At 42.1% G+C, this 905,945-nt stretch overlaps 20 protein-coding genes, 2 long non-coding RNA genes, 4 other non-coding genes and 4 pseudogenes across 96 annotated transcripts; 13 read left to right on the plus strand and 17 right to left on the minus strand.

Annotated features, from left to right (window-relative positions):
• The first annotated feature begins 11,975 nt into the window (after positions 1–11,975).
• Positions 11,976–12,678, plus strand: LOC136381209 (adenylate kinase 2, mitochondrial pseudogene; annotated as a pseudogene).
• A 28,541-nt stretch (positions 12,679–41,219) lies between these two features.
• Positions 41,220–71,571, plus strand: NUDT13 (nudix hydrolase 13). 3 transcript variants are annotated; one of them, XM_066348108.1, is made up of 9 exons: positions 41,220–41,288; positions 56,545–56,636; positions 61,410–61,549; positions 63,000–63,134; positions 66,721–66,872; positions 67,810–67,935; positions 68,101–68,212; positions 68,895–69,049; positions 70,963–71,571. In XM_066348108.1, exons 2-9 carry the CDS (start codon positions 56,554–56,556, stop codon positions 71,161–71,163), a joined length of 1,104 nt encoding a protein of 367 aa, XP_066204205.1. In that variant the 5' UTR covers positions 41,220–41,288; positions 56,545–56,553; the 3' UTR covers positions 71,164–71,571. The 3 variants fall into 3 exon arrangements, with proteins under 3 accessions (XP_066204205.1, XP_066204204.1, XP_066204206.1); XM_066348107.1 differs by lacking the exon at positions 41,220–41,288 and adding an exon at positions 45,372–45,487; XM_066348109.1 differs by lacking the exon at positions 41,220–41,288 and adding an exon at positions 45,372–45,487 and having other exon boundaries at positions 66,721–66,827.
• A 2,253-nt stretch (positions 71,572–73,824) lies between these two features.
• On the minus strand, positions 73,825–116,832 carry ECD (ecdysoneless cell cycle regulator). 4 transcript variants are annotated; one of them, XM_066349131.1, is made up of 14 exons: positions 116,650–116,832; positions 115,019–115,236; positions 110,722–110,839; positions 104,706–104,793; positions 104,429–104,607; positions 102,899–103,091; positions 93,563–93,691; positions 91,013–91,141; positions 89,278–89,363; positions 81,026–81,129; positions 80,735–80,915; positions 79,070–79,137; positions 77,102–77,316; positions 73,825–74,112 (listed from the first exon to the last, which is right to left on the minus strand). In XM_066349131.1, the coding sequence occupies exons 2-14, from the start codon at positions 115,221–115,223 to the stop codon at positions 73,885–73,887; spliced, it is 1,923 nt and encodes a 640-aa protein (XP_066205228.1). In that variant the 5' UTR covers positions 115,224–115,236; positions 116,650–116,832; the 3' UTR covers positions 73,825–73,884. The 4 variants fall into 4 exon arrangements, with proteins under 4 accessions (XP_066205228.1, XP_066205230.1, XP_066205229.1 ...); XM_066349133.1 differs by having other exon boundaries at positions 115,019–115,249; XM_066349132.1 differs by having other exon boundaries at positions 116,450–116,832.
• Positions 116,833–116,917: 85 nt separating this feature from the next.
• Positions 116,918–220,110, plus strand: FAM149B1 (family with sequence similarity 149 member B1). Of its 9 annotated transcripts, none has more exons than XM_066348838.1 (14): positions 116,918–117,147; positions 122,106–122,207; positions 123,144–123,270; positions 159,624–159,766; positions 160,988–161,104; positions 169,693–169,860; positions 175,166–175,353; positions 203,174–203,298; positions 205,022–205,128; positions 207,720–207,944; positions 210,016–210,139; positions 210,356–210,481; positions 213,899–213,977; positions 218,094–220,110. In XM_066348838.1, the coding sequence occupies exons 1-14, from the start codon at positions 117,101–117,103 to the stop codon at positions 218,165–218,167; spliced, it is 1,752 nt and encodes a 583-aa protein (XP_066204935.1). In that variant the 5' UTR covers positions 116,918–117,100; the 3' UTR covers positions 218,168–220,110. The 9 variants fall into 9 exon arrangements, with proteins under 9 accessions (XP_066204935.1, XP_066204939.1, XP_066204938.1 ...); XM_066348842.1 differs by lacking the exon at positions 218,094–220,110 and adding an exon at positions 214,339–215,138; XM_066348841.1 differs by lacking the exon at positions 218,094–220,110 and adding an exon at positions 214,366–215,138.
• LOC136381606 (U6 spliceosomal RNA) lies at positions 158,353–158,464 on the plus strand. The gene has a single exon (XR_010747099.1). It is a non-coding gene; the product is annotated as a U6 spliceosomal RNA (small nuclear RNA).
• Positions 167,579–167,685, plus strand: LOC136381592 (U6 spliceosomal RNA). The gene has a single exon (XR_010747085.1). It is a non-coding gene; the product is annotated as a U6 spliceosomal RNA (small nuclear RNA).
• On the minus strand, positions 176,788–176,906 carry LOC136381561 (5S ribosomal RNA; annotated as a pseudogene).
• On the minus strand, positions 219,722–225,798 carry DNAJC9 (DnaJ heat shock protein family (Hsp40) member C9). The gene is made up of 5 exons (XM_066348859.1): positions 223,989–225,798; positions 223,728–223,868; positions 222,878–223,132; positions 220,780–220,863; positions 219,722–220,452 (listed from the first exon to the last, which is right to left on the minus strand). Exons 1-5 carry the CDS (start codon positions 224,166–224,168, stop codon positions 220,333–220,335), a joined length of 780 nt encoding a protein of 259 aa, XP_066204956.1. The 5' UTR covers positions 224,169–225,798; the 3' UTR covers positions 219,722–220,332.
• A 1,440-nt stretch (positions 225,799–227,238) lies between these two features.
• On the minus strand, positions 227,239–229,532 carry MRPS16 (mitochondrial ribosomal protein S16). The gene is made up of 3 exons (XM_066348861.1): positions 229,308–229,532; positions 227,938–228,198; positions 227,239–227,477 (listed from the first exon to the last, which is right to left on the minus strand). Exons 1-3 carry the CDS (start codon positions 229,318–229,320, stop codon positions 227,344–227,346), a joined length of 408 nt encoding a protein of 135 aa, XP_066204958.1. The 5' UTR covers positions 229,321–229,532; the 3' UTR covers positions 227,239–227,343.
• Positions 229,533–230,599: 1,067 nt separating this feature from the next.
• CFAP70 (cilia and flagella associated protein 70) lies at positions 230,600–403,017 on the minus strand. 5 transcript variants are annotated; one of them, XM_066348832.1, is made up of 28 exons: positions 402,935–403,017; positions 401,209–401,311; positions 399,385–399,571; positions 370,178–370,276; positions 369,910–369,989; positions 364,409–364,588; positions 361,352–361,534; positions 359,918–360,012; positions 353,101–353,200; positions 350,106–350,240; positions 345,631–345,756; positions 345,324–345,404; positions 343,692–343,783; positions 333,930–333,990; positions 333,412–333,606; positions 322,841–322,972; positions 317,861–317,986; positions 293,555–293,688; positions 293,316–293,431; positions 292,906–293,112; positions 279,299–279,457; positions 278,677–278,783; positions 276,391–276,543; positions 275,707–275,868; positions 271,641–271,730; positions 256,975–257,076; positions 233,250–233,297; positions 230,600–230,831 (listed from the first exon to the last, which is right to left on the minus strand). In XM_066348832.1, exons 2-28 carry the CDS (start codon positions 401,269–401,271, stop codon positions 230,751–230,753), a joined length of 3,294 nt encoding a protein of 1,097 aa, XP_066204929.1. In that variant the 5' UTR covers positions 401,272–401,311; positions 402,935–403,017; the 3' UTR covers positions 230,600–230,750. The 5 variants fall into 5 exon arrangements, with proteins under 5 accessions (XP_066204929.1, XP_066204930.1, XP_066204928.1 ...); XM_066348833.1 differs by having other exon boundaries at positions 279,299–279,430; positions 343,692–343,810; XM_066348831.1 differs by having other exon boundaries at positions 343,692–343,810.
• On the minus strand, positions 284,978–285,053 carry TRNAT-AGU (transfer RNA threonine (anticodon AGU)). Its single transcript has one exon. It is a non-coding gene; the product is annotated as a tRNA-Thr (tRNA).
• Positions 295,046–296,408, plus strand: LOC136380882 (elongation factor 1-alpha 1-like; annotated as a pseudogene).
• Positions 403,018–416,793: 13,776 nt separating the features above from the next.
• ANXA7 (annexin A7) lies at positions 416,794–464,996 on the minus strand. Of its 3 annotated transcripts, none has more exons than XM_066348856.1 (14): positions 464,846–464,996; positions 445,228–445,282; positions 442,754–442,958; positions 441,104–441,205; positions 439,553–439,617; positions 438,706–438,771; positions 429,370–429,472; positions 428,702–428,796; positions 424,884–424,997; positions 424,388–424,558; positions 421,342–421,512; positions 421,187–421,262; positions 418,809–418,921; positions 416,794–417,239 (listed from the first exon to the last, which is right to left on the minus strand). In XM_066348856.1, exons 2-14 carry the CDS (start codon positions 445,279–445,281, stop codon positions 417,117–417,119), a joined length of 1,458 nt encoding a protein of 485 aa, XP_066204953.1. In that variant the 5' UTR covers position 445,282; positions 464,846–464,996; the 3' UTR covers positions 416,794–417,116. The 3 variants fall into 3 exon arrangements, with proteins under 3 accessions (XP_066204953.1, XP_066204954.1, XP_066204955.1); XM_066348857.1 differs by lacking the exon at positions 464,846–464,996 and adding an exon at positions 464,657–464,681; XM_066348858.1 differs by lacking the exon at positions 438,706–438,771 and having other exon boundaries at positions 464,846–464,995.
• Positions 464,997–470,043: 5,047 nt separating this feature from the next.
• On the minus strand, positions 470,044–481,386 carry MSS51 (MSS51 mitochondrial translational activator). Of its 2 annotated transcripts, XM_066348806.1 has the most exons (7): positions 481,365–481,386; positions 474,811–475,047; positions 473,640–473,795; positions 472,373–472,497; positions 471,614–472,180; positions 471,222–471,315; positions 470,044–470,909 (listed from the first exon to the last, which is right to left on the minus strand). In XM_066348806.1, the coding sequence occupies exons 2-7, from the start codon at positions 475,029–475,031 to the stop codon at positions 470,690–470,692; spliced, it is 1,383 nt and encodes a 460-aa protein (XP_066204903.1). In that variant the 5' UTR covers positions 475,032–475,047; positions 481,365–481,386; the 3' UTR covers positions 470,044–470,689. The 2 variants fall into 2 exon arrangements, with proteins under 2 accessions (XP_066204903.1, XP_066204905.1); XM_066348808.1 differs by lacking the exon at positions 471,222–471,315 and having other exon boundaries at positions 470,044–470,906.
• On the minus strand, positions 477,119–477,194 carry TRNAV-AAC (transfer RNA valine (anticodon AAC)). The gene has a single exon. It is a non-coding gene; the product is annotated as a tRNA-Val (tRNA).
• Positions 481,387–498,092: 16,706 nt separating the features above from the next.
• PPP3CB (protein phosphatase 3 catalytic subunit beta) lies at positions 498,093–551,236 on the minus strand. 7 transcript variants are annotated; one of them, XM_066348849.1, is made up of 15 exons: positions 551,173–551,235; positions 533,939–534,139; positions 533,130–533,254; positions 530,067–530,178; positions 527,425–527,570; positions 527,029–527,168; positions 526,846–526,923; positions 526,646–526,740; positions 523,803–523,928; positions 513,972–514,049; positions 509,050–509,076; positions 506,856–506,937; positions 506,088–506,185; positions 501,074–501,103; positions 498,093–499,698 (listed from the first exon to the last, which is right to left on the minus strand). In XM_066348849.1, exons 2-15 carry the CDS (start codon positions 534,087–534,089, stop codon positions 499,520–499,522), a joined length of 1,467 nt encoding a protein of 488 aa, XP_066204946.1. In that variant the 5' UTR covers positions 534,090–534,139; positions 551,173–551,235; the 3' UTR covers positions 498,093–499,519. The 7 variants fall into 7 exon arrangements, with proteins under 7 accessions (XP_066204946.1, XP_066204945.1, XP_066204950.1 ...); XM_066348848.1 differs by having other exon boundaries at positions 506,856–506,940; XM_066348853.1 differs by lacking the exon at positions 501,074–501,103 and having other exon boundaries at positions 506,856–506,940; positions 551,173–551,236.
• On the plus strand, positions 550,088–574,523 carry LOC136380752 (uncharacterized). The gene is made up of 4 exons (XR_010746981.1): positions 550,088–551,185; positions 571,038–571,257; positions 572,002–572,224; positions 574,349–574,523. It is a non-coding gene; the product is annotated as an uncharacterized lncRNA (long non-coding RNA).
• Positions 553,051–693,341, minus strand: USP54 (ubiquitin specific peptidase 54). Of its 11 annotated transcripts, none has more exons than XM_066348820.1 (23): positions 692,560–692,613; positions 687,220–687,302; positions 621,946–622,788; positions 619,249–619,341; positions 599,000–599,134; positions 595,796–595,909; positions 595,573–595,655; positions 595,054–595,159; positions 594,798–594,944; positions 592,362–592,511; positions 589,336–589,504; positions 587,887–588,057; positions 583,923–584,054; positions 583,370–583,750; positions 582,922–583,153; positions 581,493–581,626; positions 578,382–578,549; positions 575,645–575,779; positions 574,531–574,726; positions 571,082–572,478; positions 561,900–562,012; positions 557,482–557,668; positions 553,051–554,341 (listed from the first exon to the last, which is right to left on the minus strand). In XM_066348820.1, the coding sequence occupies exons 3-23, from the start codon at positions 622,090–622,092 to the stop codon at positions 553,782–553,784; spliced, it is 4,950 nt and encodes a 1,649-aa protein (XP_066204917.1). In that variant the 5' UTR covers positions 622,093–622,788; positions 687,220–687,302; positions 692,560–692,613; the 3' UTR covers positions 553,051–553,781. The 11 variants fall into 11 exon arrangements, with proteins under 11 accessions (XP_066204917.1, XP_066204925.1, XP_066204924.1 ...); XM_066348828.1 differs by lacking the exons at positions 687,220–687,302; positions 692,560–692,613 and adding an exon at positions 646,651–646,796 and having other exon boundaries at positions 571,082–571,201; positions 571,442–572,478; XM_066348827.1 differs by lacking the exons at positions 687,220–687,302; positions 692,560–692,613 and adding an exon at positions 646,651–646,796 and having other exon boundaries at positions 571,082–571,249; positions 571,442–572,478.
• Positions 693,342–698,631: 5,290 nt separating this feature from the next.
• Positions 698,632–706,466, minus strand: MYOZ1 (myozenin 1). Its single transcript, XM_066348385.1, has 6 exons — positions 706,365–706,466; positions 705,136–705,226; positions 704,098–704,276; positions 701,953–702,196; positions 701,427–701,592; positions 698,632–699,141 (listed from the first exon to the last, which is right to left on the minus strand). The coding sequence occupies exons 2-6, from the start codon at positions 705,206–705,208 to the stop codon at positions 698,910–698,912; spliced, it is 894 nt and encodes a 297-aa protein (XP_066204482.1). The 5' UTR covers positions 705,209–705,226; positions 706,365–706,466; the 3' UTR covers positions 698,632–698,909.
• A 2,225-nt stretch (positions 706,467–708,691) lies between these two features.
• Positions 708,692–718,382, minus strand: SYNPO2L (synaptopodin 2 like). 2 transcript variants are annotated; one of them, XM_066348383.1, is made up of 4 exons: positions 718,186–718,382; positions 716,886–717,037; positions 715,925–716,439; positions 708,692–712,362 (listed from the first exon to the last, which is right to left on the minus strand). In XM_066348383.1, the coding sequence occupies exons 1-4, from the start codon at positions 718,288–718,290 to the stop codon at positions 710,198–710,200; spliced, it is 2,937 nt and encodes a 978-aa protein (XP_066204480.1). In that variant the 5' UTR covers positions 718,291–718,382; the 3' UTR covers positions 708,692–710,197. The 2 variants fall into 2 exon arrangements, with proteins under 2 accessions (XP_066204480.1, XP_066204481.1); XM_066348384.1 differs by lacking the exons at positions 715,925–716,439; positions 716,886–717,037; positions 718,186–718,382 and adding an exon at positions 714,324–715,650.
• Positions 718,383–723,050: 4,668 nt separating this feature from the next.
• On the plus strand, positions 723,051–751,237 carry SEC24C (SEC24 homolog C, COPII coat complex component). 5 transcript variants are annotated; one of them, XM_066350104.1, is made up of 24 exons: positions 723,051–723,566; positions 723,762–724,009; positions 725,309–725,508; positions 728,992–729,124; positions 738,079–738,254; positions 738,468–738,839; positions 739,141–739,274; positions 740,843–740,911; positions 742,192–742,303; positions 742,555–742,682; positions 743,833–743,971; positions 744,370–744,485; positions 744,657–744,781; positions 744,927–745,118; positions 745,318–745,411; positions 745,625–745,741; positions 747,234–747,404; positions 747,908–748,252; positions 748,483–748,621; positions 748,761–748,879; positions 748,979–749,158; positions 749,382–749,573; positions 749,805–749,894; positions 750,041–751,237. In XM_066350104.1, exons 3-24 carry the CDS (start codon positions 725,337–725,339, stop codon positions 750,179–750,181), a joined length of 3,456 nt encoding a protein of 1,151 aa, XP_066206201.1. In that variant the 5' UTR covers positions 723,051–723,566; positions 723,762–724,009; positions 725,309–725,336; the 3' UTR covers positions 750,182–751,237. The 5 variants fall into 5 exon arrangements, with proteins under 5 accessions (XP_066206201.1, XP_066206200.1, XP_066206203.1 ...); XM_066350106.1 differs by lacking the exon at positions 723,762–724,009 and having other exon boundaries at positions 723,059–723,566; positions 747,908–748,004; positions 748,107–748,252; XM_066350103.1 differs by lacking the exon at positions 723,762–724,009 and having other exon boundaries at positions 723,052–723,566.
• Positions 751,238–751,371: 134 nt separating this feature from the next.
• FUT11 (fucosyltransferase 11) lies at positions 751,372–759,146 on the plus strand. 6 transcript variants are annotated; one of them, XR_010746992.1, is made up of 5 exons: positions 751,372–752,140; positions 752,259–752,884; positions 754,009–754,065; positions 754,301–754,718; positions 759,128–759,146. XR_010746992.1 is itself a non-coding variant. In XM_066348995.1 (4 exons), the coding sequence occupies exons 1-4, from the start codon at positions 751,433–751,435 to the stop codon at positions 754,446–754,448; spliced, it is 1,539 nt and encodes a 512-aa protein (XP_066205092.1). In that variant the 5' UTR covers positions 751,372–751,432; the 3' UTR covers positions 754,449–755,897. The 6 variants fall into 6 exon arrangements, 4 of the variants coding, with proteins under 4 accessions (XP_066205092.1, XP_066205095.1, XP_066205094.1 ...); XR_010746991.1 differs by lacking the exon at positions 759,128–759,146 and adding an exon at positions 755,453–755,897; XM_066348995.1 differs by lacking the exon at positions 759,128–759,146 and having other exon boundaries at positions 754,301–755,897.
• Positions 759,147–761,607: 2,461 nt separating this feature from the next.
• Positions 761,608–762,865, plus strand: CHCHD1 (coiled-coil-helix-coiled-coil-helix domain containing 1). The gene is made up of 3 exons (XM_066349569.1): positions 761,608–761,750; positions 761,874–761,992; positions 762,575–762,865. The coding sequence occupies exons 1-3, from the start codon at positions 761,627–761,629 to the stop codon at positions 762,677–762,679; spliced, it is 348 nt and encodes a 115-aa protein (XP_066205666.1). The 5' UTR covers positions 761,608–761,626; the 3' UTR covers positions 762,680–762,865.
• A 3,312-nt stretch (positions 762,866–766,177) lies between these two features.
• ZSWIM8 (zinc finger SWIM-type containing 8) lies at positions 766,178–782,506 on the plus strand. 3 transcript variants are annotated; one of them, XM_066348816.1, is made up of 26 exons: positions 766,178–766,876; positions 768,921–769,074; positions 769,624–769,718; positions 769,897–770,069; positions 770,246–770,353; positions 770,467–770,548; positions 770,680–770,800; positions 771,206–771,407; positions 771,556–771,731; positions 772,073–773,066; positions 773,764–773,895; positions 774,030–774,209; positions 774,311–774,494; positions 774,703–774,801; positions 775,893–776,017; positions 777,742–777,973; positions 778,072–778,230; positions 778,322–778,550; positions 778,722–779,011; positions 779,168–779,391; positions 779,907–780,395; positions 780,639–780,798; positions 780,920–781,096; positions 781,265–781,384; positions 781,708–781,818; positions 781,926–782,506. In XM_066348816.1, the coding sequence occupies exons 1-26, from the start codon at positions 766,669–766,671 to the stop codon at positions 782,387–782,389; spliced, it is 5,688 nt and encodes a 1,895-aa protein (XP_066204913.1). In that variant the 5' UTR covers positions 766,178–766,668; the 3' UTR covers positions 782,390–782,506. The 3 variants fall into 3 exon arrangements, with proteins under 3 accessions (XP_066204913.1, XP_066204914.1, XP_066204915.1); XM_066348817.1 differs by having other exon boundaries at positions 766,179–766,876; positions 780,639–780,822; positions 781,640–781,818; positions 781,926–782,271; XM_066348818.1 differs by having other exon boundaries at positions 766,180–766,876; positions 781,640–781,818; positions 781,926–782,271.
• A 21-nt stretch (positions 782,507–782,527) lies between these two features.
• Positions 782,528–792,692, minus strand: NDST2 (N-deacetylase and N-sulfotransferase 2). Of its 2 annotated transcripts, XM_066348836.1 has the most exons (17): positions 792,356–792,692; positions 791,668–791,767; positions 791,530–791,584; positions 789,271–789,311; positions 787,844–789,189; positions 787,581–787,668; positions 787,133–787,287; positions 786,762–786,947; positions 786,366–786,494; positions 786,054–786,236; positions 785,865–785,961; positions 784,736–784,859; positions 784,296–784,470; positions 783,929–784,099; positions 783,725–783,834; positions 783,427–783,529; positions 782,528–783,331 (listed from the first exon to the last, which is right to left on the minus strand). In XM_066348836.1, the coding sequence occupies exons 5-17, from the start codon at positions 788,846–788,848 to the stop codon at positions 783,206–783,208; spliced, it is 2,652 nt and encodes an 883-aa protein (XP_066204933.1). In that variant the 5' UTR covers positions 788,849–789,189; positions 789,271–789,311; positions 791,530–791,584; positions 791,668–791,767; positions 792,356–792,692; the 3' UTR covers positions 782,528–783,205. The 2 variants fall into 2 exon arrangements, with proteins under 2 accessions (XP_066204933.1, XP_066204934.1); XM_066348837.1 differs by lacking the exon at positions 791,668–791,767.
• Positions 792,693–793,020: 328 nt separating this feature from the next.
• CAMK2G (calcium/calmodulin dependent protein kinase II gamma) lies at positions 793,021–852,654 on the minus strand. Of its 19 annotated transcripts, XM_066349813.1 has the most exons (23): positions 852,517–852,646; positions 851,093–851,187; positions 838,239–838,298; positions 830,846–830,900; positions 829,928–829,993; positions 826,607–826,679; positions 826,357–826,459; positions 825,846–825,929; positions 825,312–825,406; positions 823,636–823,758; positions 819,905–819,988; positions 819,624–819,666; positions 817,014–817,076; positions 815,028–815,071; positions 806,453–806,485; positions 804,257–804,325; positions 803,102–803,146; positions 801,605–801,653; positions 800,296–800,409; positions 798,279–798,354; positions 797,823–797,917; positions 795,892–796,136; positions 793,021–795,022 (listed from the first exon to the last, which is right to left on the minus strand). In XM_066349813.1, the coding sequence occupies exons 1-22, from the start codon at positions 852,579–852,581 to the stop codon at positions 795,904–795,906; spliced, it is 1,767 nt and encodes a 588-aa protein (XP_066205910.1). In that variant the 5' UTR covers positions 852,582–852,646; the 3' UTR covers positions 793,021–795,022; positions 795,892–795,903. The 19 variants fall into 19 exon arrangements, with proteins under 19 accessions (XP_066205910.1, XP_066205914.1, XP_066205912.1 ...); XM_066349817.1 differs by lacking the exon at positions 825,846–825,929 and having other exon boundaries at positions 852,517–852,654; XM_066349815.1 differs by lacking the exon at positions 817,014–817,076.
• On the minus strand, positions 807,529–808,266 carry LOC136381297 (large ribosomal subunit protein uL11-like). Its single transcript, XM_066349854.1, has 2 exons — positions 807,871–808,266; positions 807,529–807,585 (listed from the first exon to the last, which is right to left on the minus strand). Exons 1-2 carry the CDS (start codon positions 808,264–808,266, stop codon positions 807,529–807,531), a joined length of 453 nt encoding a protein of 150 aa, XP_066205951.1.
• Positions 838,744–839,065, minus strand: LOC136381285 (ribosomal biogenesis factor-like; annotated as a pseudogene).
• A 176-nt stretch (positions 852,655–852,830) lies between the features above and the next one.
• On the plus strand, positions 852,831–879,994 carry LOC136381298 (uncharacterized). Of its 2 annotated transcripts, XR_010747047.1 has the most exons (5): positions 852,844–852,928; positions 854,719–854,793; positions 866,383–866,464; positions 872,256–872,330; positions 877,342–879,994. It is a non-coding gene; the product is annotated as an uncharacterized lncRNA (long non-coding RNA). The 2 variants fall into 2 exon arrangements; XR_010747046.1 differs by lacking the exon at positions 854,719–854,793 and having other exon boundaries at positions 852,831–852,928; positions 877,342–879,993.
• Positions 879,995–890,791: 10,797 nt separating this feature from the next.
• PLAU (plasminogen activator, urokinase) lies at positions 890,792–897,134 on the plus strand. Of its 3 annotated transcripts, none has more exons than XM_066349240.1 (12): positions 890,792–890,852; positions 891,755–891,842; positions 892,289–892,322; positions 892,459–892,566; positions 892,895–893,069; positions 893,255–893,346; positions 893,533–893,749; positions 893,966–894,114; positions 894,702–894,842; positions 895,180–895,328; positions 896,002–896,152; positions 896,257–897,134. In XM_066349240.1, the coding sequence occupies exons 2-12, from the start codon at positions 891,786–891,788 to the stop codon at positions 896,352–896,354; spliced, it is 1,371 nt and encodes a 456-aa protein (XP_066205337.1). In that variant the 5' UTR covers positions 890,792–890,852; positions 891,755–891,785; the 3' UTR covers positions 896,355–897,134. The 3 variants fall into 3 exon arrangements, with proteins under 3 accessions (XP_066205337.1, XP_066205336.1, XP_066205338.1); XM_066349239.1 differs by lacking the exon at positions 890,792–890,852 and adding an exon at positions 891,307–891,451; XM_066349241.1 differs by lacking the exon at positions 890,792–890,852 and adding an exon at positions 891,308–891,451 and having other exon boundaries at positions 896,002–897,134.
• Positions 897,135–905,945: the final 8,811 nt, after the last annotated feature.

Below are 905,945 nucleotides of genomic sequence, written 5' to 3' on the forward strand. Positions count from 1 at the left end.
CCAGTTTTGTTTCACCCGATTATTTAGCGCCTTAATTTCAGGATCAGCCTCAGATCTGAACCGTGAAGTCACCAGCAAGGAGGTATCTTAAATATGAGGCGTAGAGCATCGTCATGGTAGCGAGAAAATAAAGCATAAAGCTTACGGTGGAAAATAATACAGTGCATCTTTGGTATCTAGCCGTCGTGGCCCTGAGGCGTTTTGCTACACTATCCTCCTCTCACCTCTACTCGGTGCAATCTCCATCGCCCACCTTTATACTTTATCAGTAGAAATCAGTAGATAACAGACTCTGAGTACCAGATGCAGATTGTCTGGGTTCAGTTCCTGGCTCAGTCCCATACAACGCTGGGCATTAACCTCTCTGAATCTCAGCTTCCTCATCTGTAAAATAGTAATAAGGGTAGATAACCTCATAGGATTATTATGAATTAAATGGTAACATATATAAAGCACTTAGCACAAGTCTAACACACAGAAAGGACTTGGTAAATACTAGATTGTAGTTTGTAGCATATAAGACTCCCTATGTTGTTTTTGGTCTTAGTCTAACATTTGCTTTGGTCATTATATTCCTAAAAGAAAAAAACCTTACTATCAGGAAGCATACAATGAAAGAGGTCATCTTTCCCTTGTCAGAGAAAGGGCTTCTCTAAGACTTACTGTTTATTAAGAATTGTTTCTAAAGTTTTCCATGTATACTAAAAAGCATGATAATTAATAATTAACATTTGACTCTTATCTAGGAGAGAGTTTGATTATATTGACAGAAATAGAGTACTTTGGGAGCCCTGGGACATCAGAAAGTAGATACAATAGTCCCCTCTTTTCTGGGATTTAGCTTTCTGCAGTTTCAATTATCTGTGGTGTGGGGGCAGCTGTGTTAGGCAGGGGTCCCCAAACTTTTTACACAGGGGGCCAGTTTACTGTCCCTCAGACCGTTGGAGGGCCGGACTATAAAAAAAAAACTATGAACAAATCCCCATGCACACTGCACATATCTTATTTTAAAGTAAAAAAACAAAACGGGAACAAATACAGTATTTAAAATAAATAACAAGTAAATTTAAATCAACAAACTGACCAGTATTTCGATGGGAACTATGGTCCTGCTTTTGGCTAATGAGATGGTCAATGTCCAGATCCATATTTGTCACTGCTAGCCCTAACAAGTGATAGGACGCGCTTCCGGAGCTGTGACACATACGTCCCACGTAACCGGAAGTAGTACTGTACGTGAGCGACACCGTACTTTACTCCTCTCACTGACCACCAATGAAAGAGGTGCCCCTTCCAGAAGTGTGGCGGGCCGGATAAATGGTCTCAGGGGGCCGCATGTGGCCCGCGGGCCGTAGTTTGGGGACCCCTGGTGTTAGGCTTGCTCATATGGTTACCAGCTGCAAGCACTTGACCTGATTGGTACATGAGTGCATGGCTGCACCACGTGTGTATGGCCTATGTAAGGCTATATGGGTGCTTGCTGCACGAGAGAGAGAGAGAGAGATTGAGATTGGGAATTGTGGATGCCCAGATTGCCTGTCTGCCACTGTGAGGGGCCATTTTGTGGTTTGGTTGCCTAAGAGGAAGTTTCCTCTGCCTGTGTATTTGTCTGCCATTGTGAAACTTGATTAAATGGAAGGCCCAACCCTTTCTGGCTCCGCAGTTTTTCTTCCGTCTGCCTGAATCCAATGTAGACCTGCCTGGCATGACGACGGCTACCGGCATTGCATGTGGTCAGTTGTGGTCTGAAAATATTAAATGGAGAATTCCAAAAATAAACAATTCAATAAACAATTCATAAGTTTTAAATTGCACACCTCTGGGTACCGTGATGGAATCTTGAGCCATCCTGTTCCACCCTGCCCCAGTCATGAAACATCCCTTTGTCCAGTTTACCCACAAAGGTTACCCTCCCTACCCATTAGTCACTTAGTAGCCCTCTGGGTTATCAGATCTCCTGACACAGTATCACAGTGCTTGTTTTATTCAAGGAACCTTTTTTTTTTTTTTTTTTTACTTAATGTCCCCAAAGCACAAGAGTAGTGAGGCTGTCAATCTGGATATACCAAAGAGAAGCTGCAAAGTACTTCCCTTAAGTGACCAGGTAAAAGTTCTCAACAAGGAAAGAAAAATAATTGCATTTTGAGGTTGCCAAGAGTTTATCTGTGGAATTACAAAAAAGGGAAAAGAAATTTATGCTAGTTTTGCTGTTCCACCTCAAACTGCAAAAGTTATGGCCATAGTGTGTGACAAGTGCTTAGGTCAATGAAAAGACATTAAATTTGTGTGTGGAATACATAAACAGAAAGCCTTATAAGCAAATGATGGGAACATGTTGCACCAGAAAGCAGTGAACCTCAGCAAAGAAGCCCCTGAAATGAGTGACCATGTTAACATAACTTTTATCACAGTATATTATTGTAGTTGTTCTGTCTTATTATTAGTTATTGTTAATATCTTACTATGCCTAATTTATAACTTGAACTTTATCATAGGTATTTTTGTATTGGAAAAACTTAGTACATATAGGGTTTCACACTATCTGCGGTTTCAGGCATCCACAGGAGATTTTGGAATGTGCCTCAATGGACAAAGGGGCCTACTGAATAGTGATGTCTAAATCAGCTATTCTTTTTTTTTTTTTCTTTTTGTATTTTTCTGAAGTTGGAAATGGGGAGGCAGTCAGACAGACTCCTGCATGCGCCCAACCGGGATCCACCCGGCACGCCCACCAGGGGGCAATGCTCTGCCCATCTGGGGCGTTGCTCTGTTGCAACCGGAGCCATTCTAGTGCCTGAGGCAGAGGCCATAGAGCCACCCCCAGCGCCTGGGCCAACTTTGCTCCAATGGAGCCTTGGCTGCGGGAGGGGAAGAGAGAGACAGAGAGGAAGGAGAGGGGGAGGGGTGGAGAAGCAGATGGGTGCTTCTCCTGTGTGCCCTGGCCGGGAATCAAACCCGGGTCCCCCGCACGCCAGGCTGATGCTCTACCGCTGAGCCAACCGGCCAGGGCCTAAATCAGCTATTCTTAAAGCATGGTCAGGAGGCCCCAGAGTCAAAAATTATTTCATACTAAGACTTTATTTGCCTTGTGTAAAGCTGGTGGCCAAGGCCAGGCAGGTTCACATTGGATTCAGGCAGATGGTAAAGAAACTGCAGAGCCAGAAAGTGTTGGGTCATACCCTTTTATTGGAGGCTCACAAAGGCAGGCAAGCAAATAAGAAAAGGGAAAGAGCTAATAAACAAATGAAAATCTGTTATTCGCGGTAAGGGCAAGGGAGCAAGGAAAACCGCACCTCAGGGTGAGGTGGTGAGAGCGATCTGGGAGAATTGCCCCCCAGAGGAAGCACCCATAGCCTTACATAGGCTATGCGCCTGTGCCTCTGCCAAGTGCTCACGCACTAATCAAGCAAAGCACTTGCAGCTGGTAACCCCCGAGCAAGCCTGACACGGCTGCCCCACAACTTTTTCTCTGTAGTGAAAGCAGAAGGGGTTTTCCAGAGAGAACGTGTTCTGTGGGACAGCTCAGACACAGAAGCACATACGAGAGTTAAGCCAGGCATTAAAGAGGTTTGCAGAAATGGAAAATAATGCCACTCATCTTACTAAATTCTTTTTGCTTTGGAAAATAGTGTTATTTTTTCATTTAAAAATGTTATTTACCTGGCCTTTGGTGGTGCAGTAGATAGAGCGCCACCCTGGAACGCTGAAGTCGCCGGTTCAAAACTCTGGGCTAACTGGGTCAAGGCACATATGACATGCAAGCAATGAGCAGCTAAAGTAAAGCAACTATGAGTCAATACTTCTTGCTTCACCCCTCTCTGTAAAATCAATAAATAAAATCTTTAAATAATAATAATAAAATGTGGATAGTGGAGGAGAAGCAAAATTGAAGCAGTGGGGAGCCTTAAGCTAACCTATGTGAAATTCTTCCTATTATTGGATGTATAAAATTTTTAATTAAAGATTTAGTACTTATCAATGCTTAGTCAATAAAAGGAAATTTTTCATCAGAATTTAATGATATCTACAACAAACTAGAGTGTCATTATCTTAAAGAAAACTGATGTGCCCTTAACCTTTTTAAGTTATATAGTACATAGCCTTATTTGAGATTTTCCCAAATATGACAACAATCCTAAAAAATTACTTGATGTTATCAATAATGAGTTGTAAAGCTGGAAGAAACTTCTAGTCTATCCCTATTAATATAATTTGGTTGCCCAAAAAGAACATTTCATATCAAATCTACATATGACTACTCAACCTGATCATCCCTGCTTGGTTACAGTGAAGATGAGAGGTACTGTGGGGAGTAGAGAAAGCATGATATGACACCCCTCTGAATAGTCAAACATCAGAGCTGCTCTAGCTTTAGTACTATCAACCTCCAGTAAATCTCTTCTTCTTGCGTCCGAAAAAGTTGAACATGTTCATCAATGAGTGAATGTTTTGTCTTGAATAAGGTATTGAACATCCTATATTTTTAAGGAAAAAAAGCTATTATGTAGTTATCGTAACAACTAAGGAGCAGAAGCTATTTTATTTTTTCTTATTTTCCAAGTGAGAGGAGAGGAGATAGAGAGACACACTCCTGCATGCACCCTGACCGAGATCCACCTGGCATCCCCAATCTGGGCCAACACTCTGCCCATTTGGGGCCATGCTTGCAACCGAGCTATTTTTAGCACCTGAGGTAGAGGCTCCATGGAGCCATCCTCAGTGCCCGGGGCTGATGCACTCGAAGCAATCAAGCAATGGCTGTAGAAGACGGAGAGACAGAAAGAGAGAGAGAGAGAGAGAGAGAGAGAAAAGGGCAAGGGGGAGGGGTGGAGAAGAAGACGGTTGCTTCTTCTGTGTACCCTGACTGGAAATTGAACCCGGGACATCCACATGCCAGGCCACACCAGGCTAATGCTCTACTGAGCCAATGGGCTAGGGCAGAAGCAGAAGTGATTTTAAATTTAATAGATCAATGGCTACTCAACTTTGTAAACAAGCCTCTAAAAAAACAGACAACTAGCCTCCCACTTTTTAAAGTTACCCAAAGAGCAAAAGCCTTACTCGAGTGAATACATGTCTAAAAAGTAGTCAATTGCCAACACTCTCTACCAAAGTAATCATCCTTCAACTGAGTTAACTCATTCCCGCCTTTGAAAGTCAGCCAACCTCTCACCTCCACCTTTTACAAAATACTATATAAAATCCACAGAGATTATATCTAACAAACATAGTGCTTCTACACCTAGAAAATAATAAAAATAACTTTTTATTTTACATTTTGTTTGTTTTTTCTTTTAAATATTTTTTTAAGATTTTATTTATTCATTATAGAGAGGAGAGAGAGAGAAAGAGAGAGAGAGAAGGGGGAGGAGCAGGAAGCATCAACTCCCATATGTGCCTTGACCAGGCAAGCCCTGGGTTTTGAACCGGCAACCTCACTGTTTCCAGGTTGACGCTTTATCCACTGCGCCACCACAGGTCAGGCTATTTTACATTTTGAATGATGGTTTCTTTCCTTGACATTGAGCATCTGTGTGATTAACAAAAAGGGAAGCCAACCCAAATAGAAGACTGTTATTGAAGTGCTTTTAACCAAATTGCATTCACACATATGAAACAGTTAAAAATCACTTGAGAGAGTGAATAAGTACTGAATTGAGAGTATTATAAAATACTACATACCTTTACTTGAGAGGGGAATGAACTTGATTTTGATGAAATAGCTAATAGTGGAGAGATTGTTTTGCTGGGGATTAAAATGATGAAAACGATATTTTAGAAATATTACGCTATTAGAATTAGAAGAGAAAGAAAGTAGAGTCTAGGTTAGTAATCCAAGATTCATTGAATGAATATCTATGGACTCCTACCTACTGCATCTGAGACACTGCCAATTGGACTGTGGAAGATCAAACTTTAATTAGTTTCTGTTTTTAAGGCGTTTATAATCTTTTTGGATAGAGTTAAAACCTGCACTTGTGGCAATGGGAATTCATTCTTCCAATATATATTTGCATGCCTATATGAGCCAGACTATGCTAAGTGCTGGGTATATGATTCCTGCTGTTACAGAATTTAGAATCCTTTGAAGAAAACCAACAATACACTAAATAAGTAAGTTATTAAATTAAAAATAAATAAATATTGATGAGTGTAATAAAAATCACAAAATGCTATGGAAAAGAATAATAGGAAGAACATAATAGAGAAAGTGTCACTAAAGAAGTGACAGGTGGCCTGACCAGGCGGTGGCGCAGTGAATAGAGTGACGGATTGGGATGCAGAGGACCCAGGTTTGAGACCCCGAGGTCGCCAGCTTGAGCGCGGGCTCATCTGGTTTGAGCAAAAGCCCACCAGCTTGAACCCAAGGTCACTGGCTCCAGTAAGGGATTACTCAGTCTGCGGTCAAGGCACATATGAGAAAGCAATCAATGAACAACTAAGGTGTTGCAACGCGCAATGAAAAACTAATGATTGATGCTTCTCATCTCTCTGTTCCTGTCTGTCTGTCCCTGTCTATCCCTCTCTCTGACTCACTCTCTGTCTCTGTAAAAAATAAAAAATAAAAAAAAATAAATAAAAGAAGTGACAGATGGACTGAGTCTAGAGTTATCCAGATGAAATGTGTGAATAAGAGGATTTAAAAGAGAATAGCATGCCTGACCAGGTGGTGGTGCAGTTGATAGAGCGTAGGACTGGGATGCGGAAGACCCGGGTTCAAGACCCCGAGGTTGCCAGCTTGAGCGCAGGCTCATCTGGCTTGAGCAAAAAAAAAGCTCAACAGCTTGGACCCAAGGTCCCTGGCTTGAGCAAGGGGTTATTCGGTCTGCTGAAGGCCCCTGGTCAAGGCACATATGAGAAAGCAATCAATAAACAACTAAGGTGTTGTAACAAAAAACTGATGATTGATGCTTCTCATCTCTCTCTCCGTTTCTGTCTGTCCCTATCTATTCCTCTGACTCTCTCTCTGTCCCTTTAAAAAAAAAAACAACAACAACAAAAAAGACAATCGCATGTGTGAGGACTGTGTGGCAGGAAAAAGCCTGGTGCATTGGAGAAGCTGAAAGAAATTCAGTGTAGCCTGACCAGGTAGTGGCGCAGTGGAAAAAGCGTCGGACTGGGATGCAGAGGACCCAGGTTTGAGACCCCAAGGTCGCCAGCTTGAGCACGGGCTCATCTGGTTTGAGCAAAAGCCCACCAGCTTGGACCCAAGGTTGCTGGCTCCAGCAAGGGGCTACTCAGTCTGCTGAAGGCCCGCGGTCAGGGCACATATGAGAAAGCAATCAATGAACAACTAAGGTGTTGCAATGCGCAATGAAAACCTAATGATTGATGCTTCTCATCTCTCTCCATTCCTGTCTGTCTATCCCTGTCTCTGACTCACTCTCTGTCTCTGTAAAAAAAAAAAAAAAAAATTCAGTGTGAATATAATACAGTAAGCCAAGGAGCACATGGTATAATAGGTATGCAAAAGGTTAGATTGTGCAGGGCCTGTTTAGAGCTGTGACAAGTACATTGGGAAGGCACTGATGTATTTTAAGCAGTTGAGTAACGTTATGTAATTTATCTTTAACAAAAGAAAAATGCAATGTAAGACTATGGATTTTCCTATGAATGACATGTCACTGGATGTAGGAATGGACCTTGGGACTAGGAATGATAGGGAGTCTTAATCATGAGTAGGGACATGAAGGTCAAGAAATGAGGGATTCTAGAATATAGCTGAAACTTGAAACCATTTCAGTCATTAACATCTGTCAATATGGCATTCAGGAAAATGGCTGCAAATAGGGTAGCCAGACTGCCTACATCACGTGGCCTCAATAGGGATGCTCAGAGAATAACGGCCTCTCAAAGATGGCCACATCCTAATTCCTAAAACCTGTGAATATATTACCTTACATGGCAAAAGAATTCTGCAGGTGTAATTAAATTAAGGAACTTTATCTGGGGAGAGTAGCCTGGATTATCCAGGTGGGACCAATTTGGTTGGGTGAGAACTTTAAAGCTGAGAAACTATCCGGGCTACAGTCAGAGAAAGACAAGTGAGGAGGAAAGCAAAGTCAGATATTTGCTACATTGCTGATTTGCTGCATAGTGAGAGGGGACCATGCACCAAGGAATGTGGAGGCCTCTAGAAAGTGGAGAAGGCCAAGAAACAGACTCACCGGCCTGACCTGTGGTTGTGCAGTGGATAAAGCGTTGACCTGGAAATACTGAGGTCGCCGGTTCGAAACCCTGGGCTTGCCTGGTCAAGGCACATATGGGAGTTGATGCTTCCAGCTCCTCCCCCCTTCTCTCTCTCTGTCTCTCTCTCCTCTCTCTCCCTCTCTGTCTCTCTCTCCTCTCTAAAAATGAATAAATAAAATAAAAATTATTTAAAAAAAAAAAAAAGAAACAGACTCACCTCTAGGACCTCCAGAAAGGAATGCAACCCTGCCAATACTTTTGATTTTAGCTTAGTGAGACCCATGTCAGAGTTCTGAGCTGTAAGACAGTAAGTCTGGGTTGTTTAAGCCAAGTTTGTGGTAATCTGTCACAGCAGCAGTAAGAAAGTAATACCCTCACTTGTGTGACCAGGATTGAAACAATGACTGAAGACAATGACATTTCTCAAGGATCTGAGTAAGTTTCCTAATGTTCTCTACTAGAGGTGAATGTAGTAATTAGGACTGACCCCTGACACCAGATAAGCATTCTTGAGATCCTGGGAATTATCTGAGGAAGAGGACTCTAGAAAGGAGGAAAGGCCTCTCAATAAGCAGGACAGAAGCATTAAGGCATTTGATTTTCATGTTAAAAACATAAGACCTCTGATTGTACCCTCAAGCTCATAAAGCAGGACATACTAGTTACATAAAAATTGTGTCATGGTCTCTAGCTTGAAAAACTGGCAGAATAGTGGTGTCAACAACCAAAATAAGAAAGTTGAGCTCTAGCTAGATAGCTAGTCTGGTTAGAGCATCATCTCAAAGCACAGTGGTTGCTGCTTTGATCCTGGTCAGGGCACATACAGGAACAAATTGATATTTCTGTCTCTCTCCCTCCCCTTCTTTCCTCTCTCTCTAAAATCAAGCAATAAAAAATTTTAAATATTTATAAAAAAAAGGAAATTGAGAAAGTGAGCCAAAATTAGAAGGTGGAGATTTTGAATCTTATTGGATTTGAAATGACAGGGCCATCATAGGCTTCAAATTTACTCGGACAATCAATAGTCAGTTTGTTGATATTAAGCAGATTTCCATATTCCAGATATAAAGGCTAAAATTCTGACTATTTACAGTTCTAATTTAAAATTAATCCATGATTTCTTTGGATTTCTTTCTGCTCAACTTGAATCAACCACCATTAACTACTTGTGTCTTTCTGTTGTTAGTTGGTAGGGAAGGCTACTTCTGTAGTATTCAGTAGTGTTGTTCATCAAATATTTCTAGAGATCTTCTCTTCCAAGACAGAAAGGTCTGCTCTTCTCCACCTTCTTTGAAATTAGTTGTGGCCAACTAAATTGCTTTGGCCAATAAAAGTGACATATTTGAAAATCAAAATATGTTTCACCACATTCCCTTCCTTCCCACTGTTGTGGTTACCATAAAAGCCTCTATCAAGATGAAGCCTTCACCAGTCCAGGTCTCTGAATTCCTACAATGAATAGAGCCCCAAACTCTCCATTGCCTTGACTGTCTCCATTGGATATGCAGCCTGACTAAAAAATAAACTTCTGTTATTCTGACTCATTAAGAATTGTTTATAACTACAGCATTTAGTCTATAATAACCTATATACTGACTAAATAAAAACAATCAGACTTTTCCTTTGTAAAACTTATTACCAGAATTGTACCTATTGATTATACTTTGTACCTGGAATGGCCTCTGTGGGCTACTTAACTAGTAGTCATTCCCTGCTTCCCCAATCTTATTAAGACTTTCCAAATTGCCCAGCCTTTCAATTTAGGTGTGACTTCTACCTCTGCTTAGGGTGTAGAAAACTGTGAAGAATTTGCTCCCACTGTTAAAATGAGAAAAAAGCCAGATAATCTACAAAATCATAAACTCTCTTGAGCATATCGGACACCTGAGCACAGGCAGATTTAACGGTGGGCGCACCAGGCATGTGCCCTAGGCCCCAACTTCTGAAAGGCCTCTCAAAACCCCAACTTTACACTTTTTTCTAATGTAAGAGGCCCAATATTTTCTTGTGTCTGGGGCCTCAACCGACCTTAATCCGCCTCTGCAACTGAGGTTGAATGACAAGTAACCTGAGTTCTAAGAAGAAATAGAACACACAGTTTAGATTATTAGCAGAGTAAGAAAAATCAGTAAAAATTTTAGCAAATTGTTAAAGGCCATTGTAGGTAGCATGTCAGTTGGGAACCAAAACACAAGGAGAGATTGTACTCATAAATTCTTCCCACAAGCTTTCTTTCATCTGGTGCTCAGATGAAAGATTAGGGGCAGAACAGGAGACCATAAAGAATCCCTCAGTGCTGACCTGTGGTGGTGCAGTGGATTAAGCATCGACCTGGAAATGCTGAGGTTGCTGGTTCGAAACCCTGGGCTTGCCTGGTCAAGGCACATATGGGAGTTGATGCTTCCAGCTCCTCCCCCCTTCTTTCTCTCTGTCTCTCCTCTCCCTCTGTCTCTCCCTCTCCTGTCTAAAATGAATAAATAAATAAAAAATAAAGAAGAATCCCTCAGTGGTGCAGACATAAAGGAGATAATTCTCAGCTGCTAGGAGTTGGACATAAAGCCTCTCCCCACTCTTTTTCCTCACTCTTCTACCCTATAAAGCAAAGCCCTAGGCCTCTGGAGAAGGGGAGGCAAACTGTCTGACCCCAGGGCAGAGGTAAAGATCTCTTATAGATGGGGTAAATGTAGAGGAAAAGGCTTCTTCTATCCTTGTGAAAGACGCAGGATACGCTCTTGGACTCCGGATCCTATACTGATAGCAAGCTGAAGTCCACTATTGCCTACGGAGGAGTAGGAAATTTTTGCCCAAGACACACCATAGATAAAAAGCTGAGTTGGGTGCTACCAGGAGAAGAAACTGAAGAAGGGCCTGACTAAGATTGGGACTAGTCCAAGACAACAGAGAATCCCCATCTGTGGGGCAGCTGTGTTAGGCTTGCTCACGGGTTTACCGGCTGCAAGCACTTGCTCAATTAGTGCGTGAGCATGTGGCAGAGGCACGTCTGCATAGCCTACATAAGGCTATGGGTGTTTGCGCTCAAGAGAGATGGGGGATTGTGGATTGTGGATTGCCTGTCCGCCATTGTGAGGGGCCATTCTTGCTGTTCATGTGCCGAAGAAGAGGTTTCCCCTGCCTGTGGGCTTATCCACCATTGTGAGATTTTATTAGAATGGCCCTAACGCTTTCTGACTCTGCAGTTTCTTTACTGTCTGCCCAAATCCAGTGTGAACTTGCCTGGCCTCGGCCACTGACATTACACAGGGGAAACCGCCCCTCAGGCAAAGAAACAGCAAAATGGCCACTCACAGTGGCGGGCAGGCAATCGGGCATCCACAATCCCCTTGAGATCAAGCACCCACAGACTTAAATAGGCCATACATACCGTGGGGCTGCCACATGCTCATGCACTAGTCAGGCAAAGGGCTTGTAGCCAGTAAACCAGCAAGCAAGCCTAACACAGTTGCCCCAAAACAGGCATGAGCAAATGGAGAATTTCAGTAGAGAGACGAAAATTATAAGAGTCAAATGAAAATACTAGGGGAAAAAAAATCCCATGATATTCAGAGGTAAATAATCCTTTTGATGGACTCACTGGTATACTCAACACAGTTAAGAAAAGAAGATAAAGTCATCTAAACTGATATACAAAAATAAAAAAAAGTGAAAAACAAATAGAACATCCCAAAACGGTGGGGTCAAACAATCCTATATATGTGTAGTTGGAATTCCAGAAGAAGAGAAACTGGAGTTTCAAAAATATTTGCAAGTAAGAGACTTCAACAGCCATGGTTCCCAACATGCCATTGTCCAAACCGGGCCCAGAGAGTCCTAAAGGCATCCAGGCTGTGCTGCTGGGACCACCTGAGGCAAGCAAGGGTACCCAGGCACCTACATTGGCCAAAAACACCTGTTTCTGCCATCTGACTACTGGGGACATGCTGAGGGCCACCGTGGCTTCTGGTTCAGAGATGGAAAAAATGCTGAAGACAATTATGGATGCTGGGAAAATGGGGATTGTGAAATGGTAGTGGAGTTCATTGAGAAGAAGCTGGACACCCCTCCATGCAAAAAAATGGTTTTCTTCTAGATGGCTTCCCTAGGGCTGTGAGGCAAGCAGAAATGCTCGATGACCTCATGGAAAAGAGGAAAGAGAAACATGATTCTGTGACTGAATTCTGCATCCCAGACTCTCTGCTGATCTGAGAGTCAAAGGTAGGCTGATTCACCCCGAGTGGCTGTTCCTACCACAAGGAGTCCAACCCCCCCAAAAGAGCCCATGGATGATGACATCACTGGGGAGCACTTGGTCTGCCAATCAGATGATAATAAGAAGGCCTTAAAAATCCACCTGGAGGCCGACCACACTCAGACCACTGCATTGGTGGAGCACAGCAGAAAACGGGGATCCACTCCACCATTGGTGTAGCCCAGACTCCTCATGCTGGGTTTGCAGACTTCCTAGCAGTCTTCTCCAAAGCCACATCCTAGTAACAGAAAGCCAGGTGGCATTCCACCACTGTTCATTACCCTGTGATCCCTGCTCTTCAATGCTGGGCAGACGGGAGAGGTGGTCAGGAAAAGGATGAGAGTGAAGAGTGGTGAGAGACTCAAGAAAAATATTGAAAGAGGAACAGTGTTGTAGTGATTGATGCTTTTTCTTTTACATAGGGTAGGAGTCTTAAAAATTAATATTTAAAAAACTGATTGGAAGGTTTAAGTAGAAATAGGAAGGAACAATTGGAGGGTTTAAGTAGAAATAGGAAGGAACAATTTTGTAAGAAATCAGTTTTCATTTGCTCTGGACTCTTGACAATATTTTTTAAAGCCAGTGCCCTGAGTCCTCAGCTTTTATCTCAGAACCTCATGGGTTGCCAGCCCAGGAATACAGGGAATCTAATTGTTGTCCTCTCTGTGCTATTGTTTGGGACAGTGAGAGTTTGACTACTGACCCTGGTTCCCCACATCATGAGATCAAAAATTCATCTCGGCCCTGGCCGGTTGGCTCAGCGGTAGAGCGTCGGCCTGGCGTGTGGGGGTTCGATTCCCGGCCAGGGCACATAGGAGAAGCACCCATTTGCTTCTCCACCCCCCCTTCCTCTCTGTCTCTCTCTTCCCCTCCCGCAGCCAAGGTTCCATTGGAGCAAAGATGGCCCAGGCGCTGGGGATGGCTCCTTGGCCTCTGCCCCAGGCGCTAGAGTGGCTCTGGTCGCGGCAGAGCGACGCCCCGGAGGGGCAGAGCATCGCCCCCTGGTGGGCAGAGCGTCGCCCCTGGTGGGCGTGCCAGGTGGATCCCGGTCAGGCGCATGCGGGAGTCTGTCTGACTGTCTCTCCCCGTTTCCAGCTTCAGAAAAAAATAAATAAATTCATCTCGACATTTTTAAAAAAGATATGGGTTATGTTCACGGGGGCTGTGGCTCAGCAAATCAAGTTTACAGGAGTCAGAGGGAAGGTGGGGAAAGCCGGTCTCACTCCCTTCCTTACTTACCACTGACTTACCTGTCCACCTGCTTTCATGGGTAAGTGCTCAGCAATCATCCAGTATGTACCATAATCCTGCACTCTTGCCTTCTTTCATTCATGATATGTGAATAGATGCTTTAAATAAATGAGAAAGTGTCCTAAGTGACATCATCCAAAGATTAACCTTCCTATCCTCAAATCTGTGTCTGGGATCACTCGACAGCACTGTGGTATATTTTCAGTGAAGTGCCTTTCTTTTTTTTTTTTTTTTTTTTTTGTATTTTTCTGAAGCTGGAAACGGGGTGGCAGTCAGACTCCCGCATGCACCCAACCGGGATCCACCCGGCACGCCCACCAGGGGGCGATGCTCTGCCCATCCGGGGCGTCGCTCTGTTGCAACCAGAGCTATTCTAGCGCCTGAGGCAGAGGCCATGGAGCCATCCTCAGTGCCCGGGCCATCTTTGCTCCAATGGAGCCTCCACTGCAGGAGGGGAAGAGACAGAGAGGAAGGAGAGGAGGAGGGGTGGAGAAGCAGATGGGCGCTTCTCCTGTGTGCCCTGGCCGGGAATCGAACCCGGGACTTCCACACGCCAGGCCGACGCTCTACCACTGAGCCAACCGGCCAGGGCCGAGGTGCCTTTCTTAACTGACCAAATGCTGCCTTGTTTGGCCCCTAAATCAATAGAGTTTGTAATATATATATAATATATATAAAAATTATGTATATATTATATAATATATATGTATTATTTGCAATATAATATATAAAATATATAAGTATATATTATATTATATATTATATATAATTTATATTTAAATTACTAATTATATAAAATTATTATACGGTTTATAAATTATATATACTTTATAAATTATATTATTATAAATTTATTATATATAAATTATATATATATATATTTGTAGAGATAATGAGATAACATTCCAAAAAATAAAAATACACCAGCCCTGGCCAAATAGCTCTGTTGGTTAGAACATCATCCTAGAGCAAAAAAGTTGCTGGTTTGATCCCCTATCAGGGCACATACAGGAACAACTTGATGTTCTCATCTCTCTCTTTCCTCTCTAGCTAATATCAATCAATAATTTTTTTTAAGATTTAATTTATTGCCCTGGCTGGTTGGCTCAGCGGTAGAGCGTTGGCCTGGCGTGCGGGGGACCCGGGTTCGATTCCCGGCCAGGGCACATAGGAGAAGCGCCCATTTGCTTCTCCACCCCCCCCTTCCTCTCTGTCTCTCTCTTCCCCTCCCGCAGCCAAGGCTCCATTGGAGCAAAGATGGCCTGGGCGCTGGGGATGGCTCCTTGGCCTCTGCCCCAGGCGCTAGAGTGGCTCTGGTCGCCGCAGAGCGACGCCCCGGAGGGGCAGAGCATCGCCCCCTGGTGGGCAGAGCATCGCCCCTGGTGGGCGTGCCGGGTGGATCCTGGTCGGGTGCATGCAGGAGTCTGTCTGACTGTCCCCGTTTCCAGCTTCAGAAAAATACAAAAAAAAAACCAAAAAAAAATTTAATTTATTGATTCTGAGAGAGAGAGAGAGAGAAAGGGAGTGGGGAGGAAGAGCAGGAAACACCAACTCGTAATTGCTTCTCACATGTGTCTTGACCAAGCAAGCTGGGGGCCTCAAACTGGCAACCTCAGCATTCCAGGTCAACGCTTTATCTACTGCGCCACTGCAGGTCAGGCAATAAATAAAATTTTTTTCAAAAATAAAACTACGTCAGCCCTGGCCATTTGGTTCAGTAGATAGAGCATCAGTCTGGTGTATGGATGTCCAAGGTTCAATCCCTAATCAGGGCACACATGAGAAGGAATTCTCTGCTTCTCTCCCTATCCCTCTCCCCCTTCTCTCCTTCTTACCCTCCTGCAGCCAGTGGTTTGACTGACTTGAGTGTCGGGCTGGGCACTGAGGATATCTTGGTTGGTCCAAGCATATTTATTTTTATTTTTTTTTACAGAAGACAGAGAGTGAGTCAGAGAGGGATAGGTAGGGACAGACAGACAGGAACGGAGAGAGATGAGAAGCATCAATCATTAGTTTTTCACTGCACGTTGCAACACCTTAGTTGTTCATTGATTGCTTTCTCATATGTGCCTTGACTATGGGCCTTCAGCAGACCGAGGAACCCCTTGCTGGAGCCAGTGACCTTGGGTTCAAGCTGGTGGGATTTTGCTCAAACGAGATGAGCCCGCACTCAAGCTAGCGACCTTGGGGTCCCAAACCTGGGTCCTCTGCATCCCAGTCCGATGCTCTATCCACTGCACCACCGCCTGGTCAGGCAATAGCTTGGTTGTTTTGAGCATCCACTCTAGGGGGTGGCCAGGTGGATCCCAGTCAGGGTACATGTGAGATCTGTCTCACTATCTCTCCTCCTCAAAAAAAATTAATTAAAAAATAAAAAATACATTGAACTGCAGATTCAAGAAATTTACTTGAATTTACTAACATTCATTCATATCATTAATGGGATAACCTGTCTTGCCACAATGCTTGGCTTAGGGATGGGCACTTAACCTGGTCTCAAATAGTTAATGACATTTTTTTTTTACCTTAGGAATTGTTTGGTTAGGGGCTCAGAAAGTGAGATTATAGCCTAAATTGACCCAAATAAAGTGGAGACCCATACTTGTGTTTCATGCCTGAGGGTAGACACAGTCTCTGGATAAGAACAAGAAAATAAATAGCCCTAAGATCTTCTGGTAGACATTTTCCTACTATGATAGAAGCTAAGCCAACTTGAGGACAAAGCCAACTCATGAAATAGGTAAGAGCTGACAGAAAATGAGTAAAACCTTCATTCAATGGTATCTGAGGCCTTACCTCAGTGGTTCTCAAAGTGTGCCCCAGGGCACACCGTTGCACCCTAGATTTCCAGGTGTACCCTATGGTATTCCAGAGAAATATCTGCTTGTTGGGGACCAAAAAACCAACAGGGTTTTTGGAGTTTAGATTTTTGGAGGACAGAGGTGTGGGCAATTGGCTGTAAGCTGACAGTCTGCCCAATCCCCCACCTCACTTGCCTGATTAGGTTGCAAAAGGCTGTTAGGCTGTGGTGCTGGATTTTTTACACTACCCCCATGTTCCCCGGAAAGACTGGAGGCAAGTTTCTTCTATCCTTTGTTTGGTTAAAGTTAAGATGATATGTATGGTGGGGGTTTTCTGCACTCAACACAATTAAGAGTAAAAAGAGAAGAACTCTTCAATGTATTGACGAAGAAATGAGAGTTTGCCTTTCAAATGTATGTCCAAACATTGAAGAAATCACTAGGACACATCAGGCTCATGTTTCTCATAAACACAAGAATGAAAAAACTTAACGTATTCGCGCTAGGACCTGCCGAATTTACTAAATCTTACTAAGAATGTATGAATATATATAAAAAGAGAACTTTGTCGTTTTTTTATTTTTTAACCCCTCTTTTTTTTTTATGAATTCTAAAAAGCATAACTCAAAATATGTAACATAAAAATGATTTTTAGCCTGACCAGGCAGTGCTGCAGTGGATAGTGTCGGACTGGAATGCAGAGGACCCAGGTTCGAGACCCCGAGGTCGCCAGTTTGAGTATGGGGCTCATCTGGCTTGAGCAAAAAGTTCACCAGCTTGAACCCAAGGTCGCTGGCTCGAGAAAGGGCTTACTCAGTCTGCTGAAGGCCCGCGGTCAAGGCACATATGAGAAAGCAATCAATAGACAACCAAGGTGTCACAACGAAAAACTGATGATTGATGCTTCTCAACTCTCTCTGTTCTTGTCTGTCTGTCCCTATCTATCCCTCTGACTCTTTCTCTGTCCCTGTAAAAAAAAAAAATGATTTTTAATCAGAATAAATTTAATTTTGTCACATTTATTGTTTAATTACCATAAAAGCACCGCTTGGACTTTATATTTTTTCTTTAATATATGACTTAATTATTATAACATATTTCTCAGAAATTTGTATATAGTGCACCTACAATTATTTGTAGGATTTTAAATGTGCCCTGACTTCAGAAAGTGTGAGAACAACTCCTTACCTATACAGTTGGATGTTTTAGCTACACAAGTATTGGTCAAATAAGTTTCTAAATATGATATATATGTTTGCTCGCTTATTGTTTGCATTGGATGTGGGGGACAGGCTGTAAGCTGGCAAAGTCGTTATAGCCTAAGGCAGGGGTCCCCAAACTACGGCCCGCGGGCCACATGCGGCCCCCTGAGGCCATTTATCCGGCCCTCACCCCACTTCCGGAAGGGGCACCTCTTTCATTGGTGGTCAGTGAAGGGAGTATAGTTCCCATTGAAATACTGGTCAGTTTGTTGATTTAAATTTACTTGTTCTTTATTTTAAATATTGTATTTGTTCCCGTTTTGTTTTTTTTACTTTAAAATAAGATATGTGCAGTGTGCATAGGGATTTGCTCATAGTTTTTTTTATAGTCTGGCCCTCCAACGGTCTGAGGGACAGTGAACTGGCCCCCTGCGTGAAAAGTTTGGGGACCCCTGGCCTAAGGCTTAGTTTTATTTATTTATTTTTTTAATTTATTCATTTTAGAGAGGAGAGGGAGAGACAGAGAGAGAGAGAGAGGAGAGACAGAGAGAGATGAGGGGAGGAGCTGGAAGCATCAACTCCCATATGTGCCTTGACCAGGCAAGCCCAGGGTTTCGAACTGGCAACCTCAGCATTTCCAAGTGGACGCTTTATCCACTGCGCCACCACAGGTCAGGCCTAAGGCTTAGTTTTAAAACTAAGCTTTTCCCCACACCCTGACTGTTGCATGATGTGGGTGGTACACTCTCATGAGGAGTCCCATTATGCCTCAGATAAGTGACTTTGTATCAAAGATTTCCTTGTTTGTATATTGGATTAAAGGTTTTGATTTCTATACTATAAAGTGGTGTAGACTGGGAGCTTGCTCTCTCTTGGTTCCTGAGATTAGCATTAGAGAGGAGAGCAGAGAAAGGCCCTGTGGAGAGAGAGGAGAAGCAGCCAAGATGGCGGAATGCTGAAGGAGAAGCCAGTTTTTGCAGAGAGAAGGAGATGGGGAACAGAGGTGAATAAGTCTGGTGAGCTAGAAACCTTCGATTCTAGAAAACTCGGATAAGTCAGTGGCTTTGGGAGCTCTGAATGGAAAGGGAAGTGTTTTTCCACTTTGTGTATTTCTTGCCCGCCAGGTGCAAGCTAGGATTAAAGCAAATGGCCCACCAGTTCTTGGCTCCATTGTTTCATTACCATCTGTCCAAATCCTATGCGAACCTGCATGAGCCAGGCTGCTGTGATGGTGATTGTGGCTACTGGCTTTACAGCAAGCTAATAAATTCTTTTTTTTTTCTAATAAATTCTTTTACTGTTTGAGAACATTAAACTTGAGTTTTCTCAAATCTCAATTGCAAGTAAGCAAAGACATCCTAACTGTAGTCGTTCCCTAGTGCTAGTAGTAGAGGTCGTTTCAGAGGGGCTTCAACTCAGCCCTCAACTGTTTTCTTGTTGTGAAACAAATTTCTAGTTCCAAAAGGAGATGTGTTTTCAAAAAGTAAAACAATGTTGTCAGAAGAATGATATCTTTTGCCAAATAACTGTTGTAATAAGGAAGCCTATTTTAGTTATTCATTTATTTATCCATTCAAATATTCATTGAGCACCTACAATATGCCCGGCACTGTATCAGGTATTAGAAATATCTTCTTCTTTTTTTTTTTTACAGAGACAGAGAGAGAGTCAGAGACAGGGACAGATAGGGACAGACAGACAGGAATGGAGAGATGAGAAGCATCAATCATTAGTTTTTGTTGTGACACTGTTGGTCAAATAAGTTTTTAAATATGATATATATGTTTGCTTGCTTATAGTTTGTACTGGATGTCGGGGGACAGTCTGTAAGCAGGCAGGATTCTTATAGCCTACAGCTTGGTTTTAGGACTAAGCCTTTCCCACCCTTTTTGATGTGGGTTGGTACAATCCCATCATGCCTCAGATAAGTGACTTTGTATTAGAGACTTCCCTATTTTATATATTGGATTAAAGGTTTTGATTTCTGCACTATTAAGTGGGGCAGACTAGGAGCTTGTTCTCTCGGTTCCTGAGATTAGCATTAGAGAGGAGAGCAGAGAAAAGCCATATGGAGGAGAGGAGAGAGGCAGCCAAGATGGTGTAGTGCTAAAGGAGAGGCCAGTTAGTGCAGAGTTTGTGCAGAGAGAAGGAGATGGGGAACAAAGGAGAATGAGGCTGGTGAGGTAGACACCTTTGATTCTAGGAAACTCGAATAAGTCAGTAGCTTTGTGAACACTGAATGAGTGGGTTTTGGAGCCCAGTGTGTATTTTTAGTTGCCCACCAGGTGCAAGCTAGGATTAAAGATAATGGCCCACCAGCTCGTTGCTCCGTTGTTTCATTACTATGTGTCCAAATCTAATTTGAACCTGCATGGGCCAGGCAGCTGTGATGGTGGCTGTGGATACTGGCTTTACAGACACCTTAGTTGTTCATTGGTTGCTTTCTCAACTGTGCCCTGACCGGGAGGCTACAGCAGACTGAGCTACAGCAGACTGAGTGACCCCTTGCTGGAGTCAGCGACCTTGGGCTCCAGCTGGTGAGCTTTGCTCAAACCAGATGAGCCCACACTCAAGCTGGCAACCTCGGGGTCTCGAAACTGGGTCCTCCGCATCCCAGTCCGACACTCTACCCACTGCGCCACCACCTGGTCAGGCTTGAAATATCTTGATGAATAAGTCACAGTTATTTATTAATTTTGGTTGTGAACACGTGGTAAGGTACCAAATGATAGATACATGAATTTACCAGGAATTCCAACTGCCCTCTTGATGTTCCGCTTATCTGTCAGACCTCACCCTTACTGGACTATCGCCCCTGAGACAGGGGAATTCCAAGAAGCTGGCAAGCTGCCCCAAGGCAGAGCATTCCGAACATACCAGGACTTTTTTTTTCTTTTTTTGTATTTTTCCGAAGCCAGAAACGGGGAGGCAGTCAGACAGACTCCCGCATGCACCCGACTGGGATCCACCCGGCACGCCTACCAGGGGGCGATGCTCTGCCCATCCGGGGTGTTGCTCTGTTGTGACCAGAGCCATTCTAGCGCCTGAGGCAGAGGCCACAGAGTCATCCTCAGCACCCAGGCCAACTTTGCTCCAATGGAGCATTGGCTGCGAGAGGGGAAGAGAGCGACAGAGAGGAAGGAGAGGGGGAGGGATGGAGAAGCAGATGGGCGCTTCTCCTGTGTGCCCTGACCAGGAATTGAATCCGGGACTCCTGCACGCCAGGGAAATGCTCTACCACTGAACCAACCAGCCAGGGCCATACCAGGACTTTTGATTCAACACCCACATACTCGAAATTCTTCCTTGCCCTATAAAATTCACCCCTAATCTGTAACCGGTGCCCTTCTCCCCGGAGAAGTGCCTGGCAGGGTTCCTTTCTTCCTTTCAATAAAGCCTGTTACTCTGGTCTTTTCGGAATCCCATGGATTCCAACATTTGGTGCCGAAACCCGGGACAGGGTACTAACTGCCTGGACAATCCCTCTTTGCCATCCAAACTTACAACCAGGGAAGCAATGGGCAGTGGCAGCTCATCCCAGGCTTACTCACTGATTCTGTTTGGACGTGTAATTGTAGGTTGATTGGCCAGCAGTCTAACCCTGTCCTGAACCCCTGCGGATCAGAAGGGTAAGGAGATTTTGAGGGTTTTGCCATTTTTCTGTCCCAGAGACAGCACATTCCAAAAGTCTAAGCACTTAGCCAAATCCCTCCACATTCTCTTTGAGCTCCTTCTTAGGTGGTGACGACCCCTAAGCAGGACAACACCACATTTCCATGAGAGCTTTCTCCACTAATCTCCACATTGGGCTCTTCGGAGTCAAAGCCATCTGACCAAACCCCGTTGGGCTGTCTTCTACTCATTTTCTTTTGCAATACTTCCTGGCCTCAATATAAACTAGACAACGACTGGCCTCTGCCCCAGGCGCTAGAGTGGCTCTGGTCGCAACAGAGCGACGCCCCGGAGGGGCAGAGCATCGCCCCCTGGTGGGCAGAGCGTCGCCCCTGGTGGGCATGCCGGGTGGATCCTGGTCTGGCGCATGCGGGAGTCTGTCTGACTGTCTCTCCCCGTTTCCAGCTTCAGAAAAAAAAAATACAAAAAAATAAAAAATAAACTAGACAACGACGCCCACGGGCCTGAAAACGGGCATTTGATTACTATATCCTGAAAGAACTTGACAACTTTTGCCACCGGTTGGGGAGGGCATCAGAAATTCCTAACGTGCAGGCTTTCTTCTCCCTTTGCTCCTGTCCTTAATTTCTGTGCCACCTGTTCTACACACAGGCTGGGGTGTTTTTTTTTGTTGTTGTTGTTGTTTTCTTCACACAGGCCATTTTTAGCCAAAGAAATCTCACCTAAAGCCTCTGTTCCTAATTTTTCCTTCTCCACAGACTCCCAAATCTCTCTCTGCCTGAGCCCCAGGGGCACCCCTCTCTCAGGACCCCTCTCTGGTCCCTCTGCAAATCTCTTGCACTTGAGTATCTTCCCTCCAGAAAGCCCCCTCCCCTCTCTTCGCAAAATCCTGTTTCTCATTCACTTGCAAATACCAGTCTCTCTCTCTTTCTCCTCCCCTGCTGGCCAGGGGCCCTTCTCTTCTCCACTGTGTTCTTAAACCCCTTCTCCCCCCTCAGAGGCTGAAGTAATTTGTTTGTCTCTTTGTTTGTCAGAAAATATCTTTAGTATAATTTTAATTAAAACAAGTAAAACACACTCATTTAAATTCCTTAATTCATAATTTATATGTGAAGTCTTTGTTTAATGTGCAACTGTGTCTGTTTCTAAGGCCTTAAACCAATAATTACCCACCTCTTAAACCAGGCTTACTAATTCCCATGGACTTTCCCTGCAATACCCCCATCCTTCCTGTTCAAAAATCTTCAGGGGCTTATCACCTTGTACAAGACTTATGCCTAATCAAGGAGGCAGTAATTCCCCTCCATCCAGTAGTCTCTAATCTCTACAGGTTACTGTCACACATTCCCTCAAACACCACTCACTTCACGGTCCTAGACCTCAAGAATGCCTTCTTTACCATTCCTCTATACCAGGGGTCTCAAACTCATGGCCCGCGGGCCGCATGCGGCCCGCCAAACAATTTTGTGCAGCCCGCAGACTAATCCACGGGCTTACTTAATTTTATCCAAAATATTTTGAACTTCGTGGATTAGTCTGCGGGCCGCACAAAATTGTTCGGCGGGCCGCATGTGGCCCGCGGGCCGCAAGCTTGAGACCCCTGCTCTATACCCTGACTCTTGCTTTCTGTTTGCCCTTACCTGGACACTAATGCAGCCCAGCAACTTACGTGGACTGTCTTACCCCAAGGGTTCAGAAACAGCCCACACCTGTTTCAGCAGGCACTAGCTCAGAATTTAGCAGCATGTGCCTGACCAGACGGTGGCACAGTAGATAGAGCGCCAAACTGGGATGCAGAGGATCCGGGTTCGAGACCCCGAGGTCGCCTGCTTGAGTGCGGGCTCATCTGGTTTGAGCAAAAGCTCACCAGCTTGAACCCAAGGTCACTGGCTCCAGCAAGGGGTTACTTGGTCTGCTGAAGGCCCACGGTCAAGGCACATATGACAAAGCAATCAATGAACAACTAAGGTGTTGCAATGTGCAGTGAAAAACTAATGATTGCTGCTTCTCATCTCTCTCCATTCCTGTCTGTCTGTCCCTATCTATCCCTCTCTCTGACTCACTCTCTGTCTCTGTAAAAAATAAATAAATAAATAAATAAATAAATAAAATAAAAAAAAGAATTTAGCAGCATGCAATCTCAAAACTAGTACTCTCTTACAATATGTAGATAACCTACTCCTCTGTAGCCCCTCCCTGCCTGCCTCAAGGAAACACACCCCCACCCTTCTTAACTTCCTCACTATGAAGTGATATTGTGTCTTCTCTGCTAAGGCTCAACTTCACTCTCAGTCTGTAGTCTATCTGGGCATCGCCTTAACCACCACCACCTGAGATCTCATCCTAAATCAAACTCAGATCCTCCGCAGTCTCCAACCACCTACCACTGCAAATCAAATCCTTTCTTTCCTCAGTCTAATAGGCTTCTTTAGACACTAAATTCCCAATTTTGCTCTCTTAGTCAAGCCCCTCAGTGAGATCTTCTGAGCATGGCTTTTTAGGTCTATAATGGCCAAGGAAGTAACAGAAAAGGCAAATAAGGCCCAAAAGAAGTCAGGAAATACCAGCTTTTGGCATACGCTCTAAAGCAGGGGTCCCCAAACTACAGCCCGCGGGCCACATGTGGCCCCCTGAGGCCATTTATCCGGCCCCCGCCACACTTCGGAAGGGGCACCTCTTTCATTGGTGGTCAGTGAGAGGAGCATAGTTCCCATTGAAGTATTGGTCAGTTTGTTGATTGAAATTTACTTGTTCTTTTATTTTAAATATTGTATTTGTTCCTGTTTTGTTTTTTTACTTTAAAATAAGATATGTGCAGTGTGCATCGGGATTTGTTCATAGTTTTTTTTTATAGTCCGGCCCTCCAACAGTCTGAGGGACAGTGAACTGGCCCCCTGTGTAAAAAGTTTGGGGACCCCTGCTCTAAAGGCTCCAGCACCCTAAAGGGCTTCATAGGTTTCCATCAGGGCCCTGCTCCAGAGTGGAAAGAAAGGTCATTGAACTGAAGCCTGCCAGGCTTCCCGGCCCCATCAAGGGACACACCTCTGCTGTGGAAAAAGGGACATGAGAAGGTAAGCTGCCCCCTTGCTCCATGGAGGGAGGGCTCAGTCTCTTCTAGCCCTGCTACAGCTACCTGTGACCTGATCTGGCCCAGCATGCTGGGAATTGCCACTGAAGGCCCAAGGGCATCATTCAGGAGCCTAAGGTATTTCTTCCAAGTAGCAGATAAGCTGATCTCATTTCTTTCTTTTTTTATTTTTATTCATTTTTAGAGAGGAGAGAGCCCTGGCCGGTTGGCTCAGTGGTAGAGCGTCAGCCTGGCGTGCAGAAGTCCCGGGTTCGATTCCCAGCCAGGGCACACAGGAGAAGCACCCATCTGCTTCTCCACCCCTCCCCTTCTCCTTCCTCTCTGTCTCTCTCTTCCCCTCCCTCAGCCAAGGCTCCATTGGAGCAAAGTTTGCCCAGGCATTGAGGATGGCTCTGTGGCCTCTGCCTCAGGCGCTAGAATGGCTCTGGTCACAACAGAGCGACGCCCCAGATGGGCAGATCATCGCCCCCTGGTGGGCATGCCGGGTGGATCCAGTCGGGCACATGCGGGAGTCTGTCTGACTGCCTCCCCGTTTCCAGCTTCAGAAAAATACAAAAAAAAAAAAAAAAAAAGAAAAAAAAGAAAAAAAAAGAGAGGAGAGAGAGAGGGAGAGAGAGAGACAGAGAGGGAGAGAGAGGAGAGAGAGACAGAGAGAGAAAAGGGGGGAGGAGCTGGAAGCATCAACTCCCATATGTGCCTTGACCAGGCAAGCCCAGGCCCAGGATTTCGAACCGGCAACCTCAGCATTTCCAGATTGACGCTTTATCCACTGCACCACCACAGGTCAGGCTATGATCTCATTTCTTGTAAACACAAGGGCCATCTTCTATGCCTTGCCTGAATATTTAAATTTTATTCATCCCTCAAAGATCTCTACTATGGGTATTGACAGTTTGAGTTTGTTACTTTATTTAATGTCTAGTATCTCCTTTATTTCTCTTGTCTCAATGCCCATGCCTATTGTAGGCTGGGACCTGCTGCTAATTCTAGCTAGAAGCAGTGGTCAATAAAATTTAAACTCTAGCTGCAAAGTGTAGAAATGTAACCACCCTTTCCCTAAGTACTTGCAGGATTTACAGGTTACTCAGCAAACTGTTCAAAGACTGTCCAAGAGGCGCTTCCAGCATTACATCACCCAAGGACTGACTTTCACGTGGACAGGTCCACACACCATGATCCTGACAACTCCCACTGCTGCTAAAGTAGAAAAACGGCATGCCTTACTCCAACCACAAACTGGAAGCTAGTTGGTCTACATTTGGCAAATATTCAATATATGAAAAAACTAAAGAATCTTTTAATCAGGCTTTGGGAAGAGGGAAACTAGGGTAAAAAGAAAGTCAACTTAATTATCACTAAAGGTTGAAGATTTTTAAGTCAAGAGTTCTGACTAGAAAGGAATTGTATGGTTTTGATAATAGATGGAAATACTTTTGAAAGAAAAAGGAAAAGCAAGTTGTCATGAAGGCCAGTTATTTCTGGATAAGAAAGTACATGAAAGTTGAAGGTTTATGTAAGTTGTAGAAGGTTTGTGCAGGTTGTAGGAGGTCTGTACCGAGAAAAAAGAATTTGTACAGTCAGAATACTGGTTTTCAAAGAATGTTTAATCAGTCACCCTAGCTAACAATCCTCTACTCTCCCCATTTATTGGGACTACTCTTTCCTCCACCCTGACCATCTGGAACTCAGAAACAGAGAAACAAAATTGACCCCTTGTCCTTCTATTTTCTATTCACCTCTCAACCTGCCTCACCCAATCAAAGGCTTTCTACTGGTGTGAGATCAACACCTATATGTGTTTCCTTACTAATTGGACAAAAACCTGTACCCTAATCTATCTCATTCTAAATATCAACCTAATCCCACCCCATGAGCCTTTTTCAATTCCTAGTACACTACCCATCAATCTAAGGACCAAACGAGCTATACAGGTAATTTCTCTTCTTGTTGCTTTAGGAATCTCTACAAAAGTATGTCTAGGGGCAGGGGGACCGGCCACTTCCCTGTCTTATTCCTACTCTCTCTCTCTCTCTCTCTCTCTCTCTCTCTCTGAAACCTAGAAAATTTTTATACATGAAATCAGTGTTTTCACACAAACTTGGGTGTCTTGACAATTGCCTTCCATTGGTCCACTCACTCTCCTATTTATTTTTCTAACTTTTAGACCCTGCCTCTTACATTTGTTCACTAGTTTCTTACAGAACCACATGCAGACCTTCGCCAATTAGAAAATTGAAAAAATCTACCTAACCCTACACACCAACCCTGAAACCTGCCCTCATGAGACAGAAAAATCTGAAACCCTGTATCAGCAAACCTCCTAAATCCTATCTTTCAACCCCTACAGGTCCCCTAACCCTAAAGCTCTCCTGTATCCCTGAAGAACTAGGAGAATGAATAGCATTCACCTCTTAATGTTTCTTTCTTAGTCTTTTTACCCCTCACATAGTAAGGGGACAAGATCGCTGGGTCTTCTTGGCTGCAGAAGGGCCTACAAATGGACATGAACCATTTCTTTTAGCTCAAGCTAACTGCTCTCTCCAGGGCTTCCAGGAAAGAATATCTCTAATTTTACCATGGAAGAACTTTCACCCCCACTATACAACCCTCCTTATCTCTGCATTCCTGATCTCCAAATACTTGCCTCCTTCTTTATCAAGTTCCTACAGGCCCGATGAGAGAAATGTCTAGGATTACCTACAATCAAATGCTCCTACACTCCTATTCCCCAATACCTCAAGAAGAACTTCACGAGGCAAATATCAAATAGGTAGGGATGACAGCAGGAAGAAGCCACCCCTCAGCCCGAGAAATTCCCTCCTGAATGTTCTCCAAACCCCCTTCCTTTTATTTTTTTTATTTTTTATTTTATTTTTATTTATTTATTTATTTATTTTTCATTTTTCCGAAGCTGGAAACAGGGAGGCAGTCAGACAGAGTCCCGCATGAGCCCGACCGGGATCCACCCAGCATGCCTACCAGGGAGCGATGCCCCGCTCATCTGAGGCATTGCTCTGTTGCATCCAGAGCCATTCTAGCGCCTGAGGCAGAGGCCACAGAGCCATCCTCAGTGCCCGGGCCAACTTTGCTCCAATGGAGCCCTGGCTGCGGAAGGGGAAGAGAGAGACAGAGAGGAAGGAGAGGGGGAGGGGTGGAGAAGCAGATGGGCGCTTCTCCTGTGTGCCTTGGCCGGGAATCGAACCCAGGACTCCTGCACGCCAGGCTGATGCTCTACCACTGAGCCAACCGGCCAGGGCCACCCCCTTCCTTTTAAACCACACATATTCAGTCCTTCTAAAACTTACACCAACAGGTTCCCTGTCTCTAAAGATCTCCACATGTCCTCCCATTCGAGAGGAACCAGACCAGCACGTCTCATGAGGCTTATCCAGGAGACCATGCATCACCATGTCACCCTGTTCAATCAGTACTCAGAGCAAGCAATTCACAATTATTACCTCGCAAAATTTTTTACTTCCTCACTCAGGATTTGGGAGACATCGCCTGGTTCAGACCTTAAAGTATGGAAATTGACAACCTCCTTAACTGGATGAGGGATTTGACTTGGCAAGGTTCTCTTCTTGAGTTCTCTCCAGAAGAAGCAATAATTTTCCAATTTTTCTCATCACCCTTTACTGTATATTATAAAATTAATAACTGCCTTTCTTCTATATGTAACCACAGAGCTGAGAAACGATAGATATGTATATTCCAAACTGCCCTCTTGATGTTCCACTTATCTGTCAGACCTCACCCTTACTGGACTATTACCCCTGAGACAGAGAAATTCCAAGAAGCTGAGAAGCCGCCCCAAGGAAGGGCTCCGGACACACCAGGACTTTTTTTTTTTTTTTTTTATTTTTTTTTCTTTTTTTATTAAGCTGGAAACGGGGAGAGACAGTCAGACAGACTCCCGCATGCACCCGACCGGGATCCACCCGGCACGCCCACCAGGGGCGACGCTCTGCCCACCAGGGGGCGATGCTCTGCCCCTCCGGGGCGTCGCTCTGCCGCGACCAGAGCCACTCTAGCGCCTGGGGCAGAGGCCAAGGAGCCATCCCCAGCGCCCGGGCCATCTTTGCTCCAATGGAGCCTTGGCTGCGGGAGGGGAAGAGAGAGACAGAGAGGAAGGAGGGGGGGGGGTGGAGAAGCAAATGGGCGCTTCTCCTATGTGCCCTGGCCGGGAATCGAACACGGGTCCCCCGCACGCCAGGCCGACGCTCTACCGCTGAGCCAACCGGCCAGGGCCGGTCCCCTAACTCTAAAGCTCATCGATATCCCTGAAGAATGAATAGCATTCACCTCTTTTTTTTTTTTTTTTTTTTTTTGTATTTTTTCTGAAGCTGGAAACGGGAGAGACAGTCAGACAGACTCCCGCATGCGCCCGACTGGGATCCACCCGGCACGCCCACCAGGGGCGACGCTCTGCCCACCAGGGGGCGATGCTCTGCCCCTCCAGGGCGTCGCTCTGCCGCAACCAGAGCCACTCCAGCGTCCGGGGCAGTGGCCAAGGAGCCATCCCCAGCGCCCGGGCCATCCCTGCTCCAATGGAGCCTCGGCTGCGGGAGGGGAAGAGAGAGACAGAGAGGAAGGAGTGGGGGGGGGTGGAGAAGCAAATGGGCGCTTCTCCTATGTGCCCTGGCCGGGAACCGAACCCGGGTCCCCCACACGCCAGGCCGACGCTCTACTGCTGAGCCAACCAGCCAGGGCCAGCATTCACCTCTTAACGCTTCTCAATCTTTTTACCCTTCACATAGTAAGGGGACAAGATCACTGGGTCTTCTTGGCTGAAGAAGAGCCTACAAACAGACATGAAACATTTCTTTTAGCTCAAACTAACTGCTCTCTCCAGGGCTGCCAGTAAAGAATATCTCTAACTTTACCATGGAAGAACTTTAGGCCCTGGCCGTTTGGCTCAGTGGTAGAGCGTCAGCCTGGCATGCGGGAGTCCCGGGTTCGATTCCCGGCCAGGGCACACAGGAGAAGCGCCCATCTGCTTCTCTACCCCTCCCCCTCTCCTTCCTCTCTGTCTCTCTCTTCCCCTCCCACAGCCAAGGCTCCATTGGAGCAAAGTTTGCCCAGGCGCTGAGGATGGCTCTGTGGCCTCTGCCTCAGGCACTAGAGTGGCTCTGGTCGCCCCAGATGGGCAGAGCATCGCCCCCTGGTGCGCGTGCCGGGCGAATCCCAGTCGGGCGCATGCGGGAGTCTGTCTGACTGCCTCCCCGTTTCTGGCTTCGGAAAAATACAAAAAAAAAACACAAAACTTTCACCCCTGCTATACAACTCTCCTTATCTCTGCATTCCTGATCTCTAAATACTTGCCTCCTTCTTTATCAAGTTCCTACAGGCCTAGATGAGAGAAATCTCTAGGATTACCTACAATCAAATGCTCCTACACTCTTATTTTCCAATTCCCCAAGGAGAACTTTACGAGGGAAATATCAAATAGGCAGAGATGACAGCAGGAAGAAGCCACTCCTCAGCCCAAGAAGTTCCCTCCTGAATGTTCTCCAAACTCTCTTCCTTCTAAACCACACATACTCAGTCCTTCTAAAACTTACACCAACATGTTTCCTGTCTCTAAAAATCTCCACATGTCCTCCCATTTGAGAGAAATGAGATTAGCACTCGCAGCAAGCAACTAACAATTACCTCGCAAGATTTTTTTTTTAATTTTATTTATTTATTTTTTACAGAGACAGAGAGTGAGTCAGAGAGAGGGATAGACAGGGACAGACAGACAGGAACGGAGAGAGATGAGAAGCATCAATCATTAGTTTTTCATTGCGCGTTGCAACACCTTAGTTGTTCATTGATTGCTTTCTCACATGTGCCTTGACTGCGGGCCTTCAGCAGACTGAGCAACCCCTTGCTGGAGCCAGCGACCTTGGGTCCAAGCTGGTGAGCCTCGCTCAAACCAGATGAGCCCGCACTCAAGCTGGCGACCTCAGGGTCTCAAACCTGGGTCCTTCCGCATCCCAGTCCGATGCTCTATCCACTGCGCCACCACAAGGTCAGGCTCGCAAGATTTTTTTACTTCCTCACTCAGGTTTCCGAAGACAGCGCCTGGTTCAGACCTTACAGCACGGAAATTGATGACCTCCTTAACTGGATGGGGGCTTGACTTGGCAAGGTTCTTTTCTTGAATTCTCTCTGGAAGAAACAAATTTTCCAATTTTTTCTCCTCTTTCTCCTCATCACCCCTCACCGTATATTATAAAATTAATAACTACCTTTCTTTTTGTAAGGCATTTTTCCCCGCCGAGAAGGAAGGAAGAGGGCCGGAGCCGCAAAGTGTGGAATAATAAACGCCTTTATTGAGTACAGAGCGCACATCCCGCCCGGCAATGTTCCCTGGCCCCGAGGAAAGAAAGATGGAGGAGAGATGGAGGTGAGGGAAGTTGCAAAGATTAAACCACGTGGGAGATATTTAAAGGGTCCCTCTAGGGAAGTGGAGCTACTATGACATGGTGAAATTTCACTGGCTGGCAGATGATCGCTTCCTTCCAAATGGTTCCTGGGAAGCTTCCTTTGGCGGGCTTGATTGTGGGCGGTCCTAGCCAAAGTGGGCGGGTCTGAGTTACCCACGTGTCCATCCCTCATCCACCGACCTTACATTCTGACCTTTTGTGTTAAATAGAAAAAGGGACGCCGTTTATTCGTCTGGCTACTTCCTGCTGAATAGGGGCGTCGTGGGGAGGGGGAGATCAGAAGGTGGTAGCTTTGAGGGGTGTCAGGAGGAACATCTGTGTGGCTGTGACTGGAGAAACTTTGCAGATGCGGTCCTGTAAGGATTTAAAAAAAAAAGAGAGAGGAGTAATAGGGGAATTTGCAGGGTCCAGCCTTTTGGTGAGCTGGAGATGGATGGAGTCCAGTGGTTCCGACTGCCAGTGGTCCTATAAGGAGGCAAGCTTGAGGCAGAACTGCATGTCAGGAGTGGCGTAAAAAGGGAAAAGGAAGAGGGTCCCATCCATTCCCATAACCGAAACCTGTGAGGGAACTAGAGGTCCAGAGTATGAAGGCAAAAACAGAGAAGGCAGCCCCCATGTCCATAAGAAATGAGATGGACTGACTTACCCACTTGTTGCAGAACCTGGGTTCTCCGAGTCCAGGTTGTGTCCTAGGAGTTCGAGCGATGTACCCACCTGGTTGGATTGGCCTCCCATTTGGGCGGCTTGTCCTCCACGTAAAGGTGCTGAGGAAAAAACCTGTTGCCCAAAGGGGCAATCACTCCGCCAGTGACTGGGCTGCTTGCAGTCAGGGCAGGGTTCAGTGGGCAGCCGCAGGCAGGGGCCCTGCAGGGACCAGTGGTGCTGTTTGCCACACTTAAAGCAAGCTGCTGGTGGCTCTGCTGGTCTCAGGGTTGCCACAAGAGTTTGGGTTTGGAGCGTTACCTTCTGCTGCATGGGGGCCTGGCGAACAGGCTTGGCCTGTTTTAGTTGGGACCGTTAAAAACTTTAAATGCCATGTTCACAGGTTCCGGATAGGGGTTTGGGGGTTTGGGAATAAGAGGGGGGGCTCGTGTGGAGCCCGGCACCCAGATCCTGCAGGAAACGCTGGACAGGGCCGGAACTTCCTGTAAGAAAATTGGGGTTGGACGTCCTGAAAACCGGTGTAAGAGCCAATGCCAGCCTGAGAAAGGCCTGACGGAGGAGGGACTTAAGAACACAGTGAAGGGAGGAGCCCCTGGCCAGCAGGGGAGGAGAAAGAGTAGGTAGTTGATGGCGAATAAGAAACAGGTTTTTGAGAAGGGAGGGGAAAGAGAGTTTGGAGTCCATGGAGAAGGAAAGATTAGGAGTGGAGGTTTTGGGTGAGGTTTCTCTGGCCAGAAAAATGCCTGCACGGTGGAACAGGCAGCACAGAGATTAAGGACAGGTGCGCAAATAATTAGAGGCCGTGAATGTAAGAGATCTCCAATCAGTTCCCAGCTTTTTTGGTGATAGTTAAATTGGTGAGGGTGTTAGCACTGAAAGTCCCTTCAGGAGGCTAATTGAGTGGGCTCTGTGGCCTGGCCACAGCAGAGAAGAAGAACAGTTTCTTCTTCCTTAGGGAGGAAGATTCCTATGCCCCAACAGCCGACCTCAGTTCTCGGAGTGGTCAGACTTGAGCATTAGCATCCTAAAAACTCAAGGTCCAGCCACGGATGGAAGTGGATGTGCTTGGGGAGGTCTCCACAAGCACACACTCACTCAGACGGAAAAGAGTTCCCTGACGTAGCTACGGTTTCGGACAGGGAGTCTCGGAGGGAAGAACTGAGAGGAGAGCTGGAGGCAGGGGACTTACCGCACTGTGCGCCGAAGTGGGTGTAAGTCGGAGATCCTGGTTCTTTCTCGGAGGGGAGGGGAAAGGAGCGGTCCTTGCGGACTTCTAACTCCTTCCCGGGTTTCGGCACCAAAATGTAAGGTATTTTTCCCCGCGGAGAAGGAAGGAAGAGGGCCGGAGCCGCAAAGTGTGGAATAATAAACGGCTTTATTGAGTACAGAGCGCACATCCCGCCCGGCAATGTTCCCTGGCCCCGAGGAAAGAAAGATGGAGGTCAGGGAAGTTGCAAAGATTAAACCACGTGGGAGATATTTAAAGGGTCCCTCTAGGGAAGTGGAGCTACTATGATGTGGTGAAATTTCACTGGCTGGCAGATGATCGCTTCCTTCCAAATGGTTCCTGGGAAGCTTCCTTTGGCGGGCTTGATTGTGGGCGGTCCTAGCCAAAGTGGGCGGGTCTGAGTTACCCACGTGTCCATCCCTCATCCACCGACCTTACACTTTTATATGTAACCACAGAGTTCAGAAATGATAGATACGTGAATTTACCAGGAATTTCAACTACCCTTTTGATGTTCCGCTTATCTATCAGACCTCACCCTTACCGGACTATCGCCCCTGAGACAGAGGAATTCCAAGAAGCTGGCAAGCCCCCCAAGGAGGAGCATTCCAGACATACCAGGACTTTTGATTCAACACGCACATATTCGAAATTCTTCCTTGCCTTATAAAATTCACCCCTAATCTGTAACCGGTGTCCTTCTCCCAGAGAAAGGCCTGGCAGGGTTCCTTTCTTTCTTTCAATAAAGCCTGTTACTCTGGTGTTTTTGGATCCCATGGATTCCAACACCAAAAAGTTGCAAAATTAGTATAGATATTTTAGGAAGAAAGGTCAGGCTTTCTGTCCCATTCTTTCCTTGGGGGAGGGGAGGGAGAAGAATATAGAAGCTTCCTGACTTACAAGAACAATGGGTCATTTAGTTTTAACTATAGAATAAAGGTTGTCTGAGGAACTTGTTTTCTCTTTCAATAAGAGACAGAATTTACATACCACTCTACATTGATTTTGGCTCTTCCTCCCTTCCTGGAATCCTGAGAGTAACATACCTCCAGGCAAAAGAGGGGAGATAGACACTAAAACAGGGGTCCCCAAACTTTTTACACAGAGGGCCAGTTCACTGTCCCTCAGACCGTTGGAGAGCAGGACTATAAAAAAAAAACTATGAACAAATCCCTATGCACACTGCACATATCTTATTTTAAAGTAAAAAAACAAAACAGGAACAAATACAATATTTAAAATAAAGAACAAGTAAATTTAAATCAACAAACTGACCAGTATTTCAATGGGAACTATGCTCCTCTTACTGACCAGCAATGAAAAAGTTGCCCCTTCTGGAAGTGCGGCGGGGGCGGATAAATGGCCTCAGGGGGCCGCATGTGGCCCGCGGGCCATAGTTTGGGGACCCCTACACTAAAAGATTTGTAAATGTCCTTGATTGTCTTACCTTGAAAGTTTTAATGTTTCTATGAATCTCCTAAACAAATGTTATAAGCTTGTTAATAATTATGTCATGATGTCATGCTCCCCCCAACCTTTATGTGGTCAAAGGGTATATAACCAGCCTATGAGATCTATTTGGCATGCACGATTTGGGTCTGCAATACCCCATGTTAGACATATGTGGCTGGCATATTAAACTCCTCCTTTTAATAAAACCCTTCAAAATTCATCCAGATTTGGTGTCTCTAGATAAACCCATGGAAGGGAGGTACGGTACTTTACAACAAACAATTTATGAATAGCATGACAGCTATATCAGATTCCATTTTCCCCTTCTCCATTTTCTGGTATCTTTCCTTAGCAATGTATCACTCTTTGAATATAAATAGTTTGAGTCCTAAGTAGTAAATATTTTTAAGTGCTATAGCTTTCAGAGGGATATCCAAAAGCTATTCTGTCAAGCATAGGAAATGTTTGCAAATTTTTAATATATTTTACTAAAAAGTTAGTTACATTTCAGAAGAATGTTTCTGTTTATAAAGAAATAGCATTTGACTTGGCTGTCTAAAAGATTTGTAGAGCTTGGCCAGTCCATGCATTCTTCCACCCAAAGGAGCTTGTCAAGAGCTCAAACAAACCAAGCAAAAATGCCAGAAATCTCAACTTTATTTGGTGAAGCAAGACCCAAGAGTTTAGGACCTGGAATTTATTCATTCACAGAGTTATAGTGTTTGGTCAGAAGAAAAAATTTTAGTCTGGAAGGAGCACTGGTAGAATCTATGAGCCCAAGTTCTACAATCGCTCCGTTAATAGTAAAGCAGTTTGGCCTCAGATGGGCAGAGCATCAGCCCCAGACGGGGGTTGCCAGATGGATTCAGTCAGGGTGCATGTGGGAGTCTGTCTCTCTATCTCCCCTCCTCTCACTGGGAAAAGAAGGGAAAAAAATTAGTAAAGCAGGTGACCCTAAGTGAATTGCTTTAATTTTTATGTTGAAATTTTTTTCATCTACCAAATAGCCACAAAAAGTCATTTTAAGAATCAAATGAGATAGCTGTTTTGAAAGTTCTTGGAAAAGAATTAAGTTCATACTAGATCTACATAGGTAACCATCACTGGAGTATAGAACTGCATGAGGTTTTGTTTTGTCAGGGGTTTTTTTTTCATCTTTTTTTTTTTTTTTACAGAGACAGAGAGTCAGAGAGAGGGATAGAAAGGGACAGACAGACAGGAACAGAAAGAGATGAGAAGCATCAATCATCAGTTTTTTGTTGCGCATTGCGATGCCTTAGTTGTTCATTAATTGCTTTCTCACATGTGCCCTGACCGCGGGCCTTCAACAGACGGAGTAACCCCTTGCTCGAGCCAGCAACCTTGGGTCCAAGCTAGTAAGCTTTTGCTCAAACCAGATGAGCCCACGCTCAAGCTGGCAACCTCGGGGTCTTGAACCTGGGTCCTCGGCATCCCAGTCTGACGCTCTACCCACTGTGCCACCGCCTGGTCAGGCTTCTCAGTTGTTTTTTTGTTTGTTTGTTTTGTTTTTTGTATTTTTCCGAAGCTGAAAACGGGGAGGCAGTCAGACAGACTCCCGCATGCGCCCGACCGGGATCCACTCGGCACGCCCACCATGGGGCGATGCTCTGCCCATCTGGGGCATCGCTCTGCTGCAACCAGAGCCATTCTAGCGCCTGAGGCAGAGGCCATAGAGCCATCCTCAGCGCCTGGGCAAACTTTGCTCCAATGGAGCCTTGGCTGCAGGAGGGGAAGAGAAACAGAGAGGAAGGAGAGGGGGAGGGGTGGAGAAGCAGATGGGCGCCTCTCCTGTGTGCCCTGGTCGGGAATCGATCCCAGGACTACTGCACGCCAGGCCAACACTCTACCACTGAACCAACCTGCCAGGGCCAGGTTTGTCAGTTTTTAATCATAGAGAGAAAGTTGATAAATTTTACACTTATTTTAATGACTTTGGAAAAATTAAAAAATAAAACAAGTCCTGACCAGGTGGTGGCATAGTGGATAGAGCGTCAGACTGGGATGCCGAGGACCCAGGTTCGAGACCCCGTGGTCGCCAGCTTGAGCGCGGGTTCATCTGGTTTGAGCAAAAGTTCACCAGCTTGGACCCAAGGTCACTGGCTCGAGAAAGGGGTTACTCGGTCTGCTGAAGGCCCACAGTCAGGGCTCATATGAGAAAGCAATCAATGAACAACTAAGGCGTCACAATGCACAACGAAAAACTAATGATTGATACTTCTCATCTCTCCATTCCTGTCTGTCTGTCCCTGTCTATCCCTCTCTCTGACTTTCTCTTTGTCTCTGTAAAAAAATAATAAAAAATAAATAAAAATAAATAAATATAACGATTAGTCTTAATCTTAATGGATACAAGGAGTAAAGAGAAGGATGCTTACTTATAGTATTTATAATTAATCTAAGGTTAATCTTAGCTCTTAAATAAATCCTCAAGTTAAAGAACACTGCTTCATATGCTTTACCAGTTTAAGAAATAGTTTTAAATACAGTTACTGTGCTAGGTTAGTTGTACTAATAGTCTCAATTCTTCCCTACTTCCTGTATCCGCTCCTGTTTAGTTAAAAAAAAACCAAAAAACATTTTTTTTACCTTGCCCAAAATCAGGCCTGGCTGTTACCCTGTTACTAGGAGGTTATCTCATATCTGATGAAAGTGTTTTTATTTGCATGAGAGCCTTGAGTCACACAAGATAGTCTAACAATGTAATTTAGGGTGGGAGTTGGTCATACCCAATAGAGTAAGGGTTGGCCATACCAGAAAGTCCAACATGTGATTTCGTGTGAGACTTTGAGTGACAGAATCTCAGCACAAACTGTGGGCACCAATGCTCGAGTGAGTTTCCTGATTGGCAACATCTTATATATTATCACACATTGATGCTTGGAAAGTAATGACTAAGGGGAAGAGAACAAGGGAAGTTCCACATTTAATACTTCCCAGACTTCCCTTGTCTGATTTTAGTCTGTACTCTTTCCCTGTGATAAGCCATCACCATGAGTATATTAGCTTTCAGAGAGTCCTTCCACTGGGAGTGGTTTTGGGAACTCCTTGAACTGCAGCTGGTTATCAGAAGTGACGGGCCTGACCAGGCAGTGGCGCAGTGGATAGAATGTAGGACTGGGGTGCGGAGGACGCAGGTTCGAGACCCTGAGGTCACCAGCTTGAGCGCGGGCTCATCTGGTTTGAGCAAAGCTCACCAGCTTGGACCCAAGGTCGCTGGCTCAAGCAAGGGGTTACTCGGTCTGCTGAAGGCCCGCGGTCAAGGCACATATGAGAAAGCAATCAATGAACAACTATGGTGTTGCAACAAAAAACTAATGATTGATGCTTCTCATCTCTCTCCATTCCTGTCTGTCTGTCCCTATCTATCCCTCTCACTGACTCTCTCTCTCTGTATCTGTAAAAAAAAAAAAAAGAAGAAGTGACGGTGAGCTCTCATGGGGTCTGTTCCCTCTAACTTTGTAGTCAGCCTAACCCCCTCACAACACCCTTTGTTATGGAACCCTGTAATGCCCTCCCATTTTAACTCTGGGCCTGGCTGTAAGATATACTTTACGATGCAAACAAAGACTTACATATTTCCACTTGTGCTTTTGCCCTCTGCCATCATCATCAAAAGAATGTACTCATACTAACTTGCTAGCAAATGCGAGACATAGTGCAGAGCCAACTCACCCCCTCTGTCCTAGCCAAGACCATTTTAGATTATCTAACAGTGAAAATGAGCCTGATCGAGATCAGCAGAATCCCTAGCCAACCACTCCAGGTATGTGAATAATAAACCTTTGTATGTCTCTGTGATTTCGTGTTGTTTATAAAGCATTATTGTGACCATAGATAACAGCACTTCCTAAGCTTCCACTGTAATGTAGGAATAAAAAGAATATGGATAGCCTGACTAGTGGCGGTACAGTGGATAGAGCATCGATCTAGGACGCTGAGGACCCAAGTTCTAAACCCCAACGTCTCTGGCTTGAGCATGAGCTCATCTGTCTTTAATGCAGGGTTGCCGGCTTGAGCGTGGGATCATACACATGACTGTGGTCTCTGGCTTGAGCACAAAGATTGCTGGCTTGAAGCCCAAGGTCACTGGCTAGAGCAAGGGGTCACTAGCTCAGCTAGAGTCTCCCAGTTAAGGCACATATGAGAAGCAATCAGTGAACAACTAATGTGCTACAAGTACAAGCTGATGCTTTTCATCTCTCTCCCTTCCTGTCTTTCTGTTTGTCTCTCTGTCTCTGTTTCTCATGCTAAAATAGATAGATAGATAGATAGATAGATAGATAGATAGATAGATAGATAGATAAAGAGAGTATAGATCACATAAATTAGGGGGGAAAATCTCCAAATTCTTTACATTTAACATTGAAAATTCAATATCATGTATTTTATAAAATATTAGAGATTTAGGGTGGAGGAGGGGAGGAGCATAAAGAGAAACAAATATAAGATGATGGAGGATGATTTGACTTTAGGTGATGGGTATACAACATAATCGACTGTCCAAATGATGTGAAGATGTGTTCTCTAAGTCCATGTACTCTGGTTAACCAATGTCACCCTGTTAAATTTAATTGTCTAAATAAAAATAAATAAATTTAAAAATATATTAGAGATTTAGGAATATCTCCAACTGAGGCCTAGAAAAGTGAATTAATCACCAGATTAGGTAACAGAAAAATTATATTGCTTTGGGAATATAACCACACACAGTGTATACTTTGTCTAATAGTCAGAACCCCTCTCGATATTGGGGTAAAGATGAAACTATACAAGACACTAGAGAAGTGAAAAGTTAGCTATATTTACAACCCATTATTGAAAACCTTTTGCCAGACTGACAATTTCATATCTTTGTCTTTTATACCTTCTGCCACCTTTCTGATTGAATTCCTAGTGACTACAAGGAAATGGCCCACAGCTAATCATAATTTTTTTAAAAGGGGGAAAGGAAAAGCAAAGAGTTCAAGTAATAGGAAACAAACTGTACTCAGTCTAGTGACTGTATTTTACTATAAAAATCATATATTTAAATTAATTTTGGCCCTGGTCTACCTTAATTGTTCTGTTTCATTTTGTCTTTCAGGTTTGTATGGCTTGTAGACTTGTTTCTATTCACTGCAATGTTAAGCATTATCCATGTTTGAGAAGATGGAGGAGAAGGAAACCTATTATACTTCGCTCTTGAAGAGAAGCATAAGGACCTCCCAGTATTTATGGTACCACTGGCTATGCAAACAGGCAGGGCTCTTTGCCTGTGGCTTATTATTTAAAGGGCCCTCATGTAAACCCCTTCCTACCCCTGCCTACTAAGATCTATTTCTTGTCCCACATGAAGTGAGACATTATCCAACTGTAAGTCTGTTTAAATGCCCTAGTTAGAGCATTATCTCAATAAACCAAAGTTGTGGGTTCAATCTCTGGTAAGGGCATATATAAGAATCAATGAATGCATAAATAAATGGGAAAAAATCCATGTTTCTTTCTCTCTTTCTCTTCCTTCCTGTCTCTCTAAAATAAATAACTAAAAAATTAAAAACAGCTCTGGCCAGTTGGCTCAGCGGATACAGCATCAGCCTAGCAAGTGGATGTTCCAGGTCAGATCACACGTGAGAAGCGACCATCTGCTTCTCTTCCCCACTCTTCCCTCCTTCTCTCCCTCTTTCCCTCCTGCAGCCAGTGGCTCAATTGGTTAGAACGTCAGCCCCAAGTGCTGAGGATAGCTCGGTTAATTCAAGCATCAGCTCCAGATGGGGGTTGCCAGGTGTATCCTGGTTGGGGCACATGCAGGAGTCTGTCTGTCTATCTCCCCTCCTCTCACTTAAAAAAAATTAAAAACAAACAAAAATGTGTGCTTACAAAATGAACGTGCAATTTCTCTCCAAGTTTCCTCAGGTATAACCTACATATTAATGTCTACTCCTGTAATTGGTCAAAGAGTAAATGGGCTGTTGTTTCACCTGCTTGCATGTGCACTCTCTCTCTCTCTCTCTCTCACACACACACACACACACCATACACACATGAGCATGCATAATTAATTTTTTTTTTTTTGTATTTTTCTGAAGTTGGAAACGGGGAGGCAGTCAGACAGACTCCCGCATGCGTCCTACTGGGATCCACCCGGCATGCCCACCAGAGGGCGATGCTCTGCCCATCTGGGGCGTCGCTCTGCTGCAACCAGAGCCATTCTAGCGCCTGAGGCAGAGGCCATAGAGCCATCCTCAGCGCCCAGGCCATCTTTGCTCCAATGAAGCCTTGGCTGCGGGAGGGGAAGAGAGAGACAGAGAAGAAAGAGAGGGGGAGGGGTGGAGAAGCAGATGGGTGCTTCTTTTGTGTGCCCTGGCCGGGAATCGAACCCGGGACTCCTGCACGCCAGGCCGACGCTCTACCACTGAGCCAACTGGTCAGGGCTGATAATTAATTTTTGATAGCAGAAGCAATGTTATTTACCATTGTATCTGCAATTTTAGCATGATGCTTGCCACATGATAGGCTTGCAGTAGTATCTTTAACAAGTACATTGTTACTTTCACAACCTAGGCTGTGATTCAATGACTTGAGACTCAATTTGTGCCCTTAACAGTGTAGTGTTAATTTACTACATGATTAATACATGACATTGCTTTGAACTTAAGCATGTCTGAGAAAAGACAATTTTTACCTCATGAGCTAAATATACTATGAGGATTATAGTTATCTATACATTTGTTGTATTTGCCTGTAGGTAGAGCGCAGAATGCATTCCTAGCAGCTGTGGCTGATGCAATGCTGTGAGAACACTCCAGCACCTGAAACCCTCCTAGGCACACCCAGGAGGGAGGGAGCCCGCTATAAGGAAGTAACTCAGCGCCAACCAGGCAGCTTCCTGACCTTTTTAGCCATTGGCTTTGAAGAACACGCTGTAATACCCTATAGGCTGAACCTGTGTATATAAGCTAGCTTGCTTCCTGAATAAAGCAGATCTGTGTCATTGAACCTGGTCCCCGGAGTCGGGTCTCGGCGTCTCCGTTGTCCTCACCCCCGGTGGGCCTTGTCCACATTCTGGCGCCTGAACAGGGACCCAACCAGCATCCAAGGGATGGGTGAGTGACCCTCTGCAATGGGAAACCTTCTCCCTCACTCTCGAGCCCCGCAAGCTAGAGCCCTGCACGCCCTATTGCAGAGTAGGCGAGTTAAAGTTAACGAAAAGAAGCATTGTACCTACTAGGAAAGCCTCTCAGGTTTCAACCCCTGGCTTCGGGATGCGCCTCTTTGGGACCCCAATACTTGGGCCCGAGCTCTCTGGTGCATCTGTTCAGCGAAAGTACACGAAGGGCAAATCTTCCCCCTCGGTCTCACTCCTGCCCTACTAGCCATCTCCTGCAGAGGACCCTCCCCCTATTCCAAAAATATTACAGGCTACCCCTCTCCCTGGGAGCCCCTACCTCCCTATTCGCCCTTCTCCACTGAGGAGGAAAGTGGCTCAGCCTCCGAGTTTAACACACTGGCGGCTGAGTGCGCAGAAATGAAACCAATGCCCCAGGCCTCACCCGGAGAAGTGCTCCTCAGTGCTGTATTATTTTACTTTTAATTCTGGTGGTGTGGCTCCCGCTTGCAAGCATTGGGGAGGCCTTCTTAGCCAACTGACCCCATTGCCGTTGGCACGTTGGAAGGACCCAGCCACAGCTCAGTGGTGGGGATCACACCCTCTTCTAATGCAAGGGAGAGGTTGTGCTTGTGCTTTTCAGCCAGTTTGGATCCCAGGAACCCCCTAATCTGCTTGACAGAGTTTCTTGGACACCCACTAAGTGGTTCAGTCTTCACTTGTCCAAAGCCACAACAGCCCTGGCCTCCTTCACACCAACTACGCTTGAGGGGAGGAGGTCCTCAGCGCTCCAGAAGAAGACCTTGCAGCCCCATCACCTGGGGGGATGTGGAGGCTTTGGTGGGGCGGGCTCAGAGAGTGGCCCCTGGGGGGCCCTCAGGCCCTGGTACTCTGTTCCTGCTTAACTCCTAGACGCGGGTGGACCCAATTGGCTATTTTGAATGATGCTGCTATAAAACTTTGTGTACAAGTTTTTATGTGGACATATGTTTTCAATTCTCTTGGACATACACCCAGAAGTGGAATTGCTCCGTCATTTGGTAGCTCTATGTTTAACTTTTTGAGGAACTGCTAAATTGTTTCCCAAAGCAGCTACACTATTTACAATTCCACAAGCAGTGTATGAGGTTTCTCTTTTCTCTACCTCCTCACCACTCCCTGTCGTTATCTGCCTTTTTGGTGTGGCCATCCTAGTGGATATGAAGTGGTATATCACTGTGATTTTTTTTTTTTTAAACTGAAGATCACAAGCATCAGGGTTTTTAAATTTATTTATTTATTTATTCATTTTTAGAGAGAGTGGAGAGAGAGAAGGAGAGAGAGAGAAGGAGGAAGGAGCAGGAAGCATCAACTCCCACATGCGCCTTGACCAGGCAAGCCTGGGGTTTTGAATCAGCGACCTCAGTGTTCCAGGTCGATGCTTTATCCACTGCGCCACCACAGGTCAGGCTATCACTGTGATTTTGATTTGTATTTCCCTGATGGCTAATGAGCCATCTTTTAGTACTTATTGGTCATTTTTCTATCTTCAGAGAAATGTCTATGCAGATCCTTTGCTCACTTTAAAATTCAGTTATTTTAAAATAAATAAAATAAAATTCAGTTATTTATCTTTTTACTCTTTATATATTCTAATTATAAGTTCTTTATCAAATATACTTCTCATAAAAATTAGGGGATATTTCAAAGTAACTATGAAGCGCTAAAATATCCCCTAATGTTTGTGAGCTGTATATATGATTGGCAATACTTTTTCCAGTTCTGTGGGTTGTCTTTTCAAGTTCTTGATGATATTGTTTATAGTACAAAAGCTTTTGAATTTTGATGAAGGCTGATTTTATTTTCTTTTGTTACTAGGATTTTGACAGAGATGCATTGAATCTGTAGATCATTTTAGGGAATATTGTCCTTTTAACAAGGTTAAGTCTTTCAATCTCTGAACATGAGATTATTTCCATCATTGCAATATTTTCCAGTATGTACGTCAGCATCCCTGCCCCACACATTCAATCAGAGATACAACCCAGATCTATATAGTACATTATGATAGTCGAAGGTATAGCCTCTGTTTTCTCATCTGTAAAGTGCAAATAATAATAATACATATTTCATAGGATATAAGAATTAATGATAAGTATGCAGAACACTTTGCATAATGCCTAGAACACAGAAAATGCTCAGTTAATACTCACTATTTGTCTTAGTCTATTTGGGCTGCTTTTACAGAATGCCACAGACTGGGTGGTTTATAACAACAGAAATGAATTTTTCACAATTCTGGAGACTGAAAGTCCAAGATCAGAGTGCCGGCATGCTCGGGTTCTGATGAAGACCCTCTCCCATGCTGCAGATTTCTTCCTGCATCCTCACTGGGTGAAAGGGCCAAGGGAGCTCTCTTAGGCCTCTTTAATAAGGACATTAATTTCTTTTCTTTTTTTTAAGCGAGAGGAGGGGGGATAGATAGACTCCCGCATGTGCCCTGTCCGGGATCCACCCGACAACCCCCATCTGAAGCCAACGCTTGAATCAACCAAGCTATCCTCAGCACCTGAGGCTGGTGCTAAGACCAACTGAGCTATTCTCAGTGCTCATGGCTGACACTTGAACCAATCAAGCCACTAGCTGCAAGAGGGGATGAGAGAGAGAAAGGGAGTGGTAGGGGAAGAGAAGCAGATGGTTGCTTCTCATGTGTGCCATGACCAGGGATTGAACTTGAGACGTCTTTACACCTGGCTGAGAGATAGGGTAAGGGAGAGAGAGAGAGATCATTTGTTGTTTTATTTATTTTATGCATTCATTGGTTGATTCTTGTATGTGCCATGACCAGGGATTAAACCTACAACCTTGGCATATTGGGATGATGTTCTAACCAACTGAACTACCCGGCCAAAGCTTGTTAGATTTTTTTCCTGTCTACAAATCTCTTCCCTTAGATATCCACTTTGCTTTCTTTTTTTAGTTCCTTTATGGTCTTTGCTCAAATATCACCTTATCATTGAGGCTGACCACCCAATATAAAACAGCAAAATCCTTCCTCCTCTTATCTTGCCTTATTTTACTTTCTTGAACTTATAACCACCTGACACATTGCTTATTTACTTGTTTGGTTATTATCTAGAATAATTATACGAGGACTAAAAATTTCATTTTCTGTGATATCCTGTGCTTATAGCAATCCCAGGGTACTCATTAAGTATATTTTGACTAGATAGCCTTTAAAACTGTATTCTCATGTAAGAAAGTAACTGTAGTAGTGGGGAGGGAAGAGAATAGCACTAAAGTAGTTTTGCTGGGAGACTGTTTTCAGTCAGATGGGATCATCTTGTACTGGTTGATCAAAGGATGCATTCTATCATAAATTCAAACACTTCTAGACCCTGTCTTGTTCATTTAAATAAGCAGAATTTCATGAAATGTTAGAGCTAGTTCTAAAGTGGGTAGGCAGAGAATTAGATACAGAAAGATTGATATATTATCTGATTTCCTGCCCCAAACTCCTCCCCTCCTCACACAATATATGCTTTCTGTGTATGATTATTAAAAAAAAATGGACCTAATACTTTCCCAAAGATACAGTAGTTCTGCAATGGATTTAGAAGATCTTAGAGCCTGACCAGGAGGTGGCGCAGTGGATAGAGCGTTGGACTGGGATGCGGAAGGACCCAGGTTCGAGACCTCGAGGTTGCCAGCTTGAGTGCAGACTCATCTGGTTTGAGCAAAGCTCACCAGCTTGGACCCAAGGTCGCTGGCTCAAGCAAGGGGTTACTCGGTCTGCTGAAGGCCCACGGTCAAGGCACATATGAGAAAGCAATCAATGAACAACTAAGGTGTTGAAACGCGCAATGGAAAAACTAATGATTGATGCTTCTCATCTCTCTCCATTCCTGTCTGTCTGTCCCTGTTTATCCCTCTCTCTGACTCACTCTCTGTCTCTGGAAAAAATAAATAAATAAATAGAAGATCTTAGAAGCTCATGCTTTTGACACCCATAGTTAACTTTGCAGTTGGAGAACATCACAGCATGCCTGTAGATTGAACTACATTTCCCAGAGTGCATCTCTGGAAGAATTCTGGGAAGTGTGGCAAAAGTGAAAATGATCCTGCTGGCAAGGGAAGCCCAACTTCCCAGGAACATTTGGAGTTTCCTGGTTTTTGCTGATTATTGAGGCCTAGGACAGCACTCCAACAGAATTCATAGTGAGTACGGAGGGACAGAAAATTGTTCAGGTTCCAAGTGCAGGAGGGATTAGATAAGGAAGCATATTCAGAATTTGGTAAAAAGAAATAGCTCTCAGTTACAGCACTTTGCAATTTTAGCTTAGTCCCTTTTCCTTGCAGAAACCAGGGAATGACCCCAGTTTTGCATCATAACTTGTGGAACTATCTTATTAACTACAGCTAATAATGTTCTGATACTTTTTGGAGAGTTGTTTAAAAATGGAATTTGCTAATTTCTCTGCATTGTGCCTGAATTATTTTTGACTTAAGGAAGGAAAAGTTAGTTTTTAGAAATTAAACCATAAAGCTGGTCAGTGAGACCTTGAAATGTGTATCTCAGTGGCTCCTCAGTTTTGCATATTTCCCAGCCCATTCCCATCCACTGTCATGAAAAGACAGGCTCTGAAGAGGGCTCTCTCCAACACTGCCGACCCTGGCCTCTTGGGAAAAGTAACCAGGGAGTTCATGATGGGATTTTTGTTGTGCTGTGGTGCTCTATAGATGAACTTTCTTCCTTTCAGATGAACATGATGAAAAATGTGAATGATTCATTAAAATGAACAGGAGGTTTAGAGAAATTGTGACTCTTAAGGGATTTGCCTCATCATGTAAAAGTTTTCAGTAAAAACAGTATTACTTTTGGCCCTGGCCGGTTGGCTCAGTGGTAGAGCGTCGGCCTGGCGTGCAGGGGTCCCGGGTTCGATTCCCGGCCAGGGCACACAGGGGAAGCGCCCATCTGCTTCTCCACCCCTCCCCCTCTCCTTCCTCTCTGTCTCTCTCTTCCCCTCCCGCAGCCAGCCGAGGCTCCATTGGAGCAAAGATGGCCCGGGCGCTGGGGATGGCTCCTTGGCCTCTGCCCCAGGCTCTAGAGTGGCTCTGGTCTCGACAGAGCGATGCCCCGGAGGGGCAGAGCGTCGCCCCCTGCTGGGCGTGCCGGGTGGATCTCGGTCGGGCACATGCAGGAGTCTGTCTGACTGTCTCTCCCCGTTTCTAGCTTCAGAAAAATACAAAAACAAAACAAAACAAAAAACCAGTATTACTTTTCATCTCTATCGGTCTTTGTACTTTTTAAAAACATGAATAATAAATGAATGTTGGAAAATGCTTTCCTATATATTTATTTTATTTTTTCATTTTTTTTTTTTTAGAAAGGAGAGAGGGGAGAGAGAGACAGAGAGAGAGAAGGGGGGAGGAGCAGGAAGCATCAACTCCCATATGTGCCTTGACCAGGCAAGCCCAGGGTTTCGAACCCGTGACCTCAGCATTTCCAGGTCGATGCTTTATCCGCTGCGCCACCACAGGTCTATATTTCTTATCAAAATGTGAGCTTTGGAGCCAGACAGCCCTGGGTTGTTTGACTCTGCTGCTCCCTAGATTGTGATCTCAGATTGATTAACTTCTCAAGGTTTTATCTTCTTGGGATAAATGCATTCCTTCATTCATTTACTCATGTATATTGTGTTTTTCATTGTACTAACTGCTTGCTGTAGAAAGGGAAGACATAATCCTAACCTTTAAGGATTTTACAGTCCAACAGATCTGAGAATTAGGTATGGAAAACCTAAGGTAGTTGTAATACACTTTAGATCCATATCCTCTCCTTCCTTGCCCTGTGAGAAGTGAGACCAAAACCAAGTTCTGACAAGTTAGGCGATAGCCTCAGGTGACAAATTGATTCAGTGGGCGAGGCAGGAATAAAAGGACCCGAGTCTCCCCAGTGCTTACTTCCCTGTTCCTTTTCTTGCTTTGGAGACTTGCATTTGTACCGTAAACAAAATAGAAGGCAGGCCTAAGCTTGTCACATGAAGTGAAATAATGGTGCTGATATTTTCTGCCAAATGTATTTTGCGAATACTGAACTTTTATCCTCAGTGGGCTGTCAGGCATTAAACACAACAATAGTTGTCAAATCAAACAATAACAACTATTCTGTTTATAACGTGGCATTTGAGCAGATGGATGTGAGTAGCATTTTTGCTAAATCTGAGCCCCTAGGCCTGACCTGTGGTGGCGCAGTGGATGAAGCGTTGACCTGGAAATGCTGAGGTCGCCGGTTCAAAACCCTGGGCTTGCCTGGTCAAGGCACATATGGGAGTTGATGCTTCCAGCTCCTCCCCACCTTCTCTTTCTGTCTCTCTCTCCTCTCTTTCTCCCTTTGTGTCTCTCTCCCTTTCTCTCTCCTCTCTAAAATGAATAAATAAAATTAAAAAAAAAAAATCTGAGCCCCTGGGCCAATACACCTTGAATTATGCATCACACTGAAGATGCCCAAAAGATAGAGAAAAATCATAAATATTACAGAAAAAAAGTAGCAAATTTTCCCTGCACTAGATTTCTGAATAGTATAGGGTATAAGAAAGTATATTTCGAACCTGGGACCAGGTTCGAAACCCTGAGATCACCATCTTGAGCATAGGATCAAAGGTCGCTGGCTTGAGCAAGGGGTCACAGGCTCAGCTGTAGCACCCCGGTCAAGGCACGTATAAGAATCAATCAATGAACTAAAGTGACACTTGTATTGGGACAGCGAGAAACAGATGTTTTGCCAAAAAATTAAGTAGCCAAATTAAGAAGTCTTTCTTTTTTTTTTTTTTTTAATCTTTTTTTTTAAATTTTATTTATTCATTTTAGAGAGGAGAGAGAAATGGAGAGAGAGAGACAGAGAGGGAGAGAGAGAGGAGAGAGAGACAGAGAGAGAAGGTGGGGAGGAGCTGGAAGCATCAACTCCCATATGTGCCTTGACCAGGCAAGCCCAGGGTTTCGAACCGGCAACCTCAGCATTTCCAGGTCGACATTTTATCCACTGCGCCACCACAGGTCAGGCAAGAAGTCTTTCTTTTAAAGCCTGCAACCGCACACCACACGGAGACTTAAGTCATTCAAATCATGTGGCCCCGAACACAGTTTGAAATAAGCTTTTAAAGACAAAATTACACACTGATTGGGGAATAGGGAGGAGGAGAAACATTGCAGTAAAACAAAGCAGTGAAACAAGCTCTTTTACAATATTTATATATAAGATTAATTCAGGAAGAAACATTCTGGGAACATCTGCAAACTTGTGAAACTATCCCAAGGCTACAGCCTGGGAAACCAGCCTCAAGGCCACAGGTAGGGAATCTTTGTGAGAAAAAAAGTAAGTTCTGCTGAAAATCTCTGTTTTAGAGAAAATAAGTTCTGCTAAAAGTTACTTATAATAAGAGGCTTCTTTCTTTTCTACATTTCAACACAACTATGAGTTGATGCTTCTCATCTCTCCCTGTCTGTCTTTTTCGCTAAAAAAAAAAGAAAAAAGTATATTGTCATCTTAAAATAATCTCACATATCCTATTGACTCTTAAAATAACCTTTTTTGTTTTGTTTGTTTTGTTTTGTATGGAGGTTCAGTCTCAATGACTGCTTCACAGAGAAAAACAATACATAGCAGTAGGTTCCTATAGCGTGTTTTGGTTATCAAATTGTGTAATATTCTCCAAATGTACTATAATATTTTAAAAGTTAGAATGGTCAAAATTAGAGTATAATAATGATGATTAAATGAGCACAGGACATCAGACATTTTACAAAAGGGGAACAAAGACTATTAAATCTGAAAATACTCTCAGTCTCTATAGTAATCAAAAAAATAAAAAATAAATTTTTTGTTTTGTTTTGTTTTTTGTTTTTTTAAACTAAATGCTGTTGAATCTTGTAAATGTGACAATGTATAGAAAGAGCCATTGATTTTTAAATCAATTTTATTCCAAGAATTCTACCTTGAGTAATTTATCTTAAAGAAGTAACTTGAAGATATCAGCACAGAAGTATTTAGGTGGTATTTCTGGTAATTTAAAACCAGAGCAACCTAAATGTCTAAAATTAGGGGAATGTTTAGCAAAATCAGTATGAGTATGCTTGAATGTAATATTATACAGCCAAAAATATTACGAGGCTTCTATAAAAACATAGAAACTGCTTATAAATTGTTTCTTGAAAGCAAGTTGAAAAAAATGTGTCCTAAAAAAAAAAAATTAAAAAAGTGTTCTTTTATTATAAATATGTAAGAAGTATATGTATAAAAAACTAGAAAATACATATTAAATCATATATTATTATATTTATGTGGGATATTATGGGTATTCTCACAATTTTGTTTTCTATATGTCCTGTAATGTAATATTAATTTTGTAATTGGTCTATTTAAGAGAGAAAAACACAGCTAAAGCTGAATTTTATAGATACTATTTTCTCTTTGACTTTTTATTTTATTTATTAATTTTTAATTTTTTTTGACAGAGAGAATAGACAGGAACAGACAAAATAGGAAAGAGATGAGAAGCATCAACTTATAGTTGCAGCACCTTAGTTGTTCATTGATTTCTTTCTCATATGTGCCTTGATGGGGGAGGTGCTTCAGCAGAGCCAGTGACTCCTTGCTCAAGCTAGCGACCTTGGGTTCAAACCAGCCACCATGGGGTCGTGTCTATGATCCCACACTAAAGCCAGCGACCCTGTGCTTAAGCTGGTAAGCCCGAGCTCAAGCCAGTGTCACAGTAGAGCCTGAGCTCTACGTCAATCAGGCATCCCTGATTTGACTTCCCCGTGTAGTGGGACATTCCTGCTTAACAGCAGTTTGGCGGCCTCTTGAGACTACTCTTGAGGTGACTATAAGGATCCTACTTATTGGGGTTGTTCCAGTAGAGCCTGAGCTATACGTGGATCAGGCATCCCCAATTCGACTTCTCTGCACAGTGGGACACTCCTGCTTAACAGCAGGGCTGGCAGCCTCTTCAAGACTACTGTTGAGGCCGCTATGAGAATTCTGCTTATCAGTGTTGAGACCAACTGCCACCAGAGGAGAGACACAACTGACACACAAGTTAGTTGCAAGAATCACACAGGCAGTTTATTACTCACAAATCCTTTTGGCGTGCCTGGATACAGCTTAAGGGGGCCCCGTTGGCATGCTCCTCTTGGCTGTCCTTGGTCAGAGCAGTGTGGAGACAGTCCACGTTCAACCAACGTTGGAGTCTGGTGACTACCTCAGTAGGGGTGGGGGGCCCTTAGTTTTAGTACCTTTTCTGGCCAGTGCCTTCTAACAGGTATCAATCTACAGGATTATCATCTCAACCCACCTTCTAACAAGTGTCAATCTATAGGGTTATCACGTCAAACCACCTTTTTGGGAGTTCCTCACAGGGAGCCCTTTTTATGTAAATCTACTGAAATGTTATATCAAGCCACTTTTAAGGTGTTGCTAGGAAGCTTCTTTTTACATTAACCCACAGAGTTATGACATCAAGGGACTTCTTTTTTTTAATTTTTATTTTTTATTTTTTACAGAGACAGAGAGTGAGTCAGAGAGAGGGATAGACAGGGACAGACAGACAGGAACGGAGAGAGATGAGAAGTATCAGTCATTAGTTTTTCATTGCGCATTGCAACACCTTAGTTGTTCATTGATTGCTTTCTCATATGTGCCTTGACCGCAGGCCTTCAGCAGACCAAGTAACCCCTTGCTGGAGCCAGTGACCTTGGGTTCAAGTTGATGAGTTTTTGCTCAAGCTGGCGACCTCGGGGTCTCGAACCTGGGTCCTCTGCATCCCAGTCCGACGCTCTATCCACTGCACCACCGCCTGGTCAGGCAGGGACTTCTTCTTCTTTTTTTTTTTTTTAAATGTTTTATTTATTGATTTTTAGAGAGAGAGGAGTGAGAGAGAGAGGGGGGGGGGGAGGAGCAGGAAGCATCAACTCCCATATGTGCCTTGACCAGGCAAGCCCAAGGTTTCGAACCGGCAACCTCAGTGTTCCAGGTCGATGCTTTATCCATTGCGCCACCACAGGTCAGGCCGGGACTTCTTATCTATATGTAACTTCACACACACACTAACTGAGCCCTGTGCAAAAGGCAGAGTCTGTTTATCATATCTGTACACACTATATTAATTCCTATCCATACGGCATAACTTTAATTTCCTTAATTGCTTTTAATATTATATCCTAATTATTTCTATATATCTTCCATATTTTCTATATTTCTATATATTTAATTACTATAACATTATATTACTGTGACAGGTACCGAGATTAATTGGCACTGGAGGAAAGACATGACTGACACACAAGTTAGTTGCAAGATTCACACAGGCAGTTTATTACTCACAAGTCCTAAGGCGTGCCTGGGTACAGCTTAATGGGGACCCATTGGCATGCTCCTCTTGGCTGTCCTTGGTCAGAGTGGCGTGGAGACCATCCATGTTCAATGTTGGAGTCTGGATGGCTAACTGCAGCTGGGGGCCACTCGGCTTTAATACCCTTTTTTGGCATATGCCTTCTAACAGGTGTTAATCTACAGGGTTGTCACATCAAGCCATTTTTGGGGAGTTTCTCACAGGGAGCTCTTTTTATGTTAATCTACAGGATTGTCACATCAAGCCATTTTTGGGGAGTTCCTTGCATGGAGCTCTTTTTATATTAATTTACAGAGTTGTCATAATCAAGTCACTTTTAGGGAATTCCTCGCAGGGAGCTCTTTTTATCTATATAATTTCACAGACACACTAGCTGGGCCCTGCACAAAGGGCATACATAGTCTTAAGAGCCTATCATATATGTACACACTAGATTAGCTCCCACCCAGAGGGTGTATTCTTCACTTGCCTTAATGGTTATTAATATTATATTCTATTTCTATATTTCTCCTATATTTCTATATATTTAATTACTATAACATTATGTTACTGTAACAGCCAGCAACCTCAGGGTTTCGAACCTAGGTCCTCTGCATCATAGGCCGATGCTCTATCCACTGCGCCACCACTTGGTCAGGCTAATTTTTCTTTAAATATTGACTTCAGAGTCAATATGGAAGAGAGGATGGAAGAGAGAGATAGAAACAGCAATTTGTTGTTCTGTTTACTTATACATTCAGTGGTTGATATTTTTTTTCTTTTTCCATATATATTGTCATTATTTGGGGGGGAAAAGGTTTTTTAAATTTTTTAAAAATTTTATTGTCTCCTGACCGGTGGTAGTGCAATGGATAGTGTTGAACTGGGAAGTGTGAGTCTCAGGTTCAAAATCCCAAGGTCGCCAGCTTGAATGCAGGGTCACTGGCTTGAGCATGATGATATAGACATGACCCCAAGGTCACTGGCTTGAGCAAGGGGGTTACTAGTTTGGCTGGAGCCCCCCAGTCTAGGCACGTATGAGAAGCAATAAGTGAACAACTGAAGTGCTACAACTACGAGTTGCTCCTTGTTTCTCTCCCTTCCTCTCTCTCCCTAAAAAAAAGAATCAACTAGTGAATGCGTAAGTGGAACAACAAATCAATGTATTTTTTTCTCTCTCTCTCCCTTCCTTTCTCTCTAAAATATCAATAAATAAAATTTAAAAAATAAATGTACAAAGTAAAAATTACAAGTACCATTTTATTTATTTATTTATTTATTTATTTATTTATTTATTTATTTAGTATTTTTCTGAAGCTGGAAATGGGGAGAGACAGTCAGACAGACTCCTGCATGCGCCCAACCGGGATCCACCCGGCACGCCCACCAGGGGCTACGCTCTGCCCACCAGGGGGCGATGCTCTGCCCCTCCAGGGCGTCGCTCTGTTGCGACCAGAGCCACTCTAGCGCCTGGGGCAGAGGCCAAGGAGCCATCCCCAGCGCCCGGGCCATCTTTGCTCCAATGGAGCCTCAGCTGCGGGAGGGGAAGAGAGAGAAAGAGAGGAAGGAGAGGGGGAGGGGTGGAGAAGCAAATGGGCACTTCTCCTGTGTGCCCTGGCCGGGAATCAAACCCGGGACTTCTGCACGCCAGGCCGACACTCTACCACTGAGCCAACCGGCCAGGGCCACAAGTACCATTTTAAATCTCTATCTCCATCTCTCTCTACCAAATTATTTACTGTTAAGTTTGGTACGTGTACTTCTAGTCACTTAAAAAATATAAATAAATACATCTAATTTACGTATTTTGGTACGTATATGGTATGTTATTTGGTATGTATATGTATTTAAATTAATTAGATCAGGCTAATTAACCAAAAATTATTTGCTTTCTTGACTTAATATATTCTGAATATTATTCCCTCTTACTACATACACATTTTTCTACTGTTATTTTCTTTTCTATTTATTTATTTATTTAAACTTTTTTTTTAAATTTTTTTATTATTATTCATTTTTAGAGAGGAGAGAGAGAGGGAGAGAGAGAGACAGAGAAGGAGAGAGAGACAGAGAGATAGAAGGGGGGAGGAGCTGGAAGCATCAACTCCCATATGTGCCTTGACCAGGCAAGCCCAGGGTTTCCAACCAGCGACCTCAGCATTTCCAGGTCAACGCTTTATCCACTGCACCACCACAGGTCAGGCTTCTATTTATTTTTAACAGCTGTGTATTATTTTCTATCATAATTTTCAGTTAACATTCCTATACATACCCTTTACTTCTTAGGACAAATTCCTAGACGTGGAATTACTAGGTGAAAGGAATGTTTATTACATTCTCACAGCTGTATATGAGGCAGAAATATTGACTTTAAATACCTTTCTAAAAAATACATACATACATACATACATACATATGTTTCGTCCAGTATATCATACAGGTCTAATCACTATTAATACTCTCCTAGGATGCTGTATAACCCACGAATCACATACTGCTTTCTGTGAAAGTTATTTGTTTTCTTATTCCTGCTAGAGTCCCTTGAGGGCAAGATTTTCATCCTGTACATTTTTGTATTCCTTAACAACCCTTACAAAGTCAGTACTCAATAATGCTTTGTTGAGTATCATTTGCTAAATATAATTTACCCTTGGCTAGGTAGCCAAAACAGTCCAAGGACTAGTCATATGTGTTTTATAATTATGCAACGAAAAAGCAGGCCCACACTTCAGATGTTCCTCAGTAGTTTAGTGTCAAAGGTGGGCACAGTTAAAAGGGTAGATGGTTATTTAACTGTACTAATTTTCTCATTTCAGTTGAACTTTTTTCTTCTCTCCGTCTTTTCCAAGTGAGAGCAGAGGAGATAGAGAAACAGACTCCCTCACGTGTCCCAACTGGGATCTACCTGGCAACCCCCATCTGGGGCCAATGCTCTGCCCACCTGGGGCCACCCTCACAACTGAGCTATTTTTAGCACCTGAGGTGGCGGCTCCACAGAGTCATCCTCAGTGCCTGGGGCCAATATGCAGTCATGGCTGCGGAGGGAGGAGAGAGAATGAAAGAGAAAAGGGCAAGTGGTGGAGAAACAGATGGTCGCTTCTCCTGTGTGTCTTGACCAGAAATCGAACCTGGGACATCCACACGCCTGGCCAATGCTCTACCATTGAGCCAACCAGCCAGGGCCTCAGTGGAACTTCTTGACCCTTTTATTGCTAATATGAAATGTACTTTTCATGGGAAATAAAATACGTACTGAATAGAACTTAAAAGGAACCACCTGCAGAATATATTAAGACAGGGACAAGGCCCTGGCCGGTTGGCTCAGCGGTAGAGCGTCGGCCTAGCGTGCGGAGGACCCGGGTTCGATTCCCGGCCAGGGCATACAGGAGAAGAGCCCATTTGCTTCTCCACCCCTCCGCCGCACTTTCCTCTCTGGCTCTCTCTTCCCCTCCCGCAGCCAAGGCTCCATTGGAGCAAAGATGGCCCAGGCGCTGGGGATGGCTCTGTGGCCTCTGCCTCAGGCGCTAGAATGGCTCTGGATGTAACAGAGCAATGCACCAGATGGGTGGGGCATCGCCCCCTGGTAGGCATGCTGGGTGGATCCCGGTCGGGCGCATGCGGGAGTCTGTCTGACTGTCTCTCCCTGTTTCCAGCTTCAGAAAAATGAAAAAAAAAAAAAAAAAAAAAAAAAAAAAAAAAAAAGACAGGGACAGAGAGAGAGAGTCAGAGAGAGGGATAGATAGGGACAGACAGACAAGAATGGAGAGAAATGAGAAGCATCAATCATCAGTTTTTCGTTGTGAGACCTTAGTTGTTCATTGATTGCTTTCTCATATGTGCCTTGACTATGGGCCTTTAGCAGACTGAGTAACCCCTTGCTGGAGCCAGCGACCTTCGGTCCAAGCTGGTGAGCTTTTTTGCTCAAGCCAGATGAGACTGCGCTCAAGCTGGCGACCTTGGGGTCTTGAACCTGGGTCCTTCGCATCCCAGTCCAACGTTCTATCCACTGCGCTACTGCCTGGTCAGGTTATATGTTTTTGAGATATAAAAAACAGAAAATATCTCAGATTCATGTAGATTTTGAAATATTTTCCGAATGGCCATGATTTTATATTTTTCCACTCTATAGGATTCCTCCTACTTCATATTCAGGGGGACTTTGGTTTTCATGTATTCTGAGCAACGAGGCTCCATCTCTCCGGAGACACCCCCAGGCTTACTTGGTCTAGTAGAATAATGCTAGCTGCTGTAACTTTTTGACATTTCCGTGGCTTAATATGGTGTAAGTTTATTTCTCACTCACAAATTGTCCAAGGCTGAGGGTATCTGGATTGACAGACGGCTTTTCCCCATGTAGTGATTTAAGGATCTAGGCTTCTCCGTTTACTGGTTCTGCCAGTCTAGAGTCCTCCCAACCGAAAGGGAAAGCGAGGATGGGAAAGGCATACACACTTATTAACTGCTTCAGCCTAGAGGAGATACATATCATTCACATTCCATTGTTAAGATTTAGTTTAGGCCCTACTTACATACAAGAGAGGAGAGAAATGTAGGCCTTGACTTGGCAACTTCCTCCCAGCAACAATGCCTCAATAGGAAAGGACAAGCATATTTCTTGTGAATAGTTAGCTGATTGTCATAACAACAGATTAGGTAGGCAGAACAAGTTTTAATTTGTACATTACAAAAGAGTTACTGAAAAGTTAAAACCCCACAGCTAGTCAGTGGGAGAAATGCAATTTAGAGGCTCAATCATCTGACTCCTTTTCAGTTTCTCTAATAAAATGTATTACTTTCTGGCTTAAAGTATAAACCTCTTGGTGATTCATTACTTTAAATTAAATATGTGGTTTCTTTTTCTTTTTTTTAACTCCTCTTTCCTCTAAGGACCTGACAATGTCTCTGTATTGTGGAATTGCTTGCAGGAGAAAATCTTTTTGGTGCTATAGACTGCTGTCAACCTATGTCACTAGAACCCGGTGAGTTTTGACCAACCTGAGTTCTGATTATTCAAAATTTGGCCAATTAAATTATAAAGATCTCAAAATCCTATACTGAGGATTAAGGAAGTATGATTAAGAATTACATATAAAGATGTTCATTGAAAGTTATTTATGCCTGACCTGTGGTGGCGCAGTGGTTAAAGTGTCGACCTGAAAACACTGAGGTCGCCAGTTCGAAACCCTGGGCTTGCCTGGTCAAGGCACATATGGGAGTTGATGCTTCCTGCTCGTCCTTTCTGTCTGTCTGTCTGTCTCTCTCTAAAATGAATAAATAAATAAAAATATTTTTAAAAAAAGAAAGTTATTTATAATCAGAAAAGTTCTAAATAAACTAAATTTCCAATAATATCTAAAATACCTGATGTACTTGAATATAAGTTCTATTAAGATAGGAACTACTGCCTGACCTGTGGTGGCGCAGTGGATAAAGCGTCGGTCGACCTGGAAATGCTGAGGTCACCGGTTCGAAACCCTGGGCTTGCCTGGTCAAGGCACATATGGGAGTTGATGCTTCCAGCTTCTCCCCCCTGTCTCTCTCTCCTCTCTCTCTGTCTCTCTCTCTCTCCCCCTCTCTCTCCTCTCTAAAATGAATAAGTAAAATAAAATTTTTTTAAAAAATTCATTTAAGATAGGAACTATGGCCTGACCTGTGGTGGCGCAGTGGATAGAGCATCGACTTGGAACACTGAGGTCGCCAGTTCAAAACCCTGGGCTTGCCCAGTCAAGGCACATATGGGAGTTGATGCTTCCTGCTCTTCCCCCTTCTCTCTAACTCTCTCTCTCTTCTCTAAAAATGAATAAATAAAAATAATTTAAAACAAAACAAAACAAAACATTTTTAAAGATAGGAACTATGTCTTTTCCACAATGGTACCCCTAGTGTGTAAAAGTGAACCTGGTACATAATAGGCACTGAAGCACATTGAATGACTGAATGAACAGGGAGGGAGAAATGAACTAAATTATGGTATACCCATATGATGGAATTAAAAACTGTACATGAAATTTCTTGAAAATAAGATAAATAACTCCAATCCTGGTACCTACCCCACCAAAAAACTAAACTTCAGTGAAAGGGAGACTAGAAGAAAAAACATCTGCAACAGTACAGGAAAATGATGAATGACTTCTTTGTTTCAGCCTGTGCAAATTTGACACCTGTGAATTTGAAATCACTAGCCTGCTCTCTTACAGTTTGGGGGCTTAAATTTGTACCGTCAGTATGGTATGGTCCAAAAAAACCCCGACCAAGGAAACAAATTTAAATAGTAGTCCTAGACTAATAATACCCCTGGGGCACCTTGCAGAAGCAAATGTAAAACTCCTCTGGAGGGATACACTCACAACCAGAGCTCCCAGGTAGAAAGTTCTGCAAAATATGAGTTCCCAGTCCAAAATGGCAAGGCACACAAGCATGCAATCTTACATGAGCAAGGGTGAGAACACAACAAAATACTTGTTTAGATATTTCTGGGCATTTAGGTTATTTGCAGTTCTCAGACTGGACTCTGAGGATGATAACAGAATTATTGAATAGTCTAAAAAATGAGAATGTTATTGTAATTAAATATATTAAAATTAATCAAAAATCATGAGAAAAGAATAAAATTCTATTTATAAGAAATGTGGTGTAAAAATGTTAATATGTTTAAGATGAAAAGGCTACAGATTAGTAGGAATGTTTTGAATCAGACCTATATATATGTATAGATGCATAATATTAATAACTAGTTTGGAAAGACCCCTGGTGTAAACAGTGATCACCTTTGAGTGGTGGGATTCCTGAGGATTTACTTTTTTGAAAAAATTGATAACTGTATTTTCTGATTTTATAGAATGACTGTATTTTACTTTTTTTTTTTCTGAAGTGAGAAGCAGGGAGGCAGAGAGACAGACTCCCACATGCGCCTGACTGGGATCCACCCAACATATATTTTACTTTTATAATAAGAAAAAAACAGCCTGACCAGGTGGTGGCGCAGTGGATAGAGCATCGGACTGGGATGTGGAGGACCCAGGTTCGAGATCTCAAAGTCGCCAGCTTGAGCGTGAGCTCATCTGGTTTGAGCAAGGCTCACCAGCTTGAGCCCAAGGTCGCTGGCTTGAGCAAGGGGTTACTCGTTCTGCTGTAGCCCCACGGTCAAGGCACATATGAAAAATCAATCAATGGACAACTAAAGTGTCACAACAAAGAATTGATATTTCTCATCTCTCTCCCTTCTTGTCTGTCTGTCCCTATCTGTCCCTCTCTCTGACTCTCTCTGTCTCTCCCACAAGAAAAACACAAAGAAAGAAAAAACAATGTTTGAACTTAGTTTTATGGTTTCCATGCTATTATAACTGAAGGAGGAAATGAATTTTAAAATATAGTGTTTCTAATCAAGAAGAATGTAAGAGCCCTGGCTGGTTGGCTCAGTGGTAGAGCATCGGCCTGGCATGCAGGAGTCCCTGGTTCGATTCCCAGCCAGGGCACACAGGAGAAGCGCCCATCTGCTTCTCCACCCCTCCCCCTCTCCTTCCTCTTTGTCTCTCTCTTCCCCTCCCGCAGCCAAGGCTCCATTGGAGCAAAGTTGGCCCTGGCGCTGAGAATGGCTCTGTGGCCTCTGCCTCAGGCGCTAGAATGGCTCTGGTTGCAACAGAGCAATGCCCCAGAGGGGCGGAGCATCGCCCCCTGGTGGGCATGCCGGGTGGATCCCGGTCGGGCACATGCGGGAGTCTGTCTGACTGCCTCCTCGTTTCCAACTTCAGAAAAATACAAAAAAAAAAAAAAAAAGAAGAAGAATGTAAGAAACTTTTTGGGTTACAGTTCCAGTTCCAGTGAGGCCCCAGGTTTAAGACCTTAACCTTGATGTTTTGCTCTATAAGGTCATTAGGGCAAAACACAGATTGTACCACTCTTTCTGTTCTTTTATGAAGGCAGCTGTGTTTGTTCTGTTGTTTATATTTGGGAACTTCTGAGTGGCATGTCTCTCCTTTGACATACATTGAGTCTCTGCCCCAGGAGGCTCTAGTCACTCAGAAAATGTTTAAAAATATCCCAAGTATTAAAATCTCAGGTTTCCTTTGTTGTCTGCTATAAAGAAATCATTGTAATCTCTTTTATCACAGTTCAAAAACAGGTTCCTAAAGATGTTGCTTGGATGTGTTTATCATTTTGCTTTGTAGTTCCATGTTGAGCCAACTCTGCCTACTGGTGTTACAAAAGCTTGTAGATCCTACAGAAATATCTATATAACCTGGTTTTCCACTTAAGTAACAAAAGATGCCATAAACCCAAGTCTGTTTTAGGACTTTCTTTTTTTTTTTTTTTGTATTTTTCTGAAGCTGGAAATGGGAAGAGACAGTCAGACAGACTCCTGCCTGTGCCCGACCGGGATCCACCCGGCACGCCCACCAGGGGGCGATGCTCTGCCCCTCCGGGGCGTCGCTCTGCCGCAACCAGAGCCACTCTAGCGCCTGGGGCAGAGGCCAAGGAGCCATCCCCAGCGCCTGGGCCATCTTTGCTCCAATGGAGCCTCGGCTGTGGGAGGGGAAGAGAGACAGAGAGGAAGGGGGGGGGGGGTGGAGAAGCAAATGGGCGCTTCTCCTATGTGCCCTGGCCGGGAATCGAACCCGGGTCCCCCGCACGCCAGGCCGACGCTCTATCGCTGAGCCAACCGGCCAGGGCCTGTTTTAGGACTTTCAACAGGCAAAAATGGTATCCCTAAGGCCCACAAGTCTACAGTTAGTACCCTCCACCTGCACCCCCTGCATACGAATGCTGACCTGATTCCCAAGTCTCTTTAGTTTAAATGATAGACTTAGGCCATCTTTAATGAAGGTATTGAAAAGCATAGAACTCACCTCAGCACAATTTCTTTTACAATAGAAGCTAATTATATGATGTTCTCTTTTTCACATTTTTTTAAAAATTTTATTTATTCATTTTAGAGAGGAGAGAGAAAGGGAGAGAGAGACAGCGAGGGAGAGAGAGAGGAGAGAGAGACAGAGAGAAGGTGGGGAGGAGCTGGAAGCATCAACTCCCATATGTGCCTTGACCAGGCAAGCCCAGGGTTTTGAACCGGTGACCTCAGCATTTCCAGGTTGACGCTTTATCCACTGCACCACCACAGGTCAGGCCTCTTTTCCACATTTTTATTTGGGATACTGAAAATATTACACTTATTAAGTATGTCAAGTAATAGCTTCATTTTCCCATCAGTGGTCCCTTCAGTAAAAATAAGGAACATATGGTACCCACATGGGGGCCTAGATGTTTGAAACAAGGGTGCATTGAAGATAAAATCTGCTCTTTATTTTCCCAGATTGAATGAGAGTTACTGAAGGGACAATGTTTACCCTTGGTTTGTAGTAATGAAGTCTGCTTCCATCACTAGGTATTCTGTGGAAGTTCAATTCAATAAATATTTATGGAATTGAGCCATTCAATATGCTAATTAAAGGAGATACAGAAGTAAGCCTGACCCTGCCCGTAAGGAAGTCACAGTCTTTCAGGGCCGACAGATGAATTAACAAATTAAATTGTACAATGTAAGTGCAACCACAGAAGTACCGGCAAGGTATACAGTAGGACAAAGGAAGGACTGATGGCTGCAGCCATCTCAAATCCTTTCTAGAGCAATTTGGGATGTAAATAAATAAGAGGAAATAATCACGGTAGGAGAGGGAGGCAGGAACAGAATTCTCAAAGGTGTATGCAGGGCAAGTCACTAAATGTGGTTTTGTAATGCTTTATCTCCCAAAATGCAGGTATTTATTTGAACTGAAGGAAGATGACGATGCATGTAAACAAGCCCAGCAGACAGGAGCGTTTTACCTCTTTCATAACCTGGCTCCTTTGCTTCAGAAATCAGAACATCAATACCTGCCCCCCCAGTATAGTCTCGTAGGTAAGCCCAAAGTGGACCAGTAGAGTAGACCAACTCATGGCCACTAAAAATTCAGTTCATATTGAATCCCTGAGAAGAATCCTCCAACTTTAGAGTCCAGGTTTTTCTTTTCTTTCTTTCTTTTTTTTTTTTTTTTAGTATATGTGCTGCCGAAGCGAGCACGAGTCCAGATTTTTCAAACTGCTTCTGTCCATTAATTACTTAGTGTATAAACCTGTGTTGCCCAGTCAAATATTATTTGGTGATGGTATGAACCACTACTGTCTTAAACCAGGGCTTGGCAAAACTGCTGTCCAAACGGGAACCTGCCACGATGTATCAATAAATTTTTATTTGAACAGAGACACACTCATTCATTTACATTGTCTGTGGCGACTTTCACACTGTAATGGCATAGCAGAGTAGCTGTGACAGCTCAAAAGCCTAAAAGGTTTTGCCAACCTCTGCCTCAGACTGCTGATTTCCAGCCTCCATGGAATTGAACAGTTACACTGGCCAGGATTTGCAATGTGACTTCATTTCTCCTAGAAGGGTCAAAATTAAAAGGGAATTAAAACTAATTTGTTTCTAGAACTCTCTTGAGGTATATAACTAGAGATAGCTAAGCTTATTAGGATTTGGCTGATGTCACTACATACTGACTTTTTTTTCTATTGTTTTGAGAGAGAAACAGAGAGGGAGATAAGGAGAGGGAAAGAGAGAGAAGAACCAACTTGTTGCTCCATTTAGTTTTGCACTCACTAGTTGCTTCTCATATGTGTCCTGACCAGGGATCAAACCTGCGACCTAGGTGCGCCAAGACAACGCTCTATTTATTGAGCTGCACTGACTAACTTGTAAATACACTGCCAGTGAGTTTCCTTCAGGAGTCAGATGTTGGGAGTACCTTGATAGGTAGTTTCTAGCACTGCAGAAGAATACGAGGGTACCATCAGAAGACACTAAACACTTAAAAGATTTAGCAAAGTTTTGTTGTATTATAAATTTGAAAAAAAAAAAGTCTTTCCGGCACAGGAGGGCAGGTTTTTCTCCTATACAGCACTTCTCTTACAGAGACTAGATCTCAAATGAATATTCTGTTCTGGCCCAAGAAAGCAGCATAAACTGGAGATGAAATTATAGAATTGATTTGGTCTCTAGCATTCTAAATGTGACCTTTTTTCCATAACATAGTAAGTTAACTATAACATATTTTTTGAACTAGGCCAAGGATATGCTCCTTTCATGGTATAGTCATAGAGTAATATAGGGTTACACAGAAAGAATTCCTTCCTCAGTCCAAACTCCCCAGATTGCTGATGAGAAAGTGGAGGCCTAGAGAGGTTGAGTGATTAGGCCAAGTTCACATAGCTAATTAGTCTCAGGGCGGCAACTGTCCTGTAAGTTTAGGATGGCTCTGGAGATTTAATTAAATCCCTTGTTTTTCTGCCTTCTCTTTTTCTGTCCTTAGAGTTGGAAAAGCTCCTGGGTAAGTTTGGACAGGATACACAAAGAATAGAAGAGTCTGTGCTGATTGGATGCTCTGAACAGCAGGAAGCATGGTTTGCTCTGGATCTAGGTCTAATTAGCTCCTCTTCCATGAACGGTACACAACATTATTCTAATGGGTACTCCCTATGGTTTGCAGATTTTGAGATTTTACATGATAGAAAAATAAGTTGGGAATACAGAAAGGTTATCAACTTTTTTTTTTTAAGTTAGGACATAAAAAGCTCTACCATCTACTATCATCATTTGAAAGAAAATAAAGGAATTTTAATGCTTTCTTTTTTTTTTTTTTTTTTCTTTTGTGTGTTCTTCCAAAGCTGGAAACGGGGAGGCAGTCAGACAGACTTCTGCATGCACCCGACCTGGATCCACCCGGCACGCCCACCGGTGGGCGATGCTCTGCCCATCCGGGGCGTCGCTCTGTTGTGACCAGAGCCACTCTAGCGCCTGGGGCAGGGGCCACAAAGCCATCCCCAGCGCCCGGGCCAACCTTGCTCCAATGGAGCCCTGGCTGCGGGAGGGGAAGAGAGAGACAGAGAGGAAGGAGAGGGGGAGCGGTGGAGAAGCAGATGGGCGCTTCTCCTGTGTGCCCTGGCCGGGAATTGAACCCGGGACTTCCACACGCCAGGCCGATGCTTTACCACTGAGCCAACCGGCCAGGGCCAATGCTTTCTTTTTAATGTAGATGGTGGGTACAAAGATATTTATTGTATTAGTCTCTGTACCTTTATACATTTATATGTTCTATTTCATAAGAAATATTTTAAAATTCATTACATCATTCTTGTATCTCTTATCAATGCAAGTGAATAAACATGTTACCTTGAGGTAGCTCTGAGTCTTCGAACCTGCATTTGGAAGCCAGTTTATTATAGGCTCATGACTCCTATCAGGCCTTTCTTCTCTTTCAGGGTGCAGATGCAAAGGTAATGATGCTGAAATGAGATTCAGTAGGAGCTTGGAGGTCCCATTTCATCTTTCTTCCAGTGATAATGTGTGGCTAATACAAGTGTTCTTACTGCCCTGAAGAGGATCTTGTGAAATAGCACTATGCTATTTCTCAAAAATTTTTTAAAAATTTTTATTAATTTTTTTTTTTTGTATTTTTCTGAAGCTGGAAACGGGGAGGCAGTCAGACAGACTCCCGCATGCACCTGACCGGGATCCACCCGGCACGCCCACCGGGGGGCGATGCTCTGCCCATCCGGGGCGTCGCTCTGTTGCGACCAGAGCCACTCTAGCGCCTGGGGCAGAGGCCAAGGAGCCATCCCTAGCACCCGGGCCATCTTTTGCTCCAATGGAGCCTTGGCTGCGGGAGGGGAAGAGAGAGACAGAGAGGAAGGAGAGGGGGAGGGGTGGAGAAGCAGATGGGCGCCTCTCCTGTGTGCCCTGGCAGGGAATCGAACCTGGGACTTCCACATGCCAGGCCGACACTCTACCACTGAGCCAACCAGCCAGGGCTTAAATTTTTATTAATTTTTAATGGGGTGACATCAATAAATCAGGGTACATATATTCAAAGAAAACATGTTCAGGTTATCTTGTCATTCAATTATGTTGCATACCCATCACCCAAAGTCAGATTGTCCTCCGTCACCTTCTATCTAGTTTTCTTTGTGCCCCTCCCCCTCCCCCTCTCCTTCTTCCCCCCCTTCCCCCCCCCCCCCCGTTACCACCACACTCTTGTCCATGTCTCTTGGTCTCGTTTTTATGTCCCACCCATGTATGGAATCATGCAGTTTTTGGTTTTTCTGATTTACTTATTTCACTCTGTATAATGTTATCAAGATCCCACCATTTTGTTGTAAATGATCCAATGTCATCATTTCTTATGGCTGAGTAGTATACCATAGTGTATATGTGCCACATCTTCTTTATCCAGTCTTCTTTTTGTTGTTGTTGTTTTTTTTTGTATTTTTCTGAAGCTGGAAACAGGGAGAGACAGTCAGACAGACTCCTGCATGTGCCCGACCGGGATCCACCCGGCACGCCCACCAGGGGGCGACGCTCTGCCCACCAGGGAGCAATGCTCTGCCCCTCGGGCGTTGCTCTGTTGCGACCAGAGCCACTCTAGTGCCTGGGGCAGAGGCCAAGGAGCCATCCCCAGTGCCCGGGCCATCTTTGCTCCAATGGAGCCTTGGCTGCAGGAGGGGAAGAGAGAGACAGAGAGGAAGGAGAGGGGGAGGGGTGGAGAAGCAGATGGGCGCTTCTCCTGTGTGCCCTGGCCGGGAATCGAACCTGGGACTTCTGTACACCAGGCCAACGCTCTACCACTGAGCCAACCGGCCAGGGCCTTTTTTTTTTTTTTTTACAGTGATTAAGGCCTTTAAGCAAACTCTTGGCCAATACAGCAAGAATCCATAAAAGAGTAGTGTCCTTAACATGTTCACCAAGTCCAAGTTGGCACCAACACCATTCCAAATCCCTGCGAATGCAACCCAACCCCAGTTCAGTCTGTTAGGAGCTGTCACAAGGAGCAGGAGTCCAGAAAAAGTCCACATCCAGGAAAAGTCTGCAAGGCACTGGAATTGTTGTCACAATTCTATACTTTGCAGCTCACGTCCAAGTCCCAATGACTGTTGCTTCTAGCTGGTAATGATTCAGGTAGACTGGAAAAGCCATTTGCAGCATGTGTGGAGATGGAGCTTCTGTTCTCCTCTGCCTGGAGAGATGAGACCAGGTTGCTTTTCCCTGGAGCTCTGCGACTGTGGCGTGGTAAAGAGAACCTTGGGATACACTAAGTAGTCTCGGTGTGGCTTCTTCAGTGTTCCTTGGTTGAAGAGTCCCCTTAGTTTAGTCCAAAGTTGCTTTTTCCAGATGATAGTTCCTTTTAAAATTTTTTTTGCAGAGACAGAGGGATAGATAGGGATAGACAGACAGGAATGGAAAAAGACGAGAAACATCAATCAGTTTTTTGTTGCGACACCTTAGTTGTTCACTGATTGCTTTCTCATATGTGCCTTGACCGTGGGGCTACAGCAAACCCCTTGCTCAAGCCAGTGACCTTGGGCTCAAGCTGGTGAGCTTTGCTCAAACCAGATGAGCTCGCGCTCAAGCTGTCGACCTCGGGTCTCGAACCTGGGTCCTCCGCATCCCAGTTCGACGCTCCATCCACTGCGCCATTGTCTGGTCAGGCACCAGATGATAGTTCTTAAAATTAGTTTGTAATCCACTTTGGTTCTGGGAGGTGGATGTTGGTACGACCGCCTACTCCAGCGCCATCTTGTCTTCTTGCTATTTCTCAAATTTGCCTGAACATATGAATCACCTGGTGATTGTTTAAAAATAAAGATTTCTGGGCCTCACCTGCTGTTCAGAATCTCCATGTAGGGGCTTGAGAACCTGCATACTTTTTATTTTCCCTAGTTTAGTCTTAGCGAGTTTGGGACACACTATTCTAACAGGATATACTTGAAAGGGGCCCTGAGGCAGTTTGGCATTTGTTTCATTTCATTTTGCATGTTATTTTTTTTTTAATTCATTTTAGAGAGGAGGGGGGAAGAGAGAGAGAGAGAGAAAGAGAGAGAAGGGGGAGGAGCAGGAAGCATCAACTCCCATATGTGCCTTGACCAGGCAAGCCAGGGTTTTGAACCGGCAACCTCAGTGTTTCCAGGTTGATGCTTTATCCACTGCGCCACCACAGGTCAGGCTGTTTCATTTCATTTTATTTTCTACTTTTCCAGCTTCCTTACAGAAACCTGAAATGGAGACAGATCTCAAGGGGTCTTTCATTGAGTTGAGGAAAGCTCTCTTTTGGCTGAATGTGAAGGATGCCTCCTTGCTATCAACGGTAGATTCTGATTTCTCCATCCTAGGAACTTTAGTAAAGCTGTGGGTAAGGGGAAATACATGCCTGCAGAGCACAAGGCTAGAGCTACATTTGACTTCTTTTGCAGATGTAGTTCTTCCTACACACCTTGGCGAAAGACAGTGTGATATAGGGAGATTGCTTATTCTTCTTTCTTCTTGCCCTTGTCAGGATTGTTGTCAGGACCATTTTTCCTAAGAACATGCAGATCTATGGCATCCATCAGCCTCATAAACATTTTTAATGACCCACAGCATGTCATGCATCATGTTTTTCCTATGAGAAATGACTTTTTATTGCTTTCACTCATCCTCACAGCTTCAGTGCTTTTGATTATCCACTTGATTCAGAGATATCTGTAAACATTTTTTATTTGCAAAAACATCCATACTTTATTGGGAAGGAATACATGTTGGGATGTTCAACTATACTGAAAATGTTTTATTATTAAGCTGGGTCATAAATAACATGGCTGTTTATTGTAATACTTTATATGTCACATATATTTTAAATAATTCAAAATACATTTAAAATATGCTTTGTTTTATTCATATTTCAGATGCTGAAGGAATATGTTCAATAGTTGCCTTATTTTAAAGTTTAAACAATAAGCATTTAATTTTTATTGTTTTTATTTATTCATTTTAGAGAGGAGAGAGAGGGAGAGAGAGAGACAGAGAGAGGAGAGAGAGACAGGGGGGGGGGGAGCTGGAAGCATCAACTCCCATATGTGCCTTGACCAGGCAAGCCCAGGGTTTCAAACTGGTGACCTCAGCATTTCCAGGTCGACACTTTATCCACTGTGCCACCACAGGTCAGGCCCAATTAATAAGCATTTAAAGTAGGCAAACTGGAAAGGCAATGACATTTCCCTTTGAGTTGCTCTAAATGCCAGACCCAGCACTGTTATAGACAAGCTCCACATTCTCTCCAAATGAAACCAAGTCCAACTTTGTGTTCCCAGGCTCAGGCTCTCCTCCGTTGGCACGATGCTCATCAGTTCTGTAGCAGAAGTGGGCAGCCCACCAAGAAGAATATGGCTGGCAGCAAGCGTGTGTGCCCTTCCAATAAGATCATCTATTATCCACAGGTAAGTGCTGCTTTTAAAGGGACAGGCATCCAGGAAGGCTGTCCACTGCTCTGTCCTGGGGATGGAAGCCCGTACAATTAAAAGGCTTTCCTTAGTGATTCATTCCTTCATCTTACTGACAGGCTCCAAAGCCCTAGTGGCTAAGGGTCCATCCCCTTTTCCTAGATGGCTCCTGTGGTGATCACTCTGGTGTCAGATGGGACTCGATGTCTGCTTGCCCGCCAGAGTTCCTTTCCCAAGGGAATGTATTCTGCCTTGGCAGGTTTTTGTGACATAGGTAAGTTGTTTAGGGCATGTAGAGATGACACTGGAAGACACGAAAGCGTATCACTAGTAGTTCTTTGTGTTGCTGTCACAGTGCTTGGAGTCTCGAGCACATTCTTCCCTGTCATGTCAAGAAAACTCCCTTCTGGTATAATTTTCTATTATTTTATAGGCAAACTTTCAAACATAGAGCATAGTTGAAAGAATTATACGGTGAAAAGCCATACACTCACCACCTACTTCTATAATTTTTTATCCGTACTTTACCACATACCTGTCTGTCTATTCCTCTTATTTTTTGATGCATAGATTGCAGACATTAGTACACTTCTCCCTAAATATTTCAGCATGAATAATACTAACTAGAATTCAACATTTTTTTACAGATTTTTTTTCTCGGTCTACTGTGGTAAAATTTGCAGATGGTGAAATGTGACATTAGGATTTTATTGAAGCTGACAGCAGCAGCTGTCTCTCACTGCCACTCTTATTCTGAATTATAACTAACCTAGGAGGGTTAAGATCGCAGTTTAACACTCAGCTCTGGGCTTCATTCCTATTATATTCAGAGATTTAAGGCTCTCCCAAGAGTATTTCACTGAAACTTTGGCACCTGTTTTGTGCTCTTTCACAAAAGGCACATATATCACCCTTCCTGCTGCAGGGCTGTCCTGAATTAATCTGAGTGCTTGTAGGTGAAAGTCTGGAAGAGGCTGTCCGGCGAGAAGTTGCTGAAGAGGTGGGATTGGAGGTGGAAAGCCTGCAGTACTCCACATCCCAGCATTGGCCCTTTCCTAATAGCTCGCTCATGATCGCTTGTCATGCAACTGTGAAACCAGGACAGACAGAGGTAAGTTCTGATGCTTCACTTACATTGTGATCTTTCCTTTGCCTCATTCAAGCTTGTCTGTAGGTACTTACTAAACACCTGTCTAGTCCAACATTATCTAGCTTATACAAAGATATGTAAAATATAATTTATATCCTTAAGGAATTAGTCATCTTTTTTTAAATAAAAGATTATTTTTTTATTTGATTGATTTTAGAAACTGAGAAAGAAAGGAGGGATGAAGGGGGCAGAGAGAGAGAGAGAGAAGCATTTGTTTGTTCTTCCACGTAGTTATGCATTCACTGGCGACTTCCTCTATGTGCCCTGACAGAGGATTGAACCGCAACCTTGGCATTTAGGGACAATGCTCTAATCAACTGAGCTAACCAGCCAGGGCCAAGAATTAGCTATCTTGTAAAGAAAATAATTACCATGAAAACTGGGAGTGCCAACATAACCTTGTGTATATCTCAATCTTGAGATAATTTATCTTTCATCATCGGGCCTTTACAGAGCATCTTGCATAGTTTAGGCACATAATATATCAAGTTTAATGATTGAGCCTGATTGGTGGTGGTGCAGTGGATAAAGTGTCTACTTGGGACACTAAGATCCCACATTCTAGAGCCCATGGTTGCCGGCTTAAGCATGGGCTCATATGGCTTGAGCACGGGTTCGCCAGCTTGAGTGCAGGGTTGCTAGCTTGAACACGGAATATTGACATGATCCCATGTTTGCTGGCTTGAGCCCAAGGTCGCTGGCTCGGCCCTCTCCCTGGTCAGGGCACATAAGAAGCAACCAGTGAACAACTAAAGTTATGCAACTACGAGTTGATGCTTCCCATCTCTCCCTTCTTCCCCCCACCCCTGCTTAAAAAAATTTAATGATGTCAAGATTGATCTTATTGTTCAAGTCAATCAAAATATTGAGCACTAGTAATTATTAATAATTATTCTTACCAGCTACATAATAATAATGACTATAGGAACTTATGGTTGAATGGGACTTAGATATTATCTTATCCAATCTCATTTTGCTTTTATATAGCAACCCTGACAGATGGCATCATTGTCCCTCTGTTGATTGTGTTGTGGTTTCAATGGGATAAATAATATCTAATCTGTTTCCCATGGATTCAGTTTGTACTACTTTGCTTCTTGCAAAGATACTATGATTTTGATTATCATTAATTAACCTTTATCTTTTAAAGAAGAGTAACAGGCCCTGGCCGGTTGGCTCAGTGGTAGAGTGTCAGCCTGGCGTGCAGGAGTCCGGGGTTCGATTCCCGGCCAGGGCACACAGGAGAGGCGCCCATCTGCTTCTCCACCCCTCTCCCTCTCCTTCCTCTCTGTCTCTCTCTTCCCCTCCCGCAGCCAAGGCTCCACTGGAGCAAAGTTTGCCCGGGTGCTGGGGATGGCTCTGTGGCCTCTGCCTCAGGCGCTAGAGTGGCTCTGGTCGCAGCAGAGCGACGCCCCAGGTGGGCAGAGCATCGCCCCCTGGTGGGCATGCCGGGTGGATCCTGGTCGGGCGCATGTGGGAGTCTGTCTGACTGCCTCCTCGTTTCCAACTTCAGAAAAATACAAAAAATAAAAAAATAAAGAAGAGTAACATTTGTATTTTATACAATCAGTAGAGGCACAAAGAAAAACAAGTATTCATTTATGCCTCTATGTTAACCACTCTTAATATTTTAGTATTTGTACTTCCAGGATTCTTAAAGTGGGATTTTTTTACACTATTAAATTATATTTAACTCTTATCTCTTAATTATACCTCTTCTGGGCAATATCTAGAATTGATGATCTCCCAGCCTGTGGATGCCAGGTGTTACGTTCCAAGACTGCTCAGTTCTAGAACCATTTTCTTAGCTTTGGCCACAGTATTCTAAATGTTGTAGCTCCTAATCTTTACATTGTTTTCCCTATGTCTTTCAGATCCAGGTGAACTTGAGAGAACTAGAAGCAGCTGCCTGGTTTAGTCGTGATGAGGTGGTCACAGCCCTAAAGACAAATGACCAGTATACTCGGCAAAGGAAGGGGACTTCCCCATTCTGGTTGCCCCCTAAACTAGCCATCGCCCACCAACTGATTCAGGAGTGGGTGGGAAAACTGGCCAGTTCTTCCCTGCCTGCTTAGCCCAGCATCCTGGACAGGCATCCCAAAAGTCGGTTGAAAAGGGGGAGGTGACAAAAGGCCACATCCAGCCAACCTCACATCAAGGCAGAGAAGGGCAGCCTACACAGGACCTCTCTCCCAGCAGTGTTAATGAAAGAAGTTCCTATTGATGGGCACTCAAAAATGCCACAGGATGAAGAAAACCTAACAAGATGACAATTGACAAAATCAGAGGGAAGGCTGAAGCATTAGTTTAGACGTAGGCCCTTGTTCACCCATTTTCTCCGAGGCCTTGGGAGCAAACATCTTTTGGCGTGTGGCTTGCTAATGCTGGGTTTCTATGTAACTGCCAACATGTGCCTGGTATACTGTAATTTTGGTTAAAACCTTTATCTTAGTATTGAAAATACAGTATAGAGCAAATCTCAACCCACTGAGTTACTTTCTGTCCTCATAGAATAAAGACAAATAGCACAACATAACATTTTGAATTCATGTACAGGTAATTATTTTGTACACAGTAGTCAAATAAAAGTCATCTCTCTTTAAGTCATCTCAAGAGATGAGAAAAATGGGAGCCAAGGGCTTCTCAGAGTCTCCTGTAATAAACCAAATGCAGTGATGTCCTGCCGAGGCAACTCCATCCCAGTGGAGCTCAGGTGTAAGTCTTTTTTTTTTACTGTTACTCAATTTGACCCAGGGAAATGATTATCACTTTGTCATTCCTGTTTTCTAAAATGTTCTGCATTTGCACATCCAGTAAGTGTTGCAACATCAACTAAGGGGTTAGTGAGGATGAACCATTTCTTGAATTTTATGGGATAAACTAAATTTGGGATTTCTAACCATTCATACACACCCTTTTATACTTTGTCGTGAGAAAAAGAATTTATCTGAAGGAAGTAAAATAAATTTCCACATCTTTATTCAGATGTATTTTCCTGTCTTAGGAAGTGAGGAAATTACAGAAAGTAAGAATTTGGAGGGGGGGGATCTTTGTTAGTGTGACAAATGTTCAAGGTCAGGTTCCAAGCCTGTGGGACACTGAAGCCATGTGCAGAAGGAATGCCACTGGGGGCCAGTCTGAAGAGGAATGAGTAGCTGAGGAAAATGTCACATCCTCACATGATTTTAGGCACTAACCTGTGATTGAATACATAAGTGCCTTAAGATTATGCATACATCAAAATTCCACAGGACTAAGCAAAAGAGATTCTAGAACTGGGAAGTTGAAGCACTGACTTGCCTTTTGAAACTGAAAGGTCATTGCTTTCACTAGTACCAGCAAACCCTCATTGCTTTGGGAAACCAAAGTGCCTTCGTCAGGAAATGCTGAGGGAGAAAACGCGACGGGACTTGGTTGTCCTGTGAGATTGGCAGCCTGCCCTGACCTGAGATGAACCCAGCATGCAGAAGGGAAAAGCACTCCAGAGGTCCTGAGATTTCCTCATATGTTGCAGTTAGAAGAAAACAGTTCAGGGTCCATGTGTATTAGTGTCTCCCAATCTTTTCTATCTCTATGTGGGTGTGTTTGGTGAGCACATGTGTACACATCCCCAGTCTGAAAATACAGGATAGAGAGGGGAGTGTGCGGTGTTTTTCAAATTTACCCTGGAGTAACTGTTTGCTTTTGGATTAATGTGTTGTTTTGGAAAAGAAGAGATGAGAGTGGCTAATAGAAGCTGCGACATTGAACAGTGGTGAGTGGGAAGAGAGCTTTGCTTTTTTTTTTATAAATTTTTATTTTAATGTGACATCAATAAATCAGGGTACATATATTCAAAGAAAACATGTCCAGGTTATCTTGTCATTCAATTCTGTTGCATACCCATCACCCAAAGTCAGATTGTCCTCCGTCACCTTCTATCTACTTTTCTTTGTACCCCCTACCCCGCCCCCCCTCTCCCTCCCCCCCCCCCCCCCCCGTAACCACCACACTCTTGTCCATGTCTCTTAGTCTCGTTTTTATGTCCCACCAAGGTATGGAATCCTGCAGTTCTTATTTTTTTCTGATTTACTTATTTCACTCCGTATAGTGTTACCAGGATCCCACCATTTTGTTGTAAGTGATCCAATGTCATCATTTCTTATGGTTGAATAGTATACCATGGTGTATATGTGCCACATCTCCTTTATCTAGTCTTCAATTTTTTTTTTTTTTTTGAGAGAGTTTTGCTTTTGAAAACTCCAAGGATACCTAAAAGCTGAGGCAAAAGAGGACACGGGACACTGAACATGACAGATCAATAAAAGAAACTTCAGTACAGGGCTCACTTGGCTGGAGAATATGTATGTGGCAATTAACTGTGAAGGTGCTAAGGATAAAAAGAAACCTCTGGGTCTATGAAGTAGAATACAACAAAAACGTAAAACATTAAAATAAATGTATCTGTCACCAAAGGGAGCTTGGCTCAAGGTTATTCCTGGCAACTGGATTAAAAACAACTCGTTCATTCCTTGTTTTTGGCTACCTTCTTTTCTCTACCCAACCCTTCATCCTCAATAAAAATAAACAATGTTCTATACATGGGATATGTAAATCTCGGGGGCTTCATTCTCTTCTCCTGACTATGCAGCAGATGTGCACCCCTGGAGATCACAAAGGCCCTTGCAGAGGGGACGACATTTAAGAAGTCAATCTGAAACTTGTAACGAAGAAACACTTTTACTCCAAACTAGGAATGAGCACACTCAGATTCAACATTTATTTAAGAAGAAAAGAAGACAGGCTAGGTTTGCTGGTTAACCTATTGGCTTACTCGTGGGTCTGAGATCAGTGTTGTCAGGAAGCTGCACTCCCATGCTTTGTAGGAGGTTGGAAGCAGGCCCTGCCAGTCCAGCTTGGGAACTATATGATTCCAATATATTTGAAACCAGGTTCAGGTCTACATCCACTGGTACCACAGCAGATCCTCCTGCACCAGAATCTTCCTCATCTGAATTGTTACTGGTAGTCTGGGATAGAGATTCCTTATTCATAGAGCAAAAGAAAATCATGGGACAATATGCGATTAGGTTGATGATAGTTACAACAGAGTTAACTAAGCAACAACATAAAATTGAGGTTCAAATTGTCCTTCTTGATAGTTAAAATGAAGCCTAATAACTTTCTAATTTAACATACATATTAAAATTTGGGCCTGACTAGGCGGTGGTGCAGTGGATAGAGCATTGGTCTGGGATGCGGAAGACCCAGGTTCGAGACCCCAAGGTTGCCAGCTTGAGCGCAGGCTCATCTGGTTTGAGCAAAGCTCACCAGCTTGGACCCAAGGTCGCTGGCTCGAGCAAGGGATTACTCAATCTGCTGAAGGCCTGCGGACAAGGCACATATGAGGAAGCAATCAATGAACAACTAAGGTGTCGCAATGAAAAACTGATGATTGATGCTTCTCATCTCTCTGTTCCTGTCTGTCTGTCCCTGTCTATCCCTCTCTCTGACTCTCTCTCTGACCTTGTAAAAAAAAAAAAATTAAAATTTGGTTCTAAAGATTATAACAGTTCTTTCTAGGAAAAGTTTCTACAAATTGAATAATTTCTTCTCTATTTTGAAATAGCCCAAGGGAGATAACCAGAGTTAAGGAGGTCCATTTATAGTGTGCCTACGTTTTAAAAAAATAAACATAAAAATGAACATTTAAAAAAAAAATCTAGGCCCTGGCCGGTTGGCTCAGCGGTAGAGCGTCGGCCTAGCGTGCGGAGGACCCGGGTTCGATTCCTGGCCAGGGCACACAGGAGAAGCGCCCATTTGCTTCTCCACCCCTCCGCCGCGCTTTCCTCTCTGTCTCTCTCTTCCCCTCCCGCAGCCGAGGCTCCATTGGAGCAAAGATGGCCCGGGCGCTGGGGATGGCTCTGTGGCCTCCGCCTCAGGCGCTAGAGTGGCTCTGGTCGCAGTATGGCGACGCCCAGGATGGGCAGAGCATCGCCCCCTGGTGGGCAGAGCGTCGCCCCTGGTGGGCGTGCCGGGTGGATCCCGGTCGGGCGCATGCGGGAGTCTGTCTCTCCCTGTTTCCAGCTTCAGAAAAATGGAAAAAGAAAAAAAAAAAAAAAAAAAAAAATCTAGCCTGACCAATGGTGTTGACCAATGATTAGAGCGTCAACCTGGGATGCTGAAGTCCCAGTTTTGAAACCCTGAGGACACCAGCTTGAGCATGGGCTCATCTGGCTTGAGTGTGATGTCACCAGCTTGAATGTGGGATCATCAACACGATCCCATGGTCGCTGGCTTGAGCCCAAGGTCACTGGCTCGGCTTGAGCCTACCCCCAGTCAAGGCACATATGAGAAGCAATCAATGGACAACTAAAGTGATATAGCTACAAGCTGAAGCTTCTCATTTCTCCTCAAAAATAAAAAATAATTTTTTTAATTAAAGGAAACTAGATTTTCTTTTCTTTTTCCACCACCATGAAGAAACTTCAAGTAAAAACCTGATGCTTTTTCATGGCCCCCGATGGACAGAACATCCACACCAGATGGGGGGTCGGGTGCATATGCAGGAGTCTATCTCCCTCTCACTTGGAAAAAAGAGAAAAAAAACCCTGAAGCTTTTGAGGGTTGAACCACAAGCTCTGAATTGCTACTTGAGCCTCTGATTTCACAGGTTGGGAAAGAATTTGAAAAATGCAACTTGATCCATTGACCTTTGTATCTTTGCTACTCAAAGTGGTCCATGGACCAAATAGCCTATGTGTATCCCCTGGAAGCTTGTTAGAAATGTTAAATCTCAGGCATTACCCCAGACATGTTTACTCAGAATCTATATTTAATAATATCTTTAGGTGGCTCATATTCACATTAAAATTTAAGAAACACTTCTTTTTTTTTTTTTTTGTATTTTTCTGAAGCTGGAAACGGGGAGAGACAGTCAGACAGACTCCTGCATGCGCCCGACCGCCTGACTGGGATCCACCCGGCACGCCCACCAGGGGGCGACACTCTGCCCACCAGGGGGCGATGCTCTGCGCCTCCGGGGCGTCACTCTGTCGCGACCAGAGCCACTCCAGCGCCTGGGGCAGAGGCCAAGGAGCCATCCCCAGCGCCCGGGCCATCTTTGCCCCAATGGAGCCTTGGCTGCGGGAGGGGAAGAGAGAGACAGAGAGGAAGGAGAGGGGGAGGGGTGGGGAAGCAGATGGGTGCCTCTCCTGTGTGCCCTGGTCGGGAATCAAACCTGGGACTCCTGCACGCCAGGCCGACGCTCTACCACTGAGCCAACCGGCCAAGGCCAAGAAACACTTCTTTAGCTGAATCTAACATATGGTTTCTATTGGGTTTTGGCAATAAGGGAAGTGAATATATTATAGTTTTAAATGTGGTTTAGATGATCAAAGCAAGGGCACTATATTAATTAAGAGCCCATTATGAGTTTTACTGTGTGTCATTTGGTTCTCATGTTAATTCTATGCCATGAAGATTATTAGTTAATAATCACAGTCGCAGTGGATGGCACAAATGGATTTCAAACCCTAATCTGTAAGACTCCACAGTACATTGTTTCCCTATGTGCACCCCGTCTAGGGTTACACAGTGGTAGTATGATTAAAACATGAGGGGAAGATGAATTCTAAATTTGGCTCTAAATGAGGGAAACATACAAATCAAACACTATTAAGAACTAAAAAATAATTGGCTATTTAAGGTCATTTCTCCTTTAAAAAAATCAATTTAAGGCCTATGTAGTAGTATACAATCACATACTAATTTTAACACATCACACGACTTCATTTTACATCCTGATAGATAACATGAAGTAATATAATTAAGTTTATGTTTAGAAAAATAAAGTTAATAATCTTTTATCTTACCAGTTAGGAAAAATGAGTATTCTTATTTATTTCAAGTAAAAAAATCAAATATATCACAAAAAATTATCACAAACCAAAGAAAACCCACTCAGATAAAATATGGTTTTAGCTATCCTTTGTAATAGACTTATAAAGGATAAGAAGTTAAACAAACACATACCACTTGCTTCTGGGTGGTAAAACTTTTACCGATGCTGGTGTGTGCCAGCTCCCGGTCCATCTGGGACATGTATGACTTGAGATCATTAAGCGTTCCTTTTATAGATGCTTCTTCTCCAGGTTCCTGTGTTTCAAAATCCAGGTCGTCATCGCTATCTAAACATTCAAAGTCTTCCTCACCCAGGTCATCGGAGTCTGATTCATCGGGCCTTGGCCCTACATCCCAACAAAGAAAGAGCCACTTGGTAAAATGTTTTTTGAGTGATTACACCTCTCAAAAGACTTAGACTATTATTTGCAGAAAAGAATCACTGTACATAGCAAACTCCTTCACAAAAATCACTTCCAGAAAATGGTACTGGTGGTAGATATCTGTAGAAGAGTATACAGGCTGAAATGAAACATTCAGCTTTTTATTTTAATATGATTTCAATTAATTAGTTTCTTACTTAAAAACTTTAAAAACTATGTAATGAATGAATATATTTTGATATAAACATTCAAGCCATACAGAATTACTGTCTCACATTTCACTCTCTTCCCAGAGTTAGCCATCTTTCAACAGTTTGGTGGGTATCCAGACCTTTATCTATGCAGTTCTGTACATATATAAAAACATATAGTTATATTTTCCCCCACAAATATACATACGGAACTATAGTTTGCTTTTCCACTTAATTATGTCTTGGAGGTCCTTCTCTGTCAAAGATACAATTGAACCTCTTTTTATTAAGTATTTCATAATACAGATATACAGTTGACCCTTGAACAATGTATATAACTTTTGACTCCCCCAAAACTTTACTAATAGCCTACTGTGGATCAGAAGCCTTCTTAATAACATAAACAGTTTATTATTAACACATATTTCGTATGTTACATTTATTATGTACTGTATTATTACAATAAAGTAAGCTAAAGGGAAAAGAAAATGTTATTAAGATAATCATAAAGAAGAGAAAATACATTTATAGTATTTATGTGTGAGTGGACCCACACAGTTCAATCCCATGTTGGTCAAGGATCAAGCATACTATGATTTATTTAAACATTTCCCTCTTGATAGACATTTAGTATATTCTAATTTTGTGGCTGCTACAATGCTGCAGTTGCCATCTAAAACACATACAGCTTTTTCACAGGGAAGATTTCTGGAAGTGAAATTGCTAGGTCAAAGGTTTTAAATATTCTAGGGGACCAAAAACTGAGAAAAGACGACTTATACCTCTACCCCCATAGTCTGAACAGTGCTTATTTCTCTAACCCTTGAGAAAACTGGTTATCATGCATCTTTTAAAATTTTGCCAATATAATGGGTAAAAAATAAGTTCTTATTTTTACTGTGTTTTTACTTGCTTACTGGAAATGGTTAACTTAAAAAAAAAATTTTTTTTTATTCATTGATTGATTTTAGACCAGAGAGAGGAAAGGAAAGACGGAGAGAGAGAGAGAGGGAGAGAAGCAGCCATTTGTTCTGCAGCCATCAGCTGCTTCCCGTATGTGCCCTGACTGGTGATCAAAGATGCAACCTTACCGTTTCAGGATAACGCTCTCACCGATAGAGCTAACCAGCCAGGGCAACAATTAACTCTATTTTCAAATACTTATTACTACATTTCTTCTTCAAAGCTATGACATTTTATATCCTTTGTTAATTTATTTAATTGGGTCATTAATCTTATATTTATTGTGTAAGTACAGTGGGTATAATAAAGAATAATTAATGTAATATGGGAGCCAAGTAAACATAGAGCATTTACTCATTCAACAACTATTTAGTGAACAGTTACTACATCACATGCTGAGGTGAGCATTCTGCAAAATATTCAAGACAACAGGAATTCATGGTTGCCAGCATCTCAAAAGTATGAAGAGAAAGCATTGTTTTGTCTTCTGAGATTCAGTGTTCTACTGTCCTACCCATATGACTTAGTTTCAAAATGAAAATAGACATCACACTGTAACTTACCTAAAATCTTATCAAAATAATTAAGAAAAGAATCTGCGTCAAAAGTGATTGGAGCTTCAGAAGGTTCTCTACAAGATTAAAAGAAAAAAAAATTTATACTGAACATAAATAACTCTTTGACACTTCTTCTAAAGTGCTGCCATTCTTAGGAACACTACTGGACATATAACCAGGGGCGCAACAAGGAAAACTGTAGTTTACATTTTTGCTCTTTCAGGGCAACAAAAATGGGAAACACTGATAAAAGTAAAAATTGCACTTTAAAAAAAAAATTTCTCTCTTCAATGTCTTCAAAATTTCTTAAGACTTTATTCATTTTAGAGGAGAGTGAGGGAAAGAGAAGGGGGGTGGAGCTGGAAGCATCAACTCCCATACGTGCCTTGACCAGGCAAGCCTACGGTTTCGAATCGGTGAGCTTAGCATTCCAGGTCCACGCTTTATCAACTGCGCCACCCCATAGGGCAGGCCAAAATTGCACTTCGTTTATACACATTTAACATAAGTTCATTTAAGGATCTACCCACCCTTCACCTCGTACAAGATAAATCTAACAGCAAAAAAATGTTATATCTCTTTAAGAAACAAACTTTAAAAATTTAAGAATAAACCTTCCCTTATCCCTGCTTTCTTAAAGAAAGAATTCTGAACATAAATTTTAATCATCTCACGAGCTCCAGAGCATAAACACTAATAAATGTATTTGCTGTGCAGGTAACAATTCCATTACCTTTTTCCCATGACTTGCCAAATGTAACTTCCCACTTCTATTATTTCTTCCTGTCATGGCCCCTTCTATCCCACTCTTTTGAGTCTGAAGCTTCCAATATGGGAGATCAGAAGTTGGAGCTTGCTGAGAGCTTGATGTTAAGAGCCCATAAGGTTCTCAGTAAAAGTCAAAATAATACAGTTCATGTCACCCTGAACAGCTCTGAGATAGTGGCTTTTATTTTATTTATTTATTAATTTTAATTTATTGTGTTAACATGGATTCAACTGTCCCACTCAATATAACTCCCTCACCCCCATCCCCTTGTCCCCCATTATCCGACTTTTGCCCATCTCCCCTCCCCCTAACTCCCTCCCCCTTTCCTGTTGGGATTTGCTGTCCTGTTATCTGTATCTGTTATGTACAATATATATATATGGTATATAAGTTCACTAATCCCTTCACCTTCTCTGATCCCATCCCCTCATCTCCTTTCCTTCTGACAGCTTTCCTATAACCCCGCCTCTGCCTCTATTCTGTTCCTCAGTTCACTCTGTTCATTAGATTCCACATATAAGTGAGGTCATATGATATTTGTCTTTCTCTGCCTGGCTTATTTCACTTAGCATAATAATTTCCAGGTCCATCCATGTTGTCACAAAAGGTAAGATTTCCTTCTTTCTCATGGCTGTGTAGTATTCCATTGTGTATATGTACCACTGCTTTTTAATCCACTTGTCCACTGTGATCGTGGCTTTTAGATCTGTTGAGTGGTCTTTCTAGCTTATCTCAAGGATTGCAGGTTACTAGAAATCTGACTCCAGATAAGTTATCATGGTACTCGGTAGCAAAACAGGAACACAAAGCAGTACAAATCATTTACGTAAAAAAAAGTGTAGAACTGGCAATGATGGTTGACTTCAATAGCTCAGTTAGAACTATTTAGATACACAAATTACCGAGGTAGCTCTGCTCCTTTGTGGGATGAGACTTTGGATATGAAAGCTTTCATGCTCTTTGAGACTTGAGTTAAGTTGTAGTTCTCCTCCTCCTTGGAAATGGGCTCTGGTTCTTTTTTACCAGCAGCTTCCTGCAGTAGCTGGTCCAACTGATCTGGTGAGAGATCTAACCACTGGTCATCTGAAAAAGGAGAAAGCAAGAATGGCACTCTTGGGGAAGGACCCCATGAGATTTAGTGGAATATTTAAATTTTTTCTAACCCATCTGCTTTATCCTGGTTTATCACTTACCATCTTCTGGGGGGAGATTAGCTTCTTTCTTAAGCTCTTCAATATCAAATGGTAATGTTTGTAATAAGGTTAAGATTTCTTCACCTGGGCTTATGGCAAGAGAGCTATAAAAAAGAGACATTTTTATAAGAGCACTCAGAATAAAAATTGCAATAATATTTTAAAGTTGAAAGGAATTATCTAATTAGTCTAATTTGCTTTTAAAATATTTGTTTTAGTATACAGACACTTTTTTCTCAAGTAAAATTTACCAGGAACTCTAGAATATAAAAAAGCACAAAGAAAAACTGCTTTGTACAGAAAGAAAACCACCAACAAAATGAAAATGCAACCTACTATATAGGAGAAAATATTTGCAAACCATGTACCGATAAGGGGTTAACATCCAAAATATATACAGAACTCATACAACTCAAAAGCAGAAAAACCAAACAACCCAATTAAAAAATGAGCAGGGTATAAAGGAAGAAGTATAACTGTCATTATTTGCAGATGACAGGATACTGTAGAGAACCCTAAAGATTCCACCAAAATACTACTAGAACTGATAAGTGAATTTGGTAAAGTAGCAGGATTCAAAATAAATATCTAGAAATCAGTTCCATTTTTATATACCAATAATGAACTGTCAGAAAGGGAAACTAAGAAAACAATACCATTTTCAATTACATTTTTAAAACAACTTAGGAATAAATTTATCCAAGGATGTAAAAGACCTGTATTAGGAAAATTATAAGACACTGAAGAAATAAATTGAAGATACAAATAAGTGGAAACATATACCATGTTCATGGATAAAAGAATTAATATCAATAACATGTCCATATTACCCAAAGCAACCTATAGATTCAACACAATTCCTATCAAGATACCAATGGTGTATTTCATAGAACTAGAACAAATATTCCAAAAATTTGTATGGAACCACAAAAGAACCCGAATGGCCACAGCAATCTTGAGGAAGAACGAAGTTGGAGCAATCATGCTACCTGATATCAAACTATATTACAAGACCATTGTAATCAAAACAGCATGGTACCGGCATAAAAACAGACATATAGGTCAATGGAAGAGCATAGGGAGCCCAGAAATAAACCTACATCTTTATGGTCAATTAAATTTGACAAAGGAGGCAAAACCACAATGAGGTAAAGACAGTCTATTTAACAAATGGTGTTGGGGAGATTGGACAAATACATGCAAAAAAAATGAAACCAGACCACCTCCTTATACCATATACAAGAATAAATTAAAAATGGATTAAAGACTTAAATGTGCCCTGGCCGGTTGGCTCAGTGGTAGAGCATCAGCCTGGCATGTGGAAGTCCTGGGTCTGATTCCTAGTCAGGGCACACAGGAGAAGCGACCATCTGCTTCTCTACCCCTCCCCCTCTCCTTCCTCTCTGTCTCTCTCTTCTCCTCCCGCAGCCAGGGCTCAATGGTTTGAGCAATTTGGCCCCCAGTGCTGAGGATGGCTCCATGGCCTCACCTCAGGCACTGAAATAGCTCTGTTTGAAGCAAAGGAGCAGCGGCCCCAGATGGGCAGAGCATCGCCACCTAGCAGGCTTGCCTGGTGGATCCTGATAGGGGCACATGCAGGAGTCTGTCTCTCTGCCTCCCTGCTTCCTCGCCTCTCACTTAAAAAACAAAACAAAACTTACATATTAGACTTGAAACCATCAAAGTCATAGAAAAAAACATAGGCAGCAAAATCTCAGACATTTTTAGTAGCAATATATTTTCTGATATCTTGCCTTGGGTAAGGGAAACAAAAAGAATAAACGAATGGGACTACCTCACACTAAAAAGTTTTTGCACAGCAAAGGAAAACATCAATGTAATAAAAAGACAACCCACTAAACAGGAAAACATATTCACTAATGATACACCAATGAGAAAGGTTAATAGTGAAAGTTTATAAAGAACTTATAAAACTCAACATCAAAAAGAAAAAAAAAACATTTAAAAACGGGCAAAGGTGGCCTGGCCAGGTGTCGGCGCAGTGGATAGAGAGTCGGAATGGGATGCGGAGGACCCAGGTTCGAGACCCTGAGGTCGCTGGCTTGAGCGCGGGCTCATCTGGTTTGAGCAAAGGCCCACCAGCTTGGACCCAAGGTCGCTGGCTCGAGCGGGGGGGTTACTCGGTCTGCTGAGGCCCGCAGTCAAGGCACATATGAGAAAGCAATCAATGAACAACTAAGGTGTTACAGCGCACGGTGAGGGACTGATGATTGATGCTTCTCATCTCTCTCCATTCCTGTCTGTCTGTCCCTCTCTATCGCTCTCTCTGGCTCACTCTCTGTCTCTGTAAAAAATAAATAAAAATTTAAAAAAAAAATTAAAAACGGGCAAAGGTGCCTGGCCTGTGGTGGCACAGTGCATAAAGCATCAGCCTGGAACACTGAGGTTGCCAGTTTGAAACACTGGGCAAGTTCAGGGCACATATGGGAGTTGATTGTTCTTGCTCCTCCCACCTTCTCTCTCCTTTCTCTCTCTCTCCTCTCTAGAAAATGGATAAATAAGATCTTAAAAATTTTTTTTAAATAAATGGCAAAGGAGCTGAATAGACTTCTCCAAAGAGGACATACAAATAGCCAACAGACATATGAAAAGATGTTCAACATCACTAATCATCAGAGAAATGCAAAAACCGCAATGAGTTATTACCTCACACCTGTTAGAATGGCTATCCTCACTAAATCAGCAAACAACAGTGTTGGAGAAGATGTGGAGGGCAGGGAACACGTGTGCACTGCTGGTGGGAATGCAGTGGTACAGCTACTGTGGAAAGCAGTCTGGAGTTACCTCAAAAAATTAAAAATGGAACTGCCTTATCACCCAGTGATTCCACTTCTTTATAACCAAAGAAACCCAAAACACTAATTAAAAAGAATATATGCACCTCTATCTTGTTGCAGCATTATTTACAACAACCAAGATCTGGATATAACCCAAGTGCCCATCAGTAGATGAGTGGATGAAAAAGCTGTGGTTCATTTACACAGTGGAATACTAATTGGCCATAAAAAAAGAAGGAAATCTTGCCCTTTGCAACAGCATGGATGGACCTGGAAAGCATTAGTGAAATAAAGCAGTTAAAGAAAGACAAGTACCATATGATTTTACTCATATGTGGAATCTAGTGAACAAAATAAACTAACAAGGAAAATAGAGACAGACTCAGATACAGAGAGCAGGCTGACAGCTGTCAGACGGAAGCAAAGTTGCAGGGCTAGGTGAAAAAGGTAAAGAGATTAAGCAAACTTGGCTACTCTTAATTTTAGTTCTAAGAGATTTAAACAATAAAAACTACTCCAAAAGATAATTCAACAAATGTCCAGATTTCTATGACACAGAATTGTAATATGCATTTATACATTTACCATATTTCCCCATGTATAAGATGCTCCCATGTATAAGATGCACCTTAATTTTGGGGCCTGATATTTGAAAAAAAAAATGGATTACATAAAGTTATTGAACTCAAGTTTTATTCATCATAAAATTCATACAACTCCTCATCACTGTCAAAACTTCCATCCATTAGCTTGTCCTCATCTGTGTCTGATGACAAATCAGTCTTCAAAGAGTGCAAAAACAAGTGCAGAAAAGCAGGAAATGCAAGTAAAAAACTACAACCACTGTATAAGACGCACCCAGTTTTTAGACCCAACATTTTTTGAAAAAATATGTGTCTTATACATGAGGAAAGAGGGTAACATAAAAAATTAAACTAGTAACATGTATATGTACTTTAAAAAAACATTATAGCCTGACCAGGCGGTGGCACAGTGGATAGAGCGTCGGACTGGGATGCGGAAGGACCCAGGTTTGAGACCCCGAGGTTGCCAACTTGGGCACGGGCTCATCTGGCTTGAACAACAACAAAAAAGCTCACCAGCTTGGACCCAAGGTCGCTGGCTCGAGCAAGGGGTTACTCAGTCTGTTGAAGGCCCGTGGTCAAGGCACATATGAGAAAGCAATCAATGAACAACTAAGGTGTTGCAATGAAAAACTGTCTCATCTCTCTCTGTTCCTGTTTGTCTCTATCTATCCCTCTCTCTGACTCTCTCTCTGTCCCTGTAAAAAAAAAAAAAAAAAAAAACCATTATAGATAAGCCTGATATGTGATGGCACAGTGGATAAAGCATCAACCTGGAATGCTCAGGTTGCTGGTTCAAACCCCATTCAAGGTACATACGAGAAGAAACTACTACTACAGTACTACGAGTTGATGTTCCTTGTTCCTTCCGCACCCCACCCCCTTCTCTCTCTCTCCTCTCTCTAAAATCAATAAATAAAATCTTGGAAAAAAACCCATAAAGCTAATGTTTCCATGATGAGCAGCACTACCAGTTCTAATCCATTCTCCTGCTGCTCAGATATAACTGCCCTAACAAGTATCATTTTGTGTATGTGTGTATGTGTGTGTATGTTTCTATGTTGTATTTGCTATTTGTTTTCTTTACTTGGAATGTTATTTCCACAAACACCTATATGTCTTCTTCCCTCACTTCATGTAGGTCTCTTCTCATTGGAAAGGCCTCCTTAAGCAATCTACCTAAGCAGCAGCCTCTCCCCTGCCCCAAACACAGCAGTTTCTTCACAGCACTTACCACCAGGTCGTACCACACAGTGGTTTATTGTTTTCCCCACACTAATATGTGAGCTCTGTAAGGGCAGGGAAACTTTGGGTTCACCTGGATCCCCAGTGTTTGGAATAGGGCCTGGCACATAGGAGATCCTCAAATTTATTTGTTGAATAAATGAATATATATGTGGTTCTCAACTAGGGACAGTTTTGTCCCTTAGGGGACACTTGGCAATGTGTGGTGACACTTTTGGTTGTCAGATCTGCGGGTGGAGGAAATCCTACTGGCATTTACTGAGTAGAGGCCAGGGATGCTGCTAAATACCCTACAATGCACAGGAGAGTTCCTCACAACAAAGAATTATCTGGTCCAAAATGTAAACAGTACCGAGATTGTACAATCCTGGATTAGATTTATGTATATTTAGCAAATCTCTAGATAATTAATAAAGATTAGCCCATCATATAAATACATTGCAATTTGCCTGACTGGTGGTGGTGTAATGGATAGAGCATCAACCTGGGATGCTGAGGACCCAGGTTCAAAACCCCGAGGTTGCCAGTTTGAGTGCGGGCTCGTCCGGCTTGAGCATGGGGTCATCAACATGATCCTATGGTCGCTGGCTTGAAGCCCAAAGTCACTGGTTGGAGCAAAGGGTCAGTGGTTCGGCTTGAGCCCCCTGGTCAAGGCATGTATGAGAAGCAATCAAGGAACAACTAAAGTGATGTAACTACAAGTTGATGCTTCTCATCTCTCTCCTTTTCTGTCTGTCTGTCTGTCTCTCTCTAAAAATAAATAAATACATTGTGACTTACATACTGTATCTACTATTGATGGTCACTTAGATTGTAATTTTTCACTATCACTATCTCAAGTAATTTTTAGGAGAGGGCAGTGACATAATTAAAGATTTATTTCAAACAGACTCTCCTGGCTCTAGCTGAACTGGAAGAGAAGAGTCACTAGAAGTTGAGAACCAAGTAGGTATCGCCATAGTTCAAGATATATTAGTTATACAAGATGTATAATTATAGTAGCTGGGCAGTAAGAAAGAGGAAAGGGAGACACGAGATAATTAACAGGATCTGAGGAATATCTTCCAAGGACAGCCAGAAGGTCTGGGTGATAAGGAGGATGTGACACTATTAAAAGACAGTGGTAATTAGTGATATTAATTCATATGTTTAAAAAATTGGAAATTCAAGAATAGGTCTGGCCTGACCAGGTGGTGGCACAGTGGATAGAGTGTCGGACTGGTATGAGGAGGACCCAGGTTCGAGACCCTGAGGTCGCCAGCCTTCACCAGCTTGGACCCAAGGTCACTGGCTTGAGCAAGGGGTTACTCGGTCTGCTGTAGCCCTATGGTCAAGGCACATATGAGAAAGCAATCAATGAACAACTAAGGTGTCGCAATGAAAAACTGATGATTGATGCTTCTCATCTCTCTGTTCCTGTCTGTCTGTCCTTATCTATCCCTTTCTCTGACTCTCTCTGTCTCTGTAAAAAAAAAAAAAAAAAAAAAAAAAAAAAAAAGAATAGATCTGGAGGAAGATGTGAGTTTGGCTTTAAACTGTTTAGCAATTATCCTGGTTTAGGGAATGAAGGTCTCTCCTGCAACATAACTAAAATTTTAGACATTTAGGCTATTTTCAATTTTTTTGCCAATAATAAAAATGTTGAGTAAATTAATGATATATTCATTTGCTGAGATGTTGTATAGCTATTTAAAATTGTGCCTATAAAGACTTTTTAATGTTATGGGAAAATACAAGTTCATAATGAGTAAAAACTATGTACAGGCCACTAAATTTCTATACAATATAAAATTTTTAACAAAATTAATGGAATATGGGGGAAAATTCTAGAAGGCAGTATATCAAAATTATAACAGTGGTTGACTCTGTGGTATAAATTTTCCTTACATTTTTCTATATTTGTGATAATGAATAAATATTACTTTTATAACACCCAGATTCATCATTTATAAAGAACTATCCAACCACCAATCTATCTTATTTTGTGTGAGGAACCTTAACTCTCCTGCATAAATCTAGTTTCTTAACTTCTCTTGAATCTGAGACTACAAGGTAACAGTACTCAACAGAACAATGGCCTCCTAGAGGGGGCAACAGTCTGGGGAGAGCCCTCTACCTTTGAGAGCTACCTCCTTTACTCCCCTGATTCTATCTCCCACGTTTCCTTAAATGATACTCTAAGAAGGCATCCTCTTTTCCACCAATTACTGCCATAAACTGATTGGAATGAGACAAAGGTGTCCTTAAACACTTACAGAAGACTACTGTCAAATCATTAGCTTCTCACAGACAACTGAGATTAGAATTCTCTCAACATCAACTTTGCTTTATGCAGTCTTCAAAGAACACTGTATTAGGCCTGAGCTGTGGTGGTACAGTGGATAGAGCGTTGACCTGGAGCACTGAGGTCGCCAGTTCAAAACCCTGGGCTTGCCTGGTCAAGGCACATATGGGAGTTGATGCTTCCTGCTCCTCTATCCCACCCCTTTCCTTCCCCTCTCTCAAATGAATAAATAAGTAAAATAAAAAAATAAAGAACACTGTATTACACAAATATATGTGATACTTGGTGTTTGAAATGTTGACAAAATGCCTGGTATTCCAAACAAAATCAGTGTGACCTAAAAAAAAGCCCACAACAAAGCAAAAAACAGGCAACCTGAGACCTATCAAACCATAGCATACATACAGCTATTTCTTTCCTGTTATTTAATAGCTTTAAGTATCTCAAATTCAATTCTGCAAACATATTTTTCCACTATTCAGATTCTGACCTTTGATTCCTCAGCCCAAAAAGACTTTCTGCTTGAGCAGTTTCCTTGTGCCACACTGATTACGAAGTGCCTTATAGGGATAAGGCAGATAAACGTGGGCCTCAACAATTGTCATTTTCTTCTTTCAAGGTTACTATTCCCTCCAATTTTGGTCTGCTTTTGTTGTTCTCCAGTATCTTCAAATAATTGTCTTTTATATTCTTTCCAGGGTTTATAATTGGAATTGAAAGGGAATCAGTCTGATGTTACTCCACTATTACCAGAACTGAAACTCAACTTCATTAAATTTTAAAGGAGTGCCATTTCCTTTCAACGATATATTCATGTCTTCCTTACCCCAGGAAACATATGGCAGGTTAGAATAAGTTTTGATTTGGAAGCTGTATGCCTGCTTCATCCTGTGTTAGATGGACCCAAATAGCTAAACACAGCTCAGATCTCCTGTGTATGAATTAAGCACATGGCTCAATACCAGATTGCCTGAGTTTGAATCCTTGGTCTGTCACTTATTAGCTCTGTGACCTTTGGCTACTTAATCTCTCTTTGCCTCAGCTTCTCCTCAGCTATAAACGGAATAATAACAATTGTATTTATTTCATAGGGTTGCAAGGGGAAATTGAGTACTCAATAATGTTAGCCATTATGTGATGATGATGATGATGACAGCAACCAGTGCCAGAGACCATCTGCACAACACCTCCTCTCCACCGACCCAGCCCCTTCAGTGATCATGACTCTTGCCATTAACTGTTCAGATATGTAAACTCCACCTTCTGCCACAATCCTTAAGTAACTCCTTAATTCTGGCAAGTTACTCCTCTGCTGCCATGATTAAGTAGTGATAAACTCACCTTTCTGGACAGTTTACTGAGAGTTGAAAATAGTTCTTTGCAATTTCTAGTCTTTCTTGGTACTGTGCAGAACCTTCTATCAGTCCCTAAAAAAATAATAATGGACTATCAGAACATTATTTACATGGTGTCATTTAAATGACCTGCTTTAAAAAATTAAATAAAATCACCTGCTTACCAGAACTTTCTGGGAGGCAGTGCATGATATTTTGTTCAGGAATCATGAGTCCTGACTCCTAGACCCTATTTTGTCATTAAAGTACCTGTTTGGGCTCTGGTTTCTTCAAATATGGGTACTAAGTTACATGTAGTGGTTCCTAATTCCTAATCCTTTTCCAATTCAAAATCCTTAATTTTCCAGTAAGGGCCTCATTTCAATTCAGAATATTTCTACCATTTTCTATTATTTAATCAGTTATTAAGTAATTGATTAACCAGTAATTAATCTATAAAACTAAGTACAAATAGAACCCCCCAAATCTCACCTTAACTATCATTTGTTTTCCACATGCATGTTTATAGTAGCACTCATACTTAATATTTTATGCTCATTAAAAAATATACTGTAATATAAGTATTATGCCATATTGTTACACAGTCTTTATAATCATAATATTCTTTTTTTAGTTTGATTTTGAGAGAGAGAAACAGGAAGGGAGGGGGAACAGAGAGTGAGAAGCATCAACTCTCACTTTGCTTCACTTTGGTTGTTCATTGCTTGCTTCTCATTCATGCCTTGACGACGGAGGGGGAGAGAAGTAGGGGAAGGGACACTCAAGCTGAGCCAGCGACCCCTTGCTCAATCCAGCGAGCCCACTTGAGCCAACAAGCCCACGCTCAAGCTGGTGACCTCGGAGTTTTGAACCAGGAACCTCAGCATTTCAGGTCGACGCTCTAGCCACTGTGCCACCACCGGTCAGGCACATAATCACCACATTCTTATTGACTTTTTCATTTCTTGGATGTTTCCTTAAAATAGACTGTTCAAAGTGAAGGTTCCAAGACTGAATCTTCCTTTAGCTATTGGGACACACTACTAAATTATTTGCAGTTAAGGTTCTATCAATTTACAATGTTATCAGAAATGTATAGGAGTATTAATTTCACTAAATTCTCAACCACACTGAATACCATTCACATCCTTTTTTACATACATGAAAAGGTATTTATTATTGTGTTCATATACATATCATTATTACTGTGAGATTATTTCAAGAGAAATTACTAGTTGTCTTTTTATAATTTTTAAATCCGTCTTTGCTAATTTTGCTATTTGGTGTCTTCATGTTTGCTTTATGTATTTGTGACAGTCATCTGATACAAATATTAATTTTTATCACTTTAATTTTTCTAATACTGGAAACAGTTCATAGACATCCCCCCTTCATTACCACTAAACTAGAATGGTTCTTTTAAATTCTAGCTCCTATAATTATGCTCCACATTAAATATGTACTATAGAACCTAAAATCGCTGGATTGATTTTTCCCTGCATTGTACAATTTTTAAAATGTATTTATATTTTTACATTTTTAAATGGCCTGTGGTGGTGCAGTGGATAGTGTTGGCCTGGAGCGCTGAGGCTGCCAGTTTGAAACCCTGGGCTTGCCCTGTCAAGGCAAAAGCAACCAATAAACAGCTAGAGTGAAGCAACTACTTCTTGTTCTCCACCCCCGCCTCTCTCTGTAAAATCAATAAGTAAAATCTTTTTTTAAAAATGTATTGCAAGTCCTACCTTAAAGTAATCATTCTTTTTCAGACTGTCAAGAAAGCCAGCCCAGAGTGGTGAGGTAGTCACAGGGGATTTCTTGGAGTCAGAAGAATGTGGGCTACTTCTAGAACACAGAATTTCAAATCCGTGAGCCTAGATGGAATAGAGAGTTTTTTTATTATTAGGTTACCTTCTTCCCATTTAGCCACACTCAAGAATTAGGTGACTTGACACGTGGACATGTGGATATTTACAACACTTTTTACATTTTATAAAAAATCTGACTTTACTTCCAAGTTTTTTCATCTCTGCAGATTACTAAAAATGATAAAGGGAAAGCAAATATACAAAATAAGGATTCTTGTTCTCTTCATAGACTTTTTCCTTGCTGATTATTAAACTAGATTTTAAACATTTCTTGTTTGCTTCAAAATGGCTTACAGGCTTCTTGTCTAACAGAAACTGGAAATGAATTGAGTATGGTCTCAGACATAGTACAGTGAGAAAAATCACTTCATTTTAAGAGTCCTTCCATTAAAAAATATAAATGCAGATGGCAAAATAATTCAAACAGGGAGCTTTCCTGATCATGCTGGAGGAAACCACTGTCATCAGTTCCCTATGCATCACTTCAGAAGTGATCTGTGCACTCAAGCTGACAGTGTGTGTCTGGGCACACACATCCCCCCACACCGCCCTTGACACATACTTACTGCCCTCAACCTTGCTTTTTCATTTACTCACATGCCTTGGAGATCACATCACATGAGCATGCATAAATTCACCCATCTCACTTCATAGACGGACCATGATTTATCTATTTCCCTAACAGACATTTAGGTAGTTTTCACTCTTTTACTACTACAAACAACGCTGTCATAAGTATCCTCGTCTATCTTTGTGTACATGTAAAATATGTGCAGGACAAATCTCCAGAAGTGCAGATGCTGAAACAATTTATATTCACATCAACAATGTTTGATAGTACTATCTCCTTCTCTATATATATATTTTCACCAATCTAATATATATTATCAATCTTTCTGATACTTGCCAACCAAATGGTGAAAATACTATTTTGTAGCTTTAAATTGTACTTTTACTATATGAGCAAGGGTCAACATACTTCATATGTTTAAGATTAAAAATCAGTTGCATTTCCTTTCCTCTGAACTATCTTTGTATGTTTCTGAACATTTTCTATTGATTAGTATATTATTCATAATAACTTGGAGGAACTCTGTATGTTAGAGAAATCAGCTTTGCCATTTAAGTTGAAAATACAATGCTTTCTGAATGTTTACTTTTTAAATTTTTATTTATGGGGTTTTTATTCCCACACAGAAATTTTTAATTTTTACATAATCAAATTTATTTAAAAAACTTATCTTTTCTAGTTTCTGGTTTCAAGGCATGCTTAGAAAGAAAGACCTTTACTACTCAGATTATCAAAAATTTCTCCTGCGTTTTCTTTCAAATTTTATGGTTTCAATTTTTTCTTTTAAATATTTGGCCCAACTATAATTTTTTTTTTGGATAGGTGTGAGGGAATCAACTTTAATATTCAGATGGCTTCACAGATGTTCTACTATCATTTACTGAATAATCCATCTCTCCTTCTTATTTGAATATCACATTTTACTATATTTTCACAGAAATATGGTATATTTCTAGACTTTATATGCTGCAGCATTATTTTCTTAAGAGCATATATATTATTATATATATGTATATATAAAGTCTACCAGAAAGTTCTGTCCATTTCTATCACAAGTTTCGACACGTAAGCATGTTTATTTGGCGCATGTGTGCCTCTCTATTTTTATCACTTAATGTATACATACTAATGTAGCAAATTAGCTAAAACAAAGTTGATTCACGTTAGTCTTATGTGTGAAGCGATAGTGTACCCATGGCTACTGATAAAGTTCATTTACACCACTGTAATTTTTACGAATTTCAACAAGGAAGAAATGCTACAGAAGCATGTCTGTCGCATCCACCATATTTCCCGGACTAAGCACCCTCCGACTATCACTTGTTTTTGTCCTTACAAAATTTTTTGAAGGGCAAAAAATTCAAAAATGAAGAAGATATCAAACAAGCACTGGTTCAATTTTTTGCATCAGAAGATAAAACAGCCTGACTTATGGTGGCGCAGTGGATAAAGTGTTGACCTGGAATGCTGAGGTCATCGGTTTAAAACCTGGGCTTGCCCAGTCAAGGCACATATGGGAGTTGATGCTTCCTGCTCCTCCCCTTCCTCTCTCTCTCCCCTTCTCTAAAATGAATAAATAAAATCTTTAAAAAAAAAAAAGATAAAACATTTTCAAAAATGGGATATACAAATTGCCCTCATGCTAGCAAGAAATCATTAATAATAATGGCAATTATATTATTTAATAAAGTTTATTGACGGTAAGAAAAATTTGTATTTTGTTTTATTTCAAAAACGGACAGAACTTTCCAGTAGACCTTATATATGTACATATATAATATATGAGGTGTGTGTGTGTGTGTGTGTGTGTGTGTGTGTGTGTGTATGAAGAAAATAAAATTTTCTGTTCAACTTACCAACTTCATGCCCAGTTCATGGGCTCGGTACTGGGGATGTGAGGGAGGAGGCAATCTGTATCCACTCCGCCGGTCTGGCATAAACCTTTGTTGCATCAACTGTGCATACAGACACTTAGTAAAGGTGACCTGAACATTGGGGCACAAAAGATAAGAGTCTTTTCTTGAAATTAACAATTTGAATTTCATATCATAGTTAATAACAATAACTCTGTTTACAAACTTCATATTCATATGAAATGCAAAGACCCAACCTATTCATTGTCAATAATTCTTAGTAACAGCTTTATTGAGATATAATTCACATACTATAAAATTTATCTTCACTGTCTACTCTTTAGTTATCACTACTGGAATTCTTATCATTAATTCCATAATATGGCACTTTTGATGAGTGGAAGAAAAAAGCAATTCCTAATTCTCTCAAAGAAATCAAATGTTTTACATTAAGAAAAAAACAGAGAGATGACGTCAGAGTAATGGCGTGGTAGGAAGCGATACCGATAAATCTCCCCCAAAACTCAATAAGATCTTCAACCAGAAACAGAAAAACCTGTCCTTGGAGCCTCCAGATGTTCCACAATACACCCAAAGGTATGGTCGAGCGAAAAATTGGCTAAATATATAATCAAACCCCGAAGGAAATAGGGAGTAAGAAATGCTCCGCCTTCCTCACTAACCTAAATAGGGCTGCTTTCACTGGGAACTGAGAGTATAGAAACTAAGGCGGGCAAAGGGGGTGAATAGATCCAGGCCGCGGCACAAACGGCCGAACCAGGCTGTGGCACGGAGATCCAAGCCGAGGAAAAACTGTGCCTGTGGCAACCCAGGCAATACAAGCTAGCACTCACACCAAACCCAGACAAAGAAAGACAAGTGGGGCAGCCATTTTCCCCGATCTCCTGGTCGGCGTGCGCAGATAGTGGGCAAGAGATTCCTCCGAGTGCCTCAGGAGTGGGCGCCCGTGTTATCCCACAGAGGGGCAAAGTCAGGGACCTTTGTGTGGGCCAAAGGCGGAATCTCCGGGCCGCCCCAGCACCCTGAAAAAGCCGTGCACGGGGAGGGAGCAAGAGCCAATTCCAACACTGGAACTTTTCCGTGCGGGCGGGGGTTTCACTCAGACGGTGAGGCGGCCGGTCTGATATCCGGGTCTGCGTGCACGGAGAGTGGGCAAGAGTTTCCTCCAAGCGCCCCGGGAGTGGGCGCCCGTGTTATCCCACAGAGGGGCAGAGTCAGAGGCCTCTGTGTGGGCCAAAAGCGGAATCTCCAGGCCACCCCATCGCCCTGAAAAGCTGCGCACGGGGAGGGAGCGAGAGCCAATTCCAATGCTGGAACTTTTCTGTGCGGGCGGGGGTTTCACTCAGAGTATGAGACTGCTGGCCTGATATCCTGGCCTGCGCATAGATAGTGAGCAAGAGTTTCCTCCAAGCGCCCCGGGAGTGGGCGCCCGCCCGTGTTACCGGACAGAGTGCCAGAGGTCTTTGAGTGGGCGGAAGCCCCGCCTGATTATGCTAGCAGCTCTGACTGACTGAGCCTCATCCAGAGCCCTGTGCTGAGTGGGAATAGAGTGGGGAGTTGCCAGCTCTTTGAGCCTCTTACTATCCAGGCAGAGGCAGCAGCAACCCCATAGCTGGATTCTCAGGCTACTAATTGAGGAAGGAAAGACTAGGAGAGAGGCTCCAGGAACACGGACTCTCTCACTGTCGGAGCCTAAAAATGCTAATGAGCCTCGACTGCCAACGAGACTGAAGCACCATACATGACATCGCCATAGAGACTTATCAACTGCAAACCTCTACCTGAGCGTGCCAAAGGGGTAGAACCCGGGGTACAGAGTCACCGACCAGGAAGAGGGAGAGAAAAGAAAAAGCAAGAAGATAACCTCTCAAAATCAAGAATAATCCGCAGACTTTATAACCTATCCCATTTTATTATATTTGTTCGTTTGTTTCTCTTATCTTCATTCTTGATTTTTTTTTCCCCTCCTCCAATTTGGTCATTTAACTCTCTGCCAGTCTTACTCTCTCCTCTCCTTAAACTACACTACCCATAAGTGTTACATCTCCCATTATCTTTTCTTTTCTCTTCCTTTCTCTCTATGAGGGTTGTACTCCAAAACCCTTAATTCTCTCTCTCTCCTCTTTTTTCTTTTTTCTTCTTTTAGTGGTTCCCTCTTTTTTTTCTCTCTCTCTCTTTCTTTTCTAGCCTCTATATTAGTTTCTTCCTTTCTCCTTTACATCTCCTCTCATTCAAACCTCAATAACAAACAATATCTTATCTGGGACTAAAACTTATGTTTGTGGCATTTTGGGGGGTTTTTACTTCACCTTTTTAACTCACTAGCAGTGCTCTCATCCCTGGCTCTCCATTTTATCTAGTTCTTGTTCCACTAAATACAATAGTAATTTTTCAATTTGTCCCCCCATTTTCCTGTTTCCCTTTTATTCCTCTCATCATAACTCTTAGTCAACCAACACCTAAAAGCAAATCATTTTATTCTTGACCCAAATTTTTTCCTTATTTGCTTTTTGTGGGTTCATACCCCCTTTTTTTTTCTTCTCTTTTTTTTTTTTTTTTTGCCTCTTTTATTACTTCTCCCCAATTCAGGCCCTCCATTACAGGCATTGTTTGTTCTATTTAGTACAATATAATTCACAGTTCACCACAAGATTTTCTCAAGAAAGAGGGGAGAGGAGAGTACAGGAGAGGAAAAAAGGAGGGGGGGGGGAAAAATTTCCTTTTTTTTTTTTTTTTTTGTATTTTTCTGAAGCTGGAAACGGGGAGAGACAGTCAGACAGACTCCCGCATGCGCCCGACCAGGATCCACCCAGCACGCCCACCAGGGAATGACGCTTTGCCCCTCCGGGGTGTCACTCTGTTGCGACCAGAGCCACTCCAGCGCCTGGGGCAGTGGCCAAGGAGCCATCCCCAGCGCCCGTGCCATCTTTGCTCCAATGGAGCCTCGGCTGCGGGAGGGGAAGAGAGAGACAGAGAGGAAGGAGAGGGGGAGGGGTGGAGAAGCAGATGGGCGCTTCTCCTGTGTGCCCTGGCCGGAAATCGAACCCGGGACTTCTGCACACCAGGCCGACGCTCTACCACTGAGCCAACCAGCCAGGGCTATTTTATTTTCCTTTATTTAAATATTAATTTAAAAAAAAAAAACCAATTTTCAAATTTTTATTTTTTTAACTTTTTATTCTTTATTAAATCTCATTAATACTATCAACAAAACCACCCTCAGATGCCATTAAGGAAGAGAAAATCGAATATCATGGATACAAAAGAAAGAGAGGTAACACAGATAGATGAGGAAAAATCTATGGAGAAAAAATTTAATATATTGGAAACCTTGCAGTTAAACGACAGAGAATTTAAAATAGAAATCCTAAAAATACTCAGAGATATATACAAGAAAACACAGAAAGGCAATTTAGGGAGCTCAGAAAACAACTCAATGAACACAAGGAATATATTTCCAAGGAAATTGAAAGTATAAAAACAAATCAAACAGAGATAAAAAACTCAATTCACGAGCTGAAAATGAGGTAACAAGCTTAGCTAACAGAACAGGCCAGATAGAAGGTAGGATTAGTGAAATAGAAGACAAGCAACTTGAGGCACAACAGAGAGAAGAAAGAGACTCAAAAATTTAAAAAAATGAGATAGCCCTACAGGAATTATCTGACCCCATCAAAAAGAATAACATAAGAATAATAGGTATATCAGAGGGAGAAGAGAGAGAAAATGGAATGGAGAACATACTCAAACAAATAATAGATGAGAACTTTCCAAGCCTGTGGAAAGAACTAAAGCCTCAAATTCAAGAAGCAAACAGAACTCCGAGTTTTCTTAACCCCAACAAACCTACTCCAAGGCACATCATAATGAAATTGGCACAAACCAACGGCAAAGAAAAAATTCTCAAGGCAGCCAGGGAAAAGAAGAATACAACATATAAAGGAAGGCCCATTAGATTATCATCCGATTTCTCAACAGAAACTCTACAAGCTAGAAGAGAGTGGACCCCAATATTTAAAGTCCTGAAAGAGAGGAACTTTCAGCCACGAATACTATACCCATCAAAGCTATCCTTCAAATATGAAGGAGAAATAAAAACATTCACAGATACAGAAAAGATGAGGGAATTTATCATCAGAAAACCCCCACTCCAGGAATTACTAAAGGGGGTTCTCCAATCAGATACAAAGAACAAAAAAAAACAAAACAAAGCCACAAGTAAAAGCTCCAAGAAGAACACAATAAAACTAAATTTAAACTGTGACAACAACAAAAAGAAAGGGGGGAAGAGGATGGAGATTAACAGTAGTAAAGGACGATGGAGTGCAAAAGTACTCACAAAATAGTGCACTACAATGAACAGGGTAGTAACCCCTTTCATTACTTAAAGGTAACCACCATTGAAAAAACCACCAGAGAAGCACATGATTTAAAAAAGATAGCAACAGAGGAAAGATGTATGGAATACAACCAAATAAAAACAAAAGATAGAAAAATGAAAGAGAAGGATCAAATGACACAAAACTAACAGAAAGCAATCTATAAAATGGCAATAGGGAACTCACAAGTGTCAATAATTACACTAAATGTAAATGGATTAAACTCACCAATAAAAAGGCACAGAGTAGCAGAATGGATTAAAAAAGAAAATCCAACTGTATGCTGCCTACACGAAACTCATCTAAGTAACAAGGATAAAAACAAATTCAAAGTGAAAGGCTGGAAAACAATACTCCAAGCAAATAACATCCAAAAAAAAAGCAGGCGTAGCAATACTCATATCTGATAATGCTGATTACAAGACAGAAAAAGTACTGAGACAAAAGTGGCCATTTCATAATGGCTAAAGGGACACTGAATCAAGAAGACATAACAATTCTTAATATATATGCACCAAACCAAGGAGCACCAAAATATATAAGACAGCTACTTATTGACCTTAAAACAAAAACTGACAAAAACACAATCATACTTGGAGACCTCAATACACCGCTGACGGCTCTAGATCGGTAATCCAAACAGAGAAGCAATAAAGATATATTGGCCTTAAACAAAACACTAGAGCACCTGGATATGATAGACATCTATAGGACACTTCATCCCAAAGCGACAGAGTATACATTTTTCTCTAGTGTACATGGAACATTCTCAAGAATTGACCATATGTTGGGCCAAAAAAACAACATCAGCAAATTCAGAAAAATCGAAGTTGTACCAAGCATATTTTCTGATCATAAAGCCTTGAAACTAGAATTCAACTGCAAAATAGAGGAAAAAACCCGCACAAAAATGTGGAAACTAAACAACATACTTTTAAAAAATGAGTGGTTCAAAGAAGAAATAAGTGCAGAGATCAAAAGATATATACAGACAAATGAAAATGATAATATAACATATCAGAATCTATGGAATGCAGCCAAAGCAGTGATAAGAGGGAAGTTCATATCACTTCAGGCATATATGAACAAACAAGAGAGAGCCCAAGTGAACCACTTCACTTCACACCATAAAGAATTAGAAGAAGAACAAAGACAACCCAAAATTAGCCGAAAAAAGGAGATAATAAAAATCAGAGCAGAAATAAATGAAATAGAGAACAGAAAAACTATAGAAAAAATTAATAAAACAAGGAGCTGGTTCTTTGAAAAGATCAACAAAATTGACAAACCCTTGGCAAGACTTACCAAGGAAAAAAGAGAAAGAACTCATATAAACAAAATCCAAAATGAAAGAGGAGACATCACCACGGACACTGTAGATATACAAAGAATTATTGTAGAATACTATGAAAAGCTTTATGCCACTAAATTCAACAACCTAGAAGAAATGGATAAATTCCTAGAACAATACAACCTTCCTAGACTGAGTCAAGAAGAAGCAGAAAGCCTAAACAGACCTATCAGTAGAGAAGAAATAGAAAAAAACCCATTAAAAACCTCCCCAAAAATAAAAGTCCAGGCCCAGACGGCTATACCAGAGAATTTTATCAAACATTCAAAGAAGACTTGGTTCCTATTCTACTCAAAGTCTTCCAAATAATTGAAGAAGAAGCAATACTTCCAAACACATTTTATGAGGCCAACGTAATCCTCATACCAAAACCAGGAAAGGATGGCATAAAAAACAGAAAAATAGAGACCAATATCTCTAATGAATACAGATGCTAAAATACTAAACAAAATACTAGCAAATCGAATACAACAACATATTAAAAAAATAATACATCATGATCAAGTGGGATTCATCCCAGAATCTCAAGGATGGTTCAACATACGTAAAACGGTTAACGTAATACATCATATCAACAAAACAAAGAACAAAAACCACATGATCTTATCAATAGACGCAGAAAAGGCTTTCGATAAAATACAACACAATTTTATGTTTAAGACTCTCAACAAAATGGGTATAGAAGGAAAATATCTCAACATGATAAAGGCCATATATGATAAACCATCAGCTAACATCATATTAAATGGCACAAAACTGAAGGCTTTCCCCCTTAAATCAGGAACAAGACAGGGTTGTCCACTCTCTCCCCTCTTATTTAATGTGGTACTAGAGCAGGGGTCCCCAAACTTTTTACACAGGGGGCCAGTTCACTGTCCCTCAGACCGTTGGAGGGCCGGACTATAAAAAAAACTATGAACAAATTCCTATGCACACTGCACATATCTTATTTTAAAGTAAAAAAACAAAACGGGAACATATAGAATATTTAAAATAAAGAACAAGTAAATTTAAATCAACAAACTGACCAATATTTCAATGGGAACTATGCTCCTCTCACTGACCACCAATGAAAGAGGTACCCTTCCAGAAGTGCGGCGGGGGCCAGATAAATGGCCTCAGGGGGCCGCATGTGGCCCGCGGGCCGTAGTTTGGGGACCCCTGTACTAGAGGTTCTAGCCAGAGCAATCAGACAAGACAAAGAAATAAAAGGCATCTATATCGGAAAAGAAGTAAAGGTATCACTTTTTGCAGATGATATAATCCTATACATCGAAAACCCCAAAGAATCCACAAAAAGACTACTAGAAACAATAAGCCAATACAGTAAGGTCGCAGGATACAAAATTAACATACAGAAGTCAATAGCCTTTCTATATGCCAACAATGAAACATTTGAGAATGAACTCAAAAGAATAATCCCCTTCACGATTGCAACAAAAAAAATATTATAAAATACCTAGGAATAAACATAACAAAGAATGTAAAGGACTTATATAATGAAAACTATAAACCATTGTTAAGGGAAATCGAAAAAGATATAATGAGATGGAAGAATATTCCTTGTTCTTGGTTAGGAAGAATAAATATAATCAAGATGGCTATATTACCCAAAGCAATATACAAATTTAATGCAATTTCCATCAAAATTCCAATGACATTTTTAAAGAAATGGAGCAAAAAATCATCAGATTTATATGGAACTATAAAAACCCCGAATAGCCAAAGCAATCCTAAAGAAAAAGAATGAAACTGGGGGCATTACAATACCTGACTTCAAACTATATTATAGGGCCACAATCAAAACAGCATGGTATTGGCAGAAAAATAGACACTCAGACCAATGGAACAGAATAGAAAACCCAGAAATAAAACCACATATATATAGTCAAATAATTTTTGATAAAAGGGTCAACAACACACAATAGAGAAAAGAATGCCCCTTCAATAAATGGTGCTGGGAAAACTGAAAATCCACATGTAAAAGAATGAAACTTGACTACAGTTTGTCCCCCTGTACTAAAATTAACTCAAAATGGATCAAAGATCTAAACATAAGACCTGAAACAATAAAGTACATAGAAGAAGACATAGGTACTAAACTCATGGACCTGGGTTTTAAAGAGCATTTTATGAATTTGACTCCAAAGGCAAGAGAAGGATGAATGGGACTACATCAGACTAAGAAGTTTTTGCTCAGCAAGAGAAACTGATAACAAAATAAACAGACAGCCAACTAAATGGGAAATGATATTTTCAAACAACAGCTCAGATAAGGGCCTAATATCCAAAATATAAAAGAACTCATAAAACTCAACAACAAACAAACAAACAATCCAATAAAAAAATGGGAAGAGGACATGAACAGACACTTCTCCCAGGAAGAAATACAAATGGCCAACAGATATATGAAAAGATGCTCATCTTCTTTAGTTATTAGAGAAATGCAAATCAAAACTGCAATGAGATACCACCTCACACCTATTAGATGAGCTATTATTAACAAGACAGGTAATAGCAAATGTTGGAGAGGCTGTGGAGAAAAAGGAACCCTCATACACTGTTGGTGGGAATGTAAAGTAGTACAACCATTATGGAAGAAAGTATGGTGGTTCCTCAAAAAACTGAAAATAGAACTACCTTATGACCCAGCAATCCCTCTACTGGGTATATACCCCAAAAACTCAGAAACATTGATACGTAAAGACACATGCAGCCCCATGTTCATTGCAGCATTGTTCACAGTGGCCAGGACATGGAAACAACCAAAAAGCCCGTCAATAGATGACTGGATAAAGAAGATGTGGCACATATACACTATGGAATACTACTCAGCCATAAGAAATGATGACATCGGATGATTTACAGCAAAATGGTGGGATCTTGATAACATTATACGAAGTGAAATAAGTAAATCAGAAAAAAACAGGAATTGCATTATTCCATACGTAGGTGGAACATAAAAGTGAGAGTAAGAGACATTGATAAGAGTGTGGTGGTTACGGGGGTGGGGGGAGAGGGAGAGGGAAAGGGGGAAGGGTAGGGGCACAAAGAAAACTAGATAGAAGGTGACAGAGGACAATCTGACTTTGGGTGATGGGTATGCAACATAATTGAACGACAAGATAACCTGGACATGTTATCTTTGAATATATGTATCCTGATTTATTGATGTCGCCACATTAAAAAAATAAAATTATAAAAAAAAGAAAGAAGATGACAGACGGCAATTGGACTTTGGGTGATGGGAATGCAGCATAATTGAATGGCAGAATAACCTAGAGATGTTTTCTCCGAACATATTTACCCTGATTTATCAATGTCACCCCATTAAAATTAATAATAAAAAAAAAGAAAAGAAAAAAATATTATTCAAATAGAGGAAATATGGTCAGAAACCACTAGGAAACATTGAGTATAAAATACGGAGTCAGGTATCTTCAAATCTTCCTCACTGAATGAGAAGAAAACAATGTATATTAACTTGCAATGAGAAAACAGAATATTTCCATTTTTTTCTAGTGAACAATTAAAATAACATTCAACTCTCCAGTGAGACAAAGTAAATGACAAAGAGTGATGTCCTACCGATGTCATTACTCGTGTTTCAGGCAAGAAAGTCTTGAAAACACGACAGGCTCGCAAGTCAATAGGGTCCCGCAGGTAGAATGCCTGGACGCCCGCTGCCACCAGCCTGGGCTGCTGCTTCAGCACTGCTGCAATGCCCGCTGGAAGGAAGCAGTGAGCTCGATGCAGGGAGGCTTGAATTTTTCCTGGGTATCTGTGACAAGGAACATAATTACTTTTACTTTATGATATGTAAGTATCTAGAGTTCTTATACCATTTACTCCGCCCTTTCTTATATATATTTTTACTCATTTTTAAATTTTTCATTGATTTGAGAGAAAGAAGGAAGAGGGGTCGAGGTAGAGGAAGGGAGAGAGAGAGAGGGAGAGAGAGAAAGAGAGAGAGAGAGAGGAGGATCAACTCCTCATTGCCCTGACCAGGGATTGAACCCACGACCTCTGCACGCTGGGGCAACACTCTATCCACTGAACCACCTGGTCTGGGCCCTATTTGCTTCTCTCTTAACATCTTGTCTCGGTTCATCAATAGTGAGATGTAAAGAGTGACACAAGAGGCCCTGGCCAGTGGCTCAGGGAATATAGCATCTTCCAGGCATATGGGCATCCCAGGTTTAATTCCCAGTCAGGGCACACAGGAGAAGTGACCACCTGTTTCTTTCCCCCTTCTCTACCTCTTCCCCTCTCACAGCCTGTGGCTCAATGGTTTGAGCAGGGCCCAGGTGCTAAAGATAGCTCAGTTCTTGAGCACTGGCCTAAGATGGGGGTTGCACGTGGGAGTCTGCCTCACTATCTCCCCTCCTCTCACCTAAAAAGAAGTGACACAAGAGGTGAAAACAAAAATGCTGTATATACTAAAAACTACAGGAAAGAAAAGAAGGAAGAGAAAAAGTGGGAGGAAATGGAAATTTGTATAAAAAGATTAAGGTGGTTTAATAAAAACAAAACAAAACGTCTACTATACTTTGGAGAAGGATACAATCAAAGTTTATTCTTCTAAAAAAAATGGTACACAATACACTAACACAGAGCTAAAGGAGATTTTTAATATTCTTAAGACCCAAGCGGAGCTAAACATTTAACTGAACTCAAATTTGAACGGCTGAATGAATACGTTAGTAGACTTGGGCCTTCTCTTCTGCATGGAAGCTGAAGTACTCCACAGAGGCCACAGACTCACAGGCTTTGCAGCCCCAAGGCCGCATTTCAAACCTGAGCACACTGTGGTGCATAAGGTTCCTATTTCCAAGTTCTCACACTATTTATCTATGGATACAAATAATTCTTAGCCACAATAGCTAAGGTAAATAATGCAAAAATATTGGGATTGGATTACAGCAATTTTAAATGGGAATTAAAATATGTGTTTCTTGATTTTAAATTAAATAATTTCCTAGTCAATCCCATGAAGGATGAAGACAACAAAAATTAGCATTTTTGTGAAAGAAATTCTACATCTAATGAAAGACTTAAACTAAACTAAAATACGAGGCTCCTTGATTCACAATAAAAGTGTTTTGTTGTGTTTTTTACCCTTTGATGCGCCTATTCACAGCAGCTCGTATAGATTCTGAAGCCAAAATTTTTTCTGAGTGTGTTGAGATTATACTTAATGCTTGCGGGATTGTTGGGGGTGTAGTGGGTAACCAGGATACTGCTCCACGTTGCCTCGGTACAGGAATAATGCACAACTCCCCACGGTAGAAAAATACCTGCAAAATTATACATTTTAATTTTCATATTAGAAACTGACAAACTCTAGGTACATATGAAAAATGTTGCATGATTTTCCAAATATGTATATACTTACCCTATTAGCACTATTATCAGCATCTAGCCACTTAGGGAGAAAGTCAGCAGCCTCTATTAACAAGAATTCACCATCATTGTCTTCAATCCTAATGCAAGAAAAGATGCAATTTTGCATTCATAAAGCACAGATTTACTAATAGATTTTTTTGATTAATACATTTTCATTCATCTTAGTAAATATCTAACTATGTACTATGTGTAGACTGCTATAATAAAGCAAATGTTTAAGATACCATTAAACACTGAAGCAAACTATAAGACTGTATGGAGGAGCTAGAGAGAAAATAAATACACAAATAAGTAGCTGTCACAAAAATATGAAAAAATACACAAAGTATCATAGGATTTTACATTTTTTATTTTTACATTTTTTATTTATTTATTCATTTTAGAGAGGAGAGAAGGGGAGAGAGAGAGAGAGAGAGAAGAGGGAAGAGCAGGAAGTATCAACTCCCATATGTGCCTTGACCAGGCAAGTCAGGGTTTTGAACCAGCAACCTCAGTGTTTCCAGGTTGACGCTTTATCCACTGCGCCACCACAGGTCAGGCTTTTTTTTTTTTTTTTTTTTTTTTTTGCGTCTTTTTTTTATTATTATTATTATTATTCATTTTAGAGAGGAGAGAGAAATGGAGAGAGAGAGAGAGACAGAGAGGGAGAGAGAGAGGAGAGAGAGACAGAGAGAGAAGGGGGGAGGAGCTGGAAGCATCAACTCCCATATGTGCCTTGACCAGGCAAACCCAGGGTTTCGAACCGGCAACCTCAGCATTTCCAGGTTGATACTTTATCCACTGCGCCACCACAGGTCAGGCTAAAGTATCATAGGATTTTAAAAGAAAAAAAATCATATATGGCCAAGATTAGTTGTCTTTATGTAGGAGGTGTTATTTCGGTCTTGAAAGATAATTTTGTTTTGCCTCATTTTCTTTCTTTTTTTTTAGTGAGAGGGAGGGAGGCAGAGATACAGACTCCTGCATGTTCCCCAACTGGGATTACTTGCTCTGCCCATCTGGGGCCATTGCTCCATTGTTCAGCAACAGAGCCATTTTTTAGCACCTGAGGCAGAGGCCTTGGAGCCATCTTCAGTGCATAAGGTCAACTCGCTGGAATCAATCAAACTATGGCTGTGGGTGGGGAGAGACAGAGAGAGAGAAAAAGTAGGGGGAGGGACGGAGAAGCAAATGGTCACTTCTCCTGTGTGCCCTAACCGGGGAATTGAACCCGGGACATCTACCCACTGGGCTAACGCTCTACCACTGAGCCAACAAGCCAGGGCCTCATTTGCAGCATTTTTAAAATTTAAATTTGTGAATAGTTAAGAGTCACATGGTTAAAACTTTAGAACATAAAACTTCAATAATAAAAGGTACACAATGAAAAATATTCCTGCTTTTGTCCCTACATGCGAAACTCCTACCCCACCATCACTATTCTTTCTTTCTTTTTTTTTTTTTTGTATTTTTCCGAAGTTGGAAACAGGCAAGCAATCAGACAGACTCCCCCCGCATGCACCCGACCGGGATCCACCCGGCATGCCCACCAGGGGGTGATGCTCTGCCCATCTGGGGCGTTGCTCTGCCACAATCAGAGCCATTCTAGCGCCTGAGGTAGGGGCCACAGAGCCATCCTCAGTGCCCCGGCAAACGTTGCTCCAATGGAGCCTTGGCTGCGGGAGGGGAAGAGAGAGACAGAGACGAAGGAGAGGGGGAAGGGTGGAGAAGCAGATGGGCGCTTCTCCCGTTTGCCCTGGCTGGGAATCGAACCTGGGACTCTTGCACGCCAGGCCGACGCTCTACCACTGAGCCAACCGGTCAGGGCTCACTATTATTTCTTATTCATCCTTCTGGAGTTTGCTTATGCATAATCTGACTAATAGAACTATGAATTCCTATTTTCTTCTCTTGTCCTACAAAAGGTAGCATATTCTATACACAGCTCTGGGTTTTTAATGGGTAGAAGAAATGGAGGCACCTGACCTGTGGTGGCGCAGTGGATAAAGCGTCGACCTGGAAATGCTGAGGTCACCGGTTCGAAACCCTGGGCTTGCCTGGTCAAGGCACATATGGGAGTTGATGCTTCCAGCTCCTCCCCATCTTCTCTCTCTTCTCTCTCTCTCCCTTTCTCTCTCCTCTCTAAAATGAATAAATAAAATTTAAAAAAAATTAAAAAAATAAAAGGAAATGGAGGGTACTCTTGGCAGAGGGACACCATAAGCAAAACCATGGAGGTGGCAATGGTTATAAAATGAGACATGACTTGGGGTGCAGAGCACACAATACAATACACAGATGCAGTGTACACCTGAAAATAATTTTATCAACCAATGTCACCCCAATAAATTCAATATAAAAGTAAAAAAAACCTCATGGAGGTAGCAACTGAAGATAGATATTTGGAGAATGACAACTAGTAAAGAACAAGACTAGAGAAGCACAGTTATCATTTTAGAGAGAGCTTTAATTGTCAGAATGAAAGAGAATGAGCTTAGTTTTATTAAAAAAAAGAATGTAAAGTTTTAGAGTAGGGTAATAAAATGGTTACAGCTCTACCTTAGGAAGATTGTAATGCAGAGACACAGAAGGACCTTTTTGTAATTAAAAATAAAAAAAACTTACAAGACAGTAGTTGCCTACTATTTAAAGAGTTCTTATAGGCCTGGTGTGTATGTATGAACAGTCAATATAGAACTATCAGAATCTGCACAAAAATGGTAGTGCCCGTCCTTATTATAGTTGTAAAGACAGAAACTAATGTTTCTGTATTTGTTCACTTAAAATTCCATCATTTATTAAGAAATTATTGCTAATTATTTTTGGGTGTGATAACAGTAGTGTTTAAAATAAGAGTTCATATTGCTTAGATTTATTTCCTGAACTATTTAAAGATAAAATGGCATAATATTGGAGAGATACTTTAAAATAATCTTTTATGTGATGGGGAAGTAGAGTAAGGATATAGATAAGTGAGTTAATAATTTCTGAAGTTGCGTGATAGGCACACATGAATTCATTCTAAATTTATGTGTTTGAAATTTCAATATAATATTGTTTTCAAAGTTGTTTTTCTTTTTCTTCTGCTGGGGAAAAGGTTGGGTGCGTAAAAAAAGATCAGCATTTGGGGGCTGACCAGAAAACTAGGATAAGTGGTAAGTGGGTGAATCACCCTATGCTGGGAAAATGTGGTCATTACAGAAAACTACCAGTTACCACTTTAAAAACTGAATTCGAATTTACTTTGCTATCTCTTTAAATATCTTCTGTATTTAATTTCTCAAAAAAACTTAGCTATGGTATGGAGAGCGGAGAGAGGCCACGTGGAGGAGAAGAGAAACAGCCAAGATGGCAGAGTGCTGAAGGAGAAACCAGTTAGTGCAGCGAGAAGGAGATGGGGAACAGAGGTGAATAAGGCTGGTGAGCTAGAAATCTTTGATTCTAGGAAACTCGGATAAGTCAGTGGCTTTGGGAGCCCTGAATGGAAAGGGAAGTGTTTTCCAACTGTGTGTATTTTTTTTTTTTAAGATTTTATTTATTCATTATAGAGAGGGAAGAGGGAGGGAGAGAGAGAGAGAGAGAGAGAGAGAGAAGGGGGGAGGAGCAGGAAGCATCAACTCCCATATGTGCCTTGACCAGGCAAGCCCAGGGTTTTGAACCGGCAACCTCAGCATTTCCAGGTTGATGCTTTATCCACTGCGCCACCACAGGTCAGGCCTGTGTGTATTTTTTGTCTGTCGAATACAAGCTAGGATTAAAGCTAATGCCCCCCCCCCCACACACACACAAAATTTAGCTATGGTCTAACACAGTGGTCCCCAACCCCCGGCCACGGACCGGCACCGGTCCATGGGCCATTTGGTACCAGTCCGCAGAAAAAGAATAAATAACTTACATTATTTCCGTTTTATTTATATTTAAGTCTGAACAATGTTTTATTTTTAAAAAATGACCACATTCCCTGTTACATCCATCTAAGACTCACTTTTGACGCTTGTCTCAGTCACGTGATACATTTATCCATCCCACCCTAAAGGCCGGTCCGTGAAAATATTTTCTGACATTAAACCGGTCCGTGGTCCAAAAAAGGTTGGGGACCACTGGTCTAACAGACAAAGACATAGCAAATATAAGATCTACCAGAAAGTTCTGTCCGTTTCTATCACAACAAGTTTCAACTTAGCACCCTCCGACTATCACTTGCTTTTGTCCTTACAAAATTTTTTAAAGGGCAAAAAATTCAAAAATGAAGTTATCAAACAAGCACTGGTTCAATTTTTCGCATCAAGATAAAACATTTTTAAAAAATGGGATATACAAATTGCCCCTACGCTGGCAAGAAATCATTAATAATAATGGCAATTATATTATTTAATAAAGTTTATTGACAGTAAGAAAAATTTGTATTTGTTTTATTCCAAAAACAGAAATTTCCAGATCTTATATATCTGTAAAATGTATGTGTGTGATTTTTTTTAAAGGCCCATAAGAAATTTGATGATGATTACTTCTAAGAAGTCAAAGCAGTACACCCTTTGCATTGTTTGAATTTTGTTTGCCATGTATTGTTGTGGACTGTAAACGGTAAAAAGCCTTTGAGGATTCGAGGCTTAGAAAAAGGCTAAGTTCTCTCCCCCCCCATCTCCATATTTGGCTATGATGCTGAGTATTTGCACCCACTTCACTTGCTTCCTTAACTTGCTGGAAGCAATTTACATGCCCTTCCTCTTACTCTTTGTTTGTTCTTATGCAGGGTAGGGGGATTCCTGTTTATGCCTTGGGAGAGTTCCTGTTTTAGCCCCAATGTGTAACTTTGTATCAAGGACTTCCTTGATTTGCATATGGCTATATAATAAAGCAAACTGGGGCTACAGGGCACTCAGATATTGCCATCAGCATTTGAAGAGTCCTCCTGGTCCCATCTTTTTTCTTAATAAGTATGTTTCCTTAATTCTGCACCATTATTAGGAGCCACACTGGTCCGCGGCAATGTATATTTGTTCTTTTTTTATTTTTATTTTTTTAATTTTTTTATTTTACAGAGACAGAGAGAGAGTCAGAGAGAGGGATAGATAGGGACAAACAGACAGGAACAGAGAGAGATGAGAAGCATCAATCATCAGTTTTTTTGTTGTGACACCTTAGTTGTTCATTGATTGCTTTCTCATATGTGCCTTGACCGTGGGCCTTCAGCAGACCAAGTAACCCCTTGCTCGAGCCAGCGACCTTCAGTCCAAGCTGACGAGCTTTTTGCTCAAGCTAGATGAGCCCGCGTTCACGCTGGTGGCCTTGGGGTCTCAAACCTGGGTCCTCCGCATCCCAGTCCGACACTCTATCCACTGTACCACCGCCTAGTCAGGCTATATTTGTTCTTTCATAATGAAAATTAAAAAAAAAAAAAACCTGCCTGACCTGTGGTAGCACGGTAGATAAAACATCGACCTGGAATGCTGAGGTTGCCAATTCAAAACCCTGGGCTTCCCTGGTCAAGGCATATATGGTAGTTGATGCTTCCTGCTTCCCCCTTCTCTTCCTTTCTCTCTCGCTCACTTCTCTCTCTAAAATGAATAAATAAAGTCTTAAAAAAAACCCCTAAAACAGCAGATTCTGTTTGACATTTTTTGGAAAGTGAACTCTCCATAATATTTTCATCATTCTTCCTCAAGAAAAGGAAGTAGGTTATCTCAGTCAGGGTGTCGTTCTGAAACACCAAAGCTTTGGGTTCAATTCCGTCAGGGAACATACGGGAAGCAACCAGTGAATGCACAACAGAGTGGAACAACAACTGAATGCTTCTTTGTGTCTCTCTCCCCCTTCTTCTGTTTCTCTAAAAACAATCAATTAATCATAATAATAAAAGGAAGTCACAAGAAATAAGGGAGAAAACCCAGAAGTCATTTTTAAAATTTGTGCCCCAAATCTGTACAATTTCTACCAGACTACAGAAAAAAAATTACTAAATGGATTAAAATGTCATTGTTTTCAAGAATAAAATTCCTTTAGAATTATTAAAATAACTATAATACCTTGCTACCAATTCTGGAAATTCCTTTGTAATTTGTTTTATTATATAAACAATAAACCATTCATCCTCGATGTTATCCCCAAACTTTGTTATGCCAAACATATGTGCAGGAACACCTCCTAAAAATAAGAGGAAATAAAAATATAAGTAATCATTCAATTAAACAAATATTTACTGACTATGCAGGAGGTACTATACTGGGAGCTGGGGTTGCAATCCTGAACAAAAGATATAAGAAGCCTTCTCTTGAGGAGTTGAGGGTTCATATAACAGGAGATAGACAACCAAGCCATCTCAAAACAAGACGATGAACAGATGTATGCACTGAGAACTATGTGAACATAGATGTTACATTGGAGCTATGCTTATCTGGAGGAATAGCCAGAAGTAGGCTTTCCAGAAAGATAGAATAGTATGTGCAAAGGCACAGAGGCATGACAGACAATAGTGTCTGTCAATATCAGGTAGCTAGATTTGGATGGAGCAGAATTTCCAAACAAGTACATTATCCAGTTATGTGTAGAAATTAAACAACATAGTCTTAAACAACCAATGGTCAAAAAAGAAATCTCAAGGGAAACTAGAAAATATCTTGAGACAAAAATAAAAGCATAACATACCAAAACTTATTAGATGCAGTGAAAGCAGTGCTAAAAGGGAAGTTTATAGGTTACAAAAGGTCTCAAATCAACAACCTAACTTTGCACCTTAAGGAACAAGAAAAAGAACAAACTAAATCCAAAGCTAGCAGGAGGAAATTAATAATAAAGACAAGGGCAGAAATAAAGGAAATGGAGAACAGAAAAACAATAGAAAAAAAATCAACATCAACTGAGTTGGTTTGTTAGAAAAGATCGACAAAATTGACAAAACATTAAATTAAGATAAAAGAGAAAAGACTCAACTAAAATCAGAAATGAAAGAGGGGATTTTACTACCTATTCCACAGAAATAAAAAGGACTATAAAAGAACACCATGAATGATTATAGACCAACAAGCTGGATAACCTAAAAGAAATAGGTAAATTCCTAGAACCACACAATCTAACCAGACTGGATCAAAAAAAAAAAGAAAAAAAAAGAAAAAGAAAAACAGAAAATCTGAACAGAGCTATAACTCTGAAAGAAACTGAATCAGTAATCAAATCTTCCCAACAACAACAAAAAAATCCAGAACCTGATGACTCCACTAGAGAATTCTAACAACCACTTAAAGAATTAACATCAATACTCCTCAAATTCTGTCAAAAAACCGAAGAGAAGCAAACATTCCCAAACTCATTTTATAAGGTCCCCATTACCCTAACACTAAAGCCAGACAAAGACAATACAAAAAAACTAGGACCAATATCCCTGATGAATATTGATGTAGAAACAAGTTTCGACAAGTAAGCACATGTTTATTTGGTGCATGTGTGCCTCTCTATTTTCATCACTTAATGTATACATACTGACGTAGCAAATTAACTAAAACAAAGTTGATTCACGTTAGTCTTTTTTTGTTTTTTCTTTGTATTTTTCTGAAGCTGGAAACGGGGAGGCAGTCAAACAGACTCCCGCATGTGCCAGACCGGGATCCACCCGGCATGCCCACCAGGGGGCGTCGCTGTGCCACAATCAGAGCCATTCTAGCGCCTGAGGCAGAGGCCACAGAGCCATCCTCAGTGCCCCGGCAAACTTTGCTCCAATGGAGCCTTGGCTGCGGGAGGGGAAGAGAGAGAGACAGAGAGGAGAGGGGGAGGGGTGGAGAAGCAGATGGGCGCTTCTCCTGTGTGCCCTGACTGGGAATCGAACCCGGGACTCCTGCACGCCAGGCCAACGCTCTACCACTGAGCCAACCGGCCAGAGCCTCACATTAGTCTTATGTGTGAAGCGATAATGTACCCATGGCTACTGGTAAAGTTCATTTACACCACTGTAATTTTTACGAATTTCCACAAGGAAGAAATGCTACAGAAGCATGTCTGTTGCATCCACCATATTCCCTGGACTTAGCACCCTCAGGCTATCACTTGTTTTTGTCCTTACAAAATTTTTTGAAGGGCAAAAAATTCAAAAATAAAGAAGATATCAAACAAGCACTGGTTCAATTTTTCGCATCAAAAGATAAAACATTTTTCAAAAATGGGATATACAAATTGCCGTCACGCTGGCAAGAAATCATTAATAATAGTGGCAATTATATTATTTAATAAAGTTTATTGACAGTAAGAAAAATTTGTATTTTGTTTTATTCCAAAAACAGACAGAACTTTCCGGTAGACCTTACTAGCAAAATGAATTCAATAACACACTAAAGAGACTGTACACCAGGACCATGTGGAATATATTCCTGAAACGCAAGGACAGCTCAACATTTGAAAATCAATCAATGCAATATACAACATTAAAAGAATGGGGTCAAACAAGTGCATGGCAGACTGTCTCAAGAGCTGCCAAGGCAAAAAAAAAAAAAAAGGTAGGAAGAAGAACCCAATCAACTCTTCTTCTCCCCACCCTAGGGTGGGGGTGGGGTCTCCCAAATTTGTTAAACTAGAGAAGCTCCAATAAAGGTATCTATTTCTATCTACCTCATATATTAAGTTTGAATTTGAACTTCATCCAGAAGCAATGCGGAACTGTTAGACAAGCAAGTGATAGGATCCAATTTGTGTTTTTTAAAGGTAAATTTAACAGTGTGAGGAAACTGGAGACTTGGTACCAGAGAGGTTAATTATATAACTATCATAATCTTCCAGATGAAGAGATAAAGAGGGCCTAGATGGTAAACAAACAGGTGTAGAGAAAGGGTCATATTTTAGGAGTAATCACAGCAGGACTAGGTCCCTGACTAACCATGGTGAAGTCAGGAGTTGAGTATGATTCTGAATTACTAACTGGCATGGATAACTACTAGGTGGATGGCAATGCCATTAAAGCAAGATGAGAAAACACTGGATAAGAATGATTTTCTAGAAAAAAGAAGGATTTGGATGTGCTGCACTAATGTGACAGTGTTCTTGCCAATAAATACCACATATATTTTGGTGTACAGGAGTACAGAAGTTCAATAAAATTAACAGTAAGGAAGACATTTGGAAACCAACTGAGAGAGAGACTGATGATCTTATAAGATGCCACACTCCTGATCTGAAACAAGACCTCACATAAGTCACTGCCTACATATAGCCTTGGTCACTTACCCATGAGGCCTTTAGGAAAGCTAAAGAAATCATAGGACAAAGTGCCATATTTGGCCAGATGTCAGATCTCAACAACCAAGAACACATTAACAGGGAAGACAGTGGAGGAACCTCAAAATGCTCTGAGTGGCAAATAATGGTCAGACAGCCCAATTATTTCTCTTAATAAGCCAGGCAGAGCTACTCTTAGATCACTACCAAAATAACTGTAAAAGTAAGGCAGCCTATTAAACACATCATCAATAGTGAGAATGCAGAGTAACAGCTAAAGATACCTAGATACATTACGGTACAGAAAAGTAAAGTTTAAAAGAATAGCCCGAGGGCCTGACCTGTGGTGGATAAAGCATCAACCTGGAATGCTCAGGTCGCCAGTTCTAAACCCTGGGCTTGCCTGGTCAAGGCATATATGGGAGTTGAAGCTTCCTTACCCCATTCTGTCTCTCTCTTTCTCTCTTCCCCTCTTTAAAATGAATAAATAAAATCTTTTAAAAAAAAGGAATAGCCCCAGGTTTAATAATGTTGATATACGTTAATTTCTAAGGTAATGACTATTAGAAAGTTTTCATCAATGTGAATGAAAATGAATTTTTTTTTTTTTGTATTTTTCCAAAGTTGGAAAGAGGAGGCAGTCAGATAGACTCCCACATGCGCCTGACCAGGATCCACTCGGCATGCCCACCAGGGGACGATGCTCTGTCGCAATCAGAGCCATTCTAGGGCCTGAGGCAGAGGCCACAGAGCCATCCTCAGTGCCCGGGCCATCTTTGCTCCAATGGAGCCTTGGCTGCGGGAGGGGAAGAGAGAGACAGAGAGGAAGGAGAGGGGGAAGGTTGGAGAAGCAGATGGGCGCTTCTCCTGTGTGCCCTGGCTGGGAATTGAACTCGGGACTCCTGCACACCAGGCCGACACTCTACCACTGAGCCAACAGGCCAGGGCCGAAAATAAATTTTTTAAGGGCTCAACTGAAAATAGGCAAGCATCACTAATCTAAAAAGTTCAGAATATAAATCTCCTGAGAACACTGAATAAACTATAGGCTGCTATACATCATTGTTATCAGAATGACAAATGCCATATATATCAAGTCAAAATAAGTAAAAGAGTCTTCCTTACCTTTCTCAGGTTTATATTTGAGATTGAAAGGCTGATTTTGCCAGATATAAGGGAGCAGCATAGGTGCAAACTGGATCATTATTCTTTCAATATACTTTTGAAGAATCTCCTTGTGTTGTTCTGGGTCTCTTGGTTCATCTGGTACCAGGAACAGGCGGTACTCCACAGTATCTTCCACTGTAGCAAGCTTCATATTTTCCTCCATTCTTCTTCGAAAACTAAATTTAAAGTCTCAATAATATAAACCACATAGAACAATGAAGAAATAATATTCCATTCCCCTGAACTATTCTAGGGGATTCCATTAACATTGTTTTCCAAAATTCAGTTATCCACATACCATCATCATGATTTTTGCCTTGACCGTGTACCAAATATAATAACACTTATTTAATGTTCTTTTAATGACATTTTTGTACTTAAAAATTATGTTCTTTACACTTAAAAGTATGTTAAAAGAATCTGTGATATAATACAATAAATGGAAATCCAGTATCATATTCCCCAATTAACTAATAATTACATTAAAATAACTATTTGCCCTTGTAGTTGCAGTGGCATGTGTAACACACTTTGAAAACAACTGCACTAACATCTTGTTTAAATACTATCCAGAACACAAAATATAAATAATAATAATTAGTAATTATTTATTTATACTATAGATAGTATTTATTATTACTAATTATTATATACTATCCAAAGTCCCAGTTCTGCCAGTAAATTAGTCCTGTCATTTTGGGCACTTCACTATCTCTTTCTGGGGCTTTTTCTTTAATTGTAGAATTAGAGTGTTACTCTACCATCTCTAGAATCCTTCTCCGATTTAAATTTTTATTATTTAAACCCTCTTACAAGCAGTGTCCCTTACTCTGCAGAATTTTAATCTTTCTTTTATAAACATTGTACAACATAGTCAAGGGGAACTCACAACTACAAAACGTTCCTGTCTCATCCCAAAACAATTTGCCCATTGTTCTTGATCCTACAACTATCTGCCCAAAATTTGTCCCTTTTTCAAGTGGGGGGGGGGGGGGGCACAACTCTGCTATGCAAGAGGTGATATATATCTCTTTATTTCCTAAGGGTTTCTTTTACAAACAAAAGTGTTAGTTCATTATTGCTACCAGGTAATGCTTTGTAAACAATGGTACTGCACAGGATGGACCACGTAATCCGATTTTTATATACTGCTCACAAAAATTAGGGGATATTTCAAAATGAATATGAAGCTAGAAAATGTCCCCTAATTTTTGCGAGCAGTATAATTTACCTGGCTTTCTAACGGACAAATAACATGAGGTCGGGAGGAACCTGCATCTTCTAACCAGACATTCATTCACCAGTCTATCCAAATTATCATTTGGCCTTTCAACCCAGAGGGACAGACAATAATTCTAGCCACTTACTCATCTATAATGCCAAGCACACCTTATTATGAGAATTCAGTGTCAGAACCAGAAGGGACTTTGAGGTCACTCGAGCTAACTCCTTTACTGTGCAGATGAGAAAACCGGGAGAAGAGAGAGAGAGAAGCGACCAAGCAGCAGAGGCCTGGCTTGTGGTTTAGGGCCCTTCACTCCGATAAGTTCCCTCCCTCCATGTGACAAAATGAAGCCAATTTTTCTTACGGTTCTAGAGCCTCTCCCACACGTCCCTGCTGCGGCACCTTTCCTCAGCCGCCCCTCCCACCGCGCGAGCCTGTCTGGATCAGCCAGCAGTCGCCGAAGTCTGGCCCTAGGCTTGGTCCAGACGCCTGTCTGGAACTTGAGAACGACGGAAGGGCTGAAAGTCAGAAATCGCTCAGGCCCGGAACTCTCAACTTCGTCGCAGATGCGTTTCTGCGGGAACATTCGGCGGGTGCCCTGCTGTTGTCGTCACTTCCGCCCCGGTGGGGAAGTGGCAAAGGCCGAGGACTTGGGAGGTGGGGAACTAGAGGAGGTGGCGGTCCGGAGTCTGGGCGACGGGCGTGACGGGGCTGAAAGGTGGCGGGAGGGGGCCGGGCAGGAGCCGGCGGGAGGGCCAGGCCTCGAGGCCCCCACCCAGGTTTGCCAGAGCCGGCCGCGATTGAGACGGAGGAGGATGATCTCCAGATACACTCGGAAGGCGGTACCGCAGAGCTTGGAGCTGTGAGTGGACTGCTCAGCCATCCCAGCCGCGGCCAGGGGAGGCGAGGTGGGGCGCGGGAGCTGGGGACCCTTCGTGATCAATCTCCCTCGCGCCTTTCCTTTCCCTTCCCGGGCGGGAGAAAGAAAATTTTCTTCGGAATTCTCCTTCCAGCCTTGTCGGAGAGTTTGTCCCTTCTATACCTAACATCTTCAACTAAGGGCGTGTCACCTGTGCTATTCCAGGGCCTGGCCCTATTGGGCTGCCCTTCCCGAACTCAGGCCTCCTAAAGCATTTGTAGTTTCCGCAGTGCTTTATGCCCCACGGTCAATGACCACTGACAACTCAAGAAGATACTAATAGCTGACTGTTACAGTAAAGTTGAATATATCTAGTGCCAGGCACTGTGCAAAGCTGCTTACGTTTATTGGCTCACTTAATTCTGTTCAACAAGGATAGCAGATGGGGATTGTTATTTTGCATTCTACAGATTAAGATCCCAGATTTAAAGATTGTAGCATGCCAAAGATTGGTCAACCAGAAAGTGGTGGGGCTGAGTACAAACCTGGTGTCAGTCTGATTCTGAAGCCTGTGATCACAACCATTACACATACTGCCTCCTCATCTCTACAATTAAGCATCAGAATCTGTAAGGACCCGTTTTGTTTTGAGACTTTAAAGAGCAAGTATTTATATTTCTGTCCCCCCACCCCCACTCCTAGTATTGTAATTTAGTAAGTAGTGATAATGTCACACATGTATTTATGCTTACACTTTCAGTAAGACTTCCACATCTTGATCCTTGTAACAACTCTAAGATAGGTGATTATTTTTCAGAAGCTGCTATGATCTATACGTTACACATTTTAAGATTATATAACCAGTAAGTTTTGAGCTTGGGCTTTTTAACTCCAAATTCCCTCCATCCTTTTCTTCCAATGAGCTATGTAATTTTAGCAACCATACTATTTATTAATAATAACTGTACATGGTAATAACAAGCTTGTTATTTTTCAGTCACATCTGGGTTTCTGGCTAGGCTCTTTTCTGGCTGTGTGACTTTAAGGCAAATGACTAAACTTTTTTATCTTTCATGTCTGTAATATAGGAATAAGACATTATCCAAAAACATATCTAATGTGATGGCACAGAGTTTGACACATTGTTGGTCCTCAGAAAATGGTAATTTCCTAGTGCCTTTCCATCTTTACTTGGTACAATAGCCATACCTATAAAGAAAATCAGTCTAGGATCTCTCCTTGCCTTTCAGAAATTTATTATCTACTAAGTAATGGGATAGCTACACAGTAGCAAGCTTTTTAGAAACTAGGGAGAAGCAAGCCATTTCCTAATAAAGCAAACAGAGCTTAGCTAAAAATTTGCTGTTATAATAAATTCTGATCATTCTGAGAGCAAAATATTATCTTTTATGGAAAAAGTGTTGATAGGCACTTAATGAGCCAGAATTACTTGTGTTCTCTCTTATTAATTTGATACTCCCTAAACCTAACTCTCCCAAAAAGTCTTTGGAGGAGTCAGAGTGATGTAAATAATGAAGATATGAGTATTAAATGCATCTAAAGGACCGTAAATTAAAAGGTATTTTTATTTTAGGTGTTAAAATGATCATTTGCTTTGAAGCAGTGACTTTAGTTTTCTTCCTAACACTTCCAAACTATAAATGTTAAAAAAGAGTCTGGCCCTGGCCGGTTGGCTCAGTGGTAGAGCGTCGGCCTGGCGTGCAGGAGTCCCGGGTTCGATTCCCGGCCAGGGCATACAGGAGAAGCGCCCATCTGCTTCTCCACCCCTCCCCCTCTCCTTCCTCTCTGTCTCTCTCTTCCCCTCCCGCAGCCAAGGCTCCACTGGAGCAAAAGTTTCCCTGGGCGCTGAGGATGGCTCTGTGGCCTCTGCCTCAGGCCCTAGAATGGCTCTGATTGCTGCAGAGCGACGCCCCAGATGGGCAGAGCATTGCCCCCTGGTGGGCATGCCGGGTGGATCCTGGTCGGGCGCATGCGGGAGTCTGTCTGACTGCCTCCCCATTTCCAGCTTCGGAAAAATACCAAAAAAAAAGTCTGGAAAAAGAGTGATTTTCAACATACAGCTTAACATTTTTAATGTCAAATTTCAAACACACATACATAGTAAATATAATGAGCCACCCCTTACCCACATTAAAGTTATCACAAATTTTTTCCTTTAAGTCATTTTTAATTACAGTTGCAGACATTATAAAATTTTAATATATTTTGCTTCATCTATATATATATTTTTGTTCCTCATCTGTGAAATAAGGAAGCAAAACCCCTGATACTATTTATTCCTATATACTTGAGTATGTATCTTTAAAAATTATAGACATTTTCTGTGTAACCACAATGTTGTTATTAAATTTAATATTTCTTTGGTATTATTTAACTGTTACTCCATAATCCACATTCTCTGACAGACTAAAAAATGTATTAAGTTTCTGTTTTGTAGCCGGAGTCCACATTTCTGATCCCTACCACTGTTTCAAAGACAAGCTTTTGGTTGTAGGATCACTGAACAAGAGAAGTACAAATAGCTCTGCACAATTCCATCCCCACCATTTAAGAAATCATTTAAAGTATAGGCTTAGCTGACTGGACCCCTAGGTTTATGTTTGTATACAAAAAGTGGTACAGTTTGCTAAAATCTCAAACTATTCATTTACTCTGAGAATCCTCAGAGCCAGACTACTTGGATTTGTTTTTTTTTTTGTTTTGTTTTGTTTTTTTTAATTTAAAAAAAATTTTTTTTATAAAGATTTTATTTATTCATTATAGAGAGGGGAGGGAGAGAGAGAGAAGGGGGGAGGAGTAGAAAGCATCAACTCCCGTATGTGCCTTGAGGCAAGCCCAGGGTTTTGAACCGGCAACCTCAGCGTTTCCAGATTGACACTTTATCCACTGTGCCACCACAGGCCAGGTGACTACTTGGATTTGAATCCTGGTTCCATCACTTACTGGCCCTATGACCATAAGCAGCGTACTTAATCCATCTGCACCTCAATGTCCTTTCCTGTGAAATAAGAGTATTAAGGATTTATAATAAACATATAAAAGGCCTTGGGAAGACGTCTTGTAAAGAAACCTGTGTAACTTTAACCTATCCTATTTCCTAAATTTATTTGACTAAAGAATAAAAGGAAAATCTACTGGAGATGATTAGGACTGGAATATATAATAATTAACCCCATAGTTTATGCTCATATACATGTTGAACTCTACAGCAGTACTGTCAAATAGAATATAATCCAAGCCACGTATATAATTTTAAATTCCAAGTAGTCACATTAAAGAATTAGTAGATGCCTCTGGCCTCAAAGCAGTGCCCACAGCTCCCCTGCTGTAGGTACCAAACCAGAGGCTGTGACATCCTGAAATGAGAGAAGCTGTGAGGAAAAAAATAGAAACAGGTGAAATTAATTTTTTTATTTTTATTTTGAAATAATTATAGACTCACAGGAAGTTACAGTAGTAATACATGGAGTCCCATGAACAATTCCCCCAGCTTTGCCCAATGATGACATGTTATAGTAGGTTTTAAAGCCTGGAAACTGACATTGGTACAATACTGCTAACTAGACTATAGACTTTAATTCACTTTTCACCAGTTTTTATATCCATTCTTTTGTGTGTGTGTATGTGTGTGTGTGTGTGTACATACAAAGTTCTGTGCAGTTTGGTCTCATATACAAATTTGTGTAACCACCAGTAAAATCAAGATAGAGAGGAATTTCATCACCACCAAGGAACTGTCTTGTGTGCCTTTTCTACTCACATCCACTCCTCTCTCCATCTCCTGATAACCTCTAATCTTTTCTTTCCCTCTATAGTTTTGTCATTTTTTAATGTTATATAAATGGAATCATATAGTATGTAACCTTTTGAGATTGGCTTTTTTCACTAAGCGTGATACCCTTGTAATCCATCCAAGTTGTTGCATGTGTCAATAGTTCACTCCTTTTCTTTTTTTTCTGGATCATATTCCATTGTGTGTATATACCAGAGTTTAACCCTTCACCCATCAAAAGACATTTCACTTATTTCCAGTTTTATTAAAATGATGCTCAAGATTACAATGGCTAGGTCTTACAGTAAATGCATGTGTTTAATTTTATAGAAAAACCAAAACTTCAAGAGTGGGTCTACCATTTTACATTCCCACCAGCAATATATGAGACATCCACTTTCTCCATATCCTTCCTGCATTTTGTGTTATGACCATATTTTATTTTAGCTATTCTAATAGTTGCGTGGTTATTATACCTTATTATATTTTTTATTTGCAGTGAAGTTAGTATTAAGAATACATTTTGTTTAACTCAACATATCCAAAACATTATCACTTTAACATAATCAAGGCAAAATAATTAGTGAAATACTGCACATTCTTGTACTAAGACTTCAAAGTCTTGTGTATTTTAGTATTAAAATGCATCTGTGTAGCCTGACCAGGTGGTGGCGCAGTGGATAGAGCGTCGGACTGGGATGTGGAAGGACCCAGGTTCGAGACCCCGAGGTCGCCAGCTTGAGCACGGGCTCATCTGGCTTGAGCAAAGAGCTCACCAGCTTGGACCCAAGGTCGCTGGCTCCAGCAGGGGGTTACTCGGGCTGCTGAAGGCCCGCGGTCAAGGCACATGTGAGAAAGCAATCAATGAACAACTAAGAAGTCGCAACGCGCAACGAGAAACTGATGATTGATGCTTCTCATCTCTCTCCGTTCCTGTCTGTCTGTCCCTGTCTATCTCTGCCTCTGTAAAAAAAACAAAACAAAACAAAACAAAAAAATGCATCTGTGCATCTCATTTCTGACCAACCACATTTTAACTACTAGTGACTAATGTATTGGACAATGCAGTTCTAGAGCAGCAAGAAGTAGGTGACTAACTTCTAGACTAAATTTCTTAAAAGTATATTTTTGTTTAAAGGAAATACAACTTTCTTTTTATCCTTCACAGGAAAGGAATAACAAAATGTGCTCTTAATCATCCCCTTCCAGAGCAGGTGGATGAAATTTCCTCTACCAACGATAGCCATGAAAAAGACACAAGTTCCCAAAGGTATAACACAGAGTGTACTTATTTACTTTTATACTTGATAACGGCAAGGGTTTTATTTTTTAGTCTAAGCTTGGTATCAAGTCTTGTATTAATGAAACAAAACCAATTTTACCCCTTTCATTACTATTTATTTTCAATCTGGAACAGCAAATAGGAAAGATCATACTTATTTTTACAACCTTTGAAAAGCAGTATTATAAAGTAGTTAAAAGTATAGACTCAGAAGGAGTTCAGCAGATGTGATTTTTAATCCTGGTCTGTCAGTTATTAGCTGAATACTAGTGCAAGTTACTTACGTGATAATTGTATCTCTTAAAGGCGATGTGAATATAAATTAGATAAAGTATGCAAAACTTGGCACAATGCTTGGCGAATAATAAATGCTGGGTAAATGTTAGCTACTTGCATTTTTTAAGAAAGAGAACAAAGGAGACTATAACTTCAAAGAGGATTCTGAGAAACAATGTGGTATAGAAAAAATTAGTCATAAAACTTAGTTTCAAAACCTGGAACTAAATTTCAGATTCTTTGCTTTAAAATGGGTTTGAGTTCTGCACCACCAGGTGGTTGTGAGAATAAAATGGGATTAATATTTGTAGAAGTGCTGGGTAAACCGAAAGTGCCATACAAGTTCAGATATTAATAATATTTCTGAAATGTCCAGTTGTCAGAGGTACATGTTATAGGTGGAATGTTAAAGTATTCATTATAACCTGTAACTAGAATTCTGTACAATGACTGCCATCAATTCTATAGGAACTAGTGAGGACTTTTTTATGATGCTTAAATATTGAGTTCTTCATTGATTTTTGCTTCTTTGGATATATATTTGTACATATGATTATCACCTAATTCCTGAATAGTTAATGTTGCAGAAACTTGAAGAAATATAAGAATTTTTCCATTTTCTCTCCTCCTTCCAAATTCTGCATTTAGTGAATCTGATTCCACACAAGAATCATCTTTTACATCAGCTGACACTGGAAATTCAAGTTCTGCTTTTCCAAGTTATACAGGCACAGGGATCTCTACTGAAGGCAGCTCGGACTTCTCCTGGGATATGGTGTGAGTTGTATGTTACTGGTCTGATGGAGCACTTGGGAGATTATTCTGGGAGTTAGGATTTGTCAGTATTTTTCATTCCTTCACTCTCCTGCATTGTTTCTTTACATTTTAATACTTAAGTTTACTACACTTTATAACATTTATAAAGAAGCATCAGTCTTCACCCTCTCAGTATTTGATTTTTTTATAGATATAGCAGTTGATTTTTAGATATGCTTACTTAGTGTTTGACTTAAACAGTTGTGGGTTAGTTTGGATCAGGGCCCAGAACTTACTCCTTTTGCTGTGCTCTGTTCACTAATGCTGCTTTCCACCAATGTAACACTAATATCACTTTGTTTAAACTGTTTTTGAAAGTTTATTATTAAGCCATTATACACTGGGAAAATGTTCATGATATATTGTTAAATGAAAAAAAAAACAGGTTAAAAAATTTTTATGGTTCTAATTTTATTTTACAAATACTTTTCTTATATGTATTAGAAAAAGGACTTAAAGACAAATTTTATACATGTCTATCACCTTGACACAATAGGTATTTTTATTTCTGTATCCTTTTTCAATCTATGTTTAATTTGGCCTAGCTATAATTATGGTGTACATATAATATTATGCTCTATTTTTTCACTAAATATGATTTTATAAGTACTTTTCCACAATACTGACTTTATACTATATTGTTGTTAGCAATCTGCTTTCCTCACAACAAACCTGCTAATTGTTAAAACCTGTTATTGCCTTACCAGTCAGTGGCACAGTGGATAGAGTGTGGGACTGGGACGCAGAGGACTCAGGTTCGAAACCCTGAGGTTTTTTGGGCTCATTCAGCTTGAACATGGGCTCACCAGCTTGAGCGTGGGGTCACTGGCTTGAGCTGAGATCATAGACATGACTCCGTGGTCGCTAGCTTGAGTTCAAGATCTCGCTGACGTGAGCAAGGGGTCACTCGGTCTGTTGGAGCCGCACCCCTGATCAAGGCATCTAGGAACCGTGAACAACTAAGATGCTGCAGTGAAGAATTGATGCTTCTCATCTCTCTCTCTTCCTGTCTGTCTGTCTCTCTCGCTAAAAGAAACAAACAAAACTCTAAGGAAGATGACAGGATGCTGAAATAGAACATTAAAAGGGCAGTCATTTTTTTTGTGATTTCAATAGTCTATTCAAGTTTTAAGTGATGTTAATTACAACATTTGAAAGGGAAGATCTAATTCCACACAAAATCGAAGACTCTAAAATGTACCTATTAAACTACTAAAAAATTAACTGAGTATTGAGAGTATAACAGAAATCTAATTTATGTCCCAAGTAGTGTAGCCATGTTGTTACAGTCACAGAGACTCTTCCCAGTTTGCAGCTGGAGCTCTTAGAAGCTATTTCATATTCTGGTGCAAGGGCAAAAAACCACCACCTGAGAGAGAATTAAGTCCTGAATTATCAGCTTTATCACGTCCACCTTCTCCACTCCAAAATATCACAAAAGAAACAACTACCACACTCTACTTTTTGTGTAAAAGAGGTGATGGATGGGGGGGTGAAACAAGTCATGAAGATAGGTCTTAAAAAGTCCCTTCAGGCCTGACCTGTGGTGGCGCAGTGGGCTAAAGCGTCGACCTGGAACACTGAGGTCGCCGGTTCGAAACCTTGGGCTTGCCTGGTCAAGGCACATGTGGGAGTTGATGCTTCCTGCTCCTCCCCCCTTCTCTCTCTCTCTCTCTCTCACTCCTCTCTCTCTAAAAATCAATAAATAAAATATTTAAAAAAAAAAAAGTCCCTTCAGATGAGTTTGTACACACCATCAGTGAGCCTCTCATTTAGGGTAGGAAATCAAGGTTCAGTTCTCAAGAAGGCACAATGTCATTCATTTAAGCAAAACAAATTTTCAAAGTGCTTACAAATCATCAGCTTCAACTTACAGCTATTTCTAGGTAAAAAAGAAACCTGACATTTCTAGAGGGACTACCAAGTTCCAGTAAGGGGGATTTACTTTAGATAGGGTTATCAAGTAGAGGAGATCTGAGACTTGGAGATTCAGGAGTTAGCCATGTGAAGAGTAAGGCAAAGAGCTTTCCAGATAGGTAACCAACAGCAGATGCAAAAGCCTTAAAGAAAAAGAGCTTCATGTGTCCAAGGGTAAGTGTTTGGTATGTTACTGGAACTGAATAACATAATTGTTCAGTGTGATTGAAGAGTAGCATACCAGGAGAGAAAAGCACAAATGATATTGGTAGGCACGACTAGAATCATTAGGCATTGTAGACCATGGTAAAGAATTTAAATTTTATCCTAAGGGAATGACTGAATTAATTTGGTGACTTACTGTGAGGTTTAAGGTACTGACTATGTAGTTCCATTAGTTGTTTCAGTTTTATTATTTTTTAAATATTATATTTATTGATTTTATAGAGAGAGGAGAAAGAGGTGGGGGAGCGGGAAGTATATAGTTGCTTCAATTTAGTTATTTGTAGGTGCTTGTTGCTTGTCATATGTGCCTTGACCAGGCAGGTGCAGGGTTTCAAACTGATGACCTCAGCATTCCAGGTCAGCACCCTATATACTGTGCCACCACAGGCCAGGCAGTTGTTTCAATGTTATAATTAGTGGATGCCGGGGACTGTGCTAGGTACTTTCTAGAGTATATTATAATTTCTTTGTAAGTTATGAATGTCACACAAATGTTTCCTATTATCTTGCTTTCCTTTGGTATTTACTGTTTAACAGATTTTTAAAAATATTTAAATATAACCATCTCTATTGAGCTTCATTTTTTTACTAGTCAGGATTTTCTCTTTAGAAAGAGAATATTAGAATATTCTTCATAGCTTTTTAGCAGAACTTTATATATTTAGTTTTTTAACTCATGAAACATTTTTACAATACGTAGATGGTGTAAAGTATGAATTAAGTTCTTACTCTATTAAAACTTTTTAACCATTTTTCTACATATGATTTAATATCATATAGTTTTCATAGTTAAAAATCTACCAGTGTTCACTAAATAACGTATTATTTAATATTTGTGTGCTCTTTACTCTTAAATAAATTTTATAAAGTATTCATCAGGGATTTAATTGGTATTGCATTATAACTTCATATTAAATTAGAGAAAGTATAGAGAGAACTAAAATTTATTGACTATTTAGTAGATGTCAGGCACTGTACTAAATACTTTATATACACATTTCAATAATGTTATCTTTTTTTTTTTTAGATTTTACACTGGTCCCTCATCTATTGCAGGGGTTAGGTTTGAGAACACCCTGCGATAGGCAAAAATCCATGAAGTGATGACCTTATATTTATTTTATTATTTATATATATATATATGTATTAAGGCTTTATAAACCCTCCCCACACTCTTATAAACACTTCCTATACTCTTAAACCTAAGTAATTTTGACAACATATAAAATTCTATATGGGTACTCACCAGTGAATATACAGTAATATTCTTTTAATATGTTTTAATTTATATATTTTACATTTTTATATTGTTTTCAATTTTTTAGGCTAGAAAATGCTTATTTTACTGCAAAAATAATTAAAATAATAAATACATAAAAACACCTATATGCTGCAAAGTCCCACAACATAGCAAAAAATCCATGATACAGCCTGACCAGGCGGTGGCGCAGTGGATTGAGTGTCGGACTGGGATGCGGAAGGACCCAGGTTCAAAACCCCAAGGTTGCCAGCTTGAGCGCGGGCTCATCTGGCTTGAGAAAAAGCTCACCAGCTTGGACCCAAGGTCACTGGCTCCAGCAAGGGGTTACTCGGTCTGCTGAAGGCCTGCAGTCATTGCACATATGAGGAAGCAATCAATGAACAACTAAGGTGTCGCAACGAAAAACTGATGATTGATGCTTCTCATCTCTCTCCCTTCCTGTCTGTCTGTCCCTATCTATCCCTCTATCTGACTCTCTCTGTCCCTGTAAAAATAAATTAATTAATTTAAAAAATCCATAATACAAAATTAGATTTAAACAATTTTAAAATCCATGATACAGTGAGACCATGAAAAGTGAACTGCGATATGGCGAAGGACTGTATTTTATTTTATTGCTTTTACAGAGCTGGGGGGGGGGGGGGGAGAAGTATGAACTGATAGTTGCTTCACTCTAGCTGTTCATTAGTTGCTTGTCGTATATGCCTTGACTGGGCCAAGTGCAAGGTTTTTTGGGGTTTTTTTTTTTTTTTTTACAGAGACAGAGAGTCAGATAGGGACAGACAGGCAGGAACGGAGAGAGATGAGAAGCATCAATCATCAGTTTTTTTGTTGCGACACCTTAGTTCATTGATTGCTTTCTCATATGTGCCTTGACTGTGGGCTTTCAGCAGACCGAGTAACCCCTTGCTGGAGCCAGTGACTTTGGATCCAAGCTGGTGAGCTTTGCTCAAATCAGATGAGCACACGCTCAAACTAGTGACCTCGGAGTCTCGAACCTGGGTCTTCCACATCCTAGTCCGACGCACTATCCACTGCACCACCACCTGGTCAGGCAAGCACAGGGTTTTGAACAGGTAACCTTACCATTCATTCAGGCTGACCCTCTCCATCCACTACACCACCACAGGCTGGCCAGTAATTTATCATCTTAACTGAACTTAATATTCTAACAGAAATATAGTTTTTATTTAGATGTTCCATTAGTCCTGTTTACCATTTTATCATTTAATTTTTATTTTAAGTTACAATTGATATTAAAGTTGAATTTGGTATTTAATTATACATTTTACTTTTGAATTGTCTTAGTTTTTTTGAGCTATCTCTGGTCTGTAGGAGTATAGTTTTCTGTCCCAATTTAATGGGCTTCTTTGCTAAATACATTTACTATTTATAATCATTCTGGAGTTTATATCCTCAGATTTAATTCTTTTGATATATGATAATTTAAAAATTTAAGTTAATATAATGATATGAAGGAAGACATTTCTTTTTTATTCTACTTATATCTATTATTTAACATTTAATATCCAACTATCATAAAAATAACTAACCCAAGTGTGTGTGTGTGTTAGAGAGAGAGACAGAGAGAGGGACAGATAGGGACAGACAGGCAGGAAGAGAGAGAGATGAGAAGCATCAATTCTCAGTTGTGGCTCCTTAGTCAACGTTGTTGTTCATTTATTGCTTTCTCATATTTGCCTTGATGGGGTTGGGGGGTGTACAGCAGAGCAAGTGACCCCTTGTTTAAGCCAGCAACCTTGGGCTTCAAGCCAGCGACCACGGGGTCATGTCTACAATACCACACTCAAGCCAGTGACCCCTTGCCCAAGCTGGTGAGCCCGCGCTCAACCCAGCAACCTTGGGGTTTCGGACCTGGGTCCTCAGCGTCCCAGTCTGACGCTCTATCCACTGCACCACTGCCTGGTCAGGCTAACCCAATTATTTTCTATTTTAGTTTTATATGGTTTGGGTTGATTTTTAAAAAATAATCAGGTATGGTTTATTGTTATGTTTAACTTCAGTGATTCAAAGGAAAAAATATGATCAAACCAAATAGATTCTGAAATGGTATTTGATAAAATTTAGAAACCATTTCTTATAAAAATTCTCACTAACACAGGAGAAGGAAACCCTTAAAACCTGATAATGACTATTTGCCAGCTGAATAGCAAATATCAACTTAAATGGCAAAACATATAGGAATTCTTTATACCAAATTTGATTCCTTTGCTACGTTTGTAAATATTATATATTTTACATAAAGTTTGTTGTTATACACTCTTATTAGTGCCATTTTTTTCACTTAATGTATTTTGAAGCATATTCATATTATAAAAAATTCTTTGTTTTTTAATGGTCGCACAGCCATTGTTACAAAAAAAAAGGAAGCCCACTGCATTTATATCTTGTACATATGTTATTTTACATAAAGGTGAATATATCTGAGGATACATTTCTAGAGGTGAAATTGCTGGTGAAAAGCAGCTTTTGTAATTTTGAAAGCTATTGCCAAATTGACCTCTGTAGAAATTATTCCAATCCACTGTCTCATCGGCAACATATGGAAGGACCTGTTTTCCTACACTGTTGACCAAAACAGTGAATTATAAAACTTTTTAATCTTTGCAAGACTTTGAAGTTTAATAAAAAGCTATTCTGCCTGAGCAGGCAGTGGCACAGTAGATAGAGCGTCGGACTGGGATGCAGAGGACCCAGGTTTAAGACCCCAAGGTTACCAGCTTGAGCATGGGTTCACCTGGTTTGAGCAAAAAGCTCACCAGCTTGGACCCAAGGTCGCTGGCTCGAGCAAGGGGTTACTCAGTCTGCTGAAGGCCCACGGTCAAGGCATATATGAGAAAGCAATCAATGAACAACTAAGGTCTCGTAACGAAAAACTAATGATTAATGCTTCACATCTCTCTCCGTTCCTATCTGTCTGTCCCTGTCTATCCCTCTCTCTGACTCTCTTTGTCCCTGTAAAAATAATAATAATAATAAAAGCTATTCTGACCTCTGTCACCAGTTTTACTTGTCTTTCATATAAATGGAATCATACAGTATGTAATCTTTGAATCTGTCTGGCTTCTTTTGCTCAGCATTGTATTTGGAGAGTCTGTACATGATGTCTCTTTTTGTAGTCTGTGAATTGCCTATTTATATTTAATACTCATTTATTTTTTTACTTACTGTTTTCATATTAAATTAGTAGGAGTTCTTTATCTTTTTGATTAGGGGTAGGTGTCCTTTCTGTGTAAAGGGCTAGATGGTAAATATTTTAGGTTTTGCCAGCTCTGTCAAGACCCTCAACTCTGTCACTGTAACGAGAAGGCAGCATTAGACAATGTGTAAATAAATGGGAATGACTGTGTTCCAATAAAACTTTATTTATAAAAAAGCCGTCCCATTGGCCATACTGTATTCAATATACTTATGCCTGACCAGGTGGTGGCGCAGTGGATAGAGCGTCGGACTGGGATGCAGAGGGCCCAGGTTCGAGACCCCGAGGTCGCCAGCTTGAGCTCGGGCCCATCTGGCTTGAGCAAAAGCCCACCAGCTTGAGCCCAAGGTCGCTGGCTCCAGCAAGGGGTTGCTCGGTCTGCTGAAGGCCCATGGTCAGGGCACATATGAGAGGGCAATCGATGAACAACTAAGGTGTTGCAACGTGCAATGAAAGGCTAATGATTGGTGCTTCTCATCTCTCTCCGTTCCTGTCTGTCTGTCCCTGTCTGTCCCTCTCTCTGACTCACACTCTGTCTCTGTAAAAAATAAGAAAATTAAAAAAAACCAATATACTTATGACAGAGACTATTAGATACCTATATTATATCTACTCTCTCTATAAAACCATAGAATTTTGGGTATCGTATCCAGTTGAAGATTTCCTAGCTTCTGTTACAAGTAGGGGTAGCTAATGAATTGTACACAAAACTAAGAGATGGGGCTTTCTTGAATGCCATTTTTTCCATTTATCCCTGTTTTCTTAATTCCGGCCTGGAGCATGGCACTATGGCTAAAGGTACAGCAGCCATCTTGGACCATGAAGCATCACTGATGAGGGAAATGATAGGAAAAATTAAGTACTTGATATCAGTGGAGCCACTATATCAGCTTTTTAATGCCTACCATGAAACTAATATTTTTATTGAGAGAAAAATAAACTTTTTTCTTATTAAACTACTGTTATTGCTTTTGTTTAAATTAAATACAGTTAATCACTGATTCACTCATCCTTTGTTAAATGTATTGTAAATGTCTTTTTCTGGTATGTGGTTTTTAATACTTTCACAATTTTCACATTTAGGTCTTTAATCTACCTGGAATTATTTTTTTGTATATGGTATATAGCAGGAACATAATTTTAATTTTTTCATATGAATAATTAATTGTTTTAGCATTATTTACTACCTAAGCAGGGGCTTCTCTGGTATTTTAGGTGTGGTTATTATACAAAAATGCCCCATGTTTAGCAAAGTATTTAATATCCATGATCCCTTTCTATTAAACACTTATAACACCTGTTAGTCATTGTGATCACTAAATGTCCACACCTACATTTCTAACTTCTGCTATAAAAGGTATTATCATATCCTGTAGAATTATTACATTCTTTCCACACTGATCTGCTATGCTCCCTCTGTTACAGATTAAGTGTTAAAATATGAAAGGGTCTGATTTTTGGAATTTCTAAACTGTTCTATCCTAAAAACCATGCTAATATAACTGATTTCAATTGAACTATAGCTTTATAATCATATTTGGTAGGGAAGTCGAACTGCATTGTTCATAACTGTCTTGGCCAAGCCTTTTCATATGTTAGAATCTGATTGTTAAATTGCATCGGTTAATTTGGAGAGGACTGCCATCTTTATGATACTCCTATTTGTGGTTTATCCACATATATATTTTAATAAATATATATTTTATTAAATATATTTTAATAAATTTTTATCATTTTACTCATAAAGGTAATGTACCTTTGTTGAAGATTTTATTCCAAGGTACTAGGTATGGTATAATATTTAAAATTCTGTATTTGGCCTGACCTGTGGTGGCGTAGTGGATAAAGCGTTGACCTGGAAATGCTGAGGTCGCCGGTTCAAAACCCTGGGCTTGCACATATGGGAGTTGATGCTTCCTGCTCCTCCCCCTTCTCTCTCTCTGTTTCTCTCTCTCTCTCCCTCTCTCTCTCTCCTTTCTAAAATGAATAAATAAAATTAAAAAAAAAAAATTTAAAAAAAAAAGGTCTAAAAAAAAAAACAACAACAAAAAAGTGAAAATAAAAACAAACACCTACCATTTATTAAAAAAAAAATAAAAATAAAATAAAATTCTGTATTTAATCTATTTGTTGCTGCTGTATAGGTGTGTGTAGAGTATCTGGTGCTTTTTAAAGGAGCTGAGATCTAGGATATTGTTGGTTTCTGCATGACTTTCTTGTTTTTTTTTTAAATGTGTATTGTATTGATTTGAGAGAGAGAGAAGGGAGAGAGGGAGAGAGAGACAGGAACATTGATCTGCTCCTGTGCATATGCTGACTGGGGATGGAACCGGTAATCTCTGTGCTTTGGGATGATGCTGTAGCCAACTGAACTATCCAGGCAGGGCTACTTCTGCCGATTTTTTAGGTTAGAAGCCATGAGGGTTGTTTTCTGGTGAGGCCCCTTTTCCTGGCTTTCCGTGTCCTCATATGGCCTTTCTCCTGATCCTGCACACAGGTAGATTTGGTGTCTCTTCCTCTTAAAAGAACACTAGTTTTATCAGATTAAGACCCCATCTTTATGACCTCATTTAACCTTAATTTCCTCCATAGGCTCTATCTGCAAATATAATTACATTGCAGGTTAGGACTTCACCATACAGATTAGGGAAAGATACAGTTCAGTACATAACATTGTTCACCAGGAAGACATAACAATTCTAAGTACACATCTAATAGAGTTTCAACATGTATGAAGAAAAACTGAAAAGACTAAAGCATAGGTGAATCCACAATCATTGGTAAAAATTTTAGTAATAGAACAATTAGAAAATCAGTTAAAATACAAAGATCTGATGCTACTCCTAACAAGTGCAGAGTACATATTCTTCTCAAGTGTCTCTGCAGTGTTCACAAGGACAGACTGTATGGTGAGCCATAAAATGTCTTAATATTTTTAGAAAGATCCAATCTTATACAGTATGTTCTCTGACTACAAAATAATTAAATTAAAAATCAGTAACAATAAGACCTAGAAAAATTCCCCAAATATTTGAAAATTAAATAACACTTTCTTTTTAAATATGTATTTTATTGATTGTAGAGAGAGGAAAGGAGAGAGCGAGAGAGAGACAGGAACATTGATCTGTTCCTGTATGTTCCCTGACCGAGGATCGAACTAACATCCTCTGTGCTTCGGGATGATGCACTAACCAAGGAAAATTAGAGGGTATTTTGAATTATATGACAACAAAAATGCAAAATATCAAACTTTGTGGATGCCACTTAAACTAGTTCTTATAAGGAAGATTATAGTTTAACTACCAATTTTAGAAAAGAAGAAAGCTTTGAAATAAACCAAGTTGTTATCTTAAGATGTTGGAAAAGAAGAATAAATTAAACCCAAAGTAGTAGGCAAGGAATAATTAAGAGCAAAAATCAATGAACTAGAGAACAGATATATAAAAAAGAAAATGGCCTGACCGGGCGGTGGTGCAGTGGATAGAGCGGAAGACCCAGGTTTGAGACACCAAGGACGCCAGCTTGTGCGAGGGCTATCTGGTTTGAGCAAAAGCTCACCAGCTTGAGCCCAAGGTTGCTGGCTCAAGCAACGGGTTACTCGGTCTGCTGAAGGCCCGTGGTCAAGGCACGTATGAGAAAGCAATCAATGAACAATTAAGGTGTTGCAACGTGCAACGAAAAACTAACGCTTGATGCTTCTCATCTCTCCATTCCTATCTGTCTGTCTCTATCCCTCTCTCTGACTCTGTCTCTGTAAAAAAAAAAAAAGAAAGAAAGAAAGAAAAAAAAAAAGAAAATGAACAAATCCAATTGTTGATTCTTTGAAAAGATTAATAATTAATCCCTACCTAACCAGTGGTGGCACAGTGGATTGAGCATTGACCCAGGACACTGAGGGCCCCAGGTCGAAAGCCTGAGATCACTAGCTAGAGTGTGGGCTCTTTGGCTTGAGCACAGGCTTGCCAGCTTGAGTACTAGGTTATGGGCTTGAGCACGGGATCATCTACCTGATCCCATGGTCACCGGCTTGAAGCCCAGTCTCTGGCTTGAGCAAGGGGTCACTAGATCAGCTTGAGCCCCCAGTCACGGCACTTATGAAAAGCAATCAGTTAACAACTAAAGTGAAACAACTATGTGTTGATGCTTCTCACATCTCTCTTTCCCACCTTCCTCTCTCTGTCTCTTAAAAAAAAAGTTAAAAAGCCTCTGGTGATGCTAGTCAAGAAAAGGCAAGAACACCCAAATTATAACTATCAGGAATAAAAGAGGAAACATCACTATAAATCCTAGAGACATTAAAGTAATAATAACAGTATAATACGAACAATTTTATGCCAATGAATTCTGTAACTTAAACAGACAAATCCCTGCAAAATTTGAATAGTTGTAAAACTCTTCAAGAAACTTAACAGCCTGACCAGGCGGTGGTGCACTGCATAGAGCATCGGACTGGGATACAGAGGACCCAGGTTTGAGACCCCGAGGTCGCCAGCTTGAGCGCAGGCTTATCTGGTTTGAGCAAAGCTCACCAGCTTGGACCCAAGGTCGCTGGCTCAAGCAAGGGGTTACTCGGTCTGCTGAAGGCCCACGGTCAAGGCACATATGAGAAAGCAATCAATGAACAACTAAGGTGTCACAACAAAAAAACTGATGATTGATGCTTCTCATCTCTCTCTGATCCTGTCTGTCCCTATCTATCCCTCTCTCTGACTCTCTCTCTGTCTCTGTAAAAAAATAAAAAAGAAAGAAACAAGACAACACTCTCATAGAGAAAGCTCTAGGCCCAGATGGCTTCACTACTGAATTTTATTATATATTTGTGGAAGAAATAATAGTCACACAAAATTTTTCAATAAATAGGAGCTTTTTCAATTCACTTAAGGCCAACATAATATTGATGCCAAAACCTGATAATGGCAATACTATAAAATGAAATTATGAGGTGAGATTTCTAGTATGGCAGAGTGAGTAGTTTGACAAATCCTCTTCCCAAAAGCAAAAATAAAACTGGATAAAATGGTTGAAAGCAACTATTTTCAGGACTCAGAAAACTAAACAAAGGTACATAACAAATAGAGCAGTAGTTTATTCACAAATATCAATAGAACTTTGAGTTAAGAATAGTGAGAGTCCTAGGCCCTGGCCAGTTGGCTCATTGGTAGAGCGTCGGCCTGGCATGCAGAAGTCCTGGGTTTGATTCCTGGCCAGGGCACACAGGAGAAGCACCCATCTGCTTCTCCACCCTTCCCCCTCTTTCCTCTTTGTCTTTCTCTTCCTCTCCCGTAGCCAGGGCTCCATTGGAGCAAAGTTGGCCCGGACACTGAGGATGGTTCCATGGCCTCTGCCTCAGGCGTTAGAATGGCTCTGGTTGCAACAGAGTGACACCCTAGATGGGCAGAGCATCGCCCCCTAGTGGGCATGCCAGGTGGATCCCTGTCGGGTGCATGCGGGAGTCTGTCTGACTGCCTCCCCGTTTCCAACTTCAGAAAAATACAAAAAAAAAAATAGTGAAAGTCTGCTCAACTATGACAGCTCAAGCAGTGAAAACTAGCAGCTTCAGTGCCTTTGGAGTAGAACTTGGATGAACCTTATACCCAACAGTATTGTCAATAACAGTAGCAAATTCAGTGGCACATGAACAAGGAAACAGTAGCTCAGATAGCCTGAGACTTCAGTACTGGTTGGGACAAAAAGTAGATTGGCAGACTATTGAGAAATTTGTCAAGGAGATCTGGGAAATTAGACAGCCATAGGAGGCTCTGATAAACTATCCACATATCCATCAGAGAGGGCCCAAACTATCTATACATCCCTGGCTGACCATGAGTCAACATGCAAATGTAGAGGAGACAGGAAAGGGCCCAGAAATGAAAAGCCAAGGCAAAGGAATCCAAGATGATGGTGGAGTAGGTGGAAGCTACAGTCACTTCCTCCCAAGACCAAACTGGAAATACAACGAAATTATAGAATAATCACACTGAATAACCAACTAAAGACTAGCTGAAAAGTCTTATAACCAAATATTTGTCGAAGATGCCACATCAAGACTGGTAGGAAGGGCGCCTGACCTGAGGTGGCGCAGTGGATAAAGCTTCGACCTGTGTCAGCCAGGAGCCACGGCCAGGGCCAGCATCAGAGCAGCCCAGCCCATGCAGGTTCTCATTGGATTTGGACAGTCGGTAAAGAAACAGCAGAGCCAAAAACTGATGGGCCATTTTCTTTAATTCTAGCTTGCACCCGGCGGGCAAGTAAAAAATACACACTGGGCTCCAAAACCCAATCACATTCAGTGCTCACAAAGCCACTGACTTATCCGAGTTTCCTAGAATCAAAGGTTTCTAGCTCGCCAGCCTTATTTTCCTCAGTTCCCCATCTCCTTCCTTATCCCAGATACAAACTCTGTACAAACTGGCATCTCACTCAGCACTCCACCATCTTGGCTGCTTTTCCTGGCCTCCTCCACGTGGCTGCCTTCCGCTGCTGGCTCTACTTTCTCTGCTCTCTCATGCTAATCTCAGGAACCAAGAGCCCAAGCTCCCACTTCATCTCCATTTTATAGTGTAGAAATCCAAACCCTTAATCCAATATACAAAACAGGGAACTCTCTAATACAAAGTCACCCTCTGAGGCATGATAGGATTGTACCAACCCACATCAAAAATGGGTGGGAAAGGCTTAATCCCAAAACCAAGCCCCAGGCTACAAGGATACTCAACACACATTAATATCACCTGGGCAATGGCCTCTAACAAAGTGAGCATAATACATTTTATCTGCCCAACAACCTGGAATGCTGAGGTCGCTGGTTCAAAACCCTGGGCTAGCCTGGTCCAGGCACATATGGGAGTTGATGCTTCCAGCTCCTCCCCACTTCTCTCTCTCTGTCTCTCCTCTCTCTCTCTCTCTTTGTCTCTCCCTCTCCTCTCTAAAATGAATAAATAAAAAATTAAAAATAAAAGACTGGTAGGAAGGGTGGAGACATGAAAAGTGCTGGCCATGCTCCCTCAGTCAGCAGATGAGGTTCTGGAGGGATATCCCAGGTGCCGGAGGGTCTCCCTGAGAAGTGTGCAGCCCAGAGAACCTGAGCTGGGAAGAGGCACCCACATAACATCTGGCTGTGAAACCAGCAGGGCTCCTGAATGTCAAGGAGGGATGGCAGTCTGCTGGAGACACAGGTACCCTCCTAAAGGGCCACTGCAGAAAATCTCATTTGCAGCCACTCACCCTGGGCTCCAGCGGAGGGAGGGTGGAATAGACTAGAGTTGCATGAAGAGACTGGCATTTGTGCTCTGGTGAGAGAGCTGAAGGGATAGCCACCAGGATCCCTGTGCTGAGTCATTCTCCCTACTACAGTTGCCATCTTTCTCAGGTAGAGTACTCCCCTCCCTTGGGCATTAGCCTGAAGGAAAACAAGAGCCCCACCCTCTGGATTCCCTCTTGCCCCACCCTGCACAGTTTATGCCCTGCTGAGGAGTCAGCTGCTTTAGCCAGTGTGTAGAGGTCTGGGCAGACCCAGGGGGTATCCGTAACTTGAGTTGAGTGGCTTTAGGGTGGGGCCATTCCCCCATTTTCCCATGAACCGACTGGCACTTCCCCCTCATGGGAAATCTGCTAGCCATACCCTTGGGGCTCCAGCAGCCCCGCCTTCCTGACTCCTGGTGACTCCACCCTATCTAAGTCCAGACAAAATTGAGGACAGACTAAGTTGTGTGGCTCTGAGGTGGGGCCACACTTTCCACCTTCCCTAAAGCTGGACCAGCACCTCATGCTCTTCATGGGACATACATTAGCCCCATACTCACAACTCCTGGCAGCAGCACCCTGCTGAGATCTGAATCCTGTCAGAATTTGGAACAGACTTAAGTTCTATGTGGATCTAGGACAGAGGCCATTTGTCCTGTGCACACTGGACCAGTGCAGAACCCCTCCCTCACATGGCTAATTCTTGGTCTGTTTAGGCCTGATAAACTGCTGGCCTCATCCTGACAACTCCCTAAGACCTTGCCCCAACACAAAGGTGTGCAAGCACCTAGTGCGTGGCAACTAGACTTGGTATTCCCTGAGACACTTGCTGGGTGGCCTCAGATCCAGCACTGGCACTGAGTTTGAACTGGTTTCAATCTGGTGAACACCACTGCCCTCTACCTGGTGACTCACTGCGAGCTACCACATACAATTTGAGTACCACTGGAGCTTCTTTCAGGGAATGAGCTTAACAGGTGGCCTGAAGGTAGAGGCAAGCAGAGGTCAATCTCAGGGTTCCTTGGGACTTTTGCTGACCTGCCCTGGGGCCCAGTGCTGGTAAAAAGCTGGCCTTGGTGCACAGCTTGATCCTTCCTGCTCACATCCATGCCCAGCAGAGGCATCCACAAACTGTGGGTCACTTTGTAGCTCCAAATAGGTTGCCTAGGGCCAGTCACAGGTAGTGTCTGACATTGGCCTGGATCAGAGACCCTCCCAAGAGGCCCAGAAACAATACACCCAAAGGTCACTGGCTTGAGCTCAAGGTCGCTGACTTGAGCAAGGGGCCACTAGCTGGGCTTGAGCCCTCACCCCCCAGTCAAGGCACATACAAGAAGCAATCAGTGAACAACTAAAGTGAAGCAGCTACGAGCTGATGCTTCTCATTCACATCCCTCTCTCAAGAAAAGTAATTTAAAAAGGAACTGTCTTATGACCTAGAAATTCCACTTCTGGAAATTCATCAGAATATACCAAAACACTAATTTGAAAGAGTTTATGCACCTATGTTTACTGCAGTGTTATTTACATTAACCAAGATATGGAAGCAGACCCAAATGTGTCCATCAGTACATGAGTGGATAAAAAGAGCTGTGGTACATATACACAATGGAATACTACTTAGCTGTAAAAAAGAAGGAAATCTTACCTTTTGCAACAGCATGAACTGTGAGAGCATCATACTAAGTGAAATAAGCCAGTCAGAGAAAGACAAGTACCATATGATTTCACTCATATGTAGAATATAATGAAAAAAATTAACAAAATGCAAACTAATTCATAGACAGAAAACTGACTCACTGTTAGAGGGGAGAGGGTTTGTAAGGCTGGGTGAAAAAGGTAAAAGGATTAAGCAAATAAAAAACAAAACTCATAGACAGTAAATACATGGTGATTACCAGAGGGAAAGGGGGTGGGGGTAAGGTAAAAGAGGGTAACATGGGAACGAATGTTGATGGAAAGAGACTTCACTTAGGGTGCTAAACACACAATACAATACACTGGTGATATATTATAGAATTGAACACCTGAAACCTATATAATTTATTAACCAATATCACCCCAATAAATTCAATAATAAAATAAAATCTAAATAAAGAAAAGCTAAGGCAGCCATAAAAGTTTCTTGAATTTGACCTCAAACAAAATAAACTTTAAGAAAAAATACTACTAAAAATAAAAAGTCACTTCATAATGATGAAAAGTCCAATTCATTAGGACAGTAAAGCAATTGTAAATGTATACGCATCTAACAACCAAGTCAGAAAGTACATGAAGCAAAATTTGACAGTTGAAATGAGAAAGAGACAATGCAACAATTATAGCCGAAAACTTCAACACCCCACTTCCAATACTTGATAGAAAAACCAGACAGAAAATCAACAAGGCTATTGAATATTTGAACAACACTATCAACCAGCTTGACCTGACATTTCACCCAATGATAGCGAGAATGTATACTCTTCAAACATACATAAAACATATTTGATAAATATAAAAGGATTGAAATTATACAAGGCATGTTCTCCAAGCATGTTGGAATTAAATGAGAAATCAACCACCTAGAGAAATTTGGGTATCTTCTAAAACAGGCATACCTCGGAGATACTTAAGGGTTGATGTCAGAGCACCACAGTAACGGGAATATCACAGTAAAGCGAGTCACATGAATTCTGGGGTTTCCCAGTGCAGAGAAGAGTTATGTTTACACTATACAGTAGTCTTATTAAGTGTGCAATAGCATTATGTCCAAAAATTTACATATCTTAATTTAAAACTACTTTATGACTAAAAGGGAAAAAAAGCTATCATCTGAGTCTGTGGGAAAAGTGGCATTGATGTATTTGCTCAACACCGGCTTGCCACAGACCTTCAATTTATTTAAAAATAAAACAGTATCTGTGAAGAGCAATAAAGTGAACCACAATTAAATGAGGTATGCCTGTATCTGAAAATTAAACAATGCTCTTTTAAATAACTGATGATTTGAAGAAGACATCTACAAGGAAAATTAGAAAATATTTTTAATTAAATGAAGAAAGAAAAGCAAAATATCAAAATTTATATGATGTAACTAAAGTGCTTAGAGAAAAATTAATAGCTTATGTGTCTAGAAAAAAATTCAAGGCCATAGATATAGAGAAGAGACTGGTGTTTGCAAGAAGTGGGGTTAAGGAGTGGGCAGAATGGGTGAAGGGAGTTAAAAGGTACAAACTTCCAGTTATAAAGTAAATAAGTCATGGGGGTGTAATGCACAGTATGGTGACTATAATTAATAATAATGTGTTGCACATATGAAAGTTGCTAAGAGAGTAGCTCTTAAAAGTTTTCATCATAAGAAAAATTGCAGCTGTGGTGATGGATGTTACCTAGACTTATGGTCATTTTGCAATATACTGGTATACAAATATTGAATCATTATGTTGTACACCTGAAACTAATATAATGTTGTATGTCAATTATCCTTCAATTAAAAAAGAAACAATGCCTACAGAAAAAAGTAAGGCATCAAATCAACACATAAGCTTCCACCTTTAGAAGCCAAAAAAAAGAAGAGCAAACTGAATCAAAAATAAACAGAGAGCCTGACCTGTGGTGACACAGTGGATAAAGCGTCGATCTGGAATAGGTCACCGGTTCAAAACCCTGGGCTTGCCTGGTCAAGGCACATATGGGAGTTGATGCTTCCTGCTCCTCCTCCCTTTCTCTCTCTCTCCTCTAAAATGAATGAATAAATAAATAAATAAATTTAAAAAACTTGGCCTGACCTGTGGTGGCGCAGTGGATAAAGCATCGACCTGGAAATGCTGAGGTCGCCGGTTTGAGACCCTGGGCTTGCCTGGTCAAGGCACATATGGCAGTTGATGCTTCCAGCTCCTCCCCCCCTTCTCTCTCTCTGTCTCTTCTCTCTCTCTGTCTGTCTCCCTCTCCTCTCTAAAAAAAATGAATAAAAATTAAAAAAAAAAAACAGAGGAAGGAAAAATAAAGATTAGAATAGAAATTAATAAGATAGGTTCTTTGAAAAAAAGTTAAAAAAGTTTACAAATCTTTAGCTAGTTTGACCAAGGGAAAAAATAGACAAATTAACATGATTAGAAATGAAAGCAGGGACAGGACTACTGACCCTACAGAAAGTAAAAGGACTAAGGAATATAGATATAATAAGCAACTTCATGCCAAGAAATTAGATACCTTAGATATAATGGACAAATTTCTAGAAAGATAAAATTACCAACTGACTCAAAAAGAATTTTTAGCCTGACCAGGCGGTGGTGCAATGAATAGAGCGTTGGACTGGAATGCAGAGGACCCAGGTTCGAGACCTCAAGGTCGCCAGCTTGAGCATGGGCTCATCTGGTTTGTGCAAAAAGCTCACCAGCTTGGATCCAAGCTCGCTGGCTCAAACAAGGGGTCACTCAGTCTGCTGAAGGCCTGCGGTCAAGACACATGAGAAAGCAATCAATGAACAACTAAGGTCTCGCAACGAAAAACTGATGATTGATGCTTCTCATCTCTGTCCATTCCTGTCTATCTGTCCCTGTCTATCCCTCTCTCTGATTCTCTCTCTGTCTCAAAAAAATAAAATAATTAATTTAAAAAGAATTTTTAAAATCCATATAGATCTATAATAATTAAATAAAACTAGTAAAACCTTCCTACAAAGGTATAAGCCCAGGTACAGATGGCATCACTGGTAAATTCCACCAAATATTTAAATAATAAATAACTATTTTTCATAAACTCCAGAAAATAGTGAAAGGAACACATCTCAGCTCATTCTATGAGGCCACTTTATCCTGACACCAAGCCAGATAAAGAATTCTGTAGGTAAAAAAAAATTCTAAGGAATCTGTAAAACAAATAAAACTGACTGACTAATACATGAGTTTCAGAAGCCCAGGAGAATATAAATGAGGGGCTAGGTGAAGCAGGTGAAGGGATTTAAAAGTCCAAATTGGTAGTTTAAAAATAGTCATGGGGAAGTAAAGTACAGCATAGGGAATATAGTCAATAATATTCTAATAACTATGTAGGGTGCCAGGTGGGTAATGGAATTATCAGGGGATCACTTCATAAATTATATAAATGTGTAACCACTATGCTGTATACCTGAAACTACATACTATAAAATACTACTGAATGTCAACTATAATTGAAAATAATAAAAAATAAAATGTATCTAAAGCGAAAAGTAAAATAAAAAAACATTGCTAAGAAAAATCAACATAAAGAAATTTTGGCCCTGGCCAGTTGGCTCAGTAGCAGAACATCAACCGGGCGTGTGGATGTCCCAGGTTCAATTCTGGATCAGGCACACAGGAGAAATGCACATCTTCTTCTCCATTCCTCCCCTCCTGCAGCCATGGTTTAATTGGAGCAAGTTGGCACTGTGTGCTGAGAATGGCTCCATGGCCTCTGCCTCAGGTGCTAAAAAATGGCTCCAGTTGCAGTGGAAGAAGGGCCCCAAATGGGCAGAGCATTGCTCCCTAGTGTGCTTGCCCAGTGGATTCTGGTTGGGGAGCATACTGGAATCTGTCTCTGCCTCCTCTCCTCTCACTAATAAATTAAATAAATAAATAAATAAATAAATTGATCTATACATTCAATGCATTCCATAATAAAATCCCAGCAGGCTTTTTGTAGAAATTGATAAACTGACCCTAAAAATTGTTATGGAATTGCAAAGGACCCAGATTAGTCAACAATTTTGAAACAGAAGAAGAGAGAGGACATACACATTTCAAAAGACTATAAGGATACATTAATCAAAATAGTGTGGTACTGCCTGACCAGGCAGTGGCGCAGTGGATAGAGCGTCGGACTGGGATGCGGAGGACCCAGGTTCAAGACCGCGAGGTCACCAGCTTGGACCCAAGGTCACTGGCTCAAGAAAGGGGTTACTCGGTCTGCTGAAGGCCCACGGTCAAGGCACATATGAGAAAGCAATCAATGAACAACTAAGGTGTCGCAACGAAAAACTGATGATTGATACTTCTCATCTCTCTTCGTTCCTGTCTGTCTGTCTCTATCTCTCGGTCTGTCTCTGAAAAAAGAAATAGTGTGGTACTGACATGAAGACAGACATATAGATCAATGAAACAGAATGGAGAATCCTTTTTTTGGAGTCAGTTGATTTTTAACAAAGGTGCCAAGGCAATTCAATAGGGAAAGGATACTTTCCCCAATAAATGTGTCTGGGATAATTAGATCTCCATATGCAAAAAGATGCATTTAGACCCTTACCTCACTTCATACAGAAAATATACTCAAATTTATAAACTTAAATGTAAGAGCAAAAACTGTCAATCTTTAAGAAGGAAACTGCGAAAAACCTGCAAAACCTTGGGTTAAGCAATAAATTCACAGATAATTATACACCAAAAGCACAAGCCTAAAACAATGGGTAAATTTGACTCCATCAAAATTAAAATCATTTGTGCTTCCAAATACACCATCAAGAAAGTGAAAGGACAAGCCCCAGTTTGCAATACATATACCTGCCAAAAGAGAAAAGACTTGAAAAATGGACAAAAGACTTGGACACTCAGTGAAAGAAGATATATGAATAGCTAGGTAGCACACAGAAAATGCTCAATATTATTAATCATCAGGGAAACGCAAATTTAAAATTGTCATGATATACCACTTCACCTTCACTAAAACTGAGAAGACTGACAATACCTAGCACTGGCCAGGAGGTGTAGCAAATTTAATCCTCACATTTCTGGTGGGAGTGTTGAATTTTATATTTACTCTGAAAAAATAGTTCAGTAATTTCTTTTAACATTAAACTAATTATAAGACCCAACAATTCTACTGCTACGTATTTATCTGAGAGAAAAAAATTATGTCCAGAAAAGGACTTGTATGTAAATGTTGGTATCAGATTTATTCATAATAACAAGTATCATAAATAATGCAAATGTCACTCAATAGGCGAATGAATAAACAAATGGTTGCATATTCTTACCATAAAATACTTCTCAAAAAAAAAAGATTAAGAAAATGATGTGACTTTGGGTGATGGGCACACAACACAATTAACAGTTCAGATACCATAGAGATGTTCACCTGAAATCTATGCACTCTTATTGATCAACTAGAAAGCCCAGCGGTCATACGAAATGACCGCTGTTCTAGATATTATAAATTGTAATTTAAATGATTTGTGCAAAGGTGTCTGCTAATTCAAACTGAATTACCCAGGGCAGGCGGCGAGGACGCCCCTTTGCTTAGTGCCCCACGGGGTTTCCCCCTTCTACTTGCTTAATTGCTTCAAGTAGAGTGCAATGAAGGAAACCACTGGCGGTACATTTCTTAAGAGCCACCACTAGCTCAATAAATAAAGGTGATTTAAATAATAAAATGTTAATTCACATGTCAAAGATCTCTTTGTACACAACACTTCTTGTGTAGATCTTTCCGTCATTTTTAAGCTCGCCTTGCAGAGGACCATCAATTATTTTTAATTTTACGTCCGTTCTTTCACGAACTCTTGAACAGGCAACATAAAGTAAAGTCCTGGTCCAGGCAAGTCAATTGGTTTGTTTCCCATGGACGCAAAAGCAAACGAACTATTAATGCATCGAATGCTATCCATGTACTGTTTGCTATTTGGATGCTGATTAGTCAATAATTTATTCAAGAGTGGTGGATAATTCTCAATTAGTGGAACTACAATGTTTTCATACTTGCAACATTGAGAAAATCCTTTCTTGCCACGGTCAAATTGATTAGTTTCTAACTTGAAGTTTAAGGACTGACAGTGTTCACATTTAATATTCATGTCACCAGAGGAATGCTCAAAAATTAAGGTTTCTCCGTTTGAAACTGTTTTAATCCTTTTTGCGTTTCGGTCAGCATTACTCTGTCGTTGTTTTGCATTTTTGTGCTGCCTTTGTTCAAGGGACTCATTTTGTCGAGACAGGCTTTTTTGTCTTGCATCTGAGGCAAGCCTTGTTTCTCTATGCTCATCAGTCTCATTTTGCCGAGAAAGACGCATTTGCTCTGCGACTGAAGCAAGCCTTGTCTTTCTCTGCTCAGTGATTTCTTTTTGTCGAGAAAGCCATTTTTGTGCAGCTTTAGCTCCTTTTCTCTTCTCTTCAGTGCTGTATTTTCTAGGAGGCATTCTTAAAAGAAATTACATTAAGGCATAGTTTTTATGTAAAACAGATGATTGCCAATGCAAACAAATGTTCACCTTCTCCCTGACCTGCTCAATTTGCGTTCAGCCGTGGCAACTTCACCCCATTGGCTAGTACAGTTACACAAGCAACCAATAAGCTACCGGCGGCAAACAGACACTTAAGCCGCATATAATAAAGATGTCACACTATTAAATTTAATTTGCTAAATAAAACTTTAAAAAAATAAAAGAAATACTTCTCAGCAATAGAATGGAATGAACACACATACAACAACATGGATGAACCTCAAAAATATTCTGAGTGAAGGAAGCTAAACAAAAAAGTGCATCCCGCACAGTCTTACTTATATGAAGTTCTAGAACAGACAGAAGTAATTTACAGTGGTAGAAATCAGATCAGTGATACCCTGGCATGGGAATGGGAGACTTCAACTGCAAAGGGGTATGAGGGAACATTTTGGGGTGACAGAAATGCTATATAACTGGGAGGGAATGGTAATTATTTGGGTGAATATATTCCATATAAACTGTTCCTCAATAAGGTTTATTAAACTTTTTAAAACTTAAAGAGCTAATAGATAAGATAGTATCCATTAAAATTATTGGAGGTTTTAAAACAAAGCAGGTGGAATAAATAAATAAATAAAGGTAGAGATTTCAGTTTAAGAACAGATAGTTATGAAGATTCAGTTTAAAATCTTAGGAATGAAAATCATTCGAAATACTTTAGTAAATAAGGTAAACTGGACCCAGTGCAATGGAATAATAGTGAACTAAATGATGGAACTAAGAAAATCACATAGAACTAGAGAGCTAAAGACATTGAGAATTTAAAGAATAGTTAGGAGACATGGAACATGGATTATGATGTTACATATACATCTAACAGAAGTTTTAGGAAGAGAGAATTGAAAAGAGGCAATATTCAAAGAAATAATCACTGATTTTTTTTTTAAGCATTGAAGAAAGAGCCTGATTGGTGGTAGCATACATAGTACAGTGGTCCCCAACCCCCGGGCTGCAGACCGGTACTGGTCCGTGGGCCATTTGGTACCAGCACACAGAGAAAGAATAAATAACTTACATTATTTCCGTTTTATTTATATTTAAGTCTGAACGATGTTTTATTTTTAAAAAATGACCAGATTCCCTCTGTTACATCCGTCTAAGACTCACTCTTGACGCTTGTCTCGGTCACATGATACATTTATCCATCCCACCCTAAAGGCTGGTCCGTGAAAATATTTTCTGACATTAAACCGGTCCGTGGCCCAAAAAAGGTTAGGGACCACTGGTGCAGTGGATAGAGCATCAGCCTGGAACACCAAGGTCGCCGGTTTAGGAACCTGAGGCCACTCACTGCTCAAGCCCAGGGTAGCCAGCTTGAGCATGGGGTCACTGACTTGAGCACAGGGTCACCAGCTCAACCCTGAGTTTGCTGGTTTGATTGCCAGTCAAGGCACTTATAAGAAGCAATCAATGCACAGCTAAGATCAATGCACAACTAAGTGAGGCAACAAGTTGATGCTTCTCTCTCCCTATCTCTCTCTCTCTCTAAATATATAAAAAGAACTGAAGAAAGATGACAGTCTTCATGTTGAAAAGTCTATCAAGTAAGGGACAAAATTTATTGATTGATTTATTTTTAGCAAGAGCAAGAGACAAGCGAGAGATGAGAAGCATCAACTCATAGTTTAGTTGTTTATTGATTGCTTCTCATATGTGCCTTGACTGGGCTTCAGCCGAGCCAGTGACTCCTTGTTCAAGCCAGAGACCTTGGGTTCAAGCCAACAACCTTGGGCTTCAAGCCAGAGACCTTTGGGTTTAAGCCAGTGACCATGGGATCATATCAACAATCCCACGCTCAAGCTAGTGAGCCTGCACTCAAGTCAGATGACCCTATGCTCAAGTCAATGACCTCAAGGTTTTGAACTGGGACCTCAGTGTCCTAGGTAGATGCTCTAGCTACTGTGCCCCCGCCTGGTCAAGCAAGAAGAAAACATGTTAAAAGCTATTAAAAAAGAAAGACTATATTTTTTTCTTTTTATTCATTTTAGAGAGGGGAGAGAGAGAGAGAGAGAAGAGGGAGAGAAGCAGGAAGCATCAACTCCCATATGTGCCTTGACCAGATAAGTGCAGGGTTTTGAACCAGCGACCTCAGCATTCCAGGTCGAAGCCTTATCCACTGCGCCACCACAGGCCAGGCAAGAAAGACTACATATCAATATAATGGAGCAAAAATCAAACAAGAGATTTCTCACAATTAACAATAAGTGCCAGATAATAATGTTATTATACCTTCAAACTACTAGTAAAAAAATGAAATATAATATCTTACATATGTATTTTATACATATATAAATGATACAGCTCCTAGTCATATAAATGATAAATAAGAAAATAAGATATCCCGGGCACTGCAGATGGCTCTGTTCATCTGAGCGTCGGCCTCAGATGGGTTGCCAGGTGGATCCCGGACGGAGCACATATGGAAGGAGTTTGTCTCACTATCTCTCCTCCTCTCACTTAAAAATAATACAGTCTTCCATCGCCATATCATGGTTCACTTTTCACGGTCTCACTGTATCGCAGATTTTTCAATTGTATATATCAAATTTTGTATCGCTGATTTTTTGCTATTTTGCGGGATTTTGTGGTATATAGGTATTTTTATGTATTTATTATTTTAATTATTTTTGCAGTAAAATAAGCATTTTCTAGCCCAAATCATTGAAATCAATATAAAAATATTAATTAAAACATATTAAAAGAATTTTACTGTATATTCACTGGTGAGTACCCATACAGAATTTTATATGTTGTTAAAATTACATAGGTTTAAGAATGTAGAAAGTATTTAAGAGCATAGGAAGTGTTTATAAGAGTGTGGGGAGGGTTTATAAAGCCTTAAAATATATATAAATAATAAAATAAATATAAGGTCGTTACTTCACTGATTTCACCTATCATGGGGGGTTCAGGAACCTAGTCCCTGCAATAGACTAGGGACCACTGTAATAAGATATGTATGATATACTATCATTTAATAGTAAATGCAAAGAGATACTTTATACATCTATACATCAAGAGTTCCCCATCCATATATACTCACTGAAAGAACTGTTAAAGGACAGACTGCAGCAAGAAGGAGAAGAAAATACAAGAAAGAATGGATATGAGAAGCAACAGAGAGCAAAGTAATGTACAAAGCATATTGATAATCTAAGTAGTTATAGCCTGACCAAGCAGTGGTGCAGTGGATAGAGTGTTGGCCTGGGACACTGAGACCCAGGTTCGAAACCCTGAGGATGCCAGCTTGAACATGCGCTCATCTGGCTTGAGCACAGGGTCACTGGCTTGAGCGTGGGATCATAGAAATGACCCCATGGTTGCTGGCTTGAGCCCAAGGTTGCTAGCTTGAGCAAGGGGTCACTGGCTTGGCTGAAGCCCCCCCAGTCAAGGCACATATAAGAAAGCAATCAATGAACAATTAAGGTGCTGCAACTATGAGCTGATTCTTTTCATCTCTCTCCCTTCCTGTCTGCCTCTCCCTGTCTATCCCTTCCCTCTCCCTCTCTTAAAATAAATAAATAAATAAAAGCAAAGAAAAACTAAGTAGTTATAAAACAAATAACATTTTATGTTTTAAAAGCTACACTAATACATACCAAAATTCAAAATAAAAATAATATGGAAGATGCTTAGAGGAAAGTTACAGCTTATCAAAGCACTTTTAAAATATTTTTTTTTTACATAATTGGATTGTTGTTCATTATCAAAATGATGAAAAATGCCTCAATCCCCTACATTTCTTTCTGTTCCTGTCAATACTGCTCTAATCCTATAAACGGAAGGTGGGAGGATTTAGATTAGAAAAATGGCTCATTGGACACTTACCTAAATCAGCAGCTTTCAAACTTTTTAAACTGCAGTTTATACTAACTGACAATTTGACCCAGTGTGTGTGCATAGAACAGAAGACAAACTCCACAGAGTAACAGCCCTCAGGGGTAATCAAGATGATATTTTAAATTCTGTCTGCTTTTCATTTTTTTGATATTATTTTATAACATTTTAAATTGATTTCATGATCCACATGGTCTTAAAGCTTGAAAAACATTGGTAAGAGTGTTTCCTGAGAAGTCCTAAGTGTTTACCTCTTCTGCTTTAACAATTAATATACTAAGTCTAAAATTAGGTCAAAATAAAAAGTTAAATGAAAAAAAGATGTGAAAGAGATTGGTTAATTAGTATAAGGACCTTTGAGATCTTCTCAGTTAAGAATATTTTGTTTGATAAATGTTCATTGTTATTACTAGCATCTTCCTTCCTTTTCTTTTTTTTTCTTTTTTAAATTTTTTATAAATTTTTATTAATTTTAGTGGGGTAACATCAATAAATCAGGGTACATATGTTCAAAGAAAACATGTCCAGGTTATCTTGTCATTCAATTATGTTGCATACCCATCACCCAAAGTCAGATTGTCCTCCGTCACCTTTTATCTAGTTTTCTTTTTTTTTTAATTTTGTTTTATTTATTTTTATTTATTCATTTATTTAATTAATTAATTAATTTTTACAGAGACAGTGAGTCAGAGAGAAGGATAGACAGAGACAGACAGACAGGAATGGAGAGAGATGAGAAGCATCAATCATTAGTTTCTCGTTGCGCGTTGCAACACCTTAGTTGTTCATTGATTGCTTTCTCATATGTGCCTTGACCGCTGGCCTTCAGCAGACCAAGTAACCCCATGCTGGGGCCAGTGACCTTGGGTTCAAGCTGGTGGGCTTTTGCTCAAACCAGATGAGCCCGCGCTCAAGCTGGTGACCTCGGGGTCTCGAACTTGGGTTTTCCGCATCTCAGTCCGACGCTCTATCCACTGCGCCACCACCTGGTCAGGCTATTTTTTATAAATAAATTTTTATTAATGTTAATGGGGTGACATCAATAAATCAGGGTACATATATTCAAAGAAAACATGACCAGGTTATCTTGTCATTCAATTACGTTGCATACCCATCACCCAAAGTCAGATTGTCCTCCGTCACCCTCTATCTAGTTTTCTTTGTGCCCCCCCTTCCCCTCTCCCTCCTCCCCTCCCGCACCACCCCTCCCCCCCACCCCCGGTAACCACCACACTCTTGTCTATGTCTCTTAGTCTCATTTTTATGTCCCACCGATGTATGGAATCATGTAGTTCTTGGTTTTTTCTGATTTACTTATTTCACTCCATATAATGTTATCAAGATCCCACCATTTTGTTGTAAATGATCCAATGTCATCATTTCTTATGGCTGAGTAGTATTCCATAGTGTATATGTGCCACATCATCTTTATCCAGTTTTCTATTGAAGGGCTTTTTGGTTGTTTCCATGTCTTGGCCACTATGAACAATGCTGCAATGAACATGGCACTGCATGTGTCTTTACATATCAATGTTTCTGAGTTTTGGGGGTATATACCCAGTAGAGGGATTGCTGAGTCATAAGGTAGTTCTATTTTCAGTTTTTTGAGGAACCACCATACTTTCTTCCATAATGGTTGTACTACTTTACATTCCCACCAACAGTGAATAAGGGTTCCTTTTTCTCCACAACCTCTCCAACATTTGCTATTACCTGTCTTGTTAATAATAGCTAATCTAACAGATGTGAGGTGGTATCTCATTGTAGTTTTGATTTGCATTTCTCTAATAACTAAAGAAGATGAGCATCTTTTCATATATCTGTTGGCCATTTGTATTTCTTCCTGGGAGAAGTGTCTGTTCATGTCCTCTTCCCATTTTTTTATTGGATTGTTTGTTTGATTGTTGTTGAGTTTTATGAGTTCTTTGTATATTTTGGATATTAGGCCCTATCTGAGCTGTTGTTTGAAAATATCATTTCCCACTTAGTTGGCTGTCTGTTTATTTTGTCAGTTTCTCTTGCTGAGCAGAACCTTTTTAGTCTGATGTAGTCCCATTCATTTATCTTTGCCTTCACTTCTCTTGCCTTTGGAGTCAAATTCATAAAATGCTCTTTATTATTTTTTATTTTTTTTATTTATTCATTTTTAGAGAGGAGAGAGGGAGAGAGAGAAACAGAGAGAGAGAAAGGGGGAGGAGCTGGAAGCATCAACTCCCATATGTGCCTTGACCAGGCAAGCCCAGGGTTTCGAACTGGCGACCTCAGCATTTCCAGGTCGATGCTTTATCCACTGCGCCACACCACAGGTCAGGCTAAAATGCTCTTTAAAACCCAGGTCCATGAGTTTAGTACCTATGTCTTTTTCTATGTACTTTATTGTTTCAGGTCTTATATTTAGGTCTTTGATCCATTTTGAATTAATTTTAGTACAAGGGGACAAGCTGTAGTCGAGTTTCATTCTTTTGCATGTGGCTTTCCAGTTTTCCCAGCACCATTTGTTGAAGAGGCTTTCTTTTCTCCATTGTGTGTTGTTGGCCCCTGTATTGAAAATTATTTGACCATATATATGTGGTTTTATTTCTGGACTTTATATTCTGTTCCATTGGTCTGAGTGTCTATTTTTCTGCCAATACCATGCTGTTTTGATTGTCGTGGCCCTATAATATAGTTTGAAGTCAGGTATTGTAATGCCCCCAGCTTCATTCTTTTTCCTTAGGATTGCTTTGGCTATTCGTGGGTTTTTATAGTTCCATATAAATCTGATGATTTTTTGTTCCATTTCTTTAAAAAAAATGTCATAAGAATTTTGATGGGAATTGCATTAACTTTATAAATTCCTTTGGATAATATGGCCATTTTTTTTTTTTTTCATTTTTCTGAAGCTGGAAACAGGGAGAGACAGTCAGACAGACTCCCGCATGCGCCCGACCGGGATCCACCCGGCACGCCCACCAGGGGCGACGCTCTGCCCACCAGGGGGCGATGCTCTGCCCATCCTGGGCATCGCCATGTTGCGACCAGAGCCACTCTAGCGCCTGAGGCAGAGGCCACAGAGCCATCCCCAGCGCCTGGGCCATCTTTGCTCCAATGGAGCCTTGGCTGCGGGAGGGGAAGAGAGAGACAGAGAGGAAAGCGTGGCGGAGGGGTGGAGAAGCAAATGGGCGCTTCTCCTGTGTGCCCTGGCCGGGAATCAAACCCGGGTCCTCCGCACGCTAGGCCGACGCTCTACCAGTGAGCCATCCAGCAATATGGCCATTTTGATTATATTTATTCTTCCTATCCAAGAACAAGGAATATTTTTCCATCTCATTGTATCTTTTTCGATTTCCTTTAACAATGCTTTGTAGTTTTCGTTATATAGGTCCTTTACATTCTTTGTTATGTTTATTCCTAGGTATTGTATTTTTTGTTGTTGCAATCGTGAAGAGAATTTTTTTTTTGAGTTCGTTTTCTAATATTTCATTGTTGGCATATAGAAAGGCTATGGACTTTTGTATGTTAATTTTGTATCCTGAGACCTTACTGTATTGGTTTATTGTTTCTAGTAATCTTTTTGTGGAGTCTTTGGGGTTTTCAATGTATAGGATCATATCATCTGCAAAAAGTGATACCTTTACTTCTTCTTTTCCAATATGGATGCCTTTTATTTCTTTCTCTTGTCTGATTGCTCTGGCCAGAACTTCTAGCACCACGTTAAATAAGAGTGGAGAGAGTGGACAACCCTGTCTTGTTCCTGATTTAAGATGGAAAGTACTCAGTTTTATGCCATTTAATGTGATGTTGGCTGATGGTTTATCATATATGGCCTTTATCATGTTGAGATATTTTCCTTCTATACCCATTTTGTTGAGTGTCTTAAACATAAAGTTGTGTTGTATTTTATCGAATGCCTTTTCTGCATGTATTGATATTGATAAGATCATGTGGTTTTTGTTCTTTGTTTTGTTGATATGGAGTATTACATTAACCGTTTTACGTATGTTGAACCATCCTTGAGATTCTGGGATGAATCCCACCTGATCATGATGTATTATTTTTTTAATATGTTGTTGAATTTAACTTGGTAGTATTTTGTTTAGTATTTTAGCATCTGTATTCATTAGAGATATTGGTCTGTAGTTTTCTTTTTTTGTGCCGTCCTTGCCAGGTTTCGGTATGAGGGTTATGTTGGCCTCATAAAATGTGTTTGGAAGTATTGCTTCTTCTTCAATTTTTTGGAAGACTTTCAGTAGAACAGGAACCAAGTCTTCTTTGAATGTTTGATAGAATTCACTAGTATAGCCGTCTGGGCCTGGACTTTTATTTTTGGGGAGGTTTTTAATGTTTTTTTCTATTTCTTTTCTACTAATAGGTCTGTTTAGGCTTTCTCCTTCTTCTTGACTCAGTCTAGGAAGGTTGTATTGTTCTAGGTATTTATCCATTTCTTCTAGATTGTTGAATTTGGTGGCATACAGTTTTTCGTAGTATTCTACAATAATTCTTTGTATATCTATGATGTCTGTGGTGATTTCTCCTCTTTCATTTTGGATTTTGTTTATATGAGTCCTTTCTCTGTATTCTTTGGTGAGTCTTGCCAAGGGTTTGTCAATTTTGTTGATCTTTTCAAAGAACCAGCTTCTTGTTTTATTAATTTTTTCTATAGTTTTTCTGTTCTCTATTTCTGCTCTGATTTTTATTATTTCCTTTCTTCGGCTGGTTTTGGTTTGTCTTTGTTCTTCTTATTTTAGTTCCTTAAGGTGTGAAGTTAAGTGGTTCACTTGGGCTCTCACTTATTTGTTCAAATAGGCCTGAAGTGATATGAACTTCCCTCTTATCACTGCTTTTGCTGCATCCCAGAGATTCTGATATGTCGTATTGTCATTTTCATTTGTCTGTATATATCTTTTGATCTCTGCACTTATTATATTTCTTCTTTGACCCATTCATTTTTTAAAAGTATGTTGTTTAGTTTCCACATTTTTGTGGTTTTTTTCCCCTCTTTTTTGCAGTTGAATTCTAGTTTCAAGGCTTTATGATCAGAAAATATGCTTGGCACAATTTCAATTTTTCTGAATTTGCTGATGTTATTTTTATGGCCCAACATATGGTCAGTTCTTGAGAATGTTCCATGTACACTAGAGAAAAATGTATACTCTGTCACTTTGGGATGAAGTGTCCTGTAGATGTCTATCATATCCAGGTGCTCTAGTGTTTTGTTTAAGGCCAATATATCTTTATTGCTTCTCTTTTTGGATGACCGATCTAGAGCCGTCAGCGGTGTATTGAGGTCTCCAAGTATGATTGTATTTTTGTCAGTTTTTGTTTTTAGGTCAATAAGTAGTTGTCTTATATATTTTGGTGCTCCTTGGTTTGGTGCATATATATTAAGGATTGTTATGTCTTCTTGATTCAGTGTCCCCTTAGCCATTATGAAATGACCATTTTTGTCTCTGAGTACTTTTTCTGTCTTGTAGTCAGCATTATTAGATATGAGTATTGCTACACCTGCTTTTTTTTTGGATGTTAATTTCTTGGAGTATTGTTTTCCAGGCTTTCACTTTGAATTTGTTTTTATCCTTGTTGCTTAGATGTGTTTCTTGTAGGCAGCATACAGTTGGATTTTCTTTTTTAATCCATTCTGCTACTCTGTGTCTTTTTATTGGTGAGTTTAATCCATTTACATTTAGTGTAATTATTGACACTTGTGGGTTCCCTAATGCCATTTTATAAATTGCTTTCTGTTAGTTTTGTATCTTGTTTGATTCTTCTCTTTTGTTTTTCTATCATTTGTTTTTCTTTGTATTCCATACTTCTTTCCTCTGTTGCTGCCTTTTTTAAGTCATGTGCTTCTCTGGTGGTTTTTTCAAGGGTGGTTACCATTAAATAATGAAAAGGGTATCTACCATATTCATTGTAGTACCCTGTCTTATGAGTGTTTCTGCACTTCATCATCCTTTGCTACTGTTAATCTCCGTCCTCTCCCCTTTATTTTGCTTTTGTTGTCATAGTTTAAATTTGGTTTTATTTTGTTCTTGGTGGCGCTTTTACTTGTAGTTTTGTTTTGTTTTGTTCTTTGATTCTGATTGGAAAACTCCCTTTAGTATTTCCTGGAGAGGGGGTTTTCTGATGATACATTCCCTCATCTTTTCTATATTTGTGAATGTTTTTATTTCTCCTTCGTATTTGAAGGATAGCTTTGATGGGTATAGTATTCGTGGCTGAAATTTCCTCTCCTTTAGGGCTTTAAATATTGGGGACCACTCTCTTCTAGCTTTTAGAGTTTCTGCTGAGAAATCTGATGATAATCTAATAGGCCTTCCTTTATATGTTGTATTCGTCTTTTCCCTGGCTGCCTTGATAATTTTTTCTTTTTTTTTTTTTTTTTTTGTATTTTTCTGAAGCTGGAAACGGGGAGAGACAGTCAGACAGACTCCCGCATGCACCCGACCGGGATCCACCCGGCACGCCCAGCATGGGGCGACGCTCTGCCCACCAGGGGGCGATGCTCTGCCCATCCTGGGTGTCGCCATGTTGCGACCAGAGCCACTCTAGCTCCTGAGGCAGAGGCCACAGAGCCATCCCCAGCGCCCGGGCCATCTTTGCTCCAATGGAGCCTTGGCTGCGGGAGGGGAAGAGAGAGACAGAGAGGAAGGCGCGGTGGAGGGGTGGAGAAGCAAATGGGCACTTCTCCTGTGTGCCCTGGCCGGGAATCGAACCTGGTCCCTCCGCACGCTAGGCCGACACTCTACCGCTGAGTCAACCGGCCAGGGCCAATCATTAGTTTTTTGTTGCACGTTGTGACACCTTAGTTGTTCATTGATTGGGTTCTCATATATGCCTTGACCGTAGGTTACAGCAGACCGAGTAACTCCTTGCTTGAGCCAGCGACCTTAGGTCCAAGCTTGTGAGCTTTGCTCAAACCAGATGAGCCTGTGCTCAAGCTGGCGACCTCGGGGTCTCGAACCTGGGTCCTCTGCATCCCAGTTCGACGCTCTATCCACTGCGCCACCACCTGGTCAAGCTGATAAACCTATTATTCTTATGTTATTCTTTTTTGATGGAGTCAGACAATTCCTGTAGGGCTTTCACATTTTTTTAAATTTTTGAGTCTCTCTCTTCTTCTCTCTGTTGTGCCTGAAGTTGCTTGTCTTCTATGTCACTAATCCTACCTTCTATCTGGCCTGTTCTATTAGCTAAGCTTGTTACCTCGTTTTTCAGTTCATGACTTGAGTTTTTCATCTCTGTTTGATTTGTTTTTATAGTTTCAATTTCCTTAGTAATATATTCTTTGTGTTCATTGAGTTTTTTTCTGAGCTCCCTAAATTGCCTTTCTGTGTTTTCTTGTGTATCTCTGAGTATTTTTAGGATTTCTATTTTAAATTCTCTGTCATTTAGCTCCAAGGTTTCCAATATATTAAATTTTTCTCCATAGATTTTCCCACATCTATCTGTGCTACTTCTCTATCTTTTGTATCCATGATATTCGATTTCCTTTTTCTTAATGGCATCTGAGGGTGGTCTTGTTGATAGCACTTCGCCTTCAGTGTGTGGAACTCCCGGACGCTCGAAGCATAGATTTTTCTGTCTCTGGTTGATGAACTTGTTGAAATTTTGGGGAGATTTGTCGATCGCGCTCCTCAGGGCGCCATTTTTCTGACGTCACTCTTCCTATATCACCCACGATAGTAGGCGTGGCTTCATTTTCACAACCATCTCTTATCGAATAAGTGATCAAGGTCTGTGGATTCTGTCCCTCCAGTGTGTCTCATATCATTGTTCTCTTTTTTAAACTGAGATATAATTGGTATACAACATTGTAAAAGTTTTAGGTGTACAACATAATGATTTGATATGTATATATATATTATGAAATGATTAAGTTCTTTCTCTGTTTCAGTGGAAGACTGAAATACTGAAAAACTTTAGACTTTGTTAGAAAAATAAGGGAGCATGAATGCTTAAATTTTAAGTATAACTACTAAAAAAATATAAACATAATGAATAACTTCTAAATTGATAGAGGGAATAAGGAAAATTCATTGTAACAGAAGAAAAAGGGAATAAACACACAAGAAATAAAGGTTAAATGGACAATACAATGTAAATTGGAGAAATAAACCCAAATATTACACATTACAATAATTGTAAATGGATAAAATGTTTATGTTAATAAAAGATAAAGATTCCAAAATTGAATTTTTAAAATGCAGCTACATGTTCTTCAAAAAAGTATGTCATAGGTACTAAACTCATGGGCCTGGGTTTTAAAGAGCATTTTATGAATTTGACTCCAAAGGCAAGAGAAGTGAAGGCAAAAATTAATGAACGGGACTACATCAGACTAAGAAGTTTTTGCTCAGCAAGAGAAACTGATAACAAAATAAACAGACAGCCAACTAAATGGGAAATGATATTTTCAAACAACAGCTCAGATAAGGGCCTAATATCCAAAATATACAAAGAATTCATAAAACTCAACAACAATCAAACAAACAATCCAATAAAAAAATGGGAAGAGGACATGAACAGACACTTCTCCCAGGAAGAAATACAAATGGCCAACAGATATATGAAAAGATGCTTCGTTAGTTATTAGAGAAATGCAAATCAAAACTACAATGAGATACCACCTCACACCTGTTAGATTAGCTATTATTAACAAGACAGGTAATAGCAAATGTTGGAGAGGCTGTGGAGAAAAAGGAACCCTCATTCACTGTTGGTGGGAATGTAAAGTAGTACAACCATTATGGAAGAAAGTATGGTGGTTCCTCAAAAAACTGAAAATAGAACTACCTTATGACTCAGCAATCCTTCTACTGGGTATATACCCCCAAAACTCAGAAACATTGATATGTAAAGACACATGCAGCCCCATGTTCATTGCAGCATTGTTCACAGTGGCCAGGACATGGAAACAACCAGAAAACCCGTCAATAGATGACTGGATAAAGAAGATGTGGCACATATACACTATGGAATACTACTCAGCCATAAGAAATGATGACATCGGATCATTTACAGCAAAATAGTGGGATCTTGATAACATTATACAAAGTGAGATAAGTAAGTCAGAAAAAAACCAGGAACTGCATTATTCCATACGTAGGTGGGACATAAAAGTGAAACTAAAAGACATTGATAAGTGCTCGCTTCGGCAGCACATATACTAAAAAAAAATTGGAACGATACAGAGAAGATTAGCATGGCCCCTGCGCAAGGATGACACGCAAATTCGTGAAGCGTTCCATAAAAATAAAAAAAAAAAGACATTGATAAGAGTGTGGTGGTTACGGGGGGAGGGGCACAAAGAAAACTAGATAGAAGGTGACAGAGGACAATCTGACTTTGGGTGATGGGTATACAACATAAGTGAACGACAAGATAACCTGGACTTGTCTTTAAATATATGTATCCTGATTTATTGATGTTGCCCCATTAAAAAAATAAAATTATTTATTAAAAAAAAAAGTATGTCAAAAATAAAAAGACTCCTTAATGTTGAAAATAAAGGGATGGGAAAAGTTGTAACAGGCAAATACCAGCAAAATAGAACTGACAGAAATAGAATTTAAGTGGATAAATATTTAAAGGTAAAGAATAACAAATTTCCCTAAGACTAGGGAAGTCTCATTTTGCCCACCAGGAGCTTGAAAACAGTGAGTAATTAAAAAATATGTATTTGTGTTGTTTTCACAGTTAACTTCATATTTACCTAGCAAGTCCTTTTTTATTGTATAGAAGCTGATTTTCATTCTTAGAATAAAAATATTTATTTTTCATCTTATACTTTTAAAAGAAGGTATAATTTTTCTTTTTTCTTATACTGGGATATAAAAGGGTGCATAGTACAGATGAAGTAGAGGGTAAGCAGAGAATCAGATAACATAGCATGATCAGATTCAGATTTATAGCCATCTCTTTGGCTGCTGCTTAGATTATAGAGAGTAAGGATATAACCTAAATTGCTAAGTGAGAAATGCAGACTACAAAGTAATATATCTATATAGATCATATATTGGATTGTCTACCTTAAGCTGTAAAGGAATACTGGAATGTCACCAAGCACCTATATTAAAATTAGCAATCATCTTGAGTGGTAGAATTATTGGTAATTTTTATATTTTTCTTTATATTTTTCTAGATTTTTCAAAATGATTACAATACAGTATTTTTTATTATGAAGAAAATGTTACTTCAGTAAAGTAGATATTTCTATAAGTTTTCTTTAAATAGAAATAGGGAGGACAGCTGAATGTTCTAAGATCCAAAAACATTAACTTTTATGGAAATTCAACACTATTTCAAATGGACTAAATATTGAAAACAAAACAAAATCTGATTCTTTTCAACCTTTATGATCTTTAACAGAGATTGAAATTCACCTAAATATTTTGGGGTGATATTTTCTTCTAGGAACTTGATCAAAATGCCACTGAAAAAGTCCAGGCAATGTTCACAGCCATTGACGAGCTCTTGTATGAGCAGAAGTTGAATGTACATACTAAGAGCCTACAAGAAGAGTGCCAACAGTGGACATGTAGTTTTCTGCACCTCAGGTAGTGAAGCCCTAAAGTTAACATATTCATGGCTAAAATTGGAAAAGTTTTCCAAAAAAGCTTGTATTCTGAATCTTTTTTAATTTTATTATTAAATGAGAGGTGGGGAGGCAGAGACAGACCCCCACATGCACCCCCAACTGGGATCCACCCAGAAAGCCCTCTATGAGGTGATGTTCTGCCCATCTAGGGCTGTTGCTCCATTGCTCGGCAACCAAGCTATTTTAGCACCTGAGGCAAGGCCATGGAGCCATCCTCAGCACCTGGGGCCAACTTGCTCATTCAAGCATTGGCTGCAGGAGGGGAGGGAGAGAGAGAGAGAGAGGAGAGAAGAGAGAGAGAGAGAGAGAGAGACAGAGGGAGGAGAGAAGAGAGAGAGAGAGAGAGAGAGAGAGAGAGGGAGGGAGGGAGGAGAGGTAGAGAAGCAGATGGTTGCTTCTCCGGTGTTCGATTCTGACTGGGAATCGAACCTGGAACGTCTACATGCTGGGCCCATGTTCTACCACTAAGCCTGTACTCTGAATCTTTATAGGCATGGTTTTGATTAATGTAAATAAGGCCATATGCAGTGTAAAGCTTCAGTTGAGAGAATACTCAAGTTGATGGAATTCTTGGAGTTTTTGTAACTATCAATATGTCTTCCTAAACCAGTAAAACAACTTCTATACCTATAGCTGAGATCTGTGTATTATGGCTGTCAAAAAGCCCTTTTGAACAAGATGGTCAGGAAATGTATTTGTTAACATTCTTACCTACTGGTAAAGTCTTATATATAACTGAAAGCACACATAAGCTGTTAGGAATCTCCCCTTAGAAACTGCATTAGTGCACTTAATACCCATACTTAAAATTTATAAAGCTTCATGTTCTTAAGAATATAATTCATGTTTTTCACTAATGTGGCCTGCTTTCATCCATTTTGGCAGGTTTAATGAAGATAGGATGAGGAAAAAATTACAAATGTTTGCTCAGTTTCCTTGGATTTGGGGGGAGGAGGAGAGCTATAATAGCTTTATCTTTTCCATGTCTACTCTATGGAAGAGAGATATATCTGTAATATGGCTCTGTATTCACATTTTCTCTTAAGAATCATTCTTAATCAGGATCACACTAAGTATATACTGAACTTCTATGTAAAGCCATCAGATTTGTTCCAAAAATATCTACCTTTTTTGTTTATGCCAGCTAAAGGTGCCTAATTGTCTTATGTTCATTTTGCAGGATTTTGGGTAAGCAGATAATCGCTCCAAGTGAAGGTTATAGACTGTATCCTAGATCCTCTTTTGCTCTTTCTGTTTCACACGAGGCAGCATCATCTCAAGAAAGAGATTCTACTATGTAAGTATTCTAATACTAAAGTATTTATGTCTCCAAATGCCCAAGTAGTCTATCTTACCAGTTATATTAAGGAATTAAAATACTTCTTCCTACTTTTTGGTATTTAATAAAGCATGGCAAATTCTGTAAGATTGACCATAATCTTTGTGTATATTAGAATTTTGATACATTTTTTGTTGTTGAAAAAGTAAGACATTACTAAGGTTTTAAGAATATTTTTTATGTTGATCTATATATTATCTATAGCTATATACCTCTATCTACAAAACAGGAACTTCCCTCTTGGAATAAATGTGTAGATAAACTAGTTTAAAGAAATTTAGGAAACTAAGAAATAGACCTTAAATTTTGTTTGGAAAAGGTGATTTTGCTTAAACATGTAATATTAATTAGAGGTTAGTCTCTTTATAGAAGTAATACTAATGTTAGTTTTTTAGCCTAAAAGGGGTAGTTAGTTAAAATGGCTAATTCTTTTGAACAACTCAAACTCTTTAAACAGCAGTAAAATATACCCAAATGGGATTATTTCAAAATCTATGCTTACCCTTAAATCTATTGTAAATTTAAACCTCTCATATTATATTAAATGAGTCCTTTTAAGTTTATTCCTTGTATATAAATTTCAGATTTTTACAAACTAATGTATCCTAGAGATGAGATGAAGTATTCATTAATTCTCACTGACAAAAATTGCCTAATGTGCTGTCATTAAAATATATTTTTCTGATCTGTTAGTATAAACTTTATATTTATATAAACCTTATTCTTTCTTTCTTTCTTTCTTTCTTTCTTTCTTTCTTTCTTTCTTTCTTTCTTTCTTTCTTTCTTTCTTTCTTTCTTTCTTTCTATTTTTTGTAAGAAAGAGAGGAAAAGGAAGAGATGAGACGTATCAACTTATAGTTGTGGCACTTTAGTTGTTCATTGACTGTTTCTCATATGTGTTTTGACCTGGGGGCCTCCAACCAAGCCAGTGACCCCTTGCTCAAGCCAGCAACCTTGGGCTCAGACCACTGACTTTGGGCTTCAAGCCAGCAACCTTCGAGCTCAAACCAGCGAACAGGTATCATGTCTATGATCCCATGCCCAAGCTGGCAACTCTGTGCTCAAGCTGCTGAGCGTACACTCAAGCCAAATGAGCCTGCACTCAAACTGGCAGCCTTGGGATTTTGAACCTGGGATGTCAGCATCTCAGGTAGACACTCTATTCACTTCACCACCACCAGTCAGGCACTTTATTCTTATTTTAAAAGTATAAATTGGCCCTGGCCGGTTGGCTCAGCAGTAGAGCGTTGGCCTGGCATGCGGGGGCCCCAGGTTCGATTCCTGGCCAGGGCACATAGGAGAAGCGCCCATTAGCTTCTCCACCCCCCCCCCCCTTCCTCTCTGTCTCTCTCTTCCCCTCCCGCAGCCAAGGCTCCATTGGAGCAAAGATGGCCCGGGCGCTGGGGATGGCTCCTTGGCCTCTGCCCCAGGCGCTAGAGTGGCTCTGGTCGGGGCAGAGCGACGCCCCGGAGGGGCAGAGCATCACCCCCTGGTGGGCAGAGCGTCGCCCCTGGTGGGCGTGCCGGGTAGATCTCGGTCGGGTGCATGCGGGAGTCTGTCTGACTGTCTCTCCCCGTTTCCAGCTTCAGAAAAATACAAAAAAAAAAAAAAAAAGTAAAAAACAAAAACAAAAAAACAAAACAAAACTATAAATTGTAGTGTCATTTAGAAATTTCATCTCAAAGGAAATTAGGAACCATGCCTGGGTTAGCTCCTCCAAGGGGCTTGCTTATTCAGCATTCTGTGACATACTGCAGACCTCCTTTCTTTCCTTTCTCCTGTTACCACCACTCCTGATTGACTCTTCTTATTTTTGGTTCTGCTTTTCTGGACTATTTCACTTAACAGTTTTCGGTAATTACTTTTTTTTACTGTAGTACTGATAGAACAAAAAACTATACTTAATATACAGATATGTACTTAGATGAAAGAAATTATTCAGTTATATTAGCATACTACTACTTATGGATAGAAAGCAATAACAAATTAAGCATAATCTATGATATTTACTTTCATGTAACTAATACTACTTTGTCCAACGTGTTCTTTTCTTGAGTTCCATAACAAACTCAACATTTCAAAATATTTGCATGTTTTAATTAGCCATAATTATTATTGATGTTCCAATTGTTACAACTAGGCCATGTTGAGCTGGTTGGTATGTTTTTATCTTGACTATACCACTGTATCCTTGCTTTCTGGTTACAGTAGTATGTTCCATGCTCATCCTAATTTTTTCTTCTTTTAAGACATGGAATCCACCTGACCAGGTGGTGGTGCAGTGGATAGAGAGTCAGACTGGGATGCCAAGGACCCAGGTTCAAGACCCCAAGGTCACCAGCTTGAGCGCGAGCTCATCTGGTTTGAGAAAAAAAAAGCTCACCGGCTTGGACCCAAGGTCGCTGGCTCAAGCAAGGGGTTACTCGGTCTGCTGAAGGCCCACGGTCAAGGCACATATGAGAAAGCAATCAATGAACAATTAAGGTGTTGCAATGCGCAACGAAAAACTAATGATTGATGCTTCTTATCTCTCCGTTCCTGTCTGTCTGTCCCTGTCTATCCCTCTCTCTGACTCTCTCTGTCTCTGAAAAGAAAGAAGACATGAAATCCACTGAACTTGAAGGAGATCTAATTTCTTTCTTTTTTATTTTTCTTCATTTTTCCGAAGCTGGAAACGGGGAGGCAGTCAGACAGACTCCCACATACGCCTGACCGGGATCCACCCGGAACGCCCACCAGGGCGCGATGCTCTGCCCCTTTGGGGCGTCACTCTGTTGCATCCAAAGCCACTCCAGTGCCTAAGGCAGAAGCCACAGAGCCATCCTCAGCGCCCGGGCCATCTTTGCTCCAATGGAGCCCTGGCTGCGGGAGGGGAAGAGAGAGACAGAGAGGAAGGAGAGGGGGAGGGGTGGAGAAGCAGATGGGCGCTTCTCCTGTGTGCCCTGTCCGGGAATCGAACCCGGGACTCCTGCACGCCAGGCCGACGCTCTACCACTGAACCAACCAGCCAGGGCCATGGAGATCTAATTTCTTTAAGAGGCAAATAGTATCTGAGAACAAAATTTGGGTAGTGAGGGTTATATAAGTTGGTGGTGCTGATCCTATTTTGCCACTTTTTGTAGTAAGAGATGTGGGAAAATATGTCATGAATTAATTTTTTCAGTTTAACAAATCAGGTTTCCATTAAATACGAGGTTTACCAACTACTGAGACTTTCTACAAAAATAACATTTCAAATTATATTCATTGTTGCCCTTCCACATTACATTTTCCTTCTAAAATTCAGGGTTGATCCTTTCTGTCTCCCACTTAAAAATATTCAATAGCTTCCCACTGGATTTCAGATAAAATCTAGAATTATGTCATAGGCTGGCCCCAGACCACATATCTATCTTTTTTTTTTTAATTTTTATTTTTAATTTTTTTTACGGGGACAGAGAGAGAGTCAGATAGAGGGATAGATAGGGACAGACAGGAACGAAGAGAGATGAGAAGCATCAATCATCAATTTTTCATTGCAACACCGTAGTTGTTCATTGATTGCTTTCTCATATGTGCCATGACCGTGGGCCTTCAGCAGACCGAGTAACCCCCCGCTCAAGCCAGTGACCTTGGGTCCATGCTAGTGAGCCTTTTTTTTTTTGCTCAAGCCAGATGAGCCTGCACTCAGGCTGGCAACCCTGGGGTCTCAAACCTGGGTCCTTCCGCATCCCAGTCCGACGCTCTATCCACTGCACCACCGCCTGGTCACCACCGTGGAGAGAGCGCAGTGCTGAGGGGGGGCCAGCGCACATGGCGGGGGCCCACATTTCTATCTTTATCTTCTGTCAGCCTATCTCTCTTTTTTTTTTTTTTTTTGTATTTTTCTGAAGCTGGAAACGGGGAGAGACAGTCACACAGACTCCCGCGTGCGCCCGACCGGGATCCACCCGGCACAACCATCAAGGGCGATGCTCTGCCCCTCCGGGGCGTCGCTCTGCCACGACCAGAGCTACTCCAGCGCCGGGGCAGAGGCCAAGGAGCCATCCCCAGCGCCTGGGCCATCTTTGCTCCAATGGAGCCTTGGCTGTGGGAATGGAAGAGAGAGACAGAGAGGAAGGAGAGGGTGAAGGGTGGAGAAGCAGATGGGCGCTTCTCCTGTGTGCCCTGGCCGGGAATCAAACCCCGGTCCCCCGCACGCCAGGCCGACGCTCTACCGCTGAGCCAACCGGCCAGGGCCAGCCTATCTCTCTTTGACTAATCCTCCTACACTGGCTTTCTTTCACATCTCAAATGTACTTAACAAGGTATTTTTTTATTTATTTATTCATTTTAGAGAGGAGAGGGAGAGAAAGAGAGAGAGGAGAGACAGAGAGAGAAAAGGGGGGGAGGAGCTGGAAGCATCAACTCCCATATGTGCCTTGACCAGGCAAGCCCAGGGTTTCGAACCCGGCGACCTCAGCATTTCCAGGCGACGCTTTATCCACTGCGCCACCACAGGTCAGGCCTAAACAAGGTGTTGTGATTCTGTTTCTATTCTGAGATGTTCTTGGGCCAGAGGTAAGTGATACAATAAACAAAATAAAAATACTGTGTCTTCTTCTTTTTATCTCTAACAGTTAGCACAGTGCCTAGAACATGGTTAACATTCAACTTTATTTTTTTCTAAATTAAAACATATTTATATAACAAATTACATGAAAATGAATTAATGTACAAATTGATATTATAGTTTCAAAACAATGTTATCAATCAAAACAAATATTTGTATCTATATCAAAATAGAATTCTAGGAAGTTAAAACAGTGGAAGATGGTCACAGCATAAGGAGAAAACACTAGCAAAAAGGACGAGTTTGAGGACATTTCCACTTGAAAAACAATTATACATTCTTCTGCTTCAAGTTAGCTTAAGGTTCATATCTACCTCTAGTTTAAGGACATACCTTAATAAAAATGAAATAATATCTAATTAGTTCCTAAAGTGTATGACTCTACACAGAATTATAACCCTTAAAAAGTAATTAAAAGAGCCTGACCAGACAGTGGCACAGTGGATAGAGCATCGGACTAGGACGAGGAGGACCCAGGTTTGAAACCCCTAGGTCACTGGCTTGAGTGCAAGCTCATCCGGCTCGAGTGTGGGCTCACCAGCTTGAGCGCAGGGTAACTGGCTTGAGCATGGGATCATAGACATGACCCTGTGGTGGCTGACTTGAGCCCAAAGGTCACTGGTTTGAAGTCCAAGGTCGCTGACTTAAGCAAGGGGTCACTCACTCTGCTGTAGCCCCCGGGTCAAGGCACATAAGAGAAAGCAATTAATGAACAACTAAGGTGACACAATGAGGAATTGATGCTTCTCATCTCTCTCCCTCCTGTCTGTCCCTCTCTCTGTCTCTCTGTCACACACACACACACACACAAAATAAATAAAAAATAATTAAAAGAATAGAGAGCCCAGGAATAAATCTTTGTATATATGCCTGAATGATTTTCAATAGGGGCACCAAGACTACACAGTGGGGAAAAAAAGACTTCAACAAATAGTGTTGGGAAAACTGGCTATCAATATGCAAAAGAATGAAGTGGGACTCTTACCTTATACTGTATATAGAAATTAACTGAAAATGGATTAAAGACCTACATATAAGAACTAAAGCTCTAAAACTTCTACAATAAAGCAGGGGAAAAGCTTCATGGCATTGGATTTGGCAATGATTTTTGGATATGACTACAAAAGCAAAGTCTAACAAAAGAAATAGTCAAGACTGAAAAGACAACCTGTGGAATGGGGAGAATATTTGCAAATCAAATATCTGATAAGTATAATAGTTAATATCCAGATTATATAGGGAACTTCAACTCAACAACAAAAAACATTTAAAAACCTCAATTAAAAAGTAAACAAATGACCTGGCTGGTGGCTCAGCTGGTTAGAGTGTCATCCTGAGATTCTAAGGTTGCAGGTTCGATCCTCCATTAGGACACATACAAGAATCAATTAATGAATACATACATAAGTGGAACAACAAGTCAATGTTTCTTTCTCTCTCTCCCCCTCCCTATCTCTCTCTCTAAAATTAATAAATAATTTTTAAAAATAAAGGACTAGCCTGACCAGGCAGTGGCGCAGTGGATTGAGCATCAGACTGAGATGCAGAGGACCCAGGTTCGAGACCCTGAGTTCGCCAGCTTGAGCGCGGGCTCATCTGGTTTGAGCAAAGCTCACCACGTTGGACCCAGGGTCGCTGACTCGAGCAAGGGGTTACTTGGTCTGCTGTAGCTCCACGGTCAAGGCACATATGAGAAAGCAATCAATGAACAACTAAGGTGTTACAACGAAAAACTGATGATTGATGCTTCTCATCTCTCTCCGTTCCTGTCTGTCTGTCCCTATCTATCCCTCCCTCTGACTCTGTAAAAAAAAAAAAAAAAAAAAAAAAAAAGACTAGATGTGCTCACTTCGGCAGCACATATACTAAAATTGGAACGATACAGAGAAGATTAGCATGGCCCCTGCACAAGGATGACACGCAAACTCGTGAAGCGTTCCATATTTTAAATAAATAAATGACTAGAATAGACAATTCCCCAAAGACATACAAATGGTCAATAAGCATATGAAAAGATGTTCAACATATCTAATCATAAGAGAAATGCAAATCAAAATTATAATGAAATATCACTTCATACCCATCAGGATGGCCACTATCATAAGAACAGAAAATAACAAGTTCTGGTAAAATGCAAAGAAATTGGAAACCTTGTGTATCTTTGGTGGAAGTTTAAAATGGTGCAGCCATTATGGGAAACAGGATGGAAATACCTTAAAAAATTAAAGATAGAATTACCATATGACCAGCAATCTTACTCTTGGATATATATCCAAAAATATTGAAAGCAGGATCACAAAGAGATATTTATACACCCATGTTCATTGTAGTATTCACAATAGCTAAGAGGTGGAAGCAACCCAAATGTTGGCTGACAGATAAGTAAATAAAATGTGGTATAGCTATACAATATATTATTATGTACCCTTAAAAAAATAAGGAAATTCTTTCACATGCTACAGCATGAATGAATCTCAAAGAGATTATGCAAAGTGAAATAAGCTAGTCACAGAAAAACAAAAGCAAAACTACATTAATATTAAGTGCAGTAGTTCCCCCTTTTCTGCAGGGGATACATTCCAGAACCCCAAGAGGATGCCTGAAACCACTGATAGTACCAAACCCTATCTATCAATATATACTGCTTTTTATGATAAAGTTTAATTTATAAATTAGGCACAGGAAAAGTTAACAATAACTAATAATAAAATAGAACAATTCTATTATATACTATCATATAATCAAAGTTATCTTAATGTGGTCTCTCTCATTCTCAAAATATCTTATTGTACTGTAATCACGTTTCTTGTGATATGACATAAAATGTGTATATGAGGAGATGAAGTGAGGCAAATGACATAGATTGTGAAAATAGTGTTAGACTACTACTGACCCTTCTGACAATATAGAACAAGCACTTGATGGTCACTTTGGCATATCCAAATTGCCAGCATCACTACTCTTGTGCTTTGCAGTCATTAAGTAAAATAAGGATTACTTGAACTCAAGCACTAAACACAATCACTGCAATACTATCATGTTACTCAAATGACACACAATTGAAAACTTATGAATTGTGGCCCTGGCCGGTTGGCTCAGTGGTAGAGAGTAAGCCTGGTGTGTGGAAGTCCCAAGTTCGATTCCCTGCCAAGGCACACAGGAGAGGCACCCTGCTGCTTCTCCACCCCTCCCCTTCTTACTTCACTCTCTCTCTTCCCTCTTGCAGCCAAGGCTCTATTAGAGTGAGTTGGCCCCAGGCACTAAGGATGGCTCCATGACCTCTACCTTAGGTGCTAAAAAGTGGCTCCAGTTGCAAGGGAGCAAGGACCCCAGATGGACAGAACATCACCCCCTAGTGGGCTAGCCGGGTAAATCCCTGTGGGGGTGCATACAGGAGTCTTGTCTCTCTGCCTCCCCTCCTCTCACTAAATAAAAGAAATAAAAAGTTAAATAATAAATAAATAAAACTTATGAATTGTTTATTTCTGGAATTTTCCATTTAATATTGTCAGACCATAATTGACTTGGGTAACAGAAACTGCAGAAAGTGAGACTACAGATAAGGGGGGACTACTGTATCTAACATACTCAAGATCATAGAAACAATGATGGAATTATTGAAATAAGCACATTACCTTCTGAGGTTCCTTTGAGATGTTATTATGAATGTAAATATTCTTAGTTTTTTAAAAATTTGTTTTATAGCCATAGCTGTTGCATCTGAAAAGATAGCAAACAGTATTCAATACTGGATAACACACCTGAGCAGAGTAAGTCTATGGCTAGTATTTATTCTTCCTGTTCTGAAAATGAATAGGCACTAAGGTTTGTAGTAGTCTAGGATAGTATCACCAGGGCAAGGGACTTTGAGCTGAAACTCATGTGACTGAGTTGCTGTGAGAGCTGTTTATGTTGTACCTAATTAATATTTGCTTTTTTTTTTTCTCTCTCCCAGATTTGGAATTAGGGGAAAGAAGTTACATTTTTCAACTCCTTATGTTCATAAAGCATCTTCTATTGCCAACTCCCCTAGCTTGTGTCCGGTGGAAAAAGAAGAGGAAGACTGTGTAATTGTCTCTGAAGGAATAATAGAGGAATACCTAGCATTCGACTGCACAAATATGTGAGTTTTATGTCTTTTAAGCTTTTACTCCTCTCCTATTTTATGTGTTAGTGTATATTTTTTAAAAACTATACTACCAGTATAACCTATAATTAAACTTATGTCACTTTTCGTTACTTCTTTTCTGTTACTTCTCAGGTATTATGTGCTTTGTGGATATAAATCCCTGTTGCTTCCACATACCAGAATTCCTTGTGTATTTTCTCCCTGCATGTCATTTGTGGGTTTTTTTTGTATTTTTTTTGTTTGTTTTTTGTTTTTGTTGCAAGAGAGAGAGACACAGACAGAAAGACAGAGAGAGGAAGGGAGCAAGATGAGAAGCATAAACTCATAGTTGCATCACTTTAGTTGTTCATTGATTGCTTCTCATACATACATGCCTTGACCAGGGTACTCAAGCTGAGCTGTGACCCCTTGCTCAAGCCAGCAACCTTGGGTTTCAAGCCAACAATCTTTGGCTCATGTTGATGATCTCATGCTCAAGCCAGCAACCTTGGGTTCCGAACCTGGGACCCCTGCATCCCAGGTTGACGCTCTATCCACTGTGCCATCACCAGTCAGTCTTATTTGCCTCTTCTTTTTCTAACATATTTTTTATTAAATGAGAGGCAGGGAGGCAGAAATAGACTCCAGCATGTTCCCCAACTGGGATCCACCTGGCAATCCCTCTACCAGGTGATGCTCTGCCCATCTGGGCCCCAGCTCCGTTGCTCAGCAACCAAGCTATTTTAGTGTTGTGGAGCCATCCTCAGGGCCTGGGGCCAATTTTTTCTCAAACCATTTGAGGCATGGCTGTGGGAGGGGAAGAGAAAGAGAGAGAGAAATAGAGAGAGCTGGGACAGGAGGGTGGAGAAACAGATGGTCACTTCTCCTGTGTGCCTGATTGAGAATCAAACCCATGACTTCCACACACCGGGCTGACACTCTCTACCACAGAGCCAACTGGCCAGGGCCCTTATTTGCCTCTTGACTTTAAAATTTTTACATGAGTTAATTATCTTCACATAATTTGATTTTGTCCTTTGTAAGTTATCACCAGTAATTCCTGGAATCACTGAAACTTTTTTGTGTGTGACAGAAACAGAGAGACAGAGAGGGACAGATAAGGAAAGACAGACAGGAGGGAGGGAGATGAGAAGCGTCAATTCTTTGTTTCAGCACCTTAGTTGTTCATTGATTGCTTTCTCATATGTGCCTTGACTGGGGGTGGGGTGGGGGTGGGGCTACAGCAGAGCGAGTGACCTCTTGCTCAAGCCAGTGACCTTGGGTTCAAGCCAGCAACCTTGGGCTTCAAGACAGCAACTTTTGGGCTCAAGCCAGTGACCATGGGGTTATGTCTATGATCCCATGCTCAAGCAAGTGACCCCGTGCTTAAGCCGGATGAGCCTGTGCTCAAGCCAGTGACCTCAGGGTTTCGAACCTGGGTCCTCTGCGTCCCAGTCCGATGCTCTATCCACTGCACCACTGCCTGGTCAGGCTCACTGAAACTTTTTTTTTTTTTTTTTTTTGCATTTTTCCGAAGCTGGAAACGGGGAGGCAGTCAGACAGACTCCCGCATGCGCCCGACCGGGATCCACCTGGCATGCCCACCGGGGGGCAATGTTCTGCCCCTCTGGGACGTCACTCTGTTGCATCCAAAGCCATTCTAGCACCTGAGGCAGAGACCACAGAGCCATCCTCAGTGCCCAGGCCATCTTTGCTCCAATGGAGCCTTGGCTGCGGGAGGGGAAGAGAGAGACAGAGAGGAAGGAGAGGGGGGAGGGGTGGAGAAGCAGATGGGCACCTCTCCTGTGTGCCCTGGCCAGGAATCGAACCCGGGACTCCTGCACGCCAGGCCGATGCTCTACCACTGAGCCAACCGGCCAGGGCTCACTGAAACTTTTTAAAACCGTAGTTGAAGAAATATGAACTTCATTTTTATAAATCCTGTTTGTAAAAGGTACAATACAGTTTATATAAAACCTTATACTCAGCACAGACTATAATTAATGATGCTTATTTTTTATCTATTTTTGTATTCTTACAATAGTCTTGTGAGATAGATAATATTTACTCTCTTGACAGGGTAGGAGAGAATCAGAGTAGGTAAATTTGAGGTAAAGCTAAAACTAAAACCTTATCCAATTCTAAATCCAATGTTCTCTTTACTATTCCATGCTACATTTCTGAAACATTAATTTCTTAAACTACTCCTTTAAGCCTTTAAAAGTTCCAGAATTGGCCTGACCAGGCGGTGGCGCAGTGGATAGAGCGTCGGACTGAGATGCCTAAGACCCAGGTTTGAGACCCCGAGGTCGCCAGCTTGAGTGCGGGCTCATCTGGTTTGAGCAAAAGCTCACCAGCTTGAGCCCAAGGTCGCTGGCTCAAGCAAGGGGTTACTCGGTCTGCTCAAGGCCTGTGGTTAAGGCACATATGAGAAAGCAATCAATGAACAACTAAGGTGTTGCAACGTGCAATGAAAAACTGATGATTGATGCTTCTCTTCTGTCCGTTCCTGTCTGTCTGTCCCTGTCTATCCCTCTCTCTGACTCTCTCTCTCTAAAAAAAAAGAAGATAAAAGTTCCAGAATTGATGATAGTCACAGCAGCATATCTGGAAGTGAGTAAAATTTTCATTTTAGGTTATAAGGGTTTGGTTTGGTCTAGTTCAGGGGTCCCCAAACTACAGCCCGCAGGCCACATGCAGCCCCCTGAGGCCATTTATTCGGCCCCCGCCACACTTCCAGAAGGGGCACCTCTTTCATTGGTGGTCAGTGAGAGGAGCACATTGACCATCTCATTAGCCAAAAGCAGGTCCATTGTTCCCATTGAAATACTGGTCAGTTTGTTGATTTAAATTTACTTGTTCTTTATTTTAAATATTGTATTTGTTCCTTTTTTTTTTTTTTACTTTAAAATAAGATATGTGCAGTATGCATAGGGATTTGTTCATAGTTTTTTTTATAGTCTGGCCCTCCAACGGTCTGAGGGACAGTGAACTGGCCCCCTGTGTAAAAAGTTTGGGGACCCCTGGTCTAGTTAGTATTGTGGCAAATGATTCTGGACGTTTCTTACTGTCATATTTCCTACTAAGCCATGCTTACTCATGTGGTCTCAATGTACACATCCTAGGGTCAGCTAAATATAATCCAGATTCCTGTAACACCCCTAAGCTAGCTCATTGTTGCAAAAGAATCATAATTAGGTTCTCATGGTTTTCCAGAGACTGACCCTTTTCCTGTTACTTCATCTGGCGTGGGTCAAATTATCTCTATTTTCTATTCCTTTTTCCTCAGGTGAGTCTTCTCCCTTGCTTTTGGCTTATAAAAGTAAAGCTGATTTGACTAATGTAAAATATGATGTAAATGGCTTATAGATGTCCCCTAGGCGTCTCTTTCCTTTTTCCTGATAATGAATCCAAATTAATTTTCAGGTAATACAGGAAAGGGTTTTAGAAAGGCAGCATTCTGGTTAGAGATACCACTGAGATATTGACTGAAAAATGAGAGTTATTGAACCATTAGAATGTTCCTAATTTAAAAGATTGAAGGCCCAGAAATAAACCAAACATCTCTAGGAAAGTAATATATACAATAGTTCAGCAAATGATTCTGGCGCAACATAAACTACGCCCCACTCTGTATATGAAGTGAAACTCAATCTCATTCACAGAGATGTAAATTAAAACTATAAGATACTATTTTATGTGTCAGACTGGTAGAGAATAAAAGATAAAGTAGTTTGATAATTCCTTAAATGAGAAAACAGGCATATTCTTTTACCACTGGAGAATTATACTATCTCTTTAGAGGAAAATGAGCAATATCTTTCAAATTGAAATGCACAGACCTTTTGACTTAATGATTCTATTTATAGGAATTTATCCTGCAGATATAATACCTGCCTAAAAACTATGTACAAGGATATTAATTACAGCATTGACTCTAAGAGCAAAAGGTTGGTTATCAGTAACAGCTAGATATATTACACATATTGGATGGAATACTCTGCAGCTGTGTTTTTTTTTTTTTAAGATTTTATTTATTCATTATAGAGAGGGGACAGAGAGAGAGAGAGAAAGAGACGGGGGGAGGAGCAGGAAGCATCAACTCCCATATGTGCCTTGACCAGGCAAGCCCAGGGTTTTGAACCGGCAACCTCAGCGTTTCCAGGTTGATGCTTTATCCACTGCGCCACCACAGGTCAGGCTCTGCAGCTGTTTTTTAAAAGAGGCAGATTTATATGTACTGATAGGGAAGCAGGGCCAAGATATATTGTTAAGTAAAAGAGCAAGTGCAGCCTGACCTGTAGTGGTGCAGTGGATAAAGCATCAACCTGGAAACGCTGAGGTTGCCGGTTCAAAAACCCTGGGCTTGCCTGGTCAAGGCACATATGGGAGTTGATGCTTCCTGCTCCCCTCCCCCCCGTGTCTCTCTCGCTCTCTCTCTCTCTCTCTTCTCTATAATGAATAAAAAAAAAAAGAGCAAGTGCATTGTATAATGTAACTGTTTCTCTGGACTGATGCATGTTTACTTCTGGGAATGGGTCTGGGAATGGGTATTGGGGAACAGAGATGTAAACAACTTATTTTTCGCTGTAGATAGAAGCTGAGCTACTTCTCCCTACTCCAAGCCAGTTCCATAACTTGCTTTGTCTTAGTTTAAAATACACCTATCATAGGTAAGCAGATATATAGCTAGTTTCCCCCCAGAATTGTGGAGCTTTTAGCACTCTTGTGCCGGAGAAGAGACAGACGGGCTAACTGGGAATTTCTGGGTTACAGGTACATGGTCTCCAAAAGAGCCTCAGAGTTGCTTCCTGTGCTTTTGGGCTTCCCTTTTCCTTGCCAGCCAATTACCAAATGTCTATTTGGATTAGTAAAGTTTTTAAATAATTTATGTGGACTGCTTCCCTAATGAATCATTGCCTTAAATAATTATGCAGCATAATCAGAATTACATTAATGTGTCACATTAATATTAATCTATATGCTATCCAGTTACAACAAAAAAGATTATTTCTGTATGCTTAACTATCACAGCTTGTTATTCAAATGACAATGCTCATCTGTTTAAAGCTAAAAAATGATAATTAATTCTCAGTCTTCTTTTTCAGCAGAGCAATGGGGTGGAGTGAGATAAGAAGGGAAATGTAGTCTCCTCTGCTGAGAACCCCCTTAGTTTACAAGGCAGTTTAACACATGTGCTACATATGCTGGGCAAGAGGCCAGGGGCAGGGCACAAATCACACTCCTCAGGAGCAGAGGACCACGGTGAGCATTCAGTCTAGAATAACCATGAAGTCTTTCCATCTTGCTTCTGTTACAGGGAAGAGGGAATTCATGGAAAGAAATCAGATGCAGCTACGGAGAAACAGAAATTGGGGTACCCTCCTATTGCTCCATTTTACTGCATGAAAGAGGATGTCCTTGCTTATGTTTTTGATGACGTGTGGAGCAAGGTCCTGAGCTATATGGAGCAGTTGACTCGTAGTCAGTGGGAGACATTTGCTTCTGGTAAGGATCTTTGTGAAAACAATATAAAAAAATAACTTTATGATTTGCAAGCCCTGATCAGTTTATAGATTATATGCTTCATTAGTGCAAAAGACTCATATTTGTATTTCTCACAGAAACAAAGATATATTTAGAAAATGTTTGAGCCTGACCAGGCAGTGGCACAGTGGATAGAGCGTCAGCCTGGGGACTCAGGTTTGAAACCATGAGGTCACCAGCTTGAGTCTGGGCTGCTGGCTTGAGTGTGGGATCATGGACATGACCCCATGATCATTGCCTTGAGTCCAAAGGTCACTGGCTTGAGCCCAAGGTCGCTGGCTTGAGCAAGGGGTCACTGGCTCGGTTGGAGCCCCCTGGTCAAAGCACATATGAGAAAGCAATCAATGAACAACTAAGGTGCTGCAACTACAAGTTGATACTTCTCATCTCTCTCCCTTCCTGTCTGTCTGTCCCTATCTGTACCTCTCTCTGTCTCTGTCTTTCTTGTTAAAAAAAAAAATGTTTGAGAATTAGTAGGTGAGTAAAGGCCTAGTCTGTGATAACTAGACAGAGATTGTGCTTTCTCTTTGAATATAATTACTTGGGAGAAAAAGAAATGCAAGTGACAAATACATCTTTAAACTGCCTTATTGAATAATTGATACATAATAAATCATACATATTTAAAGGGTACAGTTTGATAAGCTGACCTGTGTATACAACCATAAAACCATGAAACAGCTAATATAGTGAACACATCCATCACCCCAAAGATGACCTTTATAATCTCCCCCTCCTGCCCTTGCCCGACCCACTATCCCCAAGTGACAGCTAATCTGCTTTCTGTCACTACAGATTAGTTTTTGTTTTGAAGAATTTCATATAAATTGAATCAGATGGCATTTACTCTTCTATCACTTTCTTTCACTCAGCATGATCATTTTGGGATTCATCCATGTCCTGTATGTGTTAATTATTTCTTTTATTGCTCAGTTGTATTTCATTATTCCATAATTTATTCATCCATTTATTGGTTGATGGACATTTGGATTATTTTCAGGTTTCGACTGTTAAATGTAAACATGTGCTTTGGGGTTTTCTTTTTAGAGAGAGAGAAACAGGAAGGAAGGGAGGGGGAGAAGAGAGATGAGAAGCATCAACTCGTAGTATCTTCACTTTAGTTGTTTAAAGATTGTTTCTCATATGTGCCTTGATTGGGGGGCTCAAGTGGAGCCAGTGACCCCTTGATCAATCTAGCTACCTTTGGGCTCAAGCCACTGACCTTGGGATCATGTCGATGATCCCAGGCTCAAGCTGGTGACCCCGTGGTCAATCTGACAAGCCCATGCTCAAGCTGCTGAGTGAGCATTCTAGCCAGTGACCTCAGGGTTTTGAACCAGGGCCCTCAGGATCCCAGGCTGACATTCACTCCACTGTGCCACCACCTGCCAGGCAAGCCTACAGTACCCAATATTCCCGGGTGGTCTCCCATCCAAGTACTAACCAGGTCAGACCCTGCTTAGTTTCAGAGATTAGACAAGATCCAGCACGTTCAAGGCGGTATGGTCATAGACAAAGATGTTATGAACACTAGTGTGCAAGAATTTTTTGGAAATTTCCTTTTCTCTTGGGTAAATTTCTGTGAATGGAATAGTTGCATTATATCAGGGGTCCCCAAACTTTTTACACAGGGGGCCAGTTCACTGTCCCTCAGACCGTTGGAGGGCCGGACTATAAAAAAAACTATGAACAAATTCCTATGCACACTGCACATATCTTATTTTAAAATAAAAAAACAAAACGGGAACAAATACAATATTTAAAATAAAGAACAAGTAAATTTAAATCAACAAACTGACCAATATTTCAATGGGAACTATGCTCCTCTCACTGACCACCAATGAAAGAGGTACCCTTCCAGAAGTGCGGTGGGGGCCAGATAAATGGACTCAGGGGGCCGCATGTGGCCCGCGGGCCGTAGTTTGGGGACCCCTGCATTATATGGTTAAGTGTATATTCAACTTTTAAAGAATTTTTTGTATTGCTTTTCTGTGTATCACAAACTTAGCTGCTTCAAACAACACATTTATTATCTCACAGATTTGTGGGTCAGAGTCCAGGAATGGCTTAGTTAGTCCTCTATTTGGGATCTCAAAAGGCTGCCTTTCAAAGTATTGGCAAGGCCTGGGTTCTCACCTAGATGCTCAAATAGAAAAAGATGCACTTCCCCTTTTGTGTTCTTGGAAGCTTTAGTATTTTCTTGTAGCTTTAGTATTCATGCCAGCTTTCTTCTTCAAAACCAGCAAGAAACACTAAGAACTATTAGCAAGACAGAACTGCTAGCAAGACAGAAGCTTATATAATACAATCATGGGAGTGATATCCCATCACTTTTTTTTTTTTTGATATCCCATCACTTCTACCATCACCTACTGGTCTGAAAAAAATGTCACAGGTCCTGCTCACGTTCAAAGGGAGGAGATTACACAAAGGTGTGAACACCAAGAGGTCAGCATCACAGAGAAGCCACCTTAGCATCCGTCCACTACAATCCCTCTACTGGCCCCAATGATTCCTGTGCTCCCACATTCAACTCTCTTCCAAGGTTTCCAAGAGACTCATCTTAAATAGCTATCAGCACAGAGTTCCAAAATCTTATCATCTAAATCAGGTGCTTCTATGAATCAAGTTCTTTGATGTAATATATTTAGTAAAGTTAGTAGTTCACAATTCCTTCCCATCCATAGACCTGTGAAACTAAAGGTTATATACACAGGTATATAAACATCTAACTATATACTCTAGCCATTGCAATCCTAGAGACAAGTTATCTGACTCCACACCCAACATACAATAGTGGGCCAGAGGAAGGATAACATTTATAGACATTCCAGTTAAAAAGGAGGGGGCAGGGGAATGGAAAGTTAAAAAGGATCCACGTCAATTTTGAAAGCCTATTGGGAAAATATTGGGAATTCCTTCATTAAGTTTCAAGCCTGGAAACAATCCTCTCAGCCCTCTGCTCTACTACCTGGGCTCTTGGTTTCACCCACTGAGTCATCTTTCCTTTTTCATGAAAGGCACATGTTTGCAGCTAAGTAGTTTTATCAGGCTGATTCCTGTTAGTACAGTTTTGGAGGTCTGACAGCCTTCTGTCACTTAGAATCTTTTGCGATCTAGAAAAACTGAGATTTTTCAATGCCATCAGTCTTGGGTTTTATTATGTTTAGTAATTTTTCCCCTCAATTTATCTCTTGCATCTCATGTCTTACTATAAGCAGCCAGAAAAAATCATACCTCATCTTCAACACTTTAGCAATCTCCTTAGCTATATAACCAAGACCATCACTTAAAAGTTCTGCTTTTCACATTGCCGCAGGAAACCATTTCACTAACCTTTCTGCCACCAAATAACAAGCATCTCCCTTCTTCCACTTTCTAATAACATGTTCCTTATTTCCTTCGGAGTCCTCCCCCACAGCACCCTCCAAATTCTGATTTCTACCAAGTCTGTTCAAGGCAACTTATGCCTTCTCCATCATGCTTCTCAAAACTCTTCCAGCCTCTCTAAATGGACAATTGAAACTAAAATTAAGAAGATAATTCATTTATTACAGTATCAAAAAATAAAATACTTAGGAATAAACTTAATCAAGGAAGTATAAGACTTGTACACTGAAAACTACAAAACATTAAAAGAAATGAGAGAAAACCTGAAAAAATGGGAAGATATCTGTGTTTATGAATTGAAAGACTTACTATTGTTAAAATGGCAATACCCCCAAAATAGATCTACAGGTTGTGTACGATCCTTATCAAAATACCAACTGCCTCTTGTACAGAAATGGACAAGCTGATCCTGAAACTCATAACACTACCTGATTTTAAAATTTAATAACAAGCTACAGTAATCAAACAGTGTGATATTGGCATAAAACAGACATATAGATAAATGAAATACAATCAAAAGTCCAGAAATAAATCCACACATTTATTACCAATTGATTTTCAACAAGGGTGCTGCAATCATTCAATGGGGGGGGGGGGGTAATTTCTTCAACAAATGGTATGAACAACTGGATAGCCACATGGAGAAGAATGAAGTTGGACCATTCCTTGATGCCGTATATAAAATATCAACTAAAAATGGAAAAAAATACTCACATTTAGGAACTAAAACTATGTAACTCTTAGAAAAAAACATGAGAGTAAATCTTCATGAGATTGGCATGAGCTATGTCTTGATGTTTTCTTCATGTTACTTCTCCTTGGAGTTTGTTGAGCTATTTGCATCTGTGGGTTTATTTTTTGGTTTGACAGTGGGTTCTTAGATATAACACCACTGACAAATGACAAAAGAAAAAACAAATAGATTGGACTTCATCAGAATAATAAACTTTTTTGCATCAAATACATTATCCAGAAAGTGAGAAACCCACCACAGAATGGGAGCAGATATGTGCAAGTCACACAGCTCATAAGACTTTAGTAGCCACAATATATAAAGAATAGAATTCAACAATAAAAGGACAAATCTAATTAAAAATGGGCAAAACAGGCCCTGGCCGGTTGGCTCAGTGGTAGAGCGTCGGCCTGGCGTGTGGGAGTCCCGGGTTCGATTCCTGGCCAGGGCACACAGGAGAAGCGCCCATCTGCTTCTCCACCCCTCCCCCTCTCCTTCCTCTCTCTCTCTCTTCCCCTCCCGCAGCCGAGGCTCCATTGGAGCAAAGTTGGCTCGGGCGCTGAGGATGGCTCTGTGGCCTCTGTCTCAGGTGCTAGAGTGGCTCTGGTCGCAACAGAGCAACGCCCCGGATGGGCAGAGCATCGCCCCCTGGTGGGTGTGCTGGGTGGATCCCAGTCAGGCGCATGCGGGAGTCTGTCTGACTGCTTCCCCGTTTCTGGCTTCAGAAAAATACAAAAAAAAAAAAAAAAGGCAAAACACCTGAATAAACCTTTCTCCAAAGAAGATATACAAATGACCAATAAGTACATGAAAAGCTGTTCAACATCATTATTTATTAGGGAAATGCAAAATAAAATAAAACCAAAACCACAATGAGATATCACTTCATACCTGCTAAGATAGAAAAATATATATTTATATTTATATATATGACCTTCACACATTGCATATTGCTGGTGAGAATATAAATGGTGGAGCCATTGCTGTAATGGAGACAGTTTGGCAGGTCCTCAAAATGTTAAAATTACCATTTGACCCAGCATTCCACTCAAAGGTATCAATATATAACCAAAAGAACTGCAAGCTTATACCCACAAAAAAAACCTGTGTACAAATGTTCACAGCAGCATTATTCATAGTAATCAAAAAGGGGAATCAACCCAAATGTCCACCAAATGACAAGTGGATTAAAAAAAATGGTATATTGGATTATGGATTGAATTGTGTCCCTCTCAAAATTCATTTGTTGAAGTCCTAACCACCAATGCAAATATGTTTGGAGATAAGGCCTTTAGGGTGGTAATTAAGGTTAAACGAGGTCATAAGGGTGAGGCCCTAATCCTATAGGGTTGGTATCCTTATAAAAAGAGGAAGAGACATCAGAACTCTTTCTGTGCATGCACAGAAAAGAGGATACAAAAAAACACTGTAAAAAGGCAGCTGCCTACAAGCCAGAAGAAGAGGTGTCATCACAAACCAACCCTAACAGCACCTTGATCTTGGATTTCTAGCCTTCATAACTGTAAGAAAATGATTTTCTGTTGTTTAAGCCATCCAGTCTGTGGTATTTTGTTGTGGTATATTACCCATAAAAAGGAATTAACTAATAATGCTTGCGAAAACATGGATGAACCTTGAAAATATGCTAAAGGAGAAGAGCCAGACACAAAGGACCATATATATATATTGTATTCTTGTATGATTTCATTTAGAATGTCCAGAGTAGGCAGCCCATAGAGATAGAAAAGTAGTTTAGTGGTTACCAGGGGATGGAGGAAGAAGGGAATTGGGAAACATGGGATTTCTTTTTGGAGTGATGGAAATTTTCTGAATTAGACAGTGGTGGTATTTGCATACATTGTGAATATAATTTTAAACCTACTTAATTATATACTGTAAAATGGTTTAAAAATTATTTTAATTATCCAACCTAAAGGATACCCTCTAACATTTCTTGTATGTGTGTCTTGTATGGGTGATGAATGCTTTCATTTTTTTCAAGATAATTTTGCAGAGTATGGAATTTTAGGTAGACAGTTTTTCTCTCAGTACTTTAAAGATGTCCACTGTCTTCTCAATTGCATTGTTTATGACAAGAAATCTCATGTCATCCTTTTCTTTGTTCCTGTGTGTAAAGCCAGTAGCCGCGGCCACCATTACAGCAGCCTGGCCCATGCAGGTTCGCATTAGATTCGGACATATGGTAATGAAACAATGGAGCCAAGAACTGGTGGGCCATTAGCTTTAATCCTAGCTTGCACCCGAAGGGCTAGTAATAACACACATTGGGCTCCAAAACCCACTCATTCAGTGCTCACAAAGCCACTGACTTATCCAAGTTTCTTAGAATCAAAGGTTTCTAGCTCACCAGTCTCATTCACCTCTGTTCCCCATCTCCTTCCTTCTCCCTGCACAAACTCTGCACAAACTGGCTTCTCCTTCAACACTCCGCCATCTTGCTGCTTCTCCTGGCCTCCTCCACGTGGCCTTTCTCTGCTCTCCTTTTCTGCTCTCCTCTCTAATGCTAATCTCAGGAACCGAGAGAGCAAGCTTCTGGTCTGCCCACTTTATAGTGCAGAAATCAAAACCTTTAATCCAATATATAAAGTAGGGAAGTCTCTAATACAAAGTCACTTATCTGAGGCATGATGGGATTGCACCACCCCACATCAAAAAGGGTGGGAAAGGCTTAGTTCTAAAACCAAGCCCCAGGCTACAAGGATCCTGCCTGCCCACAGCCCGCCCCCAACACACATTAATATCACCTGGGTGACGGTTTCCACATGGGCAGCGCCATCTTTAACAAAATGAGCATAATATATTTTATCTGCCCAACACTGTGTATGTCTTTTTTTCCTCTGGCTGCTTTTAAGATTTTCTTTTTATCACTAGTTTTGAGCAATCTGATTATGCTTTGCTAATTATGTATTTTCTTACTGTTACTTCTGCTTGAAGTTTGTTGAGCTATTTGGATTTGTGGGTTTATTTTATTTGGAAAGTTTTTAGCCATTATTTCTTCAGATATTTTTTCTGTCCCCCCACCATCCCTCAGGACTGTAGTTACTCCTATATTTTGATCCCTCAGATACTTTAATTTTTTTGGAATTTTTTCTCTGTGTATATAATTTTGGATAGTTATATTGTTGTTTCTTTGTTGATCATATAAGTTTATAAATATGATATACATGTTTGCTCGCTTATAGTTTGCATTGGAAGTGGGGGGACAGGCTGTAAGCAGGCAGGAGCCTTATAGCCTAAGGCTTAGTTTTAAGACTAAGCCTTTCCCACCCTTTTTGATGTGGGGTGGTGCACTCTCATGAGGAATCCCATTATGCCTCAGATAAGTGACTTTGTATCAGAGACTTCTTTTTTTGTATATTGGATTAAAGGTTTGGATTTCTACACTATGAAGTGGGGCAGACCGGGAGTTTGCTCTCCCTCGGTTCTTGAGATTAGCGTTAGAGGGGAGAGCAGAGAGAGGACACGTGGAGGAGAGGAGAGGTAGCCAAGATGGCAGAATGCTGAAGGAGAAGCCAGTTTGTGTAGGGAGAAGGAGATGGGGAACAGAGGTGAATAAGGCTGGTGAGCTAGAAACCTTTGATTCTAGGAAACTTGGATAAGTCAGTAGCTTTGTGAGCACTGAATGATTGGGTTTTGGAGCCCAATGTGTGTTTTTACTTGCCTGCTGGGTGCAAGCTAGGATTAAAGCTAATGGCCCACCAGTTCTTGGCTTCATTGTTTCATTACCATCAGTCTGAATCTAATGCGAACCTGCATGGGCCAGCTGCTGTGATGGTGGCCGTGGCTACTGGCTTTACATCCTTCAAGTTAGTTAATCTTTTCTTCTGCAATGTTGAATTTGTTAAGCTCCTCCAATGTTTTTTTTTACTCATTATTTTCTATGAAATATAATTTGTGACTTTAATTCCTCTTATGTCGCTAATTTTTGAAAATGTGGGATAACTAAAACATATTTGAATTTTGGGTCAGTTTCAATAATTGATAATCTCATTATGAATTGTTTTCCTGCTTGGTAATCATTTTTCTTTTTCTTTTTTTTTTTTTTTGACAGAGACAGAGAGAGAGTCAAAGAGAGGGACAGATAGGGACAGACAGACAAAAAGAGAGAGAGATGGAAAGCATTAATTCTTTATTGCAGCTCCTTAGTTGTTCAGGGATTGCTTTCTCATATGTGCCTTGACGGGGAGGGAGGGCTACAGCAGAGCCAGTGACCCCCTTGCTCAAGCCAGTGACCTTGGCTTTAAACCAGCGACCTTTGGGCTCAAGCCAGAGATCATGGGGTCATGTCTATGATCCCATGCTCAAGCCAGCAACCCCTCGCTCAAGCTGGTGAGCCTCCGCTCAAGCCAGTTGAGCCTGCACTCAAGCCAGCAACCTCAGGGTTTTGAACCTGGGTCCTCTGCATCCCAGTCCAACACTCTATCCACTGCACCACAACCTGGTCAAGTTCTTCCTGGTAATCTTTACGTGCTTATAGATTATGAATTTTATCATATTGAGGGGTTGAATTTTTATAATTTATATATACCTTATTGGTCTTTTTCTGTGATGCAGTTACTCAGAAGAAGTTTGATCCTTTGTAGTCTTGCTTTTATGATTTGTTAAACAGGTCTGGAGCAATGCTCAGTCTAGAGCTAATTATTCCTCATCTACTGATGCAAGATCTTTCTGAGTACTCTGTCCAGTGCCCCATAAATGAAGTTTTTTTTAAAAGAATTTTTTCTTATTTATTTATTTATTTTTACAGAGACAGGGACAGACATACAGGAACGAAGAAAGATGAGAAGCATCAATCATTAGTTTTTCATTGCGCGTTGCAACACCTTAGTTGTTCATTGATTGCTTTCTCATACGTGCCTTGACCACAGGCCTTCAGCAGACCGAGTAACCCCTTGCTGGAGCCAGCGACCTTGGGTTCAAGCTGGTGGGCTTTTGCTCAAACCAGATGAGCCCGTGCTCAAGCTGGCGACCTCGGGGTCTCAAACCTGTGTCCTATGCATCCCAGTCCGACACTCTATCCACTGTGTACCGCCTGGTCAGGCCATAAATGGAGTTTTTTCTAGTATGGCTGGTGGGAGCTGGTACTATTCCTGGTCTCATGTCAGCAGCAAGTACTGTTCCCTGTGATTCTTTCAGTTGTTTTTCTTTTCTAGCCTCAGATATTTTTTTATCACACATACACTGATCAATACTTTTTTGAGTACTCAAGGGACACCCTACCCTCTGCAGATATCCTGGGTCCTCTCGTTATGCACTTTTTTCTTATTTGGTACTCTGTCCTGTGAACCCTTGCTGCCTTGGTCTGTCTGGACTCTCAAGTCAGGGTATCTACCAAGGTCTGCCTCTGTTCTTCCTCTTTGTGTCATGTCTTAGAAACTCTAAAAGCAACTGCAGGGCTAGCTTCATTGGTTTACCATCTCATGGTTCATTATCTTTCATTACCTGATTTCCAGTGTCTTATAAACCAATGGTCCCCAACCCCCGGGCCGCAGACCGGTACCGGTCCGTGGGCCATTTGGTACCAGTCTGCAGAGAAAGAATAAATAACTTACATTATTTCCATTTTATTTATATTTAAGTCTAAACGATGTTTTATTTTTTAAAAATGACCCGATTCCCTCTGTTACATCCATCTAAGACTGACTCTTGACGCTTGTCTCGGTCACATGATACATTTATCTGTCCCACCCTAAAGGCCGGTCCATGAAAATATTTTCTGACATTAAACCGGTCCGTGGCCCAAAAAAGTTGGGGACCACTGTTATAAACCATTGTTTCATGGATTTATTGGTTGTTTTAAACAGAGGGTAAAAACAGTCCTTGTTACTCCATCTTGGCTGGAAGCCGAAGTCCAGCAAGTACATTTTTAAAACCTTGTATTAAAGTATACCTATATAGAAAATTGCAAAACAAGTTAACATAAAGTAAGCCTAATGAATTTTTAAAAAACTTAATCTACTTGTATGGCCAGTGTCCAAATCAAGAACAGAATATTACCAATACTTCAGAAGCCCCCATCATGCTTTCTCTCAGTCAATTACTAAACTACCACCCTAAGCCTAACCCTCCTCTGATTTAACACCATGGATTAATTGTACCCGTTTTAAAACTTTATAAGAATGGATTCATCTAGGAGGTGGTCTATTTTTTTTCGTCTTTGCAAAATTATGTTTAATTTTCTTAGGCTTATTGTGATTGATTTATTACAACTATCTGTGCTCATTCTTTCTTGTTTAATATCACTTTAATTTACCATCTTTATCCTTTTGGATTCTACATTTTTCCTCTTCCTGTACATATGTTTCCAATTTTACATTCTTATTATTTTCATACTTTTCAGTCATTTAAAAAATTTTTTTTATTAATTTTAATTTGTGTTAACATCAAGAGTTTCACTCAATATACCGTATTTTTTGCTCCATAAGACATACCCGATCATAAGACACACCTAGGGTTTTAAGGAGGAAAATAAGAAAAAAATATTCTGAGCCAAATGGTGTGTTAAAATATTTAATAAAATACCATATTTTTTGCTCCATAAGATGCACTTTTCCCCAAAAAAAGTGGAGGGGGAAATGCCCATGCATCTTATGGAGCAAAAAATACAGTAACTTCCGCACCCCCACCCCCTTGTCCCCCATTACTCCCCCTTTGCCCCATCCTCCTAACTCCCTCTCCCCTTCCCTTTGGGATTTGTTGTCCTGTTATCTGTATCTCTGTGTTATGTATATATACTTTCACTAATCCCTTCACCTTCTCTGATCCTGTCCCCTCATCCCCCTTCCCTCTGCAGCTGTCCCTCTGCTCCCTGTGTCCCCACCACTGCCTCTATTCCGTTCCTCAGTTCACTTTGTTCATGAGATCCTACATATAAGTGAGATCATATGATTTTTTTTTCTCTGCCTGGCTGATTTCACTTAGCATAATAATCTCCAAGTCCATCTATGCCATTGCAAAAGGCAAAATGTCCTTCTTTTTCAGAGCCGTGTAGTATTCCATTGTGTATATGTGGCACAGCTTTTTAATCCACTCATCCACTGACAGACACTTGGGCTGTTTCCAGATCGTGACTATTGTAAACAATGCTACAGTAAACATGGGGGTGCATATCTTCTTTTGAATCAGTGATTTGGTATTCTTAGGATATAATCCTAAAAGTGGGATAGCTGGTTCAAAAGGCAGTTCTATTTTTAATTTTTTGAGGAAACTCTATACTGTTTTCCACAGTGGATGCACCAGTCTGCATTCCCTCCAGCAGTGCAGAAAGGTTTCCTTTTCTCCATAACCTCGCCAGCACTTATTCTGTGTTGTTTTGTTAATTAGCGCCATTCTGACAGGTGTGAGGTGGTATCTCATTGTGGTTTTAATTTGCATTTCTCTGATAATTAATGATGTTGAACATTTTTTCATATGCCTATTGGCTATCTGTATGTCCTCTTTGGAGAAGTGTCTATTAACTTCTTTTGCTCATTTTTTAATTGGATTGTTTACCTTCCTAGGGTTGAGTTTTAGAAGTTCTTTATACATTTTGGTTATTAACCCCTTATCAGATGTCTTGGAGAATATGTTTTCGCATTGTGTGGGTTGTCTTTTAATTTTGTTCATGTAATCTTTTGCTGTGCAAAAGCTTTTTAGTTTGATATACTCCCATTTGCTTATTTTGTCCTTTATTTCACTTGCCCATGGAGATAAATCAGCAAAAATATTGCTATGAGAGATATCAGAGACTTTACTGCCTATGTTTTCTTCCAAGATGTTTATGGTTTCAAGAATTACATTTAAGTCTTTTATCTATTTTGAGTTTATTTTTGTGAATGGTATAAGTTGGTGGTCTACTTTCATTTTTTTGCATGTACCTGTCCAGTTTTCCCAACACTATTAAAGAGACTGTCTTTACTCCACTGTATGCTCTTACCTCCCTTGTCAAATATCAATTGACCATAAAGGCATGGATTTATTTCTGGGTTCTCTGTTCTGTATGCCATTGATCTGTATGCCTGTTCTTATGCCAGTACCAAGCTGTTTTGAGTACAATGGCCTTGTAGTATAACTTGATATCAGGAAGTGTGATACCTCCCACTTTATTGTTCATTTTCAAGATTGCTGAAGCTATTCGTGTTCTTTTTTGGTTCCATATAAATTTTTGGAATATTTGTTCTATATCTTTTAAGTATGCCATTGGTATTTTAATAGGAATTGCATTGAATCTATAGATTGCTTTGGGTAATATAGACATTTTAATGATGTTTATTCTTTCTCTCCATGAAAACGGTATATGCTTCCACTTATTTGTATCTTCCTTGATTTCTTCTTTGTTTTGTTTTGTTTTTGTAACAGAGACAGAGAGAGAGACAGATAGGGACAGGCAGACAGGAAGGGAGAGAGATGAGAGGCATTAATTCTTTGTTGTGGCACCTCAGTTGTTCATTGATTGCTTTCTCATATGTGCCTTGACTGGGGGGCTACAGCAGGCCAAGTGTATCCCTTGCTCGAGCCAGTGACCTTGGGCTTAAGCTGGCAACCTCCAGGTCTCGAACCTGAATCCTCCGCATCCCAGTCCGACGCTCTATCCACTGCACCACCACCTGGTCAGGCCTTGATTTCTTTTTTCAATGTCTTATAATTTTCCAAGTACAAGTCTTTTACCTTCTTGGTTAAGTTTACTCGTAGGTACTTTATTTTTTTTGTTGCAGTAGTGAAGAGGATTGTTTCCTTAATTTCTCTTTCAGACACTTTATTATTGGTGTACAAAAATGCCACTGATTTCTGAATATTAATATTATATCCTGCCACCTTGCTGAATTCATTTATCAGGTCTAGTAGTTTTTTTTGTTTGTTTCTCTTTTTTTAAATTTTATTTAGACAATTAATTTTAACGGGGTGACATTAATAAACTAGAGTACATAGATTTAGAGAAAACATCTCCAGATCATTTTGACATTTCATTATGTTGTATACTCATCACCCAAAGTCAAATTGTCTTCTGTCACTTTCTATTTGGTTTTCATTATGCCCCTCCCCTCCCCCACCCCCTCCCTTTTTTCCCTTGCTGGTAACCACCACACTCTTGTCCATGTCCCTGAGTCTCAATGTTGTGTCCCACCTATTTATGGAATCACAGTTTTTAGTTCTTTCTGACTTAATTATTTCACTCAGTATAATGTTATCAAGGGCCATCCATGTTGTTGTAAATGATCCAATGTCATCATTTCTTATGGCTGAGTAGTATTCCATAGTATATATGTACCACATCTTCTTTATCCAATCATCTATAAAGGGCTTTTTGGTTGTTTCCATGTCTTGGGCACTGTGAACAATTCTGCAATGAACATGATGGGGCTGCATGTGTCTTTACGTACCAGTGTTTTTGTTGTTGTTGTTTTTTTTTTTAATTTTTATTTATTTATTTCAGAGACAGAGCGAGAGTCAGAGAGAGGGATAGACAGGGACAGACAGACAGGAACAGAAAGAGATGAGAAGGATCAATCATCAGTTTTTCGTTGCAACACCTTAGTTGTTCATTGATTGCTTTCTCATATATGCCTTGACGAGGGGGGGTGGGGGGTGGCTACAGCAGACCGAGTAACCCCTTGCTCGAGTCAGTAACCTTGGGTCCAAGCTGGTGAGCTTTTTGCTCACACCAGATGAGCCCGCGCTCAAGCTGGTGACCTCGGGGTCTCGAACTTGGGTCCTTCTGCATCCCAGTCTGACACTCTATCCACTGCGCCACCGCCTGGTCAGGCCGTACCAGTGTTTTTGAGTTTTGGGGGTAGATACCCAGTAGAGACATTGCTGGGTCATATGGTAGTTCTATTCTTAATTTTCTGAGGAACCACCATACTTTCTTCCATAATGGTTGTACTACTTTACATTCCCACCAACACTGAATGAGGGTTCCTTTTTCTCCACAGCCTCTCCAACACTTTTTATTACCTGTCTTATTGATAATAGCTAATCTAACAGGCGTGAGGTGGAATCTCATTTTAGTTTGTTTTTTTTTCCAGAGACAGAGAGAGAGTCAGAGAGAGGGATAGATAGGGACAGACAGACAGGAACAGAGAGAGATGAGAAGCATCAATCATCAGTTTTTCATTGCGACACCTTAGTTGTTCATTGATTGCTTTCTCATATGTGCCTTGACTGTGGGCCTTCAGCAGACTGAGTAACTTCTTGCTTGAGTCAGCGACCTTGGGTCCAAGCTGGTGAGATTTCCTCAAGTCAGATGAGCCCGCGCTCAAGCTGGCGACCTCGGAGTCTCAAACTTGGGTCTTCTGCATCCCAGTCCGACACTCTATCCACTGCACCACCGCCCAGTCAGGCTCATTTTAGTTTTGATTTGCATTTCTCTAATAGCTGGTGAAGATGAGCATCTTTTCATATATCTGTTGGCCATTTGTATTTCTTCCTGGGAGAATTGTCTGTTCATGTCTTCTTCCCGTTTTTTTATTGGATTATTTGCTTGTTTGTTGTTGAGTTTTGTGAGTTCTTTGTATATTTTGGATATTAGGCCCTTATCTTTGATGTTGTTTGTAAATATTATCTCCCATTTAGTTGGCTGTCTGTTTTATTGTCAGTTTCTTTTGCTGTGCAAGAGCTTCTTAGTCTGATTTAGTCCCATTCATTTATCTTTGCCTTCACTTCCCTTGCCTTTGGAGTAAAATTTATAAAATGCTCTTTATGGCCAGTGGCCATGAGTTTAGTACCTATGTTTTCTTCTATGTTATTTATTGTTTCAGGTCTTATATTTAAGTCTTTGATCCATTTTGAATTAATTTTGGTACAAGGGGACAAACTGTAGTCGAGTTTCATTCTTTGGCATGTGGCTCTCCAGTTTTCTCAGCACCATTTATTGAAGAGGCTTTCTTTTCTCCATTGTGTGTTTTGGGCTATTTTTTTTTTTTCAGGGACAGAGAGAAAGTCAGAGAGTGATAGATAGGGACAGACAGACAGGAACGGAGAGAGATGAGAAGCATCAATCATCAGTTTTTTGTTGCAACACCTTAGTTGTTCATTGATTGCTTTCTCATATGTGCCTTGACCATGGGCCTTCAACAGACCGAGTGACCCCTTGCTGGAGCCAGTGACCTTGGGTCCATGCTGGTGAGCTTTTTGCCCAAGCCAGATAAGGCCGTGCTCAAGCTGGTGACTCTGGGGTCTTGAACCTGGGTCCTCCGCATCCCAGTTCAACGCTCTATCCACTGCGCCACCGCCTGGTCAGGCTGTTTTTGGCTCCTTTGTCAAAGATGATTTTTCCATGTATATGTGGTTTTATTTCTGGGCTCTCAATTCGTTTCCATTGGTTGTATGTCTCTTTTTCTGCCAATACCATGCTGTTTTGATTATTGTGGCTCTGTAATATAATTTGAAGTCAGGTATTGTAATGCCCCCAGCTTCATTCTTTTTCCTTAGGATTACTTTGGCTAGTCGGCGTTTTTATAGTTCCTTATAAACCATATGATTTTTTGTTCCGTTTCTTTAAAAAAAATGACATTGGAATTTTGACGGGAATTGCATTAAATTTGTATATCGCTTTGGGTAATATGGTCATTTTGACTATATTTATTCTTCCTATCCAAGAACAAGGAATATTTTTCCATTTTATTGTATCTTTTTTGATTTCCCTTAACAGTGCTTTGTAGTTTTCATTATATAGGTCCTTTACATTCTTTGTTATGTTTATTCCTAGGTATTTTTTGTTGTTGTTGTTGCAACCGTAAAAGGGATTATTTTTTTGAGTTCATTTTCTGATGTTTCATTGTTGGCATATAGGAAGGCAATAGACTTCTGTACATTAATTTTGTATCCTGCGACCTTACTATATTGGTTTATTGTTTCTAATAGTATTTTTGTGGAGTCTTTGGGGTTTTTGATGTACAGGATCATATCATCTGCAAAAAGTGAAACTTTTACTTCTTCTTTCCCAATATGAATGCCTTTTATTTCTTTCTCTTGTCTTATTGCTCTGGATAGAACTTCCACCACTATGTTGAATAAGAGTGGAGAGAGTGGGCAATCTTGTCTTGTTCCTGATTTTAGAGGAAAAGTCCTCAGTTTTTTGCCATTTAATATCATGTTAGGTGACAGTTTGTCATAAATGGCCTTTATTATGTTGAGCTATTTTCCTTCTATACCCATTTTGTTGAGTGTTTTAAACATAAAATGATGTATTTTATCGAATGCCTTTTCTGCATCTATTGATAGGATCATATGGTTTTTGTTCTTTGTTTTGTTGATATGGTGCATTATATTAACTGTTTTACGTATGTTGAACCATACTTATGATTCCAGGATGAATCCCACTCGATCATGATGAATTATTTTTTTAATGTGTTGTTGTATTCGATTTGCTAGTATTTTGTTTAGGATTTTAGCATCTGTATTCATTTGAGATATTTGTCTGTAGTTTTCGTTTTTTGTGTTGTCCTTACCAGGTTTTGGTATGAGGGTTATGTTGGCCTCACAAAATATTATATGTTTGGAAGTATTGCTTCTTCTTCAATTTTTTGGAATACTGAATAGAATAGGAACCAAGTTTTCTTTCGATGTTGGATAGAATTCACTAGTATAGCCATCTGGCCCTGGACTTTTATTTTTTGGAAGGTTTTTGATAGTTGTTTCTATTTCCTCCCTGCTTATGGGTCTGTTTAGGCTATCTACTTCTTCATGACTTAGTCTAGGAAGATTGTATTGTTCAAGGAATTCATCCATTTCTTCTAGATTGTTAAATTTGGTGGCATATAGTTTTTCAAAGTATTTTATGATAATTCTTTGTATATCTATGATATCTGTGGTGATTTCTCCTCTTTCATTTTGGATTTTGTTTATATGAGTCCTTTTATCATTTTTCCTTGGTAAGTCTTGCCAAAGGTTTGTCAATTTTGTTGATCTTTGCAAAGAACGAGCTCCTTGTTTTATTGATTTTTTTCTCTAGTTTTTCTGTTCTCTATTTCATTTATTTCTGCTCTGATTTTTATTATTTCCTTTCTTTTGCTGGTTTTGAGTTGCCTTTGTTCTTCTTTTTCTGGTTCCTTAAGATGTGATATTAAGTTGTTTACTTGGGTTCTCTCTTTTTTGTTCATATAAGCCTGTAGTAATATGAACTTCCCTCTTATTACTGCTTTTGCTGCATCCCAGAGATTCTGATATGTCGTATTGTCATTTTTCTTTGTCTGTATGTATCTTTTGATCTCTGCTTTTATTTCTTCTTTGAACCACTCATTTTTTAGAAGTATGTTGTTTAATTTCCACATGTTTGTGGGTTTGTTTACTTCTTTTTTGCAGTTGAATTGTACTTTCAAAGCTTTATGGTCAGAGAATATACTTGGTATAATTTCAGTCTTTCTGAATTTGTTGATTTTAGTTTTGTGGCCCAACATATGGTCAATTCTTGAGAATGTTCCATGTACACTGGAGAAAAATGTATACTCTGGTATTTTGGGATGAAATGTCCTGTAGATGTCTATTATATCCAATTGTTCTACTGTTTCATTTAAAGCCCATATTTCTTTATTGAGTTTCTGTTTGGATTAACGATTTAGAGCCATCAGGGGTGTATTGAGGTCTCTAAGTATTGTATTTTTGTCAGTTTTTATTTTTAGATCAGTTAGTAGATGTCTTATATACTTTGGTGCTCCTTTGTTTGGTGCAGATATATTAAGAAGTGTTATGTGTTCTTGATTCAATATCCCCTTTATCATTATGAAATGACCATCTTTGTCTGTGATTACCTTTGCTGTCTTATAGTAAGTATTGTTAGATATGAGTATGGCTACACCTCCTTTTCTTTGGATGTTATTTGCTTGGAGAATCGTTTTCCAACCTTGCACTTTGAACTTGTTTTTATCCTTGTAGCTTAGATATGTTTCTTGAAGGCAGCATACAGTTGAATTTCCTTTTTTGATCCATTCTGTTACTCTGTGTCTTTTTACTGGTGAGTTCAATCAATTTACATTAGTGTAATTATTGACACTTGAGGGTTTTCTATTGCCATTTTATATATTGCTTTCTGATAGCTCTGTATCCTGTTTGGTTCTTCTCTTTTGTTTTTCTGTCATTTGTTTTTGTTTGGTTGTATTCCATACTTCTTTCCTATGTTTCTTCTTTTTTTAAGTCATGTGTTTATGCAGTGGTTTTTTCAGGGGTGGTTACCATTAGGTAATAAAAAGGATATATATCATATTCATTGTATTGATAGTTCATTATCTCATGAGTGCTTCTGCACTCCATCTTCCTTTGCTACTGCTAATCTTTGTCCTCTCCCCTTTTTTGCTTTTGTTGTTACAGATTAATCTTGTTTTTATTGTGATTTTGATGGAGCTTTTACTTGTAATTTTGTTTTGTTTTGTTCTTTGTATCTGGCTGAATAATCTCCTTTAGTATTTCCTGAAGTGGGGGTTTTCTGGTGATAAATTTCCTCATCTTTTCTATATCTGTGAATGTTTTTATTTCCCCTTCGTATTTGAAGGATAGCTTTGATGGATATAGTATTCTTGGCTGGAAGTTCCTCTCTTTCAGTACTTTAAATATTGGGGTCTACTCTCTTCTGGCTTGTAGAGTTTCTGCTGAGAAATCTGACAATAACCTAATGGGCCTTCCTTTATATGTTGTATTCTTCTTTTCCCTGGCTGCCTTGAGGATTTTTTCTTTGTCATTGGTTTGTAATAATTTCATTATGATGTGTCTTGGAGTAGGTCTGTTTGGGTTAAGGTAATTTGGTGTTCTGTTTGCTTCTTGGATTTGAGGCTCTAAATCTTTCCACAGGCTTGGGAAGTTCTCATCTATTATTTGTTTGAATATGTTCTCCATTCATTTTCTCTCTCTTCTCCTTCTGATATACCCATTGCTGATATAGTTGCTCTTTCTGATAGAGTCAGACAATTCCTGTAGGGATTTCTCTCTTTTTTTTAAATTTGTGAGCCTCCTCTTCTCTCTGTAGTATCTCTAGTTGCCTGTCTTCTATGTCACTATTCTCTCCTCTATTTGGCCTGTTCTACTAGCTAAGCTTGTTACCTCCTTTTTCAGTTCATGTATTGAGTTTTCCCATCTCTGTTTGATTCCTTTTCATAGTTTCTATTTCCTTGGTGATGTATTCTTTTTGTTCATTGAATTGTTTTTTGAGCTCTCTAAATTGTTTTTCCATGCTTTCTTGTATTTCCCTGAGTTATTTTAGGACTTCAATTTTTTATTCTCTGTCATTTAACTCCAAGTTTCCCAAGCAATTGAAATTTTTTTCTAGAGATTTTTTACCATTTATCTGAGCTACATTTCTGTCTTTTGTATCCATGATATTTGATTTCTTTTTCCTTAATGGCATTTGAGAGTGGTATTATTAATAACACTAATAAGAGATGATTAAAAAATAAAATAAAAATTGAAGAAATACAGTGAATAAATGAAAATTTTATTATGATATGTGGAACAAAAACTATATAGAACAGGGAGCCAGAGCTGGGGGAAATGACAGAGAGATAAAAAATGAAGTAAATCCTGACCTGTGGTGGCGCAGTGGATAAAACGTCAACCTGGAAATGCTGAGGTCGCCGGTTCAAAACCCTGGGCTTGCCTGGTCAAGGCACATATGGAAGTTGATGCTTCCAGCTCCTCCCCCCTTCTCTCTCTCTGTCTCTCCTCTCTCTTTCTCTGTCTCTCCCTCTCTTCTCTAAAATGAATAAAAAAAATAACCTCCTACCTAAGAGTGCTTAGAAAAAAAAAAAGAAGTAAAAAAGACACAAAATACCACAAAGAAAAATATGAATCCAGAATAAAATAATTTGTTGATAAATGATGATCAAATGAGAAAAAATAAAAAGAAGAAAAAAAGAGAAAAGAAGAAAAAAAAGGTTAAGGTTTTTGAAATGTAAACTTCATAAAAAAAAAAAAACAAGAATGAAAAATGTAACACCAATGGATTATGAAGTTCAATAGGAAAAGGAAAGAACAAGCTGGAAAGAATATAAAATGACCAAAGTGGAAAAAAAAAGATAAAAAATACAAGAAAAAAATGAAAATAAGTTATAAAAAATGTAATTTTTTCCTGTTTTTGAGAGGTAGCTTCTTTTTTTTTCTTTTCTTTTCAGCAGGTTGTGCTGTACTACAAGCTTTGCCCTTGTTGTGCTCTTGAGTAGATTTGCTGATATGTCACTATGGCAATGACATAGGCTGGGCCTCAGTCTCGTTGATAAGCCGGGCTTGTTAGGGTTTGCAGGCTCCAACAATGGAAGAGTCAGTTAGTTTTCCAGGTGCCTCTCTCCATGTCTCTCCCTCCTGAGCTAGCAGCCTGGGGACTTAGCTGTGAGGTTGCCCCAGCCACTGCTTGCAGAGTAAGAGGCCTAAGAGCTACCAAGTCCTTCCTCCGGCACCACTCAAAGCACAGTTCTGGGCAAGGCTGTGCCAACAAGAGCCGCCAGTGAAAGAAGTCAGGGCAAGGAGCCGATTGCTGATCAGGCGCCTTTCTAAGGGCCCCTGGGTATGTCTAGTACACTTCAGTGCTCCGTGGGTCTAATCGCTACAGGATTTTCTCCTTTGTACCCTGTTTGGAAGCCTGCAGCTCAGCCCCCATGACTTCCGCAGAGCATTCGGAGGTCTGCTCCCGCCCACTTAGGTGCACAATGCCTGTGATCTCAGTCAGTGTTGGAATGCGCTTTGTGACCTGTATCAGCTTGTGGAGGCGCTCCACCCATATAGGGATCCTGGCCCTTGTGCACTTCCTGTGCTGTTGGTCGGGGAGCTGGGACCACACAGAAACACTGGCTACAGCCCACACAGAAGTCCACTGCTGACAATCTCAGGCCTAGCCCCCTGCCTGCGAATGCACGTGCCCATGCCAGAGGTGCCAGGTGGAGCCACTCGCACACCACCCACGATCATGGACCGGGAGCGCACAAAGCCCAAAGTGGCTCCAGTGCCAGCCTCCACGGGCAACCCAATCCGGCAACCTCCGTCAGAGTCTGCCACCCGCACTAGCCCCGCATCCGCGATCTCAGGCCAAGCCGCCACGCTCTCTCCTCTGCTTGATCATCCGCCCTAGCCCAGCTTCTTCCCTCTGCCCCAGACCCTCCGCTTCACTCAGTTCCAGACAAAAGCAGTCCTTCCTCAGATCAGTGAGGAAAGCAGAATACTCCGTTCTCTGTCTTATTTCCTTCAGAGTGGATTATATATTCTGCCACCTTTTCGCCCAATCACACCTTTGTCTGATGTGTGTATATTTCATATGCTCCTGAGATTGTTTGTCTCTAGTTGTTGAATTTGTTGAAATTTCAGGGGGAGATATTGGGAGCACCCCTCACAGTGCCATTTCTCTGATGTCACCTGGGTGTAGTAGTTTTTTGTTTTTGTTTTTTTTTTAATTTTTTTTTAATTTTTTTCACAGAGACAGAGAGAGAGTCAGAGGGATAGACAGGGACAGACAGACAGGAATGGAGACAGATGAGAAGCATTAATCATTAGTTTTTCGTTGCGCGTTGCGACTTCTTAGTTGTTCATTGATTGCTTTCTCATATGTGCCTTGACTGCGGGCCTTCAGCAGACTGAGTAACCCCTTGCTGGAGCCAGCGACCCTGGATCCAAGCTGGTGAGCTTTTGCTCAAGCCAGATGAGCCCGCGCTCAAGCTGGCAACCTCGGGGTCTCGAACCTGGGTCCTTCCACATCCCAGTCCAACGCTCTATCCACTGCGCCACCGCCTGGTCAGGCCGGGTGTAGTAGTTTTTGACTGAGACTTTAGGGTTTTCTATGTACAGTATCATTAGCAAATAATGATAGTTTTACTTCTTCTTTTCCAATTTGGATGCCTTTTATTTCTTGTTCTTGTCTGACTGCTGTGGCTAGGACTTCCAGAACTATGTTGAATAAGAGTGGTGAAAGAGGGCACCCCTGCCTTGTTCCTGATCTTAAGGGGATTGCTTTTAACTTTTGCCCACTGATTATGATGTTGGCAGTGGGTTTGTCATAGATGGTCTTTATCATGTTGAGGTATGTTCCCTGTATTCCCACTTTGCTGAGAGTTTTGATCATAAATGGGTCTGGATTTTATCAAATTGTTTTTTCTGCATCTGTTGATATAATCATGTAATTTTTATCCTTTCTTTTGTTCATGTGATGAATCACATTGATTGATTTGCAAATATTGTACCAGCCTTGCTTCCCCTTTAATAAATCCTACTTGATCATGATGTATGACTAGGAAGTGACCTTTTGCATCCATATTTTTAAACTCAACATTTTGTTAGGTTCAACTGTTTTGCTTGTAACAATAGTTTATTTTCATTGTTATAGTTTTCTGTTATATGAACAAATCAGTCTACTGTTGAGGGGCATTTGGGTAGCTTCTAGTTTATGTTTGTCAGCATACAGTGCTGTTATGAACATTCTTGTACATATATGTCTTTTGGTGAACATATGTACTAAGTACAGAAGAGTTGCACTGCAGGGTAATAGATATGCTATTCCAACTTTGGTGGATACTGCCATAAATTTTTCCAAAGTGCTTGTACCTATTTCCAGTATTACATGAGAGTCCCAGTTGTTCCATGTTTGCCAGAGTTGATACTGTCTATGTAATATATATTTAATATCCACTCTGTTGTATGCATGTTAAATTAAGTTCCATTTTAAAGCTGGTATGGGAGACTAGGACTAACACTATTTTTTTTTAAAGATTTTATTCATTTTAGAGAGGGGAGAGAGAGAGAGAGAAGAGGGGGAGGAGCAGGAAGCATCAACTCCCATATATGCCATGACCAGGAAAGCCCAGGGTTTTGAACCGGCAACCCCAGCATTCCAGGTTGATGCTGTTATCCACTGCACCACCATAGGTAGGGTGAACTCACACGCTTTTTAAAAAATACCTGGTTTATTTTATGAGAGGTTAAACTTTTGGAGATAGAGGACAAAGAATAAAGTCAGAGTCATATCCAGTCTCCAATAATAAACTCTAATATTAAAGGAACTCCTTCAGTTTTCAGTATCAACCACTGAGGTATCAGAGAAAACTGTCATTTCACCTTTCACAATTTACCACTGTTGGGCTGTGAATTTATATCCTTTTAGTTTTTCTGAGCATACATAAATTTAGGTTATTTCAGTATAATTGTGATTTCTAGACTTAGTCTAAAAAAAAAGACAGTGATTTTGAAATGGAACTCAGGGATCTCCAGCTAGTTTGGTGGGTTGACTGAAATGCCCTAAAATAGGAGTCAGCAAACTTTGAATAAAGAGCCAGATAGTAAATATTTCTATCTTTGCCAGCCATCCAGTATCTGTTGCAACTACTCAACTCTGCCCTTAAAAGCAGCCTTGACCAATATGTAAATGAGTGGGTGTGACTCTGTATTCTCCTACGCCCTCAGTATGTATTTTCACCAAAAGACATATATAAGACTCTATAACAACACTATGTGCTGGAAAACACAATCTGGAAACTACCCAAATTTCCCTCAACACTAGAACATGATATATTCATACAATGGACTACTATATAGCAATGAGAATAAGCAAGCTACTCTTACAACTTTACTTACAAAGATAGTGTATGAATGGTAATGGGCATGAGGTTTCCCTTTGGGACAATGAAAAGGTTATGGAATTAGTAGTAGTGATGGCTGCACAACACCATGCATGCACTTTAATGCCACTAAATTAAAATGATTAACATATTAAATGTTATGTTATAGATATTTTGCTACAATTAAAATTAAAGTAAAAGAAAACAAAACAGGTAATGGGTCCTACTTGGCCCAAGGCCACAGTTAGCCAACCTTGCTCTAAAGTGTTATCCCCATGAGAAACCATGTGGTATAATGGTTACAAGCAGTTTATTACCAGACAACCTGGATTCAACCACTGGCTCTGACACTAACTTGACATCTTATACAAGTTGCTTAACTTCGCTATGCCTGTTTCTTTTCCTATAAAACAAGTATAATACTAATATTTATCTCATATGGTTGTTTAAGGAATGAGTTACATGAAGTACATAGAGTAGTTGCCATAATATGTAACAGTGCAATAAATGTTAGGCATTATCATTACTTTTTAAGAATAGCATAAGGAAAGAGAACTTATGCATTTTTGGCTTTGGTATGGACCAGTTGGTTAGTTGTTATTACGCTCAACCTGCAGGTGCTAGTACAAACCTATCTCTATGACCAGAACAATTTTTTCAACCTCTACATGAGGAAAAAAAAGCCAAACTGCATGCTCATTGCTAGTCATATATACAAAAGGGTCACATGACAACTTGTGGTATTTTAAGGTGTCAGCTGTTACCCAAAAGTATATATATAAAACTGAGTAAATGTAATAATTTATTCATTTTTATAACTTGATATTTTCAAGATCATTTTAATTTTTAATCAGGCCAGTATTAAAATCTAAGTTGTAGAAAAATATCTATTATTTTAAAATTATTATTTTTAACCCTAATTTGCTAACTGGGAGACAAGCTTCACTGGACATTTTTGTCAAGAATAGCTATACCTTCTTTGAATGAAACAGTAGTAAACAAAATGCTAATGGAAGTGATTTAGAACCAATGACTACCAGGAGTTCACATTAGTTTTACTCAGAAATATGATTCCTCATCTTGAGTTCAGTTTTTGAGCCAAAAAAAAAAAATTTTTTTTTTACAGGGACAGTCAGAGAGAGGGATAGATAGGGACAGACAGACAGGAACGGAGAGAGATGAGAAGCATTAATCATCAGTTTTTCATTGCAACAGCTTAGTTGTTCATTGATTGCTTTCTCATATGTGCCTTGACCGCAGGCCTTCAGCAGACCAAGTAACTCCTTGCTTGAGCCAGCGACCTTGGGTCCAAGCTGGTGAGCTTTCTTTTTTTTTTTTTTTGCTCAAGTCAGATGAGCCCATGCTCAAGCTGGCGACCTTGGGGTCTCGAGCCTGGGTCCTTCCGCATCCCAGTCCGACACTCTATCCACTGCGCCACGACCTACTCAGGCTTTGAGCCAAATTTGATAATGAAAAGTGTTAAAATCCCAGTGTTTTAGAAATGCCAAAATCCAGTGTCTTGTAATTATGATCAATGAAGCTATGAACGTTCTTGGATATCCCCTGTGGCATACATATGCAAGAGTTCCTCTAGGTCCCTGGTCAGCAAACTGCGGCTCGTGAGCCACATGTGGCTCTTTGGCCCCTTGATTGTGGCTCTTCCACAAAATACCACGTGCGGGCGCTACCTCGATAAGGAATGTACCTACCTATGTAGTTTAAGTTTAAAAAATTTGGCTCTTAAAAGACATTTCAATTGTTGTACTGTTGATATTTGGCTCTGTTGACTATTGAGTTTGTGACCACTGTTAGTAGGGTATATGCCAAGGAGTGGAGTAGCTGGTTCACATGGAAATGCACCTTCAACTTCACTAGATAATACCAAGTTGTCCAAAGTGATAGCACCAGTTATATATCATATATTCACCAACAGTACACAAGTTCCTGTGCTCACAATCATCAACAGTCTGATCAATTTTAATTTCTGTCAATGTATAAAAGGGTGTTTCATTGTTTTTCTTTCTCCATTTTTTGAAATATTTTATGTATTGATTTTTTAGAGAAAGGAAGGAGAGGTAGGGGGAAAGGGGGGGAAAGCATCAACTTTTAGTAGTTGCTTCTCATATGCACCTTGACCAGGCAAACCCGGGGTTTCTAACTGGTGACCTCAGCATTCAAAGTCAGGGTACCACCACAGGTCAGGTTTATTTCTTCATTTTTAAAACTGGGGTACAATTTACATATAAATTCACCCTTTTCAGTGTACAGTTCATATTTTACACCTCCTTTGTTCTGAACTGAATTCAGAATTTTTTTTGAGAGAGTGAAAGGGAGGGAGAGAGAAGCATCAACCTGTTGTTCCACTTAGTTGTGCCATTGATTGCTTCTTATATGTGCCCTAAGGCTTGAACCATTGCCCTTGGGGTCAAGACAGTGACCCCAGGCTCAAGTTGGCAACTCCAGCCCTTAGCTGGTGACTCTGGGATTGAACCAGCAACCTCAGTGCTCTACCCACTGCACCACCAGCCAGGGCCCCCATGCTAATTTCTTTAGATTTTTTTCTTCTAGTTCACTAAGTATGTCTTCAGCAGGATATAACCTATTAAGTCTCCGCTGAGGGTTTTTTTAAATTTATTTTTTATTCAGTAAGAGGAGGGGAGGCAGAGACAGACTCTTACAGGTGTCCTGACCAGGGTCCACCTGGAAAACCCACTAGGGGGTGATGCCTTGCCCATCTGGGGCATTGCTCCATTGCTCAGCAACTAAGCTTTTCTTAGTGCCTGAGGGGGAGGCCATGGAGCCATCCTCAGCACCTGGGGCCAACTTGCTCCAATTGAGCCATGGCTGCAGGAGGAGAAGAGAGAGAGAGAGAAGCGAGAAGGGTTGGGGTGGAGAAGCAGATGGGTGCTTCTCCTGTGTGCCCTGACTGGGAATCAAACCCAAGAGGACATCCACATGCCTGGTTGATGCTCTACCACTGAGCCAATTAAAATTGTCCAGAGCCAGTTTTAGTTTCTCTTTGTAGTTTCATTTTGTTCTTTTATAAATCTGCTTGGTTATTTTTATGTCTTACTCTTTACTCATATTTTCAATTGCTTCACTTGTTTTGCATTTTGAACCTAATAATTTTAATTTCTGAAGTCTTTGCTGACCTGATTGTTGTTTTTGCTTGCTCTTTCTCAAGGTATTTTGTCTCCTTGTGAGTTGTGATTTTTAAGTGAGTTTTAATATTGTTATTTTATGTGTGGGAATTCTTTAAGGCTTGGATTAACGATCTGAGGTTTTTCCTAGTTTTAGCTACATTGTCCATAGTAGTCATTAGTCACATGTGGCTATTTAAATTTTAATTAAAATTAAATTTAAAATTCTGTTCCTCAAACTAACCAAATCTTTTTTCTTTTTTTTTTTTTTTGTACTTTTCTGAAGCTGGAAATGGGGAGAGACAGTCAGACAGACTCCCGCATGCACCCAACTGGGATCCACTTGGCACGCCCACCAGGGGGCAACGCTCTGCCCACCAGGGGGCGATGCTGTGCCCCTCCGGGGCATCGCTCTGTTGCGACCAGAGCCACTCTAGCGCCTGGGGCAGAGGCCAAGGAGCCATCCCCAGCGCCCGGGCTATCTTTGCTCCAATGGAGCCTCGGCTGCAGGAGGGGAAGAGAGAGACAGAGAGGAAGGAGAGGGGGAGGGGTGGAGAAGCAGATGGGTGCTTCTCCTGTGTGCCCTGGCCGGGAATCGAACCCCGGACTTCTGCACGCCAGGCCGACGCTCTACCACTGAGCTAACCAGCCAGGGCTATACTAACCAAATCTTACGTGCTCCATAGCCACATGTGGCTAGAGGCCACTATATTAGTTCATAAGTAGAACATTTCCTCAAATGCAAATATTCTGTTGCAGAGCTTTGCTCTAGAGATCTTGATTTCCCTTTGCCAAGGAAATAGGCAATAAGCATTTGCAGCCTGGGAAACCTCTTTAAGTGGAATTCTTGGTTTGAAGTTTGTTTGGAACCACACAAGTGGTCTGAAATTGGGCTACAAAGATGAGTGAAGCCTGAATTCTCAGGAAACATCTTTTTTTTTCACAGTACTGTTGCTGGGGGTCTGGAGATGGATAATATTCTATTTTTTTTTTCTCAGATGATGAGAGTAATGTTGCAATCACCAGATCAGCTTCAGAAAGCTCCTGTGTGCTGAGTGAACCACAACCTTTGGTCTTACCTCGAGTGCCACAGTGTACGGCTCTGACCATCACCTCAAATCCGGTAAGCCCCCCAGGGGAATATACTGGAGAATCTAGGACTATTCTTTCCAGAAGTTTGCTCAGTTACTTGCCTTAACTGTTATTTATGATTCAGTTGTTTTCCAATAAACTTAGGTTTTTATCTCTATAATCTAGTGACTCTATGTATTGACAAATTTAATTTCAGTTAAAAAAAATAGCAGCCCTGGCTGGGTGGGTCAGTGGATAAAGCATCAACACGGCATGCCAGAGGTCACAGGTTCAACTCCCAGACAGGGCACATAAGAGAAGCAATCAATGAGTGCCCAACTAAACGGAACTAAGTGAAATGGGTTGATGCTTCTCTCTTCTCTTCCACCCACTTCTCTCTCTGGAAAAATTAAAAATATATATAGCAAATTAGAGTTAAGTATTCTCAGACAGCTCTTTTGAAAAGGCATATGAACTGTGCAATCTATAATCACCTGTGATCAGCCTGGAAAGAGTGAAGGATATGATGAAAAGAGGGACCAAATCTCAGATTTTTTAAGGCCTTACTATTGTCCTTTGAATTTTTTTAATTTCTTCTTTTTTTCTTGTCACTGCCTACCTGGTTTTTATATTTGAATTTGTTGACCTTTCTGCATTTAGTACTTATAACCTAAATACTCTAGTTTGGTGTAAAAGGCAAACTAGAGAAGCGGTCTCGATTAAGTCCATGGACAAGCATCAACATGGCCATTTCTTGCAGAAGGTTGATGAGCTTGGTCTCATCCCTGTGTAATGATTATGTAGTACCAGTTCTGACAGGATAGTTTCCTAGTGTTACTTGTGGCAAAAGAGTGGGGCAGGGTGGGGGAGGCATAGTGGAGAGGGAAAAAAGAGGACTCTAATCCTTGCACCATGTTTATCAACCCTGGATTTTACTACCAGATCTAATATTTGCTTTGTTGATATAATGAGCAGATATTGTGCCAGCTGGATTTATTAAAGGGTTATTTAAAAATAGAATCAGCAAGGCTCACACCCAATCACATTAAAGGATGGACCAAGTGAACTAATGTTCCTGGATGGTAATAAAATATTTCTACATGTTGAATTGGTTTGGCTGTGGTTTAGGAAACCTAAGCCCTGATCAGTTAACTTAAATGGTTCTAGTTCATGATAAAAGGAAGGAAAAGTGTTAATCCAAACATTCCTCAGAGAAAGTGGGAGGAAAATGCATGGCAAAGGAGATTACCAAACTGAAGACCTGGGAGAAAAGAAACGGGACCCTGAGGTCATGATGCCAGTCCAAGTAAGATGAACTCCTTCTACTAAAGTCTTCAGAATTTCAGTTAGCATGGAGAGCTAGATACCCAGGGTAGTGAAGGAGAAGTGAGTCATTTGTGTAGAGTGTAGGCCTGTGTGATGGTGAAAGAGATTATGTTAAAGTTTACTCTTAATTTTTAAATTTTTGTTCCATATTTGTGTTTTCTAATGTAATAACAATAATAATAAAGATCCTCTCTCCCCTATGACAGTGCTTCTAAGTGCTTTCATCTAGGTTGGTCAGGCTTTCCCTACCTGCTGTCAATTAGGAAAGGACTATGATCCCAAGTTCATCTTGAGAGTGAACTTGACAGCTGGGCTATTGGCCAAGATACTACAAAAGGCATAGGATAAAAATGTATATGTGACCTAATTTGGCAATAACTTTTGGCAAAGTTGGGAAACTAAACAGATATCTTCACCAACTAATAATAAGTAACATCTTTTACATGTAGATGAGTTTCTGTCAAGCAGCAAGTGGTCATCAGCCAAATGTGAATGGTCTCTTGGTTCATGGGATGCCTCTACAGTCAAGAAATCTCTCCCTAATGGACAAACTCCTGTGAGTATAAAATTCTAATAGTCTACAGAGTTTATGTGGATCACCGAGAAGTAAAAGTAAAGTCAGTCAATCAATATGTATGTATTGAGTAGGTACCAAGCAATCAGACATCTCAGGAGTAAAAACATCTAAAGGAAATGGTCTCCACTCTCAAGGAGCTGATAATATAAGTGGAAAGAGAAGCACACACAGGTAGAAAGAGACCTAACCATATAGGGCATTTTTGTGACTGAGCGCCAAGATTGTGGCACCCAGAGTGAGTGCTATAACAGCTCCAAAGAAGGCATTTTGGTGGATGTGTAGATTTGAACTTGTCCTTGAAAGATGGGAGTTTGGATAAGCAGAGAAAAGCAGAAATATCTCCTATTCTAGGTAGTAGAAATGGTTTGGGAAAAGATTTGGAGATGGTAAAATACAAAATATTTAGGAAAGACCATTTTTGCTATAGTAGGAAAGAGGTCAATAATCTCACTAGAGACTATTGACAATCTTCTATAATTAAAATAGACCATGGTATAATTAGTGGGAAAGACTATGAATTTAATGGAAGGTTGTGACCAAACTGTGTGTGTGTGTGAGGGGGGACTTAATACCATGTTTTTAAGATCCATTCATGTTGCTGCACATAAGTTTCTCCTTCACTACCAAGCAGTACTCTTAAGAATATACAATTTGTTTATACATTCTTCTGTTAATGAATGCTTGGGCCGTTTGCAAGTTTGGGCTGTTATGCATAAAAGCTTTTTGGACTGGTCTTTTTAGTGGACCTATGTTCTCACTTTTCTTAGGTCAATATCTAGAAGTGAAACTGCCACACAGTTTTCCAAAGTAATTGTACTATTTTACACTCCCGCCAGCAATGTATGTTTCAGTTGGGGAGCACATATATTTAAATCAGGAATTTGAAAGATTTCACAGCAGTAGAACATATATTGGATTGAAATGATAGAAACTGAAGGTAAGGAGTCTAATAGAAGTTCAAGCACGAGCCACTAATGGTCTGCACTGAAGCTGTATCAAAGGATGAGAAAGGAATGAAATATATTAGTAGATATTGTAAAGTAAATCAAACTCTAAAAAATAAAGGAAACACAGTGAACTCTGAGATTTCAAACTCAAAGGAAGTTTGGGCAGATGAGTTTGGTTTAGGGTGTGTTGGGTGTACAATGATGGACGATCTTGTGGGAAAGATGGATGAGGTCAGATTTGATAAGGTGACCTAGAAATCACTGGGCTAGAGGTAATAATCGAATCCAGAATTGTGAAAGCAGGATGTATAAAGAAATGCATAAGTGAATGGTTAGGGAAGCAGCAAAACCAGAGAGGTCTCTCGTAATGCTCAAGGTTTACCCTATTCCTTGATGGGTACTTTCCCTTCAAAGTCTTCCAAACACGGAGGCATGTTTTGCAATGGAGGCCACCAATTTGGCCTAAAAGGTTGAGGAATTTGCTGAAAGCCAACGAGCATGTGGTAGAGCTTCACTGTTTTACTTTTATCGTCATTTCATTGTGCAAATGCTTAAAATAAGAGCCAAACATCTGCTTAAAAAACAAAACCCCTGAATCTGTAGGGCTGTTTAAGCTACTGAACTGTTTGGGCAAAGTATTTTCTTTATCAGTGTTCTATTTCACAGTCGTTTATGCAAATGAGGCTCTGCTGTGGTCCTACTGCCCTCAGCAGCACAGGGCTCTGGACCTTTTGCCTGCTCCCAGACTCCCAAGGAACCCAAACCTATATCCCTGCCCAGCTCCGATTAGCTCAGCATTTTACTCTCTGCAGTGGGAGCCAGTTTGCCTTTCAGCTAAGCCTTTCTGGTGACATTTTTTCATAACAAAAGGATGCCTCAAATATGGTAGAAATTTCAGTCCCTGAGGTAAACTTTTGGGAAGCAATTCAGAGAAGGGACCCTTCAGATTAGCCTCCACTGGTCAAGGAAGGAAATGACTGGGACAGCAGGTGAATAAAGGACTGGATTTTCCAAATCTCCATTTTAGTAAATTAAATGTATAACTGAAATGATGCCCTTCTATAAAAACATATTCCCATACCTGAACCTAGATTGTGTAACTTGTAGAAACTAGGTGACTTATTGAACTTTTTTTTTTTTGGATTTTTCTGAATTTGGAAACGGGGAGGCAGTCAGACTCCAGCATGCGCCCGACCGGGATCCACCTGGCATGCCCACCAGGGGGCGACGCTCTGCCCATCTGGGGTGTCGCTCTGTTGTGACCAGAGCCATTCTAGCGCCTGAGGCAGAGACCACAGAGCCATCCTCAGCGCCTGGGCCAACTTTGCTCCAGTGGAGCTTTGGCTGGGGGAGGGGAAGAGAGAGACAGAGAGGAAGGAGAGGGGGAGGGGTAGAGAAGCAGATGGGCGCTTCTCCTGTGTGCCCTGGCCGGGAATCAAACCCGGGACTCCTGCACGCCAGGCCGACGCTCTACCACTGAGCCAACCAGCCAGGGCCAACAATTTTTACTTTTACATTTTTCTCCCTTGTATGTATTTTATAGTCTGTCTTTTAACTTTTGAGTTGTTTCTCCCAGTACAGAGTAATCTTGATTTCACTGTGGGTTTCTGATTTGGCCACTAGAGATCTCGATGACAAGCTACTTATGAGGCCTGGGTCCAGTACCACCCTTTCAACTCGAAATTGGTCCAGCCGAGCCCTAGAGCTTCGTACTTCATCCCAGTCATACACAGTGCAGTCCGCCAGGAGACGCAATCCCCCACCACGCACCCTTCATCCCATCAGCACAAGCCATTCACGCACTGGAACCCCACGGCCTGTGGAAGAAATCCTCAGAGGATCCCGAGTGTAGGTTTCAAAAGCAGAATTTCTGGAAACTGTGGTAAAACTAATGAAGAATTTTACAAATTTAAATACAATATTGAAATATATGTATAGAAACTAATCATTACATATTATAATGGATTGCACACTATCCATCATCCACTACAGAAAACAAAGGGTTTAAATTTGAATTAAATACAGATATTGGATTTTTCTGTTGATTTAGCTTAAGATTTCTATTTCTGCAAAAAAAAAAAATTAGCTAGGATACTTCAATGACACTTACCAAAGAAATAAAAGAAATATGTATTTTATTAACCTTTTTCCTTAGTGGGAACATGTTCAGTGAAATTCATCCCAAAATAATAGTTAACTCTCCTTTAATGTTTTTCTGTACCATTAGGAACTGCTTATTCCATTGACAATGAAAGCTTCATAAACCTCAGCGTGGTTGCAGAATACCTCTTAGCACTTCTTAGGAACCAACACTAAACATATTCTCTCCCCTTATCCCTCCCTTCATTCACAAGACACTCTGAGCCCCATTGTGCAAAAAGTAGCTAGAAGCCAATTTTTAAAATAAAGTTCTTAGTTAAATCACAGAACATCTTAGGATGGTTGATTTCTAAGACTATGATCAAGGGCATGAGATATGCCTGACCTGTGGTGGAGCAGTGGGTAGGATGTTGACGTGGAACGCTGAGGCCCCAGGTTCCAAACCCTGGGCTTGCCTAGTCAAGGCACATACGAAAAGCAACTGCTGGGAGTTGATGCTTCCCACTCCTCCCCACTTTCTCTCTCTCTCTCAAATCAATAATCCTTAAAAAAAAAAAAAAAAAAGTGGCTTGGCCTGTGGTGGCACAGTAGATAAAAGTGTCAACCTGAAACGCTGAGGTTGCCAGTTAAAAACCCCAGGCTTGCCTGGTCAAGGCACATATGGTAGTTGATTCTTCCTTGCTCCTCCCTTCTCTCGCTCTTTCTCCTCTAAAAATGAATAAAAATCCAAAAAATAAAAAGGTATAACAATGCCATAACTGTTTTGAATTCAGCTTCTAATTAAGCACATTGTACTTCTCTACCATGTTATTTCTTGATTTTGATTTTTCAATTTCTTGTTATAATTTATCCCAAAAGACTCACTAAAAGAGATGTCCAAAACCCCCAAAAATCTGTCAGGACACCAGGGTTCATCTCACCTGCTCACTATTATGTTGCTGAGGCTGAATCTATACCCAATATAGCTACAGATTCGTTCATTTAGGAATGAGTGGGCTTGATATATAGTTAAGCTCCCATCCCTGCTGAGAGTGCTTTTTTTCCAAAGTAGAAAAGGAAATGCTTTGTGTTTATTTATTTTTTTTTTGAGACATGAAAGTATCATTCAATTTCAATTATGGTCTTGAATACAAGTAGTAATACAGCAAACTGTCTAAATCCCATGGAAGAAAATGGAGCTTCACTGGGAATTGTATTTATTAGTGACAAAAGCAGACAGAAGGCCCAGAAAACAGTGGGGAATTCCATTAAATGTGAAATTACAAATCCATTATTGGTAGGGAAGTGCAACACCAGATAGGGAAAACTTTTATTCCGTGTTTTGTGTGTGTGAAAGAGTCAACTTCTGCTGTGTGTCCAGTTTAGTTTCAACAAGTCATAAAATATTATGCAAGAAAAACAAAATCCTTTTATTGAGATTTCTACTTTAAAACTTAAGGCAGCTTAGGCCTGACCAGGCGGTGGCGCAGTGGATAGAGCATCGGGCTGGGATGCAGAGGACCCAGGTTCGAGACCCCAAGGTCGCCAGCTTGGACCCAAGATCACTGGCTTGAGCAAGGGGTTACTTGGTCTGCTGTAGCCCCACGGTCAAGGCACATATGAGAACCCAATCAATGAACAACTAAAGTGCCACAATGAAAAATTGATGCTTCTCATCTCTCTCCGTTCTTGTCTATCCCTCTCTCTCTGTAAAAAAAACCCAAAAGCTTAAGGCAGCTTAAATCTCTCTGTGCATGACATTAAACTGTTTCATTTATTCAATTCTGATCAGTTGGCTTCTACTGTTCTAACCTGATGCTTTCATGCCTTGGATCTTCAGTCCAGTGGTGGCCGACTCACTCTCTTCTCCCTCACCAATACCCCTGAGTCGAAATAATCTGCTGCCACCTATTGGCACAGCTGAAGTGGAACACCTGAGCACTGTGGGGCCACAAAGGCAAACGGTATGTCTCTTTCCTATTGCCTTTCCATGTGTTTATATAACCTCATGGATAGTATTCTAGTCTTCGTTTATACTGTATTTGTCAAAGTATATACTGACTTCTATTTAATGATAATGGAATGGGAGTGCTTGGCCTGCAGTTACCATACCTGGTAGGGTTGATGTAGCACATGCAAAGCAAATTGTTTCGTTTCTTCTGTACTCGTGTCCTCCACAGAAAACCCATGGTGATTACAGCCGAGCTCGAAGCGCAGTGGTGGACGAGCCTAACCATCAGCAGCCACAGGAGAGACTCCTTTTACCTGACTTCTTCTCCAGGCCCAACACAACTCAGTCCTTTTTGGTAATGATTTGTTTCTTTTCTTTTTAAATTTTACTTATTGATTTTAGAGAGAAAGGAAGGGAGAGAGTCAGGAACGTCAACCTTCCTGTATGTGCTCTGACTGGGAACTGAACCGGCAACCTCTGCTTTAGGATGATGCTCCAACCAGGTTTTGTTTTTTTAATATTTATTGATCTTACAGAGAGAGGAGGTGGGGAGTGAGAAGCATCAACCCATAGTTGTTTCACCCTAGTTCACTGAATGCTTGTCGTATGTGCCTTGACCAGGAAAGCCCAGGGTTTTGAGCAGGCGACCTCAACATTCCAGGTCGATGCTTTATCCACTGCGCCACCACAGGTCAGGCTCCTCTATCTTAATAGTTGGGGAAAAAATAAAAAATAAAAATAAACAACTACTGTAATTGGGCTGACTTAAGACTTTATATAGTGGCTTAATCAATTCCAAGCATAAAAGTTGAGGTTCTAACAATAAAAATAATTTAAGTACATTTTGTTGAAATTCTAACTAATCTCTTCCACTCTGTCTTTTAACTTGTAGAATAAGGTAAAATGCAAATTAAGCCTGAAACATCACTGGAGGCCAAAATGACAAAACTGAAGCTGCCCTACTTCAGGCACATCATGAGGGCAGGATTCTTTGGAAAAAGACAATAACTCTGGGAAAAATAGAAGGGAGCAGGAAAAGAGGAAGACCAAACATGAGATGAATTGACTCCATAACAGACACCATAGGCATCAGTCTACAGGAGCTGAGGAGGGCTGAAGAGGACAGGACACTGTGGACACCACTCATCCACAGGGTCACCAGGAGTTATAGTCAACTCAGTAGCATGAAACACACACAGACACCTTATGTATAAATTACAAATTCTAAACAATTTAAAGTTTAGATCTTTCTGAGAATGAACAAAAATAATAATAAAGATAAAACCCCAGTGCATATCAGATCACTGCAACTTCATTCGCTAATGCTGCTCTCATGGAGTTATTATACCAATAGTGATATCAGATAATAATGGGGACTGGTAGATGGGCAAGTTAGGACTTTTGAGATGCTAACCTTTCCTTACCATTTCATGTACATTTACTTGCTCCTTTTAAGCAAGGAACAGAAAAAACCTGGTTGGGAGGCAGGAGGTCCTGCACTGACCTTGCCCAGCTGTACACCAGGAGCTCAGCCATCCACATCTGCTTTTTGGCAAGAGGGCTTGTTGAGCTTGGGAAAGTGACTTGGCCACACTCAGTGCCCAGGAACCAGGGGCTGCACAACCTATATGTTTTTAGGATGGTGGTGTTTACAGCCCACTTATCCCAACTCATAAACCCCTGAACTGATAGAACCTAAAGCACCAACAATCTTTCCTCCACTAGAAAAATGAGAAATGAACAGGTCACTGTATTCGTTTCCTAGGGCAAATGATCACCAACTGAGTGGCTTAAAACAATAGAAATTTATTCTGTGCCAGAGCCCAGGAGTCCAAAATCAAGGTGTCAGCACAGCCATGTTCCCTCTGCAGACTCTAGGGAAGAATCTTCTCTTGCCTCGTTGTAGCTTCTGGTGGTTGCCAGTAATCCTTGGCTTTCCTAGGGTTGCAGCTTCCTGCCTGCCTTCACATGGCCTTCTTCCCAATCTGTCTCATAAAGATACCAGTCAGAGTCTAGGGCCTACTCTAATCCAGTAACCTCATCTTAACTTGATTTTTATCTATACATACTTTTTCCAAATAAAGCCACAGGTCCCCAGTAGATATAAACTTTGGGGGACACTATTCACCCAAATAGATCTCAGAAGGCTTGATTTAGGGTGAGATTCACCCAAAACACAAGCAAAAGGGAAATGTGAGCATCTCTGATTCTTACTCAGTGTGAACCCTAGAAAGTTTGAGAATGTTTATTATTTTGTCTACTCATAATTTGTTCCAGAATATTTGTTAAGTAGTGTCTGATTATATTCTATAGCTAGATTCTCTCATATCAAACTTAATATTTGGTTGCTTTAGGAAGAAAGCTATACACATGAAAAAAAATTCAGTTTCTTCGTTTTCAGTTTATAACAGTAACAAAAGTAAAAATTTCTTACCTTAGCCATTTCTCTCCCAAACTGATCGTCATGAAAGGGAGGTGAGCTAGCTCAGTGTAACTGGGCACTAGGATTGGAGTCCTGGGCCTTGCACCAGACTAACCTCTGCTTCTTGGTGTTCTTGTCTAGAATGGGAGTACAGTTCGTGGGCCATTTGGCTAACTACCTGTCTTTATTTAAAAAGTTTTATTAGGACAGAGCCACCATGCTCATTCATGTAATGTTTCTGGCTGCTTTCCCAATGTAACTGCAGAGTTGAGCAGATCCAACTGCAGTCTATTATCTGGTCCTCCACAAATAAGAGTTTTGCTGACCCCTGATCAAAAGCATAGGACTTCACCAGAAAAAAATCCTGAAATCTCGATTCTAGTACTCTAACAGGGAACTGAGGGATGTTTTTTATTCCAGAAGTGCCAGCGAAATGGCACGAATAGTTCTTTTTTTGATATTTTGCATTTTAATATTTTAGTTTTTTTTGTTTTTTTTTTGTATTTTTCTGAAGCTGGAAATGGGGAGAGACAGTCAAACAGACTCCAGCATGCACCCGACCGGGATCCACCCGGCACACCCTCTGCCCACCAGGGGGCGATACTCTGCCCCTCCAAGGCGTCACTCTGCCACGACCAGAGCCACTCTAGCGCCTGGGGCAGAGGCCAAGGAGCCATCCCCAGCGCCCGGGCCATCTTTGCTCCAATGGAGCCTTGGCTGCAGGAGGGGAAGAGAGAGACAGAGAGGAAGGGGGGGGGGTGGAGAAGCAAATGGGTGCTTCTCCTATGTGCCCTGGCCGGGAATCGAACCCGGGACTTCTGCACGCCAGGCCGACGCTCTACCGCTGAGCCAACCGGCCAGGGCTATTTTAGTCAGATCTTAACATCTTTAAATTCCTTGGGGTAATTTTTTTGAAATCTTTGACTTTCATATTGAGTTATATTGCAAGTATGTGAGTCATGTTTCAGAGCTGCTGAAAAGGCTCTCTCGGTTCTGTTGTTTTTAAACAGTCAGCAGGCAATAGAAATTGGATAAAATTCCCTTGGCAACCAATTATATTTAGAAATATTAAACCATATGGATTATTTATAAATGCTAAGCTTTTCTTAAAGGCATATAGTTGTAGAACTTGCGATTTTCACAAGCTGACAAATACATTTGTGGGCCTCTGGCTTGGGATTTGTTCCCTTGGTATATACCAAGTGCAATCAGCCAATATGTCCCTCAGATTAGCAGATGGCATGCCAGTTACATTGTTGTCCAATTTTAAGGTTTTCCCTTGTAAATCTAACTAACGTTCTATCCTTTGGGAGACAAAGCATTTTAAGTGTCTTCTCTTTTCTTTTTCAGCCGGACACACAGTATTGTCATTTATGTGCTTTTGAGTATCCTCATCAGGCCCGATCTGGTAGGGGATTTGCAGGAACAGGTGGGGCCATGACTGTTATTTTATTACTATGTGGCTATGTTAAGACCCTGCCTTTTTAAAATTTTTTGTATGCTTATTTTCCTGTGCTCTGGATTTTCATACTTTGTTTTCCTACATCATTGTAAGTCATCTCATTCATTTTGGAAGATGGGCAGAGGCAGATTTAACAGCGGGCACACCAGGCGCATGCCCTAGGCCCCAGCTTCTGAAGGGTCCCGCAGAACCCCAACCTGACATTTTTTTCTAATGGCACCGTTTGGTTTCATATGTGCAACTTTAACACTAGTACATAATATTCTTTATTTATTTAAAAATATGGTTAATATGTATTTTTATTTTCCCTGTCTCTTTTTTATTTAAGGGGCCTAATATTTCCTTCTGCACCCAGGGCGTCTACCGACCTTAATCCGCCTCTGAAGATGGGATATAAAAAGATGGAGAGCTCTATTGTTCAGAGCCAGAAAGTTCCAGATTTGTTTTCTCATATGTAAATTATCCTCTCATCACTCTGGCAAAGTAAACAGTACTTTTTCTTTAATCTAAAGAATTCAGCCATGCCGGAATAGGCAGTGGTGCAGTGGATAGAGCATCAAACTGGGACACAGAGGACCCAGGTTCGAAACCCCGAGGTCGCTGGCTTGAGCTCAGGATCATCTGACTTGAGCACAGGCTCACCAGCTTGAGCGTGGGATGATAGACATGACCCCATGGTTGCTGGCTTGAGCTAGGGGTCACTCACTCTGCTGGAGCCCCCCCCCCCCCCCGCCATCAAGGCACATATGAAAAAGCAGTTAATGAACTTAACTAAGGTGCCGCAATGAAGAACTGATGCCTCTCATCTCTCTCCCTTCCTGTCTGCCCTATTTGTCCCTCTCTCTTTGTGTCACAAAAATAAATAAAAATAAAAAATTCAGCCAAATAAGTAATTTTCATAACATTCAGACACTGCATTAATGTTATTATGTAGGCAAAATCCATATTGCTACAGATTAAACTGCTTTGGTCAGTTAACCTGCTAGGCCAAGGGAAGACAAATTCTAAAATGTCAAGGTATTCTGAGGCTGACTCTATCCCATTTCTTTTTTGGTTTCCAAGTTATACACTATTCCCACATGCGTGATGGGAGAAATTTAAGAATATCTTAATTCTTCCTTACAGTGATCTCCTTACCAGCCATCAGGGTCATTCTCATTTTTGTGAAATATATAACTGGAGCAATTGATATATTTTCTGTTAATAATAAGATTAATCAGCAAGTACATTAAAAAGCAATCTGCCTCAGTCCTTGGCCGGTTGGCTCAGTGGTAGAGCGTCGGCCTGGCGTGCAGGAGTCCCAGGTTCGATTCCCGGCCAGGGCACACAGGAGAAGCACCCATCTGCTTCTCCACCCCTCCCCCTCTCCTACCTCTCTGTCTCTCTCTTCCCCTCCCACAGCCAAGGCTCCATTGGAGCAAAGTTGGCCTGGGCGCTGAGGATGGCTCCATGGCCTCTGCCTCAGGCACTAGAATGGCTCTGGTTGCAACAGAGCAATGCCCCGGATGGGTGGGGCATCACCCCCTGGTGGGCATGCCGGGTGGGCACATGTGGGAGTCTGTCTGTCTCCTCATTTCCAACTTCAGAAAATACAAAAAGAAAAAAAGCACAATCTGCCTCAATCTCTGTAGTCCAGGGAAATTCTCCGAATTCAATTCCTAGTGGCAGTATGGTAGTCTGAATGCTTTCAATGGATTATTTTCTTCAATCAGAAGCAATCCTGCCTCTGAGCTAAGTTATTGCACTTGGCCATGTTGATGGTCAGGTGTAACTAGTGTAACATTTAGTTAAATGGAACACATTAGTCTTTTTCAATTAGTGTACACCTCTCTAAAACTAGGTTACTGCTTTCATATCAATATAGTTTTTGTTTTTTCCATAAAATATGCAAGGTTTTTGTCTTGGTAAATACAGTGTGTCTGTAAAGTCATGGTGCACTTTTGACAGGTCACAGGAAAGCAACAAAAGATGATAGAAATGTGAAATCTGCACCAAATAAAAGGAAAACTTTCCCAGTTTCATACCTATTCACTGTAGTTCGATGTGGGCTCACACACAGATTTTTTAGGGCTCCTTAGGTAGCTATCCTGTATAGCCTCTACAGACTCGTCATTGACTGATGGCCTACCAGAACGGGGTTTCTCCACCAAACTGCCGGTTTCCTTCAACTGCTTACCCCACCGAGTAATGTTATTCCTATGTGGTGGCACTTTGTTATAAACGTGCCGATATTCACGTTGCACTTTGGTCACGGATTCAAATTTAGCGAGCTACAGAACACACTGAACTTTCCTCTGTACCGTCCACACCTCGACTGGCATGGCCGTGGGCTGCTCCGCTGTATACATGGTGTTACATCATCATCTGCACATGCACACATGCTGCCACATCATCCTGCAGAAACTGGGAGGGTTTTCCTTTTATAAGGTCTACCGGAAAGTTCTGTCCGTTTTTGGAATAAAACAAAATACAAATTTTTCTTACTGTCAATAAACTTTATTAAGTAATATAGTTGCCATTATTATTATCTAGAAAGCCCGGCGGTCATACAATATGACCACTGTTCTAGATATTATAAATTGTAATTTAAATGATTTGTGCAAAGGTGTCTGCTAATTCAAACTGAATTACCCAGGGCAGGTGGCGAGGATGCCCCTTTGCTTACTGCCCCACGGGGTTTCCCCCTTCTACTTGCTTAATTGCTTAAAGTAGAGTGCAATGAAGGAAACCACTGGCGGTACATTTCTTAAGAGCCACCACTAGCTCAATAAATAAAGGTGATTTAAATAATAAAATGTTAATTCACATGTCAAAGATCTCTTTGTACACAACATTTCTTGTGTAGATCTTTCCATCATTTTTAAGCTCGCCTTGCAGAGGACCATCAATTATTTTTAATTTTACGTCCGTTCTTTCACGAACTCTTGAACAGGCAACATAAAGTTGACCGTGTCCAAATGCAGGCTCAGGTAAAAAAATGCCAACATGCTTAAGCGTTTGGCCCTGAGACTTATTGATGGTCATAGCAAAGGCAAGTTTCACAGGAAATTGTCTACGTCTCAATTGAAACGGCAACCCTGTTTGAGATGGAGCCAAATCAATTCTTGGAATGACATGTATTTCACCTTTAGAGGAGCCAGTCAAAGACTTAGCTATTATGACATTATTTTTCAATTAGAGAACCTCTAGTCTTGTACCATTGCAAAGACCCCTTCTGGTGTTAAGATTTCTTAACAGCATAATAATTGCTCCAATCTTTAACCTCAATTTGTGAGGTGGCATGCCAGAAGGCGGGACTATTTGAATGCCGTGGCAACTTCACCCCATTGGCTAGTACAGTTACGCAAGCAACCAATAAGCTATCGGTGACAAACAGACACTTAAGCCGCATATAATAAAGATGATATCTTGCCAGCGTGAGGGCAATTTGTATATCCCATTTTTGAAAAATGTTTTATCTTTTGATGTGAAAAATTGAACCAGTGCTTGTTTGATATCTTCTTCATTTTTGAATTTTTTGCCCTTCAAAAAATTTTGTAAGGACAAAAACAAGTGATAGTCGGAGGGTGCTTAAGTCCGGGGAATACAGTGGATGCGACAGACATGCTTCTGTAGCATTTCTTCCTTGTTAAAATTCATAAAAATTACAGTGGCATAAATGAACTTTATCAGTAGCCATGGGTACACTATTGCTTCACACATAAGACTAACGTGAATCAACTTTGTTTTAGTTAATTTGCTACGTCAGTATGTATACATTAAGCGATAAAAACAGGCACACATGCACCATAAAAACGTGCTTACATGTCGAAACTTGTGATAGAAACGGACAGAACTTTCCGTTAGACCTTATATTTGGTGCAGATTTCACATTTCTATCATCTTTTGTTGCTTTCCTGTGACCGGTCAAAAGTGCACCATGACTTTAAGAACACACTGTACATACTTTACTACTTATTCCCAGCCTCCCAATTTAAAATCCAACTGAGTACTGGAGCAAATAAGCCCTTAGATGTGAATTTAAGGTTACCAAATCTAGAATGTCTACTAATGTTACTCTATGATGTTCTCTTTGTCTAACAGGTCCTCAATTACATGGGTCTACGAAATCTCAAAACAGGGGTGGACCAGTTTCTAGAACCAGGCAGGGACCATAGGGCAAATGAGAACGCGCTCAGGCTGCAGGGAACACATGGGAAGATTTCATGAAAGTGTTCACTCATCCTGTGATGTAGAGCTTGTATACAAGAGACAACTTCAAACTATCTTCATGAAGAGTCATTCTGCTACAACTGCCTGAGGAAATAATAGAGAACCTGCCAAAGATCGCATAGGTACTGTTTCTATCTCCAGTTACTGTCTTCTTTCAGCATTCAGTTCAACTTCCAAAAGACAGTAAAATTTGTAACAAAAGATGTAACAAAAGAATAATTAATCCCAAATTACTGCTCATGTTGTCTGTTAACAGTGAACAGTTCAGTTATTATAGGATTCTATGAGGCTATACATACACAGAAAGCAGCAAATGACTGAAAACATTGTTTTAAGCTATCACTGGCATTGGAATACCTCCACTTATATTGATTTCTGGAGAGTTGTACTCAGTTTTAAGTCATTTTTAGGAGACAAGGCTGTCAAAAATCTGAGTTATTCATCAGAGATGTCATTCCTAAAGCTTTCTCTTTAGCTGTCCAGCCCCATAGGCAGATAGATATGGAAGGGATAACTAAATATTACATATATATATGTTGAACACTGGTATAAAGTAACATGTAATAAAATCATAACACATACTACTTTTTTTCAGCTAGGACAGCTCAGTCTTACAGTGCCTGCTTGATACCAGGTTATGCTTTTCTAAAAGTATTCTAGTTGTCATATTTTTTTCAAATATTAAACTTGCCAGATTTTTTCCTACAGCTCTAAAAGTCAATTTAACATTTTATAGAGACTTTCTATTATTAGTGAGCCAACAAGATGCAACTCCCTAAAATTGCAGACCCCTGGCAATTATTTAGTATGGCACATCCTAAGTAGAGAACTTCGGCATTCCTGGTTTTACCATGGACCTTTTCCTGAGAGCATTCATGAATGCAGCAATGGTTTTTACCATGGCCTAAATTTATTTTATTTAAATTTTACTGCACTTAATTTTAAGGATAATTCCAGTTTTAAATTTTATTATTAATCTTCAGAAGGATAAAGTCAAATGATCATAAACTTGGGATAATTTTTTTATTCTATCAAACTGTTCCAATGCTAACATATGAAGACAGATGCTTCAAACAACCTACATTAAATTATATTTTTAATACAATTAAAGAGTATTTTTAACCTGTTTATGACAAACTGAAAGAATGTCATGTGCTTATGTCTGATAAATTATGATACATTAAGCTCAGTAACAGAGGGCCTATTTCATGCATATGGCATTGACATTAGTCAACAATAGAGATTTTTAAGTTGAACATTCCCTAGAAAACTTCCATGTGTTCTAATGTACACATCCAATCCAACTACATATAAATGGAAAGCTCTGTACTAGTCTCACAAATCAGTACCATGAAGTGCATGAAAACCAACCCCTGATGCCTCTCAGAAGTCATTTACCCAAACTCCCTCACCTTTTCATATATGAAAATACAAGTTCACACCAACTCAGTGACTCTCCAAGGACATGTAGCATTATCCAAGTAATTTTAAAACTAAAGTCATTTTTACTTGTTTAATCATGTTAAGTCTTATAAAGATGCTTGAAGAACTATGAACACCTGTTTCCCCTATACTTCAAGCAAAGGGTACAAACCTGGTTAAACAAAACAAAAAAAAGGATCTACTCAAGAATATTAAGACAAAAAGCAAACTATCAAGTATATGGAAGACAGATGTCCAGCAAGTGTTTTGAAGGCATTCTAGGCAGGTAGTGAACCTGTTCTAATAAACACCCACAACACTCTGAATATTCTACAGGTCACTCTTGTATGTCAGCTGGTAAAGGCAGTAGGACAGACCTACATTCTATATAAAGTTCCTTGTACAGAAAATCCACAGGAGCAAGTGCTGTCAGAAGTATACCATCCTCTCCCCCTTCCCTCAATGATCACCACCAATTTCCTTCATAAGACTTCACAGGCTGTCGGGATTTCTAGGATATACTAAGATCAGGTTGAGAGACTCTGGTTTACATATTCCATCTGAATAATTTAGGCAAGACAGACAACTTTTCTCAAGTGTTGAGTTGACTTGTCTTCAGATCTTGACTGCACCTTGCCTACAGTGGCATCAATGAACACACCTAAGGCCTTTTGAAGACAAAATTCCATTACTTCTTTTCTTTCTTGAGAGCTGTTTTTTTCCCTCCTCGTTTGGAAGGTTTGCAGTATTTTGCTTCCATCTGAGCCAGAAAATTGTCCATTTCCTTTTGCCGATCATTTTGTCTGCTCTGTTTGAGAGTTAAAACACAAGCTTTCAAAAACACAAAACTATCCATAGAGACAGAAGTACTTAGTGGTTGCCAGGGGCTGGTGGGAAGGGAGAATGGGGAGTGACTCCTAATGAGTAAGAAGTTTCTTTTTAGGGTGATGAAATGTTCTGGAATTAGATAGTGCTGATGGTTGTACAAGTTGATCAATATACTAAAAAACCATTGAACTATACACTTTAAAAAGATGAATATATAATATATGAATTGTGTTTTAAAAGAAAAAAACAAAATACCCACATTATGAAAGAAATGGTAGCAACTTTCACAGGCAGCTACCAAGTTTACCTGAATGATGGCTTTCAAGCTATCTTCTCCATCAAGTCCCAACTCCTTCCTGCTCATTTCTGCTTCTTTAGCCTCTTCCTGAGCCTAAAACAGAAACTCACATGAGACTCCATGGCAACCAAAAAAATATACCCTCTTGGCCAAAAGCAAATCTATATAAGATTCTTTTCTAAAAAATACATTTTTTGTTCTTTATTTTTAGAGAGAGGAGGTGGGGAAAGGGAGAAAGAGACAAAGAAAGACAAAGTAGTGGATAAAAACATTGACCTGGAATGCTGAGGCTGTCAGTCTGAATCCCCAGGCTCGCCTGGTCAAGGCACATACGAGAAGCAACTACTACAGACTGATGCTTCCTGCTCCTCCTCCTTTCCTTCTCTCTCTACACTCTCTTTCTCCTCTCTAAAAATCAATACATAAAATGTTAAAAAAAAAAAAAAAGGGCAAAATTGCTGACAGTAAGCAGTGTATCCTCTGATTCTGGTAAGCATTTCTGAGTTTTCCCCATTTCTACTTGTTAGAGATAGCAAGTAGTTGTTACTAATAATCACGTGTTAATAGGGAAAAAAACCAAAATGCTCGAAGAGTTAAGAAAGGTCATTTAACCAAGGATGTCCTCAAAATATTGCCGGGATTATTGTATGTCAGCTGTAATTGGGGGGAAAAAAACTTCCCAAGTAGTTGAGTACTCAGAGTAAGCACTAATAAACTCAGTCTTAACTTTTCTTTACTTGATTTCAAAATCACTTGCTTTTGCCAAATTTTCCTTGGGTAATGATTCCAATATACCACTAGACTACCTTGGGAAAGGTTAATAAATTGGGTTTTTTCCCTCAAGGCAACAACTAAAACTAGTAAGAGAATCCAACCAACCCCAGTGAATTTTCTAAATAGTAATAACTACTATTAATACTGGGAATGATGACACATTGGGACCTTGTTATTCCAATAAAAAGGCAGTTTTCATTGTCTCAGTCTTTGCATCCAACTTCTTTTAATACTGTATCCCCCTCCCCAAGTTTCCTGAAGTCTCTCAAAACTATGCCATTCCTCACCTCCCAATACACTAGGGAAGTTTCTCGAGCTAATATCCTATTACTTTAATTTATACTGCTGTGCTCAGTTTCACCTGAGAAAATCATTACCAACTTAAACTGTCAGCTTAAATCTAAACAGATGTAGCCTATGAGCCAAAGTGACAGATCTCAATACATATTCCACCTCTCTCAGCACACACAGTCAGCTCTCCCCTGTGAGTTATCTATCTTGTTTCTAACAGCTGCAGACCTGCCTTCACTCCCAGGTCAGTCAGGTACCCACCAAAGATCTAAAATCTTCCCCTGTCTGCTCTCCATGGAGTTCCCATTATGAAAGCCGGGTCAAGGCAATGGTTACTTAAGTACCAGTCTGGTTTTCCCCAAAAGACCAGGGGCTCAGATGTTTGCTGCTTTGAATCTACTCCCTCCCAGACTTCCAACTGTCCTTAAGCTCCTTTCCTTTTCCATCATTCCCGCCCCCACCAACTCCACAGTTTAGTATGAGTGTAAAAGACATACAGGTCTCCACCCCCAATTCTCCAAAAAGTGTTCCTCAAAGTTTATTTGGAAAATAAACTATATAGTTTGTTTTAAAAAGTGTATATTCTGTGCCCGACTCAAGAGCAAAGGAATCTGTGTTAACAAAGCACATGTGTTTTTGTTTTTTTTTCAAAAGACAGTCGCTGTTGCCCTCTCCCCAACCCTGGCCAATTGAGAACCACTGTCTACTGGGTAACTGGACTCCATTACTTTATCTTCTGAGAAATGCCTCAGCAAAGCTATAAGAATTGGCCCAAAAGAATGTTTGAGTGTGGCTTAATTTAAGTTAATATTAATTATTTAAATAATCCATGGAGTGAAATCTTCTCAAGCAGAACAAATTAGTGAAAACAAGTTCCTCTTCATGAGCTGGTATGCTCATTTTATTAGATGATAACTACACAGCAAGTTAATCCTCATCCTTATTTCAGTAGTTTTGTCTATATCTCCATTACTGTAAATACCTCCAAATACTTTTTAGAAGCAATCAGTATAAAAGTAATAAATAGCATTCAAAATCGTACCCTCCTTTTCCTAGCATTCATCTTTTGCTTTGATTCTTTGACAAAGGCATTATAGGATGGGACCTCTCCAGCATCAATGGCTTGCTGAATAATGTTCCTTATCCTGGGTTCATCTGTGTACTGCACACACAGCACAGACTCCATGATCTGATCCATGTCCCCTTTGAAGTCCAGATAAGCCTGTTTAATATCAGCCAGCTCTTCTTCAGAACCTTTGTATGTCTTCTCAAAAGCTTGAATGTCTTCTAGAGATATCTAAACAAATAAACATGTTTTAACTTTGAGAATTTTATTTTTAAAGGTGTGCTAGTAAAGCTACATTTAGGTGTTGAAATGTTTCTCCCCAAATACAAGTTGATCGAGTTGAAATTGTTTCAAGAAACCAAATTTTCTATGCCAAAGCTTTTCCACAGTTCTCCCTAGTCCAGCCTTAACAACTACTAAATTATGGACCAGAAATATTCAAGTGAAGTTTCCTATGATGAGAAGAGACCCAGAGAAACACTAGGACTTACACTTGGATATATAAAATTAAGCACATGTAAAAAATTAAGTCCCTCCTTTTCACTACAATCACTCTACATCAACAGGTAATATGTATATAAACACACATATACACATGGCAGGGTTCAACCTAAAGGTGACATACATTTGCTCTTCAAAGACACACTGTATACCTCCCTGAGGAATGTGTGTCTGTGTGTCCACCTCAAGGCCAAATTCCCCTTCCTACGCAACACAAAACGCCATGATTCAGAGGCACCCGATAACCGTTTGTTGAATAATGGGAATAGTCACAAAAAGTCTCAGGAATCTCCTACCTTCTCTTATTATTTTATTTTATTTCTACCTTTTTGAAGAGTAACCTCCAATAAGCTTCCCAGTCCCGGTCTTGGTTGAGCACATCAGAACCGTCGTCCACCGTCCCCTGTTGATTGTACACTGCTCTCTGCTCTTTGTCACTCAGAACGGCGTAGACTTTCCCGAGGATCTGCGGGGAAAGAGCACCCACAACTCACCCCGGCCCCTCACTGAAACCGCGCCGCGAGAAACGTCAGAAAACGCCAGGCCGGGCCCGGCCACCGGCCGGGCGGAGCAGCGATTCCAATACCTGGAAGCGGCGGGTGGCGTCCTCCTTGTCGTCCTCACCCACCCGGTCCGGGTGCACTTGCAGGGACACCTTGTGGTAGCCGCGTCGGACCTCGGCGTCCGAAGCCTCGCGCCGCACACCCAACACTTGGTAAAGGTCGGCGGTGCCGAACATGTCCTCGCACAGCTCCAGCAGCCCCATGGCCAGCAAGGCGCGCAGCTGGCGGCAGCCTCCACGAAAACGGCGGCTCCCGGGAACACTAGCTAGAGCTCAGCACAGCTTCCTTTTCCCGCGCAAAAGCCCTGGGGGCCAGCGTCACAAGAGGCACAGAAGGGGCGTGGCCACGACGCCGCACTTTACGTCTGTGCAAAAAGTGTCGTAAAAAGGCCAGCTACGACGCGAATTGATGTGGTGTGAGGCAGGCGTGCGGCATTTCTCCTGCAGCGCGAGCCACTTATTGAGCCATTTATTCCGAGGAACCGGATGTAGTTAGGCGTTTGCCTCTTCCTCTCCTCACTGTTCCCCTTACTCTAGAAATTTGGTGTCTATCTTCTCTCCAATGTCCCGAGCGCGGAATGTTTTTCAATACATGGAATGTTCATATTAGGTTGAACCTGTACAATTTTTTTGTTTTGCTTTGTTTTAGCAAAAAACAGCATACCATCAGAACTTGGCAATTTCACATGGTTCATATACATTTTTTTTTCCAAAGAACAATTACAAATGGGTTGTTTCTTTTTCAAAGATGATCCAGACAAGAGTACCTAGAGCTGTAAAGCCCAAATAACTTTGCAACCTACAGGGTGGAACTGCTGGGTAGATACAGAACTTCCCTTGAGCCCTGCAAAAGTCTACATTAAGCAAAAAGCACAAAATACAGATCTTTTAAAAATTCTTTATATGATAGGACTTACAGATTTGACATTACAGAATCATTCCCATTCACTACCATCTCCTGAATCACCTTCCACTTTGGTGAAGAGAATATGACCCACACCCTCATCTTACTAAAAATACAAGCTGCTGAGATAGATAATGCTTTCTAAAGTGCAGAGCGAAAGTTTGAGCATATTAGATTGCGTATAAGACTTGAAGACAGGCTGATGCAATCATCCAAGACATGGTGAGAAATACAGGCCTGGAGATCCAAGGCCAGGCTAGCGCTAGAGAAAACTGGAAACCAGGGTAAGGGGGAGCTCACACGGGAAACGTGTGGACCGATCTTTGACAAAGGGTAGACAAGGGCACAAGGTGGATACATAAATTGGCAGAAATTCAGTGGTTCAAAAAGTACATTATCTTAATCCATTTCTTAGCACTTCCCCTCACTAATCAATACATTTCAGTCATTCTCTTCTATCAGCTGAAGCTCCTTCCCTCAAACTCTCCAGGGTATTTTTTAAACTTCCGGACTTCCTATTATTTTCAAAGCATTTTCCTATAGCCAAAATCAAACCCAGGTAAAGTTGATTCCTCTCTGCTTACCCTGCCTTCCAATTCTCCTCTCCTCAAAGCAAGTGGAGGCCAATCAGTAACAATCCTGGGGAGCCTTGATGACCCCACAATTTAGGTGGTTAACTGTTCTCAGAATGTAAAATCCAGAGAAGTTGGTACATTGTTAGGACTTTAGAATCTCCTCTATAAATATCCTATATCCTAGTCTTATGCCAGAATTTGAAATCTTTATTATCCAGCGAATACACTAAAACCATCTAATCCAGGGGTCTCAAACTCAACTCAGCATGTGGGCCGCAGAGCAAGATCACAGCCATTCGGCGGGCCGCACTAGGTCTACAAAAGGCAACTGTTATGCAAAACTTTTCTCACTGCAGTTGAAAACAAAAAAAAATCAGTACAACAAGCACAATCGTACATGCAGTTTACTCAGTGTCACAAAACGACCAGAAACTGTAGTTCGCATCACAACTGCTGTTAACTAAGCTAATATCTAGCTAGGATGCTAGAGAAAAGAAAAATACAAGTAGGCCCCTAGGCTTACTTAATTTTATCCAAAATATTTTGAACTTCGTGGATTAGTCTGCGGGCCGCACAAAATTGTTCGTCAGGTCGCATGCGGCCCGCAGGCTGCGAGTTTGAGACCCCTGATCTAATCCATGCTTGTGGTTGTAGAATCCTGAGGTTAGGGAGGAGCAGATAATGTAATACTTTGCTTTTTTGGCACAGCCAGTAATTTATATTACCAAACTCATATCTAAACCTGATTCTGTCACTAACTTTTTAAGTGGACATTTGAAAAGCCCCTCATCTTTGTTTAGTATCTTACCCTACCTTAATCCCACCCCACTACAAACAATATATATTGGAAAGGCCTCTCCAAATAGGCACATTGGGGTCTAAATATTGCCTCTGCCAATATTAAACTGTGGCCTTGGGCAAGTTTCCATCTCTGAACTTCAACTTACCCATATATAAAATGGAGGTAATCCTATCTATTTTGTGGTACCTTATAAATCTTAAAAATAACCTTACATGTAAAGGGCCTAAATTGTATGTAGGTACTTTACAATATTAGCTTTTTCCAGTTTCTCATTCTTTTTTGTGTGTGACAGAAACAGAGAGACAGAGAGAGGGACAGATAGGGACAGACAGACAGGAAGGGAGATGAGAAGCATCAATACTTCATTGTGGCACCTTAGTTGTTCATTGATTACTTCCTCATATGTGCCTTGACCAGGGGGCTGCAGCAGACCGAGTGACCCCTTGCTCAAGCTAGCGACTTTGGGCTCAAGCTGGTGAGCCTTGCTCAAAACAGATAATACCACACTCAAGCCGGCAACCTTGGGGTTTCGAAACTGGGTCCTCCGTGTCCCAGTCCAATGCTCCATCCGCTGCACCACTGCCTGGTCAAGCCAGTTTCTCATTCTTAAAAGTAGACTATTATGGCCTAAAAGCTCATAACAAATTTACCTTTGTAAATTTGAGATTATGTGTTAAGCAGGAAAATATTAATCTGCAATTATAGAAACAATAAGCAAAGAAACTCTGTTCTTGAACTCGTGGGATGGCCATAAATGATTAAAGAAAGACTGACTTGTACAAGCCAGGGCATGTTGGTTGGGGACTTTGAAACAGAGAAGTTTTAGAAGGGAGCAGACTTTAAAGTTGTCTAAGAGCCCAAGGACACAACCCAAAAGTCCAACCCACTTCACAGCCACTGTGTTAACCCAGATGAAGGCTGAAAAAGCTAATTATTAACCCAAGAACAAATCTCTCCCGGGACCCTGCTCAGGCCAGGCCAAAAGAACATAGATGACTCCGAAAACTCCATTTATTGACATCTAAATCTAATAAAACGAAGAACTCTGCACAGGTGTCGTAAGAGATTTTGACCTTGTTCTCGCTGCTATCACTGAAGTCAGCTCGCTTTTGTTTCTGTAACATCTGTATCGGTTTTCTGAGATGCTAAGAGGATTTCACGTGCCCGTTTCCGTCGGAGCCTTTCAGCACTTGTGATGGTCATGGGATGCAGAGGGAAAAAGCCAGCAAGACCTAAAAACAACAGGATTTTCATTCATTATAACACAGTACAAGCCAATGTTTCCCTGGGAACTCAGCCTTACAGAACTGAGGTCTAACAGAAACCTGACCTGAAGCACTGATTTAAAACACGCTCCTCACTTACCAATTTGTCTTACCTCATCTCCCAATTTCTTACTGCAAGGAGACAACAAAATAGATGTTGTCAACTTCCTAACACTACTTTCCTTACTTGTAAAAAAGATAAACTGACAGCTGTTCAAAACACACCATTCCCATTTTTAGCATAAAATCCCAGTCACCCAAAAAGTCTCATAAAGGAGCCCACAAAAGTTCTCCAGATTCAAAACAGCAATTAGATCACAACTTCATCTCTCACTCCAGTCCTGAGCAGTTTACAGGTAATCACATTCTTACTTCTCATCATCCTGTAATTGACTTCAACTTAAAATCCCTAGGTAAGTCAAGTTACCCAGAAGCTTTTCCACAGGTTTAGAGAGGTGGGCCCCACAGCCAATCCAATGTCGTATGCGGTCCAAGTTGAGAGCAACGAGTTTCTCTCCATGAGTGTTGGGCAGGGGATCATAGGAGCCTAGCTGCTCCACAAAACGGCCATCCCTGGGACACTTGTTGTGAGCAGCCACAATGCGGTAGAATGGCCGGTTGGTACAACCACCCAGGGCAAGACGGATGGTTAAGTGACCTCCATGGTAGGCCTTGCGGAGGAGGGCAGCTGTAGAGAAATAAGTGGTTAAGACACAAGCATCTCGCCTGACCAGGCGGTGGTGCAGTGGATAGAGCAGGGGTCGGGAACCTATGGCTCGGGAGGCAGATGTGGCTCTTTTGATGGCTGCATCTGGCTCGCAGACAAATCTTTAATAAAAAAAATAATGTTAAAAATATAAAACATTCCCATGTATTACAATCCATTCATTTCCTACCGCTCATGTTCATGGTTGCAGATGGCTGGAGCTAATCACAGCTGTCCTCCAGGACAACACCAAATTTTTATCGGATAATGCGTAACGTACACGGGTCGTTGTATGACTCTCATGGAATTACATTTTAAAATATGTGGCGTTCATGGCTCTCTCAGCCAAAATGGTTCCCAACCCCTGGGATAGAGCGTCGGACTGGGATGCAGAGGACCCAGGTTCAAGACCCAGAGGTTGCCAGCTTGAGCATGGGCTCCTCTGGCTTGAGCAAAAAGCTCACCAGCTTGAACCCAAGGTCACTAGCTTGAGAAAGGGGTTACTCGGTCTGCTGAAGGCCCGCAGTCATGGCACATATGAGAAAGCAATCAATGAACAACTAAGGTGTCACAACGAAAAACATGATTAATGCTTCTCGTCTCTCTCTCTTCGTTCCTGTCTGTCTGTCCCTACCTATCCCTCTCTCTCTCTCTCTATCTGTCCCTGTAAAAAAAAAAAAAAAGACACAAGCACCTAGAGCACAAAATGGGTAAAAAGAGGTAGATGAAACAATCCCTTTCCTCCAGTGGAAATTCTTACTTCTAACCAATTCTTGGCAAACTGGTTTAGGAACCATATCTGTGAAACCCTTCTTAAGCACTCCAGAAAGAAATTACTTCCTCCTCAAGCCCCAATCCACTCGGCACAGGCCTGCCATTTACACGCTCTGTGACCAGGTCGGAGTCACACCTATCTACCTCATCTATAAAGTGAACGCCACTTATGACAAAAGGTTTCAGAGGGAATCAAGTGAGACAAACTGAAGTGGAGGATGAGACGTGTGGCTGTTTCAGGTTCGAGTCGCCTCCAGCTTATGCGTCCCCAGGCACCGCGACTGCTGGCAAGGTCTCTCCGGGTCTCAGTCACTTACTGAGCTGGACCATGGTGCAGCCGCGTGCGCCGAGGCCCGTGCTCCGGGAGCTGCTCCTCGGCTGTCCCGCCGCCCGAGGAAATCAGCTCTATCGCCTCCGACGGGGCGGAGGACGGACACGCAGGGTCAGCGCTGCGAATCCGCGGAGCTCACTGGGTGGCAGCCAAGGCCAAATGCCTCGGTACTGGAAGCGAATGGTCCCCTGGCCCAGCGCTTTCCGTTTTCCTACACTTCCCATAATGCAGCACGGTAAACTCTAACGAGCCGTACTTACATCGTCGCAAAAAAGGCGCGCTGCGATTTGCGGGGAGGAGGGGTGGCCGCGATCACTTCACTGTGCGGGCTCTCCCGGCCAGTGCTGACCTGTAAATCCCGGGTGGAGTGAGGGGATTGGGAATATCCCAGGAGGGCTAAGAGAAGCGCTCCAGTGCTGTACTAGTCATTCCAGCAAACGGTTTTGAGCACCTGTGAGGGCCAGAGCGCAGCCCTGGAAATGTGAAGATGAAAGGGAGCTGCCCTTGCCCCTGCCCACTGGAAGCTCTGGTGGGGAGACTGTGAGGTTACACCCGACTATCAAAGGCCTATAAATGAATCAGAGTTTAGCCTTCTGTGTTTACTAGTATGCCTCTCATCTTCCCTCCTATTCCCTCCACCTTCTCTGAAAAATGGAGGAGCTTTCATTCCTGGTTTTGCTCTGCAGTGATCTAGGAGAACATGGTTCCTTTGTCACCTTTAGCCCTAGAAGAATGACCTCGGTTGTGAGTTTCGCACCCACCAGAGGGTAATGGACTCTTCACTGAGCCTTGTGCCTTTTTTTTTTTTTTTTTTTTTTTTGAGCCTTGTGCTTTAAATCCATGAAGATTTTGGTGGTTAGAGGGAATCAGTACCTCCAGCTTCAGCGATGACCTTTCTATTTAGTGTCTCCTTCACCGTTGTACAAAAGGCCTGGCCACAACTTAATATGCTCTTTGCTCTAATATGATGACCCAGCATAGCTTTCTTTTTTTAGTTCCAGCTTAGAAAATGATGCCTTAATTCCTAAGTTCCAGTGAGTAAATCTGGCCAGGGACCTTAGCAGTTGACTTCCTCCAGGAGTGATCCTGATTAGTTTTCACCAGAAACTAATAATGAACCCACTACACCTTAATTATATATATATTATATATTACATATACCTCAGTATACCTTAACTTCAGAACCACACTGATTAATTTTGAATCTCTTATTTTTTATTGTCATTTAGTTTACTGTCATACCAGTAAATACAAACAGTAGCATTTGATACCCAGTAAGATAGCCAATGGAAATAAATGAGTGTGTTTCTGTTTATGGCAAAGATTCTTTTGTTCTCTACTCTCATATGGTGAAGTTTCCAGGGTTTAATTTCTCTAGGAGAAAAAGAGCTCAGAGTTTCATACAGGAAATTCTTCAGCTGGAAGTATGTCAGAAAGATGGATTTCCAAAGCCAACCATCTCCTGTACCATGTGGATCTCTGCAAGCAGAGCCTCATCTTTCAGTTTTAGCTGCAATAGAGGAAGGAAGGAGACACATGTCATATCTGATACACCTATGTGGAGACCCCTCTCATTTTCAGAGCCACAGCTAAAGTATATAGTTCCTTGGGATGGAATTGACTGTATTCCCTATTTCATGGCCCCATTAAAAGACCTCAGAACATTTTGTTGGTTACATGGATATTTTTACTTTCTATAAATTCATCAAGTGGTATGCACATTCACAGTTTGTATATTTTTTGTAAAATTAATAAAGGTTACTTTTTAAAAATTCACATTATCACAATATATTTTGATTAATGTATACTATTCCCATATGGCAAGTGACAGGAATCAAAGATATTAGATCTGGGCCCTGGCCGGTTGGCTCACTGGTAGAGCATCGGCCTGGTGTGCAGGAGTCCCGGGTTTGATTCCCAGCCAGGGCACACAGGATAAGTGCCCATCTGCTTCTCCACCCCTATCCCTCTCCTTCCTCTCTGTCTCTCTCTTCCCCTCCCGCAGCCAAGGCTCCACTGGAGCAAAGTTTGCCCAGGCGCTGAGGATGGCTCTATGGCCTCTGCCTCAGGCGCTAGAATGGCTCTGATTGCGGCAGAGTGACGCCCCAAGATGGGCAGAGCATCACCCCCTGGTGGGCATGCTGGGTGGATACCGGTCGGGCACATGCGGGAGTCTGTCTGACTGCCTCCCTGTTTCCGGCTTCGGAAAAATACAAAAAAAAAAGATATTAGATCTGAATTTAACTTTAGAATCTAGATGTGTAGTAGAGACATCTAGTTGCCTATGAATACCCACTTTCCCTTTCTTTACTAAAAAAAGTATCTTCATTTCTTTTCAGGACAATAATGCAGACAGCTAAAGAGGCATATTTCCTGCTTCCCCTGTAAAGGAAGTATTCTGACCAATGTGGCCAATGAAGTGCAAGTTCAAGTCATTGCTCTTTGAAGGGAGGTGAAATAACTAGCAGGATTCTTTTGTCCTTTCCCCCATTTGTTCTTTATTGGGCCTGGAACATAGAATATAATAGCTAGAAGTACAATTCTGGCTGTCTTTCAACTCTGAGGTATGGAAAGTATGCTATGATTGCTGGAGCAGAATGTGTGGTACCAGCCCTGGACTCTTCATTAAATGAGAAAAATAAAACTCCTAATTTGTTTAAGCTGTTGTCTTTTAAGATAAATTACTTAAAATTTATAACTGATAGAATAGACCAGGGCTTGGAGAACCACTGCTCATGAGCCAAATCTAGCCCTCTGCCTGTTTTTATAAGTAAAGTTTTATTTGAAACACACCTATGTTGCCTGACCAGACAGTGGCAAAGCAGACAGAGCATTGACCTGGGATGCTGAGGACCCAGGTTTGAAATCCTGAGGTCGCCAGCTTAAGCATGGTCTCACCAGCTTGAGCGCAGGGTCGTTGGCTTGAGCATGGGATTATAGATATGACCCCACTGGCTTGAGCAAGGGGTCAGTGGCTCAGCTGGAGCCCCCGGTCAAAACACATGAGAAAGTAATCAATGAACTAGGTTGCCGCATCTATAAGCTGGTCCTTCTCATCTCTCTCCCTTCCTGTCTGTATGTCCCTGTCTGTCCCCCTCCCTCCCTTAAAAAAATGTTCATTTGTTTATGAATTGTCTATGGCTGTTTTTTCACTACAAGTCACAGTGTAGTAGTTACAATAGAGACCATGTGGCTCACAAAGCCTAAAATATTTCTTGGTTTTCCATTTATAGGAAAAATTTGTTGACCCTTAGACTAGACCAACACCTTCATTTTACACATGAGTAAAGTGAGGCCAAGAGAGGTTAACATAGTATGTGAATGGCAAAACGAGGACCATAATTCAAGTCTACTGATCCCCAGGATAATCTGTCTTTCCATTAAACCATATTCTTTAAAGATGCATAATATAAAAAAATTTCCCATGGTCCCAACCAGTGGTGACACAGTGGACAGAGTGTCAACCTGTGATGCCGAGGTCCCAGGTCAAAATCCTGAGGTCGTCAGCTCGAGCGCAGGTTTACAGCTTAAGTGCAGCGTCATCAGCTTGAGCGTGGGATAATTGACATAATCCTATGGTCACCAGCTTGAAGCCCAAGATCACTGGCTTGAGCAAAGGGACACTGACTTGGCTGGAGCCCCCTGATCAAGGCACGTATGAGAAGCAGTCAGTGAACAACCACAAGTGCCACAACTATGAGTTGATGCTTCTCATTTTTCCCTCAGAAAAAAGAAAAAGGTTCCCCATGGTAATGTGTAGATTATTATTCCAAACCCAACAGCCCTATGATAACGCAAAAGAGGGAAAGAAAACCCTCTAGAAAAATATTTACCTTATGAAGTGCTATAAAGTCCTGAATTAAGCCAGTACCTTCCTCCCAGTTGCCCAACCTCAGTACAGTGCAAATAGCAGTCATCTGCATCATACCTTCCTTGTGTACTTGTAGGCTTGCTCAGCTTCCAGTTGCCGTCCAGCCTGAAAAAAAGAGTAGCAGCTGGTGATGATGATCCATCATAAACATGGTAGGAAAGTCCATGGCCAGAAACATTTCTGCCTAAAGCAGAGGATTCCATACCTTCTTAGTTAAGAACCTTTTTAAAAAAAATTTATTAAGTGAGAGGCAGGGAGGCAGAGAGACATACTCCCACATGCTCTCCAACTGGGATCCACCCAGCAAGACCCCTACTGGGGGATGTTCTGCCCATCTGGGGCTGCTGCTCCGTTGCTCAGCAATCAACCTATTTTAGCACCTGAGGCAAGGCCATGGAGCCACCTTCAGCACCCGAGGCCAATTTGCTCAAACCAATCAAGCCATGGCTGTGATAGGAGGAGAGAAAGAGAAGGGGAGTGGGAGAGGTGGAGAGCAGATAGTCACTTCTCCTGTGTGCCCTGACTGGGAATTGAACTCAGGACTTACACATACTGAGCCAATGCTCTACCACTGAGCCAACTGGCCAGGGCCAGCTAAGAACCTTTCAATTTGCCCTTGTTGGTGGTGCAGTGGATAGAGTGTTACCCCAGAACACTGAGGGCACAAGCCCAACCCCCAGGGTTGCTAGTTTGATCCCTGGTCAGGGCACATGTGAGAAGCAATTAGCGAAATGAGTTGATACTACTCTCTCTTAAAAAAGAATAAAAAGCTTCTCATGGCTTTTTTGTTTTGTTTTGTCTTGTCTTTCTGAAAGCACAGGAGTAATTTGTTCCATACGGGAATGGCCATTCTGTTAATCATAACACTCACATAGTGCTGAAATAACTTTATAATTCCCAATTTACAGATAGAAATATCTAGGTACAGAGAGGATAAATAACTTGCAAGGGCTATGAAGCTAATAGGTGAAGTAGTCAGATTTTAATATAATGCAATCTGACACCAGTCTTAAGTTGTTGTTTTTTTTTTAATTTTTATTTATTCATTTTAGAGAAGAGAGAGAGAGAGAGAGAGAGAAAGGGGGGGAGGAGCAGGAAGCATCAACTCCCATATATGCCTTGACTAGGCAGGCCCAGGGTTTTGAACCGGCAACCTCAGCATTCCAGGTTGACGCTTTATCCACTGTGCCACCACAGGTCAGGCCAGAGTTTTAAGTTTTTAAATTTATCCTGTCTCTATACATTAGAAAAAGTAGATACTGAAATTACTTCTATTTAGATCTGGATATGAGATAAGAACACTGATCCTCCCAGTTATTCTTGCATGAAGCAGTTAAATGAGAATGTGAATTCACTATTATTCTCCACAAGTTTGTGCATAACAAATTAGAGTGTGCAAAGTCACTTAGGAAAGTTTAAATACATAAATATGAGATCCACAGAACGTTTAGGCTAGAAGAGAGAGATATCTAGTCCAATTAATTGGTACCAGTCCATGGTAAATTTTTACTAGTTTACAAAACTTTTATTACCCAAAAAACTTTCCTATATCTATACTTTGAAGTTTCTCTCTCCTTAAATTTATTTTTGTGTGTGTGTGTGTGAGAGAGAGAGGGAGAGGGAGAGAGGGACAGGCAGGGACAAGCAGGAAGGGAGAGAGATGAGAAGCATCAATTCTTCGTTGTGGCTCCTTAGCTGTCATTGATTGCTTTTTCATATGTGCCTTAACTGAGGGACTCCAGCCAAGCCAGTGATCTCTTGCTCAAGCGAGTGACCTCTTGCTCAAGCCAGAAACCTTAGGGTTATGTCTATGATCTCATGCTGAAGCTGGTGACCCTGCACTCAAGCTGGTGAGCCACACTCGAGCCAAATGAGCCCACGCTCAAGCCGACGACCTCAGGGTTTTGAACCTGAGATAGAGCATCCCAGGCTGACACTCTATACACTCTGCCAATGCCTGGTCAGGCTGAAATTGACTAATTTCATGGTCATTTTTCAGTACATCTTTCTTTCTTATTACTATTACCTTTGTTATATTCTGCCATACGAAGGCAGAGGCCCAGATGACATGAGTATCAAAAACAACCAAAATAATTAAAAAAAAAAAAGAGGTCCTGGCCAGTTGGCTCAGTAGTAGAACATCATCCCAGTGTGAGGCTGTCTCAGGTTCGATTCCCAGTCAGAGCACACAGAAGTGATCATCTGCTTCTCCACCCCTCCCCCTTCTCTCTCTCCCTGTCTTTCTCTCTTTCTCTCTCTCTTCTCCTCCAGCAGTCATGGCTTAATTGGTTCAATTGCCCTAGGTGCTGAGGATGGCTCTGTGGAGCCTCTGCCTCAGGTGCTACAAATAGCTTGTTTGCGAGTATGGCCCCAGATCTGCAGAGTATCTATGGGAGTCTGTCTGTCTATCTCCCCTCCTCTCACTTGGAAAAGAAAAAAATATATATATAATTTTTTCTGCATAATAAGAAAATGCTGCAGTAAACATCCTTATATATGTCTTCTGGTATTTTTCTTTTCTTTTTTTTTGTATTTTTCTGAAGCTGGAAACGGGGAGAGACAGTCAGACAGACTCCCGCATGCGCCCGACCGGGATCCACCAGGCACACCCACCAGGGGCAACGCTCTGCCCACTAGGGGGCAATGCTCTGCCCCTCTGGGGCGTCGCTCTGCCGCGACCAGAGCCACTCTAGCGCCTGGGGCAGCGGCCAAGGAGCCATCCCCAGCGCCCGGGCCATCTTTGCTCCAATGGAGCCTTGGCTGCGGGAGGGGAAGAGAGAGACAGAGAGGAAGGAGGGGGGGGGGTGGAGAAGCAAATGGGCGCTTCTCCTATGTGCCCTGGCCGGGAATCGAACCCAGGTCTCCCGCACGCCAGGCCGACGCTCTACCGCTGAGCCAACCGGTCAGGGTCTTTTGCCCATTTTTTGATTGGATTGTTTATATTCCTGGTGTTGATTTTTACAAGTTCTTTATAAATTTTGGTTATTAACCCCTTATCAGACGTATTGTCGAATATGTTCTCCCTTTGTGATTTGCCTTTGTATTTTGTTCATATTGTCCTTAGCTGTGCAAAAGCTTTTTAGTTTGATGTAGTCTCATTTGTTTATCCTGTCCTTTATTTCCCTTATGCGTGAAGATAAATCAGCAAATACAGTGTATCCATAAAGTCATGGTGCACTTTTGACCAGTCACAGGAAAGCAACAAAAGATGATAGAAATGTGAAATCTGCACCAAATAAAAGGAAAATCCTCCCAATTTCTGTAGGATGATGTGGTAGCATGTGCGCATGCACAGATGATGATGTAACATTGTGTATACAGCGGAGCAGGCCACGGCCATGCCAGTCGAGATGTGGACGGTACAGAGGAAAGTTCAGTGTGTTCTGTGGCTCACTAAATTTGAATCCATGACCAAAGTGCAACGTGAATATTGGCGCGTTTATAACAAAGCGCCACCACACAGGAATAACATGACTCGGTGGGATAAGCAGTTGAAGGAAACCGGCAGTTTGGTGGAGAAACCCTGTTCTGGTAGGCCATCAGTCAGTGATGAGTCTGTAGAGGCTATACGGGATAGCTACCTAATGAGCCCTAAAACATCTGCGTGAACCCACATCAAACTGCACTGAATAGGTATGAAACTGGGAGAGTTTTCCTTTTATTTGGTGCAGATTTCACATTTCTATCGTCTTTTGTTGCTTTCCTGTGACCTGTCAAAAGTGCACCATGACTTTACGGACACATTGTATATTGCTGTGAGTGATGTTGGAGAGCTTATTGTCTATGTTTTCCTCTAGGACGCTTATGGTTTCATGACTTACATTTAAGTCTTTTATACATTTTGAGCTGATTTTTGTGAAGGGTGTAAGTTGGTGGTCTAGTTTCATTTTTTTGCAGGGAGCTGTCCAATTTTCCCAACATCATTTTTTAAAGAGACTGTCTTTACTCCATTGTATGCTATTACCACCCTTGTCAAATATCAATTGTCCATAAAGGTGTGGGTTTATTTCTGGGTTCTCTGTTCTGTTCCACTGATCTATATGCCTGGTCTTATGACAGTACCAAGCTGTTTTGAGTACAATGGCCTTGTAGTATAACTTGATATTGGGAAGTGTGATACCTCCCACTTTATTCTTCTTTTTCAAGATTGCTGAGGCTATTTTTGTTCTTTTTTTGGTTCCATATGAATTTTTGGAATATTTGTTTTATATCTTTGAAGTATGTCCTTGGTATTTTCATAGGAATTGCATTGAATTTACAAATTGCTTTGGGTGATATAGACATTTTAATGATGTTTATTCTTCCTAGCCATGAACATGGTATATGCTTCCACTTGTTTGTATCTTCCTTGATTTTTTTTTTATCAATGTTTTATCATTTTCCAGGTACAAGTCTTTAACCTCCTTGGTTAAATTTACTCCTAGGTATTTTATTATTATTACTATTATTGTTGCAATAGTGAAGGGGATTGTTTTCTTAATTTCTTTTTCAGACAGACCATTGTTGGTATATAAAAATGCCTCTAATTCCTGAGTATTAATTTTATATCTTGACACCTTGCTGAATTCCTTTATCAGGTCCAGCGGTTTTTTGACTGTGACTTTAGGGTTTTCTATGTACAGTATCATATCATCAGTAAATGATGATAGTTTTACTTTTTCTTCTCCAATTTGGATGCCTTTTATTTTTTCTTCTTGTCTGATTGCTGTGGCTAGGACTTCTAGAACTATATTGAATAAGAGTGGTGAAAGGGGTCACTCCTGCCTTGTTCCTGATATTAAGGGGATTGCTTTTAACTTTTGCCCATTGAGTATGAGGTTGGCTGTGGGCCTGTCATAGATGGTCTTTATCATGTTGAGGTATGTTCCTGTATTCCTACTTTGCTGAGAGTTTTGATCATAAATGGGTGCTGAATTTCATCAAATGCTTTTTCTGCATCTATTGATATTATCATGTGGTTTTTCTCCTTTCTTTTGTTTATGTGATGAATCACATTGATTGATTTGTGAATATTGTACCAGCCTTGCCTCCCCAGAATAAATCCCACTTGATCATGATGTATAATTTTTTTCATGAATTGCTGGATCTGGTTTGCTAATATTTTGTTGAGAGTTTTAGCAACTAAATTCATCAGGGATATTGGCCTTTAATTTTCTTTCTTTGTGTTGTCCTTGCTTGGTTTTGGAATCAGAATTATGCTCGCCTCATAAAAGGAGCTTGGAGGTTTTCCTTCCTCTTGAATTTTTTGAAATAGCTTGAGAAGGATAGGAGTTAGTTCTTCTTTGAATGTTTGGTAAAATTCGCCTATGAAGCCATCTGGCCCAGGGCTTTTCTTTGTTGGGAGTTTTTTGATAACTGTTTTGATCTCATTTGTTGTAATTGGTCTGTTTAGGTTTTCTGATTCTTCCAGATTGATTTTTGAAAGATTATATTTTTTAACAAATTTGTCCATTTCACCTAGGTTGTCTAATTTTTTGGCATACAGTCTTCATAGTATTTTTTTTACAATCCTTTGTATTTCTGTTGTGTCTGTTCTTACTTCCCCATCCCATTTTTAATTTTATTTATTTGAGTCCTTTCTCTTTTTTTCTTGGTGAGCCTGGCTAAGGGTTCATCAATCTTGTTTACTTTTTCAAAGAACCGTCTCTTGGTTTAATTGATCCTCTGTATTGTTTTTTTAGTCTCTATGTCATTTATTTCCACTCTATTCTTTATTATTCCTTCCTTCTACTTCCTCTGGGCTTTACTTGCTGTTCTTTTTCTAGTTTTTTTAGTTGCAAGATTAAGTTGTTTATTTGAACTTTTTCTAGCTTCTTAAGGTTTACTTGTAATGCTATGAACTTCCCTCTCAGGACTGCTTTTGCTGTTACCCACAGATTTTGAGTTGTCATATGCTCATTTTCATTTCTTTCAAGGAAATTTTTTATTTCTTCCTTGATCTCATTGTTGATCCATTTGTTATTTAATAACATGCTGTTTAGTTTCCAAGTGTTTGAGTGTTTTTCAGTTTTTCTATTGTAGTTGATTTCTAGTTTCATGCCATTGTGGTCAGAGAAGATACTTGATATGGTTTCAACCTTCTTAAATTTGTTGCGACTTGTTTTATGCCCTAATATGTGGTCTATCCTAGAGAATGTACCATGCGCACTTGAAAAGAATGTATATTTTGCTGCTTTAGGGTGAAAGGTTCTGAAGATATCTATTAAATCTAGTTGATCTAGTGCAGTGGTTCTCAACCTGTGGGTTGCCTAAAGCCATCGGATGGCTTTAGGCGACCCTGTGTTTTGGTTGTTTGACCCCCGCTGGGGTTGCAACCCACAGGTTGAGAACTGCTAATCTAGTGTGTCCCTTATTTCTGCTGTTTCTTTGTTAATTTTCTTTCTTGAGAATCTATCCATTGATGATAATGGGGTATTGAAATCCCCTACTATTATAATATTGCTGTTGATCTCTCCTTTTATGTTCATCAAAATCTACTTTATATACAGTGTGTCCGTAAAGTCATGGTGCACTTTTAACCGGTCACAGGAAAGCAACAAAAGATGATAGAAATGTGAAATCTGCACCAAATAAGAGGAAAACTCTTCCAGTTTCATACCTATTCAGTGCAGTTCTACGTGGGCTCATGCACAGATTTTTGGGGGCTCCTTAGGTAGCTATCCCATATAACCTCTACAGACTCGTCACTGACTGATGGCCTACCAGAACAGGGTTCTCCACCAAACTGCCAGTTTCCTTTAACTGCTTATCCCACCGAGTCATGTTATTCCTATGTTGGTGGCGCTTTGTTATAAACGTGCCGATACTCACGTTGCACTTTGGTCATGGATTTGAATTTAGCGAGCCACAGAACACACTGAACTTTCCTCTGTACCGTCCACATCTCGACTGGCATGGCCGTGGACTGCTCCACTATATACATGGTGTTATGTCATCATCTGCACATGTGCACATGCTGCCACATCATCCTACAGAAACTGGGAGGGTTTTCCTTTTATTTGGTGTAGATTTCACATTTCTATCATCTTTTGTTGCTTTCCTATGACTGGTCAAAAGTGCACCATGACTTTACAGACACACTGTATTTAGATGCTCCTATATTAGGTGCATAGATATTTATAATGATTATCTCTTCCTGTTGGATTGCTCCTTTTATCATATACAGTGACCTTCTTTATTCCTTACTATAGTCTTTGTTTTAAAGTCTATTTTGTCAGATATAAGTATTGCTACCCCAGCTTTTTTTCATTTCCATTTGCATGAAATATATTTTCCATCCTTTTACTTTCAGTCTATGTGTATCTTTTGTTTTGAGGTGAGTCTCCTGTAGACAGCATTTGTATGAGTCTTGTTTTCTTTTCCACTCAGCTACGCGCCCGACCCCAGGATTCACCCGGCACGCCCACCAGGGGCAACGCTCTGCCCACCAGGGAGCGATGCTCTGCCCCTCTGGGGCGTCACTCTGCCGCAACCAGAGCCACTCTAGCACCTGGGGCAGAGGCCAAGGAGCCATCCCCAGCGCCTGGGCCATCTTTGCTCCAATGGAGCCTTGGCTGTGGGAGGGGAAGAGAGAGACAGAGAGGAAGGGGGGGGGTAGAGAAGCAAATGGGCGCTTCTCCTATGTGCCCTGGCTGGGAATCGAACCCGGGTCCCCCACACGCCAGGCCGACGCTCTACCGCTGAGCCAACCGGCCAGGGCTACCCTATGTCTTTTGATTGGAACATTTAATGCATTTACATTTAAGGTTATTATTGATATATAGTTGCTTATTGACATTTTTTCTTTAAATATATATATATATATATCCCCCTCCCCACTTTGTTCTGTCTACAGCAGGCCCCTTAACATTTCTTCCAGCATTGGTTTGGTTGTAATGAATTCCTTGAGTTTTGGGGGTTTTTTGTCTGGGAATTTTTTTATTTTTCCTTCAATTTTAAATGATAGTCTTACTGGATAAAGAAGTCTTGGTTGTAGGTTCTTGTTTGGCATTACTTTAAATATTTCTTGCCAATCCCTTCTGGCCTCAAGTGTTTCTGTTGAGAAGTCAGATGTCATTCTAATGGGATTTCCTTTGTAGATGACTGACTGTTTTTCTTTTACAGCTTTTAATATTCTTTTATTATCTCTTAGCTTTGGTATTTTGATTATAATATATTTTGGTGTAGGTCTCTTTGGGTTCTTTTTTAATGGACTTCTCTTTGCTTCTTGAACTTGTGTGACTCTTTCCTGCATCAATTTAGGGAAATTTTCAGCTAAAATTTCTTTCTTTCTTTTTTTATTTTTTATTTATTTTAGAAAGAAGGGAGAGAGAGAGAAGGGGGGAGGAGCAGGAAGCATCAACTCATATGTGCCTTGACCAGGCAAGCCCAGGGTTTTGAACCGGTGACCTCAGCATTTCCAGGTCGACGCTTTATCCACTGCGCCACCACAGGTCAGGCCTCAGCTAAAATTTCTTTAAAGAGATTCTCTCGTCCTTGTTCTTTCTCTTCTCCTTCGGTAACCCCTATGATGCGGATATTGTTTCTCTTCATGTTGTCACAGAGCTCTCTTAGAGTTTCCTCCGACTTTTTAATCCTCTTTTCCTTTTGCTTTTCTGCTTCCGTGCTTTCGCTTATCTTGTCCTCTAAGTTGCTGATTTGATCCTCTGCTTCATCCAGCCTGCTTTTAATTTCTTCTAGTGTAGTCTTAATTTCTGATATTGTGTTTGTCATTTCTGTCTGGCTCTTCTTTATGATTTCCGTGTCCTTTTTGATGCTTACAGTTTCTTTATTGAGGTGTTCATTAAGTCCATCCATTGTTGTTTTGACATCCTTAAGCATCCTAACAATCATTATTTTATACTCTGCACCTGGTACTTTGATTACTTCTGATTCATCCAGGACTTTTTCTGAGGATTTATCTTGTTGAAGCATATGACTTATGTTCTCTGCCTTCCCATTTTTCTCTGTTTCCAATTGTGGTTTCCTTGCCTAGTAGAGCTTCTTTGAAGTCTTGATTTGTTTGTTTTGTTCTCAGTTTTCTTAACTCAGTGGTAATCTTGTTTATTTATCTCAGCAGGGGGCTTATTTGAAAGTGTATCCAGGAATGCAGTGGTGTAACCTCTGAGACTGCCAGCTACTCTCCAGGTGTGGGATGCTTTATCAGTTTCAGTAGGGAGAGGTGTATCTCAGATCTCCATGGAGACCTGAGCTACTGCCCCTGCTCCCCACTTCCTGTTTTCAGCTGTGTCTTTTTGCGCTGATTGGAGCTGGAGAGCTTTCTGGAGGTGGGTCACCCAGAACCACTTTAGGCTTGTGCTGTGTGGAGGGATCAACCCCTCCCCTAGCTATGGCTCCCTCCACACTGGATGAGTCAGCTTCTCAGGTGATCCCATGCATTCCTCTGCTGTCACGTCTGTCTCTCTCTCCCCCCTTTCCTTTTGGAGGACAAGCCAGCCCTCTCAGCACACCTCATTCCCAGATCCCCAGGCAAGTGGCTGTGAGTGATATTCTCTGCTCTTCTCCTTGTAATGAAAGCCTTTATGGGCTCTCAGCCTCACCCCTCCATTTTCTCCTGAAAGCAGGGGAGCCCCTACCATACCTCCACACTCCCTACCAGGCTCTTCGTGGCTTCTTCTTTGCTCCTTGGTTTTTGAGACCTCTCCTGTTCTTTTAGTCCAAAGTTGGTTTTTCATGCTGATTGTTCCTAAATTAATTTGTAATCCAGTTTGGTGGTGTGAGCTGGGAGCCTGTGCGTCTGCCTACTCTGCTGCCATCTTCTGCTCCTTATCCAACAGGTCTTGAATGAGATTTTTTCAAATTAGACTTCCAAATTTGTTCTTACTGATACCTGATTTTCATGACATTTTTTGTTGTTTTATCCATCATCCTTGCCAAATTCATCTGTTAATATATATAATACATATACATCATTTAAAATGAAAAGGATATACAAAGATACACATTAAGATGTCTTGCTTCCATTGTTCCCCAAATCCTTCACCCACTAGTAGCCATTATTATTTATTTTTTGTCTACACTTTACTGAAGTGTATTATATCTTTCCATTTGTATATTTTCTTGGGTTCCTTCCTAATCTTTTCTTTCCAGTTTCTTTTGTGTGTGTATGTGTGTTATGGCGATGGTGGAACTTCCAGTATAGTGTTGCATAGAAGTGATGATAGCTGTTATCCTTGTCTTGTTTTTGACTTCAAAAGAAATATTTCTAACTTCTCACCATTTCATATAATAGTATAGGTTTTAGAAGAAACATTTTCATATTTTAAAAAACTAGTTTGGGCCCTGGCTGGTTGGCTAGATAGAGCATTGGCCTGGTATGCAGATGTCCTGGGTTCCACCCCCAGTTAGGGCACACATGAGAAGCGACCATCTACTTCTCTTCCTCTCCTTCTCCCCCTCCTCTCTTCCCCTCTCACAGCCAGTGGTTCAACTGGTCCAAGTGTAGGCCTCAGACACTGAGAATAGCTCAGTTGATTTGAGCATCAGCTCCAGATGGAGGTTGCCAGGATCCTGATTGGGGTGCATGCAAGAGTCTATCTCACCTCCTCTCAATTAAAAAAAAAAAAAAAAAAGCTAGTTTGCTCTTAAACATCATAAATGGGTTGAATTTTAGCCAATAATTTCTTGCAGTTCAATCTCTATTTTGTTTGTAATATTCATTGTTTCTGCCTCTTTTTAAAAATTCAAATCAGGTATGCAAGAGATTTGTCTATTTATCAATCTTTTCAAAAGAGCAATTTATGATTTTGTTAATCCTCTCTATTATGTCTTTGTTTTAAATTTAATTTACTTCTACTCTTTATTTTCTTTTTTAAAAATATTTTTATTTATTTTTCTTTAATTGAGGTATAATTGACATAAAATATTACATTAGTTTCAGTTGTATAATTCTTATTTTTCAATATTCTTTCTTTGGGTTTTCTTGCTTTTTCTTTACTAATTTCATGATTAAAATGCTTAATCCATTGATTTTTTTAGTCATCTTTTCTATTTTCTAAAATATGTATTTAAGGCTTTATTGCTTTAATAGTATTCCGTATTTCCAATATATAATGACTTTGTTTTTATTCAGTCCCATTTCAATTATCTACTGTATAATAGGCTACTTCAAACACTTCATGGCTTAATACACAATATATTATTTCTCACAATTATATGGGCAATCTGGACCATTCTGTTGATTTTTCCTGGGATCACCTATGCTGTTGTAGTCATCTGACAATTTAGTTTGGGCTGGAAAGGCCAAAATAGCCTCACTCGAAGAATGAGGTTAGCTGTTGGCCAGGGTGTTCTAGTTCTCCTCCAGGTGAACTTTGAGCCTCTTATAGACTAAATTGGGATTTATAGCATGGTGGTCCCAGAGTTTTAAGAGAGCAAGAGCAGTTGCTGCAGGATCTTTAAAGGCCTAGTCTCAGAACTCACACAATGTCACATCATATTTTATTGATCAAAGTAATTCACAAATGCTGCTCAGATTCCAGGGATAAAGAGAAATAAGCAGACTCTACATTTTTTTTAAAAAAGACCTTATTTATTCATTTTAGACAGAAGAGAGAGAGAGAGAGAGAAAGAGAGAGAGAGAAGGGGGGAGGAGCAGGAAGCATCAACTCCCATATGTGCCTTGACCAGGCAAGCCCAGGGTTTTGAACCGGCAACCTCAGCATTCCAGGTCGACACTTTATCCACTGCACCACCACAGGTCAGGCTAGCCTCTACATTTTTATAGAAAGAGTGACAACACATTGCAAAGGGTGTATACATGAAAGCATAATTAAATGGTTGCTGTTATTATAAAAATCTACTGAAAAGCCTTGTATTAGTTTTCTACTGCTGTGTAACAAATTACCACTAATGTAGTGGCTTAAAACAATACCCACTTATTATCTCACAATTTCCACTGGTCAGAAATCTGGTGTGGCTCAACTGGTTCTCTGCTTAGGGTCTCACGAGGTCAAAATCAAGGTGTCAGTGGGGCTGGGTTCTTATCTGGACTCTACTTCCAAGCTAATTCCATTTGTTGGCAGAATTCCATGCCTTGTAATTGTAGGATAGAAGCCCCCATTTCCTTGCTAGCTGTGAGCAGGAAATCCTTTCAGCCTCTGGAGACCACCCACATTCTTTGACATGTGGTCCCTCCTCATCTTTAAGCTAGCAATTCTGTGTTGAATGCTTTTTGTGCTTTAAATAGTTCTGACCTACCTTCACAGCAGTACCTATATTAGTATTTGATGGAATAATCTTGAGAGGTCATCTTCAGAATTCTACCTACCACAGAAATTATCATGATTTACTCTTTGGCTCATGAATAATTACAAGCATGTTTTTAAGTTTCTAAATGTATGAGTCTTTTGGCCTTTTAGTTGTGTAATAAGGTGCCAAGTAATTGCAAAAATTGTTAACATTAGTATTTTAGAAGGAAGAGTCAGGCCCTCTTACCTCTCCTCTCTGAAGAGAAAAAAACCCTAGAGAAAGAGATTGAAGGGACAAAAGTTAGTAATTAATCATAATTTACTTTAGTTCTCTAAAAGATTGAGGCCATGTGGAAAGAACTAAAGCCTCAAATTCAAGAAGCAAACAGAACTCCGAGTTTTCTTAACCCCAACAAACCTACTCCAAGGCATATCATAATGAAATTGGCACAAACCAACGACAAAGAAAAAATTCTCAAGGCAGCCAGGGAAAAGAAGAATACAACTTATAAAGGAAGGCCCATTAGATTATCATCAGATTTCTCAGCAGAAACTCTACAAGCTAGAAGAGAGTGGACCCCAATATTTAAAGTCCTGAAAGAGAGGAACTTTCAGCCACGAATACTATACCCATCAAAGCTATCCTTTAAATATGAAGGAGAAATAAAAACATTCACAGATACAGAAAAGATGAGGGAATTTATCATCAAAAAACCCCCACTCCAGGAATTACTAAAGGGGGTTCTCCAATCAGATACAAAGAACAAAAAAAAAAACAAAGCCACAAGTAAGAGCTCCAAGAAGAACACAATAAAACCAAATTTAAACTGTGACAACAACAAAAAGAAAGGGGGGGAGAGGATGAAGATTAAGAGTAGCAAAGGACAATGGAGTGCAAAAGTACTCACAAAATAGTGCTCTACAACGAACAGGGTAGGAACCCTTTTCATTACTTAAAGGTAACCACCATTGAAAAAACCACCACAGAAGCACATGAGATAAAAAAGATAGCAACAGAGGAAAGATGTATGGAATACAGCCAAATAAAAACAAAAGATAGAAAAACGAAAGAGAAGGATCAAACAAGACACAAAACTAACAGAAAGCAATCTATAAAATGGCAATAGGGAACTCACAAGTGTCAATAATTACACTAAATGTAAACGGATTAAACTCACCAATAAAAAGGCACAGAGTAGCAGAATGAATTAAAAAAGAAAATCCAACTGTATGCTGCCTACAGGAAATTCATCTAAGTAACAAGGATAAAAACAAATTCAAAGTGAAAGGCTGGAAAACAATACTCCAAGCAAATAACATCCAAAAAAAAGCAGGCGTAGCAATACTCATATCTGATAATGCTGACTACAAGACAGCAAAAGTACTCAGAGACAAAAATGGCCATTTCATAATGGCTAAGAGGACACTGAATCAAGAAGACATAACAATCCTTAATATATATGCACCAAACCAAGGAGCACCAAAATATATAAGACAGCTACTTATTGACCTTAAAACAAAAACTGACAAAAATACAATCATACTTGGAGACCTCAATGCACCGATGACGGCTCTAGATCGGTCGTCCAAACAGAGAATCAACAAAGATATAGCAGCCTTAAACAAAACACTGGAGCACCTGGATATGATAGACATCTACAGGACATTTCATCCCAAAGTGACTGAGTATACATTTTTCTCAAGTGTACATGAATCATTCTCAAGAATTGACCATATGTTGGGCCACAAAAACAACATTAGCAAATTCAGAAAAATCGAAGTTGTACCAAGCATATTTTCTGATCATAAAGCCTTGAAACTAGAATTCAACTGCAAAAAAGAGGAAAAAAATCCCACAAAAATGTGGAAACTAAACAACATACTTTTAAAAAATGAATGGGTCAAAGAAGAAATAAGTCCAGAGATCAAAAGATATATACAGACTAATGAAAATGACAATACAACATATCAGAATCTATGGGATGCAGCAAAAGCAGTGATAAGAGGGAAGTTCATATCACTTCAGGCATATATGAACAAACAAGAGAGAGCCCAAGTGAACCACTTAACTTCCCACCTTAAGGAACTAGAAAAAGAAGAACAAAGACAACCCAAAACCAGCCGAAGAAAGGAAATAATAAAAATCAGAGCAGAAATAAATGAAATAGAGAACAGAAAAACTATAGAAAAAATTAATAGAACAAGGAGCTGGTTCTTTGAAAAGATCAACAAAATTGACAAACCCTTGGCAAGACTTACCAAGGAAAAAAGAGAAAGAACTCATATAAACAAAATCCAAAATGAAAGAGGAGAAATCATCACAGACACAGTAGATATACAAAGAATTATTGTAGAATGCTATGAAAAACTTTATGCCACTAATTCAACAACCTAGAAGAAATGGATAAATTCCTAGAACAATACAGCCTTCCTAGACTGAGTCAAGAAGAAGCAGAAAGCCTAAACAGACCTATTAGTAGAGAAGAAATAGAAAAAACCATTAAAAACCTCCCCCAAAATAAAAGTCCAGGCCCTGACGGCTATACCAGCGAATTTTATCAAACATTCAAAGAAGACTTGGTTCCTATTCTACTCAAAGTCTTCCAAAAAATTGAAGAAGAAGCAATACTTCCAAACACATTTTATGAGGCCAACATAACCCTCATACCAAAACCAGGCAAGGATGGCACAAAAAAAGAAAACTACAGACCAATCTCTCTAATGAATACAGATGCTAAAATACTAAACAAAATACTAGCAAATCGAATACAACAACATATTAAAAAGATAATAATACATCACGATCAAGTGGGATTCATCCCAGAATCTCAAGGATGGTTCAACATACGTAAAACGGTTAACGTAATACACCATATCAACAAAACAAAGAACAAAAACCACATGATCTTATCAATAGACGCAGAAAAGGCTTTCAATAAAATACAACACAATTTTATGTTTAAGACTCTCAACAAAATGGGTATAGAAGGAAAATATCTCAACATGATAAAGGCCATATATGATAAACCATCAGCTAACATCATATTAAATGGCACTAAACTGAAGGCTTTCCCCCTTAAATCAGGAACAAGACAGGGTTGTCCACTCTCTCCACTCTTATTTAATGTGGTACTAGAGGTTCTAGCCAGAGCAATCAGACAAGACAAAGAAATAAAAGGCATCCATATCGGAAAAGAAGAAGTAAAGGTATCACTTTTTGCAGATGATATGATCCTATACATCGAAAACCCCAAAGAATCCACAAAAAGACTACTAGAAACAATAAGCCAATACAGTAAGGTCGCAGGATACAAAATTAACATACAGAAGTCAATAGCCTTTCTATATGCCAACAATGAAACATTTGAGAACAAACTCAAAAGAACAATCCCCTTCTCGACTGCAACAAAAAAAAAAATAAAATACTTAGGAATAAATATAACAGAGAATGTAAAGGACTTATATAATGAAAACTATAAACCATTGTTAAGGGAAATCAAAAAAGATATAATGAGATGGAAGAATATACCTTGTTCTTGGTTAGGAAGATTAATATAATCAAGATGGCCATATTACCCAAAGCAATATACAAATTTAATGCAATTCCCATCAAAATTCCAATGACATTTTTTAAAGAAATGGAGCAAAAAATCATGAGATTTATATGGAACTATAAAAAACCCCGAATAGCCAAAGCAATCCTAAAGAAAAAGAATGAAGCTGGGTGATTACAATACCTGACTTCAAACTATATTATAGGGCCACAATAAAAACAATATGGTATTGGCAGAAAAATAGACACTCAGACCAATGGAACAGAATAGAAAACCCAGAAATAAAACCACATATATATAGTCAAATAATTTTTGATAAAGAGGCCAAGAATACACAATGGAGAAAAGAAAGCCTCTTCAATAAATGGTGCTGGGAAAACTGGAAGGCCACATACAAAAGAATGAAACTGGACTACAGTCTGTCCCCCTGTACTAAAATTAACTCAAAATGGATCAAAGATCTAAACATAAGACCTGAAACAATTAAGTGCATAGAAGAAGACATAGGTACTAAACTCATGGACCTGGGTTTTAAAGAGCATTTTATGAATTTGACTCCAATGGCAAGAGAACTGAAGGCAAAAATTAATGAATGGGACTACATCAGACTAAGAAGTTTTTGCTCAGCAAGAGAAACTGATAACAAAATAAACAGACAGCCAACTAAATGGGAAATGATATTTTCAAACAACAGCTCAGATAAGGGCCTAATATCCAAAATATACAAAGAACTCATAAAACTCAACAACAAACAAGCAAACAATCCAATAAAAAAAATGGGAAGAGGACATGAACAGACACTTCTCCCCAGAAGAAATACAAATGGCCAACAGATATATGAAAAGATGCTTCGTTAGTTATTAGAGAAATGCAAATCAAAACTACAATGAGATACCACCTCACACCTGTTAGATTAGCTATTATTAACAAGACAGGTAATAGCAAATGTTGGAGAGGCTGTGGAGAAAAAGGAACCCTCATACACTGTTGGTGGGAATGTAAAGTAGTACAACCATTATGGAAGAAAGTTTGGTGGTTCCTCAAAAAACTGAAAATAGAATTACCTTATGACCCAGCAATCCCTCTACTGGGTATATACCCCCAAAACTCAGAAACATGGATACGTAAAGACACATGCAGCCCCATGTTCATTGCAGCATTGTTTACAGTGGCCAGGACATGGAAACAACCAAAAAGCCCGTCAATAGATGACTGGATAAAGAAGATGTGGCACATATACACTATGGAATACTACTCAGCCATAAGAAATGATGACATCGGATCATTTACAGCAAAATGGTGGGATCTTGATAACATTATACGAAGTGAAATAAGTAAATCAGAAAAAACCAGGCACTGCATTATTCCATACGTAGGTGGGACATAAAAGTGAAACTAAGAGACATTGATAAGAGTGTGGTGGTTACGGGGGGAGGGGGGAGAGGGAGAGGGAAAGGGGGAGGGGGAGGGGCACAAAGAAAACTAGATAGAAGGTGACAGAGTACTATCTGACTTTGGGTGATGGGTATGCAACATAAGTGAACGACAAGATAACCTGGAGTTATTATCTTTGAATATATGTATCCTGATTTATTGATGTCGCCCCATTAAAAATTAAATTAAAAAAAAAAAGATTGAGGCCATTTGCTAGAGAGCAAAGAAGGTAAAACTTATCTGAAAACTTCCTCTTCTTCTCTATCTTTAAGAGCCTTTAGGAGACAATGTTTATATATCTTAATTAAAAATTCCTACACTGATTCTAACACTTCCTCCCCTCCTGGAGTCCTGAGAGTGACGGATCACGAGCCCACTCCCCTTGCTTGAAAAACCTGCATTCTGTAACATTTTATATGCTTTATAATAATCATCCCTTTTGAAATCTTTTATATGTATAAAACTTGTAAACTAAAGCAAGCAGGGACTAGCTTATTGGGTTTCCTAATAAGCTAGCCCCAACACTTTTAGCAAAGGTAATTTCATTTAGCGTCTCTCCTTATCCTAAGCTAAACATTTCATTGTGGCGACAGGGTGGGGGGTAGACACTAGAACATTTGGGAATATCTTTGCCAGGTATGTAAAACAATTATCACTACTTGTGTTACCTTGTAGTCTTGATGTGTAAGAATGCTTTTTCCTATTTTTTTTTTTTTTTTTTTTTTTTTTTTTACAGAAACAGGGAGAGTCAGAGAGAGGGATAGACAGGAACGGAGAGATGAGAAGCATCAATCATCAGTTTTTTTGTTGCAACACCTTAGTTGTTCATTGATTGATTTCTCATATGTATCTTGACTGTGGGCCTTCAGCAGACCAAGTAACCCCTTGCTCAAGCCAGCGACCTTGGGTCCAAGCTGGTGAGCTTTTTTGCTCAAACCAGATGAGCCTGCACTCAACCTGGTAACCTCGGGGTCTCGAACCTGTGTCTTCCGCATCCCAGTCCGACACTTTATCCACTGCGCCACCACCTGGTCAGGCGCTTTTTCCTTTTAATAGATCCTATAGCTAGATGTTGTAAGCTTGTTAGTAATTGACTATTGTATCATGTTCCCCCTCCTTACCCACCTCAACTAGTACTTGATTTTGTATAAAAGAAAGTTCAGAACTGTAAGAAAGCCTACATGATTTGGGACCATGCCCTTATTAATTAATAAGCCGGATAATTAGTAAACTCCTCGAAGTTCTTCTGTAACCTGCCGGGTGTCTCTATGTAACCTGCGGATTGCAGTACTTTATACTAGTTGTTGATATGTAATTTTACTGTAGTGTGATTTACATGTATTTGTTGAATCTGTCTTTGTGGTATAGCATATAAATAATTCATTTGTGCTTGAAAAGAATATGTATTCTCTACTTAATTGTTTTTTTTAATTTGTATTCTCTAATTGTTAAGTGCAGAGTTTTATGCTGTTGTTTGAGCTGAACTTTGTTGTTTTATTCAAATCTTCCATATCTTTAATTATTTTCTGTTTGATCTATCAGTTTTTGAGAGAACTGTAATAAAATCTGTTTTAGAACCTCTACAAACTGATGATAATGATGGAGATGAAGAATTTGAGGAGATTAAATATGCTGAGCCTGAAAGTGCTCTGAAGGTTGACACAACTTTTCGCCATCTGCTCCTTTCATTGATTTTGTGGAACCTTTACCACCCCCTCCAGCATCTGATTTTTGTACCTAGGGAGTCTCCACCACAGTTATCGGCTCTTCAAAAAGGAATATTATAGGCCCGTAGAGAGGGAGATTTGGATGTGTTACAGATGGCTTTTACAGTAACAGTTAGAGAGAGAGTGGCTTTTGAGGTGGAATCCAAAAATCCTAATGGTGTTTATGAATTCATCACATTCTCCTACAGGTGTTATTGTTCAACATGATAAATTAGTTGAATGGCTATTTTTACCTGTGATAAGGTGCCAAAGAATTGCAAAGGTTGTTAACATTAGTATTTTAAAAGGAAGAGTCAGGCCCACTTACCCCTCCTCTCTGAAAAAAAAAAACCCCAGGGAGCCTCACCAGGTGGAGGTGCAGTGGATAGAGCATCGGACTGGGATGCAGAAGGACCCAGGTTTGAGACCCCGAGGTCACAAGCTTAAGTGCGGGTTCATCTGGTTTGAGCAAAAGCTCACCGGCTTGAGCCCAAGGTCACTGGCTCAAGCAAGGGGTTACTCAGTCTGCTAAAGGCCCGTGGTCAAAGGCATATATGAGAAAGCAATCAATGAACAACTAAGGTGTTGCAACGTGCAACGAAAAACTAATGATTGATGCTTCTCATCTCTCTGAAGTAATTAATCATAGTTCTTTTTGATTTAATTTTTATTTTCTTATTTTTATTTTTTTTACAGAGACAGGGAGAGTCAGAGAGAGGGACAGATAGAGACAGACAGACAGACAGGAAGGGAGAGAGATGAGAAACATCAATTCTTCGTTGCGGTTCCTTAGTTGTTCATTGATTAATTTCTCATATGTGCCTTGATTGGGGGGGGGGGGTTACAGTAGACCAAGTGACCCCTTGCTCGAGCCAGCAACCTTGGGCTCAAGCTGGTGAGCCTTGCTCAAACCAGATGAGCCCGCACTCAAGCCGGTGACTTCGGGGTCTTGAACCTGGGTCCTCCACATCCCAGTCCGAGGCTCTATCCACTGCGCCACCACCTGGTCAGGCTAATCATAGTTCTTTGGAAGGACTGAGGCCCCCTACTTGCTAGACAGCAAAGAGCTAAAACTTATCTGAAAACTTCCTCTTCCCCATCCTTAAGAGCCTTTAGGAGACAATGTTTACATATCAATTAAAAATTCCCACATGGATTCTACCTCTTCCTCCCCTCCTGGAGTCCTGAGAGTGACGTATACCTCTAGACAAAAGGATCATGAGCTCACACCCCTTGCTTGAAAAATCTGCATTCTGTAACATTTTATATACTTCTAATAATCATCCCTTTTGAAATCCTTTATATGTATAAAACTTGTAAGCTAAACAAGCGGGGACTAGCTTATTGGGTTTCCTACACTTGATCTTAGCCAAAAGGCCGAGAAGCGATTATTATTGGGTTTCCTAATAAGCTAGCCCCAACACTTTTAGCAAAGGTAATTTCATTTAGCGTCTCTCCTTATCCTAACATTTCATTGTGGCGACAGGGATAGGGGGTAGACACTAGAACATTTGGGAATGTCTTTGCCAGGTATGTAAAACAATTATCACTACTGTATCTTGTAGTCTTGATGTGTAAGAATGCTTTTTCCTTTTAATAGATCCTATAGCTAGATGTTGTAAGCTTGTTAGTAATTGATTATTGTATCATGTTCCTCCTCCTTACCTACCCCAACCAGTACTTGATTTTGTATAAAGGAAGGTTCAGAACGGTAAGAGAACCTACATGATTTGGGACCATTCTCTGTGTAGCTAGCTAACTGGCTAATTAATAAACTCCTCAAAGTTCTTCTGTAACCTGCTGGGTGTCTCTATGTTACCTGCAGATTGCAGTACTTTATAACAACTCAATTCTACCGTAAAATCTCTCTCCCTATCTTGATCTCACGTCTTCACTTATTCTCAAAGGAAGAGAACAGATTTGACAATTTGTGGGATGTGATCAGTCTACTATCATCCTTCCCTTAACAAATGCTGACATTTTTTTCTTATTTTCAGAATCATTTACACTGGCAGTTAACTTTTGCTGATTTCATAGGGATTATTGATAAACATTATCCAAAAAACCCTCATATCCAGTTCCTGAGGCACACTCAATGGATTTTACCTCATATTACCCGGCTGGAGGCTTTATCTAATGCCACCACCACCTTTAGTTATGGCTCTGGTAATGGACATGTTGGCTATACTGGGGCAATACAGAAACAATACAATACACCCTGGGTTTTTCTGCTCAATAAGCTGAATTATATGCTGTTATTTCTGCTTTACAGGATTTTCCCCATCCAGTTAACATTGTTAGTGATTCTGCTTATGTAGTACAAGTCACAAAGATGATTGAAACAGCTTTGTTAAAACCTTTATCACAACCTCTTACTAATCTTTTTCCTGAATTACAACAAACTGGCAACTCAATTGTATAAAGCATTGTTTACTCTTTTTTTCTTTTCTTTTTTTTTCATTTTTCCGAAGCTGGAAACGGGGAGGCAATCAGACAGACTCCCACATACGCCCGACCGGGATCCACCCGGCATGCCCACTAGGGGGCGATGCTCTGCCCCTCTGGGGCGTTGCTCTGTTGCATCCAGAGCCATTCTAGCACCTGAGGCAGAGGCCACGGAGTCATCCTCAGCGCCCGGGCCAACTTTGCTCCAATGGAGCCTCGGCTGTGGGAGGGGAAGAGTGAGACAGAGAGGAAGGAGAGGGGGAGGGGTGGAGAAGCAGATGGGCGCCTCTCCTGTGTGCCCTGGCCAGGAATCAAACCCGGGACTTCTGCATGCCAGGCCAACGCTCTACTGCTGAGCCAACCAGCCAGGGCCAACTCTTAATTTTTTGAATTATCCACCTTCTTTGCTCTCCACAGCGTGGATCAACATTACTCTGCTTATCTTCTATTTCAGAATATCCACGGTGACAGGATCTGGTGACCAATCTTTGGGTAATGGGACAACTGCTAACCTAGGGACGAGGTTTTGCTTGTATCTCACCTTCTACAGGAGAAGCCCCACTTTGGGTACCCACTCATCAAGTAAAACCCTATCATGAGTGAGAGAAAACAGAAAATTCATGAATGACCTGGAACCCCAATCATGCAGATGGGGGGACTAAACGTCTAGACCCCCCGTCTGGCGGGACCAATGCAAACAAGGAAGAAGGCAGCTCTTCCAAAGTGGGGGCAGATAAAACATCTGTGCCAAGAAGCAGAGAAACAATTGAAGCAGCAGAAAACTTTGGTGATAGCCTAACATGACGGTTGCAGTTTTTGCTCTTCTTGCTGTAGCTTCCTTAGGTGCTTGCAACAAACTCTCTAACAATTAATACAGAAGGAGGCTGCAAAAACTGTTTATGCAGCTATACAAAAACAAAAAGGGGGACATATAGGAAAATGGCCAGAGATTAGATGCTGACCTGAAACAAATCTTTGGTGTGGATTTTGGAATGCCAGGTCCTGAGGGGCACCGGCCCCAGCAAGCACTGATGAGATTGTTTAAATCAGGGCTAGTCAACTTTTTATACCTACCGCCCACTTTTGTATCTCTGTTAGTACTAAAATTTTCTAACTGTGCACCAGTTCCACAGTAATGGTGATTTATAAAGTAGGAAAGTAACTTTACTTTATAAAATTTATAAAGCAGAGTTACAGCAAGTTAAAGCATATAATAATAATTACTTACCAAGTACTTTATGTTGGATTTTCGCTAAGTTTGGCAGAATAAATCTTTATAAAACAACTTATTATAGTTAAATCTATCTTTTTATTTATACTTTGGTTGCTCTGCTAACACCGCCCACCATGAAAGCTGGAATGTCCACTAGTGGGCGGTAGGGAGCAGGTGACTGCCACTGGGTTAAAGGAAGCAGCTGATCCCTTTAGCCTTTTCCCTACATACCTGAAAGGTATTTGTTAATCATCCTTCTCTGCACTTTAATCCATTCTAGGCTAATTTGACCCAGGCTCTGCTAATTTTCTTGATGAGTAAAGAAATTAATAAACACGATGAGGCTGCAGAGATCTGGGCTCTCAGTCTTAGAGGCTGGGAGTCCCCTGTACCCATCTTTTCTCTACATTGTGTCTTGTGTGTGTTTTCTCTTAAATCCTACAGCACCTTCCTGTCGTGCACACCCTTTGCCAAGTTGGTCTTGGCATACCCTTATAGCCTATTTTGCCTTTATTTTTATCATTGGATTCTTATATAGCTTTTCTACGCCATACATAATTTACAAAGTGGGAAATCAGAGGGTATATGTATGACTCCAGGAATTTTTGTAGATTCAGAGCATAATTGGAATGACTATAGAAGGAATGCTTACCATTGTCCCATAAATGTGAGAGCACAGGCAGGTGGGGAGAGGTACCCAGGGGGGGCAGGAGGAGAATGACTCACTGCCCCCATGTCTAATCTTCCCTCCACTGCACTGTCAGTCAGTGCCCTTGCAGAGCTCCCCATTCAGTGTTCCTAATCCCAATCCTAGGCCAGGCTTTGATCCCCACATCCTCCTTTATCTTGAGGCAGGACATACACTAGGTTAGACCTGTGCAGTAGCTCAAAAGTGCTGCAGGGAGCCTACCCAACCCAGAACTCTGGCCCAACCCAGGAATCAGCCCTGGCTCACCCCACTCCAGCTCACTCATGACCACCAAGGCCAAATGGCTCACTTCCATTTTTAGAATCTCCTTTTCAGACAAACATATTTGAGTATATAATTTTAAAGCATTTTTCAGGTAAAGTCTTCCCAGACCTGGTCCCTCCTTTGTCGTTTATATAATGACCAAATCTGAACCTGATCAAACCTCAGCTATCACGCATTAATGGCCATCCTGCTAGGTCTTCCTTTACTTAGTTCCTCATCCTCATCTCTTTGCCCTAAGACTGCATTGTGCAAAGACAATAAACACTCACTTTCAGGCTGACCAGAGCCAGGTATGCCCATACTTCAGCGTTGAAGTTGTTCAATGCATTGGCTTCAGAGAGAGCATCCTCTGCCTCCATGATCTCCTCCAGCTTGACAAAAAAGAAGACATGTGAGTTGTTAAGTCAACTTAGTTTTCACCTAAGCTAGCTGGAGTCAGCTTAGCTGAAAATACTATGTCCAAATAACATTGGTGTACATGACATATAACAATAGCTTTTAACTTTTTAAATTTTTAGCAACAGAACTCTTTCTTCACCACTGTGTGGTGGCCTAGTATATAAACTACTTAAATGTAAAACTGCTTAGCTTAAAAAGCCAGGTAGGGGAATCTGGACCCTACCTTCTAGGCTCTCAACTTATACCTCTCTCTTCCTTCTTTCCTCTATAGCTGTCCCAGCAGGGCATCCCTGAGCCGTGGAGACAGGTACTAGGGTTGGAAAACCAGAAGTATTTACTGTCATGTGTGCCTCATTCAGTGATTTTCCCATATACTATACAACTATATTTACAGTTTTTTCCTTTAAATTCTGCATCGCTTTCTTTTTTCCTTTTTTTTTTTTTTTTTTGTATTTTTCCGAAGTTGGAAACGGGGAGGCAGTCAGACACCTGCATGTGCCCGACCGGGATCCACCCAGCTTGCCTACCAGGGGGCGATGCTCTGCCCATCTGGGGCGTCGCTCTGCCTCAATCAGAGCCATTCTAGTGCCTGAGGCAGAGGCCACAGAGCCATCCTCAGCGCCCGGACAAACTTTGCTCCAATGGAGCCTTGGCTGCAGGAGGGGAAGAGAGAGACAGAGAGGAAGGAGAGGGGGAGGGGTGGAGAAGCAGATGGGTGCTTCTCCTGTGTGCCCTGGCCGGGAATTGAACCTGGGACTCCCGCATGCCAGGCCGACGCTCTACCACTGAGCCAACCGGCCAGGGCCCTGCATCGCTTTCTTAAGGTAAAAGTCCTTTTAGACTGTCAAAACGCTATCATTCAGAAAGCTTCCTTTTCCCTAAAATTAGTTATTAATAGCACAATGTTGAGTAATCAATACAATAACCAGCAACTCTAGCATGCTTCCTGAACTCTGGTTACATGGATATGATTGCTGCTTCCTAAAACTTTGAGTTGCTTTGTAAATTGTTCCAAAAGGCCATCTGAGGAGAGAATAAAGCACTCCTTTCCCCAATAAAGTAGCTCTTTATTTATTTTTTTGTTTTAGAAAATAATGAATTTCTAGGCCCAAGACAATATGAAGACTAAAGCCCATAACTTGGCCTACACTTTAAATGTCTCTGAGATACTGATTCATTATTCAATCAGCGTATGTGTGCTAAGGATTTACTCTCTATTAGACAGTATGTTAGATTCTGGGGACATAATGGTAAAATACAAGCCCTGCCATCAAAGAGTTTACTGACAGATATGTTAAAAAAGAAAAGAAAAAAACTCAAACACACAAATAATTCCAATACAGAATAAACATCTCTATAATAAAAGCAAACATATAATCTTATGAAGGGACAAAGGAAAATAGTAATAATTCTACCTGAGATTAAAGAACACTCTGAGAAGAAACATTGCTAAAATAAATCTTGAAAGGCAATTAGAAGTTGCTAGTTGTAAAAGGTGAAGAAAGGCATTCCAGGTAAAAGAAATATTATATATAAATGCATAAATAGCATGACATGCTCAGAAAACTCAAGTATATCTGTGTGGCTGGAGAAGAGAGAGAGAGAAATAAAGTGGTAAGACTGAAGAGTGGGACACAAGTAGGAAAAGTAGGTTTAAAGTTGCTCATATGCAAAATAATATAATAATAAATAAGAATACAAGAATAAACTGTTTCACATACTCAAAATGTATAAGCCTACTTTTGCCCCACCCTATATGTTCATTCTAAGGAATCTGAATTTTATTGTGAAATAAGGGGTAGCCATTGAAAGATATAAGTAGGGGAATAATATGGTATTTGTATATATTAAAGACCACTTTGGTAACAATGTTGGAAATGACTTGAGGGAGGACAGAGAGCACCCCAAAAGATAAAGAAGGAATGAGGCTTGAATTAGAGCAGTTAAGGTAGATATGAATAGGAGACAATAGACTCAAGAGATGTTTAAGAGACAAAATCAAAAGAATATTTGATGACTAGATCAAAAATAGGAAAAGTAGACTAGGATAGCTTTTTGATTTCTGGATTGGTTGATTAGGTTTATTATAGTCTTATTCACCAAGGCAGGAAATACTTGAGAAGTATAAGGCTTAAGGAATGTAAGAATCCTTCAGAGATAAGTTAGATTATATTTTGGATATGCACATTTTGATGGTTTTGAACCATCAAATGGAGATGTTCATTACAATGTTAGATATAAGGGTCAGAAGTTGAATAGTATTATGAACTGAAGCTTAAGGATTCATTAGAGCACAAGTGGTAGTTAAGAACACCTCAGTAGATCTAACAGTTATGGTGATTAAAAGACTAGAAGCCCCTGAAAAAGGTTGAGAATGAAATACCAGAGAGGAAAGCAAAGAACTGAAACAATGTGAATGCAGTATTGTAGATATCAAGAGAAGGCTTCAATAGGAAGTAGTCAACAGAGTTAAGTGTCACAGAGACTTCATCTAAGTGTCTATTGCATTTGGCAATTAGTATGTTATTGTGGACTTCTGTCAGAGAAGTTTCAGCAAAGTGGTAAGGGGTATACTATGAAGTGAAATGTAATGCTATGAAGTGAAATGTAAATGGAACCTGGGAAATGAACAGGTAATTCACAAGTAAAGAAATACTTGTATCACATGAGTTTAACTTCTTTAGTGATAAAAATACAAATTAAGATACCTATTGAGATGCCAGTCAAGATGGCAGTGTAAGTAATGCTGTGCTCACCTCCTCCCATAACCACATCAAAATTACAACTAAACTACAGAACAACCATCATTGAGAATAATGTGAAGTCTAGCTGAATAGAAGTTCTATAACTAAGGATATACAGAAGAAGCTACATCAGACTGGTAGGAAGGGCAGAGATGTGGACCAAGCTGGTACCACACCCACATGTGGCTGCAGAGGTGCCCTCTAAAGAGTGAGAGTTCCAGCCCCAAGCCAGACTTCCCAGCCCAGGCTTCCAGTAAAGGCAAGAGAAGTCCTCATAACTTCTGGCTGTGAAAATCAGCAGAGATTGTGGCTGAGTAAGACTAAGGGTGGCTGGAGTCCCAGATGTTCCTCTTAAAGGGTCCACTCACGGACTTACTTGGACTCAATCACTCTGAGTTCCAGTTGTTGGGTAACAGCTTTAAAGGCACAAGAGACATACAAGAAAGAACTGTCTGGCTTTAGGGCAAGGGCTGGAAGGGCAGCTGTCTCCAAGACAGAAGTGCTGACAGAAGCCATTGTTCCTTTGTTGGGCCCTTCTTCTACCTTGCCTATATGTACAGGTGGGTGCCATATCTGAATCTTTGCCATCTTAGCTAAAACCCCTCACCCTGCCCTAGTGATTCCCTAAGATCTCCTCCCCACCCAACATTTAGCCGACTCAAGCCGCTTCCAATGGCTTTTCCATACAAACAGCCTGTCTTAGCTCATGCTACAGACTTTCCTAAAATCTTTCAAAGGTTCACAAACCCTAAACAAGCAGCATCTGACCTTGACAGCCAGCCTGTTTGTAGTTTAGCATCTCCCAGGCACCTCAAAGCCCAGCACAAGAAGCAACCATTGGCAGATCAATTTGTAGCTCATATCAAGTGGCCCAAGACAGGGCACAGGTAGCAGCTGACCTTGGTCTGTACCAGAGCCCTTCCCAAAAGGCTCCAGAATGAACACACCCAGTTGCCAGCCTCAGATCAAAACAGAGCACCACCTCCACAAATGACACATCCAAAGAACAGACTCAGTAGGCACAAGAACCCCACTAAAGAAATCCTACTCTGTAGGGTCCGCCCTGGCACAACAGCTCTTCCACTATAGTCATAGCCAGTCCTCACAACCAATCAGCCTGAGAGTCAATGCTCCTACTGATGTGCCAACAGCAATCAAGGCTCAACAACAATTACAACAGTATGCACACAACCCACACAAAAGACACACCTGGAGCTCTTGGTGCAGATATGTGGGGAGACTATGCTACTGGGCCCATATTACATAATGTCACTTTTCCAGAACCTGAAGATTAGCAGCTCTATCTACCACATAAAAACAAATCCAGTGAAGCAGCCAAAATGAGGACAAGAAATCTACCAGACGAAGAGGTCAAAACATTGGTTGTAAGGACACTCAAGGATCTCAGTAAGAACTTAAAAAATATACTTTTTAATAGAAAATATAAAATGGAAATAGAAACCATAAAAAAGAACAAGTCAAGAATGAAGAATAAAATAATTGAAATGAAGAATACATTAGAGGGAATAAAAGTAGAGTAGATGAAGCAGAGGACAGAATCAGCAATTTGGAAGATAAAGTAGCAGAAAACACCCAATCAAAACAGCAAAAAAGAAAAAAGAATCCAAAAAAATAAAGAAAAAACCTAATGAACAAAACAAACAAACAAAATAGAAACAGACTCACAGATACAGAGAACAGGATTATAGTTGACAGAGGGGAGGGGGGCTTAGGGGCTGGTGAAAAAGGTGAAGGGATTAAGCAGAAAATGTAAACAAAAATCCTTAGTCACAGACAACAGTATGGGGATTTCAGAGGGGGGGAGGAGTAGGGGCAGGTAAAATAGGGTAAAAGAGTATAAATGGGGACAGAAGGAGACAACTTTGAGTGGTGAACACACAATACAATATACAGATGATGTATTATAGAATTGTACACTTAAAACCTAGATAATTTTATTAACCAATGTCACCCCAATAGCTTCAATAAAAAACTTTGTAAAAAGAAAAAAGACAAAAAAAAAAAAAAAAGTAAAGATAGTTTGAGAGCCTCTGGGATAATCAAGTATATCAACATTTGCATCATAGGGGTACCAGAGCAGAAGACAGAGAGAAGGAATTCAAAACCTGTATGAAGAAATAGTGATGGAAAACATACAAGTTCAGGAAGCACAGAGTCCCAACCAAGGTGAACCCAAGGAAGCTCACACCAAGACATATCATAATTAAAATGCCAAAGATTAAAGACAAAGATAGGATCTTAAAAGGAGCAAGAGAAAAGCAGTTAGTTACCTACACAGGAATTCCCATGAAACTCCAAGCTGAAATTTCTATTGCAGGCCAGAAGGGATTGGCATGAAATGTTGTGGACCGTTAATGGCAGGAAGCCATTATAGATTCAAGGCTTAGCAAAAGGCTAAGTTCTACCCCCTCCATCTCCATATTTGGCTTTGATGCTGAGTATTTGCACCCACTCCACTTGCTTCCTTGGGTTGCAGGAAGCAATATACATGCCCTTCCTCTGACTCTTTGTTTGTTTCAGATGTTTGTAAATTTCACTAATGTATCCTGTGTAAATTTCACTAATGTATCCTGTTTTTGCCTTGGGAGAGTTCCTGTCTTAGCCTTTGATGTGCAACTTTGTATCAGGGTCCTTGATTTGCATAGGTCTATATAATAAAGCAAACTGGGGCTATGAGGCACTCAGATACTGCCAGGCAGTTTGAGGAGTCCTCCCGGTCCCATCGGTTTTGTTCTGACAAAGTGTGTTTCCTTAATTCCACACCGTTATTTGGAGCTGTGCTGGTCCGCGGCAAGTGGCACCCAAACAGACGACTTGAGTACGAGGAAACTAAAACTGAAGGCAGGTGACGGAACTCCCCAAAGTGAAGTGCGCATAGTGAGTAAATAAAGTTTTTGGGGAAAGTGTAGTTGGGAGTAAAAGAATATGGGACAGATAGGGTAAAAAATAAGGGACCTTTTTGTAAAAATGTTTCCGTATGAAGACAAATCATTGTCTGAAGAGTATCAGGGTAAGCCGGAAACAGAGGGATGTGAATACGAGGATAACTTGAAGTCTGAGGATGACGGGGGGATGAAAAATCCATGGCTATGGCTGCCTTAGCTGTGGGGCCTCCGCTGCCCTCAGCTCCTTCCTACATTCAACCCTCTGCTCCTCCATTCCCTTATTGGGCTGATTCCAGAGTCTATAGCTCAAAATCTGGGATATCCCCTCTCCAACAATCTATAGACCAGGTTCAAAATGTAGGGGAAACAATACATGGTAGCTTTACCCATTTTCCTGTTGTAGAAAGACAGGATGATACAGGGAGACTAGTGCGAGAACATGAACCTGTACCTTTTAGAGCTCTGAAAGAGCTTAAACTTGTTTGTGTTCAGTATGGGCCTACTGCCCCTTTTTCACTTGGTTTATTAGATACTATTAGGGCAAAGGCTCTTCCCCCAAATGACTGGAAGGTGATTGCTTGTGCTTGTCTCTCCGGGGGTGATTATTTGCTGTGGAAGTTGGACACTCATGAAGGGGCTGTTGAGGTAGGAAAAAAATCTCAGCATAATCAACCTGAGCTGCCAGTTACAGCGAATATAGAATTTGAGAATGGACTCAGGTATTAGGAAAATTACAGCTTTTTCTGTCATGGGCTGATTTTCTTTTTTTTGTATTTTTCTGAAGCTAGAAATGGGGAGAGACAGTCAGACAGACTCCCGCATGCGCCCGACCGGGATCCACCCAGCATGCCTACCAGGGGGCGACGCTCTGCCCACCAGGGGGCGATGCTCTGCCCATCCAGGGCGTCGCTATGCCATGACCAGAGCCACTCTAGCGCCTGAGGCAGAGGCCACAGAGCCATCCCCAGCACCCGGGCCATCTTTGCTACAATGGAGCCTTGGCTGCAGGAGGGGGAGAGAGAGACAGAGAGGAAGGAAAGGGGGAGGGGTGGAGAAGCAGTTGGGCGCTTCTCCTGTGTGCCCTGGCCAGGAATCGAACCCGGGACTTCTGCACACCAGGCCAATGCTCTACCACTGAGCCAACCGGCCAGGGCCTTCTTGAATGTTTTGACTGCGGTCTTCTGAACTATCATTTTGTTTCTTTCTTGTTCTTTGCCTGGAAGTTGAGGCAGGGGACCTGTGTTGGATCTGACTATGGAAAATATCCCAGCAGCTGCCGAGAGCAAATTTTCTTGGGAAGATTTTGTTTAGTCACATCCTTCAGTCTCTCTGTCAGAAAATGCCCTGACTAATATCAGGCAGGCATCTTTCTAATCTGGATGTGCTCTGAAATCCCAGGTTTCTCTCTGGTTTGTCTGGTTCGTCTAATTCTTGTTTCTGTTTAGTCTTTGTTTAATGTTGTCAAAATGTGTCTGTTTTTAAGGCCTAAATTAAGGTTTTGTTTGCATGCAAAAATTGGAAATGCTGGCTCTAATATTTAGAAAAAATAAAATGTTTTTAGAACTTGTAAGGAGCACTCATTTAAATTTAAATAGAATAGAATGTAGATCCTTAAGACTTACTGATTTGGTTAGTGCATTGTGAGGTGTGTTCAGAGTTAGGAGCCAAATAGCAACTTAAGTATTAGAAAACTCGTGCAAATCTTTGTCATGCTCTTTTTACTTCAAATTTTTTGAATACTGATGTACAGGGTCATTCAGCAGCAGAGAGACTCTGGAACCCTGCAAGGAAAGCCTTCCCTGAAGTGCGATGGAGGGACCCGCTCACAGGAATCTGGCAAGGGCCAGACCCTGTTCTCTTATGGGGCTGAGGATATGTGTGTGTTTTTCCTAGATCTGCTGAAGCTCCTCGGTGGATCCCTGAACGACTGGTGAGACACCATGATTCTAGATGAGAGAATCACTTCACAAGAGCAATTGCATAAGACTTATTTTACTATGCTCTCTTCCCTTTCTCAATTATTATTACCTAATTTTTTTCAATGTTTTATTTCTTTTCTGCTCCATTGCTTGAAAAGAGGGCAAAAGGGGGGGCCTGATTTGGGTGTTGCTGAACAGAAATCTCATACGGCCGTCTTGAGATTTTTCGAGAGAGATCTCTGTTTAGTATATATCCTTATTACGTTCCTATTAAGGTAGCCCTACTTAAGATCAAGCAGGCCATAGTTTAATCTCTAAAACCCCGGGTTTCACTCTTGATTTGTGTGATTGTATGTGAAGTCTTTGTTTAATGTTTAAGTGTCTTTGTTTATAAGGCCTGAATTAAGTCCTTACATGAAAAGTAATAATAATAATTTTGGAAATGCTGGCTCTAGTATTGAAAACAAAATAAAAATAATTTCATTTCCCTACATAAATATAATTTTGTTTGGAATAAGTAAAGCGCGCTCATTTTGGATCCAAAAGACTTGCTGGTTTGGCCAGGCTGCTCCAGGCTGCAAGTGGAAGGCTTGGGCAGCATAGATTTACATAATAAAAGTGTAAAGATTTTTTTTTACTATAGGAGAATAATAAAGATCACACTGGGATTTTTCAGTTTTGATATGTACTCTTTAAGGTGCTTGTTAATTAATATTAAGGGGGTGTTTTGATAAGTGTGGGAGTGTTACTTGAAGGTGCATTTACTCTATTTTTGTTAAAAGTTAACAAAGTCAAGAATTTCTTGCAATCTTTGAAGTCAAAATATTGTAGTGTGCTTAACATTTGCTTGAAGATCAATTGTAAATAATATAAAAAGAAAAAAGAAAGGGGGGGGGGTCATGTCCTGGAGCCCCTGCAGGTCTACCCTGTCATGCTTTTTACTTCAAACAGTTTCTTTTGAATGCTGATGTACAAGAGATGCCAAATTTTTTGTCCTGCAAACTACTACCCCCCTTTTTTTTATTTGATTCAGCTAATAACACTGTTTTGTCTTTTTCCAAATAGCTCTAGATATATAGGCAGATTGGGACTCTCAAGCCCCTCAGCGAGATCTTCTGAGCATGCTTTTAAGGTACCAAGAGGCAGAAAAAGCCCAAAGGAGATCAGGTAAAATACTAGCTCTTGGCATACACCCTCAAAGGCTCAATGCTCCAACTGGAAATTCATCAGGGCCCTGCTTCAATAGTGAAAGGATGGTCATTTGAGCCAAAGCCTGCCAGGCTTACATGCCTTTGCTGTGAGGAAGAAGGGACACACTGGAAGGTAGGCTTCCCCCTCACTCCTCTAAGGGAGGGTTCAGTTTCTTCCAGCCCTGCTCCAGCCACCTGTGACCTAACCTTGCCCAGAATAGTGGGATTTGCCATTGAAGGCTAAAAGGTGCCCAGGGCCGTCGGCCCCATCTATGACACTGTGGATGAGCCTGGGGTATTTCTTCCAAGTAGCCAGTAGACTGATCTCATTTACACAAGGGCCATTTAACTATGTCTTGCCTGAATATTCAGGTTTTTTATTCTTCTCTCGAAGATCTCTGTTGTGGGTCTTGATAGTCCTGTTTTCTGCTGCTTTGATTAATATATAGTCTTTCCTTTATTCCTCCTGCCTCAATGCCCCACTCATATTTTAGGCTAGGACCTACTCCTAATTCAGAGCTCCTTTTTTCCTTTTTTGCCAACTTACAAATTTACCTCTGTCACCCCAGCTTAGTGTATCCCAAGGTTCTCCTCACCACCCCATGGCTGTAAAGCTCCAGTATAGGACCCCTGGGTTCATCTTTCCAGTTTAAAGAAAACGGAAGCTCCGTCTTCATGTGTGCTGCAGATGGCTTTTCCAGTCTACCTGGGTCATTGCCAGCTGGGAGCAGCGGTCATTGGGACTTTGACACTAACTGCAGAGTGTGGAAGTGTGACGGCAATTCCAGTGCCATGTGGACTTCTCCTGATGTGCACTTTTCCTGGACTCCTGCTCCTGTGACAGTTTTTGATGGACTGAACTGGGGTTGGGTTGCATTTGCAGAGATTTGGAATGGTGTTGGTGCCAACTTGGACTTGGTGAACACGTTAAGGACATTACTCTTTTATAGATTCTTGTTGTATTAGCTTAAAGAGTTTGCTTAAAGGCTTTAATCACTGTGATGTATTAGTATACTTGTTTTTGGGTATCTGTTAGCATTGGCTATACTAATTGTCTTTGTTCTGTATTTTTTCCATCTGCTTCCAAATTAGAATCTGGGAAACTAGGAAATCAGGTAAGTGCAAATCTCAGCACACAAATTAAAAATAAAAAATAAAAGGGATATGTTGTGGACTGTTAATGGCAGGAAGCCATTATAGATTCAAGGCTTAGCAAAAGGCTAAGTTCTACCCCCTCCATCTCCATATTTGGCTTTGATGCTGAGTATTTGCACCCACTCCACTTGTTTCCTTGGGTTGCAGGAAGCAATATACATGCCCTTCCTCTGACTCTTTGTTTGTTTCAGATGTTTGTAAATTTCACTAATGTATCCTGTGTAAATTTCACTAACCTATCCTGTTTTTGCCTTGGGAGAGTTCCTGTCTTAGCCTTTGATGTGCAACTTTGTATCAGGGTCCTTGATTTGCATAGGTCTATATAATAAAGCGAACTGGGGCTATGAGGCACTCAGATACTGCCAGGCAGTTTGAGGAGTCCTCCCGGTCCCATTGGTTTTGTTCTGACAAAGTGTATTTCCTTAATTCCGCACCATTATTTGGAGCTGCGCTGGTCCGCAGCAATGAAATATTCAAAGTGATGAAAAGCAAGCACCTACAACCAAGATTACTCTACCCAGAAAAGTTATCATTAATTTTTTTTGCAGTTATTGAAAATCAAAGGACAGATAAAGCGCTTCCCAGAAAAGAAAAATCTAAAGAAGTTCATCACCATCAACCAGTATTACAAAAAATGTTAAAGAGACTTCTTTAAGAAGAAATATTTTTAAAATATGAATAATAGAGTGGCAATAGCTACATATCTATCAACAATTACTTTAAGTGCAAACTGATTAAATGCTTGAATCAGAAGACATATGGTGGCTGAATGAATAATAAAACAAGACCTTTATATATGCTGCTGACAAGAGACTTACTTCAGCTCAAAAGACACACACAGACCAAAAATAAAGAGATGAAAAAATATATTTTATTAAAATAAAAACAGGTCCTGGCTGGTAGGGTCAGTGGATAGAGCATCAGCCCAGTGTACGGATGTCCTGGGTTTGATCCCCAGTCAGGGCACACATGAGAAGCAACCATTTGCTTCTCTTCCCTTTCCCTCTCCACCTTCTTTCTCTTTTTCCTCTCTCACCCAGTGGCTCGATTGGTTCTAGTTGTTAGCTCTGGGCACTGAGGGCTCAGCTGGTCTGACCGTTGACCCTGGGCACTGAGGATAGCTCAGTTGACTTGAGCATTGGCCCCAGATAGGGGTTGCTATGTAGATCCTGGTCAGGGCACATGCAGGAGTCTATCTCCACTCCTCTCACTTAAAAAAAAAAGCTGGGGTAGTAATAGTTATACCAGACTTTAAATAGACTTTAAAACAAAGGCTGCAACTAAAGACAAAGAAGAACACAGCAACACCACTTCTGGCTATCCAAAGGAACCCAAAACACTAATTCAAAATAACATACATATCTATGTGTTCATTGTATCGTTATTTATAATAGCCAAGATGCGGAAGCAACCTAAGTGTCCATCAATAGATGAATGAATAAATTAGAACTTGTACATACATACAAGGAAATATTACTCAGCCATAAGAAAGAACGAAATCTTGCCATCTGGGACAACATGGATGAACCTAGAAGGTATCATGCTAAGTGAAATAAGTCAGAGAAAGACAAATACCATATGATTCCATTCTTACATGGAATCGAAACAGCCTGACCAGGCAGTGGCACAGTGGATAGAGCAACGACCTGGGACACTGAGGACCCAGATTCAAAATCCTGAGGTCGTCGGCTTGAGCATGAGATCATAGACATGACCCAATGGTTGCTGACTTGAAGTGCAATGTGGCTGGCTTGAGCCTAAGTTCACTGTCTTGGGCAAGGGGTCACAGGCTCTGCTGGAGTTCCCCAGGCAAGGCACATATAAGAAAGCAGTCAATGAACAACTAAGGTACTGCAACTATGAGTTGATGCTTCTCATCTCTGTCCCTTCTTGCCTGTCTACCCTTGTCTGTCCTTCTGTTTCTTTCTCACAAAAAAATAAAATAACAAACAAAAGAGAAAGAAACTCAGAGAACATTTTTACAGTGCTAGGTGGGGAGGGTTTGGGGGTGAAAAAGAGAAAGTGATTTTACAAGTACAAATTGGTAGTTACAAAATAGTCATGAGGATATAAAATATAGCATAAGGAACATAGTCAATAATATTATAATAACTATGCATGGATGCATGGTAGTAGATCGGTACTAGATTTATCAGGGTGATCACTACATAAGTTATATAAATGCCTAATCATGGAACTGTCCACTTGAAAATGATATATAATATTGTACTGTCAACTATAATTGAAAAATAAAAAATATTTTAAAAAATATACCTGTCAAATTCAGCTAAAAAAAATTTAAAGATACCTATTAGAGCCTGACCGGGCAGTGGTGCAGTGGATAGAGCATTGGACTGGGATGTGGAGGATCCAGGTTTGAGACCCCAAGGTCATCAGCTTGAGTGAGGGCTCATCTGGTTTGAGCAAAAGCTCACCAGCTTGGACCCAAGGTCGCTGGCTTGAGCAAGGGGTTACTCTGACTGCTGAAGGCCCATGATCAAGGCACATATGAGAAAGCAACCAATGAACAACTAAGGTCTCGCAACGAAAAACTAATGATTGATGCTTCTCATCTCTCCATTCCTGTCTGTCTGTCCCTGCCTATCCCTCTCTCTGACTCTCTCTCTCTGTCTCTGTATAAAAAAAAAAAGATACCTATTAGATTGATAAATGATAATGCCAATTGTTGATGGGGTAACAGTAAAATGGCTCATACCTTCTGGAAGAGTATAAATCAGTATATAACCTTTTGAGAGGGCACGTTGAAATTATAATTTAAAGACTAAAATTTTTCTACATTCTTTTATAATGTATCCTAAGGAAATAATTAAAATTAAACAGAGAACTTAATATTTATTTCAGCATTATTTATAATAGTATACCATAATTGTACAAACTAACATGTTCAATAGTAAGTGATTGGTCAAATCAGTTATGGTATATCCACACACCAGCATAGTATAACTAAAACATTGATAGGGGCAGAGATTACTTGGACATTTTAATGGTTAGGCTTAATTTAAGGGTTTTTTTTGTTTGTTTTGTTTTTCTTTGTTTTTAGTTTTTATCTCAATGAAACTATGTTTACACCACACAAACAAAATAGCTCAACTTATCTGACTAGTTTCTTGTGCTTTCAGCCGAGTTGCCAGGTTTCTACCAGCTACAAATGGGGATGTTTCTAACAGCTACATCCTCTCTGGGAAGGTGGAGTAGGGGGGCATATGGCTCATGTATAAGTGACCATATGCCCTGATTGGCCTGGGACAGTATCTGTGTCCCACTGTAATTATTAATAGTAATCTTTTCATTCTCACGAGTGTCTTGTTTGTATGATAAATTACATGATCACCTTATTTAAGCAATAAATATACTGCTCACAAAAATTAGGGGATATTTCAAAATGAATATGAAGCAATAACATATTCCCTGATTTTTGTAAGCAGTATATATATTTGTCATTGCTTTTATATATGTATAAAAAAAGACTGGAGAAAAGTGCATTCAAATGTTAACAGTGCTCACCTGCTTACCACTGAGTGGTGGGATTATGAATACTTTTATGTGTTCTTCAATTTTTGTATCTTACACATTTCTATGATGAACATATACTTTTTATGGTTTAAAAACAGAAATGAAGAAGAAGAGACAAGAAATATATACAATTCTTTTGGTTCAAAGGTAACTAGGAAGGTTGTCATTATCATTGTTTAGTAAAAAGGGAAGTTTATGAATAAAGAGCTGATTAAGAAGGAAAGTTTAGTCCGACCGGATGGTGGCACGGTGGCACAGTGGACAGAGCGTCGGACTGGGATGCAGAGGACCCAGGTTCAAGACCCTGAGGTCGCCAGCTTGAGCGCGGGCTCATCTGGTTTGAGCAGAGCTCACCAGCTTGGACCCAAGGTCACTGGCTTGAGCAAGGGGTTACTGGGTCTGCTGAAGGCCCGCGGTCAAGGCACATATGAGAAAGCAATCAATGAACAACTAAGGCGTCGCAATAAAAAACTGATGATTGATGCTCTCATCTCTCTCTGTTCCTGTCTGTCTGTCCCTATCTATCCCTCTCTCTGACTCTCTCTCTCTGTCTCTGTAAAAAAAAAGAAAAAAATTTAAAATTAGGAGAAAAGGAAAGGGATACAATCAAGAATACATGTGAAAAAACTAGACATGAACAGCAGGATGCATGCCTCTTTCAAAGATGAGAGGAAAGGAAGCATAAGGAGAGTTTGGAGGGAGAGCTGTAGCAGCTCCTCCTGAATATGGAAAGGCCATTGAGCTCAATAAATATCCATCAATTTCTTTAATTTAATTGAGTAGATTCATCATATCCCATATCACTTTTTTCCTTACAGATACATTATAAACTTATGAGCTTTTGTACCAAATAACATGAAATTTTTATTATATAGCTTCCTGGTTCTGGTTTTTGTGGGAGTTTTAAAGAATGTCTTTTTTTTCTATTTCAGATTGACATTCAGTTTACTAAACAACTCTGAAGAGCAATTTTCATCAGAGAAAACTGCTCTAATTGCCATTTCACTGTCATCCCAAACTTGCAGGGTGTTTGAAAGACCAAGGTCAGCTATATGCACAGGTTTAGTGTCAAGCCCTCATTCTCTTACCCGATAGCAGGCAATTCCCAGTCCGAGCCAGGTAAAGCATGACGGTGATCTCTTACAGGCTTGCAGATAAGTTTTCTTTGCTTTTTCATACTGTAGAAAGAAAGCACCTCTAAGCTATTGTTCTTTTGGAAGCTTCAGACACGGCATTACTATGATATTGATAGTGCCTCTGCAGTTGCACTCTAGACCAGTGGTAGTCAACCTGATCTCTACCGCCCCCTAGTAGACGTGCCAGCTTTCATGGTGAGTGGTAGTGGAGCAAACAAAGTATAAATAAAAAGATAGATTTAACTATAGTAAGTTGTTTTATAAAGATTTGTTCTGCCCTGGCCGGTTGGCTCAGCGGTAGAGCATCGGCCTAGCGTGCGGAGGACCCGGGTTCGATTCCCGGCCAGGGCACACAGGAGAAGCGCCCATTTGCTTCTCCACCCCTCCGCCGCGCTTTCCTCTCTGTCTCTCTCTTCCCCTCCCGCAGCCAAGGCTCCATTGGAGCAAAGATGGCCCGGGTGCTGGGGATGGCTCTGTGGCCTCTGCCCCAGGCGCTAGAGTGGCTCTGGTCGCAACATGGCGACGCCCAGGATGGGCAGAGCATCGCCCCCTGGTGGGCAGAGCGTCGCCCCTGGTGGGCGTGCCGGGTGGATCCCGGTCGGGCGCATGCGGGAGTCTGTCTGACTGTCTCTCCCTGTTTCCAGCTTCAGAAAAATGAAAAAAAAAAAAAAAAAAAGATTTGTTCTGCCAAACTTAGCAAAAATCCAACATAAAGTATTTGGTAAGTAATTATTATTATATGCTTTAACTTGCTGTAAGTTTGCTTTATAAATTTTATAAAGTAAAGTTACTTCCCTACTTTATAAATCACCATTACTGTGGAACTGGTGGGCAATTAGAAAATTTTACTACTAACAGAGATACAAAAGTGGGTGGTAGGTATAAAAAGGTTGACTACCCCTGCTCTAGACCAATCTAACTTAAATGACTTTTTGAGTTATATGTTTTTATTAAAACTTAATTCTAAGTTTCTTGAAACTTAGTTTTAGGTTCATAGCAAAATTGAGAAGAAAGTTCAGGGATGTCCCATAGATCTCCTGCCCCAACACATGCATAGTCTCCCCACTATCAACATCACCTATCAAAGTGGTACATTTGTTACAACTGATAAACCTATATTGACACTTCATCATCACCCAAAGTCCATACTTTACCTTAGGGTTCATTCTTGGTGTAGTACATTCTATGTGTTGGAACAAATGTGTAATCACATGTATTCCTCAATAGAGTATTTTTTCCTGTCCTATATATTCTCTGTGCTCTACATATTCATCAGTCCTCTTCCCAACCCATGGAAACCACTGATCTCTTTACTGACTGCATAGTTTTGCCTTTTTCAGAATATATTACAGTTAGAATCATGCAGTACCTAGACCCCACAGATTGGCTCCTTTCACTTAGTAATATGCATTTAAGTTTTCTTTGTATTTTTCATGGCTTTATAGTTTATTTCCTTTTAGTGCTAAGTAATATTTCATTGTCTGGTTGTACCACAGATTTTTTATCCATTCACCTACTGAAGGGCATCTTTGGTTGCTTCCAAGTTTTGGTCATTATAGATCAAGCTACTGTAAACATCTAAGTGCAGGTTTTGTGTGGATATAAGTTCTCAACTCCTTTGGGTAAATATTAGGAGCACAGCTGTTGCAGAGTATGGTAAGAATATTTTTAGTTTTGTAAGATATCACCAAACTCTCATCCAAAGGGGCTGTAGCATTTTGCATTCCCACCAGCAATGAAGAGGACTTCCTGTTGCTTCACATCCTTGTCAGCACTAGATGTCGTCAGTGTTCTAGATTTTGGCCAGATTTTGGTTTGTAGTAGTATCTCCTGTTGTTCTAATTTGCATTTCCCTATGGCATATGATGTGGTGCATCTTCTCATATGCTTATTTGCCATCTATATATATACCTTATTTGGTGAGGTATCTGTTAAGGTCTTTGACCCAGTTTTAAATCAGATTGTGTTTTTTTTATGATTTTAATTTATTGTGTTTACATAGATTCAAGTGTCCCCACCCTTGTGTTCCCCTCGACCCCCCCCCCTTTGCCCCCTCAGATTGTTTCTTATTGTTGAGTTTTAAGAGTTCTTTGTATATATATTTTAGATAACAGTCCTTTATCAGATATGTCTTTTGCAAATTTTTCTCCCAGTTTGTGGTTTGTCTTCTCATTCTCTTCACATTGTCTTCTGCAGGCCATAAGTTTTTCATTTCAGTGAAGTCTAACTTATCAATTTTTTTTTCATGGATCATGCCATTGGTGTTGTACCTAAAAAGTCAGCATCATTCACAATGTCATAGGCATTTTCTTCTATATTATCTTCTAAAAGTTTTATCATTTGGAATTTTCTACTTAGTTCTATGATCCATTTTGAGTTAATTTTTGAAGGTGTAAGGTCTGTGTCTGGATTTTTTTTTTTTTTTTTTTTGCATATGGATGTCCAGTTGTTTCACCACCATTTCTTGAAAAGATTTTCTTTCCTCCATTGTATTGCCTTTGCTCCTATGTCAAAGATAGGTTGGCCATATTTATGTGGCTCTATTTCTGGGCTCTCTATTCTATTTCATTAATCTATTTGCCTATTCTTTCACCAATATTGTACTGTCTTGATTATTGTTGTAGTTTAGAGTGAATCTTGTAGTCAGGTAGGGTATCAGTCCTCCATCTTTGTTCTTTTCTTTCAATGTTGTATTAACTATTCTGGGGTTGTATTTATTTTATGTCTATTTTCAGGGAGCTATTACAAGAAGACAGGTAAAAGGAGAAAGATAAATTAAATTAAAGGGCAGACTTTGAGGTAAAAGCAATTCCAAAGAGACTATATTTATAGTCTCTTTAAGAGTTGAGGCAAGGAGTTACACAGAAAGTTCTGGGTGACCAGCGATTATCTAAATTCTACCTAGACTTTATGGATTATGCCCTTTCACTTAAAAGTGACATTATGTAGTGGGATGACAGATACAGAACCTCTGAACTAAGGAATATACTTGATAGGGCCTCATTATTCTAAGAGTCTGTTCTCTTGTAAAAAAGAAGCTTTCAAGTAGTATAGGAGACATTTAGAAAAACTAAAAAACAAACAAACAAAAAACAGGAATAGCCCTAGAAAGACCACTTCTTGTCTTGTATATTCAGTGTGACAGATGGAACTATAGCTGAACCTCAGTGAGTAGCCTACAAACTCCTTGCCTAGTGACTGCATAAGGCAGCAGCTCTGTGAAGATGCAGGTTACAATAACATCAGAAAGCTTTTTCTTATTTACTTCACTTTAGTTTTTCTCTTTCAAACCTATGTAAGCTTTCCTACTTAAATTATAAGGCACTGTAAAATCCTTGTTGCTGTTGTTTTATTTTAAACATAAAGAGAACTAGGTGTTCTGGGGGGAGAAACAGAATAAAGTCAGAACAAAAGCACGGAATCAAAAGGCTTTCGGACAATGTTGATAATTGTTGAAGTGGGATCATGGGTCCATATTGGTTCATTCTACTATTCTGTTTACTTTGTATGTATTTGAAATTTTCCATTAAATAAAGTTTCTTTTAGAAGGCTTTGGGTCATTTCCTAAAATATGGAGAGGAATTGCTAAAGAGTCAGGTCAGAGTGCCCTATGAAGTGGGGTTAGCCTCAGCTGAATTAAATGTAATCCTTTGTGTTGAGGAGGAAGTTTAGAGTATTTTGAAGCCCACAACACTTTGCATTAGTTAAGGTATATTAAGAATATTTCTCTTACTGTTAATAAAGAAAAATAACTAAAATCATTGCTAAAATAAAATTTATTGAGTTTTTAATAACTTCTTAGTATCATAGTGGTTAAAACCACAAACTAGTATGAGACTGTCCATGTTTAAATCCTGTTTCTATTAATTACTGGTTATCTGATGTTGGGCAAGTCACTTGACCTTTTGATACAAAATTGCCATTATCACATTGCTATTTTTAGTCCACACAGATGTTAATACTTGACTATAGTCAGGTCCCAGACCATGACTGATTTACGTGACCCTCTATCCCTCACCTCTTTCTCTTCCAGATAGATGTGCCCCAGTCGCAGGAAGATGAAGTGCATCTCAGAAGCATCCACCACAAAACTAATGGTTCTCTCATAGCACGCCTTGGCCTCAGCATGATTTCCAGTCAGAAAATAGAGATGGCCCTTCAAACCCCAGACGTTAGGGTTCTGAGAAAGTGAAGAACAGGTAGTACACGGGATGAAGTGGTATTGAAAAGAACATTAATAAGCTTTCTTTAACATTTAAATTTAGATTAAGTCTGCTCTCTCTTAGTCAGTTAGAAAGAAGCCGTTCAGTTGCACTGGGAGAGATTCTTCTAGGTCTGCCCTCTCATTTCTTTCTTGCATTCTTCAAAGCCACTTTTGTCTTTGCGGTAAATATTAAGAAAAATATTGAGGCATAACGACAATAGTTTTCACAATGAGAAAAATAGAAGAAGTCCAGAACTTGAAATAAATAAGCTATCTGCTAAAGAGCTCTCCTTATCTTTTTCTCGGCCCTTCACAAAACTCATTATTGCTTAAGAAAAACAAATGGAAGGAAACAGATAGATGAGTAACTGACAACTGATGACCCCCACCTCTGCTAACCAGAACTCTACCTGTGATACGGCATCACCACCACCTCTAAGAATGCCTGCTCGCCCCTTCTTCAAACTAAACTGAAGGGGCTCAAGCAAAAGTTATTACCAGGTAGTCCATTTGGGCTGCTTGTTGAAGGTATTCCTCTGCTTTGGTGAAGTCCTTTTTGAGAAGGTGTGTCTGAGCCAGCACCAAGTAATACTCACAGCTGGGGCCTCCTTGAGGGCATAACAGCTCATGTGCAAGCACTCTGTGCACATACTGTAATGAAAAATCTGATTAAAATTTTTTTACTGATTGATTTTAGACAAAGGAGAGAGAAAGGAAGCAGTCTAGGGGAAGAGCAGGAAGCATCAACTTGTTGCTTCTCGTATGTGCCTTGACCAGGGAAGCCAGGGGCTTTGAACCAGCAACCTCAGCATTCCAGGTCGACACTTTATGCACTGTGCCACCACAAGTCAGGCTGAAAAGTCAGATTATAAGGAACATGTAAATGGCTGCATTATGTGAGTTCCATAGTTCTTATGGATTGAAGATTTTGTTTCTGATAATAAATAATAAGGAACATATTATAGAACAAAAAGATTATTGACTTCAAAAGGTTAGAGGCTAATTATAAACATTCAGCCCATCATGGTTCCATTACCAGTTATTCACTTAGTCACCAAATGTAGATTTTTTTTTAAGTGAAAGATCGGCAGTATGACACAATGCTGGTCTTGCTGATCATCATACTAGATGGGTTTTAACCTGCATTTGTTATACAACACACAAAGATACTTCATTTCCATGTATACATGAGATAACATTTTCAGGCAGCTGTAATTGTAAGGAAACTTAAAGTGAAGCAAAAACCTCCCTTTCTAAAATTCTGGACTCAGGATCTTGGAAACAGTGTCTGTGTTTCTGACACACTCTCAGACAGTTGTTATGTTCATCAGTTTTATACTTAGGGCTATTCTTTATTTTTAACACTACACAACACCTGAAAATTTGACAAAGTCACATGTACTTGATAAGTAGAGGGGAAACCCTTGTTTTCTTTTCCTTCTGTTCCTATCTCAGCCTGTAATACAGAAACTTCCACTAACACTTATACCTTCTCAGGAAATCCTGGGGGAGACTCTGCAGCTCTTCCCTCTACCTGCATTCTGGCTCTTTGATATGGGTGACGGGGAGACAGAGTCTATTTCTCTATTGGGAAAGTTTAATGTGGCCAACTCCCACCCAGTTCATCATTCTTGCCCTTTCTTAAATCTGTCCACACTCAAGTGGAGCACACACACAGCAAGATTGGGGCCAGTTCTCTTGGCTCCTGGATCTTGCTCCCTCTCCTATTGTTTGCTTTATGGATATATTTCCTGTTTTCCAGGTAGGAGACAGACATCATAGGATGCTCTTCATAGGCTGTTGTTCTCCAGCTGTTCTACCTCTGACAGGTAAGTCAAACCTGGAACCAGTCACGTCTCCAGTCCAGTTTTTTTGTTTGTTTTGTTTTTAAATTTTAGTTATTGATTTTAGAGAGAGGAGAGAGAGAAAGGAGATGGGGGAGGAGTTCGTATGTGCTTTGATTGGGCTAGCCCAGTGTTCTGAACTGGCAACCTCAGTGTTCCAGATCAGGCTCCAGCCCAGTTTTACCAATAAAATATTAAGCCTGACTAGTGGTGGCCCAGTGGATAGAGAGAGATGCTGGGCTCCCAGGTTCGAAACCCAAAGGTCACCGGCTTGAACATGGGCTCATCAGGATTGAGCGCAGGCTTATAGCTTGAGCACAGGGTCACGAACTTGAGCATGGGATCATTGACATGACCCCATGGTTGCTGGCTGGAGCCCAAGGTCACTGGCTTGAGCAAGGGGTCACTGTCTTGGCTGGAGCCCCCCAGTCAAGGCACATATGAGAACCAATCAAGGAACAACTAAAGTGCCGCAACTACAAGTTGATGCTTCTCATCTCTCTCCCTTCCTGTCCCTGTCTCTGTCTCTCTCTTTCTCTCTCTCACACACACACACAAAAAGTAATATTTTTATCCCCCTATTTAGCAGTGTGTATCTGTTCCAGTTGGTTCCGAACCTGGAAGGGAGGAAAGGTATGATTCAGCTTCTGTGGACCTCCCTCCCACACTCACATAATATGAGTCCCCATAATAAAATAACATATTACTCAGAGTCTGAATTTGCTCTGCTGATATAGTATAGGGAGCAGACTTGCAATGAGGTCTTCTGATGTACTTCATAGAGTGTTTCATGCTTGGATGTTCATCCATAATGTGCTCTCAAAAGCATATTTGATTTCTGTGTCAAACATATTTAAGCTTACAAAAGATACCATTATGAATAGAATAAATAGTTCACTAAAATATTTCCATTAACTTGCTCTTTTCTAAATATTCTCACCTGCACAGCATTGACCTTCATCAAGAAGCGGATGGTCTCCATGAAGATGGTGGTATGAATTTGGGTAGGCTGTAGAAAAGTCAATGAATCTCGGCATTTAGATGTTTCTGAAAATACATGAAAAGATTAGACAATTAGATGTAAAAGAAAAAATGTGCGAAACTTAGACACACTAATGTAGCAGCAAGAGTATTCTAATCTAGTATATGAGAAAGATTATATATGGAAAGCAATAGTCCCCAAAGAGGAGATCTCAAAAGTTCTTAAGGTTAGTTAGTATACTGGTGGTTCCAAATGCAAGTCCAGTAAGATAATTTTTTAAAGTATTCAGATCTTCCTGAATGTGAAACACAATCTATAGATATACTGGAAACGAAGAATCATTGTTAGAAAATATAGATCTGTAGCTGGCTATTTTTCTGAGCCAAAGAGAAATCCTTGTTTATTGAAAAAGTTGTATTTCAAAGGCTTGCCTCATATGAAAGCACAAAATGACATAAACAAATCAACTTCAAACAAGTTAAAATCGCCATTTCAATAGTCATAGTTGTTTTCATAATTGTCAGTTGTTTCATAGTTTGTTTAGTCCCTCTTTCAATTGGAAATCTTTATTCCTAATTACCTTTTTTTGCTGGTATCTCCTTGACTAATAGGTTAGATGGTTTTTGGCTGATTGGTGGATCCTGAGATAGTACAGACAAAATTGGTTCTTGTGACTGCAACTGAAGTTTGGTGGATACTTCAAGAAATTCACCTAGAGTAGGTAATGGAGCTGCTGATCCTAAATATGTTAAATTTTAATGAGAAAAGAAAACTCTTGCTACAGTGAATATTAAAAGGTTATTACAGAAGATAAAATACAATTAATTTTCAAAGCATAAAAAACATATACTCCTGAAATATTGTATGGACAGACTTGTTTTGCAGACTTTTTACATTTCTGAATAATTTAAAACGTACAAACTAAGCTGATAGCACAGCTTCTGTCACTATAACTCCTAATTCAACCCCACTGCTAGCTCAAGTCATGATAATGTCAAACAGATACCTATTATAAAAGTTATATGTTAGATCTAGAATCTCAAATATCCTGATGAAAAGATTAATATATTTTAGATAATATTAAAATCCCTGAATAAAGGAATTCTAATCATCTTATTTCAGTGTTTAATAATAATTAATAATAATGCCACCTGGCCAGTTAGCTCAGTTGGTTAGAGCGTGGTGCTAATAATAATAATAATAATAATAATAATAATAATAATGTAGCTGTGTCTGACCTGTAGTGCCACAATGCATAAAGCATCAACCTGAAATGCTGAAGTCACTGGTTCAAAACCCTAGGCTTCCCTGGTCAAGGCACATATGGGAGTTGATGCTTCCTGCTCCTCCCTCCTTCTCTTTCTCTCTCCTCCCTCCTCTCTCTAAAAATGAATAAATAAAATCTAAAAAAAGATATCTTTAAAAAACATAATCATGTAGCTGTATTTGATCATGACCATATGCCAGGCATTATACTAGCAATTTTAATGTAAAATCTCATTTTTTACAACATTATGAGATATTTTACATACTATGCTCCTTTGAACCAAGTGAATCACTGAGAAGTTAATTTGCTGAAGCTCTTAAACATGCTTTGCTGCCTCTCAAGTACTGTTTGGCCAATACAAATAAAAAGCAATGCCAGGCAGGAAATGAGTAGTGCAAGCTGGCTCCAAATTAAAAGAGGTCACTAAGCTAGAGAAAAAGATATGACCCTGAAAAATGGTAGAAATTGTATTCAGTAGTCCCTCATCTATCGTGGGGTTAGGTTACAGAATCCGCTATGATAGGTGAAAATCCGTGAAGTAGTAACCTTATATTTATTTTATTATTTATATATATTTTAAGCATTTTTAAACCCTCCCCACACTCTTATAAACCTTTCCCACACTCTTATAAACACTTCCTATGCTCTAAAACACTTTCTACACTCTTAAAGTTACACAATTTTAACAATATATAAAATTCTACATGGGAACTCACCAGTGAATATACAGTAATATTCTTTTAATATGTTTTAATTAATATTTTATATTGTTTTCAAATTTTTATGCTAGAAAATTCTTATTTTACTGCAAAAATAATTAAAACAATAAATATGTAAAAATACCCATATACCGCAAAATCCCTGCAATATAGCGAAAAATCTGCAATACAAAATTAGATATATACCCTAATACAATTTTAAAATCCACGATACAGTGAGATCGTGAAAAGTGAACCACAATATGGTGAGGGACGATTGTAGATAGAGAGGTGGGCGTTCAAGGCTGGGGGAATACCACTGGTGAAAGCATGGATGTAGTGTGCTAATTTATTTTACAGAATATTGAGGATTGCATAGAGAAAATTAAAAGGTAGGTTGGGGCTATGCTGTATTGATATTTGAATACTAGGATTTTTCTTTTATAGGCAAAAGAAGAGAGTTACAATGAAGAGTATTGAGCAGAAAAATTAGAGGATGAAAGTAGTATTTTGAAGATTACTATAACAGTACGTTGTAGCAAGGAGAGTAAAATGTGGATAGAGCATTACCAGTGGTGGCACAGTGGATTGAGTGTCCAGCACACCCCAGGTTTGAAACCCTGAGATCCCTGGCTTGAGAGCAGACTCACCAGCTTGAGCACAGGGTCACCAGCAATGAGTGCTGGATCATAGACATGATCCCTTGGTCTCTGGCTTGAGCCTAAAGGTCACTGGCTTGAAGTCCAAGGTCGCTGGCTTGTGCAGAGGGTCACTGGTTCAGCTGGGGCCTCCTCCCCATTGATCAAGGCCCATATGAGAAGCAATCAATGAACAACTAAACCAACAGACTACGAGTTGATGCTTCTCATCTCATCTCTCTCCCTTCCTATCTGTCTCTCTCTTACACACACACACACACACACACACACACACACACACACACACACACTATGGATGGAGACAAAGAGGTTTGTAATAAGACTGTTACAAGAGGATGGACATCTGATAATAGACATGGAGAGTAGTAGAAATCTAAAGGAAAGATGTAAGGAACATTTTGAAGGAGAACCAACTGGTCTCCGGAATTAACCTGACGTAGGGATGGGGGAAGCTGAAGCAAGAAAGAGTCACAGGGTTGGCATCCTGAGCTTGAGTGACTAATGTAAAGATGCAGAGTCAATTTAGAGGATAAGGAGATGAGTTTACTAATAGAATAACCCAGCTACTGGTTTTTGGGGGGATGTCAGGGTTAAAAATAGATATTTGAGAGTTATCAGTAGTGAAATGGAAGCTGTGAGGGTAAGTGGCCTCTTAGAAAGTAAGACTGTATCATTGGAAAATGATTATATCTAATGAGTGTGACAAGAAAAAGAAGCTAACAAATGAAACCCAAACTGTCAGAGATGTAGGAGGCATTCAAACTTGTATTTTAGGAAGAAGCATGGTTAAACACTGCAGACTGATCACTGAAGGGTAAGTGATGATCTTAATGAAAAAAAAAAGTTAATATTCAGCTTTTCTGGGATATAATTTATAAATTACAGCATTCACTTTTAAGTATATATTTCAATGCATTTTAATAAATATATACACTTATGTAATCACTATCACAATGTTACAAAAAATTTCTCATACCCCAAAGAGCTCGCTTGTGCTCTTTGCAGTTACTTCCCAACTCCCTGCTCAAGGCAACCACTGATCTGCTTTATGTCGATATAGATTAGTTTTGCTTTTTCTAGAATTTAATACAAATGAAATCACACAGTATGTATTCTTTTGCATTTGGCTTATTCACTTAGTATAATGTTTTTGAAGTTCACCCATGTTGAGTATATCAGTAGTTTGTTTCTTTTTATTGCTGTGTGGTTTTTGATTGAGTGGTTATAAGAAACTTTATTAACCATTCACCTATCTATAGGTGACTGGGTTATTTCCAGTTTTGTCTACTATAAATAAATGTTATGAAGATTTGTGTATAAATCTTTGCAAGGATGTATGTTTCCATTTCTCACACCTAGGAGTAAAGTTGCTGGCACAAGTATGTTTAACTTTATTTTAAATTGCCTGAATTGTCTTCTTGGGAGAGTTGTTCTTTGCAAATATCTTCTCCCATTCAGTTGATTGCCTTTTTGTTGATGATTTCTTTTTCTGTGCAGAGCTTTTTAGTTTGATGCAGTCTCATTCCTTTTTTTTTTCTTTTCTTTTTCTTTTTTTTTTTTTTTTGAGAGAGAGAGGAAGAGAGAGTGAGAAGCATCATCTCATAGTTGCTTCACTTTAGTTGTGCATTGATTGCTTCCCCTATGTGCCTTGACAGGGAGTTGGCCCTGGGGCTCAACCAAGCCAGCAACCTTGAGATCATGTTGAATATCCTGTTCTCAAGCCAGTGACCTCACACTCAAGCTGGCAGCCGTGTGTTCAAGCCAGCAACCTTGGGGTTTGAACCGGCAACCTCGGCATTCCCGGTGGAAGCTCTTTCTACTATTCCTTTATTTTTACTTTTATTTCTCTTGCCTTTGAGTTCAAATTCATAAAATTCTCTCTAAGACTTAAGTACATAAGTTTAGTACCTATGATCAGTAGGTGGGATTCAAATAATTTAACAACCAGTTCTTTGCCCTAATGACCATTTTAAGTATAAAAAATGATATATCAAAAGGCAATTTATTATTTCATGCATTTAATACTTAAATAAGAACAATATAAGAGGTACTCAAAACTAGGTTGTTATAAGAAAGAGTTTTAAAATATTAATGAAAAAATATTAAATAATATCTGACAGACAACAATAAAACTGTTAAGATATTTCCATATTGCTTCTTTTTTTTTAATTCATTGAGAGGAAGGGAGGCAAAGACAGACTCCTGCATGTGCCCTGACTGGGTTCCACCTGGCATGCCCACTGGGGAACGATGCTCTGCCCATCTAGGGCGTTGCTTTGTTGCTGAGCAACTGAGTTCTTCTTAGCAACTGAGGTGGAGGCCATGGAGCCATCTTTAGCGCCCAGGGCCAACTTGCTCCAATTGAGCCCTGGCTGCAGGAGGGTGGGGGACAGAGAGAAAGAGAAGCAAGAAGGGGAGGGGTGGAGAAGCAGATGAGTGCATTTCCTGTGTGCCCTGACCAGGAATCGAACCCTGGAGGACATCCACACGCCAGGCCAATGCTCTATCACTGAGCCAACCATCCAGGACAATATTGCTTCTTGATTGGCATCCTCACTTGCAATTTTTTTCACCTATGGACAGAATGAACATTACTACGGGTGCTTCAATACACTGTTGTGCAGATGAACGTTAAAAAAGAGTAAGGAATGTAAATTTGTGATTTTCACATTTGCCATTTTAACAACTGATTTACTGAACTCAACAAAAAATTAGGTATTAGTTCTGCTGAACTGGTGCTAACTGGCTGAATCTCACCACTGCCTATGACAATGCACTGTGGAGAGGCTGTTACATTGAGTGGGACACTTGAAAACATACCACACAATATGTTAAAAAATAAAAATAAAACTTAGTACCTAGGTTTTCATCTATGTAATTTATTATTTCAGTTCTTATATTTAGGTCTTTGATCCATTTTTAGTTCATGTTTGTATATGGTGACAGATAGTATTTAGTTTCATTATTTTGGATGTGCCTTTTCAGTTTTCCCAGCACCAATTATTAAAGAGGCTTTCTTTTCTTCATTGTATGTGTTTGGCTCCTTTGTTAAAAATTACTTGCCCAAATACATGTGGGTTTATTTCTGAGCTCACAATTTTGTTCTATTGGTCTGTATGTCTGTTTTTCTGCCAATACTATGCTGCTTTGATTATTGTTGCTTTGAAGTGTAATTTGAAGTCAGAGAATCTGATGTTTCCAGTTTTGTTCTTTTTTTCTCAGGATTGTTTTGCCTATTTGGTGTCTTTTGTGGTTCCCTACAAATCTGATGATTTTTAAATTCTGGTTTTTTTTCTAAAAAATGCCATTCAGATTTTTTTTTCTTTCATTTTTTTCTGAAGCTGGAAACAGGGAGAGACAGTCAGACAGATTCCCGCATGCGCCCGACCGGGATCCACCCAGCACGCCCACCATGGGGCGACGCTCTGCCCACCAGGGGGCGATGTTCTGCCCATCCTAGGCATCGCCATGTTGCGACCAGAGCCACTCTAGCGCCTGGGGCAGAGGCCACAGAGCCATCCCCAGCGCCCGGGTCATCTTTGCTCCAATGGAGCCTTGGCTGCGGGAGGGGAAGAGAGAGACAGAGAGGAAAGTGCGGTGGAGGGGTGGAGAAGCAAATGGACACTTCTCCTGTGTGCCCTGGCCGGGAATCGAACCCGGGTCCTCCGCACACTAGGCCGACGCTCTACCGCTGAGCCAACCGGCCAGGGCCCCTCCATTCAGATTTTGATGAGGATTGCATTAAATCTGTAGATTGCTTTGGGTAATATGGCCATTTTAACACTGATGATGATCAACAGATATATGAAAAGATGCTCAATTTCATAGCTATTCAGAAAATTCAAAACTACAATGAGTAATACTCTCTCACACTTGTCATAATGACTATTATCAACAAGACAAAAAAAAGTAAGTGTGGGAGAGGCTGTGGGAAAAAAGGAACATTCATTCACTGCTGGTGAGAACATAAATTGCTACAGCCACTATGGAAAACCATCTGTAGGTTCCTCAAAAAATTAAGAGTAGAGTTACAATGTGATCCAGCCATCCCTCTTCTGTACCTACCCCAAAATTTGAAAACACTTATTCTTAAAGATATATGTAACCCTATGTTCATTGCAGCATTATTCATGGTAGCCAAGACATGGAAACAATAAAGTATCCTGTATAGATGATTGGATAAAGAAAAGATGGTACATATATACACAATAGAATATTACTCAGCCACAAGGAAAAATGATATACTGTTATTTGTGACAGTATGGATGCATCTTGAGAATATCACACTAAGCAAAATAAGTCAGACAGAAAAAGTCAAGAACCATATGATTTCACTCATATATGAGCTATAAAACTGAAAGCAACAAATGAACAAACAAGACAAATAAACAGAAACTTGTAGACACAGACAAAAGTATGGTGGTTACCAGGCGGAAAGGGGGGTAGGAGAGAGGTAGTAGAGGTTAAAGGGGGTCAAATACATGGTTATGGACCCAGGCCGGTGGCTCAGGGGATAGAGTGTCAATCCAGTGTATAGAAGCCCCAGGTTCAATTCCCAGTCAGGGCACACAGAAGAAGCGACCATCTGCTTCTCCCTCCTCCGCTCTCCCTCTTCTCTCCCCTTCCCCCTCCCACAGCAGTGGCTCAGTTGGCTCAGTTGTGGCCCCTGAGCACTGAGGATAGCTTCATTGAAGCACATCAGCCTCAGGAGCTAAAAATAGCTCAGTATTTGAGCATCGGCCCCAGATAGGGTTACAAGATGGATCCTGGTGGGGGCCTATGTGGGAATCTGCCTCACTATCTCCCCTCCTCTCAACTAAAAAAATAAATAAATAAAAATTAAAAAGAATAAGCCCTGGCTGGCTGGCACAGGGTTAATACATCGGCCCAGCATGTGCAAGTCCCAGGTTTGATTCCCAGCCAGGGCACACAGGAGAAGCACCTGTTTCTCCACCTTTCCCCCTCTCCTTTCTCTCTGTCTCTCTCTTCCCTTCCCACAGTCAAGGCTCCATTGGAGCAAAGTTGGCCCAGGTGCTGAGGATGGCTCCACGGCCTCCACCTCAGGCACTAGAATGGCTCCAGCTGCAATGGAGCAATGCCCCAGATGGGCAGAGCATTAGATCCTGGTTGGGCACATGCGGGAGTGTCAGTCTGCCTCCTCGCTTCTCATTTCAAAAAAATACAAAAAAAAAAAAATTAAAAAGAATAAAAAATATAACTACCTGGCATTCCCACTAGAAATTCCAGTTATTCCATCTTCTTTCCATAACTTGTTCAATCTTCATCAATCTTCTTTTTATTTTTAAGGTTCTATTTTATTTTTAATTTTTTTTATTTATTTATTTTAGACAGCAGAGAGAGAAAGAGAGAGAGAGAGAAAGTGGAAGGAGCAGGAAGCATCAACTCCCAGATGTGCCTTGATCAGGCATGCTCAGGGTTTCAAACTGGCAACCTCAGCATCCCAGGTCGATGCTTTTTTCCACTGTCACCACAGGTCAGACCCATTCATCTTAATTTTAGCTGTTCCAGTGGTAAATTGCATTGATTTTCTTTTCTTTTTTTAATTTTTTTTATTTTTCTGAAGCTGGAAACGGGGAGAGACAGTCAGACAGACTCCCGCATGCGCCCGACCGGGATCCACCCGGCATGCCCACTAGGGCCCAGGCCATCTTTGCTCCAATGGAGCCTTGGCTGCGGGAGGGGAAGAGAGAGACAGAGAGGAAGGAGGGGGTGGGGGTGGAGAAGCAAATGGGTACTTCTCCTATGTTCCCTGGCCAGGAATCGAACCCGGGTCCCCCACACGCCAGGTGGACGCTCTACCGCTGAGCCAACCGGCCAGGGCCGCATTGATTTTCAAATATAAATCCAAATTTACAATCTCACTTGGATTTGATAGATTATTTTTTATATATGTTGCTAAAATTGATAGGCTAATATTTTTCAAGAATTTTTGTGTGTAGGTTCATGAAGGTTATTGGTATATAGTTTTCTTGAGATGGATTTGTCTGGTTTTGATCTCATGATGATAATTATTCTCAAACTTCAATAATGGAAATATTCCCTCTTCTATAAGTTCGTAGTAGGAAGAGAGTACACCTGGAGTTTTTCTTTGTGAGAAGTTTTTAATTATATATTTAATGTTCTTAGGAAATAAAGGGCTATTTATATTTTCTCTCTCTCTCTCTCTTTTTTCTGGAGTAAGCTTTGTATGTCTGTCAAGGTATTTACATTTTATCTAAGTTGTCAGATTTGTTGACGTTAAGTTGTTAATAATTTTCCTTTATTATCTTTCTAATATCTATAAGATTAGCAGTGGTGTCCCTTTTCATTCCTGATAGTGGTACAACATATCTTCTTTTTTTTCCTAGTAAAATTTGTCAATTTAATCTTTTCAAAGAATCTGCTTTTGGTTTCATTAATTTTCTCAGTTCTTAGATGCTCTTTATTACATTGATTTTGACTCTAAATTTTATTATTTTGGGGTTCTCTCTGGCATTGAACTGATGAGTGAAATAACACTTGTGCTTTTCATCATTATAACCTGAAAAGATTTGCAAAGTACAGGGACAGGCTGACTCCACACTACCTGAGAAAACTTTTACTAAAGTGGCAGCAGCACTAAAGACTTATTAAGGTAGCTCCTATGGACCTGTGTGCTTCTTGTACAGGATCTTGTACAGTATCAACAAAGGACTTACAGCAATACAATCTGAATGTATAGCCTGTCAGGCTATATCTGGGTGGCTGTAGGTGCCCTCTGAATATGTAGCACTGTGAGGGAAAGGCTCCTGTGTGCTGAAACAGGTCAGTAGCTCACTGATTGGGATATAGCAATCTATGAACTCAAAATTGAGGTGCTATTAGTAAGAAGGAACCTATCACCAAGCCCCACAGATATTGCTCCTGTCAGAGAAAAGAAAATCCTCCCGAAACACATATCCTTCCCTTTCTTACAGGAAATTCAGCTCTATTATAATCGATAGGACCACCCTCATACTCATAACTGCAGTCTATGGAGCCAGGACTGATAACAAACATCGTTATGCAGCACATGACTGTATAACATATTATTGAAGGTAATAAAAAGACATGCATAGAATAAAGATCGGTCCCTGGCCGGTTGGCTCAGCGGTAGAGCATCGGCCTGGCGTGCGGGAGACCCGGGTTCGATTCCCGGCCAGGGCACATAGGAGAAGCGCCCATTTGCTTCTCCACCCCCCCCCCTCCTTCCTCTCTGTCTCTCTCTTCCCCTCCCGCAGCCAAGGCTCCATTGGAGCAAAGATGGCCGGGGCACTGGGGATGGCTCCTTGGCCTCTGCCCCAGGCGCTAGAGTGGCTCTGGTCGCGGCAGAGCGACACCCCGGAGGGGCAGAGCATCACCCCCTGGTGGGCAGAGCGTCGCCCCTAGTGGGCGTGCTGGGTGGATCCCGGTAGGGCGCATGCAGGAATCTGACTGTCTCTCTCCGTTTCCAGCTTCAGAAAAATACAAAAAAAAAAAAAAAGATTGGAGGGGTAAGGTAATCCTATCATTATTGGCAGATGATATGATAATCATATTTGAGGAAAAAAAATAGACTTAATTTATTAAATCAATGAGTCAAACAAGTTTGTTATATGCAAGTTAAATCTAAAAAAACAATAGTATACAATAAAATCTAAAATGTAAAAAATCAATAGCATACACTAAAAAAATACCAGTAATAACCAATTAGAAAATATAAAAATAAGATCCTATTATGATAGCAATGGAATCTATAAAATATTTATGAATTACTTATACAGGGCCTCATTGAGAAAAATGGTAAAACTTTAATAAAGTACATAAAATATGATCTGAGTAAATGAAGAGATCTTAACATACTTGGATGGAATGGTAAATCATATACACATATTAATGATCCCTAAATTAATCTATAAATTCAACACAGCCCAAATAAAAATTTAAACTGTTTTTTATACACTTGATAAACTCACTATAAAATCCATATAGATGAATAAAGGTCCATGAATAGGTAAGTCATGTATGAAAAGGCAAGTAAATTAAAGAACCTGATATACCAGATATTAAGGCATATAACAGCATAGCAATTAAAAGAGTGGGATATTATTTTAAGATCAGACAAAAAGGACAGAAGCCAGAGCTCAAAGACATATATCCCATCAATCTAAGAAGAAAATATGATTGCTTCATTAATGATTTTGACAAAAATAGATCTCTATTTGGAGAAAAATAAAATTGGATGCCTACCTACTATAACATTCAAAGATAAAATCCTGATAAAGATCTAAATGTAAAATTAAGACAATATAGTTAGTTGAAGAACATAAAACTTGAGGGAAGAAGAATTACTAAAACAGAAATTCAAAGGCACAAAACTATAGAGGATAAAGGAAGTTACATAACACAATTAACTAAATCCAATTGATATCTATAGAAAAATCTACTCAACAACAGCAGAATATACATTTTTTTCCAAGTGTTTATGAAACATTTAACAAGATAGATCAAATGCTGGACCATAAAACAAGTCAAAATAAACTTAAAAAGAATCCAAGTCATACAAAGTATGGTTTCTTTCTCTTTTTTTGAGGAGGGAGATAGAGAGAAAGACTCCCTCATGTGACCTGACTAGGATCCACCTGGCAACCCCCAGTCTGAAGCTGATGCTCAAATCAACTGAGCTATCTTCAGTGCCTGAGGCCAATACTCAAACCAACTGAGCCACTGGCTGTGAGAGGAGAAGAGAGAGAGAAGAGGGAGAGGGAGGGGGGAGAAGCAAATGGACACTTCTCAGGTGTGCCCTGACCAGGGATTGAACCTGGGATGTCCACATGCAGGGAAAACACTCTATCCACTGAGCCAACTGGCCAGGGCCATACAAAGTATGATTTCTAATCATGATGAAATTAAATGAGAAATGAAAAAACAAAGATATATGAAAAAATTCCCAATTACGTATTTAGAAAATAAAAAACATACTGCTAAATAACCCATGATTCCAGCCATTCAACTCCTATGTATATATTTATCCAAAAGAAATGATAGCATATGTCTATACAAATGAGTATCCATCACTTTATTTTAATAGTCCCAAACTGAAAACAACTAAAATGTCTATAAACAGGTAAATAGGTAAACATATTGTAGTATATTCATATAATGGGATACTATGTAGCAATATAAAGGGATTATTAGCTCCTGGTATAGGCAAAAGCATGCTTGAATCTCAAAGTAATTATACTTATTGTGAAAAAGTCAGACAAAAAAAGAATACATACTGGCCCTGGCCAGTTGGCTCAGCAGTAGAGCGTCGGCCTGGAATGCGGGGGACCCGGGTTCGATTCCCGGCCAGGGCACATAGGAGAAGCGCCCATTTGCTTCTCCACCCCCCCCCCCACTCCTTCCTCTCTGTCTCTCTCTTCCCCTCCCGCAGCCAAGGCTCCATTGGAGCAAAGATGGCCCGGGCGCTGGGGATGGCTCCTTGGCCTCTGCCCCAGGTGCTAGAGTGGCTCTGGTCGGGGCAGAGCGACGCCCCGGAGAGGCAGAGCATCGCCCCCTGGTGGGCAGAGCGTGGCCCCTGGTGGGCGTGCCGGGTGGATCCCGGTCGGGCGCATGCGGGAGTCTGTCTGACTGTCTTTCCCCGTTTCCAGCTTAATAAAAAAAAAGAAAAGAAAAAAAAAATACATACTGTGCAATTCTATTTAATTCTAGAAAGTCTTAAAAATTTTTAAATTTTTCTAGAATTTTAAAATTCTAGAACATGCAAATTCATCTATAGTAGACAGAATCTAATTGGTAGTTGTCTGGCAATAGGAGCAAGAAAAAAGGAATGCAAATGGGGACAAGGGAAGCTATGGGGATTTTGGATATGTTCATTATCTTGATTGTGGTGATATTTTCATGGGTGTGTTCATATGTCAAAATTTATCAAATTATACATTTAAATATGTGCAGTTTAAGTAATGTCAATTATACCTCAAACAAACTGTTAAAAATATATGCATACAAAATAACAATATGTAAAAATATATAAACAAAACAATACTTGCAAGAAATACATAAATAAAAACACACATATTAAACACAGTAGAATGACTGATTACCTAAAGTAGAGAAAAGGAGAATGGCAATGAATAACAGGACAAGGAAATACAAATAAATAAAAAATTTAAGAATCACAGGAGAGGGACCTTACATATTGGGGAAGAGTAGGGAGAGAAATTTACTCTACTAGAATAATACACCTACTAAGGGTGCACAGAGACAGTAAATTCTCTAAGACAAAAAAAACCTTGAAAATCAACAGTAAAAGCTCCAGACTTTCAATCATGTAAGTGAAGAAATATTTTGGAAGATTCTTCCCTGGCATCCCTGGAAAAACTCAAAACTCCACCTATTCACTCATTTCATAAATATTTACTGCATACCTAGTGTAGTGGTACCTGACACACGAGTTTAATTAGTTTCATGGCCAAGCTCGTGACTCAATTTGCTTGTGTGTCAAATTGAATTTCCCCATTTAAATTAATGGGAATGCAATTAATCCATTCCGGCCCCCAAAAACCACACAAATTTTTTGTTTTATATGCTTTTAAATAAGAAAATGTATTTTATAAATAACAAATACATATAAATATATAATACATAATAAGAGAGAATGTAACGAAATAAACTGGTTTATGAAGTGTATTTACCTTCAAGGTCAGGTGAAGATGCTGGTGGAGTGGGGAGACTGGCGGAGGAGGTTTTCATTTCGTGTGCTATCGCTAAACATAACTTACTCTCCACACACTTAACACTACATTTAATTTCAAAATTTAACTTACACACTACGTATGATATGTAACTTTATTGCTAAACTTAATTGCTATTTTTTTACTTTGCCCAAGAATCATCATTTTCTTCACTGACTTTTGGCTTTTTTTTTTTTTTACAGGGACAGAGAGAGAGTCAGAGAGAGAGACAGACAGACAGGAACGGAGAGAGATGAGAAGCATCAATTATCAGTTTTTTGTTGCAACACCTTAGTTGTTCATTGATTGGTTTCTCATATGTGCCTTGACCGCGGGCCTTCAGCAGACTGAGTAACCCCTTGCTCGAGCCAGCGACCTTGGGTCCAAGCTGGTGAGCTTTTTTGCTCAAGCCAGATGAGCCTGCACTCAAGCTGGCTACCTCGGGGTCTCGAACCTGGGTCTTCCGCATCCCATTCTGACGCTCTATCCACTGCGCCACCGCCTGGTCAGGCTGACTTTTGGCTTTTTCGCCACATTTTCCTCGCTTTCACTTAGAGGACGTTTCAACAAAAAACTTTCTATGGAAGTTTGTTTCTTCCTCCCTTTCAGCACATTCGGCAGGCCAACTATTGGAGGGTGGCAGAAGCTCATGATTCAAATATCCGCTTGTGACTTAAAGCAAAAAATCCCGCAAGTGACTTCTCATCTCTCAAATTGCTCATGATTTAAAGTGCTCGTGTGTCAAGGTACCACTGTATGTGCCTGATTCTATTCATAAAGCCAATAATTTTTCCTAATAGCCACTAATCATCTCTATTCCTTGGTCCTACCTGTTGGGGCTTCCACCTTGATTGCTGTTGTAGAAGAAACACTGGTGATTCCCAAAGGGCCTAAACTGGATTCTACTTTCCTTCCTTCAACGTATTCTACGGCGCCAGTGCTCTTCTGCTTCGTTACTCGCGCCTGAAGCTGTTTGGAGGCCTCGTGAAATGCCATTTCCATTCGAATATCATTGCTTTGAATTTCATAGTATAAACCTGATGAAAGTAAGATGCTGAAATAAATGTGACTAATTTGCCACCATCATCTATGGAAGAATTGTAATATTTCATTTACATTTCCCACATTTTTATCAAAATTTAAGAACGACATACATAAACAGCCATTAAAGAGTGGAAAGACAAAGGGAGAAACTTATAATGGAATAAAAACACATTCAAGTCACAGGAAAAGATCATACCAAGTAAAGTCCAGGCTACAACATTGGTTGGTTCCAAGCAAATAGCATCCTCAAAGAAAATTTCTGCCTGCTCATAGTTCTCCATTAGGACAGCCAGGACACCACACAGCAACAAGCTGGGAAGAGACCATCAACATGATTAATAAATAACATGATCCTATTTCAGAGTCATGGAATCAAGACAACTTCATATAGATGCTTATCTGCTCCTACTCACTCCCATCTCCCTTCACCCATACCTGTGGATATGATTCTGGTTGAGGGAAAGGGCTTTCCGAAAACACTCCTGTGCTTTGATGTTGTCCTCAGTTAGGAGGCAGAAAGCACCATAGTCCAGCCAGTGTTCCAGGTTCTGGGGCTCACGAACCAACCTCTACCATATGAAGTATCAGGAAGACCAAGGTTATTGTGGCACTATGTCATATTTTTAAATGTACATAACATCACACAGAAGCACTCCATTAATATTACAAGCTCTCTGAAAGCAGAAACTATTACTTTGTTTTTGCTTACCACTGTACTCTGAATGCCTAGTACAGTCAATGTTCTGGCTTATAGGAAAAGTCAATAAATACTTATAGAAATAATCTAAAATTTGATTCCTTTCTAGTGTTGGTGTTCTGGTCACTATAACCTCATCCAATTACTTGGGAACCTAAAGATCAATTTTATGGTTCATTTTAAAGATTCATATGTAATCATTTCTGTCATAGTCTTGAAATGGCAAATGTAAGTTTATTTACATTTTATGTAAAAAAAAAGAACCTTGTAATAAGTAAAAACTACAAAATATTGCTAAAAGAAATTAAAACAGATGTAGCCCTGGCAGGTTGGCTCAGCGGTAGAGCGTCGGCCCAACATGTGGAAGTCTCGGATTCAATTCCAAGCCAGGGCACACAGGAGAAGTGCCTATCTGCTTCTCCACTCTTCCCCCTCTTCTTTCTCTCTGTCTTCTCTTCCCCTCCCACAGCCAAGGCTCCATTGGAGCAAAGTTTGCCTTGGCGCTGAGGATGGCTCTGTGGCCTTTGCCGCAGGCACTAGAATGGCTCTGGTTGTAACGGAACAACGCCCCATATGTGCAGAGCATTGCTCCCTGGTGGGCATGCTGGATGGATCCCAGTTGGGCACATGCAGGAGTCTGTCTGTCTGCCTCCTCGCTTCTCACAAAAAACGATAAGTAAATAAATAAATAAATAAATAAGATGTAAATAAATGGAAACACATCACACATTCATGGATTGGAAAACTTAGTATGTTAAGATGTCAATATTACCCAAATCAATTTACAGATTCAAAGCAATCTCTATCAAAATCCCAATATTTTTTGCAGAAATAGAAAAACCCATCCTAAAATTCATATGGAATGTCAAAGAAACTAAATAGCCAAAATAACCTTTAAAAATAAAAACAAAAATAATAATAAATAAATAATAAGAACTGAATAGCTTTGTTGGTTAGAGCATCGTCCTGAAGTGCAGAGGTTGCCAGTTCGATCCTCAGTCAGGGCACATACAGGAACAGTTTGATGCTCCTCTCTCTCTCACTCTTCCTCTCTCACTAAAATCAATCAATAAAAAATTTTAAAATAAATTAAAAGAAAAAATTTTTTAAAAAGTAGAGGACTCACACTTCTTGATTTCAAACTTACAAAATTATAGCTTTATTTTTTCACAACAGGGTTGCGGCCAGAACACAGGTGTCATGAAAACCACCACTAAATCAAAGTCAAAATGAGAAAGGGAAAGACTCATATCAATACTGTTGTCATCAGACAGGTAGATTCTGACAAGTCTACCACTACTTGCCATCTGACCTATAGATGTGGTGGGATCAACAAAGTACCATTGAAAAATTTGAGGAGTCCACTGAGATGAGAGAGGGCTCCGAGTATGCCTGGGTCTTGGATAAACTGAAAGCTGAACATGAGCGTGGTACCACCATTCAAAATTTGAAACCAGCAAGTATTATGTGACCATCATTGATGTCCCAGGACACAGGGACTTTGTCAAAAACATGATTACAGGCACATCTCAGGCTGACTGTGCTGCTCTGATTGTTGCTATTGACATTGATAAATTTGAAGTAGGCATCTCCAAAAATGAGCAGACCCGTGAGCATGCCCTTCTGGCTTGCACAATGGGTGTGAAACAACTGATTGCTGGTGTTAACAAAATGGACTCCACTGAGTTGTCCTACAGCCATAAAAGATATGAGAAAATTATTAAAGAAGTCAGCACCTACATTAAGAAAATTGGCTACAACCCTGACACAGTAGCGTTTGTGCCAATTTCTGGATAGCACAGTGACAACACACCAGGGTCAAGTACTAACATGTTTTGGTTCAAACGACAGAAAGTCACCCATAAAGATGGCAATGCCAGTGGAACCACACTGCTTGAAGCTCCGGATTGCATCTGCCATCATCTTGACTAACTGACAAGCCTCTGTGTTTGTCCCTCCAGGGTGTCTACAGAATTAATAGTACTGGTACTGCCCCTGTGGGCCAAGTGGAGACTGATGTCCTCAAACCCAGCATGGTGGTCGCCTTTTCCCCAGTCAGTGTTACAACTGAAGTAAAGTCTGTTGAGATGCACCATAAAGCTTTGAGTGAAGCACTTCCTGGGGCCAATGTGGACTTCAATGTCAAGAACGTGTCTGTCGAAGATGTTCATTGTGGCGATGTGGCTGGTGACAGCAAAATGACACACCAGTGGAAGCAGCTGGCTTCACAGCTCAGGTGATTATCTTGAACCATCCAGGCCAAATCAGTGCTGGATATGCACCTGCGCCGGACTGTCACACAGCTCACAGTGCTTGCAGATTTGCTGAGCTAAAGGTGAAGACTGATCATTGTTCTGGGAAAAAGTTGGAAGATGCCCAAAGTTTCTGAAATCTGGTGGTGCTTCCATCGTCAGAATGGTTCCTGGCAAGCTCACATGTTGAGAGATTCTCTGACTATCCTCTTCTGGGTCATTTTGCTGTTCGTAACATGAGACAGACAGTCGCTGTGGGTGTCATCAAACAGTGGGTGAGAAGGCAGCTGCAGCTGGCAAAGTCACCAACTCTGCTCAGAAAGTTCAGAAGGCTAAATAAATATTATCCCCAATACCTGCCACCTGAGTCTTAATTGGTGGTAGAAGAAGTCTCAGAACTGTTTGTCTCAATTGGCCACTTAAGTTTAATAGTAAGACTGGATAAAGAAGATGTGGCACATATACACTATGGAATACTATTCAGCCATAAGAAATGATGACATCGGATCATTTACAATAATATAATCATAAAGACTGCTTTATGATTATAAAGCATTGTAAAAACTTCAGAAGGAAAAGAGAACGTTTTGTGGACCATTTGGTGCGTGTGTGTATGTGTGTGTGTGTGTGTGTGTGTAGCAGTTTTTAAGTTATCAGTTTTTAAAATCTGTACTTTTTTATATAAATACATTTTTATTCATTTTAATGAGGTGACATCAATAAATCAGGGTACATATATTCAAAGAAAACATGTTCAGGTTATCTTGTCATTCAATTATATTGTATACCCATCACCCAAAGTCAGATTGTCCTCCGTCACCTTCTATCTAGTTTTCTTTGTGCCCCTTCCCCGCCCCTTCAACTCTGCCCCCCCCTCCCCAGTAACCACCACACTCTTGTCCATGTCTCTTAGTCTCGTTTTTATGTCCCACCAATGTATGGAATCATGTAGTTCTTGGTTTTTTCTGATTTACTTATTTCACTCCGTATAATGTTATCAAGATCCCACCATTTTGTTGTAAATGATCCGATGTCATCATTTCTTATGGCTGAGTAGTATTCCATAGTGTATATGTGCCACATCTTCTTTATCCAGTCTTCTATTAAAGGGCTTTTTGGTTGTTTTCATGTCTTGGCCACTGTGAACAATGCTGCAATGAACATGGGGCTACATGTGTCTTTACGTATCAATGTTTGTGAGTTTTTGGGGTATATACCCAGTAGAGGGATTGCTGGGTCATAAGGTAGTTCTATTTTCAGTTTTTTGAGGAACCACCATACTTTCTTCCATAATGGTTGTACTACTTTACATTCCCACCAACAGTGAATGAGGGTTCCTTTTTCTCCACAGCCTCTCCAACATTTGCTATTACCTGTCTTGTTGATAATAGCTAATCTAACAGGTGTGAGGTGGTATCTCATTGTAGTTTTGATTTGCATTTCTCTAATAACTAATGAAGATGAGCATCTTTTCATATATCTGCTGGCCATTTGTATTTCTTCCTGGGAGAAGTGTCTGTTCATGTCCTCTTCCCATTTTTTTATTGGATTGTTTGTTTGTTGTTGAGTTTTATGAGTTTTTGAATATTTTGGACATTAGGCCTTATCTGAGCTGTTGTTTGAAAATATCGTTTCCCATTTAGTTGGCTGTCTGTTTATTTTGTTGTCAGTTTCCATTACTGAGCAAAAACTTCTTAGTCTGATGTAGTCCCATTCATTTATCTTTGCCTTCACTTCTCTTGCCTTTGGAGTCAAATTCATAAAGTGAATTTGAAATCCAGGTCCATGAGTTTAGTACCTATGTCTTCTTCTATATACTTTATTGTTTCAGGTCTTATATTTAGGTCTTTGATTCATTTTTTAGTTAATTTTAGTACAAGGGGACAAACTGTAGTCCAGTATCATTCTTTTGCATGTGGCTTTCCAGTTTTCCCAGCACCATTTGTTGAAGAGGCTTTCTTTTCTCCATTGTGTGTTGTTGGCCCCTTTATCGAAAATTATTTGACCATATATATGTGGTTTTATTTCTGGACTTTCTATTCTGTTCTATTGGTCTGAGTGTCGGTTTTTCTGCCAATACCATGCTGTTTTGATTGTCATGGCCCTATAATATAGTTTGAAGTCAGGTATTGTAATGCCCCCAGCTTCATTCTTTTTCCTATATATGGAACTATAAAAAAACCCAAATAGCTAAAATCTGTACTTTTTAATGGAAACAACTTGACCAAAAATTTATTACAGATTTTTGAGACCCATTGAAACAAAGTATAATGAGGAAAAAAACTTTAAAAAGTTACAGTAGCCAGCATAGTACTGGTATAAAGACACACATATAGACCAATGCAATGGAATGGAGAGTCCAGAAATAAACCTTTGCATATATAGTCAAACTATTTTTGGCAAAGGTGCCAGGAGCATTCAATAGGGAAAGGACAGTCTTTTCAACAAATGGTGCTAGGAAAACTGAAGATGAACATACAAAAGAATGAAGCTGGACCCTTACCTAACATTATATACAAAAATAACTCAGAATGGACCAAAGACCTAAACATAAGACCTAAAACTATAAAACTCTGAGAAGAAAACATAGGACAATAGCTTCAGAACATTGTATTTGGCAATGATTTCTTAGATTTGATAACAAAGGCACACAGGCTACAAAAGAAAAGATAGACAAATTGAACTTGACAAAAAAAACCTTGTACATCAAAAGGTACCATCGACACAGTAAAAACATAACTCACAATGGTTTAGGGAGAAGTGGGAAAATATTTATAAATTATATATCTAGTAAGGGGTTAATATTCAGAATATTGTATTTATAAAAGATTCCTAAAACTCAGTAAAAGAAATATTAAACAACCTGACTCAAAAATTAACAAAGGACTTGAATAGAATTTTCCCAAAGATTTACAAATGACCAAAAAGCACAGGAAGAGATACTCAATATCACTAATCATCAAGGAATCAAACCACAACCTGACCAGGCAGTAGAGCAATGGATAGAACATCAGACTGGGATGCAAAGGTCCCAGATTTGAAACCCCGAGGTCACTGGCTTGAGCACGGGCTCACCAGCTTGAGTGCAGGGTTGCTGGCTTGAACATGGGATCACAGACATGACCCCATGGTTTCTGGTTTGAAGCCCAAATTCACTGGCTTGAGCCCAAGGTCGCTGGCTTGAGCAAAGAGTCATTCACTCTGCTGCATCCCCCGCTTCCGATCAAGGCGCATATGAGAAAGCAATCAATGAACAACTAAGGTGCCACAATAAAGAATTGATGCTTCCTGTCTCTCTCTTCCATTCTGTCTGTCCCTATCTGTCCATCTCTCTGTCTCTGCCACACACACAAACAAAAAAAGGAATCAAACCACAATGAAATACCCCCTCTCACCCATTAGGGCAGCCATTATAAACAAAACAAAAATAACAATTGTTGATGAGGAAGTGAGAGATTAGAACTCTTGTACAATGTGGGAATGTAAAACAGTGCAGCCACTTTAGAAAACAATAAGGTGGTTCCTCAAAAAATTAAAATTATTGCCATATGATAGAGCAATCCTACTTCTGTGTATATACCCACAAGAACTGAAAGTAGAATTTCAAAGAGATATTTGTATATCCATGTTCATACCATCATTATTCATAATAGTTAAAAGGTACAAACAACTCAAGTGCCCATTAACAGATGATGAATAAGGAAAGTGTGGTATATACATACAAGGGAATATTACTTAGCATTTAGAAGGAAGGAAATTCTGACATATGCTTCAACATGGATGAACCCTTGAGGACATATGCTGAGTAAAATAAACCACTCACAATAGGACATAACAATTTATTTATACAAACTGATGTTTTGAACTTGTAGTCTAAATGTTCCTCTGTCAATTCATTTAGAATTTAGAAAATATTTTCCACTTGAAAAAATTATAAATGTGAAAAGATGTTCAAAATCACTAGTCATTAGAGAAATGCAAAACAAAACCAGGAGATATCACTTCAATGCATTAGAATGGCTGTAATTTTTTAAAATAATGGACAATAACAAGCAGTAGGGAGAATATGGAGAAAATGAAATCTTCACCCACTGCTGGTGGGAATGTAAAATATTAGTACAGCTTTTTGGAAAACAGTTTGGAAGTTACTCAAAAAGTTATACAGTTTCCATATGACATTGGCAATCCTATTTCTTAGTATATACTCAAAAGAAGCGAAAACATACATTTATACAAAAATTTACCATATTTCCCCATGTATAAGATGCACCTTTATTTTGGGGCCCAAAAGTTGAAAAAAAATGTATAACATAAAGTTATTGAACTTAAGTTTTATTCATCATAAAATTCATACAACTCTTCATCACTGTCAAAACTCCCATCCATTAGCTTGTCCTCATCTGTGTCTGATGACGAATCACTGTCTTCATATATTGCCTCGTTCTCAGTTCCATCTATGGCATCTGAAATGCCACACTTCTTAAATGACTTGAAAACTATCTCAATCTTGATATTATAAACTTCTCTGATAATTGGTTTCTTCACTTTTTCTTTGGGTGTCAAATTGTCCCCAGAAGACTTCATCCATTGTTTCCATTCATCTCTCATGACAGCTTTGAAGGGTTTGTTAATGCTGACATCAAGTGGTTGGAACTGGGATGTCAAGCCTCCAGATATGACAGCAAGTTTTCTTTTTTGCTCTGCAGCAATCTTCTTTTTTGGGGGAGGGTGGAGGGTTGTTATGTGTACCCTGAACTGATCAAGCACCAATAGGGAAGGCTTGTGTAAGAGCCCACTTGGTCTTCTTCTCCAAACTTTCTCAAACGAGATCATCATCCCATCCTGAAACATCCAACCCTTGTCATGTATGTGGACAATCACTCCTCAAGGAATGTCTTCTTTTGGCATTGTTTTGTATTTGAAAATCAGCATAGGAGGCAGCTTTGTTCCATCAGCACAACAAACTAGAGCAGGAGTCGGGAACCTTTTTGGCTGAGGGAGCCAGTCGCCCCCTGGTGGGCGTGCCGGGTGGATCCCAGTTGGGCGCATGCGGGAGTCTGTCTGACTGTCTCTCCCCGTTACCAGCTTCAGAAAAATACCAAAAAAAAAAAAAAAAAAAAGAGAACATCTGGCTCACAAGCCATAGGTTCCCGACCCCTGAACTAGAGCAACTGTATAATAGCTCTTTTCACATCTGCTTGTCTTCACAGTTAGAGTTTTCACCGCCTTCTTATCAATAGTTCTGTTACTTGGGACATCAAACTGAAGGGGGACTTCGTCCATGTTTGCAATCTGTCCCAACCCAAACTCATGTGTCTTCCGACACTGAACGACAAAATGATAAAATTCAAGGACCTTCTGCTCAGAGCTTTCAGGCATCTTTTGGGCAAGTCTGGTGCATGTATACATGCTTAGTCCATTCTGTTTCATGAACCTGAAGCACCAATTGTGTCTTCCTTTGAAATCAGTAAATTCTTTTTCATTAGCAATTCTTCTTGCCTCATGCTGAACCATCTTTGTGGACACAGGAATTCCAATTACCCTTTGCTCTTCAATCCATATCTTCAATTCCCTCTAACTCAGACCATTTTGCTGACTTGCCTTTCATGGCTTTCTTCTGCCGTGGCATTATCAATAGGGTTTCTTCTTCTCATAGCCAGTCTCAGATTGATTTCTCAGTTGGAGGAGGACCAAACTTATGTTTAGCAGCACGATTTCCATTCACTTTTCCAAACTGGATTGCTTTTAACTTGAATTCAGCACTGTATGAAAATCTTTTCTGAGCCATTTCTGTAGAGAACGTGTCAAAACATAACCTATCATAATATACCAGTAACAAGTGCAAAACAATGAGCGCAAAGACAACAAGCATGAAGAAGTGGGAAATTCAAGTAAAAGTAAAAAAACTACAACCACTGTATAAGATGCACCCAGCTTTTAGACCCAAAATTTTTCAAAAGAGTGTTCATCTTATACATGGGGAAATACGGTACATACTTTATACATTAATATTCATAGCAGCATTATTTATAATAGCCAAAAAGTGGAAACCAGTCAAATGCTCATCAATAATGAGTGAAGAAACAAAATGTGGTCTACAATAGAATAAAAAGGAATAAAATACTAACACATGCTACAACATGAATAACCCTCAAAAACATTGCGCTAAATGAAAGAAAGTAGTCACAAAAGATTTTATTTATATAAACTGTCTACAATAGGCAAATCTCTATATAAAGTAAATTAGTGGTTACCTCAGGCTGAGGGTGAAGAGGAATGAGGGGTGACTATTAATGGCACATGGTTTCTTTTCAGAGTGATATAAATTCTCTAAAACCAGATTGTGGTGTTGCTGTGATACTAAAGCTTCTTTTAAAAAAAAGTCTATTGAAAGTACAGCATAGGGAATATAGTCAATAATATCTCAAAGACCATGTATGGTCCTAGGTGAATACTGAAAATATCAGAGAAAATACTTTTTAAAGTATATGATTGTCTCATCACTATGCTGTATATCTGAAACCAATGCGAAATAATACTAAAAGTAAACTGTAATTGAAAATTTTAAAATTTTTAAAATAATGAAAAATACCTATTAAAATTTTATTGTGATGATGGTTGCACAACTCTGTAAATACAGTATAGTAAATACTACTACTGTACACTTTAAATGGGTGAATGTTATGGCAGGTGAATTATATCTTAGTAATTAAATAAATATAAATGAAAGTTCAGAGCATTTTTTCAAACATGTTTATTCAGATCATGATGCATGTGGTAGGTAGCACTAAGAATTAGAGAACTCAATTGTCACTCATAACACATTGCAAGGGTTCAATAAATGTTTACTGAATTTGTTGAATACAGGTTTTATCATTTAATTATTTACAAGAAATTAACAGTTTTCTTTTGGTATACAGTTCTATGAATTTTAACACATGTATACATTCATGTTACCATCACCAAAATCAAAATACAGAACAGTTCCACCACCCCAGAAAACTTCCTAATGCTATCTTTTTAGTCATCTTTTCCCCTACCCATAACCTTTGGCAACCAGGAATTTGTTATCCATCATTAGTTTTGTCTTTTCAAGAATGTCATATAAATGGAACCATACTGTGGGTAACCTTTGACACTGGTTTCTTTCACTGAGTATAATGCCTTTGAGATTCATCCAAGTTGTTGTGTGTCTCAGTTGTTCTTTTATTGTTGAGTAGTATTTCACTATATCAATAGATCAGAGTTTGTTTATCCATTCACCCTCTGAAGAATAGTTAAGCTGCTTCAGTTTGGGCAGTTATGACTAAAACTTCTATGAGCATTTGTGTACATAAGATTTCATTCCTTTAAGGTAAATACCCAGGAATGAGTCATATGGTAAATATATAAGAAACTGCAAAATTATTTTCCAGAGTGGCTGTTTCACTATGCATTTCCTCCAGCAAAATATGAGAGTTTCAATTGCTTTTTATTCTCAGCAGTACCTGATATTGTCAACATTTTTCATTTTAGTTATTCTAATAAGTTTGCAGTGGTATTTCACTCTGGTTTCAATCTTCATCCGCTAATGGCTAATGATATTGAACATCATTTAAATATTCTTATTTATCATACTCAATTTCTCGTTAGTAAAGTGTTCATTCCTTTGTCCATTTTTATTTGGTTGTTTTTTTGAGTTTTGAAAGTTCTTAATATTCTGAAATCAAATCCTTTGTCAGATATATATTTTGCAAATATTTTCTTCTAGTCTGTATCTTTCCTTTTTTTTTTTTACAGTGTCTTTCACGGATATGTTCTTAATTTTTATGAAATTCCATTTATCAAATTATTTTTTGATAAATCATGCTTTGGAGTCATGTCTAAGAACTCTTTAGCTAACTCCAGGTCATGAAGATTTTCTCCTCTGTTTTCTTTTAAAAGTTTTATAGTTTTATATTCTGATTTATGATACATTTTGAGTTGATTTTTATATGATATTTGAGGTTTTGTTCACGTGTTAATTTTTTGGGGGGTCATATGCTTGGCTATATTGTTATTAGCTTTTTCTAATTTACTTGTTTCACTCAGTATAATGTTCTCAAGGTCCACCCATGTTGTCATAAATGTCACTATGTCATGGTTTCTTATGGCTAAGTAGTATTCCATTGTATATATGTACCACATCTTCTTTATTCAATCCTCTATTGAGGGACATTTTGGTTGTTTCCATGTCTTGGCCACTGTAAATAATGCTGCAAAGAACATGGAGATGCATGTGTCTTTACATACCAATATTTTCGAGTTTTGGGGGTACATACCCAGTAGAGGGATTGCTGGGTCATATGGTAATTCTATTCTTAATTTTTTGAGGAACCACCATACTTTCTTCCATAATGGTTGTATAATTTGCATTCCCACCAGCAGTGAATGAGGGTTCCTTTTTCTCCACAGCCTCTCCAACACTTGTTTTTATCTGTCTTGTTGATAATAGCCAGTCTAACTGGTGTGATGTGGTATCTCATTGTAGTGTTGATTTGCATTTCTCAAATAGCTAGTGAAGATGAGCAACTTTTCACATACCTTTTGGCCATTTGTATGTCCTCTTTGGAGAATTGTCTGTTCAGGTCCTCTCCCCATTTTTTAATTGGATTGTTTGCTTGTTTGTTGCTGATCTTTGTGAGTTCTTTATATATTTTGGATATTAACTCCTTATCTGAGCTGTTGTTTGCAAATATCATCTCCTATTTAGTTGGCTGCCTGTTTGTTTTTTTTGTCAGTTTCTTTTGCTGTGCAGAAGCTTTTTAGTTTGATATAGTCTCATTCGTTTATTTTTGCCTTTACTTCCCTTGCCTTTGGGGTCAAATTCATAAATTATTCTCTACAGCCAAGGTCTATGAGCTTGGTACCTATGTTTTCTTCTATGTAATTTATAGTTTCAGGTATTATATTTAGGCCTTCAATCCATTTGAATTAATTTTTGTGCAGGGGACAAACTTTAGTCAAGTTTCATTATTTGGAATGTAGTTTTCCAATTTTCCCAGCACCATTTATTGGAGAGGTTTTCTTTTCTGCATTACGTGTTTTTGGCTCCTTTGTCAAGATTATTTGTCCATATATATGTGGTTTTTATTTCTGGGTTCTCAATTCTGTTCCATTGGTCTGTGTGTCTGTTTTTCTGCCAATAACATGCTGTTTTGATTATCGTGACTCTACAGTATAATTTGATGTCAGGTGGTCTGATACCTCTGGCTTCATTCTTTTTCTTCAGGATTGCTTTGGCTATTCGGGATTTTCTATGGTTCCATACAAACCTGGTAATTTTTTTGTCTTTTTTTTTTTTTAATGAAATAGGGATTCTGATGGGGATTGCATTAAATTTGTATATTGCTTTAATAAAGTGGCCATTTTAGTGATGTTGATTCTTCCAATCCATGAACATAGGATATTTTTCCACTTCACTGAGTCTTTTTCAGTTTCTTTCAATAATGTTTTCAGTATACAAGTCCTTCACATTCTTTTTTAAGTTTATTCCTAGGTACTTTATTTTTTGTTGTTGCAATTGTAAAAGAAATTGTTTTTTTTTAGTTCACTTTCCAAAGTTGCACTGTTGGCATATAGAAAAGCAGTAGGCTTCTGTTTATCCTGTGACTTTACTGTATTGGTTTATTGTTTCTAAAGTTTTTTGGTGGAGTTTTTGAAGTTTTCTATATACAGGATCATGTCATCTGCAAAAAGTGATACCTTTACTTCTTCTTTCCCAATATGAATGCCTTTTATTTCTTTCTCTTACTTGACTGCTCTGGCTAAAACTTCCAGAACTATGTTGAATAAGAGCTAAGAGCAGAGAGAGTGGGCAGCCTTGTCTCATTCCTGATTTTAGAGAAAAAGCCATCCTTTTTTTCACGATTTAGTATGATATTAACTGATGGTTTGTCATATATGGCCTTTCTATTCCGATTTTATTGAATGTTTTAAACATAAAGGGATGTTGTATCTTATCTTCATGCCTTTTCTGCATCTATTGATAGGATCATATGGTTTTTGTTCTTTGTTTTGTTGATCGATTTTCATATGTTGAACCATCCTTGTGCTCCTGGAATGAATCCCACTTGATTGTGATGTATTATTTTCTTAATGTGTTGTTGTATTCAATTTGCTAGTATTTTGTTTAGGATTTTAGCATCTGTATTCATTTGAGATATTGGTCTGTAGTTTACTTTTTTGTGTGTTGTCCTTGCCAGGTTTTAGTATGAGGGTTATGTTGGCCTCATAAAATGTGTTGGGGAGTATTGCTTCATTTTCAATTTTTTGGAAGACTTTGAGAAAGATAGATACCAAATCTTCTTTGAATGTTTGGGAGAATTCACTAGTGTAAACATCTGGTTCTGGACTTTTGTTTTTGACAGTTGTTTCTATTTCCTCCCTGCTTATAGGTCTATTTAGGTTTTCTACTTCTTCATGGTTCAGTCTAGGAAGATTGTACAGTTCTAGGAATTTACCCATTTCCTCTAGGTTGTTGAATATGGTGGCATATAATCTTTCACAATATTCTACTATGATCTTTTGTATATCTATGATGTCTGTGGTAATTTCTACTCTTTCATTTCGGATTTTGTTTATATGAGTCCTTCCTCTTTTTTCCTTAGTGAGTCTAGCCAGTGGTTTGTCAATTTTATTAATCTTCTCAAAGAATCAGCTCTTTGTTATATTAACTTTTTCTATAGTTTTTTTGTTCTCTATTTCACTTAGTTCTGCTCTAATGTTTACTATTTCCTTTCTTCTGCTGACTTTGGGTTGCCTTTATTCTTCCTTTTCTAGTTACTTAAGGTGTGATGTTAAGTTGTTTACTTGGGATCTCTCTTGTTTCTTGATATAAGCCTGTAATGATATAAAAAATTCCCTCTTATTACTGCTTTCACTGCATCCCAGAAACTTTGATATGTTGTGTTGTCATTTTCATTTGTCTGTATACATCTTTTGATCTCTGCTTTTATTTCTTCTTTGACCAAGCCATTTTTTAGAAGTATGTTGTTTAATTTCCACATTTTTGTGGGTTTCTTTACTTCTATTTTACAGTTGAATTCTAATTTCAAAGCTTTATGATTAGAAAATATGCTTGGTATAGTTTCAATCTTCTTGAATTTGTTGATGTTAGTTTTGTGGCCCAACATATGGTCTATCCTTGAGAATGTTCCATGCACAATGAAGAAGAATGTATAAATATAATCTGACATTTTGGGATAAAATGTCCTATAAATGTCTATTATGTCCACTTGATCCAGAGTGTCATTTAAGGCTATTTCTTTATTGATTTTCTGTTTGGATGATTTATATAAAGCCGTCAATGGTGTGTTGAAATCTCCAATTATGACTGTGTTTTTGTGTGCTTCTATTTTTAGATCAATTAATAGATGTCTCATATATTTTGGTGCTCCCTGGTTTGGTACATATATATTAAAAAGTGTTATGTCTTCTTGATACAATACCTACTTATCATTATGAAACGTCCATCTTTGTCTCTGGTTACCTTTGTTGTCTTGAAGTCAGTATTGTCAGATATTAGTATGGCAACACCTGCTTTTCTTTGAATATTATTTGCTTGGAGAATCATTTTCCAACCTTTCACTTTGAATCTACTTTTGTCTTTACAGCTTAGATGTGTCTCTCGAAGGCAGCATATGTTTGGGTTTTGCTTTTTGATCCAATCTGCTACTCTTTGCCTCTTTATTGGTGAGTTCAGTCCCTTTACATTTAGGGTAATTATTGACACTTGAGGATTTCCCATAGCCATTTTATGTTTTGCTTTCTGGTAGCTCTATGTCTTATTTGGTTCTTCTCTTTTTTTTTCCTGTCAGTTATTTTTGTTTAATGGTATTCCATACTTCTTTCCCCATTACTTTTTTTTTTTAAGCTGTGTTTTTCAATAGTGGCTTTTTCGTGGGTTGTTACCATTAAGTTAAGAATGTTCATATGTATAAGAGTCCCTTGTCATATGAGTGCTTCTGTACTCCATCCTCCTTTGCTACTACAGATCTTTACCCTCTCCCCTTTTATGTTACTGTTGTCACAGATTATCCTTGTCTTTATTGTGACCTTGTTGGAGCTTTTACTTGTAGTTTTGAATTGTTTTGTTCTTTGTGTCTGGTGAAATAACCCCCATAAGTATTTCCTGCACTGGGGGTTTTCTGGTGATAAATTCCCTCAGCTTCTGTATGTCTGTAAAAGTTTTTATTTCTCCTTCATATTTGAAGGATAACTTTGATAGATATAGGATTCTTGGCTGGTAATTCCTCTCTTTCAGTGCTTTGAAAGTTTGGGTCCAGTCTCATCTGGTTTGTAGAGTTTCTACTGAGAAGTCTGATGATAACCTAATGGGCTTTCCTTTATATGTTATGGTCTTCTTTTCCCTAGCTGCCTTGAGGATTCTTCCTTGATCATTGATTTTTAACAATTTTTTTTATGATGTGCCTTGGAGTAGATCTGTTTGGGTTGTGGTAACTTGGCATTCTGTTTGCTTCTTGGATTCAAGGCTCTAACTCTTTCCATAGATTTAGGAAATTCTCAACTTTTTTTTTTTTGAATAGGCTCTCCATTCCCTTCTTCTTATTCTGATATACCCATTATTCTTATATTGCTCTTTCTGATGGAGTCAGACAGTTCTTGTAGAGCTCTCTCGGTTCTTTTAATCCATGAGTCTCTCTTCTTTTCTCTCTGTAGCATCTCTAGTTGCCCGTCTTTGATGTCACTGGTTCTTTCCCCTATCTGGCTTGTTCTATTAGCTAAACTTTTTACCTCAGTCTTCAATTCACATATTGAGTTCTTCATCTCTGTTTCTAAAGTTTAAATCTCTTTGGTGAGGTATTCTTTTTGTTCAATTTGTTTTCTGAGCTCATTAGGTTGCCTATTGGTGTCTTCTCACATCTTGTTGGGTATTTTCAAAACTTCAGTATTGAATTCTCTATCATTTAACTCCAAGGCTTCTATGTGATTGAGATTTTTTTCTGGAGATTTTTCATTTTCTTTCTGAAATATGTCTCTGTCTTGTGTATTCAAGATATTAAATTTCTTCCTCCTTGATGGCATTTGAGAGTGGTATTTTTTTTTCTTTTTCTGTATTTTTCCGAAGCTGGAAATGGGGAGGCAGTCAGACAGACTCTCGCATGTGCCTGACCAGCACCCGGCACACCCACCAGGGGGCGATGCTCTGCCTATCTGGGGCATTGCTCTGCTGCAACCAGAGCCTTTCTAGCGCCTGAGGCAGAGGCCATAGAACCATCCTTAGTGCCCGGGCCAACTTTGCTCCAGTGGAGCCTTGGCTGCGGGAGGGGAAGAGAGAGACATAGAGGAAGGAGAGGGAGAGGGGTGGAAAAGCAGATGGGTGCTTCTCCTGTGTGCCCTGGCCAAGAATCGAACCTGGGACTCCTGCACGCCAGGCCAACACTCTACCATTGAACCAACCAGCCAGGGCTTTGAGAGTGGTATTGTTAAGAACCCTAACAAAAAACATTTTTTTTTATAGAGACAGAGTGAAAGTCAGAGAGAGGGATAGATAGACAGGAATGCAGAGAGATGAGAAGCATATATCATCAGTTTTTTTGTTGTGGCACTTTAGTTGTTCATTGATTGCTTTCTCATATGTGCCTTGACCGTGGGGCTATAGCAGACCGAGTAACCCTTCCTCGAGCCAGTGACCTTGGGTCCAAGCTGGTGAGCTTTGCTTAAACCAGATGAACCCATGCTCAAGCTGGTGACCTCAGGGTCTCGAACCTGGGTCCTCCAAATCCCAGTTTGATGCTCTATCCACTGTGCCACCACCCAGTCAGGCACAAAAAACAATTTTAAAAAATTGAAAAGTTAAAAACAATACAATAAAAAATATAAAAATTATGACAAGAAGAGAAACCACAGGAAAGAAGATCGAAAGCAAAGAAAAAAATCAAAAATAAACACACAAAAAATAAGAATAAAAATATAAAATTATAAAAAAAGAAATTCAAAAATGAAAAAGGGGAAGGAGTAAGAAGAAAAAAAAAGAAAATATGGGGATAAAAAAGGAAAAATAAATTTTGGTTTTGAGATGTTTCTTCCAGTAGATGTTGCTATGTTAAAAATTCTAGCTCTGTGAAGTTCCTGGGCTATCTGCTGAGATGTTGCTCTCCCTATTATGTAGGTGGGGCTGCAGTTGTGTGAGTGGATGGGGCATATTATGAGGGCTTTACAGCTCTAGCAATGGTGATCTCAGGCTTCTAGGCACTCCTTCCCATGTCTCAACAGACCTAAACCACCTCTGTTCTTCAGGGGAGAGAGCAGCTCTGGAGAACTAGCTGGGAGGTTTGTCTCTGCCACTCTCCATACCACAAGGTGAGGGAGGCAGATGTGAGGTTGATTGGCAATGAGAGAAGGTCACATGAGGAACCAGGTCCGGAGACTTTGGCCAAAACCACCCACACCCATGACCGCCAAAAGAAACGGCCCAGGAGCATTTTTTAAAAATCTGTCAACCAATGATATTTCACCACAACATATCAACATATCAACCCGACACCACCCTACTGATGCTATAAATTACCCCCCCAGGTGAGGGAGTCTGCGTGACTTCCCTGGCCCCTGTCTTGTGGACCAGTGAACCTCGTCCGGATGCGCTCTAAATAAAGCTTTTGCTCAGCCACACTTGGTAGCTACGTCCTTCTTTCTTCCTCGGCGGGAAATACCTTATGTTTGGTGCCGAAACCCAGGAGGAGTTTGAGTCCACGAGGACCATTCCTCTCCCCTTCCCTTCCGAGGAAGACTGGGACCTCTGACCTCCTACCCACTTCAGCACATGGTGTGGTAAGTCCCCTGCCTCCGGCCTCCCCTCAGCTCTTTCCGACTCTGAGACTCCCTGTCTGTAATCGCAGCTGCATCAGGGACCTCCTACCTGTTCCGAGTGCGTGTGTGCCCATGGAGACATCCCAGACACTCCCACTCTACCTGACTGTCCTGTGGCCAGAGATTGAGTTGCGGGATACCAATTCTCATCTCTGATCACTCCAAGGCTGAGGGCAGCCATGGGGGCACAGGAATCTAAACTTGGCTCAAAAACATCCTTGGGGTGCCTTATCCGGACTCTTTCAAACATTGATCCCTCCCTAAAGAAGAAGAAACTTATCTTCTTCTCCAATGTGGCCTAGTCAAGATACCCACTGGATAACCAGACCAGGTGGCCTCCTGAAGGGACTTTTGATTTTAACACCCTTACTGATTTATGGAACTATTGCCAGAAAAACCTGAGAAATGGTTGGAAATCCCTTACATTCAGGGCTTCTGGTATATGTGCTCCCATCCTAACCTCTGTGCTGCCTCCTGTACAGCAAAGGCCAGAGAAACCTCAGCTACCCCCCCCCCCCCGCTCCTGATCTTTCCTCCTTCACTGACCCCACTGAGGAACTCTCTTCTCCTGCATGACCCCCTCCATCCTATCGGGGTCCTCCTCTTCCTTCGCCAGATCCTGTTTCTCATTCACCTGCAAATACCAGTCCCTTTCTCTCCTCTCCTGTTGGTGCTCACACCAGATCTCACCCCGAGCCACCAGAGGGAGACAATCTTCTCTGCCCTCTCTGTGAGGTGGCCAGAGCGAAAGGAGTTGTTAGGGTTCGTGTTCCTTTTTCCCTCTCTTATCTGTCTGTGCTCAAAAAGCGTTTAGGGGAAAAAAAAGCATTTAGGCTCCTACTCTTCTAATCCTACTGCCTATACCAAGGAATTCCAATATCTCACTCAGGCATATGACTTCACCTGACATAATCTCTATATTATTATGTCTTCTACCCTTACCCCTGACAAACGGGACCAGATCCAGATGGTGGCATGGACTCATGCCAATCAGGTTCACCTCAGAAATGACCAAGTGCCAGTTGGGGAATAGGCGGTCCCTGACACGGATCCCAACTAGGATTACCAGATGGGACAAACAAGTAGGAGGCGACGAGACCAAATGATTGAATGTCTCATTGCTGGCATGCAGAGCGCAGCACAAAAGGTAGTTAACTATGATAAATTAAGGAAAATTATTCAAGGACCTGAGGAAAATCCAGCTTTCTTCTTAAGCCACCTCACTGACACTATGGTCCTCCATACTCATTTAGACCCTGCCTCCAATGCCACGTGTATTAGCTACTCACTTTATTTCCCAATCAGCCCTGGACATTTGGAAGAAACTTAAAAAGGCGGAAGAGGGCCCCCAACCCCTATCCAAGACCTGATGAACATGGCATTTAAAGTTTTTAATGGTCAGGAGGAAAAGGCCGAGGCTGCTCCCCAGGCCCACTTGCAGCAAAAGGTAACACTCCAAACCTAGGCTCTTGTGGCAGCCCTGAGGCCAGCAGATCAACAGGGGCAAGGCACAGGAGGTTCCTGACCCAAGACCGGCTGCAAAGAGGAACCCCACCAGGAGCTTGCTTTAAATGTGGCAAAGAGGGTCACTGGGCCTGGCAGTGCCCCTGCCCGAGGCTGCCTACTAAGCCCTGCCCTAACTGCAAGCAGCCTGGCCACTGGCAGAGTGATTGCCCCTTCAAGTAACAGGCTCTTCCTCAGCATCTCCACGCAGAGGACAAGCCACCCATATGGGAGGCCAAGCCAGCTAGGTGGGCCCATCGCTCGAACTTCTCTGTCTCATGGACGACTGATGCATCTCAGGCTCGAAGACCCCCATCACCCTCGCCGAGCCCTGAGTAATGCTACAGGTAGCGGGTAAGTCCATCTCCTTTCTTGTGGACACGGGGGTTACCTTCTCTGTTTTGCCATCACACTCTGAACCTCTAGTTCCCTCATAGGTCTCAGTTATAGGAGTGGATAGGACCCCTTCCTTTCCTCTTTGTACGCCACCCCTGACATGCAGTTTGGACGGAATCCCCTTTTCGCAACTCCTTCTTAGTCATGCCATCGCACCCCGTACTCCTTCTGGGTCAGGACATTCTACAGTGTTAGAGCCAATATCCAGCTGACAACATCTTCCCACTTACCTCTACCACTTTTTACTGAAGGCTCTCCCACTACTACAGATCACTCTAACCTGATCACACCCCCTATTCCACCAGATATTGTCAACCCTCAGGTCTGGGACACTTCTACCCCTGTGGTAGTAACCCACCACCCACCCATTCACATCCGCTTAAAGAATCCCTCTCAATTCCCATCTAGACCCCAATTCCCTATTTCAGCAAGTCACCACCAGGCACTCAAACCAATAATTACCCACCTCTTGAACCAAGGCTTACTCATCCCCACGGACTCTCCCTGCAACACCCCCATCTTTCCTGTTTGAAAACCTTCAGGGGCTTATCACCTCATACAAGTCTTATACCTAATCAACAAGGCAGTAGTTCCCCTCCATCCAGTAGTCCCTAATCCCTACACATTACTGTCACACATTCCCTCAGACAACACTCACTTCATGGTCCTAAACCTCAAGGATGCCTTCTTTACCATTCCTCTACACCCTCTTACTTTCTGTTTGCCTTTACTTGGACTGACCCAGACACTAATGCAGCCCAACAACTTACGTGGACCGTCCTGCCCCAGGGGTTCCGGGAAAGCCCACACCTGTGTGGACAGGCTAGCTCGGGATCTAGCTGCATGCAATCTTGAGACAAGTACCCTCTTACAATATGTAGATGACCTACTCCTCTGCAGCCCCTCCCTGTCTGCCTCAAGGAAACACACCGCCACCCTTCTTAACTTCCTTGCCATGAAGGGATATCATGTCTCCTCTATAAAGGCTCAACTTCACTCTCAGTCCGCAGTCTATCTGGGCATCGCCTTAACCCCCACCACCCAAGGTCTCATCCTAGATTGAACTCAGACCCTCCACAGTCTCCAACCACATACTACCGCTGATCAGATTCTTTCTTTTCTCAGTCTGATGGGCTTCTTTAGACACTGGATTCCCAATTTTGCTCTCTTACCCAAACCCCTCTACAAGGCTGCAAGAGAGACTTCCACAGAACCTCTCACATCGCCCAATGCCATCAAAAGGGTTTTCTCTACCCTTCGAGACGCCCTCATCTCCTCTCCCCCTCTTGCTTTACCTGACCCCAGATGCCCCTTCCACCTTTTCACTGATGCAAAGCATGGTAGTGCAATTGGAGTACTGACTCAACCTGTGGGGCTTACATACTGCCCCATGGCATATCTCTCTAAACAATTAGACACCACCATCAAAGGTTGGCAGCCCTGCCTCTGGGCACTGGGCGTGGCAGCTGAACTCACCAAGGAAGCTACTAAACTCACCCTTTCCCAACCCATCACTGTCTTCTCCTCTCACAGGCTCACTGACCTCCTTTTGCACAAATCTCTTTCTCTTTGGGTCCTTCCCACCTACAAGAATTTCACCTCCTGTTCATCGAAAACCCTTCAGTCACTCTTTTGCCCACTCCCCGACTCAACCCAGCCACTCTACTGCCAGCTCCAGCAACACTTCCGGAACCCACCCACTCTTGTACAGAGCTAATAGATTTCCTCAACAGACCCAAAGATGGATTATCAGATTCTCCTTTAAAAGATCCAGATCTAATACTCTTTGTAGACTGGAGCTCTGTACAGGGACCTGATGGACGAAGACAGGCGGCCTATGCAGTGGTCACCTCCTCTTCTACCCTAGAAGCCCAACAGCTGCCAGAGGGCACCACCTCCCAGAAAGCAGAGCTAATTGCCCTCACGCGGGCATTCACTCTGGCCCAGGGAAAACACGTAACCATATATACTGACTCTTTTGCTTTTCTTATTACCCACAGCCACTCTGCCCTCTGGAAGGAAAGGGGCTTCCTCACTACCAAGGGCTCCCCCATAATCAATGCTACCCTCATTTCTAAACTTTTGCAGGCATTACAGCTTCCCACTGAGCTGGCTGTGGTACATTGTAGGGGCCATCAAACCTCTCAGGACCCGGGGGCCTTAGGAAATGCTTGGGCCGACACGACAGCTCGAAAACTCACTCTGGGAGCATCCCCCACTCCTCTCATGTTTCTCTCCACCTCCTTGAAACCTTCCTACACAGGAAGGCCCTCCTCAGAAAAGGTGAAGACATTGCAACCAGGGATGGATATTTCTCAGAGATAGAATTGCCTTACCAAAAGGACAGGCTGAAACTCTCCTTTCTGATATCCACTGTTCCTTACATATAGGGCCAAAAGCTATCGGTTCTTGCAACCACTCTTTTTCTTCCCAGGCCTCCAGTAGACTGTCAAAAAGGTACACACAGCATGCGCTATCTGTTCCAAAGCCTCTACACAAGGGGGACTCTGCCCCCGCTTCTCCACTCATCCACTGAGGGGGCACGTGCCAGGCCAGGATTGGCAAATCGACTTCACTCATCTGCCCCCTCACAAAAAAATTTTGTTATCTCTTAACTTTTGTTGATACCTTTTCAGGGTGGATAGAAGCCTTTCCCACCTCTCAAGAGACGGCAGACACCGTTGCCTCCATTCTCATTGAAAACATCATCCCGCTGTTTGGACTGCCGACTACCATCCAGTCAGACAATGGCCCGGCCTTCATTGCCCAAATAGTCCAGCAGGTTGCCACCTCTCTCAACATTACCTGGAGACTCCATATACCCTATCACCCTCAATTGTCGGGTAAGGTGGTAAGCGCCAATGGCATCCTGAAGGGTCAACTAACTAAACTTTCCATCGAGACCAGACTCTCCTGGCCAAACCTCCTCCCCCTGGCACTCACCAGAATCAGGGAAACCCCATGAAACCCCACTGGACTCAGCCCCTTTGAGCTGGTTTACGGTAGACCATTCCTAATTAATCACAACTTACCTGTCAACCCCCCTCCTCTTGCCACATACCTCCCCTTTCTGTCTTTACTCTGCCATCTTCTCAGGGAACACACAGACCGGACTCTTCCTCCCATAGGGGGTCCAGATGAAGCACACCCAGCGGTCCCCCTCCAGCCAGGAAACAGAGTTCTTCTAAGGGAGATCCAGCCCAGCTTCCTACAGCCCAGGTGGACAGGATCCCATATGGTAATATTGACTACTCCTACCGCATCTAAGCTCCTAGAGAAAACACCTTGGTACCATGACTCTCGCCTCAAGCTTGCCCCCATGCAGGACCGCTGGCAGTTGGAACCACTGGGCCCCACCCACCTTCAGCTCACCAAAAGGTTGAGCCCTGTAGATCCTCCTGGTACTCTTGTCCCTCCCACCGGGAACCTGCCGCCAGAGTGAATTAAAGCAGGGAGCAATGCTGTTACTATATCAGTGAGACTGGCCTGAGGGAAGAAAACATCAATGTCCTCAACCACCTGCAAGAGAAACTGCGCAAGGACCTCTCTTCCTACAACCCGCTTAACTCCTGACGGCAGTCACCCATCCTCACCTGAGTTACCCCTACCCTAGATCCTCTCCTAATTATCAGCATATTACTCAAGTTTGCTCCTCTTTCTCTTAAATTCTTACAGGGCCACATCCGCGAGGTTTCTCCAGTCACAGTCAACCAGATGCTCTTACACCCATATATGCGACTCCCCTCAGAGCCACCTCTTTCCAACCTCCCTTCCCCATGACGCCCCTAACAAGCAGGAAGTCGCCAGATGAATAGTGGCGCCCCTATCTAACATAAAAGGTCGGAATGTGAGGTCGGTTGGCAATGGGGGAAAGTCACATGAGGTACCAGGTCTGGGGACTTTGGCCAAAAGCACCCACACCCATGCCCGCCAAAAGAAATGGTCCAGGAGCATTTTGAAAAAATCTGTCAACCAGTGAAATTTTGCCATGACATATCAACCCGCCACCACCCTACCGAGGCTATAAATTACACCCCGCACCCCCACGAGAGAATCTGCACGACTTCCCTGGCCCCTGTCTTGCAGACCAGTGAACCTCGCCCTGGAGCGCTCTAAATAAAGCTTTTGCTCGTCCATACTTGGTGGCTATGTCCTTCTTTCTTCCTCGTTGGGAAATACCTTACAGCAGGATCTGGGAGACTGGGGGACACACTTCAGCTTTCTCTGTCTCTGCCGAGTGCAGGCTGCAGGCAGACAGTGGGAACACTGGCCATGACCTTGCATTCTGGCCGCTTTGGTTTATCTCCCTCTCTGCCCTTCTGTCTTACCGCTCCTCCCAGCAGGAGGAGACCCAGTCACTCCGAGTTTCCCACTCTGTACCCCTCAGACAAAATCCAGAGTGCCCGAGCTTCCATCCTTCCTGTAGTCCAGCAGAGCAAAAAAACCCCAGTCACTCCAGGTTTGTCTCCTCTCCTCTCCAAAGCCCACCACAAGTGCATTTTACCTTCCACCCCCTTTTCATCCCGTCCCACCTCAGTCCACTTGCAGACTAAGCCCAGCTGGGGTTCCTTCACCCTGCTGTAATAGTTGTTCAATTTGTTGAAATTTCAAGGGGAGAGATCAGGAGTATCTCTCATGCCACCATTATTCTCTAATATCACAGTTAGTTCTTCCCGTTTAATTTCTTTTACACCTCTGTCAAAAATATAATAGCCACCCGACCTGTGGTGGTGCAGAGAGGTTGCTGGTTTGAAACCCCAGGTTTGCCTGTACAAGGCTCATGTGAAAAGCAACTATGAGTTGATGCTTCCCACTCCTTTCCCTCTTTCTCTCTCTCTCTCTCCTCTTGCTAGAATAAATAAAATCTTAAATATATATATAGCCTTATTTGTGTGGACATATTTTTGGACTCAGTTTTATTGATCTATGTGTCTATGCTTTCACTAATCAGGTTGGATTTTAAACAATAAAAAACTACTATTTAATTATACCAATATTGTACAAATAAGAGTAACAACAATCACTGGGATGATGTTTAATTACCTCTTCATAATATACGGTTGCTGTCTCAAAGTCCTCATTGACTTCTGCTTCAAACGCAAAGAGTCGAAGCTGTTCACTACTTGTATACACGGTTGGGACAGCACGTTGGACATCATCTGGCATGGTCTTGTCAACATCAAGATGTTAGGCAGACAACATGAAGCAATTACAAGCAGAGAAGGTTTATAAGAATAAGCTAGATGTGAGACTCCAGTCATGAGGTCTAAAATGATATTGAGGATTCTTACAGTCTTGCCAATACAGTAAGAGAGTGAGAGTGAACCAAGAGAAAAATATCAATGGTAAACGAGAAGCTCAGGTATCTAAATACCAACAGTCTGTGCTCATGGAAGTGAGCAAAAATTACTTAGGGCAGAACTGCTCTCCTCAATCCTTAGGGCAGTCAGTATCCCTAAGCAAGTTGCCTCTGATATCAAACAGCTTTCTTCATTTTCCTCTAGTATACAGGACAAATATTATAATTTTTTAGGTGCCATGACATGAAAAAGGTCACTAACTAGAATCTTTAAATATCAAGAAGACAGAAGACTAAGGGTAAAGCTTTGGAAGTTACATCTATACTTTTAGTAGGATATGTAGACTGATAGACTCTACAAAGGAGACATTATAGAAATAGCCAGGAAGGTAGGAGGATACCCAGAAAAATAATATATCCTATACACCCAGATAGAAAAGCAAGTCTAGTGTAATGAGTAATCTCCTGGGTGAGAAGCTATGGCTAAGGAAGAACCCCCCCTAAAAATTTTTTTTTTAATTAGACATAAAAATAGTATCAGTGACTTTAACAAGTAGAATTGCTAAGGGATGTGAAGAGTAAGGCTAAATTTGAGATGAGCCAAAGAGAGCTTCTGATAATTGATGAATGCCTCTGTTCTTTGTTCTTTATCATTTTGATCATCTTGATTGCCAAATTCCTCCAGCAACACACTTCCAAACTCAAACCAAAAATACTTTACCTCTACTATCCCATTCCCAGAGCCCACATTCAAGCCTTCTGCCCTTTGATCACTTATCCCCTTAAAAATGCTCTCTGACTTCATCTCCTTCACTCCAACATGCCTATCATTTCCCAAGTGGATAATGAGCCTAGACCTCATGACCATCCACACATACTACTTTATCACCAGCACATTCAAGTCCCAACCATCCTTCTCCTTCTGCACTTGTCCTGAAAACTCCCAAATTAAAACACTCCTACAATCTGACTTCATTTTTAAATAGGAGCTGACATCTGGTCCTGAGGGAAACTGCATACACAGAGAGATATCTGAACTGCCACAGACTCCAGGCATTCAGTCTTAGCTAAGGCCTTTAATACTCTCAGCAATCTATGTATTTGTCTTTGTTCTGCAACATTTGCCATATGCAGTAGCTAAGTTTTTTTCTCTTTCTTCCATTAAACCCTTATCCCCTTCATTTTTAGTAAAAACATTACTTCACAAAGGAAATAGAAATCATTAAGCAAGAAGTCCCTCAACTTTTGAACCCCACACCTAAATTGGTTATTTCTGCATCCATCATATCTCTTTCCTTTCAGTCTCAGAGGAAGAGCATTGCATCCTTCTGTGTTTCAAGGCTAATCCTTCCATCTAAACTCTTAATCCTTTCCCACCTGTATACCCTGGGCTTACCATCAATTTTTACTTTCCCTGTATTTTCACATCCTCCCAGTCTGTGAACTCTTTTTCCCAAACCTGTGGACATGCTAAATGCTTTCCAGCTTAAAAAAAAACCAAACTCTGTAATTTCTAGCTACTACTTTCCCACTTCTTTTTTTCATCTTTCAACTTTTTGAATTTACCTGTTTCTTACTCACTCATTTACTCCTCGATTTGTTATAATTTGAATCCACTCTACTAGCCCAATGAAACTGTTATATAAAGGTTAAAAATAACCTCCTTATTGTCAAATCCAATGAAAACTTTTCAAACTGTTTCTTTTTCCCCCCTCCAATTTTATTGAGATATAATTGTCATATATCAGTGTATAAGTTTAAGGTGTACAGCAGTGGTCCCCAACCCCCGGGCAGCAGACCAGTACTGGTCTGTGGGCCATTTGGTACCAGTTCGCAGAGAAAGAATAAATAACTTACATTATTTTTGTTTTATTTATATTTAAGTCTGAATGATGTTTTATTTTTAAAAATGACCAGATTCCCTCTGTTACATCCATCTAAGACTCACTCTTGACACTTGTCTCAGTCACGTGATACATTTATCCTTCCCACCCTAAAGGCCGGTCTGTGAAAGTATTTTCTGACATTAAACCGGTCCATGGCCCAAAAATGGTTGGGGACCACTGGTGTACAGCATAATGGTTTGACTTACATATATTGAGAAATGATTACTGCAATAAGTTTACTTAACATCCATCATCTCATAAAGATACAATAGAGCAAAAAAGGAAGAAAATTTTCCTTGTGATCAGAACTCTCAGGATTTACTCTCTTAACATATACTTTTTTTTATGGAGTTACAGAGACAAAGAAAGAGACACAGAGAGGGACAGACAGGCAGGAAGGGAGAGAGATGAGAAGCATCAGTTCTTCATTGTGGAACCTTAGTTGTTCATTGATTGCTTTCTCATATGTGCCTTAACCAGAGGGCTCCAGCTGAGGCAGTAATCTCTTGCTCAAGCCAGCGACCTTGGGCTTCAAGACAGTGACTTTTGGGCTCAAGCCAGCAACCATGGGGTCATGTCTATGATCCCAAGCTCAAGCCAGCAACCTTGCGCTCAAGCTGGCGATCTTGGGGTTTCGAACCTCGGTCCTCTGCATCCCAGGCCAACACTCTATCCACTGTGCCACTGCCTGGTCAGGCAACATAAACTTTCATATATATCATTTAGCAGGGTTAACTATTATACTAAATGCTATATCCCTTGTACTTATTTATCTTACAACTGGAAGTTTGTACCCCTTAAACAACTCCCCTTCCTCCTACCCCAGATTTTGTTTTTCTTGAATTTCTAGAAATATTTGACAACATTGACTACTTTTTCTTCCTAAAATATTCTCCCTTTAGCATCTGTGACCACTGTCTTCTGGCTCTTTTCATTTTTTTAAAATTTACTTGCTTGGTTCATTAATTCTTTTACTCATGCAGCCCTTAAATGTTGGTATTCCCTAGGGTTCTACCACCAGCTCTCTCCTCTCTCTACTCATGTTTTTCTCAACAGTTTCATCTATTACCATAATTTAACTAGCATCTATATGCTCATGGCTCCCCAAATTTCATCTCCAGCTCAGATCTCTCTCTTGAGCAAAACTCCATTAGAACCAATGTTCAAAATTTAATTGAACATCAATTACCTCCCACCAAATTTATTCATGTTGTATTTCTTGTCCTGGTTAATGGTACTACCAGATACTCAGAAACTAAGCCTTAAATTTAATACTTTTACTTCTTTTCCTCTATACAATGTAATAATCAGTTAATATCACCAGTCTCACCACCTCTAATCCATCCTATATACCAGGGGTCGGGACCTTTTTGACTGAGAGAGCCATGAACACCACATATTTTAAAATGTAATTCTGTGAGAGCCATACAACGACCCATGTACGGTATGCATTATCCAATAAAAATTTGTTGTCCCAGAGGACAACCATGAACATGAGCGGTAGGAAATGAATGGATTGTAATACATGAGAATGTTTTATATTCTTAACATTATTTTTTTATTAAAGATTTTTCTGCAAGCCAGATGCAGCCATCAAAAGAGCCACATCTGGCTCGTGAGCTATAGGTTCCCAACCCCTACTATATAATGTTATAAGTGTTTTTCATATAATACCTCCCTCCACACTCCCAACACCCCCACCAGAAGCTGTCTTCATTTCCTGCTTTTCTGTCCCTCACCACTTCAACCTCTATTCCTGAACTATCTTCAGTTTCTGTATACATCATATTCTTTCAAGTTTCCAAGCCTTTTTAATGTTCCCTATAAGTCAAATACTCTGAAACTTCCACCAGGAGAACTTTCTATCCTTCAAAGCCCAATTCAAGTTACAGTTCCTCTGTAAATCCTCCCCTGAAAGGTCTCAGAGTCAGCTTCATTGCTTTTTCTTTAGGCAGCCCCTGACCTACTCTACCAGGACACACTTCTATCATAGCACTTGCCTCACTCCACAGCATTTGTATTTTGTGCTTGTCTCCTCTACTAGGCAGGGGTTCCGTAGGGACACAAAGCAATAGTAATTGCCATGTCATGCTCAATAGTTTTCCAAATCAAATCATCCAAATCATCTGTGCCCAAGACAGAACTATACTCTTAATCCTAGCTAAAGAAAGTGGAAAAAAAAAAGTCATGGTGGCAAAGGAGAAAAAAAAAACAGTGAAGGGAAGAGCAAATAGAATAAGGAGTTTGAGAAAGCACAGCTAGTTAGAGACAGACTATCAGGGGAACAAAATTATTTATTTGTCATTGTTTTCTAATAAACCACAACTATAAAAATTTTAAAAATGAGCAAATGAAGGCAAAATGCAAGCTGTGCAAATAATAGATGTAAATAGACAATTGGGAGGACAGCAGACTGCCCTCCAATAAAAAAGTGATATTTGAAGTGTCATTGTCATTCAGGTCTAATATCTGAAAATTCATATTTTTTCTTTGTTTTGATTGTCAGTCTTAAAGACAAAAAGTGAGAATTGTACACATTCACAAAATAAAAAGAATGATAATTTTCATAATTTAAATAGCCTATTTTATCTATTCTTTATCACATTTATTAGAATTATGAAATTAATTTTCTAGGAAATTGAAAGAGCATACACCCTATTCTTCCTAAAATTAGTTTTATATTTTAGGCAGTTTCTTATTCATCTTTGTGTTTCAGTGTCTAGCACAAAGCAGATACCTCAATAAATGTTTGTAGAATTAATGAAGAAAGGAATCATTAGGAGAAAACCCTGACAGTCTACAGAGAAAAGGAAGGGCTCTTAATTCTTAAACACTTACCTGGTTTAAGGCCACATGCATCTGATCCACCAAGAATACATAGAGCTCACTAATGAATACCTGCAGTTCTGCTTGGCTTTCAAATGATGTTGTTTTCAAGTACTTCTCTCTCACAATCTTTACCACAGCATGCTGCAAGAGACACATCACCACACACCTCCCTTGAGCTTCTGGTCTAATGCTCATCAGAATTTCACAAGTACAGTAATTGATTTCTCCCTTGGTGACTGCTAATCTGTTGGCTCTCTGATTTTTTCCCCTAATCAACATACTCTATATGACTTCTTTTCTTGATGTCACCATCACAGCTAATACAATCAATGCAGGACTCAAACTGTGTGAAGAAAGTCATAAAGCTGAAGAAAGCCTTAGCATTAGGTTTATACATTGTGTCTCTTATGGTGGCCACCCAATTCAAGGGAGAAAGTCCTGATTTGAGAAACTGGAGAATGGAATTCAGGTTCTAATTCTGCCACTGTACAACCTCATAAATTACTTTATACTTGGTACCTTGGTTTTCTCATTTGTTAAATAGATATGTACTTCTGGTATTACTGTCTTACTTCAGAAGATGATTGAGAAGCTGAAAATAAATAAGAGGTGATGAAGCTTAAAATTCTGTACAAATAACATATGTCTGTAGGCAAGATGGCTTCTTTTTCTTTTTCTTCCCTAAGCTAACATTATTGCCAGGTTTTATATTAAGCATATTCCATGCATTATATTATTTAATTCTTATAATGACTCTATATGATAATATTAATATTATCCCTCATTGTTAGGCAAAAAAATTGAGGCTCAGAAAGGTAATATCACTTGATTAAGGTCACCCAGCTAATAATGGTAGAACCAGAATGAAACTGAGATGTGTCTATGCCTCCTACTGAGAACATTCTCTTGCCTTCATTAGCATCAGTTGTTTTTACTTTATACTTTCTTTCTTTGCATTTGTATATGAAAAGAAAGCACATGTATATGAGCACATATAGTGTTCATAAAGAACACTACACCAGAGGATGAAAACGCCACCCAAGTGCCAGAAAAAAGACTTTTGTCAGGCAGTGTGGTGAGTAACATACTATTTCATCCATTCCTTAACACAAGTTTTTGGGATGTTAGTACAGGGGGTCCTCAGGTATATGAAAAGAAAGTACATGCATTTTCATGTGCTTTCTTTGTGTTTACTTGGTACAGTACAAACACATCGTGAGTGTGTATAAAGAGGCAGTGCAGTGCAGCAGTTGAGAACGTGCTTTCTGAAGCCAGGCTGCCAAAACTGGTGTCCCATCTTTGCCCTTTACTAATGTGACCTTGGGTAAATTATTTGAACAACTAATGCTACATTTCTCCATCTGTAAAATAGGGAGTACCTACCTCATAAGGGTTGTCATGAGGATTAAATTAGTAAAATAGGAAGCATTTTATATTTTTTTTAATTTTATTTTTTTAATGGGGCGACATCAATAAATCAGGATACATATATTCAAAGATAACAAGTCCAGGTTATCTTGTCGTTCAATTATGTTGCATACCCATCACCCAAAGTCAGATTGTCCTCTGTCACCTTCTATCTAGTTTTCTTTGTGCCCCTCCCCCTCCCCCTTTCCTTCTCCCTTTCCCCCCCCCCCCCCCCCCCCCCCCCCCGTAACCACCACACTCTTGTCAATGTCTCTTAGTTTCACTTTTATGTCCCACCTACGTATGGAATAATGCAGTTCCTGGTTTTTTCTGATTTACTTATTTCGCTTCGTATCATGTTATCAAGATCCCACCATTTTGCTGTAAATGTTCCGATGTCATCATTTCTTATGGCTGAGTAGTATTCCATAGTGTATATGTGCCACATCTTCTTTATCCAGTCATCTATTGACGGGCTTTTTGGTTGTTTCCATGTCCTGGCCACTGTGAACAATGCTGCAATGAACATGGAGCTGCATGTGTCTTTACGTATCAATGTTTCTGAGTTTTTTGGGTATATACCCAGTAGAGGGATTGCTGGGTCATAAGGTAGTTCTATTTTCAGTTTTTTGAGGAACCACCATACTTTCTTCCATAATGGTTGTACTACTTTACATTCCCACCAACAGTGTATGAGGGTTCCTTTTTCTCCACAGCCTCTCGAACATTTGTTATTACCTGTCTTGTTAATAATAGCTAATCTAACAGGTGTGAGGTGGTATCTCATTGCAGTTTTGATTTGCATTTCTCTAATAACTAAAGAAGATGAGCATCTTTTCATATATCTGTTGGCCATTTGTACTTCCTCCTGGGAGAAGTGTCTGTTCATGTCCTCTTCCCATTTTTTTATTGGATTGTTTGTTGTTGAGTTTTATGAGTTCTTTGTATATTTTGGATATTAGGCCCTTATCTGAGCTGTTGTTTGAAAATATCAATTCCCATTTAGTTGTCTTTCTGTTTATTTTGTTATCAGTTTCTCTTGCTGAGCAAAAACTTCTTAGTCTGATGTAGTCCCATTCATTAATTTTTGCCTTCACTTCTCTTGCCTTTGGAGTCAAATTCATAAAATGCTCTTTAAAACCCAGGTCCATGAGTTGAGTACCTATGTCTTCTTCTATGTACTTAATTGTTTTAGGTCTTATGTTTAGATCTTTTATCTATTTTGAGTTAATTTTAGTACAGGGGGACAAACTGTAGTCCAGTTTCATTCTTTTGCATGTGGCTTTCCAGTTTTCCCAGCACCATTTATTGAAGAGGCTTTCTTTTCTCCATTGTGTATTCTTGGCCCCTTTATCAAAAATTATTTGACTATATATATGTGGTTTTATTTCTGGACTTTCTATTCTGTTCCATTGGTCTGAGTGTCTATTTTTCTGCCAATACCATGCTGTTTTGATTGTCGTGGCCCTATAATATAGTTTGAAGTCAGGTACTGTAATGCCCCCAGCTTCATTCTTTTTCTTTAGGACTGCTTTGGCTATTCGGGGTTTTTTATAGTTCCATATAAATCTGATGATTTTTTGCTCTATTTCTTTAAAAAGTGTCATTGGAATTTTGATGGGAATTGCATTAAATTTGTATATTGCTTTGGGTAATATAGCCATCTTGATTATATTTATTCTTCCTAACCAAGAACAAGGTATATTCTTCCATCTCATTATATCTTTTTCGATTTCCCTTAACAATGGTTTATAGTTCATTTTATTTTTTTTTATTGATTTTTAGAGAGAGGGGGGAGAGAGAGAGAGAGAGAGAAAGGGGAGGAGCAGGAAGCATCAACTCCCATATGTGCCTTGACCAGGCAAGCCCAGGGTTTCGAACCAGCAACCTCAGTGTTCCAGGTCGATGCTTTATCCCGGTTTATAGTTTTCATTATATAAGTCCTTTACATTCTTTGTTATGTTTATTCCTAAGTATTTTATTTTTTTTGTTGCAATCATGAAGGGGATTATTCTTTTGAGTTCATTCTCAATTGTTTCATTGTTGGCATATAGAAAGGCTATTGACTTCTGTATGTTAATTTTGTATCCTGCGACCTTACTGTATTGGCTTATTGTTTCTAGTAGTCTTTTTGTGGATTCTTTGGGGTTTTCGATGTATAGGATCATATCATCTGCAAAAAGTGATACCTTTACTTCTTCTTTTTCGATATGGATGCCTTTTATTTCTTTGTCTTGTCTGATTGCTCTGGCTAGAACTTCTAGTACCACATTAAATAAGAGTGGAGAGAGTGGACAACCCTGTCTTGTTCCTGATTTAAGAGGGAAAACCTTCAGTTTAGTGCCATTTAATATGATGTTAGCTGATGGTTTATCATATATGGCCTTTATCATGTTGAGATATTTTCCTTCTATACCCATTTTGTTGAGAGTCTTAAACATAAAATTGTGTTGTATTTTATCAAAAGCCTTTTCTGCGTCTATTGATAAGATCATGTGGTTTTTGTTCTTTGTTTTGTTGATATGGTGTATTACGTTAACCGTTTTACGTATGTTGAACCATTCTTGAGATTCTAGGATGAATCCCACTTGATCATGATGTATTCTTTTTTTAATATGTTGTTGTATTCGATTTGCTAGTATTTTGTTTAGTATTTTAGCATCTGTATTCATTAGAGATATTGCTCTCTAGTTTTCTTTTTTTGTGCCATCCTTGCCTGGTTTTGGTATGAGGGTTATATTGGCCTCATAAAATGTGTTTGGAAGTATTGCTTCTTCTTCAATTTTTTGGAAGACTTTGAGTAGAATAGGAACCAAGTCTTCTTTGAATGTTTGATAAAATTTGCTGGTATAGCCGTCAGGGCCTGGACTTTTATTTTTGGGGAGGTTTTTAATGGTTTTTTCTATTTCTTCTCTACTAATAGGCCTGTTTGGGCTTTCTGCTTCTTCTTGACTCAGTCTAGGAAGGCTGTATTGTTCTAGGAATTTATCCATTTCTTCTAGGTTGTTGAATTTAGTGGCATAAAGTTTTTCATAGTATTCTACAATAACTCTTTGTATATCTATGGTGTCCGTGGTGATTTCTCCTCTTTCATTTTGGATTTTGTTTATATGAGTTCTTTCTCTTTTTTCCTTGGTAAGTCTTGCCAAGGGTTTGTCAATTTTGTTGATCTTTTCAAAGAACCAGCTCCTTGTTCTATTAATTTTTTCTATAGTTTTTCTGTTCTCTATTTCATTTATTTCTGCTCTGATTTTTATTATCTCCTTTCTTTGGCTGGTTTTGGGTTGTCTTTGTTCTTCTTTTTCTAGTTCCTTAAGGTGTGAAGTTAAGTGGTTCACTTGGGCTCTCTTTTGTTTGTTCATATATGCCTGAAGTGATATGAACTTCCCTCTTATCACTGCTTTTGCTGCATCCCATAGATTCTGATATGTCATATTGTCATTTTCATTAGTCTGTATATATCTTTTGATCTCTGCACTTATTATATTTCTTCTTTGACCCATTCATTTTTTAAAAGTATGTTGTTTAGTTTTCACATTTTTGTGGGATTTTTTTCCTCTTTTTTGCAGTTGAATTCTAGTTTCAAGGCTTTATGATCAGAAAATATGCTTGGTACAACTTCGATTTTTCAGAATTTGCTGATGTTGTTTTTGTGGCCCAACATATGGTCAATTCTTGAGAATGATCCATGTACACTGGAGAAAAATGTATACTCAGTCACTTTGGGATGAAATGTCCTGTAGATGTCTATCATATCCAGGTGCTCTAGTGTTTTGTTTAAGGCCACTATGTCTTTGTTGATTCTCTGTTTGGATGACCGATCTAGAGCCGTCAGCAGTGTATTGAGGTCTCCAAGTATGATTGTATTTTTGTCAGTTTTTGTTTTAAGGTCAATAAGTAGCTGTCTTATATATTTTGGTGCTCCTTGGTTTGGTGCATATATATTAAGAATTGTTATGTCTTCTTGATTCAGTGTCCCCTTAGCCATTATGAAATGGCCATTTTTGTCTCTGAGTACTTTTGCTGTTTTGTAGTCAGCATTATCAGATATGAGTATTGCTACGCCTGCTTTTTTTTGGATGTTATTTGCTTGGAGTACTGTTTTCCAGCCTTTCACTTTGAATTTGTTTTTATCCTTGTTACTTAGATGAGTTTCCTGTAGGCAGCATACAGTTGGATTTTCTTTTTTTTTTTTTCTTTTTTTTTTTGGTATTTTTCCGAAGCTGGAAACGGGGAGAGACAGTCAGACAGACTCCCGCATGCGCCCGACCGGGATCCACCCGGCACGCCCACCAGGGGCGACGCTCTGCCCACCAGAGGGCGATGCTCTGCCCCTCTGGGGCGTCGCTCTGCCGTGACCAGAGCCAGTCTAGCGCCTGGGGCAGAGGCCAAGGAGCCATCCCCAGCGCCCGGGCCATCTTTGCTCCAATGGAGCCTTGGCTGCGGGAGGGGAAGAGAGAGACAGAGAGGAAGGAGGGGGGCAGGGTGGAGAAGCAAATGGGCGCTTATCCTATGTGCCCTGGCCGGGAATCGAACCCGGGTCCCCCGCACACCAGTCTGACGCTCTACCGCTGAGCCAACCGGCCAGGGCCGGATTTTCTTTTTTAATCCATTCTGCTACTCTGTGCCTTTTTATTGGTTAGTTTAATCCATTTATATTTAGTGTAATTATTGACACTTGTGAGTTCCCTATTGCCATTTTATATATTGCTTTCTGTTAGTTTTGTGTCTTGTTTGATCCTCTTTTTTGTTTTTTTATCTTTTGTTTTTATTTGGTTTTATTCCATACATCTTTCCTCTGTTGCTATCTTTTTAATCTCAAGTGCATCTGTGGTGGTTTTTTCAATGGTGGTTACCTTTAAGTAATGAAAAGGGTTTCTACCCTGTTCATTGTAGCGACCTATTTTGTGAGTACTTTTGCACTCCATCGTCCTTTGCTACTGTTAATCTCCATCTTCTCCCCCCCCTTTTTTTTGTTGTTGTCACAGTTTAAATTTGGTTTTATTGTGTTCTTCTTGGAGCTTTTACTTGTGGCTTTGTTTTTTTTTTTTGTCCTTTGTATCTGATTGGAGAACCCTCTTTAGTAATTCCTGGAGTAGGGGTTTTCTGATGATAAATTCCCTCATCTTTTCTGTATCTGTGAATGTTTTTATTTCTCCTTCATATTTGAAGGATAGCTTTGATGGGTATAGTATTCGTGGCTGAAAGTTCCTCTCTTTCAGGACTTTAAATATTGGGGTCCACTCTCTTCTAGCTTGTAGTTTCTGCTGAGAAATCTGATGATAATCTAATGGGCCTTCCTTTATATATTGTATTCTTCTTTTCCCTGGCTGCCTTGAGAATTTTTTCTTTGCTGTTGGTTTGTGTCAATTTCATTATGATATGCCTTGGAGTAGGTTTGTTGGGGTTAAGAAAACTCGGAGTTCTCTTTGCTTCTTGAACTTGAGGCTTTAGTTCTTTCCACAGGCTTGGGAAGTTCTCATCTATTATTTGTTTGAGTTTGTTCTCCATTCCATTTTCTCTCTCTTCTCCCTCTGATATACCTATTATTCTTATGTTATTCTTTTTGATGGAGTCCGATAATTCTTGTAGGGCTATCTCATTTTTTTTAATTTTTTGAGTCTCTTTCTTCTTCTCTCTGTTGTGCCTCAAGTTGCTTGTCTTCTATTTCACTAATCCTCTCTTCTATCTGACCTGTTCTATTAGCTAAGCTTGTTACTTCGTCTTTCAACTCGTGAATTGAGTTTTTCATCTCTGTTTGATTTGTTTTTATAGTTTCAATTTCCTTGGAAATATATTCTTTGTGTTCATTGAGTTGTTTTCTGAGCTCCCTAAATTGCCTTTCTGTGTTTTCTTGTGTATCTCGGAGGATTTTTAGGATTTCTATCTTGAATTCTCTGTCATTTAGCTCCAAGGTTTCCAATATATTAAATTTTTTCTCCATAGATTTTTCCTCATCTAGCTGTGTTACCTCTCTTTCTTTTGTATCCATGATATTCGATTTTCTCTTCCTTAATGGCATCTGAGGGTGGTTTTGTTGATAGTATTAATGAGATTTAATAAAGAATAAAAAGTTAAAAAATAAAAAATCGAAAAGAGTTGGTTTTTTTTAATAAAAATTAATAATGAAATAGAGAAAAATAAAATAAAATAAAAATTTTAAAAAAAGGAAATTATTCCCCCCCTCCTTTTTTCCTCTCCTCTCCTCTCCCCTTTTTCTTGAGAAAATCTTGTGGTGAACTGTGAATTATAACAAACAATGCCTGTAATGGAGGGCCTGAATTGGGGAAAAGTAATAAAGGGGCAAAAAAAAAAAAAAAAGAAAGAAAGAAAGAAAGAAAAAAGAAGGGGGTATGGACCCACAAAAAGCAAATAAGGAAAAAATTTGGGTCAAGAATAAAATAATTTGCTTTTATGTGTTGGTTGACTAAGATTTATGATGAGAGGAATAAGAGGGAAACAGAAAACTGGGGGGACAAATTAAAAAATTACTATTGTATTTAGTGGAACAAGAACTAGATAAAATGGAGAGCCAGGGATGGGAGCACTGCTAGTGAGTTAAAAAGGTGAAGTAAAAACCCCCCAAAATGCCACAAACATAAGTTTGAGTTCCAGATAAGATAATTTGTTTGTTATTGAGGTTTGAATGAGAGGAGATGTAAAGGAGAAAGGAAGAAACTAATATAGAGAGAGAAAAGAAAGAGAGAGAGAGAGAAAAAAGAGGGAACCACTAAAAGAAGAAAAAATAAAAAAGACGAGAGAGAGAGAGAGAGAGTTAAGGGTTTTGGAGTTCAACCCTCATAGAGAGAAAGGAAGAGGAAAGAAAAGATAATGGGAGATGTAACACTTATGGGTAGTGTAGTTCAAGGAGAGGAGAGAGTAAGACCGGCAGAGAGTTAATCGGCCAAATTGGAGGAGGAAAAAAAAAATATCAAGAATGAGGATAAGAGAAACAAATGGACAAATATAATAAAATGGGATAGGTTATAAAGTCTGCAGATTATTCTTGATTTTGAGAGGTTATCTTCTTGCTTTTTCTTTTCTCTCCCTCTTCCTGGTCGGTGACTCTGTACCCCAGGTTCTGCCCCTTTGGCACGCTCAGGTAGAGGTTTGCAGTTGATAAGTCTCTATGGTGATGTCATGTATTGTGCTTTAGTCTCGTTGGCAGTCGAGGCTCATTAGTATTTATAGGGTCCGACAGTGAGGGAGTCCGTGTTCCTGGAGCCTTTCTCCTAGTCTTTCCTTCCTCAATTAGTAGCCTGATAATCCAGCTATGGGGTTGCTGCTGCCTCTGCCTCTGCCTGGATAGTAAGAGGCTCAAAGAGCTGGCAACTCCCCACTCTATTCCCACTCAGCACAGGGCTCTGGGTAAGGCTCAGTCAGTCAGAGCTGCTAGCATAATCAAGCGGGGCTTCCACCCACTCAAAGACCTCTGGCTCTGCCACTCTGTCCGGTAACACAGGCGGGCGCCCACTCCCGGGGCGCTTGGAGGAAACTCCCGCTCACTATCTGCGTGTGCAGACCAGGATATCAGGCCGGCAGTCTCACGCTCTGAGTGAAACCCCCAACCACATGAAAAAGTTCCAGCGTTGGAATTGGCTCTCGCTCCGTCCCCATGTGTGGCTTTTGCAAGGTGCTGGGGCGGCCCGAGATTCCGCTTTGGCCCACACAAAGGCCCCTGACTCTGCCCCTCTGTGCGATAACATGGGCGCGCACTGCCGAGGCACTCAGAGGAATTTCTCGCTCACGCAGACCAGGATATAAGGCCGGCCGCGTTTCCCTCTGAGTGAAACCCCCACCAGCATGGAAAAGTTCCACCGTTGGAATTAGTTCTCTCTCCCTCCCGTGCGCGGCTTTCCCAGGGCGCTGGGGCTGCCCAGAGATTCCGCTTTCGGCCCACACAAAGGCCTCTGACTCTGCCTCTCTGTGGGATAACATGGGCGCCCACTCCCGGGGCTTTGGAAGGAATCTCTCGCCCACTATCTGCACACGCCGACCAGGGGATCAGGGATAATGGCTGCCCTGCTTGTCTTTCTTTGTCTGGGTTTGGCACGAGTATTAGCTTGTATTGCCCGGGTTGCCACAGGAACAGTTTTTCCTCGGCTTGGATCTCCGTGCCATAGCCTGGTTCGGCCGTTTGTGCTGCGGCCTGGATCTATTCACCCTGTTTGCCCGCCTCAGTTTCTATATTCACAGATCCCAGAGAAAGCCGCCCTGTTTAGGTTAGTGAGGAAGGCGGAGCATTTCTTACTCCCTATTTCCTTCGGGGTTTGGTTATATATTTAGCCAATTTTTTGCTCGACCATACCTTCAGGTGTATTGTGAAACATCTGGAGGCTCCAAGGATAGGTTTTTCTGTTTCTGGTTGAAGATCTTGTTGAGTTTTGGGGGAGATTTATCGGTATCGCTTCCTACCCCGCCATTACTCTGACGTCAGGAAGCATTTTAAAAGTTGTCAGTTATACAGCAAATGCTCAATAAATGTTAGCCACTATTGTTCAGGAAATTATAACTAGGTAAATATTTCTAAAATATTAGTGATTCTATGGGCTAGGGAAAGGTTTATAATAGGAGACAGAGATAATATTAGTCATGGAATCAGTACCGGGGACAGAGTTTCTGCCTGCTAGAACAACAGGAAACCTGGCTCAAAATCAGATAGGATATAAAACTGAGACTCCTGGACATAAATTAAAGGGAAGTGGTTACCAGTGGGAGGGAGATGCGGGGGACAGGGATGTGCGGGAGGGGGATGTGGAGGAAGGGTATAAAGAGAAACATATATAAGGTGATGGAAAATGATGTGACTTTGGGAGATGGGTATACAACATAATCAACAGTTCAAATGCTATAGAAATGTTTACTTGAAATCTATGTACTCTTGTTAATCAATGTCACCCTGTTAAATTTAATTTTCTAAATAATTTTTTTTTTTAAATCTGGCCAGCTCAGAATCAGTTTCTTAAGAGCTCATACTCATAAAGAATACTGAACTAAAGCTGCACACGAGTGGAGCTTCTCCTCACATTCTACCTCGGAGAGCATAGCTCTCTGCACCAACAGCCTGGAAGACGAGAGCATAGCCCAACAGAACCACAGGAAAAATGACAGCTAGTTATGTAGACACGATGCTTCATAAAACTCATGGAATAATTAAATAAATGAATAGTTACCTTGAGTTGTTCTTTGAAAGCAAAGTATTTTCCAGAGCAATTAAGTTCATAGTTGAGCTGGCACTTCTGGTCTTCCAGGGTTTCACTATCTATATCACCCCTCAGTTTGGCCACCTGTTTTCCAAACATCCTGTGATACTCATCCAGAATGGCTCTAGAAATGCTCTTGATCTGCATGTGGTAGTCACTTACTACCTAGGAAAATACAAAATGTCTGGTAAAGAGCCCTTAAAGCAGTCAAGATGTGGAATGAAACTCTGAAACTGAATTGTGTTTTACATTCAGTAACACTGTAGGTATAAACTGCCTTTTTCTTCCCAGCTCTGAGACCATCAATCAAAGATTAAACACTGACCATTATCCATTGTAAGTCACTGGTCACAGACACAGGAAAGAAAATATGTGAAGCTATAATTTCTCACCCCTTCTGAAAAACACATTGAAGAATCCATGCCTATTTTCAAATGATGCACTCAACACCTTATTACTTATAGGGTCACCTTGGCTTTGGCACTTGCCTTCTGAGCTCCTCCTGTCCTGCGGGTTAGAGGTGGCCTTGGAGGAATCATTTCCTTGACCCTGCATCAGGAAACAACAACTTTATTATCTGCAGATTTATGTTCTCCTATTTTCCACCACCAAAGAGTCTGGGTGGGGGAGACCTAAGGTCTGTTCTCCCACCATACTTAAGCACTGTGCTATTCTCTCATGTGAAAGCCTAGACATGAAACTCTAGAACAGTATATAGCTGTGGACTAGAGAGGAATGAAGCAAAGAAGCAGCTACTCAGAGAGCAGCTAAGTCGTACTTTTGCCTAATTTGAGCCCTAGCTTCACCTTTACATATATATTTTTAAATCACTGCTGTGTACAAGGGGCTACTTGGCTCAGGGGTTAGAAAGGAACAGGTGTTATGATTTTAGGTACGCTCAGTAGAGTCTCTGAAAGTATAAAGTTTTGGAAACTGAAATGATACAATCAAGTGAAAGCTTTTCTTTCTTCTCCATCTAGATTATAATTTATAAGACTGTTTTATATTATAATAATGATAACAGACATTATGGTGAGTAAAAAAATACATTTTGTCACTATCAAACTACTTCTGTCAAAACTTCTACCTTCCATTTTTAGGACAGTTTACAAGAACCTGAATGGAGGTAAGCTATTGCTCTTCCTCCTTTATAGTTTCAGATTCCTGCTGAAGTATTTTGTCCTGCCTTGGAGTATAATCAAATCAAAAATCCAATCAAAATCACAAATTCAATTTTTCTTTAATAGATCTTATGTAATTTCAAATGTTAATTTTACGTGGTTTTTTTTTTTTTCATTTTTCTAAAGCTGGAAACAGGGAGAGACAGTCAGACAGACTCCCGCATGCGCCCGACCGGGATCCACCCGGCACGCCCACCAGGGGCGACGCTCTGCCCGCCAGGGGGCGATGCTCTGCCCATCCTGGGCGTCGCCATGTTGCTACCAGAGCCACTCTAGCGCCTGAGGCAGAGGCCACAGAGCCATCCCCAGCGCCCGGGCCATCTTTGCTCCAATGGAGCCTTGGCTGCGGGAGGGGAAGAGAGAGACAGAGAGGAAAGCGCGGCGGAGGGGTGGAGAAGCAAATGGGCGCTTCTCCTGTGTGCCCTGGCCGGGAATCGAACCCGGGTCCTCCGCACGCTAGGCCGACGCTCTACCGCTGAGCCAACCGGCCAGGGCAATTTTACGTGTTTTAATAAAACATATGTATATGATGCAAAGCTTACGAATTATAAAACAATATTATATAATAAACTATCTCCTGCCTGAATGGTGGTGGTGCAGTGGATTGAGCATCAGCCTGAGACACTGAGGGCCCAGGATTAAAATCTCAAGGTTTCTGGCTAGAATGCGGGCTTGTCAGCTTGATCATGGGCTTGTCAGCTTGAGTGCAAGCTTGTTGGCTTGAGCACAGGCTTGCCAGCTTAAATGTGGGGTTGGTGGCATGAGCGTGGATCGTCATCATGATTCCAAGGTCACTGACTAGAGCCCAAAGGTCACTGGCTAGAAGCCTAAGGTTGCTGGCCTGAGCCCAAGATGGCTGGCTTGAGCAAGTGGTCACTGGCTCAGCTTGAGACCCCTGGTCAAGGCATGTATGAGAAGCAATCAATGAACAACTCAAGGGAAGCAACTATGAGTTGATGCTTCTCATCTCTCTCTACCCTTTTCTTTTTCCCTTTCTGTCCTCTCTTAAAAAAAAACCCCACAAAACTATCTCCTTCCAACCTTGTTTTCCAACTACCCAATTTGCTCTCCAGAGACAGTGCTATTTATTCATTCATCCATTCAAAATATATAATGAGGGGCTCCTATCCATCAGGAACTTTTCTAGGTGCTAGGATAGGGCATTAAACAAAATAGACAAAAATGCTTGCCTTCATGGAGTTTCCATTCTAGAGGGGAAAGACATTAAGCAACTTAAACAACAAAAATAAATATGTTAGCGATATGTGCCATGGGGAAAAATAATGCAGGAAGGCAGAGAGATTATGTTGGGACTGGGGTGGTAAAGTAGAAAAACATATTTCTCCAGAGAAAGCCTTACTCACTGAAATGATAACATTTGAGGGAAGTGAGGGAGCAAGTCAAGTAGACACCAGGGGTAAGGAAGTTGTAGGCAAAGGGGACAAGTGTGAAGGTCTTGCTGCAAGAGTATGCTTGGCATGTATAGAAAATAGCAGGGAAGCCAGTTTGGTTGGACTGAAACAGTGAGGACAAAGTAAATGCAGCATATGTAGACCCTTGTGGGCCATTGTAAGGGCTTTGCCTTTTACTCATCGAGTGTGATGAGTAGTCACTGGTAGTTTCTGAGCAGAGGAGTCACATGAGTTGACTTCTATACTATTTAAAGCAATTGCTAGAGAATGATGTATTAAGAATAAAATGCCCAAATGTGCATTGCTGGAAGACTGGAAAAACAAAATGAGATACATCCATACAATTAAATATTAGTCAGCAATAAAAAAAGTACTGATACATGCCACAGTATGGATTACCCTTGATAGCATTCTGTTCAATGAAAGAAACCAGTCACAAAGAAACCACATATTGTATGATTCCATTTCTATAAAAAGTCAAGAGTTGGCAAATCTATACAGACAAAAAGTAGATAAATGGTTTCCAAGAGATGGGGGTGGGATGAGGAGGTTTACATGAGTGTTGGGAGCACTACTAATATATATGGTGTTTCTTTTAGGGGTAATAAAAAAAGTTGATTGTGTCGATGGCTGTACAACTCTGTGTGTATACTAAAACTACTGAATTGTACACTTTAAATGTGTGAAGTGAATGGGATACAAATTATATATCAATAAAGCTGTTATTTGAAAGAAAAAAAAAAAACAGAATAAACTGAAGGGTTGAAGGTAGCTGCAGGAAGGCCAGGTAAGAGATTACTCTGGCTCTGACCAGAGAGTTTTTGAGAATTAGATATACAAATCTGGAGTTCAGGAGAGAGGTCCAGGTTTGATATATAAATTTAGGAGCTGTCAGCATATAGATGGTATGTAGAGTCAAGAGTCTGAATAGAAACCAAGGGAGTAAGTGTAAATTGCAAAGAAGTCCAAGCACTGAGCTCAGCGGAACCCCAATATACAGATTGAAGAGATAGAGAATGCCAGAGAGGGAGGAATAAATTAAGAGAGAATGGTGTTCTGAAAGCCAGGTAAAGAAAGTACTTCCAGGAGAACTGAGTAAGCACTGATGAAAGCTCACAGTGACCCTGAAAATGGACCATTAAATTTAACAATGTGTGTATCACTAATGGCCTTGCTAAGAACATTTATATGAAGAGAAATTACTAGAAACAAATTACTAGATTAAATGATACATGCATTTGTATTTTAATAGCTATTACCAAGTTACCCTCCACAGGCGTTGTACCAATTTATACGCTCACTAGTTTATAGGTGAGAGCCTGTTCCCAAATATCCTAATCAATAATATGAGTTACTAATACTTTTTACTCTGCAATTAAAAAAAAGCATTTCAGGGTAGTTTTAACTTGCATTTATTTTATTATGAAAGTAATTGAGCTGCTTTTCATGTTTAAGAATTTGTTATATATATACAAACACATACACAAGTTTGAGCAAAAGAAGGTTTACAGTTATTCATATGGAAAATAATATAATAATTAATAAATAATATAAGAATAAACCGTGTTTTGCATAATCACAACTGTAAGCCTATTTTTGTACCACCCTGTATTATACATTGACATAGATTCTGCAGCTTGGTACACACATGCCTCAGCTAGAAACCAAAGGCAAATGAACCTTTATGAATATCGAGTCTAATATTCTATCACTGCCATTCTAATAAGCCTTTCCTCTATAATATTTTCAGTTGGGCTAGCTTTGAGGAGAAATATGCCTTCCATCTGCCTATAGCCAAAGAAAAATTTATAGCTAATAATAATTTCTCTTAAGAATCTAAAAATATTTAAAAGTTGATCTATAGCATAATTTTAAAAGTACTATATACAGTTAAACTAAATTGATAAAAAGTCAGAGGTAATAAAAACATTCATAAATTAAAAACAAAATGGCTCTTTTTGTTACAGAAAACAGACTGGTGGTTTCCAGAGTCTAGGGATAGGACATGGGTGAAAAAGGTAAAGGGTCAAAAGGTACAAATTTCCAGTTATAAAATAAGTAAGTCATGGAGATGTAACATATAGCACAGTGACTATAGTAAACAATACTGTACTACATATTTGTAAGTTACTAAGAAATTACACTTAGAAGGTCTGATTACAAGAAAACATTTTTATAATTATGTATGGTGACGAGTGTTAACTAGTTATTGTGGTGATTATTTCGCAATGTATACAAATACCAAATCATCATTTTGTACACCGAAACTAAATATAATGTTATATGTCAATTATACTTCAATTTCAAAAATCACTAAAAATCTCTTCTGCATTGGCTAAAAACTTTAATTAATGATGCTTTTATCCTGTCACTTAGTATTCCCTATGTAAAAGCTCAAATAATTTATTTGTTTCAAAATTTAATGCCAGGAAAATTTGATCTCTGGTGGGACTGGTGTGCATCCTCTTTTATGACTAGAATTGCACAACTTCTAGGGCTTCCCTTTCTGTCAGACAACTCAGATTCGGTGCTTATTTATGACAGCTTTATTTAACACTTTCTTTCTTTTTGTTCCCATGGCTCAAGTTTTGTAACTTCTATTTCTAGATTATTAACTCAATTTTATACAAATATTCATAATTTATTTTTTGAAAGGGGCTTAATTTAAAGTGTTTAAAAGTATAAAAGATAGGCAGGTGACATGATAACTATAACTAGAGAACCCCAAATATTCCACCAGAAAACTACTACAACTGATAAATGAACTCAGTACAGTAACAGAATACAAAATAAATACCCAGAAATCAGTTGATTTTTTTTTTTTAAGCAAGAGAGAGAAAGAGAGAGTGAGAGAGACAGACAGGGTCAGACAGGAAGGGAGAGAGATGAGAAGCATCAACTCATAGTTGTGGCAACTTAGCTGTTTATGATTGTATCTCAGATGTGTCTTGACTGAGGGGCTCCAGCCGAGCCAGTGAGCACTGGCTCAAGCCAGCAACCTTGTACTCAAGCCAGCGACCTTGCGCTCAAGCCAGTGACCTTTGGACCCAAGCCAGCAACCATGGAGTCATAGTATAATCCCCCACTTATGCCAGTGAGCCCACATGCTGAAGCTGGTAAGCCTACACTCACGCTGGATAAGTCTGTCTGTGCTCAAGCCAAACCTTGGGGTTTTCAACCCAGGTCCTCAGTGTCCCAGATAGATGCTCTATCCAATGTGCCATCACCTGGTCAGGCTCAGTTGCATTTTTATACACCAATAATGAACTACCAGAACGGAAAACTAAGAAAACAATCCCGCTCACAATTGTTTCAAAAAATAAAATAAAATGCCTAGGAATAAATTTAACCAATGACATAAAAGGCCTGTATTGAGAAAATCATAATACACTAAATAAAGAAATTGAAAAAGAGGGAAATAAGTGGAAGCACATACTGTGTTCATGAACAGGAAGAATTAACATCACTAAAATGTCCACTCTACCCAAAGCAATCTATAGATTCAATGCAATTTCTATCAAGATACCAATGGCATATTTCACAGAACTAGAACAAATATTTCAAAAAATTATATAAATCACAAAAGACCCTGAACAGCCACAGCAATCTTGAGAAAGACATATAAAGGTGGAAGAATAATGCTACCTAATATCAAACTATACTACAAGACCACAGTAATCAAAACAGCATGGTACTGCCTGACCTGTGGTGGCGCAGTGGATAAAGCATCGACCTGGAAATGCTGAGGTCGCTGGTTTGAAACCTCGGGCTTGCCTGGTCAAGGCACATATGGGAGTTGATGCTTCCAGCTCCTCCCTCTTTCTCTCTCTCCCTCTCTCTCTCCTCTCTAAAAATTAATAAATAAAATTTTAAAAAAAAACCAGTATGGTACTGACATAAAACAGACATATAGGTCAATGGAATAGAATAGAGAGCTCAGAAAAAACACATGCCTTTATAGTCAATTAATATTTGACAAAGAAAGCAAAAACATACAGTGGGGTAAAGATAGTCTTTTCCAGTGTTTTTCAACTGCTGATGTGCAGACTAGTCTGCCAGAAATTTCATGCTGGTTTATGAAAGAGTTAACCATCCTGATGCTGTATGAAGATTATAGATCCAATGATCTTAGTCTAATTCACTTATGCTCAAGATGATTTCTAACTTAGTGTTTCCCGAAATATTCTCCTATTTTCACAAGTGCTCCAAGTGTAAAAAGCTTGAAAGCCACTGGTTTACTCAATAAATGATGTTCAGAAAATTGGACAGATATGTGCAAAAAAAATGAAACTAGATCACTTTCTTATGCCATACACAAGAATAAACTCAAAATGGATTAAGGATTTAAATGTTAGACTTGAAACCAAAAAAACCCTAGAAAAAATATAGGCAGTAAAATCTCAGACATTTTTTATTTTTTCCAAAGTTAGAAGCAGGTAGGCAATCAAACAGACTCCCGCATGTGCCTGACCAGGATCCACCCAGCATGCCCACTGGGGGCAATGCTCGGCCTCTCTGGAGCGTTGCTCCGCTCCAGTTGGAGCCATTCCAGTGCCTGAGGCAGAGGCCACGGAGCTGCCCTCAGTGCCCAGGGCCAAATTTGCTCCAATGGAGCTTTGGCTGTGGAAGGGGAAGAGAGAGAGATAGAGAGGAAGGAGAAGGGGAAGAGTGGAGAAGCAGATGAATGCTTCTCCTGTGTGCCCTGGCCAGGAACTGAACCTGGGACTTCCACATGCCAGGCCAATGCTCTACCGCTGATCCAACCAGCTAGGGTCTCAGACATTTCTTATACCAATAGTTTTTTTGATATATTTCCTTAGGCAAGGAACTTATAAAACTCAACACCAAAAAAACAAACAATCCAATTTAAAAATGGGTGAAGGATCTGAATAAACACTTTTCCAAAGAGGACATGCATATGACCAATAGACATATGAAAAGATGCTAACTGTCACTAATCATCAGAGAAATGCAAATTAGCCTGACCAGGCAGTGGCACAGTAGATAGAGCATCAAACTGGGATGCAGAGGACCTAGGTTCAAAACCCCGATATCACTGGCTTGAGTGTGGGCTCATCCAGTTTGAGAATGGGCTCACCAGCTTGAGTGTGGGATCACTGGCTTGAGCATGGAATCATAGACATGACCCCATGGTCACTGGCTTGAAGTCTAAGGTTGCTGGCTTGAGCCCAAAGGTTGCTGGCTTGAGCAAGGAGTCACTCGCTCTGCTGGAGCCTCCCCCCTCATCAATGCACATATGAGAAAGCAATCAGTGAACAACTAAAGTGCCACAAGAAAGAACTGACACTTCTCATCTCTCTCCCTTCCTGTCTGTCTGCCCTATCTGTCCCTCTCTCTGACTCTCTCTGTCCCTGTCAAAAAAAAGAAAGAAAGAAATGCAAATTAAAACTAAAATGAGATATTACCTCATGCCTGTTAGAATGACTATCATCAATAAATCTACAAACAACAAATGTTGGTGAGGATGTGGAGAAAAGGGACCCTCCTACACTATTGGTGGAAATGCAGACTGGTGTAGCCACTGTGAAAAGCAATACGGAGTTACCTCAAAAAATGTAAAATACAAGTGCCTTATGACCCAGTAATTTCACTTCTGTCAATATATCCAAAGAAATCAGAAATACTGATTCAAAAAATATATGCACCCCTATGTTCACTGAACATTATTTACAATAGCCAAGATTTGGAAGCAACCCAAGTTCCATCAGTAGATGAGGAGATAAAAAAGTCGTCGTATATTTATACAATGGAATACTCCTCAGCTATAAAGAAGAAGGAAATCCTACCCTTTATAACAGCATGAATAGACCTGGAGAACATTACGCTAAGTGAAATAAGCCAGTCAGAGAAAGACAAGTACCATATGATTTCATTCATATATGGAATCTAATTAACAAAATGAACTAACAAGCAAAATAGAAACACTCAGAGATAAAAAGCAGGCTGACAGCTGTCAGGGTAGGGGCTAACAGGGGTTGAGGGATTGAGTAAAAAAGAAAAAACTAATGGACATAGACAACAGTGTGGTGATTTCCTGGAGGATTGGGGGTGGTGGCAGTAGAGGAGGGGATAAGGAAGATAAATGATGATGAATGGAGGCTTAACTTGGAGTGGTGCACACACAAGACAGTGTACAGATTATGTATTGTAGAATTGTGTACCTGAAACCTGTATAATTTTGTTAATCAGTGTCACCCCAATAAATACAATAGAAAAAAGATAAAAGGAGAAAAATAACAATATAGATATATGGGTAGACAGAAAGATAGATAAAGGCTCCAGACAACACTAAATTATAATAATCATAAACATATTATGAATCTAACAATAAGGCTCTAAAATATATAAAGCAACAATTCAGACAACTGCAGAAGAAAACATACAGTTTTAATAATATACACTTTAAAATGACCCACTTTTAACAGTGGATGGAATAATTAGACAGAAGATTAATAAGAAAATAAAGAACTTAAACAACAGTATAAGGCAATTTGACCTACAGACATATATAGAACATTCAATCTAACATCATAGGATACACATTTTTCTCAAGTGCACATGGAGCATTCTTCAGGATAGACCATTTGTTAGGCCATAAAACAAATCTCAATACATTTTAAAAGATTGAAATCATACAAAATATATTTTCTAATTATAATGAAATAAAACTAGAAATCAATACCTGCAAGGAAAATGGAAAACTGAAAAAAGTCACAAATATGTGGAAATTAAGCAATACAGTTTAAAATAATAGGTCAAAGAAGAAATCACAGAGAAGTTAAAAAGTTCTTTGAGATGAATGAAAACAAAAACATAATAAAACTTAGGGAGTGCAATGAAAGAAGTGTTTAGAGGGAAATATATAGCTCTAACTCATAAAAAGAAGAAAGATTTCAAATCAATAATTTAACTGTATATTTTAAGAAACTAGAAATGGAGAGCAAACTGAATCCAAAGTTAGTAGAAAGGAAGAAAATAATAGGACCTAGAGTATAGATAAATAAAATAGAGAAAAGAAATACAATAGAGAAAATCCATAAAACAAAAAGACTGGTTCATTGAAAACATCAACAAAATTGATAATTCTTAGGTAGATGGACTAATAAAAAAATGAACAAAGACTCAAATTACTAAAATTTGCAATGAGAGTGGAGACATTACTCCACATTTAACAAAGATAAAAAGGATAATAAGACAATGCTATGAACAACTATACATCAAAAAATTGGATAATATAGATGAAATAAACAACTTTCTAGAAAAACAATCAAAGTACTATGGTACAATATAAAAAGTTTTAAAAAATTACATATATTTATATGTGACGTGGGTTGTATGTTTGTATAATATAGAGCTTTACAGTAACTGTAGAAGGATAAATATCAAGATGTTAAAAGTGGTTATCATTGGGAGAGTAGAAATCTGTGTGTCTTTATATTAATACTTTCTTGCAAATCTCAATTTCTCAAAATTTTTGTAATAGACATATACTGCTTTGTAACAAGAAAACCAAAAGAAACTCATCTAGAAAAAAATTCAGAAAATTGATGTTTAGCCTAGGGGACATTATATTTATGGGCATAAACTGACTTCCTTTTATTTATACCTAAATATTTTTTGCAAAACAAGTACACACCGTCTAGCTAGTTCCTCTGGCATTCGCTTTGGAACTAAGGCTTTGTCCAGCTGAATCTCCAACACGATGTATGTCCCTGCTTCCACAAATTGCTGTGAAGACATTTTTTCTAATTTATTCTTTTCAAAAAATAGATATTTATGAAAAAATTTAATAACAAGATAATGGTCACAATATAATAAGTGAGAAAACTGCATATACAACTATATATAGTGTGATCTTAACTGTCAAAATATTTTTTTACATATAAAAATAACTGGATAGAAAAAGAGCAACAGTGTTTATCTCTTGCAGGAAAGGGTTTTCAATTTTATTCTTGAAAATTTTTACCCCAGCTGAAGCCCTGCTTAACTTGTTCAATTTTTTTCTTGGAACTGTTTTAAGTGAATGCCATTCTTTCTTCCACCAAATATCTTTCATTAGTCCTGCAGAAATACTCTCCTTACAACCTTCTGACATTCCCACTCAAAGCCTCCTCATCATACCCAACTGCAACCTGATGGACATTTCTACCCAGATTTTTACTAGCATACTAAATACTAAATCCCAAATTGAACTTATCATTTCCCCTATATTAACCTCTCTTGATTTTTCTCTTAATGATTTTGTCATCCTTACAGAAAGTAAGGCTTGAAAACTGAGTTATCTCTAACTTTTCTTCCTTGACACCTCAAAGCTTCCCAGTCCCACCTTGCCCATGCAGGTTTCTGACTTCCTTTATAATTGTTTTCTTAACTCAAACTGTCATCAACATCATCTGTACTCTAAGAAAACCTATAAACAGACATCAGAAGCCCATACCCCAACTTCAATCTTTCTTTTTCACATCCTTTCAAGAGTTCTGTCCTGAAACACAAGACATATTATTTCCACTTATGTTAAAAACATTTAATGTGAGTCCCTAAGATGAGGCTCAAGGGTTCATTATCACCTATAGAATTAAGCCCAAATTCTTTAGCAAGCCTTTCAAAGTCTTTCTACAACCCAGCTCAGTCTCTCTCTTCTTCCTCACCTCCTAGAATCTCTCCTTTCTTTTCATTTCTATATATCACACACTGAATTAATTGATGTACCCAACTTGGTGCCTTGACTCCAGCTGTTCTCTGACCCTAAAATGCCTCTTCTTCCAACTTCATCTTGCAAAGTGTTCTCTTCATCTTTCACTACATAGCTGGGATGCCACCTCTTTCATGAAGACTTCTGAGACCGCCCCATCCTAGTAGCTATCAATCTCTCTTGTTGGAGCCCACACAGCACTTTTATACATACCTCTACTATAGCATTTATCAAAATTCTGTATTATGGTTAGTCTATTTTTCCCACCAGACTATTGAGCATCCTGAGAGCAGATGAATAAATGCTGTAGATGATTCATCTTTGTATCCCTCAGAGTGCTCAATATAATAGAATTAATAAAAGACATAAGTTTTTAATGCTGGAACAGGCCTTAATCTGGTACTGACTCACTTCAGTAAGTCTCATCAAGACAAAGAAATTTACTCAACATCATAAACCAGTCATGGTAAGTATAGGATGCTAACTCAATAAACTTTTTACATTATATCATGCTACCTTACTCAGTAAGGACTGATAAACTTAAACTTAATTCTCCAACTCTTCATGCATAGTTACCTGCCCTTCTGGATTGTTGTTTAGAGGGGGTTCAGTTTCCAAAGGAGTATCTGAGCTCTGAGATTTTATACTAGATGCTTGCTGAAAGAAGATTAACACACATTAAAAATGAATTCTTACATGGTCTTCACAATGGCAGGAACAATGATCATTATGTTGCATCAAAATGCAAACTAAATTGAGGCAATTCACCAAATGAGAAATCAGTGTAAGCCTCTGGAATGTGACAAAATCAGCAAAACCATCACCTTCTCAACAACCTACCGCATCCCCAGGCCTAGGCCTTCCTTCTATATCCCTTTCTTACTATTTTATCTTCTTTCAGGTTCTTAGAAATAACTGGTTTGGACAATGGAGAAGTAATTCCTCCTATTTTGTTATTCTGAATCAAATTATGTCCAATATCCCGGAACAAGCTAAGTAAGCACTTGGTCTGAAAAAAACAAACAAAAAAATGCAATGAATCACAGGCAAATATAATAAAAGAAGCCCACATTATTCCTTAACATCATTTAGTTTTCTAGATATTTCAGCGTTGTAGAAACAAAGCGAGATAGGGGAAGTAAAAAACTCCATTGCATTGCCATATTCGTTGAACAGGTGAAACCATCACATAAAATTAGCTGCCTACCCCATTATTTAAATTCTTACGAGGAATTCTAGCACTGGCTTAATTTTGTATCTCATTAACTTCTTTTTTTTTTTTTTTTTTTCATTTTTCTGAAGCTGGAAACAGGGAGAGACAGTCAGACAGACTCCCGCATGCGCCCGACCAGGATCCACCCGGCACTCCCACCAGGGGGCGATGCTCTGCCCATCCTGGGCGTCGCCATGTTGCGACCAGAGCCACTCTAGCGCCTGAGGCAGAGGTCACAGAGCCATCCCCAGCGCCCGGGCCATCTTTGCTCCAATGGAGCCTTGGCTGCTGGAGGGGAAGAGAGAGACAGAGAGGAAAGCGCGGCGGAGGGGTGGAGAAGCAAATGGGCGCTTCTCCTGTGTGCCCTGGCTGGGAATCGAACCCAGGTCCTCCGCACGCTAGGCCGACGCTCTACCGCTGAGCCAACCGGCCAGGGCCTCATTAACTTCTTATCAAACAGCTTTTCATCTTTGTGACATAATTTCAAATTAGCTTTAAGTGGTAGAATTTATTTTTATATAAGAAATACTATCTATCTACTACTGGCCTATCAATTATGATTAGAAGAATAGGGAAAGTTTAAAGTTCAAAATAAAAACTTTGGGCCCTGGCCGGTTGGCTCAGTGGAAGAGCATCGGCCTGGTGTGCGGGGGACCCGGGTTCGATTCCCAGCCAGGGCACATAGGAGAAGCGCCCATTTGCTTCTCCAACCCCCCTCCTTCCTCTCTGTCTCTCTCTTCCCCTCCCGCAGCCAAGGCTCCATTGGAGCAAAGATGGCCCGGGCACTGGGGATGGCTCCTTGGCCTCTGCCCCAGGCGCTAGAGTGGCTCTGGTCGTGGCAGAGCGACGCCCCGGAGGGGCAGAGCATCGCCCCCTGGTGGGCAGAGCGTTGCCCCTGGTGGGCGTGCTGGGTGGATCCCGGTCGGGCGCATGCGGGAGTCTGTCTGACTGTCTCTCCCCGTTTCCAGCTTCAGAAAAAAAAACAAAAAAACTTTGCATAGGAAAATTCAACTACAATGATTGAAAAAGAATCTTACAGAATATTTTATATTAAATAAAATGAGTGAATCTAAATATAATTTATGCTGAGCAAGCCAGATTAAAGAAAGGTAGAGTGAACAAAGGTAGGAGAGAAGAATAACAGAAAAGGTCATAAGAAAATTTTGGGGAGTAATGGGTATTTTCACTATCTTGATTGTGGTGATAGTTTCACAGATGTATACCTATGTCAGAAGTGTTTGTTTGTTTGTTTTCTGAAGTGAGAAGTCGGGAGGCAGAGAAAGAGACTCCTGCCTGTGCCCAACAGGGATCCGCCAGTCATGCCCACTAGGGGGCGATGCTTTGCCCATATCAGGCATTGTTCCATCACAACCAGAGCCATTCTAGTGCCTGAGGTGGAGGCCATAGAGCCATCCTCAGCACCCAGGCCAACTTTGCTCCAATAGAGCCTTGGCTGCAGGAGGGGAAGAGAGAGATAGAGAAAAATGAGAGGGGGAGGGGTGGAGAAGCAGATGGACACTTCTCCTGTGTGCCCTGGCTGGGAATTGAACCCAGGATGTCCACACACCAGGTTGATGCTCTACCACTGAGCCAACTGGCCAGGGCCCCTATGTCAAAAGTTTTAAATTGCCTGGGCAGATGATGGTGCAGTGGATAGAGCACTGACCTGGGACACTAAAGGCCAGGTTCAAAACCCCAAGCTCATCAGCTTGAATGTGGGATCATAGACAGGGCTTGAGCTCAAAGGTCGCTGGCTTGAGCAAGGGGTCACTGGCTCAGCTGGAGCCCCATGGTCAAGGCATGCACGAGAAAGCAATCAATGAAAAATGAAAGTGCAGCAACCATGAGTTGATGCTTCTCATCTCTCTCCCTTCCTGTCTGTCTGTCCCTGTCTGTCTCTCTCACTTGCTAAAATATATATACATATATACAGTGTGTCTGTAAAGTCATGGTCACTTTTGACCAGTCACAGGAAAGCAACAAAAGATGATAGAAATGTGAAATCTGCACCAAATAAAAGGAAAACCCTCCCAGTTTCTGTAGGATGATGTGGCAGCATGTGCGCATGCACAGATGATGACGTAACACTGTGTATACAGCGGAGCAACCCACGGCCATGCCAGTCGAGGTGTGGACAGTACAGAGGAAAGTTCAGTGTGTTCTGTGGCTCACTTAAATTTGAATCCGTGACCAAAGTGCAACGTGAATATCGGCACGTTTATAACAAAGCGCCACCACATAGGAATAACATTACTCGGTGGGATAAGCAGTTGAGGGAAACCGGCAGTTTGGTGGAGAAACCCCGTTCTGGTAGGCCATCAGTCAGAGACGAGTCTGTAGAGGCTATACGGGATAGCTACTTAAGGAGCGCTAAAAAATCGGTGCATGAGCCCACATGAGTAGGTATGAAACTGGGAGAGTTTTCCTTTAATTTGGTGCAGATTTCACATTTCTATCGTCTTTTGTTGCTTTCCTGTGACCGGTCAAAAGTGCACCATGACTTTACGGACATACTGTATATGCTTTAAATTGTGCAATTTATACATCAGTTATTATTCTATGTCAGTTATACCTCAATAAAGTCGCTAAGAAGACATTCCAATAATATTAAAGCAAAAATTGTAAATACTAAATGTGGGAAAATGGCTGGGGTTTAGACTGTGGTCGAGACAAGTCTTTTGTGCGGATTTGGGGACACAGGATCCTGCGGGGACAGAACGCTGCCCTTGCAAGCACTAGAAAAGATTGTTTAAAGGAAAACAGTTGATCCCTATGGCCTTTCCTTACATACCTGAAAGACATTAGTTAACTACCCTTCTGCACCTGAACCCAGGCTCTGTTAATTTACCTAATGAGCAAAAAGGCCAATATTAAATTTGATGAGGCTGCAGAGATCTGGGCTCTCAGTCCTAGAGGCTGGGAGTCCCCTGTACCCATCTTTTTCTGTATGTTGTGTCTTGTGTGTGTCTTTTCTTCAGTCCTGCAGCACCTTCCTTTCATGCATGCCCACGGCTGAGCTGGTCTCAGCAACTAAACATCGCTCAATTACTTGTATTTCATAGATTCTAAAATGCAAACTTTTTGAAATTTTAACATCTCTGGGAAATGAGAACATTTCATGTAAGTGGTATTGTACAATATATAGTCTTCCTTCTTTCACTTTGCATAAAGTGTTTGTGGTTCATCAGTGTTATAGAATGTGTCAGTAGACTCTTCCTTTTTAAAAAAAACAGCTTTATTGAGATATAATTCACATTTTATAAAGAAGTTCATTGTTTAATAGTATTCCCTTGTATAGATATACTATATTTTACCAATTCATCAGTTGTGGATGTTTGGACTATTGTGAATAGTTTGGGGCTATTGTGAATAATGCTATTATAAATATTTACATACATGTGTTTATATAAATGCAGTTTTCAATTCTCTTGAGTAGGTTCCTAGGGATGATTTGTTGATTGCATGATATGTTTATATTTAACATAGATTTTTTTATATTCTATTAAATATTGAGAGTACAATATTGAAATTTCTGAATGTTACACTTTTTCTCCTTTCAGTTCTGTTGGGTTTTGCTTCATGTATTATGAAGTTCTTTTGTTAGGTGTGTATACATTTATAATATATATACTTATTTTGTATAATAATTTATAAATTCTATCTTCCTGATTAATGGACCCTTTAATCATTATGACATGCCATTCTGTGTCTTTAATTATATTTCTTTTCTTGAAGTCTGTTTTATCTGATGTAAATATTGCCACTCAGTTCTGTTATATTTTCTACTTCATAGTATGTCTTTTTTATTCTTTTACTTCAGCTTATTTGTGTCTAAGTATAAGGTGTGTCTATTTCAGACAACATATCATTGAATCTTAATAATTTAAAATCCAGTCTCATAATCTCTGTCCTTTCATTGGGGTATCTAGACCATTCACATATCATATTATTGTGGAAATATCTGGCCTAAAGGCCAGATTTTTTTTGGTTTTTGAGGTTCAATGGCAGAATGACAACAAGGTTCTATATTTAACATCCCAGTATACCCATTGGTTCCAAATACCCATTGCAAAGATGTAAATGTAAGTAAAAACATATAAAAGATAAATTTGTATAGATGACACTTTCTATACAGTTTTTCTTACCTTTTCATAGACTGTACTATCTAGGTAAGGGTAAACATGAAAAGCTCCCCGAATCCTCTTTACACCTGGATACAGCAATGGGACCATATTAACATAAGCCACACCATGAAATGAAAGTGGACTTTCATCCTCCATCTAAGGGATAAAACCAGACACCTATTAGTGCTATAGAGCAATGCAGTAGGAGGCGTGGAGCTATGACTTAGCAATTCAAAGATGTGTTTAAAAACTATCTATGCTACTTACTTAACTATGTAGTTGACTTTAGGCCAGAAACATAAACATTTTGGGTCTTCATTTATTTTTTTCTTTTCTTTTTCAAATTATAAGGAAAATTTTATTTAGAAAATTATAGAGGTAGTAGAAGGGCCTTTGGAGCATAGAAGAAAGAGGGAGAGAGATACATGCCTTGAGAGATTAAAGAGGGAAGAGAGGCACAGTCCTGCTCCAGAAAAAAGAGAGAAAGCATGCTGGGGAAAGAAAAGGATGGGGAAAGGCTTAGGTGTGTCCCATAGAGAGAGCTATGGGGTCTTCACTTCTTTATTTTCAAAATAGATTTAATAACACTATGATCACAGAGATAATGCACATAAAATATTAATGAATAGTAAAGGTGTAGTTGAATCAACACGCCCTCAAATTAATTGATAATATATATTCAACAGAAAAGTCAACTTGACCATATTGCTCTTAGGAAAAAGTGTTAAAACAACAATAACAAAAATTTAAAAGAAATCAGAAGCTGTGGCTTTTAGCTTTAGTTGATAGATTCATACGAATGAAAGAGTCTTACAAATCATCTGGACCAGTGTTGACAGATAGGCTTTAACTGATGCCTACATTCTAATCAATTGGTGGAAGTGTCTTACAGTACTATGTTGAGAAAGATTTTGTATCCTTACCTGGGTTCAGAGGAAAGAGTGCTATGAGATTGATCAGTACCATCCACCATGGAAGAAGGAAGATGAATGATAGTCTACCATTATGTATTTGCCATCTCTAATCTCATCTACACTCTCAATACAAAGATGAAGAACATGTAAATATCTCTATCTCTTTTTTAATTGAATTTATTGGGGTGACATTGGTTAATAAAACTATATAGGTTTCAGGTGTATATTTCTGATACATTATCTGTACATTGTACAGTGTGTTTACAACCCCATCAAGTCTCTTTTTATCATCATTTATCCCCCCTTTATCTTCTTCTCTCTCTCCCTACTCCCCAGTAAAAATACCTTAACATCATTTTTAATGGCTTTATGTTTGCCACAAAAAACTTTAATAAGAAAAGAAGGGAAAGAAAACACATTTAATTTCCACAAGGTTAAAAGTAATCTTTTTTATTATACCTATTAAAATAATTAGAAACTAAAAGTCTTATGTTCATATAATATTATTTTATGCTGTTTAAAAATCTAAGGAAACTTAGCCAATACATAGTTATATTACAAAAGGGGAGGTGGTATCACAGTAGTAGCATTTTTATTCTTCCAAAAGCCTATTTTAAAAATCAATAAAATAATTTCAGTACTTGTTAAGTATCTGCTATATGACATGAATCGTGCTTGGTACTGTGGAGGATACAAAGCAGTCTATGGGCCTGACCTGTGGTGGCGCAGTGGATAAAGCATCAACCTGGAACACTGAGGTCGCCAGTTCGAAACCCTGGGCTTGCCTGGTCAAAGCACATATGGGAGTTGATGCTTCCTGCTCCCCCCCCCCTTCTCTTTCTCTCTCTCTCTCTTTCTCTCTGTGAAAATTGAATAAAGTCTTTAAAAAAAAAGTATTGCTACAAAGCAGTCTGTGACAGCATCCCTACCTACTGGAAGTTGACAAACATAAAAGACCAGACATGCTCAAGACTCATTAAAACTATATCTTTTCAAAACAGTAGTACATATATGAACCCTAATACTCTAATAGTAGCAGGCTAAAACATTGTAAGTCTGAAGTCTAAAAGAAATTCAGAAAGATTTATTAGGTTGAACCATATTGCCAATATTTAACTACTTTTGCCCTATAAAAATAGCTATTTTGTATGGTTTTACTTATGGTAAACTGTAATGAAGGGCTAAAGGGAAATAAGATGTCTGGGAATAAAGGATAAGTAATTTTTAATGAACAATAGGGAGCTAGGGTGACATGTTCTTCTGATTTTCCAGGGACAGGGGAGTTTCCTGGGACATGAGATTTTCAGCACTAAACCAAGAAACTACTCAACAAATCAAGATCATTTGAAGCAGCCACATCAGTTCATACTTTCCATTGTTATTAGAATTAGAGGTAGCATTTCTCTTTTTTTTTTTTTTTTTTAGGTGAGAGGAGGGGAGATAGAGAGACAGACTCCCACATGTGCCTTGACCAAGATCCACCCGGCAAACCTGATCTGGGGTTGATACTCGAATCAACCAAATTATCCTCAGTGTCCAGAGCTGATGCACAAACCAACTGAGCCACTGGCTACAAAAGGGGCAGAGAGAGAAGGGGGAGAGAGAGGAGAACAGAAGCAGATGATCATTTCTCATGTGTGTCCTAACTAGGGATCTAATCTGGGATGTCCACATGCCAGGCCAATGCACTATCCACTGAGAAAACAGGCCAGGGCCTAGAAACAGCATTTCTTTTTTCTTTTTTTTTAAGTGAGAGGAGGGGAGATAGTGAAGCAGACTCCTGCATGCACCCAGACCAGGACTCACCCTGCAACCTCCATCTTAGGCTGATGCTTGAATCAACCAGGCTATTTTTATTGCTTAAAACTGATGCACTTGGACCAACCAAGCTATCCTCAGCAGCCAGAGCCAAGGCTTGAACCAACTGAGCCACTGGCAGTGGGAAGAAAAGAAGGAGAGAGAAGCAGATGGTTGCTTCTCTTGTGTGCCCTGACTGGGAATCGAACCCAGGACATTCATAAGTTGGGCTGACACTCTATTCACTGAGCTACCAGTCAAGGCCAGCATTTCTTATATAAATACTTTTAAGTGAATAAGTTTACCTTATCAAATTTTGCAGCTTTCCCCTTGGGTGCAGTAACCAGAGGAACTCTTGTGATCTCTACAGGCCAGAGTCGGCAATCAGCAACTCGCTTCTGAAAACTGCATATCAAGAATCAGCCCATTAGCATTATATGCAAAAATGGAGTTAGTATAATTTAGGTTAAAGGGAAATATTCCTCTCTTTTAAAAAGTAATGGAGGCCCTGGACGGTTGGCTCAGCGGTAGAGCATCGGCCTGGCGTGTGGGGGACCCGGGTTTGATTCCCAGCCAGGGCACATAGGAGAAGCGCCCATTTGCTTCTCCACCCTCCCCCTCCTTCCTCTCTGTCTCTCTCTTCCCCTCCCGCAGCCAAGGCTCCATTGGAGCAAAGATGGCCCGGGCGCTGGGGATGGCTCCTTGGCCTCTGCCCCAGGCACTAGAGTGGCTCTGGTCACAGCAGAGCGACGCCCCGGAGGGGCAGAACATCGCCCCCTGGTGGGCAGAGCATCGCCCCCTGGTGGGCAGAACATCGCCCCCTGGTGGGCAGAGCATCGCCCCCTGGTGGGCAGAGCGTCGCCCCTGGTGGGTGTGCCGGGTGGATCCCGGTGGGGCGCATGCGGGAGTCTGTCTGACTGTCTCTCCCCGTTTCCAGCTTCAGTAAAAAGTAATGGAATACAGCCTGACTGGTAGAGATGCAGTAGATAGAGCATCGACCTGGGATGCTGAGGTCCCTGGTTTGAAACTCTGAGGTTGCTGGCTTGAGCACAGGCTCCTTGGCTTAAGCACAGGCTCCCCAGATTGAGCATGAGGTCATTGGCTTTAGCGTAGGATCATAGACATGACCCCATGGTCATTGGCTTGAGCCCAAGGGTTGCAGGCTTCAAGCCCAAGGTCACTGGCTTGAACCTAAAATTGTTGGCTTGAGCAAGGGGTCACTGGCTCTGCTGGAGCCCTCTGGTCAAGGCACATAGGAGAAGTAATCCTGGAACAACTAAAGTGATGCAATGAGTTGATGCTTCTCATCTCTTTCCGTTCCTGTCTCTCTTTCTCTGTCTCTCTCCTCTCTTTCCCACTTGCTTAAAAAAAAGTAATAAAATACATACATATACTTTTTTTTATCAGTTAAGTGGGTTTTATAAACCTTCTCAAGTCGATAAAATTCTAAAAATAATTCTATTATACTGCTAACAGAGGCAAACTAAACATTTTTTAGAGCAATCTGGCAATATGAATCAAAAGCCTTAAAATGTTCATATTCTTTGACTGAGAAATTCCACTTCTAGTGATATTTTCTAAAGAAATAATCAGACAAGTATGTAAAAATAGTATAAAATATGCTAGCTTGACCAGGTGGTGGCTCAGTGGACAGCACATCAGACTGGGATGCAGAGGACCCAGGTTCAAAACCACGAGGTTGCTGGCTTGAGCACGTGCTCATCCAGCTTAAGTGTGGGCAGGGTCACTGGCTTAAGCGTGGGATCATGGATATGACCCCATGGTCGCTGGCTTGAGCCCAAAGGTCGCTGGCTTGAACCCAAGGTCTCTGGCTTGAGCAAGGGGTCACTTGTTCTGCTATAGACCCCAGGTCAAGGAACATATGTGAAAGCAATCAATGAACAACTAAGAAGCTGCAACAAAGAACTGATGCTTCTCATCTCTCTCCCTTCCTGTCTGTCTGTCTCTAACTGTCCCTCTCTCTGTCTCTGTTACAAACACACACACACACACACACACACAAATATACTTATCTCGGCTTCCAGAATCAGCTGACTGACATGTAAAGAGTTTAGAGCCTGGTCTGACCTGTGGTGGCGCAGTGGATAACGCGTCGACCTGGAAATGCTGAGGTCGCTGGTTCGAAACCCTGGGCTTGCCTGGTCAAGGCACATATGGGAGTTGATGCTTCCAGCTCCTCCCCCCCTTCTCTCTCTCTATCTCTCTCTCTCTCCCTCTCTCTTTCCTCTCTAAAAATGAATAAAGAAAAAAAGAGTTTAGAGCCTGACCAGGTGGTGGCACAGTGGATAGAACATCGGACTGGGACGCAGAGGACCCAGGTTCAACATCCCGAGGTCACTGGCTTGAGCATGCACTGACCAGCTTGAGCGCAGTGTCACTGGCTTGAGCTGGGGATCATAGACATGACCCCAGGGTTGCTGGCTTGAGCCCAAAGGTTTCTGGCTGGAACCCAAGGTCACTGGTTTAAGCAAGAGTTCATTCGCTCTGCTGTAGCAACCCCCTGCACCCACCAGTCAAGGCACATATGACAAAGCAATCAATGAACAACTAAGGTGCCGCAACAAAGAATTGATGCTTCTCATCTCTCTCCCTTCCTGTCTGTCTGTCCCTATTTGTCCCTCTCTCTGTCTCTCTTTCTCTGTCATCAAGAAAAAAAAGTTTAGAAGTTTTACTACTTTCCTCACAACAAGGAAAAAGCTGATGAAACTGAAAATCAACAACTTTTCATAGATCTACCTAGGAATTGAAGTCATAAGGCAAAGTGCCACACTGAAATTGGGAGAGACAGGTACAGAGAGAGAATCACAACTGAGATCAGCTTACAGGCCACAGAAGCTACTGGAGTCTATAACAGATAGAAACAATTTAAGGGTGATTTTGACACATTGCTGGAGGCTGAGTATAGATGAGCCAGAGAGTTAAAATCTCCTAGGAGTCCAGTGCTAAGGGGTCCCCACACTTTTTGGGGATTTAAAACAGGAAGCCCCAGCAGATTCTCACAGTGAAGATAGTATAAAAATACTTTTGGGTAGAGAGAAGGAAAACGTAACCATTTTGAAATATATTCCGAGCGTTTTTCAAGGGGAATTGTTTACCAGAGCCTTATCTGACCCAGAAGAAGGGCAATTAGACACGTCCAGCATCATCTAGGTTTCCTGCCTCACATAAGGACAGGAAGAAAAAAAGGCTATTAAATACTTCTAAAGGTCAAAGTCCAGGAATTACCCTGGCTTGTTGGCTCAGTGGTAGAGCGTCGGCCTGGCGTGCAGGAGTCCCGGGTTCAATTCCCGGCCAAGGCACACAGGAGAAGCACCCATCTGCTTCTCCGCCCCTCCCCCTCTCCTTCCTCTCTGTCTCTCTCTTCCCCTCCCGCAGCCAAGGCTCCATTGGAGCAAAGTTGGCCCGGGCACTGAGGATTGCTCTGTGGCCTCTGCCTCAGGCGCTAGAATGGCTCTGGTTGCAACAGAGCAATGCCCCAGATGGGCAGAGCATCGCTTGGCCCGGGTGCTGAGGATGGCTCTGTGGCCTCTGCCTCAAGCGCTAGAATGGCTCTGGTTGCAACATAGCGACGCCCCAGATGGGCAGAACATCGCCCCCTGGTGGGCATGCCAGGTGGATCCTGGTCGGGCACATGCGGGAGTCTGGCTGACTGCCTCCAACTTCAGAAAAATACAAAAAAAAAAAAAAAAGTCCAGGAATTCAATCCCATTAAAATACTGAAATTTAATCATAGGATTATAGAACACATCCCCTCCCCAACACCTTATCACTACATCAACAAGATTCCAGTATAATAACAGTGGGTTATAACTGAGAGATTGCAAAACATAGACCCTATCTAAGAAAGAGTTCTGAGGTAAACCCAAAGACAACAGGGGAAGAGAGAGAGAGAAAAGAAGGAAGGAAGGGAGGGAGGGAGGGAGGAAGGGAGGGAGGGAGGGAGGGAGGGAGGGAGGGGAGGAGGGAGGAAGGAAAGAAGGAAGGAAGGAAGGAAGGAAGGAAGGAAGGAAGGAAGGAAGGGAGGGAGGGAGGGAGGGAGGGAGGGAGGGAGGAAGGAAGGAAGGAAGGAAGGAAGGGGAGAGAGAAAGAAACTGAAGCCAATAGCACCTACAGCTAGAGCAGGGGTCGGGAACCTTTTTTGCTGAGAGAGTCATGAACACCACATATTTTAAAATGTAATTCCGTGAGAGCCATACAATGACCCATGGACGTTAAGCATTAACCAATAAAAATTTGGTGTTGTCCTGGAGGACAGCTGTGATTGGCTCCAGCCACCCACAACCATGAATATGTGCGGTACGAAATAAATGGATTGTAATACATGAGAATGTTTTATATTTTTAACATTATTATTATTTTTCTTAAAGATTTGTCTGCGAGCCAGATGCAGCCATCAAAAGAGCCAGATCTGGCTCACAAGCCATAGGTTCCTGACCCCTGAGCTAGAGCAAACATTAAACACAGTCTAGCTCCTTGCCACTAAAAAACTTATTTCCCTCATTTCTTATTACCCAGTGCATACTGTCTAGCTTTTAATTTAAAAATTTACAAAACCAGACTACTGTCATTAAATAAATTTTCATGTTCATGACCTTCAAAAAATAAAATTAAAAGTTGCATGGAATGCTAAAAGGCAAGAAAAATACAGTCTGAAGAGATGAAGTTAGCATAAGAACTATTTTCAGATATAACACAGATCTTGGAATGATCAAATAGGGATTTACAATAACTATGTATGATAATATGTGAAGGGCTCTAATGGAAAAAGCAGACAACACACAAGAACAGATAGGTAATTTAAGCAGAGAGATGAAACTCTAAGAAAGAATCAAAATAAAATGCTAGAAATCAAAAACACTGCAACAAATGTAAAGAATTCATTTGATGGGCTTATCAGTAGGCTGAATATAGTCAGGAAAATATCAGTGACCTTGAAGATATGCCAATAAAAATTTCCCAAACTCAAATGAAAAGGGGAAAAATTGAAAAATAATAATAACAAAATATTTAATAACTGTGGGACAATTACAAAAGATGCAACAGGTATGCCAAAAGGAGAAGAGAAAAAGGACTAAAAGATATATTTGAGGTTATAATGACTGAGAATTTTACCAAAGTAATGACAGACACCAAACCACAGATCCAGGAAGCTCAGAGATCACCAAGCATAATAATAAGCACTAAAAAGACTACACCTAGGTATTTATATTCAAACTGTATAAAACCAAAGAGAAAATGAAAATCTTGAAAGAAGTTGGGGGAGGGGGGAAACACCTTTCCTAAAGCCCTGGTTTGGTAATTCAGTTGGTTAGAGTATCATCCCAATATGCCAAGGTTGGTGCTCGCTTCGGCAGCACATATACCAATATGCCAAGGTTGTGGGTTCAATCCCTGATCAGGGTACATACAAGAATCAACCAATAAATGTATAAATAAGTGGAACAACAAATCAACATTTCTCTTTCTCTAAAATAAATAAATTTTAAAAATAAATAAAACAGACTTTTCCTATAGAGGAACAAGGATAAGAATTACATTGGACTTCTCTTCAGAAACCATACAAGCAAGAAGAAAGTAGAGTGAAATTTTTTTTTTAAGTTTTGAAAGAAACAAACCACCAACCTAGAATTCTGTATCCAGTGGAATTATATTCAAAAGTGAAAGAAAAATAAAGATCTACTCAAACAAAACTGGAGGGAATTTGTGGCCAGTAGACCTGGTATAAGAAATGCAAAAAAGTATACAGAGAAAAGAAAATGATGTCAGAAATTTGTGTCTATATAAAGAAAGGAAGAGATTCAGAGAATAAAATAAATGAAGGTGAATATTTTTATCTTTTTTATTTTTAATTGATCAAATTGATAACTTTGTTTGAAGTAATAATAGCAACATTGTAGCCTTAACAACATATCAGCATATTAAATCCAACAATGCATATTTATCTTTTTTTTTTGTATTTTTCTGAAGCTGGAAACGGGGAGGCAGTCAGACAGACTCCTGCATGCGTCCGACCAGGATCCACCAGGCACGCCCACCAGGGGGCAGATGCTCTGCCCATCGGGGCGTCGCTCTGTCGTGACCAGAGCCACTCTAGCACCTGGGGCAGAGGCCAAGGAGCCATCCCCAGCGCTGGGCCATCTTTGCTCCAATGGAGCCTCAGCTGTGGGAGGGGAAGAGAGAGACAGAGAGGAAGGAGAGGGGGAGGGGTGGAGAAGCAGATGGGCGCCTCTCCTGTGTGCCCTGGCCGGGAATCGAACCCGGGACTTCCGCACGCCAGGCCAACACTCTACCACTGAGCCAACCGGCCAGGGCCTGTATATTCATCTTAAACACAATGATCAGATGGGGAACCAGAGGTGTACAGGAACTCTCAAAATTATCTCTTCAATTTTTCTGTAATTCTAAGAAATAATCTATGAATTGAAAATAAAATAGTTCATTCAGATTATACATATATTGATAATCCTCTACTCCTCATCTTTCTCTAATCACTAGGTAATTGTGAAAGAGACTAGTAGTTACCCATTCAATATAAAGTGACCTGTTCTTTTTTAGTAACTAAATCCTGATTTAATCTGGGCAACAATGTATCTAACAAAAACACTATTTCCTAGTCTCTTTTGCATCTAGAGGTGACCAATGAGATATAAACAGAGGTTGTCAAATTTCAGAAAGTTTCTTTAAGAGGGGCTAGGACTGCCAATATGTGTCCTTTTTTTTTTATCCATAAGCACTCCTTGCTTCCAACTTCCTGTCAGGAATGTGAATGTGCAGGTTGGAACTCCAACAGCTATTTTGTACCATGAGACAACATTGTGGATGGAGCACACATGTTAAAGAAGATAAAGCAAAAAGAAACATTCAGACTGAATAACAGTGAGGAGACAGCATACATACCAGCTCTGAAGTTCTTTTATATGGAAGAGAAATAATAACTCACTTTGGTTAATTCACCATCACTAAAGCCTCTGTTTTGAGCAGACGCAATGTAGAGAGTCTCAGATCAGTTTACCTCAAATATAGATAAAACTAACAAAAGCAACAGTTCTTTCCCACCTATATAGTCTTTGTTGTTCATACATAATCTCTTTATTTTCCTACCTGGCTACTGCAGGAGGATCAAGATAGAAACGACTTTCCACGTCCCAAATAATCCTTTTCTTTAAGCACTCTGCTTGGACCCTAAATTCCCTGTCCTGTAAAGTAATAAGATAGAGACTTTTGTTCTCTCAGTGTGCCATGGTTTCGTCCTGTTCAATTACTGGGTCATTCTTTTAATGGATTTGATCACAATACTTTTATTACTACTATTACCATAAGTATGACTACTACTTTAAATACTACACCATCTTAAATTTTAGGGTACTATACTATTAATAAAGTACGTAAATTACATCAATCCAGTACTAATTCATATAAACTCAATCAGTGATTCTCAACCTTGAATGCATGTTAAAATTGTTAAAATTATTTAGAAGCTTCTTAAAAATATAATCAATACCTGGGCATTGGTATTTTAAAAGTAAATTATTATATAATTGATCTGGTCTAAGGCTTGGCCATTGTTATTATTTCAAAAGCTTTCCAGGTGATTCTAATGAGCAACTAAGGTTGAGAACTAATGATTTAAACCAAAATATAACATAAAATCTAAGTATTTAAAATAAAACATCTAATCTAAATGAAAATATAAATCTAAAAATGAATGATATGAATTTCCACTAATCACAATAATGAGAAAAGACACTGCACATGTTTTCAAATATTTTAGCTTTATCTCTACTACTTAAAATAGTTAGTGTCAGATATTGAAAGTAATTCAACCACCCTCATCTTATAAATTATTTCACTGAAACTACAAGTAACTATAATAAAGGTGGATACTAGGGTGATGATCTAGGACAGGGGGTCGGGAACCTTTTTGGCTGAGAGAGCCATGAATGCCACATATTTTAAAGTGTAATTCTGTGAGAGCCATACAGTGACTTGTGTACATTATTCATTATCCAATAAAAATTTGGTGTTGTCCTGGAGGACAGCTGTGATTGGCTCCAGCCACCCGCAACCATGAACATGAGCTGTAGGAAATGAATGGATTGTAATACATGAGAATGTTTTATATTTTTAACATTATTATTTTTATTAAAGATTTGTCTGAGAGCCAGATGCAGCCATCAAAAGAGCCACATCTGGCTCGCGAGCCATAGGTTCCCGACCCCTGATCTAGGAAGTAATTAGGAGGAAGGAGGGAGATTTTAACAGCATAACTCTTAATTTTTTATTTTGACCTATGACTGTATTATTACCTACTCAAAAATAAATTTAAAGTAAAGGTAAATTTGAATTAAATCAATTACTTTGTTTGCTGGAGTTAAGATGTCAAGTAACTTAAATCAGAATTAGATAACTATTAGTTTGACATGTAATTGCTTTATTTTAACAGGTGACGATATATATAAATTATAGTGATTCAGAAAATATTTTATCTTATGTCAGTGCACTGAGTTTATCAAATAAAAACTGCATAACTTTCACCTCAGGGTGGTTGAGTTCTCCTTCTTCTTCCTCATACGGCCCACCAACAATAAATGCATCAGGAATGTTATTAGCTCCTGGAGCCAGAATGTTGGCAATAGGCCATTTTTTGGGCCGGGGAATAGGTTCTCTTTCCCCTCCAAGTTTCAGAATTCCATTCTTGAAGAAAATAGGATAATCTTTCTGCAGAAATTAATAGCATACATCAGGAGATTTTGCAAAAGACTTTGGACGGGGCAAAAAGGATTACTGAAGTATCTTTTCCGTGGAATGCTGGGTATTATCTAACTGACCCTTCTGTGATTATCTGATTCTGTGGAAGGGCTCTGCCCTTTATTGCCTTTGTGATATTTTATAGTTCTGTAATTTATTAAAAATGTATAATAATTCAAATATTCTTCTCCATAGATTCACAAATGTATTTTGTCTAGTGGAGATGTATTTGATTACCGCCCTGTGGCTGACAAGTTTTGAATTATTAGCAAATTCATTTTAACAGTCCGATTGCTTACACATGGGTCATTTCTTCAGCATCTCCTTTGAACTGGTTTAAACCTCCTCTGCCATTTTATATAAGGGTAATGATGTAGCTTTTTAAAAATTATCTTCTAAAAAACAAACAAAATAGTCAAAGGCCTAAAATCTAGGCATTTTCATGTCTATAAATTAACTAAAATATATTTGCAATAGAAAATTGGTAAAGCTGTAAATAGGAAAGGAAATTATAAAATCCAACATTTAAATAAAAACATGCTAGATATCAATAATAAGTGAAATGCACATTAAAACAATAAGATACTGCCTGACCAGGCAGTGGCACAGTGGATAGAGGGTCAGACTGGGATGCCGAGGACCCAGGTTCGAGACCCCGAGGTCGCCAGTTTGAGCGCAGGCTCATCTGGTTTGAGCAAAAGCCCACCAGCTTGAACCCAAGGTTGCTGGCTCCAGCAAGGGGTTCCTCGGTCTGCTGAAGGCCCACGGTCAAGGCACATATGAGAAAGCAATCAATGAACAACTAAGGTGTTGCAACGCGCAATGAAAACTAATGATTGATGCTTCTCATCTCTCTCCATTCCTGTCTATCCCTCTCTCTGACTCACTCTGTCTCTGTTAAAAAAAAAAAAAAAAAAAAAAGGCCCTGGCCGGTTGGCTCAGCGGTAGAGCGTCGGCCTGGCCTGCGGAGGACCTGGGTTCGATTCCCGGCCAGGGCATATAGGAGAGGCGCCCATTTGCTTCTCCACCCCCACCCCCTTCTTCCTCTCTGTCTCTCTCTTCCCCTCCCGCAGCCAAGGCTCCATTGGAGCAAAGATGGCCCGGGCACTGGGGATGGCTCCTTAGCCTCTGCCCCAGGCGCTAGAATGGCTCTGGTCGCGGCAGAGCGACGCCCCAGAGGGGCAGAGCATCGCCCCCTCGTGGGCAGAGCATCGCCCCTGGTGGGTGTGCCGGGTGGATCCCGGTCGGGCTCATGCGGGAGTCTGTCTGACTGTCTCTCCCCGTTTCCAGCTTCAGAAAAATACAAAAAAAAAAAAAAAAAAGATATACCATCTTAAACCATAGATTTGCAGAATGAAAGTAAAAAATGTCAAGTGTAAATATTGTTAAAGAAATGTTATTCTCATATATATACTGCTCACAAAAATTAGAAGATATTTTCAAATGAATATGAAGCAATAAAATATCCTCTAATTTTTGTGAGCAGTATAGTTGATGTAAGTATAAATTGGTTCAACCATGAAAAGCACTTTTGAAGTCCTAGTGAAAATTTAAATTGGCATACCCTATAACTCAACTATTCTAGTTCTTTAAGTTTAAAAACTTGTGAAGTAGAACATTTCTGGAATGGCAGAGGAAGGACTTCTAAAAAGCTGCTCAATAATAAAAACATTGGCAAAAATTGTCAAAATTAAGGGTATTGAGACCATTCAATGGAGAAAACTAGTTATCCATATGCAAAATAAAAAAGTTGGACTCTCACCTAACATCATATACAAAAATTAACTCAAAATGGATCAGAAGCTTAAACTTAAGAGTTAAAACTATGAAACTCTTAAAAGAAAACAGGGGGAAAGTCTCATGACATTGGTTTTAGCAATAATTTCTTGGTTATGAACAAGAAAAGAAAACATGAACAAATTGCACTTCATCAAAATTAAAACCTTTTGTACATCAAAAGGTACTAACAACAGAATAAAAAAGACAACCCATAGAATGGGAGAAAATATTTGCAAAGCACATATATGATAAGGCATTAATAGCTAAAATATACAGAGAACTTCAAAGACTCAACAACAAGATTCAAAAAGTTGGCAAAGAACTTGAATATATATTCCCCCCAAAAAAATTTACAAATGACCAAAAAGCACATGAAAAGATGCTCAAAATCTTTAGTCATTAGGGAAATGCAAATCAAAACCACAAGGAGATGCCATTTCAAACATATTATTATATTGACTATTATCAAAAAACGGAAAATAAGTGTTAGAAAGGATGTGGGAGATTGGAACCTTGTGCATTGCTACTGGAAATGTAAAATGGTGAACAGGTATTGGAGGGGTTCTACAATATACTGAAAATGTAAAATGGCAATAAAATAGGTGGGAGTATTAACTAATTAAACCCTTTTAGTAAGCAATTCGGAAATCTCTATCAGGAGCCCCAAAGACCCATACACAATTGTGTTATAGAAATTTGGACTAAGAATTAAGAGAAAGTTTTGTATAATAAAGTACATTATACAAAATCTACAAAACCTATGCATAATAATCTGTGTAGAAATACATCCAAAATTTTTTAATTTAAAAATTTTTTACATATTTTCCATCATAAATATGTATTTATTGGCATAGTAAATAGTAAATTATATGTAATCTATAGTATATTACATTTAATATATGAACTATAAATATAATCCATTTATAAAACAGAAGCAAACTTTATTTTTTTAAGCCTAAAATAATTCTCAGTCATTAACAGAGCTTGCTTTTAATGAAATCTGAGCAGGTGAAGAAGGGATGCCCATATGACTGTTTAAATCTATATCTGGCTATAGAGCTTTACCTCTCCACCTGATGGAACTTGCAGACCAACCACATAGTTCTGCATGGGCCCTACTGGAATGAAGGATTCAGGCACAGAGTAGGCAGCCTCCAATGTGACCTTCAGTAAGTTGCCTCCTAAGATCTGGGCTGCTGTCAGTAAAGGCTCTGCCACAGATACTTTAACTTCAAGACTGCATTGCTGGAAAAAAATAAAATTATGCAATATTTTGAAAATGCCAGAGATCTCCCTTTTTTCCCTTATTTCATTTGAATATTATATCACTGTTGAAGGTAGAAAGGTCAAGTTTGCCTGACATCTGGTGGCACAGTGGATAAAGCATTGACCTGAAATTCTGAGCTCCCCGATTTGAAGCCCTGTCCTTGCCTGGTCAAGGCACATATGGGAGTTGATGCTTCCTGCTCCTCCCCCTCTTCTCTCTCTCCCTTCTCTTTCTCTCTCTTTCCTCTCTAAAATGAATAAATAAAATCTTTTAAAAATTTTTTTAAGAAAAAGTAAATTTTTATAAAAAGGTTATTTATTTCCATACAGAGGATTCTTTCTCTAGGTCCCATGAATTAGATTGAGATAGAGCAAAAAATAAAATAAAATAACTTTATCCCTAAGCTAGAGGACTTCCCTTGTACTAGGCTAGGGCAAGTATGTATACAAATACATATAGAAGAGGAATTGGAAGATTCAATATGGTTGCATATGAGTGAGTGAGATTGGGTTAATTCTTCGACTAGTCTATATTTTATGCATAGTCTATAATTCAAATGTTGTATTTTTTAAAACCTTTTTAGGTTTTATTAAATATTTGAAAATCATATATATATTTTGTGACAGAGACAGAGAGACAGAGAGAGGGACAGATAGGGACAGACAGACAGGAAGGGAGAAAGATGAGAAACATCAATTCTTTGTTGCAGCACTTCAGTTGTTCACCACTTGCTTTCTCATATGTGCCTTGACCTGGGGCTACAGCAGAGCGAGTGACCCCTTGCTCAAACCAGTGACCTTGGGCTCAAGCCAGCGGCCTTTGGACTCAAGCCAGTGATCATGAGGTCATGTCTATGATCCGACATTCAAGCCAGCAACCCCACGTTCAAGCTGGTGAGCCTGCGCTCAAGCCAGATGAGCTTGTGCTCAAGCCAGCGACCTTGGGGTTTTGAACCTGGGTCCTCCATGTCCCAGTCCGATGCTCTATCCACTGTGCCACCGCCTGGTCAGGCTGAAAATCATATTCTTTTTTTTCTTTTTACAGGGACAGAGAGAGGGATAGATAGGGACAGACAGACATGAATGGAGAAAGATGAGAAGCATCAATCATCAGCCTTTTGTTGTGACACCTTAATTGTTCATTGATTGCTTTCCCACATGTGCCTTGACTGCGGACCTTTAGCAGACCGAGTGATCCCTTGCTCAAGCCAGCGACCTTCGGTCCAAGCTGGTGAGCTTCCTGCTCAAGCCAGATGAGCCCGTGCTCAAGCTGGCAACCTCGGGGTCTTGAACCTGAGTCTTTTCACATTCTAGTCCGATGCTCTATCCACTGCGCCACCGCCTGGTCAGGCGAAAATCATATTCTTAAGTATATTTCTATTTTTCAAATATAATAAAAAAAAATTGGGGGCAGCATGAGTAAGCTCAAGGAATGAATTTTTTCGAAGAGCTGCCAAGTATTTCATGTTAATAATGTAGCCAAGTAGAGTAATCAAGACAACTATTGTTTTTTAAATTAGAGAAGAGACAAGAATTTGTTCACTTTCATTTTATTCCTTAGAAATCAACATTAACAAGAATAATTAATATTTTATTAAATAATTAAGTATCCTGCTAATGAAAAATTTCTAAGTTATTTCTTAAATAAAAATTTTGATTTGGCAAATGTAGTGCTTTTAAATAAGAAATATTTTTAAACTATATATGTATATACCCTAGGCAAGAAACCCAATGAAAAAGTGAATAATTAATTATTGGGGTGGGAGGAGTAAGAGATGGTAATGTGAATTAACTTTTACAAAATAAATAAGAGTTCAGAATCTGGTTAAGCAGAGAAAGAAGAGAAAATAATTCTAGATACAAAGAAGAGTTTGTGTAAAGTGGTATTGAAACAGCCAGGTGACTCAGTTCGCGTGTAAGTAAGTAGTTCAGGATTTTAGAACACAAAGCACAAGGAGGAGAGTGCTGAGAGATGAGACTGAACAAGTGGCAGGTTCATATCATGAGGCTGTTGCATGCCTGTTAAGGGATCTGGACCTGAACATGTAAGCAGTGGGTGAATCTATGAACCACACAGAACTAAGCAAGGGAAGAGATATAATCATACTCATTTTTAAGTCACTCTGTAAGAAGTGGGAAGACTGAACTGGAGGGAGGTATGGGCAATTGCAAGGCTACTTGTAATGTTCCAGGTGAGAAATTATAAGGCAATAAAGAGTAGAAATGAAGCTAAGAAGAGAGAGTCCAAAGGTGCTTAGGATATTTATAAGGTGAATTTGGTCAAAGGCAGATTTGGGAATTGGTTGTACTTAGAATCTGAGGAAACAGTCATGGATGTAATGTCACATAGGTTCTACGTATGTCCTACGATTTCACAAATCAGTGATGCCGCTAGTCAAAATAATTAAGATAAAAGAAAGAGTAGGTTTAAGGAAGGATACTGAGTTTAGTTCTAGAGTATTGAGTTTTAGGTGCCTATGAAATATCATTACAGTATAGTGAAATCCAGCAGGTGGTTCCAAAGTGTGACATTCTGGAATTCAGAAGAGGGGTCTGGGCTGGAGCTGTTGAAATAGAAGTCTTCAACATACTGGTGATTTTTAATATCATGATGATTCCCCCATACTCCCAGGAGTATAAATACAGACTAAGGAGAGAAGAAGGTGGCCAAGAATAAACCTTTTGTACTTAAGGGACAGGCAGAGGAGACATTTAGTACAGGAACCTGAAAAGGTACAGTCAGTGAGTAGGAAATCAGAACACCAAAAGAAGGAATGCTTTTAAGAAAGAGGCACTCTGGGCCCTGGCCGGTTGGCTCAGCGGTAGAGCATCGGCCTAGCGTGCGGAGGACCCGGGTTCGATTCCCGGCCAGGGCACACAGGAGAAGCGCCCATTTGCTTCTCCACCCCTCTGCCGCGCTTTCCTCTCTGTCTCTCTCTTCCCCTCCCGCAGCCAAGGCTCCATTGGAGCAAAGATGGCCCGGGCGCTGGGGATGGCTCTGTGGCCTCTGCCTCAGGCGCTAGAGTGGCTCTGGTCGCAACATGGTGACGCCCAGGATGGGCAGAGCATCACCCACTGGTGGGCAGAGCGTCGCCCCATGGTGGGCGTGCCGGGTGGATCCCGGTTGGGCGCATGCGGGAGTCTATCTGACTGTCTCTCCCTGTTTCCAGCTTCAGAAAAATGAAAAAAAAAAAAAAAAAAAAAAAAGAAAGAGGCACTCTGACCTGTGGTGGCACAGTGGATAAAGCGTCGACCTGGAAATGCTGAGGTCACCGGTTCAAAACCTTGGGCTTGCCTGGTCAAGGCACATATGGGAGTTGATGCTTCCAGCTCCTCCCCCCTTTTCTCTCTGTGTCTCTCTCTCCTCTCTCCCCCTCTCTGTCTCTCTCTCTCTCCTCTCTAAAAATGAATAAAAATAAAAAAATAAAAATAAAGAAAGAAAGAGGCACTAAAGAGTCTGACCTGTGGTGGTGCAGTAGATAGAGCGTCGACCTGGAACACTGAGGTCGCTGGTTGGAAACCCTGGGCTTGCCCGGTCAAGGCACATATGAATTGTCCCCCCCCACCTTTCTCACTCTCCTCTCTCTAAAATCAGTAAATAAACTCAGAAAGAAAGGAAGGAAGGAGAGAGAGAGAGAGAAGGAAGGAAAGCAAGGCATTGAAGATTGTGACACTAAAAAGTAAATGTCAACACGGTTTCTAACTTGTATTAATCAAGACAGGGAATACTGGAAGGTGAATTAAATCTCCTTTCCAAGTACAGGTTTATATCATTTTAGTCTCTGAGTCTTGCTTACACAAAAAATTAGTGAGAACTCTCAAGCAAATGGAAATTAGTTGTCATACACTTTTTCTTTGAGTATATAAAACGAATAAACACAGGAATATTATGACCAAAGGTCATGAGGACTAACAAACCATTTGACTATTCTTCTACAGGTATCTAAGGAAAATCAACAGTACACAGGTTGTGAGACTGGACCAAGGAAGTCAGACTGAGCTCAAATAATTACCTTTCCAAAATAAATCACATGGAATGACAGAAAGATATTAAATTATATCTTTATATCCAATTGAATGTAATGCTATAATAACCCCCAGAACACAAGTAATGTCATCACTAAACTACACATTTTTAGAAATCTTTGAAAGATAGAAATCAAATTAAATCATATTTTTTTTAAAAAATAGAAGAAACCAACTATATCCTAAAATAAGAGAAGAAGAAAACAGCAGCTAATGCAGGGGAGTGTGGCAGCCCCAAGGTCAGAATCAACAAGAAGCAGAAATGAGCCTACACTGATGGCTAGAGACAGTCAGAATACTTGGATCAGTTGGACCCTCCTTTCTTGTTACTTGTGCAAAACAGAAGGCAGCTGTGGCATCTGCTGAGCGCGAGCGCACCTGCACCAGAGTGGCAAACAGCGTCTCAAGAAGCTACTGATCCCTAGGAGGAATAGGAAACAGCCCAGAAGACAAACCAGTGACAGAGCTTATCAATTCATGCTTCCCCTACTCCAATAACCAGAGGCAGGCTACTGTGCCAGAAAGTGTGTATGTGCATTCATATACTATTTCATTTAATCCATCGAGACATAGCTCAAGAAGCATTTTCATGCCTTCCCTACATCTACCCCTGGGCAAAGTTGTCGATACCTACTCTGTGCCCATGTGCCCTTGCCCACCATTTAAGTAAACTGGATTAAAATCCATAATATGTAAATTATGGACTCCTAAAATAGGACAGTCTGCCTTATTTATCTTTGTTTCCCAGAACCCAGCACTATGTTTACTTATAAAAAGAAGGTGCCTGGGCCCTGACCAGTTGGCTCAGTGGTAGAGCATCGACCTGGCGTGCAGGAGTCCTGGGTTTGATTTCCCGCCAGGGCACACAGGAGAAGCGCCCATCTGCTTCTCCACCCCTCACCCTCTCCTTCCTCTCTGTCTCTCTCTTCCCTTCCCACAGCCGAGGCTCCACTGGAGCAAAGTTGGCCTGAGCACTGAGGATGGCTCTGTGGCCTCTGCCTCAGGTGCTAGAATGGCTCTGGTTGCAACAGAGCAATGCCCCAGATGGGCAGAGCATTGCTCCCTGGTGGGCATGCCGGGTGGATCCCGGTCGGGCGCATGTGGGAGTCTGACTGCCTCCTTGTTTCTAACTTCAGAAAAATACAAAAAAAAAAAAAAGAAGAAGAAGAAGAAGGTGCCTGATAAAGTGGACTCAACTGAATTGAAACTTAATACAGACATACTTGTTAGACTGAATGGCAAGCTGAAATGTTGAGAGTAAAAACTCTGATTACCTTAGCACCTGATTGAAGAATTTCTAAGGGAGAGCCTGGGACAGGATGCACTGGAACCACTGTTTCAAATAAACTCTCTCCTGCAAAAAAAAAAAAAAAAGGCAAAGTAAAGACCAAAAAAAAAAGAGGCAGGGTTAGGCGAAGATAAATATACTCAACTTTTAATCAAATCCCTCAAATTCAATGAGGCTGTCTTTTTTTTTATTTCACTGGAGTTAAATTTTATGAGCATTGTTCTATCTGCTTTTAAACAAATCATGCTTCTTACCTTCCACTAAAGGAAGAAGGTCTACCACTGCTTGACCAAGAATTAAGGTCTTCTCATCCTTCTGTTTCTTTTCCTTTGGTAAAACTTCAATCATAGTTACTAGAAAAGTCAAAGAAAATGAGAACATGTCTAGCTTATCCATTAGATAATCCATGTTCAACAAGCAATGCACTATCAAAGTTTAAGAGAAATGAACTTTGGCCCTGGCCGGTTGGCTCAGCAGTAGAGCGTCGGTCTGGCGTGCGGGGGACCCGGGTTCGATTCCCGGCCAGGGCACATAGGAGAAGCGCCCATTTGCTTCTCCACCCTCCTCCCCTCCTTCCTCTCTGTCTCTCTCTTCCCCTCCCGCAGCCAAGGCTCCATTGGAGCAAAGATGGCCTGGGCGCTGGGGATGGCTCCTTGGCCTCTGCCCCAGGCACTAGAGTGGCTCTGGTCGCGGCAGAGCGACGCCCCTGGTGGGCGTGCCGGGTGGATCCCGGTCGGGCGCATGCGGGAGTCTGTCTGACTGTCTCTCCCCGTTTCCAGCTTCAGAAAAATACAAAAAAATAAAATAAAATAAAAAAATAAAAAAGAGAAATGAACTTCACACCCAAGAAGGCTGGTGGAAAATACTGGACCACCTCAGCAACATTTTTCTGTAATAACTATGTAATTTAAAAAAATATAATGGGCTGACCTGTGGTGGCCCAGTGGATCAACTGTCGACTTGGAGTGCTGAGGTTGCCAGTTCAAAGCCCTGGGCTTGCCCGGTCAAGGCACATATGGGAGTTGATGCTTCCTGCTCCTCCCCCTGTTCTTCTTTCTATCCCCCCCCTCACTTTCTTTCACTCTCTTTCACTCTCTCTCTCTTCCTGCCTCTCTAAAATGAATAAGTAATAAATTTTAAAGAATAATTTTAAATATATATAATGCTGGCAGATTTATAGAAATCACATTAAACTTACAGATAAATTTAGGGAAAATGATCTTTATACTGTTGAGCATTCCTGTCGAAGAACATGGCAAGCTTTTTCTTTTATTCAATTGTATGTCTCTCAATAGCATTTTCTTTATAGTTTGTTTGTATCAGGACCCAAATAATGTTCACACATTGTAATTAGTTGATGTCTTTTAAGTCTCTTTTATTTCCTTCCATTTCATTAGATTTTTCCCATTTTTATTTTCCTAAGAAATTGTCCATTTTTGTCTGTTTTTAAAAGTAATGGCGAGAGTAATGGCGTAGTAGGAAGCAATACCGATAAATCTCCCCCAAAACTCAACAAGATCTTCAACCAGAAACAGAAAAACCTATCCTTGGAGCCTCCAGATGTTTCGCAATACACCCGAAGGTATGGTCGAGAGAAAAATTGGCTAAATATAGAATCAAACCCCGAAGGAAATAGGGAGTAAGAAATGCTCCACCTTCCTCACTAACCTAAATAGGGCTGCTTTCACTGGGAACTGAGAATATAGAAACTAAGGCGGGCAAAGGGGGTGAATAGATCCAGGCCGCGGCACAAACGGCCGAACCAGGCTATGGCACGGAGATCCAAGCCGAGGAAAAACTGTGCCTGTGGCAACCCAGGCAATACAAGCTAACATTCGCGCCAAACCTAGACAAAGAAAGACAAGTGGGGCAACCATTTTCCCCGATCTCCTGTTCGGCAAGCATGCAGATACCTCTGAAAGCCCTGGGAGTGGGTGCCCGTGTTATCCCACAGAGAGGCAGAGTCAGAGGCCTTTGTGTGGGCCAAAAGCAGAATCTCCAGGCCGCCCCAGCGCCCTGAAAAATCCGTGCACAGGGAGGGAGCGAGAGCCAATTCTAACGCTGGAACTTTCCCGTGCAGGCGGGGGTTTCACTCAGAGTGTGAAGCGGCCGTCCTGTTATCCTGGTCTGTGGGCACAGAGAGTGGGCAAGAGATTCCTCCGAACACCTCAGGAGTGGGAGCCCGAGTTATCCCACAGAGGGGCAGAGTCAGAGGCCTTTGTGTGGGCCAAAAGCGGAATCTTGGGCCGCCCCAGTGCCCTGAAAAAGCCGCGCGCGCACGGGGAGAGAGCAAGAGCTAATTCCAATGCTGGAACTTTTCTGTGCAGGCGGGGGTTTCACTCAGAGGGTGAGGCGGCTGGCCTGATATCCTGGTCTGCGCGCGCAGATAGTGAGCAGGAGATTCCTCCAAGTGCCTCAGCAGTGCGCACCCGTGTTATCCCACAGAGGGGCAGAGTCAGGGGCCTATGTGTGGGCCAAGGGCAGAATCTCTGGGCCGCCCCAGCACCCTGAAAAAGCCGTACACGGGGAGGGAGCAAGAGCCAATTCCAACGCTGGAACTTTTCCGTGCGGGCAGGGGTTTCACTCAGAGTGTGACTGCTGGCCTGATATCCTGGTTTGTGCACAGATAATGAGCAAGAGTTTCCTCCAAGCACCCCGGGAGTGGGCGCCCACTCATGTTACCGGACAGAGTGGCAGAGCCAGAGGTCTTTGAGTGGGCGGAAGCCCCGCCTGATTATGCTAACAGTTCTGACTAACTGAGCCTTACCCAGAGCCCTGTGCTGAGTGGGAATAGAGTGGGGAGTTGCCAGGTCTTTGAGCCTCTTATTATCCAGGCAGAGGCAGCAGCAACCCCATAGCTGGATTATCAGGCTACTAATTGAGGGAGGAAAGACTAGGAGAAAGGCTCCAGGAACACGGACTCTCTCACTGTCAGAGCCTATAAATGCTAATGAGCCTCGACTGCCAACGAGACTGAAGCACAATACATGACATCGCCATAGAGACTTATCAACTGCAAACCTCTACCTGAGCGTGCCAAAGGGGCAGAACCCGGGGTACAGAGTCACTGACCAGGAAGAGGGAGAGAAAAGAAAAAGCAAGAAGATAACCTCTCAAAATCAAGAATAATCTGCAGACTTTATAAACTATCCCATTTTATTATATTTGTTCGTTTCTTTCTCTTATCTTCATTCTTGATTTTTTTTTCCTCCTCCAATTTGGTCGTTTAACTCTCTGCTGGTCTTACTCTCTCCTCTCCTTGAACTACACTACCCATAAGTGTTACATCTCCCATTATCTTTTCTTTCCTCTTCCTTTCTCTTTATGAGGGTTGCACTCCAAAACCCTTAACTCTCTCTCTCTCCTCTTTTTTCTTTTTTCTTCTTTTAGTGGTTCCCTCTTTTTTTTTCTCTCTCTCTCTCTTTCTTTTCTCCCTCTATATTAGTTTCTTCCTTTCTCCTTTACGTCTTCTCTCATTCAAACCTCAATAACGAACAAATTATCTTATCTGGGACTCAAACTTATATTTGTGGCATTTTGGGAAGGTTTTACTTCACCTTTTTAACTCACTAGCAGTGCTCCCATTACTGGCTCTCCATTTTATCTAGTTCTTGTTTCACTAAATACAATAGTAATTTTTTAATTTGTCCCCCCATTTTCCTGTTTCCCTCTTATTCCTCTCATCATAACTCTTAGTCAACCAACACCTAAAAGCAAATCATTTTATTCTTGACCCAAATTTTTTCCTTATTTACTTTTTGTGGGTCCATACCCCCATTTTTTTTGCCCCTTTATTACTTCTCCCCAATTCAGGCCCTCCATTACAGGCATTGTTTGTTCTATTTAGTACAATATAATTCACAGTTCACCACAAGATTTTCTCAAGAAAGAGGGGAGAGGAGAGGAGAAAAAAAAGGAGGGGGGGAATAATTTCCTTTTTTAATTTTTATTTTATTTTATTTTTATTTATTTAATTATTAATTTTTTAAAAACCAACTCTGATTTTTTAGTTTTTTAACTTTTTATTTTTTATTAAATCTCATTAATACTATCAACAAAACCACCCTCAGATGCCATTAAGGAAGAGAAAATCAAATATCATGGATACAAAAGTAAGAGAGGTAACACAGATAGATGAGGAAAAATATATGGAGAAAAAATTTAATATATTGAAAACCTTGCAGTTAAATGACAGAGAATTTAAAATAGAAATCCTAAAAATACTCAGAGATATACAAGAAAACACAGAAAGGCAATATAGGAAGCTCAGAAAACAACTCAATGAACACAAAGAATATATTTCCAAGGAAATTGAAACTATAAAAACAAATCAAACAGAGAAGAAAAACTCAATTCATGAGCTGAAAAATGAGGTAACAAGCTTAGCTAATAGAACAGGCCAGATAGAAGGTAGGATTAGTGAAATAGAAGACAAGCAACTTGAGACACAACAGAGAGAAGAAAGAGACTCAAAAATTAAACAAAATGAGATAGCCCTACAGGAATTATCTGACTCCATCAAAAAGAATAACATAAGAATAATAGGTATATCAGAGAAAGAAGAGAGAGAAAATGGAATGGAGAACATACTCAAATAATAAATGAGAACTTCCCAAGCCTGTGGAAAGAACTAAAGCCTCAAATTCAAGAAGCAAAGAGAACTCCAAATTTTTTTAACCCCAACAAACCTACTCCAAGGCACATCATAATGAAATTGGCACAAACCAACGACAAAGAAAAAATTCTCAAGGCAGCCAGGGAAAAGAATACAACATATAAAGGAAAGCCCATTAGATTATCATCCGATTTCTCAACAGAAACTCTATAAGCTAGAAGAGAGTGGACCCCAATATTTAAAGTCCTGAAAGAGAGGAACTTTCAGCCACAAATACTATACCCATCAAAACTATCCTTCAAATATGAAGGAGAAATAAAAACATTCACAGATACAGAAAAGATGAGGGAATTTATCATCAGAAAACCCCCACTTCAGGAATTACTAAAGGGGGTTCTCCAATCAGATACAAAGAACAAAAAAAAAAAAAGCCACAAAAAAAGCTCCAAGAAGAACACAATAAAACCAAATTTAAACTGTGAGAACAACAGAAAGAAAGGGGGGGAGAGGATGGAGATTAACAGTAGTAAAGGACGATGGAGTGCAAAAGTACTCACAAAATAGTGCACTACAATGAACAGGGTAGGAACCCTTTTCATTACTTAAAGGTAACCACCATTGAAAAAACCATGACAGAAGCACATGATTTAAAAAAAGATAGCAACAGAGGAAAGATGTATGGAATAAAACCAAATAAAAACAAAAGATAGAAAAACGAAAGAGAAGGATCAAACAAGACACAAAACTAACAGAAAGCAATCTATAAATTGGCAATAGGGAACTCACAAGTGTCAATAATTACACTAAATGTAAACGGATTAAACTCACCAATAAAAAGGCACAGAGTAGCAGAATGGATTAAAAAAGAAAATCCAACTGTATGCTGCCTACAAGAAACTCATCTAAGTAACAAGTTTAAAAACAAATTCAAAGTGAAAGGCTAGAAAACAATACTCCAAGCAAATAACATCCAAAAAAAAGCAGGCGTAGCAATACTCATATCTGATAATGCTGACTGACTACAAGACAGCAAAAGTACTCAGAGACAAAAATGGACATTTCATAATGGCTAAGGGGACACTGAATCAAGAAGACATAACAATTCTTAATATATATGCACCAAACCAAGGAGCACCAAAATATATAAGACAGCTACTTATTGACCTTTAAACAAAAACTGACAAAAATACAATCATACTTAGAGACCTCAATACACTGCTGACGGCTCTAGATCGGTCATCCAAACAGAGAATCAACAAAGATATAGTGGCCTTAAACAAAACACTGGAGCACCTGGATATGATAGACATCTACAGGACATTTCATCCCAAAGTGACTGAGTATACATTTTTCTCCAGTGTACATGGATCATTCTCAAGAATTGACCATATGTTGGGCCATAAAAGTAACATCAGCAAATTCAGAAAAATGGAAGTTGTACCAAGCATATTTTCTGATCATAAAGCCTTGAAACTAGAATTCAACTGCAAAAAAGAGGGAAAAAATCACATAAAAATGTGGAAACTAAACAACATACTTTTAAAAAATGAATGGGTCAAAGAAGAAATAAGTGCAGAGATCAAAAGATATATACAGACAAATGAAAATGACAATACAACATATAAGAATCAATGGGATGCACAAAAAGCAATGATAAGAGGGAAGTTCATATTACTTCAGGCATATATGAACAAACAAGAGAGAGCCCAAGTGAACCACTTCACTTCACACCTTAAGGAACTAGAAAAAGAAGAACAAAGACAACCCAAAACCAGGCGAAGAAAGGAGAAAATAAAAATCAGAGCAGAGGCCCTGGCCGGTTGGCTCAGCGGTAGAGCGTCGGCCTGGCATGCGGGGGACCCGGGTTCGATTCCCGGCCAGGGCACATGGGGGAGGCGCCCATTTGCTTCTCCACCTCCACCCCCTCCTTCCTCTCTGTCTCTCTCTTCCCCTCCCACAGCCGGGGCTCCATTGGAGCAAAGGATGGCCCGGGCGCTGGGGATGGCTCCTTGGCCTCTGCCCCAGGCGCTAGAGTGGCTCTGGTCACAACAGAGCAATGCCCCGGAGGGGCAGAGCATCGCCCCCTGGTGGGCAAAGCGTCGCTCTGGTGGGCGTGCCAGGTGGATCCCGGTCGGGCGCATGCGGGAGTCTGTCTGACTGTCTCTCCCCATTTCCAGCTTCGAAGAGATACAAAAAAAAAAAAAAAAAATCAGAGCAGAAATAAATGAAATAGAGAAGAGAAAAACTATAGAAAAAATTAATAGAACAAGGAGCTGGTTCTTTGAAAAGATCAACAAAATTGACAAACCCTTGGCAAGACTTACCAAGGAAAAAAGAGAAAGAACTCATATAAACAAAATCCAAAATGAAAGAGGAGAAATCACCACGGACATCGTAGATATACAAAGAGTTATTGTAGAATACTATGAAAAACTTTATGCCACTAAATTCAACAACCTAGAAGAAATGGATAAATTCCTAGAACAATACAACCTTCCTAGACTGAGTCAAGAAGAAGCAGAAAGCCTAAACAGACCTATTAGTAGAGAACAAATAGAAAAAACCATTAAAAACCTCCCCAAAAATAAAAGTCCAGGCCCAGACGGCTATAGCAGCGAATTTTATCAAACATTCAAAGAAGTCTTGGTTCCTATTCTACTCAAAGTCTTCCAAAAAATTGAAGAAGAAGCAATACTTCCAAACACATTTTATGAGGCCAACATAACCCTCATACCAAAACCAGGCAAGGATGGCACAAAAAAAGAAAATTACAGACCAATATCTCTAATGAATACAGATGCTAAAATACTAAACAAAATACTAGCAAATTGAATACAACAACATATTAAAAAAAATACATCATGATCAAGTGGGATTCATCCCAGAATCTCAAGGATGGTTCAACATACATAAAACGGTTAACGTAATACACCATATCAACAAAACAAAGAACAAAAACCACATGATCTTATCAATAGATGCAGAAAAGGCTTTCGATAAAATACAACACAATTTTATGTTTAAGACTCTCAACAAAATGGATATAGAAGGAAAATATCTCAACATGATAAAGGCCATATATGATAAACCATCAGCTAACATCATATTAAATGGCACTAAACTGAAGGCTTTCCCCCTTAAATCAGGAACAAGACAGGGTTGTCCACTCTCTCCACTCTTATTTAATGTGGTACTAGAGGTTCTAGCCAGAGCAATCAGACAAGACAAAGAAATAAAAGGCATCCATATCGGAAAAGAAGAAGTAAAGGTATCACTTTTTGCAGATGATATGATCCTATACACCAAAATCCCAAAGAATCCACAAAAAGACTACTAGAAACAATAAGTCAATACAGTAAGGTTGCAGGATACAAAATTAACTTACAGAAGTCAATAGCCTTTCTATATGCCAACAATGAAACATTTGAGAACGAACTCAAAAGAATAATCCCCTTCACGACTGCAACAAAAAAAATAAAATACTTAGGAATAAACATAACAAAGAATGTAAAGGACTTATATAATGAAAACTATAAACCATTGTTAAGGGAAATCAAAAAAGAAATAATGAGATGGAAGAATATTTCTTATTCTTGGTTAGGAAGAATAAATATAATCAAGGTGGCCATATTACCCAAAGCAATATACAAATTTAATGCAATTCCCATCAAAATTCCAATGACATTTTTTTAAAGAAATGGAGCAAAAAATCATCAGATTTATATGGAACTATAAAAAACCCTGAATAGCCAAAGCAATCCTAAAGAAAAAGAATGAAGCTGGGGGCATTACAATACCTGACTTCAAACTATATTATAGGGCCATGACAATCAAAACAGCATGATATTGGCAGAAAAATAGACACTCAGACCAATGGAACAGAATAGAAAACCCAGAAATAAAACCACATATATATAGTCAAATAATTTTTGATAAAGGGGCCAACAACACACAATGGAGAAAAGAAAGCCTCTTCAATAAATGGTGCTGGGAAAACTGGAAAGCCACATGCAAAAGAATGAAACTAGACTACAGTTTGTCCCCCTGTACTAAAATTAACTCAAAATGGATCAAAGATCTGAACATAAAACCTGAAACAATAAAGTACATAGAAGAAGATATAGGTACTAAACTCATGGACCTGGGTTTTAAAGAGCATTTTATGAATTTGACTCCAAAGGCAAGAGAAGTGAAGGCAAAAACTAATGAATTGGACTACATCAGACTAAGAAGTTTTTGCTCAGCAAGAGAAACTGATAACAAAATGAACAGACAGCCAACTAAATGGGAAATGATATTTTCAAACAACAGCTCAGATAAGGGCCTAATATCCAAAATATACAAAGAACTCATAAAACTCAACAACAAACAAACAAACAATCCAATAAAAAAATGGGAAGAGGATATGAACAGACACTTCTCCCAGGAAGAAATACAAATGGCCAACAGATATATGAAAAGATGCTCATCTTCTTTAGCTATTAGAGAAATGCAAATCAAAACTGCAATGAGATACCACCTCACACCTGTTAGATTAGCTATTATTAACAAGACAGGTAATAGCAAATGTTGGAGAGGCTGTGGAGAAAAAGGAACCCTAATACATTGTTGGTGGGAATGTAAAGTAGTACAACCATTATGGAAGAAAGTATGGTGGTTCCTCAAAAAACTGAAAATAAAACTACCTTATGACCCAGCAATCCCTCTACTGGGTATATACCCAAAAAACTCAGAAACATTGATACGTAAAGACACATGCAGCCCCATGTCCATTGCAGCATTGTTCACAGTGGCCAGGACATGGAAACAACCAAAAAGCCCGTCAATAGATGACTAGATAAAAAAGATGTGGCACATATACACTATGGCAGGGGTCCTCAAACTTTTTACACAGGGGGCCAGTTGGAGGGCCGGACTATAAAAAAACTATGAACAAATCCCTATGCACACTGCACATATCTTATTTTAAAGTAAAAAAACAAAACAGAAACAAATACAATATTTAAAATAAAGAACAAGTAAATTTAAATCAACAAACTGACCAGTATATCAATGGGAACTATGCTCCTCTCACTGACCAGCAATGAAAGAGGTGCCCCTTCCGGAAGTGCGGTGGGGGCCGGATAAATGGCCTCAGGGGGCCGCGTGCAGCCCGCGGGCCGTAGTTTGGGGACCCCTGCACTATGGAATACTACTCAGCCATAAGAAATGATGACATCGGATCATTTACAGCAAAATGGTAGGATCTTGATAACATTATACAAAGTGAAATAAGTAAATCAGAAAAAAACAAGAACTGCATTATTCCATACGTAGGTGGGACATAAAAGTGAAACTAAGAGACATTGATAAGAGTGTGGTGGTTACGGGGGGAGGGGGGAGAGGGAGAGGGAAAGGGGGAGGGGCACAAAGAAAACTAGGTAGAAGGTGACAGAGGACAATCTGACTTTGGGTGATGGGTATGCAACATAATTGAACAACAAGATAACCTGGACATGTTATCTTTGAATATATGTATCCTGATTTATTGATGTTGCCCCATTAAAAAAATAAAATTATTAATAAAAAAAAATAAAAATAAAAAAAAGTAATGGCAGAATGTTCTTCTTCATGTCTGTTTTAAATCATGGTAAAATACAATTAGATAAAATTTACCATCATAACCATTTTTAAGGGTACAGTCCATATTACCACCATCCATTTCCATAACTTTCATCTTCTAAAAGTGAAACTCTATACTCACTAAATATTAACTCCCTATCTTCCCCTCCCCCTGGCAACCATGAGGATACTTTCTGTCCTATGTATTTGACTACTCTATAAGTACCTCCTATAAGTGGAATCACAAAGTATTTGTCTCTTGGTGATTGACATTTTACTTAGCATAATGTCCTCAAAGATAATCTATGTTGTAACATGTCAGAATTTCCTTCTTTTTTTTTTTTTCCTATTTTTCCGAAGCTGGAAACGGGGAGGCAGTCAGACAGACTCACGCATGCACCCGACTGGGATCCACCCGGCATGCCCACCAGGGGGCGATGCTCTGTTCATCTGGGGTGTCACTCTGTTGCATCCAGAGCCATCCTAGCACCTGAGGCCACAGAGCCATCCTCAGCACCCAGGCCATCTTCACTCCAATGGAGCTTTGGCTGCGGGAGGGGAAGAGAGAGAGAGGAAGGAGAGGGGAAGGGGTGGAGAAGCAGATGGGCGTTTTTCCTGTGTGCCCTAGCCGGGAATCGAACCCGGGACTCCTGCATGCCAGGCCGACGCTCTACCACTGAGCCAACCGGCCAGGGCAGAATTTCCTTCTTTTTTAAGGCTGAATAATATTCCATTATAGGCATATACCCCATTTTGCTTATCCATCATCCATTGATGGACACAAAGTTTGCTTCCGTATTTTTATCTTTTATGAATAATACTGCTATAAACATGAGTGTAAAATATTTCCTTGATAACTGCTTTCAATTCTTTTATATATATTCTCACAAGTAGAATTGTTAGATCATAGGTAATTCTATTTTTACTTTTTGTGGAGCCATCAGTTTGAACAGTGACTACACTGTTTTACAGTCCCATTAAAAAAAAGTGTACAAGGGTTCCAATTTGTCCACATCCATTCCACCACTTGCTGTTTTTTGTTTTTATTTTTTCAGTAGAAACCATCCTAATGTATATGAGGTGATATCTCACTATAGTTTGAGTTGACATTTCCCTAATACTTAATGATGTTGAGCATTTTTTTTCATGTGCTTATTGTCCATTTGTAGATCTTTTTTGGAGAAATATCTGTTCAAGTCTTTCACCCATTTAAAAAAATATATTTTATTTATTGATTTTACAGAGAGAAGAGAGGGAGAGTGAGAAGTATCTATTCATAGTTGCTTTACTTCAGATGTTCACTGATTGCTTGTGGTATGTGCCTTGACCAGGGTTTAAACCAGTGACCTCAGCATTCCAGGTCTACACATTATCCACTGTGCCAGCACAGGTAATCTTTGCCCATTTTTAAATCAGGTTGCTTGTTTTTTGTTGTTGAGTTTTAGGATTTCTCTTCATATTCTGGGTAGTAATCTCTTATCAGATGTATAACTGGCAAATATTTTCTCCCATTCTGTGGGTTGCTTTTTAACTCTGTGTGTCTTTTGATGCTCAGTTTTTTTACTTTTTCATTAAGTCTAACTTCTCTACTTTTTCTTTTGTTATCCTGTCTTTTGTATTATATCCAAGAATTTATTGCAAAATCTAATATCATGAAAATTTGTTCTATATTTTCTTCTAAGAGAGTTATTGTTTTAGGTCTCACATTTAGGTTTTTGATCCATTTTGAGTTGATTTTAAAAATCTTTTCCTAGTATCACTTTTGAAAAAGATGTCCTTTCCCCCATTGAATGGTCTTGGCACCCTTGTCAAAAACGATTTAAGAATATATGTGAGGGTTTATTTCTGGGCTCTCTATTCTATTTCATTGTTCTATATGTCTCTTTTTATGCCAATACCTCACTATTTTGGTTATTCTAGATTTGTTGTAAGTTCTGAAATAAAAATGTGTGAGACCTCCCATTTTTCAAGATTGTTTTGGCTATTTAGGATCTCTTAAAATTCCATATGAATTTGGGCCTGACATGTGGTAGCACAGTGGATAAAGCATCAACCTGGAATGCTGAAATCTCTGGTTTGAAACCCTGGGCTGGCCTGGTCAAGGCACATATGGGAGTTGATGCTTCCTGCTCCTCCCCCTTCTCTCTCTCTCTCTCTCTTCTCTCTAAAATGAATAAAGTCTTAAAAATGTTTTTCAAAAAATAAATTCCATACGAATTTTAGGATGGGTTTTTTAATTTCTGCAAAATATATCATTGACATTTTGATAGGAATTTCATTGAATCTGTAGATTTTTTTTGGGTAATATTGACATTTTAACAATATTAAGTCTTCCAATCCATAAACATGGGATGTGTTTCCATTTACTTGTGCTTCTTTAATTAATTGTAGTTTTCATTGTACAAGTCTTTCATCTTTTCGTTGTATAAATCTTTAATTACTTAAGATAATTCTTAAGTATTTTACTCATTTTGATGCTATTGTAAATGGAATTGATGTATAATTTAATTTTCAGACTGTTCATTGTATAAAATGCAGCTGACTTTTGTATGCTGAATTTATATACTGTTACTTCACTGAATTTATTCTACTAGTTATTTTTCTAAATGTGAAATCTATAAAGTTTTCTACACATAAAATAATATGCAAGAGGTTCTTTTGCTTCTTCCTTTCCAATTTGGATATCTTTTCTTTTTTTTTCTTTTTTTTTTTTTTTTGCCTTACTTCTCTGGCTAGAACTTTTGGTATTATGTTCAAAGAAGCAGTGAAAGTGGTAATCCTTGCCCTGTTCCTAATCTTAGAGGAAACAATTTCAGTCTCATAGTCTTTTCAGTCTTTGAGTCTTTGAGTATAATATTCACTGTGGGTCTTCACATATATGGCTTTTAATGTGATGAAGTAGTTTCTTTTTATTCCTAGTTTTATTTTGTTTTGTTTTTTTTTTATGAAAGGGAGTTGAATTTTGTCGATTGATTTTTCTGCATCAAGTAAGATGATCATGTGGGGCTTTTTTTCATTCTGTTGATTTGATATATTACATTAAAAGAGTTGTATGTTGAACCATACTTGCATTCCAAGAATAAGTCCTATATAGTCACAATGTATAATCCTTTTAATATGTTGATCAATTTGGTTTGCTAGCATTTTCTTGAGGATTTTTGCATCATATTCATAGGAAATGTTGGTTTGAATGTTTTTTTTTTTCTTGTAGTGTCTTTGTCCTTGGGGTCAGGGTAATAATGGCCTCATAGGGTGAGTTAGTACTTATTCCCTTTTATTCAACTTTTTGAAGAATTTGAATAGTATTGGTATTAGTTCCTTAAGTTTGGTAGCATTCACCAGTGAAGTCACCATGTCCAGAATTTTTCTTTGTTGTGAGAGTACTTATTACTGATTCAATCTCCTTATTAATTATAGGTCTATTGAAATTTCCCTTCCTCATGATTTAGTCTGGTAGTTTTGTGTTTCTAGGAGTTTGTCCATTTCATCTAGGTTATTTAATTTGTGGATAACTATTCATAGTATTCTCTTATAATACTTTTAATTTCTGTAAAATTGATGTTAATTGCCATTTAATTTCTAATTTTAGTAATTTGAGTCCTCTCTTTTTTTCTTAGTTTATTTACCTATAGGTTTGTCAATCTTGTCAAAGAGCCAACTTTTTATTTTATTGATTTTCTCTATTGTTTTTCTATTCTGTATTTTGTTTTTCTCTGCTCTGGTCTATATTATTTCCTTCTGTGATCTTTGGGTTTAATTTGTTTTTCTTTGTTTGCTTCCAACACCATATGCCAAAGGACCCGGAAAGAATATCACACACCCATGTGTCAGGTATTAGGCAGATGTAGGACCCCAGCTGTGAACCCTGCAGTGGCCCATGAACCAGCTCCAGCCACTCTCACCTGCAGTCCAGCAACCCCTGGAAAACACTGTATCAGACAATCACCCACAGATAAGAGGGCCTTTGCACAAGTTTCCAGTAAAGAAATTCCAGCATATCACTGGAGAAAAGAATGAGTTTGCATGAGAGGGTAAGAAGAACACTTAAGTTTGACTTTACTTGCATCACCTGTCTGTCACCCCAAGTTATCACAGCTCAGGACCAAGAGAAATCTTCTTGGGAGGAAGGCAGGAAGAATCTGAGAGAGTGGCAGATAGGCTGCTCAGAAGACATTAAAGGGATGTGGATTCTACACATTGAGATATAAACTTCATCAGGAAGCCCACCCACTAGTTGCAAGGGATGCCTTGTATTTGGATCCCCACACTGGCCCATGGGCACACCCAGCATTCCACATGCCTCACCCACACACACCCTCCACCCAGTGCCTTGGCTCCCTGTGAGCTCTCTTTCACAGCTGCAAGAACTTGAACTTTAGAACCACCCTTGAGAAAACAAAAGGGGGTTGTCAGCACTCAGCCTGGTTGCAGTATCAAGAGAATGCATGCACACTGGCTCAGCTGGAACCCTCCAGTCAAGGGACGTATGAGAAGCGATTGATGAACAACTAAAGTGCCACAACTACAAGTTGATTCTTCTCATCTCTCTCCCTTCCTGTTTCTCTCTCACTAAAGAAAGACACATTTTAAAATTCTGCTACAAGAGGGAGTAAGAAGTGTATAGAATGCATATCCACAGAAGGTCTGGGAAAGCCTTGGAATCACTGGCAGGACAAGTAGCAGGTACTTTTCTCCTGAACACCAGTAAGAAAAGACTAGAGGAAGTGACTGCTACTTCAAATGCAAAGACTGCAATGCAAAACCTCAAGGACTATAAAAAAATCAAAGAAAAATGACACCATAAATGGATCACAATAATCTTTAGTAACTGATCCCAAAGACGTAGATCTGCATATTACCCAATACAGAATTCAAAATACCAATTTTAAGGAAACTCAATGAGTTGAAAAGGAAAACACAGGAAGACAATTCAAGGAAACCCAGAGAAGAAGAACACATGAACAAAATGAGAAGTTTAACAAAGAGATAGAAATCATAAAAAAGAACCAAACAATTTCTAGAGCTGAAGAATACAATGAATAAAATGCAAAATGTAATAAAGAATATCAACAGAAGAATTAATCAAGCAGAAGAAAAAAATTTGTAATTATTAGAAAACAGGAACATTGAAATTATTCAGTTAGAGTAGAGCAAAGATAACAGAATGAAAAAAGAGTGAAGAAAGCCTATGTGATCTATGGGATATCATCAAAAGAAAGAACTTGAGAAATACTGGATTTACAGAAGAAAGTGGGAAAGGGAAAAGAAAGGAACTAAAAGAAATAATGGCTGAGAACTCCCCAAATTTGGAGAGCAATTTGGATATCCCAGTTAATAAATCTCGTATGTCATCAAAAAAATTCAACTTAAAAAGATCTTCCCCAAGATATGCCAAAATAAAACTGTCAAAAATCAAAGACAAAGAAGGAATCTTAAAAATAGCAGGAAAAAAAAGCTTGTAGAATTCTACAGTGAAACTATCTTGTCCTGGAGATTTCAAATTATGAATTCAATTTCCTTAATAGTTCTAGGGCAACTTTATTTCATATAGGATGAGTTATGGTTAGTGTTTTTCAAGGAACTGGACCATTTTGTTGTCAAATTTATGTATGTAAAGTTATTCATAATATTTCCTTATTATGCTTGTAAAGTCTGAAGTGTCTGTATTAATTCTATTTACCGTAATTCCCAATATTGATAACTGATCACTCGTGTTCTGTCTTCCCACCCAGAGATTTGTCTATTTTGATGTTTTCAAAGAACCAGTTATTTCATTGATTTTTTCTTATTTTTCTTTTTGTATTTCATTGATTGCTGGTTTTATTTCTATTATTTGCTTCCTTCTGTTTCCTCTGGGTTTCTTTTGCTCTTCTCTAAATTCTTGAAGTGAAAGCTTAGATTATTTTTTAAATTAGTTTTAGTGGGGTAACATTGATAAATCAGGGTACATATGTTCAGAGAAAACATCTCCAAATTATTTTGACATTTGATTATGTTGCATACCCCTCACCCAAAGTCAAATTGTCTTCCGTCACCTTCTATCTGGTTTTCTTTGTGCCCCTCCCTTCCTCCCACCCCTTCCCAATCCTTCCTCCCACCCTCCTACATTTCCCCCCAGTAACCATCACAATCACACTTTGTCCATGTCTCTGAGTCTCATTTTTATGTCCCACCTATGTATGGAATCATATAGTTCTTAGTTTTTTTCTGACTTACTTCTTTCACTCAGTATAATGTTATCAAGGTCCATCTATGTTATTGTAAATGATCCAATGTCATCATTTCTTATGGCTGAGTAGTGTTCCATAGTATGTACCAAAGCTTTTTAATCCACTGGTCCACTGACGGACACTTGGGCTGCTTCCAGATCTTTGCTAGTGTAAACAATGCTCCCATAAACATGGGGGTGCATTTCTCCTTTTCAAACTGTGCTATGGTATTCCTGGGGTATATTCCTAAAAGTGGGGTGGCTGGATCAAAAGGCAGTTCAATTTTTAATTTTTTGAGGAATCTCCATACTGTTTTCCACAGTGGCTGCACCAGTCTGCATTCCCACCAGCAGTACAGGAGGGTTTCCTTTTCTCCGCATCCTCACCAGCACTTATTCTGTGTTGTTTTGTTGATGAGCGCCATTCTGACTGGTGTGAGGTGATATCTCATTGTGGGTTTTGTTTTGTTTTGTTTTATTGTTCTCATTGTGGTTTTAATTTGCATTTCTCTAATGATTAGTGATGTTGAGCATTTTTTCATATGCCTATCAGCCATCTATATGTCCTCTTTGGAGAAGTGTCTATTCATTTCTTTTGCCCATTTTTTGGTTGGATTGTCTTCGTGGTGTTGAGTTTTACAAGTTCTTTATAAATTTTGGTTATTAACCCCTTATCAGACACATTGTCAAATATCTTCTCCCATTGTGTATTTTGTCTTTTTATTCTGTTTTAATTGTCTTTAGCTGTACAAAAGCTTTTTAGTTTAATATAGTCCCATTTGCTTATCCTGTCTTTTATTTCACTTGCCCGTGGAGATAAATCAGCAAATATATTGCTGCAAGAGATGTCGGAGAGCTTACTGCCTATGTTTTCTTCTAAGATGCTTATGGTTTCACGGCTTACATTTAAGTCTTTTATCCATTTTGAGTTTATTTTTGTGAATGGTGTAAGTTGGTGGTCTAGTTTCATTTTTTTTGCAGGTAGATGTCCAATTTCCCCAATACCATTTATTAAAGAGGCTGTCTTTACTCCATTGTACGCTCTTACTTCCTTTGTCAAATATCAATTGTCCATAAAGCTGTGGGTTTATTTATGGGTTCTCTGTTCTGTTCTATTGATCTATATGCCTGTTCTTATGCCAGTACCAGGCTGTTTTCAGTACAATGGCCTTGTAGTATACCTTGATATCAGGAAGTGTGATACCTCCCGCTTTATTCTTCAAGATTGCTGAGGCTATTCGTGTTCTTTTCTGGTTCCATATAAATTTTTGGAATATGTGTTCTATTTCTTTGAAGTATGTCATTAATATTTTAATTGGTATTGCATTGAATTTATAAATTGCTTTGGGTAATATAGACATTTTAATGATGTTTATTCTTTCTAACTATGAGCATGGTATATGCTTCCACTTGTTTGTATCTTCCTTGATTTCTTTTATCAATGTCTTATCATTTTTCAACTACAAGTCTTTAATCTCCTTGGTTAAATTTACTCCTACTTTTTTTTTTTTGGTTGCAATAGTGAAGGGGATTGTTTCCTTAATTTCTCTTTCTGACAGTTCATTGTTGGTATATAAAAATGCCTCTGATTTCTGAGTATTAATTTTATATCCTGCCACCTTGCTGAATTCATTTATCAGGTCCAGTAGTTTTTTGACTGAGACTTTAGGGTTTTCTATACACAATATCATATCATCTGCAAATAATGATAGTTTTACATCTTCTTTTCCAATTTGGATGCCTTTTATTTCTTCTTGTTGTCTGATTGCTGTGGCTAGGACTTCCAGGACTCTGTTGAATAAGAGTGGTGAAAGGGGGCACCCCTGCCTTGTTCCTGATCTTAAAGGGATTGCTTTTAATTTTTGCCCATTGAGTATGATGTTGGCTGTGGGTTTGTCATAGATGGCCTTTATCATGTTGAAGTATGTTCCCTGTATTCCCACTTTGCTGAGAGTTTTGATCATGAATGGGTGCTGGATTTTATCAAATGCTTTTTCTGCATCTATTGAAATTATCATGTGGTTTTTCTCCTTCCTTTTGTTTATGTGATGAATCACATTGATTGATTTGCAAATATTGTACCAGCCTTGCCTCCCCAGAATAAATCCCACTTGATCATGGTGTTTAATTTTTTTCATATATTGCTGGATCCAGTTTGCTAATATTTTGTTGAGGATTTTAGCATCTATATTCATCAGGGATATTGCCCTATAATTTTCTTTCTTTGTGTTGTCTTTGCTTGGTTTTGGAATCAGAATTATGCTTGCCTCATAAAATGAGCTTGGAAGTCTTCCTTCCTCTTCAATTTTTTGCAATAGTTTGAGAAGGATAGGAGTTAGATCTTCTTTGAATATTTGGTAGAGTTCACTTGTGAAGCCATCAGGCCCAGGACTTTTCTTTGTTGGGAGTTTTTTGATAACTGTTTCAATCTCCTTTGTTGTAATGGGTCTGTTTAGGTTTTCTGATTCTTCCAGATTGATTTTTGGAAGATTGTATGTTTCAAGGAATTTGTCCATTTCATCTAAGTTGTCTAGTTTTTTGGCATACAGTTCTTCATAGTATTTTCTTACAATATTTTGTATTTCTGTTGTGTCAGTTGTTATTTCTCCACTCTCAACTCATTTCTAATTTTATTTATTTGAGTCCTCTCTCTCTCTCTCTCTCTCTCTCTCTCTCTCTCTTGTGTGTGTGAGTCTAGTTAAAGGCTCATAGATCTTGTTTACCTTTTCAAAGAACCAGCTCCTGGTTTCATTGATCCTCTGTATTGTTTCTTTAGCCTCTATGTCATTTATTTCCTCTCTGATCTTTATTATTTCCTTCATTTTATTACATCTGCGCTTTACTTGCTGTTCTTTTCTAGTTCTTTTAGATGCAGAGTTGTTTATTTGAGCTTTTTCTAGCTTCTTTAAGTATGCCTGTAGTGGTATGAACTCCCCTCTCAGTACTGCTTTTGCTGTGTTCCATAAATTTTGAGTTGTTGTATGCTCATTATCATTCATTTCTAGGAATTTTTTTATTTCTTCTTTGATCTCATCCTTAATCCATTCATTATTTAACAACCTGCTGTTTGGTTTCCATGTGTTTGAGAATTTTTGAGTTTTTCTGTTGTGGTTGATTTCTAGTTTCATGCCATTGTGATCAGAGAAAATGCTTGATATAATTTCAATCTTCTTAAATTTGTTGAGACCACTTTTGTGCCCTAACTTTTGATCTATCCTAGAAAATGTACCATGAGCACTTGAAAAGAATGTATAGTCTTCTGCTTTAGGGTGAAAGGTCCTGAAGATATCTATTAAATCCAGTTGCCCTAGTGTGTCCTTTAAGTCTGCTGTTTCTTTGTTTTCTTTCTTGAGGATCTATCTAGTGATGTTAGTGGGGTATTGAAATCCCCTACTATTGTAGTATTGCTGTTGATCTCGCCCTTTATATCCATCAAAGTCTGCTTTATATATTTGAGTGCTCCTATATTAGGTGCGTAGATATTTATAAAGGTTAAATCTTTCTGCTGGATTGCTCCCTTTATCATTATGTAGTAGCCTTTTTGTCTTTTACTATAGCTTTTGTTTTAAAGTCCATTTTGTTTAATATAAGTATTGCTACCCCAGCTTTTTTTTCATTTCCATTTGCATGAAATATTTTTTCCATCCTTTTGCCTTCAGTCTATGTGCATCTTTGGTTTTAAGGTGTGTCTCTTGTAGATAGCATATGTACAGGTCCTGTTTTCTTATCCATGCAGCTACCCTATGTCTTTTGATTGGATCATTTAATCCATTTACATTTAAGGTTATTATTAATATGTAATTGTTTATTGCCATTTTATTCTTTAAAGCTGTATTCCTCTTTTGCTATATTCTTTTCCTACTTTGATCTGTTTACAACAGGCCCCTTAACATTTCCTGCAGCATTGGTTTGGTTGTAATGAATTCCTTGAGATTTTCTTTGGGAAGCTTTATATTTCTCCTTCAATTTTAAATGATAGCCTTGTTGGATAAAGGAGTCTTGGTTGTAGGTTCTTGTTCTGCATTACTTTGAATATTTCTTGCCATTCCCTTCTGGCCTCAAGTGTTTCTGTTGAGAAGTCGAATGTCATCCTTATGGGAACTCCTTTGTAGGTGATAGACTTTTTTTCTCTAGCAGCTTTTAATATTTTCTCTTTATCACTTAGCTTTGGTATTTTAATTATGATGTGTCTTGGTGTAGATTTCTTTGGGTTTCTCTTTATTGGAGTTCTCTGTGCTTCTTGAACCTGTGAGAGTTTTTCCTCCATAATTTAGGGAAGTTTTCAGCTATGATATGATTGAACAAAGTGTCTATCCCTTGTTCTTGTTCTTTCTCTTCTTCTTTGGGAACCCCTATAATGCAGATGTTATTTCTCTTCATATTGTCACAGAGCTCTCTAAGAGTTTCCTCAGACTTTTTGAGTCTCTTTTCTTTTTTCTGCTCTGCTTCCATGCCTTTGTTCAACTTGTCCTCCAACTTGCTAATTCGATCCTCAGCTTTATCCATCCTATTTTTAATTCCCTTCATTGTGGTCTTCATTTCTGATATTGTATTTGTCATCTCTGACTGATTTTTTAATATTTCAAAGTCCTTTTTTATACCTGCTATTTCTTTATTTAGGTGTTTGTAATGACCATTCATTGTTGTTCTAAGATCCCTAAGCATCCTATCAATCATTTTTTTTAAACTCTGCATCCAGAAGTTTGGTTATTTCCATATCACTCAGTTCATTTCCTGGAGGTTTCTCTTGTGGTTTCATTTGGATTGCACTTTTCTGTCTTCTCATTATGTCTGTGTGTTTGGGTGTATTGTTTGTAGAGCTGGTTGAGTTTAGGCTTGGTGTTGTCTGCCTCCAGTTTTCAGTTGTGTTATTTGTAGGTCTTATTGAGTTGGCATCAGCTGTTATTTGTGATCCACTGTGGGATTTGACTTTCCTAGTGGAATGGCTTTGAAGTCTTAATTTGTTTGTTTTCTTCTCAATTATCTTATCTTGGTGGTAGTCGAAAGCTTAGATTATTGATTTGAGATCTTTTCATCATTTTTAACATATGTATTTTAGTGCTATAAATTTTCTCAGCAATGCTTTAACTAAGTCTGGCAAACTTTAAATTTTTTAAAATTTATTTATTTATTTTAGAGAGGGAGAGATAGAAATATTTATCTGTTTCTGTGACAGACTTTAATATGTAGTATTTTTATCTCCATTCATTTTTATTTCCCTTGAGACTTCCTCTTTGACACTTGGATTATTTAAAAGTGCAATTTTAGTTTTTAAATGTTTGAAGAGTTTCCTCTTATCTATTAATGATTTCTACTGTGATACTATTATTGTCAGAGAACACATTTGGTATTATTTACACCCATTTAAATTTGTTAAGTTCATGACCCAGGATATGGCTTTGGCATATGATCTGTGGGCATTTGAAATACTGTATATTCTGCTATTGTTGGATATTCTATAAATCATTATTAGATCTTGTTGGTTGATGGTGTTGTTGACTCTTTTTATATTTTTGCTGATTTTGTCTAGTTATTCTATAAATTGTTGAGAGAAAGGTGTTTACATCTCCAACTGTAATTGTGTATTTGTCTATTCTGCCTTTCAGTTTTATCAGTTTGCTTCACATATTTTCCAGCTCTGTTATTTGGTGCATACCTACCTAGAATTGCTATTTTTTCTTGGTGGATTTACCCTTTTACCATTATGCAATGAATTTATCTATCTCTGATTACTTTCTTTGCTAAGTCTACTTTACCTGATGCCAATGTAGTCACTTCTACTTTGTTTTGATTGTGTGCATGATATATCTTTTTCAATCCTTTCACTTTTTATCTGACTATATGGTTCTATTTTGAGTTTCTTAAAGACAGCATATGGTTGGGTTATTTATTAATTCACTTGCAATCCTGTAGAAATAATAATGTAATTTTTAACCCATTGAGTAGTGAGTTTTTTTCATGCTCACTGACCCCTGGGAATGAGTTCTTTTTTCAAAAAATGAAATTAGTTCCAGTCACCATTTTATTAACTTAAAATTATGTTTGTTTGATAACCAATTTATGGAAACAAGAACATACATTTGACTTTTTTAATGTTGCCTTACACATTTAAAATAAAAATTTTTGTTAGCTGGACAGTCAGGAGGCATGAAGAGACATACATGATGTTTGTACTACTCAAAGGGTTCAATAGTTTAAGGCTTAAGTCTGCTGGGCTTTTTTGTTTGTCCTTTTTTTCATTTGTTTTCTTATTTCCCCCTTCCTGTGGATTATCTGAATGCTTTTTTAAGAATTTTATTTTGATTTATTGATAATATTTTTGAAAATATCTTTGTATAACTTTTTTAGTTGTTGCTCTAGGTATTACACTATATATACATTACTTATTGCTGTCTACATTTCATCATTTCACTAGTTCAAGTATAGAAAACCTACCTCCTTTTATGTCTCTTTGCTCTTCATGTATATAATTGCCTGAAATATTTTCTCAATATACATTTAGAACCACATCAGATAGTGTTATACTTTGTTTCAACTGTTGAACACAATTTAGAAAATTCAAGGAGAGCTTACTTTATTCAATTTTTTGCTTAACATATTCTTTCTTCTTTCCTGATGTTCATAGGATCTTTCTTCTACATTTCTTTTCTATTTAGAGAACTTTCTACAGCCATATTTTTAGGCCAGGTCTGCTGGTAACATATTATTAGAAATTATGAAAAAGTATTTTTTGTGGGGGGAGAGAGACAATGAGACAGAGAGAGGGACAGACAGACAGGAAGGGAGAGAGATGAGAAGCATCAATTCTTTGTTGAGGCACCTTAGTTGTTCATTGATTGTTTTTCTCATATGTGCCTTGAATGAGGGGCTCCAGCTGAGCCAGTGACTCTTGCTCAAACCAGTGACCTTGGGCATAAGCCAGTGACCATGGGTTTCAAGCCAGCAACCTTTGAGCTGAAGACAGCAACCATGGGATCATGTCTGTGATCCCACACTCAAGCTGGTGAGCCTGCGCTCAAAGCCAGTGATCTCAGGGTTTCACACCTGCATCCTCTGTGTCCCAGGCTGACATTCACTGCTCCACTGCCTGGTCAGGCTATGAGAAAGTCTTGATTTCCCTTCCATATCTTTTCTCTGGGTATTGTATTCTAGATGGATAGTTCTTTTAATTTATCACTTTAGAAATATGCCATTTACTTCAGGCGTCTGTGGTTTCTGATAAGAAAATAGTATCATTTTAATGGTTTTCCTCTGTTCTCAGACTTTCCTTTCTGTACGTTTAGTTTTCAGATATTTAATTATGATATTTCTTAATATGGATTTTTGGGGGTATACAAACTGCTATGAGTTTGCTCAGTTTCTTGAATCTGTAGATTTGTGTCTCTTACCAAATTTGGGGAATTTTTAGGCTTTATTTCTTTGAATAGTTTTTCAGCCCCACCCTCTTTCTTCTCTCCTGAGACTCCAATTACACTTCCAGATTTTTTTCAAGGTCCCACAGACCTGTGAATTGCTTTTTATATATTTTTTTAGTCTATTTCCTCTAAATTACTCAGATTGGGTAATTTCATTTTTTGGGTTTTTTTGACAGAGACAGTCAGAGAGAGACAGACAGGAAGGGAGAGAAATGAGAAGCATCAATTCTTTGTTATAGCACCTTGGTTGTTCATTGGTTGCTCTCTCTCATATGTGCCTTGACCAGGGAACTCAGCAGAACAAGTGACCCCTTGCTTGAGCCAGCAACCTTAGGCTCAAGCCAGTGACATTGGGCTTCAAGCCAGCGACCTTTGGGCTCAAGCCAATGACCACAGAGTCATGTCTATGATCCCACACTCACGCCAGCAACCCCCTGTACTCAAGCTGGTGAGCCCATGCTCAAGCTAGTGACCTCGAAGTTTCAAATCTGGATCCTCTGCATCCCAGTCCAATGCTCTATCCACTGCACCACTGCCTAGTCAGGCCTACTGGGTAATTTCTATGATTCTTTATTATTATTATTATTATTATTCATTTTAAGGGAGGAGAAGCAGGAAGCTGCAACTCCCATATGTGCCTTGACTGGGCAAACCCAGGGTTTCAAACCGTTAACCTCAACATTCCAGGTTGGAAAAAAAATTTTATTTTTACTTTCTGGATAAGTGATTTTCATTTTCTTCCTCTCTTTACTTAAAATTTTTTATTAATTTTAATTTATTGTGTTAACATGAATTCAAGTGTCTCACTCAATAAAACTCCCTCATCCCCACCCCCTTGTCCCTCATCATCTCCCTCCCCCCTTCCCTTTCAAACTTGCTGTCCTGTTATCTATATCTATGTGTTATGTATATATAATTTCAGTAATCCCTTCAGCTTCTCTGATCTTATCCCCTCATCCCCCTTCCCTCTGACAGCTGTCCCTCTGTTCCCTGTGACTCTGCCTCTGCCTCTATTCCATTCCTCAGTTCACTTTGTTCATTAGATTCCACATATAAGTGAGATCATATGATATTTGTCTTTCTCTGCCTGGCTTATTTCACTTAGCACAACAATCTCCAGGTCCAGCCATGCCATCACAAAAGGTAAGATTTCCTTCTTTTTTACAGCTGCACAGTATTCCACTGTGTATATATGTACCATTGCTTTTTAATCTACTCCTCCACTGACAGACACTTAGACTGTTTCCAAATCTTGGCTATTCTAAACAATGCTGCAATAAACATGGAAATGCATATCTTCTTTTGAATCACTGATTTGGTATTCTTAGGATCTATTCCTAAAAGTGGGATAGCTGGGTCAAAAGGCAGTTCCATTTTTAATTTGAGGAAACTCCATACTGTTTTCAACAGTGGCTGCACCAGTCTGCATTCCCACCAGCAGTGCAGAAAGGTTCCCTTTCCTCCACACCCTTGCCAGTACTTATTATGTGTTGGTTTGTTAATGAGCACCATTCTGACAGGTGTGAGGTGGTTATCTCATTGTGGTTTTAATTTGCATTTCTCTGATGATTAGTGATGTTGAACATTTTTCTATGTGTCTATTAGCCATCTGTATGTCCTCTTAGGAGAAGTGTCATTCAGTTCTTTTGACCATTTTTAATTGGATTGTTTACCTTCTTAGTGTTGAGTTTTAGAAGTTCTTTATAAGTTTTGCTTATTAACCCCTATCAAACATATTGACGAATATGTTGTCTCATTGTGTGGGTTGTTTTTTAATTTTTTTCATTGTGTCTTTTGCTGTGCACAAGTTTTTTTTAGTTTGATATAGCCCCATTTGTTTATTTTGTCCTTTATTTCACTTGCCCGTGGAGATAAATTGGCAAAAATATTGCTACAAGAGATATCAGAGAGCTTACTACCTATGTTTTCTTCCAAGATGTTTATGGTTTCACAACTTACATTTAAGTCTTTTATCCATTTTGAGTTTATTTTTGTGAATGGTGTAAGTTGGTGGTCTAGTTTCATATTTTTACATGTGCCTGTCCAATTTTCTCAATACCATTTATTAAAAAGACTGTCTTTACTCCATTGTATATGTTAGGTTCAAGGAAGTGTGCTGTGGCTGCCAGAGTCTAACTCTTAAAAAAAAAAAAAAAGGAACAGAGAAGTGCTGACAAGGTCCCTGTGAGGCCGAGAACAAAGAGTTCAGCACAAAGTTGGGCGACTATGAGTCAGAGACCCTTATCAGAAGTTTATGTTTGAAATTCTCCACTGAGCTATGTCCCCCCCTGTTGCTATGCTGCGTGCGACCTCCCTAGCCAATAGCTAACCGCCATATCTGCTTCTGTAAATGCTTGCTCAGCCTAGATAGCCACCCTATAAAAAGGAGCCATTTTAGAAGCTCGGGGCTGCAGTGCTCCCTTGCGTGGGTTGCCTGCAGTCCCTGTGTAGGTTTGCAATAAAACTTATAAAATTCACTTTGGGTTTGCTGTGGTCTGTCTCCTGGGATGTAACAGTATACTCTTACTTCCTTGGAGAAAAGGAACCCTCCTGCACTGCTGGTGGGAATGCAGACTGGTGCAGCCACTGTTGAAAACAGTATGGAGTTTCCTCAAAAAATTAAAAATGGAACTGCCTTTTGACCCAGCTATCCCACTTTTAGGAATAGATCCTAAGAATACCAAATCAATGATTCAAAAGAAGATATGCATTCCCATGTTTACTGCAGCATTGTGTACAATAGCCAAGATCTGGAAACAGTCCAATTGTCTGTCAGTGGACGAGTGGATTAAAAAGCAGTGGTACATATATACAATGGAATACTACGCAGCTGTGAAAAAGAAGGAAATCTTACCTTTTACGATGGCATGGATGGACCTGGAGACTATTATGCTAAGTGAAATAAGCCAGGCAGAGAAAGACAAATATCATATGATCTCACTTATATGTGGAATCTAATGAACAAAGTGAACTGAAGAATGGAATAGAGGCAGAGGCAGGGTTACCGGGAACAGAGGGACAGCTGTCAGAGGGAAGGGGGATGAGGGGATGGGACCAGAGAAGGTGAAGGGATTAGTGAAATTATATATACATAATACAAAGATATAGATAACAGGACAGCAAGTCCCAAAGAGAAGTGAGGAGGGAGTTGGGGGGAAGGAGTTGGGGTAGTGGATAAAGGAGGTATAAATAAGGACATGGGGGTGGGGGTGAGGGCGTTATATTCAATGGGATACTTGAATCCATGTAAACACAATAAATTAAAATTAATAAAAATTTAATAAATAAGTAAATAAAATAAAAGAAAGTTCCAGTTCTGCCTTTCCCATCACCCATGCTAGGGAAGAAGGCAATCAGGACACTCCAATTATTGACAGTAACAGAGAAGCACAGAGCAAAAAAAGAAAGAAGTAAAAAGGTGTGGTCAGAGATTGCTGATCCCACAAATGCCTCCCTTAGACTGGTTCCCACCTAGGCCTGAGCTAGGAGTCACTATTCTGGAGCAGTGCTTCCCAGATGCTTTTGGTCTAAGGTGCAGCTCCCAGGGCAATTATGAATTTGGTGATCTGGAACCCTGAAGACTATTTTCTCCCAGAGCTTTAGGTGACTCTTATGGAAAGAAAGATTTGCAAAGCATTGCTGTATAATACTGTATATTCCCAGGTCCCACCTCTCTGGGTTGGAGATCTTGGAAACTGTGGGGGGGGGGGGGGCGGGCACCCCAGGAGATGTACCACTAAAAAATAATAACAAAAACAAAAAATAAAGAGTATGCGTTAAAACAAAAAAGCCTTAAACTACTATATAGGGTATGAACAAAATATGTTAAAAGATGATACTGTATAGGTAGAAATTGTAGCAGTATGGATACAGAAACCATCCATCCACTTACAGTCATTCATTCAACAAACACCTTTTGACCACTTTTATATCCCAGATATATCTAGGCCAGTAATGGGCAATCTTTTGAGTTTGGTGTGTCAGAATTCGCCAAAATCTTCGATGAAAAAAACCCATAATTTCGTGATATTTATAGTTTAAATAACAAAAATGTATAATTGTAATATATAACTGTATTTAATAAACCAAAAACTAATTGTTTAAACTTACCTGCTTAGTGACTTCTTTGTTCATCTGTCAGTCGGTTTCTTTTGTTGGTCTTGATATTATTTAACTTGTGTGGGGTGCCGTGAACTAAGATAAGTGAGGGGGAAGGGGAATTCTTTAACTAACCTGCCTATTAGTGACTTTTTTGTTGCTAAATTTCATTGGCTAAATCTTCAATTGAAGGTTGGTATTTTGTACACTTCAAGCCCAAGTATGCGCTACTAACTTCATCTGTCAATCTGTTTCTTTTGTTGGTATTGCTATTATTTAATGCTGAGAATAAGGTCTCACAAAAGTATGTAGAGGGAAAAATTGTGAGTAAAGCCATTGCTATATTTTTCAAGGTGCTAAAAGTGTCTGGTAATCGGTTCCAGGCACTTCAAATTTCCTGTTCGTAGTGGCACTCCTCTTGATTCTCCAAACAGCACCTTTCCAGATTCTCAAGCTTTGACCTCAAGTTGACAAACACCTGAGCCCAGATGCTGTCTTGAAATTCTGCAAGTTGCATCTTATGTAAATTAAGATGGCTGCCGCTATTTCTAATGGCGGGAAACAGGCCCTTGCCTCTCCCAGCCTCCCCCTCACTTATCTCAGCAATGATGGTCAATTAGAAATCCACGACACCCAGATTGGATGATGGTTGCTGTGGTTATGTGGTTTCTGGTAATGGTGATCACAGGGCCCCAGAGATGCGTCCCCCCGCGGCATTCCACTGCTCCCTGCTCCGCCGGCAGAAGTGAGGTCAAAGATCCCCTAACGGCCTAACTGTAAGTCCCAGAACTAGACGCTCTGTGACGGAGTTCTGTTGTTTTGGCCTACAGACCTCTCGCACAGAGTGTCTACACTACAGCAAATGTTTTATCCTCGGCTACTGCACCTGGCCATGCAGGAGCCAAGGATGAAATGTGCTTCTCAGCATGCAGCCCCATACTTCTCTGGTATGCGGCCGCGTGTCATCAAAAATGGCTACGCGTGTCAGTGCTGACACACATGTCATAGGTTCGCCATCATGGATCTAGGCAGTAGAAATTCTGAAATAAATAAGAGCCAGCCCAGGTTTCAAAAACTGCCTTCTCTAGCAAGGGAGGCAAGTTAATAATTGCTATACAGTATGGGGAGTATACAGAAGTAAAGATAGGGTGGCCAAGTAAAATATAAGATGCCAATTTTAAAATTTGAATTTCAGATAAACAATGAATAATTTTTTAGTATAAGTACATCCCAAATTTTGTTTTATTTCAAATCTGGCAACCCTAAATACAGGAATATAAAGGAAATGCTCCCAGTTCAGCTTAGAATATAAGGGCTGCAAAGTTCAATCATATATCAAAAAGTATTTGAATACAAACTAGTTAATATTAGTAGGTCATGATGACTGCTGTCATGTTACATAAATTATACTTAGATTAAGAAGATAAGGTATATCCACCTGTCCCAGTAACAGCTACTAATTATCTCAGAATCTCCTCATAATACACTTATATAATTAACATTTTTATAACTGCAAAGACTTACAGAACAGAGGCTTGTGGGCGAGGTCATATAAAGTGATTGCTCCTTCAGGGCTGATCTCAAAACTGCTAGTGAAGTTGTATTTTGCAGTTCCTTCTGAAGAAACAGTAATTTTTGCAGAGTCTCCCAGAACTGTTTGATTAAATTCTGCACGAATAAAGGTAACTGGGGTATCTCCTTTAGAACCTCTCTGTTGACAGAAACATGCTACTTTACAATTATACTCAAATAGAGAATTTACCTATTCACCTGGCAACCCATTTTTACTTGCACTAAATAGTATTTTCTATGTTTTCCTATCAAGTTATATTACAAATACAGAAGAAGTAGGTATATTTCAAATACACAAGAAATTCATTAAACAAATCTAGTTGTAGTTAAATGCAACATTGTATTTAAATGCCATTTATGTTGAAGTTTTTAAAACACACTATGTTTATAAAATTATACTGTGGGCCCTGGCCGGTTGGCTCAGTGGTAGAGCATTGGCCTGGCGTGCAGGAGTCCCGGGTTTGATTCCAGGCCAGGGCACACAGAAGAAGTGCCCATCTGCTTCTCCACCCCTCCTCCTCTCCTTCCTCTCTGTCTCTCTCTTCCCCTCCTGCAGCCAAGGCTCCACTGGAGCAAAGTTTGCCCGGGAGCTGAGGATGGCTCTGTGGCCTCTGCCTCAGGCGCTAGAATGGCTCTGATTGCGGCAGCAACGCCTCAAGATGGGCAGAGCATCGCCCCCTGGTGGGCATGCCGGGTGGATCCTGGTCGGGCGCATGCGGGAGTCTGTCTGACTGCCTCCCCGTTTCCAGCTTTGGAAAAATACAAAAAAAAAAATTATACTGTGGACTGACCATTGGTGGCACAATGGATAGAATGTTGACTTGGGTTTCTGAGGAGGTTCAAAACTCTGATGTTGCTGGCTTGAGCTTGGAATCATATATATGACTTCATGGTTGCTGGCTTGAGCCCTAGGTCACTGGCTCAGTTGCAGCCCCCCGCCCCCTGCTCCATCAAGGCACGGATGAGAAGCAATCAATGAACTACTAAAGTGACACAATGAGTTAATAATGCTTCTCATCTCTCCCTTTCTGCCTGTCTGTTTCTCTCTTTCTCTCTCTAGCTCTCACTAAAAAGAAATATACTGTGAAACATTTGGAAAGGTGAGAAAACCACATAAGAAAATAAATTACCGGTAGTCGCTAATATGCAAGCACTATTAACATTTTAGAATATATTTTCTAGTGTTTTGTTGTGAATATATATGTATATGTGTGTGTGTCTATATGCCCACACATTTATATATACCTTTTAAAACAAGTAGAGAACATTTATTACATCCTGCTTTGGAAAGAGTTGTTTTATTTTTACTTAATATTGAAAGAATATTTTGTCATTTTATTATTCTTATAATTTTAATAGTTACATCATACTGTAGTTTTATTATTTACATCATTCAAATGAAATTAATCACAAGGGAAACTCTGAAAGAATTCAGATCTTTTTCAGGAAAAAAGAACTGCTTTCTAGGAAAATGAAAACTACTTCCTGTTTTACCTGTTAAAATTAGTATTCAAATTGTCAGGTATTTTACACACACAGTAATGTGAATTGCTGATTCTTAGACTATCAGGAAGAAACACTGAGAAGAAAGGACTATGTAAAGTCAGCAGATTTGATGGTACAGGATGATGCAAAAATCCATTCCTCCCTTCAGTGCTCCCAACACATCTTCCCCAATCTACAGGTGTTTGACAGAGACCTGAGCTCAAAGATAAACATATTTTCAAGAAATATGAATAAACTAGGGACTTCTCATATTTCCAAAAATAACTTTACCAATTCATATCCATCCATCACAGTGAGCTGTACAGGTTTGCCTGTTGATGAGATCTGCTCCATGTCGCCACCTGAGCAAAGTCCCTCTGGTCTTCTTTGGTCCCTGTAAACATAATTAATGAACCTGTCCCCTCATGTACCATAGCTGCACAAGTACTCACGTTATTCATAACCAACACTAGGGGAGAATTTAGGGAAATGCAATAGTCCAGTACTACTTTGTAGCCTTTTCAACCTTTGCTGCTAGATAGGCAAGGGCTTGGGAGCTGGACTCAAGGATGATTACACTGGTTAGTGCTAAAAAGATCCTTATACATGTAACCCATTAAGCACAAATTAACACAAGACAAAGAGGGTAGGAATGCCATCACCCAAGTCCCATTTTCAACATCCTACATAGTGATCTTTGGTAGCTTTTTAAAAATATATAAATAGCTCCACTCAAAGGTTATTTAATCTCCTTGTATTACAAAAATATTTTATAACAGAAAAGAAGCAGACACATAGAACGATTAGCCCACTGGGGAAAGTCCTGATATATGTCTTATTTAATCAAAAATCTTTTCTAATTATTTTACAACACTGAAGATACAACTTCAAAAATAAATTTGATGTATTTTTTAAAAGGTCATGTTTTATCACTCAATTCAAAGTGGAACTTAATCCAAGTCAAAAGTTTACTTAGGAAATACGATGCTGAATGTGTCTAGGGCTGATGATACAAAATAAGGAGATACTTTGCTGCCCCAGACTTTATAATTATTCTGCCTCTTTCTAGCTACTCTCTCATTTTCCCACTCACCTAAAAGTCTCATATCACTTGTTCAACACCATGCCTCCAGGCTCACTCAGGCCTAAGGTGCCCTGACAATTTCTTATCAGTTTACATTTGAAATAGCCTTTGCATTCGTTTTCTTCTTTCCTTTTCAATAGTACCACATGTACTAGGCCTTTACTAGCCTGACCCTGGACAAATGCCTAACTTACCTGAGCCTCAGTTTCACCTTCTGTAAACTGAATGACTTCTGACATGTTTCACAGTCTGTTAAATGAATAATATAATTTCTACCCTGTTTCACATTTTTTATGAATATCCACTAAAACAGCAAACCTGCTTAACCTATGAAGCAAACCACAAATGGTATTATTCATATGCACCGTTTTTTTCTGAATGCTCAATTACCCACTTAAAGACAAGTAATCTGTCATTCACATTTATTGCTTCCGAGGGCCTGGTATCAGCATTGTCTGCAAGAAGCATTAGCAGTATATTTGTTGAATAATAAATGCAAGAAATTTGTCTAATTCCAAGTTATGGTCAAGGCTGTCAAATGGGGGCTCCTATTGCCCCCAACAAGGGACGCATTTCTTGTCACCTATTCAGAATAAGCTGCCAGAAGAATCAAATTAGAACCAGGTTAAATGAAGGAGACGATGAGATGCGGTGTGGTGCGAGGCCAAGGGAACAGTTTGCGCTCACTGCGCGGGACCTCGGCACAAAGCGGGAAGGGGGTCCCTGTCTGGCTTTGGGTGGGAGGCCTGCGGGTAGCGGAGCGGCGCCCAGCGGGGGTCGGTGACGCTCAGGTGTGTGCGGGAGTGAAGCAGTGCAGGAGTGCGCTTCAGCTTGGCCACTGCTGAGAGAGCGGAGACTGGGGTAACGGGGTGTGGCCGCGGGGCCAGCAGGCAGGGGAATGGGGGCTTTTCTGAAGAGAGACAGCTGTCTTACCTGCGACAGCCACAGAAGTATTTTTCGCAACTATAGCAACCAATTACTTCTCGCGAGAACTCAGTTTCTGCAATTACCGCCAGTTTTTCCCAAAACACGCGATAACGTTTTGGGTGGTAGAAAACAGGCGGGTGGGAAGGTGAGTTTCTGCGCCTGCGTTCCGGGAACAGTGCGCGCGAGTGCAGCCATACTACCTGGGCTTGCCCGTTTCCACAGGTGGTACTTTCCCTTGGCAAAACTTTTGGTTTAGTGCAAAGTTTTCCACCTTTCAGTTTTGTTTTCTCAACTCTTTTCTTTCACTATCCTTCATAAATAGGAGGGGAACAAAGGAAATATTTTTAAAGATAGAACTTTATTAAATGATTTTGAAAACAGGTCATTAATCTTTCTCCGTAAAAAATGCAGATAAGACAGTATTTTGAAAGGGAGCCTGACTCACTGTTAGTGAGAGTGCATAACAATGCTGCTTCTAGTGCTTAATATTTATACAATTTACAGACTAAAGTAATGATGTTATGAAAGGGCTTTTTGGTTTGTTTGTTTTGTTTTGTTTTTTTAACGAGAGAGATAGAGAGAGGGACAGACTGGCAGGAAGGGAGAGGGATGAGAATGGGAAGCATCAATTCCTCCTTGAGGCACCTTAGTTGTCCATTGATTGCTTTCTCATATGTGCCTGGGGAGGAGGGGTGTGCTACAGCAGAGCGAGTGAACCCTTGCTCTTGCCAGTGACCTTGGGCTCAAGCCAGCGACCTTTGAGCTCAAGCCAGCCACCATGGGGTCATGGGGTCATGTCTATGATCCCATGCTCTAGCCAGTGACCCGCTCTCAAGCTAGTGAGGCCGCGCTCAAGCCAGCGACCTTGGGGTTTCAAACCTGGGTCCTCTGCGTCCCAGCCCAAAGCTCTATCCACTGCGCCACCGCCTGGTCAGGCTTATGAAAGATTTTAATGCATTTGAAAAGTATCATTACTTTAGAGTTAGAATAGCAAAATACAATAGTAAAAACCTGGAAACACCCCAAGTGCCCATCAACAGAAGACTGGGTGAATAAACATATCTATTTGACAAAATAGCACATCACAAAACAGTCACAACATGGAGGAATCTTAGCAGTATACATACTTTAAAATGTTGCAATGTTAACAGCCAGCTTTTGAAATGGCTCCCACTGGCCAAATGAGACAATTTAAGCAGCAAAATAAGCAGTGATAATAATAGATGACAATCCATTGAATAAAATAGAAACACAAGTTCACGCTGACATAAATGGGAAGAAAAGCTCTAAGAGTAGAATGCCAACTCAATAATCGAGAGGAAATAGAGAATTACCATTTGGCACCCACTGTAAAGGTGGATGATTCAGGCAGGAGTCTTCAATGACTGATGGGTGGAAGTTCGATGAGGAATAGGATATTAGCATGATTTTGGAATACTAATCAACCACGAAGGGGAAAACCAAATAACTGAAGAATGAACACGATCAGGTTATCAAGGTTAACATCACCAATGTTGGGAGGAGTCTACATTGTAAGCCTCCTGATGAGACTCACTGGGAAAAGCAAAGCATGTATCATTTTTTGGCATTCCCAATATGAGGGACCCAGATTTGAAGCCCATCCTATAGGAAGTAAAGCCTGTATTCTTTAAAACCACCGAGGAGCCTGACCAGGCAGTAGTGCAGTAGATAGAGCGTCAGACTGGGATGCGGAAGGACCCAGGTTCGAGACCTCGAGGTCGCCAGCTTGAGCGCAGGCTCATCTGGTTTGAGCAAAAAGCTCACCAGTTTGGACCCAAGGTCGCTGGTTACTCGGTCTGCTAAAGGCCCGCGGTCAAGGCACATATGAGAAAGCAATCAATGAACAACTAAGGTGTCAAAACAAAAAACTGATGATTGATGCTTCTCATCTCTCTTCATTCCTGTCTGTCTGTCCTTCTGACTCTCTCTCTGTCCCTGTAAACAAACAAACAAAAAAAAACTCACCAAGGACATGAAAGACTTGGAAATGTTCTAGATTAAAGGAGTCTCAAAATACATGACAACTAAATGTAATATGTATTCCTGTATAGCATTTTAGACCAGAAAGGAGAGGGACATTGTTGGGACAGTGGGGGAAATTTAAATGGGCTTAGTGTACTGGACAATAGTAATGTACCAGTATTGATTTCCTGATGTGAAAGGTTCTTTGCTGTTATGCAGGAGGGTGACCCTGTTTGGGGGAAAATATACACGGGAGTGTTTAGTAATGATGGGACATCATGTCTACAGTATGCTCTGCTAACCCTCAAAAGGAAAAGACTAGCAACAAGAGTTATTTGCACATGTAAACACATACACAGAGTGAGCAATGAACCAATTAAATATTAACTACTTGAAAATCTGAGTGAAGGGGACATGGGAGTTTTTGTACTGTTTTGGTGACTTTTCTATACATTTGAAATTATTTTCAAAGAAAATTTTATTTAAACTATACACATACATACATGCCACTTTCTATGGAAACTCCAAGCTTAGGACAGTTACCAGAGGAAAATTTTTTAAACAAATTTTATTTCTGCTAATAAAAATATTAAAATTATAAAAATTAAGAAAAAAAGAGTTTTAAAAGTTGCAGTGTTATAAACTAATAAAGTTTCTCAAAATAAAACATGGAACTATTGAGAAGGCAATTCTCTTTGGAATTTTTCCCAAGTGTGAGTTGTGAGTGAGTTTGCATTTGAGAGCCTCTCTACCTTGCACAGGACATCCTTTTTTTTTTTTAAATAACAAGATTGAGTTAGGACTAAGTCTTTGCTAGGGAACTGTTTTCATGATCTTGGTCTATTTAGTATTTTATTTCAAGGCCTAGGCAATGGAGGATTAGTCACTTCCTTAAACATAATTGATCCTCATTAGACTGTAGGTAGGCAAAGCTTCATATTCTTCGTATTCATCGTATTCTTCTAGAGTGCTTAGTAGTGGCCATTGTGAAATTCCTATAGTCCTTATGAGGAAAGGCATCCAAATGTTTTTTGACTGATTTAAAACATCCACTTGCATATGAAAAACATAGAAAAGGCCCTCTTTGGTGCTACAGAAGACCCAATAGTACTGATAATCAAAAATAAATTATCTACATATACAAATCAATTTGGGGGAAGCTATAAAATCTAATAAAATTCAAAATTCTCAGATTAGATTTAAAAGATACTATATTAACAGTCTCTTTTCTCATTACTCAAAAAGATTTGTTTCTAATTAATTTGTTTTTAAAGTCAATTTACTTCTGACAACATACAAAAATACAATAAATGTATTGGTCATTCCTCCAATTGATCTACAATTCAAAAGCATTCACCGAGTACATCCCAGATGGGATTTTTTGTTGTTGCAGAGATTGATAAACTAATTCTAAAGTTAACATAGAGATACAAGGGACCTAGAATAGCCACCATAATCTTGAAAAAGAAGTTATAGGCCTCACACTTCCCAATTTCTTAACTTATTATTAAGCTACTGTCATTAAGTAATTCAGTACAGTAACAAAGGCCTAAGGATAGACATAGATAAATGGAATTGAATTAAGAGTTCAGTATAAACCTTTATATTTATGGTCAAATTTTTTTAAGAGAGACAGGAAGGGAAGAGAGAGAGAGAGAGAGAGACAGGAGCGTTCATTTGTTGTTCTACTTTGTTGTGCATTTGTTGGTTGCTTCCCATATGTGTTCTGACCTGGGATCAAACCTGTAACCTTGTCTTTTTAGGACAACGCTCTTATCAGCTGAGCTAACTGGCAGGGGGCTTTATGGGTTTTGTTTTGTTTTGTTTTTTTGAGAGGAAGAGGAAGAGAGAGAGAAACATCAATTTGTTGTTCCACTAATGTATGCATTCACTGATTGATTTCTTTTTGTGGTGTGTGTGACAGAGACAGAGAGAGGGACAGATAGGGACAGACAGACAGGAAGGGAGAGAGATGAGAAGCATCAATTCTTTGTTGCGGCATTTTAGTTGTTCACTGATTGCTTTCTCATATGTGCCTTGACCAGGGGGCTACAGCAGACCAAGTGATTCCTTGCCCAAGCCAGCAACCTTGGGCTCAAGCTGGTGAGCCTTGCTCAAACAAGATGAGCCCACACTCAAGCCAGTGACCTCAGGGTTTTGAACCTGGGTCCTCCATGCCCCAGTCCGACACTCTATCCACTGTATCACCGCCAGGTCAGGCTACCGATTGATTCTTGTATGTGCCCTGACTGGAAAATAAACTTACAACCTTGGCATGTCAGGATGACACTCTTACCAACTGATCTACCTAGCCAGGACAATGGTCAATTTTTGACAATTTTGACAATTTGTGTCAAGACACTTCAATGGGGAAAGAACAGGCTTTCCAATAATGCTAGGACAACTGGATATACAAATGCAAAAGAAAGAAGTTGAACATCTACCTCACACCATGTATAAAAATTAACTAAGATGTCAACAACTTAAATATAAGAACCAAAACAGTACGTTTTGGAAAAAAAAAATAACAACAAGAAAAACAAGGGTAAATCCAAGAAACAAGGCAATGGTTTCTTAGACATAACCCCCAAAACACAAGCAACCAAAAAAAGAGAAATTGAACTTCATTAAAATGTAAAAGTTTTGTGCATCAAAGGACACCATCAAGAAAGTTAAGACAACCCAGAGAATGGGAGAAAATATTTGTAAATTTGTATTGTGTGTGTATGAATATATATTTTTTATATGTTATGTTGCTTTTACATCTTAAAAAAACATTCTGGATGGGAAAGACTGACCCTCCCTGAGAGGCAATTCTTAGATGTAGCAAAGGGCCAGCTAGGGGCATGCCTTTGATATGCAAACCAACAATCCAGAGCCATAACCTCCAGTATCCTGCTCTGCACCCCAGAAAGCAATTGTTTATTTCTCTGCTTGAATCACTTCTGGCAACTGAAGGTCACCCAAAACTATTCAAACTAGCCAATCCTAAACTGCTTGCCCAGCTCTGCCTTGCCTTTCTCTTGGAAACCCCAATAAAGGCCACGTCCTAATTACTCCTCCAGGCTCTTGACCACCCTGGCACCTTTCCCATGTGACCCTGTGTGTACAGTGCCTCCTGTCTCTAGGACGTTTGAATATAATAGTTTTCCTGAGTGATAGATATGTGTATTCCAAACTGCCCTCTTGATGTTCCGCTTATCTGTCAGACCTCACCCTTACTGGACTATCGCCCCTGAGACAGAGGAATTCTAAAAAAGCTGACAAGCCACCCCAAGGAGGGGCTCCGGACATACCAGGACTTTTGATTCAATACCCACATGCTCGAAGCCCCCCAAGGAGGAGCATTCCGGACATACAGGACTTTTGCCTCAGTATCCCCTCAGGCTCTCCCAAACACTATATAACTCGCCCCTAGTCTGTAACCAGTGCTCTTCTCCCCAAGAGAAGTGCCTGGCAGGGTTCCTTTCTTCCTTTCAATAAAGCCTGTTACTCTGGTCTTTCGGACTCCTATGGATTCCAACACTGAGCCCCTATTGCCTCCTCTTGTGGCCGCACCTGTTGGTAAACCAAAATTAATTTTTAGCCTGTAATTGTGATAAGGTGCCAAAGAATTGCAAAAATTAACATTAGTATTTTAGAAGAAAGAGTCAGGCCCACTTACCCATCCTTTCTGAAAAGAAAAAAAGCCCAGGGAAAGAGATTAAAGGGGCAAAAGTTAGTAACTAATCATAGCTTAACTATAGTTCTCTGGAAGACTGAGGCTACTACTTATAGACAACAAAGAACTTCCTCTTCCCCTTCAATAAGATCCTTAGGAGACAATGTTTACATATCCTACAGTTTCTAACTCTTCCTCCCCTCCTGGAGTCCTGAGAGTGATGTTTACCTCTAGACCATTGGTCCCCAACCCCTGGGCCGCAGACCGGTACAGGTCCGCAGAGAAAGAATAAATGGCCCTGGCCGGTTGGCTCAGTGGTAGAGCGTCGGCCTGGCATGCGGAGGTCCCGGGTTCGATTCCCGGCCAGGGCACACAGAGGAAGCGCCCATCTGCTTCTCCCCCCCTCCCACTTCCTTCCTCTCTGTCTCTCTCTTCCCCTCCCGCAGCCAAGGCTCCATTGGAGCAAAGATGGCCCGGGCGCTGGGGATGGCTCCTTGGCCTCTGCCCCAGGCGCTAGAGTGGCTCTGGTCGCAAAAGAGCGACGCCCCAGAGGGGCAGAGCATCGCCCCCTGGTGGGCAGAGCATCGCCCCTGGTGGGCGTGCCGGGTGGATCCCGGTCGGGCGCATGTGGGAGTCTGTCTGACTGTCTCTCCCCGTTTCCAGCTTCAGAAAAATACAAAAAAAAAAAAAAAAGAATAAATGACTTACATTATTTCCATTTTATTTATATTTAAGTCTGAACGATGTTTTATTTTTTTAAAATGACCAGATTCCCTCTGTTACATCCGTCTAAGACTCACTCTTGATGCTTGTCTCGTAAGTTCAACAATTATATTTTAAAATACCAGTTTTTACACCGGTCGCATAATTTTATTTTGTGCATTTATCTGCCCCACCCTAAAGGCCAGTCTGTGAAAATATTTCCTGACATTAAACCGGTCTGTGGCCCAAAAAAAGTTGGGGACCACTGCTCTAGACAAAGGGATCACCAGCCAACTCCCCCTTGCTTGTAAAACCTGCATTCTGTAACATTTTGAGGAGCCACTGTGCCACCTCACCCGCAGGTGTTGTAAAGTACCAAAAGCTACAGAATCACTATTCATATTTTAAGAGGCTTAAAGAACATTTTATTAATTTGGGTTAAGGTGTGCAGAGAAATTGTGAGAATAGTCTCTGTACTGTGTGATTGGCATAACCAGGATGGCCCTTGGCATTGTATTGTAAATGCAAAGGGGAGGAAAACATGGATTCCCTGACATTCCACCACACCTGTGGGGAAAGGGGTGAATGGCTAGCCAGGTGCAGGAAGAGAAAAGCCAAAATAAACCTTTTTCTTATAGTAATGAGCCATTTGCGGACATTTGTCCCCATGAAACTACCTCTTCTATGTAAATGCATATGGTTAATACGTGTGACTCTGGAGAGATGGCAGATAAACACTAAAAAATATAGGAATGAACTTTAATATGTAAAGAGACATCTTTCTACCATTGTGTTGACTTGTAAATTTTGTTTTCTCCAAAATGATGTATGGCTTGCAAATTGAACATGGTCCTATCATGTTAAAGGACATATGACTATAACCAATAGTGGTAAAGGACACCTAATTGCAATTTTTACTTCTGTACTTCCCACTTACAAAACTATAAAAACTAGGTAGAACAAAGGGCCGGCATGCTCTCCCTCAGATTTCTGTCGGAGTTACCGCCACTTGGCCAAGCTAGACAATAAAGCTTTGATGTGTAATCAACGGATTTTGTTTGTGTCTTCAACGTTTCAAGTCCCTCTGGATTAGGCTTAACACATTTTATATGCTTTCTAATAATCATCCCTCTTGAAATCCTTTATATGTATAAAAACTTGTAAACTAAACAAGTGGGGACTAGCTTGTTAGGTTTCCAAGGATATTTTCATTTGGCCTCTCTCCTTATCCTAAGCTAACCATTTCGCTGTGGTGACAGGGATGAGGGGTAGACACCAGAAGATTTGGGAATGTCTTTAATATGTAAAACAACATTTATCGCTATTGTGTTACCTTGTAAATTTTAACATGTAGGAATGTTTTTTTCCTTTTAATAGATCCTATAGACCAGGGGTCGGGAACCTATGGCTTGTGAGCCAGATGTGGCTCTTTTGATGGCTGCATCTGGCTCTCAGACAAATCTTTAATTAAAAAAGTAATGTTAAAAATATAAAACATTCTCATGTATTACAATCCATTCATTTCCTACTGCTCATGTTCATGGTTGCGGGTGGCTGGAGCCAATCATAGCTGTCCTCTGGGACACCACCAAATTTTTATTGGATAATGCATAACATACACGGGTCATTGTATGGCTCTCACAGAATTACATTTTAAAATATGTGGTGTTCATGGCTCTCTCAGCCAAAAAGTTTCCTGACCCCTGCTATAGATGAATGTTGTAAGCTTGTTAATGATTTGACTATTGTGTCATGCTCCCCCTCCTTTTCCCCCCAACCTGTATGTGATCAAGTCTATATAACTAGCCTCAGAGCTATCTTCAAGGCTGCACGATTTGGGTTAGCTATACCCCATGTAAATCATATGTAGCCGGCTTATTAATAAATCTCCTATAAAGCTGAGGAGCCACTGAGCCATTTCACCCACAGGTGTTGTAAAGTACCAAAGGCTACAGAATTAATATTAATATTTTAGGAGGCTTGGAGGACATTTTATTAATTTGGGTTAAGAGAAATTGTGAGAATAGTCTCTGTGCTGTGTGATTAGCATAACTAGGATGGCTCTTGCCATTGTATTGTAAATGAAAAGGGAAGGAAGCATAGATTCCCTGACATTCCACCACACCTGTGGGGAAAGGAGTGAATGGCTAGCCAGGTGCAGGAAGGGAAAAGCCAAAATAAACCTTTTCTTATAACTATGAGCCATTTGCGGGCATTTGTCCCCACGGAAACTACCTCTCTTATGTAAATGCATGTGGTTAATACCTCTGACTCTGGACAGAGAGATGGCGGATGAACACTAGAAAATATAGGACTGCCTTTTAATATGTAAAGAGATATCTTTCTACCAGTGTTGACTTGTAAATTTTGTTTTCTCCCAAATGATGTATGGTTTGCAAATTGAACGTGGTCCTATCATGTTAAAGGACATATGACTATAACCAATAGCAGTAAGGGGCTCCTAATTGCAATTTTTGCTTCTGTACTTCCCACTTAAAAAACTATAAAAACTAAGTAGAACAAAGGGCCAGCGCGCTCTCCGTCAGATTTCTGTCGGAGTTCCCGCCGCTTGGCCAAGCTAGACAATAAAACTTTAATGTGTAAACGACGGACTTTGCTCCTGTCTTCCATATTTCAGGTCCCTCCGAATTTGGATTAACAAAGCCAGTAGCCACGGCCACCATCATCATAGCTGCCTGGCCTATGCAGGTTCATATTGGATTCAGACAGTTGGTAAAGAAACAACAGAGCCAAAAACTGATGAGCCATCATCTTTAATCCTAGCTTGCACCCAGCAGGCAGGTAAAACACACACTGGGCTCCAAAACCCACTCACATTCAGTGCTCACAAAGCCACTGACTTACCCGAGTTTCCTAGAATCAAAGGTTTCTAGCTCACCAGACTTACTCACCTCTGTTCCCCATCTCCTCCCTTCTTTCTACCTGCACAAACTGCACATACTGGCTTCTCCTTCAACACTCCGCCAGATGTGGCTCTTTTGATGGCTGCATCTGGCTCACAGACAAATCTTTAATAAAAAAGTTAGTAACATTAAAAATATAAAACATTCTCATGTATTACAATCCATTCATTTCCTACTGCTCATGTTCATGGTTGCCGGTGGCTGGAGCCAATCACAGCTGTCCTCCTGGACAACACCAAATTTTTACTGGATAATGTGTAACGTACATGGGTCGTTGTATGGCTTTCACGGAATTACATTTTAAAATATGTGGTGTTCATGGCTCTCTCAGCCAAAAAGTTTCCCAAACACTGAAATAGAGGGATGGGGTCACTCTCTGGTCAGTTTCACCTTCAAAGAATGTCACCAGGTGGGTCTGCCCTCTGCACACTCTGGAATGTGTAAACCATTTGCTCCTAAGTGTCCTTGGCTAGGGAAGATAAGATCTTGTGATTTATTAGATGGCTGTAAATTGCTTGGCCGACTGTTTAGCTATCTGTTTTTCCATTCTACTTGCCAAAGTATTTTTCTAGCTTCTTACTAACCTGCCTCACAAGGACACCTGGAAGCAGACAGTTTATATCTCTCCTCCCCAATCAAGTGAGTAGCTTAAATCACACTAGTCAGGGAGAGAGATAGCAGAGACCCATTTCGTGTCATAAGTGCCAGCAAAACCAAAGAAAAAATTAAGTCAGGGAAATAACAACGAAACAATGAGAGCCAGAAAAACCCAATACAGAGGTGAAGCTGACCAGAGAATGATCCTGAACCCCTCTATACTCGTTTTGATGAATCAGCATATTAAAGAACACACCTGGGAAACTGATGAATATTCTTTTGAGATCCTCCTGAGATCTCCTCTAAACTTCTTGCCTTGAGAAAACAGATAAAAACCCTCAAGACAGAGGACCCAGTACATACTCTCCCCTGAGCTTGCCAGTGCCTCACTTTCCTTGAGTACAAACTTTTACTTTCTCCTAAGCTCCAAGGGCCCTCCCTCTTCAGTGAGTGAAAAGCAGCCCCACGTTTTGGCTCACTTTTGTCATTAAGACTTTTACTTCTCAGTGAGTCTAGGCAGCCAAGCCGCGGCTCACATCTATTACTGTGACTTCCTTTCCTGAGTCTACTTCTATCCTAAAGGCTTCCTTTGTTCCACTGTCCCAAGCTTTAATAAACATACTCTCAAAATCACCTATACCCCTGGTCGGCAAACCACAGCTCGCAAGCCACACGCGGCTCTTTGGCCCCTTGAGTGTGGCTCTTCCACAAAATACCACATGCAGGCGCTACCTCGATAAGGAATGTACCTACCTATATATTGATAGTTTAAGTTTAAAAATTTTGGCTCTCAAAAGAAATTTCAATCATTGTACTGTTGATATTTGGCTCTGTGGACTAATGCATTTGCCGACCACTGACCTAGACTTCAAGTCTTCAATTCTTACCTGCATGAAGTCAAGGACCACACATCTCAGACTGTGCTAGGGCAGACCCACCTCACACCATTCCCTTCCCAGCAACAAATTGGCCATGGGGATTATACCTCAGCAGATACATTTCTTCTTGGGGTCCACAGCTGACCATATTATAAAAGAATACAAAACAAAATCATATCTGACAGGGTCTATTATCAAAAATATATAAATAACCCTACAACTCAACAATAAAAAGACAAACAACCCAACTTAAATATGGACAAGCTATTTGAATAGCCATTTTTTCCTAAAGAAAACATGCAAATAATAAACATAAGAAAATATGCTCACTAGTCATTAGTGAAAATGTAAATCAAAACCAAAATGAGATGCCACTTAACCTCTACTGAGATGGCTATAATCAAATAGACAATGATAGTATTGGTGAGGATGAAGAAAAATTAGAAACTCATTCGTTGCTGTTAGGATTTTACAGTGGTGCCAGTGTTTCAGAAAATAATTTGAAGAGCCTCAAAAAATTAAACATAAAGATATTGTGGTAATTCTATTTCCACAGCCAAGAGAACTGAAAATGTGTCCACACAAAAATGTCCATAGCAGCATTATTCATAACTGAAAGATGAAAACAACCTAAGTATCCATCAATTAATGAATGCACAAACAAAATGTATATCTAAACAATGGGTTATTCATCCATAAAACAAAATCAAGTATTGCTTGACAGGTGGTGGCTCAGTGGACAGAGCATCGACCAGGCACGTTGAGGACCCAGGTTAGAAATCTTGAGGTTGCAGGCTTAAGCGCAGGCTCACCAACTTGAGCATAGGGTCACTGGCTTGAGTATGGGATCATTGAAATGACCCCATGGTCGCTGGCTTGAGCAAGGAGTCACTGGCCCAACTGGAGCCCCCCAGTCAAGGCATGTATGAGAAGCAATCAATGAACAACTAAAAGTGCCACAACTACAAGTTGATGCTTCTCATCTCTCTCCCTCCCTCTTTCTTTTTTTAAGAGAGAGAGAGGGACAGATAAAGACAGACAGACAGAAACAGAGAGAGATGAGAAGCATCGATCATCAGTTTTTCACTGCAATACCTTAGTTGTTCATTGATTGCTTTCTCATATGTTCCTTGACCGCAGGCCTTCAGCAGACCAAGTAACCCCTTGCTCGAGCCAGCAACCTTGGGTCCAAGCTGGTGAGCTTTTGCTCAAACCAGATGAGCCCGCGCTCAACCTAGGGGTCTTGAACCTGGATCCTCCGCATCCCAGTCTATCCAGTGTGCCACTCTATCCAGGGTGCCACTGCCTGGTCAGGCCTCTTTCTCTCCTAATTAAAAAACAATTTTTAACTTAAAAAAGACAAAGTATTGATTCATGCTACAACAGATAGATCTTAAAACATTAAGTATGCTAATTGAAAGAAGCCAGACACAAAGGGCCACATAAATGATTTTATTCATATGAAAAGCCCCAAATAGGCAAATCCAGAGACAGAAAGATTAGTGATTGCCATAGGCTGGACAGGAAGGGGAATGAGTAGTGACTGTTAATGAGTATAAAGGGTATTTTCTGGGTGATGAAAATGTTTAAATTGTGGTAACAGTTGTAAAAATTTGTAATTATTCTAAAAAGTACTGAATTGTACACTTTAAAAGGGTGAATGGTATATATATATCAAGTTTAAAAATCTATTGCTGGTATCTTTTTTAAATACCTTTTACTCCTTTCTTACCTTTACCAAAACCCATCACTGTCACTTTTTCAAACTCTAGATCAAAACCAAACTTTTAAAATTTATTCATTTTAGAGAGAGGGGAAAGAGAAAGGAAAGCGTGTGTAGGGGGAGGGGGGAGCATCAATTTGTAGTTGCTTCCCATGTGTGCTTTGACCAGGCAAGCCCAGGGTTTCAAACCTAGGACCTCAGCATTCTAGGTCAATACTTCACCCACTATTGCCACCACAGGTCAGCCAAACACCAAATCTTATTTTTTTTGTATTTTTTGAAAGTGAAAAGTGGGGTGGGGGGAGGTAGTGGGAGGGGAGGCAGACAGACCCCCGCATGTGCCCAACTGGGATCCACCTGGCACGCCCACTAGGGGGCGATGCTCGGCCCATCTGGGGTGTTGCTTGTTGCAGCAGGAGACATTCTAGCGCCTGAGGCAGAGGCCATGGAACCATCCTCAGTGCCTGGGCCAACTTTGCTCCAATGGAGCCTTGGCTGCAGGAGGGGAAGAGAGAGAGATAGAAAGTAGAGGGGGAGGGGTGGAGAAGCTGATGGGTGCTTCTCCTGTGTGCCCTGGCTGAGAATTGAACCTGGGACATCTACCCACCAGGCTAATGTTCTACCATTGAGCCAACCGGCCAGGGCCAAAACCCACTTTTTTTAATGAAACTTTTTAAAACAATCACATCAGCCCTAGTCGGGTAGCTCGGCTAGTTAGAGCAAGCCAGTTCAATCCCCAGTCAGGGCACATACAAGAATCAACCAACCAATGATGCACAAATAAGTGAAACAACAAACTGATGTTTCCCTCTCTCTCTCTCTCCTTTCTTCCCTCTAAAAATCAATAAATCTTTTAAAATTAAAAAATAAAAATCAGCCTGACCTGTGGTGGCACAGTGGATAAAGCATCGACCTGGAAATGCTGAGGTCGCCGGTTCAAAAACCTGGGCTTGCCTGGTCAAGGCACATATGGGAGTTGATGCTTCCAGCTCCTCCCTCCCTTATCTCTTTCTGTCTCTCCTCTCTCTCTCTCTCTCTCTAAAATGAATAAATTAAAAAAAAAATTAAAAAAAAAATCAGGGAGTCAATAAAGATATTTAGGGGGTTTTAGTAGACATAAAAGTAAGCTATGTATTTTATGCATCTTAACACTTACACCCTTTTTTAGAAGTTGATACAGGTAATACTAACCTACTTTCTATGTGTAAGGTTTAGTGTTTATGAGTAAAGAATACCAATTTATGTAATATGTAAATTAGGTTTTAAGAGCTGAATTTCTTTTTAAGTAATATAGTTTTGAAATACCACCAATTATAACTGTACAATGGACCTAGTAGGATTTTGGCAGGCAGAATGATTAGTAACCGTTTTTAAAATTCAATATCAATTACACAGAATTAGAGATTGTGGTAGTTTTTATTCAATTTGGTATCCTGATTAGAATAAGAGCAGTGAGAAAATTATGCTTTACAAACATTTCTTTAATACTATATCATTACGGTATGGCTTTACATTGATTGTATATAGAGAAAAAATAACATTGGCATTAAGGCAATAAGCACATGTGCAAACCCAGCACAATCCTGACACAGTCTTTAATAAAAAGCTCTTTTGGTTAGATGATGGTTGATATTGTTGCATGCAGGTCAGTCACTGCTTTGGAGGATAAGCTCTGAATAGCTTCATTCATTAAAAAAAAAACAAAAAAAAACAAAAAACCCTACTGGCCCACAATGGCTAAAAGAAGTCTTCGGTAATCTCCGCTCGTGTCACTTGCAATCATTGTGCCCAGGGTCTTCTGATACATCTGACTGAACATCTGTTTTATTTGAACAAGATCAATCTGCATGCAAGAGACGATATTTTGATGTTAGAAAAAAGCTGTCAAAAAACCCCTGGTATTTATTATAATTATTCTTTGATAGTCAAAAGATTCTAACCATAATCAAGGCAGAGGGAAAATGAAACCGAGTGACATATTTGTAGCCTGCTTTCATATAGTGCTAGCTTTATCCAATAAAGGTCTGGTTCACTGTTCTGTTAGAATACTGGATAAGAGTGGTACCAGTCTCATCTAGTATCCCAAAATTATTAGTCACTTAAAACCATTTGATAAGATGGCTATTATCAAAAACACAGAAAATAACAAGTGCTGGCAAGGATGTGGAGAAGTTGGAATCCTTGTGGATTGCTGGTAAAATAGTATAGTCACTGTGCAAAATGGTATGGTGACTCCTTAAAACAATAAAATAAAATAGAATTACTATATGATACAGCAATTCCACTTCTGGGTATATACACAAGAGTGAAAGCAGGGGCTCAGACAAATATTTGTATACCCGTGCTCAGAGCAGCATTATTCACAATAGCCAAAAGGTGGAAGGAGTCCGAGTGTCCATTGACAGATGAAAGATAAACAAAAGGTGGGATGCACATACAACAGAATATTATGCAGTCTTAAAAAGGAAGGAAATTCTGACACAAGATACAACATGGATGAATCATGAAGACATTATCTTAAGTGAAAAAAATAATGACACAAGACAAATACTGTATGATTTCACTTATATGGGGTACCTAGAGCGGTCAAACACCTAAGGACAGAACAGAATGGTGGTAACCAATGGTTGGGGAGAAACAATGGTGAATTATTGTTTCATGAGTATGGATTTTCAAGTGAAAAAGTTCTGGTGGTGATGGTTGCACAATGATATGAATGTACTTAATGCCACTGCACTGTATTCAAAAATGGTTAAAATGTAATTTTTATGTTATGTATATTTTATTGCAATTTTTAAAAAAGATCCTGTATTAAAAACTAAGGTCTAAAAACAAATAAAAAAATTTTTTAAGTACCCTACTTTGGTTGTCTTTAAAAATATAATTTACCTTCTTTAATATAACTCAGTTGTATATGTTTTCTTTCAATAAAAAATCCAATAAATATTTAAAAATCAAAGAAGGAAAAACATTTGAAGCTATATTTAAAAGTAAAGAGATAAATTTTCAAAAAAGTGTTCTATGATTAAGAAGGTATGCTAAATTTCAAGATTTTAAAATATCCAATAGGATTAATTCACATAGGTCTTTCATACAATTTTTAACATAAGGAAAATGAAAACTAAAAAACATCTTCCAACTTGCCATAAACTGGTATTCCCCACAGACCTTCTCAAGGTAGGGAACATCTCTTGGCACTGATGCTTCACTGAGATACAGAACAGTGTTTCACTAAAGCAAGCCCCTCTCAAGGCATGAGGAATGTGAACACTGTACTTTATACAAACTACCAGCAGTGACAAAGACCGCTTTTTCGTAACATCATTCCTGAGAGATTGACAACCAACTGAGAAACTCTGAAGAACTCAACATTCAAAATTAATTAAGATCAGAAAAAAAGAGAAAGCCTCACCTCACTTCGAGTAACCACGATCCTGACCAGGGTGGAGTCATCTGTGCCAGCACCTTTCATAGCATAGTACAGCCTCTCAGCAAAGAAGGCAGGGCGGTTCAGGGCACACTGCACTGCAAGTGAGAGATGCTTCAGGTGCACAATCATGGCCCAAAAAGCTGTCCAGGCTCCAGCTTCCTTTACCCCTGCTAGCCTGCCATTTTTTTGGTTTTTGTTTTAATTTAAGTGAGAGGAGGTGAAATAGAGAGACAGACTCCTACATGCACCCCCACCAAAATCCATCCAACAACCCTATGGAAGGCTGATGTTGGAATCAATTGAGCTATTTTTAGTGCCTGAGGCTGACGTGCTGAGGAATAGAGCGCCCAGCCGACTCTGGAACCAATTGAGCCACTTGCTGCAAGAGGGAAAAAGGGAGAGAAGGGGGAGAGAAGCTGAGGGTCGCTTCTCTTGGGTGCCCTGACTGGGAATCAAACCTGGGTTGACACTCTATTCACTAAGTCAACTGGCCAGGGCTCCTAGCCTGCCTTTGATCTTTCTCTAGGTCATCATCTCAGAAATCTGTGAGGTGAAAATGTTCTCCCCCTTGATTTTTCTCAGCAATCATCTTTCTTTCTACATACAGACTACTTTCAATTCTAGAAGATTCTGTCCAGCCCCAAAAGAACCATTTTCTTTTCATAGATGCAATAGCTTAGATTCTTTATATGTTTCTCTGTACAATGAGGAGATATGTAGCAACTGTGCCCTAGTAGTATCTTACTTAAAAGCAATAATGAATTCTGAATTCTAGAAGTCAAATATATCATTTGCCAAGAGAAGGATTTGAGATACACTCTAATATAAAAAAGAAAACACAGATTTTAGCAAATATTTAAGAAGTCTGACATGTTTTCTCTTAGGAAAATTAACTTAGCAAAGTCTCTTCCTGCAGATAGAAGAGATATACAAACTGTTCATTATTAATTTAGTACAACTGCTATTACTAATGTGTTGCTAACACTCTCTTTAGTCCTATATTCTCCTTGAGAATAAAATGTCCATGTTATTAGACTTTCAAATATTAGGACACCAGAAATTGGGTTTTAATTTCAAAAGGGAAAAGGGTCATCGGGCTGAGCACTTGAAAAATGTTTCAGGGGGACTCAAAATGACTCTGTGTAGTGACTCATTGTTGCTTAGTGCTTTCCCATTCACTTTAATGGAAATGCTACAATCGATCACATATTCTTGCAGTGTCCTCAAGAAAAGCATATAGAATAAAAATCAGATACAGAGGTACCTTGACACACAAGTTTAATTCGTTTTATCGCCAAGCTCATGACTCAATTTGCTCGTGTGTCAAATCGAATTTCCCCATTTAAATTAATGGGAATGCAATTAATCCATTCCAGCCCCCAAAAACCATACGAATGTTTTGTTTTATATGCTCTTAAATAAGAAAATGTACTTTATAAATAAACAAATACATATAAATATACATAATAAGAGAGAATGTAAAGAAATAAACTGGTTTATGAAGTGTATTTACCTTCAAGGTCAGAAGAAGATGCTGGAGGGGGGGAGGAGACATTAGCATAACAATGGCCTTTCCCAAGCAGGAAGGTAATTAGTAACTTCACAGACAGCTGCCCAGTGCCATTTTTAACAATAACAGTGAGCAAACTCAGAAATTCACGTTTTACAAACTCATTTGCACAACAATCATCATTTTCTTCACTGACTTTTGGCTTTTCCACCACACTTTTCTCACTTTCACTTAGAGGCTGTTTCAACAAAAATCCTTCCATGAAAGTTTGTTTCTTCCTCCCTTTCAGAACGTTCGCAGGTTATCTAGTGGAGGGTGGTGGAAGCTCGTGATTCAAATATCCGCTCATCCGGGGTGCTGAGTATGACTCCATGGCCTCTGCCTCAGGCGCTAGACTGGCTCTGGCCATAATGGAGCAACACCCCAGATGTGCAAAGCATCTCCCCCTGGTGGGCATGCCAGGTGGATACTGGTCAGGTGGATGCGGGAGTCTGTCTGACTGCCTCCCCACTTCTAACTTTGGAAAAATACAAAAATAAAAATAACCCCCCCCATCACAAATATCCGCTCGTGACTTAAAGCAAAAAATCCCGTGAGTGACTGTTCGTCTCTCAAACTGCTCATGATTTAAAGTGTTCGTATGTCAAGGTACCACTGTAATTCCAAACTACTCTAATTGATCACACCACCAACCATTCATAGGGAACTGCATATAAAAACAGGATTGGCACAGCCTCTGCTGAAGATGATTCCAGGGAGGCTATATTAATTATCATTATTTAATAGGAACAACTACTCAAAGCCTCATTCATTTATAAACAAAACAAAGCAAAACACAAAAGTATCTTACGGATGGTCTTCAAACCACTTTCAACATTTCCAGAAAACTCACGGCCAACACTGCTTAACAAATCTCGATTAGCCATCTACAAACAAGAAATACAGTGGTTAAAATATTTTCACACCTCAAAATGAAAGCCAGATCTTTAAAGGAAAAGTTCATACCCTGGAATAAGCCTCCATAGTAGCTTTCAGCTGAGGAAAACTTCTTGTGGCCAGAATCATGTTGAAGCAAGATTCATCTGTCCCCAGTCTCCCCTCGCCAGCTTGATAGAGACGCTGAGCATCTTCCTGAGCCAACTGGTGGTTAACATTCTGGTTCTCATCACGATTTCCCTGCAAAAGAAGAAGGCAAGAATTGGAAGGAAGTGATACAAGTTCTATTCAAAAGTCTCTTTCCAATCTAGTCACTTATGGATTTAAAGGGACAATTTATTAAAAGTTTATGAGTAAAGCTTGTCATGCATAGCTTTCATTTCCAAAGAAACTACTACTTTCATTTCCACTGCCAACTTTGGATTTTATAATATATGATTATGGGTTAACGCAGCAATGTTAAAATGAAGGTTTTTAGGGCTTTGAGAGTTAAATTAAACCAGAAAAGGTTTCAATAAAAAACTACATATATGTACAGACATATTTATACATGCATATCCCACACACAAACAAAAAGAAAAATATCTCTACTAAGAGATATAAACTACCACTTAAAGGAAGAAATTATAATTCTCTACAGCTGGGGTTTAAGTTTAATATGTATTATATTTAATTCCACTGAGTATTTATTAATGCAACTAAAACGTATGGAACACATGTTTTGTGGCAGCCTATATTAGAGTTTTTCAGATAAACAGAACCATTGGGATGTGCTATGTGGTAAAGGAAGGACAAGATCTCTGCCCTCAAGGAGTTTAAGTCAAGAGAGGAAAGAACATAAAATATGGAGACTTCATGAACTTTTTTTTTTTTTTTTTTAAATGAGAGAAGGAGAGATAGACTCCTGCATGCACCGTGACTGGGATTCAGCCAGCAACCCATCTGGGGCAGATTCTTGAACCAACTGTGCCCATGGCCAATGCTTGAACCAACTGAGTCCCTGGCTGTAAGAGGGGAAGAGGGAGAGGGGGAGAGGGGGAGAGGGGGAGAGGGAGAAGAGGGAGAAGAGGGAGAAATGGGGGAGAGGAAGAGGAGGGAAAGAAGAGGGAGAGGGGTATAATGAGGAAAGGGAGAGGAAGAGAAGCAGAGAGTTGCTTTTCCTGTGTGCCCTGACCAGGGATCAAACCCAGGATGTCCGCACACTGGACCAATACGCTATCCACTGAGCCAACCAGCCAAGGCTGAACTTCCTTTTCTTTATCCAAGTGTAATCTTAATATGTAAGTATTTATTAAGAATGTATAAATAAAAATGATGCAAGAGCTTTTTGGAAGAAGGTATAAATAACTAAAGTTCAGCTAACTGTGCCAATTTATATATTAAACTCTCCTCTGGGATAGGAGGGAAGGAAGGAGAGGGAGAGAGGAAGCTCTGAGCCTGAACAAGAGTAAAGTTTAGATGGGCAGATGGTTTCTCTCAAAAACAGAAACACACACCAAAACAAAGGAAAGGCTGTTCTCTAGATTCTCGGTGTCTTTCTGAGTAACAAAATGGAGAAGTATTCCTTGAAGGTGAGAAAGTGCCTTCTGAAGAACCCTGGACACAAGGAATATGTAGAAGCATATTCTCAGGGGATAACCAAATATCACACAGAAAAAGGTGTTCAGGAAAAAGTTGCCACATTATTGCCTTTAGATTCAAACACATAGTCCCATTTTCTTCGGAAGCCATTCCTCTGCTTACTCTCTGGAAGAGGTCTCTTTACTTTATAAATTGGCTGGGCCTTGAACCCTGCAGAGAGACACTCAGCACCTCATATAAAGTCTTAACCACTTCTTAAGTGTTAAATCATTTAAGTGTTCCTGTTCAGTTCCTCATTTTTAAATGCTAACCTAACTACTCCCTGCTCTATTACTCTGTTGTAGGTAAACTCAACCTCATCCCACCCATTTGCATTATTTTCTCATTTCCATATCCACTCACTCAGGCTCACTGCCTTTTCTACAACTATCTCATCTTGCTCTGAAGAGCTTCTCCTCTAACTTTAGATCCCTCAAGACTGTGCAGCCTTACGCACTAGCAGGATAGCCAGTAACTCCTGCTACTGAATCAGTGTGCTAGTCTTTTGCATCATCTCTTCCAAATAAACCCTCATCATCTCATTCTAAGTCTGTTTATAAAACCATTCCAAATACTGTATTTGGAGAATTTCCTGTCACCTCTCCAGCACCTCTGGACAATCAGAATAAGGAAGGTCCCAATCGCAATATTTCTGTGAATCCTGACCCATTTTTCTGCATCTCTGACTCTCTGCACACAGTTCTTACCTGTGTAGCACTTCCATGGCAGTCCTGCATATCTTTTTTTTTTTTTTTAATTTTTTTTTTGTATTTTTCTGAAGCTGGAAACGGGGAGGCAGTCAGACAGACTCCCTGCATGCGCCCGACCGGGATCCACCCGGCACGCCCACCAGGGGGCGATGCTCTGCCCATCCGGGGCGTCGCTCTGTCACGACCAGAGCCACTCTAGCGCCTGGGGCAGAGGCCAAGGAGCCATCCCCAGCGCCCGGGCCATCTATGCTCCAATAGAGCCTCGGCTGCGGGAGGGGAAGAGAGAGACAGAGAAGAGGGAGAGGGGGAGGGGTGGAGAAGCAGACGGGCGCTTCTCCTATGTGCCCTGGCCGGGAATCGAACCCGGACTCCTGCACACCAGGCCGACACTCTACCACTGAGCCAACTGGCCAGGGCTGAGTCCTGCGTATCTTTAGCTAATGGTACAACTTAACTGGCAGAACAATGCTAAGCTTAAAAGCACAGATTCATCCCCATCCTAAGACACAGCTTCAATTTCTGATTGCATACAACTGTAAAGAGGTTAATTGATTTCTGATTCCATACAACTGTAAAGAGGTTAATTGTTGATTCCTTCAAAAGCCAGATTTATAGAAATAAATCTCAACAGTGACTACAAAGAAATTTGTACACGGGGTTTGCACTGTCCCTCTTAAAGGTGGCAAGACTCCAAGGTGGCCAAATATTAAAAGGAATAAAAATGCTCACTCTCAAGGGACAATGAACAGTGTTCTTCCACCCTCACACGTTCATACTGTACTCACCTGGCACATAGACACAAGTAAACGTTCAAAATGCCCTGATGTATCTGACCTAATGTCCTTTTCAAGGTCTCGTCCAAATTCTGACTGATAACATCTAACAATTTCTTGGATTTCCTGATTAGTTCTTGTGCATAAAATTTCAATCAATACACGTTCCTGAGTTCCTGCTCCCTGTATGAAATAAAGAAAGGAAGAATTATACAAAAGTAAAACAAAATCTCTGAATGTTATTAAATCTTGCTCTTCCACCAAATATTTCTTTGGCCTCCAACCTGAAAAGCTCTATATAGTCAGAGATACAAATAATGTATTGACTCCAGAACTGCCACAATTTGTGGGTTTTTAAAAAATAGGATAAATGTACCCTGAATTATTAATGTCATCCCATAAACATCAATAAAAATTTATTTAAAAAAAAAAAAAAAAAAAAAAAAAAAAAAAAAAAAAAAAAAAAAAAAAAATAGGATAAATATTCAAAGTAAGTGACACACAGTACCTTCATTGCATTCCGTAAACTCCAGGCATCATAATATGTAGTTGGCATGAACAGGGCAAGAATCAGTTCTTCCATATTTCCACTTAACTCTGACTTGAGATCTTTGATTAAATCCTGTTTAATTATAAGTACAAACTAAGTATATGTGCTCTCCAAATTCTTTTGCTTAGATTTAATGGAAAATGAAATTGAATCCCTTTATGAAAACTTAAATTTCAAATCTGAATATTATCTACCAAGAAATAAATTAAAATCTACACTTGAAGTTAGTTATACTCAAACAGATGTATTTTATTCAGTCTATCAATAAACTAATTCTTACTGTAGTTCTACCACTATACCAGGTACAAAGACAAGAGATACATGAACGGCCAAAGGGAAGCGGGATGGGGACTAGGTAGAGGTGGGAAGAGGAGGGGAAAATGGGGACAGAGACATTGCTAGGCAGAGAGGGCAGAGGTGGTGGGCAGATGGTGGTGTGTTGAGCTGTGCACTTGAAACCTGTGTGGTTTTGCAAACCAATGAATAATTCAAGTGAACAAAGGGATAAAAGATATTAGTATAAGAAACTATTCTTGTTCTATGAGAAAATAGAAATCCTCATCATTGTGTTCTCATTTGGAAAAATAAGATAAACAGCTAAAAAGTGATAATACGTGTAAGGTAGCCTGTACTCCAGCACCAGATGAGTAAGTAGCATAGAAATAAATAACAGAAAAAGTTGAAACAGAAAAAGGTAAAGTACACCACAGGAAGCAGAGAAAGCTTTAATTCCAGATCTTTAAGCAGAAATAAAAATTAGCAGGCAAAAAGGAAGAAAGGTATTTCAGGCAAGAAGGAAAAACAAACATGGAACAGAAAAGTGGTTCCCAGCCCTGGCTGGCTATGCATTAAAAGCATCTGTGGAATTTTTCTTAAAAACAAAAAACAAACAAAAATTCTCCTGGCTGTTTGGCTCAGTGGTAGAGCGTCAGCCTGGTGTGCAGGAGTCCCGGGTTCAATTCCTGGCCAGGGCACACAGGAGAAGCGCCCATCTGCTTCTCCACCCCTCCCCCTCTCCTTCCTTTCTGTCTCTCTCTTCCCCTCCGGCAGCCAAGGCTTCATTGGAGCAAAGTTGGCCCGGGCGCTGAGGACAGCTCTATGGTCTCTGCCTCAGGCACTAGAATGGCCCTGGTTGCAACAAAGCATCACCCCCTGGTGGGCATGCAGGGTGGATCCCGGTCGGGTGCATGCAGGAGTCTGTCTGACTGCCTCCCCGTTTCCAACTTCAGAAAAATAAAAATAAATAAATAAATAAATAAATAAATCCCTTCAAAAAACAAACAAAAATTGATGTTGAGGAGGAACACTCAAGAGATTCTGCATATTTTCTGTTTTGTTTTGTTTTTAATTTTTATAAGTTTATTTGAGCTAAACTGATGACATATGCCAGGTAGGAGGATCTCAAATGCTCCCTGCATGTGTTAAGTTCTAAAGAAAATTATGATGATCAACTGAGGTTGAGAACCATTATAGGCATGAACGGACAAAGCTTGTTCAATGGAACAATAAGATGACCAATTTTGTTAGAGGGGAATGTTTTCACAGATTAGTAAATTGAAGTTGTAACTAAATACTCGTATTATTAATTGAATACCAAGCTAAAGAATGTGAATTTAATTCTGCATGCTGGAGGAGCCGCTGGAAACTTGTGTGCAAAAAAATGACATTGATGTGGCAACAACAGGCAGTATGGACTATGATAACAGAGGACCTATAGGTGAGAACATTTAGGCTACTAAAATATTTAGGTAAAAATTAAGAAAGGCTTGGACCTCAGTGGTGGCAATGGAAGTGGGTGAAAAAGGGGAAGGGGTTAAGAAGTACAAAGTAAGAAGTTACAAAATAGTCATGGGGATGTAAAGTATACCATAGGGAATACAGTCAATAATACTATAATAATCTGTGGGGTGTCAGATGGGTACTAAATTTATCGAGGTGATCACTTTTAAGTTATATAACTCTAATCATTATATGTATACCTGAAAAAAATATAATATTATATGTCAACTATAGTTGAAAAAGAATTATTTAAAAAAATTTAAAAGGCTATAAAGAGCCTGACTAGGCAGTGGCGCAGTGGATAGAGCGTCGGACTGGGACGCGGAAGACCTAGGTTCAAGACCCCCAAGGTTGCCAGCTTGAGCACGGGCTCATCTGGTTTGAGCAAGGCTCACCAGCTTGAGTCCAAGGTCACTGGCTCGAGCAAGGAGTCACTCGGTCTGCTATAGCCCCCCCAGTCAAGGCACATATGAGAAAACAATCAATGAACAACTAAGGTGCCGCAATGAAGAATTGATGCTTCTCATCTCTCTCCCTTCCTGGCTGTCTGTCCCTGTATGTTCCTCTGTCTGACTCTGTCACAAAAAATTAAATAAAAAAAAAAGGCTATGAAGGGGCTTTTTAAAGAGTCCCTTTACAGACTAGATCAATAAAATTTAGTTAATAACCAGTTGCTAGAACAAAGCAGTACCTGGCATCTAGTAGGCACTGAATAAACTGATTGATTAAAAATAGGAATCAGCTCTGGCCAGGTAACTTGGTTGGTTAGAACATTGTATAGACAAATAGAGGTTGCTGGTTCAATCCCCGGTCAGGGCACAACAGAAACAGATTGATGTTTTTGTCTCTCTCTCTAAAATCGTAAATAAATTTATATTAAAAAAAAAGAATAGGAATCAGAGAAGACCATGACAGCCTAAAAGAATAGTATTTTTATTAATTAATAGGAATTTAAAAGAAAAGGTGGTTGGGGATAAAAAAAAAGTGATATATGAGAATATTCAGAATGGCATAGCATAGGCTGTCTATAAACTAAAAAAACTCATAATATGAAATACATCTTTATGAGAGAAGTGAGTCTGACGCTAAGCCCTGAGGAAATATAGAATCTGTGTCATTTAATAAGCCTTAAGACTAAAGATGCAGATTTGGGCTGGGCAGAAGAGGAAGAGCAGAACAGAACGGGCAATGTTGGACCACCTGAGGACCTTCACTCCCATTCTGAGAAAAGTGAACTGGACCCAGAGGATTTTAGGATATTTTTAGGATTCCAAGGTAAATGGCAAATGAATGTTACCCACTTTTCCCTTTATAGCTGAGAGGCAATGGCACTTTTTAGCCATAGATAGCATCTTGCTAGGTTTAGTCACAAATCATCCATTCTACAAATATTTAGGAAGTGGATACTGGTTATTGTTCCTGGACTTGGTGCTATAAACAGAAACATTAATATAAATGACATGGTTTGCCTGAGGAAGGCTCAGTTTTGGAGGGTGATAGTGAGATTAGTTATAGCTGGTTTTACAAAATGCTATGGACCACAGAAAAGAAGTAGATAAATCCTGCCCAGAGCAATGAGAGAAACTTCACAGAGTAGCTAAATTAAGCCAAATCCTGTGGAAGTTGTTTGCCATGCAGAAAAAGAAAAAAAGGTGCTCTAGGCCAACATATACAAAGATATACCAAGAACAGAAGGATCATGATATGTGCAGAGAATGGCAGGAAGTTCCATAGAGTCATAAATACAGGACTACTGAACATCTATCACATACCAGACATAATATAAGCTATCACTATAAGATCAAGGACTACTCTAGAATTTTTTAAAAAGGTTTTTAAGAGAAAATAATAACGAATACACCACTCCTGGAGGTCTCTGAAATATAGCTGTCTCTATTTTGTTCCATCAGTACTAATAAAAAAATAATATCCAACCTGACATGAATACTGGGTCTATATAGGTCACTGTTCATGCTCAGTCAAGAAAAAAGAAATACCTTTCCATACATAGTCTTAAAAGCTGCTTTAATTTTTTGTCTTTGATCGTTGGAACGGTTGGCAACAACATCCACAATTGCTTGTTCATCGGTCCCTGAAAGAACCATACATGATAACATAAGGATAAAGTCTGTGTTGGTGCTCCCCAAGGACATCTCTTAGATGCTTCCAAGGCACCCAGAGCCAGATTAAACTGAGGTGAGTACACACAGGCTGCCACAAAAGCTTGGTTTATGACAGTGGTAGTCAACCTGGTCCCTACCGTCCACTCGTAGGCGTTCCAACTTTCATGGTGGGCGGTAGCAGAGCAACCAAAGTATAAATAAAAAGATAGATTTAACTATAGTAAGTTGTTTTATAAGGATTTATTCTGCCAAATTTAGCGAAAATCCGACATAAAGTATTTATACTTGGTAAGTATTAATTATTATATGCTTTAACTTGCTGTAACTCTGCTTTATAAATTTTATGAAGTAAAGTTACTTCCCTACTATATAAATCACCATTACTGTGGAACCGGTGAGTGGTTAGAAAATTTTACTACTAACAGAGATACAAAATTGGGCAGTAGGTATAAAAAGGTTGACTACCCCTGGTTTATGAAAGTTTATTTTCACTTTAATCACTTAAACTTATTACAAATAAGACAAAAACCTATTTTCCTTACCAAAACCTTTCATTGCTTTACGGAGAATTTCTGCATCTCTCATAGCATCAAAGTTGGCAGCTGGTCGAATTGTTCCCTGGGTCCCCAGAGTCATTGCAGCAGGCTGAGAACAAGAGGCATGAAATCTAAGTCAGTCATTGTGGTGATTATACACATATACTAAATCATTATGTTGTACACCTAAAACTAATACAATGTCATATGTCAATCATTTCTCAATAAAAATGGAGAGGCCCTGGCCAATTGGCTCAGCAGTAGAGCATCAGCCCGGCGTGTGAAAGTCCCGGGTTCAATTCCCAGCCAGGGCACACAGGAGAAGAACCCATCTGCTTCTTCACCCTTCCCCCTCTCCTTCCTCTCTATCTCTCTCTTCCCCTCCCACAGCCAAGGCTCCATTGGAGCAAAGTTGGCCCGGATGCTGAGGATGGCTCCATGACCTCTGCCTCAGGCGCTAGAATGGCTCCGATTGCAGCGGAGAAACACCCTAGATGGGCTGAGCCTCGCCCCCTGGTGGGCATGCCGGGTGGATCCCAGTCGGGAGCATGCGAGAATCTGTCTGACTGCAACCCCCCTCTCCCCCCACTCTCACTTTGGAAAAATACAAAAAAAAAAACCAACTTGAGAAAAAATAATATGAAAAAAAATGTTCACTTTCTTTAGCAACAACAACAAAAAATGCAAATTAAAAAATATCCCAAGCCCTGGCCAGTTGGCTCAGTGGTAGAGCGTTGGCCTAGCGTGCGGAGGACCCGGGTTCAATTCCCGGCCAGGGCACATAGAAGAAGCGCCCATTTGCTTCTCCACCCCTCCGCCGCACCTTCCTCTGTGTCTCTCTCTTCCCCTCCTGCAGCCAAGGCTCCATTGGAGCAAAGATGGCCTGGGCGCTGGGGATGGCTCTGTGGCCTCTGCCTCAGGCACTAGAGTGGCTCTGGTCGCAACATGGCGACGCCCAGGATGGGCAGAGCATCGCTCCCTGGTGGGCAGAGCATCGCCCCATGGTGGGCGTGCCGGGTGGATCCCGGTCGGGCGCATGCGGGAGTCTGTCTGTCTCTCCCTGTTTCCAGCTTCAGAAAAATGCAAAAAACAAACAAACAAAAAAAAAAACCCAAAAATATTTGAAAGTTTGTTCCTTGGCAATATGTCCTCAGTTTGCCTCAAATAAACTCATAAAAAAAATTTTCTTGTTGTTTTTGTATTCAGTGAGAGGAGGGAAAGCAGAGAGACAGACTCTCACATGTGTCCGATTGGGATCCACCCAGCAAGCCCACTAGAGGTGATGCTCTGCCCATCTGTGGCTTTGTTCTATTGTTCAGCAACTGAGCTCTTCTTAGCACCTGAGGCAGAGGCCATGGAGCCATCCTCAGCACCCAGGGCCAACTCATACCAAACAAGCCATGGCCACAGGAGGGAAAGAGAGAGGGGAAGAAAGAGAAATGAGAGGGGAAGGGATGGAGAAGCAGATATTGCTTCTCCTGTGTGCCCTGACCAGGAATTGAACTTGGGACATCCACATGCCAGGCAGACACTCTATCACTGAGTTAACTGGTCAGGGCCAACTCATAAAAATTCAAAAAACAAAATCCAAGTCAGGATTCTGCTGAGAAGATAACTTAAGACTTCCTCAGTCAAAACTCTAGGCAAAGAGGCCAGTGTTTGCGTTTTAGGACAAGGATATGAGCATTTTGTTATCAGGGCTGATTCTGGAACAGGCAGGAAAGGCCTATCACCCTCCTGCCAATAGAGAGTCAGACACCAAACTTTCAGATTAGTAAAACTTATGAAATTAGTCACAATCTTCCAATGCCTTGAATCCCACTTGGTATTCCTTTGAATATACGATATGTTTAGAAGTAAGGAGAGGAATGAAAGAAAATGCCAAGGATTAAGATAAGCAGGGGCTACAGTGAATCCCTCTGTAAGGAGACTGAGAACCTTCAAATTCCACTTGGAATTCCTTCTCAATAGAATAGGAGGCGAAAAAAGAAATGACCCCTGAATAGTGTGGAATGAGTGGCAGTGCTTGTTTAAAGACAAGAATATAGTAATGGCTTTAATAAAGTAGAACATGAGTAGCCCAATGAAGTTTTGAATAAGCAATACAATTTTGTAAACAACTCTTCATTTCCTTTATGAGCCCTGATTATTAGACATGAAATAAAACCATGTATATTAAGAAAAGCACAGCCTGACCAGGTGGTGGTATAGTGGATAGAATGTCAGCCTGGGACACAGAGAACCCAGTTTTGAAACCCCAATGTTGCCAACTTGAGTGTGGGCTCACCAGCTTGCGCAAGGGGTCGCTGGCTTGAGTGTGTGGTCCTGGCTTGAGCAAGGGGGTCACTGGCTCGGCTGAAGTTCCCCCCCCCCCAAGTCAAGGCATATATGAGAACACAATCAATGAACACCTAAGGTGCTACAACAAAGAATTAGTGCTTCTTATCTCTCTCCCTTCCTGTCTGTGTCGCCCCCCACTAAAAAAAAAAAAAAAAAAAAAAAAGGAAAAAAAAAGCACAAAGGCAGCTGCTCTCTCCAACTTGCCCACTGTTTCTCTCTGAGAGTGTACTTTCTTTTGTTTTCTTTTTCTTTTTCTTTTCTTTTTTCTTCTTTTCCAAGTGAGAGGTGGGGAAATAAGAGAGACAAGACTCCCACATGTGCCCCAACCAGAATCCACCTGGCAACCCCCATCTGGGGCCGATGCTCTGTCCATCTGGGGCCATGCTCACAACCAAGCTATTTTTAGTGCCTGAGGTGAAGGCTCCATGGAGCTATTCTTAGCTAACCCAAGGCAGTGCACTCAAACCAACTGAGCCATGGTTGTGGGAAGGGAAGAGGGAGAGAACAGGGAGAAAGATGAGGGGAAAAGCAGATGGTTGATCCTCCTGTGTGCCCTGACTAGGAATCAAACCTGGGACATGCACATGCTGGGCCAACATTCTACTACTGAGCCAACCAGCCAGGACTGTTTGTTTCTTTTTTGTTTAGTACTCAGGCTAGTGGTTTATTAACTGAGAGTGTACATTCACATTTTGGTTTAATAAACCTGACCACTGGCACTTTGACTTCTCCTTTAAAAAAAAAAAAAGGCCCAAAATGAAAGTGATAATTAGAGATTCTAGGAAGTATAATAGTCTCATAGACTTTTATAAAGAAATAAACCAGAAAGCAAAATAAAAACTGTATTTTTTTTTCTGAGGGGAGGCAAAGAGACAGACTCCCACATGTGCCCTGACCGGGATCTACCTAGCAAGCCCACTAGAGGATAATGCTCTGTCAATCTGAGGCCATTGCTCCATTGCTATGAAATGGGGCCTGAGGTAGAGGTGACAGAGCCATCCTCCGTGTCCGAGGCCAACTCTCTCAAACAAATCGAGCCATGGCTGCAGCAGGGGATGGGGGGGGGGGGAGGGGTCGCTTCTCCTGTGTGCCCTGACCAGGAATTGAACCCGAGACCATCCACATGCCGGGCCACCACTCTAACACTGACCCAACCAGCCAGGACCAGACTGTATTTTTAAAATAGAAATCTATGAGGAATTTTTTTTTAATTACCACATGACAGCCTGGCCTGTGGTGGCGCAGTGGATCAAGAATCGACCTGGAACTCTGAGGTCACCAGTTTGAAGCCCTGGGCTTGCCTGGTCAAGGCACATATGGAAGTTGATGCTTCCTGCTCCTCCCCCACTTCTCTCTTTCTCTCTCTAAAAATGAATACATAAAATCTAAAAAAGATGTGTTATAAAAAAAATTACCACATGACAAATACCACAGAAATAATTATCTAGGCAAGAATCACAATGGTATTAAAATTAGTGAGTAAAAGGCTGATCAATGCCTGACCAAGCAGTGGCACAGTGGATAGAGCATCGGACTGAGATGTAGAGGACCCAGGTTCGAGGCCCTGAGGTCACCAGCTTGAGCGCGGGCTCATCTGGTTTGAGCAAGGCTCACCAGCTTGAGCCCAAGGTCGCTGGTTCAAGCAGGAGGTCAACAGTCTGCTGGAGCCCCCCGGTCAAGGCATGTATGAGAAAGCAATCAATGAACAACAAAGGTGCCGCAACAAAGAACTGACGCTTCTCATCTCTCTCCCTTCCTGTCTGTCCCTATCTGACTCTGTCATACACACACAAAAAAAGTAAAAAAAAAATTTGATCAAAATCAATTACCATCAATAACAGAATAAGTCAGTAAGTGCCTCCTGATACAATGCACTGGGGACAGAATATCATTTCTACGGTATTCCTGCCCAAATGGCATAACCTGAATTTCATCATAAGGAATACCAGATGAATTCAAATGAAGAAATATGCTACAAAATAACAGTTTGTAGTGGTGTTTGAAAGTGTCAAGGTCATGAACAACAATAACTAGATTGTTTCATATTGCCCTGGCTAAGTAGCTCAGTTGGTTGGAGCAACCTCTGGATATGCCTAGGTTACAGGTTGATCCCGGTCAAGACACATATACTATAAAGAATCAACTAATGAATGCATAAATAAGTGGAACAAATTGATGTTTCTCTTTCTCTCTCTCTTCCTTCATCTCTCTCTCTCAAATCAATAAGTAAATTTAAAAAAAAAAAAGACTGTTTTGCCTGACCAGCGGTGGTGCACTGGATAAGAGCATCCATCTGGGATACTGAGGTTCCGGGTTCGAAATCCTGAGGTTGCCGGCTTGAGTGCAGGCTCATCAACATTGATTCCATGGTCGCTGGCTTGAGCCCAAAGGTCACTGGATTGAGCAAGGGATTACTGCTCAGCTAAAGCCCCCTGCCGCCACTACCCCCAACTCCCGGAAAGATACATATGAGAAACAATCAATGAACAACTCAAATGCCACAACTACAAGTTGATGCTTCTCATCTCTCTTCCCTCATGTCTCCACCCCAACACACTAAAAGAAAAAAGATTGTTTCATATTAAAAGAAATTTAAGAGACATGACAAATAAAATATTTCATCCTAGATTTGATCCTGAACCAGAAAAGGGCATTACAGGAGCAATTAGTGAAATGTGAACAAGGTCTACAGGTAGGATAATACATAATAGTACATCACTGTAATTTCCTGATTTTGATCACTGTATTGTTTATGTAAGGAATGTACATTTGAAGAATCTGAGTAAAGAGTCTACAGAAATTCTAAGCACATTTTTTGCAACTTTTTATAAATCTGAAATTCAAAATTAAAAGTAAAAAAAATTTTTTTAAGTGTGAAGCTATGAAACAATTCAATAGTTTTCTTTAAAATACTGAAATCAGAGCTTAAGAGGGATGGAATGAAACAAGATGATATTCTATCATATTTTTTAAATTCAATTTTAATAATATATTTTATTTAGCTATCTCTTAAAATTTTATTTAAACAATTCAATCGACATCATCTCAAATATGATATAAAGTGATTCAATTGCTTTTTAGACAATAGAAGCTGTATTCAGACTTATAACCACTGAATGCAGCAATATGTCAGCACTTGCGGAACCAAAGTAAATGGGGAGAAGGAGACACCCATCATTCAACAAACATTTTTATGGTCAATAATTCCTTCCACTCATTTACGCTCTTATGTCAACATTTTCTTCTACCAATAAGCTTTACCAACCAATCCTTAACAAGTTTCTAAGCAAAGAATGTAAGCAGAGAACTAACAAGAAATGTTTGTATAATGGTTTTAAGGAACAACTAAAATTATTCTTATAGAAAATATCAAAGTATAAATATTTTTCAACGTACTGTCTTTATTTTATTTACACAAATCTTTATTTTATTCATTGATTTTACAGAGAGGGCAGGGGGAGTAAGAAGTATCAATTCACAGCTGCTTTACTTTAATTGTTTTTTTTTTTTTTTTTTCTTTTTCATTTTTCTGAAGCTGGAAACAGGGAGAGACAGTCAGACAGACTCCCGCATGCGCCCGACCGGGATCCACCCGGCACACCCACCAGGGGCGGTGCTCTGCCCCCCAGGGGGCGATGCTCTGCCCATCCTGGGCGTCGCCATATTGCGACCAGAGCCACTCTAGCGCGTGAGGCAGAGGCCACAGAGCCATGCCCAGCACCCGGGCCATCTTTGCTCCAATGGAGCCTTGGCTGCGGGAGGGGAAGAGAGAGACAGAGAGGAAAGCGCGGCGGAGGGGTGGAGAAGCAAATGGGCGCTTCTCCTATGTGCCCTGGCCGGGAATCGAACCCGGGTCCTCCGCATGCTAGGCCGAAGCTCTACCGCTGAGCCAGCCGGCCAGGGCACTTTAATTGTTCATTGATTGCTTGTAGTATGTGCCTTGACTAGGCAAGCCCAGGGTTTCAAACTGGCAACTTCAGCATTCCAGGTCAACACTATATCCACTGTGCCGCCACCACAGGCCAGGCTATACAGATCTTAATGTATCAAGAAACTAAGTTTCCTTTGACGCAATCACTGTCAGTAAAATCCTAAATAGGGAATTAGCCTTTGTTTATAATATATTGTACTAGACACAGTAACAGAAAGTTTAAAATACACTATAGACTAGACATCAAGTACTGTTTGATGATTCTCATTTTGTCATTCCATTGCTTCTTAAAAAAATAAAAATTCCATTTTGCATCTCTAAAGAAAAACCAGTTTTGTTATTTAAATTTTGTTGAAAGTCTAGTTTGAAATGAATCTTTCTCAAGAATACTTCAGGTCCTGGCCAGCTGGCTCAGTGGTAGAGGGTCAGCCCACCATGTGGATGTCCTCGGTTTGATTCCTGGTCAGGGCACATAGAAGAAGTGCCTATCTGCTTCTCCACCCCCTCCCTTGCTTCTCTCTCTCTTCTCCTCCCCTCCTGCAGTGAAGGCTCAATTAGAACGAGTTGGCCTGGACACTGAGGATGCTCCATGGTCAGGCGCTAAAAAATGGCTCCGGCTGCAATGGAGCAAGGGCCCCAGATGGGCAGCGCACCGCCCACTAGTGGTTGGGGCACATGCAGGAGTCTGTCTCTGCCCCTATTCTCACTAAAAAAAGAAAAAAAAGCCTGACCAGGCGGTGGCGCAGTGGATAGAGCGTCGGACTGGGATGCAGAGGACCCAGGTTCGAGACCCCGAGGTCGCCAGCTTGAGCATGGGCTCATCTGGTTTGAGCAAAAATCCCACCAGCTTGAACCCAGGGTCGCTGGCTCCAGCAAGGGGTTACTCAGTCTGCTGAAGGCCCGTGGTCAAGGCACATGTGAGAAAGCAATCAATGAACAACTAAGGTGTTGCAATGCGCAATGAAAAACTAATGATTGATGCTTCTCATCTCTCTCCGTTCCTGTCTGTCTGTCCCTGTCTATCCCTCTCTCTGTAGAAAAAAAAACAAAAAAAAACACTTCAGCCTGACCAGGCGGTGGCGCAGTGGATAGAGAGCTGGACTAGGATGCAGAGGACCCAGGTTCGAGACCCCGAGGTCGCCAGCTTGAGCGCGGGCTCATCTGATTTGAGCAAAAGGCCCACCAGCTTGAATCCAAGGTCGCTGGCTTCAGCAAGGGGTTGCTCGGTCTGCTGAAGGCCCGCGGTCAAGGCACATGAGAAAGCAATCGAACAACTAAGGTGTTTGCAACGCACAATGAAAAATTAATGATTGATGCTTCTCATCTCTCTCTGTTCCTGTCTGTCTGTCCCTGTCTATCCCTCTCTCTGACTCGCTCTCTGTAAAAAAAAAAAAAAAAAATACTTCAGACATTATACTAAGTTCAAAGAAATCAGGATCCATGTTGTTTAGGTCAAAACTCTAAGAAGAGAAACTTCTCCACACAGCAAAGCCACACTATCTGCCAATATAACTTCCAATCTTTGAAACCCATTTGATTTCAATCTTCCTACTGAAAAACTGCCATAAAATTAGAATTAGGTCAATCAAAAGAGTTACCTGGCCAAAATGCCCAACCAATACAGAAATTTTCTTTACATCTTCACACATGTACACACCAACCAATCTTCACCCGAGGGAGGATTTTCAGTGACAAAGCTCACCCCTCACAAGGTAGCCTATTCCACTTCCATGTAAAAGCTCTTCTAAAACCTACCACTCTTTTAACTTCCATCTACTAGTTTTAGTTCTATCTTAAGGTGGTAATTGTTTTTGTTTTGTTTTTTTTTAATTTAATGCAGTGACATTGATAAATCAGGGTACATGTTGAGAGAAAATATCTCTAGATTATCTTGACATTTGATTGTGCTGTATACCCCTCCCCCAAAGTTAAATTGTCTTCTGTCACCTTCTATCTGGTTTTCTTTGTGCCCCTCCCCTCCCCTAACCCCTCTCTCCTTCTTCACCCCCTCCCCCCTCCCCCAACCTCCCGCCCCTGTTGCCATCACATTCTTGTTCATGTCTCTGAGTCTCATTTTTATGTCCCTTCTATGTATGGATTCATCTTAGTTTTGTTTTTTTTTCTGATTTACTTATTTCACTCCGTATAATGTTGTCAAGGTCCATCCATGTTATTGTAAATGATCCGATGTCATTATTTCTTATGGCTTATTAAGGTGGTAATTGTTACACAAAGTAAGCTGCTTGTATGTTTTAGTGTCTTATGTTTAAAAATCTTTCCTATTCAATCATAAAATAATGTCTCCAAAATCATATAAATACTTCAACTAAAAATAAAAAATTTTCATAACAAATAATTAAAATAGCAACAGATTTATAATACAACTAACAATCAACTTCAACAATAAAAATGGATTAGAAACAATGTGCTTAGGAAGAATATTATTCTCAGTAAAGCAGAATGTGTGACAGGGAGACAGACCATTGGTCTGGGAGTCAGAACAGCTAAGGATCTAGTCTCAGCTTTGTCTTTCACTAGCTGTGTGGCCTTGGACAAGTTTCTTAATCTCTCTGGAACTCAAATTCCTCAAATCAGGAAAGCCACCCAGAAAAGAGCTATGGTATTTCTCTTCTAGTATTGTAATCCTTCTCCCACCTCAGCCTTTAAAAAAAGATTGAAATGCTAGATCTTTATGAATAGACAATATAAAAATAAATAAGAAAAACAAAGGTAAGCATAAAATGACACTTTATATTCCTAGTAACTTGCTCAGGACATAAACAATTAACAAGGCAATTAAAGAATAAAATTTAATATTAAGACAAGGTGCTATACAGAGATAGGGCAAAGATTTGACATACAGAACACCTTCTGAGGCTATTGAGAAATTAATTCAATAGACAATTAATTGTCTCCATGCTTAAAACCCGGACAAGCACCACAAGGACACATAAAGGTAAATCAGATACAGTTGAGCCCTCAGGAGAAAGTGGTGAGAGACAAATACACAAGAAATCAGAAACAAATGTAGGAAACCTAGTAATTAGTGAACATTAGAAAACCTTACTCACTTCACTGCTATAATCCAAAGAAACAGGAGAGAAAACAGGATAGGAAGGAAAGGATTCTGTACTGATCTGCAAGAAGAGTAGAAAGTTATAAAGGTAAAAATGGAAAGCAAAACCACAATTCATAAAACAGTGCCAGATATACCAATCACCCAGTCACCCAAGTTCCTATTTATAAACTGCCAGCGAGAGAACAGAAAAAAAAGAACTAAAACCCATGCTAAGAGCCCAAGTGAATCTCTATGAAAAAGGTGTATGTATCATCACCTGTGAGAAGGGACCTATGTTTGTCTTGTCAAAGTCATCAGGATACTGCTTAAAACAGATAAACCAAAGAGAGCATGGACTCTATAAGAAGCAAAGTTTAAAGTCTTAACTGATATTATAGACCAGGGGTAGTCAACCTTTTTATACCTACCGCCCACTTTTGTATCTCTGTTAGTAGTAAAATTTTCTAACTGCCCACCGGTTCCACAGTAATGGTGATTTATAAAGTAGGGAAGTAACTTTACTTTACAAAAATTATGAAGCAAAGTTACAGCAAGTTAAAGCATATAATAATTACTTACCAAGTAGTTTATGTCAGATTTTCGCTAAGTTTAACAGAATAAATCTTTATAAAACAACTTACTATAGAAACCTATCTTTTTATTTATACTTTGGTTGCTCCACTACTGCCCACCATGAAAGCTGGAACGTCCACTAGGGGGCCGTAGGGGCCAGGTTGACCACCACTGGTCTAGACCATCTCATCTGCTTCATGGACACCTCTAATGTGGCAGCAGAGTGGCACTCTTCTTTGGCATTACCTAGTTATCCTGACTAAATGTAAAAGGTGGGAGAAAAATACCTGACTAGGGTAAGGAGCTTGTCCTCCAGGATACTGGGAAGGCATCTGTCCTCCAGGAAAACCACCTACATGTTTAGAAACATACAGCAAACAGGTCTTATATGGTTTAATTTTTCAAAACAGCATTGGTTATTATGAATATGGATATATATGAGAATATTCACATTTTGTTATTCACTAGGATAATTTTGTATAATTTACTAAATCTAAAACAAACTTTGGTCATAAGAACCTTTTAAAATATTCCATGTGCTATATAATATCCTAACAAATAATACTTTTTAAAACAATTAAACCAGATTAAATTCTCACTCCATCTGAAAAGAAAGAATGTCAGGACAGTTCTCAAAGTTGTTTCATTTGTGGTATAGAAGTGAGCAGAGATGTTTTTCTGAAGGTTTTGCTTTTTGACTTTGGAACATTACTTTTTTAAATTGAAAAAGTGGGTCCTTATTTCGATCTTATTCAGTGGTGGTATTCAAATAATTTAACAACTGGTTCTCTGCCCTAACAACTGTTTTAAGTCTAAAAAAATGATACACCAAAAGGTAGTTAATTATTTCATGCATTTAATACTGAAATAAGAACGATAAAAGAGGTACATAAAACTAGATTATGTTATAAGAAAGAGTTTTAAAATACTGATGAAAAAATATTAATACCTGACAAAAACAATAAAACTGTTATTTAAGATATTTCCATATTGCTTCTTGATTGGCATCCTCACTTGCAATTTTTTTCACTCATGGACAGAATGAACATTACTACGGGTGCTTAGAATACGCTGCTGCACAGATGAACATTAAAAAAGAGTAAGGAATGTAAATTTGTAATTTCTACACTGGGTGGCTGTCCAAGCATCCACCTTAGAGAGAACCCTGATTACAAGTGCCATTTTAACAACCGGTTCGCTGAACTCAACAAAAAATTAGGTATCAGTTCTGCCAAACAGGTACAAACTGGATGAATCCCACCATTGATCTTACTGATAAAACTTTTCCATCAAATCAATACAATTGGCCCAGCCAGTTGGCTCAGCAGTAGAGCATCAGTCTGGTGTGTGAAGTCCTGGGTTCGATTTCCTGTCAGGGCACACAGGAGAAGCAACCATCTGCTTCTCCATCCTCTCCCTTCTCTCTCTCTTTCTCTCCCCCTACCGCAGCCATGGCTTCTTCAAGCAAGTTGTCCTCAGGCACTTAGGATGGCACCATGTCCTCACTTCAAGTGCTAAAATAGCTCAGTTGCCAAGCAACTGAACAATGGCCCCAGATGGGCAGAGCATAACCCCCCCACACCGGGGGAGGGGGCTTGCCAGGTGGATCCTAGTTGGGATGCATGCGGGAGTCTGTCTCTCTGCCTCCCCAGCTCTCACTTAATAACAACAATAATAATAAAGTAAATTTCATGAAACCATGTGTTTAAAATTATTTATAGAGGTACTTAGCATAAACATTGTTGACAACTATCCCAAACTTAAACTAAGTTCTCTCAATGGCAAATGAAAAACTCAAATTTTCATGCTATTGTTTTCTCTGGACAGTTGGTACATACCCGGTAGTGGGACCTGTGCTGGGCCACCTCCATAAGACTGTGAGGGTGGCTGTGGATAGCCAGAAAATCCTGCTCCACTTGGGGGGGCTCCAAACCCTGGGCCTGGAGGAACCAGAGAAAAGAATAAATAAACTCTAATGACAGTTCTCATGATTAAAGAGGACACTTTAAAAAAATATCTACTATTAACAGTGAAAAAAATATGCTAGTAATGCTTTCGGTCTCTTTTGGTCTAAGTTCAACTTCTCACAAACTCCTTCCCCATTAAAAAGTAAATTAAATTTTTACTTCACTCATTTGCCTTACAAACTTACAGTATAAAAGTGCTAAGTTTGCCTGACCAAGCGGTGGCGTAGTGGATAGAGCGTTGGACTAGGACGTGGAGGATCCAGGTTTGAGACCTCAAGGTCACCAGCTTGAGCGCGGGCTCATCTGGTTTGAGCAAGGCTCACCACCTTGAGCCCAAGGTCGCTGGCTCGAGCAGGAGGTCACTCGGTCTGCTGGAGCCCCCAGTCAGGGCATATGTGAGAAAGCAATCAATGAAAAACTAAGGTGCCGCAATGAAGAATCGATGCTTCTCATCTCTCTCTCTTCCTATCTGTCCCTATCTGTCCCTCTCTCTGACTCTCTCTGTCACTGTCACAAAAAAAAGAAAGTACTAAGTTCTTTTTTTTACCTTTGGATGAAACTATCCTAAAGGTCACAATCATGCTAATTGAAATGCCTTAATCACTTCTTAAGATTAGAAATAATCAAATTGTTATATATTGGTCTTTCATTACCATGAGATTTCTTCCAATTCCTTTTGCAACAGAATTTTTGAGCTTCCACCTAGTTTTCAGGACCCCTGAGAACCTTTATTCCTCTATCCTGCCAGCAATGTCCTTGCTGTCTAAGGTAGAAAGTAGGCTCTGACCAGCTGGTGTAGGGGTACAGTGTTGGCCAGCATGTGGAAATCCTGGGTTTGATTCCCGATCAGGGCACACAGGAGAAGCAACCATCTGCTTCTCCATCCCTCCTCTCTCTCTCTCTCTCTCTCTCTGTCTCTCTCTCTCTCCCTCCCTCCCCCCCTTCCCCTCCTGTGCCATGGCTCAAATGGCAAAGTTGGCCCGGGTGCTGAGGATGGCTCCATAGCCTCACCTCAGGCACTAAAATAGCTCGGTTGTGGAGCAATGGAGCAGAGGCCCCAGATAGGCAGGGCACCTCCCCACACAGGGGGCCAGGTAGATCCCTGTTAGGGTGCATGTGGGAGCCTGTCTCTCCGCCTCCCCACCTCTAACTTAATAAAAAAAGAAAGAAAGAAAGTAGGCTAAGAGGTATTCTTTTTTTTTTTTTTATTCATTTTTTAGAGAGGAGAGGGAGAGACAGAGAGAGAAAGAGAGAGAGAGAGAGAAGAGACAGAGAGAGAGAAGGAGGGAGGAGCTGGAAGCATCAACTCCCATATGTGCCTTGACCAGGCAAGCCCAGGGTTTCGAACCGGCGACCTCAGCATTTCCAGGTCGACGCTTTATCCACTGCGCCACCACAGGTCAGGCCTAAGAGCTATTCTGACCTCATAGAAAACAAGCAGGAATAAAGAGGATAAAGGAGAGAAGGAAAAGGTACTGCAGCAACCCCAAATCATCATGAATTCCTCAACTCATAACTCACCTCCAGGATAGGATGGAGCGCCTCCTGGCTGTGGGGCACCAGGATAACCTCCAGGGGCTGGGTAACCACCTGGGGCAGGGTAGCCTCCAGCTCCTGGGTAGCCACTACTTGGTGCTGCTGGAAAGGCACCTCCTCCCATGGGAGGAAAGCCACTAGGATAAGGATACTGACCCGGAGGGGGAAATGAAGACTCCTGACCCGCAGGCTGAAAAACCAGAAAATTTAAATGAATGCAATCATAGAGAAATATGACCCATCTAAAAAAAGAAACAAACAGAAATAACTGTTATAGTCTAGCTTGTTCTTTTACATTAGAATTCTTAGTATCTTATACTAGTTTATCAATATACTATATTTTTCAGGATACTAGTTTGTTAGATCTTAGTTAAATTTAATTCTACTGTTGTCAGGGGTCTATTTCTCTATTTGGGAATAAGAACCAGGTTCTTTCCAAACCTTCAGGAACAATTGACAAAGCTCATTAGTTCCTTCAATTTCCTAGCACCTAGAAATATGAGAAAGATCCACCTCTTGACCCTAAGGAAGGAATTCATAGCTCCCCTGCAATGCATCTGCCCTGTTGAACAATAGAAAAAAATAAAAGTTGTCCCTGGCCAGTTGGCTCAGTGGTAGAGCATCGGCCTGGCGTACGGGAGTCCCAGGTTCGATTCCCGGCCAAGGTACACAAGAGAAGCGCCCATCTGCTTCTCCACCCCTCCCCCTCCCCTTCCTCTCTGTCTCTTCTCTTCCCCTCCTGCAGCCTAGGCTCCACTGGAGCAAAGTTGGCCTGGGCTCCAGTTGGAATAAAGCACTGGGGACGGCTCTGTGGCCTCTGCCTCAGGTGCTAGAATGGCTCTGGTCGTAACAGAGCAACGCCCCAGATGGGCAGAGCATCGCCCCCTGGTGGGCATGCCAGGTGGATCCCGGTCAGGCGCATGCGGGAGTCTGTCTGACTGCCTCCCTGTTTCCAACTTCAGAAAAATACAAAAAAATTTTAAAATAAAATAAATAAATAAAAGGTGACCTGAGTTACAAATGGGTTGTGACATTTTGGAGGTGGGTTCAGAGCAGAACAGCTAAGTGCCACAGAGATTGTTATGTGTTATTAAACTTCCTCCCCTGGCCACAAAGCTAGACTACATTTCCCAGAACCCCTGCAGTTAACTAGGGCCATATGACTAAATACTGGTGAATGAATGCAGATCGATTAATATACACCACTTCCAGCCCCTAAAAACCTCCTGCCCAATCCTCTTCTTCTCTTTCTTCTTATCTTTTCCTTCACCTGCCAGCTGAAGGCAGAGGACCCAGTAGAGGACTCCAAGGTGCTAGAGGATGGTAGTGCCAATACCTGGAAGGAGCCTGGGAACCTAAAGACTACATGAACAGCCCTGGCCAGGTACATCAGTTGGTTAGAGTATCATCTCAATACACCAAGGTTACAAGTTTGATCGCTGGTCAGGGCACATACAAGAATCAACCAATGAATGCATAAATAAGTGGAACAAATCATCAATGTTTCTCTCTCTCTTTTTCTCTCTCAAAAAGAAGAGAGAGAGACTATATGGAATAAAGCCTTATCCCCACCCCCAACCCCATCTCCATTGACTTCCAGGAGACCAAAGTTTGGAAGAAATGACTTTTAATTGTGTTAAGTCATTGTGATATTTGGGTTGTCTATTTCAGCAAATTAGCCTATACTGACGAAATGGTCACCAAAGTCCAGTTTAGTACATAGGGATCTGGGAACATATTCACAATTCTTATCTCTCCTATTATATAAATCCAGCTATTCACTTTACATAAGGGTACATACATTATCATTTACCTGTAGGCCTCTCTTTCTATTCTCAGTACTTATGAGTATAAAACTGAAATGTATGATTCTCACTTATGCCTCAGCTATAAATTTAATCCTCCTAGTATAGGCATAAACACAGCAGAACATGATAGCATATTTATAAAATGGACTGCAAATACTAAGTCTCAGAACTACAAATCAAGGGCCCTCTAGTCTACTGCAATTTGATATCTCTGAGTCCAGTCCTTCTTAATTATTTTAAACCTTCTAACACAAAGGTTAAACACCAGTGACTTGTGGCATGAATTTAGCTTTCACACATTTTGACTTATTTACCATTTAACATCTAAAAAAGTTAACGTTCCAATTTAAAAAACTGGGGCAATTTCATGTAAGATCCAGATTCCTTGCTTTACGTGAAGAACTGGAATATCTAGCAACATGGGGTCTGCCTCCCTCACAGCCATTTCAGACTAAAGCTGAGGAGCTGCTGGCTTCCCACGGGTAATGCAAGACGCTCTCTAGTTCCCCACAACTCCCACCTTCACTCATTCTGCTGGGCACTTGAGTTTATGATCCCCGCTCTAGCATAGCTGTAAAATCTGTCATGGGTTAGTCCTATACACCTGTTTCAAGGACATAAGCTATTTTAGAATTAAGTGGCAATACTTACAGGATATCCAGGGAAAGGTGGGTAGCCCGTTGGGGGATAACCTGGATATGACATGCTGTAACAATAAAAAGTGTCCTCTGTAATTTCTTATAATGGTTAAATCCTTTGAAGATATATTTATATATTGTCATAGGGCACTGGTTGTCAAACTTTTTGAAGTCGGGACGCATTTAAAATACTACAAGTGTAATTGTAGGTGCACTATATACAAATTTCTGAGAAATATGTTATAATAAGTAAGTCAAATATTAAAGAAAAAGATATAAAGTCCAAACATGCTTTTATGGTAATTAAATGAAATAAATATGACAAAATTAAATTTATTCTGACATTAAAAAACATTTTTGTTATATTTTTTGAGTTATGCTTTTTAGAATTTGTAAAAAGGGGTTAAAAATAAAAAAAGACAAAAAAGTTATCTTTTTATATAATAGATACATTCTTAATAAGATTTAGTAAATTCGGCAGGTCCCAGTGCGAATGTGTTAAGTTTTTTCATTCTTGTGTTTATGACAAACATGAGCCTGATGTGTCCTAGCGATTTCTTCAATGTTTGGGCATATATTTGAAAGGCAAACTCTCATTTCCTCGTCAATACATTGAAGAATTCCTCTCTTTTTACTCTTAATTGTGTTGAGTGCAGAAAACCCCCACCATACATATCATCTTAACTTTACACCAAACAAAGGATAGAAGAAACTTGCCTCCAGTCTTTCCAGGGAACATGGGGGTAGTGTAAATAATCCAGCACCACAGCTTAACAGCCTTTTGCAACCTAATCAGGCAAGTGAGGTGGGGGGTTGGGCAGACTGTCAGCTTACAGCCAATTGCCCACACCTCTGTCCCCCCAAAATCTAAACTTCAAAACCCCTGTTGGTTTTTTGGTCCCCAACAGGCATATATCTCTCTGGAATACCATAGGGTGCACCTGGAAATCTTCTAGGGCGCACCATTGTGCCCTGGCGCACACTTTGAGAAACACTGTCATAGGGTCTTGTGCAGAATACACCCTCTTTCAGGAGTTTGGCTGGTATTCATATGTGGATATTAGGGGTAAAAGCAAAGCTGATAAAATGTTTTTTTCATTTCATCATTGGTACCAGTGGAGTCAATACAGCAAAGTAAATGTTCCAACCTCACTCTCTTCATACCATACAATTTCTGTCATATCTGAATACTATCATTACTATTATTTATGGTATATTTTTAACTTAAATCTGTTTTCAAAGGTGCTTTACAATACTTCCATAAATAGAAAATATTAAATAGTTTCCTTGCCAAAGAGAAGGTAACATTAAAATGAATACATAAATATTAAAACACTTTCCATGTGCCACAGACATCCTCTTACACAGTGATATACCACATTATGGGAAACACTGGTATAATGGCTAAAAGTTAACATTCTGTAGTCATATACATATAACTGGATTAAATCCTGGCTTTCTTTATTTTTATAAACTTCTGTTTTTGGAAAATTTCAAACTTATTAAAAACTACAGATAGCCTAACCAAGTGGATAGAGCGTTGGACTGGGACACAGAGGACCCAGGTTCAAAACCCCGAGGTCATTGGCTTGAGTGCGAGCTCATCTGGCTTGAGCACCAGGTCACTGGCATGAGCGTGGGATCATAGACATGACCACGTGGTTGCTGACTTGAGCCCAAAGGTCGCTGGCTTGAACAAGGGGTCACTCTCTCTGCTATAGCCCTCCAGTCAAGGCACATATGAGAAAGCAAAACAATGAACAACTAAGATGCTTCAACGAAAAACTGATGCTTCTCATCTCTCTCCCTTCCTGTCTGTCCCTATCTGTCCCTCTCTCTGTCTCTGTCATACACACACACAAATTAAAGATAGTATATAAGAAAGCCCATAGACTAATCACCCAGCTACAGTAAATACCAATTTATAGCCAATCTTATTTTTTCAATATTCTCCCTCACTCCCCACCAGCACACTGGACTGTTCTGACACAAACCCAAGACAGGCTATCATTTTAAGCTGTATATACTTCAGTATACAGCTCTGAAAACATTAACTTTTTTAATTAACAGGGCTGTCTTAAAATGGTAACAATAACATCAATGTGTCAGTGTTAAAATTTCCAATTGTCTTTTTTTTGGTATTTATTTATTATAGAAAATTTCAAACACTTAAAAGTAGAGAGAACAGTATCAGCTTGAACTGAAATTCAGTTGTTTTTAAATTTTTTTTAACATTTATGTTCTTTTTTTAGAAAGATTTTATTTATTCATTTTTAGAAAGAGGAGAGAGAGAGAGAAGGGGGGAGGAGCAGGAAGTATCAACTCCCATATGTGCTTTGACCAGGAAAGCCGTTTCGAACCAGCGACCTCAGTGTTCCAGGTTGATGCTTTATCCACTACACCACCACAGGTCAAGCCAAAATTCAACTGTTTTAACTTTTTTTTTTTTTTTACAGAGACAGAGAGTGGGATAGATAGGGACAGACAGGAACGGAGAGAAATGAGAAGCAACAATCATTAGTTATTTGTTGTGACACTTTAGTTGTTCATTGATTGCTTTCTCATATGTACCTTGACCATGGGGCTACAACAGACCGAGTAACCCCTTGCTCGAGCCAGCGACCTTTGGTCCAAGCTGGTGAGCTTTGCTCAAACCAGATGGGCCCACGCTCAAGCTGGCGACCTCGGGGTCTTGAACCTGGGTCCTCCGCATCCCAGTCCAACACTCTATCCACTGTGCCACCAGCTGGTCAGGCTCAACTGTTTTAAAAATACAAAAAAATAAATAAATTCTTGTAGTTCAACCTAATATAGTGAATGTGCATGTAACCTTAATGTTCAGTTTCAGTAATGATCAAGTCATCATTAATTCTATTTCATTTGTACTCCAACAACTATCCTTCCCTCAATTATCTTATTTCCCCCCCTCTATTATCTTAAAGCAAATCTAGGATAATCTTCTCAACACATGGTCTTTAATCAGCCTGGCTGGTGGTGGCACAGTGGATAAAACATTGACCTGGGATGCTTAGGTCCCAGGTTCGGAACCCTGAGGTAGCTGACTTGAGAGTGGGCTCATTCAGCTTAAGTGTGTGGGATCATCAACATGATCCCATGGTCACTGGCTTGAAGCCTAAGGTTGCAGGCTTGAGCAAGGGATCACTGTCTCAGTTAGAACTCCCTGCTCAAAGCACATATGAAAAGCAATCAATGAACAACTAAAGTGCTGCAACTACAAATTGATGCTTCTCATCTCTCTCCCTTCCTCCTTTTCTCTCTCTCAAAAAACAAACAAACAAAACAGAGTAAGAATAGGCAGATTAAGACAGAAGCCAGGAGTTCCAAGATGGCTGCAGAGTAGGTAGAAGCTACACATACCTCCTCCAAGTGCCAAATAGGATTTACAGAGCAATCAACCTGAATGACCAACTGAAGCAAGTTAAAGAGGAGTATTATATCTGAGGGTCTGTGGAAGCTACCCAGAGACTGGTAAGGGTGGAGAGATGCAGGGAGGGACAGTTCCCTGCACCCAGGCGTGGCAGCCAAGAAGCTGAAGGGGTATGTTGGCTGCAAAACTCCCTCCCCTCAAGGAGCAGAGCATCTCAACCCCATGCCTAGACCCCCAACCAAAGCATCAGAGCTGGGAAGAGAAGCCTGCATAGCATCTGGCAGCAAAAATTAGCAGGGACTCTGTCCACTAGAAAGAGGAGAAAGTCTGCTAGAATCACAAATGTTCTCCTAAAGGCCAACACCCAGGGGCTCACCTATGGGCACTCACTTGAGGCTCTGGTAGAGGGAAGGTGACTTAGGCCATATGGAAGCCATGATGAGTTCTGGGTGGCACGGCTCTGGAGAGAGATCTGGAGGGTCAGCTACTGAGATCCCCAACCTGAGTCAACATCTCACACCACCCTCAGGTGCCAACTTCCAGGGTCAGTCACTCCTTTTCCTACAGCACCAGTTGGGGGAGTTCACTAACCCTGTTCTCCAAATACTGGCAACACCGCCCTGCCAAGCTCAAGTCTGGCAGAAAGGACTGTTGGCTGCACACAACAAGGACCTGGTGTGCTTTTTCTGGAGAAACTATTGGCATATTCTCAGATAGTCATTGAACTGTGTGGCTTTGGAACAGGGGCAGATATCTCCCCCGCCCCATGGGTTAGGCAGGCACCACCCCCAACAGAAGACTCCCTTCTCAAGGTCTCTGGGCAGAGCTAAGGGGATGCACGCAGCTTGTTCCCCTCCCGCAGGCCTGGGCCACCCCAACAGAGGGCTGCTTTGATCTACTTTCCAAAATCCCACTGGCCCTGTCCTGTTCTTCAAGGGAAATGGGGCACAGCTCAGAGCTGGGACCTTTGGCATGACCCCCTCAGAGCCTCCTGTCAGGGTCTGTGGCAGCGCAGCTGCTGAACGAGGGAGAGGGAGAGGGAGAGGCAGAGACATGCAGCACACTCTGCTCTCAAGGGCTGTGCCAGCTCCAGCAGAGGGCTGCCTTGATCTAGTTCTCCAAGTCCCACTGTCCCTACCCTGCTGGGCTCAGTTCCATGGGAGGTGAGTAGGGGAAGGTGGCTCCCCTCAGAGCTGGAACATTTGGACTGCCTCTCCCCCAAAGACTCCAGTCCTGGGCCAAAGCAGGCATGGCTACAGAGCTAAGGGGAGGAGTACAGCTTGCCCCCCCCCCTGGGCACAGCAGATGCCACCCCCGCCAATGGAAAGTTTTCTTGATCTGTTTGCATAAGTCCAAGTGACCCCCTATCCTAACTGAGTTTGCTCCTGCAGTGGGGAACAGCTGGCTATAACCACCCTGAACCTGTGATGCACTCCTCCTTGGGGAGCTAGAGTTAGAGACTCCAGCAGAAACTGAGTGGTATGGCTGTGGAGTAGGGGCCACATTCTCCCCATTGAGTGCCTGACCACATGTCCCCCAAGAAGGGGACCCACTAGCCCCATCCTCCTGGCCTGGTCACCCTGTCCTACCAAGCTTGAGCCCTGTGGCAGGATCAGTGGGGCATGATCACTTTGGGCCCACTCTATAGACTTTCTTCATAAGACTCTGGAGGAAGTCTAGGCAACTTCAGGAGGAGCAAAGTAGCTGACACATAGATGTGAGCTCAGGGAACCTCGGACTTTTATTGATCTTCCCCCAGCTTAGAACTTCAGGAAGCCAATCCTGGTATACAGCCAGCCCTTCTCACACACACTCAGGCCCAGAGGATGCAGCCACAAACAGAGAATAGCATGGTAGCTCCAGACAGGAAGCCCAAGACTCATTACACACATCTGATATCAACCTACACCTGAGCCCTGGCCAAAGGGGCCCAAAACCAACACAACCAGAATAGGATTTAAACCATGCCAGAGTTCCACCCAACTAGCCACACCCACAGCACAGTCAAAGGGGGACTCCAGCAGACACCACTCTGTGCCAGGAACAACTCTGCCCCAGAACACCAGCTCATATGTGATGAATGAGGTTTATCCCTATAGTTAGCCAGCCTAAGGGTTAACTCTACCCATGAATGGACCAACAGCATTTAAGACTGAAATACTTTCAGGTCAAGATGGCAGTATAGGTAAACATAGTATTGACCTCCTCCCATAACCACGTCAAAATTACAACGAAATGACAGAACAATGATTATCAGAACCACCTGAGCTATGGCTAAATGGAAGTACTACAACTAAGGAATTAAAGGAGAAGCCACATCAAGACGTCACAGGGGCAGAGACGCAGAATGGGCTGGTCCCACATGCACATGTAGTGGAAAAATATCGGGAGGGATATGTCAGCTGCAGAGGTCCCCCTGAGGAGCAAGAGGTCCCAGGCCCACTTCAGGTTCCCCAGCCCAGGGTTCCAGTGCCAAGAAGAGAAGTCTCTACAACTTCTGCTGTAAAGCCAGTGAGATTGAGGCTGAGGAAGATAGAGGGCTGCAGGAGTCCCAGGCTGTTCCTATGAAGAGCCCACGCATGGACTTACTGACTCACTCTCTCTGAGCTCCAGAACTGGGTATTAGTTTGAAAGGCATCAGAGACATATGGGGAGGAACTGAATTGCCAGCTGGGGGGAAGCAGTTGTCTGCCAGACAGAAGTGCTGGCAGAAGACACTGTTCCTTTTCTGAGCCCTCCCCTAACAGAGCTGGCAGACAGGTGCCATATCTGAGTCTCCATCAACATGGCTAATACTGTTGGCTCTGCCTGATGATCCTCTGAGATCCACCCTATCCAAATTGCAGGCCCAACCAAGCTATTTCCAGTGGCTTTTCCATAAGATAGATTTTCTCTCTCAAATCTCTCAAAAAGGCAGCATCAGGACTCACCATGCCCCATACCTTTTGCTAAGTGGCCCCAGGCCCAGCACTATCAGCAGCCAGCCTTGTTCACAGCTTGGCCTCACCTTGGCACCTCCAAGCCCGGCACAAGTTGCAGCCAGCTGCAATCACTGTGTAGCTCATGCCAGGTGGCCCAGGGCAGAACACAGGTGACAGCTGACCTTGGCCTGCAACTCCCAGGAGGCTCCAGAGCCAGCAGATTCAGTGGACAGCTTCAGATCACATCGAAGAACCACCACCCAACCACCTCAAGGAGTGGATCCAGTGAAATGAGTCTTGCTCTATCGGGTAAGCAAGCCCCTGCACAGTTGATCCTCCATAGAGGTCTGTGGTCACAACCAGTGCTTACAGATATCCCCAGTGATGTGCCAATAGCAATCAATGGTCAACTACAAGAGGAGGGTTTACAGAGCCCACAAGGTAGATGCATCACAAGTGCCCAGCTTGGATGATTGAGGAGGCTGTGCCACAGGACCCTAGGGAACATCTACTACATTCGGCCATTCTATCAAGCCTGGGAGATGTAGCAGTTCTACCTAATATAGTAGTTCTACCTAACACATAGAAACAAACACAAGGAGGCTGCCCAAATGAAAGAACAGAGCAGAACTCCATAAAAAGAACTAAACAATATAAATATAAACATAAACAATCTACTATATGCAGAGTTCAAAACATTAGTTATAAGAATGCTCAATGAACTTAGTGAGGACTTCAACAGCATAAAAAAGGACCAGTCAGAAATGAAGGATACACTAACTAAAATAAAAAATAATTTACAGGGAATTTACAGTAGAGTAGATGAAACCAAAAAACAAATCAATGATTTGGAATATAAGGAAGCAAAAAGCACCCAATCAGAACAGCAAGATAAAAAGGAATCCAAAAAATGAGGATAAGTGTAAGAAGCCTCTGGGACAACTTCAAGCATATCAACATTCCTATCGTGGGTGGACAAAAGGAAAAGAGAGCAAGAAATAGAATAGCTATTTGAAAAAATAATAACAGAAAACTTCCTGGTGAAGGAAATAAACACACAAGTCCAGGAAGCATAGAGTACCAAAAAATATGAACCCAAAGAGGCCCACATCAAGACACATCATAATGAAAATGTGAAAGGTTAAAGATAAAAAAGAGTACTCTTAAAAGCAGCAAGAGAAAAACAGCTACAAGGAAGCTCCCATAAGACTGTCAGTTGATTTCTAAACAGAAACTTTGCGGGCCAGAAGAAAGTAGCATGAAATACTCCAAGTGATGAAATCAAGACTTACAACCAAGATAAGAAATTCATCACCACCAAACCAGTATTATATGAAATGTTTAAGAATTTTCTTTAAAAGAAAAGATAAAAAATATAAATAAAATGGCAATAAATACATATCAAACAACAATTGAATAAAAAAAATTGATTGTTACAGAATAGTCATGGAGAAGCAAAGGGAATACAGTCAACAATCAAGTTATGTAATGTCTAATCACCGGGGTATACACTAGAAACTAATATAACAATGTATGTCAACTGTAACTGAAAAATAAAAAAGTATTTAAAAGAAAATAAATCTAATGCAGTCACATTTTCCTCAATGATTAAAACACATCTTTTCATTGGGGGTGGAAAGGGCACATAATCCACACAAGATTCGTTTCTGCAGCACCTGGCTCAGGTGACTATAAGATTGTGACACTGAGACCCACAATACATATACATCAGAAAACCCTCATAAGAAGCTTGGGAGTGATAGACAAACACAAAAGGCAAGCAAAATAGAAAGATAACGAAATATGTCCCAAATGAAAGAACAAGAGAAATCTTCAGAAAAATAATTAAATGAAATGGAGGCAACCAAAATACCAGATGCAGAGTATAAAACGTGGTTATAAGAATGCTCAATGCCTGACCTGTGGTGGCCCAGGGGATAAAGCGTCGACCTGGAAATGTGAGATCGCCGGTTCGAAACCCTGGGCTTGCCTGGTCAAGGCACATATGGGAGTTGATGCTTCCAGCTCCTCCCCCTTCTCTCTCTCTGTCTCTCCTCTCTCTGTCTTTCCTCTCTCTGTCTCTCTCTCTCCCGCTCCTCTCTAAAAAATTGAATAAATAAAAAATTAAAAAAAAAAGAAAAGAATGCTCAAGCCTGACCAGGTGGTTGAACTGGGATGCAGACGACCCAGGTTTGAGACCCTTGAGGTTGCCAGCTTGAGCGCGGGCTCATCTGGTTTGAGCAAAAGCTCACCAGCTTGGACCCTAGGTCACTGGCTTGAGCAAGGGGTTCCTCAGTCTGCTGAAAACCCACGGTCAAGGCACATATGAGAAAGCAATCAATGAACAACTAAGGTGTCGCAACGAAAAACTGATGATTGATGCTTCTCATCTCTCTGCGTTCCTGTCTGTCTGTCCCTGTCTATCCTTCTCTCTAACTCTCTCTCTGTCTCTGTAAATAAATAAAATAAAGAAAAGATGTGCTAGAAAAAGAAATTGAAATAAAGAATACACTACAGCTTGACCAGGCAATGGCACAGTGGATAGAGCATCTGACTGGGATGCAGAGGAGCAAGGCGGCTTGAGCGCAACCTTATCTGGCTTGAGTGCAGGCTCACCAGCTTGAGCATGGGGTTGCTAGCTTGAATGTGGGATCACAGACATAACCCCATTGTTGCTGGCTTGGAGCAAAAGGTCATTTTGTTCTGCTATAGCCCCCCAGTCAAGGCACATATGAGAAAGCAGTCAATAAACAACTAAGGAGCCATGAAGAATTGATGCTTCTCATCTTTCTCCATTCCTGCTTATCTGTCCCTGTCTGTCCCTGTCTGTCCCTATCTGTCCCTCTGTTTCTGTCACAAAAAAATAAATAAATAAAAAATAAAGAATACACTAGAAAGAATCAACAGCAGGTTCAATGAAGCAGAGACTCGAATCAGCAATTTAGAGGACAAGATAACAGGAAGATAACAGGAAGCACCCAAGCAGAGCATCAAAAAGAAAAGAGAACTTTTAAAAATGGGGAAAGTCTAGGGAATTTCTGGGACAACACCAAGCATTAACAACATCCGCGGCCCTGGCCGGTTGGCTCAGCGGTAGAGCGACGGCCTAGCGTGCGGAGGACCCGGGTTCGATTCCCGGCCAGGGCACACAGGAGAAGCGCCCATTTGCTTCTCCACCCCTCCGCCGTGCTTTCCTCTCTGTCTCTCTCTTCCCCTCCCGCAGCCAAGGCTCCATTGGAGCAAAGATGGCCCGGGCGCTGGGGATGGCTCTGTGGCCTCTGCTTCAGGCGCTAGAGTGGCTCTGGTCACAATATGGCGACGCCCAGGATGGGCAGAGCATCGCCCCCTGGTGGGCAGAGCATCGCCCCCTGGTGGGCGTGCCGGGTGGATCCCGGTCGGGCGCATGCGGGAGTCTGTCTGACTGTCTCTCCCCGTTTCCAGCTTCAGAAAAATGAAAAAAAAAAAAAAACAACATCCGCATCATAGGGATACCAGAAAGAGTCAGCAAGGCATAGAAAACCTGTTTCAAGAAATAATGGCTGGAAATTTCCCTAACCTGGTGAAGGAAAAGTCACACAGGTTCAGAAAACAGAGTCCTAATCCAGATGAACTCAGCAGGCCCACATCAAGACACATCATAATTAAAATGCAAAAGGTTAAAAGCAAAAAGAGAATCCTAAAAACAGCAAGAGAAAAAAGCAAAAGAAAAGAAATTAGTTACCTACAAAGAAGCTCCCATAAGGCTGTCAACAATAAAGAGCTTCCCAGACATAAAAATAAAATAAAAAATTTAAAAAAACAACTAAAGGAGGTCATTAACACCAAACCAGTTAATGCAAGGAATGTTAACAAACCTGCTTTTGGAGGAAAGAGAAAAGAGACAAACGGAAGGAAGGGGAGGAAGGGGAGGAAGGAAGGAAGAAAAGAAAGAAGGAAGGGAGGGAGGGAGGGGAAAAATAATAGAAGAGGGGAACATAAGTATAAAGAGTAAAATGGGAATAAATACTTATAATAATAATCTTAAATGTGAACGGATTAAATGCTCTATTTAAAATGCATAGAGAAGCTGAATGCACAAGAAAACATGACCCATACATATGCTGTCTACAAGAGACCTACCTCAGAACAAAAAATACATACGGCCTGACCAGGCGTTGGCGCAGTGGATAGAGCATCGGACTGGGACGCAGAGGGCCCAGGTTCAAGGCCCTGAGGTCGCCAGCTTGAGCGCAGGCTCCTCTGGTTTGAGCAAGGCTCACCAGCTTGGACCCAAGGTCACTGGCTTGAGCAAGGGGTTACTCAGTCTGCTGTAGCCTTGGGTCAAAACACATATCAGAGAGCAATCAATGAACAGCTAGGGTGCTGCAACAAGGAATTGATGCTGCTCATCTCTATCCCTTCCTGTCTGTCTCTCTGTCACAAAAAAAAAAAAATATATATATATATATATATATAAAAAATACATATAGACTGAAGGTGAAGGTGTGGAAAAAAATATTCCATGAAAATGAAAATGAAAAAATAAAGCCAGGGTAGCAATACTTAGACAAAATAGACCTCAAAACAAAGGCTGTAATAAAGAGACAAAGAAGGTCACTACATAATACTAATGGGATTGATTCAACAAGAGGAAATAACTCTTGTAAACAAATATGCACCCAAAATAGGAACACCTACATATACAGTGGTCCCTCGTATATGGCAGGGGTTAGGTTCCAGAACCCTCGGCGATAGGCAAAAATCCGCCAAGTAGTTAGTTACCTTTTATTTATTATTTATATATATTTTAAGGCTTTATAAACCCTCCCCAAACTGCTATTAACCTTTCCCACACTCTTATAAACACTTCCTATACTCTTAAACACTTTCTACATTCTTAAATTACATAATTTTAACAACATATAAAATTCTATATGGGTACTCACCAGTGAGTAAACAGTAATATTCTTTTAATATTATTTAATTAATATTTTTATATTGTTTTCAATTTTATAGGCTAGAAAATGCTTTTACCACAAAAATAATTAAAATAATAAATATACAAAAATATCTATATACCGCACAATCCTGCAATATAGCAAAAAATCCACAATACAAAATTAGATATATACAATTTAAAAATCTGCAACACAGCCCTGGTCGGTTGGCTCAGCGGTAGAGCGTCGGCCTGGCGTGCGGGGGACCTGGGTTCGATTCCCGGCCAGGGCACATAGGAGAAGCGCCCATTTGCTTCTCCACCCCCCCTCCTTCCTCTCTGTCTCTCTCTTCCCCTCCCGCAGCCAAGGCTCCATTGGAGCAAAGATGGCTCGGGCGCTGGGGATGGCTCCTTGGCCTCTGCCCCAGGCGCTAGAGTGGCTCTGGTCGCAACAGAGCGACGCCCCGGAGGGGCAGAGCATCGCCCCCTGGTGGGCAGAGCATCGCCCCTGGTGGGCGTGCCGGGTGGATCCCGGTCGGGCACATGCAGGAGTCTGTCTGACTGTCTCTCCCCGTTTCCAGCTTCAGAAAAATACAAAAAAAAAAAAAAAATCTGCAACACAGTGAGAAAGTGAAAAGTGAACCACAATATGGTGAAGGGCAACTGTATTAGCCCTGGCCCGATGGCTCGGTTGGTTAGAGCAGCGTCCCAAGGCACAGAGGTTGATGGTTCAATACCTAGCTAAGGCACATACAGGAACAGATTGACATTCCTGTCTCTCTCTCCCCCTTCCCCTCTTGCTAAAAATCAGTAAATAAAAATTAAAAATAAATAAATAACATGTATTAAACAAGAAATGGGTTAACAATAAGATCAAGGAAGAAATCAAAAGTTACCTGGAAACAAATGAAAATGAGCACACTATAATCCAAAACCTATGGGACACAGCAAAGGCATTCTTGAGAGGGAAGTTCATAGCATTACAGGCCTACCTCAAGAAGCAAGAAAAATCTCAAGGCACATATGGGAGTTGATACTTCCTGTTCCCACTCTCCCGCTCTCTAAAATGAATAATATATTTTCAAAAAAAGCATCTTTAAAAGAAATAAATCTCAAATAAACCACCTAACTGGGCCCTGACTGGATGGCTCATCAGTAGAGCATCAGCCCAGCATGTGGAAGTCCTGGGTTCAATTTCCAGTCAGGGCACACAGGAGAAGTGACCACCTTCTTCTCCACCCCTCCACCCCTTCCCACTCATTCTTCTCTTCCTGCAGCCATGGCTCAAACAATTTGAGTAAGTTGGCCCTGGACACTAAAGATGGCTCCATGCCTCGCCTCAGGGGCTAAAATAAGTTGATTGCTAAGGAATAGAGCAGTGGCCCCAGATAGGCAGAGCATCATCCAGTAAAGGGCTTGCCAGGTGAATCCCAGTCAGGGCACACGGGCACATATGGGAGTCTGTCTCTGGCTCCCTGCCTCTCACTTAATTATTTTTAAAAAAAGACAACAAAAAAAAAACCCAGGCCCTGGCCGGTTGGCTCAGTGGTAGAGCATCGGCCTGGCATGCAGGAGTCCCGGGTTCGATTCCCGCCAGGGCACACAGGAGAAGCGCCCATCTGCTTCTCCACCCCTCCCCCTCTCCCTCCTCTCTGTCTCTCTCTTCCCCTCCCGCAGCCGAGGTTCCATTGGAGCAAAGATGGCCCGGGCGCTGAGGATGGCTCTGTGGCCTCTGCCTCAGGCGCTAGAATGGCTCTGGATGCAACAGAGCGACGCCCCAGAGGGGCAGAGCATCGCCCCCTGATGGGCATGCCGGGTGGATCCCGGTCGGGCGCATGCGGGAGTCTGTCTGACTGCCTCCTTTCCAGCTTCGGAAAAATGGGGAAAGAAAAAAAAAAACTGCATGGTTTTGTGAACCCAAGTCATTCAATATATTCAATAAAATAAATAAAACATCTAGTTTAAAAAGAAGTAGTAGTTTGTTAGGAGGCTTTCAGTATTCGCATGAAATTAAATACTCATCATTCCCCACCAAATCACTCTTAATATCCCATATATCTGTCAATACTAGTACCACTATTAAATTACCTATCACTCCAGTAGAGTAACTCAGTATTTTTTTCTTCTTCCTTTGAAATGCCTCTCCTATTCTTCCAGTCATGTCTGTTTTCATCACTTGATGCTTATTTTACTACAATTACTTTTTAATTTATGTTCCTGCTTATACTCTCACACTTCCAGTTTTCCTGGGTACCACTGCTGGGTGAACTTTCCTAAAATGCCACTCTTGGCTTGACCTGTGGTGGCGCAGTGGATAAAGCGTCGACCTGGAAATGCTGAGGTCGCCGGTTCGAAACCCTGGGTTTGCCTGGTCAAGGCACATATGGGAGTTGATGCTTCCTGCTCCTCCCTCCCCCTTCTCTCTCTCTCTCTCTCTCTCTCACTCTCTCTCCTCTCTAAAAATTAATAAAAGTAAAAAAAAAATTTTTTTTAAATGCCACTATTTCAGCATATTACTTTTCAGGTCAAACTTCTCAATGACTACTGCTTGAGTATCAAATGAAAATTCATCAGCCTTTGCCCTGGCCAGATAGCTCAGTTGGTTAGAGCATCGTCCTGAAACACAGAGGTTGCCAGTTTGATCTGCTCCATCCAGTATGTTGCCAGTTGTCAGGGCACATACTGGAGCAGATCAATGTCGCTGTTTCTCCCTCTCTCCCTTCCTCTCTCTGTAAAATCAATCAATAAACATTTTAAAAAGAAAATTCATCAGCCTGACATTCAGGTCTCCTTACTATCAGTTCCAATTTACTCAATTTATCTCTTACGAACATTTAACTCCTAATACAAAATCTCTACCACTTGAACCGTTTTCAACCTTTCTTTGCTTAAGTCACTGATATTATTAACACACCTGGTCTTGAAGTTTGAGCTCACTCACCTCTCCTCACTCATCTAGCTCAAATCTTCTCTCCCTTCTTTGAAACAATGTATTAGATAAAACAGTACTTCTTAAATTTTATATATGTGAGGCCCTGGCAGGTTGGCTCAGTGGTAGAGCATCGGACTAGCGTGCAGGAGTCCTGGGTTCAATTCCCGGTCAGGGCACACAGGAGAAGCGCCCATCTGCTTCTCCACCCCTCCCCCTCTCCTTCCTCTCTGTCTCTCTCTTCCCCTCCCGCAGCCAAGGCTCCACTGGAGCAAAGTTGGCCCGGGTGCTGAGGATGGCTCTGTGGCCTCTGCCTCAGGCGCTAGAGTGGCTCTGATCGCAACAGAGCAATGCCCCGGATGGGCAGCGCATTGCCCCCTGGTGGGTGTGCCGGGTGGATCCTGGTCGGGCGCATGCGGGAGTCTGTCTGACTGCCTCCCCATTTCTGGTTTTGGAAAAATACAAAAACAAAAACAAAATTTTATATATGTGAGTCACTTAGGGAATCTTGTTAAAATGCACACTCTCAGTAATTTTGAGATGGAGTCTGAGATTCTGCATTTCTAAGTTTCCAGATGATGCTGATGGTCTGGAAATCATATTTTGGTACATTTGGTACAAAATCATATTTTGGAATATTTTGGCATTTCTAGACCTATTGTCTAATTTGCTAACTTTTTCAATATGTGTTTTGGCTCTTCTCCCCAATAGGGCTGTAAATAATTTGTATTATTTTTATATCATGACCCAAACAAATTCAATTCAACATTTATGAAAACCCACTGTGTAAGACACACTGTCCTATGTGCTAAAAGAAAGATGGGAGGAAAGTAGCCTGCCTTTTCATACATAGTATAGAAAAATGAGATAATAACTTTAGGTTATTACAGTGTCTTATGACGTAAGTGCAAGATAGAAGCTAAAAACTTGCTAAATTGAGAATGGACATACATTGAGTCAAAGTTATAAATTCATAAAAAAGATAATAAGATATTAAGAAAACTGATCTACCTGACCTGTGGAGGCGCAGTGGATAAAATGTCGACCTGGAATACTGAGGTGGCTGGTTCAAAACCCTGGGCTTGCCTGGTCAAGGTACATACAGGAAGCGACTACTATGAGTATCTGATGCTTCCACCTTCTCCCTCCTCTTTCTCTTTCTCTCTCTCCTCTCCTATCTCTAAAAATCAATTAGTAAGATCTAAAATAAAATAAAGAAAGAAAATTAAACCAGTCAGTTCTAAAACAGTTATTTGGTATCCAAAGTCCTGGATGTAAAAACAGAAACAAGCTAAAATATTTTCTGCTCTCTTCTTCTCAAGCCTGATTGGTATAAAGAGTAAAGGGACAACTACATCTAAGAACACTCAGAGAGACCTACAGCAAAAGATATATGGGACCAAAAAAGGGGGGGGGGGAATCTAAAAATTATTTATGAGAGATATGAATAATAATTTTATTTATTTATTTATTTATAAGATTTTGTTTATTCATTTTAGAGAGGAGAGAGAGAGAGAGAGAGAAAGGAGAGGAACAGGAAGCATCAACTCCCATATGTGCCTTGACCTAACAAGACCAGGGTTTCGAACTGGCAACCTCAGCATTACAGGTCAATATTTTATCCACTGCGCCACCACAGGTCAGGCCATACATATTAATTTTAAAGGCAAAAAATAGTTACATTACCAAACACTACATAAGCAATTTAAATTTCTAAATCTCTAACTGTTCTAGTGACAAAGCCCTATCTCTACATTTATTAAATCTTACTTTAAGGGCCCAGAAGATTTACGTCAACAACAAGAGTTTCAAAACAGAATGAAAACAAAGACTATCTGCACATGAGAAAACTGAAATGCAATTTTAAGAAAGTGAATTTGGGTACATTTTGAAGAATGTAATTATATAAAGAACCAGAACGCAATTCCATTTCCACAGATGTATCTTAGAGGAGAAATACTTGCACAAATGCAACATATATACATAAAGGCTATTGATTACAGCACTATCTATAATAGAAAAAGGTTAAAACATCTAAAAGTCCATCAATAAGGGACAGTTTAAATAGATTAGGGATAGCCATACAATTAAATGTTATACAGCTATTAAAAATGAGTGCTCTCCCTGGCTGGGTAGCTCAGTTGGTTAGAGTGTCATCCCAATATGCCAGGGTGGCAGGTTTCATCCTCAGCCAGGCCACAAACAGGAATCAACAATGAATGAATAAATAAGTGGAACAACAAATTGACGTTTCTCTCTCTCTCTTCCTCTCTCTCTCTAAAATCAAGTAAGTTTTTAAAAATTATTTAAGTGAGGTTACTTGTTTTTTAGCGAGGCAGAGAGAGACAGAGAAAGATGAGAAGTGTCAACTCACAGTTCCTTCACTTTAGTTGTTCATTGATTGCTTCTCACAAGTGCCTTGACTGGGGGGGGGGGGCTTCAGCTGAGCCAGTAACCCCTTACTCAACCAGTGACCTTGGGCTCAAGCCAGTGAGCTCAGGGGATGGGGCAGAGACTCCCATCAATAGGACAAGAACTCTGTTACAGTAATATAATGTTACAGTAATTAAATATATAGAAATAAATTAGGATGTAATATTAAAAGCCACTAAAGCAAGTGAATAAGGCTACGCCCTCTAGGTGAGAGCTAATCAAGTACGTAGAGCAGGGGTAGTCAACCTTTATATACCTACCACCCATTTTTGTATCTCTATTAGTAGTAAAATTTTCTAACTGCCCACTGGTTCCACAGTGGTGATTTATAAAGTAGGGAAGTAACTTTACTTTATAAAATTTATAAAGCAGAGTTACAGCAAGTTAAAGCATATAATAATAATTACTTACCAAGTACTTTATGTCAGATTTTCGCTATTTATACTTTGGTTGCTCCGCTACCGCCCACCATGAAAGCTGGAACGCCCACTAGTGGGCAGTAGGAACCAGGTTGACTACCACTGATGTAGAGATATGATAGGCAAGGCCATACCCTCTGCACAGGGCCCAGTTTTAGTGTGTGTGTGTGAAACTATATAGATAAAAAGAGCTCCCTGCGAGGAACTCCCTAAAAGTGGCTTGATGTGATAATCTCGTAGATTAACACCTGTTAGAAAGTGTAGGCCAGAAAGGATAGATTAACACCTGTTAGAAGGTGTAGGCCAGAAAGGATACTTAAACCGAGGGGGCTCCAGCTGCAGTTAGTTGTCCAGATTCCAACGCTGAACGTGGAACGGTCTCCACATGGCTCTGACCAAGGACAGCCAAGAGGAGCATGCCCCATTAACCTGTACCCAGGCACGCCATAGGATTTGTGAGTAATAAGCTGCCTGTGTGAATCGTGCAACTAACTTGTGTATCAGTTGTGTATTTCCTCTTGTGGCAAGTGGTCTCGGTACCAACAGGTAGAATCCTCATAGCCACCTCAAGAGTAATGTAGTCTCAAAGAGGCCGCCAGCCCTGCTGTTAAGCAGGAGTGTCCCACTGCGCGAGGAAATCGAATCAGGGACGCCTGATCGATGTAGAACTCAGGCTCTACTGGGACAAACTTCCCAGTCAGAAAACTAGGGGCCAACCCTGGATGCTTGGGGGAACTCTGCTGTGTATCCTCAGCCAATCATGTGTCCTCTGAGCTTCAGTTTCCTCATCTGTACAAGAGGGACAATATCATTTACCTCCCAGGTCACTCTGGGAATCGATGTGCCTAGCATGATGCCTGATGCATAATAAATGTTAAATAAACATGCGGTGCATCACCCCAAAAATGTCCCATGCTCAAGCCAGATGAGCCCACGCTCAAATCTGTGACCTCGGGGTTTCGAATCTGGGACCTCAAGGTGCCAGGTTGATGCTCCATCTACTGCACCACCACCTGGTCAGGCAGCAGCTCTTTTTAAAAATTTATTTACATATGAAATAATCTATAAGTCAATATTATGAGGGAGAAATAAGGTGAAAAAATTCAAAGGTAATTTGCAACCATATGCTGGGTAAAAAACCCATCTATTATATTAGGGGTAGAGAATACCCCGGAAAGTCTCCTCAAGGAAGTAGAAAAACAGTGGCTGCCTTCAGGAAAGAGAGCTGGGGCATGAGAAGGACACTTACTTTTCCATGTACCTTTAATCCTTTTGGAACTGGACATGAATCATTTAAAAGTAGATTTTAAAAGCTTTTGTAAAAAGCTTAAATAAACCCCAGGGTGACTCAACAATTACTCAACTTTGCCCAAGGCTTGTAATAAGGCTAGACTGGTGAACCAGAGATTTTCTTTCAAAATTTCTCCCTGAGCAACTACTTTTAAGACTAGAAAATCATTCTTGGTTCTCCAAATCATCTCCACCCAGTGAGTCAGTTACTAAAAGGGGTGGGTCTCACTATGGAAGTTTCACAAATGCCATGAAGCCCAAGAACACAAAGAGGCAGCTGCTGCAAATTTATGAAATAGGAAACATGAAGGGTGAATGATAATGGCCAACAACAGATACAATTTTCCAAACCTGCTTCTTGGTTGGGAAGGACCATTTAAATATGTCAGCAGGGGCCTTGGATAAAGAACTGGAGGCATGGCTAGCTTCCGCACTGACAGGGTAGGCAACCACCACCGGTGAGGAATGAAAAGAGACTTAAACTGGCAGTGGTCAAAATGAACTCTACCTGCCTGAACAGTCTTGAAACTCCTTCCCAGCGTGAGGTAACTCATTACACTCATTATCTAACCAGGGCAGATTACTTTATCAGATCTGCTCCCTATCATCTGGCAGAACAAGGCAGTTAAAAGGCAACTGCCAACTGACGGTGGAAATCAGCCATTTCCCTCTATTCGGGAAGTGTTCGCACAGGACGCGCTGGTAACAGCGTACGTTTGGGGCTGCTGCTGAGGGAAAAAGAATCAAAGCTGGAATGCTATTTCCCAGAACAGTTTCCAAGAATTATAAACCTGAACCAGTGTACAATTTTAGGCTTTCGTATTGCATCCTAGGGTTTACTAAGTACAGTACAAATTTCCCAAGTTCCCCTAAATTTGCTGTGTCACCGGGAAGTCTCGTCACCAGCCAGACTTAGCTTTCCGTGCTGCCCACTGGTTTCCCTAGTCGGCCTTCCTTGAGGTCACTTCGGCAGGGCCACCTTCTGGTCTCAATCCCTACACCTGTGGTCCACCTGCCTGCGCGCGGGGCGTCACTGCTCCGTCCGACCTCGGGACAAGCGGCACAAAAAACCACCGGCGAACAGGACTTCCCACTTCCCGCCGGCCAGGCCAGCCGCCTCGCCTACCCCACCCCAGTGCGCCCTCACCCGGCAGTGGAGTCCCGGAGACCCGCGTATCGAGTCTCCGCCACCCGGGAGGCCCACAGGCCCTGCACCGCCCCGTGCGCGGAGACACGCGGGGCTCCGCTATCTCCCAGACCGCGGGCCTCACAGCCGGCCAGGGAGAGGTGACCGAGTGGGACGATAGTGGCAAAGGTAGGGGGCACCTTTCCTCACCTGACACCTAGGAGCAGCGCCACAACACAACCCCGGTCGGAGGCAAGATGGAGCCGGAGGCGTTCCCCGGGAGGGCGGGGCGCTGGGGCCGCCGCGCGGGCCCGTTATGATCAGCGCCGCAGCTGGGAACGCCCCCCGGGCCGGAGGGGGCGGTGCCCGGCAGGGGGCGGCCCCAGGACCACAGCTCCAACTTTCCCATCGTCCCCGCCCTGCTGCTCCACCTGCGGGAAAAGACGCTCCCTTTGTTGGACCGACCCGTTTTACCACATTTCTCTCCCAGGAGCCACACCCCTTCAGTGATGTGCAGCCGACAAAAGCGGAGATTGGAAGCCAAGTGCAACCTCTCCGCCTCTGGTAAGCCGTCCTCCGTGGTATCTCAGAGGGACAAGGACGGTGTCTTTTTAATACCCTCTGTGAAATGAATATCTATACACTAAGCGAAACCAGGAGGAAGTGTTGGGTGAATCTAGGCTCCCCTTATACTGGAGTCCTATCATCTGACTCACCCCAGCATTAAACACCTGAGGCAATTTCAGGTGCCCAGACCAGTATCTTCAACTCATTAAGAGAGTTTGTACTCCACGGCAGAAACCATTCAGCTACCTTTAACACTGGTTCTCGAAGTGCAGTCCCCAGACTAGCAGCAGCAACATCACCTAGAAACCTGATGGAAATGAAAATTATTGGGATCCACCTCAGATCTACTGAATCAAACTCTAGGGGTTCAGCCCAGCAATCTGTTTTAACAAGCCTTCCTAGTGGCTCTGATGTACACTAAAGTCTGGGAACCATCAAGCTGTTATTCTACCCAAAAGCTTCCTCAAGGGAGCAGGATAGGGTGGATTAAAATTTTAAGTGGGAAGAGCAGATATATATGTCCCCCAGAGGAGTGAAGTGGAAGGTACTTGAAGATCACTGTCAATGTTTTAAATTTTTTTCCATTGATTTGAGAGAGGGAAAGGAGAAAGAGAGAGAAGCATCAACTCATTATTTCACTTAATTGTTCCATTTTGTTGTGCACTCACTGATCCTGCATCAAACCGACAACCTCAGTGCACCCAGACAATATTCTATCCACTGAGGCACCCAGCAAGGGCCGGCACAGTCAAATTGAGAGAAGGATATTCTGGACTCTAATGTAGTGTTTTCCTAAGGGATTTTCAATGTAGTTTTGAAAATACAACTTATTTTCACTTCATCTGCTGACTTTAGAAATATAACTCTATTGTATTGCTCTCTTATATCAGTCTTCTGTTAAACTGTAAACACTTTTCCCTGCCCAGGTAACTCACTTGGTTAGAGCATAATCCTGACATACCAGGGTTCGATCCCTGGTCAGAGCACATACAGTGGTGCCTCGGTTTTCATTGATAATCTATCCAAAACAATCGGTGAAATCTAAAACCAATGAAAACTGAGGCAATTATTTCCATATGAATCAATGTAAATCCAATTAATTCATTCTAGACACTCCAAAATACATACCCAAAACACATTTTATAGAGAATAAACATAGAGTTTAGTACTAAAAACAATAAGAAATTAATATAAAAGACTAATGTAAAGAATAAATGAACACTTAACATGGCATTTACCTTTCTGAAGACTCTTCTTGATGTATAGAAGACTGCGAGGAGGGGAGAGAGAGGTGTAGATACTGTATATGCAGTAATCACTTATTTGTAATTGTAGTATTAGCACTCACAATCAATAAAAAAAACACTGAAAAGCAATGGAATTGTTTGGCTAGATGCACAGGGTGATGCTCACACAATGAGAAACTACACCACATTGAGCAGGAGAATGCATGGGTTGCCCTTTGTTTTCACAAAATTAGCAACGAGGTCATGTGGGTACGCCAACGAAATCCAAGGCAACTGATGAAAACCGAGACACATTTTTCACAGAAACAATCTACAAAAACTGAAACCAATGATAACCAAAGTCAATGAAAACCGAGGCATTACTGTACAAGAATTTAACCAATGAATGCATAAATAAGTGGAACAACAGATCAATGTTTCTTTTTTCCCCCCTCCCCCTTTTTTCATATTTTCTGAAGTTGGAAACGGGGAGGCAGTCAGATAGACTCCCACATGCACCTGACCGGGATACACCCCCCCCCCAGCATGCCCACCAGGGGGCAATGCTCCGCCCATCGGGGCATTGCTCTGTTGCAACCAGAGCCACTCTAGCGCCTGAGGCAGAGGCCACGGAGCCATCCTCAGCGCCCGGGCCAACTTTGCTCCAATGGAGCCTTGGCTGCGGGAGGGGAAGAGAGAGACAGAGAGGAAGGAGAGGGGGAGGGGTGGAGAAGCAGATGGGCGCTTCTCCTGTGTGCCCTGGTCGGGAATCGAACCCAGGACTCCTGCACGCCAGGCCGACGCTCTACCACTGAGCCAACAGCCAGGGCCAGATCAATGTTTCTTTCTCTCTCTAATTCCCCTTCTCTTTTGCTCTAAATAATAGACAATAAATAATAATTTTTTTAATCTCTCAAAATAAAAATACTGTAACAACTTTAAGGGCAAAAAGAAAGGGGTACATTGGGATTAGTGTAAATTAAGTCTGGTAGGTGGATTGGGATCAGGTTATAGGAGCATAGCCAATGGGTCAGCTTTATATAGATCTTCATATATATATCTATTGGAGTTCTGACTATCTAGGAACTCCAATAGATACTCATTTCACAGAGGGCTAATAAAAGACATCGTCCTTGTCCCTCTTTTTTTGGCCTTTAGACTTTTATTTACTATCACCATAATTCTACTGAGTTGGCAATTTTTGTGTCACCTGTTACTGCATGGTCTGTGTCTCCTGACTGGACTCTAATAGGTATATCATACTCCATCCATCACAGTCAGTAACCCTAAAGATTTTTCTCTCATGCGCTGTCCACAACATGTCACCATCTATTTATTTACTTGTTATAGCTAGAAATCACCTCTTCCTTTCCATGCCCATCTTAGCTGACACCAGCATTATATCATCTGAACCATAACAGTAACATCCCCATTGGTTTTTCCCTCATTAAACCATTTTACACAGTACTGCCAGTCCATCTGTTTATGTTACTGAATAAAATTCAAAGTGGTATTCATTCTATAACTATCATTTATTAAGATATATGATTTACAAATATTTCCTTCTGTTCTTTTCATTATCTTGATGGTGTCCTTTGAAGCACAAAGCTTAACTTTGATAAAATCTAATTTATCTATTTTTATTTTGGTTACTTATACTTTTGGTGTCATATCTAAGAAATCATTACCCAGTCCAACTGTTTTCTAAGAGTTATAGAATTTTAGCTCTTTGGTTCTTTGATCCATTTTGAGCCCTGGACAGTTGGCTCAGAGGATAAAGTGTCGGCCTGGCCTGGGTTTGATCCCTGGTCAGGGCATACATGAGAAGTGACCATCTGCTTCTCTTCTCCTCCCTCTCCCTCTTCTCTCTCTCTTCCCCTCCCACAGCCAGTGACTCTATTGGTCCAAGCATCAGCCTCAGGCCTGAGGACAGCCCAATTGATTAGAGCATTGGCCCCAGATAGGGGCTGTAGGGTGGATCCCGGTCAGGGCATATGTGGGAGTCTATCTCCCCTCCTCTCACTTAAAAAAAATAAGATCCATTTTGAGTTAATTTTTATAAATTGTGTGAGGTGAAGTTCCTACTTCATAATCTTGCAAGTGGATATCCAGTGTCCCAGCATCATATAAAAATCTATTTTCCCATTGAATTGTTTTTGGCGCCTTGTTGAAAATCAATTCACTAGAAATGTAAGCATTTATTTCTTGATTCTCAATTTTACTTTATTGATCTATATGTCTTTCCTGTGCCAGTACCACACTGTCTTGATTATTGTTCTTTGAAGTAAGTCTTAAGATAGGAATATGTGCATCCTACAACTTTGCAAATATTCTCATTTAACTCTTTTTTTTTAATTTGTTTTATTAATTTTAGAGAAAAGGGAGAGAAAGAGAGAAAGAAATACTGATCTGTTCCTGTATGTGCCCTGACTGGGGATTAAACCCATAACCTTCATGTTTTTGGATGACACTCTAACCCAGTGGTTTGCAACCTTTTATACTTGGGGACCGGTGAAAATAGGGGAATTATTTCAGGTACCACTAAAACAAATGTCACCCTGAGCTTAAGCAAATTCAACTAAGATCATTGGGTCTATAATCTTCCTACAACATGAGGGTTGTAAGCTCTTTAACAGACTGGCATGAAATTTCTCAGGGACTGGTGGTTGAAAAACACTGCTCTAACCAACCAAGCTATCTGGTCAGGGCTCATTTATCTCCTTAATGAAACTCTGGGTACTAGACATTATCCCCATTTTACAAATGAAGAAATTAAGGAAACTTAAAGAAGTTTAGCTTTCCCACTGACACAAAATATTTGGTGGTTGCCCCAGGATTCATACTTAGATCTATATAAAGCTGACTCATTGGCTATGTTCCTATAAACTAATCCCAATCTACCTACCAGTCTTAATTTACACTAATCCCAATGTACCCTAAAACACCTCCTATGCTTTTCTGCCTCCAAACTTCTGCTCCTACTGTTTCTTTCATATGAAGTGTCCAGCCCTCCATCTGTTTCATAAAATTCTAATTCACAAAAGCTTCACTGTCACTTAGCAAAGTGATCCTTCTTATCACTCTATTTCCTTAACACTACAAGCCTTTCTCAGGTTTTTATTCCATATTACATCTTATAGTAAAGGTATGTATATGTGTTATTTTTCTTCCTAGGTTAAGAACAAAGACCATGTCTTATTCAACTTTGTATCTCCCCAAAGCCCTAATTACAGTACCTTTTACGTGGTAGGTGCTAACTAAATGTTTTGAATAATAAGTGAACTCTGACATGACCCTATCTGAGTGGGCAATAAGAATGTGCAGGTGTGTGTTAGGGCTGAGGCTGAGGTGTTGAGATCCTGGCAAGGCTGTAGGAATGAATGCCTAGGGAGTATCCTAATCCTGAGAGTGTGATTAAAGAAGGATCACATGAGACTGGGTGTGCAGGAGTGGCAGCCCCAAACACAGAACTGAGGTGAATCACTCCTTTGACAAGAGAGAGACCTCCAATTGTGAGGTTGTCTGTATAGACAAGTAATATTTGCCAGTGAGTAGGAAATACAATAAAAACAAGTAACTGAAGAAAACCCAAATGGAGTTTATTGTGGTATAGACCAGGGGATAACAAATAACTCTCAAGTATATTTAAGTAAAGTCTGATATAATATGGATTATCTAAAATACAACACAAGGACAAAAAGCTGCTTGCTCTAGAGTTGGGAGTCCCCAACAGAAAATATAAAAATGCGATATTTATCTTGAAAAAGCCAGGAAATAGAACAATGTGCCAATCCTCACAACCTCCCCCAGGTTCCCAACCACTTCTCTGACTTGCTCATTCTTGCACCATTTCAGGTCATTAAACCCTCTCCATTTTTTAGACTCAATTGCTGGCTGAGAAGTCTTTTTCAAAATAAGGTGCCATTCTTCTCTTTGGTGTCATCTGGTTCGAGTCAAAAGGTATAACTTTTGCACAAAGGAAACTGTTAAGGATACTGGGCTCTGGAAAGACTGATACCAAGCCCTCTTGTCATACACCAAATCTAGAATCCTGTCTCTAGAGGCTACTCGTGGCTAACATCTCAGAAATTAGTCACATCGTATAGGAGCTCCCATTCTACTTAGAAGTTTTACCTGAATAAGTAAATGAGGTTTAGAATATAGTGGGTTTCAAAGTTGGCAATAAATTGACATCAGCACAATAATTTTATCACAACCTCCCCCCTTTTCTAGGTATCCAGTCAGAATCTGGCTCAGCTATTTAGACTCCACCATCTCCTTTTTCTTCCAATTGCCTCGTATCCAGCTGACAGGAGCTTCCAAAAAACATGATGTAGTAGGCACTGCAGTATACCACCTGCTTGTTGGGGTTGGAATAGACCTGCTCAGGTTTGAGGGACATGAAAGGATTGGCTCCATAGGCAATGACGTGTGTATCCAGGTCCACCAGAATCTGCAAAGAGGCTGCCAACTCCTGACTGCTGTAGAAGGATAAGAAAAATTGCTCTGCTTATTATGAGAGAGATAGGAAAGTAACTGTTCAGAACTTGACATTCTAGACTCATCAAGCCCAAAAATAACCAAAAAGGCTGGACTGGGCAAGGGATATCCCTCCCTCCCAGATGTCTTATTAATAACCAATTTACTAACATAGGCCTTTATTCCAAGGGAACGAGAATGCCAAGTGTGAGAAAAAAGGCAGAAGAGGAGCAAGGGAGAGAGAAATAAGTTCATGTATTAAAGAGAGGTGTGAGTGAGTCAGGGAGGTATCACAAATAGGGAGAGGTTGAAACCTGTAAACAGTAATCAGTGTAGGGATCTCATAATCACGAAGTAGCAGGAGGGTGGGCAGCCAAGCCTCCATCAAGTCTGAGGAAGCATGAAAACCTATGGAATAAAGAGGAGAAAGGCTGAGGTAGACCCTAGCCAGACACTTCTCTCATTATGTCCACTCTAACCCTCCCCTAGCTCACTGCTAATGCTCGTTTACCACTATCGCCCATCCCCAGTTCAAAAGAAAATTCTGAACCCAGGTGTAGCACATAAGGCTAACAATGAACAAGGTCATCATCATATTATGTTTCACCTGACCAAATGAATGGGACTCCAAAGATAGAAGATATAAGAGTTAAAATGGAAAATTTCCCAAGGACCCACCTGAATCCCCTGAACCAATGACTCTTACCTGGGTGGAATGCCACCACCAAATCTGGATGGGCTGTCTGCCCAGTCTCCACTTGCTCCTCCCAGAAGTTATGATAGAGGCCCCTATGGCCGCTAAGCTGAACTGTGCCAGGTTCCAGAGGTGAAGTGGAGGTATTCTGTAAAAAGCCAGCAGCCACGTCTACACCCACCATTATTATATGGAAGCCAAGATGTCCAGGAAACATGTAACCAAGCTCATCGTAGTCCCTGGGGCGAGTGAGAAATGTCTCCACATGGGAAGCACCAACGATGTGCACTATGCTTCCTCCAATCTTCTTAACATTTATCCCCAAGGCCCGAAGCCCAAAGCCCAGCGTCAAGGGCCGTGACAGGGCATCTGTCAGCAGCCGCTTCAAAGAGCCCCGCAGGACATCTGGTTCTGGCCTTAGCCTTCCTACACTGGCCCAAAGAGTGGTCATGGCGTGACTATTTAGCACAGCATCCATTGTAGCATCTAGCTGTAAACACCGCATAGAAAACCAGGTGTCCCAGCCCTGCACAACTTCAGCCAGCCATGGCCAAGGTTCCGAGGGTAGGACAAAATCTCCTGCAGGAAAAATGGAACAAGCAGTGACCTAATCCTTCCCTTGCTTTAACATTCCTTCTACGTTCTCTCTCCCAACCTGTTACCAGGAATGCCCCACTCAGTTCCTCATTTTTTCCTCATAACATGCTTCATATCTCTAAGTACAACCAACTTTGACCATTATGGCAGAGTTCCCCAATACCACCACTCCACCTGTGACCAGAAGCCATTCCATGAGGCGGTCCACAGCTACAAGACGCAGATCTTTGCAAACCTTCCTGTGTGCTGGCCAGTCTGACTTCTGGCACTCTGGATCACAGTAATAGACATTTCTGCACCTGAGAGAATAAGCCCCAGAAACATTTGTTCCTATACTTCAAAGGTGATTGGGAGAATATCTGGGGAAGAGTATTGATATTCCTCTTCCCAGGATCAAAGTTACTGGGTAAGGAAGAAAGGGAGAGGAATGATGGCTGATGCACCAAATTTGGGGATTTCATTTAGAAGGAGAGGCAGGAAAGACTGAGAATGTATTCTTTCTCTTGGGTCAGAGTGACACTTCAGTCTCTGTCTGCAACAACTCACTTTTTACATCCTTTATTGAAAAAAAAACTCCAGGAGTTTGTGGCTGCCCTCTTATGAGTATGTCTCAATCCCAACTTCCCCAGAACGAATTATGGTCTTACCCCTTGAGTACTTAAGAGGAGAAAGGTAAGAGAATTGTACTGTCTCTGTCTGACTTCCCCATAACACCAAAAATAATCAGTAGCTCAACCCTTTTCTAATCTCTGTGGCTTGAACCTGGCCAAGTAACTCAGTTGGTTAGAGCGTCCTCCCATACACCAAGGTTGTAGGTTCAATCCCTGGTCAGGGCACATACAAGAATAAACCAATGGGCCCTGGCCGGTTGGCTCAGTGGTAGAGCGTTGGCCTGGCATGCAGAAGTCCCGGGTTCGATTCCCGGCCAGGGCACACAGGAGAGGCGCCCATCTGCTTCTCCACCCCTCCCCCTCTCCTTCCTCTCTGTCTCTCTCTTCCCCTCCCGCAGCCGAGGCTCCATTGGAGCAAAGATGGCCTGGGCGCTGGGGATGGCTCCTTGGTCTCTGCCCCAGGCGCTGGAGTGGCTCTGGTCGCAACAGAGCGAGGCCCCGGAGGGGCAGAGCATCGCCCCCTGGTGGGCAGAGCGTTGCCCCTGGTGGGCGTGCCGGGTGGATCCCGGTCGGGCGCATGCAGGAGTCTGTCTGACTGTCTCTCCCCGTTTCTAGCTTCAGAAAAATGCAAAAAAAAAAAAAAAAAAAAAAAGAATAAACCAATGAATGCATAAATAAATGGAATAACAAAACAATGTTTCTCTTTTTCTCTCTATAAATTAAATAAAAAGGAAGAGTATGCCTTATGTTATTCTGAAAACTCTCAGACCTTTCCTCCCACAATGAGGCCTTAGAACAGATATCTTCCCCAATAGCCGCTGACTAGTCACCTCTTGCAGTGCCGGAGGACCCTGGAGTCTGAAAGCCCACTAGGGAGTGCTCTACAGTAAGCACAGAATCGGAACGTGTCCTCCATCTTCTGGAACATTTCTTGAAGGCATCGAAATCCAAAGCCTGATCCAGGAGTACCCCCATCTACCACCAACCTGCAGAGACAGCATGGAGAAGGAGCAGCAATAGAAAAAAAGAATATCTCCAAAATCTCTTATGATTCCTCTCTTGCCTCCTATGTACAAGGGTGGGCAAAAAGTAGGTTTATAGTTGTTAGAATGAAAAAAAGACAAAATTAATAAATCATATATATTTTTTAGTTTCTATAGTAATAAACTAGCAAAAATCAGAATGAGAAAAACCCTTGTTGCAAATACCTCATTATCTTCAAATTATAATTCCTCTCTGCTTTTTTTTTTTTTTAGCGAGAGAGACAGAGAGAGAAGAGAGGGACAGATAGGGACAGACAGGAAGGAGAAAGATGAGAAGCATCAATTCTTTTTTTTTTTTTAATAATTTTATGTTTTTAATGGGGCGACATCAATAAATCAGGATACATATATTTAAAGATAACATGTCCAGGTTATCTTGTCGTTCAATTATGTTGCATACCCATCACCCAAAGTCAGATTGTCCTCTGTCACCTTCTATCTAGTTTTCTTTGTGCCCCTCCCCCTCCCCCTTTCCCTCTCTCTCTCCCCCCTCCCCCCGTAACCACCACACTCTTATCAATGTCTCTTAGTCTCACTTTTATGTCCCACCTATGTATGGAATAATGCAGTTTTTTTCTGATTTAGCATCAATTCTTCATTGTGGCATCTTAGTTGTTCATTGATTGCTTTCTCATATGTGTCTTGACTGGAAAGCTACAGCTGAGCCAGTGATCCCTTGCTCAAACCAGCAACCTTGGGCTCAAGTCAGTGACCACAGGGTCATGTCTGTGATTCCATGCTCAAGCCAGCAACTCCGTGCTCAAGCGGGATGAACTTGTGCCCAAGCCAGATGAGCCTGTGCTCGCCAGTGACCTCGGGGTTTCAAACCTGGGTCCTCTGCATCCCAGTCAGATGCTCTATCTACTGTGCCACCACCTGGTCAGGCAATCCCTTTCCACTTTTGAAATCACTTCTACCAGAAACAATATATTGCTCTTCTGCAGAGCTCATCACTTACTTGTATTCTTCATAGCTTTTCATGTTCAGCTTTTGAAGAATCAGCTGGGATAGGCCAGGAACATTATTCTCCAAGGAGTAGAAGCCGAGTGCATCAATGCTAGGGCCAGGTTTTGAGAGTGTCAGAGATACAGGGGTCACAACTGTGGGTGGGGTCACAATTGTGGAAGCCACTGATGAGAGAGATTTCTTGTGCTTTCGTCGCCGGGGCCGTGGAGCCATAGTCTGTCCACTGATACTATATGTAGACAAGATATGGAATGGAATTTTGCAAGTTGGATATATTTCATGTGTTTTCACATGTTTGACGTTTCATTTCTCATTCTAGTCTCTCAGACCCAGATATCAGTGAGACTTATTTCTTACCTTATTATTGATCACTACAGCCAATTGTGAAAAACAGAGGGTAAATATTACATATAAAGTTCTATATAAAATATAAATAAACATATATGTAAGTATATGCATAGAAAAAGGTCTGGCAGGGTTCATCTAAAACAGGGGTAGTTGCCTGACCAGGCAGTGGCACAGTGGATAGAGCGTTGGACTGGGATGCGGAAAACCCAGATTTGAGACCCCGAGATCGCCAGCTTAAGTGTGGGCTCATCTGGTTTGAGCAAAAATTCACCAGCTTGGACCCAAGGTCGCTGGCTCAAGCAAGGGGTTACTCAGTCTGCTGAAGGCCCACGGTCAAGGCACATATGAGAAAGCAATCAATGAACAACTAAGGTGTAGCAATGCGCAATGAAAAACTAATGATTGATGTTTCTCATCTCTCCGTTCCTGTCTGTCTGTCCCTGTCTATCCCTCACTCTGACTCTCTCTGTAAAAAAAATAAAATAAAACGGATAGTCAACCTTTTTATACCTACCGCCCATTTTTGTATCTCTGTTAGTAGTAAAATTTTCTAACCGCCCATCGGTTTCACAGTAATGGTGATTTATAAAGTAGGGAAGTAACTTTACCTTATAAAATATATAAAGCAGAGTTACAGCAAGTTAAAGCATATAATAATAATTACTTACCAAGTACTTTATGTCAGATTTTCGCTGTTTGGCAGAATAAATCTTTATAAAACAACTTACTATAGTTAAATCTATCTTTTTATTTTACTTCGGTTGCTCCGCTACCACCGCCCACCATGAAAGCTGGAACACCCATTAGTGGGCGGTAGGGACCAGGTTGACTACCACTGATCTAAAACCAATAACAGTAATTAACTAAGGGGAAGAGGCACTAGGATAGGAACTGAGTTGATCAAAGGGGACTTTAGACCAGGGGTCCCCAAACTACGGCCCGCGGGCCGCATGCGGCCCCCTAAGGCCCTTTATCTGGCCCCCACCGCACTTCCGGAAGGGGTACCTCTTTCATTGGTGGTCAGCGAGAGGAGCATAGTTCCCATTGAAATACTGGTCAGTTTGTTGATTTAAATTTACTTGTTCTTTATTTTAAATATTGTATTTGTTCCCATTTTGTTTTTTTACTTTAAAATAAGATATGTGCAGTGTGCATAGGGATTTATTCATAGTTTTTTTTATAGTCCGGCCCTCCAACGGTCTGAGGGACAGTGAACTGGCCCCCCGTGTAAAAAGTTTGGGGACCCCTGCTTTAGACTGTAATGTTTGACTTTGTGTGTGTGTGTGTGAGAGAGAGAGAGAGAGAGAGGAACAGAATGGGACAGAGACAGGAAGGGAGAGAGATGAGAGGCATCAGTTCTTCACTGTGGCACCTTAGTTGTTCAATGATTGCTTTCTCATATGTATCTTGACAGGGGAGCTACAGCAGAGCAAGTGACCCCTAGCTCAAGCCAGTGACCTTGGGCTCAAGACAGCAGCCTTGGGCTTCAAGCCAGTGACCTTTGGGCTCAAGACAGCAATCCTGCGCTCAAGCTGGCAACCTCGGAGTTTCGAACCTGGGTCCTCTGCATCCCAGTCTGACGCTCTATCCACTGCACCACCGCCTGGTCAGGCCCTTTCTTCCTTTCTTTCTTTTTTTTTTTTTTTCATTTTTCTGAAGCTGGAAACAGGGAGAGACAGTCAGACAGACTCCCGCATGCACCCGACCGGGATCCACCCGGCACGCCCACCAGGGGCGATGCTCTACCCACCAGGGGGCAATGCTCTGCCCATCCTGGGCGTCGCCATGTTGCGACCAGAGCCACTCCAGCGCCTGAGGCAGAGGCCACAGAGCCATCCCCAGCGCCTGGGCCATCTTTGCTCCAATGGAGCCTTGGCTGCGGGAGGGGAAGAGAGAGACAGAGAGGAAAGTGCGGCGGAGGGGTGGAGAAGCAAATGGGCGCTTCTCCTGTGTGCCCTGGCCGGGAATCGAACCCGGGTCCTCCGCACGTTAGGCCGACGCTCTACCACTGAGCCAACCGGCCAGGGCCCCTTTCTTCCTTTCAATAAAGCCTGCTACACTGGTCTTTTCAGAATCCTATGGATTCCAACACCTACTGCAGCTAGCCTACCGAAGAAACAAACAACCCTCTCAAGCTTAGCTGTCTCGTGATGATAACCACATTGCACTTGAAAACCCAATAAAAGCCAACCTTCCTCCTCACTTGGGGTGGTACCATTCTTTTGGAGCCTGGCCCTTTCCTCTCTTGGAAAGTAATAAATTCTTCTGCTTCTGCATTTCAACTCTTTGTGAATTCTTTCACAACCTGCATCTCTAGCTGACCTAACAGTGAAGTGTGAAAAAACTAGAACATTTGTGCATTGATAGGAATGTAAAACAGTACAGCAGCTCTGGAAAGCAGTATGGCAGCTCTGCAAAAAGGTAAACATGGCCCTGGCCGGTTGGCTCAGTGGTAGAGCATCGGCCTGGCGTGCAGAAGTCCCGGGTTCGATTCCCAGCCAGAGCACACAGGAGAGGCGCCCATCTGCTTCTCCACCCCTCCCCCTCTCCTTCCTCTCTGTCTCTCTCTTCCCCTCCCGCAGCCGAGGCTCCATTGGAGCAAAGATGGCCCGGGCGCTGGGGATGGCTCCTTGGCCTCTGCCCCAGGCGCTAGAGTGGCTCTGGTCGCGACAGAGCGACGCCCCGGAGGGGCAGAGCGTTGCCCCTGGTGGGCGTGCCGGGTGGATCCCGGTCGGGCGCATGCGGGAGTTTGTCTGACTGTCTATCCCCGTTTCCAGCTTCAGAAAAATACAAAAAAAAAAAAGGTAAACATTACGGTAACCAATCATCCTTCTTTAGGAAGGACAGTCCTTCTTTTGTAAGTTCCGTCCTCCCTCGAAGTGTCCTCCTACATGTCTTCCTTTTTGATATTGGAAGACTAATCTGTAAATGTCCGTATTTGATCGACGCAGAGTCGATCCATTGCGTGTGATGTGACGTATTTGTATCTAAATGAGTACTTTTTTCTTACAATTATTATTAAAAATTAATAGGCATGTAAGCATAATTATAATATAAAATATTACAAATGTTTTTATTATGCATTTATCATACTATAGTGTATTATTGTTGCAATAAATAAAATATTTTTTATTTACTATATTGTTTTCTTCAATTTATTTTTGTCCTTTTCATTGTAAAAAAGTTGGTCACCTTATAAACATATAATTACCATATGACCCAGCAATTTCACTCTTAGTATATACCCAAAATAATTGGAAACAGGAACTTAAACAAATGCTTATACACAAATGTTCATAGTAGCCAAAGAGTATAAGAGTCCACCAACAGATGAATGAATAATGTGAAGAAAAAGAGGGTGCATTCTATGGAAAGTAACCTTATAGGGTGATCTGATCATAAATTCCTAACTGGGAAGATCATGGTGGGTAGTCATGCCCGAGGCATATAACTTTTTAGTAAAAGACTTATCTTTGCCTTAAGCAAGCTCTGTCTAGACTAACACACCTATAAAATAAGCCTTACCACCTCAGGGGAGCACATAATCTTATTAACTATGCTGTAATCCAATCCTCACCTTGCTTTCTTCTATTTCTTTAATTGCCACCTTAATTTTAGCTGCAACACAGTTGTTCTCCGGAGCTTTTGAGAGCTTGCTCCCCAGTATATGTTGTCAATTTGGCTCAAATAAACTCATAAAACTTCTCTACAGGTTTGAACATTTCTTACTTTGGCAACAAACCAATTGGGATGTATATTATAATAGAATATTATTCAGCCATAAAAAGAAATGGAGCACTGATATATGCTACAACATGGGTGAACTTCAAAAACATGCTAAGTGAAAGAGGCCAGACAATAAAAGATCACGTTATATGATTCCGTTTATATGAAATATAAATAGGTAAATGTAGAAACAGAAAGCAGAATCGTGATTGCTAGGGGATGGGTGGAAGGGGGCATGGGGAATAACTACTTAATAGTTATGGGGTTTTCTTTTGGGGTGATGTAAATGTTTTAGAACTAAACAGAAGTGGTGGTTACACAACAATGTGAATGTATTAAATGCCATTTAATTGCTCACTTTTAAAAGATTAATTTTGTTATGTGAATTTCATGTCAATTTAAAAAAATGTACCAATAGAGACTGAGAAGCTAAAACATTATTAACCCCCATATTAACTGTCTCTGGGGACAGGGAAATATGAGAGGATAAAAATACTGACAGTGGTTAGTTTGAATGAGGTAACTAACTGTTAAAGTTCAAATCAGGGATCATGTTTTATTAACAAAAATGGCCTGACATTTAATACTTCCGGACCAGATTTGTCAGGGAAAAAACTCCATAATCATCAATCAGCTGAGATGTGAATAGCAGAACAAAAAAGAACCCTCCCAGAATTATCCATCTAATATCCACTTTCTTATAACAGGGTTCTTGCAAACCACTACCCTCAGGTTTATGGAAGAACTAATTTTACATTTTCCTTTGTATTTTCTTTCTCCTCATCCTTTCATTCTACCCCTTTAAACTCCCCACTAGACTCTGGACAGTTTCAGAGTCTACCAGAGTTAGCTAAACTCATCTGCATACCTTATCTTCTAAATTCCCCCCAATAAAGAAGAAATTAGACCTATTTATAGATTATTTTAGGATTTAAGGGTCATGTCCCTTTATTAAAGTGGATGGATTGCCTTCACACCTTTGGACTCCATTTCCAACAACTGACCTGACTCTTCCTTCTACGTTTAATCACCAAACATTCTCATTACATTTCCATAATCTTTGCATTTCTAGAAGCATTTATCTGCCCTTCTACCCAGTCCCCTCAGGCAAAATAAACTTTGAAATAATGAACTCTTTTTTTTTATAGGTAGGGAGGAAAATTATCTTTGAGTTCAGACAACTCAAAAATCTTTAACCCCAGCCTGCCAGCTTGAGCACGGGTTGCTGGCTTGAGCATAGGATCGACATGGTCCCAAGGTCACTGGCTTGAAGCCCAAGGTCGCTGGCTTGAGCCCAAAGGTCACTGGCTTGAGCAAGAGGTCATGGTTCAGCTTGAGCCCCTGAGTCAAGGCACATACAAGAAGCAATCAATGAACAACTAAAGTGAAGCAACTATAAGTTGATGTTTCTCATCATTCTTCTCTTTAAAAAAAAAAGTCTTAAGTCCCAAAAGTAGTAATAAATATCTTCCTGATGTTCAACCAAAAGCCTTTATGTTAAAATGGAAGCTAATTAAGACCAGAAAGGTACTTATCTGCCTTTCCAAAGAGAGGTCTTCTTCCAATGGAAGATTAACTCTTGGCTCTCTGGCAGTTGGCTGAACTGGTTGGAAGTCAAGGGATCATAGTTCCGGGAGGAGTGGTGCTGGTAAAATCCCTGTCATAGTTTCCTGTGTTTACAGCAGGTTTATGGCACAAACGAGTTAATTTTCTGGCAGGAAGGTTAAGAAGGTAGATGTAAGGAGCCGGGTCTCTGCACTTGCATCTGTAAACTCATGTGTGGGCTTGTGTATACTAGTCTCAGAATCCTCCAAGTTCAAGTTGAGGGGGTATGCAGTTACTGAGAGAAAGGCATAAAACAGAGGGGACAAGGGTGAAGTTGGAAAGAATTATAGTAAACTTCCAGAATTTTCCAGCGTTCAGAGTCTACCCTACCTAGAAGGGAATCGTTTTAACTTTTTCTTTAGACATCCCCAGTGACTTGGGCCCTAATTTATTCCCAGTATATATGAGAGAAAACAACAAGGACTGGAGAGGAGATTAGACAAACTGGATGGCTTAGAAAAACTCCTATCCTTTATCACCAAACTCCCTAAAATATTCGTCTATTCCCAGACCTGGGTCTCCCAACTTACTTCCTTCTCACCACCAAAAGAGCCTTACGTTTCACCTAAACCACAGTCATCTTCTCATCATCTCAAAACCAAGAAGGCTCATCTAATTTTCTCTAATTCATCAGCAAATATAATATATCTTTGGAGAGGTAGGGAAGAGAAGGGGAGTGAAGCTAGTCATTGGGGGATCCTCAAAGGGGGTTGAGGAACAGAAAGAGAAAAGGAAAAATACATTAGGAACATTGCTATTACAACTACATTCAGCTGCTTAAGCAGTGATTAACACTCCCTGGGGTGATGGATGCTGTACTCAACTATAAACTAAGTAAGCAAACTGGTTGATGGAAAAGTAACTTACCCTGCTAAGCCCTCGGCTTCCTTTCTTCTCTGTTTCTTCCAAGTGAAGTGAACGTTTGATCTCCTCAGATCTAGGATGTGTCTGACTTGCAGCTGTCCCTTCATATCACTTTCATTTGAAAACTGCTGAAATATTAGGTGTCTGTGATTACATGTGCCCTGCCAACCAGACATGCTTCGTTCTCCCTAACAAAGTAAGTAGTGACCTGGCCCCCTGCCCATGGATTTCTCTCCTTCTGCCAAGAAGTTTCAGTACTCTGTCAACACTCCCGAACTTGCCAAAGGTCAGGCAGGTTGAAGAAAGATGAAGCCTACTGCTTTCTGGACCTCTCATTAAGGAAGCATTTCTGCTTTTAGTCCATAGCATCAGAAAAAAAAACAAAAACCTTGCGATTAGTTCAGAAGTCAACATTTCGTTGGAAAGGCTAAGCACTAGCCCAGAAGAAAAGGAACCCCTTGGATTTTGGATGTCAATATAGACCCAGGATGAATTTCTCCAAGCCCAAAGTCCATTTTAGCAAAACAAACTGTTCAAACATAACTCAGCAATGACCAATGTAGGCTTGAGTACAATATAATATCCAAGAAAGAACAGAAATGGCCATTTGATAGTTCAGAAGGAAATGAATTGTAGGGGAAACACCCAGAATTTATAAAATCACTTTCCTAAGAGAGCAAGGCACTTTCTGACTAAATGTCTCAAGGGCACTTCTCCTGTTTATTTCAAAAGAGGAATATAGTAGTACCCTTACCCATGGGGTATATGTTCCAAGCCCTAAAACTACAGAAAGGAACAAACCCTACCAAATATGCTGTTTTATTCTATAAATATATCCCTATAACAGTTTAATATATAAATTAGGTACAGTAAGAGATTAATGGCAATCACTAATAAAATAGAATGATTATAACAATACACTATAATAAAAGTTATGTGAATGTGGCATTATTAAGTAAAGGTTATTTGAACAAGTACTGCAATGTATCAATAGTCCATCTGATAAATGAGAAGGCTGTTAAGTGACTAATAGTAGTGTATGTGTTGATATGCTGGACAAAGGGATGATTCAAATCCTGAGCAGGATAGAGCAGAACGGCATGAATTTTCATCACGCTACTCAGAATTGTGTGCAATCTAAAACTTATAAATTGTTTGTTTCTGGAATTTTTCACTAATATTTTTGGATCCCAGTTCACTGAAACCATGGAAAGTGAGACCATGGAGAAAGGAAAACTAATGACAAAAAATGCATACTCTTTCTAGGAACAGAAAATAAGAATTAACTCAAACATTTTATTCCTTCCTGTAATAGATGCTGATCCAGAGAATTAATTTTTTTATTATTTTAAAAAATATTTATTTGGCCCTGGCCAGTTGGCTCAGTGGTAGAGTGTCAGCCCAGCATGTGGATGTTTTGTGTTCGATTCCCAGTCAGGGCATACAGGAGAAGCAACCATCTGCTTCTCCACCCCACCCCTTGCTCCCTCTCTCTTTCTCTCTTCCTTTCCTGCAGCCATGGTGTGGTTGGTTTGAGCGCATCAGCTCTGGGCGCTGAGGATGGCTCCATGGAGCCTCTACCTCAAGCAGTAAAAATAGCTCATTTGCAAACATGGCCCCAGATGGGCAGAGCACTGGCCACAGACAGGGGTTGCCAGGTGGATCCCGGTATGGGCACATGCATGAATCTATCTCCCCTCCTCTCACTTACTTTAAAAAGAAAAAAAATTATTAATTTTTAGAAACAGCAAGAGAGAGGAAGGGGAAAAGAAAAACAATGATTTGTTGTTCCACTTATTAAGGCATTCATTGGTTGATTCTTGTATGTCTCTGATGGGGCATTGAACTGCAACCTTGGTGTATTGACACAAAGCTCTAAGTCTAACCAACTGAGCTACCTGGCCAGGGCGATCCAGGGAATTTAATTTCACATTCCTAGCTCATTTTCACTTAGAGCTAGAAAACTCTAGAACCTTGTGAGCAGTAGTCCTATAAGACTGCACAATATGTCTTTCTGCTTACACCTGGTCCCAGCTATGCCACTTACCTGCCTCTGTGAACATCAAATTAGGGAACAGAACCACTAACAATGAGGATCTGGAATGTGGCAAATCAAATCTACTACATATGAACAGATGCAGAGAGAATGTATTCCAAAGGAACCCCAAAATGTAGCAAGCACAAACTACAACCAGGGAAGGTGGAATAAAAGTGTTAAGGATGTAACAAAATATTACATTATGTAGAACAGCTGTGGACAAAATAAAATCAGTTGCAACAGGCAAAAAATCCTGAATAGATGTGATTCTTTCTTTTTTTTTTTTTTTAATTCATTTTATAAAGGAGAGAGAGAGGGAGAGAGAGAGAAGGGGGGAGGAACAGGAAGCATCAACTCCCATATGTGCCTTGACCAGGCAAGCCCAGGGTTTCGAACCGGCGACCTCAGCATTTCCAGGTCGACGCTTTATCCACTGCGCCACCACAGGTCAGGCCGTGTGATTCATTTTAAGCAAAGGTTTCAGGCCAATTTCATATGTAACTGGTAGAACATTTAAAGGTTTTCAGTTCTGTTAATAATGTCTGAAGTGCACAAGGTACAAGTCAGAGATATTCTTTTTTAATTCAGAAGTGTCATTACCAAATTTTTTCTTTTTTTACAGAGACAGAGAGTCAGAGAGAGGGACAGATAGGGACAGACAGACAGGAACTGAGAGGGATGAGAAGCATCAATCATCAGTTTTTGTTGTGACGCCTTAATTGTTCATTGATTGCTTTCTCATATGTGCCTTGACCATGAGCCTTCAGCAGACTGAGTAACCCCTTGCTGGAGCCAGCGACCTTGGGTCCAAGTTGGTTAGCCTTGCTCAAACCAGATGAGCCCACGCTCAACCTGGCGACCTTAGGGTCTCGAACCTGGGTCCTCTGCATCCCAGTCCGACGCTCTATCCACTGCACCACTGCCTGGTCAGGCTCATTACCAAATATTAAGGGAGATGATATGTAGAAAAATTTGATAGTAAATAGGAATTATACCACCACTACTACTTTCTCTGGTAGAAACAAATTGCATTCATAATGGTATACATGCATTTTTTATTTTTTTTTGTATTTTTCTGAAGCTAGAAACGGGGAGAGACAGTCAGACTACCGCATGCGCCCGACCGGGATCCACCCGGCATGCCCACCAGGGGGCGACGCTCTGCCCACCAGGGGGCAATGCTCTGCCCCTCCGGGGCGTCACTCTGCCAGGACCAGAGCCACTCTAGCGCCTGGGGCAGAGGCCAAGGAGCCATCCCCAGCAACCGGGCCATCTTTGCTCCAATGGAGCCTCGGCTGCGGGAGGGGAAGAGAGAGACAGAGAGGAAGGAGAGGGGGAGGGGTAGAGAAGTAGATGGGCGCTTCTCCTGTGTGCCCTGGCTGGGAATCGAACCCGGGACTTCTGCACGCCAGGCCGACGCTCTACCACTGAGCCAACCAGCCAGGGCCTACATGCATTTTTTAAACTTACAAATACTTCTATGGTTTTTTTTTTTAATTGTTTTTTTTTTATTCATTTTAGAAAGGAGAGATAGAAGAGAGAGAGACAGGGGGGAGGAGCTGGAAGCATCAACTCCCATATGTGCCTTGACCAGGCAAGCCCAGGGTTTCGAACCAGCGACCTCAGCATTTCCAGGTCGACGCTTTATCCACTGCGCCACCACAGGTCTCTATGGTTTTTTTGTGGAAATAGTTATGAGAAAAGACTAGAAAGAGGTTCCTAGTCAAACAGGTAGAAAGCAGTCTGTGAGACCCAGGGTGATTCATATTCTACCACTCTTCACATATACCTCTTTTTCTGAGTTCTGTTCCTTTCTCTCTCTTTTATTTTAGAGATTTTATTTATTCATTTTTAGAGAAAGGAGAGACAGAAAGAGAGAGAAGTGGGAGGAGCAAGAAGCATCAACTCCCACATGTGACTGGACCAGGCAAGCCCAGGATTTTGAACCGGCGACCACAGTGTTCCAGATTGATGCTTTATCCACTGTGCCACCACAGGTCAGGCCACTTTCTCCTTTTTAGTTCTTACCATGAACATGTAATTCTTCTTAGTTTGCTAATTATGCTTTATATTTACCCATTATTCCCATGAATACAATATAACCCTAGTGATGGGATTCAAGGGCTAAAAAAGTTCTTAGTATCTGATATACTAGTTAAGCTCCTAATTTATAGATCTATAGTTTTCATAAAACAGTACATGAAGAAGAATCTTTAAGGTATGCAGTGTACTATAACTCTAAAGGAAATGCATGACTGGAATGCAATTTAATATTACAGCAAGTAGAAGTTGTAATAGGAGATCCAAGACAGCAGCAGAGTAGGTGGAAGCTACATTCAGCTCCTTCCAGGACCAAATTGGAATTAAACTAAGTTACAGAACAGTCATTCTGAATAACCAACTGAAGACTAGCTGAAGAGCAGTCTTTTTTTCAGTTGACTTGTTGAGAAAGAGAAAGTGAGAAGCATCAACTCGTAGTTATTTCACTTTAGTTGTTCATTGATTACCTCTCATATGTATCTTTACCTGGAGGCTCAAACCAAGCCAGTGACCCTTTTTTCAAGCCAGCTAGTGACCTTGGGCTCAAAACAGTGACCTTGGGATCATGTTGATGGTCTCATATTCAAACCAATGACCCCCACGCTCAAGCCAGCAACCTTGGGGTTTCAAACCTGGGACCTCAGCATTTCAAGCTCTATCCACTGTGCCACCACTGGTAGGAAGTGTGGAGATGTGAAAATGGTGGGCCCACTCCCACTGGTGGCAACTGACATTCCAGAGGTTTATCTGAGCTGCAAAGTTTCCCTTTGAGAAGTGTGGGGTTTAAACCCCAAGCCAGGCTCCTCAGCTGAGAGCATCAGAGTCAGGAAGAGGTGCTCACATAACATGTGGCTGTTAAGATCAGCAGGGATTCTGTCCGCTAGGGAGATGAGTCTGCTAGAGACACACTCTCTTAAAGGGCCAATACAAAAAATTTCATTTACAGCCACTCACTATGGGCTCTGGTGGAAGGTGGGCGAAGCATACTAGAGTCACATGAGAAGAGTCTGGGGTTTGTGGCTCTGGGGAGAGAGCTAAAGGGACAGCTGCAAGGGTCCCTGTGCTGTCATCCACCCATACCATAGATGCTGTCTTTCATGTGTGGCATCAGCCTGGGGGAAAGCAATAGCTCTACCCTCAGGACTCCCTCTTGCCTAACCCTGGGGAGTCAGCTGCTTTGGCCAAGGTGTAGAGGTCTAGACAGACCCAGGGTCGGGGGTTTCAGTGACTAAGTTATGTGGCTCTGGGGTAGTGGGGGGGGGGCAGCAACCACCTTCCCTAAGCCTAACCAGCACTTCCCCTCACAAGAAACCCACTAGAACTACCCCCCAGGTTTTGGGAAGAACACTCTGCTGAGCCCCCTTTCCTCTAGGCAAAATCTGGGACAGGAGTAGTGTGCCTCTAGAATAGGGCCATTTTCACTTGCATACCCAAGCAATGTGAGCCCTCCATCCCCACGGCCAAATCTTGGTTTGTTTGGGCCTGAAAAACTCTGTTGGCCTCACGTTGATGACTCCAAAACCTTACCCCGAACAAAGGTGTCAAGCACCCAGAGGTGGCAGTAAGACTTGGTATAGTTGGGGACATTTGCCAAGTGGCCTCAGACCTAGGACTGGCACCAATTTAAAACTGTATCAATCTGAACACCACTCACTCCTACCCAGTGATTGACTGTAAACCTACCTCATGAAATTTGAGTACTATCAGAGGCTATTTTAGTGACTGAATCTAACAGGCAGCCAGCAGAAGAAGGCAGATGGAGGCAGATCTCAGGGTGGAGGCTTTGATACATTTGCTGACCTGTCCCTGGGCCTGGTGCTGGTAAAAGCCAGCCTTGGTGTGCAGCCTAGTCCTTCCTGTGTTCACCTAGGCACATCAAAGGCAGCCACAAACTGGATCACTTGTGGCTCCAAAAGGTTGCCCAGGACCAGTCAGAGGCAGCATATGGCATTGGCCTGCACCCGAGTCCCTCCCAAAAGGCCCAGAACCATCACAACCAGTGGACAATAGATTGAATAAAGCAGAGGATCAAATAAACAATTGGGAAGACAGGGTAGAAAAACAATCAGAGCAGCAAAAAAAATTTTTTTTTTAAATGAGTTTAAGGGACCCTTGGGACAACATGAAGTGTAACAACACTCACATCATAGGGGTACCAGGAGAAAAGAGTGAGCAAGGGATCAAAAACATATCTGAAAAATAATAAACAAAAATTTCCTTAACCTGGTGAAGGAAAAAGACACACAAGTGCAAGAAACACAGAGTCCCAAACAAGAAAAACCCAGAGGACCACACCAAGACAGATCATAATTAAAATGGCAAAGGTTAAAAAGAGAATCTTGAGAGCTTGTTCGGAGTTTCCAGCAGGGGAGCGCAGCTTCTCGTGTACCCTTGACCGAAGAATGGTCCTCTCCTCTATCAGGGAAGGTCGTCCTCTTCGACCAAGCATGCATCTTTGGGAAGGATGCACATGGAGTGGTGAGAGAAGAAGGGGACAGCTGCCTGCCAGCCAGACCAGCCGAATCAACCCTGGCAACCAATGGGTGGCAGATGTCACAGCCAGATCGTCCTCACATCCAAGAGAGAATCTTAAAAGCAGTAAGAGAAAGACAGTTACTTTGAAGGCAGCTCCCATAAGACTGTCAGATGATTTTTCAACAGAAACATTTCAGGCCAAAAGGGAGTGGCATGAAATATTCAAAGTGATAAAAAACAAGGACCTAAAACCAAGACTATTTTACCCACCAAGACTATCACTTAAAATTGAAGGAGAAACAAAGAACTTCTCAGAAAAAAATCTTAAGGAGTTTGTTACCACCTAACCAGTATTACGAAAAATGTTAAAGGACCTGCCTCAAGAAGAAAGAAAAAAAAAAGCAGTGGAACATAGTTAAAAGAATAAAATTGGGGCACAAAGAAAACTAGATAGAAGGTGACTGAGGACAATCTGACTTTGGGCGATGGGTATGCAACAGAATTGAATGACAAGATAACCTGGACATGTTTTCTTTGAATATATGTACCCTGATTTATTGATGTCACCCCATTAAAATAAAAATTTATTTATAAAAAAATAAAATTGCAATAAATATGTACCTATCAATAATCACTTTAAATATAAATAGCTGAAATGCTCTAATAAAAAACATAGGGTAGCTGAATGGATAAAGAATACATGATCCATATATAGGCCATCTACAAGAGACTCACCTCAGAATGAAAGATACACACAGACTAAAAGTAAAGGGATGGAAAAAGATATCTCATGTAAATAAAAAGGATAAAAAAGCTGGGGTAGCAATACTTATACCAACAAAATAGACTTTAAAACAGTTATAGTAAGGAACAAAGAAGGGCACTACAGAATAATACAGGATGCAATCCAACAAGAGTATAATAATCCTTGTTAACATTTATGCATCCAACATAGGAGCACCTAAACTTGTAAAGCAAATCCTAATGAATATAAAGGGAGAGGGCCTGACTGGTAGTGGCACAGTGGATAGAGCTTGACTTGGGATGCTGAGGTCTCAGGTTCCAAACCCTGAGGTTGCTGGCTTGAGCCCAAAGGTTGCTTGCTGCCTTGAAGCCCAAGGTTGCTGGATTGAGCAAGGGTCACTGGCTTGGCTGAAACTCTCCAGTCAAGGCACATATGAAAAAGCAATCAATGAACAACTAAAGTGAAGCAACGATGAGCTGATGCTTCTCATCTCTCTCCCTTCTTGTCTTTCGCTAAACAAACAAAAAAAAGGGGGGGGGGAGAAAGGGACCATATACAGTCATAATAGGGGATTTTAACACTGCACTAACATCAATAAATAGATCTTATAGACAGAAAAAAAACCCCAAGAAAACAGCAGCCTTAAATAACACACTAGCCTGACCAGGCGGTGACGCAGTGGACAGAGCGTCGTCCTGGGATGTGGAGGATCCAGGTTCGAGACCCCGAAGTCACCAGCTTGAGCGCAGGCTTATCTGGTTTGAGCAAAAGCTTACCAGCTTGAGCGTGAGGTTACTCATCGGCTGTGGCCCCATGGTCAAGGCACATGAGAAAGCAATCAATGAACAACTAAGGTGCCACAACGAAAAACTAATGATTGATGTTTCTCATCTCTCTCCAATCCTGTCTGTCTGTCCCTATCTTTCCCTCTCTGACTCTCTGTCTCTGTAAAAAACAAACAAAAAAACACACTAGATCAGATTATTTTAATTGGTATCTCAGAGCATTTCACCCAAAAGCAGCAAAATATACATTCCTTTCTAGCGTACACAGAACATTTTCTAGGATAGACCAAATGTTAAAACACAAAGTAAGTCACAGTGTTAAAGACATTCCATCCAAAGATTTTTTCCAATTGATTTTAGAGAGAGGAGAGAGGGTGTGTGTGTGTGTAGAAGAGCAGGGAGCTTCAACAACTTGTAGCAGTTGCTTTTTGTATGTGCCTGGACCAGGAAAGCCTAGGGCCTTGAACCTGTGACCTCAGCATTCCAGGTTGACACTACATCCAGGGCACCACCACAGGTAAGGCTCAAAACAAGTCTCAATAAATTTAAGAAGAGTGAAATCATATGACCATAACACTGGGGAACAAATTCTTTTTAATTTTCTGTTGCATGAGGTTTTAGAACTGTTTCTATATATTTCTGCATTGTTGATTCCAAATATGAAATCCATCGTTTTTTGGTGCATGCTCTAGTTTTTATGCAATTTTAATTTCTTTTTGTTACAGTTAATGGCATGCATTGGTTTTTAAATTGGGGTTAAAGGGCAACGACTCTTGGATTGAATGCAATTAATGTTTTACGAACATCACTTTTACATAATTGTAGTTGTTTTTAAATGTAAAAAATTATTATCTGATAAAAACACCCTTTTATTGTTTTAAGATTGAATTATGGCTTCTTTGAGTAGGCGTAAATGTAAGAATAGTTCTGACACCTTCTGTTATACATGTGGCTTTACATACTTCGTCAAAGGCGCAATATTTCATCATTTGTGACACGTGCATATATTGCCTATTTTCAAGTTCCCCTTGGCGATCAAGACAAGAATTGGGCTCCTCATATTGTGTGTCATAAATGTGAGGAAATGCTTCGTGAACTGGACAAAAGGAAAATGCAAAGGAATGCCTTTTGGTATTCCCATGGTTTGGCATGAACCTAAGGACCACAGCAGTGACTGTTATTTCTGTCTGATCCATACAAAGGGCAGCGGCAAGAAAAAATAGCATATGATTGCATATCCTAATATTTCTTCAGCAATATGACCTTATCCCACACTCTGGGACACTTCTGGTTCCAGTTTTCAATGGTTTTATATCTTCTAAGGATGAAGAAAGTGAACATGGTGATGAAGTGTATTTTGAAAAGATGCATGAGGAAATGGTTGTAGAATCTGAAGGGTCTTCTTCTGATGCCAAGCAGTCATTAACCCTTCAGCAGTTTAGCCAACCCGAATTGAATGACTTAGTAACAGATTTGGGCCTATCAAAGAAAGCAGCTGAGTTATTAGCCTCCAGGCTTCAAGAAAATAATGTACTTCACCAGTCAGCTAAAGTATCCCATTTCAGGAAGCATGAACAAATTTTTGTGGACTTTTTTTCCGAAGACACTTTGTTTACTGTCATGATATCAGTAGTCTTCTCAGCCAGCTAGGTGTTACCACTTACAGTCCAACAGAATGGTGGCTATTTCTTGACAGTTCTAAACGGAGTCTGAAATATGTTCTCCTACACAACGGTAATGTTTATGTAGCGGCTCCAACTGGTTATTCAACTCATCTGTGGATTATAATGACATAAAAATTGTTCTCAACTTTCTGAAGTATGAGGAGCATAACTGGATCATTTGTGTGGATCTTAAAATGGTAAATTTCCTGCTAGGACAACAGAGAGGTTTCACGAAGTATCCTTGCTTTCTGTGTTTGCGGAACAGCTGAGCTCAGGAGAAACACTGGACACAGAAGGAGTGGCCGAAACGTGAAACTCTGGAGTTAGGGATGCAAAATATTGTGAATGGACCTGTAGTTAATCGAGACAGGATCATTTCCCCCCTACTTCACATCAAACTTGGCTTAATGAAGCAGTTTGTTCAGGCTTTGAATAGAGAAAGTGAATGCTTTCAACATATTATTTCTGCTTTTCCTGCCTTGTCTTTCGAGAAGATAAAAGCAGGTGTATTCGATGGACCTCAAATTGGAACCCTCATACGTGACGAAGAATTTGCCAGGAAGATGAATAAGGAGGAGAAAGCAGCATGGCAGTCTTTTGTGGCAATTACAAAGAACTTCCTTGGCAACAGAAAACTATGAACTTCTGGTTCAAAGGATGCTGTTGACTTTCCGTGACATTGGATGTAACATGAACCTTAAGATTCACTTCCTGAATCGTCACCTTGATAAGTTTCCTGAAAATCTTGGAGCTGTTAGTGATGAGCAGACTACTGATCGAGCATCAAACAAGATTGTCCTCAACAAGTACACAAACACAAGAGCTACAAACGCAAATTTTTGCCAGAATAGAATTTAAATAAGTTTTGCACAAATTTTATGATTAAAATAAGTGTTTTAATATGTTCTATTTCAAAATTGTAGACAAATTCTGATGCAATCATATAATTTAGAGTATTAGTGTATTTTTTAATTATTTATTTATTTATTCATTTTTAGAGAGGAGAGAGAGAGAGAGAAAGAGAGAGAGAGAGAGAGAGAGAGAGAGAGAGAGAAGGGAGGAGGAGCTGGAAGCATCAACTCCCATATGTGCCTTGACCAGGCAAGCCCAGGGTTTCGAACCGGAGACCTCAGCATTTCCAGGTCGACGCTTTATCCACTGCGTCACCACAGGTCAGGCTAAAGTATTAGTGTATTTACTGCATTATATAAATTATTATATTTTCACAAAGATGATGCCCAAGAAGACATTCTACTTCATTATGTTAAACTAAATGTTGAAAATTTTACAATAAGATGAAAACCTAAAATCTTGAATTGCAAAAAACTGTAGCTTACAGAGAAAAACTATTGTCAGATTTGAGATCAGCACACTCGAATTAGGTAAGAACAAGTGTTTTTGTGGATGCAACAAAAATTTTGTTCCCCAGTGTAGTGGTGTGAAACTAAAGATCAATCACAAGAAACAAATATTGAAAAACACACAAAGACATGGAGGCTAAATAACATGATACTATATAATGAATGGGTTAACAATGAGATACAGAAAGAAGCAAGATTGAAACAAATAAAAATGAGAATAACCCAAAATTTATGGGACACAACAAAAGCAGTTCTAAGAGGATAATTTACAACATTATAGTACTGTCTCAAGAAACAAGAAACATCTCCAGTAATCTAACTTTCCACTTAAAGGAACCAGAAAAAGAACAACACACAAAGTAGAAGGAAGGAAATAATAAAGATCAGAGCAGAAATAAATAAAATAGAGTAAAAAAAATTACAAAAGATCAATGAAACCAAGAGCTGGTTCTTTGAAAAGATAAACAAGATCGACAAACCTATAACCAGACTCTTCAAAAAAAAGGAGAGGACTGAAATAAATAAAATCAGAGATGTAAGAAAAGTAACTGACACCAAAGAAGTACAAGGATTTTAAGAAAATATTACGAAAAACTCTATGCTTCCTGACCAGGTGCTAGCGCAGTGGATAGAGCATTGGACTGGGATGCAGAGGACCCAGGTTTGAAACCCCCAGCTCATCTAGGTTGAGTGCAGGCTCACTAGCTTGAGCCCAAGGTCACTGGCTTGAGCAAAGGGTCCCTTGCTCTGCTGTAGCCCACCCCTCTTGTCAAGGTACATATGAGAAAGCAATCAATGAACTACTAAGGAGAATAAGGAGCTGCAACAAAGAATTGATGTTTCTCATCTCTCCCCCTTGCTGTCTGTCTGTCCCTCTATCTTTCACAAACAAGAAAAAAAAAAAGAAAAACTATATGCCAAATATTTAACAATGTGGATGAAATGGATAAGTTCCTAGAAACATACAATTTTCCGAAACTGAATCAAGAAGAATCAGAGAATATGAATAAAGAAATTACAACTAGCGAAACTGAAGCAATAATCAAAAACTCACAATAAACAGAGATCCTGGACTGAATGGCTTCACAGGTAAATTTTATCAAAGCTTCAAAGAAACACTAATACCTATGCTTCTCAAATCATTACAAAAAATCAAGAGGAGAAAAGACTCAAACTCATTTTATGTGGCCAGCATTATCTTAATTCTAAAATCAGATAAAGACTGTTCAAAGAAAGAAAATCATAGGTCAACATCCCTGATGAAAAAAATGCTAAAATGCTGAACAAAATATTTGCAAAACAGACATAACAAAACCTTAAAAAGAACATACACCATGATCAAGTGGGATTTATTTTAGATATGCAAAATTGGTACACTCTCAGCAAATAAATAAACCTGACACACCACATAAACAAAAAGGATAAAACCAGATGATCATATCAATAGGTGCAGAAAAAGCTTTGGTAAAATCCAGCACCAATTTATTATTAAAAAAGCTCTCAGCAATGTGGAAATAGAACATAACTCAACATAATAAAGGCCATATATGACAAACCCACGGCCAACATCATGCTCAAAGGCAAAAACTACAAGCGTTTTCCTTAAGATCAGGAACAAGACAGGGATATCTGCTGTCACCACTTTTATTCAACACAGTACTGGAAGTCCTAGCAATTACACAAAAAGAAGAAATAGAAAGGCATCCAAATTGGAAAGGAAGTAAAACTGTCATTATTTGCAGATGACGTACTATTTTATATATTTATATTCCACAAAAAATTACTAGAACTGATCAATGCATTCAGTAAAGCAGCAGGATACATAATTAACCAGAAATCAGTTGCATTTTTATACACCAATAATAAACTAGCAGAAAGGAAAACTAAGAAAACAATCTTGTGTACTATTGCTTCAGAATGAAAAATAAAATACCTAAGAATAAATTTAACCAAGAGTGTAAAAGACCTATACTCAAAAAATTTAGGAGAATGAAAATGAAACTGAAGAAGATACAAATAAGTGGAAACATATACCATTTTCATGGGTAGGAAAAAAGTAACATCATTAAACTGTTTAGCCCTTACCAGGTAGCTCAGTAGTTTAGAGTGTTGTCCCAATACACCAGGCTTACAGGTTTGTTCGTTCTCTGGCTGGGGCACATATAGGAATCAAACAATGAACACATAAATGGGTAAAACAACAAATGGTGTTTGTCTCCGGAAATCAATACATTTAAAAAAAATTTCCATACTACCCGAAGCAATATATAGATTCAATGCAATTCCTATCATGATCCCAATTGCGTATTTCATAGTACTATAACAAATATTGCAAAAATCTATATGGAACCACAAAAGATCCTGAATAGTCACAGCAATCTTGAGAGACACAAAGGCCAGGAATCACACTACATGATATCAAACTATATTACGAGGCCATAGTAATCAAAACAGCATGATACTGGCATAAACACATAGATCAATGGAACAGAATAGAGAACCCAGAAATAAACCTACGCCTTTATAGTCAATTAACATTTAACAAAGGAGGCAAGAACATACATGGGTAAAGACAGTCTATTCAATAAATAGTGTTGGGAAAACTGGATATATGCAAAAAACCTGAAACTAGACCACCTTTCTATAACATGCACTAGATTCAATATGGATTTATTAAAACCATAAAAATCCTAGAAGAAAACATAGGCAGTAAAATCATGGACAATTCTTGTAGCAATATATTTTTTTGTGATGTTATCACCTTGAGCAGAAAAAAGAAATAATGAACAATTGGGACTACATCAAACTAAAAAAAATTTTGCACAGCAAAGGAAATCATAGACAAAATGAAAAAACCAACCAACTGAATGGGAGAACATATTTGTTAATGATGCATTTGATAAGCGGTTAATATCCAAAATTTATAAAGAACTTATAAAACTCAACACTAAAAAAAAACCAATCCAATTTTAAAATGGGCAAAGAACCTCAATAGGCACTTGTCCAAAGAAGAGATACACATGGTAATAGACATACAAAAAGATGGCCAATGTCATTATCATCAGAGAAATTCTAATTAAAGTCACAATGAGCTATCACCTCACAACTGTCAGAATGAGTATCATCAATAAATTCATAAACAACAAGTGTTGCTGAGAATGTGGAGAAAGGAAAACCCTGGTACACTTTTGGTGGGAATGCAGATTGGTACAGCCACTGTGGAAAGCAGTATGGAGTTACCTCAAAAAAAAAAAAAAAAAAGATGTAACTGCTTTATGACTCAGCAATTCCACTTCTGGGAATATATCCAAAGAAACGTGAATGGTGATTCAAAAGAATATATGCATCCTATGTTCACTGCAGTATTATTTATAATAGCCAAGATCTGGAAGCAGCTCAAGTGTCCATAAGTAGATGAGTGGATAAAAAAAGCTGTTACAGCCTGACGAGGTGGTGGTGCAGTGGATAGAGTGTTGGACTGGGACACGGAGGACCCAGGTTCAAAACCTGAGGTCACCAGCTTGAGCCCAAAGGTCACTGGCTTGAGCAAGGGGTCACTTGGTCTGCTGTAGCCTCCACCCCTCCCCCGTCAAGGCACATAAGAGAAAGCAATCAATGAACTAAGGTGCCACAACAAAGAATTGATGCTTCTGATCTCTCTCCTTTCCTGTCTGTCTGTCCCTCTCTGTGTCTCAATTAAGAAAAAAAAAAAAAAAGGCTGTGGTACATTTACAAATGGATTACTAATCAACTGTAAAAAAAGGAGAAATTGTACCCTTTGCAACAGCATGGATGGACCTGGAGAGCATTATTATAAGTGCAAAAAGCCAGCCAGAGAAAAACAAGTACCATGTGATTCCCCTCATATGTGGAATGTAATGGACAAAATAAACTAACAAAACAGAAACAAACTCATAGATAGAGAACAGACTGACAGCTGTGAGAGGGGAGAGGCGTTGCAGACCTAGATGAAAAAGGTGAAGAGATTAAGCAAAATCAAGACAAAACAAAACCCCTCATTGACATAAGACAACTGTATGGTGGTTACCAGAGGAAAGGGGGTGGGGGAGGTAGAAGATGGTAAAGGGGAAATAAATGATGATAAAAGAGGACTTGAGTTGGGATGGTGAACACACCATACACTACAAAAATGATGTATTATGGAATTGTACACCTGAAACCAATATAATTTTATTAACCAATATCACCCCGATAAAGTCAATTAAAAAATAGTTGTAAATAGTTAACAATTTTATTTGTTTGCTACCTGGAAATAGGTAACTATATACACTTCAGTTTAAATTAATGGTTTATAATGTTATTATAATTATTTTTGAAAACTATAATTAAAGTTGCTACATGGTTATATTATTATAAAATGTTGAGCAATATCTTAATTTCCCTTGATTTTTAAAAATTCTATACTAATTTTGATTATGGCAAAGACAAAAGAAATATAATGGCAGGAAAATGCAGTATTATTATTATTTTTTTCTTACTATTAAAACTCCCAATAAATTTCCAATACTACTGTAATAAAATTCTAGACAGTTAAGATTTTCTTTCAATTAAAAGTTAAGGCCTGACCAGGCAGTGGCACAGTGGACAGAATGTCGGACTGGAATGCGGAGGACCCAGGTTCGAGACCCCGAGGTTGCCAGCTTGAGCCCGGGCTCATCTGGTTTGAGCAAAGCTCACCAGCTTGGACCCAAGGTTGCTGGCTCGAGCAAGGGGTTACTTGGTCTGCTGAAGGCCCACGGTCAAGGCATATATGAGAAAGCAATCAATGAACAACTGAGGTGTCGCAACGAAAAACTGATGATTGATGCTTCTCATCTCTCTCCGTTCCTGTCTGTCCCTATCTATCCCTGTCTCTGACACTCTCTCTGTCTCTGTAAAAAAAAAAGAAAAAGAAAAAAAGAAAAAATCAATGAACTGTCACTACTGGCATTAAAATAAAAAGATATAATACAAAGTGCAAATTGTTTCATGAATCCTTTAAAAAAAAGTTAAGTAAACAGTTATTTTAACTGTTAGATTTAGGTCTATCTATAATAGGCACCGTGTCCTTTAGTGCTCAGTTACTATTTATTCCTCATGTAAATCAAGTGTTAAGTAAAAAAAAATTATTTTTTGTGACAGAGACAGAGAGAGGGACAGCTAGGGACAGACAGGAAGGGAGAGGGATGAGAAGCATCAATTCTTCATTGTGGCACCTTAGTTAGTTGTTCATTGATTGCTTTCTCATATATGCCTTGACCAGGGGGCTACAGCAGACTGAGTAACCCCTTGTTCAAGTCAGTGACCTTGGGCTCAAGCTGGTGAGCTTTGCTCAAACCAGATAAGCCCGCACTCAAGCTGGCAACCTCGGGGTTTCGAACCTGGGTCCTCCGCATCCCAGTCTGACAATATTCATTGCGCCACTGCCTGGTCAAGCAAGTAAAAAATTTTTAAAAAGCAAAATTTAATAAGACAAGAATTAAATTCATCAAATTACTATGAACTGTCCATGAGATAATATTCTCCGACGCATATATCCCAGTTCTATTAACAGGATTTTCTGACATGCATGAGAAAGTCAAATGAGACTACATCCAAATAAAACCCAACACAGAGACAGGAGCAGCGGACCATGCATGGAATTTATTGTGTGCTACTGTTTATAAAATACTCAAATAGTCCTGCACATGCATAATATTTCCAACTCGGGACAGAAGACCATACAGGGTACACTTTCTGGCAAACAAAACAATAGATGGTTCCGCTGCCTGGAGCTCTGAGTTGTATTCCAAGGCATGAGGAAAGCAGGCCACCAAAGTAAAGGGAAATAACAAACTACAGTGGCAATCAATACAGATCAATAATTGTGAAAAATCAGCACATGGTTCCATTTAGTTTAACCAAGCAATTCTGTAACTATCAAAAGAAAATATTCAACATGCAGTCTTGACTTTTATGCCTCCACTAACAACTGAATGAGTAAATAGAACCACTGTTGCTTCTATGTTGCATTACTTAATCGAAAACACTTCCAGAACATTTAAAATTTCCTTTGCATCAAAACATAAAAATGATAGAAAGCCAGCAGCAAATCACCCTGCTGGCTATTTAAGCAACTTGAGTACTCACAACTAAAATTTCTCCTAACATCTAGGTAACCTACACATGTTGTTCCTGTACATCATAGGTCTATATATTAAATATTTGCAGAATGAAAACATGCATACATAAAATACATCAAGTTTTACAGACATGATTTGAATTAAAATTTACTTTAACAACGTACAAACTTCTCTTAGAGTATCTTAAATGAGTAATTCTGTAATTCTTCATAATTTTGAAATTTTGAGGTTTTTCTCTTAAATCTCTGGGGTATAAATCTCAAAAGATCTGGGAAAACAGATTCTAAATTAGTTTTTGGATTTGTGTTCAAGTAAAGAGTCTGTCTAGAAATAGGTTATGAATTGATAATTAAAAAATACCAAGACTATATTACAGAATTAGCCACATTTAAGAACTATAGACCTGAGGTCAGCATTTTTTATAAACACCAACAGGGTTTCTCAGCATTTGCCCACAATTCAAAATACAGCTTAGTAACCTTGGAAATGTATTTTAAGACCATGCTAATTCACCCTTTAAAGACATTTCATGGGGGGGGGGGGAGTCCACTATAGCTCTTAGGATTGCATTTGAAGTTATGGTTGGGAAAAAAAGTCTAATTCTACTGAAGGGAAAAAGAAATCTCATTTGTAAACTTAAATGTGTGAACCACAAGCATAAATGGAGGTACAGTGGCCCTCCACTGGAAATTGCCCCAAGCCCCTTGCTCACTGCTCTCCACCTTGGCAGCAAAGACCCAATCTTATCAGATAGCACATGTCCCAGGGCCCTCAAGCCTCCTCCAGGAAGGGGGTTGGGGTCTCAAAAGCACAATGGTTTCTCCAGAGGGACTGTGACATTTACAGTCAACTTGGCAGACCCCTCAAGCTTCTCGGGTAATCTGTCCATTTGGGGCCCGAGATGTGAGAGTCCCTGGGAAGCTGTGGGTCACTGGGCACTATGGTTGCCAGTCCCGTGGTTCTCAGTGGCATGTGCGGTGTTCAGAGAATTGAAACCATCTGGCTGTACAGCATCTTTCCGGGGTGGCATTCTCTCATTGATCCTATCCAAACCCTTTGCCTCTTCAAAACTGCAGATTCTATGTGGTGGAGAGAATCCTCGTATTGCTTAACAAAATGCAAATTTGATAAGTCAGTAATTGAAAAACATTTGAGATTTTAAAAACATAATTAATGATTTTTAAGAAGACATTAGTTATGTGCAGCAACATTTAAATCTTACTTTAATAGAATCCTATCCCCATTCCAGACTTCCCCTTAAAATGTGAAATATTTAAACCTAAATATAACACGACAGCATCATAGATGACAAGTGTTAGCGTAGCCTTTAAAAAAACAACAACACAAAAAAAACCCCTCCCCTGCCCCCAAAATTAACCTCCAGACAATGGCCACAGGGTCTCAATCTGACTTCTACTATATCAATTATTTCCTACCTCAGACCCAAAGATCACCAGTAACTATTACAGTAAGGCAGCATTAAGAATAGGGACAAGTGAGGAGGCTAAACAAGGTTAGTCCTCGATATACAAATTTGTACAAACAGGTGGGGAGGAGGAAGAGGTAAAGTTAAAATTTAGCAGATAGGAACTATTTGGGAGGTCAAGGCATCATCACTCCATCACCACCAATATGAAAATAAAAAGGTAGGAAATGCCTCCAGGAGATAGATCTGTATTTGGCTGATAGCAAAAAAGTATTTATAGTTTTATAATTTAGGAGACATAATCTTTAATTCACTGGCCAGTCACTGAATGTTTTTGGGAAACCCAAATAAAAATAAATGGCAATTCTCCTCTGACTGTTATGGTTTATCATTCATTTTATTTGGAATGGTGTATCTTAAAGTATTAAAATGTGCATAGAAAAGATTTCCATACTATTGGTTATAATCTGGTTCCTTCAATATGTGCAACCTGGGACTGTGCACGTGAACTAAATAAATGGTTGGGCAGCAAAGCATTTAGCAATATGTAACATTAAGCCAATACATGATATACATGAACATATTATTATCAGCAAACACTAGCCCAAACTGCAACAACAAAAAAAATCAGTGACAGCTTCTGCACCCTCAGGTGAATTACTGAAAATGAATAAAACCAAAACTCAAGCCTATATCTAGACTAGGTATAATTTAGGAAAAAAATAATCTGACTAGCACAGAATCATGCAAAATATAGATCTTCACATGAAACTTTAAATGCTATAATATTATGACATGCTGGTACCCTAAAGAATTCAGAACACTAAATGCTAGTTGGAGACTATATTATAAAAAGGCACAACCAGATTGTCACTTATGAAAATCAGTCCTTGTAATTAAAAAAAAGAGAGAGAAAGAAATGTGACAAACTTAAGTCAGTGAATCTGATTCATCTTGGGCTGTGCAAGCTAGGAGTTAAGACACACCCACAGGACTTTCTCTGATGCCCACCCACACACCACAGATCTCTGCCCAGCGCAAGGACTCTGGTCATACCTTTTTCAGCCTCAATAGCCTCAACTGTGGCTGTACAGAAGTGAGCAGAGGCATGCAAAATGAATGAGAGAGATGAGAAGGGTCATATTGTACAGCAGAAAAGGCAATGATCACTTAAAATATCACAGTATCCCATACTACATCATTTATAATTTAACATAATCGTACCCATATTAGAGAGCCCCATCCAATCCCCCAATTCCTGACACAGCACAGTTTACACACAACACTATGACAACATGGCTCAGAGCACAGAACACACAGACCTACTGTAAACACTGACACCTCAACACCCATGCATAAGCACTCTGGTATTAATTACCAATCTTGAATTTAGTATTCTGATGGCCTTAGAATTTTCCAACATGTTTATCATATTATATCCACCACAATCACAAGAAAATTCTCTAGGGAGAAATTATGATGGTAGAATGGTAGCAGAAGAACAAACAGGAGATATTTTTTTTTACATGTTTTTTTTTTTTACTTTTTTTTTTTCATTTTAGAGAGGAGAGGGAGAGACAGAGAGAGAGAGAGAGAGAGAAGAGACAGAGAGAGAGAAGGGGGAGGAGCTGGAAGCATCAACTCCCATATGTGCCTTGACCAGGTAAGCCCAGGGTTTCAAACCGGCGACCTCAGCATTTCCAGGTCGACGCTTTATCCACTGCGCCACCACAGGTCAGGCTAGGAGATTCTTTACTTTCATGTCTAACTGAAATAATACTCATCACCAGTTGGTTCCCTAAGATATAAACTAGAAAAAGTCAGCAACGTTTTTCCTGTTGCTTCTGATCATAGGACAAAGCATTAGCTGCAAAAGTGGGTATGGCTACAATGAAATTTAAGGGCAGTACTTAACAAGTTACTCTAAGTAGAACAGTTCTGTAGCTCTGTTCTTTGTGGGTAACCTAAAAGGACACCCCTTTTCTACTAGGAACTTCCCTTCTTTTCTAATACTGGTGTTCCAAATATCTAAAGATATTAACATTGAAAGCCTTAAAAAATCCACTTATGTTCAGTTTATCATGAACTCAAATCTGCCTCAGGTACTAACAACCTGTATTCTCAAGTAAATGCAGAAAAAAGGCTACTGAACATCTCAAAGCCAGCTACAAACTAGAGAGGATTCAAGAGATAGAACTGAGGTCTTAAAGGAAATAAATCCTAGTTATTTCATGATATGAACACACATATAGGTCATATAAATAAGAAATCCATTCTTGGTAAAGCTTGTCTCTGCCCCATATAGAGAATTTCAGCATATTTAGTAACACGTTTTATAGACAAAGATTTCTTTGGCTCATTTCTGAGTTCAAATTGTATAAAGCACTCACATTGAGAACCAAGACCAAAGATTGCAGAGGACAATACTGCCTGACAATACTGTCGATTCTCCATTTCATGCAAAGTGAACACACTCAGAATATTTAGAACAATAATGCCCCACCCTTTCTAATCTGCTTCTTCTTCAATAAGGCAAATTAGAATAATTATTCCTGAAACAACCTTTTAGCAGTACACAAGGCTTAGAAATGAATTTTATCCCAAAGTTATTAATGTGAAAGAACATTAATGAATCTAAGGAATTAAGTAGACTAAATTAAAAAAGCTTCATGATCTCAACCGGATAGTAAAATGAATTGGAGAGCCAAAAGGAGCAGGATGAACACTGAATAAGGGAAGAATTAATTCTCCTTAACTATTAAATATTATAAATAAAAGCAGATATACTTATTGTATACCAGTGTACAAATCATTTATAAAATCTAGCCCTGTACATTTGGAAAATACTCTTGGAATCTGCTAAGACAGACAACTGGCACATCTCTACTTGATCAGCCCTGGAATACCTACTCTTCAAAATGTGGACTACTTTCTTTATAATTTAGAAATTGAGTGGGGAAAAAATGTCAATCAGAATATTTTTAGAGTTTGTAGTAACAAAAGTCATTTTATACTAAATATTTTATAACTTGTATTATATATGGTAATTAAAATAAAAACATCACTATAAGAATTATCTATTTCAGTGCATCAATAGTTTATTAATAAAAATTTCAAATCATGAAATGACAATATACTTTTGAAATCATTCTATGTGGTTTTCACTTGGTATGTAAAAGCATTTTCTAGGTCAAATAATCTTCTCTGTCCTTTCCTGAGGCCTCTAAATGCTCCTAAATCCTTTGTAGAATACAAAGTAGCTATCATACTCAAAACTGCATACCACTGTCAAACTTGAATACTTAGAATTAAAAGGTCATTTGAAACTTAAACATTAAAGTGGAAAGAGATCTGATAATTGTGAAAATCTGAAAGGGACTTTTTTTTCTGTTTTCAGTTTTATAGGACATCTTGACATGGCCTTAATGAGTTTAAATATACTGCTGTCTCAAATTGTGTTCCACAATATTACACAAGATAAATGATCAAGAGGAATCTGATATTACTAAAATAAAGATGGCCACATATTTTCCCATATAGGTCTTGGTGAAGGTAGCAAGCAATACAGGGCTAGTTCCCAATAAATTTCCATAAATAAAATGCACATAAAATATGAATATCAAATACTATTCCAACAGAGTTGTGCAGTTTGTAAAAACACTTGAGAACTAACATAAATTAACTTTAAAGTTACTGAGAAGACAATCTTTACTTTCTGACAATAAAACTGAGGACTTAGAATTTAAAAACTTTCTTTTTGCAATACTTAATTCTCAGTTATTCACATCAGGAAACTACTAAAATTTAAAACATTAAATAAATTTTTAAAAAACACAAAGTTGCAGCTTTTGTATGAGTTTATTTGTTTCAAAATAAGAAAATCATTTCAACCAAATGGTCAAACCACACTATCAAAAGCCATAACTGGCAGAACTAGGGAGCTAGCTAGTTTCCCAAATTGGACCCCTTAAGCTCAGCACCATGCAGTAACTCACTCTATGCTGGGAATGGACAGTCCCTTTGTAAAGTTGTCTTTCAAACCTTCCCTGCAGTTGGGGGTGATTTCAAAGTTGAAGACTGAGCTTCAGGCTGCATGCAAATTAAAAATAAATAGAAGTGCTGAGCTGCCAACAAAGCATGTAATAGCAGATGCTAATTGTGAAATCTGAAAGAAAGGTTTATTGTGGAAACATTGTAAAAGTAATAATATATCCAAGAATAACTGAGTGACAACTGTAGTGTAGATTTATTTAAGTATGAGAACTTTTCAGTTTTCTTTTCTGAACAAAGAGGAGGAAGGATATGACATTTATCAAGCTATTAAAATTCATCTTTTTTTCTATTAACATTGTTGCAAGTTTTATTAAATTCAAGATCTTACTGAGTTTAAGATCTTAATTTGTTTTAATCAAATTCTTTTAAGCTCATTTTCAAATGTTTACAATATAATAAGAAAAAAAGAGGGCAAGGAATATAAAGAAAATAACAGAATTAAAAAAGAATAAAAAACTAAAATCTCATTCAGAATAAAAATTACAAACTATAATTTTAAAATATAAGTTGTATTTCTCTGGCAGCGGTAGTAGCAGACAATAACAGTAACATAAAATAGAACATGAATAGGCTACAAGTAGAAATTATTTGTCTACAGGATCTATTCTATTCTATCCTATCCTATTCTATTTATTTATTTATTATGAGACTGAGTGAAATGAAATTTGAAAAGTCAACCTAATAAAATTTATTCAAAATTAAATTTCTTCTTTTTGTATTTTGCTTTAAACACTTACTAATTATAGCACAAAAAAAAAACACAAAACCTGTTAATCATGACTAAGGAAAATATCAGATCTGTTGCTGTCTGTTTTAATAGAGCAATGACCCTTGGAGGGTTGTCAAAAGGGGCTACAATAAAACATAAATTAAGCTTCATATCATATTTTTTTTGCTTTCTAACCACAAGGGAAAGAAATCTAGACTTTGAGTTACTGTGCATAGTCTCTAACATTCACAACACTCTCCTATTTAATCTGTAATGGGCTTTCAAAAAGTTAACCTAGTATTTACACAAATATTTACGCCAAAAAAAGTTATGTGTTTTTTTAAATATAAAATATTCAATGAGCCAGATTACAGGAATGCTTTATGTATAATTCTTTTTATTTTCATGCAAAATAAAGGCACACTTAATAACACCCTTTCAAATTTGACTTACAGGATTTAAATTCAACCTCTTATAACAATGACTTAATATCTAATGTTACATTCATATTCAGAATGCACAAAATGCAGCAACAAATGCAGCAAACCTCAAAACAAAGTGCTACAAAGTTGCTTCTGCATCAAAAGACAGGTAAGTGTCTGATAGAGTAATTTAACATATTTGTATAGACATACAGCTAACCTAAAGAAAGACAGATTTAGGAAAGCAACTACAGCTGCAGAGGAAGGAAAGAGCACATTATAGACAGTCAATTATACATAGAACATTTGACAAACACCACAGAAAACAAACTTTGGCATCATTTACCAAGGTACAAAGCCTTGCACAAGTCTTTTGGCAAGTTAAGTGCATAAGTAATGTTCTGGGGCCCAAGCAGATTGTTAATTCTAAAATTTAGTATCTTAATTAAGATAATAAAAGCATACTCTAATACAATTACATAAATTAAAAAAATAAAAAATAAGAAACTTGAAATTACATTTCCATTTTAGTAATATGATATGGTATATCCTAGATTCACATTTTGAAACTGGGGCTTTTAAAAGAAAAGGGTGCATCAGACAAACGAAAAAATACATTACGATATGAGCTGCTCCCATATCATTTCATGAAAAGCTGAGAGACTGACCATTATTTTCAACTGAAATGAATACCCAATTCTATCAATTTTCTGTCCTGGTCAGGTTATTAATCAGACACTACCTATGATAGAGTATCTGTGTCAGCTGCTGAGACAGAAACTAAAAAGGAGAAGGAATTCCCTGCATGCATTATGTGTATTGTTAGCAAAAGAGTGAGATGTGCCCCAGTCCATCTGAGGCACAGCAAGTTGCATAACATCATTACCACTTTGCAGGGTCTGCCGTCCGCCAGCCAACACTCCACTAGGCAACATCCCTGTGGGAGTCAGGCCCTTGAGTGTTAGCACACTTTCACTCTCCTCCCTATAGCAGAAAGACAGAATAAACATCAGAGACTTCCAATAAATACTTAGTTTAAAATAGGCATTTTTCCATATTCTAAATGTTTCAGATAGGAGGTTGTACCTTACAACTGAGGTATATATTGTTTTTCCTGAAAAGCTTTATTAAAAAAATATATGTTAAGATTTATCAATGGGCATTACACAATTGAGAAAATATGGTATTTTATAGCCTTCAGAGGTCAAATGTCTGATGTAATAAGTTTTGCAAACAAATTTTAAAGGACTGATCCACTCATGTGCACCCTTAAACCTGGTCTTCCTGAATGAACCCCAAGAAGACAATTTGTGGCTCTAAGTAAAGGGACTTCCCATACAGATGAGCAAGTTCATCAGGAATATTCTAAAAGTACCCTCTTCCTTCTTATCCTGCTCTAATTGTCAATGTGTAGACCTAGTACTTTCATAACAGAAGGACAAGAGATACCGAAGGTGAACAATAATAATCACAAGGGTGAAAAACCCTAGTTCAAAGGGATTTGTGTTCCCCTCTTCAATGTATATATGTTGAACTTCTTTATAGAAAAAATGCTAATGTATTGCTTTTAGATGTCAAACAGGACATTGCTTGCTAACAAAGTATAACAAGAGTAGTTTCTATGAAACAAATAATTAGGAAAATATATCATTACCTGAGAACAGAGAAGACCCTTGCCATCTTGCCAATTGCTCGAATTTTGTTTCTTATGATTTCTTTCCGGGCTGCAGCTGAACCTACTTTCAATGGAATAAATAAAGACTCAAGTTTAGGGCATTCACACTTGCACTATTCTATTAGCCTGCTCCACACTCATCTGAACCAACACCAAGCCCCCTGCCATCAGCTCACACGGAGAAGACTAGATGAACTCATGCCAAAAAGCTTCTCACTCCTTCAATGTTTAGTTCAGCATTGGTCTTACAGTGGGATCTGATACAGATGCAAATGAAAAGTAATCCATAAACTTTATGACTTCACACTACTGACTCATCAGTAAAATGGCAATGGAAAGGAAACTATAGCCCAACCTGTACTACAAACCAGAGGACAAAAAAATGATAACAACCTTATCGTCTTTAATTCTTATGAGAGCCAATGGCATGCAACTAACAAAAACTGCTAATAGCCTACAGTTTTCTGTTTAACTGTTAGAAAAGCCTTTGACATGCAGGCTGGAAATATTCCATCATACTACAACAAAATAAGCTTACTTGCTCTCTATAAATAATGGTATAAAGTGACTACTATGCAGGTGACCCAGAATTAAGGGCCATACCAGCATTTCAACAACAATGCACATCTCAATCTTGTGAATAAGATATCTTCTAAGGTCATGCAAATATATACAGCTCTTGCATCTGTAGGTGAGTATGACATGAAAGGTGAACAATAAGAAGACTCCCTAAAAACATAGCTAAAGGATCAGTAATACTTCATTGTCTTTTTTTTATATAATTTTTGTAAGAGTTTGAGCCAAAACTGAGGACGACTGCTGGGGAGCAAGATTTCAAATGCTCTCTAATGCTTCATTTCTAAAGGGTTAGCTGTGCTGCCTATCACTGATACAAACGAGAATATACCAAAATAACTGGATCTTTAGCTGATAAAACATTCAAAGGTTATCTTCCTTCCCTTTGCTTCCAGAAAGAACAACAATCTCAGTCCAATCATCTCATAGATAGCAACTAGAATCACTCTGGATCCAAGAGTGTGGTGTCTTAGAACTGTGCTTCAACATGATGAAAACACACATATGGAAGCACCATGGCTGAGGAGAAGATTAAGGAAAGGCTAAAGACACTTGACCAAAAGGGGCCTTAGGTATACAGAGGTCTGAACAACCATATTCTTCTGGGCTAGAGCATCTCATTTAAAACTCAAGCATCCCACAAATATATATAATTAAAAACTAAGATGATGACAGGACCTTATTGCAAGGAAACAGAAAAAGAAATCCAATTTCAAAGATAAAAACAAAAGACATATTTTAGAGAAAACAGGCTCCACGACTATGTTTATGGTGCTTTAACAGGTAATATACTGTATCAGTATCACGACACCACACAGGTATTTTTAAGATGAAAAAAAAAATCTAAGTTTCCAAATCATAGAATATTAGAATTTGAAGAAACATTAAAGATACTGCAAAGTTCAATCTCCTCATTTTATAGACAAACTAAGTTTACTAAGTATTTTGTCCAAGGATATAAAGTAAATCTGATTCTCCTCAAATAAATTAATATAAACCTTTTGTTTTAAAATTGACAATTTTTTTTAATTGACAATTTTTTTAAAAAATAGCTAGGAGAGGAATACAGAGATGAGGAAAGATGGCTGTAATGGAGTAAATTAATATTTTCAGTCTTAATTTATATAGCTGTAAAACTGAATGCTAGGTAAACTATACTGATTTCAAATATAAAAATTCCCTGGTATATAGAAACACTGTACAAATCAGGATTTTAAATCAGTCTACAAACACATCATGCATAATATTAAAGTAAATGTCCACAGTAAAATTACTTTGGGGGAATAGACAGACAATCAAACACCCCTAATCATGCAGGGAAAAGTACAAAACATTACAAATAAGCAAAAGAATGAAATTTAAAAACAAGAGGAATGAAAAAGAGGGAAAAATATTTCCATGCACAGAAAGACAGACATCTTGGAATATGACTTCTAAAAACATCAAATTCTAACTTAGATAAAACTTAAAACTGAATTTTCACAAGGCCCAAAAGGACTCTGCATAAATAGTACTCAATGAATGTGCTAACTTACATGACATGAGGATAACTTATGAAGTCATATTTCAAAACAATGTTACTCTGTCTGGTCTGTACCTTTTTTATTGCCATATATGAGCCGTTCTTCAGATGGAGAGTCCAGAAAAAAGGAAGTGAATGATGGAGAAAAGGTGGTTGAGACAAATAAAAAGATAGAGATTTAACTTGGCAGTGGTACTGAAGAATGAATGTAGAAAGAGAGAAAAATGATGGCCCTCATATTTGAAATTTGAAAAATGTAGTACTGTAGGATATAGTGAATAAGAGAGAGATGCCAGTGTATAGAGCCCTAAAGGAAAGATTTCTTAAAAGGTATGTGTTCAGAAGAAATTATGGACAGAATGACTATAATATTTGATGAAAGTAGACAAATTAGGGACAAATATACACATGAAAACACATAAGACTGATAAGACTGTGCTAACACAATCGCACATTTATATTGATACCCCTAAAGAAATGTATCACCCATGGAAGTATGTTAAGTGAAAGGTAATGATACAAATATGATACAAACTCATGTGGTTCTTCAAGGACACCAACATCTGCAAAATCTGTAGTATATACAGAGAAATGTAGGTAACTTTATAAACTATCTCAGTGGAATACCTCACCCAAGCCCAATAAAGGAAAGACTAAGCCTCCCGCACTCCAAAATAAAAAGAGCACACAATTTCTTGAACCTGAATTGTAGAACTTTTGCACATACTCAGGATCAATAGTATGTGCTTTCCATTTTTAATAGAATCTGGGAATTTGAGGAACATCTTTTTGTAGAAATAGTAACAGGCTATTTCAAAGCAAGTGATAGCTTTAAGAGTAGGCAGCAAAGATGTTTCATTTGGGCTTTCCATATCTTCCATTCTAATTCTGAGTGAGATACATGATTCCATTATAGGAAATGCAAAGTTTTAGTTTAGTGAAACTATAGCACATATGGATGATGTATTTCCTTTACAAAACTCAAGCTAAAAGATAAATATCTAAAACCAAGAGTATGCATTCTAAATATCACAGAAATCAGTGATCAAATATTCTTTAATGATTAAATAATACCTCTAAAAAGAAGGCTATGTGCATTTATATATGCAATGTTTATGCAAATATTTGCCTTTAAAAATAAGCCCACTCATACATTAAATATCATCATACTTAAAACCAAAGAACATCACTTAAGAACGAAGAGAATCTTATTTCTCTGCTCAACTTCAAACCTGAATATACAAAAATTACTCTTTCCTTCCTGTCACTGGGAATCTCCAATCTTGTTCTCTTCCTTTCTGCAGAGAAAATCTAAACCCACTTCATTGGTTAGAGTATCGCCCCAACATGTAAAGGTTGCCATTTCAATCCTAGTCAGGGCACATGCAAAAACAGACTGATGTTTCTGTCGCTCTCTTTCTCTCCCTTTATCTCTTTCTGAAATCAATCAATTAAAATATATATATATATATATAAAAAAGAAAAGCCTCCACAGCAATCCCCACACCAAGTTTTCTCAGTCAGATTTCTCCCCAGGCCCAGTCCATTGGATGGCTCCACTGCTGAGCAGAAAAAGGAGGAGAGGAGAAAAGGTACACTATCATGGTAAAAGGAAAGAAGAAAAGATGAACCGAGTTATGGGGAAGAAATGAGGAACTATAAATAAGGGAAATAAACCTAGTTCCAGTACTCTTTTCCCTACCCCAGCCCAGTATCTATCCTAATTCTCTCCCCTTCCTCAATGTTCTCCCTCCCCTAAACCACTCTCATTCCACTGTGCAGACTCTCAGACCCATAGCTTCTTAAAATTTTCACAGAGTCCTAGCTCCTAATGCTTTGGTAGCACAAGGGTAAAGAAATGAGGAACTCAGTATATTTGCCCACTGAAATACTGTCATAAATAGTGCTACAAATTTTTTAAATTACTTAAGAGTGGGACAGAACTTTCATCCTTTCTATTCCCTCAATCTATAGATGAGAAGAGCCTGAGAAACGTTAGGCAACTTTTCGAAGATATACACAGCTAGTATAATGGCAGCACCAAGACACTGAATCTTTGATCCTTTCCACTAAACTACACTGCCTCTTTAATAATCAAATTGATTTATCCCTGGAGTGTAATGATAGAACAAGTACGTAAATAAGCATATTTATCACTGATAGGAAAAATATTGACATATTAAATCTCATTAGAAAAACTATAATAATATTTTATATTTATTCCTGGTTGAATCCCCAAAAATGACTCAATGTCTGTATTCATATAAATCATGGGTACTAGACTTAACAAGGAAACATTTTTCTTTTTATTATAGGAAGAAGGCTAAAGCATTAACTATCATTGCTCCTATTTAACATACTATTAGCAATTGATTCAGTTTTTTTAAAAATAAAAAATAAAAGGTGAAAATATAGAAAATAAATAATATCAGCCTTATGCAAATGATATTTTAAGTTAAGAAAACTAAAATAAAAATTACCATAGGAAATAAATTTTTTAATCCAAATGCTGAACATAAGATAAACCCACAAAGATTTACTTTATACACAGAAAATATGAAGATACCAGTTACAACAGTAATAAGATAATAAAATACTGAAGTATTAATTTAACTTGGTAAGAACAGATTTTTTCCAAAGAAAAACTATAACTTTAAATAATTATATACTAAATATATTAAATGGCATAACTATAGTAAATGAACTAATTATATAGAGTAACCTAACCTTGGCCCTGGCTGCTTGGATCAGAGGTAGACCATCGGCCCAGCATGTGGAAGTCCCGGGTTCGATTCCCAGTCAGGGCACACAGGAAAAGTGCCCATCTGCTTCTCCACCCCTCCCCCTCTCCTTCCTCTCTGTCTCTCTCTTCCTCTCCAACAGCCAAGGCTCCATTGGAGCAAAGTTGGCCCAGGCGCTGAGGATGGCTCCATGGCCTCCGCCTCAGGTGCTAGAATGGCTCTGGTTGCAAGGAAGCAACGCCCTAGATGGGCAGAGCATCGCCCCCTGGTGGGCATGCCAGGTGGATCCCAGTAGGATGCATGTGGGAGTCTGCCTGCCTTCTTGCTTCTAACTTCAGGGGAAAAAAAGGATGCTAACCTTAGTTTAAAAAACTAAGTATTACTTTTTCAAAAAACATCCTAGATTTAGACATAGATTTAATGTAATACCAATTAAAACTACTACATATACCACAGAATTTGGGAAATTAACAGAAAAATTTATCTAAAGATATTAGTGGGCTATGTACCAAATATTATTTGTCATTATATTAATACCTGTAACATTATTAAGTATGTACTATTATCTTCATTTGGAAGATAAGAAAATTCAGGCTCAGGAAGATTAAATAACTTGCCTGAGACCACATAGCCACTATAAGGAACAGGAGAAAAAAATACTTAACTAAAATTATTTAAAAATTGTATGGAAAAAGACAAATATGATGAAACATGTTAGAAATAAAAACTGCTACACAAACATGAAAAAGAGAGAATTAAAATAAGGAAAAATAAGTATTATTCAGTAAAATTTACTACCCAAAACAAAACAAAAGAAAAATTGATACAAATAATTTCAGTTAACAAGCCAGAGTGAAAAAAGCATATCTCTGCCTGGCACCAACAGATGGCAATAGCAGACACTTGCACACAGTCACTTTGAACAAATGGGCTTATAATAGGGTTTAAGAATAGAACCTGTTTGTAAGTAGAGAAATGTCAAAATAGTTTTGACTCAGACTTTATTTGATAAGAGGCCAATTGAAATGAACAGTTTACACAGTTGGAAAGTAGACAATAATTTGTTTCCTTAACATCAAGGAAATGTAAATTAAACTAACAGTAATTCCCTACTATATAGCCACCAAGCAAAATAAGAAAAATAAGCAAAATCCAATGAAGTGGGCCTGTGGAGAAAGAGATCTACGGATTTGTTGCTGGAAGCACTTCATATTGGTCCAATTCTTCTGCAAAGTAATCTGGCAATTCATAACTAAAATTTATATTCTTTAACTTTGTAATTCTCTTCTAGAAATTTATTCTAAGAAGAAAAACAGAAACTACTATACAAATGTTTATTGTATGTTATTAATAAGATTAAAGCTACCCAAATGTCAAACAATGAGATTAACTATGAAAATTATTGTATGTTAATATACTTGGAAATATGTAGCTATTAAGTTTTACCAACATGTAAACCATGTTTTTAATACATGAAAAAGTTTACATACTCATTATAACTACAAGCAGTATGCTACAACAAAGATGTGAAGGGCATATAGAAGAAAAAGTTTTCAGTTTATAAATTGTTTATACCCTTGTTTACTCAGTTAATTAAATTTACATAAATATTTATATTTAAAAGTTTTAAATAAAAATTTCAAAAAATAAAAAGAATTTTGTTTCTGTGATCTTAATTTATACTATAAATGTACATTAGGTACATAAGCTGGTTGGCTTCCATAAAAACTAACAACTGCATAAACTTTGTTTCTATGAAAAAAATGCTTTCTGAATCTCAAATTAAACTAATAAGTGGATTCTTAGAACACAACCACTTATAAGTTGGGACAGCATATTTGTGTTTTTAGAAAGACATAGTAACAACATTGGGAGTTCAGTTCTGTTTCTGGTACACTAAGCAATACTGTACCAATGGAAGAAAAAGCATTTTTTTTTCCTCCCTTCTCTCAGCATTTTCTATATTCATGAAGAACCACATCCTTTTATACCTTCAATTTTCCTTTCCTTATGTTCTTTCCTCCAAATTTCTCCTTCCCCCAAATTCATCTTCTTCCCCATACAGAGAAAATGAAACTCACTAAAATTATTTTAAAACCTTAAAATAAATACTATCTGAAAAAGTGACTGTCACTTATCAAATAGCATAGTCATTTGAGAATAATGACTATACTTTGCAAAACAGTATGTACTAAAGCTGGGAAGTTAAATAATACCATTTCACAATAGAACAAATAGTAAAATGAATAATCATACCATCAAACTGGTCTTCACCTTCAGTCATCAGTTCATCATCAGAGCAAATACTCAGAACATTTACCAACATTTCTGTCACTATTCAAAAAAAAAAGTTACACATTACTGACCTGTATTCAACTGTCTGTGTGGATATATATATATATATATATATATGACAACTATTAATATAAATGGTCAAATGATTAACCCAGAAGACCAACATATATGATAGCAAGAATGATGGAATTAAAATATATAAAGGCTTTTGCCTGACCAGGTAGTGGCACAGTGGAGAGCGTTGAACTGGGACTCAGACGACCCAGGTTCGAAACCCCGAGGTTGCAAGCTTGAGCACGGGCTCATTCAGCTTAAGCGCGGGGTAACTGGCTTGAGCATGGGATCACAGACATGACCCCATGTTCGCTGGCTTGAGCCCAAAGGTCGCTGGCATGAGTAAGGGGTCACTCGCTCTGCTGTAGTCCCCCCCCCCCCATTAATAAGAAAATACGGTACAGCTCCACTATTGCATAAAAGTCCCAGGACTTAATCTTTTTAAATCTGGCTCCAACATCTTTCCTGAAACTTAATTCTTAAAATTACTAATGACTACCTAACAACCTGAATTCTTTCTTTGTTCTTAGGCTTAATCCATCTTTACCATTCTATTGTATATATTTTTTCCTTGATTTCCAGAATTCTACTTGTATGGTCTTCCTACTTTTAGACTATTTTCCCCCCAAATTTGGATATTCTGAAGATTCTCTGTGCAGCACTATTCTTTTTATATGCTCAAATTTCTTGGTGATTCTATTTATTACCATATAGTAGTTTAAAGTACCACCTTTTTGAAGATGATTCCAAATTCTATATCACAAGTCTTGACCTCTCTTTCAGAGTATGGGTTTCCTTGCTGGTTTTATCGGCAACCATCTTAAACTATTGGTATATTGTCTGTTTCTCCTACCAGAATGAAAGCTTCATGAATGCAGGATATTGTTTTGTTTGCCACTGTATCCCCAGAGCCTAGTACAGTGTCTGGCACATAACAGGCATCCTATAAATTATCTGACAAATGAGTAAATTAAAAAGGAAGGTATAATAAATTTCAATACATAAAAATATCTATTCAATATTCTGATGGCACCTAGAAATGGACAGTTCTGGGATTCAGAAATAAAAGGTCCAGTCCCTACTCTCCAAAATCTTACTAACTACTGAAGAATATATGTATGTTATACATGTGCCACAATAGAGTGATGAGCACTGTGCTGTAAGAAAGCAGAATATACCACAGCCCTGCTAGGGAAAGGAAGGCTTTTGGTAGAAGAATCATGAAATAAAAGTGTGCCCAAGTGAACAGGGAAGATAAAACATTCTAAGACAAAAGTTAGAAAAAATATGAAGTAGTCATTTCAATGGAATACAATTGAGAGTCCAGAAATAAAACCTCACATTTAAGGTCAACTGATTTTTGACAGGGGTGCCAGAAAAGCTCAGAGGAAAGAATGGTCTTTTCAACAAATGGTGTGGGGAAACATGATATCCACATGTAAACAATGCAGTTGGACACACTTCCAGTTCACAGCACATACAAAAATTAACTCAAAATGGATCAAAGACCCACATTTAAGAGCTAAAACCATAAAACTGTTAAACTCTTAGAAGAAAAATCTTCACGAGCTTGGATTAGGCAACAGTTTCTTTTTTTTTTTTTTTTTTTTTTTACAGAGGCAGAGATAGACAGGGACAGACAGACAGGAACGGAGAGAGATGAGAAGCATCAATCATCAGTTTCTCGTTGCGCATTGCAACTTCTTAGTTGTTCATTGATTGCTTTCTCACATGTGCCTTGACCGCGGGCCTTCAGCAGACCGAGTAACCCCCTGCTGGAGCCAGCAACCTTGGGTCCAAGCTGGTGAGCTCTTTGTTCAAGCCAGATGAGCCCGTGCTCAAGCTGGCGACCTCGGGGTCTCGAACCTGGGTCCTTCCGCATCCCAGTCCGACGCTCTATCCACTGCGCCACCACCTGGTCAGGCTAGGCAACAGTTTCTTAAACATGACACCAAAAGCAGGAGAAACAAAAGAAAAAGCAGGCCCTGGCCGATCTGCTCAGTGGATAGAGTGTCAGCTGGCATGTGGACATCCCAGGTTTGATCCCTGGTCAGGGCACACATGAGAAGGACCATATGCTTCTCCTCCCTTCCCTCTATACCTTCTCTCTCTCTTCCCCATTCGCAGCCAGTGGCTTGACTGGTTCAAGCGTTGGCCCAGGCGCTGAGGATAACTCAGCTGGTCCAAGCATCAACCTCAGGCACTGATAGCTCGGCTGATTTGAGCACTGGCCCCAGACTGAGGGTTGCTGGGGTGCATGAGGGAGTCTGTCTTTCTATCTCCCTTCTTCTCACTTAAAAAAAAAGAAAAAAGAAATAGAACATCAAAATTTAAAACTTGTGTTTCAAAGGATACCATCAAGAAAATGAGAATACATAGAACAGGAGAAAATATTTGCAAATCATGTATCTAAGGGAATTGCATCCAGAATATATAAAGAATTCTTACAACTAAATAATAAAAAAATAACCCATTTAAAATAAGGGATTCCAATAAATATTTCTTTAAAGAAGACATGCAAGTGGCCAATAAGCACATGAAAATATACTCAACATCATTATTCATAAGAAAAAATGCAAATCAAAGTTACAGTGACAGACAACTTCATATCCACCATGATGGCTATAATAAAAAGATACACAGCCTGACCAGGTGGTGGCGCAATGGATAGTGCATCGGACTGGGATGCAGAGGACCCAGGTTCGAGACCCCGAGGTCGCCAACTTGAGCGCGGGCTCATCTAGTTTGAGCAAAAGCCCACCAGCTTGAACCCAAGGTCGCTGGCTCCAGCAAGGGGTTACTCAGTCTGCTGAAGGCCCACAGTCAAGGCACATATGAGAAAGCAATCAATGAACAACTAAGGTGTTGCAACACGCAATGAAAAACTAATGATTGATGCTTCTCATCTCTCTCCATTCCTGTCTGTCTGTCCCTGTCTATCCCTCTCTCTGACTCACTCTCTGTCTCTGCAAAAAATAAATAAAATTTTTAAAAAAGATACACAATAATAAGAGTTGGCAAGGAAATGAAAAAATTGGAACCATTATACACTGCTGCAGGGATTGTAAAATGTACAGCTGCTTTGGAAGTTGGGCTGATCCTCAAAAGGTTAAACATCTATACAATCCAGCAATTCTACTCTCAGTTCTATACCTAAGAAAAATGAAAACATATGTCCACACAAAAAGTTAAGAACACAAATGTTCATCACAGCATTACTTATAATAGACAAAAGAGGAAACAACCAAATGTTCATCAGCTGATAAATGAATAAAATGTGAAAAAGTCATACAACAGAATATTACTTGGTCACAAAAAGGAATGAAGTACTTATTCACGTTACAGCATGGGTGAGCCTTCAAAACACATAGAAAGAAGCCAGTCACAAAAGACTACATACTATGATTCCACGTACATAAAATGTCCAGAATAAGCAAATCTATGGAGACAGAAAGTAGATTACTGGTTGTTTAGGGCTGGCAAGGAGAGGTGGGGGGAAATGGAAAGTGACAGCAAATGAACACAGGGTTTCTTTGGAAGGATGATGAGAAAATTTCAAAATTGATTGTGGTAAAATGCACAATTCTGTGAATATACTATAAACCAATGAATTGTACAACTTGAACAAGTTAACTGTACAGCATGTGAATTCTCAATAAAGCTGTTATGAAAAAATAAAAAGTATGAAGGCATGACACTTAAAGAGCACAGAACATTTAGGAAATTGGCTGTGCTGTGTTATGGCTGGAACAAAGAGAATATGAAATAAAAAGGCAAGAAATGAGGCTAAAAAGAAAATAGGGGAAGTTCAAAAACCATGTGTGACAGGTTAAGGTTTATTTTGAAAGCTACCAGCAGCCATTAATGGATACTAAATAGCAGTTTTCAAGTACACAGTACTTTTCATCCAAAAGCTTAGCCATGAAAAAAGGGCAAGGCCCTGGCCAGTTAGCTCAGTGGCAGAGCGTCGGCCTGGCATGCAGGAGTCCCAGGTTCGATTCCCGGCCAGGGCACACAGGAGAGGCGCCCATCTGCTTCTCCACCCCTCCCCCTCTCCTTCCTCTCTGTCTCTCTCTTCCCCTCCGGCAGCCAAGGCTCCATTGGAGCAAAAGTTTGCCCGGGCGCTGAGGATGGCTCTGTGGCCTCTGCCTCAGGCGCTAGAATGGCTCTGATTGTGGCAGAGCGACGCCCTGGATGGGCAGAGCATCACCCCCTGCCGGGCATGCGGGTGGATCCCAGTCGGGCGCATGCAGGAGTCTGTCTGACTGCCTCCCAGTTTCCAGCTTCAGAAAAATGCAAAAAAAAAAAAAAAAGAAAAGAAAAGAAAAAAGGGCAAGAGTAACATCATAGTAGTAGCCAAAGAAAGATATCAGGTCGAGGAATGTTATTTATTTTTTTATTTGAAGATGAGATAGACTTGAACCATTTATAAAAAGAGCTAAGTAGAGAAAGTTTGAAGATATGCAAGACCTAACTGATGAAGCAAGTTTACTGAAAAAGCAGAAGGGTGATAGAATACAGGGACAAGACAAGAATTCAAGATGAGTGCAGCTTCTAAAGCAGAGGAACAATAAGTAGAGAAAGCTCCCACCAATGTTTTGTGTTTTTATTCAGTGAGGGAAGTGGCTGGAAAAAGAAAGTGTTTGAGAAAAAAGGATGAAAATGAGACTATATCCTAAAGGAAATGGGAGGGGAAGCCGACTAGTGACATAAAGGATGATCGAGTACTATTAAGAGCCCGGCTAATGCTAGAAAGCAAAGGATGGTACCAATTTATAAGGCTGTATAAATACTTTCAGAGTGCTCTATATTCTGCCTATAACAATGGATCAAATGGATGGCTAGACTTTACTGGGGCTGAGTTATAGGACAAACAAAACAGAAAAACAAGAAAAAGGAGTTTGAGGGTGTGTTAAGAAGAGAGGCAACAGGGATCTGATTAATAAGAAAATGACATGGTCTAAGGCCTAGTCATTCCAATGAAGGTTAAGAGCAGCTATAACCAGAATGAAGGTTTGCTAGAATAATAGTTTTCATCAGAGTGTTAATGGCACTATAATTACCAGATTCAAAATATCCTGCTTATCTTAGCCATTCTCTCCCCTTAAACATGCAACTGTTAAGTCTCACTGATTCTACTTCCACAGTTCTTGCAGTTCTCCCCTTCTCCATTCCTGATCCCACCAGAGCATTATGTTTCTATTTGATTCTTGATGTAGATTCTTAACAGGTCTCCCAACCATTAGTCTTCCTTCCAATCCATTTCACCAAAATAATTTTTTTGTTTTTCTTTTTTGAGACAGAGGGAGAGACAAAGAGAGAAACAGACAGACAGGAAGGGAGAGAGGCATCAAGTCTTTGTAGCGGCACCTTAGTTGTTCATTGACTGCTTTCTCATATGTGCCTTGACCTAGGGGGCTACAGCTGAGCCAGTAACCCCTTGCTCAAGCCAGCAACCTTGGGCTTAAAGCCAGCGACCTTTGAGCTCAAGCCAGCAACCATGGGGTCATATCTTCACCAGAATAATTTTTCTAAATAACTATCATCATCATATTCTGTTTCAGTTGCTCCCCACCATTTATGAATCTTCCAAATTCTCTGTGTGGTGTCCAAGAGCCTCATGGTCTAGCCATGACTTAACTTTTCATTTTTTTTCTACTACTGTCCTTCATACATTTGTCAGTGATCTATGCTTTCCTGCTTTTAGACTCAGGGTTGGGTGATTCTCTTATCTAGAATTCTTGTGCCCATACATACCAGCACTATTCCATCATTCTTTAAGCTTCAGATCCAATATTACTTTAATCCTTCTGACAGATATAATCTTCTCTCTCCTCTTAATTGCTATAAAACTATGCTTAAGAGTACTTACTGCATTACATTTTATCATTATTTATGTAGCTTAAGTCTTCTATTAATCTGCAAAGACTCATTTCTTACTTGTATTTTTGTATCTTAAGTACCTTGGCTAAAACACAATTTAAAAAAAATCTAGTAAATGAATAAATCCTACATGTATAATCTTCTATGGAAGATCACACCACATTGGGCCCTCTAGATTCTTAAATTGGAGCCAATAAACCTGAGGGGGGTAACTAGTTCAGATCTATGTGACTTCAGACCTATGATGTCCTGAAAATGTTACATGTATGTACCAATGTAAACATATTAGTATATAAATTTTTCTGGGGCAAAAGTCCATAATTTTCACATTAGATTCTCAAAAAGGGTTTTGTATCAAGAACTTAATATTTGCCCTGGCTGGATAGCTCAGTTAGAGTATCATCCCAATGCACAGAGGTTGCCAGTTTGATCCCCGGTCAGGGTACATACAGGAACAGATCAAGATCAATGTTTCTGCCTGACAGGTGGTGGCACAGTGGATAGAGCATCAACCTGGGATGCTGTGGTCCCAGGTTCTAAACCCCAAGGTTGCTGGCTTGAGCACAGACTCACCAGCTGGAGCATGGGGTCACCAGGATCATCAACATGATCCCATGGTTGCTGGCTTGAGCCCCCAATCAAGGCACATATGAGAAGCAATCAGTGAACAACTAAGGAGTCACACGAAGAATTGATGCTTCTCATCTCTCTCCCTTCCTGTCCGTCTGTCTCTCACTTAAAAAACAAACAAACAAAATAACCAGATCAATGTTTCTATCTGTCTGTCTATCTCTCTTCTTCTCTCTTTAAAGTCAATATATATCTTTAGCTGGACAGGTAGTGGTGCACGGATAGAGCACTGACATGGAACGCTGAGGTCCAAGGTTCAAAACCCCAAGGTCTCTGGCTTGACTGCAGGTTCACCAGCCTGAGTACATGGGATCACAGACATGATACCATGGTCCCTGGCTTGAAGCCCAAAATAGTTGGCTTGACACTGGCTTGGCTAAAGCCTCCCCACTCCCCCCCATCAAGGCACATATGAGAAGCAATCAATGAACAACTAAAAGTGCCACAACTACAAGTTGATGCTTCTCATCTCTCTCCCTTCCTTTCTGTCTCTTTCAAAAAATAAAGTCGATACATAAATTTAAAAAAATTTAAAAGGTACTGTCTAAAAAAAAAATTAATGATTTTGCGTAGTGAACTTAATTCAAAAGAGAGTCCCCACTATGCTTTTTCCATTTTCTAAAACATTTATAGATACAAATCCCTCCACCCCCACAGAGATTTGATTCAAAATATGAGGTGTGGGGTGGGGAGCAGTGGATGGGGATATAAATGACACAGTATTGGCCATGATTTAAAAATTGTCAAAGCTGAGTAATTGGTACATGGGAACTCATCTTATTATTCCTTTGTATATGGTGGAAATTTCAAAAATTTTTACATGAAATAAAAAGCCCCCAAATGTTAAAAAACATTGCTTTTATCTAACTTTAGGATTAAACCAGTCTCTCAGGAAGGCTCTAGTTTACATTAGTTGCTGCCCAGGAATTAGATCAGAGTCAAACTGGCTTATTTGAAGTAGAACAAATGAGATATCATTTGCTGCTGATATAATTTTCACCAAAAGAAAATTTTCAATAGAATTCAGTAGTAGTTAGGCTATTTAAACAATTAACATGTATTAAGTGAAAAATATGTAATGATTTTGAAAAAATTTTCTTACTGGTTAGGATTTTATTTGCATGTAATGTTGAAATCTGAGCTTTAAATTTTAGAAAGTTAATAATAAAGAAGATGTGGCACATATACACTATGGAATACTACTCAGCCATAAGAAATGATGACATCGGATCATTTACAGCAAAATGGTGGGATCTTGATAACATTATACGAAGTGAAATAAGTAAATCAGAAAAAAACAGGAACTGCATTATTCCATGCGTAGGTGGGACATAAAAGTGAAACTAAGAGACATTGATAAGAGTGTGGTGGTTACGGGGGGAGGGGGGAAAGGGAGAGGGAAAGGGGGAGGGGGAGGGGAACAAAGAAAACTAGATAGAAGGTGACAGAGGACAATCTGACTTTGGGTGATGGGTATGCAACATAATTGAAAGACAAGATAACCTGGACTTGTTGATCTTTGAATATATGTATCCTGATTTATTGATGTCGCCCCATTAAAAAAATAAAATTATAATAAAAAATAAATAAATAAATAAATTTTAGAAAGTTGTGAATAATTTAGAGAAGATCCATAGAAATACAACAAAAATGGCCAAAAGGTTTGAATACTTCCTCATCTTATAATAGGCAAAATGATTCAGAGTGGCAAAAGAAGAACAGAAGATCATTTAGTAGCAAACTTCAAATGTAGGAAGTCTGATAGAAATCTGTCTGTCTGAGGTCAATATAAAGTATATCAAATTTTCTCATCTGTCAAAAGGAGTTACATGATTGTTAAATTCACCATGAGTTCTAAAATTCTGTGATTTCCTGGTTTTTGATAGGTGCATTAGTTGAGAAAAACAATCTTTATTTCTTTCCTCATTTAAATACAGCATAAACATTTAAATTAGATACAATTACATATTTGTTTACTGTGAAAGGAAGCATCAGAGGATTAAATTAGAATTTATGAAATGTCCATTTTCCTTCTACTTTATTCACCCCACTCTCTACCCCCTATTCCACTCATATTACATTAAAATGTTTGAGTTGCTGTCTAGCCTGGAGATAGGAAATAAGCAAGATGAATTCTTAAATTACCTTCAGTCTGATGATGCTATGATTGAACTATTTCTCATATACCAAAGATAGAAGGTTATAGTGTAAAGCATCCCTTGCACGTAAGCCCTTTAGCGGCCCCCTTCTCAAATTCTAAAGTGGGTAATTCTATCTCCATATTAACAATGTTGACCTATTGAGTAACTGATGAAGACTGAAGGCAATCTAAAAAAAACTGTTTAAAATGCATGGTTTAAATTTTACTCTAAATTTTAGAACCAAAATATGCCTTGGCAGAAGTAACATATCTCAAACAGAAAGAAACATTGTGTAACATGAAAGAGGTGAGAAAAAAAAAGAGAAGGATATAGAACAAAATGTTCTACAATCATGTCTGTACTCTCATACTCTTCCACAAAATGGAAAGTAAGGCATTGCCTTGTGGCAAAATAAACACAAAATCAGAAAAGCAGAATGTGATAAGAATTCTATAGAATTAGAACAAAACACAGAAACAAAATTTCCTAAATGGCATTTATGTTGTCTTTAAAAACCTATTAAGTAGGTATGCACTAATAGGTATCTCTCTAAATTATTGGAGAACCATTACTACTAAAATTGCATACATATTTTTTATATATGAGAAGAAATATAAAGTTAGAGCCTGAATTTTTCTTTATTATTTTTCTCAAGAGTACAGAACTCCTTTAAAATGACTAACAATGCCCAAAGCAAGGCCTGTTAAATGCTCCCATGAATTGCTGTGACATCCCTAAAATCAGTGTTAAAAAATCAAAAGTGTCCAGCACAAAGCCAAACTATTACTCAATACCTTCATAAAAGATTTAAGCTATAAGAAAAAAAAAGAAAAGAAAACCAACAGCTGAGACAACATCGGGCTATTTATGTCTTCTCCCAGTCCCTCAGACACACTCACATGGGGGCCGTGAACAGCTAACTAAAATATCTTTGAGGCTCTCATATCCACACCCACTGCCACAAGAAGAGCTGTACCCACAGTGAAACTAGACTTTAGCTTCCTTTAGCAAGTAAGTGCCTACAACAGTAAACTGAAATAAATCTAACAGTAATAAAACAATTGTTAAAAAATTAAAATTATACCTTTTTCTCCAACAAATGGTAAAGACCATGTGAAGACATCCATAAAATTGGGCAACCAGTAAGGATGTGGAGAACAGTTAAACTGTCGAATATTCATCACATTATTTTCATACTTTAATACAGCAGCTGCAAGATAAGTATGAATGTCAATGTAACAACCTGTCTTTAGCTCCAAAAATCTAAAACACACAAAAGCAGAAAAGTATTTTTTTAACAAGGTGGGGAATCGAGGGATGAGTAGAGGGAGGTGGCAACTAATTTTTAATAATAAAAACACACTTTTTGTTTTTTAAAGCACTTTTATGTAGAACATAGTCACATAGTTTTATTAATAAAACTTTCCAATTCTCTCTCAAATGTTTGTTTTATTTTCTAATCCAATGATAAATATGCAATTTTACTAAATCCAAAATTGTGAAAACTCAATTTTTAGAGGAAACATAGAATGGCAATGAACAATTTTCTAGGTTTAAAAGTTCATGTAAGGTAGAGGAATTTAAGAGGTTCTTTTTAGTTGTAGACAACCTGAAAAGGATAGCTCAGTGGTAAGAAAGAAAAACAAAACAAAAAACCAGAAACAAAACAAACAAAAAAGAAAAACCCAATGTGGAAATTTTTATTTATAAATGTATGAATATATATATTTCATTTAATATGGGAAATCAAGTGAAACCACTACAAAGAAATATATTGTTCGCAAAATTAGGGGATATTTCAAAATAAATATGAAGTGATAAAATATCCCCTAATTTTTGTGAGCAGTATATTTTACTTCATTTAGAAAAAATATCATATAGCCAAATAATCCACATATAACACACTCATCTCAATTTTAGGTATCTTTCAACTATTTCAATATGTTGATATAAATAATATCTTAAATTGACATAAATTAGAAGGCTATGGCACATACTAACTCCGCAATGCTTAGTAAATTATTTAACTAATCTGTTTCTCATTTAGAAAAAGGACTGATATGTTCATCCTGCCTATCTCAGCAGTTTTAAGATCAGAGAAAGTATTTCACATGAAAGTACATAAAAGTATAAAATTCTTTACAGATATTATAATAATTATAGTTACTTTTTTTCTATTTTAATAAAAGACACTGAAAGTTGACACTAAATTCCAAGATTTGAGATTCTGGCTAATAGAGTCACAAGTAATATGTTTGTTTCTCTTATGAAATTCCCATGAAATAAAACTATTTTAAATTTAGCCTCAGAAATTAAAGGCTGATACCAACCTTTCAGCTTTAAAAAAAAAGAATCTAGAAAATTGTCTTACATATAGAATGAAGCATTACAAACATACCCATACCACATAAGCACTCACAACATTAACACTATGTACAGACTCAGAACTACCAAGAGACATTTGATTTTTCACAAGACAGATTTATTGGTTTGAGTTTCTTTTCTGAGTATGAAGAAAATTGATCCCTTAACCTTCTGAGTCAAATGGGCAAAAAACAACCATAAGGCAGTAGTCAAATGAGCAAGGAACACCAACTGGGTTAATACTGACAAGGGGTGGTCACAGTTAAGAAAATGAGAGTACTACTAGAAAGTTAAATGTAGCATTTGATTCCGTTCTTAAGAATGTAGTTAATATTTAAGATCTGTTTCTCCTCAAAAATGAAGGCACACCTTATTAGGTATCTTTATAAAAGTTGAAAAATTTATAAACCAAAATATAATTTTAAATACTTAGCACTGGCATAATCTTTAGAGGCTGCACTGATATTAGCTTCTAAAGATTAGCAACTCAGTTAACATCAATTCCTGAAGCAAATTTTGTATCAAAGTTATTATATAGCATGCTACTGTCTGACCTCTGGCAAATGTTTTAATCTTTTAACCATCAGGTCCAATCATCAAAAGAATTCTTATTCTGCCCCTCTTTTGAACTCACACCACAAGCCATATTTAACAATGACCTCATTATCTGTTCTTTCCACCTTGCATATCCATTCTAGTCTAACCCATGAAACTATGGAATAGTCAACTGAATTCCAGACACATCAAGACAGAATAGGAGATGAGTTCTTTAAAGTCTCTTCTGAAAATGTGAACTACATAAAACACACCCAAGCTCATCTTCAATGACTGTGGCACACACTGAACTAGATTAAAATCCTAAATTGACATTGTCTGTCAATTAGCTATATTCAAAGTTAATGAAACCCAATTACTATTATACACAGATCAAATTTGGAGGGAAGGAGGGGGAGGGGGAACCAATGGAACAGAAGGTAAAGAAAAGATATTAAGAAAAAAAAAAAACAACAGGAAAAAACTAAAGAAAAGGGAAGAAATGTATCCCTAACAGGAGGTCAGAGCAAATTAACGAAAAGGCCCAACTACGAATCTTCATGGGCAGTGATAAGACTATGGAGGTAAAAGCAGGAAATAAGGGAGACAGAACCTAGATCAGTGAACATAAAACAAGAAACATGATAAACTAAACAACCATACAGTATAAATACACAAAATGGTAAAAACAGCAGTAGTTTTATGTAAAAAAAAAAAATTTCTCTTGATTTTAAGGGGAAAGATTTAAGAAAGAAGAATTTGAGAAAATTGTATTTGGTTTTGGTTGACGTACTTCACATTCTTTTACAAGACAGCTTTTGTGACTGACAAGTTGTGAAATGGTTACATATGACTTAAGTTTTACATTTTGGATTTTTACTTCTTGTTCTCTCCCCTCCCTTATATCTTATACGTTTTTATAAGGAGATTTGGCTAGTTATAAATTCAAACAATGCCATTTTTATATTTTCAAAAATTAAGTCAATTAAAATGCTAAGTTGTTTAACAATTTTATCAACAACATCTTACCTTTATTATTGTAGACATCTAAGTAATTAGGTGCCGAAAAAATTGTTATTAATGAAGGGAACCCTGTAGTTTGACTTTTTCTGTACATTCTATAGCTGCAAAACAAATAGCTTAATATGCATCGTAAAGCATCAATCATTGTTACTAAGTTTGATTTGTACATAAGTTGTTAATTTGGGTCAGGGAAACAAAATTCTTACCCTGCATCTTGAGCTTCATGAGCTCTAATAATCGATAACAAATTATTGTTTTGCAAAAATTCACACACTGCTGGATAGCTGTGGGGGGGAAAAGAGTAAATTAAGTAAAGTAATGGTTTTCTACATGAAGCATATTCTATTTTAACAACTAAAATGTGATTAATCTTGGATATTTTTCCTTACTTATAAAAATAAGAACATCCTCGAACTGTATTGTGACTAAAATGCTCCTGTGATTTTTCATTTCCAAAATCTTCTGAAGGATCAGACCATAACAAGTCACACATTGGTCCAAATGCAGGTGGCTCTTTGAATCTATCTAACTGTGAAAGAAAGAAAAGAAACAAAGAACAAAAATAACTTGTCAAAAGTGGGAATAGAATGGACATAGGAAAGTGATACCAACTTTGAATATTGTCCATATCACCTTGTTTTGAATGGTTAGAAGATATTTCCTTAAAACATATTGATTTTTACCAAACTTAATTTTGGCAGTGAAGAGAAGTCAGAAGCATCTACTCTCTATCCAACAAAGTATTATAAACAGAAATCAATGTAGGAACTAAAATATGTACTCACTCTCCTAATATCATCCAGTGTGTGGATTTCCGGTGAAAGTCCACCATGAACACAAAGAAATTGTTGGTTTAAAAGTGCAGCAAGAGGCAGGCTATCAAAAGCTTCCATACAAGCTTCATAGACTCTTTCTGAATATTTAATTTTACCTAGAAAAAAATTAAATTAAAAATTACATTACTAGTTGATCATTTGTTTATATGTAGTATGTCTGTATGTCTGTATGTGCAAGAGTGTGTGTGTGCATATATATTTGACTATTAAAACAAAGGCAAGAAAACCATAGTCACAGAAAATAGCCAAGTGGTGGCCAGAGGTTGAGAGCAGGTGAAGGGGCGACTATAAAATGGCAGCAGGAGGAATTTATGAAGTGATAAAACTTCTTTATCATAACTGTGCTGATGGGCAGCTCTGTGCATTTGTCAACTCTCAGAATTAAACATCATACAGAGAGAATTTTGTTGTAAACACTTTTTTTTAAAAGCAAGCATCTTGCTTTATAAAAATCAACAAAGATAAGCAATGTTATTAGTCTTTTTAATTATTTATTTATTTTAGAGAGAGAGGAAGGGAGAAAGAGAAAGACAGGAACATAGGTCTGTTCCTGTATGTGCCCTGACTGGGGATTGAACCAGCAACCTCTGTGCTTTGGGAAGATGCTCCAACCGAGCTATCCCACCAGGGATGTTACTGGACTTATAAAGACAAAATATTTGTTCCTCTAAATTTATTTGGGGTATGCAGCAGCTAATCATAAAATATTACTAAAAATAAGTCAAATCTCTAATAATAGCTCAACCCTTCACCTATCAGGCCAAGTAAGGCAAAATTAGGAGCTAAAATAGTTTTAATACTTTATTTCATTCTAAGAGTCAGTGACTACTTTGTTGTTACAGGTAAGACTACTACATCATCACAACAAACTCAAGGCCCATCAGTTAAAAATAAATAAAAGAGAGTATCTTATACATATGTTTGAGAAGCAGAGGGGTTCCTCTAGTCTATAACAAATGCTTAAAACGAGCAGTGAAGGCCCTGCCTGTTGGCTTAGTGGTAGAGTATTGGCCCAGCATGTGGATGTCTCAGGTTTGATTCCCAGTCAGGGCACACAGGAAAAGCGACCATTTGCTTCTCTACCCCTCCCCCTCCCCCTCCTTCCGCTCTCGCAGCCATGGCTTGAAAATTGGTTTGAGTGCATCAGCCCTGGGCACTGAAGATGGCTCCATGGAGCCTCCACTTCAGGCACTAAAAATAGCTTGGTTGCAAGCATGGCCCCAGTTGGGCAGAGCAGACCCTAGACCAGGGTTGCTGAGTGGATCCCGGTAGGGGTACATGCAGAAGTCTGTATCCCTATCTCCCCTGCTCTCAGTTGAAAAAGAAGGAAATAAAAAAAGGACAATAAAGCAGGAAGACAAAACTCTACCAAATCAAAGTTGTCATTTACTTTTAAGGAGAAAACATACATTCTTTTACTCTTTTATACCTTTAAATTCCTGGGTATTTTCTTTTTGGTGGGACTTTGGTGGGTGATTTGTTAATTATCTAAGGGGAAAAAAGCTTAGTTCCTATTTTCCTTTTTCAATATTGTAACATTCAAATACGAGAGAATCTCCATTCAGCAATCAGAGGTTCTAAACTGATAATCTACTAACAGACCTGTTTTCCAGCACTGTGGTTTAATAAAAATTTAATTTGATTGCTTTTAGGTCAAGCATTCACTTTTCAGGTCACATCATACATTCATTGAGGTTACCCATCTGACCCTTAAAGTTATATGAGTTTGCCACATCTGCCACTACCCATCACTATATTTTTCTACTTTTACTGGAAGTTTCTACTAATATGATCTTTATTGGATCGTGTTTTGAGTCTCAATAATTCTGAACTCACCTATTTTTAGAACTTAACTCTTAAGACTTAATTATTAACTTATCCATCACATAGCTATGATGTGTGAAAAATGGCCGAACATGGCTCTATATCATGTGGTTGCTTATAGCTATTCAATTACCATTGCTATAATAATTTAAGAGAGAAATGGGATACTCATTATATGCTAAAAATTTCAATCCACTAATAGTGTGTTTCAAAAAGTCTGCAATGATGACAGAATGAATAATTTCTTAAAAACTTTATGGGGCCCTGGCTTGATGGCTCAGTTGTTAGAGCTTTATCCAAATACTCCCAGTCAGGGCACATACAAGAATCAACTAATGAATGTATAAATAAGTGGAACAACAAATTGATGTTCCCCTCTCTCTCTCCCCCTTCCTCTTGCTCTAAAATCATAAAAAAAAATAATGAAAAGAAAAGAATAAAGAAACTTCACAGGAGTTCTCAATATTAGAGGAAAAAAATCTTCAATGTAACAATTTTTTTTTTACTTTTATCCTTCTTATTAACATTACTATATACAAGAAGTAACTATATATAGAACTCAAAGCTGTTCTTCAGTATATATCATATGTCTGAACAAAATGCCATTAAACACTAGAGAGTTCTTGACAATCTTCCTCAATTCTTTTCACGTTTGTAAACAAAATCTGTTTCTACATGTTATACTGTAAAATCTTCAAACTCTTAATATCCACATCTCTCCAAAAGAATACTGAGGAAGTGAAAATATTTCTGATGTCAGTACTCACATTCCTGCTTAAAGGTAAAATATTCAGTAAGGTGTCTGCATTCATGATTGCCTCTCAGAAGAAATAATGTGCTTGGGTAGAGAATCTTCAGAACCCATAAATATAAGACACACTGCAAAGAAAATGTTTCTAGTGAATTTATCATATATTTTTGTTTATCTTAGTCACTTGATTATTGCTCCTTTTCCTCTAACACCATTACCCTTACAATCTCTATTATTCATTATTATCCTTTTTTTTTTGTCACTAAAATATAAGCTCCACAAAACCAGGGACTTTGTCATCTTATTTACTTCCCATTCTCTACTCCTGGAAAAGTACCTATCAGTCAAAGAACAATAAATATTTGTTGAATGAATTGAGTCAAATAATCTATTTAACTACTTTAGATTTACAGATTGCTGTAAAAACAATTAGCACATTGGTCTCCTCCTTAGGAAAATCAATAAATGTAAGAAATTATAGCAGCTAACATTTACAGAGTATTTACAATGTGTCAAGCACTATATAATTAATCTCCTTCATTTATTCCTCCAACCCTATGAAGTATGTAATATTATCTCTATTTTACAAATGAGGAAACTAAAGCAAAGAGTTTATTTAAGTAACCGGTCCAAAAATCATAAAACTTGTAAGTAATGGATATAGGATTCTGATTCTCTGATCTTAAGCATTAGGCCATAATGCCTAATGAAGCAAAGAGCCATGTTTCATGTTTATTTTATAATAAATGAATAGATACTTTCCTCTAAATAGATTTAACATAAAAAAGTCACATTTTACTTATTCAGTTAAAAAAAAGGATTATTTCCTATGGAAATAAGCTTGGTTTATATAACAATACATATAAAGGAAAAACAAACTATTTTTAACAAGGTATACTGAAATATGTAACTATTCACATCTTCATTTTATTCACAAGAAAAGAAGTAATTAAACCAGGAAAGTACTTATTAAAAAATCCTTATTAAAAGACTACCTGTCCTTTTTGCTTATTTTGATTCTTTATTATTTTCCTTTTATAACAATAAAATGTGTTAAAAGAGTCCTCTATAGCTCTGGACGGTTGGTTCAGCAGTAGAGTGTCAGCCTGGTCTGGGGAAGTCCCGGGTTCAATTCCCGGACAGGGCACACAGGAGGAGTGCCCATCTGCTTCTCCACCCTTCCCCCTCTCCTTTCTCTCTCTCTCTCTCTCTTCCCTTCCCACAGCCAATGTTCCATTGGAGCAAAGTTGGCACGTGCACTGAGGACGGCTCCATGGCCTCACCTCAGGCACTAAAATGGCTCAGATTGCAGCGGAGCAACGCTCCAGAGGGGCCGAGTATCGCCCCCTGGTGGGCATGCTGGGTGGATCCCAGTAGGGAACATGCAAGAGTCTGTCTTTCTGCACCCCCTTCTCATTTCGGAAAGAAAAAAAATACAAAAAAAAAAAGAGTCAGCTACAAACACTAATACAAGGACATACACACCAACCTTTTCAGTTACTAATGAAGCTTCCTAAAATTGTTTGTTGGTTTTGTCAAAGCCCCCAGTCTTTTAGTTAAGAAGGACTATTTTCTAGTTTTCTTAAAGCCCTGAGGGAAGGTTGAGAGAGGCTGTGCAACTATGAGTGGAAGTACTCGGGATAATAAAATTCCGAAGTGAAGTTCAGTGGACAGCGCTGAACTTCCTTCCCTACTAGGTTTCTAGAATATACTTTAAGAGAAGGTGACAAAAACACTGAAGAAGGGAATATAAATAATAGTAACTGGCATGGAAAATCACCAAGTCTAAGTCTTCAATATTTACCAGGATTGGTGGATTAAGAGCACAGGCCTGGAGTCATACAGCCTGGCTACACAGGTTACCAACAATATGGGACCTTGGGCAAGATTATTTAACCTTTCCAAGCTTCGGATTCCTCATCTCTAAAATGGATGAAATAACAGTACTTACCTCATAACGTTGTTGTGAGGATTAAATTAATTCAGTGTGTGTTAAGTGCTTAGAACATCTTGAAACACATTAAATGCTCAACACAAGGACCTATTATTGGTAGAGCTTGTACCCAGCACTTTTACCTCTAGGAATCTGTTCTACAGAAGTAATTGGGCAAGTACGCAAAGATGCATAAATAACATGGCTTAATGAAGCATCATTTGTAATGGCAAAAAAGGAAAAGACCTTAAGTGTCTAACAATAAGGAACTGATTAAATCAATTGTGGTTTGTTTATTCAATGGAATACAATGCAGCTATTAAAAATGATGCTGTAAGTTTATATTTACTGACCTAGAATATTCACAGCATAAAAATGTGTGAAAAAAAGCTAGTTACAAAAAATATATATATATTTTTTTAAATATATTTTTTAATATGGTTTCATTTTCATTTTAAAAAAGGAGACTATATAAATATCAAGTTATGTTATATGCTTAAAATATATATAATCTTATATACCAATTTAAAAAATTTTTAATAGATGCATATATTAGGAAATACAAATTGTTCCATATTTACCTGATTTTATTTATATAATTAGAAAAGTAAAAGCAGAAGAACCACCTACCATTACATGATCATCAACAGGTCATTTTAATGCCTCTTAAGTTTTTAAAAACAAATGAATAATTTCAAAATACACAAAGACTCCACATGATATACTAGGGTCTTAGGAACTACAGAGGAAGGGATAGAAGCACTGAGGTTTAAGCGATAAAAACATTGTAATGTGCTTTATTAATCAGAGAAAATTCAATTAATCATTTTTCACACAGTAAGATAAGTAGCACCAACTCCTGAGGGCCACTAGATAAAAGGGCAATATAGACTCCTCAGTTTGCTTACAATTTCCACTGGGAAAAATGGCAATTATATAAACAGAGTAATACAGAGAAAATTAAAAGAATAGTTTAAATAATAGAAGAGGAATAAATAGTAGCTTTACCTAAAAATTTCAGAAAATGCAGAGGTATTAAAAAGAACCCAATATAGGTACTTTAAGGAACTTATTTTACTAGGAATTAATGAAAATCATCTATGATAACACTTAAAAGCAAATCAAATGACAGTATATGATTATTACCTCTATACTAAAATAACCTCTGTCCACATAATCACCAAGAAAAAGGTATCGTGTATTAGCGGGTGATCCTCCTACTTCAAAAAGTTTCATCAGATCAAAAAATTGGCCATGGATGTCACCACACACTGAAACAAGAAGATTATTAGATATGAAAAAAAAAAACTCTGAAATAACAAATTTTACTTAAATTCTAATTTCTTTTACATAAGATAGTGTAAATTCTATCAAGAAATGTCTGAGAAGGAAGTCATCTATTAAGAGTCTTGACAGGGATGATGTGTACCTAAGTGTTCATGTGCTCAAGATCTAGAACAAGATGTTACAAAAGTAAGACACTTGTAGCCAGTAACAAAATTTTCATCTAAATTTATAAAGCTCCTCTTTAGAAAACCAGCAAGCATGTGTGTTTTAGAATGACAGAACTGTAATGGTGGCAATAAAAATTCCAATCTAACTTAATACTTTCTGTTGACTTCTAAATTATCTTTGTTATCTTAGATGACATTTAGATATTTTTGCCCCTAATGAATGAAAGCAAAGTAAGTATTTTTAAATCAAATTGAATTATGGCCAACAAAACAAATGAAACCTTCAAAATAACTTCTGCACTCCAATTATTTAGGATCATATTTACTCACTGAAAAAAGACAGAAACTTAAAAAATTATAAATATTAATAATTTTAAAATTCAAGATAATACCCATGTAATATTAATTTAGTATATGCTATGATTAAAGAGGAGACAACTTTATATCCAGGCAACTATATAATGGTGTGATAAAAAAAATCCAAAACATAAATAAATGTACCTGTAATCGGAGCCTCTACTTCTATCATGGTTTTCTCTCTTCGAAGGATGGCAGCACCCTCATTGATAATTCTAAGTGCAATTTCTTCATCTACCCGACCTTCTTTTACTAAGTGGTTCTTTAGAACATCAACCCTAGGTATCCCATCCATATCAAATACTTCTTCAGACGTCAAGCGATGTGTTGGGGGGAAAGGGACAGCTGCAATTTTTTTAAATTAAGAAAAAAAATCACTATATATAATAATATATTAACATAAAACTAATCAATGGAGCTAAAGAGTAAAAAAAATAAAAGCTGTTTTTTGGTTTTTCTTCACTTATTGAATGAAAGTGTTAATTTTTTTCTTCTTTTCCAAGTGAGAGAAGGGGAGATAGGCAGACTCCCACATGGGCCCTGATCAGGATGCACTCGGCAACCCCTGTCTGGGAATGATGCTCTGCCCATCTGGGGCCATGCTCACAACTGAGCTATTATTAGCAAAAGAGGTAGAGGCTCCACAGAGCCATCCTCAGCACCTGGCTGATGAACTTTAACCAATAGAGCCATAGCTGTGGGATGGTGAGAGAGAGAGAGAGAAGGGGGAGGGGAGGGAGGAGGGTGGAGAAGCAAATGGTAGCTTCTCCTGTGTGTCCTGACTGGGGAAGCAAACCCGGGACATCCACACACTGGACAATGCTCTACCACTGAGCCAACTGGGCAGGACCAGAGGTGTTATTTTTTAAAAAGCCTTTTTTCAAAACAGTAGTAATCAAATTACATTTCTTTTTATTAATCTCTATATAAAATGTTCTTTGTTGAGAATTATTTGAGAAGTGGATTTTCTCACAAAATTAAAGTTCTTTCAGGAAACTAAAGTTCTTTTCTTTAAGCTAACACATTTTTTGGCAGAACTCTCAAAATATATCATCCACTCTTCACCTTAAGTAAAATACAACAAATATAATTTAATACCACATAAGCCTGAATAGAAAGAAATCCCAAATGTAAGGCAATAAATATACCACGTCCCTAATAAGAATATAAAAATAATGTTTTTAGCCCTGGCTGGTTGGCCCAGTGCATAGGGATGTCCCGGGTTCAAATCCCACTCTGGACATACATGAGAATCCACCATCTGCTTCTCTTCCCCTCACTCTAGCCCTTCTCCTTCTCTTCCCTTCTCGCAGCCAGTCGCAAGCCTGTCCGAGGCGCTGAGGATAGCTCAATTATTCAAGCATCAGCCCTCAGACAGGGATTGCCAGGTGGTTACCGGTTGGGGCACATGCAGGAGTCTCACTATCTCTCCTCCTCTTAAAACCAAAACAACAACAACAAAACACTAAAATCAACAACAAAAAACTCCCAATATTTTCTAGCCAACTTGAAAGGAAACTTTTAGATTTATATATATATATAAACCAGCCAAATGATTTCTTATAAAATTTAAATTAATTAGATGCATGTGCAGATTTCAAATAACATTAATAAATCATAATTTTAAAATACTGTTTTCTCTGTTTCACAAAACAGTCATTTAAAATATTTATACACATCTTCAACATCAGTATATTCTTATCATTGGAGTTCCTTTATGAGTTATCTAACACTTTTTTTTTTTATAGGGACAGAGAGAGAGTCAGAGAGAGTGATAGATAGGGACAGACAGACAGGAACGGAGAGAGATGAGAAGCATCGATCATCAATTTTTCGTTGCAACACCTTAGTTGTTCATTGATTGCTTTCTCATATGTGCCTTGACTGTGGGCCTTCAGCAGCCAAGTAACCCCTTGCTCGATCCAGCGACCTTGGGTCCAAGCTGGTGAGTTTTTTTGCTCAAGCCAGATGAGCCTGCGCTCAAGCTGGCGAACTCGAGGTCTCGAACCTGGGTCCTTCCGCATCCCAGTCCAACGCTCTATCCACTGCGCCACTGCCTGGTCAGGCTCTAACACTTTCTAAAAGCTAATTATCTTCAATTCCATTTAAGTTGTTTGACAAAGCACTTTTTGAATATATGTAAAAAGTTGTCACTGCAAATTTATCCTATGCTACAGATCCCATTTGTCTAACAACTGAAATAATTGGCATTCTTACTCCTGTAGTACATATGTATAATTTCAAAAGTAATCACCAACTATACTGTTCTAAAATTATATTTATTAAATAGAATAGAAAACAGGCTCTGGCTGGTTGGCTCAGTGGTAGAGCGTTGGCCTGGCGTGTGGAAGGCCCAGGTTCGATTCCTGGCCAGGGCACACAGGAGAAGCGCCCATCTGCTTCTCCACCCTTCTTCCTCTCTTTTCTCTCTATCTCTCTCTTCCCCTCCCACAGCCAAGGCTCCATGAGAGCAAAGTTGGCCTGGGTGCTGAGGATGGCTCCATGGCCTCCGCCTCAGGCGCTAGAATGGCTCCTACTGCAGCAGAGCAATGCCCCAGAGGGGCCGAGCACCCTGGCAGGCATGCCCAGTGGATCCCAGTCGGGTGCAAGCAGGAGTCTGTCTGTCTGCCTCCCTCTCCCTGCCCCCACTTCTCACTTTGAAATACAAAAAACAAAAACAAAACAAAAAATGAGAAAGGCCTATTATCAATGGTATTTAGCACGATTTGAAGTCATATTCCTAGCAATATTATTATGTATGTTATATTTATTTGATTCCTTTTTTACTGACTTCAACAAGTAAACTCTTGTTGAATCACTGAAGTTGTTTTAGGCTCCTTATCAACTAGTACTTTGTTTTTAAAAATAGAGAAATTGATATATATAGTAAGAGTCTATATACAGATTCAAATGTAAGGCAGCTCCCTCTTTTCTGAAATAAACATGTTTTTAGGGAAAAAGATGTATTTTATACTCAGGTGTACAGTATATAGTATTTTTTTGATGTTTCAGGATCATCACTGTGATTATTATTTTTTTATTTATGTATTCATTTTAGAGAGGAGAGAGAGAAGAGAGGAGGAGCAGGAAGCATCAACTCCCATATGTGGGTTGATCAGGCAGGTCCAAGGTTTTGAACTGGTGACCTCAGTGTTTCCAGGTCCACGCTTTTATCCACAGTGCCTCTACAGGACAAGCCTCATCATTGTGATTAGCAAGTATTATAGCAGACTGGAAATGTATAGGGAAAATTGCTTCTTCATATTTCATAACTTAAAGTAAGTGAAAACAGGGCTGGGTTATAATTATATTAATTACCTCAGAAAGAATAATAACCACATCATCATACAAGAAAAAAAACTCAATCCTTTAAAAGTGCATGTAAGATCTGTTGTAGAATTATGCACCTGAAACCTGTATAATTTTGGTAACCAGTGACACCCAGTAAATTTGATTTTAAAAAAAGAAAAGTGCATATTACAAAAAAAATTTAAGAATTCACTTTGTTAAGAAGTGAATTAAGAACTAAGGCAAAGGGATGTTAACTACTTTCTTCCTTTTTTTATACTTAATAAACCAAAACTTGAACTTGCTTTCACCCCCTTCATTAGAATACATTTATTCCCACTTCCTTTTACTACATCCAGAACAAGGAAGGCATTGAATATACTGCCTGACCAGGCACAGTGGATAGAGCATCAGCCTGCGACACTGAGGACCCAGGTTAGAAATCCCAAGGTCACCAGCATGAGTGTGGGGTTGCCTGCTTGGGTGTGGGACCTCTGGCTTGAGCATGGTATCGTAGACATAACCCTAAGGATGCTGGCTTGAACAAGGGGTCAATGGCTTGGCTGGAGCCCCCCAGGCAAGGCATATAAGAGAAAGCAATCAATGAACAACTAAGGTGCTGTAACTATGGTGCCCTAACTATAAGTTGATGCTTCTCATTTCTCTCCTTCTTGTCTGTCTGTCCAGTCTCTCTCTCAAAATAAATAAATAAATAAATAAATAAATAAATAAAGGCATTGAATGCATTTTTCTCCCTGAAATATACTATCTAGATTATAATAAAATAAAAACCTGTTAAAGTATGTTTTTCTCCAACCAAAGACTAAACAAACCATTATATATGATATAACCAAATTCCTTCCCATCAGCAAACCAACTGTTTAAAAACTACAGAATAGCCTGACCAGGAGGTGGTGCAGTGGATAGAGCATTGGACTGGGATGTGGAGGACCCAGGTTCGAGACCCCGAGGTCACCAGCTTGAGCGCGGGCTCATCCGGTTTGAGCAAAAGCTCACCAGCTTGGACCCAAGGTCGCTGGCTCGAGCAAGGGGATACTCGGTCTGCTGAAGGCCCGCGGTCAAGGCACATATGAGAAAGCAAGCAATGAACAACTAATATGTCGCAATGCTCATTGAAAAACTAACAATTGATGCTTCTCACCTCTTTGTTCCTGTCTGTCTATCCCTCTCTCTAACTCTGTCTCTGTTAAAAAAAAAAAAAAAAAAAAAAACAAAAAACTACAGAATAATTGATTACTCAATGAATCAAGTTACTTTTGGGACATTATAAAAATGAGAAATTAAATATCTTTTTTTTTTGTATTTTTCCGAAGCTGGAAACAGGGAGAGACAGACAGACTCCCGCATGCGCCCGACTGGGATTCACCCAGCACGTCCACCAGGGGCGCCGCTCTGCCCACCAGGGGGCAATGCTCTGCCCCTCCGGGGCATCGCTCTGCGGTGACCAGAGCCACCCCAGCGCCTGGGGCAGAGGCCAAGGAGCCATCCCCAGCGCCTGGGCCATCTTTGCTCCAATGGAGCCTCGGCTGCGGGACGGGAAGAGAGACAGAGAGGAAGGAGGGGGAGGTGGAGAAGCAAATGGGCACCTCTCCTATGTGCCCTGGCAGGGAATCGAACCCGGGTCCCCCGCACGCCAGGCCGACGCTCTACCGCTGAGCCAACCGGCCAGGGCCTAAATATCTCTTAAATACAAACTTCTGAGATCAAAATAAGATGTTTTTCCCAAGAAAATTTTAAATCACTTTACCCGAGAAAAGAGGCACTGTTTAAAAGATTGCATTCTAGATTATGTATACTTCCTAATAATCAACAACATAATTCCACTAATAACTAAATTCTGTTCAAAATACAGAACTTCTTAAAAACCCATCTGGTAGACCCTCCCCTCCCCATCTTTCTCCACTCAGTCAGTCATCCGTGGTACAGCATGTTTTCATGCATGTTGTGAAAGTCACACTGAGGTATTGCCTCCACTTTAACCAAGAGTCAGAATGTCTTTATTTATAATCGGTGGGGGGGGGGGGGGGGGGAGGCAAAGTGCCTCCTTGCCCATTAGTAAGTTATCTATAAACCTATGCCTTTTTACTTCTTTTGTCAACTCAAGGTACATTTTTACATTTCAGGACCAGCTAAGATACCTTTTAAAAAATGGGTACAGGTTGAGAGGTGAAGAAATAACACCCTCTAAAAATAGGTCAAAATTATGGAATTTAAGTATTGTTTGTTTGGCTTTTTTACTTTTTTTTAGTGAGAGGAGGGGAAACAAAGACAGACTCCTGCATGCACCCCGACTGGGATCCACCTGGCAAGCCCACTAGGGGGTGATGCTCTGCCCATCTGGGGCACTTGCTCCATTGCAACTGGAGCCATATTTTAGCGCCTGAGGCGGAGGCCATAGAGCCATCCTCAGGCCCAGGCCAACTCACTCTAATCAAGCCATGGCTGCAAGAGGAGACAGAGATAGAGAGAAAGAGAAATCCATATGCCAGGCCAACTCTACCATTGAGCCAACCAGCCAGGGCTAGTTAAGTGTTGTTCTAACAATGCAAACTGAAAATAGGGAATAGGGAGTTTAAAAATATTATGTTTTAATATAGCAATAAATAAGAAAATAAGAGGAAAAGGCATGGGCTCTATGGCAGCTGGGGAAAGAAGCTATAGCAGATGATTTAATCAGGCAAAAGAAAACTGACCAAACAGAATTTGGCTTAATAAGGAGTCAATAGTTAACTCCTTATTGACCCTCTTCGTCAATAGATGGTTCCATTTTCTTCTCATCAAAAAATAATATTCTTGCCTGATGAGGTGGTGGTGCAGTGGATAGAGCATCGGACTGGGATGCAGAGGACCGGGCTTCGAAATCCTGAGGTCATTGGCTTGAGCACGGGCTCATCCAGCTTGAGTTCGGGGTTGTTGGCTTGAGTGTGGGATCACAGACATGACTCCATGGTCACTGGCTTGCGCCCAAAGCCACTGGCTTAAGCAAGGGGTCACTATCTCTGCTGGAGCCCCCCAGTCAAGGCACATATGAGAAAATAATCTATGAAAAACTAAGGTGCTGCATCAAGGAATTGACTTGATGCTCATCTCTCCCTTCCTGCCTGTCTGTCCCTATCTGTCTCAGTCTTTCTTACTTTAAAAAATAATAATAATAATAATAATAATAATAATATTCTTAAACTACTTTGTTTGGCAACTCCTAAGGCATTTTAAAACATTTCCATCTATTTTCAGGCTTTTAAGAGATTTTTATTTTTTATTTCTATTCATCTTCAGGCAATTATTCCTCCTTTTCTAGAGTTTTCTTCCTATACATTTTTTTCTCCTTATTTTCAGAATATTTTTCTCCTCTTCTATATTTGTAATAAAGAAAAACAAGAACATAAATACATGTAAATGTAATATAATCAATAACTGAAACAATCTAAAGAGCCACAAAATCACCTCAAACCACCAAGTTTCCAATACTAGAAAACTTGATTTGGTAATATTCATTTTGACCAAACCGTTCTGTTGAAAATGTTCTTTAATCTAAATTTTACCATGATGGGCACATCTCTATAATAATCAATAACATTCACAGAGTATTTTCATTCTGATTTAATGTATGGTGGTCAAAAAACAAGGCCTAAAATGGTTTTAATTTAGGAAGTTGAAAAAATAAAACAGGAACAGCCTGATAGGGGTGTGGGTTGGGTAGAGATATTACTTTTTCTATGACTAGGTAAGGAATCCTGAAAATTGATCCTGTTCCCCAAATCTAAGCAAAGGATACAAACTACATTGCTCACAAAAATTAGGGGATATTTTATCACTTCATACTCATTTTTAAATATCCCCTAATTTTTATGAGCAGCATATTAGGTACCATGAGGCTTCCAACACCAACTGAGGTGCAACAGATGCCAATTGAACAACTTGACTCCCAAGTATCATTCACATGCCTGTGTTCATCACTGCCACCACTGTAAACTGAAGTCCCTCCTATCATCTATAACTTCTGAAATTTCCTCTGTATTTCTTTTTCTCACACCATGCCATCCTCTGGCTGTTCTCTTCTCTCCCAATCCTTTTAATAGAGGCCTCCAGAATTCCCATTATAGGAAGAAGAAAAAAAGTCCACTCTTCCCCTTAACTCCCCTCCCTCACTTTACTCTTCAAAGAATGCTGTCTTCATCTCTCTAGCTTAAAGGACAACACTCCTCAAACACATTTTCTAAAGTGAACACTGTTAAATTTTTTCCACACTCCACTACTTCCAGCAGAGACAAGCTGTCTCTCCTCTAGCTTCCCATTACCACTTCTAACATCATCACTCCAATGAGGAAAAGAATGCCTCCTCCTTTGAAGTTCATGTTTTCTAGCTAGTTTATCCTGTCCCTGCCATTTGTTAAACTCCAAGTCATCTCTTACATGAAACTCAAGATATACTGGAATGAGGAGTAAGGGAGTTACTTGTTTGGGGTTGTTTTTAAGATCATAGAGATAAAAGTATGTTTACTTGCTCAAAGGAAAGACCCAATGGAGAGTCAGAGGCAGAAGAAACTGGAATGGGTGGGGCATGAGATTCAGAGCACAGACAGAGTGTTTAACAGTGAATAGAAGGAATAACTCTCTCTTCCTTGAGAGAGGAAGAAATATAAAGGTGGAGATCCCTTACTTTGACGACTAAGTCTTCTTGAAAAAGTAACAACAGATACCTCCATTTTCTCACTTTTTGTCTATTTCCCATGGCCAATAGCTCTTAAATAATTCTATGATCTTATTTTGTCCCTTTGGTCCTGGAAAACTGATGCAGGACTTTTTTTTCCTCTTGGAGCTACTAAAATTTTTCAATTTTTCCCATGCTCCACGATACTCAAAATACTCATTCTAGCCTGACCAGTGTTGGTGCAGTGGATAGAGCATCGACACCCTGAGGTCCCTGGCTTGAGCACAGGCTCATCTGGCTTGAGTGTAGGTTCACCTGCTTTAGAGTGGGGTCACTGGCTTAAGCATCCATGGTCGCTGGCTTCAGCAAGGGGTCACCAGATCTGCTTGAGCACTGCCGCACCTGCCCCTCTCAAAGCACGTATGAGAAGCAATCAATGAACAACTAAAATAATGCAACTACAAGTTAATACTTCTCAACTCCCTCTCTTGCTCAAAAAAATAAAGAATACTCATTCTAGAATTCAACATTCTCCTGTTTCAAGATGGGCTTCATTATATAATATCCAAATTCTTTATCTTAACATGGTATATGAGATCCTGTGATCTGACCCTTACCTATAGTTCCAACCCTTAACTTTTGTCACTACTTCACATTCCACATACACCACATACTACAGACATTTTATTCTTATTTGAAAAATTACATCGCTTTATTTAAAATCTCTACCTTGCATGCCTGTTTAGAGGTACATTATTCATATCTTTTGCCTAACATCTCCTTGTTCTCAAATCTCGTTTCAGTGTTCCCATTATTGAAAATTTTCCTGATGTTTCCAAACTAGGTTAAGGTCACCCTCTCCTTTGGGGTCCCATCGCATAACATGTGATACACACCTATACCATGGCAATTACCAACTGCACTGTAAATATATGTCTCCCCCATGAGCTTATGAGCTCCTTGATGGGAGCGGGCTCTCATTTCCACATATCTAGTAATCAGAACATTGGTACTAATAAATGTCTACTGAACTGAAGATACATTATAGTTTCTAAAATACTTGTATATCTTGATATTAATTTATAGCAATAACAATATATTTATAGTGTTTTATTTACAGTTAACAAAGTACTTTCACATACATAATTCTGTATGATCCTTAGAGACATCCTATGAGTTTGGTAGGGCAGGTTTTATCTCCATTTCACAAATGAGGTAACAGGTTCAAAAAACTTAGATGACTCTCTTGAGGTATTTCAACTGACTGGGTTTAAATCTTAGCTTTACCTTAATAACCATGGTAGAGCCACAGTTAAAATCGAGGTCTTCAAATGCTACTCCAGTGCCATCTGTCTTATACCAACACAATAACCATGCTTTTGTGACTAAGTGATTCATCAGAAGTCTCCTGCCCCGACTGGGTAGCTCAGTTAGAGTAATGTTTTTCAACTGCTGGTCTGAGGACTGGTGTCCATCTGTGAAAGAGTTAACCACCCTGCCATGGTGGACTGGCTCAGTGGTAGAGCATTGGCCCAGTGGATGTCCCAGGTTCGATTCCTGGTCAGGGCACACAAGAGAAGCGCCCATCTGCTTCTCTACCCTTCCCCCTCTTCTTTCTATCTCTCTCTTCTCCTCCTGCAGCCAAGGCTCCATTGGAGCAAAGTTGGCCCTGGGCACTGATGATGGCTGCATGACTTCCACCTCAGGCACTAGAATGGCTCCAGTTGCAACGGAGCAATGCCCAAGATGGGCAAAGCATCGTCCCCTAGTGGGTATGCCGGGTGGATCCCCGTTGGGTGCATGCGAGAGTCTCTCTGCTTCCCCACTTCTCACTTCAGAAAAAAAAAAGTTAACCACCCTGATGTTGAATGAAGATTATACCCAGTGACTACAGACTCTATAATCTTCATACAACATCAGAGTAGTTAACTCCTTCACAGACCAGTATCGTTTCTGGTGAACTGGCACCAGTCCACAGACAGGTGGCTGAAAACCACTGGGATAGTGTGTCATCCTGGTACACCAAGATTGTGGGTTCAATCCCTAGTCAGGTCGTATACAAGAATCAACCAATGAATGCATATATAAGAGGAACAACAAATTGATGTTACTCTCTCTCGTTCCTTTCCCCCCTTCGAATCAATCAATAAATAAAATTTAAAAGGTTAAAAAAAAAGACAAAAAGTCTACTAATCATAAAAAATGGTATAATCCTTTCAGTTTCCTGGGATAAAAGCATGCATTGGCCATAAGCTCTAAGGAAAGATTCAATAAATCCCATAGCACTATCTTCAAATTTTGAGGTATCCCTTGGGTTCCTGTTAATTTGTGGTGGTTCTGTGAATATAACACCTTTCCCTAAAAATTGGTTAAGTTTCCTGGCTTATTTTTACTATAGTATTACCATACTTTGGCACTTGGATCAAATATTTTAGTGTCATTGTCCTTTTTTTGGACTCCAACTTCTGATTATTCAAATTCTAATTTTCTTATACAGTATGGGTACCTCCATTACTGCAATCAATGCTAGCTACAGTATTTCCCCATGTATAAGATGCTTCCATGTATAAGATGAAACCTTAATTTTGGGGCCCAAAATTTGAAAATAAATGTATTACATTCAAGTTTTATTCATCATAAAATTCATACAACTCATCACTGTCAAAACTCCCATTCAGCCTGACCAGGTGGCGGTGCAGTGGATAGAGCGTCGGACTGGGATGCTGAGGACCCAGGTTCAAGACCCTGAGGTCGCCAGCTTGAGCACGGGCTCATCTGGCTTGAGCAAAAAGCTCACCAGCTTGGACCCAAGATCGTTGGCTCGAGCAAGGGGTTACTCGGTCTGCTGAATTCCCGTGGTCAAGGCACATATGACAGAGCAATCAATGAACAACTAAGGTGTTGCAAAGAAAAACTGATGATTGATGCTTCTCATCTCTTTCCGTTCCTGTCTGTCCCTCTCTCTGACTCTCTCTGTCCCGGAAAAAAAAAACACCTCCCATTCACTGGCTTTTCCTCATCTGTCTGATTACAAATAACTGTCTTCATATATTGCCTCTTCCTCAGTTCCATTGATTGCATTTGAAATGCCACATTTCTACAACCACTGTATAAGATGCACCCAGTTTTTAGACCCCAAATTTTTTGAAAAAGGGTGTATCTTATACATGGGAAAATATGGTAGGTCAAGTTATTATCACCGTGTACTAGAAAAATCTAAGCTCTACTTTTCTTCCCCCTTGATTGTGTAAAACACAGCTAGATTAACCTACTCAAAAACTTTAGGTAGTTTCTTAAGGATCAAAGAATAAAAAGGACAAAAAGCCTGCACTTTATTTTCAAGGTCCTTCTCAATTTGACCATTCCCAGGTTTTTACACGTCATTTTAATCTGTTCCTCTAACTATGATTGCTCAATTTAATCAATCTCTAAAGCAAAATTAGTCTGATTATTGTTCCTTAAGCCTGACAAGATTGTGGTGCAGTGGATAGAATGTCAGACTGGGAAGCAGAGGACCCATGTTCAAAACCCCAAGGTCGCTGGCTTGAGCGCAAGCTCACCAGCTTGAGCGTGGGGTCGCTGGCTTGAGCCCAAAGGTCACTGGATTGAAGGCCAACATTGCTGGCTTGAGCAAGGGGTCACTCACTCTGCTGTAGCCCCCCATCAAAGCACATATGAGAAAGCAATCAATGAACAGCTAAGGAGGCTAAGTAGCTGCAACGAAGAATTGATGCTTTTCATCTCTCTCCTTCCTGTTTGTCCCTGTCTGTCCCTCTCACAAAAAAACAAAACAAAAAAAAAAGTTTTGCTCTTCAACCTATTTTATTCCTACACCCAGTCACTAATCCAATATCTATCTATTTTGTAATCAGAGGCAGATTAAGGTCGGTTGAGGCCCCGGGCACAGAAGAAAATATTGGGCCCCTTATATTAGAAACAAGTGTACAGTTGGGGTTTTGTGGGGCCTTTCAGAAGTCGGGGTCCAGGGCGCCCGCCATTAAATCCGTCTCTGCTTGTAATATTACTTATAATCTGTGTTATAAATGGTTTCTCTCCCTTAATTCATGCCTTGGTTATTCTGTATTTCAACTACACCATTAATCTTCTGACACCCTGATTTAAGCCTTTCCTCTTCTAATATTTTGTTCTATACAATACCACATCAGCAGCTTTCAAAACCAAGACATTGGGTCATTCTTCTACTTTAAACCTTCAATAATAATAATAATGGTTATGGGTACCATTGGTTGAGTATTTATCATGTGCCGGGCCAGGCACTGTGGTATATGCTTTATCTGGACTGCCTTCATTAATCCTTTGAAAAGCCCATACCAATACTTTATTAAGCATTTTACAGATGAGAAAACAAGCTTAGTAATATTAAGTATCTTGTCCACAGTGAAAAGGTTAAGGTAGATCTAGGAGTCAAACCCAGTCAGTCTGACTACTCTAAAACCTGTGTTCTCAATCATCCAGAGGTAATTCTGTTTATTAGCTTAAGTTCTAGCTTCTCAATTTGGTGTACAAAAGATCTTTTCCAACTTCATCTCCTCCCATTACTTGTCAAGCACTTTACAGTCACATATTTCATGCTGCTTTAAAACTCCATGCCTTTCTGCTGCTGCTTGTTTTACTGTAAAATATTTTCTCTACTTAGCCCTGCATTCTATCTAGAGAAATTCTACTCATCTTTCAAGGCCCACCTCAAAAATAAGCCTTGGTGATGCTTTCTTTCCAGGTAAGACAGTCAAATTTCTTCATTACAGCTTCAACAGCATTTTGTACAGTGGTACCTTGAGATACGAACAGACCAACATACGAATTTTTTTTTTAAGATACAAGCTGCGACTCGCTCTGTATTTTTGCTCGATATGCAAACAAAATTCCGAGATATGAGTGGTGATTCAGGAAGCTGCCGCTAGTTGGTGCATTGGCGCACGGGTCCAGTATTGGCAGTTTGATATACAAGTTGACTGACTTAAGAGCTCGGTTACAGAATGAATTAAATTCGTATCTCAGGGTACCACTGCACCTGGATCATTATATTATTTATTTGCAATAATGTCTCCTCCACTAGACTGCCAGCACTCCAAGAGAATCTATCTTACTTAACATATCTAATTCAATTCTGCATCCACAAAGTCTAGTATACTACATGGCACAAAGCAGGTGCTCAATAAATGTTGCTCAAACAAATGGTCACAATCCTCTAGCTATTTGAAATCTACCCACCCTTCAAGGCCTCCTTCTGAACAAACATATGTTAGACCATTCCAGCCCAGAGTCATCACTACCTCCTTTGAACTCAAACAACTTGCTGGCTCTGCCTCTTAGTTTGCAATTATTAATCACACCAATCCTTATGACATATATAACTTTTCATGAGTACTTATTTCTCTAAGGACCAGGGCTGTATTTTATCCTTTTGTGTGTGTGTGTGTGTGTGTGTGTGTGTTTTTCTGAAGTTGGAAACGAGGAGGCAGTCAGACAGACTCCCGCATGCGCTCGACCAGGATCCTCCCCGACATGCCCACCAGGGGGCGATGCTCTGCCCATCTGGGGCGTTGCTCTGTTGCAACCAGAGCCACTCTAGCGCCTGAAGCAGAGGCCATAGAGCCACCCCCAGCGCCGGGGCCAACTTTGCTCCAATGGAGCCTTGGCTGCAGGAGGGGAAGAGGGAGACAGAGAGGAAGGAGAAGAAGGAGAGGGGGAGGGGTGGAGAAGCAGATGGGCGCTTCTCCTGTGTGCCCTTGCGGGAAATCGAACCCAGTACTCCTGCACACCAGGCCAATGCTCTACTACTGAGCCAACCGGCCAGGGCCAAACACGGCTTATTTTATCCTTTTTACACTTCTGTTGTTTCCCTACAGTTATAGCATATAACAGGCATTTAAGAAATATCTTCTATTTGATTATCTGAGGTGTCAAATTTCACATACCAAACAAGGATGCCCAACTAGCTTTAACTTATTTCATCTGTGTATAAGCATTTTTATGATGAAATAAAGTCATATGACTGGCACTAAAACACACATCATTTAGTAAATCAAGGTTCTTTTCACTAAACTTCCAACTCTTGCCAATTCATTCAATAGTTCTGGAACCTGAAGTTTTTGCCTCACTACTGAGCAGCTGTATTTCCTCCTTGGCATTTTCCTGCTAAGATGTCTTGTAACCACAGTGTGTGTTCTCTCTCTCTTTCTCAAACACACACACACACACACACACACACACACACACACACACACACTATTCTCTGTTCCTTTGCTTTCTCTAGGACAGATGGTACTGAAGATTTATTTAAGTACGCTAAAGAGTTTAATAGGGGTGGAAAGAAAATCAAGTCATTTTTAAGAGTTATCTTTTTAGATAGGTAACTCCACAAAATAGCTTTAATAACAAAAATTAAAATTCAAGTTGGTTTTAAATATAATGAAATAGAACTAGCAAGGAACACTGAAGTAGCTATGTGACCAAGACCTATGTGGTTCATCTAAAAATCTGTAATGAAAAATAAGCAATCCTAATAAAGCTAAGGTACTAGAAAACACTTTAGCCAAATGACCTAAGCAAGGCAGCTGGCAACAGAACCTAAATAAATCAAAAGGCTGCCCATCAGAAATATATCAGCTTTAAAAATTTATAACACTCAGCATTTTGGTTTAATCAGAAAATCTGACATTTTAAGAAACGAGGTTACTATATAACCAAGGAAATAAAATATACTGAATCCAAAAGAATCACACACTGTGTATGCTAAAATGAACAGACATAATGCAAAGAACACACTCTAAGTGATAAAGGTGAATTTTTGTAACAAGACTAACAGATTTAATAATCTCAAACGACTCTAGTTGTACAAACCTGGGTACAGTTTAAAAGCATCTGGAAAGAAAAGAAAGAATTTGGACAATTCCGACAAGCAAATTTTGGGGGGAGGAGGGAGAACAAAATACATAAATTCAAGGTTTTATGTTTTAATTACCCATACCAATTTTGTTGATGTGGCAGTAAGGCACTTTACTGATATGGAATTACCCCTAATATTCCAGTGAAGAGCTAATTACATTTATACATGAGTCATCTGTAGTATTCCAATATCTCAAACTTCATATGATGTGAATTTCAGGCATCTGACATTAAACAGAGACAGATCTATATTCTCCCTTTATAACCCACTGACCGTAAAATTCAGGCCTTTTGACTAGAAGAGCATAAAATTGAGAAAAAGTTTCAGGTCATAAAAGACTACTTGTATTTGATAACAACGATGGTTTCCAAAATATTATTACTATGAAATGGTACAGCTGCAAAACTAGCACAAAGAAGACTTTTTAAAAAAATCTGGATTTTAGTAAGTTTTAAACCTGAGTTGAACTAGCACCATGGTCATATATCTTCTCTGTCATCAATGTAACATTATGTTATACAATTATTGAATGAAAAAGGCAAGAAAGAAGCCTGAAGAGAAAATCTAAAAGTGGATTTCAGTATGAAAGGTGAATTTCCCAGTAATTTGAGGAAGCCAGAGACAAGACTCCATGTGCAAACTAGTGTGTTGCAAACCATCTCTATAAGCATGTGATCCACATCAGGCAGTCCAGATGGCTAACAAATTCCATAAAGAAATGAAAGTTGTCTTGATGAAGAACATACTACTGAGAACATGAGATCTTATATCTATGAGCTGTATTTAACTATAATTTTCTATACCAACAAGCTTCTTAATTACCTAAATTAAATTAACTTTATTTCATACCAATCAAATATAACTTTGCAGTTCACAACTTACCCCTAAGAAATATGCGTTATGTTTGAAATCTTACTTTTACTATATTAATTAAAGCAGTACAGGGAAAACAGTACCACATATATGACAGACAAGAAACAAGAAGACTCAAAAGCATAAGGATAGCATAAACTCATTGCTCAGGAATATATTAGATGGGCTATCTCGTTTAACAGTAGGGGGAAAAGTGCCCAGGAAAATGAACATATAACACAGATATATAGTCAAAAAACGAAAAGGCAGCCCACATCTTGTTTCCAATCCCACAAAACTCCGGTATTTCATGGTAGAATGAATGCCAGAACTATCAATCTTTTCTTTTTCTCTCTCTCTTTCACTTTAAAAAGATTACCGTGGACAAGGATTCCATAAACTCTTTATTCAGCTCAATCCAATGCCTGGCCCAGCTGGATATACTACTAACTTTAAAAAATTACCCACAGAAGCCTGGATACAAATTAGTGTTATTATTAAAGGAGGCTCAAATTGAAAACTTAAAATAACACAAAGGGAAAAGTTTTTCTTGTTTTTAAATGTTTTAATGGAACATATCTCATCAGATTTAAAAAACTGGGCTTAACAGTATTCAAACATTGTGCCAGTATATTTGAGAAGCTGAATTAAAAAAAAAAAAAGGTAATACCTGTTTTTCAAAAATAAACATAGTACAATAAATTTTTAAATCTAAAATTATTTCAATTTATTGAACACGCTACACGGTAAAGAAAAATCACTCCGATTTGTTTTTCACCTCCACAGTAGTGTCTGAAGTTGACGGGCTCTCCCAAAGAGCATGGGAATCTGAAGCACTCTCAATTAGCCCTCAATTTTTCTATTTTACATTGATCTGCTAATCTGTTGTTGGTAAACAACTATAAATTTAACTTTTCCTTCTAGGGGGGTGTGTGGGTATGTTTGAAGGGAAGGGGTTGTGACCCTTTTCGGCCTTCGACCAGTGTTGACGGTTTTCTGAGTAGATGCTTCTACCTACCCACGAGGCTTTTTCTCGGGGGGCGGGGGGTCTTTTATACCTTTTCTTCTTCATCTATTCTGCACTGAAAGCCGGCGTCCCACATCCTGCCTCATCCCTTCACCTTTGTCGGATTCCATATGGTTTCCCCCATGCTGGGTGTCACCTGAGGGCCGACCGCGAACCCCTGGGGCTGCCGCTAACTAGGGGCGAACCAGCCGGACGGCTGTCACTGGGGTGCACGCGTGGGTCAGAGCCGAGGTGACTTCTCACTGCCCCGCGTGGCTCAAGGTCTCCGAGCCCCTCCGTCCGCCCCGCCAAGCCAGGCGTGCAGCTGTCGCATAGCAGGAAGCTAATCGCGGCCTCTGGGCCGCTCTGACAGGCCGAGTAGGAAAAGAAAGGGGCTCCAAGCGGCCGATAGCCTCAGCCCTGCGGCCAGGAGACCTGGAGAGCAACCTGGCCTGAAGGCAAACAGCACCGCGGAGCCGCCGCCACCAACTCAGCCCGGCCCAGCAGGGGCCCGCCCAGGGGCCACTCCCCAAGGGAGGCAGCCAGTCACTCGCCCGCCCTTACGGGCCCGCTCCGGAGGGGACGGTCTCCCGCCCGCCCTCGCACACAGCTCCTCAGGCCAGGCCCCCAGGGCTTCGTCCACCTCTCACCTTTGACGACGCGGTCAGCCCCGGGAGGGGGCGGCGGGGGCGGGGGCGGGGGCGGTGCAGCCCGGGCCGGCTCCGGGGCGGCCATGCTGGGCCCGGGGCTCGGCTAGACGTTGGACCGGGCAGGGTGGGGGGGCGGGGGCGGCGGCTACCAGAGCCAAGCGGCGGCGCCGCCGGGGAACATGGCGGACCCTCTTTCCCTACAGAGGGGCTAAGACCGGCATGCACCGCGCGTGCGGGGGCGGGGCAGGCTCTAGGGACTTAGTCAAAATTACTGAGGCTAGAGAAACAGGACGTGGCCAAGGGATCAAGTTAAAATTCTGGGCAGGCAAAAATTAAATAGTGAGGAGTGAGGGCCGCCCGCTGATAGTTGCTGCAGTGAATGAATGCTAGGAATCACGACACCAGCTCTCATGGAGCTACCGGTAAGACGAGGAGACGTGATCAAACTGCGTCTACTAACTTTAAAAAATTATTAGAATCAACTACTATTAGAAAAACAAGTGTATAACAATTTGGCTACCAGATCTGGGTACTTTGGTTGGTAAGGGACAAGAGAAATAGAGGCATTGCAGGCACTACAGAGAAGTGACTGTTGAAAGTGGACTGTGAGAGAGAATCCAGCCCTTGTATTTAGAGCCTGGAATTGTTAAGACTTTGAAGGCGCAGCAGATCAGGCTCCAAGGCTTAAGAATCAAATGGGTAAGGGGAAAGGAAGGGATGACACCAAAAGCTATTCCAAGAGTCTACAGAACTAACCTGAAAAGAGCACAGCCTCCCTCTTGATTTAGTCAGAAATCAGAGATTTGGAAGGCAGAGGAGTAAGTAGGGAGTTGGAAATTAGATGCTCATACCTCCCACAGTGTTTCTGTGCACATACAGAATCCAGGCACAGGTGACTTATGAAACCTTCATAGGCATGGACATTCACGAGGAAGGGGATAGTGGGACAAGAGCTGATTGACTATTCAATCAGTAGTTATTAGATATGTGTGTGTGACGATGGCAGCTATACTGAATCATGCATAGAGAGCGGCATATCCACTAAGATGTATATCCTGATGGCACAGGAAGCAAGTGGGAGGCATTGAGATATTCCAGCTCATCTTCCTGCTTAATACTACGAGTGCTCAGAATCTGTTGATAATGGATGGTGATAATTAGGTAAGCAGTGGTTTAAAGATCTCAAAGAGCACCTTTCTACCTCTTCTTTTTTGTCAATCTCAGTGATCCTGAGACCTAGGGTAAAAGAGAAGGGGAATGCCCAATAGGTAGATATTCTTGGGAAAGGGAGCCCACAAAATATCTTTTAGAAGGAGGAGAATTTGGGAGTGGGGTAGGGATAAAAATGGATCTTTCTGGCATAGAAGTGCAATAATTCCACAGAAAGGGAAGAGGTTGGAGCAGCCATAGGGAGAGAGTAAGGAAGAGAGGAGGCACATTACAAATTTGTAGAGGGAAGAATGAATTTGTAAGAGTTCAAATCTCTAGAAAATCTACTTAAGGAGAGAAGGAGAAGGCGTGTAACATGTTTAGTGCCTACTGGCAAGAAAGGGTTAGAAAATATTTTAGCAGCGGCGGTAACAAGAAAGTCACTCCATGGGTACGTTGACTCCTACTTTGAATATGTCTTTCAACTATCCTTCAATCCTTCAACTCTTTGGTTCCTCACTTTCACTCAGAAAAAAAAATATTTTTTTTCATATATTTTCACATACATACACCTGTCCATCTATCTCTATATGTTTGGGCCATGACTCACTCTCTGGGAGCCCCAGACCACTGGAAATTGGTATTTCTTGCTTATCCAGGCCAGCCCATCCCAATACAAAGAGCAATAGCATAAAATAGGATTTAAAAGGATAATTATATGACAAAGAATTAAATAGAACTATCTTATAGATTTATTAATGAAAAATACTTTACAAAAACAGTATGTTTGGCCCTAAAATAGTTCAGCTGACTCTGAGGGTTTACAATAGTGACTGAGCAAGTGGCAGTAATGGCTCTGCTGCTGAGACAGGAGGGTGTGTTAGTGTGCCTGACTCCATCTGTTCACAGGGCAAATGTTATGTTGGCAGTTCCGCATCCTAGACCTAAGGTTTGGGGGCAAAGGGAAGGCTGACAGTCTATAATACTGGGTAGGTGGGCTGACCTGTGGTCAGGACAATAAACAGGGCTACATGTTCCTGCAAGACTGGGGAATGGGGAAGACAGGCAGTAAGGTAATAGGGATAGGTAGATAAAACAAAGAAAAAAAGTTGGTAATATAGTAGAGGAACAGGATGAGGGCCCAGGCACAGGTAGGGCATAAAATACCCAAGAATAAAATAACCTCAGGAATGACTAGGGTCCAGAGTAATATAAAGTGGCTCAAATAAAGTCCCAAATAGCAGCTGCTTCCTTTTGCTAGGTGAATGGAAATTGGAATTTCAGATATTACTTCTCAAAGAGCCATATTACATTAGAGGTCTCTGGTACCCCTAGGAGAAACTGCCAACTCTATGATGAGATGAGACTAGCACAATCCTGGCAGAAATGCAGAGTATGAACTCTGCCACAGTACAGTTTAACAGAGAAAACTGTGGCTCCAGGAAAGGAAAGGGGTGACTTTACCACCTGCTGTGCTGCAGGGCTCTAGCCCTAATCTGCTCTCTTCCAGGGGCATCTGCTAGAACAAACAGAAACTCCTGTCCCCCTGTCCTCCTGTGCCCAGATTGTGGGGCATAACTGCTTTGCCTCCAGTCATCATCTGGGGGCATATCTACTCTTCGAGGACCAGGGGCTCGAGACCCTGGAACAGGACCCAAATTACAAGCTGGCCTCAGGGGTACATGAATTCTGCTTGATGGTGGGGACACAGGGTGAACAATGGGAGGGTGGGAAGGTGAAAGGAAAAGATCCCCCCAGGACTGAGCATGAGGAAGGGGAAGGCCCTGGTGTCTCTCTGGTAGTGTGGCAGAGTGGGTTAGCTGAGGCTTGCACCCTGGAGTAGTCAGGAATCCAGCCCCGATATGATGGTTGGCCTCTGACCATGGTCCCCAAGAGGCATCTGTTGTAGAACGATGGGGGAGACTCCGGTAGTTCAAAGTTGTTCCTGCATACTTGACTCCTTGGGAAGTTTCACTGCTGTCACACATAGCCAGAAACTGCTGGAGACTCCTTGAAGTTCCTGGGAAGAGAAAAGAAACCCAAAGATTGAGCACTTACAGTAAATCATTTTTCCCAGACAACCATTCCTGGGTGTTCCTTCCAACTCTCCACCCCTCCAAGAGCATACACACAAGGGAAAGAAGGAGCCTGGTTTTGCTTTTAATTTCATTTGTTTTAAATCTTAATATACATTAAAATTAAGTCTCTTACCTCCAACCTGGCCAATAAAATAGTCTCCTGAATGCTGCCATACTTCTACCTCATTCTATTATAATCCTTCAGCAGCTTCAACACACACACATACATACATACACACACACTCTAGTATAGTTCCCTAATATTGCAAATGTACACTATCATTGTAACAGCTCTACTCCTAGAGCTGCCACTTAAAACATCATTCATTTTCTTAACATGGCACCGTTACTTTTATACATTCTGAGATCTCTGCTTTTGTTTGCATCATTCCTCCCACATATACAATGTGAAATGCCCTTTCTATACATTAATTTCCCTTTCCTTAAGTAACAAAATAACTTCAAAAATCACTTCTAAAAAACACTTCCCATTGCCTGACCAGGCAGTGGCGCACTGGATAGAGCGTTGGACTGGGATGTGGAAGGACCCAGGTTCAAGACCCCGAGGTCGCCAGCTTGAGCGCGGGCTCATCTGGCTTGAGCAGAAAGCTCATCAGCTTGGACCAGGGTCGCTAGCTCCAGCAAGGGGTTACTCAGTCTGCTGAAGGCCCGCAGTCAAGGCACATATGAGAAAGCAATCAATGAACAACTAAGAAGTCGCAACGTGCAACGAAAAACTAATGATTAATGCTTCTCATCTGTCTCCATTCCTGTCTGTCTGAAACTATCCCTCTGACTCTCTCTCTGTCTCTGTAAAAAATAAAATAATAGGCCCTGGCCGGTTGGCTCAGCGGTAGAGCATCGGCCTGGCGTGCGGGGGACCCAGGTTCGATTCCCGGCCAGGGCACATAGGAGAAGCGCCCATTTGCTTCTCCACCCCCACCCCCTCCTTCCTCTCTGTCTCTCTCTTCCCCTCCCACAGCCAAGGCTCCATTGGAGCAAGGATGGCCCAGGCGCTAGGGATGGCTCCTTGGCCTCTGCCCCAGGCGCTAGAGTGGCTCTGGTCACGGCAGAGCAACGCCCCGGAGGGGCAGAGCATCGCCCCCTGGTGGGCAGAGCCGGGTGGATCCCGGTCGGGCGCATGCGGGAGTCTGTCTGACTGTCTCTCCCCGTTTCCAGCTTTAGAAAAAAAAACAAAACACACTTCCCATTATGTTTATATCCCATCAGCATTTGTTCTATATTGTTATATGTATGTATTTATGCATATTTTGATTACTTATAAACACTGAGCTCTTTGAGAATAGAGAGCTGCCTTCTTTCTCCTCTGTATTCACTATAGCTTTTGGTGTAGAACAGGCTGCAATAAAGGCTGATTGTATGATCAGATACCCCTAACAATTGTCAAAGGAAGCTTGCTACCTGGCTGCTCCACAGAGTAACAGAATATCTATCTATCCAGAAGTCCTGCTTATCTGAAGACCCCTAAAATTTAGACACAAATAACAATACTAATCTATTTCTGCTCTAGAATCACAACCACCACCTGCACTGGGATGTTTTTATCCATAAGCCAACGTTTCTCAACCATAGCACTACTGATATTTTGGACTGATAATTCTTTGTTTGGGGAATAAGGGGGTACAGGGAAACTTCCATTTGCATTCATTGCAGGATGTTTAACAACAACCCTGACTTCTACTAACTAGATCAGGGGTCCCCAAACTTTTTACACAGGGGGCCAGTTCACTGTCTGGAGGGCCGGACTATAAAGAAAACTATGAACAAATCCCTATGCACACGGCACATATCTTATTTTAAAGTAAAAAAACAAAATGGGAACAAATACAATATTTAAAATAAAGAACAAGTAAATTTAAATCAACAAACTGACCAGTATTTCAATGGGAACTATGGGCCTGCTTTTGGCTAATGAGATGGTCAATGTGCTCCTCTCACTGACCACCAATGAAAGAGGTGCCCCTTCAAGAAGTGTGGCGGGGGCCGGATAAATGGCCTTAGGGGGCTGAATGCGGCCCGCGGGCCGTAGTTTGGGGACCCCTGAACTAGATGTTAGTATCACCTCCCCTTCCCATTGTGATTAAACTGCCTTAAACTGAAGATTCAGCCTTGAAGAGGAAAAGAAGCAAATCTTGCTAGGGAGAAAGCCAGATGAATGCTGCCCACCTTCCCCAGGATTGTCTGGGTCTGTAATCCATGTACAGGGTCTTCCCAAGTCTCCCATTCACTCCTTATCCTCCAAGACCAGTGGTTGGCAAACTCATTAGTCAAAAGAGCCAAATTTCAACAGTACAACGATTGAAATTTCTTTTGAGAGCCAAGTTTTTTAAACTTAAACTATATAGGGTCAGGTAGGGCCTGACTTATGGTGGCGCAGTGGATAAAGTGTTGACCTGGAATGCTGAGGTCGCCGGTTCGAAACCCTGGGCTTGCCCAGTCAAGGCACATATGGGAGTTGATGCTTCCTGCTCCTCCCCCTCCTCTCTTCTCCCCCCTTCTCTAAAATGAATAAATAAAATCTTAAAAAAAAAAAAAAAAACTATATAGGTAGGTACATTCCTTATCAAGGTAGCGCCCACATGTGGTATTTTATGGAAGAGCCACACTCAAGGGGCCAAAAAGCCACATGTGGCTCGTGAACCGCAGTTTGCCGACCGACCAGGGCCCTAGACCATCCCTCAACCAAGACTTAAGGAATAAAAGTAGAGAAAACACATAGAGATGACATTTTCTGTTTTGAGGAGATCCTAAAGACTGGGTATTAACTCCTCTTGGTCACTTAAAAGCTTATCCTATCATGACTGAAGAATTTCATTGTCATGGGTAGATTCTGGGAACTCTGCTCTAGACTCTTGGTCTAAGAACCATGTTGACCAAGAAATGATTTAATCACAATTCGTCTAGATCAATGCTTGATCTTAAGGCAGCAGTTCATATCCCTTTACAACCCCACCTTGGGACACACACACCCATAGTACCCATAGGTGTACTAATTTGAACCTTTAGGTCCTTGGAAAGGTGCTACATTCTGGCACATAATATTAGACTTGGGGAAAGTTACCTGGGAGTCTATGGGGCTCCCCTGCCATGCTGGGCATCAAGCCATCTGGAGACAGGAACTGTGGTTGGGGTGGGTAGAGTTGGGGACCAAGGAGAAACACAGGAGGGTCATGGATGACAGGGAGGGAAGAGGAGCTGGAACAACGGTGCCTGGTTTCCAAAGCCTTTTTCCTCGAGTTTGATGAATCCTTATAATGAGACGACAAAAAAACACAAAGATGAGAATTAACACAGAGAACATGGTTGGGTAAACACAGTGAGGCAAACGGGGAGTGGGGTGGGTGGAGGGAACTAGAGTGCACACATGACTTGCTCTAAAGGGACTCAATTACTCAGTCACTCTTCCTACTAGTCCCTCCAGAAAACATTCCGATCACTATAAACTGGAGACACCAAACTGGAGATCCTTTTCTCCTAACCTGTCTTCTTCATAGTCCTCACGTTTCCAACCCTACCTCTAGGTCTTTAGTAACTCCTTATTGCTAACAGTGGACTTAAAGAGATAAAGATAGAATTTTTAAAATAGAGAAGAAATGAGAGAAATTCAGAAAGCCTGAGAGACCAAGAAAGAAAATTCTATACTCTCTAAATGTTGGGAACCAAAATGTATCTCCTTCAGTGTACAATCACTCCATTTTCTCTATCACTGCTACATTTCATTGTCTCCCTGTTTGCCTGTCAAGTTTACACTTACTGATGCTTCTGTCCTGCTCTGTACTCCATTAGTCATTCACTTTTATGGTAAAATCTTATAAATATTCCCTCTAACATTTGAAACATTAATATGTCTACAACTGAACCTACATTCTTTCAAACTCCTCCTCCAAGTACCACATTTTCTTAAGTCACCAAGGCTCAAATGTTGACATTGCCCTTGATTTTGCAGATTTTTTTTTTATTTTGCAGATTTTTATCCACAATTCCATTAGTTGCCTTTGTAAGTACTCTCATTTCTACCCATAGGTTTCATATTTCAATTTAACTGGATCACATCAACAACCTCTGATCTGCTCTTTCTATCTCCTTACTATGGCCTGAAAGTTTCTATGTGATATGGCAATGCCAATTTTTCTCACTTATCTCCTAACATTCCTGACCCTTTTACACTCTGACCTTAATGTTCCTCAAATGCACCAAGCTCATTTCAGCTCAGGCCCTTTACACGTACTGCTTCTGTTACCTGGAATATTCTCCCCGTGGCTCACACCTTCATACCACTGAGGTCTCTGATCAAATGTTACTTCCTTGGAGCCTATTTCCCTCCTTGGAGCCTATTTCCCTCACTACTCTATCAAAAATAACCCTGAGAATAACCGCGGTTACCTCTTTACTCCTCCTTGCTTTGTCTTATTCTTCTTTATAACACATTGCCTAAGATTAACTTATCGTCTTTTTCTAGAATACATTTCTTTTCGCTCCAGTATCCCCAGCACCTTGAAACCACCTGGAATATTATAGGCACTTAATAAATATTAAATAAAATAATCTATATGCCAGTTATCTTATTTCCTTTACTAGATTGTAAACCATTCAAGGACAAAATTTGTGTTGTTTCATCAGTATGCTTATAGCACCTTCCATGCTACAGCATGGCACATAGTAAGCATTTATATATATATAGCCAAAGGACCAGGTCCTCTCAGCATGTGACAAGCCAACTATTCCTTTCTTCTGGACAAAAGAAAGTGATACTACATTTCCTTAGGTTCCCTTCTACCTCTCTGGTCTCTTTTACTAAGTATCCTTTTAGAGTTCTTCAGAAGAACCACTTTAAATCTGATATTCTTCAGGGATGTGTCCTGGCTCCTCTCTTTCCAAATGCTCCTTTTTTAAAATTTTCTTTTCCAAGTGAGAGGAGGGGAGATAGACTCCCACATACGCCCCAACCAGGATCCACCCAGCAACCCCCATCTGGGGCTGATGCTCGAAACAACCCAGTTATCCTCAACGCCTGAGGCTGACACTCAGACCAACTGAGCTGTCCTCTGTGGTCGAGACTGATGCTCGAACCAGTCGGGCCACTGGCTGTGAGTGGACAAGAGAGAGAGAAGGGGGAGAGGGAGAGGAAGAGAAACAGATAGTTGCTTCTCATGTATGTCTTGATCGGGAATCGAACCTCAGATGTCTGCATGCCAGGCTGATGCTCTATCCACTAAGCAAACTGGCCAGGGCCTCCCAATACTCTTCCTCTTTTCAAAGGCTGTGATTCTCAAATCTTAATATCAAGCCTATATGTCTCATATTCAAAGGCCTACCAGATTATCTCCACTCAAGCTAAATATGGAGGGGGGAGGCTTATGAGTACATGAAGTGCAGAGTTTAATCTTGTATTATTTATTATATTATTTTCCATATAAACTGTAAACCTACTTTGCCCACCCTGTATATCCAAAACTGTACACCTCTCTTCCGTCAAATATATTCTTGCTTCTCTTCCCTCAAATATATCATTATCAATCAGCCCATAATTCCTGGATATGATCTTTGTGTCTCCCCATATCTAGGCAGGCAGATGCCAAGTCCCATTGATTTTTGCTTCTTAATTGGCTCTCCAGTATGTCTACTTCTTTCTCTCCTCCTAAACTCCTTACTGTGGTTCATGATATAACCCTTGTTTATATTCTTTCCAGTCTCACTTGTCAACACTCCCCATCCTTCCCTTGCCAGACTCTAATCTTGCCATAACCAGAGTAGCTTTTAATTCAGTTAACATCTACTTCAGGTCCCTTTACCTGAAGTAACATATTTTTAACATATTTTTTTCTTCTAGAAAGCCTAGCCTGAACCTCAAGTCTAGTTTAGATTTCCTTTTATTATACTTCCATAGCATTAAATCTTATGATATTATATTAGAATTCTTCTTTGTCTCCTCCAGTAAACTCTGAAGTCCATGAGAATAGGGACTACATCTAGCTCATGAGCCACTGTATCCCTAGCACCTGGCACAGTACCTATCATGAGCATTTATTGAAAAGAATGAATGAATGAACAAATGAATGAATAAAGAAAGAGTCAAATCTCCCAGGAAATTAACAATTTGCCATCAAATGCATTAAAAGTGTAGGAAAAAAGCTGGGCAAAAAAATGCCAGCTTTTCCAAAAAGAATGGCAAACCGTTCAGATTTGTTCAGGAACTAATGACCAATAAGCTGGAAGAGATGACTGCCTCTTGGGAAAAGAAACTAGGTCTGAAGGAATGGTAGAACAGAGAATTAGTTTTCACTCTCTATCCTTTTGTATCTTTTCATACCACATATTTAAAACCTGTTTTAAAATTTTTACTGAATTAACCTAGTGAACAAGATTCAATGCACTGATGCTTTGCATCCTGACCTCTATTGTAATGAAAAAACTTGCCTTGGGCAAGTATGTGAAATTCTCAAAAGGCACTATTTATAAACCCAGTGATGAAACTACTGGAGTTTGTTGATCTCTGCTGACTTGGTGTCCCAGTCCCTTTCACCTGTTACAGATTACTGCATTTATTATGTAAGAAAGGCCTCAGGAGAAGGATTTTTAAATCATTTTCTTTTTTCTTTTCCTTTTTTTTTTTAATGCACATGCTTCATTTCAGCTTGCAGGCACACTTGACCTCAATCATGTACTGGGATGGAGAGGAAAAGGCAAAACAATATTCCACTCCATCTCTTCCTTTGATTAGTCAATAAGTTCTGACCCAGTCAGCAGCCATTGCTTCTGAGAAACTCCTCTTAAAGTTACTAGAACTCTTCTCACCCTGCGGAACTCTATAAATAATCCAGCTTGCAAAACTACTATGGGGAAAGGACATTCCTCTGGGCTCCAACTAAATGTGTGTCAATAATAACTATGTGCCCTCATTTTTGCTGAGTGCACATGGCTTTCCCGCAAATTACAACCTTCAATTCTACCCCTTCACTTGCACAATATCTTACCTATCAAGAAAAAGAGGGTGCTCTGAATAAAAAGACACTGATTCTACTTACAAAACTGTGGGAAGAGATTGGGGCCTCCTTACTATCTAAGACAACAGTGCCACGAAGATTGCAGTAGATGCAGCAGAAATTCTCTGCACTCTATTTATCATCTTCCCTGTACTCCCTGCTGCGGCCTAGGCAAGTGTAGCCTTCAAATACACAGACACACATAAGCAAACACATAACAACATATCTGTGGTTTTCCCACAGACCCTGTCCCCAGGGATGTGGGACAGAATAGTGTAAGACCCACAGAGAGACCTGAATTAGATATATTTGAAAGGTAGTGCCCAGGTGGCAATCTCCTCTCATTGAAAAGAAGCTGTCATAGACCTTGTTTTCATCTAATAGCCCCACATCACCATGCCCCTGCCTTACCACCAGCCCTACCACTCATATCTCTCTACAATTTCTTCCCCAACACACCACTCATGCCCAGTACTTTAGCACCTGAGTCAGCTACCTGAGAAGCAGGCACTGTGCTGGCTTCACTGTGCTCCATTTCTGCTGTTGGGGTCTTTGAGAGACCAAGGCCAGGGGCTGAGTGCAACCTCCTTCCCACGCCATCTGCAGAGCCTGAGGAGGAAAAGATAGATATAAGTTGAAGCCATCCCATCTTTTAGAGCCTAAACTTGGCCTGGTAGTGCAAAAACAACTAATGTCTTATTAAATAACATATGCATCCTTGAATCTAACGAAGGGTGTGCTTCTGGAATGTAGAAATTGTTTTAGAATATGGATGGTTTTCTTACAAGCCACAAGGGTTTCAGAACACAAGCCTTGAAGAAACTTCTAGCGTCAGACTTGGGCCCAAGACTTGTATACAGAGGAAATTTTCTGACATAGTGATTCTCGAGAGTGTGATGACAAAGAAACCATTATCTCAGTCTAGTTAGAAACTTTCATCTCTCAAACCTCCTCATTTTACATAACAGGAAAATGAGTTCCGTGGTCTGACAGGTAGTAAGTAGTTTAACCAGTATTAAATATCAAGTCTCTCAATTTTCATTTCCTGTTATTATAAACAGTTCTTCAGCAACATTTTGTATGTATAATGCTCTTTTATTTCCATTAGCTTCTCTCAATCACTTAAATTTTAAACAATCACTAAATGCTTATCTCTTCCTCAAAATCTTGCTAGACTGTTAAGAACTGCTCCAAACTGGATATGTGACTCCCAAGGGGCTTGCCCCTATACAACTAATTAAGCCTTCCATTCTGAAGACACACATGCCCTTGACCTGAATCTGATATGTCCTATGACTGTCGCCAACTCATGTCTTGATTTGGTATTTTGATTCTAATATATGTTATCGGGCTAAAACATGATATTGTTAATATTAATCCAGAGGACCAGTTATTTTCATGTTTCCTGGAGCTTAAACACAGTGGCTCCAGAACCACCTCAAATTCATCCAGGAGCTTTAAAAAATTACAGCTTCCTATACCTCTCTACAGACCTACTGAATCGGTATCTTTGTGATTAGAGCGTAGGAATATTTATTTCTTTTTTTTTTTTTTAGATTTTATTTATTCATTATAGAGAGGAGAGAGAGAGAGAGAGAGAAGGGGGAAGGAGCAGGAAGCATCAACTCCCATATGCGCCTTGACCAGGCAAGCCCAGGGTTTCGAACCGGCAACCTCAGTGTTTCCAGATTGACGCTTCATCCACTGCACCACCACAGGTCAGGCAGGAATATTTATTTCTAAAAGGCTTTCCCCCAAAGTGTGGGAGAATATACTCAGACATTGTTTATGAAATGTAAAATGTTATATATAGTCTTCCTTAAAAGCAATCTAGAAATAGCAATTAAAATTGAAAATACATTTACCCTCTTACCCAACAATTTTACTCCTGGGAGTAAGAAGCAAAAAAAATACAAGTTTATTGTAGCATTCTTTGTAGTGGCCAGAACTAGAAATAGAATTATGCCCATATATAGCAGAATGGCTAAATACATTATGGCATTCTCAATATCAGATATTGTCTGCCACTAAAAAGAATGAATTGTAGAGGGATTTTCATAAAGTATTGTTAAGAGGGGAAAAACCCCTCTAATATTATCCCCCCAAAAAACACTGTATATGTGGATCTACATAGGATTTTATCAACAGAAAAATACAGAAATATACACATTATATTATTATCTGGGAAGGTGAGGAATAAGAGGTAGGGACTGATGTGAGGGGAAGAGAGATGAACAGTAAAATTGTCCATGAGAAAAACAGCATGTGTGCTATGATCTCATTTATGTAAAATTATTTCTCTCTTTTTAAAAGCCACTCCTCAGGTGACTATGATGGGCAGTCAGATTTAAGAATTATAGCTGCTATAATTAGAATCTGGTGCTCCTCTAGTTAAGTCAAGCATGATTCCCTAGACAAGGAGGTGGCCATAGAAACCTCCTGAAGGGAGTAGACTCTGATTCCTTTAAAGATATTTAGGCGGAAGTGGAGGTGACCATGTGTAGGGAATACTGTTGAGGGGATTTCTGGATTTGATGGAAGGTAGAATTAAGATGATGTCTACTACTGATCAATAATAACAAGAAAGACTACCAGACATTATATACTTCCTGATATAAGAAGTTCAAAGTACTATCTATGAAATATTATTACTTTTAAAAAACTGAACCAGATTTTAATCAAGTCTCTAGCCCTCTGTACTAGGTTACAGAAAAACAGTCTAGAAGATGTTTAGAGAATAAAAACAAAAATTTACTAGAAAATAATCAGTAAAATCGAGAATGAGGAAGACAAATGATCAAATTTCTTCTACAAGTAAATGCAACAGGATAAAAGAGACAAGAATCTTATAGGCTTAAAAGGAAAAAGAAAGCCTTGGAGCATATCAACAAAGCTAATGTGAGAATCTTGTTTGGGTCCTGATTTGAAATAAACCAACTTTGAAAAGAAATCTATGGGACAATTGAGAAAATATGAATACTGGTTACTGTATTATGTGAAGAAATTATTGTTAATTTTTTAGATGTAATAGTTATAGTTTTGTCTTTTAAAATAGTCCTTATTTCTTTGGGGTAGATTCTAAACTATTTATGGATAAAGTGATATAATGTCTGGAATTTGCTTTAAAATAATCCAGTGGGAGAGGGAAAGAGGAGGGTGCTATATCTAAATCAATTATTGGCCATATGCTAATAATTGGCCAAAATAACTACCATACAAATTAATAATGCATATGTAGGAAAGGGGGAATATTATAATATTTACTCAATTTTTTAATATACTTGAAAATTTTCCATGACAAGAGTTATATAGGTCAATGGCAGTGTTTGTATAACTTTTTGGGAACTATAACTATGTCAAAATCTGGTCACAAACACAGTATACTATATTTTATATGAAATGTTCCAAATAGGCAAATCTATAGAAAGAAAACAGATTAGAGGTTGTCTAGGGCTGGGAGAAAGGGGTAGGAGGAAATGAGGAGTGACTATTAATGGAGGGGTACAGAATTTCTTTTTGGGGTAATAAAAACACCTTAAAATTGATTGTGTTGGCCTGGCTGGATAGACCAGCTGGTTAGAGCATCATCTCAAAGCACAGAGGTTGCATGTTCAATCCCTGGTCAGGGCACATACAGGAACAGATTGAGGTTCCTGTCTCTCTCTCCCTTACTCTCTCGCTAAAATCAACAAATAAAATATTTTTAAAAATTGGATGTGGTGCCTGATCAGGCGGTGGCGCAGTGGATAGCGCGTCAGCCTGGGATGCTGAGGACCCAGGTCCAAGCCCCAAGGTCACCGGCTTGAGCAAAGGGTCACTGGCTTGGCTGGAGCCCCCCAGTCAAGACACATATGAGAAAGCAATCAATGAACAACGAAAGTGCTGCAATGAAGAATTGATGCTTCTCATCATTCTCTTTCTGTCTGTGCCTCTCTTTCTTTTTTCTTTTTTTGTATTTTTCCAAAGTTAGAAGCGGGGAGGCAGTCAGACAGACTCCCGCATGTGCCTGACCAGGATCCACCCGGCATGTCCACCAGGGGGCGATGCTCTGCCCATCTGGGGCGTTGCTCCATTGCAGCTGGAGCCATTCTAGCACCTGAGGCAGAGGCCATGGAGCCATCCTCAGCGCCTGAGCCAACTTTGCTCCAATGCAGCCTTGGCTGCGGGAGGGGAAGAGAGAGAAAGAAAGGAAGGAGAGGGGGAAGGGTGGAGAAGCAGATGGGCGCTTCTCCTGTGTGCCCGGACCAGGAATCAAACCTGGGACTTCCACACGCCGGGCTAACGCTCTATCGCTGAGCCAACCGGGCAGAGCCTGTCTCTCTCTCTCTCTCTCTCTCTCTCTCTCTTTCTCTCTCTCTTTTTCTCTCTCTTTTTCTCTTGCATGTGCACTAAAAAAAGAATTGATGTGGTAGTGGATGGACAACTGTGAATAAAATAAAAACCTTTGAATTGTATACTTTAAATGAATTGGATGATATATAAATTATATATTATAAACCTTAAAAAAAATAAGTCAGAGATAGACAAATACTGCATAAACTCTTATGCAGAGCCTAAAAAACGGCCAACTCATAGAAACAGAGAATACAATGGTAGTAGCCAGAGGCTGGCCGGAGAGTGGGAGATTGGAGAGATTTTATCAAAGGATATACACCAGTGGTCCCCAACCTTTTTTGGGCCACGGACCAGTTTAATGTCAGAAAATATTTTCACGGACCAGCCTTTAGGATGGGAAGGATAAATGTATCATGTGACTGAGACAAGCGTCAAGGGTGAGTCTTAGAAGGATGTAACAGAGGGAATCTGGTCATTTTTAAAAAATAAAACCATTCAGACTTAGATATAAATAAAACAGAAATAATGTAAGTTATTTATTCTTTCTCTGCGGACCGGCACCAAATGGCCCACGGAGTGGTACCAGTCTGCGGCCCGGGGGTTGGGGACCACTGGTATAGACTTACAGTTGTTAAGTTCTGGGGATTGTGACTATAGTTAACAATATTGTGTTTACTGTGTTATATGCCTGAAAGTTGATGAGAGTAAATCTTAAGTGTTCTCACTGTGAAAAACATTGTAATTAGGTGTGGTGATGGTTATGTTAACTAACCTTATTGTGGTAATCATTTAACAATATATATATATATCAAACCATCACACTGTGTACCTTAAATGTCCACAATGTTATCTGTCATTTTATATATCAATAAAGATGTGGGGAAAAGTAATTTGGTGCTTAATAAATGCTTTACAGTAAGATAAAGCAGACTCCCCCAAAGATATATTCTGTCATATATGGATGCTAATTGGCATTCTCTTTCATAATCAACTAACTACCTGATTTATTTCACCTGATCACTTCATTATTTTATGTCATGTCAGTTCTTAAAGACTCAATTTAAAACAGACTCTAACCAAAATAAAGGCTAGTTTGGTTTGACTTTTTTTTTTGGTGAGAGAGACAGAAAGAGCAACAGAGAGGGGGAAAGAGAGACAGGAAGGAAGAGATGAGAAGCATCAATTCTTTGTTGTGGCACCTTAGTTGTTCATTGACTGCTTTCTCATATGTGCCTTGATGGGGAGGGGGGCTACAGTAGAGTGAGTGACCCCCTGCTCAAGCCAGCGACCTTATGCTCAAGCCAGTGACCTTGGGCTTCAAGCCAGAGACCTTTGGGCTCAAACCAGCGATCATGGGGTCATGTCTATGATACCATGATCAAGCCAGCAACCCCACGTTCAAGCTGGTGAGCCCGCACTCAAGACAGTGACCTCAGAATTTTAAACCTGGGTCCTCTGCATCCTAGGCTGATGCTCTATCCACTGCGCCACTGCCTGGTCAGGCTTGACAAGTATTTTTGAGAACTGATTTAATAATGGATTTTTTTTTTTTCTGAAGTTGGAAACGGGGAGGCAGTCAGACAGACTCCCACATGTGTCCACCCGGGATCCACCCAGCATGCCCACCAGGGGGCGATGCTCTGCCCATCTGGGGCGTTGCTCTGTTGCAATGAGAGCCATTCTAGTGCCTGAGGCAGAGGCCATGGAGCCATCCTCAGTGCCCGGGCCAACTTTGCTCCAATGGAGCCTTGGCTGCGGGAGGGGAAGAGAGAGACAGAGAGGTAGGAGAGGGGGAGGGGTGGAGAAGCAGATGGGCACTTCTCCTGTGTGCCCTGGCCGGGAATCAAACCCGGGACTCCTGCACGCCAGGCCGACGCTCTACCACTGAGCCAATCGTCCAAGGCCTTAATAATGGATTTTTGAAATTAGTTTTTGTTCATTGTTAAAGAAAAAATCAATGGTTGGGAAGTACTCTTTCATATTGATTTTAGGAGTATAATCTTCCTGAAGGCTAATTTGCCAGTATATGTCAGGAGAATTTTTTTTTTAGATTTTTATTTATTCATTTTAGAGAGAGGAGATAGATAGAGAGACAGAGAGAGAGAGAAGGGGGGAGCAAAAAGCATCAACTCCCATATATGCCTTGACCAGGCAAGCCCAGGGTTTTGAACTGGCGACCTAAGAGTTCCAGGTCGACACTTTACCCACTGTGCCACCACAGGTCAGGCCAGGAGATTTTTAAAAAGTTTATAACCTTCACCCTGGCTGGTTGGCTCAGTGGATAGAGTGTCGACCTGGCATACAGATGTCCCAGGTTTGATTCCCAGGCACACAAGAGAAGCGACCATCTGCTTCTCTTCCCCTCCTTCTCCCCCTTCTCTCACTCTTCCCCTCTTGCAGTCAGTAGCTTCATTGGTGTGAGCATCAGCCCCGGGTGCTGAGGATAGCTCAGTTGGACCAAGTTAGCCTCACGCACTAAAAAAACCCCAAAAACCTCCATTGATTCAAGCATCAGCCCCAGACAGGGGTGGCCAAGTAGATCCTGGTTGGAGCACATGTGGGCGAGTCTGTCTCTCTATCTCCCCTCCTCTCACTTAAAAAAAAAAAGTTTATTGGCTCAGCGGTAGAGCGTCGGCCTAGCGTGCGGAGGACCCGGGTTCGATTCCCGGCCAGGGCACACAGGAGAAGCGCCCATTTGCTTCTCCACCCCTCCGCCGCGCCTTCCTCTCTGTCTCTCTCTTCCCCTCCCGCAGCCAAGGCTCCATTGGAGCAAAGATGGCCCGGGCACTGGGGATGGCTCTGTGGCCTCTGCCTCAGGCGCTAGAGTGGCTCTGGTCGCAACATGGCGACGCCCAGGATGGGCAGAGCATCGCCCCCTGGTGGGCAGCGCGTCGCCCCATGGTGGGCGTGCCGGGTGGATCCCGGTCGGTCGCATGCGGGAGTCTGACTGTCTCTCCCTGTTTCCAGCTGCAGAAAAAATGAAAAATAAAAAAAAATAAAAAAAAAAAGTTTATAATCTTCAACTAATTATTACTCTTTTAAAAGTTTATTCTAAGGAGCTAAACATTTAAGTTTAAAGATATTCATCACAGGATAATATTACTAAAAAGTTGGAAGTAGCCTAAATATTCAACCATATCATAATGATCCTGCCTTTTGAAAAAACAAAACAAGCCTGACCAGGTGGTGGCGCAGTGGATAGAGCATCGGACTGGGATCCAGAAGGACCCAGGTTCAAGACCCCGAGGTCTCCAGCTGGAGCGCGGGCTCATCTGGCTTGAGCAAAGAGCTCACCAGCTTGAACCCAAGGTTGCTGGTTCCAGCGGGGGGTTGCTCAGTCTGCTGAAGGCCCGCGGTCAAGACACATGTGAGAAAGCAATCAATGAACAACTAAGAAGTCGCAACGCGCAACGAAAAACTGATGATTGATGCTTCTCATCTCTCTCCGTTCCTGTCTGTCTGTCCCTGTCTATCTCTGCCTCTGTTAAAAAAAAAAAAAAAAAAAAGAAAAAACAAAACAAAATATATGGTAAATAGGTATAAAAAGCAAAACCAAAAGTAAATTCATGAAATTTTAAGTGTGTGAATATCAATAATTTTTTTATTATTTTATGTATTTTCAAAACTATCCACTATGAAAAATGTTGCTATTTTGAGTAATATAAGGTTTTTGTGTTTTGCTTTGTTTTTGTAATAAAATGTTTGACAGTCATTTAGTTAATTATATTTTAATTTCAATGTATTTATTTATATACTATTAACACAGTTGACATTTGTGTTTTATTTCTCCCATACATTAGACAGGAAGCTAACTGAGGCAGACTCGAGCTTTTCCTCACTCTTTAGATGTTCCCACACTGCCATGCTTAATAAATGTTATTGCATAGTCTCACTAGGATGCACATCCTAAAAAAACATTGAAATATCAAATCTCATATTTATGTGATCTCTCTCCCACAACTCCTTGGGATATAGTAGGTACTCATTAAACACTTGTTTAGCTGAAATTAAACACTGGTTGGCAGCATGCAAGGAATCCATACCATTATGGAAACTGATATGCCTGAGCTGAATATAAAGTTCTCTGAGTTCAATTTCACAGAATCATACTTTTTTTTTTTTTTTTTGTATTTTTCTGAAGCTGGAAACGGGGAGAGACAGTCAGACAGACTCCCGCATGCACCCGACCGGGATCCACCCGGCACGCCCATCAGGGGGCGACGCTCTGCCCACCAGGGGGCGATGCTCTGCCCCTCCGGGGCGTCGCTCTGTCGCGACCAGAGCCACTCTAGCGCCTGGGGCAGAGGCCAAGGAGCCATCCCCAGCGCCCGGGCCATATTCGCTCCAATGGAGCCTCGGCTGCGGGAGGGGAAGAGAGAGACAGAGAGGAAGGGGAGGGGGAGGGGTGGAGAAGCAGATGGGCGCTTCTTCTGTGTGCCCTGGCTGGGAATCCAACCGGGACCTCTGCACGCCAGGCCGACGCTCTAGCACTGAGCCAACTGGCCAGGGCGAATCATACATATTTTAAGAGTTGGAAGTTATCTTTAAAAAAATATCATTGAACTAATTTAATTTCTCTCTTTTTACAGGTAAAAACTTGGCCTTGGGTATTAAGTGACTTGTCCAAATTTATACTGACAGTTAATGTGGAGCCAGGACAATAGTTCAGGCTTTGAAATTCACAAGTGTGTCAATCTAAATTATAAATATTCTTCATTTATTCAATTCCCAGAACTAATTCTGTGATGTGATTTTAAGGTGTAGACTTCACTCTTCACACAATATTATGTATAAAAAGTCAGTGAATGGGTACCCTACAGGTATACTACCTTGAAAATCCTAAACCAGGCAGTTTCTGAAGGGACCAGGGAGGGCCTTGATATGCTGTTTCAGTATGATCTGGAAATGCCCTTGGCAGATTTAGCTGAACATGGACATCCTCATTGTGAGTTGGATCTGGAAGCTGGATCTTGGGATTAGTTTAGCTTCTACACCATGGAAAGATGACTTTTCCTCACAGCCTCACCCATGTCACACTGAAGACCTATGAGCCATTTCTTAGCACTGTATACTAAAGAAGCGCTGGGCATATACTCACTGGTCTCTCTCTCTAGAAGGAGGGAACTAGCCCATGAGTGATGATATTCTGTCCCCATTCTTCATTCTAGCCAGAAAAATGTCTAGCCCTTGTCCTGAGTCTTTATGAATAAAGTAAAAAGTTTTACTACCACGTCCTAAGCTGGGGGTATTATTTGGACAGAACACCACCCCAACTCTGATCTTGTCCTCATGCTTTCAGCTTTTATATGTCCCCCACTTCCCCATCCCTGGCAGCATTCTTACCTGTTTGGCTAAGTGGATTCCAGACTACATCCTGCTGTCCCCATCCAGAACTGCCAGTTTGAGAAGCCTGAAGACTCGCCTGGTAGAGAGACTCCAATTCTGAGGTCTCCTGCTCTGTGTCTTGGTTCCAATGAGGATGCAAAAGGATATGGTTTCTGTCTGGATAAGCTACACAGGTATGGGGATCATTGGGGGAGGACTTCATTCCTGGCCCAGGGACCCCCTGTTTAAGCTGAGAATCACAGAGCCTTGTGACATTCACCCAGGAATCCAAAGGCAAGGAAGTCCCGAGGTCAACATTGCTGCCCAATTCTTTAGGTCTAGCATCTTTTATTTGAGGTGGCTTCCCTTGGTACATACCTGGCTCTGCCAACCTGAGCTGTCCTCCCCAAGAAGTTTCACCATTAAGCAGCCCAGAGTTCGTGGCAACAGAAGGATGATCAGCAGGCTGTTCCCAGAAAGGCAGTCTGTCCCTACCATCCACAGAGGGTTGCTGTTTTGCCCAAGAACAATGGCCTTTCCCTTGACCCTCTGGCAAAGGAGGTTTAGAGTCAGAAGGGGAAGAGTTCTTTCTTAGACTATTTGGAAAACTTCTATCCTGGGAACCTGTACCATCCCTTGTGGTGGCACCCTGCATCCTCTGGAACTGTTCCGTCAGGGAGCGGACCAGTCCCTTTGTGCCCAGAAAGTCTGAGCTATAGGGCTCCTCACTGCCTCCATCCACTTTTGAAGTCAACCAAGTTTTGAGGCTTTTGGCTTGGAAGCATTCGTTAGTTTTCTGCACGGTATCAGGACAGTGAAACACAGATGAAGAAGCAGCAGGCATTATGGGATGGCAGGCTCTGTAAAGGGAAAGGCTGGGCTGAGCTGATGAACTTGCAGGTCTATAGCCTACGCTGGGTGCATCTGCTCTCTCACAGGTGGCTGTTTCAGTTGGGTGTGACCAAGGCATCACCTGGGATGAATCAGCAAGATTCCTCTTTTCTTGGAATAGCTCTTCTTGGTCAATGCCTCTTCCTTCTTGAAGGGGGATCCTGTTGCAGCTGATGTTGTCATCCCTGTAGCCTTGCAGCTTACCCTTGGGTACATCAGATGATTCCCAACCTTGATGAGAGTTCTTCTCAGTCCTCCCTGGTGTTTTAGGTAAGCTCTGCCTGTGGAACATAGAGTAGTCAATGTGATCTACCTCAACTGAAGTAAGAAGGTTCGAGGCAGACCTACTGGGGGAATGGTGCTGCGAGGCAGACAGGACAGATGACTCTGGGAATAGTGATGAGTGTGTCTCATGGCAGGAAGCAGATGAGTAGATGGAAGAACTGGCCCCAAACTCTGTTTTCACGTAGGGTTCCAGATGGGCCTCTCGGCTTAACAATACTTGGAACGGGATAGGCTGTTCACTGAAATAAATGGAGAGCGCCAGTCATAAGCTATTTTGTTTAACAATATCATTTATAAGAAACTATTCATTCATTTCTCATTTCTAGCTATCCAAAGATAGCATGGTGAAAATACATGGAAAGACAAGCACAAGTAGAGGCAACAGTTGTGGCTCACAACAGAAGGCACATGGTCTGCTCACACCGAATTAATAGGTAATATTAATACTCTTTATTACATGCCCTCATCAAAGTTTCACACAGTATTAAGTAAAGCCCTTGCCAATATCCTTCACTAACTGTCAAGACCTATTCCAATCATACTTTACTTGCAAATTAAAATACAAAAACTGCTAGTCCCATATATAGATGACCTGGAAAGTAAGCAACACCTAGAAATCACTCATACCTGGGGTCCTGAGAGGCAGTACAACCAAAAGAATCCAAAGAGTACAGGGTGATTTGGGCTTATGGGATAATAAAATCAACCATTTCAAGTGTGGATTTGGTTGTAATACTCACTGAGATGTTTCCCCAAAGTAATGCACTGTGACTGTACTGAAATTTGGGAGTGGAAGTTAGGATTAACTGCATTTAGTTGGCTGCTCACTTAATTGTTTTGTATTTCTGACCTAAAAATTGTGTTAGAAGCACTTAAATAAAACCTTGATCATTCACATGCATCAAGTGGCACAGTTTTCAGGCAAGAGTTTAACTGCCTAAATTGCTTATATTCAAACTGGCCCTGGCCAGTTAGCTCAGTCAGTTAAGAGCATCATCCTGAAACAACAAGGTTGCGAGTTCAACGCCTGGTCAGGGCACACACTGGAAGCAACCAAAAAATGCACAACTGAGTGCAACAACAAATAAATGCATCTCATCTCCCTTCCCTCTCTCTCTGTCTCTCTAAAAATCGATATAAATTAAGCCCTGGCTGGATAGCTTGGTTGGTTGGAGCATTGTTCTGGAGCACAGAGGTTGCTGGTTCGATTCCCCAGTCAGGGAACATGCAGGAGTAGCTCGAATTTCCTGCCTAGCTCTCTAGAAATGAAAAGCAAAACAACAATAACAACAAAAAGGAAAACCATTATCTAATCAGACTCTCAGATCAGTATTCAACTGGTGGAATATACAATGGGAGAAAAAGGAAGGGCCTCACTATGAGCATTAAATTTCAATATAAATATACTATAAACTTCTATGGGAACATTCACTCTTCCCATTATATGGGAAACCTAATGGCGTCAAATAGACCTACCTGGATTTGCATTCCATGCTTCTATTCCACTTACTAGCTGAGTAATACTGGGTACCTTACTTATCCTGTAAACCTGATTTCTTCATTTATATTGCTAAACAATAGTCCTTATCCTAAGGTTATTGTGAGAGTTAAATAAAATAAAACATCAAGTGTTTAAGCTTAGTGTCTGGGGACAGGCAGATGTTAAAAACATATTAGCTGCTCTTATAATATTTATATTCTGAAAACTATTCAGGTTTATCAGTACCCAAAATTTACTTTTACTTAAATCTATCTATTCTAAGCAACAGCCAAATTCAAGGGCTAAAATGTGAGAACTACACCAGTGGCCACAGGGACTATTTTCCTAGTCCGACCACAGGGAAGCTAAACAAAGGGGTCTTCGTGGCTCTTCTCTATCAGAGCAAGGAAGACTGCTTTCTCTGCTTCCAGGAGGGACAAGAAGCCACTGAAATCCCAAAATAAATCATATGGCTTCTACTGCAACATGAAATGTTGCTCGGATTGCCATGTCTAAGAACTTAATACGTACAAATTTAATAATCATGTATTATACAGGTTCAGGGAAAAACCGCCCCACAGGAAATATGAACAAGTAGTCTATTTATTATGGTTTCTATATCTTTCTAGGAACGATTAAGTACCAGCTGTGGGTTGAGCTTTCACTGGATGTCTGACCTGAGAAAAGAAATTTTTTCTGAGGAGTCTTCTTGCCCCTGTAGTCACCAAGACAATGAGAGCTGTGGCTGTGGAGCAGCCATGGTCACGTCCTCCCCTGGCATACATACACTCCTGTGGTTCCCAGGCACTACCTTGTTGGCTGAGGGAGAGCCCCTGCCTGCGAAGGGAGGCAGGCTGAGGGCTGCGACGGTTGCTGCGATGATTGCTGCTGCTGCATGCGATCCTGCAGGCTCCGTGCTTTTCGAATACTGATTTGCAACTTCTTATCGACTAGGGCTCTGCTGTGCGTGCTAGAGCTGGCACCATGCAGGGCAAGTCTTAGTTTAGCTAAAATGCAAAAGAAAATATAGCAGAAACAGAACACAAAATACAAACAAAAATAAAAAGAATAAAATTGAACCAAAAATGAGCAAAGATATGCAGTAAAACTCAAAATATGCAGCAGGAATGTAAGGCATGGACCATGCATATGCTGTCCAGGGCAGAGCTGGCCCTGACTATAAGGAACATTCACAAAAGCCATGGAGGCCAAACAGGTTAATTAAAATTTAAAAACCAAACAAACAAAAAGCTAAACTAAAATGAGTTGGAAGATAAACTGGCACTTCCATCTTAAAGGTTGCCTCTTGTCTTTTACAACTGACCTGTCATACTCTGGTCTCCACACTCTGCTCCCAACTCCCCCTTTCCGACAGCCAACAGCAGAAATAAGATCCAAACCTGCATCTGTCTTTATAGAACACAGCTTCTGTGGGTCACATTTAAGAACCAAATAGGAAGTCTAAGCGTTAGTCCCTGTTGTAACTTAATGGTGAGGCATACCAGAAAGACAGGGAGAAACATAAAGAATCAAATATGCAGTGCAAAGTCACTGGCCTGAGAAGTCACAGCCAATTTATTCCTTAACTTCCTGCCATAAGCTGCACCTCACTATTCAGTGACTGGAGAAAGAGCTAACTAACCTCCCATCTGAGGTCTAATTTAACTTGGGATAAGAAGGTAGGCATGACTGGATAATTAATTTGTGGGCTCCTGTTAAGGTTATTCTAGTAAATATCGATAGGCCACAGTGACAGCACACTTAGATATCTGAAAGGCAAAGACAGCTAAAGGGCCTCTAAGTTTGGGAGAGTGAGTGAGGAGACAGAGAAGCTGTTTTTATCCCATCTGAGTGACAACACTCACTAATAATACCTGTTGTGAAGTTAATCAAAAGTGCCGTGGGCATAGCAGTTAGTTACTTACAGATAGCTTCATTACAGAGGGCCAAAGCTGCAGCACAGTCTCCCTTCTGTTCCAGATGCAGTGACTCTTCAAATACTGAATCTGCCTCTTGCAGGGACCTCTCAAAGCCGTCACTCCTCCCTGAAAGGGCCAGCACTTTTCATTTTCATTACAATTGGTTTCAACCTTTTCTATGTACTGTTGTTTCCCTTCAGTGCACATAGATGATCCTTGCTGCTGGGCCTTTTGGTCTATCTTTATTCCAACCATCTACTGCTATTAAGAATTCTATGAAACATGTAGGACATCCATTTTTGCCTTAACTGAGACCTTACCCAAGGCCATGAAAGAGGCCACCACGTATACCAACTCCAAGACCTCCTTGGGGGTCCCTCAAGAAGAGAACAAAATACTATCTATAGCAGAAAGGTGGGTTCTTATGCCTGCACTGAACTGCTTTTCTACAGTGCAACAAGATACATCTTGCCAACCAGTATCAGAATGCCCCAGATCTCCACTGAGACCTCAACTGCTGTGTTAAGGCAAAAGTGGCTTCACTGCTCTGTCTAAAGCCCTCTGTTAGCACTTTATTCCTATGTCAATTCACAGTCCTATCTGAACACCTTTTTTTTTTCCCCTGAAGCTGGAAACGGGGAGACAGTCAGACAGACTCCCGCATGCGCCCGACCGGGATCCACCCGGCACGCCCACCAGGGGCAATGCTCTGCCCACCAGGGAGTGATGCTCTGCCCCTCCGGGGGCGTCACTCTGTTGCAAACAGAGCCACTCTAGTGCCTGGGGCAGAGGCCAAGGAGCCATCCCCAGCACCCGGGCCATCTTTGCTCCAATGGAGCCTTGGGAGGGGAAGAGAGAGACAGAGAGGAAGGAGAGGAGGAGGGGTGGAGAAGCAGATGGGCGCTTCTCCTGTGTGCCCTGGCGGGGAATCGAACCCGGGACTTCTGCATGCCAGGCCGACGCTCTACCACTGAGCCAACCGGTCAGGGCCTTGAACACCTTTTGGGCACAGGTGGTCTGCAGTTCCTGCCCTCAATATATCTGCTGAGCTGCCTTTGTTGTTGGTTTGCATGCACCCGCCTTTCATCAGCACTGCTAAGTATTTACTTTTATCATGCCCTTGCTCACCAAACCTACCTCAAAAAAGTTACTTTCCTATCTCTACAGGAAGTATGAGGTGTTCCTTCCTACCCCGAAAGTGAATGTGTGCCAAAGCATACACAGGACAGTCCAAGTACACAGCCAGGTGACAAAGCAAGGAAGTGCTGTAAAGGCAACTTTTGTGAAAGAACCCTCAAGGTTAGGTACCCCTTTGCCTTTCACTCACGCATAATCATAGATTGGTAGTAAACTGTAATATAAGTACACCTACAATTAGGATTAATGATGGGTTTTCCCAAGCTTCAAGGAAAAAAAAAATCAAAATTTCAGAGTCATTTCTCCCCTAATGTCGCAATCCTCCACTTACCTGTAGTTAGACACAGTAAGAAAGGCTCTTCCACACCCCTAACATTCACTCCCTAATTCCCCATGGCTTTTGGAGAGTAATGGGAAGGTGGTGGGAGTAGCAAGTTTGTTCTAAAGAACTTGGCGTTCAGGTTCCACACCACCTACAGAGAAGTAGTCCCCCCAACCTGCAGGCCTGAAGTTTTCTCATTATATTTGAAATCAAAAAAACTTTATAATAAGAGATAGTGGCTACAGCCATTAAAAACAAAGTCCTCTACAGAGATATAGGTAAACTATAGTTGGCCAATCACAGTACTAGATTTTAATTCTTATCTTCTAGAATCTTAGCACTCATTTCTTGCTTTTCCAGGAGATGCTGAACCAAAGCTATGTATAATTGACAATGCAATACAGCTAGAGGGATTCCCTCTCAAAGTTAATGTCCTTACTGTCCTACAGACATGGGGAGGGGAGAATGGCAAGGGAAGGAGTGAAAAGTTCCTCTTTCAAAAGCCCAGGGAGCTTCTCTATGTTGATAAAAGGAGGGAAGTGATCAACAAAAGTACCCAAAATAGCATTGACTCCTACTCTTTACACTGGTTTAGCACAATCTGTGAATAATAAGAAAAATAATTCATTTTATTAAAAACAAAACCAACAGCGATAAAGTTTTCAGGGCCTCTTTTAAGGTAGATTCCTTAGCTTTATGTACTCCTATTTTGAAGGCCAGTATCTCCTAGTACAAAGTAACATCCTAAAGCAATTGAAAAAAAAAGTGACCCCCGTGAGGCCGTTAAGTAAAGTCCCTGAACATTATATGAGATTGGAAAATGGTTCATCAGAAGATCAAAAGGCAATCAGGTTCTGTGTTCTTAGAACCTGTTTGGTAAATTGACTTCCCTCGAGTTCCAGGTGAGAAATCTTGAGGGTATGTTTCTGCCAAGCAAGCAGAATTCCACTTACTGACTGTGTGGTATGCTCACTGCCCTTTTCTGCTGTTTCTGAATTGTGACTAGTATTATTTACACTTTCTATAGATGTTCATGGGAAATATTTTTCTTGAACAATATACTATCTCTAATCGGTAGGCTTTAAATAGATGGGCCCCAAATCAGTGCCATTTCCAATCAATAAGCTGTTGCCTCCTACTTTGACTAGATATCACCAAAATGGCTGAATTAAGATAAAATATAATTTTGCTAAAGCACAGACAAGACATTTATAAGCCCTAATCTTTTTTTCTCCCCTCTCTCACTGTCCCCATCACCGACAGTCTAATACTCACAACAATTACCCTGATTCTGCAGTTCATCCAAGTCCATAAAGCGGCTGGGATGAGGGTTAAACCCTTTAGCTGCCTCTAATTCTTTCTCCCGTTTCTTACGAAGTTCCTGTTCCTGGGCCTTCCTGGCCACCTCTTCCTGCAATTCATCCAGTTCACTTTTGGAAGGTGTCTCCCCACCTGGAATACAAGCAAGGGAGAAGAGAAGTCACCACATTTCCATAACCAAGACTAAGCACCTGTGGTAATTGGCGCCACTGCACTGCTTTTCCCTGGGAACTCCTGGCTTCAATTTCGAGTTCATGTTTTGAATATTGCTTTACAGATCAGATTCAGGGTGAAATCTGGGCTGTGAATACTAATAACAATAATAATAATAAACATTGCTGAATGTTTTATAACAACATGATAACATTTGTTGAACATTTACTATGTAACAGGCACAATTTTAAACACTTTTCTACATACTATTTCATTAATTCTCACAACAACCTATGAGGTAAACACTACTATTGCCTACATTTTAAGAATGAAGAAACTGTGTCACAAAGAGAGTAAATAACTTGCCCAAGGTAACAGATGGTAAATGGTAGAGCTGAATTAAGTCAAATAGGTTAAGTTCATAATTCATGCTCATTAGGGAGCATTCTCTATTACATGTTGCTAGCAATTCAATGGGAAGTTTCAAGCAAGTCAATTCTTCACCCTTAATTTCTACCACGTTTTTAATGAATTTAAAAAATGTTCATAGTAGTGCCTGATCTGTGGTGGCACAGTGGATAAAGCATCAATTTGGAATGCTGAGGTCATTGGTTCAAAAACCCTGGGCTTGCCTGGTCAAGGTATATACAAGAAACAACTACTACAACTTGATGCTTCTTGCTCCCTGTGCCTTCCCCCTTTATCTATTTCTCTAAAATGAATAAAATACATATATTTAAAAAATAAAATGTCCACAGCAATAAATTTTTTTTTAAATTTAAAGTGTTATCTATTGATTTTAGAGAAAAAGAGAGAGAAGGGGTTGGGGGAAAGAATGGGAAGTATCAACTCATAGTAGTTGCTTCTTCTACATGCTTTGACCAGGTAAGACTGGTGTTTCAAACCAGTGACTCCAGCATTCCAAGTGGACACTCCATCTACTGCACGACCACACATCAGGCATAAAAAATTAATTTTATCAGTGTTCATAGATCTAAAAGGATGTCTTTGTTATATTAAGTAAAAAATCAAGTAACAGAATAATAGATACAGCATGATTTCATTTTATTTTTTAAAGTGGTATTTATAAACTTATCTATACTCTATTAGCATAGAGAAAGAAAGATACAATATATATCATAATCGTAACATTGGTACCTCCAATTTGAAGAGGCAAGGGACAGGTTACTGAATTGTTGGATTTATTTTACCTATGCAATTTTAAAAAAAATGATCAAAGTCACCAGATAAAAATATTTTTTCTGTGCCAGGCTAATATGATTGGATCAAACTGTAAGGCATAAATAGGGTTCACTATACAAAAAGGATAATGAAATAGCATGGTACATGAGAAATTTATTGTAAGCCCTTGCTAAATATCTTTTACTAATTGAGGAATCCTACTGGTGAATTCTATCCAGCCAGTCCAGAATTAGGACTTTCAGAGAAATCATGAGACTTATTCTTCAGTGTGCTGAAAATCTATTGGCTATCTGAAGAAAACAGAGTGGGGAATGGCCTCAGGCACGATCCCAAGTTTCTCAAAGCAATGTTAGTCAACACAAAATAAATTAAAATGTGGGGAATAAAGCAAATGTAAAACTTCATCAGAAAGCATGAATTTCTTCTATGAGTTTCTAATTATAACCTACTTCAGCCCAGGATTTTAGAGACACCTGCATCTATAGGCACTGTTTTGCTTACCAGATGTCAGCAACCTAATGCTCTCATACAGAAAATAATTCATGCCTTTTATTGCTGCTGCATAACTCCCTTCCAACTATCTCTAAGAACTTAAGTGGCTATCAAGAGAATCAGGGGTCAGACCAGTAATGTTCCTGGTCTCATCTCTACAGGGTGCCTCATTAGTATTCTGTCCTCCTCTTTCTAGAAAGCTGGCCAGATCTACATCCAGAAGCTCATTAAGTCAAACCACAGTTAGGTTTCTGCCCACATACTGGACTCTCTATTAAACTAACAGAACAGAAAAAAAAGGAATGAAACACCTTTCAGATAAAGTTGAACTCTAAGACAGTAGTTCCCAGAACTCCCCAGAAGACTAAATGATACTATATACTCACCATTTTCCCTCAGGATTCCAAAGTCTCCATGTTAGGGAGACTGCCTAGTTATCACCTCAATTTCAGCTCTAAGTAAAGGATTTATTTTGATCCATTTGGATGGGGTCTTTACTTAAGTGAGATGTGTACTAGAAGTATATACGGGTGTTATGAGAGAAATCTAAAAAGGAACTAAAACCTATGTCTACTTCAAATCTTTACCTGAAAATCCAGCATTCCTTTCTCTTCAGACTTTAACTTGTTAAAATGCTAGTTTTCTCTTAGAGAAAGCATACTTAATATTTTCTGTCACTTATATTTAGTATGAAGGAGTTCGATCATTCTTTGAGATCTTGTTTTGAGAAGAAGAGGGTATGAGGATAAACGGCACCCTCAAGAGGAGAAAACAAAACAGGGACACTGGACAGGCTAGAGAGTCAGGGGTAAGAGTAGGTTTGACCTATTATTTCCCAGTTTTGCCCACAATCTCATGTCCCCTTGTGTTATCTCAATTCATGGTACTAAACAATAAAAAATTCATTCCCAATAGGCTGCCTATATACCAAGAAAAACCCTAGGACTTACTCTTCTGAGGAATACAGATGCTACTGACACTGTTCCTTCTTGCTCCCACAAGAGGTCTCTCCAATGTGTAAAAAAACAATCAGGTAAATTGTAACGAACAAAACAGATAATTCAAAAATGGAGCAGCTCAAATGTCTTCATATTTACATACTGATGGAATTCATATTCACTCAAAGTACAACTGCCCTCTCATTTCACATGTTCTCAGGTAAAGCTGTTTCCCAAACAAAATGGGTGGACAAATCAAGTCTTCCAAATCTGTTGTTCTTTTGCTTACCAGATCGGGGCTGATTCTTTATCCAGCCACTTCTGGACATTGTGGAGTCTGCCTCCAAGATGCTACTGCTGTGAGACTTGGGGATGTGACGCCAGGAAGGTGCCAACCCAGATGATTTCTTAGCACTTTGATCCCTTCAAAAAGAGAAACCAGAGTCTAATGAAAGCAGCAGAAGCAGAAACTCCTAGCAACATTCCTAGGACAAAATTCCCTCAAAAAAATATATCAAGCACTGAACTAGTATAATGAAAGTATTTGCGAACCACTTCTGAAAGACTTAAATACCACTCATTCCCTCATTTATTCTCACCTCAATCACATTTTGTGCATCTAGCATAGTGTGAGGCACAAAACTTATCTAATGAATAAACATATGATCTTATATGGACTGCCTTCCTCTTTCTTATACTTTTGTAGCATCTTCTCGTGTGTAAAACTGAACAGGGTCTGGTGGCCAGGAAAGAACAGTGGGAAAATATGAGGATATGGTCATCACCATTGTACAATACAAAATCACTCCTTTCAAAGTAGTTGTACTGTTAGGAAACTTGCCTCTCTGTCAACTCATTAAAAACATGAAGATCTAAAATTTACAAAGCAAATTGGGCCCTATGGAAGGGTTCAATAAGCACTATTTTTTTTTAATTAAGTGAGAGGCGGGAGGCAGAGACAGATTCCCACATGCGCCTGGACCAGATCCACCCAGCAAGCCCCTACCAGGCGATACTCTGTCCAGCGGGACCTCAGCTCCATTGCTCGGCAACTGAGCTATTTTATCGCCTGAGGCCAAGGCCATGGAGCCATCCTCAGTGTCTAGGGCCAACTTTCCTCAAACCACTGAAGGAGGAGAAGAGAGAGAGAGAGAGAGAGAAACAGAAGGGGGAGGGATGAAGAAGCAGATGGTTTCTTTTCCAATGTGCCCTGACCAGGAATCAAACCCGGGACTTCCACATGCCGGACTGATACTCTACCGCTGAGCCAACCGGGCAGGCTAGGGCCAAATAAGCACTAATAAACTCTCATTGTTTTCTTTTGGAATTATGAATATTATTGGCTTCATAAAACACAGGTTCCCCAATCACCGTAAAGAAAAAGAACCTATCCTAAAATGAAAGGCAAAAAATAACAACTGGGTTCTCTCTCTGATCTTAGAACTACATATGCTTTGACTCAATAATTCATTCTTTTATTAAAAGTTATTTACTAAACAATTATTTTATACATAATACTTTAAAAGTTGTCTCTCCTTCCTCAAACGCCTTTGCTCATTCTCCCAGCAGAGGGGGCTGTTACCATAGAAAATTGATAGAGTAAAATACTTCGTTTGCCCACAAGATGGTAATAAAGTGCACCTCTCCACTTGTCTGAGTTGATAAGCAAGCCTCTTAGTGGCTCACACTGGCTGTAATATTCAAAGACCAAACAATACCTGCAGACACTCAAGCTCTCAGGCAGGGCTGCATCCAGGCTGACAGGGCTGCTGCTGTTCCTCTCACTGCTTTCATAGCCAGATTCCATTCGCTGGATTAGGCGAGGGTGTTGCTCTAAAAAGTGAGAGCCTGTCCGTGCTGGGCCCCAAGGTTTGTACTGGGGGCTTGGTCCACCAGTTTTAAAGTCATAGGCAGGTGGTTTACTTAGTTCTTCTGGTGTAAATTCTTTAGCTATCCAGATTAAAGAACAAATATGAAAAAGGAGGCAGATTTAGCATCTGCCTCAAATCAAGACATAAGACTTCCCCCAGCTACTCATTTACTGAACTTACATACTTAAAAGAATCAACATTGTAGTAAAAATGGACCTTGTCAATTCTACCAGAAAATCCAAGGTTTTTTTAAATACATAAACTTTATTCAAAAGCCCAACTCTTCCCTAATTACCTGAATCCTCAGAAAATGGGCTAAGCTGGGTATAGCCACTGTGCTTCCTTTTGTCTTTACTAAAGATACTGTCAATATTCAGAGACTCCCGTTTAGGTCTCCACATTGGACGATACTTGCTGGAAGAACTGGATTTTGACTCACTGCTAGTGCTCTCTACTTCCCAGTCATGAGAGTGTAAAGGGAGGTTCCTAGGAGGTTTTCTGTCCATCTGGTCTCCTCCTCTTCCCCTACATGGAGATACTAGGTTGGTCTGAGAAGCCAGGGATGGTCTGTTATGGATCATATTGCTGACTGTCTCTTTAAAATCCCTTAGTCTGTTGGTGCTGCTTGATGGTTTAGAGGCATTCCTAGGAACCTGCTTCTCTTTCAGAGTTTCCCCTAAAAACACAAAGAATGAAACATATAAATATTTAAAGTACTCATGGATACTCAGATCCCCAAGTTGTGAAAGCAAGGAAAGCCCTCTGAGCAGAAAGAAGAAGCCACAGGCTGGAGTGTGGCAAGTATGACAGAGTGAATTAAGAAAGAGAAGCAGTGCAGACTGGCTTGCCTTCACTGTGGTACCCTGAGGCCTGTGGCTCATCGCCTTTCCTCTTAACGCGGCCAGAGCTCCTCTTGCGCTCTACCAGGGATCCTTTCTTGGATGTGAGTTTCTGATTACATTCGCTATCAGTCAGGTGTCCTAAAAGAACAAGGAAATAGGGGTAAACTGGTATCTGAGACTGACCTCCATCCTCTTGAGAAAATCCCTTTGGGATTCATGGCAGTTGAACAAATTTAGTGTACCCGTGAGATTGAAAGCTGTAAGGGCCGTGGCTACCTGATTTAAAAGTAGCAGGAATGTCTCAATAGATGCATGCAAAGAAGCTCAAGTAGTTAATGGGAGCTTCCAAATTTACAGTGTTTCCCGAGCAATTATCAGTCTCAATCCCACTCAGAATTTTCCCCAATAATCTGTACCATAACTTGGTACATTTAAAAGATGAAAGTTTTAAAAAGTGTATAAAAATGCTATGTACCAATATATTTTCACTCTCATAAATAGAAGACAGAGCTTTCCTTTTATTTACTTAGCAACACATACCAAATAAAGTCTAATTTTTATTACATCTGGTATTATCCCAGGTGTCCAAGCCTTTGCTCACAGGCACTCTGACTGTGTGTGGCTTTAAGACCCAGTTCTAGCTTGACCAGGCAGTGGCGCAGTGGATGGAGCATCGGACTGGGATGCGGAGGACCCAGGTTTGAGACCCCGAGGTCTCCAGCTTGAACGCGGGCTCATCTAGTTTGAGCAAACCTCACCAGCTTGGACCCAAGGTCGCTGGCTCAAGCAAGGGGTTACTCGGTCTGCTAAAGGCCCACGGTCAAGGCACATATGGGGAAACCGTCGATGAACAACTAAGGTGTCGCAATGAAAAAATGATGATTGATGCTTCTCATCTCTCTCCGTTCCTGTCCATCTGTCCCTATCTCTGACTCTCTCTCTGTCTCTGTCCCTATCTCTGACTCTCTCTCTGTCTCTGTAGAATAATTTTTAAAAACTTTGGATAATTCTCATCTCCATCCCTAACCATGCTTCACCCAGAGATTATATTTCACAGTTCCTCAATACTAATTACTGAGAAACCCAGGAGATCTGGGCTTTTTATGTAACCCGCCTTGCTTCGTGCCCAGATGTATTTGAATATATGAGTATGACTTGGCGACAACAAAGGTCAGATTCTAAAGGATATAATTATTTAAGCTGCTGGAGGCCAGAGGTGAATTAAGCAATTGAATTAAACTAGAAGACAGGCTTAAAGAAAATCCCCTAGGTTCTCAAATGCACTAAGAGTTAACAAAAATTTGTTTTCATATGTTAGTATAGGAAAATTCTTATACTTATCCAGATATCAGCAATACAGTTATATGGCTGTTTACCAATGCAACCTTTTATTGCTTTTATCTGATCCTTTGCTACCTCTGGACCCATAAGAAAGACTTAGAAAGGAGGAAATCAGTTTGAGCTACAAGAACTACAACTGCTGAACCAATGGAGATATACTCCCCTACCCCCAGCCATTCACAAAGCCTTAACATAAACCTGACTCTCATGGAAAACATGCCTTATTTATCCTGTGACTTTGCTTCTCCCTGGTTCACAGTTTCAGAAATATGGTTTTTAAAATATCACACTTTGCAGTAATTATTTATGCAATAAGCATCAAAAGTAATCCAAAATGGCCTGACCAGTGGTAGCATAGTGGATAGAGCATCAACCCTGGACACTGAGGTTCCAGGTTTGAAAACCTGAGGTCACCGGCCTGAGTGTGGGGTTTGCCAGCCTGAGCATGGGGTCGTTGAAATGACTCCATGGTTGCTGGCTTGACCAAGGCATTGGCTTAGCATGAGCTCCCCCGCAACCTCTCTCCCCCGCATCAAGGCACGTATGAGAAGCAATTAATGAACTAAAGTGATGCAACCATAAGTTGATGCTTCTCATCTCTCTCTCTTCCTGTCTCTCTCTCTTATTTAAAATATATATATATAATCCAACATGAATCTGACCAAACCTCTAGATCCAACTATCAACTTATAAGAAATATAGAGCACAAAGAAACATTCTTAAGTTTACCATAGGAACATAAACAAAATTTAAAATGTGAAAAATCTATAGGACAAACTACCTAGTTCTTCAACAATAAATTGCAAGGAAAAAATAGAGGAGAAACCTATAGATGAAAGGAAACGTAAAAGACTTATCAAACCATTGCAATGTGTAGATGTCACTTCAATTCTGTGTCAAACAAACCATTCAAAAGTTATGACATTGATAAGAAAATTAAATATTCAAACACTCATTGGTTATTTTAGTGGTTTAAGGAATTATTGTGGGGGTTTTTTTGGTTTTTTTTTTACAGATACAGAGAGAGAGTCAGAGAGAGGGATAGATAGGGACAGACAGACAGGAATGGAGAGAGATGAGAAGCATCAATCATCAGTTTTTCATTGTGACACCTTAGTTGTTCATTGACTGCTTTCTCATATGTGCCTTGACCGCGGGCCTTCAGCAGACTGAGTAACCCCTTGCTCAAACCAGCGACCTTGGGTCCAAGCTGGTGAGCTTTGCTCAAACCAGATGAGCCCACGCTCAAGCTGGCGACCTCAGGGTCTTGAACCTGGGTCCTCCACATCCCAGTCCGACGCTCTGTCCACTGCGCCACCGCCTGACCAGGCTATAGTTAATATTTTTAAGTGTGATAATGGTATGTTTGAAAATGATTTCTTATATTTTAGAGATATACTAAAATATTTATGAAAAAGGTGACATGTCTGGGATTTGCTTCAGAATAATCCAGGAGTGGGGGAAGTAGGTAGAGGTACAGATAAAACTAGAATGGCCATGAGTTCTAATTATTGAAACTAGGTGATGGGTATGAGGAAGGGCAGTATGCTATTCTGTATACTTCTAAATATGTTTGAAATTCTCTATTTAAAAAAAACGCAGCCAGGGTACACAGGAGAAGCACCCATCTGCTTCTCCGCTCTTCTCCGACCTTTTTCTCTCTGTCTCTCTCTTCCCCTCCCACAGCCAAGGCTTCATTGGAGCAAAGTTGGCCTGGACGCTGAGGACAGCTCCATGGCCTCCGCCTCAGGTGCTAGAAAGTCTTTGATTGCAGTGGATCAATGCCCCAGAGGGGCCGAGCATCACGCCCTGGTGGGCATGCTGGGTAGATCCCGTTAGGGAGCATTTGGGAATCTGTCTGCTTCTCCCCCGCTTCTCACTTCGGGGAGGGGGGATAAAATAAAATGAATTTTTCAGAATAAAAATATATATGCCATTCACAAAGCATATACCACCAATCTGAAGCCATAAGCTCTCTAATTCACAAGTCCTTAAGAGTATGGGCATTGTTCTATGCCTTGGATGATAAACTTTTCATCTCAGTAGTTATTCACTGTTCTTCTTTTTATGTATGCTCTGTATTGATTTTTTCAACTGACATAGGCACACTTTCCAAAGATGAAACAAAAAAATTTAAGAATGTTCTGTATGGAACTGACAAAAATAAACAGGCAAGCTTTCATTCTTTTGCGTCTCTGTCCTTCAGGAAGCCTAACAAGGTGATGAGCAGGTGTCTCCTGCCCCTAATATTCCCCTTCTCTCAAAGCCCTTAACATGGGACAAAACCTGGCATTAGAACATTATGAGGTACAAGACCATGATGGAACACTTTCAGAAGCACAGGGATTAGAAGCATAGCAGGAGAAAAGCAGATTTCAGAATAAAGAATCACATCAATAATAACATTACAACAGTCCTTACTGATTGATATCCTGCATTCCTTACAGTAATATATGCAATGGCACATTATCATTCATTCAGAATTGTGTTGTTTATTTTGATCCCACTCAATTTCTCAAGTTCTATGCCTCTTCTCTTTGCATGACAAACATTTCTGACTCGCCCAAGTTTCTTTTTCTTGGAAACCCTCTAGGCAGGAACAAGCAGGAACCACTGCATAAGTCCCTACCTGTGTCCCGACTGCTCTGAGACATGGAATCATTCTCCACATTATAGATGACTGTCCCCTGAGAATCAGAAGAGAAGTGACTGACCACAGACTCATGGTGGGAGTATTTGTAGGGATAGCTCTCCGTTGAGGAATCAGTTCGAGTATCACTTGAGATGGAGGGCTCCCTCCCTGAGGGAAGGAGGAGACACATACGAAAAGTGAGGAAAGACAGAAGGATAGTGCTAGAGAGGGGCAAAGAGCTGGATGGCAAAAAAGGTCCACAAGGTAAGAAATTCCTAGATGGAACGGTGGAAAGGATATACCAGAGCCATTCTTCCCAACACCCAATTTCCAGGTAACCCAGACACACAAACAATTCTTCCCACTCCTGCCCCTACCTTGCTGAAGCCCTCACTTTGCCTGCCACTGTGAAAAACTGTGGGGCTTTTAGAAAACCTATGGGGGAAAGTGGAAGAAAGCAAAAAGTTGTGAAAAATAAGATCTACTTAGAGTACCAGGCTGACCTGGCATACATAACTCCTATCCCATAATTTTTTTCCTATACTGCCAAAAATGACACTTCAAAAAATTTAATTGACATTATAAACATTTTTAATATCTCTGAGAAATTATGGGGTTATTATTTATACTTTAGTGTGAATTAATTCAATCAGACCACTTTCCTATAAACACCTAGCTAAGATAAGTGGTGGAAACGGGTGTTTGATTGAAGGGAAAAGTAGAGCAGGTCTGGATGGGGTTACAAAGGTGGGAAGAACACCAGTTACCAAGCAGGATGGAGATACAAAAGGGAGCGAAAAAGATTCCAAAGACAAGTGTCTTCTCTTTCAAAATTATATTTAGGGTCACTCCTAAAAACAGAAGTGGAAAAGAACATTTCTTTTTCCTACTTTTCAAAAATCAAGCCAAAACCATTAGGGTTATATTTATAATATACAATGAACCTCTATAGACTAACCTGAGACTTTAGCCATCAAGCTGCAAATTATTTCTATAGGAAAACATAATTCAGGTTCCAAACAAATGAATTAGAGTTAAACAACTGATTCATAAGCTGAAATGTATCACTATTGCACTTGGCATTTTAGAACATGAACCTCAACAATATGACTACCTTTGTAGTAACATTATTTCTCTTGGTCTTAACAACGCACTTAAGTCACTGTTAAATTGCTAGTAAGAATCAGTCATCTTTACCAATATTAGAAGGTTAAATGCTGAGGTTTCCCTCACAAATTTAATATTTCAGTCTAAATCAACATAACAGGCTGAACGAAAGAAAGCCTGGAGCAAGTTGGGCTTCAGCACAAGTTGGCATTTCTTTTTTTTCTCTAGTTCTACAATATAGGTTATGTGTTAGGCTCATGATATGATCAAGAGTCCCAAACATCCAATGATCACACTGGGGAGAGAAAACGAGAGGTAGGAAAGAGCTAGGCTGCTCACCTGAATCTTCACTATCATAGCACATCCTGCTGTATGACTGGAATTCAACTTGAGAAGACAGATCCTGGGTGGACACTGGAGTACCCTGGGGGTCTGCATAAAGCAGCAGCAAAGGCTGGTAGTGCCCCTTGATGCATTTGGTCACCACATCCTTCCATTTGGGCCCAATCTGAACCAGAAACAGTCAGAATAACAGGACAGTTATACTTCCTATCCACAATTCAAAACATACCTTCCTGTTCTGTTTTTCTTAAGAAAATAAAAAAAAGATGAAAAGACAAGAATCAGGTAAACAGACAGCAAAAAAGATCTTATACCTACACTTAATGAATATTTTGTTAAATCTTTTTTGTTGTTGTTGTTAAATCCTTTTAGAAAGCATTAAAACCTTGTAAGAGACAGGAACAATGAATAAAATTACTTTTATTTCCATGAAACATCAATTCAGTTGTGAAATATGAATAAAAGTTCTCAAACATAAATATGCTATGTGAGGATACTTTTCACAGACATCAAATTAAAGCCCTTAATTAAAATCTGCATTTCTGTAATTTACTCCTAAATATTAAAATCACTTTTAGGAAGCTAAAGAACAGACAGAAACTCTCTCACAGACTGCTTCAGAATAAATGACATTCTGTGTCAGAGTTCACACATGGCAGGACATAAAATGTCAAACTGCTTAGAATAGACAGCTGGACCTCGTGGCCTCAGCTTTGTGCTGGATTCAGTGCTGCCATGGCAGTGGAAAAGAGTGACTGAACAGCCATGGAAGTGACAAGCCAATCAAACCCCCAAACTTACCCTCTCTTAAGCTTGAACCAGTCACATTGTTAGATGGTGTGCTCTTCGAGTCAGACAGCTATCACAGTTCTTATTTTATAATAGATGTTCTGTAAATTTATAACTAGGCTATCATTATTATTATTATTTTAATTTTTTCATTGATTTGAGAGAAAGAAGAACGGAGAGAGGGGGGAAGAGAGAGAGAGAGAAGCATCAACTCATTGTTCCACTTAATTGTTCCTTTTTTTTTAAGTTGTACACTCATTGATTGTTTCTTGTATGTTCCCTGACCAGGAATTGAACTGACAACCTTGGTGTGCTGGGATAACACTTTATCCATTGAGCCACCAGCCAGGGCTAGGTTATCATTATTTTAACTAAAATACATTTGTATGCCTTTTATATAATCTTATTTAATATCTTACAAGGCATGTATTATTCAAATAAAAAACCTAAAGCTGAAGAATTGATGTGCTGCCCAAAATTATAACGGCAAAAAAGATGAAGACGAGAATTAGAGAATTTGACAAAGACTACTATTTGTGGAAGATGCTACTTAAATTCTTTGGACTGATATAGAATATTTAAGCAGCTTCCTAGCTGCTAACATAATCACAAGAATCTAACTCATGCAAATCACCTAAACTACATCATCCGAACTCTGTGGTTTAGCAACAAATTTCCAACTTTAAATATTATCATATCTGGCCCTGGCCGGTTGGCTCAGCGGTAGAGCGTCGGCCTGGCGTGCAGGGGACCCGGGTTCGATTCCTGGCCAGGGCACATAGGAGAAGCGCCCATCTGCTTCTCCACCCCCCCCCTCCTTCCTCTCTGTCTCTCTCTTCCCCTCCCGCAGCCAAGGCTCCATTGGAGCAAAGATGGCCCGGGCGCTGGGGATGGCTCCTTGGCCTCTGCCTCAGGCGCTAGAGTGGCTCTGGTCGCAGCAGAGCGACGCCCCGGAGGGGCAGAGCATAGCCCCCTGGTGGGCAGAGCATCGCCCCTGGTGGGCGTGCCGGGTGGATCCCGGTCGGGCGCATGTGGGAGTCTGTCTGACTGTCTCTCCCCGTTTCCAGCTTCAGAAAAATACAAATAAATAAATAAATAAATAAAAATATCATATCCGTTTTCCTTATACTGTCTCAAAAACATGGTAATCTGGCCTGACCAGACGGTGGTGCAGTGGATAGAACATCGGACTGGGATGCAAAGGACCCAGGTTCGAGACCCCAAGGTCACCAGCTTGAGTACGGGCTCATCTGGTTTGAGCAAAGCTCACCAGCTTTGACCCAAGGTCGCTGGCTCGAGCAAGGGGTTACTTGATCTGCTGAAGGCCCGTGGTCAAGGCACATATGAGAAAGCAATCAGTGAACAACTAAGGTGTTGCAATGAAAAACTGATTGATGCTTCTCATCTCTCTCCGTTCCTGTCTGTCTGTCCCTATCTATCCCTCTCTCTGACTGTCTCTCTGTCTCTGAAAAAAAACCCAAAAAACATGTTAATCTGTGACAGGGTGCTTCAGTGAGCCAACAATCAGAAAATAATTTATAGCAGCCCCGAGACAAAGTATTACCCACTAATAACTCCAAGATTGGGAATTCTGAACTTTTTGCTAACCTTGTAACCTAATCTGAGCCATTAAACTGTTGTTGCTCAAATCAACCAATTAACACATTTTTAAAAATACTTTGTCAACCATAAATACAGAACTGTGCTAAATGCCATGAAAGGACATTTAGAGAAAAAAATAATGGAGCCTGACCAGGTGGCGATGCAGTGGATAGTGTGTTGGACTGGGACACAGAGGACCCAGGTTCGAGACCCCAAGGTCGCCAGCTTGAGCGTGGGCTCATTTGTTTTGAGCCCAAGGTCACTGGCTCGAGCAAGGAGTCACTCAGTCCGCTGTAGCCCCCACCCCGTCAAGGCACATATGAAAAAGCAATCAATGAACAACTAAGATGCTGCAACGAAGAATTGATGCTTCTCATCTCTCTCCCTTCTTGTCTGTCTGTCCCTCTCTGTCACCCCCTCCCCAAAATAAATAAATAATAGAAGATGAATTCATCCTGCCCTTGAGGAACTTGCCATCTATTGGGGAAGATGAAGATTAATACTCTCATAAATCCAATAGATAGGCAGATGGACATTAAAATTATGGAAAGGAAATACTGAAGACAAAAAAATTATCTTTAGTTTTTTGTTGCAGTCACCAAACACTTTAAGAAGGGCTTGAATATTCCTACCTCCTTGACATGAGCATCATCAAAATACATCCATTTTCGGATCTTTGTTTGGAAAAAGAATGTAGAATAATGTTTGCCATAATAACAGATCATTCCTACTAAGTACAGTTCAGACTGCTTGGCCCGGTCATCTGTCACTCTGAAAAACAGCTGTGGGGAAAGGAGAGAAAGGAAAGAACAATGACATATCTAACCCTCTAGCATCATCTATCAGCAGACTCCATCATTTCAAGGTGCTGACTTGCTTCTCTGCCCCTCAGAATGAGATTATTTGCCAGTCTATATTAATCATCAGAAATGAACCTAAAAAGGAAAAATGTAGAAAAAAGCAAGACAGTGGCTAATAACTGATAAGGTGGTGATGTTTCTTCATAACTTCCAATAATATTTTCTTACTGAGGCCTATCATAAGAGGAGTCAGGAAAGGTAAAATCCAAACCAAACAAAAACCAAAATACTCTCAAGTTTAAAAAGTTATTTATCAGCTGGCACCACAAATATAAATTTCCTGCTGAGACCCAAAGTAGGGGTTAAGAAAGCCTTTAGGAGAAGCAACCCCACCATGCTGGTTACCAATGCTGTTCTAGGTGCTCAGAGACACAGAAAGAAAGAAGAGAAAGGAGGGGAGGGGAGGGGAGGGGAGGGGAGGGGAGGGGAGGGGAGGGGAGGGGAGGGGAGGGGAGGGGAGGGGAGGGGAGGGGAAGGGAAGGGAGGGGAGGGGAGGGGAAGGGAGGGGAGGGGAGGGGAGGGGAAGGGAGGGGAGGGGAGGGGAAGGGAGGGGAAAAGAAAAAGGAAAAGGAAAAGAAAAAGAAAAAGAGAGAGGAAGGGAGGGAGGGAGGGAAGGAGGGAAGGGAAGGGAAGGGAAGGGAAGGGAAGAAGGTAAAGAGAAAGAGAAAGAAAAAGAAAAAGAAAAAGATTCTTGCCTTGAGGAACTTACTTGGTTGAGAAAACAATCATAAAAATAAAACTAGAACAGTATAGGCTATGTAGGCTACAGGATTTTTGAAAAAGGAGACTTTCTTGTATATAGCCTATTCATGTCAGAAATTTCTTGGGAAGAAGGTCTAAAATAAGATCCCAAATAGTTCACTTATTCTCAGGAGCGGCTTAATGACATTTAAAAAACAACAGCAAGGAATCTCCTTAGTCATAGGATTATCCTAGAGCAAAACTAGTAGAAAGAAAAGCACAGAGTTTCTGGTTCTCTTGAATTGAAAGAAAACCCTACACTAGGACATGGAGCTGATAAGGTTAAGCTCCCAGGACTAAAGTCTGTTTCCCTATTTTCCGAAATAGATTTACAAAAAACCACTAACCCACTAATTCTCTTCCAAGCTACTTTACTACCTTCTCAATAGATTTTGGTTCTTCACTGTGAATTTCGTATTGCAAGATTCAAGTCACCAACTTTCATCTCCTTCACCTCCCAAAGCAGCTCTAGTCAGGACTGCTCACTTCTTTGACCTTACTAGCTCCCACAGTTGAATATACCTTCCTATTCTACACTAGTGTAAACAGTTAGTAGAGCACACAATAACTCTATAAATTGCTTGATTTTTACCAGTACCTAAGCTCTGCCCACCTTGGCAAGGTCATCCCATTTCTTATAAAAAGCCTTTGCTATCTACCCAAAGGAGGTAAGTGAGCATATATTTACAGATACATGCACATATAAGTGCACACACAGTAATGCCCCTTATCTGCAGGGGATACACTCCTGGACCCCCAGTTCAGGATGCCTGAACTGCAGATGGTACCAAACACACCATACATACACATATTCTATACACACATACATACCTATGATAGAGTTTAATTTATAAATTAGGCACAGAAAGAGATTAACAACAATAACTAATAATAAAATAGAACAATTATAACTCTACACTGTAATAAAAGTTATGTGAATGTAGTCTTTCTCTCCCTCAAAATCTTATGTACTGTATTCACCCTTCCTGTGAAGATGTGAGATGATACAATGCCTACATGATGAGATGAAGTGAAACAAATGACGTAGGCATTGTGACCGTAATATTACACCACTCTAAGGGTGCCTTGAACATAAACATTGTAATACTGCAACAGTCAGTCTGGTAACTGAGAAAGCTACTAAGTAACTACTGGGTGAGTGGCATATTTAGTGTGCCACCAAAACAGGGTGAGATTTCACCATGCTATTCAGAACTATACACGACTTAAAATTTGCAAATTGTTTACTTCTGGAATTTTCTATTTAATATTTTCTGACCACAGTTGACCATGGGTAACTAAAGCAACAGAAAGAGAAAGCATGTATAAGGGGAGACTACTGTACACAAGTATGTTTATCCAAAACTCTATATTTGTCATTTAGGATATACCTTTGTGTTCAATGTTCATACCCTTGCAAAAGAATAAGACACAATAACTCTAAGTCAGAGTTAAACTAACACTCACATCACCCAACTTAAGGCAGGTACCCAGGCTATGAATGACATCCTCCGCCAGGTCTGAGTGGTCCGAGTCCCAAACCAGTCCAATTGTGATGATCTGTGGAGCATTCATCAATACACGGCGAATCCGAATCCTCTCTCCACAGTTGCTCTGAAATATATATTAGGCTAGTTTGACATGTTTCCTACTGGCTCTGCCTCAATTCCACAATCCCAGGGTTTCCATTCCCACTCCAAACCTCACTACTGACTTAACTCACCGGACAGTTTCGGAGATCCCCCATGGTACTGGCATTCTGTAACAGCTCACCAAACATACTTGGTGAGGTTTTTTCTCGTCTTTCCAACATACAAATAGCCTGATTACTTCAAGATGGGGAATAGAAAGGAGATGATGGTGAGAGTTACAGCTAAATCAAATAAGTTATTCATGTAAACTCCTAATTCACATGTTTGACTTTCCTCTGCCCACTATACCAAAGCCCCTTGTCCTGACCAGCCTCAGTATCCCAAAAACTCAGTGAGTGCCTCTGCCTCTCCCAAAATCCAAAGCTCGTAGAACGCCCATTCCTCCTCCCTCTTTGCTGGCCAGAACTGAGCATAAGAAAAAAAGAAGAGATAGAAAAGAAGAACAAAGTTTATTTTTAAATTATAGTTCTAAGTTTCCACAATATAGCAATAGACTAAGCAATAAGGATATAATCTATCTGGATGCCTTCGGTTAAAATCCAATCAACTGAAGGCGTGTCTAAGGGTGCAGAGAACGTGGCAGGACTCACCAAAGGGAAGTGGTAGAGATGTAATGCACCATCTGGATGAAAGGCAGCGGATCAGAAGTGGCCCCACAGCTAGTGCATACGCACTGGGTCCAGGGAGAAAAAAGTGAAACTAAGCAGCCTTGGTCATTAACTGTTTTGGCACCCATCTGAAACCCAACATCCCAGGACAAAGTGTTCTTGAAGAAAAGGTCTAACAAGTGATGGGGATAGAAATAAGATTCACCTGCTCAAACAATGTCATTGCAAATTTCTGATGGGAGATGCAGTGTTGGGCCGTACATATATCCTCTTTGGTTTCATCAGCAATATGGAAGTGAATCCTCATCAGCAGGTTTTCCTAATAAGGAAAGAACAAAAGCATTATATCAACGATGCTTAATAGACAAATGTACAAAACAATTGGCAGTTTGCTCCGAGAAACAGCAATGTTCCTGGAAGATAGGAATACTTCTGATTTTTAAAAACTCTTTAATTTGAAATAACTATAAATTCTCAGGAAGTTTCAAAAAAATTATATAGGAAGTCAATGTACTTTTCACCCAGTTTCCTCCAATGGTAACATCTTGCATAACTATAATACTTTAGCCAAACCAGTAAATGTATGAAGGACATGGACGTCAATATAATCCAGAGTTTATTCAGGTTTCACCATCTTCACTCATTTGTGTTTGTGTATAGCTCCATACAATTTTATCATATGTAGAGAGGCATGTAACCACAACCACAATCAAGATATAAAACTGTTCCATCATCACAAGGTTCCTTCATGCTATCCTTTTATAGTTTTACCCATCCAATTCTGATCCTAACCTTTAGTTAACATTGATCTATTCTCCAATCTCTATAATTTTGTTATTTGAAAAATGCTGGCCCTGGCTGTTTGGCTCAATGGTAGAGAATCGGCCTGGCATGTGAAAGTCCCAGGTTCAATTCCCAGTCAGGGCACACAGAAGAAGCAACCATCTGCTTCTCCACCCCTTACCCTCCCCTTCTCTCTCTCTCTCTCTCTCTCTCTCTCTCTCTTCCTTTCCAACAACCATGGTTCAAATGGTTCGAGCAAGTTGGTCCTGGGCACTGAGGATGGCTACATGGCCTTGTCTCAGGAACTAAAATAGCTCAGCTGCTGAGCAATGGAGCAGCGGCCCCAGATGGGCAGAACATCGCCCCATAGAGGGCTTACTGGGTGAATCCTGGTCGGGGCACATGTGAGAGATTGTCTCTCTGCCTCCCCGCCTCTGCCTCTCAATAAAAATAAAAACTGCTGCCTGACCAGGCGGTGGCACAGTGGATAGAGCATCGGACTGGGATGCGGAAGACCCAGGTTTGAGACCCTGAGGTCTCCAACTTGAGCACAGGCTCATCTGGTTGGAGCAAAAGTTCACTGGCTTGAGCCCAAGGTTGCTGGCTCGAGTAAGGGCTTACTCGGTCTGCTGAAGGCCTGCGGTCAAGGCATATATGAGAAAGCAATCAGTGAACAGCTAAGGTGTTGCAACACGCAACGAAAAACTAATGATTGATGCTTCTCATCTCTCCGTTCCTGTCTGTCTGTCCCTGTCTATCCCTCTCTCTGACTCTCTGTCTCTGTAAAAAAAAAAAAAACACAACAAAAAATAAAAACTGCTATAGCCCTGGCTGGTTGGCTTAGCAGTATAGCATTGGCCCGGCGTGTGAAAGTCCTGGGTTTGATTCCTAGTCAGGGCACACAGGAGAAGCGGCCATCTGCTTCTCCACCCTTCCCCTTCTCCTTCCTCTCTATCTCTCTCTTCCCCTCCTGCAGCCAAGGCTCCATTGGAGCAAAGTTGGCCCGGTGCTGAGGATGGCTCCATGGCCTTCGCCTCAGATGCTAGAATGGCTCCGGTTACAATGGAGCAACGCCCCAGATGGGCAGAGCATCGCCCCCTAGTGGGCATGCTGGGTGGATCCCAGTTGGGTGCATGCGGGAGTCTGTCTGACTGCTGCCCTGCTTCTAACTTAGGGAAAAAAACTCTGCTATATAAATGTAGTCATAAAGCATATAACCTTTTGATATTGCATTTTCTATTCAGCATAATTCCCTTTAGATCCTTTCTAAAGACTACATAAATCAAGAGTTCATCCCTTTTTATTACTGCGTAGTATTCCACACTAGGGAAATACCATTTGTATTTCTGGTGTTTGCAACACCATTTACCCATTAAAGACATTTGGGTTGTTTCCAGTTTGGGGCTATTATGAATAAATCTTCTATGAATATTCACGTATAGATTTTTATATGAACATAAATTTTAATTTCTCTGGGATACAAGTCCATGAAGGCAACTGCTAAGTCACATGGTTTGCAGGTTTCATTTTTTAAGAAACTGCCAAACTGTTCCAAAGTAGCATTACCATTTTACAGGCCCACCAGCAATATGTCTGTGTTCTAGTTTCTCAGAAGTACCTCTCATTTTTGTCTACATTTTTACTGTTATGGGATGTATATTGCTCTATGACTTTTTTAATGGATGAACATTTTGGGGTTTTTTTTGTATTTTTCTGAAGTGAGAAGCAGGGAGGCAGAGAGACAGACTCCCGCATGCACCCGACTGGGACCCACCTGGCATGCCCACCAGGGGGCCCATCTGGGGTGTTGCTTAATTGCAACCGGAGCCATTCTAGCATCTGAGGCTGAGGCCATGGAGCCATCCTCAGCACCCGGGCCAACTTTGCTCCAATGGAGCCTTGGCTGCGGGAGGGGAAGAGAGAGACAGAGAGGAAGGAGAGGGGGAGGGGTGGAGAAGCAGATGGGCGCTTCTCCTGTGTGCCCACACACTGGGAATTGAACCCAGGACTTCCACATGCCCGGCTGAAGCTCTACCACTGAGCCAGCCGGCCAGGGCCTTGGGTGCACAGTCTTTTGAAGGTTGATAGAACTCAGAGTTCAGAAGAGTTAGGGTCTTCTACTAAAAATCACTGGGAGAAACACAGTTACTAAATAGCACATTACAAAAGTTCTAGGAACTCAGTTATTTTCTGTTTAATTATTTTTAGTAATGCAGGAGTTCCCAAAATGTGGTCCCCAAACCAGGAGCATCAGTTAGACTAGCATCACCTGGGAATTTGTCAGAAGTAGATATTCTACTCCAGAACAACTAAATCAGAAAGTCAAGGGAACAGGGCCCAGAAATTTGTATTTTAATGAGCCCTGTCTCCTTTGAAGGTGACAGCCACTGTTTTATGGAATGGCAAGCACAAAACTACCCTAAGCCTGAAAGAAAAAGGGAAAACCTGCAAGGCTGTTCATTGCATTAGCAGAGATACCCTAGAGCTCCAAGAAACTAGAGAAATTTATAGTTCTAACTGTAGAGACTAGGGGCACAGTAAATAACCACAGTACAGTAGCTAGTCCCTGATGGAGACCATCAACAGTCTTACCCCATATCAAAGAAGGCCAGAGGCCAGCACTTACAAAGCACTCTGCAGCATCATCCATAATTCCCAGCTGGAAACGCTGTTCGTCCTGGAAGGTCTTTGCCAGAGCACTGCGGAGAGTGTCAGATGGAAGCACTTTTTCACTACTACACTGAAACTGGTTAAATATTCCCTGTAGGGAAGAGGTCAGACAAGGGGAAAAACACATTGCTGTTATTAAGTTTCTAAACATCCAGTCTGTCATGCTAGCATCTCCATGCTCATAGCTATAGAGCCAAATGTGCTTCATACACACTTATATGTTTGCAGTTAGTAATAAAAAAGAAAAAATGAGAAGTAAAAATAAAGGGCATGATCCTGTGCTAATAAGAATAAAGATCCTTGCTCTTCCAACTGAGTACAGTACCATCAAGGACACATTACGGGAGACCACTGTCATGAGTTAATGTAATTCAGTCACCTCATTTCCTCTGATAGTGGTGATGGTCTACAGTAAATAAAGATAAATTATATGTAAATGGATTGGAAAATTATTTTCTTGGGACTCATTCTATGAAATTTGGACTTCTTTTATATTATTCAGCTCATACAAAATTACTCCAAAGTACAAAGAATAACATAACAAACACCTACAATTCTAATTCTCAGAAATAAACATTCCATCATTTTTACTTCCAACCTACAAATAAAGCTGAAGTCCCATTTAAGACTGCCTGCTCTCTACCAGCCACTCACTATCATGAGTTTGTTGCATAATCTTGTTTTTAATACTTTTACATATGATACGTAAGCATATATATTTATATACTATGTATATTTAGTATATATATACCACACACACATAATACATACTTTTGTATGTGTTTATTTTTCATGTATTGAATATTACTATTTAAAAAATTCATCGTTTTTAGATCTACCCATAATGATATAATATATATACCTGGTTTATCCCTTTTCCCTGCAGTATTTAATTAGGTGATAATACCACATCTATTTACCATTTCCTTTTTTTAAATTGAATTTATTGGGATGACACTGGTTAACAAAATTATACAGGTTTCAAGTGCACAATTCTACATCACATCTTCTGTATCATATATCCATTTCTTTATTGACATTTTGGTAGTCTCCAATTTTTTGCTATTATAGAGTCTATGCAAACTTATACTACCACCAGTGCATGAATAGAAATAAATTTTCCCATATCCTTTTCAGCAATTAATATAGACTGGTTAATGTTAGTTTTTCTAGTTACATTTTGTTTTTCTAGGTCTTTGTATTACTGTGCAAATTATCTTTTTCCAGTCCTCTGGTGTCTTTTATGTGCAGCAATTTTTTTTTGATATGATTAAATATATCTATCTTCTTCATCTTAACCTAGAGCTGAACAATGATTAATGTATGTCCACAGAGTGGAAACAAAGAGTGGCAACAAGTGGCACCTAGCTGAGTCCTCCTCAAGTGGTATTGAGTCTTACCCACAAAGACTAGAACGCACTCCTTGACAGCAGCACATGGCTCAGATCCTCACTAAACCACCCAGATAGACTCACTCAGCAATGAGTTACATATCAACAGGCCAAAGAATGTCATTCACTTGAAATTCTTATTAGTAATTTCTTCATATAAAACAATCACAGCATCTTCATTAGTTATTAGAGACATTCAAATCAAAACTACAATGAGATACCACTTCACACCTGTTAGATTAGCTATTATCAACAAGACAGGTAATAGCAAATGTTGGAGAGGCTGTGGACAAAAAGGAACCCTCATTCACTGTTGGTGGGAATGTAAAGTAGTACAACCATTATGGAAGAAAGTATGGTGGTTCCTCAAAAAACTGAAAATAGAACTACCTTATGACTCAGCAATCCCTCTACTGGGTATATACCCCAAAAACTCACAAACATTGATACGTAAAGACACATGTAGCCCCATGTTCATTGCAGCATTGTTCACAGTGGCCAAGACATGGAAACAACCAAAAAGCCCTTCAATAGATGACTGGATAAAGAAGATGTGGCACATATACACTATGGAATACTACTCAGCCATAAGAAATGATGACATCGGATCATTTACAACAAAATGGTGGGATCTTGATAACATTATACGGAGTAAAATAAGTAAATCAGAAAAAAACAAGAACTACATGATTCCATACATTGGTGGGACATAAAAACGAGACTAAGAGACATGGACAAGAGTGTGGTGGTTACCGGGGGTAGGAGGGAGGGGGGGGCGAGGGAAGGGAGGAGGGAGAGGGGAAGGGGGAGGAGCACAAAGAAAACTAGATAGAGGGTGACGGAGGACAATCTGACTTTGGGTGATGGGTATGCAACATAATTGAATTACAAAATAACCTGGACATGTTTTCTTTGAATATATGTACCCTGATTTATTGATGTCACCCCATTAAAATTAATAAAAATTTATTTATATAAAAAAAGAAAATACCCTCTTAAGAAAAATAATAATAAAATAAATGCTTGCAATAAAAATAAAAAATAAAACAATCACAGGGTCATTTTTCAGACTTAAAAATGAGACCAGAAATGAAACCATTTTATAAACCTACCTATGTGATCAAAGAATAGAAGGCTCCACCAACCTAGAATGGTAAGTTCCTGGTCTTCATTTTATTTGACCAATTAATAGCTCAGTCACTCATTCCTTTCAGATTTTTATTCAAATATTATCTTTTCAATATAATATTTCCTGATCACCCTATTTAAAACTGCAAATTCCACTCTCTTCCCAAACCTCCCACCCTTGCCTGTTTTATTTTTCCCTGTGGCACTTATTACTATCTGTCATAACATGTATTTTACATATTAATTTTCTGAGTGCATGCTCTAAAATACAAAGACAAAGACAGATTTCTTTTTAATTTTTTTTTTTTAGAGAGAGAGAGAGACAGGAAGGGAGAAAGAAAGGAAGAAAGATGAGAAGCATCAACTTGTAGTTGCTTTACTTTAATAGTTCAGTGATTGCTTCTCATACATGCCTTGACTGGGGGGGAGGTGCTCAAGCTGAGCCAGTGACCCCTTGCTCATGCCAGCAACTATGGGATCAAGCCAGTGAACTGGGTTCAAGCCAGCGACCCCACACTTAAGTCAGTGTACCTGCGCTCAAACTGGTGAGCAGGAGTTCAAGCTGGCAACCTTGAGGTTTCAAACCAAGCACCTCAGTGTCCTAGGTGGAGGCTCTATCCACTGTGCCACCACCAGTCAGGCAAGGACAGACATTTTTATCCTTTAATTCTCTGCTATACTGCCAGTACCTTGAATGTACTAGAATACAGAGGGCAACCAATAACTAGTTTTAAATAAATAAATGAATGGATGAAAAAACAAATCAATCATGTGATATGGATAATATTATTAAGTCCTCTCTCTTTTTTTTAAGCAGATGAGAATTACCTAGGAAAGATGAACATTTTTCTTAAGGTAATATAACTGGTTAGAGCAAAATGGGACTAAACCTCCTTTTGCTCATTTCAAATAGAAATTGTTTTCCTCATTCCACTCTCTTACTAGCATTGTTTCTCCTCATATACACTGAACATCCATCCCTACAGCAGCTCAAGAATAATTTACTGTGTAACCTGTTATTATTTCCCTAAAAATAATTTTGTATGACGTGGAAGAAGCAGTACCAGCAATACATATTTAGTATTATTTAATAAGCTAGGAGCTGGAAGGGAAATCTATTATAATTACTCCAAATTATTTGGTTTAACCTAGAAATTTTTCACAAGTCTATTATAAAATCAGGTAAAGGTAGGGCAAGACCTTGAATAATTTTTTTACTGGAAGTAGAAGAAAATCCATGAGTGACATTTTAAACTAGGCCAGAAGGAAAGGTCTGGGTCCATAGTTAAATACTTCCAGAGGGCAACAGGATATCTACCAAGTGACCTATGGGATTTTGAAACGTGGGGGAATATGGAGAAACAAAGGAAAATGAAGGTGGGAAAAGAAGCAGTGGCTACTTCTATCAATAAATGGTGGTCTGAATCACTTGATTTGCAGAAGTCACCTCAGCTTGGCAAATCTTAGGAATCACTATCATATCCCAACCTGCTGCTCTTTTCAATTGTTAATGGTAAAAAAAAAAAAATTACTGCTAAGTCTCTATCTCTAGAGAAGGGATGGATGAGGTTTGGTCCTTTGGTTCAGAGTCCAAAACTGGTTCCAAAACAAACTGATGGTAAATTAGTTCCAGAATAGTTCTGTACAAATATATTTGCAAACTACAGTCTTCTCAACTGGGTTTCCTCAAGAAGTAACCCCTAATGCTCTAAGGCAGTGGTAGACAACCTGGTCCCTACCGCCCACTAGTGGGCGTTCCAGCTTTCATGGTGGGTGGTAGCAGAGCAACCAAAGTATAAATAAAAAGATAGATTTAACTATAGTAAGTTGTTTTATAAAGATTTATTTTGCCAAACTTAGCGAAAATCCGACATAAAGTACTTGGTAAGTAATTATTATTATATGCTTTAACTTGCTGTAACTCTGCTTTATAAATTTTATAAAGTAAAGTTACTTCCCTACTTTATAAATCACCATGACTGTGGAACCGGTGGGCAGTTAGAAAATTTACTACTAACAGAGATACAAAAGTGGGCGGTAGGTATAAAAAGGTTGACTACCCCTGCTGTAAAGCATCAACAGTTTCTAATGAATTGACTTCTCTCCTATGCATGTTAGCATTCTAGACAGAATTAAGAATATGGTCACTCAAATTACTTTCTGTGTTCTATGGTTCATATGACCCTGTTTGAGAAAGGACAGGGCTCCACCAAGAGATGGTATAGTGTAACAGTTAAGAGGATGAACTCTGGAATCAGACTATCTGGGTTCAAAATCCCAGCCCTGTTACTTACCATTTATATGATTTTGGACAAGTTACTTCACTTCTCTAGGCTGTAGTTTCCTCTTCTAAAAGATCAATAATAGTATTTACCTCCTTGGGTTATTTAAGAATTAAATAAATTATCTGTATATCTATCTATGTCTTAGACTAATGCCTGGAAGTAGGATAAGTACTATCTCACTGTAAGCTATTATTATTATTGTTATTATTATATTTAAGAGTCATTTTAGATTACTAAGGAACCTGTCTGCCACTGACCTATGCTGAAGAAGGGCCTTGAGTCAGAAATGTGTCTACCTTTAACTACCTCTTCAGTCTCTGATATCTGGATAGGAAGGAACAAACTCCTCTCATTGTGTTGCTGCTATTCAAGAGAGGCAGATTTCCCATGACCTAGATAACAAGGGTTTCGGCACAGAAAGGAAAAGACCTAAAGTAAGAGCTCAGCCTGCAGCCACAGTGGATACGCAACAATAGATCTGGCTCTTGTGTTCCCTGGCATAAAATCTCCATGCTATACTCTTTCTTCACCTCTTAACTACAGCAGCTTTCTTCATTCACACAGAGTATCTGAATGCATTCAGAATGGCCTTGGCCTGCATCTTCTTTATTTTCTTACTTTAATTATTGTTAGCAGTCTTACTCTGCTATTGTCAGGAAGAAGCGAGTGTAGCAGGGATGCAGCAGCCTGAGCCTTCCCAGCATGCATCTGTGGAGCCGCAGCTCTGGAAGAAGCTGTAGCACAAAGCCCCTCTGTTAGGACAGCACACTAACCCCTGTGTGTCCCTCTCACATGAGCACAGGGCTGGAATGGGCCTCCTCCTGTTCCCTTTTTCACCCTCCTCCCACCTTTCCCAGAGGGAGATCCTGTTCACACCAAAGAAAGCCAAGAACATTTAGTTCAGCAGTAAGAACAGGTGGTAGCACCAATAAGGAACAAAAACTGGTATTCTTCCAATTGCTGAGTGCTGTGGCAGGGAGGGAGAAAGGGCAGGAAGAACTAAAACTCAGGATTTTTCCCCTGTGGGGTCCCTGATGGTTTCATTTCAATAAACAGAGAAAAGCCACCTTTGAGGTTTCTCTCTGCTCACAGGAGGAAACCAAAGAAGTCTTCCTTTTCATTTGCAGGAAAAGGCAAATTACTTTTTGTCTGTTAAATATTTTCTTGGATGCAGTGCAAAAGCAATAAGACTTTAATGACTAAAAGCAGGTGCTGCCCCACCCATCTCTCTTGGATCAAGTACCAAACAGTTCTACTCACATGAGCACATAATTATTTGGATTAGCAAAAACCATGTAAATAAGAGAGAAGTGCTATTAAAAAAAATCTTTGTGCTTTGGTGACTACAAATGCAGCTGTTGCTTCAGTTTTGAGGTTTTTTATCCTAAAACTGACTTTTATCTTTAGGCAGGGAACAGCTGTTTATTCCTCTCAGGATTTCCCAGCCTTGCAACTAAAAGAACTCATGAATAAAGAATATGGGGGTCAAGGAAAAGGCTTGTCACCAAATTCAATGCTTTATGGACCCGAGGATTTTCTGGAAAGTGCCCTAGTCAGCAGTCCGACTCATCCCTGAGAGGTGTCAGCAGTACCTCTGCAAAGGCATGATATACTTGATGAACTGCTATATTAAATTCTTACGGGTTTTCTTCTTAATATGGGCTTTCCAAATCTCTTATCACTTTGGCTTTCATAATTAGTCTTTTTCTCCACACCTCCTGGAAATCACAGACCTCACAGAAATCATTAAGCTAAAAATAAATAAAAGTAAATAAAACAAAAAACAAGGAAACAAGATAAATAAATACATCATGAACCTAAATGTGTCCAATCAAACCTGTTTGTAAACACAACCTTTTAAAAAGAAGATAAAGAAGATAATCCTTGAGTGTCACTGACTACTGGAAAAGAACTTTTGCACTAGTTTTATGTGTTCAAAAGAATGTTAAATGTTCTCTTTCAGAAGGGGAAAGAATATGTAACTGTTTAACATTTTGGCACCCAAAACAGTAACTGTGGATTTTCTATATTTTATTACAGAAAATGTCAAAATACAAGGGTGGGCAAAATAGAAAAATAAATTCACATGTACCTACATCCATCTTCAACAATTATCAGCCAATGACCAATGTCATTTCATATATACCACTCACCCACTTACTCCACTCCCAGATCTTTTTGAAGCAAATTGCATACAGTACTCATCTATAAATATTTCAGAATATGGCTCTAAAAACTAAGAACTTTTTTTTTTAGATTTTATTTATTCATTTTAGAGAGGATAGAGAGAGAGAGAGAAGAGAGAAAGAAGGAGGGAAGGAACAGGAAGCATCAACTCCCATATGTGCCTTGACCAGGCAAGCCCTGGGTTTCAAACTGGCGACCTCTGCATTCTAGGTCAACACTTTATCCACTGTGCCACCACAGGTAAAGCCAAGAACTATTTTAATTTAAAACATAATCTTGCCCTGGCCGGTTGGCTCAGCGGTAGAGCGTCGGCCTAGCGTGCGGAGGACCCGGGTTCGATTCCCGGCCAGGGCACACAGGAGAAGCGCCCATTTGCTTCTCCACCCCTCCGCCGCGCTTTCCCTCTCTGTCTCTCTCTTCCCCTCCCGCAGCCAAGGCTCCATTGGAGCAAAGATGGCCCGGGCGCTGGGGATGGCTCTGTGGCCTCTGCCCCAGGCGCTAGAGTGGCTCTGGTCGCAACATGGCGACGCCCAGGATGGGCAGAGCATCGCCCCCTGGTGGGCAGAGCATCACCCCTGGTGGGCGTGCCGGGTGGATCTCGGTCGGGCGCATGCGGGAGTCTGTCTGACTGTCTCTCCCTGTTTCCAGCTTCAGAAAAATGAAAAAAAAAAAAAAAAAAAGAAAACATAATCTTAATATCATTACAACACACGGAAAAAGATAATAATAGTTCCTTAATATCATCAAATATCCAGTCAGTTGGGGTTTTTTTTTTGTATTTTTCTGAAGCTGGAAACGGGGAGAGACAGTCAGACAGACTCCCGCATGCGCCCGACCGGGATCCACCCGGCACACCCACCAGGGGCGACGCTCTGCCCACCAGGGGGCGATGCTCTGCCCCTCTGGGGCGTCGCTCTGCCGCGACCAGAGCCACTCTAGCGCCTGGGGCAGAGGCCAAGGAGCCATCCCCAGCGCCCGGGCCATCTTTGTTCCAATGGAGCCTTGGCTGCGGGAGGGGAAAAAAGAGACAGAGAGGAAGGGGGGGGGTGGAGAAGCAAATGGGCGCTTCTCCTATGTGCCCTGGCCAGGAATCGAACCCGGGTCCCCCGCACGCCAGGCCGACGCTCTACCGCTGAGCCAACCGGCCAGGGCCTGTTTTGTTTTGTTTTGTTTGTATTTTTTCTGAAGCTGGAAACGGGGAGAGACAGTCAGACAGACTCCCGCATGCGCAGGACCGGGATCCACCCGGCATGCCCACCAGGGGGCGATGCTCTGCCCCTCCGGGGCGTCGCTCTGTTGAGACCAGAGCCACTCTAGCGCTCCGGGGAGAGGCCAAGGAGCCATCCCCAGCGCCCGGGCCATCTCTGCTCCAATGGAGCCTCGGCTGTGGGAGGGGAAGAGAGAGACAGAGAGGAAGGAGAGGGGGAGGGGTGGAGAAGCAGATGGGCGCCTCTCCTTGTGTGCCCTGGCCGGGAATTGAACCCGGGACTTCTGCACGCCAGGCCAACGCTCCACCACTGAGCCAACCGGCCAGGGCCAAATATCCAGTCAGTTTTAATAGAAATTCTTGCTCCAGCTTTGGGGAAGGCAGAAAACAGCTGTATATTTTCTCTCTTGGGATACCTAAAAATAGCTATCTCTTCTGGACTTCCTGATGAGAAAATTACCCGCATATACTCTATCAGTACCTTTAAATTAAATTCAGTTATCAATGTCATATCTCCCCATGAGTTTAGGACTTTATTTGCACCCAGTTCATAACCTAATACTTTGGACTTGCCATGGTGAAATTAAAGACCATCATAAGTTACCTATCCCACTCATTTCCTGCTACTTATACAAAATAGACACTGACATGCACACAAAGACAAACACAGGTAGAAACACCAAGACTTCAAGATACTGAACAGATACAGAACCACAAAGGAAGAGACAGGCCAAATTCACCAGAGAATGGTATTGCTTTTAGTGGGAAATCATAAACTAGTGCAAAAATTTTTATAAACTGTAATATTCAATTTGATCATTTTTTGCCAAGATAAAAAATGTAGAATCTTGCCTGACCTGTGGTGGCGCAGTGGATAAAGTGTCGACCTGGAACTCTGAGGTCGTCAGTTCAAAACTCTGGGCTTGCCCAGTCAAGGCACATATGGGAGTTGATGCTTCCTGCTCCTCTCCCCCTTCTCTCTCTCTCTCTTCTTTAAAATTAATAAAGTCTTAAAAAAAATTAAAAATGTAGGATCTTACAGATTACCAACAGTATTCAAATCAAATTTTGAGGCTCAATACCATAACAATTTTCCCCACAGGGGAAATGAAAATGGGGATCCATCTGGCTATACACAAAGATTTTGAGATTATATAAGTTTCAGGTTCTGTTCTGCAATAAACTCTGGAAAGTACAGAATCATGATGATCTACAATATTTTTCCTTGTAGTCATAACCCTCTATCTGAATATCGTATGAAATTCTGAACTCCTAATTTTCAAAAGAATAAGAGACTCAGATTTATATTATTCAAATTATGTCAGTGGTTAAATTAGTTGAAAATATTTAGGTATGGCCTACCAGATAGACTAAGAAAGCTTAACTAAGAGGCCACACAAATATACTTCTATCCCATAGGTAAGCAAAACAAGGAAGTTCAACTCAAGTAGGTGATATATGTGCATTAGACATAAGGACATGCCTTCCTTATGTGAGAACTGTTTATTTTTATTATTTACATTTTAAAAAAATTTCAATTACAGTTTACATTCAGTATTATTTTATATTAGGTTCAGGTGTACAGCATAGTGGTTAGACAATTATATAATTTACAAACTGATCCCCTGATAATTCTAATACCCACCTGGCAAAATGCATAGTTATTACAATTTTATTGATTATATTTCCTATGCTGAACTTTACATTCACATGACTGTTTTATAACTACCAACCTATATTTCCTTCACCATTTTCACCCAGTCCCACAACTCCCATACGTGCCTTGACGGTTGCCATCTGGCAACCCTCAGTTTGTTCTCTGGGTCTATGAGTCTGTTTCTGTTTTGCTTGTTAATTTATTTTGTTCTTTGGAGTCCACATATAAATGAAATAATATGGTATTTGTCTTTCTCTCCCTGACTTATTTCACTCAGCACAATGAGGACTGTTTATTACTAGCTAAAATTTCCAGGGGACATACTAGAAATTGATTTAAATAGTCAGTTGAGGAAAGTGGGTTTACTCCTCTCTGATACTGGCCATGTACTCTGATATAGGACAGTGAAGAGCCTTCCATACCTATACAGTGGTCCCTCGTCTATCACAGGGGTTAGGTTCCAGAACCCCCGCAATAGGAGAAAATCCACAAAGTAGCAACCTTATATTTATTTTATTACTTATATATATTTTAAAGCTTTATAAACCCTCCCCACACTCTTATAAACCTTTCCCCCACTGTTATTAACCTTTCCAACACTCTAATAAACACTTCCTATGCTTTTAAACACTTCCTAAATAATTAAGATAATATATAAAATACCTATATACCGCAAAATCCCATGATACAGCAAAAAAATCCACGATACAAAATTAGATATATACAATTTAAAAATCCACAATACAGTGAGACTGTGAAAAGTGAACTGCAATATGGCAAGGAACGACTGTAATCTACCAAAAGAACTGGGTTGATAATGAATGATGAGTAATTTCTTATACCACTTTACTCCCTGTGCTTATGGTTCAGTACCCAATAGAGAAACAGCTTACATGGAACATGCTCAAAAATATTGAGGGGGGCCCTGGCCGGTTGGCTCCGTGGTAGAGCGTCGGCCTGGCGTGTGGAAGTCCCGGGTTCGATTCCCGGCCAGGGCACACAGGAGAAGCGCCCATCTGCTTCTCCACCCCTCCCCCTCTCCTTCCTCTCTGTCTCTCTCTTCCCCTCCCGCAGCGAGGCTCCATTGGACCAAAGATGGCCCGGGCGCTGGGGATGGCTCCTTGGCCTCTGCCCCAGGCACTGGAGTGGCTCTGGTCACAACAGAGCGATGCCCAGAGGGGCAGAGCGTCGCCCCTGGTGGGCGTGCCGGGTGGATCCCGGTCGGGCGCATGCGGGAGTCTGTCTCTCCCCATTTCCAGCTTCAGAAAAATACAAAAAATAAAAATAAAAATTTGAGGGGTGTGTTCCCTGAACTATCAAATTTCCCTCCAATTAACAAGTGGGCTATCAGCAGAACACAGACTTCCCTGCCCGTCAGAACAGTCTTACTGTCCTATAGATACAGACTTATGTTCCAGGACAACTTATATACAAACGCCTACATTCTCCCTAGCCCCGTAGCTCAGGGGTTAGAGCATCATCCCACTAAGTCAAGGTTGCTGGTTCAATCTCTCATCAGGGCACATACAAGAATCAATCAATGAATTCATAAATAAGTGCAACAACAAATTGTTCTCTCTCTCTCCTTTCTTCTCTTTCTGAAAACAATAAATAAAAAAAGTTTAAAGGTTTTATTTATTGACTTTACAGAGAGGAAGGGGAGTGAGAAGTACCAAGTCAAAGTTGCTCCACTTTAGTTTTTCATTGATTGCTTGTCATATGTGCCTTGACTGGGCAAGTCCAGGGTTTTGAATCAGTGACCTCAGCATTCCAGGTCGATGCTTTATCCACTGGACACCACAGGCCAGGCAATAAATTTTTAAAAATTAAAAAGAAATACTCGACCTGTGGCGGCGCAGTGGATAAAGTGTCGACCTGGAAATGCTGAGGTTGCCGGTTCGAAACCCTGGGCTTGCCTGGTCAAGGCACATATGGGAGTTGATACTTCCTGCTCCTCCCTCCTTCTCTCTCTCCTCTTTCTCTCTCCCCCTCTCTCTCTCCTTTCTAAAATGAATAAATAAAAAAAATAAAAAAATTAAAAAAAAAAAAAAAAAAAGAAATACTCCATCCTTTTCAATAAAAAACCTATATACCTATATCCTCCCCACCTATATATCTTCTCCCACCATCACCATTCCCTTGGATTTATGCCTTATACTAGCATTCGTAAAAGAAAAATCACTAATTGAGAAGATTTGTTGAATTTAATCAATCAATGCAGCATTCTTCTTCGGCTATAACAAAAAGCACTCTGTCCTACATCCTGGCACTGCAAGGCTTTTAGTACAATCCCTGGAAGGAGAACAAAATCTTTGTGGCATACTAAGTACAGAGAACGGATTTCCTCCTCTGGATAGAGATAAATATATAAATAAGCCAACACCAAAGTAAAGTCATACCCTGGAGGTTAGAGGTATAAGAGTAGATTCAATATGAATAGTAACTAAGAGCTCAGGGCTAGGGGGCATGACAACAGTTGAGGTCAAGAAAAATCTTTTTAGTAATACCAGATGGAAGTAAATTTGAGATTTTAGAAAGGGTAGAGTAATTAGCACACAAATCCTTCTATCTGCTAAGTCAGAGTTGAAAGTCATTGTAGCTCAAAGTAGGCAGAAAGAAATAATGACACAAATTCTTTTAATGGAAGCCATCATTAAAAATTCCCATGAAAGAGTTTGAGGCTGAAATAACTTTAGGAGCTTAGTGTCAAATAACACAGAATAAAAAACCAAGACCCTCTATATTTTTCAGGACCAAAAGAAATGAATTATCATTAATATTGGGTACAAACTATCAGAAAGCAATTATAAGCATTGGACACAACATATTCTATGGTATCCAGTGAAAATCACAAAGCACCAGGAAATTGACAGGCATTCATACAGTAGAAGAAAAAACCCCAAAAATATTAAACAAAGACATGAACCAAAAGCTGTCCACATAAGGGCAATAGTAAATGCATTTTAAGGGTTGGTACAAGGGAAAATATACAACTGAAAAAAAAGCAAGAATGAATATCTTTCAACCAGACTTGCAAGGGCAAATCCTTCATCCAAACATCAGATTAAGAGAAAGCTGTCCAGCTTCTGATTCATCTAAGAACATGTTTGTGTCTCCTTTTGTCCTTAATAGTGAGGTCTAGAGCTAAAAAGTATGCTCCAACATAAAGAATTTGGACTTTATAGACTTGGCAAGTTTCTAAATATTAAAAAATAAAAAAAGAATTGGCAAGTTTTTAAAAGAGTACTTCAAATTCAGGAATTTTGGAGTTTCCTGGTTTTTTTTTTTAATGTTTATTGTGTTCCTGTACTACAGAATACTTTAATCCAATGAATCATAAAAATGCCACTATGATGTAATTATGTGAAGGATACTCAGACCATTCAGCCTCTTGAATAGCATATAATCACATGGGAAAGAATGATTACTTTAGACTGGAGTATCCTATTTTGAAAAAAAATTATTTGAAATAAAAATTTTACATATCAGCCTGAACTGTGGTTGCACAGTGGATAAAGTGTCGATCTCAAACACTGAAGTTGCTGGTTTGAAACCCCGGGCTTGCCCAGTCAAGGCACATAAGAGAAGCAATTACTACGAATTGATGCTTCCTGCTTACTGCCTCTCCTCTCTCTAAAATCAACAAATAAAATCTTTAAAAAACTTTTTAAATGATTAAACTTAGTATTAAAAAATGCAATCAGATCATGAAGTACCAGCAAAAAGGAATACTGGTACTTACTAGCTTCATCAAACATTCCTCTAATTTTTAAATAGGAGGCAGAAAAAAATGAGAAAAAAAATAGAATTACACCCACAGAGAAAAAAATACATAGAATTACACCCACCCACACTGAGACACCCCAAAGTCAACATGTAACTTAACCACAGGATCCCAGATAACTCTGACAGACTCCTAGGCTCTTTCCTCCAGCAGATCTTTTCTACCATCAACACCCCACCACTCCCAACACACATCTCACCCTCCCCTTCTAAATGAGGCATGAAGGCCTTGATTAGCAGACCTACTAAAAATATGGGAGACCAAAGTCACAAAATACAAATCTCTATTAAATATGACAAGAGTAAGAGAGCATAAAAGACAAAACAAAAAAGAAAAAAGCCAGTACCTAAAACCCAATAACTAAAATCCAAGACCCATTAAAACAATGTATGAACCCAGAAAAGTGAAGTGTTTTTAATATGGTCCAAGCACTGTGAGGAACAATAAGAGGGAAGAAAAGCTGAGTCACTGTCTAAAATACCCATTTGACCATGTGAAGTAAATCATGGATCTGTACAGAGATAGAATTTTAAAATTTAATGAAGAAGATAAATTTATGAAGTGGAGTTGTGGAAGGTGGATGTGGTTTGGATTAAAAGGGATGTGTTATTGTTTTATTTATTGTTAGGTTTATTGTTTTGGGTGTCAAGAGATCCACGCAAAGTGAATGACATCTGTAAGGCCTAAGAGATAGACATAGCCATAGCAATTATACCATCTGCTATCATAGCTAAAATGGAGAGTGTCTCGGGAAGGAAAAGAAAGCAGTTTTTTAAATGTCTATAATCATGTATTTTCAAGTGATTTAAGAGACAATTAGGAGCCACTTCTAGGTTTTAAAAAGGTAGTAACTCTAGGGCAGGGTCTCAAACTCAACTCAGCATGTGGGCCTCAGAGCAAGATCACAGCCGTCGGGCTGCGCTAGGTCTACAAAAGGCAACTGTTATGCAACACTTTTCTCACTGCAGTTGAAAACAAAAAAAATCAGTACAACAAGCACAATCGTACATGCAGTTTACTCAGTGTCACAAAACGACCAGAAACTGTAGTTCGCATCACAACTGCTGTTAACTAAGCTAATATCTAGCTAGGATGCTAGAGAAATGAAAAATACAAGTAGGCCCCTAGGCTTACTTAATTTTATCCAAAATATTTTGAACTTTGTGGATTAGTCTGCGGGCCGCACAAAATTGTTCTGCGGCCCGCGGGCCGTGAGTTTGAGACCCCTGCTCTAGGGTATTCTTAGATTAGAACAAATGAAATAGGAAGAGACGGAGAAGCAATTTAGGAATCTAAAAAAATTAAAAGCATTCTTTTTACTAAAACAGTAGGCAAAAAGACTTATTACCAGAAATACCATAAACCAAAGAGGAAACATAAAGAAAAATGATAATTTCTGTGGTAGGATTAAGCAATTTTCAGTTTTTCTCTTTATACTTTAGTATGTTTTCTAGAATGAAGGCAGTAGTTTTTAAATATTTATAATAAAATCATCATTCAAATAAATATGACATATATATAACCAATGAACAATAAATAAATGCCCTTGTGCCCACCACCCAGTTTTAGAAATAAAAAAATTCACAATGAGTTTGAGATTCCCTGATTAATTACAACCTCCTCCTCCATCTTCCAGAAGTAAGCATTATCTTGAATTTTGTGAATCATTCCTTTTTTCTCTAACGTTATCACATGTATATATCCCTGAACAATATGTTGTTTAGTTTTGGCTGATTTTGATAAGTATATTAATGGAATAATAATTTATGTAGTCTTTTGTGACTTGCTTCTTTTCATTCAGTGTAATGTTTTTGTGACTAATCCAAGCTGATATATGTAGTTGTAGGCTATTAATTTTTACCACTATATAGTATTATATTCTGCTTTATTCTACAGTATTTTATTGAATAAATCATAATTTTTCAACCATTCTATTATAGTTGGAATGAGTTGTTTCTGTTTTTCTATGATCACTACTACTACTTTGAACATCCTCAAGTATATCTTCTGGTATGTATGTATGTATATGTGTGTGTGTATATGCATGTATGCATGTATAAGGAAGTTTTCCACAGGATATATGTAGGAGTGGAATTACAGAATGGTAGGGTATATGCTAGTTCAGTTTTACTGGACAAACGTAACAATAAACTGTTTTACTAGGTACTGGTATCAGTTAACATTCCAGCCAGCAATATATGTAAATCTTCATTATTCTACCTTTTAGGTACTAGTTTTATCTGATTTTTAAACTTCTACTAATCTGAAGGGTATGGTTTAATTTACATTTCTTAGATTCCTAAAGAGGGTAAGCTCTTTCATAGGATTAAAGGCCATTTGGATTTCCTATTCTAAGAAACGTGTTTATGTCTTTTGTTCATTTTTCTATTGACACATTTATTATTTACACTTATTCTTTACAGAATTTCATCTCTGAAGTTCTATGCTGGAGACCAATCCTTTGTTGGTTATATATATATTGCAGGCATTTTCTCCCAGCTTATAGCCTTGTGATTTTACTCTCTTTATGGAATCATCGAATGAACAGAAGTTCTTGAACTTTTTTGTAGTAAAATATATCAATATTTTTTACTTTGTATTTTTATGTCTTATTTTTTATGTTTTATTGTACTTTTTGTCTTATTATGTATTGCATTCTGAAAAACCCATTTAGAGACTGACTATAATTGATGTGCATTCTAACATAAATCAGCACTCCTCCTTTGCCTCTGTTATGAAAAGTAATTTTCCTTACCTGGTACATTCATGTACTAGTAGTACCCATGACTACACCCTCACCTTACCCTGCATAATTCTTTGGCACCTGCCAAGTAGCACAGGGATACATTTCCTCTTGCAGTGGCCCAATATAAGCCTCATCTGTAAGTTTCCCTTCAAAAACTGTTAATTACCACATTGGAGCAGCCAACCTATTTTCTTCAGTCTTTGCCTACCTTCCACGTATGGAGGTAGATTTTCAATCTCAAAGCTTTTCCGTGGATCTGTGTGTACTAACATTTATTTAGTAAATCCTCTCTATTCCTGAGGTCATGCTATTTTCTCATATTTTCTTCTAAAACTTGAAAAATTTTATTGTTCACATTTAGTCCTTAATTCATTTGAAAGTCTTAATTTTGGTATAATATGAGGTAGACACCTAATTTCTTTCTTTCCCCTTATGTGGATAACAAATTACTCTCCATTTATTGAAAAGTCTACTTTCTTCTTTGATTTGCAGGGCAAGAAACAAGTTCCCATATATTTGTTTCTGAACTCTTGATTTTGTTCCATTGGTTTAATATTCATACTGTGTTGATACCACATTGTCTTAATGACTACAGTTTTATAAGTCTTGATATCTGATAAAGTATGATAGTCATTAGGACTGCTTACCAAATATTTCTGGTTCTTCCTTCTCCAAGGATTATAGTAGGATCATACTTCTGGCCCTCTTGTGATTCATGAGAGCCACATGATTAGCTCTGGTCAATGAGCTATGAGCAGACGTGACCTGCTGAGCAAAACTGCCTGGGCAATACCCTTCAGAGCTCCTCTTCCCTTTGGCTTAGCAACTAGTAATATTCTCCATGGTTGTAACTTTGGTACCTGAGTTCCTGAGTGACTATAATCTGTAAGGTTTTCCTACTAACCTGCAGTGAACAAATAACATGAATGAAAAATAAATCTTTTGTATGTTTATCACTGAGATTTTAGCTTGTTACCACAACATAATTTAGCCTACTCTGAGTGATACACAAGTTACCGTAAGTTGCTCATTTTGTTATTATTCTTTAAGAGTGTCCTATCTGTTCTCCACTGTTTGTCATATGAATTTCAGAATTGAATTTCTCAACTTCCAGGAAAACACTGTTGTCAAGAGTGTACATTAGTACTACCACTTTGGAAAACGTGGAAATATTGGGAAACAGTTGGTATTATCTAAAAAAGTTGAAGATCTACATAACCTATGATCCACTAATTTCATTCCTGGGCATGTATGCAAAAGAAATATATACACATTTGTTGATGTGTATGAGAATGTTCTTGGCAATATTTTTCTTTTCTTCTTCTTCTTATTATTATTTTTGTATTTTTCTGAAGCTAGAAACGGGAAGAGACAGTCAGACAGACTCCCGCATGCGCTCGACCGGGATCCACCCGGCATGCCCATCAGGGGGCAACGCTATGCCCACCAGGGGGCGATGCTCTGTCCCTCTGGGAGGCGTCACTCTGTTGCGACCAGAGCCACTCTAGCGCCTGGGGCAGAGGCCAAGGAGCCATCCCCAGTGCCCGGCCATCTCTGCTCCAATGGAGCCTCGGCTGCGGGAGGGGAAGAGAGAGACAGAGAGGAAGGAGAGGGGGAGGGGTGGAGAAGCAGATTGGCACCTCTCCTGTGTGCCCTGGCCGGGAATCAAACCCGGGACTTCTGCACGCCAGGCCAACGCTCTACCACTGAGCCAACCGGCCAGGGCTGGCAACATTTTTCATAAAAAATAAAATACTGGAAATAATCCAAATAATTACCAGCAGTAGAATTAATAAACAGTGCTTTATTTTACACAATGAAATACTATGTAATAATGAAAATGAACAAACTCACCCTGCACACATGATGACCTTATAAACATATTGCTGAGCTAAATAAGATACATATACATACAAATTTATAATGATTCCATTTAAAATAAAGTTTCAAAAATAGGTACTTTTTAAATTATATTGTTTAAGAATGGATACATAGGGAGTACAACTATTAGATAAAACAAGGAAGTGATTATCACGAACATTAGGAAACTGAATTTTTTTGCACAATTCCTACTCTAAGATATAAAAGCAACAAGCATTTAATAATCACACCCAAGCATCCCTCTAACAAACCAAGAATTCAGACTTTATGAGATTGAAAAATGAGTCTGGAAGCTCACTCAGAACTCATCCAACCACAAACAATCTACTGTATATATGGACCAAGAAAACAGAAAAGCTACATACTGGAAATGAGATAATATAATGGAGAATCGGCACTTTAAACATCTCATTTCTTCCTCCTTAGCAACATACCTAAAATCTCCAAGTCAGAAATCTCTCACTTTAGGCTATTTTTGTTTGTTTGTTTCTAAATGAATTTCCAGTTTCATTTTATTCAGAAATTAAAAACTTGGAGTCAGATGATGGGGTAGAATACTGGTATAAAGAATCTACTAAACATGGATGGACCTTCAAAAAGTTATACTAAGTGAAATAAGTAAATCAGAATAAGAACTATATAATTTTACAAATAGGTGGGATATAAAAATCGGACTCATGGATATAAATAAAAATGAAGTGGTTACCAGGTGGAGGGGAGTGGGGAAGGGGAGTAAAGAGGTACAAATATATGATGACAGAAAATGATTTGACTTTGGGTAATGGGCACACAACATAATCAACATTTCAAATGCAATAGAAATGTATACCTAAAACCTATGTACTCTTATTGATCAATGTCACCCCATTAAATTTAATTTCTAAATAAATTTTTAAAAAGGGAAAAATATTATTCACCAACAAAAATAATCTATTAAATATGATAATGGAAAACATTAGGGAATGGGGAATTTTTAATACTGGCTTGCTTTTATTTATTTATTCTATTTTAAGTGAGAAGAGAGGAGATAGACTCCCATATGCACTCCAACCAGGATCTACCTGGTGAGCCCTGCCTGGGCCAATGCTCTGCCCACCTGGGGCCATGCCTATAGCCAAGTTATTTTTAGTACATGAAGTAAAGGCTCCACAGAGCTATCCTCAGCTCCCAGGGCCAGCATGCTCAAATCAATTGAGCCATGGCTGCAGGAGGAGAACAGAAAAAGAGATAGAAGGGGAAGGGGATGAGGAGGAGAAGCAGATGGTCACTTCTCCTGTGTGCCCTGACCAGAAATCTAACCCAGGACTTCCATATATCAGGTTGACACTCTAACACTGAGCCAACTGACCAGGGCCAATACTGGCTTTTCTTAATAGGAAAAATTTGTTGTAAAATTTTGCTTTAAAATTTTTTTTTAATTTATTGATTTTAGAAAGAGAGAAACATCAATCTGTTGTTCCACTTATTATGCATTTACTGGTTAATTCTTGTATATGCCCTGACCAGGGAACAAACCTACAACCTTGGTGTATCAGACAATGCTCTGACCAACTGAGCTACCCAGCCAGGGCCTAAATTTAGCTTGAACATACAACAGTTAATTCCATTAAGAACATTTGCGTTGTTTGTGCTTTCAAGATGAAAATTTAGAATTAGCTTTTCAATTAAATATTCAAAGTCTAAGCATATTTGAATGGTATCCTATTACATTAGAGTTGTATAGACAAAGGGGTTAAAAAAAACCCCAAAACAGACTACTCAAGCCAAATAGTAATTTTTGAAGAAAAATATTAATTATATTCATCCTTGGCACTAAACCACAATCAAATACAATTCAGTAACAAATTCTTTAGCATCACCTGATTAATCAAAAAGCTCGTCAATATTGATCATTTGGCAACTTAATGGTAGTGAGAAAACACAAATTTGAAGTACTTACCTTGAGAGCACAAAAGATGCAGGAATCTCCCATGCATTTGTGAGTTGTAAGCTGCCTGAAGCTACGTCGGAAGATGTCCAAGTGCCATAAAACCTGGCAAAGAAGGGAAAATACATTACTCTATAAAAAGCCACCTAAAAAAATATGACAAGTAAATGTAAATGTGGTACTCTGGATGGGATACAGGGATGGGAAAAGACACTAGGTAAAGACTAAAGAAATCTGGATAAACTATCAATTTCAGTTATAAAAATAAACGGTATAACATATAGCATAATCCCTTAGGAAGCTCCTCTTGCCTGGGGAACATTTAAATGGCACCATATATGAAATAGCACTATACTTACAGAGTCCCAGATCACAGAACACCCCTGGAGCTTCTTACTTAGGTATCTCAAGGTATATATTCCAATCTTTGAAACATGCTATACTCCAAAATAAGTAACAGCTATTTTTCTTCTTTTTAGAGTGACAGAGAGACAGATAGAGAGAGTGAGAGAGAGAGAGAGAGACACACACACACTGATACCCACAACCTTTGCATATTGGGACAATGCGCTAATAAACTGAGCTAACATACCAGGACTAGTAACAGATTTTTATTTATTTTTTGTATTTTTCTGAAGTTGGAAACGGGGAGGTAGTCAGACAGACTCCCGCATGCGCCCGACCGGGATCCACCCAGCATGCCCACCAGGGGGCGATGCTCTGCCCATCTGGGCCATTGCTCTGTTGCATCCAGAGCCATTCTAGCGCCTGAGGCAGAGGCCACAGAGCCATCCTCAGCGCCCGGGCCAACTTTGCTCCAATGGAGCCTTGGCTGTGGGAGGGGAAGAGAGAGGAAGGAGAGGGGGAGGGGTCGAGAAGCAGATGGGCGCTTTTCCTGTGTGCCCTGGCCGGGGATTGAACCTGGGACTCCTGCACGCCAGGCCAACGCTCTACCACTGAGCCAACCAGCCAGGGCCAGTAACAGATTTTTTAACTAATGTAATGGGTTCAACACACTGGTGGGGAACACAGCTTTCATATGAAAAGTTAGAATATTAATATATCCTTAAGTAAAGATATAGAAATATGTATGTGTGTATATATTATGCATTACATATAACACTGGAAATTAGAACAGAAAGTCATAAATATTGTTTCAAGAGACAGTATAAATAGAAAATAATAGAAAGAAACAATGATAAAAACAGTACTACGACCAAGAAGAAAGTAAACACAAACACACCTATATCAACACCCTTTTTGCCTCCTTCTAAATTACAAAATATATTGTTAGTTCATGCAAAGTCACTAAAAACCTAGTATGTATCACCTGGAAAAAACCTAACTAACCCCACCCAACTGCATAAAATTTGTAGTACTAATTAGTGAAAGTACTTAAACTCTCTTTATGAGCTTCACAGCATAGGATTTTTTAATATTTGCAAATAAAAATTTGGAAGTCCTGGCCAGGTAATTAAGTTGGTTAGGGCATCATCCGATACACCAAGGTTGCAGTTCAATTCCCGGTCAGGGCACATACAAGAATCAACCAATGAATGCATAAATAAGTGGAACAACAAATCAATGTGTTTTTTGTCTCTCTCTCGCTTTCTCTCTCTCTCATCAATTTAAAATATATATATAAAGAAGCCAAAATTTAAAAATAATTTGGAAACCAGAATATGAAACTTTGATTACATAAATAAGCTTGATAAAATTTTTGTATTATGGATGAGGAAACTGAAATACTATTACCTGTACAAGGTCACAAGACTAGTCTAAAGAAGACCAAAAAGTAGAATTCAGGTCTCCTAACTCCTAAGTCCAATGCTTTTTATATCAAATATTTTTGGATTTTCTTCTCTCATTAGCAACTTATTTTCTCTTTAAACCTGAAGTATAAAACTAATATTTAACCAAAGCATAATTATCTTTGGTGGAAATTTTCATTTACTTTTACTCTGAAAAGCATAAAAGAAAGAAAACGGATTACTTGAAAGTTAGGGCAAGGGGTATGAAGCTAACACTCTATAGGCCTGATGAGACAGGTCAGGCAGACAGACAGGAAGCTTTAGGATTCTGAGACCACCAAGGTGGCAAGCAACACCTAAATTGAAAATCTAGAGCAGATCACCAATTTAGGAGAATTTACTTTCCACTAACTCTGTCCAAGCACATCTGACCTGACATCAATTACAAGCTACTATATGTGAGTTCAGAGGACGGAGATGAAGAAGTGGACAAAGACTGGACTCCATTTAGTGTGTGTGCTAAAAACCTGAATTATGAGACAAGAATAATATTATGAGGTAAGAAAGCCTTTGACTTGTGGAAACAATTTTGCTTTCTATACTAGAGAAAAGCAACTACAGTGATAAAAGAGAAAAAGAAAAGAGATTGTTCAGGAAAAAAATTGATAAACAAGTAGTAAGATCCTCCCATCCATGTACCTCCCCCTTTGGGCAGGTAAGTAGTAGTAATTAGTTATTATTTCACTATCATATTAACACCCCCTTTTATTTACTAATGAGGTCATTGAGACTCAAAGAGATAAAGTTACTTGCCTAAGATCACACAGATGAGCTTTAAAAATTATCTCAGGTTGCTGACCTCAAATAGACTGTCAAGTACTATATTTAAAGAGTTATCAGAAACATAGCACCAGCAACTAAAAGTCAAAGTTCACCAAAAAGAAAAAAATGCTCTTACCTGCAAGGCACTATTGAGGAAGCAACTGTTTTGTCCTGGCTCATTGCTGAGCCCTTTGCTCGGGGCGATAGAGGTTGAACTTCGTGGAGCAAACATCCCTTGGACACTACCACGGCCCCCTGAAAAATAATTTCTCTTCCAAGACATTATCGTTCACATTTAGACTGAAAACACAGAAGCGGTTTTGTATCTTATGAGGAGGGAGTTTCTGTCTGCTGAAGTCCTTAATAGAAAGAGAATCCAGAATTTAATGACTATATGTTGAAAGATTTTGAGTTTACAACCTTCCAAACATCATTTGTAGCTCAAGGAACGCAGATATCCTCTTAGATCCACATGACAGAGCTGTCTCCCGCTTGCTCCAAATAATGCCTGACTTTTAACATGGCACAAGACTAATACAAATGGAAATCCTTGAGTATTGTTTCCTTCTATTTTTCTTGAACTGCCTCCATAAAATCCTGGTGAAGTAGCTAGAATCCTCAACTCCAACAGAATCCAGGATCTGGGTAAGATGTGTTCCGTAGGCTTGTTAATAATGCGTCTTGTGGACTGAAGATTTTTCCAACTGGAAGGAGAGGCAGACATAAGCAAGAACCCAACGCAAACCTCCTCGCCTTCTACTGCCTTGTCCCATCATCCTCTGAAGTAAAATCTAAAGTTCTAAGCAACCAGCATAAATTCCACAAAGCTAAGGAGCTTGTTTGAATTATAGGAGTATTTGCTGTTGCTACTTCTGTTGTTTAATATGATCCAAACATCTTCTGTCATTCCATCCAGAACTTCAGAAAGCCTCTTCTCCTCTCTTCCTCTGTGACTAGAATAGCCAGCTGTGCCAGGGAGCTTAGACAAAAAGAAAAAAAAATCAAAAGCATGCGTCACTTAATGACTCGACTGGCTTTGTGCTGTTCTGCCAAGATCAACGTTGCCTCACCTCTCACTATAAACTTGAAACCTTGGCAAACAATGCCAAGAAAGGAAAAAAAACTAACAACAACAAAAAGGAGAAACCAAAGAAGAAAAAAAAAAGGTATGAGCAGCTTTATTTTCATGGGAAACTTCTCTGAAATTTTCTAGAAGGAGAAGAGTTGATCTAGACAAAAATAAAAACCAAATACAAACTTTCCAAAATCAGGCTAACAATATTACTAAGGACATCACAAATGAGGAATTGAAACACTTTCTTTTGAATATTGTAAGTAAAAAAATTTTTAAATGGAGTTTACAGATTCATCGCTATGAAAGCCTGTATAAAGGTGAGAGGTCCAACTTATCACTCTGGACTCTATTCTGAGTAAAGATGTCCCATCCCTGAGAAACACTCATGGTAAGTAAACCATATGTCCTTAACATTAGTCCAAGAGAACTAAATCTTCTCCTGCCTTGTTTGTCTGTATGTTATATTTTTGCCAGGTCAGACAGATAATTTGAGCTACAAAGCACTTAATCCTCAGATTATATCCTAGACGCCTACAATCAGAGGCTGCCATTGACCAACATTAGTTCTCAACTAATTAAAATGCCAGTGAGGCAACAGGGAGAAATACCAAAGCAAGTACCTTTCTTGGAAGGTAATGCTTCTAATCTCCAGCTTCAAATTTTCCTATAAGACTGCCATATCCACATAAGGAAAAAATTAAAAATAAGTGTCAAATTTGGTTTCTAACAGTTCCCCAGGATTCTCCCTTCCTTCCCACCATCATATAGACCACCTAAAAAAGCAAAAATGCTATAATATCTTAATCATTCTCTGGGATATCATCAAGCATTTCCACAGTATATCCACTGTAAAAAATGAAGTACAGGAACATTAAATGATTGCACAAGACTGTTCTTTCTCTTCTCTAAATTCCCAGACTACTTATAATTTACATATCACAATTTAAATATCTGATTATATACTGTAGAGTCATATTATTCTCTATTTGCTTTATTATTCTCTATTTGTTTTTATATACATGTGTCAGTCATAAATCCTAAATATGACTATATGAAATGAAATACTAACTAGTGTCAGACATGTGCTAAACACTATACTTAACATTATTTTTTTATGTTTTCCACTGATTTCAGAGAGAAAGGAAGGGAGGGAGTAAGGGAGAGAGAAAGAGAAGATCAACTCATTGTTTCACTTAGTTGTTCCGATTAGTTGTGTGTGTACTCATTGATTGCTTCTCCTATGTGCCCTGACTGGGGGTCAAACCACAACCTCTGGTGCACTGGGTCAGCTTTATCTACTGAGCCAACCTGCCAGGGCCTATACTTATATTCTTTATTCAATCTTCACAACAGCCCTCTCACGTAGGAATTAATAGTTCCATTTTAGAGAAAGTAAAGTGAGGTTTAAAAACATTAATTTGCCCAAATCAAAGTAAGTAAATGGAAGAGCTACAATTGTTTGCCTATTTTACTATGATTTAATTATCTATTTTATCATACTATTCCAAAAGCTCCTATCACAGTGAGTTATAAGGAGGTGCTCAGTAAATACTGCCTAATGATTAGGATAGCACCAGGAAGAATTTCAAGTCTCCATACATACTATACAAGACCCTCAACCCTACACACACATCTTCAAACACACCCCACTCAAGGCTACTAAACAACTTCCAACAAGCTGCGCAGCATTCCTTCAGCTCAACTGCTGCAAAGGAATGACAAGCACCAAGCTGTACTTTGCTTACAGCCAAAAGGACTGGCAGGCAGGTGGGGTTTCCAGTGTCCGCATTAGGAGCTTACTGAAACTCAGCCTGCCCTATGTACACACGCCTGAGGTTAGGGAGCAAAGGGGAAAAAAGGCAGGAGCAGAGAAAGATTCTCAAGCTCTAAATGACAGTATTATGTAGGGTAAGGCAATAAGCTCTCACACTTACTCTAGGTGTGTCAGAAGCTAAAGTTGAGAGCCCAAAAGGACAAAGCCAAGAGAAGCAGTAACAAAAGGTCCAAAGAAATACTGATTACAAAATATTTCACTTAAGTTGCAGTTCTAGCACTAAACAATATAATTTTTTTCCAATGTCATCTACTAAAGATATATGAGAAGACAAACTAAGAGTTCTACCCACATGACTCTAGCAACCTATTTAAAAGAAGTAAAAGAACTGCTTAAGCAATACTAAAGTATTCAGCAGCAAAAGAGCAAAACATCTGTAACTGTAATTGTTCAGAAGAAACGTATACACCTATATATGGGGGTGTATATATTTATATGTATACATGAAGAGAGAGAGAAAGTGAAAATGGTAAAGCAAATCAATATAGCAGAATGTTAACAATAGGTACATCTGGCTAAAGATTATATGGGAATTCTTTGTATCACTCCCTACAACTTCCAAAGTTTTAAATTATGTTTTTAAGCTGAAAAGAAATTGATGCCTGCAAAATGAAAAAGACTTTAAATTATGTAAAAATTACCTTGTACTGTATGCAGTATTAGTGACTCAGTACAAAATCACAACTCAAATTACTGATCCAGTACATAATAATGTCATGGCAAATGATATTGGCAATCCCAAACTTAAAAAAAAGAGAGAGAAAGAAATATTAAAAAGTATAGATATGATGACAAAATAAAATAGAATTAAACTTGAATATGTTTCTATGAAAAAGAGAGCTGAAAATACAGTATCATGCCAAGTTCTTTTAAGGTGCAAGTGATAAAAAGTAATTGTAATATACAAAGAGGACTAAGATTAGACCTGGAGTTAAAAGATATAGGCTCAATTTCCACATTTTTATGACTTTGTAAAATCCCAAACTTCTTAGGTGTCCTGAACTTTGTTTCTGTGTCTGTAAAATGGTGGCACAATAGAGATTTCACAGAGTGGCTGAGGTTTAATACAACAGGCACATGAGAGTACTAGCAAGTTTTAGAAACAAGCGATGAACTAGTTCACTTGAGTGAACTGCTATGCCTAAAAGAAGAAAAGTACATTTTGGCTTGGTGACCTCAGGATACCAGAAAGTTGTAATTTACCAGGAATGTCTTCTAATTGTATAAAAAGAACCTCACATAGTATAGAGCTCACATAGGGAAAATGATATGTCAGCACAATTTAGCTACATGCTTGGAGAAACATTTAAATTTTACAATTATTTTAAAAATACAAGTTTAACTTAAAATGGCAAACAACTGAGAATTAGGGTAACATTTTAGAAGCTTGACAAAGAATGACCGTGTTCAACTAATCAATGATTCAAATGGAAAAACCATGAAGAGTATCTCAGTTTCTAGGGAAGTAACAGTAAGTAGTCCCGTTACTAGTGATTCAAGCCAAAGTAACCCAAACATTAGGAAGTCAAAGTGTACCACACTGAGTGAGATAGCCAAAGAGTTTAACCAGGAAAGTTGCTCACATTTCTAGTTTCTGTTATTCTACATAGAAATGTACTTGTAATTTACTTAAACTATATTTGTCTTGATAAATCAACAGGTAATTACCTTAATCCTTGGTATGTTCCACACAACAATAATTCCAAACCAGATCCTAGCCAGTTAGCTCAGCGTCCTCCCAAAATACCAAGGTTGCTGGTTCAACCCCCAGTCAGGGCACATACAGGAAGCAACCAATGAATGCACAACAATGTGAAACAACAAATAAATGCTTCCCTCTCTCTTTTTCTTTCTCTTTTTTCCTTTTTCTGTCTCCCTAAAGATCATTCAATAAATTTAATTTTTTAAAATAATTCCAAACCATTTCTATAGTGTCTTATTGGTTATTATGTGGATTAAAGTTAGTATAAGAAAAAATGTGCTAATATCAATGGCTGGCATACAATAATTGCTAAATAAATGGTTGTTATTATTATTTTTACCTTTCAAACACTCCTTCTTTGTGAGCTCTTTTCCCTTTAAACATAACTACACATGGCCAGACCAAGCAGTAGCGCAGTGGATAGGGCGTCAGCCTGGGACACTGGGAACCCAGGTTCAAAACCCTAAGGTCCCTGGCTTGAGTGTGGGCTCAACCAGCTTGAGCGTGCCAGCATGAGCATGGGATCATCAACATGACCCCATGGTTGTTGGCTTGAGCCCAAAGGTCACTGGCTTGAGCTCAAGGTTGCTGGCTTGAGAAAGGGGTCACTGGCTCAGCTGAGCCCCCAGTCAAGGCACATATGAGAAGCAATCAATAAACAAGTAAAGTGCTGCAACTACAAGTTGATGCTTCTCATCTCTCTCCCTTCTTCTCTCTCTCTCTAAAAAAATGTGGGCATTCTAAATCAGACCCTGTTGCTCTTTTCTACAATACTTCCCATGGTGTTCTCATCCTCTTCTCTGTCAGAATGTCAACCATCACTTCTGGTCTGATAAATTACAAATTTTATGAACCCTAAAATCAAATTACCAACTATTTATAGATTATCCCACTTTTATAACAAGTTCAATATGTCCAAATCTGAAGTTATCTCTTCCTCTCCCACAGAGTAGTTCCTCCTATTTATTTATTTATTGATTTATGCCAACAGCATTTCCAAATCCCCAGGTTTAAACCATCTGTAGTTTTTATTTCTTCCTATCCCACTCTCCCTTCCCTATCCACATCACAAAGGCCTGTCAATTCTCCCTTTAAAATCTCTCACATTGAGCCTTCTTTTTTTTTTTTAGATTTTTTTTTATTTATTCATTATAGAGAGGAGAGAGAGAGAGAGGGAAGGGGGAGGAGCAGGAAGCATCAACTCCCATATGTGCCTTGACCAGGTAAGCCCAGGGTTTTGAACTGGCGACCTCAGTGTTTCAGGTCGACGCTTGATCCACTGCGCCACCACAGGTCAGGCGAGCCTTCTTTTTCACTTCCACTGTCACCACCCTAGTTTACACCACAATTACCTCTGATATAGACTAGTATTATAATAGCTAAGTCTTTCTGGTCTCCTGTCTCTTACCATTACAATTCATTTATACAGTTTTTTAAATTACTATTTCTCTTTAACATGCATCATTATTTATTTGTGTGCATTTTACAGAAAACAGCAAAAGCCTTATATTGTTCCTCAGTCAAACAATATTAGTTGCCAGCTAGAATAGGTTTTTGATATGGTCACTCCCACCTTTTTGAGGTCCTAAGCAAAGTAAAGATGTCTACTGTTATCACTCCTATGTAACACAGTCCCAGAGGCCCTGACATGTGCAATAGGCAAAAAAAAAAAAAAAAGTTAAAAAATACATATTGGAATAAAAGATAAAACTGCTTTTATTTATAGATAACATGATTTCTACATTTTAAAATACCAAGGAATTAACAAAAAAAAAAAATACTTCTAAGAACTAGTAAGTGAGGTCAGTAAAGTCACAAAATACAAAGTAAAAATTTTTTTAAGTGAAAGGAGGGGAGATAGTGAGACAGGCTCCCACACACGTCCCAGCTGGGATCCACCCAGCAACCCCATCTAGGGCCAATGCTGGAATCAACTAAGCTATTTTTAGCACCTGAGGCTGATGCAGTCAGACCAACCAAGCTATCTTCAGTGCCTTGGGCCAATGCTCAAATCAATTAAGCCACTGGCTGCAACAGGGGAAGAGGGAGAGGGAGAGGGAGGGGAAGAGAAGCAAATGGTCACTTCTCTTATGTGTCCTGACTGGGAATCGAACCCAGGACATTTATACACCAGGCAGACACTCTATCCACTGAGCCAACTGGCCAGGGTCTAATATTTTTTTTATCTATCCTGTTTCTATATACTAGTAATGAACAACTGGAAATGAAAATTATTTTAAAGTACCATTTACAATAATACCACAAAAAATATATACTTAGGTATAAATGTAACAATATGTATGTAGGACCTATATCAGGGGTTGGGAACTTTTTTGGCTGAGAGAGCCATGAATGCCACATTTTAAAATGTAATTCCGTGAGAGCCATACAACAACCTGTGTACGTTACGCATTATCCAAAAAAGTTTGGTGGTGTCCCGGAGGACAGCTGTGACTGGCTCCAGCCACCCGCAACCATGAACATGAGTGGTAGGAAATGAATGGACTGTAATACATGAGAATGTTTTATAATTTTTTTTTTTTTCATTTTTCTGAAGCTGGAAACAGGGAGAGACAGTCAGACAGACTCCCGCATGCGCCCGACCGGGATCCACACGGCACGCCCACCATGGGGCAGCGCTCTGCCCACCAGGGGGCGATGCTCTGCCCATCCTGGGCGTCGCCATATTGCGACCAGAGCCACTCTAGCGCCTGGGGCAGAGGCGGAGGAGCCATCCCCAGCGCCCGGGCCATCTTTGCTCCAATGGAGCCTTGGCTGCGGGAGGGGAAGAGAGAGACAGAGAGGAAAGCGCGGCGGAGGGGTGGAGAAGCAAATGGGTGCTTCTCCTGTGTGCCCTGGCCGGGAATCGAACCCGGGTCCTCCGCACGCTAGGCCGACGCTCTACCGCTGAGCCAACCGGCCAGGGCCGAGAATGTTTAATAATTTTAACGTTATTATTTTTTTTTTAAAGATTTGTCTGCGAGCCAGATGCAGCCATCAAAAGAGCCACATCTGGCTCGCAAGCCATAGGTTCCCGACCCCTGACCTATATGCTGAAAACTACAAAACACTGTTGAAAGAAGTCAATCATTTACAACATAGAAGACATAAACTGAAAATTTTAAAAGACATGAGAAAATTTTGGGACCTTTGGTTAAGCAAAATAAATTTTTTTTCTTCTTTTCCAAGTAAGAGGAGGGGAGAAAGAGAGACAGATTCCAGCAAGCACCTCAACCAGGATCAACGCAGCAACCCTCGTCTAGGGCCATGCTCGCAACCAAGCTCGGAAGCTCCACGGAACTATCCTCCGCCCAGCGCACCCTGGGCGATGCAACTCGAACCAATTGTGCCATGGCTATGGGAAGGAAAGAGAGAGAGACAGACAGACAGACAGACAGAAAGAGAGGGAGGGAAAGGTGGAAAAGGAAAGTGTGCCCTGACCGAGAATCAAACCTGGGATATCCACACGCCAGGCTGACCCTCTACCACTAGGCCAAACAGCCAGGGCCACAAAAAAATTTTAAATACAACAATGAAAGCACAACCCATTAAAAACAAAATTATAAAACTGGACTCCAGCATAATTAAGAACTCCTATGTTTTGCCCTGACTAGTGGTGCAGTGGATAAAGTGTCATGCCGAGTTCCAGAATCACTAGTTTGACCCCGGGGTCACTGGCTGGATACTGGGGTTGCCAGTTCAATCCTGAGGGCACAGGTTTGAGTCCCAGGCAGGGCACATATAAGAAGCAGTCAATAAGTGCACAACTAAGTAGAACGAGTTGATGCTTCTCTCCTCTCTCTCTCCCTTCCTCTTTCTCTCAAAAAAAGAAAGAAAAGAACTCCTATGCTTTGTAAGACACTGTTAGGAGAATGAAAATATCAGCCAAAGATCACAAGAAAACACAGGGGCAAAAGTAGGTTTATAGTTGTGAGTCTGTGAAACAGAGTTTATTCTTATAGTATTTATTTATTAATTATTGTATTTTCCTTACAAACAACTGTAAACCTACTTTTGCCCACCCTGTATTTTCAAATCACATAATGGATGTTTGGATACAAAAAATGTATAGAATCCTCAAAACTTAATAATAAGAAAATTTGCTCAATTTTCTTAAATAGAGAAAACATTTGAACAGACACTGAATTTACTAAAGAAGATATACGTACAAGCCTCCAGTCAAGATGGCAGAATAGGTAAATGTGGTACTCACCTCCTCCCACAACCACATCAAAGTTATAACTACAGAACAACCATCATTTAGAACCATGTGAAATCTAGCTGAACACAAGTCCTATGACTAAAAATATAAAGAAGTAGATACATTGAGACTAGTAAGAGGGGTGGAGACTCAGAACGAGCTGGTCACACACCTACATATGGTGATTAAAAATCAGGAGAGAGCCTGACCAGGCATTGGTGCAATGGATAGAGTGTCCAACCAGGACGCAAAGGACCCAGGTTCAAAGCCCCGAGGTCGCCAGTTTGAGTGCAGGCTCACCAGCTTGAGCACGGGGTTGCTGGCTTGAGAATGGGATCATAGACATGACCCCATGGTCGCTGGCTTGAGCCCAAAGGTCACTGGCTTGAGCAAGGGGTCACTGGCTCTGCTGTAGCCCCACAGTCAAGGCACATATGAGAAAGCAATCAGTGAACAACTAAGGTGACACATCGAAGAACTGATGCTTCTCATCTCTCCCTTCCTATCTGTCTCTATCTGTCCCTCGCTCTGATCTCTCTCTCTGTCAAAAAAACAAAAAAAATCAGGAGAGATATCAATGGTGCAGAGGTTCTCTCACTGAGAAGCAAGGGGTCACAGCCCCTTACCAGGTCTCCCATGCCAGGGTCCCAGTGCTAAGAAGAGAAGTGCCCAGCGCTTCTGGCTGAGAAAACCAGCGGGAATGGTGGCTGAGTAAGACAAGGGCTGCTGGAGTTCCAGGCATTCCTCTTAAAGGGACCACATACAAATACTCAGAGTCACTTACTCTGAACTCCAGCATTGGAGCAAAAGTTTGAAAGGCACCAGGGATACACAGGGAAAAACTTAATTGTCTGGCTCTGACATGAGGGCTACACCTTTCTCACAGATAGAATTGCTGGCAGAGGCCATTATTCCTATGCTGAGCCCTCTCCTGACAGAGCTGGCAGGCGGGAACTATTATCTGAGTCTTCATCACCTGGTTAACACTATTTGCCCCACAATGGTGATTCTCTAAAACCCTGCCCAAACCAACTGTGAGCCCACCCAAGCCATTTCCAGTTGCTTTCCCACACAAACAGTCTTTTGTGGCTTATGCTTTGGACTTCACTAAAATCTCTCAAAGGTTCACAAACCCCAAACAAGCAGCATCTCCGGCCAAGGTATCCTGTACATCTTGCTAAGTGGTCTCAGGCCTGGCACTAGTGGCAGCTGGCCTTGGTTATAGTTTGGTCTTTCCCAGGCACCTCCAAGCCCAGCACAAGTAGCAGCCATCTGCAGATCACTCTGTGGCTCATGCCAGGTAGCTCCAGGCAGGGCATAGACAGTGGCTGATTTCAACCTGCACCTCCCAGGAGGCCCCAAAGTCAGTGGACCAGGTGGTCAACTTCAGATCATGCTGGAGTGCCACTCAACCACCTCCATGAATGACACATTCAAGGGTGGGGGACTTACCAGGCACCAGAGCCCTGCTGAAGCAAGTCCTGCTCATCCACTATAGTCTTAGCCAGTTTCACAGCCCATCGGCCTGGGGATAAATCCCTCCCATTGACCTGTCAACAGCAATGAGGGTTCAACTACAACAGGAGGGTGCACACAGCCTACACAGGGAACACACATGGAGCACCCAGCTCAGGTTACTGGGAAGGCTGTGCAACTGGGCCCTACAGGCCCTACTACATAAGGCCATTCTACCAAGACTGGAAGACATAGAAATTCTACCTAATGTTCAGAAACAAACATAGGGAGGGAGCCAATGAAGAGAAAAAAAACCATGTCCCCAAAACAAACAGAACAAAACTAAAAAAAAAGAACTAAACAAAATGGAGACAAGCAATCTACCAGATGCAGAGTCCAAAACACTGATTATAAGGCTGCTCAGTGAACTTAGGGAAGAGTAGAGGAACTTAGTGAGAACTTCAACAAAGAGATAGAAAACATAAAAATGGAGGTAGAAAACATAAAAAAGAACCAGTTAGAAATGAAGACTACATTACAGAAATCAATAGTAGATCAGATGAAGCAGAGAATCCAATCAACTGCTTGGAAGATAAGGAAGCAGAAAACACCCAATTAGAAGAGTAAAAAGAAAAAAGAATCTAAAAAAATGAGGATAGTGTAAGGAGCCTCTGGGACAACTTCAAATGTAGCAACATTCACATCATGGGGGTACCAGAAGGAGAAGAGAGAGAGCAAGAAATTGAAAATCTATTTGAAAAAATGACAGAAAACTTTCCTAAGCTGGTGAAGGAAATAGACATACAAGTTCAGGAAGAACAGAGAGTCCCAAATAGGATGAAACCAAAGGACCCCACACCAAGACACATCATAATAAAAATGCCAGAGGTTATAGACAAAGAGAGAATCTTGACAGTAACAAGAGAAAAGCAGTTAGTTACTTATAAGGAAGCTCCCATAAGACTGTCAGCTGATTTATCAAAAGAAACTTTGCAGTAGAGAAGAGATTGGTACAAAATAGTCAAAGTGATGAAAAGCAGAGAACTACAACCAAGATTATTCTACTCAGCAAAGCTATCGTTTAGAATTGAAGTACAAATAACAAGCTTCCCAGACAAGAAAAAGCTAAAGAAGTTCATCACCAACAAACCAGTATTATAAAAAACGTTAAAGAGTCTTCCTTAAGAAAAAAATAAAATATATAAATAAAATGGCAATAAATACATATCTATCAACAATTACCTTAAATGCAAATGGATTAAATACTCCAACCAAATGACAAACAGTGGCTAAATGAATAACAACACAAGACCCTTACATATGCTGTCTAGAAGAGACTAACTTCAGATTGAAAGACACACACAGACTAAAAGCAAAAATATAAAAAAAGATATTTCATGAAAATGGAAATAAACAAAAAGCTGAGGTAGCAATACTTACACCAGACAAAACAGACTTTAAAACAAAGGTTATAACAACAGATAAAGAAGGACCCAGTAATTCCACTTCTGGTTATTTATCCAAAGGAACCGAAAACACTAAATCAAAAAGGCATCTATATATATCCACATGTTCATTGCAATATTATTTACAATAGCCAAGATATGGAAAACCTAAGTGTCCCTCAGTAGATGAATGGATAAAGAAGTGGTGTATATATACAATGGAACATGTGTCAGCCATAAAAAAGAACGAAATCTTGCCATCTGCAACAACATAGATGGACCTAGAGGATATTGTGCTGAGTGAAATAAGTCACACAGAGAAAGACAAATTCCAGATGATTTCACATATATGTGGAATCTAAAAAACAAAATAAACAATACAGACAACATTTTAACAGTTGCCAGATGGGAGAATTGAGGGAACAGGTAAAAAAGGTAAAGGGATTTTGAAGTACAAATTGGTAGTTACAGAAGTCTTGGGGATGTAAAGTACAGCATAGAGAATATAGTCATTAATATTGTAATAACTAGCCTGACCAGGCGGTGGCGCAGTGGGTAGAGCGTCGGACTGGGATGCAGAGGACCAAGGTTCGAGACCCCGAGGTCGCCAGCTTGAGCGCGGGCTCATCTGGCTTGAGCAAAAAGCTCACCAGCTTGGACCCAAGGTTGCTGGCTTGAGCAACGGGTCACTCGGTCTGCTGAAGGCCCACGGTCAAGGCACATGTGAGAAAGCAATCAATGAACAACTAAGGTGTTGCAACACGCAACGGAAAACTAATGATTGATGCTTCTCATCTCTCCGTTCATGTCTGTCTATCCCTCTCTCTGACTCTTTCTCTCTGAAAAAAAAAAAAATTGTAATAACTATGTATGGTGTCAGATGGGTACTAGATTTATCAGGGTGATCACTTTCCATAATTTTTTCTTGTCCACTTGTTCTACTGCCAACAGGCTAAAACATGAACAAATAGCAAACTTCAAGGAAAAAAAAAAAAAAGCAGTCAATCAGACCTATTCTGACAGCTTTTTATTTTTACTGACTCATGTTCTTTTTTTATTTTTAAGGATTAAATTTAATGGGATGACCTTGGTCAATAGGAATACATAAGTTTAAGGTAAATATCTCTATCACATTTGAACTGTTAATTGCATTGTGCCCTATCTCACCTTGCCATTTTCTTCATTTATTTAATCATTTCTGTGCTCTGAGGGGATGTGGGGCTTAGGTTACAGCATTCCCATCCTCCCCCATATTACAATTATTTATGTACTTGGCTACATTATATACTGCTTACAAAATTAGGGGATATTTCAAAATGATTATGAAGTGATAAAATAGCCCCTAATTTTTGTGAGCAGTGTATATTCTTTAAGGGCATCTTTCTATTCCAGAGGTTGAATATAAAGGACATTGAGTTATTTAAAGTTTAATTAAAAAACAAAACTTTCGACACAACTTGAACAAGCCTGCAAGTCACACACAGAAACAATGGGAAGACAGAGGTACTTAAACCATATGAATCAACAAGAAAAATCCCCACAAAAAGATCTAGATCAGTGGTCCCCAAGCCCCGGGCCGTGGACCGGTACTGGTCTGTGGGCCATTTGGTACTGGTCCGCAGAGAAAAAATATATAACTTACATTATTTCCATTTCATTTAAATTTAAGTCTGAGCAATGATTTATTTTTTAAAAATGAACAGATTCCCTCTGTTACATCTGTCTAAGACTCACTCTTGACGCTTGTCTCAGTCACGTGATACATTTATCCGTCCCACCCTAAAGGCCAGTCCATGAAAATATTTTCTAACATTAAACCAGTCCATAGCCCAAAAAAAGTTGGGGACCACTGATCTACATGAAATGGAAACAATCAAATTACCAGATGCAGAGTTTTAAATAATGATTGTTAGGATGCTTAAGGATCTCAAAGCTACAATAGATGGACTTAATGAGAACCTAAATAAAAAAGTTGTAAGCATCAAAAAGGACACCAAAATCATAAAAAATAACCAGATAGAAATGACAAACACAATATCAGAAATGAAGACTACATTAGAAGGAATTAAAAGCAGGCTGGATGAAGCAGAGGATTGAATCAGTGATTTAGAGGACAAGATAAGCAAAAGCACGGAAGCAGAACAGCAAAAAGAAAAGAGGATCAAAAAGTCTGAGGAAACTCTAAGAGCACTGTGACAACATGAAGAGAAACAATATCGGCCTGACCTGTGGTGGCGCAGTGGATAAAGCATCGACCTGGAATGCTGAGGTCGCCGGTTCGAAACCCTGGGCTTGCCTAGTCAAGGCACATATGGGAGTTGATGCTTCCTGCTCCTCCCCCTGTTCTCTCTCTATCTCTCGCTCTCTCTCTCTCTCTCTCTCCCCTCTCTCTCTAATAAAAATGAATAAATAAAATCTAAAAAAGTAAATAAATAAAAAAAAAGAAACAATATCCCCATCATAGGGGTTCCTGAAGGAGAAGGGAAAGAACAAGGGATAGAGAATCTGATTTAAGAAATTATAGCTGAAAATTTCCCTAAATTGATCAGGAAAGAGTCACACAGATTCAAGAAGCAAAGAGAACCCCATTAAAAAAAGAACCCAAAGAGACCTACACCAAGACATATCATAATCAAAATACCAAAGCTAAGAGATAAAGAAAGTATACTAAAAGCTGCAAGAGGAAAGCAATCCATCACCTACAAAGGAGCCCCCATAAGGATGACATCCAACTTCTCAACAGAAACACTAGAGGTCAGAAGGAAATGGTAAGAAATATTCAAAGTAATGCAGAACAAGAACCTACAGTCAAGACTTCTTTATCCAGCAAGGCTATCATTTAAAATTAAGGACAAATAATAAGCGTCCCAGACAAAAAAAAAAACTCAAGGAATTCATCAAAACCAAACCAATGCTGCAAGAAATGTTAAGGGGCTTGCCTGCTATAGACAGAACAAAGTGGGAAAAAACGCTAATAAAAGAGAAATGTAGATTTTTTAAAAAATGGCAATAAACAACTACATATCAATAATAACCTTAAATGTAAATGGATTAAATGCTCCAATCAAAAAACATAGGGTAGCCTGACCAGGTGGTGGTGCAGTGGATAGAGCATCAGACTGGGATGCAGAAGGACCCAGGTTCGAGACCCCGAGGTCACCAGCTTGAGCGCGGGCTCATCTGGTTTGAGCAAGGAGCTCACCAGCTTGGACCCAAGGTCACTGGCTCCAGCAAGGGATTACTCAGTCTGCTGAAGGCCCGCGGTCAAGGCACATGTGAGAAAGCAATCAATAAACAACTAAGAAGTCGCAATGCGCAACGAGAAACTGATGATTGATGCTTCTCATCTCTCTCCGTTCCTGTCTGTCCCTGTCTATCTCTGCCTCTGTAAAAAAAAAAAAAAAAACAAACAAAAACATAGGGTAGCTGCATGGTTAAGAAAACAGGACCCATACATATGCTGTCTACAGGAAACCCACCGCAAAACAAAAGATACACACAAACTGAAAGTAAAAGGATAGAAAAAAATATTTCAGGAAAATGGAAATGAAAAGAAAGCTGGGGTAGCAATACTTATATCTGAAAATATAAACTTTAAAACACAGGCTAAATAAAGGGATAAAAAAGGTCACTACATAATGATAAAGGGAGCAATCAACAGAAAGAGATAACCACTATAAATATCTATGCACCTAAGCACCTAAATATATAAAGCAGACTTTGATGGACATAAAGGGTGAGATCAACAGCAATATTGTAATACTAGGGGATTTCAATACCCCACTAACAGCACTGAATAGATCCTCAAGAAAGAAAATTAACAAAGAAACAGCAGAATTAAGGGACACACAAGATCAACTGGATTTAATAAAATCTTCAGAACCTTTCACCCTAAAGCAGCAGAATATATATTCTTTTCTAGTGCACATAGTACATTCTCTAGGATAGACCACATGTTATGGCATAAAATGAGTCTCAACAAATTTAAGAAATCGTATCAAGCATCTTCTCTGACCACAACAGTATGAAACTAGAAATCAACTACAATAGAAAAAATAAAAAATACTCAAACACTTGGAAACTAAACAGCATGTTATTAAATAACGAAGGGTCAACAATGAGATCAAAGAAGAAATCAAAAATTTCCTTGAAACAAATGAAAATGACCATACAACAACTCAAAATTTATGGGACACAGCAAAAGCAGTCCTGAGAGGGAAGCTGATAGCGTTACAGACATACCTTAAGAAGCTAGAAAAAGCTTAAATAAACAACTTAACCCTGCAACAAAAATAACTAGAAAAAGAACAGCAAATAAAGTCCAGAGGAAGTAAGAAGGAAGGAAATAATAAATATCAGAGCAGAAATAAATGACATAGAGGCTAAAAAAACAATACAGAGGATCAATGAAACCAAGAGACGGTTCTTTGAAAGGGTAAACAAGATCGATGAACCTTTTACCAGACTCATCAAGAAAAAAAGAGACAGGACTCAAATAAATAAAATTAGAAATGAGAGTGGAGAAGTAACAACTGACACAGCAGAAATACAAAGAATTGTAAGAAAATACTATGAAGAACTGTATGCCAAAAAATTAGACAACCTAAGTGAAAAGGACAAATTCCTTGAAAAATATAATCTTTATTTTTTTTTGAACAATGGCTTTTTTAAAATTTATTTATTCATTTTAGAGAGGAGAGAGAGAGAGAGACAGAGAGAGAGAGGAGAGAGAGATAGGGGGGAGGAGCTGGAAGCATCAACTCCCATATGTGCCTTGACCAGGCAAGCCCAGGGTTTCGAATCGGCGACCTCAGCATTTCCAGGTCGACGCTTTATCCACTGTGCCACCACAGGTCAGGCGAAAAATATAATCTTTCAAAAATTAATCTGGAAGAATCAGAAAACCTAAACAGACTGATTTCAACAAATGAGATTAAAACAGTTATCAAAAAACTCCCAAGAAACAAAAGCCCTGGGCCAGATGGCTTTACAGGTGAATTCTACTAAATATTCAAAGAAGAACTAACTCCTATCCTTCTCAAGCTATTTCAAAAAATTCAAGAGGAGGGAAGACTCCCAAGCTCCTTTCATGAGGCAAGAATAATTTATTCCAAAACCAGGCAAAGACAACACAAAGAAAGAAAACTATAGGTCACTATCCCTGATGAATTTGGATGCTAAAATTCTCAACAAAATATTAGCAAACCGGATCCAGCAATACATGAAAAAAATCATACATCATGATCAACTGGGATTTATTCTGGGGAGGCAAGGCTGGCACAATATTTGCAAAACAATCAATGTGATTCATCACATAAACAAAAGGAAGGAGAAAAACCACATGATAATATCAATAGATGCAGGAAAAGCATTTTATAAAATCCAGCACCCATTTATGATCAAAACTCTCAGCAAAGTGGGAATACAGGGAACATACCTCAACATGATAATGGCCAACATCAAACCTCAACATGATAAACAGCCAACATCATACTCAATGGACAAAAGTTAAAAGCAATCCCCTTAAGATCAGGAACAAGGCAGGGGTGCCCCCCTTTCATCACTCTTATTCAACGCAGTCCTGGAAGTCCTAGCCACAGAAATCAGACAAGAAGAAGAAATAAAAGGCACCCAAATTGGAAAAGAAGAAGTAAAACTATCATTATTTGCTGATGATATGATACTGTACATAGAAAACCCTAAAATCTCAGTCAAAAAACTACTGGACCTGATAAGTCCAGTAAGGTGGCAAGATATAAAATTAATACTCAGAAATCAGAGGCATTTTTAAACACTAACAATGAACTGTCTGAAAGAGAAATTAAGAAAACAATTCCCTTCACTATTGCAACAAAAAAAATAAAGTACTTAGGAGTAAGTTTAACCAAGGAGGTTAAAGTCTTGTGCTCAGAAAATTATAAAACATTGAGAAAAGAAATCAAGGAAGATACAAACAAGTGGAAGGATTTACCGTGTTCATGGTTAGGAAGAATAAACATCATTAAAATGTCTATATTACCCAAAGTAATTTATAAATTCAATGAAATTCCTATTAAAATACCAATGACATACTTCAAAGATATAGAACAAATATTCCAAAAATTCATATGGAACCAAAAAAGAACACGAATAGCCTCAGCAATCTTGAAAAAGAAGAATAAAGTGGGGGGTATAACCCTTCCTGATATCAAGTTATACTACAAGGCCACTGTACTCAGAACAGCTTGGTACTGGCATAACAACAGGCATATAGATCAGTGGAACAGAACAGAGAACCCAGAAATAAACCCGCACCTTTATGAACAATTGATATTTGACAAAGGAGCTAAAAGCATACAATGGAATAAAGACAGTCTCTTTAACAAATGGTGTTGGGAAAATTGTACAGCTACCTGCAAAAAAATAAAACTAGACCATCAACTTACACCATACACAGAAATAAACTCAAAATGGATAAAAGATTTATATGTAAATCGTGAAACCATAATCACCTTGGAAGAAAACATAGGCAGTAAGCTCTCTGACATCTATTGCAGCAATACATTGCTGATTTATCTCCACAAGTGAAATAAAGGACAGGATGAACAAATGGGACTATATCAAGGTAAAAAGCTTTTGCACAGCTAAAGACAATATGAACAAAATAAAAAGACAAACCACACAATTGGCGAACATATTCTACAATAAATCTGATAGGTAGGCCCTGGCCGGTTGGCTCAGTGGTAGAGCGTCGGCCTGGCGAGCAGGAGTCCCGGGTTCGATCCCCGGCCTGGGCACACAGGAGAAGCGCCCATCTCCTTCTCCATCCCTCCCCCTCTCCTTCCTCTCTGTCTCTCTCTTCCCCTCCCGTAGCCAAGGCTCCATTGGAGCAACGATGGCCCAGGTGCTGAGGATGGCTCTGTGGCCTCTGCATCAGGCACTAGAATGGCTCTAGTTGCAACAGAGCGACACCCCAGATGGGCAGAGCATCGCCTCCTGGTGGGCGTGCTGGGTGGATCCCAGTTGGGCGCATGAGGGAGTCTGTCTGACTGCCTCCCTGTTTCCAACTTCAGAAAAATACAAAAAATACAAAATAAAAATAAATAAATAAATAAATCTGATAGGGAGTTAATAATCAAAATTTATAAAGAACTTGTAAAACTCAACACCAGGAAAGTAAACAACCCAATCAAAAAATGAGCAAAAGAACTGAATAGACACTTCTCCAAAGAGGACATACAGATGGCCAATAGGCAGATGAAAAAATGTTTAACATCACTAATCATTAGAGAAATGCAAATTAAAACCAAAATGAGATACCACCTCACACCTGTCAGAATGGCGCTCATCAACAAAACAACACAGAATAAGTGCTGGTGAGGATGTGGAGAAAAGGAAACCCTCCTGCACTGCTGGTGGGAATGCAGACTGGTGCAGCCACTTGGGAAAACAGTATGGAGATTCCTCAAAAAATTAAAAATGGAACTGCCTTTTGATCCAGCTATCCCACTTTTAGGAATATATTCTAAGAATACCAAATCACTGATTCAAAACAAGAAATGCACCCCATGTTTACTGCAGCATTGTTTACAATAGCCAAGATCTGGCAACAGCCCAAGTGTCCATCAGTGGATGAGTGGATTAAAAAGCAGTGGGCCTGACCAGGCGGTGGCGCAGTGGATAGAGTGTTGGACTGGGATGCGGAGGACCCAGATTCGAGACCCCGAGGTCGCCAGCTTGAGCGCGGGCTCATCTGGTTTGAGCAAAGCTCACCAGCTTGAGCCCAAGGTCACTGGCTCGAGCAAGGGGTTACTCAGTCTGCTGAAGGCTCATGGTCAGGGCACATATGAGAAAGCAATCAATAAACAACTAAGGTGTCACAACCAAAAACTAATGATTAATGCTTCTCACCTCTCTCCGTTCCTGTCTGTCTTTCCCTATCTATCCTTCTCTCTGACTCTCTCTCTGTCTCTATAAAAAAAAAAACAACCAAAAAAAAACAACAACAGTAGTACACATACACAATGGAATACTACACGGCTGTGAAAAGGAAGTAAATCTTACTTTTTCTGACAACATGGATGGACCTGGAGACTATTATGCTAAGTGAAATAAGCCAGGCAGAGAAAGAAAAATATCATATGACCTCACTCATATGAGGAATTTAATGAACAATGTAAACTAAGAAACAGAATAGAGGTAGAGGTGGGGATCAAAGGGACCAGAGGGAAAGCGGTCAGAGGGAAAGGGGAGGAGAGGATGAGATCAGAGAAGGGAAAGAGATCAGTGAAATTATATATACATAACACAGTGTCATAGAGATCAGGACAGTAAATCCTGAAGGGAAGGAGGAAGGGTGTTGGAGGGAGGGGTCAAAGGGGGTATCAAGGGGAACACAGGGGCAGGGGGGAGGGAGATATATTTGGTGGGACACTTGAATCTATATAAGCACAATAAATTAAAATCAATAAGAAATTTAAAAAGAAAAAAAGAATACATCTAAAACAAAGAAAATCGATCATAGAGGAAATACAGTGTGTCCGTAAAGTCATGGTGCACTTTTGACCGGTCACAGAAAAGCAACAAAAGATGATAGAAGGCCCTGGCTGGTTGGCTCAGTGGTAGAGCGTTGGCCTGGTGTGCAGGAGTCCTGGGTTCGATTCCCAGCCAGGGCACACAGGAGAAGCGCCCATCTGCTTCTCTACCCCTCCCCCTCTCCTTCCTCTCTGTCTCTCTCTTCCCCTCCTGCAGCCAAGGCTCCATTGGAGCGAAGTTGGCCTGGGCGCTGAGGATGGCTCCATGGCCTCTGCCTCAGGCGCTAGAATGGTCCTGGTTGCAATAGAGCAACACCCCAGATGGGCAGAGCATTGCCCCCTGGTGGGCATGCCCGGTGGATCCTTGTCGGGCGCATGTGGGAGTCTGTCTGACTGCCTCCCGTTTCCAACTTCAGAAAAATACACACACAAAAAATGATAGAAATGTGAAATCGCCAAATAAAAGGAAAACTCTCCCAGTTTCATACCTATTCAGTGCAGTTCGATGTGGGCTCACGCACAGATTTTTTAGGGCTCCTTAGGTAGCTATCCCGTATAGCCTCTACAGACTCGTCACTGACTGATGGCCTACCAGAACAGGGTTTCTCCACCAAACTGCCAGTTTCCTTCAACTGCTTATCCTACCAAGTAATGTTATTCCTATGTGGTGGTGCTTCGTTATAAACGCGCCGATATTCACGTTGCACTTTGGTCACAGATTTGAATTTAGCAAGCCACAGAACACACTGAACTTTCCTCTGCACTATCCACATCTCGAGTGGCATGGCCGTGGGCTGCTCCGCTGTATACACAGTGTTACGTCATCATCTGCGCATGCACACATGCTGCCACATCATCCTACAGAAACTGGGAGGGTTTTCCTTTTATTTGGTGCAGATTTCACATTTCTATCGTCTTTTGTTGCTTTCCTGTGACTGGTCAAAAGTGCACCATGACTTTATGGACATACTGTAGGTCTGAGGTGCACAGTATTTCTTATAAAGCTGAAAAATAAAATCAATTAAAAAAATAGTCTCTTATTGAACTATGAAAATAAGTTAGTAAAATAATACCCTCAGTCAAAAAACAGTGTAAAGCACCTGTTTTTAATTCCTTCTTTGCATCTTGCAGGCAAATACTTTGAAGCTAAGAACATGAAATAAACTATTTTACATAGAAAAAAGAAGAAATTCTTTTTTTTTCTTTTATTTATTTTTTCTCTTTTTTTTTTCTTTCTATTTCTTAAGCTGGAAACGGGGAGAGACAGTCAGACAGACTCCCGCCCGGCACGCCCACCAGGGGCGAAGCTCTGCCCACCAGGGGTCAATGCTCTGCCCCTCCGGGGCGTCGCTCTGCTGCGACCAGAGCCACTCTAGCGCCCGGGGCAGAGGCCAAGGAGCCATCCCCAATGCCCGGGCCATCCTTGCTCCAGTGGAGCCTTGGCTGCGGGAGGGGAAGAGAGAGACAGAGAGGAAGGAGGGGGCAGGGGTGGAGAAGCAAATGGGCGCTTCTCCCATGTGCCCTGGCCAGGAATCGAACCCGGGTCCCCCGCACGCCAGGCCGACGCTCTACCGCTGAGCCAACCGGCCAGGGCCAAAAAAGAAATTCTTGACAAAATATTTTACTTTTCTTTTTCATCCTATGTCTTCAAAATCCTATGTATTATACAGGTATGACATCCCTAACTAACTTGAGTACTACATTGCCTCAGAAATACTTTATTTGTATTTCATAACATCTGTGGTTGGAAAAGATGTAGAAGCCCAACTTCTATCCAATAAACTTAAAAGTTTCCAATAACTTAATAATAAACAATACTGTGATTAGGATGACAAACCATCCCTATACCCATCCTCTCTCCCTTCTTCTCCCTTTCTCTTACGAACATATCATAAGCTTTCTGTAAAAATTCTATAAGATTAAACTATAATTGATAGCACAAACCCAAAGCAACATCAAAATGTGGGAAAATGGATTCTAAAAATAATGCAGTCTCAATACAATTCACCTAGAGTATTATGACAACTTCTAAACTTTCTTCCCTTTCTAATTCTATCTCTAAATATTGCCAAAAGCAAACTCTAATTAATCACTATTTAGCTCAGACAACTTTAGTGACAAAATACTGTCAAAACTCCTGGGCCCTAAATGGCCTTCCATGATCTTAATCCATGCATATTTCCAACTTTATCTACCACTATTCCCCTTAAAACACACAAAAAAAGATTTGTTCTGTCTATATTTTCTTTCCTACATCTTCCCAGTCCTAACTAATACTAGTAATATTTTTCACACAGGAAATCTGTTTGAAGAAGCCATTCTACTGGCAACTTATATAGTAGCAATAGATACTAATGATAGTCACACCCTATCAGGAAGGAGAGGTCATTTATATTAATTCATTACCCAAAGGGCTAAATACCATTTCCCACCAATGGGAACTTAATTTCTCCCTCCCAGGAACTTTTATTAGTATTTAACCAGTATATCAGTATATTATTAGAATACAATGTAGAAAGTTACATTGCTTTACACTCAACAGATGTGCAATACTTGTTAAATAAAAGAATAAATGAAGAACTAAGTTTTGTGAAACACATTTTTTGGTTTAGTGATAACTTAGCTATAAGCATGACCAGTCACTTCTCTATCTCCTTCTTGAATCTACTGTCTGAATCATATCATAACTAATTCATATCTTGTGTTTCCAAAAGGTTTATGAAAGAAAGATATTCTACTTTATGACCAGTAGGACAAACACAACATTCTTTCTCAAACAAACTGCTAATACTGCCAAACTAGTTAAGAGCTGTGGTTAAAGAAATGAGAATCAACAGTAATTATATTATGTTCCTGGATAGCAAAATGATAACTATGAGTTCTGTAGAGTTGCACTATATTATTCTCTGGTTCAATAATTTAGAACCATATACATATATTTTTTTTGCCTAATTTTTAAAGTACTATGGCTTTTTAAACTTAAATGCTTGAAAACAACTATGCACTACTTATGAATCATTATAAACACACCACTACCCAAATTATTTCATCACAAACAATAATGAAAGCACGATGACTCTTATTAACAAGAGGAAAATAGGAAGGGAAGCCAATGACAGCACTGGCTTGACTCATGTCTGCTGGAGAACAACTGGTACTGAATGGTACAAGCAACTCCAGTGTGACAGACCAAGCACATGACTGGGAAGGTAACAGAGGATACCAAGGAAAAAAGGGGAGCTACAAACAATCCGTCCTCTGAAGGGGAAGGAGGTAGAAGGATGGGCAGGGATCTGCTGAAATCTACTCTAAAAGCAATACTCAATTAAAAACATACCAGACTCCAGGTTTTGAGCCATTTCAAACTACTTACAACTGAGAGGTCTTCATCAAGTTACTTGACCTCTCCAGCTCTTTGAGCTGTAAAAATTATAATAATAGTAGCCACCATTTAGTGAACACCAATTCAATGCTAGGCACTGGACATATGGTATATCTTTTAATTCTCATAATTAATCTACAAAGCAGAGATTGTTTTCCTAACTTTGCAGAAAAGCACACCCCATGTCCTTTCTATCTATGCACTGACTGCTTCCCAGTGGGATAATATTACCTGCTTGGCAGAGTTGTCATGGGAGCTAGAAGCAAAACACTTAGCACAGGAACTAGTACCTGCCACATAGTAGGAGCTCAGGAAAAATTATTGTACAAATGACTTGAATTAAGTGATTCAACTGAACAGTAATAAAAACCCACGAACAAGTTTTCTCTCAGAATGTCTACCATGAAAGTGGATTTTAATTAGCAGTACATCTAGAGAACCCAATGCTCCAACTTATAACTCTTTGAAATACCAAAGTATTATCCATTCTGTGTCAAAAATAACAACACAAGAGAGAGAGAGAGAGAGTTTCTGTTTTAGTTGAGGATCAAAACATAAAATCCAAGAAAACAGAATGGTATGAAAGTGATATCTGACTGAATCTGAACACCCAATATTAAATATTTTACTTTCAAAAGGATCTCAAGCCTCAAGGGAGCAGGTGCTAATGAACAAATCTAACTTACCAAAAATAATTCCCAGAAGTATCTGTTACCCTGAAGTACTAAGAAAACAATTTCCCAGACTTGACAACAAATTGCCAAATTCTTAGTGAATTTTGCCAACAACATTCTGCTGAGAGGAAGAAGGAATCCTTCTGATTCTGGAAGAAAATGCTCCTTTCCACCTTAGCCACAAAATAAGATTTTTTTTTTTTCATTATTATTTTTACCACTATGTAAATACTGAAAATATGCATGAAGAAATCACAAGTAACCTTCTATTTGAAGAAAATTTAAAATACTAAAGCCCACATCCTTGTCTTTAATTCTAACAAGCTCAAGAAAATCCATGAGAATGGCTTTTTAAGCCAATAATAAAAATCAAATTACCCAAGTTTTAAAGGGAAGAGCGAAACAAGTCAGCATAAAAGAAGCCTCCAACAAGTTGAGACGGTAGTTAAAACCGCAGCATCTAAGTTTGAAATGTTGCTGTTAAAGGCAAACACTTCACAAAGACTTACCAGTTCCGTAAATTCCTGTCTACCTAGTTTTACCACAAGAAAAATACTTACTTAAAATCACACTTAACCTCCAGCAAAAGGCCTCTAGCAATCACGAGGGGGTATTCCTGGGGCAAGGGATACAGGAATGGGGTGGGACAAGGGAAGGGCTCGAGTTGTGCTGAGGGAAGGGTTGGAGGGAGGAGGCAACTGCAGCCAGCAACAATGGGAAACTGTGGATCTAAGCCGTAGGTTTCCCACAGAACAGGGAAACAGGGAAAGAGCAATTCTTTTCACTACCTACTCAGCACTGACAGTTCTCGATAAAACTAAAAAGGTGGAGCCCCAATTAAATGCAAACAAAGTAAACTTTAAAAACTAGCCAAAAGTAACTTAAAAGGACATAGCACAAATTTCATAGAGATTTAACAAAAACAATTAGGAGGCTGTTTCCTCCAGAGGCATTCCTGATGACAAAGGTCAGCAATATAACAATAAGGCTTGCAGGGTGGCAGCTGCTTCCAAAAGCAGGGCCAGCAGTAAAAACAGTCCTTTGCACCAGAGTCAAAAGGAGCACTAAAAGACACTTTCCTAGGGCTTTGGTGAATAGTTAAAACAATGTCATTATTTGAATCCTTAAGTTAGGATTCCAAGACTGTCAGGACTTAAATCATTTTAATAGGCAAAATTCCTCCAACTCTTTTAACCAGTACATACTCTTACAGAAAAATATTGTGCACAAATTAAAAAAAGAAAAGAAATATATTGTGTAAACTGAGTTGTTTGGTTCAAAAATGAATTTAGAATGCATGGGATTGCAAATGTTCCCAACTCCAAAGGGTGGTGAAAAGATCTCCACCCTTCTATCAAGGGAAGAGGCCAAGTTATATCCTGGGAACAAACAGCAGGCAGGGTCCTGTCCCCAAACATGTCATCAGTCAGCCTAGTAGGACTTACATCTGTAGGCAGCGCACAAAAGCCCCAGGGATCAATGTAAGGTTGGTGGGCAATGGGGAAAGGTCATGTGAGAAACCAGACCCGGGAACTTTGGCTAGAACTGCCCACATCCATTCGCTCCAAAAGAAACTTCCCAGGGCCCTGGCCGGTTGGCTCAGTGGTAGAGCGTCGGCCTGGCATGTAGAAGTCCTGGGTTCGATTCCCGGCCAGGGCACACAGGAGAAGCGCCCATTTTGCTTCTCCACCCCTCCCCCTCTCCTTCCTCTCTGTCTCTCTCTTCCCCTCCCGCAGCCGAGGCTCCATTGGAGCAAAGATGGCCCGGGCGCTGGGGATGGCTCCTTGGCCTCTGCCCCAGGCGCTAGAGTGGCTCTGGTTGTGGCAGAGCAACGCCCCGGAGGGGCAGAGCGTCGCCCCCTGGTGGGCGTGCCGGGTGGATCCCGGTCGGGCGCATGCGGGAGTCTGTCTGACTGTCTCTCCCGGTTTCTAGCTTCAGAAAAATACAAAAAAAAAAAAAAGAAAGAAACTTCCCAGGAGTCCTTGGGAAAAGAGCAGCCCTCTGTCAGCCAGTGAAATTTCACCACATCATATTAACTCGACCACCCTAGACGAGACCCTTTAAATATCCCCCCACGCGGGTCACCCCATGCGACTTCCCCAGCTTCTGTCCTCAGGACCAGGGAACCTCATCAGGCGGGATGCGCTCTATACTCAATAAAGTCTTCGCTTATCCACACTTTGTGGCTACACCCTTCCTTCTTCCTCGGCAGGGAAAAATACCTTACATTTGGTGCCGAAACCTGGGAGGAGTTGAAGTCCGCAAGGACTGCTCCTCTTCCCTTCCCCTCTGAGAAACAACCAGGACCTCCGACCTTCCACCCACTTCGGCACACGGTGTGGTAAGTCCCCTGCCTCTAACCTTCCCTCAGTTCTTTCCCCAAGACTCCCGTCCAAAACCACAGCTGCGTCAGGGAACTCTTCCGTTCCATTCCAAGTGCGTGTGTGCCTGTGAAGACGTCCCAAACATATCCACTTTACTTATCCGTCCAATAGCCAGAGCTTGAGTTGCAGGACGCCAATACTCAACTCTGACCACTCCGAGAACTGAGAATGGCCGTGGGGGCACAGGAATCTAAACCTAATTCAAAAACACTCCTGGAGTTGCCTTATCCGGAATCTCTCCCTCCCTAAAGAAGAAGAAACTGTTCTTCTTCTCCGCTGTGGCGAGGCCACAGAACCCACCGGATAACCAGACCAGGTGACCTCCTGAAAGGACTTTTGATTTTAACATCCTCAACAATTTAACTATCGCCAAAAGAACTGGGAACTGGTTAGAGATCCCTTACATTCAGGGCCTCTAGTATTTGCGCTCCCGTCCTAATCTCTGTGCCACCTGTTCTACCACGCAGGCCCGTTTTGGCCAGAGAAACTTCATGTAAACCCTCCACTCGATCTTTCTTCCTTCACCCAACTCCCAATTCTCTCCCCCTCCTGCCTGACCCCTGGGGGCACCCCTCTCTCAGGACCCCTCTCTGGTCTTTCTGTGGACCTCTTCACTTGTGTCTCTTCCCTCCAAGAGCCCCCTCTGCTCCCTTCGCAGGATCCTGTTTCTCATTCACCTGCAAATAGCATTCTCTCTTTCTCCTCCCCTCCTGGCCAGGGGCCCCTCCCTTCTCCACTGTGTTCTTAAGCCCCTCCTCTGTCAGGCCATTCTCAGCCTGCCATTGGCCCTTACACCGGTTTGCAGGACACCCAACCCCAGTTTTCTTGCAGGAAGTTCTGGCCCTGTCTTGACTCTGGCTCCAGTGTTTCCTGCCAGATCTGGGTGTCCGGCTCCCCAGGAGTCCACCTCCTCTTATTCTCAAGCCCAAACCCCTATCTGGGACCTGTGAACATGGCATTTAAAGTTTTTAATGGTCACTGCTAGTAGGAACAGGCCAAGGCTGCTCGCCAGGCCCACATACAGTAGAAGGTAACACTCCAAACCCAGGCTCTTGTGGCAGTCCTAAGGCCGGCAGAGCAACAGGGGCAAGGCACAGGAAGTGCCTGACCCAAGTCCAAGCCACAAAGAGGAATCCCCACCAGGAGCTTGCTTTAAATATGGCAAGCAGGGTCACTGGTCTCGGCAGGGCACCTGCCTGCAGCTGCCCACTGAGCCCTGCCCTGATTGCAAGCAGCCCGGTCACTGGCAGAGCAATTGCCCCTTTTGGGCAACAGGCTTTTCCTCAGTGCCTCTATGTGGAGGACAAGCCAGCCAGACAGGCCTACCACTTGAACTAGTAGACCTCATGGACGACTGACATGGCCTGGACTCAGAAACCTACATCACCCGCACCAAACCACGAGTAATGCTATACATAACGGGTAAGTCCATCTCATTTCTTGTGGACATGGGGGCTGCCTTCTCTGTTTTGCCATCATACTCTGGACCTCTAAGTCCCTCACAGGTCTCGGTTATGGGAGTAGATGGGACCCCTTCTTTTCCCCTTCATATGCCACTCCTAACATGCAGTTTTGCCTCAAGCTTGCCTCCATGCAGGACCGCTGGCAGTCGGAACCACTGGGCCCTACCCATCTCCGGCTCACCAAAAGGCTGGACCCTGCAGATCTTCCTATTGCTCCTCTTTTTTTTTAAATCCTTACAAGAACACATTTGTGAAGTTTCTCGAGTCACGGTCAAATAGATATTCCTCCCGACTCCCCTCAAAACCACCACCTTACAACCTCCCATACCCATGACACCCCTAACCAGCAGGAAGTAGCCAGACAAATAATGGTGCCCCTATTTAACACAAAAGGTTGGAATGTAAGGTTGGTGGGCAATGGGGAAAGGTCATGTGAGAAACCAGACCCGGGAACTTTGGCTAGAACTGCCCACATCCATTCGCGCCAAAAGAAACTTCCCAGGAGTCCTTGGGAAAAGAGCAGCCCTCTGTCAGCCAGTGAGATTTCACCACGTCATATTAACTCGACCACCCTAGACGAGACCCTTTAAATATCCCCCACACGGGTCACCCCATGTGACTTCCCTAGCCTCTGTTCTTGGGATCAGGGAACCTCGTCAGGTGGGATGTGCTCTGTACTCAATAAAGCTTTTGCTTATCCACACTTCGTGGCTACGCCCTTCCTTCTTCCTCAACGGGGAAAAATACCTTACAATCAACACACACTCTTCAATGTATTACTCCCAGTTATAAAACAGAAAACAGTTTTATTGAAAGGAGTTGTTTTATAAGCATATTAATGAAAAAAAACTCATCAGCAGAATCCTTGCTAAATATGAAGGTCTGCTGTATTTCTATAGGTTAAGAAAAATATATAGGAGTTGATTTTTTTTTTTAAGACTTAATTAAGAGTTATTGGAAATTCAACAGATGCAGGCACTGCCCAAAATTAATTAAGCTCTTAGATTTTAACAATATACTAAACTAAAGTAGTCCTTTGGCAACAGGGAAAATACTAAAAAGAATTTTTTTAGAGGAAACAAGAGCCCTGGCCAGCTAACTCAGAGCATTGTCCCAATAAACCAAGGTATGGGTTCAATCTCTGGTCATGCACATACAAGAATCAACCAATAAGTGCATAAATAAGTGCAGCAACAAATCAATGTCTCTCTCTCACTCTCTTTAAAATCAATCAATAAAAAAAAATATATTATTCATTTTCTTTTACTAATATTAGCCTTCTCTCTCTTTTCCAGAGCATGTCTGCACCTTTCTTCCCTCTTTTGTCTCTCAAGGCGCATATCTCTACCTCTCTCCTAAGCTCCAAGAGCCCTTCCATTGCATATAACTCATTTCCTGAAACCAATTCTTCTATGCTTCACTTCTACCTCTGTGATTTTCTTCTTTTTTTCTCTCTTAAGTGAGAAGCGTGGAAACAGAGAGACAGATTCCTGCACACACGTCAATCGGGATCTACCCAGCAAGCCCCCTATGGGGCTATGCTCTGCACATCTGTGGTGGTTGCTCCATTGCTCGGCAACCAAACTATTTTAGTGCCTGAGGTGAGGTCATGGAGCCAGCCTCAGCGCCCAGGGCCAACTTGCTCCAACTGAGCTGAGCCATGGCTGTGGGAGGGAAAGAGAGAGAGATAAGGAGAGAGAGGAGGAGGGGTGAAAAGCAGATGGTCACTTCTCCTGTGTGCCTTGACCAGAAATTGAACCATGGGACATCCACACACTGGGCAGATGCTCTACCACTGAGCCAACCAGCCAGGGCCCCTCTGTGACTTTCTAAATAAACTTTCTCTTTATAGTTTGAGTCTTGACCTGAATGTTTTCTGTTTTCTCAGCCAAAACTCGAATACCAAAATGCTGAACTGAGGTCTAACACCTGGTGCCACTCTGCCATCAACAGTTATGCTTCAGAAAGGTCTGGAAAAGGTAGTTACTGACATTCCAAGGGTAAGTTATCTTAGCACAAAAACAATGGACAGGGCTCATGTAAGGTAAAGAGTAACCTTTTCTAAAGAAGCTATATACCTGGGACTTGACTATCCACCATGACCTGCCCCATTCAATCCCTAGTCAGGGCACATACAGGAACAGATCGACATTCCTCTCTCTTTCTCTCTCTAAAATCAATAAATAGAAATTAAGAAGAAAAAAAACACAACCATATACACTGCATCAAAAAAGAATACTTAGAAATACATTTAACCAAGGATTTAAAAGATCTCTATTTGGAAAATTATAAGACACTAAAGAAATAAATTAAAGAAGATACAAATAAGTGGAAGTACATACCATGTCATGAATAGGAAGAATTAACATCATTAAAATATCCATACTACCCAAAGCAATCAACAGATTCAACACAATTCCTGTCAAGATATCAATGGTGTATTTCACAGAACTAGAACAAATATCACAAAAATGTATATAGATCCATAAAAAAACCAACATAGATACAGCAATCCTGAGAAAAAACAAAGATGGAGGAATCATGCTACCTTATATCAAACTATTCACAAAGCCATAGTAATCAAAACAGCATGGTACTGACATAAAAACAGACGTATAATCAATGAAACATAATAGAGAGCCCAGAAGTAAACCTATGCCTTTACAGTCAATTAATATTTGACAAAGGAGGCACGAACAGTCAATGGGGTAAAGATAGTCTATTCAATATATGGTGTTGAAAAAATTGAATAGGTACATGCAAAAGAAAAACGAAACTAAACCACCAACTTACACCAAACACATGAATAAACAAAATAAATAAAACACTTAAATGGTAGTCATGCAACTATAAATATCACAGAAGAAAACACAGGCAGTAGAATCTCAGACATCTCTTGTAGCAACATTTTTGCTGATACATTTTCTCAGGTAAGTAAAACAAAGGAAAAATTAAACAAATGAAAATACATCAAACTAAAAAGCTTTTGCACAGCAAAAGAAACTATCAACAAAATGACAAGACAACCCACTCAATGGGAGAACATATATGTTAATACATCTGATAGGGGTTAATAACACTTGCCTGACCAGGTTATGGCACAATATGGAGTGTCAGACTGGGGTGCAAAGGACCCAGGTTTGAAACCCCAAGGTTGCCAGCTTGAGCACAGGCTCATCTGGCTTGAGTACGGGCTCACCAGCTTGAGCACCGGGTCACTGGCTTGAAGCCCAAGGGCGCTGGCTTTGAGCCTGAGGTCACTGGCTTGAGCAAGGGGTCACTCGCTCTGCTGTAGTCCCCCAGTCAAGGCAAATATGAGAAAGCAATCAATGAACAACTAAGGAGCCACAATGAAGAATTGATGCTTCTCATCTCTCTCCCTTCCTGTCTGTCTGTCCCTATCTGTCCCTCTCTCTGTTTCTCTCTCTGTCTCTGACACACACACACACACACACACACACAAACACACACACACACAAACACACACACATACACACACACACACACACACACACACACACACACACAAAGAATTCATAAAATTCAACACCCAGCAAGATAATCCAATCTAAAAATGGGCAAAAGACCTGAATAGACACTTCTCCAAAGAGGAAAATCAAGCCTAACCTGTGGTGGCATAGTGGATAAAGCATCAACCTGGAATGCTGAGGTTGCCAGTTCAAAACCCTGAGCTTGCCTGGTCAAGGCACATATGGGAGTTGATGCTTACAGTTCCTTCCCCCTTCTCTCTCTCCTTCTTTCTCCTCTCTAAAATGAATAAATAAAATCTTTTTAAAAATTGTTTAAAAAAAAGAAGAAAAACAGATGGCCAACAGGCATATGAAAAAATGCTCAATGTCCCTAGTCATCAGAGAAATGCATATTAAAACCACAATGAGATATCACCTGTCAGAACGGCTATCCTCAGTAAATCAGCAAACAAATGCTGGTGAGGGTGTGGAGAAAAAGGAACCCTTATGCAGACTGGTGCAGCCACTATGGAAAGTAGTATGGGGTTACCTTAAAAATTTAAAAATAGAACTGCTTTATGACCCAGCAATTCCACTTCTGGGGATTTATCTGAAACACTAATTCCAAAGAATATGTGCACCCCCATGTTCATTACAGCATTATTTACAATAGCCAATATCTTAAAACAGCCAAGTGTCCATCAGTATATGAGTGAATAAATAAGCTGTGGTACATTTACATAATGGAATACCACACAGCCATAAAAAAGGAAATCTCTCCTTTTACAACAGCATGGATGGACCTCGAGAGCATTATGCTAAGTGAAATAAGTCAGTTAGAGAAAGATAAATACCATAAGATTTTACTTATATGTGGAATCCAATGAACACAATAAACTGATGAATAAAATTGAAACAGAGGCATGAACACATGGAACAGATGGAAAGCTATCAGAGGGGTGGGTGGGTGGTAAGGAGACTGGATGAAGGTGAAGGGATTAACCAAAAAACATAAATAAATGAAGATAGATAAAGACAACAGGGTGTCAATAGCCAGATAGAAAGGGGGGATTGAAATGAGGGCAAAGAGGGCAAAGGGGGGAAAGGGCGATAGAGGGAGGAGGTTTTGCTTGGGGTGGAGGGTGCATAATGCAGGGTATAGATGGTGTTGTATCAAGTTGTACACTTGAAACCTGTATGACTTGGCAAACTGTTATCCCAATAAATTAAAAATAAATTAATTTTTAAAATCCTAGAAGAAGACATAGGCAGTAAAATCTCAGATATTTCTCATAGCAATATTATTTCTAATGTATCACCTTGGTCAGCGAAACAAAGAAAAATAAATGGGACTACATCAAACTAAAAATCTTTGCACAGCAAAGGAAACCATCAATAAAATGAAAATACAACCCACTGAATGGGAGAACGTATTCCTAATGATATATCTTATAAGGCAGGGGTCCCCAAACTTTTTACACAGGGGGCCAGTTCACTGTCCCTCAGACGGTTGGAGGGCCAGACTATAAAAAAAACTATGAACAAATCCCTATGCACATTGTACATATCTTATTTTAAAGTAAAAAAACAAAATGAGAACAAATACAATATTCAAAATAAAGAACAAGTAAATTTAAATCAACAAACTGACCAGTATTTCAATGGGAACTATGCTCCTCTCACCGACCACCAATGAAAGAGGTGCCCCTATCGGAAGTGCGGTGGGGGCCGGATAAATGGCCTCAGGGGGCCGCATGCGGCCCGCGGGCCGTAGTTTGGGGACCCCTGTTATAAGGGGTTAATATCCAAAATTTATAAAGAATTTATAAAACTTTCCTGACCAGGCAGTGGCACAGTGGATAGAGCATCAGCCTGAGACACTGAGGATCCAGGTTTGAAACCCCAAGGTCAATGGCTTGAGTGTGGAGTTGCCAGCTTGAGTGTGGGACCATAGACATGACCCCATGGTAGCTGACGAGCCCAAAGGTTGCTGGCTTGAAGCCCAAGGTCGTTTGCTTGAGCAAGGGGTCACTGGCTCATCTAGAGCCCTCTGGTCAAGGCACATATGAGAAAGCAATCAATGAACAACTAAGGTGCCACAACTATGAATTAATGGTTTTCATCTCTCTTCCTTCCTGTCTGCACACCTCCCCACTGAAAAAATTAAAATCAGCCCTGGCCTGTTGGCACAGTGGTAGAACATCAGCTCAGTGTGTGGATGTCCTGGGTTTGAGTCCCAGTCAGGGCACACAGAAAAAGCGACCATCTGCTTCTCCACCTCTCCCCCCTTTCTCTCTCTCTCTCTTTCTCTCTCTCTCTTCTCTTCCCACAGCCATGGCCCAATTGGTTCAAGCGTGTTGGTCCTGGCTGCTGAGGATAGCTCCACGGGGCCTCTGGGCTTAGGCCCTAAAAATGGCTCCATTGCAAGCATGGCCCAAGATGGGCAGAGCATTGGCCCAATGGGGTTTGCTGGGTGAATCCCGGTTGGGGCACATATGGGAGTCTGTCTCTCTATCTCCTCTCTTCTCACTTGGAAAAGAAGAAAAAAGAATTTCTAAAACTCAACACCAAAAATAAATAAATAAATAAATAAATAATCCAATTAAAAAATGGTCAAAGGCCCTGGCTGGTTGACTCAGTGGACAGAGCATTGGCCTAGCATATGGACATCCCAGGTTTGATTTCCAGCCAGGGCACACAGGAGAAGCAGCCATCTGCTTCTCTCTACCCCCTTTTTCCCCTTCTCTCCCTCTTTCCCTCCTGTAGCCAGTGGCTCAATTTCAAGCATTGGCTGGGCACTGAGGATAGCTTGGCTGATTTGAACATTTGTCCCAGATGGGGGTTGCCCAGTGGATCCCAGTCAGGGTGCATGTGGAAGTCTATGTCTCTATCTTCCCTCCCTCACTTAAAAAAAAAAATGAGCCAAGGATTTGAATAGACATTTCTCAAAAAGAACATACAGATAGCCAACAGACATGTGAAAAAATGCTCAATTTTACTAATCATCAGAGAAATGCAAAGTAAAACCACAATGAGATAGCACGTCACACTTGTCAGAATGGCTATCCTCAATAAATCAGCAAACAATAAGTGCTGGTGGCTATGTGGAGAAAAGAGGACCCTTGTGCACCAATGGTGGGATACAGATCAGTCCAGCCATTGTGGAAAGCAGTATGGGATTACCTTAAAAATTTTAAAATAGGACTGTTTTATGACCCAGCAATTCCACTTCTTGGATTTCTGAAGAAATCCAAAATACTAATTCAAAAGAATATATGCATCCCTATGTTTACCGCAGCATTACTTAAGATAGCCAAGATTTTATTTGGATAAATCCCAAGAGAATTATGCTGAATGATAAAGCCAATCTCAAGAGGTTACTCATCCTTGATTCCATTTATATACATTTGCAAAATGACAAAATTATAGAGATGGAAAATAGACTAATAATTGCCAGGGGTTAGAAATGGAGTAGAAGAGGGAAGAGAGAAACGTAGAACTAGAACTATAAAGGGGTAACACAGGGATCCTTGTCATGATGGAATAGTTCTTAATCTTGATTGTGGTGTTGGTCACAAAAATCTACATGAGTTATACTTACCCAGAACTATACACAGATACAAAGACATAAATGCAAATGAATACATATAAAATTGGTGAACTCTGAATAAGTTCTGAGGATTGTACCAATAGCAATTTACTGGTTTTGATATTCTTTTTTTTTTTTTTTTTTTTTTACAGAGACAGAGCGAGAGTCAGAGAGAGGGATACATAGGGACAGACAGACAGGAACGAAGAGAGATGAGAAGCATCAATCATCAGGTTTTCGTTGCGACACCTTAGTTGCTCATTGATTGCTTTCTCATATGTGCCTTGACCTTGGGCCTTCAGCAGACTGAGTAACCCCTTGCTCAAGTCAGTGACCTTGGGTCCAAGCTGGTAAGCTTTTTGCTCACATCAGATGAGCCCGGGCTCAAGCCGGTGAGCTTGGGGTCTCGAACCTGGGTCTTCCGCATCCCAGTATGACGCTTTATCCACTGCACCACTGCCTGGTCAGGCTGGTTTTGATATTCTATCATATAATACGTTATCTAAGGCAGTAGTCCCCAACCATTTTTGGGCCACAGACTGGTTTAATGTCAGAAAATATTTTCACGGACTGGCCTTTAGGGTGGGACGGATAAATGCACAAAATAAAATTATGCGACCGGTGTAAAAACTGTGGTATTTTTAAATATAATTGTCGAACTTACGAGACAAGCGTCAAGAGTGAGTCTTAGACGGATATAACAGAGGGAATCTGGTCGTTTTTAAAAAATAAAACATCGTTCAGACTTAAATATAAATAAAACGGAAATAATGTAAGTTATTTATTCTTTCTCTGCGGACCGTTACCAAATGGCCCACGGACTGGTACCGGTCCGCGGCCCAGGGGTTGGGGACCACAGATCTAAGGTATTATCATTGGGGAAAAATGAGTGACAGGTATATGAAACCTCTGTGTACTATTCTGTAACATTCTGTGAATCAATACTTATTTTTAAATTAAAATAATAATGATAATAAAAACACAAAGTAGCCAAGATTTGGAAACAGCCCAGTGCCCATCAATAGATGAATGGATAAAATAAAAAGCTGAGGTTGCCTGACAAGGCGGTAGTACAGTGGATAAGAGTGTCAACCTGAGACACTGAGGAACCAGGTTTGAAACCCCAAGGTCACCAGCTTGAGCATGGGCTCACCTGGCTTGAGCGGGGGTCTCCAGCTTGAGCATGGGATCACTGACATGATCCCATGGTTGCTGGCTTGAGCCCAAAGGTCTCTGGCTTGAAGCCCAACGTCACTGGCTTAAGCAAGGGGTCACTGGCTCAGCTGGAGTTTCGCAGTCAAGGCATGTATGAAAAGCAATAATGAACAACTAAAATACCCCAACTATCAGCTAATGCTTCTAATCTCTCTCTCCCTCTGTCCCTCCCTCCCTCCCTCCTCCTTCTCTCTCTCTCTCTCAATCTCTCATTAAATAATAATAATAATAATAATTCCTTGTAGAGAAGGAGAGGGAAAAGGTTTTGGCTTTATCTTCAGTATTTTATTTCTAAGAGAGGTGAATAAACAGATGTTAAAATGGTTATTTCTGGTAAAACGACAAGTATTTATTTATTTTTATTTATATTTTTGCAGTTTTAAAATTTCTTGAACACCTCCAACCCAACAGTTTCCTATACAAATGGTTTTCAGAACATTTATAGTTCTGCCTGCCTTCCTTGGAATGCCCTCAACTTTGTTAGTGTCCATTTAAATAAACCAATATGCAAAATGTGTTTCTAATCTAGTACAAAAATATGTTTTGGAACCAATACTTTTGTAACCTGGGTAAACTCCTGGTAACATAGCTGAAGGTGTTTTCAGCAGCTACATTACATAGGCAGTTCCTACTACATTTGTGATTAACCAAAATTCCCAGGTATTTTTCATATGAAATGCTACCAAACCAACTCTTCCTCATACTGTTCTTGAGCACTTGAGATTTTGAGTTTAAACATTAGGGCTTACCTCTATTAAATTTCAATGTGGGCCCATGATTTCATCTTATGGATATAATTTTTTTTTAATATTTTATTTATTGATTTTTTAGAGAGAGAGGAGTGAGAGAGAGAGACAGAGAGAGAGAGAAGGGGGAGGAGCAGGAAGCATCAACTCCCATATGTGCCTTGACCAGGCAAGCCCAAGGTTTCTAACCGGCGACCACAGTGTTCCAGGTCGACGCTTTATCCCACTGCGCCACCACAGGTCAGGCCAGATATAATTTTTAAGGTTTTATTCATCATCTGTCTTATTCACTACTCTTTTTTATTTTTTTTTATTTTTCCGAAGCTGGAAACGGGGAGAGATAGTCAGACAGACTCCCGCATGTGCCCGACCAGGATCCACCCGGCACGCCCACCAGGGGGCGACGCTCTGCCCACGAGGGGGCGATGCTCTGCCCCTCCGGGGCGTTGCTCTGTCCCTCCCGGGCGTTGCTCTGTTGCGACCAGAGCCACTCTAGCGCCTGGGGCAGAGGCCAAGGAGCCATCCCCAGTGCTCCGGCCATCTTTGCTCCAATGGAGCCTCAGCTGCGGGAGGGGAAGAAAGAGACAGGAAGGAGAGGGGGAGGGATGGAGAAGCAGATGAGCGCTTCTACTGTGTGCCCTGGCCGGGAATCGAACCCGGGTCCCCTGCACGCCAAGCCGACGCTCTACCACTGAGCCAACCGGCCAGGGCCCACTACTCTTTTTTTTAAAATGTTTATTTATTGATTTCCATGAGAGAGGAAGGGTGAGAGAGAGAGAGAGAGAAGAATATTGATCTGTTCCTGTATGTGCCCTTATCAGGGATTGAACCAGCAACCTTTCTGCTTTGGGATGATGCTCTAACCAACCAAGCTATCTGGCCAGGGTTGTCATATTCATGACTCATAGCTTTGCAATTTACATATCTGATTAACATGTTTTTTAAAATTTCTACTCTAACCAAAGATAACCTTTGGATACTTTCCTGGTGAAATAAAGAGGGTAAGTGAGTATAGCTATTCAATCTTTTATACATTCAGTCATCAAACAAATCGTATTTATTACATATCGGCCACAAATTATCATGAAAGAATATAAAACTATAGAATTGTATCTATAACTAGAACAATCCTCTGATCTACTAATTTCATAATTCTAAATAGAAATAGAAGTATAGGATTCAAGAATAGAAACAAAAAACTTGTTATGATAAATCAATCTATACTAACTCTTTTTGTTTTATACTCTATATCATCTGTTTGATCATTTGTAATTGAATTTTCCTAGGACTTAATATCAGTTTTGACAGGTTTGTAGTTTTCCAACTACTTCCCTCATTTTGTATATCAGAACTTGTTCTCTCTCTGGTTTTTATGATTTTTCAAAGATTAACAACAGTGACTCTGAGATTATTAGCTATTTAATTCAGTACTCCGAAATTATATTGAGTCTTGAGACTTAAATTTACTTTTTAATGTTCAGTCTTATCATACATACTGAGCTATAATTTCTAGTTTACAATTTGCTGTATAGTTTCTAGTTTGAAAACTATTGTTCTTGCTGCTACTAATTATCTACCTAGTACTTATTTTTTAAAGAAATTTATAATTTCTAAAAAAATACAATAAATAGGTTAGATAAAATTTAATGTACATTATCCTATTTTAAACATAAGGAAACCAAAGCACAGAGAAATTAAAATTATTTGTCCAAGGTCAAAGAACTACAATGAACCAAAATATCCTATTGCAGTCTCAGACTCTTTATTTCATAAAGTCGTGTGGATCTCTAATACAAAACTACTGAAGACTGTACATAAAATTTCTTGCTTAAAAATTGATTTTTTGATTAATGGTTGACGGGTTAAGGAAGGGGTAAGGTACAAAAGAAATGAGTATAGCTATAAAGGAGCAATAAGATACCCCTTTGATGAAAATATTCTGTTCCTTCACTATATTAATGTCAGTATCTTGGTTGTAATATTGCACTACAGTTTTGCAAGATGTTACCATTGAGGAAACTGGAAAAGACGTATGTTATGTCAAATCTCTCTAAAACTGTGTGGATCTAGAATTATCTCAAAATAAAATTTTAATAATAAATAATTGGTATTTCTTTTTAAAACCAATTTCATTTTAAAGAGGCTTATTAAAATGAATAGTTTAGGTAAATTAAAACATAAAATAGAATCACTCACAGGGCTCCAAAAGCCAGCAAAGTGGACTTTAAAAGTGAGGTAAGTCCCATCAACCAAAGATCAAAAAAAGCCATAAAGATCCTTGGGAACTGAAAAAGAGCTCCACAATTCTTATTTTCCAAAAGCAGCAAAACCAAACAAGACAGTAAAAAAAAACAAATTACCAAGTCACCTCAAAAAGAATCACTAGAATAAAGTTAGAACCACCAAAGCTTTTATCAAACCACCATACACTTCACTGCAATCCTCAACTGAAAAACCAAATGTGCATGTGTGTCACCTTCAACCTGATATTCAGTCACACATTTCAAGAGTCTCAAAATAGCTTTTTTTTTTTTTGCTACTCACAAAGTACCTGAAGCTTCAACCATTTCCTGTTTCTCCCAGCTGCAGGACTTGCAATTAGAAAAACACCCACTCAGCGTCTAGAGCAGGTCTGGTTAGAAGGATGAGCTCATCCCTTCAGATGTGCACCTGATCCTCAGGAAGGTGCTCCTCCTCCAGCAAGCAGGTTTTTGTATGTTTAAAGTGACACCCACAACCTGTGCTACCACTTGTGCAGAGCCAGAACAAATCCTTCCCTATACATGCCTAGTGCTATATCATCATTTCCTGCTCTAGACACTTCACACACAGCCATCGTGTTCAGGCGGCAGTGGCTGCAGCAGCAGCAGCTGCTGCTCCTAGTATAACCTCACTAGAGAAGAATTCCATTTTCGGCTATAATAGCGCTCATATCCTTCACCAGTATCCTGTGATCATTGCACTGTTTGTTTCAACAGGTCCTTGCCCAGAGTCAGACCTTACCAGAATCACCCCTTTTTTCAGAATTTACAATTCATTTTTCTGAACCAGAAAGTAGTGCTCCATTACTCTTATTCTGTTTGTCCTGTCTGTAAGTCTCAGTTAACCCAGCCAGCTAAATGTGCCACATGTACTTAGAGCTAAATGCTGCAAACTCAAGTTTGCCCCCTTTTCACAGCTTCTAAGAAAACATTTACTCTGCCATAGTTTTGTTTATTTCTGGTTTGGAGTTTTTTGTTGTTTTTGTTTGTTTGTTTGTTTGTCTTTTGGTAAAGCACATAATTCTAACCCAAAAGATACACAGACTTCATTTCAAAATGATATAGTAAATATCTTCAAGCAGAAGTATCTGCATACCAAACAGTCATACAACAAATATTTTCATGCACCTATTACGTACAACTATCTCTGAGAGGGTGCTGAACTGGCCTTTAAACTAATATAAATAGATAAAATAAAATTTAAGAAAGAACCCATTCCACCTTAGCCTTCCACAGGACTTCTGCAGTGTTTTTACTGCTTCCATGATAAACTTCTTATAAACAAACAAGGTGACTGATGAGTATAAACTAGTCAGAGAAACATCAGATTCATTAGTGGTTATCGAGAGATGGCAAGGGACTTGCAATCATGAAGAGGAAACCTAGGGGCTTCCAACTAATTTAGTAATGTTTAGGTTCCTGAATAGTGAATATACGAAAGCTTACTGCATTTTTCTTTTTAAATGTCTTAAGTAATAAAATTTTAAAAACAAAAAAAGAGAACTTCTGTGCATCAAAGACACAACAAATTGAAAATGCAATTCACAGAATGGGAGAATATATTTGTCAATCATTTATCTAATAAGAAGTTAATATCCAAAATATATAAAGAACTCCAACAACTTAACATCAACCAATTCAAAAATGCACAGAGAACTGCCCTGGCCAGATAGCTCAGTTGGTTACAGCATCATTCCGAATCACAGAGGTTACTGGTTCAATCTCTGGTCAGGGCACATACAGGAACAGATCGATGTTCCCATCTCTCCCACTCTCTCCCTTCCTCTCTCTAAAATCAATCAAATAAACATTTTTTTAATGTGCACAAAGAACTCAAATAATTTTCTCCAAAGAGGATAAATGGACAATAAGCACATAAAAAGATATTCAATATCACAGGTCATTAGGGAAATGTAAATCAAAACCACAATGGCATACTATCTCATATCCATTAAGATGGCTACTATCAAAAAATAGAAAATAACAAATGTTGATGAGGATATAGAGAAACTGGAACACTTGTGCACTGCTGGTAGGAATAAAAAATGGTGCAGCCACTATGGAAAATGGTATGGCAATTTCTCAAAAACTTTAAAATATGACCCAGCAATTCTACTTTTGAGTATATATCCAAAAGAATTAAAAAGCAGGGTATCGCCTGACCAGGCGGTGGCGCAGTGGATAGAGCGTCTGACTGGGATGCAGAAGACCCAGGTTCGAGACCCCGAGGTCGCCAGCTTGAGCGCGGGCTCATCTGGGTTGAGCAAAAGCCCACCAGCTTGAACCCAAGGTCACTGGCTCCAGCAAGGGGTTACTCGGTCTGCTGAAGGCCTGCGGTCAAGGCACATATAAGAAAGCAATCAATGAACAACTAAGGTGTTGCAATGCACAATGAAAAACTAATGATTGATGCTTCTCATCTCTCTCCGTTCCTGTCTGTCTGTCCCTGTCTGACTCACTCTGTCTCTGTAAAAAAAAAAAAAAAAAAAAAAAATTAATTAAAATTAAAAAGCAGATATCAAAGAGATCATTGTACACCCATATTCATAGCAGCATTATTCACAATAGCCTAAAAACAGAAGCAACCCATGTGAATGAATAAGCAAAATGTGAAATGCACACACATACACAAATAAATAAAATTCAGCCTTAAAAAGGAAGGAAATTCCAACATATGCTACAACATGGATGAACCTGGAGGACATTATGCTAAGTGAAATAAGCCATTCACAAAAAGACACTCTATGATTCCATTTATATCAGGTACTTAGAACAGTCAAATTAAAAAATAGACAGTAGAATGGTGGTTGCAAGTGACTGAAGGAGCAACGAAGGGTTATTGTTTGACGGACTTAGAATTTCAGTTTTGCAAGATGAAAAGAGTTCTGAAGACTGTTGCACAACAACGTCAGTGTATTTAATACTATTAAAGTGTTAAATTTTATGTTGTGTATTTTACCATAATATAAAAAATACAGAGAACTAATCAAAACAGGTCTTAGCCTGATCAATGTAAGATATTAGGTAAGAAAAACTCTAAATTCAAATTCAAACAATCTGCTGCTTTTTTCCTCTTTGAAAAATTGATTCAAATATTATTGGTGATATTTGTTGAAAAACACCCATGTGCCATAGGGCAGTGGTCCCCAACCCCCGGGCCACGGTCTGGTACCGGTCCGCAGAGAAAGAATAAATAACTTACATTATTTCCATTTTATTTATATTTAAGTCTGAACAATGTTTGTTTTTTTTTAAATGACCAGATTCCCTCTGTTACATCCATCTAAGACTTACTCTTGACCCTTGTCTCGGTCACGTGATACATTTATCCTTCCCACCCTAGAGGCTGGTCCATGAAAATATTTTCTGACATTAAACCGGTCCGTGGCCCAAAAACTGTTGGGGACCACTGCCATAGGGAACAGACAAATTCATTACTGTGATCAGTTTCATACAAATGAAGAATCAAATACAATGTGTCCGTAAAGTCATGGTGCACTTTTGACCGGTCACAGGAAAGCAACAAAAGACGATAGAAATGTGAAATCTGCACCAAATAAAAGGAAAACCCTCCCAGTTTCCGTAGGATGATGTGGCAGCATGTGCGCATGCGCAGATGATGACATAACACCGTGTATACAGCGGAGCAGCCCACGGCCATGCCACTCGAGATGTGGACGGTACAGAGGAAAGTTCAGTGTGTTCTGTGGCTCGCTAAATTCGAATCCGTGACCAAAGTGCAACGTGAATATCGGCACGTTTATAACAAAGTGCCACCACATAAGAATAACATTACTCGGTGGGATAAGCAGTTGAAGAAAACCGGCAGTTTGGTGGAGAAACCCCGTTCTGGTAGGCCATCAGTCAGTGACGAGTCTGTAGAGGCTATACGAGATAGCTACGTAAGGAGCCCTAAAAAATCTGTGCGTGAGCCCACATCGAACTGCACTGAATAGGTATGAAACCGGGAGAGTTTTCCTTTTATTTGATGCAGATTTCACATTTCTATCGTCTTTTGTTGCTTTCCTGTGACTGGTCAAAAGTGCACCATGACTTTACGGACACACTGTATATGTACTATGCTCCAGGAGAAGTAAAAAGTAAATATCATCACTAAGTTTTGCTGGAAAAAAAGAAAGAGGGCAGCCTAAAAACAGTCCCCAAATATTAAGGAGGTCAGCTTAGAAATAAAATACTGTGCTTCCCCATGTATAAGACACTCCTGTGTATAAGACACACCTTAATTTCGAGGCTCAAAATTTGAAAAAAAATGTATTACATAAAGTTATTAAACTCAAGTTTTATTCATCAAAAAATTCATACAACCCCATCACTGTCAAAACTCCCATCCATTAGCTTGTCCTCATCTGTGTCTAATAACGAATCACTGTCTTCAACAATGAGCACAAAGCCTGACCAGGCAGTGGCGCAGTGGATAAAGAGTCGGATTGGGATGCGGGGGACCCAGGTTCGAGACCCCGAGGTCACCAGCTTGAGCGCAGGCTCATCTGGTTTGAGCAAAGCTCACCTGCTTGGACCTAAGGTCGCTGGCTTGAGCAAGGGGTTACTTGGTCTGCTGTATGTAGCCCCACAGTCAAGGCATGTATCAGAAAGCAATAAATGAACAACTAAAGTGCCACAATGAGAAACTGATGATTGATGTTTCTCATCTCTCTCTGTTCCTGTCTGTTTATCCCTCTCTCTGACTCACTCTCTGTCTCTGCAAAAAAAAAAAAAAAAAAAAAAAAAAAATGAGCGTGATAAAGTGGGAATGCAAATAAAAAATCTACAACCACTTTATAAGACGTATCTATTTTTTAAAAAAATTTTTTTTATTTATTCATTTTAGAGAGGAGAGGGAGAGACAGAGAGAGAGAAGGGGGGGAGGAGCTGGAAGCATCAACTCCCGTATGTGCAAGCCCAGGGTTTCAAACCAGCAACCTCAGCATTTCCAGGTCGACGCCCTATCCACTGCGCCACCACAGGTCAAGCCAAGACGCATCCATTTTTTAGACCCTAAATTTTTTGAAAAAAATGTGCATCTTATACATGGGGAAATATAGTATTTATTATGTATTTACAAAGTTGGATTAAATGCTTTACAAAGTTTGAATCTGCATTATTGTATTAGCCCCATTCCTGAGCTTTATTCAGAAAGGGTGGAGATGAAAAAACTATAAATAAGGAAACTAAGAAATAATTCTTCACAGGGAAAAATGTGCTTCATTGGGTTTTTGTATGGATTAAATGGGTTATTTCATGCAAAGCATTAAACTCAGTGGTTGGTACATGGTATTGCTCAACAAAATATTCAAACTTTCTTCACACAACTTTTTCATATCCTCATATTTCCCCTTAAACCAACATAATCAAAATTATTTTGACTGTTTTTAATACAAACATGAACAATATTTGAAATAAATATAAACAGTTCACAAAGTTATTTTAAGTCACCATCATTTAATACTTAAAACAGTTGAACGAAGGAAAAAACTAAAATTTGATTACCTACTACATGATAGCCACAATGCTAAAAATTATTTCACTTAATTTGTTTAGGCAGTATAGCATAATCCTAATTTCACAGGTAAGGGAACTGAGGTTAATAAATATTTAGTAATTTGTTCCATAAAATTATTATATTGAAGGGCTGAAATTTGAATTCTGTCTGGCTCCAAAGCTCATACTCTTATCACTAAAACTATCTTAAGCCCTATGAGAGATAATTTCTCATTCTTTTGTTCAACTATTCATTCACTGACTCCTTCATTTAATCAAACAATTCAATTCTGTCAGGCATAGTGTACTAAGTTAGTGATATGAAGATGTATAAAATAGCCTCTTCTCTCATAGCCTAAAGGTGTCTGAGAAGGAAAGGGAGGGATGGATGAACACAAATCAATCACAATACAATTGAATAAGAACTCAATAATAGTAGAATAAACAGAAAACATGGAGGGTGAATACTAGGTTGGGGAAATCTGAAAAAACACTGCAGAGAAGCCTGATCAGGCAATGGTGGAGTAGATAGTGTCAGACTGGGATGCTGAAGACCCAGGTTTGAAACCCCAAGGTCATCGGCTTCACAGCAGGCTCATTAGCTTGAGCGCAGAGTCACTGGCTTGAATGTGGGATCATAGACACGACCCCATGGTCGCTGGCTTGAGCCCAAAGGTTGCTGGCTTGAAGCCCAAGGTTTCTGGCCTTGAGTCCAAGGTCTCTGGCTTGAGCAAGGGGTCACTCACTCTGCTGGAGCCCCCAAGTCAAGGTACATATAAGAGAAAGCAATCAATGAACAACTAAGATGCCTCAATGAAGAATGATGCTTCTCATCTCCCTCACTTCCAGCCTGTCTGTCCTGGTCTGTCTGTCTCTCTCTCTCTCTCTCACTAAAAAAAGAAAAAGCATTCAGCAGAACTACTATTTCAGCTGAAAAAATTTAAATATGTAGTTACAACTTGGTAAAAAGAAATCTACACAAAAATCTATAACTAGCATTATATCTAATGGTGAAATACTAAATGCATGCCTACAAAGGTAAGGAAAAAAGCAAGGATGTCTGCACTCACTACTCTTACTCAAACACAGTACTTGAAGTTCTAGGCACTGTAACAGGCAAGGCATACAGATTGGAAAGCGAGAAATAAAACTATTTGCAGATGATGTGATTGTCTACATAGAAAATCCCATGGAATCTACAAAAAAAATAAAGCCTAGAAGTAATAACAACAAGGTCACAGGATATAAAATCAACCACATTTCTATACACTTATAATAAACATGCAGAAACAAAAATTAAAAACACATTACCATTTACAATCACTCCAAAGGAAATTAAATAATTAAGTATACAATTATAAAAATCATGTTCAGGGTCTGTATGCTGAATAATATAAAATGCTGAAAAAAATTAAAAATATCTAAATAAACAAAGAGAATTATTCATGCACTGGAAGATTCAGAATGATAAAAAGGTCATTTCTCTCCAATTGATCTATAGGTTTAATGCAATTCCTATCAAAAGTCCAAGAAGGCTTTTTGTAGACATAGACAAGCTTATTCTAAAACTTACTTGGAAAGGTACAGACTCTAGAACTGCAAAAACAATCTTGACAAAGAAGAGTAAGTGGGAGGAATTACTTTACCCAATATTAATGCTCATTACATAGTTATAAATATCAAAACAGTGTGAAGTTGGCAAAGACAGATGCATCAATTAATGGAACAAAAATAGAGAATACAAAATTAGACACACATAAATATTCTTAACTGATACTCGACGAAGATGCAAAAGCAATTTAATGGAAAAATGAAAAGTTTTTCAATAAATAGTGCTAAAGCATTGGTACATACCACAAGCAAAGGACTGAACTCAATTTAAACTTCACACCTCAAACAAAAATAAAATAAAAATGATCACAGACTTAAATATAAAATATAAAACTTTTGGAGCCTGACCAGGTGGTGGCGCAGTGGATAGAGCGTTGGACTGGGATGCCGAGGACCCAGGTTCAAGACCCCGAGGTCGCCAGCTTGAGCGCAGGCTCATCTGGTTTGAGCAAAAGCTCACTAGCTTGGACCCAAGGCCCCTGGCTTGAGCAAGGGGTTACTCAGTCTGCTGTAGCCCCACGGTCAAGGCATATATGAGAAAGCAATCAATGAACAACTAAGGTGTTGCGATGCGCAACAAAAAACTAATGATTGATGCTTCTCATTTCTCTGTCCCTGTCTATCCCTCTCTCTGTCTCTAAAAAAAAAACTTTTGGAAAGCCTTTGCGATTTAGGGTTAAGCAAAGAGTTTGTAGACTTGATACCAAAAGCATGATTCATACAAGAAAATTGATAAATTAGATCTCATCAAAATTAAAAACTGCCTGACCTGTGGTGGCGCAGTGGATAGGGCGTCGACCTGGAAATGCTGAGGTCGCCAGTTCGAAACCCTGGGCTTGCCTGGTCAAGGCACATATGGGAGTTGATGCTTCCAGCTCCTCCTCTCCTCTCTCTCTCTCTCTCCCTATCCTCTCTAAAATGAATAAATAAAAAAATTTTTTTTAAATTTAAAACTTTTATTCTATAAAAGCCCAGGAGAAAGGGTAAAAGACAAGCTACAGGCTGGGAAAAAATAAAGATTAAAAGTACGCAAATCAGCCCTGGTCAGTTTGCTCAGTGGATAGAGAGAGCATCTGCCCAGTGTTCAGATGTCCTGTGTTTGTTTGATTCTCAGTCAGGAGACACAGGAGAAGCAACCATCAGCTTTTCTCTCTCCCTTTTTTTTTTTCAGAGACAGAAAGAGAGTCAGAGAGAGGGATAGATAGGGACAGACAGTAATTGTTCATTGATTGCTTTCTCATCTGTGCCTTGACCGTGGGCCTTCAGCAGACTAAGTAACCCCTTGCTCAAGCCAGTGACCTTGGGTCCAAGCTGGTGAGCTTTTGCTCAAACCAGATGAGCCCACGCTCAAGCTGGTGACCTCGGGGTCTCGAACCTGGGCCCTCCACATCCCAGTCCGATGCTCTATCCACTGCACCACTGCCTGGTCAGGCAACCATCGGCTTTTCTATCCCTCCCTCTCCCCCTTTTTCCACTCTTTCCCTCCCACAGACAGTGGCTCAATTGGTTCAAGTCTTGGTCATTCAGCTGGGGCACTAAAGATAGTTTGGTTGGTTGGAGCACATTAGCCTCAGGCAGTAAAAATAGTTTGGTTGATTTGAGCACAGCAGCCCCAGATAGGGATTTCCAGGTGGATCCTGGTCCAGGCACATGTGGGAGTCTGTCTCACTGTATCCCTCCTCTCATTTAAAAAAAAAAAATTAAGTATGCAAATCACATATTCAACAAAGGACTAGTACCTAGAATACATAAGGATCTCTCAAAACTCAACAGGAGCCTGACCTGTGGTGGCACAGTGGATAAGGCCTCAACCTGAAATGCTGAGGTCACTGGTTTGAAACCCTGGGCTTGCCTGGTCAAGGCACATATGGGAGTTGATACTTCCTGCTCCTCCCCCCTTCTCTCTCTCTCTCCCATCTCTCTAAAAATGAATAAATAAAATCTAAAAAAAAAAAAACCTCAACAGGAAAAATTAAACACTCCAATTTGAAAATGCATACAAGACATGAAGAGATCTTTCACCAAATAGAATTTACAAATGGCAAATAAACACTTGAAAAGATATTCAGTCTCACAGGTGGTGGTGCAGTGGATAGAGTGACAACCTGGGATGCTGAAGTCCCAGATTTGAAACCCAAGTTGCCTGATCAAGCAGTGGTGCAGTTGGTAGGGCATCGGCCTGGGACACTGAGGACCCAGGTTCAAAACCCTGAGGTTGCCAGTTTGAGCACAGGCTTACCAGCTTGACAGTGGGATTATAGACATGACCCCGGGTCACTGGCTTGAGCCCAAAGGTTGCTGGCTTGAAGCCCAAGCTTGCCAGTTTGAGCCCAAGGTCACTTGCTTGAACAAGTGGTCACTGGCTTGGCTGGAGCTCCCCCCCACAGTCAAGGCACATATAAGAAAGCAATCAACGAACAACTAAAATGCCGCAATGACAAGTTGATGCTTCACATCTCTCTCCCTTCCTGTCTGTCTGTCCCTCTGTGTGTGTGTGTGTGTGTGTGTGTGTCGTGTCACTCTCTCACTCTAAAAAAAAGAAAGAAAGAAACCTCAAGGTCACAGGCTAGAGTGCAGGCTCACCAGCTTGAGCATGAGGTCATGGAATCGACACAATCCCATGGTTGCTGGCTTGAGTCCATGGTCGCTGGCTTGAGCAAGGGGTCACTAGCTCAGCTTGAGCTCCCCTAGTCAAGCACATATGAAAAGCAATCAATGAACAACTAAAGTGATGCAACTATGAGTTGATGCATCTCATCTTTCTCCCTTCCTCTCTTGCTTAAAAAAAAACAAACAAACAAAAAAACCTTTTATTAACCAGTAGGGAAATCAAAACCACAATACCACATTGCAATATCACTACACATCTACCAGAATGGCTAAAATAAAATGTAGTGACAACACCAAATGAGGATGAGAGTGCAAAGAAACTGAATCACTGCTTGGCCTGTGGTGGTGCAGTGGAGAAAGCGTTGACCTGGAATGCAGAGGTCGCCAGTTCAAAACCCCAGGCTTGCCTGGTCAAGGCACATATGGGAGTTGTAGTTTTCTGCTTCTCTCCCCTTCTCTCTCTCTTTCTCTCTCTCTCTCTCCCCTCTCTAAAATGAATAAAGCCTTTTAAAAAAAGTTTAAAAAGAAAAAAGAAACTGACCCAAACATACATTATTGATGGGAATATAAAATGCTGCCACTCTGGAAAATAGTTTGACAGTTTTTTTAAAAAACTAAACATACAACTACCATATAATACAATTACACTCCTCAACATGTATCCCAGAGAAATGAAAAAAATATATATATTCATATAAAACTTGTACATGAATGTCCATAGTAGCTTCATTTGTAACAGCCAAAAACTGAAATCAGCCCAGGTGTCCTTCAACAGGTGAATGTTTAAACACATGTTGGTATATCCATATCACTGAATAGTACTCAGCAGTAAAAAGAACAAACTACTGATTCATGCAACAATTTCAATGATTCTCCTGGAAATTATTCTAAATTTAAAAAAATGCAACCCCAAAGGGTTACATAATGTATGGTTCCATTTACATAACATTTTTGAAGAGAAAATACTTTAGGGAGGGAGGACAGGTTAGTGGTTGCCAGGGATGATGGTATCTATGAAGCAACATTAGAGATCCTTGTGGTTTTAGAAGTGTTCAGTAGTTTAACTGTAGTAACGGATAGATGAACCTATACATAGAAAAAAAGTCATACAGAACACACACATACACACCCTGAGTATTGGTAAAACCAGGAAAATCTGAGTAATATCAGTGGTATATATCAATGTCAATATCCTAGTTGTAATATTATACTGTAGTTTTGCAAAATGTTACCATTTTGGGAAACCAGGAGACAAGTACATGGGATCTTTCTGTATTACTTCTTGCAACTGCATATAAATCTACAATTACTTCAATAAAATTTTTAATTAAAAAATATGTAGATAGCCTGACCAGGTGGTGGCGCAGTGGATAGAGCGTTGGACTGGGATGCAGAGGACCCAGGTTCGAGACCCTGTGGTCGCCAGCTTGAGCGGGGGCTCATCTAGTTTGAGCAAAAGCCCACCAGCTTGAACCCAAGGTCGCTGGCTCGAGCAAGGGGTTACTCGGTCTGCTGAAGACCCGCAGTCAAGGCACATACGAGAAAGCAATCAATGAACAACTAAGGTGTTGCAACGCGCAATGAAAAACTAATGATTGATGCTTCTCATCTCTCTCCGTTCCTATCTGTCTGTCCCTGTCTATCCCTCTCTCTGACTCACTCTCTGTCTCTGTAAAAAATAAATAAATTTTAAAAAAAAGAAAGAAAACCACAGAAGCCTACCATAAGAAGGTAGGTTTTAAAAAAAATGTAGATATAAGTAATTTGCCATGATCACACAGAGACTTAGCTGATATTCAAAACTAATCTAGCATGACCAGGTGATGGTGCAGTGGATAGAGCATCGGACTGGGATGCCGAGGACCCAGGTCCAAGACCCCGAGGTCACTAGCTTGAGCGTGGGCTCATCTGGTTTGAGCAAAAGCTTACCAGCTTGGACCCAAGGTCGCTGGCTCGAGCAAGGGGTTACTCGGTCTGCTGAAGGTCCGCGGTCAAGGCACATATGAGAAAGCAATCAATGAACAACTAAGGTGTCACAATGAGCAACGAAAAACTAATGATTGATGCTTCTCATCTCTCTGTCCCTGTCTATCCCTCTCTCTGACTCTCTCTCTCTGTAAAAAAAAACACTAATCTTAACACTTTGCTCTATGCCTTCACTCAGTACAGTTACAAATACTTTAAGAATTACTTCCAAAACACTAAACAAAAAAAAGCAGTTACTAACATTCGGAAAAATACAATTTGTATAAGAAAGAAAATGTATTAATTACTACATGGTTTAGCTATGGATAATATCTACAAAATCATAATACAAACAATGAAATACTGAGGTATTAGTTTTCTATTGCTGCAGACCAACTACAAAAATTTAGTGGCTTAAAATAACACAAATCTGTAGGTTACAAGTCCAACATGCTCTCATGGACTAAAATCGTGGTGCTGATATTGTTAACAAACAGAATGAGTTCATCCACCTGATGAACTCTAAACAGAGTCAAACACTAAACATCAAAAATTGCAGTAGAGAAATTTGGCTATTTTATTGTGAATGGTACCACCCAGGAGAATGGGAAACTAATGCTCTAAAGCAGTGGTCCTCAACCTTTTTTGGGCCACGGACCGGTTTAATGTCAGAAAATATTTTCACGGACAGCCCTTTAGGGTGGGAAGGATAAATGTATCACGTGACCAAGACAAGCATCAAGAGTGAGTCTTAGGCCCTGGCCGGTTGGCTCAGCGGTAGAGCGTCGGCCTGGCGTGCGGGGGACCCGGGTTCGATTCCCGGCCAGGGCACATAGGAGAGGCGCCCATTTGCTTCTCCACCCCCGCCCCCCCTCCTTCCTCTCTGTCTCTTTTTTCCCCTCCCGCAGCCAAGGCTCCATTGGAGCAAAGATGGCCCTGGCGCTGGGGATGGCTCTGTGGCCTCTGCCCCAGGCGCTAGAGTGGCTCTGGTCGCGGCAGAGCCACGCCCCGGAGGGGCAGAGCATCGATTGCCCCCTGGTGGGCAGAGTGTAGCCCCTGGTGGGCGTGCTGGGTGGATCCTGGTCGGGCGCATGCGGGAGTCTGTCTGACTGTCTCTCCCCGTTTCCAGCTTCAGAAAAATACAAAAAAAAAAAAAAAAAAAGAGTGAGTCTTAGATGGATGTAACAGAAGGAATCTGGTCATTTTTAAAAAATAAAACATCGTTCAGACTTAGATATAAATAAAACGGAAATAATGTAACTTATTTATTCTTTCTCTGTGGACCGGTACCAAATGGCCCACGGACTGGTATCGGTCCGTGGCCCGGGGGTTGGGGACCACTGCTCTAAAGCCCAAACTCCCCTCCTGCCCTGTAGGATACAGATTATATAGGGCAAAATCACTAGACACTGTGGGTTAGGGGATTCATGGTTGTGCTGAGAGCTGACCGGTCAGAATGTGATAGGGTAATAAATCATTTCTTCAGCTCTTGAGGACAGTTCTGAAGGCTTTTCAGGTGTCCCTATGACTGGTCTTGTGAGAAAGTAGACTGAAGGTTGTTCCACTTTAGGTCTCAGGAGCTGCAACATAACTTCTGTCAAGATTTTACCTTTTGGCTCTGGCCTATTGGCTCAGTGGTAGAGTGTCAGCGCAGTACGTCGATGTCCTGGGTTCAATACCCAGTCAGAGCACACAGGAGAAGTGACCATCTTCTTCTCCACCCCTCATACTCCCCTTCTATCTCTCTCTCTCTCTCTCTTCCTCTCCTACAGCCATGGCTCAATAGGTTCAAGTGAGTTACCCTGGCCACTGAGGATGGCTACGTCAGGTGCTAAAAACAGTTCAGTTGCGAGCATGGCCCCAGATGGGCAGAGCATTGGCCCCAGACGAGGGTTGCCAGGTGGATCCTGGTTGGGGTGCATGCAGGAATCTGTCTCTCTATCTCCCCTCCTCTCACTTGAAAAATAAGAAAAAAAAAGATTTTATCTTTAGCTTGCCAAAGGTCCAGACCTTATTATCATTGGTCAAGTCTGGGCTACTGTCGGGAGTGGCTGATTACCAGGAGAAAAGGCTAGGTCTCTGAGGGGAATAGAGAGAGAGGGATATAATTTCTAGAACTAGGATTTAAAGATAAATTTAATCAAAGTCATAAGGACCTTCAGTTTCAGTAAGGTGTTCCCTTCTGAAGGTTCTAGGGGAGAATGTTTCCTTGTCTTTTTCAGATTTTAAAGGACACATGCATGTCTCTAGTCATAGTCTTTTTTTCTACATATTCAAAATCATCAACAGAGATTGAGTCCTTCTCACATAGCATAAAGTCTGCCTCCCTCTTCCACTTTTAACAATCTTTTTAATTACACTGAACCTTTATGGATAATCCAGGATAATCTCCCTATTTTAAAATCAGCTGATTAGCAACCTTAATTCGATATGCAACTTTAATTCCCCTTTGCCATGTAAGGGAACATACAGACCCCAAAGATTAGATGGTGGACATACTAGAGTGAACAGAGGTGAGTGAGACACATTATTCTGCTTACCACAACTGATTTAACCAAAAATTGTATTACACATACATTGGAAGAGAAGTGTGTGTGTACAGGTAGAGAGAGGGAGTATAGGAAATAGCAGTTTAAGCATATCATTTAGAAACATATATGAAGGTAAATACTAAAAAAAGAAAAAAGCCAACATTTAAAAATTGTCTGAAAAATAAAAGTCAGTGGTATACAAAGAAGAATAGGGCAAAAGAAAGATGTTTTCCCTTATAAGCCTTAAAATACTATTTCACTTTCAAGCAATTATTTTTTTAATGGCTTCTAATTTATATGGCTTTATCTCAGAGGGTAGTATAAACAAATCAGTTGCATAATGTTAGTATTCCCCTTGGAGCAAAGCACTTTGAAGAAGCTATAGAAAAAAGAACAATTTGAACCAATAACTAGGGAATTTATCCTCACTATGGGCACTTACAGCTTTTCAGTACTCTTAGTGGGAAACCTAGTTAGAAACTAGTAGTTCCGTCTACAGCCATACCACCCTGAACGCGCCCAATCTCATCTAATCTCAGAAGCTAAGCCGGGTCGGGCCTGGTAAGTACTTGGATGGGAGAAACTAGTAGTTCCTAATTAGTTTCCTGGGAAATATCTGTGATCTAGAGAGGAAGACTACTTCTAATTCTTGGGAACTAGAGTCTGAATAAGATTTGTGCTATAGGGTCAAATAGTTCATCTTGATCAATGCCACTACAAATAGACTTTCAGTTCCACATGAAAAATTCCAGGGGCAAAGTCAGGAAAACTTTTGGCATGTTTAGGAAATAGAAGGTAGACTAGCTGAAACACTAAGACAGTGGGAATCTAACCTGAAATAAAACTAGAATCACAAGGCAGTCTTTGATAGCTAATGGAAGAACACTCAACACTGTTGAACAGGAAAGTGACAAATAGCAAAGAGTACTTTTTTTTTTTTTACAGAGACAGAGAGTCAGAGAGAGGATAGATAGGGACAGACAGACAGGAACGGAGAGAGATGAGAAGCATCAATCATTAGTTTTTCATTGCGACACCTTAGTTGTTCATTTACTGCTTTCTCATATGTGCCTTGACTGTGGGGCTACAGTAGACCGAGTAACTCCTTGCTCGAGGCAGTGACCTTGGATCCAAGCTGGTGAGCTTTGCTCAAACCAGATGAGCCCACACTCAAGCTGGCAACCTCAAGGTCTCGAACCTGGGTCCTCCACATCCCAGCCTAACGCTCCCAGGGGTCGGGAAACTTTTTGGCTGAGAGAGTCATGAATGCCACATATTTTAAAATGTAATTCTGTGAGAGCCATACAACGACCCATGTACATTATGCATTATCCAATAAAAATTTGGTGTTGTCCTGCAGGACAGCTGTGATTGGTTCCAGCCACCCACAACCATGAACATGAGCGGTAGGAAATGAATGGATTGTAATACATGAGAATGTTTTATATTTTTAACGTTACTATTTTTTTTTTTTTCATTTTTCTGAAGCTGGAAACAGGGAGAGACAGTCAGACAGACTCCCGCATGCGCCCGACTGGGATCCACCCGGAATGCCCACCATGGGGCGACGCTCTGCCCACCAGGGGGCGATGCTCTGCCCATCCTGGGCATCGCCATGTTGCGACCAGAGCCACTCTAGCGCCTGAGGCAGAGGCCACAGAGCCATCCCCAGCGCCCGGGCCATCTTTGCTCCAATGGAGCCTTGGCTGCCGGAGGGGAAGAGAGAGACAGAGAGGAAAGCGTGGCGGAGGGGTGGAGAAGCAAATGGGCGCTTCTCCTGTGTGCCCTGGCCGGAAATCGAACCCGGGTCCTCCGCACGCTAGGCCGACGCTCTACCGCTGAGCCAACCGGCCAGGGCACTATTTTTTTTATTAAAGATTTGTCTGCGAGCCAGATGCAGCCATCAAAAGAGCCACATCTGGCCCGGGAGCCATAGGTTCCCGACCCCTGCCACTGCGCCACCACCTGGTCAGGCACAAAGTGTACTTTTTAACTCAGTTTTCAAAAGCGGCTGGTACTCAGTGAAGATGGAGAGTATTATCCAAGCCAATGCACAGCCAGAACTATGGTGAGACACTTGAGGCTCCCAGGTGAAAAAAAATATTTTTAATTTACTGATTTTTAGAGATGGGGAGAGATAAAGAAAGAAATCTTTAAAAAGCACCCTACTGGCCCTGGCCGGTTGGCTCAGCGGTAGAGCCTCGGCCTGACGTGTGGGGGACCTGGGTTCGATTCCCCGCCAGGGCGAATAGGAGAGGCGCCCATTTGCTTCTCCACTCCCCCCCTTCCTCTCTGTCTCTCTCTTCCCCTCCAGCAGCCGGGGCTCCGTTGGAGCGAGGATGGCCCGGGCGCTGGGAATGGCTCCTTGGCCTCTGCCCCAGGTGCTGGAGTGGCTCTGGTCGCGGTGGGGCGGAGCATCGCCCCCTGGTGGGTAGAGCGCCGCCCCTGGTGGGCATGCCGGGTGGATCCCAGTCCGGCGCATGCGGGAGTCTGTCTGACTGTCTCTCCCGGTTTCCAGCTTCAGAAAAGAAAAATAAATAAATAAATAAATAAATAAATAAATAAATAAATAAAAATAAAAATAAATAGGCCCTGGCCAGTTGGCTCAGCGGTAGAGCGTCCGCCTAGCGTGCGGAGAACCCGGGTTCGATTCCCGGCCAGGGCACACAGGAGAAGCGTCCATTTGCTTCTCCACCCCTCCGCACGCTTTCCTCTCTGTCTCTCTCTTCCCCTCCCACAGCCAAGGCTCCATTGGAGCAAAGATGGCCCGGGCGCTGGGGATGGCTCTGTGGCCTCTGCCCCAGGCGCTAGAGTGGCTCTGGTCGCAACATGGCGATGCCCAGGATGGGCAGAGCATTGCCCCCTGGTGGGCAGAGCGTCGCCCCATGGTGGGCGTGCCGGGTGGATCCCGGTCGGGCGCATGCGGGAGTCTGTCTGACTGTCTCCCCCTGTTTCCAGCTTCAGAAAAATGAATAAATAAATAAATAAATAAAAATAAAAAGCACTCTACCTTTCACATCTTCAGAAAAAATGAACCTACACACAGGTAAAAATAAGACTGACAAATATATATTTTGCATGAGTCCAAAATAGTCTTATCCTCAGCTTCTGTATTAATTTAAAAACTCAAATGCTTTGAAAAATGTGCTTTGTAGAACATGTTTCTTGCTTTCAATATGGTAGAGGAAGGTATTGCTAACAGAAAGTGCTAAAATACTGAAACATGAATTTCAGAAAAGTTCGTTTGTTGCACACCAATAATGGTAGGGCTATATTTCCTATTTGCAAAAGATTAAGTAATGAACCCTGGCCAGATAGCTCTGTTGGTTAGAGCATCATCCTGAAGCACAGAGGTTGCCAGTTCGATCCCTAGTTAGGGCACATACAGGAACAGATCGATGTTCCTCTCTCTCTCTAAAATCAATAAAATAAACATTTAAAAATTTTTTATTAAGATTAAATAATGAATGTAATAGCTTTTTCTTAAAAGCCATTTGTCTATAAAGAACATTTATATAACCAAATTGAAATAATAAAAATTCTCTTAAAGAATAATAGATTAGGCCCTGGCCGGTTGGCTCAGCGGTAGAGCGTCGGCCTGGCGTGCGGGGGACCCGGGTTTGATTCCCGACCAGGGCACATAGGAGAAGCGCCCATTTGCTTCTCCACCCACCCCCCTCCTTCCTCTCTGTCTCTCTCTTCCCCTCCCGCAGCCAAGGCTCCATTGGAGCAAGGATGGCCCGGGCGCTGGGAATGGCTCCTTGGCCTCTGCCCCAAGCGCTAGAGTGGCTTTGATCTCGGCAGAGCGACGCCCCGGAGGGGCAGAGCATCGCCCTCTGGTGGGCAGAGCGTCGCCCCCTGGTGGGCGTGCCGGGTGGATCCCGGTGGGGCACATGCGGGAGTCTGTCTGACTGTCTCTCCCCATTTCCAGCTTCAGAAAAATACAATAAAAAAAAAAAGAATAATAGATTAAAAATATTTTTGTACAGGCCCTAGCCTCGCCAGTTGGCTCAGCAGTACAGCACTGGCCCAGTGTGTAGAAGTCCTGGGTTAGATTCCTGGCCAGGACACATAGGAGAAGCGCCTATCTGCTTCTCCATCCTTCCTCTTCTCCCTTCTCTCTATCTCTCTCTTCCCCTCCCACAGCCAAGGCTGCACTGAAGCAAAGTTGGCCCAGGCACTGAGGATGGCTCCAGGACCTCCACCTCAGGTGATAAAATAGCTCCAGTTGCAACGGAGCAATGACCTAGATGAGCAAAGCATCGCCCCCTAGTGGGCATGCCGGGTGGATCCCAGTCAGGCACATGCCAGAGCCTGTCTCTCTGCCTCCCTGCTTCTCATTTCACAAAAAAAAATTTTTTAAATCTGTACATATTCCATTCATATGTGTCTGATATAAATCATCAATAAAGAGAGAGAGGAAGAGAGAAAGAGAAACTCACAAATTAACTACATGGCACTGTCCCCAAAACAAAAATATATAGAATTTGGATAGCCTTTTCTACAGATGTACTCTCTGGGGAAAAAGACTGAAAACTGAATATCAAAATAAATTCTACTTTTCAACTAATTCTCATTAAACATTAAAAAAATGTGTCCATATTTTTTATATTGATAGAGTAACTTAAAAACTTTAGTGAAGATGGGATAAAGTTGATGACTGCCTCTGCATTACCTTGGATATTAGAATTCATTTTTATAACAGCTAAATGTTCCTTTTAGCACTTCATATTATTTTCCCAACTCCATACCCAACCATTCCTCCTTTTCCCAATGCTCTTTTTTTAAGAGAGAGAAAGAGGGAAAGAGAGATAGAAAGGGAGAGAGATGAGAAGCATCAACTTGTAGTTACATCACTTTTAGTTGTTCATTGATTGCTTCTCATATGTGCCTTCACTGGGGGACTCAAGTTGAGACAATGACCTCTTGCTCAAGCCAGTGACATTTGGGCTCAAGCCAGTGACCTTAGGCTTCAAACCTGCAACCTTTGGGCTTAAGCCATTAATTAACCATGGTATCTTTTCAATGATCCCACACTCAAGCCAGCAACCCCATGCTCAAGCTGATGAGCCTGCTCTCAAGCCAAATGAGCCCATGCTCAAGCCAGTGATCTTAGAGGGTTTGAACCTAGGACCTCAGCGTCCCAGGTCAACACTCTATCCACTGTGCCACCACCAGTCAGGCCCAGTGCTCTTTTATGTCTGGAAAATCCCTTTAAACTCATAGTTCCCAAAACATTCTCCTTGTCAGCCTCTCTGCCTTTCCTTAACCTTTTAGTTGATAGCTTTCACTTGCAGGCACATCCAAACCTAAACAGCACATGTAACTTAGCAGCTATCAGCAATGGAAAGGGTCTGGAATGGGGTGGGGAGTTAGATGTGTGAATGGCAACTCATGAATTTTCTCTACCTTCTATACTTAGCCATTTTAACATAGCCTTTAAAGCAGACATCCATCCTATCTTGTTATCTCTGCCTATTCCTCTCAGAACTCTCTGCACTGATTGAAATGTTCGGTATCTGAGCTGTCCAGTACAGTAACCACAGGTGGCTACTATCACTTGAAATATGGCTAGAATGACTGAAGAACTGAATTTTTACTGTTATTTAATTTTAATAGCCACATGTGGCTAGTGGCCTCCATATTTGACAGCACAGCCAGTCTGGATTCCTACAGAGACTAAAGCTGTTACTCTAGATACCAAACCTCTTGGCTGGTGGCCAGACACCCAAACAGGATCTTGCCCTTGCCAGCCTTTCTCACAGACAGATGTTCCTTGTATCTCCCAGCTTGCTGAGAAGGTCCTACAGTGAACAAATCATAATGTGACAACCTGCCTAATTTTCTATAGCTCCTATCATCTCAATTCCTGCTGCTTTGTCAGAACTGCTGAATTGGACTTTTGAGCTTGAAGTTACATTTCTTTAGATACTGCATATTAGATCACTGTTTCTCAGATTTTATGGTGTATAATATGAATCACCTAGGGATACTGTTAAAAATGCAGGTTCTAATTCTGCATTTCTAACATGCTTCTATGTGCTTCTAGGTGGTCCTAACCCTAGTGAAGGGGACCAAAATTGCCTTTTGGAATATTGATTTTAAGCTCATTATTAAGAAACAAGAGTCAGAAAGAATTTTTGACCCTCACCCCTTTCCTGCTCAAGTGATTCAGATAGAAAAACCTGCTTCAAGAAAGAAATCTTAGGATGTATACCTTAGCTTAATTTGATTTGAGTAAACAGGAGGGCTTCAGGCTGGGCCTGTTAGCTAAATACTACCCACCCCATGCTGTATCCCACTGTTTCCGAGTTGCCTAGCAAAAACTGACCTGTCATGTACATTCTGCTCTTCTTCAATTACCTGTAAATGGTTCATTTTTACTTTTGAAATCTAAGACCTCATTTCCTCTTTTCTCCTTTGCCCAAAATGTCATATATACCCAATTTTGCCTCAGTGTCTTACTGTCTTTGGAATATTCATGCTTATATGAATTCTTTTATGTGAATGTACTAATACTTGATTTTCTCCTGTTAATCTGTTGATTTGATTAGCCCAGGTAGAAGAACTTAGAAGGTAAAAAGAAAAGTATTACATAGTTTTTAAGCTTCAACACTAGGTTCTTGGTGTCCTAACGCCTAATGTGACTGTATCTCTGTTACTCATTCAGCAGCAAACATGAGAATTCAAACCCTTTAAGTTATAGCATGCCTTCTTTTTCATCAAATATTTGCACCATGTAATGGAGCTTTACAGCAATATTAATTCTGAGCAGTAGATAATACTATTTGATATGATATAGTATAGTCTGAAAATTAATAATGGCTATCTTTTTTGAACACCTTATTTTACAGATAAAAATATGACTTACTGAGTTGAAGATCACAATGCTCATAACTGACGAAGGGAATAAAACCCAAGTTTTCTTTCATCCCAGTGCCCATGTTCTTTCTACTATGTCAACCTCCCTCTCAATGCTAAACTTAGAAATGTCTACATGTCAGGGTTTCCCTTCAGAGGAGAGCTGTATGGGACCATTCCTCCTGAAGAATTTTTTTACCCAAGCATAACAATAATCAGAAAAACTAGTTTCCTCTTTCTCTCTCTCTTTCTGTATATATATGTGTGTGTATGTGTGTGTGATTCAATATCAGATATAATTATTATTTATATACTCTATTCTGGATTTTAAACCTGATCAATTTTATTCAACTATCTATCCCTAACTTTATTTATATATTTATTTTAAAAGATTTTATTTACTGATTTTAGAAAGAGGAGAGAGAAATGGGGAAGGGGGTACAGGAAGCATCACTTGTAGTAGTTGCTTCTCATATGTGCCTTGACCAGGCAAGCCCAGGGTTTGGAACTGGCCATGTCAGCATTCCAGATCAATGCTTTATCCACTGCACCACCACAGGTCAAGCATCCTCCAACTTTAAATTTAAGTCCTTTAACTCAGATGGAAAATCACTCTAAATATTATTAAATGAGCCTGACCAGGTGGTGGTACAGTACATAGAGCGTCAATATAGGACACTGAGGACCCAGATTCGAAACACCGAGGTTGTGACACTGGCTTTGCTCAGTGGTAGAATCCCGTGTTTGATTCCCAGTCAAAGTACACAGGAGAAGCGACCACCTGCTTCTCAACCTTCCCTCCCCACCTCTCTCTTTCTCTCTCTCTCCCAACCCTCCCACAGCCATGGCTCAATTGGCTTGAGAGAATTGGCCCTGGGCACTGAGAATGGCTCCAGTGGCCTCTGCCTCAGGCACTAAAAATAGCTTGGTTGCCAAACAATGAAGCAACACCCCAGATGGACAGAGCATCACCCCATAAGGGGCTCAGGAGTCTGTCTCTTTGCTTCCCCTGCTCTCACTTAATTTAAATAAAAAAGAAAAGAAAAAAGAAACCCGGAGCTGTGGTGGGATTCAGCCAGTTCACACTGGTTCAGCAAAACTGATACCTAATAATTGCTGAGTTTGGCCAATCAGTTATTAAAATGGCACTTGTAATCAGGGTTCTCTCTAAGGTGGGCGCCTGGACAGCCACCCAATGTGGTAATCACAAATTTACATTCCTTATTCTTTTTTAATGTTCATCTGCGCAACAGCGTATTCTAAGCACCTGTAGTAATGTTCATTCCACTCATAAGTAAAGGAATGGGATCCTACTCCTACAGTAAAAAGATGCTTAAGGATAAATCACACAATCGATGATTCTTGGATAAAAGCAAAGAAAATTGCAAGTAAGGATGCCAATCAGGAAGCAATATAGAAATATCTTAAATAACAATTTTATTACTTTTTGTCAGGTATTATTTAATATTTTTTCAGTAACATTTTAAACCTCTTTCTTATAATATAGTCTAGTTTTATGTACCTCTTTTATTGTTCTTATTTAAGTATTAAATGTATGAAATAATAAACTACATTTCAGTGTATCATTTTTTATACTTAAAACAGTCATTAGGGAAAAGAACCAGTTGTTAAATTATTTGAATCCCACCACTGATTCAAATAATTTTCAATAAATTCAAAGTTGCCAGCTTGAGCGCAGTCTCCTCCAGCTTGAGCACGGGATCACCAGCTTGAGCATGAGGTCACCAGCTTGAGCATGGGATCATAGACATGACCCCATGTCTATGTTTTTGTTAAAAGGTAAGAAAAAAAACCAACCCAGTTAAAAAATAGGCGAAGAATAGAATAAGCAGCTTTACAGAAATAAATATAAACATCCAATAAAGAAATTAAAAGATGCTCAGCCTGACCGGTGGCACAGTGGATAGAGCATCGACCTGGGATACTGAGGCCCAGGTTCAAAACCCCGAGGTTCCAGCTTGAGCTCAGGCTCACGAGCTTGAACCGAAAGGTCATTGACTTGATCAAGGGGTCACTGGCTCAGCTGGAGCCCCACACCCACTACCTCCCACCCCCATTAAGGCATGTATGAGAAGCAATCAATGAACAACTGAAGTGCCGCAAATACAAGTTGATGCTTCTCGTCTCTCTACCTCCCTCCCTCCCTCCCTCTCTCTGTCTCTCTCTCTCTCTCTCTCTCTCAGGGAAAAAAAAAATCGAACTCATAAGTAATCTGGAAATAAAAATTAAAACAAATATATTTGCCCATTAAATTAGTTAAAATGTACAAGTTTGATAATATCAACTGTTAGCGAGTATATAAAGATATAGACACTTTACCCTGACCAGCAAATAAATGTTTCTCTCTCTCCTTCTCTCTCTCCCCCTTCCTCTTTCTCTAAATATCAATAAATAAAAAATTTAAAAGATATAGACACTTTTATAAACCAGTGAAATGCAAAATGGCACATGGACTATCTGAAGGGCAGATTGGCAGTATCTATTTTTTTTTTTTTTTTTGGAGAGAGAGAGAGAGAGAGAAGCATCAACTCCTTGTTCCACTTAGTTGTGCCATTGATTGCTTCTCATATGTGCCCTGACCAGGGCTCTGACTCCAACCAGTGGCCTGAGGGATCTAGCCAGCACCCTTGGGATTTAGCCCTGACCAGAGCTCCAACTGGTGACTTCAGGGTAGAGCAGGTCACTATTGAACCTTTTTGATCTTGGCACTCTGGCATGATGCTCTATCCATTGCACCACCAGTCAGGTCAGATTGGCAGTATCTTTTAAACTGAAAACCTGACACCATTAGCAATAATTCTAGACACCTACTCTAGAAGTATTCTAGAGCATAAGCACAAGAGCTAATAGTGAATATTATCTTCAGTGTATTTGGTAATTGGAAAAATCTGGGACAACTTAAATGTCTATTGATAAAATAAATTAAATTACAGTAACTCAAACTGAAATACAATCAACTCTTTAAAAGTGTATAATTACAGAATGAGAGCTCTCAGTGGCATATCGCTGTTTTAAAAAAAAAAGCTGCAGAAAAAATATATTATTTCACTGATTTTAAAAAAGTTATAAATGATAAATGCATAGAAAAAGGACTGGGAGAAAACCTACCAAACAGGTTATTACTGGAAGAGGAATCTATACTTCCTAGTATTTTTTTTATTTTTTTTTATTTTTTTTTTTAATTTTATAAGTTTTATTGCAAACCTGTGCAGGGACTGCAGGCAACCCACGCAAGGGAACACTGCAGCCGTATTTTTTTTTAAAGAATGTATTCTTTTCTTCTTTTTAATTTATATACATAATTTAATATTTATTAAAATTTTAAGCGCTTTTAAAAGGACAAAACATGGAAATCAAGAAAGAAAATAATAGGCCTGACCTGTGATGGCACAGTGGATAACAGTATTGACCTGGAATGTTGAGGTTGCAGTTTGAATCCCTGGGCCTGCCCAGTTAAGGTATATACAAGAAGCAACTATAGATTATGAGTTGATGCTTCCCGCTCCTCCTCCCTCTTTTTCTCTCCCTCGCCTCTCTCTAAAAATAATAAATAAAATCTTTTTAAAAAGAGAAAGAAAAGCCTGACCAGGTGGTGGCGCAGTGAATAGAGCGTCGGACTGGGATGCGGAAGGACCCAGGTTTGAGACCCCGAGCTCACCAGCTTGAGCGCGGGCTCATCTGGCTTGAGGAAAGAGCTCACCAGCTTGGACCCAAGGTCGCTGGCTCCAGCAGGGGGTTACTCGGTCTGCTGAAGGCCCACGGTCAAGGCACATGTGAGAAAGCAATCAATGAACAACTAAGAAGTTGCAACGCGCAACGAGAAACTGATGATTGATGCTTCTCATCTCTCTCCGTTCCTGTCTGTCTGTCCCTGTCTATCTCTGCCTCTGTAAAAAAAAAAAAAAAAAAAGAGAGAGAAAGAAAAGTAATAAATATGGCAAAAAGTTCAACTTCACAGCCAATTAAAGAAATGGAAATTTAAAATGACATATCACTTTTTGCTTATCATGTAAATTGCTTTTGGTTTCTTCAATATCTATTTACTATTGCTAATATGAGTTCTGGGAAGTTAATACTTTTTCCCATTCATCTCTGGAGGAGTGTAAATTGATAGAGTCTTTCCAGAAGGATATGTGTATCAAAGTTTAAGAAAAGGTCTTTAGACTCTCCTGAGGAGGGTGAAAGTTAATGATTTTAAAACATTATCCTCTTCACACATCAATTGCACTTTCAGTTTTAAGCCCTTCTGGAGAGAAACTTTCATTTTCAGCCCTCAAACTTTCCTCTTCCTCTCCCCTTATTCTCTTGCTCTAAACTTTTCTTGGAAAAAATGTCTCAATGACTCAAAACTAAGTCCAGTAAAAATAAATAAATAAGCACCCAGCCCACTTTGTTAAAAGGTGTTAGAATGACACAAGAATCTTGCCTGACCAGGTGGTGCATAGTGGATAGAGCGTCGGACTGGGACACGGAGGACCCAGGTTCAAAACCCCGAGGTTGCCAGCTTGAGCATGGGCTCATCCGGCTTGAGTGCAGGGTCACTAGCTTGAGCATGGGATCACAGACATGACCCCATGGTCACTGCCTTGAGCCCAAGGTCGCTGACTTAAGCAAGGGGTCACTAGTTCTGCTGCAGCCCCCCAGTCAAGGCACATATGAAAAAGCAATCAACGAACAACTAGGAGATTAAGGAGCCTCGAGGAAGAATTGATGCTTCTCATCTCTCTCCCCTCCAGTCTGTCTGTCTGTCTGTCTGTCTCTCTCTCTCTGTCACACACAAAAACACAAAAAAACAAGAATCTCATTCCCATCCACAATCTATGCCAGCTAAAATCTATACAGATGAGGGATTACAGCACAAAGTCAACTCAATGAAAAAAAAACAACTACATCACAGACTCACCTTCAAATCTGCAGGTACTGGCCTTGCCGGTTAGCTCAGCAGTAGAGCCTCAGCCTGGCATGCGGAAGTCCTAGGTTTGATTCCTAGTCAGGGCACACAGGAGAAGCGATCATCTGTTTCTCCACCCCTTCGTTTTTCTCTTTCTGTCTCTCTGTCTCTCTCTCTTCCCTCCTCCCGCAGCCAAGGCTCAAATGGTTCAAGCAAGTTGGCCCTGGATGCTGAGGATGGCTCCGTGGCCTTGCCTCAGGTGCTGAAATAACTCAGTTGCCAAGCAACAGAGCAGCAGCCCCAGATGGGCCCAGCATCGCCCTATAGAGGGCTTGCCGGGTGGATCCCAGTCAGGGTACATGCAGGAGTCTGTCTCTCTGCCTCCTTGCCTCCCCGCCTCTCACTTAATTAAAAAAAAATCTACAGGTACTTCTTAGAAATAGTATGTATTACAACATTGTTGTAATGGTACATTGTCTACCATTTTTACGACACAAACATTTATTAAATGAAACACAGAAAAATGAAACAGTAATGTAACAAACCAAATGTAGGAATCCTTTGAATAAATTATCTGAATGCATTTATCCTAAGTAGGAAGTATACGTACAGTATAACAGAAACAATAAATTTGTACTCTGTCATATATCAATAGCCTCCTGACAACACTGGTTTCTCAAAATTAGCTGAGAACATCTAAAACTCTATGTATATTAATTATTAAATATAATTTGGCAATGTGGTACAGTAGAAGAAACACTTAATTGGAAATCAGGACACCTAGGACATTGTAGCTATGTGACTTTGGGCAAGTCATTTAAATGTTCTTTAGGCTTTAGTTTCTTCAACATAAAAGGAATGGATTGGACTGGTTAACCTCTGAGCCTTCAACTAAGTCTAGAACTAAGTATCAACAGTTCACTGATGGTATTTCTTATTCTCATTTAGACTTTATTTTTTTTAGATTTTATTTATTGATTTTTACCGGGGGAGGGGGGGTGGCAAAAAGCATCAACTTATAGCTGCTTCACTTTAATTGTTCACTGACTGTTTGCCATATGTGCCTTGACCAGGCAAGCCCAGGACCTCCAGCCAGCGACCTAAGTGTTCCAGGTTGACTTGATCCACTGTGCCATCACAGGTCAGGCTCACTTAGATTTTTAATTATAAAATTTGAATTTCAACCAGAAAATCAGATATTGGGGTTTGAAATACAGAGCTTAAAAAAGCAAATATACAAATAAATATTTGAAAGCAAATACATATGTACTATGTATATACATTTTTCTCAATACAAAAAAACTGCAATATAAACTAATGACTTAATCCCTTAAAGTCTGTTGTAATAACATTTGCCCATATATATGAATATAGATAACCATTTCCACTGTTAAAATGATCCCTTTCTGGAAGCTTGCAAATGTTAATTAACCATTGCTTGTTATAATTATTTTCCCAAGTATTGCTCCCTATACAATTATATACAACATGAATATGATAATTTACTTAACTCAAATTTCATATTTAGCACCATGCTAATATTCAAATTAATCCCCCATATGTAATGTAAATATTTGAGAGAGGACATTATGAATAACAACACAAATTGAATTCTGGTCCTCTGGCCAATTCCACCTTCAATCTCTACCCTCCTTCCCCTATCTCAAGGCCCACACCCTTCCTGCAAAAGAAACAAATCTTTCTTAGGTTTTCCCAGTCACATATATTCTACCTCTAATCCCTTATATGCCATTTACTAGATCTGAAACTTTGGCAACTTCCTTAATTTTTTTATCTTCAAAATCATAGTATTAGTACCAGCTGAAGAGCAGAGTGCTATGAAGATAAGAATGAGAAAATGTGTCTGGTCTAGTAATAATCACTCAATAGCCCTGGCCAATGTTCAGTTGGTTAGATCATTCTCCAGATATGCCAATGTTGTAGGTCCAAACCCTGGATGGGGCACATACAGGATTCGAGCAGTGCATGCATGGTTGGGTGAAACAACAAAGAGATGTTTCTCTCTCCTTTCCTCTTTCTGTACAATCAATCAATAAATAATTTAAAAAATAATAACTCAATAAATGTTTCCTCTTATACAGTGTGTCCATAAAGTCATGGTGCACTTTTGACCGGTCACAGAAAAGCAACAAAAGATGATAGAAATGTGAAATCTGCACCCAAAAAAAAAAGGAAAACTCTCCCAGTTTCATACCTATTCAGTGCAGTTCGATGTGGGCTCACGCACAGATTTTTTAGGGCTCCTTAGGTAGCTATCCCGTATAGCCTCTACAGCCTCGTCACTGACTGATGGCCTACCAGAACGGGGTTTCTCCACCAAACTGCCGGTTTCCTTCAACTGCTTATCCCACTGAGTAATGTTATTCCTATGTGGTGGCACTTCATTATAAATGCACCGATATTCACGTTGCACTTTGGTCACGGATTCGAATTTAGCGAGCCACAGAACACACTGAACTTTCCTCTGTACCATCCACATCTTGACTGGCATGACTGTGGGCTCCTCCACTGTATACACGGTGTTACGTCATCATCCTAAAGAAACTGGGAGAGTTTTCCTTTTATTTGGTGCAGATTTCACATTTCTATCATCTTTTGTTGCTTTCCTGTGACTGGTCAAAAGTGCACCATGACTTTACAGACACACTTTACTTAATATTATTATTACTGACTTAAAAATGTTCCATTATATTTATTTTAAGACTACTTTAAAAAATACTATTAAATTACTAACTGGATTGACCAGTGGTGGCGCAGTGGATAGAGCGTTGATATGGAACACTGAGGTCCCAGATTTGAATCCCGGGGTTGCAGGCTTGAGTGCAGGCTCATCTGGCTTGAGCACAGGCTCATCTGGCTTGAGCATTGGGTTGCTGGCTTGAGCATGGGTTCATCGACATGATTCCATGGTCTGGCGTGGGCCCAAAGGTCACTGGCTTGAAGCCAAAGGTTGCTGGCTTGAGCAAGGGGTCACTGGCTCAGCTTGAGTCCCCAGGTCAAGGCACATATGAGAAGCAATCAATGAACAACTAAAAAATGATGCAACTATGAGTTGTGTATCTCTCCATTCCTGTCTCTCTCTTTCTCTCTTTCTCTTTCTCTCCCTCTCTTGTGTGCACACTGATTTAAAAAAAATTAACTGACCTGTGAATTTTCTCAAGCTTCCATTCTTTCATCTCTTCTAAGAAATGCAATGTGTGTTACTGATACAGCATAGTTTAGAATTTGTTTAATAAATTCTAAAGACTTTATTTTAAAGTCTTTCTTTTTAGTCTTCTCAACTACTGTGTAAACTCATCTGGGCCAGAATCTTGTTTCTTAAGTCGTGTTCATATACTGTGCTTTATTACATTGTAATTATTTGTTTCTCTATCATTCTCCCTTCCTGGGCTCTGGGTATTTCAAGGCAGGCAGCCAGGCTTATCTGTATTCCTATCATGAAGGTTTAGTAATCAGACACAAAATAGGACTCAATAAATGTTTGTGGAATGGATAAATGAATTAATCTTTGCCCACCCCCTGCTGCAATGCCTTAACACAGTACTCTACACATACTAAGAACTCAGTAAAGCTTGTTGTAAATGGATTCATGCAGAAATCTTTAGGATCCAACCACATAAGCTTTCCTTTGCTTCAGAAAAGCACTTAAAGTTTAGCTACTAACATTACTAATTAAAAATTTTAGTCTAACACATATCAAATAAATATGTTCAGTGACTAACCAAACCACATCACTAGAAGGATTTAAAATCCATTATTCTAATTAATGAATTTGTGAACCTCGACATGGAAAAATCCAGTTACATAATCAAGAGATGTTATCCTTTGCAAATTTATACCTACAAAAGAGTGAAGAAAATTATCAGAAACCTGTATGTGTAGGTTGAAATAATTTTTATGATTCATTAGATTTCATTGTTTTCACTATAAATGAGAGTTAATGAGAAAAGTAATCCAAACTTGTCTCCAGAAAACAGTCCTTGATACTCAGAGACTAATGTTTTGTCCTCTTGGTGATTTTCAACTCCTGGTAGACACCTTTTACTTCAGTTTGACAGATATTCAAAACGTATTCAGTCTCCCAAAATAAAATCTCATCTATTTCTTAAAGGGCAAATAACCTGAATAGGTACACTTAGGGAACACTAGGTTTTATATTCTAGTAACTAAAACTATCCCTAGTGTTCAGCCTGGAGCTGCCGCAATAAAAAACTTTTCTTAGTTTTAAAATTACACTCATTGAAGGTTTAAGCGTGCCCATTGTTTCACTGTATCATCTGAACTGATTTTACACTGCACATATAATTTAATAAATATACCGTAGCGGAATTCTACACTTGAATTAATCTGGGAACACACACCCCCTTCTTCCAACTCAGTACGCTCTAGAAAAAGAACATGAGCTTTGTGGGGGTTTTTCCTCAAAAATTTATCTCCAGCTCCCATCCCACACTTTATTTTAGAACAGCAATCATTCATTATCCAATTCATAGTCTCTCTACCGACTAATACTAGCTCACCAGGAACTTCCTGTCACATCTCAAGAGTCTGTGGGGGATTTCTGTGCAAGGGGCGGAGGACCGTGAAGGTCCGGGACGGCACCATTCCCGCCAAGCCATTTAGGACCCAGGTCCTGGAGCAGTTCAGATCTGGGATCATCCGCATGCGTACCCCTGGACCTACGAAGGTCCGACACACACACACACACACACACACACACACACACACACACACACACTCATCCCTACCACCGCACCTAGGAAGGTCCGACACACACACACACACACACACACACACACACACTCATCCCTACCACCGCACCTACGAACGTCCGACACACACACACACACACCCATCTCTCTCTCTCTCTCTCTCTCTCCCTCTCTCTCTCTCTCTCTCACACACACACACACACACACACACCCATCCCCACCACCGCAAAGGAAACCAGGCCCAACCTCTTGTGCTTCCATTCAACAAATCCTCCTCCTAGCTGTATACCCATTTCTTCCCACTTTTTCCTCAGTGTAGTCCGGTCCCTTTATCCAGTTCTCAGTCCCCTCACTCCCACCACACACCAGCTTCCACTCTCTAGTCTCTGCTCCTCAACACCCCTGTACCTTTCCCTGGACCTCCCAGCAGATCCAGCCCTCCGCGCGTGACCTACTGCGGACCGGCGCCCTGTCCCTGTACCACTGGACCTGGATCCTTTCTTACACGTCACACTCGGGCCCATTCCTCCCGTGACCCGACCTTACCCACCACGCCCCAGGCGCTACCCCCTGCACCCCATTACCTCCAGCCCCGCCCCCCTGAGGATGTCGCACTCACCGCTCTGCCGCCGCATCTTTAACCGCCGCGGCTGCTATAGCTACAGGGAGCCAAGGCAACCAGCTCTCGCGACACTTTCCTCAGCTAAGGCGAGAACTACCCAGAAAAGCCTCTTGCAAGAAAGTAACCGAGTGAGGCTCCAGGCCGCTAAGTATATCTCGCGATAGTTACTGTAAAATGGCGGCTGTAAGGCGTTTCAGGGGTGGCATGCAAAGGTCTGGAGATGGGCGAGAACGATGAAGAATCTTGAGCTGGCGGAAGAATCGGAAAACTATCGCAGGCAGGATGGTCTGGGCTGGGGGAATGTTAGTATAGCGACCCCTACACTGGAAAAACTTTAGGGATATGGTCTTCTTTTCCTAACTGTCTCAAACTTAGCAGTGTCGCCTTTAGCTGAAGTTGTGTTTTCCCGGCATTTTCCTTCGGCATTTTCCTTCTGCTGGCCGCGTAGAGAGGGAGCAAACAAAAGAGAAATTGTTGACCTTCCCATCTCCCCTCATTACCTTTCTTCGGGAAGTTTTCATCCGTTCTTCCCCTACACTGGCTTGCAAATGGTATTTGGCTCCACAGAAATGTTTGTGTTTATCCACGGGACCACACCCCCATCAGTTAGCCGGACCAAAGTAGGACATAAAAGTGTTGTTTTTTAATGGAACATAAATACAGGTGTTTGGATGCGAAGGGGGCCCGCATTGATATGTGGTTTGAACTTTTCGCTTGTTGCTTGCTTCCTTATTTGGCTCCTCTCAACATTTACTTGTAGGGTTTTGTCTGTTCTGAGACAACTTGAGATGCAGGTTTGAGTAGCACCTGGAACGGAAAGTGGAGTTAACGTTGGTGACCAAGGAAGAATAAAACAGGAGAACAAATAGGGAATGGAAATAATAAATGGAGAATTTATTTATTCTCAAAGCCCCTGATTAGCTCTCATAGACCAGAGCTATCCCGTCAAAATATATTGCAAGCTGCATTATGCAATTTAAAATTTCTGGTAGCCACATTAAAAATATATATATATATGGAATCAACTTAGTTATTTTTAACTCAACATATTCAAAATATTTCAACATGTAATAAATTTGTTCATTATTTAATGAGATAATTTACATTTTTTTCATACTAAGTTTTCAAAATACAGTGTTTATATTTACAGAGCATCACAATGTGGACTAGGCACATTTTGTCAGCTCAATAGCCATACGTGGCTAGTGACAACAGTATTAAACAGCAAAGCTCTAGACACTAAACTAGGGAATGAGCTATCTGGGTGATTTTAGGGGCACAGTATTATGGGCATTTGGTTTATGTAAAAGAAACCCTTGAAGTTGGTAACTCAACTGGCTACAGTGGCTAGACAAGTAATAAAAGATGTAAAACAATAGGTAGTAGTGGGGACTAGGACATTGGAGAGCACAAGCTCCTATCTAAAAGGGAGCTCTCCTGACTGCTAAGTTTAAAACTCTCCTGAGTTTTAAAACACAATGATGGCAAACAGAAGATGTGCATGAGCAGTCTGGGTAGTTAGCTCTGCTGCCAATATGTGGCTCCTGTGAACTGTGGTGTTCAAATGTATGAAACATTTGTGAAGAATGGGTGTTTTAACAGAAAATGACCAGGCAAATGGGTAGCAAAGCTTGAGGATTTGACTGGATTTCAACCTGGATCCTGTACAAATGTGCACCTCAGCCTGACCTGTGGTCACGCGGTGGATAAACGACCTGGATCGAAGCCCTGGACCTGCCTGGGTAAGGCACATACAGAAAGCAACTATGGGTTGATGCTTCCTGCTCCTCCCACCACCCTTTCTGTCTGTCTGTCTCTCTCTCTCTAAAATGAATAAATAAAAATCTTTAAAGCCTGACCAGGTGGTCACACAGTGGATAGAGGGTCGGACTGGGATGTGGAGAACCCAGGTTCGAAACCCCGACGTTGCCAGCTTGAGTGCAGGATCATCTGGTTTGAGCAAGGCTCACCAGCTTGAGCCCAAGGTTGCAGCCTCGAGCAAGGGGTCACTCGATCTGCTGTAGCCCCCCCCCCCCATCAAGGCACATATGAGAAAGCAATCAACAATTAAGGTACTGCAACGAAGAATTGATGCTTCTCATCTCTCTCCCTTCTTGTCTGTCTGTCCCTATCAGTCCCTCTCTTTGTCTCTGTCACAAAAACAAACAAGTGTGCACTTTAATGCATTAAACCTCTATTGCGACTTCTGAAAATAATTTGACTTTTGAGTAAGTAGACTTTTCTACCAAGGAAATAATTTCACAACCAACCTAGGCTCCCTGTAAGTTAATAAGCTTGTATCATGAATTTTTTTTTTTTTTTTGTCTATTGAATATTTCAGACATTCTGAGCTTAGAAAAATTAAGTCTCTAGGTTTTCAGAGCTGTTGACTAGCAGACCCTGGAATTTTTGTTTAATCCCAACTTTAAGCATAAGCCAGGGGTCGGGAACCTATGGCTCACGAGCCAGATGTGGCTCTTTTGATGGCTACATCTGGCTCACAGACAAGTCTTTAATAAAAAAAAGTAACGTTAAAAATATAAAACATTTTCATGTATTACAATCCATTTAGTTCCTACCGCTCATGTTCATCGTTGTGGGTCACGGAATTACATTTTAAAATATGTGGCATTCATGGCTCTCTCAGCCAAAAAGTTTCCTGACCCCTGGCATAAGCGTTTAATAATTATTTTATGGTTGACTGTGAAATCTCTTTGTCACATGAGTTGTTATTTGTCTTTGTACCTCCAATGTCTGACCTAGTGCCTGGTATATGGAGGCACTCAATAAACATTTGTAAAAGGATTATAGTCTTTAACATTTTGGTAAGGCTCACAGACTTTTAAACATGAGAATCTGAAAAAAGCTATGACCCTTATCCAGATTCTTTCCTAACCATATTTCCTCAGTCCACCTCAGAGTTCACAGCAGCTTTGGTAGATAGATCCAATTTAAGCCTATAGTCTCTTACCTCAAACACCTTTGTCTAGAATTGCCAGCAAAGTTAACATTCCTGGGAGCAATCTGCAACCAATGAGACATGGGATAAACTCCAGTTCCCTATCCCCTCAATGGGGCAATTCTGAGGTATTAACTCAAAATTTGCTAACACATAGGAATTACCTTGAAAGCTTAATAAGCCATTGATTATTATTGATTGATTGATAAGAGAGAGAGAGAGAAGCATTTGTTTGTTGTTCCACTTAGTTGTGCCCTGTATGTGCCCTATCCGGGGACTGAACCCTTAACCTTGGTGTTTCAGGCCAGTGCTCTGACTGAGCTAACTGGCCAGGGCTAAGCCATCAGTTCTTGAGTTTGTACTTTTAACCAAGCTCCCAGGAGGTAATCATGTTGCCAGTCCACGTACCATACTTGGAACAGTATTTTTCTGAATACCCATTGGATTCAGCCCTAACTGCCAGGAACACCTCTTTCGGGTTTCTTCTCACTCCCTTACACTTCTTGGATTCTGGGATTATCTCCCAAATTAGCTTCTTGCAACCAAATTTTTGATTCAGGGTCTGTTTGGGGGGAAATTCAAACTATAACAACACTCCTTAGAAGAATACACATAGTAATAGAGTTTTGTGTACAAGTTTACAGAAAGTATGAATCCCCTGGAATTTATTTAGGTTGTAAAGGGAAGTGACCAGGATAAATGTCATGTGAGCCAAGGTCCATGAAAATTGAATCAGTTTTAAAAATTGAATCAGTTTATGTAGAGTCTAGCAATTTACTATAATTTTTTTTTTTTTTTTTTACCAAGAAAGTGATGGTAGGATGGGGGGTAAAGACAGGAAGGACAGACAGGCAGAGAGAGAAATGAGAATCATCAACTCATAGTGGCAGCACCTTAGTTGTTCATTGCTTGCTTTCTCATACATGCCTTGACCCGGGAGCTTCAGCTAAGCCAGTGACCCCTTGCTTAAGCCAGCAACCTTTGGGCTTAAGCCAGTGACCATGGGGTCATGTCTGTGATTCCGTGCTCATGCCAGTGACCTCGGAGTTTTGGGTTTTTGTTTTTTTTTTCTTTTTTTGGTATTTTTCTGAAGTGAGAAATGGGGAGGCAGAGAGACAGACTCCCTCATGTGCCCGACCAGGATCCACCCAGCAAGCCCACTAGGGGGTGATGATCTGCCCGTCTGGAGCGTTGCTCCAGTTGCAACCGGAGCCATTCGAGTGCCTGAGGCAGAGTCCGTGGAGCCATCGTCAGTACCTGACCAACTTTGTTCCAATGGAGCCTTGGCTGCAGGAGGGGAAGAGAGAGACTGAGAGGAAGGAGAGGGAAAAGAGTGGAGAATTAGATGGGCGCTTCTCCTGTGTGCCCTGGCTGGGAATCGAACCCGGGACTTCTACCTGTCAGGCCAACGCTCTACCACTGAGCCAACCAGCCAGGGCCAACCTTGGAGTTTTGAACCTGGGTCCTCAGCATCCCAGGCCGACACACTATCCACCACCACCTGGTCAGGCCTAATACACATACAATCTTTTTTTTTGCGACAGAGACAGAGAGAGGGACAGACAGGCAGGAAGGGAGAGAGATGAGAAGCATCAATTCTTCTTTGTGGCTCCTTATTTGTTCATTGGTTGCTTTCTCATATGTGCCTTGATGTGAGGAGGGGCCTACAGCAGACCAAATGACCCCTTGCTCAGGCCAGCAACCATGGGGTCATGTCTATGATCCTACACTCAAGCCAGCAACACCATATTCAAGCTGGTGAACCTGCACTCAAGCCAGGTGACCTCAGGATTTCAAACCTGGGTCCTCTGTGTCCCAGGCTAACACACTATCCACTGTGCTACCACCTGGTCAGGCAGGCCTAATACAATCTTGAATGCCTCAAGACAGTTGGCTGATTTCAACCAGCTCTCAGAATTTATTTTCCCAGAACCTGTAAAGTCATCTTTTTATGCTTCCTAGTTCACATCTCTCTTACTTTTAAAAAATAGTAGTAAATCCTGGAATTCTGAAGAAACCCCATGCTAGCCCTGGCCCAGGTAGCTCAGTTGGTTACAGCATTGTCCCAATATGTCAAAGTTGCAGGTTTAATTCCTGGTCAGGGCACATATAAGAATCAACCAATGAATGCATAAATAAGTGGAACAACACACTATGTTTCTTTTTCCCTCCTTTCCTTTCTCTCTAAAATAAATAAATAAATTTTAAATAAACCTCATGCTTAAAATCAATCAAATGAGTAATGTTAATTGTCACAGAGATGTAAAGTATAGCACAGGGAATATTGCCAGTAACATTGTAATAGCTATATATGGTACCAAGTAGCTACTGGAAATATCAGGAGGAACACTTTGTAAAGTATATGAGTGTCTAACCACTATACTATAGACCTGGAACTAATACATAATAATAATAAATGTAAACTGTAATTGAAAAAAAAAAAGCCTGCTTAAACATGCCCAAAAAGGAAAAAGAAAAAAGTATTGTCACTCATTCCCATTGGTTCTCATTGTTTCTTTTCAATGATAGTGCTTTCTGGATACCACTGCTATGCCCCTGTCACCCTTTAATCTTTTACTGCTGTGTTCATACAGAGCCAGGCATACTATAACTGCAGCTGGTTTCTCCCACTTTCTTCTGAATTCCAATATGGCTCCCTATTCTTTCTCATCCTCCTGAGAATCTATAACCATTGACACATATTCCTATGCCCACTCTGGTGTCGTCTGAAAACTTTATGGCATGTTCTAGTTCTGTAATAATTAGGTAATCCTGATTATCCCAATTTCTAGTTAGCTACATAAAGAGAACTACAGCAGGGTCACCAATACCTATTTACTAGCCACAATACACAATAGCTTCTTAGCTGTACCCAAGGTATGAGATGAGCTAACACGTGTTTATGCATGATTATTTGTCTGATGTACTATTGGATAAGTATGTCTTCGTATACACCTATGAATGTGGTTTCATGGGTGTGGGTGTATAAGTAACCACAGCTCAGGTCTGGTATTGACATTTGAATAATGAATGTTTACAGTATTTAACTTTAATTAGTCTTTGTGCATTGTTAGCCTGTTTTCATCTGCCCTCAAATATCAGAGGAAGAATGAGTTCATTTCCTTGAAGTTTATTTACTGTTACCGGTGGCAGAGCAAATTCCATAAAAGAGCAGGTTCCATACAGAGCAAATGGAAGGGGAGCTCTGAGTTGGTGAGGAAGGATGCTTGGAGTGGGGACTTAGAGTGAAGGATGGAAAGGCAGATTTCTCCCCCTTTTTCCCCTCCATTTCCAAAAGGAATGGAGGTGGAGGTATCCTGCTCAGCATTCCCTCTCCAAATTGGAACCAGAGAGGAGAAACTTGATGCAAAGTAGAGGAGGAAACACCTCACAGCTCCTCTGTTTCACCATCCAAGGGGATGCCAATATCCACATTGAAGTCTACAGACTCCCCGGAACTCAGCCAAGGAATAGGGGTTCGATTGAAAGAAGGCCTGTTGGAGAGGTTCTGGTTGTAGAGGACCAGAGGTTCACTCAGCAGGGGCCCCAGGTCAAACTTGGGCATCTGGAAGGTCATGCGTTTGGATGCCTTCTCATATCCACCATAAGGCATTGCTGTCCTGAAAAGGGAATACATTATTTCATTAAAAACCAGAACAAAAGGAGGTAACATCAGTGAAATGTTACCCTGTTTTGAAGACAGGGCATTCTGTGGATTCTAGTTTCAGATTGCCCCTGCACTCATTCTTATTCTCCCTTAGCATTCCATTCCCCATTCCTGGCTTCCCTGTTTCCCCAAAGCTAATAATGAGAAAAGAATTCTAGTTGGTACTATATAGATAATCTCATGAGTAGTTGTGACCCAGATCAGCATTTTAGAGAAAGTAACCTCAAACACTATAGATCCAAGGGTCTAAGGCCACCTTAAATTTCAACATAGAGCCGGTGTGGTGTAAGCCTGGAGTTCCAGCTACTTGGGAGGCCCGAGGCAGGAGGATTGCTTGAACCCAGGAGTTCAGGGCTGTAGTGCGCTATGCTGATCGGGTGTCCCACTAAGTTCAGCATCAATATGGTGATCTCCTGGGAGGTTGGGGGGACCACCAGACTGCCTAAGGAGGGGTGAACCAGCCAAGGTCAGAAACAGAGCAGGGCCCTGGCCGGTTGGCTCAGTGGTAGAGCGTCGGCCTGGCGTGCAGAAGTCCCGGGTTCAATTCCCGGCCAGGACACACAGGAGAAGTGCCCATCTGCTTCTCCACCCCTCCCCCTCTCCTTCCTCTCTGTCTCTCTCTCTTCCCCTCCCGCAGCCGAGGCTCCACTGGAGCAAAGATGGCCCGGGCGCTGGGGATGGCTCCTCGGCCTCTGCCCCAGGCGCTAGAGTGGCTCTGGTCGCAGCAGAGCGACGCCCTGGAGGGGCAGAGCATCGCCCCCTGGTGGGCAGAGCGTCGCCCCCTGGTGGGCGTGCCAGGTGGATCCCGGTCGGGCGCATGCGGGAGTCTGTCTGATTGTCTCTCCCCATTTCCGGCTTCAGAAAAATACAGAAAAAAAAAAAAAAAGAAACAGAGCAGGGGTAAAATTTCAACATAGAACACCTACCTTACCTCCAGAGGATAGTACATGGTCTAGATGAGACAAATGAACATTTCCTGGAAAATCCAGGCTCCTTAGGACCAAATGCGAAAGCACTTCTCTAGCACTTCCCTATCCTGCTTTCACACAGACCTCCTTCTAACGAAGCCCAAATTCAAAAGAAAAGATACTTACTAAAGTAGGGTGTAGAGCAGGGGTCCCCAAACTTTTTACACAGGGGGCCAGTTCACTGTCCCTCAGACCGTTGGAGGGCTGGACTATAAAAAAAACTATGAACAAATCCCTATGGGCCCTGGCCGGTTGGCTCAGCGGTAGAGCGTCGGCCTGGCGTGCGGGGGACCCGGGTTCGATTCCCGGCCAGGGCACACAGGAGAAGCGCCCATTTGCTTCTCCACCCCCACCTCCTCCTTCCTCTCTGTCTCTCTCTTCCCCTCCCGCAGCCAAGGCTCCATTGGAGCAAAGATGGCCCGGGCACTGGGGATGGCTCCTTGGCCTCTGCCCCAGGCGCTCGAGTGGCTCTGGTCACGGCAGAGCGACGCCCAGGAGGGGCAGAGCATCGCCCCCTGGTGGGCGTGCCGGGTGGATCCCAGTCGGGCGCATGCGGGAGTCTGTCTGACTGTCTCCCCGTTTCCAGCTTTAGAAAAGTACAAAAAAAGAAGAAAAAAAAATCCCTATGTACACTGCACATATCTTATTTTAAAGTAAAAAAACAAAACGGGAACAAATACAATATTTAAAACAAAGAATAAGTAAATTTAAATCAACAAACTGACCAGTATTTCAATGGGAACTATACTCCTCTCACTGACCACCAATGAAAGAGGTGCCCCTTCCGGAAGTGCGGCGGGGGCCGGATAAATGGCCTCAGGGGACAACATGCGGCCTGTGGGCTGTAGTTTGGGGACCCCTGGTGTAGAGCCTTACTAAAGTAGGGTATAAAGGACTGGAATTGTACTGTAGGAACAGTAATGGAATCCTAACCTTAAAAAAGGGAGCTTCGAAAAGACCTTAAATGTGTAATAGATTATTTATAGTCAAGGCAACCAAGGCTCAGAAGTAGAGTGAGTTTCCCATGCCCACACAGCTGATAAGTGGCCTATAAACTAAAATTCAAATCCTGCCTCCCCACAAATTTTTCTTTCATCATATTTTGCTGTTTCTCTGAGCTGGAGTGAAAAGAGCAAAGGCCTTCTTCAACTGGGGCTCCCATATTCCTCCTATGCCTCCTTCTGAAACATTTGAACTCAAGCCTCCATTCCAACTAAGAACATGTTGCTGCATGTTGGGATGCATCTGGTTCCTTCCCCATCACCCCTACCTGTTGAAGGACTTATACTGGGGGAATTCAGCTTTGGCCCCATAGGCCAGCAGGTCGATGCCAAGTTCCACTTTTTGCTGGGGATCAACCCCCATGGCTTTCTCCCATGGGGAAATATAGGTCTTGAACACAGTGATATGTTTTCCTTCTCCACCTGCCTGGTCTCCTAGCAGCAATGGGAGAGAAAAGTAAGTCAAATAATAACACCAGCCAATCTCACATCCCTGCACTAAGGAAGTTGCTGGGGCCAGGGACCAAAGGTATAATACTTTCCTGGTAATTGTATAAGGTTTGTGGAATAATGACAGCCTGGGGTCAGGTCTGTGCCTGAAACTGAAAAGCCAGAAAGGTGACTGAGAAACAAGGCTTCTGGGTAAAAAAGGCACATATCTGTATTCTCCTGGACCCCAAAAATCTATTAAGATATCTCAGGCTTCCCCAGTCCCTACACCCAATCTAGGCCACATTCCTAGGGACATCACTGCGCTAGAGACCAGACACATTACTCTCAGGTGAGGACACTTGCCTGTTCCTGTATCGCCAACCCCTGCTGTGCAAGCAGCTCCTCCTCTGCCAGTCTGGGCCCCTGGACCGCCTGGACCCCCAGATCCAGACCCAGGGCCCTGATGGTGCTGTTGGTCAGAGCCATACTGTCCCATAGAGCCACTTCCCATTGCCTCGCCTCCACCACTGCCCTTGCTGTAGGAGATTCCCTGTCCAGCTGTGCCCAGCTGTCCCCCCACTGTGGGAAGGAACTTCTGGAAGTGATCCTGAAAGAGAAGGACAAAGTGAAGAGTGGGGAATATACAAAAACACAAGTATGCATAGCAAGAAGGATATGATCAGAGACAATGGGCAACCAGAAGACACTGAATCCTCTAAGATTCTCCCCTCAAAGAGATGGATAATGAGGAATTAAACTCTCCTTAAGGGAAGGACCTCCTTGGCTCAGTTCATCCTATTATACTTTATGATGGCAGCAACTCATTCTCCACATTCCTGATTCCCATCTTTACCAAGGCAAAGAGGACCAAGACTTCTGCTCAACTAAAATTTGAAAAGATAGCTTTGGCATGGATAATTCAGCCTTAATCTGAAAAACTAGAGAAATTTCTGTCCCCTCATCATCATCATCTTGTCTAAAAGACAACCCTTTCCTCTCTCTTCCTCTCTCTCTCTCTCTCTTTCTTTCTCTCTCTCTTCTTGGTGCCTGTTGGACCAAGACTTCCTACCAGTGAAACTATAGTGAGGAGGGAGAAGGGTGACCAAAAGGGCAACACTGGATTCAGCCCTAAAGCCTAAAAATAACCCACCAACTCCTTCAGGAGGCTCTCCTAGCCACCCACCATGCACATCCCTGTGCTCCACCCCGTGTAACTAGACCCAGGCAGGAAGGAGGGCTTCTGGTCTCCTAAAGTTAGATATAACTGGCTCAGCATTTTTACTCCTACATAAGGGCCAATGACAGAACAGACACTTCTGCCCCTGGCCCCATGTAGGCATCTATTTCCACTCTTCCCTGGATGCCCAGGGAAGGTAGAGGAAGAAGAATGGAAATGGAGAAGATCCCTTTCTTCTCAGCTGTAACATCTTGTTCCTGGCCTCTCTCCAATTCCTACTTCTCTTTCTTTGAATGATCCTGACTAGGGAACATAGGATCTTCAGGGATGGTGTCAGTCTTGATAGCTGGGGTCCTTAGATAAACATATGGCTCAAGAAGGAGATGGCTATAAAAATTCACTTAACTTCTTCTAGGGTTGCCAGAGTTAGCAAATAAGATTATAGGACACTAGTTAAATTTGAATCTCAGATATACAACACATACCTTTTTAGTATAAATATGCCACAAATATCGCATGGGACATATTTATATTTGAGAGTATCCGTTCTATATCTGAAACTCAAATTTAACTGAGTTTCTTATATTTTTTATTTTAATTTAATTTTTATGTCCCAAATATTTTGTGCAACATACACTAAAAAATATTTATTCTACACCAATAATTTTAATTTAAGTGTCTCATCGTATTTTTTAAGCTTTTTTTTTTTCATTGATTTGAGAGAGAGAGAGGAAGGTAGAGAGAGAGGGGAAAAGGGGAAGGGAATGACAGAGAATATCAATGCGTTGTTCCACTTATTTGTTCCATTTAGTTGTGTACTCATTGATTGCTTCTTGTATGTGCCCTGACCAAGGATGGAACCAGCGACCTCAGTGCGCCAAGTTGACGTTTTGTCCACTAAGCCACCCAGCCAGGGTTTGGGTTTTTTCTTTGTTGTTTGTTGGGGGGGGAGTTAATGTCCAAAATATTGAATGGGATATAGTTTGCCATAAAATTATTTTTGTATATCTCAACTTTAAAACACAGGCTGAACTTCCTGTGTTTTATCGGTAACCCTATCTTTAACACTTACCCATACTGGGAAGGAATTTTCTCCTTGAGGGTGTGGTACTTCCCATTCCCCACCCTCTTCACTAGCTCTAAGTTAGAGACTGAATTTTAGAGGTGGACTATAACTCACCCTGGAGCTCTTTGGGACTCACTATATCTGGGGGTTTAATGGGCTTTTAAATTTGCAGGGGAGGTTAGTGGTCTTTTGGAGATTCAGGGCCTACCAAGAAGCTGTCAGAAGAGGCACTAGGCTTTGAGAGTAGTAAAATTCTGAAACTCACCATTGAGCTGTCAGAGAAGACATCAGGGTGGTTTTCATAGATAAATTTCTCCACCCGCATCTGCCGCAGTTTGAACATCTTAGAGCCCCGGTTAGTGAGCAGTGACAGCTCCTCCAACATCACATCCCTTGGGACACTGATCTTCTTGCCCAGGTTCAGGCCTGAGCTCTCCTGTCCACCTTTTAGGGAGGTGGGGAGGAAGAGGTAAGGGAAAGAGGAAAGTGGGGTTTTCTGGGCTCAGAATTCAGATGCCATCCATAACTAAGTGAGGGTGTCCCAGCAGAGGTTGCTAAGGGAAGCTGATGTCTGTGCTGGCTGATCAAATTCCGTCCAGTTTGTGAGGGATTTTGCTTTCCTCAGTTTGAAGTTGGAGAGAATGCATGGAACTGTGGTGCAGAGTGGAGACAGTGCAAATACTAGACTAGAGAGGGTGTATGGGGTCAAAGAGTCATGGACATGGGGTTACAGGGGAAAAGAAGTAAAGTATATGGTAAATGAAAGCCACCGGGGAAGCTGTAGCCTGGGGAGGAGCCCAAAGGCCAACATTGTGCAAAGTTGGCCACCTCTTAACACAGACTCCTATCTTAACTCCTTTCCCCACTCTTCCCCTCAGTAAACTCTGGCTGCAAACAGCCTGCAGTTTTCCATTTTAAATACCTACACAGGCTCTCTAGCTTTGAGGAAATAAATAAATTAATATTTATTAAGACCTGACTCTGTGCCAACCTCCATCATATATATTTTCTTCTTAAACATACCTCTCTGACCTGTGAATCCCATTGTCCTGGATTTATTATGCTGGGTAATATGGCATGAGTATTATCATCTCAGATTACAAGGTGAAAACTGTTGAAGGGTGAGTAGTCAGTGCTGAATACTTTCCCCTGACCCCCTTCACCCCTTACCCCACCCAACCCCTGAATTCCTCTTGTCTCTTCACCCTAAGACATACATAACCTTATGGTATTTCTGGGACTCTTGGGCCAGAAGTACTCTTAATAAGAAGCTCCGAACTAGGCAGGTGCAAACATGCCATACCTCCAGTGAGTTCCATGATCAGCTTGCTGGATTTCCTCTTTTTGTTGGGGGCTGGGGTTCCAGAGAGTGGCATTGTGGAGGTGGATTCAGCCTGGATAGAGTGGGAAGGGGGAGTTGAAAAATGGATAGGAATTGAGAAGTGTGAGTGTCTACAGTAAGGCAGAACTGCTTAACCTGGAGTTGAGGGCTTCAGGGAGCAAAATTTCATTAGATTTTCAAAGAAAAAATATTCTCTCAAACCCGCTGCTTCAGGGCTTCTCTTCTCTTAGAAGTCAGGGCAGAAACTATAGATAAAGCCCCTGTCCCTACCTATCCTAACCTTTTTACAGTTGTTTTACAAAGAGCTGGTGCATGCACTAGAAACACAGTGTATGTTAAGAGCAGAGGTGAAAACAAACAAACAAGTAACACACAGGCAAGGCAGTGCACCCAGGTTTTAAAGGCATGATTTGATTTGCATGGGGATCTCAGACTGGAGCTGTCATCCCAAACTCTGGCCTCTCCTCAGTCTTCCCCAATCCCCAGAGGGGCAAAAAAATGTTCTGCCAGGGTTGAGGAGATCCAAAAAAACATTCTCCATAGGAAGGAGAGGTTGTTGCTTCTCCATTGGGCCAGCTGGAATATGGCCTGCGAGGCCACAGCAGTGCTCCCTGCTCCCTTGCAATCACTGCTGCCCCCAACCCCAGAACTGGAGTCGGGGCAGGAGACATTTGAACCCTGATGCATGTCAACTCAGCAATATCATAGCAGTGGGAAATTGAGGGAGGACAGGAACATAATAATAATATCTGGCGGTGAAGGGGGACGAGCTGGGAAAGATACAGACTCCAGCTCCTCCTTAACAGAAGCTGGCAATTAGCAAAAAGGCTGTCTTCTGCTGAGTCCTATCTGACAACTACTGCAATTCTACTATCTTAGTGGGATCTACTGAGGTCAGAGTCCAGGAACTGCTAAATGGACTCTCTCTGTATTTTCAGCCTCAACAACTTTCTTTTTCCCATCTAGCCTCTTAGACCCCTTCTCATTCCTCCACTGCTTCCCCCAATATCTCTGCCCCCCCATGCCTGTCTGGGTCCCTCTCCTTCCAATTCTCTGTGGCTCCCCTAAACTAGAAAGCTGGGAGCTGAGCATAGACGGGTGGGGGGCAATCACCAAGATCAAGGCACACACAGACACAACAATCAACAGCATGGGCTCCAGCTCCTCTGGTCATAGAGCTGGAGACTTACCAGTTGCTCAGGCAGTGGTCAGCTCTCCCTGTGGTCCAGCAGCTTTGGAGGACTGAGCTGCTATGACCGGAGAATCCGAGCTGGGCAGGCGTGGGGGCAGCACTGGCCGTGGGGGAGGGAGGGTGGTTATTAATAGGATGATGAGTGCAAGCAGCTCAAATGGCACAGGGGGTACTGAGACCCTGGAACCAAGATCCCGCCCTCCTTGCCCTGAGGCTCAGGAATGGAGGAAAGGGCTTTGGGATTCTCCACTAAACTAAGCCAGGGATTAATCTGCCCAGGGACTCCCTTTCACTTGGCACCTAGAGTCTGAGCTCCAAAGAAGCATTCAGGGAGAAACTGAAAACTGAGAGGGAGAGAAGAGGCAGGCAGCAAGTGGTAGATAGGAATTCCGAGTGGGAGAACAAGAACTTGAAGAACCTCTCTGGAGAGCCACTTAGAGCCTATCTAGACCACAGTTGGAAGAACATATGGGTGCATTTTGGGGGTGGGAAGGCTTAAGGCACTATGTTTGGGGAAGGGAAGTCAGTTCACAATGTAACTACTCTTTGAAAGTTCCTGGATGGGTTGGTCTGTATTCTGAGAGGTCCAGAGTTTAGTATATTAAGGAACCAGATTAACCAAAGCCAGTGCTTTCTAGGCTGTGAGGGCAGATGTGGGGAAGACTTGATCAACTTCTGCGTTTTCAGCCCCATGTGCTGTTGGGTCGCTCGGTTCAGCCTCCTCTGCAGGATAGATGTTGGTGTCTCTCTGAGAAGTGCATGAAGGCTTCTGACCTACCAAGGCCTTACTCTCTGAGATTCCTACTTGGGTTTTTCTTCAAAGGAAACACTCCCCACCCCATAGGATATGGGCTGTCCCATTTACATTGTTCCAGAGGAACTTCTGGGTAGGGACACTACTGGAGAGCCCCCTTGTGAGAAGCCTATCATTTGTCCAGCCCCTTCCCAGGTAGCTCCATGATCCCTTGGATCCTCCTCTACCTTCTGCTTAGGTTCTGGAACCACCTTATTGTGGCTGTTTTGAGAAGTGGCTTTTGTAGCTCCCTGAACCGCCCCCCAGCTCTGCTCTTCCTGACCATGCCCTTTGCCCACCCTGAACTTCTCAGGTTCATGCTAGGGCTGAAAGGACTTCCAGCCCCTGGAGCTGGTTGCTTCCCAGACCAGTCTAACCTCTAGATTCCCTCATCTTCTGTCCTTCTCCATTTCCTCCCAACCCAAAGAAGCAATTAGAAAAAACATAAATAGTAAATGTTAATTTCATCATCACTACCATCCTCCCCTCAAAAGCAAAACAAACCCAAAATTTGGTCTCTAGTGATTGAGTACCTATAACTACCTGGTAGTTATAGGTACTCAATCACTACTATAGGTAGTTATAGGGCTCTCTGGGCCCTTCCTGTGGAATTTTGAGACTACTTGGGACCATCTGGGTCCTGGGCCTGATTATTGGCACAAATATGCCCTCTGCTGGTAAAATAGCAATGGCACTATCCTTCTCAGAAATCTTTAATCCTAGTTTGCCTCTTGTGCCTTCTTTTCTTTCTTAGTCTCAATTCACACATTACGCCCCTCTATCGTTCTTCTGTCTCCCACCTCACCTTTACCTCCAGCCATTGTTTTCCCATGGAAACATGGTTGTTCCCTCCAGGGAACTAGGGAATGTTGATGGTAAAAGGTGTAAAGGCCTTTCCAACTTCTCTTAGTTCTGTAAACTGGGACCTAGTTTGGGAAGTATGGAGCAGGAGATTAAAAGGGGGAGAATCTGGATGGGAAACGTGGGGAAAGTGAACCAAGGGGAATGATGGAAGTAGTCAAATAAGGATGGGACAGAGGCCCTGGCCGGTTGGCTCAGCGGTAGAGTGTTGGCCCAGCGTGTAGAAATCCCGAGTTCGATTCCCAGCCAGGGCACACAGAAGCGCCCATCTACTTCTCCATCCTTCCCCATACCCTTTCTCTCTCTCTTTCCCCCTCCTGCAGCCAAAGCTCCATTGGAGCAAAGTTGACCCTGGGAGCTAAGGATGGCTTCATGGCCTCCGCCTCAGGCGCTAGAATGGCTCTGATTGCAGTGGAGCAACAACCCAGAGGGACCGAGCATCTCACTTTGGAAAAATACAAAAAAACATAAAACCAACAAACAAAAAAAGAATGGTACAGAATTGGTAGAGAAGAGCAAGAGGCCAGGAAATATGTCAAAAAAGTGAAAAATAGGAGGGCAGAAATGGAGAAAGTAGTCAGGAATTAGGAAATCATGGGAATGAGTTAGAGAAGATCTAGGGGAGATCAGGATTTGGGTATAACCCTAAAAGAGATGACAGCAACAAAAAGTGTGGGATATAAATTTATTCTTGTGCACAAACAAAAGTACTGTGACTCACACCCAATATGCAAAGGAAATGGTCAATTTCCAGATCAAGCAGCTAATGTGACCCTTGGTAGTCATGTTGAGAGGGGAGTCAGAGATCTGGACCTGAAGCTAGAAAGGAACAAGAGCTAGGGTTTGAGGGACAGGGTAAGACTGAAAAGAGGTTTGACTTTGGGTATTTCCTCGCCCTTTCCCAAGCAGTCAGGACGAGCTGCAGAAGACAGAGGGACAGACTCAAAGGAGGTAGCACAGATACCAACTGGTTTTTTTTTTTCAACACTCAATATATACTCTCACATCCCCTACCATCATCCTCTTTAACAAGTACATCTTTTCCCTCACATTTTCCCCAATCCCCTCTTGTACACGGCTGGTTTCTTGTTACCTTACTTTACTCTCTCCGAAAACTGTTCTCACTCTCTCTCACTATGCTTCTCTTTTGTTCTCACTCTCTCTCACCATGCTTCTCTTTGTGGCTCAGTCGATTTCATTCATTTCTGCTCTGCTTCTAGTTCTGCCTCACTTTATACACCATGGCTCTTTTCTTTCTGTCTGCCTTAGGTTTATGAGGCAATGAAGCCGATGATTTCTTCATTCTCCTTTTGTTCACTTCCTGGGTGCTTGTTGCTCAGCATGGGCCTCTTAAGTTGCTGTCTGAAATCCTGAGGAATAGAATTCTTAGTTCGATTCCCAGTCTAGCTGGTATAACTCAGCCCATACAAACTGTCCTAGTCCTTCAAGTCTCCTCATACTACATGAGTTTCACAGGATGCTGTATACCAGCTACAGGCACTAGTCTTTAACTCTAGTGAATCTCTTTCTCTCACCTTCTTTTATTAACACAAGGGTGAGACCCACATTGGATCTTTATTTAGATCTCTCCTCTTACTCTTGCCTCAAAGACAGCAGAGCACATCTGTGCACGCATGCACACACACACACATACACACACACTGGCACATACACACGTGCACACATACATGCCTAGGTATATGCCAGCCAAGTTTGGGAAAAGTGAGGAGTAGAGAGCAACTTTAGAGCAAACAAGGACTGATTCAGTTCTTTTGCTGCCTGCTGGTTGATGAGCTTCTTGCTTGAGTTCTCAGTGGTAGCTTCCCTATGTGCTTCTCGTTGAACATTTAGGCTCACAGAGAAAAGAACAAAGTAGAGAAATAGAGACCAGTGGGGGATATGGGTGCAGAGACCTCGAGATAAAGACAGAGATCCAGGCAAGGAACTATAGAGACAAAGAGAAACACAGATACCAAAGCAGAGATATTAGGTTGGAAAGCAGCAGGTAGGTTGGAAGCCAGGAGGAAGCCAGGGAATGGGATAGCAAATTCAAAACTATCTCTGGCAGGAGGGAATTTAGCCTCCAGATGCCTGAGAGAGGGGGTATGCTGTATAGGAGAAGCAACTTTAAGAACTGCATGTTCCACCTCTCCTTGGTCCTGGAAGCTGTGCCCTACTCAGTGGTGGCCTGCCCCAGGCCTCCACACATGAGCCTGCAATCCCGTTCTGGTGGCTGAAAACCTGGGCCTGGCTACCTGGAAGCCACAGGAGCTGGGGGAGGTCCCAAGACCCCTGGGAGACTCTGGAATAGGGGTTGTGCTAAGGAGAGGGGCTGTGGCCAGCTCTGCCTTCCAGATGGGCTCATCCAATGTAGTGGCAGCTCGGGGGGCAAGAACAGTGGGAGCCAGGGGCTCTGCAGTGGGCTGGGGTGCTGGAGTGGAAAATCTGCGGATCTCCTGGATTCTGGCAGTTTTGGGGGGCCCTGAGGAGGTGGAGCCAGAAGTTTGGGGAACTTCATCAAAACAGAACATGGCAGTTTTCAGTTGGTAGGGCTGGTGTCGCATAAAATCCAAAGCCTTGATGCCCTGCTTGGGGGTTGCCCGCGGCCCCTGGGATTGGGCCTTATTAGGGAGAGTTCGGGCAGTTTGGGGGAAAAAGGGTGAGAGCAGTGGGTTGTAAGCAATAGGAGGTGGGGCACGGATGTTGGGTGAATATTTCCAGGAAGGGGGCAGTGAGGGAGTAGGAGAAGGGCTTCGGGGCCGAGGCCCAAAGGCAGGACTAGGTGTAGCTTCCACCACGTACCTGTCGGCTCGGCTTTGCCTCTTGGCAAACAGCTCCCCACCCCTACCCTGAAGCCTTGGTGGCTCAGGAATTCCAGCAGAGGGGGCTGCCCCGTTCACTAGCCCATCAGAGAACCCTCGAGACGGGGGTTTAGGAGCCACTGGGGGTGGAGTCTTAGGAGCCACAGGGGGCGGGGTCTTGGGATTAATTGGAGGCGGGGTTTTAGGTGTCACGTGAGGCGGGGTCTTGTAACTCCTGCCCCCTGGTGGCTGCATGAAGTTGCAGGCTTCAGCCCCGAGGCTCAGAGCATCCTCGTCTGGACCAGATTCAGCTCCCCCGGCCCGGGGTTTTTCATCCAGGTTCTGCACCAGCGATAGCAGCTCGGGGTTGGGCGAGTTCTTCATTTCCTCGTTTCCCGACCGGAACATCTGCTTCCGGGTCCCCCGACGCCGAGCCTCTTGGAGGATGCCGGTGCGAGCAGCCGGCACCGAGATGCGCTGCTCGCGGGCGCTGGGAGGCTCCGGGGCCATGGGGCCTGCGGCGGGCGCCTCTGGGCGCGCAGCGGGTCGCAGAGGCGTTGATAGGAAGATAGAAGCGGTGGAGGTCATGGCAGCGGTGCTAGGGAGAGCGGGGGGCTCTGGGGCCCCGCCTGGCGTAACCGGACGATTGGGGGCTGGAATATACAGGGAGCTAGTGGCCGTCACGGGGCCCGAAGAGCGTGGGGTGCTGGGGGAGCTGGAGGCTGACACGTAGCTGGGAACCCCTGAGGTGAAGCTGGGCAGAGGGGTGGGCCCCTGAGGCGAGGACAAGAAAGGCGGTGGGGTGGGGCTGAGGCCTCCCCGGCCTTCATCCGGCCTCTTGGGGGCCAGCGGCCGGAAAATGACCGAGGTGGTGGTACCTGGCCGCTGCCCTTGTAAGCCTGGAGTAAAGGGCCTGGCTGACCGGTTAAAGATGCTTGGAGCTGGGGTAGGGGTTCCACCGCCTGGGAGGAAGGGTCTGGGGCTGGCCAAAGGGCTTAGCGACTGGAGCAGCACCGCCGCCTCCGGCGGAGCGCTCTGGGCCCGAGGTGGTGACTGCTGGCCGGTCCCGTTGAGCATGGCTGCTGGACCCTCACCGGCCAGCTCCTGGGTGCTGGAGACTGCGCGCTGGCGTTGCTGTTCAAACAACTGGACCCCTCTCCCGGAGGCCTCACTCAGCTGCCCTCCCAGCCCCGGGCCCTGGCCCTCTGCTGCTCCTGAGCCCGGTCTGCCCAGCTCCATGTCCAGATAAGGGCTGTCCCAGTCAGACTGGTTGGTGAGGCTGCGGGCGTCAGAGAAGGCCTCCTCGTCCAGCTCGGATTCGCTCGTTGGAGGGACCCCGTCTTCCTCCTCAACGCCTGTCCCAGCCGCAGACCCAAAACTCACTAGAGTGTATTTCTTGGCTCTCTGCCGTCTTTTCTTAAACATAAGCACCCCCTTGGAGTGGGGGTTGGGGGCTGCAGTTAGCAGGGATGCAATCGTTCGGCATTTGGTCTTAGCCTCCTTCACACTCTTCTCTTGAAGGCTCTCTGCCCGCTGCAGTTCTGAGGAGGCCAGGAGGAAGAAAGATTAGTGAGCCGATTCTAGTCCTATTACCCAAGGCTTTCACTCCCACCGCTGCAGCCAGCTCCCTCAGCCCTCCTGCCTCCTGGCTTTTCACTGGCCAAACCCGCAATGTCTCCTGCTTGTGGCAAAGTTCTCTGAGTTGGGGGCAGAGTGGAGGTTGAAAGGTGAAATCAAGGACAGTTAAAAGGAAGACAGAGTCCTGTTGGCTGCCCTAACACCACTCTGACCACAGCTCTCCTAACCTCTCCTCCCTCTGAGCTGCTTCCATCTTCCCAGAGATGTGCCCTTATCCACCCCACACACATTCCTCCCCTGCCTGCCTCCAGTCCTGGCTGGATGCGCCCAGTGGGGTTGGGGGAGGGCACTTCCCAGGCAGAAAGATAAGGCAGGTCCCAGAGAGAGAAAAGATGAGAAGGAACAATTTTCTCCCACCACAGAGACCATATTAGAGTGCTTCTCAGAAATTTCGGGATTTATTTCCTTACCCCTATGATAAGGACACAGAATCCTTAGCAACAAGGATCTTCATTCACGATTCCATCCCCATCATGCAGTCCACATCATATACATTCATAGAAGTAACTCCCACTACATATCATTTTAACAAGAATATGGGTCTACTGAAAGCCAGCTATGAGCATATTTTCTCGTGTACTTTACTCTCATTTACCCCAGCTTATATATACCCTAGTTCACACATGTATATACAAATGTGTGTTTACACAAAAACACAGAGTCACTTGAATATACTCACACACATGCACTCTCCAGATGGCCCTTCATCCCAGAGTTCCCCCTACAAAGATCCTTTTCCTAACAGTTTGGATAAAATTTTAGAGCTGGTATTGGCTTTCCAACTGCCAGGGCACTCTTCTATGCCTCAGACCCCTGCCATTCACTTCTCTGTGCCTCACAGCCCTGCTACTCACAGCCAGGGATAGCCTCAGAGCAGAGATGCTAGAAAAGCCCAGTATTGCTCTCCAAGGCAATTCTCCAAATCTTTAGGATACCTCAAGTTCATTGGCTAAATATATTTACCTTTTCCCCCAGCTGAGGGTGGGAGTGGGATAGTCTTTAAGGGTCAGCCTTCTAGGTAGAAAGCTCAGGCAGGCACAAAAGGATTATATACTACGGGGAGGCAGGGCAGGGCTTTCCATGCATGTGGGGCCTGGGAGGTGGGGCCAGGAAATGGGAGAGGCTGCTCTGCTTCTGGGACCCTGCTTTGGACATGGATACTATTTGATCCATGATCCCCAGTTCCTCCTGAAAAATTCTTGAAATTTCATCTAATTTCTACTCAAGATACCAAACTATTTTCTAATTAGTGCTCTCATTGTTGTACCCATCCCAACATTTATACCACAGAATACCACTGTGAATGAGAGACAGTCATTGAAGTCAGACTTCAGTTTAGGTTTTTGGGTTTGGGGAGAGTTACTTCACTGAACTTCAGTTTCCTCATCTGTAAATAAGAAAGATAATAGCTACCTCGTAGGTTTGCTATGAGGATTAAGTGAGATAATGTAGGTAACTTTAGCATTTAACAGCAACCATAAGTGTCACTGTGAATAGCTGTTACTATCAAAGCTTTCTTGATACTAGCTACACCTGTATACAGACATTTCCTTGTTCTTACATATTTTCTCCCACATACAAGCCTTAATATATTTACTGGTTATTCATACTTTTCTCATACGCACTCTCCCTTTGAGTTTTCTATAGCTCATGCGGTTACAAATTTGACATGTGAACATAGATAGCATTAGCCCATTCTGAGAAAGGGGCCATGAAACTTTCTTTAGAAAAGAAGGATGAGGAAGGCAAAAAGGAGGGACAGGTAAGGGAGTAAGACCTTTCCCAAAGCCACCCTTCCTACACTGTTGATGTATTCCTCTCCATTCTAGATCCCAGAACTCTCTTGGCTATAGGAAGGTAGTACCTGCATAGAATGGGTCCTGTAGCTCAGGAACTGGGCCTGGGGCTTTGTTGGAGCTGGCTTGGCTGAGGGACTCTTGGTTGATGGGCTCAAAGGTCTCCATACCGAGAAAGGCAGTGTTGGCTGGAGCAGGACCAGCTTGAGCCACCCCCCATGCCTTTTAAAGCCCCTTTGTCTTGTTCCCAGAGCTGGCAGCTGAATGAGCTCACTATGCTATTTTTGGAGGCTATCCCTCTCCCTTCTCTGGCCTGTTCCACAAGCCCCAGTGTGATAGACGTGGGCACCTGCCCTACCCTTCCCCCCATTCCACCCCACTGGACAATGAGGTCTGGTTGGCTAAAAATATCCCTAAGCTACTAACAACAGTCTCACCCAGCATGATGGGAAGGGAGAGAGTGCTAAAATGAGAATTTGGGATAAGCATGGGATCCTGGGCATGCATCTGGAATTTCTTTGTGGTAGAGTGGACATTCTCAGGGATGTCAGACTCTAAAATGCCATATCCTTAGCCTCTAATCCAGACTTAGAGACACAAAATTCTGTGAATCAGGAATCAGAATGGTAGAGGGGAAGAACGAGAGATGTGAACAAGAGGAGTGATCCTGAAATTTCCAAGGTGACAGGAAAGGGCTCTGGGGGAGAGGCATGGGAGGCATAGGACAGGGAGAGAGTTCACTCTTAGACCTTGGTCTGTGGCTCACATCAAAAATAGACAAGAGCTTGAGATAAGTGGAACTGTTTTTTTCTGCCCAGGCCTACATTCTTGCCTGAGATAAAGCACTAAAGATCCCTCCCTCTTCTATTTCCTAGGGACTCATGACTATCCCATACCTTCCTGGTCCCCAGGAATACTAATTAAATTTACAAATGTCAATGGTAGCTCTGATTCTATGCTTACAATTAACATTGAAAAGCCCCTGTAGCCATACCCTGCTTCCAAATACTTCCCTGCACTATGTTTGGCACCTAGCAAAATTACAGCAATGACAACAATCAAACCCTTCATTGATTCTTGTCCATTTCCAACTTTCCTACTTAACCTGTTCTGATTTGGGTTGAACCACCTGTATCTTTTTGTCACACTAGTTCAAACAACAGAAATAATGGAGATCATGAGAATAATTATTTCCTCCTACTCATCACTCTTCTCCACTTGTCCCTAGCACTATAACCAGGTGAAGCATAAGGTATGGTTATAAAGGGGCAGATTTAGGGCTCAGATTAAAAGATTAAGGCTACGGCCCTGGTTGGTTGGAGCTTCATCCCAAAGTGGCAGAGGTTGCCAGTTTGATCTCAGTTAGGGCACATGCAGGAAAAGAGCAAGGTTCCTGTCTCTCTCTCTCTCTCTCTCTCTCTCTCTCTCTTCTTTTCCTCTCTCTCTCTCAAATCAATTTTAAAAAAAGATTCTGGCCTCGACCTGGAATGCTGAGGTTGCCGGTTCAAAACCCTGGGCTTGCCCGGTTAAGGCACATATGGGAGTTGATGCTTCCAGCTCCTCCCCCTTCTCTCTCTCTCTCTCTCTCTCCTCTAAAATGAATAAATAAATAAAAATAATTAAAAAAAAAAAAAGATTCTGGTGATGGTAAAAGAGTTCAGGCACTCACTGGCTTGCTTGGCCTTCTGGGTGTAGGTGGTAGTAAGGTCTTCTGCCACCGGGTGGGAAACAGGCCCCACCATGGGGATGAGATGAGGGCCAGGCCGGAGGGGACCATGGGGCAACAGCAGGGCTTCGGCTGGGGGTGGTTGAAGGGTTGCCCCATCCTCCCAGGATGGGGAGCTCACACGGCTGTCACCCTGGTTGGAAGAACCAGGTATAGCAGGTGCCGGCTCTGCAGGACTGTCAGACAGGTAGACCTCATCAGGTGGGGCTCCCGGAGGGGTGGGCCGTGTGGGGCCTCGGCGTCGTGGTCGGCGGTGCTTCTCCTGGGTGGCAGGACCATCGGCATCACTGTCTGTCTCACCATAGTAAGCCTCACTGTCAGGGGGTGAGAGGAGGCTCCCAGGCTGAAGGGACTGAGTAACTGGAGCACCAGGGGGCTCAGGACTCAGTGGAGATAAGGGTGACAGCACCTGAAGCTCACCAGGGGATGGAGATCGCAAAGGCCTTTCATCCTCTACCCTGGGAAAGATGACAGAAGTTGAGAAATGGGCTGGATAACTGACAGCTAGAGAGATCTAGAGGGAATAGGAGAAGGAGGTAAGGGGAGAAAAGGGATATAGACGGAATGGCCTGGGAAGAATGGGTATCTGAAGACAAACTGGGAGGCAAATATGCTTAGAGGGCTGTGAGTAGAAATGGGCTTTCAGGGAGATATGATGATGAGACAGGCAAGGGGTCAAAGGAGGCCCACACATTCAAATACATAATTGACACCCCACCCCTTAATTACAGATACAGTTAATCCCTTTGTGGGGCCTACATTAACTTCTATACTCTAGCAGTAACACACAAACAGACATGGGTAGTTGTTAATTGCTGAAGCCAGGCCAGTAAGACCCAGAGCCTAGTCAGGCAGTGGGAAACTTGGACTAGGGGGACAGGGTTGGATTAGGAGGGTTCCATACCTCCGCACAGTGAGAACAAGTTGATTCCCTGAGGCATCAATGAGGCTCATGGCACTGGCATGAGAGAGGGTGGTGCAGGAGACCCCATTGATGGCCAAAAGCTGGTCCCTCTCTCGGAGTCCTACTCTGCCAGCCTGGCTCCGTCTTCGGATCTGAAAAGGTGTTGGAGGAGAGACTGTAGGTGAGAGAAGGCTCCAAGGGGGAATAGAATGAAAGGAGTTAGGACAGGAAGGACCCATGTGTGATTTTCCTTTGTAGAGTAAGAAAGGGTGAAGAGGGGCATGGGGCTGTAGGTGAGTGGGTCTGTCTAGAGGGAGGAGGTGCAGAGTGGAGGGAGTAATACATCATATGAGAGGAAGTAGGATAATTACTGAATGAGAATTGGGGGAGGGCAGGTACTTGAAATGGTGGTTTTATAAGATTTTCCTCCAAAATTGACTATATCTGTATTAGCCAACAGTTCTTGCCTAGCCATGGAATCCCAAGCACTATTATCTACATAATCAAAATTTTAGAACAGTATTCCAGATTGGAGGTAGCCTGCAGATTCTGCAGACTGTGATTGTGTGTGTATATGTGTGCCATGGTGGCTATCATTTACTGAGTGCTTCCTAGATGTTAGGCATGGTGCTAAGCACTCAACATGTGTTACTGCATTTAATCCTTAGAATGGTTCTATGAGGTAGGTAGGTAGGTACAATTATTACCCATATTTTACAGTTGAGAAAATTAAGCCTGTATGGTGAAACCAAAAGGGTAACAATTTCATCTGACAGGCCCGATCTTGCCATTACCCTCCTACCACCAAAAAAAGAGTCTTGCCTAGTGAGAAAGGACCTGGCATGGAGAAAAAAGAGCACTGAAGGCAGGGCAGGGCAGGACAGGGCTGGGCTGGGCAAGACAGCTCAGCTCACCACATATCAATTTAGTTAGAGAGAAATTAGAACCTTCCCTACATTCCTGGAGTTTGGAGTAGAGGCACAGACCCAGGAGAATAGACTGGAGGCAAAACCTGGGCCTCTGCTGCTATGGTGCTGCAAGGAACTCAGACAGACATCTTTCTTTTTCTCTGCTACCAGAAGCCAGGAATTCCCTTTCTAATAGCCCCCGCCCCCACAAGAAGCGTGTGCTCAGACACTACTCCCCCAACCAAACTTTAGCATGCTTCCCTGCCCACCTACCCACCCCACTCCTTTTCTTTACAACCTCCCACTTCTCCCCCATAGGCTACCACATGACTTCCCAGATTCCCTTAGATTCCCTCTTTCCCTGAAACCTCCATATAGGGGCTCTCCCTTACCTTGGACACCTGTAAGGGTTTCCTCTGCTCGGCCCCCCCCTGAAGTCGGAAGCCCCAGGGGGCTCCCCCTGACAATGTGACCAGCAACTCCTCCTCAGCACCCATCGCTCAGGTTGGACTATGGCCCTTGGAGTTTGGACAGTGTCCCAGGGAGAGAAGTCGAGGTGCTGGTACCCCGTCCGGCCTGTCTGGCTGGCTGTCCTGCTCCTGCTACCCTAGGCCTCCACCCCCCCCACCCCACCCCCCCCGCTACACACACAAACACCACACACCGCAGGCAGGCAACTTGGCCCTGGGATCAGTACAGTCCAGCACATGTGTCCTGTCAATCGGAGTTGTGCTCAAAATAGTTGCCGGCTGTGCTCTGCTCCCTCCCCCAGCTGTATTACTCCCAGAGTTAATTATAGAAAAAACTTCTGCCCTCCCCTGTCCCCCATTCTCCTGCAGGGGCCTTTTAGTCAACACTCAGGGCACTAGCTCTCTGGGCTCTATAACTCATGTGTACTCTTTCAGGGACTGTGTCTTCCCTGATTGGATTGTGAACTAATTCCAACTACTTTCCTCCAAAGCTCATTTCAAAGTGACAGAGGCAGGGGCTTCAATTCCAGAGCAAGAAATGGCTGTGTTTGTCCCACAAGTTCTCAAGCTCCCCAGAAAAGAGTGCCCCCTTCATGCATGAATCCACCTATTAATCAAAATGGAGATCTATATCCCACTGCAGTGCTGGGTGCAATGTAGAGGAATTCTGATCAGCCTTGCTACAGCTGAACTGTTGCCGGTTCCATAAAGCCTTTGTGTCCATCTCCTGACTCCCTACATATATAATAGGTTTTTCTTCCTCTGGGCAACAGATGTATCAACATATTTTTATTGTTGTATTTCTCAGCCAATATTATAGTTTGTTTATATGTCTGTTTCCTCTCTTAGATTGTGAGAAACTTGAAGGCAAGGACTGTGTGCAACAGCCAATAAACATCCTTCCACAAAACAAGGATGAATGTAAATAGTGCTCAATAAATGTTCACTAAGTTAAATTACTTCTTACCATACATAGGTGGTCATGGAAAAGTGAATACAGATAGGTGTGCATAAAAATGATGACCCATGTTAATAATAAAATCCCTACTTATTTTAAGGTTTACATTACATGATTGTACCTTATATTAAGAGATCTCTGTTATAAAACATATGATGCTGTAATTACCAAAGGCTACAGCGTTTCCTGGAATAACTGTTCCGCTAGTGTGTAAAATGCTGTTTCCCTTGGTGTATATAGTCATAGAAAACACTTAGAATACAGAATCAGTTCTGGACTTGGATTCTTGTTCTATCATTTATTAGCTGAGTGACCTTGGGCATTTACTTGACCTCATTAGTAAAAAGAGTATCTAAATATCCATTGATAAACACTTTATATGTTAGCTATATGAAAACCATTATGCTATACCAGTGGCTTTCATTGAACTCTCAGTGCACATTAGAATTACCTAGAAAACTTTTAAAGCTACTGGTTCCCTAAAATAAGACAGCCTATAGAATTAGATGATAGTGTAATGAAATAATCTATCAATGTAAATATATACATATTCTTAAGCCTTAGTCTTAAGGATTCTGATTTTATTGGTTTGGTACCTGGTATTGCCATTTTATTTATTTAAAAATTCTTTTATTGATTTTGGAGTGAGAGGAAGGGAGAGAGAGAAATATCAATTTGTTGTTTCACTTATTTATGTGTTCATTGGTTGATTCTTGTGTGTGTTCTGGCCAGGGACTGCACCTGCAACCTTGGCATATTGCTCTAACCAGCTGAACTACCCAGCCAGGGCCCTGGTATTGGCATTTTAAAAATCACCACAGATGATTCTAATATGCAGCCAAGATTGAGAACCAAAGTGGGGATACAGAAATCAATAAAATGAGCCCTGGCTGGTTGGCTCAGTGGTAGAGCGTTGGCCTGGCGTGCGGGAGTCCCGGGTTCGATTCCCGGCCAGGGCACACAGGAGAAGCGCCCATCTGCTTCTCCACCCCTCCCCCCTCTCCTTCCTCTCTATCTCTCTCTTCCCCTCCCGCAGCTGAGGCTCCATTGGAGCAAAGTTGGCCAGGGCACTGAGGATGGCTCCATGGCCTCTGCCTCAGGCGCTACAATGGCTCTGGTTGCAACAGAGCAATGCCCCAGATGGACAGAGCATTGCCCCCTGGTGGACATGCCGGGTGGATCCTGGTTGGGCGCATGCGGGAGTCTCTCTGACTGCCTCCCCGTTTCCAACTTCAGAAAAATAATAATAAAAAAAATCAATAAAGTGGAATACATCGGTCTCTATCAGGAAACTGAGTTTAGGCTCTACTGCTTACTAGGAGTACAACCTTAAGCGAGACAGAGGCTACCAACTTTCCTATGCTGATATGAGTTAAATGGGATAAATTTTGTGAAAATACTTAGCAAAGGTCCCAGCCTATGGTAGGTATTCAACAATGTTATTGAATCTGGCAAGTCACTAACCTAGACTATTGAGTTTCAATCTTCAGTGTGCAAAAGGAATCATTTGGAGGGCCTATTAAACCATAGTTTGCTGGGCTCACCTCAAGAATTTCTGATTTAATATGTCTAGGGTGGGTCTGAAATTTGTAGTTCTAACAGGTTCTCAGGTGATATTGATACTATTGATCCCAGGATCACACTTTGAGAACCACTGACCTCGACTATAAATTTCTAATGACAGGAATAATTGATCATTTACTAAAGTATGGTCAATGCTTAAAATAGCTTATAGCACAGACTACAAGTGCAGTTTTTTTTTGTTTGTGACAGAGACAGAGACAGAGAAAGAGTCAGAGAGAGGGACAGGTAGCGACAGACAGGCAGGAATGGAGAGAGAGATAAGCATCAGTTCTTCGTTGCAGCTCCTTTTAGTTGTTCATTGACTGCTTTCTCATATGTGCCTTGACTGGGGGGCTACAGCAGAGTGAGTGACACCTTGCTCAAGCCAGTGACCTTGGGCTCAACCCAGTGACCTTGGGCTCAAGCCAGCGACCATGGGGTCATGTCTATGATCCCACACTCAAGCAAGCGACCCCACACTCAGCAAACCTCGAGGTTTCAAACCTGGGTCCTCTGTGTCCCAGTCCGACACTCTATCCACTGCGCAACCACATGGTCAGGCACAAGTGCAGTTTTTTCAATGAATGAACTACTCTGTGCCTCAGAATAACTAATATTTACTGTCAACAATATGAGAACAAGAACCTTTTGGACTACTGTGTACCCAGACCCAAGATCATGGCTTGGCATACAGCAGTGCTCAAAGATAATTATTATTATCTTTAGCAAGAGAGAAAAGAGACATAAAGGAAGAGAGATGTGAAGCATCAACTCATAGTTGTGTCACTTTAATTGTTCATTGATTGCTTCTCATACGTGCCTTGACTGGGGGGCTCCAGCTGAGCCAGTGGCCTCTTGCTCAAGCCAGCAACCTTGGGCCTCAAGCCAGTGACCTTTTGGGTCAAACAGTGACCATGGGATCATTTTGATGATCCCATGCTCAAGCTGGTGACCCTATGCTTGAGCTGATAAGCTTGTGCTCAACCTGGGTGAGTTGGTGCTCAAGCCAGCAACCTTTGGGTTTCGAGCCTGGGACCTCAGAGTCCCAGGTTGACACTCTATGCACTGTACCACCACTGGTCAGGCTCAAAGATAATTATTAAATGAATAAATGTTATTTAAAGGTCATATATATATAAAATGTTTGTTTTATTGAAAATTAGAGAAAGGGAGAGAGCAGAAGAGAGACAGGAACATCTGTTCCTGTATGTGCCCTGACTGGGGATCAAACCAGCAACCTTTGTGCTTTGGGACAATGCTCTAACCAACTGAGTCATCCAGCCAGGGCAGGTTATGTATATATTTTTAAATGATACAAATTTTAGCTACAATTATTGTTATTCACCAGGATAATAATTACTCAAAAAAGTCGCTCTTCCACATGTTGAGGGGAATTATGAGAGCAGAGATCATCTGGCTCTGGCGTAGCTATACATCTAAACCAAGGTGCTGTATAAAAGTGTTGAACTAATAACAGCTGTCACTGAGTGCTTACTATGGTGCGAGTAAGGTAACCAACTTTTTTACAATGAAAAAGACAAAAATAAATGAAGAAAACACTGTAAATAAAAAAAGCATTTTATTCATTGCAACAATAATACACTATAATATGATAATTTAAAAAAAAAGTACTTATTTAGATACAAATATGTCACATCACACACAATGATCGATTCTGCATCGATTGAATAAAGACATTTGCAGATTAGTCTTCCATTATCAAAAAGGAGGATGTGTAGGAGGGCACTTTCCCAGGGAGGATAGCACTTACAAAAGGACTGTCCTCCCTAAAGGAGGATGATTGGTCCTCTTATCCAGGCAATCAACGTGACTATTTGAAAGGCAACATAAAAGGGCATTTAGTAGTCTCTCCATTTTACAAATGAAAGAAACTGAGGCAGAGGTTAAATTGCCCAAGATGGAGAACTGCAGTGACATAACTCAAACACAAGAAGCCCGAAAGCACAGATAGCCCGTATCTTTTTTTTTTTTTTACAGAGACAGAGAGAGAGATAGGGACAGACAGGAATGGAGAGAGATGAGAAGCATTAAGCATCAGTTTTCCGTTGCGACACCTTAGTTGTTCACTGATTGCTTTCTCATATGTGCCTTGACTGTGGGGCTACAGCAGACTGAGTAACCCCTTGCTCGAGCCAGCGACCGTGTGTCCAAGCTGGTGAGCTTTGCTCAAACCAGATGAGCCCGCGCTCAAGCTGGCGACCTCGAGGTCTCGAACTCGGTTCTCCGCGTCCCAGTCCTATGCTCTATCCACTGCGCCACCGCCTGGTCAGGCAGATAACCCTTATCTTATGTTGGGCAAATCTCCTGACTGGCAAAGGTCAGGGGTGAGAACAACATCGAAGTCGGAAATAAATGCGGTCAAGGGTCAGCAGCAAGTGACCTCTAGGTCACAGGTCACTAACACGTCATAGGCGAATGAGGCGTCGTTACTAAAGATCGTTTGACTTAGTCTTCTCAATTGCTTCTCAATTGGCGGGGCCATAAAGCGACCACAGTATCTGGTGTGTGCGTTTGGAAAGCGGAAAAGCATAAGAATCCGCAAAACCTCCCAAGGGCGGTCCTGATGAGAGAAAAAAGTGGCGCATGCGCGACATCCGGGTTTCTGGGCGCGTGCCCAACGCCGACGTGGCAGAAGGAGTGGTTCGACCCCGGGGCGTAGGGGTGGGACTTCCGGGGGCGGCACGGCAGCCTCCTCGGAACCGGAAGTGGAGCCTGGGATCCTTGACGTTAGGAACGAAGTCGAACCTGGATCTGAAGCCGGGTGAGGAGTGGCATCGGGAGGTTGGTGGGTAGGAAAGAAGAGGAGAGGTTGGGGTATCACTGGCCAGATCGGGGTTCGGTCTGAGAAGGAAGGGAGTAGTCCTACGGCGGGGCCGGGTGAGAGACCCTCATCTCACGCATACACAATCCAAGATCAGTCTTAGACCCTACCCTCCGTTCTCTCCTCCTGGCCCAGATTCCGGCTCCGCTTCCTGCTCCGATCCTGTTGAAGGGCGCAAGACGCTCGATCTCCATGCTTAATGGATCAGTCCTCTCTCACATCGTGGCCCGGGAAGCTTGGCTTCTCAGTCTTGATCCCCAGCGCTCCCAGCTCCACAGATTGACTGCTTTCGGAGTTCTAGAAAGCTTGCCCCGCCCCCTGGGTTGTCACCCTCGACTGTCCACCCAGAATGGAGTGGAAACTTGAGCCTGCTCCAAACTCTGGTGTGTGTTTGAGGGAATTATTTCCTGGAGAAAAAGCTCCTTTCCTTTCACCCTCAGCCCTACACTGACTTTAGGAAGATGAAAGGAAAAGGAACATCTGTCAAGCTTAGTATTGTGTCCTGTGAGTTAGATTTTGGAAGAACAGTGCCTGAGATGGCACTGAGTTTAAAGAGTTCCAGTCCAGGAGCAGCTCAGCTTTTCTACAGTCAAGATGACCCTTGCTAGCAAAGGGAAGAGGCCCATTGTTCTACTGCAGCAGCTGTGAGCTCTCCTGCTCTCTGGGTCCCTTCTGTCTGTAGGATAGTTGGAATGATAAGGCTGTTTAGAGTAGATGTGGTCATGTAGTCCTGTTCTTAGAAGGACACAGGAAAGGGCTTCTAATTCATTCCTTTGTTGCTGGGCAAGATTGTAATAATTTTTATGGTAGCCTGGAATCATGACAAGCATATAAGGAGAGCAGAAACAGGAGAGTTGGAGGAGCGCATTGGGATTTGGAATACTCATAGTCCTGCTTGATGGATAAGGTGTATGATCTTTTTTTTTCCATGAAATTTAATTTTGCTGCTAATTCTTGAACTGTGTTATTGAGCATTTTTTTGTGCCTATTAGAACTCAGTTCTAATAGGTACCATGCTAGAGCTTTCAGGTGTCCTTTACATATCGTTATTCTAATGCTTCAATTCTAAGGTACATACATTCTTTTTGGGGGGAAGACTGAGGTGGAGTAGCATTTGGATTATTGTAGTTTAGCCAAAGAAAGTCATTTCTCTAATCAGTTACTCTAAAATTTATCTTTTGAGGGGGAGGGAATTTACCTTATCTGTTTTAGACATGTAGCCTGAGTGGTTAAAAACGACTAGCACAGTAGAGAGTATTCAGTGTTTGTTGAATGATTGGATACTAAGGTGAATGAATAGAAAGTGGGAACATTGTTTCATCTATCTGTAATATTACAGTAGTTCATCAGTAGCAGGACTCCTTGTGTGTCTAGACACTAGAAATCATACCACTGGGGAGTGGAGGCTGCTGTTCCATTCCAGGGGACCTATCTGAAGTTGAAATTTATACCCTTTTGACAATAGAAAGCATGGGGTTGAAAGTAACAAAATCCTTACTTTGGGGAGATAATCTGACTACTGGCCGGGGCAGAAAATTACAAAGATCCTGTGGAGTGTGGGAATAATTAGGCTGATCACTGCCTGACAGGGTCAGTCCATTTTTATCTCTACTTCCTACCCTGTATATCTGCTCTCTCTTTAGACAGTTGATTTTGACTAATTTCTCTCGTCTCTCTAATAGGTGAGATCAAGTTGGGGATGCTCTCATAATGAACGTTAACCAATCAGCTCCACCTGTGCCGCCATTTGGGCAGCCCCAGCCTGTCTACCCAGGATATCATCAATCCAGCTATGGTGGGCAATCAGGGTCTACAGCCCCTCCCACTCCCTGTGGATCCTACAATGGACCAGTACCAGGCTATCAGCAAACACCTCACCCAGGCATGTTTCTAAGTTTCCTTTGAAGTAAGGAGGGGAATCAATAGTTTTTAGGTTGGGTTGTGTTGCCCTACTAAAGTTGCCTTAGAGCAGGGGTCCCCAAACTTTTTACACAGGGGGCCAGTTCACTGTCCCTCAGACCGTTGGAGGGCCGGACTATAAAAAAAAACTATGAACAAATCCCTATGCATACTGCACATATTTTATTTTAAAGTGAAAAAACAAAACGGGAACAAATACAATATTTAAAAAAAGAACAAGTAAATTTAAATCAACAAACTGACCAGTATTTCAATGGGAACTATGGGCTTGCTTTTGGCTAATGAGATAGTCAATGTGCTCCTCTCACTGACCACCAATGAAAGAGGTGCACTTTCCAGAAGTGCGGCAGGGCCTGATAAATGGTCTCAGGGGGCCGCAGTTTGGGGACCCCTGCCTTAGAGAGTTGAGGTGACTGGGATTAAGGAACATGAATCTGGCTGTTGATCACTGAGAGCCCTGTGAGCAATTAGCTCCTTCTTGTTTTTACATAAGGTGACTGTTTCTACCTTAAGACATCTAGTGAGAGCACATCTTTCATGTTTAATGTCAGTTCATTTCCCATGGGTGTGTCACCCTGTACAGCCTCATCTGGCTGCATTATTCTCAGATGGATGGAAGGGTGGTGATTACAGCTCCTCCAGTGCCTGTAACCAGGATTGAATATTTCCTTTTGACCTGAAGTCTCCCTGAAATTACTTGTTTCTCATGTATTCTGATAATGCCTCTCATTGGACAGACAGGCCTATTAATGAATGACTCTTGGATGTGGCGAGCTAATTCATGGATGAAAAGTGGGGTGTTTGTGTGTCTGATTTTTGGTGCCTTTCTGTTGATATCATTCCTTTCCCTTTGCTTGAGTTTCTTATGATTCTTAGAGGCTCTGTAATATCAGAGCAATAAGAGAAGACTTTATCACCTGACCAGGCAGTGGTGCAGTGGATAGAGTGTCGGACTGGGATGCGGAGGACTCAGGTTTGAGACTCCGAGGTCGCCAGCTTGAGCGTGGGCTCATCTGGTTTGAGCAAAGCTTATCAGGTTGGACCCAAGGTCACTGGCTCGAGCAAGGGGTTACTTGGTCTGTTGTGCCCCCCCCCCCCAGTCAAGGCACATATGAGAAAGCAATCAATGAACAACTCAGATGTTGCAATGAAAAACTGATGATTGATGCTTCTCATCTCTCTCTGTTCCTGTCTGTCTGTCCCTATTTATCCCTCTCTCTGACTCTTTCTGTCTCTGTATTAGAAAAGAAAAAAAAGAAAAAGAGAGAAGACTTTATCTGGTGCTGCTTTAAAATCAGTATTTGGCTTTTACATTTCTTTTTCAAGAAGAGCAGCTAAGCCTGACCTGTGGTGGCACAGTGGATAAAGCGTCGACCTGGAAATGCTGAGGTCGCTGGTTCGAAACCCTGGGCTTGCCTGGTCAAGGCACATATGGGAGTTGATGCTTCCAGCTCCTCCCCCCTTCTCTCTCTCTCTGTCTCTGTCTCCTCTCTCTCCTCTTTCTCTCTCTCCCTCCCTCTCTCTTTCCCTTTCTTTCTCCTCTCTAAAAATGAATTAAAAAAAAAAAAAAAAAAAAAAAAAAAAAAGAAGAGCAGCTAATACAATACAGATTATCCATAAGGATTTTTAGAAAATGGTTAGTAGTAGATTTTTGGTTAGGCTATTTGAGGAGTTAGAGTATGCCAAATGCTTTATGCTTTTTAAGAGAGTAAATCCCATGAAGGTATGTAGGACCAAGGAGGCATAGGTGAGATTTAGGAAATCAAGTATGTATTACTATTTTAATTATAACTTTGAAAAATGATTCATGAAATGGTGAGATTAGGTCTCAGGTTTCTGGAAGAGGCTACTCTGGGTTGGGACTTTGGCTGGACAGAGTCCACCTCCTATCTGTCAAGTCCTGGCTTATCAAGATGGAGTTTGGCATTGCCTCAAGAGGAAGCTTTGTTATTAAGAGGAAAATATATCTGGTTCTGTGATGGCTAGTGAGCAGGTTCAGATTCATCATGTAGGTAGGTTCTATAATATCTGATCTCTGCTGAGGGGAGAGCAAAAAAACCCACAAATGTTTGAACAAGCGCCAGCATCATTTCCAAAGTGATAGGCTGAGTAACTTCCTGCATTTCATGTGGGAAGGATAGTTGGGGACAATATGCAGGAAGGATGATTGGGGTAGTAGAAATAGCTTTGATGGCAGCTCTGATGAGCAAAAAGGATAGAGACCAGATTTTGTGAAGACATAGGTGGTAGCACTCATGGGAGGGCAGGCCAACAGTCTTGACTGAACTCTTGGGCAAAAACAGTTTCCAACCTACAGGAACACTTTTCTGAGCCATGTGCTATTGGGAGAGTCAACACTTAGAAATGGATGAAAAGAAAATGGTTAGGATAAGTAGAATATATGAAGGGGTGGTTGGCAGAATAGTCTCCCCAAGAACTAGGTTCTTTAAAACCTACGTCAGCCTGACCAGACGGTGGCGCAGTGGATAGAGCGTCAGACTGGGATGCAGAGGACCCAGGTTCGAGACCCCGAGGTCGCCAGCTTGAGCGCAGGCTCATCTGGTTTGAGCAAAAAATTCCACCAGCTTGAGCCCAAGGTCACTGGCTCCAGCAAGGGGTTACTCGGTCTGCTGAAGGCCCGTGGTCAAGGCACATATGAGAAAGCAATCAATGAACAACTAAGGTGTTGCAACGTGCAATGAAAAACTAATGATTGATGCTTCTCATCTCTCCGTTCCTGTTTGTCTGTCCCTCTCTCTGACTCACTCTCTGTCTCTGTAAAAAATAAATAAACACACACACACACACAAAAACCCTAGTTCAGTGTGTTACTTGGTTGTCTTTTGTTCTGCCTTTCTCATATATGCTCTAAATTTCTAATTTCTGGGGTATGATTTTTTTCTTTAAAAGAATTGACTTTTGGCCTGACCTGTGGTGGTGCAGTGGATAAAAGCGTCGACCTGGAATGCTGAGGCCACTGGTTCAAAACCCTGGGCTTGCCTGGTCAACGCACGTATGGGAGTTGATGCCTCCTGCTCCTCCCTCCTTGCCTCTCCCCCCACCCCCAAATAAATAAATAAATAAACCCACGTTTAAAAAAAAAAAAAAGAATTGACTTTTAATCTGGGGTAAGAACATTAGACTGTCCTGGATTGAGTGAGAGTAGGTATATGATGATCATAGGGAGGCACTTCATTCTTGTAGGTCTGGTTACAGCTTCATTTGTATATGTGTCTAGCAGAATAGAGGCTCTCTGATTGGGCATCAGTGTTCAAAATCTGCTGTAGTTAGGTGTGTGTGCTGATGGTCTCCTTTTCATTACAAAGCTGTGGTATTGGGCCACTGAAGGTCTGAGCTTATTGATCCTTGCTTTGCATTCCTTGTTCAGTCAGGGTGGAGGAGAAAGTTATTTTGCAATCACTTAGTTTCTGTCCTTTACCCTCAGGTGTGTCAAGAGCCCCACCTTCAGGGGCACTTCCATCTTCAACAGCACAGGTCCCTTGTGGCCAGGGTGCATATGGCCAGTTTGGCCAAGGAGATGTACAGAATGGGCCTAGCTCCACTGTTCAGATGCAGAGGTATGTACTTCAGTCAACCTAAAATTGGTCTGAAGAAACTAAAAGAATTAGGAATGTATGAGGGCCTACTTCCTTTTTTTCCCTTTGCCATTTATTTATTCTGTGAATTTACCATAATATTTTTTTCTCTTTTTTTTAACTAACTTTATTGGGGTAACATTGTTTAATAAAATTATATAAGTTTCAGGAGTACAGTTCTGTACTACATCATCTGTATATTGTATTGTGTGTTCATCACCCCAAGTCAAGTGTCCTTCCATCACCATTTATCCGCCCTTTACCCTTTTCTATCTCTCCCTACCTCCCTTTCCTTCTGGTAATCATCAGTACTGTTGTCAATGTCTCTGAGGTTTTTCTTTTCATTTTTGCTTAATCCCTTCTTTTTTGGCCTTCTTTTAGCTTCCTTTTTCTCTTCACCTTTTGTATTTTGTTTTTATTTTTCCAGGTTACAAGTGCTGCTGCTGTCCACCCTGTGGATTATTGACCTGTCTTAGTACCTGGGTTCTTTTGCATGTTTTTTCTCTTTCTTTGAACCTAAGTTTTTTTCATAACTAGACATATATCTTAAATAATTATTTTAATTCTATTGAACCTAACATAAGGGAGAAATGGAAAGAAGGGACATTAGGGTTATTTGTTTCCTCTGACTTTCCCCTTACCTCTAGATCAGGCACTTAGTGGGACTTATTGGTTACATTTGGGTATGAACAGTTGTTAAAAGAAAACCGTATATCATTCTGTGAAAGCTTTTATTATTCATCAAAGCCAATATATTATTATAACCATAAAAGAAGGGAAAACCATATAAATGGTGAAAACTTGGTGGTACATGATCTGTATAACTGTGGGTCAGGTGTGTGGTAATGGAAGACTCACTTTCTGACTTAAAAAAATTTTTTTTTCTTCTTCTTTTCCAAGTGAGAGGAGGGGCGATAGACAGATTCCCGCATGCACCCTAACTGGGATCCACCCAGCAACCCTTGTCTGAGGCTGATGTTCTGCCCATCTGGGGCCATGCTTCCAACCAAGCTATTTTTAGCACCTGTGGAGACTCCATGGAGCCATCCTCAGTGCCTGGTGCCAATTCACTTGAACCAGTCGAGCCATGGCTACAGGAGGGGAAGACAGAGAAAGATAGGGCAGGGTTGAGAGGCAGATAGTAGCTTCTCCTGTGTGCTCTGACCAGGAATCGAACACAGGACATCCACATGCCAGACCAACACTCTACCACTGAGCCAAACAGCCAGGGCCACTTTCTGACATTTATTGGGTATCCAGAATGTACATTTTAGCATTGGATGCAAGCCTGGAGAAAAATCCTGAAAAGCTCTGCCTAACCCTGTGTGTAGGACTACTTTGGAAGCAGTATAGGGAATTCATCAACTGGAAAAAATATTACTTTGTACTATTATGTGTCAGGCATTACTCTAGAGGTAGAGATAAAGCAGTAAACAAAACAGACCAAATCTCTGCTCTCGTGGAGCTTACAGTTTAATGGAATACACAGCAGATAACAAGTAGACAAATATAAATAAGAAATAAGACAGGTCTTGGCCAGATGGCTTGTTTGGTTAGACCATCTTCCCAATGCACAGAGGTTGCCAGTATGATCCCTGGTCAGTTTACATATAGAAACAGCTCAATGTTCCTGTCTCTCTCTCCTTTTGTCTAAAATCAATAAATAAATTAAAAATAAATAAAACAGAATAAGGATATAGAGAATGACTGGCAATGAGGTAGGTGCTATTTTAAATATATTGGTCAAGGAAAGCCTGTTTGAAGTGATATTTAAAACTTCAGTGAAATGATGAAGGTAGCTCTCTAAAGGTCTGGGGGAAGAGTATCACAGATAGAGGGCAAGACAAGTGCAAAGGTCCTAATGGAGAAATTAATCTGATGGATGTGAAGAAGAGCAAGGAAGTCAGTGTGGCTAGCACAGTGGAGAGTGGAGGAGATAAGGTAGAAACAGGCATGAGCCATATTATGCAGTGCTTTGTAAGCCATTTTAAGAAGTTTAAATTTGCCCTGGCCGGTTGGCTCAGTGGTAGAGCATCAGCCTGGCGTGCAGGTGTCCTGGGTTCGATTCCCAGCCAGGGCACACAGGAGAAGCGCCCATCTGCTTCTCCACCCCTCCCCCTCTCCTTCTCTGTCTCTCTCTTCCCCTTTCGCAGCCAAGGCTCCAGTGGAGCAAAGTGGGCCCGGGCACTGAGGATTACTCTATGGCCTCTGCCTCAGGCGCTAGAATGGCTCTGGTTGCAACAGAGCAACGCCCCAGATGGGCAGAGCATCGCCCCCTGGTGGGTATGCCGGGTGGATCCCGGACGGGCACATGCGGGAGTCTGTCTGACTGCCTCCCCATTTCCAACTTCAGAAAAATACAAAAAAAAGAAAAAGAAAAAGTTTAAATTTTATTTTAGTTGCTATGAGAAACCATTGGAGAGTTGTTTTTGTTTATTTTTTAAAATTTTTAAAAAGATTTATTCATTTTAGAGAGGTGAGAGAGAAAGAGAGAGAAAGAGAAAGAAAGGGGGGAGGAGCAGGAAGCATCAACTTCCATATGTGCCTTGACCAGACAAGTGCAGGGTTTTGAACTGGCAACCTCAGTATTCCAGGTCGACGATTTATCCACAGTGCCATCACAGGTCAGGTCTCCATTGGAGAGTTTTAAGCTGGGGAGTAGTGTTCCCATTTATTTGTTTATTTATGCAATGGATATTTTCATTATAATATAAAGCACATACAAAAAAAAAGGCACAGCCTGACCAGGCGCGGTGGCACAGTGGATAGAGCATCAGACTGCGATGTGGAGGACCCAGGTTCAAGACCCCAAGGTCGCCACCTTGAGCGCAGGCTCATCTGGTTTGAGCAAAGCTCACCAGCTTGGACCCAAGGTCGCTGGCTGGAGCAAGGCATTACTCGGTCTGCTGAAGGCCCGTGGTCAAGGCACATATGAGAAAGCAATCAATGAACAACTAAGGTGTCGCAATGCGCAACAAAAAACTAATGATTGATGCTTCTCATCTCCGTTCCTGTCTCTCTGTCCCTATAGATCCCACTCTCTGACTCTCTCTCTCTGTCTCTGGGAAAAAAAAAAAAAAAAAAAGCACAAGCCTGATCAGGCGTTGATGCCGTGGATAGAGTATCAACCTAGGATGCAGAGGACTCAGATTTGAAACCACGAGGTTGCCAGCTTGAGCGTGGACTCATCCGGCTTGAGTGCAGACTAACCAGCTTGAGTACAGGGTCGCTGGCTTGAGCATGGGATCATATAGACATGACCCCATGGTCGCTGGCTTGATCCTAAAGGTCGCTGGCTTGAAGCCCAAGGTCGCTGGCATGAGCAAGGGGTTACTCACTCTGATGGAGCCCCCAATCAAGGCACATATGAGAAAGCAGTCAATGAACAACTAAGGTACTGCAATGAAGAATTGACACTTCTCATCTCTCTCCCTTCCTGTCTGTCTGTCCCTATCTGTCCCTCTTTCTGTCTCTCACTAAAACAAAACAAAACAAAAAAACCATAGAAATGTATAGCTTAAAAAATTATTATTATTATTATTGTATTTTTCTGAAGTGAAAAGCAGAGAGGCAGAGAGACAGACTTCCACATGCACCCAACCGGGATCCACCTGGCATGCCCACTAGGGGGCAATGCTCTGCCCATCTGGGGCATTGCTCTGTGGCAACCAGAGCCATTCTAACGCCTGAGGCGGAAGCCATGGAGCCATCCTCAGTGCCCGGGCCAACTTTGCTCCAGTGGAGCCTTGGGTACAGGAGAGGAAAAGAGAGAGAAGTGGTAGGGGGAGAGGTGGAGAAGCAGATGGTTGCCTCTCCTGTGTGCCCTGACTGGGAATCAAACCTGGGACTTCCATATGCTGGGCCGACGCTCTTACACTGAGCCAACCGGCCAGGGCGTTTAAAAAATTATTATAAAGTGAACCCACTTGGCCCCTACTGGTTGGCTCAATTGTCGAGCACATGATCCCATTGTCTCTGGCTTGAGCCCAGAGGTTGCAGGCTTGAAACCCAAGGTTGCTGGCTTGAGCAGGGAGTCACTAGCTTAGCTGGTGCCCCCCAGTCAAGGTACATATGAGACACAATCAATGAATAACTAAAGTGTTGCAACTACGAGTTGATGCTTCTCATCTCTTTCCCTTTCTGTCTCCTTTCTTTCTTTATCTCTCTTAAAAGAAAGAAAAGAGCAGAAGTAGAGAGTCCTGTTAGGATGTTGTTGCAGTAATTCAGGTAAGAGATGGTCTTGGTTTGGTTTAAGATGGTAGTGGTAGAGGTGTGAGGAATAGATTTGGAATGCATTTTAAAGGTAGAGTCAAGAGAATTGGGTGTGAGTTAATAGAGAAAGAGGAATTCTGGATGTCTCTTTTTGCCTTAAGAAACAGAGGTGAGAAATACTTGAGAAGGAGATTTTGAGGGTGAAATGAAGGGCTTTAGTTTGTACATTATAGATTTAAGAAACCTACTAGCTGGGAGACTTCCAGTAAAGATGGCAATGTAGGTTTTGAAAGATATAGAAGTTTTAAAAAAGCAGCTAGCTACCAAGTAGTGGTGTTGAGTGGTTAGTTGTACATACTATAGCTGAGGAACGATGTCAGGACTGGAGATATAAATTTGGAGGTCTTCAGTATAGAGATATTATTTAAAGCAGCGGTTCTCAACCTGTGGGTCGCAACCCTGGCGGAGAGAAAGGAGAGACAGGAAGGGAGACATGAGAAGCATCAACTCGTAGTTGTATCACTTTAGTTGTTCACTGATTGCTTACCATACGTGCCTTGACCAAGGAAGCTCAAGCCGAGGCAGTGACCTCCTGCTCTAGCCAGCGACCTTCAGCTCAAGCCAGTGACTTTGAGATCATGTCAATGATCCCATACTCAAGCCTGCTGTGCCACCACTGGTCAGGCTTCTCTGACTTCTTTTTAAATGTTGGTAAGCCATCGGGTGGCTTTAGGCAATCCCTGTGTTTTGGTCGTTCGACCCCCGCCAGGGTCGCGACCCACAGGTTGAGAACTGCTGCCATAGATGAAACTGAGGACGAGCAATATATGAAGACAGTGATTTGTCATCAGACACAGATGAGGACAAGCTAATGGATGGGAGTCTTGACAGTGATGAGTTGTATGAATTTTATGATGAATAAAACTTGAGTTCAATAACTTTATGTAATACATTTTTTTTTCAAATTTTGGGCCCCAAAATTAGGGTGCATCTTATACATGGGAATGTTTTATACATGGGGAAATAAGGTAAATGTCTGATCACTATGTTGTACACCTGAAACTAACATAATATTGTATGTCAACTCTAAAACAAAAATAAAATTTTAAAAATGCTGTTTAACCTCATAAATAATGAAAAAAAATACGAATTAAAAAACCACAACAGGGTTCTCCTATGTATGCATCAGATTTGGCAAAATTAAAGTCTGACAATGCCAAATATTGCTGAGGATATGGGGTAACAGGAACTTTTATCCACTGGTGTTCAGGTGCAAATAAGTACAATTACTTTGGGAAGTAATTTGGAATTATCTGTTAAAACTGAAGATATGGCCTGACCAGGCGGTGGCACAGTGGATAGAGCGTTGGACTGGGATGCAAGGACCCAGGTTTGAGACCCCGAGGTCACCAGCTTGAGCACGGGCTCATCTGGTTTGAGCAAAAAGCTCACCAGCTTGAACCCAAGGTCGCTGGCTCCAGCAAGGGTTTACTCCGTCTGCTGAAGGCCCGCAGTCAAGGCACATATGAGAAAGCAATCAATGAACAACTAAGGTGTTGCAACACGCAATGAAAAACTAATGATTGATGCTTCTCATCTCTCTCTGTTCCTGTCTGTCTGTCCCTGTCTATCCCTCTCTCTTACTCACTCTGTCTCTGTAATAAATAAACAAATAAATAAGTAAATAAATAAATATTAAAAAAAAAACAAAACTCACCAGCTTGGACCCAAGGTCGCTGGCTCAAGCAAGGGGTCACTCAGTCAGCTGAAGGCCTGCGGTCAAGGCACATAGGAGAAGGCAATCAATTAACAACTAAGGTGTCGCAATGTGCAATGAAAAACTAATGATTGGCCTGACCTGTGGTGGCGCAGTGGGAGAAAGCGTCGACCTGGAACACTGAGGTTGCCGGTTCGAAACCTTGGGCTTGCCTGGTCAAGGCACATATGGGAGTTGATGCTTCCTGCTCCTCCCCCTTCTCTCTCTCTCTCTCTCTCTCTCTCTCTCTCACTCCTCTCTCTCTAAAAAAATCAATAAATAAAATATTTAAAAAAAAAAAAAAAGAAAACCCATTCATTTAAAAAAAAACAAAAACTAATGATTGATGCTTCTCATCTCTCCGTTCCTGTCTGTCTAGTCCTCACTCTGACTCTCTCTCTGTCTCTGTAAAAAACAACAAAAAACCCCCAAAAACTGAATATATGCATATCCTATAATCCAGTAATTTTTCTCATAGTTATATGGCTTAGAAAAAATCATGTATGTAAACATATTAATTGTATATTTGGTCATAGCAACATTTTTGTATCTAAAAATTAGAAAAACCCAAATATCTATCTGCATTAAAATCACAGCATGTTTATTTAGTGGAATAATATTTAGTGATATATATAGCATAGATACATTTCATAAACATATGGTTGAAGAAAAGAAGCAAAACCTAGAGTATGTATAATGTAATTCTGTTAAAAAAAAGTTAGAAAAACTGACAATACTGAACTATATTGTTTTAAAGACAAAGGGAAGTTTATGAGGAAGTTAGCGAAGTAGTTCTCTGGGATAAGGGTGAGGGCTATGATGGAGGAGAGGCACACAGGACCTTTGGATGTTAGGGTATTTTATTTCTTGAGTTGTTTGGTTACATGGGTGTTTGAATTATTATAATTCAACAGTACATACATGTTTTACGTATTTTTCTCTCTTTTTTATTGATGAGAGGAAGGAAGGGAGACAGAGCACGCACACAAGAAAGATTCATTTGTTGTTCTTACTCATCCATGCATTCATTCGTTGATTCTTACATGTGTCTTGACTGGGGATCGAACCTGCAACCTTGACATATTGGGATGATGCTCTAACCAACTGAGCTACCCGACCATATATTTTACTATATGTTTTACTAATATAACATATAGTAAAAATACAGGGCTTCTGTATTTTTACTATATGTTATATTTCACAATTTAAAAGTAAAGTACTTCAGACTAAGAATCAGGTCTGTGCTCTAGTTTTAGCTTGGTCTGCCAATTATACTCTAGTGTCTTAGTTTTTTTTTGTTTTGTTTTTTTTTGTTTTTTTCTGAAGCTGGAAACAGGGAGAGACAGTCAGACAGACTCCCGCATGCGCCCGACCGGGATCCACCCAGCACGCCCACCATGGGGCGACGCTCTGCCCACCAGGGGGCGATGCTCTGCCCATCCTGGGCGTCGCCATGTTGCGACCAGAGCCACTCTAGCGCCTGAGGCAGAGGCCACAGAGCCATCCCCAGTGCCCGGGCCATCTTTGCTCCAATGGAGCCTTGGCTGCGGGAGGGGAAGAGAGAGAGAGACAGAGAGGAAAGCACGGCGGAGGGGTGGAGAAGCAAATGGGCGCTTCTCCTGTGTGCCCTGGCCGGGAATCGAACCTGGGTCCTCCGCACGCTAGGCCGACGCTCTACCGCTGAAGTGTCTTAGTTTTTTATCTGCTCTGTTTCCTCATTATTTTGCTGTGGGGATTACATTAAAGCACTTAGATACTTTATAAGTTGTAAAGCTATATACATATACATATACTGATGATGGTTTATTATTACTAGGGCATGTGACAGAATAGCATTGTATAATTATTGATAGTATTATCCATATTAATGGAGTTGGGCTATGGCATATAATTATTCTGACAAAGATTTGTGAGTTTCTGCCATGGAGCTAACAGTATGTTTGGTGCTATAGAAGACAAAAACTGCAAAGCCCAACAGTAGCTTAGGGAGGTAAGTAAGCTTCATTAGTATAACACTTAGAAAAATACTAGTTTAGTGGATGAATGAAAAGTATTAAATTATAGGACTAATAAAGTACCAGTTATTCAGTAGAAACAAACAAGAAAGATAAGTCAGACTTTCAATTTAATAAACTGTTGTGAAGAATTTGATTCATTCTTGAAATCCCAGAAGGAACTTGTTTGTGTACTAATCTATATTGTAGATTTCTGTAGTAGTAACACCATAAAACTAGTGTAGTGCAAGATGCTAGTTGGTATGCAATGATATTGGAATGGTTTTGTATTTATATTTTAATGTGCTCTCTGGTACCATAAGACTGTCTAACATAGCTATCCAAATAATGAGGCTTTGCTAGATAGACCCAGCTAGAAGGCTATCTGGTTTATGTTCTGTTTCTCTGGTCCTTTTCTGGTGGAGTTTACACATCTTTATGATTAGTACAGAATGCCAAATTAAGTTGACCTGCTTCTCTGATCTTACAGATATTTCTAACACTTTCCCAGGATAAAGTAATAAATACTTTGGTTTAGAAGTTAAACAATCAAACTTCATTTGTTTGATCCCACATTTATTAAGTGCCTGTTGTGTTAATACTTCTGTGCACCTTCCCTTTCAACCTTCAGGGCTTCTGATTACAAAACTGAGGTGGTTGGTCAACAAAGGATTGAGGCAGAGGAGAGGATAATCTAAGTAGCAGAGTAAATAATATTTGATCTGAGGGTGCTTGGCATATATTTGTGGAGCGAATCCAATGGAAAACAAGATTTGTCATGAATGAATAATCACAGTGTCTATCATCAAGAATATAATTTATCTGCAAATATACAAAAGTATGAAGCCATAAAAGAGCCCAGGATGAGAGTAAGACACTGTAAACAGTATAGCTTCCTGTATGATGTGGAGTTCCTGCCAACTTTGAAGGGTGTCCCAGCCCCCTAGTCCTTACTGCCTGCCTTCTCTTCACAGGTTCCCTGGGTCTCAGCCATTTGGGTCAGCCCCATTGGCCCCTGTGGTCAGCCAGCCAACTGTGCTTCAACCCTATGGCCCTCCCCCAACAAGTGCACAGGTGACTGCCCAGCTGGCTGGAATGCAAATCAGTGGTGCTGTGGCCTCAGCCCCCCACCCTTCAGGGTTGGGCTATGGTGAGTAGCTATGACCTAGGAATGTTACAGTTCCTCCTTTTTTAAAGAAGCATCCGGCTGTGGCGTTATACAGTAATCCCTTTTATTTCTTGTGCCTCTGAGCCCTATCAGCTGGGACAGGCATTCCTGCCACTCTTACGTGGAAAGGGAAGAATTTACTGAAAAAGGAGGCAGAATGACGGGGGTTCTGATTCTACCTCTTCTGCTTCTCAGGCCCACCAACATCGCTGGCCTCAGCCTCAGGAAGTTTCCCTAACTCTGGTCTGTATGGCTCCTATCCTCAAGGCCAGGCTCCTCCCCTTAGCCAGGCCCAGGGTCATTCTGGGGCCCATCCTCCCCAGCGATCTGCTCCACAGCAAGCCTCCAGCTTCACACCCCCAGCTTCAGGGGGGCCTCGGATGCCTTCGGTGACTGGCCCACTCCTGCAAGGACAGAGTTTTGGGGGACCCCCAGTGAGCCAGCCCAACCATGTGTCTTCACCTCCTCCTCAAGCTCTGCACCCTGGTACCCAGATGACTGGGCCTCCAGGACCACCGCCACCTATGCACTCCTCCCAGCAGCCAGGCTATCAACTGCAACAAAATGGTGAGTTTTTCCCAATGTCTCTAGGAGCGAAAGGCTTCAGCTATTCAGATGTATTTTTTGTTTGCCTTTAGTATTGCTTCTAAGTGGTTAACTAGATGGATAGCTAGCTTCAGGGTATTATTACTAGGATATAGGATTTATAAGATATTCTTTATTCTCATTGTTTAGATAATGTGTTCTTTCTCTGAATAGTCATTACTCTGCATCATCATTCTGCATTTATAGGAGTCTAGTCATTTCCCTGAAGCTTTAAGAAGAGAGGTGATTTTGAGTTCATCAACCTTGCATCCTTGTCTCTCAGGCTCCTTTGGACCAGCCCGGGGCCCTCAGCCAAATTATGGAAGTCCATACCCAGGAGCACCCCCTTTTAGCAGTCAGTCTGGTCCTCAGCCACTTCCTCCTAAGCGCCTGGATCCTGATGCCATCCCAAGCCCTGTAAGTAGATAGTTACATGGTCTTGGGGAAGGAGTTTGTGGCTGCCAGATAAGTCAATCAACCTGGATGAGATGTTTGATAGCATTTTCTGATTATTTTCCTTGTTTATTCATCTTATAGGTATAGAAACTAGATGTAATTTTTGATTTTTTGAACTGCAACTTGAGGTCCCAGAAGTCTTTTTCTTTTTTTTCTCAGAGACAGAGAGAGAGTCAGAGAGAGGGATAGATTGGGACAGACAGACAGGAACGGAGAAAGATGAGAAGCATCAATCATTAGTTTCTTCGTTGTGGCACTTTAGTTGTTCACTGATTGCTTTCTCATATGTGCCAGGACCATGGGGCCACAGTAGACCGAGTAACCCCTTGCTCAAGCCAGCGACCTCGGGTCCAAGCTGGTGAGCTTTTTGCTCAAACCAGATGAGCCCACACTCAAGCTGGCGACCTTGAGGTCTTGAACCTGGATCCTCCACATCCCAGTTCGACGCTCTATCCACTGTGCCACCATCTAGTCAGGCTAGGTTCCAGAAGACTTTTAGACACTTTTATTCCATAGCTGCGCAGAAAAAAGGGAATCCAACAGTGATCAGCAGTGTCTGTAGACCTCTGGGTTGAGTGCTGTCAGCTATTGGACATAGCATGGTAACTTCTGCCCTTCTGTGGAATAGTGTCTGTGTTCATGTCTTATCATCTTAGATCTAGGAGGGCAACAGCCTTCTTAACGGGTAGAGTTAGTGGAAATTCTCTGGTGTTAGATGTTAAGAGAAGGAAAGCCTCACTGGTTTCTCTCTGCCCCTACTTGGACAGTTTTAGGAGAAAACCTTCAGTACTTTTGTTTGCTAGGCTCCTGTGTGGATGGGGAAAAGTGATCTATAGCTTACAAGGGCAGTTTAGGGAAGTTGCTTTCTCCAGGAAGAGGGTGAATCTCACCATTAAAGCTATCAGAATCCTCAGGCCTACCTTATCATACTCAGAATAGAGGCTGGGACTGTACTCTCAAGTGGGGGCCACTTTATAATGCTGTCTGCACATTTGCTATGTCAGTTACTTCACCATGCTTAGCCATTGTCATATTCCATTCTGTTCTCTTCCCTATTCTTCTGGGGAACTACCAGCATGAAGGACCTAATGGGCTAAGGGGGACCTGAAAGGATTAAGCTGTTCCTCCTTTTCCTCCTTCAGTGAGGAGAGTCTGGTGTATGTGAGGGGAGGCTTCTTTCAGCCTAAGAATAGTATTCAGATGGGAGTATTGGCCTTTTGGAGGGAGTATCCTTCTTCTTCCTTAAGAATTCTCCCATTGAGAGTCCCTCTCTATATAACCCCTGTTTGCGTCCTGTATGACCTTCTCCTTATTTTTCTACATTATAAGTCTTAGTCATTAGAGCCTATGTGTTGGGCCAGAAAGACTTGGAATTTCTGATCTAGAGAGAGCCTGATTTCAGCAGTATGAGCTGGGCTCCAGATTTTCATGTCTAACTCATCAGGGTTGAGAGAAGTAACATCTGCTTCTTGTTCTTTTGTTTCCTTCCCTGTATTTCCCTGCTGCCTTTATTATTAAAACACTAAAAGCAACTCAATGAGCTGCCTCCTCAGCAGAAAACCAGGCACAGAATAGACCCTGATGCCATTCCTAGTCCAGTAAGTGCAGGGGCTGGGTGTGTGTGCGTGTCATCCGTGTGTTAGTACCACCCATGCATGCCTGTGACTTCATCTTCACCTCATCCACCATGTCCATTCCTCTCCATCCTTTTTCTATAGTCCTTCTAGACCTCGCTTTTATAAACTAGAAGGATGTGCATGCCTCATGTCACCATGTAATAAAAAAGTAGCAAGCTGTTAGCAGTGCCTTAAATATGGGATGGTAGAAGGTCAGGCATTAAGGGTGGGATCAGGTGGCATGTTAAGCTTTGATGTTAGTCCTGCTGGCTCCTACAGGAGCCTGCATGTGGCATTTGATGGAACAGCACAAAAATAAGTGGTAAATCCTTCCCCTTTGGGTTTGAATAGTCTGCAGCTTATCGTAGAGAAACATTTGGGTAGGTGCCTACAAATGTACAAGTTTGGGATACTGGCATTTCTTACAGGGGAAGGGACTACGGGTTTGGAAAAGTCTATTAGACTCTGATATATTTCTATGCTTTATTTCCTTTTACTATGGGATATGGAACCTTATTCTCCTTTTACTTTTTCTGGTTTTACCAAACTCATCTTGAAGTAACTGACCAAAGATCTGAATACCAGCTGCACAAAGATCTGATTATCAGCTTTGGAAAATGTTTTTATTTTTTCCTTTGCTGGATTATCAAAACATGGAAGATTGAGGATTGAGCTGTAAGGAATGGGTACTTACCCTCCTTTCCCATATTTATACATTGATGCTTACCTGAACATAAGGTAGCATCTGCTTCACCCGATCATTTCTGGCTGTTTAATCCTCTTCTCACCCTGTCCCTTCTACTTTCATTGAATGTAGAGTCATTCCAGGTAGATTCATATTTACATGGTTACTATTGTCTGTTTTCCTGCTCTGACTCAGGATGTGTCTGGGGTGGGGGGAATGAGGTGGGCTTGATGGGGGAGGGAGTGAAATCTGATCGTGTTTGAAGGTTTCTGATAAGGGCTGGAGCTGTCCTGGAGTTGGGGGAATAAAAGGGTGACTATTATTGATTGGGGGTCTGGGAAACTCATAAAGAAGCGTACTCTTGGTGTTCCTGGCCAGCATTTTGCTACTAATGGTAGAGCAGATGATTATAGCATTTTATATGATCTCCAGAAGGAGGTCAGGCCTGGTGCATGAGCTATTCCTTGGCAAATTATTAGTTTCTGTGCTGCAGCTTCAGCCTTTCTTTCTCCTGGCTCTCTGGGATCTGGTATTGCCTTGTCTTCTGTCACCTCACTCATTTCACTTTCCCCTACAGATTCAGGTTATTGAGGATGACAGGAACAACCGGGGTTCAGAGCCATTTGTTACTGGAGTACGGGGTCAGGTGCCACCTTTAGTTACCACCAACTTCCTAGTGAAAGACCAAGGTGAGAAAGGCATGAACTCCTCCCTGTGGGGACTTTACTTCAAGATTATCAGCTTACAGGTGGGGCTTTTGTCAGTCTTTTAATCAAAGACCAACCCTTCTTTGGTCTCTAGGGGGAAAACCACCATCAGCTGTAGCATTTGTGGGGGTGATAGGGTGGATCAGCAATGGAGAGCTGGTTAACTGGAGGGATTGTTTTTTTTGAAAACTTAGGTTTTTTTGAAAACTCAGGTTTTTTGCCTCCTCCTTCAGGGAATGCAAGTCCCCGATACATTCGATGCACATCCTACAATATCCCTTGCACATCTGACATGGCTAAGCAGGCTCAGGTGCCCCTGGCAGCTGTCATCAAGCCACTGGCAAAGCTGCCTCCAGAAGAGGTAAGTGATGGTATAATGAAAGGGTGGGAGGGAGGGAGAATAAGACCTCTTCCTTGGTATGATTCTGGCAGTTACAGTGGAAGAAGTTTTGGTTGGGCAGAAGGGGAGAATATCTTCAATAGCTTGAAGAGGGTGTAGGGATGAAAGCAGAAGCCCAAGAAATTGTGGAACTGGAGCAGGGTCCATAGGGAAAACAAAAAATATGAAAAGAGGCAGGGCCAACTTATAGGGTAAGAGATAACTGGATTGAGGAGACAGCTGGAAACAGGAGCCTCTCATAGTATGGTCATTTCCAGGTGATTAGAAGCACATTCTTTTGCTTATATGCTATCCTATCATCCCAGATAGGTTAAGGATGTTAAGACCGCGTGTCAAAAGAAAAGGTAGATTAGGATCTAGTAGTCCTTCTCCTACTTGGCCTGGGCCCTGATCTATCACCCCAATACTTGAAATAAGCATGAAAAGAGAAAAGGTTTGGTTAAGCTGCTCTGCCAGGAGTTGGTAGGCTACCCTCATGCCTACCTTATCAAACTGAGGGTAGGTTTTTCTATGACTGGAAGCTACACGCTCACTTTACATCCTGCTTCTCTCCCTTCCCTTCTCTGCCTTTTTCTCTTTGTGAGTCTCAGTGGGAATGCTTGCACACTTGAATGCTGGTCTCTTAACTGTAGGGTGACATCAACCTCGGACATTAGTAGGTGTCACAAAAACCCAGGGATGGGGAGGACAAGTGTCATAGATACTTGGTTGGGGAAGAAAGCAGGAGTCAAGATCTCTAGGGCAAGAATGAAGGGGATTGGTGATCGGACCAGAAATGAGAATCCTAGGTAATTTTTTGCTTTTTACTCATATGCCCAACTTGCCCTTGACTTGGTAGGGCAAGTTTCACGGTCCCTTTTCTTTTTCAAGAAGTGCAATTTTGGAGATGAGATGGAGAGTAAGGAAAAATTATGGAATTTAGGACTCTTAGGGATATTTCTGTGACCAGTACCCTTATCTTTTGTCTTCACTCCCCTTTAATGAATTCCCCCTCCAGGAGAAATATCTGAGCCATGCTTTCTCCCTTCAGGTTGTTCCTTCTCATCTATTGCCACGTGTCAACCCACTGTAGCTTCCCTGTATGTCTGAGCCCTTCCCCCTTACTCCTTAGGTTTCACCGTATATCGTCGACCATGGGGAATCTGGGCCTTTGCGCTGCAATCGCTGCAAAGCATACATGTGCCCTTTCATGCAGTTCATTGAGGGAGGGAGGCGCTTCCAGTGCTGCTTTTGCAGCTGTATCAATGATGGTATGTTCATAGTGGCTGGGACTGGGGGAAGATCTGAAATACATCTTTGGTGCTTTCTTTCTAATTAGATGAGGGTCCATTATCTAGGAACTGGGGAAGTAGGGCACATATGGGGATGTGGGGCAGTAGAAGAGCTTAGCCAGGGCCAGTATGGACCTTTGGCCTGACCTGTGGTGGCGCAGTGGATAAAGTGTCGACTTGGAATGCTGAGGTCGTCAGTTCACGACCCTGGGCTTGCTGGGTCAAGGCACATACCAGAAGCATGTTAATGCTTCCCATTCCTCCCCTCCTCATTCTTTCTCTCTCTCTCTCCCCCTCTTTCTAAGATCAATAAATAAAATCTTTAAAGAAAAAGAGAGAGTAGACCTTTGAATAACACTCTGCCATACTCCCCACAGTTCCCCCCCAGTATTTTCAACATCTGGATCATACCGGCAAACGTGTGGATGCTTATGACCGTCCTGAGCTATACCTCGGCTCTTATGAATTCTTGGCCACCGTGGATTACTGCAAGGTGAGGGAAGATACCATGGGGAGGAGCGGTGGGTGGAGGAAAATGAGACAACTAAGTATTGCTGCGATCATTTCCCTTTGTCTCTTTTGTCCCCTTTGATGTTGACTTCTCTCTAATCAAGTGGCCTGCTTACCAATTCCCTTCTCACCCTAACATTTCTTTTCTTGGCAGAACAATAAGTTCCCCAGCCCTCCTGCCTTCATATTCATGATTGATGTCTCATACAATGCTATCAGGAGTGGTCTTGTTAGGCTCCTCTGTGAGGAGCTCAAGTCACTTGTAGACTTTCTGCCCAGGTGAGTTAGGGAGCTGAGGTCCTTCCTTTGCCTGACGATGCGGGGCTGGAAGTGGTGTCTGGGTTGACCGTAAATGGAGCCTGATGTCATGAAGCTGGGTGGTAGAGAAGGTGACAGGTCTGGATAACAATGTCACCTTCTACAGGGAGGGTGGAGCAGAAGAGTCAGCAATCCGCGTTGGCTTTGTCACCTATAATAAGGTGCTGCACTTCTACAATGTGAAGAGCTCATTGGCCCAGCCACAGATGATGGTGGTATCTGATGTGGCTGACATGTTTGTGCCACTGCTAGATGGCTTCCTGGTCAATGTCAATGAGTCTCGAGCAGTTATCACCAGGTAAGAGCCAGATTGTGGAGGTAAAGTGGGGGTGCGGTAGGTACAACCACAGAAAGGCAGAGTTGAGCAGAGGGGCAGCAGGACAGGAGCTGTGCTTCAGGAGTTTTCATAGTCTGGGGACCAGATGACTCTTCAGGGAATTAAAGACTCTGGAATCTGGATAGCAGTTTTGATTATCTCCCATCACCTATCTCTTTAGCTTATTGGATCAGATTCCAGAAATGTTTGCAGACACAAGAGAGACAGAGACAGTATTTGCCCCAGTTATCCAGGCTGGGATGGAAGCACTGAAGGTAAGGCTAGAGTCCCCAGCAACCACCTCTGCCTCACTTTCCTCTGACTTTTGTACCCACTGGGATACAACCCCTATTTCTTCAGTGACTGGTGACTGCCCAGTGAGTCAGCTTGTCTGATTCAGCGGGTACTGAATAAATGACAGGAGGGGATGAATGAATAGTAGATGAATAAAGGAAAGAATGAACAAGTAGTGCTCTCTTCTTTCCTAGGCTGCCGAGTGTGCAGGAAAGCTGTTTCTGTTCCACACCTCCCTGCCCATTGCAGAGGCCCCAGGGAAACTGAAGAACAGAGATGATAGGAAATTGATCAACACAGACAAGGAGAAGGTATGGGATTGGGGGATAAGGGGAGGACCTAACATTATAGAGGAGGGTGGTCACTCTTCACAATGCAATATTCTTAATTTTCTTGAGGGGGACTGGAACTAGACCCTTTCTCATGTCACACCCATGACTGCTAGCCTTCTCCACTGCTCCCCACATTTCTGTTCCATCTCATCCTAAAGCCCTGGGTAGATTATTTTATTTTATTTTATTATTATTTTTTTTAATTTATTTATTCATTTTAGAGAGGAGAGGGAGAGAGAGAGAGAGAGAGAGAGAGAGAAGGGGGGAGGAGCTGGAAGCATCAACTCCCATATGTGCCTTGACCAGGCAAGCCCAGGGTTTCGAACCAGCGACCTCAGCATTTCCAGGTCGACGATTTATCCACTGCGCCACCACAGGTCAGGCTGGATAGATTATTTTAAAACAAAACCAAAACAATGTTTACCTTGGCTGGGTAGCTCAGTTGGTTAGAGTGTCATCTCAATACACCAAGGTTGTGGGTTTGATCCCTGGTCAGAACACATTCAAAATCAACCAGTAGCCTGACCAAGCAGTGGTGCAGTGGATTGAGTGAGATGCGGAGGACCCAGGTTCGAGACCCCGAGGTCGCCAGCTTGCGCATGGGCTCATCTGGTTTGAGCAGAGCTCACCAGCTTGGACCCAAGGTCACTGGCTTGAGCAAGGGGTTACTCAGTCTGCTGAAGGCCCGCGGTCAAGGCACATATGAGAAAGCAATCAATGAACTAAGGTATTACAACGAAAAACTGATGATTGATGCTTCTCATCTCTCTCCGTTCCTGTCTGTCTGTACCTATCTATCCCTATCTCTGACTCTGTCTCTGTAAAAAAAAAAAAAAAAAAAAAAGAACCAATAAATGCATAAGTAGGACAACAAATCAGTGTTTTTCTCATTCTTTTTTCCTCTCTCTCTGAAGTCAATAAATAACTTAAAAAAATTTAAAGACAGAAAAAAAAATAAAAAAGAATTCTAGCCCTGGCCGGTTGGCTCAGCGGTAGAGCGTCGGCCTGGCGTGCAGGAGTTCCGGGTTCGATTCCCGGCCAGGGCACACAGGAGAAGCGCCCATTTGCTTCTCCACCCCTCCCCCTCTCCTTCCTCTCTGTCTCTCTCTTCCCCTCCCACAGCCAAGGCTCCATTGGAGCAAAGATGGCCCGGGCGCTGGGGATGGCTCTGTGGCCTCTGCCTCAGGCGCTAGAGTGGCTCTGGTCGCAACACAGCAGTGCCCCAAAGGGGCAGAGCATCTCCCCCTGGTGGGCATGCCAGGTGGATCCCGGTCAAGCATATGCGGGAGTCTGTCTGACTGCCTCCCCGTTTCCAGCTTCGGAAAAAAAAAAAAAAAGAATTCTACTACTATTACTAACTCCTATGAGCAGATCTGAAGTTTACATGTATTTGAATATCCCGTATTATATATGTAGTTCTCAATTAGGGTTGAGCTGATATATTTGAACATTTTCTTCTATTCCTCCCCAGACTCTGTTCCAGCCTCAGACAGGTGTTTATCAGACCCTGGCCAAAGAGTGTGTGGCCCAAGGTTGCTGTGTAGACCTCTTCCTCTTCCCTAACCAGTATGTGGATGTGGCTACGCTCTCTGTTGTACCGCAGCTCACTGGTGGCTCTGTCTACAAATATGCTTGCTTTCAGGTACAGCATGGGACTCTGGGTGGCATGCAGAAGCAGGACTGGGAATGTGCCTACATGTGGAGTGGCTCTTTAGCTATTGGCTCACTAACAGGAACAGTGTTAGAGGAGAAGACCGCATAGTGTAAAGAAGATAGCAATGAGTGTAGCGGTTGGGAGCACAGGGCTTAGAAGTAGTCCTGGGTTGATATTCTGGCCCTACCACTTACTAGGTATATGACCTCGGGAAATTAGTTAATTATTTTCTTTTTGTTTCTTCATCTGTAAAATGTGATTTTAATACTTATTAATTAGGACTTGTCATCAGGATTAAGTAATTATATGTAAAGCATTTGATGTGGTACATGACACATAATGTGCTTAAAGGCTATCTTGGCATCAACCCCATTTTCATCGTCTTCACTGTTAGTGTTATTATAATTCATCAGCTTATAGATTGGAGGGGGTGCAGGGAGGGTTGTCTGCAGGATGTCTGTGATCTGACTTTGGGCCTGGGTGGGCTGCAGGTAGAGAATGACCAGGAACGGTTCGTGAGTGACCTGCGTCGGGATGTACAGAAGGTTGTTGGCTTTGATGCTGTGATGCGGGTCCGGACAAGCACTGGTCAGTCCTGGTTGGAGAAGAGCAGGTGGGGGGCTAAATCTGGGAGGGAAGCAAGTGGCATCTGTCATACCATTAGCCCTGACCCTGTCCATGTGGCCTCAGGTATCCGTGCTGTAGATTTCTTTGGGGCTTTCTACATGAGCAACACAACAGATGTGGAGCTGGCTGGGCTAGATGGGGACAAGACGGTGACTGTGGAATTCAAGCATGATGATCGGCTCAATGAAGAGAATGGAGCCCTCCTGCAGGTAGCAGGCGGGAGGGAGGCAGGGGCTAGGGAAGAAGTCTCAGATGTCATTTCACTGGATGTAAATAGGCTGCAGGGAAGAGGGTGAGGGGTGGATAGAGAGGACTAGGAGAGGTTGGGGAAAGGATGGCTCATGTCTTTCCTCTAGTTTAAAAGCATAGCAAAAGGGCAATTTTTCAGAGGGCTTTGGTGAGGGAGGGTTATGAGCTTTCCCTTTCTCCCTTCCCCTAGTGTGCCCTGCTCTATACCAGCTGTGCTGGGCAGCGACGGCTCCGCATACACAACCTGGCCCTAAACTGCTGCACCCAGCTGGCTGATCTGTATCGAAACTGTGAGACTGACACGCTCATCAATTACATGGCCAAGTTTGGTGAGGACAGAAGTAGGGCAGGGTGGGATTTGGGCTGAAAAAGGTCAATGATTCAGCATTCTGAATCGTTGGTGTATGGTGGGAAGACACATGGGATGGAGTGGTTGACCAAAGACTGCTATTTCTGTTTCCCATTCAGCATACCGGGGGGTCCTGAACAGCCCTGTGAAGACTGTTCGTGATACCCTTATCACTCAGTGTGCCCAGATCCTAGCCTGTTACAGAAAGAACTGTGCCAGCCCCTCCTCTGCAGGACAGGTGGGGCAAACATGTTGGTGGAGGAGTTGTTTGGACAAATGTTTGCATTTGGGAGGGATTTCTCATGATTACTGACTTTATCCTGGTGACCCCCCTCAGTTGATCCTTCCTGAGTGCATGAAGCTACTCCCAGTTTACCTGAACTGTGTGTTGAAGAGTGATGTCCTGCAACCTGGAGCTGAAGTCACTACTGATGACCGTGCCTATGTCCGAGTTCTGGTTACCTCCATGGACGTTGCTGAGACCAATGTCTTCTTCTATCCTCGTCTCCTACCGTTGGTGCGACTGAGGGCTGGAGTGTGAGATTTCTGCACTAAGAAGAGGGCATCATAAAAGGAGGATAGGAAAAATTAATATTATCTGTTTGACATTAATGAATTTGTTTTACCTACATTACCTGATGTGACTTTCACAGAATTACTGAGGGCTGGCTTTCTGAAATTGTTTGTGAATGGCAGTAAACACGTCTTCAGTAACATCTTTTCCCCTTCCTTTTGTGTAGACAAAGTCTCCCATTGAGAGTACCACTGAACCGCCAGCAGTTCGAGCATCGGAAGAGCGTCTAAGCAATGGGGATATATATTTGCTGGAGAATGGGCTAAACCTTTTCATCTGGGTGGGAGCAAGTGTTCAACAGGGTGTTGTCCAGAGCCTCTTCAGCGTCTCCTCCTTCAGTCAGATCACGAGTGGCTTGGTAAGGGCTGGGCATCAAGGAGAATATGGGTGTGGAAATTCACTTTGTGGGAGGAACCAATAAAGTTAGTGTGCTAATCCCCTTAAATAGCAGGGAATACTTAGAGGACAGGGAGGGTGCTGTCATTCTTCCCAGGCTTCCTTGTTTCAGATGATACATATATCTGTGCTGCCCCATCTTGACTGGATTCAGAGTACCTTACCATAAGGGTAAATGAATTTTGTGTTCCAGAGTATTTTGCCAGTTCTGGATAATCCTCTGTCCAAGAAGGTGCGAGGCCTCATTGACAGCTTAAGGGCACAGAGATCGCGGTACATGAAGGTAACACTAATATGAACTGTGGATTTTTTACCTTGTTAAATCCTCATCTGGAAAGGGGTTGGAGAGCAAGTAACTGGATATTGGGATATCAGGGTATGTTTAATTCCTATTGGCTCTGTCTCATGACCCTTTTGTTCTGGCCATAGCTTATTGTGGTGAAGCAGGAGGACAAGCTGGAAATGCTATTCAAGCACTTCCTGGTGGAAGACAAGAGCCTGAGCGGGGGAGCATCCTATGTGGACTTTCTCTGTCATATGCATAAGGAGATTCGGCAGCTACTGAGCTAGAGCAAATGGGTAAATGGCATAGGGTCCCAGGCCAGCTTCCAGAAAGTACCCCAGGAGAGCAAGGAAACCAGGACAGTTCCATATCTTCTAAGTTATGTAAGCTGACCTGTCTCTTTGGGGGAGGGAGAGGTACAGGAGACACCTTCTTTCTGGGCTCAAGTATCCTACCACTCTGTCATGTCCTGCTGATAGAAGGTGCCCCATCCCCTCACTTTGACCTCCTTTTCCTGCTAATCCTGTTGTAATGAATGTAGTTCCTCAATTCACTGTATATGATTCAGTGTTGGGGGATTTGGAGGCACCCAGATCCTGGCAATATTGTGTCCCTTTGGGCCAACCGCCAAGAATGAGTAGGCAGGAGGGAGTGGGGAGCCCAGGATTACTATAGGGGAAGGGGCTAATTCAGCTCAGTGCCATCAACAACTTCCTATATTAGGGATAAAACATACAGGTGCACAAGAGCTGATATATAGACCTTAGGTGGTGGAGAGTAAAGTGGTTGGTCCTTGGAGGGTGGTTGATTAGCTTTCTCTGCTTCCACTGCTTTTTTTCTCCTGCAATGATTGGTGATCACTCCGTGGATAGAGGCACGTTGTCAGGGGTGAATGAGCCTGGTAACTGAGTTGCAAAGTATATTAAGACCTGAGAGAGGTACGAGACTCCTTTCCAGCTGGAGAGACCCCAACACTGGATGGTTCTGTAGGAAGCCTGGTCATCAACTTGCAATACCTCACAGAGCCAGCCCATATCCCACTCTAAGCTCCCACTGGAAACACTGCTTCTCCAAGCTGGGGTTGTTGGGAGGAGAGAGGCAGAGGTGGCCAGAGCTCTGTTCTCTCCTCCCGGGACACCACTCGGGCTTTGGTATTGACAGAGTGACTGACCATTATCTTCCAACCCAAACTGGCTGGAGCAGGACAAGGGCTAGGTTGATAGTGGCCAGGCTTGCCTGCTCCCAGCCTGGGATGACCTACTCTGGACCTCTCATTTCTCTTCATTGGTTTATTTTTCAATGCATCTTTAATTTGTAAAGAAATAAAATAAATTAAGATGTAACCAGTATCTTCATTTTTACCGGCGACGTAGCACTTGCCCTACTCGAGTTCTTCCTGCCAGGCAAAATAGCTCCCGGAGAGTGGGTGGCTGAGAGGAACTGCGCGTGCGCCACATTCCTTCCTCCACGTTCACGTCTGGATTCAGCGCAGGGCGGGGCCTGGTGCCGTCTGAGAGCCGCTGGCTGCCAGAATAGACATGGCAGCCGGCCGCGCCCGGGCCGTGTTTGCTGCGCTGGGAGTGCTCAGTGTCTGTGCGGCCAGCAGCTCTGGGACCGTGACGGAGGGGGAGACCGGCGGGGAGGCGGAGTGGGCGGAGCCGTGGGATGGCGCGGTTTTCCGGCCGCCTTTGGCACTGGGCGCAGTGGGGATGGCACGCAGTGCGGGGACCCTGTGGCCAGAGAGGGAGGAAGCAGTGGACTTGCCGGTGCTGCTGTGGTGGAGCCCAGGGCTGTTTCCCCACTTCCCGGGCGACTCGGAGCGCATCGAGTGTGCGCGCGGCGCGTGCGTGGCAACCCGGGACCGACGGGTGCGGGGGGATTCGCGCACGCGCGCGCTGCTCTTTTACGGCACCGACTTTCGCGCGTCTGAGGCGCCACTGCCCCGTCTGGCGCATCAGAGCTGGGCACTACTGCACGAGGAGTCGCCCCTCAACAACTTCCTGCTGAGCCACGGTCCGGGTATCCGCCTCTTCAATCTTACCGCCACCTTCAGCCGCCACTCGGACTACCCGCTGCCGCTGCAATGGCTGCCAGGGACAGCCTACCTACAGCTCGCCGCACCTCCGCTCCAGGAGCGTGGGGAGTGGCGTCGTCGCGGCTACGCGCCGCTGCTGTACCTGCAGTCCCACTGCGACGTACCTGCGGACCGGGACCGCTACGTGCGCGAGCTCATGCGCTACATCCCGGTGGGTGCGGGCTGGGAGGGGTGGGGCGGTGCAGGGCTGAGTGTCCAGGCCGGACGCCTGGTGTCCAGGCCGACGTGCCGTACCCTCTTGATCACTGTGTTCTATCTACCCCGCTCAGGTGGACTCATACGGGAAGTGCCTGCAAAATCGGGAGCTGCCCACTCCACGGTTACAGGACACAGCCACTGCCACCACCGAGGATCCAGAGCTCTTGGCCTTCTTGTCCCGCTATAAGTTCCATTTGGCTCTCGAAAATGCCATCTGTGACGACTATATGACAGAAAAACTGTGGCGCCCCATGCATCTCGGTGCTGTGCCTGTGTATCGCGGCTCTCCCTCTGTGAGAGACTGGATGCCCAACAATCATTCCATCATCCTCATTGATGACTTTGAGTCACCTCAGAAGCTGGCAGAGTTCATTGACTTTCTGGACAAAAATGATGAGGAATATATGAAATACTTGGCATACAAACAACCCGGGGGCATCACCAACCAGTTTCTTTTGGATAGTCTGAAGCGCCGGGAATGGGGAGTGAATGATCCATTATTGCCTAACTACCTCAATGGCTTCGAGTGTTTCGTTTGTGATCAGGAACTGACTAGGCTGGAAGTAGAGAGAGCCCACACAGCCTCTCCTGGGGACATCCCTGTGCCTGAGCCTCACATTGCCCAGCCCTCACACATGGCCTGCCCAGTGCCAACACCTAGCTTTGGCAGTGTTGAAGAGATTCCTGAGAGTGACAGGTAAGGGTAGCTGGGATCCTTCCAGCCATCAAATCAAATGATTTATTTACTTGCTTTATGTGGGCAATGAATTAGCGCCAGGTGCTTGAGGGGATATTGTATAAGGACATTATGAGATGGGTTCTCTCTACCTTTAAGGTGTGAAGAGTCTAGTTGGAAATATATGACAAACTGAAAAGCTCGATAAAGTTGTAAAATATAATTCAAGGCAACAACATACGAAAATCAGTTTATGGGGACAATATTTACAGTAGTATATCTAAAAAGGTTTCAGCCAGAGCAGAGGGCCTGTTCAGAGAAGTGATGATGGAGAGACAAAGTTGGGCATATAAAGTGGGGCCAGGATACACATAGCCTAAATACAAGGCTCAGGAGTTGGACTGTCCTGAAAATCACTTCAGCTATTGCTTGAGCACTTTTTGTATATATGGGCGGGAGCGGTGAGGGGGAGGTAGGGATGAGGAATACAAAAGTATTTTGAGGGACGTTTTCTGTGATAGTCAGGGTTTACATCTGTTAACCTGGCATAATTATCAATAGCATTTCCTTTCACTCTTAAAAGTACTGATTTGGATGATAAATTTTATGTTCACCCTAGACAGAATAAAGGAATTCTTTCAAAAAACAATGGTGGGCAGTGTGGATTAGAAAGGAAGTGAGGCTACTGCAGTAGATGGCAGAATGTGGTAGCATTGGGGAACAAGGTCAGCATGGGAGACAGAGTGGGATAATATTGAAGCCACTTGCTTCAGACCACACCTTTTGGGTGGTGAAGAAATAGAAGATTATTAAGCTTGAGAAAGGTTGCTAGAATGGCCTGCAGAGATCAACTTTGACAGTAGGTGGCAGCAGAGGGCTGTTTATATGTGCTGCTGGCACAGTTTGGTCTTGGAAATGAAGTCCTCCATCAGGTAAATTTGTATCTAGTTTATGCTGAACATACTATGATTTACTAGAGGAAAATGTAAAACAATGTAAACATTTTTCAAATTCAGGTTATGTCCTAATCTGGACATTGTATGCCCTGCACATTCATTTTGACTATTGAAATAAAGGTGCAATTTAAAAGTTAACCATCTAAATATTCTCCCTGGCTTTACTTACCGAGACAATTTCTTTCCTAGTCTGGCCCCTGCCTTGTCTGCCTTTGAACTCCCTCCACATTTGGGAACCAGGAGCAGGCAAGTCAGAAAATTTAATTCCTTGGTTGAACTCTGATATATTTGTGTTTGTCACTTACTGCCTGTCACCTGAACTAGTACTGGGCTTACTTCACATTTCTTCCCCTGAGGCAGAGCCCTGTGCTAGCCAAAGACCACTGTATCTGCTTAAGATTTTGTTGACTCCATTCAGAGAAAAGCAGGATTCATAGTTGTGCTGAAGTTTCATAATCCAATCCCCATTTTGATATTTCAGCTGGAAGGAGATGTGGCTGCAAGATTATTGGCAAGGTCTGGACCAGGGGGAAGCTCTTACTGCCATGATCCACAACAATGAAACACAACAGAGGAAATTTTGGGATTACTTACACGAGATCTTCCTGAAAAGGAACCAAAATCTCTAATTACCCAGCGAGAGCTTCCACCTTGGTAGAGCTAAAGAGTGGAAGTTATTTTACCTTACAACATGAGGGGCGTCTGTTGCACAAACTCTCTAATGAACGTTCTCTTATCCTGATGTCAAACAATTCCAGTTATATCTCTGATATTTTATCCCAATGATGTGTAGCCAGAGTCTCAGCCTGTGGTAATAGGGCGTCTCCTCAAGGAGAGATGAAGACATCTGTTCTTTGTTTAATGGAAAACAGAAACCTGAGACACCCATTTGATTCAAGGTGCTGATCTGACAGAAGTTTTAAAGAATTGCTTATTTCTCCAGCCATTTCATCCTCTCAGTTATGATTAGAACAACACTTTAGTACTTAGCTACAAGTGAAGTAAAATTAACCAGTTTTAGGGTCTTAAAACTTCTCGTGTGCTATTCCTCAAACCCCTCATTATTCAGTACCTTTGCTATTTCTTTTCCAGATCTTCTGTTTTTGTTTGTTTGGGTTTTTTTTTTGTATTTTTCCGAAGCTAGAAACTGGGAGAGACAGTCAGACAGACTCCCGCATGCGCCCAACAGGGATCCACCCGGCACGCCCACCAGGGGGCGAAGCTCTGCCCACCAGGGGACGTCGCTCTGTCGCGACCAGAGCCACTCTAGTGCCTGGGGCAGAGGCCAAGGAGCCATCCCCAGTACCCCGGCCATCTTTGCTCCAATGGAGCCTCAGCTGCGGGAGGGGAAGAGAGAGACAGAGAGGAAGGAGAGGGGGAGGGGTGGAGAAGCAGATGGGCGCTTCTCCTGTGTGCCCTGGCCGGGAATCGAACCCGGGACTTCTGCACGCCAGGCCAACGCTCTTACCACTGAGCCAACCGGCCAGGGCCAGATCTTCTGTTTTATAAACGATATTGTTGGTGTTGAAACAAAACTCCTCGTAGGTTGTATTCTGGTTCTCTGGAGTTGTATTTTTTATATCATTTACCTTGACTTTCATGTCAAACTTTTTAAATGTTTTTTCTTTCCTAGTTTTCCACAATTTCTGATGAAGATGCAGCAGCCTTGTCACCACTCCCACATTCACTCACATTAAGCTGGCTCTATAGATCTGACAACTTTTCTTACTGCTGGTTCGCTTCTTACCTGAGATGTCACTTCATGAACAGAGATTCATTGACCAATATATGCCATGTCAATTTAATGAATTGTCTTGCTCTATTTTAGGTTACAGATAGAGACTAAAGTTGAAAATGATAGCAGAAAAAAAATGTATATATAAAATTATTTTTAAATATTAAAATAGGTCCATGTGAATCAAAGTGAACATTTCTATAAGGTGTTTGTTCTTTTCTGTCTAATGAAGTCTTCCCTCTATTTTATTATTTTTATGTTACAAAAGTCCCATTTTCCCTAGAGTCATGAAAATTATGGTGGGAAAAAACAGCCAAGCAATAAAGCTCTAGTAATATTCTCATATTCTGTAGCACTTCTTTATTTTATTTAAAAAAATTTTTAAGTCAGTGAGAGGAGGAGGCAGAGTCAGACTCTTGCATGTACCCTGACTGGGGTCCACCCAGCAATCCCACTAGGAGTGTTGCTCTGTCATCCGAGCTCTTAATGCCTGAGGTGGAGGCCATGGAGCCACCCTTAGTTCTCAGGGCCAACTCGCTCCAACTGAGCCATGGCTGCAGGAGGGGAAGAGAGAGAGAGAGAAGTGAGAGGGGAGGGATGGAGAAGCAGATGGGTGCTTCTCCTGTGTGTCTTAACTGGAAATTGAACCCATGACATGCACACACTGGGCTGACGCTCTACCACTGAGCCAACTGACCAGGGCCTGTATAATTTTTTATTTTAAAAGATTTTATTTATTTATATTTTTTTATTTTATTTATTCATTTTTAGAGAGGAGAGAGAGAGACAGAGAGGAGAGAGAGACAGAGAGAGAGAAGGGGAGGGGAGCTGGAAGCATCAACTCCCATATGTGCCTTGACCAGGCAAGCCCAGGGTTTCGAACCGGCGACCTCAGCATTTCCAGGTTGACGCTTTATCCACTGCGCCACCACAGGTCAGGCGATTTTATTTATTGATTTTAGAGAGAGCAGAGAGAGAAATAGGCATGGGATAGGAACAGGAAGCATCAACTCATAGTTGCTTCCTATATGTTCTTTGACAGGGCGAGCCCAGGGTTTTGAACCGGCAACCTCAGCATTCTAGGTCGATGCTCTATCCCCTCTGCCACGACAGGTCAAACAGCCCTTTTTATTTTAAGTGGGATGAATTTTTTAACTTCATTCTATTACTGATACCCTCTTATAAAACTTTATAGTATTTCTGAGACTACATTTTGATGGATCCCAACCAAGGCCATGGGGATGAGAGATGAGACCAGAGATTTAAGCCACCATAAGTGGCTGGCTAAATAAAAAGCTGGCCTGGCCTGTAGTGGCGCAGTGGATAAAAGCATTGACCTGGAATGCTTAGGTCTCAGGTTTGAAACCCTGGGCTTGCTTGGTCAAGGCACATTGGGAGTCTTTCTCCTCTAAAATGAATAAATTAAAAAAAAATTTTAAATAAAAAGCTGTTAGTCAGATTTGGTGATGTAGCCAAATCCTTCTGTTGCTGTGATTTGAATATATAGCTTAATGGGCAGGGGGGTCATTTGCTTTTTCTGAGGCAGGGAAGAATACCCTGGCCCTTACAGCTACCTGGTTTTAAAGTTGTATTAATGAGTTATCGAGAAGTTCCATAGATTTCAATACATCTGGTGGTAAATTAGTGTGAGTGCATGTATATTTTTTACCACCAGATATAAAAATACATACATATATATATATGTAAATAACTCAACAACTAGAGTCCTACACTTAATATTGTAACATCTAAGGATGTGACCAAGGAAAGCTGTTACTTAGTCACTGGCAGAGTGGTTCTTTTTACATTTTATTCTTTAATAATAAAAAAGGCCCTTTATTTTTTTTGTGACAGAGTCAGAGAGAGGGACAGATAGGGACAGACAGACAGGAAGGGAGAGAGATGAGAAGCATCAGTTCTTCGTTGCAGCACCTTAGTTGTTCATTGATTGCTTTCTCATATGTGTCTTGATGGGGGGGGGGGGCTACAGCAGACTGAGTAACCCCTTGCTGAAGCCAGCAACCTTGGGCTCAAGCTGGTGAGCTTTTGCTCAAACCGGATGAGCCCGCACTCAAGCTGGTGACCTCGGGGTCTCGAACCTGGGTCTTCAGCATCCCAGTCCGACGCTCTATCCACTGCACCACTGCCTGGTCAGGCAAAAAAAAAAGAAAAAAAAAAGGCCCTTTTAACAGTATGGAAAGTTTGCTTAACCTATTTAGTCTTTTGCAGAAAAGAAAATGAAGTAAGGGCCCTGGCTGGTTGGCTCAGTGGATAGAATGTCAGCCAGCATGTGGATGTCCCAGGTTCATTTCCTGGTCAGGGCACACAGGAGTGACCATCTGCTTCTCTCCTCCTCCTTCTCCTTCTCTCCCTATTACCCCCTTCTCACCCTGTTTCCCCTTCTTTCCCTCTTCCCCTCCCATAGCCAATGGCTTGATTGGTTCTACTGTGTGCCTGGGAGCAGCGGATAACTTGGTGCTCAGAACATCAGCCTCAGGCGCTAAAAATAGCTTGGTTAATTCGAGCATTGGCTCCAGATGGGGTTGTGGGGTGGATCTTGCAGTTGGGGCATATGCAGGAGTCTGTCTCACTATCTCCACTTCTCTCACTTTAAAGAAATAAAAAAATAAGGTAAGGACAGACCTTCAAAAATACTTACGTTAAGCCTGACCTGTGGTGGCGCAGTGGATAAAGCATCGACCTGGAAATGCTGAGGTCGCCGGTTCAAAACCCTTGACTTGCCTGGTCAAGGCACATATGGGAGTTGATGCTTCCAGCTCCTCCCCCCTTCCCTCTCTCTCTCTCTCTCTCTCTCTCTGTCTCTCCCTCTCCTCTCTAAAATGAATAAATAAAAATAAAAATAAAATTAAAAAAAAAGTATAAAAAAAATACTTATGTTAAAATTTGATACTGTACGGACTAACAAAAGTCAAATTCAGGACTCTGTTCAAATGCAAATACTGATTTATAGCGCAAAATACTAGTACCCAAGTACAAACTAACTGTTAGTACTCAAATTTCATTATGGCCAGTCAGTGGTAGTTATGCAAGGTATAGAATTGTCCTTACCTCTCCTGTTTAATTACACCTGTTCACATTGGCATTCCTTTAGCACTTTTATGTACGTACAAAGTGGACTAGTTGTTTTTGTTGTGGCTGGATACTCATGCCTACTTTGTTGTCAGTACCTCCCAGACTTTTTCCTTTATTCTTATTGCCATAAAAATATTTACAAAAGAGCGGGGTAAACCAGGTGTTGTATTTCCATAAGGGAAAGCAGAACCAGGAGTAGCCATGTGGCATTTACAACTGAAGGCTTTACTTTTTCTATGGAGAAAGCAAGCATTTCCTCTGTTTTGGGGAACAGCCTGCTCTGTATATAGTAGCAGGCTTGAGGTTATTGGTGGTAGAAGTTTCTGATAGGAATCAGTTTTTCTGGTGCTGCTGGAGAGGGGAGGATGAAGCATGGGCAGATGCTTTTATTACTGCAAGTGTTGCTATTTTCTATTATCTCAATTTCTTTTTGTGTAATAAATAGCTTATTTTTAAACTGTCTTTTACTTGGATATACAGTGTATCCGTAAAGTCATGGTGCACTTTTGACCGGTCATAGGAAAGCAACAAAAGACGATAGAAATGTGAAACCTGCACCAAATAAAAGGAAAACCCTCCCAGTTTCTGTAGGATGATGTGGCAGCATGTGCGCACGCGCAGATGATGACGTAACACCGTGTATACAGAGGAGCAGCCCACAGCCGTGCCAGTCGAGATGTGGACGGTACAGAGGAAAGTTCAGTGTGTTCTGTGGCTCGCAAAATTCGAATCCGTGACCAAAGTGCAACGTGAATATCAGCACGTTTATAACAAAGCGCTACGACATTAATCACTTAAAACAGAAAATCACAGATGTTATTCACTCTGTTACACCAGACGTCCTTACCGTTGTGTGGCAAGAACTTCACTATCGTTTGGATGTGTGTAGGGCAACAAATGGAGCCCACATCGAACTGTACTGATGAATAGGTATGAAACTGGGAGAGTTTTCCTTTTATTTGGTGCAGATTTCACTTTTTTTTTAAAGATTTTATTTATTCATTATAGAGAGAGGGGGGAGAGAGAGAGAGAGAGAGAGGAAGAGAGAGAGAGAGAAGGGGGGAGGAGCAGAAAGCATCAACTCCCATATGTGCCTTGACCAGGCAAGCCCAGGGTTTTGAACCGGCAACCTCAGCGTTTCCAGGTTGACACTTTATCCACTGCGCCACCACAGGTCAGGCAGATTTCACATTTCTATCGTCTTTTGTTGCTTTCCTGTGACCGGTCAAAAGTGCACCATGACTTTACGACTGTAGTTCTGTGGTGCGCATGATAAAGTTGAATACTTACAAAAGTATTTCAAACATTTGTTCATTCAACAGATATTTATTGACACTAGGCACTAGGGATTCAGCAATAAACAAAATAGATTAGGCCTCTTCTCTCATGGTGCTGACATTTTAAGTGGGTGTTGGTATTCAGTAAGGAGGTAAACAAACAAATGATCAAGATAATTCAGACTGATAGGTACTATGAAGAAAATAATACAGGTTGTGATAGAGTGTGAGAAGTTAAGGAAGGCCTCTCTGACATCAACAGAGGAAAAAGAGCCTGTGATGCAGAGATATATGCGAAGATTACAAACATCTGTGATAAATGATTTCAGCACACTAAATATACACAACCAAGTAAATATTGCTCCTCCAAAATAGTCACCTTGTGAACTACAAGATTGTTCAAGTTAGCTTCCATTACCAAAAACATTTCTTGGAGCTCATTTGTAAATTCCTTCAGAATCCGAGGCACATATTCAGACTTCTGTAAATAGTTAATAGAACCAAGTCTGATGAAGCTAGTCTGTAAATAGGAATGATACTACCAAATATCTTCACAAGATTGTCAAGAGAATTAAATAAAACGGAAAGTGCAAAAGTGCTTAAACTTCACCCTACCCAATGAGATCATTACAAATGAGCAAATGATATTTAAATTGTAGCAGCTGTTTAAACAAATGAACCTAATTTTGCTTTGAGAGTGATTCTAAAGCAGGGGTCCCCAAACTATGGCCCTTGGGCTGCATGCGGCCCCCTGAGGCTGTTTATCCGGCCCCCACTGCACTTCCGGAAGGGGCACCTCTTTCATTGGTGGTCAGTGAGAGGCCCATAGTTCCCATTGAAATACCGGTCAGTTTGTTGATTTAAACTTACTTGTTCTTTATTTTAAATATTGTATTTGTTCTCGTTTTGTTTTTTTTTACTCTAAAATAAGATATGAGCAGTGTGCATAGAGATTTGTTCATAGTTTTTTTTATAGTCCGGCCCTCCAATGGTCTGAGGGACAGTGAACTGGCTCCCTGTGTAAAATGTTTGGGGACCCCTGTTCTAAAGGTAGTCAAAACCAACAGTTATTGGCCTGGCTGGTGGTGGCGCAGTGGATAGAGCAAATCCCGAGGTTGCCGGCTTCAATCCAAGGTTGCTAGCTTGAGCCCAAGGTCACTGGCTTAAGCAAGGGATCACTAGTTCCTCTTGGTCAAGGTACCTATGAGAAGCAATCAATGAACTAAAGTGCCCCAAATAGGAGTTGATGCTTCTCATCTCTCTTCCCTTCTCTTAAAAAAAAAAAAATCAATAAAATCTTAAAAATACAAAACCCAAGTTATTGAAGGCTTATTAAAACATAACAAATCTTTCCCAACCTAACATATTAGTCTCATATTTTGATTTGCTTCCATCCTTTCTGGCCTTGCTTATTATGTCAGTCTCTAGCCAGCTAGCACGATGAGTGTTCATTTATTGGGGCCCTTTCCTGATTGTTCTGGGTCCAGTATAGACCCGAGACTTCAGTGCCAGAAACCTACAAAGGAGGTCAGCATACTTGGGTCAGCGTATGAGCCCCCAAATTTTCCTAACCCAGGCTGGGAAGAAATGAGCGGCACACAGCTTAACTTTTCGCTGGCCACGCACTGAGCCTTGTCGAGCTCGTAGGGGTCACGCAGGGTCACGCACCGCGCCGCAGAGCCTGCCGGGAGCCTGGTGTGCAATGGCGACGCCCAGTCTGCGGGGCCGCCTAGCGCGGCTAGGAAACCCGCGGAAACCTATTCTGAAGCCTAACAAGCCCCTCATCCTAGCTAACCGTGTCGGCGAACGGCGCCGGGAGAGGGGCGGTGAGCAGTGGGAGCCGAGGAGGCTCCAGAGCGGATCCTAGAGTTGCAGGGGGGCGGCTAGGTGGGAGGGCTGCAACGTAAGGGTCTCCTTGTGACTGAGGGTTCCTCGTTTTTACCCTCCAGAGGCTACCTGTATCACGGAGATGTCAGTGATGATGGCTTGCTGGAAGCAGAATGAATTCCGCGACGAAGCTTGCAGAAAAGAGATTCAGGACTTCTTTGATTGTGCTTCGAAGGCTGAGGTGAAAGAAGGCTCATGGAGTGCTCTCTTGGGAAGATAATGGGGTTGAGGAGGGGAAGAGATACAAGTAATGGTTTCCCCTGCTTCTTGCTAAGTGGTAAGAAAGCCTCTCTCATTGTAAAAGGGCTAGGAAAGTTTTGGGAGCTATTTCACCCATGCCAAAGTAGGGAAGGTTATGGTTTTGAAGGCATTATGATCTTGACATTTAGCTTTACTAGCTGTAAAATGAGGTTAATATTAATACTGAATTTGAGACTCAAATTAAGGAATGAATGGGAAACCACTTTGTAAAATTTAAATTGCTGCTCAATAGATAGTATTCTCTGAAATAGAATTAAAGATAGTGTAGGACAGACTGGTTTCCAGCCTAGGCTTAGTGGCTAGCTGGCATGGTAGCTTCAATACTACAGTTATTTGTAGATCCCACGTTCCTTTATATTGAAAGGGGACTGATAAGATGACACAGATCTCTCCAGGCTGGTTAATATCTCAGTGTGTTTTGCGGCGTTGTGAACTATTGGCCTAGGTCAGGACAAACTTCTGAGCCATCATTTTTGTTTTTGGTTTTATTTTGTGTTTTCAGGAAGCTCGAAAGATGAGATCGATCCAGGGAGAGAGTGGGAGTCTACCCCCCAAGAAATTGAACATGTTGTTACAGAGGTTTCCTAACAAACCACATGTCAGCTGAAAATAGAGAAGCATATTCAATGTCTGGTTTGTAGCTTCTGAGAACTATGCAGAGGCATTTTAGAGACATTTGCACTGCCATGCTCTATTTGAAGGGTAAAAGGAGGCAAAACGCTTTTTTCACCCTTTGGAATTATTGTCTGGGTGGACGTTATGCTTTACCTTGAATAAACTCCTCTGAAGAGAAGTTGGCCTTTTGTTGTGGATTAGCTACTCTCTCCATGCGTGAATCCTGTATCCTCCCCTAGACTCTGGAAGTTCTTTGGTCCTTGATTTGCCTCAGGAGCAGGACAAAAACCTTCATCTTATCCTGCATTTGAAGTCCTTTATTTAGTGCCCTTCCCTTTGGATGCACTAAGGATGTTGAAGTCTGCCTATATACAGAGTTTTTTTGCATCATCTGTAAGTATTTAGTGACTACCTATTTTATGCATAGCCCCTGCAAAGTGCTCTCAGAATATCAGGATTTCATAAACTAGTGATCCAAAGGCACTGCAGATGTATTTTATTTGGCCCATGTAGTTAAAAATTTGTTCTTAAAATAGCTAATCACACTTATTTATTTATAACAGTTTGATTTTTTGTTTTGTTTTTTAAGACTTTATTCATTTTAGAGAGGAGAGAGAGAGAGAGAGGGAGGGAGGGAGAGAAGCGGGGGAGCAGGAAGCATCAACTCCCATATGTGCCTTGACCTGGCAAGCCCAGGGTTTCAAACCAGCGACCTCAGTGTTCCAGGTCGACGCTTTATATCACTGCACCACCACAGGCCTGGCCATCAGATTTTTGGTGGTGTTTTTTCTTTTAAAAGAAATGCTAAAAATGGATTTTTAAAATACGACATTTTCCTATTTTTAAATGTGTTCAGCGACCTGTGGTGGCACAGTGGATCAAGCGTTGACCTGGAACGCTGAGGTCGCCATTTCGAAATCCTGGGCTTGCCAGGTCAAGGCACATATGGAAGTTTTCTTTCTTTTTTTAATTTTTAAAAATTTTTATGTGCCTTGACTGCAGGCCTTCAGCAGACCAAGTAACCCGTTGCTTGAGCCAGTGACATTGGGCTCAAGCTGGTGAGCTTTTGCTCAAACCAGATGAGCCCTCGCTCAAGCTGGCGACCTCGGGGTCTTGAACCTGGGTCTTCCGCATCCCAGTCCGACTCTCTATCCACTGCGCCACCACCTGGTCAGGCCACATATGGAAGTTGATGCTTCCTGCTCCCCACTTCTCTCCCTCCCTCTCTCTATCTCTCTCCTCTAAAATGAATCAAGTTTTAAGAAAACTGATAAGATCAGGCAATCCTAGTTTTTTATTACCACATGACAGTAAATACAGCTGATTATTGTTTGTCTCCATTTTCCAGGGATCTGTCCACCAGACCCCCCCCCAAATGATGAAACTGAGACTTAATTGGCAGTTACCTAATTTGTATGTTAGCTGTCTACATCTCTCATTACGTTATCCACTCAGTTGCTGAAGGCATTTATTTTTGTGACCCTTCTCCTGATACTAGAAACAACTGTATAGTATTTTATGAATCCTCTGCTCTTTCAGTCATAACTAAGTTAACCATTTCTTTGTACCTTCCAGCATTATATGGACAAAGGGATCAGTGGGGCTTTTTTTTTTTTTTTTTTAATTTTTATTTATTTATTTTTTTTACAGAGACAGAGAGTGAGTCAGAGGGAGGGATAGACAGGGACAGACAGACAGGAACAGAGAGAGATGAGAAGCATCAATCATTAGTTTTTCATTGCATGTGGCAACACCTTAGTTGTTCATTGATTGCTTTCTCATATGTGCTTTGACCGTGGGCCTTCAGCAGACCGAGTAACCCCTTGCTGAAGCCAGCGACCTTGGGTTCAAGCTGGTGGGCTTTTCCTCAAACCAGATGAGCCCGCGCTCAAGCTGGCGACCTCGGGGTCTCGAACCTGGGTCCTTCCGCATCCCAGTCTGACGCTCTATCCACTGCGCCACCACCTGGTCAGGCTCAGTGGGGCTTTTAAAGCTCCAGTGGAGCCCTGGCCGGTTGGCTCAGCGGTAGAGCGTCGGCCTAGCGTGCGGAGGACCCGGGTTCGATTCCCGGCCAGGGCACATAGGAGAAGCGTCCATTTGCTTCTCCACCCCTCCGCCGTGCCTTCCTCTCTGTCTCTCTCTTCCCCTCCCGCAGCCAAGGCTCCATTGGAGCAAAGATGGCCCGGGCGCTGGGGATGGCTCTGTGGCCTCTGCCCCAGGCGCTAGAGTGGCTCTGGTCGCAACATGGCGATGCCCAGGATGGGCAGAGCATCGCCCCCTGGTGGGCAGAGCGTCGCCCCATGGTGGGCGTGCCGGGTGGATCCCGGTCGGGCGCATGCGGGAGTCTGTCTGACTGTCTCTCCCTGTTTCCAGCTTTAGAAAAATGCAAAAAAAAAAAAAAAAAAAAAAAAAAAAAGCTCCAGTGGGATACTTATTAAGATAAAGAAGGGGTCTCGCCTCCCTGATCCCCCACAGCTACCATTTCCTATAGTCCTCATACCCCATGGATAGAGCACTGAGCAATTGTCTGGTTCTGCAAGCTGAGGCATTTAGCTATATAGCAAGAAGCTCAGTGGTTAAACACTTTGGACTAAGGAGTGTTTTGTTTTTTTTTTAAGATTTTATTTTTAGAGAGAGAAAAGGGGAGAGGAACAAGAAACATCAACTCATAGTTGCTTCTCATATATACCTTGACCAGGCAAGCCAGGGGCTTTGAACTGCCAACCTCTGCATTCCTGGTCAATGCTTTATCCACCACAGTTCAGGCTAGACACAGGAGTTCTTAACCTACAGTGGGTAGACATCCAGCAAGAGATGGGTGAACATGGATGGAAAAAATTAAATCTATCCACAACTGATTTAGCATTTCTAGGACTGTGAGAAATAAACCACAGTATCATTAGCAATACCTATGTGAAATCACAATATTTTCATATGATATTAGTTTGTTACAGATACCTCTGTATCATTTATATCCATCACTAGCTTCAAAATTATGGTAGCTCTTTATTACACTTGCTGTTGGATGTTATATAATGTATAAATAAATATTAATATGTTACAAATTTGTTTTATTAATATATTGATAATTGTATTTCAATATAATTGGTTTCCTTTATAATTCTTGTAATTTTATTGTGTGCATTATAAACAATACGAGAATTGGGTCCAGGGACTTCACCAGACTGCCAAAGAGTCCGGGCACACAAAAGGCTAAGAACCCCTAGATTCAAAAGCCCCACTGACAAAAAGTACAACCATTTCCTGAAATCAAACTCCTTTTCCTGGAGCCTCCCCAATTAGACCCTAAAAAAGTCTTCTGGAATGCAGGCTTCTGGACTACAGTTCCCAGAAGGTGAAGCGGCCCCGGGGCCTATCCGGAGTTAGGACAATACCCAATGGTTCCTGTGTTGTTGCTTGACAGCCTACGATTCCCGGCATGCCTAGCGAATGTTTATTCCTAGGGGACATTATGGACGATGAGTTATTGCTGGGATCTGTAGTCGTTTTATTTACCTTTGGGGGTTGGCTTCCTTTTATCGTGTCTTTGGGTGGGCTCCAGGAAAAAAGCAGGCTATGCAGCAATTAAGCACACAGGGTCCCTACACCTGCCCGTACTGGGTCGCGTCCCCGAGGGCGCGAGGGCGGAAGTGGTGGTGGCCGGCGCGGCCGGAAGTTCAGATCAGCTGATGGGGGAGGCGTCGCCGCAGCCACCGAGAGGCCCCGGCTGGCTAGCGCTTCGTCCGGGCCCTGAGTCTCGGAGACTGGCTGAGATCCCCGTTCGCACCTCGCGCTTGAGCGAGGTCCGGCCCCGTATCTCTTCCAGGCCTGAGATCCTCGCCCGGTACGGCCGCCCTGAGCGCCCCGGCTACCCCCAGCCCCGGCTCGCCCCTCAGGCCCCGGGCCTCCCCTCAGTCCCCGGCCGGCGGCCCAGGCCCCGGATCCGCGGGGGGGGACCCGGCCCCGGGGGGTGCGGGCCCCATGGAGCTGATGTTCGCGGAGTGGGAGGACGGAGAGCGCTTCTCATTCGAGGATTCGGACCGCTTTGAGGAGGATTCGCTCTGCTCCTTCATCTCCGAGGCCGAGAGCCTTTGCCAGAACTGGCGGGGATGGCGCAAACAGTCAGCGGGGCCCAATTCCCCCACTGGCGGTGGTGGCGGAGGTGGCAGTGGCGGTACCAGAATGCGAGGTGAGGAAGAGCGGGGGAGGGGCGCGGGCAGACTCTGCTCCGGCCTTGCTCGGGAGCTGTCCCTGCTCCGGAGCTGTCCTGAGCTTTCAACGGACTTCAGGACTCGCTTCTCTGGCCTTTCTGGGGTGGCTTCTCCACACCTACCTGTGTGTGTGTGATTTGGCATGATGGCTGGGAAATCCTGGGTTGGATAGGATTATTAGCGACAGAAAGGAGATCTTTCGTCGTTTATTTGCCTTAAAGATGAGTAAGAAAGAATATCCTCTCGGGCTTGGGAATACTTACCGAGTTTAGCCTAAGGCAAGCCAGAAAGTAGACAGAGGGAAACGTGAGTGGGGGCTGTATTGTGAAGAAGTGGCTATTTGAGGTGTGTCACCCCGTTGCAAAGTGTACTGGGAGCTTCTTGATCCAGGATGATGATCTCTGATCCCAGCTGCACCAGGAAGGGATTCCACTTAGAAGACAGTGGGGCTGAACTGATCTGTGAGAAGAGATTCCATAGTTCCATAGGTTTAGGTCAGAGGCTTGGTTCCTGGCCATTTTGAACATCTATCAAAAGCCAAGGCAGGGACCACTGGATTAGTGCCTTAGATTTCCATCATCTGGGCTTTGGGGAAGGTTGTGGGTAATTGTCTCTGGAGTCTCCTGATGGGTACTCTTCTTGATTTTCACTGTGTTTCTTTCATTCTTAGGTCACTCAGTGAATTAACTGATTAGTGCTGTGAAGAATTTTGCTTTAAAGGGGATGGAGAGGAGAGTGATAAGAGAAGCTGCATAGACTCAGGACTCACCACATTCTTCTCCTGCCTTCCTCAGGGCACAGTTTTTGTCCTGGGCCTCAGTGAAAGCTGAGGGTTTCAGCAACTTAGGGTTTGATTGGTGATTCTACTCTGGCTATTCCAAGGGGCCTGTTTTCCAAAATCTTTCAGAAAGATTTCTAGCACCCCCTTGGGACAGAGAGAAATGTACATGTGTTACTTTTTAGAGGTGGTATTCAACTTCAATTGGAGAGAGGGCATATGCTCTGTGTACACACACACACACACACACACACAGATCATAGCTTCACTGTGGGTCTTCTATGGCTGCTCTGCTTCTTTCATATTTGCATGAGTGGGTGGCCTGGAGGCTCAGAGCTCCCTCACTTTGAGGGAAATATGCAGTCATGGTGGTGAAGATTTTTAACATATTGATATCTTCCTTAACAGGTTAAAATCTAGGAAAGCATGTGGTTCTCCCACCCTCTTCCTGTCCCAGGCTACTCTTAGTTGCTCATTTGTGAAATAAGGAGATTAACTTTTTTTTTTTTTAATTTCCTTTTAGCTCCATGATTTTCTGGTGTTTTCTAATCTGACTAGCAATTTGATGAGATATGCAGTCTGTTACAGTGTTTCACTGCTTTTTGCTTAAAATAGTGGGAAACCTTGAGTGGTAACTCCATCTACTCTGGGTGACTCCAGGAGCAGCAGCTAGGTTCTCCTGGAATAACCTGTCTCTACTTCCTCCCCCAGGGACTTCCATTGTGGGAAGCCAGGGTTCAAGTGTGCCAAAGGAAGTGTAGCCTCTCTTGCTTCTGAAGGTCCTTCTTTTTGGGCTCTCGTCTGTCTTCCCTCCTTAAATAGAGGCCTATAGTCATCTAGAAAAACAGGGATAGTAAAAAAACAATTAGAGAAGAGCATGTCAGAGGAGAGACATTAACAATGTAATATGAATCTAAAGTGCTAGGAATATGGGAAATTAGATGCTGAAGCTTGTGAAAGGTGTTAATCGCTAGGATCCCGAAGCACATCTGTTTGACCAGGAGTTTCTGGGATAGCCTTGGTATTTTCTGTTATAGACCTCAGATAGCAGTTGGTGGGCTGAGGTTGTTTAGCTCCCCTTCCCCAGATGGAGTTGTGAGCGTTAGTGTATCCTGACAGGATTTTTCATCCAGATCTCCCCTTTCTTTCATAGTGAAGGTGGGGCCCAAGATGTGGCACTGGCATCAATGCCAAATAATCATGGCTCTTTTCATTTCCCCTCACATCAACCTTTGTTACCGAAGATGGACTAGTAATCCCATTGGTGGAACTGTCAGCTAAGCAGGTGGCATTTCATATCCCATTCGAAGTGGTGGAGAAAGTTTACCCTCCAGTGCCTGAGCAGCTACAGCTCCGGATTGCTTTTTGGAGCTTCCCTGAGAATGAAGAGGATATTCGGTGAGGCTGAAGGAGTGCTGGTGGGGAGTGGGGTCCTGATATCTCACAAAGTGTGCTGGGCTTTCTACAGAACAAAGGAAATACTGTACCTTGACCAGGCGGTGGCGCAGTGGATAGAGCATTGGACTGGAATGCAGAGGACCCAGGTTCGAGACCCCGAGGTCGCCAGCTTGAGTGCGGGCTCATCTGGTTTGAGCAAAGCTTACCAGCTTGGACTCAAGGTCGCTGGCTTGAGCAAGGGGTCACTCGGTCTGCTGTAGCCCCCCAGTCAAGGCACATACGAGAAAGCAATCAATGAACAACTAAGGCCCTGCAACGAAGAATTCCTATCTGTCCATCTCTCTGACTCTATCTGTCACCAAAAAAAATAAAATAAATAAATAAATAAGGAAGTACTGTATTCGGGGCTGTAGTAAGAAGACAAGGGAAGGAGGGAGTGCCTGGGATTTTTCCCAAAAGGGAGTGATACTGGGGAGAAAGCACCCAGGACATTGTGATGTGTAGAGGTTATTTGCTTAGTTGTGGCTACATCCTCTTCTTCTCTCCTAGGCTGTATTCATGCCTGGCCAATGGCAGTGCAGATGAATTCCAGCGAGGGGATCAGCTATTCCGCATGAGGGCTGTGAAGGACCCACTGCAGATAGGTAGGAGTCCCATCATGCCCTGTAACACTTCATGCTCCTCCCATCCCATGTGTTAGGAATTTATGGACTTACTGCAAGAAGCTGGAATAGGTTGTCTGAATAACTGCAGGACTAGAGTTGAAGGCAAAGACTTCTATGTCTTGATGGTCTTCCTGACCATACCCATGTTTCTCCCCAGGGTTCCACCTTAGTGCTACAGTGGTGCCACCTCAGATGGTTCCCCCCAAAGGGGCCTACAACGTGGCTGTGATGTTTGACCGCTGCCGGGTCACTTCCTGCAGCTGCACCTGTGGGGCTGGGGCCAAATGGTGCACCCATGTCGTGGCACTCTGTCTCTTCCGCATCCACAACGTGAGGCCCTCCCAATTTGTCCTGGCCCTATCCTACGCTCCATCCCCCCCTTCTCTGCTGCATGCCTGGCCACCATGTGAGCCCCCTCGCCGCCTCTACTCTGCCTCATTAGCCCCAGTTCCAGCATCAACAAGCCTTTTCTCAGATTGTTCTCTTTTTCTCTCTATTCCCTCCAGGCTTCTGCAGTTTGCCTGCGGGCCCCAGTCTCAGAGTCCCTGTCTCGGCTACAGAGGGACCAGCTGCAGAAGTTTGCTCAGTACCTCATCAGTGAGCTCCCTCAGCAGGTGAGTGAGCTTGGCACGCACTCCTCTATCTAGCTCCAGGGCTGCCTCTTCAGCTTTCCTGTTAGGCCCAGGCCTCCTTGGGTCACCTATGCCTTTGTTCCTTTTCCCTTCAGATCCTCCCCACAGCCCAGCGTCTCCTGGATGAGCTCCTCTCCTCCCAGTCAACAGCCATCAATACAGTGTGTGGAGCCCCAGGTGAGTGTGGAGAGAAAGAGCAGTAGGCAGATAGAAAGCTGGGAAAGTAGAGCACCACTTACTAAAGGCTTGCTGTTGTCAGGCGAATCCAGGCCCCTATCTCTAGGTGACTGATTGCCTATTACCCCCAGACCCCACAGCAGGGCCTTCAGCCTCTGACCAGAGTACTTGGTATTTGGATGAGTCGACACTTACTGACAACATCAAGAAGACACTACACAAGTTCTGTGGGCCCTCCCCTGTTGTTTTCAGGTAAATGGATCTTTTCATCCCTGAATCTGTGGTGGAAGGGGAGCATTCCTCAGGCTGTTGACAGATCCTTTGTTCTATTTAATGCCTGTGCCTCCCACCGTTTATCCCCTGCACTGGTACAGTGCCTGGCACACAGAAAATGTTACTAGTGAATCAGTGGATGATGATAAGTTTATATAGTTATAGAGTGGTCTATTCTTCGCTAGATAGAGCAGTTATTTTTCTTCCTTTGAGAGTTTGGGAAACAGTAGAGAGAGATTGAGAATTTTTGTCATGGACATCCTTTTTACCATGTACTCTGTATTTTGGGTCAGGGCCCCTTTTGTGTCAAAGCCCTGTTGCACTCTCCTCTGCTTTATTCAGCCCGTCTTAGGGTCATCATTCTCCACTCTACTACTTTCACAGTGATGTGAACTCCATGTATCTGTCTTCCACGGAGCCTCCAGCCGCTGCGGAATGGGCATGTCTTCTGCGCCCTCTGAGGGGCCGCGAGCCTGAGGGCGTCTGGAATCTGCTTAGCATTGTGCGGGAGATGTTCAAACGGAGGGACAGCAATGCTGCCCCCTTGTTGGAAATCCTCACTGACCAGTGCCTCACCTATGAACAGGTAATCCCCCAGAGTTGAGTAGCCCCATGATGGTTCATTTTTTTTTCTCCCTTAACCTCATTCCCCTTCTGCTGACAGGGACACTGGAAAGGGCCACTCTTATCTTTCTCCAAGCTGTTAGGTGCATCTCAGCTCTCTTTGTTTCCAGATAACAGGTTGGTGGTACAGCGTGCGCACCTCGGCCTCGCACAGCAGCGCCAGTGGGCACACAGGTCGTAGCAATGGGCAGTCAGAGGTGGCGGCCCATGCCTGTGCCAGCATGTGTGATGAGATGGTTACACTGTGGAGGTTGGCTGTGCTGGACCCTGCACTCAGCCCCCAGCGGTGAGTCTCCTCCCGTGCTCACCACAGCCTTAAGACTGGGGCAGTCCCGGACCAACCAAGCCTCGTCTCCTTGTACATACACAGATGTACCATTCTTCTAGTCCTAGGCAAATGGGAGATGCTGAGCATTAGAGTTACCTAGTGACTTACGAGGTCTTTTAAAGAAAGGCTTTCTTCCTTCCCTCCCCTAAATAGCACTTTCCAAAGTCCCTGGGTGTTGGAGTGATGTCTATGAGGCTGAGTCCTTCCCTGTGCCCTCCGCAGGGATGTATGCCTCCTCTACCCCCATCCCTTCTCAGTGCAGGTGTAGCCCCAGCAACCTTGCCCTTTTGTTTCCACAGCCGCCGGGAACTGTGTGCACAGCTCCGCCAGTGGCAACTGAAGGTGATTGAGAATGTGAAGCGGGGACAGCACAAGAAGACCCTGGAGAGGCTCTTCCCTGGCTTCCGGCCAGCGGTGGAGGCCTGCTACTTTAACTGGGAAGAGGCCTACCCGCTTCCTGGTGTCACCTACAGTGGCACTGACCGGAAGCTGGCACTGTGCTGGGCCCGAGCCCTGCCCCCTCGGCCGGGTGCCTTCAGATCTGGGGGCCTGGAGGAATCCCGGGAACGGGCCCGCCCTCTTCCTACTGAGCCAGCTGTGCGGCCCAAGGAGCCTGGGGCCAAGCGCAAGGGGTTGGGTGAGGGGATCCCCTCATCACAGAGGGGTCCCCGCCGCCTTTCGGCTGAGGGGGGAGATAAGGCTCTTCATAAGATGGGTCCAGGTGGGGGCAAAGCCAAGGCACTGGGTGGGGCTGGCAGTGGGAACAAGGGCTCAGCAGGCAGCGGGAGCAAGCGACGGCTGAGCAGTGAAGACAGCTCCCTGGAGCCAGATTTGGCGGAGATGAGTCTGGATGACAGCAGCCTGGCCCTGGGTGCAGAGGCCAGCACCTTTGGTGGATTCCCTGAAAGCCCGCCACCCTGCCCTTCCTCTGGAGGTTCCCGAGGCCCTTCTACCTTCCTTCCTGAACCCCCAGATACTTATGAAGAAGATGGTGGTGTGTACTTCTCAGAAGGGCCTGAGCCTCCCACAACCTCTGCTGGCCCTCCTGGCCTACTAGCTGGGGAGGTGTGTACCCGGGACGACCTCCCTTCTACAGATGAGAGTCGCAGTGGGCTCCCCAAAACCAAAGAGGCAGCCCCTACAGTTGGAGAGGAGGATGATGACTACCAGGCATATTATCTGAATGCCCAGGATGGGGCTGGGGGTGAGGAAGAGAAGACCGAGGGAGGGGCTGGGGAGGAGCACGACCTGTTTGCCGGATTGAAGCCACTGGAGCAGGAGAGCCGCATGGAGGTGAGGGCACTCTGAAGCTGTTACTGAGCCACAGCTGAGAGAGGGGGCCATCTGGCTTGAGTTGTGAATGTCAGGACCATAGCATGACTATTAGAAACCTATAGCAGATTCCTAACTACCTCCCTGCCAACAGTGCATCCTTCACTGCTTCCATGTTTTCCTGAAATGTCTGCTTGTGTCACTGTTGCTTAAAACTCTGCAGTGTTTCCCATTGCCCTAAGTTTAAAAAATGAAAGTTTTGGTATGCCTCATGAGGCTTCACTTGGTCTAATCTCTGCTTCTCCAGCTTCATCTAGCCACTGTCCTTTACACTCAGTCACTTGATCCATTCCTATAGCTTGCCATGCTGTCTCTAGCATCTGTGCTTTTGCAGATTGGCCTTTCTGCCTGGAGTTAGCCTGTTTCTTCTTTAGGTCTCAGAGATCTTAGAGATGACTTCCTCTAGGAAGTCTTCCCTGAGTCTGCCCCTAGTCCCAATGAAGTAGCTGCACCCCACTTGACCTTTGCCAGTAGCTGGTTTCACACTGGTTCATGTGTTTCTATAACCAGACTGTGTTCCTCTGGTATACCCAGGACCAGCGTAAGGCCGAGCATATATAATGAGTGCTCATGGGATATTTGCTGAATGAGTGAATATGGTGTCCTGCCCTTGGAAGTTGGAGCTTCAGTTTGTCTGGTGCCCATGTCCTCTCTCCAGGTATTATTTGCCTGTGCTGAGGCCTTGCATGCGCACGGCTACAGCAATGAGGCTTCCCGCCTCACTGTGGAGCTTGCCCAGGACCTGCTAGCCAACCCACCCGACCTCAAGGTTGAGCCACCCCCTGCCAAGGTGAGAGAGACCCCCTTCCTCTGCCTGCCCCACTTACTCCTAACCCTCTTCATGCCCCACCCCAAGTGAGAACTTTCTCCCTCCACCAAGGTGAGTCAGACTCATCTGCCTGCCTCCATGTGCTTCTCTGTTAGGGCAAGAAGAATAAGGTATCTACGAGCCGTCAGACCTGGGTGGCTACCAACACCCTGACCAAGGCGGCCTTCCTGTTGACAGTGCTAAGTGAGCGCCCAGAGCACCACAACCTGGCCTTTCGAGTTGGCATGTTTGCCTTGGAGCTACAGCGGCCCCCAGCTTCTACAAAGGCCTTGGAGGTCAGAGGTTCTATCTGAGCCCTGCACTGCACTCTCCTCAGGGCCTTACATCTTGATCTCCATTGAGGGATTAGAGGTCTGAGCTCCTTCCTTGCCCTCAGGTAAAGCTAGCATACCAGGAATCTGAGGTGGCTGCCTTGCTCAAGAAGATTCCTTTGGGTCCAAGTGAGATGAGTACTATGCGGTGCCGGGCAGAGGAGCTTCGGGAGGGGACACTCTGTGACTATCGGCCTGTTTTGCCTCTCATGTTGGCCAGTTTCATCTTTGATGTTCTCTGTGCTCCAGGTATGGTAGAGTCCCTGACTCTACATCAAGTAGGGAAGTCTGGGGCAGGGGTTGCTTTCTCTAAGGAAAAATCAAGCACTCCAAGGCTGTGAATTGCCTAGGACCCATGTGGCAGCTTCATGGGAGGGTCTGGAATGATGAGTGCCTTCCTTTTATTTTTTTCCCCATGATATTTCTGTCTGCCTGACTAACCCCAACTTTCATCCAGTGGTTTCTCCCACGGGTTCCCGGCCCCCAAGTCGCAACTGGAACAATGAGATGCCTGGGGATGAGGAGCTAGGATTTGAGGCAGCAGTTGCTGCCTTGGGTGAGTATGTCAGGGTCTTGATGAGCACATCTGAGCTAAGCCTGACCTAGACCTTGAAGGGTATGAGATATAGACCTTGTTCCAAAGGGGCTCTGTGGTAATGGGAAAGTCAGGGTGACCTGTTTGAGCCAAGGAGTGCCTATGAGACAGTTACGAATTTAGGGCAAAAATGTGTGCTGTAGGTTTTTTTTTTTACAGAGACAGAGAGTTAGAGGGATAGATAGGGACAGACAGACAGGAACGGAGAGAGATGAGAAGCATCAATCATCAGTTTTCATTGCGACACCTTAGTTCATTGATTGCTTTCTTATATGTGCCTTGACCGCGGGCCTTCAGCAGATCGAGTAACCCAAGCCAGCGACCTTGGGTCCAAGCTGGTGAGCTTTGCTCAAACCAGGTGAGCCCATGCTCAAGCTGGTGACCTTGGGGTCTCGAACCTGGGTCCTCTGCATCACAGTCCGATGCTCTATCCACTGCACCACTGCCTGGTCAGGCTGTGCTGTAGGTTTTGAGTGTTATAAGGGCAGTATAACAAATCTAGGGAAAGGCCTCGGAGGAGGTAGAATATGGAATGTGGTTTACAAGATCAATTAAGTTCTAAATAGAGGGCGCAAGATACCGTGAAGAAAAGATATAGGGGAAGTCAAGTCTTCATGTGAGTGAGGAGCTCAACTTCCCTCAAGTGATGGATATGCTGGGAAGGTAGAATGGGCCAAGTTATGAAGGTCTTAAAAAGCAGAGCAGCCTGACCTGTGGTGATGCAGTGGATAAAGTGTCAACCTGGAACGTTGAGGTCACCAGTTCAAAACCCTGGGCTTGCCTGGTCAAGGCACATATGTGAGTTGATGCTTCCTGCTCCTCCCCTCCTCTCACTCTCTTCTAAAATGAATAAATACAATTTAAAAAACAAAGCAGACCAAAGCTTAGCTAGGCTGGGTATAAAAGGCAATGGGGACCTTGCATAGGGGATGGGGGTTGGAGCAGAATGCCTTATGTTACATGCTGGTGGCTGAGGAGCCCTGGCCCGTTTACCTTTGCTGTCTTGAGAGTTATGGCCATTCTCAATTCTCATGAACTCCTCCTTCTCACAGGCATGAAGACAACAGTGAGTGAGGCAGAGCATCCCCTCCTGTGTGAAGGCACACGTCGGGAGAAGGGTGACTTGGCATTGGCACTAATGATCACTTACAAGGATGATCAGGCAAAGCTCAAAAAGGTAAGGGACTGAGATACTGGGATTTTGACAGTCAAAGAGAAGATTCGACCATCTTTTTTAGGGGTTTACAGCAGTGTTTCTCAACTGCTGGTCTGCAGACCAGTACTAGTTCGCCAGAAATTTTGTGCCAGTCTGTACAAAAGTTAACCACCCTGATGTTGTTTTTTAAATGCAGACTGGCAGTTGAAAAACACTGTTCTGTAACACTTAGTATATAGGGCTAAGTAAGTATACTGATACTGAATAAGTACCGCGCCTGACCTGTTATGGCGCAGTGGATAAATCGTTGACCTGGAGCACTGAGTTCACCAGTTTGAAAACCTGTCAAAGCATATAATATAGGAAGCAACTATGAGTTGATGCTTCCTGCTTCTCCCCACCTTTCTCTCTCTTCTCTCTCTAAAATGAATAAATGAAATCTATAAAAAAATAAGGACTGAGAAAAATAAATGAATGACTTTATGCCCTCTGCTCCTCTTCTTTCACCTCCTGCCCAAGTCCTCCTATGAGAACCATTGGTTTCTCTTGTTCCTTATGAGGTGTTCCCAAAATTTCCCACTTATCTCCTGTGGGCAGAATAGCTCTTTCCTCATGGTAGTGTAAACCAGCAATTTTCAACTGGTGCGCTCCAAGTTTTTAAAACTTGTAATACCTGCCTGACCAGGTGGTGGCACAGTGGACAGAGCGTTGGACTGGGATGCTGAGGACCCAGGTTCAAGACCCCGAGGTCACCAGCTTGAGCGCGGGCTCATCTGGTTTGAGCAAAAACTCACCAGCTTGGACCCAAGGTCGCTGGCTCGAGCAAGGGGTAACTCGGTCTTCTGAAGGCCCATGGTCAAGGCACATATGAGAAAGCAATCAATGAACAACTAAGGCAGGGGTCCCCAAACTACAGCCCACAGGCCACATGCGGCCCCCTGAGGCCATTTATCCGGTCCCGCCGCACTTCTGGAAGGGCACCTCTTTCATTGGTGGTCAGTGAGAGGAGCATAGTTCCCATTAAAATATTGGTCAGTTTGTTGATTTAAATTTACTTGTTCTTTATTTTAAATATTGTATTTGTTCCCGTTTTGTTTCTTTACTTTAAAATAAGGTATGTGCAGTGTGCACAGGAATTTGTTCAGTTTTTTTTATAGTCCGGCCCTCCAACGGTCTGAGGGACAGTGAACTGGCCCCCTGTGTAAAAAGTTTGGGGACCCCTGAACTAAGGTGTTGCAACGAAAAACTGATGATTGATGCTTCTCATCTCTCTCCGTTCCTGTCTGTCCCCGTCTATCCCTCTCTCTGACTCTCTCTGTAAAATAAACAAAAACAAAAAAAAATTAAAACTTGTAATACCTGACTATTAAGTCAAGGGCACTGACCTCTTTTCCCTAAGAATGTCAGATTAAAAAAAAAAAATGGCAGCAGCCAACACAATAGCCATCAGTGTGAGTAAAACAAAATTATGCCTAATTTATTAAAATAAATAAATAAATAAATTATGCCTATTTTTTTTTTGTTAGATTAGCAAAAAAAATTTTTTTGGTGTGCCACAGAATTTTGGAATTAGTTTATGTGTGCCATGAGATGAAAAAGGTTAAAAGTTGCTGTTCCGAGGGCTTATATCTTTATAACTGAGGAAGGCTTTCTTAGGAGGGAGTATTAATTTGTTTCAAGGAGATAGGAAAGTCACAGAAGTTGGGAGGTAAAGGGTATCCTGTCACCACTTCTCTGTCCTTCAGATCTTAGACAAGCTCTTGGACCGAGAGAGCCAGACGCATAAGCCACAGACACTGAGTTCATTCTACTCTTCCAGCCGCCCAGCCACAGCCAGCCAGAGGTCTCCTTCAAAGCATGGGGGCCCATCTGCCCCAGGGGCTCTGCAACCACTGACCTCAGGGTCTGCTCAGCCAGGGAGTGTGGCAGGGGCTGGGCCAGGCCCCACTGAGGGCTTCACAGAGAAGAATGTGCCTGGTGAGGTGGGGGCACCGGGCAGGGGGATGAATGGTAATGGAATCACGTTGGGGTCCTCTTTCCTGGGTTAATCCCAGTGTCCTATTTTCCCCACTTAGAGAGTTCCCCACATTCCCCCTGTGAGGGTCTTCCATCTGAGGCGTCTTTGACTCCAAGACCGGAAGGGAAGGTTCCCAGCCGTCTGGCACTTGGCAGTCGTGGAGGCTACAATGGACGGGGCTGGGGCTCACCAGGGCGGCCTAAGAAGAAGCATACAGGTATGTCAGCCCATGGGATGACATGGTGGGAAAGATTCCTGAGTTCTGACTTCTGGAACTTCTGAGATTAACTTTTCTTTTGGGTGGTTAGGCATGGCCAGCATTGACAGCAGTGCCCCTGAAACAACATCGGATAGCTCCCCCACCTTAAGCCGGAGGCCACTTCGAGGGGGCTGGGCCCCCACCTCTTGGGGTCGAGGACAGGACAGTGACAGCATTAGCAGCTCTTCCTCAGATTCCCTGGGCTCCTCGTCTTCCAGTGGTAGTCGCCGGGCCAGTGCCAGTGGAGGGGCCCGGGCGAAGACAGTTGAAGTTGGCAGGTCAGTGAGAAGAAACCTATCACTGATCTGGCCCACCCTCAGAGTCACATTCCTAGTGTAATCCAAATACTGTCCCTCCAATGTCCTCATTTACCCTGATCTTTCCCAGTCAACCTGGACACCCATTTCAGAGAAACCCCAATCCCCGTCCCTCCCCCGTTACCCCTTCAGGTACAAGGGTCGCCGTCCCGAGAGTCATGCCCCCCATGTACCCAATCAGCCATCAGAGGCAGCTGCACACTTCTACTTCGAGCTGGCGAAGACAGTGCTGATCAAGGCAGGGGGCAACAGCAGCACTTCCATTTTCACACATCCATCTTCCTCAGGGGGCCACCAGGGTCCTCACCGCAACCTGCACCTTTGCGCCTTCGAGATTGGGCTTTATGCCCTTGGACTGCACAACTTTGTTTCTCCCAACTGGCTCTCACGTACCTATTCTTCCCACGTTTCCTGGATTACAGGTAAATCCATTGTTTTGATTTGAGTATGGGAAAGGGATTAATTTGTGGGGATAAGGGCCTTATCCTTTTGGAGTTACTGATCGAATAAGACACCATTCCCACTCCCCAGTGGTACTCATGCTAACCCCACTCTGCTTTTTCTTCTTTTCCTCCAAGGCCAGGCAATGGAAATTGGCAGTGCAGCCCTGACTATACTGGTAGAATGCTGGGATGGGCATCTGACACCTCCTGAGGTCGCATCCCTGGCTGACAGGGCGTCACGGGCACGAGACTCCAATATGGTGAGGGCAGCAGCCGAGCTGGCCCTAAGCTGCCTGCCTCATGCCCATGCATTGAACCCCAATGAGATCCAGAGGGCCCTGGTGCAGTGCAAGGAGCAGGTATTTTAGAAGCAATCTGGGGACCTCCCTTGGGGCATCTGGGCAGGGAGTTTGGGCATGGGGAAAGCCGATGGCTTAGTTCTTGATTCCCATATTCTGAAATTCACAACTATCCTGTTTGTCCTCTGGTGGTGACACTTGACATATTAATGTTCTTTCATAGCCATTACTTCTTTTACCTTACATCTTTGAGATTAGGATTGCTCCTATTTTGCAAATAAGGAAGTAGAGGCCTATAGTGTAGGCACCAAGATGATCACCAAGATGGAATGCTAAGGAATGGGATTGGATGGGTTGGGGTGGCTAAATTAATTTGGAACTGGGATAACTCAGGTCTTGATTTTACAAGTCAGCGAGTTTGTGTGTGTGTGTGAAGCTTTCACTGCTCTGACAGACTCGGAGCATTGGCCTTGACCTCTCATGCTTCCTTGGGAACCAGCCAATTGTGGGGAAGACTGAATGTTATCCCTGAGTAAAGCTCTTTTCTCTTAATCTTTTGTATCCCTCCCTTCCAGGATAACTTGATGTTGGAGAAGGCCTGCATGGCAGTGGAAGAGGCGGCTAAGGGTGGGGGTGTATACCCTGAAGTGTTGTTTGAGGTTGCTCACCAGTGGTTCTGGCTATATGAGCAAACAGCAGGTGGCTCATCCACAGCCCGGGAAGGGGCTACAAGCTGTAGTGCCAGTGGGATCAGGGCAGCTGGGGAGGCTGGGCGGGGGCTGCCTGAGGGCAGGGGGGGCCCAGGGACTGAGCCAGTTACAGTGGCAGCGGCAGCAGTGACAGCAGCAGCTACAGTGGTGCCAGTCATCTCAGTGGGGTCCAGTTTATATCCAGGTCCAGGACTGGGGCATGGTCATTCCCCTGGCCTGCACCCCTACACTGCTCTACAGCCCCACTTGCCCTGCAGCCCTCAATACCTCACCCACCCAGCTCACCCTGCCCACCCCATGCCTCATATGCCCCGGCCAGCCGTCTTCCCTGTGCCCAGCTCTGCATACCCACAGGTGAGACCAGTGTGCTACTGGAGGGGTGTAGGGGTTGGGCATGTGGGAAAACATTAGGAGTTCGTGGAGGGTTGGAGTAGGGTACCCTGGGAGAACTATCCAGTCCTAGATGAGGTGATGGGAGTTTGGGGGGCCCAGCCCAACTAAGGAAAGAAATGTAAGGAGGCCCAGTTGTGGGATGAAGGGGGACAGTTATAGCTTAATGCAATTTAGTATCTTCCTTCTCCCTCTTTCTGCCTCTAGGGTGTGCATCCTGCATTCCTGGGGGCTCAGTACCCTTACTCGGTGACTCCCCCCTCACTTGCTGCCACTGCTGTGTCTTTCCCCGTCCCTTCCATGGCACCCATCACAGTACATCCCTATCACACAGAGCCAGGGCTCCCACTGCCCACCAGTGTGGCCTGTGAGTTGTGGGGACAGGGAACAGGTGAATGGAGGGGAGGTACACTGGGCAGGGGAGGTAGGGAGGAAATTCCCTCTGCCCCTCTTTGGGCCGAGATCCTCACATGGCTTTCATCCCTCAGTGAGCAGTGTCCATCCAGCATCCACATTTCCAGCCATCCAGGGTGCCTCATTGCCTGCCCTGACCACACAGCCCAGCCCTCTGGTGAGCGGGGGTTTTCCACCACCCGAGGAGGAGACGCACACTCAGCCTGTCAACCCACACAGCCTACACCACCTGCACGCTGCCTACCGTGTTGGTGAGAGGAGGTCCTTTTCTGAACCCCCACCTGCAGTTGTGCCAGAGGGTCTCCAGTGAAAAACCCTCTCTCATAGCTCTAAATTAGTTTACAGGGGGGTTAGGTACCAGATTAGGGTAGAGGGTGAAGAGGATGCCCCTCCACCATGTGCCCACTCTTTTCTCCCAGGAATGTTGGCATTGGAGATGCTGGGTCGCCGGGCACACAATGATCACCCCAACAACTTCTCCCGCTCCCCCCCTTATACTGATGATGTCAAATGGTTGCTGGGGCTGGCAGCAAAGCTGGGTAACACCTCCCCTCCCCAGGACCATTGTCCGCCCCCACCTGCTTTCCCCACTTTCCTATCCCAGACCTCCTTCCTAGCTCTTGCTCAGAGTTGAGGCCTTGGTCGGGTATGTGTGCGTGCGCGGGGGGTGGGGGGCTAACTCAGCTCCTGGGGTGGAGGGAGGCTCTCTGCCAGGCCAGAGCTGAGAGATAAAAGATGGGTCCCTAGGGCAGGGGTGGCCACCTCCGTCTCATGCCCCTCCCCCTGCCCCCCAGGAGTGAACTACGTGCACCAGTTCTGTGTGGGGGCAGCCAAGGGGGTGCTGAGCCCGTTTGTGCTGCAGGAGATCGTCATGGAGACGCTGCAGCGGCTGAGCCCTGCTCATGCCCACAACCATCTGCGTGCCCCGGCCTTCCACCAACTGGTGCAGCGCTGCCAGCAGGCATACATGCAGGTGATAAACCAGGAATTATGGAGCAGAGGTGGAACATCACCAAGCATGCAAGGCACAGGGGCCTGGTTCTGTGCTTAGTGGCTCATCCTCCACACATCCTCTTCCAGTACATCCACCACCGCTTGATCCACCTGACCCCTGCCGACTACGACGACTTTGTGAACGCGATCCGCAGTGCCCGCAGCGCCTTCTGCCTGACACCAATGGGCATGATGCAGTTCAACGACATCCTGCAGAACCTCAAGCGCAGCAAACAGACCAAGGAGCTGTGGCAGCGGGTCTCACTCGAGATGACCACCTTCTCCCCCTGAGTCTGGCCTATCTGGGTCCCTATACAGGGACACAAGCCTGTGGCTGTGGGGGCCCCTCTGAGCACAGGGGGAGTGAATCTTTGTTAGAAAGATCATCCCCACCCAGTTCCCTGGTAGCCCAGACTGGCAGCTGCTCTTGGGCTGTAGCTTGGGGCCAAGATGTCTCAGACCCTAGAAGCCTAGGGTTGGGGGGAACAGCCCTGTCTGGGAGGGGGCGTTGGGTGGCCTCTGGTATTTATTTGGCATTTATAAATATATAAACTCCTTTTTTACTCTAGTCTGCCTGGGCCTTTCCCTTCTTTCCTTCCATGAGCAGATGAACCTTGAACTAGGGTAGGGGAAAAGTCTGATCTTGCTTTATTCTAGGTTTCTCCCATTCCAGTGAGGTAGACAAAACAGAAAAATAAGGATGTTTATTAGGGACATTTCTAGCCCACAGCTAGGGCTCATACTCAGCTCTATGAGCCACTGTCAGACCTCATCCCCATTCAATGTGAATGACATTAGGGAGGCCAGGCCACAGGTAGATCCCATTAATCCCACAGGGGTCCCTCCTATAGCCAGGTATAGCTACTCTGGGGATGAAGAGGGAAATCATTCAATTAATATGTTCCTCTAGACCAGGGGTCCCCAAACTTTTTACACAGGGGGCCAGTTCACTGTCCCTCAGACTATTGGGCCGCCACATACAGTGCTCCTCTCACTGACCACCAATGAAAGAGGTACCCCTTCCGGAAGTATGGAGGGGACCGGATAAATGGCCTCAGGGGGCTGCATGAGGCCCGCTGGCCGTAGTTTGGGGACGCCTGCTCTAGACCCTGCCTCTAACTCCACCCTACTGTCCAAGACCATGGGTCAAAGGTGACTAGTACCATAATGTGGGGTATCAAGGGATGCCCTTTTGGCAGATCCCAGAGCTATGGAAAAGGGATGCCCTTCCCTTCTTAGCCATCCCAGGCCTGGGGGCCACTGAGGTAGAAGGGGGAGCGGCCAAGCCACTCAAATCCCCCTTGTGGACCCTGTTCTGGGCTTGCCCCTTAGGAAACAGGGCTTTTGCTGGTATGAAGGCTGGGATGTCAGCTCAGACTGGAATGCTGCAGTTCTTCCCGAAGCCATAAGGGCACTGGCTGTCCAAGCCGGTTCAGGAGCTTTGACAGCTCCAAATTGTGGTTCCGGAAAAAATCCATAAGGAAAAGGCGGGACTGACAGGAGAAAAATGAAGGCAGAAACGGTAAGGAGTAGGACAAAATATCAGAACTTAAAGGTGCAGAGATAACCTGCCCCAGAGTTAACTTACCTCAGTGTCCATATCTGGGTACCTCCGACCTTTGCTCTTGCCTAGACAGCGAGTCTTACCACCTCCAAGTCCCTGGCACCAGAATCCCTTACCTTCATCAAACCTGCTCAACAGGAAGAGGCCATTTGGGGGCAGGGAGAAAAGGAATCTGAACCCCTCAAATGTACACTACCTCTACCAGCCCACAGGAACATGTCTCCCCTTGCAAGACCGGGTAAATTCATGTCTCTTCCAGACATGGTCAACCTGCTTCCCCATTTCCCCCATAATCCTCCTCCCCTGGGTCACACTCTCCCACCTGAGGGTCCGTGTGTAGTTCAGAAAGGGTGTGATACCCAGGAACTTCTGGATGCTGTCCATTGAAGCAGCTGGGTTGGTTCGTAGCTCTTCCCCATCCATAATCAGCAGCTGGGAACAGGGATGTGTATTTCTTAGAAGTCTCTGGGCTGAAGGGGAGTGGTAGGGAAGGGGGACCCCAATGGGAGATATGGAGGACCTGTACCTGTTCTGAGGGGTAGTAAGTCAGCCAGCGTTGCAGATGGGTGGAATAGTAACCAGGGACAAGACAGCGGTTTTGCAAGGACCGAAGTGCCAGAGGGGCCTGGGAGGAGGCTGAAATCACCTGGTAGAAGGTATGGTTCAGAGCAGCTGGGTCGCCGTGTGCTCGCTGGTGCTGAAGGACAACAGGAAGACAAGGGATTGGTGATTTGACGGAATTATTCTGCCCTACTCTTGGTCTGGTGAACAGATAGCAGAGGCACCCCTCCTCAAGGTACTAGTTTAATTTCCCTACCCTTACTCCTTTCTTCTTTCTAGAAGTCACCACCTCTCTTCTTCAAGCCCTAATGTGTCCCTAGCTTCAGGTTCACCTGGTACCAGGAGTAGGCCCTGTCAGCAGGGTTGGTGAGCACAGTGATGATCTTGGCTCGTGGTAGGAGGGCAGCCCCTCGCCGCGGTACAACTTCTGAGTCAAAGTAGGTAGCACTTTTTTCAAACAGAAAGTCAGTGCTCGCATTGGACGGGATAGGAAAGAAGTCCATGTACCTAGGAAGTTGCACAGAAAAGATGCAGAATGGTGATAGGTGAAGACTTCACTTGTGGGAGTAAACACACAATACGGTATACAGAGGTGTGTCAGAACTTGGCAGCTAAAACCTATACAATACTGTTAAATAGACACTCTGATAAATTCAGTTTAAAAAGAGGCAAAAGGAAGGGGCCAGATGTCTATGCAGTGAAAGGTGAAATAGGGTATTTTGGGGGAAGGGAGTGTTCCTGTAAGAAGCATTCCAATGGGTCCCAGTCTCACCAGTCAATGCCCTTGTGGTAATTAGGGCTGTTGAAGAACTGAATCTCCTCAAAGGTGCTGGGGCTAGGGAAGCTGCTGGTCACAGCTGGGTGCAGGCTCAGGAAGAAGTGAATAGCTGTGGTCCCTAAACAGGAAAGTACAGGCCATTGTGGGAGAGAAGCCAGCTCAACAACATGAGTTTGAAAAAGGTAAGAAAATAACCACTCTGGGTAGTAACATCCTTTTGGCCAAATTAGAGTGAGAGATAGAAAGTCTGAGAGAAACCAAGGGAAGGGTTAAAAGAGTGGTTCTTATCACTGTGTCAGAATCACTTGTAGATCTTTTAAAACAAAAACTACAGATGATTGTGATATACAACAGGATCACTTATGGATTTTTTTTTTTTAAGTGAGAAGAAGAGACAGTGAGACAGACTCCTGCATGTGCCCCAACTGGGATCCACCCAGCAACTGCCGTCTGGGGCTGATGCTTGAATCAGCCGAGCTATCCTCAGTGCCTGAGGCCTACATGTGGACCAACTGAGCCATCCTCAGCACCCAGGGCTGAACCAATAGAGCCACTGGCTGCAAGAGGGGAAGAGAGACGGGGGAGGGGAAGAAAAAGAGAACAGGAAGGGGAAGAAAAAGAGAAAGGGGTGTCGGAGCAGGGACAAGCAGATGGTCGCTTATCAGGTGTGTCCTGACTGGGGATTGAACCTGGGATGTCTGCATGCTGGGCCAATGCTCTATCCACTGAGCAAACCTGCCAGGGTCACTTGTGGATCTTTTAAAAGAAAAACTGCACAGATTCTGATATACAACCAGAGTTAAGAGTCACGGTGTCAGAGGCTCTATGGAGCACACCTACCTTTTCCCACCCCTTTCTTTCCCCAGGGCATGCCAGTGCCTTCCCTCCCTCTTTTGTCCCTCACGGTGCATATCTCTCTCTCTCTCCCTCTCCTAAGCTCCAGAGCCCTTCTACTACTTCTGTAACTTTCTAAATAAACTTTCCCTTATGAAAAGATAAAATAAAAACGAATCACTGTCTCAAGAGACAGGATTAATGTGGGATGTCTATGAGAAGAGAGTTCTTTGGCCACAGAATCCTTTAGGCTTAAGGGAGGGCAAGAGCAACAGTTAGGATGATTCACCTGTCTTCTGGGGGCCCACAATGAGGAACTTGGGGAGCCGATCACAGGTTTTCTCCTTGGACCAGATATCTTTGTGCCTCTTGTCATCACAGGGATTCTGAAGGTGAGGCCGAGAATCAGATGAGGCCTAATCTTTTCTTCCACCACCACCCGCACCATGTCTCTGGTCAGTTGGAGATCCACTCATACCTGCCAAAGGGGGCTTCGCTCTTGAGGGAAGAGTTCAAAGTACTTCCGTGCAAGAGGGACAGGAGGAAGGGTCTGTAAGCGCAGCCGTGTCCAGCACTGGAGGAAGCGCACCAGGCTCTCAAAGGTGTACAGGCCCAGTCGATCATTTCCATAATTGGACAGATGGGTCATAAATATGCTGATCTGCAAAGGGATGCCTGCATATCAGAGTTAGCGAGCCTACCTACCTCAGAATCAGGCTTGGTGAGCAAAGGTTCCAGCCTACAGACAAGATGACTCTCCATCTTCTAGCCCTTCCTCTTGGCACCTTACCGGATTAAGCAGCACTGTCAGAAAGAGCTCTCCACCTCGGATGCTCCGGTCTAGTTCATGAGAGCCTCCAGGATACTCATTATAGAAGATCGTGTGAGTGAAGAGGCCACATGTCTGCCGTGGCAGCACCTGGAGGGAAAAGAAGCAAGGACAGATGAGATTTGAAAGGCAAAATGAGGAGATGGATAAAAGTCCTGAGGCATTAGGATTCCCTGGGTTTGTGGAGGAATTAGCCTGAAGTTATAGCAATAGAACTGTTGCTATGTGTTATGACTTTCACCATTCTACCCCCTACTATGTGTACTGAACTGGCAGTTGACAGGAGATGGATCAATGCAGGTTGGAGGATGTCAAAATGTGGGAGTTCAAATCAAGTTTGTATTGGGAATCCCTCACCATAATGCCATTGTGAATGAAGCCACGGCGATAGCGGGCAGGGCGGAGATGGGGATACTCCTCAGTGCTGGTCACTTGGATGCCCCACACAGATTTCCAGGCCTCATAGAGCTGCGTGTGGATGGGGTACACGCCCGAGTGGTGGGGAGCCACAGCATACCCCAGATCCGTGGGAATCCCATGCTCCTGGGAATGGCATAGACTCTCACCAGGACCTGGTGAGGTTTGGGGAGTAAAGGGTAAAGAGGGTGGGGATGCCTCCACAGAAAAGAAAATTGGAAGGGTATGGAAAGGATACCCCATAAGGGGAAGGCTGAAAAGAAAGCATTATCTTTGGAAAAAGTTATGGGGAAGAGATCCAAAGGTCTCACCAAAGCAAACTGTTTGTTGAGCCTCATCTGGTCAGCCAGCACGGAGCGGTTGTGGAACAGGTGCGGCTGCATGTGGCTCCACATGTGCGGGAACCACCAGAACTCTCTGCGGTGCTTCAGCAGCATGTCGTCCCCTGCATCCTCCTCCTCTGTCCCTACGATCACACACTGCCCACTGAACACAGCCAGTTGGCCCCTGTGCCCTTCTCTGTAACAACACTGACCACCTTCTATCTTTGGGACATCTTCCCATCTAAGACTATTTGCCACCCTTCAACTTGCCCTCCGGCCACCCACGCTAAGCTAAATTCATACCCACCACTAGCTCCTCACAGCATTCTGACCCCCAATCTTGCCCCTCTTCAACTTGTCTACCCAGGAAGAAGGGCAGTGAAGAGAGAGACTGAACTAAGACTGACATGCTAAAGGAGCAGGGGAATTAGCTCACCAGTATGATAGAACTTGCCCGAGAAGCCCAAGTTGAAGGTGAAGTTGGGAACTAAGGTCCTGAGTTTGTTCTGGGTGCTCAACAGAGCCTGGGAAGAGTAGCAGGGACACAGAATCAGGAGACAGCAGACTGAGCAGGGGGAAAATGAGTACTGTTCTTCCTACCTGGAAAGGGCAGGGAGTATACCTATGGCAAGCTCAGAATCAAGGAAGGGAAGTCTGACAGGTCAGAGCTTGAAACAACTTCTAAGGAAAAAGACTGACCTCAACATCAGCCACCTTCATGCGGGTACCTTCCTTGCCCACAAAGATGTCATCAATGTCTACCAAGATGTAGCGGTCAAGGTCCAGGCAAAGGCGCTTGCCAGTGAGGTATGCAACAGCATCAACAAAAACAAGTTTGTGGAGCCAGAAGGAAAGGCCATGGCCAAAGAGGACCCGCTGGATGCCATCATGAAGCCCCAAGTCCTGTACCACAGTGGGAAGCCGTGCCCGGCGAAGTACTGGTCCTGGAACAGGGGGCTCAGCTGTCTGAAGGCTAGCAAGAAGCACTGGTTCGTATGTGCTATGATTGGATTGGAAGATGGTCCAGTCATCACCGGGCAATGGCCCAGACTCCAGGCGGCTAGGGCGTGTGAGATGCAGTAGTGGGGCAGAAGGATTCACTTGGTAGTCCCGGAGCCCCAGGTTGGAGTACAGAAAAAGGGGAAAGCCCTTAAGCTGGGCACTCAGTAGGCTATGCTCATGGGCTCGGAAAAAGCCAATGATGCCCACACCATATTCTACACAGTACCGGTCTAATAGTTCCCGACTCCAGGCATCCAGGTTGACATACTTGAGCAAGTTCTCATAAATGACCAAGACATAGCGGCCATGGGTATGATCAATCAATGTGGGCATGTCCCCTCGGCCAGGTGCCAGCTCAGTGCTATAACGAAAACGACTAGACTCCAAGATGGCAACAATCTCCTGCCCCAGCTGTGAGTATGCACTCTCCACAAACACAAGGACCACAGGTTCGGTTTGAGCTGTCTCTGGAGGCCTGGGAGGACGAGGTGGGATTGGAGGCCATACAGGGCCAGGGCCAGCTGCCCCACCACTGCTGCAGTCTCCCAAGGGCAAAGGCAAGGATTCCTTGGCCTTGGGGCTGGTAGATACGTAGTAAGCCAGGAAGCCCATGGAGCCCAGACTGAAAGCGATCAGCAGCAGAATGAGGCGATGCAGTTCCAGCTGCCGAGCTGGGCATACCACCTTCCACAGCTTGAGCATGGCGGGGGGAAGGGAGGCAGGGATGGGGACTACTTCAAGGGATGGGAGGAAAGAGTTCTAGAGGCTAGGGCTCTCTTGGGAAGGTGGAAGAATAGGAAAATAGGTGAAAGAAACTCCTTCAGGGTCAGTTCCCTGAGGAGGTGAGACAAGTTCCCTTAGTACGGGGTAGGGGAAGTAGAAGGGGCAAACGGGGACAACCGGACAGAGTCCACTGGTGTCAGGTCACCATGGCCCCCTGGCCCATAGCTTCAGGATGCAAATCTAGCCAGGCTCCACTCTTGGTCCTGCTTGAGCTCCTCACATCAGAGGTCAGCAAAGTTCACAGTCTCTGCCCTTCCTATCTGTAAGACAGAAATTGATGGGTTATTTCTCCTTTTGGAACTGTCATTAATCTACTACCCTCTTCACCCCATTTCTCTTACCTTCTGCTCACTGGATGATTTGTTTTCCCAGAAAAAAACTCCTGTTGAAGAACAACACAATCTGAGTCTCATATCTTAGTTTCAGAGGTTGTTTCCTTCTTAGAATACTGTTTAAATTTTCCTCCCTGAGCTAAGCTCTGAGATGGAACAGTATATTCAAGGACTGGAAAGGAGCACTCTTCCATCAACAAAAAGCCAAACAGACCAGGAAACTGAAAATGAACCTGCTCTGAAAGGAGTTCCCAGCCCATGACCAAGCCAGCAGGAGTTCTGGTCTTCCTGTGAAGGGACAGAAAGCCTTAGAAGCCTCGTGCTCCAACGAAATATCACATGAAAGGAAACTCATGAGTCTGTTAATCTTCATCAATCACACCCAACATCACAGACTAACAGAATAAACAAACTTGCAGCCAGATGGACACTATGGTGGGGAATTCCAGTGAAAGAGAATGCAAGTGCTGCTAGCTAATCATTCTATTAGCTTCCAAATCCAGAAACTGGGGACTCTCTTTTCCACTGCTCGTAAAAAAGTACTCATCCAATGCCTTTCACCCCACCTGTGCCAGTGTCAAAAGAGATGATAAAAATGTAGCCAAGAGGGCTCTGGCCAGTTGGCTCAGTGGTAGAGCGTCGGCCTGGCATGCAGAAGTCCCGGGTTCGATTCCCGGCCAGGGCACACAGGAGAAGCGCCCATCTGCTTCTCCATCCCTCCCCCTCTCCTTCCTCTCTGTCTCTCTCCCCCTCCCGCAGCGAGGCTCCATTGGAGCAAAGATGGCCCCGGCGCTGGGGATGGCTCCTTGGCCTCTGCCCCAGGCGCTGGAGTAGCTCTGGTCGCGACAGAACGACCCCCCGGGGGGGCAGAGCATCGCCCCCTGGTGGGCAGAGTGTCGCCCCTGGTGGGCGTGCTGGGTGGATTCTGGTTGGGCGCACGCGGGAGTCTGTCTGACTGTCTCTCCCCGTTTCCAGCTTCAGAAAAATACAATTTAAAAAATATTAAAAAAAAAAAAAATGTAGCCAAGAGCAGACCACATCACTGGGACCTAAGAAAAGCCAGAGAGTTGAGTCCAGAGTCTCTCTCCCTATCTATACCACTTCTCTTTCCTAACTTAGCCTAGGTGGTATGATACGCTCATCTATGAACGCTTAGAAGTCCTCAGCTAGCAGACATGACAGAGTTAGTCCTGTTATAAAAACAGAAAAAAAGCCTGACCAGGCAGTGGCGCAGTGGATGGAGCATTGGACTGGGACGCGGAGGACCCAGGTTCAACACCCTGAGGTTGCCAGCTTGAGCGCAGGCTCATCTGGCTTGAGCAAAAAGCTCACCAGCTTGGACCCAAGGTCGCTGACTCTAGTAAGGGGTTACTCGGTCTGCTGAAGGCCTGCGGTCAAGTCACATATGAGAGTGATCAATGAACGACTAAGGTGTCGCAACGAAAGACTGATGATTGATGCTTCTCATCTCTCTCTGTTCCTGTCTGTCTATCCCTCTCTCTGACTCTCTCTCTGTCCCTGTAAAAAAGAAAAAAAAAAACACCCCCCAAAAAACAGAGAAAAATGAGTGGGGCTGGATGATAGAAATAAGTCACATCCAACCAATAAAAGAGACCAAAGCAATAAGGTCAGTGTGACTGGAAACCAGTTTATTTTTGTTTTTAAAAGTTTTGGCCTGACCTGTGGTGGCGCAGTGGATAAAGCATCGACCTGGAAATGCTGAGGACGCTGGTTCGAAACCCTGGGCTTGCCTGGTCAAGGCACATATGGGAGTTGATGCTTCCAGCTCCTCCCCCCTTCTCTCTCTGTCTCTCTCTCTCCCTCTCTCTCTCCTCTCTAAAAATGAATAAAAATAAAAAATTTTTAAAAAAGTTTTAAGAAGACCTAATTTTAGAAACTTTTCTTAAATAGACTGACCCTCTAGAAGCTTTATGGTCACGCCCCCCACCTAAGCCACTCCTATAAGGCCAGTGGTGGGAATTCCTCTCTCCCAGCCACTGGCAGGCACCCACATCTTAGGGGTGATGAGGCAGAGGCAGACTCTTTTGGAAATGAGAAAGATAATTTAAGGTAGTTCAGCTTTGGCTTGGGTAAAACTCATTGACATGAAAAAAGAACAGGAGAAGATCAAAACAATGACGGGAAGGGGTGAATCCTAAGGATTGGAAAACTCTTCGGAGAAAACAAAGCAGTGAGAAGTCACGGAGGGGAAGTGGATACTTAAGTAAATTGGGTATCATAGTTAATTAACATTTATTAAGAGCTTACTCTTTGCCAGACATTCTTCTAAGAGCTTTCCATCTATGTAATGCTCACACCAGCCCTAAGAGGAAGATAAGAGGTAGATATTATTATCCCCATTTTCCGTATGTGTAATTTGAGGAACAGAGACTCTTAACAACTTGCCCAGGATCACACAGCTCAGTCAGAGGAGGACTGGGATTCTAAGTCAGGCCTGTCAAGCCCCACAGGCCGTGCTCTGAACCACTGCATTTTGGCTTCATACCTGGAAGAAACAGCAGTCTTTAGGGAAGGGGTGCTGAGGGAGTCCTGGGGTAGGGTGTGGGGGGAAGGGCATGAGAAAGCAGGAACACGGGGTGGGAGTGCTGTACGTGTGTGCAGCAGTGGGAGGCTTTCGAGGGACAACCCAGAGGGGCCACCCCGGCCCGGGCTGGAAGGCAGCAACAGCGACGGGGCCTGGGGCCCCGCGCTGGGAGACAAGCAGAGATATGGGCGCGGGGGCTGGCACACAGGCTCACAGATGGAGGGACCCTGCTGAGGGGAGGCGGGGCGCAGGTGGCAATGAGGGGAGCCCCGGCTGCGGAGCCCCGCGGGCGAAGTCTGGCTGACACCGAGGCCGGCACGCTGCCGGGGGACCTGAGGGAGGAGGAGTCCCGCACTGAGGGGCCAGCGGAGGGCAGCGGGGCCCCCGCGGGGAGGCGGTGGAAGGGTCGGGACGGGGCGGGACGTGCAGGGCCGCGCGGAGGGGCCGCCGGGACGACCGGCGGGCGGTTCTGGTGGTAACAGAGGTCGTCTGTGAGGGGAGGCACTGCGGACGACCATACGCGGGGTGGTATCCTCAAGGGCAGCTCACCCGGCGGACAGGGCAGCGTCCCCGCTGTCCCCGGGCTCCGCCGAGTCCCGAAGCTGCCCGGCTTCCCTGCTTTCGGGGCCTCAGGCCGCGGCGCGGCGGCTCCGCCATCTCCGAGCGCACGCTCCGCGGCAGCCGGGCCCAACCACCGCTCCGACCAGGGGGGAGGCGGCGCGCCGCCGCTCGCGGGGTCGCTCCGGTCCCGCCGCTTCCGGGCCGGGCGGTTGCGCGGCCGGGATGCCGGGCGCCCGACGGCCCTCCACAGCCACCGCTGAGCCTCGGCTTCCGAGACGGCGGGCTCCAAGCCCCACCCGCACAGAGGCACCCCTCCTCCCCGCAACTTGGCACAGTCGGCCGAGCGTCGAGCGCCGCCGCTCGCCGGGCAGGGGCGGGCCGAGGGTGCGGGCTCGTCCACTCCGCCTTGCGGAGGGGGAGCCGGGCCGGCCCACGGGTGGGTGGAGGGGCCCAAATCCTTCCTCCCTATCCCAAACTCGCCTCAGCAGACCGGTGAACTTACTGTGTGGATGCTGATTAGTTGTATCAAGTTTTACTCCAAAATGGGCCCAAGGGGAGTGGGGGAAGACATATCTCTCCATCTGAAGCCTTGTAACCCGGGCTGCTAAAATCTAAGCCTGTGGTCGCAAGCCCCCAACAGCAGAAACACAATGGGCTGTTTAAAGGTTATTTTATTAAATATCTTCAGTTCAAGGTTTCATTGTAACAAAGCTATGAAGGGTCTACCAACATTCAGAACAAACACTATTTAAATTATTTCTATGTCATCATGCAAAAATTCTGCCTCAAATGCCTTCCATTTCCTGTTTAAAAGGTGATTTTTCTTTTAATAGTCTATTGTCTATAGATGCTGACATTAGCCCCAGAAGAGGAGTAAGAATGCTAAGAAGTGGGGCTGGAGCAGCCATATGAAGCTATGGGTCTTAATGAACTCTAAGACCATTTGTCTTCAAGCCAGCAAAACCAAACCCTGTGGTGAAGATGTCTGCGTGCTGGTACTGCAGGCTGCAGGGCAGGAAAGGGCTAGGGCCCAGGGGCCAGGGCATGCATGAGGTGCTCTGGAGGAGCCTGGCTAAATTCAAGCACCAGCACCTGTGAGTTTGCTCTCTCATCTCAGCTGGCTCCAAGGTAAATCTGTAGCTTTGTCTCCTGAAGGTAGTCCAGGCAGCTGGGGTCTACCCACTTCCCCCTCCCAAATAGTGCAAATATTTGTGCAGACAAGTTTGCACAGTTGTTTTGGGGAAACCAAGGTCATGACCAGTTGCTCCTCCATTATATTCTCTGCTATCTGCTTAGAATATAGAACTTTCCCTCCTGGAATGGAACTCCTTGAGCACAGAGAGGGACAATGAATGTAGGTGGGAGTCTTGTCTGGACACCTCTTTTGGGTACATGCAGGTGGTGAGGGGTGATGCCCATGCAGATTGTCCAGCAGTAAGTCTATACTTCAGTTGGTCAGTAAAGAGACCTCTTAAAGTGGGTACCTCTTCTTCTTGCCAAAGCAGTCTGGTCAATCTCAAAGACAGGAAAAGCAATGGGACGTGCGTGTGGCAAGGGAATAGTAAGAAGAGAGGCAACCCTCAGGGCGGCCTGAATGCATAGAAACAACCATCCACTCAATCCCACTGCCTCACTCCTCCCATCCCACAGGGGCACTTGGCAGAGGGCCCAGGTCCAGATGAGGGTCAGCACGGGGACCACCACCATGAAAAGGCAAGACAAAGATGGTCCAAATCAGCACAGAAATAGAATTGCCAAAGGCAGCAAAGGGAGCCCTGACCAAGGTCTGGCTCTCTCCTCGCTAAGTTATAAGAAAACAAACACGAAGCAAAGTGCAACCCCTACCCCTTCCCCAATGCAGGGATTGGGCCTCAATATCAGGGCCCACGTGCATTGTGCATCCTATAGAAATGGATGAGTAAGTGAGTACATGTCAGACTAACACGAGGTTTCTCATCGGCTTCGTAGCGGACACACTTCTGCAGCACCAATTCTCTTCCCTCTACACTAAATGGAACAGTACAGCAACATTCAGGCCCTTAGTCCTGAGGCCATTGCTTCTCAGTTGCCTCCACAGCAGGCTGGAAGCTGCGTTCTCTCTCAAGTAGGTCTGTTGGCCACGATGTTCTTCTCATCAGCCTCATTCTAGGTGCCTATACAAATTCTGAAGAAGTCCATTCCTAGACCTGGAGCAGGCAGGCCACCTCAGGGGCTGCAATCACATCATGGCCCCCAAAGTTTTGTCCGAGTTCTTGCCTGGTCTCCTAAGTCCATGGAGGCCAGAGGCCAAGCTCACCTCTTCAGGGCTGGTGAGTGAGCTGCTGCTCATGCCAGGATAGGCATCATCCAAACTCCTGCTTTCTTGCCAGCCCAAGGGCTATTGGTGGTTTTAAAACACATCATGGTATGGATTCCATTTTTTTAAAACAATCTTTTTTTCTTTTTTTCCCCTTAAATGTAAAAAACACCTCAGTACAGCAGAGACAGACACGAAGGGCGGGCGGGAGGGCTGCATGCAGGGGCGTGCATTGGCTGCTGCCGCTTTGTAATTTAATTGTTTTAAACCTCAAACGAACAGGACTGCCGCTGTCACTCAGGCCCTCCAGAGCCACTGGCTGCAAAGATTCGACCTCCAGCTGGGATCTCCTAATGCCCCTGTCAAACAGGATAGACATGGTAACAGAAGAGACAATAAACACACAGATGAGTTCCAGGGCCTTAAACACACTACACATGTGGCCAGGCCTACCTGAGAAGGGGGAGGATGGGAAAGAAGCTAGTTTTGCCTCACATTTGCTGACCACTTACTAAATGCTTTACTTATAAGTGTCTTATTTAATTCTCACAACATAATGAGATAGGCACCCCCCCTTTTTTTTTTGTATTTTTCTGAAGCTGGAAAACAGGGAGAGACAGTCAGACAGACTCCCGCATGCGCCCGACCGGGATCCACCCGGCACGCCCACCAGGGGCGATGCTCTGCCCACCAGGGGGGGATGCTCTGCCCCTCCGGGGCATCGCTCTGTTGTGACCAGAGCCACTCTAGCGCCTGGGGCAGAGGCCAAGGAGCCATCCCCAGCGCCCGGGCCATCTTTGCTCCAATGGAGCCTCGGCTGCGGGAGGGGAAGAGAGAGACAGAGAGGAAGGAGAGGGGGAGGGGTAGAGAAGCAGATGGGTGCTTCTCCTGTGTGCCCTGGCCGGGAATCGAACCCGGGACTTCTGCATGCCAGGCCAATGCTCTATCACTGAGCCAACCGGCCAGGCCCCCCCCCCTTTTTAAGACAGCTACAGAAACGAAAGCTTAAGGAAAGGAAGTAACTTGTCCAAGGTCACCCAATTTGGAATCCTGGAACTAGACCCAAGTCTTTCTGACTTAAGAGCATAACTTGTCACAACTATACTATCCAGTCCTTGCCATTCCTGGGGTGACCCATATCTCCTCCCCCAATGCCACCTCTCAACCACCTCTTCCCCCTTTGCCCCCACCTGTGCTAGCCCCTCCGGACCTTCCCCACCAGGTGCACCTGTGGCTGAGCTCACTGCAGCGGTGCGGCAGGGGCCCCTGAGCAGTGATAGTGGACATTGAGCCATTTGCCGTCCCGGCGATGCCAGACCCTGGTCTCCTCCGACTGGCTGGTGCGAGGCCGACCCTGTCCATCGATGTACTGGGTGAGGCGGATATAGGCGATACAAGCTGCATCCTCTCCAATCACATGGACATGTGGGTTCAGAATGGTGGTGTGAATGGGCTTGCTGTTCTTGGACAGGACTGCAGGGAGCAGGGCAAGGTGGGGTAGGGAGAAGGGTGTCAGGCCTGGGCACCACCATTTTCCTCTCAGCCTGTATTTTCAAGTTTCACCCTCTCTCCAGCAACCATTCTGGGAGTCTCCAAGTCCCCCATACAGCTTTCAGAGGCCAGGAAACCTCATTGGTCTCAGTTATCAAACAGGAAGAGAAAGGTGGGGAATAATGATAATAGCAGCTACTATCTTTTTTTTTTTTTTTAAAGAAACGGTTTTTTTAATTTATTATTTTTTTTTAGAGAGTGGAATGAGAGAGAGAGACAGAGAGAGAGAGAAGGGGGAGGAGCAGGAAGCTTCGACTCCCATATGTGCCTTGACCGGGCAAGCCCAAGGTTTCGAACCAGCGACCTCAGTGTTCCAGGTCGACGCTTTATCCCACTGCGCCACCACAGGTCAGGCCAGCAGCTACTATCTTAATCAGACATGCTGGGGGTTTTAAATGTATAAGCTGTATTCCTTAGGTGATATTATTTTCTTCATTATAAGATAAGGCGACAGGCACAAGGAGGTTAAGTGATTTCCCCAAATCACACAACGTTTGCACTCAGGACCATCTTACTCTTAACTAAAGCCCATGATCTTTCTACTCTGCTGGCTTATGCTTAGATTTCATAAGGGTTGGCTTGTTCCTATCTAGGGCTGTAGAGCAAAATCAAGAACTTAAAATATTCAAAATTGATTTGTGATTAAAAAATAAAAAAGAAGGTGCAAAGCTAAAATAAAATCATCAAAGCACCAAGCTCAGGATATTTCTAGGGTTCCCAGGATCCTCTGGGGGAAAGCCAAAAGATTGCCATTATCAGCAAACACTGAACTGTGTTACTTTTATTGAGATTCACGTATTAGTTCAATTCAAATGTTAAATAGGGGCTACATGAAACCTTCCCTAGAGTTTCTATAAACTCTGGAATTGCTTCTGGCTAATAGAATTACTTAGATAGCCTAGTTACATTTGCAGCTGAGACATGAAGAAGATGGTAGTTAGTAGAGAAAACAGTGACAAAATAAAATTCAGGGCAGGATGGAGAAGGCCCAGGATAAAGTGGGAAGCAAAAAAAAAAAAAAATAAAGGGGAGGGAGGGACTTAAGAGAGCAGAGAGAAAGATGGGAGTAGGTATTCAGCTCTCATCCCTGGGCCTTCTGTGGACTGTCCAGTGTGTAACACCCAGCCAGGACTCCCGTCTCCCTCAATGTTCAGGAAGACGCTAGCCACAATTTCTGGGCTCACAAGTTACCAACAACAAGTTGTCCTGTTACTTGCTTGCACATTCTTATCTTGGCTTAATTTCCTCTTTTGTGACATCTGTAGACACAGAGCTACATTATTACTTGCTGAGATGGTCTTGACCTCATCTCAAATGGTTTCCAATCATCTTGGAAAGAGATGAGGCTTAAAGACCTGACTGTGGCAATCAGCACTTCAATGAGCAGCTACAGAATGAAGGAGCATGTGGGGTTCTGGAGCATGGCCTTCAAAGGTGCCGTTTAAGACCATTCTCAGGGTACAAGGAGGCAAACACACAGACCAGGGTACAGCAGGCAGGTCAAATAAGGAGAAGCGGGCAACTGGGAAGAGGAGAGGAAGAGCAGGGACAGAGGTAAAGGGGGTGAAGGGTCAGGCAGGAGTATATCAGCAGCACGAACCCACTCACGATTCTCAAAGTAAAACTTATGGAAATCCATTCCTTCCACGAGGTTACCAAGGGCTTCGGGCTCAAAGGAAGTAAGGCCTGGATCACAAATCTTCCTGCAGAAAATTAAAAGTAGCCTGTCAAGTCTTCTATGGGAATTACTTGTCTTTCTTCCTTATCAGTGGTGTCTGTCCTGCAGTAGGTTAGCTGTGGGCGAGGCCTGACAAGATGGCTAAGATCTCCAGGGTCTGCCTGCTAAGTCGCAGCCCCCCCCCCCCCCCCATCAGCAACCACACAATGGTTCACTCACAGAGTAACTACCCTGGAAGGCTCCCAGGCTCCCAACCCAGCGGCCTGGGGTTGCATTCATACTCTGTACCATGGGCCCAGCCTTCCCTTTTCCCAGGGTCCTAGCTGCTTTGGGGGAGGGAAAGGCCTCGAGAAACTTGAGTCTCAAGGAACTGGATCTCTACTCACGTGTAGGCCTCAAAATCTCCATTGTTAATGGCCTCAATCAGTTGTTCTGTGATCTTAATGATCTCCTGTTTTCGCACTGTGGGGGAAAAAAAATCCAGCAATTTACCTGCGTGGGTCTGGGCAGCTCCTAAGTGGTGGAGAGCCCTCCCCAATCCTGCAAGAATCCCCTGTGATCTCCTTGACAAAGACATCCCTCTTCTCTGTCTTTAAGACCCTTTGTAGGAAGAGTGAGCCCACCTTTCTCTCCATCCCTCTTCTGTTGTCTTTAGAACTAACGACCCCCTCCTCCCGAAGCCCACCCATTAGTTATGGTGGCCTTTGTCTCTCTCTCAATCAACAACCAGGATGCAGAAAACACATCTTTAACAACCGAGGGGCCTGGCACATCAGGAATCCTCTGTCCAGTCTGTGTAACCCGTCTCCTGCAGGTTCAGCTTCTCTAAGAAGCATCTCCTGATAAGGCTGTTTCCATCATCTGCTCATGTCTGTCACCTGAAGGGGCTCAGTCAGGTCTCAATCACCATGCCCCCCATGCCCCCCGGCCTCATTCAGTGGTCCAGAAGCAATCCCTGGACAACAGCCAGCCTGAGAGCAGAACCTAGGCAGGGATGAGGGCTCCAGAAGGATGAACAGAGCCCTAGGATGAATGTTTAGTTCTCTTCACCCTGCTCATCTCCTCCACAAGGCTCTTCTGGGATAAAGGATCTTGGAACTATCAACACTCTTTTTAAACATTAGAGCCTCTCACTGGAAAGACAGCTCCATTTACCCTGTACCAGCCTCAGAAAAGCTCTAAATCTCATACCAGCTCTCATGCCAGGATGTGTCCCTCAGGAAAACCATGACAAGGCACAGACTGACAGGCAGGCAGAACTTGGTACCCTCAGAGTCCCCACCCATCCCAAGCCAAAGGACCCCTGATGGCATCATGTACTCGAGAGATCATTTACAGGGAGCACCACTATTACCAGGGGGTGCTGATAGGGTAGGGGAGGGCTCAGGCTGAGCTCAGGAAAACCCTGACCAGAAGAACCCTGGGCTGGCCCAGGCCATAAGCCTTTCCTCACAGGAGCGAGAGGCTGCAAGACAAATGCAAGCATTAGAATAGCGCAGCCCAGGGGCATAGCTGAGAGATGGCAGCTCAGCCAAAGGTCCAGCCGAGGTGGGGCCCACAGACATCAGCACCTTCAAGGTGAGTAAGCAGCAAGTTAAGGGAACCAAGGAGCTCTATCCACTTTCTAGAGGCACACACACAGCCTCTCCAACTCCACCAAACGCATCCATAGGACCTGACTGGGGCCCTACGGGTGAAGAGGACTGTGTTTAGAAACTCTAAAAGGATAGACAATAGGAGGAAAAAAAGCAGACAAAGGCATAATCTACACAGATACAACTGAAAATATAAATACAAGTTACCATTAACCGAGCAAGGTATCATATCGAGACATTCTACTGCCTCATGTATTTTTCATTACAGTGCCATGAGGTAGGGGTCATTTTAGTCTCACTTTAAAGATTAGAAAACAAGCTCTGGGAGGTTTACTCCACACATTTTTAAAAGTAATGTAGCTGGGATTCAAATTCAGGAATATCTCACTCAAGGCCCACGCTCCTAATATGATTTGCTGAGCTTCACGAAACCCCTTATCCCAACATGGTTTCTCAGCAATTGTGATTTCATTATCATCCCAGCTCCCACCATCTCTGACCTGACTTCTGACTCGGCCTTTCTTTCCGGCTCAGTGCTGAGGCAAGGCCCACTGCGTATCCCAGGGACTTTCTTCTCTTCCCACCATGCGATGTTCTTCCACCCATTCTTTGTCTCTGGGCCCTGGTCTTAGGGGCCCCTGCCTAGTTAACAGCACCTCCAATTAGCTCCCCCACCCAGCAGAGGCCGAGCTCCCAAAGCTTTCTAAAAGAGACAGCTGAGCTGGGCTGCTAGCTCTGGGGGGAATCCCTGAGGGGCTTCAGGACGAGCCAGGGAATGGAAGCCAGATTGTGCCTCCCTCACACTTACTGGCTGAGGAGCAGAGAGAAGGCTGGGGCTGCATGCCTGCAGAGGGGGCTGTTCTGTCCCGGGAGCTCCGTCCTTCAGGCACCAAGCTGCCATTCCCAGTGCGGAGCGGGGCAGCTAGCCAGCCAGGGCAGGGCAGGGCAAGGCAGAGCAGCCAAAACAAACAGAACAAGGCAGGTGAGCGAGCAAGCCGAATAGGACCCGAGCCTGTGGTGGTGCGGAGCCGGGGCAAGGTGATGCCTCGGGCTGCTGTGGACACTGGACCACATCCCACGCTGCTGCCTCTGCCAGAGAGGCCTCCCAGCCAAGAGCCCAAGGAAAGTGCACAGACCTGGACTTGTGGTTCCCAGAGGAGCCTTCAGACAGCCTGTACAAGGGCCCCTACTCCCAGGGAAGATGTGCTAGTGGGCTAGATTAAGAGGTCAAGAGCCCAGCAGTGAAGGAGTCGTGTCCTCTGCCAGCATTGCCAGAACTGAAGTGATGTGACCTCCATCCCAGCAGCCGAGCTACTGTTCTTTACTGCCTTCTACGTTTATGCTTTCTCTTTTGGGGGTTCCCAAAGGTTTTGGTGCCCTTACTATTCCTGTGCGTGCTTTCTCAGCCTTGTCCTATAACATTCCTCCATGTTATCTGAAAGCTTGGCCTAAGGTCACTAACTGAAGGCAAAGGGAACATTCTAGGAGGCCAAACCAAACAGCAGCAGAGAGGTTCCCAGTGGTCGGCCTGGCGGCGCTCCCACCCCCCCCCCCCCCCCCGGCACTCTGGCCAGGCTGGCTGGTGATTCTTACAATGTCACCGGGACATAGCCAAATGTGGTTCTGACTTCATTATTCATGCCAAAGCGTTGTGATGAGAGTGACTAACTCATCCCAAGGTGCCCAGGCCTGTTTTCAGTTTTAGAACACAAAGTTCCATATCTTGGGAAATTGAGACACTGGCCACCCTACTAATGACTCATGACATTTGCAGGCCACTTCTGCAGGGACTCAAGGTGTCCCTGTTCTGGGATGTCACATCATTATCAGCAATAGGAACAGTTCTCTGAGCTCTGGTCCTGGATAGACTCAGGAAAAGCTCTAGTTTAGCGAAATCCACACCTGGGGTCAAAGAGACATGCCTTTTGCCTAGCCCGGCCACACCAGACAAGGGCCTCATACCCTGGCCCGTGGGAAGCAGCTTTATGCCAAGCCCTCTCCTGGGGGCCAGGAACCACCAATCTCGGTTCTGGTGGCAGACAAGGCAGGTGGTCCACTGGAACTGAGGTACCTGGGACACCACTGGCGTCCCTTTCCCACCAAGGGCCAGCACCTACCTTTGAGGTCCTCATCTTCTGTGGTGGTGTTGCAGCTCTCTGTGGAGCCCTGTAGGCCAAAAGGAACATGTTTTTAAATACTCAGGCCCTTGGAAAACCAGAGGAACCAAACAGAACAAAAGCAGAGTACGTGCTCCTATAGGAGGTGCAAGGAGGAATCATAGAAAGTTCTATTTCTACTCTTGCCATCTTACAAAACTGGATTCCCAAACTCCCTCCCGGGTCTCCCTCAACTCAATAATGGCACTATCTGTGTAATTATTTGGGTTAAAACCTAGAGTCATCTCTTAAGTTTAAACGCTTCAGGTTTTTCTTCTCTTTCACTTTCTCTCACATCTCATTTATGCAACCTAAAATCACATGTCAGTTCTACTTCCAAAATAAATCCCATCTTACCTCTTCAAACGCACAGCTACAACCTGAGTCCGAGCTACCACCACCATCTGGCACCTGAATGACCACAATCACTTCCCAGTCTCCCTGCTTCCATGCTTGCCTCCTCCCTACAGCCCTTGCCTATGGTATGGCCACAGTGGTTTCTTAAAGAGTCCATCAGACAGTGTTACTCCCCTGCTGAGAACCTCCCAACAGCTTCTTGTTGCTGCTGGAAAAAAAATGCAAACTCCTATGAAGTCCCACATAGCAGGCCCCCCCGCTTCTCCGCCTTCGTCACCTTCCTGCCACCCCAGTCCCCAACTCCTTGCTTTTTGTGCTTTTAGCTCTGCTTGATTTCTTCTCTTCTGTTTCTTCATTCCGTACCCATATGCCACACCCCTGCACTCTGTCTAGGGCACTTGGCCCCAGAGTTTGCCTGGCTGTCTTGTTCCTGCTGTGTAGTTCAAATGTCACCTCCCGAAGGAAGATCCTCCCTGAGCATGCGATTTACAGGCCCTGCTTGCTCTTTCCTTATGCTGTGCCATTTTCTCCATAGCACTTATCACAACTGGATTTTCTTATTTATTTGGTTTTTGGTTTATTATCTGCCTCCCCCACACCTGTGGAGAGGGATTTTGTCTTGTCACTTCTGTAAACCAGAGCCATGGACAGTTTGTGGCTCAATACATATCTGCAACTGGTAGTGAAAAGGAGATAAGGGTTACTGAGGGCATAACAAATGAGGCCAAGGAGAAGGCTCCAGGGTCTGATTATTTTGTTGTTCTGTTTTTCTAGCTAACATGTACTCTCACTTAAACTTCACAGGTCATGGAGGAAAATTCTATTACTATTGTCCCCAATTTACAGATAAGGTAACTGAGATGCAGAGCAGTAGTGTGCCTTGTCCAGCGGCCAACGGCCAGGATTCAAACCCAGGGTTGTCGGACTGTAGAGCATGAGCTCAGAATCACTAAGAATGAACTAACAGCCTAGAGTCTGCAACACCTTGGCCTTGATGTACAGCCTGTAGGCTGCCATCCACAGGTACACTCAGACCCTGTGACCAGCTCACTGGTTTCCTGCTGACACAGAAAGCAGCAGACAGGCTCAGGACCCACTCACCTTGATCCCATCTGTAGCATTATGCACCACGGTGGTTTGCGGCTCCTGTGAGAGAAGGTGAAAATTACCCTCTTGACCTTGGGGACAGACTTCTGTTCTTCCCCGAGGGGCCCCCCATCCCTATCCCAGTACCCTTAGAGACCTCTATGATGACCCACTGAGCCGTGACCACCAGCCATTCTCACAAGGCAAAATAACCTGACTTAACGGTCCTCAGTAGCTGGGTAGCCCGACGTAGGGGACAACACTGGCTGTAAGGAGAGGCCTGGCACTTAACAGAAGTAGGTATCAGGGAGGCCGAGAGGAAGACGACCTCCGTCCCTGATTCCTGCTAGTTCTGAGTTTTCTTTCCCCACAGGACAAGTACACTGGAGGAGCCATGGGTCTAAGGGAATGGGCTGGACCCTGCCAAAAGTATTTGTCAAGGGGTATGCAGGAAGCAGGGAGAGTGGATTACGGTCTCCCAGAAAGACCGAGGGTGCCTGCCTCACCCACCCACTGCTTTCCCTAGCGTTCCTGTCCCTATATCACCATGTCAGGCAGCACGAGGGTTCACAGCAAGGAGTGGTAGTAGGCAAAAAGACACCCCCTCTTTCTAGGCATCCACCTGCTAACTCTAGTTAGCCATCACTAGCAGAGAGCTCCGAGAGCACACAGAGCCCCCTGGACAAGCACAGAGAGAACTCTGGCAGCAGAAACAGCGTGGGGCTCTCCAGAAACTCATCCAGAGGTGGGGGACCCCAACCCTCCTTCTTGTTCATGGCTTTGCAAAGGAAAGGCAGTCTCCAAGAACTGAGGTACAGGTTCCAAGAAAGCTCCTACCCCTCTCCCTTTATAAGCAATTCACCTTCCCAGCCCCCACAGCAGACCCACTGGGGCCCAGCCTGGGGAGGGAGGTTTAGCCGAAATCCCTGATCACTCTTCCCCCCAACAGTGAAAGGAACAGGACAGCAGTTCTGCCATGCAGGAAGGAGCATGGTCAAGCAGGACAATGAGGGAGAAGGGGCCTGGGGGGCAGTACCCAAAGCAGCCTGCTCTACGGGGACTGAGGAAGGAAAAGGACCCAAGAGGCCTGGTAGGGAGGGCAGTACAGAAAGTGGGAAGGAGCAGGAGGCAGCCAGGGGCAGGGGCAGAGAAGCTGTAGTTAGGAGGTACCATGGCCGTCTGCAAGGGCGCGGGCTCTTGGGCTGGGCTTACGAGACTGTTTTTGTTGTTGCTCTGTGGCTGAGACAAGAAAACAGATGGTTTAGTTCCTCTAGAGTCACCAGTTTGACTCCCAGACCTCCCTTGTCCCCTGGCCTGGCCTGGGGAGCTAGGGCTGAAGTGGTCTCCATAATGCTATGCAAATGGGAGCAATGGTCGGAGAGGTGATCAAAGGAGAGCAGTACCTGGAAGGTCCAGAGACCTAGCTCTGGAAGCATCCTCAAGGTGGGACCAGCCCACCGACTTGTTTTGAAGCATCTCTCCAGAAATCTCTGCTTATGCTAAATGCCATGTTACTGCACAATCATTCTTCACCCAAAGAAATTCTGGATCTTTCTCTCATTTTACAAGGGGAAAAGGAAGGTGGTTTATAAGAAAACAGAACAAAATTCAGAAACTCTGGGTCTCCTATCTGTGAGCAATCCTCTGCTGCCCATTTAACCTGCCACCTGCATTTCCTTCCCTTCAAACACCAGCATAAAGCCTGCTCTGAAAAGAAGAGGAACAAGAGAAAGAAAACCTGGCCCAGAAGATGGTGTCCAGAGAGGAAAGGCTTGTGTTAGAAAATGCATCTACTGACCCCAGGGAGCAGAGACAGGACCACGCTGTTGGCATTCCTGCCTTGGAATAACTCTTGGATTTAGTTGGCTGGCAGCAAGGGCAGAGTTCCAAGAAGGGGCAGGTAAATCCAGGTGGGGCTGTGGTTGCAGTCCCAGAACCTAGCCCCAGGAAAGAACAGGCTGACTTGCAGGCTGACATTCCTACAGCACAGACCACCAGGGTATCTCCTTGTCTTTCAAAATGTTATACTGAGTGGCACAGCAAGGGAGGTTGGGAGGAAACATCAAAGAAGGAAGGAGGCCAATCTCTATCAGTGCTGTCTGCCTCTTAGGCTCCCTGAACCAATGGACTCAGTCTCACGGGAGTCCCAGAGGAACTGTTGACCACCGAGAAGCAGCCTGATGCCTGCAAGTTCAACAGGCACAGACAAATGTGCGGCCACCATCTCTGTGTAGGGTGCAAGTGAGGACACACATAGGAAGCTACCCGGACTGTTTTTTCTTCTAGCCAGGAGGCCTCTTACAGCCCCTTGAACCAAACCTGAAGCCGTCCACCCTTAGCTTGCTGAGGGAGCCCCAAACCCAGAGCTAGGTGTGGAACCTCAAACCAGGAACCGAGTGTTACAAGACTGCACTGAACTCTGCAGGCTGAAGAGGCCCCTGAAGCAGTCAGAACCTGGGTCTAAACTCCACTTCACTCCCACCAGGAAGGAGCAGAGCCCTCTTAGCTCAGCTGTTGACATTAACCTCCTTTGGGGGGCCCATTGCATAAGGCTGTCTTGCCTGCAAAGCCCAGCTGAGACAAAGACTCCGGCACAGTACCAGGACTCCAGGGTGTTTGTAAAACCTGTCACATCAGTAGAGGGCTGGGATGTCACCGAGGTTGCTCCACCTCTGGCTTTAATGGATGGTTTCATAATGATTCAGGCTGTGGTGTTCCTCTTAGTGCCCTTGTCCCATGAGAAAGATGTGTTCCCTGTTATCTTTCAGCTATTCCCCGAGGGCTGGGTTCCTCTTAGTGCCCTTGTCCCATGAGAAAGATGTGTTCCCTGTTATCTTTCAGCTATTCCCCGAGGGCTGGGTGGGAAGGCTGAAACACTGGGCACTGCTAATAGGCATTTGCATGGGGGAAAAGGCTAGGTAAGCCAGGCTCAAAGCCATGAGCTCCTAACCAGATCCTCTGCCCACCACATAGACGCCCCTCAGCTGCCAGTCTGTAGCAAGTGGCTGTGCATGCCTAGGGAACAGGGCCTCTCCTCCTCAGCGACAGTGACGGAGGGTCTCTTCCTATGCTTGTCACCTGGTCCTGAGTCGCTGCCAGCTTCACTTCCTGCCCTGGGCTGTGGGAGGCAGTCCGAGCTCTGCAGCAGGAGGTGCCATACCACTCATTCCAATGCCCACTTTTTACGCCACTGGGGGACCTCGGACAATGGCCCCCGCCTGGCAGGACAGGCCACACCTGCCCACACAGCACAGACATGCAGTGAGGATGAGTGAAGCACACGCACATGGCAGAATGGGTTTGCGTGGCTGGCAGGCGGGCGCAGGCAGCATGGAGTAGGCGGATGGGTGGGCAGGCAGGGCTCACCATCAGGTGCACGCTGGAACTCGACTTCCTTTTCTGGACACACCACAGCAAAAGGGAAAGAGAACGGGAGAGAGGAGGTAAGAGAAGCACAGAGACGCTGCAGGTTAGTGCGCCAGCACAGGCTCTGCATCAGGAGAAAAGAGCGGAAGGAGGAGACCTGGAGTCCGGCACACAGGGCCTCCAGACCCCGGGACAGGAAGAACTCCTTTGCTGTCAGGTTCACAAACACAGCTTTAGTATACTCAGAGAAAGCTTCTTGAAATTAAGTCACAAGTCTATAAGAGTAAGTAACATTTTGCTGCAAATATATAGGTTTGGGTTTATAAAGCTTGCTCATCAATAAGGTTAATTATTTTCTCTCATTACTAGGTCTGCCTGAAATTTGGTAAGCAGCTACCACGTGGATAGCAAAAGATACTCTAGGCCACACTCAGATTAATAACATTTAATTTTTTTGCTGCCCCCGTAAGTCATTTTTCAGATAAAGATGTTGAGCTTTTGAAAATCATGAAAAACAAATTCTGGCATCCCTTTCTTTATCAGTATGGCCACCCTCGTTTATAAGATTTCAATGTTTTATTGCATTTTGCAATTAGTGGGAAATGGAAAACAAGGAGTGCCGATGATTAAAAGGACAGTGACCACAAAGACACAGAAAGTAAACCAGGGGGAATGCTGAAAGCAGTAACCTCTCAGCCTTAACCAGATGCTCATGGACTTGATGTTCAGGAGTGAAACAATAGCATAAAATAAAGACCACACGGAACACTGAAAGTGCATCTCAGAAGGCTATGTCTGAGGGGTGAAAGGTAATTAAGAATTTTATAATTAGCTTGCTGGAAGAAGGAAGTCCCCTTGGACCGTGTCTGTCTGCTGTTTGACTATTGCATATTCACTTAACAATATCCGTACTCACTGGGGGCTGTTCAAGGCACAGTGAATATGTCAGATAAATGTTCCTGCCCTCAGTAGGCTGACACTATTTTTTTCTTGTTGTCAAATGATCTCTAAGTGAAATATTTTCTTTTGTAGTTCTGAACTACTTGGGTGTTCCACGGCTCCACTATGGATGTCATCTATGATGTCGTGAGGTGGTGGCCGTCACCACTGCAGCGCACACACTGGGTATTTAGCTCCCAGGACCTCTTTAGTGGTTCCAGGGAGTTCTCTAGGAAAAGAGCAGTGCGTTAGCTCCCAGGACCTCTTTAGTGGTTCCAGGGAGTTCTCTAGGAAAAGAGCAGTGCGTTAGCTCCCAGGACCTCTTTAGTGGTTCCAGGGAGTTCTCTAGGAAAAGAGCAGTGCGTTAGTTCCCAGGACCTCTTTAATGGTTCCAGGGAGTTCTCTAGGAAAAGAGCAGTGCGTTAGCTCCCAGGACCTCTTTAGTGGTTCCAGGGAGTTCTCTAGGAAAAGAGCAGTGCGTTAGTTCCCAGGACCTCTTTAGTGGTTCCAGAGAGTTCTCTAGGAAAAGAGCAGTGCTGCATCTGTCGAGCAAGGTTGACAATCACATCAAAAGTGGTATTTCTACTGTGGTTAATGTCTTTTGCTTCTGTCTCTTGTCTGTTCTTTGAGGCTTTGATAATCAGGGCACAGCCAGAAGGTACTAACCCAATCTGGGTCTGTCTGTTCTGAATGGTCAGTTTAAGTGTGATCCTCAGACCTTTCCAATCACTTTGGACGATGTCATCACCAACTTTTTTTGGATACAGACTCAGAAGGCCAATCTTGGGGGCTAGGGCAGCTGTAGCACTGACTTCCCTGCTGGCACACCTCAGGTGTACGACTTTGATTTTATTGGGTTCAGACTTCTGTGGCATGGTGGAGGCAACTGTGTAGAATGAACCCTGACTGAGGACAACTGAAGAAAGGTGCATCTAAGCCTTCTCCGAGCTGAAGGCCGAAAGACTGGATATCCTGACTCTCTATTTTAGAAAGCATTTTTGGGAATGTAGTGTATTCAAAAAAGGGGGTGGGGCTACAAATATTTAAAAGAATGGTCCATAATTTAGAAAAAGAAAGCCTAAATATAGTTAGTACTCTTTGCATTAACCTTTCATATGTGCCAAGTAGAATGAGATTTTACTTCCAAAATCATCCCTCAAAAGGAGGGAGCTACATTATCTTTATTTATCTTTGTAATCTTCACAGTGCCTAGCAGAATGTCTTAAAGTTAGCACACAACCAACAAATACTATCTGAGTTGAACTGGGTTTGCTGACTGGTTTTTCCCAGGCAAAAGCAGAGCACAGGTTTCTAACTTGCCAGTGAAACTCTGCAGAAGCACAAATGAGGCCCAGTCATGGTTCTTCTGATTTTTCAGGGGCTTGTATCAAAGGTTATATTACAGGTTGCTTCTCCCTGATCCTTGCCTTAGGGAGAGCACTTTCAGTTGACTTCCAACTTTATCCTAGCTGGCCCTCTTTTTCCTAAACTGTCCTGAACATCCTTTTCTACTCAGTCCATTTCTGCTAGGCAAGCGGAATTCTTCCACTTCCTTTCTCCATCCCTCCAGGGCTTTGCCCTCAGCCATGCGCAGCTGGGCTCCTTCTTGACCAGCACGCTGTAGCACTGTTTAAACACCAGATCATTTCTAAAGAGCTATACTCACTTCTATTTAAAAATTAAATATTTATTTAAAATTTTAAACCAGAAAAAGGTTCAAGCCTCCTTTCTATACTTAAATATTCAAACAGTATTTAAGGAAACAACTATATCTTTTCTTTTTAAATACTAGATGGTCATTCTGGCCTGGAGCTAGCAGAACACACAAGTTGTCCTCAACTAAGGACATTGAGGGATCTTGAGAGTGTGTGGCCCCTCAAGTCTCGTCCTCACAAGAGGCTCTCACTCTTCCAAAGACCCTGGGTCACTAGCATCCACATCCAAAGAAACGTAACTAGTACCTGAAGTGTCCAAATTCAAGGCCACAAAGTAGACTCGCAGCTTAAATAAATGGTAACAGTCAAGCATTTTGCGGAAGCTTCTGGGCAGTGAGTAGAAAAGCCCTCTATGGACCTTAGGCAGCAGGAATTGTGAAAGAGGAACTTGGAAAAGAAGATGGAGTATGAAAGAAAGATTCAAGATGCAATAGCTCAGGACCTTCTGAGTGACTTCAGAGACCTCCCTCCTAACTCAGGTTATCACCTCAACTTTCAAGAAGGCCTACAAGAGTTGAACCCCACACATCTTGCTTTCATCCAACCACACCATTAATTGTCATATACTTGTTCCTGATTATAAAAGGACTGCAGGCATATTACAAGCAATTTGGAAAAGAGAAAAGAGGGGGAGAAAACATCTATAATCTTATTACTCTTGCCAGTCTATTTTTTTTTTTCCTTCTTTTTTTTTGAAAGAGGGGGAGACAAGCAGGGAGAGAGATAAGCATCAACTTGCAGTTGAGTCACTTCAGTTGTTCATTGATTGCTTCTCATATGTGCCTTGACTGGGGGGCTCCAGCTGGGCCAGTGACCCCTTGCTCAAGCCAGTGACCTTTGGGTTCAAGACAGCAACCATGGGATTATGTTGAAGATCCCAAGCTCAAGCCAGTGACCCCGTGCTCACGCTGGCGAGCCTTCACTTAAGCCAGATAAGACTGTACTCAAGCTGGAAACCTTTAGAAGCTGTATACAAGTTTATGCTTAATTTAAAAATAAATAGTATTTTGATTTGTATTCTTTTTTATTTTTTTATTTTTCTGAAGCTGGAAATGGGGAGGCAGTCAGACAGACTCCCGCATGCGGCCGACCGGGATCCACCTGGCACGCCCACCAGGGGGCATCGCTCTGCCGCAACCAGAGCCACTCTAGCGCCTGAGGCAGAGGCCACAGAGCCATCCTCAGCGCCCCGGCAAACTCTGCTCCAATGGAGCCTCGGCTGCGGGAGGGGAAGAGAGAGACAGAGAGGAAGGAGAGGGGGAGGGGTGGAGAAGCAGATGGGCACTTCTCCTGTGTGCCCTGGCCGGGAATCGAACCTGGGACTCCCGCACGCCAGGCCGACACTCTACCACTGAGCCAACCGGCCAGGGCCATGATTTGTATTCTTATTATCAAAGTAACGCACCATGTAGGTGAAAAATGCAGAAGATACAGAAAAATGTATAAAATAAAAGTTTCCCAAGGCCCTGGCCGGTTGGCTCAGTGGTAGAGCGTTGGCCTGGCGTGCGGGAGTCCCTGGTTCGATTCCCGGCCAGGGCACACAGGAGAAGCGCCCATCTGCTTCTCCACCCCTCCCCCTCTTCTTCCTCTCTCTCTCTTCCCCTCCCGCAGCCGAGGCTCCATTGGAGCAGAGTTTGCCTGGGCGCTGAGGATGGCTCTGTGGCCTCTGCCTCAGGCGCTAGAATGGCTCTGGTTGCGGCAGAGCAACGCCCCAGATGGGCAGAGCATCGCCCCCTGGTGGACATAGCCGGGTGGATCCCGGTCGGGCTCATGCGGGAGTCTGTCTGACTGCCTCCCCATTTCCAACTTAAGCAAAATACAAAAAATTAAAAAAAAGAAAAAGAAAAATAAATAAATAAATAAAAGTTTCCCAAAGTCCCATCACCCAGTTATTATTAATGCTTCACTGGGTTTCCTTCCAGTTCATTTTCTATCCACATATTATATACTAAATATAACTTATGAACACATTGTTTTTTAAAAAACAAAATTTAGATAGTAGAGTATGTACTGCTTTATATCCCACTTAATATAAAACATCTGTCATTATACAGTCATGACAATTAATAACTTGGTAATGGTCTATTAAGGATTTCCCAAAATTATTTAGACATTATCTTACTGGCTTTTGAGATCACCTCCAATTTTTTCACAGTTACAAATACTGTCACACTGAACATCTTTCTGCTTTCAGTTTTTTCATATTTTGAATTATTTCTTTAGGATAAATTCCCAGAAGTAGAAATAAAAGGTAAAGAAGGTAGAAACACTTTTGTGATTTTTGACACACAGGCTGTTTTACAAAAGGTTGTTATGATTTAGCAATAATTTAAGAATAGAAAAAATGGAACTCTGCTTCGACGTGTATTTCTCTGCTACTAGTGAGGCTAAATACCCACATCTGTGAACCAATTCTACTTCCTCTTTTTCAGATAGATTGTCAGTTAGCCAGGTAGATAGTTCACCTTCTTTGACTATCATCTGCTGGGTCTTAGGGAGAATCGAACTCTTTCCCTCTCACCAGCTGTGATTATTTTCCCCAACCTGTCTATTGTTGGCCCTGTAATTTTGGTCGGTCATTCTCTTCTCAAACACTTGCATCTTAGCTTCTGGCCGTACCACTGTATTCGGTCTTTTCTCCAGAATCAGACACATTTACTGAGCACACTGATCAGACACTGAGCCAGGTTTCCCACAAATGTTTTCATTAAAAGCAATTTAATTATTCTGTTTGCCTAGACCTCATCCTTCTGTGTTCCTGGAAGGTCCAACATTGTTGCATACCTCTGTTCTTCCTCTACCTCTTCTGTTCTTTCTGCATTTTCTTTGTTGATTCCTCTTCTTTTTCAGCCCCTTAATAACAGATAACCCCCAAATTCTGCCTTTACCAGACTGTTAATCTTTCATGTGCTTTGGATTCAAGTGGACAAAAGAGAGTACTATTAAAATTCAGATTCTAGCCTGACCTGTGGTGTCACAGTACATAGAGCTTCAACCTAGAACGCTGAAGTCACCAGCTCAAAACCCTGGGCTTGCCTGGTCAAGGCACATACAAATGCTCCTTACTCCCATTCTAAAAATCAATCTCTCAATTAATCAGAAAATCTTAAAATTCAGATTCTACCTCCCACCCAAGGCTTCCTGAATCTGAATTCTAGGTTAGACCCTGGAATGTGCATATTTTAATTAGCTCCTTTTGTGCTAATCACCCTCTGCTTCCGCCATACAGAAGGTACTGAAGTCCCCAGAGCCATCATCCTGATCACACTTTTGAATCTTCACAGATGCTATTCCCTCTGAGCTTCTGGACGATGCTAACCAACCGAGCTATCCGGCCAGGGCCATGCTATTCCCCCTTTAGGGAATATTCTTTCTCCTCTTCTCTCCTTAATCTGGCAAAATCCAACTAATCCTTCAAACTTAGTTCATGGGCCATCTCCTTCAGGCAAATTTCCTGTTCTGAGCCCCTAGCGCCTGCCTATGCACACCTCCCTCCCTTACCTTACCAGGCTGCAGCAGGCGGTTTCCCTGTCTCTCTCCCACTGTTACACTTACAGGGTGGGCTGTGTCACTGCCTTCTCAACTCCTGAGGCACAGAATTGGCTGAGTGAGTGAACTCATGTGATTCACTCACGCAAGTCCCCATTTCATGTCCAGTGCTGACCTCCTTCCTGCATTCCACCAGGTATTTCCCAGCACCTTTAAAGATCTCTCCACCCAGATCTCCACCTGTCTCTCAATCTCAATATGGTCAAAACAAAACTTCTCCATCGAAGCCAGGCACTTCTTCACAACTACTCCCATTTCTAGTAGAGGCACTACCAATTCTTTCAACATTCAAGAACTTTGAAATTATCTTTCATGGATCCTTCTTCAATTGCCCTTTCTTTGACACACCTCTAACCAGAGCTAGTATCTAGTCAGACCCCAGCATTCATAGGTACAGCTACACCAATAACCTACGGGCGACACCTATTCTGATTTGTTGGTGCCTATACTCTCCGGTGGGCATTTTGAATATTAACCCTTCCTATTTCTAATCACATTAACCCTTCCTATTTCTAATCACATTAACCCTTCCTATTTCCAATCACTTATTCTTCACCCTGCACCCAGATTATAACAAATCCTAATTGATACCTCCATGTCTAGTTTCTACTCTTCTATTCATCCTTACACTCTTAGCCAAAATTTTCAAAAACATCACTCTTACCATAGCTTCCCTGCTCAGTGGCCTTGAGCGTTCATTTTCTGTGGTCTAACATACAAACTTCCAACTCCTCTGCCAGCCCAGACCAATCCAGCTGTAGTTTTGACATCCCTCTACCACAAACCCCATGGTTCCAGCTGAGCAGAAAACATCAGTATGGATAACAGAACCATAAACATATTTTTTGTTGTTCTCACATTATAGTAAAGAAAACACGTGTACAGAGTAAAAAACCAGAAGGTGTGTTCCCCTACTCTGTTCTCCTACAGCCAATCACTGACTTGGTTCCAATCTTCCCACACCCTTAAGCTTTCTCTAACAAGCTTCTCCGCAGAAGCTTCTTGAACTGAACCATCTCACGTAGGATCTGGTACCACGTACCATTTAGTGCTCAGCAGATTCCAGGTATGTCCATTTTCATTAACCTCACAACTTCCTAAAGCTAGGTGAAAACACCACCTCTTGCTAAAGCATCACTCCTAGACCTCTTGTGGGCCTGGAACTGAGTGTGACATAGGCTAGGTAGGTGCTCACTAAATGCTTTGTAAAGGGTGAATGAGTCTAGCTTCTTCCCCAAATAGAAATATGCAAAACCTCTCTTCAACTAACCCTGCCACCTTTCCTATCTTATCTCCAGCCATCTAGCTCACGTCCCTGTAACAGGGGGTGCAGAGGGGAGTGCTGCTGGTCAACCCCAGTTCCATGTGAGCAGGTGTGTGAGGAGCCCAAGCTCCCCTCCTTGGGGCAGAAGCACACAGAAGCAGGCACGCAGAGAATGACAGAAGAGGAAGGGGTGGGAGAAGGAAATGGGGCACGCATGTGTATCTCAGAGGGGACATAAGATCCTGGGGAAAGGCCTAATATAAACTTTGTTGGAATTTAAAGGTTTGGATAATTTCACAGTTTGAAATTCTCCATGGAGTAAGTTGGTAGGCTTCAATATAACATGAACTCCTAACCAATGCCCTAGCCCAGGACCCTTTCTGTCCCCAAAGCATCTACAGAACACCTTAGGCCCTGTGAGGGCCCCCAGCCACCTCTCCTCTACCTTGGCCAAGCTACCACTCACACTAGGGTTTCCAGCTGATCCCTGCAGGCCCCTATTCCCTCTCTTTCCCTGACCCCACAGGAAAAGCTCCCTTCCCCAGTGGGAACAAGCTGTGATGCACCATGTTCCTCACCTGTTTCTGAGGGGCCTATGCCTCGAGACAGTCTAAGATACTTTCACTTAGTGGTATCTGGGCTGGGTTCTGTAAGTGCTTGGAGATAAGGAAAGACCAAAAGGATAGTGGCTTCAGGTTCAAAGCCCCATACCCTGAGTCAACCAGGCAAACTTTGCTTTTATTTGATAAAAAAGGGTTTGTGCTTTAAAAGAAAAAGAAAGTAACCAAATGACTAAAAACACCAGAGTCAAGCCCTGGGAATGAGGCACCTGTCTGGAGGTCAAGCTCGGGATTCAACTCTAGTAAACTATAATTTGGATCACTTCCCCTGAGTCTTTCCAATCAGGTAGGGTGAGGAGAAACACATCTCCCTTCTGCCCTCTCAGGCCAGTGGGACCTGCTGTTCTGAGCACAAAGGCTTCCAGTTTAAAGCAGAAAAGCAAGGATAGGAAGGTGCCCAGGGAAAGGCGGAACAGGTGCCAAGAATTCCCGCACATGACTGTAGTGGAGAGAGGCCAGTCTCGGGCTGGAAGGGTGGAGACACCTACCTTGACACCACCATCCGACTTCTTGTTCAATAGGCTTTTGGCAGCTGTGAAAACAAAGAGGAAAATCAAGTCCCTTGCATTGTACTCTTTCTTCAACCTGACATCTGGCAGATGGATCCACAAGAGACCGCTGTGTCTGAAGAAGGGGCCAGGAGTCTCCTGAAACCCCTGGAAACAAAGCCCTGCCTGGTGGCCCCAAAGCACGAAGGACATCTCAAGCAGCGTCAGACCCTCAGGGTGGCACCCCAGGATCTCCTCTGCCAGGGACGAGGGCTCAGCAGAAACAGGGGCACACTGTGCTTAGGAGGAGAAACCACATTCAGTACTGGAGCTGCCTGGGCATTGGAAACTCTGCCTTCGACAGCATCCACCCAGGCCTGGAAGCAGAGTGCCAGGGTGAAAGGGGAGGGCTCCGTCCCTACACGCCATGTAGATTCTCAGGGTGGCCAAGCTGGAAGGGTGCAAGGCATCTCCTGAGTGTTCTCAAGAAACGAGAGTCACAGTTCACGAAGGAGACCAGACATGAGGACAGACAGACAGACACAGAGACCAGGACCACCTACAGGAGGGTTTTGCCAGGGGGTGAAGCCTTGACTGGGCAGTTCCTTACCAGGTTTACTGGGTCCTGTCTGCCACCCTTTCCTCAGAGTCTATCTCTGAACCCACTGAGCAGAAGGACTGGGCAGAATAACAAAGTATTAAACAGATTCTAGCCAGTACAGTGTGAGCTCTGTGCAGGAAGGCTGGTAGCAGACATTGGATGGGAAAATCTGGGAGGCATGAGGAGATGGGAATCAGCCCAACTGTCTGATCCACTGGACTTCACTGGGTTTGCATCTTAGTTCTACCACTTGCTAGCTGTGTGACCTAGAATGAGTTACTCAACCTTTCTGAACCTCAGTATTTTTAATTTACAAAATGGAATAAAACAGGGCCTGGGTCAGAGCACAGTGATGGGGATCCAATGGGTTCATGCATGGAAAGCACTAAGCAGAGTGCTTGGCATGTAGCAAATACTCAGGAAGTGTTAACTGCTTCACTACTGCTGCGGCCACTCTTGCCTTCAGGTGGTCATCTAGACACAGCCAGGTCCCATTTCTCTACGGTAAGAATAGGGGTCCTTCCATCACAAGAATTCTGACCCCCCAAAATGGCCTTTGGTTCTACCTCTAGTCATACTGGAACGATTCAAAAGTTATGTTTTTAACGTATTTACTATACTATGTTTGACCACCTACTGTGTTAAGTGCTTTACATATATGAGAGTCTCAATTCCAACTGCCCATTGGAATCACTTGGGCAGTTTGAAAAATGCTTATGCCTATCCCATGCCCTTAGGAGTCTGATTTTATTTGTCTGGGGTGGAATCTCAGCATCAGGCAGGGTCGAGAGCCTTCCACATACATGATCTTAGTCATCACCGTATCTGTTAGCCCCACTGGAGAGATGAGAACACTAAGGCTGGGAGAGCTGACACGGCTTGCTCAGGGTGTGGCAGGGCTAGGATCCAAACCCAGGGACGCTGTCTCCGCAGCTTCTGCACTCGATAGCCTTTCAGACTGACGGCCTGAAACGCCAGACTTCACCATTTTGAGGGGCGTGGCTCCCTCTGTGGGGTTTCCAACAGTGCGGATGAAGCCTTCTCCTGGAACCCCAGGAATGTGGCTGGGCTCACCTTTCGCCGCAGCCCTCCCAGGGAGGCCGGGCTCTCAGGCCACCTGGAGGAAAGCCTCCTGCTGCCCAGCTCCATGTCCCCAGGCTATTGCCTCCTGAGAGTTGGCAAGCGCCCAGCATGCATGGCTGGTTAGGGAGCTCTGTAACACCAAGGCGCTCGCAGATGCCAAGTTAGGTGGTCCATCCGGCATGCCCATCTCAGCCCGCAAGCATGGGACTCGCCTCCCTGGTGAGTGGGCCTGGCATGCTGGCCCTCCTGGTGGGGTGGCAGGGAGGCGAGGCAGGCGGTCGGGGAGGACTCATGCCACGTACCTTGCCCGGCCAGGCCGGCGGCGCTCGCGGCAGGCGAGGCGGGGGCGGAGCTCTGCCTGCCAACTGAGGGGATACAGTCTCTCAGTGCACAGAGCCTCCGCAAAGGCACGGGGGCGACAGCAGCGAGCATGCCCCAGCGAGGCGCAGGAACCGCTGGCCGCCCGCGCGCAGCAGGGCCCAGGCGGCGTGGCCAAGCCAGCCAGCTGGGGGAGCGCAGGTGCCGGGGGCAGGCTGAGGAGCAGGAGCAGCCAGCCCTGCAGCAGTCTGGGGACCTGAGAGGACTGGGCTCAGAAGGGCCGTGGGGAAGGCCCCGGCTCCACTTCGTGGAATGGCTTCAGCACCTGTCCTGCGACCACCTCAGAGGACGGTCTGGGGAAAAGCCTGACTTGGTGAAAGGCTGTGTCCTTTCGGAGGTAGTCCATCCAGTCCTGGCGTAAGGCTGTGAGGAAACTGAGCCCCACATTCTGGCCTTCCTCCCTCGGGGATTTAAATGAGGACATTTTCAGAGAGCCCAGAACAGAGGCAGCCCTTTCCTCTGGCCGCATTTCAAACAGTAGAGAGACTGGTACTCAGAACTACGAAGGGCCCACGGCCCATGTGCAGCTAAGGTCACGGACGCTCCCCAGCCCCTTCTTTAGAGACAGGCCGCTCTCCCTCTTTTAGGCATGGAGTCAGGGGAGGCCATGTCTCTCGGCCTGTGTTTCAGTGTTCCGAGGGTAAAGGTACTCAAGAAACGAGGCCCCAGAAGGAAAACAAAGGCTGCTGAAGCAACACATTCAGGAAGCCCCGATTTCACCATCAGCCAACTGCTACAGCTCTGGGCTGAACTACACCCCTGTCCGGGATCAACTCAGAAAAGAGCCTAGCTCACTACTAAAGAAACACACAGGTAACCCCTTTGAGTCTACTTGTGCACACCTCTTTCTGCAGAAGCTTCTAGAGATAGGCTCTGTCCTCACCTGGCCCAGAGTCAGGGCAGAAGAGGTCATCCTGGAGAGCTTGCGGTATTTTTTTCCTTTCTTTGTCTCCTCTGACCCAGGGCAAAGTAAATACAAAGGCCAGATGAGGTCTGGGCAGCAAGGACAGGAGGCTCTTTAGGGACTAGTGAAGGTGCTTTGTTCTAACAGAGACCGATTTCCTGACCAGGACACTGAACCCTGAACTGGATGGGGAGAGGCTGATGCAGAGGCCTGAGGCCATGGGATGGGGCACATGCTATTATCTCCCAGGAGCTGTCTTCACATTTCTGCCACTAAGAAAGAGAACAGACCACCATGGTAGGGTCAGCACAGGAATGCTTGTGAGCGTCCTAAAGAAAGGTTCTTAAACTGAGAAAGTAGAAGCTGCAAGTAATTAGAAAAAGCACGATGTGGGACTTCTGCTCCATCCCTGCTGGAGGCAGCCAACGGTGCTCTCCTGCTGGCATCTGTGAGAGGTAAGTCCAGAACCACAGACTGCCCCTTGTGGGTGTCCACAGCACCAGAACAAGCCCCAAACCAGGGTCAAGGGGATGGCTTGAGGAGGGACATTTCCCCGCTCACTCTCCAGTCCCAAGTCCTTGAGGCTCTCACTCGGGCTAGGGCTCATGAGGCCCCATGTCCCCGCACCAGCAGCTTCCTCAGAGCCAGGGCTTTAGGTTACCTGGAACCAACACGGACGAGGCCATTGGGACTCCAGCTCAAGGGAGCAGCCTCTGCCCAGAGTGGCTGCTACCCAAACCTCCCATACAACCTCCTCTACAGAGCCATGTAGAAGGAAAGCAAGGGAGCAAGTCTGGTTATAAGAATGAGAGAAGGGGGTCTTGAACCAAAACAGTGGGGCTGGAGGTCAGGGTGAGGAAAAAGGCAAGCAGAGAAGAGAACTTCCATCTTCAGTTAGTCCTGACATTAATTGTTTTTCTCACAGAAAAGCCACTGTGCTTCCTCATTGAGAGCAAACAGTGACGGAGGTGGGGGCCAGGTGGGGAGGAGGTAGGATGTCTTGCATCTTAAAAAGAAATGTCAAGTGCGATTTACAAGTTACTGGTCCCAACTTTCTCAATTCCTCATGCAAACATAAGCAGGTTTCTTCAACTCCATCCTGCTAGTCTTTATTTCTTCACTGTAACAGCGACTACCACAGAGAATATTTTAAGCACAATTGCTGTAAAAGGTTTCAACATCTGAAACAATTTCTATTAGTCACCTCTACTTGGACACAATGAAGTCGAGATCATCCAAGTCTGCAAATTACTGGTGGTAACAGGAGATTCACTGCATTTCATCTCTTTCTTTTCCTTAGCCCATCTTCCAACACTCCAGAGATGGGCTAACACCTGAAACTGCTGAGAGTTCTTCAGAGAATTAAATAAGAATTCCCAGGGAAAAGCTAACTGGAAGGCTAGGCAGGCTACTCCTTGGGAGAGTCTAGGGAACAGAGCTCATAAAGTGGAACCCAAGTAAATCTCCCCAGAACACCAGGTTCTAGGACCCAGAAGCAGCAGCAGGATCCTCATCGTCACGGTCGAGGTGTTGCCTGAGACACCCAGCGTTAGGATGGCAGGGTACGGCAACACTCTGTTCTGACCCACTCACCTCAGTAGAATTAAAGTGCACGGCTGGGAGAACATACCTGAAAAGTTCCTGGAGACAAGCATGGTTGTGAGGATGGCACCCTAGGGAGAGAAGAGTGTCCTGTGAATTCAAATGGACCCGAAAAAAGCATCGCCTGGTCTCAGGCAGAGGGCAGGTATTGGCTAGAGCCTGAAGACATCAGGTCTCGGGACTCCTACTATGTACAACTTTTATAGCTCAGCTCAGCCAGAAGGAAAGCTTCCTTCTGTGATGGGTCAGGGGGTACACTGTCAACAGGTATGATTTCAGGGAACTGGCAGCCTGGAAGGCAAGACTCACCTTCAGTTTTCTCCGGGCATTGAACTTGCGCAAACACTCCACAGTCTCCTGACGATGCATCATGGATGCCACTGTGGACCGTTGCTGGAAGTCAGAAAGACAGTCCTGTGAGTCCCCAGCCAGATTCTCTGACCCTCACCATAGTCCCAGCATGGATGGCCAAGCACTCAGCCACCCCAGAGTTGCTCAAAAGATAAAATGAGGTCATAGATATGAAAATGCTTTTAAATTAAAAACACTATCCAAAACTCAAGGTTATGTAAGGACAGAATCTGAACATGAAAACACCATGCTGTCTGAGGAGGGTGCCCAAGAGAGTACTCTCATCCACTTCAGGAAACAGAGGCGAGGAACGGAGACAGTGCCCTGCACGCTGTGACCCTCATGCACACACTCCTGCAGCAACTGTTACTGAGCACCTCTTGAGTTCAGACTCCGAGCCATGGGAAAAGCCGGGGTTCCTGCTCTCTCCACAGAACGTTCCTTCCTTTCAGGGAACTCCTCTTAACAGATCCCTACCAAGACCTGAAGAAAGCTGTGATCCGAGAAGCTAAGGCTCTTTACCTTGAAGCATCAAATATTTTTTATCATTGTGGAAGGGACTTTCCTTCACCGTATCACTGCTAACTTCCTTCCTCCTTAAACAGAGGCCATGGGGCATGATATACATCTCCGTGATGACTTAGGGTCAGCAATACAAGAATCAGTTACTGCACAGTACAGTGATGTCCTTGGAGGCCACTGAGATACATAGGATAGTGGAGGGTGGAGCCCGGAAAATGACCCCCCAGAATATAATGTTTCCCAATTCTTTTTTTTTAAATATATATATTTTTAATATTTTTATTTATTCATTTTAATGAAGAGAGAGAAAGAGAGAAGGGGGGAGGAGCAGGAAGCATCAACTCCCATATGTGCCTTGACCAGGCAAGGCCCAGGGTTTTGAACCGGCAACCTCAGCATTCTAGGTCGACGCTTTATCCACTGCGCCACCACAGGTCAGGCCTGTTTCCCAATTCTTAAGTCTGCATTTTAAATTGCTTACCACCTCCCTTTGCTGTTGCTGTCTTGACCAGCCTGCTAGACAAATAAATCTTACCACATGCAGCCTGGTGCCCACACCCCATAGGGCCACCCTGCAATCCTTCCCCTCATCCCACAGCTAGTCCCTTGCCTGGTTCCCAAAGCGGCTCTCCCAACCTTCCCTCTTAGTTTGCCTCCTCCTCCAGAGTGTACACTTCTCCACAAACAGAAAGGAGAACTCATCAGGAAAGAAGCTCAACTTCAACCCCCCCCTCAGCTGACCTGCACCCACCTGCAACCTCATCACGGGTCTCAGCTGCAGCATCCCTCATGTGCAGTGGGGACCCCTCAGCCTGGGCTTGGGAGCCCCTCTCTCTTTTAGCTAGCAAAACCTTTGCTTCCTCAATCAGTTTTAACCCTTTACTCCAGATTATACTCTGCTCTGCAGTCTATACCACTCGATTAACCTTCATACAACATCAGGGTGGTTAACTCTTTCATGGACTGGCACAAAATTTCTGGCGGACTAGCACTGGTCCACGGACCAGCGGTTGAAAACCACTAGTCTATATATTATAGTTAAGACTCTCCTTAAACAAAAATTTAAAAACTCCCCTAACCCATCTATCTTCTTTAAGTAGCACCATTTCTTTCTCCCTTCAGCCCCGGGCTCTTCACCTCCCCCAAAACAGGCCACTTCATTCTCTCACTCCACTGCCTCTAGTGGTACAATAAGGAAACAATGGCCTTTAACTCGTCAGAGCCAATGGATTCCTTTCTGTCTTTATCATGGACTCTCTGAAGCGTCTTATTACAGATGCTCCCTCACAGAGACTTCCCATTTCTTAGGTTTTCCTGCTCCTGCTCCTCCTCCAACGGAAGTTCTCATTCTCAGTCCCCTTGGCAGGCTCCTCTAGCTCTGTCATGAAATGCTGGTGTTTCGTGGCCATCTCTTCCCTTATTCAAGCTCACAGTACAAATCTGATTAGCAAAGTAACCCTCTCTTTCTACAGCCTCAACACTACCTATACAGAAATGACTACAACTTGCATTTCCAATTTTTAACTTTTTTAAGCTCTAGGACCGTATTTCTAACTACCCACTGAATGCCTCAAGCTGGAGGTCCTCAGACACCATACTCAATGTATACAAAACCATCCCATTTTCTCACAAAGCGGCTCTTCCTCTGGGTGTCTTCTGGGTCAGTGAAAGGTACAACCCTCCATCAGTTATCAAGTCAAAACATAACAGTCTTCATACAGCCTCCTCTCTCTACTCCCCAAATCCAAAAGGTTACTAACTTCTTTTGATTCTATCTCCAAAATATCTCAAAATGTCCTCTTCTTGCTACACCACCCACTACATCATTACCCTTAGCTGAGACCTCACCTGGTTTTGCTTAGACAATTAGGACAGCTTCCTGAGTTCTCTGCCCCCAGCCCCTTTCCATTTTAATTCTTTTATTTTTATTTATTTTTATTTTTTTATTTTATTTATTCATTTTTAGAGAGGAGAGAGACAGAGGGAGGAGCTGGAAGCATCAACTCCCATATGTGCCTTGACCAGGCAAGCCCAGGGTTTCGAACCGGCGACCTCAGCATTTCCAGGTCGACGCTTTATCCACTGCGCCACCACAGGTCAGGCCCATTTTAATTCTTTTCAACACAGCTTGCAAAGTGATCTTTATTAGTTACAAATGGTTCCCTGTGTTTTCAGAATCAAATCTTAACTCCTTTGGCAGAAACTCGTAGGGCTCCATTCTCTTGTATTTCTATAGTCATATTATAACCCAACTAACATTCCTTAAACTTGCTACAATTTCCCCAGGCCTCTCACCCTGGGCCAAGCTAACCCAGGTTATCAGCCTGTCTGCAGGTTATCAGCCTGAGGAACTCCTAGTCACCCGCCAAGAACCAGGACAGAGGTCACCTACCTCCTCCACCCAGCCTTCAGTAATACCATCACCTATCAGGGACAGTAGGTGTGCCAAAGCACTCATTAGATTCTTTTATGTACTTGTCACATTGCAGAATGGTTATCTGTTTGAATGCCTGTCTCCCTAGATAATCTCTGAGATCTTTGGGGAAAGGGACCATGCCTCATTCATCTTTGTATTTCCAGCACCCACATGGTGACCAACACCAAAGAGGTATTCAGTGAACACAGGAATAATAAACGCATCATGGTTGTCAGAAAGCCTAACTGTAGTATACCCTCTGCTTTGCTTGAAAACAGACATTCCAGTTTGATAGAATTATATATGAAAACATAGAGTATATTAATCCACACTGACAGCCTAGGGTTCTCCTATGGTGAACTTTATGATTGAACTTCAGGGTGCTCTTTTTCATTGTTGAGGCCCTTTTTCTTTCTGTTGAGTATTGTTTACACTTCCACTAGTTGTATTATAGTTGAAGTCTGAATATGCACCTTAAGTTTGGCAATTCACTTTGGGTTGTGCCAGCTGCTTCTCATCATCAACTACTTTTTCTGCACAAGTCAACCTGAGCTCTCATTCAAGATCAGAACTAAATCACACCTGACCAGTGAGTGGGAGAGGGACAGGTAGAAGCCAGTTCGCTCCATCTGCCTCCCTGAATTCCTCCTGGTGGCATTTACTGACCCTGGGCCCTATCCAGTCCCCCACCCTCTCAGGGCACAGAGGGCTGACACTCCTGATCAACTTCATGTTGGGTGAAGACACTTACACAGACCCAGGGGTGCTTGAGAGCCTGGTCAGCCGTGATTCGTTTTGCAGGGTTTATGGTTAGCATTTGGTTGATCAAGTTCTTGGCTTCAGGGGTCACCGTGTCCCACTCTGGTGATGGGAACTAAGGAGCAGAAACAGGGGGAGGAGGAATATAAAATTTGTGAGCTTCACACCCTGAAAGGTAGGCTCTATCTTCCCAGTTCCCATCAGTGGGATACTCTACACAACCTAAAGCTGCCTGCAGAGCCCGAGATGATGCCCAGGGTATCCCAGCATCTGTGTCACCTTAAAGCAGTGGTTTTCAAACTTTCTGAAGTCGGGGCACATTCAAAATCCTACAAATAATTGTAGGCACAATCTATATACAAATTTATGAAAAATATGTTATAATAATTAAGTCAAATATTAAAGAAAAAATATATAAAGTCCAAACGTGCTTTTATGGTAATTAAATGAAATAAATACAAAATTAAATTTATTCTGACATTAAAAACATTTTTACATTACAATTTTTGAGTTATGCTTTTTAGAATTCATAAAAAGGGTTAAAAAATTAAAAAATGACAAAAAGTTATCTTTTTATATATATAGATACAGTCTTAGTAAGATTTAGTAAACTCAGCAGGTCCTGGTGTGAATGTGTTTTTTCATTCTTGTGTTTATGAGAAACATGAGCCTGATGTGTCCTAGTGATTTCTTCAATGTTTGGGCATATATTTGAAAGGCAAACTCTGATTTCCTCATCAATATATTGAAGAATTCCTCTTTTTACTGTTGTGTTGAGGGTAGAAATCCTAATTCACATAAATAGGATGTTGAAAATTGCAGTAAAAGGTTCAAAGCTTTCTTAGATACTGCCACATATTCTTCTTCTATAGAAATCCAAAAGGCTTCAAGAGACAATTCCTTATGTGTAATCATCAATCCAAAACCCCACCATACATATCATCTTAACTTTACACCAAACAAAGGATAGAAGAAACTTGCCTCCAGTATTTCTGGGGAACATGGGGGGTAGTGTAAACAATCTAGCACCACAGCTTAATAGCCTTTTGCAAACTAATCAGGCAAGTCAGGTGGGGGGTTGGGCAGACTGTCAGCTTACAGCCAATTGCCCACACCTGTGTCCCCCAAAAATCTAAACTTCAAAAACCCTGTTGGTTTTTTGGTCCCCAACAGGCACATATTTCTCTGGAATACCATAGGGCGCACCTGGAAATCTTCTAGGGCGCACCAGTGCGCCCTGGTGTACACTTTGAGAACCACTGCCTTAAAGTCTAGGAAAGGAGGAGAGAGCAATCATGGTTAGAATGACAGAACCTGAGATCAGAGCAAGAAGGGGACTCCAACATCTGGTTCAGCCCTGTCTATCTACTAGGAGGAAGCAGTGATTCAGCAATGTACCCAAAGCCCCACTGCAGTGGAGGGAGCTGCCAGACTTCTCATCTCTATGTTAAGCAGCATACCACACCTCCATGCCCAAGGCTTTCAGTGGGCTGCTGGATTTTTACAGATACCAAGAATAGCTATGCTTAAAAGTTGCTCCCTGGAACAGTAGGTGGCAAGAATTGAGACCTGTATGTCTGTTCCTGGGTCCTCAAAGTCCCCAACCATCCTTGTATTGCACCCCCCCCTTGGACAGAGCCCAAGGGGTAAAAACAAACCGGTGCTTACATCATAGGCTCCAGCCTTGATCTGCTGATATAGCTTGTGTTGATCCTCATCCCAGAAGGGAGGATATCCCACCAGGAGAATATACAGGATGACTCCTACAAGGCAGGACAGAGGTCACTAGGGTGAGTCACCTACTTTACTGAGGAATCAGCAAAGCCACACAGGGCTCAGAGCCACCCAGAAGGTCAAGGGCCATACCAGAGACAGGAGTGCACAGAAGCCCATAACGCCGCTGGCCCTTCCTGCTCTGCTTCCCTCCCCGTGTACCAAGCCCCTCAGGGATTCCTTTAGGTACAACCCACCCTCTCAGGTGTGAGCAAATCCCTCTGCAAGGAGGATGTACTAGAATACAGAAAGTACTTGGGGAGGAGGGTGTGATGGGAACAGCCGTCCCAGGGGCACTAACTAGAGCAGACATCGTGATTTCACATGTACCAGACATCTGTGGGACCCGCAAAGAACAGCGATGCCTCTTTCTCGCTCGAAGTCAAGGGCCCTTAACACCGAAAAGCTGAGAGTGTGGAATGGGCTTACCGCAGGCCCAGATATCCACAGGTTTTCCATAGGGATCTTTCCTCAAGACCTCAGGGGACAAGTAACCTGGGGTGCCAGCAAAACCTGTAGCAGAAGAGAGGGCAGAGGCACACTGAACCTACTTCATCTCTCTTTAAATCTGCATTAGCAATCTCCCCAAGTCCCTTCTCACTTCTAATGCTTTTGCTATATAAACTCTCAGCACATGGGCAGCAAGAGATGACAGGCGCAGCTTCTTGCAGTGCCCGGAATCTAAATCAGAGGGCCAGTCCATGTGCCTACCAGGAACTCCCCGGCCTCCCTGGGGCAGCAAACGCAGTGCTGACAACAGCTAGACTCACTGTATTGAGTCACGTAGGGCTAGTGGGGAGCTCTGCACCCTCCCTCTCCTCCAGTCTCTGAGGAGGCCAGGACCATTAAGGGTCTGGCTTCTAGTTCTGAAAGAGGAAGGCACATCAGGAAGAGGAGGAAGGGTAGGGGCTGCATTCCAGGAAGACAGGGTCACTCTTACCAAACCAAGCCTGCTGTTCTCCCTGTACTTCGATGGCTAGGCCAAAATCAGCCAGTTTGACTGCAGCACCCTTGCATTTACTTGCCAGTAGCAGGTTCTCAGGCTGTATAAGGCAAAGATAGAGCCTTGTGAGGCACCCATCCCCAGGCCCAGAGGGGAGCCTAGTTTGGGTGGGCCCTCGCAGTACCACCATCTGGCACCAGGTGGCGACAACACTTCACAGGAGGCCAAGGGGGAACTTGAGTATTACCTTCAGGTCCCGGTGGACAATGTCATGCTGGTGGATGTGGTTAACACTCTCCAGAATCTGATGTATACAGTGGCTACAAAAGCAGAACAAAAAGAAATGTCAGGGCAAGGTTAAATCACCTCATTCACAACCACATGTTGTGGACTAAAGCATGTAACTGGATCACAGGTTCACAGAAAATCACTGAAAAGTACAGTTAGAACATTGAACTTTGGACATCATGTAGTTCAACCTATTTTACAGAAGAAGAAACTGAGTCCCAGGAAGATTAAGTGTTTGTCCAGAGTCTCCCACTAGATAACAGCAAAGGAGCAACTAGAACAGGTTCTACCATGACCCCTAAAGGCCCAACACAACCCAGTTTGTTTCCAAGACACTGGAGACACTCCAGACCGCTGAGAAGAGGAAACCATCAGCCCCTCTTTCTTCTCTTTTCCCCTATGGTAACTCTGTTCTAGGAGAAGAGGCTTGTGGTGGCAACTGAGGCAGGAGTCCAGCTAAACCTAAGTTGTCTTGGGGTGGATACACTCATGTTTATTTAAACATTTATTGAGTGTCTACAGGCATTGTGCTTGGTGCCACACAAACTATAAAGAAGAATAGGGCCCAGCGCCTGCCCGAGGGGATTTTCACCCAGTAGCGGAAATAAAATGAGTAGATATATACTTTTAAGAAACAATGTACTTTTTTTTTTTAAGAATTAAAAAAAAGATTTTATTCATTCATTTTAGAGAGGAGAGAAAGAGAGAGAGAGAGAGAGAGAGAGAGAGAGAGAGAGATAGGAGGGGGGATGAACAGGAAGCATCAACTCCCATACGGCCTTTGGCCAGGCAAGCCCACGGTTTCAAATTGGGCAATCTCAGAATTCCAGGTTGATGCTTTATCCACTGCGCCACAACAGACTAGGCAAGAAACAATGTATTCAAGAGGGGTCCCAACAGAGTAACTAAGGTGCAATTCTGATCATGATTTTGCATAGACAAAGGCAAAATAAGACAGAGTCACATTCATGCCGATTCTCAAATTAGGCTGCCCAACTTCCAAACCACCCTCCCTCACTTGCAGTCAAACTCTGGGCAGTGCTGACATCTAGAGCAGCGGTAAAAACTGGGGGACAACTTTGCCTTCCAAGGGATATCTGGTAATGCCTGGAGACATTTCTGGTTGTCACAACTGGGGGGTTGGGTGCTACCGGCATCTAGAGGGTAGAGGCCAGGCATGCTTCTAAACCTCTACAATGCACAGGAGGGGGCTTCACGACAAAAAATGATGTGGCCTCAAGTGTCAGTACTGCCAAGGTTGAAGAACCCTGGCCTAGAGAAGGGAGCCCTGGCCGGCAGGTACTCCCAGGTATATGGGGCAGGTGTGTAGTGTCTGGGGATGCTGGGCTGGTGATCTGGACTTAATACTCCTTCCTAAAATCTGATATTGGGGCTTCCACAAGAGCCAAAGGGGCTATGAGGGCCCTGGAGGCTCAGCACTCCCTACAGGACACAGCCCAAGAGTAGGCCAAAGAGACTGGAAGATGGAGCTGAAGAGGCAAGTCTCCACAGAAATGTATAATTAGAACAGAGCCAGGCTAGCAGGGAGAGCCTTCTGGCCAAAAATGGCAAAAGTGCGAAGTGTCCCAGCAGAGCCAGGCCAAGCCCACTGGTACAGTCACCCCCCCCCCCCAGCTCTCCCTCCTCCTTGCCAGACTCCCTGAGCTATCATCACCACCTCCTTCCGCCCCACAGCCTGGTCCTCCCCTGTTGGCACTGGAATTCATCTCCCCATTTGAGAATTTTTCCTGAGGCTGAAGCATCTGAAGTTGATCAGCAAACACTGGCCTCTCAGAGTTGAGAAATTTGTGAGGAAGCTGACTCCCCCACTCTCCAGAGGCAGCTAGAGCTGTCACAAATGCCAGATAAGCTGCAGGCAGGATGATCAAAACCAGGTTGTAAGGACAGCACCCTCAGAGAAAATTCAGGGCTGGGGGAGGAGCCCAGGCAGGAAAGGCAAGGCAGGCCAAACAAGCGCCCAGAGCTGTGGTGTGGGAGGAATTCTGCTGTGTCACATGCAGGAGCTGCCAGGACCTCCACGGAGGGCTTGGAGCCGAGAGGTATGACAGAGGGATGGTCCTCACGGCCTGAGGAGCTCCACACCGGGGCTGCTCATGGTGGTCAAGAGACAACGTGATGAAGGCTGAGATCTCCCAGAAAGGTTCCAGCATGGATTATTAACCCTTTGGGACATAAACCATGTTTCTTCCTTCTCTGGATCATCCCCAGGATGTACACAGATTTTGTCACATGAAAGAAAGGGGACAGGGAGGGTCCCTGAGCAAGCCTACAAGTATATATAGTGCAAAAGAAAGGTATCTGTAGGGTGATGGGGTGATGGAAGACTTCTAAGAGCTTTGCAAAAACATTGATCCTCAAGTGTTGAACTTTTAACTTTTTTTTTTTTTTTTTTTTTTTTTTGGTATTTTTCCGAAGTGAGAAGCAGGGAGGCAGAGACAGACTCCCGCATGTGCCTGATGGGGATCCACCTGGCATGCCCACCAGGGGGCGATGCTCTGCCCATCTGGGGTGTTGTTCCATTGCAACCAGAGCCATTCTAGCACTTGAGGCGGAGGCCATGGAGCCATCCTCAGTGCCTGGCCAACTTTGCTCCAATGGAGCCTTGGCTGCAGGAGGGGAAGAGAGAGACAGAGAGAAAGGAGAGGGGAAGGGTGGAGAAGCAGATGGGCACTTCTCCTGTGTGCCCTGACCGAGAATCAAACCTGGAACTTCCACACATTGAGCCAACGCTCTACCGCTGAGCCAACTGGCCAGGGTCTTTTTTAACTTTTTGTATTGCCCACAGAATGCAACCTGAGTCAGACTGGGTGGTGGCGCAGTGGATGGAGCATTGAACTGGGATGCAGAGGACCCAGGTTCGAGACCCCAAGGTCGCCAGTTTGAGCACGGGCTCATCTGGTTTGAGCAAAGTTCACCAGCTTGGACCCAAGGTCGCTGGCTTGAGCAAGAGGTTACTCGGTCTGCTGAAGGCCCACGGTCAAGGCACATATGAGAAAGCAATCAATGAACAACTAAGGTGTTGCAACGAAAAACTGATGATTGATGCTCTCATCTCTGTTCCTGCCTGTCTGTCCCTCTCTCTGTTAAAAAAAAAAAAAAAAAAAAAAAAGAATGCCACTTGAGCCTAGCTCTGTAGAATCTTTATCCAGACAAAAGCTCTTCTGACTGTCCCCAAAGACAATTCACCACATAGACACAATGCCTGGCCCCCTAAGATGGCTAAGACTCACACTTGAAATATATAGGGCTCTCATCTCACCTGGCATCAGCCTCACTGTAGTATTCTCTCGCCACAATGTCTTCAAACAGCTCTCCGCCAGTAACACTGTAACCAATAAAGAGGGTTAGAGGAGGCAGTCAGTTGGCCAACCCCAGCTTCCAACAGCTAACAGTAGAACAGCTTTTAAAGAAATCCTAACTCCATATGCATTTCATCCGAGAGCCCAGAACACAGTGAATTCTTTAATGATATGGGGCTTCTCGTTGGGTAACATGGCCCCTCCCTCCCTTCTGCACATTTGTTTTTATAACCTACAGATAGCTAATACTCAGGCTAAGATGGATATACAAGGACCTAAGAGAAAATAACTGACCTACTCGGAAAGTCATCGATTTGAGACCAACGGAAACACTGAGATACAGTTGCCCAGAAAGAACAGACCTACTACTTGAAGCTGAAAAATAATGAGATTAAGGACAGAGACCCAACCCTGAAAATGCCAAAGGGGCATTTCCAGGAGGAGAAGAGTCACTTTTAAGGTATTAAACCACAATCAAAGTAGAGGAGAGACCAATTAGAGCCCAGTTTACAACTATTAAAATAAGCTACTTTTGAGTTCTCAGAACTTTTAAGGTCATGTAAAAAGCTATACCCTATTTCTCCTCTAAGGACAACACACCAAGAAACAAGAAGAAAGTATCTGTACAAGGTCAGCTGCTGGACCGACATATGACAGCAACACCACCTCCCTGGTCAGAGCCAGGGAGACAGGGTGAGCAATGGGACCCCTCAGCCACAGGCCCATTACCAGAGGAAGCTCAGAGTCCAAGCCTTTCCCCAGGCAAAGGAAAGGGACCCTTGGCAGAGGCTGAAGACCTAGTTTAGGCCTTTTTCCAAGCCTTCATTCTGAATTAGCTGAAGGGAGAGGCCCCCACACCCTCGGAGAGTGGCACTTACAGGTCAAACACGAGGTAGTGAAACCCTTCTTCAGAAATACTGTCGTGGAGGCGCACTGCAAGAGAGAAGACAGGACAGACATTAACAGAGAAAAAACTTGGAAATCCTATTCCTCTCCTCCTCAGCAGTCCCACCCCCACCCACCCGGCCAGCCTCACTGGGTGCTCTCCTGAAGGAGCAGCAGTGACAAGTGGCAGGGTGCCCAGCACTCCCCAATCCAAGGTTATGCAGCCATGGAGCAGAGAGACAACCAGACCCCAGGTTTGGTGCTCTGGCACCCACATCAGACTGCCTGAGACAAGGCAAGAGAGAGAAGCTTCACAGCTAAGAAGACAGAGAAAAGCAGGAACCTTCCCAGAGGGGCTAGTGCCAGACATGATGTGTGACCTAGGATCTAGTGATGCGCACCACTGGGGGACAGAGAATGGCAAGACGGGAGAGAGCTCTTTCAAAGAAGTAAATGGGAACAGAAGAACTAAAGGGAGGGGAAGAAGTGGGAGAGGCAGAGCCCAGCAGGAAGGCATGTGGGGCGAGAATGATGGATGGTGAGCAGGGGAGACAGCCTGCAAATTCAGGCAAAGACAATAACAACAATTATAGAAAGTGCCTATTATGTACCAGACCTGTGTAAGCCTCTTTGTATACATTCCTTATTCTACAAGCCTTTACTGAGTACCTACTATGTGCCAGACATAGTGCCTGCCTTCAAGGAGTTCATTATTCCTGATGACAACCATGAGATGATTATTACTCCCACTCTACAGGTGAGGACACAGGAGGTTCACAGACATATAGTATCTTGTGAAAGGCCAAAGATTTGGAGGGTTAAGATGTAAATCTAGCTCTGTCTCCAAAGAGTGGTCTACACCCCTGCTTCCTATAAGATGTGTGCAGTGGCCCACACACCCAGGCAATAAAATAATGGAGAAACCATTCATGAATGTTTCTACAACAGCATCACAGATGGGTCTGGGAGGCCATTGCAAGGCCCCGAACAACAGCACAGACAGACTATGGCAACTCACCAACTGCAAGAAAAGGCTAGGAAGCAGAATCCCTTCACTCCCTGCCTCCAGAGCTCTTGGGCAAAAAACCAACCTAGTGTCTTCTGAGGTCTTCTCTTCAAGCTTCTGCCCACAAAGCCACCTCTGGGTTAAATGCCAAGCTCTGAGCATCATTCTAATGCAAACACAACTCAATGCTTTGGCTGACAGTCGGCTGTTCCTGTCCCTTCCCTCACCTGAACCCTCTTGATGGGAAAACCTCTGTTCCAAAGGGCTTCCTCTAGTTGACCTTTGTGCCAACCCTCAGCAGTCTCAGGAGCACCTCACAGAGCACTTCAGGAATGGCCTGACACCAAACCAACCAGTGAAGTTCTTGGAGACAAAAAAACCACCGTTTCTCTTCCTTGGCGCGTCCCAGGCTGCCAATGGCCCTGAACAACAGCTTCCATTTCCAGGGTCAGAGCGTTTCATCAGGGCCACGGTGCCTCCCGACATCCCCTCCCCACCAAAGCGACATCAGCTGGAACAGAAAACGCAGGCACTAAGCCATCACTAGTGCCTCATGCTTCCCCTCACTTGACAAATGAGGACTCAGGCCTGCCAGAGTTTGAACCAGGGCCCAAAGGCTGTTTACACTTCCTATTGCCTACCTTGTTTGATCTGATCCATTTACTCAACCCTGAATTCCACCCCAAACTCAGTATTTCTGTGATTCACGAAAGGGCTCAAAGGCAGGTGGTACTTCTAAAATAGATCCTCCTCAAACCATTCTGTCTTGTCCTCAGGCAAACAAGCCCCGGTTCCTCTAAGGTCTGCAGATGATGGACGGAAGGAGCCACAGCCAGACCTCTGCTTCCTTCCCACCCTGACTAACCCAGCATGCTGATGCAAGCGCCCAAAGCCCTGCCACCTCCTTCTTCCCTGGGTTCCTCTGGTCTAAGTCAGTGTGGCAAGCTGAGTGCTGCTGCAGCTGCTGCTCCCTTGCTTTCAAAAGGACTTTCCACTTAATTAAAAATTTGCTATTAAAAAGCATTAAAGTGTGTAATACAAATAATCCCCTGGAAATCAGCTGTCCCAGAAGCTAAACCCCAGCTTCATTAGGGAGGTGACTAACAGCAGCAGGATGGTAAGCTTACAGGAAGAGCAGGACGGTGCTAACAACCACTCCTGGGCAGTCCTGCTGCCCATCCTGCTTTCCTGGAATGCCACCCCACCCCTCCCTAGCACAACACAGCAGAAAGTGCAGGCACCGTGCCTACACCCAGACAGAGTGACTGGCACTTGCCCTTCTCCAGGAAGGCCACACACAGAGCCCAGGTGGGAGGAAGCCGGGCAGGGAATCAGGAAAGAAACAGCAAAGGAAGACTCACCATCCCAGGCCACCCCGCCCAGAGAAGGCTCCCCTGAGACAAGGAGGGACAGGTGCGCAGGGCCCATATCTGAACAAGGCTGCTACCACTTTTGTTTTTTTCCCATTTGTAAAGAAAATTAGCAGGGAACTGAGAACAAAAGGAGAAACTTGACTGCATCACTCTAAGTGCCTACCTAGCAGGTTCTTAGTAATAATGATCCAAATGATAAGAACTAATGCGCTGTTTCTATGTGCTACGCACTGTGCCATGCTATTTTACTGAACTTTCACATTAACTCTGTGGGACAGGTACCCCTATTACCCCTATCTAATAGGAGAGAAAACTGAGGCTCCAAAGAAACTCACCCAAGGTCATACCAAGTGGCAGAATTGAGACCTGAAGCCACAACAAACTGACATCAAGATCCTTGATATTGCAGAATTGCCCATTAGGGAGTCACTTTCTCCATCCTCTTAGGCAAAGGAGCTCCAACCTGTCCGCACTAGCCCTGGCCATTCTGATTCACTCATCAGCGTCCACTCGGCACCTTCTCTGAAGCAGGCGTGGCTGTACATGCCACGGATTCGGCTGTGAAGACAAGAAATCAGGCCCTGCCACGGCGGAGCTTCCAGGTGAACAGGGAAGACAGGCTTTAAACCAGCGCTTATGCAAATACGTAACACTGTGCTGAGGGCTGTGAGAGAGAGAAGGAAAGGATGCTATGGATGTGTGCAAGGAAATAATCTCATACATTCCACAGTATTCAGCCCATTCCACAGTAACGAGAGGGCGTGAAGGCCAAAGAGGGCCAGACAAGTCTAGGAAGATCGGGGAAGGAGAGAGTGTGTATTAATTACGTTACAGAGATAAGCCTCATTATTGTTCTTTACAAACTGTGGAAGTACAGGCCCAAAAAACACCCAAACACTTTGAGTTGATGTTTCATACCTTCAAGGACTGAAAAAAGCCACAACCCAAATATTGTGGCTATTTCCAATTCTTTAAAAATCACCCAACAATATGTCATATTTTACTAACAAATTCGGGTCATAAAGCACGGAAAATATCACTGTTAATGTCTGCAGCAAAAGCACAGTAGGAAAGAGGTCCCGTGGCCAGGGGCTAGTGGGGGGCTGAGGATGCCCCCACCAAGAGTGATGGGCAGGGATTTAGGAGTTGTTTGGTCATGATCTAACTGTGTCTCCTTCTTTTCCTTTGCAACTATTTTTGCTACACTTACTGGTAGCTGAATGGGCCCTAGGCTGGAATACCTTGTGAACAGAGTTGGGGCTGGGGGTCCTAAGAGAGACCACTTCTGGCAGTTGGAATCTGTTTTCATCTTCATTTATTTCCTAGGCCTCCTTTGCTTATGAGCCCTCTCACAACAACTCCATAGAGAGGCATAAAGGAAAAAATGGAGGGACAGGCGGGTGAAATAATGTGCCGCAAGTCACAGTTACTAACCAGCAAGTCCCCAATTCAAACCTGGATTTGACACCAAAGCCACCAACCTTGACTTCTCCACGTACATGGTCCACAGACCGGCATGGTGAGCATCTCTTAGAGACACGAGGAAGCTCAGGTCCACCCCAGACCTACTGAATCAGATCTGAATCTTTTTTTTTTTTATTCATTTTTAGAGAGGAGAGAGAGAGAGGAAGAGAGAGAGACAGAGAGGGAGAGAGAGGAGAGAGAGAGACAGAGAGAGAGAAGGGGGGAGGAGCTGGAAGCATCAACTCCCATATGTGCCTTGACCAGGCAAGCCCAGGGTTTCGAACCGGCAACCTCAGCATTTCCAGGTCGACACTTTATCCACTGCGCCACCACAGGTCAGGCAGATCTGAATCTTAACATGATCTCTAGGTCATCTGTGGGCACAGAAAAGATTGAGAAGTGCTGCTCTGAACCACAAGGCTAGACTACGATTGAAACTGCAGGAGCAGCTCAGCAGGAAGCAAAGCAGAGTCTATTCATCACAGGAATTCAGAGCAGGGAGCAAGCAGATCAGAGGTGGGACACACTCCATTCAAACTACGATCAGCACTCCGGCTGTCTTCTCCGCTCAACTCCACACCTCTGGCCACTCTCCTAGGGCTGGTTTAGGTTCTGCAGTATGCCTCACAACCAAGAGGCTTTAAAAAAATTAATAGACTTTAGAGCAATTTGGGTTCACAGCAAAACTGAGCAGACAGTACACAGAGCTCCCACATACCCTCTGTCCCCACATATGCACAGCCTCCTCCACTATCCACATCCCCCGCCAGACTGGTACAATTGTTATAATCGATGAACTTACACGGATACATCAGTGTCACCCAGAGTCCACAGTTGACATTACAGTCCACTCTTCCAACAGACTTTTAACTACCAGGACAATATCTATTAGGGAATAAACCTGGGGACACCTGGCTCCTTGCTTTGCACCAAATACCTGTGTGAGTGTGACAGCAGCCAGCGTTTGACCGTGAGCTCTTTGCTCAGCTTCCTCAACGCTGCACTACTCTCAGCTGGTCCACTTGCATCCCTGTGGGATGGAGTTAAAGATGCGGAGCCAAAAGGGCCACAGCTCTGAGGATGGAGCAGTGGAGAGACGAGAGGAATACCGAATCAGGGGAACAAAACGGCCTCCTTTCCAGCCACAAGCCAGGCCAGGATCCATGGTAACCCCCGGCCTCCTTGGACCCATCACTCTGCCGTATCTCCAGGAGCTCTGGTTCTCACTGGAAGCAGACAGCCTGGCTAACAGGCTCTCCCAGGACACAGTCCTGGCTCACCCTTTCCTCTCCTTGCCCTTGACTCCAGAATAGGGCTTCAGACCAACATCCGGCAGGATCTGGGAGAGACATGAGATGGAAGCACAGTTCTAGGCAATCAGGTCCTGACAAAGTGAGTGTGACTTGCTGGCCTTTCCTGGGTCCTGCTGTCTCCCTAACAGAGCAGGGGGCTAGGGCAGATGGCCTCTCCGTCTGCCTTAAGTCTGAGTTGGGGGCAGAGGGTACAAAGAAAGGGCCAGCTAACAAACCAAGTCAAGTCTAAAAGGTCAAAAAGTATATATTTAATTTCTATAAATAAAGTTTTAAAAGGTTAGAACTTATTTTGTCAGAACCCCATTTTTTTGTCGCCCTGGTCGTTTCTCAGTTGTCTTCATCTTGCCCCAACCATCCTGTGGTCAACCACAGCTGGGCAGCAGGTGATGCAGACCCGGTCTGCCTCCTGCCTCATCTCCCCGCTGTCCTCCCTCCCCCACCACTGCTGTACAGACTGGTCACACAGCATAAGGAAAGGCAGTTGCTGTCCTCAGACCCTGAGACCCAGAACTAAACACGAAATAAATGCCTCCGTGCTTGTGCATGGCTTTAGTTCCCCACAAGCTCTTCCTCCATGTTCTAGAGCTTCCAGGTCGGAGGTCACAGCTCACAAAGCCTACAGGCACCACACAGGCAGTGCAAACACGAGAGAATAGGGAGGGACAGGACAGTGGCCAGTGGGCCAAGGAGCTGCCACTATCGAGCCCCAGCTGATTCTGGCCATGTGTAGAGTGGGCTCAGCAGAACCAAGCCTTCTGCTTGGAAAGACTAGGAAACAATTCCTTTCAAAATGGGAAATCTCATTTTTAAATACTTACTGGAGAATAATAAAAATACTTTTGGACCACTGAGCCAGCCAGATCAAACACGCCAGAATTTGTGAATGTTCTTCTAGGTGTTCCTCTGTGTAGGGCCTCTCCTAGGCAAGGCAACCCTGGTCCCCACTGTGCTGTCTGCAGGCATGAGTCTAACTTCAGGAGATTGCCCAGGAGCCTCCATAGTTCCAAGCCCAAAACCTGTCGGCTCAGAGGTGTTGGCTCCATGGAACACACTGCACCAGGCAGAGCTGAGCACTGGCTATGCCAATCTGCTTCGGTTGTAATCCAAGCTGCTGATTGTGATCTATAAAGCCCTGCATGGTTGGGGTTCTGGTTACCTCAGAGCTGCTCCTTTCCCCTCGGGCTAGAGTGCGACCTCAGCTCTCCCACGTAATAGCTCACGTGAAGCATTCTAGCCGGAGATCTGGGAAGCCAGAGGCTGAGTAGCTTTGGAGGAAGCACAAGCTTCAGCAAGTCACCTCCCAGCCCCGGCCGCCAGCAGAGTAGAGTGGGTGGCCTCTGGGCACTGTGGGAGCCCCCATATTTAGGCCATGCCTGAGGAGCAGGGAACACACGTTGTTTTTCATGATGGCTCAGGGCTTTCAGGGAAACCTAGGAGATGCTCCTTGCTCTGCCTCAAGTCAAGACTGGGTTTCTGCTCAGACACTGCAGCCAGCACCGTTTCTGTCCTCCCTGCGAGAAGCACCAAATCAGGGCCAACGCTTTTGGCAAAGATGATTTCAGCTGAATAATGTAAAACTGAGCCGAGTGGGCTGTGGCAGGCAAACCTCCTCGGGCTTTAGAACAACCAACAATGTGCTCTTGTCCCCCCAAGTCAGGGTGGGAGCAGGGAGAAATCCTCTTCATTTCTCCTCCTTCCCCATCTGAGAGGCTCCTGCCATCCCTTCTCCAGAGAAGCCAGGCGGGTAGGCAGCTTGCTCTCCTGGCTCTGGGGAATACAAACAGGAGCACCATGGAAACCCCCAGAGTGTGCGCGACACTGCGACAGGAACAAAACTCTTTCAAGTCCAGAAACAAAATCCGGACCCTTTTATGACAGTCATGGAAGGCCCCTGGTGAGGAACGCTGGCAGGCTACTAGCCCAAGACTCACACGCTGAGGACCTTGGACCTCAGCCCAAAGACAGAAGGAGCAGGGAAGAAAGGGAGTCTGAAGCCTGTTCTGATACTTCACATCCCAGCCCTGAGGTGGCACTGCAGGCACAGGGACATCCAGGTCTCAAAACCAGAATGCCCCAGAATTCTGAGGAAGAACCACTGCTTTCCCACTTGGGAAAAACAAGACATCAGGCAAAGGCCAAGGGACAGGAGTCTCATATACAAAAGCAGCGGATCTCTGTTCTTACCCCGGCTACAAAACGCCCGAGAAACACTCTAGACCAGCGCACTTACCAATGTTGGGATGTTTCAAAAGTCGGCATATCCGGGCCTCACGTTCTAGTTTCTGGTGATCTAAAGCAGAGGAGAGAAACCAAAAGCTATCAAGCATCCTTTCGGTTTGTGGCCACCTGGCTATTCATACTCCTTCAATTCCTAGGCAACAACTATGCACTGTTTACAATTTGCTGAATTAATGCAGCAAGTCACAGTAATGCTGGAGACAGGTGCTCTGACCGCCTTTTCCAGATGAGGAAATGCCTTACGAAAGCACCTCAAGGTAGTGAGTGGCAGAGCCAGGATTTAAATCCAAGTCTTCAACTAAACTCTGGCACTCTTTCTACTACTGCAGGGATTTCATTGGGCCAGGGTGTCCAAACTCTCTTTCTTATAAGAATTACTAATAAGAGCCAAGTTTCATTGAGCATCGACTATATGACCAGGCACTGTGCTAGGAGTTTTGCATATATTCTCTACTTTAGTCTTTTTTTGTATAAGACATGACTTTATTGGCCTTTGGGGGGAATCTGGTTTTAGGGGGAATCACCAGCGCATCACAACTGAGCCATTAATCTTGTAGCTTGGTCAACATTCACTGATCTGTTTTCATGACACTGCTGAGGACTCAGCTGTTTCTGCAGAGGCTCCAGGGAAAGGCCTTGGAGAAGTGGGCGAGCTCCTTCTGCATATATATATGAACCTTCTCATCCTTCACCATGTTTCTCTTCTTAAGCTTAGTGGTAACTGGTTTTGCTTTACTTTTACCCTTAAAGTTTTTCTAGCTGGCTATTTGAAACACACTCCTGGGCTTCTGCCCTTTTGGTTTGCTCTTGGCCATTGTCTCCAGCTCCAGGTTACACCATAGGCACGCGCAGGACTGTCTACTTTAGTCTTTACAGCAACCCTAAGACATAACGGTGCCGACAACAAAGATGATGATGATTTGAAAATATAATAATAGGTAACATTTACTGAAAGGTTACTTCTACGCCAGGCAGATACATTTTTTAAAAACATTTTTAGATTTTATTTATTCATTTGTAGAGAAAGAGGAGAGAGAGAGAAAGAGAGAGAGGAAGAGAGAGAAGGAGGAGCAGGAAGCATCAACTCCCATATGTACCTTGACCAGGCAAACCCAGGGTTTTGAACTGGTGACCTCAGCGTTCCAGGTCAATGCTTTATCCACTGCGCCACCACAGGTCAGGCCAGATACATTTTTTAATTGATCCTTATAACAACTCTAATGAGGTTGGTACTACTCTGATGCCCATTTTACAGAAATCCTGTTTCTCCCCAGGATCCTCTTGACCACCTCTTGTTGGGGCACTCAGACTCTGAGGTTCCTCTACTTTGGTGAAATGACCAGAATCAAGAGTCCCCAGATCCAAGTGAGCTGTGCTGGTCATGGTCACTTCTGTCCTCCAGAAGGCAGAGCTCCAGGATGTAGAACAAGACAATACTGCTACTCAAAGCAAGGTGGCCTAGAAGCCCTCCCCACTCCCCTTGCTGGAATCCTGCCCAAAATTACCTCCTTCACAAAGTTGTCCCTGTTCCTCTTGGTAGACATCACTTTCTCCCCTTTGACAACTCTCCCATCTACCATGGAATCTCTTATAATCCTCAGTATCATATATCAGTTTTTCAGTCACAAGCTCTTCAAAGAGAGAGACCTTTCTGAGTGGTGCTTTCTAGAGTTCTTTTCCTAATAGGGGCTTAATAAAGGTTTATCAGTAACATCAACAGTAGTAGTAATAACTATTATTTACTAAGGATTTACTACATACCAGGTAGAGGCATGGATTATCTTATTTCATCCTCACAGAAATCCTGTGAATGGCCCTGGCCAGCTGGCTCAGTGGATAGAGCGTTGTTTGCCCAGTGTACAGATGTCCCGGGTTTGATCCCTGGTCAGGGCACACATGAGAAGCGACCATCTGCTTCTTTCCCCATCCCTCTCCCCCTCCTCTCTCTCTTCCCATAGCCAGTGGCTTGACTGATTCGAGCATTGGCCCCAGGCACTGAAGATAGCTCGGTTGACCCAAGCATCAGCCCCAAATGGGGTTGGCTGGTGGATCCCAGTCAGGGTGCATGAGGGAGTCTGTCTATCTCCCCTCCTCTCACTTAAAAGAAAAAAAAATCCTGTGAAGTAGGGAATTAATTAACTCCACTCCATTACAAATGAGGAAACTGAGGCTTAACCAGTTAAAGTAACTGCCCAGGGTCACACAAACAGTGGGTACAGGTGGTCTGAGCCTAGAACCCTCTTTCTCCATTGCTATGCTATGATGACAAGATAAAGAAAAGTGAGAGCATCAAGTAAAGACTCTAGGCTTTGGGGGACACATTCAAGTTTACCCCAATATCTCTAGGCCTAGGCAGATGCATTCTGCATTCACATCTATACCTACCAAGTGATTCCTGCCTCCCTTGCTAGGGGCTTCTGCCCACCCGACTTCTTAAGCAGCAAAGAGCCTCTGTAAAGCCTCCCATGATCGTCACAATATGGGTGGGTTCTATGACTGTCCCTACTTCACAGATGACGAAACTGAGGCCCAGAGAAGTCAAATAACTTGCCTGAGGTCTAACAGCAGTAGAGGGCTAGCACTGGGATTCAAACTCAGGCCTCTCTGAGGTAACCTAGTCTGAGATAAGTAGGGATTATAGACAAGAACAAACTCATTTATTGTTTCACCAACCACCCCCAGCTTTGTGCTAAACTTTCCCTCTACCAGCTCTGCTTTGTGGAAGTAGGAGGCAGGGGCAGGCAGAGATCAGTTCCTGCTGTCCAGCTAATCCATCCCCGCTGCCCAGAGATCTGGGTCAGGCCTTCCTGCCCAGCCTCGGGCTGGGCTTGACCACTGACCAGGATGTAGCCAGAAGAACCCCAGGAAGCCCCACATTCCCATATAATCCAGAACCCCCAGTCCTGTCCCAGGGACCTGCAGAAGGTGATGTAGTCAAGGAAGCAGCAACAGTCCTGCCTGGTGCAGGGGGACTTGTGTCTTCCAGATCTGGGAGGATGTCAGAGCCAATCCACCTTCCTCCTGCCCCCAGACTTGGGGTTGATGGTACCAAGCGTGCCAGCCTTCTTTCTGACCGCTCACCTGAACAGCCGAAAACCCCCAGCCCTGGGCTTGGCTGCCTGGGCAGGTGCAGGACAGCATCTTACTATACAGAGGTGGCAGCTGAGGGGAAGGCCCAGAAGATTAATGTTTATCTCCTCCCTAAGTCTCTTACTGGCTAATGGTTACACCTCGCAACAGCAACAGGACTAAAAATAAGGGTGCTCTAGCTTTATCAGTGACTCAGGGTGGGAAGAGGAGAGATACAGATTCAGGTTCCTGGCTCCTCAAAGGAGTTGCTCAGCGTCCAGAGGGTTTGTGTCAGTCACTTAGTTCGACCCTAACTCCAAGGAAGTGAGCTCTATATTCTAGGCGAAGCTTATGTCTTCTCTAAACCGTGGGCTGTGCCTTGGTCCTTGCTCTGATCCTTAGCCATGGAGTCACACCATTAACACATCAGTTTTAGAGTCACACAGTCCCAGATTGAATCCCAGCACTGCCATGTTGGGCAAGTTATTCAACCCATCTGAGCCTCATTCATTCATTCATTCATTCATTCATTCAAAATATTACAGCCTGACCAGGCGGTGTTGCAGTGGATAGGGCGTCGGACTGGGATGCAGAGGACCCAGGTTCGAGACCCCAAGGTTGCCAGTTTGAGCGCAGGTTCATCTGGTTTGGGCAAGGCTCACCAGCTTGGACCCAGGGTCGCTGGCTTGAGCAAAGGGGTTACTCGGTCTGCTGTAGCCCCACGGTCAGGGCACATATGAGAGAGTAATCAATGAACAACTAAGGTGTTGCAGTGAAAAACTAATGATTGATCTCTCTTCATTCCTGTCTGTCTGTCTCTATCTATCCTTCTCTCTGACTCTCTCTCTCTGTCTCTGTAAAAAAAATAAATTAAAAAAATATATTACAGAGGCTATGTGATAGGCACTGTTCTAGATATTAGATGTTGGGGACATAGGACTAAACAAAACAGACAAAAATCCCTGCTTATATGGAACTAATACTCTGGGGCTGGGCTGAGGGAAGGGACAGACAGTAAGAACTGGATGGCACGATAGATGCTGTGGCAAGTGCTGGGCAGAAAAATCAAACAGGGAAGGGGGAAAGGATACAGGGTGGTCAGGAAAGCCTCAGCAAGGAGGTGACATCCGATTAGGACACAAAGGAGGTGAGACAGTGAGCCAGCCACATTATTTTGGGAAAAGTGTCCTCACTTCTTAAATGGAGGCAGTGCCCTGGCCAGATAGCTCAGTTGGTTAGAGCATCATCCTGATATGCCAAGTTGCAGGTTTAATTCCTGGTCAGGGAACATACAAGAATCAACCAGTGAATGCATAAATAAGTGAAACAACAAACTGATGTTTCTCTCTCTCTAAAACTCAATAAATATAAAATTTTTATAAATAAAATAAAGTGGAGGCCGCAATATCTGTGAATTAAATGTTACTGGGTAAGCACTCAGCATGGTGCCTAGCGCACAAGGAAGAACCTCCTATCAAAGGGCCCAGTGATAAGATGGACAAGGCCAACCAGATGGGACTTGTGGCCATGGCTATTAGCAGGAACAAGGAGAGAGCTGGACTTACTCTCCCCTAGCCTGGACTGGCACAGAGTACACAGCACACCAACTGTACCCTCCAACCCAGCTCCATCAGCCTTCCTGGCCGTGAGGCTGTTCCTCAGCCCCTCGGTCTACAGCCTGCAGGTGAAGGTTAGTAACGAGGGCTCTTCAGAGAGAGTGTAGCCCAGGAAGTGCTGCTGCCCGTGGGATTCTTCCTCTTCACTGGCCTCAGTCTCGCCAGCTGTGGCACCCAGCCATCCAGCTCTGCTCAACGAGCTGTGCGGTTTCTGCCTACCACACTGGCCCCTGCCTCCTTCCGCCACGCACAGCCAGCCAGCGCCTCAGCCTCTCCAGCTGTTGTCTCCTGCCCCTTTCCCACACACTTTCTGTCCTTAATCCCCTCCACGACTTGTCCCTGTCTAGGAAAAAGCAGGGCTCCGCCCCAGCAGCAGCAGGATTCAGGAACAAGTGTGGTTTGTAAAGCATCTTTCCCAACAGCAAGAGCTGTCCCAGCCAAACACAGTAGCATCCCCAACCCTAAAAGGGATGAGGCCCCTGGACTGTCACGGTCTATAGTGGTAGGTCCCGGCCCTGGCTCAACATCCCAAGGTGGTAACACAGCAGCTGCTCTTGTCACAAAGGCGGCCTTCTTCCTGGAGACGCACCTCCTCCCAGTGACCACTGAGCTCACTGCTCCTAGGGAGCAGCTTAGCCCTTCCAGGGCTGACCTTCTTCCCACCCACCTTTCCACCAGGCCTGTCCCCGCCCCTCCCCATGGTCTACCCACCCCCCTTCCTGTTTGACAAGAGCCACTTCCCGCTTTTGCACAGGGCCACTTCCTGCCTGCCTGTGTGCTACTGCCATGGAGAGGCCCACCCCTGCCGGCCTTCAGCCCAGTTCCAACCACCGCCCTCTGCAAGGTTTTCCCCCTCAAGAGCAGAGGTGGCAACAGGAGCAGAAAGCAGAAGCAGATGTTATCAAGGGCTGACTTCAGGCTTTCCCCAGCAGCTCACCGAGGGCAGAGCCAGTCCCTGAAACCAAAGGCCCCTGGAGGCCTTGCCTCTCCCACCTTCTGCCCAAGGGCTTCAAGACTTGGGCCAGGGCTCCACAAAAGACAGGTACCCTTCACAGAAAGGGCAGCAAGGAGTGGCCAGATGTGTCAAGGGAGGCAGAAAAGAGACAGTAAAGAAACAGCATGCAGCAAAGGGGAATGCAGAGCCCTAGTACCATCTTTCCCCTCGGACTCCAGGAGAAAAGCCTACACCAAATGCACTTTCCTTCCCCCGCAGGATCAGGGACAAGGAAAGGCTGGCCACTGATTCTACACAGCCCTATGGGGATGTGCCCGCTGATTTAGTGACATTTCTGTAAAACCACAAATGTCAACACTAGCTTCATATAAGATTCCGCTGCCACCTATACATACAACCTTCTGCAATTGGGAATGGACACAGAGCCCCAACTCTGGCTATGAGGACCCTCCTCAATCCAGTCTGGATGATACCCTTGACTTTTCAGAGGGTATTTCAAACGTTTGTGAGAAGCTTCCTACAGCCCCACCAATTTCAGATGTTCAGTGTGGAGCGACTGCCACTTGCTGCTCTCCCCAGTGTCTCCCCTCCTTCCTAAGCAGCAGAGGCCCCTGCAAGCCTCATGAGGCCTCACTCTGTGGGGTAGAAACAAGGGCACTGGAGGGATGTGGTGTCATAATTCACGTTCTCCAGCCACTTATAAACAGCCCCTGGCCTTGGGCACTGACCAGCCGGAATCCCAAGCCAGAGTCCCATTTCCCTCACCCTGACACTGCGGCGCCACACTCCTTCCTCTTTGAATCTCACTATAAAGGTGCAAAGAGTCTCCAATTAAAAAAGGAAAGTCCATCCACCAAGTAAGGGCAGGAGGCATGGCTTCTATCTCCTTCACACCCACACACCCGGGAACTAGCCGAGGGCTGAATACAGTGGGACAGGGCCTGACACGTGCCATGTGAATACCACGTGAACACCAAGGCTCTGTCCTTTAAATCGTAATCCTCCCCTTCTCTTCAGTCTGAACTCAGGCAGTTTTAAGCAAGCAACATAAAAACCTGAGCCCCTGCTTTGGCCTTTGGATCTTTTATTTTATTTTTTAACAGAGACAGAGAGTGAGTCAGAGAGAGGGATAGATAGGGACAGACAGACAGGAACGGAGAGAGATGAGAAGCATCAATCATTAGTTTTTCATTGCGCGTTGCAACACCTTAGTTGTTCATTGATTGCTTTCTCATACGTGCCTTGACCACGGGCCTTCAGCAGACCAAGTAACCCCTTGCTGGAGCCAGCGACCTTGGGTTCAAGCTGGTGAGCTTTTGCTCAAACCAGAGGAGCCCGCGCTCAAGCTGGTGACCTCAGGGTCTCGAACCTGGGTCGTCTGCATCCCAGTCCGACGCTCTATCCACTGCGCCACCGCCTGGTCAGGCTGGCCTTTGGATCTTAAGACAATAGAAGCTTTAACTAAGGAAGCAAAGGAGAGAGGTACCAAGAAGTGCCCCACAGCAAGAGCCTCCCAAACTAGCTTGGACAGAGAAAATCCCCATGGGGTCACTAGCAAGCCCCAAGAAGGCAAGGTTCTGCCTCTGGGCACTCTGGCCGCTTTTAAGGGCCAGAACAGGGTCAGCCACTGAGTTCTCCATGCCCCCAGCAAGGCTCTGGGTGCCTGCAGCCTTTGCCCACTGTTTTGGTGACATTTCCTTCATGGTAACCAGCCCCAAGTAAAACATCCCAGGAAGCAGCCCCTAAAAATAGCTCCTCCCAGGGCAGCAGCAAGCAGGGGGGAGGGGAAAGTAAGGGAGAGGGAAAAAGGGGAGCAGATGGGAAGCTCCAGGGGCTGCTGGGGCCCAGGAAGTAGAGATGGTGTTGGGGGGAGTGGCTGGAAATCTCCTCACCACAGAGGGGCTGTACCCAGAGAGGTGGGTACAGAAAAGAGCAAGGCCGCAGCCAGCAGAAAGGAGACGTTTGCTCCACTGGGCTGAGAGCTCTGGAGAGGTGTGGAGTGATATATCAGGATTCACCACAGCAACAAAATACCCAGAATCTGTGTTTTAAAGGGAGGAGCCAAGGGGTAAGCGAAGACCACACCACTTAAAGATACTGGGGTCTGAACACTGGCAAAATCCTTGCCATATCTACGGCTCAAAACAAACAAAACTTTCATTTCGTGCCTTGGTTTCCCCAGTGGCTCTGGGGCAGATCTTTCTGGCCATGGGGAGATGACAAAGGGCCTTCACTGAGAGGCACTCAAGAAGTGCCAAGTGCCCATCTCTTCCTGTCACCACCCTTTTGGCACCCATGGGATCAGGCACTTGTCGGCCTGCCAAGGCTGTCCAGAGAGCAGCAGGCAAGGGGATGGGGGCAGGAGCCTATCACACCCACTCCTCTCCTGCCCCATCTCCAGCCTCAGCAGAGAATGGGGTCAGCCGCTCACCGCTAGGGTTCCAGCACAGCCTTGAAGCTGGAAGCCACAGCTTCTGCCAAAGGACCAGAGCAAGCAGCGGGAAGAAAGCAGGAGCCTCTTCTATGAGATGGGATCATCTTCCAACCTCCATCCCCACCCCATGATGCCAGCACCCAAAGTCACTCTGGGAAGGTGAATGGGAGGGCCAGGTGATAGGCTAGTGTTGTACAAGCTAAATCACAGCTCACGGCATGACTATATGAAACTGGCCCAGCATAAGCTTTGGCACAGAGAAGGGACCTCCAGGCTGCTTCCTCAACCACTTGGAAGGAAGAGTCAGAGCTCTGTCACTTATATACAGGATGTCCATTCCTCTGTCAACAAAAAATGGCCTGTTTTATGCTTAGGAGGAAAGCGTGGTGTTGCGTACAGCCTCCTTCAATGTTCCCTCAGGTTCCAGAGTCCCAGCGTCCCGGTGCTGCATGGATTTTCCCTCCCTTCCCCCCCCCCCCCCCTCACTGCTGCTTCACCCTCCCCACGCTTCATCCAGATCCTTAACAGGACTCTCCTCACTGGAGATACCACAGGGGACACAAATGTCATGGGGGCTACTCAGGCCAACACTGAAGGGGTGGGGACTCCTCTCAGCTGGCACCACCCAAGGGGATCCTGTTTCAGTCCCCAGGGCCAGCTGGACCCAGAAAGGGACAGCCTTTGCCCTTCTGGTGGCCAACATACCACAACCCCAGCCACTCAGCTTGCCACAGCCTTGAACACAGACTGACACCCCAATCTGGGAGCTCAGAAGGAGGCCCCAAATCAAAGAACAGCCCATGTGCACAGATGGCCACATACCAGCAGAGACGCCACCTGGAAAAGGCTGGGTTAAGGTGTGTCTGGTAAATCTCAGAAAGCACAGCAAGAGTAATTGTCACCACTGTTGCTGATTTTAGATGGCCTTTCTCAAAGTGTGGCTCAGAGATCACTTGCCATGTAGATTCCGGAACCACACTCCCAACCCTCAGAAGCAGAATCTCTGTAAGTAGGACCCAGGAATATGCATTTTAATTTGTACCTGAGGTGGTCCTTATACACACTGAAATTGAAAATCACTGCTTTGAGAAGTGCCAACATTGCCCTAGAAGGTCGTTAATGACGGGAGCATAAGCTACACTGTCTTCCTACATCTCCCACCGGCACTATGCTCCAAGCCCAGCTCTTCAGTCTCATCTGTCCTCCCCAACAGCTGTGTCAGGCCTACAGGCTGGCTCCATGGAGCAGAAAAGGGGAGCCCAAGCCAGTACCAGGGTATAAGAGTTCCAGCAACTTGGCTCTGAGGTCCCTGAGAGCCAAAGCCAAAAGGCAACCATGACAGGTTATATAGTTATTTTAATTTATTCATTCAACACATAGATGCTCTGTACGTAATGGGTACTTTGCAAGGCCCTGCTCATACAGAAGTAAAGAAACAGTTATGGTTCCTACCCTTACCTCCCAGGTCCTCAGTGAGAGGAAAGCTTTTGCTTACATTTAGCTTCAACAGAAATTTCTTCACATAGGTTATACAGACTAAATAAATCAAGAACTGTAACAGATTGCAAATATTGTTGCTAGTAGCATCTCTTAGTAAGGCCCCATATTCATCATACTAAAAGCAATTGGAACATAGATAAATGGTCTAAATACAGAGGTTTCTTATGTTGCTAATTGTCTCAAGAATAAATCCTAAACTATATAGAAAAAAGGACCATCTACCCCTCAACTGTAGCAATATGGGGAAACGTTTTGGATGTAAGCAAGAGAGCAGGATATAAAATATTATGCTCCATGAGGTGAAAATCTATATGCATATGAATAAAGAAGGGAATATGAAGATTTAAAAATAAAAAAAGACATAAGGGCTCAGGCTCCTTAAGAGGGTGCTCTTAAATCTTAAAATAACGACTTATCATTGCCATCACCTGGCCCACTAGCTCCTGCATCCAAGCCTATTTTAAATGCCTCCTTCAGCCTAGCAGAGAGCTCAGCTTGGAACCATGGCTTCCCTTAAGAGCTCAAACTCCAAACCTATTGCTGTTCCAAAGCAGATGGAGTGACGTTATGTGACTTTCAGTGACTTTTATGTAGACAGGCCCACAGACAAAGACAGTGTTCAACTGACAGCCAAATGAACCCCCTACTTGCAACCTACCCACCAATGTGGGCCTGAGGCCACAATGACAAGAAACAACAGAGCAAAAGAAGGATTCCATCCAGATCCCACCCCCCAGAAGGCCAGGTGATCTCTCCTCGTGCCTCCAGGGCCACCTCACCATGAATGCCAAGGAGAAGCAGCTATCAGCTGCTCTTTCTTTCCTTTCGGTTTGCAGCGCTGAGAATCACAAACAAGAAAGAAAACAGGCAGGGAGACTCAGCAGAAACAACAAGCCCCTTCAGACCCTTATGGATGACCCTGGTGGGCCCACCACATTCCCAGACACAGAAACCCAACACCTGCAGAGTCCTAGACAGACAGACAGCGACGAGTGAAACCCAGTCGCAGTTGCTACACCTTTATAAAATATACAGTGTAAACTGAGAGGCTGCAGGAAGCCATGGCCTTCACTCCCTAACCCCATGGGCACCAGTCTAGTGGGCCCCCTGGCACAACCCTCTCCAAAAGCTCACATCCCCTTCGCCCACACCTCCAGCACAGCCCCTGGCTTGTTCCATCCATCTCCAAGACAACACCCTCCCACTCTCCCACATCCAGAGTACTGGCACTTACATATTCCTGACCCCTCTTGCTGACATCTTGCCTATCATCCAGGAGCAGGCCTCTGTCCCAAAGTCACCTGGCACACAAACCATACAACAGAGCCCCAGTCTTGGCATAACCATCTCAAAAGAGGGGGAGTTGATGCCTGAAGCATACGATCTTACACAAGAATTTTCTTCTTCAGGAAACAAACAAAAAAATCAAAGAGAAATCAAACCTCACCCAGTTTGGGCAGCACAAGAATGATTATCAGTTGGGAAAGACAGGACAAGGTCAAGAGGAGGTGATGATGGGAAAAAGACATGATTATACAGGTCAGAGAAGTTCAGGTCGGTAGGCAGGGAGTAGAAAATGACAGCTTAAGGCAGGCAGCTACAAAGTCACCTCGCCAGCTATTGCCTCACCCTGGAGTTGGGCTCCCAGTTATCTTTTTGTCCCTCATCCCTGTGTCAGGGGACACTTGGTGAAATGAGGAAAAGCAAAGTAATTGCATGACTAGCTGGAGACCCCAGACACCAGCCCCATTTCTGATGCACCAGGGCTATGCTGTGTGGACACAGGAAGGTGAGCACTCTCAGACTGTCATCTCTGCCTACCCCCAGCATCCTTGGCCAGAGGATGTCTGCGAAAGAGCCCAGCCCACTGTGCTGCACCCCCATCCCCCACTCCCCAGGGGAGGAGTGCATCTGACTGCCCACATATCTCTATGGTAACCATCGCCTCCAATTCAAGGTACCCAGAGAGAAAGAAAACAAACAAATAAGTCAACTTTATAGCCAATGTAGAGAACAAGAAGAAATGGGGGCTTGGAGACAGCAAGAAAAGCTCTGTTTGTAGGGATGGAGAGATGCTTTCCCAGTCAGGAGGAAGATACCCTGCTAAATAGGTCCCAGAACAATTGTCAACAAGACAGAAGCCCACTGTCATCTCTGTGGAATTTTATAGTTTCTCCAATGCTTGGGGACATCTATTACATCTCTTAACCCAGAGATGTCTGGTTCATTCCTAGCTATAGCCTGTCTTCCTGGGGTACCTGTCCTGGCTTCTAATGTATTTATGGCCCTAATTCCCTTCTCTGGATCTCATAAAATTTGTCCCCCTGCTGCACCCTGTAGCCCTCGATGACCCAACCCATCCACATACCTCTGTACTCACTAGACCTGTTCACAGAGCACTTCACACATTGCTGAGTCTATACCTATCAGATGAGGCAAGTTTGGCAAGCACCCAATACAAGGTTCAGGGAGTGTAGGTTCAAGGTGTGAAAGACAGGGCCTGACCCTCCCCGCCTCAGGTACTCTCAGGTACTCAGGAGGATCTCACAAATCAGACTCCAAGGCCTGGCTCTTCATAATCCTTAGACCCTGAGGCAATGCTGCTCCCAGCCAGACCAGGCCATTGAGAATTCCAGACCATGAGCATAACTCTCCACCCAGGACAGACTGCATCTGCTGCTGCACCACCAACTTTGTAATTTGATCAAAAAAGCAATCAAGTTCATCTGGCAGGATTTGTTCCCAGAAGCCCTCACCAGTAGCAGCCTCCTCTGATGTTTACAGATTCCTTTCCCTTGGGAGTCTGTTCCGCCGCCTGGTGGGCAGGGGGAGGCTGGATTTGTCAGTACTGCTCACTTACTGCATTTACATCCTAAGTCACCACTGGCACATAGGGACTAGGACAGGCCTGGAATGCCTACCTCTGCCCCAAACACAGAAACGCCAAACGCCCTAAATTAAGAGCTCTCCATCCCATGCTACCCACCATTCTCAATATCCTTCCACTCCTTAAAAACCAAGCTCCCTTGAGCATTCAGTGGCTGCTCCTCCCTGTAGCTACCTATACCTCCTGCATCTTCTTCACTCTTTTCTCTCTGATCACTTCCAGTTCCCCATGCAACCCCTTCCCTGGCTTCAAGGTTCACCCACCCTAAAATCCCAACTCTTCTCCAAGTGCTAAAATGTACGACCCCCAACTCCTAGAGCATCCTCAGAAGAAGCCATAGCACTTGGGGGCATCCCAGGGAGAGGCCAAGCTGGAGAACACTCACCCCGGGCAGACAACTTCTTGGTATTGATGATTTTTGCTGCATACTCCTGGGTGGAGGTTTTCTTCACACACCTGCGGACCACAGAGAAAGCACCCCTGGAGGAAGAAGGGAGAAAGAACTGGGACACCGAGCACATCAGGGTGACACATGCTTCAGGTCTGAGGACAGGGATGGTCCCATCAACCTTCAATCAAAACCATGCACACCCACCAGCATAGTGACCATCACTATACAACATGGGGCAGAAGAATGTGGCCACTACATGACACTGAACAGATGTGGGTGGACCACTTCACTCCCACCTCCCACATCTAGTCACTGGGCAAAGCAACAGCCTCAACCTCAGGTTGTGCATCAGGAGCTGGTGGGCGATGCTTAAAACACACACCTGCTGCATCACACAGACAGCGCTGTGGTCCGGGCAAAAAAGCCAGAGAAGGGAACAGAGACCCTGCCCTTCTCTCAGCAGGAATAGTTGAAGGTAGCGGAGGGAAAAATTAGAGAGAGGGTAAAATCCCCTGGGAGAGAGATCTCCTAGGAAAGTGAGGCTCAAATCTTCCACAACCGTCTTCAGCCCACTTCATCCCACTGTATCTCGGTTCAACTGACAGCACGGAAAGAGGGGATCCAGTTGTGGGTCTCAGACATCAATAGCTCCCCTTCCCCATGATATTTTCCTCTACTCTCCCCCTCCCAAATGGGAACTCACACTCCAGTTTTGTAAACGTCTAGGGGGGCGGGCAGGGCGGGGGCTGCAGTGGCCGGGCTCAGCTCCGCGGGTGGGGGTGGAGGGACCGGGGCTGCTGCAGCGGCCAGCTCAGTGCGGAGGGGAGGGGGATGCTGCGGCTGCGGCGCGCGGTTCCCGGGACCACTGCAGGGATGGGGGGAGGGGACGGGGGGGTGCTGCAGCACAGCCTAGCAGCCGGGTTGGGATCCTGGAAGCGGCACTAGCGGGGGGCGGGGCCGGGGACCAAACATCCCCCCCACACCCGGGCACCGCAGCGGGGTTGAAGCTGCAGGGCCGGGAGGGTCGTGGGTGCCAGGCGCGTGGGACATGGGACAGGGTGCTGAGTGAGCTCCTGAGCAGGGTGAGAAGGAGACGCTGAGCTGGCGGGGTTGGGATGAGGGGTGCCTAAAGGGTGCGGGAGGGGCGGGGCTGGAGGGCGCCCAAGAGCGGTCCGGGGGCTGCAGTCCCCGCGGCAGCGCGGGGTGCAGCAGTACGGGCAGCTGCGGAGGGGGCACCGGGGCAGGGAGCTGGGGCGAGGGAGCCCGGGAGGCGGCGGGCGGGAAAGGCTGGGGGTGGGGCGGGCCGAGGGGGGCGCTGCAGCGGCCGGTGCAGGGCCGGGGGGGCGGGGCGAGGAGCCGCATAGCGCCCGGGCGGCGGGGGCAGGGTTGGGGCCACGGCGGGCGGCGGGCTGCCGTACTTGCCGAGCTCCTCGAAGAGCTGGTAGTCGTCGGTGAAGCGGGTGCAGGTGGTGGTGGTGGCCATGCTGGCGGGCGGGCGGGCGGGCGGACGCGGCGGTGCAGCCCGCGCCGACGTCGGTGCACAGTCACCGCCGCCCGGCCGAGGGAGCAAGAGGAGGAGACGGGGCTGAGCCCGGCAGCACCGCGAGACTTTACCGGGGAGAGCGAAGGAGGGAGTGACACCCCCGCGCCCGCCCGCCCGCCCCGCCCCCAGCCCCGCCGGCCCCCTGCCCGGCCCCCGGACCGCCTCCTGGGAGGGGCCTCCCGCCGCCGGCCCCGCCCCGCCTCGGAGCCTCGGGAGTTGGGGCCAGCAGCGCCCGGGAGCAGATAGGAAGGGGTCCCAGCACCCGGCCACCTGGAGGGGACTGAAAGGTTTGCGACCATTGGGCTTATCCCGGGGCAAATCCGGCAAGGTCTCGGAATGTGAATGCGTGTGTGTGTGTGTGTGTGTGTGTGTGTGTTGGGAGTGTATAGGGATCTGGACCACTGAGTTCTCTAGCGAGCCCCTCACACAGGTCCTAACCCCCAGCCCAGTTCACAGCGACGTGTGAGAGTGTTAAAGGTCAAAAATCCCGTGTCAGACTGCACACCCGGGAGGCGCCCCCAACCTGTGCAGAGGCAGTTCTCAGCAGCCTTCCTTCCCTCGGAAAGCTGACAGTCTAGACTTGTGTAAGTAAGCATCAGGGCCGTTATTAGATAAAACCCTTCAGGCACAGTTTGTTCAGGGAGACCAGGCCCGGGCCTGGAACTCTGCCTTCCTGCACGCCAACCTGAAAGATGAGAGAAGTTCTCTCTCAGGTCAGTAATGAAAGGGGTGAAGTAGAAACAATTAGAAAAGGTTGTTTGCTGTGTGGGCCAGAAGAGCAAGCGGGAGGAAGGAAAAAATACCCCGTTTTCTTGCAGGCCACCCTGTATTTTAATTTCATGGCGCTCATCACATTTTGTAATGATATGTTTACTGCATGAGAGGCAGTAGAGCTAGAGCAAAGTTGTCTAAAGAGTGAACTCTGGTCACTGGGGTCAGACTGCCTGGCTATGATTTCTGGGTAACTCACCAGCTGTGTGATGTTGGGCAAATCACTTAATCTTTCTGAACTTCAGTTACATTATCTGAAAACTGGGAAGAATAATAGTACAGTATCTACCTTATGGGATCATGAGCTAAGTCACATAAAGCATTTATAATAGGCCCTGGCACCTAACAGGAACAGTGCTAGCTGTAATTATTTGTTTAATATTTGCCTCCCCAATAAATTGTGGACTTCAGTAGGGCAGGGTCTCTGCCAACTTTGTTCACCACTCTATGTATATATACTCAGTCCCAGACCCTCAGTACATATTTGTGGAATAAACTCCTAGGGACCCTGGCAGGGGCCATTACCATCCCTTCCTCTACCCCCAGTGTCAGAAGGTGGTAGGACCCAGGCTTATAACTGTCTCAGTAGAAGAGAAACAGGCTGGGTAGGTTCCTGACCTGCCCAGACCTCTATATTCCCAAGTCAGGGACCAGCCCCAATGGGGAAGGATGGAGCTCAGCCAACTGGTGCAGCTCAGTCTTGATTACAGCAGGACGCCCACTGGGAATCAGGCCTCCATTGTCAGCAGGCTGGCTTGCTGGAGAAGGCAGGTGAGAGGCTCGCAGCCTCCCAGGCCATCCTTCCAAGGGGGTGGGTGGGGCAAAGATCCCCTCCTATTCTTAACCCAAAGACCCTGGGAGCTAGTCTAAGAACCAGACTGCCCAGTGGGGGCGATTAAGTGAATAGGAGAGGAAAACATTAACAGGTTGCCTGGGAGGAGGGCAGAATGTGCCAAGAAGGAAAGGGTTGAGGTGACAGAACACCATGCCCCACCCCTCCCAAGGGCAACAGGAAGTAAGGCGCTGAAGAGTAAGGCCACTTCCTATCTCAAAGCAGTGGGGTGAGAGCCTGGGTTCCAAGTCCCAGAATGGGATGGTGAGATTGTATACATGGGAATGACAGTAAGTCTTGAATTTCTGTCATTCACCTTAAAGGCAGAGTGCTGGCTAACCTGCACTCCAGAAATACGGGCTGCACAGGAGTTAATTATCAATGTGCCCTTCCCAAGCCCTCAAGGCAACTTGATTCCTGACCTCCAGACACTGCAACATCTTTTTAAAATATTTTTCTTTTTTGCCTGGCCAGGCAGTGGCGCAGTGGATAGAGCGTCGGACTGGGATGTGTGGAAGGACCCAGGTTCGAGACCCCGAGGTCGCCAGCGTGAGTGTGGGCTCATCTGGCTTGAGCAAAAAGCTTGCCAGCTTGGACTCAAGGTCTCTGGCTTGAGCAAGAGGTTACTCAGTCTGCTGAAGGCCCGCAGTCAAGGCACATATGAGAAAGCAATCAGTGAACAACTAAGGTGTCACAACGAGAAACTGATGATTGATGCTTCTCATCTCTCTCCGTTCCTGTCTGTCTATCCTTTTCTCTGACTCTCTCTCTGTCCCTGTAAAAATAAATTAATTAATTAAAAAATACTTTTTCTTTTTAAAAATTTATTTACTGATTTTTTTTCTTTTTTTTTAAATTTTTTTATTTATTCATTTTAGAGAGGAGAGGGAGAGACAGAGAAGGAGAGAGAGAGAGAGAGAAGGGGGAGGAGCTGGAAGCATCAACTCCCATATGTGCCTTGGCCAGGCAAGCCCAGGGTTTTGAACCAGCAACCTCAGCATTTCTAGGTCGACGCTTTATCCACTGCACCACCACAGGTCAGGCTATTTACTGATTTTTGAGAGAGAGAGAAAGGGGGGAGAGAGAAAAAGAGAAACATTGATCTGTTTCTGTATGTGCCCTGACCAGATCAAACCAGCAACCTTTGCATATCAGGATGATGCTCTAACTAACCCAGGGGTCCCCAAACTACGGCCCCCCTGAGGCCATTTATCCGGCCCCCGCCGCACTTCTGGAAGGGGCACCTCTTTCATTGGTGGTCAGTGAGAGGAGCATAGTTCCCATTGAAATACTGGTCAGTTTGTTGATTTAAATTTACTTGTTCTTTATTTTAAATATTGTATTTGTTCCTGTTTTGTTTTTTTACTTTAAAATAAGGTATGTGCAGTGTTCATAGGGATTTGGTCATAGTCTTTTTTTTTTATAGTCCGGCCCTTCAACGGTCTGAGGGACAGTGAACTGGCCCCCTGTGTAAAAAGTTTGGGGACCCCTGCTCTAACCAATGAGCATCTGGCCAGGGCCAGATGCTGAAATTTTAATTTTTTTTTTCTGAAGTGAGAAGCAGGGAGGCAGAGAGACAGACTCTTGCATGTGCCCGACTGGGATCCACCCAGCAAGCCCATTAGGGGGCAGTGCTCTGCCCATCTGGGGCATTGCTTCGTTGCAGAGGGAGCCATTCTAGTGCTTGAGGCAGAGGCCATGGAGCCATCCTCAGTGCCCAGGCCAACTTTGCTCCAATGGAGCCTTGGCTGCGGGAGGGGAAGAGAGAGACAGAGAGAAAGGAGAGGTGGAGGGGTGGAGAAGCAGATGGTTGTCTCTCCTGTGTGCCCTGGCCAGGAATCAAACCCAGGACTTTCACACACCGGGCCAATGCTCTATCACTGAGCCAACTGGCCAGGGCCAAATGCTGAATCTTTATATTCATTATCATAAGATGGAGTGAGAAGATAGAGGTCAGATCAAGCACAAGCACCGACTCAAAGCTGCCATGGAGTCCCCTGGGGTCTCGCAGGGGATAGCGTAAAACAGGACTACATCCCTAACATTTCTCACGTGCCCACTGTGAGAAGGATATCTTCCCAGCGGAGGCTCTGTGCTAGGTATTTTAGGCTAACCATATAAAGCATTTTGTATTGTTTCTAGGTAAAAGGTAGAGTAATGAGAAAAGTATTGGGATGAAGCCTCAGGGATGCCTCAGTACTAATTAAGTGAAGCCTCCTTTCAACAAAATTCATCAACTGCCTACTATGTGCTTGACACTGCCTGTTTGTAAGATATCCAGACAAAATGGAAAATCAGAATTTATACAATTAGGAGGAAACTCAAGTTATTCTCTCCCTTTTCCTTTCTAGGTCTACTTCACTTCTCCTTCCCTCCCTCACTATCTCTCTCAATAGCTCAAACTCTGATGTGGCCGCAGTGGCAATTTGAGGTCTATACACACCTTTGTGTGCACACACAAATACACACCCTCCTTGGTCCCCATTGCTGTAGCACCCACACAACCTCCAGCTACCCCACAGCAATTAGAGGGAAGATACATTCAAATAATGAGTTCACTAGCTTCCTGCGCACCAGTATCTATGGCAACGTCATGGGGTCCAGGAGCTGCGCTGTTCTGCTGTTCCGGTTGCATCTGTCCTCTGGGCAGCACCAGCACTCAGGCCGTACCCACAGAGCAGGGAACAGGGAGTTACAGAGGAAATAGAGGCCCTGACAATCACCAGAGGGCACCGCTGGGTGGGATTCTCCATCATTCCACTGATCCTTCTCTTTGAAGGCTTTGAAAATTACACCATGGGACTGTCCCCTGAAAGAGAGAAGCTTCCCTCCCTAATTTTGGAATGCAACTTAGAAGCATAAAGGTACTTATTCTTTTTTTTTTAAGGTACTTATTCTTCACACCTGAGGAAAATGGGGCAGTTGAAAGTGAGGTATTTAAATGCAATGGGGCTGACTGACCTGTGGTAGCAAGCAGAGCAGACAGAGCATCAGCTTGGAACACCGAGGTCACTTGTTCAAAACCTTGGTCTTGCCTGGTCAAGGCATATACAAGGCTCAATCAATGTGCAACTAAAGTGAAGCAACTATGAGTTGATACTTCTTTCTCTCTCTCTCTCTTGCCTCCTCCTCCTTTTCCTCTCTCTAACATCAATAAATAAAATCTTTTTAAAAATTAAAAAAAAAAATAAATGCAAGGGAGCTGACACTCTTGGAAAGAAAGAATAGTTGCCTGCTACCTGGCCTGTGGTGGTGCACTGAATAAAGCGTCGACCTGCAACGCTGAGGTCGCTGGTTTGAATCCCTGGGCTTGACTGGTCAAGGCACATACAGGAAGCAATGACTATGAGTTAATGCTTCCAGCTTCTTCCTCCTTTCTCTCAATCTTCTCTAAAAATCAGTAAATAAAATCTAAAAAGAAAATAAAATGAATAGTTAGGGGATGTTGTAAAATAAATTTGAAGAGAATTCAATCTTGGGCCCATGAATCCACAGTTTACACAGCCCTGCGGGTTATATGGCCATGCCTCAGCAGCTGCTCAACATAGCTGTTGGGGTTCCACATAAGATTTTGTTGAAGGAAAGAGTCCATGGCAAAAAAAAGTCCCTGAGAGAAATTTGAAACTCATTGGACCAGTGGCTTCTGAGGTTCCCTCCAACTCTGAAATTCTATGACTAATTTTGGAGAATTAGGGGTGATAAGGGCATGGCCTCTCTCCAAAAACTCTGAGATAATTATTTGTGCTGAGGCATTTGAAACTAGTGAGACAATGTTATAATGGGAATAGAAAAGAGAGGGAAAGACTAATGAAAATATTTAAATAAGCAATTCCCAAACTTAGGAGAAGGTGAGGGATGCCCCTCTATTCCCTGGAAGACACATCAAAGCACAATCATGCACAGAAAAGTTGGTATGCCCCATCCCCAGTGAGAAGTACTCCCAAACGAGCCATTGTCCTTAGTGGGAGTGTTGACCCATCCCTTCTGTGTCTAAGAGCTGAAAAAAAAGAATTAAGAACCACAGGGCTGAAGCATATGGTGTGAAGAACTGAGGTGTTTGACTTGTTTAGTTTGCTTGGAAGGGTTAGTCCCTCATGGAACTTAAATTTTTTGGAATTTGAGGTGATATGTAGGAGTACATAATATGAGGAACTCCCATTTTTCAGCTAGAAGGCTGGTTCCAAAGGGCAATCTGATTCCTGCCTTCCTACTCTCCCTCCAGTCCAGATCAGGGCTCCCTCTGCCTCTGACCCTCTCCACCAATGACCTTTTGACTGCGTTTCGTAAAGACAGATAGGCACCTGATCTTTCTTCTTGTATCCTCAACACCTAGCATGAAACCTGGCATATAGTAGGTGCTCAGTAAATATTTATGGATTGAATGAGGAATTGGGGGCAAGAGGCCAAGATATTTGGGATGAAGATGGAGCACTGGTGGAGAGGTGACAGAACTGTCATCAGAGGAACAGGGGAGATACGGAGGTGATAGGCTGGCTGCCTGCACAAGCAGAAAAGACCAGTGTGGGGCAGGAAGAGCAGTGTGTGGGGCCCCCTGGTGGGCAGACTTGAGGTGCACAGGGTGCTGCCAGGGAGCAAAGGGAAAGCAAAAATATGAAGGAAAAAGAGAGATGTGATGAAGATAATTAAAACCACCACTGTACTCGGCGCGGGCAGCCGGCCAGGCGAGGTGCGGCCTCCGCACAGGCCGGGGGCGTCGGCGCTGCGGGCCCGCCATGGCCGCCTCCGAGCTCTACACAAAGCCCCAGATTTAAAGACTGCACAATTGGAACTTCTCTCGCAACCTGGTAATTTCTTTAGGCATTGTAGATCTCTACTGTATAAATGAACGCAGCCTGGCCTGTGGTGGTGCAGTAAACGGAGTGTCCACCTGGAACACTGACGTCGCCGGTTCAAAACCTGGGGCTTGCCTGGTCAAGGCACATATGGGAATTGATGCTTCTTGCTCCTCCTTCTCTCTCTCTCTCTCTCTCTCTCTCCTCTCTAAAATGAATAAATAAAATCTTAAAAAAAAACCCCACCACAACTGTAGCTAAAATTTAGGGAGAGCTTGTTATATGCAAGGCACAGACACTAAGCATTTTACATAAGCTGTTCCATTTAACCCTCACCACCATGAGTGTAGGAACCTCAGCCTCATTTCACAGAAGAAGAAACTGAAGTTTAGAAGGGTTGTCTAAAGTCAAATAGCTAATATGTATGTGGTAGAGCTGGGATGATTGATTGATTGGAAGTGAATATAAAGAGATAAGGGGGACTAACCTGTGGTGGAGCAGTGGATAAAACGTCGACCTGGAACGCTGAGGTCGCCGGTTCAAAACCCTGGGCTTGCCTGGTCAAGGCACATATGGGAGTTGATGCTTCCTGCTCCTCCCCATCCACCCACCCCCTCTCCTCTCTAAAATGAATAAAGTCTTAAAAAAAAAAAAGAGATAAGGGGGTTGTAAATGGCATAGAGGTTCAATTCAGATGTGATCCTACCATCAGTGGGATCTAGATTGGAGTCTTTTTTTTAAAATATATTTTAAAGACTTTATTTATTAATTTTAAAGAGAGAGAAAGAGAGAGAGAGAGAGAGAGAGAGAGAGAGAGAGGAGGAGGAGCAGGAAGCATCATCTCCCATAAGCACAGTGACCAGGCAAGCCCAGGGTTTCAAACTGGGGACCTCGGCATTCTATGTCGACACTTTATCCACTGTGCTACCATAGGTCAGGCTAGATTGGAATCTTAAAAAGAAATTTTAATTGATTGATTGGAGAGGGGTGGGGGGGAGAGAGAGAGAAACACAAATTTGTTGTTCCACTTATTTATAAATTCGTTGGTTGATTTTATTCTATTTTATTTTTGTATTTTTCTGAAGTTGGAAACAGGGAGGCAGTCAGACAGACTCCCGCATGCACCCAACCGGGATCCACCCAGCACACCCACCAGGAGGCGATGCTCTGCACATCTGGGGCGTCGCTCTGTTGCAACCAGAGCCATTCTAGCGCCTGAGGCAGAGGCCACAGAGCCATCCTCAGCGCCCAGGCCAACTTTGCTCCAACGGAGCCTTGGCTGCGGGAGGGGAAGAGAGACAGAAAGGAAGGAGAGGGGGAGGGGTGGAGAAGCAGATGGGCGCTTCTCCTGTGTGCCCTGGCCGGGAATCGAACCCGGGACACCTGCACGCCAGGTCGACGCTCTACCACTGAGCCAACCAGCCAGGGCCGTTGGTTGATTCTTGTATGTCCCCTCTCTGGTGATCAAACCGGCAACCTGGGCATATTAGGACCATACTCTAATCAACTGAGCTACCTGGACAGGGCGTATATTGGAATCTTAAACCCAATGTGGATTTATCCCAATCTAGTCCCAGTCCTGAATCGGGCACTCAGAGGTGACATTCATTTATTTCATTTTTTTTATTGAGCAACTCCTTTGTTGCAGTCACTTGGGACACAGAAGAGAACAATCCAACAGAACTCCTGCTCTCAGAACTGACATTCTTGTAAGCAGGCAATGAACCTAGAAAGAGGTCATTTTAGAATGAAGAAAGTTCCACAGAGAAAATAAAATAAAGCAATGGGATAAGGAGCAAGGGAGGAGGAGGGAATAGACAATGTCGTGAAGTTCTGAAACAGAGCTGCTCTCAGAAAGTGACTTTTAAGAGAGATTTAATGATGATGAGGAAGTAGTCATTTGAAGATCTGGGATAGAAGCAGTCCTGGTGGAAAAAACAGCAGCAAGGGCCTGAGATGAAAACGAACAGTATATTAAAGGGTGGAAAGAAGGCTGGTACTGCAGAAATGAGTGGACAAGGTGGGAAGCAGTAGGAAAACAGGACCCAGAGGCCTTAGTAAACCCCATTGTCCTGGCATAACCACCCTAGTGCTCTTTCCAAATTCTAGAGGTCAAAGGGAGTCCACAAGGGCAGGCTGCCTCATGCTTACAGAGGCATGAGACCCGAAACCTCAGCTCCATTCCTGAAGATACTTTTATCCAGGGAAGACATAAACCTAGGCCTGGAGCTGGAAATGGCTATCACAAAGAAGAATAGTGGGACCATGGCCGGATAGGTTGTTTGGTTAGTGCATCGTCCCAACATACCAAAGTTGTGGGTTCAATCCCTGGTCAGGGCACACACAGGAACAGATTGATGTTTCTCTCTCTCTCTCAAATCAATAAATACATTTTTTAAAGGAAGGGTAGTGGAGCCTGACCTGTGGTGGCGCAGTGGATCAAGCGTGGACCTGGAATGCTGAAATTGCCAGTTCAAAACCCTGGGCTTGTCGGGCCAAGCCACATATGGGAGTTGATGCTTCCCCTTCTCTATCTCTCTCTGTCTCTCTTCTCTAAAATGAATAAATTTAAAAAATAATTAAAAATAATTAAAAATTAAAAAAAGGAAGGGTAGTGGAGGTGGGCTCAGATGACTTGTCAGAGCTGCAGGGGCTCTGTGTCTTTTTTTTTTTTTTTTTTTTTTTACAGAGACAGAGAGAGAGTCAGAGGGAGGGATAGACAGGCAGGAATGGAAAGAGATGAGAAGCATCAATCATTAGTTTTTTTGCTGCGACACCTTAGTTGTTCATTGATTGCTTTCTCTTATGTGCCTTGACCGTGGGCTACAGCAGACCGAGTAACCTCTTGCTCAAGCTGGTGACCTTGGGGGTCTCGAACCTGGGTCCTCCGCATCCCAGTCTGACGCTCTATCCACTGCGTCACCACCTGGTCAGGCGGGGCTGTGTCTTAAAGGAGTTTTACTCACTAGGGGCAAGAAGATAAGCATGAAAATCAAACAATGCTGCAAGACAAAAGATTTGTAGGTACACAACTCCTGGATCTTTGTACAAATGGCTGCTTGAATCATGCTTCCTTCCCCTCTGCCTGTCCTCCAATTCTCTGTTCAGATGTCACTTTCTCATTGTAACCCTACCTGGCATCTTGACAAGATCAAATCCTTACAATAATAGTCCTGAAAGTTCCATCCACCACTTCTTCAAAGCACTTTACTGTGTCTGTTTATGTTCATGCTGGTATCCTCGTTATCTAAGTGCTTGGGGTGTAGTAGGTACTGTAAGGATTCAGAATGGGTCACCCCAAAAGAGACTCTGTGGAAGTGGGTTATTTTGAGCTAAAGGCAACTGAGATCCTGCAGGCTCAAGAGAAACTTCTGCCCCTACTCCTTAACTACGTAGAAGAACTTGAATTAGGGCCTTGCCATGATAAGAGATGATCAGAATAACTTTTTTTTTTTTTTACATATCTATAGGGTAGAGCTAGTTTCTAATTACTGAATTTCTGAACATTGTTTCCTGCAATGACCCTATGAAGCTCCAAGTCACCTTACTTCATCCTTAGCTCAGAATGCCCTGTGTACCTTATTTTAATTTTCTGTATGTGGTTGGGATCTCTGACTCATGTATGTGGGGTTCCCAAATGTATGTATGTAATTAAATTTGGTCACTTTCTCTTGTTACTGTCTTTTTAAAAATGTAATTACTAGATCGGCAGATTGAACCTTGAGGGTAGAGGAAAGCTTCTTTCTCCTCCACAGCACTCAATAAATTCATGGAAGGTAAAAGCAAAGCACTGTGGGAACTCTAAAGGAAGGACAATCGGAAAAGACTTCATGAAGAAGATGGAAGAGGGGAAAGGAAGGATGTTGGTGATGGAAGTAGTGGTAAAGTAAGGCATAGCTGGTGGAGAGAATGTGAATCAGGTCCCCTGAAATAGCGAGGCCTTGGCAGGTGTTTGGAAAACTGGGTGATGAGAGGTTCTGCGGGAGGGCATGGAGAGGGGAGAGACAGGACATAAAGCTGGGGACCATCCAGATGTAAATAGTTTCTGGCTTGGGTGGGCTTATAGGCCCAGAAGAGATCGGCCTCAAGAAGGACCAATGTCCAACATTTCGGTTTCCAGAGCAAGTCCAAAGGCTCTTAGATCCCAGACCTGAACTAAAGATATTACTTACCAGATATTTCCATTGAATGCCCTGTTGTTCCCTCAAATTCAACATGATCCAAATCCAAATTAATCAAATTGAGCAGTATAACATGGTGGTTCAGAACATTGAAGCCAATCCTGGTTCTGCCTCTTACTAACTGTGGGATTTGGCAAATTTTATAACTTTCTGTGCCTCAGTTTTCTCATCTGCAAAATAAGAATAATGATAATATTCATCTCACAAAGTTTTATGAAAAGTAAGTTACCAGTATTAGTACATAAGAAGAGTAAAACAGTGCCTTGAGTAGTAAGGGCTCAATAAATACTAATTATTTTAAGTATTCCCCAAGCCACTGTTAACTAGTTTTCTTCTCCAGTTCCTTTGGCTCTGACAGTGACATGATTATCCTGCCAATGACCTGGTTCAGAATCTTGGAGTCAACTTTGACTCACCCCTTATTTCACTTAGGGGGCAGAGCCAGGTTTGAATTCTGCCACTTACTAGTTGTGTGACCTTGGGCAAGTTACTTAAACTCCCTAAGTGTCATGTTCTTCAGTGGTAAAATAAATATGTCTTAATTTTCACTATTGGGCTGTTACAATTTTTATTTTATTTTATTTTATTTATTTATTTATTTATTTATTTATTTATTTACAGAGACAGAGAGTCAGAGAGAGGGATAGATAGGGACAGACAGGAACGGAGAGAGATGAGAAGTATCAATCATTAGTTTTTCGTTGCAACACCTTAGTTGTTCATTGATTGCTTTCTCATATGTGCCTTGACCGTGGGCCTTCAGTAGACTGAGTAACCCCTTGCTCAAGCCAGCAACCTTGGGTCTAAGCTGGTGAGCTTTGCTCAAACCAGATGAGTCTGCACTCAAGCTGGTGACCTTGGGGTTTTGAACCTGGGTCCTCCGCATCCCAGTCTGACACTCTATCCACTGTGCCACCTCCTGGTCAGGCTGGGCTGTTATAATTTAAAGATAACATTTATAGGTGAATGGCTCAATGACTGACTAAATAAATGGTACTTGTTATTATCATCTTGTGTATCATTAGGAACCAACACCAGTATATGTTCTCCTTTAAATGTCTTTGCATTCATTCCGTTTTTTTCATTTCCATCCCACAATTCCCGACTAGGCCTACCTTACTCTCCAGAGTTACTGCAGCAGCTCTTCTAACTTTGCCAACTCCATTTACATTTCCCTCTCTCTCTCCCTCCCCCCTTTCTTTCCTTCCTTCCTTCCTTCCTTCCCTCCCTCCCTCCTTCCCTCCCTCTCTCCCTTCTTTCCTTTCCTTTCCTTTCCTTTCCTTTCCTTTCCTTTCCTTTCCTTTCCTTTCCTTCCCTTCCCTTCCCTTCCCTTTTCCTTCCTTCCTTCCTTCCTTCCTTCCTTCCTTCCTTCCTTCCTTCCTTCCTTCCTTCTTTCCTTCCTTCCTTTCTTCCTTTCTTCATTTTCTCCCTCCCTTCTTCTCTCTTCTTCTTTCTTAATAGAACACCTACTCTTTTCAGGGCACTGTCTTAGCGCTGAGGGAAGAGCAATGGACAGAAATAGATGCTGTTCCTGCCCTCAAGAAGCTACCTTCTGTTGAGAGAGACAAACAATAAATAAACAAATATTTAATATGTGAGGTGGTGATAAATACTGTGAAGAAAATTAAAACAGGAAAATGAGATTGAGGTGCTATTTAATATGGGATGGTCAGGGAATGCCCCTCTGCTAAGGTGAACATATGGGCAGAAAGCTGCAAAAACTAATATCGTTTTTAGTAGGTCACATCTTTGCTGAGATGTTGTTTCCTTCAGAGTTAAAGATGAATGCTCATGTATGACTTTCTAGATTCTCTGCAATTCTAGTCGGTCTGTGACTTCGTACCGCTCCCAGAATGCCCTTCCTCCTGCAGACATACTCAACATGTACATTGTTGGATCAACCAACAATACTTATCTTTAATAGTAGTATTAGTGTAGTGTTTTTTCCTCCCTTAAATATGTTCTATGAATTTTTAAATGATGAACATAGATCACCTGAAAAACAACAACAAAAATGAAATATTTTGTCTCCATTATCTTACTTTAATGTTCGTATAACTCTGCAAGGTAAATATTATAAGCCCCATTCTACAATGAGGAAACTGAGGCACAGAGAGGTTATGTGGATTCCACTGACCTCACCTCTTGAAATGTTTGGTGGCTAATGACATGTTGGTTGTTTAATTTTTTTAAAAATGCCATTTTGCTTTCTCAATTAGATCATAGGTTTCTTAAGGGCAGAGCCTTTGTCTTACTTTTATATCCCTTTCCCCTCTCCTCACAGTTTTCATCAAAGCACTATGTACTGTACATAATGGGTGCTTTTTAAAAAATTTTTCTTTTATTAATTTTTAGAGAGGAGATAGAGTGAGTGAGAAAGAGAGAGAGAAGGGGGAGGGAGGAGCAGGAAGCATCAACTCCCATATGTGCCTTGACCAGGCAAGCCTAGGGTTTTGAACCGGCGACCTCAGCGTTCCAGGTCGACTCTTTATCCACTGCGCCACCACAGTTCAGGCCATAATGGGTGCTTTTTAATGGAGTGATATGTTGGATGTCTGGTCTGTTGTTCTGTGTGGTCCATTATCTTGTTAATGGTGCCCTCTAGAACCTGGGCCCAAGGATGGAGATCCTGGAGATCCCTGAGGCAAAGAGGTGAGGAAGCAGGACCTCCACCCAAAAAAGGCAGTGATTCTACTTGTCCACTAGAGGCCGCAGTAGGTCTGGTTTTAGAGAGCCAACAGGGTTGTGGATTACTTAGCTGACCCTACCCCAGGAGTCATGTCCAACACCAAGTCTTGTCCTAGAACCCAAGGCCCCAGGGGGAGAGCTTATCGTATCTAGTAACTTGTTTCTTCCAATAGATCACCAGCTTCCTGGACCTGGGATGAATTAGCTCCAGAATAAAAGTTGCTCATGGTAGCTAAATAGCAGGGGTGTACAGGCAGGTTCCACATGCCCCTCAATAGCCAAATCAAATGTGCCTGGAGCACCCTACTGAGCACCTGCAGTGTACCATGTGGTGTGTTAAACTCTAGGACTAGCTCACTGGACAAAACAAGACTCTGTTCTTGCCCTCCCAGATCATGCTCTAAGGAAGTGCACAGATAATTAAATCCCAAATTATCATATTATGTGATAAGCTGCTGACATGATTTCTGTTCCAGGGTTTGTTCTCCTTGGATCTCATTTCACTGAAGATTATCCCATGTGAAATTATCCTACCTGCTTTAGAGAAATGAAATAAAGGTGAGAGGCAAAAAAAAAGAGAAATTTACCCACATTTGGAGAATCACTGCAGAGCCCCCTGCTGGCATCTAGGGTTGGGGGGGGGTGTGCTGGTGGCAAGGAAGTGCCAGGCGCCTCGCCGAAGCATTTCTGCTTTCTTTTCTCCAAGTGATTTGGGGGCTTTGCTTGGGAAAGGGAGCAGATCCCCTAGATTTTGGGATGTGACCCACACTGCTGGTTTTTTCACTGTTTTTACTTCTCACCTTTTTCTCAGATTATCGATCAATCAATACAGTTATCAAATCTTATGTTCAAGGCACTCTTTTTTATCCAGAAGCATGAGGTCAAGGAGGCTATGATAGAGTTGGGGAGATAACTAGAGAGATAGCCACGAAATGCAGCATTTGATAAGTGCACGTGGGTCGCTGCAGAGACAGTCATTGCTAGGGTGGATCGGGGGCTGAGGTGTTCTGAGAGAGCTTCCTTCCTGGAGGAGGTGAGCGGGGCCTTCCAGGGTAAACCTCTGATCTGCCCCTTGGTGGGGTTTCTCTAGAAGAGGCATTGTCAGAAACAAGAGGGGAGGTAAGACTTCCCTCATGCCCAGCTGTTCGTCCCACTGTGCCTGGACACGGGGCTCACAGGCCCATGTGCTCAACATTCCTGAGAAGCAGCTTCTGAGTCAGAGCCCCAGAAACAGCTGAGGTAGCTTCAGGCTGGAGTCTTGGCTCTCTTTCCTCCTTTTCTGTCCAAAAGCAACTCCCTCCCCGCTATTTGAATGTGACCAGAAACCCAAGCGGGGCTCTAGGGTGAGAGCCTGGCTCAGCCAGTCTATAAAATGTATTTGGTCCCTGCATTCCCTCCTGGGTTGCAGCCCTGAGGTAAAGGCATGTGCCCAGTGCCACCTATGCCAGGAAGCATAGGAATAAGGGAGACGTACCTGTGCTCACAAGTCACAGCTCCCAATGCAGCCATTGTTCGGCTGCCTCTGAGAAAGGGGTCTTAAGTAGGACTTGGCCTGAGTTAAGACAGCAGCATTCCCCGGGCAATCTGCCAGCATCTCTTCATGCCTGGGCGTGGGGCCCAGGACATGCCAGGGCAGTGCCAGGGAGCTGACTCAGGGGGCGGTATGAGGGGAACAGAAAAACCCTTTGCACCCACCAACTAAGAGAGGAGATGAAGCTGCCCTGGTTGCCCGCTGTGATTGCCCATTGTGAGTCTGTGGGTGGGGCCACTTCTCCACCACTGACCCACGAAGTCCACGTTTCCGGCAGCCACCAGGAGGCCAAGGCTCCCCCTCTCTCCCTGAGTTCCCCTCTACCAAGGAAGACTTCTATGCAAGTCTAGGTTTCCAAACCCCTGTCTGTGATTGATTCAGGTTCTGCCATTGCCACTCTCCTAAGATCGTGACCTTGGGCAAGTCACTTACTTTGGTGTATCTGAAACTCCATATATTTTATTTTATTTTATTTTATTTTACAGAGACAGAGTGAGAGTCAGAGAGAGGGATAGATAGGGACAGACAAACAGGAATGAAGAGATGAGAAACATCAATCATTAGTTTTTCATTGCAACACCTTAGTTGTTCATTGATTGCTTTCTCATATGTGCCTTGACCGTGGGCCTTCAGCAGGCTGAGTAACCCCTTGCTCAAGCCAGCGACCTTGGGCTCAAGCTGGCGACCTCAGGGTCTCAAACCTGGGTCCTCTGCATCCCAGTCCAATGCTCCATCCACTGCGCCACCACCTGGTCAGGCTGAGACTCCATATATTTTAGGTGGGAAGAATAATATAAGCCTGCCTGATAGGACTGCGGGAAGGATCAAATGAGATCATGTCTCTGAAGGGATCTTATATACTATACAGTGCATTTATTATAAGGTATTAGTGTCATTATTTCTGAGACAAGAATTATAGCTGCTAACCTCTGAACCTTAAAGTCCTCCTCTTTGTCTCTTTTGTCTGACAAGTTGCTCTGAAGCCACTGCTGGAATCTAACTCAGTCCTGAGTCTCAGAAGCATTGACATCAGGCCCTTCTGCCTGGCGCTGTGGTGCCAACTCAGGGAAGCAATTCCCATCATTCCAGTTCTGTTAAACTGGTTCTTTCCCTTCTAATCAGACTCCTCCAGGCCAGTTTGCCTGCAGTGATGACAAAGGAACCTAAAATAGTACAGACTCTGCAAACACTGCTGGAGAGAGCTTGGGGAATATGGTGCTGCCGGTCACCTGTGGGCCTGTCCGGGCGTCCTAGCCAGGTGCAGCCCTCTCTCCTCCAGGGCCTGACATGTCTTCCTCTCTGCAGCACCAGGATGACGGTGCCGCCTGTCAGCACTTTGGTGGCTGGATTTGATGACTACCTAGGAAACTGGCTTGGCTAGAGGTGTGGGAGGGGACCCAAAGTTTCCCCTACAAGCTCCTCAAACCCACACTCTTAGGATCTTTCTTTGCACCAAAGTCAGGCAAGCTGGGCTAAGATCATGCAGGACAGTAGCTATTTCATGGCACCAGGGGGAATTGTGGACTGGAAACCAGGAAAGTCTGATTCTGAGGACCCTGCAGTCAGCAGGTCCTGACTTGTCACTGTTGCTGCAGAACCAGTTTGGTCTGGGCAGCTGCTGGGCCTGCCTGGTTCTGAGACTTCCCGATGTGACTTACCCTGGTGGGAGTGGTGGCTGCCAAGGCTAGATTCAAAGGAGGAGGCTTGGGGCAGTGAGCCATGAGTAGGAGCTGCCATTCTACCTGAGCATTCATCATTGCTCAGCTGCTGTCTAATTCTCTGGTTTTTATTTTTATTGATTTGAGAGAGAGAGAAAGAAACATTGACTTGTTGTTCCACTTATTTATGCATTCATTGGTTGATTCTTGTATGTGCCCCGACTGGAGATTGAACCTGTAATCTGGGAGCATTGAGATGACGCTCCAGCCGACTGAGCTACCTTGTGAGGGCTAATTCTCTGTATTATAAGCTGTCATTTTCATGCAGCACGAGTCTCCACCTTTAGAATTTTCTCATCCAAATCTTTAAAAAATATTTTTCTTTAGCAAATGTGTCCCATTCCTGGCTGATTGCTATAAGAAAGACAGATGAAGTCTTAATTTATATCACCTATCAAATATACTGATGGTTTGTTGACCAAATCCAGCCTTCCAGCCTGTTTCTGTTGACATGCACCATTTTAACTGGGAAGTTTTATTTATTTATTTTAATTTATTCATTTTTAGAGAGGAGAGAGAGAGAGAGGGAGAGAGACAGAGAGAGAGAAGGGGGGAGGAACTGGAAGCATCAACTCCCATACGTGCCTTGACCAGGCAAGCCCAGGGTTTCGAACCGGCGACCTCAGCATTTCCAGGTCGACGCTTTATCCACTGCGCCACCACAGGTCAGGCTTAACTGGGAAGTTTTAACATAAAAAGAAATCTAGATTTCAAATATTTTTAAACATCTTTTGTCCTTAGGTATGTTTCTCCCAGAAGCAGACCCTGAGACAAGCTTTAGCTGCAAGTAGTTTATTTGGTAGATGAACCTAAGAAACTCAGGTTGGGAAGTAGGCAGGGAAGGAGAGGAAGGAGACCAATAAGGGTAAGTTGTCAAGCCCTGGCCAGGTAGCTCAGTTGGGTAGAGCATCATCCCGACACAACAAGGTTGTGTGTTCAATCCCTGGTCAGGGTACCTACAAGACTTAGCCGATGAATGCATATGTAAGTGGAACAACAAATTATGTCCCTTCTCTCTCTCCCTCCCTTAACCTCTCTCTGAAATATCAATTAAAAAAAAAGAAGAGTAATTTGGCAAGAAAGTTACTATATAGGCATCTGGAACTTAATTCTCCTGAGGATCTTGGGGAAACAGGGAAGAACACGTGTTTCAAAATTATCTCACTGAAAGGCAAAGGCATTGGCATATTTATCCACCAAATTGTCATTGATTGGGAGTTCCTACAATGTGGGAGAGGAGGGGTAATGGTGGTGGTAATTCCTGGGGAATATCTAGCATGCTGTACAGTGGGTAAAAGTAGGCTCCAGAAGCCAGAGGAAGCTGGAACTGACAGCATCTGCTATAATATGGAAGATCTAGCAGACTGGTCCTCATTTGCCATTTGTTAACAATTAGTTGAATAGCAGTTGCCCCTTTAAACAAGATAAGAGCTCTCCTGTGTGCCATAGTCCCTACTCCTCCCTATTGTCCTGCACTCAGCCTGCATTGCCTGTTTAGCCTTTGCGTTTGTAACCCTTGATTTATGTCTATGCATAGGCTATTCCACCATTGCTATGAATTTTTTTTTTATTAAGTGAGAGATGGGGAAGCAGAGAAAGACTCCCACATGTGCTTGGATCGGGATCCACTCAGCAAGTTCCCTACCAGGGGATGCTCTGCCCATCTGGAACCACTGCCCTGTTGCTTGGCAACCAATCTATTTTAGCTCCCTGAGGTGAGGTCATGGAGCATCCACACCACCTTGCTCGACCATGGCTGCGGAAGGGGACGAGGGGAGGGGGAGGAGTGGAGAAGCAGATGGTTGCTTCTCCTGTGTACCCTGACTGGGAATCAAACCTGGGACTTCCACACGGCTGCGCTGATACTCTACTGCTGAGCCAACTGGCCAGAGCCGTTATGAATTTTACTGTCTCTGTTTCCAATAACTTATTTTTTATTCTTCTTTGCATCCTACAGGGCAGCTAGCCCAGTGATTCCAAAACATGTTGACTGATTATTTCTGTTTCTCTAGCTCTGTACTCTGAATTATTTAATTCCCCGAGTCTCAGACTACCTTACCTCCATGTTGTTATACACAAGGCATCAGAATATGTGGAATGGGCATTTTGGGGACTGACTTGGGAGGCCCTTTGTTATCTCTTCAACATCTTCAACCTGATTGGCTTTTAGTTTCTGAGATGCACTGAAGTCACTCTTTAGGGCTCAGTTTAAATGTCACCTCCTCAGTGAAGCCTTTCATAGCATTTTCTCTTTTACCCCTTACTAGGTTATGTCCTTTCACTGTCTGTTTTCATAGTACATTGTATTTCTCCTTAACGTATTTATAATAATTAGAAACATACTGGTTTAGCCTGACTGGGCAGTGGCACAGTGGATAGAGTGTTGGCCTGGAACACAGAGGACTGAGGTTCACAACCCTAAGGTCCCCAGATTGAGCTCAGGCTCATCGGGCCTGAGCATGGGCTCACCAGCTTGAGCACAAGGTTGCTGGCCTGAGCATGGGATCATAGACACGACCCCATAGTCACTGGCTTGAGCCCAAAGGTCACTGGCTTGAGCAAGGGGTCACTCACTCTGCTGTAGCCCCCCAACCCCCGTCAAGGCACATATGAGAAGCAATCAATGAAGAGCTAAAGTGCCTCAATGAAGAATTGATGCTTCTTACCTCTCTCCCTTCCTGTCTGTCTGTCCCTCTCTCTGTCGCTCTCTCTCTCACACAAAATAAAAGAAAGAAAAGAAACATATTCGTGCAATTTGTATTTATACTGGACTCCCATCATTAATACAGTCAATTTAGTGCAAACCCAACTATGCACACTCAGCTAAAACTGCAAGAAACAAATAAATTCCTTTATTTAAAGTCACTTTCCACCATTAAAAGCCAGATCTTGACATCTACTGTCCCAGGATTACTCCCAAAGTACAAAGAAAAAATGAATGTTACTTCCTGGCTTTTGTACTTCTAAATGCCAAGGTCCTGGTGAGTGAAGAGATTTTCAAGAATAATTTTGCAATCTTTGCCTCTGAACTGATTTTAGAATTTACTACCACCCCCACAAATACACACAAATCTACTGTATTGTCTGTCTCACCTTCTAGATTGAAGACAGACAACATGCCTGCCTCCATCATTGCCGGATCCTCAGGGGCTAGCAAAGTTCTTCCTAGCACATAGTAAGTACGGACTCAATAAACCTTTGTTGAATGGATGATGATAAATGATGGGTGATGAATAGTTGATGGAGGAGGGATGATTAGGAGAGCTGTGAGAAGCAGTGCTTTACAGGATGCAATTGGAGATAGGCTGATATTAATGTGGCTTAGTTACCTACCAGCTAGGGGGAGAATGAAGGAAATGAGGTAGCTGAACTGCTGCAATTGGATAGTCTCCCTAAAGGCCTGCACTCCTACAGGCCTCTCAGGATTTGTTAAGTCTTACATTCTACTTTCCCTCAAAGCAAGGTCTCTGGATTAGAGCCTCATGCCAGGCAGCACAGTCATCACATTGTGAGTCATTGCACAGCACTGCTCAGACAGGGCACCCTGTCCACTTGGATTCCTAGCCCAAACCAGGAACCCACCCAACCCCTTCCCATGACCCTGTACATGACTCCCTCCTTTGCCTAGCCCAAAACTTTGCTTTACCCCCAATGCCAATTCTGATCTTGATCCCACTTGCTTTTCAACCCTGGTGCTAATCCCAGCCTTGATTCCCACCTTGGCCTTAACTTTGGCCCAGATACATCCATACTCTTGATCCTGAGTACATTATACGTTTATACTTTTGTTATTGGTGTTGTTATTTATAAATGTTTTATATATATTATTTTATTTGACATTTACAACCCTATGTAATCACCCTCATTTTACAAATGAGAGAACTGAGACTCAATGCAAAAAATGCTCCAACTGGCCCTGGCCATCTAGCTTGTTGGTCAGAGCTTCGTCTGGAAGCACAGAGGTTGTGGGATCAGTCCTGGTCAGGGCACATACAGGAACAGAGTGATGTTTCTGTCTCTTTCTCTCTCTCCCTTTCTTTCTTACTAAAACCAACAAACAAATAAAAATTTTTAATGCTCAAGCTTACACAGCTAGTAAATTGGGGAGTCCAGATCAGATTTAGATCTTGCTGCTCTAAAAGTCCAGGACTACAGGAGTCTGTGTTATGAAGCTACAGATTTAGGTCTCCATTGTCTTTGTGGCAAAGTGATCCTAGATAATCAAAGCTTTCAGGATACTAATAACAGTGGTGATAATAATAGCCTTTCCTTACTGGGCCATTTCTTTGTGATAAACAAAAATGCTAAGAGGTATTTCATACATTATCTCATCTAACCCCTCCTCCCACAAGGCTACAGAGCTCTGTAGCCCCATTTTATTTTATTTTTTTAGGATTAAAGGGTAAATTTTTTTTTTCCTTTTTTTTTTTTCTTTTTTTTTTTTCTGAAGTTGGAAACGGGGAGGTAGTCAGACAGACTCCCGCATGCACCCGACCGGGATCCACCTGGCATGCCCACCAGGGGGCGATGCTCTGCCCATCTGGGGCGTTGCTCTGTTGCAACCAGAGCTATTCTAGTGCCTGAGGCAAAGGTCACAGAGCCATCCTCAGTGCCCGGGCAAACTTTGCTCCAATAGAGCCTCTGCTGCAGGAGGGGAAGAGAGAGACAGCGAGGAAGGAGAGGGGGAGGGGTGGAGAAGCAGATGGGCACTTCTCCTGTGTGCCCTGGCCGGGAATCGAACCCGGGACTCCTGCACTCCAGGCCAATGCTCTACTACTGAGCCAACCGGCCAGGGCTCATGTAGCCCCATTTTACAAATGAGGAAACCATGGCTTGGCATTTAAATAACTTGCCCAAGGTCACACAACTTGTAAGAGACAAGTCAGTATTTGAACCCAAGTCTCTCTGACTTTAAATGCAGTTCACTTGAACCTTTACCAAGAAATGGGATGGTGACAGGAAACAGCTAGGAGCCTGGGTCTTGCATGTTCCCACCATACCTTTTGAGCTGTAGTGCCAAATTCCAGAGTATTGTGCTTGATTACCAAAACTGGGTCAAAAATGAGTCAAGCCTTGGTAGGACTGACTCACTGTGGTGTCTCTCAGCTCTAAAAGGAGACAGGAAGCCTCAGGGAGCAACTGCCAGCTGACCACTGAGGAGTGGACAAAGGTTCTGGAAGCACCCACCACAAGCTTTGTGGCAATTAAACATGGAAACCCATGTGCCTGCCAAAGAAAGATCCAGACTTCATTTATTTAATTATTTATTTTTAAATTTGGCAGTTATATGTGACTTTTTCTTTTCTTTAAAAAATATATATTTTAGCCCTGGCCAGTTGGCTCAGTGGTAGAGCATTGGCCTGGCGTGCAGAAGTCCTGAGTTCGATTCCCAGCCAGGGCACACAGGAGAAACGCCCATCTGCTTCTCCACCCCTCCCCCTCTCCTTCCTCTCTGTCTCTCTCTTCCCCTCCCGCAGCCAAGGCTCCATTGGAGCAAAGATGGCCCGGGCACTGGGGATGGCTCCTTGGCCTCCGCCCCAGGTGCTAGAGTGGCTCTGGTCGCAACAGAGTGATGCCCTGGAGGGGCAGAGCATCACCCCCTGGTGGGCAGAACGTCGCCCCCTGGTGGGCATGCCGGGTGGATCCCGGTTGGGCGCATGCGGGAGTCTGTCTGACTGTCTCTCCCGTTTCCAACTTCAGAAAAATACAAAAAAAAAAATATATATATATATATATATTTTAGATTTTATTTATTCATTTTTAGAGAGAGAGGAGGAGAGAGAGAGAAAGCAAAAAGGAGAGAAGGGGGAGGAGCAGGAAGCATCAACTCCCACCTGAGCTTGACCAGACAAGCCCAGGGTTTCGAACTGGTGACCTCAGCGTTCCAGGCCGACACTCTATCCACTGTACCACCACAGGTCAGGCTTTTTATTGACTTTAGAGAGAAGAGAGACCAAGAGAGAGAAAGTGAGAAAGAAGGCGGAGAGGAGTGAAAAACATCAACTCGTCATAGTTGCATCTTGTATGCGTCTTGAGGAGGCAAGTCCAGGTTTTTGAACTGGTGCCCTCAGTGTTCCAGGTCAGCACTTTATCCTCTGTGCCACCACCAGTCAGGCAAGATCCCGACTCTAGATTCATTTTATTTATTTTTATTTAATTTTATATTTTCCTCGGCCTATTCTGTCTCATTCCAGACTTTAGACTCATTTTTTAAAGTAATCTTTAAAGTTTTATTGATTTTTGAGGGGTGGTAGAGGAAGGAGAGAGAAGCAATAAGTTGTAGTTGTGTCTCTTTAGTTGTTCAGTGATTGCTTCTCCTACGTGCCTTGACCCAGGAGCTCAAGTCAAGCCAATGAACCCTTGCTTAAGCCAGTGACCTTGGGTTTCAAGCCAGCGACCTTTGGGCTCAAGCCAATGACTTTGGGATTGTGTCAGTTATCCCCCGCTCAAGCTGGCAACCCTATGCTCAAGCTGGTGAGCCTGCACTCAAGCTAGTGACCTCAGAGTTTCAATTGGGTCCTCACTGTTCCAGGTTGACGCTTTATCCACTGTGCCACCATCAGTCAGGCAAGATCCAGACTTTAGACTCATTTTAAAAATAAGACCTACCAATCTTCATTTCTTTCTCCATATTTAGTCCTATTCCCTAACAGGGCTCTATTTTAGTCTTAACTTCTCTTGTCTTTCACCTCTGACTCTCACACTATCTTTTCCTTCCTAGATAGGTTCCTCTGTCTCCATCCCAGCCCCCTTCCCCATCTCAGCTCATGACTTTGAATATCTTTGCTGCCACCTTCTCCTGTCCTTTGTTTCCAAGTCTCATTCTCAGTGCCTAGTAGATCCTGTGTTATGGGATTTCTACCTGCCCCCCCTTTTTCGACAATTATTTCCTGGTAAAATATACATAACATTTACCATTTTAACCATTTTATAAATTATTTATTTATTTATTATGGTAAAATACACACAGTATAAAATTTACTTTTTAAACTATTTTAAGTGTACAGTTCAGCGGTATTAAATCCATTCACATTGCTATGTAATCATCACCATTATTTATTTCCAGAACTTCATCATTCCAAACAGAAACTCTGTATCCATTAAACAATAAATCCCCTGCCTGACCTGTGGTGGTGCAGTGGATAAGGTGTTGACCTGGGATGCTAAGGTCGCCAGTTCAAGACCTTGGGCTCGCCCAGTCAAGGCACATACGAGAAGCAATTGCGAGTTGGTGCTTCCCACTCCTCCCTCCCCCTCTAAAAATCAATAAACAAAACCTTTAAAAAAAAAACCAAAAACAAACAAAAAAACCCAATAAATCCCCAACCCCTCCTCCTCAACACTTGGTAATCTCTATTCTACTTTCTGCCTGAATTAATTTGCCTATTTTAGCTACCTCATATAAATGGAATCATATAAAGATCACAATATGTAACCTTTTCTGTCTGGTTTATTTCACTAAACACAATGTTTTCAAGGTCCATTCATATTGGAGCATGTATCAAAATTTCATTCCTTTTTAAGGCTGAATAATATTCCATTGCATGCATATGTCATACTTTGTTTACCTATTCATCTGTCAATGGCCAATTAGGTTGTTTTACCTTTTGGCAATTGTGATTAATGCTGTTATGCACATGGGTGTACAAGTATCTATTTGAGTCTCTGCTTTCAGTTGTTTTGGGTGTATACCTAGGAGTGGAACTGCTCAATCATGTATTGGTTCTATTTAACTTTTGAGGATTTGCCAAACTGTCTTCCACAGTGGATGCAACATTTTACATTCTCATCAGCAAGCAATGGATAGGGTTCCAATTTCTCCACGTCCACACTAATACTTGTTATTTCCAGTTATTTTATAATAGCCATCCTAATGGGTTTGAAGTGGTATGTGAGATCTCAGGGTTCTACAGTCCAGCTGCCCTAGGTTTCCAGGGCCTGCTCCTCCCTTGCTCTGAGGACTGGCATTCCTCATGACAGAGAAACCACCTCCGCTGCTCAGCGGACCACATGCTGCTTTCTCCTGGGCTCTCTGGGCCCTCAGACTCTAAAGAGCCTTCTTTCTACCTTTTGTTTATGGAGAATTGGACTAAAAAGTAATACAGATTCTGTAAAGAATACAAATACAAATTCAATTTCTTTAGATTTACAAACTTCTGAGCTCCTTTTTCCATGTATTTTTCCAGACCAGAGACAACTGTGCTGACTCCATGGGGACCAACTTTATTGCTTTGACCTGCTGCTGACCTCAGAACCAGACCAGCATCCAGAGACTTGGATGAAATTATTCCTTGGTCTCTTATCAAGACTTAGGGGAACAGCTTATATTTTAGCTACAATCCCCAAGCTAATTGAATCAAGGCTTCCTCTCTAGCCCCTTCCTTTGCTGAGGCCCTTATTCAGTGGTTTAGTTCTCTAAGACGGGTCCTGGGTATGGTGATTCACCCCTTGCATGAGACTCATGACTCCATGAGGGAAACTCGAAGACCTGGAATTTTGGTCAGCATTCCCTGTTTATATTCCCAGAACCCAGGCTCTCTGGAGCAACATTTGTTGACTTTGTTTAATACTTACATCCTCTCTGCAGATTTTTGATGTCAAGAGCACGGTGTGTTGAACCTGGCCCCGTATCCTTAGGCGTCCTGGGCTTTGCTTCAGCCCAGATCCTACCCCTTTGCTTAAAGGTGCCTGAGGTAAATTTTCTTCATTAGCCACTTCTTTCTTTTTAAATTATTATTATTTAATTTTGGAGAGAGGAAGAGAGAGAGAGAGAGAGAGAGAGAGAGAGAGAAGCATTGATTTGTTGTATCAGAACAATGCTCTAACCAACTGATCTACCCGGCCAGGGCTCTTCAGCTGCTCTGTCTTCTGCAAAAGCAGGTGGAAAAAAGTTCTTTATTCCACAAAAGAGAAAACAGAGGCCGACAGAGGGAAGTGAGTCACCAAGGCTCACAGATGGAGTCAGCAACCAAACAGGGAACGGGGCTCCATTCTCTAACTCTGAAACCACAGTCCTCACCGTGGGCAGTCAGCTCTTCTTCAGGAAGAAGCTCTCAGCTCCTGCTCAGAGATGTGGCCTTTGTATGTGACATGTGCCGCTGGGATTGAGCAGTGGGGCTCTCTGCCAGCAGCCTTCCCACTCTAATTCATGAGGCTACTGGCCTTCACATATAAATTTCATGGTACAGCCCTTTAATGGGATTTTCTAAAGCTCTTTGTAAAGCAAAACATATGACCTGTAAAAACAAAAGCTCTCAAAGAATAGGAACAAAGACAATTGTAGGAGTCCTAATCTCTGCCTTTGCATTGTCATTTCCCCTCTGGTGCCCTCTTATTTCAATTTTCACCTCCCACTAACGCATCCAGCCCTGGTGGGTTTATCATCCCCCCAGCCCCTTCAGGCCCAAGCCCAAAATATCTTACTCTATTTTACTCACTCTTCTTCTTGTGATGATGTGAGATGATACAGTGTCCACATGATGAGATGGAATGAAGTGAATGACGTAGACACTGTAATGTAAAATTAGGCTGATACTGACCTAACTGTAAGGGTTACTTGAACACAAGCACTGTGATACCATGACAGCCAATCTGGTAGCATTTACAGTGTGGAGACTCTAGACCAGGGAGTCAACCTTTTTATACCTACCGCCCACTTTTGTATCTCTGTTAGTAGTAAAATTTTCTAACCACCCACTGGTTCCACAGTAATGGTGATTTATAAAGTAGGGAAGTAACTACTTTATAAAATTTATAAAGCAGAGTCACAGCAAGTTAAAACATATAATAATTACTTACCAAGTACTTTATGTCGGATTTTCGCTAAGTTTTGCAGAATAAATCTTTATAAAACAACTTACTTTGGTTAAATCTATCTTTTTATTTATACTTTGGTGCTCCGCTACCGCCCACCATGAAAGCTGGTAGGGACCAGGTTGACTACCACTGCTCTAGACAAAAGGATGATTCCTGACCTAGGTGGGATGGAATGGGACTGCATGAGATTTCGTCATGTTACTCAGAATGGCACACAATTTAAACTTTATGAATTATTTCAGGAATTTTTCATTTAATATTTTTGGACCATGGTTGACCACATGTAACTGAAACTGCAGAAAGTGAAACATGAATAAGAAAAGGACAACTATACTTTGGATACCTTTATATCTAAAGATAAATGTGCATCATACAGTATTTGCTTTTTTGTGACTGGCTTATTTCACTTAGCACAATGTCCTCCAGTTTCACCCATGTTGTAGTATGTGACAAAATTTCCCTCCTTTTTAGATTGAATAATATTCCATTTTATGTATATACCACATTTTGATTAGCTATTTGTTGGGCAAGTAAGTTGTAAAATTTGTGTTGTTTGGTTTTGCTCACTTTGATTGTTAAAGATGGCACTGCCCACGTGAATGGCCATTGCCAGCTGATACAGTTAATTACCTGCATGCTTGGGAAGAGGCTTGGTTATGCTAATATGTGCTGGAGGAGGGGCTTTCACACCCAAAGGTTTTAAAAGGAGGAGCTAGGAGGCCATTTTAGAACAGGAGGAGGAGACCACGTTGTTCCAGGGGAGAGAGGCCTTGTGTTTGGAGTGGGGTGGAGGCAGCCAAAATGGAGGCCTGCAGATGGGGAAAGGAGGTGGCTAAGACCAGTGGGCCTGTGATTCTAGGAAAACCGGAAAGATTCTCCTGGTTGTGGAACCTGAGGAACATGTGAGTGGGTTTTGGTGCCTCGTGTGTTTGTTTCTACTCATTGGCTGGTACAGATCTAGAATAAAGGAAAATGGCTCACCATTCTTGGCTCCATTGATTCATTACAACCTGCCCAAATCAAATACGAACCTGCATGGGCCAAGTGGCTGTGATGGTGGCTGCGGCTTCTGGCCCTACACTATTTACCTGTCAATGGATAAATAGGTTGCTTCCACCTCTTGGTTATTGTGAATAGTGTTGCTATAAGATGAGTGTGCAAATATATCTTCAAAACTCTGCTTTCAGTTCTTTTAGAAGAGTGAGTAAAGCACACAAGTGGAATTGTTGGATCATTTGATAGTCTGTTTAACTTTTTTTGAGAAACTGCCATATTGTTTTCCACATCAGTTTGCATCATTTTACATTCCCGCCAACAGTGCACAAGGCTTCCAACTTGTTCATATCCTGGCGGACACTTGTTATTTTCTGTTTGCCTTTTATTAAAGTAGCCATCTTGTTTAATGGCTTTTAAAATTGTTTAATGTATATTCTTTTAGTCTTCCTTACCAGATTTATTTTTAGGAGAGAGAGAGAGAGAATGGGGAGGAGCAGGAAACATCAACTCCCATATGTGCCTTGACTGGGCAAGTCCAGGGTTTCGAACTAGCGACCTCAGCATTTCAGGTCGAGGCTTTATCCGCTGCGCCACCACAGGTCAGGCTCCTTAGCAGATTTTAAACTTCTTCAGATCAGGAATCATGTCTGTCCTTCTATATGCCCTCAGGGCCTACCACAGTGCAAGATATTTGAAGTAATTTTTAGGTTATTGAATACAATGAAAAGTTTGAGCACAATTATTTCATTTTAAGAACTTGAGGTAGAATTTTCTTTACCAGTAGAAGAGGCTGACTGTAGTGACACAGACTGAATACAGTACATCTGAGGACAGTGTGCATGGGCGAATGTCACTATTGCTTCTTGACTAAACATGCAAATGCTGTAGTCATCCCACACACTGTTGGGGTCATTGTTGTTGGAGGTAGTTTCCACCCTCCTTGCAAAGGGACAGTGCTCTGGAAACTCAGTTCCATTCAGGTGGAACCAGGAGACCTGAGGGGAAAAATCATCTTGAGAAAAGCTTCTTGAAGCTTGGAAGGGGGCCAGCACAGGGACTGCGAGGAAGCATCAGGGATGGAAAGGTACTAGTAAGTACAGCTACTCTCACTTCTGCTCTGCTCTCACCTCTACTCAGTGTCTCCCAATTTTCCTGAGGTCTTGTGAAGCCAATTTCTCATTCACTGCTATGACTTGAGGGTTATCTGGTTTTCCAAGATCTTTTATCTCTCTATGGAAAAGTCCCTCCATTAGCTATCCATTTGGCATTTTAAAAATAAAACTATCGCTAGGATCTTAAAAAAGAACAAGTATAAAGATGCTGAAGCAATTAACTTTTCAGACTCTTTAGAAAAGGTGCCTCTGGGTGGCTGGGCTGGCACAAGGCTCTCAGGTGTACATCCCTCCTTGATTCATCCCTGTCTGGGAAATTCTGCCTAAAAGTCGGTCTTCTGGCCCCAGACCTTTCCCACTTCTGAGTTATCCTCTGGCTATCATCCCAAAATCGAGGGTGGAGTAGAAGCCCCAGTAGAAAGTTTGTAATTTCATTGGGCATAGCCAGGTGAAAAAATAAACCAAGACTCCCCAGATATGCACCGGCTGGAATTTCCCTCAAACTCGTTTAGTGGTTAGAATCCTCTGGAATACATCTTAGAGATCAGATTCCTAGGCCCCATCCTGGCCTTAATCAGAATTTCCAAGGAAGTAACCTGATATTCTGTATTTCTTTAAACCCTCAAACCAGGTGGTTATTATAATCAGATAAGGCTGGAAAAAATAACATTGGGGAATATTTCTTATGACAGATTCTGGCATCTACTTGACAGGGTACTTTTATTTCCCTCAGGGAGAAATAAAGTGACAATACTCTCAGAGTGATTATCAACACAGTATTTAGAGTCAGAAACCTGGGTTTGACCCACCAGGTATTAACTTGGCTGTGTGGCCTTAATCCCTCAGGGTCTCAGTTTTTTTATCCACAGAGTGGGGATAATATTGCATCTCCCTCATGAGGATTAAGTAGGATGATGCATACTGTACCCAATGCCTGCCAAATAAAATGCATGCTCAATAAATAGGTGCTATTTTTATTTCTTCACGGAAGAACCCTAGGGCATCGCCATCATGTTAATAGGGGTGAACATGGTTGTGAGGAAGGAAGACTAGCCCTTGATGGTTGCAGGGATCCACACAGATATGTGAAGAAGACCCAATGATCACTTTTCTGACTAGACCCAGCAGACACAACAGTGGCTGGCTATATTAAGCAAAAGGAAGAACATTTTAAGCAAAGTCTGGCTCAAGCTGGGTAGGCAGCAATCAACACAGATGTGACTTTGACAGCTGGGGCTACCTTGAGATAGCACCATGAGTTAGAAGTAGGATGATTCTCAGGTATAAGGACAGGTATCCCCACCTTTCTGACTGAATACAGTACTGCCTTGGAGATAGTTCTCCGAACCCTGAAATCAGCTAGGTCTGATTGATTCACAATTCTACCGTTAACCTATAGTGTGGCCTTGGGTAAACTGCTTCAACTCTGTGAGCCTCAATTTTCTCACCCCAAAAATGGTGATATTAATAGTATCTTCCTTAAAGGTTGTTGGCGAGCTTGACAAAGAAAATGAATGTAAAGTAAATACAAGTCAGCTATTGTTATCTATCTTTAACAAGGGATAGATTATAATATCCCCTTGGGAAGAAGAGTTTTTCTTTTCTGTAGTTCCTGTCACACTTCCTACCACCACTGCTCTCAAAGTAAATAGGAAAGTTCTGGTTAGATTATCTACATACTGTCCCTGCCACTCACTCAGCATACAGCTCTCTCAGGGGTTCTCTCCTGTGTCCCTGCTCCCTGTTCCCACAGACTTCCTTCTATTTCCTCCGATGGTCCCTTCAAAAAGGAAACTGACCTCTTCCCAGGATCTGGCTGCCTCATCACACTGCTACAAATAACTCCTTGGAGAAAAGAAGGGGTGTAGGAAGTAGGAAGTAGGAAGACAAAGAGACCGAGGGTGGGGATTGCTGGTGGTCAGGAAGGGAGGAGTGAGGATTCAGAAAAGGAAGAGAGACAGTGGAAATGTGTCATGAGGTTCCTTAAAATCGATGAATTCTGAATCTCATCATTTTCAGTGAATGAATGCAGATGATTCACTTCCCCTTGTTAGCCCTCTATTTTCCTCTCTGTGTAATGGAAAGAAAAGTGCTTGCACCTGCCTTAAAGACAGAGTAGCATGTAAAGTCAGCATGGGAGAGCCACGAGCACATGAAATTATACATCATATAGGCTATGAGTGGTATGTTGGGTTTCTTATGAACAAATTTTTGAGAACACTGACTTCTGGCTGAATACATTTCCTTAAATGTCCTTGACTTCTTGGCAGTTTTCAGCAAACCCTCCGGTTTCTGGTTTCCCATTCTAGCCCTTTGTCCCTGGGTGCCCCCTTCAGTTTCCAGCTAAGCAGCCAATTCCATCCAACACGGAAACCTGAGCTCTGAACAAAAGTTCTAGCGCCTGAGCCTAGCTTTGGTTCCTGGTGAGGACTCAGAATCCAAAGTCTGGAAATCCATGACCAGCACTCCTTTAGGGTAGTCAGTTCCTGACTTAGGAAGTAACTGGGTTTAGGTTAGGGACAAAGAAAAATTTGGCCAAGTCCCACAATATTCACGCAGAGGTCTGAGCTGACTGGCCTGGGTGGGGCTAGGAATTGGGTCAGAGTCAGTGAGGGAGGAAAAGTGAGAAAGGGGAGGAGGGCATAGGCTAAAGCTGGAGGGATCAACTTGACTCCTCTGTTCATGATGCTGCTAAGACAGAGTATAACCTCAGGGTGCAGCGCTGGGCCCTTTGCTTGCCATGAGTAAGGAAGCAAGTATGTGGCTTCTCCTGCCCCACTCTTTCCACAGGCCACTGGAGGCTAGTGTAGCTTCAACAGCTTCCCTCTCATGTTACAGGCCCAAGTCCTGGCTTTTAGTGCCTGCTATGAGTTACACACAACAGCATCTTCACCCTCAGCACTAAACATGCAGGAAACAGGAGTCCTCAGACCCAAGGAATCTTTTCAGTGCCCCCTTCCTAGAACTGCAGAGAAGTCTGTCTGCCCCAAGTGTAGGAGGGAGAGAGAGGAGCGTCTAGCCACAGAGAAGGGAGAGGAGAAGGAGAGAGTAGGAACTAAGGCTGTGGGGGCAAGCAGCACACATAGCTGGCCAGTTGCTGGAACTATTTGCTAAGGACACAGCTTCCCCACTTAACTGGAATCCTGGGATAGACTCCAAAGATAGCTCCAGTCTTCAGGGTCAGTACGGCCATAGTCAGGAAGGCACTCAAGGTAGGAATTATAGTTTATAAAGTTCATCCTTCTAGCTCTAGCATCTAGAACTGTCCTGGGCACATAGTAGATCCACGATGAATATTGAATGAGTAAATAAAGGAATGGAGAAATGTTTGATTTTATTTAATCTGCAAAGTGAGGCACAGGCAGGGCAGGCATTGCCTCATTTTGCATATGGGGAGCTGGGATCAAGAGAGTATGGCCTGGCTGGTGGTGGCACTGTGGATAGAGCCTTGACTTAGGATGCTGAAGTCCCAGGTTCAAAACCCTGAGGTTGCCAGCTTGAGCACGGGCTCATCCAGCTTAAATGTAGGGCCACTGGCTTGAGCATGGGAACATCTACATGATCCCATAGTTTCTGGCTTGACCCCAAAGGTCGCTGGCTTGAAGTCCAAGGTTGTTGGCTTGAGCAAGGGGTCACTGACTCAGCTGGAGCCACCCAGTCAAGGCATGTATGAGAAAGCAATCAATGAACAACTTGAACAACTAAAGTGACGCAACGACAAGTTGATGCTTCTCATCTTTCTCCCTGTCTCTCTCTCTCTCTCTCTCTCTCTCTCACACACACACACACACACACACACACACACACACACACACACAGTAAAGAGAAAGAGAGGCCCTGGCCAGTTGGCTCAGCGGTAGAGCGTCGGCCTGGCATGCGGGGGACCTGGGTTCGATTCCCGGCCAGGGCACATAGGAGAGGCACCCATTTGCTTCTCCACCCCTGCCCCCTCCTTCCTCTCTGTCTCTCTCTTCCCCTCCCGCAGCCAAGGCTCCATTGGAGCAAAGATGGCCCGGGTGCTGGGGATGGCTCCTTGGCCTCTGCCCCAGGTGCTGGAGTGGCTCTGGTCGCAGCGGAGCGACGCCCCGGAGGGGCAGAGTATCGCCCCCTGGTGGGCAGAGCGTAGCCCCTGGTGGGCGTGCAGGGTGGATCCCAGTCGGGCACATGTGGGAGTCTGTCTGTCTCTCCCCGTTTCCAGCTTCAGAAAAATACAAAAAAAAAAAAAAAAAAAAAAAGAGAGAGAGAGAGAGAGAATGTATCTCACCCTGGCCAGATAGCTTGGTTGGTTGGAGCGTTGTCCCAATGCACAAAGGTCACGGGTTCAATCCCCATTTAGGGCATGTACAGAAACAGATCAATGTTTCTATCTCTTTCTCTCTAAAAATCTCAATCAATAAATGTTTTTTTAAAAAGAGAGAGAGGCCCTGGCCTGTTGGCTCAGTGGTAGAGCGTCGGCCTGGCGTGCGGAAGTCCCGGGTTTGATTCCCGGCCAGGGCACACAGGAGAAGCGCCCATCTGCTTCTCCACCCCTCCCCCTCTCCTTCCTCTCTGTCTCTCTCTTCCCCTCCCGCAGCCAAGGCTCCATTGGAGCAAAAGATGGCCCGGGCACTGGGGATGGCTCCATGGCCTCTGCCCCAGGCGCTAGAGTGGCTCTGGTTGCAACAGAGCGACGCCCCGGATGGGCAGAGCATCGCCCCCTGGTGGGCGTGCCGGGTGGATCCCGGTTGGGCGCATGCGGGAGTCTGTCTCCCCGTTTCCAGCTTCAGAAAAATACAAAAAAAAAAAAAAAAAGAAAGAGAGAGAGAGAGAGAAAGTGTCTTGCCTAAGGCCATTCAGCTTAGATGTGGCAGAGCAGAGGCTAGATACTGCACTCTCTCTATAGTACCATGCTGAATAGTCTTGGTCTAGCAACCCAGGAATACATCCTGTGACTTGCATGAACTTCCCTTTGGGTCATGCTGATCAGAAAATAGCCCTTCTGGGGCCCAGTTTCCTGGACACAGTCTCAGGGCTAAGTTTGGACATCCTGGTCCTCTTTGAATACCTGGCATTTGCCTGTTCTCTTATGAGCAGCTGCAGGAAAGGGGGACCCTCCGTTAGTCTCTATTGTCACATCTGACTCAGGAGGTCTGGACCCCTGAGACATAGAGGCAGGGGACTGGTGGCTTTACTCTGGGAGTGAGGAACAGAATAAAATCACACGCATTCGGTTCCTTATTCCCACTCTTGACAGAAACTTCAGATAGCCTAGAACGCCAATTTAGTTCCTGGAACTCAGGCAAGCAGCTAAGTTATAATACATACAGCAAGGGCTTCCCAGAATCTCAGAGCCCATAGCCTGAGAAGTGCTTCTGGAAGGAGACTTACAAAGCCAGCAGGAGGACTCCCCTGAGCTGCAATATCACCTGGCCCTTCTCTTCACAGCAGTCTGTTTTAAATCCCTCTCTTATGGAGGAAGTGAGGTATAGAGCACAGGAACAAGGGTCAGGAAACCTGGGTGCTAGTACGGGTTTTGCCGCTCATCAACTATACGTCTTCTCTCCACCTCATTTCCCTCATTTGCAAAATGGGAATAATGATTCCCAACTATATCGTAAGGCAAGCGTGAGTTTAAAGAGGAATGATTCGTTTCAAAGTGCTTTTTAACACAAGATGGAAACTATGCCAACACTACTTTTTATGGCAATAAAAAATAAAAAAAAGAACAAAGAGGAGGGAAACTTCCAGGGTGCCCCAAAGCTCTCTGTTCCCACTTGTTCACTGATTCATTCATAATAAAGCACGTATGTGGTGGACGGGGATTCACAAATGCTGACAGAGAGACAAAGGTAGTTAAGATGTCTCTGCCCTCAAAGACTTGAAAGACTAGCACAGACTGGGCACCAAAAGATGGACACGGAGATTTCAGAGAGCACCAAAGATCACAGAGGAGGAAGGAAGCAGTGTGAAGAGGTGGAGGCTCTAGCATTGTTCAACCAGGTGAAAAGGCCGCAGAGGGAAGGAGGGGGGAGGGGGGTGTCATGCTACATAACGGTCTCCAAGCCTCTTTGTCGGGGAGGAAATGAGGTCACCCTTCTCTCAAAAATCAGCATGACAGCCTCCAGCCAAGTAATCTGGAGTCATGAGAGCTGCTGGGGGAGATCTGTGAATCATGACAATATGCTGGGAATTTCCTGACAACTAACCTAGGAGTTTCGGGGTAAGTCCTGAGGCTGCAACATCTCTGTTTACATTTTGATCACGTTTATTTACAATTAATGGTTTTAAATCCAAACAAAACATGTCACAGTCTTCTAGAGGAAGTAGTGAGGCCGGCTCTGAGATCTATAGTACTTCTGACTCAGTCCATCATCTGGGAGGCTGGCAACATAGCCCAGCACAGAAAAACTCTCTTTGGACGACGATGGACCACCTGCGTCCCTAAAGCTGGATGGTTAACTTACACTTTCCCCAGGCAGAGGCCAGCATCCTGAGACCTCTGGCTGGAACAGAGCAAAGAGGCTTTCCTCCTTCCTACCTTCCTGGCACTCTCCCTGCCCTCCTCCTATTGTCCCTTTCAGTAGACCCAGATTTGAGGTCCAGGTTTGCCAGGCAGCAAAATGCTGTAGGCCTAGGCATGGAGAAGGACCAAGACTTGGGTCTGGCCTTGGGCCCCTGTTAGTTATAGGGACTCAGACCTCTCCCTTCCCATCAAGGGGGGAAGTCTTAGTGGTTAAAATCCAAGTGACCCCAGCCCAGGTTCTAAACACTAAGAGAAGGGGTTAGGGAATAGCGACCCTCAGAGTCCACCATATGGTCCTTCAAGTACGCCTGAAGGATATGTGTGTGTACACAATTGTTTGCCTTCCCCTTAGGCAAGAAGAGCATGTTGAATCCTTTATACATGGTCAGTCTTTTTTTTTTTTTTTTTTTTTTTGAGTTTTATTGATTTTAGAGAGAGAAAAATTTCAGTTTGTTGAACTTCTTTATACATTCATCGGTTGACTCTTGTTTATGCTCTGCCCAGGGATTGAACCCACAACCTTAGCAATATCAGAACAATACTCTAGCCAACTGAGCTACCCAGCCAGGCTACATGGTAGTTTTCCTGGAGGTGGGTCTTATTTGATAAGCAATTATTTTTATCTTATTAGAAACAATGTCCTGTGATGAAGTAGAACACTAAATAAATATGCATTTAAAAGTCTGTAATTGGCCCTGGCCGGTTGGCTCAGTGGTAGAGCGTCGGCCTGGCGTGCGGAAGTTTCGGGTTCGATTCCCGGCCAGGGCACACAGGAGAAGCACCCATCTGCTTCTCCACCCCTCCCCCTTTTTTTCCTCTCTGTCTCTCTCTTCCCTTCCCGCAGCCAGGGCTGCAGTGGAGCAAAAGATGGCCCGGGCGCTGGGGATGGCTCCTTGGCCTCTGCCCCAGGCACTAGAGTGGCTCTGGTCGCGACAGAGCGACGCCGGGGGATGGGCAGAGCATCGCCCTCTGGTGGGCGTGCCAGGTGGATCCTGGTCGGGTGCATGCGGGAGTCAGGGAGTCTGTCTGACTGCCTCCCCGTTTCCAGCTTCAGAAAAATACAAAAAAAAAAAAAAAAAGTCTGTAATTATCTTTTTATTTTCTTTTTTGAGAGGGGCTGGGAGAGAGAAACAGGAACACTGAGCTCCAACCAACTGAGCTATCTGGCCAGGGTTTTATTTATTGATTGATTTTTTTTTTTTTTTTTTTTTGAGAGAGAGAGAGAAAAGGGGGAAGGGAAGCATTCATTTGTTGTTCCACTCGCTGTGCATTCATTGGTTGCTTCCCGTGTGTGCCCAGACAGGGGAACCAACCCCACAGCCTTGTTGTTTCCGGACGACACTCTTAAGTGACTGAGCTAACTGGTCAGGGCCTGTAATTATCTTTTTTGGAATGGATGATACAAAGATTTGTTTTCAAAAACTTAAACAGTATAAAATAAATATTTTCATTCTTATCCTCCAGTTCCCCAATTCCTATCCTGAGATGAAATCAGAACTTCTTACTCCTCTACAGCTTACTGTCTACATTAATAAGACCTTACTATCCAATGTCTTTTTTTTTAATTTTTTTTATTATTTTATTTATTCATTTTTAGAGAGGAGAGAGAGAGACAGAGAGAAGAGAGAGATAGAGAGAGAAGGGGGGAGAAGCTGGAAGCATCAACTCCCATATGTGCCTTGACCAGGCAAGCCCAGGGTTTTGAACTGGCGACCTCAGCATTTCCAGGTCAACGCCTTATCCACTGCGCCACCACAGATCAGGCCCAATGTCTTTATTAACTAATTATATTCTGACCCAGGCAAATAAATGGATTGTTCATTATAGGAACTTCCTGAAAGACGCATCAACGCTTCGAAAGAAAGCACCAACAACCTGACAAGTGGTAGTGGAGTGATAGAGGGTTGACCTTGGATGCTGAGGTCTCCGATTCAAAAACCCAAGGTCCCTGGCCTGAGCAAGGGGTAACTGGCTGGACTGCAGCCGCCCCTCCTCTTCCTCCCCAAGACAAGTATGAGAAGCAACCAATGAACAACTAAAGCAATGTGAATTGATGCTTCTAGTCTCTCTATCTCAAAAACAAAACAAAACAAAACAAAAAAGAAAGAAAGAAAGGCAAGCATCAACAATTTGTGCGCTAAGACTTTGTACTCACAATCCTACAACATTGTATCACAACTCTTACTCCCTTACTTACAAGCTCCCTTACTGTGGTAACCAATTATCTCACCTTTGTCCCTTCCTTCCTTCCTTCCTTCCTCCCTCCCTCCCTCCCTCCCTCCCTCCCTTCCTTCCTTCCTTCCTTCCTTCCTTCCTTCCTTCCTTTCTTCCTCTCTCCCTCCCTCTCTCCTTCTCTCCCTTCCTTCCTTCTCTCTCTCTCTCTCTCTCTGTCTCTTTCTTTCTGTTCCTAGAGGAAAAGGACAAAAAGAGAGAAAGCGAGACAGAAACATTGAGCTGTTCCTGTATGTGTCGGGATAGTATGTGCCCCGACCAGGGAATCCGACCTGCAACCTCCTCGCTCTGAGACTCTGAGACGGCACTCCAACCAAAGGAGCTAGTGGGCTAGGGCTTATTTATTTATTTATTTATTTATTTATTTATTTATTTATTTATTTATTTATTTTAGTGAGAGAAGGGGAGGCAGAGAGATAGACTCTCGCATGCGCCCCAACCAGGATTCACCGAGTAAACCGATGCTCTCTCTTCCCATCTTCGGTGGTTGCTCCATTGCTCAATGGAGCCATTTTTTAGCATCTGAGGCAGAGACCAGGGAGCCATCCTCAGTGCCTGAGGCCAACTTGATGGGACCAATTGAGCCATGGCTGTGGGAAGGGGAGAGAGAGAGAGAGAGAGAGAGAGAGAGAGAGAGAGAGAAGGAGGGGTGAAGAATTAGATGGTCGCTTTTCCTGTGTGCACTAACTAGAAATGAACCCTAGACCTCCACACTCCCGGCCAATGCTCTACCACTGAGCCAACCGGCCAGGGCCAGGACTTAATTTTTTAAAATTCATTTTTAGGGAGTCAGAGAGAGGAATGGAGAGAGAGGGGAGAGGGAAGGGAAGTATTTATTTGTTGTCCCACTCAGTCGTGCATTCATTAGTTGCTTCCTGTATGTGCTTTGACTGGGATGAACCCACAACCTTGTTTTTTTAGAATGACGCCCTGAACGACTGTGTCTTACCCACTGGCTGTGTTGATGATTTTGGGACAGCCAGCTACAGAAGCAGCCCCGGTTAGCAGGCTTTTCGTCCGTTCTGAGAGCACGTGTCACGTGAGTTTCCACGTTGAGATAAGCACCACATCTGTGCGAACTGGGCTCCGCGCGCCTGACACAGGGTCTCGTCCGCTCTCCTAGGCAGTTGGGGTCGAGGGTGCAAAGGCTGATTAGAGCTGATTTAGGGGACCTGGAGAAGGCTTCAGAGCTGGGCCTCGAGGAGTCCTGGGTGCCTCTCCTCTCCGCAACCGGGCGTGCGGGTGGGTGCGGGCTGCACGGGGCGGGCGCAGGCCAGGTGAATGGGAGGAGGGCGGGAGGTTTGGATTCCTCTGTACACTGCATTTCCGCTCAGACCCCTTTCGTCCCCTCCGCCGGGGACAGCGCTGCTCCTCACTCTCAGCCACAGCTGTGGAAACACTCGGCTCGGGTCGCGGCGGGCCCCAGGGAAGAGGAGGGGAAGGGAGTGGACCCGGCGATCCGGGCTCGGCCGGGTCGGGCCGGGCGGGCGGGCGGGCGGGGCGGGGCCTGGGCGGGTCTTAATATACGGCCCGCGCGGCGGGCCGGCCGCACAGCGGGCAGTCTCTGGCCCCAGAACCCCGCCGAGTGTCCACGTGCCCGCAGCGCCCGGCCCCGCGCCCCTCCCGCCGCAGCTGCAGGTGAGTGCGGGCCACTCCGAGCGCTGGGCGGATGCGCGGCCCCCAGTCCTGCGGCCTTACCTCCCCCAATCCCGGCTCCCTCTCGGGCAGCGGCCGCGCGCCGATCGCCGCTGCCCGTGCCCACGCGTCCCCCTGCGGGCGCAGGTCCGTGCTGTGCCGAGACCCCTGCATACTAGAAAGGGGAGACGAGCGCCGGCTAGCCTCGCAGATGACCCAGGGGCTCTGCCCTGAACTGCAGTAACCTACTGGCCCGCTCGCCTTCTCGCTCCTCCGCTTTCCCCCTGACTTCTCCTTTCCTTACAGGCCCGGTGTCTGGAGCCGCAGCAGAGTCACCATGAGAGTCTCGCTGGCGTGCCTGCTCCTCTGTGCCCTGATCATGAGCAACTGCAAAGTGAGCTCCTTCCCTGCTTCGACCTGTGGCGGCGGGAGGGGGCTTGCAGGACCCCTGAACAGCGCCGGGGAAGGAAGGGGCTGCGTAGGGACCTAGAGTCCTCCGGTTCCATCCACAGCAGGGCCGGACCTTCCAGGGAAATAGGACAGGTGTGGCAGTGGGGGCCTTGAGAACCAAGGGAGTTCGCACTTGCAAGCAAGGAAGAAGCCACTGGAGCCGCCCCACCCTGCTGGCATCTGATATGTGAAGCTTGGCTGAGTCAATTCGTTTCTCCTCTCTGGAAACCATGATCGTCCATTTGAGGGCTGGTTAAATATGATCAGGGTGAAGAGAGAGGGAGCTGTAGGGTGGGGTGAGTTTAGGGATTGGGGCCAGTTTATCCATACCCTGGAGTCCCAAGGGCATGAGACCTTTGGTGAACTTTCCCCCTCCCCCATCTTTTCCAGGGCAGCCATGACCCTCATCAAGTGTCTAGTGCATGTAAGTATTTACCCCTTGCACAATATCTGGCTGCACAGATATCTTGGAGAATTCCCTGTCCCTGAGGCAGGGCTGCCTCCCCTCTTCCCTCTTCCCATTCTCCTTGCTTATCCACCCCCACCTTCATGTTTTTCAGCAAACTGTGGCTGTCTGAATGGAGGTACATGTGTGTCTTACAAGTACTTCTCCAACATTCGGCGATGCAACTGCCCAAAGAAATTCCAGGGAGAGCACTGTGAGATAGGTATGGGGATCCTGACTCTTAACTGGGAGGTGAGGCACATGAGGTTTGGGGGCAGGGAGAGCCGAGTGGGATGCAAGAGCAGGAAGGGGTTAGGAGCTAGAGGTGGAGTAGGGGAGTTATCCCTATGTGGTATGATACACACAGTCAAACACATAAACCCACATTGTCTTGTAAAGCTGTGGCTGCACAAATGTGAGGTGGGATGGAAGGGGACCCTTCCTAGTGTCTTCTGCCAGGCCTGAAGTCACATGAGGCCTGGCAGGATCTCTAAAACTGCCTGAACCTCCTCCTCTTTCTGATATTCTCTCATCCTCACATCCTTCCACAGATATGTCGAAAACCTGCTATCAAGGAAATGGTCACTCTTACCGAGGGAAGGCCAACACTGATTCCATGGGCCGGCCCTGCCTGGCCTGGCACTCTGCCAATGTCCTTCTGCAAACATACCACACCCAAAGACCTGATGCTCTTCAGCTGGGCCTGGGGAAACACAATTACTGCAGGTGCGGTGGGCAGCAGGACCTTCCCCAGGGCCTCACAGAAGCCTTTGTTAACATTCCCTTCTGCTTCCAGAGTGCTGGCTCTAACATGAGAAAAGCAAGACCTCTGTTTGAGTCTTTCTTGGAGAGAAGGCACAGGAAAGACATTTTGTGTTGAAATGACAACCCTCTACTCTCTGTGTTGCCAGGAACCCAGACAACCAGAAGAAGCCCTGGTGCTATGTGCAGGTTGGCCTAAAGCAGCTTGTCCAAGAGTGCATTGTGCGTGACTGCTCTTTTGGTGAGTGTCACCAACCTGTTTAGAATAGTGGATAAAAGGGGACAAATCACATATTTCCATATTCCATCACAGGAGGGATGAGGATAGAGGCCTGTCTGGCCCCAAAAAACTGGGAGGTCAGAGGATGAGGAGAGGAACAGTTTATCCTACCTATCTTCCTAGGACATCCTTCTCTCTCTCCTCCAGGAAAAAGTCCTCATTCTCCTGAAAAAGCAGAGTTTCAGTGTGGTCAGAAGGCTCTGAGGCCCCGCTTTAAGATTATCGGGGGAGAATTCACTGACATTGAGAACCAGCCTTGGTTTGCAGCTATCTACAGGAGACATCGTGGAGGTTCTGTCACCTATAAGTGCGGTGGCAGTCTCATCAGTCCTTGCTGGGTGGTCAGTGCCACACACTGCTTCATGTACGTCCCTCTATCACTTCTCCTGGACCCTCCTGCCCTACCCCAAACCATCCCTTTTTCCTTCGCAGCAAAGGATTCCACTTCCGTTCTACTCACAGCCCTTCAATGTAGCCCATAACCTTGAGGACAAGTCATGCTCTGAGGTCACTGTGGTGGGGTGGGGAAGTGACAGCATATCATGAGATCAGACTATCTGACAGGTCTCCTCTCCCACAGTAATCACCAAAGGAAGGAGGACTACATTGTCTACTTGGGTCGGTCAAGGCTTAACTCCAAAACCCCCGGGGAGATGAAGTTTGGAGTGGAAAAACTCATCTTGCATGAGGACTACAGCGCTGATACACTTGCTCACCACAATGATATAGGTGAGTGGAAAACTCTGCCCTCATGATGCTGGCCAGGAGAGGGGGGTTCAAAGAAACTCAAGTGGGAGATGGAAGTTGTAGGGGAACTTGAAGATCCTACTTTACACAAAAAAGGGAGAAGTGGGGAGGGTTCAGAGTGACCTGCACATATGAAGGGCTTGGTGCTCCCCTATATATTTCCTGATTTCAAAACAGGTGGCCTTCTCCGAGTGTCAGTAGCCCTATGGACAGATGGCTTGGGCTAGGATGCCCCTTTGTTGGATGCAGACTCTGTCCCAGGACATAGAACTTTGAGAGAGCACTGGGCTGGATTTCAGCCCAGCTACCTCAGCCAGGGCTTTTTGTAGGAAAAACCTCATTTGGCTGTATGCAGTAGCCCCGGCTGTCCAAGTCTCTGTCAGCAGCAGGAACAAAGCCGTGAGGCATGGGACAAGGGAGACTTGTTTCATCCTACCAGCACACCTCCCAGGATGACCTCTGACCCTAAATGACCTAGGGATAGACAGCTGCTCCCTCCGCATTTGGAGGGCAAGATGATTACCACGTGGTGATTTTTCCCCTCTGACCTCTTCCCCCTCCCCTACTAGCCTTGCTGAAGATCAGTTCCAACTCAGGCCAGTGTGCGCAGCCATCCCGGTCCATACAGACCATCTGCCTGCCCCCAATGTATGGCGATGCTCGTTTTGGCACAAGCTGTGAGATCACTGGCTTTGGAAAAGAGAATGTCAGTAAGTGACCTTTGGGGCTAGCTGAGAGGGTCCTGGGAGAGTGTTGTCACCTGGATTGAGGGTAGACTGTGGAGATACAGCGAGGAGCACTGTGGACGTAGCAGATGGGTCGCAGGATGGAGTGGGGAGCGCTGTTTAGGGAATAATGGACCATAAAGGTAAATAGGTGGGAGGAAAAGCTAGAGTTAAGGCAAAGACTCGGATTTGGGTGGGAAAAGAATAGAGGCTTTCCCTGGTAGGAAAACTTTTTGGTCCTCTTTCTGGCAGGAGAGTCCCAGTGGGAAGGCTGGACAGACACATATCTTAACGTGAATTCCTCCATGTTTCTTCCGCCTAGCTGATTATCTCTACCCAGAGCAGTTGAAAATGACGGTTGTGAAGCTAATTTCCCACAGGGAGTGTCAGCAGCCCCACTACTACGGCTCTGAAGTCACCACCAAAATGCTGTGTGCTGCTGACCCCCAGTGGAAAACAGATTCTTGCCAGGTGAGAGTTCTAAGCATCTCGCTCCATTGTGCCCAGATCTCTCCAGGACTTCTGGGCGTGTCTCTGCCAGCTTTGGGGAGCCTCTCTCCAGCCAAAGCCGCAAGAAGCCAGAATCAGAGCTCAAGTTTTAGAAGGTTTATACCAATCCTTATATCTTTACCAAACATTTGTCATCAGCCCATCTCTGTACTAGGCACTGCGGACTAGGGGAAGGAGGGGACTAAGAAGAAACAACAGAAAATAATACAGCTCAGTGTTCAGGGTGTGGTGTGAATTATAAATGATCAGATGTTTGGGAGAGGGAGGTGAGTGCCAACTAGATGGTCACGAAGGGCAGGCTTTAAAGAGAATGTGACTCAGTAGGGATTTGAGGAGGCAGAGGGTAGAAAGGAGGGCATTTCAGTTGTAAGATAACAAAAATGAGCATGTGCACAGTATATGCCAGGATGGGAGACGAGGCAGGGTCTGAGAATGCAGATGGAATGGTGGCAGATAATAGGGCTTTAAAAGCCAAGCAGAGATTTTGAACTTGATGTGGTAGGAAATGGGGAATTGCTAAGGACTTTGCCCCTGGGAAACCCCCTGCTCTCTCTCGGGCCTGATTGGGTGGTAGGATCCAATGGCCCCCTCCTGACGTCTTCCAGGGCTCACCTTTTGTGTTTTGGCTTAACAGGGAGACTCAGGAGGGCCCATGGTCTGCTCTATCCAAGACCGCCCAACTCTGACTGGGATTGTGAGCTGGGGCCGTGAATGCGCCATGAAGTACAAGCCAGGCGTCTACACAAGGGTCTCACGCTTCCTGTCCTGGATCCGCACTAACACTGGTGAAGAGACTAGCTTAGCCCTCTGAATGGCCTAGCCCTCTGCGGGCCCCCAGGGAGCCAAGGGAGGAGACTCAACACTCCCACACTGACCATCGTTTTTGCAGTAGGTCTATCTGCACTCTCTAATAAGGAAGAGACTGAGGAAGATAGGCTCTGCAGAGATGGTTTTGCTTGTGCTGCTCACCATGGTGAGCAACAATAGCTTTATCCTCCGTTACAGGCCTGGGTGCTGGGCGCCCAGATCCCCTCTGGCCAGGATGGAGTGGTGGTCCTGATCAGAATGGTACTGACCAGTAGTTTGACTTTTTCTGGATTAAAGCCTCCTGGAGAAAAAATAGCATTTCCTATGCATGGAAAGAAGAGGCAGCTCCCCCAGCAGTGGGCATTCATGAGGCCTATTGTTGGGAAATGAATAATTTCCCAATTAGGAAGTGTAACAGAACTGAGGTCTCTTGAGGGAGGTTGGCCAATGTGGGAACAGTAGTTTGGGGAGTAGGGACACTAATAACTTGAGGGAAGGGCTCTGACATTTCATGAATGTTTCAGCATATATTATATATGCATGTGTATGTTTGCACACTTGTGCACAGGCTGTGAGTAGTCAGTGTGAGTAAGAGCTGGCGTTCCTGTGTCTGACTGTAAATCTAGATATTTCCCCAAACTCTAAACTGTAATATCACATAGAATGGGCTGTCAGAAGAAGTCATGGACACTCCTGGGGCCTCTTGTGTCTCCCATGAAATGATGCCCATGAATGTATCATTCTGGGGCATGGCCCATGACCAGCATTAAAACTTCAGTTTCACTTTCACATAAATGTCCCTTTCTTGGCCAGTTACCCTTCTGACCTTCCAGATGAGTTCATCCAATCCTCACTGAGTGGGGTAAGAACCACTCCTGCACACTGACTATTTAATAATTCTGCTATTTTTATTTATATCTATTTTTGTAATTTTGAATAAAGATGATTAATAAAATGTGATTTTTTCTGAAGACATTGTTTCTTCCCAGATGCTCATATGGGAGGGTGTTGGGGAACATAAAAAGTAGAAAAAGAGCACAGTGGCATGTATTCCAGAGTTTTTTATGCAGCTACATCTCTGGACTTTGGGGCTTTGGGAAGTAGAGGCTAGGAGGGTTGTAGGTCAGGTCCTGCTGTAAGCCAGGGGCCCATGGCTTGGTAAGTGGTGTGCGGGCTGGGTGTCAGGTTCCAGTTCCCTGCCCAGCCTGATGCGTTAGTGCAGGGCACACCTTGGACAACTGTGCACTGTGGGCCTCTAGCGTTCGCCTCACCATATTCTCTTTACTCTGCGCCCAACACTTCTTGGGCTGACCTCAACCAAGGAGAACACCTGTATGAATGAAAGTTGTTGATCCAAAGCTTGAGTCTGTGGCATTCAGGGAACAGGAAACATAATTTCCCATTAGCTGTGCGTGGGTCTGGGGCTGTTTTCTCAAAATGGTTATAGAGCTCGTGACCTGCCATTGCTACCTCTACAATCAGGTGGCACAGAATTTAAAGCCGGACATGAGCATCTATTTTGAACCAAACATCAGCTTTTGAAGAACTGGGGTATAGAAGGCAGGCTGGCAAATACAGCTAGATGCCAAAGTATTGGAGTTTCCCAGCTATGTGAATGGGTTTTGGCATTGTTTCTTAACCAGGTCACCTGAGAAACTTAAAAACATGCATGCCTGTGTTCCACCCACAGACGTTATGATTCAGGGCCAAGACTGGTGCCAGGCTTTGTGGGTTTGAAAAGCTCCTCAGGTGTTTCTGATAAGCACCCTAATTGAATATCTTTTGGAGACAATTGGCCAGTTTATGTGAAGTGCTCAGTAAATTCAAAATGTCAGTATGTGTTCTCTGCATGAACAGTCAGTTTTCGGAGTGGGGTTTGGGGGTGAAAGGTCTCCTGGGCTTTCTATCAGAGGCTCCCTAGAGCACGGGCCCTGGGAGGGTGAAGACCCAAAGCATTCTGTTTTAATCCCCATAATCTAGCATGTTGTCTTATTGGGTATGATGCAGTGGTTTCAGAGCATGGATTTGGAGTCAGGTGTCCTGGACCAGAATCCTTGCTCTAGCACTAGCTGTGTGACTTGGGGAAAACTCTATCTCTGTGCCTCTGTTTCCTCATCTGTAAAAGAGACAATAGTATCTACCTCCCAGGATTATTGTAAGGATTCATGAATTCATGTCTCAGCCTACTCCTGGCACCTAGTAAAGGCACAAAAATGGTGACTATTATTACAAAGCCATGTAAATTGTCATACAATTATATGACTCCCCCTCCCCTCCTCCATCCCAGGATTGCATTGGTGTTTTGTGGGAGCTGAATTTGCTAGGAAGAAAAAGGCATGATGTGAAGCTAAGGGGCCCAGCCCAGACTGAGTTGTGGCTCTACCTCTGTATTCCCCCCCTCCCCCCCCAGGGGCCAAGAGGGATCTTGTTCCAACATGAGCAGCTCTAGCATCAGGGCTTACACACGCTGAAAACAGGAAGTATGAGTTCCACTGGTGGTTGAGCAATGGCACTGCTCTCCTCAGAGCATTTCCCAGTCACCACTCCGACCCCCAGCCAGCTACTGCTTCTTCCCTGAATTGAAGACCTCACTCGGGGCTGGCAGGGGTCAGCCACTGCTCCAGCAACCAGTTTTATGGCTCCAAATACTATCCTGTCACTCACTAGACTGCCTTCTAGTGGTCACCATGTACTGGACACTGTGCTAAGTTCTTCATATATTATCTGGTTGAATCTTCACAAAGATCCTAGGAGAAAGGTATTATCATTGGCCCCATTATACAGTAGAAAGAAGGGAGGCACAGAGAGATTGAGTAATTTGCTCAAGCCAGTGCAGCTAGTAGGTACCAGAGCCAGGGTTTGTACCCAGGTAGCTGGCTCCAGTGTGCACACATCAAGCACTATGACATATGACCTTTCAGCAGGGCTCAACCAAGGAAAGGAGAACAGCTCTTTCTTTGAGGGCCCTTGTTCAGGGATTCTGGGTGTCTAGGGTAAGTGGGTCAGAATTTCAACCCCTACCTAGATTATAGTTCTTTCCTCTTAAAAGATTCCAAGGCCGACCCTGGCTGGTTCCTCAGTGGTAGAGTGTTGGTCCGGTGTGTGGACGTCCCAGTTTCAATCCTGGTCAGGGCACACAGGAGAAGAGATCATCTGCTTCTCCACCTCTCCCTCTCCCCCTACACTCCCTCCCCCCCTCTCCTACTCCCACAGTCATGGCTCAATTCGTTCCAGCGCATTGGCCCTGGGCACTGAGGATGGCTCCATGAAGCCTCTGCCTCAGGCACTAAAAATAGCTCAGTTGTGGCCCTGGCCAGTTGGCTCAGTGGTAGAGCATCAGCCTGGCATGCAGGAGTCCCAGGTTCAATTCCCGGCCAGGGCACACAGGAGAGGCGCCCATCTACTTCTCTCCCCCTCCCCCCTCCTTCCTCTCTGTCTCTCTCTTCCCCTCCTGCAGCCAGGGCTCCATTGGAGCAAAGATGGCCCGGGTGCTGGGGGTAGCTCTATGGCCTCTGCCTCAGGTGCTAGAATAGCTCTGGTTGCAACAGAGCAACACCCCAGATGGGCAGTGCATTGGCCCCTAGTGGGCATGCCAGGTAGATCCTGGTTGGGTGCATGCGGGAGTCTGTCTGACTGCCTCCCCATTTCCAACTTCAGAAAAATACCAAAAAAAAAAAAAAAAAAAAAAAATAGCTCAGTTGCCAGCATGGCCCCAGATGGTCAGTGCATTGGCCCCAGTTAGTGGTTGCCAGGTGGAGCCTCGTCAGGGTGCATGTGGGAGTCTGTCTATCTCCCCTCCTCTCACTTGGAAAGGAAGAAAAAGAAAATAAATTAGATTCCAAGGCTAAATGAGGAGACCACTCTGAGCCATCAGTTTTAAAGTAAAATCTCCTTCTCAAGCTAACCTCAGCCTTTTTTGTTGAAATCTGATTTCATTGAAGTGGTTTCCGTTTTCACCAGAACTCCTCCTTCTGAAATATTCTGTGGCCATTCCATTATCAGGACTCAACCTGATTTCCACTTACAATCTGCTTTTCTCAGACCAACCCCCTCAACAGCCACACCCCTGCCTATATCCCTCCACACTCACCCTCTGTGTCCACCTTCCTCCTTCGCAGGGCACATTCCAGGCTTCCCTTAGAATCGGTGAGAGATGTTGATGAGCTGTTTTTAAAATAACAGTATTATTGAGATACAATGCACATACCATAAAATTCACCCATTTAAAGTGTACAATACAATTGCTTCTCGTCATTTTGGCTAAGATCAAGGCCTTTTAGTGTATTCACACCTTGTGCAACATTCACCACAATCAATTTTAGAATATTTTCATCACCTCAAAAAAAAAATACCCCTTAGCAGTCACTCTCTTTTTCTCCTCAATCTCCTCAACCCCTAATCAACTTTATGTCTCTATGGGTTTGCCTATTCTGGACATTTCATATACACAGACTCATGTAATAGGTGGTCTTTTGTGACTAACTTCTTTTATTTCTCATAATGTTTTCCAGTTTCATCCATGTTGTAGCATATATCAGTACAGTTGCTGTGTTTTAAGTAGCAAATTGGGAGAAAAGATAGCCTAGGCCAATGTTTTCTAACTGCCAGTCCGCAGTTGCGTATAATCTTCATACAACATCTGGGTGGTTAAGTCTTACACGAACTGGCACAAAATTACTGGTTAACCTACCCAGGTCAATGAACTGACAGTTGAAAAACAGAATCCTAGGCACCCTTCTGACCCTGCAGTCCCTTTGAGAGACTTTCAACAATCCCTAAAAAAATTAAAGTACCTAGATATGAGGCACTTTTTTAGATGCCGAGGGTACAAAAATGAATGGGACATAGTCCTAGTTCTTGAGGAGCTTACAACTTTGTGAAGGAGACAGACCATGACCACAATTCAAAGTGATGAATATTATAATAAAAATATGCATAAAGTTCATGGAACGATGATAGTTCTGACTTGGGAAATCAAGGAGGATTTTTACAGAGGAGATGATATTTTACCTTGGCCTTAAAAGATGCAAAGAAATTTGCCACACAGGTGAAGAAAGGCACTCTAGGTTTGGGAAAGGTCATGAAGGTGTGAAAAGGCAAGGCATTCACAAGAAATGATGAATAAATTGTTATGGTGGCTAAAAGAGTTTTGGGGGTCAATGAGCAGGCAGAGAGTAAGGAGGCGAGTTCCTGGTGGGATTCAGCTGGTGAGGACCTTCAGTCAGGACCGATATTCAGTAGCAGGTACCAATACTGCCCAATCACTAAACAATGCTGTCCTAAGATCCCTTCCATGTGGCCCTCCGCCACCCAGCTTCCCTCCATCTCTTCAGGATCCAGCAAACACAGGATTAATACCTGGCAGAGGCCCATGCAGGGGTCTCTGAGAACACTTGCCTCCTTATCCAGCGGTGTTGGTGGTACTCAGAAGTCCAGCTAGCTAAATACTTAGAATATCACCCCTTGCTCTCAGGTACTATTTTTCAAAATCTAGGAAGTTAAATAATGTCAAGGAGTCATGAAGATTATTTTTTTCTTAACTAAAAATTTCCACCCAATTGTAGTAGTAACTATAAAAGTAAAATGATTCTGTAGCATTCCACAGCCATTAATGCTTTTGGCTTTTTGGCTCTCCTTTGCAATCTCAACCTTCTCCACCTGACTCTCAATTTTGAGTTCCCCAAGGCCTGATCCTACACTTTACAGAAAGATTGAAAAACAAAATGGAGTCACTATAGTCAAGCTGCTAAATTACTAAAATCAAACAGGCTGAGGCATGAAGAAATTACTCTACTTTTGCTTCAACTAGCCTGGGAACTTAAACTTTTTTTTTTTTACAGAGACAGAGAGCAAGAAATAGACAGGAACAGAGAGAGATGAGAAGCATCAATCATTAGTTTTTCATTGTGACACCTTAGTTGTTCATTAATTACTTTCTCATATGTGTCTTGACTGTGGACCTTCAGCAGACTGAGTAACCCCTTGCTCAAGCCAGCGACCTTGGGTCCAAGCTGGTGAACTTTTTGCTCAAGCCAGATGAGCCCGCACTCAAGCTGGTGACCTTGGGGTCTCAAAACTGGGTCTTCTGCATCCCAGTCCAATGTTCTATCCACTGCACCACCGCCTGGTCAGGTGGAACTTAAACTTTTGAACTCTTCAGTTATGCCTGGAGATATTGCTGTCTTTCTCTATCTATATGTACATTATATTTATATCTATCTCCTGTAGATAGCCCTTGGTTAACTTTTGAAGGTAACAAAATGTTCACGTGTCTGGACCACCTGACATTTATTATCTAGACCATCAAACGTCTGAAAGATTATCATCCTGCACCAATTTAGAAGCTAAGAATGCAGGACTAATTCTTCTAAAAAATATACTTTTTGGCCTGACCAGGCGGTGGTGCAGTGGTTAGAACGTCGGACTGGGACACAGATGACCCAGGTTCGAGACCCCGAGGTCACCAGCTTGAGCGTGGGCTCATCTGGTTTGACCAAAAAGCTCACCAGCTTGGACCCAAGTTCGCTGGCTCGAGCAAGAGGTTACTTGGTCTGCTGTAGCCCCACGGTCAAGGCACATATGAGAAAGCAATCAATGAACAACTAAGGTGTCGCAACGAAAAACTAATGATTGATGCTTCTCATCTCTCTCTGTTCCTGTCTGTCTGTCCCCTTCTCTGACTCTCTGTCACTGTAAAAAATATATATATATTATATATATACTTTTTGCCCTAGCCAGATTGCTCAGTTGATTAAAGCATATTCCAAACCACAGAGGTTGCCAGTTGGATCCCCGGTCAGGGCACATACAGGAAAAGATTGATGCTCCTTCTCTCTCTTGCTCTCTCCTTTCCTCTCTCTAAAGTCAATAAAATAAACATTTGAAATATATATATATATATATATATATATATATATATATATATACACATACACACACTTTTTGCTATAATAACTCTTAGCTTCTATTCTATTTTGGAACACTCTGGGCACTGCCTAGTTGTGTTTTTCATTTGCAAACACAAGGACTCTGGAATAAATCTTTTTTTTATATATAAATAAATTTTTATTAATGTTAATGGGATGACATCAATAAATCAGGGTACATATATTCAAAGAAAACATGTCCAGGTTATCTTGTCATTCAATCATGTTGCATACCCATCACCCAAAATCAGATTGTCCTCCGTCACCCTCTATCTAGTTTTCTTTGTGCCCCTCCCCCTCCCTGGAATAAATCTTTATCATTTATTTCTGGCCAAAACCTCCTGACTCTTTTGTGCTCTGTTGACAACCTTCTCCTCTTCTCACCCTAAACTCTCTCCCAGTCTCATTCACACCCAGGATTAAATTATCTCCAATAAACAGTTGACTTACAAATGATATGTCCAGTCAGACTTCTCTAAACTTCAGACTTTTATTTTCCATTGTCTACTTGCTACCCCTTTTTGGTTGTCACACATAAGGCACCTCAAACTCATCTGGCCCCAAACTGGCTCTGTCCTCAGGGCCCAACTTGATGGACTTCTTTCATCACTCTGCCTCAGGTGATGGCACTACCTCCATTCACATCCAGAAATCCAGATCCAGAAGTCAGTGTTCATCCTGACGTTCCTCTCCTCTCACCCCCCAATCCTATCCATCACTGAATCCTGACAGTTTGCCTAGCAGCTCTTGAAGATATCCATCTCTCTCCATTTTCACTACCACCATCAACTTTTGCAGGGGCTACCACAATAGCTTTCCAGCTGGCCTCCCCCCACTGACTCTATCTCTCTTTCCACTCTTTCCCACAGTCCCATCAATCCTTTCTATTCACCGGAAATGAGAAACCTTTTGAAAATCAAAATGTGCTTAATGACCCCTCATGCTCCTGTCCTGCTTGGCCAGGGTCTGGCCCCTGCTTCCTCTCTAGCTCCACCTGCCAGCCATTCTCTTATTGAGCAGTCCCCTCTCAGCAACCAGTCCAGGTTTGTGATGTCCTTTCTGCCTGGGACTTTCTTTAACAAGTTAAGTTCTTCCTCTTGCTTCAGAGATTATTTCTTCAAGGAAGTCTTCTGGGTTGCCTATATTTGTCTACAACTCCATATTTTGTCTACAGTCTCATTATAGTATGAGACTATTACTTCTTTGCTGTGTTTGTCACTGTGGCAATTTTACTTTTGCTGCATTATTTTTTATTTATTTTTTTTAGCGAGTGGGGCACAGATAGAAACAGACAGAAAGGGAGAGAGATGAGAAGCATCAACTCATAGCTGCAGCACCTTAGTTGTTCATGGATTGCTTTCTTTTTTTTCTTTTCTTTTCTTTCTTTCTTTTTTTTTTTTTTTTTGTATTTTTCTGAAATGAGAAGCGGGGAGGCAGAGACAGACTCTCGCATGTGCCCGACCGGGATTCACCCGTCATGCCCACTAGGGGGCGATGCTCTGCCCATCTGGGCCATTGCTCCGTTGCAACCAGAGCCATACTAGCATTTGAGGTGGAGGCCATGGAGCCATCCTCAGCACCCAGGCCAACTTTGCTCCAATGGAGCCTTGGCTGAAGGAGGGGAAGAGAGAGATAGAGAGAAGGGAGAGAGAGAAAGGTAGAGAAGCAGATGAGCGCTTCTCCTGTGTGCCCTGGCAGGAATCGAACCTGGGACTTCCACATGCCAGGCCGACACTCTACTGCTGAGCCAACCGGCCAGGGCAATGGATTGCTTTCTCATATGTGCCTTGACCAGAAGTGGGTTCCAGGTGAGCCAGTGACCCCTTGCTCAAGCCAGTGACCTTGGGCTTCAAGCTGGAGACCATAGGGTCATATCTATGATCCCACGTTCAAGCCAGCAACCTTCAGGTTTCGAACCTGGGTTCTCAGCACCTAGGCTGATGCTCTAAGTACTGTGCCACTGCGTGGTCAGGCAGCTGCTTATTTCTTGATTAATGTATGCTTCTCCTCACCAAATTGTAACCTTAATATGGGACATTGTGTTTTTGATTACCACTGTATCCCCAGCACTTAGAATATGGCAGACATTTAATAAATATTCATTGAGCCCTGGCCGGTTGGCTTAGTGGTAGAGCGTCGGCCTGGCGTGCAGAAGTCCCGGGTTCGATTCCCGGCCAGGGCACATAGGAGAAGCGCCCATCTGCTTCTCCACCCCTCCCCCTCTCCTTCCTCTCTGTCTCTCTCTTCCCCTCCCGCAGCCGAGGCTCCACTGGATCAAAGATGGCCTGGGTGCTGGGGATGGCTCCTCGGCCTCTGCCCCAGGCACTAGAGTGGCTCTGGTCGCAACAGATCGACGCCCCGGAGGGGCAGAGCATCTCTCCCTGGTGGGCAGAGCGTCACCCCCTGGTGGGCGTGCCGGGTGGATCCCGGTCGGGCACATGCGGGATTCTGTCTGACTGTCTCTCCCCGTTTCCGGCTTCAGAAAAATACAGGGAAAAAAAAAATTCATTGAAAGAATGCATTCTGATGTATTTCTTTCCACTTGTTTCCTCTATCTGCTTATTTTTTTACATAGTTGTGTTCACATTCTCTACATAATTTTGTATCTTGTTCTTATTGTTTGACTATTTTGTCACAAGTCTTTTCCTATGGTATTGCAAATACTACTCTAAGCCTTCTATGTACAATGTAGTTAATAATAACACCCATTGAACCTACTTTTCTGGATTGAGGGATCACAGGTAAAGTATGCAAAAGTTCTTTGTAAACTACATGTACATATGAGACATTTAAAAGGAAATGTGGCCTGACTAGGCAGAGGCGCAGTGGATAGAGCGTCGGACAG

This window comes from Saccopteryx leptura, chromosome 9 (assembly GCF_036850995.1).
Source record: "Saccopteryx leptura isolate mSacLep1 chromosome 9, mSacLep1_pri_phased_curated, whole genome shotgun sequence".
In the NCBI taxonomy this organism is placed as follows: domain Eukaryota; kingdom Metazoa; phylum Chordata; class Mammalia; order Chiroptera; family Emballonuridae; genus Saccopteryx; species Saccopteryx leptura.

Bases quoted from the DNA above. Each gene is read 5' to 3' on its own strand.
- NUDT13 (XM_066348108.1), top strand. From the start codon at position 56,554: ATGTCTCTGTATTGTGGAATTGCTTGCAGGAGAAAATCTTTTTGGTGC. The intron at 61,550-62,999 runs GTAAGCCCAAAG...TTCTGTCCTTAG, and splicing joins CCCCCAGTATAGTCTCGTAG to AGTTGGAAAAGCTCCTGGGT. The intron at 68,213-68,894 runs GTAAGTTGTTTA...GAGTGCTTGTAG, and splicing joins GGCAGGTTTTTGTGACATAG to GTGAAAGTCTGGAAGAGGCT.
- ECD (XM_066349131.1), bottom strand. From the start codon at position 115,223: ATGGAGGAAAATATGAAGCTTGCTACAGTGGAAGATACTGTGGAGTAC. The intron at 104,608-104,705 runs GTAAGTATATAC...ATAATTTTGCAG, and splicing joins CTGATAATAGTGCTAATAGG to GTATTTTTCTACCGTGGGGA. The intron at 77,317-79,069 runs GTAAGTTACAGT...GTTGGGATGTAG, and splicing joins TTATTTTGATAAGATTTTAG to GGCCAAGGCCCGATGAATCA.
- FAM149B1 (XM_066348838.1), top strand. From the start codon at position 117,101: ATGATCTCCAGATACACTCGGAAGGCGGTACCGCAGAGCTTGGAGCT. The intron at 117,148-122,105 runs GTGAGTGGACTG...TATCCTTCACAG, and splicing joins GTACCGCAGAGCTTGGAGCT to GAAAGGAATAACAAAATGTG. The intron at 210,482-213,898 runs GTAATGATTTGT...TTTCTTTTTCAG, and splicing joins ACACAACTCAGTCCTTTTTG to CCGGACACACAGTATTGTCA.
- DNAJC9 (XM_066348859.1), bottom strand. From the start codon at position 224,168: ATGGGGCTGCTGGAGCTGTGCGAGGACATGTTCGGCACCGCCGACCTT. The intron at 223,133-223,727 runs GTAGAAATAAAA...TTATTTGTTTAG, and splicing joins GGAGGTTACTCTTCAAAAAG to ATATCTCTAGAAGACATTCA. The intron at 220,864-222,877 runs GTACGATTTTGA...TTTCTGTTTTAG, and splicing joins TGAATGCTAGGAAAAGGAGG to GCTCAGGAAGAGGCTAAAGA.
- MRPS16 (XM_066348861.1), bottom strand. The intron at 227,478-227,937 runs GTAACTTGACTT...TGTTGTTTTTAG, and splicing joins ACCTGTGGAAAAGCTTCTGG to GTCTTGCTGGCTTTTTCCCT.
- CFAP70 (XM_066348831.1), bottom strand. From the start codon at position 401,271: ATGGAGCAGATCTCATCAACAGGCAAACCTGTACAGCTCACTGTGATG. The intron at 361,535-364,408 runs GTAAAGCTCTAT...TAATTTCTGCAG, and splicing joins AAGTTCCATCAGGTGGAGAG to AAAGATTATCCTATTTTCTT. The intron at 279,458-292,905 runs GTAGGACCAAGG...TAACATATTTAG, and splicing joins CAAGGTGGAAGCCCCAACAG to GATCAGCAGCTCCATTACCT.
- ANXA7 (XM_066348856.1), bottom strand. From the start codon at position 445,281: ATGTCATATCCAGGTTATCCCCCAACGGGCTACCCACCTTTCCCTGGA. The intron at 424,559-424,883 runs GTACTGTGTGTC...TATTTCATACAG, and splicing joins GTTTACGGAATGCAATGAAG to GGAGCAGGAACTCAGGAACG. The intron at 421,513-424,387 runs GTGAGTACAGTA...CTTCTTTTGCAG, and splicing joins TACTTGTGTCTATGTGCCAG to GGAAATCGTGATGAGAACCA.
- MSS51 (XM_066348806.1), bottom strand. From the start codon at position 475,031: ATGGCTCCACGGCCCCGGCGACGAAAGCACAAGAAATCTCTCTCATCA. The intron at 473,796-474,810 runs GTAAGTGATGAG...CTGTCTCTGCAG, and splicing joins AAAAGCTATGAAGAATACAA to GTTGGTGGTAGATGGGGGTA. The intron at 471,316-471,613 runs GTAAGAGTCATT...TTTATTCCATAG, and splicing joins GGTGGTGGCATTCCACCCAG to GTTTTCATGCTTCCTCAGAC.
- PPP3CB (XM_066348848.1), bottom strand. From the start codon at position 534,089: ATGGATGGGATACCTAGGGTTGATGTTCTAAAGAACCACTTAGTAAAA. The intron at 530,179-533,129 runs GTAATAATCATA...TTTTCTTTGCAG, and splicing joins GAGGTTATTTTAGTATAGAG to TGTGTCTTATATTTATGGGT. The intron at 514,050-523,802 runs GTATAATTTTAA...TTTTTTGAATAG, and splicing joins ACCATTTGTTGGAGAAAAAG to TGACAGAAATGTTGGTAAAT.
- USP54 (XM_066348821.1), bottom strand. From the start codon at position 622,092: ATGTCTTGGAAGAGAAATTATTTTTCAGGGGGCCGTGGTAGTGTCCAA. The intron at 595,160-595,572 runs GTGAGTCCTGCC...CCCATCTTGAAG, and splicing joins ATCTCTACCACTTCCCTTTG to TAATCAGGCTATTTGTATGT. The intron at 584,055-587,886 runs GTAGGGACTTAT...TTGTTCTTTTAG, and splicing joins TCAGAGCAGTCGGGACACAG to GACACCTGACTGATAGCGAA.
- MYOZ1 (XM_066348385.1), bottom strand. From the start codon at position 705,208: ATGCCACTCTCTGGAACCCCAGCCCCCAACAAAAAGAGGAAATCCAGC. The intron at 704,277-705,135 runs GTATGGCATGTT...CCTCCCTAAAAG, and splicing joins GATCATGGAACTCACTGGAG to GTGGACAGGAGAGCTCAGGC. The intron at 699,142-701,426 runs GTAGGGGTGATG...TTCCCTTTTCAG, and splicing joins CAGTATAAGTCCTTCAACAG to GACAGCAATGCCTTATGGTG.
- SYNPO2L (XM_066348383.1), bottom strand. From the start codon at position 718,290: ATGGGTGCTGAGGAGGAGTTGCTGGTCACATTGTCAGGGGGAGCCCCC. The intron at 717,038-718,185 runs GTAAGGGAGAGC...ACACCTTTTCAG, and splicing joins AACCCTTACAGGTGTCCAAG to ATCCGAAGACGGAGCCAGGC. The intron at 716,440-716,885 runs GTATGGAACCCT...CATCTTTCCCAG, and splicing joins CTTGTTCTCACTGTGCGGAG to GGTAGAGGATGAAAGGCCTT.
- SEC24C (XM_066350104.1), top strand. From the start codon at position 725,337: ATGAACGTTAACCAATCAGCTCCACCTGTGCCGCCATTTGGGCAGCCC. The intron at 729,125-738,078 runs GTATGTACTTCA...TTCTCTTCACAG, and splicing joins TCCACTGTTCAGATGCAGAG to GTTCCCTGGGTCTCAGCCAT. The intron at 738,255-738,467 runs GTGAGTAGCTAT...TCTGCTTCTCAG, and splicing joins CCCTTCAGGGTTGGGCTATG to GCCCACCAACATCGCTGGCC.
- FUT11 (XM_066348995.1), top strand. From the start codon at position 751,433: ATGGCAGCCGGCCGCGCCCGGGCCGTGTTTGCTGCGCTGGGAGTGCTC. The intron at 752,885-754,008 runs GTAAGGGTAGCT...TTTCTTTCCTAG, and splicing joins GAGATTCCTGAGAGTGACAG to TCTGGCCCCTGCCTTGTCTG. The intron at 754,066-754,300 runs GCAAGTCAGAAA...TTGATATTTCAG, and splicing joins CATTTGGGAACCAGGAGCAG to CTGGAAGGAGATGTGGCTGC.
- CHCHD1 (XM_066349569.1), top strand. From the start codon at position 761,627: ATGGCGACGCCCAGTCTGCGGGGCCGCCTAGCGCGGCTAGGAAACCCG. The intron at 761,751-761,873 runs GTGAGCAGTGGG...TTTACCCTCCAG, and splicing joins ACGGCGCCGGGAGAGGGGCG to AGGCTACCTGTATCACGGAG. The intron at 761,993-762,574 runs GTGAAAGAAGGC...TTGTGTTTTCAG, and splicing joins ATTGTGCTTCGAAGGCTGAG to GAAGCTCGAAAGATGAGATC.
- ZSWIM8 (XM_066348816.1), top strand. From the start codon at position 766,669: ATGGAGCTGATGTTCGCGGAGTGGGAGGACGGAGAGCGCTTCTCATTC. The intron at 771,732-772,072 runs GTGAGTCTCCTC...TTGTTTCCACAG, and splicing joins CCTGCACTCAGCCCCCAGCG to CCGCCGGGAACTGTGTGCAC. The intron at 774,495-774,702 runs GTATGGTAGAGT...ACTTTCATCCAG, and splicing joins TGATGTTCTCTGTGCTCCAG to TGGTTTCTCCCACGGGTTCC.
- NDST2 (XM_066348837.1), bottom strand. From the start codon at position 788,848: ATGCTCAAGCTGTGGAAGGTGGTATGCCCAGCTCGGCAGCTGGAACTG. The intron at 784,860-785,864 runs GTGAATCATCCT...TTTCCTGTTTAG, and splicing joins TGTGGGCCCCCAGAAGACAG to GGACCACAGCTATTCACTTC. The intron at 784,100-784,295 runs GTGAACCTGAAG...GTTGTCCTTCAG, and splicing joins GGGCCTACTCCTGGTACCAG to CACCAGCGAGCACACGGCGA.
- LOC136381297 (XM_066349854.1), bottom strand. From the start codon at position 808,266: ATGCCACAGAAGTCTGAACCCAATAAAATCAAAGTCGTACACCTGAGG. The intron at 807,586-807,870 runs GCACTGCTCTTT...AGGTCCTGGGAG, and splicing joins AAGAGGTCCTGGGAACTAAC to CTAAATACCCAGTGTGTGCG.
- CAMK2G (XM_066349813.1), bottom strand. From the start codon at position 852,581: ATGGCCACCACCACCACCTGCACCCGCTTCACCGACGACTACCAGCTC. The intron at 826,680-829,927 runs GTGAGATGAGAG...CTGCTTTTGTAG, and splicing joins TACAGTGAGGCTGATGCCAG to CCACTGTATACATCAGATTC. The intron at 819,667-819,904 runs GTGAGTCTTGCC...TTCTCTCCCTAG, and splicing joins ATGCCCGGAGAAAACTGAAG to GGTGCCATCCTCACAACCAT.
- PLAU (XM_066349240.1), top strand. From the start codon at position 891,786: ATGAGAGTCTCGCTGGCGTGCCTGCTCCTCTGTGCCCTGATCATGAGC. The intron at 894,115-894,701 runs GTGAGTGGAAAA...CTCCCCTACTAG, and splicing joins TGCTCACCACAATGATATAG to CCTTGCTGAAGATCAGTTCC. The intron at 895,329-896,001 runs GTGAGAGTTCTA...TTGGCTTAACAG, and splicing joins GGAAAACAGATTCTTGCCAG to GGAGACTCAGGAGGGCCCAT.